General features: G+C 38.1%; 2 protein-coding genes and 1 long non-coding RNA gene across 12 annotated transcripts; 1 reads left to right on the top strand and 2 right to left on the bottom strand.

The window, feature by feature from the left end:
• Window positions 1-179,373: 179,373 nt before the first annotated feature.
• On the bottom strand, window positions 179,374-1,143,740 carry IMMP2L (inner mitochondrial membrane peptidase subunit 2). 10 transcript variants are annotated; one of them, XM_069588004.1, is made up of 7 exons: window positions 1,143,637-1,143,740; window positions 1,143,041-1,143,113; window positions 1,098,810-1,098,946; window positions 1,056,131-1,056,234; window positions 494,935-495,000; window positions 411,361-411,463; window positions 179,374-180,021 (listed from the first exon to the last, which is right to left on the bottom strand). In XM_069588004.1, exons 3-7 carry the CDS (start codon window positions 1,098,942-1,098,944, stop codon window positions 179,884-179,886), a joined length of 546 nt encoding a protein of 181 aa, XP_069444105.1. In that variant the 5' UTR covers window positions 1,098,945-1,098,946; window positions 1,143,041-1,143,113; window positions 1,143,637-1,143,740; the 3' UTR covers window positions 179,374-179,883. The 10 variants fall into 10 exon arrangements, with proteins under 10 accessions (XP_069444105.1, XP_069444106.1, XP_069444108.1 ...); XM_069588005.1 differs by having other exon boundaries at window positions 1,143,614-1,143,689; XM_069588007.1 differs by lacking the exon at window positions 411,361-411,463 and having other exon boundaries at window positions 1,143,637-1,143,737.
• Window positions 649,584-689,908, top strand: LRRN3 (leucine rich repeat neuronal 3). Its single transcript, XM_069588003.1, has 2 exons — window positions 649,584-650,073; window positions 686,949-689,908. The coding sequence occupies exon 2, from the start codon at window positions 687,308-687,310 to the stop codon at window positions 689,432-689,434; it is 2,127 nt and encodes a 708-aa protein (XP_069444104.1). The 5' UTR covers window positions 649,584-650,073; window positions 686,949-687,307; the 3' UTR covers window positions 689,435-689,908.
• On the bottom strand, window positions 1,065,830-1,085,560 carry LOC138439346 (uncharacterized). Its single transcript, XR_011256688.1, has 2 exons — window positions 1,085,474-1,085,560; window positions 1,065,830-1,066,300 (listed from the first exon to the last, which is right to left on the bottom strand). It is a non-coding gene; the product is annotated as an uncharacterized lncRNA (long non-coding RNA).
• Window positions 1,143,741-1,153,433: the final 9,693 nt, after the last annotated feature.

Here is a 1,153,433-nt window from a genome sequence, read left to right as displayed (position 1 = left end):
CCGCTGAAAGTCAGTCTGTGAAAAAATCGATCAAATAGATTTAAAAATACTAAAAATTTCCAATTCTCACCTTCATTTTGCATTTAGAATTATAGCAACATCTGCCAAAGAAAATCCTGAATATAAAGAAGATAAAGAAATATGGGCTGTGACTACTCAAGGGGAGTAGAATTGTACAGACTTTATTTTAGGGACAGTCTCTACAGTATTTAGTGAAGAAGCTACTATATATAATTTCCCTTCATCTATCTGCTGAGAACTAAGTTTGTAACAATTCCAAATTCCTCTTCTCTTAGTTCTATCAACCTCATCTGGTAATCTGTGAAGGAGTCTTAAATTAGTTTTCTGTCTAAGATGATACTCTCCCATGAAATTTTCAGAAAAATTCACATTAAAAACTCATTTGACTTAATTCAAAAAGATGTGATGCTAGTTTCTGGGGATGATTCATATGTGATGAAAACACGATTACTCTTCTCACGGACTATACAACTACACCTAGTAGTTGGAAGGCGATTGTGAGGAAGGGGAGTTGAATCAGAGAATCTTCATAAAGGGAAGGACATTCGAGTAGGACAGAAAAGGTTTGGAGGGAGAAAGGCCAACTCAAATGAAAGGATCTCAGCAGAGGCAGAAAGATTGAAAGTGTTGACTCAGTTCAGTTCAGTTCAGTCACTTAGTCATGTCCGACTCTTTGCAACCCCATGAATCACAGCACGCCAGGCCTTCCTGTCCATCACCAAATCCCAGAGTTCACTCAAACTCATGTCTATTGAGTCGGTGATGCGATCCAGCCATCTCATCCTCTGTAGTCCCCTTCTCCTCCTGCCCCCAATCCCTCCCAGCATCAGAGCCTTTTCCAATGAGTCAACTCTTCACATGAGGTGGCCAAAGTATTGGAGTTTCAGCTTCAGCATCATTCCTTCCAATGAACACCCAGGACTGATCTGCTTAAGAATGGACTGGTTGGATCGCCTTGCAGTCCAAGGGACTCTTAAGAGTCTTTTCCAACAGCACAGTTCAAAAGCATCAATTCTTCAGCTCTCAGCTTTCCTCACAGTCCAACTCTCACATTCATACACGACCACTGGAAAAACCATAGCCTTGACTAGATGGAGCTTTGTTGGCAAAGTAATGTCTCTGCTTTTGAATATGCTATCTAGGTTGGTCATAACTTTCCTTCCAAGGAGTAAGAGTCTTTTAATTTCATGGCTGCAGTCACCATCTGCAGTGATTTTGGAGCCCCCCAAAATAAAGTCTGACACTGTTTCCACTGTTTCCCCATCTATTTCCCATGAAGTGATGGGACTGGATGCCATGATCTTCATTTTCTGAATGTTGAGCTTTAAGCCAACTTTTCCACTCTCCACTTTCACTTTCATCAAAAGGCTCTTTAGTTCCTCTTCACTTTCTGCCATAAGGGTGGTGTCATCTGCATATCTGAGGTATTGATATTTCTCCTGGCAATCTTGATTCCAGCTTGTGTTTCTTCCAGCCCAGCGTTTCTCATGATGTACTCTGCATATAAGTTAAATAAGCAGGGTGACAATATACAACCTTGACGTACTCCTTTTCCTATTTGGAACCAGTCTGTTGTTCCATGTCCAATTCTAACTGTTGCTTCCTGACCTGCATATAGGTTTCTCAAGAGTCAGATCAGGTGGTCTGGTATTCCCATCTCTTGAAGAATTTTCCACAGTTTATTGTAATCCACACAATCAAAGGCTTTGGCATAGTCAATAAAGCAGAAATAGATGTTTTTCTGGAACTCTCTTGCTTTTTCCATGATCCAGCAAATGTTGGCAATTCGATCTCTGGTTTCTCTGCCTTTTCTAAAACTAGCTTGAACGTGTGGAAGTTCACGTATTGCTGAAGCCTGACTTGGAGAATTTTGAGCATTACTTTACTAGCGTGTGAGATGAGTGCAATTGTGCGGTAGTTTGAGCATTCTTTGGCATTGCCTTTCTTTGGGATTGGAATGAAAACTGCCCTTTTCCAGTCCTGTGGCCACGGCTTAGTTTCCCAAATTTACTGACATATTGAGTGCAGTACTTTCAAAGCATCATCTTTCAGGATTTGAAATAGCTCAACTGGAATTCCATCACCTCCACTAGCTTTGTTCATAGCGATGCTTTCTAAAGCCCACTTGACTTCACATTCCAGGATGTCTGGCTCTAGGTGAGTGATCACACTATCATGATTATCTTGGTCGTGAAGATCTTTTTTGTACAGATCTGTGTATTCTTGCCACCTTTCCTTAATATCTTCTGCTTCTGTCCAAGGTAAGAGAAACCCAAGTAAGTTGGTAGGTGTGGTGAGAGGGCATCAGAGGGCAGACACACTTAAACCATAATCACAGAAAACTAGCCAACCTGATCACATGGGCCACAGCCTTGTCTAACTCAGTGAAACTAAGCCATGCCATGTGGGGCCATCCGAGACGGACGGGTCATGGTGGAGAAGTCTGACAGAATGTGGTCCACTGGAGAAGGGAATGGCAAACCACTTCCATATTCTTACCTTGAGAACCCCATGAACAGTATGAAAAGGCAAAATGATTAGATACTGAAAGAGGAACTCCCCAGGTCAATAGGTGCCCAAGATATACGGGAGATCACTGGAGAAATAACTCCAGAAAGAATGAAGGGATGGAGCCAAAGCAAAAACAATACCCAGTTGTGGATGAGAGTGGTGATAGAAGCAAGGACCAATGCTGTAAAGAGCAATATTGCATAGGAACCTGGAATGTTAGGTCCACGAATCAAGGCAAATTGGAAGTAGTCAAACAGGAGATGGCAAGAGTGAACTTCAACATTCTAGGAATCAGCGAACTAAAATGGACTGGAATGGGTGAATTTAACTCAGATGACCACTACTACTGTGGGCAGGAATCCCTTAGAAGAAATGGAGTAGCCATCATGGTCTGCAAGAGAGTCCAAAATGCAGTACTTGGATGCAATCTCAAAAATGACAGAATGATCTCTGTTCGTCTCCAAGGCAAACCATCAATAGCACAGTACTCCAAGCCTATGCCCCAGCCAGTAATGCTGAAGAGGCTGAAGTTGAACAGTCCTATGAAGACCTACAAGACCTTTTAGAACTAACACCCAAAATCGATGTCCTTTTCATTATCGGGGACTGGAATGCAAAAGTAGGAAGTCAAGAAACACCTGGAGTAACAGGCAAATTTGGCCTTGGAGTACAGAAGGAAGCAGGGCAAAGGCTAATAGAGTTTTACCAAAAGAAATGCACTGATCATAGCAAACACCCTCTTCCAACAACACAAGAGAAGACTCTACACATGGACATCACCAGATGGTCAACACCAAAATCAGATTGATTATATTCTTTGCAGCAAAAGATGGAGAAGCTCTATACAGTCAGCAAAAATAAGACCAGGAGCTGACTGTGGCTCAGATGATGAACTCCTTATTGCCAAATCCAGACTTATATTGAAGAAACTAGGGAAAACGACTAGACCATTCAGATATGATCTAAATCAAATCGCTTATGATTATACAGTGGAAGTGAGAAATAGATTTAAGGGACTAGATCTGATAGATAGAATGCCTGATGAACTATGAACAGAGGTTCGTGACATTGTACATGAGACAGGGATCAAGACCATCCGTATGGAAAAGAAATGCAAAAAAGAAAAATGGCTGTCTGGGGAGGCCTTACAAATAGCTGTGAAAAGAAGAGAAGTGAAAAGCAAAGGGGAAAAGGAAATATATAAACATCTGAATGCAGAGTTCCAAAGAATAGCAAGGAGAGATAAGAAAGACTTCCTCAGCGATCAGTGCAAAGAAATAGAGGAAAAGAACAGAATGGGAAAGACTAGAGATCTCTTTAAGAAAATTAGAGATACCAAGGGGACATTTCATGCAAAGATGGGCTCATTAAAGGACAGAAATGGTATGGACCTAACAGAAGCAGAAGATATTAAGAGGAGGTGTTAAGAATACAGAGAACTGTACAAAAAAAAAGTGTTGATTTGTTCCACCCAATAGAGAAGAATCTAGGTGGTCTGAAGTGTAAAATTTGAGAGGAAGATGTGGGGAGTAAAACTGGAGAACCTGGCTGCGGTAAGCTCTCAGAGTGGAATGAAGCAGTGGTGTTGTGACTGCAATGATGTGTGTATGTGCCTAGTCATTCAGTTGTGTCCGACTCTTTGTGACCCCATGGACTGTAGCCTGCCATTATAGTACATGCAAATATTTCCTCAGAGAAATGGCCTGAGCAAAGATATGTTTAGGAAGATCAGTCTGAAATGCATAGTAGGGTAGATTAAGGAAAAGTAAAGACTATAGCAGGGAGAATGATTAGATTTAAATACAGTGTTTTCAAGTGACAGTGATAGGAACATTAGGCTGGAGACAATGGCAATATGAGTAATGCTTTAGAAATCCACTGAAGTTCCTGTAGCTCTATAGACCTGACAACTTGATTCTAGAAAGGGACTTGTGAACCTTGAGAGATTCTATTTTTAATTCTAGAGGGTAAAAAGTTTTAAAGATGAAAAGTTCTTTAGTTGCCATCCCCTCTCTCCTACAGATAATTAAAAGAAAACAATCTCATTTTCTTCCAATTGGCTATTTATATAAAAAATACAGCCCTAATATGTCTTCAAGTATTCAAAACATGAGTATCAGAGCTCTGATAAAATGTAGGCCTTTTACTGTTTTTATAGATTTTTTCTACTTCAATGCAGAAAGTGTGAAGTACTCTTATGATCACATCTTGTCTTTGTAAAGAAGGTCTCCTTTTTGTCTCTCCTAGGGCTGATCATAGTATTTGAGGTGTATTTTACACAGTACCACTTAGTGAAAATCATATGTTATTATGAGTCCAAGTGCAGTAATTCAAGTGACATTGATTGATTTGATACAGGTTACTATGTAGAAAATACTTCAGCCAACTCAATTGTTCCACTAATATTAATTTAAATGCTGATACTTACAATGTTCACAATTTAAGCCTAAGTGAAACATCCCCAAGTTTCGCTATGTAACACAATCGAAGAAATATAAAAGATGAATGATGCCATACATTTCCATTTAAATATTTGTATGTGGATAATCACTGAACTAAATCTGTTCCTGCTATTACAATGTGACATAATCATCATTCCTCAGAAGTTCCTGTTAAAAGACTGGAAGTGAAGTGTTAAGCTTTGGCTCAAGGGTACAATAACCCTCACGTCAACAAAAATTAATCATCAATGTAAGCTAATGGAAAATTAAATCTGATGCTCAATACATTACAATTCCTTCCTCATATATCCCATGACTATAGATTTTCTAAAATGGATGAATTTTATATGATAAAATACAAAACTCAACAGAAAAACTCATTTTCTTTTATAACTTTTTTATTTGGGAGTAGAAGTTATCTCATTTCTCCTCTACCTAATTGGTAAATGATTTTTTTTTTACTATGCTTGAAAATAATTCTTTAATAATTTGTTTTCATAGATATACATGAGAATTAACAATTGGAAATTGGAGAAATGGAGTCAACTTGTATTTTGTAGCTTATATAATATTTCATTTACTTGTAATAACAAGTGTACTAGATTGTACAGTGTTCTTCTAAAATTCATATCAATCTAGAACCTATAAGTTTCAGTTCAGTTTAGTCGCTCAGTCGTGTCCAACTCTTTGCGACCCCATGAATCACAGCATGCCAGGCCTCCCTGTCCATCACCATCTCCCAGAGTTCACTCAGACTCACGTCCATTGAGTCCATGATACCATCCAGCCATCTCATCCTCGGTCGTCCCCTTCTCCTCCTGTCCCCAATCCCTCCCAGCATCAGTCTTTTACAATGAGTCAACTCTTTGCATGAGGTGGCCAAAGTACTGGAGCTTCAGCTTCAGTATCATTCCTTCCAAAGAAATCCCAGTGCTGATCTCCTTCAGAATGGACTGGTTGGATCTCCTTGCAGTCCAAGGGACTCTCAAGAGTCTTCTCCAACACCGCAGTTCAAAAGCATCAATTCTTCTGTACTCAGCCTTCTTCACAGTCCAACTCTCACATCCATACATGACCACAGGAAAAACCATAGCCTTGACTAGATGGACCACATCGTATTTGGAAACAGGGATATTGCAGATGTAATCAAGTTGAGTTTAGACTGGGTTCAGGTGAGCCCTAAATCCAAGATAACAAATGGCTTTATAAGAAAAGGGAAATTGTGGACTTCCATTGTGGCTCAGCTGGTAAAGAATCTGCCTACAATGTGGGAGACCTTGGTTTGATCCCTGGGTTGGGAAGATCCCCTGGAGAAGGAAAGGCTACCCTCTCCAGTATTCTGGCCTGGAGAATTTCATGGACTGTACAGTCCGTGGGGTCCCAAAGAGTCGGACATGATTGAGCAAATTTCACTTCACTTTCACTGGTGGTCGAGTGGTTGGCGATCAGCCCGCCATTGCAGGGGACATGGGCTTGAACCCTGATTCAGGAAAATTCCACACACTGTGGGGAAATTAAGACCATTCACCACAACTACTGAGCCCATGAGCTATAACAAAAGCCCCCTTAATGGGAAGTCCATGCACTGCAACTAAAGAGTAGCTCTCACTTGTCACAACTGTAGAAAGCCTTCATACAGCAATGAAGACCCAGGACAGTAAAAATTAATAAGTAATTTAAAAAAGAAAAGGGAAATTTCCATACAGAGACACACAGGGATGTGCCATATGATGATGGAGGCAGAGACTATAGTGACGCATCTCCTTCCACATCAAGAAATGCCAAGCAGCAACCGCCAGAAGCCAGGAAGGTAGCCAGGGGTAATTCTCCCCTAGGACCTTTAGAGAGGGCTTGACCCTTCCAACATCTAGATTTGGAACTTCTAGGCTTCAGAACTGTGAGAAAATAAACTTGCATTGTTTAAACCTACCAGTTTATGGTAATTTGTTATAGCAGACCTAAGAAACTAATACATCTGGAAAAAAAAAATTATCCATATTGATTAGTAAAGCATCTGTGGAGAAAATGAGTATTTCTAACTGCCTAATTTGTAAGAGAATTTTATATAATTTATTGTATCTCATTTTCATAATAATCTGTGCAGCAGGTATTAGTAGCTACATTTTAAAAACTAAGCAGACTCTGGATAGGAAGGGAGTTTGGGGGAGAGGGGATACATGTATATGTTTGGCTGAGTCCCTTTGCTCTTCACCTGAAACTATCACAGCATTGTTAACTAGCTATCAGTTCAGTTCAGTCACTCAGTTGTGTCTGACTCTTTGCGACCCCATGAATTGCAGCACACCAGGCCTCCCTGTCCATCACTGGCTATACCCTAATACAAAATAAAAAGTTTAAAACAAACAAACTAAAGAGGCTCCAAAAAGTTCAGAACATTTACCATAGTTACTCATATCTTTTCATTCAAGCCTTGAGCTCTTTCCCTTACCTCAAGCAGCATTGTGAAGTGGTACAAAGTATTAGCAGGAGTTTCAGCTCCGTCTGGGCACCTCTCTCTGCAGGAGTTGGTGTACAAAGGGTTTGTGGATTTGGTGAGATGTTAAGTAAGCTACCTTCTAATTCTTTTCCAATTCTGAGGTCCTAGAAGAGGTCCACCGGGTCCCTCAGGATTCTAGAATACCATTGGATTGTAGAGAGCCTGCTAAAGCGCAGGCCTCGCAACCAAAACACTCAGGCTGCCTCCATCCCCACGTAACGCAGGAACCAGAGCAGCAGCGCAGCTGAGAGCTAGTCATTCAGTCCCTTTCATCCCTGACCACTTTGCTGTACTCTGTGAAGGCACAGCAGCTGTTCTGGGTTGCATTGCCAGTTGAGCTAATAACTTTTAAAAGTCATGAGTTTCTAAATGGAAATTCTTGTATAGCTAAATTCATCTTTATTATGTGTCTTACCTAAATCAAAATTCTGGTATCTGTGTAATATAAAAAGTACCACTGGACTATGAGTCAGAAGGCCTAGATTCTAAGTTTGGATTTGCCATAAATTAGCAAATGGTGCAATCTCTTTACTTCCGTAGCTATCTATAAAGTGAGAGAGAGAGAGAGAGAGCATGACTTACTCAGCAAACATTCATTGAGCTTTAATATGGATCAGGTGCTGAGAATAGTCCCCTTAACGATAGAAACCATAGAATGGAGAAGACAGATATGTTGATTGGTGTTAAGTGCTATCTGTATTTTCATTAAACTTTTGTATCATTTCCTCTCCTGACATTCTATAATGTTTTGTATATATGAGAAAAACATTTCCTAAACTATAATGTTTTACTGTTGTTTTATTTAACCAGAACCATTTCAAACAGATCTTTCTCTCCATTTATTTTTCACTTCCATAGATATTTGAATAAGAATGATAGAGCAGACCATAACTCGCTGACAAACACAAAGAAAACTGTTCAACATGGCAGAGTTTTCATTTTAAAACCATCATTTAAGTACCAAGTGTATTTAACTTTGTAGAATAACCCAAGTAAGAGTGGTAGCAAATGACACAATTCCCAGATCAAACCAAAGCAAAAAAGAATTTTTAATCACATCTATGCTGCTGCTGTTTAGTCAGTAGGGCATATCAGACTCTTTGCGACCCCATACATAGTAGCCTGCCAGGCTCCTCTCTTCATGGGATCCTCCAGGCAAAAATACTGCAGTGTGTTGCCATCTCCAACTCCAGGGGATCTTCCCAACCTAGGGATAAAACCTGAGTCTCCTACTTGGCAAGTGGATTCTTTACCACTGAGCCGCCTGAGAAGCCCAGTCACGTCTATAGGCTCAAGCTAATTTACAAAATGAAAGGAGAACTTGTAAAAAGTTAAATTGACATTTAAGTCAAATTGGGCCAAACTGAAGGACTATGATAATGTTTAGAGGACATCTTTCCTAACAGTTCTAAGATTCCTGGCATATGAAGAGATTGAATTCTGGGTACCTTCGTGGAGCTAAGAGTAGTATCAGAACAAGCAGGAATGTGAAGGAAAAGTCATCTAGTTTAATTCCTAAGATAAAATGTCTGAAGTCTGGAGTGGGTTAGAGACTTGCTCTGTGTGTTTACCTCATAAAAATCCCAGAATAGTCATGAAGAACACTGCATATGCCCATCTGTGATCAGGTTGAATATAATAATCTATTTTCTGTCCATTAGTCTTGCAAGAGGAAAAACTTTTTTTTTCCCCTTTTTTGACTACTTTCTACATATGTCTGTACTTATCTATTGAGTGTTATACATTTTGGTATAAAATTCAGAGAACTCTTTTATAACTCTTCTTAGTATAACAATACTGGTTTTTTTTGATCCTTCAGTCCTACTATTAGGTTGAATTAGATTGAATTAGGTTGTGTTAAGATTGAGTTAAGTTGAATTAGATTAATGTAAGAGATTCTCCCTCCTTCTCTCCTTCTCCCTCACTCTCACTCTCTCTCCTTCCTTCCTTTCCTCTCTCCTTCTGTCTCCTTTCTTTCTGTACAAATGCAATTGTATATATTTCAGAGCTACTTGTTGGCCTCTTACTTTATATTCATTTTGGGCAATTTACACTTTTAACTGCTTTAGATTTGATGAAATATCATAAGTAAAAGCTATTAAGATTTTTCTCTTGTCTTTTGATGGAAAAAATATCAGAAATCATACTGCAAAGTCTATCTTTTTAAGATAGTTTACCCTATTAATCAGCCCAAAGTATTCAAATGGCTCAGTAGTTGGTCATATATTTTTCAGATCTAAGGCAGTCAGTGAATACATCTAGGCTGGGGTCAGCTTGAACTTACTTCATAAGCCAGTAGCTACATTTCACAGACAGATGAATACCCAATTACGAAAAATAGCATTCCAGGAGAGGTATTACTTGAATGTACACAAAGATTGTATTGACTAAATGTTTACATATGTATCCTGGTAAAATGGCATACTGCCAACAAAATGATCTGGCTCTGTTTTCAATTTGTCTGTCTTTGGAATTTCTCTAATCAACTGACTGAAAGATTATTAAAATAGCTGAAGTTTTTCAGTTATGGCTGAAATTTTTATTTAAATTCAGATTTTCAAGTAAATATTAGTAATGAAAATGTATATAGATTGTCCAAAACAGGTGGGAAAGCATTATTAAACTAGCCTTTGAATATATGTATATGCAAAGAAGTGATGTATCTTTAAAAATAGCAGATTGTAGTTTTTACATCAGTAACATCTTTGCTGTGTTAAATTTTTCTAATTGAGAAGGAGAGCATAAAGTTAACCCTAGTAACCTTGGTGATATGTGGGTTAGAAAATAAAATCCAAGGCCTATTGAAAGCCTTCAAGATTTTACTATAATTCACATTCAAGTTCTGTTACTTGGAGTGTCAGGCAAAAGTCCTTAAATTTCAGGATGCTTCATTTTCCTCTTCTGCAGAAAAGATTTCATAATAATTTTCACCCACCTATTACATTGTTATTTCAAGACTTATTATGACACCTGACACAACGTACGTCCTTAACAAAAGTCTGAGAAACCCTGGAGAACATGTGTATAAAGGAGTAAGTTCAGTTAAGTCGCTCAGTCGTGTCCGACTCTTTGCAACCCCATGAACTGCAGCACGCCAGGCCTCCCTGTCCATCACCAACTCCCGGAGTTTACCCAAATTCATGTCCATCAAGTTGGTGATGCCATCCAACTATCTTATCCTCTGTTGTCCCCTTCTCCTCCTGCCCCCAATCCCTCCCAGCATCAGGGCCTTTTCCAATCAGTCAGCTTTTTGCACCAGGTGGCCAAAGTATTGGAATTTCAGCTTTAGCATCATTCCTTCCAATGAACACCCAGAACTGATCTCCTTTAGGATGGACTGGTTGGATCCCTTTGCAGTCAAAGGGACTCTCAAGACTCTTCTCCAATACCACAGTTCAAAAGCATCAATTCTTCAACTCTCACATCCATACATGACTACTGGAAAAGCCATAGCCTTGACTAGACAGACCTTTGTTGGCAAAGTAATGTCTCTGCTTTTTAATATGCTGTCTAGATTTGTCACAACTTTCCTTCCAAGGAGTAAGTGAAAGCAATATGCAAATTGTGTGTCTATCCACCTAAATGTTTATCTATCTATTTTCTAAGTATCAAGCCAGACATATATGCTGCTTCAGATCCCCTGCGACCCTTTTGAGTACATTTTCACTTAATTTCATTTCTAAAGCAACAACTGGATATCCCTGAAGAAAAATTTAAGGGATGTGTGCCTGCATGACCACCCACACAGATCCAGGCAACACCTGGTTTCTTTGAACTTTCACTTGGGAACATGTGCTCAAGCATAGAGTTCAGTGATCTGTAGTTGAGGGTAATACACCTATGTCCATAAGACAGGCAATTCATCCCTTGACTTTTACAATCTCAATATACACACATAGACACACATTTTGTCTTACTTGCTTAACCAAGTGAAAATAGAAGTCAAAGGCTGAGGAGAGATTTGTACCATATTTGAAAACCAAGGTAGTCTGCTCGAGTTTCATAGACGTTTTGTTGGTGCAAGACCTATGACTTCTGGGTCAGAAACCAAAATTTTACAGCTCACAGCACAGCAGGCACCATGAGTATTTTGCTCACATTGGTCCTCAACCCCTTGTCCCCAAGTCCTAGGGGAGTGATTCAGTGCAGGTCCAGGTGGAGGCTGGGTGCACAGCAGACTTGTGTCACAGCTGAGGGGCATCAAACTTTAATAAGAGGACTTCAAGCGAATCTGGTTAACTTTAGTCCCAAAGGGAAACATTGTCTGTCTTTCAAGGCTGTTCACTATACAAACATCCTTGAAAAGATAGTGCAGAAAACAATCCGTTAGTGTCCAGGCTCACAGGATGTTTAGAAATGGAGGCCCCATTGAGAACTGTGCCGTGAGACATTACAGGCTTCCTTCATCTCTAACTACTTCAGTGTGCATCTCCTAAGACTAAGGACATTCTCCTTCATGGCCACATCGCCATTATCACTTCTAAGAAAATTACCGTTAGTTATCAACTATTAAAAAATTGCTTGTTTCATTTCCTCTTTTGCTAAACTCTTTGGCACATACAAGCATATGGCGACTAACTCACGAGTATTCTATTTAGAATTCTCTAGAAGCAATCATTTATCAATACATTTAAGATCTCTGCTGTGTCCTGTGGCATCATGAGAAAGAACTGAATAGGCAAAACTTGTTTTTGCTAGAAGATAAATAAAATGAAATAATGAAACATGATTGCAAATACAATAATAGCAACATCAATAATAATAATAGCTGGCATTTGATAAAGCTCTTATTATGCATTGGGCACTGTGCCAAGACTTTACATCATTTATTTCACTCATTTTTGTTAGCTATCCCATGAAGTTTTCACAAATAAGAAATTAAGTTTCTCAAGGTCAATGAATAAACAGCAAAACCAAGACCTGGGTTCAGGTCTAGATAATTCTACAGCCCTCGCCCTCAACCATTATGCCATCATACCACTCACCCTCCGTTCGTGTGATTTTGCCAGCGTGCACTTGCTTGTGCTCCATTAGCACAAATCATTTCCACAAAGCTATCCACCCTTGAACACGGGCCTGTATATCTCTTGACTTTGGTAGCTTCCCACACCATCGTAGAAGCATCACCGTATTCAAGACTTTAACAAGAGAGAGGCAATGCAGTATCAGAAGGGACTATTTCAGGGTCCTGAGGCCCAGAGTGAAACTAAACCCATTCAAATCCCCACTGATCACTCACTTTGTGGGAGCTTGGCAGTTCAACTAACCTCTGCATGGTGACTCTTCTATAAGATGTGGATGATGGTGCCACTTCAGTCCTAGAACAAAGTCAAAGATAAAAACTTGTAATGGATGATTCTTCACTTAGCACCTCCCTGTGGGGAGCCCCCGACCCCAGCTTCCCTAAAGGGAGAGTAAGAACAGCAAGAACAACCCAGCATCAGGGATGCAGGTTGCTCTATCTCAAGACAGATGAGTATGTATGAGGCCCTAGAGACAGAGCATCTCATTTGCTCCCTTCCAGCAGTACTGATAGTAGGCAAAAACCACAGATAGGAAACAGTATTGTTTATTGGCTGAACTGCCCTGAATCTGGGTGTCCAGTGTCACAGGTGCCCAGTGCTCAGAAACACTCCTGAGAACATCAACTCAAGCATTTCTCTTTCATGACTTTATTCTTTTTCTGTGTTAAATACGTTTTAATGAACTCCCCAGCATCTGATCCTGTGGAGTGGATGCAGCCACAATTGACTTAGCCTCTAATTACTGCTCACTTCATTTGCCTCCATCTTGGCCCCTGATACCACAGCCTTAAGACGTGGGAGCATGGGGCAGGGAGGAGTGGGCACTCCCGCTACTATTAGCATACGGGCAGTAGAACTCCAGTCTGAACCATGTGACTCCAACCACGTTCTTGTCTTTGTGGTTGGTCAATTTTATCTACTTACAAATTACTGACATTTAGAGAAAGGTAAAAATTTGCACATTATCTAGCCATTGCTAGATTCCCCCACCCACTCCTAATATTCAGGGATAGCTGCTTCTGAAGACTGTTCCCTTAGGGGTGATTTCAATCTCCTACAACTAAGGACTCTAGGAAGTGACTCCTCAGAGAAGAGTCCCTAATAGAGTTCATTGTTTTCCATGATTGCTAAAAAATTTCACTATGATTAATGCCAAACTTGGGGTGACTCATGCTTTTTCACAGTCATGTTGGCCTCTCAACATTCCTGAAAATCAGATGAAGAAATCCTTCCCCAAGAACCACATAGAGAAATGTCATCATAAGTTCCACAATTTTCTTCCATGAAGTTCAAGAACACATGAAGTATACCATACCCCCCAACACTACTTTCTCACAGCAACTTCTTTTACATATATGCTTGGCATACATTCAATGACTTGAATCCCAGGTATGGACTTTTAAGAGAAAAGTGAAAGCAGTGCTGTAAATTTGCAAGTGAGAGTGTGACCATCTAATACTGTAGTTCTAAACATTTATTAAGCCATACTTTCCTTTATTCAAATAAATCGGTATGTGGAAATTCAATAGTAAAAAAAAACTGAGGAAGAAATGCTCCATGGAGACAAGGTGACTGTGGTTCTGATGATGGTTGAGACGAGTTCAGTTCAGTGCAGTTGCTCAGTCGTGTCCGACTCTTTGCAACCCCATGAATCGCAGCATGCCAGGCCTCTGTGTCTATCACCAGCTCCCAGAGTTCACTCAAATTCATGTTCTTTGAGTTGTGATGCCATCCAACCATCTCATCCTCGGTCGTCCCCTTCTCCTGCCCCCAATCCCTCCCAGCATCAGAGTCTTCCAATGAGTCAACTCTTCTCATGAGGTGGCCAAAGTATTGGAGTTTCAGCTTCAGCATCATTCCTTCCAGTGAACACCCAGGGTTGATCTCCTTCAGAATGGACTGGCTGGATCGCCTTGCAGTCCAAGGGACTCTTAAGAGTCTTTTCCAACAGCACAGTTCAAAAAAATCAATTCTTCGGTGCTCAGCTTTCCTCACAGTCCAACTCTCACATTCATACACGACCACTGGAAAAACCATAGCCTTGACTAGATGGAGCTTTGTTGGCAAAGTAATGTTTCTGCTTTTGAATATACTGTCTAGGTTGGTCATAACTTTCCTTCCAAGGAGTAAGCATCTTTTAATTTCATGGCTACAGTCACCATCTGCAGTGATTTTGGAGCCCAAAAAAATAAAGTCTGACACTGTTTTCACTGTTTCCCCATCTATTTCCCATGAAGTGATGGAACCAGATGCCATGATCTTCGTTTTCTGAATGTTGAGCTTTAAGCCAACTTTTTCACTCTCCCCTTTCACTTTCATCAAGAGGCATTTTAGTTCCTCTTCACTTTCTGCCAAAAGGGTGGTATCATCTGCATATCTGAGGTTATTGATATTTCTCCTGGTAATCTTGATTCCAGCTGGTGTTTCTTCCAGTCCAGCGTTTCTCATGATGTACTCTGCATAGAAGTTAAATAAGCAAGGTGACAATATACAGCCTTGATGTCCTCCTTTTCCTATTTGGAACCATTCTGTTCTCCCACATCCAGTTCTAACTGTTGCTTCCTGACCTGCATATAGGTTTCTCAAGAGCCAGATCAGGTGGTCTGGTATTCCCATCTCTTTCAGAATTTTCCACAGTTTATTGTGATCCACACAGTCAAAGTCTTTGGCATAGTCAATAAAACAAAAATAGATGTTTTTCTGGAACTCTCTTGCTTTTTCCATGATCCAGCAAATGTTGTCATTTCAATCTCTGGTTCCTCTGCCTTTTCTAAAGCCTGCTTGAACATCTGGAAGTTCACTGTTCACACATTGCTGAAGCCTGACTTGGAGAATTTTGAGCATTACTTGACTAGTGTGTGAGATGAGTGCAATTGTGGGGGTAGTTTGAGCATTCTTTGGCATTGCCTTTTATTGAGTTTGGAATGAAAACTGCCCTTTTCCAATCCTGTGGCCACTGCTGAGTTTTCAAATTTGCTGGCATATTGTGTGCAGCACTTTCACAGCATCATCTTTCATGATCTGAAATAGCTCCACTGGAATTCCATCACCTCCACTAGCTTTGTTCATAGTGATGCTTTCTAAAGCGCACTTGACTTCACATTCCAGGATGTCTGGCTCTAGGTGACTGATCACACCATCATGATTATGTTGGTCTTGAAGATCTTTTGTATACAGTACTTCTGTGTATTCTTGCCACCTCTTCTTAATATCTTCTGCTTCTGTTAGGTCCATACCATTTCTGTCCTTGAATGAACCCATCTTTGCATGAAATGTTCCCTTGGTATCTCTAATTTTCTTGAAGAGATCTCTAGTCTTTCTCATTCTGTTCTTTTCCTCTATTTCTTTGCATTGATCCCCGAGGAAGTCTTTCTTATCTCTCCTTGCTATTCTTTGGAACTCTGCATTCAGATGCTTATATCTTTCCTTTTCTCCTTGGCTTTTTGCTTCTCTTCTTTTCATAGAGCTTTGTAAGTCCTCCCCAGACAGCCATTTTGCTTTTTTGCATTTCTTTTCCATAGGAATTGTCTTGATCCCTGTCTCGTGTACAATGTCAGGAACCTCCATCCATAGTTCATCAGGCATTCTATCTATCAGATCTAGTCCCTTAAAACTATTTCTCACTTCCACTGTATAATTATAAGGGATTTGATTTAGGTCATACCTGAATGGTCTAGTGGTTTTCCCCACTTTCTTCAAAATAAGTCTGAATTTGGCAATAATGAGTTCATGATCTGAGCCACAGTCAGCTCCTGGTCTTGTTTTTGTTGACTATATAGAGCCTCTCCATCTTTGGCTGCAAAGAATTTAATCAATCTGATTTTGATGTTGACCCTCTGATGATGCCCATGTGTAGTCTTCTCTTGTGTTGTTGGAAGAGGGTGTTTGCTATTGCCAGTGCATTCTTTTGGCAAAACTCTATTAGCCTTTGCCCTGCTTCATTCTGCATTCCAAGGCCAAATTTGCCTGCTACTCCAGGTGTTTCTTGACTTCCTACTTTTGCATTCCAGTTCCCTATAATGAAAAGGACATTGTTTGCAGGTGTTGGTTCTAAAAGGTCTTGTAGGTCTTCATAAAACTATTCAACTTCAGCTTCTTCAGCATTACTGGTTGGGGCATAGGCTTGGATTACCGTGATATTGAATGGACTGCCTTGGAAATGAACAGAGATCATTCTGTGGTTTTTGAGATTGCATCCAAGTACTGCATTTTGGATTCTTTTGTCGACCATGATGTCTACTCCATTTCTTCTGAAGGATTCCTGCCTGCAGTAGTAGATATAATGGCCATCTGAGTTAAATTCACCCATTCCAGTCCATTTTAGTTCTCTGATTCCTAGAATGTCGACATTCACTCTTGCTATCTCCTGTTTGACCACTTCCAATTTGTCTTGATTCATGGACCTAACATTCCAGGTTCCTATGCAATATTGCTCTTTACAGCTTTGGACCTTGCTTCTATCACCAGTCGCATCCACAACTGGGTATCATTTTTGCCTTGGCTCCTTCTCTTCATTCTTTCTGGAGTTATTTCTCCAATGATCTGCAGTAGCATTTTGGGCACCTACTGACCCAGGGCATTCCCCTTTCAGTATCCTATCATTTTGCCTTTTCATACTGCTCATGGGGTTCTCAAGGCAAGAATACTGAAGTGGTTTGCCATTCGCTTCTCCAGTGGTCCACATTCTGTCAGACCTCTCCACCATGACTCACCCGTCTTGGGTGGCCCCACACGGCATGGTTTAGTTTCATTGAGTTAGACCAGGCTGTGGTCCGTGTGATCAGATTGGCTAGTTTTCTGTGAGTATGGATTCAGTGTGTCTTCCTTCTGATGCCCTCTCGCAACACCTACTGTCTTACTCGGGTTTTTCTTACACTGGACATGGGGTATCTCTTCACAGCTGCTCCAGCAAAGCACAGCCGCTGCTCCTTACCTTGGACGAGGAGTATCTCCTCACGGCCACTCCTCCTGACCTTGAACATGGAGTAGCTCCTCTTGGCCATCCTGCACCCGCACAGCTGATGCTCCTTGGACATGGGGTAGCTTCTCTCAGCCACCGCCCCTGACCTCAGGCATGGGGTAGCTCTCCCATTAGTGAGTTCTAAAGAATTCTATGGAGCACAGTTTAGAAATTCTTGATCTAATCAGCCCTCTGTTCACTTATAATTCACTGAATAGTTGTTGAACATCTCCTACATTACTGATACTCCACTAAGTGCTTGTGTGTGTGTTAGTCACTCAGTCGTGTCCAACTCTTTGCGACCCATTGACTGTAGCCTGCCAGTTTCCTCCATCCATAGAATTCTCCAGGCAAGAACACTGGAGTGGGTTACCATTTCCACTATGTGCTTAGAATACAGCAAAACACACACACACACACACACACACACACACACACACAAAAACCTGTGGTCCCAACCTTCACAGGCCTTACCTTCTAGAGAGAATTTATTGCATAATTTAATGTGCTCAACATTTTGATTGACTTGTTGGAAAAAAACTCTGATGGTGGGAAAAACTGAAGGCCAAAGGAGAAGGGGACAGCAGAGGATGAGATGGTTAGACAGCATCACCAACTCAATGGACATGAATTTGAGTGAACTCTGGGAGATAGTGAAGGGCAGGGAAGCCTGGCATGCCACAGTCCATGAGATCACAAAGAGCTGGACATGACTTAGCAACTGAACAAAAACAAGAAAGATATTTTGGTTAATGTTTGCTTGGCATTTGGAACTGCAGAAAAGCACAATCTAGGAACTGTAAGGAAGGACTTTCTGTGAAAGTTCATCTGGATGGATAACTTGTTGGAATAAAACCACACTGGAAACATAAACAGGACCTATAATTTAACTGATTGGTGTGCTATTTAGAACCTTGGTTTTGGAGGTCAGACTGACTGGGCTTTATTCCCAGGCTGCTGTTTACCAAGTTGGTCAATTTGGGCTAGTCCTTTAATCTCATACTCGGCCATAAAATGATGATCATACTTGACTCAGGGTGCTCCAAATTATGTCTGCAGAATGCTGGATCTCATGCCCAGAGCATGGTAGCTACTGAAAAATCTGTCTTCTACCCTTCTCCTGCCTCAAGCATGTGATGTTGATGATAGCTAGTTTCTATGCATAGTGCAACTAAAGAGGAGACTGTGGTTTGTAAAAAATATTTTAAGGTATTACTGTTTCAAAATTTGCCACTTTACGCCCTTTTGGGTTGAAGAATAAATGCTTCAAAGAGTACAGGCTTCTGGAATTGCTACTGACACTGCAGAAAAGCTTTTTAGCATTTAGATTCTTTTACCTATCCTCTAAGCTTGGTGTGTGAGAAGATGCCTGATGTCATGAGTCATTTCTGCAGTGTTTCCTTCTATAATTGAAGTGGCACATAAATTCAGGAGCAAAAATGATCCACAATGCAATGAGATACTAATTGACACACACAGACACAAACACATGCATGCCATTGTTGCCTAATACGAATGCATGTGCATCTTCCATTACAGTGCAGTTTAAACTCTTCATATATTTTAATCGTGTCTGAAAGAAATAAAATGGTTGAATTACTATCAGCTTCTCTTTTTAAAGAGCCTATTTAGAAATAGGTAACAGGTGGAAGTCTTGGGCTGTGTTTCAGACTGAAACAGTTGTTGTTTTCTTTTCAATTATTCTAAATTTATTTCCATGACTGAAAATAAAACTCTGTGAAAGAGACTTCCCCTTATCTCTGCATATGCAGAAGATGAGTGATATTTCCATGTTGCTACTTTTCATGTTTCTTATGATTGACTGATGAAGATTTCATTTGCTGTTTTTTTTTTTTCTTCAGTTCCCATCCATTTGAAATAGATATTGAAAGATGCCCCCAGGTATATCATAATTGTTTCCTGTAGACCTTTTTTTTTTTTTTGCCTTCAGGTTTCTTTGCATGCCTTTATTAAATAAATGTTTGTAAAAGTAACCTTACAATTCTGATTTTCCACTGCAGCTTTGCTAGATAGATTCTTCATCATTTATTATCATCTACCGAACATGCCTCAAGCCTTTTATTTGAATCTGATGGTGCTTGCTCAGGGGAGAAATAAATGAACCTACTACTAACAGAGGCTTTAAAAGGATTTGGCTTTCCTTGACACATGATTTCTTCTTTATGTTTTTCAAGAGGAAGAAACAACCTGTTCTAGAGGGATTACCAGCTAGATTTTAATTTGCACGTCTTCCCATAGTGCCTGAAATTCACACATCCTCACCCAAGTGTTCTGAGCTATATTTTTAAAGCTTAGCTTAAAATATTCTTTACTTGCATTTTCTCTTCTGCATCTGCTGTCTGACCTAAATGACACAGAACAATATCTTAAGTGACAGTACTCTCAGGTTCATTTCACAATGGAGTACATTTAGCATCCAGTCCAGTGACATTTCAAAACTTCTTTTCATATTGATCTTCCATTTGGGATAATGCAAAAACACTACAGCTGGGTTCATTTTGGCCTGTTCCAGGAATTGTGTCTCCTAAGCATAAGCAGGCAACAAAATACCTGTTTATAGTAAATGCTTATTTTGTGAATAGTTCATAAACACTTTCAAAAATAGAGAGAAAAACAGTCTGATGAAAAATCTTTTTATCCCAGAGAATTCTCTTCACTTCTTTATAATTCCCACTGGGGATTGTTCTGAGAACTAAATTCATTTACTTCTTGATTGTCAGACACTTTCACACAGCAAAATTGTGAGCCAGACTGTTTTAGGTTTCAAGGGTTCATAAGTAAGTACCTGCACTCAAAGAAGCAGTTTGTTAGCTCTTTCTCATGCAGCACACTCCATTAAGTCTTATTGTTGATGCTGTGTTTGTTGAAAACATAGATAAAAGTCAATCAGGACATCCTTATAAAAATCTACATAGACATTCTATTTGTTTGGCAAATCATTCTACAATGAGCCTGTGTAGCCTCTTACAAACCTTAAAGGTAAGATGTTTTTCTATCATGTGATGACATTTTTAATATTCTCATGCATATTTTAATTTTATCTCTTTTATCCTTATACTAATCTGTTCCCTTTTATCCTCATATAAATATCGAGATAAAAGCTATGACTCTCTTTAGGACTTTATACTAATATGCTATGGTAATGAAAGGACACCAGTGGGAAGGAGTATACATTAACATAATTAGGCCCATTCCTTCATGTTGCATTAAATTATGTCAGATTATGTTAGGTGCATACTATGTACTAGACACCATGTGAGATATGGTGAGACTAGGCTGCAGTCCATGGGGTCGCGAAGGGTCGGACATGACTGAGCAACTTCACTTTCACTTTTCACTTTCATGCATTGGAGAAGGAAATGGCAACCCACTTCAGTGTTCTTCCCTGGAGAATCCCAGGGACGGGGGAGCCTGGTGGGCTCCCATTTATGGGGTCACGCAGAGTTGGATACGACTGAAGCAACTTAGCGGTAGGGGTGCACAAGAAGATTTTTTTCTTCAGGATTTTCTCAGGAAAAAGAGACCAAATGAAGTGAAGGATGTTTTGTCAGGGTTATGAATTTTTGCTCCAGGAGCACTGCAGGAGTAACTAACTCACCCTGGGTGTAGCATCTCAGTGGAAGGACAGCTAACACTGATTATTGGAAGACAAATACAATTTTTAGGGACTAGCTTTAGATGATGTAAACTAGAATGTAGATGCAGTGAAAGAAATTGGAAATATATGGGAGTTAGAGTTGTGATAGATGAGATTGTAGAAAGAAACAAGAGCCATTCATGGAAGGACACCAATTTGTTTTAAAAACTTGTGATCATCTGAAAGCTCTAAGGAGTCACAAAGGACAGTTTCTTCCCCCTTCTCTCTATTCCTCTTTCCATTTCTTTCTCAATCTAGTCTAATTTGGTCTATTGTAGTCTCTCCTCTTTCTCTGTTTCTCTTATATTATAAAACCACACATCATTAGAAGGTAGAATCTGAAAAACTTTTTCAAGAATCTACATGTTCATAAAACCGTTTAATACAGTCACAATAATGGACATATTCATCATCCCAAAAATTTCCTGCTGAAAGTTTGTAATATGTTTCCTAACTATGGATTAGTTTGCATTTTCTAAAAGTTTATATGAAAGAAAAGACACAGTTATGTATGTTTTAAGTGTAGATTTTCATTCAGAATAATATTTTGATATTCATCTATATTGTGTAATATTCTATTATATGAATATGCCGCAATTTGTTTATCTGTTTACCTACTGATACCAATTTGTGTTGTCTTGGTTTTTTGCCATTATAAATGAAGTTATAACAGCTGTCTTAGTGTTCATGCCTAAGATTTCAATCATCTGCATAATACAGCTTTTCATTTATTAATTATTCTCTTCAGTTCAGTCACTCAGTCATGTCTGACTCTTTGGGACCGCAGCATGCCAGGCCTCCCTGTCCATCACCAACTCCCAGAGTTTACCCAAACTCATGTCCATCAAGTTGGTGATGCCATCCAACCATCTCATCCTCTGTTGTCCCTTTCTCCTCCTGCCTTCAATCTTTCCCAGCATCAGAGTCTTTTCAAATGAGTCAGCTCTTCGCATCAGGTGGCCAAAGTATTGGAGTTTCAGCTTCAACATTAATCCTTCCAATGAACACCCAGGACTGATCTCCTTTAAGATGGACTGGTTGGCTCTCCTTGCAATCCAAGGGACTCTCAAGAGTCTTCTCCAACACCACAGTTCAAAAGCATCAATTCTTCGACACTCAGCTTTCTTTATACTCTAACTGTCACGTCCAAACATGACTACTGGAAAAACCATAGATTTGACTAGACAGACCTTTGTTGACAAAGTAATGTCTCTGCTTTTTAATATGCTGTCTAGGTTGGTCATAACCTTCCTTCCAAGGAGTAAACGTCATTTAATTTCATGGCTGCAGTCACCATCTACAGTGATTTTGGAGCCCCATAAAATAGAGTTACCCACTATTTCCCCATCTATTTGCCGTGAAGTGATGGGACCAGTTGCCATGATCTTAATTTTCTGAATGTTGAGCTTTAAGCCAACTTTTCCACTCTCCTCTTTCACTTTCATCAAAAGCCTCTTTAGTTCTTCTTCACTTTCTGCCGTAAGGGTGGTGTCATCTGCATATCTGAGGTTATTGATATTTCTCCTGGCAATCCTGATTCCAGCTTGTGCTTCTTCCAGCCCAGCGTTTCTCATGATGCACTCTGCATCTAAGTTAAATAAGCAGGGTGATAATATACAGCCTTGACATACTCCTTTTCCTATTTGGAACCAGTCTGTTGTTCCATGTCCGGTTCTAACTGTTGCTTCCTGACCTGCATACAGATTTCTCAAGAGGCAGGTCAGCTGGTCTGGTATTCCCGTCTCTTTCAGAATTTTCCACAGTTTATTGTGATCCACAGTCAAAGACTTTGTCATAGTCAATGAAGCAAAAATAGATGTTTTTCTGGAACTCTCTTGCTTTTTCGATGATCCAGTGGATGTTGGCAGTTTGATTTCTGATTCCTCTGCCTTTTCTAAAACCAGCTTGAATATCTGGAAGTTCATGGCTCACGTACTGTTGAAGCCTGGCTTGGAGAATTTTGAGCATTACTTGACTAGCATATGAGATGAGAGCAATTGTGCAGCAGTTTGAGCATTCTTTGGCATTGCCTTCTCTTCAATTTGAGTTATATATTCCTGTTTACTTGTATGTCCAGTAATTTTTATTAGATGATAGAAATTGTAATTTTGCTTTATTGGTGAGAAAAAATTTTTTTCATTCTTAAAAAGTTTTCTTGAACTTTATTCTGGGTCATAGTTAAGTTCCATGGAAATCATGTAATATTTTTGGAATTTGATTTAAATCTTTGTTAGGCAGGGTCAGATTAATGTTTACTCAAACTCTTTTTTTTTTTTTCTTTTTGCCCACTGATAAGGCAAAGGGCTTCCCTAGTGACTCAGATGGTAACAAATCTGCCTGCAGTGCAGGAGACCCAGGTTTGATCCTTGGGTTGGGAGGATCCCCTGGAGAAGGGAATGGCTACCCATTCCAGTATTCTTGCCTGGAGAATTCCGATGGTCAGAGAAGCCTGGCAGGCTACAGTATATGGGGTCGCAAAGAGTTAGACATACCTGAGACTATCACTTCAACGAGGCAAAAATTTTTCTTTCCTACTTTTTTTGGGTAAGATTTTGTAGGATTTTTCTACCTAATTCTACTTTACCTGATACTCTGAGAATTATGGGGTGTTCTATCCTGGCCCATGGGAACAGTACTATCCCCAGATCTATTTGTGCTGCCAAAAATAAATAAATAAATCCTCTTATCTTTTCAAGCAGCTCTTTCCTTAGCCAAAGATAGTGTCTTTCTATGTGTGTGCTAATCAGAACATTGATGAATACTCAAGGGGTTTCCTCTAAAGATATCCAGAGTCATCTTTTCAGCTGTCTTTTCTTTAGTACTCTATTCTGTAAGCTTCAGTCACACTGACCTCCCTGAACTCTCAACTCCATCTACTCCATTCTGTAAGATCTCCAGAGTTTGCTTGGGTTACCCCATCTCGGGCCACAGCCAGAAAACACTTCCCAAACAATAGAATTGGGCAATCATAGGGATTAGTCCTTTTGTTTCCCTATCATGGGCATAACTGTTTTGTGCAATATGATGTCCAATGTTTAAAAATATGTATTACATATTCTATTGAGTGTTTCCACTTTTTCAAACAGAAGAGTTAATTAGTTACCTTCCTTCTATCTTGACTGGATACATAGGTTTTTTAAGAATGGAAGTGAATCATTTTTTAATTTGAATGCTGACTATGGTACAACGTGTGAGCATGCTAGGACACTTCAGTTGTGTCTGACTCTGCTTCCCCATGAACTATAGCCTGCTAGACTCTTCTGTCCATGGGATTCTCCAGGTAAGAATATTGGAGTGGGTTGCCATGCATTCCTCCAGGGGATCTTCCCGACCTAGGGACTGAACCCATGTCTCTGGCGTCTCCTGCATTGCAGGCAGATTCTTTACAGTTGATCCACTGGAGAAGCCATAGCTCAATGTAGATTACAGATTTTAGAGGACACAGGTTAAAAAAAAAACAAACTTTCATAATAATACAGAAAAAGTAAGTGGACCTGATGGCAGAGTGCGGCAGTTGGAACATTAGATAATTAAGAATTTTATAGCCATTTTAAAATAGTTTACAATGACCAAATGGCATGACTGAAAACAAATTATGATATAGCATTAAAATTTTTAAAGCAGGGTACTAAATCATTTATATATTTACTAAGAGGAAAAAAGCCTTCCATAGAGGTCTATATTTAGGAAAGAAAAGCAGTAAAACATGGCATTTCATCTATTATACAGTAAAATCATAAGCAATTATATTTCTTATTGTTTTCCTATGTTTTCCAATTTTATTTGATACCATTATTTTTATAAGAAAACAAACTTTTTAAAAAGTTATTTTTAATTGGAGGATAATTGCTTTACAATATTGTTGGTCTCTGCCATACATCAACATGAATCAGCCATAAGTATTCATATGTCCCCTCCCTCCCACCTCCCACCCCATCCCATCCCTCTTGGTTGTCACAGAGCACCTGATTTGAGCTCCTTGTGTCATACAGCAAATTTTCACGGGCTATATATTTTACCTATAGTAATGTATATGTTTCAGTGCTACTTTTTCAATTTGTCTCACCCTCAGCTTCCCCCACTATCTGTCCACAAATCTGTTCTCTATATCTGTCTCTCCATTGCTGCCCTGTGAATAGGTTCATCAGCACCATCTTTCTAGATTCCATATATATACATTAATACATATTTGTTTCTCTCTTTTTTACTTACTTCACTGTGTTTAACAGGCTCTAGTTTCATCTACCTCATTAGGACTTATTCAAATGTGCTCATTTTTAAATATGTTCATTTTTATGATTGAGTAGTATTCCATCATATATGCACCATGACTTCTTTATCCATTCATCTGTCAGTGGGCATCTAGGTTGCTTTTATGTCCTAGTTATTGTAATACAGCTGCAATGAACACTGGGGTACATGAATCTTTTCATTTATGGCTTTCTCAGGGTATATGCCCAGTAGTTGGATTGTGAGGTCATATGGGAGTTCTAGTCCTAGTTTTTAATGAATTTCTGTACTGTTCTCTGTAGTGGCTGTATCAATTGATATCCCCACCAACAGTGAAGAGGGTTCCCTTTTCCCACATCCTCTCCAGCATTTATTATTTGTAGATTTTTTGCTGATGGCCATTCTGACCAGTGTGAGGTGATTCCTTATTGTAGTTTTAATTTGTATTTCTGTAATAATAAAAACAATTTTTTTAAGATTTCTAGAACTTAGAATAAATAGTATTAGATACTGATTGATAGTAGTGAATAAGTATGGATCAGGGGACTAGGTTGACCCTTTCATTCCTAATTTGGGACTAGGATGGATAATTAGTTTAAAGTGTACTGGAGGGTAAAGCAGCTCTATGGGAGAAAATATTGTGTTTATATTTGAACCTTTTGAATCTGAGGTGCTTTAGGACTATCTAGTAGAAATGTCTAGCAGGGTGTTTTCAAGTTTCTGAAGCTCAGAAATAAACCTTTGGACAAAAATATCTATTTGGGAGTCATCAATAGCATTTGAAGTTACAGGTTTATATGAAGTAACCTAAATGTCATAATTATTATGATTTTATCATGATATTTTAACTCCCTAAATGGACAGAGTGCTCTATTAAAATAATTTAGCAAATGCCATGCCTATTTGCCATATAATAAATGACAGAATAATTATATATGTATGTTTTTAATTATATATATAATTATTATATAGAATAAGTATATAATTGCTTTCAGCATCATAGTACAGTTGGTTAATTTGGTCATTGCCCTACTTTCACTTTTCAAGTATTAAAAAGATTCCAAGTTTAGAAACTGAGGAAATATTGTAGGATGATAGTGTCTGATTAAGGGCTTATCTATATCAAAACTTTGGATGCCAAATGTATCCTAAGCTTTTTGAAATCAGTCAGTCAGTGGGTCTGAATCTGTCTAGCATAAGGGTAGGTACATAGTAGAAACTCAATAAATAGCTGTTGAATGTGTGACAAAGACTGTGTAGCAACTGAGATAGACTAGGCTTCCCTGGTGGTGCAGTGATAAAGAATCTTCCAGCAATGTAGGAGATGCAGGTTCCATCCCTGGGTCAGAAAAACACCTTGGAGGGAGGGCATGGCAACCCACTTCAGTATTCTTTTTTTTTTTTTTTTTTGTTAAGAGTTTCAAAGTTTATTTCACCATTCTTTAAGCGGTTACGTACAAGTACATTGGGACAGACGACTGGACCCTAACAATACGACTCAGATGGTCAAGGCAGATCCCGTCCCAAATCAACCCAATTAATTACACACAACCGGCCGCTCAGCCTCTACCCAGAAGGCCCCATAAAAACGTTTTAAATAACGAACAGACTGGTTGGCTTGCAGTCTGAATCCTGGCCTATTTAACAGCATTCAAGGGTTATACTGTAAATAAACATCATTATGGCTAATGATTACATCATCATTCATTGTAATACCAACCAGGTTATATAATACTATTATCCTTCCCCCTTCAGGCTGGGGGGGTGGGTCAGATTTCTTTTTCTGCAAGCAATTCTTATGACTAAAATCTTCAGTGTTTTTTGTTACCTCTACCAGCTGTACCCAAGACTCCTTTCTATTAACAGAGTGAGGACTTTCTTGTCTGGAAAATCCCATGGACTGAGGAGCCTGGAGGGCTTCAGGCCATATGGTAACAAAGAGTCAGACAGGACTGAAGAGACAGGGCATGCATGCACTCATGGAAATTAAATATGCGCAGAAAATAATGTCCACCAGGCTATTGTTCCTTGATCACTTTTTCTCTTTCCTTCCTCCTTACATGCATTCTCTTTAACCATTTCATGTAAAGACTGAAAAATTGAAACATGTTGTTTCCAACATTTTATTTTGTGTATTTTCAAATACATGGTGAAGGTCAAAGAATTTTACTGTTACCACACATGTGTCCACCATTAAATTGGTTTTTACTATCTTATCATTGTTTTCTTACATTTGTTTATCATATACCTAGCCACTTATCTACCCCTTTGTTAATCCTTGGTTCATCTCATTTCTTGATACACTTAAATTGAAGATATTGTTGTAGCCACGCATTCTGGGAAACAAACTCCCTCAGAAGGACAATGCAGATAGTGGAGTGGACTTTATTACACCAGCGGGCCCAAGGCAGAGTCTCCTCTTAGCCAAGGACCCTGACCAGCATTTGTGAAAATCTTTTTTGCCCCGGGTGTATGTGTCTGAACCCACCGCCCCAAATTCCTTGAGACTTACATAAACCAAGGAAAATACAATCCCCAAACCCCATCATTCACATGCTATGTGCTCATGTGCTCAAACAGTCAAACAATTAGCCAATAATCAATAAACCCGAGGTTACACTCCGATAGATACAGAAAAATTTATAGCCTGTCTAGAGGAAGGGGTGATTAGTGTATGTTTTCTCTTAAGTGATGAGTACCCTAGATACAATCTTCAAGGTTCCCCTGTCTGGAGGGGGTCTTATCCTTCTGTTTTTGTTTTCATAGGCACTAAACACAGAGTTCAGAGCCCATTGGAAAGGTGGCCGAGCATGATCAGCATGAACAGGCCTAAGATGGAGTCCAGGCCCTATGAATTACTTCTTCATTATCAGTTCACCTTCTATTAAACAGTTCAGCAGAAGTATCTTTTAACTAGAACTGTAAACATGTAATAGTCTTTTTAAGATCAAATCTACATACAATGAAAACCACGTGAGTGTACACTTGCTGCTTTTGTAGATGGCATCACTGACCCGATGGACATGAGTCTGAGTGAACTCCGGGAGTTGGTGATGGACAGGGAGGCCTGGCGTGCTGCGATTCATGGGGCCACAAAGAATCGGACACGACTGAGCGACTGAACTGAACTGAACTGAACAGCTGTATAACCCAAACTTCTATCAAAAAGTAGAACAGCGCCATCAGTCCAGAAAGTTGTCCCAGGCTCCTTTTCAGTCAAGCCCCTCTGCCACTGTTTCTGAGGCAAGTGCTGTTCTGATTTGTTTCTACTACAGATTAGTTTTATCTGTTCTAAACCTTTCTATAAACAGGAATGCACATATTCTTTTATATAAGGATCCTTTCACTGAGCACATTCTGAGATTTATGTTAAATTATCAGTGTTTCATTCTTTTTTATTGCTGAATAGAATTTCCTGGTAGTATGAATACTTTGTTGATCCATTCTCCTATGGAAGGTGCTGCGGCTGTTTTCTGTGCCAGGCTGTTATGATTAAACTGCTCTGAATATTCCTGTGCATGTTTTTTTGTGGGCATATATTTTCATGTCTCTTCAGTAAATACCTGGAAGAGAGATTGCTGGATCATAAAGCATATGTATGTTTACTTTTTTTAAAAATAAAACTCCAGAACTCCCTTCTCTGAAGTAGTTATTTTACATTTTAAGTGTAAATGTAACTACAATTAAAAACTAAAGTAGTTATTTTACCACTTTACATTCCCACTGGAAATACAGGGGAGTTCAGCTAGTCTACATTCTTCTTTACCCCGTCAGACTTTTCCATCTTAGTGGAAGCTGTAGTTGTATCTTGTGATATTCATTTGTGTTTCCCTGATGATTAACAAAGTCCAGCACCTATTCAGATGCTTATTGCCTATTTGTATAATTTTCTGCGGAGTGTCTGTTCAAATATGTTACCCATTTCTTAGGGAGCTATTTATATTGCTTTTTGAACTGCAGGAGTTTGAAACTAGATAACAGATATTTGAAAGAACAACGTTTTATGCATTGTATTTCTCCCTGAAACTAGTGTAGGATGTTGTGCATGAGTGCTCAAAATATTTGCTACTTACTCGTGTTGCACTGAAAAGGAAAAAAGAGGAATGAGTCTTTCTCTTTCCCTTTACTGAGAACAAAGAAGATAAAGAAAACAGTGAGCCCCCCTGAACATCCCTAGTTTTTGTTTTTTCTTTTACTTTAACTGCTCCTAACTCCGCATGTCTATAACTAAGCTTGCTTTTCTGTCCCCTAACTCTGCAAGAGCTACAATTCACATTTTTTCCTTTGACTCTATGCTAAATACACCCCCTAACTGGTGTTTATGCTTACAACACCCTTCCCCTTGTAGTTACATATCAGAAAAAAGCCAAAGAGCCACCGATTGCAAGACTCAATTACTGGGTTACTGATCTGGTTTATGACTGTCTTTGAAACAATGCAAGAGGAAGAAAGCAAAATCATATCACCTTTGTTCCTCATCACTGACTGCTGACTCCTTGCCTTACATAAAGCCCTAGACTCCACATGGAGCTGGGGGACACTTATTGAGGCATGAGTCTACTGTGTTCCCCTCTCCACCGACTGAGAATTAAAGCCACCTTTCTATTTCCTCCAAACTATGTCTCATTCAGCTTCAGTTGACAGAGAAGGCCAAGGTTTTGGCCAGTAACACTTGTAATTTGAAACTGACACTCCTAAAAAGATAGGCATAACCCGACACTTGAAACTTTGAAAAATGCTTCATATCAATATTGTACCATTTGCCATACTCTTCTCTCCACAAAACAATTTGATTGGCTTGCTCTCCCATAGTTTGACAGAATTTTTTCTGTTTTCCTTTTTGTTTTTACTTATCACTTTTGTTGAAGAGAGCACAAGGTAGAGAGAAGCAGCTCTTTATGTCCTGGAGTAGACTGTGCCAGGGGTTATAATTTCAATGTTATTGAAACCACAATCACAGAAAACTAACCAAACTGATCACATGGACCACAGCCTTGTCTAGCTCAATGAAACTATGAGCCATGTCATGTAGGGCCACCCAAGACGGACGGGTATTGGCTGAGAGTTCTGACAAAATGTAGGCCACTGGATAAGGGAATGGCAAATCGCTTCAGTATTCTTGCCTTGAGAACCCCATGAACAGTATGACAAGGCAAAAAGAGAGAGCACTGAAAGAGGAACTCCCCAGGTCAGTAGGTGCCCAATATGCTGCTGGAGATGAGTGGAGAAAACACTCCAGAAAGAATGAAGAGACGGAGCCAAAGCAAAAACAACACCCAGTTGTGGGTGCGACTAGTGATGAAAATGAAGTCCAATGATGTAAAGAGCAATATTGCATAGGAACCTGGAATGTTAGGTCCATGAATCAAGACAAATTGGAAGTGGTCAAACAGGAGAGTGCAAGAGTGAGCACTGACATTTTAGGAATCACAGAACTAAAATGGACTGGAATGGGTGAATTTAACACAGATGACCATTATATCTACTACTACAGGCAGGAATCCCTTAGAAGAAATGGAGTAGCCATCATAGTCAACAAAAGAGTCCAAAATGCAATACTTGGATGCAATCTCAAAAACGACAGAATGATCTCTGTTCATTTCCAAGGCAGTCCATTCAGTATCATGGTAATCCAAGCCTATGCCCCAACCAGTAATGCTGAAGAAGCTGAAGTTGAATGGATCTATGAAGACCTACAAGACCTTCTAGAACAAACACCAAAAAAAGATGTCCTTTTCATTATAGGAAACTGGAATGCAAAAGCAGAAAGTCAAGAAACATCTGGAGTAACAGGCAAATTAGGCCTTGCAGTACAAAACGAAGCAGATCAAAGGCTAACAGAGTTTTGCCAACAGAATGCACCGGTCATAGCAAACACCCTCTTCCAACAACACAAGAGAAAACTCTACACATGGACATCACCAGATGGTCAATACTGAAATCAAATTGATTATATTCCTTGCAGCTAGAGATAGAAATGCTCCATACAATCAACAAAAACAAGACCAGAAGCTGACAGTGACTCAGATTATGAACTCCTTATTGCCAAATTCAGAGGTAAATTTGAGAGAGTAGGGAAAACCACTAGACCATTCAGGTATGACCTAAATCAAATCCTTTGTGATTATACAGTGGAAGTGACAAATAGATTCAAGGGATTAGATCTGATAGATAGAGTGTCTGAAGAACTATGGATGGAAGTTTGTGACATTGTACAGGAGGCAGAGGTGATGGAATTCCAGCTGAGCTATTTCAAGTCCTAAAAGATGATGCTGTGAAAGTGCTGCACTCAATATGCAGCAAGTTTGGAAAACTCAGCAGTGGCCAAAGGACTGGAAAAGGTATATTTTTATTCCAGTCCCAAGGAAAGGCAATGCCAAAGAATGCTCAAACTACTGCACAATTGCACTCATCTCACATCTTCTGTATATTCTTGCCACCTCTTCTGAATATCTCCTGCTTCTGTTAGGTCCATACAATTTGTCTTTTATTGTGCTCTTCTTTGCATGAAATGTTCCCTTGATATCTCCAATTTTCTTGAAGAGATATCTAGTCTTTCCCGTTCTAATGTTTTCCTCTATTTCTTTGCATTGATAGCTGAGGAAGGCTTTCTTATCTCTCCTTGCTATTCTTTGGAACTCCTCAATCAAGTGGGTATATCCTAGCAAAGTAATTCTCAAAATTCTCCAGGCTAGGCTTCAACAATACATTAACTGTGAACTTCCAGATGTTCAAAGTGGATTTAGAAAAGGCAGAGGAACCATAGATCAAATTGCCAACATCTGCCAGATCATTGAAAAAGTGAGAGAGTTCCAGAAAAACATCTATTTCTACTTTATTGACTATGCCAAAGCCTTTGACTGTGTGGATCACAACAAACTGGAAAATTCTTAAAGAGATGGGAATACCAGACCTCCTGACCTGCCTCCTGAGAAATCTGTATGCAGGTAAAGAAACAACAGTTAGAACTGGACATGGAACAACAGACTAGTTATAAATAGGGAAAGAAGTACATCAAAGCTGTATACTGTCTCCCTGCTGATTTAACTTATATGCAGAGTACATCTGGAGAAGGCAAGGGCATTCCACTCCAGAACTCTTGCCTGGAAAACCCCATGGATGGAGGAGCCTGGTAGGCTACAGTCCATGGGATCGCTAAGAGTCAGACCCAACTGAGAGATTTCACTTTCACTTTTCACTTTCATGCATTGGAGAAGGAAATGGCAACCCACTCTGGTGTTCTTGCCTGGAGAATCAGGGATGCGAGAGCCTGGTGGGCTGCCATCTATGGGGTCACACAGAGTTGGATACGACTGAAGTGACTTGGCAGCAGCAGCAGCAGAGTACATCATGAGAAAGGCTGGGCTAGAGGAAGCACAAGCTGGATTCAAGATTGCCAGGAAAAATATCAATAACCTTAGATATGCAGATGACACCACCCATATGGCAGAAAGCAAAGAAAAACTAAACAGCCTCTGGATGAAAGTGAAAGAGAAGAATGGAAAAGTTGGCTTAAAACTCAATATTCAGAAAACTAAGATCATGGCATCCAGTCCCATCACTTCATAGCAAAAAGAGGGAGAACAATGGAAACAGTGAGAGACTTTATTTTTGGGGGCTCCAAAATCACTGCAGATGGTGACTACAGCCATGAAATTAAAAGACGCTTGCTCCTTGGAAGAAAAGCTATGACCATCCTAGATAGCATGTTAAAAAGTAGGGACATTACTTCGTCAACAAAGATCAGTCTGGTCAAAGCTACGTTTTTTCCAGCAGTCATGTTTGGATGTGGGAGTTGGACTATAAAGAAAGCTGAGCATGGAAGAATTGATGTTTTTGAAGTGTGGCATTTGAGAAGACTCTTGAGAGTCCCTTGGACTGCAAGGAGATCCAACCAGTCAAACCTAAAGAAAATTAGTCCTGAATATTCATTAGAAGGGCTGATGCTGAAGCTGAAACTCCAATACTTTGGCCACCTGATGTTAAGAACTGACTCATTGGGAAAGACCCTTATGCTGAGAAAGATTGAAGGTGGGAGGAGAAAGGGATGGCAGAAAATGAGATGGTTGGATGGCATCACCAATGTGACGGACATGAGTTTGACTACATTCCAGGGGTTGGTGATGGACAGGGAAGCCTGGTGCACTACAGTGCACTCGGTCGCGGAGAGTCAGACACATCTGCGTGACTGAACTGACGGAACTGAAAACCTTGGAAGCAAGGGCTTTTGCACTCAGGCTCCTACGTCCTTCAGAGGATTGGATGAGCTGTTAGAAATCTCAGAGAGACCTAAGAGTTTGTTGTGATAAGGGCACAGCAAGACAGAAAGGCGTTTTTAAAAATGAAATTTGCTAATCTTGACTGAACGTGTAATTGTAGCTGTCATAAGCAGTGTTACAAGCGGGGCACGCTTTAGAGGAGGAGGTTGGACTATGACAAACATGTTAGGCATTGATGCTCATTCCATAGTGGCAAGTTTTCAGTAGAGGGTAGATTTGCGAGCTGGCTTTTGCCTCAGAAGCCTGAAGGACCAAGTACGACCTCATATTCAGTGATTCTGGTCACCCTGAGCCTGGGGCAGCAGAGCTAGAGGACTGGATTTAGATGGCTACAACATTGCGCTACCACTTATTTGCTTGTTGGCCTTTGGGAAGTTACTGAATCTTTCTAAGACTCAATTATTTCAGGATGGGGAGGGTGATTGTGCTTATATGAGAGCAATGTGTGAGAACTACTTAGATGATAAATGTAAAAACTCAGTTACATGCAGTGAAGTCAGGCAGAGAAAAACAAATCATATAGCATTGCTTATACGTGGAATCTTTAACAAATGGTACAAATAAGCCTATTTACAAAACAAAAATTGAGTCACAGATATAGAAAACAAATTTATGGTGACCAAGGGGGACGGGGGTGAGGGATAAATTAGGAGATTGGAATCGACATATACGCTATGTGTGTGCCCATGTGCATGCTCAGTTGTGTCCGACTCTGCCATCCCGTGGACTCTAGCTCACCAGGCTCCTCTGTTTATGGGATTTCCCAGGTAAGAATACTGAAGTGGGTTGCCGTTTCCTTCTCCAGGGGATCTTCCCGACCCAGGGATCAAACCTGCATCTCTTGTCTCTTGCATTGACAGATTATTTACCCCTGCACCACCTGGGAAGCCTCCCATATACACAGTGTGCTGTGCTGTGCTTAGTCATGTCTGACTCTTTGCAACCCCATGGACTGTAGCCCGCCAGGCTCTTCTGTCCATGGGGATTCTCCAAGCAAGGATAGTTAACTTCAAAGGACCTACTATATAGTACAGGGAACTCTACTCAGCACTCTATAATAACCTATATTGGAAATGAATCTAAAAACGAGTGGTTTTATGTATATGTATAGCTGACCCACTTTGCTGTACAGCAGAAACTAACACAGCATTGCGAGCCAACTATGTTCTAATAAAATTAATTTTTAAAAAGCTTGGTTATAGGAATCAAGATAGTAGATAGTACCACTATCAAGATACTATCTACTTGGTAGATAGTAACTGCCATTATTATTTTTACTGATCCTCCCTGGTGGCTCAGTGGTAAAGAATCTGCCTGCCAGTGCAGAGATCAGATTCAGTCCCTGGATTGGGAAGATCCCTTGAAGAAGGAAATGGCAACCCACACCAGTATTCTTGCTGGGAAAATTTCACAAACAGAGGAGCCCGGTCAGTTAATGTCCAGGGTCACAAAGAGTCAGACAGGACTTAGGGACTAAACAACAACTACAACAGGCAGAAGTAGTAGCAGGCATAACCGCAATAATAGTGCTCCTACTTTAGGAGGGAGGTAAACACCAAGCCTTTCCCAAAAATAAAGGCATGGTAACTGAGCATTTTTATCTTTCTCTTTAATTGGCACTGACTTAGATAGAGATATACTGGTTCCTTTTGAAGCCTTTCTCCCTCTTCAAGTATCCAAATCAGTTGCCATGGCCACGCTTTCTTCCTCACCACAGTTTTAATTCTTAGATTTTCTCTGCCTTCCTTCCTTTAGAAAAATCAGCACTTGGAGAGTCAGCACCTCTGGTCATTGACGTGCATTGTCAGCACTTTCCCACCCTGGAGGATCATAAAGCCTGGGGGAAATGAAAACCTGTGCCTTATCAGAAAAATGCAGAGGCTCCTGTCACAATGCTTCCTTCAGGTTTGCAATTAAACCTGGCTGGAGGGGAGAGGGATGTTTCGCGGGAACCAGGGACAGGACTGTTTTTCTTCTGCTCATTGAAAGCAGAAACAAGAGAATTCAGAGGAAATATAATCCTTTGACTGACCAAGAGGCAGTGAGAAGCTACTATTCCAGAGGCTTCTCTGCTTTCTGGGCCAGGGTGTTCATTTGTGACATTGTTGAGACTACTGATGAACTGACCATGTAGGTATCTTTCCTTAACTGCTAAGGAGGTAAGCTTGTTATCTGTAGCTCATGCTTGAAGTTTGGCTCAGCATGAAATGCAGCAGCCTGGACATGCATGTCAGAGGTCAACGTGATTCTGTCAGAGTCATGCAACCTTCAAGTGTATGTTCACAGAGGGAGAGAGGAAGCAGGGGTACATAAGCTTCTGCTAACTGGCTCTCCCAAGTCCGGGTCGATACTGGCCTGTGCCAAGAAATTTTTCCTTCTGGATTCCTTTTGATTCAAGATGTTAATATAACCCAAGACTCCCCTAAGAGCCTAACTAAAAATTATCATGGCCAATAAAGGAAGAGGTTAATTGAACAGATTTCTTCCAATCAATAAAACTGCTAGTAAAATTGTGTTTTCTTTCTTGATATCTTTTAAAAATAATTAAGAGATTTTCTTTCTTGCATTTAATTATGCCCTATGGAATTAGGAGCAAAAAATGCTGTTTCCTTTTGTGACCCAAAATTGGCTATTATAGAATAACTATGAGAAACATTAATATCAAATGATGAAGAAAAGAGTAAATTACATGTTAATTTGGCCCTGTGCTTTCATAGCTTTGACTGAAGGATTTTCAGCTTAAGATAAAACAATAATTCAGTCATTAATCTAGTTTCCTTCTCCATCCTTTCCCCACTGCATGGTGGAATAAGATTTGCTAAAAGTGATAAAGTTGCTAAATTAAAATATTTGATAAAGAATAATCCATCTGGAAACACAATATCCCAGAAAATGATTTTATTCCAAAAAATAACAATTAAGAACTTAGTGTCCTTGGAATTAAGATGATCAAATTTTGCTTGGCATCACTGAATACTTTCTGGTCTATAGTAGGAAAGACTATCAAGGAAAGTCTTTTTGGTGATCAAAACAGAAATGCATTTAGGAAGGAATGATCAAATTCCATGACAACATTGCATTAATGACAGTTTCTGAAGGGCATATTAGAGGCTGCTGGCTGCCAATTGGATAGTATGAGTCATTTGTTCATTTATTCAGCACCTGGTGTTCCCAAGATAAAGAAATCTTTGAAGACTGAAGATATAGGAGTGAGACCAGTGTGAGAAGAGACAGGAAAGTGCAGTTGTGCCCAGAGGTAGTGGAAGCTCTGTTGAGCCTCAGGCCTCTCTTCAAATGCATTCTTTTAAAGCTTAAAATACAGGTCTCAAGGATGTAGACGGAAAGGGTTATAACACTTTTATTTCTCTTCTTGGGGTTCTAATAAGTACTGTCATTTTTCATTTTACTTTGGTGTTCAGAAAATACTAAATTTTAAATGTACAGTGGCAATTGGGATTACCATTGTTCTTTATCTTGAGAATTCAGTAGAAGACTAATTGCTATAAAAGTCAGTTTAGTCCAGTCAGTCATGTCTGACTGTGCGACCCCATGGACTGCAGCACACCAGGCTTCCCTGTCCATCACCAACTCCTGGAGCTTACTCAAACTCATGTTCATGGAGTAGGTGATGCCATCCAACCATCTCATCCTCTGTTGTCCCCTTCTCCTCCTGCCTTCAATCTTTCCCAGCATTCGGGTATTTTCTAATGAGTCAGTTCTTCCCATCAGCTGGCCAAAGTATTGGAATTTCAGCTTCAACATCAGTCCTTCCAATGAATATTCAGGACTGATTTCCTTTAGGATTGACTGGTTGGATCTCCTTGCAGTCCAAGAGAGTCTCAAGGGTTTTCTCTAACATCAGAGTTCAAATGGTTGATACACTTGTGACATTCTACTCCTTTGTTCATTTGAAAAGAGTTGTTTCATTCTGACTTTTAAAGTTTATTGTGGAATTTAGGAAAGACTAACAAATACATTCAATAGAATGAAAAAATCATAACTTTATCAGCAATAAATATCTGTTGATATTTTGGTATATATATATATACATCAAGCCTTTTAGGTTCTTTGCACATGTAGCCATTCTATTAAGTAGCCCAAACTTAGTAGAGCATGGATGTGAAAATGTTTGTCTTTCTTCTATTACTCCCTATCTTCTAGACTACGTGACTGAACCACTTCACAAAAAGTTGCATAGATTCCAAAACTTTCTGATCATTTCCCTTTTTTCAAGCATATAAACAACAGGAAGCAAACACAAAAGTAGACCAGTCTTCTCTGGTTGAAGACTGCCATCTCCTTTCCCAGTTAAAGCACGTTCAGCCAAGTTTGTGGGGAAAGGAGCGTGTACTTCACTCTTCTCATCCTTCCCACTCCCTCCTTATGGAGTGAGAGGTGTGTGGATGATCTGCTCAAATAGCACTCCTTTTCATTCCTGCACCTGGGAGTTTGTCTGGAAGTACATTTACCTCTGGGCCAGAAGGAGGGATATGAAATGGACTAACCTCACTTCGGGGATGAATGCTCCAAGGTATCATGGAAACTGCACTCCAGCTGACTCTTCCAACTCCAACAGTTAAGTATGTATTTTGCTCCCACTTCCTTGTTCTTCCTGTTCTCTAGATGAGGTGTCAGGACAGTTGAGGAGGGGAACTAGTGAAGTGGTTGGAGTAGTGGAGCTTACTCATCTATCTCTTAAGAAACTGAGGGAGGATTCTGACACCACTCACTGGCATCTGTCTTGGAAAATTTTGGTATTTGAAAACACGTCCCACAGCTTTTGATCCTAGCAGGCAATCATAGGATTACAGAAAAAGTCCTACTTAACATCTTGTTACATGTAATATTTTGTTGTTTAGTTGCTAAGTCATGTCTGACTCTGCAACCCAATGGCTATAGCCCACCAGGCTCCTCTGTCCATGGGATTTCCCAGGCAAGAATACTGGAGTGGGTTGCCATTTCCTTCTCCAGGGGATCTTCATGACCTGGGGATCAGGTCCAAATCTCCTGCATTGGCAGGTGGATTCTTGACCATTGAGCCTCCAGGAAAACCATGTATATATAAGAAGTGAATGTAGTGCATTAAAACATGTTGCTGTACTTTTCCCATCTGCCTGTGTTCATGCATGCTCTTCTCCAGTCAGCTTAAGGCATCATTCTGCCATTCTTGATGGTGAAGTGTGTATCTGGTAGGGTGAGGAAGGGGTGGGACAAAGTGGTACAGTAAGCATTCAGTGAGAAGCTTTTCAGCTTCTAACTTCCAAGACAGAATTCTACAACAAAACCCCAAGCTTGAAAACCAGGCACTAATATAGAGAGAATACTAGAAAATCATTATATTAAGAATCGAGTCATAAGGACTCAGATTACGGGATGCCTGGCACAGTACAGTGATAATCCCCCTCTGCCTATCATGGCCCGAACATGGGGGAAAATGACAGCGGCAGAGCAGGAAATCTAAGAGAAAATCTAGCCCTAGCAGAAGCCAAAGTATGCATCATACAGATGAGGAGAAAAGCAGAGGGGATAATGTGGTTCCCAATCTTCACTGTGACTTAGAATGTCCGAAGAGTTTCAGAGAAATTGAGATACGTCTGGAGTTTCTATCTCAATTCCTGTTTAGAAAAAGATTGTCACAGATGGGACCTCCAGAGATAACCTGGAAGTAACCACATCAAGTAAATTCCACAGTGCAGTCTAGTTAGGCAGGAGAAAAGCAAGACTTTCTGGGATGTTCCCAGTTCTTATAGGTCCGGTTTGGGAGCCATGCTTTCCCACAGTCCTCTAACAATGTCTGAGAGTAGCTGTACTGAGAGATGGTGGAGCTTCTTTGAAGCCGCCATAGATAGAGGCAAGTTGATCTGGAGTAGCTTCTATGACACATACAGTCTAGGACAGAGGAGACAGAGGGGGACGAGTAGAGAACAGAGGCCTCTACTCTTTATCCAGGGCCATGAAGATTGATGTATGATCTTCATTAAGATCAATCAAATAAACTGGGACAAAACCTTGAATTCTGCTTGCAGGATACACAGTAGAGACCATCACTGTGGTAGATGGTAGCACCAAAGGTGTACGCATACCCCTCCCGCCACTGAGCCATCAGGAGGACACACAAGTCCCATAGATACCACGCAGATCATCATGAGCAAGAACGGGTAAAGGAAGGTGGTTAAACTCCTGACATTTAGCTAAAGACTTGAGCTAATTAACGAGACAGTTGAAATTAGAGAATGCCAACACAAAACCTAATATTTTTTTCTACTGCTCAGTGTGTATGTGTATAGGGAGATCTGAATTTTAGACTTCAAATTTATTTTTAGTCCTTCTTATAAAAATGCTATAAAAAACATTGAATTTTATTCTTCTGTTTATTCACTATTACAGAAAAAGCTGTGTTTAATAATGTCCTAAACATACATGTATGTGTACATAAGCAAGTATGTTGTGAAGATATATTTTCAGATATAGAATTTTTCCACTAAAGCTTATATGCATTTTCAATTTTGTAATACTTTACCAATTCTTTATCATGAAGAAGAAACCCTCAATTTTCACTGTTCACAATAGGGTATGAGAAGGTTTACCTTCCCATACCCTTAGTCTTTTTGGTAATATCTAGGAAAGCTGAAAATGCTCGTAACCCAGAACTCATGTTTAATTTTTGAGATCTTGAAGAGAAAAATTATTCCTTATGTTAACCAGAAGTCATACTAAGATATTCACTTCAGTTTTTGAAGTGTAAAATGTTTATAATTTGAAAAATTGGCTATAAATCAAATGTCCACCCATAGTGATGGGTAGATATAACACATTCAAATGACATGTTTTATAAAAGTTAAGATGAGCATACTAGGACAACTAACATAAATTGAATTCAGAAACACATGGAAATACAAAGTAGTGTTTCAGAAAGCAACATACCATGTGTTATTTATAGATATATGTACCACTAAATGGTTAAAAAAATTTCAGTTCGGTTGCTCAGTCGTGTCCGACTCTTTGCGACCCCATGAATCGCAGCACACCAGGCCTCCCTGTCCATCACCAACTCCTGGAGTTCACTCAGACTCACGTCCATCGAGTCAGCAATGCCATCCAGCCATCTCATCCTCTGTCATCCGCTTCTCCTCCTGCCCCCAAACCCTCCCCGCATCAGGGCCTTTTCCAATGAGTCAACTCTTCACATGAGGTGGCCAAAGTACTGGAGTTTCAGTTTTAGCATCATTCCTTCCAAAGAACACTCCTTTAGAATGGACTGGTTGGATGTTCTTGCAGTCCCAGGGACTCTCAAGAGTCTTCTCCAATACCACAGTTCAAAAGCATCAATTCTTCAGCACTCAGCCTTCTTCACAGTCCACCTCTCACATCCATACATGACCACAGGAAAAACCAAAGCCTTGATTAGATGGAACTTAGTCAGCAAAGTAATGTCTCTGCTTTTGAATATGCTATCTAGGTTGGTCATAACTTTCCTTCCAAGGAGTAAGCGTCTTTTAATTTCATGGCTGCAGTCACCATCTGCAGCAATTTTGGAGCCCTCAAAAATAAAGTCTGACACTGTTTCCACTGTTTCCCCATCTATTTCCCATGAAGTCATGGGACCAGATGCCATGATCTTTGTTTTCTGAATGTTGAGCTTTAAGCCAACTTTTTCACTCTCCTCTTTTACTTTCATCAAGAGGCTTTTTAGTTCCTCTTCACTTTCTGCCATAAGGGTTGTGTCATCTGCATATCTGAGGTTATTGATATTTCTCCCGGCAACCTTGATTCCAGCTTGTGTTTCTTCCAGTCCAGCGTTTCTTATGATGTACTCTGCATATAAGTTAAATAAGCAGGGTGACAATATACAGCCTTGATGTACTCCTTTTCCTATTTGGAACCAGTCAGTTGTTCCATGGCCAGTTGTAACTGTTGCTTCCTGACCTGCAAATAGGTTTCTCAAGAGGCAGGTCAGGTGGTCTGGTATTCCCATCTCTTTCAGAATTTTGCACAGTTTATTGTGATCCCCATAGTCATAGGCCTTGGCATAGTCATTAAAGCAGAAATAGATGTTTTTCTGGAACTCTCTTGCTTTTTGGATGTATTCACCCAATTAATGATAGCAGAGAAATAGAGTTTAGGGTGGGAAGAGAAGGACTGAAGGGAGTGAAAACAGAGATTCTACTTTATTATGTTTTGTTTCTTTTATTGTTATGAGAAATCTGTATGCAGGTCACGAAGCAACAGTTACAACTGGCCATGGAACAACAGACTGGTTCCAAATTAGCAAAGGAGTACATCAAGGCTGTATATTGTCACCCTGCTTATTTAACTTATATGCAGAGTACATCATAAGAAACGCTGGACTGGAAGAAACGCAAGCTGGAATCAAGATTGCCAGGAGAAATATCAATAACCTCAGATATGCAGATGACACCACCCTTATGGCAGAAAGTGAAGAGGAACTAAAAAGCCTCTTGATGAAAGTGAAAGAGGAGAGTGAAAAAGTTGGCTTAAATCTCAACATTCAGAAAACAAAGATCATGGCATCTGGTCCCATCACTTCATGGGAAAATAGAGGGGGAAACAGTAGAAACAGTGTCAGACTTTATTTTGGGGGGCTCCAAAATCACTGCAGATGGTGATTGCAGCCATGAAATTAAAAGACGCTTACTCCTTGGAAGAAAAGTTATGACCATCCTAGATAGCATATTCAAAAGCAGAAACATTACTTTGCCGACTAAGGTCCATCTAGTCAAGGCTATGGTTTTTCCAGTGGTCATGTATGGATGTGAGAGTTGGACTGTGAAGAAGGCTGAGCGCTGAAGAATTAATGCTTTTGAACTGTGGTGTTGGAGAAGACTCTTGAGAGTCCCTGGGACTACAAGGAGATCCAACCAGTCCATTCGGAAGGAGATCAACCCTGGGATTTCGTTGGAAGGAATGATGCTAAAGCTGAAACTCCAGTACTTTGGCCACCTCATGTGAAGAGTTGACTCATTGGAAAAGACTCTGATGCTGGGAGGGTGTGGGAACAGGAGGAGAAGTGGATGACAGAGGATGAGATGGCTGGATGGCATCACTGACTCGATGGACGTGAGTCTGAGTTAACTCTGGGAGTTGGTGATGGACAGAGAGGTCTGGCGTGCTGCGACTCATGGGGTCACAGAGTCGGACACCACTGAGCGACTGAACTGAACTGAACAAAATAACATTAACCAATTCTGTGTAGTATATATTATAAATCTTGAATTTTTTCTTATACATTTTTGCATTTTTTTCAAAGTAAGAAATCCAGGCCCCTTGGTTCTTAGCCTGTTAAGAGTACCTTAACCCAACAGCAGCTAGGTTTCATGCCTATTTATTTTGTAATTATTAAACATATAGTTGTTGTTGTTTAGTCACTCAATTGTGTCTAACTCTTTTGAGACCACATGGACTGTAGCCCACCAGGCTCCTCTGTCCATGGGATTTCCCAGGCAAGAATAGTGGAGTGGATTGCTATTTCCTTCTCCAGGAGATCTTTCAGACCCAGGGTTTGAACCCATGTCTCTTGCATTGGCAGGTTGATTCTTTACCTCTGAGCCACCAGGGAAGCCCACAGATACAGTAGTAAAGTGTGAAATTCTAAAGTTCTAAGGCTAATATTAACAACTTCGTTCTCCTAGATTGCTATTTTCTAGACTATTTCTCTTTGCCTAAGTGAAATTCAAAAAAAAATATTTTGAGAATCGTTCATCATTTTCCATTACATCATATGTTTATCTCCTTTGTACTCTGAAAATAATAATAAAGAATTGCTTCTTCACACAGTAGGTAGTCATATTCTGACTGTTTAATAGATTGAGTGAAATTTTTAAAAGAAATTTGTAGCCAACACAACCACTTCTGGACTGGAAACCAAAGTATGCTGGGACTTTGTAAAGTGGGTATAGACTCTGGCCCTCATGTTGAAGTGAAGTGAAGTCTCTCAGTCGTGTCTGACTCTTTGCGACCCCATGGACTGTAGCCCACCAGGCTCCTCCGTCCATGGGGTTCTCCAGGCAAGAATAATGGAGTGGGTTGCCATTTCCTTCTCCAGGGGATCTTCCCGATCCAGGGATCAAACCCAGGTCTCCCGCATCACAGGCAGATGCTTTAACCTCTAAGCCCTCATGTTGCCTGTGTGAAAATTCGCTTTGGAGGTACAAATAAATTGCCAGTTGTCTGTCCTGTTCATCTGACAAAACCATCTTGTTTTATGTACATTGTTGAGGCTGGTGACTGAGAACTTAATTTAACCTGAAAATGCTGAAAATGCTGCAGCATTGGAATGATTCTCAGCTGGTGCTCTTAGGTGGGCTCCTTACCAGCACCTACCAGCACCTTATGGAGCCCCCTGTGAGGATGTTATTAGGTTTGTGGGGTCCACAGAAAGAAATGTGTTAATTTCTTTTGTAAAGGAAACAGCATGGGCCTGTGAAGTATACATTTAGCTGTAACTAACCATCTATTCCAGCAAACCCTAATCCCCATCCTCAGCTCTGGTGGGCTGCTACACAAAATAGTGGTCCAGTTTTACACTCTTGCCCCTGGAATATGAGAGCTCCTGTTGGCTACTACTTATTTAGCATTTGACATATTCAGACTTGCAAATTGTGGCGACCAGAGGTATTTCTTTATTGTTTTATTTGCCTTTCCCTCATTACTAATGAAGTGTAGCATCTTAGAAGTTGATTGGCTGCTGCAAACCTCTTCTGTGAATTGTAGCTTCTGGAGAAGGAAATGGCACCCCACTCCAGTACCTTTGTCTGGAAAATCCCATGGACGGAGGAGCCCGGTAGGCTACAATCCATGGAGTGGCAAAGAGTCAGTCACAACTGAGCGATTTCACTTTCACTTTCTCTATACCTTCTCCATTGATTTGACCTTTTTCTTATTGATTTGTAGTTCATTGATATTCTGAGTGAAAATATTTTAACTATATATATATATATATACACACATATATACACACACACACACACACACACATATATGATCATTTATTTTCTAAGCTGTGTCCAACTCTTGCGACCCCATGGACCTGCCAGGCTCCTCTGTTTATGGGATTTCACAGGCAAGAATACTGGAGTGGGTTGCCATTTCCTTCCTCATATATATATATATATATATATATATATATATATATATAATTATGTAAATATATGTATTTCCAAGTGTTCTTGCAGGCCTTTTAACCTTGTTTATGGGGTCTAATGCTGAATTTTAAAATGTTGTTATTGTTGAATTTATCAACTATTTCCTTCATTGATTATGCTATTTGAGCTCTGTTTAAGCTCTTTTCTATGTCAAGTTAACAAAGATAGTCTTGTATAATTTCTTCTGGTGGTTTCAAAGGTTTTTTATTCTTTGTTGGTTTTTTTTTTCATTAAGGTCTCTAAAATATCTGGATCTCATTTCTTATCTCAGTTTTAGATAAGGGTCCAATATTTCCATATGAATATCCCAATTACTTATGCCATTCACTGAATATCTAACATTTTCCCATGATATTTAGTTCCATTTCTATTATATATACTAGGTTTCGATGTCTTTGGTGGTCTATTTTGATGTTTGTTATTATTTTGTTCTAAATATACAATTTTTCATAACTTTCATTATCATGTATTCAACCCAGGTACTTTTTAGCAATGTGACTTCTAGTTTCACTCACATTTTAAAATAGTTCTGATATTGGCCATTTCTGATTTAACGGTTATGGAACAATATAATATGGCTGTACAGGAGCTATTTGGGGGGATTTGCTTGGACTTTGGAGAAGGCAATGGAAACCCACTCCAGTCCTCTTGCCTGGAAAATCCCATGGCTGGGGGAGCCTGGTGGGCTGCAGTCCATGGGGTCCACAAAGAGTCACACACGACTGAGTGACTTCACTTCCACTTTTCATTTTCATACATTGGAGAAGGAAATGGCAACCCACTCCAGTGTTCTTGCCTGGAGAATCCCAGGGACGGGGGAGCCTGGTGGGCTGTCGTCTATGGGGTCGCACAGAGTCAGACACGACTGAAGCCACTTAGCAGCAGTAGCAGCAGCTGAGACTTTATGGACTACTGAATGGTCAGCTTTGGAACATTTTCATATGCACTTGAAAATTAGTTGTGTGGAATTAAAAACATATCTAGTAAATACAGATGTTAATTTCTGTTGTTAAAATCTTCTGTTGCTATAGTAGTTTTACTAGTATTTGACCTATCAGTTTCCAACAGATGACTTAAAATATTCTGCTTGAATGTTGGATTACTAAACTGTTCCCTATAATTCCATCAGTTTTTTTCCTTATTATGTTTTGCACAGTGATGTTAGTTGATAGAAATTGGGATTTCTGTATCTCCACTACACATTATTTTCTTCATTATCGTACATTGGGTGCTTATCTTCAGTGAATTTTTGTTGTTATTTTGTTTTCCTTTGCAAGTCGTCTGGATATGAAGTCAATCCTAGATGGCGGTTTTCCATTTCCATCTCTCTGACCCCATGGATTCCATGATTTCTGATCTGTGTTCTTGTTAACTTCTTGGCTCTTGTTCTTAGTTACGTTAGTATGCAATTCCAGTTTCTTACGGTTGGTTCTACTTTTCATCCGCAGGCCCATGTGAATCGTAAGCAGCTAGTTTAGTCTCAGAATCAGTTGGTGGACTTTCTCATTTCCCACATCAAGTCCCTCTTCCTAGCCTTTCGTGTTTCTCGGTATTTTGCTGCTAGACCTCCTCTAGCACTGGGAGTGATTCGGGCTGTTAAAGGTCCTTTTCCACAACACTAACATTAGGGTTTATATGCACCTGTAATAGCTGCAAACCATTTATCTGCACCCTTTGATCACCACTCTGTGTATTTATCTTATGGTCAGTTCCCAAGTTTTCAAGGAACTCTTTTCAGTTTTAAGTTCAGCTATGCATTTTCAATGTTTAAAGGTAACTTTATTATATTTCATCCTGAAAGTCTATGTGTGTTTGTGTATGTGTGTGTGCATGGGGGAGAATAGATGATAATTCCAAGTGAGTTAATCCTTTAAATCAATTTCTAAGTTGCTTCAGTCACGTCTGAATCTTTGTGACCCCATGGACAGTAGCCCACCAGGCTCCTCTGTCCATGGGATTCTCCAGGCAAGAATACTGGAAAGGGTTGCCATGTCCTTCTCCAGGGAATCCTTTCAACCTAGGGATCGAACATAAACACAAATACATATGAGCATTTTTTTGCCTTTAAGTTTAATGAAGAAGATATCATTCAACTGTTAATGATTCTTCTGATCATTGGTTCAAAATACATACAATCTAAAGTATGTGTTTTGAATAGTCACATAGTAATACTGAGCCAATCTAGTCCCCTTGAGGCTCAAGCTTGCCTTGGAGCCTGATGGAAGTTGTTGTCCAGTTTTGATTTCCTTGTAGAGAGTGTTAGGGTGAACTGGTGTCCTTTGCATGAAGGGGGGAAATATTAAAGGAGAGTTATTGACTGTAATCCCCTTGGAGCAGCCAGCCCACTGGTCATGGAAAATATGCCCCAGTGGTTATTGGAAATTGTAGTCTGCTATGCTTTGCTGATTGGTAGGAGGAACAGAGTTGGGGAGTTCAATTTATGACTTTATTTCCCTAACTTCAGTCAGTACCTGTCACCTTCATGAAGTTTGCCAAACATGAAGACCAACTGTTCTCTTAACTTAGTTTGATCCTGTATTTTTTTATTATTATTTTAAATAAAAGCTTTATATCACTGCCCTTTATGCCATAAATAAGTGGACATGAAATAACCCTTAAACATAACAGTGTAATTAAACTCTGGGTAGATGCTGTTGCCTGCCAAGGGAAAAGTCTTCCACTTCTTAAAACGAAAGATTAACAAATATCCATTGCTCTGTTAGAGGTTTACTTGATTTTATTGTCATTACATACAATGATATAGTAAAAATAACTTTACTTGGCATTACATAAGTACTTCCCTGGTGGCTCAGATGGTTAAGCATCTGTCTACAATGTGGGAGACCGGGGTTCGATCCCTGGGTCGGGAAGATCCCCTGGAGAAGGAAATAGCAATCCAAAGAGTTGGACACGACTGAGTGACTTTACCTGGTATTACATATTTGTACTTTTAATCTAGAGTAGATAACCAAAAATAGAATTTCTTGATTTAAATGCATATATTTTATTTTACTCTCTTTTGGTACATATGTTGTTACTGCTGTTCAGTCACTCAGTCATGTCCGACTATTGTGACTGCATGGACTGCAGCATGCCAGGCTCCCTATCCTTCAACATCTCCCAGAGTTTGCTCAAACTCATGTCCATTGAGTCGGTGATGCCATCCAACCATCTCATCCTCTGTCACCCCCTTCTCCTCCTGCCTTCAATCTTTCCCAATATCAGGGTCTTTTCTAAAGAGTCTACTCTTCACAACAGGTGGCCAAAATATTGGAGCTTCAGCTTCAGCATCAGTCATTCCAATGAATATTCAGGGTTGATTTCCTTTAGGATTGACTGTTTTGGTCTCCTTGGAGTTCAAGGACTCTCAAGAGTCTTCTCCAATATCACAGTTCAAAGACATCAATTCTTTGGTGCTCAACCTTCTTTATAGTCCAATTCTCACATTCATACATGACTACTGGAAAAACCAAACATTTGACTATATGAACTATACAGACTTTTATTGGTAAAGTAATGTCTCTACTTTTTAATATGCTGTCTAGGTTTATCATAGTTTTTCTTCCGAAGGGCAAACATCTTTAACTTCATGGCTGCAGTCAGCATCTGCAGTGATTTTGGAGCCCAAGAAAATAAAGTCCGTCAGTTTTCATTGTGTCCCCATCTATCTGTCAGGAAGTGATGGGAACAAATGCTCTGATCTTAGTTTTTTTAATGTTGAGGTTTTCTTTTTAAAATTAATTTTTTAATTGAAAAGTAATTGCTTTATAGAATTTTGTTGTCTTCTGTCAATTATCAACATGAATAAGCCATAGCTTTTTCACTCTCTTCTTTCATCTTCATCAAAAGGCTCTTTCAGTTCAGTTCAGTCACTCAGACCTGTCCGACTCTTTGTGACCCTATGGACTGCAGCACGTCAGGCCTCCCTGTCCATCACCAACCCCCAGAGTTTACTCAAACTCATGTCCGTTGAGTCAGTGTTGCCATCCAAACATCGCATCCTCTGTCGTCCCCTTCTCCTTCCACCTTCAATTTTTCTTAGCATCAGAGTCTTTTCCAGTGAGTCAGTTCTTCTCATCAGGTGGCCAAAGTATTGGAGTTTCAGCTTCAACATCAGTCCTTCCAATGAATATTCAGGACTGATTTCCTTTAGGATTGACTGGTTGGATCTCCTTGCGGTCCAAGGGACTCTCAAGAGTCTTCTCCAACACCACAGTTCAAAAGCATCAATTCTTTTTGCTCAGTTTTCTTTATTATTTTTTTAAATATAAATTTATTTATTTTAATTGGAGGTTAATTACTTTACAGTATTGTATTGATTTTGCCATACATCAACATGAATCCACCACAGGTATACATGTGTTCCCCATCCTGAACCCCTCTCCCTCCTCCCTCCTCATACCATAGTCCAACTCTCACATCCATACATGACCACTGGAAAAACCATTGCCTTGACTAGATGGACCATTTTTGGCAAAGTAATGTCTCTCCTTTTCAATATGCGATCTAGGTTGGTCATGACTTTTCTTCCGAGGAACAAGAATCTTTTAATTTCATGGCTGCAATTGCCATGTGTAGTGATTTTGGAGCCCCCCAAAATAAAGTCTGCCACTGTTTCCACTGTTTCCCTGTCTATTTGCCATGAAGTGATGGGACCAGATGCCATGATCTTCGTTTTCTGAATGTTGAACTTTAAGCCAACTTTTTCACTCTCCTTTCACTTCCATCAAGAGGCTCTTTAGTTCTTCACTTTCTGCCATAAGGGAGGTGTCATCTGCATATCTGAGGTTATTGATATTTCTCCCAGCAATCTTGATTCCAGCTTGTGCTTCATCCATCCCAGCTTTTCTCATGATGTACTCTGCATAGAAGTTAAATCAGCAGGAAGACAATATACAGCCTTAACGTACTCCTTTCCTGATTTGGAACCAGTCTGTTGTTCCAAGAAGCAGGTCAGGTGGTCTGGTATTCCTATCTCTTTAAGAGTTTACACAGTTTATGGTGATACATATAGTCAAAGGCTTTGACATAGTCAATAAAGCAGAGTTAGATGATTTTCTGAAATTCTCTTGCTTTTTCGATGATCTAACAGATGTTGGCAATTTGATCTCTGGACTCTGCATTTTCTAAATCCAGCTTGTACATCTGTAGTTCTCGGTCCATGGACTTTTGAAGCCTAGCATGGAGGATTTGAGCATGACATTGCTAGCATGTGAAATGAGTTCAGTTGTGCAGTAGTCTGAACATTCTTTGGCATTGCTTTTCTTTGGGATTGGAAAGAAAATTGACCTTTTCCAGTCCTGTTGCCACTGTTGAGTTTTCCGAATTTGCTGGCATATTGAGTGCAGCACTTTAATAGCATCATATTTTAGGATTTGAAATAGATATGTACATTTTTCCAATTTTATTTTTTTATGTGAAATTTACATCCCTCTCAACAATATTTGATTCTTTTAATTTCTCTATGTCTTTCCAAATCTGAGTATTATTGCAGTTATCAGTTTTTGTCAGTCTGATAAGTGGAATATAGTTTCAGTTGACATTTACCTGACTACCTTTAGGATTGGGCATCATTCCATAGAAATCATTTGGATTTCTTTTTTTATAATCTGTCTTCCTCATAAAGGAAAATTTATCCTTTTCACCTTGATCATTTAAAAAAAATAAACCAGTCACTCTTTGTGAAATGATGCTGAGCATGTCCATGTGGACAGATGTGCATGTTTAGTCATGTCAGACTCTTTGAGACCCCATGGACTTTAGCCCACCAGTCTCCAGGCAAGAATACTAGTGTGGGTTTCTATGCCCTGCTCCAGGGAATTTTCCTGATCCAGGAACTGAGTCTGTGTCTCCTGCATTGGCAGGCAGATTCTTTACCACTGAGCCACCTGGGAAACCCCATGTGGTCAAATATGTGTTTTTATTTGATTAAATCATATTTATTATTAAAGAAATTATTTCTAACACTGGTTATTCATATATACGTTTATATCATTTGATTCCTGTATGTCTTTAAATATATATGTGTGTATATATACATATATATTTATGTATACATGTTGTTAAGGGTCTTTTTTGGCTCTTCTCTGGTAGCTCAGCTGGGAAAAAATCTGCCTACAAGGCAGGAGATCCCTGTTTGATTTCTGGGTCAGGAAGATCCCCTGGAGAAAGATAGGGTGCACACTCCAATATTCTTGGGCTTCCATGGTGGCTCAGACAGTAAAGAATCCACCTGCAATTCAGGAGACCTAGGTTTGATCCCTGGGTTGGGAAGATCCCCTAGAGAAGGGAATGACAACCCACTCCAGTATTCTGGCCTGGAGAATTCCATGGACAGAGGAGCCTGGAAGGCTATAATCCATGGGATTGCAAAGTGTCCAACATGACTTGGTGACTTTCACTTTCTAAAATTAGGGAACAGTATGATATAGCTCTAGAACTTACATGGGTGGGAAAAAAGGTGAGGGAAGGAGGAAGGAAGAAAATGGATGAAAATTTAACTCTATTCAGGTGAAATAATAATTTACTTTGATAGCACCAAGTGTTGTAGTCAAAGTCAGGTTTCTTATTCATAAGAAATAAATGATGCTATTATAATTGACTGTCTCACCAAATTTCCAAGCCAATAAGAGTCCTCTAAATTAGATCATCCACTTCACTAAGAGCAGTGGTTCTCAAACTAAAATGCATCAGAATCATCCAAAATGTTTATTAAAACACAAATTACTGGGCTCCATACACAATTTCTGACTTAGCAGGTTTAGCATCATTGTTTCAGGTCAAACAATTTGCATTTCTAATAAATTCTCAAATGATGCTGCTGCTGCTATTCCAGAGACCACACTTTGAGAACCATTGACTTAGAAAAATGGCCTTTAACTTCAGAGTCACCTAGAGAGCTAGGTGACTAGAGTTAAAAGATTTGGATGTCTAAGTCCTCCCCTAGCGCAGTTAAATTACCTTCTAATTTAGATAATGCTTCCTTGGCTTTATTCTAAAAACCAAGTCCACTGTCAGCTCTTTTAACTTGTGAGGATGGGGAGTGGCCTGATTGCCCAAGCTTTCCGTAAGCTGAGTTTCTACTTAGTTTATTCTTAACACTTTATTTTTTAAAGCTCTGTTCTTTATAGTTATTCCCTCTAAATTCAGAATTTCTTACCAGCTTCGTTTGGAGGAATAGCTCACACCTTTGTCAATCCTCTTGTACACGCATTAGAACATGTAGTGCTTTGTTTTCAGCGTGTCTGAGTCCATTTGGTATTTTTAAAATAGATTTGTTTATATTTGAGACTTGAAGAAAAAATGATAATTAAAGACAACAAAAAATAATAGCTGCAAACATAGGTGCTGTTATTATTAATTCATAAGTGAACTCAGTCTCCAAGATTGTAAATAGTATGTTCAGTTATGAACTGATATAATTGAGTCCCAGCTATATAGCCAGGAAGAGTAACTCCAGGCAGGTACACTGAATTCTCCCAGTAAACCTGGGTTCACTGTTAAACAAGCAGAGTGATCTATTCCTCACACTTGTGTGAATTTATTTACCAGGTAGCAGATACACAAGCTGGTGGGTTCACTGAGTGGAATCAGGAGAGAGGCAAATATACTCAACATGAACAGATTTAAGAGGCAGAGAAGCACATTTATACCTTTTAGAAATTTCTCAGCATTTCTGTCCTGTTGATGATACTCTCTCTAGAATTCTAGCATAATTATAAAATTATAGTTCTTGTATGTTTTCCTTTACTTTGTGATTTGTTGGGAGGGGCAAAGTTAGATTTGTATTCAGTTCACCATCTTGAAAGGAACGAGAGCTGGATTTCTGACTTTAATTCTACAAAAACAAAATAGTGCTGTGACCTTGAAGTAAATAACTTTATCTTACTGTGCCTGTTTTTTTTTTCTTCTGAAAAAAAACATGAAATAGGAGATTTTAAAAATTATTTCTAGTTCTCACATTACAAAGTCAAATGATATAGCTCCACCCACATGTGACAAGTGAAGTCTTACAATGAACTGTTCCCACATCATTATTCTCAGAATATTTATGTGTCTCATTACAGAGATTTATTGTGATCATGCAATAATTCTCAGTCCCCCAAAGAACAATTTGTTTATCTGGTTTTTATAAAAGCATTAAGAAGAACAAAAATCACTCCCAAGTCAAAACCAAAATAACAGATAGAGAGTCCCTGATCTCAAGATGCTGTTAGTCAAACAAATGAGAAAAAAATAATCCCAACTCTGTATTTAAATTTTACTGGATTTATTAACGCATAGATAAAGTATTTTGTGCTGCATAGTTAAAATTGCTACATCTGTGTCATATATTATCAGAGTTACTGCTACTACCAGAATACATTATATTATAAACCTTTCTTCTGTTTCCAGGGAGATGAACTGACAGTTGCGTACAGATGTCTCCAGTGGCAGACAATGCTTTTCTGTGTAAAAAGTATGTTATGAAAGAACCCTCAGTCTAAGTATATTTACCTATACATAGGTGCACCTTTACACACACACACGCACACACACATACACACACATAATGCTCATTTCATTAGTGGCAGAGTATCTGAGGAACTTCAGCAACAATTTCAGATGCAGCTGTCTTAATCTCCTTCCAAGATATATGCATGCTCAGGTAATTGTCATATGCTTCTGACTTCTAAGGACACCTGTCTTTTTTTTTTTTTTTGACACCTGTCTTTTTAATTCTGCATGTATGTTTTCTATAACTTACAAAATAGGAAATACATTTTGTATAAAGGCAAATAATTTTCTCTTGGAAGTTGGTCTTTCATTTTAAAAGTCTTTTCCAGAAGGTAAATAATGAACTGAAACAGAAATTTGGGGAGTAAGTCACAATTGAAGCTTAAAATAGTAGTAGTTAACATTCATTCCCTTCGAGTATTCATTATTTTACTTAGGTGGCTGATACTTTGGCTGTATCTTTGCTTCAGTATTCAGTTTCATTAAGCTGTATAAATAAGGTCATGATATCTTAAGTTGAGTTCCAGGAACACAGGCTCTGAGACTGAGGTTTGCATGCAGTAAGTTTATAGGGTGAGTGCTCTCAGGAGCAATAACTGTGAGGGAGGGAGAAAGGCAGGATGGGCGGAGGAAGAAGTTGAACCATAATGCAGCTACGGCAGAGGTCACGGTCAAGTCCACAGGGAGCTCTAGCGCTGGCAGGGTCCTCCAGAGTTCTGAATCAAGGCTGAGGGGCTGTGACTTCATACCAAACATGGACAAGCCATTGGTTTTGTGCTATCCCTGGGAGGGAATACAACCTTACCTCAGAGAGCTCATTTCTGCAAAATATAACTTCCAAATGAAGAGCTGGGGGTATTTTGTCTAGGACTAAAAACTAACCTTATGAGACAGGTATGGCATAGGAGGACCAGAGTTTTATAGTGTTTTCCACAAATTATAACAGACACATGAGAAATTTTATAGAGACTATGATTATTAATGCCAATGGTGGATTTCCACTTAGTAATTACATCGAAGTTTGAAAATGTATTTTTCATATTTAAAGATTGAAACTTTGAAGTTGGCAAATGTATAATTATTTGTATATAAAATATGCTTTCCTAAAGGAGTTCAAAGTTTAAGTCATTATATTTGTTTCATTCAAAATGTTTCTAGTAATAAGGTAACTAAGAATGAATATGTATCCTGGGTAGAGAACATAAGTATGGAGAATGTATATGAATTCGATCTTTTTACTACATGTGTTTGCAGAGGACATGATATGTTCTCTGCACCCTATGTGTGTCTGAAAGACTTTCTGATAGTAGTTGGCTTGATCTCATATTAAGTTTTACTAAAGCAGCCTATATGCATATGTCCAGAATCCAGCCATGTCTTGCAGGTACAAACCATCAACAGTCTGGGACAAAACCCATCACCTCTTGACTGGATTATTGCAGTAGCCTCTTTCCTACCTTTTTCTTCCCATCCTTGCTTCTAATATTGTTTGCCATTAGCACATCAGCCTGTGCGACAATTACAATGTAAGATGATGTAACTACCTTGCTTACAAGCCTCTCCTGACTTCCCATCTCACTCAGTATAAGAGCAGAAGTCCTTACAACAGCCTCGAGGGGCCTGTAGGATCTGCCCCTGACCGTTCCTCCTACTCTGCCATCACGTGTTCCACTCTGGGCACACTAGCATTTTTGCTTTTCCCTGAACACGCCATACCTCGGGGATTTAAAACTTGTTATTTTGTGTGTCTGGAGTACTCATCTCCTGATCTTTGCATGGCTTGTTACCTCCTTCTCTTTAGCCATTTACTCAGAAATCATCTTCTTAGCAATTCTTCCTGGATATCCTGCCTGAAATTTCCATAATCCTTTCCTACTCCATCACGTCTGTCTTTTTGTCTCCTTAATACTTACCATGACTCAGCAAGGTACATATTTTACCTATTACTCTTGCCTGTCATCAGTCTCTCTTGCTGGAATAAAAATCCATGAGGGCTAATATTTTTGCCTTTTTCATTTGTTCCTCTATCTGTGGTATTGAAAATTAATGCATAGCACATAATAAGCATTCACTATATTTTTAAGAGATGATAGTAGATTTGAATGAGAAATGTGAGTATATACTTACTGCTTTTATACAGTTGGTCCCCAGTGTCAAGTTACTACGTGACAGTTAACAGTAGAAGGAAAGACTTCCTATGGGATCTGCCTCTTCTGCTTTTTTCAGAGATTGAGGGTTTCCAGAACAGCAAGAGACCTTCTTTAATTAGTGTTAATTATGCTCTGGGCCTTCCCACATGAGCTGAGCAGAAAGCCTAAAGGAGAGATGGTTCTCTAGACTCATGGAAGCTTGTTTGTACCCAACGATGAATCCATCAGACAACACTGCTATCCCATGAGAGTCAAGCAGAAGAAACTTGGGCCTAATGAGAACAATAAGACTGAAATATTGCTTATTAAGGGGCTTCTCCAATGTCTCAGTGGTAAAGAGTCTGCTTGCAATACAGGAGACACGGGTTCTATCCCTAGGTCAAGAAGATCCCCTAGAGGAGGAAATGGCAACCCACTCCAGTATTCTTGCCTGGAAAACCCCATGGACAGAGGAGCTTGGCTGGCCACAGTCCGGAGGGTTGTAAACAGTTGGACATGGGCAACTGAACACACACACACACACACACACACACACACACTAATGCTTATTAAGAAACTATTAAGATGATTAGCTCTAGATCATAGCCAAAGTCTGCTTTCTATGAACTTCTCTCTGAAATGTATATCTAAGCAATGTTTCAATGTCATTTGTGACATGAATGTAGCAGAAATTCTTAAGGAAGTTATAAGAGATATGCCTTAGACTGTCAACTTCTTTTCTTAAAGGATGCTAAAATTTGGCTCTCATCTTGCATTAAAAGTGACTTTTTTGTAACACCATTGGGTATCAGATGCAAAGCATGCTTTTCACATGTGATATCTGTCAGTTTTATAAATCCCACAGGATCTGTGCTGTCAGATGTCAGCTCTTCCCCTATCATACTTTTAGAGCTTACACAACATCAAAAAATTGATGTCTGACTACTGGTAGGCCACCTCGAGGCACAGGGGAAAAGTGACTGAAAACAAAGAGCATGGCTGTTGACTTTGTTAAGGTGCATATGAGTTCTACCTTCTCCATATGTTACCTATGGCCATCATAGTTACAATCACCTCAGGACTCCTAACAATGAGGAGCTCTGAGACAACCGTCAGGAGCGCTGTAGGCATTAACCAGTCTGTGGCCTCTTCCTTCAAGATCACTTTGGATGCTATTCTAAAGCAATCCAATATAACAGGCTCCCCCTGCAAGTCTGTGCCGACAGCAAAGCATAAGAGATGGCTTACAGTGCAGTTCTTCTTGGTCCTGAATACTAAAGATGGAGCCTGCTGCGTATCCTCTCTACTTCCAGTGAAGCCTCAGAAAAACCAGAATAGCTTATGGCCCATTAGGATGCAGGTGGGATAGGATGCTAAGCACCTCATCACTGTGGCTAAGTACCCAAGAGCAAAATCATGATTTATACATTTTCCAGTCTTCTTTGACTGCAGAGTTTTGAAGTTTGGGGGCTTGGCAGAGATTAGGTTTGGATAAACACAAATGCCGAGGCAGTATTTAGATATCCCAGATGTTCAGATGTCCTTCCTATTCTCTCAGGAAGGGGGACATGAGAAACCCAATAAACAAGTTATTTTAAAGCAAAAAGGAAAAATCATCAAAAGGCTATCTGGCTTTATTAAAAATGGAATTACATTAAAAAATAGGATTTCAGTGCCCAAGTGTGGCACCAGGATGGAGTGGTCCATTGTCTCCCTGCTTGTGGAGGGAGAGCCAGCCCTGGTCTGTGGGCACTGCTGCGGCATCATCACAGCCTATGTGGGCTGAGGGCTGTCAGTTCCTGAGAGGGGAAATGTATCCCACTGTGGCTGCATGAGGCCTTCTGAGTCTGAAAGCATTGCAGGTAGACATTTGCCCATAAGAAGCTGAAGGGGGATGGGGATGCTCTTTGGATTTCACTCTGCTCAGCCATCCGAGACGTTCCCATCCTTATGTGGGATGCCAGCATGTCCCAAAGAAAAGTCAACATTTCACCCAATCTTATGAAAGTTTGTCAATATAACTCCAGAATCCTAGAGTTTGAGATGATTTGTTTACCTTCTGCTCTCAATGTTTTTCCATCAAATGGACCAAGTCTAATGTGGTCAAATGTGTCAGGGTTCTATTTGAATATTAAGCCAGAAGTAACAGGATGCCCTCTGCCTGTACCAGATCATCTGTTGCTTCTCTCCAAAGCCAAGGTTGTATGAGCAGAAGCCACTAACCCCTCCTCCCTCTTTCTCTGTTAAGCCTGAGTGTATCAGATTAGCACAGCTGTAGCATCCCCTCTTTTTCCCTAGACACAATATCTTGAGTGTGGGATGATTATGTATCTTAATGGCAAAGGGCAGTGAGCATGGAGCCACAAACTGTTCAGAGGGTTCTACACGTTCTATGTGCTTTGGACCAAAAGGGAAGAAAAACATTGACAGAACAGGGATGCTGTGAGGATTAGAAGGGATTAAAGCAAAGCCTGGCTGGAAAGTTTTGCTAGCCACGTGACCCTCTGAATGTGTTAAGAGTTTCTCAGATAAAAAGGTAAGACGGTCCCAGTATCTCTCTGAGAACACTGTTTGTCTCATAGGCCATTTAACTCTATTTCCATGTTACAGACTGCATGGAAATGATGGGAGAATTTTCCTATTGTCTGCACAAAGAAATAAGGAGTGAGTTTTCTAGTATAAAGAGATTAGCTTGTTGCAGCGCAGCTTCCCATGCCCTGCCATTCTATGCAGCAAGCCTGAGGTCTGTCATCCTTGTATCTATGGAGAGGCTCAGCTAGAGTCTAACTTTTCTGTTGAACATCTCACTGTAGCTGCTGATAAAATCCACAAAGGACACAAGGACAGTCTCATGAAAATGAAAAAAAAAAATTATTCTGTGTATCACAGAGCAGGTGAAAGGCAGAGGCATATATTATACTTTGTCCCGCCTTTGAATTGCTAGCCTATCAAAAGTCCAAAGCTAAAAATTGTATCTGTATTCGTGGTAACTTGGGAATGTTCCTTGCATTGAGGCATCATTTGACAAGGAGATAACAACCTGCATTAGGAAAGTGAGAGCATCTCTTGGGAGACTGGCAGGAATGGTAATGGAGCAGTGTGCCGTGCAGATGAAAATCAACACTTCAAAGGGAGACTGCTATTGAATTCTCTTTGGAGACAGGGTAAAATTCTTGGTAGATTGCTATTGCATTAGTTTTGTTTTTTTGTCCAAAATCTGATAGACGGTACTAGACTATTGTGGATTCCTCTAAGGCTGGTCTTCCATTCTTCCCAGGCACATGCCATGCTCATCCCCAGCCCCTGGCCATTGCTGGTGCTGTTTCCTTTCATAAAATTCTTGCCCAGACCATCCATTCATGCAGCTACCATCCATCCTTCATACTATGAGCCAATGGTAGTTACACTGTGGTAGTTAATGGTAGTTAACTCTGTCCCACCACTAAAGTAAATTTGTGTGTGTACGTATTATTCACTTTAATCCTGATCACAGCTCTATAAGATAAATACTATTACTGTTCTCAGTTGACAAATAATTAAATTGGTGCCATAGACATCCAGTAATTTGTCCAAGGCTATTCAGTTAGTGAATGGAGAAATCCAAATTTGAATCTAGGTCCTCTGACAGCACCTGCCATACTCTTAGCCACTATGCCACACTGCTCCCTGTGGTAAATCAAGTATCTTTACATGTTCATAAAGCCATAACCATCAATTCCTGTTCATAGCCATATGCTTTCTTTTCATTCCAATTGCATTGTTTGCAACATTCATTCCAGCACTTGACATTATGTTATCATTGATGATTATCTAAGGTGTTTATTAAGGGAAAATTTTTCCCCATTAGATTACATAGTCTTTAAGAGAATATGGACACCAGGGAGGCCCCAATATTTTTTGTATCATACCATTTTATTTTTGTATTATACTAGCCTGATAGTGCAAATGCTCAATACCTAATAAATGAACTAAATAAGTCACTTAATATAGTTGCACTAAATTGATTAAAGGTAAAATAAATACTACAGTCATCATTCAGAGACCCATTTTGCTAAGCATGACAAGATCAAGACCATGGCAACTTTCACCACACGTCTATGGTCACCCCCTGCGACGTGCTGGCTGATCAGAACACTATAGAAATTCAGCTCTATCGTGTAGGCAGGGCAAGTGAGTACATTTCTGAACAACAATTCAATAGTGAATAGGTCAGAGGGCTGTCAAGTTAAGACACTAAAGCGATGTGCTAAAAACAAGCCAGAAGCAATGCAGAAATCAATAAAGACATCTAAGAAATAGCTGGGGTTGACCAGACCTTCTGGGCAGGTCTGCCAGCAAGATGTGCTCTAGTTTATCCATAAACCAACCACTACTACAGAGATGAAACGGAAGAGATGTAAGTAGTGTTAGGTTTTGTTTATTGAGACTTAAGGGAGACATATCAAGATAATCGCTTATGTATAATTGATGCTTCTGAGGATGCTGGCCATCAGTAGGCCTGTAGGGTAATTCTGAGCCTCCTGGGGAAATACCCTTGGCATGAATCATATAAGAGGACAGTTTCCATTACAGGAGATGCTCCACGGTTGAATGATTAAGAGGATTGTCTCTAGTATGAGACTGCCTGCTTGAACATCATTTACAGATGTGAGAAGATGCACAAGTTATTCAAGTGCTCTGTGCCTGCATCTTCATCGCAAGTTAGCATGTAGTAGAAAGAAGGCATATTGATTAGCTATTTTAAATAAGTTGATGCCTACACCTTTCTTAGCACAGTGTCTGGCTGTGATAAGTAAGAACTCAGTAATGAAGAGATGTGAGAGTGAAGGATGTATGTTACAAATGTGGGCAGAATAGGGTGTATCCATTAATTTATTCAGTGAGTGTTTATTGAGAATCTACTTTGGTGGATGTAGGGTATGGAATCTACCCAAAATCAACCCGATCCCTATTTATACGGGGCATAAACAAGCAAACACATAACTGTATCATTCTCAATTATGAAGAAGTGCTCTGAAAGAAATCTAGGAGACAGAGAGAGAGAGAGAAAGTAATGTAAGAAGATCTATTAATATTTAAAATTGGCTGGCAGAGACAATTGCCTTGAGAATAACATCTAAGGTGAAACTTTAAAGACCAAGAGAATACAATGATGTCAACAAGATGGAATGGAGAAGTCATCAGCCAGAAGGAGTCCCATCACGTGAAGCCCTAAGGAAGGAAAAATCTTAACCTGATCTCTTTGCTAGATTAGGAAAGAAGGTTACAATGATGGAGCCAAGACGAAGAAGCCACTCAGGGACAGGTTGAAGGCAAGAGAAGTGGGAGGACAAATTAGTTCAAAGCTTTAGGTTACAGTGAGGAGTTTGGAGTTAATGGGATGGGTAACAGGAGGTTATTGAAAGGGTCCAACTTAGGTTATCTGCTCTATAGTGAACATGTTGCTGGAACAAGAATGAAAGCAGGAAATCCAACTGGGCAGCCATTCTCGTAGTCCAAGCTAGAGATAAAGAATGGGTTGAGCGTGGGCATGGATGGAACCAGTGGGTAAGAAGAGAGGTAGACAGGATTGAGATGCATTTTGAGGCTGCATCTATAGGACAAACACACAAAAGCACATTTATATTTGATATAAAAAGGGATATAGATTGATGATCCCTGTCAAATCTATGTCAGTTTTAAATGGTATAATATAAAGATAGCTTAAAAGTCACTGTTGATCTGTAGTCAACTGTATTTAAAGGTTTTATCAATTCTAACATGTGCATTAAAAAAAAACTCTCTGAAATCAAGATTATTGTAAAATTGAAGACACATTAAAGGAAATGCTATATCTGTCATCATTTTTTAATGCCATTAGAAATTTCCAGGTAACATTTTTCCCATGTGTGACTTTAAATTTATCCAATGCAAGTTTCTTTCAAAAATTCTTCAGGCTCAAGCTGATTAGGACCCTAAAGCTGTGAAATTTAGAGTTTCTGATATCAAAGCATACAACAGGGCATAAGAATAGTGTTGTATACCAAGTGTTTTTGCTATAAATTAACTCCCCTCAGTTGAGAAAGTGGGGCAGAGATGACCGAGGGAAAAAAAAATGTAGCAGAGCCCATAAACTCAAGGCTGTTATCTCCTGTTACAGAATTATTCAGAAATGAGTACATTTTCAAGGCATTTGTGGGAATTGGGCAGTTGAGTCCCCTTGTGATATTTTAAAGTTTCACCCAGAAGAGTTTATAATAATACTGTTGGAGAAGGAAATGGCAACCCACTCCAGTATTCTTGCCTGGAGAATCCCATGGACAGAGGAGTCTGGCGGGCCGCAGTCCAAGGGGTCACAAAGTGTTGGACACGACTGGGTGTACGTGCATAATAACACTGTAATTATTTTCTGACTTCAGTCTGTATTTTAATTTAGCTATACTGTATTTTATATGATGATTAACAGTTGCCCATGCACAAGCTCACTACTCCTGTTGATGTAAACCTTATCCCCTGCTGCACCATTAGATGGCACAGCTTTCTGAGTTCATGTGAGATTTTCCAGAGCTGTAGCCTGGGAGATTCCAGCCACGCATCCCTGCCTAAGAACTCGCTCTCCAGTGCCAGCTGAGCTTTGTGTTTCTACTGAGTCACTACAGCTGACAGACCCATCTGGCCATTAGCCATCACAGATAGAGAACTCATTTTGAACAAATGGACCATGTGATCCAGGTGGCAGTGAGCTGAAGTGACAGCCCAGAGCCAGCCACACACAGAGACTGAGTAGCCAGCTGTCTCTACTGGGATTTGAACTAACCTTGAAGAACACACTCCCCAGGCTCGGCTCTCTAGCAACTTTTCTCACTCGGTGCCACCATATTGGCTTACTTGACAACATCACTCACTCCTTTGAACTGTGTTACTAAAGACGCCGCTAAAATGCATGTTTCTTAGCGAGAACTGTCTTTAGGTTCCTATGCCCTCCCTATACCACATAACCAGCCCCATAGAAAACCATGTTTCTGGCATCCTCAGATTGTCCATAGGCACTTTTCTGAACTCTCACCTAGGTGACTTGCTCTCTGCTTCCTTGCTTCTACTTTAATCTACAAATTTCAGTTTAAGTGTTGTGGTTGACACAATAACATCTATAAAGAAGCCTCTAACATCTAGAAACAATTATGAGTTGCTTTTGTTGTTTTAGTCTCTAAGTCGTGTCTAACTCTTTGTGTGTGTGTGTGTGTGTGAGTGTGAGTGTGAGTGTGGGTGTGACTCCGTGAACTGTAACCTGCCAGGCTCCTCTGTCCATGGGATTTCCCAGGCAAGAATACTGGAATAGGTTGCCACTTCCTTCTCCAGGGGATTTTCCCAACCCAAGTATCAAATCTGTGTCTCCTCCATTGGCAGTCAAACTCTTTACCACTGAGCCGCCTGGAAGGACCATGAGTTACTCTATCAGATATAGAGGAAGGAAAGCCATCAAAAATGAGATACTTGGGGACTCAGATTCAGGGACTAGATAAAGTAAAGGATGAAAGTGGTGGATTGGGACAGTTAGAGGTTTAAATGTAAGCACATAGTGGTTGACTGAAGGAAGGGTTGTTTAACACAGAAGTAGATAGGTTAGCTTCACTTTTATCGCCATTGGAGCTACAGAAATATCTATTAGAGTTCTACATATAGATGGGTAGTATCTTCTAAAATGTGTTATGTGGAACATCAATTCCATGCGATGTTTTATGAAAACAGGATTCCATGGATTAATAAAAGCAGGAAATGCTGCATGCTCAATCCTCCTCTCAGAAATTCACTTGACATGTTAGCATATTGGAGGCTTTTCATTAAAAAAAAAAAAAAAGTGATTTGACTTGTTTAACTTCTTTTTTCCCAAATAAAAGACTAGAGAAACATAGTTTGATAAGTTGTGCTTATGCGATTTAAAGAGGCAAAAAATAAATAAATAACCTTTATGAGTAGGTATTCAAATAACAAGAATCTAAACCAAAGGTTTCCAAAATTTTGAGTTCTCTGCTCTAATTAACCTATTGTATTTATTTAAAAGTTACATACATATAACTATGCAATAATGTATTATGAACATTATAGCACACATAAAATAGAAATCTAGAGAAGAAAAATGAGAACATTTTAATTGTCATGTTCATTCTTTCTTTACTTTTTACTGTTTAAAGATATTTTTCTCTTGCCAAAGTATTAAATTAATTATACAAAGTAATTGAAGTTTTAAAATATATTTTTGATTATTGACCCTCTGGGTTTACATCCTGGTTTAAGAATTATGCTATAATGAGTCAAAGAGGGTGGGGGGTTTCCAAGTGGAGTTTGTTTCCATATTAGATTTAAGTAATTAAATTACATGAATAAAGGTAACCCAATATATAAAGTAATACAAGTGGAAGATGGCATTGAATTACATTAACTAATACCTAAAAGGTGTAATATATACATGGGATTAGCCATGGAAGCAACCTAGATGTTCTTCAACAGATGAATGGATAAAGAAGTTGTGGTACATTTATACAATGAAATATTAGTCATAAAAAGGAACAAACTTAAGTCAGTTCTAGTGAGGTGGATGAACCTAGAGCCTGTAATACAGACTGAAGTAAGTCAGAAAGAGAAAAAAAATGTATATTAACACATATATATGAAATCTAGAAAAATGATACTGATGAACCTATTTGCAAGGCAGGAATAGAGATTCAGACATAAAAGCCTTTTGGATACAGCAAGGGCAGGAGAAAATGGAATGAATTGAGAGAGTAGTACTGAAATATATATATTACTGTATATAAAATGGGCTTCCCTGGTGACTCAGATGGTAAAGAATCTTCCTGCAATGAAGGAGACCCAGGTTCAGTCCCTGGGTTGGGAAGATTCCCTGGAAAAGGGAATAGCTAACCACTCCAGTATTCTTGCCTGGAGAATCCCATGGACAGAGAAGCCTGGCAGGCTACAGTCCACGGTGTTGCAAAGAGTTGGACACTCTTGAGCAACTAACACACACGTGTGTAAAATAAACAGTAGTGGAAATTTGCTGTATGACACAGAGAGCTCAGATCAGGTGCTCTGTGACAACCTAAAGGGATGGGATGGGGTGAGAGGGAGGTTCCAGAGAGAGGAGACATATGTATGCCGATGGCTGATTCACACAGATGTATAACAGAAACCACAAAACATTGTAAAATGACTATCGTCCAATTAAAAATAAATAAAAATTTTAAAGCCCTAAAACAAATAAAAGGAAAGGTACAGTGAAAAAAAGAACAGCATTAGTATGGTGGATGCGGACCCATATTTTAAGTAAGCTTCTAGATTATTTACTTAGTTTGGGCTTCTTGTCTGATCTGGTAATATCATCATATCATTTTCTATGGTATTTGGAGTGCTGTACCCAACACCTGTCTGTGGAGGTGTCTTATACATGGTTCCTTAGTGGGACTCTTGTAAGACTTCCCAGACATTTCAAAAGGATTAGTATAGATAGAATTAGACAGTGTAATTATCTGTGAACTTGGTGTGAAAATAAAGTCGCTCAGTCGTGTCTGACTCTCTGTGATCCCATGGGCTGTAACCTACCAGGTTCCTCTGTACATGTGATTTTCCAGGCAAGAATACTGGAGTGGGTTGCCATTTCCTTCTCCAGGAGACTTTACCCAACCCAGGGATTGAACCCAGATCTCCTGCATTGTAGACAGACACTTTACCATCTGAGCCACCAGGGAACTTGATATAATAAGCTGCAAATCTTCATAATATGCCAAAAGCAGGTGAAAGAGATCTCAGTCATCAGTTATCCTCACCTTTCCTTCAGGGTACTCTAGACACATACATGATCTAGGACCCTAGAGCATGGCAGGGTAACAAAGACCAGGACCCACCTGAATAGCAAATATTAGCAAAACATTCTTATGTTAAAATATGCATTCTAGTATTTTTCTTCTTCCATCCTCCAGTGGATTGTCTTGCTTATCTTTTGGGCTACATGAAGCTCATTTTGGAGACTTGTCCATGTTTTTAAGACTTTCAAATTCAATTCTAACCTATGTCAAGCCTGTTCCACTTCTCAGGAGAGTATTGTTTTTCAGATGAAACCACAAATCAAATTTCCTTCAGCCACCAGTACTCCTTCAGGTGTGTTTTTAAAGCCCCTAGACATTGAGTACTCTGAGTTCATTTTTCAATAGAATTTCACAGACAAAGATTTCTGAAGGAAGTAATTTAGACCCTTGATGTGCAACCAGATAAAATGACAAGATTGTCAAAAAGGAATGATATTCCAGAAAAGGAGAGGGACTATCAGAGCTATTTTCTCTTACATGACAATGACTTTATGGGACATTATTACTTTAGATTAAATGTGTGTGTATATGTAGGTATGTGCACTTGGACAGAGGAGTCTGGTAGGTTACAGTCCATGTGATCACAGAGACTTAGACATGACTTAGCAAATAAATCAAACAAAATATCTTTGCTAAAATCTCTATTGCTTAATAATTCTTGCAGTATAAATGGATTTTTTTCCCCCAGAAAATTTAAAGCAATAAGGTTCTTCAGTAAGGCTTGTGAGGAAAGAAAACAGAGATATGCAGTAAAAAAATGAACCTCTGATTTATTAAGAGTGGTCTGCGAGTCAATTGTGATAGGTAAAATAAAATGCTTAGTGCAGTGCCGGCCACCCGCTTTCAATAGATGATAGCTACCATGCCTGTTACATCACCACCTTGTGTTGTAGGAAGATCACAACCCCTTTACAACAGTGAATAAAACTTCCTTTTAAACACACAGCAATGTGAAAGTTATATTGATATATAATAACAATAATTAAAATTGCAAGCAAAAGTAATATATTCAGCAACACATATTTAAGTGAGAAGTACAGTAGGCTTTTGGGAATGAAATAGGAAATTAGAGGATAGGAATCTTTAATAAAAGAAAGATCAAGCAATCCCCAAGAATACATAGGAAGGGACAAAAATCTCTTATTAATCAAGTAGGACACTGTGGATTGCCAATGAATAAAATCTTAATAATTTGCATCATAATAAGTGAAGTTGAGTTATTGGTTTCTAAGTGTCTCTGAGACACTGAATGATTTACTATGTATCACATCAATGATTTTTAAGGAAAATTTCCCAGTGTTAAAATGTATCACAGCTGGTTAAAAAATGTTTCCATCTGGCATCATAGTTGGAGTTTATTTTTGTGCTAAGCCATGGATATGATAAAGAAGAGTTTTCCAAGTTGCTTGAAAATGATAAAGTGATAGCTAAATGAGAAGAGCCATCAGGAAGGCAAAAATTTAACACTCCCATATAGTGCTGCTAGGAGCGAAATTCACTCAAGTGCACTGGAAAAACTTCCTGGGGGTATCTGCTTGAGTTCATGGTATGTTGATCTCATGACCCAGAACTTTCCCTCTTAGATTTATGTCTGGCAGAGTTGCAGACACATGTGCTCCAAGAGACTTATAAAAGAATATTCTTAGAGTAATTATTAACAAGAAAACACTGGAAATGATCTAAATGTACATTAACAGTAGAATAGAGGGTAGATTGTGATATATTTATACAAGAAAATACTATATAGCAGTGAAAATGTATGAACTATAGCCGTTCGCAGCAATCTGAATGACATTATAAACACAATCTGAAATGAATGAATGGATCTTATAATTCAATTTATATGAACTTCCAAAACCTTAAAAGTGATCTATGTTTTGAAATCAGGATAGTTGCTGGGAGGAAAAGGGTTGTATAATGATTAGGGAGACGTATTTGTAAGTCATGACCTAAATGGAGGTTCTATGGGTGGACTTACGCTTTTTTTTATCTGTTTTATTTTTTAAATTGAAGTATAGTTAATTTGCATTGCAGGTGAATTCTTTACTGCCTGAGCTACTAGGGTTTCCCTGCATGAGACCTAGGTTCGACCTCTGGGTTGAGAAGATCCCCTGGAGGAGGGCATGGCAACCCACTCCAGTATTCTTGCCTGGAAAATCCCCATGGACAGAGGAGCCTGGCAGGCCTTAGTCCATGGGGTTGCAAAGAGTCAGACACAACTGAGTGACTAATCACAGCACAGAATAGTTAATTTAAAAATTATATTAGTTTCAGGAATACAGCATAGTGATTCAGTATTTTTACAGATTATAATTTATTAAAAGTTATTACAAGATAATGATTATACTATGCTAACTAATATATATAGCTTATCTTATAGCTTATCAATTTTATACATAATAGTTTATACTTCTTAATCCCATACCCTTAATTTGCCCCCTACTCTCTCTCCCCTTGGTAACCACTAGTTTATTTTCTGTATCTGTTCATCTGTTTTTCATTTGCATATACATTTGTATTATTTTTTAGATTCCACATTTAAGTGATATTATATAATACTTATCTTCTTTACCTTTAGAATAACAGGATCAGTATGTGTACATTTTATCTTTGAAAAAAAGGAGAAAGAATACATTCAGATGCTTAGATTTTGTCTAGAGTTCTAGATTTTTAGGTTTTTAGACCTCTTGTTCTAAGTTTTTAGGAAATCAGTTGTACTGGACTCTGTGTCAACTCAGTGTCACTGCCAGTGATCCTGGAATTCTCTTGCTCAAAATCCCTTCCCTATGTAATTCTGGATAATAGTATACCAATGAGAGGCACTTGCTTTGGGAGGCAGAAGAAAAGGAAAAACTAATGTCTGAAGTAATAGAATCACCCAGTTTGGTGCCTTATTAGGTTGCTTAGGCTGTCATAACAAAATATCACAACATGAGTGACTTAAACAACCAGCACATTTTTTTTTCCTCTCACAATTCTACTGCTGCTAAGTCACTTCGGTCGTGTCCGACTCTGTGCGACCCCATAGATGGCAGCCCACCAGGCTCCCCCGTCCCTGCGATTCTCCAGGCAAGAACACTGGAGTGGATTGCCATTTCCTTCTCCAATGCATGAGAGTGAAAATGAAGTCGCTTGGTTGTGTGCAACCCTCAGTGACCCCATGGACCCTAGAGGCTGGCAAGTCTAAGACCTGCAGCGTGGGCTGACAGGTTGGAGCTACGAGAGCCAGCGGCACACGTGAAGTCTGAAGGCGGTCTGAGGACAAACTCTTTGCTCAGGGAGGACAACCTTTAAGTTCTAAACAGGCCTTCAGCTGATTGAATGAGACCCACCCACATTATGAAGGACAATCTGCTCTACTCAGTGATTTAACTGTTAATCTCATTGAAAAATACCTTCTAAGTTAACATGTAAAATTAACCATCCTACAAATAACATAGTTTATGTTTGGGCATTGATTTCTAATTCCTACTCACAGAACTGATTCTATGCTTGGACAGGTCTGACTGAAAAGATGTGTTTATTTTATCCCTGTTTTTTGTACCCTAGCTTTGCTTCATCTTTCTACATCTTCTATGAACAATAACAAAATTTCACTCCCCTATATGTTGTATGATACTGATTGCAAGGAATATGTCTACAGTGATGAGGTTCACACATTATTTATAGTTTTCATCAACTATTTATTTTTAAACCTCCTGGGCAATCCATGCTACAGTAATTATGGCACAGCCCTATGACAAGCTAGAGATCAAGGAAGTGCTCAAGCATCTGTGATAATGCCTTCTATGGTTTCTCATTACTGGAAGCACTAGTAAAGTGTACCTTTATTTTCTGCCTCTGTGTTGTGATTATAAGAAGCATTAACTATTTTAGCCTATCTTATCTTTGACTGAAAAGAGAACAGCTTTTCTAAGATGACTTGTGATTACAGTCACTCTTTTTCTTTCTTACTCTCCGAGGCACCAGGGACTTTGCTATATAGTGTGGAGAACTCAGCTGTTGTTCTAATAAAAGCAGTCATGGAAACCTGAACTCATTTCTGTTATAGGACGGATTTACTAACAGCAAATTAGGGGCATGTACTATTGTATTCTCTGTGAAATACTTGTGAACAAGAGAAGTATGAGAACTGGTTGTAAGCATCAATATAAGAAATTGCAGTTGACTGAAAAATCATGATTAAAGAGCATTCATTCAGGAATTGATGTCATCCCAAAATGCATGCTGTATGTGTGGTTTGTCATATGTCTCTTGGTCTTCTCCAGTTCTGTGATTGCTTTGCGCATGAGTGGAGGGAAATGGTTTAAGATGCTGCATCCTATTTGGATCTTAATGGGAGACACTGCTTACAAAAGAGAATGAGTTAACAATGGTGTGGGAACAGTGATAGATACAAATGTGGGGGTACTATGGTAGCACTGAAGAAGGTACCTCCTCCACGCAAGCAGAGCTGAGTGGAGAGGTGAGGGTCAGTTAAGCTTACTTCAGTATGTCAATCCCAGTTTGAGCCTTAGTTTCTATATTTCAGCCACTTCTTGTAGGTACTTTTAATTGGGTGCCTCTTTTGAGAAAACAATAGGAGCGAAAATGGCAACCCACTCCAACATTCTTTCCTGGAGAATTCCATGGACAGAGGAACCTGGCTAGCTACAGTCCATGGGGTCACGAAGAGTTGGACATGGCTGCACAACTAACACACACACACACACACACATCATTTATGTATCAATAAAACCAAAGCAAAACCAAAAACCCTTTCCTTCTCCTCAAAAAAACTCAAACCTGATACAAACATGTAAGACTGGAGTAAAGACAATGGGAATATTCAACAGTAAGTTCTGACAACAAAAATGGGGATAGGATTTTACTTTCTAAATTTCTAAATCATTAGCATTTTTCTCTTCACTCAGCATATATGACTTTGATAACATCAAAAAATAATCTACTTTTTGATTTTGTAGACAAGTAATCTCTTCCAACCACATATTGGATTAGAGAGAAATCTACCCCTCCCTCAGCAAAAATTCCATAAGCTACTTGACATCTTCCATTTCCTTTGTGTCTGTGGGAGGGTGAAGGTTTGGCTACAGATAAATCTTATCAGCTTATCCACTGGTAATTGGGATGAATTTTCTAATTAATTTCAGAAACCACTGAAATGTGTGATTCTTTAGAAAAATTGCAGCAGTAAGCTATTGACTCCTGGTGACATTTTGTGAACCAAATGTTATTGTTTTAAATTGATCAGATGCAATCCTTTTGCTCCTTTTTCTAAATCAGAGTGCTTTGTGTATCTTTGAAGTAAACTTGATAAGCTTGCAACTTTCATTGTGTCTTAATGCTACTAATAGTAGCTTTGCTGAAAACTATTATAAAATGAAATAAATTTATTCAAAGTAATATGTCATTTTCAATAGTTTTCTGTAACATCTTGTTTACATTTCTCCTTCTCTTTTTTTTTGCTTGAATTCACCAGATTAGCACCAAGGAAGAAAATAGATTTGACAGACATATGGGTAATAATTGATGACAATCAAAAGCAATTGAATTTTATCCTTTTGAAATCTATAGGTGGTAAGGTACTATTCACCACTGTTGTGATTTACACAACTTTTTCACTTAACTTAAGAGCTCAGGTATCAGCTCCTTTTCCTTCTCCTAACTCACTTCATCTCACACATCTAGAATCTACTTGTTACAATTTGTGTGGTTAAAAGCCTTTCTGAAGGAAAATTCACTTGGGCATAGTGACTTCCTCAGGTCCAGTTTGGAAGCCTGGTTCTCCACAACGTCTAGACCAGGATTTCTAATACCAAATGCATGGAATTGTGTAATGAAGTAATGGACAACCTCTGCCACATTTCTCAGAGGATAAAACAGAAATCCCAAGATATTGTTGTTCAGTTACTAAGTAGTGTTATAGACTCTTTGTGACCTATGAACTGTAGCACTCCAGGATTCCCTGTCCTTCACTGTCTCCTGCATTTGCTCAGACTCATGTCTATTGAGTCAGTGATGCCATCCAACCATCTCATCCTCTGTCACCCCCTTCTCCTCTGCCCTCAATCTTTCCCAGCATCAGGGTCTTTTCCAATGAGTTGGCTCTCACATCAAGTGGCGAAAGTATTAGAGCTTCAGGATCAGTCCTTCAATAAATATTCAGGGTTGATTTCCTTTAGAATTGACTGGTTTGATCTCCTTGCTGTCCAAGGGACTCAAGAGTCTTCTCCAGCACCACAATCTGAAAACATCAATTCTTCAGTGTTCAGCCTTCTTTATGGTCCAACTCCCACATCTGTACATGACTATTGGAAAAACCATAGCTTTGACTAAATGGGTCTTTGTTGACAAAGTGATATCTTTGCTTTTAAATATGCTGTCTAGATTTGTCATTGCTTTTCTTCCAATTAGCAAGCATCTTTTAATTTTGTGGCTAAAGTCACCATCCACAGTGACTTTGGAGCCCAAGAAAAAATCTGACACTGTTTCTACTTTTCCCCCAGTTTGCCATAAAGTTTGGAGCCCAAGATATTAGTGGAGACTACAGATAAAAGTCATATGTTTCTATCTTTAGTATGCCTAACAGTGTTCCCCAGGAAAATGTGTCCAAGTCCTAACACCAAATACCTCTCAGCATGATCTTGTTGGCAAATAGGACCTTTATATTAAACACTGCAAGATGAGATCATCCTGGACTTAGGGCAGACCCTCAATATTCTTATAAGAAGGGGAGAGGACATAGACATACAGGGAAGAAATTTTTGTGAAGATGGTGAGGAGATGCGTTGAGGTGGGTGGGGGGGATACAGTCCCAAGCCAAAGAACCATTCAAGACACCAGAGGCTGAGGGGCAAAGTGGGTTTTACCTCTGGAGCCTTTGGAGGTAGCATGGCCCTACTGACACTTTGATTTTGGAATTCAGGCTCTAAAAACTGTGAGAGATTCCATTTCAGTTGTTTTAAGCCACTAAGTTGTGGTCATTGGTTAGAATAGTCCAAGGAAACCAATAGACACTTTGATACTAGGAAGCAGGCTACTTTTGTAACAAATATATAAAAATATGCAAGTTGATTTGGAATTGAACAGTTGATTTGGAATTGGACAGGTGGTCCACTCAGTTGGACCATCTGAGTGGTGGATCAAATGGTAAAGAATCTGCTTCCAATGCAGGAGACCCAGGTTCAATCCTTGGATCAAGAAGATCCCTGGAGAAGGGAAGGGAGAATTTTATGGATAGAGGAGCCTGGCAGGTACCATTCATGGGGTCCCAAAGAATTCTACACAACTGAGTGACTGATACTTTCACAGGCTGGAAGAACTTTGATTTGTATGATAGAAAAAGCCTGTACTGAAGATCTAATTAATGAAAATAAATACATTAAAGGCTGTTTTGGTGAGGGCTCAGAAGGAAATAAAAAGTACAGTAGAGAAAGTGTCTTTTACCTGAAAGGATACTATATTTTCATAAGCAGAATGGTGATAGAAATGTGAATGTTGAAGTTATTTCTGTAATGACTCAGTAGAAAATGAGGAACATGTTATTAGAGGAAAGGTGATTGTCATTATAGAGTGGCAGAGAACATGATTGAATTGCATTCTACTTTTGGATGGAAAAGAAATGAACTTGGATATTTAGCTGGGGAGATTGCCAAACAAAGTGTTGAAGATGTGGCCTGATTTTCCCTTGTTTATAGTAAAATGCAAAGGGAAAGGGAAGAATTGAGGAAGGAACTGCTAAACAGAAAGGAAGCAGCACTTGATGATTTGGGATGTTTTCAGGGTACCCAGGTTGCAAAGGATGCTAAAATGAGGAAATTCATTGTTGGGAAAGCAGACTCTGAAGTGAAGCCCAAGAACATGGCTGGGAAACCTTTGGCTGAAGAGATTAGGTATGTGGCTCATGGTTCTGTTCAGGCACTTCAGCAGGCGCAAGTAATAGAGATGGGGTTATTCAGGAAAGATCTGTGGAGCCCCTCACATCTAATGATACACAATAAGCCTATGAGATTTTTAAGAATGTTGAAATGATGCCAGCTTGGACTGAAGGGGACAGAGACAGGGATAGAGAGAAGAAGGCTCTGTGAGGATGCAGGTAGAGACTGGGATTAGACCACCACAAACCAAGAAGTGCCAGGGGCCATGTGAAGTTGGAAGAAGCCAGGAAAGGTTCTCCCTTAGATCCTTGAGTGGGAGCATGGCCCAGCTGATACCTTGATTTCAGACTTCTGGCCTCCAGAACTATGAGAGAATTTGTTGTGGTAATTTGTTATTACAGCTCTAGGAAAGTAATTTATTATCTATTACTCTTTTTTTTTCTGATTCTGCCCATGCAGATGAAGGAATCATACACCTAAGCTCTGGGTCTGAGTTCCTCTAACCCAGTCCCAGTCATATTTATTCTACCTTTGGATATTCCAAAGGAATAAACTCCCCAACCCTCTCCTGTTAACGTTTCTGGGGAAAACATACAGAGCTTTATACATTGTACAAAGCCTCATTAGCATCTAAATCTTATCATCTTGCCAACAATGAATTGGAGGTCATTTTAAGTGTTTTGAAAGGCTTTAAAAAAAATGTACAGTCATGATGGTGAATAAAAAAACTACTATTCACACTCTTTTTACAAATTATATATTTATGCATGTATAAATAATCCTTTTAGCTATTAAGGTTTATGAAACAACAAAGTACTTAATGATACTTTGTTTTCTGGATTCCATCATGTGTCTTATTCACATGATAATTGTAGCAACAATAATGATTCCCACTCATATTTAACTTCACAGTTTGCAGAAGGCTTGTTAGTAAACTATGTAGCTAGATGTCTACAAAAATGAATTCTTATAGCAATTCTGTGGTACACAGGGGACTTGTTCTTATCTCAACTTACAAATAAGGAAACTGAGGTCTGGCTTTCCAAGTTCATAGAGTAAGGATCAGAACATTGACCAGAACCCAAGCCCCCAGATTCTAGCCAGTGATCTTTTGGTTTCTTTCTGCTGACTTCTGAAAAGGTGACTGTAGTAAAGTTATAAGTTTATATATTCTACCTATTCTTATTTTATGATTGAGAATTTTACACCTAAAAAAAAAATGTGTGAATCTCTTTGTTTAATGGCTTCGTTTTCTGAACATATGTTTTGATACTTTTTGCATTGATAATGAAATGAAACAAGGGATGGAGATAAGGTGCATTTAAATTTATTTGTTTCTTTGTCAAACTATGGTATTCTACCATTAATGGGTGTGGTTTAAGGAGAAAATGCTTATGCTGTGTTGGACATAGGATGGTGACTTTGTTTTTTCTTTTTAACAATCTGAGAGTATTGTATTTTTTAATGTTATCTAGGACCTATGGGTGGAATGAGATTGACCCAGAAGGGCAATCTATTATCACTAGAAGGCCAAGGAAACTTCTAGGAAATAATTTAAAAATATTTATACACTGAGTTCCCCTAAATCTTTAAGGAAAGAAAATGAGTCACTGCAATGAAAGACCAATGTGTTTTATGCTAGTAATTTGGCAGATGTACAAAGGTCACCATGAATAAGGACACATTTTGAGGGAACATTCAAAAAAGTCCTTTAAATTTAATTATTTAGTTTTTTAAAAAGAACCATTAAGGAACTAGTGGTTTAGCTGAATTGATACCTGGAAAGTAATCTCCGTCTAATAGAAATTTGCTTCAGAGGCAGAGTGGTTCTCAGAAAATTGCTAAAAATAAAATAAATTAAGCATACCAGAGTCAAACCTATTTTCTCCTTGCTGTTGTTGATGTTGGTACAATCACATATTTCCAGAATAACCGCTACTCAGGATCCTTGCAACATCAGGGAACTAAAAATACTTAAATACTTATCTTTGGAAAATGTATACTCAGGAACCTGAGGCAGTGGTTAGTCATGCAGTGTGATATATTTTTACATACATAGGTAAATGCACATAAAAGCAAGATGAGAACACTGGGGTCATTTGGATGTTTAAATTGACAATATAGACTTGAGAGTCCAGAAATATAAATGTTAATATTGTTGTATCAACCTTGACACACACAATGCTGTGGAAGGAGCTTTTCTGAGATGACTGTCCATACACACACCTCTCGAGTGGGAGGTGAGAGCACACACTGATCTCAGGAGGGCTTACTCTGTGAGTGTTGTTGGGTCTGCAAATGTAGGAGGTATCCTAGGACTGCCTGGAGATACCAGGGATGTGGGGCAATCATGTTGCTTCTCCTTAATTCTAATCTGGGCTTTCTGTCCCTTCCATGATGAATGACAAGCTGAACATTCTCTCATTGAATTATTATGCTCCGTAAAGTAAGTGAAAATTAAGAAATGTCAGCTTTTCAGTTAAGTCCTTGAGAATAGGAAAAAGAGAGTCAGACCATTTGTGTTCATGGGTTCAGTTGTTTTAAAAGACTGCATGTGGCCATCCATGTTTTGGTTTCGGTAGTCAGTGTGTAGTTTTGCTTTGCAAAATGACTCCAAGTTTCAAACTCAAAGCCATTGGTGACCACTAGTTGTCACTCCTTTTTGAGTATGCCAGTAGAAAAGATAAAAGCCCGGGTTAGACTACCTAAACCAGAAGAATCCAATGAGATTTAGAAATTCCTTTCTCTAATTGTCTAGTATCCCCTCACTACACACTGAGGCATGCAGCGGCTGTGCCATTGTTATTTTTCTTACTTCTGTTCATCCATCTAATACCTAAGGGTATTGCTTAGGGTCTGTTCTCTTCTTTCTGTTTCTGTTTTTAGATCCAGAAAGTTTTCTCAAAGGCATGTCCTTCCTTTTTCCCTTTGCCGAAGGTTGATGAGTGCATACCCATACACATAACTCTCAGAGCAGTTTTGCTCAGTGGGTGAGGGGCAAAATTGGCAGAAATGTGTTTGGTAGGGAAAAAATAATAGCTGTGCGGTCCAAATCACTCTTAAAAGATACCAAGTTGGCTGTCACAGAGCTTAAGCTCCTGATAGACAAAGAATACCAAAAGTACTCATAGAGGCCTATGAGCTCGTAGGGAAGACTGACCCTCTTCCAGCTTGTCATCCTGAAGGAGCTGATGGGAAACATCCAGAAGACCCCCATGTGCTCCTCTTTGACCTCAACATGTGATGCAACTGAAGAAGTGACACACAGAGTCACATGCACTGCTATGGAGATGATGTCCTCCAATACCACAGACACTATCCCCCTCAGAAAATGCCAATAGTACCCCACTGTGCCCTATATCTGAATTTCTGTCAGTCACACAAGAAGCCCTCAGTCAGCCAGGAATCTGCTTGCAACATAGGAGACCCAGGTTTGATTCCTGCATTGGAAAAATCCCCTGGAGAAGGAAATGGCAACCAACTCCAATATTATTGCCTGGAGAATCCCATGGACAGAGGAGCCTGATGGGCTACAGTCCATGGGGTCACAAGAGTCAGACAGGACTTAGTGACTAAACCAGCACCACACAAGAAGTCCAAGAGACGTAGCTCATCCCATCACATGGATGCTCATTCTCAGGCAGCTTGAACTATCCTGTAACTAGCTCACATCTTCCACCTTCTTCAACACCCAAACCTTTCTTCTTCACCCTCAGGGATATATCAGTCATCAGAAACGTCCCCTTCTACTTCAGCTCTTCTCAGATTATTGCCTTCACCCTCTTTTTCTAAAATCTGGCTCTTTCTAGAGGACATTTAAAGAGTTGTCTTCTCAAGTAGTGATGGTTTTCTCTCTCATCCCCTTCATACTACTGGGTCTGGAGTTTAGATAATTTTATTTCCTGATTCTTCTCATCTCTTTCAGACCTTTGTTCCTTCTTGTCCTCCAGACCCCCTGATTTCTTTTGAGATTGTTACTAAGAGATTACCCACTACCCAAACTTGCTGCAGTTATCCAACCAAGCCCCAGATCATTTTTCTTCATGTCTTAAAGATTTTATCGTATGATTCACTCCATTACTACTTTGTCACAATTTTTGGTGATTCTATATTCATGCAGAAAATCTGATCACTCCTGGCTTTTTAGTTCCTTATTCTCCTTTTTGGCTAGAATCCTATTCCCTACTGTATCAGCTGCCCAATCTCATGTGGTTATCCTAGACTTTGTCATTACTAGCAACAGCTCTCCTTCCATAACCTCACTTTTAAGTACCCCACTCTCCAATCCACTCTTCATATCTTTCTAACACATTCCTGCTGTCTCCTTCATCAGAAAATTCATCAACTTATCTGAAGTCTTCAGTCTATGGGTCATATGGATTTTTTACTCCATTTTCTCAAATCTTTAAAATTCTCATATTCCTTCATCTAAACTTAGATTCTGTAGCCCGTATTTATGTTTACCTCTTGTTTACGTGTTCAACCATTTGGTCTTTTTCATTACATCTTCTCATATGCCTGCAAAACCCAGCTCATGTCACATTCAACTCTCAGTCTCTTCTGCATCTACTCATGTCTGGACAAAAGTACACACGAATATTATCTTACCTTAAATAAATGCAACTTCAAGTTGGATCTTGGTTCTGTCCTCTGACTCTTTGAATTTCCTTCATAAATTTTCTCTTACTCTCCTAGATGATTATTTCACTTCTTTGTCAAACATCCATCTCTACCATTCTCTTCTTCTGCTCTTTTTGAGCTAAAAAAGAAAGCACTTTTAAAAATTTTTTTTGTTTTTTTTTTTTAAATTTTTGTATGCTATACAATAGGTCTTTGGTTATACATTTTAAATATAGCTGTGTGTGTATGACCTTCTCAAAGTCCCTAACTATCCCTCCCCGCTGGCAACAATAAGCTCATTTTCTAAGTCTGTGAGTCTCTTTAAAAAAAAAAAAAAAAACTTGCATTCTATTTGACTGAGAGCATAGAAGCAATCAGAACATACTTGCATCTCCAGATCTACCCATCTACACGGGTAGCGACAGTGGAGGAACTCTCAGTGATTCTGTCTAAGGCTCGGACCTTGATGAAGGCACTGAATTCCACCCTTTCTACCTACCATAGGACATGGCTACTATAAGAGACCCTTCTCTCCTGCAGCATCCATTTTTCCTTCTTTTGTAAAAATTTTTATTGGCATATGGTTGCTTTACAATGTTTCATTAGTTTCTGCTTAAACTGAATCAGTACTCTCTCTATACACACACTACACACACACACAACACACACACACACACACACATCCCCTCTTATTTATATTTCCTTATGGCTCAGTATAAAACAACAACAACAACAGCCACCACCCAATCAAAAAATGGGCAAAAGATCTAAATAGACATTTCTCCAACGAAGACATACAGATGGCTGAGGCACGTGAAAAGATGCTCAAAATCTCTTATTACTAGAGAAATGAAAATCAAAACTACAATGAGATATCACCTTACACTGCTCAGAATGGCCATTATCTACAGTGAATGCTGGAGAGGGTGTGGAGAAAAGGAAAATCTCTTACATTGTTGATGGGAATGTAAATTGGTACAACCACTATAGAGAACAGTGTGGAGAGTTCTTATGAAACCAAAAACAGAGCTACCATATGATCCAGCAGTCCCACTCCTGGGCTCATACCTGGAGAAAACCATAATCCCAGAAGACACATGCTCCCCAGTGTTCACTGCAGCACCACTGACAAAGCCAGAAGCACCCATTTTTCCTTCTTATCTTGTTCCTTCCTATTGGGAGATTTAAAAAGCTGTAGTATGTCTCACCTTTAAAAAAAATCAATTTTCCTTTTCGCTGTTAATATTACCAATTACCTAGGAGATGTTCTTGGCTTCTCTCTGTCTCTTTTGCTATGTCCAGTAAATCAGTAATGCCTCTTGTGTCTATTGTTTCCTGCTGCTGCTTAGTTCAGTCCTTTATTAACATCTCACTGGACAATTTGAATAGACCCCTATTGTCTTGCCCTTTCTCAGCTCTCTAGCCCAGACAAGAGAATTGGGTTAAATCAACACATGATGAACACATGCAGATTTTAAGAGCTGAATCTTTTATGAATTCTTTGTTAGGTTTAGCATCTTAGGAAACAGCTTTTATTATACCATATTTTTCAAAAGTTTCATAGGATTACATACTGCTTATTGAAGAAAATTGTGATTTCTTACTCTGGTAATAAAAATCCACAGTGATACTTTATGATTTATGTATCTTGATGACTGCTGAACTATTGACCATTTCTTCAATATGTACTATGAACTTTCTCCATTCTCTTCCCATGTATGGAAATTTGATCAATCCTTTAAAAAAGTAAGTGAGTGAAATAATTAGTCATATAATAAGCATCCATATTCTTGCCACTCAGATTGAGAAACCATGAATTTAGCATCTTTTTTCTTTTCATGAGGGATTTTAGTTCCCTGAGCAAGGATTGAACCTATGCTCCCTGCAGTGGAAGTACAGAGTCTTAACCACTGGACTGCCAGGCAAGTTCCAATTTATCATCTTTTATTACAGAATTTTTATTTGTCAAAAGGAAAAGAAATCACTGTGGAGAGAGTAAAAGGGTCCTTAACCACCACCTCTGATTGTGTTCTTCTATACTTTCACTTCCATAGTTTATACCCTTGTCAGTATCTGTGTGTATTCTTCACTCTACTTTTGTTTTGCATCTATATATATAGGTATATGTATATAGATAGGTAGATAGGTAGATAGGTAGATGGTTGAATGCATTCTCAGCTTTTCTCTGGAGCAGAGGCAAAGGATGGGGAAGTACTAGGGCAGATTTTTTGGAGAATTTGTCTTTCATATGGGCAAAGAATTTTCTATCCATCTTTTAAGACCCAGATTTATCTGTCCTTTAAGATCCATTATCCTTCTTGTTATGTAGAACTCCAATGCCAACACATTTGGAAATCTTTTTTATGCCTTGTATCATGTGAGTTTTATATATACATGCATAAATATGCTTCCTGATATTGGCATTACTTTTTATCGTCTCTGAGACTATCTTTACATCTGCACCTGCAAAATGTGTTGCAGAATGTACACATCAGCCACAATTAAAGCCCCATGCATGCATGTATATGTGTATACTTATTTATATCCCTCTGTTCCCCCCTTTTTTTTTACTTCAAATATAAAAAAATAAAGGAGTGAATGATAGAATGGTTGACTACGGAGCATCTAACGCTTCGGATTCAGTAGGTGCTCATTATCTAAGTGATGTGCCGTGCTGCTAATTCCTCATTCCTTTATTACACATGGCACTAGTAAAAAAGTAATAAAGGGCTCTTAGCTACTTGAAGTGTTCCCATAACCTATAGGAGCATCATTTGTCTTGGTGGCAGCTGGGAAAGGAGCAAAGAACAATTTGTCTTTTTTTGACTCATATTTCCACTTAAATGTAGAGAGATAAAAAGCAAGAGACAGCTTGTACTAATTAAGAGGAGAAAATTTAAGAGAATATTGCTCTTGGCAGTGTTCAAAATACCAAGGTCAAACACATACATACTGTAACTCTTTGCTTCTCAACAGAATAGTGTGTTGAGGAAGAGGATTGCATGGTGGCATCGTTTTGGATTCTACAACAAGGGCCTAGCAACATAGAGTCAAAGGTTAAAAGTCAATTTCTTAAATGGTCACTGGGAAACCATAAGATCCTGTTTATTCATTAAACATCGTTCTTAAGAACATTAATCTAAGCCTGAAAGATTAATTCATCTGGGTCTGCTGTTCCCTTGGGGTACCATTTATTTGCTCTGTCACTTAAAAATGGCTTAGACAATGAGGTTCAAGGACTCTTTCTCCTTTCACTCCCACTCCCTTATACATCATATAATTCAGCACTGTCATGACTTTTTGACTGACTTGTGGTTCATTTGTATGGAATTACCAGTTAGTATCTTGCTTCCATAGAAAACCACACACATATACCTCCTGGAAAAATCAATCTGTTCAGTGGCCTTTTTTCATTTGTTGGCAGATTAAGGGATAAAATAGATGTTTGGTAAAGACTAATATTTCCTATTTTGTTAATCTGAAAATCCAAGTATGTCCATTAAATTGCTCATCCATGCCATTAATTTCCTAGGAAAGAATTAATTAGCCAATTTTCTGAAGTGTTCTACAAGATCAGTAACACAATACTACTAACATGACCTTAACTAATTGAAACTAATTTGCATCTGTCAAAATAAACAAATAAAATGTTTAGGAATGCAATTTCTTTAATTTCTACTGTACATATTCACTAAATTTCTAATTTTGATTTCTTAGGGTCTCACTTTTCATTGTCAGGTGGGGATCATTAAATTCTAAGCAGAATTAAAACACGTTTACTCTCTATTTGAAACTGTTAATAAAATCTATTAGTCCTCTTTGTTCAGAGGAGGCTTTCCTTCAATTCCCTTACTGCTTGTTTTTCTATATGGCATTGCAAAATAATTGCATTATCCTTAGGGCAATTGTACGTAGGGCCCCACATTGGATATGGCTTTTGGGGGCTTCCCTGGTGGCTCAGATGGTAAAGAATCTGCCTGCAGTGCAGAAGACCTGGATTTGATCCCTGAGTTGGGAAGATCCCCAGGAGAAGGGAATGGCTATCCATTCCAGTATTACCTGGAGAATTCCATGGATAGAGGAGCCTGGCTGGCTATAGTTCATGGGGTCACAGAGTCTAACATGACTGAGAAACTAACACGTTTGCTTTTCACTACTTTAGGACAATTACATATTGTCAGGACAAAGCCCTTTTATCTTAATATAGTTAGGTAGACATCTCAGCATTGAAGCACAAAGAGAGATCCCATGACAGATGTTTAGTACGATGTTTCTTAAGAATTACATTTTATTCTACACAGTATAAGTTCCATGAGGGTAGTAGTCCTTTTTAAGCTTATTCATAACTATATATCATTGCTTTGCCTAGTGCTTGTACAATAAATACTCAATAAATGTTAGCAAATAAGTCATGCTGCTGACCTTGTTTACTCAGACTAAATGATGCAAATTCTAACATAAATATTGTATATATCTGGCCTTCAGTGGTGTAAGCAAATAACAATATCCCTGTTTTAGGTGATGTTTTGTGAGTATTTTACTTCTTTTATAATGCTAATCCAAAGCAATTGACCTTAAGCTTCTACATAAAGCACCGCTTAAAACTATGTTTTAGATTCTGTCATAATTCATCCACATAAACCCCACATGTGAGAGATTGGATTTTTTAATCTAAATCAGGAAGAAATGAAATCCTGCTAGGTGGATGCTCTTCCTTCCTCTCTCTACAGTTGGAAAACTAGCGCAAATCCTGTTTTGGTGGGCCAACAAGAAAAGGAGATTAGCTCGTGACTGAAAGCCATTGCTCTTCTTCACCTCTTCATTATACTCGGATTCTTCCATTTGAGATACATTGGAATTTTCCCTTTTTAAAAGGTTTTTATTCATGGCTCAAATCTCTGTATCAGGCGTGTTGTGCAACAGACTGTCATTTGGCTTTTTCTCTAGGGAAGCAACTTTTGAGAATACCACAGACTCCAGCTTTTCATGCTATATTTAGAAGATAATTTGCTGTACCTTCTTGGATCGATTTTGCCATCTCAGTTACTTTGTGAGAGATAATTGACATTCTTTGTGCTGTGACAACTGTATGTGATGGATTAGTTCTAGTGGTTGACACTGGTTAGCTTCATATCATTTACAGAATTTCATAAACTACAAGATCCAAATTCTATGCAAGACACAAGAGATTTCTAGGAATATAGCAGAACTTTAGTAAAAGAGCAAACATGTTCTCTCTTTAAAGAAATTTTGAATCATTTGAAGTCATGAAAAAGATGAAAACTCAGTAGTCTGTTAGTAAAACAGTATTTAATGGTCAGCATATATTATAGTTGAAAATTTTCAAGGTATAACTGTAATTAAATATTGTGGTACTTTTATATCAAAGCATTAGAGCTTTAAAAGAAGTAGCTAGATGACTTTTTAAGAAATTAATTGCTTACAAATTAGCCTACAAAAGTTAAAAATTCTTTCAAAAGGATTCATAACTTAGTTATGTTTAAAGGAGTACATGATGGGGATATATTCTGAAGACAATTTCCTCTTATAATCTTGAATGTTTATGAAATACTGATAGAAATAGTAGTATCTATTAAAACATTGAATGGTAGAAGATGTATCCATAGAGGGATTGAGGGACCTTAAGACTTTGAGTTGTATTTTCTTTTGTAATGACTTACCTAGTTGTTTACCTCCTTACATTTTATACTTTCAAAGTTTATTTTCCTCTAAGTATTCCAAGTTTAGATATAATTTAAAGATGTAGTCTCTATTTTGTTCAACATAAATTCATTCTCCTTCACTTAAGTGATTTAATTTCTTGTAGCTCCTCTACATTGATCTCATATTGTTATATTTAACCTCACAATGTTCTTTTCACTGATAAGTGAAGGAGGTTTAGTCATATAATCTACACATTAATGACTGGGAAGGAATGACTTGAGCCTGAACTAATATAAACACAAAGCCAAAATACCCAATTGCAAAGTATAATTTACATGTCTAAAATGTTCAAACAGTATAGAAATTAGTTTACTAACACAGAGACTTATTATTTAAAATGAGTCAATGCCACTTTAATTTAATGGTCAAGTTCTAACTGTGTATGTTTCCATTTCACTTCCAAGTTGGCCAGATGATACATCTTCACAAAACTTAGAACCATCTCTCTATACTTTCTGCAAAACTATTTATACTCAGACTTGATGGGTCTTGATTCCTCTGACTGTCTTTGGGCACCAACCATATTGCTCTTTATTGAATCTTGTCCATCTAACTGAACCAAATCACCATAAAAGATTTTCCTTTCAAATATTTTCTTATAGTAGTTTTCAACGTAACTTTCCTGTTTCTTCTTATGTATATCTTCTTTACTCCCTCCCCTCTCTCTTCCACACCTATTTTTCCCTCCCTCCCTGTTTCTTCTTTTTTTGCTTTCCTCCTTTTCTGAGTCTTTCTTCCTCTCCCATCTTTCTCTTCCTCCCTACCTCCCTTTCTTCATTAGCTCTTTCTTATTCAATTCATTTAACCTTAGGTCGGGGCCTTTTTGTACCAAGATGTTTTTACCAAAACTAAATTCTCATTTGCAGCATTCCCAGAACTATATACATGGAGTATCTTTTCTGTGTTTCAGGAAACTAGAGATACCAATGTAATTTACTCAAAATTACAGACTGAAATTTAGCCCATGGTAGCTAAATGATGCTAAACACTGATAGGGTTTATTTGCTGAAAATGCCTTCCTTGGTAAATATTGATTTGCTTAATTTTATAGAACAGTCACTATGGTGAATTTCCTCATTTTTAGGGGCACGTCTATTTCAGTCATCTCAGTTTTTTTTTAATTAATGGAGGAGCTATTGCTATAGGAGTCTATTAAGTATGTGTTATATAAAGTTGTTTTATAAGATAGTAATTCCTAGGGAAGATTTTGGTAAGAGAACACAGAATTCAGATATAACATGAATACGTTTTGCAGATCTAATGTACCATATGGTGACTGTAGTTAATAGTGTTGTACACTTAATTTAAGAGAGTAGATCTTAAGTGTTCCCCCCATATACACACACATGCACACACACAGACGCACACAAAACTATGTCAAGTGATGGATGTGCTAATTAGCTTGGTTGTATAATCATTTCAAAAGGTAAAGGTATATCAAATCATCATGTTTTATATCTTAAGTGTATATAATTTTTATTTGTCAGTTATACCATAACAAAGCTGGGAAAAAATTACTAAACATTAAAGAAGCAGGTATTCTGGATGTATGCAAAGAAATGTACTCAAAGAAGTAACTGTGTGTGTTAACTCGCTTCATTGTGTCTGACTGTGACTCTATGGACTGTAGCCCACCAGGTTCCTCTGTCCATGGGATTCTCCAGACAAGAACACTGGACTGTGTTGCCATGCCCTCCTCCAGGAGATCTTTCAACCCAGGGATCCAACCCATGTCTCATGTCTCCTGCACTGGCCGGCAGGTTTTTTACCACTAGTGCTAACTAGGTTAAAAAACAACAACTCTAGAACACAGAGGGATAAGTCTTAATTAAGAGACCATTGTTGAGGGTTGGTGTTCTTTATTCATCAGTAAGAACTGGAGAAAATATTTAAGTATTTTGACCTGAAGGATCTAGAGAGAGAGAATACTATAAAGAGCACAGATAGCTATACATACACACACCATCTTACATTTGTGTACACACATTCTGCGTGTACATCAAGAAAGTACAGGGGAGAAATGGTGAGCTGTCAGTTGCTGAGGATAGATTCAGCCTCAGTCTAAACTAAACAGTCAGGATAGACTGGGCTTCCTTAAGACTTAGCAAACAGAATTAGCTTAGATGACCTAGCTGTTGTCACTTAGACTGTTCTCTGTAACTTGCCTGCCCTCAGATTCCTCACTTGGAAAAGCAAGTAAATTTCTACAAGCTAAACATGAGGTGAAACCACCAGTTGACTCTAGAAGTGAGCAAAATTCAGACTTCTTAGTTTGTCTTACCTGTCCCAAAACTTCTTACCTGGAAAATAAAGCAGATTGCTGTATGCTAAATATAAACTGGATTTGGGGTGAAATCAGCAAATTCCAAAGAGGAGAAAATGCTGGGGTTCTAAGGCTTTAGTGATGATAGTGACTACACACACACGCGCGCACACACACACACACACACACACACACACAATCTTTAGTTACTGGGGCAGTGATAGAAGGGAAATTCTCTGGTGGGCCTGTATGGAAGGCTTAGGTTGGACATGCTTGTAAAGGTTCATTAGAGAAACAAAATTGGCAGGTAACATAACGCCATTTATGTACTATTTTTGTTGAATATACCTAGATTTTCTGGATTTGTTAAATAACTTCAGTTTCAGTTTTGGACCACTCTAGATTATCTCTTAACATTATTTCAAGGTCAATTTACAAATAAAGATTAAACATGTATAGAAGTATACTTAATTTTAGGTCTAGAATTTTTCTTTCACTAGTGTATTTTTATTTGTAAAAAAAAAAAAACTAACACAAGAAACCATTTTAATCTCACATGGGATGAGCAAAATTTGTTTTTATTAGGACTTTAGAATTGTTACCTAAAAGACTTTATTTTCTTGGAATCTGCATATTCTTTCATTTGCATTCGCAGCAAATTTGCGTATGCTGCTTTGCTTAGTCACTCAGCCTGCCAGGCTCCCCTGTCCATGGGGATTCTCCAGGCAAGAATACTGGAGTGGATTGCCATGTCCTCCTCCATGGGGACATGTCCTTTCCAACCCAGGAATGGAACCAGGTCTCCCACATTGCAGGCAGGTTCTTTACTGACTGAGCCACCAGGAAGCCCCATTCTTTCATTTAGTGTTAGCAAGAGTAGCCAGACACATTACTGTAATATAAATCCTAAGACAAACAGAAAAAGACATTTGAGAATATCAAAAAAGCCAGGAATACATATATGCTCAATTATGGAGATCTTATATATACTAAGATTTCTATTCCTTTTTCTATTATTTGTTCATCCTGGAAATGAACTTATAATACTTATGTGTATAAAAATGATGAGGCAGTAAGTGAGTTTTACTGGCTGTTCTTTGCTTCCTCAGTGTTTGTGTTGGAATTGGAACTTCCTAGCCCAGCAATCCTGCCTGCGCCATCAAGTACCCAGAATGATCTGATGACTTTTGTTGTTATTTGCTCTTTCTGTTTTACATAGACATCATTCTCTCTGATATTCATCACTGCAATATAAATAAGCATCCTTTAAAAGTTAAAGCTCCAATGCTTTCATTTGATTAGAAATCCCTTGGTTCAGTTGCTAAGTTGTGTCCAACTCTTAATAGTGAAAAATTCTCTGGCTGTCCAGTGGTTAGGACTCCATACTTCCACTGTAGGAGGTATAGATTTGATCCCTGATCAGGGAACTAAAGATTCCACATGTCCAGCAGCCATAAAAAAGAAAGAAATCCCTTACTAGCAACTTAACCTGGATTGCAGAAGTTGACTCAGCATGGAAACCTGTTTCCACCATTCAGCGCTTGCGACCTATGTCCTAAAAGGAGCACTCAATTACTAGTACCCTTCTATTTTCTAACTTGGCCACTGTGAGTCTTTCAATATGAAGAAAGTCCAGTGTTCCAAAGAGGAAATAATGAGTCTGAAATGTATCCATCAAGAGTATTGTAAACTGCCTGACCAGCTACAGGTATAGAAAAGGACAACTCCCTGCCATGCGCTCTTGTCTGAGAGAAGAGTTGCTGACATCTTTTAGTCTTTTCTCCATGAGAGCTTTTTTCCTTTTTCTCCATCTATAGTGTCTCTAAGATCCACATCCAAAGAGAAAGGAAAGGAGAAGAAAAAAGACAAGTGTGAAATGCAATCGTAAGCCACATCTTCAAGAGCCTAATAAGGCAGAGGTTCTATGGCCTCCTATCAAGGGTCACTTTCAAAAGGTGACTGGATATGCCTTAGATTTTTGCTACAACTACGATGATCTGACTCATCAATTTCCAGCATCAAAACTGCAGCCCTTTCTCTGCTCTCGATAAGAAATGACTGGGAGGCAGCTTGTAAAATATAATTGGCAACTTGAGCTGAGGATGAACACAGTAGTTTGCAAACCTTTGTAACCCTGAAGTTTATGACTGGTTGCCTACCTGTGCTAGGGAACAAGAGGACACAGGTCATGGTTAAATGCTCTGAATAGAACAAGTGAACCTCACACCTTTATTTTGAACATTATTCTTCCTCCAGTTTTACTCATCCCAGTGAATGGAGGCCCAATACTAACCTGGAAACCAATGTAACTCTTCCCTATGCCCTGTTTTCTCACATCCAGAGTCCAAATCTTATTATAATTAATGCATCCATTTATTTCTCTGCAAAGTCATGCCTCCAAGGTACCTTGCCTGGATTCCTAAAACTGTCCTCAAAATATCTTCCTGGCTTCAGTTCTGGTCCCTTGTGGTGTATACTTCACTGTAAATCAGAATAATCTTTCTGAAAGGCAGAAATCCTTATAATTTTCAATGTCCCTATTGTCCTCAAAAGCCCAGAATCCTGAACATCTTTATCTCTCACCAGTCCCCCTTTCTCTGTACTGAATTAAATAGCCCCTGATTCTCCTATTCTCTCCTCTTATGTTTTGACATATGGTCCTGTTTTCCCTGTTACGTTTTCTTGCCTTACTGGCTTGCTCCCATGTATCTTTTAAGCCTCGGTCTTCCTTGATTAGGCTCTTCTACTCCTGACCCTTTAGTTCCTTCTTGTAATCCTCATTTCACATCCCTGTGATAACTGCAGATGTATCTTCATCATGAGAATGGGCATTCCATGATAACTGTAGGGGCAGAAAAGGTACCTCAGCTTTTACTCAGCATTTATTTACTCTCAGATGCCCATGACTCCATAATGTTTGCTGAATGAAAGGATGAATTAACTTTTCCACACTCTCTGAGATCCAGGGCCATGAATGGCCAGCTGAAAAGTAGATTCTCTTTTCCTAGACTACTTGGAAATTGAGACAGTGGTTGACACGATGAAGCACAGACTTTTCCCCCAAAAAAGGGAAAATATGGGCTTCCACAGTGGCTCAGAGGTAAAGAATCGGCCTGCCAGTGCAGGAGATGCAGGAGATGAGGGTTCAATCCCCGAGTCAGGAAGATCCCCTGGAGAGGGAAATGGCAGCCCATTCCAACATTCTTGTCTGGAAAATCCCATGGATCAAGGAGCCCAGCAGGCTATAGTCCATGGGGTCACAAAGAGTCAGACACAGTTGAGCACGCATGCACAAAGAGACGAAATAGACGGAAATTACTTGTTCACAGAGAAGACTGGGCTATTTGAGGGGAACATTATCCCTTTCCTGGGTTTGATCTGAAAGCTTCAAATTGGCGAAAGAAGTGAACGTGGGATAGGAACTTTAATTACAATCTGATGTTTGTAGAAAACTATGTAGAATTAAAATGTAGACGTAGTTTAAAAAAAATACTGGGGCAAAGAAAAAAATGTCCTAAGCTTTCAGGAAGCCTGAGAAAATAAAGGGTTGGCAGAACTTAAAATATAGAATCTTCTTTTACATTTCTTCTCCCATGTTCAGTCTTCTAAAATCCCTAATTCTAACCTGCTGACTGGCTTTCCTTCCTTCCTTCCTTCCCTCCCCACTGGCCACACAGTTGCTGTGAGCCTATAACACGCCAGGTACACTTCTAGGTGGGGAGGATACAATGGCATTCACCATTGTAAAAGCAAAACCACCAACTTCATGGAGCTCATATTTTAGTGGAGACAATAAGTAAATAAATGAGTAATATTAATAGAATGTCAGGTAGTGATAAGTGCTCTGAAGAAAAACAAAGTAGACTGAGGCATAAACAGTGACTAGATTTAGGTATGGGGAGGACAGAGGGAATAGGCTATTCAAGACATAGGGGTCAGAGCAGATTCTCTGAGAAGATGTCAAAGAAAGATTGCACTGGGCAGAATTAAAGAGACAGGAGATTTTATTCAAGACTACTATAGGGAAGTCAATAGAAGAAACAGATTGAATTCTGGTGACACCAAAGGCAGGAGAATTTTTAATTACTGAGTTGAGCGAGTAGAAAAGCACTAGAGGATATTAGTGGTAGGCAATCAAGTGATTTAGCCATCTGTGTTTGCTAATTTTCCCTTAGAGAATTTAGGCACCTGTCCTCCCATAGAGACTGGAAGACAGTGGTCTTCAATGATGATTCCATATCAAAGGGATGGTTCCCAGGTCCTTGAGAAATACATTCCTTGGTTGTAAGACTGGCAAGAGGTAGGAAGATTTATACCTCAAATGGGACTGAGAATTGAACACTGCCAGTTTTTTTTTTTTTTTTTAAATCTTTAATTCTTACATGCGTTCCCAAACATGTAACCCCCCTCCCACCTCCCTCCCCATAACATCTCTCTGGGTCATCCCCATGCACCAGCCCCAGGCATGCTGCATCCTGCGTCAGACATAGACTGCCGATTCAATTCACATGATAGTATACATGTTTCAATGCCATTCTCCCAAATCATCCCACCCTCTCCCTCTCCCTCTGAGTCCAAAAGTCCGTTATACACATCTGTGTCTCTTTCCCTGTCTTGCATACAGGGTCGTCATTGCCATCAGTTTTCTAAAGTAAAGGGAGAAAGAAAGAAAAGGGAGGCCAGGGGTCTATAGTTAGGAAGAAACTCATGTAAAGCTTAGTCAAGCTAAGAGGAACATTAAAACCGTGTTGGTCACAGGTAGCGTTTGGGCAGAGAACTAGAGGAAGTGAGAGGGAGAGTCCTGAACAGATCTGAGCAAACACTGGAGACCGAGGCAAGAAGAAACACAAAGGCCACCACAGAACATCAAGCTTGAGGTTGGAGAAGCAGTCGAAACAGGCTAATAGGGCTATAGTGGAGTGAGCAGGGAGGGAGCTGTGCTGTGGCTGAGGCCAGAGAGCTGTGCCCAGACCAGACCAGGGATGTTTTGCAGGGAAGAAGTTTGGAATTTACTGTGAGGACCCTGGGAAGGCGTTGATGAGTTTAAAGAAGAGAGTTTCATAATCTACACATAAAAGGACCTCCAAAGCTGCTGTATGAGAAGTGAATTTGGGGGTGGGTGGGCAGAAGCAGGGAGACTAGTTAGGAGGCGGCTACAGTAATGTGAGTACAAATCTTGGTAATAGCAGCCTTAGGGAAGTTTGACATACATGAAGATGTATATTTCTTGCTGAAGAAATAGATAGAGGTAAAAAAATAGGATAAAGGAAAGCTCAAAATTTCTGAGCTGAGTGACTAGGTGAATATTGTTGCTGCCGTGGGATGGAGAAGCCTGGATAGAGAGCAGGTTTGGAGGCTAGGTGACAGATATAAAATGAAGATCTCAGTGTTGGCTATGTTATATATGAAGAGCCAAGAAAATATGTCATCTAGACCATTGCATATATCACTCTGTAGCTCAAGGGAGAAGTCAGAGATGGAGGAAATTATTTGGGAATCACTGGAGTGTAGGTAGTACTTAGAGCCAGGCCAAATTTCCTTCAGGGTATGATAGTGAGAAGAAAGTACATTTATTTTTCAAATTTACTTTTATCTGGCAAGGTTCTGTTTACTGACTCATCCCAGCTTTTTTTTTTTTTTTTCAATCCATTTGGATTAATAGCTACTCACTCTTTCTTTCAGTAAACGTTTCTTCTGATGCATCCAGGCTTTCAGGCAAAAGCAAAGCAAGTGTTTTAGTCTGCTCAGGCTGCTATAACAAGGTGCCATAGCGCGGGTGGCTTAAAAACAATAAAAATTTATTTTAGAATTCTGGAGGCTGGAAGTCTAAGCTACTAGAGCACAAGCTATCTTGTGATTCATATAAGGACCGTAATCCCTTTCATGAGGTCTCCAACCTCATGCTCTATTCCAATCCTAGTTCTTCCCCACCTCCTAATACATCAGAGGGTAGGATTTCTACATATGAATTTTGGGAGGACACTGTCTTTCCATAAGAGCAGGGTGCTGAATATGTTTTAAAGAATACATCTGATGTTTGTTTCAAAAGTTTATATGAAATAGAAATAATCAGAAAAAGCAGAATTGTGTTTGATTTTTATAACCTTTGACTTCCCTAGTGGCTCAGATGGTAAATGCAATGCAGGAGAACCAGGTTTGATTTCTGGGTTGGGCAGATCCCCTGGAGAAGGGAATGGCTACCCACTCCAGCATTCTTGCCTGGAGACTTCCAAGGACAGAGGAGCCTGGCAGGCTACAGTCCATGGGGTCACAAAGAATCAGACACAACTTAGCAACTAACAGCTTCACTTTCACTTTTATAACCTCATTTTAAAATTTAGTATTTTTTTAGAATATGCATACACTTTGAGAGAGGACACAATAATCTTCAGTCTTACTACTGCCATGGCCAGGCTCTGAACTTAGTGTCAGCCTCTATAGGAAACAAATGTCAGCTCATTTTTCCAAATGTGTTTTTGAATCCTTCTCTTACCATTAAATAAAACAAAAATGACTCTGCATAAATTAATAATAACACTGCACTAACTGGTGATGCTTTTACTTCTTTATTAACTTTAATCAGTAGTAGATGAAACTCAATGGATTTTAAAAATCGAATAAACCTAGATGAAGTTTTCTCTTCACAAAGAGAAAATCTCCAGACAATACTCTACTATTGTGTCCTAAAATTTTTATTTTATTTTCACTTTTTTTTCTACACAGTTATTGTTGTTCGTTGTTCCGTTCCTAAGTCATGTCCAACTCCTTGTGACCCCATAAACCACAGCACACACGGCTTAGGTGTCCTTCACTGTCTCCCAGAGTTTGCTCAAATTCATGTCCACTGAGTTGATGACACCATCCAACCATCTCATCCTCTGTCACCCCCTTCTCCTCCTGCCCTCAATCTATAAGGTTTCAAAGTCTCAGACACAACCTAGAGGCTAAACAACAATTGTAGTAATATAGGTAAAGTGATGATTAGCAATGACAATGGACCATGGGATTAGCAATGGAGGTAGTAAGACTTGACTAGAAACATTTTGAAAGTTCAACTGGTAGAATTTGAACAATTGCATATGGATTGAGAGAGAAAAGAGTTGAGGATGACCTCAAAGTTTTTGCCTGTACAATTGGAAGAATGGTGTTACCATCTACTGAATGGCTGTTGAAGGAACAGGCTTGAGGATAAGAAATTTGTTTTAGGACATTTTTTTCTTTGAGTTATTTTACTAATACATATTTCAAGAGTAAATTAAAAATGTAATTTCCCCCTTGTTATTTTAAAAAATATTTTATTGAAGTATAGTTACTTTACCATGTTGTGCTGCTACTGTACAGCAAAGTGAATCAGCTATGCATATACATATATCCCCTTTTTTAAATTTCCTTCCCATTTAGGTCACCAAAGAGCATTGAGTGGAGTTCCTGTACTATATAATAGTTCTGATTAGTTATTTTTATATGTAATATTAACTGTATGTATCAACAGAAGATGAGATGGTTGGATGGCATCACCGACTCGATGGATGTGAGTTTGAGCAAGCTCCAGGAGTTGGTGATGGATAGGGAAGCCTAGCATGCTGCAGTCCATGGGGTCGCAGAGTCAGACACAACTGAGCAACTGAACTGAACTATATATTTATATGTCAATTCCAATCTCCCTATTTATCCTACCCCTCCCTTTCCCTCTTGGTATTTATGCATTTGTTCACAACATCTGTTACATCTTTGTCTCTTTGTAAATAAGATCATCGGAGGAAAAAAATTTCACATCTTAATACACATTTGTTTCAGGACATTTTAAGTTTGATATACCTACTAGAACTCCAAGTGGGGTTATCAAGAAGGCAGTTAAATTCATGAGTCTGGAGTTCAGGGTTGAGGCCTAGGGCTATCTGTTTGGGATCCATCTACCTCTACCTGGTGTTCGAATGAATGAATGAGCACCAAAAGATTGATGCTTTCTAACTGTGGTGCTGGAGAAGACCCTTGAGTCCCTTGGATAGCAAGGAGATCAAACAAGTCAATCCTAAAGGAAATCAACCCTGAATATTCATTGGAAGGACTGATGCTGAAGCTGAAGCTCCAACACTTTGGCCACCTGATGCACAGAGCTGACTCATTGGAAAAGATCCTAATTCTGAAAAAAATGGAGGGCAGGAGGAAAAGGGGTCGACAGAGGATAAGATGGTGGGATGGCATCACTGACTCAAAGCACATGAGTTTGAGCAAAGGACAGGGAGGCCTGGTGTGCTGCAGTCCATGGGATCACAAAGAGCTGGACATGACTTAGCTATTGAATAACAACAAAGTAGATAGTGTCTAAGGACCAAAGCCAGGGATGCTGCCTCCATGTTTATAATTGGAAAGATGAGGATGAACCAGTCAAGGAGAATGGAAAGCATGATATAAAGAAGAAATTCAGTTGAGTGTTGTTCTGGAAACCAAGTAAAAGAAGCATTTGCATGAGTAATCGACTGTGTCTGATGACGCTGATAGGACTAGAAATAAGGACTGCTCATACAACATTGCATTTAGCAACATGCAGGCCATTGGTGACCTTGGCCAAGCAGTTTCAGAGCAATGGTGGGGCAGAGGCCTAGGTTGAAGACACAACTGGAGGAGAGAATGTGTTAGCGTCAATGAATTTAGAGAATTCCTTTGAAGAATTTATTATAAAGGAGAACAGATGAAAGAGGTCTTGACTAGAAGAACTTAAGTCAGTAGAGTTTTGTCAGTTTTTTTAAATTAGAGAAATGCATGTAATGGCTGAAAACTGGTGGTCAAAGACAGAAATCTTGATACTACAGGAGAAAGAGGGGAGAAGGGAGAATTGCTAGAGCCATGTCTCTGAGTAGTGAAGCAGGCCTGGGATTATACTCAGAGAAGATGCCCTTAGCTACAGCGTGAGACCAAGAAGATGTCCTTAGCTACTACATGAGACCAAGGGTCTCTCTCTCTCCCCTCAGATACTCTTTCTTCCTCTGCTCTTCATTCCTATCTCTCTTTCCCTCCCTCATTCTCTATATTCCATGTCCACGTCTTCTCCCCAACACACACTTTTCATCAAAAATAATTTGAGATGTCTTACTGGCAGTTTTAATTAATTGATTAAAATATGAAAAGATGGGGGGGTGGGAGGAAATCTATCAAGAGCTTGACTTCTTCAGCAATAAGTAAAAATGTTGAACTTAATATCAAAGATCCCTAAAATTATTCAAATCTCAACTTGCAATATATTAATTTCATAACTTTATTAATTAGGTAACTATTCAAAGATTCAAAGATGACCCATTTTTTATAAGCTTGATTCAAGTATGTGATGCTTAATCCATTTACTTTTTATGCAGAACATACTATTCATTTTAAAAATGTTTAGTGTAAATACATTTGATATTCCATCATAGTATGGCTTACATATGATTTTTTAGAATGTTTAATAAGGAATTGCATGGGATTTAAAACTTTTTCTTATCAACTCTACTTTTTCTAAATAAAATGAAATATACAAAATAGTGGTAACTACAAAACTGAACTATACATAAAAAGAAACTACACTTGGAACTTTTAAATAATCTCTTAAAACATTTTTATTCCATTATCTTCTTTAACCCTCTAGGAAAATGAAGCTAACGTGCATGATATTGGAATTGAGGTTCCTCTGAAAATGAGAGTGAATATATGAATTGTTCATTATATGCTAAAATATAAAATAGATGAATTTTTATCATCCTTATCATCCTTTAAGTGTTCTAAATGGTCCCTCTGGAGATCTTTCTTTCTTTCTTTGGTCCATAATGAGCTGTGAATCCTATTATATCTCTTAAAAACTTTCACTTTCTATGAATTTTCTGAATTTTCTTACAAACTTAACACTTCATTAATTTACTGCAATCACAGGAAAAAATTCAATTTCAGATTTTATTTGTAAAAATTCTACATTGCCCCCACAGATTTTCAAACACACCTGGGGTATGTGTGACCCCAACGGGTTCTCTATAGAATGACGGGACACAGCAAGTCTTTGATTCTATACTCACAACACCCAGTAGAGTGAGGCATATTGAGGCATATTGCCTCTTTAAAGCATGAAAATTGAAATACTTCAGACTATTTTTGTCTACCCAGCATATAAATGCCAAATAAGTGGTGTCATCATTTCAAGACTGGACTAAACGCTGGGATTGGTTCTTAAAATGTGTTCTGTGTCATTTAATGATGTTTAGTGATCTCATTAAAATCAAATCAAGCCAAACCAAACAAAAATCCTCCATCAAAGTTATGTTTGAGTCTAGCTGTCACTCTGTTTTTCTCCTTCAAAGCCAGACCCTCTCCCGGCACACCGCTCAGACTGCTTTCCCCACCTTTGAGCTCTGAATTCCAGACCGAGGGAGGACTTTTTGATCCTTTTCTCTCTTTCACCCTGGCCATTTCATTTTTTTTGTCCAAACGCCTCTAACCAAACTCTTCTCCCCTTTGCTCTTATGACATTATTCTCTCAGTTTTATTCCTACACCTCCTTTCTTTTCAGGGTTCCCTAATACTACCTCTGCTTTAATAGTGATATTTCTCAGAATTCTTCCTGACCTGGCAAAAGAGTGACCTTAAAAGTGCTGACTGCTGGTCAAAGACATGAGAGCTATAAATTTAATTGACTGACATTTTAATATATTTAGAACTTTAGTTATAATAGGACAAATATAAAAATAATTGAGAAAGTAGAAAAGCAATAACTTGATCAGAGAAAGCTCAGCATATAATACGGACAGAGTATAGGTCACAGGCCCTAACATGATGTGAAGATAATAAAATGCCTGACAGTCAGTAGCTTGGACCATTGGATCCTCATCCCCTTAAATTTTGGAATTCATGATATAACAAGCATTAAATACTGTCCTCAGTTTGGTTAGTTAAGATGATAATGTCTCTCTATTAGTGAGTCTTTTTCAACCCTGGAGACATATACAATTAAGAATAAAAATGTTTAGAAGGTCATAGCAGTATGTAATTGTTTTTACGATAGAGAATCTGTGATATTTATTATTGTATATTACTTACACTACTTTTAAAATTTGTCATAGACAAATTTAGGCCAGTTTTACAGTTGGTATTGAAAATGGATAAATAATTATTTTGACTTGTAATTTTAAGTTGAAATCTCTGGCATAAATTGGGTTTGGGTCATTCATTACTCATTCTGAATCTGTTCTACACTATTAAAAATAGAGGGCTAAAAGTTACATTTTTTCACACTCCCTTGCAGCCACAGTTCTATGTATAGATTGAATGCACTTGGATAAGACTTGTATTCAGAACTGAATAGCCTGAGGTTAAGGGAGTCCATTATGGGAAGTCAGATTATTGCAGAAGCATCATGGTTCTAGAGCCAATAGTTGTAGAGGCAGCTTCCTGATTCAGCAGGCAGTAGATTCCTAATTTGACATCTTCCTAACGGTGTGGCTTCCTTTAAGAGTCAACACCAGACTACATCTTCCTGATTCTTCACCAACCACCTGCAGCAGAAGGAAGGGCAGCCTATGGTTTTCATTCTCCTGTATTTTTGAGCATGCTGCCTTCTGCATTTAGGAGGCCTTTTCTTTCTCTGCCTGAATCATATAAACTTGGTTTTTCAGACTCAGTCAATATATCAGTTTATTGTGGAAGATTTTCCTAATATCCCCTACCCTCACAGCCTGCTGCCCTGACTGTTAGGTCACCCATACATATGTTCTCTATTATACTTTGTATATCTCCAACTTACTGAATGACACACTCCCACTACTGGTTTACTTGCCTAATTTTTCATCGTATAGTAAGAACCTTGTGGACAGAAACTCTCTTTTTGTTTCAACCATGAAACCCTAGCCCTGCATGTGATATCTGACACATAGTAGGCACTCAACACATGGATAAATGAAATAATGAATAAATGGATGACTGAGTGCCAGTCAGGGGCTTCAAATTGCAATTTGGCCTTTTCACTAAAATAACTATTTCTAAACACATATGTGAAAATATTCCCAAAAGGAAGAATCTAATTATTCTGTGATTCAAATGAGGTAGCAATCTAATCTGCTTTCATACCGAGTTTTCATGATTATCAGGCCCATAAAACACCACTGAATTCCCTAATTTTTCTTTTTTCGATAAGAGCCCATTAACTTAACTGAAAAGAAAGAAGGCTCGGTGCCAGGTTTTGTTTTGGGGTGAGCAAGCACATAAAGTGTTCACCTAATGTTTGAAAAATGCATAGCTAAGGTAAAATGATGAAGAAGATTTGTTTCTTTAGTAACTTTTGCTTTTGGTGTTCAGGTGCTAAATTCTGTCCTTCTCTTTGTGATCCCATGGACTGCAGCATGCCAGGCTTCCGGGTCTTTCACTATTTCCCAGAGTTTACTCGGATTCATGTCCATTGAATCAGTGATGAGTATAGGATTTAAAAATTCTGTCTTGTTTGTTCAGTTATGACCAAACGAGAAACAAAACATGGGCTCAGGTGGTTGGAAGAATTTCTTAAAATGTTAGATTCAGAATATAGAAATCTTAGAATTGTGGCACACTAAAAAACAGGATTTTTCATTCACTGAACTTCTATGTGTGATTTAGGTAATGATTGTTAGGTTTTTATACCAACAGTATAGCTGCAGGGGAAGGAAAAAAATGTAATACAAAAGAAAATTTTGGTACTTATGTCTGCTGATTACAATACATGATAAATTGAGTACAGTGGGATTTTAATATCTGAATTGATTAAAACTGTTTATGTCTTCCAAACATTTAACTAAACAGGTATAAAGATAACTGATAATCTTCTATTTTCTTATGATGAAATGGCCAGAATGTTTGTACATGCCACATTACAGAGTAGTCAGGAAAAAGGCCGAAAGAGTTAAAATAGTTTCATGCTGCTAACCCATCTGTAAAGCCAGGTCAAGGAAAGCTTTAACCTTTTAACCTCATACAGTTCCTGTAGTATAGTGAAAATCTTGTTTGCAATAACAAAAAAATAAAAAATAAAACTTTTCCTCTTCTATTTCTTGAGTTCAGTTCAGTTGCCCAGTCGTGTCTGACTCTTTGCGACCCCATGAATTGCAGCACGCCAGGCCTCTCTGTCCATCACCAACTCCCAGAGTTCACCCAAACTCATGTACATCTAGTCAGTGATGACATCCAGCCACCTCATCCTCTGTCGTCCCCTTCTCCTCCTTCCCCCAATCCCTCCCAGCAGCAGAGTCTTTTCCAACGAGTCAACACTTCGCATGAGGTGGCCAAAGTACTGGAGTTTCAGCTTTAGCATCATTCCTTCTAAAGAAATCCCAGGGTTGATCTCCTTCAGAATGGACTGGTTGGATCTCCTTGCAGTCCCAGGGACTCTCAAGAGTCTTCTCCAACACCACAGTTTAAAAGCATCAATTCTTCGGCGCTCAGCTTTCTTCACAGACCAACTCTCACATCCATACATGACCACAGGAAAAACAATAGCCTTGACTAGACGGACCTTTGTTGGCAAAGTAACATCTCTACTTTTTAATATGCTATCTAGGTTGGTAGTAACTTTCCTTCCAAGGAGTAAGCGGCTTTTAATTTCATGGCTTTGACACCATCTGCAGTGATTTTGGAGCCCCCATAAATAAAGTCTGACACTGTTTCCACTGTTTCCCTATCTATTTCCCATTTTATTAACTGGCTGTTATTGGATATAATGTTTTTCATCAACAAAATAAGAGACCACAGTTTCTCATTCAGCATCTCCTAGCTACAGCCATGAATGCACTAACATATGCTCTTATTTTTACTGATGTACACTGCTCCTAACATTGCTTTGGGCACCATTCATTCATTTAATAAATACATTTTCTGTGCCTCTTTACCTGGCACTGTTGCAGGAACTGAGGAGCCAGTGGTAGAAAACCAGAGACATAACACTGGCTTTTTTGATTTATAGTTGCCACCTGGAAAAGAGATACATACAAATAATGTTAAACAAAGTAAAGATAGCAATAAGTACTGTGACAGAAACTAACAGAATAACGTAAAGATTAAGAGTAGACATGGTCTTCATGGGCTCCCAGGTCACCACGTCCTTGCATGCTGCTGGGCCTCTCCAGGCTGCCCCGCAATTTCCCTGTGATGTTGACAGTGTCCCCTTACCTCATGCTGAACAGAATTTTCTGGGAAGATGAGCTTCAAGCTGTCTTATATTTTGCTTTCTAGCACCTGATGTCCTCCAAGCTCCTTTCCCTCTTAACAGGTCCTTATAATTATTGAAAGAGTACTTAATACCCTAGACTGAAGCATTTGAATTTGCTTTTGCATAACTTGAATTGCCTAGGCTTTCCTGAGAACACATGTGAATATTTACCCAACTGTTTTGAGACTGAAAGAGTCACTGTGGTAGTCACAAATAGAGAAACTAGCTCTTCCCCAAACAGTGAATATGTTACTTATTTTATGTGGATAAAAATTAATAAATAGGCAGATAATTTAGGTTTGAGATTTTTACAGACCCCATTAGCACCATTATATGTCCATTTAACTAAGTAACAGAAGTATGGCGGTATTCTGGGTTTATCTCAGGAAAATGAGTTCACGTCTAGATGCTGGTATTTACCATACTTCCTTTATGACACTGTGCAACTTATGTTTCTGACAGGTACGCTCACCCCCAATCAGTCTAAAGAGAAACAAATGCTCTATCTTACTCCCCGTAGACTTTGAGGTTAAAATGGAAGTGTGCTGTAGAATTATACGTTGATATTGTTTTTCCTTAAATTTAGAATAAACTGGAGAAGGCAATGGCACCCTACTCCAGTCCTCTTGCCTGGAAAATCCCATGGATGGAGGAGCCTGGTAGGCTGCAGTCCATGGGGTCACTGAGGGTCAGACACAACTGAGTGACTTCACTTTCACTTTTCACTTTCATGCAATGGAGAAGGAAATGGCAACCCAATCCAGTGTTCTTGCCTGGAAAATCCCAGGGATGGGGGAGCCTGGTGGGCTGCTGTCTATGGGGTCACACAGAGTCGGACACGACTGAAGCGACTTAGCAGTAATAGTAATAGAATAAACTAATTTTTTATGGGGACCAACTATATGTCAGGAATTACCCAGTGTAGACAAAACTGTCTTTATGTTGCCAATGGACAAAAACCAGAAGGTAAAAAATATATCCCCAGTCACACTGGTAATAATTATTACTGGAGTGAAAAAATGAAGTCATTTGATAGGATGCCCTATTTTTTTTCTCTTAAATCAAGCAGAAAAATTTACAATGTGACTTGTGCTATAAATTTTTGAAGATTAGTATTCAAATACCTATAGTCAGTGTTCTTTAAGAAGTGGAGATCTGAATAATTTGGTTCCTGCTCTTATCCCCAGGTGGGTCTATTTTCACTTGATGTACACACTGTCCTCTTAAAATTTATTTTAAATCAAGAGTTCTTAGATTAAGATGAAAGAGTGGATGAATGCCCCTCATTTAGAGAGTCATAAATTGGCAAATTTTTTTGCAAGCTAGCCAATGTTTTGCTCTTAGAAAGAAGGCTGTGTAGACTCCTGTGATAATTTTCCAAAACATTTGAAAAATACTCAAACAAAGGCCTAGGATTGTTAGTTGGTTTATTCAGTATTGTATCCAAGGAAACTACTCTCTCTCTCTCTCTCTCTTTTTTTTTTTTTTTTTTTTTTTTTTTGTAGCCTGAGAATAACTGTGTAGGAGGGATCCTGTGAAAGGACCTGTTAAATTATGATAAATATTCATTTGCTCATTTTAGCATCTGGATAAAGACTTTTTTATACTTTGAAAGATACATTCCAAAAAAAAAAAAACTTTAATTGACTTGGTGAACTATCTACCAACGAGAAGGATAAGTAAACTGGGGCCATATATTTTTTCATATTGCAAAAACATAAAAAATACCATAAAGGGAAATCAAAGTAGTAACCAACTGGTAGAACTGCTGAGGTAGTTGTAATATTTTTTCAAACACTTTAGCAGAGCAATATTGATTTTTCAATACATATGTATGCAGAAATATACAGGTGTTTACAGTCTTGGTATAGTTTGTAATGAATTTTAAAGGTGTTGCAAACAACAGCAGCAAAGCATGAGTGATTAGCATTTCAAATCCAAGATGGATAGAAGGTATGATGAAACAGCAAATTATACTTTTTAATAAGTGTATTGTTCTGCTGAAAGAGATTATTATATTCACAGACAGCCAATTTTGTAGTGATGAATTATTGTTTAAAAGCCTTTTCCCTATGATATTTTTGGTAAGCAGTTAACAAACAACTGCTTAGCTAATTTTTATGTATGCATTTATAAATCTTTGCTATTGTTAAATTTCACACCAAGTAAACCGATATGTTTTTGATTGTGTATGTACCTTCCCCATTTTTTCTTTCATTTGAATTTTCCAAAACAGCATAATTTTTCCAACCATGAAAGTCAAGCATAATGTGAAAAAGATGACAAGGTTGAGGGCATAATCTTAGGGTTATACCTGATGTCCTTTTGAACCAGAAGCACTAATCAACATGTAGAATACCATTGTCACCTGTCTTCAAATAATGAAACATTTGCCATTGTTCCCTCAAACTATGAGTAATTGCAGGGAAATTTTTCTCTTATCTGGCACCTCTTTCAATCTTCTGGTCTTTAAAACTCAAGGAAAATTATTCTACTTACTATAGATTTTTCCCCCAAAGTAGATTAAGCGTAAGAGAAAACTAGCTTGTTTATTTTCAAATTGAAATTAATTAATAAGTTTACATAGTATTGAAGTTTTGCATTTTAAAATGTAATATTATCATTTTAATTGTTATAATCATCTCAGGGTTCTGGAGTCTATTACCAATAATCATTATGATTTTCTGATTAATCAATAGTTTTAGTGTTAATCACTCCTCTAAGCTGCTTATTTGAATGATAGGTGAAGACAGAGATGATCTAGTTATGGAAATGTAAGGTATGCAGGAAGATGGCCACCAAATAAAACAGTCTCTGTAAAACACCTGAAAGATAAACTTTGGATATTTTCTTTGAAAGGTTAGATAGAATCTAAACAGTTTTACCTTAAAATGTTGCCTCCAGCTACACTGAAGTTTTAAATATAATGCCATACTCTTGGATGAATCGTGCCATCCTCTCACATCAAGTTGTTTCAGTTTAATTTTTCAAAATACTTCACTTGTAATGAACTTCCATTTTTTACCTTTGGTGATTTCTACCTTGAGTTAATAACAGGACAATGGTAATTGTGTTTTTTGGTTTTTTTTTTTAGTTTTTTATTTTTTTAATTTTAAAATCTTTAATTCTTACATGCGTTCCCAAACATGAACCCCCCCTCCCACCTCCCTCCCCATAACATCTCTGTGGGTCATCCCCATGCACCAGCCCCAAGCATGCTGTATCCTGCGCCAGACATAGACTGGTGATTCAATTCTTACATGATAGTATACATGTTAGAATGCCATTCTCCCAAATCATCCCACCCTCTCTCTCTCCCTCTGAGTCCAAGAGTCCGTTATACACATCTGTGTCTTTTTTCCTGTCTTGCATACAGGGTCGTCATTGCCATCTTTTTAAATTCCATATATGTGCATTAGTATACTGTATTGGTGTTTTTCTTTCTGGCTTGGGCATAGATACTTGGAATAATTTATAACTTTCTGTCCTCCTGTGTCTTACCTTTACATTCATATTTATTCACAACTTCCCTCCACTTGCAGAGGCAAGTCTGGAACAAGAGCTGTTTTGTCCCGTAGCTTTAGTAAATCCATACCCTACTGAGGAATAAGAAAAAAATAAAAGGCAGAATAGTCTTTTGTTATCTGAACACCTCGTCCAATTTTCTCTTAATGTTCTTTTATCCATTTTACTCTTAAATGTCAGTAAATTATCACCCCCACAGAAAGCAATGACTAAGTACAATACAAAAAGGGTTTTTCTTTGAAACCCAGTTCTGTATAATTGTGCTTACCTTTGAAGATTCAGGTCTTCAATGAAGATTATTTATTTCTTGGGTAGTAAGGCTTTCTTTTTTGGTCCTGCATAGGGTAGTTCAGACCGCTTCTGTGGATTGTTGTTCACCTGGAAATATGGTAGACTAAAGTGGAAAAAAGTCTGAAATGCAGTACTTGGATGCAGTCTCAAAAACAACAAAATGATCCCTCTTCATTTCCAAGGCAACCCATTCAATATCACAGTAATCCAAGTCTATGCCTCGACCAGTAATGCTGAAGAAACTGAAGCTGAACAGTTCTATGAAGACCTACAAGACTTTCTAGAATTAATACCCCCAAAAGATGTCCTTTTCATTATAGGAAACTGGAATTATAGGACATCAGGAAACACCTGGAGTAACAGGTAAATTTGGCCTTGGAGTACAGAATGAAGCAGGGCAAAGGCTAATATAGTTCTGCCAAGAGAGCTCACTGGTCATAGCAAACACCCTGTTGCAACAACACAAGAGAAGACTCTACACATGGACATTACCAGATGGTCAATACCATAATCAGATTGATTATATTCTTTGCAGCCAAAGATGGAGAAGCTGAACAAGACAGCTTGTCACCAAAAACAAGATCAGGAGCTGACTGTGGCTCAGATCATGAACATTATTGTCAAATTTAGACAAATTGAAGAAAGTAAGGAAAACCACTAGACCATTCAGGTACCTTTAGGATCACACAGTGGAAGTGAGACATATATTTAAGGGACTAGATCTGGTAGATAGAGTGCCTTAAGAACAATGGACGGAGGTTCATGACATTGTACAGGAGACAGGGATCAAGACCATCCCCAAGAAAAAGAAATGCAAAAAAGCAAAATGGCTGTCTGAGGAGGCCTTACAAATAGCTGTGAAAAGAAGAGAAGCAAAAAGCAAAGGAAAAAAGGAAAGATATACCCATTTGAATGCAGAGTTCCAAAGAATAGCAAGGAGAGATAAGAAAACTGTCTTCAGTGATCAGTGCAAAGAACTAGAGGAAAACAATAGAATGGGAGAAACTAGAGATCTCTTTAAGAAAATTAGAGATACCAAGGCAAATTTTCATGCAAAGATGGGCTCAATAAAGGACAGAAATGGTATGAACCTGACAGAAGCAGAGGATATTAAGAAGAAGTGTCAAAAATACACAGAAGAACTGTACAAAAAAAGATCTTCACAACCCAGATAATCATGATGGTGTGATCACTCACTTAGAGTCAGACATCCTGGAATGCGAAGTCAAGTGGGCTTTAGGAAACATCACTATGAACAAAGCTAGTGGAGATGATGGAATTCCAGTGGAGCTATTTCAAATCCTGAAAGATGATGCTGTGAAAATGCTCCACACAATTTGCCAGCAAATTTGGAAAACTAAGCAGTGGCCACAGCACTGGAAAAGGTCAGTTTTCATTCCAATCCCAAAGAAAGGCAATGCCAAAGAATGCTCCAACTACCGCACAATTGCACTCATCTCACATGCTAGTAAAGTAATGCTCAAAATTCTCCAAGCCAGGCTTCAGCAATACATGAACCGTGAACTTCCAGATGTTCAAGCTGATTTTATAAGGCAGAGGAACCAGAGATCAAATTCCCAACATCTGCTGGATCATTGAAAAAGCAAGAGAATTCCAGAAAAACATCTTTTCTGCTTTATTGACTATGCCAAAGCCTTTGACTATGTGGATCACAATAAACTGTGGAAAATTCTTCAAGAGATGGGAATAAGACCACGTGACCTGCCTCTTGAGAAATCTGTATGCAGGTCAGGAAGCAGCAGTTAGAACTGGACGTGGAACAACAGACTGGTTCCAAATAGGAAAAGGAGTGCATCAAGGCTGTATATTGTCACCCTGCTTATTTAACTTATATGCAGAGTACATCATGAGAAACGCAGGTCTGGATGAAGCACAAGCTGGAATCAAGATTGCTGGGAGAAATATCAATAACCTCACATATGCAGATGATACCACCCTTATGGCAGAAAGTGAAGAACTAAAGAACTTCTTGATGAAAGTGAAAGAGGAGAGTGAAAAAGTTGGCTTAAAGCTTAAAATTCAGAAAACAAAGATCATGGCATCCAGTCCCATCACTTCATGGCAAACAGATGCAGAAACAGTAGAAACAGTGTCAGACTTTATTTTGGGGGTCTCCAAAATCACTGCAGATGGTGACTGCAGCCATGAAATAAAAAGATGCTTACTCCTTGGAAGAAAAGCTATGACCAAACTAGATAGCATATTAAAAAGCAGAGACTACTTTGCCAACAAGGTCCATCTGGTCAAGGCTATGGTTTTTCCAGAAGTCATGCATGGATGTGTGATTTGGACTATAAAGAAAGCTAAGCACCAAAGAATTGATGCTTTTGAACTGTGGTGTTGGAGAAGACTCTTGAGAGTCCCTTGGACAGCAAGGAGATCCAACCAGTCCATCATAAAGGAAATGCGTCATAAAGGTGTTCAGTGGAGGGACTGATGTTGAAGCTGAAACTCCAATACTTTGGCCATCTGATGCAAAAAGCTGACTCATTTGAAAAGACCTTGATGCTGGGAAAGACTGAAGGCAGGAGAAGAAGGGGACGGCTGACTGAGGATGAGATGGTTGGATGGCATCACCACATGATGGACATGAGTTTGAGTAAACTCTGGGAGTTGGTGATAGACAGGGAGTCCTGGCATGCTGCAGTCCATGGGGTCACAAAGAGTTGGATACTACTGAACTGAACTGAAAGTGGAAAATTATTGTCTCTGCACAGAATTCCTCTCTTTTCTTGACTGTACACTCAGGAAGAAAGCTACTTCCCTTATTTCCCTTTCTTTCTGGTGGATCCCTTACTGGGATCTGGAACTGGAATGGAGATAGCATCTTCTGTCAGTTCAATCAAGCTTTTCACTTTTGAGGTGGCTGTATGAGGTTGGTCTAGACAAGAAATGCCTGAGGCCAGTTTATCACTGTAGACAGTAGTAACAACAGCAGTTCAGATAATGTTTTGGGTTTGTTGGTTTGTTTGGGACCATATCTTTCATAGTGTCAATGCAAAAAGTGCATTGGACAGAATTAAAGAAGGAAGTGAAGTAAATGAAATGTTGTGTACTAATGCATATATACCGAATCTAGAATGATGGTACTGAAGTATTTATTTGTAGTGCAGCAATGGAAAAACAGATATAGAGAAGAGACTTATGGACATGGGAGGGGGGAGGAGAGGATTAGATGTATGGGGAGAGTAACATGGAGACTTGCATTACCATATGTAAAACAGATAGCCAATGGGAATTTGCTGCATGTCTCAGGAAACTCAAGGGCTCTGTATCAAACTAGGCGGGGGGTGGGGGGTGGGGTGGGGGGTGGGGGGGTGGGGGGGATAGGGAGGGAGATACGAAGGAGGTTCAAGAGGGAGGGGACATAGGTATACCTATGGCTGATTTATGTTGAGGTTTGACAGAAAACAATAAAATTCTGTAAAGCAATTATCCTTCAATTTAAAAATAAATAAATTTAAAGAAAAAAAGCAAGAAAGACTATTCTGACTCTTGCTGTTGGCAGAGAAACTGAACTCAGCTCCCCTGAAACAAATGATGTGTTTTTAAGCTCTGAAAGTGAAAAGTGACATTGCTCAGTCATGTTCGACTCTGCGACCTCACAGACTATAGCCTACCACGCTTCTCTGTCCATGAGATTTTCCAAGCAAAAGTACTAGAGTGGGTTGCCATTTCTTTCTCCAGAGGATCTTCCTGACCCAGGGATTGAACCCACGTCTCCCATATTGTAGACAGATGCTTTACTATCTGAGCCACCAGGGAAGTCCTAATTGGTATCTATCTAAATTAGGCTTCTACCCACCCACAGAAACTGTGAGCTAAGAGCACTATATTCTAGATGAAAGCATTGCAAAGAGTGGGCTCCAGAATCTTAGAGAAAGTCATTCTGGGTTATAAATCTAGCAAGAAGATTTTTTTTTAAGGGACAGAGAAAGAATTGACAGTGACAAGTTTTCTAAAGTAAATATTCTAAGAAAAGAATCACTAGAGGCAGAGATAGGAAGCTTTATCTTGATGAAAGTGAAAGAGAGTGAAAATGTTGGCTTAAAGCTCAACATTCAGAAAACTAAAATCATGGCATCTGGTCCCATCACTTCATGGCAAATAGATGGGGAAACAGTGGAAACAGTGTCAGACTTTATTCTGGGGAGCTCCAAAATCACTGCAGATGGTGATTGCAGCCATGAAATTAAAAGGCACTTACTCCTTGGAAGGAAAGTTATGACCAACCTAGACAGCATACTAAAAAGCAGACATTACTTTGCCAACAAAAGTCCGTCTAGTTGAGGCTATGGTTTTTTCAGTAGTCAAGTATGGATGTGAGAGTTGGACTATAAAGAAAGCTGAGCACCAAAGAATTGATGCTTTTGAACTGTAGTGTTGGAGAATACTCTTCAGAGTCCCTTGGACTGCAAGGAAATCCAACCAGTCCATCCTAAAGGAGATCAGTCCTGGGTGTTCATTGGAAGGACTGATGTTGAAGCTGAAACTCCAATACTTTGGCCACCTGATGTGAAGAGCTGACTCTCTGGGAAAGACCCTGATGCTGGGAAAGATTGAGGGCAGGAGGAGAAGGGGAGGACAGCAGATGAGATGGTTAGATGGCATCACCAACTCAATGGACATGGGTTTGTGTGGACTACAGGAGTTGGTGATGGACGGGAAGGCCTGGTGTGCTGCAGTTCATGGGTTTGCAAAGAGTTGGACACGACTGAGCAACTGAACTGAACTGAACTGAACTGAAATGGAGGAAAATATTCAGGCCTTTTTGGTCAATGACAGACATAGTTTCTGCTTATACTGCTCCAGCCATGAAGTCTCATTAATTCTCAAATAACCAGTTTAAAAATCTGTATTATTTTGGCCTAAGTTTGAACTGATGTGCATCTCTATGGTCTGTCTATAAAATATTCTAAACAAGTGAATAGTTGAAGCCAAATTTCAAAACATTTTAAAATTTATTGAAAAAAATTTAAAGTACATTTTTTTCTTGAATTATACCCAGTTTCATACCACTATTGTTTTAGAAATTATAACTCTTTTCTAGTTATTAAAACAAATCCCCTAACAACTCTACTAGATTTTTTTTACCACCTCATTCATCAAAGAACCAGTGATTTTTAAGAGTAATTCTATAATCTCCATTTTTTTACCTATAAATTAAAAATATAATATGAGCCTGTGATCATAATATAGCTATAATATATCAGATATATTCAGATATTTTAAAGAAAATATTAAGTATTTATAATTTGAAGACAGCAAGTGAGCAACTAGTCTATGAGAAAGTTTAAGTTTGTGTCTGGATAGAGGACAGAATAAATATTGTTATTTTAACTCTTATATTAGTATTCTATTAGAAATATTGTCATTATTCATCAATACATAGGACAAATATTACCCATCAATGGCTAAGTTTGTTGTGACTCTTTGAGTGCAACAAAGGTTTAGTGTGTTTAACCTTCCCCTCACACTCTCCCTTGGTCCTTGGAAGCAGCTCCTGTATAATACTCTACCTAGCATTCAATATAGTAGCATTTTCAGTACCTTGTTATAAAGAAAAGTTATTTGCATGTTTCATTCGATCAGAGTGAGATTCAGGTCCCTGTAGTCTCTTTTTCCCTAGTTTTTAATCTATATCTTATTGTTCCTAGGGTTACTTATACCTACAGTTGACCCTTGAACAACATAAGGGTTAGGAATACCAATCCTCCATGTAGTTGAAAATCCTCATAAAACTTATAGCCACCACATAGTATCTGAGGTTCCTCCATGTCCATAGTTCTACATCTTCAGATTCAACCAAATTAGCATCATGTTTTACTGTAGCATTTTTTTTAACTTTTCATTTTATGTTGGAGTATAGCCATTAAACTACTTGTAATAGTTACTATTGAAATACATTTACAATTGAACCCATGTAGATCAAATCCATGTTTTTCAAGTGTTAACTGTATTTTTATCCATTGTTTGTTAGTGTGGTAAAATATGTATAAAATTTACCATCTTAACCATTTTTAAGTGGACACTTCAGTGACGTTTAAGCATTAACAGTGCTGTGCTACCATAACCACTCTACATGTGTGGAACTCTTTTTATCCTGAAAATCTGAAATTCTATGCCTATTAAATAAGTTCCTATTCCCCTCTCCTTTCAGCCCTTGGAAACCACCATTCCTCTCTCTTTGATTTTGATCACTCTAAGCTCCTCATATAAGTGGAATAAAACATTACTTGTATTTTTGTGGCTGGCTTACTTCACTTGGCAAAATGTTATCAACATTCATCCATGCTGTACAATATGTCCTAATTTTCTTCCTTCTTGAGATTGAATAATATTTCATTGCATACACACACATACACACACACACACACACACACCATATTTCACTTATCCATTCATCTATAGGTGCGTACTTGGTTTGCTTCCACATTTTGGCTATTATGAATGATGCTGCTATAAACATGGGTATACAAATATCTACTTGAGACCTAGATTTTAGATCTTTGGTGCATATACTCAGAAGTGGGATTCCTGAAATATTGTAATTCTATTTTTAAATATTGAGGGACAATCATGTTATTTTTCCCACAGTGGCTATACTGGTTTACATTCCCACCAATAGTGCACAGACTTTTGCCACATCCTTGCCAACATTTGTTATTTTCTGTTCATATGTATATTGTTGTTATTCAGTCACTCAATCATGTTGAACTCTGTGACCCCAAGGACTGCAGCATGCCAGTCTCCCCTGTCTTTCACTATCTCCTGGAGTTTGTTCAAATTCATGTCCATTGAGTCACTGGTGTCATCTAACCATCTCATCCTCTGTCACCCTCTTCTCTTGCCCTCAATCTTTCTCACCATCAGAGTCTTTTCCAGTGAGTCAGCTCTTCACAACAGGTGACCAAGGTATTGGAGTTTCAACTTCAGCATCAGTTCTTCCAGTGAATATTTAGGGTTGATTTCCTTTAGGATTGATTGGTTTTATCACCTTGCTGTCCAAGGGACTCTAAAGAGTCTTTTTTAGCACCACAATTTGAAAGCATCAATTCTTTGGCACTCAGCCTTCTTTATAGTTCAAATCTCACATCCATACGTGACTGCTGGAAAAACCATAGCCTTGACTATATGGACCTTCTTGGCAAAGTGATGTTTCTGCTTTTTAACATGCTGTCTAGTTTTGTCATAGCTATTCTTCCAAAGAGCAAGTGTCTTTTAATTTCATGCCTGCAGTCACCATCCTCAGTGATTTTGGAGCCCCCCAAAATAAATTCTGTCATTGTTCCCATATTTTCCCCATCTATTTGCAGTGAAGTGATAGGAATGGATGCCATGATCTTAGTTTTTTGAATATTGAGTTTTAAGTCAGGTTCTTCACTCTCCTCTTTCAACTTCATCAAGAGGCTCTTAGTTTCCCTTCACTTTCTGCCATTAGAGTGGTGTCATCTGCATATCTGAGGTTATTGATATTTCTCCTGGTGATTTTGATTCCAGCTTGAGCTTCATCCAGTCCAACGTTTTGCATGATGTCCTCTGCATATAAATTAAATAGGCAAGGTGACAATATACAGCCTTGATGTACTCCTTTCCCAATTTGGAAAACCAGTCCCTTGTTTCATGTTCATTTCTAACTATTGCTTCTTGACCTGCATACAGGTATCTTAGGAGACAGGTAAGGTGATTTGGTAATCCCATTTCTTTAAAATTTTCCGCAGTTTGCTGTGATCCACACAGTCAAAGGCTTTATTGTAGTCAAGGAACTGAAATAGATGTTGTTCTGTAATTCCCTTGTTTTTCTTGTGATACAATGGATGTTGGTAATTTGACTCTGGTTCCTCTGCCTTTTCTAAATTCAGCTTGCACATACGGAAGTTCTCAGTTTATGTACTGTTGAAGCGTAGCTTGAAGGATTTTGAGCATTACCTTGCTAGCATGTGAAATGAGTGAAACTGTGGGGTAGTTTGAACATTCTTTGACATTGCCTTTTGGGGATTGGAATGAAAACTGATGTTTTCCAGTCCTGTGGCCACTGCTGAGTTTTCCAAATTTGCTGACCTAATGAGTGCAACGGAGAAGGCAATGGCACCCCACTCCAGTTCTCTTGCCTGGAAAATCCCATGGATGGAGGAGCCTGGTGGGCTGCAGTCCATGGGGCCGCTAAGAGTCCAACACGACTGAGCGACTTCACTTTCACTTTTCACTTTCATGCACTGGAGAAGGAAATGGCAACCCACTCCAGTGTTCTTGCCTGGAGAATCCCAGGGACGGGGGAGCCTGGCGGGCTGCCGTCTGTGGGGTCGCACAGAGTCCGACACGACTGAAGCGACTTAGCAGCAGCAGTAGCAGTAGCAGTGAGTGCAACACTTAAACACCATTATCTTCTGGATTTACAAAAGCTCAAGTAGAATTCCATCACCTCCACTAGCTTTTTTGTAATAATGCTTCCTAAGGCCCACTTGATTTCACAACCCAGGATGTCTGGCTCTAGGTGAGAGACTATACCATCGTGGTTGTCAGGGTTATTAAGACCTGTTTTGTATACTTCGATGTATTCTTGCCACCTCTTCTTAATATCTTCTGCTCCTGTTAGATTCATACTGTTTCTGTCCTTTATTGTGTCCATTTTTGCATGAAATGTTCTCTTGGTATCTCTTATTTTCTTACAGAGATTTCAGGTCTTTCCCATTCTATTGTTCCCTCTATTTCTTTGCACTGTCCACTTAAGAAGGCATTTTTATCCCTTCCTGCTATTCTTTGGAGCTCTGCATTCAAATGGGTGTATCTTTCCTTTTCTCCTTTGCCTTTCACTTCTATTCTTTTCTCAGCTCCTTGTAATGCATCCTACATGCAGGTCAGGAAGCAACAGTTAGAACTGGACATGGAACAACAGACTGGTTCCAAATAAGAAAAGGAGTACGTCAAGGCTGTATATTGTCACCTTGCTTATTTAACTTATATGCAGAGTACATCATGAGAAACGCTGAGCTGGAAGAAGAACAAGATGGAATCAAGATTGCTGGGAGAAATGTCAATAACCTCAGATATGCAGATGACACCACCTCTATGTCAGAAAGTGAAGAGGAACTAAAAAGCTTCTTGATGAAAATGAAAGTGGCGAATGAAAAAGTTGGCTTAAAGCTCAACATTCAGAAAATGAAGATTATGGCATCTGGTCCCATCACTTCATGGGAAATAGATGGGGAAACAGTGGAAACAGTGTCAGACTTTATTTTTTGGGGCTCCAAAATCACTGCAGATGGTGACCACAGCCATGAAATTAAAAGATGCTTACTCCTCGGAAGAAAAGTTATGACCAACCTAGATAGCATACTGAAAAGCAGCGACATTACTTTGCAGACTGAGGTCCGTCTAGTCAAGCTATGGTTTTTCCAGTAGTAGTCATGTATGGATGTAAGAGTTGGACTGTGAAGAAAGCTGAGCTCTGAAGAATTAATGCTTTTGAACTGTGGTGTTGGAGAAGACTCTTGAGAGTCCCTTGGACTGCAAGGAGATCCAACCAGTCCATTCTGAAGGAGATCCAACCAGTCCATTCTGAAGGAGATCAGCCCTGAGATTTCTTTAGAGGGAATGATGCTGAAGCTGAAACTCCAGTACTTTGGCCATCTCATGCGAAGAGTTGACTCATTGGAAAAGACTCTGATGCTGGGAGGGATTGGTGGCAGGAGGAGAAGGGGACGACAGAGGATGAGATGGCTGGATGGCATCACTGACTCAATGGACGTGAATCTGAGTGAACTCCGGGAGTTGGTGATGGACAGGAAGGCCTGGCGTGCTGCGAATCATGGGGTCGCAAAGAGTCGGACACAACTGAGCGACTAAACTGAACTAAACTGTAAGGCCTCTGTAGACAACCATTTTGCCTTTTTGCATTTCTTTTTCTTGGGGAAGATTTTGATCAGAGCCTCCTGTACAATGTTATAAATCTTTGTCCATAGTTCTTTAGGCACTCTGTCTCTAATCTAATACCTGAATATATTTGTCACTTCTAGTGTATAATCATAAGGGATTTAATTGAGGTCATACCTGAAGGCCCGGTGCTTTTCCCTACCTTCTTCAATTGAAGTCTGAATTTTGCAATAAGGAGACCATGATCTGTGCCACAGTCAGCTCCCAGTCTTGCTTTTTCTGACTGTATAGAGCTTCTCCATATTTGGCTACAAAGAATATAATCAATCTGATTTTGATATTGGCCATCTGATGATGTCCATGGATAGAGTCACCTTTTGTGTTGTTACAAGAGGGTATTTGCAATGACCAGTGCATTCTCTTGGCAAAACTCTATTAGGCTTTGCCCTGCTTCATTGTGTACTCCAAGGCCAGACTCACCTATTACTCCAGTTATCTCTTGACTTCTTACTTTTGCATTCCAGTCCCCTATGATGAAAAGGACATCTTGTTTTGGTGTTAGTTCTAGAAGGTCATGTATGTCTTCATAGAATTGTTCAACTTCAGCTTCTTCAGCATGACTGATTGGCTTATATACTTGGATTACTGTGATATTGAATGATTTGCCTTGGAAATCAATGAAGATCATTCTGTCATTTTTGAGGTTGCACCCAACTACTATATTTCAGACTCTTGTATTGACTATGAGGGCTATTCCATTTCTTCTAAGGGTCTTGCTCACAGTAGTAGATATAATGGCCATCTAAATTTGCCCATTCTTGTTCATTCTAGTTCACTGATTCCTAAAATGTCAATGTTCACTCTTGCCATCTCCTGTTTGACCACTTCCAATTTACATTGGTTCATGGAACTTACTTACCACGTTCCTATGCAGTATTGTTCTGCATAGCATCAGACTCTACTTTCACCACCAGACACATCTACAACTTCAGCTGGCATCATTTCCACTTTGGCTCAGCCTCTTCATTCCTTCTGAAGCTATTTATCCTCTCTTCTTATTAGACATTAGGTTTATATTTTATAAAAAAAATTAAAAATGTTAAACATATAAAATATTTTTAAATGTATCTATTTTTTTTTTTTTTGCTTTCAAAATGACTCAATGTGGAACAGTATTTTTATTTCCAGTGTATGGATAAGGAAACTAAGATACAGAGAATGTTGTCCAAGGTCACAAAGCTAGTGAGTGGCAGAACCAGTTTTGAAATCCAGGCAATCACTCTCCAGATTAATATACTTAACGACTGTGTCAAACAAATAAGTATAACAGTAAATCTATATTGCAATATTTGATAAATGCTACCAAGGAGAAAAAAAAAACATAATGGTTTAAGAGCAGAAAACATTATGAATCTCCTTGAGAATGGGTAGTCACAGAAAGCCACTCTGAATGAGAATGTACATTTTAGTTGATGCCTAAAGCTTAAATACCCATGGGATCACAAAAGTGACTAAACAACTTAGTAAACTTGGTGACTAAACAACAGCAACAAAGCTTGACTAGGAGCCATTAGTTGAATGCCTGGGGCCCCAGCAATCCTTTGTAGAAACTAATCAATATAGTTAAACCCCTCCAGCCGCCCCACATTTATCTTGCTTATTTCTGCTTTCATGCCTTTGCCTGGGCCCTACTGTTCTTTCCTGTGTTGTAATTTTTTTCCACCTAAAAATATTTTTTTGACTGAATATAAAACTTACCTTCTTATTTCTCTAAACACTTTTGTATATAACAAATCATATTCAAATTACCTAATAGTTCCTTGTCTTATTTTACTGGTAGTTATGCCATGCAAACCATTGGCTAGTGACATGGACCCTCCCTTATTCTGAGGAGTTCATTACCTTTATAAGTCAGAGCATGTGATACACGATACACATCATGTGATCCTTGACATGACTTTACCCTAAGGCTACAGGCTGAACCAGGCCTGGATCCCTGAGCTGAGAGTGATCAGTCTTGAGGCTGGCCTATGAGGAGGTGTCATGAGGAATCTCCCTCATTAGGTCATGCTTTTCTGATTGCTCACTATTTAAACCAACATGGTTCTTTCTTTGAGAGTTTAAATAGGTAACAGAAATTAAAGGAGATCATAACTATTTGCCTAAACCCTCTAAGCAAAGGCAGGAGGAATCTTTCTGAAAACATTTCTTTTCATCAAAGTTAGGAGACACAGCTCAGTATAAGACCAGACCTGAGAGAAGAGATAAAGACTTTCTGTTTGATGTAACTGATAATTTATCCTATGTGACTGTCATCTATCCTGTCAAAGAAGTGTGTAATTTCCTCGGTTCTGTCTCATCACAACAAAAATTTGAAAGGATGGCGTGTCAAGCTCTCGGACAGATCAGTGTTACAGCTCAGCTTTATTTAGAAGATAAAGGAAACTACATCCTCAAGGCATGAGAGCATGCCGACCCAAAAGACGCGAAGAGAAGAGAGAGAGAGAGAGTGAGAGAGAGTGCACAAGAGAGAGCAGGAGAGCGGGAGAAAAGGAGAGCAGAGGAATGGGAGAGAGGCCCCTGGCCGTTTGGCTCCTCTTTCTATGTTTTCTCCTCCCCCTGGGCCTGCCCTATATAAATTGGGCTAGCCGGAAGTGCTGTTTGTTCTACCTGAGGTCCTCACTCTGGTCCTTGGACCTTCCTTTGTTCTATTTTCACAGGCTTTTCCCTTTCTTGTCTTTTAGCCACCGCCATTCTGGACTCCTTTTTCCTATTCTAACTACCTGACATTCCCCTCTCAAGAGATGGGAGGCCCAATTCTTTGGGAATAGGGGTGTCAAGGTCTTTCTGGCTACTTCCTGCTGAACTGGGATGGCGAGGGGCTTGGGCTTCCCCTCTTGCTAGCCTCAGGCCTCAGAGCCCTTATAGCAGTGTCCGCCTAAGGGTGAGTGATGTTTTTCGTGGTCGGCTGTAGTTTCATATATCCTTGTTGAACTGGTACTGCAAGTTGTAGCTTGTTGACCTGGGTAGAGACAAAAGGGGTTAGACAGTTGATAATACATGGAGCCAGAGAAGGCAATGGCGCCCCACTCCAGTACTCTTGCCTGGAAAACCCCATGGACAGAGGAGCCTGGTGGGCTGCAGTCCATGTGATCGCTACTAGTCGGACACGACTGAGCGACTTCCCTTTCACTTTTCACTTTCATGCATTGGAGAAGGAAATGGCAACCCACTCCAGTGTTCTTGCCTGGAGAATCCCAGGGAAGGGGGAGCCTGGTGGGCTGCCGTCTATGGGGTCGCACAGAGTCGAACATGACTGAAGCGACTTAGCAGCAGCAATACATGGAGCAATCATACACATCATCAATATGTCATAACAGGACTAGTAGGGGCATTAGCCAACTCCAAATTCCCATCACCAGGATGGCTCAAGTCCCTCCTTGTTAGGGATCAGAGGATCTATCTCCTGTCTGTTTTGCAGTACAATCCCTGCCCAAGCTGTGTTGGCTCTTTAGAGCTGTCCTGAGAAATCTTATCCCCAGAAACTAGATTTTGGGGGTGTTCATTAGAATGGCATTCATTGGTAGTCCTGCATAGGTACCTGAGATCTCCTAGAGGCTCACAGGTGTATTGAGTGTCCTCTTCTGTTTTCTTCCATGGCTTGTTTTGTGAGTAGGGAATCCAGGAGTCATGTCCTGGTACCTTGACTGCTATGGGGGTAGAAAGTATTACAGGGTAGGGATCCTTCCATGTGGGCTGGAGTTGAGCCTTTGGGGACCTACCTTTCCAGACTTTAATTAGGACTTGAGTCCCTGGAGCATATAGTGGTGACTTCTTAGAATCTTTTGGGTCCTGGTTCACACCCCACAAGCATATATCCTGTTGGAATTGACTAATGTCCATGGTATAAGACTGGAGGATCTGAGCCTCTGGATCTAGGAAGAGGTCATTGACGTAAACAAAAGGTCTCCCATGATAGCATATCATAAGGACTAAGACCAGCCTGTTCCTTAGGGGCAACGCAGGTGTGGAGGAGAGCTGTCGGTAAAGCCTCCTTCCATCCCAGGGAGGTCTCCTGGGTTATCTTTTTTTTATCACTGATTTTAAGAATTGGTTGGCTCTTTCTACTTTTCATGAAGACTGAGGCCTCCAGGCATAATGGAGATAGTAAGTAATGTCCAATGCTTTAGAGACCCCTTGGGTGACCTTAGAAGTAAATGATGTCCCATTGTCACTTTGTAATGACCTGGGCAGACCAAATCTCAGAATGATTTCATGGAGCAATTTTTTTACCACCTCCTCAGCCTTCTCAGTCTAGGTGGGAAAGCCTTCAATCCATCCTGTGAATGTATCTATCATGACTAGTAGATATTAATACCCTTGAGAAACTGGCATCTGGGTGAGGTCCATCTACCAGTCCTCTCCTGGGCAGGCCCCATGTCACTGGACAGATTTGGCCAACTGGGGTCTTTGAGCTCCTTGGGGGTTGTTTAATTGGCAAGTGGGACAAGTGGAGGCCACTTGTCTTATTGTTGTTTGGAGGTCTGTTCTTCTGAAGGACCTTTCTAGTAATCTTTGGAGGGCCCTTTTCCCCTAAGTGAGTGGTGGCATGTAAGGAGTTAACCAACTTTCATTGGAGGTTCCCAGGCAGAGAAAGGAGTCCCTCCTTTTGGAACCACCCCATATGACTTTCTTGAAAGCCCTCACTCTTAGCTTTAAGATTCTCACCTTCAGTATATGAAGGAGTTTCTGGCAAACTAGTCTCTAGAACTAAGGTGACAACCCCTATTAAGCCATTGTTCTGTAATGCTGCTCTCTTAGCTGCCTGATCAGCTGCTTGGTTCCCTCGTGCCACTTCCGTGCTCCCTTTTTGGTGTCCTTTGCAGTGGGAGACTGAAACCTCAGCAGACAGATGGACTGCCTCCAAGAGTCTAAGGATTTGATCACCATGTTTGCTTGGGGACCCTCGGGTGGTCAAGTGACCTCTTTCTTTCCAAATAGCAGCATGTGCATGTAGCACCAGAAGGGCATACTTGGAGTCAGTGTAAATGGCTACTCTTTTTCCTTTTCCCAGCTCTAAAGCTCGAGCCAGGGCTATGAGCTCAGCTAATTGAGCTGAAGTACCTGGTGGCAAAGGTTTAGCCACTATGGTCTCAAAACTGGAGACTACTACATATCCGGCTCTTCTTTTTCCATCCAAGACAAAGCTGCTTCCCTAAGTGCACCAGATTTCCTCAGGATTGGTCAGAGGATCTTCTGACAATCTTTCTCGGGGTTTTGTCCAGTGGTCCAAGGTTTCTAGGCAAGAGAGAAAGGAGATAGAGGGTGGCTGGGTTAAGAACCTCACAAGGGGATATAGTGAGGCCTGGATTTTCCAGCAGCACTACTTGATATCTGAGGATTCTTTGATCAGACATCCATAAATGGCCTCTCCCATTTAGGAATTGTTTCACTTGGTGGCTGATAAAAATAGTTAGTTTGCCCCCAAAAGAGAATTTTAAAGAATCTTCTATCGGGATTGCAATAGCTGCAAGATTTCAAAGGCAGGGAGGCCAGTCTCAGGCAGTTGGGTCAAGCCTCTTGGATAAGTAAGCTACAGGCTGGTGCTCAGATCCCAACCTTAGAGTTAACATTCCCAAGGCTATTCCTTCTCTTTCATGGACATAAAATTGGAATGCTTCTTCTGGGTCTGACAACCTCAAGGCAGGTGCTTGAGTTAAGGTTTGTTTTAGTGTAGCCTCTGCCTTCTTTTGAGGAGTTCCCCACATCAGTGAGATTGAATCATCCCATCCCTTTCATATAATGGCTGGGCTATTAGACCATAGTTGGGTATCCAGATTCTACAATACCCAGTTAGCCCCAGGAAATCTCACAGTTGTTTTCAAGTCATGGGGGAGGGCAACTGGAGGATTCCTTGTACCCAATCAGAGGACAGCCTCCTGGACCCGTGTGTAATCAAAACTCCCAGGTAAGTGACCTTTGTCTTGACCATCTGTGCCTTAGCACGGGAGACTTTATATCCCGTCTCTGCCAAAAAGTTTAAAATCTGAATTGCCTGTTGGGCATTTTTCTGATCTGGAGAGCAGATTAGTAGCTCATCTACATATTGCAATATTTTCCCATTAGGCCCCAAGTCCAGGTCTAGGAGATCCCGGCTAAAGGCCTGTCCAAACAGGTGGTGGCTATCTCTGAACCCCTGAGGTAATACTGTCCAAGTCATCTGTTGGTGTTTTTCTCCTGGAGCCTCCCACTCAAAGGCAAAAAGGTATTGGGATTCTTTAGCCAGTGGTATGCAAAAAAATGCTTCTTTGAGATCCAAGACTGTAAACCATTTGGCACTGGGTGGGATTTCTCCCAAGATTATATAGGGATTGGGTACTGTGAAATGGAAGGGGACTACAGCTTCATTTATGATCAGGAGATCTTGAACCATTTGCCAGGTTCAGTCCTTTTTCTTTACTGAGAGGATTAGGGTGTTACTTGGTAAACTGGTGGGGACCAATAGCCCACAAGCAAGGAATTTATTTATTGGAGACTGTAGTCCCTCCTGAGCCTCTCTTTTGGGGGGATATCGTTTCCAGTTAGGAAATCGAGTGGGATCCTAACCTAATGATGACTGGTTCAGCTTGGTGGGCTCGTCCAGGAGTCCCCTAGTCCCATACCTGGGGGTTAATTTTGTCCTCCCATAGTTTTTTTCCCTCTCTATTGGAGAGGGTGTAATAGGTTCTTCAGTAGTAATCAGAAGCTGCAGGGTTCTAGGGGCTGAAAAGCTTCCCATCACAAGGGTGGTTCCCAGTTTAGTGAACATATCTCTTCCCAGTAAGGGAGTAGGGCACTCAGGAACCACCAGAAACTGGTGGGAAAATATTTGTCCATCCCAGCAACAAAGAAGTGCTTGGGTGAATCTTTTAGTAGTTGTTTTTCCTGTAGCACCCAAAATGGTACAGGTTTGGGAGGAGAAGGCTCTGCAGTAGGAGCTCAGGACAGGGTAAGTAGCCTCCGTGTCCACCAAGAAGTTCCTGGATCTACCTGCCACATCCAGTTGCACCCTTGGCTCCAGCCCCGTGATGGTTATCTGTGACAGGTGGGCTGGCTGGAGCAGCCACTTCAGTTCTGAGTGCTGCCCAATGTCCCAATTGATAGCAGTTATAGCAAGCCATTTTAGGAGACTTGTCATGGTTTGGACAATCTTTAGCCCAGTGCCCCACCTGTCTACAGATTAGAAATTGCCCTTCAAGGGCTCTGGGTTTTCCATAGGGCTTCCCAGGAGGGTGGCCAGCATCTGGGCACGTGTTGTCTCTTTCCTTTTCTCCCTCTCCTGGGCCTTGGCCTCCTTCTCCTGTTGTCTGTTATAAAAGGTATTGATGGCTGTTTGGACCATCTCATCTAAAGAAGCGGCAGGGTCCTGCTGCTGTAGATGTTGTAACTTCATTCTGATGTCTGATGCACACTGGGACAAGAATTTGTCCTTAAAAATCACCTGTCCCTCATAAGAGTCTAAGTCCAGATTGGTAAACTTTTGGAGGGCCTCTTTTTGCCTTTCCAGAAAGGCAATGGGGTTCTCATTGGGCTTCTGAGTTATTGCTGAGACTGTGCAAAGTCCCACAAGTAATAGCCTTCCTTCTGTTTCCATGGGTGGACTTCCTTAGTGGTGAGTCTTTCTGAAGCTTATCCTACCTCGTACTATTGTAACCCGGGCACTCCTGGGTCAGGGTGCAGATCCCCAGGAAGGCTGAGGTGTGACAGCCTCATGCAGATTAAATCCCCAGGCAGATCGAGGCAAGTCAGCCACCCAAGAATTGGGTCCCTGGGCAGGTTGAGGTGTGATGACCTCCTGGGACCCCTGGACTGGCAGATCCCCAGGCAGGTTGAGGTGTGACAACCTTTTGAGGACCAGGTCCCTAGGCAGGTCAAGACAGGTTGACCTCCTGGGACCCCTGGACTGGAATTGGGCATCCCCAGGGTCTCCAGCATGACCAGTGCTAGGTAGGATTAGGGATTGTAATTTTAACTCATTGCCAGTTTGTTCACCACAGATGGGAATAGATACCATGATGTAAAGCAATCCAAGCCTGTGCCCTGAGACTGGGAACCTGGTGAAGGAGTCATAAGACTTGTCCTCTTACTGCTCTAAAGGACTATAAGTCACTGACTTCCTCCCCTAGTCCTCCATAAGAGCAGCTTAGGGTGTCTCCAATGGTAACCATTTCATTGTTATAGACCCACTTTAGGTAACAACAGAAGTAATGAGAAAGGAGTGGGTTATCTGGCCCTGTTAGGGGCATTAAGGTATTTTAATAATAGGCTGGGTGGAGCAATGTTGCCTACAAGGGGGCAGGGTCCTGGTTGGAGTTAGTAATTGGCTTAAGAACAAATTGGTAAGAGGCAACAGACCAGCTGTTCATTAAAAGGGGAATGGAGATTTGATCCAGGGGTATGTTTATAACTTTAGGAGAAGGGTAGTAAGGATTTGGGCCTAAGCAGCCTGCAGGGCTAACTCCCAAAGTGGCAAACATTATCCCTGGAAGCCCAGTTGCCTTTGGAGGGATGCCAACAGATGGACTTGTAGCAGGCATTGTGTGCCTGTCGCCCGCCCTAGCCGGTTCACTGAGAGATGCTGTTGTTGCCCATGTTGTAGGAAATAAGGAAGACGAAGGCCTGAATATCTAAATGGACTGGGTCTAGACCCTCCCAAGGGTCAGCTATTTTCTGGTTGTCCCTCCAGAAGATTGTAGAGGCAATATTGTGGGCCTGGATGGGGCTCAGGAAAAAAGCATGAAACAGGAGGGAAGAGGGCAGGGCACAACGTTTGAAAGAATGACATAGCACAAGGGCATAATATTAAAATCAGTTGGGTCCAAGACGACAAGTCAAATTCAAGTAAACCTTAATCCCCAATCTGTAAGCTAAATGACACACCCAGAGGTGGCAGGACAGCTCCAAGGAACTGTCAAAAGAGGGACGAATGGGTGGTTCCCCAGTGGTTGCGATGATCCTCCCACTCATTAGCATATGAATTCACCTAGCTTGAAAAACCTAAGTGAGTGAGTGAAGTCCCTCAGTCGTGTTCCATTCTTTGCCACCCCCTGGACTGTAGCCCACCAGGCTCCTCCATCCATGGGATTCTCCAGGCAAGAATACTGGAGTGGGTTGCCATTTCCTTCTCCAGGGGATCTTCCTGACCCAGGGATCGAACTCAGGTCTCCCGCATTGCAGCCAGACGCTTTAACCTCTGAGTCTCCAGGGAAGCCAGACCAAATTTTTGAAAAAACAGCAGTTTTGAAAAAACTAGCCAGACTGAATTCCATGGTCAAAGCCCTTGCCCTCTGCAATGGCCCACAACCAGCTGAATGTGTTTCTCTCTGAATCCTAACAAATCCACCTCTTATCTATCACTGTATCTCACTGAATTTTTGCAATGAGACATCAGAGCCTGAGCTTCATTAGGTCCTAAAGCCAAGCATCATGGGTTTTGGCTGGGCTCAAGTCCCAGGAGAAAGGAGCTGAAGGATGGGAGGAAAAAGGAGTGGAAAAAATGTGCCAAGGAATCCCCTTCATAGTCTGCTGGAAAATCTGCTAAATACCTGACCTGTGCTCATAATTTTCATTGGCCTAATCCTTGGCAGAAAGATTAAGGACAGAAGAACCACCACCGGCTTGGGTAACAGCTACTGGGGCTCAGCAGATAGTGAGCCTTTGGGACATATTGGGGCATAGCCTCTCCAGTGTCCCTCAGTAATGCCCACTGCCACTCGCCTGTTCACAGAGGGGTTCAAGGAAGCAAGAAAGGAGAGATTGTAAAGGAATTAAGATTTTGTTAGGCATATGCCCTTCCAGCCATAGGAGTGAGGATCTCCTACCTTAAACGGAGGTCTCCTGGAACCTGAGACTGAGCCACGTGAGCTTTCTGCTAAGTTCATTATTCACTGTCCCAGTTTCTAGCACGCTGGGATTCTTGTCAATTTCCCTGCGCTGGGTTTTCTTCACGTTCCGCTTCTACCGCAAGCTTTCACCAAGTTGGGCTCCTGCTCTGCTTGGCCTCCTCCTTGCAGGTACTGCTGAGGTTGTTTCAGCCAGGTTAAATCTGAGTCATGGCACCATAGATGTCAGGAGAGTGTGTCTGTCTTGGTTCTGTCTTGTCACAGCAAAAATTTGAAGTGACGGACGTTAAAGCCCTTGGCGTGTCACAGCTCTTGGACACATTGTGTCTCAGCTCTTGGACAGGTCAGTATTGCAACTTCGTGTTACAGCTCAGTTTTATTTAGACAATAAAAGAAAATACATCCTTGAGGCACGAGGGCATGCCGACTCAAAAGACTTGAAGAGAAGAGAGAGAGAGCAGGAGAGAGGGAGAACAGAAAAGAGGGAGAGAGACCCCTGGCCCTTTGGCTCCTCTTTCTGTATGCTTTCTCGGCTCCCTTGGGCCTGCCCTGTGTAAACTGGGCTAGCCAGGAGTGCTGCTTGTTCTACCCGAGGTCCTCACTCTGGTCCTTGGACTTTCCTTTGTTCTATTTTCATGGGCTTTTCCCTTGCTTGCGTTTTAGCCACCACTATTTTGGACTCCTTTTTCCTGTTCTAACAATGTAACAATCCTATGGAAGGAGCAAGTCATGGAAAGAGCTAAGATGACAGAAAGAAAAGTCCTTGTGCCCAAATTAATCACAACATTATGGCTAGGAACCTGAGAAAGGTGGAGAACCTACTGAAAGTGAAAGTCGTTCAGTTGTGTCTGACTCTTTGCGACCCCATAGACTTAGTCCATGGAATTCTCCAGGCCAGAATACTGGAGTTAGTAGCCTTTCCTTTCTCCAGGGGATCTTCCCAACCCAGAGATCAAACCCAGGTCTCCCACATTACAGGTGGATTTTTTACCAGCTGAGCCACAAGGGAAATCCAAGAATACTGCAGTAGGTAGCCTATCCCTTCTCCAGTGGATTTTCCCCACTCAGCAATCAAACCAGGGTCTCCTGCATTGCAGACAGATTCTTTATCAACTGAGCTATGAGAGAATCACTGCAGATGGTGACTGCAGCCATGAAATTAAAAGATTCTTACTCCTTAGAAGAAAAGTTATGACCAATCTAGATAGTATATTCAAAAGCAGAGACATTACTTTGCCGACTAAGGTCCGTCTAGTCAAAGCTATGGTTTTTCCTATGGTCATGTATGGATGTGAGAGTTGGACTGTGAAGAAGGCTGAACGCCAAAAAATTGATGCTTTTAAACTGTGGTGTTGGAGAAGACTTGAGAGTCCTTGGACTGCAAGGAGATCCAACCAGTCCATTCTGAAGGAGATGAGCCCTGGGATTTCTATGGAAGGAATGATGCTAAAGCTGTAGCTCCAGTACTTTGGCCACCTCATGTGAAGAGTTGACTCATTGGAAAAGACTCTGATGCTGGGAGAGATTGGGGGCAGGAGGAGAAGGGGAGAACAGAGGATGAGATGGCTGGATGGCATCACAGACTTGATAGACGTGAGTCTGGGTGAACTCCAGGAGATGGTGATGCACAGGGAGGCCTGGCATGCTGCGATTCATGGGGTCGCAAAGAGTTGGACACAACTGAATTACTGAACTGAACTGATGAGAGAAGCCCTTAGGAGAACCAAAGAAAAGACAAATGTGGTTTCTTGCTGAAATGGCACTTGAACTGAGATTTTGGAACTAGAGAATGGAAGGAAAGATGTTTGCTTGTACATACAATTGTTTTGAAGGAGACAGATTAAATATCTAAGAAAGAATATAAGATATTTGTTATCTGGTCTGTATAAACATAAAATGACATTAAGGCTGTTGAGAGATGAGTTTAGGCATTCATCACCAAACCAGAACAAGCTCTCTCCATCAGATTCAACAAGCATCTTTCTAACTTAGATGGCTAGAGAACATTTCTTTTCAAGCTTAATCTCTATAATTTAAACATTTTTGTCTCTCATTATTTATGAGCAATATCTGGGTTCTGGGAGTCATCTTCATAGAGTTTGAATGTTGCACTTAAAAAAAAAAAACCTACAAAATCTGTCAATCAAGAGATCCAAGAGAGAACTGATTTTCCTTTCACTGAGTATTTTCAAGCAGCATCTGTTGCTTTTTGAAGAGATACTATAGAGGTTATTCATTAAGCTTTAGGTATAAGTTGGATTAATTGACCTCTTAAATTCTTCCTAGTATGTAACTATGTTTCCTTGAAATAAGAATTAAAACAGAAAAGGAATTAAATCATTTTATTATCTTTTAGAACTCTACCATATTAAAGATAAGTAGATTAAGACCCAGTCTTGCCCTGATACTTTATTTACAAAGGATTAGAGATCATATAACTGTACATTTTGTCCTACTTCATTTCTCAAAATTAGTGAATTTTATTGCTTTGGAAAAATTTTCCAGGTTGATTACATCAAATAAATGTGTAAACCAAGAACTCGGGGGCTTACTAAAAACCTTGGTTTTGTTAAAAAGTGTTAATTCAAAACCTCCTTAGGAGCTTCCCAGGTCTGATCTGAAACTGGCCTCTGGACACAGAGGTCATATAGGGACCAAAGAAGGAGGCAGACACTCTAGGTTAGTGCCTGGAAGATTTAATATGCAAGAGAACTTATGAGGTTTGTCTTGAGTGGTTTCTAGGCAAATAGATCTCCATGCCAGCCCATCACAATCTTGAAAGTTTATGTTAAGGCCTAAACTAGATTCAGTCACGTATCCAGTCAAATAATTTCATCACTACATCACTAGGTCAGAGCTGAATCTAGGAGCAGTTTCTGACAGTGGGAAAGGTGAACAGAATACAAGATCCAAAAACAGGAGAATGGGTGAGGAGCCTTCGGTTGCTTGGGCCCAGCAGACGGGTCAAACCAGCAGTCACATCCTCTCAGTGACTTCCAGTAGGAAGTCAAACATAATTTAAGAATTATTTGCTAGATTAAATGTGCCATTAAATTGCAGAAAATAAAATGTATAATTTACAAAGCTCTTTTTTTTTTACTCTAATGTTTGTGTTTTAATGTTTTTATAAGAGCATTTTGCACAGAATAGTTACCTTCCTTCATAAGAGGAAGCATGATACTGACAGCTATTCTATAATTGTTATACTTTTAGGAAGTTTGTGAATATATTTCATCTCTTTCATCTCTGTATTCTCAATAAGTGAAAAAAATCATTGGCAAAACATAATTAAAATATTCAAGCAGCATACCTCTTAGAAAAAAAAATTAAATCTAAAAACCATTGATGAAATACAAAAATACAAAGCATAACCCACTGATATATTAGAACTTCCACTGAATAAAAATGACTAGTATTATTAGGGGTAACATTTAGAGATAGTTATTTTTGTCTGGGGTAAAGAAAGGGATTTATACTGAAACTAGAAATATACTCATCATGTATAACTATAACGCAAAGCTGTTGAACATTATATGGGTTAGAATTAAATAACATATTGGATACAGATTTTAGAAATTGCTTTTTCTTACTCTTATGTGTTCTTAGTCTCATTCTCTCATTATATTACATACATGCATATAAAGCATGCACCACAAGCATACATAGATACATGTACTTTGTATGTGCTGCTGCTAAGCTGCTAAGTCGCTTCAGTAGTGCCCGACTCTGTGCAACCCCATAGACGGAAGCCCACCAGGCTCCCCCGTCCCTGGGATTCTCCAGGCAAGAACACTGGAGTGGGTTGCCATTTCCTTCTCTAATGCAGGAGAGTGAAAAGTGAAAGTGAAGTCGCTCAGTCGTGTCCGACTCTTCACGACCCCATGGTCTGTAGCCTACTAGGCTCCTCCGTCCATGGGATTTTCCAGGCAAGAGTACTAGAGTGGGGTGTCATTGCCTTCTCCAAATTTGTATGTGCACACACACACAAAACTGAAGAACAGAAATGTTTTTGCGTATGTGTATGGTAGTTAGCTATACACTTTTGACAGTTTCCTGATTTTACCAAAAGAGATTGAAGTGGCAATCTAGAAAACTAGATTTAACTAGCTCTTAAGTGCAAATCTAGAAAACTAGATGATTTGGAAGTAGGTAAGGAGCATCTGTGGGCTTCCCGGGCGGCTCAGCGGTAAAGAATCCACATGCAATGCACGAGTCGCAGGAGATACAGGTTCTATCCCTGGGTTGGGAAGATCCCCTGAAGGAGGGCATGGTAATCCACTCCAGTATTCTTGCCTGGAGAATCCCATGGACAGAGGATCCTGACAGATTACAATCCATAGCTTTGCAAAGAGATGGACACGACCGAAGCAAATGCAAGGGGCGTTTGTAGCCCAGGTAAAAGTACTAGATTTTTCAGAGCCCAATCTTTGAACTCACACTCAAAGAGGAGAAACGGGGTTGATGTGAAAGATACAAGATATACGATAGAGAAGCTGCAACCGAATTTGGGGTTCTAGCAGGAGTAGACAGATCTCTGTTCCGTGACTCTAGATCCGTTAAAATAATGTCTTTTCTGCAATTTTAACAGGGTAACCAAGTTTAGTTCCTTGAAGGAAAGACTTCTCTTCATCCATAAAAATCCAAAACTATTCTATCAGCAGTAAAGTCTGTAAATGTAACATATATATATGATATATTCAATGTTATGGCAGAATATCCTTGAATCTGCCTATATAAGATTGATTTTAAAATATCTGAAATGAATAACAAAAGTCCATAATTGTTTGTTTGTTTGTTTTTGTAGAGCTGAATTTATTAAGTGGATCAAATTTGTAAGGCAGACTAGCTAGAACAACTCCCACCTCTCTAAAATCAGGAACAGAATTGAAAACCAAAAGAGGTTCTGAAAATTCTCTACCTGGAGATCTTTTAGGAAATCACATTACCAGTCCCTTTAGAGAAAGTCTTAACAATATAGCAGAAGGAGAGAAATTCAGGTCAGGGGTTGATATTCATCCTTATAAGGCCCCAGCTGACAGGAATTACTTTTATTTCCCATTCCTACTCACAGCTTTAGTAAGGTATAATTGACAAATAAAAATTAAAATTCTACATTTGAGTTTTACAGTTTGATGCTTTGATTTACATGTATAATTGTGAAATAATAACTGCAGCTAAACTAATTATCAATTACCCAACATAGTTACCAATTCCTGCCTTCTTTCTTTCTTTCCTTCTTTTTCTGTGGTGATAAGAATACTTGAGATCTACCCTTTTAACAAATTTCAACGGCACAGTATTGTATTGCTAACTGTAGTCACATTAATGTATATTAGATCTTCAGACTTTTCCATCTTGCATAACTGAAGCTTTGTCAAAAGGCCAAGATTTAGAGTGCCTAAAGAGAGTGGTATTTCAGCTAACTGATTTAATGAGACTTGAGGTCATAGAGTCTCACTTGCACAGTGCCCTCCCAATCCACGTGGGCCGATTGGCATGAGATAGTCTTACTTAATGAGGGTTAGATCAGAGGGTGCAAGTGAAGCTCTTCAGTGCAACAAATGTTGGGCATAGAGTCCATATACTCTGTGGACGGGTGGTGACACTGATGATAAGGATAATGGTGTTACACACAAAGGGAGGTTTTACCAACGAAGGCACTAAGGGGCTAATGAACTGCATCCTTGTCCTCTGCTTTATTGGGACAGAATTCCCATGTGGACCCAACTGCTCACCTGCATGAGAGTGCCTTACTGCAAGAGCAAGATCAGATGTGTTCTGTAGAAATGGATGAGGTTTTCTGTTGGGTAAAATTCTTCTTCCAAGTTTGCCAACTTGACCTTTCCACACTTTAAGATTTATGCCCCATTACAATAGCTTGTAATTTAGGATAGTCCTTTAAACACCTAATCAATTACCATTTTCTCAGTTTCTAAGTTACTTTCTTTATTGTCTTCACAGAATCCCTGAAATTGCTGGGCAACCTACATGGTCAAACAGTATTTCCAAGACTTGCAGTCGCTCATGAGGTAACCCCTTGGCAATCTATGCAAGATAAATAACTTTCTTCCCTCTGATGTTTCTGTACAGATTCTCATTTTGTAAAAAAAATATATGTGTGTATATATATATATATATATGTATATATATATATATATCAATTTTTTTGGTTTTACTCTTGTTTTCTAAATACTTTTCTTAAAAATGGCCTTCCCATTAGAAGATGTTTTTCAGCTATAGCATCCAACACAGCGCCATGCGGGTAGTGGAGCCCCATAGATGACAGCTGAAGAAAGGTAAGCTGAAAAGAAAAAGGAAAGGAGGAGGAAAGATGGCAGTAGGGTATAAGTGTTTGCTTGTTTTGTGTGGCTTATAGGATCTGGAGAAGGAGCTCTTTTAAAATATATCTCTAAAATATCTGAAATTTCATCATGAATATTTGCTTTTGAGTATTGCACACTGGTATTTTCACATACACCTAGAATGACTCCTTACCATGTTAGCGAGAATTAGTTCAGTGGGACATTTTGTTTTTCCTTTTATAAAAACAACTATAATAATGCTAGAATACCTGCTTGTAAAATGACTATGATCTTGATGTCTCTTATAAATATGAGAATTATGTCAACATAAAGGTGAAGTTAGGTTGGTTCATATATGACCAATTCTAGGCAAAAAGCTGGTATAGCAATAATTAGAAATTTCTGCAGGAAAAGAAAAATCCATTAGGTTGGATGTTATACAGATAGGAGTCCTTTTCATCATATTTTAAGACAATGGAAAATGAACTTTTAACTGGGGATTCCTCTCCAGAAAGCCAGACCTCTACTTTAACCAGCTTTCCCCCCTCAGGCAGTTTGTTCATCCTTCTATCCAGAGCACCACTTTCATCTGCACTGTCTCTGCACCTGTAAGCCAGCATTTCTACTTCATGGCTTTATGTGAATCTTATACGTCCTTGAAGTGGCCTCCAGTCAAGCTCAGTGCCTGCCTAGCTGCACAGGTGAATTCTGGAGGAACCAGTTATGGTTTAGCTCAGTCTCTGGCTACCAAATAGCTTAGATTTGAATGATCTTCCAACTCTATTTTTCCCACCAGCCCTGTTTCTCTAGTAGGATTTCGAAGAACATGAGTTTTTGGGGAAATACGTATTTGGGACTATAGTAGAAATTAAACATTACCACAATGGCACCCCACTCCAGTACTCTTGCCTGGAAAATCCCATGGACGGAGGATCCTGGTGGGCTACAGTCCATGGGGTCGCTAAGAGTCGGACACGACTGAGTGACTTCACTTTGACTTTTCACTTTCATGCATCGGAGAAGGAAATGGCAACCCATTCCAGTGTTCTTGCCTTGAGAATCCCAGGGACGGGGAGCCTGGTGGGCTGCCGTCTATGGGGTCGCACAGAGTCAGACAACTGAAACGACCTAGCAGCAGCAGTAGCAGCAGCAAGGTGTTAGAAGGGGACCCTGGAATGGTGTTTGGAGGAGAATAAAGGGAAAGGAGAGGTGCTGAGGTTAGAGACGCATAAAGCTGGACTTCTCAAATTTTAAATGCATTGGAAGCAGCCCAGGATCCTATTTAAAAGGCAGATTCTTATTCAGTAGGTCTGATAGGAGCTTAGATCATGCTTTCTAACAAGCTCTGAGTGATTCTTGCTGCTAACCTGGGGATGAAACTTGAAGTAGCAGAAGCCAGAAGGACAGGTAGCAATTTGAAGAGGCACCATCTAGCACTGGGCCACTATGAAGCTTTTTTTTTTTTTTCACGTTATGATGTGTTTCCCAGTCTCCCAAACAAACCAGGATCATTACTAAAAGATTCAGTTTGAAACTAATCAAGAGTTTAAAAAACAAAAAAATATTTGATGAACACCCATATTCCTTTTATTTTTCTCAAACATGCACTTAAAAGGTAGGTTTATCAACTGGTTGTTAAAATATTAATACTCAGAAAGAGGTTCGTTCTTTTATCTTGTATTAGAAGCAGCTTAAGTTATAACCTCCAACTGTCTCCTGGGCTAATGAAAAAGGCAGGAATGATAACCAGGTCTAATCACTTTTATTGACTAAACAAAGTGAGTTGTCTGCATTACTTTTATTTCCTGACATTTCACTTTTCCTTGTCTGGATTCACAATAACTATGATGTGATTTCAGTGACCTTCAGTGCTGCTAAAGGATGCCAGGGCATATTGTAAGTTTGGGCTAGCAATTCAAAAGCAAACAGGGCCTTATATAAAAATGAACTTCTTCTGTAAATTAACAATTTTTGAAACCATATAAAATGTAGATAGGTGATGCATAGATACATGATTGCACCAAATAAGATCTACTCTTGACAAAAGACAAAATAATTATTTTTAAGAAGGCTTTTAGCTATCATTTGTTGTGTTGTTTTACATATATTATCTTACCCAACTCATGAAAAGTTTATCAGATGTCATTAACCTCATTTCACAGAGGAAAGAACCAAGGCTGGGAGAAGAGAACTAACTCAATGTCACACAGCTAGTGAGTGACATGCCAAGATCTAAACCTAGATTTGCTTAGGTCCGAAATTCTTGTTCTTAATCACTAAGCTCTCAATCCATTTGGAGCCACTAAAATTTATACAGAAATTACATGTGATTTATATGTTATGACAAACAAGAAGAGCATGAAATTCTCTTTGGCATGTGTCCCTTCCTCTCTGGCAGTTACCTAAAGTCATTTTTGGAAGTAAGTGGTGTGTAAATTTTAAATAAATAAAATTTTAAAATGCCCTTTACTCACCTCAAAGACTTTCTAAGTACAGTCTGTTTTTTGGAGGAATAAGTCAGTGCCATTAGCCCATGAAACCCTGATGTACTATGTGTCCTTCAGGAGGGTCTCTATCCTGTGACTGTTGAAAAGCACCTGAATAAATAATATTCTCAGGGTTTGTATTAGCTGTTCATCACTCTCCCTTTGATTTGAACCACCTCATGTGCTATTGGTAAATTAAAACATAATGTGAGTGTGAAATAGAGGTTATGTTGGTTTATGCACAATTATGTCCAGCCTGTTAATGTTTTGAAGCAATTGGGGGCAAGCTTCTCAAAATTAAAAAGACCATCTTTACAGTACCTGAAGCACTTTTTTTTTTTTAAGGTATAAATATCTTTAAAAAAATGCCCTCTTTTAGAGCAAAAAGTGGCTATTTGCTTTAAGAGTTGCTAGGCTTTCCTCTATGTTCAGCTGTCTGGGAAGCACACATGTGGAGACATTTCATCTTGAATTAAAATAATGTAGTAAAAAAAATTCTGATGAAAAGTCTTTTATCAAAAGTGTGTGTCTTCTAGGATCTATATATGGAAGGAGGAAGCACAAGGAAAACACTGCAAAAACCTTTCCAAGAGTGATGCTCTCCAAGACTTAACTTTACTAGATCCTTTATTAGAGGTATTATTGTTTTTGTGAGTGTTCTGATCTCAAAGTTCTAAGTTAGTGCCGAGTCTCTTTTTCTATGATTCTTGTTATTTTTAGTGCTCAATTTTGTAAAATGTAATACTGTTTAAAACAAGCGTGTATTATATGAAGCTAGGTTGAAGCAAAGAATGAATAGTTCTCAGAAGTGCATCATTGTTCTTTCTCTAGGAGGTACCCGAAATGTGTTGTGTGCTTGACTTACAACCACTTTTCTATGCAGCAATCAAGAGCTGAAGCATTTGTTTAAACATCTTGTGGATGAAGCCTAGGAAAAAGCACTTTAAAGGATGACTTTGTAATAGAGGGCATATGGAATTAATAAACTAACCTTTCATAAAGAACATACTTGACACCATTACTTTTGACATCAAATTAAAATATTTACATTTAATATTGGGTTACTTCAGAAGCCATTGCGCTGTACTTAGTTGCTCAGTCATGTCAGACTCTTTGCTAACCCATGGACTGTAGCACACCAGGTTCCTCTCCTCTGTCCATGGAAATTCTCCAGGCAAAAACACTGGAGGAGATTGCCATGCCCTCCTCTAGGGGATCTTCTCAACCCAAGGATCAAACCCAGGTCTCCTGCATTGCAGGTGGATTCTTTACTGTCTGAGCCATCAGGGAAGCCCCCAAAATCCATTAAAAAGACTAACTATATGTATGTTACATATATATGTATGTGTATACATGTATATGTGTGTGTGCGTGTGTGTATAGAAAGAGAGAGAGTAAAAAGGGATCTGCAAAAGAAAATATTTTAAAAATTAGAGGTGTTCATGAGTGGATTGGCTAGCCTTTTAAGCTAGTGTGTGTACTGTGCTAAGTTGCTTCAGTAGTGTATGACTGTGTGACCCTATGGACTGCAGCCTGCCAGGCTCCTCTGTCCATGGGATTCTGCAGGCAAGAATACTGGAGTGGGTTGCATCTTCTTCTCCATGGGATCTTTCTAGCGCAGGGATAGAATCTGGGTCTCCTGCATTACAGGCAGATTCTTTTCCATCTGAGCATCTAGGGTTAGCCCCTGTTAGTGGAAAAGTTCTAACGGAAATTAGAAATATCACAGCAATGACACCTATACTGTGTGGGATACAGAATGAGATAAATAAAGAGCTCTTTTCCAAAGTAATAATAAGTATGATTTCTTGAAATTAACTAGATGTTAAGCTCTGCACTAAATTTTTACATTTACTTTCTACCCAAAGGGACTATGCCAAAGCCTTTGACAGTGTGGATCACCACAAACTGTGGAAAATTCTGAGAGAGATGGGAATACCAGACCACCTGACCTGCCTCTTGAGAAACCTATATGCAGGTCAGGAAGCAATAGTTAGAACTGGATGTGGAACAACAGACTGGTTCCAAATAGGAAAAGGAGTATGTCAAGGCTGTATATTGTCACCCTGCTTATTTAACTTCTGTGCAGAGTACATCATGAGAAACGTTGGGCTGGAGGAAGCACAAGCTAGAATCAAGATTGCCGGGAGAAATATCAATAACCTCAGATATGCCGATGACACCACCCTTATGGAAGAAAGTGAAGAGGAACTAAAAAGCCTCTTGATGAAAGTGAAAGAGGAGAGTGAAAAAGTTGGCTTAAAGCTCAACATTCAGAAAATGAAGCTCATGGCATCCGGTCCCATCACTTCATGGCAGATAGATGGGGAAACAGTGGAAACAGTGTCAGACTATTTTTTTGGGCTCCAACATCACTGTGGATGGTGACTGCAGCCATGAAATTAAAAAACGCTTACTCCTTGAAAGGAAAGTTATGACCAACCTAGATAGCATATTCAAAAGCAGAGACATTACTTTGCCAACAAAGGTCCGTCTAGTCAAGGCTATGGTTTTTCCTGTGGTCATGTATGGATGTGAGAGTTGGACTGTGAAGAAAGCTGAGCACCAAAGAATTGATGCTTTTGAAGTGTGGTGTTGGAGAGGACTCTTGAGAGTCCCTTGGACTGCAAGGAGATCCAACCAGTCCATTCTGAAGGAGATCAGCCCTGAGATTTCTTTAGAGGGAATGATGCTGAAGCTGAAGCTCCAGTACTTTGGCCACCTCATGCAAAGAGTTGACTCATTGGAGAAGATTTGATGCTGGGAGGGATTGGGGGCAGGAGGAGAAGGGGACAACAGAGGATGAGATGGCTGAACGGCATCACTGACACTATGGACATGAGTCTGAGTGAACTCTGGGAGTTGGTGATGGACAGGGAGGCCTGGCGTGCTGCGATTCATGGGGTCACAAAGAGTCGGACACGACTGAGTGACTGAACTGAACTGAACAAGGGATAGACATTTTTATCTTCTGTAAATAGATAAGGAAAATAAAGCCTAAAGAGGTTAAGGAACTAGTCCAAAGTGATAAGTACCAGCACCAGCATTTGAATTCATTTTGGTAGAACTTCAGCTATGCCATGCTGCTTTTAAAATTTTAAGATATGATTCTATGTGCTCCATGTAATTAAGGTCAGCTTTGAGGTGAGATATGAACATTCTATATTTATTCATCTATTATAAGAAATTTTAAATAGTTGACACAGTATGGTTGATATTAACTTGTTTTATTTCAAAAGGTGCAAAGATAAGAAAGAAATTCAATAACTAAGGACTATATAAGGGAAACTAGAAACTAGACAGTGGCTTTAAAATTCCTCAGAGCACAATTGAGAATAAGTATTGTTGCATGAATGAATGAATTTGATAGTTTGTGCTAGCTCTTTTAAAAGTATTCCCAAGTAGTTCTTAAGATTTCATATTCCAAATAAATTCAAACTGACCTATAATTCTTGCTCAGATTTCCATGCCTTGTTAGGTCACTGACTTGTCCTTCACTTTGGTTTCTGACCTTGACATAGATTATGAAGGTTTTTAGATTCCTACATTTTTATAAATAATAATTGACCATCTTTCATTCTTAGACTCTGCTCTTGTCCCTGTATGTTATTTACAGTTTACCTAGTCCTCTCTGGTACTCTATTCTGGACACTTTGTGAAACATAAGGCCTCTGTTAACCTCAGGTAAGAATACTGAGCTTTGAATGAAAGTAATCATCAATGTCGTTTATTGCCTAAGGACTGTTAACAGTTTTATTACAGTTTGTTCAGAGAGTCTGAAGTGCATAAGCAATCCAGGAACTTCTTAGGGTATGTAAATATTGTGTCACATATATATCAATTTTGATGATGAACATTGATATTCATGATAAAAATAAAAGCAACTGGAATTGGAATTTTTCCTAGAAATCTGAACTGAGCACATTGGTTAATCAAATCTACTGAATTATTTGATATAAGCCACTATATTACTTATTCATATTAACAAAAATGGAAAAAGATAAATTTGTAATTGATATGTTTAAGTGATTAGGCTTTACATTCAGGATTCTGAGGTTTTCACCCATAATCATTCAAAAAATCTGTGATCAGTCTAGGATATTGAAATCATGTGAATATAGTGAAGTGTTGAAAGTGTTAGTCACTCAGTCCTGTCTGACTCCTTGCCACCCCATGGACTGTAGCCCACCAGGGTCCTCCATCCATGGGATTTTCCAGGTAAGAATACTGGAGTGGGTTTCCATTTCATTCCCTCACTAGGGGATCTTCCTGATTTAGGGATTGAACCTCGGTCTCCCACATCGCAGGCAGATTCTTTACCGTCTGAGCCCTCGGGGAAGCCATGTGAATATAATGATGCTCATCAAATATCTCACCTGTATTTCCCAGTCTCCTTGAAATTAAATGAGGCCAAATACATATGGGTTTGGCTAGTGGTTTTGGAAGGAAAGTGATTGTGTCACTTCTGAGCTGAGGTTTTGCATCTCTCTCTCACTGGCATAGGGTTCCAAGCATGTCTTCTGGTTCCACTCTTCTCAAACTTTAATGTGCAGATAGATCACTTGGGGATCTTGTTAAAATGCAGATTCTCACTTGGGTCCAAGGTAGGGACAAATACTCTTCATTTCTAATAAAATTCCTAATGATATCAGTGATGCTGGTTTGCAGATCACACCTTGCACAAGACTCTAAATGAAATATCTTCAATATAATAGAAACTTCCCCAGCCAGGATCCCTGAATGACTGTGTGGAGTAGAGCCTTACATTTGGCATGTAGTATGAGTGTGATATAAATGTGGTATGTGCCACAGAGAATATCAAAGACAGTGGTGTTTTTTGTTTTTTGTTTTTTGTAGAAATGGACTTATGTGAGTCAGTATAGATATGGAAATGAAAAAAATAAGTAACTTGAGTTCACAGGTTCATAAATTGTAGGAAGTGAACCACATTAATGCAAGATGTTAATAATAGGGGACAGTCTTTGGCAAGGTGAGGGGCTATATGGGAAATCTCTATTTTCCACTCAATTTTTCTGTAACCCTAAAACTGCTCTAAATATTAGTCCAATTATAAAAATTTTTAATTAAAACCTCCTTATCCCTCTTCTCCCCACTCCAAAAAATAAATTAATCAATAAAAGCCAAATGCTCCTCTGATAATAGAAGTAAAAAGGAAGAGACAAGTTCAAAGAACATGGTTTTCTTAGGAAGGCAATAAATTCAGACAGTTTAAAGAACAACATTCAAATTTTGCTGTAGGTTAAACCTATTATTCTTAGCCCAATATCTACTTCATATACAAACAAGAAGAGATTTGTGCACCTATCCTTTTATAAGAATATATCCCCTCAAAATATTGTGAAAATTAAGAAAAAGAGATTCAGTTAAAGCTGACAAGAAGTTAACTTTGTTGTGGAAAAGCCTGTGTAGAGAAGATGGCGGAGGAATAGGACAGGGAGACCACTTTCTCCCCCACAAATTCATCAAAAGATCATTTGAATGCTGAGCAGCTTCCACAAAACAGCTTCTGAATGCTGGCGGAGGACACCAGGAACCCAGAAAGGCAGCCCATTCTCTTCGAAAGGAGATAGAACAAAATATACAAGACGAAAGAGTTATGGATGGAGATCCACCCCGAGGAGGGAGTTGTGAAGGAGGAGAAGTTTCCAACAGAAGGAGAAGTTTCTCACAGAAACAGAAGGAAACCCTCTCACAGACAGGTCTGTGGGGAGTTTTGGAATCTCAGAGGGCAACATAACCAGGAGAAAAAAAAATAATCATAATAATAACCCACAGAATATGTGCCTAACTGCAACTGCCAGCAGACAAGTAACCCAGAGGCTCAAGTCCACCACCAGCGAGCAGGGGCTGGACAGGGAGGCACAAGCTGCATCATCGGTCCTCAGGGTAAAGACCAGGCCTGAATGCCCCGAGGACTATCTGAGGGAGATCACTTGAGATAGCAACCCAAACTGTGGGATTGCCAGAGAGAGAGAGAGAGAGAAAAAAAAGAACTTTCCTGTGAAAGGCTCTAATGTACAGCCTGGCTTGCTCATGGAACAAAGAATTGAGCGAATACCAAAGGGGAGCTAGCCAGCTGTGTACAGGCCCCTCCCCCTGCTGGAGGCAGAGGCAGGCACACAATAGCCAGAGCCAGAGCCAGAGGCAGGGGGCTGCTGCAGTCTCAGCCCCAGAGACTGGGATCCTCCACCAAATTGTGTGTGGGCAGGCTCCCAGTTCCTAACCACGTCTTCCTGGGGTCCTAGACAGTTGACATCTGCCAGGAGGGTCGCAGCCTGAGATCAGCTCCTGAGTGGAGACATGCGGCACACCTGAGATGGTGCTCTTACCGGCGCATCCTAGAAACCGAGTGGCCGGGACTGGGGAGGTGATTAAGATGCACAGTTCCCCTGGGACAGTGCGCTCACAAACACCTGGTCACCTGAGCTGCCTGGACCTGAGGAGGGCACAAAATGCACGCCCAACTGAGCCTGTGCGCTTGCAGATTACCTGAAAACCTGAGCAGCTTGGACCTGGGAAGTGCACCAAACATAGGGCCCACTTTGGACAGTGCCCCTGCAGACCACCCTGGAGCCTGAGCAGTGTAGACCCAGGAAGCACATGCCAACTCGAGATGGGCAAACCCAGTGTGGTCCATACAGTGCAAGCACTCTCCCACACACACCAGCAATATTTGTTTGCAGTGTCCTTCCTTCCACACAACACAGCTGAACAAGTGAGCCTAAATAAGTGACCACCTTTCGCCACCTTGTGTCAGGGTGGAAATTAGACAATGAAGAGGCTTGCACACAGAGGAAGCCAAAATAAACAAAGAACAGGGAACTGCTCTGGAAGTGACAGGTACAAATGATTAAGACCCTGTAGTTAATATTGTCCAAGTGTTGGAGGGGGCCTATAGGCCTTGAGAACAAGTACAAGCTGGAACAAGAAATTATCTGAAACTGAACTGACCCCACACTGCCCACAAAAGTTCCAGACAAATTCCTAGATATGTTTTTACTATTATCACTTTTTAATTTTTAAAAAAAATTAGGTTCTTTATTACTATTACTCCTTTAATTTTCATTTTTATAACCTACTGTTACCTTACCAAAAAAAGACCCTATTTTTAAAGCAAATTTCATATATATTTATATATTATAATTTTTGTGGTTGATATTGTTTTGTATTTTTTAATATTGCTTTTTTGAGAATCTAACCTCTACTCTAGATCAGGGAGGCCTGGCGTGCTGCAATTCATGGGGTCACAAAGAGTTGGACACTACTGAGTGACTGAACTGAACTGAACCTCTACTCAAGATTTTTAATCTTTGCTTTTTGGTATTTGTTATCAATTTTGTACCTTTAAGAATCTAACCTTCAGTATCCACTTTCACTTAGGGGTGTGATTACTGACTTGATTACACTCTCCCCTTTTGACTCCCCCTCTTCTCATCCTGGTCACCTCTATCTCCCTCCTCCTCCTTCTCTTCTCCATGTAACTCTGTGAATCCCTCTTGGCGTCCTTCACTGTGGAGAATCGTTTCACCATTAACTTAGATGTTTTGTCATCTGTGCGGTATGGATGGAGAAGTCTTGAGGCTACTATAAGAATAAGACTGAAAGCCAGAGGCAGGAGGCTTAACTCCAAAACCTGGGAATATCAGAGAACTCCTGTTTCCAGGGAACATTAATAGACAAGAGCTCACCCCAAAGCCTCCATACCTAAAATGAAACCAAGCTCCACCCAAGAGCCAACAAGTTCCAGGGCAAGACTTCTCCAGCAAAGCAGGAGCACCGTCCTGAGCATTAAAAGACAGGCTGCCCAAAGCCATGCTAGAGCCATAGACATCCCAAACTCTCTAACGGACACTTCATTGCACTCCAGAGAGAAGAGATCCAGCTCCACCCACCAGAACACAGACACAAGCTCCCTTAACCAGGAATCCTTGACAAGCCACTAGTCCAACCCCACCCACAGGGAGCAGGCTCCACAATAAAGAGAAACTATGAACTTCCAGCCTACAGAAAGGGTACCCCAAACACAGCAATCTAAACAAAATGAAAAGGCAGAGAAATATTCAGCAGGTAAAGGAACATGATAAATGTGGACCAAACCAAACAAAAGAGGAGGAGATAGGGAGTCCACCTGAAAAAGAATTCAAAGTAACGATAGTACAGATAATCCAAAATCTTAAAAACAAAATGGAGTTACAGATAAATACACTAGAGACGAGGATTGAGAAGATGCAAGAAATGTTTAACAAGGACTGAGAAGAAATAGAGAAGAGTCAATTAATAATGAACAATGCAAAACTGAGATCAGAAGCACTCTGGAGGGAACTAACAGTAGAATAACTGAGGCAGAAGATAGGATAAGTGAGGTGGAAGATAGAGTGTTGGAAATAAATGAAGCAGAGAGGAAAAAAAAAGAAAAAAAGAAATGAAGACAACCTCAGAGACCTCTGGGACAATGTTAAATGCCCCAACATTCAAATCATAGGAGTCCCAAAAAAGAAGACAGAAAGAAAGGGCATGAGAAAATACTTGAGGACATAATAGTTGAAAACTTCCCTAAAATGGGGACAGAAATAGCCACCCAAGTCCAAGAAACCCAGAGAGTCCCAAACAGGATAAACCCAAGGTGAGACAACCCAAGACACATATTAATCAAACTAATGAAGATCAAACACAAACATTAAAAGCAACAAGGGAGAAGCAACAAATAACACACAAGAGGATCCCCATAAGGATAACAGCTCATCTTTCAACAGAAACTCTTCAGGCGAGAAGGGAATGGCAGGACATACTTAAAGTGATGAAAAAGAGAAACCTACAACCCAGATTACTATACCCAGCAAGGATCTCATTCAAATATGAAGGAGATATCAAAAGCATTGCAGACAAGCGAAAGCTGAGAGAATCCAGCACCAGCAAACCAGCTTTTTAACAAATGCTAAAGGATCTTCTCTAGAGGGGAAACACAGAAAAGGTTTATAAACTTGAACCCAAAACAAGAAAGAATCAATCTCAAAAATATACAAGCAGCTCATGCAGCTCAGTACCAGAAAAATAAATGACCCATTCAAAACATGGGCCAAAGAACTAAACAGACATTTCTCCAAAGAAGACATACAGATGGCTAACAAACACACGAAAAGATGCTCAACATCACTCATTTCAGAGAAATGCAAATAAAAACTACAATAAGGTACCCTCTCACACCAGTCAGAATGACTGCTATCAAAAAGTCTACAAATAATAAAAGGTGGAGATGTTATGGAGAAAAAGGAATCCTCTTACACTGTTGGTGGGAATGCAAACTAGTACAGCCACTATGGAGAACAGTGTGGAGATTCCTTAAAAAACTGGAAATAGAACTGCCATATGACCCAGCAATCCCACCACTGGGCATACACACCGAGGAAACCAGAATTGAAAGAGACAAGTGGATTCCAATGTTCACCACAGCACTGCTTACAATAGCTAGGACATGGAAGCAACCTAGATATCCATTGGCAGACTAGTGGATAAGAAAACAGTGGTACATATACACAATGGAATATTACTCAGCTATTAAAAAGAACACCTTTGAATCAGTTCCAATAAGGTGTGTGAAACTGGAACCTATTACACAGAGTGAAGTAAGTCAGAAAGAAAAACACCAATACAGTATATTAACTGTATAATTATGTATATGTATAATTATGTAACTGTATAATTATGTATAATTATAAATATGTATAATTCCATACATATGGAATTTAGAAAGATGGTAATGATAACCCTGTATGCGAGACAGCAAAAGAGACACAGGTATAAAGAAGAGACTTTTGAACACGGTGGGAGAGGGTGAGGGTGGGATGATTTGAGAGAATAGCATTGAAACATGTATATTACTATATGTGAAATAGAGCACCAGTCCAAATTCGATGCATGAAAGGGCTCTCAAAGTCAGTGCACTGGGACAACCCAGAGGGGTGGGATGGGGAGGGAGGAGGCGGGGGGGGCTGGGATAGGGGACACATGTACACCCATGGCTGATTCATGTCAATACATGGCAAAAACCACCACAATACTGTAAAGCAATTAGCCTCCAATTAAAATAAATAAATAAATAAAATTTTAAAAGCCTATGTAGAAAGCATGACAATGGGAACACTTTGAAAATACTTTTGTATTTCTGAAAATACACATTCTAGAAGTTAAGAACTTCATATTTAACAGTGGTAAGTATGCATTTGGGGTATTATGAATTATGAAATTACCTTAGTTTTTGAAAATTCTTATTATAGCAGTAATAGATATACTTGGAAAAAAGTTATAAAATGTAGAAAATTATTCATTGAAAGCTAAAAACCTTTTCTACCTTCACAATAACTCTAGCCCCAATTTTACTCTTGAGTTTTTGAAGATTATACTTCTGACACTAAATAATACATATGTATCTCCATTGATTATCAAATTAAGGTTGAACATTTTATTATGGTTATATTACTTCTCCTTCTTCCAAAGTTTAGAGTTTTTTATACTACAATTTTATTTCTGATTGAATATAAATTTCATATGGTTCAATCTCACCATGAGAGTTGAGGGCTCATTTCTATATAAATATATAAATTCACATGTTATATTTCCTAACTTTAAATTGAACATGGACCATAAAATATTTAATTTAGAGTCTAAATATTAACAATGTATCTTGGTTCCCTGTGTGTAAAATTAGGCAATTCCCACCCTCATATGCTTCATCTCTCCTTTTTAATACTACACTGCATGATATTTTTACCCATGGTAATATCTTCAGTTTAGTTCAGTTGTCTTGTCGTGTCCAACTCTTTGCGACCCCATGAATTGCAGAACGCCAGGCCTCCCTGTCCACCACCAACTCCCGGAGTTCACTCAAACTCACGTCCATCGAGTCGGTGATGCCATCCAGACATCTCATCCTCTATTGTTCCCTTCTCCTCCTGCCCCCAATCCCTCCTAGCATCAGAGTTTTTTCCAATGAGTCAACTCTTCCCATGAGGTGGCCAAAGTACTGGAGTTTCAGCTTTAGCATCAGTCCTTCCAAAGAACACCCAGGACTGATCTCCTTTAGAATAGACTGGTTGGATCTCCTTGCAGTCCAAGGGACTCGCAAGAGTCCTCTCCAACACCACACTTCAAAAGCATCAATTCTTCAGCGTTCAGCTTTCTTCACAGTCCAAAACTCACATCCACACATGACCACTGGAAAAACCATAGCCTTGACTAGATGGACCTTTGTTGGCAAAGTAATGGCTCTGCTTTTGAATATGCTATCTAGGTTGGTCATAACTTTTCTTCCAAGGAGTAAGTGTCTTTTAATTTCATGGCTGCAGTCACCATCTGCAGTGATTTTGGAATCCCCCCAAATAAAGTCTGACACTGTTTCCACTGTTTCCCCATCTATTTCCCATGAAGTGATGGGACCAGATGCCATGATCTTTGTTTTCTGAATGTTGAGCTTTAAGCCAACTTTTTCACTCTTCTCTTTTACTTTCATCAAGAGGCTTTTTAGTTCCTCTTCACTTTCTGCCATAATATCTTAACATGGTTCAAATGGATAAAATTGCCAATCTATTCTATAGCCATAAAAAAACTATGCTATAACTAAATATATTCTGTAGTTAAATTCTATAACTTAAAATCAGATTAATAGATTTTTAATAGAGAAAATCTACATTTACTCTGCAGTATTTTTATCCCCATAAAATATGTTACAGCATATTTCAAGCATCAATTTAGCTATAGTCTCAATGTCAAAATGCAGAGGTTGAAATTTAGACATTTCTGGTGTTAGATAGTTAAGTGGTGGAGCAGAATAAAAACCAAAGTCTGTCTCCCTCCAAACTGTATGCTCTTAACTACTCCATGTACTTAACCATTTACTTCAAGAACATGCTTTCTGATTGTTTGGTTTACTTCATTTCTTAACCAGCACAGCACTAAAAGGTTGGTGATCTCTGAATTCTCTCTCTGTTTTAACAGTGTGTAGCTCTTTTTCACTACTTACTGGGATTAAGAAACAGTTACAGTTTCAGCACCGCTGTAGACTAAGCTTGATACTTTCAAGAATAGATCCTTGAAAAGTACAACATCACCATGGTAGGATGGTAGGATTTCTTTTTCCTGATGAAGCACATGATACACAGTCAAAATGCATCATAATTTTCTTAGGCTATATTTATTACACAAATATAGCTACAAAATAATTTTTCTTGTTTCTACTTAACTTCCAAATATAAAATCATTTATATTTTTCCTCAAGAAATTTTATTAACAGGGACGCATTAAATCAATGGTCAAGTTTTGGACATAGGCAATATTGGACCTTTTTGATAATTTCCCATCTTTTAAAAATATTTCCCCTTGATATTTTTTCCATAACATGGAAATTCCTGTGTGTACTTTCATTTTGAGATGGAAAATGGAGTAAAATGACAGCAATAATAAGCAAAATACAGTTTTACCCATAGGAGATGGGGGCATGGTATGAGCCAGTCGGAGACTGTCCAATTCTTGAAAGAGCAACAACAGATAAGACCCTGCCAAACTGATCATCTTAAAATATACATGTGAATTCTGTGTTCTCTTTATAACACAGCTATAGCCATTTTAATATAAATGTACACTTTAAAATACTTTCTATTAAATAGAACTAACAACCCAAAGGGGTTCCCCTGGTGGCTCAGATTGTAAAGAATCTGCCTGCAATGCAGGAGACCTGGGTTTGATCACTGGGTCAGGAAGATCCCCTGGAGCAGGAAATAGCAACCCACTCCAGTATTGTTGCCTGGAGAATTCCATGGACAGAGGAGCCTGGCGGACTACAGTCCATGGGGTGGTAAAGAGTCAGACACAACTGAGCGACTGACATACACACACACACCACAACTCAAATATGTGTCATATTATGCTGTGTTTTTTATCCCAGAACACTTGAGGTACATTCCAGCTTGAGAACTAGAGAACCAGGGTCAAGAACAGTTTTTCACATGCTTAATTTTGGTTTGCTAAATAATTTTTTATAGAGTCTGTTTCTTAGGACTGCATAGCCTGGCTTCCTTTCCCTTTCATGTTTCTCAGAGATTCTTTGACAATAGTCCACTCTTTCCCCATGACCTTTATCAATGTTGCATTTCCTAATTTAATTGCATGCCATTTCACATTCCAGGATCTGTTTATCTTAATGTATTTGGTGGATGAAATTTTTTTTGTCTTACCCTGTCCCTTCTTTTTTCTGCCATAGCTAGTTTTTCCATTCTTGTCTAGTCTCTATTGCTAACTCTGAGCTTCACTGCTCTGTTGCTAATTAGCCCCTGGAACCCTAGGCTAGCCATTTATCATCTTATAGCATCATGATGCCCCTGGTAGATGCTGTCTAGATTGCTCTTTGGTTTATTGCAGTATCCCCACAGTGCAACTAACACAGAGGTATATAGAGTGTAATAGGGCATAATGAAAGTGTAGAACTTCCTGGGAGAAACTACAATGTAGTTAAAGAAGCATTCTTTATACTGGATACTAGCTATAACTTTTCATTTGGCTAAAATAAATCCATACACAGTTCCCTCAGTAGAGTATTCGTGTTTCTCTCTCTCCAGTTCTAACTAGCTCCTTACCTGCAACACTCTGTGCCAAAACAGGAAAAATATTGCAAGACTGTGGCATCATTTCTTAAATCTACTCTTTTGTTTGGTTTGATAGAAGACAGCTGGGGTCTCATATCTACTTTTGCTTTCAATTTGTTGTAATATCATACATCATATGGCCTCTGGAAAACTCTAGTGAACACTCATGAGAGAATAAAGACTGAAAGCATCAAATGATGTATTACTGTTATCATGGAAATAGACTGGGGTGAGGCGATCCCTGAAAAGGTCTTGGGGGTACATGAACATGTACATGTACTGTGCATGATCACAGTTTGAGAACTACTGATGGAGAGTATTTAAAACAGTGCCTGTCACAGAGTGAACCTAATTATACAAATTAGCTATTCTTATTAACTTTATTTCCAAAGTTAATGAAAGCACCTAGCTGATATCAGTTCACATTTTCAGTTCCCCTTGCATATATCAATTCTCCTATTTCCTTTGCTTCCCTGGTTTCTCTGTCTTAGCCTCTTTTCAAAACTGGAGACTTTTTTATAAGCTGTTCTTTGTTGAACTTTGGTCACCCTTTGAGCAAAGTATCTGTTATTTACTCATTCTGATAAATAAGCACCTTGCATTGCATTCTATTATCTTATCCCTGGGTACTCAAGAGAGGGTTGCCTTTCACCTGGGCTTCCAGCTAGGGTTAGAAACCCCAGATCATGAAGTAGGTCTTAATATGTCATCAGAATGAAAAACTGGAAGCACAAATAAGGAGCTACAGTGGACTCAGATGAAGACATAAACTATGCCCAGGACTGATATACTGACTCTATTGTCTGATACACAGGCTCAGAGGACCAGGTGGTTAAAAAATGGAGGAAGGAAACAGCAGAAAGCGAAAATAGGCAAGAAGAAATTGAAATGCTGGCTATATAATGGAATAAGAGGAAATGAATAATAAAATTAATTATTCATGACCTAGGATTAGGCAAAGATTTCTTAGACATGACATCAAATGCATGATCCATAAAATTAAAATAAATTGGACTTCATTAAAAGAAATGAAGATTGGTCTGCAAAAGATCCTGTTATGAGGGTAAAAAGGCCTCAGCAACTGGGAGAAGAAAATATCAGGCAAATTGCTTGCATACGGAATATCTATTGAGTTCTGCCAGCTTAATGGTCAGAAAACAATTCAGTTAGAAAATGGATAAAGTAACTGAACAGACACTGCATCTGAAGATGTATGCATGGCAGATAAACACATGGAAAGACATTCAACATTGCTTGCCTTTAGGGAAATGAAAATTAGAGTCTCTATAAGCTACCACTACACACCTATCAGAATGTGTAAAATAAAGAATACTAATAGTACTAAATGCTGGTGAAGATGCAAAAAAAAACCTGCATCTCTCATACACTGCTGGTAAAAACAACAACAAAAAAAAGTACAGCCTCTCTGGAAAAGAGTAAGGCAGTTTCCTAAAAACTTACCAGTGTGACCTGGCACTTTCCCCCTTCCCTTTCCTCTTCCACTTCCTTCCTCTTTTCCTTCCTCCCTCCCTCCTTTCCTTCCTCATCCTCTCTTCTTTCCTTCCTTCTACTCTCTTCTTGCTTCTTCTCTGACCAATTCATCCATTAGTTTTGGTTTGTTATATCTTGGGCAGATACTTATCAAGTAATTCTAATATATACTTTAAATAGGTATCTATTCAGCATGTATCAGAAAGAGGTTGGCTTCAAGTAACTGAATTATTTACTCATGTAAATGTGAGTCTAAATGGCAGATAACTTAAAATCAGCAAAAATTCCATGGCTTTAGCTTCATTTCTTTGTGGTCTTTGGTTTTCCATTAGCTCCTTTCCCATGGCTTTGTAACTATACCTCATAATGCTGAGAGGAGGAAACAGACTTGCTTAGATAAATTCTCTCAAGTGTGAGAAAAAAAAACCATTTCTAGAGGAACCCAGGAAATTTAGCCTTGGGTCTCAATGTTCTGGAACAAGTTATATACCCATTTCTCAATAAGTGCCCACACAGGAAACTTCCAAGTTTGTACACCCTAAGACCAAACAATTTATTAAAGTACATGAGACTATCTTGACTGCCTCAAGTTAATCAGAGTTCACCTCTGGATTGGTCAGTCCCCAATCGGTATATTTACAAACGGTGGGCACAAGTGATACATATGTAGAGAAGAAAACCACAGTGTCAGCGGTATAACATGTATATCCTTTTCTGTGCACATTTTTAGAGGAAGCAAAGCCATTATAGCAATCGTGTATTTTAGAAGATGACAAAAACATTTAAGCTTGCCCTACAAGCTGATATTAAGTTCAGTTCATTTCAGTCACTCAGTCGTGTCCGACTCTTTGTGACCCCATGAATCGCAGCACTCCAGGCCTCCCTGTCCATCACCAACTCCAGGAGTTCACTCAGACTCACGTCCATTGACTCAGTGATGCCATCCAGCCATCTCATCCTCTGTCGTCCCCTTCTCTTCCTGCCCCCAATCCCTCCCAGCATCAGAGTCTTTTCCAATGAGTCAACTCTTCCCATGAGGTGGCCGAAGTATTGGAGTTTCAGCTTTAGCATCATTCCTTCCAAAGAAATCTGAGGGTTGATCTCCTTCAGAATGGATTGGTTGAATCTCCTTGCAGTCCAAGGGACTCGCAAGAGTCTTCTCCACCACAGTTCAAAAGCATCAATTCTTTGGCGCTCAGCCTTCTTCACAGTCCAGCTCTCACATCCATACATGACCACTGGGAAGACCATAGACTTGACTAGACGGACCTTAGTCGGCAAAGTAATGTCTCTGCTTTTGACTATGCTATCTAGGTTGGCCATAACTTTTCTTCCAAGGAGTAAGCGTCTTTCAGTTTCATGGCTGCAATCACCATCTGCAGTGATATTGGAACCGCCCAAAATAAAGTCTGACACTGTTTCCACTGTTTCCCCATCTGGATCTTCGTTTTCTGAATGTTGAGCTTTAAGCCAACTTTTTCACTCTCCACTTTCACTTTCATCAAGAGGCTCTTTAGTTCCTCTTCACTTTCTGCCATAAGGGTGGTGTCATCTGCATATCTGAGGTTATTGATATTTCTCCTGGTAATCTTGATTCCAGCTTGTGTTTCTTCCAGTCCAGCATTTCTCATGATGTACTCTGCATAGAAGTTAAGTAAGCAGGGTGACAATATACATTTGACTTAGTCCTTTTCCTATTTGGAACCAGTCTGTTGTTCCATGTCCAGTTCTAACTGTTGCTTCCTGACTTGCAAAGAGATTTCTCAAGAGGCAGGATAGGTGGTCTGGTATTCCCATCTCTTTCAGAATTTTCCACAGTTTATTGTGATCCACACAGTCAAAGGCTTTGGCATAGTCAATGAAGCAGAAATAGATGTTTTTCTGGAACTCTCTTGCTTTTTCGATGTTCCAGTGGATGTTGGCAATTTGATCTCTGGTTCCTCTGCCTTTTCTAAAACCAGCTTGAACATCAGGAAGTTCACGGTTCACGTATTGCTGAAGCCTGACTTGGAGAATTTTGAGCACCACTTTACTAGCATGTGAGATGAGTGCAATTGTGAAATTGTTTGAGCATTCTTTGGCATTGCCTTTCTTTGGAATTGGAATGAAAACTGACCTTTTCCAGTCCTGTGGCCACTGCTGAGTATTCCATATTTGCTGGCATATTGAGTGCAGCACTTTCACAGCATCATCTTTCAGGATTTGAAATAGCTCAACTGGAATTCCATCACCTCCACTAGCTTTGTTGGTAGTGATGCTTTCTAAGGCCCACTTGCCTTCACATTCCAGGATGTCTGGCTCTAGGTGAGTGATCACACCATTGTGATTATCCAGGTCGTGAAGATCTTTTTTGTATAGTTCTTCCATGTATTCTTGCCACCTCTTCTTAATATCTTCTGCTTCTGTTAGGTCCATACCATTTCTGTCCTTTATCAAGCCCATCTTTGCATGAAATGTCCCCTTGGTATCTCTAATTTTCATGAAGAGATCTCTAGTCCTTCCCATTCTGTTGTTTTCCTCTATTTCTTTGCATTGATCACTGAGGAAGGCTTTTTTATCTCTCCTTCCTATTCTTTGGAACTCTGCATTCAGATGCTTATATCTTTCCTTTTCTCCTTTGTTTTTTGCTTCTCTTCTTTTCGCAGCTATTTGTAAGGCCTCTCCAGACAGCCATTTTGCTTTTTTTGCATTTCTTTTCCATGGGGATGGTCTTGATCCCTGTCTCCTGTACCATGTCAAGAACATCATTCCATAGTTCATCAGGCACTCTATCAATCAGATCTAGGCACTTAAATCTATTTCTCACTTCCACTGTATAATCATAAGGGATTTGATTTAGGTCATACCTGAATGGTCTAGCGATTTTCCCTATTTTCTTCAATTTAAGTCTGGATTTGGCAATAAGGAGTTCATCATCTGAGCCACAGTCAGCTCCTGGTCTTGTTTTTGTTGACTGTATAGAGCTTCTCCATCTTTAGCTGCAAAGAATATAATCAATCTGATTTCAGTGTTGACCGTCTGGTGATGTCCATGTGTAGAGTCTTCTCTTGTTTTGGTGGAAGAGGGTGTTTGCTATGACCAGTGCACTGTCTTGGCAAAATTCTATTAGTTTTGCCCTGCTTCATTCCACATTCCAAGGCTAAATTTGCCTGTTACTCCAGGTGTTTCTTGACTTCCTACTTTTGCATTCCAGCCCCCTATAATGAAAAGGACATCTTTTTTAGGTGTTAGTTCTAAAAAGTCTTGTAGGTTTTCATATAACCATTCAACTTCAGCTTCTTCAGCGTTACTGGTTGGGGCATAGACTTGGATTACCATGATATTGAATGGTTTGCCTTGGAAACGAACAGAGATCATTCTGTTGTTTTTGAGATGCATCCAAGTACTGCATTTCGGACTCTTGTTGACCATGATGGCTATTCCATTTCTTCTAAGGGATTCCTGCCTGCAGTAGTAGATATAATGGTCATCTGAGTTAAATTCACCCATTCCAGTCCATTTTAGCTCACTGATTCCTAGAATGTCGATGTTCACCCTTGCCATCTCTTGTTTGACCACTTCCAATTTGCCTTGATTCATGATCCTGACATTCCAGGTTCCTATGCAATATTGCTCTTTACAGCATCAGACCTTGCTCTATCACCAGTCACATCCACAGCTGGGTATTGTTTTTGCTTTGGTTCCATCCCTTCATTCTTTCTGGAGTTATTTCTCCACTGATCTCCAGTAGCATCTTGGGTATGTACTGACCTGGGGAGTACCTCTTTCAGTATCCTTTCATTTTGCCTTTTCATGCTGTTCATGGGGTTCTCAAGGCAAGAATACTGAAGTGGCTTGCCATTCCCTTCTCCAGTGGACCACATTCTGTCAGACCTCTCCACCATAACCCGCCCATCTTGGGTTGCCCCACTGGCATGGCTTAGTTTCATAGAGTTAGACAAGGCTGTGGTCCTAGCGTGATTAGATTGACTAGTTTTCTGTGAGTATGGTTTCAGTGTGTCTGCCCTCTGATGCCCTGTTGCAACACCTACCATCTTACTTGGGTTTCTCTTACCTTGGGCATGGGCTATCTCTTCACAGCTGCTCCAGCAAAGTGCAGCCGCTGCTCCTTACCTTGGATGAGGGGTATCTCCTCACCGCCACCCTTCCTGACCTTCAATGTGGGATGGCTCCTCTAGGCCCTCCTGTGCCCACGCAGCCACTGCTCGTTGGATGTGGTGTGGCTCCTCCCGGCTGCCACCCCTGGCCTCGGATGCGGGGTGGCTCCTCTCGGCCAATATTAGTTCTATTAAAATACTACGTTTGCTTATATCCAGCCAAGAAATTCACATTAAAGAATGAATGTGAAACATTCAGCCATTTGTGACTATTGTAGTATCTATGCTATCCACCTCAGTTCCGTTCAGTTGCTCAGTCGTGTCTAATTTTTTGCAGTCCCATGGACTGCAGCACACCAGGCCTCCCTGTCCATCACCAACTCCCAGAGTTTACTCAAACTCATGTCTATTGAGTCGGTGATGCCATCCAACTATCTCATCCTCTGTCATCCCCTTCTCCTCCCACCTTCAATCTTTCCCAGCATCAGGGTCTGTTCAAATGAGTCAGTTCTTTGCATCAGGTGGCCAAAATATTGAAGTTTCAGCTTTAACATCAGTCCTTCCAATGAATATTCAGGACTGATTTCCTTTAGGATGGACTGGTTGGCTCTCTTTGCAGTCCAAAGGACTCTCAAGAGTCTTCTCCAACACCACAGTTCAAAAGCATCAGTTCTTTGGCACTCAGCTTTCTTCATGGTCCAACTCTCACATCCATACATGGCTACTGGAAAAGCCATAGCCTTGACTAGCTGGACATTTGTTGGCAAAGTAATGTCTCTGCTTTTTAATATGCTGTCTAGGTTGGTCATAACTTTTCCAAGGGGTAAGAGTCTTTTAATTTCATGGCTGCAGTCACCATCTGCAGTGATTTTGGAGCCCCCCAAATAAAGTCAACCACTGTTTCCACTGTTTTCCCATCTATTTGCCATGAAGTAATGGAACTAGATACCATGATCCACCTAGTTAGCATTTACTGTTTTTGACAATTGAGATGTCATCTTTGGTAATATATATAATATCATTTTTTAGAGTAAGTGCAGCTTTATGGCTAAGATATTTATCTGTAGTCATTATTGAATGATAATAAAAATTGCTTTGCAGTAATAAGGCTAATTTCTAATTCATTGGTTTCACTTTTCTTCAAATAATAATAAATATATTTAAAGAAAAATTTTGCCTAGATTTCAGTTCTGGTATAAAGTTTGACTAAAGACTTTTTTTCCTTCATTGACTATTCTTATTTAATGGCCCAGGCCATCCTTGCTTTGTGATTCAGTGTTAAGACACAGATTTCCTATTGGGTAAGAAAACAAATCAGACAAAAGTAGACTTGAGACAGTGAGCTGGGTGAACAAACCTGTCTCCACTTGCAGTACCTTCTAGAAGATTAACTATCTGACTTATCTTTTCAGTCTGTCTATTTTCCCCTGGATTTGGGCCAGTCTGAGTCTTTTAATATTCTCTTTGTCATGGTGTCTGGGACTAGTGACAAAAGCTCTGCTCTCCAAAGATCCTTGCAATAACTGTGCACACACACATACACAATAAATTGTGAATGAGACTTGATATAAGAATACATTTACAGCAGAAATTGTGATGGTCTTGGAGCTGCTCCAAGGGAATCATGGAAATGAGATGGGATCTTTCTCCTTGTGACTGTCTACATTTTCAGCATGGTCACCTCCCCTCCCTGTAGCCATCTGTTCTCACCTTACCTCCTGATTGTCTCATTTTCCACTTTGGCATTACTTCTTCAGTCAGTCTCTCAACTCTGAAAAGAAAGACCATAAATCTAAATGAATAACTTTTTATAGATTCCAGTATTATCTTCTATATTAGTGACTCATTGTAACAATATTTATTGAGTACTTCCATATACAAGGCTCTGGGAGGTATTTTAGAAAACATAAAAATGAGACATAAAATTTCAAAAAGCTTAGCTAGAAATAGCTTGTTTCAGGCTTAAAAATAAGCGCTATGGCCACTCAGAGGAGTCAGTGTGAACACCTACATGGAGAGCTAACAGTATAGAAATAGACCCTATGTGATCCAGGGCTGTGGTAGGGAGAAAGCTTCTTGCCCCTAATTTCTTTTTTTCCCATCTACTACTTGATGCTTAATGTGTATTGTGTCAGATAATTATCACTCTTTATAGGTTTGATCTTTACTCAGTAAGTCATTAGCACATATATCATTCGACCTTAGGGCAAACAACTGGGTGAGTATTACTTAAGACCACTGTTTCCTTCCTTTTCTCTGGCTATCGGTGAGTGCTCTTGAAACTGTGCTGCTCCAACTGCTTTATAAATATCTTTAATGGAGTGGTTTCTTCTTCCTTTATGCTCTCCTGGCATTCTACGTATTTCTTTATTATAGAATATAGAGTATTTTAGTATGGTTACTTATCTGTACATTTCTCTTCCTTATTATATGGTGAGGGACTAGATACTAAAATAGATATTCAGCCAGGGACTAGATACTAAAATAGATATTCCAAAATGCTTTGTATACTATAAGAGCTTCACAGGTGGCACTAGTCGTAAAGAACTCGCCTGCAAATGCAGGAGACTAAGAGACACAGGTTCAGTCCCTGGGTTGGGAAGATCCCCTGGAGAAGGAAATGGCAACCCAGTCCTGTATTCTTACTTGGAGAATCTCATGAACAGAGGAGCCTGATTGACTACAGTCCATAGGGTTGCAGAGAGTTGGACATGACTGAAGCAACTTAACACACGTACTGCAAAGTGTAATAAAGTAATTATAAATATCAGAAAAATTTAAAATATATTGTTTATTACATGTATTGTTTATATATGATTATAATTAATGGATTTTGTGCCAAAATAAGATGTTAAAAATATAGAAAGGAAAAAGAAGTAAATAAAAAATCACCAATAATTGCATAATGGAGATATTGTTTACATATAGATACATGTCTACCCAAATTTATATATGATGACTCTCACACAGACTCCTGTCATCATGTTATGTATGTGATGTAGCACTTTTCACTTTTTCCTGCTAAATGCTTTATTGTGCTCTTCTTACCCTAATGAGTACATAATTGTCGATTTCATATATGCCACAATTTACTTGGACATTTAAGTCTAAATGTAGTTTCCAGTATTTCATAGTATTCAAAAAACACATTGATGATCACTTATTAATTAAAATGTGCTAAACCTACTGTGAGCAGGGTACACCTCTAGACACTGAAATTTATGTACACAAAACTTGGTACACATTTTTATTATTTTGTAGCATATATTAATAAAATTATAGGCCAAAGGTCATGCTGACATTTTAGAGAGTTGATACCTCTCTAGACATGTAATAGTTTATGCTTTCATAGTGACATATAAGCATCTCCTCTCTTACTTGTGTAATTTTAAATTAAAATATGATGTTAGACTGAAACTTATTATTTGTGATGGAAATAACAGTAAGGATAAGGGTTGAGAAAGAATAAAGTCATTTAAGAGTTGGGAAAAATGAGATGCTGTGAAGGGTTTTATTTCAAGTTGCAGTTTTACTTTGCTTAACCAAAAGATTGAGCACTTTTTTTGAGTTACTTTTGTTTCTTTAATTTTTTCAGATATTTTTTCTTACTTGTTTTTAAAAATACAAAGATAGAGTTATGTGTCATAATCTCATATTCGTGGTTATGCCCATGCCCCTTTATCATTATGTTTTTTCTCAACACAAAGTACACTATTAATAATCATATATAATCCTGATATTATTTAGAGAGAATTTTAAAATTCAGTTAGAAAACTTGCTTCTCTTTCTATTTCTCCAAGGTGTTTATGGGTTTTACCCATAGTATGGTTCAGTAATCAGAAATAGAATCCCCTTCAAATGAGGTAAAAGATTTAGCTAATTTGCTGCTTAAAAATACAAAGACAAATTTGTAATTGAACCAAATTAGATTAGAAACTATACCTTCTTTTTCTCATTTTTCTCTCAGTAATGAAAGAGAAACTCCGGAAGCTATACTTAGAAAGTAAAAGTTACATGAAAGTTTCTCCTTCAGGGAAGGTTTGAAAGAAACATCCCTTGACATTTTTCTCTCTCCGTCTCCCAGTATTTTTAGTTATTCCAGGGCCTGAAGGGAAACCAAGGCCTAGGGATTCAATCTTAAAACTGTGTTCACATTTGCCAGAGGTCTGTTTTGTGTTAATCTCTTCAAAGAACTAGTGCATTTATTTATTGACTGTATTGCCTTTTTACTTTTTAGTACATTAATTTAACTGTATACTTTTATTTTTCTTCTTGTTTTGAGTTAAATGCTTGGTAAGTTTCCTCCATACCTTTTATTTTAAATATTATAAACAGTTTTATTTTTTTAATTAATTTTTTTCTCTCTACCCTGGCTGTATTCATTAATTTTATGTGTATTATTTTCTTTTAATTATATTCTCAAGTGTCTGTATTTGTATATTTAGGTCACTAACTCAAGAGTCTAGGGACTTTTCCTTTTTTTAAGGTTGTATTTTTAGATTTCCAGTTTGCCCTATGTGCGTGAGTGTGTGTATGTTATGTGCAATTCTGTTAATGGCTAGCTTTATTACATTATTGTCAGAAAAATGTGACTATCATAATTTCCAGTTAGGGAATTCATCAGTGTTCTCTTTCTCATCTGTTATGTAACTAATTTTTAAAAACACTTCTTGGAAATTTGAAAATAATTTTTGCTTTTCACTGATAGGGATCAATGTTTGGCTTATGCTTTGTATATTTAAAAAAATATATATATATATATTATATTTAATTCTATGTATTTCAATATTCCATTTCTTGGCAAATAAAGATATAGACTGTCAAGTGTCCATTAGGGCATGCCATCCCTGTAGCTCAAATGGTAAAGAATCTGCCTGTAAGGCAGGAGACCAGGGATCAATCCCTGTGTTGGGAAGTTCCTCTGGAGAAGGGAATGGCAATCCACTCCAGTATTCTTGCTTGGATAATTCTATGGACAGAGAAGCCTGGAGTGCTACAGTCTGTGGGTAACAAAGAGTTGGACATGACTGAGTGACTAACACACAGTCTCTAAATATAAAACAGCAGTAAATCATTTAATATTTTGAAATCTTGTACCTCATGTAAAGATGATGATCTGGAAGGTCTGGGTATTAATTTAGTGGAGTAACTGCTGTGTGCACAATGCCCCAGGGAGGTGACAGAAGAGGAGGGTTAAGGGGAAAAGCCCTGAGATGCCCACTAAAGGATTGCTTTGATAAGTTGACTCTTCACTATTTTCCAAAAGTGATGGGCCTCATGAGATAATAAAAGGAATTAGGACAAAATCTGCTTTTGAGGTATCTTTTGATGGAATTTTAATGGAGACTCTTAAAAATATCAATATTTTATCAAATTTTTGCAGCAAGGAAAGCATTCAAACATTTTCTATCACAGTTCTCTACTCACAGTATCTCGAGCTTTCTTCACTATTAGAACCATATATATATATATATATATATATATATATATATATATATGTATATATTTAGAAACTCCCAATTTTCTTCCCTATAATTTTCCCACTTTTTTTCATAACTCATAACTACTCAGATGCTTTTACTTTATAGAACCCTAAACTGTCTCTTCTACAATTATAATATCCTGTTCTATTTGTTCACTGCCAGTTTCTCAAAAGACCACCAGGAAAACCTGACTAAGCAAAGATGTACTGCAGTAAGGGAAACTATCATTTTGCCAAAATTGTAGTGGTAACGTCTGAAAATAGGGAAATTAGGAAAGGGTATCTGTGGGAATTCAGGACCTAGCACGTGTCACATAGGATGAATCTGCCAAGGAGAGAGGCTTTTTGTGATTAGATTATGTGTAACATAATAGTTTTGGATCAATGTTCAAACTGAGGGAGAGTCTCAGAGTTAGTCTTGGTGGAAAAGCTGTTTGGTTTCGTCACAAGTTTAACTTCCAGAGTAGTGTTTCAGATAGGTTATTTTGCTTTGTCTCAGTACTGCTCAACGCAGAAATGGAAGAGTATGCCTCTGGACCTACTAATCTTTAACCCAGAAATAGGGTGTTATTCTGGTTTTAGTTCTTATCACTCACGATGAGTTTCCCAGGTGGTGCTAGTGGTAAAGAACCCCTGCCAATGTAGGAGGCATGAGAGACATGGGTTCAGTTCCTGGGTTGGGAAGATTCTCTGGAGGAGAGTCTGAAAACCTACTCCAGTATTCTTGCCTGGAGAATCCTATGGACAGAGCACCCCGGTGGGCTGCAGTCCCTGGAGGTGCACAGAGTCTGACACAACTGAAATGACTTAGCACACACATCAGTTCAGTTCAGTTCAGTTGCTCAGTCGTGTCCGACTCTTTGCGACCCCATGAATCGCAGCACGCCAGGCCTCCCTGTCCATCACCAACTCCCGGAGTTCACTCAGACTCACTTCCATCAAGTCCGTGATGCCATCCAGCCATCTCATCCTCGGTCGTCCCCTTCTCCTCCTGCCCTCAATCCCTCCCAGCATCAGAGTCTTTTCCAATGAGTCAACTCTTCTCATGAGGTGGCCAAAGTACTGGAGCTTCAGCTTTAGCATCATTCCTTCCAAAGAAATCCCAGGGTTGATCTCCTTCACATACTCACTACGTAAAATATCACCACTGGGAACTGCCTGGTGGTCTAGTGGTTAGAATTCAGTGCTTTTACTGCTATGGCATGGGTTTGATCCTTGGTGGGGAAACTAAGATCCTGCAAGTGTGGTCCCACCAAAAATAAATAAATAAAAAATAAAAATAAAGTGCCACTACCAACTTTCTTTCTATTACCATCATCTCCTTTTTTTCTCTAACAGCCTCTAATCTTGCTTTGCTCTCAAGATCTTTCCAGCTTCTCTTTCTCTATACAACCTTTAACATCCATTTGCTCTCAGGAAAACTAAAACCATTTAGGGAACAAAGAGGTCTTATGAGTGAGGGGATGATTTGTAGTCTCAAAAAAGACTTCTTATAGCCCCACAAATTGTCAAAATTGCTCTTTTCTTCTGACTATACTTCTTAATCTGTTACTCTTCTCCCACATTCTTATACTTTTTCTCTCCCCCAGTTTCTACTCACTACTGTGTTCTTCGGATGTGAATTCTAAGACCCAACCTGCCCCAAACCACCCACAAAACAAATGAATGGCAACCAGGCCAGAGGAGAGAGTAAAATATTGACTTCAAATAGAGTCATGAATAATAAGCATACTAGAAGCTTTAAAAAAATTTTTTTTTCTTTCATGATGGATGTCTGTTTCTCTGTTTCCTCTTTTGATTTTTCTTGCTGGTGGTATATGAAAGTACTTGAGAAGACTTCTTGTTATAAAAAGAGGAGAAAAAGCCAAAATATAAACTAACCCCTAAATGAAGAACACTGAGGTTGTACTGAAATAAATTGTAACAGCATTGTCCTGGTTTTATTTACACATTTTTCCAGGAAGGTGTAGAAGGAAAGCAGTAAAGTGGAGAACCATTGCTTTATCCTTACTATTCTTATATCCTTTCCTCATTTTTAAAAAGTTGAAAATTTTCAAACCTGTAGGAAAATGGAAAGAATGATGTAATAGGTCACGATATGCCATTCCCTTATTTGACAATTGGAACATTTTTGTAGAATACTTTTACCTGATATACTTCCACGTATATTTCCTAAAAATAATTATAGCCTCCTACATAGTCATAATACATCTATCACCATTGTCATTATATTGATGGTTGGTGGGAGTGGATATAGAACTAAGCTCATTTATCTATTCCACAAAAAATATAGCTTACTAAATAAGTGGTGCTTGGTGCTTACATTTAATTAAAATTTTAAAAATATAGTAGGAAATTCACGTTTCTTCATTCAGTGAAAATTTTGGAATGACCTTTTCTCTGGAAATAAGATTTGAGAATATTTCCCAGGGGATTTTGACATAGCTAGTTTTGAAAAGTGAAAGCTGCATCATTTTTTTTCTAGCTTCATTAGTGTATAACTGATAAAAATTGTATACAGTTAAGGTGTACAATGTTATAAATTGATATCCATTATGAAATGATTACCATAATCAAGTTAAAAAATACATGGGGCATCAAACTACAAAGTGAGAAACTACTTGCAATGCAATATTTATCTAGTTTTGATTCTCAGATGGCTCCAGGGTTCAGAGCATTCTGGACAGAAAGCTTCCTCTCCCCAAGGCTCAGTAATCATGAGTGGGATGACTGTAGATAAAAGAGGCTGAAATATCCCTAGAGTATGCTAATAGACATTGAGAAAGAACCAAGGTTACTGACTAGGAATTGTTCGTGAACTACAGGGACACAGAAATAGTCACTCCCCTGGAGGCAAGTGAATAAAATCTAAGGGAAAGAGCAGAAAGCAGTACCAAATGTTGTTGAAAGATCAATAAAATGAAGGCTAAGGAGTTGATAGACTTTATTTTGGGGGGCTCCAAAATCACTGCAGATGGTGACTACAGCCATGAAATTTAAAGATGCTTGCTCCTTGGAAGAAAAGTTATGACCAACCGAGAAAGCATATTAAAAGGCAGAGACATTACTTTGCCAACATTACTTTGACTAGCTTTCTAGTCAAAACTATGGTTTGTCCAGTAGTCATGTATGGATGGGAGAGTTGGACCATAAAGAAAGCTGAGCACCAAAGAATTGATGCTTTTGAACTGTGGCATTGGAGAAGACTTTTGAGAGTCCCTTGGACTGCAAGGAGATCCAGCCAGTCCGTCCTAAAGGAAATCAGTCCTGAATATTCATTGGAAGGACTGATACTGAAGCTGAAACTCCAATACTTTGGCCACCTGATGTGGAGAACTGACTCATTGGAACAGACCCTGATGCTGGGAAAGATTGAAAGCGGGAGGAAAAGGGGACGACAGAGGATGAGATGGTTGGATGCCATCACCCCTCGATGGACTTCAGTTTGAGTAAGCTCCAGGAGTTGGTGATGGACAGGGAAGCCTGGTGTGCTGCAGTCCATGGGGTTACAAAGAGTCGGACATGACTGAATGACTGAACTGACTGAACTGAACTGAACTGAACTGAACTGAACTGAAGGAGTTGACTTTGGTATATTAGAGGTCCTTGGTAACCTTGACACAAAAAGTTCTAATTGAGAGGTGGGGTCAATACTTGAATGGACTTGAGACAAAGTGCAGGCAACTCTTTTGAGGAGTTGATTTATATAGAAATAAGGCATGCAAGAGACTGACTGGAATAAAGGGGGGCATGTGTCAAGGGAAAGGGTTGTCAGGTAGGACAAATGACAGCATAGTGACATGCTGATGGGAGTGATGGGAAGAAAAGAAAAAGTGGTAATGTAGAGACAGGGGTCAATTACTATAGTAATTTCCTCGAGCAGGAAAAAGGGCTTGGGTCTAATAAAGAGTGGGCTTATAAGAATTTTATAATACATTTTAAAACCAATTTGTACTGCAGTCTGAATATATTTTCAAACTTATCTTCCTAGTCATGGATTCAACTTTCTGAAATGGAAAGGTGCATTTAAATGTGTTTATCAGAATAGTCAGGAAGCAGAATACATGGATACAGGTACACATAGCCCTGTTAGACATGGTTCTGGCAAGATGCTGTCGTCCTTTTCTTATTCTTTGCATATTCTCATTAAATTGGAAGTAAAGTCATTAGTTCAGGGTGAGCATTAGGAAAACATGTAAAATCTTTCTGAATGGGAAAATATAAATTAATCTTTGAAGAAGATGAATGGATGAATTAGATAAATATAGTGGGAAAGGGATAGAAACATACTGAGATTTTGAATCTGGACAGCATTTTTTTCTTAAATCTATGACATCACCCAGAGAGAGCAAAGCTTTGTATAAAGAGTGCAGAATTATAGGAATAGGAGAAAATGGTGAGAAATGTTTTATTCTTGCAAAAATGGCCAATGGGGTTAGGATGATCTGAGGGAAAAACATGTATGCCGAGGGCTCCCATGCTCCTCATAGAAGTAATGTTTCACCCAAAATAGAGGATATATATGTTGTGAGAAGACTGAGAAGAGTAGCACTAGAGACCTGTGTTTGAGAATGTCAGTGGGACCTCCCTGCTTGTCAGCTCTTGCTTGTTGTGTTTGGAGATGAACCCTCTTGTTAGGGTCTTCAGGTTCTTTGTGGGTGGATTTGGACTCTTTGCAACTGGGGATTGGATACCACCCTCTTAGTAGAACTGATTAGAGACTTGCTAATCTTGTGATTTAAATCATTTAATGTAATGCAAAATTACTGTAGCTTCAAATTAAACATCAGTAAGATCAAACTAAAAGCCCAAATTGAATCTCTGTTATCATGAAAAGTATGTAACATAACAAATTCCTCCTGAATTTGATGTATTTTCCCAAGTGAATTTAATAACCTTCCCATTTTACTCTGCCAGGTGACATTTCCATTCTGTATATATAATCTGTATATATTAGAATGGTTCATAATGGTGTCTTGCCTACTTGAAGATCAAAAAATAAGTAATCTGTTGATTTTGCTACTGATATGCATACAAAGTTTGTTATCAAATTTTAGAAATAGAGATCTTAACCTTTGAAAGACAGAGGTAATAGTCTTGTCTCAAAAAAGAGTTAACCCAAAGACAGTCCTTTACACTATACTAAGGAATCCTCCTCTGTGTTGTTGTTGTTGTTCAGTCGCTAGGTCGTGTCTGACTCTGCAACTGCATGGTCTACGGCATTCCCGACTTTTCCATCCTTCACTATCTCCTGCAGTTTGCTCACATTCAGGTCCATTGAGTGGGTGATGCTATCTAACCGTTTTATTCTCTTTCTTTATAGGAATCTCTATTAATTAACCTATGTTAGTTGTGCTAACAGACTTCAACATCTCAATGCATTTACAGAATAGAAATGTGTTTCTTGCTCACTTGATAGTCCAGGAAAAATGTTTCAGTTGTGTTGGCTTTTATTCAGGTGGTCACTCAGGGCCTCTCACATTTTCCACCACATGTTTCTGTTAACCTTTAAGGTCTTATAATCATTAGCTTCCCATTGGAGACATGGGAAGAGCCTAGAGGAGCCCATGAGAGGTTTTGTGCCAGACACATCAATCATTTTTAGTCATAATCTGAGTTGTCAAGAACTCAGAAACTTGGTTGTAACTAACTGCAGGGAAACCTGGAAAACATAACTTAATGTTATTTCTAGGAAAAAGAGGGAAATTATTTTAGTGAACTTCTTAAAACCTCTACCATACTAATGAAGGAAAGAGCAAATCTGGCAAAATAAGGACATTGCTGATGATTTTGTTTATTGGAAGTCAGTTATAAGAGAGATGCATGAGAGATTTCTGACTTTTAAAATATAAATTTTTAAGAGGTTTATTCTCCTGTGTTTAAGGAGAAAAATGAGTAGTACAGGAAAATAGCTTTTGGTGAGAAATTTATAGCTTGAGTCACTTTCACTTCTTGAATTCATCAGGAAAGGAGAGAATTTCAAAGATATTAAGAGATCAAAACCCGAGGTAGAAAAAGGGTGTCTCCAAATTATTTTTTTTATTGAGGTATAATTGACATATAGCATTATATTGACTTTAGGTATGCAACACAATGATTCCATATTTCCATGTATTATGAAATGATCACCACAGTAAGTCTAGTTAACATGTATCACCATACATAGTTTTTTTTCTAGTGATAACTTCTAAGATCTACTCTCTGAAATGCTCATATATGCAATACAGTATCATTAACTAGAGTCGCCATGCTATATATCACATTCCCACGACTTATGGCTGAAAGTTTCTGCCTTTTGACCCCCTTTACCCATTTTACACCTCACCCCTTCATCTCTGGCAACCGCCAATTTGTTCTCTGTACCTGTGAGCTTCTTTTTTTCATCTTCTTTCTTTTCCTTTTTTGGTTTTGACATATAAGAGAAATCATACAATATTTGTCTTTTTCTGTATAAATTATTTCACTTAGCATAATATTCTCAAGGTCTATGCTGTCATAAATAGCAAGATCTCTATTTTTTAAATGGTTGAATACTATTCCATTGGATATATATCCCATGTGTCTTTGTTCATCTTTCAATGGATACTTAGGTTGTATCTATCTATGCCTTGGCTATTCTATTAGTGCTGCAATAAAAATGAAGGTGGGTGTATCTTTTTGAGTTAGTGTTTTTGTTCTCTTCAGATGAAATTCCTAGAAGTTGAATTGTTGGATTATATGGGCTTCCCTGGTGGCTCATATGGTAAAGAATTCACCTGCAATGCAGGAGACCTGGATTTGATCCCTGGGTCAGGAAGATCCCTTGGAGAAGGGCATGGCAACCCGCTCCAGTATTCTTGCCTGGAGAATCCCATGGACAGAGGAGCCTAGTGGGATACAGTGCATGGAGTCGCAAAGAGTCAGATATGACTTGAGTGACTAACACAGCAACAGCATATGGTAGTTTTAATTATTTGAGGAAAGTCCAAATAATTTCCTTAGTGGCTGTACCAATTTACATTCGCACCAACAGTGCATAAGAGTTCCCTTTAACCCATATCCTCCCTCTTCTTTTCTTTTTGGCAGATGTTTTATCTGGTGTAAGGTGATATCTCATTGTGATTTTGATTTGCGTTTCCCCAATGAGCATGATGTTGAACGTCTTTTTACATAACTGTTGGTCATGTATGTGTCTCCTTTGGAAAAATCTCCAAGAAGCTTTGGATTTTTTTTTTTTTCTTTAGCTATTGAGTTTCATGAGTTTTGTTTCGTTTTGCATGTATTTTTTTTTTCACTTTACAATATTGTATTGGTTTTGCCATACATCAACATGAATCTGCCACGGGTGTACACGTGTTCCCCAACCTGAACCCCCCCTCCCATCTCGCCTTCCGTACCATCCCTCTGGGTCATCCCAGTGCACCAGCCCCAAGCATCCTGTATCCTGCATCAAACCTGGATGAGCGATTCGTTTCTTATATGATATTATACATGTTTCAATGCCATTCTCCCAAATCATCCCACCCTCTCCCTCTCCCACAGAGTCCAAAAGACTGTTCATTACATCTGTGTCTCTTTTGCTGTCTCACATACAGGATTATTGTTGCCATCTTTCTAAATTCCATATATATGTGTTAGTATACTGTATTGGTGTTTTTCTTTATGGTTTACTTCACTCTGTATAATAGAGTTCAGTTTCATCCACCTCATTAGAACTGATTCAAATGTATTCTTTTTAATGGCTGAGTAACACTCCATTGTGTATATGTACCACAGCTTTCTTATCCATTCCTCTGCTGATGGACATCTAGGTTGCTTCCATGTCCTGGCTATTATAAACAGTGCTGTGATCAACACTGGGGTACACGTGTCTCTTTCAATTCTGGTTTCCTCGGTGTGTATGCCCAGCAGTGGGATTGTGGGGTCATATGGCAGTTCTATTTGCAGTTTTTTAAGGAATCTCCACACTGTTCTCCATGGTGGCTATACTAGTTTGCATTCCCACCAACAGTGTAAGAGGGTTCCCTTTTCTCCACACCCTCTCCAGCATTTATTGCTTGTAGAATTTTGGATTGCAGCCATTCTGATTGGTGTAAAATGGTACCTCATTGTGGTTTTGATTTGCATTTCTCTGATAATGAGTGATGCTGAGGATCTTTTCATGTTTGTTAGCCATCCGTATGTCTTCTTTGGAGAAATGTCTATTTAGTTCTTTGGCCCATTTTTTGATTGGGTCATTTATTTTTCTGGAATTGAGCTGCATAAGTTGCTTGTATATTTTTGAGATTAGTTGTTTGTCAGTTGCTTCATTTGCTATTATCTTCTCCCATTCTAAAGGCTGTCTTTTCACCTTGCTTATAGTTTCCTTTGTTGTGTAGAAGCTTTTAATTTTAATAATGTCCCATTTGTTTATTTTTTATTTTATTTCCAACATTCTGGGAGGTGGGTCATAGAGGATCCTACTGTGATGTATGTTGGAGAGTGTTTTGCCTATGTTCTCCTCTAGCAGTTTTATAGTTTCTGGACTTACTTTAGATCTTTAATCCATTTTGAGTTTATTTTTGTGTATGGTGTTAGAAAGTGTTCTAGTTTCATTCTTTTACAAGTGGTTGGCCAGTTTTCCCAGCACAACTTTTTAAAGAGATTGTCTTTTCTCCATTGTAAATTCTTGCCTCCTTTGTCAAAGATAAGGTATCCATAAGTGCATGGATTTATCTCTGGGCTGTCTATTTTGTTCCATTGATCTATATTTCTGTCTTTGTGCCAGTACGATAATGTCTTGATGACTATGGCTTTGTAGTAGAGCCTGAAGTCAGGTAGGTTGATTCCTCCAGTTCCATTCTTCTTTCTCAAGATTGCTTTGGCTATTCGAGGTTTTTTGTATTTCCATACAAATTGTGAAATTATTTGTTCTAGCTCTGTGAAAAATACTGTTGGTAGATTGATAGGGATTGCATTGAATCTATAGATTGCTTTGGGTAGTATACTCATTTTCACTATATTGATTCTTCCAATCCATGAACGTTGTATATTTCTCCATCTATTAGTGTCCTCTTTGATTTCTTTCACCAGTGTTTTATAGTTTATATATAAGTCTTTAGTTTATTTAGGTAGATATATTCCCAAGTATTTTATTCTTTTCATTGCAATGGTGAGTGAAATTGTTTCCTTAATTTCTCTTTCTATTTTCTCATTATTAGTGTAGGAATGCAAGGGATTTCTGTGTGTTGATTTTATATCCTGCAACTTTACTATATTCATTGATTAGTTCTAGTAATTTTCTGGTGGAGTCTTTAGGGTTTTCTATGTAGAGGATCATGTCATCTGCAAACAGTGAGAGGTTTACTTCTTTTCCAATTTGGATTCCTTTTATTTCTTTTTCTGCTCTGATTGCTGTGGCCAAAACTTCCAAAAGTATGTTGAATAGTAGTGGTGAAGGTGAGCACCTTTGTCTTGTTCCTGACTTTCGGGGAAATGGTTTCAATTTTTCACTATTGAGGATAATGTTTGCTGTGGGTTTGTCATAGATAGCTTTTATTATGTTGAGGTATGTTCCTTCTATTCCTGCTTTCTGGAGAGTTTTTTTTTTTTTATCATAAATGGATGTCAAATTTTGTCAAAGGCTTTCTCTGCATCTATTGAGATAATTATATGGCTTTTATTTTTCAATTTGTTAATGTAGTGTATTACATTGATTGATTTGTGGATATTGTGCATTCCTGGGATAAAGCCCACTTGGTCATGGTGTATGATCTTTTTAATGTGTTGTTGGATTCTGATTGCTAGAAGTTTGTTAAGGATGTTTGAATCTATGTTTATCAGTGATATTGGCCTGTAGTTTTCTTTTTTTTGTGGCATCTTTTTCAGGTTTTGGTATTAGGGTGATGGTGGCCTCATAGAATGAGTTGGAAGTTTACCTTCCTCTGCAATTTTCTGGAAGAGTTTGAGTAGGATAGGTGTTAGCTCTTCTCGAAATTTTTGGTAGAATTCAGCTGTGAAGCTGTCTGGACCTGGGCTTTTGTTTGCTGGAAGATTTCTGATTACAGTTTCAATTTCCATGCTTGTGATGGGTCTGTTAAGATTTTCTATTTCTTCCTGGTTCAGTCTTGGAAAGTTGTACTTTTCTAAGAATTTGTCCATTTCTTCCAAGTTGTCCATTTTATTGGCATATATTTGCTCATAGTAGTCTCTTATGATCCTTTGTATTTCTGTGTTGTCTGTTGTGATCTCTCCATTTTCATTTCTAATTTTATTGATTTGACTTTTCTCCTTTTGTTTCTTGATGAGTCTGACTAGTGGTTTGTCAGTTTTATTTATCCTTTCAAAGAACCAGCTTTTGGCTTTGTTGATTTTTGCTATAGTCCCTTTTGTTTCTTTTGCATATATTTCTGCCCTAATTTTTAAGATTTCTTTCCTTCTACTAACCCTGGGGTTCTTCATTTCTTCCTTGTCTAGTTGCTTTAGTTGTAGAGTTAGGTTTTTTATTTGACTTTTATCTTGTTTCTTGAGGTATGCCTGTATTGCTATGAACTTTCTCCTCAGCACTGCTTTTACAGTGTCCCATAGGTTTTGGGTTGTTGTGTTTTCATTTTCATTTGTTTCTATGCATATTTTAATTTCTTTTTTTATTTCTTCTGTGATTTGTTGGTTATTTAGCAGCGTGTTGTTCAGCCTCCAGATGTTGGAATTTTTAATAGTTTTTCTCCTGTAACTGAGATCTAATCTTACTGCTTTGTGGTCAGAAAAGATGCTTGGAGTGATTTAATTTTTTTTTTTTTTAATTTACCAAGGCTAGATTTATGGCCCAGGATGTGATCTATCCTGGAGAAAGTTCCGTGTGCTCTTAAGAAAAAGGTGAAATTCATTGTTTTGGGGTGAAATGTCCTATAGATATCAATTAGGTCTAACTGGTGTATTGTATCATTTAAAGTTTGTGTTTCCTTGTTAATTTTCTGTTTAGTTGATCTATCCATAGGTGTGAGTGGGGTATTAAAGTCTCCCACTATTATTGTGTTATTGTTAATTTCCCCTTTCATACTTGTTAGCATTTGTCTTACATATTGCGGTGCTCCTATGTTGGTTGCATATATATTTATAATTGTTATATCTTCTTCTTGGATTGATCCTTTGGTCATTATGTAGTGGCCTTCTTTGTCTCTTTTCACAGCCTTTGTTTTAAAGTCTATTTTATCGGATATGAGTATTGCTACTCCTGCTTTCTTTTGGTCTCTATTTGCGTTGAATATCTTTTTCCAGCCAGTCACATTCAGTCTGTGTGTGTCCCTGGTTTTGAGGTGGGTCTCTTGTAGACAACATATATAAGGGTCTTGTTTTTTTATCCATTCAGCCAGTCTTTGTCCTTTGGTTGGGGCATTCAACCCATTTATGTTTAAGGTAATTATTGATAAGTATGATCCTGTTGCCATTTACTTTATTGTTTTGGGTTCAAGTTTATACACCCTTTTTGTGCTTCCTGTCTAGAGAATATCCTTTAGCATTTGTTGGAGAGCTGGTTTGGTGGTGCTGAATTCTCTCAGCGTTTGCTTGTCTGTAAAGCTTTTGATTTCTCCTTCATATTCGAATGAGATCCTTGCTAGATACATTAATCTGGGCTGTAGATTATTTTCTTTCATCACTTTAAGTATGTCTTGCCATTCCCTCCTGGCCTGAAGAGTTTCTATTGAAAGATCAGCTGTTATCCTTATGGGAATCCCCTTGTGTGTTATTTGTTGTTTTTCCCTTGCTGCTTTTAATATTTGTTCTTTGTGTTTGATCTTTGTTAACTTTTAATATGTGTCTTGGGGTGTTTCACCTTGGGTTTATCCTATTTGGGACTCTCTGGGTTTCTTGGACTTGGGTGATAATTTCCTTCCCCATTTTAAGGAAGTTTTCAACTATTATCTCCTCAAGTATTTTCTCATGGTCTTTCTTTTTGTCTTCTTCTGGAACTCCTATGATTTGAATGTTGGGCCGTTTAATATTGTCCTGGAGGTCTCTGAGATTTTTCTCATTTCTTTTAATTCATTTTTCTTTTTTCCTCTCTGATTCATTTATTTCTACCATTCTATCTTCTACTTCACTAATCCTATCTTCTGCCTCTGTTATCCTACTATTTGTTGCCTCCAGAGTGTTTTTGATCTCATTTATTGCATTCATTATATATTGACTCTTTTTTTATTTCTTCTAGGTCCTTGTTAAACCTTTCTTGCATTTTCTCAATCCTTGTCTCCAGGCTATTTATCTGTGATCCATTTTGATTTCAAGATTTTATATCATTTTCACTATCATTATTTGGAATTCTTTCTCAGGTAGATTACCTATCTCTTCCTCTTTTGTTTGGTTTGGTGGGCATTTATCCTGTTCCTTTACCTGCTGGGTATTCCTCTGTCTCTTCATCTTGTTCATATTGCTGAGTTTGGGGTAGCCTTTCTGTATTCTGGCAGATTGTAGAGTTCTCTTTATTGTGGAATTTCCTTGCTGTGGGTGGGGTTGTATGGGTGGCTTATCAAGGTTTCCTGGTTAGGGAAGATTGTGTCAGTGTTCTGGTGGGTGGAGCTGGATTTCTTCTCTCTGGAGTGCAATGAAGTGTCCAGTAATGAGTTATGAGATGTCAGTGGGTTTGGAGTAATTTTGGGCAGCCTGTATATTGAAGCTTAGGGCTGTGTTCCTGTGTTGCTGGAGAATTTGCGTGGCATATCTTTCTCTGGAACTTGTTGGCCCTTGGGTGGTGCTTGGTTTCAGTGTAGGTATGGAGGTGTTTGATGAGCTCCTATTGATTAATGTTCCCTGGAGTCAGGAGTTCTCTGGTGTTCTCAGGATTTGAACTTGAACCTCCTGCCTCTGGTTTTCAGTCTTATTCTTACAGTAGCCTCAAGACTTGTCCATCTATACAGCACCAATGATAAAACATCTAGGTTAAAGATGAAACATTTCTTCACAGTGAGGGACACCGAGAGAGGTTCACAGAGTTACATGGGGAAGAGAAGAGGGAGGGGGGAGTTAGAGGTGACCTGAATGAGATGAGGTGGAATCAAAAGAGGAGAGACCAAGTTAGCCAGTAATCATTTCCTTATGTGTGCTCTGCAGTCTGGACCCCTCAGAGATGTTCACGGAGTTATACAGAGAGAAGAGGGAGGAAGGAGACAGAGATGGCCGGAGGATAAAGGGGGGAATGAAAAGAAGAGAGACAGATCCAGCCAATAATCGGTTCCCTAAGTGTTCTCCACCATCTGGAACACACAAAGAGATTCACAGAGCTGGGTAGAGAAGAGAAGGGGGAGGGAGGAGTTAGAGGTGACCTGGTGGAGAAAAAGGAGAGTCAAAAGGGGGAGAGAGCAGTCAAGCCAGTAATCTCGCTCCCAAGTAAAAATGGATACTGAAGGTTGGGTTCTTAAAGGTACAAAATTGCTAACAAATACCAAAAAGCAAAGATTAAAAATCTAGAGTAGAGGTTGGATTTTCAAAAATACAATATTAAAGAAAAGAAACAAAAGTCACAAAAATTATTAAAAAATATATATGTGAAGTTTGCTTTAAAAAATAGGGTCTTTTTTTTTTGCAAAGTAATAGTAGGTTATAAAAATGAAAATTAAAGGAGTAACAGAGGACTTAAAATTTTTTTTAAATTAAAAAAAAAAGAATGATCGTAAAAATAGCAAAAATATATTTAGGACTTTCTCTGGTGTTGTTGTGGGCAGTGTGGGCTCAGCTCATTTTTGGATAGTTCCTTGGTCTGGCTTATATTTCTCAAGATCTATAGGCCCCTTCCTATGTAGTCGGTACTAACTGCAGGGTTTTAATCTACTGCACCTGTCACTTCCAAGGTGGTTCCCTCTGTTTTAGCTTCTTCTGTTTGCTGGCCTCTTCAGTGTCGATTTCTGCCCTGACACAAGTGGGGCGGTGGTGGACACTTTTTTTAGGCTCACATGTTCAGTCACGCTGTGGGGAGGGAGGGACGCTGCAAACAAATAACTCTGGCATGTGCTCACAGTGTCTCAGCCACACTGGGCCTGCCCCCGCTCATGGCCACTTGGTTTTCTGGGTGTACAACCAGCGCACCTTCTCAGGCAGATGTTGACCGTCCAGAACCCCAAGAAGTCTTAATTAGCAAAGAAGCCTGCTTGCAGTTTGGTAGATAATGTCTCTCTGGGGCTGCAATTGCCCCCTTCCGGCTCTGGCTGCCTGTCACCAGAGGGAGATGGTCTGCAGCGGGCTAGCTCTGTTCAGTCCTTTGTTCTGTGAGCGGGCCTGGTGGTGTCTTGCTGCTGCTGCTAAGTCATTTTGGTCGTGTCCGATTCTGTGCGATCCCATAGAGGGCAGCTCACCAGGCTCTGCCATCCCTGGGATTCTCCAGGCAAGAACACTGGAGTGGGTTGCCATTTCCTTCTCCAATGCATGAAAGTGAAAAGTGAAAGTGAAGTCACTGAGTCATGTCCAACTCTCAGCGACCCCATGGACTGCAGCCCACCAGGCTCCTCTATCCATGGGATCTTCCAGGCAAGAGTACTGAAGTGGGGTGCCATTGCCTTCTCCGGGTGGTGTCTTAGGTTAGGGCTTTTTGTGTGGTAGCTATCCCACAGTCTGGTTTGCTAGCCCAAGTTAGTTCCCTAGATTGCCCTCAGGGCATTCAGGATCAGTCCTTACTCTAAGTAATGGAGCCTGTGCCTCCCTACCCCACCGTGCCCCCGCTTGCTAGTGGCGAGTGCAGGCGTCTGTGCTGCTTGTCTGCTGGGGGAGTTACTATTGGGCATGTAATCTGTGGGTTTTAATTATTTATTTATTTTTCCTCCCAGTTATGTTGCCCTCTGTGGTTCCAAGGCTCGCCACAGACTCAGCAGTGAGAGTGCTTCTTGGTGTTTGGAAACTTCTCTCTTTTTAAGACTCCCTTCCTAGGATGGAGCTCCATCCCCACCTCTTTTGTCCTTTTTTTGTCTTTTATATTTTTTCCTACCTCCTTTCGAAAACAATGCACTGCCTTTCTGGGTGTCTGATGTCCTCTGCCGGCATTCAGAAGTTGTTTTGTGGAATTTACTCAGCATTTAAATGTTCTTTTGATGAATTTGTGGGGGAGAAAGTGGTCTCCCTGTCCTATTCCTCTGCCATCTTAGGACGACCCCCATGAGTTTGTTTTTTTTTTAATATGTTCTGGACATTAAGCCCTAACAAGATATATGATTTGCCAATGTTTCATCCCATTTGGTAGGTTGATTTTGTTGATAAGTCTCCTTTGCTGTGCAGTAGCTTTTAGTTTAATGTAGTCCTACATGCTTATTTTGCTTTGTTTGCTTTTGCTTTTGGTGTCAATCCCAAAAAAATCATCACCAAGACCAATGTCAAGGAGCTTACCACCTATGTTTTCTTCTGGGAGCTAATGATTTCAGGTGTCCACATTTTTAATCAATTTTGAGACATTTTTTGTGTATGGTGGAAGATGGTAGTCCATATTCATTCTTTTTCCTGTGGCTGTCCACTTTTCCTAACATTTATTGAAAAACTGTCCTTTCCCTATTGTATATCCTTGGTCTTTGGTCATAAACTAATTGACGACATGAGCATGGATTTATTTCTTGGCCATTTTGTTCCTTTGATGTATGTGTCTGTTTCTATGCCAGGACCATTCTGCTCTGATTACTACAGTTTGTAGTATATTTGTTGTTTAGTTACTCAGTATGTCCAGCTCTTTGTGACCCCATGGACTGCAGGATGCCAGGATTCCCTGTCCTTCACTATCACTTGGAGTTTGCTCAAACTCATATCCATTGAATTAAAGATGCCATCCAAAAATCTCATCCTCTGATGCCCCCTTCTCTTCCTGCCTTCAGTCTTTTTCAGCATCAGGGTCTTTTCCAATGAGTCAGCTCTTTGTATCAGGTGGCCAGAGTAGCCCTTCCAGTGAAGAGTCAAGGTTGATTTTCTTTAGGATCGACTGGTTTGATCTTCCTGTCCAAGGGACTCTCAAAAGTCTTCTCTAGCACCTCAGTTTGAAAGCATCAATTCTTTGGTGCTCAGCCTTCTTTATGGTCCAGCTCTCATATCCATACATGACTACTGGGAAAATCATAGCTTTGACTATACAGACCATTGTAATAGCTCTGCTTTTTAGTATATCATCTAGGTTTGTCATTGCTTTTTTTCCAAGGAGCAAGCATCTTTTAATTTTATGCCTGCAGTCACCATCCATGGTGATTTTGGAGCCCATGGAAATAAAATATGTCACTGTTTCCATTGTTTCCCCACCTATTTGCCATGAAAAGATGGGACCAGATGCCATGATTTTAGGTTTTTGAATGCTGAGTTTTAAGCCAGCTTTGTCACTCTCCTCTTTCATCAAGAGGTTCTTTAGTTCTTCACTTTCTTCCATTAGGAGTGATGTCATCTACATATCCAGAGAAGGCAATGGCACCCCACTCCAGTACTCTTGCCTGGAAAATCCCATGGATGGAGGAGCCTGGAAGGCTGTAGTCCATGGGGTCGCTAAGAGTCGGACACGGCTGAGCGACTTCACTTTCACTTTTCACTTTCATGCATTGGAGAAGGAAATGGCGACCCACTCCAGTGTTCTTGCCTGGAGAATCCCAGGGACAGGGGAGCCCGGTGGGCTTCCATCTATGGGGTGGCACAGAGTCGGACATGATGAAGCAACTTAGCTGCAGCAGCAACATCTGCATATTTGAGGCTATTGATATTTCTCCCAGCAATCTTGATTCCAGCTTGTGCATCATCCAGCCCAGCATTTCGCATGATGTGCTCTTATAGAAGTTAAATAAGCAAGGTGACAATATACAGCTTCGACGTACTCCTTTCACAATTTTGAACCAGTCCATTGTTTCATGTCTGGTTCTAACATGTCTTGCTTCTTCACTTGCATACAGGTTTCTTGGGAGGCAGGTAAGGTGGTCTGGTATTCATCTCTCTTTACAACTTGTTGTAATCAAAAGATTTTTAACATAGTCAAAGATTTTTAACAGAGTCAGTGAAGATTTTTAACATAGTCAGTGAAGCAGAAGTAGATTATTTCTGGAATTCCCTTGTTTTTTCTATGATCCAATGGATGTTGGCAATTTGATCTCTGGTTCCTCTGTCTTTTCTAAATCCAGCTTGAATATCTGGAAGTTCTTAGTTCACATACTCATGAAGCCTAGCTTGGAGATTTTTGAGCATTACCTTGCTAGCATGTGAGATGAGTGCAATTGTGCAGTAGTTTGAAAATTCTTTGGCACTGCTCTTCTTTGGGATTAGAATGAAAACTGACCTTTTCCAGTCCTGTGGCCACTGCTGAGTTTTCCAAATTTGTTGGCATATTGAGTGCAGCACTTTAACAGAATCATCTTTTAGGATTTGAAATAACTCAGCTGGAATTCTATCACTCCCACTAGTTTTGTTCATAGTGATGCTTCCTAAGGCCCACTTGACTTTGTACTGTAAGATGTCTGGCTCTAGGTGAGTGATCATCATTGTTATCTAGGTCATTAAGATCTCTTCTGTATAGTTCTTCTGTGTATTCTTGCCACCTCTTCTTAATATCTTCTGCTTCTGTTAGGTCCATGCCATTTCTGTCCTTTAGTGTACCCGTGCTTGCATGAAATGTTCCCTTGGTGTCTCTAGTTTTCCTGACAAGATCTCTAGTCTTTTCCATTCTATTGTTTTCCTCTATTTCTTTGCATTGATCACTTGAGAATGCTTTCTTATCTCCTTGTGGTATTCTCTCTCCTTATAATGTATTGGGTTGGCCAAAAAGTTTATTTGGGCTTTTCTGTAAGATAGTTTGGAAGTACCCAAATGATCTTTTTGGTCAACCCAGTATTTGAAGTCAAGGAAGATGGTGGCTTAAGTTTTGTACTTTCTCAAGATTGCTTTTGGATATTCAGTGTCTTTTGTGGTTCTATGTAAATTTTAGGATTGGTATATTTCTGTGAGAAACGCCATTGAAATTTGGTAGGAGAAATATTCTAATTTCAATCTACATGTAAGTGTCCAGTTTTCCCAGTACTGCTTATTGAAGAGATTGTCTTTTCTCTATTGCATATTCTTGCCTCCTTTGTCATAGATCAATTGACCATAAGGGCATAGATTTATTTCTGGGATTTCTATTGAGTCTCTTCTTGTGCTGGTACCATACTGTTTTGATGTATATCTTTGAGTAGAATGTGAAGTCAGGAAGTGTGAAACTTCCAGCTTTGTTCTTTATTCTCATGATTGCTTTGGCAATTCAGGATTTTTTGTGGTTTCACATCTTGGCAGTATTTGTTCTAGTTCTGTGAAAAATGTCATTCATGCATCTTTCATAGGGGTTGCAGTAAATCTATAGATTGCTTTGGATGTATAGACATTTTATTTAGATAATATAAACAATCTCATTGTTGTTGTTCAGTTGCTAAATCATGTCTGACTCTTTGTGACCCCATGGGCTGCAGCCTGCCAGGCTTCCTTGTCCTTCATTATCTTCTGGAGTTTGCTCAAATTCATGTCCGTTGAGTGATGCCATCTAACCATCTCATCCTCTGCTGCCCTCTTCTCCTCTTGCCTTCAATCTTTCCCAGCATCAGGGTCTTTTCCAATGAGTTGGCTTTTTGTATTATCAGGTGGCCAAAGTATTGGAGCTTCATCTTCAGTATCAGTCCTTCCAATGGACATTCAGGGTTGATTTCCTTTAGGATTGCCTGGTTTGATCTCCTGGTAATCCATGGGACTCTCAAGAGTCTTCTCTAGCACCACAATTCACAAGCATCAATTCTTTTTTAATCTTGAGTATCCTTAATTATTGTAGCTAATAGTTATTTTTCTTAGCATTGTCTTTTAACCTTCATACTAGCTTTCTAAATGATTTATCTACCACCTGTACATTAGATTATTCTGAATTTTACTATATATTTAACTTCACTCATGAGATTTATACTTTCATATTTTCCTGTTACTAATTAGTACCATTTCATTTTAGATTAAAGAATTCTCTTTAACTTTTCTTGTAAAGTTGGTTTAGGGCTGATGAACTCCTTTACTTTTTGCTTCTGGAAAACTCTTTCCCACTCCTTCAACAACTTTGCCAGGTAGAATGTTATTGGTTGGAAGTTTTTGTTTGTTTTCTTTCAGGATTTCAAGTATACTGCGTCACATCCTTCTAGCCTACAAAGTTTCTGTTGAAAAACCTGCTAACAATCTTACAGGATTTTCCTTGTATACCATGTTGTTTATCTCTTGCTGCTTTGATTTTCTTCTTGTCTTTACTTTTGACAGTTTAATTATACCATGTTTTGGTCTCTTGAGGTTCATCTTTTTTGGAACTTCTAGGTTTCCTGCATCTGGGTGTCTGTTTCCTTCCTCAGGTTTGGAAAATTTTCAGCCATTGTCCAAGTAAGTCATCTATAGAATCCCTATAATGTAAACACTGGTCTGCTTGATGTTGTTCCATAATCCCTTTCAACTATCTTCACACTTTTTCATTCTTTATTCTTTTCGCTGCTCTGATTGTGTGAGTTCCACTGCTCTGTTTTCAATTCCATTGATTCTTTCTTCTGTTTCATCTGTCTGGTCTGCTATTGAATCCCTCTAGTATAGTTTTCAGTTCAGTTATTGTATTTAGCTCTGTGACTTCTCTTTGCATTACTTTCTTATATGTTCTGCCTCTTTGTTGAAGTTCTGTGGTCATTTATTCTCCCATGTTTGGTGACCATCCTTATTACCACTATTTTGAAAACTTTTTAAGGTAAATTATTTATCTGTTTCATTATCGACTTTTTCTCAGGTTTTATTTTGTTCTTTCATTTGGAATATATTCCTATTTCTTCATTTTCCTTGACTCTCCATATTGGTTTCTATGCACTAAATAAAACAACCATCTCTGCCAGTCTTAAAGGAGTAGCCATGTAAAGGAGATAAACCTTATTGTTCTGCTCTGCCTTAGTGCTTGGTTGTTTCTCAATCCTTTGTGATTGTCCCTGAAGTCTGTCTTATATTTAGTGGCTCTTGCTAGCTGAGGATGTGCCAAGACCTGTCAGTGGAGGGGAGGATCTCAGTCAGCACCTAGATTCAAGTGGTTTGGAAGCTAGGCCTTCATGCAGCAACTTTTAAAGTATGTAAATGCATATAGTCCTATGAGATCACAAGTGTAAATCTTACTGTTCTTCAGAGTCATGCAATCTAGAGGGGTCTCTTGTGTGGTAGTCCCAAAAATCAGAGTGTCATACAAGCTTTCTTCTGGAAGATGTTGGCAACCTGGAATGAGGCAGAGGGAGAGCACAGATAAGATATCCACCCACCTCCATCCTGGTGTCCTTACCTCAGAAGGCCCCTAGATGTGTGCCAAACCAAACCCCTGCCCCTCAGACCAAAGTTCCAGGTCAAGCAAACAGGCCACTTTCCTGAAAGCGTGGGCATCTGTTTTAGGCACCTATCTGTGCCTTGCCCGGGGGTGACAATCAGCCAAGAAGTGACTCTCCAATTGTTAGTTCTGTGGGACACATGAATGCTAGCACTGCTGGCCATCAGAGTCAGGTGATCAAAGGGTGTCCCATGAGTGGCAGTCACAAAAATCAAGGGCACCAGACATGCGTAAGGTTCTTCTCTGGGAGATACTAGTGCTCTGGAATGTAACAGACAGAGAGTGCAAAGATAGTGCCTGCCCTCTGAGGCCTCTGTAAAGGATTACAGTCACCTCTTAGACTTGTGTTTAATTAGAAGCCTGCCCCTTGGATCATAGCTATGAATATAAGCTACTAGGCCTCTTTCACAGAAAGACTGGGCTCCTGGGTCTATGACTTCTTGCTGTGCCCTGGGAGTGGTGGACAGTTAATAACTCTTTCTTAATATTTAGAGTGATTGATGGACTCATGAAAGTACATACTAGGTAACACAGTTATAATCTCTGCCAGGAGTTGCATCTTTGAGGAGGTAGCTTATGAGCTGAGTTGTTCAACAAGCATCACATATTAACTCGGTTGGTTTGAGAATACAAAAGTAAATAGGAGGAACATTTGTCTCCTGTCTTAATACTTACAATATTGAATTAATAGTTGGAATAGGAAGATACAGTCAGTCAATGAGGTAATAAGGCTGACAGACAGTTTACTGAACTGTTAAAATACCAAATTCTTCCATAGCAGGATAAAGTGAAAAGCAAAAGTGGTCGCTCAGTTGTGTACGACTCTCTGCGCCCCCATGGACTGTAGCCTACCAGGCTCCTCCATCCATGGAATCTTCCAGCAAGAGTACCAGAGTGGTTTGCCATTTCCTTCTCCAGAGGATCTTCCCAACCAGGGATCGAACCTAGGTCTCCCACATTGCAGGCAGACACTTTACCATCTGAGCCACCAGGGGAACCATAGCAGTTAATCCAGGTACCCCTTTATTTTTCTCTGTCTCACTTCATTATCTCCCCCAGTCCTATCTTCCATAGTCCCTGGACTTTCCTATGCTCTAACAAGTAAAGAGTTAGTACTTTTATGCACTCAATATTTTACATATAATCCTAGGGGATGCACTTTACCAAGGGAAAAAAGTTACAAGCCTTGAAATAGCAATGAGAATTTGGTAATTTGCAGTTAAAGGCCAGAGTGTGAAGCTTAAGTTGGGGAAGAGAGGGAAGTAGAAAAAAAGAACTCATAAGGATAATATAGATTCATCAAGAGATATTAAGCAGGTTTTTTTAAAATGATAATTTTGACCAATCTTAGTGTATAAGTATTCACTGATGTGTGTTGAACTAGCTATTATGATTCTAATGAATTATTATTAGTAACATATGCTCTCAATATGCATGTTTTTTGTGGTTGCTCTGTTTCTGCTTGCTAATAATGAGTTTGTATCCACATTTGCAAGATGGTTAATTCTTGTTTGGTATCTTATCATCTGCTGATGAAACAAAAGAAAATGAAACCAGGCATACAGAGGAGATTGATCTAGAGATGTAGTTTCCATAAGCACAAACCTCCAACCAATGGGAGGAAAAAAAAAGTTTCATAAAAGCAGGCTTGCATACAGAGAATCTACCTTCTTAGCTATACAATTATAAAATCTGTCAGTATTGTCCCCCCTGTTTAGTAGGTGATTTCAGAACTATTAGGAGCACTGAAAAATCACTAGGAGGGAAAAAAAAATCAGACTTGGTTGAAGTGATTTTTTCCATTTCACCCAGAACATTTTATCAAATAGTGGCCAAATATTGAAAAATAAGTTTACTCATCAGTGTGAATAGGCAGGAGATCACTAAGAAATTCTGGAATTAAAGAGGGCCAGTAAGAAAGATTTGGTTGTGTAAAAATTCTGAGAGACCTGGTTCCCCAATATTTTAATTCTTTTCTTCCAAAAGAAAGAATATATTCATTGTTAATGGACTATTACCGGTTTAATGATAAACACCCAAAACAGTACCTGAACAAATCAATGTTTTATTTTTGCATCATAGTTTCCTGTTCTTCCTAAATGGCAGTCACTGCATTGTAGATACTGTCAATTATAATGTAATTCCTATCACTATGTATATAATGTTTCTTCATGTTCCATCTTAAGAGTAAATGAAGCTACTTTCATCAAATATTACTTTTCATATTCTTCCAGCAGAAAGCTCCAAAATCAAAATCTAACAATGAATGGAACATGTATGCATAAAAATCCAAAATGTATCCCCTTTGAGTCATTTGGGAATAAAATTTTCATAGTTCCCAAAGTCTGCATTTTGGGGACATTAAACACGGTATTACAATTTAACATAAAATCAGGTGCTATTTAATACTGTTTAATATTTTAAAACTCTAATAATACAGATCAACTTAATGTGATAGAAATATTTCTTGCAAGAAGCTTTGCCCTTTTCGCTGTTGTTCTTCTCCATCCCACTTCCTGTGATTGGTGGTAGTGGTGTTTCTCCAGGGCAGCAGCTTAGGGGGATCCTTGCAGGCAGTCCTCTTCACTCTGAACCAGCAAGCGCTCTGGAGGAAGAACAGACTCTAATTTCTGCCAGCGTTCTGGAGGCCACAGGATATGTGTAGCATGGGCATGCAGGAGTCCTAGGGAAACCTGAACCCACAAGAGACACAAAGAAAGGAAGAGAGATATTTTTTTTAATATAGGATCATTAACATCTTGAAAGCAGAATTTGATCCAGGTCTGATATTCCATGGGAAGATGATGATTAAGAGAATAAACAAACACTTATTGGGATTTTTCTAGGTTCTTTGTATATGTAAATACCTTTAATACAAGCACTTGAGGTAGGTACTGATATTATCCCCTTTTTTGCATAAGAGAATACTGGAGTAGCCTGCCATTTTTTTAAGTCACATAGCTACCAAGCCACAGAAACTGGCTTTAGGGCTTAATAGTCCTGTTTTAGAAGCTGAAAACCCCAGCGAGTATGAATCTGGTTTACATTCTCAGAGTTTCTGCCAGAACTCCCAGTATCTCAGAAAGACTTTTTTTGGGGGGTGGGGTGGGGAGGGGAAACAAAGATACCCTTAAAAAAGTCTATATTTTGTTTAAAAAAAAAATGAAATACTGTCCCACCTACTGGATGAGTAGCAGGAGTTAGGTGTGAGACTGTGTAAGGTACTTCCACAGACAGTATACAGAACAATGTGAATTTAGTGCTTACAGAGAGAGGTGGAAAACAAGGGGAAAAAATCCAGTATATGGTCCTCAACTGATGATAGTTTGACTCAGGATTTTTTTGACTTTATGATGGTGTGAAAGTGAGATGTGTTCAGTAGAAACAATATTTCCAATTTTGATTTTTCTCAGGCTAGCAATATACAATATGATACTGATACTCTCTTCTAATGCTGGGCAGTGGCTTTGGGCCAAACAATCACAAGGATAAACAACCGATACACTTACAATCATTCTGTTTTTCACTTTCGGTACAGTATTCAATACCTTCCATGAGATATTCAGTACTTTATTACAAAATAGGCTTTTTGTTAGTTAATTTTTCCAACTGTAGGCTAATCTTTAATGTTCTGAGCATGTTTAATATAGGTTAGATGAATTAAGTGCAGTATTTTTTACCTAAAATGTTTTTAACCTTCAATGGCTTCTCAGGGCATAGTGAAAGTGAAAATGATGTTGCTCAGTCATGTCCGACTCTCTGCAACCCCAAGGACTGTAGCCTACCAGGCTCCTCTGTCCATGGGATTTTCCAGACAATAGTACTGGAGTGGATTGCCATTTTCTTCTCCAGGGGATCTTCCCGACCCAGGGATCGAACTTGGGTCTCCCACATTGTAGAAAGACACTTTACCATCTGAGCCACCAGGGAGGTCCTTTCTCAGGGCATAACCCCATCATAAGTGGAGGAAAATCTATGAAGATCACTGCAGGATGATCCAGGATGTACCAGGGTGGAAGAGGAGGCAAGGGAAGGGAGCTTTCCCTAGAGGTTGTAAGACTGAGTCCTGAGTGGGAGGAGGCCCTTAAAGATGTATCAGGGACATGAACTTCAGTGCTCAAAAGACTGTGGCAAATCTGATGAAAATGCAGATCTAGGCCCTATGCTCAGAGATTACCCTTCACAGGTCTGAGGGAGGGCATGGAAATCTGTATTCTTTGTTGGTGCTATCAAAAATCAAAATCAAAGTGTTAGTTGCTCAGTCACATCCAACTCTTTGCAATCCCATGGACTGTAGCCCAGCAAGCCACTCTGTCCATGGGATTTCCTAGGCAAGAATACTGGAGTGGGTTGCCATGCCCTTCTCCATGGGATTTTCCTGACCCAGGGATCAAAGCCAGGTCTCCTGCATTGCAGGCAGATTCTTTACCACCTGAGCCACCAGGGAAGTCATCAAGTATTGCAGTATAATTGCTTTACAATTTTGTGTTCGTTTCTGCTGTGCAAGGAAGTGAATCGGCTATATGTATATTTATATCTCCTCCCTCTTGGGCCCCTCCCACATTCCCCATCTACAGTGGAATATTACTCAGCCACAGAAAGGAACAAAACTGGGTCATTTTTTGAAGAGGTGTGGCTGAACCTAGAGTCTTTCATACAGAGTAAAGTCCAAAAGAGAAAAACAATTATCATATATTAATGCATGTATGTGGAACCTAGAAAATGGTACAGATGAACCTATTTTCAGGGCAGGGATGAGATGCAAATGTAGAGAATGGATATTTGGACACAGGGAGGGAAGGTGAGGGTGGATGGAATTAGGAGATTAGGCTTGACATATACACACTACCATGTGTAAAACAGTTAGTGGGAATCAGCTATCAAGTAATATTTTAAGGGATGTAGAAAATTATAAAACACACTCATATTGAGTATCATCACTAAACCAGGTAACTGTGTCCATTTTATTTTCAAATGTTTTTCCTATAAATTGGAACTCCACAGAGATTGACATACAACATTCCTTTCATTAAAGTTCTGTTTATATGCATTTGAAGAATCACATTGCCCAGAGATTCAGATGTGAAAGTCAAGGGAGACACTTCCAAAGAGATCACCACAAACATTAAAAAAAGAAAGAAAACATTCACAACAACTTGAAATATAAACTAAATCAGCCCAAAGGGAAACAAGAAGCCCATGGGCCCAATAAAAGAATTTTTCTTCAAGTTGCTACTTTAAAAATCAAACCTACAGAAAATTAAAACATTTTGTGTAAAAAACAGTTCTAGTCACCAAAATTTACCAGTTATTTACATTTTGCTGCCTTCATTCCCCTCTCATTATGTCTGTATATGTATTTGTACACATATACCTTTCCCTGAATCACTTGAAGTTGTCACCATGCTGAATTTATCCCCAAATACTTCAACATATATATCCTAAGAAGACTCTTTACTACAGGAACACTTTTATGCAAGGAACTTAATATTAATATAAAATTACTTAATATACAGTCCATATACAATTTTTAACTGTCCAAATAATGTCTTTTAAAGTGCTTCTATTTTTAGAATTCTTAATTGAAGGTCACAAATTGCATCGGGATTGTCCCTGTGTTGCTGCAATTTACATTTGGGTTAATCTTGAGGTCCTACATCTGTAATTGCCCAATTTTTCCCCTCCTGATTAGAGTCAAATGAAGTGTTCTTGGCAAGAATATCATATAACTGGTATTGTACCCATCCCATTTTAACACCTCAGGAGGCACAAAATATTAGTTCATCCCATTGTTGTCATGTGAAGTTTGATCATTTGATTAAGGTGATGTTGATCAGGTTTCTCTATTGTAAATAAATCATTTTCCTTTTGTAACTAAAAAGTAATTGAGGAGATGATATTTTGAAACATGTAAATACCCCATATGTTAATAACATATCTCACTGCTCTCTGAAGGAAGATGGTTTCTAAAGCATCTAAAATAATTTTAACAGCCACTGATTAGGCTGTCTGAAACAATTATTACATGCGGGATTATAAAAGAGTAGTTTTCCAATTTTTTTATTTCTTTCACTTTTACTAGTTTCCATTCTTCCTTTAAAAAGTGCTGTTCCTGCCAACCTCTAATGCTTATATTTTAACATGAGAGATTCCTTTTTAAATTCAAAATCTTACTGTCTTTGGAGCTTCCCAGGTCTCTCAACAGTCAAGAATCTATCTGCCAATGCAAGAAATGCAGGTTCTAACCCTGAGTCAGGAAGATCCCCTGGAGAAGGAAATGGCAACCCATTCTACTATTCTTGCCTGGGCAATTCCATGGACAGAAGAGCCTGGTGGGCTGTAGTCCATGGGGTCACAAAGAGTTGGACACATCTCAGCGACTAGATAACAATAATCCTTCCCATTTTATCATATCAGGAGGTACAAAATATCAGTTTACCTCACTATTATTTGATCATTTAAGGTTATATTGATCAGGTTTCTCTTTTATAAATTAATAATTTTCCCTTTGTAATTAATAATATAATCTCACTGCTCTCTGAAGGAAGATGACTTAGAAACCATCTAAAATTTAACATCCATTATCCTGCCTGAAACAATTATTGCATTCATTACAGAAAAGCAGCTTTCCAAATGTATTATTTCATTTATATTTATTAGTTTCCATTTTCTCTTAAAAAGTTCTGTCCCTACCAACCTCAAATGCCTATATTTTAATATAAAAGATCTCTTTTAAAATTTAAAATCTTACTATCTTTTGGTTTGTTTGATACTCAAATATTCTACATTGGGCCAGTGAAAGTTAATTTTTGGACATGTCTCCATGAATCTTTGAGCACATCGTAACTTTTTGATCCCACTAGGTATTGTTGGCTTTTAGTTCAGTTGCTCAGTCATGTCTGACTCTTTGAGACCCCATGAACTGCAGCACACCAGGCCTCCCTGTCCATCACCAGCTCCTGGAATTTACCCAAACTCATGTCCATTGAATTGGTGATGCCATCTAACCATCTCATCTTCTGCCATCCCCTTCTCCTGCCTTCAATCTTTCCCAACATCAGGGTCTTTTCAAATAAGTCAGCTCTTCACATCAGGTGGCCAAAATATTGGAGTTTCAGCTTCAACATCAGTCCTTCCAATGAACACCCAAGACTGATTTCCTTTAGGATGGACTGGTTGGATTTCCTTGCAACCTCTCAAGAGTCTTATCCAACACCACAGTTCAAAAGCATCAATTCTTCTGTGCTTAGCTTTCTTTATAGTCCAACTCTCACATCCATACATGACTAATGGAAAAACCATAGCCTTTACTAGACAGACCTTTGTTGACAAAGTAATGTCTCTGCTTTTTAATATGCTATCTAGGTTGGTCATAACTTTCCTTCCAAGGACTAAGCATCTGTTAACTTCATGGGTGCAATCACCATCTTCAGCAATCTTGGAGCCCCCCCCAAATAAAGTCAGCCACTGTTTCCCCATCTATTTGCCATGAAGTGATGGGACCGGATGCCATGATCTTCGTTTTCTGAATCTTGAGCTTTAAGCCAACTTTTTCACTCTCCTCTTTCACTTTCATCAAGAGGCTCTTTAGTTCTTCACTTTCTGCCCAAAGGGTGGTGTCATCTGCATATCTGAGGTTATTGATATTTCTCCCAGCAATCTTGACTCCAGCTTATGCTTCATCCAGCCCAACATTTCTCATGATGTACTCTGTATATAAGTTAAATAAGCAGGTGACAATATACAGCCTTGATGTACTCCTTTCCCTATCTGGAACCAGTCTGTTGTTCCATGTCCAGTTCTAACTGTTGCTTCCTGACCTGCATATAGGTTTCTCAAGAGGCAGGTCAGGTGGTCTGGTATTCCCATCTCTCTCAGAATTTTCCACAGTTTATTGTGATCCACACAGTCAAAGACTTTAGCATAGTCAGTCAATAAAGCAGAAATAGATGTTTTTCTGGAACTCTCTTCCTTTTTTGATTGTACTTTATTTTATTGTTTACATATTATTTATTTGGCTGTGCTGGATCTTGGCTGCGGTATGTGGGCTTCAGTAATTGCAGCAGGTGAGCTTAGTTGCTCCAGGACATGTGGGATCTCAGTTGCCTGACCAGGGATTTAACCCATGTCTCCTGCATTGCAAGGCAGATTCTTAACCACTGGACATCAGGGAAGACCCCCTTGTACTTTAAACCTGTTCCATCTGAAATTAGACATCTCTTTAAGGAGGCTTTGATTTCTTTTACCAAGGAATGCTGTTGAAAAACCAAGATTAGGTAGCAAATGTGCTGCCTGCTCCTGGTGGTGTCAATCTATGCCGTTTCAGGGGATGGACGTAGAAAGCCCCATGCCACACGCATCTTTCTCGCCTTCCTGCATTCCAAATTTCTGTCTCCCTTATTCCACAGTGAATGCTCTGTCTCCCCATAACAACATTTACACTACCCTACAATATGTACAAAAAGGTAGTTTTGAGTTCACTATAAATAATACCAACAACAAATTTATTCAGTAAAAATTGAGATTTCTTTGCAATTATTTTGGTCTTTAAAATAATTCCAGTATACTGGGAAAGTCCTGTGTTCAAAAAATCTTGCTTGAATCTAGTCTGTTTCCTCCCCAATACAGTTATGTTTCCTTTTGATATATGGTTAAGCCCATTTGTTTCTTTTTGTATTCAATTTTAGAGTTCACTTTTGTTATCCTTTTTGAGTCACCTTTATTTGTGAATAAACATTTAAATGATTCATAAGGTATGGCATGCAGAATAATGCCCCCACACACACCTCCAAAGACATATACACACCAGTCCCCCAGACATGGTGAATATGGAATATCTCAGGACAAAATGGAAATTAAGGTTACTAATCAGTTGATCTGAGGATAAGACTATCCTATATGAGCCCATGGACATGTGTAATCACAAAGGTCTTAAGTATAGACCAGCTAGGTAGAAGGGTCAGATTCAGAGAGAGGTTTGAGGATGCAGATGTCAAACAGGGCCATGAGCCAAGGAATGCAGGTGGACTCTGCAAGCTGGCAAGGAAACAAATTATCCCCTAGAGCTTCCAGAATGAAGCCAGCCCTGCTGACACCTGAATTTTAGCCCAGTGAGACCCATTTCGGACTTCTGACCTCCAGAACTGTAAAATTATACACTCGTGTTGTCTTAAGCCACTAAACATGTGATTTATTACAGCAGCAATAGGAAACTAATAAACTAACAAAAATGCACACAGAGAAATTCCAGTATCTGCTACCTTACCTCTCTAGTAGGATAACTATATTCATTAATTTCTGGCTTATCCTTCTTTTCCAGTAGAGAAAACCAAATACATATGTTTATCAGTTTTTATCTATCTGTATCTATGTATATTTTTATGAGTACATATTATGTCTATATAATGTGTACATATTTTATACACACACACATATATATTATTTCCCTGTTTCTCATACTGAAGGTAGCTACTGTTAGGCATATTCCCTTTTGATGGTACTTTTATTCTTAACAGCACATCCTGGAAACCAATTCCTATCATTTCATAGAAATGGAGCCTGTGCTTTTTATAAAAGCTCTACCCCACACCCAGGCAATCCTGATTAACCCCATGAGAAATCTGGGTTTTCTAGATCTGGGTTTTCCACTTGGCTTCACACCAAGAAAAGGTAAACCTAACCAACACTAAAGACTTTTAAGTGTTTTTGGAACATCCTAAGTAACCATTCTAACCAAATTAACTGCAGAAGCCTAGCTCTAAATGGTCTGCCACACCGCCGTTCTTTTCTATTTTTGTTCTTGTCTGGGCTCAGCTAAGCTAGAGAACAGCTGGTCTCCATCCCCTCCACAGTAACCCTTTTTAGATTTGATAGCTGCTGCTCGGTTATTCCTCAAGCCTTTATTTGCTTTTCCAACTTGTTTAACTTTTTTCCTAAGGTTTGATCTGCCAGTCTTTTAACTTGGCTGAACTCTTGCCAACATATTTGCCTGATTTCCTAGTTTTGGAGCTCAGTTTTAACACAGTGATTCAGTTTTGGTTCTTTTTTTTAATCTTTCATTTTACCAAAACCTATTATAATTTTATTCCATTTATTAAAGACACTACTCTCACTTCCTGAAAAAAAAAAAGATTCATCATCATAATTCTAAATAATGGTAAAAATTCTCACAGTATCATTTTCAATGTCAGTATCATTTTCAAACATGGTATGTGAATGCAGAATATATGTTTTTTAAAGACTGATTAATACAGAAAGTGCCTAGTCACGCTCCTAGCTATCTTGTCATATCTTTTTTACGGGTATGTACATAGACATGCAAAGAACACAGTGAATTTAAAAGGGCATAAAAACCCAGAAATATATTACACTTAAAAAAATTATAAGTTCTTTTCAGGTACAGCTTTGGTGTCCACACATACTGTGTTAGTTGTTTCTCTGGAGGACCACCCCTAACAAGATGTGTGTATATATAGAAACAGAATTAAGAAATTTGCTCACACAGTTATGGAGGTTGGTGAGTCCAAAATCTGATGCAGAAGACCAGTAGGCTAGGGACTCAGGAAAGAGCTGAAGTTGAAGTTCAAAGGTAATCTGCTGGTAAATTCTCCCCTGGTTGAGGGAATGTTAGCCCTTTGTTCTCTTCAGGCCTTCAACTGACTGATCTCCAATATGTGAGTGTGACTTATCCAACCTGCTTTCAAAGTCCGCCATCTAAATGTAAATCACACCCAAAATGACTCTCACAGAAACATCCAGAATGATGTTTGACCAAATATCTGGACACTTGGGCCCAGCCAAGTTGACACACAGAATTAACCATTACACCTGACAAATGTAGTCACACCTGACAAACATCTCCTCTGTGCTTACTCAGGGTCACACACACAGTGCTGACTCTACTCAGGGCAGAGTTCTGAACGAATCATACATACTGCCTCAATTAATGCTCTTAATAACCCTGATGCAGGTACTATTATTGTCTCTACTTTGAGGAAACCTAGGTCTAACCACACAGGTTTTGAAGCTGAAGCTCTAATACACGCCCTCTGGCTCTGAGAACTCTACAACAGGATTACAATATAATTTATCATACAAATGAGAGACTTCTGACAGCCAGTGGGAGTACTTTTTAAATTAAGTCAGGATAAAAATTTGTTCAGGACCTTCCTGGACAAATCAAGATATGGTCACCCTAATCACACTTCTTGTTGATATTGCTGAGTCCCACATACTTTCCTGTGATAAGTAGATTTATCAAAAAGAAATGCACATTATGGACTGAATTGTGTTCCCCCAAATTGCTATGTCGAATCTCTAACCCCAAACACCTCAGAAGGTGACTGTATTTGGAGAGAGGGCCTTGGCCCTAACCCGATCTGATGATACGCTTGTAAGAAAAGGAGATTAAGACACACAGAGAGATAACAGAGTTGCATGTGGGCAAAGGAAAGACTATGTGGGGACACAGCAGAAGGATAGCCACTTGCATGCCAATGAGAGAGGCCTTGGAAGAAACCGGAGCCACCAACACTATGATCTTGGACTTCTAGGCTCCAGAACTATGAGAAAAGTCGTTGCTTACGCCCTGCCGTCTGTGGTATTTTGTCATGGCAGCCCTACCAAACCAACACAGACATAAATAAAAGAAACATTGCTGGAAGGCAGTTCCTGAGAGAGCCCAATATTCACCCAAAATAGGGGAACAAAGGATGAGAAAAAGGGGGAAAAAAGTCTGTTATTAAAGAGAGAGAGAGACGTTTATGCACAGACAATTTTTTTTCAATAGCTTAAATACTCTGACTGACCAACCTAATATTTTATTGGTTCCCGATGTTCCTGTCTCTTTGCTCTTTTGTGACCCTGTGTAGGTGAGTCTCCTCCAATAGATTCACAATATTCTTAGGCTACAGGAATTCACTTTCACAGTAAATTTTAAAACAGAGCACTCAAACTATATTAAATAAAACATTATAAACCCTTAGCAGATTATTGTATTTTTAGTATCTACTGAATGAGAAAATAGGTCCATTTACATGTATTGAGGAGCCTTTACAAAACTCTGTTGCCTCAAGATGGGGAATCAAGAATCTAGAATAACAAACAAATAAGTTTGACTGTGTACCCCACCAGCAAAAATACTTGTATTCACACATTTAAAATTATCCATATAATATGTAAATATAAAATATGTAAAATTATATCAAAATAATCTATACATATATTAGTATTAACACTCTATAAAAGCAAATGTTAGGTAAAGCTCAAATTGTTATTTTTTAGATCCAAAGTTCTACTTTATTTTGTATCCAGGGCATCATTATAAACACCCACTGTATAGTTCTGCTCCTTCTTTAGCAATCCCTTCTCTGGAAAACACAGGGATTACTGGTTGGAAAGTGATCAGTGTTATCAGTCAATTGGTTTGTTTGGTCCACATGATGCCAAGAAACCACATGCACTGAAATTACAGTGAATTGACTGTCTTTGATTGACTTGGCTCCACTGAGAAGTTATTTTGGCATCTGATAGACACAGCCTTCATGGGCCCAGATTTTGATTCAAGTGCCAGGGGCAGAGATGATGTGTTACTCTGGTTCCTTTCCCTCCTTACTACAGGACTACAGTTTACAGAACACTCTTCCAGCTTTTGGCTTCAGGACACCCTCCCTTGAAGTAAGAGCTTGCAAGAACAAGCTGTGAGTACAGTGATAAAATAATAAAAATAAAATCAATTACTTTGTACTGGTCATTGCTGACCAAGGACTAACATAAGCACATAAGTCTAGAGATAGGGCAGAAAGAAAGTGAAAGTGAAAGTCCCTCAGTTGTGTCCAGATTCTTTGCAACCCCATGGACCATACAGTTCATGGAACTCTCCAGGCCAGAATACTGGAGTGGGTAGCCTATCACTTCTCCACTGGATCTTTCCAACCCAGGCATGGAAGCAGGGTCTCCTGCACTGCAGGCAGATTCTTTACCAGTTGAGCTACCAGGATAGGGCAGAGGGGAAACACAGAAAAGAAACTAAGAAAGAAAGAAAATGACTGGTCATGCAACTCCTTTCAGAACCAGAACCAGGGTCAGGAGAGAAATGGTCAATGAGAACTCCCAAGGTTATTTGATAAAAAGGTTTTCTGAAAAGAGAAGTGTTTTGTACAAGATTAGGAACTACTTGTCAGCAACAAATATTTGTTGAATAAGTGAATGTTCATTAAGGAGGAAGTCTTCAATCTGGAAATGCTACATTTTCTGATCTGGGCATCAAGGAAATTCCCTAACTTAAGAGAAATATCCACAGTTTTCTGGAAAACAATATTATTTAGGCATGAGAGCTTCACAGACGACGTGCCACAATGGACTGGCCATCAACTAGTGCTACCAAATGACTGTGATACCGTTCTTGATATAATTCTTCAATGCAGTCTCAAAATAATTTTTAAAAGGTACAATATGAAATTTAAAAACATATATATGTAATACATAGATTTTAAATGTTTATATTTACTGCAGATTAAGAACTTTTAAAATACATTACACAGGCCAAGAAAATTGGCTTGGATTGCCTCTGGTGACCCCCATTTATCTCCAAAATAAATGAACAAGATTAGGAAGGAGAGAAACTTATAATGCCTGGTCTTCATTCTCCTGGGATAAGTACCATTGATGTTTTGAGTAATAGGCCAGAATCCTGGTTGTTTGTCCTCTTCCACACGTGACAGTTTTCCTGAATACAGCATCCACTCCAGTCTGCCCACAGTGGCAGCCAGGGAACACTACTCAGCGGTACCCTGACAGAGCACTTCGGCTGCGTCTGGACTGGAGCACCACGAAAGAGGATGTTGTCTCAATAACTGCTGCTAATACCAGGGATGGGACGGTACGCGGAGAGCAGGCCACTAGGAACGTGGGACTGCACTCGGAGCCGGCTCTTTGGTACTGTGGTTCAATCTGATGCTGCAGGTGGGGAGTGTAGGGCAGAGTCCTGTGCACTGCTCCCGAAGGAGCAGGGCATTGTACACCAGGTACTAATGCCCTGGAAGGACTTTAGCTAGACGGAGGACAGCAGAGATCATCACAATGCAAGCCACCAGGAATAGACATCTGACCCCTCGCTCACCACATCTTGGTGTCAGAGTCATGAAGAAAAACACAGCGCCATCAAGCACTGGATAGAACGGTGTATTGCTCACATAGAGAAGAGACAGAGCAAGATCGCTTCCTTCATGGGTGTCGGTGACACTCAGCTCCACAGAGAAGGATGCCCCGACTGTGCAGGGACTTGCCTTCCTCAGCCTACCTCTGTGGTCACCAGTTTCTGGTAATATCAGTACTACACGACAACATCAACACTAAAAGCAGTTACTTACAAATAACCTACAAGACTGAGAAAGAGAGAAAGGTTGAGGAGAGTAAGATAATTCCCTTATCAGGTAGCAGAAAAGTGAATTTTCTTGAATATATGAACAACCAAGCAGATGTATGGTCTAAGTAAATCAAACAATTAGAAATAAAGACAGGCAAAAATGTATCATATGGAAAAATAAGCAACAACACTGTTTCAAATTATTATGAAAAATATTTTTTAAGAGTCTGAAGGATAGAAATGCTGCAACTTACTTGATTCTTACACATGGATTAACATTTACAGATTTGACATTTCATTAACACTGTCTGATGCAGTAGACAAGGTCATAAAGAGAGGAGTAGTGGCTTGTCATTCAGCACACATTCCCAAGATGCTTATCAACACAGCACTGAGCAGATAAAACATAGTCCTCCAAACAAAAACATGCAGGGAGACCGCTTCCACTCTGAGCAAGCACTGATGGACATCTACTCCAAGACAAACTAATAATTCAGTGCTTTGGCTCTTGAGGTGAATGAGAGGCAAAAGGGCCATGTGCCAAAGAATTATGCAGAAGACAAACAAGAAAAATATCAACACTCCTAAGACCTACACTGGTAAGTCAAAAAACAGATTTAAGAGTAAATGAGGGGAGAAGGAAAACTAGAAAAATGGAGAAGAACAGAGGGGAAGCAGTAGCTGATCAAGTAGAAGGCGCAGAAGCAGCACAATGAGAAAGCTTTATTTGTGGGGAATGAACCACGTCCATTGCCCCCTCCCACAGAGACCCAAGTAGCAGCACCAGTTATGAGGACACATCACCATCCAGAAAAGAACCCAGCACTGTTCTCTTTTTGCTCCTTGAAATGACAAGAGGAAGGGTCCTTGTGTTGGGGAATAGTTCCCTTAGATGAGAACACTTCTCTTCCTAAAGATGCAATACAGGCTGACAATATCTCATCTGCAATTCCAAAATCCAACAAGCTCCAAAACTTCACTGTTGTGTAATCTCTAGTAGCAAAAACCAGACTTGACCCAGACTGTTAGAAAATCATACCCTTTATTTATCCCCTGCAGTGTGCCTATTCATAATTTTTGCTCTAGAAATATTAATGTGCTTGATTATAGACATTACCCCAGATTCTACTGGGAGCGTTACATTACGGTATAGATTTCATTCAGTTGCTGCTTGTGCACACTGACACTACCTTCCCAAAATCCAAACAATCTGATTTCTGAAGTATCTGCCCTCCAAGGTTTTAGATCTGATATTACTGTCTTTAAATATCTGCAAAAATGAATATTTACCAAAGAGGATAAATGTCACCAGAGTTTTGGCTCAGTCCTAGGTAGGATGGGACCCCACCTAGGATCTCACTGTCTGACAAGAGAGAGAGATATTTAAACAGAGGATCAAAATACAACCCGATAGAGCAGACATAAGAAGGAGCCTGGCAGCAGAGGCTGTGGTCACGCCTTGGGAAGTTTCCTCTGAGCCAGTGCATCTAAGCTGCCTCCCAGGGACGCTGGCGACCTCTCTCCTGAGGATAGATCTTTACCCAATGACATCTCCTGCCAGATTTTGGTCTAGAGCATCCTCCTAATCCTTCATGCCTTCCACTGAGGTGCAGATTTGAGACGATGTGATAGGTTGATACAACCCAATATTTTGTCATTGAAAAGGAAAGCCATAGTACTTTACACAAGATTCCAATGAGATTCTCTCATCTAAAGGCCTCATTCTAGGACAAGTGTTTTCCTTCATAACCAACAATTTTAACTTTAATCATTTCAAAGCAATTTTCCTGTTCAAGACTGAGCTTCAATCAGAATGCATTTTCATGTCACTTCATGGCATCTTCACAATTCTCTCTAGATAACTATAGAATCATACATAATCATTCTAGTCCCCCCTAGACTCTTTGAGTAAGTAGTTCAATTTTTTTGTAACAATTTTATGCAGAAATAGATAAAAAAACAGGCCTCTAGGGATATCTCCAGCTAATTTTCATGAATTAATTTCTCAGGATTAATGTTTATGCACCAGTCTCTTTACCACATAATCAAATCACTGGAATTGAAGTGGCCTAACTCCTTATTTTGCAGCTTGATTGAGCAGGTGATGAAATACTTGAATATAATTTGGAGAGTTAGAAACTCACAGTATCCACAATAAACCACAGTGGAGGGTGACTTACTGACGATGCCTTGGATGTTGACTGATGTTCTCCCTAGTATCTCATGTTTTGCAGGCTATTTTTACGTAGGAGATGAAACAGTTTGCATAAATACATGAGGGGAGAGGTATAGAAGTCTTCACTGTTGTTGACATTGTTTTAAACCATGCTTAGACCATTGGGCAGACAGCACTGAGACAACCTAGAGGGCCATTGGTAGGAGAGGATTTGGGACAAGAAGGTTTCCAATAGCCATTGCCAGCCCTGCTGCCGTGGTAGATGCAGCCACTCTTGGCCATGGTAAACTCTGTCTTTCCTGCAAATGGTGAGATCCTAGACGGGTCCCATCCCACCTAGGGCTGAGCCAAAACTCTGGTGACATTTATCCTCCTGGTAAATATTCATCTTTGCAGATATTTAAAGACAGTAATACCAGATCTAAAACGGTGGGTGGTTTTCTGGCATCCAGCCTCTCTCTATCTCTCCCTCCCTGCTTCCATCCCTCTTTTATTCCTTTTTTTCAAAAGAAAATGAGGAGGCTTTCCAAGCAATGAACCAGAAACAAGAGAAGGTCCATCAAAATGACAGCACTGAGGGCCCAGATGGTTGCTGTGGAGAACACACCCGGTATGTTTTCTTCTTCATGGTGACTCTCAGATAGCTAGCTTACACAACCCTCAAAGGAGGGGAGGGAATATCCCAATTTTTTAAGGGAAACTAAGTTTTTGTCTGAGTAAATTTCTACAAGCTCTCACATGTGGGCTTTCCCACAAGATACTTAAAGCCTCAAAATGGACAGTGTGCATAGAAGTAGGTTCCACCCAAAAGACTGTAGAACAATTCAATTTGCTGGCAATTAGCTGAATTCTGTTCTGTAAGAGATTAAGGCAACATCATCTTGTATGTAGTCTAGTTGTTCAGTCTCTAAGTAGTGTCTGACTTTTTGTGACCCTATGACCTGCCAAGTGACCAACTTCCCTGTCTTTCACAATCTCCCAGAGTTTGTGCCAACTCATGTCCAATGAGTTGGTCTAACTTATTCCAGTGATAAGTACTTGGATTACCTGGCAGCACAAATAGATAGAATGCCCTTTAAATGGTCTTTTAGAAATATCATTTCTTTCCATTGTGTTTCTGATATACAAGATCTGTTTTGTGTGGTTTGTGGTTGGAGATAATTCCTGACCCCCAGAATCTTGCTGTGTATCTACCAGTGAGTGATGAGTAGATTAGTGATCTACTGAACTCTGCCCTTCTCCTCATCCCAGAACAATATATTGGTGGTCAGAGCTATAAGTACGGTTCTTAAATTTAAGCTTACCAAAATCTAAAAAACTGGGTTGACAAGGAAAAAATAAAGTACACAGTACGATAAAAGGTAACTGAGAGAATGGTCTAAACCATAGCAAAACTGGCTTTTCTAGGAGAAATGTCTGCCAGGTGTTTGAAGTATTAAAGGTACACATAGTGAAGTAGGATCTTAATGATCAGTGAGACCATTATAGGTGTGGGCATGGTATGCATAGGCAACCACCCATCTTAAGCACCTTTGTGTGTCTGTATAAGTCTTAGTGAGAAGCAATGCATCATCCACTGCCTACCCCCCAAGTTGGGTGGCCCAGATATTCCTTCTTTCCACTTCCAGTAGCTAAGGGAAGGCACCTGATTAGGGCTCAACCATTCAGACACCCACATCCAGGACTATGAGTGTGGAGTGAGTTAAGCAAAGACACAGGAATAGTAAGAGATTTCTGGCAGAGACAAGAGTGCCAGGAAGTGCACAATGATGCCAGCTGCTGACCCTATCATCCTGCTCCTATGTGTGAAATAAGGGCATCCTATGTTGCTAATTCCCAAGCCTTGTTTTCATCCCATTCATTCAGTGATATCAAACATCAATACCCTTCCAATGACATCTTTTCTACCTAAATTAGTCAAGATGAATTTGTGTTATTTGCAACCAAGATACCTGATTGATACACTGCCATAAAGATATGTGTACAAGAATAATGTTTATAAGGATATTAGAAATTAAGTCTAATCCCCAATCCCTCAGGTGAGGAAACTGAGGCTCAGAAAAGCTGCCTAGCTCAGTTAGAGTTGGGATGCAGCTCTGGCTCCTAGTTTAAAGTCGTTTTCACCATACCTGTCAGTGATACAAAGTGTAGAGCCCTGGAAATTGTAATGTTTGGCATGGGGCTCTGCTTTCTGAACCCGCATTTATCCCAGGGAAAAGCGAGGCCTTTCATTTTGTGCAGGGAAGGAAAAAACCACCAAACATTGCACATTAAAGTTTGTACATATCCACACCACTCTGTTTGGGAGCTGTTGCTGATTTGTAACAGCAGGGCACGTTACAAGTCACTGGGCTGTAAGGAACGCTTGCTGGCAGTGACAGGAAAGGCAGTGCTTACTATAGACATGTGGTTATGTCCACATGCATGAAAGAGCCTGCAAAATGAAGAAATAGGGAAAGACTCTAAAAGATATTCCCACTCAGGGGTTTCCCTGGTGGCTCAGATAGTAAAGAATCTGCCTGTAGTGTAGGAGACCTGGGTTCCATCCCTGGGTCAGAAAGATTCCCTGCAGAAGGGGATGGCTACCCACTCCAGTATTCTGGCCTGGAGAATCCCATGGACAGAGGAGCCTGGCTGGGTACAGTCCATGGGGTTGCAAAGAGTCAGATATGACTGAGTGACTTAACACTTAACTCCACTAGACTTATAGGTAAAAGCCTACTATGTGCAAAGCACAGGACATGGTGTTCTAAATGTACCAAGATATATAACCCATAAATATGAACTTGAGTTTACGACTCAGAGGGGAAGATCAAGCACAAGCTTGATCCACAGAATATGTCTGGCACAAGTGGAGGTTGCAGGGAATGCAAGTGACCTGGTGAGTAACACAGGCCACTGAAGGATCAAGAGGAGTAATAGGGGTGGCCGCCTCTGACCACAGTCTGAGGAAAGAAAAGAAAAGAGCGTGGAAAGCAAGAACAGTCAGGAGATTTTTACGATGGTGCTACTGAGAGATATGATTGTGAATAAGAGAAATGGAAAGAAAGGAACCTTTGGGAATGAAGTCCACATTCCCTAGCATGGTGGACCTGGCTCCCTACTCCTCAACTTGTGCTAGAATCGGGCTCACACCTCTGCACACAGACTACTGCTTCTGCCTCCTGAGAGGCTTTGTTTCACCCTTTACCTGGAAAACTCCTTTTCATCCTTCCAGACACAGCTTACATGTTACTTTCTCCTGGAAGGCCTTCAGGTCCTCTACCCAGTCTCCACAGTCCAGACTTACTTATGATAACTAGTGATTACCACCCTGTACAGGGAGGGTATGTTCAACTCTTTGTATCTTATGTGGTATGAACTTCCTGAAGCAGCTATTGTCTCATATTCTGTTGATAAACCCATGGCATGAAAGTAGAAAGAAGCTCAAAAAATGCTGATTGATTAAATAAATGAAACCCAAGAGCATGTGGATTTGGACTGGTTACAGTTTAGCAACTGGTTAGACCTGGTAGCCGAGAAAAGAACAGGATTTGGAGATGGCTCATTTCTCACCTGCCTGAAAGATGGTAATGCTATTAACAATAGACAGATCACAATAGAAGGAACAGATATGGGAAACACAAAATTCAGTTTTGGATTACCAATCTGAGGATTTTATTCAAATGGGAAGACAACCCAAATGCAATTGAAAATTCTGTGCAAGAGTCTAGATAAGGGTGGGAAGTAGAACTTAAACATTCAGGACTCACCCAGTTGTACCCTGGGAATTAATGTGCTCACCTAGAGAAGAAGAAAGACTGCTGAGGACACAGCCTGGGGGGCATTGCATTTCAAAGGTAATGTTTGGAGGTTGTCAGCTACATGCAAGAATCAATACATTTTCTTGAGCAGTAACACATCCACCTCCAGACTAGAGCTTGTGAACCTTTTGCACAAGTAGAGACATATTGTTCTCAGCTTGTAAAAGGGTGAGCATAGAGAAAAAAGCAAAGATTAAGGGAGGAAATACTTGTAAATCACCTTTAAAACTACAGTCACCAGTTTTTTGTTTTTTTTTTTTTTCTTTTTTTGACTGAGCCTAGAGAACATATAATGATCCAGGAAAAAAAAATTACTAAATTCTAAAAATGATATTCACCTGGTATGGTTATACATTTGTATATATGTAATAACTCATATGGAATAAACATGTAATATAATAACAGATCAGTGGGTTGATCAAACTATATCCTCTAATGGAAAGAAATGTTTTGTTACTTTTAAACATTTTGTTTTCAGAAGGTAAGTAAAATGCTTTCTAAGAATTTTGGCTGAGTTTTAAATGCATTTCAGACTGTGTGAACTAAAAATGCTACTTAAATGGCTTTATTAGTTATGAGAAATAATACTGTTTATGAGGAATAATAATAAACCTTTTAGTTTAAATATTATGATCTATTTATTTACTTTTAATCAGGTTCACTCCTAAGTGAATTAAAAAAAAATGTATTGAATAGATTTTTGTCCTATTTTTATTAGTTGTAAAGAATCTTGTTGGCTTCTTGAGAAGACATCTTGCTAGTATAGTTTGAATCAACAAAGAAATAATGATACTGTGATCACGTGAAAAGCAGACACACAAAGAAAAAGTTAACTATGTGATATGACATGTGTGTTAATTATCTTGGCCTTGGTAAACATTCCACAGTATATATGCATATCAAACCATCCCATTGTGCACTATAATTGTATATTTGTCATGTATTATTCAATAAATTTGGGAGGGGGAAACATATTGGCCCATCATCAATTCTAATATTAAGTCCTGAATATATAGTCCTAATTATTTTGTGCATTAGGGAGAATTAAATTAATGGAGTCATCTCAGCTTTGTATACTTTGTACTGCTGCTATGATTTTTTGGTTGTTTTGAGCTTCTACAAATAATAGTTGTCTGGCTTTTGTACTTTGATTACAGTAGTTAATTCAAAGAAATCTCTCGAGGACTACTCAACATTCAATCAATAAACATGCTAACACAATGCCAGGAGCTGGGATGCTGTGTGAGACAGCAATTGCAGGATATTGAAATCAGGGTAAGAGTAAACAACATTTAGTCTTTTGATTTTTCATATGCACAGTTATTATCTAAATAACAGACAATATTTAAAGTTGAAGTTTGTATAATGATAGATAATCCATGTCAAAAATGGTGTAGCAGCAATAAGACAAATGCTGGCTGGACTACTAAGAAACCAAAGGAATCCCTAAGAGCTAACTATGGACTATGTGTGGATTATTTACAGAAAATTTCTATATTCCAAACTATTTGCTCAGTTAGTATGAATGATTCTAAGTCATATCTCCTCTCTTTATATTGGCTGTGTGTGTGTGTATGTACCTTGGAAAGGTGGATAATTTCAATAGTGGCCTAAGGAAATTTAATAAGGGCAAATTTATTTTTCTAGCACAAAATTACAAAGTATCTTTGATCTGGAACTATGCATTATACATGACTTTCCTCCACTGACTCAGATAATTGAACACTGTCTAATTTATGAATCCTCTTAATGTTGTAGCAAACAATTTTGTTGTCATATATATGTTAATGTTGACAGTGCAATAGGCTGATATGCACTGTTAAAATTATGGATGCTTTATATTAATAAATTCATAGATTTATGTTAAGTTGTCAGGACTTAAGCCTAAGGAGAGACTGGGCTTAGCCCTTGTGGCCCCACAGCTAGGTGGAAATATTTGCTGCCCCGGGGTGAGGAGAGATTTGGCCGATGATGGTGGTCTGCACATACTGGGCGCTCTGTCTTCACGGCTGCTCTGTGCCACCTTGTCAGTGTTAGGAAAGTGTCATCAATCATTACCAAAGTAGGTGGAGTACACAAAACACTGCGAGTACAGCTTGCCCTGCCTCTGGATAAAGTCTTCTCATGAAGATCCTGGCTTTATTTCGCCTGTTACACATTCAGTGCTGATAGCAACAGTTTCAATTAGCTTTCCCTTTCCTTTTAGTATTCCCTCCCTGCCCTTGGCTGGCTTTTCCATGTCTTCTTAAACCGGAAAAGCCAACTGCTTCATTACTTTAAAAAGAATTTTTAACTTAAGGAGATGGAAGGGATATCTCAACCCAAAAGAATCTGTGAAAGACAAGAGTCAAAAAAGATCCTCTCTAATCATAAAAAATCCTGATGATTCAGCATCAATAGCACGCTGTCCATGTTGCTGGAGTAACATGATACCTGGGTGGTCCATGGAAAAGGAGGAGAGTAAGCATCAGCAGCAGAGTGCTGAGAGCAGAGCTTTGGAGTCAAGAAATCCCAGGGGTGGGACCCAGCCTGGAAAAATCAATAGCTGTGCATCTTTGGTAAGTACGCCATTTCTTTCAGTGTTACTTTTTTCCATCGTCAAAATGGGAGCAGAAATAATCCACCTTGCAAGGTTGCCATAAGAATGAAAGGGCGGGAATTACACAGGTCTCACAGAGCCTGTTACACACTAACTACTATGTTAGCCCCATGGTAAATCAAGTGCCAAGGAAACCTGAAGTATATAACAAAATCACAACAAAAGAGAAGAAAATGAAGTTTGAAATAGCTACATTATATGGCATCCCATTGTCAACCATGAGTAGTGTCCAATGATAGGTTATGCCTTTGAGAAAAACTGTATTTAGTTAGTTTATGATATTGGTTTATAAGTTCAAAAATGATTGCAAGAATTCTTGTCCCAATCAAGTTACTTCTTAGGAGCTCCATCAACAACAGCAATAAAACATGGTTGCTATTATGCTTCATTTTTTTGGATACAGGGCTAAACTTTGTAGGAGCTTTTCTATACAGAGATGAGCTCAATAAAATCAAAATCCTCTGGATTAAGGTAACATCCCTAAGAGACCTCTGGCGCTAGTACAAGCATTTGCAGTAATGAACAAAAGAGGAACAGAGGACTCTGTTGTTGCTTTAAATTACATGTGTGACGGATCACAAAGAATTGCTTTTAGGTAAATGAGCAATATTTTCTTGATTTTCTCCCAGCTCTTCAATACCAGCTGAATGAAGGTCCCCAGGAAGCAAGCATTTTCTTAGCAAAATAATGCTGCACTATAAATGATACCAGTTTCTGACCATTGACTCATCCCTTAACCTTTGCTGACTTCTGTTTACCTAAATTCTGTGGAATAGTGAACTTAAACATCAGTGGCCTGTCTTCAGTTTCCATCTTCCTCTGTAATTTTCAGCCCTGCTGATCACTTCTGGCTAGAAAGTCACCCCCGGTGACTCCTTCTCTTCCTAGTGCTCTAAATGTACTCCAGGTTTGCTGGCTTGTCATCATCCCGATTTCCTGCATATAGGTATCCCCTGGAGTTGTATCTTCTGTCTGTATATGTATTCCCTTGGTAAGATCATTCATTGCCATGTCTCAGTCCCCACCACTCTGTCAATAATCCTCAAATCCCTATTTTTAGCCTTAGCCTCTCTTACCTCCAGACCTGAATCTTCCCCAAACAGGGAGTCCTCCTCATTAGGCAAACACAATGTATACACCATACCAGCTCATCAGCAGTCCCCTCAAGTGAGCGCCTTACCCTGGGTTCTTGATTTGGAGATCTCCTTATTGCCCAGTCTTAACTATATAATCTTAGAGCCACAATTAGATGTCTGACTTTGCCTCACCACTGTCTTATCAAATTCGTTGCAGATTCTTCCTCGCTTGAGTCCCTCTGCTCCTTCCTATTTTCACCGCTGTCATCCTGGGATAGGTTCTGATTTCCTGTTTCCTGAATAAACACAGCAACCTCTATCCCAAACTTCCCAGTTCCAACCTTGTTTTATTCCAACTGCCATCCATACTGGTACCAGATTGCTTTTCTAAAGCTTGGCTTCCATCAGGTAATTCCCAGGATTATCACACTTCAGTGGTTCTTCACTGCCTCATATAAATAAGAGAAGTACAGCATAGCTTTCAAGACAATAATAGGCCCACTTACCTACATTTTCATTCTTTTCTCTCACTCTTCCTTTACCATGCACCTCATACAAGCTCCAAATGAGTTTTTCAGGGTGACTTTAGTGTCCATCAGAGCTTGAGAACTACTGCCCTAAATTATAAGCAAACTGAAATGGTCACAACTATTGCTTGACTCGTCTGCACCTATGCCTGTACTCTTGCCTCCTCTCAATATCTTTATCATCACCTCCACATTCTCATTCTACCTAGCTCTTGACTTCTAGCAACATTTCCTTACAGATTTTTAGAAAAACTCTCTTCCACTCTCAGTTCCATATATTCTCTCTCATTACCTTATTTGTAATTATATATTATGCCTTTATCTTCCCTAGATGACTATATGGTCTTCTAAGGCAGAACCTGTGTCTAATATATCTTTTCATTCCTTATATTACTATGTAACATTTTATCCATAATGGGCACTCAACAAATACCTTCTTCATAAACAAATAATAGAATGCCTAAAATAATCACATTCCCCTAGACAAGGCCAGTTTAGGAAAGAACCACTAACTACGTATGGCTGACAACATGAGTCTGTTTACTGATTTTATCAGGAAGTGCATTTTATAACACTGATTACTTTCAAATATGGATCTTTCATCAAGCATAGAAATATATCTTTAAAAATAAACTTTTGAGCTTTTACTTCTTGGCAAAACACCCAAAGTTGAATACATAAAGGATTCTAATGACTACTTTATAAAAACAAACTACCTATGGCACATCATATTTTTCAAAGAGGACCACAAAAGTACCTCACAACCCAAATGCTCCTCTGCAGTGTCATCTTGCCACCTCACTTTCCCTTTAAGAGGTGAAGTCTATTTCTTCATCTGGTTGGGAGTGGGTACCTGTGACTGCTTTGATCAATTCTGGTCAGAGCACTTAAGTGCTCTGGCAGCTTATGCTTCTTGGAAACTATCTATCATATGAGAATTGTGACTCTGTGAGATCACCATGCTGTGAGCAGCCCAAACCACACTGAAAAGCCCTGGAAAATGAAATGTCACATGAGAGGGAGAGAGGGAGGTAACAAAGAGCACAGATGCACCAGACATTTCAGCAAAGATGTTCAAATGGGTCCTCCAGCCCTTCCCACTCTAGTTGATGCCACATGAGTCAGACACAGACCACCTAGCTGAGTCTTTTCTGAATTCCTGATGCATAAAATTGTGGGCAAAATAAAATGTTTGTTTTATACCACTAGGTTTTGGTATATCTTGTTACACAGCAATATATAAACACTACTCATCATTGCTTTAGACATGTAGAGCTGGGCCCATGCAAATGCAAAATTAAAATAGCATGCCAATGAAGCAGACAGCTAATCTTACAAACAACAAACTGATATCCTGTGCATCCTAAATGCTGAGAAAACCCAATACTAGCCAATTAGTACCAATGCTCCTTTATTATGTCCTTAGCAAAAAATTAATATGAAACATGAATTTCTTATCTCTAATATTTTCCAAGTCCAGCCTCTATTATAGAAGGTACACTAAAAAGTAAGTTAAAAAATAAGCTGTAGAATATCAAAGAAATATAGTTAAAGAATATTAAAGAAACACAAGATGTAGGTAAATAATTTGAAAAGTTGTCAAATGTATTCTGGTAAGTCCATTCTTAGTTTATATGAATTATGATGTATCCCAATACTAAAATTCTGTATATAGCCATTAAAAATAATTATAGAGCTACATTGGCAGTAAAAATGTTCCTAATATGTTAAATGTAAAAAGCCAAATACAAAACTGTGAAGAACATAGTTGTCTTTTTGTAAAGTTATACATGTGTCCCCTTTTCTCCTACCCCTAACACATATATTTTTTCTTTCAGGAAAAAAAAAAGATTAAAAGGATACATATCAATCTGTTCCTTGGACAGCAAGGAGACCAAACCAGTCAATCCTAAAGGAAATCAACCCTGAATACTCATTGGAAGGACTGATGCTGAAGCTGAAGCTCCAATACTTTGGCCACCTGATGTGAAGAGTTGACTCATTGGAAAAGACCCTGATGCTGGGGAAGATTGAAGGCAGGAGGAGAAGGGGACGACAGAGGATGAGATGGTTGGATGGCATCACAGCTCAATGGACATGAGTTTGAGCAAGCTTTGGGAGTTGGTGATGGACAGGGAAACCTTGTTTGCTGCACTTCATAGGGTGCCAAAGAGTCAGACACAATTTAGCACGCAAAGAACAAATACACTCTCTACAGTGGCAGCCTGGGCCTTCTTTTGCTTTTTGTTGTTGATTTGTTTTTTTGTTCGTCATTCAGAGTCCTGAAACAGAACAAACTACCCACAATATTAGGAAACAACTAAACAACTAAAGGTTGCTGGTTAGCCTTTCCTTGTAGAGGTCAGGCCTTTCAGGGCCCAGGCCTTCTATAGAGGTTTCTGTCTCAATTCTCACACACACCTCAGCTTGCACAAACCACATTTCCTGCACTAAGATAGGACCTGTATGTAGCTTGGTAACTACCCAGACTGCAACACCTTCATGTGTTGAGTTTATTTCATTTTGTTTTCTCTGCAATTTTTTTCCTCAAGGTCAACTTTGTATTATATTTGGTCTTTTTAAGTGTTTATAGAAAGAGGGAATTTAACATTCATTCAGCCTGCCATATTGATGGCACTTCTTTAATTTGGATTAAAATTGATGGCATTTCCTTTAATTTTGTTATATTGCTCTTGCAATTAATTTAAAAAACCTCAGTTACTGAAAACGGGCTAAGCTTAACATAGTATTTTAGATTCTTATCTATAGATTATTAAAGAGAATCATTGCACTTGATTTTAGGAACTGAAAATAATCTTTTTTTAAAGAAAATAAGTCTCAAGCCTTGATGATTATATAAGATTTGTTATTTAATTTTTCTTTTGGTATAGATTATCACTAGGGGTATAAACAGCTCTTTCTAGGAAGAAAATTCCAAGCAATCTTAACCAGTGTGAAAACAGCTAGAAGCAGGAAATTAAAACATTGCTTATTCCTATGAAAGGCAGGAGATTCCATTAGATAATGTCAGTGTGATCAGTTAGTGATTTATTAAACAGTATAGTACAGAGGAACCCATACAGTTCAAGACGTAGGCCAGGGTAGGTTTGAATGCTAGAGCTGCCTGATACTAGCCATGTGAACGTGGACAAAACTTTTAACCTAATATCAAGACTACATTCTGTTAAAGTTGTGATGATCAGAAAGGCAGAAAGTGCTTAGTAACTCGTTTTATTGCTTTTGTTATTGAGAGCAGTTTGGGACTTAAGGGAGATTTGGACTATAGTGTTTCTCAAAATACAGCCCAAGATATCTGCATAATACCCTGCCAGGGTCCTTATTCAAATTTCCATTTTAAACAGTCCTTACTGGTGATGTTTCTCCATGTTTCAAGTTTGAGATCAACTGGTTAAGTATATAAAAGTAACAATTTTTGTGAGAGAATACAGGGCATGTAAGAAAAGAACTGAAGTTCCATTTGAGACAAAGAAGAATGAAAACTACAGACACCTTTTATGAACTACAGGATGTGCACTAAGTGGTCTGCTTCTCAAGAAGAGTGGAGGTTTTTGTGTGCTCTAATGCAAAGTGTGGAGAAGGCAATGGCACCCCACTCCAGTACTCTTGCCTGGAAAATCCCGTGGATGGAGGAGCCTGGTAGGCTCCAGTCCATGGGGTTGCAAAGAGTAGGACACGACTGAGCAACTTCACTTTCACTTTTCACTTTCATGCATTGGAGAAGGAAATGGCAACGCACTCCAGTGTTCTTGCCTGGAGAATGCCAGGGATGGGGGAACCTGGTGGGCTGCCGTCTATGGGGTCACACAGAGTCAGACATGACTGAAGTGACTTAGCAGCAATGCAAAGTGAGCTCTCAGCAGAAGAAAAATCACAGCCATCCCAACCACTCTAGTCCAAGACACTAGCATCTTTTACTAGGACTATTTCCCCAGTCCCCTGGCAGTCTCAAAGGTCACCTTATCAGAAAAGCTTTCTATGACTTCAGTATTTAAAATAGCATCATCTGGTTCTCCTTATGCTACGCTACTTTTCTTCACAGCACTTATCAGTTGTCATATGTAATTGATAAACTACATATCATAGATTTATTTCTTTGTTCTATAGATATATTTACTCACTAGACTATAAAACTAAGAGAACAAGGACTTTGTTTGGCTAGCTGCTATATCCCTAGTGCCTAGAAGACTGCAGGGCACATGTCAAGAAATACTTGTTGATGAATGAGCCTAAGGAAGCCCTCTATTTTGGTTTATTAGAACGGGGAATTCCTGGAGAGACTAGGAAAAAATAGTCGAGTTGGACCAGAAAGGAAGATGTATTGTGGATGGTGGGCAAAGCAAACCAGTGTCATGAGTTTGAAATAAGGAGGAATCTCACACCAAAGGGAAAGAGAGGTAGAACTTCTGAGCTCCTGGAACTCTTGACAGAAATCAGTTTCTTGTAAGAGAAGGTCAAACCATTCCTCTGGAAAAGCAGCAGTAGCAATGATGCAAAGGAAGCTATAGAGACCCTAGCAAGTGGGAGGTCCTCTGCTCATTATGGAAGCTTCCCTTTTGAGGGTCCACAGATGGACTATCATCTCAATCAGGTGCTATGTTTCCTACCTTGGATGAGTATCCCAAATATAACAGACTTCAGACATCACTATTTCTGATGATGGCCCTGGAAGAATAAAAATATAAAACTATCTCCCTACAGATTTGTGAAATTCCGGAATACATATTAAGCTTCTTTCTTTTTTTTTTTTTCCAGTTCAAGCTCTGGCCTTCGAAAAAAATCACATAAAAGTGAAAAGCTGCCTGCAAAAGAGAAATATAGTAGAGTTTGTTTCTCTGGATAGTGACTTACAATTTTGGAATCATTGGCTCCTAGTAGGGACAGAGCAAAATTGCAAAGAGATGAGCAAGAAAGTGTTTGGCAGCCTTGCCCACTGGATAAAGATGTTCTAAACCCAGATCAAATAAGATACAAAGAGAACAATAGATGTGATATAGGAAAAAAGAACCACAGTGGTAGACAGTCTAGTAAGTGTCAAGGGAATGAAGGGCAAGGGGAAGGGAAGTGAAGTCTAGTATTTAGGCTGATAACTGTGAATCAGAGCATAAATTCTGACACAGGGGTGTAAATGTGATCTCTTAGATATTCTTAAGGCATTATGAGAAAGGTATTCAGGACTGAACACACCATTGATTAAGAGAGAGTGTGTGTGTGTTTAGTAATTCCTCAGAAAGTTAAATAAAGAATCACTACATGACCCAGCAATTCCTATCCTCGTTATATATCCAAAAGAATTGAAAACAGGTCCTCAAACACTTGCTCATGAATGCTCACAGCAGCACTATTCACAGTAGTCCAAAGTGGAAACAATTCCCAAACTACCTGAATGGACAACATATATATGTGTGTGTGTGTGTGTGTGTGTGTGTGTGTGTGTGCGTGTATTATATATATACACAGAGAGAGACATATAACAAATTATTCAGTTATAAAAAGGAATGAAGTGCTGATACGTGAACATGGATAAACCTAGAAAACATTGTGCTAAATGAAAGAAGCCAGAAGGTCATATGGTATATGGTTCCATTTATATGAAATGTCCAGGTGAACCCTAGAAAATAGATCATTGCCAGAGGCTTGGAGAAGAGGAAAAGAGGGGATTAGTTCCTTAATTGGTATGGGATTTCCTTCAATATCTTAAAAATGTTTTAGAATTAGCTGGAGATGCCAATTGTACAGCATTGTACATGAACTGAATACCATAGTGTTGTTCACTTTGAAATAATTTCAAATTGTGTGAATTTCATCTCAATAAAAATATACAATCTCAAAGGTGAAAAACACTTCTTAAAAATGTTTTTAAAAGACAGTGAGGGGCGGGGAGGGGAGGAGAGGGACTGGCAGGTGGTACGTGATAGAAAGAGATATGCTTATAATGTGGGGTACTTCACAAGACTAACAGTGTAGAGAAAGGCAGAGGCCACCAAATTATGAAAGGAAGACAGTCAACCCAGGAAGACCATTAAGAACAATGCCTTCTAATTAAGAACGAATAACAGAGACAAAAAATGAATGATGTATTCAGATGGTGACATATACTCTGAACACTGCCAAGGTTAGTAAGCGGCACTCTGTCTCTCCAGGCTAACACTCTAATATAGCTGTGACTTTCAGAAGAAGACCTGTGCCATGATGGAGAAAGATGGAAGAGTTAGGATCATTCAGAGGAAGAAGAAAACACTTTTCAAAAGTGGGAACAGCAAAGGCTTCATGAATGTTTGCACTGTCCCTTGCTGAATGATCAGAGATGGGGGTAGGAGAAGAAGTGAACAAGCACACAGAGACACAAGGCACGTCCCATGCGCTGAAGGCTCTCTCAGCACCAAGGTCAGCAAAGAGGGCTGTCACTAGTCTAGGGCCTGAGTGCCAGGCTAAAGAGTCTAAATTCTATGTATTAGTGGGGAGCCATGGAGGTTTGCGAGCACTGAATGACATGAGCTGTGCTTCAGGAAAATTAATCTGGCACCTATGTGTATGGCTGATTAGAGGAACAAGGGACTCAGGGTGAGCAACAAGAAGTCGATTCTAATAGTCCAGGCAAGAGGAAATTGTACCTGCACTGAGATAATGGCCCTGAGATCAGAGAAAAGAGATAGATAAAACAGGTATTAGAAAGCTGATTGGAAGTAGGGAACAAAAAAGGGATACTCCAAGAAATTCTTTCAGGGAGACCAGGAGGGTAATTTGGTCATTAACTTAAAAAAAAAAAAAAAAAAAGAAAGTGTTGTAGGTAATTAGATAGAAGGTGGAAATGGCACAAACAAGAGTTCCATTTTGCATGTATTATGTTTGAAATGCTAGTGGAGATTCCAATAGATAGTAATAAAGCCTGGGGGAGATGAGAGGCCTGGGAAATAATCATAAAGGTGTTAAGTATTGAAATGTGATTGAAGTTTGTTATGCAAATGGTTGGTGAGCAGTTGGGGAAATGAAATTAACCAGAAGTAAGTACAAGTTTTCTGCCAACTAGTTATGCCAAATTAACCTCAATTCCTTTGTGACAGATAGCTTGACTGTAAATCATAGAACTGTTCTAGACATGGTATATCTTGATTGCAGCTAAACATGTGACAAATATTTTATATCCTTGGAAGCATATCAGGGACAAAAGCAGATATAGATGGATTTGTAGTGGATTGAGCAACCATACCTGAATCACATTGATTATGACATGATTGCAAACACAGGAAAGCCTCAAAAACCTCTAACTTTACACTGAAATGTTCATTACCTTAAAGAAAGGTAAACTCCAATAGAACCCTAACAAAATATTTTGTTGGTTTAAAGTGCCATTCCATGGTCTGGCATTTTAACTAAACATGAACACAGAAAGAATTTCTAAGAATTTATCTCAAATGAGTAATATACCTGTTACTTGTGAATATTATTTGGAAAGAAACTGCTAAACACAGCATGTTGTTTTTATACAGTGTAAACATGGAAGCTTTCCTGTTTCATGATTTGGAAAGCTTACACATTTTTTTTTTCTAAAATACCACTGCCAAATGTACATGTCACTATATGTTAATCTTTGTTAAAATATTTGTTATCAAGATGTTGCCTTTCAATATTTTGAATCATCAGTAATTCCCATATGAGGAATTTATTAGTAAAATTCCTTGAGGAGTCATCAGCAGGACCTGGGTATTAAGCACAGGGAAGATGAAGAAATTGAGTTTCTATCCAAACTCTCCAGCATAGTCATTGACTATGAGAGCCAATATATAATTTGCAAAATACACTGAAAATAAAGTATTAGAAAAGTGCCTAAAAAAACAATATGTTCTCTGCAAAGAGAAATCCATCATCCATTAACTGCTGCTTAGTGGAATAAATACGTTTAGTCGTTGAGATATTAATGTTATGTCTCAATATAAAACATAAGTTACATTATCCTTACTAATGATACTTACAAAGCAGTTACCCCTAAATATAAGAGTCATCTTATTTCATTATAATTCTACCTTTGGAATCCAGAATTGTGAAGGATAAATGGATGAAAGGATAAGCAATCTTCTCCCCAGTTTAGATACCACTGCAAAATTGCATTTGTAGTATGTGGCAGAGACTGCTCCTTGCAAAACCAGCATGCCCTCTCTCCTTATTACAGTACACTGACTTTCTTCCTGTGGCAATATGCCAGTAAAGACTGTGTTACCCAGCCTCCTTCATTACCAGTTTGGTCAAGGAGATGAAAATGGAAGTTAATGTCCACAAAGGCTTTTAAAAGGGGGGGCTTTTAGAGGATACCCTCTCTCTTACCCTTGACTGTCTTCCTCTTTCTTCCTTTCTAGAATTCAGAACTGATGGCTGCTATCAGAAGCTTTGCAGCCATAGAAACTGACATAGAAATTTCAGCTCACTGCCATTAGGACCTAAAGTTGTGCTAAAAGGATGGCAGGGCCAGAAGACAGAGAGCATTCTGGACGTCTTAAAAGTGGAAGAAAGAGAAATGGATTTTTCATTGTATACAGTTAACTTTAACCACAACTAATACACACTTCGTGTATCCAGCATTCATCTTCTCACCTTTTCACGCCACCTTTCCAGACATAAGATGTTGTCTAATTCAAAGCTAGAATGTTTACAATTCATTTAAAGGCTTTTACAAATAATGAAGTACGGAAAGACACCAGCACATGCTTAGATAGTTTTTGGCCTTGTGTCCAGCTAAGCTACCTTGAGAAATACCTTGAATTCATATTGTTTTAAGTAAATGCTAATACATGGTAATTGTTTTTTCTATATTTACAACAAAGGGTGAAGTGCTTTGACAGCTGTCAGTAAAGTGTCGAATAGGCTGTGGCAGTGAAAGTTGAGGGGATTTAAAAGCCCTTATTCTTGGTGATCCTTAACTTGGAATGATATCAAGCTGTTAAAATTGGCACCAACTGAAGAAACAGAGTTTACCCTTTCTCAGAGCTGCCCCACCTCCTGTTACTTCTCTTTGCCTCAGCTTCCCCAAGCCTCTCTCACTTGTACTAAAAGACAACCACTATTGCAGAAAAGCTTCTACCCTAGACCCTGTTCCATTCCCATCTGAGTCTTGAAGTACCTGTTCTTTCCAATATCCCATTTAATGGGACCAGAATATCAGGACTTAGCGCTTTTTACACCAAGAAATATTACTGGGTTCATTCCCTGTGGTAGGAAGAATTCTGAGATGACCTGCATGATCTCCACCCACCCAGGATGGCTCCTCTCCCCTTTAGTGCAAGTGATTTTATTCTAATCAAGAGAATATGGAAACAGTGATAGGATGTCACATCTATGATTATGTGTTATTAAGACTCTGTCTTAGCACACTGGCATGCACGGGATTCTTCTGTGGACCTTGAAGAAGCAAACAGCCATGCTGCAAACTGCTGACAGAGAGGGCCTTGTAGTAGGGACAGCCTCTTTGACCTAATGGGGCCTCCAATTAATAGTAAGAAACAAGAGGCCTCATTTTTGCGGGGGAGGAGGGGCTTCTATTTTAAAGCCACAGGGAAATGAATTCTAGGAAAAAACCTGAATGAGCTTGGAAACTTGATTCTCCCTCAGTCAAGCCTCCAGGTAAAGGCACAGCCCAGACAACATTTTAATTACAGCCTTCAGAGACTTTGAGCAGAGAACCCCATTAAGTCATATTTGGTATATGCATGCAATGGAATACTATTCAGTCATAAAAAAGAATGAAATAATGCCACTTGCAGCAACATGGATGCAACTAGAGATTACCATACTTACTAAGTCAAAAAAGAAAGACAAATACCATATGATATCACTTATATATGGGATCTAAACTATGATGCAAGTGAACTTATCTATGAAATAGATAGAGACTCATAGACACAGAGGACAGACTTGTTACCAAGGGGGAGGTAAGTGGTGGAGGGAAGATCTGGGAGTTTGGTACAGCAGATACAAACTAGTATATGGATGGATAAGCAACAAAGTCTTACTGTATAGTTGTGTTGTTTGATCACTTAGTCATGCTCAACTCCTTTGCGATCTCTTGGACTGTAGCCCACTAGGCTTCTCTAACCATGCAATTCCCCAGGCAAGAATAATGGAGTGGGTTGCCATTACCTTCACCAAGAGATCATCCCAACCTAGGGGTTGGGCTAGTGTCTCCTGCACTGGCAGGTGGATTCTCTACCACTGAGCCATCAGAGAAGCCCCTCTGTATAGCACAGGAAACTATATTTAATATCCTGTGATAAACCATAATGTTTACCATATATATATATGTGATATATATATATATGTGATATATATATCTATATATAAGTGAATCATTTGCTATACAGCAGAAATTAACACTGTAAATCAACTATACTTAAATAATATAATTTTTTTAACTGTTTAATATGGGTAACATATTAGTACTCCTATGTGCTGATTTTGTATGTATAATTTTTCACAAGTTCAATTTAGGGGAAACTGGAATTGTAATGTCAAATAAGTATCTGTAAAATATCTCCACTTTATAGACCTTACACCATAGTTTTAAAAGAGACCCAAGTGATTTTTAATAGATCTAAAGTATTATGAAATAGCATCATCAAGGAATCTGTTTTATGAAATGTGGTACATTTTATCTTGAGGCTATTTTGAACAAGAACATAACAAACACTTACATAAAATTCCGATGAGAAAGTTATTATCTACTTTAATCTACCATACTGTAGTTTTAATAAATTAAATGTAATGATCATTGGATATTTTCTGTATTGTAGTATATATTATGTAATGTGTAGTATATAGTGTTTACTGCCTCTAATATCAGGTCACCATCACTATCAGAATAATAAAAACTACTGGACTTCCCTGGTCATAGTGGATAAAAATCCATCTGAGAATTCAGCATACACGGGCTCGATCCCTGTTCTGGGGAGATTCCACATGCCGTGGAGCTTCTGAGCCTGAGTACCACAATCACTGAGTCCATGCTCTAGAGCCTACGGGCCGCAATGACGGAAGCCCATGTGCCTAGGGCCAATGCCTCGCAACAAGAGTGGCCACTTCAGTGAAAAGGCCCCTCTCAGTGCAACCAAGGAAAGCCTGTATGCAGCAAAGAAGACCCAGAGCAACCAAAACTAAATAGAGAAGGAATTAGCTGGAGTCAAGATTGCCAGGAGAAATATCAATAACTTCGGATATGCAGATGACACCACCCTTAATGGCAGAAAGTGAAGAACTAAAGAGCCTCTTGATGAAAGTGAAAGAGAGTGAAAAAGCTGGCTTAAAGCTCAACATTCAGAAAACTAAGATCATGGCATCTGGTCCCATCACTTCATGGCAAATAGATGGAGAAACAGTGGAAACAGTGGCTGACTTTATTTTTGGGGGCTCCAAAATCACTGCAGATCATGATTGCAGCCATGAAATTAAAAGACGCTTACTCCTTAGAAGGAAAGTTATGACCAACCTAAATAGCACATTCAAAAGCAGAGACATTACTTTGCAAACAAAGGTCCGTCTAGTCAAGGCTATTGTTTTTCCAGTAGTCATGTATGGATGTGAGAGTTGGACTATAGAGAAAGCTGAGCACCGAACAACTGATGCTTTTGAATTGTGGTGTTGGAGAAGATTCTTGAAAGTCCATTGGACTGCAAGGAGATCCAATCAGTCCATCTTAAAGGAGATCAGTCCTGGGTGTTCATTGGAAGGACTGATGTTGAAGCTGAAACTCCAATACTTTGACCACCTGATGCGAAGAGCTGACTCATCTGAAAAGACCCTGATGCTGGGAGAGATTGAGGGCAGGAGGACAAGGGGATGACAGAGGATGAGATGGTTGGATGGCATCAACAACTCACTGGACATGAGTTTGGGTGAACTCCGGGAGTTGGTGATGGACAGGGAGCCTGGTCTCCTGCAGTTCATAGAGTTGCAAAGAGTCAGATACGACTGAGCAATCGAACTGAACTGAACTGAAGTAGCAGACATCTTAAATGCTTTAGATACAATATCTCATTAAATCTAGGCAAAATATGATGACAAAGCATTTCCCATTTTATAGATGAGAAATTAGAAGATTAAAGACACTAGATAAATTTCAAAAGATAACAACATGGCGAACCAGGATTTAAACCCAAGTTTTTACGACACCAGATTTAATCCCCTATTGTGATGTACCAGTTCGAATACTCTTTCTATACCTACATAGTCAAATAAACTGTTGCTGAAAGATTTCTAACGTTTTTCAGTTAATTTGGGACACAAATTTGGATTCTTTTTTGGCTCACATCTTATTTGGCTCTACTGCATGCATACATTTAAAATGTTGTGTGTGTATACATGTGTGTATGTATTCACAAAATTTTTTGGTTCAATATTTACCTATGAATAAATATATCACAGGCAACAGTTTCAGGGAAAAGCTAATGCAAAACATGAATATTAAAATTTAAGTGACTGGGATTACACTGAATCTGTAAACCAAATTATGGACATCTTAACAATATTAAGTCTTCCAATCCAAGAATATAGCAAGCATATTTTAAAATTTTATCTAGGCTTTCTTTATTTGACAAATATTTCGTAGTTTCCAGAATTAAAGTGTTTCATATATTCTGTTAAATTTACTACTCAGTATCTCATGGATTTGTTGCTATTGCAAATAGAACAATTAATATTTTTTTAATTTAATTTCCATTTATTGATTCATAATATTTAGAAACACAAGAGATTTTCTATGTTGACCTTATATTCCTTAACCTTATTAAACTCACATCTTAGTTCTAGTAGTGTTTTCATACATTCCTTAATATTTTCTATACATATAATCATGTTATTTTCAAACTTTTTTAACATTAGGCTTACTAATCTGTATGCCTCTTATGTTTCTTATAGTGTTTGTAGTATCTAGGATCTCTAATAAACACTCAATAAAACTGGTGAGATAAGATATCCATGCCTTGTTTTCTATCTCAGGCAGAAAGAATTATAATGCATTTGATTATGAAATTCTTTATGATTTATGAAAGCACAGTTAACGATGATGTTGCAGTACGTTTTTACAGATACCCTGTATCAGAATGAGGCAGTTGCCTTATATGCTTAGATTTCTCTGAATTTTTATTCCAAATGGATACTGAGTTTTGTCAAATGTTTTTTCTGCATTGATTCAGATAATCATTTGGTTTAGCTCCTTTATTATATTAATATGAAATTTTACATTGATTAACTGCTGAAAGTTACATAACATTTCATTCCTGGGGTAATCCTCACTTGGTCATAACTTATTGCCCCTTTTTTATATTGTACTGAATTCAATCTGCTAATATTTTTAGAAGGACTTTTGTGTCTATGTTTATAGAGACATTGGTCTGTAGTTTTCTTTCCTTGTAATGTCTTTGTCTGGTTTTGATAAAGTAATTCTTGCCTTCTCAACTAATTTAGGAAGTATTTTTCTTCCTCCTCCTCCTATTTTATATATCATTGTATTGAAATATAAAATGAAGGTTCAGAACTCATTAGCTTTTCTGCTTCACCTTCCCATATATCCATCACTCTTTTTACTCAGGTGTTCTAAAACCTCAATGTATAGCTTACTCACATTTTGAAACAGATCAATATACAAAATCAACTGACCTTTTAAAAACAACTTTGTAGAGCTATGAGCTATGAGAAGCAGAGGGGAGCAAATAAATTATCAGAAACGATACCAAGTTCAGAAAATAAATGATGTTTTCAGGTAAGGCTGTGTGTGAAGAAAGCTACACTCGCATATTGACTAGGTTTTAAATAAAATGTATAATAGTTAAAATCATATTGAATCCTAACTATATAGAGCAGGGCAGTTTTCTAATTGCTTTCTCCTCAAATTCCTAATATTCTCCACTGGGGTTTTCATACTCTCGAAAGAAAAGAGTCAAAGTAACTATACTTGTGAAATATGTGTAGTGGGAAAATCAACAATTTAATGTGTTAGTAACAGCTTTCACATTGCTGAATAAGAAAAATCAAGTCTGAGTTACCTTGGGTAGATTATTTCTCTGAGGAGTATCCCTCTTTCCTAACGTTTCCAAATCTCTCTTACAATGTTATCACACCTATTGAAGACCGCAACATTTCAATGCAATGTGTAACTATAAACTATTCCCAGTGATGTTTACAGTTCTCTTAATTGCTAAGAGACTCTATCCTAACCACTTTGATATGTGGGGAATATGGCATCTTTGAGAGCCACTATGGTGGCAGTGCTCCCCCGAAACTGTCCCTTCCAGAACTCAGGTGACAGCGAGGACCGTTAGACCACACGGTAAGCTACTCATTAGACTATCAACTTTGCCTAACCCAGCTTGTCAAGTTTTTGTGTTCTAAATGTCAATTGCTATTCATTTGATTTCTTTTCACTTGCTTTTTCCAAACTAAGAATAAATTGCCTTTTTTCAAGGAAAATTAAAGGAAGGAAGACTACTAGGAAGACTAAACTCAGAAGTCTCTCAGGGAAAAATCAAGAACTGGGGTGAACCATCTTTAAGTTAATTAACCAGTTTGGGAGATTATTAAGATTCTTCCTTCATCTTGTTTATCTAACACTGCTCTTCTGCCCTGAATTTAACACTTGGGTACTTACTGATGTTTACTTTGATTTTATAGCATCTGCCAAATGTGAGAAAACTTTCCAGTAAAGTGTTTGCTTAGACCAGATCAAATCACTTCCTTTTTTTGGGGGGGGAAGCTTATTTCATAATCCAATGTAAAAGTCAGTAGTCAGTTTTATATATAATCAGCTGATTATTATTATTTCCATCAGAAATTATGATAGAGAACTAGAAAGAGACTAAACGAGACATATACTTTCTGCTGTTTATTAACAGGCATTATGAGCAATTTAGTGATGGAAGAATTTATAGGTACTGGCTAAGAAGACAGTTTGAAATGATGGGTAAATGTCCTTCATCCATGCTGATCTATTGCCTAAGACAATCAAGAGATCAAGAGTGGCTAAAATACCTCTAACATCTCATAAAACACATTATTTTCAACAGTTGGTTGGGTTAGCAGAAACAGACTGTTAAATGTGTCTGGTAGTGTTCCAGGTATGAACAGAAAGTAAATGTCTTGATTAAATCCCAGACTTAAAAAAACCACTGCAACTTTAAACTTACTCTATGGTATTTTTATTGTTTACTTAAAAAACATCATACCTGCCTGATGTGAACTGATTTGTCTAAGCCCTAAGAGATATTCCCTCAGGTAATTAATGTCACTAACATGGTATAAGTTTATAAAATGTCTTAAAAGAAATGCAAAGGGCTGAAGAGGATCAAAGTATTTTCTTCCATTAATTTTCACTGTTATGCCCATGCAGTCATTTTTTTCGGGGAGTCCCAATATTTCTGGTATAAATATTATCAAAGGAGGGAATGAGTTATCCTGGAAAGAATAACGTTTTTAGAAATGTGAAGGATAAAAGACAAATATAATCTGCAGAAGTTTTTTGACTGAGTAAGTGTGATTAAAAACGGAGGCAGATGAAGGGATAACGCCCAAATTTCTGGTATAAGATGATCGTACTACTCATTGAAATTGGAAACTGAAGATAAGGAAGCATTTAGAAATATAGAATTATAACTCATGACGGATGTGAGAGTCATAAGAACACAAGGAATACAAGTTGGTGAAGACTTGGCTAAGTTCATTTGACAGACTACTTGGAATGAAAAAGAAGGCAGAGGATGAAATCCCACTGGTTGGCAATATCTAAAGATTTATTTGAAAGATGAGGCAGCATCTAAATAGTTAAAAAAAGCACAGTCTAAAATATAAACAGCACACAGCGTAAGCTCTCAAAGGGCAGGCACCATGTCTATACTGCTTGTCATCTAATTGAGGATCCACAGCACCTTATTAGATTGCCCAGGACACAATAGGAAATCATTGTTAAGTAAATGAACAAACCAACCAAGAGACTGATGTTAGATCTGGCAAATTAGAAAGTCATTCAAAAACCTTATCAAGAACAAAATCTGTGGAGTGTGGGGACTGGAGGAGCAGATGCATAATGAAGCAGTGATGTTGAAGACAGGTTTCTCTTTCAAAAAGCCTGGGAGAGAACAGAAGGAATTACTAGCAGATAAAACGAGAGGAGGAAACATTAGTAGCACTTTTTTTTAAACAAGTTGGGGAGATCTGAGAAGGTGTATGTATTGGGAAATAAACCAAAAGAAGCAAAAATTGAGAAGGTAAAACAAGAGCAAATGTAGTAGCTGGGACATGGAGTGGATATTTTCTACAGCAAAGATGGAAGAATCAGTCTTTGACGAAAGGCAAATACTCTCTTTTTAAGTAGTGTTTAAAAGTTGAGCGTGAGGGGAAAGAGTCAAAGTCCATATCCAGGCTTCGGTGATCTATACCTCTTACCTCACACCTCCAACAACAAGTAAGAAAAGGAACAAATACAGGCATGTTTATTGCTGTAAAAATAGGAAATTTGAGGGAAATTATTTCTCATATTTTTCACTGAAGTAGCAATGAAGCCACCTTTTAGGAGGTTAAGGATAAAGTAGGGATTTTGAAGATAGTTGGAGCAAACTCTGGTATTAGATTAGGGAAGATAACAGGGATACATGGAAAGGGCTGCTACTGTGCAGCTGAAGAGGAGATGACATATTTGGGTTGACTGTACCAATCAGCTTCAACAGTTTGGTTTTCTCCAGTGGCATTCAGCAGTGCTGGGAGAAGGACCCAAAAGGCAAAGGGCAGGCCTGACAATCCAAGGCAGAACATTGGCAGAGAAGAAGTATGATAGGATGGGTAGGAGCTGAAGAGTTGACAGTGCTGAAATCAACACATTTGGGAATCAGGCTGCAGAGAGAAAGAGAAAGGTGGCAGTATCTTAAGTTTAAAAGGATGGGATGGAAAAGATTAAAAGACTTCAAGAGTATGAAGAGGAAGAGGAATTAGAAGGAATAAGGCCTAATATCTGGGCCTGTGGACATCTCAAGGATGAGAAAGGATTATGCTCCTGAATCCTTCCCTCAAGGAAGAAGAATAAAAGGCAGACTTAGCTGGGTGTGGTTCCACACTGGGTGGGATCTTCAGTGCACTTGGTAGGTCAGCTCAGGGTTTAAAGGAAAAAGGCAGAAGCAGCAAGATAGGAGGATGGGTGTAAGCACCCTCTGTTAGTCAGGACACATTCAAAATGTTGACATTTGTCTGGCACTCTTGAATGAAAGAAGGAGGCTGCCTGAAGCTGTCAGTGACTGCTGACAAGGACTCCTTCTGTGCAAACTCATCCCAGACACTGATAACTAGCTCTCATCTATTCACTGCCTGGGCAGCAGAACACACTTGGTTTAGGAAAATTATGCCTTAGGAAACATTGAAGGTCAAACTCAGGGAAATCAAGTAACTACTGACATAGCTCAGAAAGGTAAGGATCTTTGCCACCCCATGGACTGTAGCCTATCAGGCTCCTCTGTCCATGGGATTTTCCAAGCAAGAGTGCTGGAGTGGATCACCATTTCCTTCTCCCGGGGATCTTCCTGACCCAGGAATCAAACCCAGGTCTCCTGCATTGCAGGCAGACGCTGTACTGTCTGAGCCACCAGGGAAGCCCCAAAACAAAGCTAATAGGATCTAAATCCAAGCAAACATTGAACTGGACGAGGGAAAAGAGAGCAAGGATAGGCTACAGAGAAAGAATCTATGACTTATGTGCATGCTATCGTGTCCAACTCTTTGCGGCCCCATGGACAATAACTCGCCAAGCTCCTCTGTCTATGGAATTTTCCATGCGAGAATATTGGAGCAGGTTGCCATTTCCTTCTCCAGGGGATCTAACCAACCCAGGGATCAAACCCATGTCTCTTGCGTCTTCTGCATTGGCAGGTGGGTTTTTTACCAGCTGAGCCAAAGGGGAAGCCCTATGACTATTGTACTGATGGCCTTGACATTTAGAGTCAAGGTGATATTTACAGTCCGTGGATTCAAGAATGAGTATTTCAAGGTGTTAAGAAGTAAGGCTTCTAGTAATTTTAATTACTCATATAATACACAACCAAGTATTACAGGCAATTAATCAGGATTTTTTTTTAAGATAGGTAATTTAAAAGCTGTAGAGTTTTTACAAATAAAACAATAGTGCTCGGTGGTGGGGGGTGGGGGTGGGAGGCATTATGTAAATAAAAAAGTTCACTTCTCAACATGTATCCCAACATTTTTCTCTTTGGCAACAGCACAAGCTAACAAAGTTCTGTTAAGTCTGGGATTCTTATAAGAATAACCTTTTTTATGTGTCAGTAGAATATTAGATGCTTTATTCTGCTTGAACATCTTTGAAGGAATGATCAAAGAAGCAGAATGTCATCTGCATTGTCAAATGACCTTGGTCTGTGATCTTCATAGAAAACAAACAGCTTTAAATGAAAAGAAGCTGTCAATTTGGCCATATTACAATAACGAGAGTTCATCACACGCTCTATCCTGTGATTCTGAATTATAGCACTCTTTCATGTAGTTACCCTGTAAATCACTAACCACTATTTATGGTATTTCTGCACTTCTGGCCAAAATATCCAGTAAATCAAGTTGGAGATGAAATATTTTTGGCTCAAACTGATTCAATATGTTCTAGCCCCTGACAGCTGTAAAACTCGAGAGTTATTTTACATCTCAGTGTTTGAAGTGTAAAAAAAAAAAAAAATCACAATTTTGGATGACCGGATCCACTCCAACCAAAATCCTGGAAATCTCATGATGTCTGCGAATTTAGCTAAAAGAGGCATGAGCAGATATTGTTACTGGATGAACCTCACAGGAGAATCATAGTAAGAGGTCATTAACTAAGAAGCCAAAAGCAAGAGATTGTGAACAACAAAATTTTAACAGAGACCTAAACTGGAATGAAGGTGTGGCTATTACAAGATGCTAAAATACAGATGGATTGATTTATTCTAGAAAGTCAGCTAAGGTGAGAGTCAGAGCCCCAGGTGAGTCTGGCAATTATACTAACAAAATATTTACGTAGAAAGTAATCACTCTTCTTTAAGTCTTTTGTAACAATTAGTAAAAGAAATAAAAGAGGACTAAAGGGATGAGCTCAAGCAAGAATATAAACACTAATGAAACAGTTCAGCACCAATGGGGAATACTGTTATGATTGTTTGAGGTTTTGTAGGTAAAAATGTCTCTGTCAGTATTATTATCTTAAAATAATTTAATGAAGCCACTGGATGATTTACACATTCACTAAAACAATTTAAATTCTGGAAAATAAAAGATAATGTAGTCTTTGCTCCACTGTTAACAGCAGAGAAATATACTAACAACCAGAAGTGGGGGGCTGAGCCCGTGGCCCTTCTGTTCATACGTGAGCAGTCTTGTATTGATGGGAATGTAACCCCTGGAAACTCAGAATTTGTGCTGAATATTTCTGCAATCTTTTAAGTGCTTCTCTTTTAGCAGTTATGACTACTATTGTAAAACAGCAGAGAAATACTTTTTGATTCTCACCACCCTGTTTTACAGCATAGGCTGAATCCAAAGTGAGCTTGCATTCACAAGTACCTAGGAACTCAGATTTCTCCTTTTCACTCTGTGGAAGTCAGTGTCTGACTCTTTGCAACCCCATGGACTGTAGCCCACCAGGCTCCTCTGTCCATGGAATTCTCCAGGCAAGAATACTGCAGTGGGTGGCCATTCCCTTCTCTAGGGGATTTTCCCAACTTGGGGATTAAACCCAGGTCTCTTGCATTGTAGGCAAATTTTACCAGCTGAGCCACCAGGGTAGCCCATGAACTGCTTACTAGTAAGCAAAAAACTTTATAAGATATCTTCATTTCCTATAATTTTTCATGGTTACTATTGTCAATTTTTCCCATTGGATAAGCTATTTGCTAGGGAAAATTGAAAGAAACATGAATACAATCACTAACAATAATATTAAAAATGACTGGCCTTGACTGAGTACTTTCTATTTGCCCAAGCACTTCACAATGTGCTATTTCATGTAGTCCTTGCAAGTAACCTAAAGAATCTGAGACTTAGGGAGGTTAGAAGTTTCCCAAGGTCACAAACATAGAAAGAGATGGTGTCAGTCCCTTTTAGCTTGTTTCTGCTATGTGTCAAAGTCCATCTGATGCCTAGGTCCATGTATTTGACCAGTATGCTATACTGTCACTCACTGATGACATCAGATACAGGAATGGTCGAGGATGGTGATTCCATTGGATATGAGGCAAGGGAACTCCTCTTGAAATGGATTTTGTGTAAAAAACACTATTTTTATGTATTGTGTGTGAATCCTGATGTTGCTGGATGGAGGAGAGCATGAGACAGCTGGGAGAAAGAGGGAGGCTAAGCCATCCCAAAGCACCACCTGATTCTACAGTTGCTGCCAATGCAAAGTCAGAGCAACTCCCTGATGGCTCAGCTGATAAGAATCTGCCTGCAACAGAGGAAACATGGGTTCAGTCCCCAGGTCAGGAAGATCCCCGGAGAAGGGAATGGCTAACCACTCCGGTATTCTTGGCTAGAGAACCCAATGGACAGAGGAGCCTAGCGGGCTTATAGTCCATGGGTCGCAAAGAGTCAGACACAACTGAGAGACTAACACCTTTTCTTTCAAGCAGTACCTAGTATCCCACAGGTACTTTGTATTCTATTACTCATTTTGAAAATCTCATGTGTGAGGAATCATAGTACCATAAGTTATATTATCAGGGGGGCTAATTATCAGGAAATGAGATTTTCTGGAAAACAGAAAATTCTGACTAGAAAATGAATTGTCATCTGTTATGGACTGAATTGTGTTCCTCCCAAATTTGCACACTGCAGTCCTAACAGCCAGTACCTCAGAATGTGACTATATTTTGGTGTGTGTGTGTTGGTCGCTCAGTCATGTCCTACTCTTTGCAACCTGCCTGCCAGGTTCCTCTGTCCATGGAATTCTCCAGGTAACAATACTGGAGTGGGTTGTCATTCCCTTCTCCAGGGGATCTTCCTGACCCAGGGATTGAACCCAGGTTTCCTGTATTACAGGCAGATTCTTTACCATCTGAGCCAACAGGGAAGCGATTGATGGCATACTGGATGTTGGGCTTTTCAAGAAGTGATTTACTTAAAATAAAGCCCTCTGGATGATCTCTAATCCACTCTGGCTGATGTCATTGTAAGAAGAGATAAGAACAGAGAGAAGCCCAGGGTGCATGTGCCCAGGGGACAGCCATGTAAAGCAGCAGCAAAATGATGGTCATCTTTGAGTCAAGGAGAGAGGCTTCAGAAGAGACCAGTCCTGCAAGAAGTTTGATCCTGGATTTCCAGCCTCCAGAGGGATGAGAAAATAAATTTCTGTTTAAGCCACCCAGTCAGTGGTATTTTGTTAAAGTAGCCCTAACAAATTAATACATCATCTATGGGTAACTGACAAGCAAAAGAACAATATGACCAAAAAAACACACAAAAAAAAAACAAAAAAAACCACCCACAATTCTAAAACATGGTGAAGGTCACTTGATTATTTAGCGAATATTTCAGTCTCTTATACTGTCTCAGATTTATCTGTATGACCATCAACTTTCATTTTACCAGCAAAGAGTGGAAACCCTTGCTCTTAGAAAATTCTGGATACCAATTTATTTCAACAAGTATTGATTGCATTATAACCATATGGAAAAGCTTTGTGCTTATAGGAGAAGACTGTATGTAGCAGGAGCAAATAAAGATAAGAAAGTACTTCAAATACCTTACAATACAATGCGGGGGTTGGGGAAGGGGAGAAAGAGAGTTCTAAACAACCATAAGAACAAATTAAAGTTCTGTAATAAATGTGAAGACCTAGGGATTTGAAAGCACAGCTGTGTGAAGGATTGATTTTACCCGGGCACACTGACGAAGATTTAGTTGAGAAGACACATTTGATCTGGTACTTCAAAGTTGAATAAGATTACAATAGATAAGAAAGAAGAGAGCATTCCAAGAATGAATAGCAGGATAAAAGTATTCTGGAATATTTGTAAAACATAGGGCAATGGTCAAATAAACAGACTAGAGTGGAGAGGGAGCAATGGAGAAAGCGTGAAAGGGTTTGAGTATCGGTGGACTCTTAACAAATATTAATAGAAATACCAGTGGGAGCAGAAGTAGAAATTATGTTAGTAATAGCAGGACTAGTTAAGTAGTTAATGCTTATTTAGTACTCACTGCATGCTGCTGCTGCTGCTGCTGCTAAGTCTCTTCAGTCGTGTCCGACTCTGTGCGACCACAATGACTGTAGCCCACCAGGCTCCCCTGTCCCTGGGATTCTCCAGGCAAGAGCACTGGAGTGGGGTGCCATTTCCTTCTCCAATGCATGAAAGTGAAAAGCGAAAGTGAAGTCACTCAGTCGTGCCCGACTCTTAGTGACCCCATGGACTGCAGCCTACCAGGCTCCTCCACCCATGGGATTTTCCAGGCAAGAGTACTGGAGTGGGGTGCCATTGCCTTCTCTGACTCACTGCATGCCAGGTACTTAGTAAGAGTTTCATGTTCTTTATCTCATTTCTTACAACCACTCCTTAAGACATGTACCATCTCTGTCTTTTTAAAATGAAAAACCAGATTCAAGGCAGTTAAGAAACTTGCCAGAAGTAATACAGGTAAAAGTGGTAAGTTGGGTTCAAATGGCTCACTGACTCCAAAATCTATTTATTTAATTCACATGAATATTTTCTTTGATATGAAAACAAAGACATCATATAATCCATCTTTTCCACATAGATGAATCTGTTTTTCTTTTTTTGTGTGTGTAATGGGAAGCAAATAGATGTTATATATTGTAATCAGTTTGAAAATATATTCCAACTTGTGTTTTTATGAAAAAAAGGTTATTATTAAAACTTTGAAAGGCAAACTTAAAACATATTATTCTTCTTGATGAGGACATAAGAGCCTATCTTCTGAGTCCTTGCTACAATGATAAGAGAATAGATCCTAACTCAGCCAGTTTTTCTTAAAATTACGAACTGGGATGGACTGAAGATGTGGTGAATGCTAGAAGAACAGGGTAGGGCTGTAGAACAGAGAAACGTGTGGGCAAAACACATTCTGAAAATAAAAGCTAATAACTTTTCACTATGGCGCCTCTTGTCCATCAGGGGCAGAAGCCAGGAGGACCCCATGTCCAAGGGGTGGTGGCCAGGAGGAGTTACCCCACGTCTGAGGTCAGCGGCGGCGGCCCAGAGTGCCAGGCTGTGACGGCGCAGGAACGGCTGAGAGGAGCCACCCCACGTCCGAGGTCAGGGCTGGCAGCCAGTAGGAGCTACCCCATACCAGACGTCAGGGGCGGTGGCCGAGAGGACCAACCCCAAGTCCAAGGAGCGGTGGCTGTGTGGGCACAGGAGGGCCTAGAGGAGCTACTCCACGTTCAAGGTCAGGAGGGGCAGCTGTGAGGAGATACCCCTGGTCCAAGGTAAGGAGCAACGGCTGCGCTTTGCTGGAGCCGCCATGAAGAGATACCCTATGTCCCAGGTAGGAGAAACCCAAGGACGGTAGGTGATGCAAGACAACATCAGAGGGCAGACACACTGAAACCATACTCACAGAAAACTAGTAAATCTAATCACACTAGGACCACAGCCTTGTCTAACTCAATGAAACTAAGCCATGCCCGCCGGCAACCCAGGACGGGCGGGTCATGGAGAGGTCTACAGAATGTGGTCCACTGGAGAAGGGAATGGCAAGCCACTTCAGTATTCTTGCCTTGAGAACCCCATGAACAGTATGAAAAGGCAAAATGATAGGATGCTGAAAGAGGTACTCCCCAGGTCAGTAGGTGCCCAACATGCTACTGGAGATCAGTGGAGAAATAGCTCCAGAAAGAATGAAGGGAGGGAGCCAAAGCAAAAACAATACCCAGTTGTGGATGTGACTGGTGATAGAAGCAAGGTCCAATGCTGTAAAGAGCAATATTGCATAGGAACCTGGAATGTTAGGTCCATGAATCAAGGCAAATTGGAAGTGGTCAGACAGGAGATGGCAAGAGTGAACGTCAACATTCTAGGAATCAGCGAACTAAAATGGACTGGAATGGGTGAATTTAACTCAGATGACCATTATATCAACTACTGCGGGCAGGAATCCCTTAGAAGAAATGGAGTAGACATCATGGTCAACAAAAGAGTCTGAAATGCAGTACTTGGATGCAGTCTCAAAAATGACAGAATGATCTCTGTTCGTTTCCAAGGCAAACCATTCAATATCAGAGTAATCCAAGTCTATGCCCCAACCAGTAATGCTGAAGAAGCTGAAGTTGAACGGTTCTATGAAGACCTACAAGACCTTTTAGAACTAACACCCAAAAGAGATGTCCTTTTCATTATAGGGGACTGGAATGCAAAAGTAGGAAGTCAAGAAACCCCTGGAGTAACAGGCAAATTTGGCCTTGGAATACAGAATGAAGCAGGGCAAAGGCTAATAAAATTTTGCTAAGAGAACGCACTGGTCATAGCAAACACCCTCTTCCAACAAAACAAGAGAACACTCTACACATGGACATCACCAGATGGTCAACACTGAAATCAGATTGATCATATTCTTTGCAGCCAAAGATGGAGAAGCTCTATACAGGCAGCAAAAACAAGACAGGGAGCTGACTGTGGCTCAGATCATGAGCTCCTTATTGCCAAATTCAGGCTTAAATTGAAGAAAGTAGGGAAAACCACTAGACCATTCAGGTATGACCTAAATCAAATCCCTTGCGATTATATAGTTAAAGTGAGAAATAGATTTAAGGGACTAGATCTGATAGATAGAATGCCTGATGAACTATGGACTGAGGTTCCTGACATTGTACAGGAGATAGGGATCAAGATAATTTACCTGGAAAAGAAATGCAAAAAAGCAAAATGGCTGTCTGGGGAAGCCTTACAAAGAGCTGGGAAAAGAGAAGTGAAAAGCAAAGGAGAAAAGGAAAGATATAAGCATCTGAATGCAGAGTTCCAAGAATAGCAAGGAGAGATAAGAAAGCCTTCCTCAGTGATCAATGCAAAGAAATAGAGGAAAACAGCAGAATGGGAACGACTAGAGATCTCTCCAAGAAAATTAGAGATACCAAGGGAACATTTCATGCAAAGATGGGCTCAATAAAGGACAGAAATGGTATGGACCTAACAGAAGCAGAAGATATTAAGAAGAGGTGGCAAGAATACACAGAAGAACTGGACAAAAAAGATCTTCACAACCCAGATAATCATGATGGTGTGATCACTCACCTAGAGCCAGACATCCTGGAATGTGAAGGCAAGTGGGCCTTAGAAAGCATCACTACCAACAAAGCTAGTGGAGGTGATGGAATTCCAGTTGAGCTATTTCAAATCCTGAAAGATGATGCTGTGAAAGTGCTGCACTCAATATGACAGCAAATTTGGAAAACTCAGCAGTGGCCACAGGACTGGGAAAGGTCAGTTTTCATTCAATCCCAAAGAAAGGCAATGCCAAAGAATGCTCAAACTATCGCACAATTACACTCATCTCACACACTAATAAAGTAATGCTCAAAATTCTCCAAGCCAGGCTTCAGTAATATGCGAACCGTGAACTTCCAGATGTACAAGCTGGTTTTAGAAAAGGCAGAGGAACCAGAGATCAAATTGCCAACATCCGCTGGATCATGGAAAAAGCAAGAGAGTTCCAGAAAAACATCTATTTCTGCTTTATTGACTATGCCAAAGCCTTTGTGTAGATCACAATAAACTGTGGAAAATTCTTCAAGAGATGGGAATACCAGACCACCTGACCTGCCTCTTGAGAAACCTATATGCGGGTCAGGAAGCAACAGTTAGAACTGGACATGGAACAACAGACTGGTTCCAAACAGGAAAAGGAGTACGTTAAGGCTATATATCGTCACCCTGCTTATTTAACTTATATGCAGAGTACGTCATGAGAAACGCTGGGCTGGAGGAAGCACAAGCTAGAATCAAGACTGCCAGGAGAAATATCAATAACCTCAGATATGCAGATGACACCACCCTTATGGCAGGAAGTGAAGAGAAGCTAAAAAGCCTGTTGATGAAAGTGAAAGAGGAGAGTGAAAAAGTTGGCTTGAAGCTCAACATTCAGAAAACAAAGATCATGGCATCTGGTCCCATCACTTCATGGCAAATAGATGGGGAAACAGTGGAAACAGTGTCAGACTTTATTTTGGGGGGTTCCAAAATCACTGCAGATGGTGATTGCAGCCATGAAATTAAAAGATGCTTACTCCTTGGGAGAAAAGTTATGACCAACCCAGAAAGCATGTTGAAAAGCAGAGATATTACATTGCCAACAAAGGTCCATCTAGTCAAGGCTATGGTTTTTCCAGTGGTCATGTATGGATGTGAGAGCTGGACTGTGAAGAAGTCTGAGTGCCAAAGAATTGATGCTTTTGAACTGTGGTGTTGGAGAAAACTCTTGAGAGTCCCTTGGACTGCAAGGAGATCCAACCAGTCCATTCTGAAGGAGATCAGGCCTGGTGTTCTTTGGAAAGAATGATGCTAAAGCTGAAACTCCAGTACTTTGGCCACCTCATGCGAAGAGCTGACTCATTGGCAAACACTCTGATGCTGGGAGGGATTGGGAGCAGGAGGAGTAGGGGTCGACAGAGGATGAGATGGCTGTATGGCATCACCGACTCGATGGATGTGAGTTTGAATGAACTCCGGGAGATGGTGAGAGACAGAGAGGCCTGGTATGCTGCAATTCATGGGGTCGCAAAGAGTCGGACATGACTGAGCGACTGAACTGAATTGAACTGAACTGATTGTGCCTCTCAGGCTTCCCTGGTAGTTCAGATGGTAAAGAATATGCCTGCAAGGCTGGAGACCTGGGCTCAATCCTCTGGTTGGGAAGATCCCCTGGAGGAGGGCATGACAACCCATTCCAGAATTCTTGCCTAGAGAATCCCCATGGACAGAGCAGCCTGGCCAGCTACAGTCCATGGGGTTGCAAAGAGTCAGACCTGACTGAGTGACTAAGCACACACATGGTTTTTCTCATGCCATAAAAGTCTAGAACTTGTTACAACCTGAGCAGGAAAAACTCAAGCTGAGGAGCTGGCAACCTTGGCAAACCTGTCAAAGTTCGTTTTAGCTCTGTGTCCTACTCACCAAATCTTCCTTAGAAGGAAGATTTCCTGGTTCTAGGACACTGAAATGCATTCTCTAAAAAAAGACATGCCAACTGAAAGCTGAAAAAAACACTTTTATAAGTAATAAATAATAAAATGGCCAATACACTATAGTCTGAAACTTTAGTCATCGGACCATAGATGAGGATGCCAAAGTGTATTACAGTGAGGATTTTGAGGTGTTCACAAATAGAGACAGAAGTTATGCATGTGTGTAAACATTCCCCTCCAGGCAAGGAAGATGGCTGGAAGTCACTGTCATACCAGCTAATGGAATCAACCACCAGCGGCATGACCCCAAACCCTGACCCTAGTTTTTGATCCTTTAGTCTCTATGTGCCTGTCACAGGGCAGTCCTGCTTGCAAGCAAAGTGAAATCCAGGTGTTTATGAGTGTCTGGTTTTTAATTTTTTGAGATCGATATTTTCACTCCCCAAAGGGAAAAAAAAGTAGTGGGTCGTGACTCATTGGGGTTATTACTATTTTGTTATGCTCTTAATGAATCTTTGCTGATTAGCAACTGAAGCAGTACTGGTAGAGAAAGATACTGTCCATATGTCTGGCAATATGTTTTAATAAAATGCTTTCTGTAAAATGTATATGAAAATAAAAAACATCACAGCATTGAGAGATACTAACTAAAACCTTTGCTTTATAGTCTCTGCTTATGGTCATGGAAACAAATGAATTAGAAAACAGAGGTAATTATAGAGATAAGCCAAGTAACCTTCAGCTGCCATCGCTAGTGGTTCCCACACCTAAGAATAGATGTTTTGGTAACAACAGCAATTTAGGACCTCTCAGCCACCAGGGAAGCCCTTAGGAGGGAAATACTACTTAGCAAATGCTTAGCACACAAGTTTGCAAATAGTAGAAAGGGCCTATAAATAATTTATATGAATTATAATAGAGAGTTGAACTGTGAAGAAGGCTGAGCACTGAAGAATTGATGCTTTTGAACTGTGGTGTTGGAGAAGACTCTTGAGAGTCCCTTGGACTGCAAAGAGATCCAACCAGTCCATTCTGAAGGAGATCAACCCTGGGATTTCTTTGGAAGGAATGATGCTAAAGCTGAAACTCCAGTACTTTGGCCACCTCATGTGAAGAGTTGACTCATTGGAAAAGACTCTGATGCTGAGAGGGATTAGGGGCAGGAGGAGAAGGGGACGACAGAGGATGAGATGGTTGGATGGGATCACTGACTCGATGGACACGAGCCTGAGTGAACTCCGGGAGTTGGTGATGGACAGGGAGGCCTGGCATGCTGCAATTCATGGGGTCGCAAAGAGTCAGACACAACTGAGCGACTGAACTGAACTGAATGTGTTTATGCTAAATTATGATATCTTACTTTGACTTATATAATTTCTGATTATTTTGTTTCTTATGCAATTTTATTAACAACTCTCAAAATACTGCCAAACACTTATGATATTTGAACCAATTTGTGACTGTCAACATATCTTTTTGTATTTTAAGCAAGCAAAATAGTTTGAGATTGATAACCAGAAAACAGATTTCAAATGGTCACTATTTGCTTGGTTCGGAGTTTCTGTTGGTGCAGTTTTCCATCTGAAATAGACTAATTAGCTAGATTCTTACCACATCCAACTTTCCCAAACTAAGCTTAATGAGGGGCCAGGGGCTGGGGAGGCGGGAAGGAAGTATAGTCAGAGTTAACATTTTAACTTTCAAACTGGATCTTGTTAATGACATCCCTTTCAGAGTATTTCAATCAAAACATTTTACTGTGTTGCACTCAAGAACATTCTGGATCCAAGGTGTCTGTTTGCTACAGTGCAGGAAAGCAGTAGGTACAGGGATATACAATAGTATAGATACACTGTTAAAATGTCCTTTATTAGAGTAATGTTGCAAATTCCCTGAGGAATATTGGTGTGGCCTCTTCAAGGTTGCTAAGGATGAGGGAAAATGTCCTCCACCTTTTTTGTGTGTGTCAGAAAAGAGATAGCTTAAAAATTAGATTCATACAAGAAGGAAAGGTATTCCAACAATTTCACTCGTTTTGTAAATGTGGTTTCAGAAATACAGTTCTCACCCCTCAGGTTCTTTGTTAACAACTACCAAATTCACAAGAACTAAACTAAGCTTCCTCCCATCAATAATGGTCTGACCCCTCCCTTTTCAGCCAAGAATTACTAACATTAAAGGGATTCTCTACCTGTGAGTGGCTCATCAAGACTTGGCAGTGAGATGTTAAAACTTTCACCACCTTGACTCAAGTGAGCACATTTCCAAGTACAATTCATTTAACTGGACCATTATACTGGATGACAGGTCTGTGACTGTGGGTGCAGGAGAATAGTAAAACTCCAAGACCCTCAGGATAGACAGAGAAAATGAGGCAGAACCTGTCTAAACAACACAGTTGTTACCACTAGTTGTGGTATTTTCAAAGTCTTTGCTTTGAAACTACACTGATTATACTAGGTTTCACCTTATCACTGCTGCCACAAAAGGGTCTCAGACACAGATCAGGTTTGCCTATCTCTGTTTTATACACAGAAAACCAGAGATGATGCTATGCATAAACAACTGAATCCAAGCTCACATTTTGCATGGACATGTACTCAGTTACCAAAAGCATGCTTGTTCTAAATATTTTGCTTTTCTGCTTTTTTAAGAAGCCAATATTTGGGCAAATGCTGGCTTTTGTTACTGTATTTACAAAATAGAATCTTTTCTTCGTCTAATATCAATTTCAAATATTTGGCAGACTTTATTAATAATTAGAAAATGCTTTTATCTCACATGTGTATTTGCCTTCTATACACACATTTTAAAAAGAATATTATTTTATAATATTCTTTAATTTCAATGTTTTAAATTAGAAATGAAACAATAGAAATGTAATAGAAAAAAGTCTATAATATGTATTATATATATCCATGTAATATTACAATGTACATATTTACACACACTTTTATACTTACGTATGTTTGAGTGAGTGAGTGAAATTCTCTCATTTGTGTCTGACTCTTTGTGACTCCATGGACTACACAGCCCGCCAGGCTGCTGTGTCCATGGAATTCTTCAAGCAAGAAAACTAGAGTGAGTGGCCATTTCCTTCTCCAGGGGACCTTCCCAATCCAAGGATCGGACCCAGCTCTCCTACACCGGAGGAGGACTCCTTACCATCTGAGCCATCAGGGAAGGCTTACATATGTCTACATCACAGTAATAAAAATAAAATTCGATAGCCAATCTTAAAAACAAGTAACTTTGAGATTTTAAAAGTTAGGTTCAACCATTCAACAAAAAGAAGAGGGGAAAGAAGCTATTGCTTGCTGACCATGTCCGCTATGTTTGAGCTCTGTGTCCAGCAAGAAATGCAATGAATGACCTTGAAAGAAGGACTGGCTAGGAGAGAAGTTATATGCTAGCACTAACCTGGGCACCTGTGACAAGGGTGACAGCAAAGCAGAGAAAGTGCTTTGAGACCAAAGATTAAACACTACCCTATTCTGAGTGGGATAATCCTCAAAGACTCCCCCAAGTGGGAGATATTTAAACTGAATCTTAAAAGATGAATAGAAGGGCTACCCTGGTGGTCCAGTGATTAAGAATCTGCCTGCCGATGCAGGGGACATGGGTTCGATCCCTGGTCTGGGAAGGTCCACATCCTGTGGAGCCGCTAAGCTGGCATGCCGCAACTACTGAACCTGTGCTCCATAACAAAAAGCAGCCGCCACAATCAGAAGCTTGCACACCTCAATGAAGAGCAGCCCCCGCTTGCCGCAATAGAGTAAGCCTAAGCGCAGCAATGAAGACCCAGCACAGTCAAATACGTGAATAAATAATTTTTTAAAGACTAATGGTAGTGGTAGTAGCAATAACAATAATTACATTTATTGCTATTACCCTTACACAGCTCATGCTATAGGCCATACATTGTTTTAAGAGCCCTTGATATATTAACTCCTTTAATTCTCACAATAATGCTACAAGACAAGTACTATTATCCCTATAGGTCTTCCTAGGTGGCTCAGTGGTAAAGAATTTGCCTGCCAATTTGCAGGAGACACAGGTTTGATCCCTGAGTCAGGAAGATCCCCTGGAGGAGGCAATGGCAACCCACTGCAGTATTCCTGCCTAGGCAATCCCATGGACAGAAGAACCTGGTGGGTTACAGTCCATGGGGTCGCAGAGTTGGGTACAACCGAGTGAGCACACAGCACATTATCCCTGTTCTTCAGATGAGGAAAGTGAGGTTCAAAGAGATTCAATGACTTGCCCAAGGACACACAACTAAATTGTGGAGCTGGGATTTGATCCAAATCATCTAGCTTCAGAGTCTATAACTCATAACTACTATATTGAACTGCCCCTCCTATAAAAGTTCACCAAGGAGGAGGGTCAACAGACCATCCTAAACAGAGGGAACAGTTAACAGAGGATGAGTTATGAGATAATCTTCTGTACCTGGGCTGCTTGAACATCTCCTTTGCCCTCTGAGTAGATATGTGAAGTATATAGCAAATCCTTACTCCACTCACCACACACTGTCAGTTCAATTGAAGACACACTGTCTTAATAAGAGAGAGAGAAAAGGAAGAAAATGGATGAAGGAAAGCACACAAAAGCATGGAAATCCAATTTATCTGAAAGTAAATTATTACACATGTATGTGCATGTTTAGCCACTTAGTCCTGCCCAACTCTGCAACCCCATGGACATAAAAGAAGATTAAAAAGAAGAGTTTTGGCTGAAGCACCAAGAAAATAATTAACACATTCCAAAGGAGGAATTAGACCATGTGCTGAATTCCCAAAGGAAGATTCTAAGAGCCAATTACATAATTCTTAAGTGCTACATCCATGTCCAAATTCTAGAGCTGGAAGTGAGGGAGGAGAATTTGGGGGAAGGAAAGTTATTTTAAGTTGTGAATTCAACTCTGGAATATAGACGATATCTCCTCCTCACCTCAGACTGGAGAGAGACTTCAATAGGACCTCTTGGAGACCTCAATATTTGTTCCCTGCAATGTGATGGGCACATGGATTGGTGTCTGGCTGATGCATGAGAGTGACTGGTTAATTCCCTTAGAGCAGAAAAGAGATTGCTAAGTCAAGAATCACCAGTTCCAAGCATACACTGGGGTTCCTAATGTTTGAGAGTTTTCTTTGCAATAGATATGGGCATTTTGGAAGAGCGAATCAGAGTGGGTCATATCAAAGAAGACCATCTGGGTAGGGGTAACAGGTCTCAAAAGAGATAAAGTGGAGAGACCACTGCCATTCTTGGTCAGCAAAGACATGTTTCTCCCAGTTAAAACAACTGCAGCAAGGAGAGTCTACCTAGAACCACTGAAACCTTTCACAATAAAGTTTGCTTTAACCCCCAAGTTCAGAGAGCAGCAATGCTAGACAAACACTGAAAAAAGTGAAAAGTGAATGTGTTACTAGCTCAGCTGTGTCTGACTCTTTGCAACCCCACAGCCTATAGCCTGCCAAGATCCTCTGTCGATGGGATTCTCCAGGCAAGAATACTGGAGTAGGTGGCCATGCCCTCTTCCAAGGGATCTTTCTGACCCAGGGATTGAACCCATGTCTCTAAAGTCTCCTGCATTGGCAAGTAGGTTCTTTACCACTAGCGCCACCTGGGAAGCCAATGACTAACACTGTGGTATTTATGAACTTTACTATCTTTCCATCCATTCTAGTGCTCCAAACTCAGAGGAGTCAGAACCCAACATCGCCAAACAGGATGGAGGAGCAGACAGCCAGGTGGTGAAAGATACAGGAGACCGGAGCAGGGAAAGGGACAGTTCCAGCCTCTGGAGCCCTGAACCTGGAGTCAAGGGACACAAGTTTCAATAAAGCTTAGGATATTAAAGAGTACATGGCCTGGAGATATAAATGATTAAACTGAATCTGATTTTGCCTAAAAAGTACTACAGGAAATATTATTATCTAAGAATGCCCAGAAAAGTCAGTAGTGTCCCGTGGGCAAGGAAAAAACTTGCTGCACAGAGTGGATTTAACTAAATTTGCTTTATCATTACATTTAACAAATTGTACTTAATCAACAAGGCAGCTACATATATGGCAATCTCTGTGTTGAACATGTGTGCACATGGAATTCTACTCACTTCTATTCACAACATAAAAGGCAGCACAAGCAGCTTCAGGGTCTGGGCTCTAGGACCAATGTGCCTCGAGAACAGAAATAACAATAGTATAGACTTCATAGCGTTGGTGGGAGGATTAAGTGAAGCTATATGAGAAAGCATTTAATATAGTGCTTTATCCATAGTAAGCACTCCACAAATGATATTTGCCATGCTAGATGTTGTTACCATTAAGAACAGTAAACGGTTCTTTAAGACATACCTTACCTGTTCAGAACAGCCAGAGCAGGAAGCTCATCACTATTATGTTTTATCTAAGCCCAGGAAATGGCAACCCACTCCAGTACTCTTGCCTGGAAAATTCCATGGATGGAGGAGCCTGGTAGGCTACAGTCCATGGGATCGCAAAGAGTCGGACACAACTGAGCGACTTCCCTTTCTTTCTTTCTAAAGTTTCTTTTGGAGAAGGAAATGGCAACCCTCTCCAGTGTTCTTGCCTGGAGAATCCCATGGATGGAGGGGCCTGGTGGGCCGCCGTCTATGGGGTTGCAAAGAGTCGGACATGACTAAGCAACTAACACAAAGTACTCGCAGATCAGCAGAAGCAGATACTGCCACTGCCATTCCTCCCATCCAAAAGACAGTAGTAAGCCCAGCCTCAGAAAAAACAAAAATAAAAGTCACAACTACTAATGTTTATTGCCTGCCTGTTATCACCACACACTGAACTCTGGGCTCTGGATACATTCTCTCATCCATCCCTCCCCATATCCTCAGAGGTGGCTACTCTATTATCCCCATTTTCATGATGAGAAACTAGGACTTAGAAAGGTTACGGACCTTGTCCATGGTAACAACCAGCATGTGGCTGAAGCAGGATAAGTAGTTATTGTCAGCATTTTTGTCAATTTACAGCCATCAAAAACTATTTTGCTAATGAAAACTAGTATCTTTAGGGGGCCTGATATTTAATGTGCTACATGTTCAAAAGGATTTCACTAAAGACTACTAGTAACTCAAATTAAAGTGATGCAACTTTCATGAAGAAGCAGTCCTTCTTTAGTCATACTGAATAAGTATTTCTAGAATATATTGAACATGATGCAGCAAAATCAAACAGACTGCCCTTCAATTTCAAGTGGAAAGTTTTCATGTTAGAGTGCATACAAAACCAAGCAGTAATTAAACGCATACTACAACTGATGGGTCCACCATTTAATGAGTAGGAATAAAAAGAAGTAGCAATTTAAATGAATTTAAAGCACAATATCCAATCAGGTAAGTGCTTCTGAAGTCATTTTTATGCCATACCTTTTTTTAACCTCTTAGCCGCCAGTCCCTGATATTTAAAACGGGGATTATTTAAATGAAATAAATACACACACACACACACACACAAAAGCTAAGTATTATATGCATATAAATAAGTTAAAGTATATATACTTACAAAAATTATTTTTTTAGGTATAAAAGGCTGTAAAATGTAAGCATTTCTTTGTTATGAAATATTGCTTTTTTAATATACAGAATATCAAAAATTTAAATATAAATATTTAGCTGCCCCAAAGTGTACAATGCTTGACATACAGAAGGTGTTCCAAAATGTTAATTAATAGATGCAGATGCGCTGAGCTCCTTACTAACAGCGGGAACACACCTAGCATTCAGAAATGAGGTGAGCAGTAACGTCAAACATTTGTTATGATAATGAAATCTACCTAGAGCTTTTGTAGTTTAAGGAAAATACAAGAGAGAAGCTTACAAAGACACACAGAATACACATTGGTCCTGAATCTGGAATTCAAACTTATGCTTTTGCTTTTCTGGTTTCCCCACCCCCCCCCCCACTCAAGAGCTTTGGCAAATGTACAAATAGAAGCGTGATAAGTGACATTAAAAATAATACCTTGTAATTATTAGATGAAGAAATATTGACATGCTAGAATATTATGGTGTTTATGTCATGAGTATGAGATTGAGAAATCCATTTATTAGAATGAGATAGATAAAAGTGCCATCACCAATAACATATAATATATTCACCATTCCATTGTTATTAAGTACCTACTATGGGAGGGATTGGGGGCAGGAGGAGAAGGAGACGACAGAGGATGAGATGGCTGGATGGCATCACTGACTCGATGGATGTGAGTCTGAGTGAACACCGGGAGTTGGTGATGGACAGGGAAGCCTGGTGTGCTGCGATTCATGGGGTTGCAAAGAGTCAGACACGACTGAGCAACTGAGCTAAACTAAACTGACTGATGTAGCAGATACTGAATTACAAGAGTGGCCCCTTTGAAGAGTTTGCAGACTAGTTAGAAACACACACAATCAACCAGCACTTAGGAAAGGGTATGATATCTGCTAGGAACGGGAAAGTAATGAAGAGGAACCCATGAGAGGGATTTTTTAGAAGAGTTCACAGTGCAAAGTGATGTCAGAGTTGCACCTTGGGGGTGGGCAGGGGTACTGTAGTAGGAGAACATAGAGGATGGTGATGAAGGGGACTGGACAGCATGGAGAAGTCAATAACCTGCGAGACTGCGAGTGGGGAGAGACAGATCATAAAATGTCTTAGGAGGTACGACTCCTCAGGAAAAACTTTAAGAATCCTGAATTTAAAACAGGATTGAATACTGAATAAAAATCCTTTTTGTCCAACTTTTTCATTTCTGCTGCTATTATTACTAATAGTCAGTTGCTTCCTTAAAAACTTCAGAATTTAACTAAAAATGAAAGAGTTTAAGATCTGAAATAAGCCATTCTAAATCCATTTCTAATCAACAATAAAGAGATCTTTAGAACTGTGCCTCCCCACTTCTGGCCATGTGTATTACGATTTGAGAACACGGAAAATGGTACTGATTTCACCTTCTCTGAGAAAAAACGGACACAGACTGCAGAAAGGAGACTTTTCCTTTGGCCTTATACTAATGTGCCTTCATAAACGTTATATACTGTCCATGAACACTAGGAACTCATAGAAAAATTAATGTTCCCAAAGCCAAATAATGGGGTTTTAGAAACATGTCAGTAGTTTCAATTTATTGATAGATGATGATTTCCTAAGTACACAAGTATCTAGACTGTCCCTGCCTAATGGCTAGGGATCTGGTGTGAGAGTTACTAAATGGAAAGGAAAAACACTCAAGTACAATGGATTCCCACTTCTTTTCAGTTAAGATTACTGGATCAGTTAAGATCAGTTAAGTTACACATCCTGGAGTGGGTAGCCTTTCCTTCTCCAGGGGATCTTCCCAACCCAGGGATCAAACCCAGGTCTCCGGCATTGCAGGCAGATTCTTTACCAGCTGAGCCACAAGGGAAGCCCAAGAATACAGCAGTGGGTAGCCTATCCCTTCTCTAGCGGATCTTCCCAACCCAGGAATCAAACTGGGGTCTCCTGTATTATGGCAGATTCTTTACCAACTGAGCTATCAGGGAAGCCCAAGATTGGATTTGGCTGCAAGAAACAGAGCTTCCCTTCACCCCTCCCAAACAGTGATTTAAACAAGATACAAGTTGCAGTTATGCTGGCAGGGGCTAGAGCAACAGCTCTACAGGTTTATCAGGGAATAGTCTTCTTGCATGCCAACTTTCGACCATTGTAGGTGCTAGTGCCCTCATAGTCCAAAATAGCTGCTGAGATGCCAGGCATCACAGCTGGAGTTGAAGATGTAAGACAGAGGAAGAAGGAGAGGAATGGCATTCCTCCTCCCTTTGAAGGCTCCCTCTGGGAAGTTGTACACAATTCTACTAAAATTTTATTTGCCAAAATTTAGTCACGAGGCTCCAGCTAACTACAGAGAGCCCAGGGAGTACTTTTTTTTTTAAGATGTGTGAAAAAGAATCCAACTGAAAAAGTGTGTTTTTCTAACTAAAGAGGAAGGAAGGAAGGATAGATATCAGAAGGCAATTTTCAAACTCTGCCATAAGTACACATTCGTCAATTTAAAAATGTGAGCCTGTAACCCCAGTATATGTTTGTTTATAAATTATATACATATTCTACTATTATTTTATAGAATTTATAACATCTGGACAAATAATTTTGTTAAAAACTAAAATAAAAATATAAATTAAATGTCCTATACTGTCCTTTAAACCTCAGGGGATTGTAATGTATACATCACTTTAAAAACTACTGCTCTAGGAGGCAATCAGTAAAAACACTTATATTCTACTTCTTCAGATTGGCAAGAAAATAGTCAGACTCTAGAAAGTCTATATGGATATGAGTTATCTCCACTGAGAAAAATGATCACTCAGACAGTTGGGCTAATTCATTGGCAAGATGAGAAAAAAGTCTAAGTATCACTGTAAGAATCAGAACATTAGCATGCAAAAACACCAGTACTACAGGACAATGTGGAAAGTAGAGACAATATAAATCACTAGGTGTTAGTACACGAAGATTTTGAAGTTATTTTTGTATAATTCTTCTAAATGGGGACTTGTTTCTAAAAATATAATTATACCAGTGTTTTTGGAAAGTACAATGACAATAAGTATCCAAAAGCCTTACAAATGTTTTTACTTCATGAATAAATTTCTAAAAATTAATCCTAGGGAACGAATCTGCAATGTGGTGATATATTTAAAAATAAATGTATAAATAAAGGTATGACCTGAACACCAGTATTTCATAATAATTAGAAACAGCTTATATATCCAAAAACATAGATGAAAATAGTTAAGTGAATCATGATACAGCCAAAAAATGAAACATTTTGCAAATAATAAAAATTATACTTTCAAAGAATATTATATAACATAAAAATGCCCATTCTTATGGGTATTTTATTCTTAAATGGGGAAAGCAACTTAAGAAACTAATTTACAAACACACTTCTCCCCTCTTCCTCTCTCACACACACATGTACGTTCCTATCTGGATCACACAGATGAAAGCCTAAGTTGAAGCCCAGTTCAGTCACTCAGTCGTGTCCGCCTCTTTGCGACCCCATGAATCGCAGCACACCAGGCCTCCCTGTCCATCACCAACTCCCAGAGTTCACCCAGACTCACGTCCATCGAGTCAGTGATGCCATCCAACCATCTCATCCTCTGTCGTCCCCTTCTCCTCCTGCCCCCAACCCCTCCCAGCATCAGAGTCTTTTCCAATGAATCAACTCTTCGCATGAGGTGGCCAAAGTACTGGAGTTTCACCTTCAGCATCATTCCCTCTAAAGAAATCTCAGGGCTGATCTCCTTCAGAATGGACTGGTTGGATCTCCTTGCAGTCCAAGGGACTCTCAAGAGTCTTCTCCAACACCACAGTTCAAAAGCATCAATTCTTAGGCACTCAGCCTTCTTCACAGTCCAACTCTCACATCCATACATGACCACTGGAAAAACCATAGCCTTGACTAGACGGACCTTAGGCGGCAAAGTAATGTCTCTGCTTTTGAATATGCTATCTAGGTTGGTCATAACTTTTCTTCCAAGGAGTAAGCGTCTTTTACTTTCATGGCTGCAGTCACCATTTGCAGTGATTTTGGAGCCCCCCAGAATAAAGTCTGACACTGTTTCCACTGTTTCCCCATCTATTTCCCATGAAGTGACGGGACCGGATGCTATGATCTTCATTTTCTGAATGTCGAGCTTTAAGCCAACTTTTTCACTCTCCTTTTTCACTTTTATCAAGAGGCTTTTTAGTTCCTCTTCACTTTCTGCCATAAGGGAAGTATCACCTGCATATCTGAGGTTATTAATATTTCTCCTGGCAATCTTGATTCTAGCTTGTGTTTCTTCCAGCCCAGCGTTTCTCATGATGTACTCTGCACAGAAGTTAAATAAGCAGGGTGACAGTATACAGCCTTGACGTACTCCTTTTCCTATTTGGAACCAGTCTGTTGTTCCATGTCCAGTACGAGCTGTTGCTTCCTGACCTGTATATAGGTTTCTCAAGAGGCAGGTCAGGTGGTCTGGTATTCCCATCTCTTTCAGAATTTGCACAGCTTATTGTGATCCACACAGTCAAAGGCTTTGGCATAGTCAATAAAGCAGAAATAGATGTTTTTCTGGAACTCTCTTGCTTTTGCCATGATCCAGCAGATGTTGGCAATTTGATCTCTGGTTGCTCTGCCTTTTCTAAAACCAGCTTGAACATCAGGAAGTTCACAGTTCACGTATTGCTGAAGCCCTGGCTTGGAGAATTTTGAGCATTACTTTACTAGCATGTGAGATGAATGCAATTGTGCGGTAGTTTGAGCATTCTTTGGCATTGCCCTCTTTGGGATTGGAATGAAAACTGACCTTTTCCAGGCCTGTGGCCACTGCTGAGTTTTCCAAATTTGCTGGCATATTGAGTGCAGCACTTTCACAGCATCATCTTTCAGGATTTGAAATAGCTCAACTGGGATCCCATCACCTCCACTAGCTTTGTCCGTAGTGATGCTTTCTAAGGCCCACTTGACTTCACATTCCAGGATGTCTGGTTCTAGGTGAATGATCATACCATCATGATTATCTGGGTCATGAAGATCTTTTTTGTCCAGTTCTTCTGTGTATTCTTGCCACCTCTTCTTAATATCTTCTGCTTCTGTTAGGTACATACCATTTCTGTCCTTTATTGAGCCCATCATTGCATGAAATGTTCTCTTGGTATCTCTAATTTTCTTGAAGAGATCTCTAGTCTTTCCCATTCTGTTCTTTTCCTCTATTTCTTTGCATTGATCACTGAGGAAGGCTTTATTATCTCCTTGCTATTCTCTGGAACTCTGCATTCAGATGCTTATATCTTTCCTTTTCTCCTTTGCTTTTTGCCTCTCTTCTTTTCACAGCTATTTGTAAGGCCTCCCCAGACAGCCATCTTGCTTTTTTGCATTTCTTTTCCATGGGGATGGTCTTGATCCCTGTCTCCTGTACAATGTCATGAACCTCATTCCATCGTTCATCAGGCACTCTATCTATCAGAGCTAGGCCCTTAAATCTATTTCTCACTTCCACTGTATAATCATAAGCGATTTAATTTAGGTCATACCTGAATGGTCTAGCGGTTTTCCCTACTTTCTTCAATTTGAGTCTGAATTTGGTAATAAGGAGTTCATGATCTGAGCCACAGTCAGCTCCTGGTCTTGTTTTTGTTGACTGTATAGAGCTTCTCCATCTTTGCTGCAAAGAATATAATCAATCTGATTTTGGTGTTGACCATCTGGTGTGTGTAGAGTCTTCTCTTGTGTTGTTAGAAGAGGGTGTTTGCTATGACCAGTGCATTTACTTGGCAAAACTCTATTAGTCTTTGCCCTGCTTCATTCTGCATTCCAAGGCCAAATTTGCCTGTTACTCCAGGTGTTTCTTGACTTTCTACTTTTGCATTCCAGTCCCCTATAATGAAAAGGACATCTTTTTCAGGTGTTAGTTCTAAAAGGTCTTGTAGGTCTTCATAGAACTGTTCAACTTCAGCTTCTTCAGCATTACTGGTTGGGGCATAGACTTGGATAACTGTGCTATTGAATGGTTTGCCTTGGAGACGAACAGAGATCATTCTGTTGTTTTTGAGATTGCATCCAAGTACTGCATTTGGGACTCTTTTGTTGACTATGATGGCTACTCCATATCTTCTGAGGGATTCCTGCCCACAGTAGTAGATATAGTGATCATCTGAGTTAAATTCACCCCTTCCACTCCATTTTAGTTTGCTGATTCCTAGAATATCGACATTCACTCTTGCCATCTCTTGTTTGACCACTTCCAATTTGCCTTGATTCATGGAACTAACAGTCCAGGTTTTTATGCAATATTGCTCTTTACAGCATCGGACCTCGCTTCTATCACCAGTCACATCCACAGCTGGGTATTGTTTTTGCTTTGGCTCCATCCCTTCATTCTTTCTGGAGTTATTTCTCCACTGATCTCCAATAGCATATTGGGCACCTACTGACCTGGGGAGTTCCTCTTTCAGTATCCTATCATTTTGCCTTTTCATACTGTTCATGGGGTTCTCAAGGCAAGAATACTGAAGTGGTTTGCCATTCCCTTCTCCAGGGGACCATGAAGCTCACATGTGTTTTAATTTTGCCTAGGGAGTTATATTAGTGATGCTTTTTACCATTATTCATAGTTTTCTGTATTTTCTAAATTTCCTAGCACAAATTCATGTTATATTTATATAATCAGAACTCGTTATTGAAAATCAATCTCAATGAAGGTTATCGTGACAGAAAATATAAGTATATAGATTCTCAAAGTTAATAAACATTAAATAGAAATCTATAGGTTTATAGTGCTAGACTATGGAGAGACAGATGGCCTCTGCATTGAAGAAAGGGTAGCTTAAAGGACAATTTAGAGAGTTAATTTTACTGCACATGGCAGAAAATATCTAAATTATAATTTAGATAGTAATTATTCATATTATGGGCTTCCCTAGTAGTTCAGTTGGTAAAGAATCTGCCTGCAATGCTGGAGACCCCGATTCAATTCCTGGGTTCAGAAGATCCCCTGGAGAAGTGATAGGCTACCCACTCCAGTATTCTTGGGCTTCCCCTGCGGCTCTGCTGGTAAAGAACCCGCCTGCAATGAGGGAGACCTGGGTTTGATCCCTGGGTTGGGAAGATCCCCTGGAGAAGGGAAAGGGTACCCATTCCAGTATTCTGGCCTGGAGAATTCCATGGACTATATATATAGTCCATGGGGTCGCAAAGAGCTGGACACAACGGACTGACTTTCACCTTCACTCATATTCAGTTCAGTTCAGTTCAGTTCAGTTGCTCAGTCGTGTCTGACTCTTTGCGACCCCATGAATTGCAGCACGCTAGGCCTCCCTGTCCATCACCAACTCCCGGAGTTCACTAACTGTATTATCAAATAATCCATTTTTTAAATTGGAAATTGCACAAGCCTATATTGTTTCAAAGTAACTTTCAGAGTATTAAGTAAAAGTTAATCAGAGTAAAGTACGGTGTTTATTTAAACTGTTATATTAAACAACCGCCATTATGCTAAATTCAAATCAGAGCAAATCTTTTGCAACTAAGATTCAGCTCCCAGAAAGTAATAGTTATACATGGAAAAACTGGTGGGACCAAATGGTAACCACTTAAATATATCACTAATATGAAAACTTTTCAACAGATAAACACAACAAGGATTACCTGGTTTAAGTTTCCAAGTGCAAATTCAATTTGAAATGATATTGTCAAAAATCTTTATGGTCTAAAGGAGTTTTTTTCTTAACATCTACAAAGAGAATGTACACTTAAAGCTTCTACTCACTGATCTGGGCTTTCAGAAACACATCAATACATGCAGTACATAAGAACCAGCTGTAAGAGATTTTTTTGTCAATACAAAGCAAGGTCGCTGCATTATGGGAAGACTCAGCACTGTTTATTTCACTTCCAAAAAGGACTGTTCAAGGGCAAATTCTGAAAGAATGATTCTGAAGAACACTGAAACTCCTGGAAGAACAGACAACTTTGGGAAAACTCTGAATATCTACTAGGGTATATTTGGATTATGTTGTAAATAAAAGCAAAGAGTTAAGATATATATTTTTTTGCATTTATCTTCATGTAACTAAAAGTCTTTACTACTTATTTCACAACATGGAAATATAAATATCATAAAGAAAATAATAAATCAATGCCAATTACAGTGATTCACAGTGGAAAATTTAATATAACACAAAATAAGAAAAACTTGCAACTAAATGCTGACCAAAATCTCAATTCAATTAACTGATTCAGTTCAATTCAATTTTAATTCCCTATGTTAGATACCATACTGGTTGATGAGATCCACTGTTGCTGCTGCTGCTAAGTCACTTAAGTGGTGTCCGACTCTGTGTGACCCCATTGACGGCAGCCCACCAGGCTCCCCCGTCCCTGGGATTGTCCAGGCAAGAACACTGGAGTGGGTTGCCATTTCCTTCTCCAATGCATGAAAGTGAAAAGTGAAAGTGAAGTCGCTCAGTCGTGTCCGACTCTTTGCGACCCCATGGACTGCAGCCTAACAGGCTCCTCCATCCATGGGATTTTCCAGGCAAGAGTACTGGAGTGGGGTGCCATTGCCTTCTCTGGAGATCCACTGTTAATGCTTCCTAAATAATATACTTTCTCTCTACAGAGCATATTAATAGGGGATAGGGACAGTCTAGGGTGAGGACACTTATACATGTACCTTGGGTATCAAATTTAAGGGGCACAAAAACCTCATTAATCAAGATAAACAATAACAAAATATTTAAAAATAGAACTAATGCAAAAAATGAATAATAAAAATATCCAAATTTTAATATAGATAAGATGTGTCAGAAAACATGTACCAAATACTACTTATTTTAAAAAAATTCACATTACAAATGTTTTCCAGTGCTAAATTTCAAGCTATAAAATAAATAAGTCATGGGGACATAATGCATAGATAGCAAGGTGGCTCTAGTTAATAATGCTGTAATTCATATTTGAAAGCTGATAAGAGAGTAGATCTTAAAAATTCTTATCACAAGGGGAAAAAATGTACTTATGTATGGTGACAAATGTCAGCTAGACTTACTGTGGTGATCATTTTATAAATACACAAATGTATCAAGTCAGTATGTTGTATACTTGAAACTAATATATATATGTGTGTGTGTATACAATATAAAGTTATATGTCAACTATACCACAATTAAAAAAGAAAATTTAGTATTATAGGAAAAATGTTTTTTAAATGAACAGAAGATAGACCTTTTACATAGATATCTTTAAGACTTTAAGATCTTCACATAATTCTCTCTCAAGAACATCAAAATGAAACACCACCCAGAATATTTCAGCTTTGTCCCTCATTACGAGATGGAAAGGAAATCGTGTGTAAGACATGGATCTTCAGAAGAAAGCCATTAACGTAAAATAAAACATTGGTATTTACAAAGCAAATCTCATTCTTCATGAGGGATGGTTAAAAGAAGAGAACGTTTTTTGTAATTATTATGATACTCCTTTAGAAACATGTATTTAATATTTGACTAACCTTTTTTTCATGGTCTAGACACTGACTTATTTCCCCAAGCCTTTTACAAACAATCTTTTTGAAAGCCAACATTCATGCTACTCTGAGAAGCCTTGAGGAAATAAGATGAAATATATACAAGAAACAAAAGTAAGAACACTGAAGAGAAAAAAGAATAGCCCCTGATAACCAGCTAGTGCTGCAGGAAATTTTCTTTGGAACACTGAACAAGAACTAGCTGTAACATAATACATTGAAGTAAGGAAAAGAAAGTAACCCCAGAGCTATGGAATATCAAATTAGCAAATCGGGAACTCTGGTTATTTAATGAACTAAAGACTAGTTTGTTTAAACCTGTGCTATATTCTTTGAATGAAATTGTTACTTCCAAATAATTCAGTGATTATATGTAACTAAATTCTTCACTTATATTAAATGTTTGAAGATTTTGAGAAGTAAATTTATAGTATTTTAAAATAAATGAATATAGGAATATGACTTCAGAAGATTATACATATACAAACACTTTGATTAACTTCTGAGTTGCTGTATTGCACTGTAGATTCTCATCTGATAAATCCTCATCTCCTTGATGAGGTAGGATTATTGAAATATTGAAATAGCTAATTCCTAATTTCCATGTCAAATATTCTAAATCAATATTTCTAGAGTTGGAACCTGAGAAACTGCGTTTTTGGGTGTTTTTTTTTTTTTTTTTTGGCACATCATATGGCATATGGGATCTTATTCCCTAACCAGGAATCATACCCACGCCCCCTGAATTGGAAGTACAGAGTCTTAACCCCTGGATGGCCACGGAAGTCTGACAAACTACATTTCTAAGAAGCTCCTGAGGCAAGGCTTACACATTGAAGTTTGAGAACTGTTGCTGAGTGTAGAGCTTTAATTTGGATTTTTAAAAACAGGAATGATGGAAATAGTTCATGGGACAAATTTTTAGGTTTAGTACTATAAAATGATCCGCTCCAAAGCATTTTTATAGGATTTAAGTTCTGTTTCTTTGATTCAGTTAAACTGAGGTTGACTGATGGTAATTATAATAGCTTGCTTAGGTAATTACAATAGCATAATTGGCCACTACTGCAGGGGGGAAAAAAAAACAACTAAAAACTGTGTTCCAGTTCTTCAGTGTCTCAGTCTTAAAATGTCTAAAGATTTAAAAAAACACAGAACACTATAATTTGTTAGTGCCCTACATTATGAAAGCTTATAAGTACTAATTTCTTCACTATTTGTATATAAAATGATTTTATTTATATTCTGAAATCTTAGTTTCAATTCTGTTAAACAACAGAAAATGACTGGGACACATGCTACTATTAATGTTGCTATTATTTTCAAGCCTAGTATTTCAGGATCTTTGGATTCTCAACCCTCCACTGCCACGGTGGCATGGTTATTCTGCCAGCATGAAGATCTTCTGACACATACTTCTCCAACATTCAAGGGAAGCAGAAGTGGAAGCTTCAATCAATCATGGAGGTGGGTCTCACCATGAAGAGACCTGGAGAAAAGAAGGGCCAGCTTGTCTAAAGAAGAGGCTGGGCTGAGCATGCATCCCCATCCATCAGTGGGAAACAGAAGGACAACTGAATCTGTAGCAAATCAAGCATTATAGATTATAGACTGTTAATGCTAGAATGGATTTGAGGGGACATATAAACAAGGCCCTTCATTTTACCAATGAGAAAGTAAAAGCAGAAAACAGTTAAGTAAATTGCTAGGTCTTTGAAAAGAAAAGATCTTAAGGATCACCACAGTAACACTGTTTATTATGGTCTCCATGAAGTCTCTAGCCCATAACGGAATATGTGAACTTACTCTTCATAGTAATTATACTCTATGGGCAATGCTTGCTCAATCTTAGGAAAGTTGAAAGTAAAGGGAAGGAAAAAAAGACTGCAAATGCTCTCTAAATTGACAACTTTGTGTGTGTGTGTGTGTGTGTGTGTGTGTGTGTAAATTAAGCTACTTTTTAAATCTCCTTGAATCTTCTTACCTCACATAGTTGACTTAAGTAGTCAAATTAGCTTTCAGACTATCTACTCAAATGAAAGAATGTTCAAAAAAGATCATAGCTGTTAGACAAGGAATAGAAGGGAGTATAAAATGATATAATCCATGGTGGTTTCTCCAAAGAAGACATACGGATGGCTAATAAATACATGAAAAGATGTTCAACATCGCTCACTGTTAAAGAAATGCAAATCAAAACTACAATGAGTTATCACCTCAACACCAGCCAGAATGGCCATCATCAAAAAATCTGCAAACAATAAATGATGGAGAGGGTATGGAGAAAAGGGAACCCTCTTGCACTGTTGGTGGGAATGTAAATTGATGCAGCCACTATGGAGATCAGTATGGAGATTCCTTAAAAAATAAAAACTAGGAACAAAACCACCAAATAACCCAGCAATCCCACTACTAGGCATATATTCTGAGGAAACCAAAACTGAAAAAAGATACATGTACTCCAAAGTTCACTGCAGCTCTATTTATAATAGCTGGGATATGGAAGCAATCTAGATGCCCACTGACAGATGAATGGATAAAGAAGTTGTGGTGCATATACACAATGGAATATTACTCAGCCATAAAAAGGAACACATTTGAGTCAGTCCTAATGAGGTGGATGGACATACAGCCTAGTATACAGAGTGAAGCAAGTCAGAAAGAGAAAAATGAATGTCATATACTAACGCATATATATGGAATCTAAAAAGATGGTACTGATGAACCTATTTGCAGAGCAGCAATGGAGACACAGACATAAAGAACAGACATATGGACATGGCTGAGTGGCGGGGAGGAAGGAGAGAATGGGATGTATGGAGAGAGTAACATGGAAATATATATATTATCATATGTAAAATAGATAGCCATTGGGAATTTGCTGTATGACTCAGGGAACTCAAACTAGGGCTCGGGAATAACCTAGTGTTTTTGGGTGGGATGGGGAGTGATGTTCAAGTGGGCAGGGGCATGGGTAAACCTATGGTTGATTTTTGTTGATGTTTGGTAGAAACCAACACAATACTATAAAGCAATTGTCCTTCAATTAAAAATCAATTAAAAAGACCTTAGATGTTAGAAAAGAAATAGAAGGAAGTATAAAATAGAAGGAAGTATAAAATGATCCTAGGTCGTTTCTTTTGATCAGAACACTTTTTCATTTGCCTCAGTTCAGTTAAGTCGCTCAGTTGTGTCTGACTTTTTGTGACCCCATGGACTACAGCATGCTAGGCTTCCCTGTCCATCACCAACTCCCGGAGCCTGCTCAAACTCACGTCCATTGAGTTGGTGATGCCATCCAACCATTCCATCCTTTGTCATCCCCTTCTCCTCCTGCCTTCAATTTTCCCAGCATCAGGGTCTTTTCCAAGGAGTCATTTCTTTGCATCAGGTGGCCAAAGTATTGGAGTTTCAGCTTCATTTACTTATTCATAACCAAAGAGCTGAGCTGCAGTTTTCATTACCGATCCCTGCAAATAGGCACATACCCTCTGACATTTAACTCTTATGACAAAATCCCACACAATGTCATAATGGAACTATACATAAACCCCATGCTTCAGTGAAACACAGAATCCTAAACTATCAGAGCAACATGAAGATACCTTGTTTTCTAACAACCATTCACAGGATCATAACTTATTCATGACTGATGGTCCTTAAATGGACATTCATACTGGGACATACCAGGGACATGTGATAGCATATCATGTTTGATTTTTCAAAGAACAGTCAAAGGAAAATGGTCATAGAGGTGAGTCTTTTGTTGAAAATGTATGTGTGTCAGTATTTGTGTGTGTGTGCGCGTGTGTGTGTTTGTGTGTGGTTAGGGAAACATGAAGAGAGATGAAATAGAAGAAAACATGGGCAATAGAAGAAAACTTAGTCTGAACATGAGTATAATGAACAGTCTCCATTCAGGAGATCTTGAGTCACTTTACAATGGATGTAGTTAGGTAGATGGAGGCCCAGCCACCTCTACTTTCCATCATGAAAGCTTTGGGGCATCATTCAATCTTCCCAGCAGACTGGCACTGAATTTCTTTCCGTAAGATTTGGTGCATAGAATAAAACCACCATCACAGTATCAGAGAAAGTTTTCTGGCTAGAATTTTCCCAAACCTTTCTCCAAGCTTATACATTTCCATGAAATAATGTACCTCTTTCTGAAGCACGTCTTTTAAAAATGAGGTCAAAGGGTAAAATATATCAACATTCAATTCATAGTGCCAGAGAAGAAAAATAATGTAATGGTTTTCCAGCTCTTTTTTCTATATTTTACTATGTTTTAAGTAATCATGATCCAGTTAATATAATCACTGAATATCGCTGCTACCCTAAGATGAATAATATCTTATTTCAGAGATGACTGGGGTTAGCTACACTGTCTTTGTTCAGAAAGTCCAGATTTCATAGCCTGGGGATGTAGAATACAGTTTTTCTATCTACGAACTGCATTTTTTGTAGAAATCTGTCAGCTTTACTCAGCAGCTATCTCTACCCAAAGGCCTATCTATTCTGGATTAAATGTCAGTCCTCTCGTCTTTTCTCCCTGCTTTTCTATGGGCACAGAAATAGTTTATAGAAAGTGAAAAGTTATTTTTGGATCTGGTGATATTAGCTTGGATTTTGAATTTTGGAAATTCAGTTTAGGAGTTTTCGCAGTGTACACATCTGCTTTCTGCTCAGTATAAAACTAATAATAATCAAGTTCATAAAATGTTATAAAAAAAGGAAATTTTCAGGGTACCATAACATATTTGCAGTAAGAGCCTTTTGCTGGTAATTGGAAGATTCGGCTTCACTTCACTGTTTAATTACCCACAAAACTGTTTATTGCCCTATATATTCCTCCAACAAGAACATAATCCCTTTAATGTGCCCCTCAGAAAACCAGGGAACATGGCATGGGTACAACACATGCTATTCTTTTCAAACATCACAGCCAAATTTTAATCTGACCTTCAGACTCTGACAATGTATTCTAAAATTAGTATATGTTTGAACTGAAAGGAGTTATGATTTGAAGCTGAATGACAGAACTGTGGTGTTAAAACCTAATTAATAATTATACATAAATAATGTCAGCAATATTACTTTTAATTAAATATAACTGATAGTTTATACAACTATACTTTTTAAAATTCTTGAAATATTTTATTTGTAAGTGTGATTAAATATTGTGTACTTGTGTACAGTTATTTAGAGAGGTATATTTATCTTTCTTTTTAAAGCTTATAAATAAATTTAATAATTACAAACCACTGATTTTTTGTTTAAAAGGTAACTTTTTCATAGTCATTAAAAACAAAACAAAACTAGCTTCCTTTCATACTTTCTATGCAAAAATCATTAGAGAATAGTTGATAGTTATTTACAATATTGTTTAAAAGACTTTAACATTTAAGTATTTTCAATTACAATTGTGCAGTTCTAGACCTGTGGTTTAAATTTGCGCACATGTATGCACTTTGTGTAATAGCCAGAATCAAAATGTAGCATCTGTCCATCTCATTTATTTAGCACTGACAATAATATGTGCTGGTTATTGTGCTAGACATGGGGCTAGGGGCTACAAAGATAAGATGTCTCTTCTCCAAAGGAATTTAGAATCTAGTGGAAAGCAAGGTATCTAAACCAACTGTTACAATGTGTGATGTGAGGCAATCAGGGGGTCATTATAAGGTGCTGTGGGAAGAGAGGGAGGGAGGTGGGTTTAGAAGAGAAGCAGAAATTTGCTGGTTGGATAGACTGGAGAAAGCATTCTCTGTAGGAGGAATAACACTGGGTGCTAAGGCCGCTGCTGCTGCTAAGTCACGTCAGTCGTGTCCAACTCTGTGCGACCCCACAGACAGCAGCCCGCCAGGCTCCCATCCCTGGGATTCTCCAGGCAAGAACACTGGAGTGGGTTGCCATTTCATTCTCCAGTGCTTGAAAATGAAAAGTGAAAGTGAAGTTTCTCAGTCGTGTCCAACTCTTCACGACCGTGTGGACTGTAGCCTACCAGGCTCCTCCGTCCATGGGATTTCCCAGGCAAGAGTACTGGAGTAGGTTACCATTGCCTTCTCTGGGTGCTAAGGCAGGGAGAGACATTAAAGATCATGGAAAAGATTCTGTTCGATATGTGCAAGTCACTTGGGTAAGCAGCATATGCTGGTAAGACATCGAGATCTCAGATAATACCTTGTAGGATTCTACTTGGCATCTAAAGAAGCTGAGGTTTCATGTTATTAATGAAGAGAAAATAGTGAAAAATTACATAGGACACATGGGAAGATCTACATGTAAGAAGGAAAGGAGCATTAGCAGCATAGTAGATGACAGATTTAACAGCAGGGTTAAAGGCAACAAGGCTACTCAGGGTACCACCATCAAAATGAATGAGGTTAACAAATGGGGAGATGAGAAGGAGATTCAGATATGAGAGGTATTTAGGAGGTGAAAAACAATAGGCTGTGTGGATAATTATATGGTAGGTGAGGAAGTGAGAGAGGTCACCAGAGACTCCTCGTTTTCCTGCAGGGATCACGAGGGATAAAGATGCTGTCCTCAGAGGCAAAGCAGGAAGAGCAGGCTGGTAGCTGGAGTGGAAAGGGAAAAGCAGTGATATCTGTTCTGAGTGGGCTTGATGCATCTATGAGAATTCACGAGTAACGAAACTGTAGTAGGCAGCCAGACTAGACCATGTCCATTTTGAAGCCCAGGTGAAAGATACAGGCTGGGGACAGTGTCTGCCTCATCTAAGTGCTATTTTGGTCCAGGAGCTACAGACGAGCTTGCTGCAAAGCATGTATAGTGAGAAGTAGGCCAGGAACAGAACTCTGAGAAGCAGTCATTCTGGAATAGACCACAAAGAATAGTAGCTAAGTTCACACCACAGAAATAATCCTTAGAAAACTTGAAAATTATATTCACGCACACATTTCTATTCTAAATGCCAACTGTTCATTTAAGTTAGAGGTCTTGTTTTGATTACTTCCTCTACATAAGAGATTATTCAGATAGATGATCTTAAATACAGAGGATTTAAAAAATGATCCTTTCCAGTGAGAGATATTGGCCTGCAGTCAGCTTTGGGTTTTGGCTTGTGGAGAGAAGGGCTAGGGAAGGGGAAACAAGCTAAATCAGTAAGTGTGATCCCTTTCTGGAGCTTTTCTTCTTCTCTTTTCCAGGAGTATATATTTACACATGTTAATTGCATTTACTATGTATCATTGAGTGTTTGAGACAAGATTTGCCATATGTAACAAAAACTACTAAAATCTCTGCCTGGGGAGCTCAAATTGACTGGGACAGAGGGATGATAAATTAACCAAATAAATTAAATTATATAGCAAGTGAGATTGGGACAGATGTAGTAGAGAAAATAAAGTATGGAAGAAAAACTGGGAATTCAGCACTGGGGGCAAGGGTTGAAATCAAGACTGGCTTCCTGGGTATGCAGGCTATGAGTCACACAGGGCCCCAGGTGCAGAAGGGCTTCATGTTGGGTATAACGTTCCACTGCAATATCTTAGACTTCTTAATTTTTAAACAAGTGGCCCTTGAAATGATCCACTCAGTCCTGGTTGTAATTGTCAATATGGTGGGTAAGAAAGCCCGCTGTTAGTGGTATCTTTCCTTTGGCTCACCAGATAGATTCTCCACCTTTCTCTGAACTCTTCTGTCCCAGGAGGCTGACCACACGGACAGTATCACGGACCTCCTTTGCCCTCTGGCTGTGGATTTGGTTCCAATCACAGGGAGCCCAGGCAGAAGTTCAAGAGGTCATTGCTTCTCTCAAGAGGTCCCGACTACCCACTTCTGTTGACCTATGTTCTACAGCTGTTTCTGTGTCCATCTAAGGCCCATCTAAGGCTCTGCTGACCAAGCCTGCCATGTACATGCCCTGCTGGTCTACCTGTTCATTGCCCATATCTTTAATAAATCATACTTAAACTTTTCTCATTTGAGTATGTCACGAATGTAATGCCAGTACTCTGACTGAAATATCCCTCATTAAGAAGGTGACACTTGAGTAGATCCTGATGAGAGGGGAGGGGAAAGCAGTGGGGCTATCTGGAGAAGACAATGCTAAGTCTTGGAATCACAAAGGATCTGCAAACTAGTCTGCAGGACAAATTTGTAGTCTGTAGCCTGCTGCTTGTTATTGTAAATAGAGTGCAATCGGAACAAAGCCACATCCACTCCTGTATGCGTTACTTATGGCTATTTTGTGTTACAATGCCAGAGTTCAGTAGTTGTGACAGAAAGCACATGCCCACAGAGCCTGAATTATGTACTGTAAGTACCCCACATTCACACGAGTTTCTTCCAGACATGTGAGTCCAGTTTGTTCATAAGTCTAACAAGGTTAGCCCAGGTACCCAACTAACACAACCAGCTATATAATACTGCACTGTAATAGGCTTATAATGCTTTTCAGACATATAATACATAAGAAGCAGACACAAAAAATAAATCATTTTTCGTCTTACAGTACAGAACCTTGTAACAACAGCTGGCACACAGCTGGCATCAAGTGAATAGACAGAGGAGTTACTGACTGGAGAAGGGAGAGGAGGTGGGAGATGGTGGAGCTGAAGGATCATCATCAACAGGAGATGGAGGGCGAGCTGCCATTTGACTCACACCTGACACTGATGGCACAGGTTCTGGTTCCTTGATGCAGCCAGATGCACGCTCGCATCTTTGAAAGTCTGCAACTTAAAGGTTTGTATGTAGGGGACTTACTGTACTATCTTTTCTGTTACAGATAGCTTGCTAACCCCTGAATCAGGTGACTAGGAAGGAGACCAGAGAGTCTGGAGTTTAGTGGCTGATGCAGAGAGTGACAGAAGACAGTGTCACAGAAGAAATAGGGGGACATGTGATTTAGGGCCTCGTGAGTCTTATGAAATGCTTTGAGGGAAGGACTTACATTTTACCAGGATAACTCTGGTTATTGCCTTAAGAGTAGTCTTAAGCAAGGATAAAAGTTGAGAGATGGGGTAGGGGAGGGGACATACTCTTTTGATAAGCCAGAAATGAAGTGATGGCAGCTTTGTAGCAGTAAAGCTGCTGAGAAGTGGTCAGAGTCTATCGTAGTCATGATAGAGCCAAATTAATTCACTGATGGATTGAATGTGAAGTGTGCAAGGAGACTGAACCACAGCTTTCTTTCATGAGCAGCTACAAGTATGGAGCCATCATGAACTGAGGCGGGAAAGTTTGTGGAAGGGGAGGGGAGCCAGGGTAAGAGCAGAGTGACTGTGGCACAGCTCGTGAGTTCAGTTTCAGACTTCATGAACTTTAAAGTCTGATTAAGCATACAAGGAGCTCTGAGGCAGAAGGTCAATGCTTTGTCCTGCGAGTTGAGGGAAAAAATGTTTTAAGAAGGAAGGAAGGCCACTCTACGACAGACAGAAAAGGACTCTGGGGCACTGGCCTTTCACTGCCAAGTGCAGCTGCAGGGCCATTAGGATGAGGTTGAAGAAGCGACCATTGAGGTCAACAACCAGGAGTTCCCTGCTGACCTTCACAGGAGCAATTTCTGCAGAGTGATGTGGCTGCAAGCCTGCCGGGAGTGAACTTCAGAGAGAATAGGAGGCAAGAGGAAGCACAGACAGGGAGCATCGACAACTCTCAGTCTGGTAATGATGAAAAGATGAAAATGAGAAAAGTAGGAGGTTACTAGAGGTAGAAACTAAGGTTTTTTTTTTTAAGTGATAGAATAAAACCCAGCATGTTAGTATGCTGTTAGGAAGGATCTTATAGACAGGAAGATATTGATGATGCAGGACAGAGGGTAAGAATTGTCTTTGTAGGTGAAAGGGGATGTGATCTAGTAAGTAAGCATCGGCCCTAGTGACCAGCGGGGAGACAGACATCTCGTGGCCTGTGACACTGAGCTATTTAGTAAATAATCAGTCGATCAATATTGAATTTCAGTCTTCCTACAGTTAAACTTCCTAATACTTTGTGAACAGTTTGGGCATTAGTATATAGTCAAGAGCCTGAAGTTCAGTTCACGGTTTTGTCACTGATGAGCTCTGAAGACTCTCAAGCAAGACATCTAACCTTTCTTTGACTTAGTTTACTTTTCATTAAGAAATACAGTATCTACTGGTCAACGTGGTACCTGGCAAATTAATAAGTTATCTAAATAAACCTCCGCAGGCACCAAATCTCTCTGATTCTTGACCCTACAGAATTCCATGTAGAGAAAAAAAAAAAAAGGTATTTGTAGACTCAGATGTCTACACCTGAGTCAGGAAGATCCCCTGGAGAAGGGAATGGCAACCCACTCCAGTATCCTTCCCTGGAGAATTCTGTGGACAGAGGAGCCTGGCAGGCTACAGTCCATGGGGTCACAAAGAGTCAGACACAACTGAGTGACTAACACACTACACACCATGTCTACATAGCAATAGCCACGTACAGGTCCTGTCATAGTGCCACTGCTGCTAAGTCACTTCAGTCGTGTCCGACTCTGTGCAACCCCATAGGCAGCAGCCCACCAGGCTCCCCCGTCCCTGGGATTCTCCAGGCAAGATGTCATAGTGCATTATTGCCATTTATATATCTTCAATTTCCTCCAAATGAAATATATTTACTCTCTATGTCTGAACACTCTCTATAATTAAGTTTAATTTCTGAGAGGACTTACCTTTTACACAAACAACACACATTTAATCTTCTAGTAGCTATTATTCCCACAGGCTGTTAACACGTTAAGCTTGACTAAATATTTTAAGTACACCCTGTTCATCTTTGGAGATACAGTACAAATATCACCCCCACCGGGAGGCACTCCTGGGTCTCCTTGGGGAGAATGCTTCCTCTTCTGGCCCCACTGCAGCCTATTCACACCCGTGCTCTGACACTGGCCAGCGTGTAATCTGTTGACATTTCTGTCTCCTTTTCCAGATTATAAGCACCTCATCCTTTTCTTCCTGTGCTGTCAGTGACTGGCACAGAGTAGACACGAGATAAATATTTGCTGAATGAACTTCAATGTATACACTTCCGAATGGAGGCTGATCAAATAAAATGGCATGGTATGCAAGGAAAGAAATGGAGTAAAAGCCTGCTAAGATAGGAGGCTTGTGTAAATGCTCACTAGAAAGGCAGTCTCATAGTACTGCTGCTGCTGCTGCTAAGTCTCTTCAGTCATGTTTGACTCTGTGCGACCCCACAGACGGCAGCCCACCAGGCTCCCCCGTTCCTGGGATTCTCCAGGCAAGAACACTGGAGTGGGCTGCCATTTCCTTCTCCAATGCATGATAGTGAAAAGTGAAGTCACTCAATCATGTCCGACTCTTTGCGACCCCATGGACTGCAGCCCACCAGGCTCCTCTATCCATGGGATTTTCCAGGCAAGAGTACTGGAGTGGGTTGCCATTGCCTTCTCTGTCTCATAGTACACATACTTACAATTCGCAGTATGTGATGAAAACACTCTAGTTTTAAAGAATTGCTTTGGTAGAGTCCGGAGAGACTTTTTTGACCAGGTTATTCAGCATTAAAAACAGATTTCTGATCTATTCTACTTCCACTCTTGGTAACACTTATATTAAAAAGACTTAGGGGTTGATTTTCTTAAGAAAGTACACATATGTCCTTGACCAACCTTTATTTTAGGAGTGTATTGACAATAATGAACTATAGAAGCCATAGATCTAAGACTCTCAAGTAAGAAAGTATATAAATAGAGTTTATACTATGTGAATTTTCAGCACTGAACTTCCTGGCAGAAGGAAGCTGACTTATCACTGTTAGATTCACTCTTTCCCAACCTAGTCATTCTCTTTCCCTTGCTGTGAGGTCTCTGTCTTCAAATTCTCTAGTAGATTTCTTAATGGACAATCTGCTTCAGCACTTTTCTGAGGAAAAAAAAAAAAAAAAAAAAGCTTCATTTCCCTCCACAATGGCAGTTAAAGCTTCCATTTCATATGAAATCAAGTGGAGACATCTGTGCTTCGTCATCAAAAAAGTAAACAGTTTTATTTTTCTAATTATTATCTGCTTATCAGCCTTGGAGGAAGAATTCACTTGCCTTTGTGCCACGTTGAGAATTCAGTCTTAATTCCCCAAGTCCAGGCCCAAGATAGACTCATTACCTTTCTGTTAGTGTTTATCTGCATCTGCTCGGATGTATGCTGTTTACATCCAGTATTGAACCGCCCTTCACATTAAGCTTAAATTAGAAACATTTTTTTTCCCAGTAAAGATAATCTATATCCCACTAGTCTTCAGGAAATTTAATCATTCAGCAGTAGATGAAAATGTTTCAGAGCCATGAAGGGCTTTGAAGCTGATGTCTTCCATTATCAGATGCTTGTGTAAGTAAATACACTGAAAGTCAGAAATGAAATGCCCACATCAACCACTAAGAAGTCTGAAGCTCTCGTCTACTATTCATTGCTTTCAGCTTATATTGAGAGAGAGCGAGCTTTTGCTGTCCCAAGTCCCAGGAGGGAAACTACTCAGAAGGAATAAAGCGTCTAGATAACAGATCACAATGAAAGGGAGAAAAGAACGCACTGGTTTTGCTTCTCTCTAGACACACTACAGAACTGGTTTTCTGAGTGTTTTCTTTTTGTTCTATAATATGATTATTTGAAAAACTCTCACAGCACTCCATACCCGGGAGATCTCAAAAGGTCTGTTGACTGTTGTAACAGCTCTGACTAAACACCCATTTCTTACGACAAGTGTAGAACGCCACATATGGCAATAACAACCAGTGCCTCACAGGTGTCCCGCAGACCCTGAGGAAATCTGAGCCCAGCAAATCACAGGAGCCAGACCTTAAGCCAAACCAGATTTCCAGGTTACATAAATAGGCCTACTGGGGTGAAGGGAAAAGAGAGAACAAAAGTTGCAATGCAATAATAGTGAGGAAACTAATGAATTAAGAACATTTGCTGGTAAATCACAGAGAAGGACTGGTGATTGCCTCAGCACTGCTCTGTCTGGACAGTTGAGATGCTAGAGTAGTCCAGTGTTTAGCCAATCAGATATTAAACTGTGGTCTCTGCTAATATCTCTAACAATGTGAGAGTCCAGAGGGAACTAAGTGGTCCCTCTGTCTATGGAACACTAACACTCCACCAGAGAAAGAAGAGACTGCTTAACAGAAATCATGACATCTGGAGGATGGAGATGGTTAATAAAAAGAAAGAAAAGGAAAGGAAAAAAGAAAAGTATAGCCCTTCCTCTTTATCCACCTCACATCAAGCCCTCCTGAATAATAAGTACAGAAGAAAGCATTCAAGAAAAGTGCAGCCATTCCTTTTTATCTACCTGCTGAATAGTAAGTATATAATAAAACTTGCAAGTGATCAAGGATGCCATTTCCATCCCAGAAATATTTTGAACTGTTCACCTGGATTGAGAAATAGAATTAGACCCATCTACACCTGAAAGATGATGCTGTGAAAGTGCTGCACTCAATATGCCAGGAAATTTGGAAAACTCAGCAGTGGCCACAGGACTGGAAAAGGGCAGTTTTCATTCCAATCACAAAGAAAGGCAATGCCAAAGAATGATCAAACTACCACATAATTGCACTCATCTCACATGCTAGTAAAGTAATGCTCAAAATTCTCCAAGCCAGGCTTCAGCAATACATGAACCGTGAACTTCCAGATGTTCAAACTGGTTTTAGAAAAGGCAGAGGAACCAGAGATCAAATTGCCAACATCCGCTGGATCATCAGAAGAGCAAGAGAGTTTAAGAAAAACGTCTATTTCTGCTTTATTGACTATGCCAAAGCCTTTGACTGTGTGGATCACAATAAACTGTGGAAAATTCTGAAAGAGATGGGAATACCAGACCACCTAACCTGCCTCTTGAGAAATCTGTATGCAGGTCAGGAAGCAACAGTTAGAACTGGACATGGAACAACAGACTGGTTCCAAATAGGAAAAAGGAGTACATCAAGGCTGTATATTGCCACCCTGCTTATTTAACTTCTATGCAGAGTACATCATGAGAAACGCTGGGCTGGAAGAAACACAAGCTGGAGTCAAGATTGCCAGGAGAAATATCAATAACCTCAGATATGCAGGTGACACCACCCTTATGGCAGGAAGTGAAGAAGAACTAAAAAGCCTCTTGATGAAAGTGAAAGAGGAGAGTGAAAAAGCTGGCTTAAAGCTTAACATTCAGAAAAAGAAGATCATGGCATCCAGTCCCATCACTTCATGGGAAATAGATGGAGAAACAGTGGAAACAGTGTCAGACTTTATTTTTGGGGGGCTCCAAAATCACTGCAGATGGTGACTGCAGCCATGAAAGTAAAAGACGCTTACTTGGAAGAAAAGTTATGACCAACCTAGGTAGCATATTCAAAAGCAGAGACATTACTTTGCCAAGAAGTGTCCATCTAGTCAAGGCTGTGGTTTTTCCAGTGGTCATGTATGGATGTGAGAGTTGGACTGTGAAGAAGGCTGAGCGCCGAAGAATTGATGCTTTTGAAATGTGGTGTTGGAGAAGACTCTTGAGAGTCCCTTGGACTGCAAGGAGATCCAACCAGTCCATTCTGAAGGAGATGAGCCCTGAGATTGCTTTGGAAGGAATGATGCTAAAGCTGAAACTCCAGTACTTTGGCGACCTCATGCGAAGAGTTGACTCACTGGGAAAGACTCTGCTGCTGGGAGGGGTTAGGGGCAGGAGGAGAAGGGGATGACAGAGGATGAGATGGCTAGATGGCATCACTGACTCTATGGACGTGAGTCTGAGTGAACTCCGGGAGTTGGTGATGGACAGGGAGGACTGGCACGCTGCGATTCAAGGGGTCGCAAAGAGTCAGGCACGACTGAGCGACTGAACTGAACTGACACCAGTTGTAAGAAATCTAAAATGATACAACAGAATCCCCCCAAATGATATCCGAAATTCAACATATTCTACTGGGAGATATATATTGCCCTAAAGTTGAAGTAGATACTGCATCCACCAAGCACCTCTCAAAAGACTTTGAATTTTTACAAAAGTTAACTCTCTTATTTATCAGATGCTTTCTCTATGGTGGGAACTCACTATGTGTAAATGGCTAAACTAATTTACACATATTGTCTAATTCCATCATTACAATTACCTTATGGGGTACATACAATTATGAGTCCAATTTCACAGATGAGAAACCTGAGGCTTAAAGAGTTGAAACAAGCACTTGACCATTAATTGGAACGCTGAGCTCTTAACCCCTATTCTATGTTGACTATCAGTCACAAATTATTCATTTCTCTAACTTCTGACCCCTGGGGTCACAACGGCAATTGTCAGGTCTGTATAACATATCTTGTGCTGTTTGCACCAAAGTTAAATACTGCTCCTGGCCAGCACTGGGCCCAGTTCCCAGCACCTGACACACTTCTGAGCTTCTATCTGGACCAAGGTCTTAGAAGCAGAGAACCCTTTGAATTCTTCCTACAATAAAGCTATTGTCTTTTTCTTTACAAAGAATCAGGAAATGTGACAAGTATCTGAATGGCTATTTTAAGACATTTTGAAAGCTTTAATTGAAACTCATTTCATGTGCCTCCTCATGCAGTTCTAAATTTCATTTCTCCTAAATGCGAAAAAAGAAAAACCAACTTTTTTTTTCAGAGGTTTTATCAGGGAAAGAGACTTTTGGTAAATATGCCATTTTTTTCTTCCATCATTATTATACTTCTAAGTGCTATAAAATGGAAAAAACATTTGAAATAGAGTACAGCTAAAAATTTCTGAACTGTCAAAATCAAGGGTTTATAAAATGATAAATCCTGATCACTCAATCCATGTAAGGAAAAGGTCACCACTGTCACGGTAGGATCATTACTGGCTGCAAAGTGACAGAGCGCATGGCTGATGCAGACCTCCACTTCAATAGCTTATCACATAGCCTCAACATCAACTCCCCTTCAGACTTGCCTTGGTGTCTGGGTTACCTTCATTCTCAAAGTCACCTCAGATCTTGCACTTTTGTATCCTTCTTGACCTCCTCACAAGCACCGAATCTTATTATTTTTTCTTTAAAGTAGCTTTGTCTGGGAGGGCACAGGTCAGAGGCAGGTTGGTAGGAATGGACTAGTGGGGTCTTCTGGAGGTCTCTACAGAAATCTGATCTGCTGAATTGGGTTAATGTCCATTTGTATTTTGGACAGATGCCCAGAAGCTAGTGGACAGCAGGGTCTTTTAAAAACAACACAATTACAAAAACAGAAAGCAAAATAAATAAATAAATGAAAGCAATGTTTGGAGAGCAAGGGAGACCATAAAAATGCATTGTACTCCATCAGGTATTTGATTTAATGTTTTTTCCCATTTCTATTATTAATCAGGATTTTTTTAAAGTTTAATTTTAATCATTCTCTTTTCCTATAACACTGCATGCAGTAAAATCATCCTTAGAGCTGAGGAATAGCTCCATGGTAACAGATTCTAAAACATCAGCTCAGGATGGAGCTTTCAGTGTGTGATCACAGTTCGAAAAGGAGGAGAAGGAAATGATGAAATTCCACACTGTTTTGTTTTTTTTTTTTTTCCTTCCTTGGGAATAATATCCTGCAAAAGAAATCTGCAATCTCAGGAGGTAATTGGAAGCAGGGCAGGGAAGAAAATAGAGTCAAGTGGCAGATCATGCTTAAAATATCATTAAACTAGTTATGGAATTTCTAGCTTTGAAATAAATCCTTTATTTTAGTTCCCTAGAGAGATGAAAAAAAGCATTTCCTACTCAATAGAGCAGAAAAGAACTCTCTACCATGATGCCACACTTTTCAGCACATATAGAAATAGAAGAATTCATTCACTCACTCAAAATTCACTGGGTGCCTAGTATTTGCAAACAAATCCCCGTGGCTGGTGATGTGCTAGAGTCCAAGCCCTGTGGGGTTTTATATGACAAGTCTTTGTGAAAAGCTATTTTACAGTACACCTAGGCAATGGAGTATTATTCAATGCTAAAAGGAAATGAGCTATTAAGCCATGTAAAGACAAGAAGGAAACTTAAATTTATATTACCAACTTAAAGAAGTCAATCTGAAAACACTACATACTACTATGATTACAACTATATGACATTCTGGAAAAGGCAAAATTATAGACAATAAAAAGTTCACTAGTTGCTGGTGCAAGGGGTAGAAATGAATACATAGAGCATCAAAGACTTTTAGGGCTATAAAAATACTTTTCATGGTATTATACTGATGGATACATGTTCTTATGGGCTTCCCTGGTGACCCAGATGGTAAAGAATCCACCTGTAATGTGGGAGAACTGGGTTTGATCTCTGGCTTAGGAAGATCCCCTGGAAAATGGCATGGCAATCCACTGCAGTATTCTTGCTTGGAGAATTCCATGGACAGAGGAGCCTGGTAGGCTATAGTCCAAGGGGTCACAAAGAGTTGTACACGACTGAGCGACTAAGCACAGCATGTTCTTATAACATTTGTTCAAACCTATAGAATGTAGAATGTACTGCATTAACAGTGAACCCTAAGGTAAAGGGCAGACTCTGGCTAATTATGAGGGAGTAAAGTAGCTTCATTCTTGGTTTAAAAGAAAGAAAAGGAAGTAACGTTTTGGTGAATGATGTGGACAATGGGGGAGCCTTTCCAAGTATGGAGACAGGGAGTATGTGAAAAAGGAGACTTCTGTTTCTCTTAATTTGGTTGTAAACCTAAAACTCCAGTAAAACACTGACATCTTTACAAGTTTTTTAATAAACTTTTAAAAAGTACTGTACCGAGAATGATTTAAAAGTCCTCGTCTCAAATAGTCAGCTGTTCCAGAAGTAAAGGTCCACCTGAATGCTGCTCACTGGGAAGATCGTCTCCACTTTAGGATCACTGTGTAACACGGACAAGCAACCTAGTCTGTACACAAACTCAACAACTCGTTTGCCAAGTTCAGCCTAGCCTCACAGATTTGGAATAACTGGGCTTAAAGCAGAGGGAGAGTGAATTAGGGGACTATTCCAAATAAGGGCCATTTATTTAAAATTCTCTTCACTGTGGCTGGATAGTGATCCTGCTTTAAGAAACTCTGAGGATAAATTCTGAGATAGGCTTGAGATATATGGTTAGGTATATGGCTAGATACACAGCTAGGCTGAGATAGGCTTTAGGTATATGGATGCTTCAAAAGTGCTTTAGGGTGTTCAACACCATTTGTTCTTCCAATCTTGCTTGCACTATTAATTTGGTTAATGGGTTAGTAATCCTCTCTTTCTAGATAGCAGGAAAGCAAACTTCAGCCCAGCACTTTTCTAAATTACTACATCCTCTGAACAAATGGGGTACAGATTAATGAGGTTTTACTCAAAGCTCTGAATTCACAGGAGCCTTAAATGAAGCAACACATCTTTGTTTCCATTTAATGAAAATAACAACCAAGAAATGTAAATCTGACTTGAATGCAGGGTAACAGAGCTGGATAAGTATGTGCCAACATTGAAAACACCCTCAAAGTCTATCCCCTGGCAAAATGCGAGGGCTCCGATTATCCAATGAAAATTTCAACTATATGACCATTTGAAGAGCGGCAGAAAGTTACATGTGCTATTTCCCTTTCCTATTTGCAGTCAGGCTCACAATATCACGTTAGTACTTATAACATTACTGCATATTAACCGAAGAGGGTTTCTGATTTTCAGGATTTTAGTTCATTTAAATCAACTAAGAGTTTCTCCTCCTCTGAAATGCCAAATATTCCATTTTATTTATGTCACCAAAAAGCAAATGAGTAGATGAGATAACATAGTTACACAAAATATTTTTACTCACTACTAGATATGAAACAGATAACTAATAAGGACCAACTGGGAACTCTTTTCAATATTCAGTAATGACCTAGCTAGGACAAGAATCTAAAAAAGAGTAGATGTATGCATAACTGCACCTGATGCAAAGAACTGACTCATTTGAAAAGACCCTGATGCTGGGAAAGATTGAAGGCAAGAGGAGAAGGGGATGACAGAGGATGAGATGGCTGGATGCATCACTGACTCAATGGACATGAGTTTGAGTGAACTCCGGGAGTTGGTGATGGACAGGGAGGCCTGGCATGCTGCAATCCATGAGGTCACAAAGAGTCAGACACAACTGAGCAACTGAAATGAACTGAACTGATGTATAATGATTCACTTTGCTCTACAGCAGAAACACATTTTAAATAAACTATATTCTAATAAAAATTTTAAAAAGATAATCAAAATTATTTTCTATCATGTCAGCATATCATGTTCAAGCTTTTCAATAACTCTTTGGTTCTGGGAATTCTCTGTATAAGGTGCAATTAATTTCATTTCAACAAAACTTGTGTAAAAAAATGTGAACTTATGAAACCAACAAATACGCATTTTGAAATGACTGCTCATAAAGTAGTACTTAATTACAATAATAAAAAATTCAAATCTAGGAGAAATGAGTATGTCAGTGAAAGAGAGTTATGACCTCAAAGAAGGAAAACAAATATCCAGCTTCTTTTCTGTGTTACTAAATTATTTGGGGGAGAAAATGTTAAGATTTTAATTGTAGCATCTCTACCCCTGAATGTGATACTCATGAATCCATCAAACTCAGAGTAAATGCTACTATTACTTTACTTTTAATCTTCCAGCCAACCAGGATGTTATTTAAAATGGCATAATATCTTTGTGGGTTTTTGTAATGATGCAAAGTGACAATAGGAAGAGACTGAAAACTATACCATTTCAGTAAAGGCTCAAATGTGAATTCCAAACCTTTTTTTTTTTTTTAACCTGTAAAATGAAGAAATAGTGCTGACCTGGACATTCTACTGGTATAATCTTAGTCAGCAACCCAAAGGGGAAAAGCTTAATGTCTGCATTGCAACGCAAGATCAAGGTGCCAGATATTCTGTAGATTTGAAAGGTGCATCATTGCTATGCAAAACTGGGTAGAATAGTTTCCTCTTCCCTTCATAAGGCATTATATGCCTATAATAAATCAAATCACTAAGGTTAATGATGGATAGAAGTTTCTAACTGTACACATTATCATAGGAAATTAAATACTTATAGAGGAAAGTGATAGACCTATTTATATCCCAGAAGAGAAGGCAAGATTTCTAATGAGATCCCAAGTTTCCCAAAATTGTGGGGTAGGCTGAAACAGTTATCATAACTCTCAATATATGGCCATTAAAAAAGATGGAGAGAGGCACTATGGACACAGTTCAGTTCAGTTGCTCAGTTGTGTCTGATTCTTTGCAGCCCCATGGACTGCAGCATGCCAGGCCTCCCTGTCCATCACCAAATCCCGGAGTTTACTCAAACTCATGTCCATTGAGTCGGTGATGCCATCCAATCATCTCATCCTCTGTCATTGCCATCTCCTCCCACCTTCATTCTTTCCCAGCATCAGGGTCTTTTCAAATGAGTCAGCTCTTCTCTGACTTTGTATGGACACAAGAGAAGGCCAAATAGTCTTCAAATGACTTTCCCCAAACTCACATTGTCATAATTACTTTTTATTTGAGTACAGATTCAGTATTCAGTGCTTTGTCTACGCTGAGGGCTTCCCTGGTGGCTCAGATGCCTATAATTAGAGTATGGTGTCATTAGCTGGCATTAAAGGTTTACTAAGTAATTAAGTGAAGGTCGCTTGGTCATGTCCGACTCTGCAACCCCATGGACTATAGTCTACTACCTTATTCTCCAGGCCCGAATACTAGAGTGGTTTACTACTGGGGATAAAATTCATTCATTCAAGAAATCTCTGAAAGTATTTACTAAAAATTCTGTTTATATTATCAATGTATTATATAAATCTTTACATTACCACTAGGGTTGGGAAGATACCCTGGAGAAGGGAAAGGCTACCTACTCTAGTATTCTGGCCTAGAGAATTCCATGGACTGTATATGTATAGTCCATGGGTTCACAAAGAGTTGGACACAACTGAGCGACTTTCACTTTCACTTTATTCACACAACAAATTACACAATCCTGGAGAACACTTTTTTTTTTTAAACTTGAATATTGAGATTTATCTTATTATTGATTTAATCTAATTTCTAATCCCAGGTAGCTCAGTTGGTAAAGAATCCAGCTGCAATGCAGGAGACCCCAGTTTGATTACTGGGTCGGGAATTTTCTCTAGAAAAGGCATAGGCTACCCAGTCCAGTATTCTTGAGCTTCCCTGTTGGCTCAGATGGTAAAGAATGCACCTGCAATGTGGAAGACCTGGTTTTGATCCCCAGTTGGGAAGATCCGCTGGAGGAGGGCATGGCAACCCACTCCAGTATTTTTCCTGGAGAATCCCCATGGTCAGAGAAGCCTGGAGGGCTACAGTCCTTGGGGTTCCTAAGCGTTGGACATGACTGAGAGACTGTGCACACACTCACTCTCTCTCTCTCTCTCAGACACACACACATACACTCATTCTTATATGTTAATCAGAATAGCCTTAACAACTATTCTGAAATTTTCTTTTGGCCCTTTCTATGATTGATTCTCACACCTGGGAGCAGATCTGAAACAGTGTGTTTTGGTGTCTAAATCTATTTCTATCAATAATATTCTATTTCTTTGAAGTGTTTTTCCCTATTACCTACTGGATTCTTATACTGTTAAAGTTGGGTGTGTGCACACACACTTGAATTCATCCCACCTTTCTTATTTTCCTATGTTTTTCCTTTCTTGGTTCTTCGATTACGTCTTACAATTTCACTTTTTTTCCCATTGGTTTGGTAGTTTCCATCTACTTCACAGGTACTCCTTTAGTGATTTAAATGGAAATTTAAATATGCCTATTTTATTGATTTCTTCCTTTCCAGTTCTTTTATTTCATTCCTTCTTCTTGCCAAAGACCTCTACTACTGAGTGAACAGAAGTGATAAGAGATAACCCTTTCTTCCCAATTTTAAAGGGAATGCACTTAAATGTTTACCTTAGAATGGTATTTGTCACTGGCTTTAGGTAGATACATCTTGTTACAGCTACAGAGCCCCTTTCTATTCTTAGTTTGCTTGGTGAATTTTTAAAATAATGAATCAAGGCAAAATAGTATCAAAGGTTTTCTTTATCTAATGAGATGACCACATTCTTTTCTCCATTTAAAAAACTAAGATCATGGCATCCGGTCCCATCACCTCATGGCAAATGGAAGGGGGAAAAGTGGAAGCAATGACAAATTTTGTTTTCTTGGGCTCCAAAATCACTGTGGATGGTGACTGCAGCCATGAAATTAAGATGCTTGCTTCTGGAAGGAAAGTTAAGACAAACCTAGCCAGCATATTAAAAAGCAGAGATATCACTTTGCCAACAAATGTCCATATAGTCAAAGCTATGGTTTTTTCAGTAGTCATGTACAGATATGAGACTTGGGACATAAATAAGGCTGAGCATCGAAAAATCAATGCTTTTGAATTGTGGTGCTAGAGAAGATTCTTGAGAGTCTCTTGGATAGCAAGGAGATCAAACCAATCAATCCAAAAGGAAATTAACCCTGAATATTCATTGGAAGGACTGATGCTGAAGCTGAAGCTCTAATACTTTGGCTGCTTTATGTGAAGAGCTCACTCATTGAATAAGACCCTTTCCCCACATGAGCAGGGAAAGATTGAAGGTAAAAAGAGAAGTGGGAGGCAGAGGATGTGATAGTTAGATAGCATCACTGACTCAGTGGACATGAATTTGCGCAAACTCCAGGAGATAGTAGAGGACTGAGGTGCCTGGTGTACTATAGTCCATGGGGTTGCAAAATGTCAGACACAATTTAGTGACTGAGATTTAGTGACTGAATAGTAAATTATGGATAATCTTATCCAGAGAGCATTAGGCTAATAACTTTGTAAGCTTCAGCCCTATTATACATATCAATTTGAGCCTCTATTATATGTTACAAGATTTTATTGCTGAAGAAAATGTTAGAAAATTGGGTACAAAACAAAGTCACATCCATGCCTTTCTGAATATAACTGGTGTAACATATACCATATATACATGTGCATATATATATATACTATTTGAATAATACCAGTTACTCAGATGCTGGTATAGTCCCTTCAGTTACAGAATGAATTCAGAAAGTCATAGATATGACTTTGTTTGTATCCAATTTTCTAACATTTTCCCCAGCAAGAATTAGCTGCTAAACATATTTAAATATCATTACTGTGACGACACCCAATCATCTCACTCAATCCTTCCTAATTCACGTTGGCCACACTGCCCATCAGAAGGGCTTACTCTTCACTTCTCCCACACACTGCTTCATTTTGTCTTTTTTCATAGTTGAACAGCCTCAGTATTTTATTTTGCCTCTTACATCAAGCTACCTTCCATTTTTCTTTACCAGCAAGTCCTGGATATACTATAATACTCAAGTATTTATGAAATTGGAATTTAACAAGTCTTTTAAACTGGTATTCTTACTAGATTTTTTTAAATTGCTTTTGATAGTATTCTGGTTGCAAAGTTGTAAAAGTTTTGAGTGGTCTATCTCAAAACTATTTTCCCCCATAAATGACTATTTTCAGTGTATAGTTTTGCAGACTGTGGGTATTTTTAGGCTCACATATATCTCCTTATGGTAGAAATTCCATATTGCTTGGCTATAATTTATTTGCCATATAATTATTGGTTCTAAAAATTTTATTAAATACTAGAATTTTTGTGACTGTATTGGTTATTGAGCTACCTACAAGTGGAACAAATTAAACATTTCCAAATAACATGGAGATTACATAAATGAATTAATTGGTGAAATACAAGCTAAAGGTAGGCTTGTTCCAACTACTTTTTACTAAATGTATTTGATTCCAATCTTAAAGGCTTTATTTGTCAAGTATTAGTGAAACAATACATTGCTAAATGTATGTGACCTAGAAAAGTAGTGTTTCATTTTTTATTTGGGAATACAAGATTTTACAGTGGGGATGGAGATTGGGAATAAAAATCATACTAATTTTTAAATCCCTTAGAATTATTTTTTAATCCTCATGAAAGTTGAGAATCTACATTTCATTGTTTAGTTCTTCAAGAGAACATGCTTAAAACCTTGATTTCTAGTCTCCTATAAAGAAAACACAATCATAACTAATTAGAAATTCTGATGAACTTGGAGAGTTATAATCAGAAACTTTAGGCAGTAACTATTCAGAGGCTAAGACCCGATGTTTGAGTTCTAGGTGCTCACGATGAAACTTCTGGCAGTTTTTGTGCTTAATTGGGCCATTGGATCCTGTCTGTGTGAGAGGAGGAAAGAAGGTCTTGTTTCTTTGGCATTTAAAATGATTTGATTAATGATTACCTGAAAGTATTAACATTAGCATCATTACGATGCCATCAGCATTTCCTGTTTTTCTTGTGCTAAATATTTATTTTTCAAGATGCAACACTGACCTTTCAGTCTGTCATGTAATTTATTTATCTTATTAAGCCATACTGTTGTTGCTCGTGAGTCAGGGAGACTTAACTCAAGGTAACCTTACCTACTACAGGACAGTTTACCTGTTTCAACCAAGTTGAAAATTAACCGGAGACAAACAAGCAGACAGACCTAGAAAGAGACTTCACGCAAAGGTGAAGCTTCTCAAACCTAAAATTTTTAAGTTACTCTTAATAGGGGTCTACATTTTTTTAATTTGATTTTGAATTTGTATGTGTACCTCAAGATTTCAGTGTCAACCCTCTCAGTCTCATTCTTGCCACCCTCTCCCTCAGCACGCCTGCATCCTCTTCCGTCTATTTGCTGGTGACTCTCAAATCCAGATACCTCACTACATCTCCTTCTCTCTGCTCAGTTACACAAGAAAAATGCCTGGATATCATCTTGACTCTACCTCCTCCCTCTTATGCCTGTCTAATTAGTCATCACATACAATGTAGAATTGACTCCTGCACAACGGAGGAGATGGAGTGCCAACCCTCCATATGGTAGATAAATACTGTATGACCTCATATGTGAAATCTAAAACGTTGAACTCATTGAAACAGAGTATAGTAAGGCCTTTTAGAGGCTAAAAGGGGAGGGAAATGGGAAGATGTTGGTCAAAGGGTTCAAACTTTCAATAATAAGATGAATAAATCCCGGGGATCTAATATACAGCACAGTGACTATGGTGGTTAATAATACTGAATTGTACATTTGAAAGTAGCTATGAGATTAGAGCTTTAACATTCTCTCCTTAAAAATGACAAAATGATAATAATCGAGGTGAAGAATGTGCTAACATTATGTGGTAAACATTTCATAGTATAAAAATGTATCAAGTCATCACATTGTGTACTTTAAATTTGACTTCCCAGGTGGTGGTGTGGTAAAGAATCCGCCTGCCAATGTAGGAGATGCAGGTTCGATCCCTGGGTCAGGAAGATCCCCTGGAGAAGGGAATGGCAACCCACTCCAGTATTCTTGCTTGGGTAATCCCATGGACAGAGGAGCCTGGCAGGCTAAAGTCCACAGGGTCACAAAGAGTCAGACACAATTTAGCGACTAAAACTCACCACCACCACCTTAAATTTACACAGTGTTCTATGTGAATTATATTTCTACAAAGCTGGGGGTAGGGGAAACCTGAAAGGATTCCCTTCGGTTTTTCCCACTTCTTCCTCTCCCCTCTTACTGTTCTGTAGCCATTTGGTGTCACAACTCTCCAGTGCTCCTTCCCCAGGCTTGTGCACATGCTGCTCCCTCTGCCTGGAGTATCTCTAACTCCGTCAGTGCCACCCTTACTCTGTCTCTCCCTGCGGGCTCCCACTTAGCCCCGGTACCTCTCAATGCAGACATCCCTGCCTGGAGGAAGTCTTCTGCTCCCTCCCAGACTGAGACACATATCCCTCCTTTATGGTTTCAAGTTTCAGCTGCACAGCAGTTATTCCAACATGTTGAGATTGCTTAGCGGTCTATCTCCCTTACTAGATCATCAGCTTCTTGGAGACTCACATTGCCTAGTCAATTTCTGTTTATTCTGCACCAGTGCAGAGCCTTGATGGAGAGCAGGCATTCAAAATGTTTTCTGAATGAATAAAGTGGCTTTTTAAAGTAATAGTGGCTATTGAGTGCTTACAGGTAAAGATGGTTTTATGGAAACAAGAATACAAGTAGGTGCGCTTAAAATGTTTCAAAGAAAATAAACAGAGTAGGCACCAAAACTTCTTGTATATGTCCTGGTATCTCTTTGTCTGATACCACAATTTCTTAAGTACCTCGAGATTTTTGATCCAATCTTTTGAATGCATTTTCATTTTCTCAGCACACATTTCTTAAGTGCACACTGTGTTCTCCCACTGTTCTCTACTATTTTTCTAAATTATTTTCCTGATTACCAATCCTCTCTCCTTGCTATTTTCTTTACCTTCCTCACTCTTTCCCGGTTGCATTCCCCATTTTACATCCAGCCTCTTAAGCTCATGAACTGCCACGCTGACTTCTGAACCACTCCATATTCATCTGGCGTGGCAAGAATGACCTCTTGCAGAGAATACTTGCCTGTTTCCTACCACCCTTCATTTGCATATTGGCTTGTACTTTAGTAGTGAACTCATTCCTCGTTAAGATCTCCTCCTTCATTTTCCCACTTCATTTTCCATCTTCTGGCCACAGCCATGTTTGTATTTTCACTAAAAAATATGCAGAGGTGAAGACAGGCCATGAAATGCAAATGAATCCATTCTGATCATTTTTGAGTGAGCTCATAATAGGATTCGGTGGAAAACGATGAAATGAGGGGTTTAATATAGAGTTTTAAACTGTCGATTGATGTCACTTATCCATGCTATTTCTGGTCATCGTTCAATGTGGATAATTGGAAAGGAAATGGACAGAATGTGGAAACTAGAGACAAAAGAAAAGAAAGAGAAAGGAGTGAGAAAGAAGTTAAAGTGCAGCAGAGCTCAGCCCAAGACTGGGTGGAGACTGCCCTGGACTTGAAGCAGTTTCCACTGTGTTTTCTGATGGGGAAACAGCACAAACCTGTGGATAAACATCCATCTAATATTTCATGTATCTGATGTGCTGAGTATGTACTACACTAAAAATCCAACAGGTTGACTATCTGAACCATTTCGCTTTATAACCATTCCAGTGGAGATGAGCCACTGAAGACACCCCAGTCCACAAATACTGGCACAAACAGACCCACACACACATACGTACACAACTCAATGACATATAATTAGTGCTTTCCTAATACCAAAGGGACCTAGAGACTTGCATTTTTCTTTTAAGAAAATTTAAAAGAAAAAACGGATAATGCTATGAAGTCTTGGGCACTTACGTAGAGCAATAGCTAACTATTTTCTGTGGAGAAGTCAGGGGATAGAGGGTCTAATCCTTAATTCCAATATAGCTAATGTGAAACCATCTGCATTTATGCAGGGTCATTCCTGCATTAATGCAATCCTCTGTGTGCAATGTGCCCCTCAATATAATGGTACTCATTAGTGAATGTACATTTCTGTGAATATATTAGAAGGTTAAAAAAAATTAGCCTTTGTTTATAATTAGAAAACATCAGTGAGAATGTATTTCAATTCATGGACTTTTTTGAATACATTAAAATTACAATGAAGTACCCCCTCTCCCACCTCCCCTTCAGACCCCATAAAAGTTCAAGTCTTTATACTGGCATGCATTATCTTATCCCTGTCAAAATCTTTTTGATGTGTTTGGTTGCAGTAGATGTTTCCAGTTATTTACATATCTTATGCTGTGTGCTTAGTTGCTCAGTCATGTCTGAATCTTTGCCACCCCATGGACTGTAGCCCGCCAGGCTCCTCTATCCATGGGGATTCTCCAGGCTAGAATATTGGAGTGGGTTGCCATTCCCTCCTTCAGGGGATCTTCCCAACCCAGGGATCAAAGCCAGGTCTCCTGCACTGCAGGCAGATTCTTTACCATCTGAGCCACCAGGGAAACCCACGTTTACATATATATACACAATATGGTGAATGTTCCTTTTGAGCCACTCTATATCTTCAATGGAAGATATTGAAAGTTATGCTTATTTGGGTAATTACTACCTTAGGGGTGTATAGAAAAAGACAATTTTTGGATGAAGGAGGTTACTTGAAGGCATTATATTATTAGGTGGATAGAATATTCCTGGAATATGTGCCCCTACAGATGATATTATAGGAAAGTTTGGGACTTCTGTGCAACACACATCATTTTATAGTGAAAAGAATACCACTCTGGCAAAATCATCATGTATTAACATCCTATTAACATGTAGGATTTGTAATAACAATTGTTATTACAAATTTGCAAGAACAAATCTTACAAAGTCAATTTTGTCCTTTGTAATATTTACACACTTTGCTCCATGGACCTGTGTTATACTTCTGGGCTCCATCAGGGACACCTAAAGTTGGCTTAACCATTGAGATCTGGGCAGGAGACTGAAGGCTGATGGTAGGAAGGGGAAGAAAACATGATAATGGCCAGGGGAAGTTCATCTCTGGAGGATCTCAATGGTAAATAACTTGAATTTCCCCAAAGACTGGATTGCTGTTCATGTGCTTTTAGAGTAAATTTACTTCAGGGAGGTGAAGTTAGGTCAAGAAAGCCTGTGGGACTGAGATACTGGGTGAGAACCTCCTCGAGCAGGATCCAGTGGAGCATAACTGTTGATGCTGTTGGTAAGATGGTAAGATTGTAAGATGGATGAGGAAGATGTACAGGGCCTCCTTGCTAGGGGGCAGTACCTCCAATCAATTAGGCTATATCTTTGAGAAGTGAGAAAAAAGGAAGGCTCATCCTAATACAGGACAATGTATGTATGCAACATATCTGCTAAGTTGCTTCAGTTGTGTCCAACACTATGTGACCCTATGGACTTTAGCCCACCAGGCTCCTCTGTCCATGGGGATTCTCCAGGCAAGGATACTGGAGTCAGTTGCCGTGCCCTTCTCCAGGGGAACTTCCTGACCCAGGGATCAAATCCACATCTCTTATGTCTCCTGCATTGACAGATGGGTTCTTTACCACTAGTGCCACCTGGGAAACCCAGTAGGAGTATATAGGGCAGCTAAATAAACGCCAAAGACTTGAAAGTGGAGATTTAGAACAGCAGAATGGTTAGGAACAAGGACCATCAGACTGCCTGACACTCAGATCCGCTGCTGTGTGTCCTGAGGTGAGTTACTGAACCTATCTAGATCCCAGTTTCCTCATCTGAAACAAGGACTAACACCAGCAGCCACCCACTTCTCTTAACCCACAGCTGTTCCGCAACTTACATTTTTATCATTTCACCCCTCACTGGCCATGGCCAGCTTGGCTGGGTGTCCATTCAATGAACGTGATCCTGAGGAGTCAGCAAATTCTTTCAAAAGATGCTGCTTTAACATTTATGGGTACTATTAGGGGGGCATTTTGTTTGGGATTCTAGGCTTTAGACAAAGCTTACCAAGTTTCTATTCAATAGCCAGGGCTTCTTGGCTGCTTTGAGATAAGACCAAGTTGGTCTTGACTCCCCTGCTCCTGTCACTTGTAAGCACCACACAATCCCTAGGGTACAGAGCACTGGGAGGGGAAAACTCAGACTTCAGTCATCACACTATTACTGTGGGAGGCCTCAGGTGTTGCCTTGCAGGGACTAACTGCAGTGTATTACTTGCAGAGAACTGTGTCAAGAGAAACCCTACAACTAGAAGAACTAACTGCCATTCTTAATTCTTTTTCCCTCTGTCCTTTCAAATGTGTTGTTCCTCCTGAAATAATTACAAACATAGAATCTTAAAAAAAGTAGCTCAACTAACACATGTGTGTGCATATACATATGTGTGTGTGTGTGCTCAGTCATATATGACTCTGCAACCCCATGGACTACAGCCCACCAGGCTCCTCTGTCCATGGGATTACCCAGGCAAGAATACCAGAGCACGTTGTTATTTCCTGCCCTGGGGGGATCTTTCCAATCCAGGGATCAGACTCGTGTCTCTTGCGTCTCCTGCATTGGCAGACAGATTCTTTACTACTCTGTCACTTGGAAAGCATATACACACACATATATATACACACACACACACAAACATGTGGACATACATATGTACACACATATATGTACGTGTACGTGTTGTATATCAGGACTAAGTTTCAGATAACAAGAGCTAAAAAACATTCTTGGTCATCTTGGAGCGAGGTTTCATAAGGGACTATTAAGCAGGAAATGCGGCATTATTAGTCTAGTGTATGTTAGAAAATCAAGGATTTTCAACTGTATAAACAAATGACAGGATGAACCTTTCAATATTTCAAGGTCTCTATACTGACAAAGTGTTTACAACCTGCCTGAGGCTATAATCTTGCAACTGCTTTAAGCAAAGAGCACTCAATCTACCTCTTAATAGGCTGAGACACACAGAAATTTCAGGTGTTTCAGAAAACAGTAAAAATGATTCATTAGATCACTCTGAAGATATTCTGAATGAGCATCTCAACTGAATATTATGGAATATTTTACACTGGGGGTCTTGTCTACAAAATTAAACGTCATTAAGTGTCAGGTGCAGAAATAGATTACATTTGGAAATTTGGCCAAATACTATCTTGTATTATAATGCTTTAAGATTTTCCTTCAACTATATTTCCAAAGATCCATAAATATAAAAATAACAATCACAGTAAAAAAATCTATGATAATATTATTACATCATCTAACCTAGTTTTCCAGAAAGGTATCTAGCAACCAGGCCATCCAAGCTAAGAGTTGCAGGTAAGAAAGATCAGCATGATTCAATCATCCATCTCACTTGGAGGTTACACCATTCTGGAGAGTTAAACCAGACAATTAATTTTTTTCATTTTTTAAATTTTCTAAAGATTCTGCACTCGTATTTTTAAAACTATTTTTTGCTAGTGTCCAAATGATAACATTGGGAAAAACAATCTAAAAATCTCTATGAGTAGCCATTTTTAAAAGGGTAGTATTAGAAACAGATACATTTATTTTCTATATCTTTAGAAATGAAATTATTTCCCTTTTGTCTCTGATAAACTGTTGCTGTTTGAGATTTTTTATATTTAACTACCCTTTGAGAGAACACCAAGTTGAAATATGGCATGTATGTCCCATAAAAATTGTGTCTAGAGTTTTGGAGTTTCACCAAGTTCAAAGACAACTAGTCTACAGAAGAGTGGAAAACATTTTGCAAAGGAAAAGAAGGTAGAAGCAGTGATTGGTAAACCTTCCGTTACTATAAATTTGATCATACTCTTTGGTTAGCTAGAAGTGGAAATTGATAGAGATAGAGTAATGGGGGAAAGTAGGTGATTAAATAGTAAATCCTACTGAGGGATCATAAGTAAAGAAAAAAGTATGGGAGACCCCTGTAAGTTAATGATTAACTAGAAAGCAGGCTTGCCTAACAGCAAAACTGAGAAGACTTGCTTAGCAAAAAAAAAAAAAAAAAAACGAAAAACACCATGGAACAGAAGCATGAGAAACGACCTCAAACAATAACACAATGGTAAAGAGAGAACCGTAACCTGCTCAGTAAGTTAATGATTCCTAATACATACTCCTCTGGGTTCACTAAAGACAAAACATAGGGAAAATCCGGTATTATAATGTTAATAAAACCTGAGATGATTAACAGTTTTTGCCATATGTTACCACCCTTCTGTTACTTTAAATAGCACTGTAACTAACAGCCTTGGCTTGACCACAAAAACTCCGCCTGCCTGATGCGGAGGAGAAAGTGGGCGTGGAAACTTGACACATGTTCAAAATGAGGAAGAAGGCGGTCTTCCTCCTTTCCCCAGTTTTCCCTTGGTTATAAAATTGTAAAAAGTTCTCAGGGTAGCACCCTCTTGCCCAGTTGCTTGTAAACCTCACAAGCATCCTATCCTAATAAACCATTTCTTATGTACCACCTTGCCTCTTGTTGAATTCTTTCTGCCCTGAAACATAAATAATCAGAGCTCCTCAGAGCCCATCCCTACCCTGAGATGCATTTTTGCAGTTTCAAAACTGTTTTTCAGCACGGCAAAGCTCACCAAGCAAAGATGGAAAAGGCAAAATTCATATGTAAACATGGTGCAAAGTAAATATCCCCAGCTGCTTTTCTACATTCCACAGCAAATGACAACCTATACAAATATTTATCTTGAGATAAATTTTTATTACTTTTACTAAGATGTAAACAAATTAACCATCACTACATCATAAAATAATTTAAATCTGTTTCAAAAACTTTTTTTACATTCAATTTAAACACATATGAATATATATGCCCACATCTTTAGGGACTAAATTTTAAATTGTAAACAAAAATTCTAAATGTTAAGAAGAATAGACAGTAATGAGGGAAAGTAGGTGATTAAATAGTAAATCCTACTAAGGGATCATAAATAAAGAAAAAAGTATGGGACACCCCTGTAAGTTAGTGATTATCTAGAAAGCAGGCTTGCCTAACAACAAAACTGAAAAGGGAATAAATCTCCAGGGAATAAATAAATCATGGGAAATCCGTAGAATATTATGCAGCCAATAGAAATCATACCTTCACTGATTAGTGATAAAAGATGCTCATAGCAAATAAAATGAAAGACATAAAACTTTACATATTGTATTACAACTTTGAAATAATAATGTATGCATATAGAAAAGACTAAGAAGAAACACTAGTGTTAGCGTCTTCTCGAGAGTGAGATCATGCATGTTTTCTTATACTTTTTTGATTTTTCCAAAATTTTTACTATGAGCATGCAATGCTTAAGTCAGTCATGTGTTACGTGTGGTTCTGATCTAATATTAGCTTGTTTGTTGCTCAAATGTGAACAATTTCAAATATGAAAATGACAGAGGGTTGAGTTCAATGTTAAGGTTAATGTCACCTGAAATAGAAATATTCTATTTAGATTCCAGGTACATATCTGATAGCAATTGGAAACCTAAAGGAGGCGGCAACTGTATAAAATGTCTTCTAGCCCTGAACTGGTAGAGAAAATGATTAGTGGAGAAAAGGCCATGCAGGTTTCATTCTGTCATTCCAAGATATAAAAATATATCTTGAATTTAAACGTTCAAATAAAGACATTTGTCTCTAGTTCAAAGGCACTCCTAGAAAGACCCTCAAATACTTTCCTTTTTGCTACATCTAATGCTATTCTTCTTCATTTGAAAACAAAATATTTAATGTAAAGCAAATACAATTAAAGTAAAGCAGCCACCAGAGATGAAGGGAACTCAGTGTTTTCCTATGGGGTTGTTGGGATGGGGGGTGGTGGGGGGATTATGAGAGCTACTCTTGAGAAGGAATGGTGTATCTCCTTTAGTATACTACATCCACACACTACTCTGGTTCTGCACAAGCCTGGGGCAACAAAGTCAACTTGCTATTAGAAAAACAAAACAGGGGCTTCCCTGGAGGCTCAGTGGTAAAGAATCCTCCTGCCAATGCAGGAGACATGGGTTCGATCCCTGATCTGGGAGGGTCCCACATGCTGCTGAGCAACTAAGTCCCTGTACCACAGCTACTGAGCCTGTGGTCTACAGCCCAGGAGCCGTAACTACTGAGTCCACGTACTGCACCTACTGAAGCCCCCACATCCTAGAGCCTGTGCTCCGCAACAAGAGAAGCCACCGCAATGAAAAGCTCGTGCACTGCAACTAGAGTAGTCCCCATCACCACAACTCACAACAACGAAACATCTACAAAAAAATAACTTCTTGAGGAAAGAACTTATAAACCTCGGAAGACAGCTAAAAGTCAAACTCTGACAAATAAGAAATTATCTGCATTAATAATTTACAAAATAAATTTCATGATAAATAGTGCCTGTGCATGTGCCAATTATCTTTAATCTATACCATGGGTGAGTTTAATGAGCACGTAAGTACGCCAATCAGAATTCACACCCCAGGATAGTTAGCATCTGAAGATCATTATCAAGAGTTCACATTCTAGGGATGGCTATGTCATACATTTCAAATATCACCATCTGTACCACAGGGTTGGAGTAATGGTAAAAATAATTATTCTTTAAAAAGTGACTGGTATTTGAGAGGTGGTTTCCTAGAAAGATTACACAGTTCTCTCTGCCCTTCCATGTATGAAATAGAAAAACTCAGCAGGACAAATAGCACTCAAGGTGTAGAACTCCTTTTAACTGTGTATCCTTTAATGGAAGACCTTATCTGCTGTTTGAGAAAGACAGAGGGCTTCCTGTCTTGCCACCTTAATATCCTTGCATCTTCTTTAGAGGGGACCTTGCATTAAAGCTAATTGTCAGGAGTTCCTAAATGGACAAAGAGTAGACTAGTTTTGTGCCTGCATGCTACTAAAGGTCTGGCAGGGTACAGATTAACATCACTTTTATTTTAACATAGGGGTAAAGACCTGTATCTTTCATTTACCCTCAATTTCTAGAAGTCACTGGTATTTAACACAAAAGACTGACAACTACATAACTCAGTTCAAGGGTCACTTTCTTTTTCAACATCTTGCTTTTCTCCTTTATGTTTCCCACCATACAGGGTACTGTATTTATTGTATCATACTGCAAAGCATTTACTTTTTTTTTGTATGTATCTTTTATGATTGTGTGTTTCTTTATATTTAAAAGTTTAGAGTAGGGAACACTTTAACTTCATCCCAGGATGGTGCTTTTTAATATTTGTAGCTATAAATTTAACAGTGGCTCTATGTTAAACTTCAGGTTAAAAAAAAAATAGTGAGGGCTTAGCATCACTGGAAATTCCTGGGAATGTCTCAAATTCTTTTCTGTGTGCCTTCTTCACATTAGCACACCATTCTGGGCTGTGGGTTCCTTGGACAAAATTCTGCATCCCTGTGCAAACATCATAGGGGCCCATCTCAGTACATGTGTCTGACAATCACCTGGTCAGGCCACACTTGGAAGCTAAAGACAAAAAATATATGAATGTAACTCCTCTAGGCTATTGCAACCCCATAGGCTATTGTTTTCCATGAGGGGAAGAATGAGTTTTGTAGCAATATTAATAAGCAAGACTCAATTATTTGGGAGAATTTGGGAGCAATGAAACCTGCCACTTACACGTATTTCTTACACTTATTTTTTCCCTAAGAAAAACAGTTTTAAACTTGCTGCTCCAATAAGACCCCATAAATCACATAGTTTCTTTATCCCATTAATTTACTGTGAACATTCTATACCAAAAGTAATACTGAGGAATAATGCTAAAAAGTTGATGATGGACAGGGAGGCCTGGCATGCTGCAGTCCATGGGTTCGACTGAGCTGAACTGAACTGAATGCTGAGAAAGCTGCAGAGCTAGAGAATGAATACTGTTTCTAGAAAAGGATGTCTTACATTATATAAGCCTCATTCTATAAATATGTTTGGCAGAAGTGTCATTCTGCATTATTTTTGCTACAATATGTTATTCTGAGGATCTGTTATAGTGGTGACTTGCAGATCCACTATACTAAAATTTCCATATTGACAGTTACAAGAGAGAAAATAATCTAAATACCAAATAAACTGTCAAAAAAGATATGGTTCGGTGGTTGTGGATACACTCTCTTATTTTAAAATGAATAGATTACTTTAATTTTAAGAGGCAGAAAATAAGTCTTTTCTGTTCTAAGACTTTGACTTGTTTTTCGTTCATTGTTCTGCTAGTCTAAAAAAGGAAGTCTAACATTTTGTAACTGATGGACAGCAATGAATTCTTTTTCACTGAAACACCCACACTTAAAACTTCTTGCAGTTTTTAAGGCAAGGCTGGGTTAGAAAGAAGATGATGAGAATATGTCAACTTAACTAAGATGAACATCTGGCTTCTAGAGCCATGGAATGAAGGCAAAAATGTAGGATGTAAAAAAAAAAAAAAAATGTAGGATGTAAAACATATTTCATCATATGAAAGTTTTCTGATGGAAAAATCTAATGGACAGAGAATCTGAAAGCTTTTGTAGATAAACAAAAGTGCAGAGTTGAAATCTGTGTTTTTACATGTGGGTAAATACACATCTTAAAGAAAATAGTTTTTTAAACAGAATTAACAAATAGAAGACGTTGAACAATCCAGAATGTTGTCTTCTATTCAAGAAAGACCTCTGTGCCATATATTGAAAGCAGTACTGGTAATATAAAGATGAAGACAATCTCCTAGGGTACATATGTATATCATTACTTATTTCTGTTGTAAGTTAGTCAGCTTTTATCCTCATTGCTCTAACTTTACTCTTATTGACCCAGGGATCGAACCCAGGTCTCTTGCATTACAGGCAGATTCTTTATCATCTGAGCCACCAGGGAAACCCCCACTCTTTTTGAAGTTACCATTTTTCAATGCAAAAATAAACTAAAACAGAGAAAAGCAAAATTATTTTCACTTCCTCCATAATTTAGAAGCCTCTGTGACAAAGGTTCTTAAATTTTAGTGTAGAAAATAACTTGCTTGGACAAAACAACTCTATAGAGAGACAGGGGTGGGACCAAAGAGACAAGTTTTAAACAAGCCCAGGAGAGGGCTGAAACACAGGTGCTATAAAAACCACCAATTGAGATACAACCACTGCCCTAAGAACTGTAACAGCATCTCTTCTTTTCCAGCATGTGAGATGACATTCCACAGGCTTACACAGCCTGCACTTGCCTAGCTTTAAGACCAAAGAAAGAGCCTGGGTACAGCAACAGAGACATCAGTGGTTTAATAGATGGGCAAGCTTACATGTCTGAAGCAAAATCCTCGAGCAAGACCCCACCATGTGTGCTGGATGGTGGGCAGAACATGGTGAAAGTCATTGCTCCCAAGTGGAAGGGGAGATTGATTACCAGTTATAGGGAAACTGACATCAGGTGGGCTCATTAGTTACCAGGAAACCAGTAGAGAGACACCCCCCCTCACCACCCCTCTGATAAGAAGAATCACTAGCTGGGGCCTGAGGAAAGTGTGTACGAAGATCAGTCATGAGCACAGGGTAGGGATAAAGAATCTGCCTGCAGTGCAGACCAGGTTCTATCCCTGGGTCGGGAAGATCCTCCAAAGAAGGAAATGGCAATCCACTCCAGTATTCTTTCCTGGAAAATCTTATGGACAGAGGAGCCTGGTGAGCTATAGCCCACTGGGTCACAAGGGTCTGACATGACATAGTGACTAAACCACCACCACCATAGGTGAAGCAGGCACTGGTCAAGCAGGAGATGTACAGAAAGAGAGAGAATAGCCATCCTGGGTGGTCTTAACATGTAAAACAAAACTCTGCTATTAAAAAAAAAAAAAAAGGTATGCTGGAAACTTTTCAAAAACTGGCTCTCAGGGTACAGTGAAACTGACTTGTAGGGTCTGCCTATTTCCATGGTGTAAATACTCCCAGCATGGCTAATTTCAAGCCACCAACATGAAATTCCTGGATGTGGAATTGGCAAAAGACGCCTAGTGGCACATCATTATGTTCACCAGGTATAACAGTAAACTGGAGCCAGAGAAATAGAAAGTGAGGTATGGGGAATTTATTACCTTCATTTTAAATTATAGTTATTTTCCAAGTTTATAAAATTTTAACAATGGCTTCTTTTTAACAACCACTCACAAAATTCCTGAAAATTTTAATAATTGGTTCCCAAAAACCAGTATAAGTCAGCTTCAGCACATTGGCTAGACGAGTCATTTTATTTTGACTCTTTTATGTGACTATTTCACATCAGTTTGATAGACATGTAAAAATGAAGAAAAAGATTCTACCACTTAACCTTATAGCTGCTGCTATATGCAAATAAAATCAAGTCAAAGTTAATACTTTTATATGCAGTGACTAGAAAGCATCACTACAAATAAAGCTAGTGGAGGTGATGGAATTCCAGTTGAGCCATTTCACATCCTGAAAGATGATGCTGTGAAAGTGCTGCACTCAATATGCCAGCAAATTTGGAAAACTCAGCAGTGGCCACAGGACTGGAAAAGGGCAGTTTTCATTCCAATCCCAAAGAAGGGCAATGCCAAAGAATGCTCAAACTACTGCACAATTGCACTCGTCTCACACACTAGCAAAGTAATGCTCAAAATTCTCCAAGCCAGGGCTTCAGCAATACGTGAACTGTGAACTTCCTGATGTTCAAGCTGGTTTTAGAAAAGGCAGAGGAACCAGAGATTGCCAACATCCACTGGATCATGGAAGAAGCAAGAGAGTTCCAGAAAAATATCTATTCCTGCTTCATTGACTATGCCAAAGCCTTTGACTGTGTGGATCACAATAAACTGTGGAAAATTCTGAAAGAGATGGGAATACCAGACCACCTGGCCTGCTTCTTGAGAAATCTGTATGCAGGTCAGGAAACAACAGTTAGAACTGGACATGGAAAAACAGACTGGTTCCAAATAGGAAAAGGAGTACATCAAGGCTGTATATTGTCACCCTGCTTATTTAACTTCTATGCAGAGTACATCATGAGAAACGCTGGACTGGAAGAAACACAAGCTGGAATCAAGATTGCCAGGAAAAATATCAATAACTTCAGATATGCAGATGACACCACCCTTATGGTAGAAAGTGAAGAGGAACTTAAAAAAAGCCTCTTGATGAAAGTGAAAGAGGAGAGTGAAAAAGTTGGCTTAAAGCTCAATATTCAGACAACTTAGATCATGGCATCTGGTCCCATCACTTCATGGGAAATAGATGGGGAAACAGTGGAAACAGTGTCAGACTTTATTTTGGGGGGCTCCAGAATCACTGCAGATGGTGACTGCAGCCATGAAAGTAAAAGACGCTTACTTGGAAGAAAAGTTATGACCAACCTAGGTAGCATATTCAAAAGCAGAGACATTACTTTGCCAAGAAGTGTCCATCTAGTCAAGGCTGTGGTTTTTCCAGTGGTCATGTATGGATGTGAGAGTTGGACTGTGAAGAGAACTGAGCACCCAAGAATTGATGCTTTTGAACTGTAGTGTTAGAAGATGCGTGAGAGTCCCTTGGACTGCAAGGAGATCCAACCAGTCCATTCTGAAGGAGATCAACCCTGGGATTGCTTTGGAAGGAATGATGCTAAAGCTGAGACTCTAGTACTTTGGCGACCTCATGCGAAGAGTTGACTCATTGGGAAAGACTCTGCTGCTGGGAGGGATTGGGGGCAAGAGGAGAAGGGGACGACCTAGGATGAGATGGCTGGATGACATCACCGACTCGATGGACGTGAGTCTGAGTGAACTCCGGGAGTTGGTGATGGACAGGGAGGCCTGGCACACTGTGACTCATGGGGTCACAGAGTGTTGGACACGACTGAGCGACTGAACTGACAGACTGAACTGATGCAGTGACTAACAAATTGTTTTTTTATTCAAACTTCTTTACACCCAAAAGATACAGGAAGTTACCACAAAGACGGAGGCAAAGCAAATTGGGGTCACCAGGGACTATCCTTACTAAATGTGAACACTGGAAGTTCAAAGACTGAGAAGAGCATGCCTTGAAGTATGGCATGGGGAATATGGTACTTCTAACCCATGGGCATTTTTGCTCATGTGCTGTTCTACTATTTTTATTTCTACTTTTGGTCATGTGTTAGCTCTGAAACTTCCCAGCAGCCTCCAACCTTTTTGGCACCAGAAACTGGTTTCGTGGAAGACCATTTTTCTACAGACCAGATTGGGAGGGGGGTGGTTTCAGGATGATTCCAGTGTATTACATTTAATGTGTACTTTATTTCTGTTAATATTATATCAGCTCCATCTCAGATCATCAGGCATTACATTCCAGAAGCTGGGGACCGCTGCTAAATGTGTATCCATGGGCTGTGGTAACAGCAATAAATACCATTCCTCTTGCCACAGTAAGGGAAACAGAGGAATACATGTCCTAAGGAACTTTCTACCCAAGGAGTTTTAACAGATCAGAACTTTGAGGTCCATGTTTTTTTAAGCCGCAGTTCAGTTCAGTTCAGTCGCTCAGTCGTGTCTGACTCTTTGCGACCCCATGAATCGCAGATCGCCAGGCCTCCCTGTCCATCATCAACTCCCGGAGTTCACTCAGACTCGCATCCATCGAGTCAGTGATGTCATCCAGCCATCTCATCCTAGGTCGTCCCCTTCTCCTCCTGCCCCCAATCCCTCCCAGCAGCAGAGTCTTTCCCAATGAGTCAACTCTTCGCATGAGGTGGCCAAAGTACTGGAGCGTCAGCTTTAACATCAGTCCTTCCAAAGCAATCCCAGGGTTGATCTCCTTCAGAATGGACTGGTTGGATCTCCTTGCAGTCCAAGGGACTCTCAAGAGTCTTCTCCAACACCACAGTTCAAAAGCATCAGTTCTTGGGATTAGTTCTCTTCACGGTCCAACTCTCACATCCATACATGACCACTGGAAAAACCATAGCCTTGACTAGATGGACCATAGTTGGCAAAGGAGCCTGGTAGGCTACAGTCCATGGGGTCGCAAAGAGTTGGACACAACTGAGAGACTTCACATTCACTTTCCACTAATGTGGGCTTACTATTAATGCAGGGTTTTAATTAGAAGACTAAAATGTTCAAAGTTAGAGTTTATATGTATTTACCATTTGTTAACCTTACATCGTGAGAAACGCTGGACTGGAAGAAACACAAGCTGGAATCAAGATTGCTGGGAGAAATAGCAATAACCTCAGATATGCAGATGACACCACCCTTATGGCAGAAACTGAAGAGGACCTAAAAAGCCTCTTGATGAAAGTGAAAGAGGAGAGTGAAAAAGTTGGCTTAAAGCTCAATATTCAGAAAACGAAGATCATGGCATCTGGTCCCATCACTTCATGGGAAATAGATGGAGAAACAGTGGAAACAGTGTCAGACTTTATTTTGGGGGGCTCCAAAATCACTGCAGATGGTGACTGCAGCCATGAAAGTAAAAGATGCTTACTCCTTGGAAGAAAAGTTATGACCAACCTAGATAGTATATTCAAAAGCAGAGACATTACTTTGCCGACTAAGGTCTGTCTAGTCAAGGCTATGGTTTTTCCAGTGGGCATGTATGGATGTGAGAGTTGGACTGTGGAGAAGGCTGAGCACCCAAGAATTCATGCTTTTGAACTGTGGTGTTGGAGAAGACTCTTGAGAGTCCCTTGGACTGCAAGGAGAGCCAACCAGTCCATTCTGAAGGAGATCAGCCCTGGGATTTCTTCGGAAGGAATGATGCTAAAGCTGAAACTGCAATACTTTGGCCACCTCATGGGAAGAGTTGACTCATTGGAAAAGACTCTGATGCTGGGAGGGATTGGGGGCAGGAGGAAAAGGGGACGACAGAGGATGAGATGGCTGGATGGCATCACTGACTCGATGGACATGAGTCTGAGTGAACTCTGGGAGTTGGTGATGGACAGGGAGGCCTGGTGTGCTGCAATTCATGGGGTCGCAAAGTGTCAGACACGACTGAGCAACTGAACTGAACTGAACCTTACAAAATGTAAGGATAATTTTGATTATGATCTTATAAGAACTCATGGAACACTGAAGAGGCTTTTAGTTATATATACCAGGTTTAATATTAATACAGAGCAAACCAAAAAGCTGTAAATTTTCCTCAGTAATTTATTTGATCCTGTGCTACAAAAACCATTCATTTACTAAATGAGCAGTTGAAGAAATTAACTCCTTTCTTTTCTCTAATAATGTAGAACATCTATATTCACTACAGATTTTCACTGAGATTCACTAAGTAAAAATTCTCAGCCTAGTGCAGCCTATGTTTTATTCCACAATTGCAAATATAAACTAAAAAAAAAAAAAGTACATTTTTCAAATAATTTTTAAATGAATTAAATGCATTGTTTTCCCCTTAACCTCCAGTTTCAGAGACAGGCCAAAAAAAAAAAAAATGGCAATAGATAAATTACCAAATTTTAGTTTGCCATTATGGTGTTATTAGTCATCAATAATATCAAATATCAGTTTAATATATTATTTTTCTTTCTAAAATAAAGACATTTTATAATTTAAGAAACCTATGCACAAGATATGTTCCCAATATGAACTAAAATATTCATTTTGCACATTCAGATATAATTTAGGTAAGATATCAATGGAACTTTTCTGACAACATGCTATGAATTGTCAAAAATCTTCATCCAAAATAAAACAGACCCATATAAAATATTAACAATAGCCTATGCCTGAAATAAAACTTTAAAGAGATAATTATAAAGCAAGTCAGTCTATCTAATTGTACTTATTTTAATAACAAAAAGTACATATAAAGTTTCATTATAATTATATAGCTAAGGTGATCTGCTATATACCCTTAAACTTCTTTGAAAAATTAATAGGCAATCAAAATCAAATTCTTTTTTCCAACAAAGGAGAATGATCACCTTATGCAATTAGTTTAAAGATACCTTCTTTGAATATGAAGTAGGAAAAGATTAGCTTGTTATCCCAGTTTCTTGTTAACCTAGTTGTGGGTGGAAGAGATGAGACCTGAAGATAACTTATAGAGTTGAGTCCATCCTATAAGCACCTCCACTTTGCCTTATTTCTTGGTCATTTCTGGCCTTTAAATCCAAACATATGCAAAAAAAAAAAAAAGATTCTGAGACATTCACTAGACTTATAATTTATATCTGAAAACATACTTTAAGCCCCAGGTAGGCAGGGTACAAACTCCAATCCTCAGGAAGATTATACTTTCAAAGACAACATACATAAATACTTTATTTATTTTTTTTTTAAATTTAATATCTTTAATTCTTACATGCGTTCCCAAACATGAACCCCGCTCCCACCTCCCTCCCCATAACATCTTTAAATTAGAACTAACGATAGTGGGAAAATCTACAAACAAGGTATGAGAGTCTATCCTGTCAAGTGATTCTAACAGTTTTGGGAGACTTTACCTTAGCATTTCCAATTTACAGCTTCCTTTCCTGACAAGTTATTTACTTAAATATATTGATGCAACTTCAATAGGAAAGGGGGAAGAGATTAGCAATGGAACCGTACAGGTTCTTTCCAAACTCTTTTTTAAATGCTGTTTTGATAGTTTTTAGGCAATTTGACCTAGTATTCCCCTTAAGGTGTGTTTATTTTAACACATAATGTCTTTCACTTTTAAAAAATATATGAGGAAGTTCTATTTATATTGATATAAGCATAACACTTAAGCTAACAATAGATACTTAATATGTGCTGGGTACTCAGCTAGATATATTTACCTAATTTGGTTTTGAGTACCAGGTCCAGGCCAGAATACTGCAGTATTCTGTTTTCTCCAGGCCAGAATACTGGAGTGGGTAGCTTTTCCCTTCTTCAGGGGATCTTCCCAACCAAGGGAACAAACCCAAGACTTGTGCATTGCAAGCAGATTCTTTACCAGCTGAGCCACAAGGGAAGCCCACAGAAGAGGAATAAATTAAGGATAATAGTGATTTCTTTCTGGGAGGATATGGACTAGGGGAGGAAGTGTTGGAAGACACTGGGGTTGGCATAGGGACAGAAAATTTCATAGGAGTATATGATAACATGTTTCCTTGTTCTCTATCTTGGGTCTAATTAGCTTAAACTCAGCTGTCAGGAATAGTCAAAACAGGGAACACCATAACATGCTCTAACTCTGGAACAAATAAATCTCTTTACAAGGACCTTAATGACTCATGAGTCCAACAACTGAAGCATTAACTCTCCAATCTGCCTTCCCTGGATGACTTACTTTCAGGTAGCAAAAGTAAAACAGATAATAGTCCTCTTCAGTGATACAATTCTTAAACTCATTCAGTGTTACAGTTAGTGAATGAACACTTTATGGCAAAACCTATAAGCTCCTTCAGCAATGGAAATGTCCTATACATTTTTAACTATCTGGATACACAGACTTAAAACTCATAATATGCAGAAACTTTCATGTTTGCCTTTTAAGACCCTCTTTTCATAATCTTCCTGTGAATGGAGAACAGAAAACAAGTATGCATAGCTCCTTTCAGGTCTACAAAATGAACAAATGACTCCTAAAGGATAGCATTTAGTCCAAGATGGTGGCATGGAAGGACATTTGCTCATCTTCTCCTGGGAGGACTCCAAAATCACAGCTCACTGCTGAACAACCATTAACAGAAGAATGTTTGATCGCACCAAAAAAAGATACCCCACATCCAAGGGTAAAGGAGAAGCCCCAGCAAGACAGTAGGAGGGGCAAAACCACAATTAGAATCAAACCCCATACCCACCAGAGATGCTCAGAGGGCTCAAACAAACCTTGTATGTAGACACCCCAAAGAGACTGAGCCAGAATGGTAACCGAATGTCTCCTGCAGAGGTATGGTCATTAGTGAGCTGCTGCAGGGGCAGAGGCTCTGGGTGCAGTACACCTGGGTATGGCATATGCCCTCTGTTAGGAGGTCTCCATTACACCTACCATAGAGCCCCCAGAACTTACACAGGACTGGGGAAACAGACTCTTGGAGGGCACAAACAAAACCTTGTGTGCACCAGCACCCAGGAGAACAGAGCAGTGATCCCATAAAAGACTGACCCAGACTTGCCTGTGAGTTAGTGTCCAGGAGTCTCCAGTGGAGGTGTGGGTTGGCAGTGGCCTGCTGCAGGGTCGAGGGCACTGAGTGCAACAGTGCCTGCTTGGGAGCTTTTGAAGGAGGTCACCGTGATCTTCATCACCTCTACTGTAGTTTGGCCTCAGGTCAAACAACAGGGAAGGAACACAGCCTCACCCATCAACAGAAAATTGGATTAAAGATTTACTGAGCATGCCCCCGCCCATCAGAACAAGACCCAGTTTCCCCCTCAGTCAGTCTTTCCTATCAGGAAGCTTCCATAAGCTTCCATAAGCCTCTTATCCTAATCCAGCAGAGGGCAGACAGACTGAAAAACACAATCACAGAAAACTAACCAATCTGATCACGTGGACCACAGCCTTGTCTAACTCAATGAAAGTATGAGCCACGCCCTGTAGGGCCACCCAAGAAGGACAGGCCATGGTGGAGAGTTCTGACAAAACCTGGTCCACTGAAGAAGGGAATGGCAATATTCTTCCCTTGAGAACCCCAAGAACAGTATGAAAAGGCAAAAAGATAGGACACTAAAAGATGAATTCCCCAGGTCAGTAGGTTCCCAATTGCTACTGGAGATCAGTGGAGAAATAACTCAAGAAAGAAAGAAGAGACGGAGTGAAAGCAAAAACAACATCCAATTGTGGAAGCGACTGGTGATGGAACTAAACGTCTGATGCTGCAAAGAGCAATATTGCATGGAAAACTGGCATGTAGGTCCATGAATCAAATCAAACTGGAAGTGGTCAAACAGGAGATGGCAAGAGTGAACGTCGACATTCTAGGAATCAGCAAACTAAAATGGACTGGAATGGGTGAATTTAACTCAGACAACCATTATATCTACTACTGCGGGCAGGAATCCTTCAGAAGAAATGGAGTAGCCATCATGGTCAACAAAAGAGTCCAAAATGCAGTACTTGGATGCAGTCTCAAAAATGATAGAATGATCTCTGTTCAAATCCAAGGCAAGCCATTCAACATCACAGTAATCCAAGTTTATGCCCTGACCAGTAATGCTGAAGAAGCTGAAGTTGAATGGTTCTATGAAGATCTACAAGACTTTCTAGAACCAACACCCAAAAGAGATGTCCATTTCATTATAGAGGACTGGAATGCAAAAGAAGTCAAGAGATACTTGTAGTAATCAGGCAAATTTGGCCTTGGAGAACGAAGCGAAGCAGGGCAAAGGCTAACAGAGTTTTGCCAAGAGAATGCACTGGTCATAGCAAACACCCTCTTCCAATGATACAAGAGAAGACTCTACACATGGACATCACCAGATGGTTAATACCAAAATCAGATTGATTATATTCTTTGCAGCCAAAGATGGAGAAGCTCTATACAGTCAGCCAAAACAAGACCAGGAGCTGACTGTGGCTCAGATCATGAACTTCTTATTGCCAAATTCAGACTTAAATTGAAGAAAATAGGGAAAACCACTAGACCATTCAGGTATGACCTAAGTCAAATCCCTTATGATTATACAGTGGAACTGAGAAATAGATTTAAGGGACTAGATCTGATAGAGTGCCTGAAAAACTGGGGACAGAGATTCGAGACATTGTACAGGAGACAGGGATCAAGACCATCCCTAAGAAAAAGAAATGCAAAAAGGCAAAATGTTTGTCTGAGGAGGCCTTACAAATAGCTGAGAAAAGACACAAAAGGCAAAGGATAAAAGGAAAGATATATTCATTTGAATGCAGAGTTCCAAAGAATAGCAAGAGATCACCTTATTCAGTGATCAATGCAAAGAAACAGAGGAAAACAATAGAATGGGAAAGACTAGAGATCTCTTCAAGAAAATCAGAGATACCAAGGGAACATTTCTTGCAAAGATGGCCATAATAAAGGACAGAAATTGTATGGACCTAATAGAAGCAGAATATATTAAGAAAAGGTGGCAAGAATACACAGAAAAATATACAAAAAAAGATCTTCATGACCCAGATGACCACGATAGTGTGATCACTCACCTAGAGAAAGACATCCTGGAATGCGAAGTCAAGTGGGCCTTAGGAACCCAGATAACCATGATAGTGTGATCACTGACCTAGAGCCAGATATCCTGGAATGTGAAGTCAAGTGGGCCTTAGGAAGCATCACTATGAACAAAGCTAGTGGAGGTGATGGAATTCCAATTGAGCTATTTCCAATCCTAAAAGATGATGCTGTGATAGTGCTGCACTCATTATGCCATCAAATTTGGAAAACTCAGCAGTGGCTGGAAAAAGTCATTTTTCACTCCAATCCCAAAGAAAGGTAATAAGAAAGAATGCTCAAATTACTGCCCAATTGCACTTATTTCACACTCTAGCAAAGAAATGCTCAAAATTCTCCAAGCCAGGTTTCAACAGTACATGAACTGTGAATCTCCAGATGTTCAAGCTGATTTTAGATAGAGGCACTCCAGTATTCTTGCCTGGAAAATCCGATGGGTGGAAGAGCCTGGTAGGCTTCAGTCCATGGGGTCGCGAAGAGTCAGACACAACAGAGCGACTTCACTTTCACTTTTCATTTTCATGCATTGGAGAAGGAAATGGCAACCCACTCCAGTGTTCTTGCCTGGAGAATCCCAGGGACGGGGGAACCTGATGGGCTGCTGTCTATTGGGTCACACAGACTGAAGACACGACTGAAGCGACTTAGCAGCAGCAGCAGTGGAACCAGAGATCAAATTATCAACATCCTTTGGATCATTAAAAAAGCAAGAGTTCCAGAAAAATATCTACTTCTGTTTTATTGAGTACACCAAAGCCTTTGACTGTGTGGATCACAACAAACTGTGGAAAATTCTTGAAGAGATGAGAATACCAGACCACCTTATCTGCCTCCTGAGAAATCTGTATGCAGGTCAGGTAGCAACAGTTAGAACAAGACATGGAAAAACAGACTGGTTCCAAATCGGGAAAGGAGTACGTCATCCTGCTTATTTAATTTATATACAGAGTACATTGTGAGAAACGCCAGGCTCGATGATGCACAAGCGGAATCAAGGATGCCGGGAGAAATATCAAAACCTCAGATATGCAGATGACACCACCCTTATGGCAGAAACTGAAGAAGAACTAAAGAGCCTCTTGATGAAAGTGAAAAAAGAATGAAAAAATTGGCTTAAAACTCAACATTCAGAAAACTAAGATCATGGCATCTGGTCCCATCACTTCATGGCAAATAGATGGGGAAACAGTGGAAACAGTGAGATACTTTATTTTGGGGGCTCCAAAATCACTGCAGATGGTGATTGCAGCCATGAAATTAAAAGACACTTACTCCTTGGAAGAAAAACTATGACCAACCTAGACATCATATTAAAAAGCAGAGACATTACTTTGCCAACAAAGGTCCTTATAGTCAAAGCTATGGTTTTTGCAGTAGTCATGTATGGATGTGAGAGTTGGAATAGAAAGAAAGCTGAGTGCCGAAGAATTGATGCTTTTGAACTGTGGTGTTGGAAAAGATTCTTGAGAATCCCTTGGACTGCAGGGAGATCCTACCAGTCCATCCTAAAGTAAATCAGTCTGGAATATTCATTGGAAGGACTGATGGTGAAGCTGAAGCTCCAATACTTTCGCCGCTTGTTGTGAAGAACTGACTCATTGGAAAAGACCCTGATCCTGGGAAAGACTGAAGGCAGGAGAAGCAGGGGGAAACAGAGGATGAGATGATTGAATGGCATCACCAAAGTAATGGACATGAGTTTGAGTAAGTTCCAGGAGTTGGTGATGAACTGGGAAGCCTGGTGTGCTGCAGTCCATGAGATTGTAAAGAGTCAACACGACTGAGTGACTGAACTGAAATGATAGCATAATTTAACTATCACAGTTTTATAAATTATTAGGAGTACTCAAGCTGTTTTTAATGTTTCCAATTAAAACTAAAAAAAGCAAAAAAAAAAAGTATAGAAAAATCCTGTAACTTTTACATCTTTCTTTTTGCGGCATTCTCTGTCCACAGTGAACAGCATCTCTACCCTCCTACTGCACATTCAATCTGTAATCAGGACTCTTCATCTACTAAATAACTCTTGATTCCATCTCTATATACCACAAAGTCATCATCTCTGAGCTGGGCTACTTCTAAATGCTCCTAAAGATTGGCTAGCATTTATATCTACTTTATTTCCCTCACTTCTGTTCTCGGTGATTCCACCAGATTAAAAAGAATACATTTGAATCAGTCCTAATGAGGTAGATGAAACTGGAGCCTATAATACAGAGTGAAGCAAGCCAGAAAGAAAAACAGTATACTAATACAGTACCAATACAGTATACTAACGCATATATATGGAATTTAGAAAGATGGTAATGATAACCCTGGATGCGAGACAGCAAAAGAGACACAGATGTATAGAACAGTCTTTTGGACTCTGTGGGAGAGGGACAGGGTGGGATGATTTGGGAGAATGGCATTGAAACATGTATAATATCATATAAGAAATGAACCGCCAGTCCAGGTTCGATGCATGATACTGGATGCTTGGGGCTGGTGCACTGGAATGACCCAGAGGGATGGTATGGGGAGGGAGGTGGGAGGGAGGTTCATGATTGGGAACACATGTACACCCTTAGCGGATTCATTTTGATGTATGGCAAAACCAATAGAATATTGTAAAGTAATTATCCTCCAAAAATAAATAAATTTAAATTTAAAAAAATGTAAATATAGGCATGCCATATTCCTGTTTAAAGCTCTTAAAGGTTTATCATTGTATAAAAGCAAAACATCTCAACAATCTCAATCCACAGAGTTGTGAATCACTCAGAAAACTGTAATAAAAATCCTGATGCCAAGGCCCCACCCTCAGAGATTCTGATATAATTAATCTGGGGGGTTACGCACTGCTATATTTAAGATGGATAACCAATAAGAACCTACTGTATAGCATAGAACCTACTGTGTAATTTTTGCTCAATGTTATTTGGCAGCCTGGATGGGAGGGGAGTTTGGGGGAGAGTATATACATGTATATGTATGACTGAATCCCTTTACTGTCTACCTGCAGCTGTCACAACATTGTTGATTGGCTATACTCCAATGCAAAAAAAAAAAGAAATTAAATAAAAAATGTAAATACAATCATGCCATATTCCTGTTTAAAACTCTTTTTAAGGTTCTTCGTTGTTCTAACCCCTCAACAAGGTCCGCATTCCACACACTGTTCCTCATACTTGGCTGCACATTGGAATCACTCAGAAAACTTTAATAAAAATCCTGATGCCTAGGTCCCACTCTCAAAGATTCTGATGTAATCAGCCTAGGCTGGGCCTACGCAGCTGGGTTTTTGCAAGTTTCAGTGAGAGCTCTCCCATTAGACCAGGGCTGAGAACTAGTGATCCAGAGGTGCATCATCTGATGTGGTATGGTAATCTCTTATCATATGTGGCCATTATGCACTTGAAATGTGGCTGCTTTGAATATCGACATGCTGTGACTATAATACATATAGTATATTTTAAAGACATTGTAGAGCTACTCTGGCGGCTCAGTGGTAAAGAACCCACCTGCCAATGCAGAGACACAGGTTTGATCCCTGATCCGGGAAGATCTCACATGCCACAGAATGACTAAGCCCATTTGCCACAACTATTGAGGCCTACTGTGCCCTACAGCCCATTCTCTAGAACAAGAGAAGCCACTCCAATAGAAAGCCTGTGCACCACAACTAGACAGTAGCCCCTGCTTGCTGCAACAAGATAAAAAGCCTGCGCAGCAATGAACACCTAGAACAGCCAAAAATAAAATAAAAATATTTAAAAAAATAAAGCTGCTGCTGCTGCCTCCAAGCTGCTTCAGTTGTGTCCAACTCTGTGTGACCCCATAGACGGCACCCCACCAGGCTCTCCCACCCCTTGGATTCTCCAGGCAAGAACACTGGAATGGGTTGCCATTTCCTTCTCCAATGCATGAAAGAGAAAAGTGAAACTGAAGTCGTTCAGTCATGTCCAACTCTTAGCAACCCCATGGACTGCAGCCCACCAGGCTCCTCTGTCCATGGGATTTTCCAGGCAAGAGTACTGGAGTGGGGTGCCATCGCCTTCTCCAAAAAAATAAAGACAGTATGACAAACAGAATAAAATATATCAGTAATTTTTAATATTGATTAAGTGCTGAAATAATATTTTGGAAATATCAGGTTAAATAAAATATTATGAAAATTAATTCCAAGTTCTTCCACTTTTTAAAGTGGCTGCTAACAAAAACTTAAAAATTACCTATGTGGCTTATATTCAATTTCCATCAGACAGTGCCATAAGAGCTTCATGTAGCACCACACTCCCCCTCTCCTGCTTTGCCCCTCACCTTCTCTTCATTTCTGAGATTTTCTTCCTTCTCACCACAAGGTCTTTGTATGCTCTCTGCCTGAGCTGTATTCTTTTCCTCCTTTTTTCCTGGTTAACTGCAAATTATCCTCCGGATCTCATCTGAAGGGGTAATACACTGGAACACACCCTCCACACAGGCATCTCTCTCTCACATGCACACATTTCTGAGACTATATAATGTCCACTTCTCTTACTAGTAAGCTTTGTAAGCACAGGTTAATATATACTTTTGCATGATGACTCAGATTTAAATATGTGCTGAATAAATGACATATTACCAGAAACAAAAGTATAGGAACTGTCACATTAGAAATACTGAATCTATAAAATATTCATCCATGTGCCAGACAGTCCATTGCTAACACATAAAATAAACTTTAAACTTTGTGGACTAGGACATACACACTCTTCACTTGTCACAGTGACACCCCAAGAGTGTAAACTAATGATATATGTTTATATATGTATGTCTATAGAAACATACATATACACATATATACATATACACATTTCTTTACTCAAGTATACAGGTAGATATATATGTAAAGAAATGTGTGTATGTATATATGTATATTAATATACACATACATGCCAAGGTAATTTTGGGCTTCCCTTGTGGCTCAGCTGGTAAAGAATCCACCTGCAATGTGGGAGACCTGAGTTCGATCTCTGGGTTGGGATGATCCCCTGGAGAAGGGAAAGGCTACCCACTCCAGTATTCTGGTCTAGAGAATTTTATGGACTGTATAGTCCACGGGGTCACAAAGAGTTGAACACGACTAAGTGACTTTCACTTTTCACTTTCAAGGTCGTTTTTCATATTTTGATATTGCAAAAAATCTACTCACAGGTATAAAAATTCACTTTTAGCATGGCAACAGAAACTATATTTTTAATAAAGATTTTAAAGAAAAATACTACTATCTATAGGAACAGAAGAAAATCTCTCAAAGAATGCTTCTTGATTCTTCAGAAAGTCTGTAAACATTTCAAAGTGGAAGGCATATAATTCTCCAACATTTTAACAGATAATCCTTTTTGCCTGAGTAAAATTTACTCAAGAGTAACCTCCTTCTATGTTCTTTTTCAATGTATATCATTATTAAGTCTGGTAGTTTACTGCCAAATATATATATGTGTGTGTGTGTGTGTGTGTGTGTGTATATATATATATATATGTATGAATCCCATTTTATTGTAGTCTGAAGAGGTAATGATGACACTCAATGCAAAAAGAGATTTTAAAAAGAGCTAACATGACCCTCATACCCAGTCTTACTCTACAAACCCAGCTGAGGAATCTTAATCAGCTCCTTTCTCTACTAAAGTGAGTCTCCCCTAAGGGAAGCCAATGAGGTATAAGCCTTCTTTTTTTTTTTGTATTATAAAGGTATCTAAAATGATCTTCAATAATAATCACTGACATAATGCATTACTACAAATAATTTTTAAAGCTCTTTCATAGACACAGTGTTATCACACCTTGCAACAATCCTGTGAGATAATAGTAAGCCTTCTTTATTTCCTTCTTGATTTGTCAATCTGCCAAGATGCAACTTTCACTATTTTAAGAGTGTGTGATATAACTCCCAGGAGGGTGATCATGGCAAAAGTATCAAAATATATACTCACTGACCTAGGTGGAGAAATACTTTGTCCTACATAATCTCAAATAACTGAATTCAAATTCTCTTTTGAATATCAGAAAAATTAACCTTCCAGTAGTCTACAATAAATGAAATCCAGCTAAATATGATGATTTAGGTCAGAGGTCAGTGAAATTTTTCCATAAAGAGGCAGATGGCAAATATTTTAGCCTGTGAGGGCCTACGGTCTCAGCTGCACATATTCATCTCTGTTGTCATGGCATAAAAGCTGCCACAGACATCGTGCTAACAAACAAGCATGGCTGTATTTCTATATAACTTTACTGCAATATAGGTGGTGGGCCAGGTTTAGGCTGTAGGGTATTATTAATTCCAGATTCAGAAGGAAAGTAACTGGCTCTATAAAATTAACCATGGACTCATCAAAAGAAAACTATGAAGACGACTTTCCAGTTGAAATTTTACTACAGTACTTTAATTCTTTTTTTAATTCTTCTTAGAGGTTGATGTTTTTTCTTATAACTGCATCTTGCTTTGCCATTTACATTTTTGCATATATGTGACCTGATGAATTCTTACAAGAACTTTGCAAGGTAGCTCTCACTGATCCAATTCAATTGAAGAAACTGAGGTCACTTATATGAAATGATTCTGTTAAAATCATACAGGCATAGAAAGCAGAGCAAGAAGTCAAACACAGTTCTAACGTCAAGGAGCTGGAAGAGCTCTAATACATAAGATTTTCCACTCACCTCCCCATTTTATTACTAGACAAATAATCAGAAAATAAATGACTTCTACTATTTATAAAATAGGTAGCTAGTAAGAACCTAGTATACAACACAGGGAACTCTGCTCAATACTCTTGTCATGAACTATATGGGAATAGAATTTTAAAATGAATGGATATATGTATATGTACAACTGATTCACTTTGTTGTACAGCAGAAACGAAACATTATAAATTGAGTATACTCCAATAAAAATTAACTTAAAAAAAAGAAAAGAAGTGATTTCAAAGCAAAGATATAATCACTGTCTTCCATCCCTTATTAGTCTTTTCAAGATAATATCCTTGGGCAGAAATGCAGATACACCAATGACAGAAATGCATATTTATCAATATAATGTGACTGTAAACCGCATAGGCTTTATTTTATTGTAGCAATGTCTTATCTGTCCAATAGGCTACCACTGGGTACCTATTATAACCAAAATCTTTTAATGATAGAAATCACTGCAACAAAATGTCTTTATTTTGATCTGTAATAACACCTTTTTGGTTCTGCATAATTTTATTAACTGCACATTGATAGTTCTCTTTTTTTCATACATTTGGATCTTGTTTTTCAAAGGCAGTTTAGATTCCTTGAAAGAGAGTGGCTATCATAAGTGTGGTTTTTTTTTTTTTTTCCACATTTTCCACAAGGCAGCCCAGACCTCAGCACTTAAGTCCTTTTAGAAATAAAAATTATGAACTCAGAGAAGAATGCTTATTAGTATGCTTTATTTCCTTGTATATTTTTGTTGCCAGTTTATTTTATTACCATCATGCCCCAAAATAAAGTCAAAATGGCTTAAAGACTTAAACGGAAGACATGACACCATAAAACCCCAAAGAGAAATCACAGGCAAAACGTTCTCTGACATAGATTGTACCCATGTTTTCTTAGGTTAGTCGCTCAACGTAAAAGAGATAGAAGCAAAAATAAACAAATGGGAACTATGAAACGTACAAGCTTTTGCCCAGCAAAGGAAATCATTTAAAAAATAAAAAAAAACTAAAAGACAACTGATGGAATGGAAAAAAAAATTAGAAAATGATGTGACACGCAGGAGCTTAATCTCCAAAATAGACAAACAGCTCACACAACTCAGCAACAACAAAAAACAAGCCAATTGAAAAATAGACAGAAGACCATAATAGACATTCTCCAAAGAAGGCATACAGACAGCCAGTAGGCAAATGAAAAGATGCTCAACATCACTAAGTATTAGGAAAATGCAAATCAAAATTAAAATGAAGTACCACCTCACACCAGTCAGGATAGCCATCATTAAAAAGTCTACCAAAAAATAACAAATGCTGCAGCGGGTGTGTAGAAAAGGGAACCCTCCTACACTGTTGATGGGAATATAAGTTGGCACAGCCACTGTGGAGTACGGTATGGAGGTTTCTTAAGAAACTAAAAATAAAGCTACTATACAATCCAGCAATCCCAGTCTTAGGAATATACTCCGACAAAACTATAATTCAAAAAGATACATGCACTGCTACATTCTACGTTGTGTGCTGCTGTGAATAGCAGCACTATTCACAATAGCCCAATCATGGAAACAATCTAAATGTCTATTGGCAGATGAATGGATAAAGGAGAAATGGTACATATAACAATGGAATACCACTCAGCCATAAAAAAGTGAAATAATGTGATTAGCAGCAACAGATGCAATTAACATACTTAGTGAAGTACTTTGGAGGAGAAAATGGGAACCCACCCCAGTATTCCTGCCTGGAGAATCCCGTGGACAAAGGAGCCTGATGGGCTGCTGTACATGGGGTCACACAGAGTAGGACATGATTGAAGCGACTTAGCATGCATGCACGCATTGGAGAAGGAAATGGCAACCCACTCCAGTATTATTGTCTGGAGAAGCCCAGGGACAGAGGCATCTAGTGGGCTGCAGTCTATGAGGTCGCATAGAGTTGGACATGACTGAAGCGAGTTAGCAGCAGCAGCAGCAGTGAAGTACTTAACATACTTAGCTAAAGATTAACATACTTAGTGAAATAAGTCAGAAAGAAAAAGATAAATACCATATGATATCACTTATGCATGCATATGTGCTAAGTCCTTTTCACTGTGTCTGACTCTGTGTGATCCTATGGACTGTAGCCCGCCAGGCCCTTCTGTCCATGGGATTCTCCAGGCAAGAATACTGGAGGGGGTTGCCCTCCTCCAGGGAATCTTCCCGACCCAGAGAATGAACCCGCGTCTCTCACGTCTCCTGCATTGGCAGGTGGGTTCTTTACCACTGGCACCACCTGGAAAGTCCAATATCACTTATATGTAATCTAAAATTTGGCACAAATGAACCTATCTACAAAACAGAAAGAGGCTCATAGGCATAGACAACAGGCTGGTGGTCAGCAAGGTAGGAGGATGACAGCTGTGGGCTGGAGTTTAGGGTGGTAGACACAAACCATTATCTTTATAATGGACGAACAACGAAGTCTCAGTGTATAGCAAGAGAACTATATATAATGTTCCATGATAAATGATAAAAGAATATTAAAAAACAATGTATGTGTGTATGTTTGTTTGTGTAACTGAGTCATTTTGCTATACAGCAGATTTTGGTACAGCATTGTAAATCAACTATACTTCAATTAAAAAAATAATACTAAATAAAATTGGAGAAACAACAACAAAAGAAATAGTCTTTTTTTATGTTATTTCCTACTAATATGTTTATTTTAACTACTGTTAAGTTCTCATGCTTGCTCAAATATTATATGAAGGAAACAGCCACATAAAAAGAAAATAATTATTTTAGTGTAAACAAAATGGCAACCCACTCCAGTATTCTTGCCTGGGTTACCCCATGGACAGAGGAAGCTGGTGGGCTAAAGTCCTTGGGGAGGCAAAAGTCCTAACTCAGCACCTAAATAATAACAATAATGTTTTAGAGTTATTTTTCTAATAAACTATGTTGAATATAATGCATGATTATTTGAATCTAAAAGTATATCTTTCAATAAAAAAATCAGGTGAATTTTTAGCTGCAATTTGGCATTTAAAAACATTTACATGCTAGCAAAACATTATAATTTGCAGGAATACCATACCTCTGGAAACACATGAGAGTTCAAATAGAATCCGTTCTAACTTTTTCCAGAGTGAAGTTGCCAAAAATAGAGTGGGCTTAAGCTGGGCCACAGTTTTGTGAAACTGCCATAACTTCACAGGAAAATGGAGGAAATGAAACAAGTCTGCTTTGGTGAGGAGGAGCAGGGAGGCTGCTGTAGACGGATGGATGGGCCTTCACCTGCCAGCGTGTTAGTGCTGTTATACCAAAGGTCTTTTACAGCTTACAGTTAAACTTAATGCTAAGCATAATCTGAATATACGATACCTCATTGTACTTGCATTACTGTATGCAAATATAAATAAAGTTAGCACAAATTGGTGAACAATTAATGAGATTCATTGCAGGGATATTTCATCACTGAACACTGTTTTCCTGCCAACTGAGACATGATGTATTTAATTCTAAATGACACCACCTGCTCCCACCTCTAAGTGAAATGAAAAAGCTGCCAAAGGGCACGTTGGGAATTTACTTGCAGACTTCCTTTTAATCAGGCATTTCTCCATAATATTGAAAGCCAAAAACATCAAGAAAAATAACACAGCTTTGTAAGTTAATAGTTGAATTTGGAGTGCTCACCAAAGAAAAGAAACTTAGTGTGAGTGTGTGTGTGTGTGAGTGTGTGTGTGTGTGAGTGTGTGTGTGTGTGAGTGTGTGTGTGTGTGTGTGTGTGTGTGTGATGATATTCCCTGACAATAGTATTCATTTCTTGTTGTGAAATTACTTTCTTACTCTAAAGGGGAAAAAAGAAAAAAAGATAAGTATGAAAATACAATATTATCTGACATGACAAATCAATGAGAAGTCTTATAACAGGAGAGTGGACTGAATGTTTTCATTTGTCATAGTTACCTAGATAACAGTCCTGTGAACTTACAGATTGTCTAAGCAAAGTGTTTCTCTAACATCATTTCAAAATGTTTCGATACCCTTTTGCCCCAGTGAACTATCAACATATTATCAAGCATTTTCCTAGCAGGTAAGAGGAGTTAGAGGATGGACAGTTATTTTTTTAAGAACCTTACAGGACCTTCCTTACGGCTTTCCTCTAGACATTCAGTCCCCTCCCCTGAGCCACTGAACTGCTCTTCAACATGAGAACTGGAGGATGTAGGAGGGTATAAAACAAGTGTATATACCAATTTCTCCTCTAGCATGTCTATCAAATGAAGATCCATTTCCCAAAGTCATCACGTTGCTAAGGATAGTGTAGACAGTATAAAATCTGTCGAATTAGTTTCCCATTAACTCATGCTTTCATCCCTAGAAGTTTCAAAATGATGTCCTAATTGAAAAGTGATGTCAAAATCACATTTTAACAGCTAATGTTTATAAAACAACATTTAAAGGCCCTAAGCCAAAACAAAGACTCACATGAATATAAGTCACTCTTGCATTCATTTAGCAGTCATTCACCCAAAACACTTTTTTAAAATATCCTCTACATGCCAGGTTCTAGGTGCTAGGAACAGGTCAACGAGCAAGACAGGCAAAATCCTTGCCCTCAGAGAGTTTACATTCTGAGGGGCGATAGGAAACAAACATCCTCCCATTTGTTCTTTTTTTAAAAACTAACTGTATTTATTTTTTTATTTTTGGCTGTGCTGGATCTTTGTTGCTGTGCAGGCTTTTTCCCTAGTTGCGGAGAATGGGGGCTACTTTCTAGTTGCAGTGCACGGACTTTTCATTGCAGTGATTTCTCTTGTTGTAGAGCAATGTCTCTAGGGCACTTCTGCAGCTGTGGCACACGGGCTCAACAGTTTTGGTTCCCCAGCTCTAGAGCACAGGCTCTAGAGGCATAAGCGCATGGGCTTCACTGCTCTGAAGCATGTGGGACCTTCCAGGATCAGGGATTGAACCTATGTCTCCTGCACTGGCAGGTGGCGTCTTTACCACTGAGTCACCAAGGAAGCCCCTCCTGTTTCCTCTTGAACCCACACAAAGCTGGTTTTGATCTCAACCACTCAAAAAGATAGCTCTTCAGAGTCATCACTAGCTTTCACATTGCCAAAGTTAATTTTTTCTTCTCTTGGTTTTGAGCACACCACTCTGTTAGCAGGACTGGCAACCCACAATCTTCTTGGCTGGTTCCCTCTCATCTTCCTGACTTGGAATTATGAAGTGGTTTGGGCCTCAGTCCTGGGACCTTCCTTTCCCTATTTATCCCCACTCTTTCTCACCCATGTTTTTAAGTAGATGAATAACTTCCAGACATATCAGCAGCCCATAGAACCTCTTCAAATTCAGACATTCACCTGCTTTACTTGATATTTCTGCTTTGTTGTCCAATACATATCACAAATAAAATGTTTCCAAACTAATTCTTATCACACATACTTGCTACTCTCACAGTCTTCCCCACTGAAACAGACTGTGCATTCCAAAGTGGCTGCCACCATATCATCCATTGCATGTGCCCTGCTTGCCTTGACATAGCTTCCATTGAGTGGTAATGTGTCTGTCCTCTCTTCCTTTAATCTGGGTTGTGACTGCCTTATCTAATAGAATATGGGGAATGTAACATTATGTGATGTCTAAGACTAGGTTATGAAAGTTTCATGTACCTCCATTTGGCTCTCCTGGGTCACTCACTCTCAGAACCTAGCTGCTTTGCTTTGTGGAAGCCGGAATTGCAGATTACCTGCAGAGGTCATGGGCAGGTGTTCCAGCTACAACAAAGCGGAGGCCCTAACCAAAAGCTGTGCATGTGAATGAAGACACTTCCAGATAACTCTAGCTTCCCATCATTGAGTCAACTCCAGGTTTTGAGTCTTCCAAATAGAGGCACCAGATATTGTGGAACAGAGACCAGGACTTCCTCCTAGGCCATGTTTGAATTCATAACCCAGTGAACCTGTGAGAAAAATAATATGGCTATTTTATGCCACTAAACATTATAACACTAGTAACTAGGATAGATTTATCAACTGCTTAGGACAAAATCCTTAAAATTGCCTTCAACTTTCCCTTTTCTCATACCCACACCCAAGCTATCAGCAGACCCTATGATATCTAGCTCTTCCTTTGAAATATATCCAGGATTTATGACTTCACACCACTCTCTCTCTCATCTCAACTATTACAGTAGACGCCTAACTAGTCCCTTCTTGCTTCTATTAACACCTTCTTTCTTATACTGTCTACTCTCAACACAGTAGGAAGAATACTCTTCTGAAAGTGTAAGATCGTGTCACTTCAATGCTCAGAACCTTCCAATGGCTTTCTTTGTTATACAGCTAAAAAGTCAAAGTTCTTAATGGCCTACAAAAAACTCCTCATGAACTGGAGCTCCACTACCTTGCTAGCTCTGATTCTTCTACTACTCTCCCTGCCTTGATGTTTTATTCTAAGTATGTTGGTCTCCTCGCTCTTTTTTGAAAATATCTGGCATATTCACGCCCCAGGGTCTTTGCATTTGCTGTTCTCCCTGCCTGGAATGTGTTTCCCTCCAAATAGCCATGTGGCCACGTGGCCTCTATTCTTCTTATACTGATGTACCATCACCTAAACTATTTTACATTTGGGTTTTCTGTGTGTGTGTGTGTGTGTGTGTTTTGCTTATTTTCTGTCTCTCTTCTACATGGAGAAGCTTCCTGAGGACAAAAACTTTGTCTTGTTGAAAACTCTAGTTCCTAGGACTGTAGTAATACCTAGAGATAGCAGGAACTCGGCAAGTTAAAGACCATTCCAAGCGGAGGGAAGATCGAGAGCAAAGATCCTGAAATAGGAACTAGCTTGACATGTTAGAGAAACAGAGTGACTATGACAGAACGAAAATGAGAGACAGATGAGGTAGCGGAGAGAATCAAGGGCCAGGCAGTTCCTTATGACAAAGACTAGTGGGCAAAAGCCAAAAGGCAGTGATATGATCTGATTGGCATTTAAAAAATAAAACTCTTAGGGAGACTATTCCAGAGGATTTTGCAGTAATTTAGACAAATAACAGATGACAATGCCTTGAATTATGATAATAATGACAGAGAACTCCAAGGTGACCAGATATATTTGAAACCAGAGCTGAAGAGACTCGATGATTTACACATAAGATAAAGAGAACAATCAAAGATTACCCCTAGGTTTTTGCCTTGCAGGCATGCTCAGTAGCTTCAATCATGTCTAATTCTTTGCAACCCTATGGACTATAGCCCAGCAGGCTCCTATTTCCATGGGATTTGCAAGTGGTTAAACATGGCAGAAAGTGAAGAGGAACTTAAAAGCCTCTTGATGAGAGTGAAAGAGGAGAGTCAAAAAGTTGGCTTAAAGCTCAATATTCAGAAAACTAAGATCATGGCATTCGGTCCCATCACTTCATGGCAAATAGATGGGGAAACAGTAGAAACAGTGTCGGATTTTATTTTTTGGGGCTCCAAAATCACTGCAGATGGTGATTACAGCCATGAAATTAAAAGACACTTACTCCTTGGAAGGAAAGTTATGACCAACCTAGATAGGATATTCAAAAGCAGAGACATTACTTTGCCAACAAAGGTCTGTCTAGTCAAGGGTATGGTTTTTCCAGTGGGCATGTATGGATGTGAGAGTTGGACTGTGAAGAAAGCTGAGTGCTGAAGAATTGATGCTTTTGAACCGTGGTGTTGAAGAAGACTCTTGAGAGTCCCTTGGACTTCAAGGAGAGCCAACCAGTCCATTCTATAGGAGATCAGTCCTGGGTGTCCTTTGGAAGGAATGATGCTAAAGGTGAAACTCCAGTACTTTGGCCACCTCATGTGAAGAGTTGACTCATTGGAAAAGACTCTGATGCTAGGAGGGATGGAGGGCAGGAGGAGAAGGGGACGACAGAGGATGAGATGGCTGGATGGCATCACGGACTCGATGGATGTCTGAGTGAACTCTGGGAATTGGTGATGGACAGGGAGGCCTGGAGTGCTGCGATTCATGGGGTCGCAAAGAGTCAGACATGACTGAGTGACTGAACTGAACTGAACTGAACTGAAACAGTGGCATCATTTTAGTAGTAGTTTTACTCTAAACAAGGGTTCACTTTTTATAGGATGAATTCAGAATTGGCAAGCAAGTTCCAGATCAATGCTCAACTGTATGATGGTTTAGGTCAACAGAAGTTCTAAGAACCAATGCATAAATTCTTCGATTCTCACAGAGTCCTGGACATAATACCTAAACTTGAATAAAAATATGCCAAGAGACGAATAGAGACCCTCACGTAATGGAGGCCAATATGTACCACTGTCTTGAAGAAGCGCCCCTGACCCCTGCATGCACAGATGGCCTAACTAGATGCCGTGAAGACTGACAGGATTGATATGTGGCAGGCAAGTCATCAAGAAAATTCCACAGACAGACATCTGTCCACAGAGACATATCTCTTCAGAACACTTACAGATACTCTGGAGGGGAAAAAAAATCATACTAAAATCCTAATACAATAGAACCACTCATATAAAGACTTAAGTACTCCCGTGTCTTTTTTCCAACATGTACATAAAAGAAAGCAAATTTGTAGGACAGCTGCTGACCAGAGTTAAAAAGGAATATAAAATATTGAAAGAGCATAAGAAGTACAGCTCTGTAGGGAGCACCCGTAAAACGGGCTCTACTGACTTGGTGCTTTCCAAATAGAAAAAGCAAGCTTATCTGGACATCCCTTTTTTTCCATAAGCTAGTAGCTCCTTTAACATTGTCATTCAGTGTCCCTAAGACAATTTGGCAGTGACTTTCTCTCTCCTCCAGAAGCAGAAGTGAAACTTATTGCTATATTATCTTTAATGATAATTTACATAAAACATATAAATACACACATGTGCACTGGGCATAGTTGCTGCAGTCGTGTCTGACTCTTCGTGACTCTATGGACTGAAGCCTGCCGGGCTCCTCTGTTCATGGGATTCTCCAGGCAAGAATACTGGACTGGGTTGCCATGCCTCCTCCAGGGGATTTTTCCAACCAAGGGATCGAGCCTGTGTCTCCTGCATTGCAGGTGGTTCTTTACTGCTGAGCCACCAGGGAAGCCCATAAATCTATATAAAAATATATAAAACATTTTTAAAAACTACTGATCCTCTCTACCTTGTCCTGTCTATTTTTGAAGTTTTTGGTCACCAAAAGAAAAAATGTTATTTTCCCAATTTGGAACTAGCTGAGAGATAGACTAAGAAGAAGATCAAAATGTCAGCTTTATTATTGATGAAGGTGATCAAAGAATGGGACTTAGAGGTGCCACTCTGGTGATTTCCACTAACAGTGCCTAATACCCCTGAACTGCACAGTTCCCAGTGATGTTGGAAATTGCCAACCACTCTCTCAGAGGAAACCCTGGACTGAAAGCTCCCGGAGCAGAGGAGCAGAGATGTCTGTGTCACAGAGAGGAGCCAAAGGGGTGACATGGGCACGGTCATTTCTTTCTGCAAAGCTCTGCTGTGAAAAGAAGCCATTCCTCCTGTCCTGGGAGCAGCAAATGATGAGGTGGAGAGAAGAACACATCTTCACATGCATTTCCCTCCTGGACAGAGGAGTGGAAATTACTTCCCTCCATGAACATGTAAGGAGTTAGGAATAAATGTTCCTTCATCTCACTCTCTGAAATTGGAGGAGGGAACTAACTTTTATCTTTAATTGTGGAGCTGAATTTTTACCAACATCTACATACACTTCCCCCTTTCATTTTTCTTCACATTCATGAATGAGACAACGAACAGGTTGGACAGAGAAGCATGAAAGCTACTTCTTCCATCTGTAACTTATGGAATTTAGCAAAAACAAAGGGGGGGGAGGTACTAAGGAGACAGTTTAACCTGAAAAGTGGCTATACTATCTGCTAGGGTTTTGTCAGAATTAGATGGAAATAAACTTGAAGGGATTGGCATATGAGTACTGACTTAATTTTCCTCCTTTCCCTACCTGATTCAGTACTAAGACAGGGATTAAATTTTGTATTGAACAAAAGTCCACAACTTTTTTCTAGACACTGCCACTCGGTTGATCTCCATAGTCGCTGGGAATAAACCTGAGGCTTCTGTGGTCTTGTTTTCAGTGCTAATAAAAGCTTACTTTAAGAAAAGACATCTTCCACTGTTTTCATCTAGTGCTTAAACTCAGTCAGCTGTTTCTTTCTTCTTTTTTTGAAAAAGAAACAGCATGAATCTTTAAAGAAAAAGTAACAGGATGAATCTTTAAAGAAAAAGTAACAACCGCAAGACAAACCACTACCATGAAACACACCTCCTCAGCATCCTGTGACTACCACAGTAGATGAGCATTGCCATTTCCACCTTGGGACAAAGGACTTTCCAGGTTTACATAGTGAGCAGGTACAAAGGAGAATGTTTTGCTCATAAGATGAAGATCCTACAGAATCATACATATTTAGTTAGAAAGAGCTTTATTATAATTCTAATCCTTTAATTAAAAATTTATATTCATATAAAGATAGAGTTTGAATGACTTGAAATCACACAATTAGTAGTCAATGACAGGACTCAGCCTTCTGACTCTTAGCTCCATGTTCTTATCTCTGGTTCAAACACAGGGAGGAAAGCAGAGTGGATGGGTTCAGGACTCAGGGAGACAAGTACTTTGAGAACAGAGAGAATGAGAAAAGGGATGACTGCAAATACCAGCTAGAATATGCTGAAAACAAAAGTGGCTAACTTCATGATGGGGTTCCAAACAAAATATGGTTTAGGATTATATTGTGCTCCTGAGTTTGCTGTTTGTACCTGGCCCTGCTCCTTGTCCTGAGCACAGAAGCAAGCTAGTACAGTTGCCTGGCTGTTGATTCAACATTTATCACCTGATTTCATATTCTTCTACTTACTATGATTAAAAACCTAAAGCAAGGACACCATTTGTAAAAATAAGCAACATAGGATGGGTTAAATAAGAGATATTGAGCAAGTAGGCCAGAAGCAGGCATGAGACTTCCTTTCCTGCATCAGTAATGATGAACACTGTCATACAAGTCTCTCTTGAGGACAAGGCAGTGTGCTGACAGTGCTTTTTCCCAACAGCCCTGACAACCAACTCAAGCATAAGCATAGCAGCCATGGAGAAACATCTGCTGAACCAGAAATATGAAGACACATTACATCTATGACCAAAAGAGAAGATGGCTTTGGAAATAAGGGCTCTCTGTAATTCAAGTCTATCCTGCTTTTCAGCCCCAGAACTGAGGCTCTGTGCATTGAATCAGTCAAAGACCAGTAATACATCTGGGAATCCAATAGGAATTAACTAATATTCAGAAAATAGCGACTAAATTCCAGGGTCTGGGATACAGAGTGTAAAGCACGTTTCTAACCCTCAAGAACAGCACTACAAAGTACTTAGCCTTGCAGTGAGGGAGAGATGGATGAACTTAGAATTCATCCGATGTTTCGCCTAGAAGCCAAGGCATGGAAAGGTAATGAGTTCACGGCAGTGGCTGAAATTGGCAGAGCTCCAGTTTTCTGAATCCTGACTTAGTGCTGTTTTTAAAACTCAAAATGAAAACATACTCTGTTTGACCATCTTTGCTGCTCTTCAGGGTCCAAGATCTTTGTTTCTAACTTTTAGAAGGAAGTTTCCTAGTCAAAACGTTCTCAGTGAATACCACTGAAACTCGCTCTCATCCTTGATAGCTTAAAACATAATTTCAACTTGAGAGATTCCCCCCAGTACTAAAAACATACCCTATCTTATATCACAGAATACATTTAAAAGAAAGAGGAACCCATTTAAGCTAGGTAAGAAAGACTCTGAACAGATTCTGCATACTAACAGGAATCTGATGTCATAACCTTAGTTACTTCATAAGCAAGATCGCAGGTAAAAAGACAGCCTTTCTCCATGGAATATTTGATTAAAATTATTGATTTATAGGGTATTACCCAAGACCTCCAGAAAATATCCCGTTTGCAATATATAGAGAGAGTTAAGTGCCTTAAACCACATTGTGCTCTGTCTCTCAGTCCTGTCTGACTTTGCAACCCTGTGGACTGTAGCCCGCCAGGCTTCTCTGCCCATGGAATTTTCCAGGCAATGTAGTGGGGTACCATTTCCTACCCCAGGGGATCTTCTTGACCCAGGGATCAAACCCCTGTCTTCTGCATTGGCAGGCAGATTCCTTACCACTAGCACCACCTAGGAAGCCCTAACCCACATAAGCTGCTCTCTTAATGAGAATCATGAAGAGCTCAGCAAATAATAAGTTAATTCATTACAAGCCCTTCCCCCAGAAAAGTTCCCTTCAGTATCTCATTTTCCTTGCTGCCTGTATATAAACAACTCCAGGTATTAACATGCAGGAATGTACAGAGCTTGGCTTCTCAGTTTCAAAGGTGAAAAGCAAGGTTATCTTTCATGATCCTTTTGCTCAGGGAATAAGTTCTGTCTGCATCAGTTTCAGCTCATGCAAAAAGAAGAAAAGATACTATGCAACTTAAATTATCATTATCTTATTTCAACACAATGAAACATCTAAGTCGGGGGTTGGGAGGGGGGGAACACCTCTAAATGGACCAAGTCAATTAATTTGAGTCCTTACCAAAATCACATGATACGCCACAGGGAAAATACCAGAAGCAGCCTGAGGGGGGAAATAATAAATAATGCTAGGTTTAAGAAACTGCCATTATATAAGGATAGAAGCTAACAGGAAAAAAATAGTTTAAAAGTTTTGTTTGAATTAAAACACAATTTTCATATCTTTCTTGTCCTTGCTGTAATTCAGAAAAGTAAAATTAACATTATTTTGAAACATACAAGTAAATCAAGCCTGAAAAATAGTTAAAAAGCAATCGGTTAGATAACACATTTCTGTTGCCCCAGAGTAACTATGTACATGTGTGAGCTCACTAGGTACTAGTATCTCTCTCTCTCTCCAGTTGCTAAGTTGTGTCCAACTCTTGTGACCCCATGGACTGTAGCCTGCCAGGCTCCTCAGTCCATGGGATTCTCCAGGTAAGAATACTGGAGTGGGCTGCTATTTTCTTCTCCAAGATACTAGTATAGGAATGCCTTCATGGGAAATAGATGGGGAAACAGTGGAAACAGTGTCAGACTTTATTTTCGGGGGCTCCAAAATCACTGCAGATGGTGACTGCAGCCATGAAATTAAAAGACACTTACTCCTTGGAAGAAAATTTATGACCAACCTAGATAGCATATTAAAAAGCAGAGACATTACTTTGCCAACAAAGGTCCATCTAGTCAAGGCTATGGTTTTTTCTATGGTCATGTATGGATGTGAGAGTTGGACTGTGGAGAAGGCTGAGCACCCAAGAATTCATGCTTTTGAACTGTGGTGTTGGAGAAGACTCTTGAGAGTCCCTTGGACTGCAAGGAGAGCCAACCAGTCCATTCTGAAGGAGATCAGCCCTGGGATTTCTTTGGAAGGAATGATGCTAAAGCTGAAACTCCAGGACTTTGGCCACCTCATGCGAAGAGTTGACTCATTGGAAAAGACTCTGGTGCTGGGAGGGATTGGGGGCAGGAAGAGAAGGGGACAACAGAGGATGAGATGGCTGGATGGCATCACTGACTCGATGGATGTGAGTGTGAGTGAACTCCGGGAGTTGGTGATGGACAGGGAGGCCTGGCGTGCTGTGATTCATGGGGTCGCAGAGAGTCAGATACGACTGAGCGACTGAACCGAACTGAATGTTTTACACACCTATATTTTACATTAAGAACTAATTTATTTATCTGATATTTGTTGGTTACTCACTATTTGAAAGACACCGGGCAAGGCCCTGTCAAGTTATAAGGCAATCCTTGACCTGTTCGAATTTGAGACCTATTAACAGAAGTAAAGTTTACATCTGAATGTTTACAATGCATCACTGTATAAGCATCATGTCTGCCTTAAGAAATGCCAAATTATGTAACATAGTTTATTTGTTTTTAAATGAATTCCTGCATTTGCCTGTGAAAAATTCAATGATGAAGAAGACATTTAAAGAATAACTACCATCCCTGAGAATAACAGAAGGACAAACTATGGTTATTTAAGCAAAAGAAATATCAAAGTATAAGGTATGCTTTGCAATTAACTACAGTCAAGAATTCTTGGAGGTTATGGAGTTAATGGCTAATTTTATTAAGCAAAATATAAAATATTGTATTTGATTCTAATCCCACTATGACAAAATTACAGAAAAAATGCACACACGTTTTAAAGTTTAGGTGCTATAATTAACTATTCAGACATGTGAAAATTCATCCTATTTTAAAATTCCCAAAGAAAGCAGGACTGAAAGATGGTTACGAGAAGACTCAATCAGACAACGCATTTCTGGTGAACATTCGCCCTGTGCTTTGCTTTATGGAGATACAGAGAAGAATCAGAGGGGAAGCTGCTTGATGTAGGGAATATACCTCTTCACAATTCTATCCATAGTGTGTAGCACTAGCCCAGAGGGGATCATCGGTTAGTGTTCATATTTTTAGGAAATGAACTTAGAGGAATGACCGACTGACTGGCTGACTGAATCCCTAACTTGGTCTCAATCTATTCTTAGAAAAATATTGTACTAACTTGCAATTGGAAAGCTAAGAGCAATGCTAAAAAGATAAGAACACAAGTACAAAGGGCTGAGAAAAACCACTCAGAGCTGAGGAAAGATGGTTACATCACCTGAATATCATCTTTCTTTCTGAGATCCCTAGCAGTCAAGGAAAGAAGGAAGCAATTTTGTAGTTCTTATTGTCTGGCTAAAGGAAAACACCAGTCTTCAGAGAAAGACATTTCTTTGAACTATATTACAAGTAAAAATTTTTTTTTTCTTGTAGAAGCTTACATAGAAGGAACTCTGGGTAACTTAAAGAGCAATTATGTTAAAAGCTTCTTGGAGAGGATGAAGAAAGGCTCTTGCGATGTTCATGTATTTTAAGTTACTTTTGATACAAACTTAAAGAATGGTAATGAACTATAACCCCAAAAAAGCATTTTTATTGGTAGCTAAGCTTGTTGCTTTCTGGCGATGGTTTTAACATAAATTTGGGGACAATGAAGAGGAGTAAGTGGTGAATATCACCAATCTCAAATGCCAGCAGTTTCCCTGAGATTCTATTGGCAAAGAAAGCTCAGAGAGAAGACTCCTGTGTTTGTTAATTCAGTGTTTACCACATGTACATCTAAAGCTTAGAGTTAGAAAATAAAGGCCTGAATTTGAGGATGTTAGAACCAGTTTTTAAAAAGGGGACCCTCACTAAAACCAAGAGCAAAGGAACTTTACAGATAATTCAGTACATTTTAAGTGAACAACTTCCTTTTATTTCTGAAAGTCAGGCTAGAATATATTATTAAGACTAATTTATTGAGGATATTATACAAGAAATTCAGACTTTAGGTTTTTTAAAGGTGTTAAACTTTTTTTTCTATTTTTATATATCAGTGAATGGTTTTAGAAGCATTTCACGGGAAGTATGAATTATCATCCATATTGAATTATATATTTGTCTGAATACTTCAGTAAAGAGGAGCATACTAGGATCATATTTACTCAAGGAACTATGCCTATATAATTTCTTGAAGAAAAAAATAATGATGAGAATTTTCCTTTTTTCTTTACCATCAATAATTTTATTACACCAAACCAAAAGGAGAAAGTGTGCAGGCAAAGTCAAGATACCATAGGCCAAGAAAACTGTTAATACTGATGGCTTTGTCTGAATCACCAATTCTACTGGTTGATGCTTTGCTGCAGTTCATGTAAGAGTTTCTAAAATGAGCAACTTAGCAGTGATAACTGCTAGTCCAACTCCACAGTACATCATCCATGACAATGAGGGTGGATTCTGAAATTCATTTCCATAACAGTTCTGTGAAGTTGTGCCATAGATTATTTTAACACAAAACTGACCTTAAAGGTGCCCTAAAATATTAAATACATAATGTTTAAAATATTTATTAATCATATATTCTTTATTGCAAAGTCCTATCTGTTCAGCAGAATTCACGCCCTTGAAAGAGGAGCCTGATGGTTTCTTCTCTGATCCCTATTTTCTTTTCACTTCCATGTTTCTAATTCATTGTGGGTGTTGTTTGTTTCACAAACAAAGCATTTAGCTTTGAAGATCATTGTAGAGAAGATCATCAGGAAATGTGAGGAAGTATCAAACCAGTCAATCCTACTGGAAATCAACCCTGAATATTCATTGGAAGGACAGATGCTAAAGCTGAAGCTCCAATAATTTGGCCATCTGATGCAAAGGGCAGACTCCTTGGAAAAGACCCTGATGCTGGGAAAGACTGAGGGCAGAAGAAGAGGGTGACAGAAGATGAGATGGTTGGATGGCATCACTGACTCAATGGACATGAGTTTGAACAAACTTTAGGGGACAGTGAAGGACAGGGAAGCCTGACATGCTGCAGCCTATGGGGTCACAAAGAGTTGGACACGACTTCGTGACTGAACAACTAAGGGAGAAATCTGAAGAAACAGATACAATTGTGGGTTAGAAACAGTTTGAGAATGAATATGATGTTGTTCAGTCGTCCAGTTGTATCCAGCTCTTTGGAACCCCAAGGACTGCAGCACAGCAGACCTCCCTATCCCTCACCATCTCCCAGAGTTTACCCACGCTCATGTCCATTGCAACAGTGATGCCATCCAGCCATTTCATCCTCTGATGCCCTCTTCTCCTGCCCTCGACCTTTCCCAACATCAAGGGCTTTTCCAATGAGCTGTCTGTTCACATCAGATGACCAAAATACTGGAGCTTCAGCGTCAGTGAATATGCAGAGCTGATCTCTCTTAAGATTGACTGGTTTGATCTCCTTGCTGTCCAAGGGACTTTCAGGAATCTTCTCCCGCACCACAATTTGAAGGCATCAATTCTTCGGCATTCTGCCTTTTTTACGGTCCAGCTCTCACAACCATATGTGACCACTGGGAAGACCACAGTCTTGACTATATGGACCTCTGTTGGCAGAGTAATGTCTCTGCTTTTCAACACTCTGTTTAGGTTTATCATCGCTTTCCTGCCAAGAAGCAATCGTGTTCTGATTTCATGGCTGTAGTCACTATCTGCAGTGATTTTGGAGCCCAAGAAGAGAAAATTTGTTACTACTTCCACCTCTTCCCCTTCTGTTTGCCGTACAGTAATGGGGCCAGATGCCATGATCTTAGTTTTTTTAATATTTAGTCTTAAGCTGTACTCTGCTCCTTCACCAGCATCAAGAGGCTCTTTAGTTCCTCTTTACTTTCTGCCATTAAGAGTGGTATCATCCACATATCTGAGGTTGCTGATGTTTCTCCTGACTATCTTAATCCCAACTTGTAACTCATCCAGCCCAGCATTTCTCATGATGTGCTGTATATAGATTAAACAAACAGGGGGACAGCAGAAAGTCTTGTTGTACTCCTTTCTTAATCTTGAATCAATCAAATGTTCCATACAGGGTTCTAACTGTTGCTTCTTCACCCACATACAGGTTTTTCAGGAGACAGGTAAGATGGTCTGGTATTCCCATCTATCTAAGAGCTTTCTACAGTTTGCCAAGATCAACACAGTAAAAGGCTTTAGCATAGTCGATGAAACAGAGATAGATGTATTTCTGAAATTCCCTTGCTTTCTCTATAATCCAGTGTATGTTGGCAATTTGATCTCTAGTCCCTCTTCCTTTTCTAAACCCAGCCTGGAAATCTGGAATTTCTTGGTTCACATAATGCTGAAGCCTAGCATGAAAGCTTTTAAGCATGACCTTATTGTCAAGGAAGACAGAGAGCACATAATCAGACTCCCTCTCATCCACAGCTGAATGGCATGTGCACCTGATCTAATGATGTTTCTTTTCTGTGTAAACTAATTTTTAGAGTTTCCCATGGATCAGTAGAGAATTTCTGAATGGCCTAGTAGGATGAGAAAACATGCAGACATACCTTAAGCAACAAAAAATACTAAATCTACAAAATTCATAAAGTATCTCCTGGATGTGCACACCCACCAACCCCTTGAGAAATTATAAAAAGGAATGAACCAGTTTGTCCAGAGTTGATACTCTTGTTTGAATGAAAATATATCTATATAAACTATTTTTCTCATAATAAACTTCCCTAAGATAATACTTTTAAGATTATCATGGCATCTTTACTCATTGTGACAAAGGGCATTTGGACATTTTCTTGAAAATGATGACAGGCTGGCACCATTTGGCCCCAACTACATTACCCCTACAAGTCTCATGTAGCTGGATATTAACCAATCATAACTTCTTTACATGGTGCAGTTGGTAAGGGTAGAATGTCTATGATGCAGGGTGAAGAAGTGCTCCCAAGATGAACTGGTCTGTTCCACAGCTTTAGCCCAGTACTTTGAAATGGGAGCCATTGGGCCTGGAGCTTACCTTAATAAGGAATGTGAATCAAGTATTTTAAAAAATCCTAATAAAACCAAAGCACAAGGCTTACGGTCATACTTTGATAGGTTCATTGTTAATGTATGGATTCCTTTTAGCTTATTGACTTTGCTGTGAATAGTTGAAAATGATGCCAGACCTAAGTTTCCACCAGCTTTCTAGATCTGTCCAGAAAAATCAAAGCCGTGCACATCCTGACATAAAGCCCACATGTTACCTGCTATTTACATAGCTGATACAGTTGCCCTTTTAGGGTTGTCTTGCTGTCTGAATCTAATATTCTGCTTGGATTGAGTTTTCCCATATGTTGCTTGTGTTAGCTTTATTCAAACTGCCCAAATTAGAAATGAATGTATGTGCTATATATCTCAGTCTCAAACGTGGATTTTTCAACTATGTGCTTGATTTGTACTTTATGCTGTTGAAATTGCTGTTCTTATGTGGACTAACTTGGCTGAATGAGATTCTGAATAAAGACTGTAAAAAAAGAAAACCAAACAAACAAACAGCAATGCCCTTTAATCAGATCCTAGAGCAGGGGTCTCCAACCTCTGGGATCTAATGCTGATTATTTGAGGTGGAGCTGATGTAAGAATAATAGAAATTAAGTGTACAATAAATGTAATGTCCTTGAATCATCCTGAAACCATCATCTGGTCCCCAGTGCCAAAAAGCTTGGGGACTGCTGTTCTAGAGGATTGCGTAAGAGAATAACTGACCTTCCTGCTTATCTATGCTACTGAAAATCTAGCTAGAATTAGAAATTGAATAGGACTGTAGAATGTGAAAATGGACTTCATCTTCAATTATTTCAGCTGCAAACCCTCTGAAACGAATATAGGTGGAAGGTCAGAGTTAGACACAACCAAAGTCCCTTTATGGGTATAAATGGAAGACAGCTAGGCCCTGGACACATGCATTTGTAAAGGACAATCTCTCAGGGTGACACAGCAGGGTTGTCAAGACCTGAAAGACAGGATAACAGATACTGGACAAGTAGCAGATCCTGGATGGCTTTACTTGCTGACTGATAGAATGATAGCCTTATATGTGCTCTCTCTGGCATTGACTCACTCAGACAGATAAAAGACAGCAAGCCCATAATCTTAGGATCCTCTTAGTTAATAGGTCTCATTCTATGCAGCACCCAAGATCACCAAACCTCGGGTGTATCTCTTCTAAATATGTGAAGCCCTGGGGATACACTGCGACTCTGTGATATATATTCTTCATTGTGTTAGGAATGAACATAAGCAAAATCAAATTTCAAACCAACTCCAAGTCAATGATCTTGCCTGTCTTTGAATCTAAGTAAGATTCCTTGGTCTAGCTTGGCACAGATAGAAAGTATAATTTAGAATGAAATTTAAAGCCAGCTCACATTAGTAAAAATTTGTTTCTGAATTTTCCTGAAAGTAGAAGATTTGGGATGAACTTGGTGGTATGAGAAATCTCTTGAGAAATCTGTATGCAGGTCAGGAAACAACAGTTAGAACTGGACATGGAAAAACAGACTGGTTTCAAATAGGAATAGGAGTACGTCAAGGCTGTATTTTGTCACCCTGCTTATTTAACTTATATGCAGAGTACATCATAAGAAACGCTGGACTGAAAGAAACACAAGCTGGAATCAAGATTGCCGGGAGACATATCAATAACCTCAGATATGCAGATAACACCACTCTTATGGCAGAAAGTGAAGAGAACTAAAAAGCCTCTTGATGAAAGTGAAAGTGGAGAGTGAAAAGGTCAGCTTAAAGCTCAACATTCAGAAAATGAAGATCATGGCATCCGGTCCCATCACTTCATGGGAAATAGATGGGGAAATAGTGGAACCAGTGTCAGACTTTATTTTTTTGGGCTCCAAAATCACCGCAGATGGTGACTGCAGCCATAAAATTAAAAAACGCTTACTCCTTGGAAGAAAAGTTATGACCAACATAGATAGCATATTCAAAAGCAGAGACATTACTTTGCTGACTAAGGTCCGTCTAGTTAAGGCTATGGTTTTTCCAGTGGGCATGTATGGATGTGAGAGTTGGACTGTGAAGAAGGCTGAGCACCCAAGAATTGATGCTTTTGAACTGTGGTGTTGGAGAAGACTCTTGAGAGTCCCTTGGACTGCAAGGAGATCCAACCAGTCCATTCTGAAGGAGATCAGCCCTGGGATTTCTTTGGAAGGAATGATGCTAAAGCTGAAACTCCAGTACTTTGGCCACCTCATGCGAAGATTGACTCATTGGAAAAGACTCTGATGCTGGGAGAGATTGGGGGCAGGAGGAGAAGTGGACAACAGAGGATGAGATGGCTGGATGGCATCACGGACTCGATGGACGTGAGTCTGAGTGAACTCCGGGAGTTGGTGATGGACAGCGAGGCCTGGCGTGCTGTGATTCATGGGGTCGCAAAGAGTCGGACACGACTGAGCAACTGAACTGAACTGAACTGGGGGTATGATTACATTTAAAAGGAATTTTTGTTTTAAAGATAATTTATGTATGTAGTTTCATAGGCATAATACCACATTTTTAAATTCTATTTTTTCCATATTGTTAGGTGGAGTGCTATAGGTTACTTCAAGTTAATATCCCATAGCATTATTTTGTAATTTTATTTATAAGTCTATCGTAAAATATTCAAGTTATAAAGAGCTCATTATCTTGGGATACTATAAGGATTAAAAATAAAGTATAATAAAATTATAAAATATAGCCTTCTATTCAGAATACATATTATTAGCATGTTCTTTCTTATGGGCCATAAAAACCACCAACTATATACAAGGTTTCTTTATCCAGTAAGTAGTAATGGAACATCTGCTTTCTACAAAGCATAGCCCTAAGAACCATGAGCACATAAAGCTAAAAAACAAAAGCCTGTCCTTGAGAAACATGTAAAGAGAATAAAGTGCAAAGATATATATGGAGAAATAGTAGAGAAATTACAAGGCAACATGAGCAAGCTGCAGGGCCCTGTTTAACAGGGCACACTTATGGATCAGTTATGTGTTCGAGGATGACTAAAGGTATGATCTTTACCCTCAGGGAGTTCATTGTCTGGTAGGATAGACAAATGAATATTAAAAATGTTCATTTTTCAGTACCACATAATGTTACAGGAAATGTGCATAAGTACAGATTATAAATATTTGCTATAATTATAAATAATTACTAAGATATTCTCAAGATCAGTACTATCGTGCTTTTCTATTGAAGGCTTCTTGAAATAGCTAAGTTTGAATCTGAGCCTTGAAAGACACAAGGATTAGGACAGATAAAAGGACAGCTCTGTGGAGGTATTTTGGGTGTTAAGGATAAAAACCTTAAGGCAGGAATCTGTAGTAGGAGCTGTGGAGGGAATGTGTGAAGATCAGACAGGAGATGGGGGTTAGAAAGTGGCTGTGAGCCATGAGTTGCAGAGCCTAGGGATGGTGAATGGACTTCAAACTCGAATACCAACTCAGAGATGGGACTCAATTGGATGGGCCACAGAGAAACACTGGAGGCTGAATCATTCCTGTTACAGACTAAGGTCTCTAGAAAGGCAGGCTCTGAACAGTTTGGTGTTCAGGATGTTTATTAGAAGTGTCCTTGATGTTAACACTTAGGGAGGATGAGAAATCAGAATAAAGCCCAGGGAGAAGTCAGCTGACTCCACAGGAGCTCTGGAGCTGAAATAGCCAGGAAGCCAGGAAAAGTGGTATTATGTCTTTATATTGCTTCTGCAAGAAGGCGCTACCTATGGGCCATTCCAGGAAGAGATGTGAATAGGACCATGCAGCTATCTGTCACCAGGGCAATCCCTGAAGTGGCTCACATGCTGGCCACTGGTATTAAGTCCATGCAGGTGTGACTCCTGGACACAGAAACCTTTCTGTGTCCTTTGTTTCCTTTTGTAGGCACTAGTTTTCAGCCTTCATGACCTTCCCTGAGTTCCAGAGAGAAGTTTCTAATCAGGGAAGAGATGAAATGCAAAGAAAAGGGAGGAACAGCCGAAAAACAATAGTGCAGCCTTGGGGCAGGGTCCTAGGACGTTCCAGGTGGTGCTAGAAGTGAAGAACCCACCTGCCAAATCAGGAGACATAAGAGATGCAGGTGCGATTCCTGGGTTAGGAAGATCCCCTGAAGAAGGGAATGGCAACCCACCCTAATATTCTTGCCTAGAGAATCCCATGAACAGAGAAGCCTGGCAGGCTATAGTCCATGGGGGTCACAAGGAGTCAGACATGACTGAAGCAACTTAGCATACATTCATGGGGCAAGGTCCTGGTTCCACCTCAAGGGATACATATATAACAGTATCTTTGAGCTGTTTTATGGAACTAAAAGCCCCAACAAGTGAAAGATGTCAGTATTCTTCATCTCAGAGAAGGTCACAGTTAGACAACCTCAAGAAAAGGAGAACACCTGAGGCCACAGTAATAATAAAGTACAGGCCTTGCACACACCCTGATCCTTATCAACCCTGCCCTTGAGTAGTGTGTTAGTCACTCAGTCGTTTCTGACTCTGCGACCCCATGGACTGTGGCCTGTCCATGGGATTTCCCAGGCAAGAATACTGGAGTGGGTTGCCATTTCCTTCTCCAGGAGATCTTCCCAACCTAGGGATCGAACCCGGGTCTCCTGTATTGCAGGCAGATTCTTTATCGTCTGAGCTAAGGAGACTGAGGCTTGTCCTTGAACTAGTGCTTGAAAATTCCTCAGCAAATCCTGCAGTGTTGAGACACAAAGTTTTGAGAGGCACAAGCATGCTGTGTTCCCCTCTTCACCTGGCAAAACAATAAAGCTGTTATTTCTACTTCACTCAAAACCCTGTCTCTGATATTTGCTTTGGCAGCAGTGCACAGAGGCCAACTTTTGGACACAGGTAGCACTTTCAGCAGCTGGGACAAATCATTCCTTGAAAGAAAATCTGAGTTATAATTACCAGTTTCATTTAACAGTGCAAAAGGCAGTGGTTCTCAAAGTGCAAGAAGGAGCAACTCATGAAGATGGAAGTACAGCATTTAAGGAATTAGGCCTCCAAATGACCTAAAGGTGCAGAACAAAACGGTCATGCTAAGACAGAACTGTCACGTGAGAGAAAAACAAACCTCTATTATTTTTGTTTGACTGTTTAACCTTTACCTTTAATTGTACATCCACAGCTGTATCAGAAGAAAGTACTTCTAGTTAAATAAGGAAATTAGGTCATTTATGTCCTTCAAGCTCCTGAACTGCTTGGAAAGAAGTTCAACTTAATTTTAAGTATTATCATAGATGCATATTGAAGTATTTCCTATTCGTGAAGATAGTGCAAACTAAGTCAGACCAGTTTTAAGATAGGTCATTCAGATGTACTGTTAAAGTATGTAGGAAGTGCTTTATCTATTACTGACATAATGTCAATTACCTAAAGTTTAATAGAAAACTTACTAAAAATTTTCTGTAAGTAACATTTATAACATCAAGCCTTACCAGCGTGATATCTGATAACTTTTGGTTAAGTATAAATCACTTCTAGAACATAAGCTTCATGAAAGTAATTAATGGCTTATTTGCCAAATACACAGACCTAGAAAATATTCCTGGCATGTAACAGGCATGGTATAAGACTGTAGAATGAATGAGTGTAATTTCTTTCATGGTCTAACATTTGTAAAAAAAACAATAAAAAAAGAACAGATACCTACAAAGTATTGAAAGATTTTTATTTATCCTGAAACATATCAAACCTTCTCAAAATCAACCACAATGAAGTATTTGTTTAAATTACATAAAGAAAAAAAACCATGATTTTATAACAAAACTTTCAGTATTAAACTCACTGATAAAATTCAAGGTTTATGAACAGTTGTGTCATGGGAAAATATAAGCTCCTAGAACTCAAGAAAAATGTAAAATATATGAAATTGTATTCTATTAAATAAACAGTGAGTTCCCTTATAATAATGGACCAATACTGGACTTACAATCCTGGCACGTTTTAAACATGGCTTTATTATCTACAGTTATGTTTTAGAAATAGTATTTTGAAACTTTTCTTAAATCTACAAATGATTGAAGTGGTATAATGTTAAACCCAGTGCACATACTTTATACCAGGCAAATAAAAGATCAAAAAGACTTTAGGTTTGGCATTATCTAGTCTAGGGCTTCAGTCAACTATTAATTCTATAAGTCAGTCAGTGAACCAGGTATCTTTGCTCCATTTTAAGGCCAAAGAACACATTCTTAACTGGGAATTCTTGCCATTCGATTGCAGAGGGATCCTACTGAGTGATTTGATAGATAGGTAATCTGTAAAACTACCTGGAAAACAGCTCAGCTCCATTGCATACGTTTAAGGTAATGAGCTCAAATGTAAGTATAAGTTTAAGAGTTGGCTCATGTTCTGGCTCTGTGGTTCATCATTAAGGGTGACTCCGTTTAGACTTCACTATGACATAATTTTTCAATATGTTTACTGCAGATATTATTTTCCATCCATTTAACTCATAGAAACATTAACAGAATAACATGACAAGATGCATTAAAATAGAATAGGGAATATGGAAGAAAGATACAGTATGAATCCAAGATGGCATTAAACTTATTTTATTACTAGTGAAGATCTATGCACAGTTTCAGAAGTATTTTATGTCTCAGTCATTATTTGTGTGCTTTAGAAGATAATCCTCTTCATTATACATTAAGAATGAAGAATTTTCCACAAATTTTCCAAAATGAAATGGCCTCAAGAAATATATCCACTGCAATGTATACTGCACACTAAAATAGCAGTTACGATAGTAAAATATTTCTTTGCTCAGACATCTGACTGCTAATTTCTGATTAATGTCCTAATACAGAAATATGCTCCAATTCAAATGCTTTTTATTTAATCCCCTCTTCAAATACTCTGGCATATTCTGAGAATGGTAATATGAAAGATGAGAAAATCTTAAATCTTGCCAGAAAAATATAAAGGAATCTTAAAAAGTAAAAAGCAGTCAGAAAAAAATGTTAAATATTTTCTTAGGACCAATTGCCAGGTAATCAAGTAGTCCCCACTCTCTGCATGAATTTTTAAGTCACTGTTGACAACGCTTGTTTTGGGTCTTAGTTTTATAATTTTGCTGGTGTGTACATTAAAGCCAAGAATGCTCCAGTTTTATATATCCCGCAACATCTGGGGCTTCCCTGGTGGCGCAGAGGTTAAAGCATCTGCCTGCAATGCTGGAGACCTGGGCTCGATCCCTGGGTCGGGAAGATCCCCTGGAGAAGGAAATGGCAACCCACTCCTGTATTCTTGCCTGGAGAATTCCATGGACGGAGGATCTTGGTGGGCTACAGTCCATGGCTCGCAAAGAGTCAGACACAACTGACCGACTTCACTTTCACTTTCTGTAGACTCTTACTTTGGTTTCCCTTTTCTGAGCACCTTCCTTCTTGGAGCTGATTCTTCTAGTCATCAGGGAGTTCTGCCCCATTTTAACACTGATATAGTTAGCTCCACTCTAACATAGGATCCTCTTTCTTATTCTCATCCCAGGAGGACATTTCTTTGTTTGGCCATGGAAAACTCAATTTGAAGAGTGTATCTGAATTTCCTGTGTATTAGAAAATCCTGTGTTTGTTTTAACTATCTCCATATCAAATAAAACAAAAAAGAAACAACCCCCCTCCCTCTTTGTAATGATGTCCCTTTGTTAGTTGCACCTTCCTTCTTACAGTCAATCAGACACAAAGTCTAATTTCTGCCAAGTAAGTATAAGATTATTTGAAATAAATTACTTAGGACTTAGCATGAAAGCTACTCGTATTCCGCAAACAGTTATTCAGGAAAATTATTATAATACATGTATACATATGTCTTTAAAATGTCTCTATGTGTAGAAATCTAAATTTATCCACCTAAATTATACCACCTTATTAATCTTAGTTATTTCAGATATCATCCTATGTAGGAAAAAGCAAAGTTTTAAATTTAATATGCAAGTCCTGTCGTCCTCACAAAACTGACCCCCAGCTACACCACTGATTCATTCTCAACTTTCCTTCAAGACAGATTTAAGTTGCAAGAAATGAGTGCAACTTCTGCCCCAGTTGATGATATGCATTGTCTTAATATCCATGTGTTAAGACTGCAATGTTTTATAAAGCTACACACTGCAGAGAGGTTTTTGCTTAAGAAAAAAGTTACAAGTGAGTTAGGTGCAATATTTCCAAGGGGTTTTAACTTCACCTTAAAATAAAAGATTGTTGATGTAAGGATGGTAAATTGTAAAAATTATGAATTTTCACTATAATAATGACATTTTACTACGTCTCTCAGTCAATTCTGCTTAAAATATATATTTTGACAGAGACAAAAGCAATCTCAAGATATAGTAAGGACTATAAAACTTCATTTACATATGTTCCATTGAGAATAATTTCATTTTTAGGTTGTGCCAATATCCTATACACACCTAGGAATTTGACACGGTGGCATAAGGCTATATAACTCAGAGCATCCACCAGGGACTCAAGATCTTACTACACTTGCTGTCATCCAACACTTCAAATCTTTAGCCTAAAATTATAATAGGGGTAAGGAATAAAGAGTTTCTTTATTTTAGGCAGCACAGTCACGGAAAGGCTAATTGTATCTTCTGAGCTATTAATTGACTTAGCTCCAGGATGACTATATAAAACATATGGTGTAAGATTTTAGCAACTGTCCAGAGCCGTGCACAGAGGGCATTTGGCTTCTTTTTGTAGAGAAGAACCGAAGGTAATCCCTTTGCAGCTGCAGTGCAGATGGTTTTCTTTACACCATTTCACTGAATACTAAACAGAAACTGGAAAAAGTTTGAAAACATAACAAACAAACAGCTGAGTGTTAGTTTAAATGCTCTTTGCATCCATCAGAGAGAAGCATTCAGAAACTCTGGATGTTTACCAGATAGTTTGAAAGGAAAACAGAGATGTGAAAACGGAATAAAATGATTTTGAAATTGTACCTAAATATGGTTCTGTGTGGTTTTCTTCAAAGTAACAATATAATTAAATCTCTCTGAAACTTCAATTATGGGTGTCATGATTCATAATCCTCCACATCATCAAAAGTTTAGGTTTCTCTAAAAATAAGCTGAGATGAATAAAGCTGAAATCACCTATTGCTAAAGGAAGTATTTGAAAATCATGTCATCTGTTAACCTTCATTCTTGCTCTCTGGTGTAGCAACCTAACATGCTGTCTTCCTTTTAAATTAAATTGTACAGTGAAGCTCGCTTGCCATTTCAACTTCACATCATTTATTCTAGTGTGACAGAAAGAAAATGCTACATCAAAGATTAGTCAGTAGGGGAAAAAAGCAAAGTCATGTCAACAAAGGGGTTTGGCCTGTTAACATGCTAGGAAATAATAACAGTATATTAAGTTCACTGGAAAGCTTTATGATATTAATACACAAAAAAATCAGTTATATGAATGTGCTTGATATTCTTCTAGCCATATTGGTTGTTGCAATAACAAAATATTGTCATATGCTTAGTATTTCATGGGGCTTCCCTGGTGGCTCAGATGGTAAAGAATCTGCCTGCAGTGCAAGAGACCCTGGTTTAATCCCTGAGTTGGGAAGATTCCCTGGAGAAGCGAATGGCTACCCACTCCAGTATTCTTGCCTGGAGAATTTCACAGACAGAGAAGCCTGGTGGGCTACAGTCCATGGGGTCGCAAAGAGGCAGATATGACTGAGTGACTAATACTTTCAATTTCATACATAACTGGGAAGAACATTGCCAAAATACTGCCACTTTAGTTTCTAATTACGGATAAGATTATGGCGAGCATTTATGGATAATTTTTCTTAGCTAACTTGTTTCAGTCAGATGCTGTCTGGACTTTCTAAAATAAACAACTTTCATATTTAAAAAGTTATTTTAAAAAATGATGTGATATTAATAATAAGCAGGCCTCAATCAAAAGTTGATATTTTATGTAAAAGTAAGTTATACATTTGGTAAACAGAATAATTTCCAAACTTCCTAGAAGTCAAGCATTACAATGAAGGTCTCCTCGAAACTGAAATAAACACTGCATTTCTCTAACAGAGCAACTATGGACTTCATCAATTGGACAGTTCTGGAGTTGTAAATAGCAATATGATTTAGCCAAATTATGTTCTGAAACCCTACTATCCGATGGCATCAAACCCCATGTAATCTAAATGAAAATGAACTCTTCCTCTTCTCCACTGCCCAAGTCTTCCCCATACTTGAGTTCCCCATACATAAAGCAAACAGAAATTGCCTTGCAGTATGAAAAAAAAAAAAAAAAGCAAAGACACTGCATGCCAATGCCAGCTCTAAATGGTTGGTCGTTGGTGTGACGTCTTTTTTCCTAAATGTCTGCCATCTGGAGCAGGCATCCTCACTGCTCTGTCTTGCCAGCATCCATCTCATTCCCAACTTCTAGCTAAAACTGTTTTGCATATCCCTTGTTTAGTCCCCTGAATTCCTTTCTTCTCACTTGCTTGCTTTTCACTTAACTTGGTAAAACACTACAATGGCTGCATTTAATTATCTTATCAATGTTCAGCTAAAAAGGACAATACCAAATTCACATATGGCTGCTGCTATCATTTGCAGCCCAATGAGTAAAAAAGATGCTTTACATTTGAATCCTTCAACCAGGAAAGTTGTGCTATAACACATTGAAGAAATAATCGGTTCCAACTTGATAGACTATGTTTCCAAAGAAGCTGAGAAGACCGCCTTAATATGCTGGGAGGCACTTTTTTAGATACATCAGTTACTAACCAGCCTAAAAGAAATGCTGAAGTGTTGGCATGGGAATGAACGCTTAAGTTTGTGACACACAGCTGCTTGTCAGTCCTCTGGCCCTGTAGAGGGCTTTCATGGGCCTCAGGTATCCTGAGGAAGCTTTTGCTTCTCAGCAGCAGAGCCTGAAGCTGGAGGAGAAAGAGCCTATAGCTTGATTCAGCTTGAGAATGAGTTAGTCATGATGAGAGATACATGAATCCATTACATAGTACTGGGAAATTACTTGGGTCTCAAATAACATGGTTTCCCTCAAACTAATAATACAATTAAATCTGTCTGAAACTTCAATTGTGGGTGCCATGACTCATTATTAAAAGATTATGCTTCCCTGAAAAAGCACTGAGCTGGGTAAAGTTGAAACCATTTCCATTTCTGTGAAGACTCCAACACAGAGCACCTTCTATCCTAGGATGAGAAGAGGGGCTCAAGTGCAAGCACAGGAAGCAGAGCCTGGGCTGAATGAAGGACGTTTCAGACAAGTTTCTGATGATACCACACCCATATGTTTGGGTATTTTTTACTCACTTGGCAGGTTATGATGTTTAGGTAATGAGACCAGTAAAATGCATCAGTTCTTTGTTGGATTATTAGTCCTTTTTCCTAAGGATTGCTATTATTTTTTAGCAATTTTCTCTATTCCTAAAACATTGCAAAATACTTTAAATGTTCCATGAAATCTAAAAGGACCATAAGGTTCAAAGGGTAGAAAGACTTTTACTTTGCCAGTTCTAGAATAACCTTAGTGTCTAATAAAGACAATGCCACAGAAAATCCTAAAACTCACCTCTACACAGCCTTAATGCCAAGCATCAGCTAGTGAGAAATGTGATAAAGGGTAATATATTCATAAACAAATAAGGGGTGACAATCTATTATAAATAGCGTACTGGGCTTTTTCATCAAAGTGCCTATATAGATGAAGGGCGGCTGTACAAAAAACTTTATGTTTATCCTTATGATTTGTCCTAAGTATTAGTTCAACTCTATAAAAATTTAATTCAAATTGAAAATCTTCCATGTATTTTGTTTTATATATATAGTTTAATATTTATGCTATGTTACCTTTTGATTACTATAGTGGTACGTACTTGCTATAAATAAAGCAAGAAATCTGAAGGGCGTATTATCATGCAGAACTGCTGTATTTACTGTTCAGCACCAACTGTCCCATTGGAAAGAGCATCCTGGTGTTCCTCATGGAAAAACCATCCATCCCCAGCTGTTAAGACTGAGGTTTGGGTAGATCATCTCCTGGCTTTAGGGTGAATCCACCCAATACTAGTACTCTTATCCTCTGGCCAAAAAAAATTGGCACAAATATAAGCCAATGAACTAAGCCATTTTACCAAGATTCAATTTTATAACATGGCTGCTTCTTCTGCTTCTATTTCCATTCTCCAGGTATAATCATTAATATCAGTTTGGTATGTTTCCATCCAGACTTATTTCTCTGTTATATATATTTGACAATAAAATAAGGCTATACAGACATATGCATGTGTATATATATATGTATATATGTGTATATATATACACACATACACACTGATGATCATATATATATGCCTACAAGTAAAGTTTCTAAATAGAGTGGTAAAGTGTATGAAACTAATTTACTTTTACTCACATCTTTTCATTTTAGGGCAACAGACTCACATTACTTTGCTTAATCACAGCATAATACTCTATCACATAGAAAAGGCATACTTTATATCACTAGTAGGGTATTCTATCAGTGAGCTATGATAGGAGAAAAACACTGGCTAAAACAATAATCTCATCTGCGAATCTCATTTGCCACTGTCATTAGGTGGCACCTCAGGAATGCCATAAGATGAAGAAGTAGCCAGGTGGCACAGTGGTAAAGAATCTACCTGCCAATGCAGGAGACACAGAGCAGGAAGATCCCCTGGAGGAAGAAAGAGCAACCCACTCCAGTACTCTTGCCTGAAAACTCTCATGGGCAGAGGAGCCTGATGGACTACACAGTCTATGGGGTCATAAGAGCTGGACGCGACTGAGTGACTTGGAATGCTTTGCTAAGGGGACAGAGTCCTTCTGAAGAAACTGAGCCTGTGAAAAAGGTTAAAGAGACTCAGCGGAACTCAAGGAAAAAGAAAGATGTCATTTGTACCCAGTCTCACTGCTATCTTCCTCATATTCTCACCTGAGAGAGCAAGATCTAACATCAGAAGACTTTCTTTCTTTAACAGGGCAAAAAAAAAAAAAAAAGAAAAAAGAAAAATCATGCTTTGCTTCTAGTAAAACCAGGCTTACATTAGCCTTGGAATTGAGCCCTAACTCCTGAATCAGAATTGAGAGTTTGGGATTGATATCTCAATTGACTCAAAGGAGACGGAAGTTGGCAGTAATGAATGCAGATCTGAGGAAATTACAAGTATGCAAAAACCAAGACCCAGGGGACCACCGGCTGTTCATAGGTTCATAAGCAAACGTATGTAAATGAGTTGGCTTTATCAAAGTCCAAAACTGCATGTGTCCATTTAATTGATCATTAAATAAAAAGTTTCCATATGTGGACCATAGCAACTAGTATATCCTAAGTATCAATTCCTTAGATCAGGAATCATATTCCCTCAATATTCCATATACAAAACATGTTTTTTATGTGTACAGTATATTATGTTCAGAGAAGTTACTGAAGATTTATATCTCTTACCCTTTACTTTTTCATACTTATTGAATATTTAATTAACTGTAATGATGTGCTTAAAGACTTTTGTTTATGAGATTTTAAGTTCCTTTGGGAAAGAAACCACATCTGTTTTATTCTGTAGTATATCTCTGGCATATACGCCATGTGTTTGCCCTAGCCAGTGCATTTTGCTCAGTGTGTTTGTGAGCAATGAGTAGGAGAAAAAGGAGGAGAAAAGAGGGAAAGAGGAGAAGAAGCGAAAAAAAAAATGGAGATGAAAGATAAAGAAAAAGCCTAAAGAAGAAAACAAACAAAAAAAAAAACATTTCTAAATCATGCATATAGTCTGCAATATTATCCCATGAAGACAAGATCTTTTTGCAAAGTAACTAAGAACAGGATGGCTTGAAGGAAGCAGATTACAATGGCTCCCTTTTGTTTTTCATCTATTCATACCTAAAATTCTATATATAGACTTTATTTCCTTACACATTTCTCCCTTCTCAAAAAGGCAGGTCAAGCAAATGTCAAGTCTATTTTTATTATACCAAAGTACATGTATACTCACATAAGTGGCATTTCAAATGGTACTGAGTCTTTCCTATGCCAGCTAGAATACTTAATAACCCCCCAGAACATCTAAAGCTGCACGAAACTGAACAAGAGTTATATGAAATCACTCCACAGTTAAGTGTTTTTCCCTTTATTAGGCACTATCCTCTCTTTTCAGGATTAAGCACATTGTGGAAAAGTTGTCATAAAATCAAAGGATATTGAGTGAAAAGAGGTACATGAGTCTTCCTAACTTTTGAAATCATCTTATTTTTATATTTTATTCAATAACTAATTCTCATTCTAAATGGAAAAGTCTCTCATTTGAGCAAGAGAAAACAAGGTCAAAGTGTTTTTCCTTTTTGACTGAACCATTTTATCAGGAAAAAGTACCATTTTGCAACATTTACTTTATGTCTGTACTGTGTAATTCTTAAATGTCTGTAGAGTTTGGATTACCTAAAAACATCAAGTTTAATCAAAATGGAGCTGCCAGGGAAAATGGGAGAAGAATGTATTACTACAATTAATTGTAGCTCTAACACAAGGAAGCTAAAAATTCTAATTTTGCTTAGAAAGAACAGAAATTCCAAGTGAATACTCAGAAATTTCATCATTTCCATATGGATATTTTCCCAAGCTAATTTAATATTTATTAAGTCTCTACTAACTGGGAGAAACAGAAGCTGGAATCAAGATTGCCAGGAGAAATATCAATAACCTCAGACATGCAGATGACACCACCCTTATGGCAGGAAGTGAAGAGGAACTAAAAGCCTCTTGATGAAAGTGAAAGAGGAGAGTGAAAAAGTTGGCTTAAAGCTCAACATTCAGAAAACGAAGATCATGGCATCTGGTCCCATCACTTCATGGCAAATAGATGGGGAAACAGTGTCAGACTTTATTTTTGGGGGGCTCCAAAATCACTGCAGATGGTGATTGCAGCCATGAAATTAAAAGACACTTACTCTTTGGAAGAAAAGTTATGACCAACCTAGATAGTATATTCAAAAGCAGAGACATTACTTTGCTGACTAAGGTCCGTCTAGTCAAGGCTATGGTTTTTCTGGTGGTCATGTATGGATGTGAGAGTTGGACTGTGAAGAAGGCTGAGTGCCAAAGAATTGATGCTTTTGAACTGTGGTGTTGGAGAAGACTCTTGAGAGTCCCTTGGACTGCAAGGAGATCCAACCAGTCCATTCTGAAGGAGATCAGCCCTGAGATTTCTCTGGAAGGAATGATGCTAAAGCTGAAACTCCAGTACTTTGGCCACCTCATACGAAGAGTTGACTCACTGGAAAAGACTCTGCTGCTGGGAGGGATTGGGGGCAGGAGGAGAAGGGGACAACAGAGGATGAGATGGCTGGATGGCATCACGGACTCGATGCACGTGAGTCTGAGTGAACTCCGGGAGTTGGTGATGGACAGGGAGGCCTGGCGTGCCGCGATTCGTGGGGTCGCAAAGAGTCAGACACGACTGAGCGACTGAACTGAACTGAAGATTAAAACAGCCACAACTTTGAGAAAACAGTTCTATGTGGCCAAAAAAAAATTACCAGAGTATAATATTCTAATAATTAAATAATATAATGCTTTTGCCTAAAAATGTCATCACGAACCAATAAACTATTTTGGTTGTTAACACATGTCCTGCATTTACCAAAAAAGTCTGATTTCTTTTGTCAATAAAAAAATCTGTGAAGTATAGAACTATGTAAATTAAAATTCAATTTCATGTAGATTTCCAGTAATTTATTGCTCAGAAAATTTTAATCTCATCATAAATGCATATTGTAAATATGTAATAAACCGTAAGACACAATGCAGTCACAGTACTTAACTTGCTAACACGCATTTATTATGATGTTTAATCTATCTCCTCCTCATTGAGCTGGGTTCTATGCAGGTTACAGAAATGAAACACATGGTCCTTTTCCTATAGAAGATTAAAATATAATTGAGATGATAGCAAGCCTCATAAAACCACACTGAACCATAATTGCTCAACTGTGAGGTGCCACGAAAAAGTGCTCTGGGAGTATAACTCAGTAAATCAGCATAGACTGGAGGAGTCCATAGAGGGTTCAGCCATTAGCTGAGATTGGTGTGGGCCCTTGCTGGAATGTAGGGTGTGGATGAGTACAGGAAGAGAAGAAGCTTGGTGTCTATGTGAGCGAGCCTCAGAGAGCTGGGGGAAATAAGGCTGAGGTGGAACTGAGAGAGGCCATTAAGCTGAAGCCTTTAGGGTGTGATTTTGACCTTTGTGTGTAAATGTGTAGCATAGGTTTTGACTGATATGCAGAAGTATGTTCAATTTGGAGCAAGTGAAGAGGGCTCAGGAGGTCTGGCAGAAACATGGTAAATGCAAGGAAAGGGACCTCTTAGATGTGCTGATGAAGGAAGTGTTGCTTCCATCATTTCCACTCTTTCATCCTTGGGGCAAACCAAGGCACCAAGATCAAAAGTAACAAAAACAGGGACCATAGCCAGCAAGGTTGTTAGATTTTCATTATGAACTTCTTAAACTACCCAGTTTATTTTTTAAATAAGCAAGTCCTCAATGATTTTACTAAATAAAATGCCCCACTGCAAAAAAAAAAAAAAAAAAATCCTGGGAATTTTAGCACTAAAGGAGCTCAGAATGGGAACAAAATGAGTGATAGTGCAAATTAAAAGGAAGAGGGTAAAACTTCCAGTTAAGTAATTATAACAAACTCCATCTTCCAAGCAAAGCTGTAACTAGTCATTTTCATGATGTGCTTAAATTAGACTGGATAAAAGTGTGCTTCTTAGATCAATTCCATTTTTCCTCATAAGTTCTCTGTATCATGTAACTAATTTAGTTTGAGAATTTGTTTTTATTTAATTTGCCATATTTATCTTAATTTTTCATATTTAGGGCCTGACGATTAAGCTATTGTTTGTTTTTGATGACAGAAATATTTTATTTGGCACCATTTATTATGGACAGATGATAAAAAGCTGTGCTCAATTTTTTTTTTTTTTAATCACCACAGCCTAACTCCTAGAGTAGACTACACAAATCCACGAAGAATCCAAATCTACTTATCTTCAGGGTACAATACAAATCCTATATATTTATTCAAGTCTTTGGACTAACAGCATTTATATTTATAAAGTTCTCTGGGCTCTGCAGGTTGAAAATATTTCATATGAAACTCAAGTATTATTAAGTAATATTCTATGATGTTATCACAGTGTTTTTAGCACCTATGTGCAAATATTCAATAACTTTAGCCTGAGGTATAATATTTTAAGTTTGTGAGTTTACAACACAGGAAATTGTCCTCAGAAAGTATGAGTGTACCTAATAAATCAGAAAAAATATATAAAATTGAGGGTGTATCAAGAAATTACTTTCTGGTATCTTGTTGTTTTGTTTCCCACTGAATCTTGGGTCATCTGCAAACCACTACAGAAAAACTATTATGTATAATATTATAAACATACATATAAATATACATGTACATAATGAATTTTATGAATAGTTCATTCTAATGAATGCACACACACATACACACATGTACATAACAGTTAATGTCCAACTTGAACTAATATCCACACACTTTGAACTTTTGGATATTAGCAAATCATTAATAAAGAATAATATTCATATTATATTGAAAACATACTATTGACTAAAATGATATGTTTTCTCAACCTTCTCATGAAGGCACAAGGTCCTACTTTAACAGAGAGTGACAAGAAGGACATGGAGCTGGGGAGGACTACATCTTCTGGCTTGTCTTTTTCTAGGTGATTCCAGGCTTCCTCTTCCCTCATGTACACTGATATGATTATCTCCAATATCCCCTCACTGACTAAAATCATGCCATTTGATGATACGAAATGGTTATGATGCTGCTACTGCCTCTGATGCTGTCAGTTACACACTGTTGCACAATTATTGGTCAGTCACTACCCTATATTCTTTATAGGTACTCAGTCCAACTCTTCATGACCCCATGGACTGGAGCTGTCCATGGGATTTCCCAGGCAAGAATGCTGGAGTGGGTTGCCATTTCCTTCTCCAATACTTTATACACACTCATTTAATTTTCACAGCAACCTGTGAGGTAGATAGTCCGATTATTTCCATTTTAGAAAAGAGGTTAAACAATTTGCCTGAAATCAAAGAGATAATAAATGGCTGATATTCAAATGCAAGCAGTTTGACCAGGAGCCCACACTCCTAACTGTTATGCTATTGCATAATATCTGATCATGCTTTTCAATGTAACTATAGAGTCCTTATCAATGAATTTACTAATAGCTTTATTTCTGCTAATATTAGTCTAATTTAAATCTTTAACTGCTATATCTGAACTCTCTACTTATATATGCAATATTTTAAAGGGATTTCATAGAAAAAGCAAGAGAATTCCAAAAAACAACATCTACTACTGCTTCATTGACTATGCTAAAGCTGTTGACTGAGTGGATCATAACAAACTGTAGAAAATTCTTCAACAGATGGGAATACCAGACCACCTTTCCTGCCTCCTAAGAAATCTGTATGCAGGTCAAGAAGCAACAGTTAGAACCGGGCATGGAACAATGGACTGGTTCAAAATTGGCAAAGGAGTACATCAAGGCTGTATGTTGTCACCCTGCTTATTTAACTTATATGCAGAGTACACCATGTGAAATACTGGGCTGGATGAAGCACAAGCTGGAATCAAGATTGCAGGGAGAAATATCAACAGCCTCAGATTTGCAGATGACACCACTCTCATGGCAGAAAGGGAAGAAGAACTAAAGAGCCTCTTGATGACGGTGAAAAGAACAGTGAAAAAGCTGGCTTAAAACTCAACATTCAGAAAACTAAGATCATGGCATCCTGTCCCATCGCTTCATGGCAAATAAATGGGGAAACAATGGAAACAGTGAGAGACCCTATTTTCTTGGGCTCCAAAATCACTGCAGATGGTGACCACAGCCACGGAGTTAAAAAACACTTACTACGTGAAAGAAAAACAATGATAAACCTAGATAACATACTAAAAAGCAGAGACGCTGCTTTGCCAACAAAGGTCTGTCTAGTCAAAGGTATGGTTTTTCCATTGGTCATGTATGGATGTGAGAATTAGACCAAAAAGAAAGCTGAACGTGTGCTGCGATCCATGGGCTTGTGAAGAATCAGACACAACTGAGCGGCTTAACTGAACTGAAAGGGATTTCAGTTACCAAAATATGTGATTCTTAAAAAATCCCTGTGAAGAATATTGAATAGTTTTTTTTTACATTTGCATTTCATTTATGATAATTTTGAGCTAAGACCCAGACATTTAAAAGACCTCCAAAGTTAAGCTGCATTAAATCTCTAACAGAACAGGGAAAGGTATAACTTGTAGCAAAGTCAATGGATTATGCAACCCAGTTAGAAACTTCAGATTCCTGGCTTCTACTCTTGCCTAAATGTTTAGCATTCTCAAATCCTTTCTGCAATGTCGGTCTCTCTCCTGCCTAAGAAGCAACAAATCAGAATTGATAAAATGAAATGAAGTTTATCATTTTCTCCTCAAACCTACTTTTTCTCCTAAACTCCTTCTTTTGATTAATGATGTCAACAATTATTAATCGAAAGCAAAATCGAGAAGTCTTTCTCTCTGTTAATCCCACATTGTCATTCATTTCCACAAATTCTACTTTGAAAATATTGCCCAAATCTATTTCTATATCTCATTCCCATTGCTATTGCTAAAAGTCTTGAATCATTTGCAGGCTGTGAAAGATCCTCTGTGTCTGAGGACCATAAACTCACCATTCTCATTTTTACTCTTCTGTACCCTAGGCATCACCTCATCAAACTATATTCAGAATTCCTTATATTTTTGCCACAAGTTCAAAGCTCCTGTGCATAAAATTCTCTCTGCCTGGAATTCTCTTGGTTAAGTACATTTCCTTATTCTAAACAGCTCCTGCCCTAAGATATATTTCCTTACCTGTCCCCACCCCCAAATGAATCACTTTCTTTTTTGTCCATGCCCATATTATGGGGTCTTTCATATTGCAGTTTTAGGGTAATACATTCCATTCGATGAGATTTAGTTCTAGGTCTTGCATTTTGAATATGTTGAATCCATAAAACAGCATGCAATAAGCATATTTTTTCATTTTACAGATGAAATCCCTGAAATATAGAGATTAGAAAGCTATATAATTCAGAAATGAAGTCCAGACTTAAATTTTTTTATTGCCAAAACTCTATTCTCTTCCTATTTACTACAGCGCTTTATTATTTGCTTATATGTCTGTCTGCTTCACTGGCAACTGAACTCTTAAAATACAAGAAATATATCTTATTCATCACCAAGGCCTTAGTACCTGGTACACAATATGGCACTCAACAAATGTCTCACGAGTAAATGAATGAGCCCATGAACTGTTTGACTCACTATATAAAATCTTGTTGTTTTATTAAATACCATTTAAATAAGAATGCCAGTTTCATAAATGTGACTAATGGGGAAAGAAGATTTTAACAATGTTTATGAGTTTTTAATGTAATTTTTATTGAGTTCCTTACATCCTAACTCATTAATAAAAGAAATAAAGAATAATATTGCTATGCTTTATCTCCCTACATTATTCAAATGCACTTTTTTCTTTCAATAAGATGTTTGGGATAAATTATTAATCTGTTCTTCCAGAAAGGTACATCCATTTTTCACACAATGACCTAAGCCCTGATTTATAAAAATATATTTGCACATACAATCTATAGGTGCAATCATATGTTGACCCTTCAAAAGGCAGTACTGGAAACTACTAAGTGATTTTTTTTTTTAATACAATAAAATCTGGAATGTGCTCTCCACTCTTTGCTCTATGTTCTCTTAAGGCAAAATGTATCACTTGTTTCCTAGCCTCAACCTATTGCAAAGATAAATTTATCCTAAGAATAGGGGAATTCTACTAAGTAAATTATACTTTATGGGAATGGCAATTGTGAGATAAAATTCTTGTCATAAGATTATGAAAGAGTGCTTCCTGCCATGGTATAGTATAAAATTAAGTGAATGGTGGCTTATTTGTCTCAGTGGCCCTTCTATACTTTGAGAATAAAATTGAATAGGAAAAGTAAATGCTATGAAAATGGCCAAAAATGAAATTCTGAAAAATTTTAAAGTTTCTGAGGGATATGGAAGACATTTGCTGTAGAACTTTCATTTTCAAATACTGTGGCTATTCTTTCACACAAAAAAAGTAGGATCAAAAGTAATCAGAATTCAACACTAGAAGTCAATTTGATAAACTCAGAGACAGAATTCTTTCTTAAGACAGAATCCTTTCTTGTTTATGATATTTTTATCAAGCTATCCTTCAGTAATTGTTTGGAGAATGCTCTACCGATGGCACCAACACAGATTCATGACGCTGTCTTTTACTCACCCACCCACTGCTCACAGAGCAAATTATTATAGGTCAGGAGATTTAACATTATCTCAACTAGTTTTCATTACAATTCTAAGTATTATCACCTCAATTTTTTATACAAAAAAGTGTATGCGGTTAAAAAAATCAAATTTGGAAAGGTGTGAAATGAAAAATGAATTTCCCTGCATCCTTTAAAAAATTCTTTAATATTTTAGTATCTTGCAGTATGTTCATAGTTCCACAGATATATATGAGAATGTCTGTTTTCACCACATCTGCTCAGGACCTCTTCCTATTCTTAAAAATGGAGAAACTTAAAGAGCTTTCATTATGTGAATTCTATCAATTCAAACTTCTCATATTAGAAATTAAAATTGAGAAATTAAAAATGTTTAACATTCAACTTTTTCATATTAACCATTTTTAATGGTATAACTGATGTAAGTTACAGGTGTATAATATGGCATAATTGATGTATATTATATAAGCTTCAGGTGTATAATATGGCAATTCACAATCTTTAAAGGTTGCACTCCACTTATAGTTATCATAAAATGCTGTCTATACTCCCCATTCGTACAACATATCCTTGTAGCTTATTTTGTATCCAATAGTTTGTGTCTCTTAATTTCCTATCCCTGTTGCCCCTTTCCTTTTCAATTGCACCACTAGTAGTTTGTTCTCTACATCTCTGAGTCTGGTTCTTTTTTTGTTATATTCACTAGCTTGTTGTACCTTTTAGATTCCTCATATAAGAGGTGTCATTTAGTCCTCTGACTTACTTCACCTAGCATAATGCCCTCCATGTTTATCCACATTGTAATGGCAAAATTTCATTCTTTTTTATGTCTGAATAGTATGGAGTGGGTTGCCATTTCCCTCTCCAAGGGATCTTCCCTATCCAGGGATCAAGGAGCCAGAGTCTCCTGCATTATAGGCAGATTATTCACCGACTGAGCCACCAGGGAAGCCGTATACATACACATGTGTATATATACATGATTCACCTGCTTTATCCATTCATCTGTTGATGGACATTTAAGTTGCTTCCATATCCTGGCAATTATAGATACTTTAAAATATTTTAAATGTTATAAATATTTTCAATTAAAATGATTATATGTGATATATGTATGATATATGCTAATATATGGTATATATTATATAATTATATATTAATATGTATAATTTTTTGATGATAACTAACCATAATCTGATCTTTGTATTGAAGTTCAAAGGTTAAGTAACCTACTCTAAAAACAAACATACAAAAAACAGTGAGAGTAATGACTTTGTTTTACATTTTTTGTAAATCTTTTTAATGTCTCTTTTAAGAAAAGACAGCTGAATTTTCATATCTGCATCCAATCTATTGCATTATGCTGTTTTGCTTTAAGTATATGAAAAAAAAGTTGGCCTCACATAGCAGCAGGTGTGTGGTTGAAGAGGGACGTGCACTTCAATGGTCCTTTCACATAATTGCAGATATTCTTCTTTGATAGCATACCAAAACTCAACAGCGGTAGCTTCTTAAAGAATAACTGCAACATAGAATCTGAAATCCTACCGAAGAACTTAATAATCCTTAATAAGCGAGTCATGATAATGACTCTCTTACATTAAAATCTATGTATTAGTCTTGAGGCATCCATATTATATTAACACATTTTGAATTGATCTTTATCTTTGTATGATTTTAACGCACGATTTTGTAACATTATGTACTGGTCACTTGGAAAATCCTAGTTTACTAGATTATGCAGATGTTTCAAATATAGTCTTATTTCATTGTATAATAGTTTAAAAAGAACTTATAATATCACTGATCTTTTCACAAAAGTCCTTAAGAACTGAACAACTCTAAAGTTTATGGTAAAAGATACTGTGTCCAACTCTTTGTGACCCCATGGACTATACAATCCATGGAATTTTCCAGGCCAGAATACTGGAGTGGGTAGCCTTTCCCTGCTCAAGGTGATCTTCCCAATCCAGGGGTTGAATCCAAGTCTTCCACATTGCAGGAGGATTCTTTACCAGCTGAGCCACAAGGGAAGCTTTCCAAAATTAAAACTGGTGCTTAGAAGCATAATTCAATCATTGGAGACAAATACTGCTGTTGTTTTCCTTGAAGAGTTAAGTTCACTTTATCAACTTTTGGGAAGATATCTGTCAAATACCAAAGTCTGAATAACTATACTGCAATTTATCAGTGATTCGAGCAAAAACAATGTTACCATGTACAATAGTGGCTTAGCTCAGTTGGCAACTCAATAATAGCACAGGTATCTTTACCCAAGACAGACATTATACTTCAAAATGCTGCAAAAATAGGTACTTCTAATTTTATCACACAAAATATTAAAAAGGACATTGCACTCAAAGGTTGAGACTTAATAAAACTAGTAATTCTACTCCTTCATCCAGGGCATTCATAAATGAAACTGGCATTTTTCTTTTTTTCTGACAGTGTATAATGAAGAAAATATTACTGCTAGTTCAAATTTGTGCCTTGATTCACGCTAAACCACCAATAGTTTTCCCACCAGGTGCTTTTGCACCATCAATGAAACTAAGTGAAAAGGGCAAATAATGCCTTAGCACTCTTAAACAGTTTTGACAGTCACAAACTTCTTAAAAAGATCTTGGGGATGCTCGTGTTCTGCGAACCATAGTTAGAAAACTGGTGCCTAAATCATCTCTATTTCAAAGTTAAGGAAACTGAGACATTAAGTAATCTACATAATGACAAACAAGAAAAACACAACAGGAGAAATTCAAACCTAGGAATTCTAACCCAATTGCTGCCAATATTATCACAAAGTTCTTTTTACTGAAATTATGCACTGGCCCTTTCTTTGCCCTCTGGTATTATAATATACACTCATTCATCAAGTATCCAGATTGCTTCTACTATGAGCCAGGGACTGAGCCCCATGATGGGGATGCCAAAATGAATAAGGTATTGTCCTCACTTTGAAGGATTTCAACATTGACTGGCAAGATAAATGAATAAACAACTACCTGTAATGCAGTGTGATAAATGCTGTAATAGTACTCTGTCCAACATATTTTGGAGGCACAGAAGAGACAGTGATCAATTCTGTCCAAAGAGGGATGATTGGGGCTTAACAGAGAAATTACATTTGAGTCGGACTTGAAGGACAAATATATCATCTAATCTCTTTATTCACAGAATAGTCCTTCACATACTTGAATACAGCTATTGTGTGTTCTGCATAAGTTTTCACTACTTTGAATTAAGTATTTCCATTGCTTGAAGAATGTATTATGAGGATAAATATAGGAAACGAATCCCCAAATTATGGGATATGTCTTCTGAAAATACATGTCTATCATTCTTTTGCAAATATATTTTTACATTTGTTAACATCAACCTGTAATTAATCATGAGACCCCACTGATTTTGCCTAATATCTGAATAGCTTAAGCCAAACCACAGTTGGGACTAATGCACAAACTAAACAGATTATTCACAGAATGCTGCAACCAGACTTTTCCAGTTACCTTTCCTCTAAGCCGGAGGTCAGAAAACTTTTTCTGTAAAGAAGCAGACAGCAAATATTCTATGCTCTGTAGGCCAGATGATCTCTGATATAACTATTCAGCTTACAATGTACATGAATGGGTATGGCAGAATTCAATAAAACTTTATTTATGGAACAGGCAGTGGACCACATATGCCTTCAGGAGAATTGTAGGAGACTTGGAATCAAGAGAACCAGCTTTTAATTTGACCTCACTACTAACCAGCTATGTGATCTTAGGCAAATTGCTTTACTCTGGCCTGTGTTTCTTGCATCATTTCAAGGATCTTTATATTATATGATCACTCTTAAATTCTGAAGAATTGCCTCAAAGAAACTCTTGTACCCACAATATTCTTAATCCATTCCATCATGGAATAAGCAGTGTGATTTTTGGTGATATTAATAGAAATGCTTACCTCAAATGAAAAGAGGGCAGGTCTACTTCACTCTGTAAAGTTCAACTATGAATAAAACAGTAATAAAATTGTGCAGGAGAGAGCAACCAGGGACCTAAAGACTCTGGAAACTTTAGCAAATCAAATATATTTGAAAGAACTGTATTAAAGAGCAGAAAGCAGAAACATAGTGGACATGATATTCTTCAAATACTTTGTTGTTTTTAGTCACTAAGTTGTGTCTGACTCATTTGCGACTGCATAGACCGTAGCCAGCCAGACTCTTCTGTCCGTGGGATTTTCCAGGCAAGAATATTGGAGTGGGTTGCCAATTCCTTCTCCAGGGGATCTTCCCAAACCAGGAACTGAACCTGCACTTTCTGTATTGCAGGAGGATTCTTTACCACTGAGCCACCTGGGAAGCCCTTCAAATGCTTAGAATCAAACAAAGATTAGAACTTAAAATATCCTAGGTCTGAATACTATTTCTGAGTTCTTGGTTCTGACCAATTTTAAGTGCTGTGTCTTCTGAACCTTTGTAATATCTTAAGTCTGTAAAATTATTGCTCATAATAATGTTAAATTAACATCACCGACCTCTTATATTTGTACAGCCATTTAGTTTCTGTATCTTTGCGCAGCAAATCATTTGAACTTCCTGGCCCTATGAGATTGGCAAAGGTAAATATCGTAGTCTTTTTAGAAATAAGGAAGCCCAAATTCTAAAGGATTGTTCTCCACCTAGAGATTCTTAACATATGTTATAAAAAGTGGAGGGACTAAAGCTAAGCTCTCAGATCAGCTTTGAAAATATATACTAAACACTAAAAACAGACACTCACAAATATTTTGTAAAGCATCACCTCCTTTTTATTCTAGGAGGAAGAGAACTTGGGGGAGTGGGATTTAGCTTACCAGCATCAAAGCACTGTAAACTTGGAAATAATTGCTGAGCGTTTCACTTTAGCTTTTAGTGTTCAATTTACCTGGTTTTTCTAAGCGCTTCAAGCAAATGTAAATGCTTTATGACTACAGCTCATAAAATGTACGAGGGGGAGGAGGGGTGTCCTATATTAAAACAACCTTGACTAGGAAGGATTCTAAAAGCAAAGAATATTCCTTTCAATTTGATTGGCTTCATAGATAAAAGCCATATTCTTATAAAAATAAAATACAAGCAGCTGTGAATAATTCAAATCACTAAATGGCATGAATGGATTAATATTTTAATGTTATACTTGCCTTTAATCCAGACACAGCTTTGAACATAATAAATTTGGTTTCAGAACGAAAGCCTCAAAATTCTGAGTTTTTTTAAATATGTATAATTAAATTCATCTTTGAAGGCTCCTGAAGGTTGTAGAGGGCAGAAGAAATGTATTTTTATTCAAATAAGCCAATCTGTGGGAGGCCTCCACAGTTCCCTACACAGAAAACTACAAAGAGTTGAGAAAGCAGCAGCAATTTGAAGCTCAGTTATCCAAAGAGAAAGACTATCACGGATCAGGAAATACCTCTCAATCAGCTTGTTTCCTGGACTTCGAGGATACCAAGAGGGGAGCGGCACTAGGCAAGTCACACGTGTGCCTGGTGCTCTTCCCTTTCACCCACACTTCAACTGTTCACAGATTAAATCAGATTGCTAACACCCCAGGTTACCTTCTAAGGAAAAAAAAAAAGTAAGAAAAGAATAATTTGAGGAATCCTTGGAAAGGAGAAAGGTACATTCCACTCTTGTGTGGAGCAAGTTGGAGGAATCCATGGATGGACAGTGTGCATACGTGTCAAATAACTTGTAGCAGTAGGGAGTGAAACTGCTCCACTTTTTCTTGCAGGCTGCCTCTTCTGGAGGCAGCCTGCTTAAGTTCTCCTAAGACTGTGGCTGGGAGAGGTGGTATGCAGCACAATGGTTGCATCTTATGTGGGAATTGGTTTCTAAAATCAGTCTATTAGGCGGAAAAAAAAGAAATCAAAATACCCTTGAAAAACTCTTGTATTTTCCTTGAAGTACACTAGGTATGGCTTTGGATACATAATCCACTAATTATGCATATATATAATGTACTGGATATTATACAATTTATAAGCCAGAAGTCCATCTTATAGCAGCCTCAAAAAAGCCTTTCCAAAATTTAAAGATAGAATCAGTCTTGTGAGGAACTAACACCATCAGACATGCAAGAAGCCACTCGGGGGTCACATCTCCCTAAAAGGAGTGGAGGCAAATTATCCCTACTTGGTTATGTTAGACCTCCTTCTCTCCTCTTTCTGTTTTCATTTTCTCTCTTTCTGCATTCAGCCATCTCTCTCGCTGACTAGGTATAGACTTCAAGACATCCTGGGCACTAAGGCACTCCTAGGCGTTCGGAGTTTTATTTGTACCGGTTAACTGTTGCTATAACCAATTACACAAACTTAAAACAATTAGATCATATGCAGGCTTGAAACAACACAGATCTATTACCTCGCAGGTCTGTAGGTCAGAGGGTGGGACCAGCTGCTCTAGGTTCTCTGCTCTGGGTTTCCCAGGGTTGAAATCAAGGTGTCCACTGTTTCTGGGGGAAAATCCACTTGAAAGCTCACTCAGGTTGTTGACTGAATTTACTTCCATGCAGCCACAGGACTGAGGTCCTACTTCCTCACCGGCTGTGGGGCAGGGTCATTCTCAGCTTCTAAAGGTCACACATTGGCCCCAGCCCTTTCTCCATATTTAAAGCCAGAGGCAGTGGACTGATTCAGTCTCCTGTTCCAAATCTCTCAGCCTCTCCCCCTCTGGCTTCTTGTCTCTCCGCTTCCTTCTTAAACTGCATCTCTCTGACTCTCTTGGCCTTTCTCCTGTGATTCTCAAGGCGCATGTCATTAAACTGAACCCACCTGGAAAAATGCAAGTTCCTTGCCCTCTTTTAAGACCAGCTGATGATTAACCTTAACTATCTATAAAGTCCTTCCATAGCAGTTCCTAGGTGAGGGTTTGATTTAAAAATGTCCTCTTGAGAAGACACCTTTATTATTCTGCCTATACACTGTAATACATACCTCTCAAACACATCCCTTACATACCCTAAATTGTATTACACATTTAGCCAAAAGTCACAGGTGGCCAGGTTGGCAATTAAGATTTCATTGCAAAATGAAGAACCAAATGAAAACATATCAAAGAGGACTATTATAAGACATTACAAAGATTTTAATAAAACAAAAGAGTTGAAAGAGCAGTTACAAAAATAAACATGCACTAAAGGAAGACTGACAAAAACTCTAGAGGGAAAGAGCTTGCAGAAGCTTCATTTGTACTCTAGATATTTGGGGTTAGATATATTGAAGAATGTTCAGCGCCCAGGTGAAAATCCTTAATTGAATCTAAAAATTCCAGCTGGGGTTTGAGATGCTTCCAAACTGACTTGAATTCAAAAGCACTATGTCATTCTGATTTGGGTATTTGCACTGTACTATCTTTATCCTGGCATATTCTTGGGTTTTGCTAAATGACATTTGAGCAGAGTCAGCCATCCTGAAAGTCAGGATTCCTAAGAGTTAGCATGTCAGTTGGGCTTCCCAGGTGGCTCAGTGGTAAAGAATCCACCTGTCAATATAGTAGACAGGTTTGATCCCTAGTAGGGAAGATTCCCTGGAGAAGGGAATGGCAACCCACTCCAGTATTCTCGCCTGGAAAATCTCACAGACAGAGGAGCCTAGCAGGCTACAGTCCATGACACCACAAAAGAATCAGACATGATTTAGTGACTAAACAACAACAACAACTTTTTCTAGGCCCAAAGGTCAGAGTTTTCACCGCTTTCTTCAGCTGGCAAGCCAGCCTCCCTTAATTCTTTCATAGTCTAAAAGGGGGACTGCTGGTGGCATGTTTTGTAGCTTCTCTGTCACTTTACCTGGTCTGGAAGCCAAGGGTTGGCTTGGAGCATTGTGAAATCCAAGCTTGCTCTGTACATCCCTACATCCACCCAGAACTGAGTTTATATCATGTGACCTGCCAGTGAACCTTGGACAGGCATTTCACAGGTATTTGACACTGATGACGGTGAACAGGTCCCCTTCCCCCACAAAAGTACCATAAAGCAATTTAGAATTTTTCATAGGAATTCTAGAGACCAAAAATGACTAAGTAATTAGAAAATAGGGGAGAGATTAAGTTTATTCTCACCATTTAAAGGACATAACCACTTATGATACAAAATGACTTTTTGACCTGAGAAGCTGACTTTGGTAACAGATTAGTAAGAGAAAGGATTAGATGTGTTTTCTCTGCTTCTTCCAGTGCATTTTCTGATCTGTTTTCCTCTGGAAACTCTACAGATGATGCACAATGCCCAGCTCCTCCCCATCATTCCTTATTGATTATATAAGAGGTAATTAATAAACCTTGAATGGTGCTGCTCTTACTTAACTGAAAGGTCATAGAAAAGTTTTCACATTGGAACTCAAAATCATGGGGGATATTTACTCCAAAACAAAGGAAAGTGGATCTCTTAGAAGAACTCTAATCATTAAATCAAAGTATCCTTAATTAAGTATGCCCTTCCACCTATGGGCATTGTTAACACCATTTGATGTCATGTCTGATTTCTAGAGGATTCATAGTATATTCATAAGGTAAAACATAACATTAAATCTTCAGCTTTTTCAGAAGTTCAGTATTAGACCTTTTATGGCAATGGGATTTCCCTGGTGGCTCGGACAGTAAATGCAGGGGATGCCAGCAATGCAGGGACCAGGGATCAATTCCTGGGTAGGGAAGATCCCCTGGAGAAGGGAATGGCTACCTGCTCCAGGATTCTTCCCTGGAGAATCCCATGGACAGAGGAGGTTGGCTATAGTCCATGGGGTGGCAAAGAGTCAGACACAACTGAACAATCAACACTTTATAGTAATGGCCATTTCTGTGCTCTTTTAATAAAATATTTACATTATCCATTTATTTTATATTACAGAATGCCAAATAGACATATGTGATGTTTCTCCTGTATTTCAATTCTAGCTCAGGAGTTATTATTAAATGGTAACTATCCCTATCCCCACCTCCGGTCTTATCTGGACAGCAAAGACTCTGGTTTGGTTTGGTTTTAGTTTGAATTTCTTTGGATGGGGCAAACACAAGCTGTACCATTCTCCATGGTTCACACCAAGCCTCATCCTCCTTTACCTACTGGCCTGTGCACTGCAGCCCCTGGGATGAAAGCTCATAAATGAAAGCTCTCTTCAGTTCAACACGGAGAACTAGGTAAACCAAAATGTCTTTTTTTTTTTTTTCTTTTGCTCTGGTTTTCAATAACTTGAGTTAGGTTTAGTGCTCATCTATATTAATAAATTCATTTGAAGTTGATTCTAACTTTTCCTCCTTATAATTTCATTGCTTGTTCTGAGTTTATTTTGAGTTTCTTAGCTTTTAACTGCAATTTACAGTTTTAAGTCTTTCTCATAAACAATAAATCTTAATTATATTTTATAAATAGGATCTTCCACACAAACATACTAGATATAGTCTCCTCTGTAGTACACTCAATTTATTACAGCCCCTTTCCAGCCTAGAAACAGCCACCAGACATAAATCAGGCCTCATCTGCCATATTAACACAAAGAAGTTAACAAGGGCTTAAGCCAATATGCACATTACATACTTAAGGAGATGAGAACATGCCACTCCAAAATATTCTGATTTGGCTATTGACTATTTTGAGCTGAAGACACTTAAAAGATAGCAGATGTAGGAAGGGGTCTCCAACTACTTCCTTTACACTTAAAAGCAGATCATAAAATTTCCCATGAGAGAGATGAACTCCCCAGAAGAACATTCTTCTCACTGGAAACTGGGAACCTAGAAATGGACCTATAGAAACAAATCAACTAAAATAACCCTTGTCTTCCATTAGTTTCCCCCATATATCTCATAATCATATTCCCACAATTTACTGCCCCTATCTGAAACTCCTTTGTCTTGTAATTTCTCCACAAATTTATTATTTGTTTAAAAAAAAGTACATAAATTCTCAGTCCTAACTGTTTATTCAACCTCCCTTTTTCTTATAAGAAACCTCATGTGCCCATAAAGTATTTAAATGTTTTTCTCATTCATATATCTTATATCAGTTTAATTCTCAGGCCCAGCCACAGAATCTAAGAGGATAGAAGAAGGATTGTCCTCCCCAACCATGCATACACAAATTAGCACAAATCAATTTTGCAAGGATGTGTCTAATTGTTCTAGCAACTGATCATAAGAGAGACCAGTGACAAAATAGCACCTAGTCACAGGAAGGAAGGAAGTTTTGCCTCCTTCCTTCCTTCCAATTGTATTACCATTATTGGAACAAAGAACTAAATTTTTATGTTTAAAGCTTTTGTAGTTTAGTATTTATTACATAATGAAAAACATATCACTGAATTCTGGGTTGAAGAGTATTTACAGCATGTGACAGCACAGATTATGAAAACAGTCTAGGGTTGGGCTTGCTTCCTGCTACAGAGAATTGTACAGATTAATAAAAACTTAACAGAAAGCAATAAAAGAACTGATCATAGTCAGCAATGGTGAACCTCTCAGAGATCCTGACTTTGGGAAGCAAAACAGAACATGGTTCCTTGTCACAAGTGCTTTTTGCATCTGCCAGAAGTCCATTCTCTTACCATGTAACCAGTCAGCCTCAGAAGAAGAGATGAGACATAAACACTGAGAGTGCAGAGGTGGCTTCAGTGAAAGCATTCATCTGGAAATTTCTTCCTGATTATGGACCAGTCATATCAGTGCCATGTGGGATCCTAATGTCACTGTATGAGTACCCCAAGAAAGAATAATTATGTAAAATAAAGAACTAAGTCACCTCTAGTGCTCAGAGCAGGAAACGCATTTGCTTCACCAAAGAAATAAAACATAACAAAAAAGGAAACAATAAAGAAAACAAATCCTTACTGCTAAAGTATCAAAAAAAAAAAAATATAGCCAAGGGACCCATCTTAGTAATGAGAGAGAACTTCTCTGGATGGGAGTAGTATGACTCTATTATTGTGTTCTGATGAACAAAGGCATTATGTGAGACCAAAGATCTGACCCACCAACCAAATATGGGACATGACAGTACTTTTTAAAATTTTTGTCCTCAAAAATCTCAGATTAGCAAAGAAAGACTCTTTGAAAAACTGTCAAGAAGTCTTCACAAACATCTATAGAGCCTAGCACCAAGGAAAACCAGAAACTAGAGAATATGACCAGGGGTAGCAGAGCCAGGAAAAAGAAGTTAGTTGGTTGTAGGTGTCAACTTATTTCCCTGACATATTTTCCTTTGTTCCCCAAAGACAGTTCTGAGCTAAACTTAGTAGCTATATTTCTGTTCCTAAACCTTTCTTCTTTCTTTGTGAATTTAACTGGGCAGAAATAAGATCTATCATCATTGCATATATGAAACTATATTCAATAAATGCTAAATAATAAAAGATTTAAAACCTTTTTATTATCCTGTATATTATTCTCAGTGTCTGTTTTTTCTTATTCTTCTCATTTAACAAATCTTTCTTCAAATGTATCACATTCGGGAGCTGCTGTCTACCCTGATAGGTCATTGACTTTGTAGAGCATGGCATATGCGGAATTGAACATTGTAATTACATTTAGACCCAGGGCAACACCCAATTGTTCACTCTTATTTGTAGCTGGAAGCACCTACAAATGACATGTTTTAATGAATTACAGATCCTGTGGTGAGTTAATAGGATAACAAATCTCAGTCAGTATTGCATCAGTTGGGGTGGGGAGAAGCTGATCTCTTTGTAAACATATAAGCTGGCAGAAACAGTTAAGAAATGATAAGGTTGAGTTAATATTAGTCCTTGTATTTTCACTGCTGTGTCAACCTACTCAGTTGCATAGGCTGGCTGTTTCCCAGAATTTCTCTGAGGGTAAGACCTGAATTTACAAATATCGTTGTAATTTGGAGAAGAGGTGTGTGAATGTGTGAAAGTCACTCAGTTGTGTCCAACACTTTGAGACCCTAAGGACTGTAGCCCGCCAGGCTCCTCTGTCCATGGGGATTCTCCAGGCAAGAATACTGGAGTGGGTTTCCATTTCTTTCTCCAGAGGATCTTCCCAACCCAAGGACTGAACCCAGGTCTCCCACATTGCAGGGGAATTGTTTACAATCTGAGCTATCGGGGAAGATCTCCCTCATTGCAGGCACATTCTTTACCAACTGAGGACCATGTATTGCCCTTGCACTTCAGGTGGCTGCTTTGGAAGAATGAAACACAAAGCATTAATGAGATTCTATTTTATTTTGGGGCTTCCCTGGACCTCAGTGGAAAAAGTCTGCCTGTTAATGCAAAAGACTCAGGTTCAGTCCCTGGGTTGGGAAGATCTCCTGGAGAAGGAAATGGCAATCCACTCTAGTATTCTTGTCCGGGAAACCCCATGGACAGACGAGCCTGGCAGGTTACAATCTGTAAGTCACAAAAGAGATGGACATGACTTAGCAACTAAACAATAACAATTTTATTTCTACCCATCAAATTTGAAAAATGGAAAAGATGGATAATATCCAGTACTAGTAAGGATGCCTAGGAATGCAATGGAACTCATTCGCTGCTACTGGCCATGTTTAGAGCTATCACCTTTCTGGAAAGTAACATGGAATCTTTCTGACTGAGGAATCAAATCCCTGGTCTCCTGCATTGCAAGCAGACTCTTAACCATCTAAGCCATCAAGGAAGCCCTAATATACATTACAACTTAAAGGTAAAGGTACCTTTTGAATCAGCAATCTAACGTTGGGGGATTTTTTTTCATACACATTTGAAAGAGCATACATGAGGATTTCTGTACAAAGTCATTTACAACAGTATTGTCAGTAGTGGTACAAGACTGGAAGTAACCTGAATGTCGATCAATGGAGGAATGATTAAATAAAACATGTGACTTCCATATTATGGAATATTATACAAATATTAAAAAGACTGGATTGCATTTATAAGTATTGACATCAGGGGAATGCACGTGATACATTATATAAAAAGAAACAAGTGACAGAATATATGTATAGTATCATTCCAGTTTAGGAAAAGGAGGGAGGAAAAAAAGAGGGAGAAAGAAGAGTGAAGCAGGCATGGGGTAGGGGAAGAGAAAAAATGAAACAGCAAAGTTAAGGGAAAAAGCAAAACTGTGTTTCTGTGAGTGCTTATCTATTTTTATAAGAGCATGGCGAAGGAATGCTATGCTGCAGATAGCTATCTAACAATGGTTATGTTAGGTAAGCATCTGAATGCAGAGTTCCAAAGAACAGCGAGGAGAGATGAGAAAGCCTTCCTCAGGGATCAATGCAAAGAAATAGAGGAAAACAACAGAATGGGAAAGACTAGAGATCTCTTCAAGAAAATTAGAGATACCAAAGGGAACATTTCATGCAAAGATGGGCTCAATAAAGGACAGAAATGGTCTGGACCTAACAGAAGCAGAAGGTATTAAGAAGAGGTGGCAAGAATACATGGAAGAACTGTACAAAAAAGATCTTTATGACCCAGATAATCACGATGGTGTGATCACTCACCTAGAGCCAGACATCCTGGAATGTGAAGGCAAGTGGGCCTTAGAAAGCATCACTACAATCACAGCTAGTGGAGGTGATGGAATTCTAGTTGAGCTATTTCAAATCCTGAAAGATGATGCTGTGAAAGTGCTGCACTCAGTATGCCAGCAAATTTGGAAAGCTCAGAAGTGGCCACAGGACTGGGAAAGGTCAGTTTTCATTCCAATCCCAAAGAAAGGCAATGCCAAAGAATGCTCAACTACCGCACAATTGCACTCATCTCACACGCTAGTAAAATAATGTTCAAAATTCTCCAAGCCAGGCTTCAGCAATATGAGAACCGTGAACTTCCAGATATTCAAGATGGTTTTAGAAAAGGCAGAGGAACCAGAGATCAAACTGCCAACATCTACTGGATCATCAAAAAAGGAAGTGAGTTCCAGAAAAACATCTGTTTGCTTTATTGACTATGCCAGAGCCTTTGACTGTGTGGATCACAATAAACTGTGGCAAATTCTGAAAGAGATGGGAATACTAGACCACCTGACCTGCCTCTTGAGAAACCTATATGCAGGTCAGGAAGCAACAGTTAGAATTGGACATGGAAAAATAGACTGGTTCCAAATAGGAAAAGGAGTATGTCAAGGCTGTATATTGTTACCCTGCTTATTTAACTTATATGCAGAGTACATCATGAGAAACACTGGGCTGGAAGAAGCACAAGCTGGAATCAAGACTGCCAGGAGAAATATCAATAACCTCAGATATGCAGATGATACCACCCTTATGGCAGAAAGTGAAGAGGAACTAAAAGGCCTCTTGATGAAAGTGAAAGAGGAGAGTGAAAAAGTTGGCTTAAAGCTCAACATTCAGAAAATGAAGATCACGGCATCTGGTCCCATCACTTCATGAGAAATAGATCGGGAAACAGTGGAAACAGTGTCAGACTTTATTTTGGGGGGCTCCAAAATGACTGCAGATGGTGATTGCAGCCATGAAATTAAAAGACGCTTACTCCTTGGAAGAAAAGTTATCACCAACCTAGACAGCATATTCAAAAGCAGAGACATTACTTTGCCAACTAAGCTCCGTGTAGTCAAGGCTATGGTTTTTCCGGTGGTCATGTATGGATGTGAGAGTTGGACTGTGAAGAAGGCTGAGTGCCGAAGAATTGATGCTTTTGAACTGTGGTGTTGGAGAAGACTCTTGAGAGTCCCTTGGACTGCAAGGAGATCCAAGCAATCCATTCTGAAGGAGATCAACCCTGGGATTTCTTTGGAAGGAATGATGCTAAAGCAGAAACTCCAGTACTTTGGCCACCTCATGAAAAGAGTTGACTCATTGAAAAAGATTTTGATGCTGGGAGGGATTGGGGGCAGGAGGAGAAGGGGACGACAGAGGATGAGATGGCTGGATGGCATCACTGATTCGATGGACATGAGTTTGGGTGAACTCCGGGAGCTGGTGATGGACAGGGAGGCTTGGTGTGCTGCAATTCATGGGGTCGCAAAGAGTTGGACATGACTGAGTGACTGAAGTGAACTGAACTGAACTGAAGGGTTTTATCTGATGCATGTATATCTGACACACGGATAATTGTTGTTGACCCCACCATTGTTTAAAAATAGCAACACAATCCAAAGAAGACAGGGTAATGTAGACCATGTAGGAACCTCCAACTACTTGGTGGGAAGGAACCAACTTTTAGTTGGATGAAACTGTAAGATAACTGAAGTGGAATTCAGGTTCAGTCAGCAGTTATTTGAGTCTTTAATCCTATCTTCCTAAAAGTCTTTCAGCATGCCTTCCTAATAAGTATAAATTTATTTATAGCTGATATGTATATTCTACTATTAATCAACATTTTGACTTAATTTTTGATGAAAATAGAGGTATATTATTATTTTTTTCTTAATGCACCCCAATGGATCGTTCTTTATGTTTCTTGTGAATTGTATACTCTTTGGGATTTATGGTTTTACTGGTCCTAATGATTTATTTATTAAATGCATTTAGGAGTTCCATTGAAAACACTGAGGGGCTTCTCTGATGGCTCAGAAAGTAAAGAATCCACTTGCAATGCAGGAGACACAGCAGATGCGGGTTCAATCCCTGGGTCAGGCAGGTCCCCTGGAGAAGGAAATGGCAACCCACTCCAGTATTCTTGCCTGGGAAGTCCCATGACAGAGGAGCCTACAGTCCATGGGGTGGCAAAAGAGTCAGACATGAGTGAGCAACTAAGCACAGCACACAGCACAGAAAAATTGAACAGCTAGTTTATTTGAGTCAGAAAAAAATCAAAAGGAGAAATCCCTGTCATCAATTAATGTAGCTTTAAATGTTTTAAGATCTAGTGATTTTACTTCCCACAAGTACTCTAGGTCTATTAGATGTCCTTATCAATATGACTGATTTAACAACACAATCAATGTCACATGAATTCTTCAACTACTCATTTCAGTGTTATTATCTGTCCCTTAAATCCCTTGATTTAAGCCACTTTAATATAGGAACATACAAATTTAAACAAAAGATAGATTAGGAGACTTTGATTGTTCAGTGAGAAACAGATCTTGGAATACCTTTAAGTAACTAAGACCATTAGTTATTTTGCAAAATTATGCTGTTTTTATAGATAGACATCAGCAGAAACATCAAGTGAACAAAGTGATATTCATTAGGACTTGTAAACAATACTTAACCAATTGAAACAAATAAACAACAAAAGGCCTATTAGACTAATTCAGATTGTGGTAAATGGTGTATAGATTTATCAAAAATCCATACTTATGACAGAAAAGATCAGCCCTTAAAGCATATGTGGGGCGTGACTCCCTGAACTGCTGCCTTCTCTCACAGCTATCCTTCCACTCAAGTACTCAAATATATACACACCAAGATTAATGAATGAGAGAGTTCAGTGAAGTTCACGCCCCAGAATTTAGCAAACACATTTTAGTGTTGAAACATTTAAAGATTTCACCATCGTTCCCCATTGTTCCACTCATCAATTGAACATCTACTAAGATAGATATTTCCTGTTGGCACACAACCCTCCTTCCCTTGCTTCCATCTATTCTCTGCCTTTCTCCATCTCTCTGTGCCAATAGATGCAATCTTTGATGGAGTATATTGATAGGCTTCTCTTGTCCCTGGCTGTTTGGGGGGTTTAGCCAGTAATAGACCAGTGAAAAGCATTGTGAAGGCTTCAGAGAATGAGGCTGTCTTTCTGCCGGGGTTCAGTTTTGCAGTAGCCTGAAGTCCTCAAACTTCTCCAAGCCAGGCTTCAGCAATATGTGAACCGTGAACTCCCTGGTGTTCAAGCTGGTTTTAGAAAAGGCAGAGGAACCAGAGATCAAATTGCTAACATCCACTGGATCATGGAAAAAGCAAGAGAGTTCCAGAAAAACATCTAATTCTGCTTTATTGACTATGCCAAAGCCTTTGACTGTATGGATCACAATAAACTGTGGAAAATTCTGAAAGAGATGGGAATACCAGATCACCTGACCTGCCTCTTGAGAAATCTGTATGCAGGTCAGGAAGCAACAGTTAGAACTGGACATGGAACAACAGACTGGTTCCAAATAGGGAAAGGAGTATGTCAAGGCTGTATGTTGTCACCCTGCTTATTTAACTTCTATGCAGAGTACATCATGAGAAATGCTGGACTGGAAGAAACACAAGGTGGAATCAAGTTGTAGGGAGAAATATCAACAACCTCAGATATGCAGATGACACCACCCTTATGGCAGAAAGTGAAGAGGACCTAAAAAGTCTCTTGATGAAAGTGAAAGAGGAAAGTGAAAAAGTTGGCTTAAAGCTCAACATTCAGAAAACGAAGGTCATGGCATCCGGTCCCATCACTTCATGGGAAATAGATCGGGAAACAGTGGAAACAGTGTCAGACTTTATTTTGGGGGGCTCCAAAATCACTGCAGATGGTGACTGCAGCCACAAAATTAAAAGACGCTTACTCCTTAGAAGAAAAGTTATGAGCAACCTAGACAGCATATTCAAAAGCAGAGACATTATTTTGCCGACTAAGGTCCATCTAGTCAAGGCTATGGTTTTTCCAGTGGTCATGTATGGATGTGAGAGTTGGACTGTGAAGAAGGCTGAGTGCCGAAGAATTGATGCTTTTGAACTGTGGTGTTAGAGAAGACTCTTGAGAGTCCCTTGGACTGCAAGGGGATCCAACAGTCCATTCTGAAGGAGATCAACCCTGGGATTTCTTTGGAAAGAATGATGCTGAAGCTGAAACTCCAGTACTTTGGCCACCTCATATGAAGAGTTGACTCATTGGAAAAGACTCTGATGCTGGGAAGGATTGGGGGCAGGAGGAGAAGGGGATGACGAGGATGAGATGGCTGGATGGCATCACGGACTTGATGAACGTGAGTCTGAGTGAACTATGTCAGATGGTGATGGACAGGGAGGCCCAGCGTGCTGTGATTCATGGGGTTGCAAAGAGTTGGACACGACTGAGCGACTTAAATGAACTGAACTGAACTGAAGTCCTCTAAAGGCCACAGCTCTTGCCAGCAGTTCTCCCTTAGGGCAAGAAGCTCAGCTACAGCCCTTTCAGATCCTGGTACCCTCTCCACAGTTCTGACCCTCAGGCCCGGGAGTGGTAATAGCTCTCCACTATTGCTTTCTTGTCCTCCACCCCTTATCCCTGCTCAGTTCAGTTCAGTTCAGTCTGCTCACATCTTTATAAATAGTCCCCTCACTAAACACTCCTCAGTTACACCAATGAAATGTGCTGTCTCTTTCATTATGGGCTTCTGACCCATACTTTGACATGTTAAGAATCTACTAAGAGTGCTGTTAACACATACAAATAAATTATAAATTGTTTCTGCTCTCAAACAGTTTATAGCTTTTGAGAGCACTATCTGATATTATTAGTTAAGGTTTGCTTAGATAGAGGTGAGAAGGTGAGTGTATTGTCACATTAATGCAGGGGAAAAAGAATGGTAGAACATTCCATGAAATGATTTATTATCTAAATGCTAGCTTGAAATAATTTAAATTTACATATGACAGAATGAAACTGTATTCAGAAACATTATATCAAGACTTTAAAAAGTGTCTATCTTTCTATAATTTGTGTACATGCAATGTAATATTTGTAAAAGCAATGAAAAATTATCTGCCTTTGCCCCAATGGATAATTTCATATGCATACTTATGAAAAAACTTCTTGTTTATTTTCTGTATGCTAGTTTTTTTTTTAAACTTTTGCATACAAGCCCACACACTAAACTTTCCCTCAGAGACTATTTAAAACTATCTTGTATTAATGGAACTGTTAATTATACATTTTAGCAATCTGTTGGGGATAAACTCAATTTTGGTAATATTTAATTATAATAAACAATTGGCTGGGTTCTAGCAATGAGAAGACACTAAGTGTTCAAGCAAAAAAGATACTATTTAATGCCATTTATTTAATTCAGTGGGTCATTCAATAAAGTAGAAAAAAGTAGCACCTTTACATGTATAGTTAGCTTTAGACTTTAAAGCCTTGGATTTGAATATCCGTGTCAGAAGGATTAACAAGCGTATAATACATGCTTCTCAACAGAATAGTTACTTCAAAAATTTCAATTGACAGTTATATGTTCTCAATGTATAAACAACAGATGAAATGACTAAAAATAAAAAGAGATAGCTCCTCTCCTTAAAATCCTATCATGGGAAATCTGCATGAAAATTAATGATAGATTACAAAGCAGGATCAGTTCTCTATAGGTATTTATTTTTAGATAACTAGTAAGGCTAATCTAGAATCATTTAGTTTAATTAGACTTTTGACATATATTCCCACATGAATATGTTCCTGCTACTTTATAGCTTCCTGGATTTCTTTCATCATAATAAATTTGTCATTCACACTGCATTTCAAATCAGATTTTACATGACTTCACTAGACATATTACAGAATTAACAAATACTAGAATACTGTTGCTTGAAGTCTTCTGAGAAATGGGGTTTGGGGGATATTAATTTATAGTAAGAGTTACTGAATACAAGTTGGGTTATATCTGGATTGGCAAAGAGAAGGTGCTTAAGCATTTGCAGAAGTAACTAGAATGAACAGGTCCATTATCAAACTATAAGAGACACAGATGTGTATAACGGACTTTTGGACTCAGAGGGAGAGGGAGAGGGTGGGATGATTTGGGAGAATGACATTCTAACATGTATACTATCATGTAAGAATTGAATCGCCAGTCTATGTCTGACGCAGGATGCAGCATGCTTGGGGCTGGTGCATGGGGATGACCCAGAAAGATGTTCTGGGGAGGGAGGTGGGAGGGGGGTTCATGTTTGGGAATGCATGTAAGAATTAAAGATTTTAAAATTTAAAAAATAAAAAACTAAAAATTAAAAAAAATAAAAATAAAAAAAAAATAAAAAAAAATAAAAAAAAAAAAAGAAAAGAATTAAGATTTTGAAATTTGCCTCTGTCCCAATGGCCTGGTTTTCAAAATGGTACAAACATAAATATATCTTCATTAAAATAAACACTAGGTCAGTAAATTTCAAATTCATAAAGTATACTCAACATTTTGAACTCTAGAGTCCCAAGTGATATATCAACAGTGCAGACATACATTAATGCACTTAGCATGAAAACTGTCCACTGTAAAATGGGGCAGAAACACATTAAATATTCTTAGGCATCTCAAGTCCAAAAGGATTAGAATTTAGAACATATGTGGGATCAGTTATGCAAAATGGATTCAATAGCTTCTCCAATCATTTTCTCACTATTTTGAGATTTTGTTCCCCCTATACTTTTGAATCTAATGAACAGGAAGAACAAAAAGGAAATATTTAAATAATTTATTTTTGTTTATTTGGCTGGCATAGCAAAACACGAAACATGCACTGAACATAATTAGCTCCTCTGCACTGTGATTCCAAGTCTCTCTGGATGCGGGGCCAGCTGACCAGATGGTGTGCCTTAGCATAATGCCTTTGAAAAGGAGGCGTGAGTTTAAGGCCACAGGCCATGGGACAACAGAGGCAGATTGTGATGGGGAAGTGACATATTCAACTAGGAAAGCCTGGGGCTGGCAACTGATGCTGGGCTCTGAAACCAAAGGGCAAACCACAGGCCATCTCCCACACGCCCCTGCTCTATCTCAGCATGTGGTTGCTCCTGTGTGTTAACCTTTAATTGGGGTTAGAGGGACAGGTGATTTTCAGAGACCAGAGGCACAAAAGAGTGAGGAAGAAGAGGGAAGAAAATTGGTTTCCAAAATACCCATAACTGGTCATGCCGAGAAAAGGATTTGTGGACATTTGCTAAATGGTAAGTCATCCCTCTAAATCACATTGTATACAAAGGGAATTTCTCAAAAAAAAAAAAAAAAATCTTTTGCTCTTAATTAATGAGACTGATTGGCTACCGGTATACCTTATGACTAAGACTGACAGTTTAATGGAAGAGATGCTTAATTGCAGAAAAGCAATGGAAGAAATTCATTAGAGAAGTCTTGAAACCTGAAAATTATAGACAAGGCAGGCTACCCAAATGGAAATTGAGCAATTTAAGATGTCTTAATTAGGTTTAAAACCAGAGCTTAGAAAAACTTAATTAGCTCTATCAAATCAGTGAATCAGATAAAAAAATTCTAAGATAAAATGCATATCATTATTGGATTACTCATGATGATCTGTACAGTGTTGCTCTGGTGATGAGAAAGTCAACTTTTATGAGGAATAACCACAATAACAAAAAGACAGAGGATAGTGAGCACAGACCTTAAATAGTACTGCATTCATTACTAACCTTGAAGGTTTAAGAAGATGATTTAATAACTGTCTCCTGCCAAATTATCTTAAAGAAATCCAAAAATGGTATGCAGAGGAGAACTTAATTTCAGTTTTGTTGGCAAAATATTAGAAGAAAAAACAAACCAAATGTTCCAATTTATTATTCATTTTAGAGCTATAAATTTACATAAACCTGTGATTCAAAGGTGATAATGGTATACATATGGAGGGGGCCAGCCAAACAGTTAAAAGAATCCTTTAATTACTAGATAAGAAGGGGTCATTAGGGTTAAAAATAAAGGGCAACTAGAGGAGTAGAGCAATATTTATAGTAACTACAATCCTAAAGCTTGTGGCTCATTCAGTCATGTTCACTGGGCAAATAAGTCTCAAGCACTATGCTGGGAATACATCTTAGAACAAAATATACAAGGTCTCTGCCATAGTGGAGACTAAAGGCGAGTAAACAGGAGAGACTTTAAACAAAACGACAGAGGTGAACATAAATCACGCATTGAAATAAGCATCATAAAATGTATAAAGCACCAAACTGAGATGATACTAGGGAAACGTGATTTGGGGAGGGCCTCAGGGAATCGGTATCCACACCTAGACCTGGAGGTGGAGGAAGGGCAACAGCTAACAGCTAATTGGTGCCTGGGGAAGACTATCCCCTGCAGAGGGGTCTGGGGCAGCTGAGGACAGTTTCCAGGGAAGTGGGGGGAGGGGAGGAGAGACAGATTGGAGGAGGAGGAAGAGGCAGCAGGCCAGAAAAGATTGTGGATTTCACACCAAGGCTTGGGATCGAAGCGAAGCATGAAGCCTTTGGATGGATTTAAGCAGAAAAGTGACATGACTAGATCTGCATTTTTAAAAGATTGCTGTCACTGCCCACATTGCCAACAGAGAGGCCTCTGAATCTTCAGAGCACACTGGTTAGTGCATTCCTTTAATATTCATTTGAGAAACATTTTTCAGCATCTATTGTTTGCCAGTTCCCCTGAAGAGATGGGAAATGCAAAGATCAATAAAGCTTAGATTTTGCTTTCCAGAAATATAACAAATTAGTAAATAAATATGATTTATTAGAGATAAATGTGTATTTAGAGGCATGTACAAAATGTTCAGGGAAACAAGGGGAAAAGATACAAAAGTGATAAACATTGAACTGCATCTTATGGGGGAAGATATTCCAGCTAGTAGCAACTGCAAAATAATTGAGGCATATGAGAGTATGGAATGAAATGGAGACAAACGAAGTTCAGCAATGTTGCACTTAAGAGAAAAAACAAAACAAAACAAAACAAAACAAAAAAAAAGGATGGGAAAAAGTAAATCTGTGACAAATGGATGGGATTGATGGTGCTATTTTATGTGCCAAGGGATTTGAACTTTACCCTGTGTTCAGTGAGGACACATGGATGAATTTAAGTCAGACAAGATATTGCATTTTAGAAAGATAATTACAGATCCATGCAAAAGAGTAACTGGAGCAGGAAGGTACTAGTAACAGGGAGAAAAGTTAAGAAAATTCTCCAGTAGTTCAGAGGAGAGGTGCTATTCAGTTCAGATCAGTTCAGTTGCTCAGTCATGTCTGACTCTTTGCAACCCCATGAATCGCAGCACACCAAGTCTCCCTGTCCATTACCAACTCCCGGAGTTTACTCAAACTCATGTCCATCGAGTTGGTGTTGCCATCCAGCCATCTCATCCTCTGCTGTCCCCTTTTCCTCCTGCCCCCAATCCCTCCCAGCATCAGGGTCTTTTCCAATGAGTCAACTCTTCACATGAGGTGGCCAAAGTACTGGAGTTTCAGCTTGAGCATCAGTCCTTCCAATGAACACCCAGGACTGATCTCCTTTAGAATAGACTGGTTGGATCTCCTTGCAGTCCCAGGGATTCTCAAGAGTCTTCTCCAATACCACAGTTCAAAAGCATCAATTCTTCAGCGCTCAGCTTTCTTCACAGTCCAACTCTCACATCCATACATGACCACTGGAAAAACCATAGCCTTGACTAGACAGACCTTTGTTGGCAAAGTAATGTCTCTGCTTTATAATATGCTGTCTAGGTTGGTCATAACTTTCCTTCCAAGGAGTAAGCATCTTTTAATTTCATGGCTGCAATCACCATCTGCAGTGATTTTGGAGCCCCTCAAAATAAAGTCTGACACTGTTTCCCCCTCTATTTCCCATTAAGTGATGGGACCAGATGCCATGATCTTAGTTTTCTGAATGTTGGTAATCCAAGCCTATGCCCCAACCAGTAATGCTGAAGAAGCTGAAGTTGAACGGTTCTATGAAGACCTATAAGACCTTTTAGAGCTAACACCCAAAAAAGATGTCCTTTTCAGTACAGGGGACTGGAATGCAAAAGTAGGAAGTCAAGAAACACCTGGAGTAACAGGCAAATTTGGCCTTGGAATGCAGAATGAAGCAGGGCAAAAACTAATAGAGTTTTGCCAAGAGAACGTGCTGGTCATAGCAAACACCCTCTTCCAACAACACAAGAGAAGACTCTACACATGGACATCACCAGATGGTCAACACCAAAATCAGATTGATTATATTCTTTGCAGCCAAAAATGGAGAACCTCTATACAGTCAGCAAAAACAAGACCAGGAGCTGACTGTGGCTCAGATCATGAACTCATTATTGCCAAATTCAGACTGAAATTGAAGAAAGTAGGGAAAACCGCTAGACCATTCAGGTATGACCTAAATCAAATTCCTTATGATTATACAGTGGAAGTGTGAAATAGATTTAAGGGACTAAATCTGATAGACAGAGTGCCTGATGAACTATGGATTGAGGTTCCTGACATTGTACAGGAGACAGGGATCAAGACCACCCCTATGGAAAAGAAATGCAAAAAAGCAAAATGGCTGTCTGAAGCGACCTTACAAATGGCTGTGAAAAGAAGAGAAGCAAAAAGCAAAGGAGAAAAGGAAAGATATAAGCATCTGAATGCAGAGTTCTAAAAATAGCAAGGAGATATAAGAAAGCCTTCTTCAGCAATCAATGCAAAGAAATAGAGGAAAACAACAGAATGGGAAAGACTAGAGATCTCTTCAAGAAAATTAGAGATACCAAAGGAACATTTCATGCAAAGATGGGCTCGATAAAGGACAGAAATGGTATGGACCTAACAGAAAGGTATTAAGAAGAAGTGGCAAGAATACACGGAAGAACTGTACAAAAAAGATCTTCACAACCCAGACAATCATGATGGTGTGATCACTCACCTAGAGCCAGAAATCCTGAAATGTGAATTCAAGTGGGCCTTAGAAAGCATCACTACAAACAAAGCTAGTGGGGGTGATGGAATCCCAGTTGAGCTATTTCAAATCCTAAAAGATGATGCTGTGAAAGAGATGCTGTTACAGACTGAATTTCTTTGTGCCCCCTAATTGATATGCTAAAATCTAATCCCCAATGTTATGGTACTTAGAGGTGCCACTGGGAGGTAATTAGGTCATGAGGGTGGAGCCCCCATTAATAATATTTGTACCCTTATGAGAAGAGGCAAGAGAGCTGAAAAGTTCTCTTTCTGCCATGTAAGGACACAAAAAGTCATCAGTCTATAATGTGGAAGAAGGTCTTCATCAGAATCCAACCACACTGAGACCTTTGATCTCAGATTTTCAGCCTTTAGAAATCCAGTAAACACATTTCTGCTGTCTATAAATCAACAAGTCTATGTTAGTTTGTTATAGCAGCCCAAGATGACTAAGATGACTAAGACATAACCTCCACAATGAAGTGTGGAAATGCCCTGGATGGAGAGAATTGCTCTCTCAATTCCTTCACACTTCTATCTTTGCTTCTCCTGAAACCACCTATGGCCAGGAATTTTACTGGAGAGCCACCAGGTTCCATTGCATGTTCACCAAAGACAACATAAGGATCTCTGGAGTCAAGCTGCAATGAAGAGGATTAGAAGAAGGGTCCCAGAAATGAAGGCTAGGGAGCCCTGGGAACAAATTTCCCTACTTTCTCATTTTGTCTAGGAAATTGGGTAGCTTGTGCTTCTACCTCCCAATTCTCAGCAGCTGAAATTTTAAAGTAATGTGTGCCATAGTTAGTATTTCAACCTAAAATTCAAGAGAGCAGCTGATTCTGTGCTAGAGTATGCTCAGACCGCTCTCTCACCTTCCTTTCCCCTCTCTTTCATTCATTGGCCTTATATATTATTTATTTTTATATCTGTCTTCTTTAGCAGCTAGCACAGTGCTTAGCAAGTAGTACACAGTATCAGCTTACGGTTCATTTAGGGCTTCCCAGGTGGCACAGTGGTAAAGAATCTGCCTGCCAATGCAGGAGACACAAGAGATGCAGCTTTAATCCCTGGGTCAGGAAGATTCCCTGGAGTAGGAAAGATTCCCTGGAGTATTCTTGCCTGGAAAATTCCATAGACAGAGGAGCCTGGCAGGCTACAGTCCATGCGGTCACAAATAGCTGGACACCACAGAGCACAGCACCACTACATAATGACAGTAACTGAGGAATGATGAGTGAAAAATACATGTTCATTATTTATTTTTGTTTCAGTCTGAGAACTTTGGAAAGTATCAGCTCCACTCCAAAATGCCCAGAATTAGAATTATTTATGGTGAGACCTGATCATTAGTATTTTTAAAAAGCTCCTAGGTAATTCTCCTCTGTAGCCTATAAACTCCTGTTATGTCACATTCTCAAATATTGCATTTCTATACATTTAACGGGAGAAGGCAATGGCACCCCACTCCAGTACTCTTGCCTGGAAAATCCCGTGGATGGACGAGCCTGGTAGGCTGCAGTCCATGGGGTTGCGAAGAGTCAGGCATGACCAAGTGACTTCACTTTCACTTTTCACTTTCATGCATTGGAGAAGGAAATGGCAACCCACTCCAGTGTTCTTGCCTGGAGAATCCCAGGGATGGGGGAGCCTGGTGGGCTGCCGTCTATGGGGTCACACAGAGTCGGACACGACTGAAGCGACTTAGCAGCATACATTTAACAACATGGACACAAAAAGTGTTGCTTATCACACAGTCAGAAATATGTGTTGAATTACGCCACTGTTTAAGAATCAAAATACATACATTATAACAAATTAAAATTATAGTATTGTTTCAATAAGATTTAGAAAATTGTAGCCAGCATACAGTAGTTTGTTTTAGAAACAGACTCACAGACATAAAGAAACAAACTCGTGGTTAACAAATGGGGAAGGGAGGAATAAGGGATAAACTAGGAATTTGAGATTAACATATATACACTATTATATATAAAAATAAATAACCAACTAGGGTCTACTATATTTCACTATATAACTAGTGTACTATATATATTATATATAGAGAGAGTATGTATACTATATATATATATATACTATATAACTATACTCAGTTCAGTTCAGTTGCTCAGTCATGTCCAACTCTTTGTGACCCCATGAATTGTAGCATGCCAGGCCTCCCTAAAATGAAAAAGAATCTACAAAGAATATATATATATAAATATATATACTGAATCATTTTGGTATACATATGAAGTTATTATAACACAACATTGTAAATCAAATATATTTTAATTTAAAAAAGGTTTGTTGTAAAACTTTCAAAAATGTACAGGATGGGTGGGGAGAACATAATATATGCAAAACAACTGACTTTCTCCTTGTATTTTTGTACTAGCATTAAATATTTTACTTTGTATTTCTTTTAGCCTGATTATAATAAATGTAACACACTCTTACTTGAAAAAATTTCAGATAATGTAGACTATACCAAGGAAAAAAGTAAAATTTATTCTTTACTGATCACTGTAAAATATTTTGGTATATATGTTTTATAATTATTTTCTGTAATAGGGCAGTGAATAAGTCTTCTTGTCCCAGAATTCGGGAGCAGGACCAAAAGTTGAGGTTAACGAGATGCTTTGTTCCCAAGGGCGTATCACCCCACAGCTGGAAAAGCTGCATACTGCAAGATTCCGACTACAGTTGACCCTTGAACAACCATGTGAACTGCACAGGTGCACTGCATGTGAATTTTTCCACTAAATGCATACTATAGTGCCACATGATCCAAGATGGGCTGACTCTGCAGATGTGCAACCACAGTCAAGGAGGGCCAACCATTAATATAAGTTATGCTAGGATTTTCAACTGATTTGGGCGTCAGAGCTCCTAACCCACTTCTACCTCCCAAATGTTGTCCAAAGTTCAACTCTACCTGACATTCTGGAAAAGACAAAACTTTGGAGATAGCTAAAGGGTGTGTGGTTGCCAGGGGTTATCAGGGGGAGAAGGGTGAATATGCAGAGCACAGATATTCAGGGGAATGAATATATTCTGAATGTATCACAATGTATCACAGGTGTGCATGCTCAGTGACTCAGTTGTATCTGACTCTTTGTAACCCAATGGACTGTAGCATCCACCAGGCTCCTCTGTCCACAGGATTCTTCAGGCAAGAATACTGGAGTGTGTTGCCATTTTCTTCTCAAGGTGATCTTCCAGACCCAAGGGCTGAACCTGTGTCTCTTGCATCTCCTTGCACTGGCAGGCAAATTTGTATAGTCATAATATATATTTGAGAAATGCTGGACTGGAAGCTGGAATCAAGATTGCCTGGAGAAATGTTAATAACCTCAGATATGCAGATGACACCACCCTTATGGCAGAAAGTGAAGAGGACCTAAAAAGCCTCTTGATGAAAGTGAAAGTGGAGAGTGAAAAAGTCAGCTTAAAGCTCAACATACAGAAAACGAAGGTCATGGCATCCGGTCCCATCACTTCATGGCAAATAGATGGGGAAACAGTGGAAACAGTGTCAGACTTTATTTTGGGGGGCTCCCAAATCACTGCAGATGGTGACTGCAGCCATGAAATTAAAAGATGCTTACTCCTTGGAAGAAAAGTTATGACCAACCTAGATAGCATAGTCAAAAGCAGAGACATTACTTTGCCGACTAAGGTCCATCTAGTCAAGGCTATGGTTTTTCCAGTGGTCATGTATGGATGTGAGAGTTGGACTGTGAAGAATGCTGAGCACCGAAGAATTGATGCTTTTGAACTGTGGTGTTGGAGAAGACTCTTGAGAGTCCCTTGGACTGCAAGGAGATCAGCCCTGGGATTTCTTTGGAAGGAATGATGCTAAAACTGAAACTCCAGTACTTTGGCCACCTCATGCTAATTGACTCATTGGAAAAGACTCTGATGCTGAGAGGGATTGGGGGCAGGAGGAGGAGGGGATGACAGAGGATGAGATGGCTGGATGGCATCACTGACTCAATGGACGTGAGTCTGAGTGAACTCTGGGAGTTGGTGATGGACAGGGAGGCCTGGTGTGCTGTGATTCATGGGGTCGCAAAGAGTCGGACACGACTGAGCAACTGAACTGAACTGGACTGAACTGATACCACTAAGAGTGAACCCTAACGTAAACTATGGATTTTGGATGATAAAAATGTGTTAAGCTGAAAAATAAAATTAAAAGAGAAATGAAAACTAGAAAACATATGTGCAAACTTAAACACTACTTCTTCATTGTGTACATAGCTAAACCATCAAAAAGAAAAAGGGAATATACCCTATGGAAAAAAAAAAAGAAAAATATAAGAAAAACAACTGACTAAAGAAAAATGATAATAACAATCGTGAAAGAAGTTCACTCTCAGAAAACAAATTAAATAGAAACAAGGAAAACAAAAAAAATTATTTTCTGTTTATCTTTTAGATTGATAGCACTTAGGACGTGGATTTGGGCTTCCCTGGTGGGTCAGTTGGTAGAGGATCTGCCTGCAAGGCAGGAGACCTGGGTTCGATCCCTAGGTTGGGGAGATCCCCTGGAGAAAGAAATGGCAACCCATTCCAGTATTCTTGTCTGGAGAATTCCATGAACAGAGGAGCTTGGCAGGCTACAGTCTATGAGGTCTCAAAGATTTGGACACAATTGAACAACTAACACACACAGAACATTAAGTCTATACAACAAGATTAAGTTCTGTGATTCCTTGGTACAATATACATTGCATAGAGGAAAAATTAGTAATATTTGTCAATAGACTGCAAAATTTAAAATGTACATGTGTGATCATTTTGAGATTTCAATTCTATAACTTATGTTAAGAATATTATTTGGCAAGTACATGTGAATTAATCTGGATAGATGATTTTCATATAAAAATTCATGACAGTAAGAAAAATATTCAACACCTCTTGTAAGCCACTTCAAATTTACTGAGTCCAAGGTAGAAGTGGCAGTACTCAAGCACAAAGGAAAGCATGTCCCACAAGGAGACTGAACAATGGGAAGTGGGAGTCAGCAGATAAATTACTCTCCCTTCCTTCCTTGTCCTGAGACAATGTTTATGTCACCTCTTAGAATATGGTTCTGCAAGACTGAACAATCAATTGTGCTGTATACTGAGCATTGGGGCAACTCAATAAATCATCCTCAGTTTGCCTCTCCTGCCATCCTGTCTCACTCTCTTTTCTCTCTTACTAATCTCCTGCTGCTGCTGCTGCTAAGTCGCTTCAGTCATGTCTGACTCTGTGCGACCCCATAGACGGAAGCCCACCAGGCTCCCCCGTTCCTGGGATTCTCCAGGCAAGAACACTGTAGTGGGTTTCCATTTCCTTCTCCAATGCATGAAAGTGAAAAGTGAAAGTGAAGTTGCTCAGTCGTGCCCGACTCTTAGTGACCCCATGGACTGCAGCCTTCCAGGCTCCTCTGTCCATGGGATTTTCCAGGCGAAAGTACTAGAGTGGGGTGCCACTAACCCCCTAGGACTGGACAAATCCATAATGTTATGGCACACAAGCCTTTGCCTTACTCATTACTATCTTAGGAATCCTAAGCTAAAGGATAGTGGAAATTCTCAGTGTCCATCAACAAGAATTATGCACAAGTTAAATAGGATGAGATATCTTCAGTTGTATTGATATACAACTTGTATTGATTATATTGAGTCCCAGTCGTATTGATATTTAAAAAAGTGTCCCAGCAATATTTCCAGTCTCACATTTTCTTCCAGAATCTTACCACTCTCTTATTAAGAGTTGGTATCTACTTCTTCTAATCTTGAACTTAGGCCCTTGTGAGTGATTGACCAATAAAATCCATCAAGACTGACACAGCATGGCTTCTGAAGCTGTGATATTCAAGGTGATACATCTTCCACCTGATTCTGTCTGTCTCCAAACAACTGCCTTTTGAACACAGTGACCACTTTGGAAGGAAACTGTTAAGTCAGGCAATATGAAAGGAATGAGATTTAACCTTATTTGCTATTAAAGATTCCTAGACTGCCACAGTTGGAGAAGGCAATGGCGCCCCACTCCAGTACTCTTGCCTGGAAAATCCCATGGACAGAGGAGCCTGGTAGGCTTCAGTCCATGGGGTCACGAAGAGTCGGACACGACGGAGCGACTTCACTTTGACTTTTCACTTTCATGCATTGGAGAAGGAAATGGCAACCCACTCCAGTATTCTTGCCTAGAGAATCCTAGGGATGGGGGAGCCTGGTGGGCTGCCGTCTATAGGGTCGCACAGAATCAGACACGATTGAAGTGACTTAGCAGCAGCAGCAGCAGACTGCCACAGTATGTATGTATGTAATATGTACACTCATATATACATATAATATTTTGCATTTTCTTTTCCTTTCTCTCTCTCACACACACACACCACAGAAAACATGAGGCCTCAGGATCAGAAACAAAGACAGCTTATTAGTCACAGTAGAAGCAGGAACTAGAGCAATACCTTGCTTGAGTTTCCCAACCCCAGTCCCTGCAGGGCGACATAGTGGCCGTCATCTATAATGAATCCATGCAGTGGGGTGCATTATAGAAGAATCCCCACACTAGGAAACTCTGATATAACATAGGGCTGCTGGTGATGTCCAGTCTTCCTTGAAGAAGAGACAGACTTTATTTTGGTTCTGGATAAGTACATCTTCTGGGGAAGGGAAGGACAGGATTTTATCTTTACCACCTTGGACTGGGAGGAAGATGTCCCTCAGTTTTACTATCTGTGAAAACTCCTTATAAAAACATTCTTAAATTGGCTCTAAATGCCTCTGTTCAGAAGAACTGGACCATGTAGAAACATGAAATATTCATGGGGAAATGTCTCCCAGTAGAAACCCAGGCCACATGGGAACCACAAGTAGAAAACATTCCAAAGGATGGGCCCAGCCAAAAGCCAGCATCAACTGCCAGATACTTGAGTGAACAAGTTTCCCCATGATTCCAGCCCCTAGACTTTGAGCCATCCCAGCTGATGCCAAGTGGAATGGAGACGGGCTGCCCCCATTGAGCCTGCCCAAGACTGGAGATGCTGCTATTGTTTTAAGTCATTAAATTTTGAGATGGCCTCTTATGCAGCAATAGATTATGGAGCAAACAGGGGGAAATGTCTGTGACAAATTTAATTCTACAAGTGGTCATAGAACAAAATTATAACTTGGTTTCATTGGAAAATACATTTCTGAGTACATATACAAATATAGACATAGAAATAGGAAGAAGACAAACACAAACATATGCAAACACAAAAACATTATGGTGATAAACCAAAATGGTTCATTCTGGTGGAACTTGAAATTTCTATTTTATACCTATATGTATTAATTGATTTGTTTTTAAAAAGATTTCCACAACTTCCCTGGTGGCTTAGATGCTAAAGCATCTGCCTACAATGAGGGAGACCCAGGTTCAATCCCTGGGTTGGGAAGATCTGCTGGAGAAGGAAATGGCACCCCACTCCAGTATTCTTGCTTGGAAAATCCCATGGATGGAGGAGCCTGGTAGGCTGCAGTCCACGGGGTCACAAAGAGTCAGACACAATTGAGCGACTTCACTTTCACTTTAAAAATATATGTATTAGTTTTATCACTGAGGACAGTGACTGCAGCCATGAAATTAAAAGATGCTTGCTCTTGGAAAGAAAAGCTATGACAAACTTAGATAGCGTATTACAAAGCAGAGACATCACTTTACCAACAAAGGTCTGTATAGTCAAAGCCATAGTTTTTCCAGTAGTCATATATGGATATGAGAGTTGGACCCTAAAGAAGGCTGAGAATGAAGAATTGATGTTTTCAAACTGTGGTGCTAGAGAAGACTCTTGAGAGTCCCTTGGGCTGCAAGGAGATCAAACCAGCCAATCCTAGAGAAAATCAACCCTGAGTATTCATTGGAAGGACTGATGCTGAAGCTGAAGCTTCCATACTTCAGCAACCTGACGCGAAGAGATGACTCATTGGAAGAGACTCTGATCCTGGGAAAGACTGAAGGCAGGAGGAGAAGAGGGCAACAGAAGATGAGATGGTTGGATGGTACCACCAACTCAGTGGACATGAGTTTGAGCAAACTCTGAGACATAGTGAAGGACAGGGAAACCTGGCATGCTGCAGTCCATGGGGCTACAAAGAGTCAGCCATGACATAGTGACTGAACAACAATGATTAGCTGGTTTGTTTTTAAAAAAGATATATATAGTTTTATCGGTTAAAAATTGCTTTTGTAAAATAGTTAAACACTTTAACCTCTGGATTTTATGTTCATGAGTTTCTATTCTTCCTTATATTTTCTTCCCTCCTCCCAAAGTTTCTATAAACAGTACGCATTGAGTGCAAATATAGTGATGTGTGGTAATTAAGGTAGCAGTGGGAATGCTCTCAGACAGTAAAGTTGGTTTCTTTTAAGGTAGAGTGTCAGGCCATTTTCTATAGCATATGAGATGATGGGACCTTTAGGGGACTTTTAAAGAAGAAAATGCTCTGCTATACATGAAGATAGATAGTGCCTTTTCTATCATTCTCTTGACACTTGATCTTGATTGTCATGTTCCTATTTTTCTCTTCAGAAGTACCTTTGTAAGACAGACTTAAGAAAATGCTAAAAATTGAAACCACAATTGTTAAAAATAAAATGGTAGACATAATTTTATCTGACTTTTTCATGAAATAAAAATTCAACTAAATAGAGTTTCAAAGCAAAATAATGAACAATGATTATTTATGTGGGTTATTTGGCTTTAACATGAAACAGCCAAAGAAACTATAACTTTCATAGTAAACAATAACCACAAAAATGGATTGACTTTAATACATTTTTAAAATGCTGTTTTCACATTAGGTAGAATAATTTTTCTTTTTAAAGGTGTGGGCTCAATATTTACTAAGAATATTATTAAATCATCTAAAAACAAGAGTATATTTCTTCTGTCTGTGTTTAGTTGTGTCATGTAGTTCAGTCGTGTCCCACTCTTTGCAACCTCCAGGCTCCTCTGTCCATGGGGATTCTCCAGGCAAGAATACTAGAGTGGGTTGCCATGTTCTCCTTCAGGGGATCTTCCCAACCCAGGAGTCGAACCCAGGTCTCTCGCATTGCAGATGGATTCTTTACCGTCTGAGCCACCAGGGAAGCATATTTCTTATGATCATCAATAAATTGTACCATATTCTTAAAATAAAATAGTGTTACTCAGATACTGCAGACACATTTTTTTAAATACATGCATTCTAATTTTCTACAAGTTTCTAATAATACCAAAAATTTAGAAATAGCTATCTACATTTTTCATTTAGCACATTTATATTAATCTTTTAAAAAATATTTTGACAACTGTTATTATCAGCAGGAAAAATAAAGAATATTATACCTGTTAGACTAAACCCTTCTGGAATGAATCCTGTGGAACGCTTATTCCGAGTAATTTTTGAAAATCCATAGGAAATAATTATGTAGTCTTTTTATTAATGTAAAATGCTGGTTTTTAAAAGTGTTCTACATTAAAGTTTATTGTGTCAAAAATAATACGAATGTGTTTCTCTCATCCATTTTAACAATGTTGTAACTTGAAACATTACTGAATAGTGTAGACCTTGACTAGCCATAGGACTAAACCTTAAATCCCATGACAAATAATTAATCTAGCTAAATGCAATAATAAAAAGTAATTGATATGTGACTACACTATGATTTTAAGATTATCATTTTAAAAACATATCTAACTCATACAGACTGAAGCAATTTAAGTAAAAATCAGCTAAAAGGAGTTTTTACCAAATGGTCAGACCTCAAACTGCACACCATATTTTTAAAATAAAATTGTTTGCCTGAGTGTCTAGTATTGTTTGCTTACTCATAAGTGTTCCCTATTGGACTGTAAAGTTTTAGAAGTCTGTGACTATCTACATATGATTTTGTATCCCAGAGTGTAGAGGATGCCTGAAATACAGAACAATAGAACCTATGAAGGGACAGTTACGTTTTTAAGGACAGTTTCATCACAATTTAAGAAAACACACCAGGATGAGACAGTTTGAAAAAACAAAAAGTCAGTCAATCTAAGAATACACACTAAGAAGATAACAGGCAAAATATATAAATGTGGTGGAGAACCAAGGTTAACTGTAATTTAGAAAGAAATCTTAAATGATTACCAAAGTTTTCCCTAGGAAGAAATAGATCATAATAGAAAAAAATAATAATAACGGGCCACTGAGGTTAGTAACCTAAAGTCCTCTACAATAGACACTTCTATCTCCTCTATAAGTCTAAAATGTTCAGGATAATAGATACCTAAAACTGGAGTGATATAGCACTGCAAGGCTGGAGAAGGCACTGGCAACCCACTCCAGTACTCTTGCCTGGAAAATCCCATGGACCAAGGAGTCTGGTAGGCTGCAGTCCATGGGGTCGCTAAGAGTTAGACACGACTGAGTGACTTCATTTTCACTTTTCACTTTCCTGCATTGGAAAAGGAAATGGCAACTCACTCCAGTGTTCTTGCCTGGAGAACCCCAGGGACAGGGGAGCCTGGTGGGCTGCCGTCTATGGGGTCGCACAGAGTCAGACACGACTGGAGCGACTTAGCAGCCGCAGCAGTACTGCAAGGCAGCATAATGTATTCTGAAATAGAAACTGGGCGTTCTGGCTCCACCGCCATCACAGCCAGTAGTCTGGGTACAGAGAAGTCAGATTACTTCTTGGGGCTTTGTTTCACAGGGTAAAATGTGCAAGATGAATGAGACAATCTTCCAAACACCCAATTCTATGCTAAAAACCATTCTGAGAAGAAGCAGACTCTGCAAAAGAAGGAAGATAATTCTTCATGATCTTAAAGGGAACATTTGGTATCCCTTGTATCTTTAGCCATCTGTCGATTTACTCAACTTGAATGATATTTCTATTTTCCCAGTCCAAATTTGTTCCTCTTCTTTCTTCCAAAACTCTGCCAACACTCTTTTCCAAGTTTCCTTGACAAACATCCCACCTTTATTTGACCATTATAGTTCAATTAGATATGCCACTTCTTAAAGTTAAAATTAGACATGCACTTGTCAATCTATATTTTAATTTATATATGGGCACTTTCTTTACAAATTATATTCAATTATGGGAGCATTAACTAATCAATCAACTCAATGCTCATAAAATATGATAAACCCATCAATGGATAACTGTGTGTTTATTGTAAGCTACATTATTTCCTAAAGTCTTAGAAAAAGTTTTGACAATATGTAAAGTCTCAATTTTCTTTTGCCACATAACTCTTCTAAGTTTTAAGCCACTCATATACTACAGTGACCATTCTTCTGATTAAAGGTGCCTTCTTCCAAAGCTACCAAATTTATAGAAATTTCAGTTAAAAAAAAAAAAACAGTGAGAACTGCATCAAAACTACTACTTAAAAATACTCATCATCAAGTTTGTTAAAGTGAGATTGTAGGGTAGAGCAACCTAAGGGACTCTACCTTTTAAAGGCAAGAGTTCCTTTTGTGTCGTTTTATTTTCTTTCTCTTTGGTTCTCAGCTAACAAGCATGTACAGATTTTGAAAGGTTATAAGTACATTTAGTTAAAGGCAGAGTGATGCCATTGTCAAGATAGGTGGAAAAATGATGCTAACTTCTAGAAGGGAAACCAATCACCTAGAACATGCCATCTAAAAATTAATGCAAGACAGAAGCAGCCGTCCATAAGCTGGCTGATGTACAGTGAAAGTGACATTATTTTATCTGCTGCAAATTTATGCAAAGGAAAAATCAGAGTATTTTCTTATAAAAGATCAAAAATTATATGGGTCTTGAACAGCCAGCAAGACCTGACATGTCAAATCAGTCATCTACTTAAGAGACATTGATTTGGAAAAGGGAGAATGTCCATTTTCTCTTTATTTCTGGTATAAAAAATAATACATATGTTAAATGAACATTTACATGAAGATATGCTTGGAATGTTGCCAGTTAATCAATAGAGGTTCAGACCAGGGGTTTTAAATTAATAATAAAAAAGCAAAAACTCTCAATATTATAGGGCTCCTAAATGCTGATGAAATGCATGATGCTCATTAAACAGGAGTGGTCTTAAGAGACAAGGAATTCTGGGATCTGCCAGCTGTTGCAAGAATGACTCATCATTAACCTTGATGTAACAAAAACCACTGCCTCTGGCAGACATTCATCTGATCGATATTAAATCGCATCATGTAACAGGTCAATGTGTTCAATTGTCTGAGGAACATTTAGCCTCTCACTCATCCTGGCAGACATATCTGGAGACCTGTACAGGTCATATTAACACGACCCTGTACAGGGTCATATTAAGGCTTTTTGGATAGATATGGTATGACATAGGTAACACTTTCTTCAAAGATTTCTAAATAAAAACCATCTCTGACTTGTTGTAATTAGACATTTGAATTCATCAGTGACCCAAATGCTGGAGCAAACTCACAATTGTTTCTGCAGAAAACTTAGCCTTAACTGTAAGAAATCTTTGGGTAGCTGGTCTGTCTAGCCTAGGGTGCCCGTCTCACCCTGTAATTCTTGTAATAGAATGAAAGCCCTACCATCTGTTTGATCCCTGGTAGACCTGCCTTTAATCAGTGCTATAGAATACCTGCCATCTAGGCTGTCTTCAGATAGTATAACACTGAGAAAATTGTTACCCAATTCCTATAAAAATTTTAACTCACATAAAAGAAATCTAATAAACAGAGTCCAAGTGAGTGGTTTGCAAGAGCTAGACGAGTTGCAGTAGAATCCTATCACGTACTTGTTAAAAAGGTATGCCTGGATCTCATCATATACTGCCTAAATCAGACATACCAGGAATAGAGCCAAAAAAACCTTTATTTTTAACAAGAACTTTATTTGACTCTAATGGATACTCAAATTGAAAACAACCAGCCTATGGGATTCAGAATCTAGTCAGTCCTCAGGGTACTCAAGGTTCTTCTGTCTTTGGGTTGATTAAATCTCTGTAGCGATGAATGACAATTCACTGTATGAAAAATTAGCTTGATTTACAAGTGTTTCCAGGTTATGGCATCATTTTTTATTTTGATCCTGATCACAAAGAGTTATGTGATTTCTGCTATACCCTTTGCCATAAAAATGTTAAGAAGAACACTGCTAATACATCACTCATGGTCAACTCTCTTTATAAAAAATGGTATGAATTCATTTTCCTGACTATAAAAACTATGTTATCTACAGTATCTCTCTTTTCTCCTGGGCTCACAGGAAGCTCACCACCAAACTGATGTTTAACTGCACCTATCACACTCATCTTCACAGCAATAATTATTGCTTCCTCCGTTTTCTTCTCTGTTCCTTTTCAATGACATCTGTAATATTATTTAGGTTTAGAAGAAAAACACTCCCCAAAGTTCTCTTGGAAAAAGACAGGTATGAAAAAAAATCTCAAAAATTATAGTAGTTTTTAAATTTTTATCCTCTTTGATTTAGAATATTCATTGGTATACATTTGCGGATGGCTTTATACTATTTTTCTCCATACATTTATCTGTACAAAAATGTAGGTCTAGATTAGTCACAAGGCATCCTTAGTTCCTAAGAACTCCAGGGAGATGATTATTGCTTCCAAACTAAAGTTTTTGGAACATTTGGAAATAAATAAAATTCTTTGGAACAGCAGAAGGGGAGAGAATGAAAACCAACTATTAACTAGTTTGAAATCTATGGTCCATGACCAACCCAAACTCATGATTCAGAATTCAGCTTTATGTCTTAGAAATACCTGGAACCCACAAGATTAACTGGAATAGACCTGCTAGAAGCCTATACCAGTTTGAGAAAACTAAGAAATCACTCATTTCTGCTTTCTGATCACATTTAAGATCATTAGATCAATCAGTCTGTATAGACAGTTCACAACACATAAACAACTGACTGATGTTCTTTTCCTTTATTTCTTTTTCGTTTAACTGGAAATGACTAGTGGGTTACTTTCTTTGATCAATGTAAAAGGTAAATGTAGAATTCTTTGGGCCAAAGTGAAAATTTCATAATAAAACTGAGAGTACTCATCAAAATTCTGAGAATTTCAAGGTCTTTTTAAAAGGCTTTTATTTGAAAGAACTGTATTATTAGAGAATTTAGGGCTTTCCAGAGAGAGTCTTTTTTTTCAGTCTTTAACTATGGCAGCCTCGTATCTTTGACATACAGAAAAAATGAAAGTGTTAGTCATTCAGTCATGTCCAACTCTGCAACACCATGGACTGCAGTCCACCAGGCACCTCTGTCCATGGAATTCTCCAGGCAAAAGCACGAGTGGGTAGCCATTCCCTTCTTAGGGGATCTTCCCAAACCAGGGATCGAACCTAGGTCTCTTGCCTTGCTGGTGGATCTTTTGCTGTCTGAGCCACCAGGGAAGCCCAGAACAACTGGATATCCATTTGTTTAAGGCGAACCTAGACTCAGACCCTACACTCTTCACAAAAATTACCTAAAAATGGACCAGAGAACTACATATGAAACACAAAACTATCAAACTCCTTGAGGATATCACAGAAGAAAATCTAGATGGCCTTAGGTAGAGTGAGGAATTTTTGATATAACATAAAGGCCATAGTCCATGAAAGAAAGAAATCACTGATAAGATGATTAAAATTCTGCTCTATGGGGGAAAACTGTCAAGAGAGTGAGAAGACAAATCACAAATCACAAATTTTGTGCAAATTTGATTTGCACAAAACACATATCTTATAAAGGACTATTATGCAAAATATACAAAATAAGATTAAAGCTCAACAAGAAAACAAATAACCCAATTTTAAAAAAGGGCAAAAGACCACTTCTCAATGAAGACACATAGATGGCAAAGATGCAAATGAATATATGCTCCACATCATATATCACTTTCAGTTCAGTTCAGTTCAGTCACTCATTCGTGTCCAACTCTTTGCGACCCCATGAACCGCAGCACGCCAGGCCTCCCTATATATGACCAACTCCTGCAGTCCACCCAAACCCACGCCCGTCAAGTCTGTGATGTCATCCAACCACTTCATCCTCTGCCATCCCTTTCTCCTCCTGCCCTCAATCTTTCTCAGCATCACGGTCTTTTCAAATGAGTCGGCTCTTCACATCAGGTGGCCAAAGCATTGGAGTTTCAGCTTCATCAGTCCTTCCAATGAAAACCCAGGACTGATCTCTGTTAGAATGGACTGGTTGGATCTCCTTGCACTCCGAGGGATTCTCAAGAGTCTTCTCCAATGCCACAGTTCAAAAGCATCAACTCTTCGGTGCTCATCTTTCTTTATAGTCCAAGACTCACATCCATACATGACCATTGGAAAAACAATAGCCTTGACTAGATGGACCTTTATTGGCAAAATAAGGTCTCTGATTTTTAATATGCTGTCTAGGCTGGTCATAACTTTCCTTCCAAGGAGTAAGCATCTTTTAATTTCATGGCTGCAGTCACCATCTGTAGCAATCTTGGAGCCCAGAAAAATAAAGTCAGCCACTGTTTTCACTGTTTCCCCATCTATTTGCCATGAAGTGATGGGACCAGATGCCATGATCTTAGTTTTCTGAATGTTGAGCTTTAAGCCAGCTTTTTCACTCTCCACTTTCACTTTCATCAAGAGGCCCTTTAGTTCTTCTTCACTTTCTGCCATAAGTGTGGTGTCATCTGCATATCTGAGGTTATTTATATTACTCCTGGCAATTTTGATTCCAGCTTGTGCTTCTTCCAGTCCAGCGTTTCTCATGATGTACTCTGCATAGAAGTTAAATAAGCAGGGTAACAATATACAGCCTTGATGTACTCCTTTTCCTATTTGGAGCCAGTCTGTTGTTCCATGTCCAGTTCTAACTGTTGCTTCCTGACTTGCATACAGGTTTCTCAAGAGGCAGGTCAGGTAGTCTGGTATTCCCATCTCTTTCAGAATGTTCCACAGTTTATTGTGATCCACACAGTCAAAGGCTTTGGCATAGTCAATAAAGCAGAAATAGATATTTTTTTGTAACTCTTGCTTTTTCGATGATCCTTGCTGCTGCTGCTGCTGCTAAATCTCTTCAGTCGTTTCCGATTCTGTACAACCCCATAAATGGCAGCCCACCAAGCTCCCCCATCCCTGGGATTCTCCAGGCAAAAACACTGGAGTGGGTTGCCATATAACATTCTAAAGAAGGCAAAACCATGGAGAAGTACTGTGCTTGTCAGAGGTTAGGGAGGAGTGAGAGATCACTTTGGTAAAGCACAAAAGATTTTTAGGGCAGTGTGATGCTATAATGATAAATACATGCTATGATACATTTAAACCCATAGAATGAATGTACAACACCAGGAAGTGCACCCTAATGTGTAAAATATGGACTTTTGTGACAATGCTGTAACATGTGCTCATTGACTGTAGCAAATGTACTACTCTGGTGTAGGGTTTTGATAGTGAGGGAGGCTCTGTGTATATGGGGACAGGGAATATAAAGGAAATGTCTATACCTTCCTCTCAATTTTGCAGTAAACCAAAAACTGCTCTAAAAAATAAACTCTACTAAAAAAATATGTATTTTATGAGTAAAATGTCATGCAAATAAAATCTTAACTATATCCTTTACCAGTAGCATAGTTTTTCAGTTTGAAACTTAGAATAAGCTTAGTATCCAAGTTATTAGAGACTATTCTTCATAATCATATAGAATTATGCATTATAAATTTATTACTTGATCTTATCTACCAAGAACTTAACTGGCTGTTATATATTTAGCCTAAAATATTAATATGAGGGACGTAGAAACTAATTTGCAACATAAATTACTGTTTGTTATAATCAACATTTAGTCTGTTCCAAACTGATTAAGTAGAGATCACATCAATGTTTAGGTTTGGGAGAATAAACAAATCAACTGCTGGGCAGCACCATGTTCTATTTTATAGAATAAGCAAAGTAAATAAACTGGATTGGGGGATAAAGAAAAATATAAGAGAATTAAAACACTTAATTTATAAATAACACATTTTTCACTTTCCCTATTTTAAAATATTCCAGTCATTTGAATATGCTATGACTAGAGATATAAGTTGATAGTAAATACTAATAGTAATTAATTAATATAAATACATTAATATATATTCATTATCTTCTATAGAGATATTCTACCTATATAGTATGTTCCCAGATTCCCTGAGATTAGTTAAAATGCAATGCCAAGTTGAAGATAGTATTTTTTATTGGCCAATTTAAGGTTGACAGACACACAGATTTGAAAAAAGTACTTCCTGGAAGCCAAAGAAAAAAGTTTCTTGTTACCTGAAACCATGTCTGTCACTAAGATACTGTGTCATCAGAAGCTGGCTCTCAGATTCTTGTAACTGGATCAGAGGTGGTATCATTTCTTATAAAAATGGAGAAAAATAATGTATTCTTTCACTGATGCTACAACTGTGCTGACAATTCACTAATATAGAGATTAAATTTATAGTACTTGCCTTTACATGTGTCATCAACAGCTCCAAAATCATAACATGCTCTGTTTCAAACATATTTGGTAAGTGAACTCATACATCCTCCTGGACTATGGCTCAGAGGGTAGAAGCATCTGCTTGCAATGAGGGAGACCTGGATTTGATCCCTGGGTCGGGAAGATTCCCTGGAGAAGGAAATGGCAACCCACTCCAGTACTCTTGCCTGGAAAATTCCATGGATGGAGGAACGTCATAGGTTACAGTCCATGGGGTCGCAAAGAGTTGGACACGACTGAGCAACTTTACTTACTACATCCTTGGTATTTCTCAAAGTCATTTTGGAAAAATAAAAGAAAACCTAATAAAACTAAAACAGGGATTAACTAAGTTTCCTTGCATGTTTAAAAACAAATCAGAGTACTGCTTTCAATTTTGAAAGCTCAAATAGACACACTTGCCTATAATCAATCAAATAATATTAAGGGATAAAAGCATATATAATGAATCCACCAAATATGCATAGATACTGATACCAATATTTTCTGATTACAAAAAGTTTACAAATTATTTGAAGAGATTTGTTTTATCTCAAAGCCAAGAGGAAAAATGAATGACTAACATCAAAATTGTTTTAGGCTGCACTACTAATGGTTTTATCATTGATAAGAAAAGGGTCTACTCCAAGAGAAAGAGTAAACAAATGAGTAAAATCATTTTGGATAATTTAGTAACCACCAATAGGAGGAAATCAAATGTACTACCACCATTAAAACACATTTTGGTGATTTTCATTAAGCAGAAAAAAATTATTTTTTAAAAAATTAGGAGGCATTTATATACTAAAACTTGGAGCTTGCATTTTGATAACCTGAAAATACAGTTCAAATGTCACCAAAAGCCTGTGCATTAACCATAGGCCAGAAAGAAAAAATAAATCAGAAATACACATTTCTTATTCCTCAACTAATTCTAACGAGTTTGACCAACAGTAAGCATATTTCTAATTCAAAAAATTAAGATAATGACCAAAGTAACATAATGTGAACATATAAGTATTTACTGTAGTATCCAAATGTTGACAGCAGACTCAGAAGACAAGAAAACTGGTTATTAACTCAAATTAACATTATTATATGGGCTTCCTAGTGGCAAAGAATCCATCTGCCAATGTAGGAGATCCAAGAGACATGGGTTTGATACCTGAATCAAGAAGATTCACTGGAAAAGGAAATGGAAACCCATTACAGTACTCTTGCCTGGAAAATTTCACGGAGGGAGAAGCCTGGTGGGCCACAGTCCATTGGTTCGCAGAGTTGGACATGACTGAACACTCACACAGAGATTACAAAAATTATGTCCACATGACCAGCATGATTTATTTCTAAAATGTTTTTAATGTAATAAATTTGAGTATTAACTTATATCTTAGAATTTTTAAATATCTCCAGTAGACCATATGTCTTTTTAAAAATTTTTTGAATAGGTGTTGAAATAACACATATTACACATTCATATACACATACACACACACACACACACACACATATATATATATATATGGATTTTAATCTACCCGCACACCCTAGGTGGGGAAAGGAATTTCTTCAGAAAAGTAGACTTTTAAAGTAAAATTCAATAGAGAAAGAAAAACTTCACTTTGGATTCTCAAAAATCACTGCTACTGCTGCTAAGTCGCTTCAGTCGTGTCTGACTCTGTGCGACCCCATAGACGACAGCCCACCAGGCTCCCCCGTCCCTGGGATTCTCCAGGCAAGAACACTGGAGTGGGTTGCCATTTCCTTCTCCAATGCATGAAAATTAAAAGTGAAAGTGAGGTCGCTCAGTCGTGTCTGACTCTTTGTGACCCCGTGGACTGTAGCCTACCAGGCTTTTCCGTCCATGGGATTTTCCAGGCAAGAGTACTGGAGTGGGATGCCATCGCCTTCTCTGAAAATCACTAAATCTTACCAATTATTCCAGCACGTATAAAGAACTCTGCTTTCTAAACACATGAATTTCTTTTAGATACATAGTCCATTTTCCAGAAAAGAATAATTCTGTTTTATAAATGCACTGAATAATAATCTAAAATAATGGCAAACACTGACTTCTTTTCAGGAGAATATGATCATTTTGATCTATTCTTCCTAACTAACCAATGTGATAGTTTGTTGTATATCCTTACTCTTTGGGATTAAGCAAGAATTATGCATGAAAGTAAGACAGCATTCAGACTGGGGGAAAAATACAGAGAAAAGGAAAAAGGTGGATCTGATTCCAGCCTTCTGAAACCATAAAAAAGGAAACAAAACTGATATCATGCCTTTCCTTAAAAGGAGGAAACTGTCATCCATCAAGTCATTTTGGCATGTTAACATTTTGTCTGTTCTTATTACCTGTGTCATTTCCTCTACCTCCCCGTTAGAATGAAAGCTCCTTCAGGGCTGGAATAGTTCTCTCTGCTCAACATATACTTGCTGTTGCAACACCATTCAGCAGAATACAAGTCTCTAGCTTCTAGCGTACAGATTAGTGCTAGAGGTGCTAGAAAAAACTCCTCTGCTACTCATTGCAGGAAAATTGTGATGATGTTTACTCAAATTGATGATTTTTTGAAATGCAGATTTCTGGGGGCGGGGGGGGGGGAATGTCTATCTATGGCACACTTGCTGTATCTAATCCTCTTTACCTATGGATAATAATATTTAAAAGTAGAATCTTACTACATTCCCTACAAAGACTAGTTCTTTCTAAGTTCTTTTGAATGATGTGGGTTTTATTTCCTAGCATTTATTATAGTTATCATTTTATATTTATCTATGCGATTCTTTATGAATGAATCTTGCCCTCTGTTGGCTGTAAACTCTGTGAAGGCAGATACCACTTCTGCCTTGTCCGCCCCCCAGCACAGCATTTGGCTGATATGCTTCACATATATCAAAATATAAAATTTCCCCCAAAACAGCCCAGGTTACATGAACTTGTATAAATCAGGCCCTTTGGTATGCCATATACAAATACATCGAAAGGATATACATGTGCACTCGCTTGGAGGGTTATTTTGTTCTCACATAGATTCCTAGATTGTTTATAGGACTATGCTAAATGCCTATTCTTTTGTTTCTTTGTCATATATCCTAAATCAGCAACAGTACTGTTCCAAGTGGATTTTCTCAATTGTAAGCCACTTTCAAAAACCCAAATTTAACTTAAGAAAATATATAACAGATATGAAAATGTAGGTTAAAGAAACTGAGTGTATATACATCCCTAGAAAAGAAAGCAATGATTTAAAGGACCAACTTTGTTTAATTAGAAAAAGACATGGAAACACATGCCAATCTAATTCATATCTTCTTTTGTGATAGGATTATTCCATGGCTAGGTTGAGTGGCTTGGCCCCTCACAGTCTCTTAAAGGCAAAATCGACCTCTGAGAGCTAGATAACAATCCAGTTGCATGGATTCATAAATGGTTAAATATTCACATTGACTGATGAATGTATAGATATCAGCTATGACAAGAATTTTTTATTGACTCATTATCTGCTGATTTTTTTTTTATCATAGTGAACTAGAAGCATATTTATCTAATTTAAAATAACTAGCGGAAGGAGTGGCTTAGGGACATAGGTTTTGGTGTATAAAACACTTGAGTTTGAATCTTAGCTTCTCAGATTAATATCACCTTGGGCAAACTATTTGACTTCTTTGGAGTTTAGCTTTTCTATTATAAACTAAATACTAATAACTGCCTTGCAGAGAGTAGTTATGTATGTTTGAGTCCCTAGTACTGTGTAATGCATGTATATAATCAACACTCAATAAATTATTGGGTCTCCCTGGTGGCTCACCTGGTAAAGAATCTGCCTGCAATGCAGGAGACCTGAGTTTGATCCCTGGGTTGGGAAGATCCCCTGGAGAAGAAGATCCCCTGGGGAAGATCCCCTGGCTACCCATTCCAGTATTCTGGCCTGGAGAATTCCATGGACTGTATAGTCCATGGGCTCGCAAAGAGTCGGACACGACTGAGCGAACTTCACTTCACAATAAATTATTGTCATTCATATGATAACTCAAAAAATTAGAGGTCTGGATAGATATGAAACAATAAAAGGTAGTACGTAACACACAGTGTGTGGCTTTTGCTGGATTATACTGAAATAAGAAATATTGGGAGATAATTCTCCATAGGTCTCTTGCATTATTGCCTATCTTGTGAGCAGACTGTCTTTGCTCCAGACTATCTTTCAAAGCTGTTTGCATAGTAAACAGCCTTAGAAGATGAAGGTAACATGCCCCTAAGGGCAGTTTTGCTTACAGCCTTAGAAGACAGAGATAGCTCCCTCAGAAACCTTGAGCCATACTTCCTCCTCTTACAAATGATTCAGATTCCCTAAACTCACGGTTCTCCTGTAACACAATACACAAAGTTTGTGCTTGTCACCTGGGCCACTTTCACATCACCCGGTGGAAACTGGGGCTCAGGGAACAGCACAAAATCTGATATTCTGGCTCTTCATGTGGCTTTGAATATTAAATTGTCCTTTGTCGCTGAATCAGGGGTGTCAAGTCCTCTGGCAGTGTCCATGACTTTAAACTGGCTAATCTATTAGCTTGAAAGTAGGGTGAAATTTCAACCCTTCGAGGTTCTTGACAAAAACCTCCAAATTTCAGGGGCTTATCATAACGTAGGATTATTTCTCCTTTTCACAGACACTGCCCACTTTACATGTAGGCTATGTGTCACTGTAGGTCAGGTTAGCTCTGCTTCAGGCACCTTTCTCTGAGACTTGAAAGAACAGCCCCCATCTGGACATGTCTGTTAATGGCCCAGGAAAAAAGCAATGGAGGAGCCACCTATGTAGCCTTTAAAATATCTGCTTGGTCATGGCATACATCACTTTCATGTATACTCTATTGACCAAAGCAAGTCACATTGATAGGCCTGGTATTAGTGGGATGGCAAATTACACTCCTCTCACAGGAAGAACTGAAGTATTCTCACCCCATATGGAAAAAGGCTAGGATGCATAAGCTGCTTACAAGGTGGGAGAATGCATAATGGAAACAGTAATACGTTCTTCCACATATATATAACACATGCTAAGTAAATGATAACTATATTAGGATGAGTTATATTAGGACATGACAGACATAATTAGTTATGTTAAGACAAATTAAAAAATTTAAAAGATTTTCTCCAGGTTTCAAAACTGTTTCTCATAGTTCTGTATTATACCTGCGACAGTAAAGAACATACCAACATTCAATGATTTTTGTAAAAAAATCTTGATAGTAGGGATGGGTTCAACAAGATGGTATATAAATTAAATAGAGTACAATGGGTGTGCTTGTGTTCAAACATGTACAGGGACACAAAAACATGAAAAACCTATTTTTAACAGGGATTAAGAGAAATGTTTCACTACTATTAAGAGAATAAACATATACATAATACAAAGTTTTGATCATGCTGTCATTTAACAATCAAAACCAAAGCTCCTAGAAGAATTATGTCACAAATATGCTTAGCAACTCTTCTATTCCCTCTTGAAATTTTCTGTTGTTTTTCTCAAAATCACCACCAAGAAACAGAGGTATATGAAGGGTTATTTGTGATTTTTCCACTGGGTTGTTTCAGATATAATCATCCTTTGAGCCATCTTTCCACTACATAATCTCTTTGAACTCATTACCTGTATACTGCCACATATACAGTCTAACTCAGCACAGAATAAACACACCTTACTTTGACGCCAATGTACCTCAATGAATCAAAAATGACCTTTTTAGTCTCTATGACTAATTTCAAACCATAAGTCATACTTTTGGGATTCTAAGAACTATAACAAGCAACTCCAGTCTACCAAGTCTTTTTAATCCTTTACTATTGTCTCTTCAATTTAATAATCCCACATGCCTTGATCTATTGACTACATTCCACCATTGTAAACTGGTTATGTTCTATTCAAGGGATATTTTCTAAATTACCTAAGTGTTTAAATACCCAAATTTTAATATCTAAATATTCATGTTACCACATTATTTATATAACATCATTTGGGATATTCAATTGTTTCACTGTTCTTCTCCATGATTAACATAAGTGTTCTTATTTCAGCATTTGAAATTTATATACTTAAAAGTAGATTTCAGCTACATCCTGTATTACTTAAATGAGACTTTAAGGGCATGAAATGAATAAGGGCACTCAATTGTGCATTTGGTGCATCTGTGTGCCCGTGCATATTCTTTACTTTTTATTCATTGTTGGGTCCAGGAAGTACGTATTGAATGAAGAAAAATAAAGACAAATTAAGACAAACACTAAATCTGAACCATCTTCTGAAAGTACAAAATAAGACTGAGACCTTTCTGAAATTTTTCCAAAAAGAAATGTAAACATACTTCCTATCCTTCAGCATTTTCACATCTTGTCTCAGATGTGAAACAAGTATTCCAGTATTATTCTTCATCTCATTCTTATCAACTACATTCGATCCACATTTACTCTGAATTCTACTTCTTAATGATAAACAATTGTTTGAAGCTCTAGCTATGGCTGATGTATTTTTACCTTACAAACGCTATTCTCTTGAACTTCCTGCTGGAAGAATGTTAGTAACAGATGGTGGAGCTTCTCGAGATATAAAATGAGACTTTGCATATCAATGCAAATCTGACAAGTGACTTAATCACAAAAGACACTCTCCTTCAAAAAAACAATCATCTAGGCAGTAGTGATGAATCCAAAGAAAAAAGTCATCTTAGATATAGACTTTTCTGTATTTTTCTATTTTCTTTAATTACGAGGCTAACAGTTGAAGCAGCTTGCTATTTATAGTATTTAACTTGATTTTAGCTTCACTTTTCATGGGGAACATAAAGAAAGAATCTTGCATTTATTCCTCAGTTTTTTTAAGGAGTATGTGGGCATCAGTGCACTTAAGTATAGTGTAAAAAATTAATACAGGGCAGAATTACATCAAAATCATCTAGGCATGTCAAGGTGCATGAAATATTCACAGTGATGAGAGTAAAGGGATACAGAGAAGGCAAAAGTATCTTTGGAAAAAAATAATTAAGGGATTCTGCTTAGAAGACAGATTTCTATAATCTTTGGATAATATTTTAAGAACATAATTGACACATTTTAAAAATTGCCTTTTCTCTTCCAATAGCAAAGCCTCATCACAAATCCTTATCCGTGAGTATCTATTATATTTGTTGTTTTGGTTCAGGCTTAAGGTTCTTTGGGCTTCCCTGGTAGCTCAGCTAGTAAAGAATCCACGTGCAATGCAGGAGACCCCAGTTCAATTCCTGGGTAGGGAAGATCCCCTGAAGAAGGGATAGGCTACCCATTCCAGTATTTTAAGGCTTCCCTGGTGGCTCAGACAGTAAAGAATCCATTTGCAATGCAGGAGACCTAGGTTTCATCCTTGGGTTAGAAAGATCCCCTGGAGGAGGGCACAGCAACCCACTCAGGATTCTTGACTGGAGAATCTCTGTGGACAGGGGAGTCTGGTGGGCTACAGTCCAGGGGGTCACAAAGGGTTGGCCATGCCTGAGCAACTAAGCAAAGTAAGGCTCTTTGCTATCATTGTGCTTTGGGTAATTTCTTATTGGGTTAAAGAGAAGAAAAGATGAAAACCATTTTCTTTTTTTTTTTTTTTTCACAGAAAGGGGACTGGAGGTGAGCACAGTTTTAAGGGTCATATAAGTATCTGGAAGATGAGAGCAAGGATTAAAACAACACAAAGGCAGTGATTGGAGAATATTCAAACTCTAAACGAGGGGCAGAGAGAAGGAAACTGAGCCACAGAGCAGAGAGTGGCGTATTCCAGCCACTCAGAGACAATGGGGTCTTCCCTTGTCATCTGAGCTCTCCCACGGGTGCTCTGCCCTCTAACATCCCATCTTTGTGGACATGTTGTGACTTATCTCCTTATTCTTATCTCTTCTTATTCAGAGTCTTAACCATCCTTCCTAAAATAAAACTTGCCAACCTCAAAGATTACTCTATGCTGACAAAAATATTAATGAAGTATCAATACATTATTTTTTGAGGGATACCGACATTTGACTGAGGGTTTCCCAGAGACAAAAGCCTTAAATCTAAAGGAATGAATCTCAAATCTTGGGCATTTCACATGTATCATTTGGTTCCTGGGAGCTTCAGGTGTTCCCTAAATCAAATCCCACATGTGGCTGCTGGTTTTCCTGTACACTGGCCATGAGGTATTTTATAAAATAGTCAAAGGACTCAAAACGAATGAAAAGAACCTCAGTCTACAATTATCAGTTGCAAATACAATGATAGAGTATCATATACCAAAAAAATTACACTCCTGTGTACACTATTGGTTAAGGGAAATTTTACGTCGATGAGATTATTTTATTCACACCTCCTAAGCAGAAACCTGGGCTTTCCTGGAGGCTCAGTGGTAAAGAACCCACCTGCCAATGCAGGAGACACAGGTTCGATCCCTGGGTCAGGAGGATCCCCTGGAGGAGTGCATGGCAACCCACTCCAGCATTCTTGTCTGGGAAACCCAATGGAGAGAGAGGAGTCTGGCAGGCTACAGTCCATGGGGTCACAAAGAGTCAAACACAACTTAGCAACTAAACAACAACAACAGTAAACCAATAATCTATTCCTATTGTAATTATTTATTATCGTAGGAGTGCATCAGTCTGCTTAGGCTGTCATAACAAAATACATAGAGTGGGTGACTTCATGTGTTTTCTCACAGTTCTGGAGGCCAGAAGTCAGAGTTGCCATTCTGGTCAGGTTCTAATAAGAGCTCTCTTCCTGGCTTGCAGAAGGCTGCTTTCTTGCAGTGTCCTCACATGGCAGACAGGGTGTTGGTGTGTCTTCCTCTGCTTATAAGGGAACTAATCCGTTCATGAGGCTCTGACTCCCACGTGTGCTAAGTCACTTCAGTCATGTCCTACTCTTTGTGACCCTGTGGACTGTAGCCTGCCAGGCTCTTCTGTCCAAAGGATTCTCCAGGCAAGAATACTGGAGTGGGTTGCCATTCCCTTCTCCAGCCAACTCCCATATATGTCATCTAAAGCTAATTACACACTGAAGGCTCTATTTCTAAATATAATCATATTAGGGGCTAGGGCTTTAACACATGGATTTTGGGAAGACACAATTTAGTCCATGGCAGTGAAAGAACACTCCTTGAAATTTTAAAAATAAGTATGAACAATAAAATTATGTATATGTGGGGAGATTTTTATTACCCCAAATCTTACGATGTTTTTTTAATAAGAACTTCCTGCGAGTTTAACTATCCCTGAGTATTTTCTTTGGCCTCATCTCTAGATTTCACTTCAGATCAAGTTGAATGGCAAGGCCATTCCTATGCACATGGGAACAACCACCACTCCAGGTTCCTCCAGGCTTTTGTTTGAAAGCTCTTTAATTTAGTAGGTGAGCCTCAGGCTCTTAAATTTCAAAAATAAGCAGGATTCCACTCAAGTGCCTTTCTCAGAAACTGGCTGGTTTCTGAAATGCCTGAACTCATTATCCTCATGTTGAGGTTTGCAAGGCAGACATTTCTCAGCCCCTTACCAGCACTCCTCAGTCAAGAGGATGTCACCCTGGGAGCTCCCCAGGGGTCTTTAGGGCTCCAGATGAAAATAATCAACATTCCAAGCCAGAAAACACAGCAATTAATTAAAGGCAGCTGACCTTCAAAGAGACATAAACTTAAAGCAAAATGTTTCTAACCCAAGTTCTTTTTATTTTGACTACAAGATTCTTGTGAGTTTAAAAAAAAAAAAATGTGTAACTGACTTTAAAATTCAGTGATAAAGAGAAACATGAGGTATTGGATGAGCAAAACTAAGTCAAGCTGAGAAAAAGAACACCTGGCTTATATTATGTTGCTTAAGGATTTCTTTGTTTTTTTATATGCCCCCAGCCCATTTTTTTCTGATTGAAATAAGAGGCATGAAATTTGTCTATTCAGTCATTATTGCAAGAGTAGCTATGTTAGATCAAGACAACCCTCAGAGCTAGTTTATCCACATGAACTCAAATCAATCACCCGAAATGTAACTATAGCCCAGTAGGTTATATCATTACAATTTTGATCATTAAAAGGATGAGAGGGTGTGAATCATAGTACTATGATTGCATATTGTATTCTAAACTGCACTAGTCTAATCCAGACATGGATTAACCCTGTGAGTGTTAGGATTTGGGCTAGGCAAAGAGGACAGATACAAAGGTTACACATTTACCCTCAGAAAATCTCTAACAGTAGAGAACATGACATATATATGGCATAGGGCAGGCACTGCTCTGTTTACGTAAGCAGTCAATCATCCCTTGTCTTTAAATTAATAACTGTAATGCACAGAACACCCCCACTAAACTCTGTATTTAGTGCTTCTTACACATATAATTTTCCTTGAATCAACTAGTCTATCTCCATTATTCTTTCTACACTCTAATCAATTTTTTGTTTCGGAAAATAGCCAAGTTTTAACAGTTTCTGAACTAAATATAAAAAGAAAGTGCAAAAAAATGAAACAATTTCTGGAAATCATTTTTTTAAACAAAGAAAAATTCCAATTAGCTTAAATATTCTCTTGAAAAGGAAGCTTTAAGTTTTTCTAAGAATATTTTTCTCTAGGTAATGCAATCATGTTTACAATTTAAATAGTTTCTTTAGGTTTTTTGGTCATACATGAACTGCTTACACAAATAACAGTGGAATTTCTGTTCCCAGACTTCAGGAATATCACATAGGTAGAAGCAACTGTGGAGTAGGCAACCCACTCCAGTATTCTTGCCTGGAGAATCCCATGGACAGAGGAACCTGGTGGGCTATACAGTCCATGGGGTTGCAAAGAGTTGGACAAGACTGAATTGACTTGGCATGCACACATACAGAAGCAATTATACATGGGGCTACTAAAACTAATAAGAGAAAATACATATTTAATTAACATACTTTCTCATTTTTCCCATCTAATGTTATAAAGTCAGATCCTATAAATTCAAATAATTTATGTTATCTAAAACTCATATTTTTCAATACTCAACCAAAAAAGAAAAAGTAGAGTATGCATAACTGTAATAATTAAAACACCCAATTCTTAGAAAGAGGCATGTATAGAGTTTCATTATGTCTAAATAACCAACAATTAAATACCAAGCAGAACTTCAAGCACTCAAAACAATACTGAACTTTGTCTAAATGCTATATGAGAATAGGTAAAACCGTGAGTTCCTCTAAACCACTGTTTATCAAGTCATGACTGACCTTGCACAAGGATGGTATTAGTTTGATTTGGGGAATACTTGCTAAAATACAGTTTGCCAAAACCCATACAAGTACTACCAAACCAGTATCTCACAGAGGATGGGAAAGCTCTATTTTCAATCAAGCATCCCAGTTGATTCTGACCCACTCTCAACTTTGTAAAACAGCGCTCTAAGATTTTAGTTATGGATGACAAAGAATCAGATTAGAGAGCTTCCAAATGGAATCAGAAGCTTTGGCTCTATTGCTCTTTTTATCTTCTCAGGGAGATTTTTTTAACCCCTAGATTTCATATGATTCTGTACTAAATAAGACTCTATGGTCTTAACATCCCAGTAATACCTTGAGAGAACCAATATCTTAGAGTCCTACTCTGGCTCTCTACATATGGAAGGTTAAGTTTTGGTTGTCACCAAAGATTCCTACTATCCCTGTATATACACTCTTCCATTTTTCCAGGTTTCAGTCAGCCTGGTCCGCTTACTTATCACAAAAGCCCCATGCTCTATCTGTAAGAAACCTTGGTTGTTTCTTCTTATTTTGTTTTGGTTGAATCACCTTCTTATTTACTTATTTTTTTGATCAGTTTGTTTTATTGTTAGTATTAGAGTCTGAATGTTTTAGAGCAAAAACCTACTTAGTTGAACCTTATTTTCCCTATAATCTTTTTAATTAAAAATTATTTTTAGTTTTGAGGTATAGTTGACAATTAAAGTTGTAATATATATTAAGTGTACAATGTGATGACTTGAAATCCATACATATTGTGAAAGAATTCTACTCATCTAGTTATTAACACATCTGTGTATATATAGATAGTTTGGGGGGTGGTTGGTGAGAACATTTAAGTTCTCCTCTTTTAGCAAATTTCAGTTATATATACAGTGTTGTTAACTGTATTCACCACGTTATACATTAGTTCTTGAGAGCCTATCCATCTTACATGTAAAGATGTGTACCCTTCTACCAACATCTCCCTATTTACTCAGTCCTTCAGCCCATAGCAACCACTTTACAACTCTCTATGAATTCTTTTTTCTTTACCTCATGTAAGAGATACTGTACAATATGTGTCTTTCTTTGGCTTATTTCACTTAGCACAATGCCCTCAAGGTCCATCATGTTGCAACAAATGGTAACATTTCCTTTTTTCTCACAGCTGAATAATAAATATACTTGTGTGTGTGTGCATATATATATATATGCACATAATGAATGAAGAAATTATGGCGTGCACATATATGTACATGTTTGTATGTACACTATTTTGTACATCTGTATGTACAACATGTATGCATGATATTTATTCATTTATCCTCTCATGGACACTTAGGATGTCTTCATATCTTGTCTATTATGAATAATGCTGCAATGGACACGTACATTCATGTACATGTAAAGATACCTCTTCGAGATAATGGTTTTATTTCCTTTGGATATACACCCAGAAGTGAGATTGCTGGGTCATCACTTTGTTTTTAAGGTGGAATTCATATCACTGTCTACAGTCATCCAGTGCTTCCTGGAATGTACACCATGCCATGAGCCCAATTTCAACCTCCACTAGCATCTACAAACAGTCAGTCACTTTTTTCCAAAAATGTCCTTGGATACGTTCCACTAACTTATTTCTAAACCAGAAGGCACCATTAGAGCTAAGCTCATTCACAGATCAGAAAACCACTTATCCATTAAAAAAAAAAAAAGTATTAAGTGCTTGTGATGAGCCAGGCACTGTTTTATATCAGTGAACTAGAAAGACATGGTTCTTGACCTTATGAAGCTTAATTTCTATTAATGGGGATTTAAAAAGAAAGTAAATAAAGAAGTGAAATAAGACAGTGGTAAGTTATGAAAAAAATAGCACAGTAATAATAGTGATGGCACAAGTGTGTGTGTGTGTGTATGTGTGTGTGTTTCACTTTAAACTGGGTACACAGCAAAATCTTCTCCAAAAATAGGGAGCCAGCTACAGAATGACCTAAGGGAAGAGAATTTCAGGAAGCAGATCCGGCTAGTACAGAAGACCTATGGCCTGTTCCAGTAACTGAAAGACCGGAGTGGTGCAGAGCGTAGGGACGACTGAGATGCGGGAGCCTCCTGATGTGAGACCCCTGAAGCCCACGGTCAAGCGAGTCAGAGAAAACGCTGCGGAGAAGGTTTCTAATTCTAATAGCAACAGGAGGCCACTGAAGTGTTTCTTGTAGGAGAGAGACCTGATTTGTGGCTAAGACGGCCCCAGCTGCTATCTGGATATTAGAGATTAGATGAAGAAGGAAAGCTTGTGGGCCAGTTAAGGAACAGACCTCCCGATGACTTGGGTGAGAGAGGCAGTAACCGAAGTGGGTGAAATAAGGCAAGTTTAGGATATGACGGTGGCAGAATCACCAGGCTCTGATGGTGGGGTGCAGACGGGAGTGATAAAAAGGGAGACATTAAGGACGCTGAGCTTTTTGGCTTCAGTAACTGGGTAGACGGTGATGTCATCTACTAAAATCTGGGAAATCTGAGGAAAGAAGATGGGAGTGGGAAGGAACAAAGAATTTCACTCTAGACATGTTAAATCTGAGATGCTTATTGACTATCCAAGTGTGATAAGATCAATCTGGAGATATAATTCCAAACACCAGTGCATAAAATACATCTTTTAAAGACATTAGATTCATTTTTTCTCAGGGAGAGCTTTAAATGGGGATGAAAGAATAGGACAGAGCTCAGGGGCAGGCCAAGGGAGAGAAAAATGAAAGTGAAAAGAGGCTGAGAAAAAAATGACTCGTTGTATAGTTTCAAGGAAGCTAAGAGAAAAAAATTCTCAATATGTTTTAAAGAGGAAGTGGTCAACTATATAGAATACTGTTGAAAGGCTAAATAAGAGGAATACATGGGAAAGATCACTGGTTTTGGCAACATGAAGGTAACCCTGACAAACCCTAAGCCAAATGAATGAGTCATCTCTTCAAAGCCTAGGCATCTACCTGGGCTGACAAAGGAAATGATTGAAGAAAGGTACAATGGTGAAAAGGAAGAGGATGAAAAGAAAATCTTAGCACAGCTTCAAACTCTTAGCAGCTTTTAATCTTAAACTGTCATACAAGAACAACTAACAATAAGATTAAAAACAAAATAAATATCACATACTAACTGGAACACATATTAAATCAATCTAAATATGAATCTTAGAATTTATCAGCACAGGATAAAAATTTTATTGCTCCAAGTTCAGGAGACATAAGGAGACTTTTGAAAAGACTCCTAATTAATTATTGAACAAAGAATAGCCAAGCAAAATCTACTAATACAGTGCATCTGTGGAAGTACTCCTAGGAGGACTTATCACTCCCCACTCTGTTGGGGTGAAGCTCCAAAAACCTGATGATTAATATCAATCTCCCATTTGTTAAACAGCCCAAGTCACTCTTTGTCATTTAAATTGTACTGAATTTGAATCTGCATAGACTGCAAGTAGAGAAGGAATCTTGAAGCTACATAAAATAACCTCACTTCAGTCTTAAAACAGAATACATTAAACTTTTCTGGCACTGCTTCCCTACCAAAACCACAGAACTCAGTGCTATTCCTTGGTGAGTCATGCTGTAAAATTTCCAGCCAACTTATCCACAGAGAGATGGCACTACATGAAATAGAGCCCATAGAAACTTGGGAGAGAAGTAAGGCTTCATGTCTTCAACCTTCTGCTTTGGCTCTGACTTCAGATAGATTACACCAAAACCAAGGCTGAAATCCGGGGCTCTGAGCAAGTTGCAAGGATGAACCAGGACTCTTTCACACTCAGATCCTAAACTGATTCTCCAGATTGCATCCCAAGATCTGCATTTCTCAAAGCAGTGTTCTCCTGCCACATTTACCTGGTGCTTGGAGGAAAAAAAAAAAGCAAATCTCAAAGCCCCACTTCACATTTATACACCAAAATCTAAGGGGAAGGTAAAGACATCTGCATTTCTAATAAGCTCCCCTTAGTGTTTTTTGGGTATGAACTCTTGGCCTAATTTGTGTACTATGGATGATTATATAGCATATTTGCAGGGTAAGATATTTCACCTTTTGCTTCATTCTCCAACTCATTTTACAGCATACTGTCAGATTAGTGTTCCTAAATTGCTGTTATTATCATTTTTCTACCCTGCCCAAAAGCCTTCTGAGTGCTTCACAGCCCAAAGGATAATGTTCAGACTTCTTTGTGTGATATTCAAGGTTCTTAGTCATGGCTTCAGAATTTGCCCTTCCCACAGCTTAGTTTCCACCAAAATATAAAATTGCTCAAATACCCAGTATATGTTCTATAGGCTTCTACATCCCTGCTTCTAACTTGCTCTCTACTTCTAGAAAGTTACTTTCTCATTTGCTCAGAAGCCAAAATTCTGTCTCTTCTTTGAACTCATGGAAGCCTATCCATTTCTTTCCTGCCAGAAGTTCTGTGAACATCATAGTGCTTTATCTCTGTCTCTTGCTACAGGGTGTATGCGTTCTACCTTTTATTCTATGACAGTGTGGCCTATTTGCACCTTGCAGAAACTGGGAAAAACAACTCCTTTCTCTACACTGGTATCAGCAAAATAAGATTTCCATGGGACTGGTAGGGGAAGCACACTGACAAAACTCCCACCCTGGCCAGGCACCATAGTAATAATTTGCATGAGTTGTTTCACCATAGGAGGTCCTGGTAAGGAACACAGAACTAATAAGCCACCACCAATTGGGAGAGTTGGGAAAGGTCAAAAGGAGATTCCACATGTTCGACCACCTCCCAGAATTCTTCTCACTGATATCCATCTTGGCTGAACAAGGTGTGCACCACCAGGAAGGACTTTGAATCAGAATGATTGACTAAAGACAACCGGAAACTAATCCCATCACCATAAAACCCCAGACTGCCAGTCACGTGGCAGAGCTGTTCTCCTGGGTACCCTTAACTTACTGCTCTCTGCCTGGGTGACCTTTCCCAGTAAAATCTCTTGCTTTGTCGGCACATGTCTGCTTGGACAATTCATTTCTGAGTGTTAGACAAGAGCCCAGGTTCAGGTCCTGGAAGAGGTCCCCCTTCCTGCAACAGGACTGCCACAATTTTTGTGTAATACTGCCTTCTGGCCACACTAGTTGATATAGAAGTAGAAGCCTGATGCAAGCTATGGCTACCATGGTGTTCCACTACTTGACAAAGATTGATTGTTCCAGGATGGGCATCATAGGCCCATCAGTCCTTTCTCATCTAGATTCTGTTCCACAGGTCATATTTAGTTGGCTCAGGATTGGCACATGACCAACCCTAGGGATTGAGAGTCTGAGACACCAACTGTGATATGCATTGTAACTTTGGGAAGCATCGTACAGCTTTGGACACGGGATTGGGCTTCCCTCAGCTTCAGAAGGCCTTGGGGTGGGGCATCAACTCAGGGTAAGGCTGTGTAAGGAGGCCACTTCAAATTGTTATTCACCATTGCTCTCAGGGACAAGCAAGGGAACCTCGTGATACTTTGAGGGAGCCATCACCACACAAATAATTCCTCTGCTTGCAACCTTATTTCTACCACTTTATTAGTTTTTCTTTATATGGGGATGTTGAGTGGAAGAGAAAGTTCATGCTACATTTATAAAAAAGTTTAAAGTAATACTTGCAAAAGATAGTATTTCTCTCCCCACCTTCCCTGATGCCCCCACCCTTTCTCTCTGTCTCTGTCTTAAAAGATTATTAGATTTCCTCCTTTGGGGAGGAGTGGTTTTGTTGTTTAGTTGCTGATGTGTCAGATTCTTTTACAACCTCATGGGATTTCCCAGGCAAGAATACTAGAGTGGGTTGCCATTTCCTTCTCCAGGGGATCTTCCTGACTCAGGGATCAAACCCTCATCTCCTGCTTGTCAGGCAGGTTCTTTACCACTGAGCTATCTGGGAAGAAAAGAATTTTGAGAGCAGGTGAGATCTGGACACCAAAGGCAGGGGGAGGCTTCTACTGTGTGTTAAAAGAAATAGGGGCTAAGAACATAGAGTGTATAATGAACTTTGAAGACATTATAGTTTACTCTAAGCCAGTTTATTTTCAATCAAGCAAGAAGAATATAGAGCATATATCTGATGCATCTGTAAATGATTCTGTTTGGCATGATTCATGATGTTTTTGATTGGTTTATTTTTAAACTAGATTGAAGTTATAGAAAAGCACATTCAAACAGATATACTCTGCAAAAGATCATGGTGATAGTCCCTATACCATATTGAAGATTTTGAGGAATTAAAAACAGAAAATATAGAAAATAACTGCATAAAGAAGGCACTCTTCCTGAACGTAAAGGATAATCATACCTCAATTTAGGGTAATATCCTCATATATAGGTATATCCTATTTAAATCCTTTCAAAAAGGATATCTTATTCATATTCTTCCTTAAAACCAAATAGCAATTCTCCTTTGCTAAAACAAATAAACAAAAAGGTGCTATAGATAATGAACTCCAAAAGAATGACTGAGACAGTCAGGGGTAGTGATAGGGTGAAGAAGCACAGAATAAAAATTCACATGGATACAATATGTTATGTGAAATACATAAAGGCTGTAGAGAGACCTCTCTGAAATCAAATGGTAGTTTCATCTAAAGAGAAAAATACTTCAGCTAAAGCATAGTAGGATATTTTTTCCCCTCCCAAATTAAAATACAAAGTATTAGGTAAATGAAATAAAATCAAATGAAAACTTACTCTTGAAAATTTATTTAAAATTTTTTATAAAGTATACTTTTGTGACTCAACAGTAACTATTACTTGAAAAGATATAACAGTTAACTAGCAATGTCCATCTGGTCAAAAGGTAACTTAAATACCATGCACTTTGATGAATGACTTTTTTAATGGCCTTGCCCATTTTGTACCATTAGTTTTCAGTCATTTCAGGGTAATGCATGGAATATGAAGACAGCAGTCCATTGAAATCATGTCTTTAGATTTAAAGAATAATTCATTCCTTTAATGGTATTACCATTCCCTATGCAGTACATAAATTTTATTTGTTTGAAAGACTGAGCAAATACTTTTTTTCTGTTTGCTTTTTGCTTTTTTTTTAATGTCAAAAGAAGCATAAAATTAAGTAATTTTGTTTTAAAAGCCTCTGGACCAAATATTTTAAGGTTAGAACTTTTCCTAGACCAGAGATTATATAATTCCATAATGACTTGGAGAAATTACATAATTTATAATCTTATTAGGTTTTTTTTTTGAAGTGAAACTTAATTTATATGAACAACCTAAATATAATCATGGCTCATTTGACAAGAATCTTTCATTTGACTGCAGCTTCTCAGTAAATACTAGGCAGATAGAGTTTAAAGCCTCTGTAGGGAATAGGCAAATACATTTCACAACAAGGGAGATTTAAGTAGCTTTGAAAATGTTCAGTTAAAGCTCTTCAACTATAAATAAAATCACTGGGGGTCTACATAAAACTTTAGCCTAATGTAGATCTTAGTCTAAAGTAAATTCTAGTTAATAATTATTATCTTTATGAAAACCAGGTTTAGTGATTTAGAAAGAAGCAAGGCCCCAAAATCTACAAATCGATGAAGCCATATAATTTCCCCTTTCCTTCCACTGAACAGAATACCATTATATTAATACTAAAATTTTATTTAAAGGGATGATCAGTTAATGTAAGTGGAAAATTAGTGCAAATACTCTACATCATTCCTTCATCAAAACTAATTATTTTTCTTGCTTCCTCAAACTATTGAAATGAAGTATATCCTACATATCTACATTTCAAATAATAATATTAAATAACAACAGTGAAAAGAAAATTTTAAACCTGCTTTTCTGTCGGCCAGCAATCAAAATGTTTATTGTACATAATATGTTTCCTTCTCATTAGCCTCTGCATTCTTGGATTCACCTTCTCACCTTTTGAAATGGGTGAGAACTTTAGAAAAAGAGCAGAGAAGGCCTGTGAAATGGATGAGTAGTTGATCAGCTGACATGGATGCTAAACGTAAAAGAACAGAAATGGGTTTTTGTGGGGGAGGGGAGGGAGCACTCTGAATGGCATGTAGGACCTTACTTCCCTGACCAGGGGTGGAAATTGCATCTCTAGAGTAAAAGCCTGCAGTCTTAACCACTAGACCACCCGGAAAGTCCTGACAACAGAATATTGATGGAATACTTGTCTTTAAGTGCTAATGAGTCATAAGCAAAACTCAGTTATCTTTCCTAAGGTTAGAATAGCAAGTCTAATCAGTATGAGCACAATTCTCACCAGGTAGCCAAGACTGCCACAATCTCTCTACATACATTTTGCTAACCAAAGAAGCTTGGAGACATTACCTTGTCACTTCCATCTTTTATTCTTCCACATGAAGATCATCACAAAACTATCATTATGATTAAAGCTCATCATGTTCAATTTTAAGATTTGATCCATCATAGGTAAGCATGAAGGTACCTGAGTATTTGAGCTGGGAACTTCCCTGACAGATATGGTGAGTTAATTCTAGTCAAAGGAATCTAACAAAAATCTAATTAATTCTTGTTTCCTAAGGACTCAAATCAACCCACTTCTTCATATTTTTATTATTGCCACTTTATCATCTCCCACTTCAATCAATAATATCATTGAGTAATTGCATTCTCTGCTGCTGCTGAGTTGCTTCAGTCATGTCCGACTCTGCGTGACCCCATAGATGGCAGCCCACCAGGCTCCCTCATTCCTGGGATTCTCCAGGCAAGAATACTGGAGTGGGTTGCCATTTCTTTCTCCAATGCATGAAAGTGAAAAGTGAAAGTGAAGTCGCTCAGTTGTGTCTGACTCTTAGTGACCCCATGGACTGCAGCCAACCAGGCTCCTTCATCCATGGGATTTTCCAGGCAAGAGCACTGGAGTAGGGTGCCATTGCCTTCTCCAAACTGCATTCTCTAGCTGTGGTCTATCTGCAATCTAATCTCTCATTATTTTCCCAGATCAGTCTTGCTGTCATGGCTCTTCTTACTCATTACCCTCCTGAGCAAAAAATTTAAATGCTTAAGTGCTTCTTAAATTTTCATATATGTAGTTCAGGATATGATATGCATAAAGGGTAATATAGACTCTTTTCATGGACAAATATATCGAACTCAAACCCTCAAACTGTAAATAGATATACTTTTATAAAAATATTTAAAAAGATTAAATTCTTTGAATACCTAAAAATTCAATAATTTTTACATTATTTTTATGTTCATTAGTAGTCATTTTGCCTTTTGACTTTTAAGAGGGATTTTTGAGATTTTCAGATCAGTTCAGTCACTCAGTTGTTTCCAGCTCTTTGCAGCCCCATGGACCGCAGCACGCCAGGCTTCCCTGTCTATCACCACTCCCAGTTTTTTGATGTTTTACAAAAAACTTTTAGAAAAATTTGGAAAAATTACTTTTCCATTTTTAATTTACATTTTGATAAATATATATTCAAATTTTCTATACTCTAATGCAATTAAATATTTTAATCCTTTATATAATTGTTTAAGTAAAATGCAAATTATATGAAAATATTATAACAATATCATGATTTTGCTAAACTGAAGGTCAGAAAAATTTTATGAATAAACATACAATAATTTATGAATTATATGCTTTACATTACTTTTTCAAACATCCCAGGCCTTTCAGTAGAATATGTAGACTTATAATAATTAAATTCCATCATCTTTCATGTTTGCTGGTTTTAGCCACATGCAGGTATAATTGTCAAGTTAAGAGAAAAGATCAATTTGATTTATAGCTATAAAATATTTAGATGTGTGGTATGTGGACCTCCATACCTCATGACCCAAACATATTAGAAAGATCTGCCGTGAGTTTTGTGTGGCCACTGAAACCAACTTTTAATATTTATGTAGTTACTAAAAATATTCCACTTCAGACATACAAAGTATAACGCATAATATAATGAACAGCTACATCATTACCAGCCTATTTAAGGTTTAAGACAGTACTGGTAATTTGGTGTCCCTGTTCACCCATCTCCACCTATGTTCACTCCATGCCTTCCAAAGATAACCACTATCCTGCATTTTTTATTGCTATTTCAAATGACAAGTTCTTTAAAGGTGTTTTCTATTTGTTGATGAAGTCTAGACCTGTTTGTCACCGTATATGATAGCTCTTACACAAATAAACTTGTGTACTTGTCTGAATAATTCTGCAGATTCCTCTTAGGTTTTCTAACTAGACAATAATACACTTGAGAACAAAAAAACTTTGGAATTTTCCTTTCCAATTGCCACATTTTCTATTTTTGCTTGCCTTAACCTGCACTGGCAATGACCTTTAGCATAGTGTTGAACAGAGGTGGTAAGCTAACCATCTTGTCTTATTTCTGATTTAAGAGGCAAAGCTTCTAACATTTCTTCATTAAGCATGATAGGTGCCGTCAGCTGATGATATTATTTCAAGAAGTGAAATGATGTGATCAGAGTTTTTTTAAGAAAAACTCTTGCTGACAGGAGGATGAGTTGGAGCAGAAATACCTAGGAACCGTATTATAGGAATCAATGTTATTTTGTGAAAAAGTGATGGGGCCTGTGATGCCCCATCAGTAGAACACACCTCATGATTCTGACTCTGACACTGTAATAAAGAATTCCATTTTCGCTTGTTTGATTCATCAAGTTAGACAAATGTTAGCATTACACAAACCCACATGGGTCTTCCAGTGGATAATATCTAAAACTATGGTTATTTTACTTCATTACAGACTCCATATATGGCTCCATTACACAGAAAAGAATTGTCTTAAGTCTTTGACAATCAAACTGACCTTTTAATTCTCTTGCAAATTTTTCAGGAAATAGCCCAATAAGATGTTGACACAAAGCAAAGCCATTTTTTAGGACTAAGTGGACATGGGTTTGGGTGGACTTTGGGAGTTGGTGATGGACAGGGAGGCCTGGCGTGCTGCGGTTCATGGTGTCGCAAAGAGTCAGACACGACAGCGACTGAGCTGAACTGACTGAAGAAAAGCTTTAGGAAAATTAAAAATTTCTAAAGAAAGTCATCTCTCAGAAGCTCAGTAGAAAGACAGAGTCATTTACATTGTTTTGCACTTGCATATTGGTAGACAGGAAATAGTACATATTTTATAAGAAAGTATCTATCGAAATGAGGAAATTCAGTCTCAAACTTTAAACTGCAAAGTATTCAAGAGCTGATTTTTTTTCCCCTTATATTGTTAGGCTAGTCAGTAGATTTTTCTTCTCTTTTGAGCTCCTTATATTTTTCATCTTATTTTTCTATGTAGATGTGTAATATAGACACTGATTATGTCTTATAAATAATAAGATAAGGATTTCAATCCCACTTAAAATTTTTGAGAATTTGTAAAACTGCTAAATTAATAATACTGCATATATTTCACTAATTTTCGTCTCCTGACCCACTGTCAGTAAATATAACATTTCTAGTGTAATGGACATGTTTAATTCTAACTAAATGGCCCTAAGGGACAGTATCTGCCATAGCAATGAAGTTTAATGACAATTCTGAAAATGAAATCATGTGGAAAATGATTTCTATGTAGCAGAATAATTAAAACAAACAAAATTTGGTAGAAATGGAAGCTCAGTTTGTCTCTGTTCTCATGGGGAGGAAGATGTACTTCACCACTAGCTCTAGTTGGTATTATGTTTCCATGCTCTTTAAAACAATCATATATATATACATATATAGATATAATTTATATAGATGTTCTAATTGTATTATAACTAAATCCAACTAACAGTGATGCTGATCCTAAGGGATTTTTGTGGGGTTTTTTGTTTGTTTCTTTTTGCTGTATGAACATTTTTCTGTTTTGAATATTGCTCCAGAGAATTGATTCTTTTCTGAGATTTAGCACTTTGGATATACAGATATTTTCATTATTATGGTATTTCTTCTCATTGGCTTTGGCCTTTTTATGAAATACATGCTTTTGTCTATACCACCCAAGTAAGAATTATTCCTAAGTAAAATATGTGAGGTTGCTAGGTTCTGGCACTGTTTAAAAGAAATTGTGAAAAACAATTGAAGGAAAACACCAAAGTAAGCTTTTATAATTTTAGGAACCAAGGGACTTCTATCACAAATATTCTTCTACAAAGAGAGATTGTTTTAGCTCCTAACAAAAATTTTAATGAACAATAGCATGTGCTACAAGGAAACTGGAAAATACAACCAATTAAAGTCTAAGCAACACATTTCAAAGAAAGTGTGAACAGAACACTTTACTTGAATTCTGTCAACATGGTCTAATGACCTTTTTCTTTATTTGAAGATGGCTGATTTTAAATAAAAGTTATTCTATCTGCAGAAGAGAATTTACACAAGGAAAATGCTACACTTCAACAATACATAAAATGAAATGTCAATTCATTCTCATAAGCCCACAAGAATATTCTGTACTGTTCAAACAAAGTTTTCAATGCAGCTGAAACATATTAACCACTCCAAGCATAAACCACTTCATTCACAAAACATGCAGTATCCAGAGTTTTTTTTGCAGTGTGAGATTATACCAAATAATTATTATTTTCATGGATTCAGAACACTCTGTTTTAGCAAACCCTCTCAGAAGACTGTAGGTTTTTCTTATGGATTTTCAGTACACAAATATCTACTCTTCTAAGATGATCTGTCTCATACCTCTAAGATGCTGCATTGTTTTCTGCCCTATTATTTGTCTGCTTCCCTCCAGGCTGGGCTTATACCTCAGTCGTTTTATCTATTGACACACTTATGCTCTTTCTAGGCATCAAGGCATCTCTTGATGATAGTGGTGAAAGCACTGGGGAGACTCCCAGGTTCAGTGCACTCCTATTATCCACAACTTGAATCTCTGTCCTTACACTCTGAATCCTTCAAACATGTCCCCAGACTCCATCCCGATGCTTCCCTTTGTCAATTGGTCTATATAATGTTAACACTCCTTCCCTTACTCTTCCTTTTAGCCTCGTTGTATCTCCAAGAACCTTATTTTGTTGCCCTAATCACATACTGTATTTCTTCTTCTTTTTCTTTTTTTTTTTTTACCAAAAATCCATAACATAGGGAGAAAATTCAAAACAGGAATGACTAATAAACCTCTTTCAATGTTCATTTCCCACATATTACCTACTCTAGTACTCTCTTTGTAGTTAGTACAATCCTCATCTCTCCTGATGCATTCCAGCCAGTGCAATCCAGGCTAAAATTAATGTAGATAACTTAAAGATGTTCAAAAATTTGTCTTGAAGACAGAATGAAAGACTTACATGATAGGAAAACATACACTTTATTTTCCTCTCCTTTACTTTTTTGGTACTTTTGTAAAAAGTAAAAAATGTTTTGAATTTTGCTAAGTTCAAAGGAGTTTAATGGAATTTTCATCTTCATTTCAATGCTGTCTTAAAGATTATCATTTTTATATCAATCATTTAATTAAGAAAGAATATTGCTAATACTCAGTTATTTAAAAACTATTATCTATTAGACATATTTCCTTCCAGAAAACATTTTAGGGGGCTACTATTTGATTTAATTAGGCATCTATGAAATAAGTGATTGGGTTAGCTCTTTTCCAAATGACTTGGAACTAAAAAGAATTCATATTTAGTATAATTCCCTGGTCTCCTCTCTCAGATAGAGGCAGTATATCATACATAGTTTCTGCACCAAATTGTTCAGTTCTGCTTCATGGTTCCTACATAGAAATTGCTCACAAGGTGATACTATGACCACAAATCTAAAAGTCAAAACACTTTAAATAGATTAGAAAGGTCATGCCACCTGAAATGTTTTTTTTTTCTTCTTAATATCCTTTGGTGAATGAAATTAAAAACATTATTTATTTTAGATACTATAACCCAAGAATTTCAATTATGACATACATTCTGACAACAAATCTTTATACAGCAAGTAATGAATGAATTTCAGTGCCTCATGACTTAAAACTAAATTAAACTAACTGAAACAAATTCAAAGATAGGGAATATACAAGCTAAATGGAGGCCATAGAAAGGGTCAATCTATGTTTTCACCAAAAAGAATGGGTATCTATGAAACCATTTCAAATATAAGTAATAAAATGAATATTTATAATAAATCAAAAAAAAAGAACTGCTACCTGTCCTTTTAATTGATAAACAGTCTGCTAATCTGAAATAGTTAAAAAATCACTATTTGAAAATTCATAGCTATGTGCACACACATACAAAAAAAAAAAGCTTGACTTTTATGTGCTTTCCTTCTAAAGCAAGCAGAAAATTCAACAATATCTACAGTAATCAGTTACTTTTGGGTGGTGGCAAAGAACGTACCTCAATAGAAATTATATTAATTCCATCTACACAGAAGTAGGGATGGTAAAGGGAAAGGCTATAATGTCTTTCACAGAGCAAAAAATTATTAAGAGAAGTGCTTTCTGAATTTTCTAAGCAATCATTAGCTATCTTTAATGCATACTCCAGTGAAATCAAGCAGTAATATGTACTGAAAAACATTTTCAGACAATAATTAAAATAATTATTGAAAATAATTAAAGGATACTAACAAAGTATATTTTTCACACTGGAAATCTGAGCTAAAGTCATACATTAGTGAATCCATATTATGAGAAGATTGGACACTTTCTATGTACAGAGATCTTCCGTAGAGACATTCACAACTGAAACATTTTCTACCCAATCACGTCTGTGATATCAATATTTTTCCCTTTGGCCATGGCACTATAAACCATTTTTAGAGAATTTAGAATGAAACTTAGAAGTCATTACTTTAATCACCATTATCTTATTTTTTTGAATATTTAGTTTTCTTCTGATTATAAAGATAAAAACTTGCTGTAGACCTTTTACAATATAGTGAAGTGCAAAGGTATAAAAAAGAACTGACCATAATCATAACTCATGGCTCAATTAACATAACATTGCAATCCATTTTTCAGTTTCATGTACTCACTTAAAACAATATCATGAATGTGCTGTCATTAAATTCTTCACAAATACAGATTTTTAATGACTGCATAATATTTCATCCTATCGATAAAACATACTTAAATTGTATTCCTATTTTAGGTTGCTGAAGATGTTCTTTAAAAATTATATATAAATATATATATTCAAAAATACATCATTGTTTCTAGTGAACATCCTCAGTAATCTGAAATAGAAGTGCATTAAGTAAATTATATGTGCTGTGGTCCATGGGATCACAAAGAGTCGGACATGACTGACCAACTGAACTGAACTGATGCTCGTTACATTAAATATCTATTTAAGATGCATGGATGTGAGAGTTGGACTGTGAAGAAAGCTGAGCGCTGAAGAATTGATGCTTTTGAACTGTGATGTTGGAGAAGACTCTTGAGAGTTCCTTGAACTGCAAGGAGATCTAGCCGGTCCATCCTAAAGGAGATCAGTCCTGGGTATTCATTGGAAGGACTGATGCTTAAGCTGAAACTCCAATACTTTGGCCACCTGATGTGAAGAGCTGACTCATTTGAAAAGACCCTGATGCTGGGAAAGATTGAGGGCAGGAGAACAAGGGGACGACAGGGGGTGGGATGGTTGGATGTCATCACCAACTCAATGGACATGAGTTTGGGTAAACTCCGGGAGTTGGTGATGGACAGGAAGGCCTGGTGTGCTGCGATTCATAGGGTCACAAAGAGTAGGACATGATTGAGCGACTGAACTGAACTGAACTGAACTGAAAGATGAATTCAGAGGAGAGGAAATTCTTCCTTTTATACATGAGGAAATGTAGACCATATAAGTTATGTGATTGATGAGGTCCCAAACTAAAGTTATCTGATTTTCCATTTTACTATATCTATGTTTGTAAAGCAGTCTACTGGATTCTCTCCATAACATCACCCTCTACAAGTAAAAAGTGCAGATTTTGGATCTCATTCTGTTGTAATGCATTCTATTACTATAACAACTTTGCTATCTTTAAATTTATAACCCATTACTCATCTTTCATCCATAAAACTATTTAATTTCCTCTTGAGCCTACATACAGTGGCAATAAACCAAATCAGAAAAGAAAATTCAAATATTAAAAACTAAATAGGAAATTTTAGAACAAATGAGGGAAAAAATAGAGTAAGACATTCTTTTCTTCTTCTTTTCTAGATTACAACTAAAAATTTACTTGAATATGGAAAAAGTCATCTCCAACATGATTACCCGTAGGCAACAATTTAAAATAAATTGAAGAGATTCTATGATAAAGTATAATTACAATTCAAAAAGTTAAAGCATGTTAAAAATAGTTGGCTACAATTCTGAAGTTATTTGGGAGGGAAATGAAGGGTAAAGGCTTCAGTCAATTTCTACAAAGTCAAGATAAGCATCCTAGAGACAATTCTGGCTAACTTTAGATAGGGAGCTTACTTCCAGGAAAAGTGCATTCCCTCTTCCAAGGGGGAGAAATAAATCAACATTCCAGAAAGCCTGAAACTTTCTGATCTTCCACACTCTCCAGTATTACTGATGGATAAGTCAAAAATTTCAACTGAGAATTACTGGAAAAATATAACAGCTTTCAAGTCCATACGCATTTTAAGATTCAAGATTATTTTGCCTTTTTTAGAATTGTAAAACTTTAGTTGTTATTTTTTAGAAGTATAAAAATATTAAAATAATTAAAATATTCAGATAACCATTAATTGGTCAAAAATATAATATGAAATCTCTTTACTCAAACATCAGAGTTTAGCTTTAAATAAAAATGGTAAGCCTTTAATTCACTTTTTTCCCCTCTATTCTTTTAAACTCTTTTAGGAGCATCATTACTAATCACTATTCCTAGTGAATGCTATTGGAATGTAAATATGAAATCTACTGTAAGGGTAAAAATATATGTACTAAAAGTCATAAATACAAATAGGTTAGTATTTGATGTGACAAACGCTTTCTTTCATTCTAGTACAGGTTCTTCATCTAATTTTGACAAATGAAAACAATACAAATTAAGTGAATGGAAATTTATAGTTTATTCCAACTTGTGAACCAAAAGCCATTCTGCATCTATACATTTATATCCATTATAAAAAGAAGAAAATCACTAAATTTCAAAGTGGTTCTATGTCTCTGACTCATATTACTGGTTCAAGTTGTAAATTCAGGTATATTTACTTTAAAAACCATGTAAATCAATGGCATTAAGGTCCTACACAGAATATATTTGTCAATGCTTTGCATATTGTAGTTTCTTATTGTAACAAACCCGATGAGACTGCCCTTCATACATGTCTCTCACTTTTTCTTTCTCTCTTTTTTTAAGTATATAAGTGACAGAAGATATTTTCATTGCTGATATATTTTCAACTTACATAGGTCTACTTAAAGTTCAGTGGTTCACAGAACTACTATGAAGTACACAGCAGGAAAGAGAACCCAGAAAGAACTACACAATAGATTTGATCCTGAAGGCTGGAATTGCAATTCGCAGTATTCTGGCTATCAACTCTATTATTTTTCTCTCCCAAATAAGAAAGTTTCTGGAATACAAGTAACTGACAATAATACTAATTATATAGATAAGATTGCATTGGCTTCACTTAGAAATAAAGAAAAAGCAACTCAATTTCAAGCTTTAGTACTTATTAAATTAGTAATTATTTATCCCACTTGTGCAACAGATAACAGAACAACATTTTTAACACTTCATTTCAGAGTCATCCTCACAATTAAAACCCAAACTAAAACTTACATTTTAATGTGGATTTGGCCAGCATGATACACTTAATAGATTTAATTTTATTGATAAAAAAGAAATAAAACTGCTTTTAGGTAATTTATTTTCACTTTCAAATTGCTACTAAGTTTCTTCATGACAGTCACTTTTACTACACTCTTCAAGGGATCCTCTACAACAATTTCAATCTGTTCACTTCATCTCTGATACACTTTATAATAGTTAAATTTTATTTTTTTAATAATTACTATGCAAAAGCAAGAAAGACCTTAGGTGTTTTTATTATTATCATTGCAGCTAGAAAAAGAAGTAGATGTTGTCTCCTAAAGTTCCCTTTCCACTTCACACATAAACAATTATCCAATCCCAAGCCTCTTGTACTTTTAGTCAAAGGTGAGTAAAGTGACTTCTCCTGCAGTGACGGTAACAGTGGTTCCTCACAACAGGTGAAGAAAAATGTTTTATATAGACCACCAACCATTTAGTTTTAGACAAAAGGATGTGAATAATACTTTTGCAAACCTATGTAACTAATGGAGCTCAATATTATCTTTTATATACATACAAGTATGGACATGTCTAGATATAGGAAAATCTAATGCGTTGAAGATCTAGGATTTTAAAGAGACATAGGTGAGTAGATAATAGAACACCAACATTTTTAACACTTCATTTCAGAGACACTTACTCTCTCAATTAAAACCCAAACTAAAGTTGACATTTTAATGTGGACTTGGCCAACATGATACATTTAACAGATTTAATCTTATTCATAAAAGAGAAATAATGCAGTTTCCATTAACTAAAATATTCTTTTTATAATGAGTTATTGCTCTCTCATAAATAGAGCACTTCTGTATGCATTCAAAACTGAAAAAAAATGTAAAATATGAATTTAGTCACATATTTTATGGAATATAAACATGGTATAAGGAACACGAGCATTTCTGTTATAAATTAAAAGCTGAAAAATGTTACTTAACCAACATGATTTCCATTATAAATGCCTTTTAAACTACTGACTTAAGAAAATTGATGTCTATAGGTCTTTTAAGACATTATTTCTGTTAAACACTAATTGAAAACGTAAGGTACAAAACATTTATGGGAGGAAAAAACAACCATTCCTATTGAGACCATAGAAGGCTGAAAGCATCACTTGACTGAGTTGTCTAATATGTATGTCTCACTCACACACACACCTACACACCCACTGACAGCTTACATTATTCATGTGATATTTAAAAGGAAATTTTCAAACGTAAAGTGTCCCACTGTAAAATTTGTGGCCAAGTCTTGACTGGGTTATCTGAGTAATGTCTGTGATGTACTTCTGTTTCTATATTTTATATCCAATAATATCAATAATAAGATGACTTACCGGCCCAAATGAATTACTGTCAAAACTATGTCCATGATGATCACCTTCAACCCAGATGTGACCACGGGGGACTCTGACATAACGGTTTTTGTGTCCTATAGTTCTAGAAGTTAAAACAAAATAATAACAACTATTGAGAAAAGATCAGAAAGGAAAGAGCTCAAATATGGAAGCATACAAACTCAGGAAGGACAAAACTGCTATTATAAAAATGCAACAGATTATTATAGGTTAAGTGCAAGGCTACTGTAGAATTTTATTTTTAAATAACATGTGGTTAGGACAGACTGGTTCCAAATAGGAAAAGGAGTATGTCAAGGCTGTATATTGTCACCCTGCTTATTTAACTTCTATGCAGAGTACACCATGAGAAACGCTAGGCTGGAAGAAACACAAGCTGGAATCAAGATTGCCGGGAGAAATATCAATAACCTCAGATATGCAGATGACACCACCCTTATGGCAGAAAGTGAAGAGGAACTAAAAAGCCTCTTGATGAAAGTGAAAGAGGAGAGTGAAAAGGTTGGCTTAAAGCTCAACATTCAGAAAACGAAGGTCATGGCATCTGGTCCCATCACTTCATGGGAAATAGATGGGGAAACAGTGGAAACAGTGTCAGACTTTATTTTTGGGGGCTCCAAAATCACTGCAGATGGTGATTGCAACCATGAAATTAAAAGACGCTTACTCCTTGGAAGAAAAGTTATGACCAACCTAGAGAGCATATTCAAAAGCAGAGACATTACTTTGCCAAAAAAGGTCCGTCTAGTCAAGGCTATGGTTTTTCCAGTGGTCATATATGGATGTGAGAGTTGGACTGTGAAGAAAGCTGAGTGCCGAAGAATTGATGCTTTTGAACTGTGGTATTGGAGAAGGCTCTTGAGAGTCCCTTGGACTGCAAGGAGATCCAAGCAGTCCATTCTGAAGGAGATCAGCCCTGGGATTTCTTTGGAAGTAATGATGCTAAAGCTGAAACTCCAGTACTTTGGGCACCTCATGCGAAGAGTTGACTCATTGGCAAAGACTCTGATGCTGGGAGGGATTGGGGGCAGGAGGAGAAGGGGACGACAGAGGATGAGATGGCTGGATGGCATCACTGACTCCATGGACGTGAATCTGAGTGAACTCCGGGAGTTGGTGATGGACAGGGAGGCCTGGCGTGCTGTGATTCATGGGGTCGCAAAGAGTTGGACACGACTGAGCGATTGAACTGAACTGAGGACCCTGTAATCCTACCCACAGTATTTTGTTTTCATATTTTTGTAGGTAGCATTTTGTGCTTAAACAAGATGCATTAGTACAAGAAAACGGTTTGCTACTTAATTCATAATATCCTGTATTTTTTTTTATAAAACCCAATAAGCCCCAACAAAATACAGATCTATTTCATTTCTGACATTTGCTTTTACCTCATTGGTCATCTTGCCCAGCTGCAGTCTTCATTTTTTTAGTCAAATAAATGTCTCAAACCAAATGACAGAATTTTCATAACCTCTTAATGCTTTAAAATTCAGAATATTTAAGAAAGAAAGCTAAATAATTTCTTCAAAGACAAACTAACAATGTCAACTGAAAATTTTTCATTAGTGCCATTTTATTTTATAAATCATTCTTGAAAATGAGAAACTTTTTAACAATTTTGAAGACAGTATTTGGAGAGCAATGATCAATGACATACATTTAATGAAATATTCTATCTTCTGAAGTCTGACAAGAAAACAAATAAGGAAAGGCTCTCTCATACTGTGTTGGTAGCAATGTAAGATGATACAAATTTTTTTTCCTGTTTTGACATTTGGGGTAGACTTTTGTCAAATTTATTAATAAACTAAAATATATGTCTCTTTTAACCAGTACTCTTGCCTGAAAAATCTCATGGACAGAGGAGCCTGGTAGGCTACAGTCCATGGGGTCGCTAAGCGGGCACGACTGAGCTACTTCACTTTCACTTTTCACTTTCATGCACTGGAGAAGGAAATGGCAACCCACTCCAGTGTTCTTGCCTGGAGAATTCCAGGGATGGCGGAGCCTGGTGGGCTGCCGTCTATGGGGTCGCACAGAGTCGGACACGACTGAAGTGACTTAGCAGCAGCAGTAGCAACCTAGTTATTTACTATTAGAAATACATTCCAAGGAAATAATGAGAAACACTAACAAATATTTATTACCAGATATGCTCAATATGCGGAGAAGGCAATGGCTGCAGTCCATGGGGTTGCGAGGAGTCGGACACGACTGAGTGACTCCACTTTCACTTTTCCCTTCCTTGCATTGGAGAAGGACATGGCAACCCACTCCAGTGTTCTTGCCTGGAGAATTCCAGGGACGGGGGAGCCTGGTGGACTGCTGTCTATGGGATCGCACAGAGTCAGACATGACTGAAGCTATGCAGCAGCAGCAGCAGCAGCAGCAGCATGCTCAATACAGGCCTTTTATAGCAATAAAAAAGTATCTTTTTAAATAATCAATAAGGGATGGGTCACATAAATTATAATATTACTAAATAAAAGGGATGAAATTAGATTAAATATTATCCTAAGCCTATAATAATTCCTTTTCAGAGACTAATTTTTTTCTTCTTTTATTCCCAAAAGAATTCCAGAAAATATCTAGCTTAAAGAAACTTTGCAGTAAATGATAGTTGAATTAATAAATGTCACTCCCAAGTCTATAGACTTAACCCTAGAGTCTGAGCTTTACACATGGTTCATGGAGGTGGAGTCTCAATCAGACCATTTTTGTTAGTAAATTGTATATGTGCAAAAGAATACATTAAAAAGGAAAACTATACATAAATTGGTGCTATAGAAATTGAAACTATTCATTATCTAGAATGGTTTTTAATTTTCAAGATAATTTCAGTGTTGAATTACTTTGCCTTAGATCAGTAAATCATTCATGCAAGGAAGCAATGCTGTGGCCATTAGAAGCCCACAGTAAGTAAATGACTGCTATTTATTTTTAATTACTACTGGGAAGAAGAGTTTCAGCTTTTTAAAGAAAAGCAAAACCAAGTTAAATATATCTTACTGTCATACAAATGTTCTTCAATTAAAATCAGTCAATTAGTTCTTGACATCACTACTGCTTTTATTATGAGACTCCTTCTAAGAACTACTATCCCAACATCAAGTGGTAATGATGTGGAAAAAACCCTTTTACTTACTTGTTGGCAAAGCACATTCTCCTGATAAGTCCAAATATTGGTTTACCTTATTAAACTGGCTATTTTGGATAAGGACTTAGAAAGGAAACAATTACCCATTTTGTCTACTTAAATAATCATTCAAGCAGAATTATGAAATAAAACTAATCATCTCTGCAATTATAGGGTAGGTTTTAAGTCAAGCATATTGTTTTGGAAACCGAATCTGATATAAAACTTAGTTTCAATGTCATATAAACCAAGAGGTTAAGATATTTATAATAGAAAATCATAGTATCATAAAATTACCAGTGATAGTTGCACATTTTCTTGCATTGACTATCTTATTTAAAAATTGTAAATACATGGAAAAGAATGCATGGTACAAAGTGCTCAACAAACATTTGTTAAATGAATGACCAAAGTGAAAGTGAAGTCGCTCAGTTGTGTCCGACTCTTTGTGACCCCATGGACTGTAGCCTATCAGGCTCCTCCGTCCATGGGATTTTCCAGGCAAGAGTGCTGGAGTGGATTGCCATTTCCTTCTCCAGGGGATCTTCCCGACCCAGGAATCGAACCCGGTTCTCCCGCATTGCAGGCTGACACTTTTCTATCTGAGCCACCAGGGAAGCCCCAAATGAATGACAAAAGGAATGTATAACTGAAGAATGAAAAATACTGTCACAAAGATCGACTAATATAGTACAAAGTACATAGAGTCTTGAAATAGACTAAACCAGTTTTAAACTGGATGCTATTAATATTACTTACAAGTATTCCTGTGCAAGTTACTTAGTTTCTACCTCTATTTGTATACTTTTAAAATGGGACAGATTAGACATACCCTAACTTGGAAGGAAAGTTATGACCAACCTAGAGAGCATATTCAAAAGCAGAGACATTACTTTGCCAGAAAAGGTCCGTCTAGTCAAGGCTATGGTTTTTCCAGTGGTCATGTATGGATGTGAGAGTTGGACTGTGAAGAAAGCTGAGTGCCGAAGAACTGATGCTTTTGAACTGTGGTATTGGAGAAGACTCTTGAGAGTCCCTTGGACTGCAAGGAGATCCAAGCAGTCCATTCTGAAGGAGATCAGCCCTGGGATTTCTTTGGAAGTAATGATGCTAAAGCTGAAACTCCAGTACTTTGGGCACCTCATGCGAAGAGTTGACTCATTGGAAAAGACTCTGATGCTGGAGGGATTAGGGGCAGGAGGAGAAAGGGACGACAGAGGATGAGATGGCTGGATGGCATCACTGACCTGATGGACATGAGTTTGAGTGAACTCTGGGAGTTGGTGATGGACAGGGAGGCCTGGCGTGCTGCAATTCATGGGGTCACAAAGAGTCGGACACGACTGAGTGACTGAACTGAACTGAACCGAACTGAACGGGGTTGAGGACAGGGGAAGAGGGTATCAGAGGATGAGATGGCTGGATGGCATCACTGATTGAACATGAACTTGGACAAACTCAGGGAGATGGTGAGGGACAGGGAAGCCTCACGTGCTGCAGTCCATGGTGTCACAAAGAGTCAGACACAATTGGGTGACTGAACAACAATGGGGTTGAGAGAAGGCTTAAGTAGTTAGATGACAATATAACAGAGAGGCTGCTATAGAGTATAGTCTCTGCAGACAGCCTATCTTGGAGTTGATATCTGGCTTAACACTTTAAAGTTTATGTAACCTTGGGCAAGTTGATAAAGGTCTTAAATGTCAGTTACCATATTTGCAGAATGGGGCAAATAATAGTACCTAACTCAAAAACTGTTCTATGGATAAAAGTGGTGTGTATTAAACACTTGATAAATGGATTCTCTTAGAAATGAGACTTTCTAAGTAAAGCACTCAATGTATTTCTAATGTATAGTAAGAACTCAGTAAGCTCAGTAAGCGGTAGTTATTATTGCTATCATCTTCTTTGTCCACTAGTTTCTTTCATTTTATAATTCAGAATGTGTTCAGTTTCTACTGCTTATTAGCATCAGTCTTTTAAAATTACCTGAGCTATGCTTCAATAATTCCTTTTCCCTACATTTGTGCTGGCCTTGTAGACTATTTTTAATGGTACAGTGAATCTTATTTTTTCTTTTATTCTTATGCCCTTCTGGGACATCCTAAAACTTATATGTGAAAACACAATATATATGCTTGTGCATATTCAAACACTCAGAGAGTAGTAGGTGAAAGCACAATCTACCTATTTATGTTTTTACTTACTAACCACTTGCATATTTGAATGTTGCTATGCTAAAAGAGAATGGTTTACCTAGACACTAGACAGGGTGTGAGCTATAGAACCCTGCTGAAATGCATCCCATATACAGAGTGTATATTTTTCCCCCTCAGGTTTCAATCTAACTTTTAAAAAAATAACCCAAAGTGGCTTTGAAAAATATGATGTTAAAATATTGAGCTGGTTCTCTTTAGGACTGTCAAAGAAATATAATACTCCTAATAGAATATCTCTAGAGAAGGAATTTTAAATAGCTTTGTGCTCCTGAATTCACATAAAAGAAAGACAAGATAATCTTTTAGGTGATTTAACAGTTAAGTGAGGTGTCAGCCTACAAGGTTGTATGTATCTATGGGTTGCAAATAATTTTGGTTTTGACAGACAAAAATTAATTCTGTATGGTATTCTAACTATCTATCTACAAAAAGGCATTTTTTTGTACTAGTTCTACCAAGACAAGTTACCTAGGTCTTATAAATGGAATGAAGAATGATTGCTTCCAATTTGATTTGACCTTGAAAACAATGATTTTTTAAATCTCTGAATATTTTGAGTCACCAATTGAACACAAAATTGTCTATATTATCCCTGATGTCACAAGAAGGAAACAAATTCATATTTAAAGTATCTCATAAGTATACACACATAGATATTCTTAATGTAGGTAATCAGTATTAATAAATCATGATTATTTAAGGTATTTTTAATTATTTATTTTTCAAAGAATTCTGTTAATTTATTTTCATTGTACAAAGTAGATGCTGCCCTGAGGGTGTTCACTGGACATTCCCAGGATCCTAGATCCCTGAGTTTTCATTGTCAAGAAGGGATTAAGAGTACCAAGTTCAGGACTGTGTAAGATCAAGAGCTAGAACCAGATTGCTCTTATCATCATTAATAGACTGGACTAGAAAAAAAGATACCTATCATCAGGAAAAGAAAATGAAAAGAATATTGCCTGTCTAAGGCAGGGGTCCCCAAACTCCAGGATCTAATGCCTGGTAATCTGAGGTGGAAGAGAAGTCATAACAATAAAAATAAAATGCTCAATAAATGTAATGCACTTGAATCATCCTGAAACCAACCCCATTCCCAGTCCATGGAAAAACTGTCTTCCACGAAACTGGTCCCTGGTGTCAAAAAGGTTGGGGGCTGATGATCTAGGGTGATTTCTGGAAGGGAAAAGATTCTCCCTTGAAAATCCACATACCACTCTCAAGGTGTGATTGGGGTTAAGATTCACATTGCTTATGGTTTGGAACAGTTAAGAATTCATTTTAATTGACTCCAAGAATCTGGCAGAAGGAACTATAATCTTTTCAGGGATAATCTGTCAATTCAGAGTTCGAGTTTTCAAGTTTTCTATAAATAAGTTCCTACCAATAGGCACTTACTATCCAAAGACAGAACTCACAAGGAAGTAGCCAGCATTAATGAGTAAGAAGGTGTGTTAGTCACTCAGTTATGTCCAACCCCATGGACTGCAGCCCTCCAGCTTCCTCTGTCCATGGAATTCTCCAGGCAAGAATACTGGAGTAGGTAGGCTTTCCTTTCTCTAGGAGATCTTCCTGGCCCAGGGATTGGATGACTATAAATGAAAGAAAGAAAAACTGCCATATCTATCTAAAAGATTGCTTAGACTTTAGCACAGAGAGATAAGGAAATGAAAAGTAGGAGAGATGGAGAATGTTATTAGAAAATGTAATGTCAATGTAATTAGGGTCCCAAAGGAAGAGAATAAGAAAGGACCAAGGAAGATGTAACATTTGAGAGACAGTAACATGCTTTTCTACAAATGATAAAAGTATGACTTACAGCTTCTGTAATCAAAGTAAATCACAAGTGAGATAAATAAATAGAAAGAAATCACACTGTGATATACCATAATAAAACTGTAGAACACTAAGAACTCCTCTTCCCTAAAAATTTTTTAAGAGCTGCCAGACAAAAAAGAAAAGATTACTTTCAAAGGAATAATGACTTGCCAACAGTTTCCTTGTTAAGACAGAAACATCATTCAGCAATTTTAAGTGTGAAATTCAATGAATTTTCAAAATCTATCCAAGCACATAATCACTAGGTCAATATATGAAACACCTGAATCACCCAAAAATGTTTGGTCATGCTCTTCCCCAAGCAAATCTGCCTCCATCTCCATCCTTGGCTCCCAGTTGAGTTTTCTGTCACTATGTTGTTCAGTTACTCAGTCGTGTCCAACTCTACAATCCCATGGACTGCAGTACACCAGGCTTCCCTGTTCTTCACCTTCTCCTGGAGCTTGCTCAAACTCATGGCCATTGAGTCAGTGATGCCATACAACCATTTCATCCTGTTGTCCCCTTTCTAGAATTTTATATAAATGGAATAGTTCCATATGCATTCCTTTATTTGCATTCCTTTATTTGTTTTCGAACGTACTCTATTTGCTTTTGAGATTAATCCATGTTGCTGCATATATTAGTCATTTGCTACTTGTTTCTTAATACTATACTACTATAGAGGTATGTCAATAACACAATTAGTTTATCATTAAGTAGTTCATGGACACGGGTTGCTTCCAGTTTCTGGCTATTATAAATAAAGCAGCAATGAACATAAAAATCGAAGAATTGATGCTTTTGAACTGTGGTGTTGGAGAGGACTCTTGAGAGTCCCTTGGACTGCAAGGCGATCCAACCAGTCCATTCTGAAGGAGATCAGCCCTGGGATTTCTTTGGAAGGAACGATACTAAAACTGAAACTCCAGTACTTTGGCCACCTCATGCGAAGAGTTGACTCATTGGCAAAGACTCTGATGCTGGGAGGGATTGGGGGCAGGAGGAGAAGGGGACGACAGAGGATGAGATGGCTGGATGGCATCACTGACTCCATGGACGTGAATCTGAGTGAACTCCGGGAGTTGGTGATGGACAGGGAGGCCTGGCATGCTGTGATTCATGGGGTCGCAAAGAGTCAGACACAACTGAGCGACTGAACTGAACGTAAAAATATTTGTGTGGATACATGTTTTCATTTCTCGTGTGTAAATATCTATGAGTGAAATAGCTGAGTCATATAGTAACTGAATGTTTAACCTCATGGCAAATTTGTCAAACTGACTTTCAAAGGAGCTGTACCAATAGTATGTGAGTTCCAGTTGTTCCACAAACACTTGTGATGTTGGTGTTCAGTCACTAAGTTCTGTCCTACTCTGCAGCTCCATGGACTGCAGAACACAAGGCTTCCCTGTCCTTCATGATCTCCTGGAGTTTGCTTAAATTCATATCCATTGAGTTGGTGATGCTATCTAACCGTCTTATCCTCTGTCACCTCCTTCTCCTCCTGTCCTCAATCTTTCCCACTATCAGGGTCTTTTCCAATGAGTCAGCTTTTTGCATTGGGTGGCTAAAGTATTAGAGCTTCAGCTTTGGCATCAGTTCTACCAATGAATACTCAGGGTTGATTTCCTTTAGGATTGACTGGTTTGATCTCCCTGCAGTCCAAGGGACTCTCAAGATTCTTCTCTAGCACCCCAGTTCAAAAGCATCAATTTTTTTGGTGCTCAGTCTTCTTTATGGTCCAACTCTCACATCTGTCCGTGACTACTGGAAAAATCATAACTTTAAATACAGGGACCTTTGTTGAGAAAATGATGCCTCTGCTTTTTGATTATGTTGTCTACGTTTATCATAGCTTTCCTTCCAAAGAGCAAGAGTTCTTTAATTTCATAGCTGCAGTCACCATCCACAGTGATTTTGGAGCCCACGAAAAAGAAAAGGAAATCTGTTACTGCTTCCACCTTTTCTACTTTTATTTGCCATGAAACCAGATACCATGATCCTAGTTTTTTCAATGTTGAATTTTAAGCCAGCTTTTTCACTTTCCTCTTTCACTCTCATCAAGAGGCTCTTTAGTTTCTCTTTACTTTTTGCCATTAGATGGGTATCTTCTGCATATCTGAGATTGATATTTCTCACCACACACTAACACTTGATAAATATCATTCTTTTAACTTTTGGTGGCTGTGGTTTAGTTGTTAAGTCACGTCCCAGGGACTGTAGCTTGCCAGAATCCTTAGTCCATAGGATTTCCTAAGCTAGAATACTGGAGTGGGTTGCCATTTCCTTCTCCAGGGGATCTTCCCCACTCAGGGAGCAAGCTCATATCTCCTGTTTGGCAAGTGGTTTCCTACACTGAAGGTTGATATTTTACTGACTGAGCTAGCAGGGGCATACATTTCCCTAGTGATTAATGATTTGGAGTGCTTATTTATCCTTTGTTTTCTTCATGGGTGAAAGATCTATTAAATTTCTTAAAAATTAAATTTTTGTTTTTTTTTGTTTGCCTTTTTATTATTTAGTTGTATGATTTCTTTATACAGTCTTTATAAAATTTACCAGAGTTTTGGCAAGTATTTCTTCCTAATATGTGGCTTTCTTTTTTTTCATTTTCTTAACAGTGTTTTTCTTCAAAGAACGAATATAGTAAATATTGATGAAGTTCACTTAGCCGATTCTTTTCTTTCATGGCATTTGCCTTTTATACATTAAGAAATCTTTGCCCAAACCAAAATCACAAAGAGTCTCTCCTTTTCCTTCCCCTGTTTTATAGTTTTAGTACTTACAAAAACTATGGTAAGAAAGTTCAAATTTATTTTTCTTTATTTCATCTTACTTTTCTTTTTGCATGTGGAAATCCAAATTTTCTAGCACTTTTCTTTGAAAACATTATTCTTTCTTTCTTAAATTATCTTGTGCTTTGGACTGAGTTACGTGCCCTGAGAATTCATATATTGAACTCTACTTTCCAGTGTGATGACATTTGGAGATGGAGGCTATGGGGAGGTTTATTATGTTTAAATGAGGTCTTAAGGCTAGGCTCCTTATGATGGGATTAGTGCTTTTATTAGAAGAGACCACAGAGGTGGCTCATCCCCTGCCTCCTTCTCTACTACATGAACACTTATACTAATAACATGTAGGAAAGGAGAAACATGTTTGTAAATAAATTCTCCCTGGTGGTTCAGATAGTAATGAGTCTTCACGCAATGTGGGAGACCCAGGCTCAATCCCTGGGTCAGAAAGATCCCCTGAAGAAGGAATGGCAATGGCACTCCAGTATTCTTGCCTGGGAAATCCCATGGACATAGGAGCCTGGCAGGCTACAGTCCATGGGGTCCCAAAGAGTCAGACATGACTAAGTGACCAATCCTCAACTCAAAGGAAGAGTAGGTATATATATTATCTTTAGACTTTGTTAACTACATATTTTAAAAGTTTTAAGAGTAATAACGTAGTGTATAACTTCCAAGTCAAATAAGAAATAGTATGTTAAAATATCCATTAAGGCAAAAGAATGCAGGAGAAGATGAGAAAAATGGGGAAAGTAAGATCAATAGAAAGCACAGAAATCAGATGGCATATAAATATATTAGTGATTATAATAAAAGTAAATGAACTAATCTAGCTGTCTGGAAAAAAAAAAGAACTGTTCAACTAAGGAAAAATTCTAGTTATGTGCTGCTTATAAGAGAGATACACAAAGCAAAAGGACATAGATACATAGAGAAGTTGACAATATAATAATATACTATAATTAATATCAGACGAAATGCAAACATTTCTGAGATAAGACAAGTTGCAATAGAACCTGATCATGGAACACTCCTGATGTCTATTTTACCCTATAGAAGGATTTTAACCAGAAAAGTGAGCCTAGAAGTCTTTAATGAATAAAGTTAAATTTTGTTCCTAAAGTCCATGGTTGGGGTACTGTTCTAAAAACTGCAAATAATTCTGTTACCACAATGAGACAAGCTTTTTGCTATTCAATTCTCTCTTGTCAGTATACATGTTGCCAATCATTATGTTGTTTAGCAATTAAATGCTGAAATATGGAGACTCAGTGCTCCTTTCTGTGGAGCTTGACTTGAATTGGAAATGAAATATATGTAATTAATAGAGGCTGAATTTAAGCAAATTAAGTGATAAAATTTCTAGGAAGTTCAATCGCATATAGCTAACTATAAGGATTATGTCTTTTAGGCTCACAGTTGGAAAGACCCTAGCAGTGATCTAACATAACTCCTTTTTGCACAGACAAAATGGATACAAAAAGCATGTAGGTGAAATCACCTAATTAGTTAGTGGCAGGGCAAATGCAGGCAATGAAAACCAGATTCCATAATTTCCTTTCCATTGCATGGCTCATAAGTACTTGAGATTTCAAAGAATATGTCTTAACATATTTTGCTGAAAAAAATGAAATGTCATTTTCTAAATAAACTATAGCCTGTTGCTAGGTAATCAGAGGAAGTCTATTTAGCTCATTTAAATTAGAAATTAGATTTATACATCTTCACAATAAAGTTACAGAATTAATTTTATAAATTTAATGTGAATGCTCCTACTACAGCTAAGAATTTTTTTTGTGATGAATATTCTTGATATATTTTTTCTAAATTTGAATTATAGGAGTGTGTGACAAAAATGAACTGTGACAATTTCCTTAATATACAGAATGTTTTCTCTTGTTAAACATGCATTCTGAAAATACTGTGTACATAAAAACCAATGCAACTGTTAGTGAGAACTGGAGAAAGATATCAACAATCAGATTCCACCCATGCTGTATCAGGCATGTATTTAACCCATACTGAGGCCATGTCGATTGATCCAGAAATGGGGTGGCAGTTTATGCTGTTATTTCGTGTATTATGGTTAGTTTGTGAGGATAAGGTTATGAACGGCATAAAGGTGTGGGCCAGAGCATGGAGAAGAATAAGATCCTGCCCTTCTACCAAGACTGTAAATTATACCATGATTCAAAACATAAGCTACAAAGTAAAAGTGAAGTTGCTCAGTCGTTTCCTACTCTTTGCAACCCCATGGACTGTAGCCTACCAGGTTCCTCTGTCCATGGGATTTTCCAGGCAAGAGTACTGGAGTGGGGTGCCACTTCCTTCTCCAGGAGATCTTCCCGACCCTGGTCTCCCACATTGTAGGCAGAAACTGTACTGTCTGAGCCACCAGGGAAGTCATAAGCCACAAAGCAGTCTATAAATAAATATATATAAATACACGTATACACATATACAGTCTAAACTACCACAACAAAATTTCACAAGTTGGAAGCATCTGCCAGAAAATAATTGGTGAGTGGAGGAATATATAAGTGAAGGAACATCAAATGTTGCTAACTGCATAGGTATTCAAAGTATGGTGTTGTTTCAGCCTCAAATAGTCAGAAAAAGCACTGTGTCTCTTTGAATCAAGATGTGAAGAACAGATAAAAACAAAAAGGTAAAGAACGTAGTGTGCATTTCAAATCTCATTCACTTACAGACAAAAACAAAAAAATGGATTTCTTTTTTCTTACTACTTTATTTTCTGAAGATATGCCACTATAAAATACGGGAGATATTTTATAAATCACTTTCTCATTAAGACATTCAATTGTTATATTTATATAGAAAAATGAAATGTATTTAAATTATTTTATTCTAAAAGTATATTATTGATTTTTCTCTTAAATATTCTATCTGTTATTATAGTATGCCCTAACTTAGATCATATTGAGTCAAAAATTTTAAGGTAAATATATTGTTGAATTATAACATAATTATAAACATTATATAAGTTATCTGAATATATAAATGATAAATCCATAAAGAAAATAATGTATCTAACACACATATATTTTAAATTAATTTTTTTGCTAAAATGATCATCAATTATACAAAATGTCAAAGGTGTATATACTATAATCAGTGGATCTTATCACATAATAAAAATAGTGACTTACATTGTTATTTCATGCATGGCTTCCTAGCAAACCAATTTAAACAGAACAGTGAACTTGTAGTACATAATTTTATTTTTCAGAAAAATCAATATGTATTATAAATGGTATTGCTACACTTGTTTACAAAGTTCTCTTTTGAAATAATTTCCTGATTGTCCACTTCATTTATCATTTAGTTTCAAAGGTTTTTCCCACATGCTAGTTTTAAAGGGGGGAGGGACACATTTCAGTGCTTTTTTAATGTAAGGTCCAGAAACACCTAGTTATTATAGAAGCTATGAACAATTTTCCTTCTGTTTGCTCTAATCTCAGTTTTATAACTTTAACTTTTTAGTGTTAAAATAAATGGTTACTATTTATTCCCTACAAACAAAATTAATGACCCTTTGGATTAATTACCAATAAAACAAAATATAAATGCCTCAGAGCTAAGGAGATCATAAAACAAGGGGTCTTCTTTAAAAGTATCTCTTTAGAATAGGAACAACAGATAATTTTGAAGCTGGAAAGCAGTGTGGCAGAGGGCAAATTAATGTGGGCTCCCCAGCTAGACAGACTTTTGGTTGAACTCCAGGTGTGCCACTTTCTACTTGCATGGCCTTGAGTTCACCTGTTGTAACAGAGGATAATACTATCTGCTTCATAGAGGCCTGATGAGAGATGAGATAATACATGTAACATTTTTAGAATAGTATCTGGCAGAATAAACTCCAATAAATTATCATCAGAATTAAGGAATAAGCTTAGCTGTTCTTATGATATAGTAATTAATGCAGCTAGGAAAACAAAAAAGCTTTTCTAAATCAAATTAATTCCACAAATATTTATTAAGTACCCAGTGGTATCTGGAGAAGGGAATGGCAACCCACTCCAGTATTCTTTGCCTGGAGAATTCCATGGATAGAGGAGCCTGGTGGGCTACAGTCCATGGGATCACAAAGAGTCAAACACGACTTAGGGACTAATACATACACACACCCTCCAGTGATTTCAAAACACTGTTATATACTAGAAATGTAAACATAAATATGACACAGTCCTTCCCTGGAACAATTTGTAGCTTAGCCAGGTAAACAGACAACTTTTTAAAACACAGTTTCAACTCAAAGTGGTAAGTCAATGTCATAGGGGCAGAGAGGGCAAAATAAGGAGCTGAGTAAGAGATATCCAAGTCAGCTAGGATTACTGAATAGTTTTTCAGGAAAAGGTGATACTTTTCATACATTATACCCATAATTCTGAAATTAATTATCAACATCTATGAATCACATGATGAATATAAATTGTCACCATCCCTAAACCACCAGATTTAAGCCAAGGAATAATTTTGCCACTGTGGATGAAGAACATCATCTGCCACATCAGTAAACAAAGGATTTCAAGCCATCAGCCACTAAGGCAGCCCCCTCCCCAGCCCTGACTGTGTGTCCTGAGAGGGCTCAGTATGGGAAGGCAGGATACGGGCCCTAAACAGTTAAACTATAAATCACAGTGGTGATTTCAATGAGCCCTGACAGACTCTGGCAATCTTCCTATATATAGAAAAGCACTAAATTCATTAACTTGAGATGTCTGGTTTTCTTTAATTAACAGTAATCTTTTGATGTCCTGAGTATCTGGGTTTTGTTGTGAAACCCCTGTGTATCGACTCCTCCATTACCTCTTGGGAGCAGTCACTCAGCATTACCTGACAGGCTGCCTCCCAGACTTGGGTCTTCAGAAAATCTTTGAATAAAACATAATTCTCAACTTTCAGGTTGTGCTTTTTTTTTTCCCCCCAACTTATACAACCATTAATAAACCAGTATTTTAAATCATTTTTAAAAAGAATTTGAAAGCTATATGTATAAGCTAGAATTGAGGAAAGCTTTTTAAAGCAAGACTAAACCCAAAATTATAAAATAAAATATACAAATACCTGAATATTTAAGAATTAAAAACTTTTTGTACCATAAGGTTTAAAATCAAGATTAACACTACTTTGAAAGGAAGCTGCACAAATGGCATATAAAGGGATAATACCTATACCATAAAGGAGCCCTCACAAAGTCACTCACATTAAAAAAAAAAGGGTAAAACAATCCAACAGAAAATGGGTACAAGATATAAATAGGCAAGTTACTGATGAGACATATGAAAAATTCACTAGCAGTCAGGAAAATACAAATTAGAGTAAACACAAGACAATACTTTACAATCAACAGCTGAAAAATTAAAAAAGAGCTTTAACATCTGCGGGTAGCAGAGGTACAGGAAAAGAATACTCTTTCACTGGCAACAATATGAAGATTTACAGTCTTTTTGGAAAGCAATCTGGCAACACCTATAAAATTCTAAAACTTCATTTGTCTTATGACCTAGCAATTCCAGTACTGGGATTCAATGCCATAAAAATACTTGTATAAGGACACAGGTACAATAATAGTTATTACAACATTGCTCATGATGGCAAAAAAACTGGAAGCAAAGATAGTAACTACAAACAGAGGAATTATTTAAGAAATGATGCCAGACCCCATGTCACAGAATGCTATTCAACCCAGGAAAAGAACAAAAATAAAGCTATTAATTGACTTGAGAGATTTTTCCAAAAGCATTGTTGAATGATAAAAGTAGAAAAGCACCTGTGCTACTTTTACTTTTGTGAAAAAACAATGACAAAATATCACCATGTATGTAAATGTGAATATAGGAAGTATTTTGTCAGAATAAAGAAAAGCACATTCAGAAGAGGGTGTAGATCTGAGAGGCGGGTGAGGAAAACAATACAAAGGAGAAAGAAGAAAGAGTAAAGACAATCAGCACATGCACAAAAAAAATCAAAGAGCATTTCTAAATAAAGCATTATGGTATTACCATACTTATGCCTTCCTGAAAACTTTAAGTAGATTCATATAAAAATAACTAAAATAGACAAAATGCAAATATATGTATATGTGTGTGTGTATATATATATATAAAAATGCAAAACATAAACATTTAGAGATGAGCTAAAAAGCATCGTTTCATAGCAGGGAAACTAGACAAAAAATAACAATAAGGAGTAAAACAGACACTAATTTATAAAAGCCAGAAATGTTAATTGGGTGTAATATTTCCAGAGGTCCTCCCACTTGGGGTCTTTCTTTTTAGGCTGAATGCATCCGCAGATAAATGTTGCAAGGCGGCAGGGACAAAGGGCATACCAGTTTACAGAAATATCTTGTATTTTGCTATACCTAAGAGTCTTTAAGTAGCCACTCACCATACTAAGCAAAGGATCTGTCAAATGTTAGTTCCAGTAAGATAAGTCATTTCTACTCAAGTTGTGATTATGAAATGTCTTTGTATTTAGAAGTCAAAAAATTTCGATTCATCCACAGATACTGAAGGTTAGGAAAGGCAAATTTTCATCTCTGCCCTCTTAGACTGTTCAGCAAGGCCTGTGAAGTAAACTAACTTGAGCATCCCTAGGTTTCGGTATTTGAGGAGGATCCTGGAAGCAATTCCCCTCTGATACTAAGGGACAACTAACTGGATACAATTTATGTCAGTTTTATGGTACATCAGTTCAGTTCAGTCACTCAGTCGTGTCCGACTCTTTGCGACCCCATGAATCGCAGCACACCAGGCCTCCCTGTCCATCACCAACTCCCGGAGTTCACTCAGACTCACGTCCATCGAGTCCGTGATACCATCCAGCCATCTCATCCTCTGTCGTCCCCTTCCCCTCCTGCCCCCAATCCCTCCCAGCATCAAAGTCTTTTTCAATGAGTCAACTCTTCGCATGAGGTGGCCAAAGTACTGGAGTTTCAGCTTTAGCATCATTCCTTCCAAAGAAATCCCAGGGCTGATCTCCTCCAGAATAGATTGCTTGGATCTCCTTGCAGTCCAAGGGACTCTCAAGAGTCTTCTCCAACCCCACAGTTCAAAAGCATCAATTCTTCGGCGCTCAGCCTTCTTCACAGTCCAACCCTCACATCCATACATGACCACCGGAAAAACTATAGCCTTGACTAGACGGATCTTAGTTGGCAAAGTAATGTCTCTGCTTTTGAATCTGCTATCTAGGTTCATCATAACTTTTCTTCCAAGGAGTAAGCGTCTTTTAATTTCATGGCTGCAGTCACCATTTGCAGTGATTTTGGAGCCTAAAAAAATAAAGTCTGACACTGTTTCCACTGTTTCCCCATCTATTTCCCATGAAGTGATGGGACCGGATGTCATGATCTTCGTTTTCTGAATGTTGAGCTTTAAGCCAACTTTTTCACGCTCCTCTTTCACTTTCATCAAGAGGCTTTTTAGTTCCTCTTCACTTTCTGCCATAAGGGTGGTGTCATCTGCATATCTGAGGTTATTGATATTTCTCCCGGCAATCTTGATTCCAGCAATAGGAACCCTCATAAGCAATGAAGACCCAAAGAAAGGCAGAACCTACCCACACGTTTTCTATAGTTGGCTAAACAAAGAGAGGCAATTATGGAGAAGTAACTGAATTATGTGCAGAGGCTAAAGGAAGATGACTTATTTTAGAAGGTCCACTTTTGTAGAAATCTCTGGGTCTCAGTTTCTTGTCCTTGATATTAAGAATGTTACTTTGCTCCTATTACAGCAAAGTCATCATTCACATGAGAAGTCCATCTCCTGCTTTTAAGAAAAGGGGAACAGGATTTGCTATTTTTCAAGTCTTTTAAACTCAAAAGAATCCTTTTGCCAAGATGGCATATTTTGGAGTGACATATTCTACCACCCCTCACAGGCAAAAGTAAAACCTAAAAATAAAGAAGAACTGAAACAACAAAAAATCAAACCAGATGAGAGTAACAACAAAAGAATATGTTTTCTACTTCCTGAGAAATTGTTCCCCATCTGTAACTAAAATTAAGATAGAAAGATACAAGAGACGGGATACCTACTGATGGGCTGAGGCTGCTCTGGGTCTTCTGACAGAAAATTCATAATCAAAAGAGATCCTCCAGCTGCAAAATCAGTTGTTTTTCCTAAGTTCATTTTAATGAAAAAACTCAGCCACAATTCTACACAGTCATTAGATTCAAACCTACTATCCTCTTTGGGGTAGAAAGCTCTGGAAAACTTCTTCCTCTGTACTCTTGTTTATAGTTGATGATTTAATGTTTTTAAGCCATTTTAAGGCCTTCTGGGATACAAAAACAACTTTTTAATTGAGGCATGTGAATTGACCAATTTGTTTCCTTTTCCTCTGATCTTTGTGGAAGCCTGCAATTTTATGTTTTGAGAATGGGTTTCTCTACTCATATTAACTCTATAATAATAGAGTTAACTCTACTCATTATTTATTGCTTACAACAGTTATGAAACTATTTGATCTTCAATATGTAGCCTGATGCAGTATCTTTTGAAATAACTTTTCATTTATTTTTTAATCAGTGTTTCTTTTTAAGTTTTAATTACCTAATAATAACATTTTGATACATAACTATATTACAAGGACCAACTGGACTTTAGTTAAATTCAAATTGAGATTCTTCTTTATACATGATCAATATTGCAAAATAGTAGAACTAACTAATCAAAGTCAGCAGGGATTAGTTTAATCATCAATCATTTTCCAACCAAATATTCCTTAATATGTCTCTATTTAATAGTTTCATTCAAACCAAGTACTACAGAGAGAGAATATAATGACTTCTTAAAAGAATTACCATACTAGATTACACATTTGACAGCAATATATTTGTCTTTATAAAATATAAATATGAATAAAACAGGTACTGTAAAGTACCAAATACGCAAATTGCTAATTTCAGTCCAAATTGCTTCAGCCTACAAGAAACTGTATTATAAATCCACATTATAATGCTTAGAATGCCAGTGTTATATAAATAAGTGAGAGAATTGTTTGTAGGTGACAAAGGATGATGTTTTCCCTGCTCTAGTCATAGGACTATTACATGGTGGCAGGGCCCTGACCTGGGAATTTTCTGGGCTACAAAACATAGATGAAGTTATGGATCAAGTACCTGGAGGTGAAGTGGTTTGCTGTAAACATAAAGTTCACTAAAGGCTTCCTAGACTACTTTGCTTCATAATTATGTTTGGATATTTGCTACCAATGATGTAAATTTCAAGTAAGTAGCAAGCAATTTTATCCACTTCCAAGAAATGTGCTCTGGAGTGTATGTCTGACTTTTCCATTATGGAGGAGAAAATACAGAGAATGTTCAATTCAGATAGAAAGAATAGGAAATCACTTTTAATGAGGTCTTATTAAACTTCTAATGTAACCGAGCATAATATTAAGCAGCATAAAATTGACTTCTGTATCCACTGAGTCCATATGGTGAAGACTGACTTGTAAGAAACTGAATTCAAGTGGGTAAAGTATATCTTAAGAAGATGTAATTTCTCATATTTTTGTGAAGATATAAATTGAAGTGTAAATTCTCCCTCCATAGACACAGCCTCTTGATATTTTACCATGTAGGCCAATTGCTGTCCTAAAATAAATTTTTAAATGATATAAATCACCTTGTGAGACTTTTTAAAAAATTTTTATTTTATTATTTTTTTTATTTTTATTTTTTTAATTTTTATTTTTACTTTATTTTACTTTACAATACTGTATTGGTTTTGCCATACATTGACATGAATCCACCACAGGTGTACATGCAATCCCAAACATAAACCCCCCTCCCACTGCCCTCCCCATAACATCCCTCTGGGTCATCCCCGTGCACCAGCCCCAAGCATGCTGTATCCTGCATCGGACATAGACTGGCGATTTGATTCTTACATGATAGTATACATGTTTCAATGCCATTCTCCCAAATCATCCCACCCTCTCCCTCTCCCTCTGAGTCCAAAAGTCCGCTATACACATCTGTGTCTTTTTTGCTGTCTTGCATACAGGGTCATCATTGCCATCTTTCTAAATTCCATATATATGTGTTAGTATACTGTATTGGTGTTTTTCTTTCTGGTTTACTTCACTCTGTATAATCAGCTCCAGTTTCATCCATCTCATCAGAACTGATTCAAATGTATTCTTTTTAACAGCTGAGTAATACTCCATTGTGTATATGTACCACAGCTTTCTTATCCATTCATCTGCTGATGGACATCTAGGTTGTTTCCATGTCCTGGCTATTATAAACAGTGCTGCGATGAACATTGGGGTACATGTGTCTCTTTCAATTCTGGTTTCCTCGGTGTGTATGCCCAGCAGTGGGATTGCTGGGTCATAAGGTAGTTCTATTTCCAGTTTTTTAAGGAATCTCCACACTGTTCTCCATAGTGGTTGTACTAGTTTGCATTCCCACCAACAGTGTAAGGAGGGTTCCCTTTTCTCCACACCCTCTCCAGCATTTATTGCTTGTAGACTTTTGGATCGCAGCCATTCTGACTGGTGTGAAGTGGTACCTCATTGTGGTTTTGATTTGCATTTCTCTAATAATGAGGGATGTTGAGCATCTTTTCATTAGTTTGTTAGCTATCCATATGTCTTCTTTGGAGAAATGTCTATTTAGTTCTTTGGCCCATTTTTTGATTGGGTCATTTATTTTTCTGGAATTGAGTTGCATAAGTTGCTTATATATTTTTGAGATTAGTTGTTTGTCAGTGGTTTCATTTGCTATTATTTTCTCCCATTCAGAAGGCTGTCTTTTCACCTTGCTTATAGTTTCCTTTGTTGTGCAGAAGCTTTTAATTTTAATTAGATCCCATTTGTTTATTTTTGCTTTTATTTCCAGAATTCTGGGAGGTGGATCATAGAGGATCCTGCTGTGATTTATGTCAGAGAGTGTTTTGCCTATGTTCTCCTCTAGGAGTTTTATAGTTTCTGGTCTTACATTTGGATCTTTAATCCATTTTGAGTTTATTTTCGTGTGCGGTGTTAGAAAGTGATCTAGTTTCATTCTTTTACAAGTGGTTGACCAGTTTTCCCAGCACCACTTGTTAGAGACATTGTCTTTACTCCATTGTATATTCTTGCCTCCTTTGTCAAAGATAAGGTGTCCATATGTGTGTGGATTTATCTCTGGGCTTTCTATGCCTTGTGAGACTTTGAAACCAGGTGGAAAAACTACAGTTAAAAAGAAAAAAAAATCGTTTTTATTTCTATCTGGGGAGTCTAACACTGCTTCCTTCCTCCTCAGCTCCCATGCTGGTCCACCCACCAGCATCTACCTCCTGGACTCCCAGTTACGTCCTCATTGGTTTTCATGTCTCTACCCACCTCTATCTCTAGTCATTCTCTACATAAGTCCACTCATGGCATATGTCTGCCCTGTTGAAAAATGTCCATTGGCTTCCTCTCACACTTAGAATAAAATGCAAATTTCTTACTGTAACCTACGAGACCTTACATCTGAGATTCCGGGTCTTGGAACTACAGATATTATGAACTAGATAATTCTTAGCCATGAGGGGCTGTCCTATGCAATTTGAGATGTTTAGTAGTATTTCTGGCTTCCAGCCACTAGAGGCCAGTCACATCCCTTTCACAGCTGTGACAACCAAAAATGTCACCATTGCCAAATGTACCTCATGGGCAAAGTCACCCCTTCCAGGAATCACTTCTCTGCGTGATATGGCCCCTCATGACACCTTCGCCCTCATCTTCTCTGGCTTACTGGACTTCAGTTCCACTAGCCTCATCTATGTTCCTCCCACAAACCAAAAGCCCTCTTGACTCTGGCCTTTTTCTGTACTTGCTGTTCTCTGAATAGAATACTCTATGTGTTCTAATGTCCCTGCTTAAATGTCCTCTCTATCTAAAATATCTCCTTCTGCCAGCCTCTACCCCTTAGCATACTTGTCTTCACAGCACTTATCTGCTCCTTAGCTTTATAGTCTATCTCACAGTTGAGATAATTTTTGTCTATCTTCCTGACTTGATGAAATTCCACAATGCCAGAGACTTGAGCTGTTTTATTCAACACTGTCTTTCTGATTTCTAAAACAGTGCCTGTCTATATTTTCAACAGTTGCTCAATATGTTGGATAACTGGATGAATAAGTATGCATTCTGATAGTAGTCCTATTTATTTATTTATTGCTGCACCAAAGAGCATGTGGAGCTTTCATGACCCAGAAATGAACCTGAAACTCCTGCACTGGAAGCATGGAGTCTTAACCACTAGATCACCAGAGAAGTCTAGTAGTCCTTTTTAGATTACTATAAACATTTAGAGGTTGTTGTCTCTCTTATTTCTACAACAGTTTCATATCATGCTTTAACCAAAGAGGTTTTTAGAAATCTTCAGGTAACACAGTCATTTTACAAGTAAGAAATTCGAGGCCTGGAGAGATTACTTTGTCAACAATGACACAATTTATCATTAGTTGTTTATCTGAGTTGACCTTTAAAAATCAAAAAGATGAAAACCAAATTTCAGGGCTTCTCCTACAGTCTTCCTGGTGGGCATTTTACTGAGATTATTGGACATTTTATTTACAAACTACATTTTTAGAAATTTTTAATTGAATGAGGTTATCGGTATTGAGTACAAGATCATTATTTAAGGAGGTTATTAGTTGAAACATAGACCACAGTTCATGATAATTTTTAACATGAGTAGTGAGATTACTATCAATTCAACTTAATTTATATTTATTAAAGTGAGCACCTAAAACGTACATTATTTTGGAGGGTTCAGGGAGATTAAAAAGTTAAGTACCGTAAAGCCTCTGACCTCAAAAACCTTATAGCATAATATAGTACAAGAGATGAAGTAAGTACATAGAAACCACAACACAAGCATATTCTGATAAATGCTGTATTTGAGATGTAATCAAGATAATTGCTTACTATCTGCTGAGTAGCTATTGTAGTAGTAACAAGCAGTGTACTAAATGATAGTAATTTAGGCTTTGTCAAGCAAAGAAAATAGTAAAGACTTTGAATACAGACACAGAAAGCTGCATACTTAATTACTTATTCCACACTCCTTTAAGAAAAGGATTGATTCTGACCAGATTAATGCAGATCTGGGAAATTAGAAAAAATACAAATATGATCATGAGTGGTATAACATGTGACAAAGGGTAGGTAGATGATAAAGTGCATCAAGTGTACATGTTGAAAAAACAGAATTCTTTGGTTTGGCTGGAGTGTATTGATAGTTTAATGGAAGCCAACAAATGTAAGTTTAAGTAGCAAATGTAATGTGAGTATGGACTGACCATATAGAAACCTAAATATCATTCTAATGATATCTAAGCCTAAATATCATATATATATACATACATATGTATGTATAATATAATATATATATGTTCTATTTTCTGGGCAAAGAGGAATATCTAAAGGGTGTTAATAAAAAAGTTGGAAGATCATATGGAATTATTCACATAGGACTACCTGAATGGTCAGCTGCCAATGAAAACCATCCCTCCAGATACATTCAACTAATCTCCAGAGTGGAGCCCTTGCTACCTACATACACCAAGCTTCCACTGATTATAGGGACAATAAATCAGTGCATATGTACTGAGTCTACTTTACTTGATGGTTGATGGTTCTGAGAGCTACCTGCATTCAACTCATCCGCCTGATATTGGGACTTGCTATAGAAAGGCACCAGGGAAGCAAAATATCTGAGCACGGCAGCTGTACAATTTTTGCACCTTTTAGGTTAAATGGCTTTTTGCAAGTGAAAGTGAGTCCAAAAAAAAAGCAAGTGTTCTCTCTTAAGCATCAGAACCACATGATTGACACAATCTCTGTATCTGAAGAAGGGAATGGCAATCCACTCTAGTATTCTTGCCTAGAGAATACCATGGACAGAGGAGCCTGGCAAGCTATAGTCCATAGGGTTGCACAGAGTTGGACACGACTGAAGCAACTTAACAGGTGGCAAGAATACACAGAAGAACTTTAAAAAAAGATCTTCATGACCCAGATAATCATGATGCTGTGATCACTCACCTAGAGCCAGACATCCTGGCATGTGAAGTCAAGTGGGCCTTAGAAAGCATCACTACGAACAAAGCTAGTGGAGGTGATGGAATTCCAGTTGAGCTATTTCAAATCCTGAAAGATGATGCTGTGAAAGTCCTGCACTCAATATGCCAACAAATTTGGAAAACTCAGCAGTGGCCACAGGACTGGGAAAGGTCACTTTTCATTCTAATTCCAAAGAAAGGCAATGCCAAAGAATGCTCAAACAATTTCACAATTGCACTCATCTCACATGCTAGTAAAGTAATGCTCAAAATTCTCCAATACATGAACCTTCAGCAATACATGAACCGTGAACTTCCAGATGTTCAAGCTGGTTTTAGAAAAGGCAGAGGAACCGGAGATCAAATTGCCAACATCCGTTGGATCATTGAAAAAGCAAGAGAGTTCCAGAAAAACATCTATTTCTGCTTTATTGACTATGCCAAAGCCTTTGACTGTGTGGATCACAATAAACTGTGGCAAATTCTGAAAGAGATGGGAATACCAGACCAGCTGACCTGCCTCTTGAGAAATCTGTATGCAGGTCAGGAAGCAACAGTTAGAACTGGACATGAAACCAAAGACTGGTTCCAAATAGGAAAAGGAGTACATCAAGGCTGTATATTGTCACCCTGCTATTTAACTTATATGCAGAGTACATCATGAGAAACGCTGGGCTGGATGAAGCACAAACTGGGATCAAGATTGCTGGGAGAAATATCAGTAAACTCAGATATGTAGGTGACACCACCCTTATGGCAGAAAATGAAGAAGAACTAAAGAACCTCTTGATGAAAGTGAAAGAGGAGAGTGAAAAAGCTGGCTTAAAGCTCAACATTCAGAAAACAAAGATCATGGCATCTGGTCTCATCACTTCATGGGAAATAGATGGAGAAACAGTGGTAGACTTTATTTTGGGGGGGGTCCAAAATCACTGTAGATGGTGACTGCAGCCATGAAATGAAAAGACAGTTACTCCTTGGAAGGAAAGTTATGACCAACCTAGATAGCATATTAAAAAGCAGAGACATTCTTTGGCAACAAAGGTCCATCCAGCCAAGGCTAGATGTTTTTCCAGTAGTCATGGTTTTTCCATTAGTCATATACGGATGTGAGAGTTAGATTATAAAGAAAGCAGAGTGCCGAAGAATTGATGTTTTTGAACTGTGGTGTTTAAGAAGATTCTTGAGAGTCCCTTGGACTGCAAGGAGATCCAACCAGTCCATCCTAAAGGAGATCAGTCCTGGGTGTTCATTGGAAGGACTGATGTTGAAGCTGAAACTCCATTACTTTGGCCACCTGATGCGAAGAGCTGACTCATTTGAAAAGACTCTGATGCTGGGAAAGATTGAAGGTGGGAGGAGAAGGGGATGGCAGAGGATGAGATGGTTGGAATGGACATGAGTTTGAGTGAACTCTGGGAGTTGGTGATGGACAGTGAGGCCTGGCATGCTGCAGTCCATGGGGTGGCAAAGAGTTGGACATGACTGAGTGACTGAACTGAACTGAAGCGACTTAGGACGCGTGTGTGCGCGCGTGCGCGCGCGTGCGCGTGCACACACACACACACACACACACACACAGCACTGTATGTTTGGATTGGATATCAGTCTCAACCTAATAAAAACAACTCTGTATCACCCTTATCAAAAATCATCCCACTTAGATAATAAATGCTTGTAATTATATTCTTTTCAAAATTACAAAATACCACTTTGATTAGATAAAATACACTTACCAGGGAAACCTCTACAGCCACCCAAACCCTACTTTGCTAATTACTGTCTCAGTTATGGGTCGTATTTAGTAACCTGCCTTGAACTACTAACAGTTTTCCCTCCCACAAATGATTGACCTAATCATAATATCTAACAAACAAAAAAATCAAACAAACACATTTTTCTAGCTGATTCTTCTCAAATCAGTATTTTACAGGATTCCCTTATCACATGAATTCTATTATTAGCACAATATAATTAATCCTTAAGTCATGGGCAAGTCAGTGATTGTCCTGTAGATTCTGGATAGGATATTAGGATTAGAAATATTAGTAAATTTATTTCTTATCCTTATAATTATATTCTTTAAAACTATACTATTACTTATTTCTCATAAAAGAAACAAATGCAAAAAGGATGAATGCATTCATCATTTCCTCTAAAGTTTTAATCACAAAATTTTTTTCAGGTAGTTGTTTCCAATAGACATTTAGAGGAGAATATAGCCAGTTTGGGGAGATCTGTAAAGATGCTGCAGAGCAAGTAAAACCTAAAACGAAGAGACAAATCAAAGGCAGCAAAGAAGATTAAGAAAAGGCATTTCAAGCAAAAGGACAGCATGTCCAAAGACAGAAAATGAGAGATCAGAAAGTGCCTCCTAGGTTAATATTAGAACTCTGAGTTCTGTGCTTTGGTTGGTGCTTGGATATGATGGTACATATGGTACCATATTTCAAAGAGATTAGAAATCCTCTCATCCAACACAGTCCTGACTGACAACTTTTCAGTTAATTCTTTTTAAGTTGGCAAGGCACAGATAGTACCAATATATCATATATTCATTTTATTAATCATATCATTGTATTATACAAAATATAATGCCCAATTAATTCACCATCATTTGAGATGTCATTCTCTTTGGGTATAAGTCCACAAATTGAAATTCTCAGAAGTGTTTTACAAACCACACTCAAGCTACACTGTTTAAATCCCCAGTTTTAGATTCTTTATGTTGGAGTGAAAACGTAAGGATTATTTGTGACAAAATCTGAATACAGAATCCTTCTAGACATTTACAAATTTTCCCCAGGCTTTCACAGTTGTCTCACCACATTTGACAACCATTTAAAAAAGAAAACTCATTATAAATTAGTCTTTCAAAACATTTGACTGTTTTTTTTTCCTTTCTTGTTCACATTTCATCAATCTGTATAACATTTAATTAAATTAGATGTTTATGATAATAGGTATAGCTAGCACAAACATGCATGTTAATAACCACAACTGATGTTTTTTAGGCATATAGTTTAGTAATGGGAACAAAAGTACATAGGATTGCAGAGTGTAACCTCTTAGTGGTGAGTATCCTGGGTCACAGAGCTCGGACAACTTTTACAGAAGGAATAAGAGAGCTTGAATGAATTAAGCTTGTTCAGGTGATACTTCATTTAAGAGAGCACTTGTTTAGGTCAGTGTGGCAGATCAGCCAGACAGCAGAATGCAACATCAAAGAAAATGGAGGTTGGAAAAGAGAGCCAGGTGAGTGCTGTAAGCTAGGCTCTAGACCTAGGGAGCTTATTAGGAACGGCAGTGGAGTAGTGCTTCAGACCGTGGATGCCAGTGTGAATGTTCTCCATTCATTAGCCATGTATCTTTGGACAAGCTCTTTATACTATACTACCCTTATATATTCATTAAGGTTCCAAAATTTTAAAAGAGTCCTTATTCTTGGGATGTTGTTAGGATTACATGAGTTAATTTGTAATTATGTGTTTAAAATATAGGGGCTCAATTAACATCAATTTTATTATTACATACCAAAGTGATAACTGGTAAGTTTCCAGATATGCTGTTCCAGGGCATAATCATGACTGAATATATGTAAAGTACTTTAAATATGACCTGGCATGTAATAAAAATTTTTGTATTAATTTGCTGTTGTTATAAGCCATTTAAATGTTTTAAATGAAAGAGTGATCAGGTTTGCACTTTAGAAGGAACCATATCAACAGTGAGAGAGTGAGGTATTAAGGAGTGAGGTGGGTGTCAAAGCAGGAGAAAAATGCTTGGTCATTTACGGGTGCTGAGCTAACACAGTCCCGGGATGGACAGAGAGAGGACACGTAGGAGTCAGGACTTACTCATGTGGCAGAACTGGGAGTGCCTGCTGCTTGACTGGACACAGCTCAGGAGCAAGAGGGTGGAGCTGAAGACATTTCTCATGGATGCCTTTTTTCATGCAGCTGCACTCAAATACTACATCTATTTTAGTTTAGGGGTGAACTCAGAGAAGTAGTAAGGAAGTCAAAGCAGGTGTTTCTAAGAAATTCACAAAATCAGCTACAAAAGGAGCAAAAGGTTTATCTTCATGAGCAGTCTCTCTGCATCTAGCAACCTCAGTGACCAGAATTAACTGACCCCTTTCTTATTAAGCCATCAAACTTCTCTCTCCCCTTCAAAACTATTTATAGTTTAGTAGCACTAAACCAGGCAGGCAGTCTTTTAAGATCCAAACATGAGAAGTCTTGTGGAATAATTCTTTGAACATCTTTCTTTTTAATATGAACTTGCTGGATAACTGATTCAGTGTTTATTCTGCTGAGAAAACTCTATACAACAAAGTCAAGTAGTAAAATCATTATGCTCCCTCTATTGAAACCTGAAAGCCTTTGAGGATATTTCAGATTTTTCAGTGTATAATCTTCCCTGGAATTGGGCAAATATTTATTCTTAAAATGTATTTGTGCTTCCCAAAATCCACACAGAGGGAGAAATATACTCTAAAGAACTGCCACCATGTCCTCTTTATTATGTAAAGGACAAAAATTAATATTTGTCTAAAATAGATAACCATGTAACTACAGAAACCGTGTTTTCATCTGCTTAGGATTAGAAGCCTTTTCATATGTATTCAAGTTCCTTCATGTTTTAGAGGGTTTAGATAATAGGGTAACAATTTACACAATAAATCTGGGTTAATGGAGTAGTAAAATAACTAGATTTACAGGTGAAAATTAAGTCCTCAGTTCACTTAATTTAATAAACATTTATTGAGTACCTTGTAGGCGCCATGCACTGTGGTATAAAAATGACAAAGGCAAACACAGTCTATTTTTTTCAAGGAACTTCAAGTCTGGTGGGAAGATAAATATTAATCAAGTAATCATTTAAAATATAATATCAGGTACAACTGACAAGGGTTTAATTTCCAAAATATACAAACAGTTGATATAGCTCAGTATAAAAAAAATCAAAAAATGGGAAAAGACATAGATGTTTCTTCAAAGATATATAGCTGGCCAACAGACACAAAAAAGATGCTCAACATTGTTAATTAATAGAGAAATGCAAATCAAAACCACAATGAGGAATCACCGTATACCACTCAGAAAGACCATCATCAAAAAGTCTACAAATAATAAATGCTGGAGAGGATGTGGAGAAAAGGGAATCCTCCAACACTATTGTTGGGAATGTAAATTGGTGCAAACACTATGGAGAACAGAATTGAGGTTCTTTTAAAAAACTAAAAACAAGAGTTACCATATGATCCCGCAATCCTACTCCTAAGCATATATCTGGAGAAAATTCTAATCAGAAAAGATACCTACACCTCATTGTCAATAGCAGCACTATATACAATAACCAAGACATAGAAGCAACCTCGACAGATGAAAAGATAAAGAAGATACAGTGTGGTGTGAGTGTGTATAATGGAATATTACTAAGACATCAAAAATAATGAAACAGTGGCGTCTGCAGCTACATGAATGGATTTAGAGATTCTCATGCTAAGTGAAGTAAGTCAGGTCATACACGAGACTGAATATCTTTCCCTGTGCTATACAGCAGGTCCAACAGACAGAGAAAGACAAATGTATTACTTATATATGTTAAGTCGCTTCAGTCACGTCTGACTCTCAAACGCTATGGACTGTAGTCCACCAGGCTCCTCTTTCCATGGGATTCTCCAGGAAATATTACTGGAATAGATTGTCATGGCCTCATGCAGGGGATCTTCCCAACCTAGGGATTGAATCTGAATCTCTAGGTCTCCTGTATTGTCAAGCGGGTTCTTTATCACTAGAGGCACCTGGGAAGCCCATATTACTTACATGCAGAATCTTTAAAAAAGGGTACAAATGAAATTACAAGACAGAAATTGACTCACAGACATAGAAAACAAACTTATGGTTACCAAAGGTGATGGGGTGGGGCTACAGATACACACTGCTACCCTGGTGGCTCAGATGGTAAAGCGTCTGTATACAATGTGGGAGACGCGGGTTCAATCCCTGGGTTGGGAAGATCCCCTGGAGAAGGAAATGGCAATCCACTCCAGTACTCTTGCCTGGAAAATCCCATGGACAGAGGAGCCTGGTAGGCTACAGTCTGTGGGGTCGCAGAGTTGGACAAGGCTGAGTGACTTCACTTTCACTTTCACATATAGTATAGATAAACAACCAGGACCTGCTGTATAGCACAGGGAAAGATATTCAGTCTTGTGTAATGACCTATGTTGGAAAAGAGTCTGAAAAAGAATTACTATGCTATACACCTAAAACTAACACAAACTTGTAAATCAACAATATTTCCATTTTAAAAAATGTAGTATCATAGCTATGCTAAGAATTACGAAAGAAGGGAACCTGTAGCCACAAATAATAGAGGAACCTGACCTAGTCTGGGAGAATCAAGGGGACAGTGAAGAGAAAGTTTCACACAGATTGAGAGCATATGTAGAAGACCTATGTCCAAAGGAAATCCAGGACATCTGGGAGCTGGAGAGAGGGCCAGAGGAGCGGAAGGCCAAAGGAGTGGCAAAGCAGAAGAAAATGATGGAAGAGTGATGAGCGGGAACCAAATTGTGCTGCATTCTACCGGGAGAATTAAGAATTACAGTTCAGTGATTTTGTTTATTCAGTTGATTAGGTACCCAAATAAATAGTTTATTCATGGTAGATGAAATAATTGCATACTTAATCACAAGGAAAGGAGTTAGTGTTTCATAGACATGCAGTAACTGATGGCCCTAAAAGAAGTACCTGTGGAGACAGGACTGTGCAGCAGGACAGGGTGTAATGAGGTCACAGGACTTTCACCTAAAGGCACTAGCAGAGATTTCTAATGCATTGACACCCACAGAACAAGGCCATGAAATTATTTCTACTAACTAGGACACGCCACATGAGAGTCTGTTAAGGTAAAATCTTGAAGAAAGAAACATTCATCTCTCTAGCCTTTTTTGAGTGAACTTTCTTCTCTTTTAGAAAATACCCTCTGGGTCTAGCATGAACTAATTCCACCTCCAGACCCTCTTCAGCACATCTCTGTCCTCCAAAAACAAATTCCCACTCCATTCATCCAGGCATTTCATTCTTCTCCATCCTTCATCTGCAGGCACCCAGGGCTTACAAACTGTATCTACCACTTGCTCTATTCAATCAACTGCAAAGAGTCGGACACGACTGAGCGACTGAACTGAACTGAACTGAACTGAACTGAACTGATAGCTGTATTCTTCAAGGAAAGGAAAGGATGGGTTCTCACTCTCATAAGTTGGAAGTAGAAGCCTTACCTTCAGGAAAAGCAGCCGTGTTAATAAAGAGTGATACATTCAATCAACGAGAATGAGGAAATACTAGTATGGGCCAAAGCTGAGAGAACTTTTAAATATGAATACTTGAGTTAAGTGTTGGGGTGAGAGAAAGACTGGACAGGCTGGGGCACTAGAGTAAGCAATTTAGGCATGAAAACATTGACCAAAGGAAAGAGATATGTCAGGCTTGGGATAAAGCATGAGATACTAGGGAAAATATAAAAAACTACCATGAGTACAACAGAGCATTTATAGGGAGAATCCCTGGTGGTCTAGTGGTTAAGGACTTCCCTCACAGCTCAGTCAGTAAAGAATCTGCCTGCAATGCAGGCGACCTGGGTTCGATTCCTGGGTTGGGAAGATCCCCTGGAGAAGGACATGGCAATCCACTCCACTATTCTAGCCTGGAAAATTCCATGGACAGAGGAGCCTGGTGGGCTATAGTCCATGGTGTCACAAAGAGTCGGACATGACTTAGCGACTAAACCAGAGATAATAAAATAAGGAGAGCAAGATCTTAATGAACCCCAAAGATGACAGTGAGGAGTTTGGTCTTTTTCTCTGTTATTTGTCTGAGATCCACAGGGAGTAACTTGCTGACAAATGTATTTTAATAAATTCCTACAATGAACCTTGTAGTGTTTATCTACTCATTCACCATATATTTATTTAATTCCTATAATGCCACCAAACACAGAAATAGGTGATACGAGGACACACAATAAACTAGTAAGGAAGATGGTCATTAAAATAAGTGTTGAAAAGTCTGACGTAGTGATAGAAAGGAGGTATCAAAAGACTGTGAAATTTTTATCACAGATTAAATCATTGAGTCAAAAGGAGGGAATTAAAGGTGACCCTACTGCTTGAACTTTGAGATGATAAGACTATTGCATCAAGCAGAAAATTAGGTCATATTTGGGGGGAAATGGATTAATCTCATCTATGAAATTTGCGTTTCAGGTGATGAGTGATTTCATCAAGTAGGGAGGTCCCACTGACACATGTAGGGCCTGATAACCCTCAATTTTCACTCATTATTTTTGGTTGACAATGCATAATGCTGGGATGTGGGACACATATTATTATACTAATCGTTGCAGGAGATACTTTTGATTTAGCGGAAGCCTTTACATCCATATTCTGCCTGCATGTTCATGTTAATGAGATTTAATAGAAGGTGCCTAGTGAGAGGATTGCAGAATGTGTGAAAATCAAAGATATTTAGGGAAGAACATTTTAAATTACCCTTAATAAATGTTAAGGGTGCTTATGTGTTTGTGAGTATGTATATGCATATGCATAAATGTGTCTATACACACATACACAGAATATATGTATATTTTTGTTTGTACAAATTTCCTTCAACAGAGATGTGGATAGTAGAGCTTTTCAGAATCAAGCAGTGGAAGAGAACCAAACATCTATTCAGCACCCCATTCAAATAAACAATCAATAATTCCACATACACAATTCAAACAGTATTTTTGAATGTTTTACTACTTAAGACAAGTCATAAATGTGGGTTTTTATGACCAACTAGAAATTAAAATGATAATATATACAAAGCCACAGAGGAAATGACTCAAACAAGAACTGCAGGCTTTCTAACCATCATTTACCTAAACTATCTTGCATAGCAAGAAATTTAAATCTAAAAGAAGTTATAAAGATGAATGAATTCAAATTCAGCCTTACAAGTCAAATTAAAAATACATTACAAAATGTAAATCAAATGGCATTAATTTATGCTAAAATTGCTTTTCCCCCTAAAGCTTTTCAAGCACTCAAAACCTTGATTTTAGCAGTCATGCTCTAATTTATGCAGGAATTATTCTATCTTCATGAACATGAAAACAAATGAATAAAGAATAAATGACTTGTTACTGATTGAAACACTATATCAGAAACTGTACAAATAAAGGGATTCATACTTGTAAATACTAAGTAGTCTTAATAAACCAAATTCACTAAAAGATGTTGAAAGGACAGTTTTGAAAAATCTTCTTGGGGTCAGGTATGAAATAGATGCTATGGAACAGAACTGCATGTTTTTACTTTCCCATCTTGACAGCAATATCCCTATTTTGTCTTCTGGCAATACAAATAAAATATTTTCTCTAGCTCTAACCATATTTATTAAGGAATAAAGAGACAACTGTTTTGCTATCTACTTTAACCTGTCTAATTCTTCAATTTCTATTCAAAGCTTCCTGGAAAATTCATGTACTTATTTTCAGGCACTTAATGGAATAGTAAATATGTATCAAAATAATTTCCTCTACTGAAATCACAGTAAATGAAATGAGAAATTTCTCCTGGAAGGCACAAAATGTTCCTAGAAGAAAGTGGCTTTGTATAGTACCGATCACTACAGTGTAACAAATATTGGTTAGGTACCCACATTGCAAATGTAGGTCTAGCCTTTCCTGAAATCCAGTTAAAATGCAAAAGAAGAAACAAATACACAAACAAATCAAAGAAAATACTCTCAAGTAAACTGAAAATGAAAGAAGGCTGAATCATTTATTTCTCTCCACTTTTTAAAAAAATATGTTATTTGGCTGCACCTATCAGATTTTAACATGGGTGAATTTTTTGACCTAATAAATTTGGAATTCTATTTGGCAGAAGACACATGTATGAACATGATTACTGCAAAATTCTACTGCATAATGACACAGGTATGAACATGATCATTGAAAAATTATTTGTAAGAGCAAAAAATAACATACAATGTAAGTGTTCAACAATAAATAAATGGCTTAGAAATTATAATGCTTTAAACTGACAAATGCTGTGTATAGATTACAAATGAGTTAGATTTGTGATAATATGAAGTTCATGATGCATCTGAGATTGAAAATATGGAGTTACAGAAAACCAAAGTTCTGTATTAAAGAAATATATATACCCAGATACATACATATGTGTTTCTATGAGAATTAGAAATTATAGATGGAAATACATTTAAATGATAAGATTGTTCACCTCATGGAAGTAGGATAATGGTACCTTATTTTAGGGAGAAAACTTCTTACATATTTAACTCTAGGAGCAGGAAAGTTTGGTAGCTGTAGCTTTTCATGTTCTGTCACCAAGGAATATCTCAAGTCTGATTTAGGATCGCTAGGCTATGTCTAGTTTTCCTCACAGTCAGAACAAAATTGGAGCAGATATCTCATTCCTGCCTAGAAAGATCCTGGTAGATGAATAAACACCGGGTATTGGGCAACAGGTGAGAGGCTATGAATTTACACTGCCTTTCAGTTTAAAATCTGACACTAAGATTCAATGAGCAGTGGTGGGCCCAGAACAAACTACATATCTTGCTGGCTAGCAAATTCCAAATAGAGCTGAGTTACACCTTCCTCAAAAATCCACAAAACAAGTCTCCATCAGTGAAAATACTGTTACATAAAAGCATAACTTAGAATAAGATTTAGACAAACTTTAAATGTGAAAAGTTTAATAATACACTGGAAACTATTTATTAGTGAAAACTATATAATCTTTTAAACCATTCTTATCATATGGGCTGAGTAGTGAATTTAAAAAACTAGTAAGACATTTTTAGCTAGTATGAGGTTAACTGCTTGTGATGGCCAATATTTTTTAATTCTGACAATTAATAAAATGTTTATTGAAAGGATAACATTATATACAATGCCTCTAGCATACTACTAACTTTATGGATGTATGGCGTTACTGTAAGTTAATCAAATGTAAAAAATATTATAATTAGAATAGGATATCAGTGTATTTGTCATACGATTTGGTCATACACGAATTAAAGAATACTGCAGTCACTATGTGAGAAGGCCATGGCACCCCATTCCAGTACTCTTGCCTGGAAAATCCCATGGATGGAGGAGCCTGGTAGGCTGCAGTCCCTGGGGTAGTGAAGAGTCGGACACGACTGAGACACGTCACTTTCACTTTTCACTTTCATGCATTGGAGAAGGAAATGGCAACCCACTCCAGTGTTCTTGCCTGGAGAATCCCAGGGACGGTGGAGCCTGGTGGGCTGCCATCTATGGGTTCGCACAGAGTTGGACACGACTGAAGCAACTTAGCAGCAGCAGCAGTCACTATGATGATACTGGTAGATGAACTGAAATTTTTATAGCATAAGTAATTCTGTTTGAATGCTTGTAATGCAAAAGTCCATTTAATCAAAGCTATAGTTTTTCCAGTAGTCATATACGGATGTGAGAGTTGGACTATAAAGAAAGTTGAGCACCGAAGAACTGATGCTTTTGAAATGTGGTGTTGGAGAAGACTCTTCAGAGTCCCTTAGACTGCAAGGAGATCCAACCAGTCCATTCTAAAGGAGATCAATCCTGGGTGTTCTTTGGAAGGACTGATGCTGAAGCTGAAACTCCAATATTTTGGCCACCTGATGCAAAGAACGGACTCATTTGAAAAGACCGTGATGCTGGGAAAGATTGAAGGCAGGAGGAGAAGGGGGTGACAGAGGATGGGATGGTTGGATGGCATCACCGATTCAGTGGACATGAGTTTGAGTAAACTCCAGAAGTTGGCACTGGACAGGGAGGCCTGGCATGCTGCAGTCCATGGGGTTGCAAAGAGTCAGACATGACTGAGCAACTGAACTGAACTGAATGCAATAAAGAATTTTTCCCTTAGAAATGGTTATTTTTTTGAAGCAGAGTGATATGGATTTCAAACAAAAATATTAACATTTTCGCTACTCTTTTTGTTTCAAAAGACAGAAAAAGTACATCTGGTGCCTCGATGACTTCCACCTCTTTCCCGTTATTAATAAGAATTAATAAGCCATTCTACTAGTATATAAAGGAGGTGGTCACCATTGGGACAAGAAATTTACAACAGAGAGTAAAAGTGACTTTTTGAATATGTGACAAGCCAATTCAAGTTTCTGTTGTCAAGTGGGATTAAAACCCATCAAATTTTTTTTATTTTAAATTTCTATTTCCTTCCCTTTTCCCCACACAAATATACCTAAAGAATTAGACGGTGGCAGGGAAACCAAATAATGGCATTAGCAAAAAAGAATTCATATGTTTGTCTGGGCCTGTTTTATTACCATAAATTTCATAATTTTATATTTCATCGGTTATCAATAAATTTTAACTAGGTATAATATTGACATAATTGTTGTTCAGTCACTAAGTCATGCCCGACTCTTTGTGACCACATGGATTGTAGTCCACCAGGTTACTTTGTCTGTGGAATTCTCAAAGCAAGAATACTGGAGCGGATTGCCACTTCCTACTCCAAAGGATCTTCCTGATCCAGGGATTGAACCCCAGTCTCCCACATTGCAGGCGGATTCTTTACTGTCTGAGCCACCTGGGAAGCTCCCATTATCTCCCAGAGTTTGCTCAAATTCATATCCATTGAGTCAGTGATGCTATTTAACCATCTCATCCTCTGCCACCTCCTTCTCCTTTTGCTTTCAATCTTTCCCAGAGTCAGGGTCTTTTCCAATGGGTCAGCCCTTCACATCAGGTGGCCAGGGTTTTGGACCTTCATCTTAAGCATCAGTCCTTTCAATGAATATTCAGGGTTGATTTCCTTTAAGATTCACTGGCTTGATCTCCTTGTGGTCCAAGTACACGACTACTAGAAAAACCATAGCTTTGACTGTACATATCTTTGTCTGCAAAATGATGTCTCTGCCTTTTAATACAATGTATAGGTTCGTCATCCCTTTCTTCCAGGACCAAGCATCTTTTAATTTCAGGTCTACAATCACCATCCTCAGTGATTATGCTATCCAGGAAAATAAAATCTTTCATTGCTTTCACTTTCCTCCATTTATTTGCCATGAAGTGATGGGACAAGATGCCATGATCTTTGCCTTTTTTTAATGTTGAGTTTCAAGCCAGCTTTTTCCACTCTCCTCTTTTACCATAATCAAGAGGCTCTTTAGTTCCTCTTTACTATCCTGCTATTATTGTGGTATTATTTGCATATCTGATGTTGTTGATATTTCTCCCAGCAATCTTGATTGCAGCTTGATATTATATTGACATAATACTGACAAAAAACAAATGCCAATTGATACTTCCATATTTGCCTTATAATTCATAAGACATTAATGGTCCTTAAGAATACACTTTGTATTAATAAATTAAACATCACAAAATAAATTTTAAAAGATATTTGTAGTGTGTGATTGATGTGCCCTCAAAAGATATGTCCACATTCTAATCCCTAGAACCTGTGAATGGAGCCTTATTTGGAAAGGGGTCTTTACAGATGCACACAAGTTAGGAATCTTCATTATCTGCTGCTGCTGCTAAGTCACGTCAGTCGTGTCCGACTCTGTGCGACCCCATAGACGGCAGCCCACCAGGCTCCCCCGTCCCTGGGATTCTCCAGGCAAGAACACTGGAGTGGGTTGCCATTTCCTTCTCCAATGCATGAAAGTGAAAAATGAAAGGGAAGTTGCTCAGTAGTGTCTGACTCTTCGCGACCCCGTGGACCGCAGCCTACCAGGCTCCTCTGTCCATGGGATTTCCCAGGCTAGAGTACTGGAGTGGGGTGCCATTGCCTTCTCCGTCTCCATTATCTAGGCAGCCCTAAATCTAGATAAGTCCTGATAAGAGACACAAGAAAAACAACACATAAAGAAGAGAGAAAACCATGCAAAGGCAGTGGGAGAGACAAGAGTAATAGAGCCACAAGCCCAGGAATGCGGACAACCAGCTTTCCAGGTGGCACTAGTGGTAAAGAACCTGCCTGCCAGTGCAGGAGACACAAGAGATGTGGGTCCGATCCCTGGGTCAGGAAGATTCCCTGGAGGAGGAAATGGCAACTCTTAGCACAGCCCTCTAGCAGAGGCTGGTGGAGGCAAACATAGAATGTCCCTTCGGGTCTCTAAAGAGAGCACAGTGCTCTAAATCTTGATTTCAGATTTCTGGCTCCAAAATTGTGAGATGCCATTCCCGCTGTTTTATGCCACCAAGCTTATGGTAATTTGTTCTGGCAGCCCTAGGGAACTAATACATTTTTTCTTTTCATGGTCCCTCCTTTCATTCAAGATTATGACTAAGGATATCATGCTTGCTGAGTATTAGCTGCATGTCAGAAATAGTGATAATTTTTTAACAGTTTTTTCTTTTTAATCATTTGACCTTCTTAACCCTGTGAGGACTGTGCTAAATCACTTCAGTCATGTCCAACTTTTTGCGACCCTATGGACCATAGCCCACCAGGTTCCTCTGTCCATGGGATTCTCCAGGCAAGAATACTGGAGTGGTTGCCTTCCTTCTCCAGCTTTGAGGTTGACATCATTATTAACTCATCATAGAGAAAGAAACTGACAAATAGAATTCAGACCCAAGTCAGTCTGATATCAGTCTATCATCCTCCACTAAAGATACTAAAAAAGAAGGGACAGTATAAAGTACATGAATACTTCCTGATCTACATGTGCATTAATAAAGTCTCTGGAAGGAGGGGAGGAAGTGAGAGATGAAAGGCAGGGTGGGAGAGTATCTTTCATTCTATTGCATTTTTTTAAAAAAATTTCTGAACCCTCTTAATCTATTATGTATTAAAATAACAAAGAAAACAGCAATTGCCTAGTGAAAGAAAAATGGTAAAATCCCAAATGAAACACAAATTAATAAAATTATAAATTTATGAGCAAAGACTACGATTTTGAGAATAGAAGTAAAATCATATCAGACTTAGAAAACAAGAAGACAGCTCAAGAAAGTATTAGGTGACTCCTGGAGTTTGCTGATTGTAATTATTTAAATAAAAGTCAACCCTTCCTACAACATGTCCTACTCCCCAAATTCAGTTCCACTTAGAAGCATCCACGAGCAACAGGACATGAGCGGACAACGATAACCATATATCTCAAGGTTCAGTGTATAAGTCTCTCTCTCAGGAATTTCTCTCCCTTCCTTTAGCTGTAATTCTTAAAAGTTTAACAATGTAACCGGAGAGAGTATTAAACTAGGGGTCTCAAAATATACACTGTGAAATTATTATCAAGGGACTTATAAATCTAGTCTCTGGATGTTAGTTAAGAAAACTGAAAATTTCTGTCTTAAGTGATTTACATTTATTCCTAGAAGGGAATATTTATGATCTCTAATAGCTATTCCTGAACCTACAATTATAGCATTTTAGTGCCTTTCACCATAATCCTTCTATCTAAACTGGGTGAGCTACAAAAATACCAACACAAATGGGATTCTTATTATTACATTCTTCTTCCCAGGACTCTTCTTTATTAAGCATGCCTCTTTGCATTAAAAATAATTTCTCAAATAATTTACAAAAGAACAAGAAAATAAATTTTTATCAAAGTAGTGACTCATTTTTAAATTATTATCAATCAGCATTTTATCGAATCTTTACAACTACTCAATACACCAATCGAAGCCAGTACTTCATCTTTCCCAGAGACACATGCAAACCCCCAAAGATAACTAAGTAGATTAGAGTGAACACCAATAAAATCTAGGTCAAACTTAATAACCTTCAAAGAGCAGCAGCCACAGTGCATACTAAACACACCACCCATGAACAAGATGTTTTAATAAAGCTGAAACCAATCAGGGCCTTCTGAGAGTGATGTATTTCCATATGGTGACTTTTGCATGACTTTCCTTTTTCAGTATATTTACTTGCAAATATAACTCTTATTTTGCTACTTTCAATATAGTAATTAAAATGGTAAACTGGTTGCTGAGTATTAATCTTTGATTGACTCACTGAAATGAACTATTAGATACAGGAACTGGCTGGGGTAGAAAATTATGCCCATGGTACATTCAACTCACTAAACTTTCAAGTAACCAGGATTTTACTATTAGGAATCAAAATGGAACTGAGAAAGAACAGAATCAACAAATATTAATAAACTGAGCTGACGCTGCTGCTGCTGCTGCTAAGTTGCTTCAGTTGTGTCCGGCTCTGTGCAACCCCATAGACGGCAGCCCACTAGGCTCCTCTGTCCCTGGGATTCTCCAGACAAGAATACTGGAGTGGGTTGCCATTTCCTTCTCCAATGCATGAAAGTGAAAGGTGAAAGTGAAGTCGCTCAGTCATGCCCTACTCTTAGCGACCCCATGGACTACAGCCTACCAGGCTCCTCCATCCATGGGATTTTCCAGGCAAGAGTACTGGAGTGGGGTGCCATTGCCTTCTCTTTCTCTTGAGCTGACACTACTCAAGTCTTTTCTCATAGCATCACCACTTGTTTTCAGGATCAATGACATCTAATTCTATGGAGCAGTAAAGGGGTGTCTTCAGCATCCTCAGGGTAGCAAGGGCTTCAGTGAAATGTTTATCTCTTGGCTATTCTTCCCTTGAACTCCAGGGAGGTCCCTGAACCAAAGGAGCTCTTACAAAAAAAAAAAAAAAAAAAAAAAGTTTTACAATATATATTCTTCCCACAAATTCACTGATCCTTCGGAAAAAAAAATATATCTACAAATACTTATGGACTAAGGTATTAGTGAAGATACACAATAATTAGGTTCTGATCTGGAGAATGGTCCCCCAGTTATGGCTGTGCTAAGTGGTGGTAATATGTGAAGCCCAAGGGTCCACAGAGCACAGGGCAGCTGATTTGTTCTGGAGAGTTCAGAAACTTTTCACATATGTCTTTGAGATAAAAAGGCCATGGAAGAGCTATTCTTTTAAAGATTTTAGAAGTAATTTGGTTCTTTGCTCCTTTCAGATGAAGTATCTCATAATTTACCCTGTATCACTGAAGTAGTTGCCAGCTAACACGTAAATTTGAAAGTTGGAAGCTGGGAATTGATCCTATGCATTTCTATACTTTTGAAATAGTGTTTTTACATTTGACATGCTTTCCTAAGCTTCTCACTCTCATTGTACTTGTAGATTTTAAAAAATAAATCATCACTGTGGGAATCTATCCCACTAATTATCATAGTTCTTACTCATGCCACACCTTTCCCCCACTAAATGGTCTGAGTTTTTGTTAAACAAAGTATTTTCACCTAATTATAGAGTGGAGTTAGAAAAATAGCAGAGAGAATGCCCATATAACTCCCACCCCAAATTCCCTAATTTTAATAGCTTGCATAACCAAGGCATAATCATCAACATAATTGGTTTAATACTATTAACTAACTGCAAAATTGATTCAGATTGCAAAAGTTCTTCCACAGTTGTCTTTTTTTTCCTCTTGCAGCTTGACTTTTTTTTTAAATAATTTAGTGAGTGACTAGTTATTTGAGAAATAAAAAAGAACAGGAATTAGAATTGCCATTTCTTAAATGAGACATTCATGATTAAGAATATTTTTGTTTTGGACTTGCCTTGTGGCACACTGGATAAGAATCTGCCTGTTAATGCAGAGGACATAGCTTTGATTCCTGATGCAAGAAGGTCCCACGTGCCTTGGAGCAACTGAACCCTTGTGCCACAACCACAGCCCGTAAGCTGCAACGCCTGAGCCCAGGTGCTGCAACTACTGAAGCTCGCACGCCCAGAGCCTGTGCTCCACAAGAGAAGACACTGCAGTAAGAAGCCCACACACTGCAGAGAAGGGTAGCTCCCACTCGCTGTAACTGGAGAAAGCCAGCAGATAGCAGCAACAAAGACCCAGCACAGCCAAAAATAAGAAATCAATAAAAAAGACTATTTTTATGCTTGAAATATCAATATAATTGTTCAAGCTCTGTCCAATGTTATTTTATGCATTACTTATTATATAACCTTGGCTGTACTCTGACATATAACAAATAGATGCACAAAAACATATTTTCTTAATTTCAGTCTCTACTCTCCCCTGTTATTTGAAACTAAAGGTAGTTCGCTACACTGGGCGTGGAAGGCTCAGCGCTGTCTGGTGAGGTTTCATAAGAGAGTAGCACCTAGAAGTGCCCTGTCCTAGTGGGAGAGGGGTAGCTGCAGGCAGTCACACTGAATCCGCATCTGCTAAAAGCACCAGTGCCTCCGCTGCCTAATGCCAAAGCAAGAGGTGATTTGCTACCAGCACCTATGTACATTCCTCTTTTAACTCTGCATTAGCTTTTCATCCAATTAAACAATGAACTCTGCTTCAAATTATTCTCCCTTTGAAGAATGGCAATGTAAAGGGCTCATAAGAATTCTAGAAGACCAGGCCAGGGAGAGAAAGGCCTGGGATGACAGTCTCTGCTTGTTTCTTTTTCTGTTCCCCTTCTCAGACCGGCAGCACTAGCTGAGATCACATTATATTTTCATGTATTCTGTAATGTGAAAGCTTGGATCTTGGAATAACAAATGTGCTTAACTACCCATGGCGCACCACCAGGAACATTATTTTGACACATATATGAAAACTGGAAGTATAAATTGCTCTGGCACGAGGAGGATACTCCATCTCTCCTAGAAGTTAACAGCAGACAACTTCAGTACAACTGGTTGGGGAGTCGCCTTTTAGTAATTCTCGAGTCCTCGGCACTAGTCAGAAATTCTCTTTTCTTGCAGTGTCATTTCTAAGGGTACTGCAAGGCACTTGCAGTTCTGCTGAAACCTGGAGTCTTATTATAGCTTTGGTTCATTAGGTAGGAAAAAAAAAAATTAACAGCTACACTATTTCCTTTGGTTAAATAAGAATAAACTTGAGTCCATTAGTATTTTCCACCACTCCCATACAACATTCACAGTGCCCAGGTGCTATGAAAATAAGAGTTCCACTCTGCTCTGGAAATAGAAGTATTTATAAAACTGTGGAAATAATTGTTACTTACTTAAGAAGTGTGTTGGGAGGTCCAGAGCTTGGGAGAGAATGTATGTGGTGATGTTTACGAACTATACAAAAGTATGCAAACTGCAGGCTTAAACACAACGTTACTCCTTCCACAGACAGTTGCATATAAAGATTCTAAAATGTTTTGTCACTTGTCTACTGTATTTGGTCCAAAAGACCTTGGTAGGATGCCAAAGTTATAAATTATACTTAAATAAATACACTAAAAATATACAGATATATATATATATATATATATAACACCTCCAATCAACTTAGAGCTTCCTATAATTTGGTATCAAATTTAGAAGGGTTTTAATACAATTTATGTGTACCATTTAAATCCATCTGACATATTCATATCCTTAAGAGAAGATTTTAAAAATTAAATGACTCAAAACATAATTAGTGTTTAAAGCTATAAAATGTCATTTTTCTCCTTTTCACTTACTCTATTGCTTGGGTTAGGCTGAAGGGACCCCAGAAATTAAAAAACAAAAAACAAAAAACAACTGTGATCTGAAACTGTGTCCTGTTGTATACATTTCAAGCAGTATTTAGAATTATGGAAAATTCTATGACCGATTGAGAGAATACGAGGTGGCCCTGATATTTCAGACATATAGTATGAGCAAGACATGTGATTTCTCATTAACTTCTGGATGGAATATATTTCTCATCAGATTGATAGTCAAGACTCATTTAATGTGTAACAAGGGAGAAGCTGGAAGCTGGTAGTTTGGATTGATTTTCTGGTTTGGCCCACTGCATGGCACAGTCAATAATTTGATTAGTTATATCAAAGAGTTTCACCATTCCAAATCTTCACCTGGGAAGAGGAAAGCCTAGGGCAGTTGTATGGCTAGGCCCTCAGGCATAAATACACTGCCCCACCAGTATAACCATCTCTTGAATTTTAGTTATTGGACAACAATAAAGACAAAAAATTGGAGGAGGAAATGGTGACCTACTCCATTATTCTTGCCTGGGAAATCCCAGAGATAGAGGAGCCTGGCAGGCTACAGTCCATGGGGTTGCAAAGAGCTGGACATGACCGAAGTGACCGAAGTGAACAGCAAAGGCAGCAAGGACAAAGAATACATAAACAGTGAATCATTTATTGATCACGAATCAACTTTTCCTGATGAAGAAACAATGAATATCATTATTCTCTATTATAGATCTTAATGACCCAGATATAAAAGATCTTAATGACCCAGATCCTCACCTAGAGCCAGACATCCTAGAATGCAAGGTCAAGCGGGGCTTACGATATACCACTATGAACAAACCTAGTGGAGATTTCAAATCTGAAAAGATGATGTTAAAGTGCTGCACTCAATATGCCAGCAAATCTGGAAAACTCAGCAGAGGCCATCAGACTGGAAAAGGCCAGTTTTCATTCCAATCCCAAAGAAAGGCAATGCCAAAGAAAGTTCAAAATACTGCATAGTTGCACTCATCTCACACACTAGCAAAGTAATGCTCAAAATTCTCTAAGCTTAGCTTCAGTAGTATATGAACTGAGAATTTCCAGATGTGCAAGCTGGACTTAGAAAAGGCAGATGAACCAGCAATGAAATTCCTAACATCCACCGGGAGGAATATCAATAACCTCAGATATGCAGATGACACCACCGTTATGGCAGAAAGTGAGGAGGAGCTAAAAAGCCTCTTGATGAAAGTGAAAGAGGAGAGTGAAAAATTGGCTTAAAGCTCAACATTCAGAAAACGAAGATCATGGCATCTGGTCCCATCACTTCATGGGAAATAGATGGGAAAACAGTGGAAACAGTGTCAGACTTTATTTTTTGGGGGCTCCAAAATCACTGTAGATGGTGACTGCAGCCATGAAATTAAAAGACGCTTACTCCTTGGAAGAAAAGTTATGACCAACCTAGACAGTATATTCAAAAGCAGAGACATGACTTTGCCGACTAAGGTCTATCTAGTCAAGGCTATGGTTTTTCCAGTGGTCATGTATGGATGTGAGAGTTGGACTGTGAAGAAGGCTGAGTGCCGAAGAATTGATGCGTGTGAACTGTGGTGTTGGAGAAGACTCTTAAGGGTCCCTTGGACTGCAAGGAGATCCAACCAGTCCATTCTGAAGGAGATGAGCCCTGGGATTTCTTTGGAAGGAATGATGCTAAAGCTGAAACTCCAGTACTTTGGCCACCTCATGTGAAGAGTTGACTCATTGGAAAAGACTCTGATGATGGGAGGGATTGGGGGCAGGAGGAGAAGGGGACGACAGAGGATGAGAGGGCTGGATGGCATCAATGACTCGATGGATGTGAGTCTGAGTGAACTCTGGGAGATGGTGATGGACAGGGAGACCTGGCGTGCTGTGATTCATGGGGTCACAAAGAGTCGGACACGACTGAGCAACTGAACTGAACTGAACTGGATCATAGAAAAAGCAAGAAAATTCCAGAAAAAACATCTACTTCTGCTTCATTGACTATGCTAAAGCCTTTGACTGTGTAGATCACAACAAACTGTGGAAATTCTTCAAGAGATAGGAATACCAGACACCCTTACCTGCCTCCTGAGAAAACTGTATGGTGCAATAGTTAAAGAAGGAGCAATAGTTAAAGTCAAGAAGCAATAGTTAAAATAGGACATGGAACAATGGACTGGTTCCAGATTGGGAAAGCGGTATATCAAGGCTGTATATTGTCACCCTTATTTAATTTATATGCAGAGTACATCATGCAAAAAGCTGGACTGGATGAAGCATAAGCTGGAATCAAGATTGCCAGGAGAAATATCAATAACTTCAGCTATTCGGATGACACCACCCTTATAGCAGAAAGTGAAGAGGAACTGAAGAGCCTCTTGATGAAAGTGAAAGAAGAGAGTGAAAAAACTGGCTTAAAACTCAACATTCAGAAAAACTAAGACCATGGCATCCAGTCACATTCAGTTCAGTTCAGTCGCTCAGTGTCTGACTCTTTGCGACCCCATGAATCACAGCACTCCAGGCCTCCGGGTCCATCACCAACTCCCAGAGTTCACTCAGACTCACGGCCATCAAGTCAGTGATGCCATCCAGCCATCTCATCCTCTGTCATCCTCTTCTCCTCCTGCCCCCAATCTCTCCCAGCATCAAAGTCTTTTCCAATGAGTCAACTCTTCGCATGAGGTGGCCAAAGAACTGGAGTTTCAGCTTTAGCATCATTCCTTCCAAAGAAATCACTTCATGGAAAATAGATGGGGAAACAACGGAAAGAGTGACAGACTTTATTTTCTTGGGCTCCAAAATCACTGCAGATGGTGACTGCGGCCGTGAAATTAAAAGATGCTTGCTCCTTGGAAGGAAAACTCTGACAAACTTAGACAGCATATAGTAGACTAACATAAGTAGACTTTGCTGACAAAAGTCTGTCTAGTCAAAGTATAGTTTTTCCAGTAATCACATATGGATGTGAGAGTTGAACCATAAAGAAAACTGAGTGCCACAGAATTGATGTTTTTGAACTGTGGTTTGAAGAAGACTCTTGAGAGTCCCTTGGACAGCAGGATCAAACCAGTCAATCCTAAGGAAATCAGTCCTGAATATTCATTGCAAGGACTGATGTTGAAACTCCAAAACTTGAGCCACCTGATGTGAAGAACTGACTCATTGGAAAAGACCCTGATGCCTGGAAAGATTGAAAGCAGGAGGAGAAGGGAATGACAGAGGATGAGATGGTTGGATGGCATCACCAACTTGATGGACGTGAGTTTGAGTAAGCTCCAGGAGACGGTGAAGGACAGGGAAGCCTGGCATGCTGCAGTCCAAGGGGTTGCAAAGAGTTGGACATGACTGAGCAACTGAACTGACTGACTAATTTTATTCTCAAACATAAGTAATTCTTGTACTAACAGAGAATTTTTTAAAAAATCATTTTTACTGAAGCATAGTTGCTTTACAATGTTGTGTTTGGAGAGAAAATGTTTATTCCCTAAGCATAAATACAAGAAAAAGATAAGTTCCTGTTATAAAGTACCATTTTAAAGGACTTTCTTGGTGGTCCAGTGGTTAAAATTCCAGCCTTCTAATGTAGGCGCCTGGGTTCTATTCCTGTTCAGGGAATGAAGATCCAAATGCCTCACAACCCGCCCCCCCCCCAAAAAAAAAGGTTAAAAACAAGTATTATTTTGACAATAAAAGAAAGTATTTGATAGGGTCATTTACTCAGCAAATTACTTTTCTATATGAAGACAAACTACATATGCATTTGGTGTCATTATTGTCATGAAAAAAGAAAAAGAAATAAATAGAAGGTAAACTTTCAAGAGAAAATAGAAAGTGAGTTCATAAAATATCAACCCTTAAATATAGATTTTATCTGAAAGTAGGCTTTACTATCACTTCACTTTTAAAGAAAATTCTATACTTTTATTACCAGTGCAACCAAACAGGACCCTATAGGGCCTTCCTGGGACAGACCTTCACCCCCCATGTCCTCTGCTATATTCCTTCTCCAAAGTATCTAGGTGACAGTATCTGATACACATTTCCTGAAGTGTTTTATGGATGCTAAAACCTCTACCAAATGGAAGATGCTAACTGCTTGATGACAGTGAGCACATAGCCCCCAGGCCTATTGCAGCTTAAGGACTGATAATGTTACCCCCTATGACACCACCCTGTTATCTCACTATCAACAAATCAGGGAAGTGTGCACAAGCTGGGCACACAGCCTGGGTCTTCCCTCCCTCATCTGACCTTTAAAAATGCTCCGCTGAAACCCACAGGGAGTTCAGGTCATTTGAGCACTAGCTGCTCAGGATTTCTTGTATGTGTGCGTGCATGCTAAGTTACTTCAGTTGCGTCTGACTCTGTGTGACCCTATGGACTGCAGCCAGCCAGGCTCCTCTGTCCATGGGATTCTCCAGGCAACAATATTAGAGTGGGTTGCTGTACCTTCCTCCAGGCTTCTTGTATAGGACCTTATAATAAATGCTGCACTTTCTTTCACCACAACCCGGGTCAGTAGATTAGCTTTACGGCACATGGGTGAGTAAATCCAAGTTTAGTTCTGTAACACTGGGACATTTAATAATAATTCACCAAGCCCACTATATATTTAAGCATTACTTTTTCATTAAGTCTACCAAGTCAACTTCACGCAAATATTTTGGCCACAGTCAATTTGGGATTCATAACTGAAATATACTGCTAACACATTGTTAATTTGATCTAAATTTTGACTCAAAAGATCTCACTTTTAAGTTAGAACACTATTTCTTATCACTTGTAGTGTTACAGTCTTTATTTAAGCTCTCCTTTGAGGTAGACTGAAACTGATTTCCCAGAACTAAGGTTAATGCGAGTGCAATATCCCAAAGTACTGGAGAGTATTTCACGCTGTAGCCTTATTTCTGCTGATGGACAACAGAAATTCAGGTCCACACTTGCCCAGGAATAGTCCCCTATGTATGCACGTACAAAGGAGGTAGAACCTACCCTTCTCTGTGGCTTTAAGGGAGCATCCAGCTCACCTTGTCACTTGGTGGCAAGTTTACCTAATTGAGTCTTGTGTGTGACAAAGTAACAGTTCACAGGATTATTTTAAATTCTGCCTTCTACCTAAAACTTTTCTCCCCTCACTTTGTGATTTCACAGGGAACAATGCTTTATTTGAACAGTCAGCCTTTATCAGCCCGAAGCCAGGTTTGAGCTGATGAAGACAGGAACAGAACTGTTTCTCTTTCTCCCCAGTGCTTCTACAATCCACTTTATTTAAGCAAAAATTGAGAAGAGGCTTCTGGTGACAACATCTGTAGTTCCTCAGGCAGATAAGATCGCATAGGTAGGGATCAGGATTTATGCATTTTTATTTTTCCCCAAATAATTTAGAATCAATATCCAATCTCAGGGAAAAAGATCGCTGGGATGTTAGAAGGCCTCTGGAGGTTCCAATTTGGCAGAATCTTTGCCAAAGGAGGCCTGCAGAAGATGTTTCAGGGCACCATCCGCCTTGTGTCACAGGGCCCGCTGGCTGCAGGCATCACATTTATGTTTCTGCCACTGTGGGAAACCGAACGTGGTTGTTGGATGTTTCATTTTTTATCCCATCTATGTTATAATTATTACTTCATAGTAGAATTGCTATACAGTTAACCAATTCGGACAAATGCTCTTTTTCTATTCTTCTGCCCCTACACTGCCCTAGAGTCTTTCATATATCATTCAACAAAAGATTGTCTTCTTAAGAGAAAGAAAGCAAAAGGAACAGTTGAAAAAATTTAACTCTTATCTGCCCATTTATGGCTATACATCATAATGAAGGCAAAGAACAGGGCTTGGCAGGGAAAAGTCCTTGTTAAAAACTGTATCCCTGGGGTAAACAATCAAGAGTAAAAAAAGATCAGGTTTTCTTTTCTGTACAGAGCTATTCAAACATGTAAACCATGCTGTTTTTAGTAGGTTGAATGAACAGAAAATAAGGAGTTATACATAATTTTTTTATATTTGGCCTTGATCAGCAACTCTCACTTCAGGGGCAAAGCTTCACACAAGGACAACAGTCTTTCTAGGCATAAAGAGTATATGAGAAGCTATCATTTTAAAATGAAAAACTCCAAAGGGTCCAGCCTCCAAATACTCCCATAGCTCCACTTTGCTATAGATTTTTAGCATAGATGCTATATTCAATTTCCATGTAGATCTACTGACATTATGTCTGAGATAGAAATAGGTTAGGTTATTTGACAGCGTTCAGAAGTTCTTTGTAATTTCCTGTTTTACTAGGTAGCAGTAGGGGAAAAAACTCAATAATTTAGTATGGATACTTAAATGAAAGAACATTAAAAAGCTGGTGAACTTGGCTTTCTATTAAGTATGCCATGTAATTACCTTTTATTCACTCATTCATTTCACAGTCTGTGTCCTATATTACTTAATTGCAAAGAAAAGAGTAGACCGCTCCTGTGTATACTAACTGCTAAACTCATAAGTGATTGAGTGATCTTGTTCTCAATTCTTGAGAGAAAAAAAAAACATATTAATGAAGACAATATAAAGGAGACGAAAATCATCCACAAAAATTTTTACTGCCTTCTTAGAAAAACGTGAATTAAGAACAGATCGTCTAAGAACTAAGTTGATTAACTTCCACACTTTATCTTACTCATTTTATTCATAAATCTTACCCTAAATTTAAAAAAATACATTTCACATCAGATTCAAACATCTGCAAAGAAATATTAATGATGAAAAGCAATTACTCTAACCATTTTATGTGCAAGGATGGGAGCTGAAGAGTAGCAAATGGACATCTGCTAAAAGGCTGTTCCACTGAAATTTGAAAATAACCATGTTCAAGTTAATACGTATTTATCTTCCAGACATTAAAAATGGTCTGGGTTGATTTCTGTCTGAAATTAGTGATTACATGAGGAGGAGCACAATTTATTGATTTAATCTAAGAACTCAACACCAAACTAACTTAAAAATCTAAAAACCTGCCGTGAACTGGCCACAAAGATTATTTTTACTTCTGGTTCTTGTCAAGAAATATAATCATGATCTCTTTTCTGCCTAAGTCTTTTAAATGTTTTATCATAAAATATAATATTCATAGAAGATCAGCTGAAGGATAGTCCATTAATTTTTCTATAGTCTTTAAGTTTTTGATTGGATTCTTTTTAGTCCATTAGAGACTTTGGAATAAAGGCTTTAGAAACTTGTACAATTTTTTTCCCCAAAAATGTACTTTGGTACTAGCACCCAGAAATGCTATAATAAATTTCTCTGTGAATTTTATCATCATTTTTGTGTGTGTACAGACATTTGTGAGGCCATCAATTTTTACATCACACATAGTGTCCTTTTATGAGACCCATGAAAAAAATATATATTTACTTGTTATCCCCCAGAAAAGCTGTTCAGGGGACACTGTAAATATTTTAAGGGGCTGTGGTAGTTTTAAAACATGTGTGAAAATTCTCTGACATTCCTTCAATCTAGTTCCCATCTCTTGAATGTGGCCTTGCTTTGGTGTCTCAGTCAACAGAAAGTGATACAAGTGATGTTGCATGATTTAGGAGGCTAAGATAGGAAAGGCAACACAGCTTCTACCATTTTCTTTCTCCTTATCTCTCTTCCTTGCTCCTTCCTTCCTCACCTCCTTCCCTCCTTGTCTCCTCCTCTCCCACCCTCATGCCTTGGAGACCCTAGTCAACATACAGAAATTCAGCTACCTGGGCCTCTATGCCGCAGAAGCCACATGGAAGGATAATATGGACAGACAGAGATGCTCAAGGCATGCCAATTGTCCCACCGTCTGCTCTTTGAGTCTTCCCAGCATCAAGTGCCAACCATTTGAGTGAGAAAACACAGAGACGATTCCAGCCCCAACTTTCCACACAAAATGGCTAATGCCAGGTAGTAGAGAAATGAAGTGACCCCGCCTCCATTAAACTGTCCACACTGTAGATGCATGAACAAAATCAATGTTGTTATTCTTGAGTGATAGGCATGGAAATGTGCTCTCCCATTGCTCAAAGACTGCCATATCCTGCCCCCTTGAGTCTACAGGTAGGGTAGGTTATATAGAAAGCAGGAATTAGGGTTGCAGATGGTTTTAAGTTTGCTCGGAATTAGCTGCTCTCAAGATAGGGAGATTATTCTGGATTATCCAATGGTCAGTGTAATTACAAGGTCTTTAAAAGGGGAGGGGAGAGGCAGACGAGAGTCAGAGGGAGAGTACAGAAGTATGATTAGTGAAATGCAACATCACTCCTTTGAAGATGCAGGTAAGAAACCATAAGTCAAGGAACACGGTAACCTATAGAAACTGGAAAAGACAAAGAAACAGACTCTCCCAGAACTGTGCATAAAGAAATAGGGTCCGACTTGATTTTAACTTGGTAAGATCTATGTGAGACTTCTTCTATCCAGAACTTTAAAACAATAAATTCGTGTTAAGTCATTGTTTGTTATAATTTATAACTTTAGCAATGAAATGAAGTGGAGTGAAAGTCACTCAGTCGTGTCTGACTCTTTGCGACCCCATGGACTGTAGCCCACCAGGCTCCTCTATCCATGGCATCAATACAAAACTATATACTCTTATTTTAAGCCTCTAAGTTTTGGGGTGGGGGGCTTTTTTATCTATTAATTCTGTAATTGCAACAGAGACCTTGCTTAATTCTTAGTTTTGACCTATAAGAAGCTCAACGCAATCAATGAACCATCTTGGACAACTCTGCAGGATCTTATATCTCCACTCTAATGTTCCCTTTCTTCTGCTTTATTTTCTCTCTGGCACTGTGCTTATATTTTATATATTACCTCACATCCTTTTGGAACCAGGCCAGAAATAAATAAGATTGACTAAAATGATATATTGATATTTATCATAGCCTATCAGAAGTAGTGAAACAGACAGCATGAAAAGCACCCTCTTCTTGTCTCTGGCAAAATCCAAACCAAACCTCTAAAGCAGATCAACAGTTTTGGAGATCATCAACCCAAGACAGAAGCAAACATTTCTTTTCTTTTTTTTTTTTTTTAATTTTAGTTTTTTATTTTTTAAATTTTAAAATCTTTAATTCTTACATGCATTCCCAAACATGAACCCCCCTCCCACCTCCCTCCCCATAACAACTTTCTGGGTCATCCCCATGCACCAGCCCCAAGCATGCTGCATCCTGCGTCAGACATAGACTGGCGATTCAATTCACATGATAGTATACATGTTAGAATGTCATTCTCCCAAATCATCCCACCCTCTCCCTCTCCCTCTGAGTCCAAAAGTCCGTTATACACATCTGTGTCTCTTTCCCTGTCTTGCATACAGGGTCGTCATTGCCATCTTCCTAAATTCCATATATATGTGTTAGTATACTGTATTGGTGTTTTTCTTTCTGGCTTACTTCTCTCTGTATAATCGGCTCCAGTTTCATCCATCTCATCAGAACTGATTCAAACATTTCATTTCATTTAATATTTCCTAAAATTAGGGAAGTATTCAACTCTTCTGTTTTTCAATTTAAGACCATGAAATAAAACATCTAAAATACAATTAAAAACTATATATGTGTATACATGCATTTGATATAGACACATTTCAGCTTTGTATTGTCTGTTAAAAGAGAATAAAAAAGAGAAAAATATCAAGAGTTGACAGAGAAAAACACAGAAAGAAAAAGGAGATGTTAGAAAAAAAAAAAAAAAGAATGGTGGGGAGAGAGAAAGAGATCCTCTCAGAGACACACAGGAGACAGTCAAACAGACATGCAATAAAAAGAGGTCCACTCGGAAGGAAGAGAAAGGCACATTCATGGCATAATTAACACTCCCAGCATATGCCTTGTTACTGAGTATTTCTGATATTACACTGGGTTTTAACATGATATCTCTGTCAGCAGTTACTCTCTAAGCCCAGTGTACCTGGCCTTTCTCAGGTCTTCTCAACCTCAGCAATCACATTCCTTGAAGGCAGCTCAGCCTCTCCTAGTCCTGAGCCAGAGGTAACCAGGGCAGAGAGTGCAGAGTAGAAGCCATCACCTGACAAATGAGATCCTTCCAGTTGCTTTAGGTGACTCTTCTGTACCTGCCACCTGGCTGCAACCATCTCCATGTAGATCACATTCTTGTCACTAGGCTTCTGCCTCCCTCAGTTGTCCTTACCTGCCCTTACCCTTACCTGCATATGTGGTCTGGACAGCCTTTTAAATGTGTACCTCTGTCTCTCCTATCTACTTAATGCTACTCGCTGGAGTCCTGCTCCAAAACATACGTGAAAGGCAAAGCCACTGCATGAGAGGACCTAGTCATAAACTCCCCCTGGAGGCAATTTTCTACTCCCTTTCAATGTTATAATTTATAATTTCAGACCCTTTCTTGAGATCTCTACAATTTTGCCCAAAAAAGGAATGGCAGAAGATTCCCCTCCCATGGAGGCAGATGTGGTTATACTGCTTGTCAACTAAAAGCCAGAAAAAAACGAAACAAAAACACTGCTGAGGTGTATTTATAGTCCTATCTCTGCAGAGTCCCCTGATTGAGCAAAGCTATTTGCCTATTGAGAATCAATTTGAAAAAAGAAAAACATCTTGGAAATTCTTAACGATTGTACCTTTGACTTCCTTATAACTCTGCCATGGTTGGTACTGAATGCCCACAGGATTTAATGGCAACTAAAATTGCTCTCATTACCAAAATCCACAAAACATGGAAACTGGTGGAACAGTGTATAGGATTAAGTAACACTAAGATGTTTACCTGCATTTAAGAAAGTAATATGTGGTCTGGACAACTTTTTAAATGTGTACCTCTGTCTCGCCTATCTGTTTAATGCTACTGGCTGGATTCCTGCTCCAAAGTGTATGCAAAAGACAAAGCCACGTATGAGATGGCTGAGAAATAGACTCCCCCTGGAGGAGAGAAAGTAAGGTCCACTTGATAAGGTAGTGAAGTCGTTCAGTCATGTCTGACTCTTTTGCAGCCCCATGGACTGTAGCCTACCAGGCTCCTCTGTCCATGGAATTTCCAGACAAGAGTACTGGAGTGGGTTGCCATTTCCTTCTTCAGGGGATCTTCCCAGCACAGGGATCAAACCCTGGTCTCCTGCCTTGCAGGCAGATGCTTTACCATCTGAGCCACCAGGGAAGCCTTTGAGAAGGAAAGGTCCCCTTTAATCTTGGATATCAATAGGAACTCCTCATTTCCCTTGAGATAGGTTCACCAATGGTTATAGAAATGCTGCCTACAAATTCTATTTTGTACCAGTAGAGTGCTTCCCAGTTTACAAAGCACCTGTACATTAATCATATAGAATGATGTCTCTTCCCGTTCAGGCTGTTTCTATACAAGTACAGAGCATTATGTGTAGATCGATGCTGAACTTCACTGAGCCTGCACTGACTTGTTCATGCAACAGCTGTAAATCAAGATTGACTTTTTGAACCTAACTTTGCATAATTCAACAAGTTCCTCAACACCTTTTGCCTAAGCAGGCTCATGACTTGCAAGAATCTGCAGAGCTAAATAGCTACCCATGACTGTCTCAAAACGCTTCAATAAAAAAGGTTTTGCATTAACAAATCAGGGATGAGTCACTTACTATCTGATTCTTCACTGATCAAGAAGTGACAGAGAAGGTGCCATGCACAAAGATAAATGTCATAGAATGATTGAACTATGGATTTCTTCTAGCTCTCAATAATAAGAATATGACCACAAAAAGGAGGTGGAAGATGGTAGAAGATAACAGCTATTAAATACTAGTTTTTCAAGAGACACATTTATCAGAATCTTCCTGGGAGATTTAGTCTTAGCTCAGGAGAAGTCATCAGATCTGTAGCTAACAAGTATATTGTGTTTTATCATTTCTTTCTATTTAGGACTGAGCAGTGTAAATCAGAAACCCCGTTAAGTCAATATATAGTAAATAGGTGTTTCAACATTGCAGAACAATAAAACTTCATCATCATGCTAAAATCTTTACCTCCTTTTCCTCTGTGGTACAATTACTTGGAAAGACGGTGACCAACTCCTGTACCAATAAGATTCCTTCACTGTGTCCTGCTTCTTTTACCTTCTTCTGAAAGTGAAAGTGTTAGTCGCTCAGTCCTGTCCAACTCTTTGCGAGCTCATGGACTGTGGCCTCCCAGGCTCCTCTAATCATGGATTTCCCAGGCTAGAGTACTGGAGTGGGTTGCCATTTCCTTCTTCAGGGGATCTTCCTGACCCAGGGATGGAACCTGGGTCTCCTGCATCACAGACAGATTCTACCGCCTGAGCCACCAGAGCAGCCCTACGTTTTTCTACCAAGATCATTATCTTTCCACTGTGATCTGCCCTTGGAAGAGAGCAAACTTTTTGCTATTATCTTTTTTCCCCCAGCTCCAGGAATTGGCCCATCCTCAGGCAGCTGGTACCTGAAAACACTTTGTTGACAAGACTCATGTCATCAAAGGATTGTTATGATATCATTAGAAGGAGAAGAACAAATGTGGTGAAGGAGAAGAATAAACGTGAACAGTAGATTGACTTAACTGCACCTGGGTGAGCAGACCCAAGATTGGTTTGTTAACACTTACACCACAGTTCATAGAGACTCATGAGAGTAGAGACATATTGCTTACAACACCAGTTACATAGCAAGACTCAATAACTATTTCCAGAATAATAAAACACACACACACACACAAATACACACACACACACACAGGAAAAGTCTTCTGTGTTTAAGCCCTCTCTGAAACTGCTGCTTAAGAATTTACTGTTTTAGTGTGCTAAATACTTTCCTACACTCACTGATGATAGTAGAGAAAATATTTGGTATGTTTACTGCAGCAAAAAAGGGAGGATATGTCACCTACATTTTTCTCATACACATTTTTGAATACAGTGGTCCTCCCTATGGGAATTTAACCTCAGAATTATAATGTGAGGATGAAAGAGATAATTGAAATAGTGTAAAAAATTTCATGTTGCCTTTCTGGAGAATGTAACAGCATTTTCTAAAATGATGTGTTACGACACATGCCCTTGGTAATAAGGGGAACCTGCAAAAATGTTATTTCAGAATATTACATCAGGGAAGAGCTCTAACTCTCCACTTTTGCCACAGGGTTTTTAAGATTGCTGTTACTGTGCTTACTTGAAACATAATCACAAATAAGAAGTGTGTTGAAACGACAGCTCTATTAACTTTATCATGTACAGTTAAGTATTCAACACACTTGAAAGTACTGCTCCCTCGTTTTCATGGTGTGCTCCCTAAAGAAACAGACTTGGAGCAAGGGCCTGGTGGATGAGACAGAGCTGCAGTGAACTTGAACAGCCCAGCCAGATACCCACAGACCGGAGGCGGGTAACGAGGCACTGATCAAACACTGGGTTCTCTGGCCCACACCATGGGGAGCAGAGATGAAATAGCTAGAAGCGCCCCAGGCAGATGACCCAAGGGAAGGTATAGTTACGTCCACAAGGCTTGTCTTTGCATAATTTCCACCTCATTTAAAGCCACCCCTCACCCCACCTATTTCTCTCTCTACTCCCAGGTACTTTTCTTTGACAGCGGTAGACACAAAGGGAAGAATTCACTGAATTAAGCCTTCTTCTGATATCAGAAGGGAGAAATTATATGATGCTTTTGTAAAAAGAATGTGCTCTTTTAATACAGGATCTTGAAGATTTTTAAAAAGCTTTCAGTCTTGCTCTATGCTTTTCATCTTTGATGCTAAAATTCCAGGCTCTATGATTATTGGTTCAGGAGATATTTTCAGTCTTTCCTCAAATCTTTCTCTATGGGGTAGGCCTTTGGGCTTTGACTAGATGTAAGGTCGGCCCTGGCTCCAGAGGCTCTTTTTCAATAAGGAGAAAGTGCAGATTCTCCTTCCTAAGATTTCTGTTCCTAATTAATGATAAAAACAAATGGAAAAGGAAAAGACAGAAAGTAATGGCCTATTGATAATGGCATATCCAATCTGAATAGCAGTATTGAGCAGAGTGGGCCACTGTGCTCATGTGCACCCAGTCTGCAGGGTGGGGTGAAGAGTCTCATATGGAGAGGAGTCCAGCTGAGTTTACATATCTGACGACAGGTTCAGAGTACCCTAAATTCCAGGAGTGACTTATAGCCCTGAGATTTAATGGCAAGAGTCTCTGTTGATTGATGCTATTCATTCTAACCCTGATTTTAGACAACTGCTCATACCGGACCTACAAAATGGCAGTATTATTTGGTTCAGCCACATACAACTGAAGGTAAGAATGGGAGTGGGAAGAAAAGGTTCGCTTTCAGACCCCTTACACTTTGCAAAGTCAGTTTTGCTCCTATCACCAGTCTCTCATTTGTGAACATACAAATCCATATTTATTTATTATTTTATTTTTGGCCATGCTGGTGTTTAGTTGCTATGTGGGCTTTCTCTAGTTGCGGGGGTGGGGGTGGTGGGGGTGGTAATCTTTAGTTGCAGTGTGTGGGCTTCTTATTACGGTGGCTTCTCTCGTCATGGAGCACGGGCTCTAGGCATTCAGGCTTCAGCAGGTGCAGCATTTGGGCTTAGTAGTTGTGGTTACCCAGCCCTAGAGCACAGACAATCGTGGCACACAGGCTTAGTTCCTCTGAGGCATGTGGGATCTTCCTGGACCAGGGATCGAACTCATGTCTCCTAGGAGGAAGATTCCTTACCACTGAGTCACCAGGGAAGCCCAATACAAAGCCATTTTATACTTTGCCCCATGTCACAACAGGAAAGAACTTTGATGCTCTCAGAATAACTGGGCCTCTGGCTCCTCCTTCAGTGATTGTTGTCTAAGTGTCAGTTTTACCAACAAGGATGCATACAAAGCCCTGGATGGTTTCTATAAGAAATCCACAAACACCAAGCATCTGAATTTTAAAAAGCACTATTGAGAAACCTGGGAACCTTAGGGAGTAGCCTTCTGCCATCTGAATGGTCTTTATCTCATCATCCCCCACCCCCACCATTTCCTGTTGCTTTTCCTGCTCCTGTGGTCTCCCTTGCAAGGCTGCTCCACACCTGTCTCCTTGAATGGTATCAGTTCAACTCACCCTGGCTTCTCATCTCCCAAGGTCCATGTTTTCATCTATTAGGTAGATGGCGAAACAATGCAGCAGGATCTACTCTCTCAAAATGCAGTTTGGGTTATCAATACATGGTTCAGCACACATTTATAGACTATTCATAGGTGCTAGCAGGTGGGGGACCACATTAAGCAATGGATCCAAAACGCCTCATGGCTGAGAAACTCAGTCTGGCTGGATAGGTAGACATTTCATCAAAAAGGCAACTTGGTCAAGGGACAGAGAATAAGTGCTCTGTGATAACACTTTTTTGTGCCAGACTGACTGAGAAAAAAATAACACAGGAAATATGTATTTTACTGAAAATATGCATAGAATAAACTCCTTACTTTAAATGAAACAACAGGAAATCCAAATAGCCCCTCTAAAATGAATTTATATATATATATATATATATATATATGTACACACACATGCTAATTATGGCTTATACATTTGAATAAAGTAAATGCTGATAGAATTTTGGTTGAAAAAATTATTTTTTTTCTAATGGACAGCTAAGATGAAAAATATCTTTAAAATGCAATACTCAGTTCCCACTAGAAGATGAGGTAGCAGAGAGTGATACAGCAGAATGGAGACCTAAATGTTAGAGGATTTTAAATGTGAATCACTTTCCTTAAAGCTATCAGGAAGTCTAAATATACCACTAAATTTAAGCTTCCGATGATACAGATCCTGCAACTGGCACAGAGGTTAACCAAACCACTTTACTCAGGAACATACAAATGACATGGATTCTTTTATTTGCTCCTGAAGAGCAAAGCTTATACTGCTAGATCCTCTAAGCAAAAGAAATGCTTAGAGAAGGAAGAAAGCTTAGAGGGTTGTTGTTGTTGTTGTTTTTTTTTCCCCCACCCTGGGTACATGTGAGAATCCCCTGGGGAGTTTATAAAATGCTGGATCCTGGGGCATCCATCAATTTGGATCTAAATGCTTTGACATAGAATCCAGCTTTTTTTTTTTTTTTTAAGTATCCCAGGTAAGTAAGTTCTTAAGGATTACAGATTCCTGGACTCTATTCCTAAGTGTTTCCAATTCAGTTGATCTGAGATGACTTCTAGGAATCTTGGTTCTAAGACGTGTCCCGAGAACTTTTGTGCTTGGACAGGTTTTAGAAACCACTGATCTACTGCAAAACTGCAGAAACTGGAGTTAGTTGGTTCCAAAATCATAAAGCTAGTACAAGTACAGAGGGGTCAAACTATAATGTACCGGGGATCCTTCTGCTGTGGGACAAAGGCTGGCCTAGGGTCCCTGAAGGCCTCATGATTTCCTGGGTTACACAGAAAGTAATGTTGATAACACTATAAAGTGTGAGTAAACCTCTCCTTCTTGAACCCTCAGCTTTAAAAAGGTAGACTTCTCCATTCCCACATGAGGGAAGACAAGTCTATCTCCCCCTCAAAAAGCATGTCCACAGTAAATAGCCAGATAAATGGTCATTAAAGTATATCTCAGTGATTGACTTTAAATAAAGTGTGGGCATCTCACTAGACTCATTGCATCAACTGAGAACGATATAGTGGACTGTCAGGAAAGCTATCATCTCAAAAGCTAAGTGCAACAAAAGAGATTTTACACAGAAGGGGCCAATGAGAGTTTTGACACTGACACCAGACAGAGGGGAATCCTCTGATGAATTCTGTTGAAAGGTGAAACAAAGCTTAACATTATAAACTCAATAGGACAAAACAGTAAAACTACAAAATAAGCACACCATTGGCCCATAGTCTTATTTGGAAGTGAAGGCGATCTAACTTCATAAATATCACAGTGGGGTAACCATTAAAAATGTTATAAATATGTAAATATTGTATAATAATATAGGCAAAGAGAAAAATAAGATTTTACATATGCGTACTTGGTGCTTATTCATTAGAAATAACAGAGACTTCCCTGGCAGTCCAGTAGCTAAGGCTCTGCACTCTCAATGCACAGGGTCCAGCTTTGATCCCTGGTCAGGGAACTAAATCCCACATGCTACAACTGAGATCTGGCAGAGCCCAGCCAAAGAAAAAATTCACATAACTACAGTATAACAGAAATACAAGGGTCTTCAGAGATTCAACTGCTCATCAACCCAACAGATCAAATGACAAACGTGGTAAAGTTTAAGATTTTCAACGAGTATTATCCGATCCAGCTAGACTAAGGGTTAGGGTGTTGAATGACCTAACTACTTTAATTCATTAACTAATAGCTACATAAACACGGGAAAGTCACAAACTTTTCAGGTCTCCATTTCCTCATCTATGACATGACTGAACTGAACTTGATCTCAGAAATTTTTGGGTCCAGTTATGCAAATGTATATCACTCTCCCCACTCCAGTACTATTGCCTGGAAAATCCCATGGACTAGGAGCCTGGTGGGCTACAGTCTGTGGGACTGCAAAGAGTCAGACACGACTGAGTGACTTCACAAGCAAAGATGACAATCTGCCTGCCAATGCAAGAGACAAAAATGATGCAGGTTCAATTCCGGGATCAGGAAGATCCCATGGAGAAGGAAATAGCAACCCACTCCAGTATTCTTGCCTGGAAAATTCCATGGGCAGACTTTAGTCTGGCAGGCTAAAGGCCACAGGGTAGAAAAAGGGTCAGACATAACTGAGCATACATGTAAATGCACAAAGATGGCAACATCTTTAGCTGCTTTGACCCACTCAGCAGGTGGCCTATAGAAACCTGACATCCTGGAGGAACTCCCCAACTATCAGGAAGAGAAAGGAAAAGCACCAGATAGAATTCAGACTACCAGATGACTCAGGGAAAAGACAGAAGAGCTGAAGTCTTCCAGACTAACACGCTTGTAAGTGGGGTTTTAATCATGACCACATAATATGCTGACAGTGTGCCTCATGAAGGAAGTAGATATGAGAAAAAAAAATACTCAGGGGGCCAATCATCACTGTTTCCATTCATCTGGCATGACAGAGGAAACCGCTATTAAGGAGAGTTTCATTCAGCACAATCAGTGATAATACTGTCTTTAAAATGGAAATCAGAACCTAGAGTAACAGCATCTTTTTAGGTTGACTGCATCTCTCAGAAGAGTGGTTTGCGCATGTCACATCTTCAACACAAGTTAAGTATTTCATTTTATCAAGAAACCTACTGGGAGAAATATCCCATCTTCAGAGATTCTATTGATGACAGTATTGTGGCTACACACTGTATCAAACTGAAGCACCGCAAGACAACATACTACACAATGTATGTTGCTCAGCATAGTTTGTTTTTAAATCTTCATTTATTTGCAGCTATTGTGACTCTCTGGAAAAACTACAAATGGTCTCAAATATCTTCTTATTCTTTGGTGGTTTTCTGAATGAACAGTGGCTCTAATCCTTTTGCTCAACACAAACAAAAGAAATCTTTTCAGTTATGATTAAGTAATGGTATGAAATTCTTATGGTTATAGTAATGCATTTAAGTATACAGTTAAAACTTAATTTATTGGTCATAATTCTATTTAGAGAATTAAATAGGACACAGTGTTCAATAAGAAACAACAGGTTTCAACTTGTAAATAACTGAAATAAATCCCAATTTGATTTTACTTACTGCATTCCTTTCCAGTGGGCTTAATTTAAACACCGCTATGCTTTGAAAGTTTCTCCTGTATGCCTTTTTCACTGAGAAGGTAAAATCTATATCTTAAAAAGTGTTCCTTCATAAAGTCTATGCATAACAGAACACAAAGGAAAATCATAAACTCAATGCAATAACTGAACGCATCTGCAGGTTTCTTAGCGTCCAACAGCGTTGTCAACACATTCTAATTCATTAGGGTTTTTTGTTGCTGTTGTTCCTCCTCCTCCACAGATTTGAGTGAACTGTTGAGTTCAAATCTTCTCTTAAAATGGTACAGCTACCCTTTAGCAGTTTTTAAAAAAATCACGTCTTGGTAAAAAGACTTAAGAATAAGTTAAAAAACACCACTACTGTTGTATTAGTCTTGCTTGGCACAGAATCTGTTGGTGATCAAATATTTTTTTTTTTAAAACCGATGGGTTGCTCTGGATTATTTTTGTGGCTCACGTGACAAATTCTATTTCCGAAGTATAAATCCACCATTTATTTTCATTGATGAATTACATTTCATTCAAGAGTTAGGTTTCTTGCAATAAATATTAACATAATGTGGGAAGAGCCTATAATTTTCCAACTGACTGGGAAGCCTTGACATCCAAATGCTGCACCGAAATTGTAGAATAACTCATTAGGAAATATGCAACAGTAGTTTCAAGGTTTACAACAAATATATTGGTGGTGTTCTAAAAATTAATATTAAGCTGCCACGCTTGGCTTAATTAGTTTTCTTCTTCATTTACAAAGCATATCTGTCTGGTTTTATGAACTTGGTCTCCAGTCCCCTCTCCTACAAACGTGTTTAATTAAAGTTTAACAGCTGTGTATGCTTTGGAAACAGAGTAATGATTTTTCTCCTTTGAAATACTTAATCCTTTCCTAAAATATGATCCTCTTGAATACATATTTAAAAAGCAATGGATGTGGAATCATCTACCAAGAGAAAAACTCTGACAGCTTAGGGTATAAGCACCATGTATTCAGTAAGTAGGCAAGAGAGTAATTCCCAAGCCTGAAAATGCAAGGCCACAGTAGATCTCTTTCTTCAAAAACGAAATGAGAGCTACACAAATCAACAAAGAAGAGAAAATTAAATAAATAAGCAGGAGATAAAAAAATACTATAAAATAGAATATTTAATGGATTTTGCAAAATTTCTGCAATGTGTATTGTATGCCTCTACACATCCAATACCCAAGGAGTCTGACTAATAAGGTGACATTGGCTATTTTGAACTGTTATCACTTTATCACCACACATGCAAATGTTTATGAAATAATTATATAGGTGTGTGTATAACATAAATTTCTGAAATGAGCAGAATTAAAGGACAAATAAACATGATGAACCTTTGAGCAGTACACCTTAACATGTGAGATTAAAAAATAATAATTATACAAAAATCTGTTCAGCTATCAGTAACAAATGCCTCCAATTTCACACTATCAGCTTTCTTTCCTTCAAGTGCTCTTACCAACATATGGACCTGACCACAGCCTAGGAAAGCATCACAAGTATTTTCAGGTCCTTCTAAAAGACCCTTAAAAAGAGTCTGACTTAATCTTGTGTTCAATCACTCAGTTGTGTCTGACTCTTTGCAACCCTGTGGACTGTAGCCCATCAGGCTCCTCTGTCCACGGGATTTCCCAGGCAAAAATACTGGAGTAGGTTGCCATTTCCTCCTCCAGGGGATTTTCCTGATCCAGGGATCGAATCTGTGTCTCCTGCACTGGCAGGCAGATTCTTTACCATCTGAGCCGCCTGACTTAACTGTAGACCCTGCTATTATGCTCTATTTGTGATGCATATTCAATTCATGTGTGTCGAACAGGCACACTGATCAGAGCAAAGAAAATTCATTTACAGGAGAACTCTAAAGGAGGCTTTAGTAGAGTCTGTTATGGTGAATATTTGCTGCCCACTCCCAAGGAATGGCTGTATACACAGCCCTGCTAAGAACAGGCATGGCCCTGTGACTCATTTTGGCTAATGACACGTGGGTGGAAATGATATGTGCCTCTTCCTAGCAGAAACCTTCAGGTCCATCCTATGATTGCACCATGCTTTCTTTTCCATCTTCCCTGTGACTCTAAATACCCTGTCAGCCTGTGTCCCTAAGGGAAGGAAATATGGATCAGAGCTTCACACAGCCAACGGCAAATCGAGTGAGGAAAGAAAAACAAAAAATTTCTATTACAATAAACTGTTGAGATTTGGAGGTAGTCTTGTTATCACTGAGTAAGTCAGCATAAGATGACTGACACAGGGGCTGTGTAAGCCTTTTCAATAATGAACGGGCACATCCTCATACCCCTTGCTAGGCAGGGACAGGCCCCTGCGGCACTGATGCTGCTGGAGAGAGTAAGGGAAAACAGATGGCTGGGATTCATGTTCCTCACCATTTGCTTTCCTTAACCTTCAGCAACATGAAAAACTAATGTTCAGCAATTTAGAGAGCTTGCATTTTTAAAGATAAGGGGTTGGGATTGATGCTAATTGGACTAAGCTGAAAAATTTCCAGAATAAATAGAATCATTTCACAGAGCAAGATGCAGGGCTGAAATTTTATAAATATTGCACAGAGCCTTCTGGAGTCATTACGTATGACAAATCCTTATTGAGAATGTGTCTTAAGGCGCTCGATTTCATAAGACTAGACTCTGCTAGATGCTGAGCTCCAGGAATGACATGTTGCCCTTGACTTCAGAGAGCTCACAGGCAGAAAGAAACATGTTCAAATGGCTGTAATACAATTAGATGCATTTTACACCTGTCAGATCAATAAAGTACTATGGCAAGAAAGAGGACAGGCATTTTTGTCAGAAAAAGGGTACAGGATTTTGTTAAATGGATTGAGGATGGAGAAGGGTCTGCTGAACACAGGAGATTATGTGAGCATATGAAGAGCATTTTTTGAAAGTTTGGAATAGTACAGCTTTAGCACACAGTGTGTGTGTGTGTGTGTGTGTGTGTGTGTGTGTGTGTGTGTGTGTATGCTTATAGAGCCATCCTTTCCTCTTAATTGTTCCAGAGTGTTTAATTTCACGACTGTACCGTCACATCCTTAACTCTACTCATGTGCATGTAGAAGGCTGTAGTCTTTTGCTGTTATAAACAATGATGTCTTGGACACACTCCTTTCTACTCAAGCGCAAGTCCAACTCCAGATGAATTCCTAGAAGTGGAGTAGAAGTTACCCAGACAAAAATAAAACAAAGGGAACAAGACCAGAGGCAGGGTGCTTCCTACAAAGGCAATGGTCTGTGAGAAGGTGCCTAACTGCCAAGAAACCTCAAACTACCAGGATGGCTAGAACATAGTGGAGAGAATGCAGCTGGAGAGACACTAACAGATCAGCAGGTCATGAGTGGGCAGTACAGCTGTACTCCTGAGGGTGGGAGTCATAGCAAGGCTTTATTGTTCTGTTGCTAAGTCATGTCTGACTCTGCAACGCCATGGACTGCACCCCGCCTGGCTTCCCTGCCCTTCAGCATCTCCCGGAGTTTGCTCAAACGCATGTCCATTGAGTCAGTGATGCCATCCAGCCATCTCATCTTCTGTCATCCCCTTCTCCTCCTCCTTTCAACCTTTCCCAGCATCAGGGTCTTTTCCAAAAATGAGTTGGCTCTTAACAAGACTAACATTTTAATAAAATCATTCTGGTGGAAACGTGGGGGGTGAATAGGCAAGGCTAAAATAGGGTAATCAGTTAGGATACAGGTATAGCTATCTGGCATGGGGTGGGGGGCAAAGGCATAGTAACCCATCCTTTAGACACAATAAAAGAAGGTTCTCCCTTGCTTGTCTCCTGTGCTTTTCCCTTTTGAGCACATCCAAGGTCAGTGTCTCAGATTCCTCAGCATAAGCAACAGCTGTAGGGAATGATGGGCACTGGGATCCACCCCTCCACCCTGGAAGGGGGACAGATTCTTCCAGTGCAATGAAGTCTACAAAAGTTAGGTAAGGACTGATTCCTTCTTTCCTACAAAAATTATCTAGTATAGAATTTAAGAGCTAGAACACATGCCAAAAATCATTTGGTCTTATTTAGTCTAAGAATCTTTGAATTTATTGTAAGTCATTACCATCTTCCTAAAGGTTGAAATCCTACAGAAAGCATTACAAATAAAGGGGGAGTGAGTTCCTAAAACCTGACACTGATGTCATCTGGAGAGCACTCTTTGAGAAACATTCTATTAGAAACTGCCACTCTCCATATGGTAACTATGTTACCTAAAGAATGTACCTGCTGCTGCTGCTGCTGCTGCTAAGTCACTTCAGTCGTGTCCAACTCTGTGCGACCCCATAGACAGAAGCCCACCAGGCTCCCCCGTCCCCAGGATTCTCCAGGCAAGAACACTGGAGTGGGTTGCCATTTCCTTCTCCAATGCATGAAAGTGAAAAGTGAAAGTGAAGCCGCTCAGTCGTGTCCGACTCTTCGCGACCCCATGGACTGCACCCTACCAGGCTCCTCATCCATGGGAGTTTCCAGGCAAGAGTACTGGAGTGGGGTGCCATTGCCTTCTCCAACAGAATGTACTGAGAGATATGTATGCTGTTGTTCAGTCACTAAGTCATGTCCAACTCTTTGCAACCCCATGGACTGCAACATATCAGGCTTCCCTGGCCTTCACCATCTCTCAGAGTTTGCTCAAATTCATGTCGATTGAGTTGGTGATGCCCTCCAACTATCTCATCCTGTCGTCCCCTTCTCCTCCTGCTCTCAATCTTTCCCAGAATCAGGGTCTTTTCCAATGAGTTGGCTCTTCACATCAGGTGGCCAAAATATTGGAGCTGGAGCTTCAGCATCAGTCCTTCCAGTGAATATTCAGGACTGATTTCCTTTAGGATTGATGGTTTGATTTCCATGCTGTCCAAGGGCCTCTGAAGAGTCTTCTCTAGCACCACAGTTAGAAAGCATTCATTCTTTGGTGCTCAGCCATTTTGATGGGGCAGCTCTGACATCTGTACATGACTATCGGAAAAACTATAGCTTTGACTATTAGGATCTTTATTGGCAAAGTGATGTCTCTGCTTTTTAACATGTTGTCTAGGTTTGCCATAGCTTTTCTTTCTACTTTTTCCCATCTATTTGCCATGAAATGATGGGACCAGATGCCATGACCTTAGTTTTTTGAATGTTGAATTTTAAGTCAGCTTTTTCACTCTCTTCTTTCACCTTGATCAAGAAGCTCTTTAGTTCCTCTTCGCTTTCTGCCATTCAGTTCAGTTCAGTTCAGTTCAGTTCAGTTCAGTCATTCAGTTGTGTCCAACTGTTTGCAACTCTATGAACCACAGCACGCCAGGCCTCCCTGTCCATCACTAACTCCCGGAGTTTACCCAAGCTGATGTCCATTGAGTCAGTGATGCCATCCAACCATCTCTTCCTCTGTAGTCCCCTTCTCCTTCTGCCCTCAATCTTTCCCAGCATGAGAGTCTTTTCAAGTGAGTCAGTCCTTTGCATGAGGTGGTCAAAGTATTGTAGTTTCAGCTTTAACATCAGTCCTTTCAATGAACACCCAGGACTGATCTCTCTTAGGATGGACAGGCTGGATCTCCTTGCAGTCCAAGGGATTCTCAAGAGTCTTCTCCAACACTGCAGTTCAAAAGCATCAGTTCTCTGGCACTCAGCTTTCTTTATACTCTAACTCTCACATCCATACATGACTACTGGAAAAACCATAGCCTTGACTAGACTGACGTTTGTTGGCAAAGTAATGTCTCTGCTTTTTAATATGCTGTCCAGGCTGGTCATAAACTTCCTTCCAAGGAGTAAGCATCTCTTAATTTCATGGCTGCAATCACCATTTACAGTGATCTTGGAGCCCCCCAAAATAAAGTCAGCCACTGTTTCCCCATCTATTTGCCATGAAGTGATGGAATCAGATTCCATGATCTTAGTTTTCTGAATGTTGAGTTTTAAGCCAACCTTTTCACTCTCCTCTTTCACTTTCATCAAGAGGCTCTTTAGTGCTTCTTCACTTTCTGTCATAAGGGTGGTGTCATCTACATATCTGAGGTTATTGATATTTCTCCCTGCAATCTTGATTCCAGCTTGTGCTTCCTCCAGCCCAGCCTTTCTCATGATGTACTCTACACATAAGTTAAATAAGCAGGGTGACAATATACAGCCTTGACGTATTCTTTTCCCAGTTTTGAGCTAGTCCATTGTTCTATGTTTGGGTCTGTGTATTCAGGTCTGAACCTGAATACAGGTTTCTCAGGTTCTTTCAGGAGACAGGCAAGGTGATATAGTATTTCCATCTCTTTAAGAATTTTCCAGAGTTTTTGTGATCTACAGAGTTAAAGCCTTTAGCGTAGACAATGAAGCAGCAGTAGATTTTTTTTTTCTGGAATTCCCTTGCTTTTTACTATGATCCAACGGATGTTGGCAATTTGATCTCTGTTTCCTCTGCCTTTTCTAAACCCAGCCTGTACATCAGAAAGTTCTCAGTGCACATCCTATTGAAACCTAGCCTGAAGGATTTTGAGCATTACCTTGCTAGCATGTAAAATGAGAGCACTTGTGCGGTAGGTTGACATGTGTATGCGCTATGTGCTGTGCTAAGATGCTTCAGGCATGTCTGCCTCTTTGGACTCAATGGACTGTAGCCCACCAGGTTCCCCTGTACCTGGGATTCTCCAGACTAGAGTACTGAAGTGGATTGCTGAGCCCTTCTCCAGGGGATGTTCCTGACTCACGGGTTGAACCTGCTCCTCTTATGTCTCCTGCATTATTAGTAGGTGGTTCTTTACCACCAGCACCACCTCTTCTACAATCCCGTGTTTCTAGATTTTTAAAACCTTAAAATATTGAAGAAACATTTTGTAAACTGTAGAGTGAACTCTCATTTCTCTATATTTGTTAAACTCATAGATTAGTATTTTTGCACTAACTACTCACAGTAGACAAATGTGTAAAATTATCTCAGAGAATTCAATTTCTAAAGTTCTATTTTGGGACTTATAATTGTCAAAAATAAGATGAAATGACTTTAAAAGACTTACCTCCTTAAATTATCTATGAGAATGAATTAAACTAAATGGCAAATGAAATATTTGATCTAAATATGACAAGGAGCTAACATACATAAAATATTCAAACTGAGAAGAAAACTCTTAATACCTTTGTAAAATGAACAATTCTGGTAAAGACAGCTCTTAGAAAAAGAAATTAAAGGTTAATAATTACATAAAATTATATCCTAATTAGCAATAATAATACAAATGAAAACAGCAATAACATTTTTTTCACCTTTCTTAGTAGTAAAAATTAAAATTATGTTAATATTGTTGACTCAAGGCATAGTGAAATTTTCATATCTTGTTAGTGTGAAAAGGTGAAAAGTGAAACTTTCATACAAATTTTGTTATCATATCCTCCTTGCCTTCCTCTACATTATTACTAAGGGTGTTGCAAGTTTTAATAAAAAAGCATTATTTTTTGAAAGTCCTATGAGAATACTAGAGCTCAGAAACATTATAAAGTTAGGAGTCATTTCAATTCCCATCATGCAGTCGGCATTCTCTTGATTTTAATGATAGCTGTATTAGATTTAGAATTCAGGCTTGATTTACATAATCCCCCAAAGATTTCCCAGAAATCCATTAAAGGTCACATTAGTTTCCCATATATATACCAAATTCTAATCCGCTCATTTGCTCCCACTTCTATTATCATATTCCATGCTTTTGTAAACCTTACTGCTTATTATGGTTTCATCTCAAATAGAAAATCTTTCAGTTTGGCTTTCCATGCTACTAAACTCTATTCCAGTATGTATTACTTGCTCCTCTTCATGTTAGAGTAAAAGATTAAATAGTCATTTACTTTTTGATGTATGTAAAATAGAAATTCAGACTCCAGAAATGTTCCTTGGAATTATCAATATGCCTGGAGGTGCAGCAGTGTGGGACTCACTGTTTATCACTGCCTGCTCCAGGCTGCATATTAAAATCAGGTATCACACAATAGTCAGGGTGCAGAATTTATTTGTGTAATAAACAAAGTAAAAAATCTCTTGGGTTCCCAGGTGACCAGTTGTGGAAGCCTGAAGTTAATGACTTGCTATTCATCATAAACCAAACCTTAAACTGTCATCATACAATTTCCCCTTCTGAAAGAAAATAACAATTGTCAGTCCCTTAATAATGAAGAAATTTTTAATTATTTTCACTCTGATTCTCATTTGAATCATAACAAGAATGATCAATTTCAAAATCTTATTAGTTCTGCTAGCCTGAACCATTCAGATTCTTATGTAGGATCACTTTCCAGGAGGGGGAAAAAAAAAAAAAGAAGATTTCTTTTATAAGAAGAAATTTACAATTAATATTTACATTAACAAATATTTTCAAGTTGTATAAAACTGTGTAGACTTTAATTTCAAAATCAACGTTTTAAGTATGGGAATAATTACTGCTTGCACCTAAGATGCTACTATGTACATAAGTGTCTACCATAATGACTTAGACAACATTTGAATATTTTCATTATACAATGAAATAAGCTGAGAAACAAAATTACTTAAAGGAACAGAACCTCTAGGTTACATCAGCTCCTTCTTCTCTGGACTCTCAGTTTAATCCAGCATAGGCAGACTGAGCTGAAATAAAAGCCAAAAGATAGCTGGACTTCTGTGCTGGCCTTGTAAGAGGAGACAAAAATAGGATGAGGGTAATTTGTGGGTACTGAATTGTTCCAACTGCAGGGCTCTTCCTTTTGTATTAAAAGAAACTATTTGGGCAATGAAATTTATACTACTCTTTTATGAGCATTGTGACTGCTCCCCAGTAAAGACGGTTTGCAGGGTTCTTATGGTATAATACCTTTTCCCCATCCAGATCAAGACAAATACCTTCATTGTCCAGGTACACTCATGTGGCTTCTGGCAATTCAGCAAAAATCTCAGAGGAGCAGCTCAGTATTTTCTCTCCTACTGTCCTTTGATTCAGCTAACATATAACCAAAGAACCCATGGCTTTTAGGCTAATTCTTCTCTTCTATTTAAAGTATTGGCCAAGACTAGAAGTAAGTTGTGTATTTTTTATTGATTTCCCAGTTATGAGAATAAAAGTAGGCAACACAGACCAAGGATTGGCAAACTATGACCTACGGGCCAAATCTAGGCCAACATCTGTATTTGTGAATAGATTTTTGTTACAGCATTCATTTTGTGTATCATTGAGAATTGTTTTCTTGGTACAATATCAGTGTTGAGTACTTTTGACAGAGACAGCATGGCTTGCAAAGCCAAAACTATTATGGGCCTTTGACAGAGAAAGTATTCTGATCCCTACTATAGTACAATAAGAAACAAATATCAAAATTATGAAATATCTTGCCAATAGGTAACAGTGTGCAAAAAAAAAAAAGCAGGTCAAGATCCTAAAGATAAGGTATAGCCAACCTGGGAGTATGTGAATAGAAAGTTTTAAAAGTGGTTTTTCTTCCAACTCTTGGATTCACAAAATATGGAGCTATATCTTAGCCTAGAAGCACAGTCAAATTACTTCAACAAAGATAAAAAAATGATAAATCTAAAATGGGCAAGACAGTCTTCTAAGCACTGGTTTAGCACTACGCTAATCAAATTATATCTATTATTTCATGTAGAAAGTTAAATCACATTACATTTTGATAGCATGTTAAAACTCATAAGAGAGGATTAGTACATATGCTAATTTACCTCATTTGTTCTTCACAATAACCCTGGAAATAGATTTTGTTAAAAAATCAAAACTCAGAGAAGTCAATAACTTTCCCAAGGTTACACAGCTTGGAAGAAAACAGAGCTGACGTTGGATCTCTTATCATTTTAGTTCAAGTGTAACATTCTTTCCACTTTATTATGCGACCTGTATGGCTTTTAGGCATTTTAAAGACATTTTGAGATGAAAAAAATTAATAAAACCTTTAGAGCATCCACAGCTAATTAAATCAACATATCAAACACATCTGCTTCCTACATGAAATTCTTCCTTCAAACATTTTAAAAGAGAAACCATGGTCAAAGTTAAGTTTAAACAAGGTAGCTGAAATCTCACAAAAATAGAAGAGCTACCCGTTCTGTAATTATTAAGTAATTATTCAGGTTGGAATATTCTTGAATCTTCCTGGCATGCTTCTTAAGCTTAAAAAGGTATTTTAAGACAATCTTTTTAGTTTTCTACTGAGATAATTATACTTATATGTCTTTTCGAAATATTTGACAGACTTACATTATTGTGAGCAAAGGTAAAAAAAGTCAATATTTCGTTCAAAGAAGTGTACAAAAGTTAGCATTTCTCTCTATTTTAACTGGGAGTCCACAACTTCAGAAAGTAATACTCCTAAGAAATGTAATTAAGCTAGCAGCAAAGAAGGCTAATACACTGATCGCTGATACTCCAGCCAGCTTTAAATGTGATACACTTCCTGTCAGGAAGAATCAGATTTCAGAAGAGCACTTCACATATCCTATCTGTACTGGGTAACTGGATGAGGCTAATGGCAGAAATGAGGAGCAAAGTCCCAAAGCCAGCTCAAGCAGAGAGAATAGGAGCTTAGTGAAAGCGTAGTTGGAAACTGACTACTATCTCCGAGAGAGAAGCAAGGAGATGTGGACCAGGATGGAGCCACATCACAGCATCCTGACAGGCTCCCTGGGTCTTCCCAGGTGGCACTAGTGGTAGAGAATCTGCCTGCCAATGCAGGAGCTGTAAGAGACTTGGGTTCAATCTCTTGGAGGAGGACATGGTAACCCTCTCCAGGATTCTTGCCTAGAGAATCCCATGGACAGAGGAGCCTGGAGGGCTACAGTCCCTAGGGTTGCAAAGAGCCAGACACGACTGAAGCAACTTACCACAAGCTAAGCCAGTGGGTTTCCTACCTGAAATACCACAGTTATTTCAGTCCATGGACTACCTGGAGAGGACATGATGGTGCTAATACTTCCTTTTAGATATGGTGAGTTTAATTTGAAGAGTATTAAATAATGAGAATATTAGTTAATATTTATTTTCATGTTCTTGCCTTTAATTTTCTATAAATGGTTTTCTCTAGATCATAAGTCACAGCTACTGTACATTACTCCTGGGACTATTAGTTATTACTTAGGCCTTACTAAATAAGCAATTCTGGATTGCCATGTTTACAAATACCTACCCAGTGTAGACATATGAGTATACTAGTAGAACATAAATATACCTGAGTATATACACATTGGGAAATCTCAAGTATATATTTTTATTTGTGGAGTATTTAGGGACAAACTTCTGCTATAAGATAAATAATTTTCAAATTATTTCATTCTCCTACTATGTAACACAGATTAGAAGGATATATACCAGATAAACCTCTGTAAGGCTAAGCAAAAAGGGGCCTTTTCTTTTTACTTCATATGCCCAGTATTGTTTGAATTTTTTCTACTAACCCTGTATTACTTTCACAATTAAGGAAGAGGCTGGAAATGTCCTGTTCATCTCAATCTTCAACCTGAAAGCTGTCTCTAACACAACCCAGATCCTTAGGTCAACCAGATGCTTTCCCTCCAATATTCCATGGGCCTTGCCACATCTCCCTGGTGGCAATTCTTTCATTACATTGTTTTGTTTTGTCTTTTTGCTGATTTTGTTGTTTTCAGACCAAACTATAAGTTTAGAAGGCAAAGACTACCTATGACTTTTTATAACCTCAGAATCTGCAGTGTCTAGCACATTGTAAATATCCCAGGCACTCAATAAATGATTAAATCATGATACCTATTAATAATGTCCAATATTTACTGAACACACAGTTACGTGCCAAGCATTGTGCTAACCACATTATATCCACTGCTGCATATAATCCTTAAGAAAACTGTATGGAGTATTGTTATTATAATTTCTATTTTAAAGACGGATGAAAAATTTAAGTTTAGAGAATTAAGTAATTTGGCAATGTAAAACATTAAGAGGTACAGCTGGGATGTGAATCAAGGAAGACTGAATTCAGAGTTTGTACTTATAACCTCTACACACAGGGAATGAATAAATGAATGACTATGCATGAATGAACAAATATGGAAGAGTTTCATGTCTAAAGAAGATTCCTATTCAAGAGACAGGACATTTTCTAAGACAGAAAATGAAACCAGAGAATCACTGATGGGGAGTGGAGAGAATACCACAAAAATAATATTATTATGGTATATTAGTAACGCCATAATAATACTTAGTAACTGAACAAGAGCAAATAATAATATAAATCTCCCTACAATTCTAAATTGATCACAGAAGTAATCTGAACTTTAAAAAAAAACAAGGTCGACATTTCTACACAGGGACTTAAGGTAACTATCTCTCTGATGTTTGGAAAGAAATACCTATTGCTAAGGCATAGAGTTTTTATTAGCAATTCCGATTTTATTCACGGATATAGCAGTAGTGTGACAAATAACCATCTACGACTACATGAAAGAAAGAAATATTTCCAAAGCAGTATGAGTTACCTATCAGTCCCTAATTCTTTAATAAAGGAGACTTAAAATTCTCTAGCAAGAAGAAGGTAAAAATGTCCAGAATATATTAATAATTTCCCAGGTTCACACTGGAGGGAAGCTGATGATTTTTCACAAATGCCTCTAATTTAGTGGTAACTGAACTCTTGGGCAGACTCTGAAACACATATTTTCATTATTCAAACTCTTAGCTATTAACTAACAGCACTGATTAGACCCTAAGTACTAAGCATAGATGTGCCATGGTATTTTGCTTTGGAAAAGTTACTGTTCAAATTAAACCAAGCTAAAGGGCCTTAGTACTCTTGCCTGGAAAATCCCATGGACAGAGGAGCCTGGTAGGCTACAGTCCATAGGGTCGCGAAGAGTCAGACACGACTGAGCGACTTCACTTTCACTTTTCACTTTCATGTATTGGAGAAGGAAATGGCAACCCACTCCAGTGTTCCTGCCTGGAGAATCCCAGGGGCGGGGGAGCCTGGTGGGCTGCCGTCTATGGGGTCACACAGAGTCGGACACGACTGAAGTGACTTAGCAGCAGCAGCAGCAGCAAAGGGCCTTAGAGCTTTCTGAAAACTTTCTGTTCAATTTAACAGCTAGGACCCAGTGTGTAAACACGCTCCTGTCTTCAGCAGCAACCATCTATCTCATTCCCATTTGAAAATTATAAAAGAAACTGTTGTTTTCCATACTCGTAGAAAACAATGCCTTCACCAATCTTCATCAGGGTTTTGGACACAGGCTTCTTTTCAAGTTCCTTTTTCATTCTATCCTTCCTTTTAGGACAGATGAATTCCTAATCTACCAAAAAAGCCATAAACCAATGTATGGTCTTCAAAGAGAGTCATATAGACACATCATATGCATCTGTGCCTAGTCACTCAGGGGTGTCTGACTCTTTGCGACCCCATGGACTGTAGCCCGCCAGGCCTCCTCTGGCCCTGGGATTTCCCAGGTAGGAATACTGGAGTGGGTTGCCATTTCCTTCTCCAGGGGATCTTCCTGGCCCAGGGACCAAATCCAGGTCTCCTGCATTGCAGGTGGATTCTTTACTGCCTGAGCCGTCAGGGAAGCCCAATAGACACATTAGGTTCCTATTATTCAGAATATTACCCCAACCATAAAAAGCAGTTATTAAACAAACATCATTTTTAGCTTTACTGGGGAAAATTCAATTTAGTTCTCTTATTCTTCATATAAAGCTTCATCATTTGCTGGAATATAATATGTTCCAACCATCTGTGATAGGTTAATATTGATTTTCCTATCTTCAATAGCACATTTAAGATCAACAAGCTTTACAATGTTTAAATTCCAGTGATTCAATAGATATTTTTTTGCTAATACCAGAAAGTTATTTTTAATACATTAGGGTGTTTTGACATTTTACAAAGTAAAAGTCTCCAGACTTGAAGGGGAATTATTTAAACATTTTGCAGTGAGAGAAGTCTCACAATTGTCTACCTCAGACTACACTGCAGTATCAATACTTGTGAGAGAAAAAGCCTTACGCTATACTTCACAAAAGGAAAATCACTGCTGTGAATACATAACCATTGATCACACCGGATCTAATACATCCCTGGGGCCACAAAGTGATTGTTTTATATGAACACTTCTTGGAACTCTTCTGAACAAGGAAGGCTACAGACTAAATAAAATCAATTTTTGTGACATGAATTAGAAAGTAGATTATATTTTCTGGTAGAGTGACCACTTGTCGCAGTTTGGGCAGTACTGTTTACGCTGATTACTCCAATGTAATAATTACCATCATCCCTTTTTGCTCTAAAAAGTGTCCCAGCTTAGGTGATAAAGTATTTGATTTCCCTCTTCACTAGGGGCTACAAAGACTATTCATTTAGTTCATTGAGGTTGCAGACCACATGGAAGCCCAGATTCCAAATGTCTGTAAAGTGTATTTGACCAAGGACGAGGGCCAAGATTTCATTTCTGATCAGGCTGACAAAATCTGTGAAAGAGAAATATAAATGTCCCAATAAAAAATACTGATGCTTTAGAACTTTCAATTGTGGTTGATTCCTATTGACTTGCTGCAATTTAGTGCTATGTACTCATTTTATGCTTCTTTAAAACAGGGCTTCTCCGTGAGTCATAACAAATTAATAAGAAAAAACAAATAACTATGAAAAATATTTTGGTGGAGCTAATGAGTATTGATATTACTTTCATTACCTTTTGACTGTTAATGTTATAGATAAACATCCTCATTTGGGTTAACTTTATGACAAAAGCTAACATTCCTAGCTAAGCTATCCAGAGAATCAAGCAATTGCTTTGTGATTTTAATCAATGTTGACATCAAGATAGAACATTTGGACCCCTGAAAGTCTCCTCTTTTACAGTCTTAGCAGCAGTTACCTGAATTTTTTCAAATACTTCAGCTCTACTTATCATTTGTCAATATAATCATAATGATAGTGATTACAAATAATGTGACTACTTCTGAGAATCACTCTGAAATAACAAATCAAAGTAGTCATCATTCATGTCATAAATAAGGTTACCTAACTACTGTTAGAAGAAGCTAGATGTGATTTTCCCAAGAGAAAAATACTTTGACCGGTTATTTGGGTCAGACTGCCTCCCTTTAGCCTATTCTCCTCACAGCAGGCAGAGTGATCCTTTAAAAACACCAATCAGATCATACCGCTACATGGCTCAAAGCTCTGCACTGGCTTGCCATCCCCCTAGAATAAAATCCAAAGTCCTTACTATGACCCACAAGGTTCTGCAAGTCTCTAAAATCTAATCTCCTACATCCATTTTCTTCCTGCATGAAAATGCAACATGCTGACATCTTGTAAACTCATCTAACATGCATCCTTCTCAGATTTGCATCTGTTATTTATTCCTTTAGTCTGAACTGTCCTTCCCCAGACTCTAGAATGGCTCTCTTCCTCCTCTTCTCCCTTAATTTACATATCTGCTTAAATCCCTTCTCCTTAGAGAGTTTTACAGTAAACACTCTACCTAAACTAGCAGTCAGACTCCCACCATCACTCTATACTTCGTTTCCTACTATATTTTTTCCATAGCACTTCTAACTTGTGACATTGCATTATGCGATATGTTTCTTTGTTTATTATTAGCTTCAAACCACTAGAATGTAAGCTCCATGAAGGAAAAGACTGTCTTTTTGGCTCAACTACGTCTTTCTAGTGTCTACACTAGTGTTCATTAAATGAACAGTTGTAAAGACTATACTATCAGTGAACTGTTTATGTTAAATATAACTTGATCATCTAGAAATATTTTCAAATTTTTTGATGCAGTGTTTTGGTTTCTGGACATGATAAAGTCAATTTCTTCTGAAAGGGTATTTCATGTGGTGTTGGTAAGAGTGTTAATATACACAAACCTCTTGAGAGGGGGATTTGGCTGTATATATTAGAACTAAAAGTAATAACCTCAGATATGCAGATGACACCACCCTTATGGCAGAAAGTGAAGAGGAACTAAAAAGCCTCTTGATGAAAATGAAACAGGAGAGTGAAAAAGTTGGCTTAAAGCTCAACATTCAGAAAACTAAGGTCATGGCATCTGGCCCCATCACTTCATAGCAAATAGATGGGGAAACAGTGGAAACAGTGTCGGACTTTATTTTTGGGGGCTCCAAAATCACTGCAGATGGTGACTGCAGCCATGAAATTAAAAGACACTTAGTCCTTGGAAGAAAAGTTATGACCAACCTAGATAGCATATTGAAAAGCAGAGACATTACTTTGCCAACAAATGTCCATCTAGTCAAGGCTATTGTTTTTCCTGTGGTCATGTGTGGATGTGAGAATTGGACTGTGAAGAGAGCTGAGTGCCAAAGAATTGACACTTTTGAACTGTACTGTTGGAGAAGCCTCTTGAGAGTCCCTTGGACTGCAAGGAGATCCAACCAGTCCATTCTAAATATCAGCCCTGGGTGTTCCTTGGAAGGAATGACGCTGAAGCTGAAACTCCAGTACTTTGGCCACCTCGTGCAAAGAGTTGACTCACTGGAAAAGACTCTGATGCTGGAGGGATTGGGGGCAGGAGGAGAAGGGGCCGACAGAGGATGAGATGGCTGGATGGCATCACCGACCTGATGGACGTGAGTCTGAGTGAACTCTGGGAGTTGGTGATGGACAGGGAGGCCTGGTGTGCTGCGATTCATGGGGTTCCAAAGAGTCGGACATGATTGAGCGACTGAACTGAACTGAACTAAACTGAAAAGTAACAACAGCAGCAATAGCAAAGCATTTGTAGACTATTTCCACTTATAGGTATCTACTCCATGAGAGTAAACACACAAGCATATGGAAGCATGTGTGCAAGGTTGTTCATGACAGTACTTTACATTTTTCAAACTTATGTTACTTCTGCAATTAAAAAAAAAAAAAAACAACTTACCTAGAGAGTAAGGTCAGAGCAAATACCAAGGAGAGCAGGTATAGTCTAATCAAAAATGAAGTAGTGAAGGGCAATGCTAAGGAAAGTGACTCCTAATCTCACTGCCAGAATGTGGGAGGCTTCAGGGCATCTGCTATATGAGCTCTGTTCAAGCGGTTCCTTATAACCGTAGCATCAGAACCAGGTAAATTACCTGCCTAGACACAGCTGACTAAACCAGGCAAGGGCACCTACTCCAAAGGCAGCTGACCAATTAGTTGACCAGTGGCCTGTAGGGAGGATGAATTCTAGATCAGAGGTGCAAACTCAGACTTCTCTCGGGTAGTTTAAGTATGACCCACACCCAAGGAAGTCAGCAGTTGACAATGGAGCAATACCAGTGGGAACATAGACAGGGCAGCAGAAGCGCTGTGCCAGCAGACAGGGCACAGGTGTACAGAAACCAGAGGTGCTGCTCCTGGGCTCTGTCACCCTGCCTTTACCCGGACTTTCAAACGAATGCTCTTTAAACTGGATTCTACTCAGGTTCGATCCCTGGAACAGGGAACAGCAATGCACTCCAGTACTCTTGTCTGGAAAATTCCATGGACAGAGGAGCCTGGTGGACTGCAGTCTGTGGGGTCTCAAAAAGTGAGACACAACCCACCTTTAGACACAACTCACTTTTAGCAACTAACACTTTTGGGCTTCCCTGGTGATTCAGATGGTAAAGGATCTGCCTGCAGTGAAGGAGACCTGGGTTCCATTCCTGGGTTGGGAAGATTCCCTGGAAAAGGGAATAGCTACCCACTCCAGTATTCTTTCCTGGAGAATTCCATGGAGAGAGGAGCCGGGCACGCCATGGTCCATGGGGTCGCAAAGAGTTGGACACAAATGAGTGACTAACATTTAACTTAACTGTAATCTGAAGGAGTTTAACCAACAGAACATTAAATTGAGGACTTGATCAAGCTTTTCAAAGCCTTAACCTTTGAAAAGATGAGGGTTCCCTTTATAGCCTCTAATTATGTGTAATTAAAAATAGCATAAAATGCACAGTAAGGATAGCCAAGTCCTGATAAGTGTTATCTCCCCACGACCCTCCATCTTTAGTCATTTAGTGAAATAATACTTTTTTTTTTTTTTTTTCAAAAAAAAATTTTTTTTTTTTCTGGAAACCTACATTAGTGCTTAGCTTGCCTACTAGGTAATCTGGTATTACCCAGGGTAAAAGTAGGAGTGGAAATTCTAGGTCTGGAAATGGCAACCTATTTCAGTATGCTTGCTTGGAGAATCCCATGGATGGAGAAACATGGTAGGCTATAGTCCATGGGGTCGCTAAGAGCTGGACATGACTGAGAGACTTCACTTTCACTTTTCACTTTCAAGCACTGGAGAAGGAAATGGCAACCCATTCCAGTATTCTTTCTTGCCTGGAGAATCCCAGGGAGAGGGGAGCCTGGTGGGCTGCCATCTATGTTGTTGCAGAGTCGGACACAACTGAAGTGACTTAGCAGCAGCAGCATAGACAGAAGCACCTTGCCTACTACAAGTCAGGACACTAGTTGACAAATGGTAGCGTGTATACATGCATGCTCAGTCGTGTCTGACTCTTTGTGACCCCATGGACTGTAACTCACTAGACCTTCTGCCCATGGAATTTTCCAGGCAAGAATACTTTTCATTACCATTTTAAGCATATGAGAACATATAAAATTTTTAATATGGTATGAGTGGTAGACAGATAGCATATTAACTTTTTATATGTTCTCATACACTTAAAAATGGGTAACAGAGAAAGGGAGTAACCACATTAATAAACAGTATTTTATCCCCTAACTATCCCTTAATGTTTTTCAACATTGTTAGAAAATCATTATAGGAATATATTCAATTACTAACTAAAAGTACAAGAAGGCTAGGATATCCAGGATATGGAAGTATCAGATGAATAAAAGTTAAATTTTTCTTTTAAAACACCAAATACAAAACTAGTTCTCTTTTAATCAAGTATTAATCAGTTTTTAGAGGTTACAGAGTAGAAAGGTCTTGAGCCTTGTTACTTTCATGCTTTATATCATTCATTGCTGCATGATAGAAGAATAGCGAAGAGGGTAGAAAGGGATGTATGTCTCAAGTGTCAGTTTGCAGAATGGAACAAGCTAGAGGTTCAACATGTGGGTTGCAGCCATGAGGAAAGAAGGTATAAACCTACTACGTTCCCATAAACCCTTTTCTCATCCTTCAATCCTGTACTGTTAGCCCTTTTTCTCGCCCAGCCTCTCCTCTGTGAACAGAATATTTATATTTACTGAGGAAAGTAACAATCCTGCCTCTTTTTCAGAAAGGTCTGTTGTAGGGCTTTTGATTGCACAGGGTTGGTTTTGTTTTTTTTTTTTTTGCCCGTTTGTTTGTTTTTTGATGTCCAACCAAGCTTTGCAGTCTCACATTGTGTACTAGTTATCTAGTGACCAATAATATTACATCTGAATTAAAGTTGTGTTCTCCTTGAATTATACTATAAAATGAGCCCCTTGCCATTCCTAATCCTGTTACTTTACATAGATGAAAGTTTCCCTGTTTTGTTGATCAATTATTTTGTTTTGTTTTTAAAATAGCTTTATTGAGACGTAACTCACATAATTTACCCATTTAAAGAGTGGAACTCACTGATTTGAATATATTCGTAGAGTTGTATGTTCATGTAATCAAACGTAATCAATAATGTGAAGGAATAAACTATAGATGCACAACATGGAGAAACCCCCCCCCTCCTGCCCCTGCCAAAAAAAAATGCTATGCTAAGTGAAAGTAACCAGATACAAAGGACGACATATATTAAAATGTTTAAGTAAAATTTCTAGAAAAGTCTAACTGATAAAAAGCAGATCCATGGTTGTGTGGCATTAGCAGTGGGGATTTGTGGGAACCAGAGTTTAGGACAAATCTGGGAAGGGAATGTTTGAACGTAATAGGAAGTTTCAAATCTAGATTATGGTGAGGGTTGCACAACATATAGATTTATATTAAAAAACACTGCACAATATATTATAAAGTGGGTGAATTGCACAGCATATAAATTATACTTCAATAAGGCTATGACTGGGTGACTGAGCAACAAGGATTTTGGAAAGAAAAAAGACCAAAGAAATACTCATGAATACAGACCAAGCACATCATAACCCCAATAGCTCTCCTGATAACTGAGGTCTTGAAGAACCTTTGTTTATGGGGATACTAGCTGTCAATATTTATCATATTAGAAATTACAGTGGAGAATTTTTAGATATCTTATTCAATATAAAATAACAATACTAAGCCTGTATGTTAACAAAAAGAACAACTTGAACGAAAAGCACAATTGTTTTTCAAAACAAGAGAAAAAATAGTGAGAAGGGAGGCTTTTTTTTTTTCAAACATGTTTGCCAATCTGTTTAGTATCTGGCTTAATAGAAGACAGCCCTTTCTGTATCTATTCTGCCTTCAGTCTGCTGTGATATCATACATTATGTAACCTCTGGAAAACTCCACTGTACACTCAAGAGAAATGACAGTGAAAAAGCAAGTAACCTCTTAGTATTAAAGGGAAGGTAGTTTTGATCAGAGACCCTCACAAAGGGTCTTGGAAACTCCCAGTGCCCTTTGGGCCATCCTTTGAGAACTGCTGGTCGAGATTTTACTCTAGATCATTTTAATGAGATTGTTTAAACTGTACTGTCATTAATCAAACAGTCTAGGATCAAGCTTTTTGGGAAAACAGGATCAAAAAACTTTCTAAATATAGCTTCAAAGCATAGTGAATCCCACATTGTATAGACTTGGCTGTAACATATAATAAAGTAAGCAATCAATATGAGACATTGCACACAACATCAGTATTTACTTGTTGAATCTCAAACATGATTCTAGATTTATCAGCAAGCAGAATAAATAAAACATTATTACATATTGTTAAAACAGCTGATTGTTACAATGTTATTCTCTTTTATTTTGGCCAAGTGTTCTATGGGATCTTAGTTCCCTGACCAGGGTCAAACCTGTGCCCCCTGTATAGAAGCATGGACTCTTAACCCTTGGATTGCCAGTGAAGTCCCAATGTTATTTTCTAAAGCTACTGTTTTTGTCACTGATTCAGAAGTTTCTGTTTCACATTCATTTATTTAGTGGTCATTTGACAAAATGTGGTTAATTTCACCTTAATTAATATCTATTTCAAATGTGTCTCCCAGTAAAGGATAAGAGTACCATCAGTCGGCTTATGGACATGTCATATCCTATCAAATGATTGATTATAGTCACTAAAGATGTGGTAGTTCATTTAGAAAGTCTCCAAAGCTTTGAAGCCATCCAATACACCTTTCTAGACTGAGATATACATTCCGAGTAGTGTGATTTAAAACTCAACAAAAATCTAGACATTTATAAACTGAGCTCAAAAACCATAGCTTAAGTACTTACTTTACAATATCTCCTTCAAGAGCAATCACTCTCTTAATGATCTTCTGTTCTGGGTTTTTAGGGGACCTAGAAAAATAAAGTTATATAACAGTTATGTCTGTTGTTTTAAGAAAATGGAAATAAATATTACAAGAAAATAAGCTATATTAAAGTCATCACAGGAACCTTTGCAACCATGACATGACATCAGTCCTACTTAAGTCTTAAGTGAGAAGGAATTATCAAAGCACCTGTAGGAAAGAGGATTCATGAAACAAATCATTTCAGATATGACCTCCAAATGGTAGTATTTATACCTTTAATTTTAGTCTGTCTTCAGTTCAGTTCAGTTCAGTTCAGTTGCTCAGTCGTGTCCGACTCTTTGCAACCCCATGAATCGCAGCACACCAGGCCTCCCTGTCCATCACCAACTCCCAGAGTTCACTCAGACTCACGTCCATCGAGTCAGTGATGCCATCTAGCCCTCTCATCCTCGGTCGGCCCCTTCTCCTCCTGTCCCCAATCCCTCCCAGCATCAGAGTCTTTTCTAATGAGTCAACTCTTCGCATGAGGTGGCCAAAGTACTAGAGTTTCAGCTTTAGTATCATTCCTTCCAAAGAAATCCCAGGGCTGATCTCCTTCAGGATGGACTGGTTGGATCTCCTTGCAGTCCAAGGGACCCTCAAGAGTCCTCCAACACCACAGTTCAAAAGCATCAATTCTTCAGCGCTCAGCCTTCTTCACAGTCCAACTCTCACATCCATACATAACCACAGGAAAAACCATAGCCTTGACTAGACAGACCTTAGTCTTAAGGATGATCTAATATTCTATTTATGTAAACATCACCTTAACTTTTTAAATACTTCTAACACTAATATATTCTACCCTAAAAAAATAAACCTGAGTCATAAACCTAAGCTTCAGCTTTCAGTCCCTTTTTGAAGTTTTAATTTTGACAGGCTAATTTTCTTCTTCAGATGTGGATTTTCTTATCTTTAAAATGGACAGGGTTGTGCAAAGAGGATCTTGTGAGAATTACAAATTAAGATACTAATATTAAATGAGGCAATGAATATAAAGCAACTAACTAATTACATAAGAAAATAATGAGGCATTTCTTTAAAATGATAAAATACTTGTTACATTTTATTTAAAATAAGCAAAGAAGTTTGATTTTAAAAAGAAAACACTGAAGCTGCATTATTTTTAAAAAACAAAGAATTTGGAGTCTTTTTTGTTGTTTTCTTCCATGTTGGTTTATTTCTAACAAAGCACTTGGACCAAGCCCACCCAGGAGAGAGGATATCGCTTCCACAAGGACTTGAAGGTTGGGGCTATTCTTAACCCCTTGGTTCCTTACCACATTTCTCAGTTAAAGCTGCTCTGTCTCTTGTGCTAAAGGAGCAGTTGCGGAGGGGCAGAGCCCAGCCTTGCTGGAATGTTGTCATTGATACTAGCATTATTCTATCAAAGCGCAGAGGAGACAGTGTTCGAGGTTCCTGTAAGCTCTGGGTTTTCCTTCCTCCAAGACCCTACCATCTTTTTGATATAATATCGGACACTCCTAGAGGGAGACAGATGGAGGGAGAATCTGGGGTCTGAGTTCTAGGAATGCTAAGGCACAAGAGGAGGAAATTTCTTTGAAATTACACTTAGGTTTAGCCATGTAAAGATTATGTAATACAGAGATCAGCCCTGGGATTTCTTTGGAAGGAGTGATGCTAAAGCTAAAACTCCAATACTTTGGCCACCTCATGCGAAGAGTTGACTCATTGGAAAAGACTCTGATGCTGGGAGGGATTGGGGGCAGGAGGAGAAGGGGACGACAGAGGATGAGATGGCTGGATGGCATCACTGACTCAATGGACGTGAGTCTGAGTGAACTCTGGGAGTTGGTGATGGACAGGGATGCCTGGCATGCTGAGATTCATAGGGTCACAGAGAGTCGGACACGACTGAGTAACTGAACTGAACTGAAGGTAACTGACACATTATGATATGCTTAGTGTGGACATCATTTATTTTAACCTATGATTAATAGCTATGGTAAATGTTACAAGGTGATACTATTTACTCTAATAAATACTCCCCTCCCCTTCTCTTTCCTCCTCCCTGCTCACTTTGTCTCTGGGATCCCTCACTCTGGGAGAAGCCATGTCTGTCCTCAGCAACCTTGCTGTGAGTGAGCTTAGAAGCAGATCCTTCAACAGACTCATATATACAGAGAATAAAAGAGTAGTTGCAGGGAGAGAGAGGAGTGGCGACAGATTGGGTGAAATAGATGAAAGAGACATAGGGATACAGACTGCCAGTATCAAAATAAATAAACCACCAGGATTTAATACATAGCACAAGGAATACGGTCAATAATATTATCATACTTTGTATGGGGACAGATGGTTATTAGACTTATTGTGATCATTTCCCAACGTATGTAAATGTTGAATCACTATGCAGTACTTCAGCAACGAACACAATATTGTATATCAAATACATTTCATTTTTTTTTTAAGTAGATCCTTCAGCCTCAGTCAAGTCTTCAGAAAGTACAGCAGTAGCCAACAGCTTCACTGAACCTTCGTGAGAGACCCTGAGCCACACCACCCTCTGAAGATGCTTCTGGCTTCCTGATTCCTAGAAAATGTATGAGATAATGAGTGTTGGTTGTTTTCAGCTGTGGGAGGTTGGAGCACTTTGTTACATAGCAATGGTTATCGCAATCTTAAGATGTCCAATTTCCTGGCAGTAACATTTTAAATCTTTTGATCTTAAAAGGTCTGTTTCAAAAAACATATCACATATCACATAAATGATCATTTAATATGGATTTGAAAATCAGTGATAGATAAAAACATAATTCCAATTCAAGTCACATTTTGAATTTAGTTACCTTTAAAAAGGAAGCTAAATGGAAAAATATTAAAAAGATTAAATACATTCAGAATTTAATACCTCATTAAGGGAAACATGCAGGTTTTAATAAGGTGTCTATTTCACACAATATATTGCAGAGAAAAGAAAATCATCTAAATCATTTGTGGCTTAGATGTCATACTTACTGACACAACTTTTCACTAGATTGATTATTAACATTCTTTATTTTAAAACGGAAATTTGATCAGAGTTTTTGAGTGATCTGTCCCCTTCATGAAATGGAGTAAATCTACAAACTTAATGTCATTCATGTACAGCTAGAATGAGGGATCTGGCCCATTTAAGATGATGGAATTCATATTTTCTGTGCAAGGAAATATGATATTGATATTTAGGAAAGTTTGCCTCCATCCATGTCTCTCGGTTTAGATAACAAGAAATGTATAAAAAATTTTCAGTCTCAGTGATCACCTAAGAATTGTACATTAAAACAACAGGACACTGTTTTCCTGTTATATCGAAAAAGGAACAGTAATAATACCATTAATACAATTTGTTATTGAGTGTTTAGGGACACGGGTACATGTCCTAAAATAGATAATCATGTAACGTACCTTTCTGTAAACATGTCAAGATTTTATACTCTCTTTAACATATCACACTTTTAGAAATTTATTCTTATGAAATGGTTGTATATATATATACAAAATTTTAGCTACATGGATTCTATTTTTAAAGAGGAAAAAATCAACAAGATTGTTAAATAAATTAAAGTTCATCATATAATAAAATATCATTCAAACATTAATGTTACAAAAGAATGTTACAAAATATTACAAAATAATTTTTAATGATACGGCAACATCAACAGAATATATAGATTAAACATGCGAGTTAGAAGAATGTATGTGTGACTAGATCTGATAGATAGAGTGCCTGATGAACTATGGACGGAGGTTCGTGACATTGTACAGGAGGCAGGGATCAAGACCATCCCCATGGAAAAGAAATGCAAAAATGCAAAATGGCTGTCTGGGGAGGCCTTACAAAGAGTTGTGAAAAGAAGAGAAGTGAAAAGCAAAGGAGAAAAGGAAAGATATAAGCATCTGAATGCAGAGTTCCAAAGAATAGCAAGAGAGAAGAAAGCCTTCTTCAGTGATCAGTGCAAAGAAATACAGGAAAACAATAGAATGGGAAAGACTAGAGATCTCGTCAAGAAAATTACAGATACTAAGGGAATATTTCATGCAAAGATGGGCTCAATAAAGGACAGAAATGGTATGGACCTAACAGAAGCAGAAGATAGTAAGAAGAGGTGGCAAGAATACACAGAAGAACTATACAAAAAAGATCCTCATGACCAAGATAACCATGATGGTATGATCACTCACCTAGAGCCAGACATCCTGGCATGTGAAGTCAAGTGGGCCTTAGAAAGCATCACTACGAACAAAGCTAGTGGAGGTGATGGAATTCCAGTTGAGTTATTTCAAATCCTGAAAGATGATGCTGTGAAAGTGCTGCACTCAATATGCCAGCAAATTTGGAAAACTCAGCAGTGGCCACAGGACTGGAAAAGGTCAGTTTTCATTCCAATCCCAAAGAAGGGCAATGCAAAAGAATGATCAAACTACCGCACAACTGCACTCATTTCACACGCTAGTAAAGTAATGCTCAAAATTCTCCAAGCCAGGCTTCAGCAGTATGTGAACTGTGAACTTCCTGATGTTCAAGCTGGTTTTAGAAAAGGGAGAGGAATCAGAGATCAAATTGCCAACATCTGCTGGATCATGGAAAAAGCAAGAGAGTTCCAGAAAAACATCTATTTCTGCTTTATTGACTATGCCAAAGCCTTTGACTGTGTGGATCACAATAAACTGTGGCAAATTCTGAAAGAGATGGGAATACCAGACCACCTGACCTGCCTCTTGAGAAACCTATATGCAGGTCAGGAAGCAACAGTTAGAACTGGACATGGAACAACAGACTGGTTCCAAATAGGAAAAGGAATATGTCAAGGCTGTATATTGTCACCCTGCTTATTTAACTTATGTGCAGAGTACATCATGAGAAACGCTGGGCTGGAAGAAGCACAAGCTAGAGTCAAGATTGCTGGGAGAAATATCAATAACCTCAGATATGCAGATGACACCACCCTTATGGCAGATAGTGAAAAGGCACTAAAAAGCCTCTTGATGAAAGTGAAAGAAGAGAGTGAAAAAGTTGGCTTAAAGTTCAACATTCAGAAAACGAAGGTCATAGCATCTGGTCCCATCACTTCATGGGAAATAGATAGGGAAACAGGGGAAACAGTGTCAAACTTTATTTTTTGAGCTCCAAAATCACTGCAGATGGTGACTGCAGCCATGAAATTAAAAGACGCTTACTCCTTGGAAGAAAATTTATGACCAACCTAGATAGCATATTGAAAGCAGAGACATGACTTTACTGACTAAGGTCCGTCTAGTCAAGGCTATGGCTTTTCCAGCAGTCATGTATGGATGAGAGAGTTGGACTGTGAAGAAAGCTGAGCATGGAAGAATTGATGCTTTTGAACTGTGGTGTTGGAGAAGATTCTTGAGAGTCCCTTGGACTGCAAGGAGATCCAACCAGTCCATTTGAAAGGAGATCAGCCCTGCGTGTTCTTTGGAAGGAATGATGCTAAAGCTGAAACTCCAGTACTTTGGCTACCTCAGGTGAAGAGTTGACTCATTGGAAAAGACTCTGATGCTGAGAGGGATTGGGGGCAGGAGGAGAAGGGGATGACAGAGGATGAGATGGCTGGATGGCATCACCGACTCGATGGACGTGAGTTTGAGCGAACTCTGGGAGACGGTGATGTACAGGGAGGCCTGGCGTGCTGCGATTCATGAGGTTGCAAAGAGTCGGACACGACTGAGGGACTGAACTGAACCGAACCGAACCATGACTTTGCATCAGTAATTACAAAAAAGAAAATGTGCATGCAACTGTACTGGGAAAAGTTAGGAAGGATATAAAACCAAAGTGGCAAGCACAGTTCTCTATGTGATAAAACATGTGTCCAGATTTTTGGTTCAGAGTACTGGAAAATCATTAGAAGAGGACAAATATTTGTACCACGTGACACTACCTGAGAAGAAATGCTCTAAGACAGGGGTGAGAACTGAACTAATTATCAAGTCCCCCCTTCTAATATTGATGCAATGTTAATGTTAATGAAATGATACGAAAAGCAACCTTTAACAGCATAAAACACTATTTATGCTGACAAATTTTAAGTTTCTGAGATATGTGAAAAGTATTTTATATTTAAAATAATCTATATATTAAGATCATGAGGCAAAACAGAATATACAAAGTAAGCTACCTATATATTTAAAATTTTATAAATTACTACTTCAAACATATCTATAAATTTTAATGTAATATTAATCTCATGTGTCTAATCATATTATAAAAATTAATCCCATTACTGCTCAATATCTATATTTTAATCATTAGGCTGCTGAATGCATTATAGGGATATAAGTAGACATGTTATGAGAGTTATTACAGATTTACATTGATAGTCCCTAAACTTCCCTTTGTCTGCATTTTCTTGGCCAACTGCCTATCTTCTAAAAGTGTGAAGGATAACAAGTGAAAGCTTACGCCTTACTTTAGGAGCATGGTGTACACTGACCAATAACAATTTGCATTTAAATTTGAAATTTAACATTTTCATAATAAACACAGTTTTATAGTATTTGTTTCTGGAGCCTGGATTTTAAGCATTCTGTTCTATGCTGAAGATTTAATTAGGCAAGTTTCTCCGAGGTTTGGACAAGATGCCTAGAATGGTCTCTCTACCATGTAGGTCTCAGTAGATCAGTTTGATGTGGCAGAATTTATCTCTAATGAGAATGGTTGCGAGGAAAGGTAAAGGGTTAGCATAGTCATAGTAAGACTTCTGTGACACTTAACCTTCTTGAACTTCATTTCCTGTCTGAAGTGTCGCTTTCACCTGTGACAAGCCAACAGAGCCATGTCTTTGGTCTTAGAGTCTCTGTAGCTAATTTCATGTTTTCCATGGATCCAAAAGGTTGTAATTTGAATCCCGTTTGGAATGCTGGAAGGTACTCTGGAATACTCAGGAGAGCCCCCATGTGTTCTTTAGAATGGGAAGCTTAGCAAGTGCACCTACCCTCTCTATTCCCAAACCCAGGGTCATCCTGATGCCATATCTCTAAGCATGCTCACCCTTCTCCCATTTATAGTCAAATTCTTATACCTTGCTGTGTGGATTGTGTAGATTTTCATATTTAAAAGTATCAAGATTGCCCCAGATTATTTTAGAATTAACTTCAGGATTAGAAGTTACCATGGCATATGCCACAGAAAGATCTGAATTTTAACTCTTCATTAATGAGGTAAAACTAAAAACTAATATCCTGGGGATGGCTTATATTTCACAGGCTTATTTTTTTTAACTGTCTAAAAGAATGTGTTATTGTTTCACTGCTAAGTCATGTCTTAACTCTTTGCGACCCCATAGACTGTAGCCTACCAGGCTTCTCTGTCTATGGGATTTCCCAGGAAAGAATACCGGTGTGGGTTGCCATTTCCTTCTCCAGATGGCCATGCATTAAATCATCTAACTTTACATCATCATAATGATAAAAAGTATCGCTGTTTTAATCATTAAAATGAGAATTAAAAGTCCACACAACAGTAAAAAGTTACATTTTAAAAATCTTAGCAAATGATATGGAGAAGGAAATGGCAACCCACTCCAGTGTCCTTGCCTGAAGAATCCCAGGGACAGGGGAGCCTGGTGGGCTGCCGTCTGTGGGGTCACACAGAGTTGGACATGACTGAAGTGACTTAGCAGCAGCAGCAGCAAATGATAACGCCTTTTCTTTTTGTCATTTTGGAAAATGTTGCCTGAGTTTGACATGATTTTCATACGTTACAGCTAGGAAAGGCCTATGAATGTACCTAGTCTTTTCCTGGCAATATCCAGTCTCACTCATTCTCCGTGGCCTAAGAACTTGTGCTTTTGTGTCATACAAAAGCATGGACTGGCGGGCAGTAGAAATGGAGTCCATGATCACGGTCATAGTCTACCTCTGGTACAGACAGCAGCTGACTGTAGGCAAGCTCCATAACCAATGTGGGTCTCAAATTCAAGGAGATAAGGCCAGATCAAACCAGAAGCCAGACAATCAAACCTAGCTTGTAGAAATCTTTTGTTTGGTCCATACATCATTTATTTCTGTACTTTTAAATCTGGAGCTGGCCAAGCAAACAAGAGATCTCACGTTTCTTGTTCCTCTTAGACAAATACAAAGATCTAGCACCCTAAAACCTGCATTCTGGCATGAAAGAGAGTCCACTGGATCTGAGAAGGAGATCTTGAGGATTTGCCACAGTGTCAACAGTTTGTTTCATGTGGGTTTAAGGGTCTGAGGACATGTGAGTTTGGGAACCTCTAGAAATCCTGACAATTTCTTCTACCTCTATCATCATATCACAACTGAGAAAACATCTATGAAAGCTCCATCAGCGAGTCTAACATGAATTAAAATGAAAAGAAAGAAAGTAAAGTCACTTAGTCGTGTGTGACTCTTTGCGACCCCATGGACTGTAGCCTACCAGGCTCCTCAGTCCGTGGAATCTTCCAGGTAAGAGTACTAGAGTGGCAGAATGGGTTGCCATTTCCTTCTCCAGGGGATCTTCCCAACCCATGGATTGATCCCGGGTCTCCCACATTGCAGGCAGATGCTTTACCATCTGAGCCACCAGGGAAGCCCTAACAGGAATTAGGTTCTCAGTAAATCTTAGTGTCATCTCTTTCTAAAATAAATTCCTAAAGGAGGTCAGTTATCTGAGCACAAGAAAATCATCAGGAATCTCTTTTTTAAAGAGTTACACAGATTTATTTATTTATTTCAGAAACGCTCCACTGATTTCAGTCAGTTGCATTAGAGGGCAAGAAAGGCATTTTAAAGGTTTGGTCACATTTCATTACACAGTTAACTAAAGAAACACGAAACTAAATATAATTGTATTCATATTGGAAAGTCACAGGTCAGTTTTAAATTAAATGAGTATTATCTGATAAAAATGAATAATTTCCATGTTGGATTCTGTATGCTTGCTTCACTATCAGTAGTAGCGTGAACTTTGTGCATTCAGCCCCTTTTATAATGGTTCATTCTCTAAATTCAATGCAATTTTATTAATTAGTACTCTAAAAGTTTTTACTTAGGTCAGCATTTCAGCTACATTTTTGCCACTTGCAGACTTCTCTTTGTATTATGTAAGTCTTTAAAATTTAAACAAAAGAAACTATCAAGATCTTTTTATTGCTCTTTGGGTTTATTCTTGAAATCTTCACAAGTGTGAAGCCTATAACTTCAGAGACAGTTTCACAAAGTGTGTATGTATGTGTTTGTGTGTGTGTGTGTGTGTGTGTGTGTGTGTGTGTATAAATGCAATCCCTAATAATTGCTCTTGTCCAGATACTTGTTAAAATGCTCCAATCCAAGGGCCTCATTATTAGAAAAGTGAAGTACAGATGAAGTGGCAAGAACCCAGGTTATTGCTTCAAATTTGCCTTCTATAATACCATATGGTCTTGCATAGGAAATAAGTCTTGAGGAAAAGGGAAACCCTGGGAAAGGATCATCAGGAAGGCACAGAGGACTGTTCTATATATAGAAAAACCTGTTGAGAAGTGATTAGAATTTCAGAGCACTAAGGCCAGTGCTCCTGGGCAGCTTGTTTCCTGGGTGGGGATGGAAAGAAAGTTATTCTCTCCAAGAAAAACCCACCCAAAACAGGCTCCTGAGCATTAGGAACAGACTCCTTCAGAGACTCCTGAGAAAATCTGTGTGCAGGTCAAGAAGTAACAGAACCAGACATGGAACAATGAACTGGTTTCAAACTGGGAAAGGAGTACATCTAGGCTGTATATCATAACCCTGATTACTTAACTTATATGCAAGTACATCATGCAAAATGCTGGGCTGGATGAAGCACAAACTGGAATCAAGACTGCAGGGAGAAATATTAATAACTTCGGATATGCAGATGACACCATCCTTATGGAAGAAAGCAAAGAGGAACTGAAGAGCCTCTTGATGAAAGTGAAAGAGAAGAGTGAAAACCCTGGCTTAAAACTCAACATTCAAAATACTAAGATCATGGCATCCAGTCCCATTACTTCATGGCAAATAAATGGGGAAACAATGGACAGTGACAAACTTTATTCTCTTGGGCTCCAAAATCACTGCAGATGGTGACTGCAGCCATGAAATCAAAAGATACTTGCTCCTTGGAAGACAAGCTATGACCAACCTAGACAGCATAATAAAAAACAGAGACATTACCTTGCTGACAAAGGTCCATCTAGTCAAACCTATGGTTTTTCCAGTGGTCATGTATGGATGTGAGAGTTGGACCATAAAGAAAGCTGAGCACCAAAGAGTTGATGCTTTTGAACTGTGGTATTGGAGAAGACTCTTGAGAGTCCCTTGGACTGTGAGGAGATCCAACCAGTCAATCCTAAAGGAGATCAGTCCTGAATATTCATTGGAAGCACTGATGCTACAGCTGAAACTCCAATACTTTGGCCACCTGATGAGAAGAACTGACTCATTGGAAAAGACCCTGATGCTGGGAAAGACTGAAGACAGGAAAAGGGGACGACAGAGGATGAGATGGCTGGATGGCATCACTGACTCAATGGACATGAGTTAGAGCAATCTCTAGGAGTTGGTGATAGACAGGGAAGCCTGGTTTGCTGCAGTCCATGGGGTTGCAAAGTTGGACATGACTGAGCTGAATTGAGAGACCCCCGGAGATTTCAGTCAGAGTTCAAATGATCCAAGAAGGTAGCAGCAGGAACAAGAAGTTTATGTTTCAGATTTATGACTAACAATTTCTTACACAAGTAAATGTATTCTGAAAGTACTTATGAAACAACAAAAGTGTGAACTTTAAACAATTAAACTGCTGTTATTGATAAACATTTTCTTGGTTATATTTAAAAGTTGTCCGGCTGTCACTCACTACAATTAGAAGACTTTTAATAAGCAAATAGTGACAACTGTTCTTAAGAGTAAATCAGCCTTGATTATGTAAAATCAATTAAATGTGTATTATGACTAACTTCTGTAATTGAAAAAGCTGAAACAGTTTTGTAACTCACTGTTTTGATTCTGAAAAACACAAATGTCCTTAATTAACTGGGAAAACTCTAAGAAATACAGTGTAATCATAATGAGTTAATTCCTACCAATGTTTATTAATTCAGGCATTTCAAAACATAAAACTGCATCTTCAGGTGGTGAACAGAACTGCAATTATACTTCACTGTCTAGAATTATATGTAAATGAATATACATAGTGTATACATAAAATATATAGCACATATGTAATACACATATGTGTGTATGTGTGTGTATTCTACCATACAATATGGAATCATACTATTTAAAGAAACTCTTCTGAACCATAAAGAAACTTCTGGGCTGAAAAATACATTCCCTTATTTATTTTGTTATCAATTTGGGTTTCTACACATTGAATATGCTTCAAGTTGACATATCTGTGGAAGTGAAGGCGATGAATAGCTAACATCAATATAAATATTTACTCTTCTTTCAGTTTAGACTTTCAAAGTGCAGATGTTCACATAGAAATACTACCACTCTGTCCCTAAAGTAGAACATGCACTCAGGAGTATCTGTGTGGTCTTTTGCTATAGTCAAAACAGGTTTTGCCCTTCTAGCCATACTATCTCATCGAGTATGACTTTTTAGTAGAGTGCCACTTAAGGCCATAGAATAAAACAAAATTAACTGGTCTTCAAATGAGTTAAAGCTATCTACCTAGTATCATAACCCTAACATTGTGATTAAGCTAACTGGACTTATGCTTTAAGCTTTAAACAGGTAAGGAAATAGTGCCACATATGTGTGGTAGGTTTGAAGGGGAATATAGAAACCACAAAACATGAAAGCTCAAGCTACTGATATTTTCTATACCGACCCATTTCCATATGCATCAACAGGACACAGAAAAAGCAGACCAACTGAAACGCAAAATTAATACAGTCAATTCTCTGCGTCCCTGAGTTTTGCATCCATGAATTCAAGCAACCACAGATTGAAAATATTTGGGGGGAAAAATTCCAGAAAGTTCCAGAAGGCAAAACTGGAATTTGCCCTGCATTGAGCACTATGCTAAATCCACTGCACGGTGTGATATGAAGGCCACTATAGCCTCCTGCCATCCCACAGATGCTCAGCCTCTGTTCAGTGCCTAGTTGTACGAACATTGCTCACCTCGCATCTTGCACATGGCTGCTTGCGCTGTATACACTCTTTGTTTCTGTGAAGAAAACGGCTCTTAAGAAGCAATTAAGTGGTCACAGCATCCCTCAAAGGTTAAGAGAGAGCATAAAGTGCTCTCTTTAGAAGAGAAAATGAAAGTCTGAGATCTTTTGAAAAAGTGGCATGCTGCTTGCCAAAGTGGGTGGAAAGGTAGGCAAGAAGGAATCAAGCATTTGCACAATGAAGCAGAAAGAAGCTACAGTTTCTGGAAGTGTTAGTGCTGTTCCTACAGTGGCAACACCAGTGTCTCCAGTTGGTGTTAAACTCTCGCCAAGACTGAGAAAGCATTAAGTGTGGGGCTAAAGGAGATGTCACAGGAGCATATCCTGGCTGATGGCAAACTTTTGTGTGAAAAGCAACTCATTTGTAGGAGCACTGCTGTGTTCTGTGAGGGATCACTGTGAGGGAGCTGAGGAGTGCGAGAGGAAGGAGCGGAAGGCTGGTAAGCGATGACTGGTGAGCTACATAAAGATCACAGGAGAATTAGCATTGGCTGATGCCAAGGCAGCATTAGTGTTCCCAGAAGAGCTCGAGAAACTCGTGCAAGAGAAAGACCATCTTCCAGAGCAAGGCTTCATTTGTGATGAGATGTGATGAAAACCAAAAATCGTCTGCCTGTGTTCTAGCAATACAAGGAGGCTTGGGTGATGGTCATCTTGTTCTTGGAATAGTCCCACCAGAGCTTCATTCCCGAGTGAAAAAAATTCTAGAAAAGACAAGGCTGTCATTCAAGGGCCTCCTCATCACTGGCGATGTCCCCAGCCATCCCCTATCTTTCTGCTTTGCAGACAATTATGCAGATGTAATGCCCTGCCCCCTTAATACTATGTCAGTGCTGCAGCCATCAGATCAAGGCATCAAGCATACTAAAGTGACTCAGACTTGCCTCACATTCTGGAGGACTTGTGGATTTATGAAAGAGCTTCACAATTACAGAGACCATAGATTCCCCCAAAGCCCAAGACAGGAGTGCGTGTTGGAAGCCATGATGGAATGAGGCTGTCGATAATTTCAGGGGCATCCCCATTACTGATGCAAGAGTCAGGAATGTTCCAAGGAATTTGGTGAGGAAAGCTTCTCAAACGTGATCAAGGACAATGGTGAAGCACAGAGAAACCCTTACCAACAGAGAACTTGAAGGTCTACTGAAATCCTCTACAGACGACCATGATAGTGATGCAGAGGACTTAGAGCAGTTTTAGACTTAGAACCATCAGTTTGGACACTTGAAAAATCTGCAGCAATTTTTTAATAGTTTCATGTGTTAAAGGATATGAACTTCAATATGATCCTTTGATGGAATGAAGCCTCTGTGTCACCTGACAGATAACAACACACCTAGAACCCCTGAAAGATCTATTTGATGATGAAAAGAAGAAACAGCTTTCTATAACAATGTTTCCAACTAAAGCACCTGACCTGTGATTGTGAAGCCCTGACTTTCAAGCTTGAAGAGCCCCAGCCTGCAGCTTCCATAGACTCTGATATTAGCATCATTGAGCCACCTCCAAAGTCTCAACAGGTGTAAGGGAAACCCAGTTGACTCTTCTAATGTTCTGCCGAAAGATTCAAGTTAGCCTGATACCTCACCACTTACTACCACAATGTTAGACGTCTAATCCTCTCACCCCATGAGCACTGTAACATCTTAAAACAATCACCATTGTCATCATCATTACCACCATCATCATCTTATGAGGGTTATCAAGAGAGAAGAATCAGGGTTTTGGTGAGGGTTAAAAGACCCTGATGTGGAAAAGACTGAGGGCAGGAGAAGGGAGCAACAGAAAATGAGATGGTTGGATGGCATCATTGACACAATGGACATGAGTTTGAACAAACTCCAGGAAATAGTAAAAGACAGGGAAGCCTGGGGTGCTATGGTTCATTTGGTCTCACAGGGCCAGACACAACTTAGCGACTGAAAAACAACACAGTGTGTATAGCTGAGAGAGAAGTGAATTTATATTTTCTCTGTTTATAATTACACTTTATATATATGCACTTGTATTTTAAATATCCTGTTTTATTCTATGTATTTCTCTTTCCAGTCATTAAACGAAAGCAATCTGTAAGTATTCAAAGAAAGAAAAATGGTATGTTGTTGCCGATGTAGTTAGGCCTATGGTGGTTGTGATTGTACTGAATGCATACAGATGTTTCCTTGTCATTAGCATCTAAATAATACTGTATAGCAACTATTTACATGGTATTTGCATTGTATTAGGTATTAGAAGTAATCTAGAGATGTTTTAAAGAATACAGGAGGATGTGCATAAGTTATACACCTTTTTATATGAGGGACTTGAACATCTGTAAATTTTGGTATCTGAAGTCCCCTGTGGATACTGGGGGACAAGCGTATTAGTATGTAAGAGCTGAAATGAGGATATTTACATGGGCACTCATACAAGATAATAGTGTTATTAGCAATCAGCTGGAGAAGACTATTGGAAACATGATTCAAGGGTTATCCTGTTTCTAACTGAGCTCACTCACCACTTTGTCACAATGTTGGTCATATTGTAAGGTATGACATGTTAAGTTCAGGGCAGGGGAAATCCTGGTAAAAGAGAATAGTGTGTGTGTAGTCACTTCAGTCATGTCTGACTCTTTGCGACCCTATGGAATATAGCCTTCCAGACTCCTCTGTCCATGGGATTCTCCAAGGAAGAATACTGGAGTGGGTTGCCATGCTCTCCTCCATGGGGTATTCTCAACCCAAACATTGAACACATCCATGTCTTCTGCATTGCAGGTGGATTCTTCACCACTGAACCACCTGGGAAGCCCAAGGGAACAGAGAGAGGAATAAGATAGTCTCAACCATTTTTACCTGGAGCCAACATTTAGCACCCACCCACTTTTTTACCCAGAATTCATTTCTAACAAGGATGAGTGACCAAATATCTGAACAAAAAAAAGAGAGAGACAGAATTTTCATTCTTAGAAATACAAAAAATGATTATTTTATCTATGGAGAATTGAGCTCTTGAAGTTTGCCTAATTGGGCCCAATAGGTGCTTGCAATGGACAGAAGCAGCTGAATTCATACATGCCCATCTGAGGTGTGTACTCCAAACGACACGGCCAAAATGTCTTTGGTGTAACTTTCTGTGTCCAGATAAAAATGTGACGTGTAAACTGATGTACCACCTCCCAGCCCTATTGTCTCATGATTCTGGCTACCATGGGATAATTTTCAGGGTCAGGCAGTAAATTAAAAAAGAGGTGGATGGGAATGGGGGCATTTCAGTGGATGCCAGCATGAGAGCAGAGGGTGGCAGTGGTGAGGGGTTGATAGCTGAGACCCAGACAGGTCAACATATGTCTCAATAGATACCAGCATGCACTGAGGTTCAGCTGTTCCTCCCCTGAGGCTATCACAACATCCCCAAAGCAGAGACGCTACTCTGACAAGATGCAGAATTATAAACAGACGTAATTTGCCTTGAATTGCCTCAGAAGATTCTTAGGTTTACCTCAATTTAAAAAGAATAGATTTATGGCCCAGGATGTGATCTATCCTGGAGAAGGTTCCATGAGCACTTGAAAAAAAGGTGAAATTCGTTGCTTTGGGGTGAAATGTCCTATAGATATCAATTAGGTCTAACTGATCTAATGTATCATTTAAAGTTTGCGTTTAGAGACACATGTACCCCAATGTTCATCGCAGCACTGTTTATAATAGCCAGGACATGGAAACAACCTAGATGTCCATCAGCAGATGAATGGATAAGAAAGCTGTGGTACATATACACAATGGAGTATTACTCAGCTGTTAAAAAGAATTCATTTGAATCAGTTCTGATGAGATGGATGAAACTGGAGCCGATTATACAGAGTGAAGTAAGCCAGAAAGAAAAACACCAATACAGTATACTAACACATATATATGGAATTTAGGAAGATGGCAATGACGACCCTGTATGCAAGACAGGGAAAGAGACACAGATGTGTATAACGGACTTTTGGACTCAGAGGGAGAGGGAGAGGGTGGGATGATTTGGGAGAATGACATTCTAACATGTATACTATCATGTGAATTGAATCGCCAGTCTATGTCTGACGCAGGATGCAGCATGCTTGGGGCTGGTGCATGGGGATGACCCAGAAAGTTGTTATGGGGAGGGAGGTGGGAGGGGGGTTCATGTTTGGGAATGCATGTAAGAATTAAAGATTTTAAAATTAAAAAAAAAATAAAATTAAATTAAATTAAAAAAATAAAAAAAAAAGAAAACATGAAAAAAAAAATAAAAAGAATAGGTTTTGCTAGCAATAAAAAACCTAAATCCAGAAATGACAAAATAAAGGTATATATTTTGTATACCTGGATCTTATGGCCTGAATATTTGCATGCATTCCATTGTATTTAATCTACTGCCTGTATCTGTGCATTACCATCTCTAGCTACTGTGGTGACATGCATTATTAATGTACCCACTGTGCCGTGGATTCAGATTTTCCTAGTAAAACTGAATGTGTGAGGAGAGGTGAAATTCCACAGGATCATGGAAACTATCTTAATTACCTTAAAATACTTGCCTCTCATGGTGGATATTGACATTGTAGAAGTTAGAATATAAGCTTTCCGGCTCATTTCTTTCCTAACCCTGTTGTACTTACTAATTTTTAAAATACTGTAACATTGTTTTACAGGATAATTCTATGGCTCCAATAACCACACACAATTGGCTCCTTTGAAAGGAGCAACTTTATGCCCCTAAGAGTTCACTCAATAGTATTTACAAACTGGCTTCAGGAAAAAAAACAAATGCATGAGGTTTGAGATTTAACAAAATCCAACTACAACTGGTCACCTCTGAAAGCAGCATTGCCATTGGTGTTCTCAGCTTGACAGTCACTAACACAGCTCTGACAAGAATCTGCCTGCAATTCAGGAGACCCCAGTTCGATTCCTGGGTCGGGAAGATTCGCTGAAAAAGGGATAGGCTACCCATTCCGGTATTCTTGGGCTTCCCTGGTGGCTCAGCTGGTAAAGAATCTGCCTATAATGCGGGAGATGTGGGTTCAATCCCTGGGTTGGGAAGATCTCGTGGAGAAGGGAAAGGTTACCCACTCTAGAATTCCGGTCTGGAGAATCCTACAGTCTATGGGGTTCCAAAGAGTCGGACACCAGTGAGCAACTTTCACTCACTGCTATATTATCAGATACTTCTTCAAAGCATTTTATTTCCTGCTATTTATACTGCAGTAACTTATTATAATGATAGCTTATTTATAAAGTTTTAAACTAAAAAAAAAATTTCTACAGTTAAATCAAATGCCTAATTCCTGTTTGTTTCTACATTTCCCAGTATTACCTTCGTCCTCTTTGTTGGACGGAGTACATAGAGTTATTGAAAGGGATCAGAGCTAGAAGGGCTTAAGGTTTATATGGATTTTTAGTGGCCAAGAATAAATATCTTTGGAAAAAGGAGGCAGGATGAGAATAGTAATTTTATGAGGGGTCAAAAGAATTGCGAGAGACTGTAAGGGAATCTGGGAGACCAAAGCAGGAAAAGAGGGGAGAATATTTCTAAGAAACTACCTTATTAGGGTAAACCAAGCCAAACAGGTACAGAGCAGTGGCTAGAGAAACACAGCCAGGAGGAAGAGAGTGCAGGGCCAGTAGATCCACCGAAGAGACCACGTAAGACAGAAGGCCCTTAGAGTTACTCAGTTTGGTTTCTAAAAATTTATCAGAGCCTCAGAATAAGACAGTTATGCTGCTATTACAACGTCATGATTGTCCTTTCCCCTATTAGGTTATCCTGGGAAAGTTTTATTCTTTGTAAGAAAATTCAGAGGTCAAAATTTACCTACTTGCAAGTGTTTTAGATATAGAACACCAAAGGAATTCCTTTTCAAGAACTACAACTATATCTCAACCTGTGATGCATTGTCTTGCTATTTTTAGTTGGCTGCATATAGTCAGCAATAACTATAAAATGTGTTCAGGTATGTCTTTTTAAATAAAAACTGAGTATGTTGAGGTTACAATTTGCCAGATGATTTACCCTTTTCTATCATTCTTTAGTATAAATATATAGTAGACATTTTTTTCTAGTCCATAAAGTTTTATTGCAAATACTGGGAACCCACTTAAAATGGAATAAACAGTGTCTACCCACATGTGTTTTTCCTTACAGGAAGCCACTTTGATTCTCGGTTAAAAGACGTTGATTAATGTGAGAAGGCCCGCCTGCTTCTGTGAGCACTGCTCCTCTAATTCTGTACACACACAGAATGGACTCTAATCTCTCCAGCTGCCATGTTGATGCTCTTCATGAGCTGTACATTTCACAGGCTCTGGAACCACTCTGCAGCTCAAACATGATCAACGGCTTTCCTCAAAACCAGAACAGCAGTGAGAGATTATTAAGTCAAAATGGAAGCAAACTCTCCTCTTCGTGTGTGCAAGAAACTCACAGGGGAACCTGATTTCCATATGGTTCCCACAGCTGATGCTTAAGGACTATCTTCCAGACACAGGTAAAACCATTCATAATCCTCAAACACCTCTACAATGGAGTAAAACAAGGCCAAACAGAATGAAGGGAAATAATCTCCAACCGGTCTTACATGACTACAGGTTAAAATGCATAAAGGAGGCTTTGATTTAAATAAAAGCAGAGTCTCAGAAACATATGCTCACCACCGACCATTCTTCATCTGAATGGTAGAAATTCATGAGTCTCATTTCACTGTAGCATGGGACCTTTGCCAAGAAACAAGAGCCCAAACATCAGTGATTAAGAAAGATCTCCAGTAAATAACATGTTTTAAGGGTGCTAATCTACTTTAGTGTGAGTTTAAAGGCAATGGCATCATATTTTGGACTGACCACATGAAGAGACGTTTTCACTTACACAACATTATTAAACTTTGCTTTGGACTTTTAACTAATGTAAGCCTATTCCCTGAAATAAAATGTCATTCTTGAAAAGATATAACAAAATCACAAAAATACTTCTCACAAAAATCTTCTGATTCAGCTTCCTTGAAAAATGTAGAGCCCCAAAGCCTTGCTGATACATACTACCGTATCTCTCCCACATTTTATCAGCTCTTTCTTGCCACTGCCATCTGTTTGCTTGCTTTTCCCACCCATTGCCTATCCCTGTAGGCTGTTCCCTGGCACTCAAATGCCTGCCTCTAAATTCTTTAATCACATCATCCAAGCAGTGTTCCAGGTCTTCAATTCTTCTTCCCAAAGATTTTCTTCAACACTACCCTCTGTATAGTTTGGACACTATCCTCCTCAGATAACATTTTTCAAGTAAACACTATGTACATTTCTTCTGGCCTTTTGTTTCAAACACAATTATTTCCTGTTACACTGTCTTGTGTGATACAAAGGAGGAAAACTTCCTAAACATCTCATCTTTTACAATCATGGTTCCCTAAGTCCTTATCATTTCAGGCTTTAAAGACTTGAAGACAATACTCAGCAGAGTCCTATGATGGAGATGTAGCTAATTCCAGTGTTTCTGGAAAAGTCATATTTTCTTTTTATTAACTTTTAATACATAAAAGTCTAACTGTTCATAATTACACTGATCTAGTCACATAATCAATATCCTAGAGTAAAGCCGGCAGTTACAAATTTAAAACAAATATGTAACATGATTTAATAAAATAAAAATCAAGGAAATGGAACCCAAAGGTCACAACTCTACATCACTAAAAAGAAGATTAAAAAGTAAGGTAAATGATCATATTGTTGAAACTCTGATAGTATCTTTCAAACTCTACCACTCCCGTTCTAAATTAAAATCTCATTTTAAATGAGTTCCCAACAATCCAGCCTAATCACTTTAAGACAAAGCAGCAGCTGTTTAGAATGCAGTCAGTGTGATTGCTGTGGCCCTGTGTACTTGACCTCCTGCCTGTTAACAAAGAGAGTCAATTAATTATTTGCTGTTTTGAATGGTTATTTCACTTCACCTCCACCTTTCTTTAAGTGTTAAAAGGCTCAGTTGCTTTATCACCTTAACCTTAGCTTTAGTGAATGCACGCAGAATTTCTTAACTGCCAACAAATAAACCATTTTGACCCAGAAAGCTAATTTTCAGGACTATAGTGCCTACACGTCTTATGCTGGAGTCAGTGGAAGTGACATAGTAACCTAGTGGCTCATCCTCTTCCAGGAGAGCCCTTTTGTTTTGAAGGGCAGCTTGGTGGTAATGTTGTTTCCTGGACATAGGTGAGGAGACACACTAGTACTGCAACGGGTTTTATGGTCACAGTTACAGTGAAACACTGGTTTCATTAGAAATTTTACCAAACACAAAAATGGAATGCTCTCAGTGTAAACCGGAAGTCTGTTGATAAACAGTGTGTTGGTTTCTCCCGCATGCTGTTAGTTTTTCCTATATACTCTTCAGGTTACATTAAGTTCAGTTGTGTAATCTCATAATTAAATTCTACAACACTAAACTAGAACAAGGAAACAGCTTCAAAACAAATATGAAAATGGTTTTTGCAATGTATGGATATAGTAGAACTGATAGCATTTAAGTTTTAAATGTGAAAAACTAGCCATAAAGACAAAAGCTAGCCTGGAATCTATCAACAATATTCTCACTTCTCTTGAATTCCTTTAATATTAATACCATGAAACATTTTAGAAGCTTCCGATTGTTAGTTATTTATTTTTAGTCTCCTCCAGTCGAATGCAAGATGTGAAAGTAGTGATTGTCTTAACCTTCTCATTGAATACAGTCCGAAGTCAGTTACCAGGGCTTAAAAAAAGAACAGAAAAGTACTATTCCATAGTGATTAGTTTATAAGAAACATATCAAGATGTTGCTATTAGTTAGCCCACAAAAGTGAAATCATATCATATTCTTTGTGTCTGGCTTATTTTAATTAGCATAATGTCTTCAAGGTTTATCCATGCTATCTCATGTATCTATATTCCACTTCCTAATTGTCATTTTCATGTCTTTGCTCATGAATGTGCAAAATGATTTATCAACCTTATAGCAATATCTTGGCATATTTTTTATGATCTAATAAAATGGCAACTGAAATTTTGGGAAAAAAGACTCATAATTCCTCAATTCTTTCCAAGAGAATTTATATTGACATGAAAATGATTGATTCTCTATAGCCTACATATCTTAGTCTATGGGTTAGTAGTTCTGAAACTTTAAAGTTTAGGGTTGAATCTTAGGGTTTTAAAAAGGATGTAGATGATGCTGATGTTGGTGGTCCTAGCCACCTTTGACAGACACAGCTGGAAACCCTCACATGCAAATTCTATGAAATTCAGCATGTTGGATCCTCAGATATCCAATAAAGACAGAAGCCACAAAGAATAGTCACAAAGTCCTTCCAAAATGAATAGGACACAGAATAGTAATTTCAGAGCATGTATAAAATTCTAAACTGGTGGGAAAACACCATTTCCCACTAGGAAAAAAAGCATTCTAATAATTCCATATTTAACTCCAATATGGAATTGGATCTACAGCTAGTATGGAACAATGCAACTCAAGTAAGAAAGAGCAAAATGTTCCTTTTCCAGGGTTCCTTAGAGTACAAAAAACTCATTCAGTATAAACATAATGATCAGACACTATGCTGTAACAGAGAGGTTATGGTATTAGATACAGATAATTTATTTTTTACAATCATTAGCTCATTCAACAAATATCTGCCAAATGACAATCAGGTACCAGGCACTGTGAATGGCACTAACTTATAAAGCAGACCTTAGAACAATTCATGGCACTCATGGTATGTTTACGATTCAAGCCCATATGTAAGCAGTAGCATCTTGAGCAACTCAGTTACTGCTCATAGCATCTTTTGTGGTATGAATAAAAAGAGGGGATGGGAAGTGGCACTGCTGACCCCCAAATCTTGCTTCATAGAGCAAATGAATTTCTAAACAAAAGCTTCTGACCATCTGCTTTTTATAGAATGAACCTCAGGAAATAGTAAGTTGTATTGACCGATTCCAAGGGTTCAATTCCTACTTTAGGAAAGAAGTTATAATCTCTGAAACTGAGACCACAAAAAGCACTTCTCACCACAGAGATCACTGTGTAACACTGTATGAGGTGTGTGCTCTGGTCTGTCACATGCAAAGATTCGCCACCAAGGAGAAGTCTCCACTCTACGTCCAAATAAATGTCAAATGGCTTCTCTCTCTCTCTCCAGATTCCCAGATCTCTCCCACCTCTCTTATTTCTACACTCCTGCCTTCCCTTCTCTCTCTACCTCCCTTCTTTCTTAGAACCTCTTCATAAAACCTGTTAATAACTGAAGATGGTGTAGAGAGATTAAGCTATTTTTAGGACCAATAATTTGTTGATTTTCTTTTTCATTAGTTTATGAGCTGTTAAATTTGTAGCTAAATGTATTCTTACTGGACAATTTAATTGCTCCAGTGAAACGCAAAATTTCCATCAACCAATTCTGTGGGGAAAGTGAAGGGAATCTAATTGTTCTGTCTGTTGTGTATTTTAATTAATTGTCCTTCAGTGAAAAACCTGGTAACAAAAACAGTGATACTGTATTAAAAATGTTCAGGAAATTCATCAAATAGTTCACAAAGCATCCTTAGAACAGGTACAAATAGAGAAATCCAAGGCCTCAGAGATTCAGAATAAGCCACCAGAAAGTTGACACATGACAGGCATTTGCTTACATTTCAGTCTCATGTTTACTGATTCCTTTCCAGGATAATGGACTAGGCCATTTATTGGTAGGTTTTCTAGGCTTTTATCCCGAGTATTTTAAAACATCAAAATTGACTTAATTATGGTAATACTTTTAAAGAGAAACACAGTAAGTTCCCTACATATAAACTGTCAAGATGCAAACATGTCTTCACATGTCCGATCACATAAGTTAGTTCACCTGTCTGGTGTACACTGCCATGTGAGTGCATCCTCTACAAGTGGTTGGGTTTGTGTACTTTACTGTACAGTACTGTACAGTACAGAGTTCAGTACACCATAGAAATACAGCATCTTTATTTCAAACACAGGATGTCCAGAAGCAAGTATAAGTGCGGAGGTGATACAGCTGGTGAAAAGTGAAGTCGCTCAGTCGTGCCTGACTCTTTGCGATCCCATGGATAGTAGCCTGCACCAAGCTCCTCCGTCCATGGGATTTTCAAGGCAAGAGTACTGGAGTGGATTGCCATTTCCTTCTCCAGGGAATCTTCCCAACCCAGGGATCGAACCCAGGTCTCTCACATTGTAGATAGACACTTTACCGTCTGAGCCACCAGATACAGCTGGTACTACTGTATTTTTCAAGGTATTATATTTTAAGATTTTAAATGTTTTCATTTTTTATGTATGATTTGTGTGAAAAGGTATTATAAACCTATTACAGTACAGAATTATACAGCCGATTATACTAGTTGGGTACCTAGGGCTTCCCTGGTGGCTCAAGGCAATAAGGAATCCTCCTGCAGTTCAGGAGACCTGGTTTCAGTCCCTGGACTGGGAAGATCCCCTGCAGAAGGGAAAGGCTATTCACTCCAGTATTCTTGCCTGAGAATTCCGTGGACAGAGGAGCCTGGAGGGCTATAGTCCAATGGGTTACAAAGAGTCGGACATGAGTGAGTAACTAACACTTTCACTCTCAAGCTAACTCTGTTGGATTTAGGAACAAACTGGACTTATGAAAGCACTCTCAGAACCAAACTTGTTTATATGCAGGGGTCTTACCCTAATGAGTACCTACATTTTACAATAAGAAAGTTATGTCATAGACAAATATTTTACAAAAAGCACAAATCAGATTGCTAGAACTGAGACTAGGACCATGTGTATGAGACTCTTCATTTATTAATCAGAACATTTTGTTATAATTTCTCATGGTAACCATTATTATTTTCATTTTTAAGAAGTTAATATAAAGAAATATATAAGTAACACCAAAGAGAAATTGATGGTGACAGTCTAAAATTATTTTCATTCTTTCCAAAATGTATATTCACTATGAATACTGGTATGAAATAACAGATCAAGCTGTTAATTGCTGAAAAAGACAAAATCCTACTTAAAATATGATTATCATTTATACTAAGCATTCCATATTTCCATAATGAAAGATAAAATTATTTAATCACAATATGTATAGATTAATGATTGATATAAAGTTCCTGTAGAACCCTCCAGTTATTTTTCTGATGCTTTGCTTTCTAAAATTCTTTGATAAATCTTTCTATGGTTTATATCTAAAAAACACTAATCCCTCTCTTAGAAAAATCTACAATTTTGTCAAAACACTTTATAATTCATGACTTTAAAAACAGATAACTTTAAAATGTACATATAACATTAAAGATACATACAGCTTTTCCAGAATACATATATGTACAACACATCCTCATGAATCCATATAGCATATGCTAATTTTGTCTGGGGCGGAAGGTACAATGTTGTCTGGCTATCAGTACAAATTCCTCCAAAGACTTTTCCATTGCTTTTAGTTTCCAACTATTTTTAAAATTTTTTTTCTTAAAATACCCTTCTCCTCATCACCCAGAAATAACTGCTAGTAAAATTTTGGTATTTACCTTTTTCCATTTTTTCTAATTCCACACATACTTACTTTTTAAAAATAGAACTACATATTGCATACTGTTTTGTAATCTGTTCTTTTCAAAATTTAATACTTTACAATGACAAGATTTTCCAGATCTTAACTCCCAACAGAATGAGAAGTTTCAAGTGGGACTAACACAAATTAACAGTGATCCATAATTATCTGATTAATTCTATCAATACTGGTCTTCAGTGAGACACTAGTCCAAACTAGAACTTTGAGAGAATTGACCCCAGACTTCAAGGAAGCCCAAGAGCCTAACTGTCCAGGTAATGCAGACACAAATAAAAGATCTACCCTCCCTTCTAAAAGTAAGATTTCCCATGTCTCTTGCAAATCCTGCCATAGAGATGGTCCTCTACTGTCCCCAGAGTGAAGCCTGCCCCAGTTAAGAGAATTTTGAAAAGATAAACCAAGAGGAACAAATGCACCTTCAGAATAGGGAAACTTAGTTTTGATTCCTGGTGATATCTCAGAACTTCTCCAGGGCCCCAGTGGTTTATTTGTAAAACACAATCTCCTCAACAACCCCTCCAGTGCGGTAACACTATGACTAGGGTAGGTTGAAAGACATTTTCATATATATTTTTTAAAGTCACACAATAACATAACACTTCCTTCAGCAAAACAACCTAGGAATTTACATAACACTCCACATATTTTATCTTTTAATTGTTTTCTTAGATTACCTACTTTTCAAAGGAGAAATAAAGTGCTATACAATGTTATGATTAGGACCTCCAGTTAACTTCCACGCTGAAATAGTAAAAAAATTCTTCACTGAAATGACAAATAGCAGAGTATGAAAAACACATGTCAAACTAGTGGAGTGAGAAAATAAAAAATTTAAAGTATCATAAATGTTCTTTACATGATCACCTCATCATTTTTATGTTTACTTAACAATGTTTGGGTAGGCAACAAGTTAAAAGTCAAGAAAGAGACACCTTGAACAACTAACTTAACTGCATTAAATAATCTTTAAATTTATAAAGATGTTAAGAAAAAAATAATACTTGAATTCTCATAAAACAAGTGTTCTCGTTATTTTTAAGCTCTTGACAGAGGAAGGGATAATCAGAGTTGACAGGTGTTTACCATGCACTGTATTCCACTTAATAAACCTGTTTTTCAATATACAATGACAACTCTTCTTTGAATTGGAACATCTATCTTTTTAAAACTACACACAAAATTGTAAATGGTTCTTTCCATTTGCTTGTTTGTTAGTCTTTTAGAAGGTTTATTTGACTCTAATATCCTAGGATATTGCTTACCAAACTCTGTTTCATGGAACACTAACTTTAGGGATTTAAAAATATTAACAGGGCAACTTTAAGGCAAGAGTTCTATGGAAAATTAAGCTTTGGAACACTAGGTTAGAGAAGAGAGATGAGTTTCTTTACTGCAAGGCTTCTCAGAGTCAAATGCTAACATGAACTGCACATTGCAAACAGATGGGTATAGTATGCAGGTGTCCAAAATGTCTTTCAGAATAGAGTCTCTTTTTTGCCTAAGTTAACATCTCACAGATGGTATGAATAACACTTCTTTATGATTTGGTTAAGAAGCATTACATTCAAAGATATTAATTAAAAATTACAGTTGTTCCTGACAACTAAGGCCCCTAGTCTCCCAGAATATTTCACTAAAATAAAAATACTCTCAGGAAAGATGGAATATTAGCCCATTATCAATCTCTAACAGCTTGGTTCTAGATTAGTTTAACAGAGAATGCCAGAAAAATAAGTGGAAGAAAGGAAAAAAAGATATACATAAGAAGCAGAGTAAGCAGATTATGTAGGGCAAAGCAGAGCCTCAACTCTGTCTTTGGAGGATTAAGAAAGAAGTTATTAGGGCTCTTATTAAGTGTAGTCTAACTGCTCTAACAAACTGAGTGATCCCCAAAATGTATCATGGTTCAAACCTAAGTAAAGTTCACTTATGGCTCAAATAACAGTCAACAATCTGAAATGCTTCGGTTTGTTAGGAGCCATAGAGTGCATGCATCTCAACTCTTATACTGTCAATAGCTCTTCCATAGTCAACACATGGCTTCCAAGGTCACCTTTTGGGTTGCCTCTATTTTAGCCAGTGGAAAAGGAATAGAAATTAGAGGTCCATGCAGGAGGATATTTTGAAACTAGAGATCTGTACTTGGTGTGCATCGCTTCTCATATTTCTTTGGCTAAGTAGAGTCACATGACCACCATAACTACAGGAGAAGTCGTGAAATGCGATCCAGCTGGTGCATAGGAACATGAGGAAAATATACATTTTACTTAACAAATAGTAGCCTTTGCTACATATGTATAAGGAAAAAGAGGTAAAAATGAGATTCCACAGTAGGGAAATGTCACAAAGCACAAGGAAAACAAAAACAAATGTGTTCTATACAATTGCTCAGTGTTAGAATTGTTTGCACCATCATAAACAAACAAACAAAAAGAACACAAAAAGCTATTTTTGAAACATTAAAATTAATCCAAACATGAAAAATAGAACAATTAAATGAATTATGATTCCCTGGTGGCTCAGTGTTAAAGAGTCTGCCTGCAATGTAGGAGACACAGAGACTTGGATTTGATCCCTGGGTTGGGAAGATCCCCCGGAGAAGGAAATGGGAACCAACTTTAGTATTCTTGCCTAAAGAATCCCATGGACAGTGGAGCCTCATGGGCTACTGTCCATGGGGTTGCAAAGACTTGTACACAACTCAGCAAGTAAACAACAATGGATTCATAGAATATTATGTAGTTAGTAAATATGTTGCAGAATAATGCCATAATGTTTCAAAATTTGCAAGATTTTCATGATATTAAGATGTATAAATAGAGTATACTCAATCTGACCTAATTTTTTTTAATATATATATATATATATATATACAGTTATAAGCATGTGGGGAAAAAAGCCTAGAAAGACAGTCATTAAGGTATTATTTCTGAGTACTATCCTTGGGTATTAAAATTATAGATATTTAATTTTTAAATTTTTATCTGCAATTTCTTATTTTTAAAAATAAATACATAGTATACTTATCATAAATGATATTTTCAAATAAAAATATGATAATGTAACTAAATATATATCAATTATAAAATTCTGAAGCTGTTGATGGTAAAAAGTAAAGACAAAATAAAAAACAGGTATTTGATCTCTTTCCCCCCATATCTGATGGGGACATTATTTTAAGACATGAGGTAAAAACTGTGAACATGATTGCTGGTAGAGAAAAAAATAGCTTCAACTATTGCTGCAATCTTTACTTTATAATTTTAACAAACAACAACAAACATTTCTGAGCTTTCATTATGAACCTATATAGACAAAGGCCAATGTTATTTTGTGCCATCAATTATCTGTGTTGATCGATGGACCAGCAATTACTTTCTATCCAGAGCTTTGCTCAGTAAAAACTCATACATTATTTTCTGTTTATTGATTATGATGAGAAGCATACAGCTACACAGAGAAAATAAAAGCTTGTAAAGCAATTACTCAAATATATACACATATATCTACATAGCCACACAACTATGGAATCTTAGCAATATATATGGTGACAATATCCTTAATACTTTGTAATTTTAAATTAATTTATAATTATCTCCAATAATTGTAAAGAGATTAAATTACATTTTAAGTAGGTATTTTTGTGAACTTCTTTCAGAATACTATGAAATTCATGACCACTGCCCCCACAAATTGGAGAAGGCAATGGCACCCCCCTCCAGTACTCTTGCCTGGGAAATCCCATGGACGGAGGAGCCTCGTAGGCTACAGTCCATGGGGTTGCTAAGAGTCGGACACGACTGAGCGGCTTCACTTTCACTTTTCACTTTCATGCATTGGAGAAGGAAACGGCAACCCACTCCAGTGTTCCTGCCTGGAGAATCCCAGGGACAGAGGAGCCTGGTGGGCTTCCGTCTATGGGGTCGCACAGAGTCGGACACGACTGAAGTGACTTAGCAGCAGCAGCAGCAGCAGCAGCAGCAGCCCGCACAAATAACACTAGGCAAAAATTTAAATATTCTGGTATAATAGGTCAATAAGATATATGACTAGGCCCATTAAGATCACAGAATAACTAATTTTACACCTACTTCTATCACCCATACCATATTCTGTACTCCTAGGTAGCACTATTCCTCTAAAGATTTCATCTCAATTATTTTAGCTATATTCTAATTATATGGTTAAGTACTAAAAGGGTAGAAGCAATACTTATCTTTCATAAGTAATCTGGAGTGGTACAAAGATCATGGGCATTGGGTCAGGATTTTTTACCTTGGAAAGCCTCCTTATCTTTGTCACTTTCTAAATCCAAGCCTTTATTATCTGGTACCTGCAATATCACATAAACCTCATTACCAACCCGCCTAAATCCACTGCTGATATGCTCTTAGCTACCAAACTACCAAGAGACGGCTTTTAAAAACAAGCCGGGGGACGTCATTTCTTGCTTGAGAACCTTGTTGGTTCTCCAGGTATGTGATATATAGAAAGTTAGATCTATTAGATCTGAACTTACTCTCCTTAAAGGAATACTCTGATGTGTTGCTGCACAAAAATAGACTCATATTCATATGCAGCACCTTTTTCTTAATGGCACATTTTAAAGCTTTTCTTTTTTCTCTCTTGGAAAGTTTTCTAATTTTCATGCAATAAGATGAAAATGTGTGTTTCATAATTAAAAGTAAATTTCATGAGTTACACTGGATTAGCACAAATCCTATGAACTGTTTACATAGTACTGGTATTTCAAACCACAACACTTAGGATGATCAAAGCAAAGTCTACAGAAGATTAATAAATGAGAATGTTTTGTACAAAAAGAAAATGTTATGGCCTTGACAAAACCTCTCAGAGGTTGAGAAAAGACCAGGATGCTTTTATTTTTTTGAGCCTCTCAGTATATTAAAAAAAATAGAGAAGGGCCAAAATGTAATTGAATATAGTATGACTTGTTCTAAATGTTTATATTTAATAGATTAACATGTTCAACATTTAAAAATGTGAAGCACTATAACTGCGCAAATTAAACTGTGCACTATAGCTCACAAATTAAGATTCATTATCATCACAAGGAATATTTCACAATGTATCAAAGGTGGTGTGGTTCAGTAATAGAAGCAAAGCTTAAAGGTTTCTGATGACCATCTTTCTGCAATCTTGTCAGTATGTCTTTGTCACCACATGATAATATCAAAATAATCCACTTAGGCCCCTTCTGAATGGAAACCTGGATCCACAGGCCGCCCTGGCCCTCTTTGTCTGGTTTTTGTCCTCAGGCATAGACTGCCAGACCCTGATAATTACACAGGAAGTACCTGGCTCTTAACACAACGATAATGACCATGACTGCAACTGCTCCTACTATCTGTGGACTGAAATACCAGTTCAGTTCAGTTCAGCTCAGGCGCTCAGTCGTGTCCAACTCTTTGCGACCCCATGAATCGCAGCACGCCAGGCCTCCCTGTCCATCACCAACTCCCGGAGTTCACTCAAACTCACCTCCATCGAGTCGGTGATGCCATCCAGCCATCTCATCGTCCTTTGTCCCCTTCTCCTCCTGCCCTCAATCCCTCCCAGCATCAGAGTCTTTTCCAATGAGTCAACTCAAGCGTCTTCAATTTAACATGGTTTCCACAGTCACCTACCTAATCACACTTCATACTTAGACTTTTTGCACCTAGCCCATTTATCCAACTGCGAATTTAGATCCTGCTGTCCTCTGTTTTTTTGCGAAAGCTGTTCATTCAGCCTAGAAAGCCCTTTCCATTGCTGCCACCAAAATCCCATCAGCCAAGCCTTTTCTTAAATTATCTGCTCTTTCATGAAACTGTCACTGTTACTGAATTTTGCTTTTTTTTTATCCTTGATTGCATTTCACATATGTTCACTACATAAATTATATGATAATATTATATGTACATTTATTTCCCAAGCAGATATATGTTTATTCAGGGAAAGGAAAATCCTGTGTGCATCTCTACATTATCTCTGTCCCCTGGCCTAATGTATCACACATGGTAAACATTTGATAAATATATATTAATTAGAAATGACAATAGCCATAAGCTTTTGGCAACACACCTATTTGAGTAAGTATTTCTGGTGGTTTCATAACATAAATACCCAACTATGTATTTAACAGCTAACTTATTAAATAACATGTATAATAATTATAGATTTACTACTCATTTCAATTATATCAGGCTAAAGTATATACATTATAAATATTAAACAAAGAAGAAAGTATAACGATACAGCATCAATTATGTTATCAGCCCTCAAAAGTAAGATAAATCATAATCACATTCTAGCTTAATTTTCAAAACAAAATCTCAGCCATATTTGAAATTCAAATAAAGATGTATTGCTTTTTTTAAAAAAACTTAACTGACTTCCGAAATGTCTTGGCAAGAGTTTTATAATATATAACAGATTCATTAGGAAGTTTAATCAGATTACTGAAGCATTTGTTCATATGGAAAGTTCATCCAAATGTATCAAAACTCTTAGCCAATATCAATATAACTATAATTAAGAATATATTCAGAAATAATGCCATAATTAATGCTTATTCAAATTGCCAACTTCTTGGCAAATACATTAATGTTGTCCTTGTAGGCCACTTGTATTCAATCCTGGGAGTTAAGACAACTTGGCTGGACCCCAATGACAAATTACTTAGGAGGGAAAAAGATCATTTCTTTAGTGAGAATTTATTGCATCAAAGGGGACACATACTGTAGGAAATAATAACCTACTTGTACTGACTGAGTTCTCAACCTTATCTTGTTATATGAAAACAAAAGTATACATTTTCAAAATCATAAGGAGACTAATGCAACTAATGGAGAAAGAAGTGATATTATATCATATCAAATAACAAAGGGTCAGGCTTTCCTAAGACCTTACTGCCTTTCAACCTTTCAACCTATGCCAGCTACTTACATCTCACAGTAACAGGCAGACACATGCCATGCGGATGGCTGCAATGAAGAGGAAAAGGGAATGTCAGCACAGCGCCCTCCTCTCCTTCCTCTCGGTGGCCAGCTCTGCACATTAGCTAACTGTGCGGCTGGGACTCATGCGCCTATTATTCTACTACAACTGGCCTCTTCAAAGTTATAACAATTTCCCAGTGAGTAAAATCAGCTGGGTTCATTTCCTTGCCCTTGCTCTAAAAATTCTACCCTGATAACTGAGCCTCTCCTTCATGAAAATCTTTTCAATGTTAATGAAGATTCAGGCTTTTTTTTTTTTTAAGTTCCTTTTTGAGCCCTTCCTGCCAGACCCCCCAGGAAAGAGGACTTCCCCAAAGCTGACCTTATCTCTCTTTGCCTTGGTATTCTCATGTGTTCAACTACTAGATCCATAAAAATGAGAAGGTCTAAAATCTCTTTTCCCCAAAGTTCTAGAGTTCTCCTTACTTCCCATCCAGTAAGTTGACTTTCTTGTGAACATAGCCGCCTAGGTGTCACATTGATACATCAAACTCAAATGGTCAAAACCCAAATATACTCATCTCTCTTCTCCCCTACTGCCACAAAACACGAACCACAAACCCACAGAACTGGAACCCTCCTCCTGACTTCTCTATTTCTTTGGCTGAAAACACTCTTTTTCTAGAAAATCGTGTTGGACACTGGAGTCAGATTCAACTTTTCCATTCCCTCTCTGCCCATTTCAGGGGAGCCTGCCTCGCCAATGTCTCTGATGTTGGTCTTATCTCTGTCCTTCTCACTATACACATTCCAGAGCTAGTTCTCACTGGCTCTTATCTGGAATTTTTTTTTTTTAAGCTTCTGTTTGTCCCTATGCATTCCATCCTCAATGCTATTTTCTTAAATATTGACTATTATCCTTTCTCCATGTCATTTTGCATAGAGAAACCACATAGCTGGCTTCTACTGACAACCCCAGGTGATCTTTGCTCAGGTCCAAAACAGTTTCCTACGATCTCACCTCCTTTGCCAAAGCCATAGGAACTCAACCTACTAGTTAACCCTGCTCTCGGGGTTATTTCCCCCTACCCCCACATTAAGCCTAAGTACAAAATGAGATAAGCTGTCCTGAATGTCTACTCTCAGCTTCTTCTTTTTAGCACTAGGAAAAATATACTCCTCAGCTATACACTATATTTAATAGCCTCTTTTATTGCTAGGTGATCATGTGACTATATTTTGACCAATGGGATATGAGCAGAAACCACATGCACAGCTCTCAGACTGTGCCTCTAAAAGAAAGCAGCAGGCGCTCCACTTCTTTCTCCCTTTCCATCTTTAATCTCACCAATGCCAGAAACACCTTAGGGGCTGGGGACTGACAAGGATTCTGGGTCCTAAACAAACTCCTGGAGCAGCACCATGCCTTCCCATCCCTCTTTTCTAGGTCCCTATAATTTGGATATTTATATGTGAAAGAAACAAGCCTTTGTTATTTTATTCTGTTATTTGGTAGCTGATAAAACAGGTTATCTAATAAATAGACACAATCTCTCCAACACCTCTTCTCCTTGTGAACAACAATGACATGTGCAGCTCCAGAGATACTGTAGAGCAAAGATTCAAACAGTAGCTTCTAATGCCAACGGAAAAGTCGAATTGGTATTACACAGAAAGGAACATAGTGCAAGAAATAGAGGAACATATTTTCAGTTTGGGCCCTAATAAGAAAATAAATCTTCCTAGAAAAAGGCCCACAGCTACAGGACATTTGATGCAGATAGAAAATTAGAGAGCTGCAGCAATCACACCATTGCTATCAGGAAGAAAAGGAGACATTCTGAAGAGCACAACAGAGAGAAGTAAAACTAACAAGAACGTGTCATTGGCTCATACAAAGACTCAGCACTTGGAGATGAGGGTCAGGAGAAACAGAAGCTGCAGTCCCAGTGCAGGCTGACATGAAGTGAAAACATTCCAGGGTCTATTGAAGAGGAGCAATGCAACTGAAAGAATCCACCTGCAATGCAGGAAACCCCAGTTCAATTCCTGGGTCAGGAAGATCCACCAAAGAGAAGGGATAGGCTACCCACTCCAGTATTCTTGGGCTTCCCCAGTGGCTCAGCAGGTAAAGAATCCGCCTGTAATGTGGAGACCTGGGTTCCATCCCTGAGTTGGGAAGATCCCCTAGAGAAGGGAATGGCTACCCACTCCAGTATTCTGGCCTGGAGAATTCCATGGACTGTATAGTCCATGCGCAAAGAGTTGAATACCACTAAGCAACTTTCACTTTCTTAATGGAACTGAAAGAAAAAGCATAAGGGAAATTCAGAATAGATCACAACAGATGCTAGAATCTAAGCTAAAATTTAAGACTGTTTCTGTAGAAAGGAAAAATCCTGGGTTCATACCTGAACTCCACTGAAACACATTTATAGTTATCTAGTTACTGATCATATTTGGATTTATGTTAAAGAATAGTTGTAAGAAAACTGTTTCCCCCAGATGCTGACCAGCAAGAGGCAAAAAGGTCATCAAGGACACAGTGAAATTACTCTGTTCTCTGAGATAAGGAAGTGAGTTGTGGTTACTGAGTTTGGTTCAGTGACAGGGAGATTCCAACCTCTACAAACAGTCCTTGAATTGGACATGCCTGGTGCACAGATTTTGTATTTCAGTTCATTCTGGTTCAGGTTTCTAAGAATTAGCTGTTTTTCCAGTTTTGGCAAGACTAAATAGTCTTGTAGCATCACAAGCAGCTGTGAACCCCATTAGGGATCCTGGATAAAGGAAAACCAGTGCTACATCTCTTCTCCAGCTTTTGCCAGTCTATGTAGCCTTAGTCAAATGAATCACAAGCTGTGTGTGTGTGTGTGTGTGTGTGTGTGTGTGTGTGTGTGTGTGTGTGTGTGTGTTTCCTAGCTATCTATAAGCCACCAAAAATACTGGAGTAATAAATAAATATAATTCTATGGGTTAGGTCATTTTCAACAAATCCTTTGGCAACATTTATAAAATGCAGAAGAAATCCCTTCAGATGCAATACTCACAGGATGCCTTAGAACACAGCATTAATTGCATGGATTTCAGCATCAGAGAGGCCTGGGGTTAAATCCTAGCTTTACCGCTGGACTTCATGTATAACTTATAAATCACCTCCAAACTTCAGTATATTCTACTGCAAAATTAAGATCAAGTAATAATACAGACAAGCATATAATTGAATGTATGATAAGTGCTATTACAAATCAAAATACTGCAGGGAGTTATTACAGGAGGTCTGACCTAGTTTGGGAAATCAGGGAATGCTTCCCTAAAGAAGTGAATTTCCAGTAAGATATAAAGGATGAAGAGGGCTAACCCAGGCTTAGCAAAGAGTGTTCCAGACAAGAGAAAATGTCTTCAGTTCTTAGATATCTGAACATGTCTTCAGGCTGCCTTTACAGAATGGAAGGCAAATACCATTGAACGTTGCAAAGGAGATTTTCCTTCATAACTCTGTCTTCTGATGTCCAGTGCAGGATCTGAGAAATCAGATGCAAATCTGGACTATGTTTTTTAAGATTTTGTTTTCTTCTCTTGAAACTTTTATGATATCATGCTTATCTTTGGTGTTCCAAAAATTCAATATCATGGTATGGATTACTGTATGGGAGCAATCAAATGAGAAGTTTCCTTCTTCAGGTCTAGGTTATTGTCTTCTAGTATTTTCTTGCTAATTCTTTTTGTTTGCTTTTTCTATTTGTCTGAGATTCCTATACTCCAGTCCCTTTATTGGTGCTATGCCTTATTGCTTTATTTTTCATATTTTCATCTATTTGTCCTCTTGCTCTATTTTCTCCATGATTTTCTCAAAACTGTTTCCTAATTTTATTGATGTAAAATTTCCACAATAATTTTCTTTTTATTTTTTGAGAATGTTCTCTAGTTCTCTAATGAACAGGTCCTTTATCACAGTAACCCTAATTCTTATTTTAGATACGTTATACTCTCAAGTTTTTCTGAGATTAAATTTAATAAATAAGAGACTTATGTGCCCAGAATTATTATATGTTCATCTAGAATCAACTTTCTTCCTTGTTTTTTTTTTTTCTTTCTCTTTTAATTTCATGTTGTTGGATCAGAAAGTGGAGTTGCTAATATAGGTTTCATTCACTGTTATTTAAAAAGGACTTTTTCCTAAGTCTTTTCCTTGAGTGGGAATTCTGACTAGGACATTTGTGTGGCATAGGGAAGTAGCAGGGGAAGGAGTTGAAGGCAAAGAGTGAAAATTTCCAACTACTTTGTTTTGCTGTTTAGTGGCTAGGTCATGTCCAACTCTCCTGCAATACCATAGACTGCAGTCTGCCAGACTCCTCTGTCCATGGGATTACCCAGGCAAAAATACTGGAGTTTGTTGCCATTTCCTTTTCCAGGGGAACTTTCCAACCCAAGGATTGAACCTGCATCTCCTGCATTGCAGGTGGACTATTTACCACTGAGCCACCAGGGAAGCCCTGCAGGTTAAGGTATTAAAAGGACAGGGAACCACCTGACAGCTTTCAGATGGCTGGATTTCAGTCTTCAGATTTGTTATGTCAGTTGACATAACAAGAAGACTTTACTCCTTTTAATCTGAGCCATTAATATCCATCTAGAAGCCTTAGCTTTCCCAAATCAATTCATTCAATTTCTTTACAGAAGAATCAGCAGTTTTGTTGTTGTTAACTAAACACTTGCCACATGACTTTGTTCTAAAAACAGAAGTTAGGGAGAAGTATGGAAAGTCTCTCAATTTCTATTTATAGCCACCCTTCTTAATAAAAACCTCTATAGACCTTGTGAACTCAGCCTAGAGTTCCTCTCCTCTGTTAAAGGTTTATCACCACAATATTGTATAGTAATTAGTGTCCAATTAAAATTTTAAAAATAAAATAAATAAATAAAATGTTTCACTCAGTATGGAAGGTAAGCCCCTACTCCTGGTCTACTACTTCTAACTAAAAGTTCTTAATAGTCTTTTATGTGTAGTCTCAATTTAGCTGGGGTAACAGCTCTTGCCTTTAGAAGAACAAAATTCAAGGGATCACCAGAAGATGATATAACAGAAAAGGCAATTAGGTGATAATGAATTTGGATGAAGGGGCACTTCACTTTGTAAACACCTTTTATTATATATCACTTACAATGTAATCAGTTCAGTTCAGTCACTCAGTCATGTCCAACTCTTTGCAACCCCATGAATCGCAGCATGCCAGGCCTCCCTGTCCATCACCAAGTTCCAAAGTTCACTCAAACTCATGTCCATCAAATCAGTGAATTCATCCAACCATCTCATCCTCTGTCGTCCCCTTCTCCTCCTGCCCCCAATCCCTCCCAGCATCAAAGTCTTTTCCAGTGAGTCAACTCTTTGCATCAGGTGGCCAGAAGTACTGGAGTTTCAGCTACAACATCAGTCCTTCCAATGAACACTCAGGACTGATCTCCTTTAGGATGGACTGGTCAGATCTCCTTGCAGTCCAAGGGACTCTCAAGTGTCTTCTCCAGCACTACAGTTCAAAAGCATCAATTCTTCAGCGTTCAGCTTTCTTAACAGTCCAACTCTCACATCCATACATGACCACAGGAAAAACCATACCCTTGACTAGACGGACCTTTGTTGGCAAAGTAATGTCTCTGCTTTTGAATATGCTATCTAGGTTGGTCATAACTTTCCTTCCAAGGAGTAAGTGTTTTTTAATTCCATGGCTGCAGTCACCATCTGCAGTGATTTTGGAGCCCAGAAAAATAAAGTCTGACACTGTTTCCACTGTTTCTCCATCTATTTCCCATGAAGTGATGGGACCAGATGCCATGATCTTAGTTGTCTGAATGTTGAGTTTTAAGCCAACCTTTTCACTCTCCTCTTTCACTTTTATCAAGAAGCTCTTTAGCACCTCTTCACTTTCTGCCATAAGGGTGGTGTCATCTGCATATCTGAGGTTATTGATATTTCTCCCAGCAATCTTGATTCCAGCTTGTGCTTCTTCCAGCCCAGCATTTCTCATGATGTACTTTGCATATAAGTTAAATAAGCAAGGTGAAAATATTCAGCCTTGACATACTCCTTTTCCTGTTTGGAACCAGTCTGTTGTTCCATGTATTAATTATTAACAAATACTCTTTAGAAAACATATGGGTGAGCCCCTGGGGCAGGCTGAAAATATGGAACTTCTCACCAATATTTTGAAACATTTTTGTTTGTTTTGTAAATATACAAAAAAGCTAGAAAAGCCAAAGTTAGTAGTAAGAGCACTGAACAAGAACTACTTATAGATGTTCTATGTAGACAGTGATATTGATTGGCCGATTCATCAACATGTCACAAGACAGTGGTAATACATGAACAGAGTATTATCAATAGAACACAAGTAAACTTCTGCATGTCCAATTATAGCATAAGGATTCCAGCGTCACAAAGGATATGCAAAGACATCATTTTTTAATACCTAACACAGGTGCCAAAATACCTGTCAGTTGCTACTGTACAAAGGATTATTTTGCTCCTATAAAATAAAATAATGTAATGTTTAATTATCAAACATCCTTTTAAGCCAGTCTTCTATGAGGGTCCCAGTGTAATTAAAATCCATTGAAGCATAACTTTAACTTACATAGTTTTCATATCTTATATGATTGTATTCAATCATGTATGAAACCATGATAAAAATAAAATCTATTAAATATAGTGTCCTTTATAAAAGCTTTTGCAGTTTAGTTTCAAAGATATAAAAGAAAACTTGAGAGAACAGGTTAAAATCAGTTGTTTTTATGCCAAAAAGGAGATCTTGTTTCATCATAACTATTTGAATTAAAAATATTATGAAATTTGGTAGATAGTTAATTATACCTCACATGGCTCAATTAAAGAAACATTTAGGAGAATTTCTCAATTAATATTCTGGCAAAATCCTTCATTGCTAAAGCATAATGAAAATCACATTGGAATGTAAGGCCAAGTATAAAAATGAACACTTAGGAGTAAACTAAAGTCAAAGTATTATACTCAATTTATAATCAGATTTCACTCTTTCTTTACCAAAAGATTTCCCTCTATTACCACTCCCAAAATCAGTAATCAAGAAAACAGACATAATACACTTTGATGCTTATGAGAAAGAAGCAAGCAATTAGAGGTAAACAGTTTACTACAGCCCAGGGCTACAAAGCTGACCACTCCCTGATTCCTCCAACATGCCAATACAATGTAAGGAATTACAATGGAACTGAGCAAACTGAAATAGAACTTCAGTGCTCATGGTACATAAAGCATTAAGTGAACTTCCTAATTCTATGAGAGTGAAGCATCAGCAGAGAAGAATGAAGATGAATGAAGAGACCCTGTGAAGCACAAACAGAATTTGGAAAATAATTTTACTAAAATGAGCATAGATAAGAACTAACACATAGGTAAAAGTTACCCTAAAGTGACAGAATTCTTTGCAGGCCCAAAGAGGGAGGATTAACACTTACTATTATCCAATCAAGGAGGTTCCCTGGTGGCTCAGATTGTAAAGAATCTGCCTGCAGTGCTGGAGACCCGGGTTCAATCCCTGAGTTGTCCAGTCAAAGGCATAAATATCCAGAGAAGGAATGTGTTAAATACCAATGAGGCTGGTCAGGAAAAAGCAAGAAAAAAAGTTGAAGGAGCAATCAAATTGGCCAAAGTCTTATCCAGCAAAGTCGTCAGGGAAAGAGATGAAAAATTTGGGGGAGTTGGGCCACCTGCCAATTTCATGAAAGATAAATGTCAGATTTACGGTAGAGATACTTTGTCAAAATTCTCTAGAGCACAGATGAGTGGTTTCAAATCTCAGGACTTGAGTTCTTGCAGCCCCTTCAGAAGCTGGAATTATAAGGGGTGGGGTGCAGGATGAGAAGACACAAACTCCATTCTGCTTCCATCTGTTACACATTTGACCTAAGGACACGTGTCTTAAAAAATGGAATAACTCCTGGCTTAGTTGAAATTATTTCTATTATTCTGACTGTAGGTTCAGCACACAGTATTCCAGACAGTTTTTCAGGTCCCCTGCAGCCTGACTCTGGAGATGACCCAGACAGCAGAATCAGCAATTTGGGTCACGAGAAAGAAAGAATCCTTTAGGAAACAACACCGTTGCACTCTGATTATTTTGTTCTGTTTTCATCAACTCTTGTGAGTTTAGTGAGGCTGAGTCAAGGCACAGGAGGCCGAATAGCTTGGGAAAGGCAGGTAAAACCAAGTTTTCCAAGCTGTACATTCCAGGACTGCGGTGATGACACCATGCAGGTAATCCTTCCATGTATGTTCTCCTCTGAAAATTCAGAATGCTGTCTTAGTGACACTGCATCTAGAACCCTCACACCATCAATGACCTTTAGGAGGATTTTCTACTACTGTGTCCTTATCGTTGGTGGCTTCCCAGGTGGCACTAGTGGTAAAGAACCTGCTTGCCAATCCAGAAGACGTAAGAGATGCAAGTTCAATCCCCGGGTCAGGAAAATTCTCTGGAGAAGGAAATGGCAACGCACACCGGTATTCTCGCCTGGAGAATTCCATGGACAGAGGAGACTGGTGGGCTACAGTCCATAGGGTTGCAAAAAGTCGGACATGACTGAGGTGACTTAGCACGCATGGGCACACACACACACACACACACACACACACACATCCTTGCTGTTATTATTGTTACCTGATGCAGAGTTGACACATTAGAAAAGACATGCTGGGAAAGATTGAAGGCAGGAGGAGAAGAGGACTACAGAGGATGAGATGGTTGGATGGTGTCACTGATTCAATGCACATGTGTTTGAGCAAGCTCCAGAAAATGGTGAAGGACAGGGAAGCCTGGCTTGCTGCGGTCCATGGGGTTGCAAAGAATTGGACACAATGGAGCAACTTAACAACAACAACAGATACTTTTTCCTCTTCATCTTAGATACTTGTATAAGACAAAGGCAAATAATATATTCTTTATAATATAACATATGAAGTATAAAACTACTTATCTTCCTCTTGTTTAATTGCTCGGTCATGTCTGACTGTTTTTGTGTGACTCCATGGACTGTAGGCTCCTCTGTCCATGGGATTTCCCAGGTAAGAACACTGAAATAAGTTGCCATTTCCTTTTCCAGGGGATCTTTCATACCCAAGGGTCGAATCCACGTCTCTTGCACTGGCAGGCAGATTCTCTACCACTGAGCCATCAGGGACTTCTTTACTTAATTACCTATTCATCCACTTAATCAAAATATTCCTTAGATAAAGCCAGAAGTTATAACAAAATATTTTGCTTTTGTAAACTATGAAGTACTATGCAAATAAAAAATTGTTATTGCCATAAAAATGTTACTGTTCTTAAATTTTTTTAATCTCACATAGATTAAAGTATAAAATATCAAATAAACATTAAATTTAGTGAAATAAGAAAAAGATATTTGGGCTAGTCACATAAGTATATATTCTGAAAATTATATACTTAATAAATTGAGAGATGCTACTTCGTATATTCTCAACTAGTTGTTGTTCAATTGCCTAGTTGTGTCCAACTCTTTGTGACCCCATGGACTGCAGTATGCCAGGGCCCCCTGTCCCTCACCATCTCCTGAAGTTTGCACAAGTCCATGCACATTACATTGGTGATGCCATCCAGCCCTCTCCTCCTCTGATGCCCTCTTTTCCCTTGGCCCTCAATCTTTCCCAGCATCAGGGACTTTTCCAATGAGTCAGTTATTCACATCAGATGACCAAAACCCTGGAGCTTCAGCATCAGTCCTTCCAGTGATTATTTAGGGTTGATTTCCCTTGAGATTCATAAAATACCTAGATCAGTGCTTGTCACTGAGTAAAGATCTGATAACAATAATATTGTGTGGTGCTGTGCTCATTCACTCTCACGTCTGACTCTTTGTGACCCCATTGACTGTAGCCCACAAGGCTCCTCTGTCCATGGGATTTCCAAGGCAAGAATACTGGAGTGGGTTGCCAGTTCCTTCTACAGGAGATCTTCCCAACCCAGGGATCAAACCCATTTGTCTTGCATCCCCTGAATTGGCGGGGAGTTTCTTTACCACTAAGCCGCCTGGGAAATTAACACTTATTACACTACAGTCTCAAGTTTCTTATTCTACCTCCTTGCAAAAGGGGCATTTTAAGGTCTTCTGAGAAACAAATCATTATCTGAAGAATAAAAGCAATACCATGACCCATAAAATCTGATCAGAGCTGAAAAAATACAGAAAGTCCTCTGTATTGAAGAGGCAGCTTCCTCTTTCAAGGGATGCAAAGACCTGCAGATTCTGCATGAAGTATATGCTTTCTGGTTATGTACTCAGCGCCTCTCAGATCTGGGTATGGTTATTCCTTCTGCGTATTTATTCCTTCATCAGTTTATTCCCTTACTTTCTAGAAATAGTTCCATTAATAAAACTAGGCATTTAGCAATACAAATAAAAATTGGATTTTGAAATCTGAAGGTAGATGTACAACAAAAAACACAACTACCCTTACGTATCACATCAAAGCTATTTAATAAGTGTAGCTCAATCTAATTCAAACTGTCTCAAATTGCAACAAGATCCAATATATGGTACAGCTGCTAAGTCATGAATAGCTCGGGAGCCCACCCTAAGGGAAATTACTTTTATCATCAGAAGGGGTGGAATATATGAATTTATTATTCAAAGAACTTGTGTCCATATTCTTATTTATGTGGCTGTCACTTCAGCACTTCCTGCATTCTGTTGCTTTCTTGGTAGGTAGTTACATTTAGAATCCCACCTGCCTTATGGTACATCTGCTATTGGTCCACCCAGAATGGCTGGCATATATATATTCAGCCATTCAAAACTGTTTCATCATTATGCTATCTCCCATATAGGTTAAAAAAGAGGAAAACTAGATACAGTGTTTCTTATTAGCAAGAATATTTATAGTTTCATACAGTAGCTCTTTATTTTTGAAAGTAGCTCTTTTCAAAATTAATATTCCAACCTATATGCCAAGTTAAGTTAAGCCTGAGATCACCCAGAGAGAACAAACATATACATATCATGAGATGATAAAGTTTTGGGAAACTATTTAAGTCTAGCATATGCATCACCAGTGTACAAAACAATTAATCACATTCAATCAGAGTACAGTTGCCTCAAATAGGCAGATACTTGGTCTACACAGTTCACCTCTTACTAATGTCCCTGTACGGAGAGCCACAATTATGAACGGCCTGATTAGCTTCTTTTCTGAAAAAGTCTAGTCTCCTGCAATTAAACTGTTACGAAAGGACTCCTTTATTCCTTCATTCAGATTTGATAATAAGACAACCACTCAAGAGAATGCAACTGTACTCTAGTCACTAAATGCTAAAGACTGCCCTTCAGAATAATCCTTTGTAGCTTTAGGATGCACGTGAACTAAACTAACGGATGGATCACTGCTCAGTGAACAACATAATACGAAGCAGATCATGGAAACAAATTTCAGCTTGGGCAGTGATTTTTCCAAGTTCTTAAAGTCACAGACCCCTTGGTCAAGTAACCAATGACCACTGAGCTGCTCTCCTCCCTGTACGCACACTTTCCCTCTCCTGACTCTCAAGGGGATCATCCAGGTCTGAGTCTGGGAGCATGCCATGCACGTGTTTTAGGGTGAGCTTTGGCTACAGCTCACACATGGTTTAGGAAAGACATAATTGTTGCTGTCATCTAATAAATATACACTAGTGATGATACACAGATTTGACTTTGGATGCCAAAACAAATAAAAAAATAATGACATGGAAAAGATTCTAAGGACAATTGACTCAGCGAGAAAGAAAAAAAAAAGTGTAAAATGACATTTACAAAAACGGATAAGGCCATAACAAAGGAAAAATGATGACATTTGTGTCATATATTTTGTCTTTGCATTGTGTAAAGGGCTTTCTTTTTCCATATGCTCATAGACTTTTAAAATTAAAACTGATTTTTAAAAAACAGCTTAATCCCCAAAGCAAAAGCACATTTCCCTACAATAGCTATTTACTTTAACGTTTACTCATTCACAAGACATTTAGTAAACACAAATCTGACAGATGCAATACTGGGGGAAGCATATTTTCCTGCTTTTTTGTTTCTTTCAAGATCAATAGTTTCTTACTTCTCCTTTTGTCTCAGCAGCTGTACCTTTGTAGTTTCCTTTGGTGATATGTCCTCCTCCCCCGGACCTCTAAAGGTTAGAGTTCCCCAGAACTTAGGCCTCATATCTCTCTTCAGCTGTACTTACTCCACAGTTAACCCATCCAGCGCTGTGCGTTTAAATGCCATTAACAGATATATATATATGTATACATGTGTCTACATATATACATATACAACTTTGTCAATACATACATACACACACATGTCTGCATGTATATAAATACATTCATTCTCAACTTCTCTGAATTCAAATTCATACATCCAACTGTCCACTTGTTATCTCCGCTCATCTGTATCCTACGTATCAAAAACCTAACATGTTCCTAATGAAGCCTGACTTCTCACTTTCCACCCTGTTCCTCAGTCTTCTCCTCTGGCCTTGCAAACTGCAGTTAACAACTCCATCCTTCCAGACTATAAATCTTAAGGCATTAGTGGCTCTTCTCTTTCTCTCTCACTAAATATAATATATCAGCAAATTCTGTTTGCTCTGTCTTCCAAACACATCCAGAACCCAACTACTTTTCACCACCTCTCCTACCACTGGCCCCAGCCCTGATCAACTCTCTTCTGGACTACTACAAGAGTCTCCTGATTCTTTTTGCTATTTTTTCTCTTGCTTCTTTCTGTTCTCAATTCTCAACGCAACACTAGTGTGAATCTTTCATCAGGCCAGATTTGTATATTCTTTCGCTGACATCCACCAATGGCTTTTAAGGCCCTACACATTATGACTCCCTCCCTGACACTTGCCTGAAGTCACCTTCCGTCTACCATCACATAATCTAGTGTTGCTGTTCTCTGTGCAGAGAAAAGATTGCCCCTATCTCAGGGGTCTGGCACCTGATGGTCCTGTCAATGATAAACTGGCTCTTGCCAAGGGCCTTTGCCACCTGCCTTTGTGGGGACTGAATCTGTATTCCTGCCGCTGTTGACTTTTGACACATCCTGAAGGGAGTTCAGGGTGGAGACTAAGGCACTTTGTGCTCCAAGAAAACTGGTGAAACAGGTCCTTACATTGATATTTTCAGGAATGGATTTCATGAGCCCAATCCTTGCATCTCCTCATATCTAGAAAAGCACTAAATCCTTCAAGGTGACATCAGCTCCTTGTGACTGGTAGAAAATCTCTTGTAAGGTAAGTGTTGATTGAATGTACTCCCCCTTCACCAAAATCACATATATACTGACCTTCTCTGCCTCCTTGGAGCAGTCTCTCAGAGCTCTCTGAGGTGTTGTTTCCTAGGCTGCAGTCCTCATTTTGCCCCAAATAAAATCTAACCAGCAACTCTCACACTGTGCATCTTTTTTTAAGTCAAGTCCCTTTGTCTAGACCACTCTTCCTCCAGGATGTCTGCACAATCTCCTTTCTCATTTTCTGCAAATCTCTGGTCAAATGTCACCATATTAGAAAAAGTCTTCCATGACAGTCACATAAAAGACGCCCATTCCATGCTTCTGGGCACTTATCCCTGCTGTACCTTATTTTTCTCCATAACGCTTATATATGTAGACACACACGAACATTGCCATTACTGTTTATGTCTCTTCCTCCATCGCTACATAAACACAAGACAGTGTAGGTTACATGTTGACAGAGACTTGGACCAGGTGAGTTTGCTGCCGTATCCTCAGTGGCTAGAACAATGTCTGGCACATAGTCAGAACTCAAAACAGTTCACTGAATGAGTAGAAAGTAGGAAATAAACACATGAGAAGGTCCCGCGAAGTTACAGTGAAAAGACTCAATACTGGCCTGTCTTGAGTTACAAAGAGTGAGTCAGAGTTTTCAGAAGTGAAACAGCGTATTTTTAAAGCAGGTATATAGGCACTGATCTTGTGCCACTTTGGGTCGCTGTGGTGGTCAATTATTCATGAAGACCCCTCCCCTACAGACTAGTCTCACTTACAGTGATTTGCTCTCATATAGAAATTTCTTCAGCATGTATGGTCTATAACACAGAATCTAATGTTTATTTCAGTATTATTTTCTGTGTTTTTCTGGTTGTTCTTTTAATAAGATCAGTAAGTATTTATTGTTTATCTACTAGGTGCCTGCCATAACAATCTGCCGGAGTAATTCTCTCTAAAAACAAAACAAAACCAAACCTTGATTATCTGGCCTTATCAAATTGTTCTAGTTAAGAAGATTGTACCTATGCAAATCATGTTTTTACTTTCACCAAAATGGGTGTCCTATTTACCTGGTAAAAAACTGTAATTGCAAGAATTTCATTAATACTATAATAGCAAATCAAATTAATTTCAGATTATATACAGTGTATATATGTTTTTCAGTCTTTTTTATTATTATTATTTTAGTTGTGATCTAAACAATTTTCCTAAGATTTTAAACTCCATGAGGGTAGTGACTTTGTGGTGCTCAGGGCACCCAACAGAGGACCTCACGGAGGTGTGTGTGCGCGCGTGTGTGTGTGCACACTCAGTCATGTCCAACTCTTGCGGCTTCATGGATGGGAGCCTCCCAGGCTGCTCTGTCCGTGGACTTTTCCGGGTAAGAATACTGGAGTGGGCTGCCATTTCCTTTTCCACAGGGTCTTCCCAGCTCAGGGATCAGAGCTGCATGTCTCGCATCTCCTGCACTGGCAGGTGGATTCTTTACCGCTGTGGCATCTGGAAAGCCACCGCACACACAGAGCACTAAAAACGTGCCAGTAATGATAGACCCTGGCATGAGGCACAGATTAAAAAAGAGTATCTTGAAGATGAAATATTTCCAATTTAAGCTGTTACTATGTGAAACCTCAAAATTACGATGAACTAAAAAGCTACATGTTATATTTTACCTTAACCATATTTAATTTTGTGTCTGTGTTCAGTCTATCTCCAAAGTGAATAAGAAGAAAAAGTTGACTTTTGAATCGAAAGACTCACAAAGCCACTCCCATTCATATTCATATTCCATTCTGGAAAAGGGATTTTGGGTTCTTGGAACATCCTGAGTAGATGAAAAACAAATCCTGTGGTTTTGAAAGTACTGCAAAAGCAAAGAAGAGAAATTAAACAAATGCTCTGAACCTTATTTGTGTTCTGTTAACACCGCTTCAAGGCAACATTTTTATTTTTAAATGTATGCCCTCATTTACTCAGGAAATTAAGAAACGAACTCCCTGTGTCAGTGTCCCTGCTATTAAAACAACCTAGCCATGGGCTGATTTACAATGGGCTCCTAATTGAACAGTTATGGTTTTAACTATATCAGCATATCTGCAGGTTCCTTAGATAAATATTCTAAGCATTTCCCATAGATTACATAGGCAGAGTAAAGAGAGCCTTGGAGCACACAAGATTTTCTAGAATACTTACCATGTCATTCGGCTTATTTTTCTTAGTTATACCTCATTTCTGACATATAGTTTCAAAGACCTCCTATCCAAAATATAAATGTTTTCATTAGCACCAAATAAGAGGTTTTAGAGAAATCATAGAGTCTTATGTCTTCAGTAATGTAGCAGATATTTTAGTTTAACAATTATTTGTATGGAGACAGAGCTTTCTCCCTGTTATACTGGTTCTTTTTCCTTCTAGCACCAAAAATCGTATTTAATCATTTTAGTGAGTTCTTCCTCTATATTCACATGGCAGTTTATTCACTTAGATACCTTTAGACTAGAAAAATATAAACAAACAAGGAGTGCACACTCACAGATATAAGGAATCGAACATGGATACTTTATAATATCAAAAAATGCATTCTTTATAATTCTATAAAGAATCTATAACTTGACTCAGCATACTGACCTCAGAAAGACTTCCTGCTGATAAAGTTTATAAAAATTTTAGAGCTGGAAGGGAGCCTCCAGGTTTCAGCCAGACAACAATTTGACACAGAAGATTGTGGTTTGTGGGCATCTGACGGATTTCTTAAGGTCACAGAGCCAGCTGGATCTTTAACTCCAGGTACACTGAGAAAAATCAGATAACTGAAGCTCATTCTAGGTAGGGCACAGGGTGGGTTCAGTGAGTATAACAGCAGAGTTGTAAGCACCGCCCATATTTCAAACAGACAAAGAACACTCAGGGCTCAAGACTTTAAATGGAGGGCAATTTCAACTGAAGACAAGTTGGAGATACAGCTTCAAAGCTGATTACTTAATAAGGCTGTCAGAGTTACACACACACACACAAAAAAAAGTCAAGAGGTAGGTCTAGGTGTTGAATGTGTCCCTAGGATGAGATGTGGCAGGTGCCCCATCACCACAGAAGGAAAGAGGGTGCTCCAGAGATCAGTAGACGATGGTGACAACTAGGAAAGGGCTGCAGGAGTGAGTAGTTTTGATGAGGGGTAGAGATGGGAAGATTGGCAGTGACTGCAGCAAGAAAGAAAAATATCCATCAAAGAGGACTTTCAAATTCATGGGTCCAGTGATCTGTGTAAAGAGAGTCAGTAGTGCGCTGGGTTAATCACATTGTGAAACTAAATTTTAAATGGACTTCCATTTGCTGAGAGCAGTGTTCATTAATATGTAATTCAGTCTTGACATTTTTAACTGTTGACCAAATTGTATACCTGGAGAAGAATGCTCTTGCATTTGTCCTGTAGCCACGTGCACCCAAAACAGATAGGTATATGTGCTATCATCAAAGAATAAAATATTCATAAAGACATTTGTTCAAGAAACATTTTCCTTCAGGGATGGACCACATTTGAAAAACAGTCTACTTGTTATATCATCCCTCTGAAAGGAAACCTGGGAGCGGGAGGTAATACAGGATGAATCTAAGGGATCCTTTATTCTTCTTCTGTGGGCCAGGATCATTTCCAATGGCTCAGTAATTACACTCCTGGCCAAAATGTTTCCTTGGCATGATCCGCGAGTCTGCAACTTTGCTGCTTGGCAAGGAATGAATTTTGGCACCGTGTTGTATTAAAGACTGAAGCAGCTAAGAAAGAGTGTCAAGTAATTAAATTCTCCATAAAGAATGAATGTATGAATAAGCAAATGAACAAAAGAAGAAACTCTTCATTGCTTGTGTGATTTTGGTGGGTTATAAATTAATTCTCACCAGGAAGAAAGTATGCCTGGCGTTTGGAAGAGTACGACAAAAGCTTGGAACCGCTGTGTCTCTGGTGAGAGAAGCAGAGCAAAGAAATTTCATGATCACTACTTCCTTTCATGCACATGTCCCTCTGGGACTCTGAAGACTGGGAAGTTTATAACTGGAACTGGCTTTTCTAGTCATTTCTACTCATGTGTGGGATGGCAAGAGAGCAAGTATGTCAATTCTTAAAGCCTCCTGCCTATGCTGGTAACACAGGTACTGAGTGAGTTAGAGCAAGAAAAGATATGCAAGGACAGATTATATTAAGAAGATGGAATGCAATGTAGATCAAAGGTACAGGAACAAAAGAAATGTCTATGGTTATTTCAGTTAATATTTGATCTAGCTAATTCTAACACATAACACTTCTGATGAGACGTACAAACATGAGTTTTCAGAGTAAACAATACAATTATTTCCATTATTATTTTGAATGTATATTATGTGCTTCCTTTAGGAAACTTCAGTACCTCATACCATATGTCAATTACCCTCAGAAATATCTCACAACAGAGGTAATGGTACCTCAATAACGCAGCGAGCAAAATAAAAGCAAATGCATATTTCATAGAGGCATGCATACATCCATTTCCTCTATTTTATAGTTTCTCAATTTACAGGAAAGGTATTCACTTATAGTAATATTTATATGATACTAACATTGAGACAAATCAAGCTTAAGTTGAAGAAGACATATTTGACACTGAAAAAGTTTAAACAAACCTTAATAGGGATTAAGCTTAAAAGTGATTAAGTGAAAAAGTTTAAACAAGCCTAAATAGTGATTACGAAGGTAAATATATGATTAGAACTAATATATATGCATAAAATGTTTTATAAATAATAAATTTTATAAATATTTTATTATATATATACAATGTATACATACACATATATATGTGCATATAACATATGTGGCAGCTACTCTGGAATTTTAGGTAAAGTTAGGTGGCTATGTATATGTGGGATCACAGTGTTAAGTTTGCAATGACCTGGTCCACTACCTTTTAATTACAGATTTATCTGCCAAAGCTTTATCCTTTATCTTACAGATGAGGAAAGAGAAGCGTAGAGAACTTGTTCAAGCCTCCTTGGATGACAAAAAATAATAAATATACTAAATCACTGTAAGAAAATTTGCAGTTAGGAAGAGGACAGTGTTCCCTATGCTTACCCTCACTGTTGCTTTTATTCACTCAGCCCACTTTAATTGCATGCCTAACGGAGTATACACTGCATTCGGAAAGCACAAGGGCTACAGCAGTGGGCTAGACTGACAAGATTTCTGACCTCAGGAAGCACACAGTTCACTGAGAGATACAGATTAGCAGAGAGGCAGTTAGAAGAACCTGAAATCAAGGCTAACAGAGGTGTAAGTAAACGATAGGAGATGAGATTGCTGGGGTGAACATGTGCCAGACTACAGATGGCTTGTGAGACATGCTAAGAGGTTCAGTATTCAAGAGCAACTGAGAATCATGGAGGAATTTTAAGAATGAGATTGACATGAGCAAAGTATATTTTAGGACAATGACTTCCAATTGAAGTAGGCAAGTCAAGGCAGGTAGAACAATAAGTAGCATAGTAGCATGGTACTTAAGGACAGAACATGGCATCTTTGCCTGAGAGTGATAGCTGGGATAGGGAAGTGGTTTTAGAATTTTGGAGGTAAAACTGAAATCATCTGGTGACTGGATGTGATGTATGAGGGAGATAAAGACTGAGGAACGGGTATCCAGGATCTTGTTTTAGTTAAGCAGGAGACAGTAAGCCATTCACACACAAAAATATACACATGAGGAGAAAGAAACATTTTTGAGATTAGGCTATGCCTCACTCCAAATTAACGCTTCCCACATAATACTCACATAGACACGCCTGCAGACAAGTGGGGGAAAAAATCCATTTTACTTGCAAAGTAACCTAAGTCCCTGTAACTTGAGCATTATTAGAGAGTTAAATCTTAATTATGCATATCTTTTATTCAAATTTAGATTCCAGCATATCTTAGCATATTAAGCATAAAATAGCTTACATATATTTATTTATTTTATTTATTTATAAAGCGAATCACATTCACTCCTTTGTAGCTCTTCATCCTACTAAGAAAATTCTTGAAAGAAGGACATGTAAATCATTCCCTCAGGGGGTTAAGCCATGAAAATCAGACATATTTCCAGCTTTTCTTGAGTTATATATTCATGATAAAGCTTCATTATTTTGCTGTAGTTACCTTTCAGAACTGGAGGCACACTCATAAGCAGATACAAACACAAATTGCATTTTAAATGTAAACATAAATGACGCTTGGGTTAATCTTTGAATTACTGACCTCAGTTTTTATAATCAAAAGTTGACTGTACCTATATATATTTGAATGTGTAAAAGGTTTTTGAAATAACTTCTTGAATAGGACACTAATAGCACAAGAAAGAGCAAAAACTGACAAATCGGACTACATCAAACTTAAAAGCTTATGCATCAAAGGGCGCAATCAACAGAGTGAAAAGGAAAATTGAGAACAGGAGAAAATGTTTGCAAGTCATAAATCTGATAAGTGGCTAATGTCTACAATTTTAAAAGAATTACTATAACATAATAATCACATAATTCTATTTTAAATGAACAAAGAATTTGAGCAGATATTTCTCCAAAGATTATATAAAATGGTCAACAAGTTTATAAAAATATATAAAAAGCTCAACATCACTAATCTAAAGGAATGCAAATCAAAAGAACAATGAGATATCGATTTACACCCATTAGGAAGGCTACAATAAAAACAAACAGAAAACAGGTGTTGGTGAGGATGTAGAGAAACTGCAATCCTTGTGCTCTGCTGGGGGCAAGGTAAAATGATGCAGTCGCTACGGAAGATATAGAATTTCCTCAGTAACTTAAAGATAGAGCTACTATATGATCCAGCAACTTCACTTCTGGGTATGTACACAAAATGATTGAAAGCAGGGTCTCAAAGAGATATTTGTACATTTATGTTTATAGCGCTATTCACACTAGCCAAGAGGTGGAAGCTACGAAAATGTTTACTGACAGGTGATTGCGAAAACAAAATGTGGTATGTACAAACAATGGAATATTATCAGCCTTAAAAGAGAAGGAAATTCTGTCACAGGCTAATACATGGATGAACCTTGAAGACATTATGCCAAGTGAAATAAACCAGTCTTAGAAAGACAAACACTGCATAGTTCTGCACATCTCAAGTAGTCAAATACAAAGAAACAGAAAGCAGAATAGTGGTTACCGGGACCTAAGGGAAGAGGGCCAAAGGAAGTTGTTATCTAATGGGCATATTTCAGATTTGCAAAGTGAGAATGTTCTGGAGACCTGTCTCACAATAGTATGAACATACTTAATGCCATTGAACTGCACATTTTAAAAAGGCTAAGATTTTTTGAACCTGTCAATGTTATATTTTGTGCTTTTTACCACTTAAAAAACACACATATTATATGATTCTATTTATATGGACTGTCCAAATAGGCAAATCTATAGAAACAGAAACCAGATTAATAGTTGCCTAGGGTTGGGGAGATAGGTCAATGGTGATGGCTGCACAGCTCTGAGTATATTAAAAATTGTTGAAATGTAAAGTTTAAAAAAGACTTTGGATGTCTAGTGATTGACATCTGTGTCTCCTTATACAGCCTCTTTTTCTTGCCAAAAATAGACTATTCATTCCAAACCATTCTGTACCCCCTTCAAATGATAAGAGATATAAAGTAGTTTTTCAGATAACTTATTAATTATTTTCTCGAAGTCACTGCATTCAACTCCCTAGGAATCCTAAGGCAACAAACTAGAATGTAACATTAATAATGCTGTGTTGAAAACAAAGCCATAATGCCAGAGAATTTCAAGGATAAAAATATGAAATCCTCTTGCCTGAGATTGTGCATTGCAAAAACAACTGTATGGATCAGTCAGCTTGACTAAGATGTTTTGACATCTTATTTCAACATCTAAAATTAAAACTACATCTTCAATTTGCACTAAAAGCCTTGTGTTTCATCCAGGTTAAACTCAGATAAAGATTTACTATGAAGAGGATTAGTTATAAGAATATTATTTGTCTTCCCCTCTCAAATTTGAAAAAAGTTCAAAAATTTGTAAATCTCCCAGAGTAATATGACAACTGTTTTGAGGATGTATTATGTTTATAATTTAATAACATTTTGAGCAGAAAAAAAATAAAGTAGAAATTTCACTAAAATGACAGCAATCACTTCATCTCAATAGACATTTCATAATATAGAACTTCAAACTCTATTTTCTAAATATATTTGCTTGTTATAACTCTATTGCTGTTACTTATTTTCCAGTAATCTCAAAAGCCCAGATTAATGTAATGCCTCTTGCTTTTAACAGAAATAATTATATGGGTCAGCTGGAAGGAGGGCTAGGTGTTTCTCAGTCTTGTGCCTGTAATTGCAAATACCACAGATCAGTGAGCAAAAAAGAAAAAAAAAAAGGAGGCTTAAACACCCCATCCTGGTTACAGAAATTGTCTTAGATCCTCTTCATTTTACACTGTCCTTTCTTTTTACTCTGCATTCAGTTTACCTTCAAATGTGCTTTATGTTTGATACAATGCCTTCCTTATCATTCCTACCGCAGGTGAAGGTCTCTTTGGTTCTGACCTTTGATGCTGTGCTCATATTCTCTACACCAAGAGATCCAACTCAGACCCCGGCACAGTCCTCCACCCAGGGCTCAGGCAGCTTTAGACAGCCCCCTAGAAGGTACAGAGATATTGCAGGAACCACCAGGAGAACAGACCCAACAGAAACAATGTCAAAGAAAACAACCACAGAACAGAAAGAAAGGTTCCTGACTTCACAAAAAAATTCTGAATTATACAAAGGCTTATTTTCCCAAAGCAAGAAACCTACATAAGTGTATCTTTGGGACAAACTGTTACTTTGTGAAATGAAAAAGACAAGTATCTTTAACGCCTTCAGACTCACATGGAATATTGATCACATGCAAGTTACAGCTATTCTTAAACTGTTTGTTTTTTTTATTTTTTTCAAATCTGAGGCAGCATCATTATTCTACTATTATTTGAGCTCAAGTTCTTTCTCAGAAGTAGGAAAAATCTAATAATTGTCTACAATCACATTATGCTGAGAGGTAGCAAGATAATTTTCATTGCTGCACAGCCAGCTTGGATGTTCATTAAAAGTACCAGGCAGAGCGTGGGACCTAGTATTAATGGGACACAGTGTTAGCAGGTCTCAGAAACAAGCTCTGATACTCAATGCAAATTGTGCATGATAACATATACTGGAATCTCTAGACTGTTCACTGCTGCTAAGGGTGAAATTGGGTGTAAAAGATGGGCACAGAAACACAGGGCAGTTTCTAAAGAAAAGAAGAATTTAACCTCAGGCTGTTCCATTGTTAAGACCTTAAAAAGCAGACACACTTTCAATAATGACTAACATATAGCACTTGGTATGCACCAGCCACAGTTCTAAGTACTTTGCGTGTGTGTGTGTGAGTGTGTGTGTGTAAGTCTCTCAATCATGACCTACTCTTTGTGACCCCCTGGACGGTAGCCCACCAGGATCCTCTGTCCATGGAATTCTCTAGGCAAGAATACTGGAGTAGTTTGCCATTTTCTTCTCCAAGTACTTTGCATGTACTCATTAAATCATTAAACAACCATTCCAACAGTCCTAGAAGGTAGGTAATATTGCTCCCATTTCACAGTAAAAAGAAAAAAAATGAGGTTCAGAGTAGCTCAATGACTTGCCTGCTATTATACAGCTAGCCAATGGAGAAACTAAAATTTGAATTGCATAGTTTGGCTTCAGAGTCCATGCTTTTAATCAAGCTTTTAAAAATTGCATATTTTCCCACAAGTATTAGTGTTTTTTATAAATATCCATTTCACAGTGGCATCGATTTATTTTTTAATTACATGGGTTACACTTACACGTACATGGCTCAATCTTTCCAATAAACATGCTTGGTCAATTAATACTGTCAACTGTTAGTTTAATATGCTCAGACTAGCAGGGATGTAGACAAGTTAAATGCTGCTGTCCACTGTGATGACTAGTTATTTTGTTCCTAGATACCACACTGATAGTTCTGCTCTTTCAAAGAGATGACTACTGTCTTTGCATTCTGATCACCTAGTATAAACACTCAATAAATGTGTTGAATGAGCATAGAAGTAAATAAATCAACTCTACACAAAGGAAATTCTGGCTGCACAGAAGGGCCAGCACACTGTGGAAAGATGAGGAAGGAGCAACTCTTAATGGAGAGTTCCTCCCTGCTGCCTTGATTTCCCTGCTCTATGAAGGTCTCCAGGGCCCGGGTTCTGTATCCCTGCAGGGCTGCAGGGGAGTTCAGGAAAGGGGGTGGCGCCCATGGCAGGGAAGCAGCTGCTGCTGAGAGTCACCTCCCATCTGGGAGCAATGGCAGGAGGGAGGCATCGGGAAAAGGGTCGAGGGGGAGACAGGCAGCAAGGCCTCACCACTCTTTTTCAAAGAACTAAGAAGTCAAAATGAAAGAAAAAGGATTTCACCTCCTTTTACTCAGGGTCTTCAGTCTTTCTTTGAAAATGATGTTAGAAAGGAAAAGGCAGAGTTGAAAGGGAACACGGAAGAAAGTCAGATTCTTGCCTAGAGAGTTAAAACGTTTCAAGAGCCAGTGTAAATCAGCAGTTAATGCCTTTGGAAGGAACACGCTACCACTGGGTACTGGAAATTGGCCTGCTGACACTGTTAATTATTCCCAGGGGAAAAAAAAAAATATTGCATGGAAGGACATAAATTGAAAAGAAACTCAATGACCTTCCTTCCCTCTGCTTTCCTGATTCATACTTTCACCATTTTCTGAAACACTGCCACACATCTCCAAAATGCCATCTTTCCCACGAAGCTTTTCCTGATCAGTGGAAGGACACAGAGTCTAGGAAGCTCTTGGCTGTCACTTGCATATTCCATTCACTTATTCAGTGTACATTTATTGCATGCCTGCCATGTGCCAGGCATCTTTGAAGACACTGGTGATCCAGTGAGGAACAAAACAGACACAAATTCCTGAATTCAGGGAACTTAGATTCTACTACAGTACATTTTGTATTAAATTATAGTTGCTATACTTTGTATTACATATTTTATAAGTCTCTTACTAGACAGTAAACTTGTAACAAGCATCTTTTATATTGCTTATATTGTTGAATTCTCAGTGTGCCTATAAGGCTGTCTTACACAGAGCAGGCATTACTTTTAAAAAAAAAATTGAGTTCAACCTTCTGAAATCAAAAGGAAATCTCTATTTCCCTACAGTATTAGAACATGTACCTTTGATAGGTTTCCAAGAGAGTATCTTACCTATGTATTTGGTATAGAGCTCTTCAAGAAAATTAGAGATACCAAGGGAACATTTCCGGAGAAGACAATGGCACCCCACTCCAGTACTCTTGCCTGGAAAATCCCATGGACGGAGGAGCCTGGTAGGCTGCAGTCCACGGGGTTGCTACAAGTCGGATATGACTAAGCGACTTCACTTTCACTTTTCACTTTCATGCATTGGAGAAGGAAATGGCAACCCACTCCAGTGTTCTTGCCTGGAGAATCCCAGGGACGGGGGAGCCTGGTGGGCTGCCATCTATGGGGTTACACAGAGTCGGACACGACTGAAGTGACTTAGCAGCAGTAGCAAGGGAACATTTTATGCAAAGATGGGCACAATAAAGGACAGAAGTGGTAAGGATCTAACAGAAGCAGAAGATATTAAGAAGAGGTGGCAAGAATGCAGAGACTTATACAAAAAAGATCTTCATGACCCAGATAACCATGATGGAGTGATAACTCATCTAGAGTCAGACATGCGAAGTCAAGTGTGCCTTAGAAAGCATCACTATGAGCAAAGCTAGTGGAGGTGATGAAATCTGAGCTATTTCAAATCCTAAAAGATGATGAGGTGAAAGTGTTGCACTCAATATGCCAGCAAATATGGAAAACTCAGCAGTGAGTGGCCACAGGACTAGAAAAGGTCAGTTTTCATTCCAATCCCAAAGAACGGCAATGCCAATGAATTGTTCAAACTAATGCACAATTGCACTCATCTCACACACTAGCAAAGTAATGCTCAAAAGTCTCCAAGTGAGGCTTCGACAGTAAGTGAGTGAACTGTTTACTTCCAGACATTCAAGCTGGTTTGAGAAAGGGCAGAGGAACCAGAGATCAAATCACCAACATTTGCTGGATCATCAAAAATGCAAGAGAGTTCCAGAAAAACATCTACTTCTGCTTTATTGACTATGCCAAAGCCTTTGACTATGTGGATCACAACAAACTGTAGAAAATTCTGAAAAAGATGGGAATACCAGACCACCTGATCTGCCTCCTGAGAAACCTATATGCAGGTCAGGAAGCAACAGTTCAAACTGGACATGGAACAACAGACTGGTTCCAGATCAGGAAAGGAGTACGTCAAGGTTGTATATTGTCATCCTTCTTATGTAACTTATATGCAGAGTACATTATGAGAAGTGCTGGACTGGATGAAGCACAAGCTGGAATCCAGATTGCCAGGAGAAATATCAGTAACCTCAGATATACAGATAACACTACCCTTATGGCAGAAAGTAAAGAGGAACTAAAGAGCCTCTTGATGAAAGTGAAAGAGGAGAGTGAAAAAGTTGGCTTAAAACTCAACATTCAGAAAACTAAGATCATGGCATCTGGTCCCATCACTTCATGGCAAATAGATTGGGAAACAGTGGAAACAGTGGCAGACTTTACTTTCGGGGCTCCAAAATCACTGCAGATGGTGACTGCAGCCATGAAATCAAAAGACACTTGATCTTTGGAAGAAAAACTATGACCACCTTAGACAGCATATTAAAAAGCAGAGACATTACTTTGTCAACAAAGGTCCATCTAGTCATAGCTTTGGTTTTTCCAGTGGTCATGTATGGATGTGAGAGTTGGGACTATAAAGAAAGCTGAGCACCAAAGAATTGATGCTTTTGAACTGTGGTGTTGGAGAAAACTCTTGAGAATCCCTTGGACTGCAAGGAGATCCAACCAGTCCATCCTAAAGTGAATCAGTCCTGAATATTCATTGGAAATACTGATGCTGAAGTTGAAACTCCAATACTCTGGCCACCTGATGTGAAGAACCAACTCATTTGAAAAGACCCTAATTCTGGGAATATTGAAGATGGGAGGAGTAGGGGATTATAGTGGATGAGATGGTTAGATGGCATCACTGACACAATGGACATGAGTTTGAGTAGGCTCCGGCAGTTGGTGATGGACCGGGAGACCTGGAGTACTATAGTCCATGGGGTTGCAAAGAGTCAGACACAACTGAGCAACTGAACTGAACTGAACTGAACTGATTTGGTATAAATTCTCACAGTTTAGCATATATTGTTATTGATTTTTGCTAATTCGTGTCTGATTTTTTGTGACCCCATGGACTGTACCTTGCCAGGCTCCTCTGTCCATGGGATTTCCCAGGCAAGAATACTGGAGTGGGTTTCTATTTCCTTCTCCAGGGGATCTTCCCACCCTGTGATTAAACCTGTGTCTCCTGCTTGGCAGGCAGATTCTTTACTACTGAGCCACCAGAAAAGCCCTTCACCACACATTCTAGACATTTAAAAGTAGATACATGTATACTTGGCCAGAGGAAAGGAAAGCCTTCATTTGTCTTTTCAATATACTAAAAATGACGTGATAAAAACTTTTAAAGACATTATTATTGAGCTATTTCCCAAAGGGTTGTTTATTAAAATAAGTTAAAGGGAAGGGAGGGAGGAAGCAAGCTGAAAATTCGTGACTGACATAATTCAAATTATTTTCAAAGGAAATTTAAAAAGTATCTCATGTGTTTCTTAAATTCCTGTTCATTTTGAAGAAACATGACAATCTGAAATAACAAGAATAGATGAAGTATTTCCTCATCTGACTGTAATCTCCAAAACCATCAAGTGCATTGAGGGAAACGGCAATATAATGAATACCTCTAATACACTGAAATCACTCATAAGTTACATAGTAAGTGGTCACACTACTGAGAGATATACTGCTCACTGCAGATGATGAGTCTACAGCACACTATTATTTACACCAGGAAATCACCATCAGATAGTGGCTTGAGGCTAGAGGGTACCTACTTCCTTGGGGGAGATGAAGCTCTTTCCATGATCCAACCCATCATTTCTGCCTTGTCTTCTCTCTCTTCTCATTTCCTTTTGTATTCTATTGAGCAAATATTTTCATAAGCCTCAGAAAATTCTTTCTGCAACCAAGCAGGGTATAAATAAGAACTATTCTTTGCAAATTGATTCCTCAGTCATCCTAATCCATCAAGAGCATTTCTTAAGTAGAATGATTTGTACTAAGCATTGTGCTACTCTCTTTCCAGATGAACTAAAACTGGCCCTGTCCCACCCAAGAAAACTCCAGACTGAAGATACAGCCATTGTCTAAATCTCATTTTCCACACCAGTACAGGTGAGACATGACCTTAGCTTTAACACATCTAAGGAGACTAGGGTGATAGCGACAAAGACAGACTGGTTGTACAAGCACCTACAGCTCTCTGGCATCATAATTTCAGGATTTAAGTGGCATCTTTAGCACGAAGGCCCCCACTGACACAGCAAAGGAAACAACGCCCAAGCCTAAATCTTGGTTCACATTGCCATTATGTTCTGACCGATTCAGTGTCATGAGTCAATCTCTATACTTTTTTTTATTTTTCCAGTCTGGGGGTGTGGAGTTGAATAGGCTCTCCAGAGCACTGGGAGGGGATGGGACATTTTCCACTCTCTTCTCTGTAGACATTCTGAGATGCCCTGTTCCCTTAAGAAATTAGGTGTTAGCTCCTGTTGATGGGACTGTGTCATGCCCCTAGTGAGTGTTGGGGCAGCAAAATAAATAAATAAGAAAACACAGATCTAAAGTCAATAGAAACCCTGCCCCTCCTCAAGGATGATCTATATCCTGTAGCTCCAGGACTCAAAACAGAAGCAGAGGGGTCACCAATTCATATCATGACATCCAATTTTTGGGTCACCAAATGAACTGATCCCTTCCCCAAAGCTCTGTGTAACAGACCCAAGATGGCCTTTAAAAACATACTGGAACTCTGATCAAAAATACATTTTGTTCATTTTTAATGTTGACCATCTTTTTTTTAAATGGGAAAATGTTGCGAAGTTATACGAGAAAGACAGCAAACACACAAGGTAGACCCAGTCACTTCTGGGCTCTGAACTAAATAAAACAGGGAATCACACCTGCTTCTCTGTATCAACTGCTCATGCCCTCGGTAGAAGAGAGAGACACAAAATGTAGCAGTGAAGCTGTTGAGAAGGCTACATGGTCACAGAAGACCCTGCAAATTTGCTGCTGTGGACACAAGGATGTAGTGTGTGAAGCTGGGCCTGATGAAATTTCACATCCCTTTTAAAGTGCTCTGGAGGCAAGTTCTTGTTTACTTAGCATCTGCAGTAATGTAAAAGTGTCCTGAAAGTAAACTCTTATGTTCACATATTTTATATATCAGCTAAACCCATGCATACAGAATGACATTATTTCCTTATTAAACTGATACTTAGATATTCAAGTCCTTATGGCCTTAGTTAAAAAAAAAATCATGTAGACTATGATATCTCAAAATGCTCCCTTTCAAACAAATATAAATTTGGAACTTTATTCAAATCATAGGTTCTTAAACTTCACGACTATTATGGGTGCTGTGGTTAATGTATAGACTTTAGAGGATGAAACCATCAGAAATAAACATGCAGTTCTATGGGCTGAAAGTCCATGACTTTAATCAAATCTGCAAGAGGGTAAGAGACTCCAAAAAGATTAAGAATCACTAATTTAGAGATAGGTGTGAATAGTCAAGGATATTTTCAGTTGCAGAGAACTATTGCAGTTTTTGTTGCCCATAATTCTTATCAAATTATCAGATTCCCCAAATGAGAACAGAGACAGTTCCAAAATCTCACTGTTGTCACTTTCAGATTCATCTACCAGATTCCTTTAGCTCTTTCCACCCCGTCACCCTTTGACTCCCACCACACACTCCATCTTGCATAGTACTCTGAAATTTGTCAGTAACAGCATGTGGGGATTGTGTGATTTTCATCAAACCACTTGTCAAAAACTCAGATGCGCCAGACAGGTGGTGTAAATGATCCAGTTTCATTGCCTGTAAGATGTTAAAGATGCTATTGATAAGTGAAGATTAAATGAAAAAAAAAAAAAAAGGTTTCCTTTGGTAAATCGCAAAGTTTTATGTCAATACTAGGTATTTTACTTATAAGAATTACTAGAGTCAAACCAGCTATTGTCCATGGTATAACCGAGAATATTAGTGTTGAACGTAACATTTGTTATCCACAAAATTCAGAATGTTTTGCCACAAATACTAACAAATATGTGCACTGATTTACATTGCATTGTTGGTACTGCCATTGTTTTGACTTGATTTTTCTCAAATGGTAAAAGTACAGTTAAAATAGTGTCTCATCTATTAGGAATAGGGCCAAGAATATAATTGATCCTTGAATAATAAAGGCTGGCACTGTGCAGGTCCATTTATATGCAGATATTTTTCAATAAACATATCAAAAATGATTGGATATCCACATCAAATAAAAAAAATTGTAGATGAACCACACAGCCTAGAAATACAAAAAAAAAAAATAAGAAAAATCTAGGTATGTCCTGAAGGCATAAAATATATACAGATACTGATATATTCTTACAGAGTACTAAGATGAGTGATATTTAATTTAAAAATTTATATATTAGCTTTCTTACTGTTTTATAACTTTGATATCAAGGAATTATATTACTGTACATATGCATCTCTCATAACTGGAGAAACTATATCAATCAATTATCACAGGTAAGCAGTCATTAAAACAAATGTAACAATGTTTCCAAACATTTTATGATTCATTCATTAGTGTATGGGCTAGGCTACCATAAAGCAACCACACTAGTACACTAGGTTACCATAAAGCAATCATATTTCTCCTTCTTCAGTACTAATATATGAATTTTTATATTGTTGCCATTGAACAACTAGACAGTTGCTAAGTCCTGTCTGACTCTTTTGCGACCCCACGGACTGTGGCCCACCAGACTCTTCTGTCTATAGGATTTCCCAGGCAAGAATGCTGGAGCATGTTGCCATTTCCTTCTCCAGGGGATCTTCCCAACCCAGAGATTGAACCCACATTTCTTGCACCTTCTGCATTGGCAGGCAGATTCTTTACCTCTAAGCTACCAGGGAAGCTCATGAATCGTTATATCCATAAATAAATAGAAATTTATTTTAACATTATCTTTTCCTTTTTGATATTTAGGGTTAGCTACGCATATAACATCTACAGTGTTTTTCATATAAGACTACTGATATAGGTACTTACAGAGATGGTTCATCTTATAAACAGATGACATAAACTTATCATATCTATAAATACAGTATAGTACTGTAAATGTATTTTATCATTCTTATTATTTTTAATAGCATTTTCTCTAGCTTAATTTATTTTAAGAATACAGTATATAGTACATATGACATACAAAATCTGTGTTAATCAATTATTTATGTTATTGGCAAAGTTTTGGGTCAATAGTAGGCTAGTAATAGTAAAGTTTTGGCAGAGTTGAAAGTTATACTGGGAATTTTGACTGTGCAGGGGTTGGCACCCCTAACCGCTGCACTTTTCAAGGGTCAACAGTATAACCAAAGAAGACCTGTAGGCAGAAAATATAAATTTAGCAAAGAAGATGCATTTTATTTATAGGAAAAGCCATTTTACTTTATAAAGCATCTCTTATTCTGAAAATAATTGGAATAATTGTAGCAACCCCAGGGAGCTTGTGTTCATATTCATGAATTAGAAAGAATAATAAGAATAGGGGAGGAAGGTTTCTGCTACAGAAGCAGAAAATAATAACTAGCAAGAAGACAGTATCAGTCTGGTAGTCAAAAATGAAGTACAAATCAAAATAAGTCTAATAATCTAGTCATGTACATTATTTAAATATTGAATTCTAGGCCAGCATAATAACCAAAACCATGATCCCAGAAACAAAAATAAAAATTGTATCCAATACTTTCCATTTAGGGGTCATATATTAGAAAGAGATTAACCTAAAACAGGTTATGCTTCAATAGATAACTATTAGCTATTTAGAAAAGACAAATACTCAGAACCATGCAGCTCTTGAAAATGGGAAATACTTAAATTTTTAATGTAACTTTCATTCAATGATATATCGGGTTGCTCAAACCCAACTGAACTTTTTGGCCAATCCAAGACTATAGGTTTCAGTTCCAGTTACAAGAAGCTGCCCTTCATGAGATCCATGTGAGTCTCCTATTTACTACTGTACTCTCAGCATCCAGACCAGTGCTTAAGCCTAGCTGGGCATGATTTACTATTTACTAAAGAATGAATGAATGGATAGATACCTGAATGGATGGCTAGATGGCAGCATGAGTAATAAACCTTACTTTAACTAATTTAGTATGAAACCTTTTAAAAAAATATTGCTTGCTCCAGAATGCAGTTGGGATTCAGTGCCCCCACCCTAGGCTCCTTTAATTTTAAACATCTCATGATTGATAATAGCCATATAACAAGTTCCTACAGTATCTGTGTATGTGTGGTAGTCTCTCAGTTGTGCCCGACTGTGACCCCATGGACTGTAGCCCACCTGGCTCCTCTGTCCATGGAATTCTCCAGGCAGTGGGTTGCCATTCCCTTCTCTAAGGGATCTTCCTGACTCAGAGGTTGAACCTGGGTCTCCTGCATTGCAGGCAGATTCTTCACCTTCTGAGCCACCAGGGAAAGCCTCGCTGATAGGACTTCTGGCTAATGTTTTCCCCCATAAACACAAATAAGGAAAAATGCATAAACAGAACAACTGCTTCAGTATCAGCTACCGAAGTCTCAAGCAGAACGTATTCTTTAAAATAAAATTCAATAAAACAAAGTCTATTACAGCCAGAAAAATTGTGCAATTTTACTTTTTTTTTCATTCTACTACCTGAAGCAAATCATTTGAATTCCTATTCCAAGTTGTTAGAAGTTAATGATATCTTTTTGCTCCCTATAATACCTGGCAGCTCTGTCTAAGATGGTGTGCCACAGAGAAATTTCACCATTTAATCCTTAAAACAAAGTTTCCCTATCCTTCCCCTTATTGCAAAGGAGAATGATGTTGACATAAGGATCAAACTGTTTGCCCTCAAATGCCATTATGAATGTATAACAGAGAGGGGGAAAAAAAAAGTGCAACTTAGATTAGATTACTGGGCTTCTGGCAGGTTTTCCCTGTGCCAATTACAGAAGACTTTCTATTTACATATAAATAGCTCAGAAATTCCAACACAAATGTACCTGAAAACACCAAATCAAGTAGCTCAGAAAAACATGGATTAGGTGCATTTCAATTTAATTTTAAGGTGTTTACAACAAGCATGACTTCAAGTAAATAAAAGGAATCGATTTTTATTACAACAAGGAACATCTTTTTAAATTATTGAAATTATTCCCATGCTGCTTTTAAGACTTTTAGTCAAGGTTTCATTTACCATGCTTTTAGGTTTTTTTTTTTCGCTAGGGAAAAAAAGAAAAGTGATTGAATATTGTACAGAGTTGTGAAGTTTGGGATTATATAATGCTGTTTTTAAAATTTTTTTTTCTCTTAGTTTTTTTTCTGTCTATACCAGAGGTAGTTCTTGAACTGGCTAAGGCCTTATAAGAGATACAAATGAAATAAGATGCATTTGTCCAACTTAAGTTGCTTTTATCTTTCTATATAACTCAGTTTAAATTTTTAGTCCTTGTCATGTTCTTTACCACTGGAAGTCATTTTGTAATGATATAACTTCATTAGCAATCTCTAATTACTAACTCATCATGAATTAACCACTCTATTTATTGACCTGTTTCTTAGAAAGAGCCACTTCAACTTCTACTGCAGTTTCATAACCAGATTTGATAGATGGCATAAACAAACAACTCAGTGTGGCAGAAAACAAACAACTCTGGATGTGGCCAATATGTGCTGAATTCTCATTTTCTGAATTTACTTGTGGATCTAGATTGATACACAGAGAAAAGGAGTCTACTTTTGTTAATGATTTGTACATTGAAATAACATTGGTGATGGTTTTTATATTACAAATGAGATCACAAGGATTTATTTTGTGTAGATACCTGAAAATACTTAATTCACTGAATGTCACAGATAAAATGTCACAAGGTAAAATGGCTACAATGTCTCCTGTTAGTAATGGGGGATATGTGGGCATGGAGGGTAGAGGGAGAGAGAGAAAGAGAACAAGAGCAGGAAGAGCTGCTGAGCCGTCTGTAACTGAGATGGCTAAGGATGTTTAGTGGGAAACCCTTGGTCCACTGAGAGCTTCTGGTCAGTGCACAGCACTACTGACCTACAGACACAGTTGAAGGACTTGAAAAAACGAGAACTCTGATAAATTTCATCTTCAGTTGATAAACCACATACATGATTGAGTATCTACCATGTGCAGGGAGGTCTAATACTGTTCATCTATGAGTTCAACAGCATTCAGAGACATACACTGATATATGTATAGAAAGGACAAAAAATTCTAACTTTATATTTCACGAGGCAGAAATTTGATTACGATGAAATCTAAATTCACAGACTAAATCAGATTGTTCTTCTTAGTATTATTACCACCATAAAAGCTTCTTAGTGTGGAAAGACAGACTAGGAGGAATGATTTCCTAAAAGGCAAAGGAAAAATGAAACAGATATTTGGCTAACAGATTTGAATACATGGGGGCAAAATAAATCTTGAGTGTTTTAGAAAATTAATTTCTTAAAGCTTACATAGTTCCATGTTCTTAAACATTTAAGAAGCTCAAAGACACAAAGCAGACAAATCCTTTAAAAATAATAAAAGTACAACAATTGTTGATCAACCTCTGCTGTTTCTTTATACAGACATCTGAAAAATTGTGAGGGGCAAAATTAACCTTTAGTAATGTTTTGCAAATCAGTCACCAAATTCAGCATGAAAAATCAGATGCTTTTTTGCAACACTAGCCAAAGTTTGGTAAAATGAATTTGCAGTGTCAAGTCTAGTAATTATAAACTCTGCAGCTCTGCCATTAGCTTACACATCAAACACCCTCATACTGATCACCAGGGGCAGTGACAAACTGAAAATATATTGTTTGGCGTGTGTTTTTTCCTTGTACTCCACCACATTCTCTCTGTCTCTCACTTTATAAATTATACAAATTAGATTTTGCAATCAGCATAGAGAAATCTCTATGTCTGCCATTACTGCTGAATATACTTAATAATCACCTTCTTTCTAAACAAAGACAAAAGCAAAAGGCTGTGATGAGATTTTTATGCAATGGAAAAACTGTGCAATTTATTTGTAATGAACATGGTACAACTGCCTGTGAAGCTGCTTATTAAATATACCATCAAAAAGAGATTCTCTGGGAAAAAAAAACCTATGCTGTATTTCAATACGGGCCTCATTATTTCATAACTCGTTTCTCTGATATGCACTAGATGCTGCTAACATACTAAGCTTTTTGTTAGTATTCCGTGGTTTTCGTTGCTCTCTCTCATTTTCTCTTAATATCACAATGTGTTGCCAAGGAAAAACTATGTATTAAAAACATAAACAACATATATTTGCAATCTGAAATGATTGCATTTGGAATAGGGGAAAAGATCTTATGGGTAATATTGTAGAAACTAAGTTATAAAATCAGATTTTCTTCAAACATTCCTGGAGTCTGACCCTTCCTCTTAAGAAAACCTGAGATATACCTAATGGATTAGGATATACTGTCCATCAATTAAAATTATCTGATCTTGGCATAAAATAACTATTGCTCTTTAGTATTCAACTGAGTGAGTGAATGATAGTTAGTCATGCCTGACTCTGCAACTCCATGGACTGTAGCTTGCCAAGCTCCTCCGTCCATGGGATTCTCCAGGCATGATTACTGGAGTGGGTTACCATTTCCTTCTCCAGGTTAATATTCAAGGGCCATGCTAAAATCACTTTTTAAAGTATTTCATATAAAATTCTAGTAAACAGTTTTTATCAAACTTCTGAAAATTCACTATTTAAAAGATACTAAAGAAACTATACAGAATAATTTTAAAGTAAGCAAATATGATTTTTCCAAGTAGTTAGAGCTGATCAGATGTTATTCTAAAATAATCACTTATTACATGAGTTTTCGACAGATTAAGAACTCATGGACATTGAATCAATTTCTATATAGTAGTGGCCTAATGTAGGTGCAATACCAGAGTTTAAGGACTTCCATTAGGCATAGCTCAGGGAAGGTCAAGCAGAGAATTACATCAGGGAGAGCTGTGGTTTCAGCTCACAGCTTCCTCCGGAATAGCTGACAGGAGACACTGTCTCTACATTTTGCTGAGTGTTCTTCTGAGCAGCAAAGTCCACTGGGGAGGTACTCTCTCCATTTCAGATGTGAAGAAATGAAATACAGAGAGGTCGAGTAACACGATTCGAACAAACTACCAATAAGCAGCCAAAGAAAAAGAGCTACCTGTCTCTCCACATAAGGTGGCTCTGGCCAGGCAGGAGTAAACTTTGTAAGACCTGTTTGTCCCAAGAACCAAAGAGTATAATTAAAATCACCTAACCTCAGCAGATGGAGAAGGCAATGGCATCCCACTCCAGTACTGTTGCCTGGAAAATCTCATGCACGGAGGAGCCTGGTGGGCTGCAGTCCATGGGGTCACTAAGAGTCAGACACGACTGAGCGACTTCACTTTCACTTTTCACTTTCATGCATTGGAGAAGGAAGTAGCAACCCACTCCAGTGTTCTTGCCTGGAAAATCCCAGGGACAGGGGAGCCTGGTGGGCTGCCGTCTATGGGGTCGCACAGAATCGGACACAACTGAAGTGACTTAGCAGCAGCAGCAGCAACCTCAGCAGAGAACTAAACATCCCAAAGTAACCTGTCATATATAGAGACCACTAGCAATGCTAAATCCCATATGACCCTTTAGCCATGAATCTAATTACACAAATGGCTTATATATACAAGCCTATCATGTTGGAAAAATGACTGTTATACTTGGAAAATAAGGTATTTGGGCATTTCAACTTATTGCTCACTGCTTTCCATACCAGCTATAACCTTAGCCACTTCAATTCAGCAGTATATTTCTGACACAACTGAAAAGAGAACCTGATGGTGCTGATTTTTAAGAAAATCCTTGTTAGTCAAAGAGAACAGCTTTTAAAAACTATTCACCACCTGAGAGTGGTTTCTGGCATGATTCCAGATCATGTTTCTCAGGCAAGGTGAAAAGAGAACAAAAAGGAAGTCACTCTAATGGGACAGTGACAGAATCACAGTCACAGAATTTTAAAACTTAATCTGCCAGAATCACTTCTCCCGAGTTCCTGATTCCTATAGAATCTAGCTCATTCCAGCTCATTACTATTAATAAGGCTGGATCCTGCCAGGTGAGATTCTACCTCAATAGCCAAATGGTGTGAAAAACAGGTGCAGAGTTTGAGATTGAGCCTATTGCATCTGATCACCGAAGAGGAATAAGAGTTGAGGCAATTACTTTAAAAAAAAATCAGCTGCATTCCTCAATTTCATCATCAAAAGTGAAGAAGTTAAAAAAAAAAAAGAAAACCACAAGTATGCTGAAAATTCTGCGACTTAATTTAAAAAGTTTTTTTCCTTTCATTAGACAAACTTATTATTTCCAAATTTTTCTATTTATTTGTGAAAGCATATAATTATATAATGAATGTTGGTAGGATATATAATTCATTTTGTTACTATGGAACATCTTTGCTTCTTTTCTTCATGTGAGCTTTGTCCAGTTGGAATGATCTATAGAGCAAACATGGAGAAGTCAAAGATGATGACTTGGAATGATGGTTTAGTTTTGCAGCTCCTAAAGAAATTGCCTTTCATATTGTTTATGGGGTTATCGTGGCAAGAATGCTGGAGTAGCTTGGGAGACAGTGAGGGACAGGGAGGTCAGGCATGCATCAGTCCATGGGGTCACAAAGAGTCGGACATGACTTAGTGACTGAACAACAACAAAGAAATTGCATTAAGTTGCTGTCATTAAGACTCATGTACAGAAAAAAGAAAAGAAAGAAATACAGAGGGGAAACATAAATCTAACAAAATACATACAAGATCCTATATGAAGAAAATGGTAAAACCCAGATGTAAGAAATCAAAAAAGATACAAATGATCTAAATGACAGCTATTCCATGTAAATGAATAGGAAGACTCAACATTGTCAAGATGCTCCTGATGTGATACATAGATTCAACACAATTCCAATGAAAATCACAGCAAGTTATTTTGAGGGTATCTACAAACTCACCCTACTTATTTAACTTATATGCAGAGTACATTATGTAAAATGCCAGGAATCAAGATTGCCAGGAGAAATATCATAACCTCAGATACGCAGGTGACACCACCCTTATCTCATAAAATGAGGAAGAACTAAACTAAGAGGATGAGCAAAAGAGGAGAGTCAAAAAGCTGGTTTAAAACTCAACATTCAAAAAACTAAGATCACGGCATCTAGTCCCATCACTTCATGGCAAACAGATAGGGAAACAGTGGAAACAGTGACAGACTTTATTTTCTTGGGCTCCAAAATCACTGCAGATGGGTGACTACAGCCATTAGATTAAAAGACGCTTGCTCCTTGGAAGAAATGCTATAACAAATCTAGACAACATATTAAAAAGCAGAAACATCACTTTGCCAACAAGGTCCATATAGTCAAAGCTATGGTTTTTCCACTAGTCATCGATGGATGTGAGTTGGACCATAAAGAAAGCTGAGCGCCAAAGAGTTGATGCTTTGGAACTGTGGTGTTGGAGAAGACTCTTGAGAGTCCCTTGGACTATACAGAGATCAAACCAGTCAGTCTAAGTACACTCTTTCAGTACAATTCAGCTATCGCTTTCTTCGGTATTTACTCTCAAAAGTTAAAAAGTTACACCTTCACAAAAACCTGTAAAGGATGTTTATAGCAGCTTTGTTTATAGTTGCCAAAACTTGTAATCAATCAAGATATTCCTCAGTGCTTCCCTGGTGGTCCACTGTTTAAGAATCCGCCTTGCAATGCAGGGGACACTAATTCAATCCTTGGTTTGAAGGATCCCACATACTGTGGAGCAACTGGGCTCGTCAGCCACTCCTGCTGAGCCTGTGCCCTATAGTCTGCAAGCCACAACTACTGAACCCATGTGCTGCGACTACTGAAATCCATGCACCTGCAGCCCGTACTCCAGCACAGAGTGGGCAAAACTATGAGAAGCCTGCACACCTGCTAGAGTGGCCCCCACTCACCAAAACTAGAGAAGGCCCATGCACAGCAGCAAAGACCCAGTGTAGTCAATAAATAAAAAGCTGTCCTTCAGTAGACAAACGCATAGATAAACTGTAGTATGTCCAGAAAATGGAATATTGGTGCTAGAAAGAAATAAGCTATCTTCTTATGAAAATACATGGAGGAATATTAAATACATACTACCAATACTAGGGGAAAGAAGGCAGTGTGATGCTACACGATGTATGATTACAATGATATAATATTCTGAAGAAAGTATGGGTATTTACCAAGAGAGTGTAACCTATCACAAAATTTAGGGAAATTCTCAACCAATACAGTTTCTCTTTAAATATACTGAATAAAAGAGTGAATTAAGACATCTTTACCTCAGATTTCTAAATTTGACTCTTTTAGGTGCTCCAATGGAGAAGGCAATGGCACCCCACTCCAGTACTCTTGCCTGGAAAATCCCATGGACAGAGGAGCCTGGTAGGCTGAAGTCCATGGGGTCGCAAAGAGTCGGACACGACTGAGCGACTTCACTTTCAATTTTCACTTTCATGCTTTGGAGAAGGAAATGGCAACCCACTCCAGTGTTCTTGCCTGGAGAATCCCAGGCACAGGGGAGTTTGGTGGGCTGCCATCCATGGGGTCACACAGAGTTGGACACGACTGAAGCGACTTAGCAGCAGCAGCAGCAGCAGGTGCTCCAGAGCAGTGCTGACCAGTAATTCAACAGAAGGTGGACAGTGCAATGTTGAACAGAAGAGTGTGGACATAGTACTAATCTTAAAAGAGAAGTGCTGAATCTTTTAGTACTAAGCAGTATGATGTTACCTGTAGATTTTTTTTCACAGACCCTCTCTGAAATTGAAACTTCAGCATTTCTTGTCTATTCACAGTATGCTGATAGTTCTCATTATGAATAGGTATAAATTTGGTCAAATACTTTCAGTTCAGTTCAGTTCAGTTGCTCAGTCATGTCCGACTCTTTGCAACCCCATGAACTGCAGCACCCCAGGCCTCCCTGTCCATCACCAACTCGCAGAGATCACCCAAACCTATGCCCATCACCAACTCGCAGAGATCACCCAAACCTATGCCCATCGAGTCGGTGATGCCATCCAACCATCTCATCCTCTGTCGTCCCCTTCTCCTCCTGCCCTCAATCTTTCCCATCATCAGGGTCTTTTCAAATGAGTCAGCTCTTTGCATCAGGTGGCCAAATATTTGGAGTTTCAGCTTCAATATCAGTCCTTCCAGTAAACACCCAGGACTGATCTCCTTTAGGGTGGACTGATTGGATCTCCTTGCAGTCCAAGGGACTCTCGAGAGTCTTCTCCAACACCACAGTTCAAAAGCATCAATTCTTCAGCGCACAGGTTTTTTATAGTTCAAATCTCACATCTATACATGACCACTGGAAAAACCATAGCCTTGACTAGACGGACCTTTGTTGGCAAAGTGATGTCACTGCTTTTTAATATGCTGTCTGGGTTGGTCATAACTTTCCTTCCAAGGAGTAAGCGTCTTTTAATTTCATGGCTACAGTCACCATCTGCAGTGATTTTGGAACCCAGAAACATAAAGTCAACCACTGTTTCCACAGTTTCCCCATCTATCTGCCATGAAGTGATGGGCCCAGATGCCATGATCTTTGTTTTCTGAATGTTGAGCTTTAAGCCAACTTTTTCACTCTTCTTTTTCACCTTCATCAAGAGGCTCTTTAGTTCCTCTTCACTTTCTGCCATAAGGGTGGTGCCATCTGCATATCTGAGGTTATTGATATTTCTCCCAGCAATCTTGATTCCAGCTTGTGCTTCTTCCAGCCCAGCCTTTCTTATGATGTACTCTGCATAGAAGTTAAATAAGCAGGGTGACAATATACAGCCTTGACGTACTCCTTTTCCTATGTGGAACCAGTTTGTTGTTCCATGTCCAGTTCTAACCATTGCTTCCTGACCTGCATATAGGTTTCTCAAGAGGCAGGTCAGGTGCTCTGATATTCCCATCTCTTTCAGAATTTGCCACAGTTTATTGTGATCCACACAGTCAAAGGCTTTGGCATAGTCAATAAAGCAGAAATAGACGTTTTTCTGGAACTCTCTTGCTTTTTTGATGATCCAGTAGATGTTGGCAATTTGATCTCTGATTCCTCTGCTTTTTCTAAAACCAGCTTGAACATCTGGAAGTTCATGGTTCACATACTGTTGAAGCCTGGCTTGGAGAATTTTGAGCATTACTTTACTAACGTGTGAGATGAGTGCCATTGGACAGTAGTTTGAGCATTCTTTGGCATTGCCTTTCTTTGGGAATGCTAATATTTAGAGCAGTGTTATTTAAGTCACTCACCTCAGTCATGTCTGACTCTTTAAATGCTATGGAATGTAGTCTGACAGGCGCCCCTGTCCATGGAATTCTCCAGGCCAGAATACTGAAGTAGGTAGACATTCCCTTCTCCAGGGGATCTTATTGGACCCATACCTCCTGCATTGCAGACAGATTCTTTACCATCTGAGACACCAGAAAAGCCACCAGGAGTGTTATTTATCATAACCTAAAACTGGAAATAACTAAATGTCCATTAACAAAATAACAGATATAATGTGGTGCATCCTTATAATGCAATACTACCCAGCAATAAAATGAAACAAATTCCTGATAGAAGCCAATCTGAGATAATTTTCCAAAAGCACTATGTTAATTCAAAAAAGCCAAACATATAAAAAGAAGCCAAACACACGAAGTTCATATAAAAAAATAGAAAAGGGAAAACTATGAAGTACACCAGCAGTTGCCAGAGGCCAGGGTGACAGAGAGTGAGTAACTGCATTGAGGCACAGTTGGAATTTTGGAGGTGATTGGAATGTTTTATCTTGATTTTGCTATAACTGATTGAACTGTACATTTAAAACTGGTGAGTATTATTATAGGAAAGTTATGTTTAAATAAAGATTATTAAAATTGAAGGGAAAATGAGTGCTCAGTTTGGCAATAACATACTCAGTTTGTGCTTGGCGCAGGCAGTATATGGAAGGTGAAGGACAAAAAGGTATTAAGGCACAATTCTTGCTCTTCAAGGAATTCATAGTTCAGTCAGTGAAGAATACAGATATGTATTGAACAAATTCTGGCTTCCCAGGTGGCTCAGTGGTAAAGAATCTGCATACAATGCAGGAGATGTGCATTCGATCCCTGGGTCGGGAAGATCCCCTGGAGGAGGGCATGGCAACCCACTCCAGTATTCTTGCCTGGAGAACCCCATGGAGAGAGGAGCCCAGTGGGTTATAGAGTAACAAGAGTAGGACAAAACTGAGCGACTGAACACACAAACACGCATATTAAAAGTATAAGACAACGATGTTAAGTCAAGTAATAAAGAATATACAGAATTTTGTAGGCAGAGAGAAAAATGATTTACTTGCAAGATTTAAAGAAATCTTGACAAAAAGATGAGAGCTATGTTGGCCCTTAAGATGCAAGTAGGATTTTAACAGATGATGTTTCCTAACCATTCAGAAGGGACATTACATAGTCATTTTCCTATATTATTTACCGATCCAACCATCCATCCATCCATCTATTCCCTCATCTTCCAATTATCTATCACTGTAGTCAGATAAATAGTAATATGCTAATATGTGCCCTTTAGCTAAATAGGTTCACACATGATATTTGTTCATTAATCACTTCATCTCTGAAATGGAGAAAATAAATCTTCAGATGTAGATATAATTAGGGTTACCAACTCTCCTGGTTGCTCAAGACAGAAGGGTTTCCTGAGATTTGAGACTGACTGCTAAAACTGGAAAAATTCCAGGCACTCGTCCCAGATATATCAAGAAGGCAATTATAGTGACAGATACAAAATTTATGAGCACAGCAGACTCTGTATATATGCTTACTGAACTCTCATGTGTTTTGGTATTAGCTTACAAAACATTATTCCAAATTTTGAGTATACTTTGATCATAGCAGATTTTTAGAGTGTATTCAACATGTTCTCTGGGCTTCCCTAGTGGCTCAGACAGTAAAGCGTCTGTCTGCAATGCAGGAGACCCAGGTTCGATCCCTGGCTTGGGAAGATCCCCTGGAGAAGGAAATGGCAACCCACTCCAGTATTCTTGCCTGGAAAATCCCATGGATCATGTAGCCTGGTAGGCTACCGTCCATGGGGTCGCAAAGAGTCGGACACGACTGAGTGACTTCACTTTCACTTTCAACATGTTCTCTAGATATTACCAAATGTTCCAAATAATGGTCTGTTTTTTCACTAGCTAGAACTAACAGAAAACCTGTTTGATTTATAGATCTAATTTAACATTTTTTTCTAGTGATTCTATAATAAAAAGGAAGGAAAGTAGAAAGGAGAAAAGAAGAAAAAACACTATTATAGACAGAATTCTGTATTGCAGAATAGCAATACTTCAGACTTTGTATCATAAAAATTTATTATCTTGTGCTTTATGTCAATAATTTCTGCAGAATAGCTAGAATAAATTTAGGCTGTATAACACTATGTATTTGCTTTACCTTGGCTTCAAAAACTTAAATCTGATCCAATGAGAAATTTATCTACTTCAATATGTATCCTTGAGTAATAACAGGCTAATGGCCATAGTAGCAGCCACATAACCCAGCACCCACAATAGTACCTAATACCTAGTGGGAGCTGAGTAAATATCATTGAATGAAAACAGAGTGGATAGATTGTTAATTAAGGGTTATCAAACTACACACAGGAAAACTCCACAGATAAATAAATTGTACTTTCATCACAAATCCTCAATAGTTATATGTGTTTTGTTTTGTTTTTTTTTTACCATTTAATTAGTAAAGTTGATAATAGAATGTTAAAGGAAACTAGAGGACGTTAAGGAATCCAATATTCATTTGAGAGGATTTGCGTCAAAAGTGAAAGTGAAAGTTGCTCATTTGTGTCCTACTCTTTGCGACCCCATGGATAGTCCATGGAATTCTCCAGGCCAGAATACTGGAGTAGGTAGCCTTTCCCTTCTCCAGGGGATCTTCTCAACCCAGGGATCAAATCCAGGTCTCCCGCATTGAGGGCAGATTCTTTACCAGCTGAGCCACAAGGGAAGCCCAAGAATACTGGAGTGGGTAGCCTATCCCTTCTCCAGTGGATCTCCCCAACCCAGGAATCCAACAAGGGTCTCCTGCATTGCAGGCGGATTCTTTACCAACTGAGCTATCAGGGCATCAGAAGGTATCTGCTTCTCCAAGTGTACAAAAATAGGCATTTTACTAGATGTACTACTGCTTCTCTCTTTGGTATCCTTGGCACCACTTAGACCAATAACTCTAGTTGATGCCTAGAAATGGAAAGACAGGACAAGAATAAAGAGGTACCATCAGTTACTCTGTTCACATCTTCTCACATAAACAGCTGGTGTTCAATAAACTGGAATGAAAAGCTAAATAAAATTTTCTAAAGCAAGGAAGAAATACAAGAAGAGATACAACTCTAAACAAAAAAGTGGAGCAACATGAATTAGTAGTTAGCCCTTAGTGCTTTCAGAAATGGTGTTGCTTAGTAAAAATGAGACCTTGAACCAAAGACTATAGTTCATGTCTACCAAGGACAGCCAATGACTCCCAGGTAAGCCACCTTCCATTTGGTGGCCCCAGCTTACTCATTCCTAAAACAAAGTGTTTTCACTTGAGAATTGCTAAGATCCCATTTAGTGCTAAAATTTTGATTCAATAAATCCCTTAGAGATCTTTAATGTATTTATATGGCATTATAAATTTGACATTTGGCACTTTAGAATTTATCTCTAGACACTTAACTACATTATAAGCATCAAGATCCTCTAGGACAGGATTTTTATTCTTCCTTTCTCTCCAGAGCACTTTGCTCATTCAGAAATTAAATCATTACCCAAAAAATGTCCAGGGAAAGAAAAATAAAGGATTAATACAGCCATCAGTACCTGCAGAAGCAATCTAGAATTTTAGCGATGTTATACTTATCTTTTATTAATCCTGCTGCTTATCAAAAAGCTTTTTAATTCTATCATGCAAAAGGACATTTTATGGGTAATGCACACATATAAGAGGGTATATTCAGGGTATTCTACAACCAGATAACCATATCATTTCCATAGCTTTTGAAACAAAAACAAACATTTTTGTTTATTAATGTTTCAAGGGATATAGTATTTTGCAAGAGAATAAATATGCATAGAAACTAAATGTCAAGAACCAATAATAAGCAGTTGTAACTGTTTGAGTAAATCCCTGACTTTCAGCAACACTGCTGTATAAGCTCACTTAGACTAAAAATGAATCTTTTTACAAGAAAAAAAATTAATTAATTAACATTTTGTTATAATGAAAGTGAAAGAGGAGAGTGAAAAAGTTCGCTTAAAGCTCAACATTCAAAAAAATAAGATCACGGCATCTGGTCCCATCACTTCATGGCAAACAAATGGAGAAACAATGGAAATAGTGGCAACTTTATTTTCTTGGGTGCAGATGGTGACTGCAGCCATGAAATTAAAAGACGCTTGCTCCTTGGAAGAAAAGCTATGACCAACTTAGACAGCATATGAAAAAACATAGACATTACTTTGCTGACAAAGGTCCATCTAGTCCAAAGCTATGGTTTTTCCAGTAGTCATGTATGGATGTGAGAGTTGGGCTATAAAGAAAGCTGAGTGCCAAAGAATTGATGCTTTTGAACTGTGGTGTTGGAGAAGACTCTTGAGAGTCCCTTGGACAGCAAAGAGATCCAATCAGTCCATCCTAAAGGAAATCAGTGCTGAATATTCATTGGAAGGAATGATGCTGAAGCTGAAGGTCCAATAATTTGGCCACCTGATGCGAAGAACTGACTCATTGGAAAAGACCCTGATGCTGGGAAAGATTGAAGATGGGAGGAGAAGGGAATGACAGAGGATGAGATGGTTGGATGGCATCACTGATCCAATGAACATGAGTTTGAGCAAACTCTGGGAGTTGGTGATGGACAGGGAAGCCTGGCGTGCTGCAGTCCATGGGGTCAGTAAGAGTCGGACATGACTGAGTGACTGCAGTGATCGGATACCATTTCTTATAAGATGATTTTTTCTATTAAGCTGATAGGTGCTTATATACCTAAAAGGCTAAAATGACCTTAAGCTATCATAGTCTAGAACGTCAACCTGAAGAATTAAGCGTTCAAACTTATACAGGTCTAAACTCTTGAGAGTCCCTTCGACTGCAAGGAGATCCAACCAGTCCATCCTAAAGCAGATCAGTCCTGGGTGTTCATTGCAAGGACTGAGGCTGATGCTTAAACTCCAATACTTTGGCCACCTCATGCGAAGAGTTGACTCATTGGAAAAGACCCTGATGCTGGGAGGGATTGAGGGCAGGAGGAGAAGGGGATGACAGAGGATGAGATGGATGGATGGCATCACCAGCTCGATGGACATGAGTTTGAGCGAACTCCGGGAGTTGGTGATGGACAGGGAGGCCTAATGTACTGTGATTCATGGGGTCGCAAAGAGTCAAACACAACTGAGCTACTGAACTGAATTGAACTGAAAGGTTTTCAAGGCTGCTGTAAACACAGTCTTTCTGAAATGGAGGTTTCTAAAAGATCTGAAATGCAACCAATATTATAAATTCAAAGAAGAAACAGGGGAAAGGAAGCAGGAGAATTGCAAGATGTAATTGAGGCCAAAAACAGTAGTCATTAATTTCACAACTGTGTCTTGGATGGTTTAAAAGCCACTTCAGATGCATTAGTAGGATATCATTTTCTGTATCAGGAGGAGGAATATCAAACCAAGGCTGCTTCATGGTAACGAAACTTAGAGCTGAATTTTGTGAAAAAGGTGTCATTTTAATATCTGGGTCTTTATTACCAGCAAGGTAACTAACTGAACTGTGAAACAATATTTACAATATAAATAAACTCAGGTGTCTTCAAAACAAGTAGTTATTATTCAAGTATTTACTTTTTGGGTTCTCTCATGTATTAATATTTACATAATAGAATCTTGGCCTTTTCAGTATGAGACAGAAAGTGAACTTTATAAAAGTAATTTAAGGTAATTAATTATGGATAATTTAAAATAATAAGGAGGCAATGAAAATAGACTAAACATTTGCAGAAAATTTAAAAAGAGATACAGAGGGCTAGCCAAGTATCTATTTCCAGATGACAGTTTAACATGCACTGTATTTTATTAAGAAGTAAAAAGATTGTGTTGATGTGCTCTCCCTACCTAATATATGTGACTAAAAAAGCGTATCACAGGAAAACTCTCTTCCATAGGTCAGCATGAGATTATTAACAAACTGGTAAAATAGCAACCACACTATAGCTAATAAGTGTTGCAATGAAGAACCTTAACTTGAAGTTAAAATATTTTCATATGATTGGCAGTAGGTAGTCACACACTATAACCTAAATCAAAAGACTAGCTCATGTCCATCCAAAAGGACTTACAAAATTTTAAAAGTAAAGAAAGGGAGTAGGATCCTAAGATTCTTATCTTATAAAATCTAAGTGTGATTATTCAGATATCCTTGGAGGCAAAAATAAAAAACTGAGCAATGGATTAGTGGATCTGAAAGAGCAATAGAGAGTTGGTGCACAGAACTATTTGGTTTAGTTATTTTCGGGACTTTTATCCTTATCAATAATTAACTATAAAAGGGAGGTAGGGGAAATTAGGGAGTGAATGCTACCCTCTTTTAACCCCTGCTAAAGTCATCTGCTGGATGGAAATAAACAAGGTAGGTTCAAAGACCCTAACCAAGGTTAGCAAACTCACCAAATTCAATTATGATCCTGAATGCTGTGCACGAAGCAGTCACAACGACCTAGGCACCAGCATTTAAACTAAAATGGAGAGGTAATGAGTTCTAGCTCATTCAGAAAAATGAATGCATGGGCATACAAATGCACTGCTTCTATCACTCAGTTAAGCGGAACTATAATGAACAGTAAAAAGGGTATACTGGTTCTTGGGTGTGTACAGAAGAGGGGACCATTTCTAATACTTTCCTGGAATCATTGTTTTTTATCTGAAATAAGTTGAAATAAAGCAGAGTTGAAAATCAAAGGGGATCATTTCCATAGATCATGCCTTTAAAAGACAAGTTACAAACTCTGGGGAAAAAATACTGGGAAACTTCTCAAAGCATAGGCAATAGTTAAGGTCGACCGTGGGAACGGTAACTCACTAACCACAATTAAGATTTCACTTGTGATCTAATACAAATTAAAGGGTAACCGAAATACATTTCTAAGCCTTAGACTTCAGAGAATTGTTTTGTTTTTCATCTCAAATTTAAAATATGTGGGAAACAGGTGTCATTTCCTTTTGAATGTAATTTCTGTTCCAAACTCTGATAACTACAATGTACACAATAGGAGAGTCTGCATTAGTAATATGAATGTAACTTTGATCTCATATCTTTCATGATTATTTTTGAAAGTTATCTATTTTAATTTTTCTTTGGCCATGCCAGGTGGTATTCAGGATCTTAGTTCCCCAACTGGAGATCAAGCTTGTGTCCCTTGTGGTGGAAGTATGGCGTCTTGACCACTGAACTGCCAGTGTCAACTGGGATAAAAAGTATTGGGATGTTCCATTTAGGGAATCATAGAAACAACTATTTTTCTAATAAAAATAGAATATAACTCTCTAAAATATCATAAGCAAGTCTATTAATCTCTGTGATTAACATAAATGTTATACCTTGGACATTTTAAGAGGGTATGTTTAGATCCCATGTTTGGCAATGCTTATTAGAATGCAGGCACTACCTACAGAGTAAAACATTATATTTAGCATCAAGTATAGTGAGCCTATCAGATCTAGTCCCTTAAATCTATTTCTCACTTCCACTGTATAATCATAAGCGATTTGATTTAGGTCATACCTGAATGATCTAGTGGTTTTCCCTACTTTCTTCAATTTAAGCCTGAATTTGGCAATAAAGAGCTGATGATCTGAGCCATAGTCAGCTCCCGGTCTTGCTTTCGATGACTGTATAGAGCTTCTCCATCTTTGGCTGCAAAGAATATATCAATCTGATTTCAGTGTTGACCATCTGGTGATGTCCATGTGTAGAGTCTTCTCTTGTGTTGTTGGAAGAGGGTGCTTGCTATGACCAATGCATTCTCTTGGCAAAACTCTATTAGCATTTGCCCTGCTTCATTCCATATTTCAAGGCTAAATTTGCCTGCTTCTCCAGGTGTTTCTTGACTTCCTACTTATGCATTCCAGTCCCCTATAATGAAAAGGACATCTTTTTTGAGTGTTAGTTCTAAAAGGTCTTGTAGGTCTTCATAGAACCATTCAACTTCAGCATTACTGGTTGGGGCATAGACTTGGATTACCGTGATATTGAATGGCTTGCCTTGGAAATGAACAGAGATCATTCTGTCGTTTTTGAGATTGCATCCAAGTACTGCATTTCACACTGTTTTGTTGACTATGAGAGCTACTCCATTTCTTCTAAGGGATTCTTGCCCACAGTAATAGATATAATGGTCAACTGAGTTAAATTCACCCATTGCAGTCCATTTTAGTTCGCTGATGCCTAGAATGTCAACGTTCACTCTTGCCATCTCCTGTTTGACCACTTCCAATTTGCCTTGATTCATGGACCTAACATTCCAGGTTCCTATGCAATATTGCTCTTTATAGCATCAGACCTTACTTCTATCACCAGTCACATCCACAACTGGGTATTTGCTTTGGCTGAATCCCTTCATTCTTTCTGGAGCTATTTCTCCACTGATCTCCAGTAGCACATTCGGCACCTACTGACCTGGGGAGTTCCTCTTTCAGTATCCTATCATTTTGCCTTTTCATACTGTTCATGGGGTTCTCAAGGCAAGAATACTGAAGTGGTTTGCCATTCCCTTCTCCAGTGGATCACATTCTGTCAGACCTCTCCAACATGACCCCCCAGTTTTGGGTGGCCCCATAGGGCATGGCTTAGTTTCGCTGAGTTAGACAAGGCTGTGGTCCTAGTGTGATTAGATTGACTAGTTTTCTGTGATTATGGTTTCAGTGTGTCTGTCCTCTGATGCCCTCTTGCAACATCTACCTTCTTCCTTTGTACAGGACATTGTACAGGAGACAGGGATCAAGACGATCTCCATGGAAAAGAAATGCAAAAAAGCAAAATGGCTGTCTGGAGAGGACTTACAAATAGCTGTGAAAAGAAGAGAGGTGAAAAGCAAAGGAGAAACGAAAAGATATAAGCATCTGAACGCAGAGTTCCAAAGAATAGCAAGAAGACATAAGAAAGCCTTCCTCAGAGATAAATACAAAGAAATAGAGAAAATCAACAGAATGGGAAAGACTAGAGATCTCTTCAAGAAAATTAGAGAGACCAAGGGAACATTTCATGCAAAGATGGGCTCGATAAAGGACAGAAATGGTATGGACTTAACAGAAGCAGAAGATATTAAGAAGAGGTGGCAAGAATACACAGAAGAACTGTACAAAAAGATCTTCAAGACCAAGATAATCACGATGGTGTGATCACTCACCTAGAGCCAGACATCCTGGCATGTGAAGTCAAATGGGCCTTAGAAAGCATCACTACGAACAAAGCTAGTGGAGGTGATGGAATTCCTGTTGAGCTCTTTCAAATCCTGAAAGATGATGCTGTGAAAGTGCTGCACTCAATATGCCAACAAATTTGGAAAACTCAGCAGTGGCCACAGGACTAGAAAAGGTCAGTTTTCATTTCAATCCCAAAGAAGGGCAATGCCAAAGAATGCTCAAACTACCACACAATTACACTCATCTCACACGCTAGTAGTGTAATGCTCAAAATTCTCCAAGCCAGGCTTCAGCAATATGTGAACCGTGAACTTCCAAATGTTCAAGCTGGTTTTAAAAAAGGCAGAGGAACCAGAGATCAAATTGCCAACACCCACTGGATCACTGAAAAAGCAAGAGAGTTCCAGAAAAATATCTATTTCTGCTTTTTTGACTATGCCAAAGCCTTTGACTGTGTGGATCACAATAAACTGTGGCAAATTCTTAAAGAGATGGGAATACCAGACCACCTGACCTGCCTCTTGAGGAACCTATATGCAGGTCAGGAAGCAACAGTTAAAACTGGACATGGGACAACAGACTGGTTCCAAATAGGAAAAGGAGTATGCCAAGGCTGTATGTCACCCTACTTATTTAACTTATACGCAGAGTACACCATGAGAAATGCTGGGCTAGAAGAAGCCCAAGCTGGAATCAAGATTGCTGGGAGAAATATCAATAACCTCAGATATGCAGATGACACCACCATTATGGCAGAAAGTGAAGAAGTACTAAAGAGCCTCTTGATGAAAGTGAAAGAGGAGAGTGAAAAAGTTGGCTTAAAGCTCAACATTCAGAAAATGAAGATCATGGCATCTGGTCCCATCACTTTATGGCAAATAGATGGGGAAACAGTGCAAACAGTGGCTGACTTTATTTTCTGGGCTCCAAAATCACTTCAGATGGTGATTGTAGCCATGAAATTAAAAGACGCTTACTCCTTAGAAGGAAAGTTATGACCAACCTAGATAGCATATTAAAAAGCAGAGACATTACTTTGCCAACAACGGTCCATCTAGTCAAGGCTATGGACTTCCCAGTGGTCATGTATGGATGTGAGAGTCGGACTGTGAAGTAAGCTGAGTGGTGATGAATTGATGCTTTTGAACTGTGGTGTTGGAGAAGGCTCTTGAGAGTCCCTTGGACTGCAAGGAGATCCAACCAGTCCATTCTGAAGGAGATCAGCCCTGGGATTTCTTTGGAAGGAATGATGCTAAAACTGAAACTCCAGTACTTTGGCCACCTCATGCAAAGAGTTAACTCATTGGAAAAACTCATTGGAAAAGACCCTGATGCTGGGAGGGATTGGGGGCAGGAGGAGAAGGGGACGACAGAGGATGAGATGGCTGGATGGCATCACCTACTTGATGGACATGAGTTTGAGTGAACTCTGGGAGATGGTGATGGACAGGGAGGCCTGGCATGCTGCGATTCATGGGGTCACAAGTGTTGGATACAACTGAGTGTCTGAACTGAACTGATAGCCTAATTCAAAGAAATTCATGTATGTTCAGGTCAGTGAGCTCTCCTCTCTACATCCCCTATTTATTTATTTATTGGCCTGTTTAAGCAAGTTAACATGGTAATGATTTTTTAAAATAGCAATAAAAACTATCAGTTTTTACTGCATTGATCCAAAGGTCACAAAAATATGGGAGTCAGGAAATAATTCCAGCCTCTCTGCTGCTCCCTTAATCGTGTGCAAATGTCACCTGAAGAATGGTTTTCTATTTGTCCATGTATGTTATCAGCTACCAGTCCACATCAACAGTCTAACATCCCACTTCTGTATGTCTATGGCAACCCAGAAAATGTTACGGCCACCACACTAGACAGTTGTTTCCACTAATGACAATTTGAGGCAAATTACCTAGAATGATTTATTTGCAGAGAATTTGATACTTCCATTAACCAGCTAAACTCCTTACATCATTACAGGAGTTAGAAAAATGATGAACGGTATTCACAAACTAGGATATGTCCATATACATAAAGCGGCAACAACAGTGGCATGGAAAACTTAATTCAAACAACCTGAGTTTTCGTTCTTAACTGAAGTCAATGACCAGTTTAGGAGACTTTTCACCCAAGTTTAAAATAAAAGGTATTGCATTAAACACTTATAGCAAAGAGCATCTCATCAAATCGACCTAACACTGGATTATATATCCTGAAATATCTTTTAATGTAAAACTCTCTCTTCCTTTATTAAGAAGAGTTATTGCTTCTCCTGTGTTTTCAGGACATATTCCTCAAGAATGACATGTAACAAAGATGTACAAGACTTTAACTACAGTAATAAAGCACAGCATGATAAATCAAGTTTTAGTCTCATAAGAAAATATCATAAATTAATACTGATGCCATTATTTGGCTCAAATACTGCACTGAAGGGAAATATTCAAATCGCTCACTTTAGCACACATTCAATTACAAATGCATAATGTCATCACGTAACTCTGGTTGTTTTGAATTATGATTCACAGCTGGTATTTTGGTATGATAAATCTTCCAAAAGATAATCCTGCTTAAGGATTAGAAGCTAACTCTGATGACCATGTACCACCTAAGGAACTTAAATTATTGTTTTCCTGAGGCTCATATATTTTTGAAATTGTTTTTTCGAAGAAATATCTATGTGCCTACAAGGTAAAATGTGTTTAAATTAAAGTATATAAGCTTATATTTTCTTAAGATGTGTCTATCTTCTTCACTAGAAACATCCAACTCTAGGAAAAGGCAGCAATGACCTCTTAACTGCCTGCTATAGCATCTTTTTCAGCCTGTATTCTTTCAACCTATGAGGGGTACATGGCAAAGTTCAACCTTGTTTAAACTCTATCTTTCCTTGACTTCCAAGATACCAACTTCCTGAATTGCTTCATCCTCAGTCAGTCTTTCTGATTGTTCTTTTTTCACCAATAACTTAAATGTCACTAGATCCTAGGGTCATATATTTGAGAGTCTTCCTTTATTCTGTCTTCTCCTAATGGAATTTTATGTACTCCATGGCTTCAATCACCATATCTATGCCTGTGAACTCTGATCTGTTGTCATCCCAGGTCTTTCATATGAATTTCAAGATGCGTGGATATCTCATGCATAGTTATATAGAGATGAAGCAACCTACTGGTGTTAATGCTAAAAGCATAGGTTCTGGAGCTAGAATGCCTGAGTTTGAATCCCAGGTCCATCAGGTGTATGAACCTAAGCAAGGCACTGATAGTTCTGTGCCTCAGTTTCCTTATCAGTAAAAGAGTAGGTAATAATAATTTATATTTTAGGGCTGCTCTAAGACTGAAATGAATTTAGAATGCAGCTTGTTGTATAACAAGGGCTAAATAAAGTCATTTGTTAAATAAAAGAATTCATGCTATAATAATTTAAGATTCTTAAACTCTTCCCTATGAACACTATGTATTTATAAAGCAAATCTGTCTTGATTTTTAGTATGGCTTCCATGTATAACCTTTAAATACTTTATCTCCTGTAACGATCAACTTATTGGTACTATCTAAACTTGAGGCACTCAGGAAAACATTCAGTTCAGTTCAGTTCAGTTCAGTCGCTCAGTCATGTCTGACTCTTTGCAATCCCATGAACTGTAGCACGCCAGGCCTCCCTATCCATCACCAACTCCCAGAATTCATTCACACTCACGGCCATCGAATCAGTGATGCCATCCAGCCATCTCACCCTCTGTCGTCCCCTTCTCCTCCTGCCCTCAATCCCTCCCAGCATCAGGGTCTTTTCCAATGAGTCAACTCTTCTCATGAGTTAGCCAAAGTACTGGAGTTTCAGCTTTAGCATCATTCCTTCCAAAGAACACCCAGGGCTGCTCTCCTTCAGAATGGACTGGTTGGATCTCCTTGCAGTCCAAGGGACTCTCAAGAGGCTTCTCCAACACCACAGCTCAAAAGCGTCAATTCTTCAGCACTCAGCTTATTTCACAGTCCAACTCTCACATCCATACATGACCACTGGGAAAACCATAGCCTTGACTAGATGGACCATCGTTGGTAAAGTAATGTCTCTGCTTTTTAATATGCTATCTAGGTTGGTCATAACTTTCCTTCCAAAGAGTAAGTGTCTTTTAAGTTCATGGCTGCAGTCACCATCTGTGGTGATTTTCGAGCCCCCCAAAATAAAGTCTTGACACTGTTTCCACTGTTTCCCCATCTGTTTGCCATAAATTGATGGGACCAGATGCCATGATCTTCATTTTCTGAATGTTGAGCTTTAAGCCAACTTTTTCACTCTCCACTTTCACTTTCATCAAGAGGCTCTTTAGTTCTCTTTACTTTCTGCCATAAGGATGGTGTCATCTGCATATCTGAGGTTATTGATATTTCTCCCAGCAATCTTGATTCCAGCTTGTGCTTCTTCCAGTGCAGCCTTTCTCATGATGTACTCTACACATAAGTTAAATAAGCAGGGTGACAATATACAGCCTTGATGTACTCCTTTTCCTATTTGGAACCAGTCTGTTGTTCCATGTCCAGTTCTAACTGTTGCTTCCTGACCTACATATAGGTTTCTCAAGAGGCAGGTCAGGTGGTCTGGTATTCCCATCTCTTTCAGAATTTGCCAGTTTATTGTGATCCACACAGTCAAAGGCTTTGGCATAGTCAATAAAGCAGAAATAGATGTTTTTCTGGAACTCTCTTGCTTTTTCCATGATCCAGCAGATGTTGGCAATTTGATCTCTGGTTCCTCTGCCTTTTCTAAAACCAGCTTGAATATCTGGAAGTTCATGGTTCATGTATTGCTGAAGCCTGGCTTGGAGAAGTTTGAGCATTACTTTACTAGCATGTGAGATGAGTGCAATTGTGTGGTAGTTTGAGCATTCTTTGGCATTGCCTTTCTTTGGGATTGGAATGAAAACTGACCTTTTCCAGCCCTGTGGCCACTGCTGAGTTTTCCAAATTTGTTGGCATATTGAGTGCAGCACTTTCACAGCATCATCTTTCAGGATTTGAAAGAGCTCAACAGGAATTCCATCACCTCCACTAGCTTTGTTCGTAGTGATGCTTTCTAAGGCCCACTTGACTTCACATGCCAGGATGTCTGGCTCTAGGTGAGTGATCACACCATCGTGATTATCTTGGTCTTGAAGATCTTTTTTGTACAGTTCTTCTGTGTGTTCTTGCCACCTCTTCTTAATATCTTCTGCTTCTGTCAGGTCCATACCATTTCTGTCCTTTATCAAGCCCATCTTTGCATGAAATGTTCCCTTGGTAACTCTAATTTTCTTGAAGAGATCTCTAGTCTTTCCCATTCTGTTGTTTTCTGGGAAAACAATAAACTCAAGCAAAAAGCTAGATGCTGGCAAGAGTCATGTGGTCCATGGGTAAACAAAAAGAAACAGAGAGGTAGGGCAGGCCTGGTAAGAGAATGATCTGTTTAATCCTCTAATAAGGATCTTAGTCATTACCATGACACCATAAAAGCATGGTCTGCCCTGTTACATCAGACAGCTACCACATAAACTGTGACTTCAGGATACGAAAGAAGCTTAGAAATCTCAACTTTCCTCTATTCCCTCAAACCCATGATAACCTTGTTTCCTTCCAAGCACTGGTTTTCTAAAGCTAGGAAAAAAATAAAGAAATGAAAGATGGCTATAAGTTTTGAATGGGGTCCATATATTGTTCACTATTCCCCAGCACCTTCACCAAAAGTGAATGAGGCAAAAGAAGTCAAATTCCTATTTCAAAAGCTGATTCTAATGACTATACTTGCTTCCGAAATAATCACATGACACAGTACCATTCCACTTCATTCCACCCATGTTCACCCATCCACATTCACCCGTTCCTATAATTCTTAATGGGAGCTGTAGCAAGTGCCAAGGGCATTCTATTATATCCTCCTTTAATTGATAAAAGATGGTTTCTTTAAGGTCTCTTGAATTAAACACAGCCAACAAGGTGATTTTTTAAAAGCTATGACAAATTGACAAAAAAAGTATTAAGATAATACAACTAATTGATAGAATTAGCTCTGCCAAGAAACCTAGATTTCATGGTTACTTAATGTCTCACCTTCTTGTTCTTCCTCCCCTCAACATTAACATCTTAACAGATTATTACACAGTACTCCAAAATGCCTTGTAGAAAAAACATAAACAGTTAAGGAAATGCAGACTCAAAACTTGCCAGTTCAGTATTCACCACCTTAGCCGAATTGGAGATTTTTCTTTATAAATGTGTATAAAATGTTTCTTTATAAACGTTATGGGCAGAAAATTGGGTTTTTAAAAAATGGAACAAATGGAACAGTAAAAAAGTGGTGTTTCAACCCCAGAAAATGCTAATATTATTGTGTGATATAATAGTTTTTAGTCTAAAACAAACAAGAACATCAGTGGCCTTCTTCATATCATCTCTGCAGAGGCAAAATGAAGAAGTTTTAGTTAATGTACTAGACAAGAAAGTTACATAGAATGAAATGCTTTAATTGATAAATATGAGACCAAAAAAAGTTGTGGACAGGAATATTAAATAGAGATCATTACTCTACCTTGAAATATGAGACATCAACCAATAATTTGTCAGCTGTTCTGTCAGGGAAGGGATTTGATAAAGATGTCTAAGAAAGCTCACAGTCCAAGAGGTAGTGATTCTTTATCAAAACTAATAAAACACTGAGGCATTCACCAAGTTGATTCTTGTCATTTCAGTATCAATCAAAAGATGTTATACCAAGCAATTGTGTTCTCTGAACCACTCTTAGTAGAGTGAACCTACTGTTCCCTAGATGCCTTCTGATTTGCTTGCAAGTTTCCTTACCATCATTATTAAAAGGAACATCACCATTACATCTTTTCACAGCATAGAATGGAAAGAATGGACAAAACTAAACCCACAATGCCTTTGACGTCTATAGACTTAGAATCTAATATTGTAGTTTTCGATATTAAGAACAAACCAGATCAATCATTTCAATCTAGTAAAGTCTTACTCCTTAACTATTCAAAATTGATTGATGAGCAATGGAACAACAATTAATTTAGACAACAGATGCAGAAAGGAAAGACTAAGAAACAAAAACTTAACAACTGATCAAATATTATTTAACTTGTATGCAGAGTACATCATGAGAAATGCTGGGCTGGATAAAGCACAAGCTGGAACCAAGATTGCTGAGAGAAATATCAATAACCTCAAATATGCTGATGACACGACCATTATAGCAGAAAGTGAAGAAGTACTAAAGAGCCTCTTGATGAAAGTGAAAGAAGACAGTGAAAAAGTTGGCTTAAAGCTCAACAATCAGAAAACTAAGATCATGGCATCTGGTCCCATCACTTTATGGCAAATAGATGGGGAAACAGTGGAAACAGTGTTAGACTTTATTTTCTGGGCTCCAAAATCACTGTAGATGGTGACTGCAGCCATGAAATTGAAAGACACTTGCTCCTTGGAAGGAAAGTTATGACCAACTTAGATAGCATATTAAAAAGCAGAGACATTACTTTGCCAACAAAGGTCTGTCTAGTCAAGGCTATGGTTTTTCTAGTAGTCATGTATGGATGTGAGAGTTGGACTATAAAGAAAGCTGAGCACTGAAGAATTGATGCTTTTGAACTGTGGTGTTGGAGAAGGCTCTTGAGAGTCCCTTGGACTGCAAGGAGATCCAATCAGTCCACCCTAAAGGAGATCAGTCCTGGGTGTTCATTGGAAGGACTGATGTTGAAGCTGAAACTCCAATATTTTGGCCACCTGATGTGAAGAGCTGACTCTTTTGAAAAGACCCTGATGCTGGGAAATATTGAGGGCAGGAGGAGAAGTGGATGACAGAGGATGAGATGGTTGGATGGCCTCACTGACTCAATGTACATGGGTTTGGGTAGACTCTGGCAGTTGGTGATGGACAGGGAGGCCTGGCATGCTGTGGTTCATGTGGTCGCAAAGAGTTGGACACCACTGAGTGAGTGAACTGAACTGATACTTTTTTATACCATCAACAAGTTAAGGTATATGTGTGTGTATTGTGTATTATATAAACTAATAAATGATGATCATTTTGAAGGTTACATATGTAGACGGTTGCTATCTGTGATTTATTTCTGTTTATAATTTATTTATACTCTGTCCTGATTTAAGGCAGCTTACAGAGATGTGAATAATGAAAAAAATAATTAAAAATTGAGAAATACGAGGTAGAATATAACAAGGAGATAATAATGAAGTTTTCATATAAATTTCAGTAATGAAATCTTGCTAGAAGAAACTGCTAAAAGGAACTCACAAAGCTTCATTCTTAGCTTCCAGACACAAAGATCACAACCGCTATAAGATAAGGCAAAACTTGCTTCTTTGTAGAAGCACAACTATTTGGGCAAGGAGAGAGAAAGATGGCACAGCAGAAGGACCTTGAGCTCACTTCCTCTTACTAGCAAATCGAAATCACAACTGCCTAACAACCACAGATTAAAAAAAGACTAGAACTTAGAAGCACAAGTATTTGGCTTGCTCGTTAACCTACTCAGCCAAACCAACAAGAGTCATCCCTGATTTTTTTTTCCCTCTCTCCAGATTTTTCCATTAGTAAATTCTGTAGGTATTATTGCCAAAATATATCCTCAACAAATGCTCACTCTTCTTCATTTCCAATGCTACCACACTAGTCCAACATAATACCTTCTCTTATCCAGATTATTCTAAACACTTCTTTTCTCTCTACAACTTATTCTCCACATAGAAGCCAGGAGGCTCATTTGTAAAACACAGATCAAATCTGGTCACTTCTCTGTACACAACTATCCATGGCTTCCTATTTTTCTTTCAATGACTTCCAGCCCTTTTCCATGACCTTTGTGATCTGTACCTTGACTCCTTCTTAGAATGCTTCTCCTTTGACTCTCACCTTGGCCCACTACGCTCTAGCAAGGACTCTTTATTTTTCAATATATGCCACACCCATTTCTGCTTCACAAACTTTGCACTTGCCCAGAACACTCAGTCTTTGAACACTTAGTAACCTTCATGTGACTAACAACTTTTTGTCAGAACTCATTTGAAATATTACCTCTTTAATAAAGTCTTTACTAGAAACCCCAAAAGTGAGTACACCCACACCACACATTCACACCCATACAATCATATAACCTAGTTTCATTTTCTTTATGACATTTCTTAGTGAAATCATCTTATTAATTTCCTTGACTGTTGTTAGCCTCTCTGCCTCTAAATAAAATGTATGTTTTGTGCCAGAAGAGAATCTGTCAGCCCCATAATATGGAACTGAGCTTGAGACAATGAAAATTCCAGATACTTGGATCAAAAACTTCTCCAGAATAAACAGTATTTCCCTAAAACAAAGGCCAAAATCAACACAATAGCATGCAATTCAGTAAGGTAACTGTAGAGGAGAGGTGAATACCAGTGCATTTAATTCCTACATTCAGTTCCCTGTGGTCTGACAAGTATCTCAAAGGAACAGTAAAACACATATACTCCATAAACTTCTGTTTCTCCCAACCAAGATTCTGAAAGGAGAAGCAATGTGTTTGAGAATCTAACTTTCATTACTAATTGAACCGAGGAACTGACAAATATGTTTCTTAATAGATAATCTGAAGAAGTTTTCCAGCCAAGATAACATTGTGACTTATACTTTAAGGCCATGCTTCTGTTACGAACACAAGCAACAAAAGATAAATATGAGGAAAAAAACTTAAAAAGAAACTGTCATTGTTGTTGTTCAGTAGCTAAGTCTTTGCAGCCCCATGAACTGCAGCTGTGTAGCGCTGGAGTGACTTTGAGGAGATACCCCACGTCCAAGGGCAGAGAAGCCCCAACAAGACTGTAGGTGCTACAGTGCAGGCTGCACAGTGCTGGAGCGACTTTCAGAAGATACCCCACGTCGAAGGGCAAAGGAGAAGCCCCAGCAAGATGGAAAGAGGGGCAAAATTGCATTTAGAATCAAACCCCATACCTGCCAGAGATGCTCAGAGGGCTCAAACAAGCCTAGTGCACACCAGGACCCAGAGACCCCACAGAGACTGAGACAGAACTGTGTTTGAGTGTCTCCTGTGGAGGAACAGGTCAGCAGTGGACTGCTGGAGGGGCAGGGGCTCTGGGTGGAGTAGACCTGGCTGTGGCATAAGCCCTTTTGGAGGAGGTCACCAATAACCCCACCATAGAGTCACCAGAACTTACACAGGACTGGGAAACAGACTCTTGCAAGGCACAAACAAAACCTTGTGTGCACCAGGACCCAGGAGACAGAATCAGTGACCCCACAAGAGACTGACCCAGACTTGCCCATGAGTGTCCAGGAGTCTCCAGTGGAGGGGTGGGTCAGAAGATGGCCTGCTGCAGGGTTGGAGGCACTGTGTTCAGTAGTGCATGCATGGAACCTTTTGAAAGAGGTTGCCATTATCTTCATTACCTCAACCATAGTTTGGCCTCAGGTCAAATAACAGGGAGGGAACACAGTCCCACCCATCAACAGAAAATTGGATTAAAGATTTCCTAAGCATGGCTCAAGACCCAGTTCCCAGTCACTCTCTCCCATCAGGAAGCTTCCATAAACCTCTTATCTTTCTCCATCAGAGGGCAGACAGAATGAAAACAGCAATCACAGAAAACTAACCAATCTGATCACATTGACCACAGCCTTGTCTAACTCAGTGAAACTATGAGCCATGCCATGTAGGGCCACCCAAGATGGACGGGGCATGGTGGAGAGTTCTGACAAAATGTGGTTCCCTGGAGAAGAGAATGCAAACCACTTCAGTATTCTTGCTTTGAAAACCCCATGAACAGTATGAAAAGGCAAAAAGTTAGGACACTGAAAGATGATGCCCAATTGCTACTGGAGATCAGTGCAGATATAACTCCAGAAAGAATGAAGAGACGGAACCAAAGCAAAAACAACACCCAGTTGTGGATGTGATGAGTGATGGAAGTAAAGTCCGATGCTGTAAAAAGCAATATTGCCTAAAAACCTGGAACGTTAGGTCCATGAACCAAGGCAAATTGGAAGTGGTCAAACACGGGATGGCAAGAGTGAACACTGACAGTTTAGGAATCAGTGAACTAAAATGGACTGGAATGGGTGAATTTAACTCAGATGACCATTATATCTACTACTACAGGCAGGAATCCCTTAGAAAAAATGGATTAGCCCTCATAGTCAACAAAACACTCTGAAATGTAGTACTTGGATGCAATCTCAAAAGTGACAGAATGATTTCTGTTCGTTTCCAAGGCAAACCATTCAGTATCAGCCAAGTCTATGCCCCAACCAGTAATGCTGAAGAAGTTGAAGTTGAATAGCTCTATGAAGACCTACAAGACCTTCTAGAACTAATACCCCAAAAAGATGTCCTTTTCATTATAGGGGACTGGAATGCAAAAGTAAGAAGTCAAGAAATACCTGGAGTAACAGGCACATTGGCCTTGGAGTACTGCCGGGGGCCAGCGTGAGGAACTCCGCCCATGGCAAAGGTCATGAGGAAGGAGGCTTGGCATACGCAAAGGCGTGATCAAGCCTCAGGAAACCCCCTGTTCCCGAGCATCTAACCCCAAAACCAGAGTCTGTTTTATGCTCTCCCCCATAACCGTTTCTCTCGGAGAAGGAGTAAACGTGCAGCTCCAAGGCAATAAAAATTCTTGGGCGTGACAAGAGTGTTTCAGCATAGGGACTCCTCTGAAGGTTATCTAGTCCGCCTGTATAGGTTCATCCGGCCACATGTGATTGTTTACAGCCTCCCAACCTGAGAGGCAGGAGATGTTTTAGACTTACTAAAGGGAAATTCCTTTGGGAAGTTGGAAATTATTAGGATAGTGGGTTGGTTAGGAATTATATTGGTGAAGGGTTTTTTCATTTGTTGTGTCAATAATTGCTGCTAATTCCCTACTCTGAGTGGGACAAGGATGTCTCAGGTCAAACCTCTCTGCTGACAGACTAGCTTGTATGACAGGATTATCCATACTCCTGCTACTACACACATGATTGTTTACTACCTCTCAACCATAAACAGCACAAGAGTTTTGGAGTATTTTGAGAGTCTTAATTAGCATAGGGCTTTTTCTTCTTGTTGAGTCAATGATTGCTGCCAGGCCTCCATATCCTTAGGCACCTGGGACTATATTAATCAATGTATTTGGAATATAGAAAAGGAAATATAGTAGTTTTTGATGTTAGCAATACTAGACTTTTTGAGTTAATGAATTTTCTCTTTTGTAATAGATCACTGTGCTTTGTTATAAATCACTGTGTCCTTGCTATGTAAAAATGTAACTTTATTGCTATCTTAAGACTAAATAGATCTTAAGGGGAGCATTGGTAAAAGGATTTTCATTTGTTGGGCTGATGTTTGCTGCTAAATCTCCATGTTCCCTGCCCTTATAATGAATATAACTAACATATAGGAGAAATAAGTATTAACCTTTAAGATTAATCATGTTAACCTTGGGTTAAATAAACTCCTTTCTTGATTGTAACTCACTACACCCTCACCCTATAGGAATGTAACTTTATTTGGAAGGTGGTGCCTGGTTTAAGAAAAAACACCCTTGGAAGAAATAAGTTTTTTGGTTATCAGAAAGAAAGGATCATAAAATGTCAGCAGGTCTCACTCATGGCCAGATGATGTAATGTCCCTAAGACCTTTTTTTTATACATTTATGTGAAGCACCTGATTTTGATAAAGGTCAGGACTGCTGACCCCCACGTGACTCTGTATTCATCCCTATGTGTAACAAAAGGTATATAAGCAAACCTAAAAATAAAGAAAATGGGATCAGTTTCCAGAAAGACTGATTCCCCCACGTCGTTTCTTTCTTGCTCCCCGTTTTTCTGGCTGAATTCCCATCTGGAGCATGGATGCTATTCCATGTAATCCAAGTTTTTCAGCCTCTTTTTCTCCACTAATCCTCCTACTACACTATCTGTTTCTAATCTCTCTATATATCTGTAATTAAATATGTATTTTTCCAAGGATGCTGACTCCGTCCCCACCTTCAAATCGCCCTGGATCCACCGGGGCTGGACCCCGGCAGAGTACAGAATGAAGCAGGGCAAAGGCTAATAGAGTTTTGCCAAGATAATACACTGATCATAACAAACACTCTCTTCCAACAACACAAGAGAAGATTCTACACATGGACATTAGAGATGGTCAATACCAAATCAGATTGATTATATTATTTGCAGCCAAAGATGGAGAAGCTCTATACAGTCAGCAAAAACAAGACTGGGAGATGACTGTGGCTCAGATCATGAACTGCTTATTGCCAAATTCAGACTTAAATTGAAGAAAGTAGGGAAAACCACTAGACCATTCAGGTATGATCTAAATCAAATCCCTTATGACTACACAGTGGAAGTGACAAATAGATTCAAGGGATTAGATCTGATAGATGGAGTGCCTGAAAAACTATGGATGGAGGTTCATGATATTGTACAGGAGCCAGGGATCAAGACCATCTCCAAGAAAAAGAAATGCAAAAAGGCAAAATGATTGTCTGAGGAGGCCTTACAAATAACTGTGAAAAAAAAGAGAAGCGAAAGGCAAAGGGGAAAAGGAAAAATATATCCATTTGAATGCTGAGTTCCAAAGAAAAGCAAGGAGAGGTAAGAAAGCCTTCCTCAGCGATTAGTGCAAAGAAATAGAGGAAAACAACAGAATGGGAAAGACTAGAGATCTCTTCAAGAAAATTAGAGATACCAAGGGAACATCTCATGCAAAGATGGGCACAGTAAAGTACAGAAATGGTATGGACCTAACAGAAGCAAAGATATTAAGAAGAGGTGGCAAGAACAAATAAAACTTTACAAAAATGATCTTCACAAGCCAGATAATCACGATGGTGTGATCACTCACCTAGAGCCAGACATCTTGGCATGTGAAGTCAAGTGGGCCTTACAAAGCATCACTACGAATAGTTAGTGGAGGTGATGGAATTCCAGTTGAGCTATTTCAAATCTTAAAAGATGATGCTGTGAAAGTGCTGCACTCAATATGACAGCAAATTTGGAAAACTCAGCAGGGGTCACAGGACTGAAAAAGGTCTGTTTTCATTCCAAACCCAAAGAAAGGCAATGCCAAAGAATGCTCAAACTACCGCACAATTGCACTCATCTCACATGCTAGCAAAGTAATCCTCAAAATTCTTCAAGCCAGGCTTCAACAGTACGTGAACTATGAACTTCCAGATGTTCACTGGTGTTAGAAAAGGCAGAGGAACCAGAGATCAAATTGCCAACATGCCTTAGGTCATCGAAAAAGTGACAGAGCTCCAGAAAACTCTACTTCTGCTTTATTGACTATGCCAAAGCCTTTGACGGTATGGATCACAACAAACTGTGGAAAATTCTTTAAGAGATAGGAATATCAGACCACCTGACTTCTCTCCTGATACATCTGTATGCATGTCAAGAAGCAACAGTTAGAACTACGTGGAACAACAGACTGGTTTCAAACTGGGAAACAAGTAAGTCAAGGTGTATATTCTCACCCTTCTTATGTAACATATATGCAGAGTACATCATGAGAATTGCTGGACTGGATGAAGCACAAGCTGGAATCAAGATTGCCAGGAGAAATATCAATAACCTCAGATAAGCAGATGACACCACCCTTATGGCAGAAAGTGAAGAAGCACTAAAGAGCCTCTTGATGAAAGTGAAAGAAGTGAAGTGAAGTGGCTCAGTCGTGTCCAGCTCTTTGCAACCACATGGAGTGTAGCCTACCAGGTTCCTCCGTCCATGGGATTTTCCAGGCAAGAATACTGGAGTGAGTGGCCATTTCCTTCTCCAGGGGATCTTCCCAATCCAGGGATCAAACCCAGGTCTCCCACATTGTAGGCAGACCCTTTTACCATTTCAGCCAACAGGGAAGTCCCAAAAGTGAAAGAGGATAGTGAAAAAGCTGGCTTAGAGCTCAACACTCACAAAACTCACATCATGGCATCTGGTTGCATCACTTCATGGCAAATAGATGGAGAAACAGTGGAAACAGTGACAGACTTTATTTTCTGGGGCTCCAAATTCACTGCAGATGGTGACTGTAGCCATGAAATTAAAAGATGTTTGCTCTTTGGAAGAAAAGCTATAACCAACCCACACAGCATATTAAAAACAAACCCATTACTTTGCCAACAAAAGTCCATCTATGGTTTTTCCAGTAGTCACATATGGATGTGAGAGTTGGACTATAAAGAAAGCTGAGCATGGTGAATTGATGCTTTTGAACGGTGGTGTGGGAAAAGCTTCTTGTGCGGAAATCAGTCCTAAATAGTCATTGGAAGGACTGATGCTGAAGCTGAAATTCCAGTACTTTGGCCACCTGATGGAAAGCAGTGACTCACTTGAAAAGACCCACGCTGAGAATGATTGAACGCAAGAGGAGAAGGGGACAACAGAGGATGAGTTGGTCAGATGGCATCACCAACTCAATGGACTCAAGCTTGAACAAGCTCTGGGATTTGGTGATGGACAGGGAAGCCTGGTGTGCTGCAGTCCATGGGGACAGAAAGAGTCAGACAGGACTGAGCAACTGAACTGAACTAGACTCCACATGCCAGGCTTCCCTGTCATTCACCATCTCCCAGAGTTCACTCAGAATCATGTCAATTGTTTTGTTGTTACTATCTAAAAGAGCATTTTAAAATATAAAAATATTTTAAAAAATAATAGAAACATCTCAACACTAATCAACCTTCTTAATGCTTCCACCTATACAAACATCTCTACCACCAAAATTAATAAACTACATAGCTTAAATGTAATGGTGCCCCTTTTGAATGATCTAACTAGATAGCTTCTATGAGAAGAAATATCAAGCAGTCAAGGAACATTAGTTAGACTGCAAGATGCAGAGGACTGGCTGGACAGACAACAAAAATAGTGGGGATTGTATACCAGACAGGAGAATGCCCTCCATGATATCCATGTCTTAATCTCTGGAACCTGAGAAAATGTTATGAAAGAAAGTAAAAATTTTAGTCACTCAGTTGTATCTGACTCTTTGCAACCCCATGGATTGTAGCCTCCTCTGTCCATGGAATTCTCCAGGGAAGAATATTGGAGTGGGTAGCCATTCCCTTCTCCGCTGGATTCTCTAGTCTTCCTAAATAATCATTAAGGCACTTAAGACGAAAAGCAGAAGCAGAGGAAGAGTGAGCATCAGAGCCATGAGATGTAAGAAAGACTGCTCAGGCTTTGAAGATGAATGGGAGCCATGAGCCAAAAATGAAGGCAGCCTCTAGAGACTAGAAATTGCAAGGAAACAAATTCTACTTGAGAGTCTCCAGAGGAATGCAGCCTTGCAGACATCCTGATTTCAGTTGAGTATAACATGTCAGATTTCTGACCTACAGAACTGTAAACTAATACACTTGTGTTGTTTAAGCCATTAAGTTTGTCGTAACTTGTTAGAGCAGCAACAGGAAAAGAATACAGATTAGTTTTATCTCCCACATGAGATAAGAACACAGTCAAAATTTCAAAATACATTTAAAAATAATGATAAGGAAAGAAAATAAAATAAAGTTTGGGATAGGTATTCATCAGAAAAATAATAATATAGTCTAAAAGGATTTGAACACAAGAATGGTTTTAAAACTATAAAATGATGAGAGGAAAAAATACATAAAATAAAACATAAAAAGTTTGAAAAGGTAGAAATTAAACACTGCCAAGTATATATGAAAGAGAACCAGCTAGAAATTTGAGGATGAATATATATAGTTATTGAAGTAAAAAATAGGTGGAATAATGTGTAAAATTTCTATAATCAAGGAGAGAATTAATAATTAGTAAATTCCAAAGTGTATTGAGCAGGGACTCAAAATGCATCCCAGAAAGATAATGCGATAAGAAATACTGACAGAGCATTTAAGGGACATGGAGGAGAGACTGAGCAGCTCCAACATATATCCAATAGAAGCTATAAAAGATAAAGTGATAAACAGAGAGAACAAGAGGGAAGAAGGTGGATAAGAAGTTCTTAGAAGTAAAAAAGTTATGTGGTAAACTATATACTGAAGACCCAGCAAGAAAACAAAAAATAAATCAACCTGTAAATCTACCACATGGGTAACTGTAGTATGTCATGCTACCAGAAAGAAATGACTGTCTATAGAAGAAGACAATTAGATTTGCAGCAGATTTCTTATTAGCAATGCTACAGAAGGCTACTAAATATTATCTATAAAATGTTGAAGGAAATAGAACTCAATATGACCTAAATCATACATCAAGAATGAGCCAACCTAAAGTGCGTGTATCAGTCACAGGCAGACATAGTTTAAACTAATGAATCTTAAGCTGTAAACACTCCCCCACCCCATTTGCACAGGCTCCTAACCTATAACGCTGAAAGCTGTTGGAAGTTGAAGAGTGTCCTAGACAGAGTGGGAAAATGTATCCACGAGGCATTTCTGGAGAACTGTCTACAGAGATTTCAAAAGGAAAGGACCTGAGTCTTCAACACTTCAGTAAGTACTGGGTCTTCTTTCCCTGTTTAAAAAACAGACAACTCCATTCCTAACTTTGTATTTTATTAAAAGAAGGCCCTAAAGTGTATTAGTTGCACACTGTACAAAATCAGATCTGCTCTTGACTTTAGCAATACGAGAACCAAAAGGAGTTGAATAGTAAACACAAAAATTGGTAAAATGTTTCCAGAAGCTGAAGTAATAGAGTATCAAAAATATTTGAATTTTATAGTAAAAAGACTATATTAGAATCAAAGATTCTAATTGAGATTAACATGGACAGTTTAGATAATCAAAGTCCTTTGTTAAGGGAAAAAGTGTAAAAATATAAAATCATTAACCTCAAATGTCTAAGCTTATAGTTTATATAACAAAAAAATCTGACACTGTTTTAGATGGGATAGCTATTAACTGAATCTTTTTATCATCTGGGGGTAATGAAGAGCTGACTCATTGGAAAAGACCCTGATGCTAGGAAACGTTGAAGGCAGGAGTAGAAGGGGATGACAGAGGACCAGATGGTTGGAAGGCATCACTGACTCAATGGACATGAGTTTGCGCAAACTCCGGGAGATGTTGAAAGACAGAGAAGCCTGGCGTGCTACAGACCGTGGCATCACAAACAGTCAGACACAACTTGGCAACTAAACACAGCACAGCACAGGACAAAGACCTACCCAGGAGGCTCTGGAATCTCATCATATATCATATGAAGGAAGCTCTTCACAGACAAAGTCTTACATTAATAACTTCTCAAAGTTTATATCACTTAACAGAAAAAACACTGGACTGTAAAGAATGTAACCCCATATTCTTTCACCTCTGCTACAATATTTTAGGTAGATTCATGCTATTCTTATCTAGAAAATGAAATGAAGATAACTACCCCAGAGAAAGTGTTACAAATTAAATGAGAACCATAAAGTGACCTTTTAGAGAATATACCCTATTTGTCATTTTAGATGTACACAGAAAATGTGTGTGAACCAACATGCTAATAGATAACAATGTTACCAGTGTTGAAATTATATTTAAGTCTCTCTTCTCAGGAGACTGCTGATCAATTTAAAGAAGAAAAGAGATACAGTAGAGTTATGCGTATCTCTGCCTGAGGACAGTGAAGTAACCTGCTGAATCCAGTTTCAGAAAGGGAGCACGAGAACAAGTGTTCATGGCCTGCTGAGGCACTTTCCCAGTGGTCATATTAAAAAAAATAATAATCAGCATCTGTATTTACCACTATCTTAGCATTCATCATAATGAAATAGAATAGTCCCTTGAGGCCAAGGACTATGTCTTATTCATAAATTATACTCCCAGTACCTACCACAATACATGGTCCACAGGAAGTGCTAACGACACTTGCGTAATAGATGAACAAAGGGAACTGAATCTCTAGGTAGCTGAAAAAATCCTTAGTAAGGACAGGTAGTTGCTCACTACAACATATTTGGTTGCAGATGTTTCTTGAGCTGATTTGAGGGTAGGGGGATCTACAAACCTCTAGTAACTTCTATAGCCACCAGTCAGTGGCACTTCAGGAATCAACAGTGAGTGCCGTAGCAGAGGCTATTAGAACGACTACAAACAAGATAGCTGGCAGCCAAGAAATCCACATCTGATGACTTGTCAACTGTCTTTATGAATAAGTATTAGTGAGCCAACCCATACTTATTTTCTATAGGTACTTAGAGATAAGATGGATAATGCACATTCTCAATCAATCGCATATTTATTTAGAATACTTAGTGAATTAGTTACAGTAAGTAAGTGTTAGTCGCTCAGTCGTGCCCAACTCTTTGCAACCCCATGGACTGCTGCCCACCAGGCTCCTGTGTCCATGAGATTTTCCAAGTAAGAATACTGGAGTGGGTTGCCATTTCTTTCTCCAGGGGATCTTCCCTGACCCAGGGATCGGACTTCGATCTCCTGCACTGCAGGTGGATTCTTAACTAACTGAGCTACAAGGGAAGCCCAAAAATGAAGTTGCTCAGTCATGTCCAACTCTGTGACCCCATGGACTGTAGCCTACCAGGCTCCTCAGTCCATGGAATTTTCCAGGCAAGAGTACTGGAGTGGGTTGCCATTCCCTTCTCCAAAATTAGTTATAGACTCAACTATTTGGAAACTACTTAGTAACTGACCAAATGACTAGTTAATGGTTTTAATGAAAACCTCATTTTTAAGAAAGATATCCAATTGAAGTTTCCCTGAGAGAGTGGCTGGCAATCTTGTCCATACTCTAACCTGAGCCCCAATCTCAAATGATCCAGTTTGACTGGTTCGAAGTGGAGTTTAAACAGAAGTATTATCCAAAGTGCCCTAGAAGATTCTAAAGCAGGGATCCCCAAATTGTCTGCATATTGGAATTACCAGGATCTTTTAAAATTTCCAAACCCAGGTCACACACCCAGATAATTAAATTGCCCTTGGGAAATGAGGCCCAGGCATGAACACTTCTTGAGGTTTCCCAGAACATTCTAATGTGAAGACAAGTTTGGGAGCCATTTAGGTAAGAGCTTAAATCTTGGTGAAACTTTCCAACCATCTAATCACTCAACTGGTAACTTATCAGATACCCACTATCCCCAAAATTAGCTACGCTAAAGATAAGAGCACAGAGCAACCAAAGGAAATAAGATAGGAAAGAAACATTTCAAGAGCCATAGAGAAATCTTTTTACTGTATTTTAGTAGAGGAGATGGAAAACATCCTCAGTATAGAGTTATTCTAAATGTTTCTGACAGTTGGTAATGTAACATGATACAGACCTGTTCCGCATTTTATTGGAATATACTATGCATATTACAACTGTTCTTAATTTAAGTCTGAAAATCAGGACACACATCTGATGAATATTTTGTCAGTCCCTAAATGGCATTTCTTCAGCAATTTGTAAGTGGGATTCAAATGTCAATGTCCATCCAAGGGAAAGTAAAGGAGCCAAGGAAAAGACAGCCAGTATCAGAGAGGCTGACAAAGAAACAGCAAGATGAAATGCAGGTGTATTTCACTCTGCAAGTTATCTGGTTATTTCCCTTAGGACAATAGTGACTTGGTATTGAGAGTGATCTCATGGTGGGAGCTAAGTGACTAGCCCCTTATTAAAAGATCATAAACGATTCCTTTCTTAATTGAGGAAATCATGAGGCACAAAGTAAATTGGGATAATGCTAACCAGAATTCTCTTCCCAGCTCCTGGGTTTGCAGATCAGCTCAGGATATTCAGTCCCCAAACTCTGCAATCTCAGAGGACTGCCCTGACTTCTATTTAAGCTGACAGTCACCTGCTCTACAGTAAAAATCCCCTGTCTTCTTAGTCTCACTTAAATCTAAAACTATTTCTATTCTAATATTCAAAAAATTAAAAAAATATAGATTATTTATTTATTTAAAGTGAACAAAGATGGATATTTTTAATGATAATTAGTACAATTCACAAAGAAGATAGATATCATAAACCATTAGACACCTAACAACAAAGAAACAAAGATACATAAAGCAAAAGTTAGAATGGAAAAGAAAAAAACATATAATCATAGTGAGACATAAATATTTCTCTGAGAATATTTTATCAAGTACAGAAAAAAATAAGAGAAGCATCTTGAATTATGTCATTAATAATTTAAATATATTTAATAATTCAAATATAATAGATTTATACTTAAGTAATTTATATTAATGTTATATACTATACAATATATTTAAAAATTTATATCTCATACTTTGTTATTAGATGTCCATAGGACATTTAGAAAAATTGGCAAAAAGATAACATTACTAACTTTCTCCCTGGTCAAATGTTTGAGTCTTGAGTTTCCCTTGAACCAGGTAGGAGGACAATTGACTGGATTCCCAAATCATAAGATTTTTGTCATTCAAATCATGCTAGCAAAGTAAAATGATGGTATTCCAACAGTTTTGTTTCTAGAAATGAATAATAATACCTATTAATAATAATGAATAATAAGCATTCAATAAGCACTTGTTGGATAATCTTGAGTTGCCCATTCATAAAAACCCTTTTTGAATTCCTCCAAAGCTTTTACTACACAGAAATTGATGCTGCTATGGCCATACAGTAAAAAAATTACATATTCTGAAGTCAAATTCATCATATTTCTGTTAGTTACTGTCACCTTCCCTTCCTAATACTTTGGGGCAAATTAAATTAACATCTGTGACCTCAGTTCTCTTACCTGTAAAACAGGGATGTGAAAAAAGTGAAAGGGTTAGTCTCTCAGACATGTCTGACTTCTTGTGACCCATGAACTGTAGACCACCAGGCTCCTCTGTCCATGGGATTTCCCAGGCAAGAATACTGGAGTGGGTTGTCATACCCTTCTCCAGGGGATCTTCCTCACCCAGGGATCAAACCCAGGTCTCCTGCACTGTAGGCAAATTCTTTACCCTCTGATAGTTCAGTAGGTAAAGAATCTACCTGCCCTGGTTTGATTCCTGGGTCAGGAAGATCCACTGGACAGACTACCCACTCCAGTACTCTTGCGCTTCCCTTGTGGCTCAGCTGGTAAAGAATCTACCTGCAATAGGGAGACCTGAGTTTGATCCCTAGGTTGGGAAGATTCCCCTGGAGAAGGGAAAGGCTACCCGCTTCAGTATTCTGGCCTGAAAAATTCCATGGACTGTATAGTCCATGGGGTCACAAAGAGCTGGACATGACTGCAGGGTCGCAAAGAGTCGGACACGACTGAGCGACTGAACTGAGCTGAAGTGACTTTCACTTTCACCCTCTGAGACCAAAACCCAAAAACCCAAAAACAGGGATACTAAAACCTAATCGGAGAGCTGTGTTGAATAAAAAAACAACCAGTGTGAAGTATCCTTATAATACCAAGAAGTACTAAAAATGTCAGCCCACTCTCTTACCTCCTTTCTACTGATACATTCTTTCCGTAGGTGTGTTAATGTTATACAATCTGGTTTAGAGTGAGAATTTCTTTTTCTGTTTTTTGCCTGGCAGATTGCCACCCATTTTGAAGTGATTGTGCCAGACTTGTGAATTATCTACTGTGTGTGGATTTTAGAAGCTTAAGTCTCAGTTTTACAAATGACTCAATGTTGAGCATAATTACTGCCTAACTACTGAGGCAAGCCTAGAAAATATCCCCTTTTAGGTTCAACCACACTTCTGTCTACTCTGCACCATATTCTTTCAAAAGGGTTTTTTTTTTTTTTTTCCCTCTCATAAAGACATGCATCTGTGTATCCATGGGATATGTCTAACAGATCTAGGAAGTAGGTTAGGTTAGTTTGAAAAGCACAGGATATACTCAATCTGTTTTAGTCATCAAGCCTCTTGTCTGAAAAACCTCGGTGAAAGCGAAAGTGAGCTGATGACAGGAAAGGAAATTAACAAATGAGAAAGCTGACTTAAGAGTTACGGGGAAAGGATGGATAAAAGAAACCTTTTCAGCATCCTACAAAGGTAGAGGATGGAGTAGTGTTTTTTGTTTGTGTTTTCACGGTCTCAGTGTTTTTACGCATCCCTCGACTCTCAAAACAAAGGCAAAGAGCGTCTAGCATGTCGCCCCTTATTTCTATTCTGTCAGCACTTTTACTAAAATGAAGCTTTGTTTTTCTCCTATGTAAGTAAGTTATTTTGTTTCTGAGACCACTGAATATGTCCCCTGGGGAGCCTGAGAAAGCCTTCAGGAACTTTTCTGAGTAAATGCATCCAGTGAATGGAACACAAGACAAAGATACCTGAGATCAGTCTTGGATCTGTGCATTCTGAAGAGTCACATCTATTCTTATGATCATCAGGAAACATTTCTAAAGTGTTTAGGATGTTCTTAAATAAATTTTTTGCTACAAATATAAGGCTGCTGATGCCAATATAAAAATTCTCAGAGTCACAAGAACTCAAGCTTTCACACTTTCAAATCTCCTTTTGAGACAGAAGTCAGTAGCAAAACTTAGAAAGATTGAACTATATCATACTACAGAATATTAAAACCTGTAATTGCTAAACAAATTAATCATTTTGTATTGAGTATTTTAATTCAAATTAATCAAGGTCTTTATAACGGTGAGGTAAGGGAATCCAGGAAAGCAAATCATTTTCAAAGGGAAGTTAGATTTATGGGAAGCATTACAAAGGGAAGAATCAGTGAAGTGGCAATCTGTAATAAAAAGAAAAGAAAAAAATGGGTCACTAGGGAAAGAAGCAAATCAGTGCTAAAATCTTCAAAACCTCCATCTTCTTAGTGAACACATTTTTAAGACTACAGTAAAAAGAATTCTATTTGAAGTATTTCAATACATAGGCATTTAGAAATTCAACTATACATAGATAATTCAGTTAAAAAATCTATGCCCTAGAGACAAGATTTTCTAATCACTCTGTTGTTTTGACTTTTAAAGTGTCCTTTTCACTCTTTCAGCTACTTGTTAACCATGATAAGAGCTTCCCTATCTTAAAGACATTTAAAAATACTTCATTTTGAAGAAACTATCAAAGGGACTTCAGCTGGCATATATGCTTGGCATCAGAGCACACCAAATGGCCCAAGTAAACCATTTGCAGACTTTGTAACATGCAATTTAAATGTACCCAAGAAATGTCAAATGGTTTCTTTTGCAGAATTATCTTTACCAATGAGCTAAGTCTCAGGAACAAAGCACATGAATCCCCGCAGATGTTTGCCTCAGACGCACACTTTTGGGGGCAGGGTGTGTGTGTGTGTGTATGTGTGTGTGTGTGTGTGTGTGTTGTGTGTGTGTGTGTGTGAGTTACCACACAAGAGAAGAAACTTTTCAAGTTGAACATGATGGTGGGAATTGCCTTCTGGAGAGGTGGTGTGGCCAGAGGAAATGGCCTGAACCTCCCTCTATTATAAAGAGTATTTCCTGCAGCAGAACCTAAAAAATGACAGTGGGGAGAAAACCTTGATACATTTTCCTTTCTTCACTAATTCCTCAAAAATCTCAGTATGATAAACTTGAAGAAGAACACAGTGAAGGATAGAAGAGAGTTATTAGTAAAGTTACAGTCTCAATGTACAGGTTCTCTATTTGAAAAAAAGGAAAAAATGGCAAAAATTTGACCGGAAAAAAAAAAAAGTTGAGCTGGCTCAAAAGTAACCACCAGGAGTAGCAATGACCACCCCCGCCCTCGATTTCCTTTCTCCAGTCAAGAGCTGGCCTGTCTCTGCATGTGGTCCTAGGACCAGGACCAGAAGCCCGCACCTCAGAAGGCAGGGGCTCTGATTAATACCTCACTGCCCTTACTTCCTCTTCAGAAGTGCCTTTCTGTTGCTAAGATACTTGTCAGAAATCCTGTATAACTTGTTTCCAAGCTATGCCTGGATCTATTCTCTCAGTTGTACTTTCTGGCTGTCTGCTGAGGGCTGGCTCCAATTCTACTCAGACCCCTGCCCGGCTTAGTGAAGCCCTCAACCACTTTCTTGGACTGAATCCTTGAAACACAATTCTGTACCCCTCTGCACACACTTATTGTTCATGGTCAGGAATGTATAATAATGTCCAAGTGAAAAATGATCCATTAGGCTCCAAAGGATACAATGGGCAGAAGAATGAGGAAGTTCAGGGGAGGGAATGGATGACTTGCAAGCCTGGCAGCACCAGCATCACCAGCAGATACTGGTATTTAGACATTCCTTCTTATAATCTTGGCATCAGTTCAGTTCAGTCGCTCAGTCATGTCCGACTCTGTGACCCCATGAATCACAGCATGCCAGGTCTCCCTGTCCATCACCAACCCCCAGATTTCACTCAAACTCATATCCATCGAATCGGTGATGCCATCCAGCCATCTCATCCTCTGTCATCCCCTTCTCCTTCTGTCCCCAATCCCTCCCAGCATCAGAGTCTTTTCCAATGAGTCAACTCTTCACATGAGGTGGCCAAAGTACTAGAGTTTAAGCTTTAGCATCAGTCCTTCCAATAAACACCCAGGACTGATCTCCTTCAGAATGGACTAGTTGGATCTCCTTGCAGTCCAAGGGACTCTCAAGAGTCTTCTCCAACACCACAGTTCAAAAGCATCAATTCTCCAGTGCTCAGCTTTCTTCACAGTCCAACTCTCACATCCATACATGACCACTGGAAAAACCATAGCCTTGACCAGACGGACCTTTGCTGGCAAAGTAATGTCTCTGCTTTTTAATATGGGTAAATTTTAGAGGCTTACACATGTTAATATCAGATACTTAATAGACTGATGTTTGTGTGGGAATAATGCATTAAGGCTGGTGCTTCTGAAATTGGCACATTTAATAATAACTCCTGACATTTAACTTTTTTAAAATATTCAGGATGATTTATAGTTGGTCAACTAAAATCTAACTGATCAATAGCTGTTATTTTAAATCCATGTCTAATTTTATATCTAAAGATGGATTTCAGAATGAGCTGTTTATTTTAAAAAGTAATGTGTCTTTGAGTATATTCAGAGCTATTTAGTATAGCAGATCATTTAATGCAATTAATGTTATTAATAAAAGTCTTCTAGTAAAAATAAAGCAAATAACACTAATGCAGGCTTCATCATCTACAGTATATGCAATTACATAAAACATCCTGACAGATTTACATGGTTGACATTGTGCCAACCATGTAAATCTGAACCATGGCATTAATAATTTTGCTCAGTGGTATCTTCTTCCCGCCTCCTAGGCCTGGAGTCAAGATGAAGCATGAGATATAAAAGCAGAAGAAAAGGAAGCTCTTATATTCCTATACTCTTTTAACTATTTACTTGGCAAGATAATCATAGGGTTGAAAGTGAAAGTGAAGTCGCTCAGTCACGTCCGACTCTTTGCAACTCCATGGACTGTAGCCCACCAGGCTCCTCCATCCATGGGATTCTCCGGGCAAGAATACTGGAGTGGGTTGCCATTTCCTTCTCCAGGGGATCTTCCCAACCCAGGGATCAAACCCAGGTCTCCCACACTGCAGGCAGCCACCAGGGAAGACGGCCATCAGAGATACTGAGTTCCTTCATATTCTGTATGATTAGCTTAAGATTTCCTACTTTGGGTTCCAGCAGTACTCAGTGCTATACCCTTTATTGCAGACTTCTTAAATTATAGAGAAAGGAATGTACACCTTTTATATTCTTTCAGAGCACAGTTGAAAAGCAAATCATAGGGTTAAATATCTCTAAATAAGTTGACATATCAACATTGTTCCATAGTTATAAATTTTAGTCACTTAAAATGTTTAATATGAAGTCCTTTTATAATAATTAGAACTCCAAATCTGCTTAATAGAATTAACCTACTTAATATGAAATCCATATTCACATCTAGGTATACTTACCCTGAATCATATCATTTTTGCTCACATATATAATTTTTCCAAACCGTAAATAATACTTTTTTTAGCTCATAAAGGACATGACATTTTGACTTCAAGGGATAGTAACTAACTTAAGAATGTTTGCTCACAAATCCTATTTCCCCTTCTTTGCATTTCCTGGAGCCCACTTCTAGACTTAACTCATTGACATAGTACTTTCACCTCATATAGACTGATGGCTTTCATGAGATGGGCACTAGCCATCTACCTCTTCCACCTCTCCAGAAGATTAGAGAGAGTGATAATGCTTTGGTTCAACTATTCTTAGAGCAGAAAAGGACACAAAGTTTATTTTAAAATACCCTTTCCAACTGTAATTCTTACTCATTATAGCTAAACACTAAAACAAGTCTCAGTGAAGAAAAATTTAAGAATTTTAAAAATAATGTGACAAATAAAAAGTGATCCCTTGATTAATATTCTATAGACAGTTATTTTAAAGAGGGTTTAGTAATATTTACCATTCATAGGAATCTGCATACATATTAAATGGAACTGAATGAGGGGTAACCTACAAGTCAAGACTTTTCAGTGAAGTAATACTTGTCGGTGGCACTAATACGGATAAATCTAATAAAAGTCTCTTTTGGGATCATAGATATTAGGCTTAACCCTTAGGTCAAAACTCTCATCAACTTAATGTTCATCAAGCATTATTTGATCCTTTCAAGCCAGATGAAATGCCGCCTTTAATTACTCAACAATAGAAAGAAAATAATCACTGTAAAAAAAAAAAGAAAGAAAATAATCACTGTAAAACTTCCTTCTTTAATGTAAAACATGTGATAATTGTAAAACATTCTTATTCATGAGAAATGTCCTCACTTTTGTAAAGCAGACATGTGTGTAAATTTTATGTATTCTAAACAAAAGATTCTTTTAAAGTTTGTACTACAGGTTCTTCAGTAGATTCTCTCACCATCACAAGATACAAGCACAAAGTAACATTTCAATCACTGCAAAAAGCAGAACTTGGGAAACTAAAAACAAGCATGCGTTGAATTTCCACAAACACACATATCTCCTTTTTTCTATTAATACAAAACCATGTAAAAGTCAATACAGATACCCCATAGAGAGAGAAAGCCACATTCTTTCTAACTCATGCTGTCACCTCAAAGATAACTTCCAGTTACTCTGAGTTCAAATAAAAGACAAGTAATAAATATGTATCCATAAAAAATATATACCATGACTATACAAAATTATAATGTGGATTTTTTTCTAAAAAAATTTGAATATTTTAAAATTGAAATATAGTTAAGCTACAATATCGTGTTTGTTTCAGATGAACAGCAAAGTGATTCAGTTATAAATATACCTACTTTTTATTCTTTTTCATTTTAGATTATTGTAAGGCATTGAATATAGTCCCCTGTGCTATACAGTAGGTCCCTGGTGTTTATCTATTTTATGTATACTACAAGTTTCTTTTTTTATCCATGTCTGTGACTTGATTTGTTTTATAAATAAGTTCATATTATCATTTTTTTAGATTTCACATATAAGTGATATCATATGATATTTGTCATTGTCTGTTTGATTTACTTCACTCAATGCGATAATCTCTAGGTCTATCCATTTAGACTTATTTTTTAAATGGGCTAGGCTATTTGAAATAATTCAAATTTCAGAAATGAAAGAACAAACAGTTCTTGTAAAGAACAAGCTTAGACTAAGAAGAATTCTGTGTATTTGTAGGCCAGTCTGTTCCCATTAAAAATAAACTTAGGAAGGAATCACAAATTTTAAAAGACAACATGATTCTTTATATTTTTAAATTAAGTTTTCAGCATCTATGAAAATGAGAATACTAAGGGTAGAAAAGTAAATCTATCTAGTTCAGTTGGTCACACTACCTTCTAAACCATTTTTCTTCAGTGTGAAGCTTTAAGAACCCCCAAAACACATCAGCACATAGAAATCCAGGAAGTATCATGATTATTGTCATCCTCCCTACCCTTCAGAGAAATTAACGAGTCTTAAGGAAATATCCATCTTCAACAAATGACCCAGCATAAACTTATTAAGCCTTACTACAAAATTTCTGCTTTATAAAAACTAAACCCTTGAAATCCAAATAACTGAAATCATAACCTTAACCTTTCTTTTAAAAAATTCATTATATTTTCTCACAAAGATGCTTTCTCACCATGTTTCTTCCCTTTTTATGCCCTCTTCCCACAGCTTACCAGTGATCATTAAACAGGCAGCACCTTTGCAATAGAAAAGAAGACCATAAACTAAAATGAAATTAACTATCTTGTTTAAAGTATTTTAATTTATATATTTAATATAGGATTATGAAAAACTTAGGCCTTTTCTAATTGTTCTAGGGAAAATTTAAGCATATCCCCTCTACATCCCATTATAATAGTCCACAGTATTCAGCTTTTAGTTAGCACTGTAAAAAATTTATTTACAGACCTATTTCTTCATTGCTGGGAGAAATATAAATAATCTCAGATATGCAGATGACACCACCCTTACGGTAGAACGTGAAGAAGAACTAAAGAGCCTCTTGATGAAAATGAAAGAGGAGAGTGAAAAAGTTGGCATAAAGCTCAACATTCAGAAAACTAAGATCATGGTATCCAGTCCCATCACTTCATAGCAAATAGATGGAGAAACAGTGGAAACAGTGGCAGACTTTATTTTGAGGGGCTCCAAAATCACTGCAGATGGTGACTGCAGCCATGAAATTAAAAGACACTTACTCCTTGGAAGGAAAGTTGTGACCAACCTAGACAGCATATTAAAAGCAGAGACATTACTTTGCCAACAAAGGTCCATCTAGTCAAGGCTATGGTTTTTCTAGTAGTCATGTATGGATGTGACAGTTGGACAAGAAAGAAAGCTGAGCACTAAAGAATTGATGCTTTTGAACTGTGGAATTGGAGACAACTCTTGAGAGTCCCTTTGACTGCAAGGATATCTAACCAGTGCATCCTAAAGGAAATCAGTCCTGAATATTCATTGGAAGGACTGATATTGAAGCTGAAACTCCAATACTTGATGCAAAGAGTTGACTCATTGGAAAAGACCCTGATGCTGGGAAAGATTGAAGGCAGGGGGAGAAGGGGACGACAGAGGATGAAATGGTTGGATGGTACACTGATGCAATGGACAGGAGTTTGATTAAACTCCAAGAATTGGTGATGGACAGGGAGGCCTGGCGTGCTGCAGTCCATGCGGTCACAGAGAGTCAGACATGACTGAGAGACTGAACTGAACTGAACTTCCTCTGCTAGACTAGACACTTCCTGAGAGGAAGACTCCACCTTAGCATTTCTTCTCTCAGGGTCTAAAATAATGGCTGTAACACAGAGGGCACTCGATTAAGGTTTCAATGAGTTGATTTTACACATTTTGGTGCAGATATTTGGCATTTATATATTCTGCTGACTACATGAGACAGGCATTGAGCTATTGCTCAAAATTTTATCAGGAAATCACGGGGCAAATTCTCCCCAAGGGTAAACTTAAAATTCTTGCCTTTTCCTATTGGTGATTTCAAGTATCTAAAGTTATAGTCATCTTCATGCCGTAAGATCATAAAGCCTTTCCATTTAGAGCAGGTATACATATGGGATTCCCAGGTGGCATGGCAGTAAAGAATCCACCTGCAAATGCAGGGGACACAAGAGATGCAGGTTTGATCCCTGGGCTGGGAAGATCCCCTGGAGTAGGAAATGACAACCCACTCCAGTATTCTTGCCCACTCCAGAGGAGCCTGGCAGGTTACAGTCCATGGAGTTGCAGAGTTGGACACAACTGAGCAACCTATACACACACACACACACGTACATATATGTTTGGTTTTATAGCATACAGTAATAACTTTAAGATTAAATACCTAATTGTGAAAAAAGAGCTGCTCTTGCTAGAATCCAAGTCCTTTGAAAGTAGCCAATGCTGTCTTATTAGTCAGTAAGCTCATGGAAATGTTGCCAGCATTTCTTTCACTGTCTAGAAAAAAGAGTCTGTGAAGTGCCAAGTCTTTAGTGATTTATGTTTGTAAATAGCAATGTAAGAAACTCAAGGAAGCCAAAAAAGAAAATTTTTTAAAATTAAATATTCATTTGCTATCCAGATGGATATGACCTTTTGGCCCTAGCCTATTACTGACAATCCAGAAAGACTATGTGTAGTACTCATTCGTTTATCTTAACTGCATTTGCAGGTACTGTCACTACTCCAGGCTTAAAATGCCCTCAACCTGCATCCCTGTGGCTTTTTCTATAAGGAGTCACATTATTTTATCCATGTACTCTATTATTTTTCTGACCTTTCAGAAAATTCAATAATAAAAAATTTACAAAATGAAATAATACTCAAGAATTCTACTTTCCCCCCATGTCTGAACAAAACCTTCAGTTTCAGATTCATCGTATTGCATGGGGATCATATATAGAGGCACTGCTGTGGGGCTCCTAATCACAGACGCTCTGAAGTCAAACTGGTTTGAGTCCCAGGATGGATAGTGGATTGGTTTTAAGACTCTTGGGCAAGTTATCTCAATTTTCTAAGCCTCAGTCTTAAATCTACAAAATGGAGACCATTTAGCATCATTGTTTTCTTCAAGTGATTAAATGAATTAGTTCATGTAAAGTGCTAGTGCAATGTTTGTGACACATTAACAACTCATTAAACTTTTATTATTACTACACATCAACATGTATCACTGTTTTAAACTAAGATGCTTGGGTAACTGAGTGCTGAGTATATTTTCAATGGCTGCTTTCTTGTTTTGATTTAGATGCTGCCTTAAAAGTTGGCTTCCCTCATAGCTCAGTTGGTAAAGAATCCGCCTGCGATGCAGGAGACCTGGGTTCAATCCCTGGTTTGGAAAGATCCCCTGGAGGAGTGAAAGGCTACCCACTCCAGTATTCTGGCCTGGAGAATTCCAAGGACTGTGTAGTCCAAGGGGTCACAAAGAGTCGGGCATGATTGGGTGACTTCCACTTTCACTTTAACAGTTGAGGTATTTCACTTAGATGCATTTCACTCTCACAAAATTTTAAGAAACCTATAGCATCAAGTTTCCAGGATTCAGACTAGTCAGGATCCTATATCCTTTTATAAAAATATTTAAATGTCTATATGCCTAATACAAGATTAAAAACTTGAAATAGAACGGTGTTTGTTTTCATGTATCTGGTTGCATTTCTAAAGTACATGTCTCCGACTGTTTATATAAACATGTTTAGTCTAGTTCTTCAATTACACGGGGATGTTGGGTATAGGCACAGTTTTATGCAGGATAAGGAAAAACAAATAAGATTTCAATGGTAAACATGGCAGATAGTCTGAGCTAAGCCAGGTTCACAGACTGGAGAGAAGGAGGCAAGCCATTCAGAGCACAACAACTAACCAGATTGCCTAGTGAAGCATAGATACTAGTGAAGAGTTGATCAATAAAGCATGAAAGGCCAGGATCAAATCACAGAGGGCCTTGACTAACTGCCTGAGGTTGAAATTCATTATCCAAGTGATGATGACTGTTGGCCTTGGATAGTTGGACCTCCAAGTAGGTTTGTCAAGAGACACTAGAAATGATGAAGCTCTGAATCTATGGAGAATCCCTTCTAGCTCAGGAACTGGTCAAATTCTCAAAGAGATGGGGTGAGTACGGGTGGCTGGGAATCATGATCCATTCCTACCCTCACTCCCACTATCCTCATCTGCAAATCCTATGAAACCTACTCCCAATATATCTCAAGTCCACGGGCTTGGGACCCACCATATTCACTGCCACCTCAATATTCAAGCCACTCTCATCTCGTTTGCTGCCAAAGAGACTTCTAGAAAGTATTCTGGTTTCCAGTTTGCCCTGTTACTACCTAGTTTCCAAGACTTACCCATTCTTCACAGTGCATCCAACATAATAAAGTGCTAACAATGATTTTATTTATTTGCATAAAGACCTTTTAATAATTTGCCTATGACACCTCCATTAAAATCTATGTTCTTCTTCATTGCTCTTACTTCACAATAAATTCTAGCCACACACACACACACACACACACACACACACACACACATATATTTTTCACTTACTCTTCATATCGAGCTGTTTCCTGCCTCAGGAAACAGTATTCCTTCTATATGGAGTGTTCTTTGACCACAAGCAAATCATATCAGGGTTGACTCCTCTCCAGCCTTAGCATCTCAGCTTTACGATTTTCTCCTTTCTGATTCAATGAGGTTGCACTGTTATTCGCTGACTCGACACCTTTTCTTTTCTTTCGAGTACTTTCTGCAATTTAGAGCTGTTCTATTTTTTGTTCACCAGTGCGTGTATTAAGGGCATCCATGGTAGCTCAGACAGTAAAGAATCTGCCTGTATAGCAGGAGACCCGTGTTTGACCTCTGGGTCAGGAAAATCTCCTGGAGAAGGTGTAGGTATGTGTGTCTGCGTCTCTGTGTGTTTTGTGTGTTTGGGTATTTTGGTTTGTTTCCCATGCCATAAATTCTGTGAGGGTAGAAACCACATTAGTACCAGAATAAAGAAAGCACCTGGTAAATTCTTAAACAATGATGAATAAAGACTAAAAAAATGAATGAGAATCAAAAATATCATTAATAAATAAATGAGAAGTCACAGGAATATATGTTATTTTTGAAGTAAAAAGAGAAAATAATCAAAGAAACTGCTTAGGAAGAAAACCTAAGAAACTCTATCCATAGTTCTTTGGGCACTCTATCAGATCTAATCCCTTTAATCTATTTCTCACTTAAACTGTATAATCATAAGGGATTTGACTTAGGTCCTACATAAATGGTCAAGTGTTTTTCCTCACATTCTTCAATTTAAGTCTGAATTTCACAATATGGAGTTCATGATCTGAGCCACAGTCATCTCCTGGTCTTGTTTTTGCTGACTATGTATAGATCATTTCCATCTTCAGCTACAAAAAATATAATCAATCTGATTTCAGTATTGACCATCTGATGATGTCCTTGTGTAGCGTCATCTCTTGTGTTGTTGGAAGAGGCTGTTTGCTATGACCAGTGTGTTCTCTTGGCAAAACTCTATTAGCCTTTGCTTTGCTTTGCTTTGCTTGGTACTCCAAAGTCAAACTTGCCTGTTATTCCAGGTATTTTTTGACTTCCTACTTTTGCATTCCAGTTCCCTATGATGAAAAGGTAATTTTGTTTTAACGTTAGTTCTAGAAGGTCTTATAGGTCTTCATAGAAGCAGTCAACTTTAGCTTCTTCAGCATTAGTGGTTGGGACATAGTCATGGATTACTGTGACACTGAATGGTTTGCCTTGAAAATGAACGAAGATCATTCTGTCATTTTTTGAGATTGCACCCAGGTTCTACATTTCAGACTTTTTAGTTGACTATGAACACTACTCCATTTCTTCTAGGGGATTCTTGCCACAATAGTAGATGTAATGGTCACCTGAATTAAATTCACACATTCCTGTCCATATTAGTTCAGTTCAGTTCAGTTGCTCAGTCATGTCTGACTCTTTTAGACTCCATGGACTGCAGCACACCGGCCTCCCTGTTCATCACCAACTCCCAGAGTTTACTCAAACTCATGAACATTGAGTCGCTGATGCCATCCAACAATCTCATCCTCTTTCATCACCTTCTCCTCCTGTCTTCAATCTTTCCCAGCATCAGGGTCTGTTCAAATGAGTCAGTTCGCATCAGGTGGCCAAAGTATTGAGTTTCAGCTTCAATATTAGTCCTTCCAATGAATATTCAGGACTGATTTCCTTTAGAGAATAGAAAGGACTGCTTGGATCTCCTTGCAGCCCAAGGGACTCTCAAGAGTCGTCTCCAATACCACAGTTCAAAAGCATCATTCTTCAGTGCTCAGCTTTCTTTATAGTCCAACTCTCACATCCATACATGACCACTGGAAAAACCATAGCCTTGACTAGATGGACCTTCATTGGCAAAGTAATGTCTCTGCTTTTTAATACACTATCTAGTTTGGTCACAACTTTTCTTCCAAGGAGCAAGTGCCTTCTAATTTCATGGCTGCAGTCACTACCTGCAGTGATTTTGGAGCCCCCAAAAATAAAGTGTGTCACTGTTTCCATTGCTTCCCCATCTATTTGCCATGAAGTGATGGGATCGGATGCCATGATCTTAGTTTTCTGAATGTTGAGTTTTAAGCCAACTTTTTCACTCTCCTCTTTCACTTTCATCAAGAGGCTCTTTAGTTCTTCTTCACTTTCTTCCATAAGGGTAGTGTCATCTGCATATCTGAGGTTATTGGTATTTCTCCTGGCAATCTTGATTCCAGCTTGTGCTTCATTCAGCCCAGCATTTCTCATGATGTATTCTGCACAGATGTTAAAAAAGCAGGGTGACAATATACAGCTTTAACATACTCCTTTTCCTATTTGTAACCAGTCTGTTGTTCCATGTCCACTTCTAACTGTTGCTTCTTGACTTGCATACAGATTTCTCAAGAGGCAGGTCAGGTGGTCTTGTATTCCCATCTCTTTCAGAATTTTCCACAGTTTGTTCTGATCCACACAGTCAAAGGCTTTGGCATAGTCAATAAAGCAGAAATAGATGTTTTTCTGGAACCCTCTCACTTTTTCAATGATCCAATGGATGTTGGCAATTTGATCGCTGGTTCCTCTGCCTTTTCTAAATCCTAGAACACCTGGAATTTCACAGTTCACGTACTTTTGAAGCCTCACTTGGAGAATTTTCAGCATTACTTTGCTAGTGTGTGAGATGAGTGCAATTGTGCAGTAGTTTGAACATTCTTTGGCATTGCCTTTCTTTGGGATTAGAATGAAAACTGACCTTTTCCAGTCCTGTGGCTACTCACTGCTGAGTTTTCCAAATTTGCTGGCTTATTGAGTACAGCACTTTTACAGCAGCATCTTTTAGGATTTGAAATGCATCAACTGGAATTCCATCACTTCCACTAGCCTTGTTCATAGTGATACTTTTAGTTCATGATTCCTAAAATGTGGATGCTCACTCTTGCCATCTCCTATGTTTGATCAAACATCTCAAGTATTTGTTCACTTCCAATTTACCTTGAGGACCTAGCATTCCAGGCTCCTATGCATTATTGTTTTCTTTACAGCATCAAACTTTACTTTTACCACCAGACACATCCACAACTGGGCATTGTTTCCGCTTCAACTCAGCCTCTTTATTCCTTCTGGAATTGTTTCTGCACTCTTCTCCAGTAGCATATTGGACATCTACTGAGCTGGGGGGGGGGGGGTCATCTTTCAATGTCATATCTTTTTGCCTTTTCATACGTTTCATGGAGGTTTTTTTTTATTTTACTTATTTTAATTGGAGGCTAATTACTTTACAATATTGTATTGGTTTTGCCATACATCAACATGAATCCTCCACAGGTGTACACGTGTTCCCCATCCTGAACCCCCTTCCCACCTCCCTCCCCATACCATCCCTCTGGGTCATCCCAGTGCACCAGCCCCAAGCATCCTGTATCATGCATTGAACCTGGACTGTCAATTCGTTTCATATATGATATTATACATGTTTCAATGCCATTCTCTCAAATCATCCCACCCTCTCCCTCTCCCTCTCCCACAGAGTCCAAAAGACTGTTCATTACATCTGTGTCTCTTTTGCTGTCTCGTACACAGGGTTATCATTACCATCTTTCTAAATTCCATATATATGTGTTAATATACTGTATTGGTGTTTTTCTTTCTGACTTACTTCACTTAGTATAATAGGCTCCAGTTTCATCCACCTTAATAGAACTGATTCAAATGTATTCTTTTTAATGGCTGAGTAATACTCCATTGTGTATATGTACCACAGCTCTCTAATCCATTCATCTGCTGATGGACATCTAGGTTGCTTCCATGTTCTGGCTATTGTAAACAGTGCTGTGATGAACACTGGGGTACACATGTCTCTTTCAATTCTGGTTTCCTCAGTGTGTATGCCCAGTAGTGGGTCATAAGGCAGTTCTATTTCCAGTTTTTTAAGGAATCTCCATACTGTTCTCCATAGTGGCTGTACTAGTTTGCATTCCCACCAACAGTGTAAGAGGGTTCCCTTTTCTCCACACCCTCTCTAGCATTTATTGCTTATAGACTTTTGGATTGCAGCCATTCTGACTGGTGTGAAATGGTACCTCATTGTGGTTTTGATTTGCATTTCTCTGATAATGAGTGATGTTGAGCATCTTTTCATGTGTTTGTTACCCACCTGTATGTCTTCTTTGGAGAAATGTCTGTTTAGTTCTTTGGCCCATTTTTTGATTGGGTCGTTTATTTTTCTGGAATTGAGTTGCTTGTATATTTTTGAGATTAGTTCTTTGTCAGTTGCTTCATTTGCTATTATTTTCTAAAGGCAAGAATCCTGAAGCAGCTTGCCATTCCCTTCTCCAGTGGACAACGTTTTCTCAGAATTTTTCACAATGACCCATCCATCTCAGGTGGTTCCACACAGCATGGCTCACAGTGTCACTGACTTATGCAAGGTTGTGGTCCATGTGATCAGTTTGGTTAGTTTTCCGTGACTGTGGTTTTCATTCTATTCTGATAGATAAGGATAACAGGCTTGTTCAAGTTTAGCCTGAAGCCAAACTATGGTGGGGGTAATGGCGGTAATGTTGACCTCCTTCAAAAAGACTTATGCCAGCACACCAGGCCTCCCAGGACTGTCATAGTCAGTGCCCCTGACACTGTGGCAGGCCATCTGAATGCAGAGTTCCAGAGAATAGCAAGGATATATAAGCAAGTCTTTAAGTTAACAATAAAAAGAAATAGAGAAAAGCAATAGAATGGGAAAGACTAGAGAGTTTTTCAAGAAAATTAGAGATGACAACAAACATTTCATGCAAATAAGGGCACAATAAATGCCAGGAATGGTATGGACCTAACAAAAGCAGAAGATATTATGAAGAGGTGTCAAGAATACACAGAAGAACCATACATGTAAGATCTTAATGACTCAGACAACCACAATGGTGTGATCACTAATCTAGAGTCAGATAACCTGGAGCTAAAGTCAAGTGGGCCTTAGGAAGCATCACTGCAAACAAAGCTAATGGAGGTGATGGAATTCCAGCTTTGCTATTTCAAATCCTAAAAGATGATGCTGTTAGAGTGCTGTACTCAATAAGCCAGCAAATTTGGAAAACTCAGCAGTGAACACAGGACTGGAAAAAGTCAGTTTTCATTCCAATCCCAAAAAAGGGCAATACTAAAGAATGTTCAAACCACTGCACAATTGCATTCATTTCACATGCTAGCAAAGTAATGCTCAAAATCCTTCAAGCTAGGCTTAACAATATGTGAACTGAGAACTTCCAGATGTTCAAGTTGGGTTTAGAAAAGGCAGAGAAACCAGAGATCAAATTGCCAACATCTGTTGGATCAGAGAAAAAGTTGGTGAGTTCCAGAAAAACATATACTTCTGCTCCACTGACTATGCTAAAGATTTTGACTGTGTGGATCACAACAAACTGTGGGAAATTCCCAAAGAGATGGGATTTTGATACCAAACCAGTCAATCCTAAAGTACCAGACCACCTTACCTGCCTCCTAAGAAACCTGTATGCAAGTCAAGAAGCAACAGCTAGAACGGGACATGGAACAATGGACTGGATCAAAATTGGCAAAGGAGTATCACAAGGCTGTTTATTTAACTGATATGCAGAGTTCAGTTCAGTTCAGTCACTCAGTCATGTCTGACTCTTTGCAACCCCATGAATCACAGCATGCCAGGCTTCCCTGTCCGTCACCAACTCCTGGAGTTTACCCAAACTCATACGCAGAGTACATCATGTGAAATGCAGGGCTGGATGAAGCACAAGCTGGAGTCAAGATTGCCAGAAGAAATATCAATAACCTCAAATATGCAGATGACGCCACTCTTATGGCAGAAGGAAATGAGCCTCTTGATGAAGGTGATGTAGAGAGTGAAAAATTTGGCTTAAAACTCAACATTCAAAACAGTAAGACCATGGCATTTAGTCCCATAACTTGAAGAAAATAGATGGGGAAACAATGGAAATAGTGATAGACTTTATTTTCTTGGATTCCAAAATCACTGTGGACAGGTGACTGTAGCCATGAAATTAGAAAATGCTTGCCCCTTGGAAGGAAAGCTGTGACCAACCTAGATAATGTATTAAAAAGAAGAGATACTACTTTGCCTATAAGCGTCTGTATAGTCAAAGCTATGGTTTTTCCAGTAGTCATGTACAGATATGAGAGCTGGACAGTAACAAAGGTAGAACACTGAAGATTTGATGCTTTCTAACTTTGGTGCTGGAGTCCTTTGGACAGTGAGAAGATCAAACCAGTCAATCTTAAAAGAAATCAGCCCTGAATCTTCATTGCAAGGACTGATGCTGAAACTGAAGTTCTAACCTTTGGCCACCTGATGCCAATAGCCAACTCATTGGAAAAGGGAAAGATTGAAGGCAGGAGGAGAAGGTAACAACAGAAGATGAAATGGTTGAATGGCATCACTGACTCAACGTTCATTAGTTTGAGTGGACTCCAGGAGATGGTGAAGGATAGGGAAGCCTGGCGTGCTGCAGTCTATGGAGCTGCAAAGAATTGGACATGACCAGGCAATTGCATATCACCAACAAAATATTCTAGGCACTGCAGGAAGTGATTTACATTGGTTATTTCATTTAATCTTTGAAGTACTTCTTAAAGGCAATGTTCCTGACTGCTAACTTTTGCTCTTCTATATCTACTCTCCATTCTCTCCACTGTGTAGTAAAAATCTATCACTGGCCTTCACCTTGAACATCTGGCAAGTAATCTCTATACCCTGGAAAAGTTAAGACTGCTTTCAATGGCCTGTGAGCCTTAGATAATGCTGGATAGTTTAACTGTAAAACTGAGGGAAGGGGTTCATCATGATAGAGAAAAACAACAATGTAATTTAGGGTATGGGCTTTGCATCACAGAGTGTCAGTTAACTGGGAGACTAAGATAAACCACATGGGCAATCAATCAATCTTCTTTATGTAATAGACAGAATAAAATATAGAATACCAAGGCTCAGGTGAGCTCCCATGTTAGGCAGTACTACAGGCATACTGTCACACATGGATGCCAGGAAAATAATGTGTCATAATGTGACTCCACAAGGATAAGATAATAGAAGCTTTGCATTTGTACTTTTTCAGACCCTGCCCCATGTGCTTTTTCCATTGGCCAGTTTTATTTTGTATCCTTTCCCTACGATAAACCATAACTATGAGTCTAAGAGCTTTCAGTAAGTTATGTCAGTCCTTCTAGCAGACTATTGAACCTGAAGGTAGTTTTGAGACCCTCCTCACCAAATGCAGTTGGAGACAGAAGTGAGGGGAACATTGAGGGTGGTTCCCTCTAACTCTGTAGTTGGCTTACACTCTTGCATCCACCATGATCTCAGATATGGGAGCTGAACTGTACGTATTACACAGATGAGCTCAATCTTTAACTGAAGGTTAAGTGTAGTCAGTGAGAAGCCCAGATGAAGGCTAGAGAGAGGGAGGAGAGAGAAGCTGGCATTTATTCACGTGGTTCTCTCCCAGTAGGACTGCTTCCGATTGGCTGTATTCCTCTCTGATAGAAAGTCCCCACTTCCATTAAGACAGAATGTTCTACATGATTCAGCTTTTCGTTCTAGAATCCAGTTAACTCATCCCTCCTTTGGATAGAGAAGGAAGATGCAGAAGTGAAGGTGAGTGACCGCACTTTCAATGGATTCCTGAACATCCTCCCCTCGTTACTACTCAATATCCCACATACTTTCACAATTAGTCCTAAAAATAAATCCTTCTCGATTTCTCCTAAAGAGGTCTCCTGAAGAGGTCTTTTCTTTCTTATCAGGAGCCTCACTCATACAGGAAAGCACTATAATAATTTACAGATGAAGAAAGAGAGGCTCAAAGAGATAAAAGATCACTTGTTTAAAGTCACATACTAAAGGTAAAAGTGAGATTGGAACCTAGCTTTGTCTAACAGCAGAGCATATGCTCTTTCCATGATGACAGGCAGAAAACAAGCTGACAAAGGAGATAATGAAGGGAAAGCAAGAGACGAGGCGGGGAACCAGAAAGATGCAGCTTCTCAGGGAATTTCAGCCAGAGACTGAGGATCAGGCGGGGAGCAGCATGAAGATGGAAAAAGGTTACAAAGAAGACAGAGTGCTCAATTAACCCTGAATTAAAGCAGTGTGACACCAGGGCATTTGAAGCATAAGGAAATGAATATATAAAAAATAAATATATAAACACTATGCCGGTCAATTAATCGTAGTGAAGCATACAGTGTATGAAAGTGTGTGTATATGTTTATCAGTGTACATACACAAATTTACCTTCCTACATACACAACACACATATATAAAGAGACCATAGAGGATACAGAATAAGAGACAGTATGTGAGAAGACAGATGGCCTAATTTGTTTCATCTATCACTAATAATTTTGAAGAAATGTTTGTGACTGACGGGGAGCATTATTCATTGTGGAAAAGGAACATTTCACACTAAACTTTGGCAGAGAAAAATGTATTTGGTATGAAATAATTTCTCACATTTCCAAGCCGGTATAAATTAATATGCAAAAAGCACCAAGAAAAAAAAATGATTGATTTTCATATTTTCATGAAATCAATATGCCATTTAAATTTGTCATTTTATGCATATTTTGTAAAAAAGTACTACTTTCCAATTCTAGGGGGCAAAGTGACAGAATGCACTATGTATATGCTCTAAAACTGAGCAAACTTTCTTAAACAAAACAAAAAAATTAAGAAAAAACATCAAACAATAAATTATGATCTCTCCAAGTTAATATTGTTTTTAATTTTTAATAGCATATATATCTTTAGGCAATTGAAAGAAAAACCTCTTAGTGTTATCAAAAGCAATTAAAAAGATGTCTTTATTTTCCAACTAAAATTTAATATAGACAATAGCAATGTTGAAAGATACCTAATTACTATTCTCTAAATTTTAAACTTCCCAGAACAAACCATGAGGTCATTCTAATTTTAGAAAAGACATCTCAAAAGTCTAACTCAAATCTCTTCTGTTCTTTTGTTCACTGGATTAATGGGCTAATCAGGCGGTGAAGCCAGCTATCTCTGCCAATAACAATAAAAGAGGAATTCCTTGAGAGAGCTGCTTTTTACTCAGCTTTCAGTCTGGTTCACAGCCATGACAGAGGCTGGGTGCGTGGATACGCTTTGGCAAAGGAGAGTGGATGCTATCCCAGGAGCAGAGAGGGGGCTGCTCAGCAAATGTTTTATTTTTGCAATCTAAGCAAAGAAACTCACTATGATTTTTCTTTAATTGCCCCTTTTTTAAACTGAAGGAAATGGACTGCATTTGGGAAGGCAAAAAGATTCCTCACCTTGGAGCAACACCTTTTCACTGGTAATGATAGCTAGGCATGTAAGAAAGAGGCTTTGTGATCTGTAGGAAGGAGCGCTTGGATCTATTAGCAATGTCTGCAGAGGGGTGAGTCACAGTGGACACGCTATTTATTTCCTAGATGACTGCTAGATTTCCTTTGAGGACAAACATTTGGTATAATGAGGAATAATAATAAACTAGTCTATAACACTGGACTTGAGTCTTTTCATCCAAAAAAATTAGAAAATTATAATTAAGAACATCTATGGCAGAAAGTGAAGAGGACCTAAAAAGCCTCTTGATGAAAGTGAAAGAGGAGAGTGAAAAAGTTGGCTTAAAACTCAACATTCAGAAAACGAAGATCATGGCATCTGGTCCCATCTCTTCATGGCAAATAGATAGGGAAACAGTGGAAACAGTGCCAGACTTTATTTTGGGGGGCTCCAAAATCACTGCAGATGGTGACTGCAGCCATGAAATTAAAAGACGCTTACTCCTAGGAAGAAAAGTTATGACCAACCTAGATAGCATATTCAAAAGCAGAGACATTACTTTGCCAACAAAGGTCAGTCTAGTCAAGGCTATGGTTTTTCCAGTGGTCATGTATGGATGTGAGAGTTGGACTGTGAAGAAGGCTGAGCGCCAAAGAATTGATGCTTTTGAACTGTGGTGTTGGAGAAGACTCTTGAGAATCCCTTGGACTGGCAAGGAGATCCAAGCAGTCCATTCTGAAGGAGATCAGCCCTGGGATTTCTTTGGAAGAAATGATGCTAAAGCTGAAACTCCAGTACTTCGGCCACCTCGTGCAAAGAGTTGACTCATTGGAAAAGACTCTGATGCTGGAGGGATTGGGGGCAGGAGGAGAAGGGGATGACAGAGGATGAGATGGCTGGATGGCATCACCGACCTGATGGATGTGAGTCTGAGTGAACTCTGGGAGTTGGTGATGGACAGGGAGGCCTGGCGTGCTGCGATTCATGGGGTCGCAAAGATTTGGACACGACTGAGCGACTGAACTGAACTGAACTGAACTGAACTGAAGGTCTCTTAAAACTAGAATATTCTGTTTTAAGGTAGAAAAGATTTTTTAAAGTGTTTTAATTGCTATTTACAGATTAATAATTATAATGAACACTGATGATTATATTCACCAGTTTAAGTAGCACGTAGATTCTAAACGTATAAGTATACAAAACAATGATTCTCCTGGGACCTTTGTTGTACTTCTCACTAATCCCCAACCAATCGCCACATAGGGCCCAGATGCCTAATGGAGATGGGGTCACCTAGAATTGGTTTCCTTCCTGCAGAAATTGCTAAGGTGGAAAGACCACAGAAATTTCAAAGAAACGATCACCAGACTCTCTTCAGATCTGTCCAGAATAGATAATTAAGCCAGTTTCCAGGCCAAAGACAGGACATTGTCCCCCAAAAAGTTATTTTTTACTTGCAAATATATCATGAAACAAGTGATGCTTCCATCTCTAATACAGTTATATTGGAACTTTCACAACCAGGATCTCTGCCATCCCTACCCTTCTCCAAAGACAGTTTCCTAGATAACAGAAATGAGGTAATAAATATTATCTGGAACTTCACAACACAAATTTATAGGTTGAAAGGTAAACAGTTCTTAGCAACAGTGAGTCACATTTTTTGTCAGAAATATAAAACTAGATGTAAAACTAGAGTGAGAAAAACACCTGCCAAGGGTAAATTCCAAAGGAACTTTGAATAAAGAAAGTTAGGAATTCTATTGGAAAAAAATCAGGAGCACCACAAAACTGTAAAGGGTTGCAGGCTCCACCTCAAAAGGCAGCCTTGGCATCTGAAAATGATAGCAATTGACATGCTGCAAAACATGCCACCAAAGTTTAAAGCAGTATGTCCCAAGGCTGCACTGCTGATAACTGTCATGACAAATAGTGATTGGTATTCAGTTGATGGATACTAGTTTAGGGAAGTAATCATGCATGGAGATGCTAGCTAGAAAAAACTGCTGTTTTATTGTTGTTAAGTAAAAAATATTATCTGATAAGAAAGGAACTGGTGATTGGAAAATTTTTACCAAGAAGATAAGAAAATTGGGTCATCAAAACTTGGCCAGAGTAAGTTGTTTTTGCAAACTAGACTTTACAAGTCTGCCACACTGAGCCTCATTGGGTAAATACTGAGTGTAAAGTGATTTTCCCTGATGAGTTTGGACTCCTGATTCACTGCGGAACCCAAAATTCTCTGCTGCACCATTACAGCTACACTGAAGGAGCCATGGACAGCAGGCATATCATATAATATTTTAACTAATCCCCAGATAGAATAAACCTTCATTTCATAGTTATGTATATACATAGACATATATTTGAATTTCAGTTAAGTAATTAAAAAGGATTACCTTTTTAACCTTTTTCTTACACTACTGTTAATTCAATTCTCTCAACTTAAATTTCATATCAGAAAAAATCATGAGTTTGGAACGCATGTAAGAATTAAAGATTTTAAAATTAAAAAAATAAATAAATAAAAAATTAAAAATAAATAAAAAATAAAATAAAATACAGAAAACAAGAAAAAAAAAATAATAAAGATAATGGCCTTACACTAAGAAAAGCAACAAAACATATAGTAAACATCCTACTTAGAGATGAAAAATTAGAAGCATTGCCTTAACAGGAATGCACAAAAGGATTCACAATACTTGAAGATTATTCAAAATTTTACTGAAGTTCAAATATGTGATAGAGAAATAATGATCAGTACAAGCAATAAACATAAGAATTGGAAACAAAAATAAATAAATAAAAAAAATAAAAACATTTGTACTTCTTAGTTTCTAAGTAAATGATGCTATGTACAGTATTACTAAAAGTTCATATCATATAAAGAACATTTACAAATTTACAACAAAAAAACAAACAACTCATGTCAAAAACTGGCAAAGAACATCAATAGACATTTCTTCAGAGAAGATATACAACTGGTTAAGAAGCATAGGTACTTAAAATAATCGGGCTTAAAGAAATACAAATCAAAACTGTAAGATATTACTTCACATCCACTAGAATGGTGAGAATTTAAAAACTGGAAATAAGCATTGGCAAGGATGTAGAGAAACTGTAACCCTCAGCTAGTGGAAGTGTAAACTAGTATAGCAGCTGTGAAAAACAGTTTGGTGGTTCCTTAAAAAGTTAAATACTGAATGACAGGTAACCCTGCAATTCTGCTCCTAGGTGTATACCCTCCAAAACTGAAAATAGGTATTCAAACAAATACTTGTACATGAATGTTCATAGCAGCACTATTCACAATACCCAAAAGGTAGAAAAAATCCAAATGCCAATTAGTGTATGGATGAATAAACAAAATGTAGATATGCATACAATAGAATGTTGAATAACATTTTATGGTTGAATAATCATAAAAAGTGCTGATACCTCCTACAATGAGAATGAGCCTAGAAAAAATATATTAAGTGAGAGAAACCAACATGAAAAGGTCACATACTGTATAATTTCCTTTGTATGGAATATCCAGACTATTTCCAGAAAGGTAAATTCATAGAAACAGAAAGTAGACTGGTGGTTGCTGAGAGCTAGAAAAAGGGAGAACAAGGAGTGGTTACTTAATGGGTATAGGGTTTTCTTTTGGAGCACAGAAAATGTTTTGGAATTTGATGGAGGTGGTAGTTGTATAACACCATGAAGGCACGAAATGCCACTTATACTTGAAAATGGTTAATTTTATGTTATATAAATTTCACTTCTTTTTCTAAGTTTATAGCAGACTTCCCAAGACTTTGCTGATGTCAAGAGTCCATAAAAAATGATGGGGTTATTACAAATGAATGAAAGAATTTTAAAAGGAAATATTGTCCACTGCCAAGTCTGGGACAATGGAAGAATCTCAATGAATAATGATGGTTAAGACTCACTCAGAGGAAGATGAATCCATTAGTCCTTATTGGTACTAAACAAAAAGAGAGAAAATATAAAGCTATTCATTATATGAGGATGCCAACTAATAAATATACTATGGGCCCCCCATATTCAATTAGAGCTACTACTGGGCTTCCCTGGTAGCTCAGCTGGTAAAGAATCTACCTGCAATGCCGAAGACCTGGGTTCGATCCCAGGGTAGGGAAGATTCCCTGGAGAAGGGAAGAGTTACCCACTCCAGTATCCTAGTATTCTAGGCTGGAGAATTCCATGGCCTATGTAGTCCATGAAGTTGCAGAGTCAGACACGACTGAGCGACTTTCACTTTTACTTTTCTCTTTCAGGCGAGAATCATCACTGAATGCTAAACCTACTGCATGAGTTGACAATGAATACATTATTTGACAACGAAAACATATTACCTAATATCAAAAAAAGTTAATACTACAGTGGATAAACCTAGCAGACACTGCCTTTGCTAAGGGATCATCCTTGACATCATTAAAACTGAAGCAAACTGACATTGTTTACTTCCTGATACGACGTGCTAAGGCTGTATTACTTTCAAATGCAAAACCTCAGTTCAATCATGAATAAATGTTAGGAAAACCAAAATTAAGGGACTACATACAAAATTCAAAAAATGTCAGTGTCATGAAAACCAGTTCAATGAAACGTAACAACTAAAGGCAATATGTGATGCTCAGTTGGATTCTTAATTAAGAATGGCTATCAAGAAAACTGTTAGAACAACGGATGAAAATTGAATATTATACATTTAATATTATCAAATATCAAACTATACATTTGATAATAGTATTGTTCTGTTGTCAAAAATCCTGAATTGAACAGCTGTTGTAGGATTATATAAGATAAAATTTCTTAGAACTTAACACTAAAGAGTCATCATATCTACAATTAATTTTTATGTAGGTCAGCAATAATGATAGCAATAAAAATGACAATATGTGTGTTGTCTCTCTCTCTCTCTCTCTCTCTCTCTCTCTCTCTATATATATATATATATATATATATATATATACACACACATAGAGAGAGAGAGAGAAAGATCAAGCAAACACACAAAGATGCTATTAATTGTTGTGAGTGTTTGGGAATTCACTGTAATATTCTTGTGATTTCTCTATAAGTTTGAATTTTTTTTAATTAAAAACTAAATTTTTTAAACTTGTATTTTTGAAGTAAGTTTGTTTTCATTTAAGCCTATATACTTGTTCCGATCAAAGACTATGTTCTCAGCCATACTATCACTTCATTGCCATTTTCTTCTTAGAAGCATGGCAAACAGAAATGAGAAATCCTATTTATCAAGTCTGTCCACTTGCCAGTGCAAGATTATTCCTCATGGCATCATTTCCACTATTATTTGAGGTTCACTTTTAGGAGGCTCAAATTTCGGGGTTCCACCATCCTCTTGAGAGGTATTAATATCTTCTGTTAACTGTTGTTTGCTGAAATATAGGTCATCCTGAAATGCTTATTAATAATCATGTTACCAATTATGTTGCAAAATTTGCCACTGAGGGAGATAATACTTATTTCCAATGGTCTGTGCACCAACCTTCTTTAGTTATTAACCTTTGGCTTCTGCATGAGGAAAATAGAAAAATGCTGTTATTTGACATATATTATCATGTGTAAGGACATAAGTATTTCCTAGCCCGGCTTTGGCCTCTCCTTAGGACCCTGTACAATAACCAATCTCTGATAACCAACCACTCAAATGGCAAGAACTTTTGTACAGAAAACACTTCCTAGATTCTACCTAATGACTTTGACTGTTGAACTATTGTCTCAATAAACAACAGAGCTGAAAGGGACCTCAGAGACAACCAGGTTTAATTCTCTCATTTTGGAGATAAAGCACAGGGTCCAAAAAGGTTGAATGTCCTACCCAAACTAATACAGTAAATTGAGGCCAGAGTGAGAGTAAGCAACCTGGTCTTTTAATTGCCTGACCTTTCATCTCTCCATCTACCATGATACCTCATAGAACAGTTCAGTCTTTCTGTTAGCTGATTACTACTTTAAATGTCTAAGAAAATTTATAGAATACTGACTTGCTTTTCATAAACACTACACGTCCAATAATCTTTCAAAGCAAGGTTTATTTTAACAAAGCTAAAAGAGCTTTATTTCTTAAGGTTCAGACCAAAATCCAGTTAATCCCAGTCCCATGGAAAATACATGGTCCCATGAAGCAAATCTTTAGTTCTCTCATTTTTGGACACAGTTCTGTCTAAATGCTTGTTCCTCTGCCAATTATCTAGAATTCTCTCAACAATATTTAGCACACTTTGGAAAGGGAAGTTGGCTCATGGAGATTTCATCCATACAGACACTGTTGGGAATCAACATTCTAATGTTCTTGTTAATGAGCATTGATTACAAAAGAAGAAGGTGACAGAGTCTTAAGTTTTCTTAAAAATACGATGTTTGTTTGCTTCCAGAAACATTTGAATGGTTAGTTTTCCTTCCATTTCTGGTCCTGACCAAGACAGTAAGCACATAACAAATTTCGATGTAGCTTTGTAGTACTTTTTACTACAATAAAAAAAAAAAAACCAGATGCTGAAATTCTTGAGAAAATTTATTCATAGAAAATTTGTAAGAAAAAAGAAATCTGGGGGATTTCTGGGGCAAATACAAGTGACTGATAACAATTCAATGGAAAGACCAAAATGAAAAACCAAATAGAATGGAATGAAGATCACAGCAAGTCAGGAAGTGAGACCATGGCTATAAGGCAGTGTTTTCTAGAATTTAGATTCTAATAGGAGCAGAATATTCTAGTAGCTATATTTTTAAACAGCTTACTTTCAAACTCTTAAAAAAATTCTTAATATACCATCATAAATCTCTACTTGTAGGGACCAAATCTCATGATCAATATTTTGTTTTCATAACCCTCAAAATCACATGAGCATTAACACAGCTAGCCACTCCATTCTTCTTGGGTTTCCCTAACACTGAGCTCTTCTGGCTTCCTTCTTGCCATTTGTCCCCTCTCCTCCCTTAGCAACTTTTCCACCTATGGTTCACACTAAATGATAGAGGGCCTCAGGTCAGATCTCTGGATGTCTGTCTGTACACTCTTTCCCCAGGAGGTTTCATCTAAGGATATGTGGATGACTTCCAAATTTACCTCTTCAACTCTGCTCTCTCCTCTGGGCTCCAGGTTCACACATCCAAAATTGTGATGAAGATTATTATCTAGCTAAAAGATAACCCTAGCCTACCTCACTATTCTGGAATACACAGAGAAAAAAACAAATGAATACTTTGCTTTTATTTATAGCCAATGAAATTGTTCTCCCCAGCCTTGTACCTACTGGCTATAAGAATATCAAATGAACAAAATATGCTACCTTGTTTATTTTTATTTTTATTTTTTTAATTTTTCTTTGTCTTTTATTTTTATTTTTTTTAATTTTAATATCTTTAATTCTTACATGCATTCCCAAACATGAACCCCCCTCCCACCTCCCTCCCCATAACATCTCTCTGGGTCATCCCCATGCACCAGCCCCAAGCATGCTGCATCCTGCGTCAGACATTGACTGGCGATTCAATTCTTACATGATAGTATACATGTTAGAATGTCATTCTCCCAAATCATCCCACCCTCTCCCTCTCCCTCTGAGTCCAAAAGTCCGTTATACACATCTGTGTCTCTTTCCCTGTCTTGCATACAGGGTCATCATTGCCATCTTCCTAAATTCCATATATATGTGTTAGTATACTGTATTGGTGTTTTTCTTTCTGGCTTACTTCACTCTGTATAATCGGCTCCAGTTTCATCCATCTCATCAGAACTGATTCAAATGAATTCTTTTTAATGGCTGAGTAATACTTCATTGTGTATATGTACCACAGCTTTCTTATCCATTCATCTGCTGATGGACATCTAGGTTGTTTCCATGTCCTGGCTACCGAGGAAACCAGAATTGAAAGAGACATATGCTACCTTGTTTAAACTTGGCCTAGTCTGATAGTTTGAGAGAGCCTTCAGATAATATTTAATTTCGCCCCAGGGAGAGAAAATAACACTTCAAATATACACCCTCATGACACTGGAGGGAGGGGTCCATTGGCTTTCATGATAATCCTTCTTATGTTCTAGCTCCTTGCTCCTCAAAATGTGGTCTTTGCACGAGCAGCACTGATGTCCCCTGGGAGCTTGTTTGAGATACACAGCCCCAGTCTCTACTCCAGCCCTACTGGATCAGGAGCTGCGTTTTAACCAGATCCTTAAGTGATTCACTCTGCCGATGCTCTGAGTTTCAATCTATGATTATTACAATGTTTGTGAGATTGTGGTTGGTTAGTTTGGCTTGGTATTTTGATTTTCATCTCCATCATTTTGCTCAGAGCCTGGCAGTTCTGTGTAGCCTAATCATCCTCAACCCAGGTGGCACTAGTGGCAAACTCCAGAATGACTGGCTTGTCCTCTATCCAATGTGGAGCTCAGGTACCAGCCCAGCCTCTGCTGTATGGACTCCAGCCACCAGGCCACTGTGTCTCGACCCAGCTCCTGTGGTTCAGGAAAGTGAAACCTTTTGGCTATTTGGTGTGGCTGGATTGTTCTGGCTCAGTGTTAAGAGTGACAGGAGAGCAGATGTGTGGTTCTTCACCTGAGATAGAAGCAATGATTTTATTTACTTAATGCATTCATCCATCTCTAGGAAGACATGTTGAAAGACATTTCTCCAATCACCTTACTCTCATCTCTCTCCCTTCTTTTCTTCTCACGAATCCTCAGACTAGGCCAAATAAAAAGCTTTAATTTTCCTTCCATGACATCTTATTTTTCTTCCTTCTGATTCTACAGAAGAGTGGATATTCTTTCTTCAACTTGAGGAAAATGACATGGGCTGAGACACCTGGGCTCAGATGGAATCAGGGAAATCTTTATTTCAAAATGAAAGTCTAGCTTGTCATATTCATCTAGAAATCCACACCTTAGAGCCTTTGTACTAACTGTTTCTTCTGCTCACTGCATAATTATTTATATAAAGACAGAGATGAATATTGTACTGACTACTTTTCAGAATTCATTCTGTGAAAAATTATAATCTTCCTTCAGGGAAGTGAATGAGTCGACTCAATGATGGCAAAGTTTTTGTTTTTGTTTTTTGTCTTACATAGTCAAGCAAAATATGAAAGCATTTTAAGCATTGTGCAACAGTATGCTTCTATTTTCATTATGCAGGCCAAACAGAACTCTGGGGATGGGGCACCCTGTTCTTCCTGCAGAATCTCACATCTCCCTTAATATCATCACCACCTGTCCACCAAGACAGTGACAACACAATGTAGGAGTCTTGTGTAAATCATCTTTTCCTATATCCTTTACACACAATTAGTCAGCAGTCTTTTTCATGTGTAAATTTCAAATATCTCTGGAATCCTACCATCTCTTGCCACTACTCAGCTATCATGGAAGTCAAGCCTTAGCATCTGTTTCACCCCTTAACTCCTATTTCGCTCTAAGTGTCTGTGTAGTACCTTTGTTATTTTTGAAGCAGTGCATAAAAATGATAAATCCAGTAATATCGCTCCTCTAATAAAACCATTTAATGGCTGCCCATTACAATCCAAATCTAACTTCCTTGACACAGTTTGTAAGCCCATGAATGATCTCATTTCAGGGTGCCGTTTGGGCATCATGTCCTACCACTTCCTTTTTTTTTTTTCATTACACTTAGGTGCACTCGGCTTTTTCTGTCCCTAAGACACATTAACATTCATGTCTTGGGACCTTTGCATGCACTGTTATTCTTCCTGAAACACTGGGGCCTGACCTTCCTTTTAACATTTAACAAATGTCACCTTCTCAGAGGGAGCACCTTCAAGAATGTATATTAGATGTCCTTCTTTGTTATTCACCATGCTATTATTGGGCTTTAACTTTGAAAAAAAATATGGATACCAATCTCTGAAATCAACATGTTACATACTTGCATATTTGTCATTGCCTGTTTATCATCTACTTCTTAAATCTCCCCAACAAATAAAATTCCTAAAATCAGTGACTTTTCACCTCTGTATTCCCAGCACCTAGAACAATACCTTGGTGTTCAAATATATTTTCTGAGTCAATAAATTAATGAATGCTAACAAGGGCATGGTAGGAAGGAGACTCACACATTGTGTGTGCGGTTTCAGAAAAGTTAGCTATGATACATATCAAGAGTATTAACATGACTAAAACCTGCAGCTGAAAAGCCACTTATAGCAATCCTATCCTGGGATGTTTGCGTGTGTTTGTGCTCAGTCGCTCAGTTGTGTCTGACTCCTTGTGACCCCATGGATTGCAGCATACCAGGATCTCCTGTCCATGGGACTCTCTAGGCGAGAATACTAGTTGCCACTTCCTTCTCCCCTGTGATGTTTATTTATTTAAGTGTTTGCCTCATTCAGTGTTGCTTTTTTTTTTTTTTACTTTACAATATTGTATTGGTTTTGCCTACCCTGTGATGTTTACCATAGCATTATTTACAATATAAAACAATGAAAAGATTTTAACAAATATCTAGTATTCAGGGAAGACATGACTGAAGCAACTTAGCAGTAGCAGCAGTATTTGAGGAATGGGTCATCTGTATGATATTAATATATGTGCTTAAAATAAAAAAGATTATTTTATTTTTATATAATTTTTATATAAAAGTTATTCTATTTTTATATAATTTTTAAAAATGGAATATTTTCTAATACAGAAGAACAAAAATATGACCAAAAGTATGCAAAAGTATATACCTCCTTTGATGGCAAAAGGTTTTACTCTCTTCTTGATCCTTTCCAAATTTTCCAAATTTTCTAAAATAAACCTGAGCTCTTTTGTTAATAAACAACCTTAAACAAAGATATATATTCAGTTAAATAATATAAAAGGAGTAAGGAATCAATACAAGTTTCATTGAGTTAAATATTGCAGTAAGTTTTTTTCTAAATTCACTCTTTCAAAAAAACAACATTGTATGGATGGGTATTTACTTATATTTAAATTCACTATATTTTAATCAGTCTCACAATGTTATCTGTCCTGGTAAGATAAGTTTTGACTTGGGTCTTAACTTCCTAAATTATATATAAAATACTTCATGATTCAAAATGTATGGCTGAAGATGCATAGTAAAGATTCCCTAAAAGAAATTACAAAATGAGCTTCTAACTTTACCAAATCATAGTTACTGTTAAAATCACTACTACGTAATGGTAAATTCTCCATTCTTGTTCAAATTAAAATCTCTTTGGTCTACTAACAAGTTTAAGTCTTCTAAAAAGGACTTTCTTCTCCAAATAAAATGATTCTTGGTATTAATTGAAATGTATGATTGTTACAACAGACTGCAAATATATTGCTGCAGGCAGAAACAGAATTATAATGAATATCTGATGATTTGCAGTACCTGGAGACATTTTGAGAATTCTCCCATTAAGAGAATGAAATACAAATATAACTATGTAGGCTTGAAACAAAGCAAAGGCTGTAGGACAGATCTGATTCAATACTTCCAGTGAAATTTTATCACTCTTATATTCACAGAAAAAAATATTTCAAAAAGGACTATGGGTGATTAAAGGGCCATGGAAAAATTAGACTTTATTAAGCTCAATGTTAAATCAAGTTAAACATTCGATGTTTCCTTCACTTCACACTCAATTAGGCTAGGCTAAGAGTCATTTTAAAATGCTGAGTTTGCTGTATTTTTCTCATATCAGACAACTCAGTTCAATCTCCTCTACTGGATGCTTACTATATGCCAGGCCTCATGCTGAATATCAAAAATAGGAAGATGCCTACATGCTGATCTCTGCCAAACCTTGAGGGGATAAACTATAAGGAACCTAGTATATTCATCTTGAAAACAAACTTCTAATAAGTCTGAGTATTAGAATTTGTCTTGTCAGTAGCCACAACAGCTAGTGCTAAACACACACCCCAAGTAAATACTCTATAGGCACCTCAGATCAGAAACAAATGGCAGCTTCAGGCTGTTCATTTCAAAATGAATTGAATGTTCATAATCAGAATCAGCGAGGAGATTATTGATATAATAAGTACTTATGTACTTTTACAAGAATAAGTTTTCTTTCAAATCTAGGGTCTTTTATGTGGTGTTGTCATGCAACTGAATTCTAGAAATAACTCAGTTTATTGGTATTTCTTAAGCTTGGTCAGGCAGGAAATCTGCAAATGACATCTACTCTAAATACATGTTTAGTAAACATGCATGATCTGAGGAAAAAGAAAAGATCTTAAAAAAAAAAAGAACTTTTAACAATGCTGTTGGCTTTTTGCATGATTAGTAAGCAAATAAACCTGTACATGCCAAGTTCTAGGTCTTGTGAGAATCTCTTTGTCACACTGGTATTCTAAGGAGAGGCCTTACCAACCTGTATCCACAATGCAAAATTAAAACTTGAGGCTCCAAGTCTAATACTTCATTCAGTCACTGACTGTCATGCAGATATGTTATCTTCCTGCTATGAGCATGAGCAAAACAGTAAAATGGCAAGGAATCTATAAATAAGTGCTAATTTCTGCATTTGTGGATTAGTTGATGTATTGATATATCTCGTTTGCTAAACGGCTTAAAGGAACTGAAAAATGAAGATAATAATGCCTCTCTTCCCTGTAGTAATGGACTTCCTGATAGCTCAGTCAGTAAAAAATCTGCCTCAGTGCAGGAGACCTGGGTTCCATCCCTGGGTCAGGAAGATCCCCTGGAGAAGGAAATGGTAACCCACTGCAGTATCCTTGTCTGGATAAATCTCATGGACATAGGAGCCTGGTGGGCTACAGTCCATGGGGTCTCAAAGAGTTGAGCATGACTGAGCGAGTAACTTTTTCTTTCCCTATCGTGATGGCTCTTGACTTTATGGGTTTAAAGGTGGCAACCTCTGGTGAGGATGCCTGTACAGCGCTTGACATATATTGAAGAAAATAAATACCCTTTATCAAAGAATAGAGAGTAGGATGATAAAGATTATACTGCAATCAAAGTCTCATAAACCCTACTTTCCAGGGTAAAGAAGAAAGAAGACCATCTGATTTTTCAACTGGAGCTAGTCTCTTTGCTATGAGTTGCCAGAAGCTAGAGAAGGGAGCAGGAGGACTTCTAGAAGCAGTATTTTGTCACACAGACTCTGAATGGGAGGCTCATTAAAGAACACCAAGCACCAGTTTGCAGTAGCCATTCTGCATTTAGCAGTGGCAATTGGGAGGCTGCAAATTCTGAGGTCTGACTCTGAACATTTGTTTGTTTATTGGCACAGAGATAGCACTACACCATTTAGTTCCAAGGCACAAAGGAGCAAATCTAGATTAATATGAAAATCCATATTTTGTCCTTCCTGTGCTAAGTGTCACACTTCTGAGTGAGATCCTAACAAGAGCAGAGATTAAGAATAGGTCAGAAGAACATCTGCTTTGCTTATTTTGATTACATGAGCAGGCAAAGGAATTTGCTTTTATGACACCAAAATAACTTGGAATACAGCAAAAATAAATGCACCTTCTGTTTCGTGGAATGTTATTACAGTATGAGGCTTTGTGAATGCTTGGCGGCATTTTCAAGCATTTTTGTTCCTCTCATTTCTTTCTCAGCTCCATAATGCAATCCTCATGGTTTGAGCACTAGACTTCAAATGAGACATCTATTCAGAGCATGTTCAGACAAAACGAGTGGTTTCCTTAGTAATGGGAACTATGTGAAAGAGTTCAGCACAGCCCCTCTGGCCAGGATTTCCCCGCCCTGCAGTCCAAACATAGGCTCTCAGTGAGCACCATACATCTGGGGAGCACCCCCAAAGTCTAACACAGCTAAAACACTGAATAATCATTCCATTTCTAATAAAACATACCCTTCAGAGAAGGTGAATGATGTAAGAAGTACTCAAACTGCTGCAGGTTAATTTACTCATTTTTTTTTTCCATCGTATCTACAAAATGGAAAGAAAGATAAGGGATTTCACAAAACAGATATATGTTCTCCTCTCATCTGAATGTATTTTAAAACATTTTCTTACCCTAAAGCCTAAGCTTGTCTTATTATTTTTCTGTCTGTGCCTAAAGTCTGCTGCTTCTGATTTCCCAGTTTTCTGCGTAATAATCAGCTTTGATCATGCTTTGAAATTCTGTTGTTAGCAAAAAGTATAAATTTGGCCTTTTGATAGTCTCAAAAATATTTTTAAAAAATAGTAGTTTTATGATAGCAGTGTTGAACTTTTATGAAAGTGTTTCTATTTAATCATTTACTTGTCCATTTTCAGACAGTAAAGAATCTGCCTGCAATGCAGGAGACCCAAGTCCAATCCCTGGGTCAGGAAGATCTCCTGGAGAAGGGAATGACCACTCACTCAGTATTCTTCTCTGGAGAATTCCATGGGCAGAGGAGCCTGGTGGGCTATAGTCCATGGGGAGAGCCTGGTGGGCTATAGTCCATGGGGTTGCAAAGAGTCAGACACAACTGAGTGAATGATATTAACACTTTTCAGGACAACACAATAATTAGGGAATAAAAACTGGCTTCTCTATAGAGTAATACAACTGTCATTCACCTCAAATATTGACTCAAAAAGGCAGGTGAATACAGACACTATCCTAGAGTAAAAACCAGCATTTAAAAAAAATGTGTTTTTTAAAAAAATTATCTGAGTTGATATAATGCTTACCTTTGAGGACAGCTGTTCATAGATAGTGTCACCATATGATGAAAACATCCAATTAGAAAGACAGAAATGTAGTCAAAGAGAGAAAAGTGAGGCACAGCTAAATTACTGCTAGCATTCTCCTATTAATGTGTTGTGCCAATTTTATTATAAATAAGCAGACACAAGAAGCAAAAGCTGTTCTATAGAACATGCTAAGAAGAAGAGAATGAGAGACTCAGAAGATATCTAGAGGGAAGAAAACACAGTTTTAAAAGTTTTGGCTTTGGATTTCAACTTGTATTCCAGCCTGACTTCCTCACAGTTTCTAGGATGGCAGAAGTTAACCAACCTCTGTGAAACTCAAGCTTCCTCGTCTGTGAAAAGGGGCAGCTGCGTGAATGTCTCACAGTACTGAAAGAATAAGTCTAAACATGCACAGTAGACCACACTCCAGAGTCTTGCATACAGTTAACTCTCAACACATGCTATTGATTATTAATCTATTATTATATACTTCATTTGAGCACATGTCATTTCCACATTTGCAGAGCAATGCATTTCAAATTATGATCTATTTCACTGTGTTTTGTGGACAGTTTAAGGAAAATCATTTGTATTTCCCTAACCCATAACAATGGGTTTCCTTGGTGGCTCAGTGGTAAAGAAACTGCCTGCCAAGCAGGAGATGCAGGTTCAATTCCTGGGTCATGAAGATACCCTGAAGAAAATGGCAACCCACTCCAGTATTTTTGCTTGGGAAATGCCATGGACAGAGGAGTCTGGCAGGTTATAGTCCATGGGGTCACAAAGAGTTGGACATGACTAAGCAACTGTGCATAGCACAACAGTGAAGAGTTGAATATAGGGCATAAGATAAATAAATAAATTCTTGGACTCCTTGAGGTAACTAGGTAATGCTACTACAACTAAAATAAAATATTTTTTAAAAGGAAGAAAAGCCACTTTATTGAGACAAGCTTAAAAGGTCAATTTTAGACACAGAGAGTAGGAGGTGCCTGGGCTCATACAAGTAGAGGTATTTATCAGAGAGTCTGAGAAACATACATAAAAAGATACAAAAAAATAATTTTATTTCCAAGAGCAGTGGTGATGTACATTGGAGAGCAACAAATATACAAAGAAGAGATTATATTATCTAAGAGAGTGTATGAAGAGTAGGCAAAAGAAGAAACCTAAGATAGGCATTTAAAAAGTAGATACATGAACAATGATAGCAAAATGAATGTGGAGGTAGCAGGAGTGTGATTGGGAGGCTTTGATGTACAAGGACCAAATTGGGAGGACACTGATGAGATTCCAAAGGGAAATTTCAGTAGCCTGGTGGGAATAGAACCTAGAAAAACATGAGCTGGAAAAGTAAGTAGAAAGTGATGATGAGGTAATACCAGATGTTGACAGCTCTCCTGAGAAATCTATATGAGGAGGACAGATAAAGAATAATAGAATAGGATCAAAGGTTAAGAGGAATACTGTTATTTTTCAGTATGAGTAAGAATTAAGCCTGTCTATGGATTTCATGGCAACAAGCCAACTTCCGGGTAGAATGGGGACAGAGGCTTCTAGAGACCAATTCCTGAGAACACAGAAGTAGGTGAGTTTGAGGGGAAAAAGGGAGGGATATACTGAGGAAAAAAAGCCTCATCCGTTAAGACTACAAAAGAAAGACAATGATGAGTGTGGATAAAGAGTCACTGGTAGGTTGGGAGGCTGTGAAATAAAGGCAATCCACACCTACAGGCCTGAATTCAATGTGGCTAAAAGTGAGGGCATGTCCCTACAAACACTCAGAGACTAACAAGGGATGTAAAGAGTGTTCAGGTTTGGTGCCATCTCTGAAGACAACTGGATAAGGAGCTGACTTAGGAGAAATATAAGGATGTGAGGGACCTACTGAAGACCCAGATGAGATATGACACTCTGCACTTACTGTGATTTTCTCTAGGACCAATTTACCTCATGGAAACAAGAGAACAGTCATGTCTTGTCCAGAAGCGCCAACTCAGCAGGTGTGGTGGGAGACTACAGCAAGAAAGCCAAGGTGACGGAATGGTGAGTAGTTTAGATGGCCACTCTTAGCAGGTAGGAAAGGTAGAGAGATGAGAATGACTGAGAGAAACAGCCTCAGATGGATATATACACCTCAGGGTTCACTGCAGCACTATTTACAATAGCCAAGACACGGAAGACACCTACATGTTCACTGACAGAGGAATGGATAAAGAAGAGGTGGTACATACATATACAATGGAATATTACTCTGCCATAAAAAGGAACGAAATAATGCCATTTGCAACAACCTGAAGATTGTCATTCTAAGTGAAGTAAGTCAGAGAAAGACAGTATCATATGATATTGCTTATTTGTGGAATCTTTAAAACAATGATACGAATGAACTTATTTAAAAAGTAGAAACTCAGACTTAGAGAATGAACTTATGGTTATGAGGGGGAAGGAAGAGAAAGAGCAATTGATTTGGAGTCTAGGAACAAAAAGAGAGAGAGCCAAAAAATAATCAAGACCTGAAGCAAGATTCAATTTCAGCTAAAGGCGAAAATAGAAGAGGCGCAGAATACAGTTTAAAAGATGGGAAATCTGCTTACAAATAAGAGAAGGAACAAGAACTGGGAGGATTTATGTAGAATGAATAAATACAGCAGCATATAGCATATAGCAGCTAGATGCTGCTATGTGAGAGGGTGTCTTGATGTCTGATGTCTGTTGAAGAGAAAAACATGTAGAATTAGGGGCAGAATGGGAAGAGGCTTGCCTGAAATAAGACTGCATCTGAGAATGTGACTTGACAACAGATGGCAAAGGTTACAGAACTCTGATCTCAGTTAAAGGTTATTCATGATTCAGAGGAAGGGAAGACAGCGTTCAGGTCAAGCAGGGGCTTCTGGGCCCACACTGGCTGCCTCCTAACACTTCAAGACAGGATACATGGTGGTCTTCAGGTCCTCAACCACTGGCATGGTGGCTACTGATGGCAAGAAGCTCAGCCTGACTGGCTGTCCAACACCGCTGTGCTGAAGAAAAACATTAAGTGTGTGCTCTGTGGACACTGCTCGAAGTTTCACTGGATGACCACATGACACTCTGTCCAGTGAGTGGTCCTAAACTCAAGCCTGGGAGTCAGACTGATATGGATTCCAACCCTGGCTGAGTCATTCACAAGCCATGCCACTGTAGGGAGTGGGGTATAATCTGCCTCCCCTTTATCTGTAAAAGGAAGAAACTATCTGCTTACAAACCAACCCTATGGTATCAAAGAGATGCTGTAAGGAAGTGCTTATTTAGGTCAGTATCAGGAACACCACACTCCAGAAATGATACCTAATATTATTAAGTCCTTATTGCTTACCTAATGGACATCTTTCTTTTCTCGGCATTCTTCTCCTTGTCCCCTATCCTTTAATTTGAGCAGGGATGACAGAAAAGTGCTTTATCCAGGAATAAGCATTTGGCCCAAGTAGAGCTTCCCTCCAGATTTTTCAAACTGGAAATAAGAGAAAGGGATAGTCTCTCTAGAGGTAAAATTGGGAGGTGAAGAATGTGAGAGCTACTGGTACCCAAACTTGCAGACATTGTAAAGAAAACTGGCCAGCAGTAAAAGAATAAACTCAATACTCCATGACAAGCAGACACAAGACAGAAGAAGAGTCTGTTAGCAAATGTGAGTTTACCACCAACTTGTCTCTGAGGTCCAGTTTTCCCCCTTGCCCATATTGTTAGTGCATTTAAGACTATACCACTCTTGCTATAGCCCCACCTTTGCACTTGAGCTGGTCTAAACCCAAGCTAGTTTTAACCCACCAGGCTCCTCCGCCCATGGGATTCTCCAGGGGATCCATTTCCTTCTCCAGGGGATCTTCCCGACCCAGGGATCGAACCCAGGTCTCCTGTATTGCAGGCCAACACTTCACCGTCTGAGCTACTAGGACTGCAGCAGTTTTAACCTAAGCTAGTTTAGTGTTTGTCTTCCTGGCATTTAGTATGAATAGTTATTTACAATTTTAAAATAGAAAAGACTGGCAGAAACCTTCTTGTGATTCCTTGAAGAATGCTCTGTATACAACCAGAGGTCAACAAATGCTATTGATAGGCAGAACTCAAATTCTGTGAGGCAAAGCCTGCAAACTTAATGCACCTGCATTTGACCGGATTTTAGCATTCTTATACTACTCAGAACTTCTCTTACCCTTCCAAGCTCCTAAATCAGAAACCAGGTGATAAACAGGCTGACTCCAAAGAGAGCCAGGCCTGAATAAAACATACAGAGTGATAGCTAGGACATGGAAGCAACGTAGATGCCCATCAGTAAATGAACAGATAAAGAAGCTGTGGTGCATATATGCAATGGCCTATTGCTCAGCCATAAAAAGGAATGAATTTGAATCAGTTGTACTGAGATCGATGGATCTAGAGCCTGTTACACAGAACAAAGTAAGTCAGAAAGAGAAAAACAAGTATCATATAGTAACGCATGTATATGCAATCTAGAAGAATGGTGCTGAGGAACTTTTTGCAGGGCAGCAATAGAGATAGAGACATATAGAATGGACTTGTGGACACAGAGAGGAAGGAGAGGGATGAACTGAGACAGCATGGACATATATATACTACTACGTGTAAAATAGCTCGTGGGAAGCATCTGTTTAGCACAGGGAACTCGGCTTGGTACTCTGTGAGGATCTAGAGAGGTGAGATAGGACGTGAGGGTGGGAAAGAGGCTCAAGAAGGAGGTGATATATGTATACTTATAGCTGATTCATGTTGCTGTGCAGCAGAAACCAACACAACATTGTAAAACAATTATCCTCCAATTAAAAATAGCAAACTAAAATAAATTTTAAAATGAAAAATGAAAAAATAAAATATAGAGTTTTAAGAAATGAAGCAGTAACTGTCAAAAATAAATAAGTACTGAGTGCCTACTGTCTGCTCAGAACTACCTTTACCTGATCATTTTATTAACTCATTTCTGAAAATATTCTAAAGACCAAAGATTAGAGCAGAACCCTTTGTCCCAAATAGTCCTAGCAGAATACAGTAGGGTAAGAGTCAAAAAATTTTAACATCTAAAACTGAGAATTCAGCAATGGCTTCAGTATAAATAATGACAACAAGAATCTCCCATATCTTCTGCATCATCGCTAGTTGTAGTAAGTGGTTCCATCCTTGAAAAGACTTTCCCTACACTACAAGGAAGGACTCTGTGAACAATCACTGAATAATCAGACAGCGAAATTTAGCTCTGGACCTCTTAGACTCTCCATCGGTGAAGGAAGAGAACCAGACGAGAATGTTAACAGTCACCTTTCTTCTCCCATTTAGTAGACATTAAGCAAAAGAGACATAAAACATTCATGAAAATTCAAACAACTCTAACTTCTATGATGCAATATATCTATATGCCTAAATATTTGACTGACAAAAAAGTTTGTTTTCTCTTGCTCAGAAATCACTGTCTTGATCTCTTGCTTAGACATAAACTTACACCTTTCATTAGTCCCCTTTACAAACGAACTCATGTAAAGGTAAGAAAATACCAACAGAATTTACCAAAGAATATTGTACAAAATATTATCTCATGCCAACTTGGTTTTTAATTTATGCCTAGAATTTTTATGAACTTACCTGCCATTTGGTCCCTGGAGTTTAATTTCTGCCTAGAACTTGCATGAATCTTAGTGGCTATTTGACCCCAACTGTGTTTAATATGTACTAACTCAAAGAAGATCAAAAGAGGAAGAAGCCACCACTAGCACCATCACCAACAAAAAAGAGCAAAATTCAGTCAGGCCAAGAGATGCACTTTATTCTCCCATAAATAAGAGCTCTTTTATGAATAACCTCAAGTGTAACTGAAGTCACTGATCTGACAGAATTGACCCCTGAGGGACAGGCTTTGTTTAACTAAAAAATTCTCTGATTTTACTCAAATGCTTAGGACAAAATCAGCACAAAGGAGAGAGTAGTCAATTACTCCATCAGTCACTCAATAGGATTTAATTAATCAAACATTGATTTTTTAAATATGTAAATGCACTATTAAATATAGGAAGCAAATAAAACATATTTTCTACCTTCAAGTTGCTTACTATCAAGGTTTAGGAAAAATTAAACTGTAAAAGATGGTACGTATTAGAATAAGAGAAATATAACAATAAAAACTAAATTTAAGCTATGATAAAATAAGGAGATACTTATCTCATTGAGATGGAGGTGGAGGATCTTAAAAGATGGGGTTTTTGAGCAGAAGCTTCATAGAACTGATTAAGAAGAAATAAACTGCAAAGAATCCAACACACAAAACACTTTCAGGAAATGATGAGGCACGTGATGTGGCTGAGGGATAGAATGTGAATAAGGAAGAGAGACAATGACTGGACAGGAATATGGGAAACTTATCACAGTGTATCACAGTAGTCACAAATGTCAGCCTTGGAGTCTGACAGACTTTGGTTCAATAGCTGATGCTGCTAATAAGTGACTATTGCGGGTTTCTGCACGCTCAGCTCTCAGTTTTCTGATTTGTAAAATGGGAGGATCAGCTACCTGGCATGCTAATAGGGAGGACTGAAAGAGGCCATCCATGGGAAACTCTTAACAGTCAGCTTCACACAGTTGCTGTGTATGTCGTGTGTGTGCTCAGTCACGCCTGACTTTGCAACCCCACCAGCTGCAGCCCGCCAGGCCCCACTGTCCATGCGACTTACCAGGCAAGAACACTGGAGTGTGTTGCCATTGCCTCCTCTAGGGGATCTTCCAGACACAGAGATCAACCCATGTCTCTTGCATCTCCTGCATTGGCAGGTGGGCTCTTTCCCACTGCAGCACCTGGGAAGCACTCACGGAATAGAACTCAATAAATGGCATCTACCAAGTCTATGCCCCGACCAGTAACGCCAAAGAAGCTGAATTTAAACAGTTCTATGAAGACCTACAAGACCTTCTAGAACTAACACCCAAAAAAAGACGTCCTTTTCCTTAGAGGGGACTGGAATGCAAAAGTAGGAAGTCAAGAAACACCTGGAGTAACAGGCAAATTTGGCCTTGGAGTACAGAATGAAGCAGGGCAAAGCCCAGTAGAGTTCTGCAAAGAGAACGTACTGGTCATAGCAAACACCCTCTTCCAACAACACAAGAGAAGACTCTACACATGGACATCACTAGATGGCCAACACCGAAATCAGATTGATTATATTCTTTGCAGCCAAAGATGGAGAAGCTCTATACAGTCAGCAAAAACAAGACCAGGAGCTGACTGTGGCTCAAATCATGAAGTCCTTATTGCCAAATTCAGACTGAAAATAAAGAAAGTAGAGGAAACCACTAGACCATTCAGGTATGACCTAAATCAAATCCCTCATGACTTATACAGTAGAAGTGAGAAATACATTTAAGGGACTAGATCTGACAGACACAGTGCCTGATGAACTGTGGAAAGAGGTTCGTAACACTGTACAGGAGACAGGAATCAACACCATCCCCAAGAAAAAGAAATGCAAAAAAGCAAAATGGCTGTCTGAGAGGCCTTACAAATAGCTGTGAAAAGAAGGGAAGTGAAAAGCAATGGAAAAAAGGAAAGATATAGCCATTTGAATGAAGATTTTCAAAGAATAGAAAGGAGAGATAAGAAAGCCTTCCTCAGCAGTTAATGCAAAGAAACAGAGGAAAACAATAGAATGGGAAAGACAAGAGATCTCTTCAAGAAAATTAGAGATACAAAGGGAATATTTCATGCAAAGATGGGCTCAATAAAGGACGAAAATGGTAGGGACCTAACATAAGCAGAAGATATTAAGAAGAGGTGGCAAGAAGAACTATACAAAAAACGATCTTCACGACCCAGATAATCACGATGGTATCATCATTTACCTAGAGCCAGACATCCTGGAATGTGAAGTGAGCCTTAGAAAGCATCACTACGAACAAAGCTAGTGGAGGTGATGAAATTCCAGTTGAGCTCTTTCAAATCCTAAAAGATGATGCTGTGAAAGTGCTGCACTCAATATACCAGCAAATTGGGAAAACTCAGTAGTGGCCATAGGACTGGAAAAGGTCAGTTTTCATTCCAATCCAAAAGAAAGACAATGCCAAAAAATGCTCAAAATACCACACAATTGCACTCATCTCACAAGCTAGTAAAGTGATGCTTAAAATTTTCCAAGCAAGGCTTCAGCAATATGTGAACTGTGAACTTCCAGATGTTCAAGCTGGTTTTAGAAAAGACAGAAGAACCAGAGATTAAATTGCCAACATCTACTGGAGCATCAAGAAAGCAAGAGAGTTCCAGAAAAAACATCTATTTCTGCTTTATTGACTATGCCAAAGCCTTTGATTGTGTGGATCACAATAAACTGTGGAAAATTCTGAAAAAGATGGGAATACCAGACCACCTGACCTGCCTCTTGAGAAATCTATATGCAGGTCAGGAAGCAACAGTTAGAACTGGACATGGAACAACAGACTGGTTCCAAATAGGAAAAGGAGTGTCAAGGCTGTATGTCACCCTGCTTATTTAACTTCTATGCAGAGTACATCATGAGAAACGCTGGGCTGGAGGAAGCACAAGTTGGAATCAAGACTGCTGGGAGAAATATCAATAACCTCAGATACGCAGATGACACCATCCTTATGGCAGGAAGTGAAGAAGAACTAAAGAGCCTCTTGATGAAAGTGAAAGAAGAGAATGAAAAAGTTGGCTTAAAACTCAACATTCAGAAAACTAAGTTCATGGCATCTGGTCCCATCACTTCATGACAAGTAGATGGGGAAACAGTGGAAACAGTGGCTGACTTTATTTTTTTGGGCTCCAAAATCACTGCAGATGGTGACTGCAGCCATGAAATTAAAAGATGCTTCCCCCTTCGAAGGAAAGGTATGACCAACCTATACAGCATATTAAAAAGCAGAGACATTACTTTGTCAACAAAGGTCCATCTAGTCAAGACTATGGTTTTTCCAGTGATCGTGTACGGATGTGAGAGTTGGACTATAAAGAAAGCTGAGCGCGGAAGAATTGATGCTTTTGAACTGTGGTGTCGGAGAAGCCTCTTGAGAGTCCCTTGGACTGCAAGGAGATCCAATCAGTCCATCCTAAAGGAGATCAGTCCTGGGTGTTCATTTGAAGGACTGATGTTGATGCTGAAACTCCAATACTTTGGCTACCTGATGCGAAAAGCTGACTCATTTGAAAAGAACCCTGATGCTGGGAAAGATTCAGGGTAGGAGGAGAAGGGGACGACAGAGGATAAGATGGTTGGATGGCATCACTGACTCAATGGACATGGGTTTGGGTGGACTCCGGGAGTTGGTGATGGACAGGGAGGCCTGGTGTGCTGTGGTTCATGGGGTCGCAAAGAGTCAGATACAACTGAGTGACTGAACTGAACTGAACTGAACCATTATTGTTATCATGTTGCTATTTAAATTACTCTATCATAGGTAGAACTGAATACTAAGTTAAGAAGGTTAGATATTTCACTAAGCAAAACAGCTTCAGATATAGAAGTAAAATTTCACCCCAGAAGAAATATCTATCTTTTTTTCAAAGAATAGGTATTAGTTCTGATTGTAAAAATGAAACAGTGACTTAGAAAGTCTGAGAAGCAAAGAAGGAAATAAAACCACTCATCATCATGTGGGAAAAAAAGGAAATCTCCTAACACTGTTGGCAGGGATGTAAATTGGTACAGCCACTAAGGAGAACAGTATGGAGATTCCTTAAAAGCTAAAAATAGAGTTACCATGTGATCCAGCAAGCCCACTCCTGGGCATATATCCAAAAAAAATGAAAACTAATATGAAAAGATACATGCACCACAATGTAAATAGAAGTGCTATTTAAAACAAGAGCCAACACATGGAAACATCCTAAATGTCCATCAACAGATGTATGGATAAAGAAGATGCAATGAGTGTATATATATGTGTGTACATATATATATATATATATATATATATATACACACACACAATGAAATATTCAGCCATAAGAGAATGAAGTAATGTCATTTGTAACAACATGGATGGATGGAGCAAGAGATCATTATTCTTAGTGAAACAGAGTCAAATATCCTTTGATATCACATAAATGTGGAATCTTAAAAAGATAATATAAATGAATATATTTACAAAACAGAAACAGACCTACCATCATAGAAAACAAACATATGGTTATTAAAGGCAGGGGTGAAGAGGGATAAATTAGGAATTTGGGATTCACAGATACACATTTCTATAAGTAAAATAAACTACAAGGGCCTACTGTATAGCACAAGGAACTACAGTCAATATCTTATAATAACATATAATGGAAAATAATCTGAAAAAGAATACACACACACGTAACTGAACCACTTCACTTTGCTGTACACCTGAAACTAACACAATATTGTAAATCAATTATACTTCAGTTTTTTAAAAAATGGTGCCATATACAGGTCAGCACTTAATCAAAAACAAAATCCAACCATTATCCCATCAAAGATAACGACTACCAACAGTTTAGAATATTTCCTTTTTTGATAAATTCCTTTTTCAGTTATTTCTGTGCAACCTGAAAACCACCTATCAGGCTACTTACCTATTTACTTGCTATATACTTTCTAAAAAGTGTATTTTATTCTCTTACTATTTTTCACATGTCTAGAGAAGAAGTTAAAGTCAATCCCCTGAAAGCAAAGAATAAAGGAATGAGCAACTTCCTCACGTTTCATCTTATTTCCAACTTAAAAGCAAATTTGCTATCAGAATCAGAGGAGGAAGGACAAGCCACTGACGATCTTGTCTGCTCAGTGTCAGCACCCTTCATCAATGGCCATTCACATGTATTCAACACATCACTTCATCTTTCCAACCAGGCACTACATCTCTTCAGTGCTCTATTTCTCAAACTGTGCCAGCAATACAAAATTCTGTCATTAACACTCAACAACAGTAACTATATAAAAACATCCTCTGTCTAGTGCATAAAAGGTATTCCCTTTTAAAAATAGTATTTCTATTTTTAGCATCCCTTGTTGCTAACTACATTTAATTGGTTGACTCAGTCATCAATCAAGCATTCATTTATTTTGCAAATGAATACTTAGTGCCCTGTGCAATGAAAAGAGCCTTGACTCTTTAGGCAGACCAAACTGAGTTCAAATTTTAGCTCCATTATTTAATAGTTTTGGGACACCAGAGCAAGTAATCTAACTTCTTTGAGACAATGTTTCTACACTGTCAAATGAGGATAAAAATATCTTGAGATGTAGTGAAGATTAAGTAACTCTTAAAATTGAAATACTATGACAGAACAATTTTATCCATGCTATGGATACTAAAGTTGAATAAGATATAGACTGTCCCTCCTGGAGAATCTTATAAACTATAAAGTGAAATTACATAAACAATTATAATGTATTTTTAAAAAGTGATGTCATAGGAGGGATAATGAATGCTGCTACTGCTGCTGCTAAGTCGCTTCAGTCATGTCCAACTCTGTGCGACCCCAGAGACGGCAGCCCACCAGGCACCCCCGTTGCTGGGATTCTCCAGGCAAGAACACTGGAGTGGGTTGCCATTTCCTTCTCCAATGCATGAAAGTGAAAAGTGAAAGTGAAGTCACTCAGTCGTGTCCGACTCCTAGCGACCCCATGGACTGCAGCCCACCAGGCTCCTCCACCCATGGGATTTGCCAGGCAAGAGTACTGAAGTGGGCTAGTATGGGTCAAATGAGCGATCATATCTTGTTAGAGGGTCAGAGAACATTCCATGGGGGAAGCAGCATTTGAACTGAGCTAACTATTTCTGATAAGTGAAAGGCAGGGACTTAGAATAGAAGGTAGAAAGGGCACCCCAAAGGACACAGTGGAAGAAATAGTGATGACTATGACAATGATAATAATGACAAGTAATGGTGATTTCAAACATTTCATTTAGACTTAATATGTTCCAGATACTTTTCTAAGCTTTTATATATATTAACTACTTTAATTCTCAAAACAATCCTAGGAGGAAACCGAGACACAGAGATGCTAAATTTGTACTCAAGGTCACAAAGCTAGAAAGTGGCAAAGTAAGCATTCCAACCCAGGTTGTCTGTCTTCAGAAGCTGTGCTCTGATTCACTACATAAATTACTTCTCTAACGAAAGCTCACAGGCAAACCCTGTCTAGGAGTCCATGAAATAGCAATAAACCTTCACAAATGAGTAACTTAAATTCAACCATTAAATCAACAAATAAATATTTATTGTACCCATATATTTTCTTATTTGATGATATGGGCAGAACTCTGTCAACATAATTTAAGGGCTACAATTACTCATTTATGTTTAAAAATCATTTCAATACATGTTCATTAGAACTAAGTACTCATTCAGGAAACCCTGCATACATTTATTCTGAGGTAGCTGACATGCATATGTAAGTAATACACTGTATTTGCAGTGGATTCTAAAGGGGGAAAAAAAAACAAAATAGGAAAAATAAAGAATAAGGAAAAGAAGAAAAAGCAGGAAATCTATCAATCATTCAGTAGATGAGAAGGTCTGGAATCAAGATTGCCGGGAGAAATATCAATAACCTCAGATATGCAGATGACACCACCCTTTCGGCAGAAAGCAAAGAAGAACAAAATAGCTTCTTGATGAAAGTGAAAGAGGAGAGTGAAAAAATTGGCTTAAAACTCAAGATTCAGAAAACAAAGATCATGGCATCCAGACCCATCACTTCATGGCAAATAGATGGGGAAATAGTGGAAACAGTGACAGGCTTTATTTTCTTGGGCTCCAAATTCACTGCAGATGGTGACTGCAGCCATGAAATTAAAAGACGCTTAGTCCTTGGAAGAAAAGTTATGACCAACCTAGACAGCATATTAAAAAGCAGAGACATTATTTTGTCAACAAAGTTCCATCTAGTCAAGGTTATTGTTTTTCCAGTATTCATGTGTGGATGTGAGAGTTGGACTATAAAGAAAGCTGAGCGCTGAAGAATTGATGCTTTTGAACTGTGGTGTTGGAAGAGAGTCTTGAGAGTCCCTTGGACTGCAAGGAGATCCAACCAGTCCATCCTAAAGGAGATCAGTCCTGAGTGTTCATTGGAAGAACTGATGCTAAAGCTGAAACTCCAATACTTTGGCCACCTGATGTGAAGAACTGACTCATTTGAAAAGACCCTGATGCTGGGAAAGATTGAAGGTGGGAGGAGAAAGGGAGGACAGAGGATGAGATGGTTGGATGGCATCACTGACTCAATGGACATGGGTTTGGGTGGACTCCGGGAGTTGGTGATGGACAGGCAGGCCTGGTGTGCTGCAGTCCATGGGGTTGCAAAGAGTCGGACACGACCGAGCAACTGAACTGAACTGAACTGAACTGAGAGGGTGATATAACAGAAAAATCCGGAAAGACCTGGGGAGTTCTAGTCTTGCTCTCTGTAACCAGATGTATATATGTATTAAGTCTCTTAAACTTTAGGACTCAAGGCACTCGAGCTTAAAAGTTTTATGTTTCTCATTTGATGACCATTTACAATCGTGCTAATTCAAAAGCCCTGAAATATTCATCCTGACACAATTTAAAGTCTTCACATGGTACTGTATTACATAGATGTGATAATTAAATAATTTAATGTGTCTTTCTGGAGACCTCTCATTACTAATAAATGATTGATGCGGTGGAATAGTAAATCGTATAAAACATACACTGCTTCTACTCAGCAGCTATTGTTCTTGTAGCAAAAAGGAAACTACAGCCAAGAAACAAAATCCTCATCTTTTCATCCAAAGTCAGTTATTTTCTCTCACACTGAAATCTCATTTCTAACGTCCCATGAAATCTTCTGAACTTATCATGTACCTACACAAAAAGGACAACTGCAAGAAATGCCATCTCATCTCCCACATGTCAAAAAGGTAATCAAAGGAAGTTAAAATAACTTCCTATGATAGAGCATAAGGTAGCATTTAAAATATTCCACTCTTGCTAAATTAAAACTTAGATTTTTTTGATATGAGACTAAAATTTATATCAGTTACAATTGTTGGTTTTATTTATAAACCATGAAAGTAGTTTAATCATCTATCTGCTTGATTATCACTACTCACTCTCATTATGGGAGGCCATTATACTTGGTTTGATTATTGGATTTGTTGATTGTATGGTCAATACCAATCAACCAAAATGAAATGCTTAAGGAACCAATGGTATAAAACTCAAATTCCTTTTTCAAGTAATTAACACAATTTTAATGTAAGTTTTCCATAGGCGAAAATAAAAATCTGCCAGTGGTGAAATTATCTTGAATAGGCAAGAAACTAGAGCTGGAGAGAATAAAACTGGGGGGAGTTACTATTATCACAAGTACTTTAAATTAAGTATAGACACAGTGTATCACAACATCCCCAACACTGGACTACAAATTCCTAACATTTACAGATGAAGTGCAAGAGTACCTAGCGTAAAGAATAAAATCTTGCAGTAACATTCTGAAATAAGTGCTATTAGGTTAATGGAGAAGCTACTACTTTTGTCTTGAATTTAGTTTTATTCAAAAGGTTAAGGATTATTTGAATACAGTTTTTTAAAAGGAAAAAAAATAAAGCATTTGGGAACATTTTAAGGAAAACCACAGAACGAAAATATTTAGTAGTTAGAAACAAAGTTAGTATTATAATTATAATAAATGTAAACTGCTGGTCTATGTCATTTCAATAAACACTTAAGGAGTAATTAGATGTGAAGCTTCCCCCCCCCCCATCCCCACCCCCAGTAAATCCAGCAACATGAAAATGCCATTTCTTTGTACTCCACTAGAGGGTAGTCTCTCAAAACTAGGGTTGGAGTCAGGAATCTAACCTATTTTTGACCTGTTGCTAAATTAATCCTCATGTATCATGGTTTTCAACAAAATTTTTCTCTAGTGTGCTAATTAAGGTTTTAACACATGCATTTTAAAAAACTGCTGTCTATTTGCTCATAGGTGTCCTTGCAGAAATATAAACCGTTATGCTTTGCTGTGTTTCTTTTCAAAATTTCAGAAAATTCAGCGTTTTACATATGTGTACAGAGTATATTTTTCTGGTAAATATAAGTTCAGAGTTAGCAGGTCTAAGAACAGAGAGAAATCATTTTCTTGAGGATTTAATTTTATTTCAGCAGAAATGCTTTCCCAGAGTAGTAAAACATACACCCTAAACACACATACACCCACACGCATACCTCCCAACACACACACACAAACACCATGGCACATGTACTCATTCACATGTGGCTGGCAAGTTAACTTCGTCACATAAGGAAAAGTGGCTGAATGTTAACTGGAAAAATATATACCCCCTTAATATGCCAATGTACTGAAATGTCATGAAGAAAATATATGTGTTACTTTAAAAAAAAAAAACAAAAACAAAAAACTGGTCACTCCACGTAAGAAAAACCATTGCTTTAAAAAAAAAAATTATTGAACAGCAAACGCATATCCTAAACTAAGTAGGACTTACAGAAAACCAAATGCCACTCAAAACAGTTTCAAGCTATTCTTAAATTATACTGCCTTTGGTGAACTTCTCAGAGGAGTCATTGGAGGCTCTGCATCTCTCCCAGGTGCTTTTAATATTTGGGAAATCCTTGTTAGTAATGTGCCCTGCTGTTTTCAGAGAGAAAAGACAGTGTCTGAGCGACCGAGAACCCCAAAATGAGAAAACTTGTCAAAAAAATCCCTCCCCCTAAAAACAAAGGAAGCAAAGAAGAAAGGAAGGAAGGAAGGAAGGAGGGAAGGGGGGAATGATACCTAACAAAACAAGCAAGTCTGTTTCATTTATTTGTATCCCTAAGCAGCAGTGTCATAGAACAGACAGGTTGTTTCAGCCAACCAGACGCGAGCAGCTGCGAGTGCTACATCTTGGCAGTCCGAAGCGATTGGCTCCTCTCTGGGGAGTGGAGGGTGTTCAGTTATTAATGACCGCTGAGCAGGCAGCACCATGTCAGTGTGACAACTGATCGGGTGAACGACGCACCACTAACCACCATGGAAACCAGGAGAAATAAAGCCAGCTCCCACGATCTCTCTTCACTGGATTGAAAGGCTCAGCCTGCCGCTGACTGAGAGAAAGAGTTCGGGGGAAAAAGAAGGAATCCTCGCTGTAACCTCCCGCCTTCGTTTATATTTTAGAATACAGAGATAAGCTCTCTTGCTCGTGTGAATACCTATAGTACACATTTGTGTATACTTTGGTACACACACATATGCACCAATTTCCACCCGGGCAAGAACGCAACCATGTGACTATTGCTACTAAGGAACTGAGGAATCCAGCACGCAGGGACACGGAAGGGGGTGTAGCACTGAAACCGCTTTTGCAGGGTAAGTTTGAAATATACATTTCTATTTAAATATGCTCTCTTTCCTGTTCAGTTGATGCTCTTTTTTTTTTTTAACACTTAAATTCTCTTTTGATGTTCTCTTCTTGTGTGAATTCTGAGAGCGGTTTTCTTTCCATTTCACTTTCGAGACGAAATTCAAATGCAAAAGCCCTCCGGCTCTGTGTATGCCTTGCTGTGTTTGTGGGATTCTCCAGCATGAATTTTACTAGCTTGAACGCCCATCAGAGGATGTGAGTGGGAGAGAAAAAGCAGTGCTGGGGGTTGGGGGGAGTAGAGAAGGAGAGAGAGAGAGAGAGAGAGAGAGAGAGAGAGAGAGAGAGAGAGAGAGAGAGAGAGAGAGAGAGAGAGACAGAGAGAGACAGAGAGAGAGAGAGAGAGAGAGGGACAGCAAGAGAGAAGACCAGAGGAGAAAGGGAGAGGAAGAGAGGGGCTAGGGGATTTTTGCTTTTTCTTCACATTATTTGCAATGAAAAGCAGATTACAAATCATTCTGCGTTTTGAAACCAATCTCAGAGATGGGGCATTTTTCTCCCTTTTTCACCTAGTGGTTGGAGATAAAGGCAAATGCTGCTGTTAAGTCAAGAGTAAACCCACTAAGCAGAGTGGCGAAAAGAGCATATCACAAACAGTTATTGAATTTCTGCCAGGCTACATCTTATGGATTGGGGTAAATGACTTCCCTTTAATAACATCCCCTCACTGGTCTGAAGGGACAGTGCAAATGTCTGATTGCTAATGCAGCTGCAATTGATACACTCTAGGTAAAAGGATCCCATGAACCAGAAGAGTTCTAATCTTCTTTGGTAATTAACAGGATCGCAGCAGGATGGCTTTAAAGTACATCTCCTATTAAAGAAGATTGTTCAAACCAACTGCTATATTCCCTTTGCTCTTACTCAGCTAGCAGGCTTAATTCACCTCTAATTTATTCATTTTTAACAATATGTCCTTGTTTCCGTGCCTCTAATTTTCGTGAAAGCAAGCTATGAGAATGAGTCGAACCTTCTTAATTTAGTAAAAAGGGGACAATGTGAAAACAAAACAAAAAAAAAAAGGAAGAAATAAGGATTCATAAAACCTACCTAGAACATACTGTGCCCTCACACAATAAATACTGCTTACACCCTGTATTTCTCTTTAGTTTCAGAAGCAATGCCTTTGAGACAGAATTACTCTCAGTAAACTATGAGCGTCCATGCGGTGATGATTCATGGAATACAGTGTGGGTTAATTTATACTTCCAGGCATGTAAAAGGAAGCCAGCTACTTAGAACATGAGTGTGTTCATGGAACTATTCACTACCCCCTTAGAGGATCCTGTAAAGACAGTAAAAGAAACCAAGTATTTATATTTTATCTTCAGGAGCTCTCTCCTTCCTTCTTCTAGTTCAGCTAACCAAATAGTTAATGGAGACTGCTTCTTTTGAACTGCAGGTTATTTTTTTCTACCACTGTGATTTCAGAGTTATTATTGGTTTTCTAGTTTATAATATGAGCCGAAAGCAAGAGACAATAACCAGCCACTTAGATCCTGCCAATTTCCCATAAATGTGTCAAAAAATGAGTCACTTTACAATGTGTAATGTAAGAAGTCAATTAATTCCAGTGACCTTTGTAAATGATGACAATAAAGCAGCTCTGACAACATGCCATGGGCTTCGATTTTCCCTCTGTAAAATGAACAAGTTTAAGAAGAGGTTTCCTGCTCAGAGTGAAAAATAAAAGATGCTGAAGGATTAGCTTGAAATATCGGCAGGCTTGCTTGCTCTGCCTCAAATGCCACACACAATCTATAGAAAAACAAAATGATTTATTACAAAGAGGAAAAGGTGTAGCATTTGCTTTTCTGCTATTTACTAGGAGTGTACCTTCTGCCACAGAACAGATCTGATATTTTGGAGGGACCTCCTAAGTTCCTAGCCAAGAGAAAAGCCTGAAGCTGATATTCAACCTCCAGATTTCAAACTCCTGTATAGTGTAGCATTGCAGTATTGATTTCAGTTTTTCTCAGACCTTTTCTGGGGAAACTTTCCATACCAAACACACACATTCTTAAATCCTACCCAACCTCTTTTAAAATTACAATCAATGACACCTAAGAACAGTGGATTCACTCTTTAACCTTGGTAAAGCTCACACACATATCTTGTGGATTACGGAGATCAATAATGTGCCCACTTGAGTCTAAGAGATACAATCACTCCAGGCCCCCAGGGTTGTCACTCAATGTGTGCCAGGGAGTTTAGAGATCTGATTGGCATCTACCAATGCCAATTGATGGACATATCAGCATGCCTGGAAGACTAAGCCACAGTCTCCCCACATCATGTAGCTAGCTATACCAAAAATAATAGATTTCTGGCAAGACAAGCATCAAAGGACCATCTTTTCAGAGTGTTGCTTGTCAAAGGCAACACACTGAGTTAGAATGCTGATGAGTAGGTGGAATTTTTACCTTTGGTTGTTGTTACTGCTGTTAATGGCTTAAAACACCATGTTATCAGTTTTTTAAGCCAGCAATTTATGGACCTATGAAAACCATAATCAGCTTATAATTCACTAACTGTATTTTATTATTTTTGTTCATTTTATACCAACTCTCTCTTTTTTTTTTGGTCATAAAATGGTTTAACATTTTACTTTCTTCTCCTCCACTCTGAATTTTTCCTGGTGCAAAATGCCTTTGTAAAGTGACATTGTGATGTTTACTACAAAATAATTATGTTGAAAAGAAAGGTTTGTAATCTGAGTTACAAACTCTTATGTTAATTAAATAGTAGTACTTAATTAGCAGCCCTTGAAGATGGTCATAGATGAGATATTTGTTGGGGAATCTGAAGGAGATCATTTAAAAGGAAGCTAGTCACATGCTAAAAAATGAGTCCCTACTTCTAGCTTCAGTGAAGATGCCCCCAAAGAATAATTTAAAATATTGTTGCTCCAGCCAATCTGGATAAACACTGGACACATCTGCAGCCACCTAAATGGGCCATGGAGACCTGGATGTGAAAGTTTAACCACTTAGGTGTCACTCCTTGGTCCCAAGCAACTGAATAAAGCAGGTAAACATGAGGCAACAGATCAGTATCTTATCCGCGCTGCCAAAGATAAAACTCTCTGATGCTGGCTACGCAACCAGCACTTAGGAAAGCTTCTCATTGTAGCAACTGAACACAGGTCCCGCGCAAAGCGCAGTGAACAACTCCCTGCCTCTCTCCTGATGAAGTGATATCTGGTTGGACACCTAGCAAGTAGAATGTGACAGCAATTGTTCCCTTCAGCCACAAACTAAAAGGCAATCAAACTTCACATAAAGAACGTAGGTGGTGCCAGAGGATAAAAGAAGTAACAGGGAGAAATACAAATGGTTTACGTTGATGACGGAGTAGAACTTAATCTCGGCAGATGCTGTTTAGAAATTGTTAAGACTGGGGAGCAGAGATTCCAAATGCTCATCTCAAACTTTGTGAAGAAATGCAGTGCCCACTGGGCTATCTATTATTATATATTTGCATAATTGTCATATTTGCATTTAACTGAGGGCTGTTTTTTAAGGTGCCATTCGTAAAAGTACATCACACAAACTCAGTGTGGGGAAATGAAGACGGGGAAGAGGTTTTCATGTAATAGTAATACAACCTTCAGTAAAGGCTCTAGTATGCTCATTTCACTGGTGAAGAAACTGGGGCCCAAAGGGTTTAACATCTTTACCCCAACACACTCAGCTCTTTATGGAGGTCTAGGGCAGATGCCCTACAGTGATCCCTCCAACAGTCTGCTAAAGGTCTGCCTATCCTCTTTTCCAAAGAAAATATTCTTTAAAAAGTATAAGTAAAGGCTGATAGATACGAGCACCCACCCCCCCCAAAAAAAAATCCTTAAGTAGATTTTTATCCAGATAATCAAGTACTCTTAAAGTTAGAGCAGATAGTCAACAATAGAAGCAATAACTATTTATCTCGGGCTTCCCCTGGTGGCTCAGATGGTAAAGAATCTGCCTGCAATGCAGGAGACCTGGCTTTGATCCCTGGGTCAGGAAGACCCCCTGGAGAAGGGAATGGCTTCCAGTATTCTCACATAGAGAATTCCATGGAAAGAGGAGCTTGGCAAGTTAAGCGCATGGGGTCGCAAACAGTTGGACATGACTGAGCAATTTCCTTTCATTGAAGTATCTCACAACCAATATTTCAAATTCATAATTTGCCTTTGGGATATAGTCTACTGTATTCTGTAATGAGTCATAAAAATTAGGCCCTTGCCCTGGTTTGAAAACATCTTAATAATAATACTGCTACCCTTCACATATTCAGCTGTTGGTCTTCTACTATAATTCAGAGTTCCCAGGAATTCTGAAGAGACTCTCCAATCCTCTTTTACTGGGTTTAACTGTAATATTTTAAGGCACTTATAGGTGTCCTCTTTATATGCACTGTCCATTCTCATATTTTGCTTCTGCACCTCACAGAGGAGATGCTCAGAAGAGTTACACCTATCTTCATCTCACCATCTCCCCCATTCTGCCTTACCTTTCCATTTCCATCGTTACGGTGAGAACCACTGTAGACAATGACCTAGTGCCTTAATTTCACATCCCTATTTTTTTTCTTCTTAGCAAATTTTTCTTTCTCAGTGTGCTCTCCAAATTTTGCTAAGATAATAGTAATGAACTGACTTTAAAACTTAGGGGAAGTAAAGGAGAGTAAAAAAAAACAAACAAACAGTAATTGTGACTCTTCTAGAGCTATCCTGTATACAGAGTAAATGACGTTTCTTCCTCCCAACAACCTGCTGGGGGAGTAATGATGATGATCATTTTTCTTGTAAGACTGAAGAATGAAGCTCTGTGAGGTTAAAGACTCTGCACAGTAAGGGAACTAACACATGGAGGACGTGGGTATCCTGACTCCAAAGATGGTACAGCACCAATCGCAGTACCTGGCTTTTTGTGAGCTGATCAGTAAATGCCCATTCTCTTTTTTCTGAAATCACACTCTAGCCTAATCCTTTCAAGATTTGTGCTCTTTGCACCATACCACAATATGGGTGGATAGATCATTGCTATTAAAAATCAGTACTTTTAATTTAAATCATAGCTAATAATATGCCCAAGATAAATTAAAGAAACACACACACACAAAATCAACCTCTATTCTTGGAGAAAAAGACTGCATGTCTTCAACCTCCTCACCCATATGTTTGTCTGACAGCATTAGCACTCTGATAAACAGATACTTGGCAAAGGTATCAAAAATTGGATAAAATGTGATGAGTAAGTTTTTCAGGCATGTTCCAGATTGTTGGAAAATTATGAGCAAAGTCTTCAAAGTCATTTGAAGCACCACCAATGGATAACGTCTATTAGAAAAGCAGCCTGTTTGGCATCTCTTTTCTAGTTAGTCTTGGAGAGAAAATGGCACACTAAGAACTCAAAATGCCAGTAAATTTATTCAGATTATTCTGAGGGCCCTGAGGGAGATTTTATCTTTCATAAGTAATGTCATCCTTGGAATAAATGAAAATTCCTAAAACACATGTTCCAAAGGTTATCTTGCCAAGCTTTACTTCCAAAAAGTAAAGCATTCCACAAATAATAGCTACTCTGTTTAGGAAGGAGTGTAAACATCACCACTTTTTTCCAAGTCTGCATTGAAAAGGCCCGTGGACTCCCCAATGACCCACTGAATCAATTAAAGGCTTAGCATCAACAAAAAATATTTTCTCTTTCCAGAGGCCTAAAACCTCTGGGATTTAATTCCCTGAGGAGCGAGAGAGGAGGTAGTTTCCTGACTTGTACAAAGCCATGAATCCAGGAATGGAAGAATGTATTCCCCTGGGATTGAGCCTGCTAATGTGCCATGGCTAAGCAATGGCCTTCAGGAAGTCTCTGGACTCACAACACTTACCAGTGGCAAAAGTAATATTGAGTATTTTGATTCTAGGAAATACTTAAAGAGGCATTGTGGTAGAGAGGACTAGAATGAGCTTTATTACAATGCTCTCTAAAGTTAGGAAATTATATTAATAAAATGACTACAAAGACACAAGGGCAAATGTTCCAGCAAATTTATTCCACTGATAAAATTTGGTCCATAATATGTTACAGTCTCATCACATTGAAAGGTCAAGGCATTTAAATTACATTGTCAGAAACTTACTTTTGTTTCAAAACAAAATAAAAACTCAAAAAATGTTAACAGACATGTATTTTCTGAGATACAATTCATATTGGCTTTATGTCATTAGACTGTTTTTCTCATCGCTTTATTCATATGCCTGAGACATACCAGTCTTATTGCTGTTTGCTAACAATGTCTCTGGGCTCCCATGTTTAATTTTGTTGTCATCAAAAAAATCAGTCAGAAAAATCAAAAAATCATCAAAAAAGCAGAAAGACCAAATAGACAGTATATGGGATCATAATGGACTTTTTTTGAAATGTCAATAGTGGCAGGAGATAATTTACATCTAAACAATGGTATTTTGATTTCCACAAAGACCAAGGGGTTAATGTGCCTAAGGCATGGAGAGTAAAACAATAGAGGAGGTGAAAATGAACCTGAAAGCAGGTTGCAATGCTACATCACTGAAGAGAAAAGGCAAGAGAATGGAATGGAAAAAGCAATGCAACCACTATATCTGAAAAAGAAATATATTCTAAGCACTTATAAAACTTGGACACTCTTTTCCTAATAATTACTGAATGAAAAGCATGTAAAATGCCATTGTAAGATAGAGCTTAGACTATTCATCCAAGTCAATTCTTTGTGTGAATAGATGAACTGATTCACTTACCAAACATACAAGTTATACTTGTTCTGCTTATTGTAGTTGGTTATCCACACGTTTTTTACAAGGACGCTCCAGCTACTCAAAGAGTGTCATTAAGTGAGTTTCAGCAAACTTTTGAAAATCAATGAGGCATTTGCCAAAGTGCCATCTCCTTAATCAGTTACTTTACTTTTAATGAGCAAGCAAATTCCATGTAAATACCAAAGTCTCATTTTTCATTTATACTATAAGCTGTGTCTGTCACAGACTGCTGCTATTGGACAAAATGTTCAAAGGAATGAAGAATTACGTGTTTTATGACCTAAAATACTGTTAGCAGAGACCTTAGGAGTTAAAATTGCATTATGTCTCTTTGACAATCGTTACTGGTTAAGGAAATGATCATGATATTAGCAGAACTCATTTATTATGCTACACCCAGGCATTTTCTGTGCCCAACAATGCTAAACACTTCATGTGCATTTTATCATTTACCCCTCACAATAATCATATCAAACTATTATTATTAATTAACAGTAATTAGTATCAATCCCACTTTACAACTGAGAGAATAAGATTTAATGAAGAAAAGGCAACTTGCCTCACTTAATTAAAGACAGTCAGTTTGGTTGTAAAGATCATGCCTTTGTACACCAGGCAACACTGCTTCCTTGTTGGTATTACCTAAATATAACTAGTCTACACTGTCTTCCAGATCTCAGATTCTCTATCCAAATACAATCTCCCAATTTAGCATTTCACAGAATACATTCTTCTTATACTAGGGCATCATCTATTGGCAGCATTCACTCATGTTTTCTTCTTTTATTTGTTTCTGAAGAAAAAGTGATGATTTACTTAGTTGTATTTGAGTATCATCCACTTGCTCAACTAAAATGATTGCTGCAGTACACAGCCAGATTATTTAACTGGCACCTTATGGGCTTACAGTCTTCTTCCTCCACCATTTTTCCATCAAGTAGAATTCAACATGCTTCTTTAACTGAGGTCACCCAGGACAATAACCGACACAAAGAAGAAATACAAAGCTTAGCCCATAAGTCTCAATTTTCATTATTTATAACAAGTCTTCTGGGGTCCAGTTCCAGTCTGTGGATCCTTCCTTTCTTCATGCATTCTCCTTTAAACAAAGAAGGTCAAAACAGCCTGAACACTATTTCACTGCTACTATGACCATCAGTTGTCAATGAAATTAATCATTCCTCCTCATCATCAGTAAGCTTCTAGCTCTGTAAAGATAGTTGATGAAAGCTGCAATCCATTTTCCAAACAGAGCATGCTGAGCCAAACCTAAAACTTCAGCAAAACTCTTCTATCCCAGCCCTTTGCAAAACTTCAGAGTTTCTCGCTGAGTGATCTCCTCAAAGAACTATCAGGGGAGTCCTTCAATCTGGCTGTCCTACATAGAAAAAGCTGAATGTGAAATTAGGGCCAAATGTTACTGAGGATTCTCCCAGTGATAAAGAGTAGTGTTAAGAGAGCTCATATTCAGCTGTCTTTTCTTGTCAGAGTCAACTATTTTTAAAAAATTACCATTAGGCAACTGAAAAATGAATTTAAACTGGAGGTGATAAAAGGTAAAATATCTGTGCATCATGAATAACCTAACACAGATATGAAATAAAATATTTTTAGAATTTTAAATGTTTTGATGTTTTTTCCTGATATTTCTTACATTCATACGTAATGATGAGGAGGAAGAGGAGAAAGGGGGGATGCTAGCCAACAGTTATTCAACATTAAGGTTTTTACATACCTCATCTCACCTAATATCTCAGCTCCATGAGGGAGCAGAGGCTTAGGAAGGGGAAGCATTTGCCCAATTTTCCATTGTACCAGGGTCCTGATTTGAATCCTGAATGTTTGACTCCAAAGCCCACACTTTAAAATCATGCTATTTGCCTCCCATAACATACATAAATGAGAATAAGCATAATCTATTTCCCCTTTGGGAAGCATTTTACTTTTCATGCAGAAGCATTCAACAACAGTTTCTTTCTATAGTAGTAAGTTTCTCAGCAAAGTTCAGAAAACATATAATAATCAAACTTCAGTTTTGTCACATGTCTGACTCAATTAGTATTTCATGAACAATATAATAGCCCTTATTATAATACAACTAATCTAAAAAATTATTACTTGTAGATTTTCTATTTGAATATTGCCATTAATTTGTGCAATTTCAAAAGTGTAATGGAAAAAATGATTATAGTTGAATTCCGAAAGGACTTGTGAACATCTAAGATCTTTACCATTTTTTAGGGAATGGATATAAGGAATAAAACACGGGAAGTTTTCCAGGTCATAAATACCTTGCAAACTGACCATGCAGAAAAATGTTTCAACTGTTTCCTTCCTCCTTCAATATAGCTCGCCAGATTTGAGAACTATTTGAAACTTATTTATATTTTTATACATTGTGTACATTGTATACACTGTGAGCAAAAATAACAAACACTTATAAATTTGAATCTGCTCCACAAAGAGTGTTTTCCTATCTAGAATAGTAACTCCTCCTCAACCACCACATCCTGCCCCCACTCTCCTTCCCACCCAACCCTGAAGGTAGTAGTAAATTTCGTTCTTAACTTCACTTAAGCATGAGGTTTTTCTTTCCAGATAATTATGTTTAATTATAAATCAATGTACCACTCTATCCACTTACTTGATAGAGAGTTCTATGAATCTTTGAAAGGAAAGATATTCTAAAATAATTTATGATTTATTCATTCACTTAGACATGCCCCGTCATGGCTATATAATCAATGACTAAGAATGCATCCAAAGCCAATGAAAAGAACCCTGAGATATGGATAAGAAATTATGTAAATGATTTATCTGCTGGTATATAATACAACTAGAACCATATCTATCTAAATGTTCTCATCTTAACAGGTATCATTCTATTAAGATTTTACAAGGCATATATTCCAAAAATATTTTGAAGCATATTGCCTAGGTGTAACATATACATTTATTTTTATATTTTGATTCACTTTTAACATTAAAGGAAATTTCAGTAAGGTGTAAATGTGATGATTGACATCAAATTCACAGTGTTTATTTTTAACCCAGAATCTTAGAATCTCTAAGAGTGACACCTAATGATTTTTCAAAGCTTCAGAACAAGTGGTTAAAGATTCAAATCTTTTTTCATTGTCCATTTTCTGCCATTTTTATCTTAGGTTTAGAAAAACTGCTTACTATTGGTGAACAGTTACTTGCTTGAATGCATACAGAAGATGCATGCAGTAGGTATATTGTGTTGTATTTTTCCCAAGAAAAGACCAAGAATAGGGTAGAGCTAGATGAGACAGGGGTTTGATTGACAGGGATAAGATTGAGATGTTTAAGCAGACATTCTTAGTTAATATGCCTGTGAGACTGTGGTAAGTATAGTCTCCAGTCTAAAGAGGACCACTAGCTATAGTCATCTCTTGGTTCTCAGATGATGTCTGTAGGATGGTAGATCAGGTATTCTTAGGAATGTCTACCAGTAATGGACAAAACCCTTTACCTTACATGTTCATGAACTCCTGTTTTCAGATTATATCACATTCTATGTGGAACTTAACTGAGGGGTACCCAGCAGCCACCACTGGCATCATTAATGAATCAATTCTACACTCCCTTGGCATTTGCCTTCAAATTCCATTGAAGAATACAAGGAGTCAGGCCTGGTATAACAGAATCGTGAAACTGAAAGAGATCTTACGGATATGAAGTCACTTGCTCAAAGTGACCTCACTACTTAAAAACATAACTGGAACCAGAAGCCAGGTGATTCAATCCTTGCCCAGCAGTTATTTCACAGCACATTGACTGTGATGGCAGAGCTTCAGAAAGACTGGACCATATGCTCCCATCAAATCATTCCTTTTCTTAAGCACCATTATGACCAAAAGTTCCCAAACTCAACCTTGTAGAGAAACCCAGCAGTTTCTTCCCTGGGAAGGGCCCGTATTTGTACAGCTCTTTGCTGCTGGAGTCTGGCAGAAGCCCAATATGCCATCATACAGTCACTCCTCAAGACGCCTCTCTAGACTGACATTTTACTGACATTAATGTGTTGCTGCTGCTCTGCATCAAGCATGTTAATTACTTGGGACCCAGATTTTGAATTTGTGCTCTAAAGTGGTTTTAGCTGAAGAGTTGTTTGTTTCATTTCTAAATCAAATAAGAGAGAGAAATTATTAAATGGAAAGTCACAAATTTAAAAAATGGCAGCCAACTAAGTTTCATAATTATCCAAAAAGGAAATAGAATGATACAGTTCTTTGTGTTATTTTATTGGAAATGTCTATACCTCTTGGATGGTCCGTCCCAAATTTAAAAGCCTCTAGGTCATTCTGTCCTAATCCTCTTTGCTGGGAACCTAAGAAGCTTTATAACATACAAATTAATTACAATCTTTGAAATTAAAAATCTCATTTTAAACTTATTTTTTTAACTTTTTCTACAAATCCTGTCATAGGTTTTCTTCCAAAAGAATGCGTAGTATCAAATAATGAGTACTCCAAGCCCTGAGTTGCTAAATTAAAATGTTTAAATTGCTGATGATAACATGAATTTCTTTTAAAGAACGGTGTCCATTTACCAAAATGACTTCAGATATAGTTTTCATTTTCTCTCCTTTGAAAAATCCTTCTTATAAGTACTAATGAATGACATTTAAAGTACATTCTAACAATCTCTTTAAGATTTATTTCCCCCAAGTATAAACATATCTTAAGAAATGACAGCTGTCCTATCCCATCATCGCAAAAAAGTTATGCTAGCATTTTTGCAGATTTCTATTTAACCGGTGTACTTCTAGTACTCTGTCAATTTCAATGCAAACTTAATACAAGCATTAGGCACATACATGTATACTTGCATGCACACCGACACTGGACTTTTCCTTAACATCTGTCAACTGTTAGTTTTTACCAGTGTCTAGCCGTGTTTATTTGTACCTGGTTTCTAATAATTTTTCTTCTTCTCAGACATGCCATACAACTGAGGTAACAAATACTATGTTGAATTTTAAGAGTTATTCTCCCAAAGATAAAAAGCAAACAAACAAACTACAAGGCAAGTAAAATTCTATAACCTCTAATGCAAATCAGCCAAATGTCATTCAGGCAGCTCTATTTTGCTCTGCTACTTCTATTCTAACATCGCCACCTCCAAACTAAATTTGAGTTACAACAAATTCTAAATTAATTTGACCATGATTTTGAGTATTATTGGACTTCCCAGGTAGCATTAGTGGTAAATAACCCACCAGCCAGTACAGGAGACGTAAGAGACATGGGTTCCAACCCTGAGTCCAGAAGATCCCCTGGAGGAGGGCATACCAACCCACCCCAGTATTCTTGCCTGGAGAACGCAATGGACAGAGGAGCCTGGCAGGCTATAGTCCATATAGGGTCACAAAGAGTCGTACATGACTGAAGCAATTTAGCATGCATGCGTGACTTATTCATTTGGTAATAGTAATCACTTCATGGGAAACAGATGAGGAAATAGTGGTTGACTTCATTTTTGGGGGCTCCAAAATCACTTCAGATGGTGATTGCAGCCATGAAATTAAAACATGCTTACTCCTTGGAAGGAAAGTTATGACCAATCTAGATAGCATATTAAAAAGCAGAGACATTACTTTGCCAACAAAGGTCCATCTAGTCAAGGCTATGGTTTTTCCAGTAGTCATATATGGCTGTGAGAGTTGGACTATGAAGAAAGCTGAGCGCTGAAGAATTGATGCTTTTGAACTGTGGTGCTGGAGAAGACTCCTGAGAGTCCCTTGGACTGCAAGAAGATCCAACCAGTCCATCCTAAAGCAGATCAGTCCTGGGTGTTCATTGGAAGGACTGATGCTGAAGCTGAAACTCCAATACTTTGGCCACCTCATGTGAAAAGTTGACTCATTGGAAAAGACCCTGATGCTGGGAGGGGTTGAGGGCAGGAGGAGAAGGGGACGACAGAGGATGAGATGGCTGGATGGCATCACCGACTCAATGGACATGAGTTTGGGTAAACTCCGGGAGTTGGTGATGGACAGGGAGGCCTGGCGTGCTGCGATTCATGGGGTCACAAAGAGTCGGACACGACTGAGTGACTGAACTGAATATTTAGTAATTACTTTGTTTCCCGTGCAGTTAATATTAACATTTTTTTACCTAAGAACTTTTAACGCATTATTTTATTTTCACTCCATCCCTCTAAGGTAGGTAATATTCTGCTTGTTTTTGTGCTTAGTTGCTGAGTTTGTGTCTGACTCTTTGCAACCCTTTGGACTGTAGCCTGCCAGTCTCCTCCTTCCATGGAATTTTTCAAGCAAGAATACTGGAGTGTGTTGCCATTCCCTCCTCCAGAGGATCTTCCCGACCCAGGGATTAAACCTGTGCCTCTCTGTCTCATGCAGTGCAGGTGGATTCCCTACCCATTGAGCCATTAGGGAAGCCCATAGGTACTATCATCAACCATCATTTATATAGATGAGAAATCAGTGACAGAGGAGGAAGAGGAACTAGAGTCCACGTCTGAGCCTTTAATCACTAGGCTGCCTCTAAGGAACATAGCTGAGAGTGCCAGAGAACAAGAGACTATGATACAGCATTTGCACTGGCTACTTAAGAAGTATTGGGGAGGGACTTCCCTGGAGGCCCAGTGGTTAAGATTTCATCTTCCCATGCAGGGCGTGTGAGTTTGATGTTTGTTTGGGGAGCTAAGATCCAACATGCCTTGTGGTCAAAAAACCAAAACATATATAACAGAAGCAATATTGTAACAAATTCAAAAAGGACCTTTAAAAAGTTCCATATCAAAAAAAGAAGTAGTAGTAGTATTGGAGTATGTGGGGTGAAGTAGGAAAAGTAAAGTTACATGCCTGTAATAAGGGTTTGGGGGAAAGGCTGCAATTTCACTCTCACTTACCAAGTGTAACACTACTCGTATCTCTGGGTTTGGGCCTATATTCAAGCAACCACTCTGAAAGCCAAATTTGCTAGAAAAATGTCTCCTGCTGTTGAAGAATTCCTTCTTTCCTTCCTTCATGCATGCACATACATACCTCCATTTTTCACAGCTTGAGGGAAATGATGAAGCCCCAGGTAAGGATGAGACAGTGGTCATCCAATTGTCTTTCTCTCCCTCTGTGTCCTGCCTGCTTTCCCATAAATGTACAGTGCTTTGAGCCGCAATTCAAAATTATTCTAGAGAATAAAATAATATCTGCTGCCATCTACTTTAGATTTAGCAAATGCCATCTTTAGTTCCAGAAATGTTTTCACATCTGCTGCTAATGTTCCAAATTTATACATTTTCATGTATCCTTATGTTGTCAGTGTAGTAAGGAACACCATCACTTCAGTTGCTGCTGACAGCAGTTTTAAAAGGAAGGAGGGGATATTATAAGTGAAACTACTCCATCTGGTTCCCAGCAATTGTTTAAAATAGTGCTAAACATTAGAAATGTCTCATCATAAATTCCCCCACCTAGTCTTTTCAGGCTGCGGCTCTTTGGAACAAATGCTAAAGATTATTAAATGTAGGAGAAAGGAAGATTGTTATTAGGAACAGAAAAGGAACAGAAAAGGTGAAGGACTTGCCAACAGGCAGCAAGGGAAAAGATACAAGTGTATCCTAATAAGTTGTAAACTGCACTACCTATCAAATTACTATCAAATTAACAACTATGCACACAAATACCCAGGCTCTCATTCCACTGGAAGCAGAGGCAAAATGTCCTCAGGATGAGAGGATCATGATTTCTGGAATACTGGGGAAGAAAGTAAAGGCAAGCAGAGGGAAGGGAAGAGCCTTATACACAGAAAAGGAGAAAAGATAAAAGGAAGGAAGAGGAAGTACAATAGCTATTTGAAATGAGTTGGACCCAAAATGTGGGCCCACTTGCCGGGATACAGAGAGCAAAAGCAGGGCCTTAGACTTTCAACAGTTCCAGCCTAAAGCAATTGTTTCCACAGCAAAGGATTCATGGAGACAAAAGCACACCCATCTTTGTAGACTGAAATTATGGATTTCCAAGTAAAAGTCACAACGGCTTTTAAAATGCCCCATAAAAATTAATCTGACTCCTCTCCATGAGATAAACCAAAGAATTCATGGGTCAAAATGCTGAAAAATGGCACAACTGATGTCAAATAACCTTCATTTTTCAACAGCAGCCTTCTATAATTCTGCCAGCTAGGTATTCCAGTTAACATTATATATGAAACTCAGAAATTATGTAGCCAAAGAATAGAATGCTAATTCCTGACAGCATGTGGAAAGGAACAGATGAGAACAAAACACCACAAAAGTTTATAAATTGACCAAATAAGACCGCATATGTTACCATCTTCTATGAGAAGAGAGATTTATTGACTGACAATTTACATCTGGTTTGCTCCCGTATTCTGCAAATCACAAAAATGGGTTGCTGTGGCAACTGCCATGTGCTATTTAGCTTGTTGAGAAGGAAGAGAGAGAGAGAGAGAGAGAGAGAAAAAAAACCTCAGAGTACCTCCTAAAACACAAATACAGCATGAATTTTTATTGTTCCTTGCACCCCAAGAGAACAAATCTCCTGACAGAAATTTTGTTCTTTCATAATTTAAAAAATGGGCTTTCTTTCTGTTGTTTGCAGTTTTATTATATATACTACCAATTTATGCAAATGTGAAAGAAAAAAAATCCATTGATATATAAAAGAGATGGATACAGATTGCCTGAGTCACAGGAATGTGATCAGGCCATTGTCTTTTATAGCATCCCCGCTTTTATCATTGACAGCTCTTTTAGCCAATTTGACTCTATTGATGTATCAAATCTATGCATGATACTCCAAGGAATACACCGAGAGCTCAGTACTTAAAGCATCAGCAAGGACAGGCTTATTTTTCTGGACTGAAAACAAACACAAGGTGCAAATAGGAGATGATTAATTTTCTCAGAAGCATATTCTTAACCTCAGGAACACAAATCAGGAGGCTGTGCAGGACCCCAGAACATATCATGTTACCCACATCTGTGCATGCTGGAGAAAGTATATTAACATCTCCACTATGAATAAAATGAGAACACTCATCCATTACTTACATACTTACTTCTCCACTTAGACCTAAAAGCATGGACACAAATCTGTAGATCCGTTAAGGTCTTGAAAATAAAAACTCGAGTTGTCCTTATTCATTGGCAAGTCTGGTAACTTTTTAAACTTCTGATGTTGTTCACACTGGGAAAGTCAACTTTATAAAAACAAACAAACAAACAAAAACAAACAATAAAGCTGAACTATCAGCCTCAGAACAATCTAAGTTTCTGAAAGTTCACTGATTTTCAGAATGCTCTTTTAGAAAAATGGCCCACTTAAAAAGCAAATAAACAAAACAAAACAGATATGTCCTCTATCACTACCATGAACTGCCATATGAAAACCCTCTTTGAGGTTTCTCACCACCCAAGTCTCAAGTTATGGGCTGATTATTTTAAGGCAGGGACTTAAAATAGGGCAAGGATTGGTGAGGTATGGCTGCTACAAGATAGCAGTGATTTATAATATAAACAATAAGATAACAGGACTAAAGTTTCAGTGTGTGAAAACACTATGTATCCCGGCCTTCCAGGTCTTGGAGGCAAAAGTTCCTGACTGTATAGATGTGTCTTCTATTGCTCTAGTTATTCATACAGAAGATTAAATGAAGTGAACTCACAGATTTTTTTTCACTTTTCCTTCAGCAACAATAGAGAACAATCAATTTAAAAATAATTGGAGAAATTTGTGTTTTGTTCATAAGAGAAAAGGAGAACATTTATTCAATAGTACCACATAGAATCATTTGCTTAATAGCATTTCTAATATGTTATGCATTTATTCAGTCTACTTCTTACTATATTAAAATGCAAAAACAATTACTCTGGATGTAAATCCTAGAAAAACAATCAAATTTTCTATTAAATCGGAGAGGAGACAGTTAAGCTGCAGTGTGAGCTGCAGAAGCTCATGAATAGACAATACTCAGAGTTTCTCTCACTAGAAAGTGAAAAAGGAGAGTGGCAGAGACCCAGATTCTCTCCCATCTTTCCTTCCTCTTTCTCTCTTTTGTCCTTCTCTCCTTCTCTTCCTTCCTTTCTTCTTGGACTCAGATTAAGGAGTCTTTATTTAAAGTCTAATAATTTAAATTATGTAAGCATATAAAACATACTGTAACACCTTATGTTATAATACCAACCCCAGAGCAGATAGAAACTTCCTTTCACATTCTATTGTAAACAGTTTATATTCAACTAAACAGTCACAGGGGAATATAGGCAGTTTCAACCTTCTAGGTCCTTTGTTACACACAAAGCAGTTCTTGGTTTGTTCTTTGTATGCTTACATTACAGCCATTTCTGTTCATTAAAAACTCAGAATAAGCATGTTTAAGAAAAAGCAACTGAACATGAAGCAAAGAATAAAACGAATCTGTCCAAGTAAAACAAGCATTGTGCATTTTACTTTATTTGAAAGGAATTTTTAAAATCCACATGCTTTTAATTGGGGCTCTACTGAAATAATCATCTCAAATATGAGATTCAATAAATGTGTTCATGCTCTGATTAAATGTCAAAGCCATAGATTTGTTATTTCAGATATAGTGAGCAATAATTTTGTTGGATAATAATGAACTTTCAAAGATTTATTTGCAACACTCGCTGTCCATTTCAAAGCTCTGAGTTATAATATAGAGTAATATATATATAATATATATAATATTATAGAATCTAGTAATACAGAGTTGACATTTAAGTAAATTTTACTCATTTTAACATGCACTGCATGGATTCTGTGTACTTCTGCTGAAAAATCGGTACTGATAATCTTTGCCCAGTCTTGACTAACAGCAGATATTGTTATGGTTTGTATCAATATTTTTCTCTGTGTGTATATGAATCTTTACAACAAGGGTGTTTTTATGCCTCAGAGTATTTAGGGAAATACATTATTTTCTGTAAGTAACATTATTCCAGCTCAAATTCTTTACTCCAATCTAGACTTCACTAAAAATGCCAACTTATCAGATTGTTGATGTAATGACCACTTCCCATTTGATCATTATCAGTTGGCCATGAGTAAGGTGTGCCAGCCCCTTCAAACCAGTTTTGTATTGGTTCTCAATACCATCTTAATGTTTATTAATATCCTTTTTATTGCCATTATAGCATTTTATATTTTTTAAAGTCTGTGACAACTCCAGATATTAAGAACATATTATGACCAAATTCACATAGCTTTCTACATTCTTCACTAGAAATGCCACAAAATTTCAGAAAATAATATATCTACCTTACATCCTCACTATACTATACTACTACTATAGACTTGACCTATAAAAGTCAACTGGAAAAAATATGTCTTAAGTGAAAAGGTATGTTCATAAAACACTACCGTCATTAATTCTCTCTGGACAGATTTATTCAACATACTATTATGATGGTGAAGCCTGGATTAGAGGCACTGATTAGATTGAAGCAATCTGTATTAACTATACTTTTACACCTGCTACTATTTATAAGTGACTTTTGCTACAGTTTCCTTGAAAGTGTTAGTTGTTCAGTCATGTCCAACTTTTTGTCATCCCATGGACTGTAGCCCCTTAGGCTCCTCTGTCCATGAAATTCTGCAGGCAAGAATACTGGAAAGGGTAGCCATTCCCTTCTCCAGGATACCTCCCCTACCCAGGGATCAAACCCCAGTCTCCTGCATTGCAGGCAGATTCTTTACCATCTGAGCCACCAGAGAACACTTTCCATAGTTGCCCAAATTACAAACACATACATATTTATTTCTCAGTTTGCCGATTTTATGTTATCACTCAATACTCCATTCATAGAAGCTGTTGTCAGGAACCCAGCATTCATCAGCAAAAGCAAGGTCACAAATGAGTGTCTTATACAGTAAATATGTTTTATAATGCTATGTTGGGAATTTACAATTTAAATCAACTAATATTCATTCATTCATTCATTCATTCTTTTGGTAATTTAACTAGCTAGGCACTATTCTATCAAGACATTAGAGAAATAGCCTTGAACAAAACAGGAACTGCTTTAATAAAGCTAACTTTCTAGTTGGAAGTGGTGGGAAACAGGCAATAAACAAAAAGTAAATAGTTTCTAGTAGTCTTGAATGCTATATAAAGAAAACAAAACAGGGAAAATTATTTGAAGCAGTACTTTGTTAAGGTGGTCTATAAACAAGGTCTCACCAAATGGGACAATTAAAAGCCAAATTAAAGAACAAATGTCTAAAATGTCTAAAATAATTTCAGTACAATATAACAAGTTCATTGCCAGCTACGTAATGAGCCATTAACTTCTCCTTCATAAGTTTTAAAAAGGACTGTCATTTAATTTTATTATACAAAAGGTGCTCAGACAGTAAAGAATCTGCCTGCAATTCAGGACACCTGGGTTCAATCCCTGGAGTGGGGAGATCCCCTGGAGAAGGGAATGACAACTCACTCCAGTGTTCTTGCCTCGAGAATTCCATGGATGGAGCCTGGTGGGCTACAGTCCACAGGGGTGCAAAGAGTTGGACACAACTGAGTGACTAACACACACACATATCCTTTAATTTTATTGTACAAAAAGGAATATTCAGTTTTGTGTATGCTGAGGAAGTGAGTAAGACAGTGGTATAGACTAGAAAGTATTTCATTAACAACTAACCAAGGGGCCAATCAAGTACGTGTGTATCTACAACACAAAGCTTTATACAGCACAGCCTAACAGAAAGATGACTGATGATGAAGTCAGGGATCTGAGATCAAGCTCAGGAGCCGTAACTTAACCAGCCCTTTTGCTTACACCAGCTCACTAAGTCTCTCTGAACCTCATTTCATTACCTCTTCAGCAGGTATAACAACACATGCTGATGGGATTATTCTGGGATATACATATGTATATATATATGTATATGAAACTGAATTTAGCATGGTATGACTCCTACTACTTCCATTGTTTTAGTTATTTGTTCCTACTGTTATATGATAGAGAACAAAATCTTCATGGAGATGACCAAGACCTTTAGGAAACTTTATGATCTCTAACTCCGTATTTTTCATCATCCTGACACAGTTTAATTATTCTTCTCATACACTGAGGATTTTCATTCCTGAAACAAAACTATACCTTCCAAGAAAACCTACACAACACCAGGAGTAATGGAAAAGATATAGCTTACTAAATAGCATTATATATTACAATTTTAAGAATTCACACACCCAAAAATAAGCCTATTTGAAATTTAGATCTTAAATTCCAATTGCCTACTGGCTTAATGCAAACTTTATTACATGGCTATACTTATGAAAACATCTCAAATGTAAGCATGATATGAAAAATGTAAGTATACAAACAATACAAAAAAATTAAGCTTCAAGGAAAGTTTCTCCTTAACATCAAATTAATATTGAATAATTCTTGACTTAACAATGTGAAATATTCCTGCAATACAAAGTAATGGGGAATTAACTTGACTTCACAAAATAATTTTTTGGGGGCACAAAGTGTTAGTTGCTCAGTTGTGTCCAACACTTTGTCACCCCATGGAACATAGCCCATCACGCTGCTCTGTCTGGAGTGGGTTGCTATTTCCTTCTCTAAGGGATCCTCCGGACCCAGGTCTCACACATTGCAGGCAGGCTTTTTACTATCTGAGTTTGGGCACAAGGGAATAGTAAATTTCAGTCAGTGTCCCAGATCAGATTTAAAAGGTTTTGAATCACCCAAATGTGTGAAGGGAAATTGTTCTCCTAACTCAAATCCAGTATCAAAAATATATAAAAACATTAAATTCTACCCTGTGAAGCTATTGTAAATGATATAAAACTATTTGCTTTTCCAAGCCTAAAGTGATAGTTTGAAATGTATTCCTGTGTTTTCTGTGGAGAGTTTATTACTAAAAAATTCTCCCAAACATGAGATTTGTTACCTAGTTTACCTAATCCACATATGAGATGAATACCAGGCTTTTAAGTGTAAAGTGGAGAAAAATTTACAACTTTGTTTTGAAAGAACCCTTTCTCTCAATTAAGATTTAGAATCATTTCCATGACAAGATCTCCAGCTAAAGTGGAACCTCAAAAAAAATATGCTAAGTTGGCATACTGCCCAAGCTCTTCTCGAGGTAATTGTTGTAAAATGAAGTCATGTTAGCAAGAGCCTATGCTGCCTGTTAACATACAGTTAAAATTTGCAAGCATTACAAGTTGTACTACTTTCCCTTTCAAAGAAATGGCCATTTGCTCTTTTTTTACTTCCTCCATTAACTTTGACCCTTTCTACTCCCCACTTAAAGGCAACACAAATTCTTTTTTTATGTCACTGTTTTTGGGCATCTCATATCCCCCAAATGTTTACTACCCAAATGTAGTCTAGTCCTTATATGGTATAGTCGTTGAATATTACTAGGTAGCAAACAGTGAAATCACTCAGTTGTGTCCAACTCTTTGCAATCCCATGGACTCTAGCTTACCAGGCTCCTCCATCAATGGAATTTTCCAGGCAAGAGTACTAGAGCGGATTGCCATTTCCTTCTCCAGGGGATCTTCCTGACCCAGGGATCCAACCCAGGTCTCCCACATTGCAGGCAGATGCTTTACCATCTGAGCCATTCAAGTAGAATTCATCATAAAGTCTATTATGAGCAGGTAGAATATAATCAAATTGTGTCCCCTTTGTCAATAATAATTTTAAACGAATTCAAGGAGGTTTTAGGCAACCAAGTTTTGCAAGATTGTTTACTGAAGGTAGTCCCACAAAATTAATTCCAAACAAAGAGCGATTGGGAGGCTCCTCGAAAGTTCAGTGGCTATAAGTTAAGTGACAGGAAGAAAATTCAAAGCTTTAAGGTGCATATGGCACTTTTTATTTCTACACATGAGGTAGATTATAAAGCCTCATTGACTTTGGTTGCATTAAAACGAGCCTTGTCTGCCCCTTCAGATTTTCTCAAGGTCCCACCAGATCATCTCACAGTGATCATCTGTCAACACAAGTGTTAGAGAAGGAGCCCATGACCTGTCAGTAACAAGCTTCTTCTTACTGAAAGATGCACGAAGATGCACACAGGCGTGAAAACTACCCCTGTTCCTTGTGTGGATGGATACTTTTAAAACTCAAAAGCATAATTCAGAAAAGTCTCCTCAAGCTTTCAATTGACTTTGTATTATTGTTCTAACATCTTTCTTGTAGCCCCCGGGCTCAAGGAGAGCACTGCTGTCTTAAGCAGTCTGACAAGAGTATGAGGGGAAAATCACAGAGCATGAGGGAAATCAGATACTCTTTTCAAATGAAAATGGACAAGCAATTCCATGTTCATTATAAGGAACTAATAATACAGACCCTATCTGTATTACCAGCTCCCCCAGATGCAGTAACAGAGCATCATTCATCACTAACCTCAGTGGCAGGCAAGCACTGACTCACAGCACACCTGAAATGTGGTGCTATGATTCAACCCCTTGTTCACTGCACTTGAAGAAACTGTTTGACCACAGGAGCCCATTTTGTGTCAATTCCTTTCAAAACTTGTTTTATTTTCACAATTCGTAGCAAAAACACAAAACACTGATATTCATGCTGCTTTGTTTAATAGCAATGAAAACATTTTTTTTAATAATTATATGCAGAACAGAAGCTGAACTACTCAGAGACCCTGCACTCTGAATTCTCGTCAGAGGAACATCCCTTTCTGAAATGCAATTTTCAGTTTTCTGTAATAATATTGCCACTGAACCATTCTTCATTCTCAGTCTACAGTACCTCATTGGACTCTTGTTCAGAGCCTTCCTTGTCTTCTTCACAAACCAATGACTTTCTGTTCTGCCAAAGTGAGCTAATGAAAGAACACAAACATGATGTAAATCTTCTACCTGTCATCCTTTATGGTATGTCTCTGCTTCAAACACCCTCCTGAGATCAGTATGAAAGCATTTACTTGTACTTGTGGCAATCAATACATAATAAACTTTTTTTCCTTTTTTTTTTTTTTTGGTGGGGGTGGTTTATATGCCTATCATGTCCTCCTGTGTATAAGACCCTAGGGAGAGCAGTGCTTGTGATCAGAAAGCACCAGGCCGCATGCATGCACCTGGTCCAAAGAATCAGCTCAAGCTGGAATCACTCTATTTCCTTTAACTACACCAGGGAGGTGGACAGTCCTCAGATGACTCACTAATGGAAACTTCGAAGACTTAGTTTAGGATATATGACTGGCTTCTAATGAAGAAGAAAATATTTAAAAATTGTTTGAATTGCCTGGAAAACTACCCCAAATATTTTTATCTGAAATGGAGGGAAACTGAAAGTAGGTCTACATGAAACCTTTTCCAAACTATTGTAGTACAATGCACCACCTAAGTATTTCTCATGTCATACACTCAGAGGAGTTTGCTAGAGAGGCTGTCTCTAAATGCAGCTGGGAATTCCTCAGAAGACAAAAGGATGGCATCATTTACAAATCATCCCACACCCTAGCTTCTCAAATAAACTGGAACTGGACAATAAGAACAAGCTTTCAGACAACAAAAGCATCAAAGGAAAAAGGAAAGCTTATTTAGGCAGACTTGTCCTCTCCACCCATGAGAAAATTTTCAAATATAAATTGATGCCTAACTAAATCAATCACCCAAAACATCTGCTGATAAGAATAAAAACTGGAACAAAATGGGAAACCTTAGTACCTAAGTTTTGTCAGTCACATTGGGAATTTTCTGAGCGAAAGGATCTCACACATGTGCCTATACACACACAGTTTGCAAAGAGAACAATTATTTTTTACACACTGACATAAAAGTAAAAAAAAAAAAAATCTCCAAAATTCCTATGTATTGTTCAGGCCCTAAGAATCCCTTTATGGACTACCTCTGATTCTAGAAAAAGTCCCACCCTATCTATATGCCATAGTTTGACATACAAATAAATATGTGGATAAACCTCATCCACATATTGAATATATTGAAAATATTGAAAATATCATGAAATCTTCATGTAAGTTTTGTCAGTACCTGTTAGTAATATATGATGTTTTTTCAGGAAATATAGTCAAACAGTTTTGACCTTATTTAAGATTATTACAAAAATTATTTAATTGTAGAGCATGGAGGACCTTCTCATTTTAGAAATCAAGTCACTAAAGGTTGTGAGCTCTTCTCCCAATTTGGGAAATCTCCTTGCTTTCACAATACCTGGCTGCTAAACTACTATTAATCACCCAAAGAGAGATGTATAGTTTAATTATAACCTGAAGCAAAATTTCCATTATTTAGTTTTCCATATTTGGAAAATAAGATGCTTAAAATGAGTGAATGTTAAGGATAATGCATAAATGAGCACTTTTCCTCACAGACACCTATACTTGAGACTATACAAATGCTAAATTAACAAGGGAATGATAAAAAGGAAGTTAAAGAACCCAATTAGGCAATCAAATTCCATTGGTACTTATACAGTACTGAATGAAGTACTGTTATGTTATAGAGTTCCCTAATACATGGAGTGATGCTTTCTGAAGCCCACCTGACTTCACATTCCAGGATGTCAGGCTCTAGATTAGTGATCACATCATCACGATTATCTGGGTTGTGACGATCTTTTTTGTACAGTTCTGTGTATTCTTGCCACCTCTTCTTAATATCTTCTGCTTCTGTTAGGTCCATACCATTTCTGTCCTTTATCGAGCCCATCTTTGCATGAAATGTTCCCTTGGTATCTCTAATTTTCTTGAAGAGATCTCTAGTCTTTCCCATTCTGTTGTTTTTCTCTATTTCTTCGCATTGATCACTGAGGAAGGCTTTCTTATCTCTCCTTGCTATTCTTTGGAACTCTGCATTCAGATGCTTATATCTTTCCTTTTCTCCTTTGCTTTTCACATCTCTTCTTTTCACAGCTATTTGTAAGGCCTCCCCAGACAGCCATTTTGCTTTTTTGCATTTCTTTTCCATGGGGATGGTCTTGATCCCTGTCTCCTGTACAATGTCACGAACCTCATTCCATAGTTCATCAGGCACTCTATCTATCAGATCTAGTCCCTTAAATCTATTTCTCACTTTAACTGTATAACCGTAAGGGATTTGATTTAGATCATACCTGAATGCTCTAGTGGTTTTTCCCTACTTTCTTCAATTTAAGTCTGAATTTGGCAATAAGGAGTTCATGATCTGAGCCACAGTCAGCTCCTGGTCTTGTTTTGCTGACTGTATAGAGCTTCTCCATCTTTGGCTGCAAAGAATATAATCAATCTGACTTCGGTGTTGACCATCTGGTGATGTCCATGTGTAGAGTCTTCTCTTGTGTTGTTGGAAGAGGGTGTTTGCTATGACCAGTGAGTTCTCTTGGAAAAACTCTATTAGCCTTTGCCCTGTTTCATTCCGTATCCAAGGCCAAATTTGCCTGTTACTCCAGGGGTTTCTTCAATTCCTACTTTTGCATTCCAGTCCCCTATAATGAAAAGGACATCTTTTTGGAAAAGGACATCTTTTGGGGGCTCCAAAATCACTGCAGATGGTGACTGCAGCCATAAAATCAAAAGATGCTTACTCCTTGGAAGGAAAATTATGACCAACCTAGATAACATATTCAAAAGCAGAAACATTACTTTGCCAGCAAAGGTCCGTCTAGTCAAGGCTATGGTTTTTTCCAGTAGTCATGTATGGATGTGAGAGTTGGACTGTGAAGAAAGCTGAGCGCCGAAGAATTGATGCTTTTGAACTTTGGTGTTGGAGAAGACTCTTGAGAGTCCCTTGGACTGCAAGGAGATCCAACCAGTCCATCCTAAAGATCAGTCCTGGGTGTTCTTTAGAAGGAATGATGCTGAAGCTGAAACTCCAATACTTTGGCCACCTCATGGGAAGAGTTGACTCATTGGAAAAGACTCTGATGCTGAGAGGGATTGGGGGCAGGAGGAAAAGGGGACTACAGAGGATGAGATGGCTGGATGGCATCACCAACTCGATGGACATGAGTTTGAGTGAACTCTGGGAGTTGGTGATGGACAGGGAGGCCTGGTGTGCTGCTATTCATGGGGTCGTGAAGAGTCAGACACGACTGAGAGACTGAACTGAATACATGGAGTTATTCTCATAGAAGAAATAGAAGCATAAACAAACAGAACAAGTTCTGGCTTAGAAATATCGTTTGTTTTGCTAATTATATACAAAAGTCAACCTCACACATAATGCTATTAATGAAGTGCTCAGTTGAGCAAAAACTACAATTAAAAATAAATACAAATCAGAATCCTTTTCAAGATGAGAAATGACAGTATCACAACAAGCTATTATTTATAAATATACAGAAATCACTACACCAATATGAAACCTTCCTGAGACTCAGATGGCATGCCTCACTCTCTAAAAGAATATTACAAATAAGGAATTTCTGTACTATGAATTATCCTTCCTGATTCTGGCTATGCTATAACAAGCTTCCACAGATCTGCTGTTTTGGGGTGCCATGTTTGGAATTATTTTTTAAAGAAAACTATCTTGATCCTTTTTTCACTTTATCCCTATGGATTTCCCCACATAGCACAACCCCCAAATTCTGAAAAGAGCAGAAGACAGAAGACACAAGATAAAAAGTCCAAAGACTCTCAAAGTCTGCCCAAAGCATATTTTAAGATTTAGGGGGAAAAAAAAAGACTTGTGCTATTTAAGTTGTTCCTGGTTTCTCTAAAAGAAATTCATTGCAAGGATTACATTTAAATCTAAAGGAGTCAGCTGAGCCTAGTTTCATGAGGTATGAAAATAGTACATGACTTGCTTTAAGAGTTGCACTAATATTCTCTGTTTAAACAGAAGGTCCAGGATATGACAAGGACACAAAACGATATCAAATCTCTTTTTTCCCCTACTTTTTAGCTACAGCTATTTCCTATCATTATTCAAAAGAGAATTTTAGCCAGTTTGAAAATAGATGATTTGAGATTCTCAAAATATAAGAATCTAAGGAAATCATCCTCAAAGATAGTACCAATTAAATATATGGGATTCATCATATGCATTTTCGTGCATAAGTCCTATACAATAACAAAAATAATTTTGCTCTATAAAAGGAACTTCTTTATAACAGTGACTCTATAAGAAACCTTTAAGTGATATTCCCAGAACATTATCAATTTGGAAATAATAATGAAAATGTCCAAAATCCACATTTTGTGGGAAACTAAGACTCAGAGAGTAATATGATTTATCTGAACCACACAGAAAATAAGTTTTGCTTATTCTAGTTCCCCTTCTGTATCACTCAACTGCCTTCTATATTTCATCTGAGCAAAACTTTTCTATCAAAGAAGGAGAAATAAACAACAACAAAAGTCAGTGTGCTCATCCAGTTGTAGGAAATAAATTTCTGAATAGTTACTAAGATGAGTGGTATATATCAGTAAACATTTGGGGCGAAGTAGAGTTCAGTGGTCTTCCCTGGTAGCTCAAATGATAAAGAATCTGCCTGCAATATAGGAGACCCAGGTTTGATCTCTGGGTTGTGAAGACCCACCCCTTGGAGAAGGGAATGGCTAATCCCTCCAGTATTCTTGCCTGGAGAATTCCATAGATGAGGGTTCAGTGGTAGGATAAGATTAACTGAGGAATATTGAGATTTTAAGACTTTATTTGAGCAAAAATCAATTTGAATAGAGTAGAGTCAAACTGGAAGTGGTTAGGAGGCCCCATTGGCAGGAACTCAGAAAGAGGCTTTAAGAGAGAAAATGTAGAAGCAAAGAAAGGGATGATTGGCTGTAGCTTAAAGTCTGCTTAGCTATTTTCCTTGCTGTCCTTAGCAGTTTGATTTTGTAACCCTGAAGCATTTACAGGCTTAGATTTGGGTTTGCTTACAAAGGCCACTGCAAAATTAGAGTCCTATCAGTTAATGGCCTCTGTGTTTAATTAATTTAGCAGTGGATTAGAGGCAAAATAAAGGGACTGGAATCTGAGGAGGAATAAACTTATTTTCCAAAGAGTCATGTAACCTCTTTGGCCTTAATGTGAAAATGAAGAATGATGTCAGAGTTTACAAGAAGAGATGACATGAGGAATACCTGTGGCAATTTACATAAGGCATAAGACCAGTACTACATGGGACTTGTTTGCCATTGATGTGTTGTTACTAACTGCTCCTACCACAGCCACTCTTCTCCAGAGCACATCCTTCTTCCTTGCCCCATCCCTTGTGCAGCTCCTAATTACCTTGGAGACTCGGTGCTATCATAACACACTTGGGTATTCTTCCCACCTTGAAAGGACAAAGGCCAATTAAGAGGCAGTCAAGGCCAAGGGCTTCCCTTGTGGCTCAGTTGGTAAAGAATCCACCTGTAATGTGGGAGACCTGGGTTTTCAATCGCTGGGTTGGGAAGATCCCCTGGAGAAGGGAAAGGCTACTCACTCCAGTATTCTGGCCTGGAGAATTCCATGGACTGTACAGAGCATGGGGGTTGCAAAGAGTCGAACACTGAGTGACTGAGTGACTTCTACTTCACTTCAAGGCCAAGGAAGAGAGACCTCACTGTGGTAGGTCCCTAGACTGAGATGACATTGGGGGAATTTGCATTAGAAAGAATGGCTAAGTCAAAGTCAAAGTGTTAGTCACTCAGTCATGTCTAAGAACATAGTTGTTACTGCTTAGTTGCTAAGTCATGACTTTTGCGGCCTCGTGGACCCCATGGACTCTAGCCCACCAGGCTCCTCTGTCCATGGGATTTCTCAGGCAATAAAACTGGAGTGAGTTGTCATTTCCTTCTCAGGGGATCTTTCTGACCCAGCGATTGAACCCACATCTCCCGCATTGCAAGCGGATTCTTTACCACTTGAGCCACTAAGGTCTCTGCAGATTTTCAACACCCTTCTAGAATGAACCACTTTGCCTGAGTCATTTCACCTCTGAGGACCTTTATTACCTCATTTCTAAGAGAGGATGCAATAGATGGTTCAGAAAACCACAGTCTTTGGAGCCTCTTCAGGATCAGATGTAAAGACAGACTGGGTGGCATTTAAATATTTCCACAAATCTGACTCTCCTCTACCATCCACCTGGCATTTAATCACAGAATAGATCTTCTTTCCTATGTTTGACATACTGTGAGTCTAGGTTAGACATTATTTGAACAAAGGGTTTCATAACTGAGACGAGGTTGAGAATCAATAGATCTCTATGCCCATCTCTAGTTCAAAATTTCTATGACATCAAAAATACACTAATTTAATATGATGCTAAGTTTACTGAGGTGGCTGAAACTTTGATATTATTAAAAATCCATATCCTTCAAATTAGCAAAAAAAATCATAAGGCATATATTGTTCATATGCCAATATTAATAGTTACTAGCAACTCATTTTTGCTTCATTTATTCCATCAAGGGACCTAATTCAGGCAATTTACTTACCCAGTGGTTAGTGTACCTCAATATGATGACTAAAGTAACTCTATTCTTCATTTACTGACTAGATATAAATATAAAATGAAATAGAAATAACGGCAGGTAATCAGTCTGATAGCATTAAAAAAAAACCCGTAATGACTAAAATTCAGTGATCCTAATGTGTTTAAGACATAGAACTACAGCACTGACTATAAACAAGTGATCAATTAAATACAAAGATTAAAACTGTTTACCCACAGCTATTTTTTAGATATTTTTAAAAATATTTTTCATGTTCAGAGTAGTATCAATAAGCTTAGAATATGAAAAAAAAAAACCTTAATGATCATACAACCATTTTCTAAATTCTAATGATCAATAACTTGGGGCATAGGAAAGTAAGATGCCCTGTCCTCAATCACACAATCACCTAGTAAACTTGGCCCATATTTCATAATGCAAAGCAAATTTTCTTCCTATTTATCAATTTTTTTATTAACGTCTAAATATTTTAAGTTGGTATTCATTAAACTACTCTAAATAGTCACCATTATCCACTCCCTGAATGTTGGCAGAGAACAATTATGTTCTGAAAAACTGGAAAATAAATATTTCTCAAGGAAAAAAAATAATAACCTTTTATAGGGATGCATTTGATGTAGTCCAACAATACCTTTGGGATACAGAACCTTCAATTAGAATTGAAAAAAGACTGAGTCTTAACAACAAAGGAATGTAAAGTCAGAAAATGGGAGAATAGAATTTAAGTTCTTTACACAAATGAACTTAGCTAGCAATTTGCTGTAGAAGAAAAGGAAAAACTGGGCTTTAATGTAGCCATAGCAACCTCCTATCTTTAACAATTTTTGAACTTAAGCATCCAAATGTTTTGCTTCTTCAGACTCTGCAGTCTCTATAATACACATAATGAAGTATGGGGAAGAAGCCACACTTTGTTCTTAAGCTTTAGGATTGTAAAAATTCACCTGAAAGATAGTGGATATTAAATCTCCTTACCCACGTGTTTCCCCACTACTTCAGTTGAGTTTTTATAAGCATTATAAAAGAATACAGAAGACTCAAGTTACTCGGGCTGGGTAGAGAGACCTAGGAATTCCTCTCCTTTGTGCATCTGCAGAGCAGTGCACATACTACTGTTACAACGTCAGCTCTACAGTGCAGCATCCTCTGCTCTTTTCTCCTTCAATAACTGAGAGCTTGGTGAACAGACAATTTATCTTATCTATTGTTGACTGTGTAGTGGCTACAACAGTGTCTGCCGAGAAGGAGGTGTCTGGTCAATGTTTCAGAAACGTAGAAAAACAGAAGAAGCTAAAGAATTAAGATCTTTTTACCAAGGAAAAAATAGTCTTTGGTCTCAAAAATTCCATATATAATTATAGCTAGAAACTATTTCTATTTTTATTTTGAAGAAATCTAAAGTTATGAGTGTCCACAAATATTTAAAAATATCCTTAAGATATGAGAATTCTTAAAATTGCTTTCTTTTAATGGCTAAAACTGGGAGCTTTTACTCTGCTGGTCAGAGTCTAATTTGCACATATTATTTAATTTAAAACATATAAAACACTTTTAAAAATTTTTTCTTAAAATTAATTTTAATTGGAGGCTAATTACTTTACAATATTGTAGTGGTTTTGCCATACATTGACATGAATCCACCATGGGTGTACATGTGTTCCCCATCCGAGCCCCCCTCCCACCTCCCTCCCCATCCCATTCCTCTGGGTCATCCCAGTGCACCAGCACTGAGCACCCTGTGTCATGCATTGAACCTGGACTGGCTATCCATTTCACATATGATAATATACATGTTTCAATGCTATTCTCCCGAATATCACGCAAAAATGACATGGGGAAGCCAACAGAAAAAAAATAAAGATACTATGAGAAAAAATACATCTTAAAATGCCTTTTAAATTAAAAAAATTAAAAGTCTTCTGAATTTGCCAACCCCAAAAAAGGCCTTATGTACACTGTCAATTACACTTTGTCAAAGAAAAGTCATTTTTAATCTTTCAATTCTTAAAAATCTTATGGAATGTAATGACTAGAAATGAAAGCACATTGACTGATGCAGTAGGCTCTCGGCAAATACTTACTGAAAGACTGAATGGAAGAATAAATGAAAAAGTAGATAGATGGTAAACTCTAATAGGGTTTGCCTTTAGACTTGTATGAGTCATTCATTCAAGTCATTTAAAAGAGCCTTGATATAATACATTTCATTGAGATGTCAGTTTTCATTCCTGGTGACATTTCACTAACAATGTCCTCTGAAATTGTATAATATTCAATTACAGCTTACCTTTGCTTTAATATATGGAAGATTCTGTTGCCTTTAAAACTAAAAGGAAGTATAGACAAGACCTTACAAAAGAAGCTTTAAATGAAAAAGCAACAGAAATGAGCAATAGTTAAGTATCAATTGGTCCTTAGCTCCTAGGTATGACCATGTATATGATGTGTGCACTAACAACAGGAAATCATTAAATGAAGATGTATCTACAATTATTAAGTTTTATTGCATATGGCTTACTTTATTTTGAAGAAGAGAAGGACAATGTTTTATCTATACGTACTTTATAAACATCCATCCATTCATACATTCATCCATCATAAAGTATTTATTTGAAGGCTTATTATATCCCAGTCTCAATATAATGTTCCAGATCATCTTCCCAAGCAACAGTCTTAAATCTTTAAACCTAACTTGAAATACTGATATTTTTAAGTATACTTTTCCTATTCCTTAGGAGAAAAAAAAATCCAAGCAAATTGATGGAGTATAGGAAATTAAGTAAGTATATCAATAATTGTATAATACAAGTTTTCTAAGTTTGAAAAAATTTTTCAGCGAGTGTCTCTTTTTACTCCAATATATTCAAAAAGGAAAAACAGAGGAGGGAAAGATGAGGGAGAAGAAGGATAAAAGTAAGAGGATTTAGGGCACATACATTAAAATTCTCAAAACGTGAAGATGGGATGCTGCTCCATTTATTTTTTAATGACATAACTAGTTTGTTAATTAAAACAGAAAATTTTTACACCAATGCATATAAAGAACAAATGACAAACTCTCCTTCTAAAATCAACGTCACCAATATAATTGCTGTCTAGCCCAAGTCTCAAAATCACCACCACCAAACACCATTTTCTCACTGATAAAGCTAAGGCTTACCTAAAGACCAGCTATGATTTTAAGTTGGTGCTAGTAAAGTGAACCATTTTCTGTTTTCCCATTGGAAACTTTGCAGTATAACTGTGATATTTCTACTTTCTGTCAAACAATAAGAAAAAAAATTCTATAAAAATCTGGGGGCATATCTTTTCCTCTTTATTTTTTTTTTTTTCTGTGTTGCTAATTGTAAGTTGAAAGTGAAAGTCATTCTGTCATGTTCAACCCTTTGCAACCCCATGGACTATAGAGTCCCTGGAATTCTCCAGGCCAGAATACTGGAGTGGGTAGCCTTTTCCTTCTCCAGGGGATCTTCCCAACCCAGGGATCGAACCCAGATCTCCCACATTGCCGGAAGATTCTCTACCAGCTGAGCCATAAGGGAAGCCTAAGTATGCTGGTGTGGGTAGCCTATCCCTTCTCCAGAGGATCTTCCCGACCCAGGAATCGAACTGGGGTCTCCTGCATTTCAGGTGATGACCTTGAAATAGATTACAGAGGGATTTTAACCACTGTTTTTGGTGTTGTAAGTTACTTAAGGACAAAAGTAATTTTAATCACTAGTCCATATGCTATCATCTAACACAAGTTATAGAAAGATAATTGTGAGTTATCATGTAGCAAACATTTAATGACCTATATACTGGCCTAGGTACTAATCAAGCAATCAAATACACCAATATAATCAAATCAAAAGGAAGCTGAACATAGTTTCTAACAATAATAATAATAATCTCATAATTTAGAAAGTAACAACCTAATAATCTTATACCTAGTAAGGAAATAGTCTAATAATCAAATGTCTAGCAATAATCTATTATCTAATAATTTTATGGCAAGTAAGGGGAAAAAGAAGTGTAAACAAATAATTATCATGACACAGATGAGAAGTGACCAAGAATAAATCTGGAAAAAGTTTCCCACAATAAGCTTTTGAGGGCTGAAGCCATGCTAAAGGCCATGAGGCTCAAGAGGTTCAGTTTCCTGTGATGATATATGCTCTTTACTAAAGCAAGCATGTCAGACTATCATTTCTGATGACAATAAGAAGAAGTCTAACCTAAATTCCCTGCCCCGACTTTATATTCACAAACAAAGTGCAGGTTCATAATTTGTACTACTAAGAATATTTTTAAAATGAAGCCAAAGCATTGACTAGCAGATTCAGGTATTAACATTTGTACTCTTGATAGTCATATTTCTCACTGTAATGTGTTGGGATTTGGGTCTTGTCTCTTGTGAGTCTGGTTAGTGTGGATCACATCCTGCTCACTATTAGTAGATTGATAATATTAAATACTCTAAATTTGAAAAGCTGAAGACAAAGGTAATGCCAGCCCACGCTAAGAAATAAATCATTGCACTACCTTTGTCAATACGATTTCATCACGTTTACATGTATAGGCAACATGCCTTACTAGAAAGAGCTGCAGGCCTAAAGATAAAGCCTGGGTTCGAATTCCTCCTCATCAATATTAGCTGTGTGATTCCAGGCAGATAGATTGTGAAAAAACAAAACAAAACAGAAACAGTGGTTAAAATCCCTCTGCAATCTGTTTCAAGGTCATTATTAACATAAAATAAACAATGGATATCAAAGGTCGTTGAAAACAGCAAAGCACTAATATGTAAGATGTTATTACTGCCTTACTATCCTGCAAACAATCCATGCCAAATAATCCATTAGTGAAAGTATCATCATCATTTCCAAATGAGAAAAAAATCAGTATTACAATAAAGGCACAATTTACATATCCTCTGTTGTACTTCCCATACTGACAATTTCTTCCTACAGACCTGGAAAAATGAAACTCAAATGTGTTCACTACTTTTAGAACTCTCCTTATTTTCAAAAGCTTACAGAATAAATGTAGTTCAGATTTGGTTGTTTTTGGCATATGACTATGCCAAAATGATGAAATGAGGTTAGAAAAGGGTTTCTAATTAAAGGTAAATATAAATTTAAGAAAACACAAAAATTTTAAAACAAAAAATGGCATTAGGTTAAGATTCCCCCCCTAAAAGAATGTTTTACCTTGAACATTTCTAATCTTCTAGTTAACATAAAGGAGAATATAGGTTTCTGTTTGCTAGAGAAACTGGATCTAACTGATTAATTGGCCAAAATTATGATTGTTCAGTTCACAACTGAATTATTAACATTTGTGGCAACACACTGAAATATCTTTTATACTTTGTACCTAGGCCTTTTCTTCATTTTGAAAATAGAAATGCAATAGTTTTCTATTTCAAATTGTATCCTGGTACCTCTCCCTATTTACTTGTGTCACCCTTGAAAGACTGAAAACTTATGAAGGGAAGAAATCATATCTAAGTCATCCTTTTATCCTCCAACTATTAACTCAAAGTGGCACATAATAGGTGTTCATTAAGTTTTGACTGAATAAATTAAGGAATAAACTAAGATATATTAGATGACTTTTCTTTAAAATCTAGTTCCTTTGTATTACATTAAAATTTAAACCTTGAATTTTAGCAATAAAGGTAACACATATTCTGTATAGTAGATTTATGTGCATTAAACGAACTAGATTTGAAATTAGGAAATTAAACCAAGCTGCTTAAGTTGGTTCTATAGTCATATAGAAAGATGAATATATATATATTTATTAATGTAATTCATTTATCGGTTCACTGAAAACCTTTTTTGAGCATCTACTGTGTTCTAATCATCATGCCCAGTAGCTGGGGTTGCAACATCAGGCAGATCTCAGGCATGAAAGGAAGTGAGTATTTGATGAGGGAGAAAATCAACTAAAAATTCTAACAGAGATGTGTGCTGGGGCGCTGGAACCACCTGTACCAGCAGGAAGCTAAGTACAACTTGGGAGGAGGAGTTATATGGAAGGCTTCCTAGAGAGGTGATGCTTGAACTGAAGATTGACAAAAGAGCAAGAATTAACTTAAAACAAAGAAACAGGCAATCCAGGCAAAGAGAAGTTGCAGCATTTACAGTTCTATAGGCAGAGAAAAGGCTGCATGCAGGAGTATGGCAGAAAATGACAAGAAACACGGAGAAAAAGAAGAGGGACCCCAGATGGTGGATATCTAAGGATTTATAAGGCATCTTCAGGGAAGAAGCAGTTGCATTAAATTCTTTCAAGGGGCTTAGAGCCTACTTAAAACAGATTAAGAGTAATAATATCTGAAGAGTATTTTATAAAAAAAGGAATTCTGATCATTAAATAGGTGAAGTAATTTTAAAAAAAGACACTTAATTCAGGATAACATAGTAGTTATCTGAGCTTCATGATCCAGTTTTATCAGATGTCTTAGTGGACAAGAGGAGGATAAGATGTGACTTAGAACTGTAAATTTTTCACAAGTTTTAAAACTAAGGAATTTTTTAAATTAAATAAAAAAGTTTTGTCTCTCTGTGGCAGCCGTATCTCTAAATATATTTATCTCTGTCATTGAAACACCCATGTTAGAGTCAGTCAGCAATGCCACTATGAATGTCGATACTGGGCAGAGAGGAAAGAACAGTATTCACAGTTATCCCTGGTAGGCACAAGCTTCAGAATGAACAGGGCAGCCGTGCTCCAGCTGTCCTGTGCATTTGCAGGGAGAACTCACCAGCAGGATAACAGGTGGAGTGAACATCTGAATGTTGTGGGGTGTTTTATAATATAGAACATATCAAAATTGCAGCTTGGCTTTGCAGTTGCTTATTATTACAACAAAGACATCAGTAACCGTTTAAAAGAAGGTATAGCTAAGTGTCTTACTGATGTGATAAAGTTACTTTTTCATTGTTCTAACTAATGGAATGTAAGTTATTTTCGGGGGATAATCAGTCTAACATTAATCTGAATTTCAGCTCAGCATGACAATATACAAGTGGATCTACAGCAAGTTAGACAATCTTTTCCAAAGACTACAAAATTCAAGTCACTTTATACAAAGGAGACTTTGGAAGGAAGTATGAATGAAAATGGAAAATTCAGCTGAATACCACAATTTCTACATCATTTTATAATTTTGTTTCTAAATGTCATCTCCTGGAAACCTGAGGAATCACAGACTAACTCATTTGATTTTTAACTGAACAACATTATTTATTTATTGTTTATTTATAACCTTTTAATTTTGCTTCTCTAAGAGAAAATAAAAAAGCCATCACTGAAAGGTTTTCTCCCCTCCCCACCGTAATTGTCAAATAGAACAACAAATAATAGCTCATAATAACAAGCAATAAAACAAGCAAAGATTTGAAAAACAGAGAAAAATTCTTTATGTTTAATGTAATTTAAGTCTACTAAAGATACAGTTTCTCAGCCTGTCCAATGTGTGGGCCAATTACTATTAAGGGTAGTCATAACAGGGAATAAGGTCATCAAAACATATTGAATTAACTGTAAAATAAGACTATTATATATAAGAATCATAATTAGTTAATGGGTATTGTTTTTTTTTCCTTTGGACTAATTATCTTTCTTTTTTCTTTTATATTTTATTATAGTTAGCATCATGCTGCTATTCCTGCAAGTACTGAACAAGCATGGGATGTGAATATTATACTCCTAAATAAATGAATTGCCTAATTTCCTGTGACCATCTATACATACTCCATCTTCAAAAGTTATATCCATATCCTATCGTAAAGGAGATAGAAGCCTTTTCTCCAATATGCATGGCATTTCTGGACAATGCAACTGTGGCACTGGCACTTATTTCCATGAAGAAAGTCTTTGCCATTCTCTGGCATTCGTCATTTGACAAAAGCAACTATTTTTTGTATCAATCAGTTCTTACTGATCTTACTAGCAGTGACCGTGGAATCCTTAAGGGCCCATTAAATTCCTGAAGAAGAAAGCTAAGATGAAGGACCTGCTACTCCAAATTCATGTGCTACTTGGCCTAGCTATCACTACCCTAGTACAAGCTGTAGATAAAAAAGCAGATTGCCCACAGTTATGTACATGTGAAATCCGGCCCTGGTTTACACCTCGATCCATTTATATGGAGGCATCTACAGTGGATTGTAATGATTTAGGTCTTTCAAATTTCCCAACCAGACTGCCTGCTGACACACAGATTCTGCTACTACAGACTAACAATATTGCAAAAATTGAATACTCCATAGACTTTCCAGTAAACCTTACTGGCCTGGACTTATCTCAAAACAATTTATCTTCAGTCACCAACATTAATGTAAAAAAGATGCCTCAGCTTCTTTCTGTATACCTAGAAGAAAACAAACTTACTGAGCTGCCTGAAAAATGTCTGTCTGGACTAAGCAACTTACAAGAACTCTATATTAATCACAACTTGCTTTCTGCAATTTCACCAGGAGCCTTTATTGGCCTACATAATCTTCTTCGACTTCATCTCAATTCAAACAGATTGCAGATGATCAACAGTAAGTGGTTTGAGGCTCTTCCCAATCTGGAGATTCTGATGATTGGGGAAAATCCAATCATCAGAATCAAAGATATGAACTTTAAGCCTCTTATCAATCTTCGCAGCCTGGTTATAGCTGGTATAAACCTCACAGAAATACCAGATAACGCCTTGGTTGGACTTGAAAACTTAGAAAGCATCTCTTTTTATGACAACAGGCTTATTAAAGTGCCCAATGTTGCTCTTCAAAAAGCAGTAAACCTCAAATTTTTGGATCTAAATAAAAATCCCATTAACAGAATACGGAGGGGAGATTTTAGTAATATGCTACACTTAAAAGAGTTGGGAATAAACAATATGCCTGAGCTGATTTCCATCGACAGTCTTGCTGTGGATAACTTACCAGATTTAAGAAAAATAGAAGCTACTAACAACCCCAGGTTGTCTTACATTCACCCAAATGCATTTTTCCGGCTGCCCAAGCTGGAATCACTTATGCTTAACAGCAATGCCCTTAGTGCCCTGTACCAGGGTACAGTGGAATCTCTGCCAAACCTCAAGGAAATCAGCATACACAGCAATCCTATCAGGTGTGACTGTGTCATCCGTTGGATTAATATGAACAAAACCAACATTCGATTTATGGAGCCAGAGTCACTGTTTTGTGTGGACCCGCCCGAATTCCAAGGCCAGAATGTGCGGCAGGTGCATTTTAGGGAAATGATGGAAATCTGTCTCCCTCTTATAGCTCCTGAGAGTTTTCCTTCCAACCTGGATTTAGAAGCTGGGAGTTATGTTTCCTTACACTGTAGAGCTACTGCAGAGCCACAGCCTGAAATCTACTGGATAACACCTTCTGGTAAAAAACTCTTGCCTAATACTCTAACAAATAAGTTCTATGTCCATTCTGAAGGCACCCTTGACATAAGTGGCATCACCCCAGCAGAGGGGGGTTTGTATACCTGCATAGCAACTAACCTGGTGGGTGCTGACTTAAAGTCTGTTATGATCAAAGTGGATGGCTCTCTTCCCCAGGATAACAATGGATCCTTGAATATTAAAATAAAAGATGTTCAGGCCAATTCAGTTCTGGTGTCTTGGAAAGCAAGTTCTAAAATTCTCAAATCCAGTATTAAGTGGACAGCCTTTGTCAAGGCTGAGAATTCCCATGCTGCCCAAAGTGCACGAATACCATCTGATGTCAAGGTGTATAATCTTACTCATCTGAACCCAGCAACTGAGTATAAGATTTGTATTGATATCCCCACCATCTATCAAAAAAGCAGAAAACAATGTGTAAATGTCACCACAAAAGGTTTGGACCCTGATCAAAAAAAGTATGAAAAGAATAACACCACAACATTTATGGCTTGCCTTGGAGGCTCTCTGGGGATTATTGGTGTGATCTGTCTTTTCAGCTTCCTCTCTCAAGAAGTCAACTGTGATGGTGGACATAACTATGTAAGGAATTACTTACAGAAACCAACCTTTGCGTTCAGTGAGCTTTACCCTCCTCTGATCAACCTCTGGGAAACAGGCAAAGAAAAAGGTGCAGCACTGGAAGTAAAAGCAACTGTTATAGGTGTGCCAACTAACATGTCCTAAAAACAACCAACTAAATCTACTTCAAGGAAAAACTCAAGACTGTGGTTGTACTTAAAAAAAAAAAAAAAGGCAGAGAAATATTACTTTGCAGAAAGAAGTTTAAGCTTCACCAGTGCTGCTCCTGACCAATGGACAGATGTACAAGTTTGGCATTTTAATTAACTGGCTTCAAAGGGTACTGTGGCAACCAAATAAAATAAATCCATTTTCTAGAACTTTCATGTAACTTTTCTGTCTGGACTACAGTTAAAGTGGACAAAAACATTTCTGTATCTTTTTTAAGTATATAAGAATAGTTGAACTGAGCAATACCTCCTCCTGTGTTGTATTACACATATTAGCCACGAGTTTTCGCAGTGACCCGATAAACTTGAATTGACACGTGGTGTAATAAAATGGACAAATTCTGTAGAGTAGACACAGTGAGTATGTGGGCCTCTTTTATAAGGAAAAATACATTTTGGATTAAAATCAGTTGCTTTTGTCTTGTTTTTGTTTCTAAATAAAGAATAATTTCTGGGAAATATCATCTGACCAGATATTTAAATGACAGTGTTTTCAAAAGTGTTTTTCTATAATGAAATTTGGAAGGCTAAGAGTAGGACACTTTTACTGGGTGTAACTACATGTCTATAGTGCACAAAAATGGATCCTGGAAGGCACTTTATCAATATTGAACAGCAATAAAGCATTGTACTTAACCCCTTATTGACAAAAACAAATCCTCTAGGAAATTATGTATTCACTTAAAGATTTTCTTAACAAGAAGCTTTTGGAGTTGCTGCTGCTGCTAAGTCGCTTCAGTCGTATCCGACTCTGTGCGACCCCATAGACGGCAGCCCACCAGGCACCTCCGCCCATGGGATTTTCCAGGCAAGAGTACTGGAGTGGGTTGCCATTGCCTTCTCCGAAGCTTTTGGAGTAGATTTAACTTTTAGGTTCACATAATATAAACCCAATATTTGAGGAACTGAAAGTCTTATTTTAATAATTGGCAGTGACTCAATATTAGGCTGCTTGCTTTGTAGAAAATATCACCAAATCTCAGTAGGACTTACCTAGGTGTAATTTTCAAATCTTGTGATTGTAAACAGTTAATGACACTGCAATAACAAGCAAATAACCTAATACTCTTCTATGTTGCAAATACAGCAAGAAAACAATATATTCTATATGACCCCCAAAGAAGGAGGTTTATATAATTGTGTAGCAACTTACCCAGTTGGTATGGACTTAAAGATAGTTATGATCAAAGTGGATGGTTCTTTATCCCAGGATAACAATAGATTTTAGAATTTTAGGAGACTACAATTTTCTGAGACTGGAATTTTTAAATTTAATCTTAAGATATACAGAGTTGATAGTAGAAATTCCAGAGTTAAACAGAAATTTAAGAGGACTGTTTTACTAATGAAAAGATTCTGAGACTAATTTAGAATAAAATTAAACAAAAGTGCAGTTCTCTATGACAATATTTAAGGCACCTAAAGGAATGCAGGTTAAAAAATTGAGAATCATTGAGATACTAATATTTGTAATTTAGAATCTTATACAAAAAATACAAGAATTTTACCTGGAAAAAACTACCAAGATTTTTTAAGGCTTTAGTCATATTTACAAACAAAAATCCATAGTTCTGCCCCCAAAAATGTATCTGTGTACAAATAAAACATCCTGAAACTATTTTTAAAAAAAAACAAATCACCAACAGTAATAAGCCTTACTTTCTGTATGCAAATTTCTTATCTCTACAAGGCTTCCTTGTTAATTGCTACTTTAACTATTCATCATCAATTGCTTAATTGTTCCTATAGAAGCTTCCTTCTTATTACCAACATGTCACTGGCCTGTAAACATTTCTAGCACTGAAGTCATATCAACGTATTTGTTAACACTAGACATTTGCTTTTGTGATAGCACTAACAGTATCTAATTAAATCCAAGCTGTTAATGCAATGCTTGAAAGTAATTGTTATAAATTCTTTAATACAAAAGAACAAACTGTGTTAATTTTACCACAAACAAAATATGAAACTTGCTAATTCAGTGTGTTTCCCAAACACAAATTTTACAACCTGATGAATCACTATCACAGAGAGGCTGACATTAGAATTTATCAGCAAGACATGCTCATACATCACAAGAGGTTTCAGCACCATGGACAGAGCTTTTTAAGAGCCAGGCTATTTATCAAAAATATAGGAGCTGAAATATGACCTGATAGGATGCAGGTACTGTATAGGTCAGCAAGAACTTGCTTAGGTACCTTGTATATGTCTATCTGCATGAAGAACTATAACAAACATATGGGGAAGCTGAGAATCCATTTCAAGCTACATTTTTCTTACAGAAATTGCAGTAAATAGGTACTCTGAATAGATACCTTACAGTGAGCACAGAAATGAAGTATTTCTGTTACAGCTGAATAAATACAGATGCTCAAAGCAAACCATGATCCTATTTCCTTGCTCAAATTTTAATCTAAATTTCCAGTGGGGGGGGGGACATTTGCTTCAACAACAGAATGGCACTTCATACTCCCTATGTTACCTCCTAAAATTCACATAAAATTAACTAAGCACTGAACAGAGTACTCAATGCATGTAACTTACAATTTGGTGATACCATATGAATACAAATGAAAACTTTTCCTATAATACATAAAACTCCAAAGTTTATATCTCTATGGATGCCAAATGGCCCCCTCACTTGGCATAAAGGAAAACATTTGTTAGAAAAAAATAATTTATAAATTACACTACAAAATAAATCCCAATTTTTGGAAAACAAGAATGCCTAGTTGAATACAAAACTGCATACAAACAATGTGGTGTAAAATGCGTGACTGTCAACAAAGCCAGGTAACAATATGTGACATACGACCAGTCATGTGTGACCATCTTGCTTAGCAAGAAATGAAACAGATTTATGATACATACATCAGTCCTTTAATATTTATCACAGTACTTAAATTTTATTCTAATTAGATTAAAAATTAAGCAAAATTACATAACAGTAAGCATAATTTCAAGATTATAATTCCTTAGTTTATTCATTTAAATATATTTGCTTTTGTTTGTATTCAATATATATGTATTATATGGCTATTAGTCACTGGAAAAATAGAAGTGAACAGGACAAATTCACCACCATTAAGGGGCTTCTATTCGGCTGGACTACATTATGATAATGTATCACTGCTTTCAAAAATACATGTTAACTGTTACCTAGTGGAAATGCAGTTTCAATCCACACCTTCACAGAAGGGTTATATTCAGAAAATCAATTTTTTTCATTTGGTCTAAAATGTTTCATTTATCACATTGATATAGGAACTTAATTTTATTATTGCTCTTAATACACATACACACTAGCTTAACACCATCCTCAGACTAGTTAACATCAAGATGCCTGTCTACTTACCATAAGTTATTTCAAAGCACAGAAACATAGATAACTATTATCTTTCCCCTATTCTCAACACAGATTGATTGCCCAAGAAATATGAGGAAGTTAAATTCAAGAAGGTAAATCTACCACTGCCAAAATGTTTATGTATTTCATGAGGAAGACCAACTTACCCTATCCACTCTTATAAAATCTTACAACAGCTATGAACAGCATTTTCATAGATTAGCCTTTTACATGAAAAATTAGAAGTGATAGGTGAGTAACCAATAAAGCAAACAAAACAACTAAAATTATATATCTCCTTTAAAAAATGTTCTCACAGCTATCACAAGTAGCTGAAAAGAATTCTCATCATATATGTAACTATCAAGAACATCTTTAGGTTCACCACAATGCTGACTTTCTAGGAGATGGGGAATTATTAATAGTAGTTATATTGTGGCCTCATGTTCTTTGATTCATTCTCTGTCTTTCTGTATCTCTGTAAATTGCCAAAACAAAATCTAACAAATAAGTAAAAAGTTTTTTTTGTTTTTTGTTTTGTTTTGTTTTGTTTTTCAAAAAATATGATTATCCCAGGCAATTTAGAATATCAAACACCCCAAATGGTCATTTGGGAATAAATCTAAACAGAAAGACTAAAATTATTTTCTCTTTAAATGTTAGTATTTTCACCCTTAGTTTTGCAGTCTTTAATCATTATAATATTATTTTACCCCAACAGATCAATTGCGAATTAGGCTGTTGCTTAGGAGCACGGCAGTATTATACGAGAAAGAAATAGCCATGATTCGATATCAAAAACAGCCTAGAATCAAAATGCTAAAATCAGTATCATGGAGGTCTGGAAAAAGAAAGAATCTGACTCTCAACAATACAACAGTGACCACTTTTCTTTGTTAATTTGAAAAGGAAGAACTTTATCTATTGTTAAGGCTGGCCACCAAATTAATTTGTATTATTTCTCTGAGGCAAGGGAAAAATAAAACACTGTTTATCCACAGAAATACAATGGAAAAATCTGAGTTAATTTTTATTACCATGGCCAGTACATCCACTAAAGATTCCAAAATTAAAATACAAATTTTAATTCCAATTAAAATATTAAAATACTTTAAATTCCAATAAGAATTAAAATACAAACTAAAGAATAATAGTCTATTAAAATATAGATTATTACCAAAATCTGGCCTAAACATTCCATTAATGATATAGCAAAGGTCCTCTTGAATTGACTAGGAAGCATTCAGCATTCTCAGGTGAGAAGACACATGAAATTTGGAACACATGAAAATGACACATTTCCTTTTTATTCTTACTGAAAATAGACAAACCCATATAGACATGAATTTACGTACTCTAGTTCAGTTACACATACATCAGAGAACGCTTAGCTTATCTTCAGAAAAAGCCACATGGTCGATATCAAATAAGGGGTTAGGTATATGACAGATACATTGATATAGCTTTCTCTTAGAAGTAAAGTGAGGTATTTAAGTAAGTAATGACTTAAGAACAAATTTATCACATATAACTTCAATATTAGTGTAATGTGATCCAGAATAACAAAGCATAAAAAATATGAATTGTGGCTGACCTCAGCAAGTCTTTCAGAAGGATGAATTGTTATGATATTTGAAGTTTTCATAGTGTTTAGTGTGTATATCTTTTCTAATTCTGATATATCTTCAAGAAACTAATGGAATTCTGTGACCATTTTAAGAAAAACCCAGCTTCTCGCTAAAACATATGGTTCAGTGTCTGAAGGTGTTGATTCAACATTCAGTTGTGATATTCATTTACAATGTTTACCAGCCTCTGGAACAAATAATGGAATAAACCTTGGACATAAGTTGACCCTCCTAATCCTAGAATAGAGAGAATCAGACAGTAATAAAATAACCTCCCTGTCATCTGTGGTAACAGATTCAAGGTCGATAAAGACAAATAGTTCTTAAACGAACAGAGGTGTCATTATTACAGGAATATGATCAAAGAGCTTACCTTACCTGCAGGTCAAGAAGCAATGGTTAGAACTGGACATGGAACAACAGACTGGACCAAATTGGAAAAGGAGTACATCAAGGTTGTATACTGTCACCAGGCTTATTTACCTTATACACAGAGTACATCATATGAAATGCTTGGCCAGATGAAGCACAAGTTGGAATCAAGATTGTCGGGAGAAATACCAATAACTCAGATGTGCAGATGATACGACCCTTACAGCAGAAAATGAGGAACTAAAGAGCTTCTTGATGAGAGTGAAAAGGCTGGCTTAAAACTGAACAGTCAAAAAATGAAGATCGTGGCAACTGATCCAATCACTTCATGGCAAATAGATGGGGAAACAAGAGAAACAGTGACAGACTTTATTTTCTTGGGCTCAAAAATCACTGCAAATGGTGACTGCAGCCATGAAATTAAAAGATGTTTGATCCTTGGAAGAAAAGCTATGACCAACCTAGACAGCAATTAAAAAGCAGAGACATTACTTAGCAAAGGTCCATATAGTCAAAATTATGATTTTTCTAGTAGTCATGTATGGATACAAGAGTTGGACCATAAAGTAAGCTGAGCAACAAACAATTGATGCTTTTGAACTGAGGCATTGGAAAACACTTGAAATTCCCTTCGACTGCAAGGAGATCCAACCAGTCCGTCCTAAAGTAAATCAATCCTGAATATTCATTGGAAGGACTGATGCTGAAGCTGAAACTCCAATACTTTGGCCACCTGATGTGAAGAACTGATTCTTTGGAAAGACCCTGATGCTGGGAAAGACTGAAGGCAAGAGGAGAAGGGGATGACAGAGGATGAGGTGTTTGAATTGTATCACCAACTCGATGGACATGAGTTTGAGCAAGTTCAGGAGCTGGCAATGGACAGGAAAGCCTGACATGCTATAGTCCATGGGATTGCAAGGAGTTGGACATGACTGAGTGACTGAACTGACTGATGTTCAAAGACACCAAAAGAGTTCTTCAGAAGAATACTATATAAACTGAAGTTCACTATCAAAACTTGGATTAAAGACAGATATCTCTGATAATCTTTAATAATGATTACAGGGAAGAGTCATATGTTTAAGAAAAGAACCAAAAATCATGTCTAGAAATAACTTCTTAAGGTTTCTGGAATTCCCATCCCTGTTTTTTAGGTAGTTGCCAAACAAACCAACATTCATATATTGATATGATTTTCATTAAATTCCTTATTTTATTAGAGTTTAGAAAACATGTTTATATATAAAATGTATTAATTTATATGATTATGTGATTCTAACTAACCAACCCAAACCTGTGAGTATAAACATAAGAACTCTTCAATAGAGAAAAGAATCCACCTGCAATGCGGGAGAACTGGGTTCAATTCCTGGGTTGGGAAAATCCCCTGGAGAAAGGAAAGGCCACCCACTCCAGTATTTTGGCCTGGAGAATTCCATGGACTAAGTCCATGGTGTCACAGAGTTGGACACGACTGAGCAACTTTCACTTCACTCAATAGAGAAAAGATTCAACATAGGACAAAAATCATCTATTTATTTCTCTGCCAAAATCCTCATATGCACACATTCATGGAGATTTAATAGGCTGCATTGAAAAATTCAGTTACATCAAAAACAACTGTGTCAGGGTAAGGGAAGTTAGGTTTTTCAAACAACGGATTATGTGCATCTCAGTCCAGGCTCAGACCTGAAATCATAATGTGATGCTTGAGAGATTTTCCTGGCAAATATAATGTATAGCAACTAATGGAAATATCATTAATAACATTATTGTATTTGAACAGGTATACATTCATAGTTTCTTGAGTAGCAAGATAAAAACTAGAAAGGAATGTCATTTACTGAATGGTGAATATGTACCAGACTAAAAATGTGCTATGGTCATAGTAAATCCACTCTGGATCTAAAGGAGAAATGGTGTGGGGAAAAATGAACATTTCCCATCTTTCTGTGTATCATGCATACTGACGGATGTACAGGCTCACTCTCCTGCTGTGTCTCCATATTTACGTTCCTCTGTCTCTGTCTCTCTCTCTCTCTCACACACACACACATACATACACACATATACATTAATTCAGTTTTCATGAAATACTTGTGGGTTCAGTGCTAACACTCCCATTTTATAAATCATTCTCAGAGAAGTAATTTTCATTCCCAAGATAATAACAATATAGACCAGAAAAAAATAAACAAAAGACACAATATCATAGAGTAACAGTCAGATACTCTTCTGGCATGCCGTAATTCACAAAAATAACTAAAATGTGGTATTTTGAGGAGGGACTATATATTAATAGTATACCAGATTCATTAATTGTGCTTATCATCTAACTATCTCCATAAATATATTCATTTTTATATTCCTATCACAGTTTTGCATGAGCAATTGGTGTAAAGGGCTCCAATTTGCCAACTGTGTTACTGCTTGCCAAAGATAGACTGCGAGCACTGGTTTATCAACCACACATACACAAACAAAAACCCAAAGACCTGTATATATTCTTATAAATTAAACTATTTAGTCAGCCTATTCACTAAGTACTCACTGGCTGAAAGATACTTCTGTGGCTTTTGTTGTTGCTTATTTGTTGCTAAGTCATGTCCTACTCTTTTGTGACCCCATGAACTACAGCCCACCAGGCTCCCCTGTCCATGGGATTTCCCAGACAAGAATACTGGAGTGCTTTGCCACTTCCCTCTCCAGAGGATCTTCCTGACCCTGGGATCAAACTCACATCTACTACTTGGCAGGAGAATATTTACCACTGAGCCACTTGCAAAGCCTGAAAGGTACTTTAGGAACTTATAAGACTTTTCTATAATTATTTCCATGCATCCATTTCACAATCCTATGTATAGTCCTCTTTTTCTATCCCATTACAGAAAAGTGCAGAATAGTCAGTTACCTGTGCTATCTGCTTTCTGACTCTAGCTTAGGCTTGTCATACATGATAACTCAGACGACACCAACCTTATGACAGAAAGTGGAGAAGAACTAAAGAGCCTCTTGATGAAAGTGAAAGAGGAGAGTGAAAAAGTTGGCTTAAAGCTCAACATTCAGAAAATGAAGATCATGGCATCTGGTCCCATCACTTCATGGGAAATAGATGGGGAAACAGTGGAAACAGTGTCAGACTTTATTTTTGGGGCTCCAAAATCACTGCAGATGGTGATTGCAGCCATGAAATTAAAAGACGCTTACTCCTTGGAAGGAAAGTTATGACCAACCTAGACAGCATATTAAAAAGCAGAGCCATTACTTTGTCAACAAAGGTCTGTCTAGTCGAGGCTATGGTTTTTCCTGTGGTCATGTATGGATGTGAGAGTTGGACTGTGAAGAAAGCTGAGCACCGAAGAATTGATGCTTTTGAACTGTGGTGTTGGAGAAGACTCTTGAGAGTCCCTTGGCCTGCAAGGAGATCCAACCAGTCCATTCTGAAGGAGAGCAGTCCTGGGTTCTTTGGAAGGAATGATGCTAAAGCTGAAACTCCAGTACTTTGGCCACCTCATGCAAAGAGTTGACTCATTCGAAAAGACTCTGATGCTGGGAGGGGTTGGGGGCAGGAGGAGAAGGGGACAACAGAGGATGAGATGGCTGGATGGCATCACCAGCTCGATGGATGTGAGTTTGAGTGAACTCCGGGAGTCGGTGATGGACAGGGAGGCCTGGCATGCTGTGATTCATGGGGTCACAAAGAGTCAGACACAACTAAGCAACTGAACTGAACTGAACATAATTCTCACCTTGAAAGGAGGTACATATACAATAAAGCTTAAGGGGTAAATCTTTTCAACTTTCTGCCAACATGCCCATCTTCATGTATATTGATGCCATAAACATCAGCAGCTTAGAGATTACAAGTAAATGGACTCTGACAGAGTTTAGTTTAGCTTTGCTGGACAACTTGTAGTCTATTACAAACCTCTGGTTCTGAGGAGTTTTAACATATGAATTAGGATTTATGAATTGGTTCTGAGGAGTTCTAATAAAGAATTTGTTCTAGAGGATTAAAAACTACTTAACATAGATTAGGTAACATGGATTGTTTGTTGATAAATGGGGCAGCAAAAAATATTAAGCAAAAACTTGAGACTATCAATTTAACCATGAGATTAAAATCTTCAGATGTCCATTTATGAAGTGGATCTTCTGTATGTCCCAGTGGAAGAAATAAAATGATTCATCAAAACAAGTGAACATTTGCATAGATTAGTGAGTTTCTATGGAATTAAATTGGCATGCAGATTTTATATGTGGAGAAATATCTCAGAAATTTAATAAGTACTAATTGTGCTTGCAAATATATCAAAGTCACTATGCTGAACCATGTTCTCATTCTACAGATACTACTCCATTTTGATTTTCTTTTTTAATGAATCACTTGTATGTAAGAACTCCTTTGCTACTATAACAATAGCAAACTTTCTATACAGAGGAGGTGTGGCCAGTGTTTTCATTCATACATGAATCTTACCCATGCCCTCTTCATTATTGAGGATCTGCTATGTGCCAGACATGGTATTAGCTACTAGAGATGCAATATTGCCTATGATAGACAAATTCCCTGACATTATAAAACTTATAGCCTATAGGTTAGAGAAAGAAATGGCAACCCACCCCAGCATTCTTGCCTGGAGAATCCTAGGGACGGAGGAGACTAGTGGGCTGCCGTCTATGGGGTCGCACAAAGTCAGACACGACTGAAGCAACTTAGCAGCAGCAGCCTATAAGTAGATACCAACAAATGAATCTGGTAATTACAATATAGGTTAATAACATTATGATAGGCATGGGGATATCTTACACATACATTGGGTATGGATTATTATAAAGAAGGCAAGAAAGGGTTCTAATAACTGAAACTGCCTTTACACAATCTCCCAATTAAAGAGAGGAGGAATGTTGGGAACAGGCTAGGGACAGTGTAAAGATCACAACAGGCTGAGGATTTTGAATAGCAACAGCATGCTGAGTAGCTGGGAGAAAGTTCTAAGAAGGAAAAAAAGCTGGAGCTAGCTTCAAAAAGATAGATGAAGATACGGGTTTAAAAAAAAAATCAAACCTTATTTGGTACCAAACATGGTGGAAACTAATATTCTGAGGGGAAAAGCTTTGGCCAAATTTAAAACACCGGAACTAATTCCTAAAGTTACAAATGTTAGTTTTGCGTGTTTCACTCCTCTCTCCCTCTATAACAAAGCCAGTTTCTCATCCAATGCTTTTCTTAGTCCTCCATCATTGGGAATATTGAGAAGACGTGGGAAATAAAAGAGAAAAGGAAACAGAGATAGAGGAACACTGTGTGTACTACTCCTCAGGTCTCCCTAATCTGAAACCATACATATACACACAGTGTCTCTCTCAAGACACAAGCAAATACTCAGGCACAGAGTATGCATGTTCAGAGTGAGTATAGCCCATTAGATGCAAGGTATTCTATTTTCATATATTAAAAAAAATACACCTTCTCTGAAATTAACAAAGGGTCAAAATGTTACTCCAGATCTCCACTGTTTCCCTAAAGAGGAAATAAATGAAAGACAGTTTTGTTCACAGAAACCCATGTAATGTAAAATTAGGGTTTATTTGTTTGAACTTAAGACCAATACAGTTCTATTTCCACTGTCAGGTGTATTTCTCAGAAATTTCACAGATGTTACATAGAGGTTACTAGGAATAAAAACAGATTTAGGAACACCAGGAAATAACAGTGGTCTCAATTCAATGGATTATGTTTTCTACCATATCATACATAGTTCCAAGTGGATCTCATAGATATCACTTTCCTCAGATAATATAAAAAAGAATTACTCTCTTATATGTTTCCAGTTGAGACCTTGAACTCAAAATAACTTAAAGTAAGAAAGAGCACTATAGGTAGAAATACTGACCTACATGAATTGGACGCTCATTTTATAACTGAGCACTGTTAAGGAGAAAATTTTATGAAGATTGTCTAATACAAGCCTAATCTATATTACTATAAAAGTGAACTATATCAATAAATTAAAGTTCAACCTTGAAGATGTACTTAAAATTTAAGAGGAGGTAAACATTAATAGACATAGACATAATAAATAAAAATATATGCTTTAGCATAAAATTTCAGAAACAGTTTTGCTATTACATTTTCTCAAAAAGGTTTTGGGGAACTGTGATACAAAGACTATTAAGTTAGTTACTTTTCAATCCTTAAATATCTTTTGTTTGAAAACTTTGTTGGAAGTTTTTAACCTGAAAATGAAGGGAATATTCCAAATATAAAATAAAATGGGTAAAAACACATCTACCTTCCCATGATATTTTAAGTATTTCTGGGTATGCCAAGAAAGACTTCCACAACACTCTGAAGTGAGCTCCTAATTATGAAGAGGACACTGACTCACCATGGCAAAGGTGTCTGTTTCATTTCAGTCTGGTATGGTTAACAGAGAAGAGCCATAGCCTTTAAACAAAATGATACTGAATAAGTGTAATGAGCGATTGTTTTATTGATGAGAGTAAACTCTGCCCCAGTGCTATAGCCTGTAGTACTCAGGCCAACTGTCTTTCATTGTGAATACTCATGCTGGGTAACAGTATGTATGTGGCTCAACACAAACTCTCACCTCACTCTGGAAAAAATGAGTCAAGTTTTAGTTTCACTGAAATCAGAAAGTATGAAATACTAGAAACTTTATGAGATCAGTAGCCCCAGATGTTGGAACTAAAGTTACACTCTTAAATTTATGAAGATATCATAAACCTCTGATTATATATTTGTCAAGTACTTTTTAAGACATAAGATATTTTCATGTATATTATGAATTATATGTATTATGTATATTCTAGCATTTGAATATATCATCCACAGCTACTCTGATGTTATAAAAATTATGCTAACCTACTTTGATGAATTATTGGTCCCAGCAATGGAGATATTAAATAAAAGTATTATCGAATTTGCAAACCCATTACATCTTTCCCCTGATCCAAAGTGAGCACTGTTAAACACCTGTGGGTGCTTTCACAGTGGCACTGGGCTTATCAATAAAGATTTTTGCTATAGTGGGAAAGGCCAACCCTATGATCTTTAAATAATCTGGTGTCAGAAAGGAGTTTTTATATTAAAGCTCTCCTAAATATCTCCTTGATTTGAAATTCTAAACTTATCATAATGTCACATTATTCTTTAAAATAATTTAAAGTACATAATTTTATATTATTTACCTTAATATGTTTTTATTATTAAAGTAACATGTAGGTATTATGTAAAATAAAAAACTTCAGAAAAGAGAGCCCCATATTCATGTCTCCCTCTTACAAAAACCTGTCATTCTATTTTTCATGAAGTTTATAGGATCTCTGATTCTACTACCTTCACTTTTAGTATAGACTAGAGGTGCCCAGACTGGAAAAGTGCCATGAACAACCTCCAGTCTCAGGATGAAAGATGACTTCACTGCTCACTCCATCATCTCCTCACCCAGCCCCCAAATCTCCCAATAATATGATAGACAGATGTTACCATCCTCCCTATATCAGTCCCGTATATAGCAGCCTATTGTATTTTTGTCAAGCTTTAGGAGTAAAAAGGTTTTTATGCTCATGTTCAACTGAGAATTCCCTTCTCTAGTTTTTATCACTTTTATTTTAGGAAGCAAAAAAATAATGAATTTAATATATGTACTACAGGGCAGCCCCACAAAGCTGATCATGCTATCATGTCCCTATGTGTTCTTTGCTCCACACTGAAGAAATCTATGTCCTTAAAGTTATTTAGGTCACTCTCTTATGGAGATGATACAAGTTATTAAAGTCTCTCTTAAAATATAATACCAGAAACAGAACATGACCATCTAGATGTCCTAAGCTATCTTCATTCAGTTGGGGAGCAGTATTAACAAAATTCCTGAATTAGTCTCAATTGAGAGCAGCACTGACTCTATGTAGACAAGGGTCACATTTCTGATGCCAAGTCTGGTAGTTAGCAACACCACCAATACACCACCGCCAGCATTTAGTAAATGCTAAGCCCTAGCAGAGGAGAAGGCAATGGCACCCTACTCCAGTACTCTTGCCTGGAAAATCCCATGGACAGAGGAGCCTGGAAAGCTGCAGTCACCGAGGTCGCTGAGGGTTGGATACGACTGAGCGACTTCACTTTCACTTTTCACTATCATGCATTGGAGAAGGAAATGGCAACCCACTCCAGTGTTCTTCGCTGGAGAATCCCAGGGACAGGAGAGCCTGGTGGGCTGCCGTCTATGGTGTCACACAGAGTTGGACACAACTGAAGTGACTTAGCAGCAGCAGCAGCAAGCCCAAGCAGATGTATAAATTAATGAATTCCTAAGAGGAAGATAATATCAGCAGCCCAATTTTGTATATACGTGGGAACATTCAGGTTTAGAAAATGTGACTTACCAAGTCTTCTCTAGTAAGTTTTAACGGGCAGTGGTGGGAGGGATTCAGTCTCCATGTAAAAGCAAACTGACGGATTGTCAGTTTGGTATTCAAAACCTGAAAGACAATGCTGTGAAAGTGCTGCACTCAATATGCCAGCAAGTTTGGAAAACTCAGCAGTGGCCACAGGACTGGAAAAGGTCACTTTTCATTCCAATCCCAAAGAAAGGCAATGCCAAAGAATGCTCAAACTACTGCACAATGGCACTCATCTCACACGCTAGTAAGTAATGCTCAAAATTCTCCAAGCTAGGCTTCAGCAATACGTGAACCGTGAACTTCCAGATGTTCCAGCTGATTTTAGAAAAGGCAGGGGAACCAGAGATCAAATTGCCAACATCCACTGGAACATGGAAAAAGCAAGAGAGTTCCAGAAAAAAACATCTATTTTTGCTTTATTGACTATGCCAAAGCCTTTGACTGTGTGGATCACAAGAAACTGTGGAAAATTCTGAAAGAGATGGGAATACCAGAGCACCTGACCTGCCTCTTGAGAAACCTATATGCAGGTCAGGAAGCAACAGTTAGAACTGGACATGGAACAACAGACTGGTTCCAAATAGAGAAAGGAGTACACCAAGGCTGTATATTGTCACCCTGCTCATTTAACTTATATGCAGAGTACATCATGAGAAATGCTGGGCTAGAAGAAGCACAAGCTGGAATCAAGATTGCCGGGAGAAATATCAATAACCTTAGATATACAGATGACACCACTTCTATGGCAGAAAGTGAAGAGGAACTAAAAACCTGTGGATGAAAGTGAAAGAGGAGAGTGAAAAAGTTGGCTTAAAGCTCAACATTCAGAAACTAGGATCATGGCATCTGGTCTCATCACTTCATGGGAAATAGATGGGGAAACAGGGGAAACAGTGTCAGACTTTATTTTTTTGGGCTCCAAAGTCACTGAAGATGGTGATTGTAGCCATGAAATTAAAAGATGCTTACTCCTTGGAAGGAAAGTTATGACCAACGTAGATAGCATATTGAAAAGCAGAGCCATTACTTTGCCAACAAAGGTCCATCTAGTCAAGGTTATGGTTTTTCCAGTGGTCATTATGGATGTGAGTTGGACTCTGAAGAAAGCTGGGCACCGAAGAATTGATGTTTTTGAACTGTGGTGTTTGAGAAGACTCTTGAGAGTCCCTTGGACTGCATGGCGATCCAACCAGTCCATCCTAAAGGAGATCAGTCCTGGGTGTTCATTGGAAGGACTGATGCTGAAGCTGAAACTCCGATACTTTGGCCACTTCATGCGAAGAGTTGACTCATTGGAAAAGACCCTGATGATGGGAGGGTTTGGGGGCAGGAGAAGAAGTGGACAACAGAGGATGAGATGGCTGGATGGCATCACCGACTCAATGCACATGAGTTTGGGTAAACTCCGGGAGTTGGTGATGGACAGGGAAGCCTGGCGTGCTGCGATCATGGGGTCGCAAAGAGTCAGACACGACTGAGTGCCTGAACTGAAATGAACTGTAAACTTTGGAATTTATCATATAAACTGATATCATCTCTTAGATAAGAGTCACAAAGGAGGTAGTAAAAGTAAGTATTATGATAACTTAATTAACATCAGCAATGTCAAGTTAAAAGCAGTCACAACCTAAAAGTTGAGAGTTGTTTCATTCAGCGGAATTTTTAGGACTATAAGCCTGGGAGACAGCACCTCAAGTGACCCTGAGAGAACTGTTCTGAGGAGGTGGGGGAAGGGAGTCAAGTTATATAGAAGTTTGTAACAAAGGGCAAGTAGTCTGAGTATCAAAAGTGTTTTCTGAATTAAAGAAAACCAGATATCCCAAGTTAAGGAATTTAGCACTTTTCTATGTATAGGAAGAAGCCTAGGCTCACTGAAATCATGCCTTCATATATTCATTTCACGTGTATCTCAGCTGTCTGGGGCCAGCATCTTGTGTTTTTCACTTCTGTGTTCCTCAGTGCTCACCATGGGGAGTGGCTGCAGCCTGGTGGCTGCCTCATCAGAGGTATTGTTCTCCTTCATGGGTGCCCTTAGGGCTCAGGAAGTCACATTTGGAGGGTGAAAATCACTGAGGACTGTGAAATCCTTGTGTACTGATAAGGCAGGAATACTGCATTTCTCAATCTTAACAGCAGAAAATGAAGAATCACTGAGTTAAAAATTGTATTTTATTGATAGAATACTTTTAGAAGTAAAACCTGACACAACCTAAGAAATTGAAAATATGAACAGAGCAAGTGTACCTCCTTAATGCCATGGTCATTAGAGAAACTGATAGAGTTACAAGACTTTTAGTCACCACAAAAAAAGACAATCCCCAAAACAAAACTAATGAAAGGTATTCCGACACATCATTGTTATTTCATTGCTTAACTTACTTACAGTAATCTAACCCAATCATGAGTTAAGAGGATACTGAATAAGAAATTATAGATGAGAATAAGTAAAGTTGTTTTTGTTTACCTATTGACTTCTAAACTTGTTAACTGTGTTCCATATTAAAGTAAATATAATACATTATGACACCCACATAAATAAAATGAAAGTTTCATGAAAAGAAGTTTAACTGTACAATTCAAACTTTTTGTAATTAAAAAAATTGCTGAATGATTTTAAATTATTAATTGACTTTCAGTTCAATTCAGTTCAGTCACTCAGTCGTGTCTGACTCTTTGAGACCCCATGAATCACAGCACACCAGGCCTCCCTGTCCATCACCAACTCCCAGAGTTTACTCAAACTCATGTCCATCGAGTTAGTAATTCCATCCAGCCATCTCATCCTCTGTCGTCCCCTTCTCCTCCTGCCTCAAGTCCCTCCCAGCATCAGAGTCTTTTTCAATGAGTCAACTCTTCACATGAGGTGCCCTAAGTACTGGAGTTTCAGCTTTAGCATCAGTCCTTCCAATGAACACCCAGGACTAATCTCCTTTAGAATGGACTGGTTGGATCTCCTTGAAGTCCAAGGGATTCTCAAGAGTCTTCTCCAACACCACAGTTCAAAAGCATCAATTCTTTGGCGCTCAGCTTTCTTCAGAGTCCAACTCTCACATCCATACGTGACCACTGGAAAAACCATAGCCTTAACTAGATGGACCTTTGTTGGCAAAGTAATGTCTCTGCTTTTGAATATGCTATCTAGGTTGCTCATAACTTTTCTTCCAAGGAGTAAGCATCTTTTAATTTCATGGCTGCAATCACCATCTGCAGTGATTTTGGAGCCCCCAAAAATAGTCTGACACTGCTTCCATTGTTTCCCCATCTACTTCCCATGAAATGATAGGACCATTGCCATGATTTTCGTTTTTTGAATGTTGAGCTTTAAGCCATCTTTTTCACTCTCCACTTTCACTTTCATCAAGAGGCTCTTTAGCTCCTCTTCATTTTCTGCCATAAGGGTGGTGTCATCTGCATATCTGAGGTTATTGCTATTTCTCCCTGCAATCTTTATTTCAGCTTGTGCTTCTTCCAGCCCAGCGTTTCTCATGATGTAGTCTGCATAGAAGTTAAATAACCAGGGTGACAATATACAGTCTCGATGTACTCCTTTTCCTAGTTGGAACCAGTCTGTTGTTCCATGTCTAGTTCGAACTGTTGCTTCCTGACCTGCATATAGGTTTCTCAAGAGGCAGGTCAGGTGCTCTGGTATTCCCATTTTTTCCATAGTTTATTGTGATCCACACAGTCAAAGGCTTTCGCATAGTCAATAAAGCAGAAATAGATGTTTTTCTAGAACTCTCTTGCTTTTTCCATGATCCAGCGGATGTTGGCAATTTGATCTCTGGTTCCTCTGCGTTTCTAAAACCAGCTGGAACATCTGGAAGTTCACGGTTCATGTATTGCTGAAGCCTGGTTTGGAGAATTTTGAACATTACTTTACTAGCGTGTGAGATGAGTGCAATTGTGCAGTAGTTTGAGCATTCTTGGCATTTCATTCCTTTGAGATTGGAATGAAAAGTGACCTTTTCCAGTCCTGTGGCCACTGCTGAGTTTTCCAAATTTGCTGGCATATTGAGTGCAGCACTTTCACAGCATCATCTTTTACGTTTTGAAATAGGTACCAATTGGTTATAATTTGCCATTGGGAAAACACTAAACACCTACTAGTACCCATGGTTAGAAATAAGTCATACATGAAGAATTATTATGGAATTGACATTTAGCTCCTCTTTTTATAGTTATTAGTTCAAAGTTTAATTTTGTTTCTTCAGTCAAGATAATAAGGGGAAAGGAGAAGAGAGGAAAAGATGGCAATGGCAGCTATTGAAAGGTTGCTATGGGAAGGGATTGAGGAGGGAAGGGCAGGTTACATATACATTTAGGCTCAGAAAATTTTAATAACTTGCCCAAGGAAGGGTTGGCCTTAAAACCTGAACCAAAGTTTGTAATTTTTATATGCATTAGAGAATAGTCTAGAAGAACATAGTTAATATTTCTAAAATGCATCTGTCTGATAATATTGTACTAAAAAACTCTTAAAAAAAATCTTAAAATAATTAAATCAGTATCAAGTGAAGTGAAGTGAAGAAGTGAAGTGAAGTTACCTAGTCATGTCCAACTCTTTGTGACCCCATGGACTGTAGCCTACTAGGCTCCTCCATCCATGGGATTTTTCAGGCAAGGGTACTGGAGTGGGTTGCCATTTCCTTCTCCAGGGGATCTTCCTGACCCAGGGATCGAACCCGGGTCTCCTGCATTGTAGGCAGACTCTACCATTTGAGCCACCAGGGAGTTCAGTTCAGTTCAGTCGCTCAGTCGTGTCCGACTCTTTGCGACCCCATGAATCGCAGTATGCCAGGCCTCCCTGTCCATCACCAACTCCTGGAGTTCACTCAGACTCATGTCCATCGAGTCCGTGATGCCACCCAGCCATCTCATCCTGGGTCGTCCCCTTCTCCTCCTGCCCCCAATCCCTCCCAGCATCAGAGTCTTTTCCAATGAGCCAACTCTTCGCATGAGGTGGCCAAAGTACTGGAGCTTCAGCTTTAGCATCATTCCTTTCAAAGAAATCCCAGGGTTGATCTCCTTCAGAATTTAAATCAGTATTTTACCAGATAAAATAAGTATATACATTATAAGTATATTATAAGTATTAGTATTAGTATAATACTTATACTAATATTAGTATAAGTATTAGTATTAGTGTAAGTATTAAGATAAACTTCATATAGATTTCTAAGAAAGAATGCATGCTGGTAGATTCCCTGGCTATCCCTGGGAATGTTTTCCTGAGTTCCATTCAAGAAAGAGTGGTACATTCATTTCCTAGCACTGCCACAAGAAAGTACCACACAGCCTTCTCCTCTTGTCTATACCCAGATCTTCCAGTTTCTCTTATGAAGTATCAGTCATTGGACTAATTTGATTTCATCTGCAAAGACCTTATTTACATTTACAGGTACTGGGGTTAAGATTTAAATATATCTTTTCTAGGGTTGCAATTCAATCCACTACAAGCAGATAGAATGGATAAATCTAGGATGTGAACTAAGTAACTCTTGTCAAAATTTGAAAGTTGTAAAGATATAGGGCGTAGGTTCAACTTTGAATGGCAATAGGGTATGGGTAAAACGCTGTGAAACTTAATCTTGGTTCTTGATAACTTTCACAATGATATGACAAACATGCAAACCAAAAGAAAGTTCAATTAATTTTCAAGGAGGATTAATTTTATGTTCAATTTATATTAATTATCATGCTGAAAGAGCCATTTAGATGCCTTATTAATTTTTTTTCTGTTTTAAGTAAGGAATTTTTAAAATCCTTGTTTATTCAAATGCTGATCATCCATTTCACCATTTCCTAATCATGGCAAAAAAAAAAAAAGATCTTAAGCTGGAATTACAATTTTCCATCATGCAAAACAAAACTTATACAAAATACTGGCACGTAGCTTTATATACTTAGGAAGACCAATTTTTTTTTCACACTTTCAGACCAAAGTAAGAAAAGGCAAATGTAATCAAGCTTGATAAGCCAAGACACAGGCAAATGATAGGAAAAAAAATTTTGATTTAAGGAGTAAAGATATTAAATTACCACCTCAATGCTGTGAATAATAAAAGAACAGAGTCAAAAGCAGTTCAGTTTCTTAAGACCAAGAGGTATTTCAACAGCTTTCCCAAAGATCAGAAGTCAGTGTTGAAATTTTGTGAGAACTTTAATATGAATGAGTTAAGAAATTATACTTTTAAAAATCTCACTTCGAAATACAGTTAGAAAACAGATGGATTCACTGCACCTTTGGATAAACCTACTTTAAAATACAAAAATGTACTCCATTCATTCTTTTCAATGTATTTGGTGAATGTGGATAATGTCATATTGCCTAGAGTAATCTTGATGCCTGCGTTCTGTCGGAGGAAACAGGATCCCTCTGGCTAAAGGTTTTCCTTTGCTTTTGTCTGTTCAGCACTAGCACAAGTAGGGTGACAGTCTCATAAAGAAAATACCCAAAGGCACTCACTTTACCCAGTGACTTGGCATCTCTCCCGCACTGATACTTCATGCCCTACATTAACGGCTGGTGCCAGAGGACCAAAGAAAGAGGGAAATAGTGAGCCTCTCTGTTTATTTGTGGTAGGTACTTTTTATTACTTGGCACTATAATTCATTGCTTGTTATATAAATGCTAACCCATCTTAAATTTTAATAGTCATCCATAAACAAACAAATGATATCACTTGCTCCAAGTTAGGTGTAACTTATAGATGGATAACCCTGCAAAGTGACTTGCAGTAAATTAAAATAGTCCAGAAGGAAAAGTGGAACATAGCTAGAAAAAGATGAGAGATAAGAGACAACTTGCTTGTAAAACCCTTTAAGGCAAAAGAGAACTGCTTGCATCTATGTTTTAGGGGAAAAAAAATCCTGAAAGTTAGGATGCATTCAAGTACCACAAATATAGCAGAACATACCATTCTGCTAAATACATTTTAGCTGACATGATTTTAAAAATGGAACTCCATCGAAAACTTTATGTAAATTTCTATTTGGCTATTGTGAGGGGAAAAAAGTGAATATGACGATCATTTGATGTCAAGTATTTCATGAAAAGAAAGGATAAATCTGGTATTTTCATCTTTTTCGTATTTACATTGTACACTGAAGAAAATTTTTTGGAACTGAGTTAATAAAAGGCTAAATTAAGACAGAATTTTAGTGCTCTGGGAACCTCAGCAGCACTATTACCCAGAGGCAAGAAGCCTAAATGATTCTATAAACAGGTAATAAACCATAACAATTGCCAGAGACTGGGCTAGGTTGGTATTTCTTTGTTCACTGGTATTTACTAAGAAATTAAAATGTTAAAAGATTCAGGATATACAAAGATGAACCAGATATGTACTTGCCCTGCAAGAGTTTAGAAAATTATCTATGGTGAGAAAAACTATACAGGAGGAAAGACAGGTAAGAAATACTACAGCAATTAAGTAGCTTCCAGATATATTTGGTGAAAATTCTAAGATAATAGTAATTAAACTGATCCTGATATGCAAGATAACAATCTCCCCTACCTGAAAACATGTTCTTTTGTAACAGAAGACACATAAAATAATGCCTGCTCTCTTTATAAAAATAGCAATGAATCTTCATTTTCTACAATACAAAAATAATTTTTCCTCTGAATTAAAGTATCCTATTTTAAGCTAGGAAAAAAAGAACACCTATTAAGATATATTTCACCTGCTGAAAATGCTTCATCTCACAATTCCCCAGCAAAAGAGACAACTAGGTAATTCTTTTATCTGACAAGATGCCCTTATGCTATTGACACTATTACTTCAAAAACTGAAGTCTCATTTATTTCTTCAGTAACCTTCTAGCTTCCTATTGTCTCATCTACTAAACACCAGGTACCATTATAATTCAATTTCCTATTTTGTGATTTTATGTAGTACAATGGGCTTCCCAGGCGGTGTAGAGGTAAACAAGCTACCTGCCAATATAAGAGACTCAAAGGACATGGGTTTGATTCTTGGGTCAGGAAGATGCCCTGGAGTAGGAAAGGGCAACCCACTCCAGTTTCCATGCCTGGAAAATCGCATAGACAGAGAAGCCTGGCAGGCTACAGTCCATGGGGTTGCAAAGAGTCAGACATAACTAAACATGCACACATGCAAGTACAATGAACAGGAATAAAGAAAAAATAAAAGCAGAAAAAAGGAGGAAAAACAAGAACAGAGCACATCAATGCTGACAAAGTGAAACACAAGAGACCAAAAGGCAAGGTAAGAAAAAAGGCACCAAAAACAGGCAGAGTTGGAGGGAGAGAAGGAGACAGACTGAGACTTGGAACGTTGAGAGGACAAAGCCCTCTGTCCACTTGACGTGTTAGCTTATTTGCCCTAATTAAATGTTGGCTTCGCTCTGTTATCACCTGCTCCCTACTGCCCTTTAGAAAATTGGTTGGCAAAGGCAGATATGACACTAAGGGGCAATGACCAAAGGCTAATACGAACCTTCTGGAAAGGATCACATATTCCTCAGCCCAAGTGGGTCAATACTAGATGCATTCTGCTTGTACATGCAATCTACAGGGCTCTGAAATATAAACAAAATTCAAAGTCATAGCTGCATGCCTTTCAAAGATACTAAACTTCACTTAATATTATAGATTTGCTGTTGGACAAACAAACTTGGAACACAACTGATGAGAAAGCTAAAATATATATAATTAATTGGGCAGGGTTGACATAAGTTAACAGGGGCAAGGCATTTTAGCCAGATGGCATTTTGCAATTTTGGAAATATTTGAACTTCTCACAAATGTTACAGGATGTGAGAACTGAAAATGTTTCCATCTGCCTAAATGAAAGGAACTATTGCTCTTCATTCATGCTAATGATGATTCTGTGCTGTTCTCCAAGTTATTAAAACTATTCGGCTCCTTGAAAAGAAAAATTGTCTATTCTTCCCGTGAAAGGGTAATTTTAAAGACACTTGGGTAAATGGCTGAGTGACAAAGCAAAGCAAAATTCAGTATCATTGAAGGAACAATTAGAAATTTTCTCTTATCTACTCTTCTTAAAACAGAGGAATATAGCTACTCCGCATAGTATAAAACTTGGATGATAAAATGGAATAAGAATCATGGTGGGTAAAAAGTATCCTTTTTATTGACATGTACACAGTACAATGGCGGCAACATAGGACTAGCACTCAGATCTTCTGACTGTTACTCCAATAATCTCGACGCTGTGTACCAGTATCCATAAATTCTGACATATTTACTGAGAGGAAGCAAAAGAGAATATTAACTCAACTATTTTTTTCTAGTGGTACTACTACATTCCAAACCTATACCACTAATATTAAATGTTAAAGTCTTAGATAAAACTAACTGACTAGAAATAATATTTTTAAAAAATGAGAATTTTGCTGCCTTATATACCTCCACATCCCCAAAAAGTTTGCTCAAAATATAATTTTGTCACAACTTTGCTAAATCACATACTGAACTTTCCAAGTAGAGTTAGTGGTAAAGAACCTGTGTGCCAATGCAGGAGATGCAGGAGACACTGGTTCAATCCCCGTGTTGAGAAGATGCCCTGGAGGAGGGCATGACAACTCACTCCAGTATTCTTGCCTGGAGAATCCCATGGACAGAGGAGCCTGGCAGGCTATGGTCCATATGGTCATAAAGAGTTGGACACAACTGAAGCAACTTAACACTCACGCATACATCTATTATAAATTTTAAGTGCTGAAGCACATAGTATACTATGACTATGATTATACTGTTTCCTATACAGTTTTGGACTCCCTTCAGATAATTACTCTTTTTTTCTTTTTCAGTTACTTTATTTTCAATGTACCTAGAACATTTCATTCTCAAATTCTATACAGAACAATAAATCTGCTAACATCTCTTGCCTAACATAGTATCCATTCCTTTCTCTGTATCATTGTGGGTTGATGTTTTCTTTTCATTCCTTATTGGTATTTTAGTGACATTTCAAGGAGAGAAGATAAATGCATGTGATCAATCAACCATATTTAACAAGGAACTAGAGATTGATTTTTAATGCCTGCATGCAATACTGAGATATTAACAGATGTTAGCAAATGCCAAGAGCCATGAAAGATAGAGTATCATTACAATAAGTAGGTGTGGAAGAATTTACTGATTACAAAAGGGTTTAGATTACTGAGGAAAATAAGAGATTAAAAATAAAAAAAAGCCAGAACCTTCATCTTCATTTTTTCAAGAGAACAGTTTAGATTTCAGTTTAATATAAAATCTCATTATCTCCAAATTTTAGATTAACATTTCTCAAATTTTACAATGCTTATGACTCATCCTGGGAGCTTGTTAAACTATAGATTACATTTAAGTCTTCTTTTTTTACAAGCCCCCAGATGATACCAATGGTTTTGGCCTAAGAACTATACCCTGAGTAGCAAGCTTTTAGAAAGTACAATTTAATCTTGTCACAAAAAGGGTAGAAACTGGAGGTGATCTACTCAAACATGGAAATATATTCTTAGCACATTTCTTAAGTTTTCCAATTCATGGTTCTGAACACAAGGTCTTTACTAGAGAAAGCACAATGCCATCCATAGGAAGAGGAACCGACATTTCAGGTCACTACTCACAATCCATGGTCAACTTGACTCACACCTGACCAGTTTTTTTGCACCAATTCAGTTATCAACAAATAGATTACATGCAGTCCTGCTAAGTGGCATGGCATGTATGTTTCAATGGTTCTATTCTGACACCAACCCCAACTGGCATTTTGCAATACATTTCAGTTCTGATATTAATCACGTAAAATTAGCACAGACCCCACAAGTTAAGGACTTCAGGGCTCCATCAGACTGCTATCATTTCAGAAGCCAGCCAGCACTGGGCTCCCAGGTCACCTGCATATCTGACCAAATAGACACAAATATGAGAGCTTCTAATGACCACCCTCAGGTTGGTCACTCTCTAGAGTGATTAAAAGAACTTAGAAAAGTACTATACTTAATATAATTGTATAATAAAGATAATACAAACCAGACCATCCAAATAAAAAGAAACATGGGCTAAGGTCCTAAAAGGTCCCAAACACAGAGCTGCTCTGCTCTTTCCCCATTAAATCAGGCCATGTACCTTTCCAGCACATCAGTGAGTTCACCCACCAGGAAACTCCACTGACCAGTGTCCAGGGTTTCTACCAGGTCATGTGATTTAATTCAATCTCTAGGGAAGCCAGATAATATCACATGGCACAAAGCCTTAATTTAACATTCTCTTCATGTGGTTGGTCTTTTCAGCTGACCAGCCCCTAACCTGATGCTATCAAGGGGTCCATCATCAGTCACTTTATCAACATAAACTTAGACGTGGTACAAAGGGCTCATGAATAACAAAGACCTTCCTATTTATCCGTAACCCAGGACAAAAAACAGTCAAATAACTATACAACAGCTTCCATGTATTCTATTTGATAAGTTTCAGTGCATTCTCTTTTATCTTAAGATATAAATACATTCTTATTAGAAATGAGTTAAGAGAAAAAGCGAGGTGATAAAGACAAATGTATTTTAAAAACAGAATTCTAGTCTGGCTTTTAACTAACCTGGCAAAATGTACTTGACAAACCACCGTGTCTTACTAAGTCTTAGTTTCCTCAAGATATTAGAAAGAGATTGAATTGAATAATCTCCCTAGCAGTTTATGACTTTAATATTATATAATCCCATGAGTTTACAAAATCTACTTTATTCATTATGGAGTGATTTTGCTAGCTGCCAACAATATCACCTCCTAGGTTGGTCAAAACGAGAGCTACCAGGAACATCTTTGTGGTGATTATAGTGAAATGATATTCCAACAGTCATGTTAAATGATGCGGGGAAAGGCTAGAGTACTGGCCTACCGTGAGTGACATATTTTGCTAAACCCTATTCCATAAATTATCTTCTTCCTTAATTTAAAAAGCTAAAAATTAACTCTGTCAATGAACTATGCAGATTTAGGAATGCATTTATAATTTTCTATTAACAGGATTTTGTGTGCGTGTCTGCTCAGTCATGTCCAACTCTTGGTGACCTCATGGACTGTTGACCGCCAGACTCCACCGTCCATGGAAATTTTCAAGTCAAGAATCCTGGAGTGGGTTGCCATTTCCTACTCTAGAGGATCTTCCTGACCCAGAGATCAAACACATGTCTCCTGTGTTGGCAGGTGGATTCTTTAATATTCATCACCTGGGAAGCTTCAAGGGCTTTACTGCAAACATTGTGGATTTGAAGTTAACTCCAAATTCCATACCCACCTGTGTCAAAGATGGCAAAATAATATGAGAATATTTAATTCACTGTAAATTAACAACATAAAATTATATACAGACCTGTAAACTTAATTACCAGTTTTTCTTCATCTGTCATTCTCTTCCCAACTCTAATAATTACTATTTGAACAGCAAATATCTTAATATTTGAAGTGAGAGACTCATGTATTATCTCTAATATCACAAGTATGACAAAGCTGTCTGTGAAATTCCAATAAATGGAATGATTTTCTACATATATTGAAGAAATCAGAAAATGTGCAACAAGCAGTGTTCATTTTGATATTTTTCCTTTCTGAACAATACAAGTAGATCACTACAATGAATCTCTATTGCAGATTTACAGGGGTTCAGTTAGAAAATAATTCATGTTAAACAAAGGTTCTCAACATCATTAACAGAGACTGAGAAAGTGGGCCAGCATGCGTGAGAGCATAAATCATAGAGGTCATGCGTGTTAATGAGAAAAAGAGCATTTATTAGCTTGCAATTTAAAATATAAAGCCCTTCTCCCTCAATGATTTAAAATGGAACAATATTCTATACCTGAGGACAGCAGAAGGCGGTGCCCTCAATTAGATGAACAACTCTCCTGGCCCCCAAACTTTTATTGTTGTGATTGAAATTTATCATTCTGATTTTATTTTTAGATTGCAACATTTTTGTTGCTGTGGACAGAGAGTAGAACATAACCTGTCCTATATTAGCGCCTACACTGGCAAGTTGTATATTTTAAGTTTTAATTAGAATTTGCTAAGTTCTAATTATTAAGTAGCTGAAACATTTCCTAACTTTTATGTGAGTTCCGATCAATGTTTATGTTTGAATGTTTATTTTGAGATCAAAGAAGATGGTAAAAAGTTTGCAAATATAATTTTATAAAATCAGAATGTCATTAAAAAGATGTCCATTATAAACTGCTCTTTTATTATACAAATGAGAAAAAAAAGCAAAAGCACTGACTTTAAAAAAAAGTGACATTATGTAATTAGGGTACTATATAATAACTTCTCAAATTATAAAGAAACAACTTACTTTTCTGATACATCCCCCACCTATTCCCACAACCTCTTCCCAGGCTAAACAAGTAGAGTAGGTTACAGTGACTACGGACTACACAGCATTGACTCTTAGGTCAAAAACTTCAGGAATACATCCATGATATCATGGGTTACCCTTAAAATACTGAGAAGCCATTCCCTGTAAAAGGCCAAAATTGTTGAATTACATTTTTAAAAAGGAAAATAGAAATGCTCTATCCTGTCTACATTTAAAAATCTTACCTTGGATCATTTTATAAGTATTTATTTCTTTAAAATGTGTTTCCTTATTTGAATATTTCCTGTTCCACAATTTCAAATGAAAGCATTGTTTACAGATACTTCTGAGGTCAAGAGAAGGAATAATACCTTTAATGAAAATGACTCTCAGGACTGAAGGACAAAAAAGTAAACTGAAACCACACCCAATAACTTTCCCCAGGGCCTTTATGAGACTCAGGATATCTATCTTGCCATCCTCTGTGGGAAAATACACTATTTTTAAATGATAATCATGTTGTACCTTAGAGAGCAATGAACTCAGACAGTGTATATTCAAAACTACTCTTATGAACAAACGAGTGATGTAACAAAACCTTTAAAATAGCTTTATTTTATTCATTCTTTATTCTGACTTGCTTTGTAAAAATTTTTTTTAGAAATTATTATTTAATTTTCAGCATCACAACTTGTACACTGCAACCTTGTCAAATGAGGAGACTTAGTTGTTGCACTAACAAAACCTCCATATTGTAAGAATTTTACTTGCAAAGCAAACCCACCATAGTTTGATTAAATCCACGACTTTTCCCAAAACTAGGAGCACAAATAACATTTCTCTATGCATCCCCACTATCTGCCTTAAGAGACAATGTGCCAGAGTCTCCCTGAATAATTATTTGTTTCTTTTCACACAATATTTCTAAGTCAATACACAATGCAGTCACATTTAAATTTCAAGTTAGCAAATATTTACTTAGCGTCCATTTCCCAGACACAATAATAACTATAGTCTGACATCAGTATCCACAGGTTCTCCATCTGCAGATTCAACCAACTGCAGAACATATACTATGTTTCAGATCCATGGTTGCATCCCATGGATCAGGAAGCCAACTAAGAGACTTGGATGTTCACAAATTTTATATCCATACAGTAGGGAGGAACACGGAGAAGGCAATGGCACCCCACTCCAGTACTCTTGCCTGGAAAATCCCATGGATGGAGGAGCCTGGTGGGCTACAGTCCATGGGGTCGCTGGGAGTAGGACACGATTGAGCAACTTCACTTTCACTTTTCACTTTCATGCATTGGAGAAGGAAATGGCAACCCACTCCAGTGTGCTTGCCAGGAGAATCCCAGGGATGGGGGAGCCTGGTGGGCTGCTATCTATGGGGTCGCACAGAGTCAGACATGACTCAAGCGACTTAGCAGCAGCAGCAGCAGTAGGGAGGAACAGGAACCACCGCCACTACCCTCCGGCCCCAACACCCTATACCAAGGGCTGACTGTGCTGCGCTGGAAGCATTGAGCAAGACAGATGACAGTTTTTGCCCTCTTGGATCTTAGAGGTGAAAAACCACACAAAATGGGAGCTGGATATATTTAGAGAGTTTGCTAAGAGAAAAATCACACCTTCCATAGAGAAGTAGATCATAATGCTGACTGGTAAACTAGCTTAAATACAACTTGTCTACTCCTAGAATCACTTTCCTTTGTGCTACCATGGTTTTTACTCCTCTTCCCTTTCCTTACTATCCAAAATACTTACTGCTGCTTATTTGAGGGTTACTTAGGTAAATAAATGCACAGAGGGTGGAAGTTGTGGAGGACCAAATGGGTGTAAAATAACTGTAGCCAAGAAACAATGGGGTGCTTTGAGAGAGGTGTTTCCCAAAGGCAACTGAGTCCTCTCAAGTGGGCTTTTGACTGTTCATGCACTAATACTGAACAGCAACATGAGCAAAACACAGCCCTCATGGCACTTAAAATCTTGCAAAGGCAAAAAAAAAAAAATTAACCAAACCATCACTACCTATATAAACACAAACTGCAATCAGTACTCTGAAGGCTAAATATGAGATCCTATTTCAGAGGGGTCTGAATGGACTATGGGAGGGGGGGGGGGCATGAGGATTCCCCTGGGAAAATGTAGTTTACCTTGGAATATTACAGCTGAATGGGCAGAATATTCCTAAATGAAAAGAACCTTCATTTACACAGCCTGTGTAAAGAGTTTAGAGAAAGCCAGGCAGGGTCAACAACTGAAATAAAGTATGAGGCACAGTGTGGTTGGAGGGAAGGGAACTAACGAAAGTGCTGAAAAACATAGCTAAGGAAATAAATTCAGGCAAGCGTATCAAGCAAGACGGGAGACGCAGAGTTACAGATTTAAGTCTTACTCAGAAAGAAGTTGTTTTGCTAAAATATGCACATGATGTCTGAAGGGAATACTAGCAGTGCCTCTGAAAAAAGGAACCAAGAGGCTGTAGAGGACCGAGGCAGGAAGGAGATTAGCTTTTCACTGGACAGCCTGCTGTGCCTTTTGAAATTTATCTTTGTTCCTTTATTACCTGTTTAAAAGAAAACAACGGTAAATATTTTGAAATCACTGGCTCTGTTAGGAAGAAATGATTAGTGGGAGGGTGAAAGCTACGAGAACAAAGAGAAGCCTACCACAGTGGCATATGCAGGGTTAGGTGCCAGCAAGAGAATAAGATCACAGTGAGAAACAGTCAACAATTCTAACAGAATCGCATCATGAAGGTCAAGAAGGAAATCTGTCAAAAATGAATCCTAGGTCTCTGACTTGTACCTGTAGGGATGGCAGTATCATTTACTCCAAGGAAGCATTAAAAGAGATTTGAACTGAAAGTCAGCTTTTCACGTGCTTACATCTGAGATGCTTTTAAGGAATCCAAACAGAAATGTCAAGTGTAGATACTGGGAGCTCAAAGAAAAAGCTGGGCTAAAGTCACACATTTGAACTATTAATATATTAACAATTATTAAGCCATGGGAATAAATGACATCACCTAGAGCAATCCATGTTCTTTTAACACATAGCATTAAATTGAGAATATCTATTTCTTTTTTAAATAATTAAATTTTAATAATATAAACTCCTCTTGGAAAAGTCTTATCAAAAGTAAAATGAAAAAAAACAGATCTAGGTCTCTTGGGCAACACAAAATGAAACAGTGTATTGAGTCAGCATGGAACTGACTTTTTGGATGGCTGAATCTAATTATAAACAAGTCACAGATGGCAAATATCAACTTAAGTGTTCACATGAAAGGAATCACCTAGGATGGATATATGAATCAGTTGGACCACTCAAACTGGGACTTGCCAAATAAGGAGATATCAGAGGAATGGTGTGTCTCCTAGATGAGTCATTAGGTGGACTCTTCCACTCACTCTCAGGGTGTCAACTGAGCATCAGGCAAATGCCGAGTCTGCTAATCACAGACATTAAAACAATATTAAGGGACTGTAAGGATTACGAGCCACTTCTTATGAGAAAGCATAAGTCTATGATGCAAAATCTGGGGAAGCAGGCGAAACAATGTGTAAAACTACAGGCAATTAAAAATGAATTAATAAATAAAAACTTAATTCCAAAGGATGGCTTTGGAAAATGTACTATTAGAGCAAATGCCAATGGACAGCTGCTCTCTGGACATGCTGGCTCTAAAGTCATTCCAAGTCAAGTCAGAGTAGTTACTGAAAAGCACGGGAGCCAAAATAGTTGAGTTAGTAGGAGATATTAAAGGAATACCAGTCAAAAATATTTTTTTTATAAAAAATTTTAAAAAGCAGAGAAATAGAAAAATAAAATGAAGAGAGGTTACAATGTGATATACCCACAAATGAGTTTAATGGCTAAAAATATTTTTCAGGTAACTAGAAATTTTTAAATTTTTAACTGAATACATAAAAGCCTTTTAATTCAAAATGAGTGGATCTATACCATTCTGGTTACTATAACAAACCATATTAAGAGAACTGGGAAAGCATGAGAACTGGAAGCATCGTGTCAATGTGTATGGGAAAAATCAGAAAATGTGCTGGTGATATTTATCTGTCCCAATGAAAAGAGCTCAGTCCTATAGGTGGCTACTGCGCATGCTTCCCTTAGGCAGTTTCTGTCCCCTCTCTTTTCTCTCCTGTTGTGAGTTCTAGAGACACCTCAGTCTCAATCTTGCCTTACTCTCACAGACTGAAGTCACATTGGAGGCCTTACCCATTCCTGGGCCCATTGTTTCCACTTTAGCAGATGCTGGGAAGCTTTTGAATGTGAAAGTGAAAGTGAAGTCGCTCAGTCGTGTCTGACTCTTTGAGACACCATGGACTGTAGCCTATCAGGTTCTTCCATCCATGGCATTTTCCAGGTAAGAGTGCTGGAGTGGATTGCCATTTCCTTCTCCAGGGGATCTTCCCAACCCAGGAATCGAACCCAGGAAGCGTTTATGGACCAGCCAATTAAGGACCTCTGAATACCTTCTCTTCCATAAAAGCAATCGGAACACAATAGCTAAAACACACTCTTTCAGAAATCTACAAATTAACCAAAGGTTTGAAATAATCTGAGAAGCACCTACTGAACAAAAATGGATCAATCTTGCTAAGAAGAGTGAATTTAGTGGCATTTTAAACTGCCATTTTGGTAAGCAATCTGGTAGTTTCTGAAAAGGTTAAACAGAGTTACACTATGACCCAGCAATTTCACTCCTAGGTGTATACCCAGAGAGATGAAAACATAATGTCTGCACAAAAACCTGACACCAATGTTCATAGCAGCATGTTCATAATGGGCAAAAGGAGAAATAACCCAAATCTCCACCAACTAACAAATGAATCAATAAAATATAGTATATCTATACAATAGAATTTTACCTGGCAATAAAAAGAATGAAGTTCTGACACATACTTCAATATTAGGGACCTTGAAAAAGCATGCTGAGTAAAAGAAGTCAGTCATAACTGGCCAAATATTATAAGAGACCATTTATATGATGTAACTAGAATAGGCAAATCCATAGGAAAACAAAAAACGAAAGTAGATTAGTCTGTGCTAGGGCTGTGGGAGAAACAAAAAAGAAATGAATGCTCAAGAGGACGGGTTTCTCCTGGGGGTGATGAAATTACAGAGCAGTGATGACTGCCAAAGTTTGTGAATATACTAAATCCCACTGAATTACACATTTCAAAATGCTGAAATTTATAGTATAGTAATTGTATCTCTATAAAGTTATTTTTAAAAACATTTCAGTAGATGACAGCTTTCTCCTGGGGCTAAAATACCACTTAAAGAAGACATTTTAACATGAAAATGTGAAGATAATTCTGTATTTTTAGCTTAGCAGAAGTCACCTGACAGATTTATTGGCTTCCAACTTTATTCATTCTAGAAACTACATCTGCGAAAATAACCTCACAATTGGAAACAGCAGATATTGTTGGGGGTGGGGGGAGTGGGGAGAGGGAGTTGGGGGAGTGAGAGAGAGAGTATGTAGAGTGGTATTATTACTAAATGCTTATGTTGGTTTATTTATTATCAAATGCTTACACTTAGTCATCAAACACATACAGTTGGTTTAACTGTTTCATTTGGAATAACAATGAATTCTCAAAGCAACTCTAGCCAGCTGGACGATTATTAACTCTATAGGAAAAATAAAACAAGGTTAGCTAGGCCAAGGTCACAGATGTAGTCAGTGATGGGGCTGAAATCTGAATCTAGCCTGACTGGTTCCAGAGCCTGTACTTTTAACCTCATGCCATGCAGCTTCTGTAATAAGAACTTCTGAGCAGTATGTTAAAAGCAATACAATAAGTAGTTATATTGTAAATCTGTATCTGTATCACAAACACAAAACTCAGGGAGAATGAAAAGAAAAGAACCAAAAACAATTTCCTCATGCTTTATAAACAGGTTCTTATAGCTTGGGGTATAATTTCCAGTTAGAACATCACATGTAATTCAACTTTCACAGAAGAGAAGATGATGCTCTCTGAAACTGTTAATGACTTAGAGAGTGGTTCTAGTAATAAAAACACTGATGATGCAGATACGTGCAAAAACTGAAGCTTTCTTCATAACAGGTAACCGCAAAAACAAGAAATATATTTAAAATAATAAATTATTATTTATGAAATTTAAATAACTATTGTAACAAAATTCATAAATTGTCAAATAGACATGTGAGTTGTCTACAGTTATTTCTAAGAAAAAACAGATCACTTTATGCTCAAGGTTACTTTTCTCTAAGAGACTAGAAGGTATAAACAACTAATTACTCTTCTATCTAAACCATCCAAACAACTCCTAGCTATTCTAATACTCCATGAAGAAACACACTGTCAGCTAACCAGTAAATCTGGGTCATGTCAGAAAGCCAAGCCTTAGCAGTATTTTAATTCACTTTTTATTTTCAGAACTGCTTTGCATTTTTAATCCTATCACACCTGCCCTTGTCAAGTGGTAACTTTCAAGAAAATTTAAAATCTCATCCAGGACATGGAAAAGACACAAGACAATGAACTCTTTCCAGGGTTAAATGTTAGTTAATACTTAAAATTGACTAATTTAATATTAAATTAAATATTAGCTAAATATTGACTATATTAGTTAAATGTTGACTAATATAGACACTTGGAGAAGGAAATGGCAACCCACTCCAATACTTTTGCCCGGAGAATTCCAAGGACTGAGGAGCCCGGTGGGCTACAGTCCATAGGATCACAAAAGTCAGACACAACTGTGCGACTAACTTTCTTTCAATATAGACACTAATATTCAAGTCTGACAAAGGCTCTGATATAAAACATGAGATGCATGCTCTCTGTTTCACATTTTTTAATAAGGCCTCTCATCACGTCTTCAAGTAATTCCTTAATTTCTCAAGCATGTTCAGAGCACAGGTGTGTTCTCATCCCTGAGTGGCCGTCCACCGGCCCTTGTTCTGACAGGCCCACAAACCTTCCCTCTGTGGCTGTACCCTTTCAGCACAGGCAAATGAACTTCCTGGCATTACAAATACATTACCTGCTATTACCTTTAAGATCATGTAACAAACCACTCATCTCGACAGTGCCATCTTGGACCATACTTCTGACTGAGTCCTTAGGACTAGATCTGACAGACTTTTGCTTTATCTCGCTCTGCCCCTGGGGTGTCTTGGCACGTTTCAAACAGGAAACAGAGACAAGTCAAGAAAAGCAAGGTTTGGATATTTTCTGTGCTTTGTTTTACTATCAAATACTCAAAATATTATTCATAATTTTGCACTCGAAGTAACAAGAATACCTATATAAATATTTATGAATGTGTGTCTATAGACATGTCTATGTATATATTCATTTTACAGCAGAAAAGCGTACTATCTATTTCAATAACTCTGCCAATCTTTCTGGAGCTCAGTTTTCTCCTTGGGTCTCCCAGCAGATGACTTGAGATTACCTGTTCTGCTCAGCATCTGTAGGACCAGCTGTGCCATTTCATTAGTCACACTCTGTTCCTGATGCCTGAAGAGATGATAAACACTGATGGCTTTCATGTCTTAGGAAAAGCTATTTCCCACCAGAGAGCTGCTCTGTCTGCCTATGTTAGGGTCAGGATGTTACAGAGGAAACAGTCCCAGGGAGTCTTGAGCAATCTGGCCAGCTTTGCTGCTGTATAACAGGGAATGATTATAAGCACTTAAATACAGAACTTGAATTTTATTGATTTGCAGAACGCCTAGGTCATGTGTCAGAGAACCTCAGCATAGAAAAGACTCAATCAGCATTTATTAGACTTAAATAATAATTGCAAGAGGGAAGGTCTCAGTTTTACTGACACTTACATGGGATAATGCAGGTAATTTTTCATACATTTCTCTAGATCTTTAAAATGTCTAGAAAGATCTAATAACTAGCTTGTATAAATATAGGCCACAGAAAACTAGGTTCAATAACCACACAAGGATTTAATCAGTAAAATCCAACATGTGAGAAACTTTACCTAGGACAACTGACTTGGTTTCTTCAACACGTTAATTGTAAAGAGAGAGAGAGAAAGAGAAACTGACCAACCCATGAATTTTTAAAATCTATGTAAAGAACATAAACAAAATTCAAAATGTGGACTTTTTTTTCTTTTTAGGATTCTGATTTGAACAAACTAAATGAAAAAAAAAAAAAACCTAAACAAATATCTATGAGGCAATCATGGAAACTTGAACACAATTTTTGATATTAAGGAATTACAACCAACATTTTAGAAGTGACAATGGTATGATGGCTATGTTTTGGTGGCCTTATATTTTATAGATACAGATGGAAGTATTTACAAATAAAATAATTTCATGTCTGGGATTTGTTTTCAAATAATCTAGGAAGAGAGGAAGCAAGTGGAGTGATTGAAAGTTCTGTATTAAGTACTGACCCACCCCAGTGTATTTATATTTACACCACTTGGCCTCTTAATTTTGCCTCAATTGAGCAAAGTGTGTTGCTTGTCCCACCCATTGCATGCTTCACACATTCTATTACTGCAGGCATCACACATTACTGTGGTTTGTTTCCCACGCTGGCAACTTTTTCTGCAGAAAATATTTTGGGAAAATAAAAGTGAAAATTGCTACACAGAGTCATTTCTTCATCATCCTCCCTAATGAAGAGAATTAACACTTCCTTAGTTTCAGCCCTGCCACATAAAACTTTCGAAGAGAACATAGCAAATGCTAGCAGGATGTTCTGTGTTCTTTATCCACACCTCAGCTCCTCCCTATTAACAGACCATTATTTCATCTTCTCTGGGATTTAATTACAAAAATCATCAATCCCTATCTTACTTTCTTCTAGTCCCACCTCTTCAATGTCTCTTTTTAAATTATTATCCATCACTACTGGATTGTGAGTTAACAAGTTTGGAACTGATTGCTCTTCTTAGTATCCCACGCTTAGCATGGTATCAAGTATATAGTGGACAATGACAACAATTTTTAAAAATAATTTGAATGGATACCAAGCTCCAAAGGAATATTCTGTGTGTAACTTAAATGCGAAAACCTGCAGTTTTATTGTAAAGAATTCTGAAGGTCTTTACATAAACCAAAAGAGAATATATAATATTAAAATAAGAAAAAAGAATCATATCTCTTCAAAAAGAACATTATATGTGTTTGGGAGTACTGCCTTATGACAAATAACTAGTTTTTCAAACATTTTTTGTAATGTCTTGTCAAAGCAATGTAGCAATGTCTAAAAGTCATGATGAATCTGGGAATATTAGAGCAGATTAATCTGCAAGTACTCAGACTTCTCTGTCATTAAAATGTCAATGCAAGGCATTATATCTACTAAAGGTAAATTATTTGTGTTACGAAGTGTGACACCCTCTAACAATAAACACTATGCTACCATGTAGAATTAGTGCTGCAGTCTTATTTCCAGCATAACAAATAGGCATTCTGATGAGTACTCTGAACCTTGTAACATTTTGAACTGTTAAAGGATGTCTTGATTTGCAATAGGAACTAAACTGCACCTAGTCTCTCTTACTAAGGATGGCAATCAACCAATTTATGTATAAACTCACTCATGACTAAGAGAAAATGTGGATTCTAGAGCCATGCTATTTCTCTTTACCTACACTCTTCTTAGAAACTTAGTAAAAATGCCCAAAATTGCAAAGAAAACTGCTCAAACTTTTAAGAAATATCTATCAAATCCAGGGAAAAAATGTATTCACCTTTTAATGAGAACTATATATTTTCTTTATGGTGCTTGCACAGTAAGCATACAAATCTCCAAAAGTTACCAAGTCTAGGACACTATGAAAATCAATTTTTCATTGAATGACTGCTCATATCCATTCAGCATGAATTATTGCCTTATTAAGTACCAGAGACTTTTTCTCCCTAACTGTACACCCCATTGTACCAAATCTAGTTAGATGAAGCAGAAACAAATTCATAATTCCTAACACTTATTCAAATTCTTTGGACTAGAAACTGCACTGGAGATAGTCTTCTCATTTCATCACATTTTTCTCTCAGTCAGATTCATACTAACAAGGCTCTCATGTATCATTGCTTTTTGCTTTTTATGAAAAAGAAAAGAATCCCCACTAATTTCACAGTACAATGATTCATTCATTACTTAATCTTGTTTCTTAGTCTATTAAAATTAAAGATGCATATGCCCTGTTGTGCCACAGTATTATATTCAACAGTTGGCTAAATAACATGAAAAATGAAATTAAAACTATTCTACAATATCTTTAATGGATATTTTTAAAACCTCGCTGCCTTATCTTTCCTGATTTATCCTGGACTGAATAGCTGACTGCTTTTTTCTCACTGAGATTTTTAAAGTTCTGTTACAAAGATAAATCACAGTTGAAAGCTTGGCATTAGCATTATTATCCACCATCTATATATTGTATAGGATTTGTACAGTGAGACTTATAAGTACCATATTAGCAAACAGAATTTTCTTTTTAAAGTACAGTAAGGAAAAAAAAACACCAAGAAAGTCCCCACTTCAACATGAAGGAAAAAAGTCTCTTTCTTACCACTCAAGTTATTAAATCAGACTTTCAAATTAATTTCACAAAGAAGAAAAATGGTGGTGGTGGACCAACAAAGGTAACAGTATCTACAGAAAGGGACTTTAACTGGAATACAGAGCCTCATACTCTGAATGCTAATTGTTGTGAACTAGGGGTAACCAATAAAGTGCTTAGTAGCTGCTTTAGTTCACCGTTCACTCAGGAGACTGTCTAGATGCAAATATCACTATAAATCAGTCATTATTAAAATTCTGTTGGTGCAAGAGATATATTTAGAGATGTACAGGCAATAATTCTACCTTCTTCTCCAGAGACAGGGTGAATACGGTCTGTTTCTGACTCTGTTTCAAGAAATAGAAGACTCCAAAATTTGTGATAACTGACTTTGTTTGTCTCATGCAAACAGAAACACACAATACGTAATTTTTGTGTCTAGGAATTAATTACATTTGCTATTCACAGACCTTGGTATCTTTCATTAGTTTGAAAAAGTGTATAGCCAGTACCTCTCCAAATATTTCTTTTGTCACATTTTTTCTTTCCTCTTTTTGGAACTCAACTACATAATTACTAAATCTTTTCAGTATGTCCTTTATATCTTATTTGGTTTCTATTTTCCAAAGTTGTTTCTCTTTGTGCTCAAGGTAGATATTTCTTACTTATATTTTTTAGTTAGAATTTGCATTTGATTTTTTTCTTTTAGAGTCCAGCTTTCTGGTGACATAATCAATATTTTCATCTATTTTCTTATCATGTTAATGATAGCTACTTTAAAGTATATATTTGACTTTTGTAATGTCACGATCATCTTTTGCTATTGCTTTATCCTTATTTGGCCATATTCCCTGGGCATTAATTGCAAATTTTCAAAGAATGCTAGACAGTAAACATAAAAACTATACAGTATAGTATCTCCCTAAAAATTAGATATGATATTTTTGCTGGCAAGTAAATAGAAGACTGAACATTACCTTGGATCCCTTTGAAGTTAGTATATTTCTAACTTACTCCTAAGGAAAAGCCTTTTCAGAGGATCCAATAAAAAGTTTGAGATATAATTAATCAGGACTTTTCCTTGCTGGTCCTGAAATCTAATTTTCAGGTCCTATGAAGCTACATGAATTCTGCTTGGTGTCTTGGAGTCTCACTCTCCATACATGCACTAAGAAGTGAGTAAATACTTCAAAAAGATATTGTAAACTAAACACTAGGTTGCTGTCCCCTGTCTTCGCTTCTTTCTCTAGGACCAGAAGGTTCTGGCTTTCTCAGAACTCTATATTTCAATGTTTGATCCCTAATATCAGTAACTTTGTTGCTATGAGCCACTGTTTTCTATTTCTCCATGCTGCTCTCTGAGACTTTCCAATTGTTCTGGGAGGTAAAAAAACAATTGCTGAGAAGGCAGTGTTCACACATCTACCCTGATCTTTTCTCCACAACTTTGGATATCTTGGTTTTACTGCAATGCCTTCAAACAGGCTCTTCTTGTTATTTATCCTGTTATCTTTTGGTTCCTTTAGGCAGGAAGGAGAGATTAGCATCAACTCATCATCACAGCTGATAATGAAGTTCCTTCACAATTTTTTTAATGAGAGGAAAATCTAAACTAGAAGGACTCTTAAAATGTTAAGTCTATATGAGCACTATGTAATGTAATTGCAGTACATTTAGAGAAAAAGTCAGATGACTCGATGCTATTAGCCCTGTATAACTACTATTTGCTGTGTAATTATAAGCAAGAGACACCACCTTTGGAGTTGAATTCACTTACATGCAAGTAAGGAATCCTTGTATTTCTTTATATATTTCATAGAATTAAGTGAGTGAATGACTTGCCTGGGTCCTGCCCATTGATGACTTTTCACTGATAATTAACCTTAGAAACAAACTTATTTCACATCAAAAAACTTTAACTATATGTCTCACTATTTTCTTTTGTATAATCTACCAAGAGGAAAAAAAAAAGAGATGGTAACAGTTCTCTGTGGTGTAGTGATAATAAATTTATCTGGAAAACAACTGCATGTAGGTTGGTTATTCACTTTCAGTTCTTGTCATTGTTGTTGTTGCTCTTGTATAAAAAAGTCTGGGGCGCAAGGGTTCTGTCTTCTTTATCTTTGTGTCCTCCCAGGACATGATATAGCGTGGGGAAATAATGACTGACTCCTCATGAGAATAGGGCATAAATGTGTTTTATGAAAAGTAAAGAGGAAACAGAGACCTACAGCTCAAGATTCTAACCTTTAAGAAATTCACAGCAATATGAACTGGAATCTTACTTTCACCACCAAAGGCTAAGGCCACCCAGTTACCTGGTGACGGAAACTGAAATGTAGAGGCAGCACAACCTATTACAGCTTTTGGTTTTAGAAATAATACTTATGGTGACTGACTGATTATAGAAGTAACTCAAAATCCATCTGTACAGAATTTCAAGAACACTAGTAAGTCAAAACAAGAAAAATATTAAGCATACTCCTATTGCTTCAGGGTAATATATCCAATATCAAGGCTGAATAATTAAGATATACTTGGTACAATTTTTTCTCATATAAAATTGATACTATTCAAGATATATTTATGATTATCATTTTATTTCACTTAGCATTTAGTTGTACCATTTAAAAAACTATCAGACAATCTTTAAAAGGACATGAGTAAATAGTCAGGAGAAGGCAATGCCACCCCACTCCAGTACTCTTGCCTGGAAAATCCCATGGATGGAGGAGCCTGGTGGGCTGCAGTCCATGGGGTCGCTGAGGGTCGGACACGACTGAGCGACTTCACTTTCACTTTTCACTTTCATGCATTGGAGAAGGAAATGGCAACCCACTCCAGTGTTCTTGCCTGGAGAATCCCAGGGACGGGGGAGCCTGGTGGGCTGCCGTCTGTGGGGTTGCAGAGTCAGACACGACTGAAGTGACTTAGCAGCAGCAGTAAATAGTCACATAGTAATGCATTACATCTGCCTGCTAATCCCTGGGTGTGGAAGATCCCCTGGAGAAGGAAATGGCAACCCACTCCAGTATTCTTGCCTGGAAAATCCCATGGACAGAGGAGTCTGACATGCTACAGTCCACGGGGTCGCAAGAGTAGGACATGACTTAGCAAAGAAACCATGACCACCAATCCATTAGATTAGAAGTCCCATATATTTTTTAATTCAATCAACATATTTTTCTTGGAAGTGACATTGTTTCCAACAGATTACCACTTAGAAATAAGTGAAATATAAATTCTATTGTATACTAAATCTTTGTACAGTATTTACTTCCATAAAATAACTTTCTAGAAGTTAATATTAGTCTTAATGATGTTGCTATCCTCCTGTCTAGAAAAATTGTATCAGTTTAGTCTGGAGAATGTTTCAGACTAAAAAGAAAAGCAGATTTGCAATGAAACATTATGGTTTTAAGTTTAAAAGACAAAATTATGAAAAAGACTTTGCACATACAAGATGTTCTAGTCACAAAAAATGTTTTCTTGCTCTTGAAAGGGTTTGATCTCTTGGGTCCCTGATACACTACGGGACAAAGTATCAAATCATTGTCCTATACTAATTCAGCCCAATAGCACTAAAAACAAAAAAACAAACACATGTACAAGCAGTTTAATATTTCATAATAATTTATAAAACGGATCACAGAAGAATGGAAACCACTTCTTTTTCATTATGAGTAGTGAAACAGGTGTTTTCTTCCCCTCACACATCACTAAGTAGTATGCATATAAGACTTTTATCCTCTGGCAGATTTACCCTTCAATACAGCAAATAAACTTGCAGTATATTTTAAAGTCCATAGAACTTTGAATGTCAAAACTCCTTACTGATAAGAACCACAAAATTGCTATCCTTAGAAATAATTAGGAATGGTCAGAACACAGTCTGTCTTATAGGTGGATTCTCTGCTGCTGCTGAAGGAATGGACTTTGGCAGAATACTACAATTTGAAACACTCAGGAGCATCTGTATTAGAGTTCTGCCCAATCAGTCTATATCTCCTGGAGAAAATTATCTGGAATTTCTCTCTACTATGAATAATCTTAAGCATTCATTAATGAAAACTGATTTTCCCCACATGATAGAACACACATCCCAAAGGGCGGAAAAGATAAAAGTTTATAAAGTGACACTTTATAAATGCACTTCATTTTTGAGAGAACATTCAACTACAGAATTTTAAGTTCCAAAAAATAAGGAAAAGCAAAATGGATGCACATTGTCTAGAAACTACTGGTTATTAAATGTGCATTAACTTGTTCTGTTACACAGTAGGACAAGCAGGGGGGAAACCCAGACTCTGCGACGACAACATTGAAAGACACTGCTGTCGGCACCACTTGTCAGAATTTGCATGACACTTCTAGACTGTGACTCTTCTCTGGTCCCCTACTCTATTTACAAAATGAACGTCTTATTGTAGCTTCTTAACTATTCAAGAAGCAAACATGTGTTGTGGCACATAATTAGACAATTCTAAAAGGAATTTGTAATTACTGCTGCTTTTCTTTTTTTGTCAATAAGAACACATTCCAGTTTTTCCAGCTCTTGAAAGAGTTCGGATGACTGATGGGTATAGGTACATATACACACGCACACACAATGTTGCATTCAATATAAACTCAATGCCAATGATAGACAGTCAATACACAATTCATAAAGGTGAGATTTTTTAATTGTACAATATAATCCATTATAGCACTTATGACTAAACACTATTCCCTTCATACAGAAGGTAGTGGCAATTGAGCTTGGAGGTAATGATGTGCTCCTAAAATCACTAAGTGTAATTTTAGCATGAAAAACTGTTATGAAATGCAAATTCAGCTTCTATCCAAAATGTTGATTTTTCAAATCACACTGCTTACAGTTATTCAGGGCACTGCTGTATTCACAATGCTATACAATTCTTGTGTTATTTTTTCTAGACAGGTAAGGCGCCATACTGTGTATACACTTTCTCAAAGATCCACACATAGGTATGTTCCCTTGGATAACGTAGATACTAAATAGAACTGTTAATTCCACATTTCTTGAATTATCCAAAAGAAGAACAATGAAAAGTTTATGTAGAGTAGAATCTAAGCCTTCATTTCAAACTATTCAGTCTGTGGATAACACAAAATCTAATGTGAAATGAGAAGTTAGTTTATCCTTCTCCAACAGATATTTTGTAGATTCACATAAATTTATACTATCTATGAAATAAACATGACCAAAATTAAATTGAGATTATTTTCTTTTATCAATATATGCTTAATATCTATATTATAATTATAGTATCTATATATAATAGAGTTAATCTCAGTATAATAATGTAACTTTAAACATTCTAAACTCAGTCACTCAAAATTATAATTATTTTGAAATTTAAAAATATTTCTGGAAGCATTCTACTAAGAAAGAGTATTTTCTGTTAATATTGCTGCTTGCAATGTTTATAATTTATAACTTTTATCTAATTCATGTGCTTTATTTGAGGAAACAATAGCTTTTTTGGTGATGTTTTATAACTTCTCCAAATTAAGAAAACTCCCAGTCAGCAAAAAGTAACTCAAAAAACAAAAAGGAAAAGAAGAAATTGTTGAAATGCTATAGGCTTTTTGTTTCTAAATTCCTTACTAGTTAGCCATGAAGGTTTACATAAAGAAGTAAACTCTTAGACCAGCACTGTCTAATAGAAATTAAGATACTCCATACATTAATTTTGTTTTCTAATAACTATATTAAAAAATAAAAAGAAACAAAATGATTTTTGATAATGTATTTCATTTGACCTGATATAAACAAAATGGTCACATTAAAATGCAATCGGTATAAAATTTATTAATGAGATGTTTTATATTCCTTTGTTCATACAAAGTTTTCAAAGCTCAAAGCATATTTTAAACATGAAACATCTTAAATTGGACTAGTTATATTTCAGATGCTTTACAGCTAGTATTATCATATTGTACAATGCAGCTTTAGGCTTTTGGTTGTTCATTTACTGAATAATATGACTTGTAAAGGGTCTTTACACACTCAGTTTTCAAGTCACTCTCTCCTTTTTCCCCCTCCCTTTTTTCCCATTCTCTGAATAGTACATGATTGAAATGCTTTATTTACTGAGCATCTGAAAACATTTACATCTAAAGATCTCTGATTCTGGTATACTTATTGTGGAAGGATTTTTTTTTTAAGCCAGTAGTTCCATTTCTTTAATAGTTCTAAATATATCTGGATTTTCATTATTATCTCTTCTTGAGATTGATTATATTTTTATAAATATATTTAAATTTCATAGAAGATTTCCAATTTACTGGCATAAAAATTATTCATAGAGGGAATTCTATAGTGGTCCAGTGGTTAGGATTCAGTGCTTTCCCTGGCATGGTCTAGGTTCAATCCCTAGTAGGGGATTCTCACACATTACCACACATTAAGAGAACTTTCTCAAAAATGTAAGGACATTTACCTTTGCATTCATCATTAATGAGTTTCAACCATTTTTACGTTTGCTAATTACTGACAAATTGATGACTATGAGAGACTGAACTGAACTCTTCGTAAACTGTTACATCTAAAACATCTCTCTAAATGTGCATATGCCCATGGTTACAAAAGGTTTTACAAATGTCCAAGACTTGAAGAATATTGGGAAATTTTTAATAAGTTTTGATTTAGTTATACTTGTATTAGAATGTGTCCCAAAAATCACATCAAGAAGCAATGGACTCAAGTAACCACATGCTGTTCATAGATTGTATGGGATAAGTAAGTTTGGAATAATTAAAAAGAGAAAAGGGGGCATTTAAAAATGGTGCTGAGAACAACAGACAAAAAACTTGGTAAAAGTATGTCACCAAACGTGCTCAGCTAAAGAGGACACAATCTCCATTGGGGATTAATTTATTATCTGATGTTAAGTTGTTTTTTCTTTTACAGTAGTCTTGTCTGTGAAGCTCAGAAGTTCTAGATCTTGAGTTAGTCTCTTTCTTTCTAGCACCCACAGCGGGTACTCTCCAAGCCCCAGAGCTGGCATGCTCCCTCCTTTACCAAACCCTCATCAGGATTCTCTGAGCCCTCTTCTCAACGAGACCTCAGTCTTGGCCTATAAGAACAGCACTTTTGACATAAATGATTTTGTCTATCCCAAGCACTGCACTTCCTCCACCCCTCCCCTAACACACACACAGTGAGAGACTTGAACAAATATTAACATCATTTCTAACAGCTCAAGGGCACATCTAAGAATGACTCCCCTCCCTTACTATGCCTGCCTTTTAGTTCAACACTGCCAGGAAAATGTACTGTTACTGAAAAATAAAGTTTTGTTCTTTGCAAATTCATTTAAGAATATTTAAGAAATGTCTTTATGGTGAAATCTAAAACCTGACTTTCTGTAGGATATGTTTTCTGCAAAAATAGATTGAATTCTGAGTGCTAAATTTATGAATATAGATTTGCCAAGAAAAAAATCTTGAAAAAGTTATCTGCATATGATACATGATCTAATTATCTGTGATTGGTTCTCACTTGTAGGCTTTAAGTTCTTCCTGTTTTTTTTTCCTCCAACTGAATGTTGCTTTTTACTTGAGCATTCCAAACTCATTTAGCTGGAAAACCAAATTCCCTGAAGTCCCATTAAGTATGTTGATAGGCAAACTACCTAGCAGCATCTATAAACAGGAATTCTGGATATAAGCCAGTCTTGTAAGTTGAGAGTAGGTCCAACTCTTTATGACCCCATTGACTGTAATCTGCCAGGCTCCTCTGTCCATGGGATTTTCCAGGCAAGAATACTAGAGTGGGTTGCCATTTCTTTCTCCAGGGGATCTTCCCAACCCGGGGATCAAACCCCGGTCTCCTGCATTGCAGGCAAGTTCGTTACCACCATAGCCACCAGGGAAGGTCAGCAAACCATTAAAGAAGAAAGGAGTGTTGATGCTTAGCTGGCTTATATTTCTTTCTGGGCCAATATACACACTTATTGACCTATGTTAAATTTACTTTGTTTTGTACTCTTGCCTTTGAAACATCTTCCATAATGCTATATAGATCTGCCTTAACAAGTGCCCCCTTAATTTGAAAAACAGATCTAAAGATTACCTTAAAGATTTACCTTCTAAGCAAGGTTGTAAATGATAGTTGAAACTTCCCCTTCATTCTTTCTATAGGAAATAAATTATCGTGAGGAAATAACCTAGATTCTACACCTGATAGGAAAAATTAAGTTACTACAGTTTTTTTTTTTTTTTAATGGATATTAGATCATTTGCTACTGAATTAAATCTGATTAGTCTTTGAGGGCTATTGTAACAAAGTACTACAAACTGGGTGGCTTAAACAGCAGAATTTGTTTTTGTTTTTTGCTTCTTTATAAATGCATACATTCAGGATTTGTTTCGAAAAGCAACCCAAGAATTAACGGTGAAACTGTTGAAACTGAGTCATTGTATTTTGACACTTATGGATTAGCATTAGGAATGAAAAAACAATTCTAAGAATGCTCTCCTAAAAAATAAAATATGGTCTCTTTCTTTATTAACTTGGGTCCCCCAAGCCCACAGAAAACACAACTAAACTCAGAAATCAAGACATCTTCCACACCAGAGAATTTGGATATGCAGCAAACAGATGAATTGGCAAAGAGTTTAAAGCCAATTTAAGAAAAGCGTTGTTTGTTTCTAAACTTTCTCCAGATGACCATGGGAGGGGCGAAAGTCCAGAACAACTGGCAAGAACAGAAAGGCCAAAAACATGATTTTTTGAAAGAAGGCTGAGGCCTGAAAAGAAGCCCATGATATTAGAGTTTACGCAAGTGCATTTTAAGAACTAGAGCCCAGGACACTCATTTTCAGAAGAAATTGATCTAACTGGAAATACACATAAGAAGTAGAGAGAATATAGAATAGCTCCAGCAATAACAATCCTACAAAACCACTCAATGACTGGCATGTCTAGATAAAGAGATCTGAATTATGGAAAACAGTATGGAGGTTCCTCGAAAAACTAAAAATAGAACCACCATATGCTCCCGCTATTTCACTGCTGAGTATATAGCCAAAGAAAATAAAGTCACCTAATTGGAAAAGACAGGTGCACCTCAACATTCATAGCAGCAAGATTTATAATACTTAAAATATGGAAGCAACTTAGGTATTCATCAACAGACAAAAAAATAAAGATGATACATATATATGCACACATACATACAATGAAATACTACTCAGCCATAATGAAGAATGAAATCTTGCCAACTGCAACAATGTGGATCTATCTGTATTATGCTTAGTAAAAAGAGTTAGAGAAAGACAAGTACTATATGTCATCACTTATATGTGAAATCTAAAAATATATATACAATAAGCTAGTGAATATAACAAAATAGAAAGAGACTTTCAGAAATAAAGAACTTGTGATTGCCAGTGTGAAGGGGTGTAGGCAAAGAGGTAAGATAACATGAGGGCATTAATGATATACTGTAAAGCACAGGTAATACAGCCAATATTTTACAATATCTTTAAACCAAGTATGATCTATAACTAGAAAAATATTGAATCACTATGTTGTATACCTGAAACTAAAACAACATAGTAAATCAACTATAATTCAATCAACAAATCAATGAATAACAGGATCTGAGACTTCCCATCATTATACTCCTAGCTACTATTCACCAAAGGTATCATTTCACCTATATTGTTTTCTTGTACTTGAAAAGATTCTTAAAACAGAAAAACTAAGCTACAGACACATGAGCATGAAATAGGAAGAGAAGTGATTTTGTTGCATGATCAGGCTATTCAGAATAGTTCTGTTTGCTTCAAAAGGAAGAGGAAAGTTCCAATCATGTGTTTGACTGTATTTCATAGGTCCATTTTTACCTCAGTATAAAAATCCAAAACTTTTCTAAGTATCCAGCAATGAATGCATAATTGTTTTTCACAAGCACTGCAAACAACCCTTTTCTAACAGAAATATATGCCTATAAGACAAACTGACAGACAGATAGACAGACATATACACATTCACTAAGGGAGAGAGGAAGGCATAGAGAGGGAGGGAGGGAAGGAAGGAGGGGCCAAAGGAATGGGAAAGAGAGAGAGCACCATACAACATACATTTATATTTAAAATCACCATGTATTAAATTTTCCCACAAAGCAACCCTGGTCTCCTGCACTGCAGGCAGATTCTTTACCATCTGAGCCACCAGGGAAGCCCCTTTCGATACTGCACCACCTCACAATCATTAGAAACTCACTGCTGCTGCTGCTGCTACAAGTCACTTCAGTTGTGTCCAACTCTGTGCAACCCCATAGATGGCAGCCCACCAGGCTCTACCATCCCTGGGATTCTCCAGGCAAGAACACTGGAGGGGGTTGCCATTTCCTTCTCCAATGCATGAAAGAGAAAAGTGAAAGTGAAGTCAATCAGTCATGTCTAACTCAGTCGTGTCTGTCTCATGGGGTCGTGGCGACCCCATGGACTGCAGCCTATCAGGCTCCTCCATCCATGGGATTTTACAGGCAAGAGCACTGGAGTGGGGTGCCATTGCCTTCTCTGAGAAACTAACTAGGGTAACATAAAGTCAATGCTGGGAATCACTGATCTCAAGGGAAAAAATTCTAAGTCTATACATATCACAACGAATATCTAAATATTTGTCTTTAAATCCCAGAGAGGCAGAGAGAACCATTCAGAGATAATCTGTAGAACAGAAATAATTACAGCCTTTCTTGCCTTCAGTCCCAAAGTTCAAGATTCTTTTGATGAGAAAAAAAACATGATCAACCATTTATGGAAAATATATTGCATAACACTGAGTGTTTCAAGACTACAGTCACACAGTTTATAATAAAGAAATTGGGGGGGGGGGAAGTACCTAGGTTGGGGAAGGAAACTTACCAACTTTCTGATCAAGTGAGATTTGCTTAAGATATGTCTTAAGATGCCCATTACACTAGAAGTAACATGAACATTGTTTTCTTTTCAACTATAATCCTTCTGAGCCCCAAACAACAACACTACCAGGTAGTTTCACTAAAAGCAGGTAGAAATGTAACTTAGAATATATTAAATCAAGAATTAAAAAGATAAAGGCCAAGAAATAAAGTAAGGTTAGGGATGGGAAACAAAAAGGAATCATAACTTGAAGGAAAGAATGAGTGAATATCATGGGTTTGATGAAAAAGGGCACGGGCATTTGTTAATTTCTATTCTGGTTTAACAGAAACCATTATTAATCTCAATCAAGAAAGTAATGTGTGCTTAGAAGACTTTCTTCAATATTGTGAACACAAGCATTGTTAGACTGTTTTGAAGATAAGCAAATTATGTATGTCACTTGCTAAATCTGTTAGCTAAATGGTATGAAACGTAAGAGACTTTCTAAATACAAGTAGCATCAAGGTGCTAGATCCTAAGCAGAATCCATGTAACTTCAAGTTCTCTGGAGAAAGAAAAAAATGAAACTTCACAGCTTTATTTAGCAATGATATTAGATCCATATTAAATTTAATCTCTAAATTTAAATACTCTAGGAGGCAATTTCTTATTCTCTGTCAACATTTCTTCAATGTGAAGTTCTGTATGTTATGAAGGTATTTTTAAAAGCAATATACCATTAAATTAATTAAAATCAACTTGAAGTTGGCAAAATGGCTGAGAATGCACAGTAAAACGCTGGAAAAACCACTGTGAGATAATCTATGTAAACAACAGAACTACCCTTCTTTATATGGCAAGGAGGGAAATGTAATCTGAGGGACCGTGACAGCACCATATGCTCCAGACAAATGAACAATACGTGAAGTCAGTAAGAATTCCAGCAGAGAATAACCGAGAGCTCCAGTCATGAAAGCTCTAGGAGATTCTAATCTCCTGGAAGTCGTTTTCTCACAAAGCTTTAACATCACCACCAAAGTGCCATAGTCAGAGAAAGGGGATTTCTAATAACGGAATTTCCTTTTTCAGAATTTTATATAACTAGATAATGGCATCTGAAAACTTCTCTTTTGATAAAATACAAGTCTATCTGTCAAAGTACCATTTTCTGATAAAATTTTAATGACTTTTAAAAAGATATTTCTACACCATTTTTCCTACATGAATAAAAATTTATTAACACAAAAAAATAACTGATTTGAAAAAGAAAAAAAAATCCAGTATCTAAATGAGGTTCATTAGGGTTACATCAGGTAAAAGTATGCTCACTTAATTTTTATTGTATTTAATCATGTTATATTTCACTGATAATTAGGTGTATTATAAATTATAAAATGTAGCATAGGCAAAATAATTCCTTCATTTTGTAAACCAAGAGTCTTACGTCCACATAACAGATTAACTTGCCAAAGGCTGCAATGCTCACCTCCAGGCTGCCAGTTGCTCTGACATTGTATAAATCTCCATTATGTGCTCTATGTTCGGAATAGCACCTGCCATCTAGTACTACCAATGCAGGATTCAGCCAACTGTCTCATTGGTCAAGTTGCTTAATCATAGAAACAGTAAAAATTTACACCCACTGCAAGCAACTTTCCAAACAAAATCTGAGTTGAGAGACTAAAAAGGTGCCATTATGTTGCTTCTCCATGAGCAGACACTGTACTGAATACACACACTCACAAGCTGACTGGTAAACCCCATGGTCTAATTTCACCATTGGTGACATGTAGGGCAACTCATATTTTCAAGAGAAGTATCACTTAACTTAATGAGTGATTTGATAACTGACCAGAAAGGAACATAGCATAGGAATTAAAAACTTGGACTATAGACAGTTTAACATGCAGCTCTGCTGCTACCTGTTTGAAAAGTTATACAACACTCTTTGCCTTAGTTTCCTCATCTGTAAAATAATACATAGACGATGTGGCTGGTTACAATATTAAATGAGCTATTATTGTACACTATTTCTACATTGGACTTCCCTGCCATGGAAGCACTGTGGATCAGGTGCTACAACATACATACTACCAGGGGCACGTTGGCATGTCTACTGTGAACAATGTCTATAGAATAGTTTGAATAATCTATAATAATCAACAGAGGACCGACTACAAATACTCACAGGGGAGAAAAACATTACTGTTCCAAGAAGTAAACTAAGGTCACCTCAAGCATTGAATTACTCGTCCAGGCTTTGGCCATTCGTACGTATTCTGTTACATACTGCTTATGAGCTACTTAGTAAACTTTCTAAAGATGCTGAAGATGGCAAATCTGTGTCTGTAGAACAGAAAAAAATGAACCACAGAGGCTGTGATTTTTCTACATGGCTTGAAACACTGGTGACCACAGTGGTGTGGGGATCCATGCATGCCTTCTTTTTCTCACGTTGGTAAATAGTGAACTAGTATGCTCCCTATCAGAGAGCTAGATGTGAGTGTATTTCTGGCATAACAGTGTATCTTTTAATCCCTAGTAGACCAGCAGAGACAGTGCACATCCGGGGATGTCTGCCACACTATCAGAAGAACAAGGCAAGACTGAAATGTAATCCATGCACTAAATGAAAGGAAGAAGAATTTAAGATCTACCAATTACAGAGCCTACCTATCAAGAAAATGGAGATTATTGTTCATTGCAGCACTATTTACAGTACCTAGAACATGTAAGCAACCTAGATGTCCATTGACAGATGAATGGATAAAGAAGTTGTAATAAATAAACACAATGGAATATTCAGTTCAGTTCAGTCACTCAGTCGTGTCTGATTCTTTGTGAACCCATGAACAGCAGCATGCCAGGCCTCCCTGTCCATCACCAGCTCCCGGAGTCCACTCAAACCCATGTCCATTGTGTCAGTGATACCATCCAACCATCTCATCCTCTGTCATCCCCTTCTCCTCCTGCCCTCACTCTTTCCCAGCATCAGGGTCTTTTCAAATGTGTCAGTTCTTTGCATCAGGTGGCCAAAGTATTGGAGTTTCAGCTTCAACATCAGTCCTTCCAATGAACGCCCAGGACTGACCTCCTTTAGGATGGAATATTACTCAACCATAAAAAAGGAACACATTTGAGTCAGTTTTAATGAGGTACATGAACCTAGAACCTATTACACGGAGTGAAGTAAGTCAGAAAGAAAAAGATAAATATCATTCTAACGCATATAAATGGAATCTAGAAAAATGGTACTAAAGAATTTATTTACAGGGCTACAATGGAGAAAAAGACACAAAGAATAGACTTATGGACATGTGGAGAAGGGTGAAGAAGGTGAGAAATATGGAAAGAGTAACATGGATGGAAACTTACATTACCATATGCACAATAGATAGCCAACAGGAATTTGCTGTATGGATCAGGAAACTCAAACAAGGGCTCTGTATCAACCTAGAGGGGAGGGAATGGAGGCAGATGGGAGACAGGTTGAAAAGGGAGGGGAAATATGTATACCTATGGCTGATTCATGTTGAGGTTTGACAGAATACCACAAAATTCTATAAAGCAATTATCCTTTAATAAAAAACAATTTAAAAAAAGACTATGGAGATCAATTATAATGAAAAAAATTTCTAAGATTATGTTATCTTTCAAGAGAACCACAAGCAATAATCAACCAGCCTTTCTCTGTTTTATCATTTCACGATCTTCTCCTCTCCAAAAAGAAAGAAACAAACCTATAATTTCAAAATACTCTAAAAATGTCTAACTTACAATAAAGTTAAATGTATTAATGTAACAGTGCTAACTTATAAACTTAAACATCTCTTAAAATGAATTCCGAACATCAACACTTCTCACAAAAAACAAAAAAGTAGAAAACCCTGCACATCCATTAGTGTGAAAGAGCATCCATCAATTCTTACTATCTGAATATCATACAGAAAAATTATACACCCATTAAGGTCCATCTAGTCAAGGCTATGCTTTTTCCAGTAGTCATGTATGGATGTGAGAGTTGGACTATAAAGAAAGCTGAGTGCCAAAGAATTGATGCTTTTGAACTGTGGTGTTGGAGAAGACTCTTGACACTCCCTGGACTGCAAGGAAATCCAACCAGTCCATCCTAAAGAAAATCAGTCCTGGATGTTCATTGGAAGGACTGATGTTGAAGCTGAAACGCCAATATTTTGGCCACCTGATGCAAAGAACTGACTCATTTGAAAAGACCCTGATGCAGGGAAAGACTGAAGGCAGGAGGAGAAGGAGACGACAAAGGATAGCATGGTTAGATGGCATCACTGATTCAATGCACGTGAGTTTGGATAACTCTGGGAGTTGGTAATGGACAGGGAGGACTGGCGTGCTGTGGTTCATGGGGTCACAAAGAGTTGGACACAACTGAGCAACTGAACTGACTGACTGATACACATTCATGTAAGGTTTTGTAAATCTTGGGATCCTAGCCTTAGACTCATTACAATGAACTAAAATCAACAGTGAATTGGCTATAAACACACAGACTCATAAAAATACTATTTCACAATTTAACAACTCTAAAATTTCTAGTCCTTTCACATAGTATATCTCATTGCACAGTTAAAAAATGAGATGAGGCAGGTATCAAGAATAAGAAAAAATAAGAAACTGAGGCAGACAGGGATTAATGACTTCCTACAGGTTTATAGCCAAACATCATCATCTTCCTACAGATGATGTTTATAACTAAAGCCTTTAACTGTGTGGATCACAACAAACTGTGGAAAATTCTTAAAGAGGTGGAAATACCAGAGCACCTTACCTGCCTCCTGAGAAATCTGTATGCAGCTCAAAAAGCAACAGTTAGAACTGGACATGGAACAAGAGACTGGTTCCAAGTAGGGAAAGGAGTACATCAAGGCTATATATTGTCATCCTACTTATTTAACTTAGATGCAGAGTACACCATGTGAAATGCCAGGCTGGATGAAGTGCAAACTGGAATCAAGATTGCCAGGAGAAATATCAATAACCTCAGATACGCAGATGACACCACCCTTATGGCAGAAAGCAAAGAAGAACCTAGAACCTCTTGATGAAAGTGAAAGAGGAGAGTGAAAAAGTTGGTTTAAAACTCAACATTCAGAAAACTAAGATCATGGCATCTCATCTCATCACTTCATGGCAAACAGATGGGGAAACAATGGAAATAGTCACAGACTTTAATTTGGGGGGCTCCAAAATCACTTCAGATGGTGACTGCAGCCTTAAATTAAAAGACGCTTGCTCCTTGGAAGAAAAGTTATGACCAACCTAGACAGCATATTAAATAGCAGAGACATTACTTTGCCAACAAAGGTTTATCTAGTCAAAGCTATGGTTTTTCCAATAGTCATATATGGATGTGAGAGTTGGACTATAAAGAAAGCTGAGCACCGACGAATTGATGCTTTTTAACTGTGGTGTTGGAGAAGACTCTTGAGAGTCCCTTGGACTGCAAGGAGATCAAACAAGTCAAGCTTAAAGGGAATCAGTCCTGAATATTCATTTGAAGGACTGATGCTGAAGCTGAATTTCCAATATTGTGGCCACCTGATGCAAAGAACTGACTCATTGGAAAAGACCCTGATGCTGGGAAAGATTGAAGGCAGGAAGAGAAGAGGACCACAGAGGTTGAGATGGTTGGATGGCATCAATGATGACGGACAATGTTTGAACAAGCTCCAGGAGTTGGTGATGGACAGGGAAGCCTGGCATGCTGCAGTCTATGTGATCACAAAGAGTCGGACGTGACTGAGCAACTGAACTGAACTGAACTGAATAACTGATGAGTGAGAAAACCTACTCTTCCGAATCTTGATTCAATGCCTATTACCATATATACACTCAAGTGTATTTACACATACACTGCCTAGAGCCATAATCTATATTTTTATTATACATTTTATTTTTGAAGCTACTACCTTTCCCAATTCAAAAATATACTGCTGGTTTCAAAGATCACAGTGCTTACTAAAAATATACAGCCTGAATCTTTTGGCCCTTATTTGCTTATTTTTACATTTTGTGATTACATTCTCTCTGCTTCAGAAAATTCTATTACTATATGAAAAACTATTAACCAGCCTCCTATTGACTCTGGTAAAATAATTATTGAAAAAAAAAAAAGAACATAGCCCCATGTACATGGCAACAAATACAATTCCTTCTTGGCACAGATGCAAATTGAAATCACTGGGAAGGAATCTGAAAGATTTTTTGAAATCAATACATGTGCTATAAATGGTCAGAGAGAAACATGAAAATCAGGACAGGTAGACATATATAAATTTTAACATTAAAAGAATTCCTCTAAGTAAGCTGGACTTTCCAATAAAGAATAAAAAGCGAAGAAATAATTCAATAGACAGTTACCATATAACCCAGCAATACCATAGCTAAGTATATACACAAGAGAGTTGGCAACATATATCCACACAAAAACGTATACACTACTCTTCATAGCAGCATTATTCACTGTAGTCAAAAGTGAAGACAACCCAAGTGTACTGACATACACTTCAAGTGTATGTCAATATGTGAATGGATAAGCAAAATGTGGAATATCCATATAATAATGTACTAGTCATATAAAGGAAGGGAATTTTGACATTTACTATGACATGAATGAACCTAGAGACATTTTGCTAAGTGAAATAAGCTAATCACAGAAGGCCACATTTATGTGATGCCATACATATAAAATGTCTGAAACAGAGGATTCTACATAGAAAAAATATATATGTGTGGCTGTTTAGGGCTGGGCTGGGAGAGATGAGGGATAGGGGCAGAGGGCAAAAGCTAACAGGTCCTAGCTTTGTTTTGGATGTGATGCATGTGTTGTAACACATACCGCAGTGATGTTAAAACCATCTGTGACTATAAAAACCATTGACTTGTATACAGTGAATATACTGCATGGTATGTAAATTAGCTCAATTAAATTTGTTGAAAAAAATGGCATTAACAACTTGTATACCAAAGCAAAATCTATAGGAGAAATAAGCCTCAAGAAGTATTGATCAGTACAAAGGGGTGTGAAAGTCAGTCAATGCTGTATGACTCTTTGCAACCCCACTGACTTATATAGTCCATGGAATTCTCCAGGCCAGAATACTGGAGTGGGTAGCCCATCCCTTCTCCAGCAGATCTTCCCAACCCAGGACTCGAACTGGGGTCTCCTGCATTGCAGGCAGATTCTTTACCATCTGAGCTATCAGGGAACCCCATAAAAGAAGAGGTGGGGAATAAATAGCAAATGCAAGCACTTTATGGTAACCTTTTACTCACATAATGATCATCACTTCATTATTCTCAGAATTTATGCATTTGAGTTTTATTTTTTGAGATATCTGAACTGTATGACATAACAGTTACTTCAAATCTTTCAGAAGTTTCTTTCCCTGAGGCATAGACTGTAAATTCACTAATGTTTATCTGGATTGTGTATGATTTTAATTCCTATGTTATAAATGCACTTTTGAGTAATGATATACAATGGGTTAGGTAGGAAAGAAATTTATATAGACTATCCCAGGATTGTTGTAAAGAGGAATCTGTAATTTGTACTCCATTAGGAATCCCATGATTAATAAGATCAGAAATTATCTGCAGAAATGCAAAATGGATCTGCAGTATAGAACTTTAAAAGCAAAAATGCACAAGATAATTTAAATAAGAGGTGAAATATATTAAATGTAAGAAACATACCTTTTTCTTTTATTAAAAGCAGGATATTTTACTTTATATTGGGAAATATATATATATATATACAAGTCAACAGAAGAAATGTATTTACCCCATTATAATCAAAAGATATCTTTCATCTTTGAAGTATCATATATGCATTAATATGAGAAGAAGGATCAGAAAATTGAGTCTTGTCATATGGATGTCATTTGTCAAGTATATAGCATATTGTTAAACTACTTATAAATGTAACGGAGAAAAATCACTATACTTCCACCTTTTTCTAATCATGAAAATTAAAATATGTTGCTTAAAAATAATGTAAAATCATTTAAAGCATAGAGAAAAATAAATGGTCCATTGCGTGGACTTTTATTGCCTACAGTTTCCCAGTGATTCCCTTCCAGTTATGGCATATTGCTGAACATAGTGCATTTTCAAAACAATGAAAATTAGAAACTAAAGAATAGCATGGAAAGATAAGAAATCCTTCCTCAGTGATCAATGCAAAGAAATAGAGGAAAACAACAGAATGGGAAAAACCAGAGATCTCTTCAAGAAAATTAGTGATACCAAGGGAACATTTCATGCAAAGATGGGCACAATAAAGGACAGAAATGGCATGGACCTAACAGAAGCAGAAGATATTAAAAAGAGGTGGCAAGAATACATAGAAGAACTATATAGAAAAAAAGATCAAAATGATCGAGATAATCAAGATGGTGTGATCACTCACCTAGAGCCAGACATCCTGGAATGTGAAGTAAAGTGGGCCATAGAAAGCATCACTATGAAAAAAGCTAGTGGAGGCTAATTACTTTACAATATTGTATTGCTTCTGCCATGCATTAACATGAATCCGCCACAGGTGTACATGTGTTCCCCTGGACCCCCCTCCCACTTCCCTCCCCATACCATCCCTCTGGGTCATCCCAGTACACCAGCCCCAAGCATCCTGTATCCTGCAATGAATCTGGACTGGCAATTCGTTTCTTATATGATATTATACATGTTTCAATACCATTCTCCCAAATCATCCCACCCTCTTCCTCTCCCAGCCTCCAATTAAAATAAATAAATTTAAATAATAATAATAATAATAATAAAAAGCTAGTGGAGGTGATGGAATTCCAGTTAAGCTATTTCAAACCCTAAAAGATGATGCTGTTAAAGTACTGAACTCCATATGGCAGCAAATTTGGAAAACGAAGCAGTGGCCACAGGACTTAAAAAGGTCAGTTTTCATTCCAATTCCAAAGAGAGGCAATGCTAAAGCATGTTCAAACTACTGCACAATTTTACTCATCTCACACGCTAGCAAAGTAATACTCAAAATTCTCTAAACAAGGCTTCAGCAGTACATGAACTAAGAACTTCCACATGTTCAATATGGATTTAGAAAAGGCAGAGAAACCAGAGATCAAGTTGGCAATATCCGTTGGATCATCAAAAAAGCAAGAGAGTTCCAGAAAAACATCTACTTCTGCTTTACTGACTGCACCAAAGCCTTTGACTGTGTGGATCACAACAAACTGTGGAAAATTCTTGAAGAGATGAGAATACCAGAGCACCTTACCTGCCTCCTGAGAAATATGTATGCAGTTCAAAAAGCAACAGTTAGAACTGGACATGGAACAAGAGACTGGTTCCAAATAGGGAAAGGAGTACATCAAGGCTGTATACTGTCACCATGCTTATTTAACTTAGATGCAGAGCACACCATGCGAAATGCCGGGCTGGATGAAGCACAAACTGGAATCAAGATTGCCAGGAGAAATATCAATAACCTCAGATACGCAGATGACACCACCCTTATGGCAGAAAGCAAAGAAGAATTAAGAGCCTCTTGATGAAAGTGAAAGAGGAGAGTGAAAAAGTTGGTTTAAAACTCAACATTCAGAAAACTAAGATCATGGCATCTCGTCCCATTACCTCATAGCAAATAGATGGGGAAACAATGGAAACAGTGACAGACTTTATTTTTGAGGGCTCCAAAATCACTGTAGATGGTGACTGCAGCCATGAAATTAAAAGATGCTTGCTTTTGGAAGAAAAGCTATGGCCAGCCTAGACAGCACATTAAAAAGCAGAGACATTACCTTATCAACAAATATCCATCTAGTCAAAGCTATGGTTTTTCCAGTAGTCATGTGTGGATGTGAGAGTTGGACTATAAAGAAAGCTGAGCACCGATGAATTGATGCTTTTGAACTGTGGTGTTGAAGAAGACTCTTGAGAGTCCCTTGGACTGCAAGGAGATCAAACAACTCAATCTTAAAGGAAATCAGTTCTGAATATTCATTTGATGGACAGATGCTGAAGCTGAAACTCTAATAATTTGGCCACCTGATGCAAAGAACTGACTCATTGGAAAAGACCCTGATGCTGGGAAAGCTTGAAGGTGGGAGGAGAAGGGGACAACAGAGGATGAGATGGTTGGATGGCATCACTAACTCGATGGACATGAGTTTGAGCAAGCTCCAGGAGTTGGGAAGCCTGGCGTGCTACAGTCTATGGTGTCACAAAGAGGCGGACACCACTGAACTGAACTGAACTGATCCCCTTAACATCTTTCTGTTTATTCATACAATTTGTTTCTTCTAGAATATACACTTCAGTTGATGACTAGCAAGCCCTCAAGTTCATTGATGAATGTGGTCAGGGAAATACGTAATTTGTCACTACAACAAAAAAAAAATAATTTAACTACTGAGTTTCAAACTGCATTATGTTTTGAAAATCTGTCCTCTTTTCTTTGCCCTTCTGTTAATTATTATTTTCTGTCTTTCCACATCTCCAACTTAAAAGGTGTAGTTGTCAAATAGAGTAATATAGAGAATATGAAACTGAAGATCAGTCAATGTTGTTAGGAAGTAACTGTACATCCATTAGTCCAGGAAGTGACTAAAATCATTGTTACAAGGACCTTTGGAGATGACCCACAAATTCAATTTACCTAGATTAGTCTTAGCCATAAAACTTTCAGTGAAAGCTAGGAATATGTGAGATTTCTTTTATGTACATGTGGGTACAGCAAACATGACAGAAAGATGGGGTGGGAGGTTTCATGTCCCAGAGAGTGTGAAGAGCCTGCAAGGTACTTAGAATCAGAGGGCAGAAAGTTCAATCCTAACTTCCTCATTCCCTAGGTTTTTTTGCCTGGATCTTCACTTCCTTTCACTGTAAAAATGGGGTCCTACTGAGGATCAAATGGAACAAGAAAGCATCTAATATCATGAGAGGAACACAGTATAAGATTTAGTATGCTAAATGCTTTTCATATTACTGTTTCCAACTAGTTAGCAAATATCTACATACTCCCAAGAACCAGCAAGCATCTTTCCCATGAATCACAGAACCAAATAATAAAATTTTGCTGAAATGAATGTATTAATTACTTTCAATTCAATTATGCACAGGTATTAACAAAACTACTTTTTCATTCTGGATGTTATATATAAGATATGTGCTTCATTTTATAAACTAGGAAGAATTTTGACATATTGTTTATTAGGGTCTTATGATGGTTCCAGGATAGAAAAATACTATTCTTTAAAGTTAAATTGAGCATAACAAACAAAGAAACAAAAAAACATATTATAGTGCTTAGTTGAAGCTACTGAAAAAATAAAATGATATTTAGTTTTTACAACCACCAAATACCATACCATTATTTCTATACTATCTTTCTATTACACAATTATGACTATATTAGTTCACCATTATTATTACTACATGTAGACCTATTTAAATATAATTAGGAGTACACATTACCTGATTTCCTTATTACCATACTATTTTCTTTGCCAGTAGACAATTTGCATGTATGTTTGAGATCTACATAATAAGAATGTCTTAAGATCACTGAGCCCAATTTCCCCTGCTGTGATTTACTGGAGAACACGTAAAGCAGTATCTTCATGTGGCTTTCTAAAGTAGGAATGGATAACAGTTCCCCTAACCTCATACTGTAGACAAGCTTCTAATGAACACTCTGCTACTTCTGTCACCCTTATCACCATGCTGATTCTTTATATGTTTGGTTACTAGAATGTAAGCTCTGTGAACAGGAAGCTTGCCTGTCTTGTTCATCGTTATATACATGCAATCCTCTATACACTCACTGACATATCATAAGTGCTCAATACATGGATTAGATGAAGGAGTAGATCATGTATATGAACATCCTGAAACACTGAAATAGGTCATAGATTGGAAGGGAGAGATGGAAGAACTAATATATACATTCTAATGGGTGTCCGCAGCTAAACTCATAGGCTACAGCCCCACATACACAGCTAATATTTGGCAGCACAGTGAAGCCAAACCCAGGTGTTCAGTGAGAGCCACAAAGGAAGGCTTGGTTGCCTTACAGCACAGTGTTGAACTTTCCAGTTCTGAAAGTGGATTCTGGGATAAATGTGAAGGTTTTATGTAATACTAAATAAATGACCAGCATTATTTAATCTAGTTGCCTGCCAAAAACAATAAAAAAGACTCACCCTTAACGTTTTTCAACAGCATGATAAAAGCTAACTCAAGAATGAAGTATACTGAGGTCTTCTTGTTGCTTCCATGCTGTTCATTACCTCTTACTGCTAAAACCTATAGCTATAGATTTTGTAGCTAGCTAATCTGTCACTTTAGACAGGCTCCGACCTTGCTTACATATTGAATACAATTCTTTGGATTCAAAAGCTTTAAATATAAACATTTCAATACACAGTCATTTCTGACTTCAGTAAACTAAATAAATAGGGGAAAAAAAAAAGATTTTTAAACCTCTTCCCTCTAAGTGGCTAAAGAGGGAATGAGTGTAGAATTGATATATAAAATACAGAATCTTATTTTTTCCTTCCATGAGCCATCCTCAGTATAGTCAATTCTGTTCAAGTGTCATCCCTTTTAGGCTTTCAGGACTCAGCGTACTCAAAGGAACTCTGGTACAGCTTCCCATTTACTAAGCGAACGGAACTAAATCCATTCTTCTTTCTCTCCTTCTGCTACCCCCAGGTGTTTACCACTTCTTTGACTCGATTAGATCTGAGGAAGCCAGACCTGTCCCGTGGTTTCAACATGATTCAGGCACAGAGGGGGCAGGCTGCTTCTGAGTCCAAACTCTATGATAGATTCCACTGAAAGAATCTTCAGATTCTTTGAAACTCAAGAAAGCAATCATCAGGGATTCAGGATAGAGTTTGTCAGTTGATTTATCAACTGAAAAGGAAAAATAAAGGAAGATATTAAGTTTGAAAAATGAGAAGTAGAAATAGAGCATAAAATACCCCCAGGGATGAAAAAGTTAAAAAAAAATGACTCAAGGGGATAAGAAAACAAAACAGTCAATTGTGTTCTTCAGGGAAAACAGCTGGGAGTAGAGGGTAGAAGTGAGCGTGTGTTGGGAGTTGAAAGCAGTCATGATTTTAAGAACAGATTTAGGTGGATATAAGAAAAAAACAAACAAAAAACCCCTTGATCCAGTACTTATATTCAATGGACCTAGAGGCAAAGACAAGCACGAGAAAACTAACTCAGGCTAGTTTCTAAATAATTTGGATTCTCTCAAGTCCTTATGTACATTGTAAATTTAAATTTAGAAGTTACAATTCATTAATCAAATTAACTATAATTTGTATCATGACTTGAATGCTAAATCTTACAGACAATAGATTGGCAGTTCTCTCTTAAATTGATGCCTTGCTAGATTCTATAAACTTTTATACTATTACACCCAAAATTTAAACTATCATGTTAAGTGCTAAGCCATTAAGTATTTATAAGTGCATCTTAAATGTTTATATTGTGGCTGCATCTAAACTAAAAATGAAAACCCATTATGTTCTGCTTAACCCCATGCTGCCTGAAAAATGAATGATGTTAAATTTCAAATAAGTAATAATGTATATAAACACTATGCTTTTGTAAATGCATGTTAAAATTATACTGATAAAATATCACCATCCTGGAAGGGAAGTGAATCATTTTGATGCATGTTACTGTAAGCCTTTATAAGGAATATTAGTCACATACTCAAATTTAGTTCTGATTACAAAACAAAAATATGTTGGAAATTCCATAAAGATCAAACTAATTAAAGTACTTAATTGCCTCTGACTAATTATGGAAACTGGCAAGCTCAGTAAGGTTTTTTTGTTTTTGTTTTTAAAGAAGTTTATATTTTAGGCCATACTTCCTAGGCTTTACTTTACTGGGAGCCACTTCTATCATCTCACATCTGATATTACAAACTCTGTCCACAGAGAGTTATAAAGGGAAATGACTACATATGCATTCAGAGTTTAACTGGGACAAGCAGAAGCTATATTCTCAGACTGAGCAGCCAGAAGTTGTGTTGGCACTTTCCTTAACAGCTATATTGTATCTTGTTTCTCATTAGCATGACCTTTCATGTCTAAGTTTGCCGTGGTGACTGTTAAAAGAGCAATTTCTTCTATGGGGCATATTTGGAGATCACAGTGGGTCTTTAAACACAAAAGAACAAAGTGCCTGAATCAGGAAATTGCAAATCCCTGTGAAATATTTAACATAAAAGATAGAATTTCAGACATAAAGGAAAGAACATGGACTCTTGAGTTGAAGTGATACTGTGGTTTTTTTTGTTTTTTGTTTTTTGTGTTTTTTTTTTTAGCCAGCTCTGCTTCTTAATAGGTATGCCTGTGAGAGCTTGAGGAAGTGACTTGATTTCTCTTGGTCTCATTTTCTGCATTTATAAAATGGAAATAATAGCACCTAGTTTGCACTGCTGTCACAATAATAGGGAAAATATAAGCAGTATAACTTATTTATAAAAATTGAAATTGCTCATGAATGGGAGTTTTTATATTTTATATTCAATGAAAGACAATTTTTTTGTCATATGTTTTGTTCACTCTTTATTACAAGTATACAAGAAGCCATGAAGAACCAGAGTGCTCTGGGGTCTTCCTGAGAGAAACTATACTTCTGCAAACAGAAATGGGGGGAGGGGATAGTAAAAATGGAGTCAACAAGTCAATGTCCTATGTTTACTTTAGTCTTTACTTAAAATTATTTGCAGAGCCAACTTCCATATAAAATGACAGCATCCATTTATAGGAAAACTATATTGTATAAAGTCAATTATCTATAGTATTCCAAGGCACATATGTATTAATAATTTGAAGTCAGTGACAATCACAAATACTCAATTTCTCCTAATTCTGTTTAACAAGGATATAATCCATTCACTCTCTCAAGCACTGAAAAAGCTTCCCTTTCCTTCTCTAAAAGCCTTCTCCTTCTATAGAGCATCTGGGCTCAGTATAAAGACCATGAGGAGCACTTCTTACAAGCAGGACTGGAAAGGCCGTTCTTTCCACTCTGCCTCAAGACTGCCATAAGCACACTGGTGAAGGAAGCCTCCTGTGCTAACTGTAGAACTCAAACAGCAGCGGGACTTTTGGTGTAACCCTAGAAGTTCCCAGACACTGCCTCTTAATGACTATGCCACCATTCAAAGCTATCCCTAGATATGTATGTATGTATGCATGTTGGGGGGGGGGGGGTTGGCATGTGTGTGTATGACATAAAATCTGAATTTAGGAGTATTCAGTTAGTGTGTAGGAAACCAGTACATCTATATCCCCATCCCCACCCCAATTACTCTACAATAGTATCTATACAAAACCTATAAAATAAGACAATATGTGAAAAAAACAGTTGAATCCAATAAAGACAGTGTTAACAATACTCTCTTTCAGGCCCTATCAATAAGCATATATTAAAATAAGTCTCTTTCTAGATGGTTACTGGTTTGCTTTCTTTCAAGTAGCTTTACTGCTGATCTGTACATGAATGTCATCACTGAATGGAAACAGTCCAAGAACTCATATCACTCCCACCACAAGGAGAAGCTTCAATAAATTTCAAAAGCTATGGCGGTGGCCCAGTCCCTGTGCCATATGGCATTCCACCTGCCCCAAGAAGTTTCGCTGACGTCCTTTAAAGCCCCAAATAAAAAGACTGAGACATAAACAATCAAGTTTGCTTTGCAGTTGGGTTTTTTGAGCTCTATGTGGTAGCTGCAAAAATTCCCCATGCTGTGTGTGTTAATGAGACCCTCCATAGGCACCGTTAATACATAAAAGCAATCACCCATAACTCACAGGCTTTTCTTCCTGACTATGTCTGACTGTGTTCACTGCATTTAGCAACAAGAAATATACGAGGAAAAGTCAGTCTGGATGTCAGGCGATAGGAAGAATGAAGATATTGTAAAGTAATTAGCCTCCAATTAAAATAAATAAATTTAAATTAAAAATAAATAAATAAAAGTGACAACAAAATTTTAAAAATCTAGAGGTTCTAGAACATTACCTCCAAAGATTTATTTCTAAAAGAATTTAGCGGTGAAACACAAAAGTACATGAAAAGTGAATAAGGGATTTCTCTGGTTGCCTAGTGGTTAGGATTCTGGGCTTTCACTGCCAGCGCCAGTGTTTGATTCTTGGCTGAATAACTGATATCCTGCAGGCTGAGAGGTGCGGCTAAATAGCAACTAGTAAACAGCAACCAGCAAAACTAAAAACCCACTGTAAGTGTATTCTAAGAGGTCAGAACAAGATTAGGAAATTTGCATTTCTATAATGTAATGAAAAGAATAGCAAGGACATTGAAGCCAAATGATTGCTAGATCCCTTTGCATTACTGTCTAATGACTTTGCTCATCCAAATATTTGTTCCAATAGTTCTAAGCATTTTGTATTAAATAGCAAGAATAGTACAATCAGAAATGAGTGGGCTCACCTAGGTTTTTTAAATGAAAGGGAATATGCTTTAATCTAAAAAACTGTAATGAGAATTATATATTTAGTTAGTTACATATATATAACAGAATAGACAAACATAATCATAAATTCTTTTATTATAATATTACATACTCAATGATTAAGTTAAAGATTATTAAAAAAAAAAAAAAAACAACTTCTCATCATTTCCAGCTCTTTGAGACCCCATGAACTACAGTCTGTCAGGCTCCTCTGTACATGGAATTCTCCAGGCAAGAATACCTGGAAAGTGAAAGAAAGTGAAATCGCTTAGTCGTGTCCGACTCTTTGCGGCCCCATGGACTGTAGCCTACCAGGCTCCTCCCTCCATGGGATTCTCCAGGCAAGAGTACTGGAGTGGGGTGCCATTTTCCTTCTCCAGGGGACCTTCCCAACCCAGGGATCAAACCCCCGTCTCCCACATTCCAGGCAGACGCTTTAACCTCTGAGCCACCAGGGAAGCCCTGGATACCAATTCCCTTCTCCAAGGGAATCTTTCTGACCCAGGGATCAAACGCAGGTCTCCTGCATTGCAGACAGATTTTCTCCCATCTGACCCACCAGAGAACCCCCATAGGATCATAGGTTCTATCAATCTTACAGGTAGGTAGGCACTAAACAGAGGAGCCTGGTGGGCTGCAGTCCATGGGGTCACTAAGAGTCGGACAGGACTGAGCGACATCACTTTCACCTTTCACTTTCATGCACTGGAGAAGGAAATGGCAACCCACTCCAGAGTTCTTGCCTGGAGAATCCCAGGGATGGGGGAGCCTGGTGGGCTGCCATCTATGGGGTCGCACAGAGTCGGACACGACTGAAGCGACTTAGCAGCAGCAGCAGCAGAGGCACTAAAATGGAAAATGAAAAGGGCCTTGGCAATTTGAAAAAAAATTTATTAAAAATCATACATTTCTGATTAAATTATGAAAATGGAGGACAAGTCTCCTTACCATATCAGCATACAGAATTTTCCACTGTCTTCACAGTATCTATCATACTCCCCACCATGGCAGTACTGCCATCAGTCCTGCTTTTAAACAGGAGTTCTCTAACCAGGGCTCACAAACCCAGGCGTCCATACATTGAATTCAGAGATATGTATAAACCTGGGAGGAAATTTTTTTTTTTTTTTTGCTAATCTCTCCCTGTAACTTAGCATTTTATTCTACAGTGAACGTAGGAAAACACCAACCACCACAGTCATATTCAGTTCAGTTCAGTCGCTCACAGTCATGTCCGACTCTTTGCGACCCCATGAATCGCAGCATGCCAGGCTTCCCTGTCCATCACCAACTCCTGGAGTTCATTCAGACTCACGTCATTCGAGTCAGTGATGCCATCCAGCCATCTCATCCTCTGTCGTCCCTTTCTTCTCCTACCCCCAATCCCTCCCAGCATCAGAGTCTTTTCCAATGAGTCAACTCTTCGCTTGAGGTGGCCAAAGTACTGGAGTTTCAGCTTTAGCATCATTCCTTCCAAAGAAATCCCAGGGCTCATCTCCTTCAGAATGGACTGGTTGGATCTCCTTGCAGTCCAAGGAACTCTCAAGAGTCTTCTCCAACACCACAGTTCAAAAGCATCAATTCTTCAGCGCTCAGCCTTCTTCACAGTCCAACTCTCACATCCACACATGACTACTGGAAAAACCATAGCCTTGACTAGATGGACCTTAGTTGGCAAAGTAATGTCTCTGCTTTTGAATATACTATCTAGGTTGCTCATAACTTTTCTTCCAACGAGTAAGCATCTTTTAATTTCATGGCTGCAATCACCATCTGCAGTGATTTTGGAGCCCAAAAAATAAAGTCTGACACTGTTTCCACTGTTTCCCCATCTATTTCCCATGAAGTGATGGGACCGGATGCCATGATCTTCGTTTTCTGAATGTTGAGCTTTAAACCAACTTTTTCACTCTCCTCTTTTACTTTCATCAAGAGGCTTTTCAGTTCCTCTTCACTTTCTGCCATATTAGCAGTCACTTATATCTTGAAATACTTTTTTTTCCTTTTAAAATCACCTTGAGGTTATAACCATTTTTACACCCAATACTGAATCACAGCATTTAGCATATTAAAATACATTATGAAGAAGCACATACATAGTACATCACAAACTTTAAAATATTTTGATGTTTTATATATATATATATGTAGAAATAAAACTGGTTTTCCTCATAATCCTATATATTTTATTCATTTAAAAATTTATTCTAAGAAGGGGTCTATAGGTCATAGAAAATTCCCACCAAAGGTATCCATGATACAAAGGAAGGGTATAGGTTTCTTTTGTAAAGGCAACCCCATATATAAGTGATGCCCATATATAAGTTTCTGGCACAGGTCTGTCACCACAAGTGGAGTTACAACCATGAGATACTCACCCCCTCACGTCTACTCAGGCCTGCATCATCCCTCTCTTTTGCCTACAATATATCTTAGTATCATTCCATTCTATCGTTTTAAGCATCCAGGACCATATCTCAGCTTTTATCAGGCAGGTTGATGAGGAAATCAATAGCAATATATAATCTCAGAATGGTTCTCACTACACAGTTCTTCAAGAATCTCTGGGATTCATGTGACAAGGACAGGGTCAGACTGCGCAACACTGAGAAGAAGCCACTTGTTTTGTTTTTGTTTTTGGAAAGCTCTGACAACTGTCTGTAACCACACCCTTTTATTTATGTATTTATTTTCAGGTTTTGTATCTTCCTGTCTCCCCAGTAAATCAGTTCACTTATCTCTGGGAGTAGAATTAGTAGTAGGCTCTATTTTCCCCCTAAATGTATGCACTATTATATAGGAAAAGAAAAGACTCAAAAAGTGGGGGTAAGATGCAAGTAAACATTACTGTGGTGGGGGGCCAGGGAACACACATGATGTGTGACATAAGATCATTCCGGAAAAGGAGGAGTGAGGCGGGGTTGTCCCAACAGCCGGTGGGCCCCAAGGAAACTAGGTCCTTTCTTCTCTGCTTAAAGGGAGTCTTAACCCCCTTAACTCAGTGAGCCTCCGGCAGCAGAGCAACCACACGAACAAGGGGAAGTTTTGCTGGCTGAGGCTACAGGGCAGCAGTTCCCAGCCGTCTTGGCACCAGGGACTGGTTTTGTGGAAAACAATGTTTCCATGCATCAAAAGTGGGGATGCTTTTAGGATGATTCAAATGTGTTACATTTATGGTGCACTTTATTTCTATTATTGCTACATCAGTGCCACCTCAAATCATCAGGCATTAGATCCCCAAAGCTGAGGATCCCTGCTCTAGGGCCACCAGGCTCTTCCTATTAGGGTCAGCTGAGTGTGATCCTGCCACTTAGCAAGAACTCTCAGACATTCAAGCCAATGCTACCCAAGCCCAAATTAGGCACTTAACCTTTTTAAAAAGGTTAAAAGGGAATAAAAGCCATGTGTACTCTTAGATTTCACATACAGTATTGGGACAGAAATTCAGACTGCTGTAATATAATTGGGCTCAGGCCATACTCATAGAATGGAGCCTACTGGAAATGAGATAATACTATGCCTAGCACATAGTATGCTCTTAAATATTTGTTGAATGAATGAATGAATACTATAGTCAATAGGACAGGACAGAAGAGTGCCTTAGTCTTCTTTAATGATTATATTTAAATCATCATGATAATAGCAAACACTCGAAAAGAGCTTATCATATGGTAGATACTATTTTAAGGGCTTTACACATACTAACTCATTCAGCTGTCTTGATAAGGCTCATGAGTGTTATTTACAGAGGACACAAGTAAAGCCCAGGGATCTTAAATCATCTGTCAAAAATCACTTCGTCAGTAACTACAGGCCTGGGCAGCAAATTCAGGCAGAGTCTGGGGCCTTCACTTCTCCCCTACACTGCCCAGTCAGAATGCAGTTTACCTCTACACTGATGACTCTGCATTGAAAAGGAAAAAATATATATATTTTTAAGGGGGTGAGAGATGAAGGAGACCAGGTAGATGTACATGGTCAGAGAAGGAGAGGCTACCACAGGAAGGGTCTATGGGGAGGGTCCCTCTGGGGAACACAAGGGCAGTTCTGCTTGCCTTCTCCCACCTCAACTATCAGTGGGATTTGCCTGAAGTTGCCAGACACTTTAGCTCAAGGGAGGTATGCTGTCACTTCAGTTGTGTCTGACTCTTTGCGACCCTATGGACTGTGTAGCTCACCAGGCTCCTCTGTCCATGGGATTCTCCAGGCAAGAATAGTGGAGTGGGTTGCCACACCCTCCTCCAGGGGATCTTCCTGACCCAGGGATTTAGCCTGCATCTCATGCATTGCGGGCAGATTCTTGACTGCTGAGCCACCAGTGAGAAGGCAAGGGTCAATCTCCTGGTGAAACAGAGAGTTGGGCACATGTGAGTGATGGGAAGGGGTTTAGAGAGTGGCCACTTGATAAACTTTCCATTTCTGACATACCCCAAAAGAGGGGGACTTAGTGCATTACCCACACCAGCTAGTTATTTAGCTAATAATCCTGTAGAATAATTTATACTCATTCAATAGGAAGGTTTTCAAATTTTAAACCTATTTTGAAGCCAAACCTCATACCAAACAGCTAACTTCAAGTAAGACCAGATCTATAAAAATAGCTTACAAAAACATGAGAAAATTCACATTCTATTGTGGCCATTTCTTAAATCAAAGACTTATCTCAAGGGGGATAAAAACAGTAGAGAAACCTATATCAAGAGCAGAAACTTTGCTTCTGTGGCCCCAGAGACCTGAGGATCCTCTGTTCAATTTTACCTATTGAAAGGCATCAGTGCTTTCACAGAACCCACCTTTTTAATGAAAAAAAAAATTAACTACTACAAGGGCCTGCCAAAAACAAAATTAGCTCAACATTAATGACCATAAAAACCATGTTAATCCTTAATAAATATGGCAGAGTTATTTTCACAACAGCTTTCTTTTAATGTTTCTCACTCTACTCATGAACCATCCTTTAACTTTCCTTTCCCTGAGAACTCACAAACAGAAAGTGATCAAAAGAAGAAAGATGTATTGGTCCACATTCTCCTAAACCCTACAAGTACTGAAGAAATGATGGAATCCTTCAGCAAAAAAACCAGGGCAAAGATGAAGGTAAGATAATAAGGATGATATTTTTAATACAGTGAAGTTTCAGAGAATTGCCATTCTTCATAGGTTATATGACATCAAACTGAAATGACTGAAGGTGATTTCTCCAACTCCATTTCAGCCCTGTGATAGAAAGTAGACAGGCTTTGGGGTGGGAAGAGAAGGCTCACTATACCTTTTAAGATGAAAGGATGCCTTTCCAGTCTAAATGCTTGTTCAAGCCAACTATTATCACAGATTAGCCCTCATATATCTGTTCAAGTATAATAGGGGTTTTCTTTTTTTTAAGAGGACAATCCATGTGGGGGAGGAGTGCTGATGTATAGATTCATGAGATAATTTCAGTGGTACTAGAAGTGAAAATTAAAATGGGTCAGTATATCAAAATACATAGTGACATAAGAACTGCAGATACATGTTTTAAAGCAGTTTCTCACACCATTTTTTTTACACTAAATTAAATGTCTGGCCAACAGCTAAAATCACTGATTCACTGAGCTGGTAGGTGTATGCTTTATCATTTCCTTTTATTTCTAGAGCAGCATGATGGTTATTATTTTTTATTCCTCTGAGCTTTCTAACTACTTGCTCTATTTTTCATGCTCAAGGTAAACAGTGACATCTAAGAAAAAACAAGGTTTCCACTGATTCTACTAGTCCTTCAGGCTCTAATGTAAAATTAAATCTAGCATCACCATATTACCAAACTCAGACTACAGAGCTTTTTCATTTATCATCAAATGTACTTTTTAGACTCACCAAAAGTGAAAATTATTTTCGTTTTGCATAAAATGTGACATATGTGACAAAAATGCAGGATTTCAGGAACTATTTCACTCTTTCATGCAATACTAGAATAAATAGAAAAAGAGGGTGGAGAGTAGCGCCTGAAAGTAGTTGAAAGAATGAGTGCTGGAGTCGATCACTCATAGGTCCAAATCCTTCTAGAAGATATGTCACTAATGATATGTGACCTTGGGCAGGTGAAAAGCTCTGGTTTTCTCAAGTAGCCTGGCTTCAGAAACTATTCTCTTTACCACTGTGAGCATATTACTTCTTTACACAGACCAAGATTATTAATCTACATCAACAGGTAGATATATAGGTATTTGTATATACCATCATGTGATGCAAGTAAATTTCATAACAATCTTAACTGGGCAGTTTAATTAAAATTTGAAGCCGAGGAAGGAAAGCTGGTGTCACAAGCATGATTGTTATCGTAGTTAATGAAAATACATGTAAAACTTCTAGTACAAAGTCTGACACATAGCAAGCATCAGTGATGCTCCTCCTTTTTCCTTAGAGAAGGCTTTGAAGAATAGAAATGAACTGACCACAGCATATTTAAAATGAGAGAGAAGAAAACATTGAAGAGACAATAAGAATGAGCGAGAAGCAACAAAAGCATACTGCCTTGCTCACAACTTTTTGCAGAGCTAGCCTGGCTTACAAGTTTCCAGTTTAATATTGTTCAGTGACTGACATAATTTACAGTATATTATTTTGCATCTTGAATTACATTCCTTTTTAAAAAAATATTCTTTGCTATATTCCACCCCCAAACTGCAGGTAAGAAAACCAAGGCAAAAATAGAATAACTATTTTACTTAGCCTCTTAGAGCAATTTAAATTCCATTACCGCATGTAAAATGCATTTGTTACATCACAGTTACATTTACTAACAGGATGCTTTCAGAAATAAAGTTATCATCTCCAGCTGCATAAAATGCAGCTGTTTACACACACACACACACACACACACACACACGCACACACACACACATGCACACACACCAGCCACCTGTATGCTTTTACTTCTAAACACTGTCCTGACTAGAACTGACTTGACATGGACTCTTAAAAGCAAAAAGCAAACACCTAAAGCCAAGTAACTGCATATCCCTTCCTCCTAACTTGGAAGTATTTTAGGTTAGTAGCACAATCCAGCTTCTTACAGTAAGAAGAGTCTAGCATCTCTTACCCTTAAATGTGTCATGGGGCCAGATAAAGCCTTTAGAAAATGAAGTCAGGCCAAGCAATAGTTGATTCGCTATAAGCTAAGCAAGAAAACCTTTTTAAAAGGGCACCTCACATTTCACGCTCTTTCTGTACACCGCTTTCCCCATCATATCACCCTAGTTCTCCAGTGCTGTGTAAGGAGAAATGCTGTTTAAGGTGAAATTCTGCAATAGAAGGCAACTTGGCTCTCTTTCTACAGCCAGGAGCTGTGCAGAACGAGGAGGTGAGGAGGACTGTCAACAAGAGGCAGAGGAGGGAAGTGGCCACATGGGAGTCTGTGTTCATCAAGATCTGTCAGAAGGCAACCGGAGCAGATAGAAGCTGTGCTTGCACAGAGCAACCTCACGTCTGCTATCACCAAGAGTGTGGCTGATCAACTATGTGTCTAAGTGGAAGAAGCAATTTTCTTTCAGACTTACCCAGAAGCCAAAAAATTCAGAATACAGCAATGAACTTTCATAACACCATTCAACCATGATCAAAAAAGCTTAAGCCTTGAAAACACAGATTAAGGCTTAAACACAGATTAAAGCTCATGCCCTTATGTATCACTGGAAAAGCAAAAACACTACACCATGATGAAAGTATAAGGAACTTCAAAATTCTTTGTTTCTTCTGATGATTTTTTTAAATATCCTATGTAAATTCTTCTAAAAAGTTGAACTTTTTGTTTCCTGCCATACTACTGCCCTAACTTTGTATTAACTCTGTAAAATGAACAATCTAATATTGCGACCAACCATAATTTCTTTCTTCCTTCTTCCAATAAACTTTAATATGTGCAATATTTCATAATAATAAAATTGTATTATTTGTTTCGAAAGAGAGAAGTCTCAGTTCTGGATAACAGATACAAATCAGTGAAGGGCTGGAATATTCCAAGTCGGGAGTGCCTGATCCCCCCAGATGGGGCTATAAGTCTAGAACTCGGGAGGAATCTGAATCGGATTTGGGAGTCATATGCGCAGTTTAATCAAAGAAAAGTGGATGAGAGCCCAAGAGAGGGCACAGTCTAAAAAGAGAAGATCAAATTCAGAGCTCAAGTGAATAGCCACATTTTAAAGCAGGATAAAGAAAGAGGAAACCACTAACCAAAAAGAAGTCACAGAGGTAAGAAAAGAGGAGTGGTAGCTGATGAGGCAAGAGAGGAATTTAGAGACGGGATGGCTGACCAGTAGATGGGGCAGCGACCAATACTATGAGAAGACTTTGGCAGCCTGAAGTCCACATCAGTCTCAGCGAGCTCTCCCGCAGTAAGATGGTAGGATGGTTTGGCCAGGGGATGGAGCATTAATAGGAAATGGTTAAAGAGAGACAGTGAGTGAGAACAGCAATTTAAAGATGGAAATAGAGAGAAAATCAAATCTCTTATGATTATACAGTGGAAGTGAGAAATAGAATTAAGGGACTACATCTGATAGATAGAGTGCCTGATGAACTATGGAATGAGGTTTGTGACATTGTACAGGAGACAGGGATCAAGACCATCCCCATGGAAAAGAAATGCAAAAAAGCAAAATGGCTGCCTGGGGAGACCTTACAAATAGTTGTGAAAAGAAGAGAAGTGAAAAGCAACGGAGAAAAAGAAAGATATAAGAATCTGAATGCAGAGTTCCAAAGAATAGCAAGAAGAGATAAGAAAGCCTTCTTCAGCGATCAATGCAAAGAAATAGAGGAAAAGAACAGAATGGGAAAGACTAGAGATCTCTTCAAGAAAATTAGACATACTAAGGAAACATTTCATGCAAAGATGGGCTCGATAAAGGAAAGAAATGGTATGGATCTAACAGAAGCAGAAGATATTAAGAAGAAGTGGCAAGAATACACAGAAGAACTGTACAAAAAAGATCTTCACGACCAAGATAATCACGATGGTGTGATCACTCACCTAGAGCCAGACATTCTGGAATGTGAAGTCAAATGGGCCTTAGAAAGTATCACTACAAACAAAGCTAGTGGAGGTGATGGAATTCCAGTTGAGCTATTTCAAATCCTGAAAGATGATGCTGTGAAAGTGCTGCACTCAACATGCCAGCAAATTTGGAAAACTCAGCAGTGGCCACAGGACTGGGAAAGGTCAGTTTTCATTCCAGTCCCAAAGAAAGGCAATGCCAAAGAATGCTCAAACTACCGCACAATTGCACTCATCTCACATGTTAGTAAAGTAATGCTCAAAATTCTCCAAGCCAGGCTTCAGCAATACATGAACTGTGAACTTCCAGATGTTCCAGCTGGTTTTAGAAAGGCAGAGGAACCAGAGATCAAATTGCTAACATCCGCTGGATCATGGAAAAAGCAAGAGAGTTCCAGAAAAATATCTATTTCTGCTTTATTGACTATGCCAAAGCCTTTGACTGTGTGGATCACAATAAACTGTGGAAAATTCTGAGAGAGATGGGAATACCAGACCACCTGACTTGCCTCTTGAGAAACCTATATGCAGGTCAGGAAACAACAGTTAGAACTGGACATGGAACAACAGACTGGTTTCAAATAGGAAAAGGAGTATGTCAAGGCTGCATATTGTTACCCTGCCTATTTAACTTCTATGCAGAGTATATCATGAGAAACGCTGGACTGGAAGAAGCACAAGCTGGAATCAAGATCGCCGGGAGAAATATCAATAACCTCAGATATACAGATGACACCACCCTTATGGCAGAAAGTGAAGAGGAACTAAAAAAAAGCCTCTTGATGAAAGTGAAAGTGGAGAGTGAATAAGTTGGCTTAAAGCTCAACATTCAGAAAACGAAGATCATGGCATCTGGTCCCATCACCTCATGGGAAATAGATGGGGAAACAGTGGAAAAGTGTCAGACTTTATTTTTCGGGGCTCCAAAATCACCGCAGATGGTGACTGCAGCCATGAAATTAAAAGACGCTTACTCCTTGGAAGAAAAGTTATGACCAACCTAGATAGTATATTCAAAAGCAGAGACATTACTTTGCCAACAAAGGTCCATCTAGTCAAGGCTATGGTTTTTCCTGTGGTCATGTATGGATGTGAGAGTTGGACTGTGAAGAAAGTTGAGCACCGAAAAATTGATGCTTTTGAACTGTGTGTTGGAGAAGACTCTTGAGAGTCCCTTGGACTGCAAGGAGATCCAACCAGTCCATTCTGGAGGAGATCAGCCCTGGGATTTCTTTGGAGGGAATGATGCTAAAGCTGAAACTCCAGTACTTTGGCCACCTCATGCGAAGAGTTGACTCATTGGAAAAGACTCTGATGCTGGGAGGGATTGGGGGCAGGAGGAGAAGGGGATGACAGAGGATGAGATGGCTGGATGGCTTCACTGACTCAATGGACATGAGTCTGAGTGAACTCCAGGAGTTGGTGATGGACAGGGAAGCCTGGAGTGCTTCGATTCATGGGGTCGCAAAGAGTCAGACATGACTGAGCAACTGAACTGAACTGACTGAGAGAGAGAGAAAAAATATTTTGAGGGGAATCTGGGATTTAGCACCCAGATTTTAGAATTCTCTGAAGAGTGATTATTTGCGATGAAAGAGAAGGGTGTTGTTAAATACAGTCCTGTGCGCAGGAGGTACTCACAACCAGAGATCTACACTAGAGATTTGGGGCCAGATTAGGGGTAAAAAAAAAAAAAACAAAACAAAAAAAGAAGAAGAAGAAGAAAAAATTGGTTTATATTGGCAATGACTAGAAATCAATAGGGAATCTCTAGAAAATTTGCTGTCTCGCATACAGGGTTATCGTTACCATCTTTCTAAATTCCATATATATGTGTTACTGTACTGTATTGGTGTTTTCCTTTCTGGCTTACTTCACTCTGCATAATTGGCTACAGCTTAAACCAATACAATATTGTAAAGTAACAAATTAAATAATGAAGATTTTTAAAAATAAAAAAATTAAAAATAAATAAAATCTGCTGACTGGTAAACTTAGTGAAGAGATTCAAGATGAGATAGGGAATAGTATCTGTAGACAGCATAATTTTGATCCCTTTTGAAAGTGCCTGTTTGTACCTATTACTTCCAGATACTTACTTTGGCCATATTGTGGGTCACCTTCTCATTATTTAAACTGTACCCTATCCATTAACTGACTTTAAGTCTTCAACACTATGGTACATATGTGTGTGTGGTTTTTTCAATATATTGATTTAAAATTTCTTTCCTCTTTCGTGTCAGTCCAGTTTTAACTCAGTACTCAAGAGACTAAATTACTTACAAAGCATCTCTTTGGGAATTAGCAGTTATGCCCTGACCTCGTCAGAAGGCAGGAAGTTACACAGCACACTTCCCACCCTGGGGCACAGCTCCTCCTGCACACACAGGCCAGACTGTGAGCTCCCTTAGAGCAGGTACCAGATCCTGGCAGCTTTTCCAGCCCCTTGGTAGCTTATCCATTGAAGCTATTCAATTAGCATCTAATGAACTGAGTATTGTTCCCCTGCATTGGGTATTCTCTCAATACTGAAGTAAACATTCACCTAATTTTCGGCTACTTGATGATCACTATTATCCCATTTCACTTTTAACATTCCTATTTATCATGCTTCAAGCACAGCCTCTGAAAAGAATCCAAGATCCCCAACAGAATCAATTCCTCCTTTTTCTCTCTACATCTGTTTACCAAACACTTGTTACTGGGTATCATAATTATTTCTGTTTAACGCTCTCTCCCTTTGAACCACAATGAACTCTATCAATGCAAGAGCCTCATCTTATTTATCCCTACACCCACTCCCGCACAATGTCTAGTACACACCACACACTCAGTAAATGTTTGGGAATCAATAGCTCTTATCTCACAATCCAATAAAACCATACGGATTTGATAAAAATATTACTAAGTATTTGTTAGGGCTTCCCTGGTGGCTCAGATGGTAAAGAGTCTGCCTGCAATGAGGGAGACCTGGGTTCGATCCCTGGGTCAGGAAGATCCCCTAGAGAAGGGAATGGCAACCCACTCCAATATTCTTACCTGGGAAATACCATGGACAGTGGAGCCTGGCAGGCTACAGTCCATGGGGTTGCAAAGAGTCTGACATGGATGAGAGACTTCACTTTCTTTCTTCAATTTTAAATAAAAGAATAATACCTAAAACATAGTATTTCCTTTATAAAGTTTATTTTACAAATTACTGTCACCAACTCTGAAAGGCAGGAGATTTACCATTATTTCCAACCTTAAATTACAAAATTATGTATATAGAACAAAACTGATTCAGTCAGCATCAACTTCTTATAACTATATTTAAGTAAGGAGACACTAAATTTTCAGTTTATTCTGCCATACATGTAAATTGCCCCCTTGCAATAAAACAATTTTTACTAATTATTTTCAGAAACAGAGCTATATACTTTTCTACATATAATAAGCTTCAAATAATACATTTTTGTGAATTATTTAAACAACAAAATTCTGTAAAACAATTATCCTTCAATAAAAATAAATTAATTAAAAACTAATAAATTAAAAATACAAAACTTCTGAGTTTGGTATTTTAGTAATATTTACAATGTCTTTTTAAAGATTAATAGTCATTACATGTAACTTACACTGTAAATTCTATGAAAGATACATCAAGTGATATTTTTGGCTTTCATTTATCAGTTCAGGTCAGTTCAGTCACTCAGTCGTGTCCAACTCTTTGCGACCCCATGAATCGCAGCACGCCAGGCCTCCCTGTCCATCACCAACTCCCAGAGTTCACTCAAACTCACGTCCATAGAGTTGGTGATGGCATTTTAAATAAATTAAAGTTAACACACAGAAGAGTCTGTCTGAATTCTCTTGAAATCTATAATTTTACTTTGGCAATATGAATGGAATGCTGCGATATTCAATCAAACCTAATTTTTAAAACCAAGCTTAATACTGGCCTGCTGCTGCTGCTGCTGCTAAGTCACGTCAGTCGTGTCTGACTCTGTGTGACCCCATAGATGGCAGCCCACAAGGCTCCCCCACCCCTGGGATTCTCCAAGCAAGAACACTGGAGTGGGTTGCCATTTCCTTCTCCAATGCATGCAAGTGAAAAGTGAAAGGGAAGTCACTCAGTCGTGTCTGACTCTTAGCGACCCCATGGACTGTAGCCTACCAGGCTCCTCCATCCAAGGGATTTTCCAGGCAAGTGTACTGGAGTGGCACTCCAGTGCCTTCTGGAGTGCCTTCTCCTAATACTGGCCTAACGAGAACTAAATAAGATAATTAATCTTTGAGAATGTAATAAAAGATTACATTGCTCATTCTAAAGAACAAAATGCTTTAGGGTAGTAAATTTTCAAGGGCTTCCCAGGTGGTACAGTGGCAAAGAATCCACCTCTCAATACAGAAGACACAGAAGTGAGTTTGACCCCTGTGTTGGGAAGATCCCTTGGATAAGGAGTATTCTTGTCCCACTATTCTTGCCTGGGAAATCCTACGGACAGAGGAGCCTGGTGGCTACAGTTCATGGGGCCACAAAAGAGTTGGACACAACTTAGCGACTGAACAACAAAAGTGACCTTTTATGTGACACCTTACAAGTAGAGGTGTAGCCTGCTCTTTAATCTCAGAATCAAACAGTAACAGCAAATTAGGGGGAAATTTTTTTCAATAAAATGAACTACTCAACACTTGAAGTTTTAAATGAAAACCAATGTGGTATTTTTCCTAAAGCTTTCTTAAAAATCATTGTAAATTAGAAGATAATCAATTTTCATTCAAAAAAGGTTATAGAAGACACCCAAAGAATAATCTCCTATTCTTTGTTTACTAAGTAAATGGGCACTATTTTTATAAAGTTTTTCTGTTTTAAAAATAATACATGTTCATTATTTTTTTTAAGGCATAGAAACAGAGACAAAAAAAGACAAAAAAGAAAAATCAAAACAGTGCAGAAAAATAGGAAATTAATATGAAAATGTAAATCCTTCTCATTTTTCCTAGTTTCTTTCCCCAAAAGTAACTATGGTCAATAGCAGAAATCATTTAAAAATTTTCTCTGTATATATGTTTATTTATGTATCTGTACATATTTAGCTTTACATAAACATACTCATACTATTTGCACTCTACATTTTATTCATTTTGACTTAAAATATGTATCTTATACATCTCTCTTTAACAGTATATACAAAGGTAGCAGATTGGTTTTCATAGCTGTGTAGTATTTCATTGAATACTTATTTCACAATTTATTTTGTACCTATTGAGGTAGACTTGAGCTGCTTCCACTTTCTCACTATCACAAACAATATTACTTTAAATTTCCATGCAGTCTCTAGAAATCATAAATAAGGGCTTAAAATAAGGGCTTCCCTTGTAGCTCAGTTGGTTAAAGAATCTGCAAGGAAAGCAGGAGTCCCAGGTTTGATTTCTGGGTCAGGAAGATCCTCTGGAGAAGGAAATGGCAACCTACTCCAGTGTTCTTGCCTGGAGAATCCCATGGACAGAGTAGCCTGATGGCCTGCATTCCATGGGGTCCCAAGAGCAGGACATGACTTAGCAACCAAACTACCATTCTCATGTGGACACTTAAGATGTTTCCCTGAAATGAGATTTTTTTTACATGACCTGAAGAATACTGAAAAGGTTGAGGAAATACAGCAGCCATCATGGCGTTTCAACAAACCAATCAATTACTCTGTAAATTAACTAAGCATTTATAGGGAAATAAATCTTAGAATATAGTTTATTATCTGATGAAAAAGTCTCCATACATCTTTAAAAAGGACAAAAAGGTAGAAGTAATTATGGAATTGGGGTTCAACATATCAAAGTGAAATATGTCATCAATTAAAAATGAAAGAAGATACTGGTTAAATATAAACCCCAATTCCAAGAAAATTTAAAAGTATCAACTGGAAGGATGTGAAAAATAATCATGTAAAAAAAAAAAGAAAAACAGAACTAGTACACTATATAATAGCCTTCAACCTGCTTACTTAGTACCATCAAATTCTATCAAGTGATAAATTAACCTAAGGCTGAAATTTTAGTTTCAAAACTTTAAAATTATTTTACTCCCTTGAAAATTTCTGCTATCAAATCATTACTTTCAAATTAAAAGATTTCTCAAACTTTGGCATTTTCACATGTTGGAAGGGATTTAGAGACAAATATCTGCTTTATGGTAACAATGGAAATCAACAAGAAGGAAAGAACATTGAATTTAGAAATCAGATGACAGTAAACAGAATAATATTTTTTTTTTTTTAGGTGAGCTAAGTTTAAGAATATTTAAGGATTCCAATACACTTTGGGGCAAGCACTCTTCTTATTCTCCAGAACACCCGAATGCAATTACTAATCAGAGAATAAACAAGGATTCCATTCTGCTCATATTTCTTTTTTTTTTTTTTTTTTAAAAGAAAATGTTCTCTCTGCTCAGCATAAAGTGGCCGAAGGTTTGGCCTGACATGACAATTTCTCTAAACAAGGCTCCAGATCTGCTCTCAGAATCATATAATTATTTAGATTTTGGATGTGTGTTAAGAAAGGAATTAGAATAAATCCACTTTTAATTTGTCACCATCTACCAGAAACTTTGCCTTATCTTCTGAATAAATCAATACAACCTACGCATATTAACTTAAACACTTCAATTTTCTCATTTAAACATTTAAGTATCTCTGTTTAAAAGTAGTTGATTCTAAAACTAAGAGTAACTGAACCACTGGCTGTTACTTCATTGGGTTTTCCTTTTGGATTTTAAAAACACTGCCCCTAACATAACCATGCTTTTCTGGTGGTTCAGACAGTAAAGAATCTGCCTGTAATGCAGAAGACTCCAGTTAGATCCCTGGGTTGAGAAGATTCCCTGAAGAAGGCAATGACAACCCACTGCAGTATTCTTGCCCTGAGAATTCAACGGACATAGGAGCCTGGTGGGCTCCTACATGGGGTTGCAAAGAGTCAGACATGACTGACTGAACATTTTCACTTTCAACACAACCACAGTCCATTAAAGTAATATGGAAATATGTGTATCAGTTCAGTTCAGTTCGGTTGCTCAGTCGTGTCCGACTCTTTGCAACCCCATGAATCGCAGCATGCCAGGCCTCCCTGTCCATCACCAACTCCTGGAGTTCACTCAGACTCACTCAGTGATGCCATCCAGCCATCTCATCCTTGGTCGTCCCCTTTTCCTCCTGCCCCCAATCCCTCCCAGCAAAATAGAATGCAATGTGGAAAATGTAACTGGAAAACTTTGAAAAGCAGCTAAAGACTAAAAGAGAATGATTCTCCTGTAACACATTAAAAATATTATTGTACCTGAAGGGAAAAAAGAGAGGCCAAAGGTAACCACTGGAAAGTTATTATCCTGTGACAGTGTTAATCTACATAATTTGACTTGAGTAAGAATTTTATAGTATGATAGGATGGTGTAGCACAACAATTAGTAGAGGCATAAGCTTTATCTTTCACAATTGTTCTGTTTCTTCAAGAAACTTAGAGTAGTAAGAAATTTACTGGTCATTAACCTGGTGTGGATGCATTATTATCAGAAGCTACAAACTCAGCTACAGCAAAAATTCTAATCTTTTAACATGAATGGATATCCATTAGGGATCATGTTAAAACCACCAACCTCATTTCAGTAGATATCTTATCTCACAGAAAGTTTGTTGCTAGACATAAAGTGTCACTGGTTTACCTCTAAATGATCCAGCCTCTACAGGAAACTGGGTGTAGTTTTAATAAAATGGGACTCATAAGTTTTTATTACATTTATAATGAATGCTTTTCAGTTTTATAGGCTCTTTGAAGGAGCAATTTAGTTTCCCTATTAAAACATGACTTTATATCCTTCACAACTCTCAAGTTTTCAATTTTATGTTGCTACCACTCTAAATATAAATGAAGATACTGAAGTTTTAATAAAGGGATAGGGTTATTCTTACTGACATGTATAGGATGCAACCTTACAAAATTACAGGGAAAAGTACAGAAGATTAAAATCTCTTTCTAGTCTGATTCCTTCAATATCCTTTCCATCATACAGAACCTTTCAAAACCAACCATGACTACTTTAAAGTATATAACATATTTAGGTATTAATAAAGCAGGACTCATGATATTGCCTTTTCTGAATAAAGTATAATAAAATCCTTTTAAATTGACTTACGATGCAGTGGAGAGTGTAACTCTGTTTAATTTAACTTGGAGGATCTTTTATCAGTCTCTTTATGGTATCTAGAAAATCCATATAAGATTTTCAGACATAGTGGCTTTATTTACACCAAATTCTAATTCAGGCCCCAAAGCAGGGATTGTTACAAATAAACTCAAGGTAGAGGCAGGAAATTTTGTTACTTTCCCAGCAAAAGAAGCTACTATATATGGGGTCTTAATTAAGGAACTGACATTAAGAATGTGACTAAGGTATCATCTCTGCCCAGGAAAACTATCTTCTGGGAAAAAAAAAAGACATAAGTAATTATAATACATTGTGATAAGGCTATAGTAGATATAACAGATATCTATATTTATAACGGGGCTTCCCTGGTGACTCAGCCAGTAAAGCATTTCAGTCGGACACAACTGAGCAACTGACATCACATATTCATAATTGATAATTCAGAGCAGTAAAAGGACCACTGAGAAAGAGCTACCAACTCTCCTTAACAGAGAAAAAGACCTCATGGAGGTGATGTGCCACCTGGAACTTGAAAGATCACTAGGAGTTCACTAAATAGATAAAAGATACAAAGTCATTGCAATCAACAGGAAGAACCCTATGTTGCATGATTGCTGCTGTGCCGCTGTGCACCAATGAACACTTTATATTTACTTTAGTCAACAACAAATCTCAAAAATACAGTATTATAGAGGGAGGGGAAAAAACAGTTCTTTCTATATATTTTCTTCCATAAGGGCAAAATTAAATCCTAATAATTCAATGTTGACTGCCACCTTAGCTTCTTCAGGCTGTTGTGTTGTTCAGTCACTAAGTTGAGGCTCACTCTTTGCAAACCCTTGGACTGTAGCCCGCCAAGCTTCTCTGTCCATGGAATTCTCTAGGTAAGAATACTGGAGTGGGCTGTCATTTCCTTCTGTAGAGGATCTTCTTAGGTCAGGGATCAAACCCATGTCTCCTGCATTAGCAGGTGAATTCTTTACAACTGAGCCACTAGGGAAGCCCACAACTTATTCAGGTGCTTAGAACAGTTCTTACCTACTCTTCTAAGAAATTCATATAAAAAAATCTAGCATCACATACAGCTGCTTGGAGGGCCCAAAGACATCTTTTAAACAGCAACAGTTCATTAAAGGAATATGCAGAGCATGCCTAAGTCCTACAACTACATAATGAAAATCAATGCGTTGTCCCCAACCAATATTTATCATGTCAAATCCACAGGCAATTGCCTCAATTTCAGGAATGCAATCTCCATGCAATTTTTGGAGATTTACGCTACTCAAACTACATGAAAAACTAGATACTAATCTGAAAGCACATCTTTCTAGAAGCAGCTTCTTCACTTGACTAAACCTGTTTCACATGTGATAAATATACCGCTCTTAAAGAGAAAGCAGAATTGTCACTGAGAAACAATCAGTCAAATAAAGGATTTCTATTTACTTTAACACCAGGTTATTAACTTCCGTGATCCCCACTCTTGGCAGAAAAAGTCAGTGTAATTAAAATCCATTAAGGGAACTTAAATTTGTCTGAAAATGGGAGCTATTAACTGAAGTGCTGGCCCCAAAGTCCACCTGTCTGATAATTCTCTGATGACAAGTTTCAAGAATCAAAAATAACTTCATTTGTCACACACTCAGAGTTTCCCATCCCATAGAATTCATTGTTAGAGAAGTGTCTTCCATTCTCCCATGGAGGCCCATCATTTAAGCTGATCTACTCCAAATATATCCAAGAGGGCAAAGATGAGTGTCCTCACAGTTAGTTTCACTCGTGAACCCAGTCAGCAATTCAATTGTCACTTCTTTGTTCTAGGTGGCTGCACTCTAATGATCGACAGTAAAGAGGATATGTAGAACTGACTCTTCACAGATACTAGTTGAAATATGGCTAAAAAAAAAAAATAGCATCAAAGGAAAACATTATCTGAGCAAGAAGCGAGTTTGGGGAAATGGACTACTTCGTTTTAAGAATGGGATAAAGAGATAATAAGCGATTTTATTCTATGAACTCTAGCTGACCCAACACTGATTGATTAGTAGGATAGAAACAGAGATGAGTGCATATGGAACATTGAGGATTCATAGAAAGCTGGCCTCCTGAAATGCATTTTGGAAAGTGGTGGGTAGAAATAAGCAAACAAGTAAGCAAACAATTCAAGAAATCTGTAAGTGCCCAATGCCCACCATTCTGAGAGACTAAGCAAGTACCGAAGACTTGAGAGGTGATCTCCTACCTTAAATTGTGAACACTGATAGTCATGGGGAAGCAACCTAGCTTTCTACAAAAAGGCCCTTTGCTATCTCGAAAATCAAGAGTAAAAGTTAAAACCTCCCAAACTAGGACTACATATTCAGCCAGATTATCAGGAAAAACAAATGGCTAATGTTAAAGGTATATTTCATTTAAGATTATTGAAATAAATGCTTCCATAAAAGAACTATTCAATCATGTAAATAAACAAGGCTTAATTTTTGTTTGACTTCATTCATGCAATAAATATTTATTGCCAGCATCCTATGTGTCAGGTGCTGTTCTTGGCACTGGGATACATCAGTAAATAAAACAGATACATGGCCCTGCTCTTGCAGAGTCTTTATAATAAATGTTAGTCACTCAGTTGTGTCTGAGTCTTTGCAACCAGCAGACCGTAGCCCACCAGGTTCCTCTGTCCGTGGAATTCTCCAGGCAAGAATACCAGAGTCGGTAGCCATTCCCTTCTCCAGGAAATCTTCCTGATCCAGGGATCAATCCAAGTTCTCCCACCTTGCAGGCAGATTCTTTACCACCTGAGCCATCAGGGAAGCCATTTACAATAAAGAAGACAGATAATAACAAGAAAAATATATAGTAAGTCAGACAGCAAGAGTGTTATGAGGAAAGGAAAGACGTCCAGAGGGATAGGCAATACTGGGGACGGTGTTATTTTCAATAAGGTGGTCAAGGAAGGTAAGGCATATGTTTTTAAAGAAGAAAATTAATGATGTTTGCAAAAGAATAGGCTAGGATTACATTATTAAACACCAGTGTTTTTCTTTCAATCAGAGCTGGAAGACCAAAGAAACCCAAAAATCAGACTCAGAGTGCAACCTGTTCTACTTCTGTCACTGTCAAACATGAGGCAAAATAATTTATCTCTGGCTTCCTCTTTTTCATTGTTTGTAAGAAGCAACATGGGTTTGACATAAAGAACCATAAAACCTAAACATTTTTATACTAAAAATATCACGAAGTACAATCAGCGGCAGGGCAATGTAATGCCTAAAATATATCTCCCAATTGTTTGAAAAACCACTAAAATCTAAAAGTTCTCTTGGAAATGATTTCTGTCTTTGGCACCACATTACATGTGCTGTCCTTGTAAGAATTTGATTAGAAATGAGTTTTAAATGGTTGATTTAATACTGAGGATCTGCACACTATAGAACTGAATAGATCAGATTCACTGATCAATCATGCTCTTCAAGTCTAACCACTCCAATCTACACCCAGAAAGGAAATAAATCTCACTTTAGAATAGCGATCTATCATACTTTACAGGATCTGCATTTTAAAATATTATTCTAAAATAATATCATTTCTCTAGTGGATGAGAAATTATGTCCTGTCCAAGAATTTTTCAATGACTCAGACAAATTCTGCTGTGACCAGTTTTGAAAATACTTTCAAAAGTCCACAGTGCTCAGTGATGCAAATGTCTTATGAGAGGCATCTCCTTTAAAATGCAGTTTCAGCCCTCTTCTACTTAAATGAATTGCAATATGAACTGCAAAGCATAAACGAAAATTTCATTTTAGTCTTTAATAAATCCCAGAGCATATACTCACCTCTGTCATTATAATACATATTTTTAAATCTGATTAAAATAAAATATTCAGGGCAATTTTCCATGCATACAAAGTATTCAGTGATGCTGACTGACATATGAGTATTAACATACAAACATTAAGAAGCTATATCAATTAATATTGCAATGATGGATAAGCTCTTTTTCCCATAAAAATTCTATAATACTATACCTTGCTACTTAAGTTACAAAATAGCAAATTATTAACACACACACAAACTTCTTGGAAGCTACCTACATTCAGGTACTGTGCTGAATACTTTAATATAATATATCATTTAGTCTTCACAGCAGCATGTGAGGTGTGTTTTGCTACCCCTGTTTTAAACTTGAAGAAACTGAGGCTTGGAGAAGTTAACTCCCCTCCCCAAGATCACAGAGTAAGAACGAGAATTCAAACCCCAGGTCTTTCAGAGTCAACTGCTAGAATCCTTCTGCTGCGGCTAAGTCGCTTCAGTCGTGTCCGACTCTGTGCGACCCCATAGACGGCAGCCCACTAGGCTCCTCTGTCCCTGGGATTCTCCAGGCAAGAACACTGGAGTGGGTTGCCATTTCCTTCTCCAATGCATGGAAGTGAAAAGCGAAAGTGAAGTCGCTCAGTCATGCCCAACTCTTAGTGACCCCATGGACTGCAGCCTACCAGGCTCCTCTGTCCCTGGGATTTTCCAGGCAAGAGTACTGGAGTGGGGTGCCATTGCTTTCTCTGAGAATCCTTCTAGAGAAAACAAAAACAAACTTTAGATCAGAATTATACAAATTGATGTTATTTTATCATAGAAATAAAATTATAACATGAGACTATGCTGTTGCTGCTGCTGCTAAGTCGCTTCAGTCGTGTCCGACTCTGTGCGACCCCAGAGACAGCAGCCCACCAAGCTCCCCCATCCCTGGGATTCTCCAGGAGAGAACACTGGAGTGGGTTGCCATTTCCTTCTCCAATGCATGAAAGTGAAAAGTGAAAGTGAAGTCGCTCAGTCTTGTCCACCTCCTAGCAACCCCACGGACTGCAGCCCACCAGGCTCCTCCGACCACGGGATTTGCCAGGTAAGGGTACTGGAGTAGGTTGCCATTGTCTCTCTGAATATAAGACTATAATCCTTATCAAAGGCTTAATGCTAAAGGAATCTGGAAACACAGAAGAACTATATAAATTGATGTTATTTTCACACAGAAATAAAATTATGGTAAGAAATTATAACTCTAACCAAAGGCCTAATGCTAAAGGAATCTGGAAACATAGAAGAACATGTTTTATTCTTTATTTCACATACTATAGTCCTGAGACTTCTATAAATTAACCTAAAAATAATCTCTATGTTACTTATTTTCACCACAATACAAAACTAAATTTTAAAGTACATAAAAAGAAAAAAGTAATAATCTAGATTTAATTCTATTTATTTTTCCATTTGAAGTTTCCACTAAGACACAACAACCTTCTAAAAGTGCACTTGATCTATTTTTATAGAAACAAATAGAAAAAAGTAAAAGAGACAAAAAAAAAATAGAACACCATTTAGAAAGATTTTTGTAGAGAGATTTGAGGAGTCAGATATTTATCAAACACAAGTATTCTGAGCACCTCTCTATACCAGACAAAATGCAAGGCAGGAAAAGTCAAAGGAAAAAAGAGAGAGAGATGAAAGCAAGGTTCTTACCTTTGAAGGAGTCCTTGTTGACATAAAATGGGCAATAAAAACAAATAACCATAATATAAACTATTAAGGACTATGAGTTTGTAAGGACAGAGGCTTTAGAGGAGATTCTGAGTGAAACAGTAATCCCTGATGCCTGTTTTTCTTTTCTAAAAAAACTTCCTTAAAAGTTTGTTGTACCACTCTCATTTTTCCAAGTAAATGTCTCTGGCCGAATAGCTAGTGTCCGAGAGTATCAGGACAACAGCACTTAAACTCCCATCTTGCCCTTTGCTGACATGAAAGAACTTCATGCATGAATCAGTGCTCAACTGTATCAAATTGTCCTTGCTTTAGATCTCTGTCATATGATTCCTTCACAATATAAAAACAAACCAACACAATAAACCTTGAAAGCTGTGATTTGAAAAATGGCAAATATACTAAAGGCACAAAACTGACACAACCCAGTCTTTCTATCCTAGCCCAAAAAAATAAAAAGGAGGGTAGATTGGGATGTGAGGTGTGACTATAGAGCTCTGAGACTGAGTTCTTCTCATAAATACATCAAATACAATACATACATGTAAGACATCAAGATCTCACGCATCAAATGAGAGCAGCCCTTCAAAAGATTTTCCTAGACAGGCTATATATTTGTTTCAAGGGCACTGTCATTGCCGCTTTTAGAACTTCCCCATGGGAACTGTCACAGAGCCAATTTACCAACACCTCTGGGAAATCAGTCCCACTGAATGTCACAGGACGTTGTAGGCCAAAAAGGTCTCTCCTGCTAGCCAAACACATTCTTCTCCCTCCTTCCATCTTATCTCTTTGATTTGATTTCATGAGTGAAATGTATATACTAACCATTTTAGTACAAACACAATAAATAACCTTAAGTTACAGAAAATAACAAAAACGCAAGGTTTTACACTTGAAAAAAAAAAAAAAACCGATCACATCAGGAAGTGTGTGGGGACCCTGCTATTTCACTCCCCACTCTGCTCTCTCAGCTGCTGCTGTGGAGCTGGGTTTAATCCTGTAACAGAGTTCCACCCAGGGGCCCCGGGGAACATGCTGAGGCAGTCGATGAGGGGGCCTTATTTGATTCTCATCAGGAACCAGACTAGCTGGGGTGAGTTCATTTGTGCCCTGCTTGCATTAAGTGCCATTACATAACAACATGGGTAAAACTGGCTGGAAGCCTTTCAGCATCGTCTAGGAGCGCAATCACTCTAAGTAGAGAACTGCCTAGACAGCTCCCAACTCTAGAGCGCACAATTACAACAAGCTACAATACACAGTGTTAAATTTCAAAAGACAGCCCAATGATGCTAAATTGGTTTTCCTAATGGTATACCAGACTGCTTTAAAATCACCTCATATACTATCTTATTCTTACACCATCGTAATTTTTTAAAAAATCGACAAACTCCTTGAGATCTCACTACCGGAAGGTTTTTCCTTATATCTTATCTTAGAACACTGGACTCCACTTGATTTAATTCAAGCCTATTTCTTCTGTATTCATCCTGAGGAAACAAACAAGAACGTTTCTTTTAATATCCCTTCATACAAGTAAGTCCCCCTTAATGCTGCAGCTCTAAGCTACACAAGCCCAGATTTGCTAGCAAATTTTCTAGTCTTTCTGTTCAATCCCCTAAATCAGTTTCTTAAACTACAGTCAACATAGGGTCATGTTTATGTTCTTTCTGCTGTATAGTAACACAATCAGCAACTCTGATCTTAAGATACTTTTTTAAGTGAGAGCATAGCCTTAGAAGTTTATTTTCATCTCACAAGTAAGAGACCAATAAAACAAAACAGAACAAAACAAATAAGCAAACAGTAAGTTGGAGAGGAGACGTCTTTCCTGAGGTATTAATCTTACAGGCCAGAGGTGCATAATTAAGTGAACATTTCAACCAAGTACATAAAAGATCAACAATCTAGTTCTTTAATCATTTCTGAATAAATATAATTTTCACACAAAAATGTTTTAAAGATTATCCAGAAAAATCTATTCTCTGAGCTAAGCTTCACATTGGGGTGGGACGGAAGCTTTTCCTAATTATAGGATATAACGTCAAACTTTCTACAAAGTTCCTATCCAACCATGTTGTTGTTGTTTAGTCCCTCAGTCGTGTCCAACTCTTTGCGACCCCATGGACTGTAGCCCACCAGGCTCCTCTGTCCATGGGATTCTCCAGGCAAGAAAACTGGAGTAGGCTGCCAGTTCCTTCACCAGGGGATCTTCATGCCACAGGGATCAAATCTGTGTCTCCTGCACTGACAGACAGATTCTTTACCACGGAGTCAGCAGGGAAGCCCATCCATCCATGTAGTAATAGCCATTTAAAAACCCATCATTAGGATACAGCCCAGGCTGAAATGTTCTTAAAGCATCACTATCAAGAAAATTTACCCTGGAAGGGATATACAGTGGTAGCCAAACATCTGGGCTTTGGAATTGGGCTGCCTGGGTTAAACACCTCAGCTAAATCACTAATAAAACATTAGTGCCTCAGTTTCCTCGAGGAAGTCTGACCTATTTCACAAGGGTGTAGGAAGAATTGAGTTGATAGACTAAAGCACTTAAAATGCAGCCCCTAGAACAAAGTAAAAGTTCAATGTCAGTGATAATCATGTTGAGACCTAACTCATTGCTCACCCTTAATCTTTCCAAGGCTTCAAATAAAGCTTTTAAAATATACAACCAATCAATTAATTCCTAGCAAAAGGTAGACCTTTTCTGTTTTGTGTGTGTGTGGGGTTTTTTTTTTTTTTTCTTTTTCTTTCTTTTATTTTTGGCCACACCGCACAGCTTGAAGGATCTCAGTTCCCCCACCAGGGATTGAACTCAGGCCACAGCAGTGAAAATACCAAATCCTAACCACTAGACCACCAGGGAACTGCTGAGCTTTTCAGTTTTAAAAGATTGATTTTTACTACATCAGCCTTTCAGTTTGTTCTCAAAATTTACTCTTTCCCAAACTGGTTAATCAACCTTTACCACACCTCATCATTACAGTACCCTTCACTTTACACACTCATCTTCCTCCTACTGCTCTCAGCTCAAAGGACTCCTACGGAACAAACTCTGATTAGCCTCCAAAATTCAATTTTCCACTTTTTTTTTAAGCTTTCAATCAGGGAGTAACGGCCGCCTACAGAGTCCATTACAACATTTTATACATTGCTTGTATCACTCAGATTTGCTTTTAAAGACTCATAGCAAAACATTCATTTTGACCATATCTAATTTGTTGGTACTTTAACAAGATTCTCTCCGGTGATTAACCATTCAGAAAAATAAAATAAAAATTTATTGACATGGTTTTATTTAGTATTTTTAATAGTCCAAGTAATGAAAATGGTGAAAGCAAGAAAGATTTTGTCCATAACATAGCTCATTACTGATTAGAATTCTAAAATAAAAGCAAGTTCTCAATTAATAACCCCTTTAAAATGATTTTATTTTGTAGTTGAATTAACACAGTGATACTTATTTAATTATGCATTGGTCCAGAGAATGGACATTTTTACTGGCAGGTTATAAAATGTTTCTTAACGCTGTGAAGTCTAATTATAAAAGCTTTCTTTCAGAGGTTCACAAAAGGTGGGAAAGAAGGAGAAAATTACCTCCCTAGTGCCAAAGGAAGAGTTATAAACAAATGAAAACAAATAGAGAGAAATTAGATGAATGATGCCTAGCGTAGGAGGTTTAATGTTGATATGTATGAGAGGTTGGGCACAGAATACAGAGTAAAAAATGGAAAGACTGGTCTAGAGTCATTCTTTAGTTCTTTGTAGAAAATACTGCCAACTTATTTATTTATTTTTTCTTCAATGAGGTTGGCTATGAACTATGAAGTTTCATAGTTGCTAATATGTGATCATTACTCAAAAAACTAGACTTGGGAGCTGTAGGATTTTTTAATTAGCCATTTCAAAGCAAGCACCATTATAATCATGTAATTATCCTTTGAGGCACTGTATGCCCAGATGCCTTAAACATTCACTAACTTACTGCCATAGGTGCTGACTCCATGTTTATAATTTAAAACTAACAGCATTTAAGAAAATACAGTGACAAGAATATAAGGAGCACAGTTTATTTCTTAAGAAATTTAAAAGTTATTTTCAGAAAATAAACAATCATTACTTACCTTTAAACTCTTAGTATGTAATTTCAGCTATTAAAAGTGGTACAACTAATAGTCATTTTAAATTTACTCAATATCAATAAAGCCTAAAGGAATGCCTTAGCCCAAATGCCAAATGTTCAACTATATTCAATCAACGAGGTTGCTGATCTAGATAAACAATTACCACCTTTATCAGGGTAGTGAAAGAAAGTGAAAGTGAAGTCGCTCAGTTGTGTCCAACTCTTTGCAACCCCGTGGACTGTAGCCTACCAGGCTCCTCCATCCATGGGATTCTCCAGGCAAGGATACAGGAGTGGGTTGCCATTTCCATCTCCAGGGGATCTTCCCTTATCCAGGGATCAAACTGGGGTCTCCCGCATTGCAGGCAGACACTTTAACCTCTAACCCAACCAGGGAAGCCCAGGGTAAGATGCCCTCAAATAGTAACACAAAATATGGTCCAATGCAGCTTAGTTGTGCAGATGACACCACCCTTAAGGCAGAAAGGGAAGAACTAAAGAGCCTCTTGATGAAAGTGAAAGAGGAGAGTGAAAAAGTTGGCTTAAAACTCAACATTCAGAAAACTAAGATCATGGCATCTGGTCCCAACACTTCATGGCAAATAGATGGGGAAACAGTGGAAACAGTGGCAGACTTTATTTTGGGAGGCTCCAAAATCACTGCAGATGGTGACTGCAGCCATGAAATTAAAAGACACTTGCTCCTTGGAAGAAAAGCTATGACCAACCTAGACTTCAGAGACATTACTCTGCCAACAAAGATCTGTCTAATCAAGAATGTGGTTTTTCCAGTAGTCATGTATGGATGTGAGAGTTGGACTGTGAAGAAAGCTAAGTGCCAAAGAATTGGTGTTTTGAACTGTGGTGTTGGAGAAGACTCTTGAGAGTCCCAAGGAGATCCAACCAGTCCATCCTAAAGGAGATCAGTCATGAATATTCATTGGAAGGACTGATGCTGAAGCTGAAACTCCAATCCTTTGGCTACCTGATATGAAGAAGTGACTCATTTGAAAAGACCCTGATGCTGGGAAGGATTGAAGGCAGGAGAAGGGGACGACAGAGAATGAGATGGTCGGATGGTATCACCAAATCAATGGACATGAGTTTGAGCTAACTCTGAGTGTTGACAATGAACAGAGAGGTCTGGCGTGCTGCAGTCCATGGGGTCACAAAGAGCTGAACACAACTGAGCAACTGAGCTGAACTGATGGTTCAATGCTAGAGTGGGTTGCCATTTCCTCCTCTAGGGGATCTTCCTGACCCAGGGAGCGAACCCTTATCTCCTATGTTGCCTGAGTTGGCAGGTGGATTCTTTACCACTGTGTCCCCCTGGAAGCCCATACTACCTATCAGCCTAGCTCCAATCTGAAGAGGGAGGCTCCATGGTCTCCCTGTCCTTTCAGATTCCAAAGTGAACAATCAAGCCCGTCTACTTTTTCTCCCTTCCAAGTAATGCCTTTTCCCTGAGACTTTGTTCTGTCTGTTCTTGACTCCCTGACTCATTTTAATTAAAATTACCTCAGCCTCAGCATTTCCATAGGAAGGGACTCCTGAGGTGAAGAGAGATTTCCTAGAGATTTCGGTGGCATATCTGTCTTTAAAAGTAAAGAGTTCTTTACAGATAGAGAACACTTCCAACATAATTATGTGGTTATCTCTACTTTGTCAGTTTGAAGTTTTCACGCTGGGTTTGTTTTTTTCACATATAAACTGGAAAGCTGCAAAAACTTATAAAATTCATCTAATCTATTTCGCTATTTCTAGATGGAAGCCTCTTCAACCAGACAGACTCTAAGGACTATCTGGGAACTTATCTGTAACCCTCTTAAGGTGTTTTCTTACTGTATAGGCAAGAAATAGTTCTCTTTTTCTATGCCGGATATATTTAACCATCACTCATTTTAAAGTGTGCTTCCTCTTCTAGGTTCACCAGCTGGTAAAATACTCTTAATCCTGACATTGCCATTTAAGGAAAAGTCGAAAACAAAAAGTACCCTTGTACTACTGCAGTATTGTGAGTATTGAAGGGAGAAACGCATTTATGAAATCTTCAAATTTACTAAGAATAATGTTTTTCTTAGAATGAGAACTGTAATACTAGTCAAAATGGAAAATATCAGAACTTGAGAATCTTATGATTAGTCCTCCAACTTTTTAACTATGGATATGGCCTCTGGCCTTCCATGGACGAACCTTGGATGAAAAGGGAAAGAGAAGCAGAATAAGAAATTTATACACTTTTTTATACAAAGGAACAAATATTCAGTTCATGCTCTTCAACAATTCATTTAAAAATATTTGTCGGTGCATTCTTTATACAAGACCTCATGTAGGATAGGAAGAAATATAAGAAAACTATAAATACTTCAAAGCAATACCAGAGAGTGAGAGTGCTCCAGAGGAAAAAAAGCCATGTATGATTGGTCTGCATAAATATGAAGGCATTTCAGATAGACCCTACAAAAACTGTTGGATTTTAATCCAAGGAGATAAGACAGAGAACATTCCAGGGAATACTTCAGTATGGAATTATAGGAGCAAAGATGTGCAAAGATGAAAGCAATGGCTTGCTCATGAAAAGAAAGAAATGAGAGAAGGAAGGAAGCATCAAGTGATTCAATGGCAATAGAGGGAAATGGGACTGTATCACAGGTTGTACCAAATCAAAGAGGTGTTGAGTATTAGGGTCAGTCCATTTTTCTATTTTTCTCTGAAAGTAATGGGCAACTTAAGAAGGCTTTTGATCAAGGGCACATGATCACAAGCTTGGCAAAGAAATATAGTTTTAAAGCATATTACATAACATAACATATTATATAACAAGGGAACAATTGGAGGATTTTTGAAACACAAATCTTAAATGAAATTAGAAAAGAAAAGTTTGGAACATAGAATGATCTAAATCTTGGACTGGATAATATGTTCATGAATTTTCATTGTGTTACTATGCCTCATACACACACACACAATTTCTACTGTGCATATCATGTACTGTTTTGTGTTTATTACATATAGTAACATTTAACTTTAAGTTATTTGGAACATATTTCAGAATTGACATAATTATAATAAATAAATAAATATTAAAGGGAAATGGAAAGATATTATAGCAATTCCAAAGTATTGCCCTGTGTCTGGGAGATCAGACATTAGGTAAAATGAAATAGAAGATGTTTGGTGAGGCATCAGTGAGGTAGAATAAGCGCAGTTTAAGAAGCTGAGCAATACCAAAAGTAAGGAAGTTATATTAGATATAAGGAGCTAAAAATAAAGAATAGAACTTGTAAGAAAGACTAAGAATGGAAAAATAAACATTTAGCAAAAGTTCAGCAACCTATTAGTATAGAATCAATTTTTTTAAAGGGATAAGATAAAAAAGAAATTGGAGGGGGGATAAAGGACAAAACTTGGAAGAGAATATAGGACATCAAATATATAGGAAATCCAAAACAGAGTCCAAGCAGAAAGATGAGCAAATAGGGTGGTGAAAAGAGGAAGGAAGTGGACCTAGAGAGCCTGAAGCCGAAGAGACCTGAATTAGAAAATGCTGGGCAACATAGTAAATATCACAGAGAGATCATGGAAGAAAAGCAGCAAGGAAAGGCCATTGAGCCTGACCATCTGTGACTTCAAAAGCAAGCGTTTTGGTGGAGAGGTGAATCCAAAGCCACATGACCAGAACGAGAGGCTAGAAGAGAAATCAATTTCCGCAGCTACTGCCCTTCCCTTGAAGAAATCTGACAGTGGGTGATAGGGTAAGATATGAAGAACTGAAATAAAGGGTACACATTCTGCATATTGGCTGAGTCAGAGAAAAAGAAGCAATGGAAGATACAGGAATAAGGGGAAAGCCATTTCTTAAACAAGATAATAGAAAAAGGTGAAAGGAATAAACTAAAAAAAGTTCCAAGGACATTTTTAAGGAAGAAAAAGAATGGTGAAAGATGTATCAAAAAGCTTAGCTGTTTTTGAGACAACTGAAAGAGTCAAGATGGTCTGCTAATGGCAAGTAGAGGGCAAAAACTTAGGGAGAGTAGAAAGAGTTGAATATTGCCTTTGTGAGATTCTGAGTATGATTTCTCAAGAAGACACATTCCAAAGAGCCAGATTTGACTAGACACATCACAGCATCTCTGGACCAACTTTTCTGTCATCCAATTCTTCTCTAAATGGGCTACAATTGTCATATAAGAGTTGCCACTAGTCAATATGGTGAAAGAAAATCAGCCTGTAATGAAACTTCACCTTTTACATTTTAGAAACTCATGCTCTTGGAGTAAGGGTTTTGTTTTGTTTTTGATCCCCAGGAATATTGACAGAATTTCCCTCAAATGAGTTACTGAGAGGGACAAGAACACCAGACAGTGAAGTTTGGAAACAGGAAAGGAAAAGTTCAGAATGCAAACAGGTAGGCAGTCATACAATAGAACAGCAGTGGGAAAGCCCTGCTCCTCTGCCAGCAGACGTGAAAATAAGAAGACTGAGCAAATAGATGGTCCAAAAATTCAGAGTGGAAGACTGAAATCCTGCTTAATGTTGCTCTTGCTTTTTCTCACCCTCAAAAGAACTGGGATAATCACTAAATCATCTCAACCATTCATACCCCTATTCTTCATCTTGCTGTATTGAACCAGATATTTCTCTCTCTGTCTCTCAAATTTCCAGGCAACTGTAACACTGAGTCGGGTCTGGGAACGCTTATCTAGAAAGTTAATTCCACTGTACAGAAGGATATATCATAGATTTTCCTTTAAAAAGCAAGCAACTTTTGTTCCCTAGTTATATATTATTCCTGTCATCACAAAATACAGGTGCTTTACTATACTCAATGGTTAAATAAAATGATGGTAAAACTCAACTATAAAAAAATATGACTATTGCACAACTGAGGGTTCAGGTAAAGAAAAGAGAGTAACGATGCCAAAAGTAAAAGACAATCCAATGTCAGATGTGTAAATATCATGGGACAGGTACTGCCCAGTTTCATTCCCATTTTCTGCTCTGTCCTTGGGGTGGACTTCCCATTCTCCCAATTCACATGCTCTGGTAGGGTTCTCAATCCCTATTACTCAAATTCTGCCAAAGGCCTAGCCAATTACACAGATCTTTGAACCTTTATCCACAGTGTTAAAGCCAATGGTTGGCCAGAGGAGCAAAGCAAAGTCAATTAGAGCTGTTCCCCAGGATTCAATGAGAGAGAATGACTGTCTTCTGGAGAACTTAACTAAAACAATGTGTAGTTAAAAAAAAAAAAAAAATACAGAGAGGCATAGCTGAGAAAGATGGAACAATGAGGGAGAACAATGTCACAGCATCATTTGAGTACCTTGATTTCTGAAGTCAGTTTCACCCCTGGACCTCCCAGTTTCAGGCATCAATGAACCATTCTCCAAGACCCTTAATCTGTTCCTTTTAATTCTTTACTGAAGCTAGATTGATGTGCATTTCTGTCATTTGCAATCCAAAACCCCCAGACAAACAAATACGATGGCCAACCAGGAACAAATCAGTCTATACCACCTAAATGTCATCCCTCAGTTTTTGAGAACCTTGGTGGTAGAGGGGTTATGGGGAAGAGGGTGAGGTGAGGTGGAGGGCAGGGGGAAGACTCACATTAGCCTCACTAGAGAAGAGAAAAGAAATGCAGTATCTGATAGGGGATCCATCATCCCTACTGTAGGCCACTCCCACTGTTCCAAATGCATAGGGAAATTGCAGATTGTTAGAGATGCCCTGTATTACCTCACTAAAGGCATATCTTCAAAAAATACTTAACTATACAAACTCAAACTAATCAGTGTCTCACATTCTGTACAGCACATTTCTCAAGGGTCAACTGGAAATCACATTTTGAAACTGAATTTTTCAACTTGTACTCAGCTTCACTTCTAATCTAGTCATTCAGGCAATTATTATGAAACAGCCTGTTATTCCTGAGAAACACAATTAAATCGACAGGCTAAACCATGATTTGGAAGGCATTCTCATCAATGGAAGTAATATAAGACAGAAAAGACATCAAAATCTCAAATGGAAGAAAAAAAAATAAGCACAGATCTTACCTTTACTCTAAAGAGCTTGAAAATTCAGTGTTAAGAAAAAAGTAGCCATCTTCACATTGAGTTTTCTTTAATGAAATTCTTAAAACTCCAGAGGTGTTGACTATGGTTACTACCTTAACAACCAAGCCCAAAATGAAGTAGAGAATGCCTTAATTTACCAATTTACTAAATCTTTACTCAATTAAATAATTTCTATTGTTGATGATGAGTTTCTTTATTACTTTTCTTTTTGTATATTTGCTAACTTCTATGAAAAAGTCACTCCCATTACAACAAAATGTTTCATACATTGACAATCTATAACAACATATATTAAGCATTTGGTATGTGCTAGATACCATCCTATGTGTTTTCCATGTATTCATTCATTCAGTCTGGTCAAGAACTCTGTAACAGAAGCACTAATGATTTCCCTTTTACAGATAAGAACACAGGCAAAGAGAGATTACATAACATCTCTAAGGCCACAAAATAAGAAGTAGAGACAGAAACTTAGCACTTTGGCTCTGGGACCAGTCCTCAAATCACGGTGCTTAAGAATAGATAAAGTTCTATTCTACTTCCTTTTGTATGTGAGACTATATGTGTGATGGAAAAACAAACAAGCAAATCATGGCAGAATGGGAGAAGTACCACCTTAAAAACAGCTTAAAAATATATGGGGGTAGAGGGAGGAGGAAAGCCAGGAGATGGGAATGGAATGAATAGGGCTGCTGAGAAGGAGAAGAGTGTAAGTAGTCAATGGCTGAATTTGATGCCCTCAGAATCCTCACAGGTGAGTATCGGTCAGAAGCAGGACAGGAGACTGGAACCTCACTTTCGTTGTTGTTTATTTGCTATGTCATGTTCAACTCTGCAACCTCATGGACATGCCAGGTTCCACTGTCTTCCAGAGTTTGCTCAAATTCATGTCCATTTAGTCGGTAATGCTATCTAATCATCTCCTCCTCTGTTGCCCCATTCTCCTTTTGCCTTCAATCCTTCCCAACATCAGGGAAAGTATTAATTAGGGTTCCAAGTATTAATAAGGCTTCACTGATGGCTCAGTGGTAAAGAATTCACCTGCCAAATAGGAGATGTGGGTTTGGTCCCTGGGTTAGGAAGATCCCCTGGAGAAGTAAATGGCACCCCACTCCAGTGTTCTTGCCTGGGAAATCTCATGGACAGAGGACACTGGCGGGCAGCAGTCCATGGGCTAGCAAAGAGTCAGACACGACTGAGCAATAGACTTTCACTTTTTCACTTCTCAAGTATTAATTATTGATTTAGTGGTAATTTTTTGAGCAGCATGATATGATTTTCTCCCTTACTTTATGAAAAATGATCTGAAATTCTGGATTGGGAGAACTGCAGTTAGAAATTTACTTGAGGCTAAATCCCATGATCCAAACGAAATAATGAGGGTTCCACACTGGGTCAGATGGGATAGAGAAAAGGGAGGGCTTGAGGCTGTAAACATGGTTGACAGGGTATAAAGAGGGACAAACTAAGAGGTCATAAGAAGAGTGGGGGCAAAGAATAGAGAATCAGTTCCAGGAAGGTATTTTTAAAATTCCATGGTTCTAGGGGTGGGGGGGGGGGTGGGTAGAAAAGGAGGGAGTCAAAGATTTCTTGGAGGAAAAGCAATCTTGAGTGAGACTTGCTGAACCACAGAGGGAGTGGGAGACAGTAAAGGGGAAAGGAGAAGGGAAATGGGATTAATTCAACAGGAAGGGCCAATATGAGCAAACACCTAGAGAGGAGAAAAAACCTTGTGACAGAAGAACCAAGAAAGAGGCTTGACAGAAGGTGAAAAACAGATCGAGTAGTGGAAGAATGGGAGGGAGCTTAGAGCGCGCAGCCTTGAGCATTTGCGGATCTTCGTCCTGGTGCTCTGCATTCATTTGGTCCAGCTATTCCTCATGTGGCTGCGCCCTGGAGCAGAAATTTTGTCTTGGATGCTTCTACAACACTCCAGTCCTCACTTTGGCGTGTTTTCATGTCTGTTATAATGTCTGCATCCTCATCTTATCCATAGCATGTTTCATTATAAATTTTGGACTTTTTGTGATCCCTCATGGCCATCTGCTACTCCATGACATTCAGCTTTGTCTCAAATGTTAATTCTTTTTCTTGATATGTCAAATCCACAGGTATTTTTCAGTCAGGTTGTACACAGGACCAGTGACCTACTGTCTTTGAAACAGATGCCCACTCTGAAGCCAATCGCCCATAAGGGTAATTTGATTCAAACTACTGCCGTTTCCTGTACTCCCAGAGTTTTATGTAAACCAAAAGGTTATCACCTGGCCAGAATTCAGTTATTGTGGGAAAAACAGAATGGAATCACACAAATAATGAAGGGTTGTACTATTTATATTTTTCTAACAGAAAATATACTATCATTACTTAGCTTTGGTAACCCTGAAAATAGAGACATCTTTTTAAAATACTGCAGTGAGGGTTTTATTTTGAAGAGACTTTTTAATAAATATTCATCTTTCACCTCTGAGTGTCCATAGTGTCTTTCAAAGGTACCTTTTCTTGATTATTTAAAAAATTATATAAGAAATATTGACTAACAGTTTATGGTAATAACAACAAAATTAAAGAAATTGATTATCCTTTCTTTTATAATCCTTCCCACACTCCAGTAACATGTGTACTATTAGGAACTTTACTTTCAATCCTATTAAGTAATTTAAGTAAAATTTTAAACATCACCTAAGTAAAAAAATAGCCTATTAGGAATTTCTTAGAATATTGTTCAACATCGAAAGAGAGTCTAGTATAAAGCTATGCAAATTATCATTATTTCAATAAACATCTAAGAAAACCAGAAAGAAGAATAACCTAAACTGTAGCAATAGGGCAGATCTGGCTCAAAGACTTGTTTTGTTTGACTCATACACAAGTGTAGCAAAATTGCTTTTTAATTAACTACATGTACGTGTGTGTGTGAAATTTCACTGAAAAATGAAAATTTCAGGCTTCTAAAACTCAGAACAAAACAAAAAATCCAAATTCTGGCAAAACTGCATTCCCACATGTCAACAATTGCTGTGCACTGAGTTAAAACCTATAATCTGGCATATTCAGATCAGTCTGTCACAGTCTCCACAACTCTTCAGTTTACTATTGGTTAAGAGAGTCTGTGGTTGCCTCCACACAGAGACATTGCACGTGTACAGGAAAAAAAAAAAAAAAGGACTATTTCTTCTGCATTGCAGACACTTTCCCGATCACATACAGGAGCCACTCTGTTTCTTAGAGAGCCTTCCATCCAAACATCCAACCATACCCTCTGCTTCAAGCCATTAAGCATCTCACTCAGACTGTAAAAAGCTGCTAAATAACAAGCTTTCATGTTATTCTCCATGTTCAGACCCAAAATATAGTGTTTTTTCAGTCTTGGTATAGCTAACATGGCTAGCAATGAGTGACACATTTCTCTCAAACAAGATTTAGGAAGATATTCTATTTCATTTGAATATAGCCAATTTTGCATCATCAAATAAAATGTACTACACACAACAGGCAAAATAAGAAAGATACTCATTTAGTTTAACTTGAAAACCATATATATATTCTCTCCTCTCTGAATCCTCACCTTATTTCTCTCAACAGTAAAAGAAATGTCAGACACAGAAGCCATCAGACCACCCACAAAAAGGCAACTATGAAAGAGAAGGGTGTCCATCTTGAGGAAAATCTCAGAATAAACTTTGGCAAACCATTATTTTTCTCCTTTCAGAAATTTCCCTGCTCAAATTCTAGTTATTCTTTATAACACAAAGCAAGCACCGGCTCTCACATAACACTGTGCAAGTCACTCTTTTGTTACTTTTGCATTCCTCATCTATAAATGTGCTCATCAGCTTGTCAGCCAGGCTGGGAGAATTTATCCTTAATCATCCACACTCCCTCTTGGCTGAAATTTTCTCCCAAGCCCTTAATAATTTCCTGTCTTGATTATTATAATTTCTTTTTTATTGTCCTCTTGAAATTCAAACTCTTTAAGTTATGTACAACCAGAATATGTATCTAAAATAACATTTTCCCTCACTGTCTTTTCTTCACAAATTTAACTTCATTTTCTCATGGAAAATTCCAGTTCACCTCAAAATCACTCTGGAGACCTCGCTGCAATTATCTTCTCTGTCACAGGACTGCAGCATCACACACCACCAGTTTTGTCATCTCACCTTCCAGGAGACCCCAAGCAGATATTCTTAAAGGCATTCTCTTTTTTAAGAGCATTGTTTTAAAATGCCTATCAAGATGGAAAAACAGGAAAACATGTGAAGGACTCCCTATAGCTGTATTTTCTTTCTTCTGTAAGAAAAAAAGGAATGATTCAAAGTGCATCCCACATTTTACATTTGCATTGAAATTTAATTTTAAGGATATGATTTCTAATAAATTGAAATTTGCAAATAAATGGTTTCTCAGGTTTAAACATCTTTTGAGCAAAAGATGAGAAGTCCAATTCTACCATATGAGGCACCAAAATATGCAAATATTAGAAAACCAACTGTATCATCAAAAGAACATGATTTTAGGCAATAAACCTTTCCACTTCAGAAGGCTTGGCTTTATGACTTTATATCCAGTCAACCACATGAGCATTCTGAAGTTTTTCAGTGAAGAAAAATAAGCGTCTTTGAGGGGGAGGGGAACAGAAAAAAAGACATCAAAGGCATGCAGATGATGTGGTTTATACAGGACTTTAAAGCAGAACCACAAATGGCATGTTTTAATTTTCACTGTAAATTTCTGGGGGGAAAACGCAGTTGTACGTTCTTATCCAGGATGTTCCTCATCTATTGATACCTGTCTCTCTCATTCTCTCTCTCTCACACACAGACACACACACACATACACACACATATGCACGCATGCACTCACAGGGGAATTACAAGGTTTCTAATTGGGAACGTTTTTCTCTGCTCTTTAATCCACTATGAATGTTTATCACTAAGCTAGTTCTCCCTTTAGCTTCAGGAAGCAGCCAGTAGCCCAGCAGGGGAGAAAGAGAGTCAGAGAATCAGTTCTGGAAGGTCTCCAGGTGAGGATTAGGAAGATTTTTCCCAAAAGGCATCAGCAGCACTGAATTTAGCATCAGTGAATTTAGGCATTCACTTGACCCTCTTCATATGAATCTGCTAGAGGTATGAAAGAGGGCGTTCACTTGAGACAAAGCAATCCCACTCCTGGAGCTGGGATAAGGCTCAGCTTTTCCTGAAACATCTGTCAGGATGCTTCAGAAAGCAGAGCAGCTGCACAAAGAAAGTAGGAGTACAGAAGGGAAAGCAGCGAAGTGAAATGGATACTGAGTAGACAATATTGACTGAATTAGTCTACTTCCTTTGCACTTCCCAGGTGGCACTAGTGGCAAAGAACCGCCTGTCAATGTAGATAGACTTAAGAGACCTGGGCTGGATCCTTGGGTGGGGAAGATCCCCTGGAGAAGGAAATGGCAACCCACTTCAGGACTCTCACCTTGAGAATCCCATGGACAGAAGAGTCTCGCAGGCTTCAGTCCATAGGGTCGCACAGGGTAGTTCACGACTGAGTTGACTTAGCATGCACACACTCATTCCACTTCCTTTACTTTTTCCATTTAGAAAACAACAACAGAGCCAGCTATGTATGATTAGAATTTAATTATAGTAACCAGTCCATTCTAAAGGAGATCAGTCCTGGGTATTCATTGGAAGGATTGATGCTAAAGCTGAAACTCCAATACTTTGGCCACCTCATGTGAAGAGTTGACTCATTGGAAAAGACTCTGATGCTGGGAGGGATTGAGGGCAGGAGGAGAAGGGGACGACAGAGGATGAGATGGCTGGATGGCATCACCAACTCGATGGACATGAGTTTGAGTAAACTCCAGGAGTTGGTGATGGACAGGGAGGCCTGGCGTGCTATGATTCATGGGGTTGCAAAGAGTCGGACACAATTGAGCAACTGAACTGAACTGAACTTCAGGAAATCGTTCACCTCAAAAATCATCAAACTGCAAAGTAACCACTTGCACAAAACTCTAATATAAGGCACAAAAAGAATTAGAGATGGTATAACTGTCAACATTCCCCCATACTCTAGAAATCATGTATTTCTACATAATAATAAAGTAATAGAAGTAAATGTCATATTTTTGACAAGTTTAGATCTCTACTCTGAATTGAAGGTCTTCAAGACTTCTCTTGGAGCAAGGGTCTTACAATGCTGAAATTCATCACTGTTTTTCATTTTTCTCACTTTCCCTTACAAAATAATGAGCTACAGAAATGTTCTTGCCTCTGTACTTTAATAAGCAGCAAAATTCAAAACACTGCGGTGGACAGGAAATTTGAATCATAAGCACAATAATAAGAATGTTCTCTCTCACTCATCCTTTCCCTATGTGAAAATAGTTTCACCTAGCATCTATGATCTTATAAATAAACAGCAAAGTATAAACACATGTTCCAAGTTGGGAATTAAGTCACTGTGTCTATCTTAATGTTGTCTTGCACAAGTCATGAACAAGGCATGGTAAACCAATGTTTTATGGGTCCTACCAATCTCTGTACATACACTTTTAAGCTATTCAATCCTTGTTTGACATTTGTTGTAAAAATAAGCATCTTCTGTTTGAAAGAGCTGCAAATCAAGGATGCATGTAGCAGTGCTACTGTATATTATATTTGCTACATTTAATAAAACAAAGAGACAAAGTTTCAGTATAGTTTCAGAACTTTTATCAGTTGCTTCCATTATAGTGTTCAAGAGAATTGCAACAATAAATCCCAGGCAACAAATAAAATGTCTCCCATACAGTCTTAAGGAAATCACAGACCCATCCAAGGCTTACACATTCAGTTAGACTTAAGATATTTTTATTAACCTAAGAGCCATTGTGAAAGTCTCTACTGACAGAAGATCTCCAATTAACCTACTTCATATACTTTAAGGATGGAATTCAGTGTTACTAAAATAGTTGTTGTTTCTGATTAATTATTTCAGGCTGGCCAGTTGTAGGCCAGAGCTATGTATGTCAAAGTCATTCACTTAGTTAGCAATGACACCACTGGAAATTACTTTCCTATGAACAGTTCTTGAAATCTGGGCCCTTGGCTAAAGCAAGTTATTGCAAAAGAGTAATAAATCTTAGAAACTGGCGGCCTGTCTCTTCTAATACAAAATAATGAATTTTTTAAAAAATAAGCTTCTTTTTAAAAGTTGAAATAACAACACCTTTGCAACTTGGAATATGTACACAAGTTTAAAAGTCATCTATGCTGAGCCACTGAAACTAATGAAGTTAATAAACTAATGAAAAACTAAGGAGGTTATAAAAATACTAAGAAGCATGGGTATTGGGCTGGAATGGAAAAGACTAGACCCCTGACTTACTCAATCAACTACTAATCTATGCTCTAACAGTTCAGTTCAGTTATTAGTATTTAGCTGTTTATTAACTACCCTATTACTTTAACAGGAATTTCTAAAAGTTATTATACTTTAAATATGAGATTACTGGAGGAATTTTACAAGCCTCTTTATAAACTCTAGGTTTGATCCCTAGGTCGGGAAGATTCCCTGGAAAAGGGAATGGCTACCCACTCCTGTATTCTTGCCTGGAGAATTCCATGAACTGAGGAGCCTGGCAGGCTATAATCCACAGGGTCGCAAAGAGTTGGACATGACTAACTAACACTTTCACTTTATAAAGTCTGCAATACTGACCTGATCACAATAAAATTACAAATTCTGTGTTTTTGTTTGAGATACTGTTTCTCAAAGTGTGATCCAAAGATCACCTGTGATGCTCCCAGGCTCTTTCTAAGACCTAAGGAACCACAACCTCTGAAAATTGAGACCTGCAACCCTAAATTGTAAACAAAAGTTCTAAATAAGTCTGCACTGGTTGGAGCTAATGTTTTTACCAGCGCATAAATTTTCAATGAATAGAGCTGACTTAGCACAAAATTAGCCCTCTTGATGTCATGCAATTAAGTTATAAGCTATTTGAAATAAGTGAGCCTCTATTCTTGCTTAAATATTTTTTATTAAGCTCTTATAGGATTCTTTGTCCTATGAAACAAAGAAATCATGTCTAATTCAATATGGTTGTCTCTCTGGTTTAGCTGCTGATTTTCTAGGACCTGAATGCAATATTCAACTATAAAGATTAAATAGTACCACCAAGTTAATCATGATTTTTGACTTTTTTTGTCCTGTTTTATTGTGTTTAATTTGAAAAGCTTTCTCTAATCCTTAATAGAAGTAAATGAGGTATAAACGAATCAATAAGTGATTTCAGAGTAGTTCTCGATTGATTCAGGCAATGGGAATACCATTTTAACTTCTCTTCTCAAAAGCCAACCAACAGGAATTTATTTTCCTGGCTAATAAGAAAAGAAATTTAACAAAATAAATCCTGAATCTAATATTTAGACTATGAAATTATGCTCACAAGTATTTCTTCAAGTTCAACTAAATATCTATGTCACTATATATTGAAAGAACAAAGGAATAATGAAGTTATAAAATCACAGTTTTCCAACTACAGTAGTAAAACCTGATTTAGGCTAGCACCATCAATGGATGCTAAATCTAAGGGGAAAGCTTTTATTATAAACAGGATATTTAAAACATCTCAAAGTATTTCCCTATAAATTACTTATTAATTTCCAAAGGAGAAAAGTTAAATATGGAAGAGAAATTGAATGACTGTTGAACCAAATAATAAAATAATGTCAACAATGCCTTTAATTTTTATTAAAAATTAAAGTATAGAAGAACAATTTACATGCAGCTCAACATTGTTTTAAAGTGGTTTTCCTATTCTGATTAAAGCTTTATATTTAAAATGTCTACAAGATAATGTGCTTCACAGGCTTGAGACTATCAAACATTATCACAAAGGTGACTATATTAGCAGCTGCGTTGCATAATGATCCAGGTAACACTGTATATTTGTTTAGTTCAGCCTGTGTCATTAAGTGCTATTCATAGGTGGGAAAGTAGCAAATGCTGGACTGGATGAGTTACAAGCTGGAATCAAGATTGGTGGGAGAAACATCAACAACCTCAGATATGTGATGATAACACTCTAATGGCAGAAAGTGAAGAGGAACTAAAGAACCTCTTAATGAGGGTGAAAGAGAAGAGTGAAAAACCTGGCCTAAGACTAAATATAAAAAAACTAAGACCATGGCATCCAGCCCCATCATTTCTCAAACAGAATGGGAAAAAGTGGGAGTAGTGACAGATTTCCTCTCCTTAGGCTCTAAAATCACAGTGGATGGTGGCTGCAGCCATGAAATCAGAAGATGACTGCTTGTTGGCAGGAAAGCTATGACAAGCCTAGACAGTGTGCTGAAAAGCAGACACATCACTTTGCCAACTAAGGTCCATACAGTCAAAGCTATGGTCTTTCCAGTAGTAAAATATCATTGTGAAAGCTGGACCATAAAGATGGCAGAGTGCCGAAAAATTGATGCCTTCAAACTGGTGCTGGAGAAGACTTTTTAGATTCCCTTGGACAGCAAGGAGATCAAATCAGCCAATCTTAAAAGGAATCAACCCTGAATATTCATTGAAAGGACTGATGCTGAAGCTCCAATATTTTGGTCACCTGATGCAAACAGCTGACTCATTGGAAAAGATCCTTATGCTAGCAAAGATTGAGGGCAGGAGAAGAGGGCATCAGAGGGTTAGATAGCTGGATGGTATCACTGATGCAATGGATGTGAACTTGGGCAAACTTCGGGAGATGGTGAGGGACAGGTAAGCCTAGCATGCTACAGTCCATGAGGTTGTAAAGAGTTGGATATGACTGGATGACTGAACAACAACAACATACATATATATATATAAAACAGAGCTAAGAATTTTAGTCAATTAAAATATGTAAATGCATTCCAAAATGATTAATGCTATCGATGCTAATAAATAATCCTTGAGAAGAATAGATCATCACTAAAATATTAGTTTTCTTTCAGCCAAAAGTGCATAATCTGAATCTAATCATGAGAAAACACTAGATAAACACAAACTGAGAAACACTTAACTTCCTCTGTTCTTTACAAACATCAATGTCACAAAAACAAAGAAAGGCTAAAGAATCATCCACATGTAAAAAGCCTGAAGAGATGTTAACATGATGTCATCCTTGACTAGGGGAAATAAAAACTGCTATAAGGATATTATTGGGACAACTGACAACACTACAATAAGGATACAAGTATTTTCAGCATTTAAGTTGAAAACTGTACTGTAATTATGTAAGAGAACGTTCTCAGTTCTAGGAAAGACACACTTAAGTATTAAATGGTGAAGAGATATGATCAAAGCAACCTAATTCTCAAATGGTTCTGGTGAGAAAAACAATACTTTATACACACACACGAATACACACACACACAAAATAGAAAGACAAAGTCTTAAGATCTGGACAAAAAAATAAATTTCTTAAATCTGTGTAAATGGTTTCTGAGCATTCTTTGTACTACCACACAACTTTTCTATAAGTAAAAATTGTTTCAAAATAAAAAGTAAAATCTGATCTTTACAATTAAAAAAAATGATTTGGCATTAGGACTTAACAAAGCTGAAGAAGCATATTGAGCAGAATACAAGGCAATTCTACTTGCAGATATATATCTTAAAGAAACTCTTAACCATGTGCACAAGGAAATATATGTAAGAATGTTTCTTGTGACTTTGTTTCTTATAGCAAGAATTGGAAACAATCAAATTGTCATCAAAAATAGAATGTAAACATGAAAGCAAAAGTGTTAGTTGCTCAGTCATGTCTGACTCTATGCAATCCCAGGGACTATAGCCTGCCAGGCTCCTCTGTCCATAGGATTTCCCAAGCAAGAATACTGGAGGGGGTTGCCATCACTCCTCCAGGAGATACTCCCCACCCAGGAATGGAACCAGAGTCTTAGGCATTGCAAGCAGATTCTTTACCATCTGTAGCACCAGGGAGTCATGAATTACAGCATACTTATTAATGAACACTATGCATTGAATACTTCAATCAGAGCTACATATGTTAAGATGGATAATCCTAAAGGTAATGTTGATGTGAAAAACTGTTTGTTGTCAAATGATATACAATGATACCAAATTTTGTAACGTATTAAAACATAAAAAGTACTAGAAATTTATCAGTGCAAATATATGTATCTATATATAAAAACAAGCATGATGAAAACTAAATAGTAAATTCTAAATAATAATTAACCTTGGGGAGTGACCAGTGTAACCTAGGAAGGGTACACACCAAGCTTCAATTGCCTCACAGTATTTTATTCCTGTAAGAGAAGAAGCAAACCAAAATGCTAAAATATGAGAAATCTAGATAGTGACTATATGGATATCTATTATCATTGTCTATCATTTTCAGTGTTTCAAAGACCTAACAAATTTTGTTTAAAGATTTTAAAAGTTCTAATTAAACAACATAAATGCAGAGAAGCTCAGTTCAATCCTCTTGGCCACAAAGGAGGACCTTTGGCCACAATAAAATATAATAAACTAATGTTTAATTAATTTCTATAATATGCAAACACTCTTTGCTACTATAAACTCATCAAAACACTTTTTTCAGTAATTCACACCACGTACTTCAGCCTTTTGTATTACAAATCCCATCATATGATTATAGAAAACTACTCAGCAAATCTTTGTTCTCTTATTGTTTTGCCTCACATTGGCTGCAGGGCTTACTTAAGTTGTTTTCTGCAGTTCTCCCTGAAGCTGGAAATTTCATACCTGAGTTGGATGATATTTATTAAGGCTAAAAAGGTATTACCCTTCATGGTTACAACAGAATTCTGAGCAGCATCAGGGCTACATTGAGATCACAGAGCCTACGGGTCGTGGTCATTTCTTCAGCTGCACAGTATTTTTATCAAAGTGAACAGCCTGTGCAGGCATCGCATGATATGAAATGCTAACAGAAATGTGCTGCATAGACCAGGGAAAAAAGTATGAAATGTAGTTTAAATTATTACAAGAAAAGAAACAGGGCTCTACAATGGAGGAAATTGGAGATTGAAAATAGAGCATCTCAGTTTTGTTCTGCCACTCATTCCTTGTGGCCTTAAGCAACCCACACCCGCTCTCTCAACCTGGGATTACTCACACAGAGATAATGACAATGTCCTGCCAACCTCACAGTATTGGTGTGAGGCCTGAAAGAGATGACACACGCAGAAGTGCTTTGTGAACGATACAGCATTCAAAAACCACAAAGTGTGACTGTTAGTATTCTGATCCTTTCAGAGCCAAAAAATATCCTCACAAAATGGATACAATAAAATTCTCAGAAACAGACAAGGAATATTAATTTGGCAGTTTCTGGAAGCTATGGTTTGTATGCGAGTGAGTAGATCTGCTGCAAGAAAATCTCCAAGAATATATAAATAACTGTTAAAGATATCATAATGGAACTCTGTTCAGAGTAGGATTATACAAGGAAGATGAAGGAACGTGACTGAAGTACTTCCTTCAGAAATTATTCAGAGACTGAATTAATTGGTGATTGCAATCTGTGTTAAAAGTTAAAGTGGACACTAGCTGGAAGGGAGTGGCAAGATGAAAAGCGCCAAGAATGTTTGCTTTCTTCAAAGCAGTGGTTTATAAAGCATACTCAGTGGATACCTAGGGTCCCTCAGAACCTTCCTGGAATTCACGATGGCAAAATTATTTCCATAATAACACTAAGATGCCATTTGCCATTTTTGCTGTGTGGAAACTTGCACAGATAGTGAAAAAGCACTGAAGGAGGAATCGCTGGTGCCTTAGCACAAATCACGGCCAGGAGACCAAACAGTATTAGTCATCTTTATAGTCTTCACTGGCACATACTAGCAAGCTTTATAACAAATGTTTGTCTCATATAAGAATGTCCCTGATGAAGCAATTTTTTAAAAATCTATTATATCTCAACCCTTGACTCAATTATTTTTTTTTATTCTGTGTGATAAAATGACAAGTAAACAGAAAGCAATTGCTGCATACTAAACTGTAAGAGGCATTTTAAGGAACAGTACACTTATGTGTGTGTGTGTGTTTTAACTGTCAACTGAACCAGCCCTTTTTCATATAGCGTCATTTTTACTTGAAGGAACAACGGACAGACAGACTACAATTTTTCAGGCTTGGGTTTGGGGCAGACATTTTTGGTAAAGAATCTGCCTGCAATGAGGGAGACTCTGGTTCGATCCCTGGGTTAGGAAGATCACCTGGACAAGAGAATGGCTACCTACTCCAATATTCTTGCCTGGAGAATTCTATGGACAGAGGAGCCTAGTGGGCTACAGTCTGTGGGACTGCAAACAGCTGGACACAACTGAGTCCTCAACAGAGAGGTAATACTGTTGCTTCAGGGAAAACTACTGAGAATATTCATTGCCAGTAATAACATTAAGGCTTTCAAGCAGAAGTTAGAAGTTTGAAAAACTTCTAATAACCTCTGAGAGCATAACAGCTTCCCAGTGCTACATTTTCTGATTAGATTGGTGGTGATATTAAAAAATGGGATTTGTTTATGCTGTGTAATGAAATGCATCAACATCTGAAAAATCTACAAAACTCAGTGAACAAACATTTTCTAAATGACCAATAAATGACATTACAGTATTATGCCTGGGTAAAGTAACTGTTCAAAGTACATGATAGATCAATGGATTTTGAAACAAGGTACAAAAAGTTCATTAAAATGTTTATGAATAATCCTTAAGAAAGTATCACTTGTTGAATTTCAGTGCAGACCTAAAGAAGAATGTCCATGTCTTATGAAAATACTTCTCTCACTTCTCCAATCAATGAAGCGGGCTAAAACCAAAACATAGGAAATGTAGATTTAGAATGGAGTTGAGTGACGCAGTGGAAAGAAAGGAAATTATCCAGTTCTATCACATGATTCTTCAACAAGACCTGTGCACACTACAGTGCATATTGTACCTCTCACACTTCCGTGCAATTTTGCTTCAAAAAAGAGCACTCAGAGGTGATGTTCTGTCCTAAGGTTAACTAGACCCCTTTTGTCCAATTGGGGCAAGCATCTACCCTCCCTTATCCTCTAGTCCTGTAGTCTTTTGTCAGTGTTTGACAGGTATAGAAGTATAAATGTCCAGTTCATTTAAGTTGGGTTGAAACAGTAGCATAACTCATACTACAGAAACTCCCACAAAATTTTAAACTTCAGTTGCAATTGGAGAGACTTGTGGCTCAGAGGTTAAAGCGTCTGCCTGCAAAGCGGGAGACCTGGGTTTGATCCCTGGATCAGGAAGATTCCCTGGAGAAGGAAACGGCAACCCACTCCAGTATTCTTACCTGGAGAATCCCATTGACGGAGGAGCCTGGTGGGTTACAGTCCACGGGGTCCCAAAGAGTCAGACACGACTGAGTGACTTCACTTTCACTTTGCCTGAAATTACATCTCTTTTTTCCTTTCCCTGTCCTGCCCTTTCCCATTTATTACTTCTTAACTCTTCTCTCACTTTATTATTTGAAAATAAATTCTCAGTGTAGCATTCTAGAGAATTCTAGTGTGTATTCTAGTAGATACTGGCATAGATTCTAGTGTAGCTTCTAGAGAATCCAACATCCAACAGCTAGTTAAAAGCCATTTACTTATTTGATCAATGCTGCTCTTTGAATTCCTGGTATATGATAATCAACTTGATTACCACAGTAATGGAAAGGTTAGTGTACAACTTCATTTTCTATCAACATAATTCTAGCTAAATATTAAGTGAGTGAACTAGGAAGGGAGAAAGTATAACTCTGCTAACAACAACAACAACAACAAAATTCTGGTTATGGTCTTTGCTTCATTTTTTCAGAAAGTGCATGATCACATGTACCATTTCTGAGTCCTCGACATTAAAACATTCTTTTAGAAAACAGGCTACAAGCAAAAGGAAATACCAGAACAATCCTGTGATGGGACAGAAGGAATAGAAGTACATAGAACCATATGAGCAAGATGTAGGTCAAGATAATAATCAGTGGAGAGGAAATGACCGAAAACAATACCAATGTCCAGCGAGAAGGTGACTGGTGAACTGACTTCCCTAATGAAATGGGAAGGATCGGGATAAAAAGGAAGGTAATGGATAAGAAGGTAAATGAGCACCCAGAAAATACTGAGGTGGAAAACAAGGCAGGGGAGGGAGCGACCAGGGAGAGGTGAGGCGAGCAGGCAACATTCAAAGGTTCCAGACTCTTTTCTCTGGCGCTACCAGAACAGAGAGCAGTACTCCTAAGACATTACAGCCGGTTTCATAGCATAGGCACCCACACCTCCATTTCCTTCTCGGCAGTATTCCACCTAGACCAATATGCATTTTCGCACGCTCTTCTGCATTATTCCATTAACACTGTTTTTCTATCCTCTTCCCTTTTTTCTACATTTCAATTGCTCCCTAAATCATTACGTAAAGAGACCACAAACTTCAACTCTGGGCAACACACAATTCCCCAAAAATCAATAAGCAAAGAAGAAAGTTGGGGGGATATATTACACATTTTCCACCTATTTTGTTTTAGGCTTACCTTAAAAGCCAGTTTCTTTCTTTCTTTTTTTTTTTTTTAAGCACCCAAGAGAAAACACAGATCATAGAAACCTGTTCTGAACAAAACTGTTATCTACCAACAATTTCCTTTGCCAGTCTCAAAGGACAGTGGTACAAAAGAATTCTAGGCATATATGTGTCTATCAAGTCAATATCTAAAGAGACAAAAACTGGGTAGAGACCTTCAATAAGACTGTTCTCATAACTCTGCCTAAGTCAGGAATGCATCCCTGTTAATACTTCAAGCACATAACATATCTGATCATGACTATGCATGTTTGTCATCTTACGTCTCTTTATGTTTCAGTTCAGTCCACTCAGTCATGTCTGACTCTTTGTGGCCCCATGGACTGCAGCACACCAGGCTTCCCTGTCCATCACCATCTCCCGGAGCTTACCCAAACTCATGTCCATCGAGTCGGTGCTGCCATCCAACCATCTCATCTTCTGTCATCCCCTTCTCCTCCTACCTTGAGTATTTCTCAGCATAGGTCTCTTCAAATGAGTCAGTTATTCACATCAGGTGGCCCCAGTATTGGAACTTCAGCTTCAGCATCAGTCCTTTCAATGAATATTCAGGACTGATCTCCTTTAGGATGGACTGGTTGGATCTCCTTGCACTCCAAGGGATTCTCAAGCGTCTTCTCCAACACCACAATTCAAAAGCATCAATTCTTCAGCGGTCAGCTTTGTTTATAGTCCAACTCTCACAATCATATACAACTACTGGAAAAACCATAGGTTTGACTAGAGAGACCTTGGTTGTCAAAGTAATGTCTCTGCTTTTTAATATGCTGTCTGGGTTGGCCATAGCTTTTCTCCCAAGGAGCAAGCATCTTTTAATTTCATGGCTGCAGTCATCATCTGCAGTGATTTTGGAGCCCTCAAAAATGAAGTCAGTCACTGTTTCCATTGTTTCCCCATCTATTTGCCATGAAGTGATGGGATGAGATGCCATGATCTTAGTTTTCTGAATGTTGAATTTTAAGTCAAGTTTTTCACTCTCCTCTCTCACTTTCATCAAGAGGCTCTTTAATTCTTCTTCGCTTTCTGCCAGAAGGGTGGTGTCATCTGCATATCTGAGGTTACTGATATTTCTCCTGGCAATCTTGATTCCAGTTTGTACTTCATCCAGTCCAACATTTCAAATGATGTATTCTGCATCTAAGTTAAATAAGCAACGTGACAATATACAGCCTTAACATACTCCCTTCCCAATTTGGAATCAGTCTATTGCTCCATGTCCAGATGTAACTGTTGCTTCTTGATCTGCATACAGATACCTTAGGAGGCAGGTAAGGTCGTCTGGTATTCCCATCTCTTTCAGAATTTTCCAGTTTGTTGTGATCCACACAGTCAAAGGCTTTAATGTAGTCAATAAAGGCTTTGGTGTAGTCAGAAAAGCAGAAGTAGATGTTTTGCTAGAACTCTCTTGCTTTTTCTGTGATTTTTATGCTTAAATGTTATCAATAAAGCATTCTTATAGGCAGAATTGTAGGACATATGAGGAAGAAAAAAACACATCACATGGTAGGTAGCCCATTTAAAAATTAACCCAGATTATTATTCATAGCAGTTCAAATGAGTCAATACTTTGGAATGATATTCAAAAATTTCCTTCTACTATTAATCTGTTTTATTAGTTGTATTTGTTAGAGAGCCTAACATGACAAGCATAAATGATTTCTAAACCGCTTCTGTGGAAACACAGCCCTAGGACACAGAAATCCCTCAGAAATAGCATCAGGATGGACTTCAGTTAGGCTAACCAAGAATCCTCCCATTGAGAGATGATCTGCTATTGAAGTAGTTTCACCTTTGAACTTTATTTTTTAAAAGTTTCTTGAACACAAAATAATTCTCTTCTCCCAAATTTAAGACTAAGTACCAGCTGCATGATGCCAGCATATAAATAAGTCACAGAACTAAAAAGCTGTCAAGGTGAGGACAGGAGCATTTGGGACATGTGCCAGGATACAGCATGCATCTAGCATCAGAGTACATAATGCAGTTAGTTAGCTGCATTAATCTATTTCAATCAATTCATATCAGGAGAAGAATAGGTTATCATTTAAAAAAAAAATCAAACTCCAGAAAAAGAACTTACCTTTTATGAGGAAGGAAAAAAAAGAAAAAAAGGTCTTGATCTGGAAATATCTTCGAAATGCCAGGCAGCATGGAGCTCCAAGCACAAATATCAGGGTGGCTTCCTAATAATTGTGGGGACTATAATAATTGTGGGGACCAACACAGTCCCTCAGGTCAGCTCTCAAGTATGTGTTGGAAGTGCAGAGGACTGGGGAACAAGTTGAAGTTTACAGCTGTATTCATCCCCAGAAAATGATCATATATTGGGCAAGTTCAGGAAGTTTTGTATGAGACTTCTTCACTTGAGCAAAGACAGCATTCCTGCCACTAAGATTTTGTCCAAAATGCATAAACATTTTCTATTTATTTACAAAAGGAAGACTACAATTAAATAAATTAAATCAATCAATTTTTAAAAAGAAATTTAACAAAGGACCTCAGCCATTTTAGGAAAGAAGCATTTTATTATATTGTAAAAAATAGCGATAAATATATGGAAGGCAAAAGGTAAAATAGTTTATACCTTTCATAAATGACCAAGACAGAGTATGCATTAAAGTACAAAACAGGTAAATCAACAAGCACTAGCAATATTGGTTTTCCTTTTAATGACCTATTATTAATATCACATGTGGGCTTCCCCACTGGCTCAGACAGTAAAGAACCCACTTGCCAGTGCAGGAGACCTAAGAGAAGGGGGTTCGATACTTGGGTTGGGAAGATCCTATGGAGAAGGAAATGGCAATCCCACTCCACTATTCTTGCCTTGCAAATTCCATGGACAGAGGAGCTGGCAGGCTACAGTCTATGGGGTCACAAAGAGTCAGATATTACTGAGCACATACACACACACAACATCACACGAAGCCCTGATTTGTCATATATCTGAATTACTAACAATTTACCAACACACCAACAGTGCAGAAACCTACAGTTCTTCTACTTAATCACACTTATCACAAAAAAATTTCTCTCCAAACTGATGACAGATATACTCCAATGGAAACAAAATCAATTCTTAATAATTACCTGTTTAATTCTTTAAAAAGTGACTGATTTAAACAGCCCTCAACTTCTGTTTCCAAGGAAATACTGAAACATTATTTTGTAAGAATCCTTTTCCTTTTTATATTGTAGAAGACAGTTGAATTACAATATTATTCATTTTATACCTATTTATTTTATACCTAGTAGTTTGTATTCCAAATACTGAAATTATTGAAAGCATACCATCTATGGGTTAGGATAGTGATACCTATGTACCAATTATGATTTAATCAGCTCTGGGTATGAAAATTATCATCAGGTGATCAAGAAAACTATTTTTTCTTAAGAGTTGAAATCCTCCCTGCCTTCTTATAGGGAAGATTCTGCAGAACATGATACATGTGTTCCAAATGCTCCCACACCACTTCCCCCATTCCCCTCCCAGCCATCTTTCACTTTTCTAGGTTAATATGTGTCATTTAAGTGCCTAACTTATCATGGAGAATGACCTCAACAAGGGATAAAGTTAGATTTACTGAGGAATTTCCAATGTTTTTGACTAAGAGACAAAGAATTATTGTATATATTAAACACTCCATGCCATTAGGGTGTACTAGGCTTTTGCATTTTAAAGGCAAATGTTTGATAAGGTTCAATTAGACATATTTTTTCATTTACTAAATGTCTAAATGAGAAGGAAATTCTACATTGGAAAAATGCTCAGAAAAAGCCCAAGTGTACAGAACTGAAGATTATGCAAGCTTTGGTAGAAATCTCTGTGTTACACTTTTTCTAGATGTAATTTCAAGAAGGACCCTAGACAGTGTGGGTTGGGCTAGCATATGGTTTATTTTGACTTCTATAAAACAACAGGGATTTGCATGTTTCAATAAATTTCTAATCATAACCACAGATCATCTCTTTGGACTTCACCAAATAGAAAGCAAAGCAAAAAAAAAAAAAAAAAAAAGCTAAATGGGGCACCAAGACCTTTATTTACAAAAGAAAAGAGAAAGGAGCGCTGAAGGCATTTGTTTTGATGATGAAAATGGAGTAGTACCTGGTGCTCAGTAATCCTCATCCCTGAATCATTCTACAACTAATTTAATACACATGAAGGATACTTTTCTGTTTGTAAATAATTCACTTCTTCGCTTTACAAGCATGTACTGAGGTCTGATATCAACTTAAACGTTAGCAAGTTCCTCCATACTCTAGACCACAGAGGGATTTGAGGAATAAAGAGATGGGAAAGAAAAAAAAAAAATTCAGAAGGAAGATCAACAAGATCAAGTACTTATTTTGCACTTATTTTAAAAAGTTTTGATAATACTGTTAATATATTCATAAAAGTGTTGTATAATTTCAAGAAACCTTAAACTTCATAGTTTATTTTCAAAGAAAATGGATATGGGACAATGCTAGCTCTGTTTCATAGAAAACTTCAGGTTGAAGTAGTGTTACATATATGCACTGATTTCCACACTTTTTTTTCACCAACTACTCAGATGCCCAGCTCTGGGTTGAGACCTGAAGATACTATAATGCTATATAATATCTCTTTCTCAGTTTAGTTAGTGGTTGAAAGAAAGACAGACAAATAGTAATCAAACAAGTTACTAAGTATGCAATTATGAAATAAGGTACAATCCAAAGAAAGAAAATGCAGAGCTAGCAATATCTGTAACAAAGTACACAAACTTGGGCTTGGGGTAACTGAAGATAGGGGACAAAGAAGGCTTTATTTAAAAGAAATGCTTGGATTGAGAGTAAAGAATGGCTGGACATCAACAGAAAGCGGGTGAGATCTATCAAAAGCAACAAAATGCACAGAATCCCTATCATGGGCAGGGATTGGGAGATGGAAAAAAGAAGAGGTCACCAAGGAGCAAAAATAAACAATGAACCTGGAATATCAAAAATCAAGTGAGCAGAGGAACCTAAAAAAGGACTTTTACCTCAGGTTACATAGGGACCAACTCTTGAGGACATACAAGCAGACCCAGTAACAAGCCAGATTTAATGTACTCTGGTAAGGGAAATCTCTAAGAAAAATCAGTCTCTCACCCTGATCATACTATTTTTTTTTTAAGCAAAGTATATAAAAAGAGAACCTTCAGGATAGTGTCCATATCTCAGCACGTAGACATAATAATAAAGATAGTGAAGAGACACCCACAGGGAGATGCAGTGATTTTTCATTTGGAGGCAGATTCATATTTGTTCAGTTTTTGTTTTCTTTTTCTTTTGTTTGTTTTACCGAATACAGCGGGGTTGCATGCATTATTTTATTTAAAATGTTATATGAAAATGGGAGGCAAGGGTGGAGAGGAGGCAGGTAACAGACTTTGTGGGGACATTTAGGCAACATTAATAACTATGGTCTTCATCTTAAAATCAATGAAGATAATGAAGGCTATTCACATGAGAGTAAAACTGAATTTTCAAAAGATCACTTTGGATGGAGTGGGGCAGAAGGGTATATGAAGCTGAGTAGATGCAGAGACACTGGTTAATCAATGCTTGTAGTCTTCCAGGACTCAGATGTGTCACGGGAGATGGACAGCAGTGGATGAACATAAGATCAATAGGACTCTGTGGTAGAAGCAACAGAGAAATGAGGTAGCAAAAGGTTTCAAGGATAAATTTGAGACATGGCTCTTATACAACTGGACATGTTGTGGCTGTTCTTCACTAAGTAAACACTGACAGAGAAGCTGGTTCAGTCTAGAGCATGCTGAGTCTGAGGTGCCCTTGAGACAGACAAGTGGAGATGTCAGACAGATAATTAAATGAAGCCTGGAGTTCAGATAAGAAATCTGGCATAGCAATCAGATAGAAGAGAAGAGTGGCAAAAATGCCATTTTTACAACAATATGCCTAGCATAAAACAGTACTTAAGAAATAAGAATTAAGAAAAAGTTATGAAATATGTATATATTCTAGAGATCTTAATTTCAATTCATAATAATATTCTATTGCATTTGTTATTCCTTTGGTTTTAAAGTAGTGAAAGCATTAATTAAGATGCAAGATATTAAACATTAACTAGCAAATGTATACTCCTTCACCAGTCTATCAGATTAGTCAACTAGTAATGTACTGGAGTTTGGAAGGAATAAAGTGAAAGTGAAAGTTGCTCAGTCGTGTCTGACTCTTTGTGAACCCATGGACTATACAGTCTATGGAATTCTCCAGGCCAGAATACTGGAGTGGGTAGCTATTCTCTTCTCCAGGGGATGTTCCCAACCCAGGGGCTGAACCAGGTCTCCCACATTTCAGCATTTCAGATGGTTCTTTACCAGCTGAGCCACAAGAGAAGTCTTTGGAAGGAATAAATAGAAAATACCGAATATATTTAAATTTAAAAATTTAAACCCAAGCAACAAAGAATTTCAAGTAACCTTGAGGGACAAAAACATTCATTCTCAAGACCACACTTGGGACCACAAAGCAGAACTTAAGAGGACCTAGTTTAACAAATGAATGCAACTGGAATATTTTATACTAATAATAAATATCACAATAAAGCAGTTAATAATTTGGGGTAGTGACATATAAAACACAATAAACCAGTTACAAAATACAATCACTTCCAGAAGCTCTTTGCTTAAAATATTTAGTTTACACTGTTCAAAGATCACACTGTCCCTGAAAGAATCACATTCACGTACACCTACAAACGCAGAGGTTAATGTGTCTTTTGTTCTTTTGTTTTACTTTAGCAGTTTAAAACAGTAATTTGGAAGAAGACTTTGGGTTTTCATTTTGAAATATGCTACTGCTGCTGCAGCTAAGTCGCTTCAGTCATGTCTGACTCTGTGCGACCCCAGAGACGGCAGTCCACCAGGCTCCCCCGTCCTTGGGATTCTCCAGGCAAGAACACTGGAGTGGGTTGCCATTTCCTTCTCCAATGCATGAAAGTGAAAAGTCAAAGTGAAGTCGCTCAGTCGTGTCCGACTCTTAGCGACCCCATGGACTGCAGCCCATCAGGCTCCTCCAGCCATGGGATTTTCCAGGCAAGAGTACTGGAGTGGGGTGCCATCGTCTTCTCCATTTGCAATATGATAATTCAATAAATCAAAAGTGGAAATTATCTCCACCCTGCCTTTATGAAGATAATATGGTAGGTAAATAAGAATTTTAATATCTTCCTAAACACTTTAATAAATAATATAAGAAATATCTTTTTAAAAGAAAAACAGCTAAATAAGCAATGTATATGTATACATACACAAAAAAAGGGAAAATACTTATTAAAAAAACTGAAAATTGTTCACAACTCTTACAACAATCAAAGTACTTGTTCTATTTCCAAGTATTTAAAAACTGATAACTAACCTAATCCTAACCTGTCTCCATTTTTCAAATGGTTAAGGTAAATTATTCTGATATTTAAAAGTGAAAGTGTCCATCACTCAGTCAGGTCTGACTCTTTTGCAACCCCATGGATTATAGCCCCGAGCAAGCTCCTCTGTCCATAGGATTCTCCAGATAAGAATTCTGGAGTGGGTTGCCATGCCTCCTCCAGGGGAACTTACAGATCCAGGGATCCGACTGGTGTCTCTTATGTCTAACCAGCAATGGCAAACCTGCACTAGCACCTTCTGGGAAGCCCAAGCTTTTTTAAGCTTTTTTGCATGAAAGCTTACTAAACTTCAAACTTACAGATGAAAATCAAATGGTAAACCTTATCTTTTGTAAATTTAACTTTTTCTCTTAACTGCCACACAGGTCTTTGGTTCTTCCAAAAAGTCCAGTTCTTTCCCTCCTTAGGGTACAGTTTAGTTCAGTTCGGTCACTCAGTCGTGTCCGACTCTTTGCGACCCCATGACTGCAGCACGCCAGGCCTCCCTGTTCATCACCAACTCCCAGAGTTTATTCAAACCGATGTCCACTGAGTCAATGATGCTATCCAACCATCTCATCCTCTGTTGTCCCCCTCTCCTCCTGCCCTCAATCTTTCCCAGCATCAGGGTCTTTTCCAGTGAGTCAGCTCTTCACATGAGGTGGCCAAAGTATTGGAGTTTCAGCCTCAGCATCAATCCTTCCAATGAACACCCAGGACTGATCTCCTTTAGGATGGACTGGTTGGATCTCCTTGCAGTCCAATGGACTCTCAAGAGTCTTCTCCAACACCACAGTTCGAAAGCATCAATTCTTCGGTGCTCAGCTTTCTTTATAGTCCAACTCTCACATCCATACATACCTTAGGATACAGTGCTCCACAGTGTCAGCTGCAGATTGGCTCTAGAAATCTTCATGGCTAATAACATCTGCAAATCTCAAATCCATTACCTGTATATAAAATGACACAGTACAGTCGTCCATCCTTATCCCCAGATATAAAAATCTGTGAATACAGGTGGCTAACTGAATTTACACAGGCTTTCTTCCAAAACTCCATGAAGCTAAATAACTGTTAAGCATCCATCAGGTCTCTGCTCAGTTTTCTTAATATTCCCCATGGAGGGGAATATTAAGCAAGCCCTCCCTGCTTGCCGCCTCTCTCATCATGCACTGTTCTTTTCCTCATGCCAGTTGTCATCTTTCCAGGAGTAGGAAATGTTAACCCACTCCAGTATTCTTGTCTAGAGAATCCCATGGATAGAGGAGCCTCGCTGGCTACAGTCCATGAGTCACAAAGAGTTGGACACAACTGAGCATGCATGCAGGTAAAAACTGTCATCTTACTGTGCTTCTTTGTTTAATCTGTCTTCCCTAATATGATATTAGAGTCATAAGGGAAATATTCACATCAATTTTATCTTTCAAGAGCAACACATATTTTAGGGGCTTAGTAAATATTTATTAAGTGAAAACAAATGAATCAAAGACGACTGAATAGATGAGTAAAAAATAAAGCCAGAGAACCACAAATAAATATGCATTACAATGTTCATTTAAAAGTTCTTTAAGTGGAGACACTTTGAAAATAAGTGAGATACTTCTCTGAGAATTTCTCACCCAGTATCATAGGACACAACTGTCAAGTGTGGTGATTTTTTGATAAGGAATACTGCCAGATTTCAGAGTGCCCTCTAGGAAGTCAATTTGAATTTTAAAACAATTCAAAATGGAAAACGGGGAGAAAAACTAAAAAATAAAATCCTCGACTAAACGAAATCATTTCCTCATACCTGAAAATTTAATATCACACACGATACAAAATAAATAATAAATGTGCAACAAACAAGTGCCTAATATTCCTACAACTGTTCTCACAGTTTTAAGTGTAGACAGAAAAAAGTGAATTTATATACAACACTTCAATTACTCTTACAAAATTTAGAGAAGTGTTAGGATATAGAATTTTTGCCAGCGTATTTGTTTCTGTGGACCTGGAAAGAATTTAGAATGTCAGGAACAAAGTATCTCCAAATTGAAGGATTTACAAACACCAATAAAAATAACTTGCAAATCTCACAGAAATGCATACATTCTTTCCTAGTTAATTCACCATACTGGCTCATTTGGGGGGCTTTAAAAAAAGAGAAGAGAAAAATCACTTAGCTATATATGAACTCAGGAGCTATCACCTGGGGAGACCTCAGCTCAGGGGAAAGTTATACAGCACAGCACAGCAGAAACAGACTGGAAAGGCAGGCTCTCAAGTAACCCCAGTCTGTCTCTGAAATGCTCAATTTCCAAAACCAATGAATTTTTAAACATAATTTTAAACTTTTTATTTTATATTGAAATATAGCCAATTAACAATGTTGTTACAGTCTCAGGTGGACAGCAAAGGGACTTAGCCATACATATACATATGCATTCTCCCCTGAACTCTCCTGCCATCCAGGCTGCCACATAACACTGAACAGAGTTCCTTGTGCTATTAGTAGGTCTTTGTTGGTTATCCATTTTAAATATTGTTGTTCAGTTGCTAAGTCGTGACACCATGGACTCTAGCCCATCAGGCTCTACTGTCCATGGAATTTCCCAAGCAAGAATATTGGAGTGAAATGACATTTTCTTCTCCAGGGGATCTTCCTGACCCAGGGATCATCAAACGTGTGTCTCCTGATTGGCAGGCAGATATTTTACCACTGAGCCACCTGAGAAGCAATTTTAAATACAGCAGTTTGGTTCTTTTTTCCCCCCAAACCAACAAATTTCTCTTTTCCTTCCTTTCTTTTTCTTCTTCTTTCATGCTTTATTAATACTACATATCAGCCTTATATATAGCAGACACTCAATAATTAATATTATAAAAGCCAGGGAGATCGGAGAGGCAGGAAGGCATCACATTCTTGCTTGTAGAGACAGATAAAACAGGGCAGCACTGATGCCCGGGTCAGTCTAGAAACAGAATTCCAGCAGTTGCCTGTCTTTTAAGCTCCCACCCTATATGACCTAAAAGAAGGATTTGACTGATAAGGATCTCTTAAAAGGTAAAATATTTCTGTGAGAAAATGATAAAAGCTGAACAGAGAGCTGAACCAATCTAGACATGCTATGGAGAAAAAAAAAAATTTTTTTTGGTACTTTGTAATAGTGTATGGTGCGTCAAAAAATCAAGGGCTTGCAATCAGACGGACCTAGTTTGAGTGCAAATCGTGCCACATATGAGCTGAATGACCTTGACTAAGTTCCTTATATTCTCTGAATCTTAATTTTCACATCTGTAAAAATAAGAGTAACAACTATCTTTCAGAATTATTCTGAAAATTAAGTTGGAATATGTGCAATGTACTAGCTGTAACTGCAGTTGTTGTAGTTTCCATTATTAGAGCGGAGGAGGAGTAGAGAAGATCAAGATGCACCCCTCCCAATCGAGCTGAAGAAGATGAATCAGCCTTGTTGTCACTAAGCCCAAAGTAGCAGCAGCCCTTCCAGCGCCTCCGCCTTAGAACATCTTTCTCATACGCAAATCTGGACTCATTCCAGGTCTCTGCCAAGTGGAACGACAATGACTGGCTCAAATCTCCATTACATTCAACACTATTCTATAGCCAGTTTGCTATCCAAGCTACAGCTGTGAGTAAATACTACCTGCTGTCCTGAAACCACCTCCCTCACTTACTTGCCTTATGCAAATAGACTTTATTGTGAATAGCTTTCAGTATGATCAGATCTCAAAGCCAACATTCAGTATCCTATCCTAGACCCTACTTTCCACATGACCTAATTTATGCAAATTAGACACTGTACCACTTTCCACCATTAATTTTCACATACTTTTACTACAATTTGAATCTAAGGTTCTGACATTGAATGACAAGACAAAGACAAGTCATGCAAGAATTACAAACACTTTCTTTGTGGAATCCACTGTATTTATCAAAATCTGGAAAATAAAAATAACTCTCTCTTAAGGTGAGGTTTCTAAAATTAGGTCTAGGTGACTGTAACTGAGAACAGACAATTTATGATGCATCCTGCCAACCCAGGAAGATCAACTCTTTTCATACTCTTTCCCTCTGATGACCCTCTATGAAATTCAGAAAACTTAATCTCCCACATTTTCAACTGCTTATTTTTTACTGCCAAGTCCCATCAATTTGGCAAGTAGATGAGAGCAGTAATCACTGGAGAAAATGTAGGAGAAAAAAAAATGAGCCAAATCAACTGATTTTGTTTCAATAGTCTATTTAATCTGCACAATGAGTCAGCCCACATGTTCCTACTAAAGGTAATTATGAGTATTTTGTAATTTTTGCTAAAAAAAAAAAAGCTCTTGTCTATAATAAAGCATCTTGTGTCTTGTGTCCTTAAGGAAGAGGGATAGAAATAGTTGCTAAGGTAATAGTCTTGGATTAGCATCTTATTTTCATAATAATGAATGTTTTGACTTCAACAATGAATAGGTTTCCTTATTAGTACAATCAAAATTCAATTTGAATAAAGTTTTGGTAGTGGCTTCTAAGGAAACGAAGTATATCGCTAATATAGAATGTTTCCTTAAGGATACAGAGTTACTGCTATGTTTCCTTTTCTTCTAGTCAAAAATCAATGTCACACTATGCCATAATGAATGGCTGCTTGCCAGCTGCACTTAACTGACTGAAACTCATCATTCCTTTAAAATCTATTCTCCTTAGCAAGAGTAATTTAATAACCTGACTTGAGTTTGTGATCTGATTCAGACATAGCATCTAACCATGGTTTGGAAAGCATTAAACACATAGGGGAAAAGGCTTTCTTGATTAGTATTACAGATGTTTACAACATAGCCAATTTTTAAAGGAAGGATAGGAACTACAGTCAGTTATTAGGACAGATTCACACCTGTTGTCTGTCATGCTTCAAATTCCTAGGTGTGAGATTTAGTCAAGGCAAATGGAAATGAAGAAGGACCAGCTGCAAAACAATTTTGTTCTCATACAGTAATTAAAAGGAAAAACTGCACAATGTGCTGTCTATATAACAATCCCATTATTTCATGTCAGGAACAGTCCCATTTTTTTTTTAACAGATTTGTGTTGCTGTCAAGTCTGTTATAAAGGCTAGTACTCATAGGTCTAAGCTATGGACCTAATTTATGGTATTGGTAGTCATTCCAATTAGCTTTGCTAAATTTCTCTTTCAAGCATGTTAGTATGATGTCAGAAAAATAAAACATCATCACCTACCCCAATCCCCACTCCTAAATCTCTGCCACAATGAACTATGTATTAGATATAAGACCTACTCAGACCTTATGTCTTATAAACACTAAATGCTGTTAAAATGTAAACCATCGAGCACCGAAAACACACGTGGTAAAACCGTAATCCCTGAGCACATCTGGCACAAGTCAATCCTACTGGTTTTTTTTAAATATAAATTTATTTATTTTAATTGGAGGTTAATTACTTTATAATATTGTATTGGTTTTGCCATACATCAACATGAATCCGCCACAGGTATACATGTGTTATCCACACACTCTTGCTTGAAACCCCTTAATATAACAATACCTTATGTTTTTATGTTTGAATTAGACAAACATTTAACTAATACTTGCATCTTATTTTCTAAAACTATGAAATATGCCTTTGAATATTACCATAAGAGTATGTTCATCTGAAATATCTATAAATATACTCTAAGTTACCATGGGTGTGCCTCATTTGTGGAAAATAATTCCATTGTATAAGTAGATCTTTGCAAAAAAAAAAGATCACCTTAAACACACTCATCATTGTTTTGTATCATGTATCAAATAGAAAATATGATCAGCTTCATCAAAACTTTATCTCTACAGAAGACAGTAAATGAAGGCAAAGATGAAATATACAAGCTTTGGAGCAAGACAAACACAGATGTAAATTCTGTATCTACAACTTACTAGCTGTGTGATTTGAGGGTAAGTCATTTAACAGTTCTAAATGTTAAATTTCTCATCTGAAAGAAAGGAGATAATATTTGCTTCAAGTTAAATAACACATGTAAAGCATCAAGCATGAATAAAACAATTAAAAATATTAATGCCAATTAATGCCATTATCCGACTTACATGAAATGATTGTTACTGACAGAGTATAACTCACCACAGCATTTATGAATCAAGAAAGCAAAGTGTTACTTATTATGGCATTTATAGTTAAGGACCAATGTCTAGTCGAATGAATACTGTTTTTCACTTTTAATATCTTCATACACAAGTACAAAGTACATTTATACACACATATATAAATATGTTTATGCATACACATACACACATATATATCTTTTCCACCAAGGAGGAAACCACCAGATTTTCTATGTCTCCAGATGATGTCTAGCATCAAATAACTTGAAACAAAATAAAAATAATGGACAAAAAAAAAAATTTACAGTCAATGAAAATAGGTGTTCACAATTATTGTTTAGGTATTTGAAGCCTGTAGGGAAAACATATTGTTAAATTTTAAAATATCCTAACATTCTATTTGGAAAGTAGTATCACCTGACTCTACTATGAAAAAGGCCCTTAATCAATCTGTGAAACAGGTTTCTTTCCAGATAATGAAGAAGTGTTTACTGAGAGGGTTGTGCATTGTAGAACTATTTTGTTTTGAGGTGAAGGCTAAATTAAAAAGGATAATTGAGAAAATAGAATATTTGTTTCCCTTACCATAAATTATTGCTGAATATACTTTAGGGAAAGAGACAGCAAGAGAGCAGGATGAGGACAGGCATGTGCTGCTCAGCTGTCACTCAGACTAGCAATAAATCAATCTCTTTGGGATGCTGATTTTAACACATGGCTAAAGCATATCAGCAAGGAAAGAATCCAATCTCTTCCAAGATTATTTATGACAAAGCACCCCTAACTGAAGTCCAATTTGTTTGTGGAATTGCAGTCATTCTGATTCAACTAAACAATAAATGAAGCTGCCTTTCACAGTTCCAACTCTGGAGCATAAAAGAAAACAAAAGGGAACTGCATGATGACAATACTTCACAATGCAGGGACCCAGATAAAGGAACAGTGGGGAAAGCAGTTACTGAAGGGGTGGGAAAAAAATCTAACAGGACTCAAAGAACAATTCATTAACCTAAACCACCCGTGTTCTTTGTGTATCAGTTATAGTTCACTGAGTGGGTCACTCGTCATGCAAATAAGCTAGCTGGGGGCTTTTCTTTTTTTTTTTTTTTAATTGCTCTTCCTTCTGAAGGCCTCCTGCATCACCAAATTGCCAGACATGTCAGATGACCACTCTAAATGCTCTTTCAACTCAACCAAAGACAAAAGCACAGCTAGACCATGATTACTGATGATAGAAGAATAGCAAATCTGAGCAGCTAAGAATGGAGATATGTTAGAATTTCTCCAAAAAGCAAACAGAAATAATGAGCATGTTCGTCAGCTAATTAAGTTTGGACTCTGACATACTGTTATCTTCCACAATGACTCAATTATTTAGAAACAACCCATCATCCTATCTTCTATAACCATTTCTTGTTACATTTAGTAAGCTGTATTTTACTAGGGAAGAAAAAGAAGACCATATGATATTTTTTGTCCTATAACAAATCTCTTTTTGTGCACTTTTCCTTGTGACTCAAGTGTCTAAAAGTGAAAAAGAGTGTTACCAAAAAAAAAAAAAAAAACCCACCTGCCATATTCTTTAACCTCAAGTAGATAGCAGTTTGCTTCAGAAAAACAGCATTTTTTAAACTTGATGTTGCATTGTTCACTTGCCATTCAATCATTCTAGAAATATTTATTATTTTTTGTTATGGAATATATATTTATTAATATGCTGAATTATGAAATACTTAATATGCTGTAAGTGTTCACCATCACTAGTAATCCTCAATCTAAACCTCTTACAGAATTAAAACCTGTAACATAACTGAAGCACCCTGTCAGGAGTGTACTCTGCACTAGCAAATTTCCAAGCTGTCAAGGTTGATATTCTTGCATTGAGTAGTTATTTCAACAGTTCTTAAAGTCCTCAGTGTATTGGGCTACAATCCTATATGACAGGGAGCTTATATCTACTATAGAATTAAAACTTTCAATGTTAGAGAAGTAAAAACTCAACTCCATACATCTGCTTCTTGTTATTAAAAATTGACAAACTGCTTCTAAAGGTAAAAAACTATCCATCTGAGGGGACAGTACTATTTCTATTGAACTTCCATCTTCCATCTAAAAACATAATGCCACTCTATCAACTGCTTTCTTCATGAGTTGTGTTCTCTAAAACAAACTCGGTTCCAAAGGCCCACCTAGTACACTCTCTCCTAACAAAACATCTCATATCTGTAAAAAGCTGTCACAAGAACCGAAAAGAGATACAGAATTTGCTTTAACAAAAGGAGAGGAGAACCTATCTCGGGATCTCACAAACCGTTGCTTCTTAAAGCGGGTCATTCAAGAGTATGAAGAACGATCTTCCTTTCTATCCCACACTCATGTACAGGATTCTCTCTATCAGGAATGAGTTCAGCTGAGCAATGGTTTATCCATCTGGTGGTAGGAATCATTACATATCATGCAAAAGGTAGGCATCATTAACCAACAAAGCAAATGAAGTCAAAGAGTGTGCAGGTCTGTGCATGTGTGCACTTGTGTTTATGGGCTATTAGATATATGCCAGTGAAAAAAATTCTCAGTCAAGGATAAACTCAGATTTGACAGATTACAGAGATATGAAGTAGTATGACTGATGAGCAAGCATCCTAAATGTTGTCACAGGGGTATTTTAAATGGTTGTCACACAACTTGAGAAGATAATAGTTAGTGGACCTTGCCATTGGAAAAGGGAAAAGAGGTAGGGAATAATTTGGAATGTAAGGCAGGAGAGAATAAGAATACCAGCTTCTGAAGAATCATATGAGGCTCCAATGTTGCATTAGGCTTGAAGCCAAGGCTAAATTGGACATTTTAAGCATTTAAATTAAAATCCTATTTTTGAGAACCCATGAAATATCTATTTAAGATTAGTAACACTGGCACAATATGCAGATAATTATTCAGAGATATCTTTTGATATTGTTTCTGATTCATGATGTTTTTTAAGTCTTAAGCATTAGAAAAAGGTGTTTTCTATTGAGCATTATTCTAAAATCTTAGTCTTGCTGAAAATATGTTTAAAAAGTTACTAGCTTCCAAGATTGACAATGTCATTATTTACAAGAATGAATATTTAGAATTTGTATAAAAATGTTTTTTTTTAAGTAAAAATATGGTGAGCATCAAAACCTTGCAAAACTTTTACTACTATCACCTGCTGCTGCTGTTGCTAAGTCACTTCAGTCATGTCCGACTCTGTGTGACCCCATAGACGGCAGCCCACCAGGCTCCCCCATGCCTGGGATTCTATCACCTAGGCTTCCTCTAATTTCTACAAATAATTTCAACTTTAAGTGTAAAATATGGTAAGAAAGAGAATATGGAAGATACAAGACATTATAATCCAATAAAATTCTTTGTGATAAAAGGTCCTGTCTAGAGTATTTACGGGAAGTAAGGAAGGGGCTTAAAGGGAGGAGAAGGGGGTATGTGGTAGGGCATGGCTGGGGGAGATTTGTCATTTTTCCACTAAGGTGAAACATTTCCCCAAAGATAAACTACCTAAACTTCACAGATGTGAGGGAATTATGACACATAAATGACACCAGAAAAGCTTCAGAATCATTTATTTAATGAATATTCACCTGCAGAGAGTAGAGATAGAGTGAAACAAAGATGGCACCTGCTGGGTCTTAAAGTGCCGTCAGCCAGGCACGGTGAGCAAGCTAAGAAGAGGGAGGAGAGGCAGGCTGTCCACGGAGGAGAAGGACAATGTGAAGCCAGATAAACGAGGGTGGGAGAGTGCTTCAGACAGGAGAACACACGAGGCTCCGAGGTAAGAAGTCAGATGTGATTCTGTTTGGCTGTGGGGACTGCCAGAAAATTAAGCCCTTTAGAGAAAGGCAAGGCCAAGGTCATGGCAAGCAACATCAATGATATATGGATGGAATCCCTCCAAGAGCTTTTGTCAGGGTGATCTAAAGGTTGTGTTTCAGCAAAATCATACAAACTAACTGGGTCAAATTTACCAAGAATCACAAAGTCTGTATCAGTTTGTATTAAAGCTCTCAAAACCTGCTACATCCAACTTTACCTAAAAGCTCACAAAAATCAAATGCTTTCAAAAAGCCAGGCAAGTAATATCAATATAAGCAAATGAACAGGCCCAAAGGGGCCCGTAGTGAACTCAGAAGGTCTATGATAACTCAGCCTCCCAAACCACTACCTGGCAGAGTTTTAGGTGCAGCATGCCCTGACTTAACATTTATTTAAAGAAAACCAGAAATCAAGATTTTTAGGCAAAATACATTAATTTTTAATGGCAACTAAGTAAACGTTTATCAAAACATTAAAGTACCATATAAAAATATTTTCAGAAATTATCTAACTCCACAGATTGCAAGACTGTTTAGAAGAAATTCATTAAGACACAGAGTACAGGTAACAAGTTATCTCAGATTTGAGCTAACATGTTTCCCCAAATAGCTTCATTGGAAGAAATTTCTGAGTGATAAAAATTTGCTTTGGTGGCTAATACTGGCAGAGAAAAGTAAGGCAACCTGTTGTGTTCTCATTTGGGCAGAAATCAGCCTTTGTTTGGTTTGAATTTTCTCATCTCAAAGTTGATGGTCCTAAGTATTCCTGAATGATCTTAAAAGCCTTTGAATATATGCAAGTCTGCAAAGAGGAAAGCTTACAAATACAGACCATAGCCAATATAGAACATTTTTTAATTCATCTATCAATCTCTGATCTGGCAAACAGAAATGAACACAGGATCCTATTTCAAGGATGAAAAACTCCTCTGAAATAGGAATATTTCACTCCCCAGTACTGTACTCACAGTACTATTTTAATCCTCACAGTGGACTGCCAGCATACCTAATATTAGTTTACTGTATAATTAACGAGCTCAAAGTATTAACATTTTATATACTGAAAAAAAAATCAAGTTACTTACAAATGCTTATCTAGTCTGTACATTTTGTTTCTGGAAAACAATCTTCAGCCATTAACAATGCTGATTTCACATACCAAGCTTATAAGCAACTCTCCAATGAAATTCTAGTAATATGATGTCAAAAATTTTAATGATCCCATATTCAGATATAATCACTTTCTATTTTTAATCTATGTGCTTGTGTGCTATGTCACTTCAGTCATGTCCAACTCTTCACAACTCCATGGACGTGGAGCCTGGTAGGCTCCTCTGTCCATGAGATTCTCCAGACAAGAATACTGGAGTGGGTTACCATGCCCTTCTCCAAGCGATCTTCCCAAACCAGGATATGAACCCAGGTCTCTTAAGTCTCCTGCACTGGCAGATTGGGTTCTTTACCACTAGTGCCACCTGGGAAGCCCATTTTACATCTATATTCCAAACTAATACATCAAGTAATTCTGGACTGATCAAACTTCTAGATCTATAAGCAATTCCGCCGGTACTCTAACAGCCCCTACTATTATAAACACCACCACAAGTACATTTTTTTTCCATTTCCACACACTTTTATTTTTAAAAACCCAAAATATAATAGTAACTGGATTTTTGTAAATAGGTCTACTAATGTGGACAATAGGATTCTTTGTTAGGAAATCATATTTCCCTTAAAACTGGGATTCAAAGTTTGTTTTACTTATAGTTGATTGGAAATGTTGCAATCAAGTACCTCAGAATTCACCCAAAGTAGTAAAAACCTTTGTACACACAGAAGCCTCATGAACTTTATTCACGATTGCCAAAACTTGGAATCAACCAAGATACCCTTCAGTAGGTGAATGAATAAGTATACTGTGGTCCATCCAGACAATAGAATATTTTTCAGCACCAAAAAGAAATGCACTTCAAGCCATGAAAAGACATGGAGAAAACTTAACTTAAAAACTTATTATCAATACATTTTTAAAGCATTTGTCCCATAGTGATCTACATGGGTGCCAATACTGAGACTAATCTCTCTTCCAAAAGTACTTCAAGTATCATAATTAAAAAAAGATAATTCAACCACAAATTAAATACCATATTTTCCATGAGGTTAGAATGTTTTCTCAAACATATTATAATATTAACAGCCACAATTTTAAACACAGTGTTTGAAATTTCAGAGTATAACATTAGGGGAACAAAGGAATGGTGAGAGAGAAAGGAAGGTGGAGATCATTGTACAAAGAAATTCTCCACTTAAAATGATTCATTATATCTTTATAGAGTACCGTCTAATAATATATAACAATATTATAGTATATAATTAACAAAAACTTTCACATATGTGCCACTTTGCCCTAATAAAACTCTGTGGGTTATGAATTATGAACACAAGTTTTCAAGTGAAAAAAATCAGCCTCAAGAAGGATAAGCCCTAAAGTCCAGGATCTAAAAAATAAAGGAGCCACAGAGAGACAAGCAAGGATTTGAAAAGAGGAATACTAATTTCAAAGCTCAGGCTCTGGTTCACATGAGCATTTCTAGGACAATCAAAGTATAGAGAGCATCCTGTAGTAATCATTGTTCAAACCAAAAGTTCTAACTAAACATTAAAATTCTTTTCAAGAAAAGGTTATCTATATGCTGTTTCTAACTAGAAAATAACTCCCACATACTAGCTTTATCTGCATTCTATTATTCAAAGCCACAATTACCAAGGAATGTTTCTGCAGACAAGAAAAGCTTTTGCCTTTTTTTTTCTTGTATTTTTAGAGAGATTCAATAGTTCTAACAGTATAAAGCCTCATCACTGAAAAGAATAAAACCATGAAAAATTTTCTCCAAAAAGAAACTAAAGCACAGTGATTTACACACAGAGATTAAACACTACTGTGCTCTTTCTTTGGAAAAACAAGATTGTTTTCACTTTAAACAAAAGAGTTAGTCACTTGATTTAGATAATATTCTAGCAAACTCATAAAAAATAGCTTCTACTCTTCTTTTTGATTTAAAGTATTATGGTAATTAAGTTTTTAAATACAAAAACAGTTATTTACCAAAGTTACAGAGTAATAAAACAGCATTTGTAAAACTTCATTTTGCCTTTAAACCAAACAGATTTAAGGTCTTACATCTCCAACTGCTGCACATGTGAACTATAATAATTTTTGAATTTGCAAAATAATGTTTGACTCCAATATTCAGTATTATATAAAAATACCATACTTACACAATTGTGCGGAATTTAGACACAGAAATATCATGACATGCCTAACACTAAAGTGGTTGCAAATATGACCTTTGGGACACGTTTTGGCTCACTGTGTAAGATACTACACATTATTTCTTCTAATTCAGTTTGGAAACCAATGCCAAATGAGTAAAATATATCAGGGAAACCTCCCATTAGAGGAGGATTAAGACAGTAAAATGCATTTCACTTCACCAAATAAAAGGTTTCATTTTTTAAAGATACTTGCAGCTTCTCATTACCATATGGATGCTCACTTTATGTCCATTGTTTATAGAGTCTGCCTAGAGTGAAAAGTTTTTTTTAATTTGAGTAAAAAACATGAATTATTTTTCTATATAACAGGAAACTCATAAAACTGAGTGTCCCTCAAGTGATGCAAAGCAGCCCTTCAAGAATTTAACTCTCTGCCCTGTATTGCCCAAACATATCATGGTATACTGAATTCACACCCACTGAGAAAGAAGTTTTCAAAATTCCTGAATTCTGATGCCTCTAAAAGAAGGCAAACACAAGGGCAAAAATACCTATTTCAGGTATTTAACTAAGAAATATCTGAGTAGACCATCAACTCCACAGATTTGTCTAAATATGAAAGGAGTCTATCATTTTAATTTAACCACCTTATACTGCCTATAATTAATAAAAATAGACTAGACTTCCACAATTATATTCCAGACAAATGCCACAAGTTTTTCCTTCAAGGGGTTTATTAGATTATGATCTTAATATAATCCAACCAGAAACACAAAGCATTGCCAGATTCTCTAAGGAAAAAAAAACAAGACTTAATTTGGTTAGCAGTGTTTCATGTGGAACTTATAATTCCTCCTGAAAGATGCCGTTTCTCTTACTAAAAGAGAATAATGTGCAGTAGTCTATATTATATATTAATAAGGGTGGTTATTCAGTTATTTTGTTTTAACTGAAAATTAATCCAAAGCCTGTCATTCTGTAGGACAGATTGATTCAGGTCACCCGTTACTAAATTAAACATTTTCTGCTTTCACTGCATCTCATTAAACATGCTACAGCAAGTTTAAATAACTCAGTGCTTTCATTTGCACAGTCACCCATTTTGTTATTGTTTACAGCAACCTAATTTGGCACATAATAATTCAGGCAGCATCGGTTTCATATTACACTGAAGTATTCATTTTTAATATAATTGCATTCTTTCATCCAACAAAAGCTAGTTCAGTGGGGATTTTACTCAAGTGATTCTTCAATTATTATACAAGGCAAATTCGTCTAAGACTTTGCACCTCTCTTTGCCCTACTGATTCATTTCTCTATAAATTAAAAACTCATTATGAGCTTATTTAAAGTAACTTACTTGCTTAAACAACACAGTGAATGATTACTCTGGTACAAAATATACACCCCTATACATCTCTAAAACACCTTCTTCCAAAGGCCGTTTGAACCAGTAATTAAACAAAGCATGGGGAGGCAGTCCTAAGATGGCAGAGGAATAGTATGGGGAGACCACTTTCTCCCCCACAAATTCATCAAAAGAACATTTGAACGCTAAGTAAATTCCACAAAACAACTTCTGAATGCCAGCAGAGGACATCAGGCACCCAGAAAAGCAGCCCATTCTCTTCGAAAGGAGGTAGGAAAAAATATAAAAGACAAAAAAGAGAGACAAAAGAGGTAGGGATGAAGCTCCGTCCCAGGAAGGGAGTCTTAAAAAAGAGAGAAGTTTCCAAACACCAGGAAACACTCTCACTGCCAAGTCTGTGGTTAGCCTTGGAACCACAGATGGCAACATAACCGGGAGGAAAAATAAATAAATAATTAAAACCCACAGATTACGAGCCCAACGGTAACTCCCCCAGTGGAGAAGCAGCACAGACACCTGCACCCGCCACTAGAAAGCAGGGGCTGGTCAGGGAGGTGCGGGCTGCATTGCTTAGAGTAAGGACCAGGCCTGAATGCCCTGAGGGCAATCTGAGGGAGCTAACTTGGGCTAGCAAGCCAGATTGTGGGATAACTGCCACGCGAAAAGCCCTAACCTAAGACACCACCAGGCCTGCTCACAGAACAAAGGACTGAGCAGAACTAACCGGCTGCAGACTGGCTTATTCCCCTCCAGTGATAGGAAGGCAAGCGCAGCCAGAACCGGAAGGGAGCAATCGCAGCCCCAGAGAGGCATTATCTATCAAACTGCAAGCAGGCTTCATTGCTAACCAACACTTCTTGGAATTCTGGATGGTCAACATCCGCCTGAGAAGGTGTGCCAGTTGTACACCCAGAAAATCAAGCAGCAGGGACAGGGGAGGCGATAAGTCACAGCAACCATGCTCACCAAACACATGGTCACCTGAGCTGCTCGGATCTGGGAAGGGCACAAAACGCAGGCCCAACCGAGTCTACGCCTCTGAGGACTACCCAAGGACCTGAAACTGAGAAGCTTAGACCTGGGAAGTGCATACAACCCAGGGCCAGCCTCAGACAGTTCCCGGCAGAGCAACCTAGAGCCTAAGCAGTGTAGACAGGGAAAGCACACATGCCGTGAGCGGGGACAAACCCAGTGTGGCCGAGACACCGTGAGCACATGCCAGTGTTATTTGTTTGCAGTGTCCCTCCCTCCCCACAGTGCAACTGAACAAGTGAGCCTAAAAAAGTGTCCACCACCGCCCCCTTGTGTCAGGGCGGAAATTAGACACTGAAGAGACCAGCAAACAGAAGAAGCTAAAACAGAGGAAACCGCCTTGGAAGAGACAGGTGCAATAGAATAAAACCCTGTAGTTAGTACCAACTACATAGGAAGGGGCCTATAGATCTTGAGAAATATAAGCCGGATCAAGGAATTATCTGAAAATGAACTGATTCCACACTGCCCACAACAAGACCAGAGAAAGTCCTAGAAATATTTTTTACTATTTTTACTATCATTCCTTAATATTTTTTATTTTTAAGTCCTCTATTACTCCTTGAATTTTCATTTTGATAAGCTATTATTACTTTGCAAAAAAAAGAGAGACCCTATCTTCTTAAAGCAAACTTCATATATATATATATTATATAATTTTTGTGACTTTGTTGTTTTTTTTCATTAATACTGTATTTTTGAAAATCCAACTTCTATTCTAAACTTTTAATCTTTGCGTTTTGGTATTTGTTATCAATTTTGTACCTTTAAGAACCCAATCTTTAGTACCCAATTTTACTTGGGAGCAAGATTACTGGCTTGACTGCTCTCTCCCCCTTTGGACTCTCCTTTTTCTCCACCAGGTCGCCTCTATCTCCTCCCTCCCCCTTCTCTTCTATACCCAGCTCTGTGAATCTCTTTGTGTATTCCAGATGGTGGAGCACACTTAGGGAACTGATTACTGGCTGGATCTATCTCTCTCCTTTTGATCCCCGCCTCCCTTTATCCTCCTGGCCACCTCTGTCTCCTTCCTCCCTCTTCTTTTTTCTGTATAACTCAGTGAACATCTCTGAGAGGTCCAGACTATGGAGTGCACATAAGGAAGTGATTACTGGCTAGCTTCCTCTCTCCTCTTTTGATTCCTCCTCATCTCATCCTGGTCACCTCTATCTCCCTCCTCCCTCTTCTCTTCTCCATGTAACTCTGTGAACCACTCTGGGTGTCCCTCACTGTGGAGAAACTTTTCATCTTTAACCTAAATGTTTTATCAATGGTGCTGTACAGATGGAGAAGTCCTGAGGCTACTGTAAAAATAAGACTGAAAACCAGAAGCAGGAGGCTTAAGTCCAAATCCTGAGAACACCAGAAAACTCCTGACTCCAGGAAACATTAATCAACAGGAGCTCAGCAAACGCCTCCATACCTACACTGAAACCAAGCACCACCCAAGGGCCAAGAAGTTCCAGAGTAAGACATATCACACAAATTCTCCAGCAACACAGGAACACAGCCCTGAGCTTCAATATACAGGCTATCCAAAGTCACTGCAAACCCACTGACATCTCATAACTCATTACTGGACATTTCATTTCACTCCAGAAAGAAGAAATCCAGCTCCATCCACCAGAACACCAACACAAGCTTTCCTAACCAGGAAACCTTGACAAGACACCTGTACAACCCCACTCACAGTGAGGAAACTCCACAATAAAGAGAACTCCACAAACTGCCAGAATATAGAAAGGCTACCCCAAACACAGCAACATAAATGAGATGAAGAGACAGAGGAATACCCACCAGGTAAAGGAACAGGATAAATGCTCACCAAACCAAACAAAAGAGGAAGAGATAGGAAATCAACCTGATAAAGAATTCTGAATAATGATAGTGAAAATGATCCAAAATATTGAAATAAAAATGGAATCACTGATAAATAGCCTGGAGACAAGGATTTAGATGCAAAAAGGTTTAACAAGGACCTAGAAGAAATAAAAAATAATCAATATATAATGAATAATGCAATAAATGAGATCAAAAATGCTCTGGAGGGAACAAATAGTAGAATAATGGAGGCAGAAGATAGGATTAGTGAGGTAGAAGACAGAATGGTAGAAATAAGTGAATCCGAGAGGAAAAAAGAAAAAACAAATAAAAAGAAAAGAGGACAATCTCAGACACCTCTGGGACAATGTTAAATGCCCCAACATTCGAAACATAGGAGTCCCAGAAGAAGAAGACAAAAAGACCATGAGAAAATACTTGAAGAGATAATAGTTGAAAACTTCCCTACAATGGGGAAGGAAATAATCACTCAAGTCTGAGAAACCCAGAGATTCCCGAATAAGATAAACCCAGAGAGTTCCAAATAAGATATACCCAAGGCAAAATACCCCAAGACACATATTAATCAAATTAACAAAGATCAAACACAAAGAACAAATATTAAAAACAGCAAGGGAAAAACAACAAATAACACACAAGGGGATTCCCATAAGGATAACAGCTGCTCTTTCAATAGAAACTCTTCAGGCCAGGAGGGAATGTCAGGACATACTTAAAGTGATGAAAGAAAATAACCTAAGGCCCAGATTACTGTACCCAGCAAGTATCTCATTCAAATATGAAGGAGAAATCAAAAGTTTTACAGACAAGCAAACGCTGAGAGAATTCAGCACCACCAAACCAGCTCTCCAACAAATGCTAAAGGATCTCCTCTACACAGGAAACACAAAAGGGGTGTATAAACTAGAACCCCAAACAATAAAGTAAATGGCAATGGGATCATACTTATCAATAATTACCTTAAACGTAAATGGGTTGAATGCCCCAACCAAAAGACAAAGACTCGCTGAATGGATACAAAAACAAGACCCTTATATATGTTGTCTACAAGAGACCCACCTCAAAACCAGGGACACACACAGACTGAAAGTGAAGGGCTGGAAAAAGATATTCCACACAAAGAGAGATCAAAAGAAACCAGGAGTAGCAATACTCATATCTGATAAAATAGACTTTAAAACAAAGGCTGTGAAAAGAGACAAAGAAGGCCACTACATAATGATCAAAGGATCAATCCAAGAAGAAGATATAACAATTATAATTATATACGCACAGAAGAGCCTGGTAGGCTGCCATCTCTGGGGGTTGCAGAGTCGGACATGACTGAAGCAACTTAGCAGCAGCAGCAGCAGCAACATAGGAGCACCGCAATATGTAAGACAAATGCTAACAAGTATGAAAAAGGAAGTTAACAATAACACAATAATAGTGGGAGACTTAAATACCCCACTCACACCTATAGATAGATCAACTAAACAGAAAATTAACAATGAAACACAAACTTTAAATGATACAATAGACCAGTTAGACCTAATTGATATCTATAGGACATTTCACCCCAAAACAATGAATTTCACCTTTTTCTCAAGTGCACACGGAACCTTCTCCAGGATAGATCACATTTTGGGCTATAAATCTAGCCTTGATGAATTCAAAAAAATTGAAATCATTCCAAGCATCTTTTCTGACCACAATGCAGTAAGATTGGACCTCAATTACAGGAGAAAAGCTATTTAAAATTCCAACATACGGAGGCTAAACAACACGCTGCTGAATAACCAACAAATCACAGAAGAAATCAAAATATGCATAGAAATGAATGAAGATGAAAACACAACAACCGAAAATCTGTGGGACACTGTAAAAGCAGTGCTAAAGGGAAGGTTCATAGCAACAGCCATATCTCAAGAAATAAGGAAAAAGTCAATCAAATAACCTAACTCTACACCTAAAACAACTAGAAAAGGAAGAAATTAAGAACCCCAGGGTTAGTAGAAGGAAAGAAATCTTAAACATTAGGGCAGAAATAAATGCAAAAGAAACAAAAGAGACCATAACCAAAATCAACAAAGCCAAAGCTGGTTCTTTGAGAGGATAAATAAAATTGACAAACCATTAGCCAGAATCATCAAGAAACAAAGGGAGAAAAATCAAATCAGTAAAATTAGAAATGAAAATGGAGAGATCACAACAGACAACACAGAAATACAAATGATCATAAGAGACTATGATCAGCAATTATATGCCAATAAAATGGACAACGTGGAAGAAATGGACAAATTCTTAGAAAAGTACAACTTTCAAAACCTGAACCAGGAAGAAATAGAAAATCTTAACAGACCCATCACAAGCAAGGATATGGAAACTGTAATCAGAAATCTTCCAGCAAACAAAAGCCCAGGTCCAGACGGCTTCACAGCTGAATTCTACCAAAAATTTAGAGAAGAGCTATCACCTATCCTACTCAAACTCTTCCAGAAAATTGCAGAGGAAGGTAAATGTCCAACTCATTCTATAAGGCCACCATCACCCTAATACCAAAGCCTGACAAAGATGCCACAAAAAAAGAAAATTGCAGACCAATATCGCTGATGAACATAGATGCAAAAATCCTTAACAAAATTCTAGCAATCAGAATCCAACAACACATTAAAAAGATCATACACCATGACCAAGTAGGCTTTATCCCAGGGATACAAGGATTCTTCAATATCCGCAAATCAATCAGTGTAATACACCACATTAACAAATTGAAAAATAAAGGTCATATGATTATCTCAATAGATACAGAGAAAGCCTTTGAAAAATTCAACATCCACTTATGATAAAAACCCTCCAGAAAACAGGAATAGAAGAAACATACCTCAACATAATAAAGGCTATATATGACAAACCCACAGCAAACATCCTCAATGGTGAAAAACTGAAAGCATTTCCCCTAAAGTCAGGAACAAGACAAGGGTGCCCACTTTACCACTACTATTCAACATAGTTTTGAAAGTTTTGGCCACAGTAATCAGAACAGAAAAAGAAATAAAAGGAATCCAAATTGGAAAAGCAGAAGTAAAACTCTCACTGTTTGCAGATGACATGATCCTCTACATAGAAAACCCTAAAAACTCCACCAGAAAATTACTAGAGCTAATCAATGAATATAGTAAAATTGTAGGATATAAAATCAACACACAGAAATCCCTTGCATTCCTATACACTAATAATGAGAAAATAGAGAAATTAAGGAAACAATTCCATTCACCATTGCAATGACAAGAATAAAATACTTAGGAATATATCTACCTAAAGAAACTAAAGACCTATATATATAAAACTATAAAAGAGTGGTGAAAGAAATCAAAGAGGACACTAATAGATGGAGAAATATATCGTGTTCATGGATCAGAAGAATCAATATAGTGAAAATGAGTATACTACCCAAAGCAATCTACAGATTCAATGCAATCCCTATCAAGCTACCAACGGTATTTTTCACAGAGCTAGAACAAATAGTTTCACAATTTGTATGGAAATACAAAAAACCTCGAATAGCCAAAGCAATCTTGAAAAAGAAGAATGGAACTGGGGAAATCAACCTGCCTGACTTCAGGCTCTACTACAAAGTCACAGTCATCAAGACAGTATGGTACTGGCACAAAGACAGAAATATAGATCAAAGGAACAAAATACAAAGCCCAGAGATAAATCCACACACCTATGGACACTTTATCTTTGACAAAGGAGGCAAGAATATACAATGGAGAAAAGATAATCTCTTTAACAAGTGGTCCTGGGAAAACTGGTCAACCACTTGTAAAAGAATGAAACTAGAACACTTTCTAACACCATACACAAAAATAAACTCAATATGGATTAAAGATCTAAATGTAAGACTAGAAACTATAAAACTCCTAGAGGAGAACATAGGCAAAACACTCTCCAACATAAATCACAGCAGGATCCTCTATGACCCACCTCCCAGAATATTAGAAATAAAAGCAAAAATAAACAAATGGGACCTAATTAAACTTAAAAGCTTCTGCACAGCAAACGAAACTATAAGCAAGGTGAAAAGACAGCCTTCAGAATGGGACAAAATAATAGCAAATAAAGCAACTGACAAAGAACTAATCTCAAAAATATACAAGCAACTTCTGCAGCTCAATTCCAGAAAAATAAACAACCCAATCAAAAAATGGGCAAAAGACCTAAATAGACATTTATCCAAAGAAGACATACAGATGGCTAACAAACACATGAAAAGATGCTCAACATCACTCATTATCAGAGAAATGCAAATCAAAACCATAATGAGGTACCATTTCTTGCCAGTCAGAATGACTGCAATCCAAAAGTCTACAAGCAATAAATGCTGGAGGGGATGTGGAGAAAAGGGAACCCTCTTACACTGTTGGTGGGAATGCAAACTAGTACAGCCGTTATGAAGAACAGTGTGGAGATTCCTTAAAAAACTGGAAACAGAACTGCCTTATGACCTAGCAATCCCACTGCTGGGCATACACACTGAGGAAATTCTGGTTTCATCAGAATTGAAAGAGACACATGTACCCCAATGTTCATTGCAGCACTGTTTACAATAGCCAGGACATGGAAGCAACCTAGATGTCCATCAGCAGATGAATGGATAAGAAAGCTGTGGTACATATACACAATGGAGTATTACTCAGCCTTTAAAAAGAATACGTTTGAAATCAGTTCTAATGAGGTAGATGAAACTGGAGCCTATTATACAGAGTGAAGTAAGCCAGAAAGAAAAACACCAATACAGTATACTAACGCATATATATGGAATTTAGAAAGAGGTAACGGTAACTCCATATGCGAGACAGCAAAAGAGACACAGATGAATAGAACAGTCTTTTGGACTCTGTGGGAGAGGGAAAGGGTGGGATGATTTGGGAAAATGACATTGAAACATGTATAATATCATATGTGAAACAAATCGCCAGTCCAGGTTCGATGCATGATATAGGATGCTCGGGGCTGGTGCACTGGGATGACTCAGAGGGATGGTATGGGGAGAGAAGAGGGAGGAGGGTTCAGGATGGGGAACACGTTTACACCCATGGCGGATTCATGTTGATGTATGGCAAGACCAATACAATATTGTAAAGTAATTAGCCTCCAATTAAAATAAATAAATTTATATTGCAAAAAAAAAATAAAGCATTTTTTTGAAAAAAATTTTTCCTAGTACAGTAACATATTATTATTAAACCCCACCACTTTGGCATGAAGGCTACTAAATAAATTGCCAGAGCATCAATAAAATAATGATCTAAGATTTGTTCTTACGTGCTTATTTCTATAACAAATTTGAATGAAGCAGATATTTGGAGAAATGAATTAAAGATCAGTTCACTTGTCATCCTTCAAATGTGGGTTGATCACAAAGAAGTACAAGGTAAATACTTGAGAAGAAAAAATATGAATTGATTCAAAATAAGAAGATCAAGGGTAAAATACTCACAAATATATGTTAACAAATGTTCACAAAACAGCAGGAAGTCTTCAATTAATTCACTAAGCACCCTCTCATGTTTGTGTATCTTGTATCTATGCAATGGCTCATATTTATAGCAATGTCTTCAAAAATACTGGTTTTTAAAAAATAAGAGCATATTTTTAAGTTAACATGTTAAAATTTCATTTTACAGTACTTAGAGTTACTAGCAAATAACTGAGGAAACAAAACATTAATTATCTAAACTGTAACCTTTTAGATCAAACTCTACTGGTCCTATGGCCAGTTCACTACAGAGCAGAATCTAGTTAAGGTAGACTGTTTTGGACTTGGTCTAAAAAGACTATATTAAATAAAATCAAAACAGATTTGATATTTTAGGGGAACACCTATAAGTCAAGTGAAGATTTATATTCACAAGAATCTTTTCATAACAATATTTTCTATACCTTATAAACCTTTTTCCCAAAACATTTTAATCATAATGCATTGCACTGCTGAAAAATAGTTACAAGAATTAGTTGTTTTTATGTGAAATATATGAGAAAGGGATAGTTTTCTCTAAAGAACTATGCAATTGCAACAGGTATTACAAATTACAGGAATATAAATTATATAGGTGTGCATGCTAAGTCACTTCAGTCATGTCTGACTCTTTGCGACTCTGTAGACTGTAGCCCGCCAGGCTTCTCTGTCCATGGGATACTCCAGGCAAGAATACTGGAGTGGATTGCATAACCTCCTCCAGGGGATCTTCCTGACCCAGGGATCGAGTACATGTCTTCTGCAGCTTTTGCATTACAGGCAGATTCTTTACTGCTGAGCCACCCAGGAAGCTGATAAATTGTATATAGAAATTTTCTATTTACCCAATTGATAAAGTTCCCCATGTAACAAGTTTAATAAAAGCCATACCAGCCTAAATTAGTGAATCAGTAGATAAAAATAGCAATTTAAAAATTATCACTTATTAATCTTTGATTTCAGTGTAAACACACATGGAGATGATAAAACATGTGGTGGAAATGACAAATTTGATATTTGGAATCAAGAATAAAAATTCTAAGAGGCCAAGAGTTGTGTGTCTCAGTGGAAAATGTGCCCTCTCTAGTTAACACTTGACTTGCAGTGTAATATAATAATTTTGTGGGTCAAAAGATTTCCATTAACTTTTTTAACTTGACCTATTCTATAAAATCACAAGGATTCAATAGTGGCCAACTTCTCCAGGGCCTTTAAGGATGGGGTAAAGATGAGCAAGTCTCCTGCTCAAAATGCCTTTCTCAAAATTTAGAACTTAGAAGTAAATGCACAGCATAAATTCCCTGTGCATTATCCAACTCTCGGCAATGTCATTTCCCTCTCAGACCTGACCCGAGGAGGGGTACCTACTTAGTTGCTACTCTCTAAGATTACTACCTTGTGTATTCTACAAGGCCTGATTAAGGAGATAGTCTTCTGTATCTTGTGTAATCAAGTTAGAACTCTTTTTTCTTTTTTAAAGCTACTCCTTATCTAAATGTCCCTTTTGCCCTTTGGTTTAGAGTTTCATATAGTCAACACATTTTGAGGGTCTATTATGAATCAAATTACCAAATGTCTTAGAGATATAAAATGAATAGAACTCAAGAAGCTTGAAGTCTAGTGAATAAGACATATACATTTAAGGACAATTATTACATAATGCATAAATGCTACAGCAAAGACAGGCACAGTTGCTATTGGAGAAGAACGTTTAACCCAGACTAAAGTGAATAAGATGAAACATTACAGGAAAGAGTCTTAGGCTAAATCATCAGGAACCAGATATTCAGATGATTCAGACAGGCATTTCCGGTATGAAAATCTAGGGGGCAAATGAGAAGGAAAACCCGTATGTGTGAGTGAGAGGAAGACTGCAATGAGGTTGGAGAGTAATCAAGCTTCAGGTGTCATGCTAAGAAAGATGGAATTTCTCCTGAAAACTATGAGGAGTCACTGAAGGATTTTAAGCAGGAATGAGATATGCTCACAGAGAAGCTTCAAGTTTTGGAAGAAAACATTGGAAACAGTATACCAGAAGTCTGTTAGGAGATGACCACAACAGTCAACATGAGAAGAGATGAGGTCTTCAGCCATCTTAGTGGGGTAGGGGAAGGAGAAACAGTAATCCACTCGACAAGCACAGAGTGAGAGCCCACCACTGCCATGTACTGTCCTAGGAACTAGGGATACAGCCATAAGCATAAATCTCAATCCCCGTGGACTTCTTTTCTAATGACACAAACTGTCTATAAAAAAGATGACTAGTGAATTAATACTATTTCAAACAGGAATAAGTAGAGAAGGGCAAAGGCTGGGAAAAGACTGTATCTGGGAATGGGGTTGAAATCTCATCAAGAAAGGTCAGTGTAGAAGAGCTGAAGGAAGTTAAGAGTAGCCTGTGAGAAGTCTGAGCCTAGAGCACTTCAGGAAGACATAAGATCAAGTGCAACCAACTATAGTAGGACTGTGCTTACCTAAGTGGGAGGAAAGAGTGGGGAGGTGGAAATGGGAAGGGATGGAAGAAGATAACAGAGAAAGCAGTTAAGTCTCTAAATCTTTTGCTATTAGACTTCTGAGTAGTAGATGAATGGTGTTTATCCAGGAAGAAGAGACAATCTCTGAAATGCCTACAGCAAGATGTACCTAGCTCAGGATTATCTAGTGAATAGAACCTTAGATGTGTGAAGGATGTCTCCTTGAATGACACCTTATTGGATATGTATCTTGTCTCTATCATATACAGATATAACTCTAGAAGATAAAATGGAGATGTCTTATAATTTAAACATTGCTCTGTCTGAGATAATCTCATGAAACCCACTTGGATATCTTATCTATTCTAAACCAGAGGATCAGCTCCAATGTGGGTAGGACCTTGGGAGGTGCCTTCACCAACCTGGACATCTCTCTAGTTTGTCTAAGTCTTTTGATTGCCTATATCCAGTAGTCATGTATGGATGTGAAAGTTGGACTATAAAGAAAGCTGAGCACCACAGAATTGATGCTTTTGAACTGCGGTGTTGGAGAAAACTCTTGAGAATCCCTTGGACTGCAAGGAGTTGCAACCAGTCCCTCCAAAAGTGAATCAGTACGCAATATTCATTGGAAATACTGATGCTGAAGCTGAAACTCCAATACTTTGGCCACGTGATGTGAAGAACTGACTCATTTGAAAAGACCCTGATGCTGGGAAATATTTAAGACCCTAGGAGAATGGGATGACAGAGGATGAGATGGCTGGATGGCATCACTGATTCAATGGTCATGAGTTTGAGCAAGCTTCGGGAGTTGGTGATGAACAGGGAAGCCTGGCAAGCGGCAGTTCATGGAGGTCACAAAGAATCAGACACAACTTGAGCAACTGAACTGAACTGAGTGGGTAAGATTTCTGACTCACGTTTCTCTGATTTGACAGTATAGTCCTATTTGTTTGCTCAGAGAGTAATAGCAAGGAAGCCAGTGTGCTGAACATTATGATTGGGAAGGGAGTCATAAAATGGTGAGTTCAGAGTGGTAAATGAGAGGCTGAAAGTACAGTACCATGTAAGCCATTGTAAGACCTTTCCCAGTTACTGAGAGAGAGAGAGGAAACCAAAGAAGAGTTGGGAGTGAAAAAAAATGGCACAGTAATTGTGACTGGTGTTGTGAGAAAAGAAAAGGGTCCCAAAGGTAGAAAACGGGGTACCAGTTAGGAGGCTAGAATAAGAAGTAGGTAAAAGATGATGGCTTGGAGAGGTAGAGGTAGTGAAAAATACTTATTTTCTAGATGTATCTTGAAGATACAACCCACAGGATTTGCTGACAGATTAGATGAGGAGTATAAGAAGAGAAGAATCAAGCATAAACACCAAGTTTTCCAGCCTAAGACCCTGGAAGGATAAAATGACCATTTACTGAGAAGAGGAAGACTATGGGAGAAGCAGATTCCATAGGGATAATCAGGAGTTCTGTTTTGAATATTCTGGACTTTATTTAATCAGGCATCATGGAGATGACAAATGGCCCCACTAGATAATTGAATCTGCAGTGTAGGAGATAAATCTGGAATCAAAAGTCAAAGTGAAGTCCCTCAGTCATGTCTGACTATTTGTGACCCCATGGACTGTAGCCTACCAGGCCCCTTCATCCATGGGATTTTCCAGGCAAGAGTACTGGAATGGGTTGCCATTTCCTTCTCCAGGGGATCTTCTCAACCCAGGGATAGAACCCAGGTCTCCTGAATTGCAGGCAGATGCTTTACCATCTGAGCCACCAGGGAAGCTTTAAAACCATTAGCCTGAATGAAATCACCAGGAGACTTTGTTGTTAGAGAAGAGATCCAAGCACTGAGCACTGGAGGACTACAGTCATCAGAGATCAGAAAGAGCAAGAAGAACAAGGAAAGAGCAACTAAGAAGTGACTAGGGAAAAAGGAGGACACCAGAAGAATATGGCTTCCCTGGAAGCCATGTGAAGAAAGTTACCTTACCTGATAGTCCAGAAAAATGAGGATTAAGATTTGTTCATTGTATTTGGCAACATGGAAATCACTAGCAATCTTAATAAGAAGAGATATTTAAAAGGTAGAACGCATAGGTTCTATCTAAAAATCATTTCTTGGGTTCTGGCTAGTGTGATTGGGTGGATGATAGTACATTCACAGACAGACATAGTAAATACAGCCATGATTCTCCACACACAGTTTTCAAGTTTAATTTAAAAATATTCTACTATATTTCTCACTACTAAAGTATTAACACCTGAAGTAAAATAGCTACATATTAGCCCAGAAAACTTGAAAAAGATAGTTTCAAGGCAAAATAATTTATTGCCTTCTACCTCTTCTTAAAATAAGATTTCTTAAAGAAATCTCATTTTAGGAAGAATGGTGCTAAACGAAGGGCAGTGAGTGAGCCTGTCCTCAAAATTATGCAGGATTAAAAGCCCTCTAAGAGAAGAGATCCAGATTTGGGTCTATTAGCTCACCCAATAGAGTCTAATCCTTTAGGTATAAAAGATGCTTCCAAATCACTTCTGCTCAAGACAGCAGATGAAGATTTCATTTGTTTTCTTTTATATGTACCCTCTTGGCAAGTACACATCTGAAAAATTGCCCAGAAGAAACTAATCCTCTAAGCAGGAATTTTCTTTAGGTTTCTGCTCAAGAGGAATTCAGTTATGGATGGGAACTTTAGGGCTGGATACCAGCATTAGCCATGGATTAATTACAAACCAGAAACCAAAACTGACAGACCAGAAGTGGGCCAAGTAGTTATACACAAGATTAGACAGTAAAGTTGATATCCAAGCAAAATTCATGTGACTGCCAGGGAGGTTGCCCCTCCATCCGAATGCTGGGGACACTGTGTATAGAAGCATCCGTCTACTCCCCATACTCCAGCCACTGGTGAAGCAGCAGCTCTTAGGTCACGGCAAATGCAGATTGGGGAGAAAATGATAAATCTCCCAGAGGCAAGTCATTGGTACCCACAGCTGTGCAGCCTGATACTCAGGATAGGAACCAATGGGTGAGGACCCAGATATCCTGAATTGACCCCATCAACTTCCAATCTTTTGTTACCCAAGCCTTTTATACAAATAAGTAAAAAGGTTAATTATTTTAAGCAAGCTTGTTTACAGATCATTGGAAACAATTATTAACTTGATGAGCTTCAGAGAGCTGTAGGATAATTTAGCACTAACCTAAAGAGATAGACAACATTTCTAAAATGTTGCTTATTTTAGCAGAAAACAGTTTAAGGCAGATTCATTTTCACATGGTTCAGCTGACAGCCAGCTTCCCACATAAATTCACGTGAATTCATTCTCCCTGCAACTGTCCCTGAACATAGAACAGACTACATTACTGAAAGCCTCTTTCTGTTTAAAATATATTCTATAAAGTGGTATTTTTTTTTCTCCTACATCTTGGCTACATTTCCATGAGTAGTATTTTTAATCCAAATGGAAGCTTCAACTTTTTGTTGGGATTTCTGATTCCCAATGGAATCTGATAAGTATCATTCAACTTGATTCAACAAACCCTTATGGAGCAGTTACAATGTACCAAGAACTGTGCTAATGAAGAGCTGATTTAAGAGGCCAAGTCTTACACTAAAAGAGTAAACTGGAACTTTTTTTGGGGGGGAGGGTATGAGGAGATCAGAAACTCTCTGGAAAGGGACATCATTTGGAATGGACTGTAAAAGATGGTCAGAGTTTCAACTGGTAGAAGAGCATTCAATGAGCAAAAACAGAACAGAGGAAGAAAGCAGCCTGTCCGAACAGAAGGGAAGGTGGGCAGTAGAGGTGCTCATATCACAAAGAGTGAGTCTCCTGGTGATGAGGCTGTGCTGAAAGAGGAATCAGGGAAGCTTCAGAGGCAGGAGAGGGTGACAGGATTCTGGTCTGGTTTCTTGAGGCTGGATGCAGGGTAATGGATGTCTTGGCTTATGAGACAAAGAGAGACTGTGGTCAAGTAACAACAGAGGGAGTGTTCTGTTGCTATTCTGGGGAATGGGAAGAGAAATGCAGATGCTGTAGGCATGAAGGAGCAGATGATACACGATGACTGGGGAAATGACTGACTACAGAGTCAGCAAGGTCCTCCCTGGCCATTCTACTCAGAATGACATCAGGACACTCAGACACACAACTCCACTCTTTTCCATTTTATCTTTTTTCCATAGCACTCAACCACCATTTAACATAAACTAATCTAAAACATACTTTACATCATATCTTACTCATTTAGTTTATGGTCCATCTTCCTCAACTATAAAGTAAGATTCCTGAGAGCAAGGGCTTGAATCTGTTTTACTCACACTACCACTGCAGGGATTTACTAAGTATTGGTTAAATTAATGAATACGTGAAAAAATACCAAAATGACTGAAATATGATGGTGTCATTATCAGAAAATTAATGGTTTTAGTGGGATCAGGGTTTTCTTTTCTGAGTCATGAGGTTATAGATGATTATGGCAGGGTCAAGAGACCTCGGTTCTGTCTCCTGCTTTGGCACTAAGGTGGTCGGTCAATTTAGGCAAGTCATTTGTCTTCTATAAACTGTGTTTCCCTCATCTGTAAAACTGAGGCTTAAACTTATATGTCTACTGCAGGATTAAACTAAGTCCCAATTTATTTAGCCTGGGATATAGGACCTTCCTGTGAAACAGCCAAATTCTAATTATGTCACTGCCCTTTTATACATATGGTCAAAATCATTTACCCAGAAAGAACTTATGCTGCTATAGACATGTTTCCATTTAAAGGATGTTTACAAACAGCATTTTTCCTAGTTCTTGGATCAAGCTCAGTGTGGGCAAGGTCACAGCCTCTTCCACAAGCTGAAAGCAGAGCAGGGCCCAGATGTTCTTGATCCATCTCTCTGTCCTAGCTTCCCAGTGTTCCAAAAAACTTGTTTCTCCAAAGACCACCCTTAACTGATTTAACACCCTGTTATCTGTTAGTGGTTTTCATGAGTTTGGTCCAAGGAGCCCAGTTAGAAATTCATTTCCTCCCAACCTCCAAGATCTCTTTTAGTGTTAACATGCTATATTTCTATAAGTTTTAATAAGACCTCATCCAATTGTAGAGCTGGATAACCTTTCTTCCTCCTAAATACATACTTACCATCAGAATATGTATGATCCCACCAGAGAGCTGTTTCTTTAAGCATTGAAAAGAAGCGTAGTGATTTTCAATGAGAGGAATTTCAAGTGATTTGAAAGAGTTATAAATATAACTGCAAAGTCCTTTGGAAACAGGAAGCTATAGAGATATATTCAATGTCATGATTTTAACAGAGCCTAATTTGTTGTTATTTAACATTCCTATCTCACTTGGTTAGCATCATGGCTCATGAGCTGTAGGGTAACAGAAGAAATGTGCCATCTGCTTCATCGCTGGGAGCACTGGTCTCCTGAGGTCACTAACTGTGATTAAAAATGTGGCCTTAAAGTAAACAGTGACTCTGTGCCCTAAGAGGCCAGAAGCTCAGATATTCTCCTTGCAATTCTCTCACTGATTTACTGGGCAACTTCTTAGCGGGAGACTCTTAACCTTGAGTGATCTCTCTAACCCGATCTTTAACAGACTTGATAAGGGCAATCTTTTTTTCCACTCTCAAGCTTTCAGATTAGGTTACATTTTTTCATATACCATTCTCCAGGGATAATATTACTTATCACCCACTAAGGTGTTGGCTGAGTTAATTAAAATATGATTCCAAGATAGACCACAAATTGAAATGCTAAACAAGGATCATTCCCTCATGTCTCTGAGTTCATGAGCCATGGTATAAAAACAGTCTCAATTTACTCTATCACTACAGAGTATCTTCTTCAAAGAAGAGTAGGGTAATGCCAGCCCATTCATGCCTGTATGTTACCACAGTTAAGTATAATAATTCAAAGGATTCTGGAGAATCCCATGGAGAGAGGAGCCTGGCTGTCTCCAGTCCATGGGGTCGCACCGAGTCAGACATGACTAAGAGATTTAGCATGTACACGCAATCATTAATAACCCCAGCTTTACAAAAAGAGCAGAGGAAGCAGTCACTTATACACTTACTTTATAATTAGAAGGTCTCTGCCCCACATTTTCTGACTCATCAGCTCCCCCCATCAATGATGTTTTGTATTTTGCCATTAGAGGTTTACTCCTTTCTGTTATATATTACTCTTCCCAGATAGTCTCTTAAAAGCTGATATCCTTGGAAGATGTAGATATTAGGATGCAATCAATCACTAACACTGTCTGAATCCCCCTAGGCAGGAGGAACTCCAGAGCATTAGGTGTTTGGGAGCTGGCAGAGTTAGAAAAGCGAGGAAGCAGATGTCTAAGACAAACTTCACCTATCTCAGTTTTGCCCAGGGCAGGCTTCCAGTAATAGGCTTTCGCTTTGTGGTGTAGCAACGGGAAAATACAATGGTAATTTGCTGATTTCAAAAATTCAACCTCACAAAAAAAGAAAAATGAAAATAAAAGACAAAACAAACAGCAAACAAACAGAAAATGATAACTATATCCCTAGGGTACTTTTGCTGATCCTTGCTAACTTTGAAGTATCTGCAAATCATGCCTATTCTATAGTTTCTAAAATAGGTAGAGTAACCCAGTGACCACATAAGGCACAAAAGCCAGCACCTCAGAGGAAGAGAGTACCCTAGCCTCGGAACCCTGGCATTGGGACTATGCTACGTCTACATGCAAAGCCGTCAATGTCTACGATCACACACCCAGGCATGATTTGATTGTGGCAGAGCAGGGTTTGTGAAGACAAAGGAGGTTTTCATGTAATATTTATGTCAAAAAGCAGCATTTGCCCATATAAGGAACACCTTTACATGATTCATTTTCTTGTCAAAACAAATAGCAGTCTTTAAGTTTTTGTATTATTACATTGTCTCATCCACAAAAAAAAAACACTTAAACATGAAGAAATGTAATCTGTGTATGATAAATTCGTTCATAGGAGAAGACTGAATGAACGACAAGATGTTTAAGCCAAATCAAGTACATATTACCTTGGAAAATAAGCAATTATGCAAATTATAAAACCGAATAACAAATATTAATACAAAAACTATAAATGTTTGATGTAAACTTTGGCCTCTCCAAAGAGTCACTTATTTCATCTTATAGTTGAAGAATGAAAATGATTGTTGTAAATATCCTATGGTGAATACAATATTTTCTTCTCTATGTGTAAGAGGATATTAAATATGAATTTTAATTTCTTGTAGTATGTACTACAGTTTAAAAAAAACAATAACCAGTGTTGACATCAGGAAAGAAGGAATTATTTTATCAAAATATGGAATAATGTGTTTAAATCGAGCTAACCCCCCATTATCTCATCTAAAAGAAGACTTACAGAATGCAAACCCACCACACAGAAGTGCTTTCCTAAAGAGCATAATCCAAGTCCACTTAGAAGTTTACCTGGCGCTACAGCTCAGCTACTTACACCTTCTCTGAGAGCAAGCACATCTATTCTTCTCTATCACTGACCCACCACCTTGGTCCTAGATCCCATCCAATCTACTTCCCTCGAATATGCCATCTATCAGTGTTCCCTGCTCTCCTCTAACTCTTTAATCTCTCTCCCTCCCTCTCCTGCACTTTTACCTAACACATAGTTCAGTTCAGTTCAGTTCAGTCGCTCAGTCATGTCCGACTCTTTGCGACCCCATGAATTGCAGCACACCAGGCCTCCCTGTCCATCACCAACTCCTGGAGTTCACTCAGACTCACATCCATCGAGTCCGTGATGCCATCTAGCCATCTCATCCTCGGTCGTCCCCTTCTCCTACCCCCAATCCTTCTGAGCATCAGAGTCTTTTCCAATGAGTCAACTCTTCGTGGCCAAAGCACTGGAGTTTCAGCTTCAGCATCATTCCTTCCAAAGAAATCCCAGGGCTGATCTCCTTTAGAATGGATTGGTTGGATCTCCTTGAAGTCCAAGGGACTCTCAAGAGTCTTCTCCAACACTACAGTTCAAAAGCATCAATTTTTCAGTGCTCAGCCTTCTTCACAGTCCAACTCTCACATCCCTACATGACTGCTGGAAAAACCATAGCCTTGGCTAGACAGACCTTAGTCGGCAAAGTAATGTCTCTGCTTTTGAATATGCTATCTAGGCTGGTCATAACTTTCCTTCCCAGGAGTAAGCATCTTTTAATTTCATGGCTGCAGTCACCATCTGCAGTGATTTTGAGCCCCCAAAAATAAAGTATGACACTGTTTCCCCATCTATTTCCCATGAAGTGATGGGACTGGATGCCATGATCTTCATTTTCTGAATGTTGAGCTTTAAGCCAACTTTTTCACTCTCCACTTTCACTTTCATCAAGAGGCTTTTTAGTTCCTCTTCACTTTCTGCCATAAGGGTGGTGTCATCTGCATATCTTATCTGGCGTTATTGATATTTCTCCCAGCAATCTTGATTCCAGCTTGTGCTTCTTCCAGTCCAGCGTATCTCATGATGTACTCTGCACAGAAGTTAAATAAGCAGGGTGACAATATACAGCCTTGACATACTCCTTTTCCTATTTGGAACCAGTCTATTGTTCCTTGTCCAGTTCTAACAGTTGCTTCCTTACCTGCATACAGATTTCTCAAGAGGCAAGTCAGGCAGTCTGGTATTCCCATCTCTTTCAGAATTTTCCACAGTTTATTGTGACCCACACAAAGGCTTTGGCATAGTCAATAAAGCAGAAATAGATGTTTTTCTGGAATTCTCTTGCTTTTTCCATGATCCAGCGGATGTTGGCAATTTGATCTCTGGTTCCTCTGCCTTTTCTAAAACCAACTTGAACATCAGGAAGAGATTTCTTTAAGGTGGCACTGAAGTTTATTTATCATAATGGTAGGCAGGTAATGATAACTTTCAAGTAATGGAATCATATGGAATCACATAAACCTCCTGCAATTGAAAACCACTCCTCACATAATACCGTTTCCTACCTATCTATGTCCCTTCCTCCTTTTCTGCTCAACTATACACCCCCAACTCTAATTCTTTAGCTTTTAATCAAACTTCAGCTCTCAACAATTCCACTTCTGCCTAGCCCCAAGAAGCCTCTCAAAACTGCACTTTTCAAACTGACCGGTGACACTTCCTTTAGAGAAATTTTAGTCCTTATCCCACCACTAATATTTGACACGGTGGGCTCCCTCTTCCTATTTCAAACTCTCCCCTCATTTCACTTCTGAGTCACTATCCCACATCTAAAAATGTGTTCTGTTTTTCTTCTGTGTGATCCAATGCTTCTCTGTGATTTTCCCTGGGTCTTTCCTCGTCTGTAACCTGTATAAGCAGCAAACTTTGTTGGAAAAATAAAGAAATGGGCCAAGACATAGATAGTCAAACCTATAGCTTGAGGCAAAAACCTAGGAGACATCCGTACCTATCTCAGGCTGGTCCCTCCTGATACACGAAATATTATGCAATGATCTTTCTAAAATGTGAATTTGAGTTTATGACTTCCTACATTAAAATCCTTACATTGAAACCCAAAGCTTCAAGATCAAGGTCAGAATTCCTAGCATTGCACAGGAAGGTATTTGCCAGCAAGTACTGAGCTATTTCTCTAGCATCACTGGACTGCTTCTCAAGCATCTAATGCTCTGATCATGCAATCTTGGACAACTGCACTGCCCTGAATGTGCCACGGTCTTTAATGCCTCCATCCATCTTCCATTTCCACTGTATTCTGATTCTAGAATACCTTTCTTCATTGGTATTTGCTTTGGATCTGTGTGATTCCTGTTCCTACCATCTGTGATTACGTGTGTATGTGTATGTATCTTCCTCACTCAACTGAAAAACCACCAATTTGCCTTTTCTAGCATCTACTATGTAGCTGCCCATCAAATGGGGATAGAAGGAAGCCAGCTTATCTTTTACATTAAAAAAATAAAAAAGAAACTTTTTCATTCAAAGAAAATGTGTCAAGCAAATGTACTATAGCACAGATTCCATTACTTGAAAGTTATCATTACCTGCCTCCCATTATGATAAATAAACTTCAGTACCACCTTAAAGAAATCTCTTCTACTGATCCGCTTTCCATTTCTTCATGATGTTCCATATTATTCTTGAGACACAGTGACAGAACGCAATCCCAGAACTGAGGAGTCTAAATGCATTCTGTTTGTCATGAGTATTGTATTTAGCAAGTTGAATTCTTTTTATGCAGATGTAGTCCATCAATTATCTCATATATTTATCAGAGTTCATTATAATGGAAAAAATTCTCTTTTGAAAAATATGAAGCACAAGAGGGGAAACCTTATGTTATTATGTGAGTAAATTAGCTGTCAAAAGCAACTTTAAAAGACTCACCAAGTAGCATCTACCCTTTGGAAAGTAGTTTCCAAGGTTTAATCGAAGTAACTCCTACACAATACCTATTTCAACAATTTACAAACTGTAAGTTTGCCTTGAAGAAACCTCTACCTAATGAAAACACAAGTATTTATCCCTTATTGACTTACTAAGAGCAGTTTTTCCTCAGTCCTCCAAAAAGGTACAACAATTGAATTTCAGGTTATGCATACAAAAAAGGCATCTCTAAAAAAGAGCACTTAGCTCTTACCTTACATGAAAAAGCTCAAAACTCTAATGTAAAAGTACAATTCCAGGACCACATAGATCCTGTTAAAACTGCTACGTTCTCCACTGACACACCCAGATGATGGAATGGAAAAACATAAAACATTTGAATAACATAAAGTTCATCATAAACTAAACTGTTTTGGGAGTAAAATAACAAATACACATAAGCCCTACATAGACCCACTTTTTCCCCGCTCAGTCTACCTTTCATTACCTTAGCTAGTGGTTCTTAAGCTTCCACGTACATTGGAATCATGCGAAAAGCTTATTAGTACAGGTTGTTGGGCCCTACACTCAAAGTTTCTGACAGAGTCAGTGCTGGGGCCTGAAAATCTGCATGTCTAAGTTCCCCCGGTGATATTAATGGTTCTGGGCTGGGGGTGACACTTTGAAAACCACTGGCCAGGTAACTGCATCCGCACAGATGCCTTCTAGGAGTCATCCAATCTCATTATCAGGCTCATTACCCATATGGATGTCTTAAGGGATCCTGAATGCACCATCCCTACACTGAATTGCTACCCAAAACCTATCTCAGGAAAAAAAAAAGTGGTACTACTATATATCAGGTTGTTCAACTGCAAAGCTTAGAAGTCATTATTAACTATTCTTTCTCTGGCCACATCTAACTAAAAGGCCAAAACTGTCTCATCTATTCCTACACATCTTTCCAATCGATACACTTTACTTCATCCCCACTACGACCATGATCAGGGTCAGCATCATCTCATGTTTGGAACAAGTAGCAGACTTCTAACCAGACACTCCACTTCTGCTTTTGCCCCATTTCTTTCCCACAGTATAGCTAGAGCAATCATTTGAAAACATAAGCATGGTGATGCTAAAACATTCCAATGACTTCTAGACCTTTTAAAACAAGGTCTGAAGCCCTTCCTATAGCTTCTTATGGCCTCTAAATAAGGTTTCTACTATCTCTCTTCAGGCTTATCCAGCGTAAACTGTCCCGCTTCACCATGCTGGCCTTCTGTCACATCTCTCTCTATCCTACCTCAGGGCTTCTGCTTATGATGGCACCTCTATACATCCTCTACCTAACTTTTTCTAGCAAATCCCTCATTCCTTGATTCATGAGAATAAATTAAATCACAACCACATTCTCCCAAGTCTCTGTGCACTGTCCCTTCAGCCTGATCAATCACATTTGAAATTGCTTCTTCCTTGTAAATTGACCTCACTGGTTATCTCCCCAAGGAAACATTATGTCTTGTTCACCATTTTAATCCCAAGCCCTGTTTACTGCTTATTAACAAGTAGTAACAAGTCCCAAAGTAAGCACTGATTGGTTGATAAATATGCAATTGCAAAAATTTGTTATTTGAATAGAGATAAGGAGTAAGCAAAAGTTGGAAGAGGCTGGCCAAGCTTGCTGTAATGCCTGGCCATGGTTTGTTCTCACAGAACAGCTCCAACTTTTTCAACAGGTCTCACTTAGCCCTCCTTTTAGTCCACATACCCCAGAATCCAGATCAAACCTTGCCAATGGCAGAAAGAAAATAAAACCTCCCAGACAGCATCTTATTTGCTTAGTAATCCTCTTGCACTGCCTACATGTTCTAGCCCAGCTTTGCAAAAGACAAGCTTCCATACGGTTGCTGTGACTGATTCCCTCATTCTAAAACTCCCTGCCAATTCTGCAAGACTGTGCTTCAGCCTGATCCTCATTAAGTGCTTTTCTGCCTCAAAATCCAGCATACTTCTGAGCCTCAAATAAAAGAGAAAATCAGGCCATCCCTTTAAGAGCCTCCCCAACTATAGCCATATGTCTGAATCTTGAACAGTCACCTTTTCTTCACTAAGCATGTGCCTGCCCCAAATGGACACTTAAGCAGAATCAATACAGGTCTTCCACAAGAGCTACACTGCTAGCCCTTATCTTTTCAGAGTCATCTCTTATGTTGAAAGCTATCAACAGAATCTTTGTCATAAGACTCATGTCTTGATTTCACCAAAATTCATACTTTTGTCTTTCATATGGCCTGTGGAGTGTTGTTAATCTCTGTTCTTCCATACATTCATTTAAACACGTACTGGGAACTTACTGTGTAACAAATACAATGCTAGATGTTGAGGATTTAATAATAAATAAGAAATCACATTGCCCTGTCATTTAGAGGTCACATAAAGAGATCACTAAGATTATTACAAAGAAATATGTACTGAGATGCTGCAAGAGCCCAGAGGTAAGTTAACTGATCTCTTCCTGGAAGAGGAGATGATGGAGTCTTGATGGATAATCAGAAATTAACTATGTTTTGAAGAATATTACAAAAAGAAAGAGTGCCTTGAGCAAAGTTCATAATTATAAAATATCAAAGGCCTCATAGTGAAAAAAAAAATGGCTCAGCATGGCTGGAAAATGAAGTATGGAGTTGCAAGTAGTGGGAATTTGGATGGGAGAGATGGATGGGGGTCAGATCATGGGTGGCCATATTCTACTTGACATACTAAGGAGGTTAGACTTTGTTCTTGTGACAAATGACATCAGTGTAAAGTCTTGTGGAGGAGACTGGCACAGTCAGATATGCCCTTTGATAGATATTTTTAGAAGAAAGTGTGGAGAAGCGGTTCGAGGGTACAAGACCAGGGATAGGCACAAAGGGGTCACTGCAGCCATCTCAGACAGACAAGGAGGAGCTATGCCAGCAAAGCAGCAGGAGGAATGGAGAAAAAAGGCATGGGAAGAGTTGGAACTCATAGCCTAATGGGGAAGATCTGGAAAACTAAATGGACTCCAGAGTAATAAGCGCTAAATACAGGACATGCTAGAGGACAGAAAAATAGGTACTTACTGTGGGAGCAGGGTCCTCATGAACAGAGTCTGAGCTTCTGCCTTGAAGATACAGGAAGTGCGGGTATCTTGCTGTGGGACTTCACAGACAGAGGACACTCATTCTGCCTGATTAGGGGGTGCTTCCTGAGGGAGTTGGGTCCAAAGGGTTCCTAAGTTTTGCTCATTTGGAGGGTGAAGTTAGGAGCAGTCAAAGCTGAGGGAAAATCACACCAAACCCTTGGAGGTGCACTAAGTAGTCTGAGAACTGACAGTTAGGCTTGGTGGGAGCATGAGCGGAGTACAGAGAAGGGCAGAGCTCAAAGTAGGCGTGAACGCAATGCCAGAAGGATGAATATACCTGCATCATCAGTTTTATTAACATAACCAACTCCTTTTTGCTCATATAGTATAGATATTTCTGGAAATTGATGAAAGTTACTATCTTGTCTAGAGTCTCCTCAACCAATACTTAATTTTGAAAGTCTTTTCATGGAAAGAAAATGTGCTTCTCTGGCTTTTCCTTTATGTGCATGCTCACTCACTCAGTTGTGCGTAACTCATTGTGACCCTATGAACTGTGGCCCAAGAGGCTCCTCTGCATGACATTCTCCAGGCAAGAATAGCAGAGTATATACTCTACCAATGCCACCCAAAATTATTACTTGTTGCCTGGTTTTTAACTATACCAACTTTCCCCAAAGGAAAAAAATAATTACAATCAAAATACAACATGGTAGGTAGCTCTAAGATGGAAAATTAGTGTGAATAGCCTAGCAATTCCTACAGGAAAAATTGACAAGTCTCTAATCAGGTAGGATAGTCTTTTAAAAAGCAAAGAAGTCATCATTATATAACATGAAACCTTAAAACTTCCATTAAAAGGAAGGTTAGACTGATTCTTAAATAAGATGCACTCATACTAAGAATTTTTTTTACAGTAACTGAAAAGAATCTTAATTATTTCACTTTCTTTATTTGAGCCTCTCTTAAAACCTTATTGCCAGTTATTTGGGCTGATGAATGTAGTCAATAAACAAGAGCCTTGATTTTAACACTCCCCCCTCAAGCCTGTGCCTCTTGTGGTTTTCGGATAGGCTATGGTTAGATTCATTTATAGTAAAATAATTACCAGCTCCATAAGCCAGACACATTGCAGGTTATCTATTGTCCCTTAGAGGACTGTTGGACTGTTCTTAACAAGCATTCTAAATTACAGTAGCAGCTTTATTGCAATTAACAAACAGACACGAATCACCAATCCAGTTATATCTCAAAAGAGAAGGATTTTCTGAAGTAGACTGCTATGCTTGTTTTCTGAACAACTGTTTTGCAACCCTGAAATCAAGGACCAGTCTTTAAGCAAATAGGCACATGTCCCAGGAGCAGGGAATACAGAGAGACTGGCTGTTTTTGCTATTCCCAACAGGAAGAGTAACACTACAGTGGTTTAGAGAATTAACAGAGCACAGACAGGAACAGATACCAATATTTCCATCAGTATGTAAAGCACTCACACATCAGTATTTACAGCTCCATCCCCTGGACAACTCTCAGCCTCAGACCCCATAGCAGTAGTACCAAAGCACAATGCTGTTCCATTTACACATTCTAATCTTGACATGTGTCAAAATCAAACTTGGCAAGCTTCCCGTGTACTTGAATGCCTTCATGTTCAGAAAAAATGCAACTCCTCTGCACATATTTATAAGAATCCCATAGAGGCTCTGAGAGGATCTGCTAAGAGGGACATGGGGACCACAAGTCAGTGCCTGCAAGTCAGTAAACCCACAATGCCCACTAACGGAGGGGCACCCTCTAACGAGATCTGGACGCGGCCCAAATGCCTCTTCCTCTGTGATAATGGTAAAGCACTCTGACACAAGCAGGTCTACCAACAAACTCTAATATCTCTGAGGGGAACCACCTTGTTAAAAATGATGGTCAGGTTATGGAATGAATTCTTAATGTCTTTGGACCAGAATTCTTGTCCTTCCTCCCTTTGCGTGTTTAACTTGAACTACTTTCCATAACTAATCCCACACTCCACAAACACATGGGGGAGACTGGCAAGGGAGACAAGAAAGTATATTAAAATTTTAATAATGAAGAGTCTACTACTAACAAATTATATAGACCTTAACAAGACTGGTGGGTGGGTGTGTCCAAGTATATATGTGTGTGCATGAGTGACTTACAAAGCAACACAATTCAGTCTTAACACATACATTTTGCACTACCTCTCTGTCCTTTCTATCCTAGCACCTGTGGAAAAAATTGTGTTCTTTGCATGGAACATGGACAAACATATAAACCCACTCCTGCAGATAGAGGTCACTGGCCTGGAGGCTACAGCCACTCTCTGTCTCCCTCATCATAAACACTGTATTTGTATTGATAAAATGACATTGCTATATCGTAAATTTAAAAATTCCATCACAACTGATGATTTCAAAAATAAAAATCACCGGAAATCCTACTAACTCAGAGATAAGCACTGTGAATGCTTCAGTAAACATTATCCCACTTATCTCTATAGGCATATACAGAAGCATATGACTTATGCACATCGGGTGTGAAGCTCTGTAATAATGCATGACTTATATGTATTTGTATTAAATCTCAAACTGAATGCTTTTTCATCTTTAAGCTATGAATTTGAACATGAGGAATGAAAACCTAATAAAATATGGTCTCTTATTCATAACACTTTTACCATTTTCTAGCTTATATGCATTGACTTTACTCTACCTGTCTCACATGTGCCAACAATTTAGCTTTTGTGTGTGTGACCAAAACTATTTCCTTGGAACTTATGCATAACTTGCCCCCAGAAATTAGACTTCAAACTCCACCTCCAGTCCAACATATAAGATGTTTCATACTTCTCAACAGAAGTAGAAATATTCATTTCTAACAGTTTCTGGGGTCACTGAAACAAGTTTCTATGAGAATAAAATATTTGTCCTGATCATTAAGAAACAGAACATGAAGGAGGGGATTTGAACGCCCTGAATAATCAATAAGGGCAAGGCACATAAGTAATCTATAAGGGGCAAGTCTGCTGTGCTGTTTCTATACCAATAGTCAAATATATTTTTGTAATTGATTTTACTTGAAGAGGAGAACAAATCACATAGAGTCGGAACTATTTTATATTTAAGCAACACAGGAAGACTTAAACCAGACTTTGGCATGTGTCTAGGAGTTACTAAACATCAGAAGGGGCACAAAGCTGGTCCTCCAAGTGGTCCTAGGCAGCTGCAGTGAGCTGAATGGTGATCACCCTCCCACAATGGGTTGTCCATGTCCCAACTTCAAGAAACCATAAGTGTGACCCTGTTTGCAGAAAGGGTCTTTGCAATTAAGCTATCCTGAGATAAGAGCATCTTGAATTAAAACTGGTCCTAAATTCAAAGACAAATCCTTAGAAGAAAAGGGGATACAAACAGGAACACAAAGGGGAAGACCATGTAAAGATGGAGGCAGAGATCAGAGCTCCTTCTAGAAGTCAAAGAACTCCATCGATTGCCAACAACCACCAGAAAACTAGGAGGAGGGCAAGGAACATATTCTCCCTCTGGCAAGAACTAACCCTGATGACACCTTGATTTTTTTTTTTTCTTTTTATGGGCACTACATGGAGGCTGCTAAATTGCCAATAAAAGCTTCATTTTTGCTAAGTCATTTAATGTTATTTTGACCATTTTAACACTTCCAAATGCACCACCAAAAGTTTCAGCATTCAAAACTGTGTCCAAAGTAGAAAATGTTTGAGAATCACTGACCTGCAATATTTCAAAATCATTGTGGTAGGTACTGGGCAAATAAACATGAATAAATCACTGCATGAGGCTTGTAAAACTTATCATCTGTTAAACACACACATACACACAAATTATAGGAAAAGGCAAATGGATCAACTTCTTGCCTAGCAGCACAAAACGTTCTGCTGATCTGGTGTCCAGCAAAAGTGGTAAAAAGTACTAAAAAAATAAAAATAAAAACTTTCAGGAAATGGTCCTCAAGGTAAACAGTAAATAAAAACAGTATCTATTCAAGAAAGTCTATGGAAATTCTGTAAGAAAACAGGAGTCTGTGAAATTTGAACCAAGCCTTTAGCCTCTCTCCTCAGTACTAGTTCAGAGATAAAGAGGGACATTTTAAAATGATAAAATAATTAATCCATCAGGGGGATATAGTGATTTTAAACACATACACATCTGACAATAGCCTGCTAAAATATATGAAGCAAAAACTAATAGAAATCAACAGAAAAATAGACAATTCAACAATAATAGTTGGAGACTTCAATACTCTACGTAATGGATAGGACAAATAGCAGATCAACCATTGAAGGCTAGAACAATGCTTAAAACCAACTAACCAACTAACAGATATCTACAGAACACTCCACACAACTAAATATGCATTTTTTTTCAGGTGCACATGGAACATTCTCCAGGACAGACCATATGGCAGGCCATAAAATAAACCTCAATAAATTTAAAAGAATAGAAACAATACAACATATGTTCTACAAACACCATGGAATGAACTTTGACTGAGTGACTGAATTGAACTGAAGTTGTCCTCTGTGACCACAGGAAGGAGTGAGGCTGCGTAGGGGAGACAGAAGAAAACAGATCATGCATAGTGGGACAGGGGCTGGAACAGAGGGACAGATTGATGATAGAATAAAAAGGTGGCAGAGAAGGGGACATTTGAATTGGGCCTTGAGTGACAAATAGGAGTTTAACAGACAAACACGCATGTAAGAATTAAAGATTTTAAAATTAAAAAAATAAAAAAAATTTTTTTTAAAAATCAATAAATGGGAAATTGTGGGAAACTCTGAAATATATAGAAATTTAAAAACACACTTCTTCTTTGAACTGAATGTGTATGTTCCTCCAAATTCATATGTTGAAATCATAACCTTCTATGTGATGGTATTAGAATGTGCAGTCTTCAAGAGATAATTAGAATAACTTGTGAGAACCTACTGTGTAGTATAAAAAACTCTACTCAGTGCTCTGTGGTGACCTAAATGGGAAGGAAATTTAGAATACAGGGGATATGCCTAAACATATAGCTGATTCACTTTGCTTTACAGAAGAAACTAGGACAACACTGTAAGGCAATTATCCTCTAGTAAAAATTAAAAACAAAACAGGTTGGATCATTCATAAATGGGATTAGTGCCCTTACAAGAAGGGACATAGCTTACTCCCAGACTACAAGGCGAAGATGGTCATTTTCAAGGCAGGATAAGAATCCTCACCAGGACCTCACCATGCTGGCATTCTGATCTCAGATTTCCAAATTCAAAACCACGGCAGATTTCTGTTATTGATAACCACTCAGTTTATGGTATTTTGCCATAGCAAACCAAACTGACTAAGATACTCCTAAATCACCAAAGGGTCACAGAAGAAATCAAAAAGGCAATCAGAAAAAATACAACAGAATGGGAGTTAGCAAGGAGCTAAAAGAGCACACAGAGAGTAGATACTAAATCTCCATGGCAAAATGCAAGACATCACAGAGCACAGGAAGCAACTTTTAAGGTGGGTCTTGAAAGATGAGAATGCAGAACAAAGTAAACAGAGGCAGCTTACCAAAAGCAGGGAGGCATTGAAGTGCATGCTACATTCTGGAATGAATAAGCAGATCAATGTGAATGGAGGGTAGGGCACCTCATAGGACAAATGCAGTGGAGAAAGATGAGGCTTACAAGGGAGCTTAGGGCCAGGTGGTTGATGACCAAGTACACTAGTCTATGGAATATCAACTTCGTTTTGGCTTTGTTTTTTTTAAAGATTTTCTATTTCTTTCTTCTTTTTTCTCTCTCTTTTTTTTTTTTTTTTTTGATGTGGGCCAATTTTAAACTCTTTATTGACTTTGTTATAATATTGCCTCTGTTTTTCTACGTTTTGGTTTTTTGACTGAGGCATGTGGGATCCTAACTCCCCAGTGTGGGACTGCATCAACATGTCCTGCATTGGAAGGCAGAATCTTAACCCTTGGACAGCCAGGGAAGTCTCTGAATTTTATTCTGGGTAATAGGACATCATTAACCTTTTTGTAAGAAGAAAAGTCACATGATCAGATTTACATTTTCTATCACATTCTATAGGACTTCCCTGATGGCATCTGCCTACAATGTGGGAGGCCTGGGTTCAACCCCTGGGTCAGGAAGATCCTCTGGAGAAAGAAATGGCAACCCACTCCAGTATTCTTGCCTGGAAAATTCCACGGGCAGAGGAGCCTGGTGGGCTACAGTCCATGCGTCGGACAAGAGTTGGACATGACTGAGCGGCTAAACTTTCAAACTTTCATCACGTTCTGTATCACAGTGTTCATGTGTATATCACCATTTTCTCTTCAATATAAAACACAAGATTTCGTCACCAGGTAAAATACACTGTATAGGGCTTCCCTGCTAGCTCAGTGGTAAAGAATCCACCTGCCAGGCAGGGTGATGTGGGTTTGATGCCTGGGTCAGAAAGATTCCCTGGAGTAGGAAATGGCAACCAACCCAATATTCCTGCCTGGGAAATCACATGGACAGAGGAGCCTGAGGGTTACAGTCCATGGGGTTGCAAAAGAGTTGGACACAACTTGGGCACTAAACAACAATAACAAAACACTCTGTATTTCCTCTGGCTCCACCACAATTACTGCACAGTGCTGGGGACACTGCAGCAACTTAATAAAATACTTTTTTTTTTTTAACTGCACAAAGAGTGCAAAATTCCTAGAGCTATTTTTACCCATAAACTGAAGATTGTTTCTTTTATTTTTTAAATTTAGTTAGCCTTGTTGGCTATTCAGTATAATTGAACAAATTAGACCTGAATTGTGTTTCTTTACCCTTTAAAGCTACTAGGAAAGAAGACTTAATACCCACTTGACTTTCTTATGTGTAGCAATTTTAAAGCAACAGAGCTTAACAGGGAATAAGATCAATTAAGATACCAGATCTTTGTTACTGTTGTTTATATCCACAAGAAGGTAAAAGCCATCTGCATCTAAAGACCATAATAAAATCTGCAACAAAGCAATGTGCCAAATATATTAAATTTATTTTAACTGTTCTAGGAAAAAAAATGTAATGATATAAAAGCACAGCAATTTAGGAGCCTATGAGCAAATTTAATCTCAAAGCATAAAGCCTTACCATCATTCACTAGTGAAAGAGTATCTCCCACCTTGCCTAAGAAACTAAAAAGATACACATGGGATTGGGGACCACGAGAAATACATAAGAAGATAGTGGGGCAGAAGCCATCCAGCTGAGGTTATAAAGCTCAAAATTTAATATGACTCCATCATCTTGGTTTCACAGTTCTCAAGCAAAGCTTAATAGCCTGAAAACAGAAGTGGATAAAGCAGGCAGCAGGAGGCGTCTTTATTTATTTTTATATTCAAGGATGCAAAAGCGAAAAAGAACTTTCCAAAGATTCTCATGAAAGCTCCATTACAATTGCTCACTGCAGTGGTCAGGCTAAGGAACTCAAGACGTGATGAAGAGAAGAGGAGTAAGAAAGTGGCAAAGAAGGCTGCAGCTTGCAGAAAAGAAACTGTAAGGGAAATTCAAGATCCTTGAAAGTGGAAAGGTTTCGGGGGGTACAAGTGGGAAAGTAGAAGTGATGAAGATGACTTAAGGCGAGCCAGAGGGAAGTGGAAATAAAGGTCAGTGAAGCTGAAAATGCCACAGACAAGAAAAGTGGCAGGCCTTGAGAGAAGGTAAAAAGAGAAAGGAGCTGCAATTGAGGAAAGAGGGGAAAAGCCCAGAAACAGAACAAACATCAGGAATGAGACTGGGGAAAATAAGAATGGAGAAAGATACACACACAAAGAAGTGTTATCATAAAAGAAATCATTAATTCATCTTGCATAACAATGTTCTGGAAATCACAATGGGCAGGGGGAAAATGTGACATACTTCTCTTCTATTTTCTTGAGAGTAAGTGGGAGTAGGAGAGTCATCCACTGAAGGGTTTGGAGAGAAAAGTCAAGGGCAAACGTCAGAAGGTGTAAGGAAGCTCAGAAGAGCTTTGTATGCAGAGACAATAGGCATACTAATAGAACTGGCCATATTCCAGCAAAGACTACTAAAGAGGCATTTTGAAAAAAGAATAATACTGTGCATTTATTCTAAAACTAGAATTCAAGTTAAGTTAGCTTCAGGAAGATGATGCAATCTAAATCAAGGCTCTTCAGATTTTAACGTTCAGAGAAATCACCAGGGGATCTTGTTAAAATGTAAATTCCTATTCATTTGGTCAGGGATTGGACCAGAATGTCCAGATGGAGATAGAGCACAAGCTCCCAGATGACAATGACGTGATGGAATGCAGACCACTAAGAGTAACAAGAACCTAGATTTCAGTACCTCCAAAATCTGTGTGACGTGTAGGCACGTGCACTAGAGGAACTTTTCTCAAACTCTCCTGTGCACGGAAACCACTTTGGAATTTTGTTAAAATGCAGACTATGGTTAAGTAGGTCTAAAGAGGGACCAAATACTCCACATTTCTGAATATCTTAGGTATACAGATGCTGCTGGTTCACTGAATACACTTTGAGCAGCAAGGAATTAGAAAGAACACAAACCACAGTTCAGCTTAACATAATTCCTACTGGCCGGGTTTATTTCCTATCAACCAAAATCAACTGGATAAAGCAATATAGACTCAGAGTTTTTCTTGACATTTTCCAAAAACTCAAAATGTTTGCAAGAAAATACTGTAATCACAATAATAAAATAATTTGCTTAGTTATACAGTGTATAGGGAAGACATAAAATAATCCCATCATAGGGCTCTGAGTCATTGCCTACCTTGTAAAAATATCAGGAGAGTACTTGGTATCTAACTATCAGGGAGAATTAAAGCCAAAGAACTATTTGTGGAAACCAGATGTAGGCATTAAAGAATTTGCAAACAGTCTTGCTTTCTAGCTTGCTGTAAATTCCCACAGCTTTACTAAGAATTTCTTCTGATCTGCAAAATAATTGAAGGCAAAAGACAGAACCAGATATTAAATGAATTTGCACCCAGCTTATGGTGAACAAATACATAAGAAAAATATAAAAATAATTATAAAACATTTTTCCTGTTAGTATCTGATTCTCACCCAGATACCTACATATACATGAACCATGGAAGAAAAAAACTAACAACCTGATTGCACACAGTCAGAAACAACTGAGTGAGTTTCACTTTTGTTTCCATAAGGAAACACGACATCTGGCCAACCTACTTGAATTTCCCAAGGGGGTGTCCATAGACAGAAACACCAAGATCAAGTTTTACACTAAAAAGATTTTTAAAATCAGGTTAACATGAGATTAGAAGTATTGGGGGGCGTACAAATAGGTGAGGGCTTTGCCTAACATTATTGAGGGTGAGCAGAATATAGTTGCTGTCTTCCAAAATCAATATGATTAAACAGCATTGGAGTTGTTTTTTTTTTTAACCCAAGAAATTTCAAAAAATAATAACAATAATTCATTTAACAGTATTTACCTAATGCTCTATTAATCACCAATAATTTAGAGAGAAGAAGAAAAAAAAAAAAACGTTGTAATGAACGGAAACTTTTCCGATAAAGTAATTTAAACTAGTGCTCCTCAGAGATGTTTTCTAATACAATGACTGTTTAACATGTTTTTAAAGAAGTGCAGAGGGAAATTTCTAGCTCAGCCAAGACAATAAGCTCTATGAAGCAATGAAAGTTCAAGAGATTTTTCATATACTATGAGATTATGGCCAGACAGGCAAATGCAGAGAAATTCAGTCTACCAAGCATTAAGGAAAGTCAAGCAAAATGCAGCCCTGGCCTTCTGTGAGCTCAAGTCTAACGAAGAAGTAGAAATATAAATTATTATCTGCAATCTGAGAACTGGAGGAGTTGTGTGTCTAGAGTGATAAGCTGCAGGGATGAAGTGACTATGTTGAGGGGTCAGGAGAGGCTTCACAGGTGAACAAGCATCAGGACTGATGGAAAGGAATTGGTATAGACAGCATGAGGCAACAAGTGCCTTCCAGGGAGAGACAGAAGCTAACATTATGACATGAAACAGTGTTACCTATGAGGGGCAAGTAAAGGGACACATGCTGGAAAGGTCATCAGGACAGAGACCACCAATGGCCTTTAATACATGTAGTGACATGACCTATAGAACAATCCCCAAATCACAGGATCTTCTAAATAAGATGGATTGTGAGGAAAATAAAAACACAAACAAAATTACAAAAGAAGTAGAAATCAAGTACAAAACCATGGTTTAATTCTTGAGAAAGATCTAATTAACTTAAGAAGGTACAGAGAAAGCTTTTCAAATGATCAGAAAATGAAAGGAAAAGGTTAATGTATCAAGACAAACTGTAAAGATTAAGGTTCAAAAGTTTGGAACTAGAGTAGACTGAAGTCTACAAAAATCATAGTATCAGTAAGAATCAGTAAGAGTGGAGTAAATTCTCCACGTTTCAGACCAATAGCTTAAAGGAGAATACTTGAAGCTTGAGGAAAATAGAACATCATTTTGTATCATAGAATTACGTAAATTTCCCATACAAATCCAATTTTCAGTGCTAAGAATGGACTTGCCCAAGGTAGTCTCCCCCAATAAAATGCCACTCATCCTTCCAGACCACTTAGTGTCATCTCTAGACTCACACCATCAGAATTCATTTTTTCCTCCCCAAGATGCCTATAGCATGTGACAACTCTTAACACAAGCTTCTCTCTCTCAAATGTAAATAAATTTCCTAAGAGTAGGGACCATATTTTACTCATATTGGTATATTCAATAGCATTTAGGTTCAATAAATTCATATTTATTTAATGCAAAAATATGCATGGAGAGTCCTTAATGCAAAGAACTGTTCTTAATACTACATAATCAAGAAATGTTTACCCAGAAAGATGTCACATTTGGTAAGCAGATTAGGTAAGGAAGTGCGTGTGTCTGCTAAGTGGTTTCAGTCTTGTCAGACTCTTTTTGACCCTATGGACTATAGCCCTCCAGGCTCCTCTCTCCACGGGATTCTCCAGGCAAGAATACTAGAGTGGGTTGTCATTTCCTTCTCGAGGGGATCTTCCCAACCCAGGGATTGAACCTGGGTCTCCTGCATTGCAGGCAGACGCTTTAACCTCTAAAGCTTAGTTAGAGGTGGGCAACAATATCATTAGCCAGAGGAGTCTCAGCAATAGTCGCCCAAGGGAAGTTCAGTCTCTCCAAACACTGAGAATTTCGAGAACTTTCTTCATGAGAGTTCATAAAGCAAATGTTGTGCATTGAATGGACCTTCTCCTTACCCACTGCACTGTGATGAATCCAATAAGGACTTTCCTGAGGATGCTTATTAATAATGACTCTCAATCTGGCCCATGACAAAGCATCACAGTATAACTCAGTATAAGCAATTCTCTAGGGAGGCAAAAGGTAGCTCTACAGTGGCCTGGCTTGAATTAAGGAAAATATATAATTTCTAACAGAATGGATAAATTACATATTCCTCAGTAATATTCCACAAATACTATTTATCAGGACTGAGTTCTGTTAAGAACAAAGCATCACAGAGCTTGAAACTGTGGTCTCCAAAAAGAAATGGGAATCAATTAAGGGCATATTGAACTTGCTCATCAGCTAACAGGCAGGATTGCATCATCTCATGAGAACCTAATAGCTGCATATGCATATTACCCCAATGGTAAACAGAAGAAGACTATTTCTCTCAGAAAACAGTCACCAGTCACACTCATCAATAGGGGTGTGAGCTTCCAGAGACTTAGAACCTGGCCCCAGTGCTTTAGGACAACCAATTTCCAAAGGAGGCATTTCCAGTCACTTTCAAAGACTTGTTAAGATACCATCTATAAAAATAATTCATGTTGAGTAATGTTTCAAGTTATCTTTCAAGATAAGCTGGCTGCAATATCTACTCTCGAGAGATGAGTGACATAACATGCTCTACAGGATGGTCAGCTACAGACTAATAAAACGTTAAAGGGCATCTGCATCGATACTCGAGAAAGCTCTATGACACCATTCTTAAACTTGACAGTAATTAGATATTAGAAACAATTTGGTTTAAAGACTACCACCTCTTGAAACTCCCTCCCACCCCTCCAACCCTCTAAGTCATCACAGAGTACCAAGCTGAGTTCCCTGCACTATACATATAGCTGATTCACTGCGTTATTCAGCACAAACTAACAACACTGTAAAGCAATTATAGTCCAATAAAATGTTTTTACGTTAAAAAATATAAAGACCACTACCATCAAGCACTTGCATCCTCGTTTGTGGTAATTTACAGTGCCAGCATAAGAAAGAACCTGATTTCTCTAGTTTCCAGGTGGGAAGCAAACTGAGAAGGGGGATATAGCCTACGTATGTAGAACTGTACTAAGATATAAAATGCAATTCCTAACAAATTCCAGTTTTAACTGTTCAAAAGTATCTACTAAGCTGTCAGGAGAACATCTACAAACCCTGGTTTTGACTGTGGTACTAAGCACGATAACTATTCTGTACAGGAACCATAACTGGATGGAAGAGAGAGAAGGACACTCAAATCACAGACATAAATGTAACGTAAGAGCCTTCTGTTCCCCAAAATCAAGCCTCCCCCACCAAAACAATTTTAATAAACAAAAGCTGCTTTGTTAAGAAGATATTTCCCTCAAGGCATTGAATAGGAAAACTGCAAAGGCTGCTTGCTTCAAAGTTGAAATGAATTTAAAAGCTGCCATATATTCACATTTGAGTCCAGAGTTAGGAGGAAAAAGGATCATTCTTTTAAAAAGCATATAAACTGTGTGCCCAATCACACCAGAAATGTAGAGCTGACCAGGGTGAGGTAAAGGAGCCTGCCCTTTGAAAGGGTACTCAAGCAGTTTCACAGACCAGGCAAATTCACTAGGTCACCTCCTACAAGAGATAGTTAGGAAAAAGCATGAAGGCTTGGCATCTAACAAGTCTGCAACATTTGACTGTCATCTGCGAAGCTGAGAAACATAAATGATTCAAATTTCAACAAAACAGAATCTAGCTTTCCATTAGCAAAAATCAAATTCACTCCGTAGATAAACATACTGAAAACTACCCACATTACATTTCCAAGAGTCACTTGAAGTTTTACCTGTCATTTATTTTGCATTTTTTTTCTTATTGTTTTCCTCATTACTGTTGTTTCAGAAACAGTGAGATATCTACATTAAACAAAGAATGATAGGAATTTCAAAGAAAGGTGACATCACTTCCCATGTAAGCAAGAGTAAAGATGTGTCATTGTGGGGGACACTAAATTTTGTCAAAAGAAAGAAAGTATTCTGAAACAGGTGATTTCTGTTTGCCTGGACTTAGGCAATTTGTTTAAAGGTAGGGAAAAGCCTGGAAAGACAAGTTTCTGACAAATTCTAAATAGCCTTGAATGTTGAGGGATGGTTTGGGCAGTGATGATGGGTTTGAACTGAACCTGGACATGAAATTACAACATGTTATTCTTTCAGAGATTTTGAAATATCCCTTTGAAGGGATATACAAACCAGAAGACCAATTCTGGAAATTTTATGAAAAAAAGCAAACTATTTCAGAGCTTGAGAATGAAATAGAAAATATACCCACCTCTCTTATCCTTGAGTGCTAAGACTCTGCATTTAAGTGTTCTGTACACATAGAAGAATCCTGATGTTGACACAGCTCCAGGTTTTACATCACTTTAAAGGCCATTTGGATGGGAATTATATTAAAGAACATAAGATATTAGCACAGTTAGTTGTAGTAGTGCTATTCGCTCAGTCGTGTCTGACTCTTCATAACCCCATGGACTGTAGCCTGCCAGGCTCCTCTGCCAGGAGATTAGCACAGTTAAATATCTCCTAACATCCAACACCTCAAAAGTAAAGTTTTGAGTTGAATCACATCCTAATTAAATATATCCACTGAAAATTATTAATTCAGACTAGTGATTATTGCAAAGTTCTAACCTATACCTTATCTCTTAACACCTTCCCTTCCCAAACTTACCACTACACAAAAAAGCCAAGGATATACTTCAATTACTTCCCATGCTTATAGCAATAATTCTACATCATTCTTATTTTTGTCTTAAAAGGCTTTGCTTGTAAGATAAAGGTTATGCTATTGAACATCAGTGATCATGTGGGCTTTCTGAGTGTGGCTGTTGAATCCTTTCATACTCCATTGCCAGATGACCTTTGCAAAAATCACAATTGCAAAACACAACATAAAATGAGATATAAAGGGAGGGGACATATTTCTCTAAATATACTGAAAGAGAAAAAAGAAAAAGACTGCTTTATGACTGCTAAATTCTGGCCATATTCATGGCCATTGGGATGTTTCAAATGTTTTCAGAGGTCATTTTTAAACAAAGTTCCCCTGGAGAAGGAAATGGCAACCTACTCCAGTATTCTTGCCTGGAGAATCCCAAGGACGGAGGAGCCTAGTGGGCTTCAGTTCGCGGGTCGCAAAGAGTCGGACACGACTGAGCAACTTCACAGTGTTTATTAAAACATGATGGACTTCTTTTTTTAAAAAACAAGTAAATGACTTAAATCTTTCAGGCTCTATTTATATCAGAGGTCAGCAGTTCAACAGAAGTGATGTGCCTAGCTACTGGTTCCTGTCGTGGCAACCAAGGGCAAGAAGGAGGCAGACTCAGAATACGCAACGGAAACATCCGTGGTGCCTAGGTATGTGAGGTCTTCCTGACAAATCTGTTTCAAATTGAACTTTGGGTCCTATATAATGACACGTGTCACCATTTATCACACTATAGATGTGACTTTTTATCCACCTCTCCAAGGCAGATAGTCTTGACTGTTTTGTATCCCCAGTGCCTAGAACAGTACCTAGTACCTAGCAGGATTTCAGTCACTATTCATGGGAGAAAGGAGGAAAGAAAGGAAATCCAAACAAAGATCCTATATTAATATTAGTATTTACCTGCATTTCACAACTTTATAATGAAAGTTATGATGTCACTTTAATTAGAAACCAACCCTCCACTAAAACCTAGACAAGACTAGACAGTAGAGGAAAGAATGTTCCTCCGGTTATAAAGAGGCAATGAGGAGGCACAGGTGGTATTCTGCAATCTGCTTTCAGTGAGAAAACAGCATTTCAGTCACAAATGAGGAGATCCTTGCAGGTGACTAGTGTCACAGCAGCTCACAGCATCTAAACACCTTGTTCTCAAAGATCAGGACCTCCCTGGGCCTTAGCCCCAATCAGAGGGTGCCTAAGCAGTCCTACCAAACTGAACTAATGCTTAAAATTGTAACATGAAGATGTCTATCATCCAGCCTTGTTTTTGACGGGTGCCCTCATGCTTTTATAGAGCTCAGAGAGAAAGTATCTAAAAAAAAAAAAAAAAGTGTGTTTACCTTTAAACCAAAGAAAAAAGGCCAGTGCAACATTTTTTCCTCCTTTCAGTCTAAAATCCATTCCCTAAATTCTGGCAGTGTACACAGAAAATTACAACTCTTCAAAAAACAAAGTCTTTACTGAAGGAATCTCCACCAGCTTCCAAGGATAGCTGAAAAGTTCTCAGAGTTCTCCCTAAATCACTCCTCTGGTGATTTAAGCTCTTTCTTGCTTGTCTCCCTGCAGCGAACAAAGAACAGCTGCTCATCATCACTCATATAATATCCTCTCATGCACGGTGAAAACCAAGAAAACAACCATATACAAAAATGCCTGTCAAAAGACAATTCTCCTGGGAAATACTCAAGGCCTCTGTGTCTATGATTTCACTGAACTTGAAGACTGTTATTAAGTCCCTATGCAGACCTCCCTTCTCTAGGCTAAATAAACCCAGTTCCTGAGACTTACATCACAGATTTCTCAAACCTTCTAATAATTTCTGTTGGATTCCTCTGGATTCTCTCCAAAGTCTATATAATAAAGTCATGACCAGAGCTGCAGGAGGAAAAGAGAACTGCCAGGCAGCCTCTCAATTTTTCACTCTTGTTTTCCTCCCTATGTGAATTCCCCTGCATGCATCTCTGCTTAGCTATACTCTGTTTACAGTTACTAGTTCTAATTTGCCACGCATTTTTTTTCTTTTTTGAATTGTAAACCTTCTGTTTTTCAGAATCCGAGCCTGGTTTGGTGATATTGACACATAACGTGTCATTGATAAAAGTGAAAAACACAAGGGTAAGGACTGTGATCTGGAAGAACTATTCAGAAATCGCTTCCACAAACTTCTCAGGAGGAGTCTGAACTAATGTGACGAAGACACTATTGAGTTTAAATTTCAAGGCTGTCACTCACTAGTTTGGGGACAATTCGGCAAATCTTGAACTATTCTGAGGATAGAAATGCCTACTTCTCAAGGCTATCATGAGAAGTGACTTGAGTTAAAAAGGGAAAGAATATGGCAGAGGAGAACTTCCCTGGAAGTCCAGTGGTTAAGAATCCATGCTTACCCATGTACCCCAATGTTCACTGCAGCACTATTTACAATAGCCAGGACATGGAAGCAACCTAGATGTCCATCAGCAGATGAATGGATAAGAAAGCTGTGATACATATACACAATGGAATATGATTCAGCTATTAAAAAGAATTAATTTGAATCTGTTCTAATGGGGTGGATGAAATTGGAGCCTATTATATGACTGAGCGACTTCACTTTCACTTTTTACTTTCATGCACTGGAGAAGGAAATGACAACCCACTCCAGTGTTCTTGCCTGGAGAATCCCAGGGACAGGGGCGCCTGGTGGGCTGTCATCTATAGGGTCGCATGGAGTCAGACACGACTGAAGCGGCTTAGCAGCAGTAGCATACAGAGTGAAGTAAGTCAGAAAGAAAAATACCAATACAGTATATTAATGCATCTACATGGAATTTAGAAAGATAGTAATGATGACCCTATACGTGAGACAGCAAAAGAGACACAGATGCAAAAACAGACTTTTGGACTCTGCGGGAGAAGGTAAGGGTGGGATGATTTGAGAGAACAGCACTGAAACATGTATATTACCATATGTGAAACAGATTGCCAGTCCAGGTTCGATGCATGAGACAGGGTGCTCAGGGTTGGCACACTGGGATGACCCTGAGGGATGGGATGGGGAGAGAGGTTCAGGATGGGGAACATGTGTATACCCATGGCTGATTCATGTGAATGTATGGCAAAAACCACCACATTATCGTAAAGTAACTAGCCTTCAATTAAAAAAAAAAAAAAAGAATCCATGCTTCCAGTGCAAAGGGCGTAGGTTCAATCCCTGGTCAGGGAACTAAGATCTCACATATCTCGTGGCCAGGAAAAAAAGAAAAATTATATGATAGAATAAGAAGTACTCTGCCTTAACACTGAAAAGTATTTATTATTTACCTTTGTGAAACAACCATCCAAATCATTGTGAGCTACTTTCACAGCACAATGGCCAAAGTCAGGAGGACTCATTCCTCCTCAGAATGAAACTCAATGTGGAGGATGCAAGGCTAATCAAACTAACAAGTCAAAGGGCTTAACTCTCCACATATACCTCACCATGTCCTGCTTTTCGGGCAGGACAACAGTAATGAGACGTAGAATGCAGACAACCATGCATAGGTAAGAAACACAGGGAAATTCAGAAAACAGTCATCTGACACGGCAAAATTAACCTAGGAGCCAAACATCTGAATTAGACTACTTACCTCAGTCATTATTGAGTATTAGCTCAAGGCTGCTCAGATACAAATTTAACATCTCATTTTATAAAAGAAGTCGATAACATTGATTCAGTCATTATCAAAATATTGATGCTTTGACTTTACCAAAATAATTTTTGATTCTAATATTTCAAAAGGGCATCAATGCTTCAACATCAAGAGGCTACATGTTATTTTAAATGCAAAACAAGATGAAAGCGTTTCAATTTTTTTAAAGATATAGTGAATAGTAAGCAGGCTGCTGCTGCTGGTAAGTCGCTCAGTCCTGTCCGACTCTGTGTGACCCCATAGACAGCAGCCCACCAGGCTCCCCCGTCCCTGGGATTCTCCAGGCAAGAACACTGGAGTGGGTTGCCATTTCCTTCTCCAATGCATGAAAGTGAAAAGTGAAAGGAAAGTCGCAGGATAGGGTAAGAAATATCAAAATGATGTATTTTCACTAATGCTATCCCTTCCATTTGGCCTCTTGGTGGGGAACTCAACTCAGCTGGAAAGCCAAAGATTTCTCTCTCTTATAGGTGTCATATACCAACTTAACTACTGTTTGTCTAGGCATTTCTGGGTATGCTTTAAAACTGCTGATTGACAACAATGCAGTTTTATCTCTAATTTTGGAAGGTCTCTCAATAATGTGGAAAACACTTTTAATCAATTATATTCTGTGTAATACAATTTTAGAAGAGGAGAACCATGTTTATGGTATAAGTAATGAGAATAACTAACACACAGTAAGTTCTTCCCTTCACCAGACATGATATGAAGTGCTTTATAGAAATGATCTTTCTAATCCTCACAACATCCTTACCAGAGATGGATGCAGAAATGGAACTTTAAAGGAGGTGAGTCAGGATGACACAGCTAAGGCTAATACTGGAGAATATCTGAATCTAGATACAAATCTCAGCCCAATACAGTTCTGGTCATGAAATCAAATTAGTAGGTCATGACAAGCATGTTGTTTAACAGCATGTGATAGAACATGCTATCAATAATTACATCTGGAACACAGGCATAAACCTGAACTGTCCTGAGCAACCCAGAATGCATCATATATGGCCTTAGAAAAAAAACTAAAATTTGTCTATCAAACATGGTGTGGAAAAAATACGTTCAGTGATAGTCATTTTTTTAAACAAGGCAGAACAGTTTGAACTCACATATAAAGCAAATAATATCTATGCTGTGATTTTCCCCCCTTTTTTCCCAGTATTTACATAATTTAAACACAAAACTACCAGAGAAGTAGGAAGGAAAAAAATATACACTTCATTCATAGAAAAGAAACTATCAAGACCCTGTCAAAGGTGCTGAAAGATTTCTCAGTATCTTCCAGTTTTGACACCAAAACTGGCAAGGACAGATTCCAACTAAATTGCTGATACTGCGAAATAACGCTCACCAGATGCGAGCAACATTTAATGCAAGTGACAGTTTCTATAAATATAATCAAAACTAATATTAGTACTGAAAGAACTTAGCTGAGAAAACTAAAAAAAGAAATCTTTCACTTTCACATGTAATTTTCTCAGTCAGTATTTCAGGTTAAATGCTGGTCCAGGTATTTCTTACTCCAGCTAAGTGTTGTGTAGCAGTAAATGAACTTTTCCATCAGTGAGAAAACAACTAATATTTTAACCTATAAAATAATTATGTAAATTTAACTGGTTTATAATGGCATCCTTAAGACTCAAAACATCTGTTCAATGTAAGTTTTTCTTATAATACATAAAGTTTCCAGGTGCATATTACAGCATTTCCCAGCATATTTTCAACATGATGGCTTTACATAAGAGACTTTTAAGATGTGACCTATGTTGAGGTACTGAAGTTATTGCTCACATCACCATCTGCTCATAAATATTTTCACCTGAAACTCTAGAGCCTTCATAACTACATCAAAAATTATCTTCACACAACTTGGCACTTAATTATATATATTAATATCTCATATACCTGAGGTCAACAATTCAAGATCATGAAAAATAAGGACCAAAGATGAGAACCAAAAAGGAGATGAAAGAGTGGTCAAGTTGGCCAAAAACCTATCATAACACCTATGTACTGAACTAATAATGGTCCAGAACCTAAGGCCTTCACTCTCAGCCTGTGTAGTCATAATTCAGACACAACTTAGGCCAGGAAAGAGCACCAGTTTACCCTTCCCATCCACAAAAGATGAGAATAGTGAACTATAAAATAGCCACAGATTGTCATCAGGAAGCATGCAATAGCAAATGTTGGCAAGGATGTGGAGAAACTGGACAAATCATACCTTCCTGGTGCTGGTAGGAATGTAAAATGGTACAAACACTCTGAAATATAGTCTGGTAGTTTCTTAAAAAATAACGAAAACAACACCTTAACATATACTACTGGGCATTTATCCCAGAGAAATGAAAATTTACGTCCACACAAAAGCACAGACACATTAGTTCATAGCAGTTTTTGTTTTTTGGTTTTTTTTTTTTGGCCAAAGCCAAAGAGTGGCAACAATTTAAATGTCTTTCAACAGGTAAATCATTATATCCGTATCAAATTATAAGAGCAAATTATAAGGACAACCACTAAAAACATGGATACTTACAGTGGAGTGTCAGGAATGCAGGCAATAGAAAAAAGTAATTAAAATAAAAAGAGGCTATGCACTGAGCAATAACAAGAATTGCCATGAGCAAACAAATTCTATACACTTAAAAGGAATAAAGGGGGGAAAGTACAATCAAAAGGGAAAATTATTTGGACCATACTTGATTAAAGGAACAGTCTACAGATTTCCACTGTTTGTCCTGAATTACAAGAGCCATAAACATCAGGTCTCTAATAATGACAGTGAGATTTTATCAAGAGGATGAGAGGCAAAGAAGAAATAGAAGGCATCAGGCTAGTGTTCAATTCAATACAAACACACACATACACACACGAGTGCCAAGTAAATTTGAAAGAGTTTCCATCATGTTCAAACAAGTGGAATTTTCTAACAAGTTTTGAATCATTTCCTTATTAAGTTTAGAGCATCTTTATTCATAATTGCCATAGCTTGGAAGCAAGCAAGGTATCTTTCAATAGATAAGTGGGGAAATAATCTGTACATCCATACAATGGGATATGAACTATCGAGCCATGAAAAGGTATGGAGGAAACTCATATGCATATTAATAAGCAAAAGGAACCAATTTGAAAAGCTACATATTTTATGATACCAACTGTATAACATTTTGGAAAAGGTTAAACTATGAAGATGTAAAATGATCAGTATTTGTGAGTAGTTGTGGGGAGAGAGAAATGAATAAGCATAGCAAAGAGACTGTAGGGCAGAGAAGCTGTTCTGTGTGATACTATAGTGGTGGAAACATATCATCATACATTTGTCAAAATCCATAGAACCTAAAACTCCAACAGTAAACCCTAAAGTAAACTATGGACTTTGTGTGATAACAATGTGTCAAAGTGGGTTCACTGATTGTAACATGTACCATTCTGGTAGGGGATGTTAACAGCAGGGGAGGCTTTGGGGGCCAGGGAAGGAAGAAGAAAATGTGTTGGTATTCTCTCTACTTTCTGCTCTGTTTTGTTGTGAATCTAGACCTGTACTGGAAAATAAAGTCTATTAAAAAAAATTAGTGGGACGTATTGGTGTGAGTCTGTTTGCAGGTTCTCAGCTCTGTCCCATTGACCATTTTCTATATTTATATATCTCATCACAAAATTGAAAGCTATATGCAGACAACTGTCTACAGTGCTGATACACAGCAGTAACCCTTAAGTAGCTGTCAATCTTATTTAATAACAATCACTGTATACCTACTATGTACTAAGCATTCTGAACTCCACATCAAATAAATAATCTTCAAAATGAAACAGAGAATTAAGTGGCCAATATAAAATCAAGAGTCTGGCAAGTCCAGGAGCAAATACAAACGTACTATCAGTGGGGTTTTGCCAGAATATTCTTTAAAAGTGTAGCTGAAGCAAAGAAAAATGAAATGTATGCTAATATTACTGTAAAAAGACAAGATAAAGTGGTTCTCATGAAAAAGCATAAAACTTATAAAGTAAGTTTACTGTGGTTTCTGATCATAAGCAGCAGGCACTTAAAAGAGGAACTCCAAATTTGAATCAGATGCTGTTATTGTTTTTAAATAGATTCCTACAACTACCCTGCAAAAAGACTTACATGAGTTGTATTTACACACAGGATTTGACTGCCAGCCAGGGCCCATACTCAACAGAAGTGGCAACAAAAGGATGAAGAGCAATCTGCAGGTATGAACAAGCAGTTTGTGCATCCTTACTGACAAAATTACAGTAACTACCAGCTATGAAAGGACCTCAACAGGTGTTGAGGTGTCTGAAATAAATGCTGAATGGACCCTGGAAAAAACAGTAAAATGTACTTTGGAGAGTAAAATAGTAAGATATGTGTAGATAGATATACATATATGCATCTTGCTGCTGCTATTGCTAAGTCGCATTTCCTTCTCCAATCATGAAAGTGAAAAGTGAAAGTGAAATTGCTCAGTCGTGTCGGACTCTTAGCGACCCCATGGACTGCAGCCTACCAGGCTCCTCCGCCCATGGGATTTTCTAGGCAAGAGTACTGGATTGGGGTGCCATTGCATCTTAAGTATTCTTAGATGGTGGTCTCAGCTGAGAGAGTGACACAGGTCCCCTAAGATCAGGTCATAGACATATAAAGTCAAATTGTAGGTATTACAACCTAAAGAAGGCATGAGCAACATCCTGCATGCAAAGCCCAGGGGGATTAATGTGCAGCTGTGCTGAGCTCCTGCATCCTGTTTGCATATAGCATCACCTGAAAGCCCTCCTAAAAGTACAAGACAAATATCCTGTTTCTGAGCAGTTAAATCAGAAAAATGGGCTGGAGGCCATATATTCTCTAGTGATCAGCTGAAATAATGAGGTTTTTCAAAGTTGTTGTTGTTGAAATCGCTCAGTCGTGTCCGACTCTTTGCGACCCCATGGACTGTAGCCTACCAGGCTCCTCTGACCATGGGATTCTCCAGGCAAGAATACTGGAGTGGATTGCCATTTCCTTCTCCAGGGGATCTTCCCAACCCAGGGATCGAACCCAGGGATCAAAACCTGGGCCTCTAGCATTGGAGGCAGACATTTTAACCTCTGAGCCACCAGGGAAGCTTCCTTCTTTAATTAAACTTATTTTGAAACAACTGTAGATTCAATGCAGTTGTAAGAAATAATACAGATAGATGCCATGTACCCTCTGTCCAGTTTTTCTCAGTGGTAATATCTTGCAGAAGTTAAAAGTATTAGTTGCTCAGTTGTGTTTGCCTCTGTGTGACTCAGTGGACTATAGCCCTCCAGGCTCCTCTGTCTATGGAATTATCCAGGCAAGGATGCTGGAGTGGGTTGTCATTTCCTCTTCCAGAGGTCGAACACAAGTCTCCTGCACTGCAGGTAGATACTTTACCATCTGAGCCACGAGGGAAGCAGTTACAAAACTGTAGCTCAAATTCACAAACTGTAGCACAAATTCACAACCAAGAAGCTCACAGTGATACAGATAAGATATAGCAGGATTCCATTGCTACATGGATCCCTCCTGTTATCCATTCATAGACATAATCACCTCCTGCCTCTTCCTACCCCCAACCCCTGGTACTGACCCCTGGCAACCATTACTGTTCTCCACGTCCTACCTCTGTCTTTTCAAGACTGTTCTATAAATGGAATCATTCGATATGTGACCTTTGGGGATTGGCTTCTTTCACTCTGAATAACTGACTCAAGACTCAGCCTGGTTGTTTCGTGTGTCATTCTTTTTTGTTGCTGAATAGGATTCCATGGTACCTATGTGTCATCATTTAACACTTCACCTTTGAGGAACACCTGGACTATTTCCAGTTTGGGCTGGGACATTCATGTCCAGGTTTCCCTGGGATATGCTTTTGCTGGGTCATACAGTAACTGCTGTTTAGACTCATAAGGAACACTGCACTGTTTCCAGAGTGGCTGCAACAGTTTATATTCCTCCCCAGCAATGTGTGAGGCATGCAGTTTCCTCACATCCTCAGTGGTATTTGCTGTTCTTTTGTACTTCAGTCATTGTGACAGGTGTGCAGTATTAACCTACTGTGGTTTTATCAATAATTTACTTTTCCCTAATAGAAAATGATGCCATTAGAGACAAGCACCTCTTTTCAAGTATTTATTTGCTCTGTGATGAAATGTTTCTTCAAGTTTTTTGCCCATTTCCTTATTGGACTGCTTGCTTTATAAGCTACATTTTGAGATATTTACGTATTTTAGACACTAGTTTTTTTGTCAGGCAAGTCTCTTGTAAATATTTCCTCCTAGTCTGAAACTTATCTTTTCATTCTCTTACACAGGTCTTTCACAGAACAAATGAGATCAAATTTATTGACCTTCCATTCTGTGGATTGTGCTTTTGGTAATATAGTCTAGCAACTCTTTACCTAGCCCTACATCCTAAAAATCTCATCCTGTTAATTCATTTTTTTCTAAAACCCTTTTACTGCATTTAAGTGCAAATGATTCTTTTGGAGTTAATTTTATTTACATTATGAGTTTCAGGTCAGTTTCATTATTTTATCTGTGAATGGCCAGTTGCTCCATCACCATTTGTTGAAATGGTTATCCTTCCCCCATTGAATTGCTTTTGCCCTTTTGTTAAGTTCAATTTGTCAAAATTCTCTGCAGGTCTTTTTCTTGGGTCCATATTCAGTACCACTTAGTTATGTGTCACTGTGCTGATTATAGTAAGCCTTAATGAAAATAGTTATAAAAAAATGGGTCATGCCAGCCTTGAACTTAAAAACTAAATTTCCAAGAGCTCCCTGTTGCACGGAAAAATGATATCCTAAGTCCTTATGCAGACTCACAGAGCCTTACAAAACCAGATCTCATGCAGCTTTTCACTTTGTGCCTTTTATTGCTCGTGCCCAGGCTGCTATTCATTCCCACCATCAGTCTGCTCTGTGCTCTCTGAGCGCCTCTTAGAAACTTTACCAGAATGCTCTTCCCCAAATTTTCATATTTTTGTCATCAGTTCTTAACTTATCACCTCCCTTAAAAAGCCATATGTACATATGTTCATTCAGTTCTGACAATATCCTAAAAGGTTTTATTATTGTCCTCATTTTATAAGTGAGAAAACTAAGGCACAGACACATTGACTATCTTACCAAGGTTACCCTTCATTTGAAACGGCAGCGCAAGGATTCAGCTCAGGCTGTTTATGTGCTTAGTCATCATACTAAAAAAAGAGGTGAATTAAAGGACTGTTTTTGTGTTTGGTTCCCCCCCCCCCCCCCCCCCGCCGTTTGGCTTCTCTGATAGAGATTAGGACAATTGCCAAAATCTTTATTACTTAGCACCTTTTATTTGATTACTTCTAGTTCCAGTTCCAAGGAAAAATATTGCTATCTCAGGAAAGGGTATGACACAGAACAAATTTTAAGAGAATTTCTTCAGTGTGACTCACTTGTGAGATAATTACAGGGCTGCCACATCTCTAGCTTTTCACTCGACTCCAGTGACCTAAACCCCAGATAAAGCATTCACTAAATTTCCCCCTCAAACTTAATTGGATCTTAACAACCTTAAGAGAGTTGACTATACTGTCTTCTAGAGATGCCCCTATATAAACTTCATTTGGAACTCTGAAACAGTTCAACATTTGAAACCAGTTTCAAATTTGAAACCAGACATTAACTTCAAAAAGCCCAAATGCATATCTAAGTAAACATTTTCTGCTTTGATTGCCTTGCTCTGCTCCATACTAAGCATCCTCAAAGTACTGCTTTTTTTTCCCTTAAGCAAACTATAGAAATCTGAAAAATTAAAACATTTACTATTTATAAATTACTTCTGTAAATATTAGCAACTTCAAGTATGAATATGTCCTCAATCCTTCCTTCAATAGAAATGACAGAGATTCACAGCAAAGAATCTCTGGCTGAAAACATTAAAAAGCTCAGCCTTGTAAAGCAAATCTCTATGTCCTTGCACACACTCACTGTGTGGAAGCAGCCAATATCTATTATTTATTTCTGCAATGTCTTTCCTTATCTCTAGAAAGTGCTTGGGGATTTCAATTCTATGATTGTGACTATGCAAAGTTAGGATATCATGTATTTTATTCTATGACACTCCTTTCTAATTTGGGGAAGAAATAACTTATGTTTGATTCTTCTGTTCTTTACAACTATACCTGATCCCTTTGTCAGAAATAATAATGGCATAACAAAGGCAATCTTTCACATCTGGGTAGACAGTTTTTGAATATTAAGCTTCCCAAAGATATGGGCTTCTCAAATTTGAGAATTTTTTTTAAAAAAGAAACACAATAAATCAATCTCAGCACCTTCCCAAGGGTTCTTCATAAATGGCTTTTGACGAAGCCTCATCATTTTCCATGCAATAGAAGAAAAAGGTGTGAGAGGAGGAATAGGGTTGAGGGAACAGCTATAAAAACCACAATCTCCCCCAAAAGAGATTTACTCAGAAGAGAATAAAACATTCTGTTGGATACTCTAATCAGCAGCTATATAAGAAAACAACAAAAAAAAAAACAACTTAAAAGTTAACCTCAGACATTAATGGAAAGTTTATTGCATCAGGAAAAAAATGAATTCCCATACAGTATTAACTTCATACATTAAAATGAATTGAAGAAACTTATTATTCAAAAACAAAGAATGACCTTTGGGAAACTCTGCTGCCTAAAAGGATTTAATGGTCAAAGCTTATCTGGATATTATCATGAATTAAACTAATGAGAGGATGAAGATATTGTTAACAGGAGAGGAGCTCTCCTGAAATGCTAACCTTGCCATTTCTGTCACATGATGAGAAATCAATGACCAAATAAAATGTGCAGCTAAAGCTATTACAGAAAATAAATGCCACAGCATTTATGGAGATAGCTTTTTCCAAAGTAAAAACATACTCGGGTTGGTAGGGTGGAGAAAGAGAAAAACACTCTGGAGAAGAGAATGACAACCCACTCCAGTATCCTTGCCTGGAGAATTCCATGGACAGAGGACATATTGTGCCACAATATGGAAATGAAATTAAGGCCCTGAAAATAAATTGGGAAGAATCAAAATGTAATGTTCAGTCATTTGCATATTGTGAGCCAAAATACATATACCTTTATATACATACACACATGCATATATATATACACACACACACAGATACATACATATATGTGCATAGATGTATAAATTTTAAATGTATGCTTTATTCAATATTTTACATTATGATAAATATAGGATATATGTATATTTTCAGAAAAAAAGATCAGGAAACAGGAGAACAAACTATCTGGCCATCAATATCCAAAATCAGAATAATGCACATGTAACTTCAAAAAGTATGAGAGAAGGACCATAAAAAAAGCTTAAACACGACCCTTCCTATTTTTCCTTAAAAAAAAAAAAAGAGCAAGTAATCTAAGAACAATGATCTACATGACATCCATAAAAGGAAAGCCCCAGAAATAAGAGTTTGAAAGTATGATTGAGAGACAGTCTTCTGTTGAGGAAGGTGGCTCCATGTTGCAGATGTTAGCTGTGAAAGGAAGTAGAAGAGAAGAGCTCCATGACAACTATAAGAATACGGGGGGGAAAAAAATTGTTCTACTGTGGGAGGTTGTTTTCTTCGGTTGTGCTATGAAATGGGGTCTCCAGAGGGTGGCAAGGTTGGGGAGAAGGGAAGTGGTAAGTTAGTTATGGAAAAAAAAAAAAATCAGAGTATGATTAAACAAAACAGAGGGACAGATTATTGGAAAAGAATTGGTATTTTGGCAGCAACTTAGAACAGTACAAAGGAATTTCAGGTCTTTAAAAAACTCACTTCCTTAGGGTTAGAGTGACAAATTAATTTTAAAATTATTAAATGCATGTTTATTAATTTATTCGGTGGGTATAGCTCATAAAGACTGACGAACGTGCAGACACTGAAGCATCAACTTTCAGGACAAAGCTGAGAGCTAGGTCCTTGAAACAACAGCCTCCTGAGACTGCCACTACCCTGGATGAGGTCTCCATTCCATTGGCGCTACCTGCAGTGTTTTATACAAAAAGTACTTGAGAATTTATGACACAGCTTCTAGGGAAAAGTGGTGAAAGAAAGACTAAGATAGGAAAGAGGATAGTAGATACCTTCTACAAGTATCAACAATTTTAGGCATACAGATCTCTAAATATCATGAAGTATAATAAAAGAGTATGCCAATTTTCACAGATTGATATTCTTGTTTAATTAATGAAACTGACTTAGGTCAAAATGCATGTAATGACTATCTTTTCTTTTTCTTCTTCATTTTATTTAACATTCCAAAATTTTCCAAAGTGCATGTCTATAATTTGAATAAGAAACAATCATTTAAAAATTCTAGCACAGGTCTGACTTGACTGGGTATTAGCATGAACACATTTTCAGAAGGATTTAAAATCTTCTCATTTTTCTATAGGGAATCATATTGATGATACTGGGATGGAGTTTTTTCCTCTTTAATTCAGAGAAGAGGCTACAGGTGCTATAATGATGGGCTCTTCTGATAAAATAATGTGGCAAAGCCAATCTCTGGAGTGTAACTCAATTACAGGGATCACATATATGGATAAATACTACATTTAATCTTCAGCCTAACTAATGATTTGGAAAACCTGAAAGTGTTCTATTGTTGATTCCTTTGATACTCCTAGAACTAATGTCTCTTCATAACTGACACACCTTTTAAAAATATTTTTCCCTTTACAGTTTTAAAACTAGCATAAAAAATAGAATTTTTTCTTTTATTCCTCTCAGTCAAAATTACAGAGATTGCTATTCTTGCTACAAAGTATCCTTCAATTTGATGCCCCTAAACTTCCTTCTAAGCAAAAGGCCTGTTTCTGAAATACAGGCCTACTTTCAATGTTATAAAAAATCTAAGCAGAGGAAGCCAAATTTGGGCCTTACCAAATTCAAATCTTTTCCTTACAAAGAATAACATTACATCACCCATTCTTCACCAGGAAAAATGTTCTTACATATTTTTCACCTCCTTTTTTAAAAGGGTGCATTGGATTTTATATAATTTTACTTCAACGAAGTTGATTTTCAGTGATGAAAATACATTTAAAATACCCACTGAGAGAAGCAAATTTACAAAAAGAAAAGGTAAGTGACCTAGAATTGTCCCACAGGACTTTGTTCCTAACAGTACTGCAGCACTTACCACACTGAGCTGTGGTTTGTTTTGTATTATCTACCTTTCCCAATTCAACATGAGAGTTGGGAGAAGGCAAAAAATATACTTCACTCATCTTTGTACCCAAACTAGCAAAGGGACTGAAATGTAGTTATAATTGACCTAAGATTTTCAGAGGCAGTTTCAGTTACTCCATTTTCAGAGACGCCATATGATTCCATACTCCATATGACTCCATCTTCAGAGAATCTATCAGCTCACAAATTGGTATTAATCTTCTACTTAAAATTCATTTAACATCTCTTCCACCAATTCACATGATGGCACATGGCTCCCTTTCCCTCTCTTCTACATGCTGAATTCCTACACATCCTTCAAAACCCGGGACTGTACCCTGTACATAATACACGTTTGTGTATTATGTGTGCAATGCATGTATGTTCCCCATTGTCTATGTACACACAGACAATGAAAACCCAAGCGTTATCCATCTCTGTGTTCCTACCAGAATATCTATCACATAATAGACTACCGAGAAATGCTTATTGAATGAAATGATAGCTGATATCTAGCAAGTTTGCTGTTCCTTGATCTTAATTAAAAATAAAGCCAATTATTCTGTTTGGGCACCAGGTGGCGCTAGTGGTAAAGAACCTACCTGCCAATGCAGAAGACTGAAACATGGGTTCGATCCCTGGGTCAGAAAGACCCCCTGAAGGATAGCAATGGCAACCCACTCCAGTACTCTTGCCTGGAGAATCCAATGGACAGAGGAGCCTGGAAGACTGTAGTTCACAGGGTCACACAGAGTCAGACTTGACTGAAGCAACTTAGCTTGCATGCATTCTCAGTTGTTTGAAGTGATTTTGATGTGAATTTTGGGGAACTGGACAAAGCACAATTAACTGCCAAAGTTTGTTACTAATTTAGTTGTAAGGTGGCTCAATAAGATCAGAATCTACAATCTCATGAAAGCAAATGGAAAGAAAAAGGCGAGCAAAGCACAGTCTATCATCCTTTTGCTATAAGTCTTTCATGGTTAAGTGGAACTCACAATCAGTTGGCTATTTTTCTGGACCATGCTCTTAATCAGCGGTCTCTGATTTCATAGAACACAATTTTCCATGGACTGGAGTGGGGGGAGCAATTTGGGATGATTCACGTATACTGTATTTATTGTGTACATTATTTCTATCACTATCGCATCAGCTCCACCTCAGACTTCTCAGGCATTAGATCCTGTGCTAAACAATAGCCACACTGGATGCTGATCGCTCCTATCTTTTATTTCAGGGAGTAATGATCAAAGCTCTAGACCAATTTACCCCACCAATTTGCTGATGTCTAACTTCTATCCCTCAGGCTGAATCAGTGAAAATGAAGTTAACAGGATTACGAGCCTGCTACCCTCAGAAAGATGGAAGGAAAAAGTGTATGAATTATCAGTATACATTAGCATTATACTTTCAAAACATATGCTTATGGAATTGATCACTCATTATTAAAAGAGCTTTTCTGGTATTTAAAGAACTGATTAACTGTAAGAAGTATTTTTTAAAAACATTTTTCATTTAGTTCTTAGTTTATCATTTCAGTCCATTTTTCACCTGTGAATAAGATGGAAAACTCAAAAAAGGAAAAGAAATAGCATATACCCATCATCTAAACTATGTTACAAAAACTTAATACATTATAATGTTTAACCCTAAAGAGTATTTTATTGATATATCTCACAATTTAAAGATTTTAATATTTTTAAACATTTGTTTATTTGGCTGAGAGCTATATCATATGTGTTACTATTTGGTGTTTTATTCTGATTTCATCAGGATTTACTTTTATTTTTGGTAACTGAGTTTTGATTTTTGGTTCCATTCTTTCTAAATTCACTTTAGTATTTTAATCCTTAGTTTTACCCAAAACATGTTCATATATGCCATATTCTGTTTAAAAAAAAAGAAAAAACACTTAGGAAAAGCTTTGATTATCTACCTCACAGAAGGTCAAAATATAGAAGGTACCAGAGTAATACTCATCTTCTCAAGTTATACACACTATATATAATACATAAAGTTTAACTTGGTACAAACATTACTATAAAATATAACTATACATATAATATTGTTTATTAATTTTTAAATAACTATAAGTCACAAGTCTCAAGTTTTACCCACTCTCATACTTTACACAGCTTACCTTTACTCTTTGACAAATTCATCTCTTACAGCTATTTCCTACATGTTCTCATTGCATTTCTAACTTCTTTAAAAACCCATAGCAGTACAAACTTGTATTAGGATATCCGTTCTTGGGACAGTGTTTCTAGCTGTTAGATCTAAATCTAGTAATAAGACAAGTCAAGAGTGAAAGTATTAGTTGCTCATTTGTGTCTGACTCTTTGCAATCCACAGACTGTAGTCTGCTAGGCTCCTCTGCCATGGAATTCTCCAGGCAAGAATACTGAAGTGGGCAGCCATTCCCTTCTCCAGGGGACTGTCCCAACCCAGGGATGGAACCTGGGTCTCCTGCACTGTAGGCGGATTCTGTGCTTTCCGGCAAATAAAAAAGAGTACAACCAATCAAAATCAGATCTGATACCCAGCGACTCCAGAAGAAATATATAGAATATACTTGAACATCTTAAGCAATACCACACATTCTAAGAAACAGAAATGCGGACTGGATTGTTTCACTAAGTAGAAGAATCACACTTTCATATATCAACACAGTCTTCTAAGTTGTAACTATGTTCTGTATCTATTCCTTGTCTTTCCAATCTCAGTTGTGATCGCTGTCTACAAGATCATATGTTTAAGTCAGTAAATATGCAGCAAAGAGTTTCACATAAAAAGGCAGGTATCAGATGTAGACATGGCACAGTGTTCTACTTCACAAGATACTGTGATAAAATGGAGCCATCGGAAAATACAAAACACTTCATGAAAAAATGGAAGTTACATAAAAAATAAGGGCAAACAAAATAAGGAAATCTTATGAGAAAGCTTCACTTGGTACACATCATACAGATGTCAAAGGAAAGGAACTGATTTTTAGTGGTGGTGTAGTAGTTGGGGGCTGGATCCAACAAGCAGTGAGGATGAGCCAGTAGTGAAAAAAATAAATAAATACAACAGTCATAGAAAATTATTTTAAATTTCCATCTACGTTATGCTGTGTTATGCTATGTTTTGAGTCATCATTTATATCTGCATACAAAGAGCCACAGTTTTTTCTAGACAGAGAACATAAAATTGATAACACAAAAAGGGCACCATTACAATTTTAAAACACTGGACTCTTCCTGGCCAATCTTATTTTAATGGTATCATCATACAAAAGAAAGAAAATTACATGGAACAATTGAAAAAAACATTCCTCTGTCATAAACTTTGAAATATAACATTATAATGAAAAAGAGTCTCAGGAGAGATTTTGGGGAAAAAGATGTATTCTTCAATAATAATTTAACTTGGCCTGAATTCATAAGAATATCCCTTAGTTTTGCAAATTGCCTCCAATTTGCCAAGAGCCATTCTTTTATGCTGGCTTAAAATAAGCAAAGATTACACAAGTACCATGTGCCATCCTAAATAAGGAAAGAGGAAAAAAAACAAGTACAATATGGTATTTAAACAGCTGTGTGAAGATCACTGGTTAAAACAAGAATCATTTTTTCAGCTGAGCTTGTTATGCTTCATTTTGCTAAATATAAACTAGTGCATCATTAAATTAACCACTGATTTGTAGACCAAAGTCCAGAGCCCCACCTGCAGATAATTCAATAAACATAATAATTTTTCAAATGCTAGTTAAACTGTCATAATTTGGGACTGAAAATGTGGAGAAAGAAGGAAAAGATACAGAAATTATTTTGTAACTATAGTGAGCAAAATGCAATTGTTTTCATTTTTTGCAGTTTTATTTGCATGAGCCAACAATATACAACAAATAATACTTCTGTAAATACTCTAGTAATGATTTCACACCAGTCAATTAGTGCAGATTACTGAAGAAACTCAATCTTTCAGAAACAAAAATTCTACATACTATGCAGTCGGTCTTGTGAGCATTGCAAGTACATGAGCTTGAACCAGTTGATAACATAGAGGAAAACAGAACATAAGTTTAAAATAATTTTACTTCAAAAGGTCCATGAGGCACCATCTAATGTATTAGAGGTGTTAATTCACTATGTGGTAATTCATTGACCAAAAAGTTAGTACTGATTCACACAGACTCATTTTAGTCTCCTCTTTCCATTATGTTAGAGAATTTTATTTCTCTGTAAACTAAATGAAACATTGTAGTAAAATATGTGATTAAGCAAAAACGTTCAAAAGATAACAAATATTCATTTTTTTCAGAGCCATTGTGTCATATAAACTTACTCAGATCAGAAGCTTTTTAAGTGAGATTCATGGAGCCCTCCCTCATCCACCAAAAATTTCAACAGAGGGAACTGGGGGAGGAGGGTCCGTGTATTTGGATGGAAAAGAAATCATATGTTTATTTTTACTCATATCTAACTAAATGTTTAAATATCCCTCTGTTAAGAAGGCAGACAAAAAATGACAATAATATTAGACTAACTTGATCAATAGAAATCACAGATAATTTGAAATACTGTTATACTCATCACTAACTCCAAAACTGAAATACTTATTAGTAATACTAATTTTTATTTATCAATACTATAGATACATTACTATACTGGAGATTTTAAAATATTTTGTTGACTATATTTCAACTTAATTGACTTGCATAATCCTATGCAATCTATTGGATTTGAAAACATTGCAACATCCACAGACTTCAGATTGCAAAGGAGTCTCAGTTCAGTTCAGTTCAGTCGCTCAGTCATGTCTGACTCTTTGTGACCCCATGAATCGCAGCACGCCAGGCCTCCCTGTCCATCACCATCTCCTGGAGTTCACTCAGACTCACGCCCATCGAGTCAGTGATGCCATCCAGCCATCTCATCCTCTGTCGTCCCCTTCTCCTCCTGCCCCCAATCCCTCCCAGCATCAGAGTCTTTTCCAATGAGTCAACTCTTCACATGAGGTGGCCAAAGTACTAGAGTTTCAGCTTTAGCATCATTCCTTCCAAAGAAATCCCAGGGCTCATCTCCTTCAGAATGGATTGGTTGGATCTCCTTGCAGTCCAAGGGACTCTCAAGAGTCTTCTCCAACACCACAGTTCAAAAGCATCAATTCTTCGGCGCTCAGCCTTCTTCACAGTCCAACTCTCACATCCCTACATGACTGCTGGAAAAACCATAGCCTTGAAAAACCTTAGTCGGCAAAGTAATGTCTCTGCTTTTGAATACGCTATCTAGGTTGGTCGTAACTTTTCTTCCAAGGAGTAAGTGTCTTTAAGGAGTCTACTATGTCTCAAAAAATAAAAACAACTGCTAACCACCTCTGATTTTTAGTCTAACAAGTAAGAAGAAGGGTAAGAAGGCAAGATATTCTGGACATTAAAATTGTACTTTGTGTAAATTTTTGTTTTTGTTTAGTTTTGCTTTACTTTTTAACCCCAAGAGAACAATCATTCTGGCTGAAGCCCATCAAAAATAATGCTTTAAGCATTAACAAACACCTTCCTCTTCCACCCCTCATTGGATCTATGGAATGCTCTTTGTTTTAAAAGTTTACAGTAATAACGGGAAAAGTATGAATTTTTTGCCCTTACTTACTCGTTTTAAAAATAACTTCAAGGTATACTGGATTATGATAGCAGATTGTTTATAAACCTGACAGTATAGTGCTTTCTATGCCAGGTGAATGTGAACAGCTTCTTGTAATCCTGGCTGATTGATATAAGGAGGGGAAGGATTTGCAACATCAATCGCTGTATACTGAGGACTCAAGATTAGGATGACTAGTTCTGCAGAAGAGTTCACATCTGGAACGGTAGTGCCGTTGGAAGCACAACTGGATTAAACTTACAATAAAACAACTTCCAAGGCCCAGTCTCCTTTTGCACAAGCCAAGAAGGTGAGTAAAATGAGGATGTGATACTCAAAAGTCTCTATTTTTGAATTTTTCACATATTCATGATGGCTCTAATCTCTACAATTCCTGCGACACAGTACTTTTTGATTACTCTGCTAGACGGGAGAACATTTCCAGGACTTTCACCTGGCCCCTCCCATAATGTCCCTGATTCTATGAGTCAGGGACAGTAGAGCATTCTGCAGGATAAACACTGAACAACTAGGACAATGACCGCAGGGTGGAGACACAGACTCCCTGGAACTACAGTGAGATAAACTCAATCCAGAGGGGAAACAGGGAAATCAGCTCATCATCCATTCACCATTTGTCCAATGTCTCATTTTCCCAAGAACAATGGTAGCATTTTGTTTCCCTCAAAAGATTAGCCTCAAGTAAGGGTTATGTCTAGTAATCCTTAAAAGAGCTGAGAACATCCCTTTCCATAATGTTCAGTCAGTCTGGTAAATAACTGAGGTCCCGCTGGGAATAACTTGAGGGAAGATCTTCAGTATATATTTAAAGCAATAGCAACAGTTTATTCTCAGAGGGATCGAACTCTCCCACCTTATTTAAGGATTGTGGACTTGTGAACTGGCTTAGGTCTAGAAATTTAAGAGACATGATGCTCCATGATGGTGAACGAATTCAGGTTTCTGGTCCTGTGACCCAACAGTGTCTATGCCCTAAATGTGTACTGTAAGGGCTTAGCCACCTTGATGATAACAACCCTGGGGTCACAAAGTTCTGACACTTTGGCTCTTCTGCCCATTACAGTAACTGTGCCCACTTTTCCTCTGGCAATAATACCTAGACACCCAGGCTCTGTCTCTACAGGATTCCATGATTCCATTTAAATGAGAGCCCACTTCAGTGGGCTTCCCTGCAATGCAGGAGATCTGGATCCAATCGCTGGCCCAGAAAGATTCCCTGGGGAAGGGAATGGCAACCCACTCCAGTACTTTTACCTGGAGAATTCCACAGACAGCGGAGCCTGGCAGGCTACAGTTCATGGGTGTTGCAGAGAGTTGGACACTACTGAGAGACTACTAACACTTTCATTTCTTTCCATTTCAATAGTGGACCATAACATATTCCAAGGCTATCAGAGGATAGGGGAAAATTCCATAATTTTTCCAGGACTTGAGTGCTCCCTTCACTAACACATTTCCCAATGTCTCAAAAAACGAAGTACTTGTGGGTCACACAGGATACATCCACTCTTCTCCCTCAAATTTTTTCCTAGCAAGATAGAGGCCATTATACAGTCTTTAAGCTGTGAAAAATTAATCCCATCAGAGATACAGGAGGGGCTGGCTCCACAATAAAGGATGGGTGAAACTGCAAGTGAAGTGTAGAGAGAACTAAGGTTTAAAACTCTCAGATTCATCTGAGTTTATCTAGGTATATTCATGTCAATTCTCATGATCCCATGTCTACTTAATCAATTCTTATCTTACATCACTAAGCTTGGGAGGCTGTGAATTCAACTTAATGTGTAACACTACAAATCTCAGGGCCAAATTTGGGGTCTTACTTTCAGCTGCAGAAGAACTGCAACAATGAGGAAGACAATCTTAGTGGACCAACATGGAGCTCTGTTCCTCTCCCCACACCTGAATGGAGAGTTTAAAGCCCTCAACTCATCATTTCCTTTCTAAAATTCTTCTATGCAGTGAAAAGCAACCAACTCCCCTGAGAATCCTAGGAGACATTTTTCCTACCATAACAGTCAATTAAAACTTCCATTTGATTCCCCAAAGCTTTGATTTTAGAGAATACTTTCAGTAAGAAGGCTGATAATCTGAGTAACTAACAGGGCATGCCCAGGGCACTTCTCCATTGAGAGTAAAACCCTATTGTGTTTAACCCCAATCAGTTAAGTAAATTTTCATCTTTGAAATCTCTTTTCTGAGACCACTTTTGATTATTATTAACTAGGATGGAAGTATTCTAGGTATTTCAAACATAGAGCAGGGAATTGATTATATAGATGTTGAACAGGTTAGAAGACAAAATGGGAGAAGGGGGCATAACCAAAGGCACACAACAAAAACTGGGGTGCCTATCAAAGTCAGGGCACTACCACCTGGGCTGAGACCGCACGCCTGCGATCATTGCTCAGCTCCTGGAAACACTGCCACAGTGGCCTCTGGGACGGCTCTGTTATTGTTCAGTGGAACCCATATTACTCCACAGAAGTACAGACAGAGATGCTGCATGTTTCCATCCAATGAAAGGAAATAAATAGTTGCTTCTCTCCTCTCATGCTCTCATTTTTCACCACTGCCTTCCTTTGACTGTACCTGACAGAGAACTTGCTTTAGCAATGGGGTCTGGCATTCATGGTGCGTATGTTTTGTATCTCTACAATGGAGTAGAATGGGGCAGGGATGGAGTTGAGAGATGATAGCCCTAGCTGGCAGGAAACCAAACAGCAATGGTTAAAGTATGATCATTTTTATCCTTCATTAACCATATAAAAAGTAATCTGAACGGTAAATTATACAGAAAAACAAGTAGCAAAGAGGTACTCAAAATGCTAGTTTCATTCTATCTTACCTTTCATAATATTCAACAAGTATTTACTGTGTTTATTGCACTTGACATTGTGCTAAATATGCAAAATCAATGACAGGAGTTTTTACTCTACTCTGAGGAAAGAAACAAAATACTATATAATATGAACTAGTCGATTTGTACCATGGATAAAGAAGAGAAACGTGACTAATGGATGAGTCTAGGAAGACTTCAGGAAAGAAGTGACTCTTGCAAGAAAATTAGAATTTGGGCAGAATACAGCAAGAATGGGGTATTCCAGGTCAGAAAGACAGAATGTGCAGAGGTAGACAGACAAGACAAAGCAGGTCTGGAAAGTGGCAGAATTTTAGGTGGTTGCAACATCAAGTGAGGAGTTGAGGGAATTGAAGGGGGTATGCTAGAAAAAAGGCTGAACCAGTTACAGTGAGCAAAGTAGGAGTCTGTAGCTCCTACAGCTGATCAGATGGTGTTTTATGGATTTAGATAGTAGTATTGTCAGATCTGTCTGATATGTCAAGGCTGTATATTGACACCCTGCTTATTTAACTTCTATGCAGAGTACATCATGAGAAATGCTAGGCTTGAGGAAACACAAGCTGGAATCAAGATTGCTGGGAGAAATATCAATAACCTCAGATATGCAGATGACACCACCCTTATGGCAGAAAGTGAAGAAGAACTAGAGAGACTCTTGATGAAAGTGAAAGAGGAGAGTGAAAAAGTTGGCTTAAAACTCAACATTCAACATACACAAAATTGTTTCAAATAACAGATCCAAAAAAGAAAATTACTAATGCAGTAATTTGTATGAGTTGCTTGCTTTAATTGCAATATAATAATAAAAAATGTTTAACAGAAAAAAAAAAAAACTCAACATTCAGAAAACGAAGATCATGATATCTGGTCCCATCACTTCATGGAAAATAGATGGGAAACAATGGCAGACTTTATTTTTTGGGCTCCAAAATTACTGCAGATGGTAACTGCAGCCATGAAATTAAAAGAGGTTTTCTCCTTGGAAGAAAAGTTATGGCCAACCTAGACAGCAAATTTGGAAAACTCAGCAGTCGCCACAGGACTGGAAAAGGTCAGTTTTCATTCCAATTCCAAAGAAAGGGAATGCCAAAGAATGCTCAAACTGCCGCACAGTAAAGTAATGCTCAAAATTCTCCAAGCCAGGCCTCAGCAATATGTGAACTGTGAACTTCCTGATGTTCAAGCTGGTTTTAGAAAAGGCAGAGGAACCAGAGATCAAATTGCCAACATCCACTGGATCGTGGAAAAAGCAAGAGAGTTCCAGAAAAACATCTATTTCTGCTTTATTGACTATGCCAAAGCCTTTGACTGTGTGGATCACAATAAACTGTGGAAAATTCTGAAAGAGATGGGAATACCAGACCACCTGACTTGCCTCTTGAGAAATCTGTATGCAGGTCAGGAAGCAACAGTTAGAACTGGACATGGAACAACAGACTGGTTCCGAATAGGAAAAGGAGTACGTCAAGGCTGTATATTGTCACCCTGCTTATTTAACTTATATGCAGAATACATCATGAGAAACGCTGGACTGGAAGAAACACAAGCTGGAATCAAGATTGCCGGGAGAAATATCAATAAACTCAGATATGCAGATGACACCACCCTTATGGCAGAAAGTGAAGAGGAACTAAAAAGCCTCTTGATGAAAGTGAAAGAGGAGAGTGAAAAAGTTGGCTTAAAGCTCAACATTCAGAAAACGAAGATCATGGCATCCGGTCCCATCACTTCATGGGAAATAGATGGGGAAACAGTGGAAACAGTGTCAGACTTCTTTTGGGGGGGCTCCAAAATCACTGCAGATGGTGACTGCAGGCATGAAATTAAAAGACACTTACTCCTTGGAAGAAAAGTTATGACCAACCTAGATAGTATATTCAAAAGCAGAGACATTACTTTGCCGACTAAGGTCCGTCTAGTCAAGGCTATGGTTTTTCCTGTGGTCATGCATGGATGTGAGAGTTGGACTGTGAAGAAGGCTGAGCGCCGAAGAATTGATGCTTTTGAACTGTGGTGTTGGAGAAGACTCTTGAGAGTCCCTTGGACTGCAAGGAGATCCAACCAGTCCATCCTAAAGGAAATCAGTCCTGAATATTCATTGGAAGGACTGATGCTGAAGTTGAAACTCCAGTACTTTGGCCACCTCATGCGAAGAACTGACTCATTTGCAAAGACCCTGATGTTGGGAAAGACTGAAGGTGGGAGCAGAAGGAGATGACAGAGGATGAGATGGTTGGATAGCATCACTGACTCAATGGACATGAGTTTGAGTGAACTCCGGGAGTTGGTGATGGACAGGGAGGCCTGGCATGCTACAGTCCATGGAGTTGCAAACAGTTGGACATGACTGAGTGACTGAATTGAATGGAACTGAACTGATTGTCAGATCTGATTTGCATTCTAGAAAGATAACTGCCAGAGGAGTGGAGGATTGATGAGAGAAGATAACACTGAGGGGATGAAAGAGTAGTTAGCTGTTCAAGTGAAAGAAAGCAGAACTAAAGGTGCAATAACTGAATTAATCCCCACTTGTCCTACATATGCGTAGCCTAAAGAAAGCTCAGCTCTTCCCATATTTCCTTTTGTAAGTTCCCCAATTTCTAATCAATCTGTCAGTTAAGCTCACTTCAAAACTATTCATATATTTTCATTGACCACCTAAATAATTCCATTTCTCTGTTGAGATTAATAAAATCACCCTATAGACTCTTGTAAACAAAAGATGGAGACAGGTAGAATGTAAATGTAAAGAGTAACTAGTAAAAAGAATGAATTAGGTTGTGATGTATATTCTATCTTTTATTTACCTATTTTGTCACAATTCTCTTACAGCAAATCTAACTCTTCAAAATGTTGCTCAGGTTATCATTTAAATTTTGCCATATTCTTTTCATACATAATCACTAGACAAACTAGAAGTTGCCCAAAGCAAACCAAAAGGAAAATATTTTTAGGTATAGTGGCAAATCCCACCCACAGAAAAATTAAGAATCAATTGTTATTGCTTGAAAGGTCGCCATCCCTCAGTGACTGACTTGTGTATATCATAATAAAAGGCAATCATTTATGATGCTATCACAGCCTGTTTTATTCTGCCAACCAGGAAAGTGGCCCTCTCCAATTGCAATTGATAGTTCTGCATGAAACCTTATATTAACTTCTTGCTATGGAAAATTTGGGCAGTTAGGCAGAGGGAAGCCCAAACAACAGGGTAAGAAATAGAGAACTAGCCTTGACAAGTGACAGGAACATAGAACACGAGTATTTCCTTAGCATCTTGCTTCTATTTGTATTACAGTACTTAAAATACTTGGCCAAAAATTTATCTGACTTCTCCACTAGCCTATGAGAGTCCTTGATGGCAGGAACAATTATAATTCATTCGTCACTGCACAAATCACAGGCCTGACCCACAATAAGCATTCAATAAATGCTTAAAGAAGAGATGTGGAAAGAAGTAGTGAAAAAGGACATGCACTGAAAGATAAAATAGGGAAAGGTCAAAGATGACATATGCCTACTGCTCTGCATCGCCCAGAGCAATCTGATCTCTAACTAGTCCTTTCAGGATTATCACTCATAAATAAATATTGCTTTCCATTTCAAGTATCAAAGATCAATTTAAATTTTTTTTCAGTAGAATTCTGGACATAATGCATTCCTTAGGAAAAAAAAAAGACTTTGATTTTTAAAGTATTTCTGAGGCTCTTAGGTTTCTTAAAAATGTACATGGACATTTTTGGGGGGTGGGGAATGTTGTCAGATTATCTGCATACATAATGCAGTTTACTCCCCCAAATAAATCCAACCCCGGCTTCAGAGTTAAGCTCTGTTTAACCTAATCCAGCGGCTTCCCTGGTAGCTCAGGGGTAAAGAAATCACCTGCCAATGCAGGAGACACGGTTTTGATTCCTGGATCAGGAAGATCCTCTGGGGAGGGCTGGCAACCCACTCTAGTATTCTTGCCTAGAGAATCCCATGGACAGAGGAGTCTGGTGAGCTCCAGTTCACCAGGTCTTTCCTGCAAAGGGTTGGACACAACTGAGCACACATGCACACCAGGCACGCAATTTAAACCATCATGGCTATACCTCCTCACCGCCAACTAGTGCTTCAGTAATTTAAACCATCATGGCTATACCTCCTCACCGCCAACTAGTGCTTCAGTAATTTAAACCATCATGGCTATATCTCCTCACCGCCAACTAGTGCTTCAGTAATTTAAACCATCATGGCTATACCTCCTCACTGCCAACTAGTGCTTCAGTAATTTAAACCATCATGGCATACCTCCTCACCGCCAACTAGTGCTTCAGTAATTTAAACCATCATGGCATACCTCCTCACCGCCAACTAGTGCAATTTAAACCATCATGGCTATACCTCCTCACCGCCAACTAGTGCTTCAGTAATTTAAACCATCATGGCTATACCTCCTCACCGCCAACTAGTGCTTCAGTAATGGACGACACTAGCTCAAGTTAAGCAAATGACACACATGAAAAGGTTTCTTAGACTCTTAGAAAAAAAAAAAAAAGCCTTCCTTACTAGTCAGCTAATAAAAACATGAGTGCTGGAGCTAATCACTCCTTCCATAGGAATGTAAGAAACAGAATAACCACTCTGGCTAGAGGAGTCTGCAAAGATGTCATGGTGTCATGGAGGAGGTTAAGTCTTATGCCATGCCCCATGTCTTATTGATAGGAAAGTACCTCAAGAGTGGAAAGGAATTGTACGCAGGTGGAAAGAAAGTAAAAGCTAAAGTGAAAGTGAAGTTGCTCAGTTGTGTCCAACTCTTTGGGACCCCATGGACTGTAGCCCATGAGGTTCTTGCATCCATGGAATTTTCCAGGCAAGAGTACTGGAGCGGGTTGCTGTTTCCTTCTCCAGGGGATCTTTCAAACCCAGGGATTGAACCCGGGTCTCCAGCATAGCAAGCAGACAATTTTACCATCTGAGCCACCAGGGAAGGAAAGCCATAAGCAACAAAGTCAGTTAAGTGTTGAATGTACTCAAATCACAAGCCAGCCACCCTAACTGAAAGACTGATAGAGGAAGACGACATGGCAAAAAGTCAGTATACATATTTCATTGCGTTAAGAGCCCACAAAGTAAAATTCTTTGCCGTGATCTAAATGTACCATATAGGGACAAACACAACAATAGAGATAAAAGAAAAAATTCTTCAAAAATTTTAGCCAAGAATAAAACCACTATACTAGTTCTTTTGATTCTTTAAGACTCCATTCTGAAGGGGTACAGCTTAGAATACTCCAGCTACTAGGGACTTCAACTTAACAAAATTATTTATAAAGGAGAAGAAAAAATAAGCAAGTGTTTTCAATAGATGATGGAAGAAAGGGAAAATTAAGAAATGAATGAGTATGTATGCTCAAGTAAGAAAAACTTTATCTTCATATTTATAAGCAATTATAAAGGCACATTTGTAAAGGACCTCACATATACCATCTCTATCAGTTCTCCCAACTTGGTAACAGAGGAACTGTTGCCTCCTCATCCAGGCGTGAAAACTGAATCAAGGGGTTAATTGGACATGGAAGACCCAAATTCTGATTCAGGCCTCAGACCCTAAATTCTTTAGCCACTCTTGAATGTTATCTAAAAGATACATATGATATAAAATTTAACAATACCTAAAGCCACCCTGATCTAAATGATGACTAATTATCAGTGCATCGTTTTTGATATGTAGACCTATTGTACAAAGAAAGATTCAGCCATGTTCAATGTGGTTTGGCTGAACGTAAGATTTACATGTTAAGATCCAACATTAAATATGCAAAAAATGTTACACAACTCCCTGGAAATTGGGGTTGATCACTCAGAGAGACTCTAAATATTTAGCATTTTGAAGACCTAAAAGTAATAAAGCAAAGGAATAAACTAGTAATAAAATATTCAAACGTCTCAAAATTAAAAGCAAACATTCTTAGTAAGAGCGTATGAGATTTTATGTAGCTCTTTAATTTGGAAAATTTTTAAAAAATCATAGAAATCAACAATTCATCTTCACTCTCTCAAGTCTAATTACCATGGCCTAAAAAGACCATTCAAAAGCAGAGACATTACTTTGCTGACGAAGGTCCGTCTAGTCAAGGCTATGGTTTTTCCTGTGGTCATGTATGGATGTGAGAGTTGGACTGTGAAGAAGGCTGAGCGCCGAAGAATTGATGCTTTTGAACTGTGGTGTTGGAGAAGACTCTTGAGAGTCCCTTGGACTACAAGGAGATCCAACCAGTCCATTCTGGAGGAGATCAGCCCTGGGATTTCTTTGGAAGGACTGATGCCAAAGCTGAAACTCCGGTACTTTAGACACCTCATGCGAACAGCTGACTCATTGGAAAAGACTCTGATGCTGGGAGGGATTGGGGGCAGGAGGAGAAGGGGACGACAGAGGATGAGATGGCTGGATGGCATCACTGACTCTATGGACGTGGGTCTGAGTGAACTCCGGGAGTTGGTGATGGACAGGGAGGCCTGGCGTGCTGCAGTTCATGGGGTCGCAAAGAGTTGGACACGACTGAACGACTGAACTGAACTGAACTGAAAAAGACCATTATAAGGCTGCTAGAAACAGCCTGTCAATCACTGATTCCGCAAGGTTAGTAAAGGATATATATATATTTTTTGTCCAACTAAGGAAAATTCAGTCTCTTACAGTTCTTTACACCTATTAAAAATAAGATTTTTTATGTTTGTGAATTTAACATTTCATTACTTCCTAAACTACTCAGAATTAAATCAAACTAAAAATGTCAAGAAAGGCTGAATACAATTTGTTATAAGTTCCATACATTCTGTTTCTTTTTTAAAAAAAGATTATCAAGTAGGCAGTTACACTATAAAAATATTCATTTTTTCCAACCTGCCCTTTGATGAGCACCATGTTAACTATTTATAGAATATAAACGGTATTTTTAATGCAGTTCTTATAATGCTATACTTATCCAAGCTACGGAAGACTGGAGAAATAGAAACCATGTTAGCATGTGATTCTGCAGTTGTGCTTTCCAATATTGGCCAGAAGCTAAAAAGTTAAAATGTGAAAGAGGGCCACAGGTGTCAGGAGAGGACCTTTAAGGGGCCTGAGTATCAGTGGAATTGAAAAGCAGATGGATTCTGCCCACAAAGCAGATGGCAGCCTTGACCCAGGCTGCCTGGTTAATACAGATGTGAAAGCTGAGAGGGTACTTGGGTTCCTTACAAAGACCAACAGCGAGGTTGAGTACACAAATAAAATTTCAAATTGAGTGCAAGGGAAACAAGGGTTGAAATCTGGTAGTAATAGATAGCAGCTACAGACAGATCTCTGAAGGAAGCAGAGAAAAGGGAGATCTTTGAACGCACTCTTAATGAAAAGATTTCATTGCAAATGTTATCACCAAGAAGCCTCAGATTAGACATGAAGCAACAGCAGTCTTCAATGGGACTAAACCTCAACCAAAACATTCATTGTAGGACACTGGTACGGCTCAGATCAAACCGCATATCAGTTTTCTAGTTCTGATACGTGGCAAACTCGAAGATAGCACTTAGAGACAATAATCCACAGATGCTGGTTCTAGGAACTCCCGCAGACAATGTGATGCAGCACAATTAGTTCTCTGTATTCACAAATGGACCCATGGATATGGAGGACTGACTCTACCTGTGACACAATTAAGAAAGATTTCTCTTAGTTAACACTGTCGTTGTTGTTTAGCTGCTAAGTCATGTCCAACTCTTTGTGACCCCATGGACTGAATGAGCAAATATATTGTCTGTTTTTTACAAGATTCAGTGTTATGCAGACTGTACTGAATAACTCTAAGATTAGTCGGCTAGTCAGCCAGAAGTTAGCCATCTATAGCAACTATTTCTTTGTATCATTATCTTAAATTTTGCCCACACATTGTGGTAACTAAAGAAAATATCCCTCTCCCATGCCATCATAGTAATCAAAACATCACCATGTGTCTTAAGGTAAGTGACTCCATTAGACTTTAAGAGTCTGAGTAGAAACTACCAAATCTGTCTGTGGGAGAGCAAGGCTGAGGGCATCCTGACACTTTGAGGATTTTGTGAGGAATCATTTGTAATCATGTCACACTCAACAGGGTGCTGAGAGCATTCTTTTTTCACCCTCACAGCATCCAGAGAACTGTTTAGCAATATCAAGCCGTGACCCTGATGTTTTATGTGATAAAGAATATAGTTTAAGTCCTCATAAGTACTAAACGCCATCTCTACACAAGTAGAATATCCTTCTATACTAATATGCTACATATTACAGACTTCTCCAACATGTTCAAAGGACTTTCCTAGTGGCTCAGTGGTAAAGAATCCGCCTGCCAAGCAGGAGATGCAGGTTCCATCCCTGGGTGGGGAAGACCCCCTGCAGAAGGAAATGGCAACCCACTCCAGTATTCTTGCCGCGGAAATCCCATGGAGAGAGGAGGCTGGTCGGCTACAGTCCAAGGGGTAGCAAAAGAGCTGGACACAACTTTAGTGACTAAGTAACAACAACATGTTCCAAATATGATACAATGTCATTTCCAAAAGAGTAAAAAATTTACAGAAAAGCAGATCCAAACAGGACTCATTTTGCCTTGTGAGACGGAATGGATTGGCATAGGAGGTTAGGAAGCAGAGTCAGAGGAGAGTTATCGGTGAACCATTAAAATTCTCATCATCTTTCACAGTTATATATTGTCCCAATGATCAGCCCTCAAGAATGGTCCTATAATCTGTTTCAAGGGTGACTACATTCTACAGGGATAGGTACTATTTTAAGCAAGAGTTTCAGTTCCAGTGCTGATCATTTAAAACCTAAGGTTGCCTAGAAAGCTAAAACAGCATATAGCGTAAAAAAGGACACAGAGTAAAGAAAGGTCAGAATGCTGGCTGAAAATATACCTTCAGGGCCCACTTTCAGGCAATGCCCAAGGCCTACTGGGGAGTAACTAATGGCTAATACTTCAGGTGCAGCATTTTATAGGCAATAACAATGACTCTATAAGAAAATCGCTTCTATTTTTCTATTTCATTTATATTTTTAACTTAATGAAACTCTTTAATAAGCTATTCATTACTGCTTATTTAGTGTAAGGCCTCTTTTAAAAAGTACCCCCATCACCACAGCATCCCTCAGCCTGGGAAGACATCTACTCAGAAAGAGAGGACATGCTACTGATCCTCAGGTGTAAGACTCCTGAGGCTTCACCTACAGTGCACTCACACCCGGCCTGCGCACTGCTGCAAAGTGGAGAACATCTGCTCAGGCGGTCATTCCAGGACCGAAGCTAATTCCACACTGTGAATCCAAACAGGTCCAGGCCCTCAAACTGCCTTGTCATTCATTCACCTCAGACAATGTCATCACCTTTACACATCCACCTTCTCAACCAAATCAGAAACTTAGGAGTCATCTTTGCCTTTCCTTCATCCCACAGTCAGAATTTCTGTTAGCTCTTTTGTCTCTTCACTTGCCTCCAACTGACTGTCTTAGTGTTTGCTTAAGCATTTCTAATTCAGGTTATTTTATCAGTTTCCTAACTGGTTTCTCTACCTCTGGTTTTATGACCCAAAAATTCATGTCCTAAAACACAGCCAGAGTAATCTTCCTAAAACTTTTAAGCAGTTCCCCATCACCTTCAGATCAAGTTCAAACTCATTAGCACAGCTTACAAGGTCATTTATGATCTCTTTACTCTCAAGCCTCCTCTCTTACCACTGCTGTTTTTCATATGGCACAATACCAAAATATTTGAAGTACTTCAACTGATAATATAATGAGAACAATCCATACTCTCTCAGCAGCAAGTCCCACATTGCTCATTCCCTAGTTTCATTCAGTCTGTAGCCCTCCAGGAAATGTTCTTAGACCTCTCACATTTGACCTATCTATGTAAGGACCCTGAACTTACAATTATCACACTATATTGTATTGTTCACATTTTTTTCCTCTCTTTCCCTACCCCTGACTAAAAAGGAGAAATGACCTTATTCATATATGTTTGGAACACATGATACTCTCAATATTTACTGAATAAAAAAATACATAAATAAACATAGGGATGGGAGGATAGGCAAATCTGTGCTTCCTTCAAGAAAAAAAAAAAATGGCTACCAAATGTACATGAACTAGGCTAAGCTACTCCACCTGAAGAAGAAAATAACAACTACGAGTTTGTCAGAAATTCCATGACATTCCTACTGACTCCACTAAAGTTTTCTGATGGAGAAGCTATAGAGGGATGCTGGCCTTGAGGTCTGCCTTATCCTCGTTTGTCTCCCATCACACCAATTAAGCACCTGTTCAAACTGTGAGGGTTTAAGTCAGCACCCAACTGGCTCAGTGTCAACAGATCAAAACCTCTATTGAAAGAAAGTGATTTTAATCAAAATCCTGCTTCATTACATGATTTAATCACAGCACACTGATTTAAAAAATGACAGTAATTATAAAAAATGTTTTCCATCCATTCTGAGTGCTCCTTGGAAGCTCACAACTGCTCAGATCTCTGATTTGAGATAATGTAGTCAATGTCTTCAATGCAAATATTCTCGACTGGGGGAAAAAAACTTACACATTTTTTTTTTCCTAAATTATTTGTCTTTCAGACTGAACTTCTCAGGTGTTTGTAACATATCCTGTAGGTGATATCCTCAAAAATTCTACAAATGAAAACTATAGTCCTAAATCTAAAGCTCAGGGTTACTATGTAACTATGCCCTAAATCTTTAACTTCAGAAATCCTTCAATATAAACACCTGAATGTTGTTTTAATTTAAGTATCCTCTTAGACTCACTCTTCAAACTACACGAATAAGAGGAAAACAATAACTGTTTAATTAAGAGGTATAGAAACATACAGTAATTAGTACAGAAAAATGCATCATGCCTTTTCAAAGGTTCCGTAAAACATTTCTAAGACTTTACTTTCATCTTTGCCTTTGTGACTAAGTAACTTACCTTAAAATACCTCCAGTTATGATGATATAAATCCCTAATCCTAAAATGCCTGTGTTAAACTGAAAGCATAATATATCGCATTCTTCATTCACTGTACTTATAGTACTTGCCTCCATTTTTGAACCTTATAATTTATGCAACAGAAAACAATGCCCAGAAACATCCTTGTAGGAATGTAAGATAAAGGCTTCGAATTTGTACTTCTGCCCGCATAATCAGACCTGAACATGGACACTATGACTCTAGGACTTGATATCTACCAAGCAGTTACTAATAAATAAAAAAGTGTCACAGAAATTCCTTTATGCCTAACCCACTAGGATAGTATGTGACAAGATAAAAGATTTGAAATAAATATTCATTGAACTCAAATTAGCCCCCAGACCCAGTAGATGCAGAGTTTTAGTTTACATTGTAAAGATATTCAAAACTGAAGAAAATACAAGCATAACTTTAGAATAATTTTATAATGGATTATGCAGACAGAAATCAGTCACTTTTCCCTCCAAATGAATAAAATGATAAGGCAGAAGGAGATAACAAACTAATTCTGGGATATAGTCACATTTCAAACCAAAGGACAGAAACCTCCAGGTGCCAGAAACGAAGAAGGAACTAAACTCTGGTTGGTAATAGGAACTGAATCCAAAAATTAAAGCTATGGTTTTTCCAGCTTCTAGTCATGTATGGATGTGAGAGTTGGATTATAAAGAAAGCTGAGCACTGAAGAACTGATGCTTTTGAACTGTGGTGTTGGAGAAGACTCTTGAGAGTCCGTTGGACTGCAAGGAGATATAACCAGTCCATCCTAAAGGAAATCAGTCCTGAATATTCACTGGAAGGACTGGTGCTGAAGCTGAAACTCCAATATTTGGCCACCTTATGCAAAGAACTGACTCACTGGAAAAGACCCTGATGCTGAGAAACATTGAAGGTGGGAGGAGAAGGGGATGACAGAGGATGAGATGGTTGGATGGCATCACCAACTCAATGGACATGAGTTTGAGCAAGCTCCAGGAATTGGTGATGGACAGAGAAGCCTGGTATGCTGCCAGGAGCCAGCATGAGGAACTCTGCCCATGGCAAAGGTCATGAGGAAGGAGGCTTCGGCATATGCAAAGGCAGGATTGAGCCTCAGGAAACCCCCTGTTCCCAAGTATCTACCCCCAAAACCAGAGTCTGCCTACTTTACTGCTTTACGCTCTCACCTACACCTCTGACTTTATGGGGGGCTGTCCACCACCTCTCTCGGAGAAGGAGTTAACTTGCAGCTCTAGTCAGTAAAAATTCCTGGGCATGACAAGGGTGTCTCAGGTCAAACCTCTCTGCTGTCAGACTAGCTTGTGTGACGGGATTATCCACACTCTTGCTACTACATACATGATTGTTTACAACCTCTCAACCATAAGCAGCACAGAGAGTTTGGAGTATTTTAAAAGTCTTAGTTAGCATTGGGTTTTTCTAAAGATAAAAATCATGTTGGTGAAGGGTTTTTCATTTATTGGGCCAATGTTTGCTGCTAAATCCCCTGCCCTTATACATGTTAATAAATATATAACTAACATATAGGAGAAATAAGTATTAACCTTTAAGATTAATTATGTTAACCTTAGGCTAAGTAAATTCCTTTCTTAATTGTAACCCACTACACCCTCACCCTATAGGAATGCAACTTTATCTGGTAACTTCAGAGGGTGGTGCCTGGTTTAAGAAAAATCACCCCTGGAAAATAAGTTTCTGGTTAACTGACTGTTATCAGAAAAGAAAGGATCATAAAATGTTAGCAGGCCCCCTGGCCAGAAGATGATGTAAAACCCCTAAGACCTTTTTGTATACATTTATATGAAGCACCTGATTTTGATAAAGGTCAGGACTGCTGACCCCCTGTGACTTTAAAATTTCCATTTGTCTCTAAGTGTAACAAAAGGTATATACGCAAACCTGAAAATAAAGAAAATGGATCAGTTTCTGGAAAGACTGATTCCCCCGTGTCATTCTTTCTTGTTCTCTGCTTTTCTGGCTGAATTCCCCTCTGGAGCGTGGGTACTCACCAAGCCTGCTAATTTTGCCCTGGCTTCTAAGATCCACCCGAGAGGGAGCCCAGGGCAGGGCACCCTCTGCTATTTAAGTGGGTGCCGGTGGCCTACGTAGGTGGTGCAAATCTCTTGTCTTGAGATTTTATTGGTACTCCATGTAAACCACCTTATTCAACCTCTTTTTCTGCATTAGTATTTTCCTGCTACACTATTTCTTTCTAATCTCCCTCCATATCTTTAATTAAGCAATTAATTCCTAGGACACTGACTCTGTCCCCACTTCAAATTACCCTGGATCCACCGGGGCTGGACCCCGGCAGTATGCTTTAGTCCATGGGGTCAAAAAGAGTCGGACATGACTGAGTGACTGAACTGAACTAATCTCAATAGAGGCTATTTTAAATTTATAAACCTTATTTTATTACACTTCACTTTATTATGGGCTTCACTGGTTTCTCAGATGGTAAAGAATCTGCGTGCAATGCTGGAGACCTGGGTTCGACCCCTGGATTGGGAAGATACCCTGGAGAAGAGCATGGCAACCCACTCCAGTATTCTTGCCTGGAGAATCCCCATGAACAGAGGAACCTGGGGGGGCTACAGTCCATGGGTCCACAAAGAGTCAGACACAACTGAGTGACTAAGCTCATAATCCTTCTGCTTTATTAGACTTCCTAGATATTATGTTTTCAACAAACTGAAGGTTTGCGGAAACTCTTTTCAAGAAGTCTATTGGTGCCACTTTTCCCAATAGAATTACATTTTTAATTAAGGTATGTATATTAGCTTTAGTCATAAGGCTATCGAACACTTAACAGACTAACAGTATAATATAAATATAACCTTCCTATGCCTTGGGAAACGAAAAAGCTTTTGTGAGTTTTAATCTTTAATGTCTATAAATCTTCTTTATCTACCTCTATTTAACTTTGAATATCCTTTCTCTTCTTCCTTTCCTCTCAACATATTTGTTAGTCTTATTTTCATTGTTTTATTCTCCACTTGGCATCTTGCCTTGGTTTTGTTTTCCAATTTATGCTTTAGTTAGTTTTGTTCTTAACTGGTAGATATAATTTTTGGTTTCCTTTGTTTGCTAGGTCAATCTATTCTACATTATTTTTGTTGCACTGTTTTGATTTTGCTTATGGGTATATATGTATATATTCAGTCACACTTTTTATTCTTGTTATAAACCTCTGCCTCGACATTGCACTTTTGCAGCTCTGTGGAGTTTTCCTTTCTTTCTTTCTTTCTTTCTTTGTTTCTTTCTTTCTTTCTTTCTTTCTTTCTTTCTTCTTCCCATTTTTTTCTTTTCTCTCATTTTAATTTTAATTTTTTTAAACCTATTATTATTTTTCCTACATTATTTAATTCTTTGAATTTGCTACGGTTCCTTTCCCCTTACAGTTAATCTTTAATGTACATATATCTTCTTCATCTACCTCTATTTAACTTTGCACATCTATTCTTTCTTTATCTTTTCTTTCTTTCCTTTCTTCTCAATATATTTGTTAGTTTTGTTTTCATTGCTTTATTCCCCCCTTGGCACCTTGCTTTAGTATTTCCAGTTTGTGCTTTAGTTAGTTTTGTTTTTAACTGATAAATATAATTTTTTATTTCCTTTATTCTCCAGGTCAATCTACTCTACTTTATTTTCATTGGGCCATTTTGATTTTGCTGATGGGTGTATATGTATATGTGTATATTCCATTATTTTAATTATTATTTGCCTGATTTTGCACCTGCCATTTGTCTGGGATTCACCTTTGGTTTCTCATTTTTGGGTATTTGTTTTAATCTCACTTAATGCCATAACAAACCACTTGTGGAATCATGACTCCTGAACACAGCTCAAACCCTGAGCCTCTGTAGTGGAAGCACTGACTCCAAGACCCTAGACTATCAGAGAACTAACCCTAGAGAGTATCAAATAGTGAGAACTCACACAAAGGAAACCACTTGAATACAAGACCAGGCATCACCCAACCCTCATCTAAAAAACAAACAAAACAAAAATACAAACCCAATCATCAGCAGACAGGATTATCCCATCACTCAGTCCTGCTCATCAAAGGAAAAACAAACATATAAAAAAAACTCAGCACAAATCTCACTATATAGGAAACATGAACAAACCACTGGACCAACCTTCAGTTCAGTTCAGTTGCTCAGTCGTGTCCGACTCTTTGCGACCCCATGAATCGCAGCACACCACTCCTCCCTGTCAATCACCATCTCCCGGAATACACTCAGACTCACCTCCATCGAGGCAGTGATGCCATCCAGCCATCTCATCCTCTGTCGTCCCCTTCTCCTCCTGCCCCCAATCCCTCCCAGCATCAGAGTCTTTTCCAATGAGTCAACTCTTCACATGAGGTGGCCAAAGTTTTCCGCTTTAGCATCATTCCTTCCAAAGAAATCCCAGGGCTGATCTCCTTCAGAATGGACTGCTTGGATCTCCTTGCAGTCCAAGGGACTCTCAAGAGTCTTCTCCAACACCACAGTTCAAAAGCATCAATTCTTCGGCACTCAGCCTTCTTCACAGTCCAACTCTCACATCCATACATGACCACTGGAAAAACCATAGCCTTGACTAGATGGACCTTTGTTGGCAAAGTAATGTCTCTGTTTTTGAATATGCTATCTAGGTTGGTCATAACTTTTCTTCCAAGGAGTAAGCGTCTTTTAATTTCATGACTGCACTCACCATCTGCAGTGATTTTGAGCCCCCAAAAATAAAGTCTGACACTGTTTCCACTGTTTCCCCTTCTATTTCCCATGAAGTGATGGGACTGGATGCCATGATCTTAGTTTTCTGAATATTGAGCTTTAGGCCAACTTTTTCACTCTCCACTTTCATCAAGAGGCTTTTTAGTTCCTCTTCACTTTCTGCCATAAGGGTGGTGTCATCTCCATATCTGAGGTGATTGATATTTCTCCTGGCAATCTTGATTCCAGCATGTGTTTCTTCCAGACCAGAGTTTCTCATGATGTATTCTGCATAGAAGTTAAATAAGCAGGGTGACAATATATAGACTTGACGTACTCCTTTTCCTATTTGGAACCAGTCTGTTGTTCCATGTCCAGTTCTAACTGTAGCTTCCTGACCTGCATACAGATTTCACAAGGGGCAGGTCAGGTGGTCTGGTATTCCCATCTCTTTCAGAATTTTCCACAGTTTATTGTGATCCACACAGTCAAAGGCTTTGGCATAGTCAATAAAGCAGAAGTAGATGTTTTTCTGGAACTCTCTTGCTTTTTCCAAGCAGATGTTGGCAATTTGATCTCTGGTTCATCTGCCTTTTCTAAAACCAGCTTGAACATCAGGAAGTTCACGGTTCATGTATTGCTGAAGCCTGGCTTGGATAATTTTGAGCATTACTTTACTAGCATGTGAGATGAGTGCAATTGTGAGGTAGTTTGAGCATTCTTTGGCATTGCCTTTCTTTGGAATTGGAATGAAAACTGACCTCTTCCAGTCCTGTGGCCACTGCTGAGTTTTCCAACTTTGCTGGCATATTGAGTGCAGCACTTTCACAGCATCATCTTTCAGGATTTGAAATAGCTCAACTGGAATTCCCTCACCTCCACTAGCTTTGTTCATAGCAATGCTTTCCAAGGGCCACTTGACTTCACATTCCAGGATGTCTGGCTCTAGATGAGTATTCACACCATCATGATTATCTGGGTCATGAAGATCTTTTTTGTTCAGTTCTTCCGTGTATTCTTGCCACCTCTTCTTAATATCTTCTGCTTCTGTTAGGTCCATACCATTTCTGTCCTTTATCGAGCCCATCTTTGCATGAAATGTTCCCTTGGTATCTCTCATTTTCTTGAAGAGGTCTCTAGTCTTTCCCATTCTGTTGTTTTCCTCTATTTCTTTACATTGATCACTGAGGAAGGCTTTCTTTTCTCTTCTTACTATTCTCTGGAACTCTGCATTCAGATGCTTATATCTTTCCTTTTCTCCTTTGCTTTTCACCTCTCTTCTTTCCACAGCTATTTGTAAGGCCTCCCCAGACAGCCCTTTGGCTTTTTTGCATTTCTTTTCCATGGGGATGGTTTTGATCCCTGTCTCCTGTACAGTGTCACAAACCTCATTCCATAGTTCATCAGGCACTCTATCTATCAGATCTAGGCCCTTAAATCTATTTCTCACTTCCACTGTATAATCATAAGGGATTTTATTTAGGTCATACCTGAATGGTCTAGCAGTTTTCCCTGGAGGGCAGAAATCAAAAGGAAGAAAGAATTCAACCTTGAAGCCTGGGAAAAGGAGACATCAAACATTTTCAAAAAGTAATGAAAATGCTGAGAAATACTACACAAATGAAGGAACAAACCAGAAACACAGAAGTCCAAATAAACAAAGAGGAAATAGGCAAACTACCTGAAAAAGAATTCAGAATAATGATAGTAAAGATGACCCAAAACCCTGAAAACAAAATGGAGAGAATGCAAGAATCACTTAACAAAGACCTAGAAGACTTAATGAATAAACATACAGAGACAAAGAATACAATTATTGAAATTAAAAATACTCTAAGCAATCAGTAGCAGAATATCTGAAGCAGGAAAATGAATCAGTGAGATGGAAGACAAAATGATGGAAATACCTTCTGAAGAGCAGAATAAAGTAAAAACAATGAAAAGAACTGAGGATAGTCTCAGAGACCTCTGGGGCAATATCAAACCCACCAACATTCGAATTATACAGGTTCCAAAAGAAGTAGAGAAAAAGAAAGGGTATGAGAAAATTTTTGAAGAGATTATAGTTGAAAATTTCCCCAACATGGAAAAGGAAATAGTCAATCAAGTCCAAGAGGCACAAAGAGTCCCATACAGGATAAACCCAAGGAGAAACATGCCAAGACACATACTAATCAAACTAACAAAGACTAAACACAAAGGAAGAATATTAAAAGCAGCAAGGGAAAAGAAACAAGTAGCATAGAAGCGAAACGCCATACACTTAACAGCTGATCTTTCATCAAAAACTCTGCAGGCCAGAAGGGAATGGCACAAAATATTTAAGTACTGAAAGGGGAAAATCTACAACCAAGATTACTGTACCAGGCTAAGATCTCATTCAAAATTGATGGAGAAATAAAAAAGCTTTTCAGACAAGCAAAAGTTAAGATAATTCAGTACCATCAAAGCAGCTTTACAACAAATGTTAAAGGGACTTATATAGTCAAGAAATATAAGAGAAGAAAAAAGAACTACAAAATCAACCTCAAACAATTAAGATAATGGCAATAGGAACATATATATCAATAACTACTTCAAATGTAAATGGATTAAACGCTCCAACCAAAAGACACAGACTGGATGAATGGATACAAAAACAAGACCCATATATATGAAGACTATAAGAAACCCATTTGAGACCTAAAGATACATATAGACTGAAAGTACTGCTGCTTGTTGCTGCTGCTGCTAAGTCGCTTAAATCATGCCCAACTCTGTGCGACCCTACAGACAGCAGCCCACCAGGCTCCCTTGTCCCTGGGATTCTCCAGGCAAAAACACTGGAGTAGGTTTCCATTTCCTTCTCCAATGCATGAAAGTGAAAAGTGAAAGTGAAGTCATTCAGTCGTGTCCGAGTCTTAGCAATCCCATGGACTGCAGCCTACCAGGCTCCTCTGTCCATGGGATTTTCCAGGCAAGAGTACTGGAGTGGGGTGCCATTGCCTTCTCTTACTGAAAAGGTAGGGATGGAAAAATATATTCCATGCAAATGGAAGCAAAAGAAAGCTGGAGTAGCAATCCTCATATCACACAAATAGAACTGAAAGCATATTACAAGAGATAAGGAAGAGTACTACATAATGATCAAAGGATCAATCCAAGGGGAAGACATAGCAATTGTAAATATCTATGCTCCCAACATAGGAAAATCTCAATCCATAAGACAAACACTAACAGACAAAAAAGGAGAAATTGACACTAATACAATTATAGTAGGAGATTTTAACACTCCACTCACACCAATGGACAGATCATCAGAACAAAAAATTAATAAGGAAACACAAGTCTTAAATGATACATTAGATGAGATGAGTTTATTGATATCTTCAGGACATTCCATCCAAAGAAAGAATACACTTCTAAAATGCACATGGAACATTCTCCAGGATAGACCACATCTTAGTCACAAGTCAAACCTCAGTGAATTTAAGAAAATTGAAATCATATCAAGCATCTTCTCTGACTACACAATTGCAACAAAAAGAATTAAATATCTAGGAATAAACTTACCTAAGGAGACAAAAGAACTGTACACAGAAAATTATAAGAAAATAATGAAAAAATCAAAGATGACATAAACAGATAGAGAGATATTCCATGTTCTTGGGTAGGAAGAATCAATACTGTGAAAATGACTATACCACCAAACACAATCTACAGATTCAATGTGATCCCAATCAAATTAGCAATGACATTTTTCACAGAACTAGAACAAAAAATTTCACAATGCATATGGAAACACAAAAGACCCCAAATAGCCAAAGCAGTCTTGGGGAGAAGAACAGAGATGGAGGAATCAACCTTCCTGACTTCAGATTATACAATAAAGCCATAGTCATCAAGACAGTATGGTATTGGCACAAAAACAAAAATATAGACCAATGGAACAAGATAGAAAGCCCAGAAATAAACCTATGCATCTATGGGTACTTTATATTTGACAAAGGAGGCAAGAATATACAATGGAGCAAAGAGAGCCTCTTCAATAAATGGTGCTGGGAAAACTGGACATCTACATCTAAAAGAATGAAATTAGAACACTTCCTAACACCATAGACAAAGGTAAATTAAAAATGGATTAAAGAATTAAATGTAAGACCAGACACTATAAAACTCTTAGAGGAAAACATAGGCAGAACACTCAATGACATAAATCAAAGCCAGATCCTCTAGGACCCACCTCCTAGAGTAACGGAAATCAAAACAAAAGTATACAAGTGGGACCTGATTAAACTTAAAAGCTTTTGCACAGCAAAGGAAACTATAAGCAAGGTGAAAGCACAAGCCTCAGAATGGGAGAAAATAATAGCAAATGAAACAACTGACAAAAGATTAATTTCCAAATATATAAGCAGCTCATACAACTCAATACCAGAAAAACAAACAACCCAATCAAAAAGTGACAAAAAGATCTAAACAGACATTTCTTCAAAGAAGATATACAAATGGCTAACAAACACAAGAAAAGATGCTCAACATAGCTCATTATTGGAGAAATGCAAATCAAAACTACAATGAGATATCACCTCACACCAGTTAGAATGGCCCTCATCAAACAGTCTACAAACAAAAAATGCTGGAGAGGGTATGGGGAAAAGGGAACACTCTTGCACTGTTGGTGGGAATGCAAATTGATACAGCCACTATGGAAGATGGTATGGAGATTCCTTTAAAAACTAGGAATAAAATCACCACATGACCCAGCAATCCCACTCCTAGGCATATACCCTGAGGAAACCAAAATTGAAGAAGACACACGTATCCCATTGTCCACTGTAGGACTATTTACAATAACTAGAACACGGAGGCACCCTAGATGTCCATGGAAAGATGAATGAATGAAGAAGTTGTGGTACATATACACAATGGAATATTACTCAGCCATAAAAACAAACACATTTGAGTCAGTTCTGATGAGATGGATGAACCTAGAACCTAGAACCTATTTTACAGAGTGAAATAAGTCAGAAAGAGAAAAATATATATCATATTCTAATGCATATGTATGGAATCTAGAAAAATGGTACCAAAGAATTTATTTATAGGGCAGCAATGGAGAAAGAGACATAGAAAATAGACTTATGGGCATGGGGAGAGCAGAGGAGAGGATGAGATGTATGGAAAGAGTAACATGGAAACTTACATTATCATATGTAAAATAGATAGCCAACAGGAATTTGCTGTATGGCTCAAGAAACTCAAACAGGGGCTCTATATAAACCTAGAGGGGTGGGATGGGAGGGAGATGGGAGGGAGATTCAAAAGGGAGGGGATATATGTATACCTATGGCTGATTTATGTTGAGTTTTGACAGAAAACAACAAAATTCTGTAGAGCAATTATCCTTCAACAAAAAATCAATTAATTTTAATAAATAGAAAAACTATAAAACGTATCAAGCAGCTGATTCTTGCTAACAGACACATGGATTTAAAAAAAGAAAGAAAGAAAGAAAGCAGAAAGCAGAGAGCCCCGAAATAAACCCACACATGTAAGATCAAGTAATTTCAAGATGCAAAAATATTCAATGGGAAAAGGACGGTCACAATAAATGGTATTGGGTAAATTGGACAGCCATTTGCAAAAGAATGAAACTAGACCACCATCTTATACCATATAAAAAAATGCAACTCAACATGGCTTAATGACTTGAATGTAGGACCTGAAACCATAAAACTTCTAGAAGAAAGCATAGGTGGTAAACTTCATGACAGCAGTCTTATGATTATTTTAATCTGACTCCCAAACCAAAATCAACAAAAGCATAAATAGACAACTGGGATACCACACTAAAAGGATTCTGTGCAGCAAAGGAAAATTCCATCAACAAAATGAAAGCAACCTACTGAATTGGGAGAAAATATCTGCAAATCATATATCTGATACACAGTTAATACCCAAAATACATAGAAAAATCATACTACACAATAGGAAAAAAAAAAGTGGCAGAGGGTGTGATTAAACTTTTTTTCCCCAAAAAAGCCACACAGCTGGCCAACAGGTTCGTGAAAAGGTGCTCAATGTCACTAGTCATCAGGGAAATGCACATCAAAACCACCTTTAACATAGCACCTCACACCATCATAAAATGGCTACTATCAAAGGGACAAGAAATAATGTGTTGAAGATATGAATTAAAGGGAACCCTTGTGTGTTGTTGGTGGAATGTAACTTACTGCAGCCACTATGAAAACCAGTGTGAAAATTCCTCAAAATATTAATAATAGAACTGCTAGATGACCCAGCATTTCTACTTCTGGGGATTTATTCAAATAAAATGAAAGCACTAATTCAAAAAGATATATGTACCCCATGCTTACTGCCACATCATTTACAAAACATTTATAAAGATAATCTAATGTCCATCAGTGGATACCTGGATAAAAGTGAAAGTGAAAGTGAAGTCACTCAGTCGTGCCCGACTCTCTGCGACCCCATGGACAGTAGCCTACACCAAGCTCCTCCGTCCATGGGATTTTCTAGGCAAGAGTACTGGAGTAGGTTGCCGTTTCCTTCTCCAACATGGCTAAAGATGTGGTATTAATACATATACACACAGAATACCATTCAGCCATAAAAAAAATGAAATCCTGCCATTTATGACAAACATAATGGACCTTGATGGGATTATGCTAAGTGAAATAAATTAGAGTAACACAAATACTGTATGTTATTACTTATATGCAGAATCTAAAAAACTAAACAGAGAATGAAAACAGCCTCAAAGATACAGGGACTAGATCAGTGATTGACAGAGTGTTATGTGTATTTGGAGTGGCAGGAGGGAGAGGGGGCCAGGGCATATGTTTATTATTAAAAAGAATACTCAGCATCAACAATGACCTGTTTATTAACAAAATGTACTTGTACTTCGGAAAAGCAATAAAAAGTAAATAAGCCAAAGTTGAAGTACCAAAAAATAACATATTAAAGATATTTTTGGAATACTATGAATCTACTGGAACAACTGCTCAGCATTTGATTGCTTAACCATCTTTTTTCTTTTTAAATCAAATGTGTCTAGAATAATCCTGTCATATAAATGAAAGCATTAATTGAAATTAATATGCAAATTATGGTGCCAGTGTGGGATGTCATTTCATTAATTTCAATTCACTGACATAATTGTGTTCTCTAAATAGGAGTTTTGCAAATGCTATCCATAAAGAATGCAATATTTGGTGAATATTACTTTATTAGCATAAAATTCAACAATAGCTTAGTCAAAAGGAAAAAACAGTAATCTGAGATTTTAGTCATAAAATAATTTACATGCATATTTATAGATATATATTAATTGAGCTAATTATAAGGTTTTTTTAAATAAATATTTATTTACTTTTAAAGGAACACCAGTTACTTTAGATTCAGGAATGTAAAATAGGACCATTAAAAAATCTATTATCTTAAAATTATAAATAGTAATTCTTAACATTTTGGTATACTTCACTTCTGTAGTCTTGTATGGAAATAGATACACTTTAAAAAAAGCTACAAATATCAAAGAAAGCAAAACAACTATAATTCACATTCTACTTTTTAATATTATTATCAGTTCAGTTCAGTTGTTGAGTCGTGTCTGACTCTTTGAGACCCCATGAATCACAACACGCCAGGCCTCCCTGTCCATCACCAACTCCCGGAGTTCAGACTCACATCCATCCAGTCAGTGATGCCATCCAGCCATCTCATCCTCGGTCGCCCCCTTCTCCTCCTGCCCCCAATCCCTCCCAGCATCAGAATCTTTTCCAATGAGTCAACTCTTCACATGAGGTGGCCAAAGTATTGGAGTTTCAGCTTCAGCATCAGTCCTTCCAATGAACACCCAGGACTGATTTTGTTTAGAATGGACTGTTTGGATCTCCTTGCAGTCCAAGGGACTCTCAAGAGTCTTCTCCAACACCACAGCTCAAAAGTATCAATTCTTTGGCATTCAGCTTTCTTCACAGTCCAACTCTCACATCCATACATGACCACTGGAAAAACCATAGCCTTCACTAGACAGACCTTCGTTGGCAAAGTAATGTCTCTGCTTTTTAATACGCTATCTAGGTTGGTCATAACTTTCCTTCCAATTTACCATAATTTATTTTACCAGTGAATAAATTCCAACATCATTTTAAATAAATATACACTGTTAAGCATTTGTACCTACCAAAATATTTTTAACCATTCTATGATTTTTTTGGTGTTTATGTTTTTGTTTTAATATTTTAGTATTAGGAATCCTTCTGTAATAAAACACTTCATGTAATTAGTTTTCTAGCTCTCTGATTACTTCCCTAGAAAAAATTCCTTGAGGTGGAATTACTGGATCAAAGGCTGTTAATCTTAATGCATATTATCTAATCCCTTCTAAAAAGACTGAATAATCTTACATCCCCACTACAAGGATATAATTTCTATTCTCTTGAACCCCTGCTCATACTAGATACTACTGTTCAGCACTGTCAATGTGGTAGGTCAAAATAGCATATCACAGTTGATTCATTTGCATTTCTTTATTATAAAGGTTGAACTCCTTGTAAAATTTTACTGTAGTAATAATCTACTGGAATTTAAATTTAAGCTATAATGTAGTTTGTCCTATAATTGAATTGTGAGCAACAATTGCTATTTATAATTCATTATTGCTTGAAGTCACATACAGTGTGACATGCTGTGCTTAAATTATATACAGTACTGTTTTTCAAAATTATATTTCATAAAATCTCCCAAAGCAAATCAGAGTAAATGTCTTATCTCCTCACTTCTTTCATTCAGATTTATACAAATATGAAGAAAATTATACCTAAAGAGTTTTTCACGTATTAGATATTTTAAAAGCAATTAGTCCATCATTGGGCTTCCCTTGTGGCTCAACTGGTAAAGAATTCCCCTGAAATGCAGGAGACCTGGGTTCGATCCCTGGGTTGGAAAGATCCCCTGGAGAATGTACTGGCTACCCACTCCAGTATTCTGGTCAGGAGAAATCCACGGACTGTACAGTCCATGGGGTCGCAAAGAGTCAGACATGACTGAGCAGCTTTCATGGTCCATCATCACCCCTCAATTAAGAATATGAATTAATATTTAATAGTGAGACTATAAAAAAGAGTACTTATCCAACAACTGTTAAATTTAATGAAAGTTTAAAAAATTTTTCAAAACCACAGAAAATATTTTAATGAAGACCAAAGGTAAGTAATAAAATAGCTCTTCATTTTAGACAAAGTTACAATAGTTCCAAAATTGTAATATGTAATCTCCCTCCAGAAAGAAAGGTTCCAAGATGGTTCAGTTTTCCACTGTCTTCTCTACTGCAAAATAAAGAAATTCTCATAGCCGTATTTAATTTCCAATAATATCTCTGCTTCATGAATATGAAATAGCAGAAGTCAAAGGGCAAAGTGTAAAGGAAGAGAAATAAAGAAGCCAAATGACACCATCTCTCCAAGCTAGATTCCACTTCCATCAATACAGGAGTCTAACAAGGGCTTCAGCATTATACATCACTACGATTTTGTGGCAAACACTTCCAACTTACTTTTTTTTTTTTTTAAGAGGAAGAATATTCACTACAAGAGAGTCATTTTCTTTATCATAGTCACAGATACAAACAGAAAAAACTAGATTTATGAAGATGTATAAGACATAACAACCTTGTAAACTTTCAGTGGTCTCAGTACTGGGGCGGGGTTGGGGTGGAACTATCCAAAAAATTTAGGGGAGGAAATTGTGTACTGGATATCAAAATGACATCACAAATGACTGCTAATTTTCTTAAACGTGAAGAGGTAGTCATAGTTTTATATAGGAGAATAGCTTTAATCTTTTCTGTAAGTATGAATATGTTAAGTATTGGTCTTCAAATGTCTAATCCCAAATTGCTCTACTGAAAACCAAGATTAATAGGAAGAGTAATATTAATAATAATTAGAGTTCTGAAAATGATAAAAATCATTACCTTGGGAATGTGTGGAGAGGACTAGTATAAATGTTTAAATTAATTAATATTAACTCTAAATAACATGATCATGGCATCCAGTCCCATCACTTCACGGCAAATAGATGGGGAAACAATGGAAACAGTGACAGACTCTTTTCTTGGGCTCCAAAATCACTGCAGATGGTGAATGCAGCCATGAAATTAAAAGACACTTGCCCCTTGGAAGAAAAGCTATGATAAACCTAGACAGCATATTAAAAAGTAGTGACGTTATTTTCCCAATTAAGGTCCATTTAGTCAAAGCTATGGTTTTTCCAGTAATCATGTATGAATGTGAGAGTTGGACCTTAAAGAAGGCTGAGTGCTGAAGAATTGATGCTTTTGAACTGTGGTGTTGGAGAAGACTCTTGAGAGTCCCTTGGACTGCAAGAAGATCAAACCTGTCAATCCTGAAGGAAATCAATCCTGAATATTCACTGGAAGGACTGATCCTGAAGCTGAAGCTCCAATACTTTGGCCACCTGATGCAAAGAACTGACTCATTAGAAAAGGCCCAGATTCTTGGAAAGATTGAAGGCAGAAGGAGAAGGGAAGGACAGAGGACGAAATGGTTGGATGGCATCACTGATTCAATGGACATGAGTTTGAGCAAGCTCTGGGAGATTGGAGAGGACATGGAAGCCTGGCATGCTGATGTCCATGGTGTCCGAAAGAGTCGGACATGACTTAGCAACTGAACAACAACAAAAAACTCTAAATACCAAAGTCAAAATAATATTAAATTATAAATAGACATCTACAGATAATTGTCTTATCAAGGAAAACAACTTAGGAAAAATTTTAAAGGTGACCTCCATACTTTTATTGTTAATTTGCAATTCCTTAATCCTGCTTAATCAGCTGACTAATCAGGTAAGCATTTGGGTTCACTATAACATTACAGCTTAAAATTTACCTTTCTGCAATGTATTTCCTATCCCATATAAAACTTATTATGGACATGATCTAAAATTATCTATTCCAAACCTCATATTCCAACGGATGAATAAACAAAAGCTAAACACATATGGGAACACTTAGCTTATCCAGGCACTGTTTCTGAATAAAAGAGTAAAATCTTAAACTATTTTCAGAGGTAAGTTAGAAGCTAGAAAGCAGTCCTACAGTATCTTAATAACTTAAATGCTATCATAAAATCCTCTGGTTTACACAAGATAAATGCAGAGGTAGAAGGAGAGAACCACAAATTGCCTGATGTCTGAAATGGAAGCAGAAACACACAGTGTGTAATGTGAAAAATTCTGAACTCTCCAGGTGTCTATATATGAAACTCTCCTGATCTCAGTGTGAAGAGGGATTTAACTGCATATATGATCACCTGTTTCGAGAGGAGAGGTAAATATAGTAATATATGCTATATGAAAATAAACATAGAAATAAAGCACCATGAAGCACAAGAACTGCTCAATATTTTTCCCATCTTTTCACTGCTGAGCTAGAGAATATAAAAGATAACTATGGTAGCCACTTCATGACTTCTCAGTCATATTAGAACTAATGAAAGTACAATGATCCAATCTTACTCAGAAAACGTGTATTAGTTTTAAAAAGAGCACCAGTGAAAGCTCTCTCAGAATATTCTCCTATAAGCTCTTAAAAGTTAGTTTGAAAATTGTCAATACAACTGGGGTTCTTTTCAATTCAGCTGCAGGTTACAAAGGAATACTAAAGATACTTCAAAAATTGATGCAATATCAGAAAATTTTAAACTATATTACACCAATTATGACATGATATAATGAAAACCATGATAGCTAAAAATGAAAAGATGCCCACAAATGATAATTAGAAATGCATTTACAAGATAATTCAGCTTTCCCTAGTGGAAAAAGTATTATCCTTTCTTGCTTTGTTATTGGTAGAAAACATTTCAGAGGCCACAGATTCTTAAAGTATTACAAAGTCTAAATAATACAAAAAAAATTGGCCATCAGAATAAGTAATGCTTCAGATTTACAAGCCCCAGTGAAGCAAGATTTAGCTATATTAATTAGGGGTGTGTTACGTCTTAGAGTAGGTAACAGATGGATACCGTGCAGCATAAATGTGCACACCAATGGGTGAGATGTTCATAATGCTGAAGGGCAAGAGAGAGAGGTATAGCTTGGGAAGTGATGTGGATAATTACTTGTCATTAAACAGCAGAGTAATTGCTTCAGCATATTCCCACGTAACTATTCCACATGAAATCTCAACATGTCCTTGGACTTGCTAAACATACATAGTTGTCTCAGATAATTTTAGCAAAAAGAATCAGCAGTGAATGATGCATCACACTTCAAAAGAAAACCATTGTTTATTATTTAGTCTCACAAAACACTTTAGGGACTCTAAACATTAATAACAGAGAGATAAAAAGCCATTGATTTTTATATTAATAAGACTTTGGTAAGACCTCAGAACCCACTCTTTTCTAACCTGCTCAGACTACATGCCTGATAAAACTTACCATATATAAATTTAATTATTTAAAATATCTTCTCTTCTTTTGGAAAACTGTCATATATTCAACATTTGAATTTCATACTAAGCAAATTTTCAAAAATCTTAGTTACTATAGGATGTTGTCTGAAATCAATGGATACAGAAGATTCTGGGTAGCCAAAACAAAGGGAGTGGTGTAAATCTCAAAGTCTCAACATACCCTAGAAACAGCAAACAAAAACCAAAAATCAGGAGGAACAAATTAAATTATAGAAACTCATGACTTAGCATAGCTGGAAAACAGAAATTTGTCAACTTTAAATTACTTGTAATGTAAACATTAAATTAGAGCATGCTCTCACTGGAGCTCTTGCCACTAGCTTTCACAGAGACCAAGAGTAGTTCAAGAGAATTTATAGAGAAAGAAGAGGGGACTAATGGCAGATCTGAATGTGATTTACAACCACTTCCAAAAAGCCAATCAGATATGTAAAAATTGTGAAAAGTCAACAGTTTGATATGAGCACTGAATAGAGAAGGGACTGGAAAAGATACATTGGAGATGACAAGGCAATCTCAGCAAGCTTTCATGTTGGAGAGAGAAGACAGCTTCTTAGGAAACTATACACAGAGAAATAAAGAAATAAGAGGAAATATTTAGCATCCCATAAGCAAAAGAAAATTTAAAAATCAAAGGACACATGATAATTCCTAAGCCATGCCATCCAGGAAAAAAGCAATACTTTGCCTGCAGTGATAGAATAGAGTGCATTTCAATTAGGAACATCATAACCACCCTAACACACTGAAAAACCAGACAGAGAGCAACAAAACACTCTATAAAAATAAAGTGGAGACTGATAACCCAAACAATGCATCTGATGAAAATTCTACCCCACTCCCAAAATTTTTCAAAGCAAAGGGAAACTGTAATGTAACACTCAAAGATTAAATATCCTCCAACTGACATTAGGTAGATGCAAAATAAATGTAAAACTAAGAGGAAATGCATGATCAGAAAAAGAAATGAAAATTGATTGAACTCAGAAAAAGGAGATCATCATACCACAGTGAACACTAAATTACAAAATACTAAACAAAAAGATTTCAAAGAAAATATAACAAGAGATAGTATAAAATATATACAAAATATATAATACAAAATATAATACAAAAATATAACAAGAGATAGTACAAAAATAGCAATGTATAAGTGAATAAAATGAAATTGACACAAAAATACAAAGGGTCACAAACACAGTGGTTGAAATAGAAGACGGGCAAAAGGAAATTCAATTTACATGGAAATCAAATTTCTAAAGAATATTTTAATAGAACAGAGAATGGTATAGAAATAACATTTGAAATACTACTTAAATAAGGTATTCATTATGAAAGAGCTGAATCTATACACTGAAAAAGACCACTTGGCATCACGGAAAAAAGACTTTCAATGATCAACTCCTAGTAAAACTAGTAAATATTAAAAGGAAAAAATTATCAGGGTATCCAGCCCCCCCAAAAAAAATTACCTATAATAATGTACAAAGAAAAGAAAAGAGAATTAAACTAGCAAAGTTTATCAAATATAAAACTCAAAGCAAAGTACTGACAGCTTTTTCACAAAACTCCAGGAAGTAAAGTTGACCCTAAAGATTTGTTGCTGCTGCTGCTGCTGCTGCTGCTGCTGCTAAGTCGCTTCAGTCATGTCCGACTCTGTGCGACCCCAGAGATGGCAGCCCACCTGGCTCCCCCGTCCCTGAGATTCTCCAGGCAAGAACACTGGAGTGGGTTGCCACTTCCTTCTCCAATGCATGAAAGTGAAAAGTGAAAGTGAAGTCGCTCAGTCATGCCCGACTCTTAGTGACCCCATGGACTGCAGCCTACCAGGCTCCTCCATCCATGGGATTTTCCAGGCAAGAGGACTGGAGTGGGGTGCCATTGCCTTCTCCGCCTAAAGATTTACATCCAGCTAATCTACCTTTGAGTATCAAACCTACAGAAAAAACTGCTTTAAACATGGAATAGTTCAAGGAATTCCATGTCTATAAGGCCTTGAGAAATCTGTTAAAAGATGAACTTCACCCAACTAAGCAATTACTGGGGAAGTTAAGTTAAAAGTTAACAGTGTGCATTTACGTATTTATTTGTAGACATGAGACACAAAGACAGGTTAAACACAGGAAATAATACGCTACATGATATACACAGTATATTATATAATGAATGTTCTCACACAGTAGAAAGAATGCTGATAAAACAATGGGATAAGAAAGAAAGGGAAAGAATAAAGTAGAACAAGCTTGTTGCATAGGAAACAGGTAGGTATACCACTAAAAGCTGACAAACCAGACATGAAAAAGTTAAAATTTTAAGTTGAGAATAAAGGCAAAATTACAAATGTGACTACTTAAACAAAAATAAAGAACTCAGAGATGCCAAAGGCATAGCTAGAGCAAAACCAGTAAGAGACTTTAACACGCTGCTGATAGATGAGGTAGACTAAAAATTGAAAATAATTTTAACCCTGAAAATATAATTAGTAAGAAAGATCCTATATATATTAAATTTTACATCTGGAAAATGGAAAATAAACCTTTCTCTATATGAAACATCACAAAATGAATCATGTATTAGGTCACAAGGAAAGTATCAGTAAATTCTATAAAACAGATATAAACACCACCCTTGTTTCAGTGAAACAAAACTAGAAATCATCTAAGCAGATCTGTGGAAGGCCTCTCCTAACGGGGCATTAAAAAAAAAAAATTTAAGCCATTTTTGGATAAAAGGGCAAATACCAACAAAAAACTGTCTTTTAAAAATGATAATGAAAACCCTACATATCAGATATTTTCACAGGACTGGTCAGAGGAAAACTCATAGCCTTAAACATCCCTTTCAATGAAACTGAAAGTACAAAAACAAATGAATTATCTCCAGAGCCAGAAATGGCAGCCCAAGTCTCTAACACTCTCCATCTCTCTCTTTTTCTGTTCCACCTCTGACTCAGTCAGAAAAAAGCTTTCCACTTTTAAAGATTCATGTGATATATATGTATTAAAATATCAGCTCATAAAGGTGTTTGAAATAAAATTTTATATAACATGGTGATTCATACATGTAAAACTAAAGAAAGACATTGCAGGTTGTCATTGTTCTTTCTCTTTGGTCCTGATAAGGCAAAAGAGTTCCTGGGAATTGAACTCCCTGGAGGTATTAATATATGGCCTAGTGTCAGAGATACCAGACTACTAGACAGGTCTGATTTTTCCTAATTCATTTATTTACTCCATTTTGCTTCATTTTTTATTCCATTCCCTCTTTTTCATCATCTCTTAATATACAGAAAGACAGAAGAAAAAAGTTGGTCAGTTTCAGATAAAATAGGTCAGGTTCCTACAGAAACCAAATTTTGAGACACACTTCTGTCTGCAGTCACATCCCTCTTGTATTTTTAATCATCCCATACAGACCTCTGACAAGCAGCTTTCTTGGCCTTTCACCCTGTGGCAGGAGCAGGTTATCGGCCAACTCCTATGAGCTCAGCAGAGATTCACAGTTACTAATGCTCTTCTGGTATTTAAGCTTTTAACACTTGTACAAGAAGTAAGGGAGACAAGAATGGCCTTCTTACAGAAAAAGTAGACAAGTAGAGCAGCATTTTAGCTTCCCTTACCTTCTCTCTTTAATGGCTATCTTAAATATTTAAAACATTTGATAAAATGATATACATTCTTATATAAGAACAATTTTAAGGATAAATAAGGATAAATATCTAAATTGTGATATAACCCAGGGGAGTTCTAAAAACCCAATGACAGCAAGAAAAGGCAAAATGTCTATAGAGTAGAAAACACCAAGCTAAATGGCAAATGGACAGGAAGAAAACATTAGAGCAGATGTAACAGATAAAGATTAATATTTATTATATACAACAACTCAAATAAAAACAGGCAGAGATTATCAATATCAACTAAAACAAAAACAAATTTTAAAAATGTCCAACATCACAAATAATTTAAGAAATACAAATAAAATCAAGATACTCTTGCCATGAAATTACAAACTGAAGATTTTTACAATATCTGTTATTAGTGAGAATATGGAAAAAGAATCATTCTCGTAAAATGTTGGTGAAAATGTAAAATTAAACAACTTTACTAGAGGGCAACAGAGCCAATGCCCACCAAAATAAAAAATCTACATACCATTTAACTTCCACATCTAACTTTCTCTTATTCTAAACAATCATACTTGTAAATTTTCATATAAATAAAGGAATAAAGGTCTGGAATAATACGCAGCAAATGGATAATGGTTTCCTATGGGAAAGGAACTGTATGTGAGTAAAAAGAGGAAAGAGGTACTTGTACTTTTTAATTCAATATATTCTCACCTGATGTTTGAATATTTATGTCAAGAACGGTTTCATGCATACTTGTATAATATCCTAAGTTATTTTTTTAAAAGACTACAGTAAATTAAAGATATTGTGTATGATTAGAATATTTCAGATACTTTTGGTTATAATGACACTTTTCAACATATTCTTTAGTCTCAGTGTTTTTATACTTTCCTTTGTGCTTTCCTATTTTTGTAATCTATCTTAGATTTTGGTATGGATTCCACAATAATATCTTCCAGTTCAAAAATTCTAACAGTAAATTGTCTAAAAACTTTATCCTATCTCTAATGGTATTTTACTTTTAGTGACAACATTTTTCATTTCTACAATTTCTAATTAGTTTTTTTTTAATATCCACACATTCTTATTTGGTTCCACCTGACTAACTAATTTCTCACTCTAGTCCAATAAAAGTTATTTTATCACTTACCCTATGGGGGGAAAAAAAGGATATTTATTTTAAAATTTTTAGCAGATCCATACATTAACCTAATTTTATTAACATATAAAGCAAATTCATGTTTGTGCAACTGATATATCTGTCTTTCTCAAAAGTAGATTTCTTCATGTTTTCATGTCATTTATACTGAATATGGTAAAGTGGCCCTGCAGATATTAGATCTGATGAGTTAGACCAAATAACTGAGAATGGTGCCAAAAACAGATCAGCAAGTATCATAAATGTTTAATTTTCATTGTTCCAATCTTGCTTCAACTCCATTTTAAAATTTTCGTGAAGTTATTCAAAAGCAAGACTATATGCTTATTGCTTCCCTTGTGGCTCAGCTAAGAATCCACCTACAATGCTGGAGACCTGGGCTCGATCCCTGGGTTGGGACGATCCCCTGGAGAAGAGAAAGGTTACCCACTCCAGTATTATTTAAGTTTGGATATTCAGGCTTCAGAAATTTTGCAGTACTTTCTTTATTCAGTTAAGATTTTTATATTAGGATTAAAGTGCCAAATACTACAACAAGGATAAGCAGTTGTCAGTCAAGTGAAATAGGTTCTTTTTAAGCAAGGGATCATAAAGAGAAATGCAAGATATTAAATAGTTCATTTTAACTTAGAAATGTAAATAAACATTGACTTGTCAATCTTTTGATGTTATTTAAAGATACAAAACAACTATTTAGGAATAGCTAATACCCACTCCAGTATTCTTGCCTGGAAAATCCCATAGACAGAGGAGCCTGGCAGGCTATGGGGTCACAAAGAGTTGGAAAGGATATAGCCACTGAGCATGAATACATGAACAATAAAAGTAATTAATATAACCATCCTCTATTATTAATGTATTCCTGTTTTCCCTACCTCCTAGCACATACTCTGCACTATCTAAATGAAGGTCTTAAAAGTTTATTTAAGATAGATGGGTAGATAGACGGACAGATAAACAGATGAATGGAAATGAATTAACTATTCAGCAGAAAGCACCAATCTGATCTTAAATTAGTCATATCTAGTATGACCTAGTTATGATCAGAGAAAAGGCAAATCTGATTTCAAATTAGTCAAATCTAGTGTGACCTAGTTGTGATCAGAGAAATGGCAAAACCAAATGGCAAGTAGGTAAAATAGAACAAGGTGAGAAAATGGAAGAAGTCAAGAGCAGAAGCACAGTAAAAGCACCTCATGGAGCAGGCAAGCCCTCAACTAAGGTAGAGGAGAAGGTTTTGCAATCAAATGCACAGTGGCAGAGATGATGACCTGTGGGCCACAATGACATTAGCTTAGAATAGCAGAAATGTGTGGAAGTTATGCATGACTAAGAACAGAAGCAAACTGTGCAAGAAAACACATGCTCTTCCTTTTAACCACATTTTGTTTTGCTATGACTGTAAACATTTTAAATAAAAATATGAAAAGAGTTCAACTGTCTAGCCCATCCTCCTCATTCTACCTACAGTAAATTGTTATCAGGCATAACAAAGGGGAGCAGGTATTCCAAATGGTCAATTGTGGGTAAAAAGTTAATAGATATAACATGAATCAAAATATAATAAAAACAGTAAAAGGTGAGTCAGTTCAGTTCAGTCACTCAGTCGTGTCCAACTCTTTGCGACCCCATAAAACTTAAGACTCATTTAGGACCTTATAGCACTCATGAAGGAAAGGAAAACTGTTATTAATAATACATATTAAACACCAATGCATGTCAGGTATTATAAGGTATGCTTCTGGTTATCACTTCACTTAACACTTACTGTGCACTTTTGTGAAGTATCATTCAGTTCAGTTCAGTTGAGTCACTCAGTCGTGTCCAACTCTTTGCAACACCATGAATTGCAGCACACCAGGCCTCCCTGTCATTACTCTTGTTTTATAAATAATGAAATTCAAGTTTGTAGCACTGCTTACTCATCAATGAGAGAATTAGCAATAGGTCTGATTCCACATCCCCATTACTTTGTCATTAGCACTGTGCATGTTATATGATTTTTAAAAATTAGTAGTTGGCAACAATCTTTCCCTGAAATTGAGCCAATGTGACTGTATTTACCCAGAGTGTCAAGAATATTGTCCCAGAAGTCATGGTCCACCTTTTTCTTGATCACAGTGCACTACTAGTAGGTGAGTTCCTCTATATTTTATTTGTACAAACAATTCTTCCTTCAAACTAAATTACAGCAAAAACACTTACCACAAAGGAAATTGCTAACAAAATCATTATCTACCTCAGTACAAACTAATGCTATTACCTCCAGGAAACAGAAGCAACTGAATTACATAATAGAAATATTAGTTTAGAAGGTCACCGGATGTCAGGATGCATCATTTTACAGAAGCCTCCTGAGACACTATTCATCAGAAATTACAATGCTTGAAACACCAAGTTCAATGCCATGATTCAGCAGATCTCTCTCTTTCCTAGCACCAGTTATGAAGATCTGGAAGGGGGAGGACAGTTATTCTCTTCCTGAAACATTTCCTTCCACTTGTAAAGAAGAGACAAAACCAGAGAAGCCTCTCTAAGCAAAACTTTATTAAATATACATCTAATACCCTACATAAATATATACAGCCTGTACCCAGAAATCAGCTTAAGGAGGAGCTAACTCCCAAACCCTGATTTAATAATGAAACTAAGACTCAGTAAAGGGTTTATCCAATCAAATGATGATTGAAAGAACCACAAGTAAAGAGGGGTAACAATATTATACTATTGCTCTCAGCTAGATAAAAGCTGCTCTCAGCTAGATAACAAAACATGAAACAAAGATACGAAAGTTAGTGATATTTTCATCCTTCTATGTCATTTAAAAACTTCAGCCTTTTCTTCTGGATCCTACACTTCCATAGTAAAGGAATTTGGTGAAAATTGAGTCATTAGCATTTGTAACACACTAAAATACTTTCCTAACTCTACACTTAATGTAAGTGAACCTGAAATAGCATTCAATAATCATATTAAGATAAGGATACCTATGTTTAAAAATGATTGGTAAGACCTGCGTATATACTCTAAAGTGCTAATTTGGGATTAAAAAGCAATTATAATTGCCAAAGACCATACATTGATCACTGATTCTACCACTCTGTATACAGAATACTGTAGACAGCTCATGTTAAACATAACCAAGAAACTCTAGTAGAGCGAAAGAAACAGAAAGAAAAATTTATTGGATGTCAAGTGAATTGAAATCTGCAAATTTGTCTTTTTCTGATTTTAATTCCAAGACTCACTTTTTATAAAGTACATAGGAAAAATTATTAGTACTAGGGATCAAGTACACTCTGTTAATTTAATATGCGCCCTATTAAACTTAAAAAATTAAGTTTTTTAATGTCCTGTTACAGACCTCTTTTTACATTAAGGTTACTATTGCAAAATAATATATTTACCAAGTTCTCTCTGTATCAAATTAAAAAGCTGGAACAAAAGAGTATAAAAAACATTATTTTAATTGTTTTTTAATTACATACTATTTACATTTCTTAAATTTTAAAACTGCGTATTTTCTGCCACTATGATTCCTATTTTATCAAAACACATCCCTAATGTTCACCATATTCTAATATATAAAATATACTACAACCACTTTAGAATAATCTTTAGCTATATCTTTGATAGCAAGACATACATACATATACCCTATGTCCCAAGAAATTCTATTCTTAGATCAAAAGCCAAGAGACATTTATATATATATGAGAAAATTTAAGCTGTATCTATAGTTTCCAAAAAATCAGTAACAACCCCAATGTCTATTAACAGTAGAGCTGAAATATAAATTGTCCAGTAATCTTACAGAGAAATACTTCATAGCAGTAAAAATGAACTTTCTCTACACATAGTGGGGATGAAGTCATCGACATATTGTTGAGTGAAAGAAGTCAGACACAAAAGAGTATGTAGTACATAATCTGATTTACATACACCTTTAAAAACAGGCAAAACTAATCTATGGGGCTAATAATCATTTGGGTGAGACAGTGACCAGAAAGGAGCCTGAGGAATATGATGTTCTCTGCGTTCATCTGTGTGGTGGTTACCTGGCAACCACCTGGCCAAAGTTTACCAAGCAGTACTCTTACAATGCATACTCATTTCTCCTTGCCTGTTATATTAATACTTTGACTTAAGATCATCACTTCAAACATTAATCATACATTAGAACTTTCCTAAGACTGCATCCTGGAGTAATGAATTCATCCTAGCAATGAATTATTATTTATCAGAGTTATCAGAGTCATCAAGTTCTAGTCATGACTTTCTACTAACTAATCATGTGATTTTTAATATAATTTAACCTTAAAGCTCAACATTCAGAAAACGAAGATCATGGCATCCGGTCCCATCACTTCATGGCAAATAGATGGGGAAACAGTGGAAACAGTGTCAGATTTTATTTTGGGGGGCTCCAAAATCACTGCAGATGGTGACTGAAGCCATGAAATTAAAAGATGCTTACTCCTTGGAAGAAAAATTATGACCAATCTAGATAGCATATTGAAAAGCAGAGACATTACTTTGCCAATGAAGGTCTGTCTAGTCAAGGCTATGGTTTTTCCAGTGGTCATGTATGGATGTGAGAGTTGGACTGTGAAGAAAGCTGAGCACCAAATAATTGATGCTTTTGAACTGTGGTATTGGAGAAGACTCCTGAGAGTCCCTTGGACTGCAAGGAGATCCAACCAGTCCACTCTACAGGAGATCAGCCCTGGGTGTTCTTTGGAGGAAATGATGCTAAAGCTGAAACTCCAGTACTTTGGCCACCTCATGCGAAGAGTTGACTCCTTAGAAAAGACTCTGATGCTGGGAGGGATTGGGGGCAGGAGGAGAAGGGGACAACAGAGGATGAGATGGCTGGATGGCATCACCGACTCGATGGACGTGAGTCTGAGTGGACTCCGGGAGTTGATGATGGACAGGGAGGCCTGGTGTGCTGCAATTCATGGGGTCGCAAAGAGTCAGACACAATTGAGTGACTGAACTGAACTGAACCCCTCACTGATCATTCTAATATTCAAACACATCTCAGATCTTCTGGAGATTTTTTTTTGAAAAATATTAAATCATTTTTATTTATTTAACAAATATTTATGTGAGCTTACTGTTGGGTTGACCAAAACACTTGTTCAGGTTTTTATAGAGATGTATGGGAAAACCCAAACAAACTTTTTGGCTCACCCAATATATATAAGACACTGTTGCAGAAACTTGTCGCTTTTACACTAGTGGAAAGAAATTAGAAAATATGCAGCAAACATGAGAAGGGCAGAAGGAAGACATAAACTGCAATTAGTAATTGGAAAGTATGATTTCTTAGTCCTCCTTCATGTCCTACTCTTTGCGAACCCATGGACTGTAGTCCGCCAGGCTCCCCTGAATTGGAAAAGTATAGATATACACACACCAAATGAATTTTTCAATCCAGTATAAACACATCTGAACACACAAACACAGAAGGGAACCTCGCTTTCAATAACTATTTCATTATTCTCTGAAGTAAATCTTCTCCCAAGGTTAACACTCCAGCATAAATCCTTATGAGTAAGTCTTGATAACATATGAAATATTTAAGCATTTCCTTAAAATCACAGAGGACAGAACTGGAACCAAAGAGGCAGAGTTTTCAAAGAAAGAGATTAGGTCAAAATTAAGAAGGAACTTTAAGCAACCAAAATATTTTAAAAGGCAGTGTCAAAAGAGAAACTTGATGCTGGATTGTAAAGAAGCAAGAATTTGTATTTGGGAGGGATTTGACCTACAAGACTTCTCTATGATTTAATTCAAAGAATAAAATTATCAGTTAGGAGCTTTGAAAATATATTAAAATAGGACATATTTTTAAATATTTATTGCATGTAAACAATAAAAGGCATACACAAAATTACATTCATAATAAATTAATATTTAAAGTACTCTATCATAGATCTTAAAATCTTATTATAATTATACATATATGGTATAACATAAATTAAATTTTATATTTCTTTTTTACTGAATATTATATATAAGTATTTTTAATATGTCAATTTTTATTTTAATTCTAGCTAGGTTAATAAGAATGTTTGTATCAGTAAATACACCATTCTTAAAAAGAAATAAATATGTATTTCTAAAAAAGCAATATTATTTCTTAAAATCTATTTTAATAACCTTCTAGGACAAAAGTGAAAAACACAAGCAAACTAAAAAAAAAAAAAACTTATGTATGGGTACTAAAATCAAACCACCTCAAAATTCAAATAACAGAATAAAACAGCAATGAAACTCATTGAGGCTGCTCTGTTTCTGCCACTCCCTAGTAGCCACAAATTATCTTTCATCAGTTAAACCCAACCACGCTGAAAATCCTTGCAACTGCCTATTATACACACTAGACATTTATAGAATATTACAACAGATATTTATTGTGTAGCTGTAGCCTTTTCTAATCCATTCTCCACACTATAATTACAATGGTCTTCCTAAAATGATAATTTTATCAAGTCATGCCCCTTCTAAAAGTCATAAATGTTTTTCCCTTCTACCACAGGATCACATATAAGTTCCTTCAAAGGGCTCTTTGGGTGACATGCCCTGGTTACTTGTGCGGCCTTACTTCTCCCCACTCCATCTGGACTTAGTTTTTCAACCACATGGCTCTAATTTCAGGTTCTCTGAACTTTGGGGATTCTCATCTCTAAACATGAGCTGTCAATTCTGCCTAGAACACTACTTCCTGATCTGTCATCCTAACTTCTACTCAGTCTCAATACTGACTTGCAAAAAGGAAAGATCTTCATGGAGAAGACCTTCTTGGCTCACCACATACCCACTGCTTCACCTCTACAGCCATCTCATGGTGGGTTATGGCACTTACCCACCTTCCTCACCATCAGCAAGACAGGGACTATTTCTCTGCCTCTGCTCTGAGCCCACTGACACCTAGAAAATGCATTATCTGTTACATGAGTGAATGATAAAATGCCAGCTGTTGATATAACATCGGTACTGGCTTCTTGGAACACTACCCAGAATAAGGATACATTTCCCACCCAAATAACTTCCTAGGTTGGGCATTTGCTTAACTTGAAAAAGTAGAGTATAAGAGTAGGTAACCATGACCAAATTACCTTACCTCTTCAAGCTTTATCTCCTGCTACTGTAAACTGAGGAGCATTCACGATTTCATCCTGTGGTGTAACTATCCATTCACTGATAAAGCCAGAAAACCTGCCATCATCCTTGTTTCCTCTCTCTCCTTCTATCATACCTAATCCAATCCAAAAGTCTATACCTACCTAAAAAGAGATATTGCAATCTATCCACTGCTCCCTATTTCTTTTTTTCTTTCCTCACGGATAATCCAGCCTTTCTATTGGGCTTTCAGGTATATTTTCCCATTTTTGCCACCATCCAAGTTATTTGTCACAGAGCAGTCAGAAAAACTTTATCAAACTATAAATTTAACTGTTGCTCTACTTAATCTCCCTCAATAACATCCCACTGCCCTATTAAATAATGTAGCCCTTAAAAATATCTCCAAATTCATCCCATTCAACTATACCCAAACAAAATTCCAGACATACTGGCCACCTTTCACATCTTGCATCGTATCAAGCTTTGTCCTGCCTCAGAGCCTTTGCATATGCTGTTCTCTCTGCCTCGAACACTGTTCCCTTCATGCGTTATAAAGTTGGTTCCTTTACTTCCTTCAGCTTCAGTGTTACTTCTCTTCAGAGACATTTTCCCTGAACATGGCATCTAAATTTTTCCCTCAGCTCGCATTCCTGTTATTCTCTATTATCATGCTTTCCTTCTTTGTATTCAGCACATTCTCATGTACAGAGGCATGCCTTGGTACACAGCAACTGACTATTTCCTTTAGATGTTTTAAGGTAAAAAAAAAGAAAGAAAGAAAGAAAGAAAAGAAGGGAAGCTATACATGGGCAGAACATATGCAGTCTATTTTGATGTGAGCACAGGTTCCTTGTTTTCTCTAAAATTCACCTTCAGTCTGACATCCATCAGTTAAGCTGGATAAATGCCCTCTGTTCTGACTATTATTGTTATTGCATAAGTTACCTGAGATAAGGCAAGGATTGATATAATTGAGTCAATATAAGTAGATAGCTATTACCTCAGAAAGGTGAGATATGATCATGGGGAAATGGAGAATAAAGTGCTTGACAGTTTTGATAAGAGAAACAAATCCAGAAAGTTCTGAAAATGAAGTGCCACTTAAGGGTGGTGGCATTAGGAAGCCACCTTGTGATAAGGCTTTGGAGGAAAAAAAAAATGAGGCAAAACAACATTTGAGCCCCAGAGACACGTGACTATAAACAGGAATAATACTGATGGGGATAGACAGAGGAGCAAAGATAAACCCTGATTATTTCACATTTCACATATGGTTTTTTTCCTAGAATTTTCCCTGTACAGAAATATTCAGCATGAAAATTGGAAATTTCATACAGGATGACCTAGAATGTAATCCAAATTTTATGAGTCAACCAATTCTTTTATAACTCCTAGGCCAATCTAATATTGCTGAATGTGTAATATTACTAATGTGAGGTCGGATAAAAATGCCAAGTAGATCTACTCTAAGGAAAATGTTTCCACTGTGCGTCATGAGAGCTGGATGCACTCAGGTTCATTTTACATTTTTCACCTGAGGTATAATTTGCTCCCACCACTCAGCAATAAGCAGCTGTGTGCAATAAGCCCCATGTCACAGACGACATTAGACCATCTCCTGGGGTTTACAGGATGTTGATTCCTAAAGGCCAGATTTAACACTTCAGGGGAATATAAAAGCCAGCAAGCAACTACAGAAGGAGAAGTAATACATGGTGTTTGATTATTTGATGACTGCAACTTATTATAGGGATTGGTTACCACAGAAGCTATGATCTGTAAATGGCCCTGATGGGAAATGCTGAAAAATAGTATGTTGTGCAAAAACTGAATTGACTCACTGAACAACAGAGATGAGTGGCACCAAGGGGGATTACCTGGTGGCAGTTCTGGGTAATAGTCAACAGGTTTGAATGTCTAGTCAAAGCACTAATGTCCCATTTGACAACCCTGGCCTCCACTGAAACACCTGCTATATTGGGTAGATTTTTTTTTTTTAAGGCAGCTCTGTTATAGAATTCTTTATATTAACTGAAAATCTACCTCAACTATTTATACCCGTTCAGTATAAATAATCTATAATCCCTAGAACCAACAGAATAAATCAAAATTGTCTTCTACATTCCTACAAACATTTGGAGAAAGCTATTACTGGGTGGGCCAAAGTCCATCTGCAACATCTTATGGAAAAACCTGAATGAACTTTTGAAAAGTTCAGTGCATATGCTCATTCTCCTTATCTTCAGATTAAACTGCAGTAGCTTATTTAACTGTAACCTTGGTTGTAGGGCATGGTGTTGAGTCACTTTAATGATCTAACCACTGTCTTCTCAGTATGTTGCTATCACTATATCTCAACAATCAAAGCCAAGTGCACTAAGCTAACATTAAAAGCCAACATATATACTAAGTGTTTTGCATCTTATACCATCAAATCCTAATAAGGGAAGAACTGCAAGTACTATCTTAGAATGAGGATATTGAGAACTACAGAAATAGAAGTTCCTGCTAGAGTTTGTATAGTTAGAGACAAGTACAGGAATTGAATACATGGTTGACTGCAAAGCCTGACCCCTGTCCAAGACTACTTATAAGCTGGCAAGATGTAAGCAGAAGAGAGGGGAAAAGGGGGTAAGAGAAGTTTCTGAACATCTGTTAAACCCTAATTATGTTATTTTCTATATAAACTGACTTGAGCCACCTATGTGTTCAGTTTAACAACTCTTCTCCAAGAAATTGAAAAAAAAAAAAATGGTGCGGGGGCCTAAACCAGGCAAAGTTGAGGATGGAGTTGTCCAATATCTCAGGAAGAAGTCTGAGCTTACCATAGTTACAAGGCCACTGGATACTTTAAGTGACAGAATTATACACTTACTAAAGTAACTTTACATTTAACTCTAATGATTGATATGTGTGGATGGATAGAAAGAAAGCCATACTGGAGGCTGAGAGCAGTAAAGTAACTCTCCCAACAGTCCTAATAAACTGCACAAAAGTCTAAACTAGATAACGTCACAGGAAGTTGGAACAAGGTATATGTGTTCAAAACATGAAGACAACCTATAGGATAGGAGAAAAATTTGCAAAATATATAAGCAGTAACAGATTAATATTTAAAATAAATAGCTCATACAATTCAACATAAAAAAAATTTGACTAGAGAAAGGGCAGAAGAACTGAATAGACATTTTTCCAAAGAGAAAATGCAGAGAGCCAATAGGTCCATGAAAAAAATGCTCAACACTACTACTCAGAGAAATGCAAATCAAAATCATAATGAAATATCATCTCACATCTGTCAGAATGAAAGTGAAAAGTGCTGGTCACTCAGCCATGTCCAGCTCTGTGCAACCCCATGTACTATATAGTCTGTCAGGCTCCTGAGGCCATGGAATTCTGCAGGCAAGATACTGGAGTGGGTAGCCACTCCCTCCTCAAAGGGATCTTCCCAATCCAGGGATCGAAATTCCTAATTGCAGGCACATTCTCTACCATCTGAGCCACCAGGAAAGCTGTCAGATGGTCATCATGAAAAAGGACACAAATAAATGTTTGTGAGGCTGGAGAAAAGGGATTCCTCTTATACTGTTGGTGGGAATGTAAACTGGTGAAGCATGATGGAAAGCATTATGGAGGTTCCTCAAAAAACCTAAAAATAGGAATACTGTATTAACCAGCAATTCCACTCCTGGGCACATATCTGAAGAAAATGAAAACATTAGTTTAAAAACATACATGCACTACAATGTTCATAGTGCCATTTTTTATAACAGCCAAGGTACGGAAGCAACTTAAGTGTCCATCAACAGATGAATGGATAAAGAAGACGTGGTATATACATATACCACAGAATATCACTCAGCCATTTAAAAAAAAGGAAAGAAATTCTGCCATTTCCAACACCATTGATGAATCTGAAGGGTATTATGCTTAGTGAAATAAGGCAGAGAAAGACAAATACTCTATGCTATCGCTTGTATGTGGAATCTAAAAAATAAAACAAGTGAATAACAAAACAGAAATAGACTCACAGAGAACAAACCAGTGGTAGCGAGAGGGAAGGCAGAAGTGGCAAAGTAGTAGTTTCTTTCTCTTAATCCTCTACCCTTAAAATAAAAATGCTACAAGAATGTATTATATAGCCAATATTTTATTAAAAAATTATAAATGGAACCTGATAAAAATATTGAATCATTATGCTGTACATCTTAAACTAATATTGTAAATCAACTGTGCTTCAAATATTTTTAATGTATAGAAACAGAGGTAGATATGTTTATAGTAAGAAACTGAGGAAGTTTTTTTCCAGTTTTGTATTTTATAATAATCTGAGGTCAATTCCATGGGAGCAGAGGGTGGTGGAGGGAACAGGAAGTTGAACTTGAGCATGGCAGCAAAGATTTAGAATAATATTTGAAGGGAATGGAGTGAGAATGACAAGGGAAAGGCATTCCTATGATAAACAACTTTCTGAGCCCAATTCATTTGTTGCCTGTGATATCCTCCACTACTTTCTTCTCATAAATAGAACTTAACATTTGATCTAAAAATCCTATTAAAGCATTTATTATGATAAAATAGTTGCATGTTTATTTTCAAACTAGATCATGTTTCCTTCAATGCTAAATTCCCAATCATTCTCTAAAACATAGCAGATGCTCTTTTTATGTAAAGAAAGGGAGCCAGTTATTGATTCATCTAATTATACTGCAGTCCCACACTTCTCCATGTTAGAAGCCAAAGTAGATTTTTTCATAAGTAAAATACAGAATATTTATAAAATCTTTTTCTAATAATAGCAAATAATTCACGTGAATCTGCCCTACAAATAAGGCCATTATGTCCATACATTTTTTTTTCCCCATATGCCCAAATAACATCATTAGTATCATTAACAGAACTAGAATTCTGGGACAGTCTTTAGAAACTATAAAATTAGCATTAAACTATGCATCATTGGCCCTAGGTGTCCTCCTAACTGAGCTTCTGCCATCTACTTACTGGCTGACTTGCCTTCTAAGGGTTATAATATCTGAAAGAAAGGAATATTTATTTTTCTGTTCTTTTTATGTATACATAGCATAAATTCCTAAGGACCTGCCTAGAATGAATTTAAACTAGCAAAGAAATCTTTTCTTCATCAAAAATCCTTTCAACTATTTATTTTCTTCCAAAGTAGACTGATTTTGTGTGTACTAGTTAATAGTTTATAAGCTTGGTCTTCCATGCTGAACACATCAGAGGCTTTCCCCCCTCATGCCCAGATTCAGTTTCATGCAATTTTAGTAGTGCACCATAAGGAAAAGAATGATTTTTGAGCTACAACCACATTATCAAAACAGAGGAGCCTCCTAGAGCCCTAATTACCAGAATCAGAAGAGAGAATGACTATCTCCATTCTAGTTTTCTCTAATATTTAAGTGAAAAAAAAAAAAGATTAACTGCTAATATTGAGAACAACGTTAGGTTAAAAATATGAATGAGCACCTGTATTGGGCAGCAGCTATGTGAGGTATTGGGATGGTAACCAAGCCGCAGGAAATGTTATTCCCACCCTCCAGGAGTTGTACAGGCAAGTGGGATAGAAAGTACATGAGAGAACAAAATAGTTCATAAAAAGTTTTGAGCAGGAAGTCAACAAATGCAGCCAGTTAATTTACAACAAGGTATCTTCCTTTTTAAATTTCTAAAGATCAGCTTTTTTTTCTCCCTTTAGTAAAGCAAATAAATTTGTCTTGGCTTTCATAGCGCCATATGAGTTTTACACAGGTGATAAAACATTAACAGATAACCCTCTACAATAAGCTTTAACTAACAATATATCTAGAAGGGTGGCCACGCAGTGCCGGTGACGGGACTAGAGGGGGGAACCTTGACTTAAGGAGAGAGAAGCGCCAAACTGCCACTCAGGGAAACAGAGGGAGAGGCAGACCAGGGAAATATGTGGGTCTTTCCCCAGGCAGGCAAGACTCTTATACATTCCCAAATCCAGTCCTGGGCCTCTCGGTCTTCTCTCCGCCTGTCACACAGAATGTGCTCCCTGTTCAAATCAAAATGAATGCTCCTTCTTCCCTAATGCAGAAAAGCTTCAGCACCTAATTGCCCTCCAATGTCATAGTTCTCATCTACTCCATGTGAACTGATGATGTTATTTACTCAAAGATATTTCCTTCGTAACAGGAAATCTTGATATCAATTGTTAAAGTAATAAAATATATTCCATATCAGTACATTTGCATATAGATAGTTGGACTCAGTACTATTTTATACTTACTGTGCATGCTAAGTTGCTTGAGGCATGTCTGACTCTTTGTGATCTTATGTACTGTAGCTCACCAGGCTCCTCTGTCCATGGGCTTCTCCAGGCAAGAATACTGGAGTTGGTTGCCATACCCTCCTCCAGGGGATTTTCCCAACCCAGGAATCGAACCTGTTTCTCTTACGTCTCGTGCATTGGCAGTCAGGTTCCTTACCACTAGCACCATCTGGGAAGTCATGCACTGTTATTATTATAAATTATTAGGTAATGAACTCTTTGAGGGCAAGAGTATTCCCAGTGTCTAGAAGTACATAGCAGATGCTCAATACATTACTAAAAGACAATATTCCTCCCACAATTAGGAGGGTCAAGACTACTTATTTTCTGAATGTTACTATTATTCTCCATAAGTAATCATACAACAGAAGATTCTATATGAAGTGGCTAGTTGATTAGAAGGAGAGATTTCAGCTTCACTTTCCCATGAACACTACTCTTTTACTTTCTCTCTGCAGAATATTTTATAGTAAATGGAAACAGAATTTAACACTTCTCCAAAAATAATCCAAAACATGTAACAGTTTATTCACAGTCAATATGAAGATTTTTCACCTTTTACACCTTTGATCTATTTTTAATTTTGAGACTTCACACTAGACTAATTTCCTCACATAGGTAACAGTGACTTAAAACAGAAAGATGAAGACTGTAATTGTTCAGGATGATGAGATAGGTGAAAAATTGACTGCATTTTCAAATCATTACATTAAATATTGTTAGATTAGATGGCCAACTATTACACTGTAAGAGATTAAAGTACAACATAAATTGATGAGGAAATCATAATCAAAATTTTCAACAACAGTCAGGTATTGATTTTGATATAAAACTAAAAAGCTTACTTAATACATTTTTTTACTCAATTCACTATTGCATGTATGCTGGAGGAAAATGCTATCTTGTATTCTATACCAACCCACTAAGTTAAAATGAATAAGGGTGGCATCTGTTTTTCTTCTACTGCATTGTAGATAACCCCCAATACAAGAAGAAAACTAACAATGGGAGCAATTCATCAATCACCAAGATCATTTTTCAACAAATTCTGCTTCCATTTCTAACCAAAAACAACAACAACAACAACAAAAACCTTTTACTTTTGACATATATAGATTTTAAACAGGTACCACAGATAAAAATTGCTAAATGAGTGGCTAGAGTAACATGAGACTACAAAAGTAAAGTCATTCACTCAATATACTTTAGCATTTTGTCTAATTATTTCATAACGATATTAAGCTGTAACCTGTCCTTTTGAAATGAGAAAATGCAGACACACTGTCCATCTCAGTTTCATCCATGTTGTACCACACATCCAATGAACCTCCCTTTAGGTAGGTTCTGACTTGTGTATTTTAAGACAGCTGCTACAGAGTACCTCAAAATATTTCATATGATTTATTAATATAAACCTGAATCTGATTAGGCTGCAGCTTTTCAGTGAAATGACATTCACTTATTTAAACATGGCACTTGACTGGGAATATTTCTTTTCCTGTGTCATTTTTTTTAAAGAAGCATTTTTTTATCAGGCTGTCTGTCGTTAAGACAACAAATGTGTCCATATCACCAAGAGTAAAAGGTATACATGCAATCAATCAGCTAGTTGTTTGCAATCACGAGCACAAACACCTTAGTCATGACGATGCCTACATGAATTGTAATGCTTGGCAGGCTGTGGGAGAAGTGTTCAAAAACAAGATGAAAAAAAGCATATGCACAGTATAGAGGTGACAAAAATCTGGACGTGCAGTTAAAGAATTAAAAATTCATGGCATAGGGAAACTTAACACTTGATGAATGAGTGACTCAAAACTGCTAGGGTAAGATAGACTCATATATGTATCGATAAATGTGTTTACTTTACCTTCGGAAACAAAATTAATAATCTTCTCAACCTTTTTCTTACTCTTATTCTTGAATGAGTTTTAAGACAGAATAAGAGAAAAGAAAACTATAGGCTGTTTACACATAAATATCCCCAATGATATCTGTAATATAACTATCCCTTGAATCAGCCACCTATTCAAAAAGTGTTAGGCACTTAATATGGACAGAGTATTAGAGTGAACAATGTACATATATATTGTCTCTAATCTTACACATTAAATATTATTCTGACTTTATAGCTAAGGAAAGTGAGACTCAAAATTTGATAAACATACTCTGTGTTATGCAGGTACCAGGCAAGTTCCAATCTCTATTCTTACTTTCAGCCTCCAAATCAGGTGCTAGCTCTAATTAGCCTAAGTCAATAATTCTCAAACATTTTGTATTTAGGAACCCTTAACATTTTTAAATCCCATGGGCAGAGAAGCCTGGCAGTTACAGTCCATGGGGTCTCAAAAGAGTCAGACATGACTTAGTGACTAAACAATAAACAACATTTTAAGTTCTCCCAAAGCCATTCCTTTATATGGTTTGTATCCAGGGAGTTATAACATATTAGAAACTAAATTTGATAACCTGGAACTTTTGTTAATTCATTTGAAAATACTACTACTCATTACATGTTAACACAAATAACATGTTTTGTTTAAAATTATCAATATTTTCCCAAAAATAGTTTTAAAGAGTGACACTGTTTTATTACATATTTGTGAATCTCAGGAGACAACTGGATTCTCATATCTCTTAATATTCTGATGTCTCTCATAGTTTCAGCAAAATTGCCCTGTACATTGATGTGAGAATGAGTTTTTTTTTTAAGGCAAATAAATTCTTAGTATTATTATGCTAATTGTTTTGACCTCATAGACCCCCCACCCCACAAGGATTTCAGGGATCCCTCAGCATTCCCTCAAATACATTTTGAGAATCCCAGTTTCCAAAGTATATTACCTGGTCGGGCAGATCCCCTGGAAAAGCGGATGGCTACCCACTCCAGTATCTTTACCTGGAGCATGGACAGAGGAGCTTAGTGGGCTACAGTCCACGGGGTCGCAAAGTCAGACATGACTGAGTGACCAACACCTTCACATAGTGTAATCTGTTTTAATGTTCCTTTATATTTCAAAGATTTATATTTAAGCTTAATTAATAGTACTTTATGTTATTTTTCTAGGAATAAGTCTTTCGATCATCTGAAAATACTGAATTCTGTTAGAAAACCATACAATTCTTAAAATACTTGTTTCCATGAATATACAGTGATTATCTGAAAAATAAACCCACAAAGACAATAATTGAGCCACATGGGGTTGAACATAGAATTTAGAAAATTGGTCACACAAACACACTACACAAATATACAAAGCCATGTATTAAACAAAGTATAATCAGCTATAAACTAAATAGACTCAGATTCCTTTTTATGATAATTGATTCATTCAACATCTTTATGTTGATATTTGATATCAGATACAGAATGCTCACTTTTTAAACACAGAATTGAAAATTTACAGGCCTCTCTCGTGTGGTACTATTCATGAGTAAATTAGTTATTTTTCTATATTTAGTTCAGTTCAGTCGCTCAGTCGTGTCCGACTCTCTGTGACCCCATGAAGTGCAGCACACCAGGCCTCCCTGTCCATCACCAACTCCCGGAGTTCACCAGACTCATGTCCATCGAGTCGGTGATGCCATCCAGCCATCTCATCCTCTGCCATCTCCTTCTCCTCCTGCCCCCAATCCCTCCCAGCATCAGGGTCTTTTCCAATGATTCAACTCTTTGCATGTGGTAGCCAAAGTATTAGTTTCAGCTTAGCTGGGGTTAAAAATCTTGACTTTAAACGAAAAAGAAAGATTTGACATTTTAACAAATAACTTATTTGAAAGACTTAGAAAGCACATATGTACAAACCAGATTACTCACAACTGGTACAGTACTTCATAAACTGTAAACACATCTCCGTAAGCTCATCTATGCCATGAGATTTATTACTAATACTTCAGGAAGATGTGGACCCAGACTGGCCCCAAAGTGGTACTTAAGTTTTTTGTTAAGCACACATCTATGTGTTTCTACTCAAAAACTGGCAAGATATAAAGCACATTTAAAATCTTTTTTAAATACTATGCAGAAACAATCCCTTTGAGGCAGCAATGCTAGATGGTACTTAAACAAATAACTTTTTTTTTTCCAACAGTAACAATTTTCTTTAGATTCTTTTACAAAACCTCACCACACAGCATGAAGCATAATTTTCTGGCAAGCAACTATAAAGTAGAATTAACTATCCTCAAATGACTATGAAATTAAGTCAGCCATATCAGATTAAGATGACCATAAATGCAGTTTAAAACATGCTAATTTACATAGCCCCCCTAACTATGTTTAATTGCCACATTAAAAATCCGAAATGCATTCCCTTCGGATGCTGGTCTGTGCTTTTACAACTCAGAATCGTGTCAACTAAATTAACTTGCTTTGTCTAAATGTTGCATTTGGTTTTTTATCTTATACTGGGAACATTCACTAGCTCTAGCTATTGTGTCTAAATATTTTTATTGAACAAATTAATGTAATTAAATCCATCAAACTGATTCTCCTAATGAGATGAGCAATGTGTTTAAAAAAAAAAAGGACTCAATCTTCTACAACACAAGTTATCATGAAGAATTTATAGAAAAGATATACATAAATGCTATTGTCCATTTCTATCTGATGGAAAAGACCCTGATGCTGGGAAAGACTGAAGGCAAAAGGAAAAGCAGGCAGCAGAGGATAAGATGGTTAGATAGCATCACTGACTCAAAGCACATGAATCTGAGCGAACTCCGGGAGATAGTGAAGGACAGAGGAGTCCAGCGTGCTGTAGTCCATGGGGTTGCAAAGACTGGGACAACTTAGTGACTGAACAACAATCTTTAACCATGTTGGACATACTCATCTTCTCAGGAACTAGGAAACTGAAGATAAGCAAAGGCACCAGTCAGTGTTGGAATTACTGCTTTACCATTCCACACCACACACTTTCCACCCCCACACTCACTAGTCCCCACAAGCCATAAAAACCCTACGCTTTTCACCCTAGGGCAGCCCAGACCCTTTAGACATCCTGCCTCAGCTCTGTATACCCTTTTTCCCTGGCCTATCAACCAGTTACTTTTTGATTCAGAGTACAGACAATTTTAGAGAGGGAAATGGCACCCCATTCCAGTAACTTGCCTGGGAAATGTCACAGACAGAGGAACATGGAGGGCTACAGTCCACGGGGTCACAAAGAGTCTGAATGAATGATGAGCACACACACATACACACACACAGAACCACTTGGCTTACTGTTGCTACACCCTCAAACTCTAGAAAGAATCATTTGATTTGAAGACCCAGCTAGTCTGAACATGGCTTCCTTTCCGCCATTTTATCTACTACCATTTCATCTTCCCTAACTGACACCATGGGCTTCCCAGGTGGCGCCAGTGGTAAAGAACCAGCTTGCCAAAGCAGGAGATGCAAGAGATGTGGGTTCAGTCCCTGGATCAGGAAGATTCCCCTGGAGGAGGGCACAGCAACCCACTCCAGCATTCTTGCCTGGAGAATCCCAGGGACAGAGGAGCCTGGTGGGCTACAGTCCATAGGGTCACAGAGTCGGACATAACTGAGCAACTGAGCATGCACTGCACAAACTCCACCATAAGGCATGACCTTATTACCCTCTATTCTCTTGTCCCTCAAAGACCAAGATACCACGCAGAGTTGAGGACAGATTTTTTACTCCACCAGTTATTTAGGCAATCTCCAAGCATTACTCAAATTATCTTTTCCCATTATCTGCCATATAGAGTCTTCAGAGCAGAGCAAAAGAGATAAAAGAAATTCTGACCTGCTCAAGGAAAAACCACAAAGCATAAAATCATCTTGGTTTCCTCCATGACATGATACCCTTTGGTTACCATTAATATCCAAGCTCAGTTAGGAGTGAGAAACCCAAAGCATCCACCCTAGGTAGCAAAGTGAGAATGATCTAGACTGACTCATTTCAACTAGTACAGTAGTTAGTTGCACTGAAAGGCTCGTTCAGTCAGTTCACTATGTGCCCCTATCCCCACAAGATCAATGAAAAGTTTTCAGACTAGAAGCAGTCTTCTTGTAGCCACTGGACATGACCAATTCTAACAGTTAGTCTTCTGGCCTTATAGCAACAAGGGTAGATATAGTAAAATCAGGAAAGAAAGGGCAAAATTCTTTTAAAGTATGGAAGATTAACATGCATAAGGACAGAAATCAAGACAGTAAAGAAAGGAGAAGATGCTGTGATTTCTATTTCTTTTAGTCTTTTCTTCTTACGGGCTTCCCAGGTGGCACTAGCCGTAAAGAATCTGCCTGCCAATGCAGCAGATGCAAGAGACCCAGGTTCAATCCCAGGATTGGGAAGATCCCTGGAGAAGGAAATGGCAATCCACTCCACTGGGTGCCTCAACTCCAAATGTAGCTGCATTCTTTAATGAATGCCAAACAAGAAAGCTAAGCTAGAAAGCTAGAGCTCACTTCCTATACTCCCTGACAGCTAGACTTTGGCACATAATCCAGCTCTTGCCAAGCAGATTCACCAACAGGACTTGAAGTCAGAGCCAGAACACAGCAAGGCAGAGCCCAAACTGACTACTGTGGCTTCTGTTATTTTTACTTGCAGAATCAGTTGGAGAGAAGCTTGATTTTTCTGCAGGATAAACCCTAATGTCTAGTTCTTATTTTCAGGAGTATCAAGAGCCAGGGCCAGTCATACATATAACCAGTATGAATCATAGCTGAGACCATGTGGTCCTAGAGCCAGCAGTAGTGAAACAGTTGCTAAATAGGGCACAAATTACAGCTGCCCAGCTGACCAGCCAGCTCTCGCAATAAGCAACCCCTATCTCAAACAGAAACATGCTCCTTGGATGTAGCAACAAATAAATTTCTGAACCACTGCACATTTTCACCTCCTTGATACATAAACTAGTACTTACCCTAAAATATAAAAAGTCCAACAAATATTTATTGAATGAATTTTGAAGAGGAAGTTGGAAATGAATAGAAAACAGGGAGGGAAAGCTGGAAAGAATGGAAAAAGATGGACAGATGGATGGAGATCTAGATTAATTTAAAGGATTTATAGGATACATATTTTCCTCAGGTTTAGAAATCTTTGGTATCAGTATAACCACATTAATTAAATAATATATTTGAATTTCTTTTCTATTGATTTTTCTGATTGAGATAAACACTTGTTCAAAATTGCTATCCTATAGAAACTTATATTGTAATATACCCTATAATTTTAGTTAAATGTTTTTAGGTTAAGATTATAATTTTGTCATAAATTTAATTACACATCTACAAGGGAAAAGACTTTCATAGTACATGAAGCTAAAATCAAATGCAGACAACATCAAAGTAATGTATATGCAAAAACTGTACTCTTATTTTATTATGTGCATACAAATTATGAAGGTGTAATATAATGCTTATGACAGTATTTTAAAGCTGCACTTCTAATAGTGTGGTTCAAAGATCTCTGGTGGTCCTTAAGAACCTGTCACAGGTTCCACAAGGTCTCTGTTTTCCAAGTATGTATCTATGCAAGGGTTACCATACCATAAGTCACTTCAGTCATGTCCGACTCTGTGTGACCCCATAGACGGCAGCCCACCAGGCTCCGCCATCCCTGAGATTCTCCAGGCAAGAACACTGGAGTGGGTTGCCATTTCCTTCTCCAATGCATTAAAGTGAAAAGTCAAAGTGAAGTCGCTCAGTTGTGTCTGACTCTTAGCGACCCCATGGACTGCAGCCTACCAGGCTGCTCCTTCCATGGGATTTTCCAGGCAAGAGTATTGGAGTGGGGTGCCATTGCCTTCTTTTCTAAATACACTTCAAACAAAACAACACATTATGTCAGACTGAAGGCAAGAGCAGATATGGGAAACCAGCTGTGTGTGTTAAGCTACACATTAAAGATTTACAAAAATGTAAAAAAAGTTCCACTCTTCTAAGTGTTTTTGTTTAAGGAAAAAATATATTTCATAGAAATATTTAGATTAACATTTGATAGGTTTACTATTTTTAATGTTTTCATTTTTAATTTTCCCAATTTTAATTTCTGATATGCTAAATATTAACAAATATAACCCATTTAAACAAAAGCTCTTTGGGGCCTCAATTTAAGATTTTTTTAAAAAAACTGTAAACCAATTAGCAAAATCCTATAACACCGCCAGAAATTTTTAAAGAAATGATACACTGTATTAAATTTAACCAGCCTTCTGCATGTATAAAATACTAGCAGCCTTTCTAATTCCTGTAGTAGAAAAAAACATGGTATTAAATACATGAGTTTAAATACCAGTTTCACAACTTATTAGCTGTGTGGACATCTGGTCCCTATCATTCTCACTTATATCAACATGACAAACTCAACAGTAAGCATATCAAAACTAAAATCACTGCATTTTGCAAGCATTCTTGAATGTTAAATTACCCAGGATTACACAGTGATTTCTATATAATTATATACATTAATTCAATTATCTGAGAGTGTATTTCATCGCTATCTCACTGTTCAGAGTTACACATTCTGCTGTAGCAGTTGCAGCATAATTAAGTAGCGCTCAAGCCATCACAAAATTTTTCCTAAAGTATCCATTTTATAGAGTCTCTACAAAATGCTTACATGTCCAAATGTATGCCGTGATGCAAAGATTTCCTTCTCAGGAAAATGTTTGTGTAGTCTAGGCATACGCCTACCTTTCAGTGAAGAAGTGTTCATCTAAGAGAGCCGTCTAGGACACTCATCTTTGCCAGTAGAAGACCACTTTCTCACCACCTGTTCACCAGGCATCCAAAGCCCAGAAATCTACCTTTCATTACTAACAATCTAATGTGCTCTCAGTGAATATGATCAATTACTTTGCTATCTAAATTTTACAAAGTCTTATTAAGGAAAGTTAGTGTGAGAAACATGCTCCAAAGCGGTAGTTCTCATTTTTTCCCTCGTATGTTCCCAAAAGAATTCTCTAATGTTTTGCAGTAAGTACACTTTCCCAGTTGACATTCAAAATGTTTCACTACAAGTTTGAACAGTGGCAAAGAATGTAATTGCAAGTATGTTAAAAATACTCTGATTTTTAAACAGAACCATCACATCACTCTTAAGAGTACCAAAGAAATCTAAATTCCACAGCTATTTGATATATACCATCATCATCCATTTGTAAAATACAATATTTAATAATATGAAATTTTACATGTTTAACTTATTTGCTTGAACTCATTTATACTCCCTAGTAGCTCAGCTGGTAACGAATCCGCCTGCAATCCAGGAGACCCCAGTTCAATTTCTGGGTCAAGAACATCCCCTGGAGAAGGGATAGGCTATGCACTTCAGTATTCTTGGGCTTCCCTGGTGATTCAGCTTATAAAGAATCCACCTGCAATGCAGGAGACCTGGGTTTGATCCCTGGGTTGGGAAGATCCCCTGGAGAAGGGAATGGCTACTCACTCCAGCATTCTGGCCTAGAGAATTCCATGGATTGCATAGTCCATGGGGTTGCAGAGTCGGACATGAATGAGTGACTTTCACTTTCATTTATACTCACTTCTTCAGTCAATTTTACCCTTAAGTAATACATTTTATTTCTGAATGTTTATATTGATCACCCTATCATACTTATATTAAAATATATTATTACCTATAATAAAAATATCTTAAAATCTTATATATCTATTAATTTTATTTAAATTTATTTTTAATTGGAGAATAATGGCTTTATAGGATTGTGTTGGTTTCTGCCATATATCAACATGAATCAGGCACAGGATATCTATTAACTTTATTTCCTAAAACTGTTGAGTTAAAACTGAAAATATATATTGGAAATGCATTTCTTAATGAAATAGATGGGACTTTTTTTTTTCTAAAATTGTTTATAGGCCTCTGGATATTAAATATTGGTAGTATGAAATATAACCTTACATATCAGTTTTCTTTCCATTTTCTCTTTATGAAAGGATGGAAAAAACCTTGTTCACTTAAATAGCTAGAAAAGGCAGCATTTTTATTATAGCAATATTAATTCTTCAAAATCACATAATCATACAAATATTTTAAGAATATTTAAGCTATCAGCTGATAACTCAAAAACACATAATCATACAAATATTTCTAAGAATAGGTATCAGCTGATAACTCAATCACATCTTCCTACAAGTTTCTTAAAAACAACAACAACAACAAAAAGGAAACCATCTGAGCTGCAAAAGAATCTGTTACCTAGGGTTTTGAAGTCATTAATTTTCTCCATACCAATAGTTCTGACTGATCCTCTGCTTGATGCAAGGGATACTTTCCAGTTTGGAAGAATGCAGCAAAGTAAGAAAGGCACGTGTGAGGCCTATCCACATTTCTTCCTGCTATATGAAAGAGCAGTTGTGAGAAGGCAGTTAATAAAAGAGAACATGCTGGAGAAACACTGTCCCAGGTGAACCAGTTTTGGGCAAGACTATGGAGATCTAGGACTTAGAAATGGATTTCTTCAAAATCGACTATGTGTCCCTTGCAAAATGAACAGGTACCAAACCTGAAGACCTCAAGTTGAAAGGACACATTATCCTTTCATTCATTTTAGTATCTTAAACTAACTCCCTTTTCCCCATTCTCCCCACTCCCTCCCGTTCTTTCTTGCCTCTCTCCACGGCAACCCAAAGCCAATTCATAATCACAAGAAGATCACCTCTGTATTTATTATAAAAGTACTGTCAGTGGCATAATCATCACAACACTACATAAGATCTAAATCCTTGCTACTCCAAGGATGGTACTTAGAACAGCAGTTGAAGTATCATCTGTGATCCTGTTAGAAACACAAACTGGGGGGCCCCATCAGAAGCCCACTAAATCAGAATTTGATTTAACAAAAATCCACTCTGATTTACATACAGAACAATGGCACCCCACTCCAGTACTCTTGCCTGGGAAATCCCATGGGCGGAGGAGCCTGGTGGGCTGCAGTCCATGGGGTCGCGAAGAGTCGGACCCGACTGAGCAACTTCACTTTCACTTTTCACTTTCATGCATTAGAGAAGGAAATGGCAACCCATTCCAGTGTTCTTGCCTAGAGAATCCCAGGGACAGGAGAGCCTGGTCGGATGCCGTCTATGGGGTTGCACAGAGTCGGACACGACTGAAGCGACTTAGCAAGTATATAAACACTGACATAAGAAGGGGAGAAATGCTTCTTTGAACATTTTAATATAGAGAAACTATTTTTCTTTTGAAAAAGTAATCTCTGCTTCTTTCTGATCTTGAGAATTAGGTGATCCTCATGTTTCTATTTTTGTCACCTTACTAGCACCACCAGTTTATTTTCTAAGACCATAAGTCTTGAACTAAATGTTGGCAACACATTTGTTCCTCATTATCCTCAACTGCAAGAGTGTCCTTACCTCCTTCAATCTATCCTCTCCACAGCAGAAAGAGTAGAGGAATATAACAAGTCTAACAGGGCACTCTTTTACTTAAAAACACTTCAACTGTCTCCAACTCAAAAAAAAAAAAAAAAAAAGTGGACATGATTATTTGGCCCCTATTTCCCTTTCTAGCTTCATCATGCAACCACTGTCCATCACCTACCATATTATCTGAGCTCCCTGCACACACCATGTGGTAACTGTCCACAGAGCTATCCCTGGCTAGAATACCCTTGCCCTATTTATTCTCTGGCTAATTCTTAACTGTCCTTCAAGGCCCAACTCAGGCACCTGTTCCTCCAGGAAGCCTGCCTGTGTGCCCACACACACACACACACACACACACACACACAATGGGTAAAGTTTATTTGCTTTGTACTTTCACATCACTTTTCATATTCAAATAATCTGTCTCCTTAAATAGACAATAACCTCCTCAAAGGACTAATAAAATTAATGGCATGAAACAGGTGGTGAAGATAGAGTCAAAATGAATAAAATGAAATTTAGTTCTTAATCATAGCACTGTAATAGCTGCTGCAATTAGCATATTTGTTTTTCTCCACTCTTATGCTTCAGTATTTTTATGGCATCTGATAGAATAAAAACCAGTACATAACAATTTTTTAAAAATAATCTACCTCAATTCTTTTTTATCAACTCGGCAGGGTTTGAATGTATATACAGAACACGGCTATCTGTCTCCAACAAAACCACATAATTTGTCTTAGTTACAGTTTCTTTTTCTTTTTTTTTTGGCAATACCGCATGGTTTCCTACCACCTCAACCACAGATCGAACCCAGCCCCGGCAATGAAAGCACTGAGTCATACTTACCACATCAATGCCAGGGAATTCCCAACTTTTTGTATTGATTAAACAATAATTGCAAGATCATATTAGATAGGAAGTATCAAACTAGTATGAAATGTGTACATATACTTGTATCTATGTATATATTTAGATAAACTTTAAAAAAGTATATGTTTATATAAACTATAAATATTATATACATAGCATTTATTTCTATTAAAAGTCATATCCAATATACCGAATCCTACTGTTACCATGCTAAATCAACAGGAAATTGCTCAAGAAACAGATAAACTTTAAATGGGAAGGTCCTAACCTTTGTATTGCTGAACTTTAAATATGTAATTTAGTATAATATTAATATCCTGGAGTGACATTAACAATTCTTTATTTCTTTACTTCCCTGTATTTCAAGATGGATGTAGAGAATTAAGGGATTATGTGAAACTATTCAGCTTCTAAAACACAATCTGCTATAATGAGTATTTCATTTGTTGAAAACACCTCACGTTCATCCTTTTCAATACCTGCCTGAGACGGGTATCAATACTAATCCAATTCGTTTCATCACACACTAGGGCAGCTATTGGATGTCCTACAACATGGTGGCCAATCCTGCCACTCATGAGGAAAAGTGTCACAGATACATGAAGGACTAAAAAAACACAAAGAGAATGAAAATGTCACAGATTTCGAAGGATGTATCTTAAGTCAGAGAAACTCAATAAATAACCACTTGGCTTAAATACAAAAGAAGAATCGCCAACTGATTTAAAAACCACAACTAATCAACTTACAAAGACAATAAACCTGGCATCAGATGCCACATTCCATTTCTCACTCAAGAACCATAGTTCCTTGGAGAAAGAGCTGATTCCAGCGATGAGCAGTGAAGGTACACAAGGAGGAGCCTGGAGCATCTTGTCACACCAGAAAGTAAAGAAATATTTGAAGAATGAGAAGACATGTCACAGAGACTCAAGATTATAGGTCACTGGGGGAGAAACAGGGAAAACATAAAGATAGAAATGGGAAAGAAAGGTTGATAGAGCCTTGCAAAAGGCTGATAGAATGCTGAGCTGACTGATACAAGTAGACTGCTGCTGGCATTGGAATGGAACCAGTTATCTTACAACCTCAACCGTAACACTGGGTTCAGGCAAGAATTATCAACGGATGCTCAGCCAAGAGGAAAAGTTTTTTATTAGCAATAGGATGTATGTATGGCCTCAGAATATGTCCCCAAAACCTACTCACCAGCAACAAGGGGAGAAATTGGACAATACCCTGACCAGGTGAACACTGAGTGCTTCCAGATGTAATATCTGGAAAGGAAATATCACTTTTGTAATATTCTGTCTGAGGAGGTGACACCTGAAACTAAATTGTGACGAAACATCAGACTTAAATGGGGATCATTCTGTTAAAAAAAAAAAAAACAGAACTCTGTATTTTTCAAATATGTCAACGATATAAAAAGACAAAAAAGAGAAAAAAGCACTAAGAATTGTTTCAGACTATAAAGAGACATGACAACCAAATACAGTATGTGTCCCTATACTGGATCTTGTACAAGAGAAAAAAACAAATATTTACAAAATACCTTATCAGGTGCACTAACAAAATTCAAATATAGTAAGTTAGATAAAAATTAATATTAGGTTATTTTGGTCATATTAAAATAGACTTCATTCTTAGGAAATGACATTGAAATAATTAACAGCAAAGGAAGGCAATGATATCACCAGTTCAGTTCAGTTCAGTTCAGTCACTCAGTCGTGTCCAACTCTTTGCGACCCCATGAACTGCAGCATGCCAGGCCTCCCTGTCCATCACCAACTTCCGGAGTTCACTCAACCTCATGTCCATCAAGTCGGTGATGCCATCCAGCCATTTCATCCTCTGTCATCCCCTTTTTCTCTTGCCCCCAATCCTTCCCAGCATCAGAGCCTTTTCCAATGAGACAACTCTTCACATGAGGTGTCCAAAGTACTGGACTTTTAGCTTTAGCATCATTCCTTCCAAAGAACCCAGGACTGATCTCCTTTAGAATGGACTGGTTGGATCTCCTTGCAGTCCAAGGGAGTCTCAAGAGTCTTCTCCAACACCACACTTCAAAAGCATCAATTCTTCGGCACTCAGCTTTCTTCACAGTTCAACTCTCACATCCACACATGACCACTGAAAAAATCATAGCCTGGACTAGATGGACTTTTGTTGACAAAGTAATGTCTCTGCTTTTGAATATGCTATCTAAGTTGGTCAAAACTTTCCTTCCAGGGAGCAAGCGTCTTTTAATTTCATGGCTGCAGTCACCATCTGCAGTGATTTTGGAGCCCAAAAAAATAAAGTCTGACACTGTTTCCACTAGTTCCCCGTCTATTTCCCATGAAGTGATGGGACCAGATGCCATGATCTTTGTTTTCTGAATGTTGAGCTTTAAGCCAACTTTTTCACTCTCCACTTTCACTTTCATCAAGAGGCTTTTTAGTTCCTCTTCACTTTCTGTCATAAGGGTGGTGTCATCTGCATATCTGAGGTTATTGATATTTCTCCCAGCATCTTGATTCCAGCTTGTGCTGCTTCCAGACCAGAGTTTCTCATGATGTACTCTGCATATAAGTTAAATAAGCGGGGTGACAATATACAGCCTTGACATACTCCATTTCCTATTTGAAACCAGTCTGTTCTTCCATGTCCAGTTCTAACTGTAGCTTCCTGACCTGCATACAGATTTCTCAGGAGGCAGGCCAGGTGGTCTGGTATTCCTATCTCTTTCAGAATTTTCCACAGTTTATTGTGATCCATACAGTCAAAGGCTCTGGCATAGTCAATAAAGCAGAAATAGATGTTTTTCTGGAACTCTCTTGCTTTTCCCATGATCCAGCGGATGTTGGCAATTTGATCTCTGGTTCCTCTGCCTTCTTAAAACCAGCTTGAACATCAGGAAGTTCACGGTTCATGTATTGCTGAAGCCTGGCTTGGAGAATTTTGAGCATTACTTTACTAGCGCATGAGAGGAGTGCAATTGTGTGGTAGTTTGAGCATTCTTTGGCATTGCCTTTCTTTGGGATTGGAATGACAACTGACCTATTCCAGTCCTGTGGCCACCGCTGAATTTTCCAAATTTGCTGGCACACTGAGTGCAGCACTTCCACAGCATCATTTTTCAGGATTTGAAATAGGTCAGCTGGAATTCCTTCACCTCCACTAGCTTTGTTCGTAGCGATGCTTTCTAAGGCCCACTGGACTTCACATTCCAGGATGTCTGGCTCTAAGTGAGTGATCACACCATCGTGATTATCTTGGTCTTGAAGATCTTTTTTGTACAGTTCTTCTGTGTATTCTTGCCAGCTCTTCTTAATATCTTCTGCTTCTGTTAGGTCCAGACCATTCTGTCCTTTATCGAGCCCATATTTGCATGAAATGTTCCCTTGGTATCTCTAATTTTCTTGAAGAGATCTCTAGTCTTTCCCATTCTGTTCTTTTCCTCTATTTCTTTGCACTGATCGCTGAAGAAGGCTTTCTTATTTCTTCTTGTTGTTCTTTGGAACTCTGCATTCAGATGCTTATATCTTTCCTTTTCGCCTTTGCTTTTTGCTTCTCTTCTTTTCACGGCTATTTGTAAGGCCTCCCCAGACAGCCATTTTGCTTTTTTGCATTTCTTTTCCATGGGGATGGTCTTGATCCCTATCTCCTGTACAATGTCATGAACCTCAGTCCATAGTTCATCAGGTACTCTATCTATCAGATCTAGCCCCTAAAATATATTTCTCACTTCCACGGTATAATCATAAGGGATTTGAGGGAGCCACGGCTGAGGGGAGCAACCCCACGTCTAAGGAGCGGTGGCTGCGCGGGCGGCCAAGAGGAGCTACTCCACATTCAAGGTCAGGAGGGGCGGCGGTAAGGAGATACCCTCATCCAAGATAAGGAGCAGTGGCTGCACTTTGCTGGAGCAGCTATGTAAAGATACCCCACATCCAAGGTAAGAGAGACCCAAGTAAGATGGTAGGTGTTACAAAAAGGCATCAGAGGGCAGACACACTGAAACCATACTCACAGAAAACTAGTCAATCTAATCACACTAGAACCACAGCCTTGTCTAACTCAATGAAACTAAGCCATGCCTGCGGGGCAACTCAAGACAGGCAGGTCATGGTGGAGAGGTCTGACAGAATGTGGTCCACTGGAGAAGGGAATGGCAAACCACTTTGGTATTCTTGCCTTGAGAACCCCATGAACAGTATGAAAAGGTAAAATGATAAGATACTGAAAGAGGAACTCCCCAGCTCGGTAGGTGTCCAATATGCTACTGGAGATCAGTGGAGAAATAACTGAAGAAAGAATGAAGGGATGTAGCCAAAGCAAAAACAATACCCAGTTGTGGATGTGACTGGTGATAGAAGTAAGGTCCGATGCTGTAAAGAGCAATATTGCATAGGAACCTGGAATGTTAGGTCCATGAATCAAGGCAAATTAGAAGTGGTCAAATAGGAGATGGCAAGAGTGAATGTCGACATTCTAGGAATCAGAGAACTAAAATGGACGGGAATGGGTGAATTTAACTCAGATGACTGTTATATCTACTACTGCGGGCAGGAATCCCTTAGAAGAAATGGAGTAGCCATCATGGTTAACAAAAGAGTCTGAAATGCAGTACTTGGATGCAATCTCAAAAACGAAAGAATGATCTCTGTTCGTTTCCAAGGCAAACCATTCAATATCACGGTAATCCAAGTCTATGCCACAACCAGTAACGCTGAAAAAGCTGAATCTGAATGGTTCTATGAAGACTACAAGACCTTCTAGATCTAACACCCAAAAAAGATGTCCTTTTCATTATAGGGGACTGGGATGCAAAAGTAGGAAGTCAAGAAACACCTGGAGTAACAGGCAAATTTGGCCTTGGAATGTGGAATGAAGCAGGGCAAAGACTAATAGAGTTTTGCAAAGAGAAAGCACTGGTCATAGAAAACACCCTCTTCCAACAACACAAGAGAAGACTCTACACATGGACATCACCAGATGGTCAACACCAAAATCAGATTGATTATATTCTTTGCAGCCAAAGATGGAGAAGCTCTATACAGTCAGCAAAAATAAGACCGGGAGCTGACTGTGGCTCAGATCATGAACTCCTTGTTGCCAAATTCAGACTTAAATTGAAGAAAGTAGGTAAAACCACTAGACCAATCAGGTATGACCTAAATCAAATCCCTTATGATTATACAGTGGAAGTGAGAAATAGATTTAAGGGCCTAGATCTGATAGATAGAGTGCCTGATGAACTATGGACTGAGGTTCATGACATGACATCACCAACTTACTCTCAAAAGATTCTGAAGAAAAACATGAATGTAAATGCCCACTCTGTATGTGTGTGTACAGTGTATACATAAGTATCATTAAACACAGATGTATTCAGATGTTCTCTGTACTACCCTTGAGACTGTGTAATTTAAAGTGATTTCCAAATCAAAAGCTTGAGCGGACTTTTGGACTCTGAGGGAGAGGGAGAGGGTGGGATGATTTAGGAGAATGGCATTGAAACATGTATACTATTATGTAAGAAACGAATCGCCAGTCTATATTTGATGCAGGATACAGGATGCTTGGGGCTGGTGCACGGGGATGATCCAGAGAGATGATATGGGGTGGGAGGTCGGAGGGGGGGGTTCATGTTTGGGAACTCATGTACACCCGTGGTGGATTCATGTCAATGTATGGCAAAACCAATACAGTATTGTAAAGTAAAATAAAGTAAAAATAAAAATTTTAAAAATAAAAATAAAATAAAATTTTTAAAAAGCAGAAGAATGATAAACACATAGTCCAAACAAGAGAGGCAGAAGAATCAGACAGGGGAATCAGATAGGTGACTGTGAAGTGTAATATCTTCCATGACAGATGCATGACTGTTTTCTTATTACTATGTTTTATAACTACATATATGTTACTTATTCTCACATGTGTAAAGTAGTATATTACAAAGCACAATAAAGGTACAATAATGCTCTATAAGTTATTTCAATAATTAGTTCAAAACTACTATAAGAATATGAGGAACAAACAAAGTCCAAACTTGCTGCTAAGTCACTTCAGTCATGTCCGATTCTGTGTGACCCCACAGGTGGCAGCCAACAAGGCTCCTCTGTCCCTGGGATTTTCCAGCCAAGAATACTGGAGTGGGTTGCCAGTTCCTTCTCCAATGTATGAATGTGGAAAGTAAAGGTGAAGTCGCTTAGTCGTGTCCGACTCTTCGTGACCCCATGGACGGTAACCTACCAGGCTCCTCTGCCCATGGGATTTTGCAGGCAAGAGTACTGGAGTAGGTTGCCATTTCCTTCTCCAAAACCACCCAGAAATCCTACTCCTAGGCATATACCCTGAGGAAATCAAAATTGAAAAAGACATGTGTATCTCATTGTTCATTGCAGGACTATTTGTAATAGCTAGAACATGGAAGTGACCTAAATGTCTATGGACAGATGAATGGATAAAGAAGTTGTGGTATATAAACACAATGGAATGTTATTCAGCCATAAAAAGGAATGCATTTGAGTTAGTTCTAATGAGGTGGATGAACCTAGAACCTATTATACAGAGTGAAGTAAGGCAGAAAGAGAAACATAACTATCATGTTCTAATGCATATATATGAAATCTACGGAGAAGGCAATGGCAACCCACTCCGGTAGTCTTGCCTGGAAAATCCCATGGGCAGAGGAGCCTGGTAGGTTGCAGTCCATGGGGTCGTGAAGAGTCGGACACGACTGAGCGACTTCACTTTCACTTTTCACTTTCATGCATTGGAGAAGGAAATGGCAACCTACTCCAGTGTTCTTGCCTGGGGAATCCCAGGGACAGGGGAGCCTGGTGGGCTGCCGTCTATGGGGTTGCACAGAGTCGGACACGACTGAAGCGACTTAGCAGCAGCAGCAGCAGGATCCAGCTTTGAGGTCTTTCAGCATCTAACCCACATAAGTCTTTCATTAAAAAATGTGAACTGTTAAAAAAAAAAAAAAAGAAATCTAGAAAAATGGTACTGAAGAATTTATTTACAGGGCAGCAGGGGAGGAATAGACATAAAGAATAGACTTATGGACATGAGGAGACGGGAGGAGAGGGTGAGATGTATGGAAAGAGTAACATGGAAACTTACATTACCATATGTAAAATAGATATCCAATGGGAATTTGCTGTATGGCACAGGAAACTCAAACAGGGGCTCTGTGTCAACCTAGAGGGGAGGGGTGGGGAGGGAGATAGGAGAGAGGTTCAAAAGGGAGGGGATATATGTATACCTATGGTTGATTCATGTTGAGGTCTGACAGAAAACAACAAAATTATGTAAAGCAATTATCCTTCAATAATAAAATAAATTAATTAAGAATAAAATCTGTTATATGCCCATATACCAATAGCAAGCTATCAGAAATAGATTCAGAGAACAACCCTATTTACAATTATATGAAAAAGAATAAAATACCTAGGAATAAATTTAACTCAGGAGTTTAAAGACCTATACAGTGAAAGCTGTAGACATTAATGAAAAAAATTGAAGGAGACACAAATAAATGAAAAGATACATTGTTTTCAAGGACTGTAACAACTAACATTGCTAAAATGACCATACTATGAAAACCAATCCACAGATTCAAGGCAATCCCTGTCAAAGTGCTGATGGCATATTTCACAGGAATAGTAAAAACAATCCTAAAATTTGTATGAAATCCCAACAGAATCCAAAGAGCCAAAGCAAGCTGGAGAAAGAAAAAGTTGGATGCATCACATACCCTGATTTCAAACTACACTACATGCTATGCAAACAAAACAGTATGCCATAAGCATAAAAACAGACACACAGATCAGTGTAACAGATTGCCCAGAAATAAACCCAAGCATATACCATCAATTAATTTATATCAAAGGAAGCAAGAATATACAATGTGGAAAGACAATCTCTTCAATAACTGGTGTTGGGGAAACTAAACAGCCACATGCAGAAGAACAAAACTCAATTACATCTTAAACCATTCATAAAAATTAAATAAAAATGGGTTAAAGTTCTAATCAGAGAAAAAATAACATAATTTTGAATGGTGATGGATGCTAACTAGATTTATTGTGGTGATCATTTTACACTACAGACAAATATTGAATCATGTTGTACACCCAAGACTAATGTAATATGTCAATTATACCTCAATCTTTAGAAAACTTAAAGAATATGAAAAGCCCTCACAATGAAGCACACCACAGACTAATAAATATTTTTGAAGTAATAATCAATTTGTTTTTATTCCACTGAGTTAAGAGCATAGTATTAATTTTAGGTCCAGTTCTTTAATTCTTCTGCTTCTTCAATTTGGTAAGTCTTTTCCCCTCAACAAAAAACGTGTGTGTGTGTGTGTGTGTGTGTGCGCGCAGTGTAGTGCAACAAATAGTACAGTTAACAAGGTTTAATGTGAATCATTATATTAGTTGCTAAAATTTATTACTTACTAAGTGCCAGGCTACTAACACTACCATGTTCAGTTCAGTTCAGTTCAGTCGCTCATTCATGTCTGACTAGTAAGCGCTGAATATAGATTGTATCTTTTAGCAATCATAATCACTCTTATGATGTAGATCCTATTTTTTTCACCACTCTTCAAAAAGAAGAACCAGCAACAGAAAGATTAGGTAACTCATGCAAGGTCATACAGCGAGCAAGAGTCAGAGTCAAAATCTGAACCCAGGAAATCTCATTCTAGACCCCATACTTTTAGACTCCAGGCTCCACTGTGTTTTTGTTACCTTCCTGAACCTAAGTTAATGACCTCAAATTTTTCTTGTGCTGAATATATCAGTAAAATCACCATCTAGTACTTTAAACCAGTAGGTAGAAAATAAATTATAGCTATTATTTCTATTCACTGTGGGCAGCAAATGCTGTATATAAAATTCAAAAACCAGTGCTATCTTAGAGTTGAATTTCCCTGTGTCTTCCTTCCTCTGACCCCTCATGGTGGAAAAAAAGAAAAAATTGTTGAGTAATTAAAATGCTACCAGAGATAATGTAATACAGAAAAGGTTTTAAAATAGTCTCATTCTATATACACTAGGTAACTCACATTTAAAAATACTTAGTATGTTATTTAGAAAAGGCAGATTTTACTGGATGTAGAACAAGCTTTCCAGCATAATACGATCATTTGACAGGTGAAGTGAACATATGTCATTTAGTGGCAGCCTGGCACCCAGCCCCTTTCCTGATGTTACTCACCTCTCTTTTAGGGAATCTTCTCCTTCACTGTACCATCCTGATGGAAACATAAATCTAAATGCATGCCCTCCAATTACAGAAACCAAAGGTGTCCTTCAGAGGCTGCTCTGGGATCATTTCTATACTATTCCTGGCATCGGTTGGCCAGCACAAAACACAAGGTTAGTCAATAAAACACAGTCTCTTGGGACTTGGTTTATTAAACAGACTATGTATATACCATGGAGAAGCAAATGGCAACCCACTCCAGTATTCCTGGAGAATCCCTTAGACAGAGGAGCCTGGCAGGCTACAGTCCACAGGGTTACAAAGAGTTGGATAAAACTGAGTTACTAACTTATGCACATACCAAGGACTAGGTCAGAATTGATCCAAGTCAGCAACAGAGCCTGGGCAATTTTGTTGACTGTTCCTGTTACCAAGACCTTTGGATCTGGCTGATACCTCCCTGTTTCAAGGAGAGGAGTCTCCCTTCAATCTAACTATGCAGTCTCCCTTCAATCCTGAGAGCCTCCCTCAGTCTAAAAATTTCAGGTAAATTCCTCTTTTGATTTTAAATCAGTCTGTGTCTTTTGCTGGCAAAGATGACAAAAAAGATGATAACCATACAGAATATAAAGCCATAAGGGGATGAAATTATATAATCTTATTTAGCATTTCTTTGGATGACTTTTACTCTTTTCCATTAGTTTGGTATGTATGCTAGCCAAAGAATATGAAGATCTAGATTCTAGTCCAGACTTTCATTAGCAGGCTTTAACATTTCCAGTGTGAATTCATTCATTCTCGATTTTTTTTGCTCATCTATGAATAAAGACAGTTTGAACTGTAAGTTTTCTTGCATTCATAAAATGTTAACGTTTTGTAGAAAAGATCAGTCTTACTGACAACACCAATAATACAGACTTTCTTTACAGAAATTAGGACATGGTTGTAATTGTTGACTTCAGTATTTTCTATTCACTTTTAAATATTGTTTTTCATATAAGTAAGATAGGAATAAAATAATTTCAGACAATTTCCCTTAGGAAATGACATCACATTTCAGAAGATCTACCTATAAAAAATAAATAGTTTTGAAATACTATTACACAGTAAATACTATTATATTTTTAATATCCATACCAATGTAACCTAGAAGTTTCAAGTTCAAGAGAATATATAATAAATAATTCCTTTTAAAATTTGTTGATGATTTGATAGATATATTCTGCTAAATGTGTATAAAATTGATTGGTGCACTTACTAAGGAATATATCCATAACAGTACCATCAGTTAAACTTTTCTAAAAATCTTCTAAAAAAAAGAGAGATCTAAAAATACTGGTCAGCCAAAATGTTTTAAATTGTGTTAGTACTGAAACCGTTACATACATAGCAAAGTACTATTATGAATTCTTATAAAAATTACAAAGTAAAGTCTTTCTCAAAAGCCATTCAAACCAAGGAGACTGACAATCATTAAGTCATGTCTACAAGAAACATGATTATTCAATATTGACACTTATCAAGGGGTACCTGAATTTGAAAGACTATGAGATTCTGTTCCTCTCATGAAGGTTTTATCTCCTTAAATCTAATCTTAGATATACTAATTGTTCCTAACTCTCAACACAATTCAACAAGGAATTCCAACTCAACATAATGTCACACAAACTAGAAAAGAGATGGTATTCAGTGCTATCTCTCAAGAATGCAATTAATTCTGTGTGGGGGCATAGAAAGAGCTACAGAGAAGAGGTAACAGATGAAGCCTTTATAAAAACCTCAAAAATATGAAAATGACCTCAAAATATGAATAAACTTCTATGTAGATAATTGACTTTGCACCCTTTCACATCTGAGTTTCAAGCCCAGTTCTACCCTCCTGTTGGCCATGTAAAATTGATCAAGTTGTTTAGAAATACAGAAAGTAGGCCTTATTCTGCCAATAACTGTGATCTTAGGCAATTCTCTTCACCTCTCTAGGCATCAATTTCCTAAATCTATGAAAGAAATCATGAAGTTATGCTTTAAGAGCTTTAGCTTTCCCTCTGATTCTAACATGAGTCTATATTATATATTACAGAAATTCCTATGCTCTTTTGGATGTGTTCATTTAGCAACTATTTACCCACAATATGCGGGTACAACTAAGTACCCACAATATGTCAGGCAGTGTTCTAGCACATGTGAATGTAATGGTCCAAAACACATGAAAATTACAGAAAATATCTATTGAATAACTTATAATTCGATAGATATTGAGTTATATCTATATAATTTATTTGCTTTGTTGTCTCCTTGTTCACAATCATTTCCCTGTAAGTATGACATGTGTATTTAAAATAGTTAACACCGGTAAACAAAAGAAAAAACACAAACATTAACACAAAAGGAGAAATTTAAATGAAGATGAAGTCTAGTTAGTAACACTGCCATTAACATGATAGTTTCTCTAAATTCACATTCAATCAGTGAGCCTTAGCAACCTGACAAAAAAAGACAGTATGTTAATGAGCTCTCTAACCAATTTAGTATACAGCCATCTTTTCTTCCTCAAACTATTTCCTTCCTTTTCTTCCTTAAACTATTACATAGTTTCTTAAGAGCATGATATAACCAGGTAAGTTTTATTTAAAGATAAATAAAGTCTGTATATGGCAAGCAAACACAAAAATCTACAATATCATTTTTTCAGATATTTCACTTCTATATCTGACATTTCTGGCTTTTAGACCATCTATGTCATTACACGAGGTCTTTATTTAAGAATCATATTATCAGTTTTCAAAAATTGACTTATTCTTAGGTAAGTAATTTTAAAATTCAGTAATTGTCAGGCAGTTCCAGAAACTCAAGATTTTGTCAAAAGACAGGGAATTTGGATGGTGAGGTAGGCAGAGGGTGTGGATTGCTGAAAGGATACAAGATGAGAATAGAGCTGAATTGACCTCAGAAAACACAGTGACTTGAGGAGTCACAGGGCAACTCAGTTGGACTTCTCTTCTGGGTCTGCTTCTCGCTTTTAGCAAGCTACTAGTTCTTTACTATGCCTCCTCCCGTTATCTCATGGCAATGTTGTCTTTATGGCTGCTCTAGCCTCCTGGATTCTGCAGCCTACTTTCTCTTAGAAAATCTGAGTACTTCTACCTCATTCTAATAACTGCATCCCTCCTCTAAGGAGAAACGATCCTACAGGGGGTGTGGACAGTACACCCTGGAACAGAGTTCTCACGCACAGCCCCTTCCATGATGTGCGCCTCTGCCTGCCTTCCTATAGCCAGTGGTCAGGATAATGGGGTCACGTGGTAAGACACATCACCTCATGGCAAATAAATGGGGAAAAAGAGGAAACAGCAACAGATTTTATTTTCCTGGGCTCCAAAATCACTGCAGACAGTGAGTGCAGCCATGAAACTGAAAGACACTTGCTTCTTGGAAGAAAAGCTATGACAAATCTAGACAGCACATTAAAAAGCAGATATCACTTTGCCGACAATGGCCTGTATGGTCAAAGACATGGTTTTTCCAGTAGTCATGTAAGGATGTAAGAACTGGACCATAAAGAAGGCTGAGTGCCAAAGAACTGATGCTTTTGAGCTGTGGTGCTGGAGAAGACTCGAGAGTCCCTTGGACAGCAACATTAAACCAGTCAATCCTAAAGGAAATCAACCCTGAATAACCACTGGAAGGACTGATGCTGAAGCTGAAGATCTAATACTTTGGCTACCTGATGTGAAGAGCAGACTCACTGGAAAAGACCAAGATGCTGGAAAAGATTGAGGGCAGGAACAGAAGGGGGAGACAGAGGATGAGATGGTTGGATGGCATCACTGACTCAATGGACATGAGTTTGGGCAAACTCTGGGAGATACTGAAGGACAGGGAAGCCTGGTGAGTTGTGCTTCATGAGGTCACAAAGAGTCAGACATGACTTAGCAACTGAACAACAACAACGGTGAGGCAGACAACTTGGTATTATATGCATAAGGCACCCTTCATTAGATTATGGCACAGTAGGTATCTTGAAGTTTCTAAGACACAGCGTGACTGCTAGGCACCTTCAACGGAGTATTCATTATGTAAAGATACAGTCTCACCACAGAGACTGTATGTTCAGAGACTGAACAAGTCATGTTCACAAAGTAAGGCCACTTCTTTACAGGCACAGGACACAAGTATATAAACTTGAATTTAAAATTCAAAAAAAAGTGTGATGAAGTGGGTATGTGTTTTTGAAAAAACAAACTCAGCCTGGGAAACTATTCTTTAAAGAAAAACAAAAACATAACATATAAACATAGAAAACAAACTGTAAAATCACTATTTTTAAAGATGAGCCTGTCAGCATCAAATATGCACTGCAAAGTGGCATGTCTTAGATTTCAGCTACTCAGCCACAACTGACAGTCTCCAAATTGTGCAGCTCAGAGTACATGAACAAATGGCCACCACACTGGGTGAGAGCAGTCAGCCTGGCTGTTCCCCTGCTTCAGTGCTCCACTTTTACCAGTGAGCAGCAGCCAGCACTGCACAACTCCTAGCCAGAGGGCTCTGTCCTGGCCTCATGTATAAAAATTGCAAGCCACTATAAAACTAAGCAATCAGAAAAACTATTACTACCATTTGCTTTATAATGATTATTTTAATAAAGTAACAGAGGAATATAAAAGAAAAGGATACCCATCTCTTTTCTCTTTCTGATGGCAGACAAGAAAAAACACATCTGTAAGGTGACTTACAGGGAGGCAGATACCAAAGAAGGCATCGAAGAGCTACGGGAATGGGAGTTCGCAGACCTGGTCAAGGCACTGATTATGACTCACATCTACCTGTCCCAGGTCTAGTCTTCTCACTTATCTGTTAAAGATCCTTGGGGCTTTCATACTTGAGATAAGACATCACTTCCCTTCTCCTGGGCCTCCACAGCACAAATCAATGGGAGGCCCAGCAATTCCAGACAGGAGCAGTCTTTCCAGGGTGTACACAGCCATTGACAGGAATGAAAACTGAGAACCTTCCTCCTCTCAAGAAACATTCACATTTTTGGCAAATGTGTCATCTCTGAGATCATCAAAACTAATCTTATTATGTCCTTTATTCCCTCTTTTCATCAGCTCCCAAAGATGTCTCCGAATCTCAGGTCATCTCTATTCCCAAAAGGCTCCAAGGATAGTGAGGCAACCCCAGTGGCACCAGGGACTCTTCATCCTTCATATCTGAATGATTACTTTCCATGATTTCCAGTAATCTTTCCATGATTACTTGCAAATACAGTTGATAATAATGCATCAATATTTGCTCACCAATTACAACAAATGTTCCACACGAATTCAGGTTGTTAGTAACAGGAGAAACTGCAAAGTGAGCACTGATGAGAGGTATATAGGAATTCTGTTCTTCCTGATCAATTTTCTGTAAATCTAAAACTACTCTAAAAAAAAAGTTTATTATTTTAAAATTGAATAAAGGCATAAACAGACTGTCTACCAGCTTTCAAATGATCACTGACATCATCATCTCTTCTGATGAGGTTTTTTTTTTTTTTTTAATACAAGCTAATTCTATTTAATAAAGAAAATGGTGAGGGTGGGGACAGTAGCAGACAGATAAGGAAGCTGAAGCTGTATGTAACGTATCTCTTCTTTGCTACAAGTCTATCCAAGAGCTCATGAACACAATGTATGAGTGGGGATGGCAAGAAACATGAGTTTTACATGACTACAAAGAAATCAACAATAATTGTGAGCAGTCAGAATTCCTAATCATTTTCATTTTCCTATTCAAATGTTGTGAGGTCACGAAAACATTTTCACAAAAAGGTCATATGTCTACACACTTAAGGTAAACACCCAGTCAGGACAAAAGTGAAAAATCAAGAGTTGATTCCATCTATTTTGTTACCTAACAAGAGAAGGGGCCTACAAAAGTATACAGTTTTCTTATTTTAGAGAATTAAGTGACTTCCCCCAAAACACTTAAAAGTGGTATGAATGGAAAAATTAAAAAAAAAACAACACACACACACTACAGAGGAAGAGAGATCAAAAGCTTCAGACAGAATAATTGTTAAATAAGCATTTAATATTAACTGAAATTATATACTAGGGAAAGGAAAACAATAGATTTTCTATGAAAAGGAAAAACAAATCAAAGATGGTCAGAAAAGTTATTTGGATGGAGGGCAGGGGTATGGCATGCTGCAGAAAGGCTTGTACCACCTGCCCAGCAGCAGTGTTATGAGAACTAGATGAGACATTTGTAAATATGTTTGGAAAATGCCAGGTCATAAAACTGTTAAAACTGAGGAAAATACTAAAGGAGAGAAAACTGGTTTTCATCGCTGTCAAATAAGGCAAGGCCGACAACGAGCAATGTGGTTAGGATCCCTTCCCTGGTCCCTTGGTATTCCACATGCGGCCACATGAAAAACTGCACTGATATTTGTCCATTTTTCTTTACAACTTTGGTTATAAGTATTGCTAAGATGCTTATAGGAGAAGGCAATGGCACCCCACTCCAGTACTCATTTGCCTGGAAAATCCCGTGGACGGAGGAGCCTGGCAGGATTCAGTCCATCGGGTCACTAAGAGTCAGACATGACTGAGTGACTTCACTTTCACTTTTGTGCATTGGAGAAGGAAATGGCAACCCACTCCAGAGTTCTTGCCTGGATAATCCCAGGGACAAGGGAGCCTGGCAGGCTGCCGTCTATGGGGTCGCACAGAGTCGGACACGACTGAAGTGACTTAGCAGCAGCAGCAGCAAGATGCTTATATGTTCCTCCAGGAGACAAACTGGTTAGTGAAGATTATGAACTAAAGGAAAATGCCTTCAAGAATGAGGTAATGCGGGTAGAATAAATCTTTACCCTGCCCCCAAGAAAGCTAAGAGCTGATTCCACTTATTCTGTGCCAAGTTAATTTCTCCTCTGCTGAGTAGTAGCTCATCAGTCACCTACTCCTAAGCATGAATGGAGATCTTGGGAAAATACATCAGATTCAAATGAACCCATTATTAAAGTAAACAGCACTCACATATCACAAGAATGGCTTATACTTTGAAAAACACTGCTTCGAATCAAATCCAAGTTACAAAATGCTTTTTTTTTTTTTTGTCCCCTGCTTTTTTAATCATGAAGGAAAAAAACGTTAATACCTCCTAATTCTTGGCTTGCTCTGACAATTCCTACTTAAGTCTCAGTAAAGACCTTGTTCCTGAACAAAACTAAACCCTTACCATAGTTACTTCAAACTATTTAAAGCTTTAACTAAGCGCAAAGCAGATCTTTTAAAATTGCTCACACGCTAGAATTTGACAGCATCGTAAGTGCCTATAAATGAATATTGAATAATGCAAATTGGTAACCAGTTGATAATGTATCTGTGTAAATCAAATGAACATTCATGTAATAAATTCACATCTGACCTTTTTAACCTTTCCCAGTATTGATCATTCTTTGGTGGATAAGGTCCTGAATGAGGCTAATGATACTTGTTAAAAAAATGGAAAGGAAACAAACGCATTCTATGGGAATGACTAAATAAAAGCATTAAAACTTGGTGATAAGAAGCCAGTTCCCAGGAGGAAAAAAAAAATCCAACACTAGAAAAAAGTGATGGGACTTAACAACTTCACAAGATGAGCTTTACCAACTCTATGCTAACTCCACATTATTATTGCCCTTATATCTAACAATCATAACTCATCTGATGCACAACTTATCATCAGGCTCCTTGCATTTTTTCACAGTATTAAAGGCAAGAATGTCATTCATACCACTCTTATCAAATTAAAACCAAAGGACAGTCCAATCCTGAGAGTCAAACAAAGTAAGGACATAAGTGAGATGGCTTTGGTCATAAATCAAAAGCTAATAGGGCCTGAACACATGAGTCTGACCCTTTAACAACATTCTCTCCCAGCTTGACAACTCAAGTGAGAAAAAGTGTAGGGGTTATCCCTTGTACTAAGACACTGGATGCTACACTTGATATTAGCCGAAGCTATCACACTATTCAGAAAACTTCTTACACGAAATCAGGTAAAACTGTCACCGGACTTCCCTGATGGCTCAGTGGTAAAGAATCTGCCTGCCAATGCAGGAGGCACAGATTCAATCTCTGGGTCAGGGAGATCCCCTGGAGAAAGAAATGGCTACCCACTCCAGAATTCTAGCCTGGGCAATCCCACGGACAAAAAAGCCTGGTGGGCTACAGTTCGCAGATTCGCAAAATAGTCAGACATGACTAAGCAACTGAACAACAAAAAAATTACCATTATCACCAAGACTAGACTTTCATTATATAACAAATTATGAAGCTTTTACATCAGATACATTCAAATACAGTATCATGATCTATTAAGGAGACTTCAGTATTTTTGGTTAACACTTAAAATTCCTATCAGAGTTTTGCCTCTTTTATAACAAAGTTCATACATAGGAGGTGCTATCTACCATCTACTCAGGCGGTGCTGAGCAAGACATGCTTAACTCAATGATTAACTCAGCAGAACTTGCAGGGTCAAACTGCAAGACTAAATGTCCTATCTCCACGCACAACAGGACTATATTTGCCAACGATCACAAGGGAACAGGATTGCTGAATGTTGCTGCAAAGAGTCGAGACAGGCCAAATGATAAACGCTACCAGGAAACAAATGAAGGAACATCCAACAAAATAATGGCCTTGTGAGATAGTGAGATGTCTACCACCAAAAAGTGGTTCTCCATCTACTTGCTTAAAGTGTTGTCTCTTGGGCCTGGTATTCAACTGACTCATTCATGAAACTGGGGGTTAAGCCTGGAAATGTGCATTTCTAACAAACAGCTGATTCTGATGTAGGTAGAAAACAACATACAATCCAAACTAAGCAACCAGACCTTAGCAAACCTGTGGACATATTTATAAATTGGTCAAAAGCAACAGCTGATGGACTATAAGGTCCTTTTGATATTTAATCTTTGTTTCTACAAGATTAGGAAGACAAGTAAAACCACTGAGCCACCTGAAGATGCAAGAGATGTAGGTTCCATTCCTCGGTCAGAAAGATCCCCTGGAAAAGGAAATGGCAACCCACTCCAGTATTCTTGCTTGGAAAATCCCATGGATAGAGGAGCTGGAGGGGTATAGTCTATGGGGTCGCAAAGAGTCGGACATGACAGAGCATGTGTGTGCGCACATACACACACCCACACACACACACACACACACACAGCCAATAAGCCAAAAAAAAAAATATATTGTTAGTAATCAAAGAAATGCAAATCAAAATAACAATGAGATACCACATCACACCCTCTAGGATAGTTCTACAGCAAGACTTTTAACATGTTAGAATTTGGAGAAATTTGAGTCTCCCTACTTCATGGTAATAAGGGTACAATTTGAAAAATAGTTTGGCAGTTCCTCAAAAGCTAAAATGTAAGAATTATCATATGATCTAGTAATTTCACTCCTAGCTATAGACACAAGTTAACTGAAAAGAAGTATTCAAACAAAAACTTCTATACAAATGTTTACAGCAATGTTTTTCATAAGAATCACAAGGTGAAAACAGTTCAAATGTCTATCAACTGATGAGTAGATAAACAGGATGTGGAATTATCCAGACAATGGAATATTATTCAGCCGTAAATAGAAGTATTGACATATGCTACAACCTAATGAACCTTGCAAATATTATAAGCAAAAGAAGTGAATCATAAAGGACAATATGTTGCTTTAATTCTATTGATATAAAATGTTCAGACTATGTGACTCACAACAAACTGTGCAAAATTCTGAAAGAGATGGGAATACCAGACCACCTGGCCTGCCTCCTGAGAAATCTGTATGCAGGTCAGGAAGCAACAGCTAGAACTGGACATGGAACAACAGACTGGTCCAAATTGGGAAAGGAATATGTCAAAGCTGTAGATTCTCACCCTGCTTATTTAACTTATATGCAGAGTACATCATGAGAAATGCTGGGCTGGATGAAGCACAAGCTAGAATCAAGATTGCCGGGAGAAATATCAATAACCTCAGATATGCAGATGACACCACCCTTATGGCAGAAAGCGAAGAAGAACTAAAGAGCCTCTTGATGAAAGTGAAAGAGGAGAGTGAAAAAGTTGGCTTAAAGCTCAACATTCAGGAAATGAAGATCATGGCATCTGGTCCCGTCACTTTGTGGCAAATGGATGGGGAAACAGTGGAAACAGTGACAGACTATTTGGGGGGAGGGGGCTCCAAAATCACTGCAGATGGTAACTGTAGCCATGAAATTAAAAGACGCTTACTCCTTGGAAGAAAAGTTATGACCAACCTAGACAGCATATTAAAAAGCAGAGACATTACTTTGCCAACAAAGGTCCATCTAAGTCAAGACTATGGTTTTTCCAGTAGTCATGCATGGATGTGAGAGTTGGACTATAAAGAAAGCTGAGCACAGAAGAATTGATGCTTTTGAACTGTGGTGTTGGAGAAGACTCTTGAGAGTCCCTTGGACTGCAAGGAGATCCAGCCAGTCCATCCTAAAGGAGATCAGTCCTGAATATTCATTGGAAGGACTGATGCTAAAACTGAAACTCCAGTACTTCGGATACCTGATGTGAAGAACTGACTCATCTGAAGAGAGTTGGGAAAGATTGATGGCGGGAGAAGGGGACGACAGATGGTTGGATGGCATCACTGACTCAATGGACATGAGTTTGAGTAAACTTTGGGAGTTGATGTTGGAAGGGAGGCCTGGCATGCTGCAGTCCATGGGGTTGCAAAGAGTCGAACACGACTGAGCAACTGAACTGAACTGAAAATGTTTAGAATAGGAAAATCTATAGACAGTATATATTACTGGTTTCTAGGGGCAGAGGTTGGGGGTGGCATATTGATTATGGCTGAGGGTAGTAGGGTTTCTTTCATGGCTAATACAATACTGATTGTACAGATGAATGCACAGATTCATATACTAAGTCACTGAATTATAAATTTCAAGTGGGTGAATCATACGGTATACAGATTAAATCTCAAGCTATTTTTTTAAAAGATTTATCTAAAATAATAAGGAAAACACCCCACCATGATGACCTCCATTCTAGTGGGCTGTCAACTGCAGGAAGTCCCCAAATGCCACTCTAGCCACAGTAGCTGCTCACAAATTCCTGTCACTTGAGTTGTTTCTATTTCTATACTTCCTGAGGCTTACTTATTCAACTCTGTTTCCAATTCTGTGATGTATTCACACTTTATCCAATAAACCCCCCAGGTTTCTATGCTTAAATAATCTCTCATTTTAGGTTGCTTGTAATCACAACATACTATTTGGTATATACTCTACATTCTTCCAGTGGTGCTAGTGGTAAAGAACCCACCTGCCAATGTAGGAGACGTAAGAGACTCAGGTTTGATCTCTGGGTTGGGAAGATCCCTTGGAGGGGGGCATGGCAACCCACCCCAGTATTCTTGCTTGGAAAATCCCGTGACAGAGGAGCCTGGCAGGCTATAGTCCATAGGTCACAAAGAGCTGGATATGACTGAAACGAATTAGCACCAGCACCAGCACCTACACTCTTCCATTCCCTTGTCTAGAAGTAATTTCATAAACAACTGACTACAAATCCTGACAACTTTTTCTACGGCTATACCACTATGTGTCCACCTATATAAATATGTCTTAACAGTGTAATAGTATGTATAGCATGATTACATGATAACTGATTTTGTCATTCTTTTACTAACAAACTGTTCATTATCTTATTTATCCATTTTTCTTTTAGCATCAAGGGGAATAGGGAACATCCATCAAAAATATATCTGGCTAAAATCCAATAAACACTTACTGAATATATTTGGTGGTTGGGGAAAAAAATTTTTTCATACTTTTAGATGAGAGGAAGGTGAAAAATAATTTCTAATCAATTTTTCTTTACAATCTAGTTTTACACAGAATACATAACAATTACAAAACAATTATGTATTAGGAAATAAGCAAAACTGCACAACAGTCATCTTGTACCAGTTGAAGTTATGCAAATTCAATTCAATTTTACTAAATATCAACTATGTAATGTTTTTCAGTGTGCTGATTATATTATCCTTCAGGGTATCCAGAAAAATAGTTTACAGTTTGATATACTCATCTATTAATCAATATTTTGTAACTGTCACATATATAAAGACTGATAAAATTTCCAGCAAAATTAAATATGTTTAGGACAAAAACATCCATGACTCTGAGAATTATGATTATAAAAACCATCTACATTTTTTAGTACTTACTAACTCTTATTATCTCATTTATGTCTTCAGTCAATCCTACGAGGCAGGTATTGTTATCATAATCACCCAAGGGCATTATGACCACTTTAACTGGCAAATCTGAGATTCAGAGTCAAATCTTTCTATCACAAGAGTTCCTTTCTTAACCAATACTTCTGTAATATCGTAATGATTTTAATGACCAGCTGAAAAATTGAACTGAAGAGTTTTTATAATATTAAATTACATTAAAACATCTCTATTTACAAAAACCCGGCAAGCAACAAATTACTTTTCTGAATCAGCCAGAAAAATTACTAAACCTGAGATCTTTACTTCTTGGCACATGAGAAGTTACAATATCAATTTCTTCAGTATTATGATAAAGGCAAAATCAAACTAATTCAAGCTACATACTCAATAGACTTGTGATCTTTACACAGAAAACAGGTTAGTATAGACTCTTAATGGTGTAATTATTGTCCATGAGAAATAGGTACACAGTTCCATAAAAATACAAAATAGTATAGAACACATTGTAATTGCTGCATTTGTTACACAGTAAATCTTTCTATATTTATGCATATCTAATTGAAATGATATTTATCAAAAGGCTAATGATACCATTTTGAATCCCATTTACTAAAAGGCTAATGAGACAGTAGAATACAAGTTGTTTATTAACTGAAGAACAAGATATGTGACATCTGTACACAGTCAGAGAAAACTGAAATTAAAAATAAAGTATCTCATAAACCTTACAGTAAAGAAGTCATATCAGAGATAAGAAAGACCATGTACGATGTCAGTTTCCCTTGTAAACTGATAGGTAAAGGCAAATTTATATTCTAGTCAAAGAACTTATGTAAGGAGAGTATATAAATTATATATAATGAGACTATGTAATTATATATTCATTTTTTCAGGGATACCATTATTACAGGTATTTAAATACAACTCATTTTTTTTAATTGCAAGATAGGCCATAATGCTTACATGGTGAAATAAAATTACATATGCTGTACTTTAAAACAACCTCATGTTAGATTACTGCACCTCAGAAATACCCTATTGATACTTCATGAGCCAAAAAACAGTTAGTCCCTTGGACTGCAAGGAGATCCAACCAGTCCATTCTAAAGGAGATCAGTCCTGGGTGTTCTTTGGAAGGAATGATGCTAAAGCTGAAACTCCAATACTTTGGCCACCTCATGCGAAGAGTTGACTCATTAGAAAAGACTCTGATGCTGGGAGGGATTGGGGGCAGGAGGAGAAGGGGACTACAGAGGATGAGATGGCTGGATGTCATCACCAACTCAATGGATGTGAGTTTGAGAGAACTCCGGGAGATGGTGATGGACAGGGAGGCCTAGCGTGCTGCAATTCATGGGGCCGCAAAGAGTCGGACACGACTGAGCAACTGAACTGAACTGAACTGAATCATATGAATATATTGGTAAGACACCATGCTGCTGCTGCTGCTAAGTCGCTTCAGTCGTGTCCAACTCTATGTGACCCCATAGACAGCAGCCCCCGTCCCTGGGATTCTCCAGGCAAGAACACTGGAGTGGGTTGCCATTTCCTTCTCCAATGCATGAAAGTGAAAAGTGAAAGTGAAGTCACTCAGTTGTGTCCAACTCTTCGCAACCCCATGGACTGCAGCCCACCATGCTGAACAGCAAATAAAGTGCAGTCACTTTCTTGAATAATGGTGATACTAATGAATATATATCTCAACACTTTTCAGCTTCAAGAACAGAAAACTCCATACACATCAAAATGGCACATATCAAACTCTAAATAACAAAATTATTTAACAGGTAATTGCAAACTCTCTTCTCATCAAATAAACAGGAACTCATTTTAAGATTAAGACAAGTAGCAAGTCAGTTTAGGTTGAATTTTTAGATGAAAGAGCAATCATGAGCAACTTTCTAAGCCAAGATCTTGATTAGATTTTTTTCCTAACATTAACGACAAGATTCATAAATACACAGTAAGTTTAAGCAAAAAATAAAATTCACATATATTTCAAGGAGCAACTGTTTTCTATAAATAATTTATTATTACAAACTACCTGAATAAAAATTAAAAGTGAATTCCAGCAGTCAGTAAAAGTAACTCCCCAGCAAAACCTTCTGTGTATATTTCTCAACATGAAGTACCATGAAAGAATTCACTTATGGCTAATATATTTGTCAAGAAAAAAATGGTATTTTATTACTGCACCTAAATAATTTGAAGGCACATCAACTGTAGTTCGTGTGTTTTTTGTTATCATTTATCCAATGGTATATTTATTAGTTGTCATATCAAGGCTCTGCCAGGAGAGTTTTTAAACATTTATTAAGAAACACAGTCTATAGTCAAATGAGGTTATGCGTAATATCTTCAAAGAATCTGAAAGAGCCTATTATATATTTATTGGCTCCTAGGACATGTTCCAGCCAGATAATGATCTTTTGTCAAAATAAGAGCGATCCAGTAATGTGGTCCTCTTCACCCAAGCTGACAGCAACTCTCAGAAAGTAATCAAAGCAAAACTATTAGCCTAAGTGCAAGTGACAGAACTAGCTCAAACTGCTTAGATTTTTACTTTTGTTTTAAATTTCAGCCCCTTGAAATGTAAGTGGAGCTAATGCACAGGTATTAAAAAGTAGCAGACTTATAATCAATACCTTCACTAACAGCTATTCCCCAGGCTGTCTTAAATAGGAGCACTAGAGTTATGCAAGGTGGAAAACACCCAATTAGGTTTTCCCGGACCAATTTAACTTGTCTAGCTATTGAATATGTTGACAATAAATACGTCCACGCTCTTGAGTATGTGAGAGAAAAATCAGCTCTTTAATCACCAGTAACACTAGTCTAGAAACAAGCCATCTGGCTTATCTCTGATATACTCTGGGGTTGTATCATTCTATCTTTTAAAATACCATGCATAAATTGCTAACCTCAGAACAAACTTAAGTTCAGATCTCTTTACAAAAAAGTACAAGAAACTGTTTCTTTTAAGTATCTGGGAGTGATTCTAAGAGAAAGTCATCAACTGCTCTCACTGCTAACCACTTTCCATGGTGCCAGAAACAGAGAACAAATCTGAGCTCCTGGTTCAGATACAAGCCAATAAGAGAAGCATATTTTCACCCAGGTGCTTGTGTCACAGTCAGCCAGTACTGAAACAACACTGTACAAGCTGTTGCAGCTAGTTGATTTGGGTGGTTAAATATTGTCTTTGAACACATGTGAACAACTCTTCTGAACCTGAGTCATTCTCTCTCTCTCTCTCTTTCTCTCTCTTGCCTGCAGTGCAGGAGACCTGGTTTCAATCCCTGGGCTGGGAATATCGCCTGGAGAAGGGAATGGCTACCCACTCCTGCATTCTTGCCTGGAGAATTCCACAGACAGAGGATCCTGGCAGGCGACATTCCATGGGGTTGCAAAGAGTCAAAGGTGACTGAGTGACTTTCACTTTCACTTTCTTTCATGTTAAAAAGGACTCACTAGGCTCCTCTGGTTAATGGTCACTACAAATATAGCTCCACAGACCCAATTCTCCACCTACAACTGGGGAGGTAACTGTGACTGAGGCTCCTTGGAACAGAAAACACAGTTTAGCCTTCAAATCCCTCACTGGAAAAGCCAGACATGGAGGGTTACCAAGCATTCATCCAGCTACGAAGCAGCACTTCATTTCCCTGCTGGTAGGGAAACAAGTCATTCTTCAGTCCAGAACCCCACAGAAGGGGTAAAAGTGAAAGACGAAAACGTCAAAATCCCACCTTGAAATCCCTTTATCCAGAAGCCCTCAGCAACAGACAAATGAAAATTTGCACTAAGTTTTTCTTTCTCTTTTTTCATGTGTCTTGACCTCAGTCTGACCTTTCTGAAGTCTTCCCCACTTCTACTAGCACATATTCAAATCCATGAATTTTCAATATGTCATCTTCTGAAGGAAATCCTCCCAGCCTGCCCAGTTAGATTTAAGCATCACCGCCTCATCTATCGCCTCATGTACCTTATTTATATCTCTATTAAGCACTTTGTTTTAATTAGTTATTTAAATATAGCTCCCCTACTAAATCAGCTGTGCATCTCTGGCCTTGAGCACATTGTCAAGGTTGGTCCCTGCTATAAGGCACACCTCATTGCCTGTGAACTCCCACAGCACTTTGAGGGGCTCCTACCCGGTCCAGTAGCAATCGATCAGCACTATCCCCCCAACTCCTTTTCTTTTTTCTTTTTTTTTTTGGAAGAAATGGAGAGATTGGAAGGATTTTGTATCATAGATAAGCAATCTGAACTAATCTGACTGCCCAACCAGGAAGAGCTAAAGGAGCAATGTTTTGCCTCAGCAGATCATAGCTCCATTTGGCCCAGAGCTATGGAAATTCTTAAATCATCAGGCTCAAAGGAAGATCCACAGAGAGTAGAAATCAATCATGACTCAATGTGAATGAAGCGCTAATGAAAAAATCAGGCAGGATAGGCAGAAGGTTGGGTTTCTGGTGGGGGAAGAAGTCCTCAGTGACAAAATGACCTTTGCGCAGAGACCTGAAAGGGGAGGAAGAACTAAGTGGGTGGTGTCCCAGTGTAAAGGGTAAGCCAAATCTCGGATTTCCACTGCTTATGCTCTTTAAACTAAAGCAATTGCCTCTAGGAGAGGAAGATGCTGATGTTCAGGAAAACAGCAGGAGAAAGAGCCCTATTCTTGACATTTAGGGCACATTAGGAAAGCAGTTCCCAAATCCCCAACAAGACACAGAGCACTATCCCCTGCCCACCAGGGTCCTCAACCACAGAGTCAGAGACTCCAAAAAGATGCCACGTAGTCATTTTCATTGACAGGAGTAGCAAACCACCCCAAATTGTAAAATGTTGAAGTTATAACTAGAGACTGTTTGATCTTTCATTGCTGTTTTCAAAGGCTGATGTACTAAGTGCTTTGTTATGGTTCCTATCGTGCAAGTCATTTGACTCTACTCTGAGTTACTCAGCTGTCACAAGACAGGAAATGGGCTGCAATAAGAAGAGTTTATTCAGAGCAGTGTGTCAGTTGCTCAGTCATGTCCAACTCTTTGCAACCCCATGGTCTATCCATGATTTCTCTAGATAAGAATACTCGAGTGGGTTTCCATTCCCTTCTCCGGGGGATCTTCCCAACCCAGGTATCAAACCAGGGTGTCCTGCACTGAAGGCAGACTTTTTACCCTCTGAACTACCAGGGAAAAGTACAAAAATATGGTCCCGTATCATGTCTTCACTCAAGGCAAGGTTTACCTTTCCCAGGGAACTATTTGTCCAGCCCAGTTAATCACTCCCTACCAATCACAAGTAAAATATCATTCAGAAAGATGAGGTAAATGAGAAGATTACCTAAAAATTTTTGCACACAATTACTAAGTGACTGGAAGTAATCACCTCTACAACAAATAAATCTTTGTGGCATGAATGACATCTCCACAAGACTGTCCTTTCCTTTGCCCAATTTGTGCCAGTTCTTAAAAATAACTTCTGGTTTTAGGCTCATATTTATTTACTTAATAAACTGAGCCAGATATTTACAATAAACCAAGTACTCAGAGTGATTAAGTGCTTAAAAATGTGTGTATGTACATACACCTACACAATAACACACCAATTACATACATAGGTCTTGTGTGACCTTCATTTGGGAATATTTTTATGCATGTCAATTATTTAGATTCAAGCATGAAGGTATGTTATATGTGTGTGAATGACTCTGTACCATGAGAGAGACAGAAACAAAACGAAGGGACTGGGATAAGAAGCAAGTAAAATTACACTAGACGAGGCCAGGAGAATGGAGACTCATAAGGAAATGCAAATATGTTTAAAGTAAAAGAATGAACTGAGCCTCCACTCACTTATCTTCCGTCTACAATCATACTGACTGTGCATTAACTGCTTTGCCCGCATCCTGCATGCTCCCTATGTTCCTTACAGGTTAAACACAACCAAGATCTACCTCTAAAGCCAGTTTACAAAAACACCTATCCCACCAACTTTTAGTTGAAAAGTAATTATATCTTATCCTCCAAAAGAAAATCAGGCATAAAAACAGTCTCAAGAAAAATAAAAACTAGTATTCTCGCTTCACAAAAGAGACAAAAAGAGAAAGATTTCACCAAGAGAACACCTCCAGTTTCTGTCTTACCATCTATTAATTTTAAATTTGATTTTTCTTTTTATATCACAAAGCACTTATTCAAAGCTAGAAGAATCCAGATATCCATATATTGCCCTGCAAAAAGAAAACACTATTATTTGTATTTTTGTTCAAACACTGTAAGAATAAAAGAACTGTTTGTACAAGTGATGAGGTTCCTACAGATAACATTTACCCACAGGATCTGAGGCTTTTTTGTGACATAAAGTGCACAGTACTTTGAGGATGGTTACAGATGCAATGGCACAGAAAAGGCTTTTAACTTTGGCTCATTTCCTCTGACCACCATGCCTGCACTCTAAATTATAACCTCTCAAAGCTCCAGATCCTTTAAAACTAGCTTTTAAACTACCTTCCCTTGGTATCATCACAAAACAAGAATGCTTTCTTACTTGAAAATAAAAGCACAAAATTATTAGGACTCAGTAACTGTTCTCATTATTGCAAACCAATAAACAAGGCTCAAACATTTTTCCTAATAGCTGCTTCTTATTGAGCTGACAAGAAATAAATCCAAAAGAAACCAAAGAAAGATCTGCCTCTGCAATATAGACGGTTTCTTATTCAGAAACTATCTTTTATATCAGAAACCACTAGCGCAAATCCCACTGCTATCATTATCGTCCACAATAGAGTGGCAAGCTAAGCACTAAAACCCTGTCATTCATACTTGAGAATAATAGTTTTTTTTTTTTTAAAAAAAAGGACTTACTGTATAGCACAGGGAACTAGACTCCATATCCTATAATAACCTGTAATATAAAAGAATCTGGAACAAATACATATAGGTATGTGTATATATGTATATATAAGTATATACATATAACATATAAGTACATATGTATATATAGGTATATACATATAACTGCTTCACTTTGGTCTACACTTGAAACTAACATTATAAATTATACTTCGATTAAAAAAAACTAAAATTCTAGAAAATTCCATTTTTAAGTTAGCAATTTCTTTTTTGTTATAACCCAAAACAAATGCTATCTGCTAAGCAGACTCACTTTTAGAGATCCTACAGTACCTTATACTGAAAGGAAAATATCAATAATAATAAAAGGGTGAGGAAACATAAAAAGCATCAGGGCCTCTTCCCCATTTGAGGCAGAAGAATCAGCTGGCATGGGCAGCAAGGCCAAGACCAAATGTTCAACAGGGCTGGCTGAAGATAGCAGCGCCAAGCCAAGGAGGTGACCAATTGATATAAGACTGGTTACATTACAGGGGGAGTTGAGAAATAAAATAAACATATTGAGGATAATGGGAGCCAAGGTTTTCAACACTGTGAAAGGAAACTATAAAAATATGGAAGAAAGAATAAACCCTGCTGTTTGGGGTTGGAATTGGAGATATCAGGGTGAACATATTTTTAGACAGCTCAACTTATAGATATATACATACACAGGGATATATACATACATACTGTATATGGTATGTGATATATACAAGCATATATACATATACACACATACAAACAAACCTCTATTTCCTAAGTATGTTTACTAAGATCTAGAAACAAAGATATCTTAATAGCAATGAGCACCTCTAGAACCAAGAAGGTTCTAGAGGTGGTTTATAAATGTCATTTCCACCCAAAGGAACCAGATGAGTCTTAATAATTCTGAGGCTTGGGAAGAAAAAGTATAAGATAAGCCTGGACTATGTTTTAACATGATGAATTGAGAACATAGCACCAGTTCTGTGATATTTCTGCCCAAAACACATCACCTGAAACTCTCCGTGAGTAAACACCAGATAAACCCAAATAGAGAAGCATAATTTGGTGGTATTCTTCAAAGATAAAAGACAAGGACAGACTTAGGAAGAGTTCCAGATGAAGGAGATCAAAGCACAGGATGATAGATACAAGGCATGGTCCTGGACGCTGCACCTATAAAGAACATCACTGGGTGACTGAAGAATTATGAATGGGATCCGTGGGTTAGACAGTAATATTGTATCAATATGAATTTCCTATTTTGATGGTTACATGAAGGTTATGTGGGAGAATGTCCTTGCTTTTAGGAAACACTTTCTGAATTACTAAGGAATTACTAGAGCATCATGTCTGCAACTTTTACTCTCAAGTCAAGAAAAATCTTTAAAATGTGTGAGAGTAAAGGGATAGAGAAAGAGAGGGAATATGATAAGACAATTGTAATAAATGTTAATACTAGTGGAATAGAAGCGAAGAACATATGAGAGTTCTTTGTCCTATTCTTGGAATGTTTCTGTAAGTTTGAAATCATTGTAAAACTAAAAGTTCAAAAAAGAAACATTTGGTCATAAATTTTCATACACTATTAAAAAAAGCCTTACCTTTCTATGAAGGGTCACAATCAGCTGTGAATTAAAAAAAAAAAAAAATGGTATGCTGTGGCTATAGATAGAAGAGAACTTACATAACACTAAAAGCCCTCAAACACAATAAGGACATTAAAATGGCCTTTGTCAACTCTAAGTCTAAAAAAATGTGAACAGTAATTCTAATGCAAGACTTTGCTGATTAGAGGTGATATATTTTGGGGGGCATTACAAATACTTTCAAGATAAAACTGCAGAAAATCCCTGATATTCATGAAATAAGATGACCTATGTAGACAAAGAAATGTGTCAACCAGATTCTGCTTCAAGGATGAACTAGTAAGGAGTATGATCAGTAGAGGGTCTTCACGTCAGCAGACGCAATCACGTCCTCAGCTGCAGACAGAGAGTGGGCAGCCCTTCCTTGGGCATTCCATTTCCTTCCACAGAGCAGGGGTGACCCAAAACAATGCCAAGGTCAATATCACCTCCAGAGCCACCCTCGCTGGCTTGGCTGGGACTGTCCCTCTTGCATACAAGTTTCATCTCTTTCTCAGCCCAGTCCTGTATCTTCTTCCCCTTCCTTTCACCGTAGTTGATCCCTGACATACTCCATGCACCCCCATTCCATCTCACCCCCATTCCATCTCAAAATGATTACTTCTGGGGAATCTAACCTACAACAAGTTCCTCCTATACTGTTTGTAAAGACACAGCTTGATATGGGCACACATTTTATAATTTTGTCTTCTGAGCGGGCAACATTATTTCTGATTCATAAGACAGTTGTGATTTTCTTAAGGTGAATTCTGCCCGTAACTCCCATCCATTTACCTTCTCATGCTGTGTGACAGAAGAATTGTACTTTCCCCTTTTCATGTTAGCCAAATATAAAAGATAATCATTGTTTAAACAACAAATTTCCCTCTTATGGTCCATTAGCTCCTGTGGCTGTTCCTGTAGTGAAATTGAAATATAACAAAATGATTTCCATGGCAATAGATAATAATCTAGTAAATGTGAATTCTGACTTAGCTACAGAACAAAATAAAAGAAGATTACAGGACTGCGATGGGACTAAATTTCAATTTCTGTGTGTGTATTTTCAGTATCACATTTGAAACAAAGAAAATAGACAAATTCATATGCACAGAACTAGGAAGAGTGAAACTCTAATTAAAGGTTAAGTTTAAAAAATACATCTCGATCATCAATGTATATTATCACTCCCTACCATTACTACCAGGATACATTCAACTATCACAAAAAATCTTACTTAAAAATTTGATACTTTTTATTTGAGACTCTATTATGTACTATAATTTCGGTTCCAATTACTAATATATCCCATTATGTTCATTTTTACTAATAATTACAAGTATGGTTATGGATAATATGTAAATGAAAGATTCTCAAACACCTACAGAATCTTTAGTAAAGCAGAGGAATAGAGGAACTGCAGCATTTCTGAGCATCACAAATACAGTAGCAGATCTCTTGCCAGACTCTCAGTTAACCAGCCTCTCCATTCATCCCTGTGAAACATACAGGCTGGAGCCCTTGGGCAGCCAATGTTTACCATATACCACTTTTCTCCCTCCCAGCCCTCTGAGTTGTACACTCAAAGATGATTGTTTTGTTCCCACACTTATTATCAGTTGTTCTTGTTGCTGTGCAAATTGCTCATAAGCTGATGCAATCAAAGTGCAAAAAGGCAAGAATTATTGTAACTAAGAAAAACAAGTACTTTACATCACTAAAATCTAATAAAGATTAATCACTAAAAATATTGGGGCTTCCCAGGTGGTGCTAGTGGTAAAGAATTTGCCTTCCAACGCAGGAGACATAAGAGACACGGGTTCAATCCCCAGGTCAGAAAAATCCCCTGGAGACAGGCATGGCAACCTAATCCAGTATTCTTGCCTAGCGAACTCCATGGTCAGAGGAACCTTGTGGGCTGTAGTCAATAGGGTAGCAAAAGGTTGGACATGACTGAAGTGACTTAGAGCGTGCACACACACACACATACACACACACACAAATTAATATAAACATAATCGGTATGAAGAAGCCTAGACTAGGTAATTAGAAAAAAATTTTTCATATCTAAAAGGATTCCACACTCAGAATGCTTTGTGTCTTAATTTTTCTTTTTAAATAAACCAGACTAATTTATTGCAGATAACACATCGCGTCTGTGCCTTACACAACAATGATTATGCAAAATTCCACAGTTTTCAAAGGAAAGAGTTTCAGCCTTACAACAGAAACTGGCAAATAGAGGTAAGAGTATGAGTTCAAGGAAGCCTGGAGAAGATTCTTTAATATCTATCAATTCAACCACACCTCTCTTTCATTTGACTCCACTCATTAGATGCGATTACTGCCATCTGTTCTTAAGGACAACAGTGAGCATCATCTCCTCATCCCTGATCTGCGATAGGCATTGCCTGCATCTCAGGCTAATGTTTCCTGGTTTCCAGCGAAGGCTCAGCAAGTGTTTTTTCCCTGCTTGCTTCACAGTCCTGGCCTTGTTTTGCATATACGGATCCTTCATTACCAACTAGACTTTCTTTGTGTCCAGTGTATCACATCTGAAAATTGTATTTTCTCTTTGGACACCTGCTACACAAGATGGAACTCAGACAAGAACTTATTCTTGGATCCACAGGTACATTACTTAGTGAGACAAATATCCAACCTGTTAAGTACTCTTGCTTATACTGGCTAACTAGGAAAAAGGGTACCTGGACCACTGAAGGCTCTTTTTATTCTTCTAGCCACATTTTAGTGGTCAATGTTTCCTGCCCACTGGAAATGCTCAAGAGCTATCATAAATAGTTTTCTGCCATGGGCCCAGCATTTGTAGCTTGAGATCCCAAAGCACCTAGTCTGACTACTTTTTACTCTGTTCCAGCCCACTCTCATCTTCCTGAGCTACCACTCAACTATTTCCCATCAATCTATTACATCCTTACCTCCCTTCTTGAACGTTTTGGCCTTGAACTCAGTGCTTCCCCTATTATGCTTGAGCTGTTTCTAATTCTGCACCACTTCTGACATCAGACAAGTGTTTCTCCTCCTGACATCAGTGAATTCTAATACCTCTGGGTGTCCTATAATCCAGTCAATTGTGACACTGAGTTCCCGGGGTTAGCTTCAGACTCCCCACAACCTGCTTTCACTATAAATGCCAGTCACAAGTATCAAGTCCCCAGGATATCCACATTTCTCTCCAACTTGGCAAGGGGTTCCCACAACAGACTCTCCCTGCAAGAGTCAACAATTCACCAGAATGGCTCATTCAACTCTCGAAGACGCTTATATACTATTACCAGCTTGTTACAATGGACACAAAGGAAGAACCAAATGAAGAGGTACATAGGATGAGATCCCTAAAGATCCCAAACATGAGACTATACGTACCCTGGAAGCTGGGGTCTGCTCCCCTCCTAGCACATGGGTGCATTCAACCAATTCTGAAGCTCCTTGAACCCTGTCATCTAGGGCATTTATGGAGGTGTCATTACATAGACAAGACTCATTAAATCACGGGTCATTGGTGATCTACTCAATCTCCAGTCTCTCTCCACTAGCCAGAGGGTGTTGGGTGGGGCTCAAAGTTATAAGTTTCCAGTCAAGGCAGGTGCTGTTTTGGTTACCAGCCCTATCCAAAGCTATCTAGGGATCCATCAAGGTACTTTTTACTAGAACAAAAGATGTTCCTACCACTTCTACCACTCAGAAAACGTCAAGTGTTTTAGGAGCTCTGTGCCAGAAGGTGGAAATATAGATCAAATCTCTCTCTCTAGGACCATAATAAGTTAACTCTTTCTTCCTTTTGCTATAGACAACAAATAATAGCTCTCTGTGACCTAGCCTCTTTAACTGTTCCACTCACACTACCTCTGGGGCTTCCCTTGTGGCTCAGCTGGTAAAGAATCTGCATGCAATGTGGGAGACCTGGGTTCTATCCCTGGTTTGGGAAGATGCCCTGGAGAAGGAAAAGGCTACCTATCCCAGTATTTTGGCCTGGAGAATTCCATAGACTGTATAGTCCATGGGGTCGCAAAGAATCAGACACAACTGAGCAACTTTCACTCACTCACTTACTTACTTTGTCTCTTAAAAGAAACTTCTCCCATTTACCCTTTCTTTCCCTCTTCCTTGCCCAAGTCTGTACCAGGTAACAGCTAAGAATTACATTACACATTTTTGATTATTTAATCTGTCAGCTGCTCTGCTTGGACTATCTGCTGTGTGTATACTCTGCATGCTAGGAGGAGCTGTTTAATTTCACTCCTTGGAGAAGGAAATGGCAACCCACTACAGTATCCTTGCCTGGAGAATCCCATGGGTGGAGGAGCCTGGTAGGCTACAGTCCATGGGGTCGCAAAGAGTCGGACACGACTGAGCGACTTTTTACTTTTACTTTTTACTTAGTAACTATATAACATCCAGCTAAAGACTAGCAGGCAGGTATTCTTTCTGCCCACTTCTGATGTCTATGTCAGAAGCTTTCTCTGTCTCCTTTATACTTTAATAAAACTTAATTACACACACACACACACACAAATAATTTCACTCCTGACATTGTATATAGGAAATAATTGCTTACAGGTTCAGTGTCTCTAGAAACACCATTCCTCTGGGAAGAACATATCTATTGCTTAATGTTCATTGACTGTTTGACTTTTAAAATCCTCCCACAGCCATTTCCAACTGCCAACTTTTCAGTCTAATGTCTAATATGAGTGGAAATTAAAGCTTAGTCTCTGCCTACATAAAAATGTACCCCTACTTACAGATAAGCAGTCCCTTTAGAATCCTTTTTCTCTGATGCTATGCTCACATAAATGGGTTCTATACATGTATTTTTTTCCCAAAAAGAACAGGCCTAAAGACAGCCAAGAGATACAGGATAGACAACTAAACTTCATTCTGAACAGAAAAACAATTTTTTTTTCATTGCCATCCTGTTACATTTTCAAAATTTTCTCTCAGTGATGATAACCTTGTTAAAAATTGATCTTTGAGAGAGGGAACAGTAATTGATCAGCCTGCTAGTTCACTCTCCCATCTGCCAACCAATGTATTGCATTTATTAGGATATAATTTTTAAAATATTCTGTCATCTCTGGAATCAGCATTTATTTTACAGTCAATGACAGCATAGTTTAAGTAACTTTTTCTTTCTTGGTGGTATATAAAAATAAGGATGCATCTCAGATTTGATAAAATTTAAGTTCCTCTCCCAGCAGCCTCTGGTTGGCCACCAGAGATAACTAATGTAAAACACTTAGAATTGGATATGGAATACAGGAAAAGTACTCAAATTGTATTTGCTGTGCTCATGTTTCTAAACATGAAAGAACAGAAAATTCAAAAATAAACATAGATTAAGTTAGAGATCTGATGCATTCTCCTTACTCAACTTTGTCTCTGAATGCATTTTGTTTGTTTCTGTCCTAATTTTATATACTTCTCATTTGTCCCCATGTACATGTGAGTCCAGTAAAAAATATGATGCAATTTCAAAAGGTTATGCTAAATGACCTGGCTCAGAGTATCCAAATCCAATAGATTAGCATTTTTCATATCAAAGACTTTTAATATCCTTTAAGATCCAATAAGATTCTTTCACTAGCTACCAGATCAAAAGACTATTTGTATAATGTACTATAAAAAAAAATCTCACTGGATAATAGACTAGAAGACAATTCCACAGTTAGGAATCTTTGAAAATGAATCTAATCTTTTCTCTTTTTTTTTTAACTAAAAGTGAAAGTGAAAGTCGCTCAGTTGTGTCTGACTCTTTGTGATTCTTTTGTGAATTTTCCAGGCCAGAATACTGGAGTGGGTAGCCATTCCTTTCCCCAGGGGATCTACCCAACCCAAGGATAGAACTCAGATCTCCTGCATTGCAGGCGGATTCCTTACCGTCAGAGCTGCCAGGGAAACTAAAAGTACCAAGTTATAATTTCAAATGATATGTTATTTTCCTTCGACATCACTCTGCTACACTTCGTCATTTTTTTCTGTCTCCATACACAATCAGCTGAAATGTATTTCTAATTCAATTAGAGAGCAGTCAGTTAAATTTTCAAATTGTAGCCCAATTTTGCTTTCCTAATCATATATTATTATTACTTCTACTTGTTTTTACTGTATACTGTATCATATGGTAACTTCAGGAAAATCATTTTACTTCTTGTTAATGGATGTGCTAGTATAAGAAATAGCCAGATTTTAAAATAAGCTCAGCATCAGTAATTATTAGAATAATGCAAATAAAAACCACAATGAGGTATCACTTTACACCAGTCAGAATGGTTATCATCAAAAGTCCACCAATAATAAAATACTAGAGAGGGTGCTGGAGAAGGAAACAGCAACCCACTCCAGTATTTTGCCTGGGAAAGTCCATGGACAAAGGAGCCTGGTGGGCTACAGTCCATGGGGTCGCAAAGAGTTAGACATGACTGAAGCGACTTCAGATGCATGTAGATAGAGTATGGAAAAAAGAATGCCTTCCTACACTGTTGGTGGGACTGTAAATTGGTGAAGCCCCTACAGAAAACAGTATGGAAGTTCCTCACCTTAAAAATAAAGCTACCATATGACCCAGCAATCCCACTCCTGGGCATATACTTCAAAAAGATGAAAACTAGTTCAAAAAGTTACCTATACCCCAATGTTCACAGTAACAATATTTGCAGTAGCCAATACACAGGCACATCCCAAATGTCCATCAATAGATGACTGGCTTCAAAAGATACGGTATGTATATACGCCATATACATAGATATATATATACCATATACAGTGGAATATATGTGTACATATATATATATATACCATATACAATGGAATATTTCTCAACCATAAAAAATGAAATATTGTCATTTGCAGAGACATGTATGGACCTAGAAAAATAACATACTAAATGAAGTAAGTAAAACAGAAAAGACAAATATTACATGATACACTTTTATATGGAATCTAAAAAGTAATACAGAGTAATCTATATACTAAACAGAAATAGGGTCACAGATATAGAAAACAAACATCTTTTTACCATAGGGGAGAACGAGGCAAGAAGGGATAAACTAGGAATATGGGTTTAGGAGTATCGCGAAGAGCTGGACACAACTGAGCAACTTTCACAGACTCACAGACTATCATATAGAGAAATACTGGCTGGCAGATTACTAGTATAAAAACACTATTACTCAACATATGTTACCAGTCTGCTATTGTTAATTTTCTTATTATAATGTTTAAGGCTACAGAAAAAAAAAGTTTTCAAATTATAAATTACATTTAATACATATATCCACAATGTCTACATATTATATATTCTTCCAGTCTGGTATACACATACATACTTTATTTTTCAATTATTGGAATTATGGCAACATTACATAGTTTGTTTTTGTGTGTGTGTGTTTTTTTTTTAACTGGACAATTTTCCCTCAAGGGATTCAAAAACATAGGAATGCACAGTACTATAGAATTATTGGAAAAACAAATCCTCATGTAAGTGAACTCACCACTTCAAACCTATGCTGTTCAAGGGTCAACTAATTACAATAGCAAACAAGTCCTTTAACCTTCACAGGCCATGGCATCCAATTCAGAAATGGGTCATTTCTTAACAAGATTACCTATTCAGTTTAGTTCAGTTCAGTTCACTCACTCAGTCATATGCGACTCTTTGCAACCCCATGAATCGCAGCACTCCAGGCCTCCCTGTCCATCACCAACTCCCAGAGTTCACCCAAACTCATATCCATCGAGTCAGTGATTCCATCCAGCCGTCTCATCCTCTGTTGTTCCCTTCTCCTCCTGCCAATCCTTCCCAGCATCAGGGTCTTTTCCAATGAGTCAACTCTTCGCATGAAGTAGCCAAAGTATTGGAGTTTCAGTTTCAGCATCAGTCCTTCCAATGGAAACTGAGGACTGATCTCCTTTAGGATGGACTGGTTAGATCTCCTTGCAGTCCAACAGACTCTCAAGAGTTTTCTCCAACAATTTCAAGATTCCATGATGACGTTACTTCTCTTTCCAGAATCTAGTTTTATACTCCCTGCTGCTGCACTTCCAACCTGGTGATATTCTCTTGTGCCCACTTTCCAACCTTCACCTTCTCTACTTCACCCCAATGTCCATTTAAAATGTTCCTACCCTGTTCTCTTTAAGTCTTTTCTATATGATCAACTATCTATATATATAGTCTGAATGACAATACAGTTTAATGTATCTTCCTCATGCTCAGTTTATATTCAAGTAAACTGCCAAACTCAGTGGGAAGATATCAGTGGCATGGAATATTCAGACATGGAGGGTGGGGAGGAGCTCTCAGCCTACCTGCTTACATCTTTGAAAAGCATACTGCATGAGGCATGACTGCATATCTACTGAAATATAATGTCTTCAAAGTGAAGATTATTAGCATCCTTCAAACCCGTCAATCCTAAAGGAAATCGATCCTGAATATTCACTGGAAGGACTGATGTTGAAGCTGAAGCTCCAATACTTTGGCCACCTGATGCGAAGAGTTGACTGATTGGAAAAGACACTGATGCTGGGAAAGGATGAGAGCAAGAGGAGAAGAGGATAGAAGAGGATAAAAGAGGATAAAAGAGGATGAGATGGCATCACTGACTCAATGGACATGAGTTTGAGCAAACTCCAGGAGACAGTGAAGGAAGGGAAGCCTTGTGTGCTGCAGTTCATGGGGTTGCAAAGAGTCAGACACAACTGAGTGACTGAACAAAAACATAATTTTACAAATCTCATTTCTATAATAATCACCAATAAAAGTGATTTATTTAAGTGATTGATTTAAGTGATAAAACACTTAGATATTTTTATAGTTGCATCAAAAAAAGATTATACTGATAAGTTTTCAAATGTATTCTGATGAGGAAAATTTTGTTTGTGGGGGAAGTTGGTTATGTTTTTATCATGATGTAATTGACACCTAACATTGTATTAGTTTCAGCTGTACAATATAATAATTCAATATTTGTATCTATTGTGAAATAATTACCATAAGTCTAGTTACTCATCCATGATTAAAATATTTTTTCAAGTTATAAGAACTTTTAAGATCTCTCCTAGCAACTTTCAAAATAGTACACAGTATTCTTATGTATAGTCACCATGGCAGACATTACATCTCCAGGACTTAGTCTTAAGTCTAAGTTTGTACCTTTTGATTACCTTCATGAGCTTCACCTACCCTCTACTCCCAGCCTCTGGCAACCAGCTATCTATTCTCTGTATCTATACCTAGTCAGTATTTTTTGTGTTTTTTTCTTTTGAGATTTCACATATAAGTGAGATCATACACTATTTGTATTTCTCTGTCCAATTTATTTCAATTAACAAATGTCCTCAAGGTCCATCCACATTGTCCCAAATAGACAAAAAAAAAAAACAAAAAAAACAAGACTTGGTTTTTTGTATTTTCTGCTTTTTTTCCTCTAATCTAGTTTTTCTTAAATATTTACATAAATTTATGCAATAATTTCATTTTGGACTAAACAGATTTGCTTTTATTTTCTAAGGATTTGATGACATGTGTTGAGATTATCTTGAGATGCAATAAAATTTAGCCTATGGTCCAAATGTAACCCACCAAGGTAAAACATGAGTTAAAATTAAGTCAGTAAAATAAAATTTCAACTTCCATTATTAAACAATAGTGATAATGCATAATTATTAAGAATAGTAGCATATGTTAAATATTTTCTGATTGCTTACCTATACTGAGAGAGATGGGGGACCAAAAGCAATTAAAACCAGTTTTCTGTCCCAAGTGTATACCCCCAAGTGTAAAATAGAGAGATGCATGCTCAACTAACAATAACACAAGGCAGAATAAAATGGTTCTTTAAAGAAAAGTGAATCCTGTAGCTGCATAAAAGAATTTTAGCATTTAAAGGATATATAGATAAGTGAAATGCAAGAGACCCTGGTTCGATTCCTGGGTCAGGAAGATCACCTGGAGAAGGGATAGGCAACCCACTCCAGTATTCTTGCCTGGAGAATTTCATGGACAGAGAAGCCTGGTGGGCTACAGTCCATAGGGTCACAAAGAATTTGGCACGACAGCAACTAACACATACACATAGAATATCCACATAATGAAATGAAGTCACCCTTTTCTTTAATATGCTGCTTTGTTCACATTATTTAGTCAAATCTTAAACTTCCGTTTACTACAAATCAAATTGAAATTCCACAAGGAGACATTAAAAACCTTCCATCTCTCTGAATATCCAATCTGTTTCCTATTACCTTCCCAACAGGAAATTTCTGTTCCAGCCTCAATGCCCTCTTGGTTCCACAAGTATATCATCTTCATTTATGTCTACTGACATCTGTTTTTCCATAGCCATCTTAACACAATAAATCCTCTCCCTCCTATCCAAACTTTTTCCAGCTCAACTCAAGCAGCATTTCTTCCAGAAAGTCCTCTTGGATCATCCAAATCCCTACTACTGTCTTCCTTATCATGTATCATTCATTTTGGTAACAAATCTTATTCAGTTTTAAATTACTATCTGCTGTTTTCATACCAACTAGGTTAACATTTTTTAAGTCAAGTGGTTTGTCATTTATTTATTTTGTACTTCCTAGGATTGGAACTGTGGTGTTGGAGAAGACTCTTGAGAGTCCCTTGGACTGCAAGGAGATCCAACCAGTGCATCCTAAAGGAAATCAGTCCTAAATATTCATTGGAAGGACTGATGCTGAAGCTGAAGCTCCAATACTTTGGCCACCTGATGTGAAGAATTGCCTCATTGGAAAAGACCCTGATGCTGGGAAAGATTGAAGGCAGGAGGAGAAGTGGGTGCCAGAGGATGAGATGGGTGGATAGCATCATTGACTTGATGGACATGAGTTTGAATAAGCTCCAGGAGTTGGTGACGGACAGGGAAGCCTGGAGCGCAGCAGTCCATGGGGTCACAAAGAGTCGGACATGACTGGGTGACTGAACTGAACTCCTAGGATATTTAGTATACCACTTGTTGGATAGTAAACATTCAAAATGTATGTGCTGTTTTAAAAGGATCCAAAAAAAAATCTAGTCTAACAAATTTCTTCACACATGAAAAAAAAAAAAAAACCCACAAAACATTAAATAACTGTTCCAAACCACAAACAGTTTGAAAGTCAAGTCTGAAAGCTAAAATTCTGTATTCTTCAGGTTGCTCAAGTCTGAAAGCTAAAATTCTGTATTCTTCAGGTTGCCAAGAATCCTGTAGTGTGTCCTGAAAGGGTATGAGCAAAGATCCCTTCCTTTTCATATAATATTGTTAAAGTCGGGATCCTCTGATTTTAAAAAGTAACTTGAACTCAGAATGTGAAATGACCATCGTAGTAAAATGTAAAGTAATATTTGGGCAAAATTAGTTATTTTGAAGCCTTTTGAAGGGTGGGTGTTTTTTTAACCAACTTATTATGGTAAGGGCCATACCTGAAACAACTCCAAACACATACACTAATTAATACCAAATGACAGTGTAACACACAAGGAGTTTTTGTCATGGAAGCATGACCTACCCATCCCATTTTTGCCCTAGCTCCCAGTACTTTATCATAAAATACCACATAAATTCACACTAGTCAACTGTTTCTTCTAAAACATTTTGGAATACAGGACATAAAGTTATCTAAAGATGACTAGTATACAAAAAACTCAGGTTCATTGTGACACAATTAAAACTGGTTACCACAGTTTGAAATACCAAGAGCTATAGAAATTATAGAGAGCCTTAGGAGTATTAGGATTTACTGAGAGCCTTTTAGCAAAAGAGGGCTTGCCCAACCACTATTGTAATGACAATGAAAATTTTTCCTAATGATCTCATCTGTAACACATTACATTTGACAGCATATAAGTGCTATCAAATAGGCACATAAGGAATACCAATTACGACCACATTCACCCACAAGTGAAAAATGACTTTCGAGCACAACTCTGTTTTTAGTGCTTTATGGAACTTCCCCTCCCCCATTCAGAAATAATCAACTACATAAAACAGTTCATAGAAAACTCAAGCACTTAACTATCTCAGTGAAGAGAGGTAGAAAGAAAATCTATATAAACTTCACTTCCAGTCCATTTGAAAAAAAAAAAATTCAATTTGGAGAGAAAACTTACCTCTTCCTTAAAGTCCCTACACACTAAAAACAAATTCATTCCACACTTTCATATTTGACAAAGACAATAACATCAAAAAGCAAACCACAATTCCCTGAAGGAATCATGTCAATTGGTATTTCTAAAATTAATTCAGTGACCTATAATAATGTGAGTTTTCTACACATAATGTCTATAAGTAGGAAATGCAAAAATTTCAGAATCACTTCTGGTGTCAAAATTCCAAAAAGATATGTCTAAGCAGTTCCTTAATTCCTACTTCACCTTGCAGCTGCAGCTGCTGCTTCTAAGAGTGTCAGAAAAATTAAAATTTCACCAGGAATAGCTTGTCAGAACTCCAAACCTACAAATTAAATGCGAGTTTAACCAAGATTTCTTATAATGTCTCAGTCATATTTCTAAGCTAAGCCATCACACATCTGTGAAATCCCTTTTACCAACTATAGTTGGATGATTTCTCACCTGCTTACAGAATTCATTCTTTAGTTACTTAGGAAAGGTACAACAACATTCTTCAAGACTCCAAAGGTCTTAAATAATTAAAAACGCTCAAATTTAAAGGATTTATCTGTTATTTTCAAAGTCTCTTCCTCTAATTTCACTATTTCTGAATACACAGCTCTCCCCAACAAAAAGAATGGCTGAAAATTCAGGAACAGGAAGTTTCAACTATATCATCTTAATAATGCCACAAATTAGAGTATACCCAAAAAAATGTATTTGGAATAATGCACCAACGTACATTAATTCTAATGTGATTAGAACCTCACACCCAAATATCTAAAGAATTCTGAGCATTTTACATGATACCACTCCATACGTTCTAGAGCATGATTAATAAAGTATATTAAAGAAGTAGTATGTCTAAGACCAAAAAATATTAGAATATTTCATATTTATGTTTTACATTATTTGCCCAATTACAAATGTAAGTTAAGATAAACATAAATTGTAACCTAAACACATTCTTTGAGCTTTCCTTCTGCATCACTGTCTTCGTTCCAATCTCCCTGGTTCCATGTATTATATTAGCCCAGGGCCCAGCTAAGGGAAGAGCTAAAATCTCTTCTCATTCTCTATCAACTATCCAACTCAGAGGTCAGCAAACTATTACCTACCTGCAAGCCAACTGCAACCAACACTAGTTTTTCTAAATAAAAATGTATTAGAACATAGCCACACCCACTTAATTATCATTACAGAAAATGCCAGTAGAAGGGCAAAGTTTAATGGTTGCGACAAAGACAACTTGGCGCTTCTGACTTTTCAGAAAAGGTTTGTCAATCCCTGTCTAGAGGAACTCACTCAGATCCACAGCTTTTTATCTATACTCTGAGAGCTCACCGAATTCTATCTTCAGTCTGGACCCAGAATTGCCATCCAACTTTTTGGGCCCATCTACTCTCATATTTCTAGTAGGCATGCAAATTTGATATGTCTAAAACTGGTAGCTTGATTTCTACCCACCCCTACCTGCTCTTAAGCTTTTCATGTCTCAATATATCCATCAGAATTCATCTAATTGTTCAGGCCAAAGTCTTCAGATACATCTTTAATTCTTTTCTTTCTCTTACATTTCTCTCATATTCTTATCCCAACCATCAGAAAATTATATTATCAAAATATACTCAAAATCTGGCCACTTCTTGCCCACTGTAATGCTATCACTCCAACTCAAGTCACAACCATTTCTCACCTGGACCACTGCAATAACTCCTGACTGGCTCCCTGTTGCTGCTCTCTTCCCCTTACATTGTATTATCACAAAGCATCTGGAGTGATCATGGAATCCCACTGCTGAAAATACTTCAAAGGCCACACAGGGCATGACCCTCACAGCCCTTTAGGATCTGGCTCCTTTGGTTTCTCCATACAGACCTCCTTATTCTCAAGTATCATCCTGCCCAGTTTCTTTGCGCTTACTGTTCTTCTGGAAAATTCTTCCCTCCAGATACCAAGTTGCCGTGCGTCTTCATTTTATTCAGGTCTCTGTTCAAATATTATGTTAAGCTAGAGGCCACCTTCCTTAATCACTCTGAGTTATTGACTCCTGTCAACTCTACAACCCAGCTGTAGTCAGATTCCCTGGGAAACAGTGCAAGACTCAGATGTGCATGCATTTAGGGGAGCACTTTCAGGAACAACATCTGGAAGAGAGTAAAGGAAGCAGGACAGGTAGATAGAGATGTTGAACTGCAATGAGGTTATAACAGAGACTTCAGTCAATGCCACTGGAACCTTGAGTGGGAATGGCATTTCAGAATTTCCCAACTAAGCCAAGAACCTGAGTTCTTTGCATGTTATAATGCACCAATATGTGGGCTCAGAGTTCTCCCAGAGAGGGGGCATGATTTTGGATAAGACACATAAGAACATGCTTTAGAGAAACTATGGAAATGTAATACTGCTCTACACAGTGACAGTATACTTATAATTAAAAAGGCAAAGAATAACAAGTGTTGACAAGGATGTGGGGAAACTAGAAATTCATACATTGCTGGTGGAAATGTAAAATGGTACTACAGCTGCTTTGGAAAACAGTTAAAAGTTTCTTTAAAGGTTCAACACAAATTTATCAAACAATCCAGCAATCACACACCTAGGAATCTACCAAAAGAAACAGAAATATATGTATATGAAAAGACTGGTAAAGAATATTTATAGCAGCACTCTGTAATACGTAAAAAACACAAATAAACCAAAGGTCCATTGAATGGTGAATAAATTTTAAACATGGACTACATCCATACGAGGAATACTCTTCAGCAATAAAAGTGAATAAAATACTGGTATCTGCTAGAATATGGATGAGCCTCACAAACATTATGTTCAGTAGAAGGAGCCAGACACAAAAGACAATTTATGATCCCATTTAAATGAAATGTCCATTAAAGGGAGAAAGCAGGATGTTGGTTACCTGGAGCTGGGGTAGGAAGGAGGAGCGTCTGCAAACATGCACAAGAAATATTTGGGAGTTCACAGAAATGTTCTAAAATTGGATAGAGGTGATGACTACACAACTCTCAAAATATCATTGCCTTTCAGTCTTAGCATGGGTGAATTTTATGAGATATAAAGGAAAAGGACAAAAAAGATTGTTGGCTGATTCTTGAATTAACTAACGTAATATAATGACAGTGATAGCTGATACTCACTGAGTTTGCTAGGGGTCAAGAATTAGTCTGAGTTTCACATGTATTAACTCATTTAATTTTTACCATAATCCCATCTTCATTTCAGAGGTGAGATAACTGAGGCTCAGGGAAATTTAAGTAACATGCTCATATAGTAGTAAAAAATATATTAAGAATATATTAATTGACTCCTACTCATAAAAATAAATCATTCTACCTTGAAATACTAATAGCCTTTAGCTGAATTACCAGCAAAACCAGAAGATATCACAATAGATACCATGTGTGTATAAACATGGCAAGTTTACCATAAGCATACTTAAGATGGTCCAGGTGACCACCCTGCAACATATCTAATTATCTCTATTAGCCATTGAAACCAACAATAAATATCCTATTACAGGACAGTTTGGTCAGTAACTGGTGCATATTCAGTGAGAGAATTACTGTAAACAAATACAAAAAACATCTATGATCTTGTCTACTGTATCAATATGTTCATACAGATACAGAAATATCACTACACTTTATGTAAATACAACTTTATTCTCTTAGAGTCAAGCATAAACATACACAAACACACGATGAGTCACATACACTCTATAATAAAAATTTTTCTAGCACAACATGTCACAAAAATGAAGGCATATCATTGTTCCTATAACTGAAATGTATGATGAGACAAGATGAGATGACAATGTATTCTGTCTTTTTCATATAAAAAAATTTAGTTATAAATTTCACATGGCAGTAAACCAACTTGAATGGAAAACTTGGGGACAATAACTTTTTGTGCATCTTCCAGAAAAATACTCTTAAATTTAGGTATAGATTTAGACAAGAAAGCTGATAAATGAACTATCTGGTAAGTAGCTAATATTTTTTTAAAACTAAAGCACCTTGAATAAATGACCACCACGCCTATATATTTCAAAACAATTTATTTTAAACAGTCTAATAAAACACAATACCCAGACAGTAGAAGAAACAGAATGTTTAAATAACACTAAATTCACCTTCAATACCTTTCCAACCTAAGACAAAAATCGACATCAGCACTTTCTGCCTAAATGATATATCGATGAAGGCTAGAATAAAAATGATGCTTTTAAAAATGCCATTTATAACTGAGAATAAATGTTTCTAAGCACTGACAGGCTTCTGTCAGTTAAATTGCTTTTATGTGGAACTATTTTTCCCTAAATCTTTCATCTACTATTTTTATTTAAAAACTTTGTAATTAATTTGTGTTCCAAACTAATAATTAATCAACTATTTTTATGTATTGACTACACAAATCAGCAGAGAGGGCAATGGTACCCCACTCCAGTACTCTTGCTTGGGAAATCCCATGGGCGTAGGAGCCTGGTAGGCTGCAGTCCATGGGGTCTCGAAGAGTCGGACACGACTGAGCGACTTCCCTTTCACTTTTCACTTTCATGCATTGGAGAAGGAAATGGCAACCCACTCCAGTGTTCTTGCCTGGAGAATCCCAGGGATGGGGGAGCCTGGTGGGCTGCCGTCTCTGGCGTCACACAGAGTCGGACATGACTGAAGCGACTTAGCAGCAGCATACAAATCAGTAATGTGAATATTTAAACCATTCATTTAAAGTTGAAGAAACCATTCCATAACAGAAATGTAATTCTAATCCTTAATTCTCTTATAATGTAAACATGTTTGCCTAGAAAGCAATGTATCAATAATAAATTTATTATTCAATACGGATATCAGCCTAGACCTAAAAATTTGCAGATTTATATAACCAGGCACATTTAGTAGTCCTCCTAAGTAACAAATAACCATGAGTGACTTTCATAACTCAATACACACTATGGTAAGAACCATTACAACAGCATGTATTCATTCTGAGTCCCAATTCAATTTTAAAAGAACCTGTAGGTATCGTCAATGTAATGAGTTAAATAACTGATGTGCACCAAAAAGAGGGAATGGATGACCAAAAGGGTATTATATTCTATGAAAAAAATCTCTATGGATATTATTCTAAGATATTGGTATAACTTTCATTAAGTGATCTTTTGGTCTTTATAAAACAGTTCTTTGAAATCTCTGAAAATAATGTACTACAACATAAAGCTTGCTTCTGAAAGTAACTAGATTCTATATTCAGGTATAGAACAACTACATTTAACACAATGCATTTCAGTGGAAAAAGTAACTTTGCTGGACTGCTGTAAGGTTGCTCTCCCAATTGTCTATATAACTACAAAATGAATAAAATATATAAAGCTATTTCAGATATTGAACAAAAGGCAATAAGCCCTGTGAATTAAGAGAAGGGAAACAAATCAGGTGCTAAGACTTCCCATATTTCATTCTAAAGGCAAAGTCCAATCTGTGGTACAGAAATTGTTGTTTAGTCACTAAACTGTATATGACACTTTGCGACCTCATGGACTGACTGTGGCCCACAAGGCTCCTTGTCCATGGGATTTACCAGGCAGGAATACTGGAGTGGATTGCCATTTCCTTCTCCAGGTATAGGGAAGGGGAATCCAAAAAAAGAAACTTAACAGACCATGTAAGAAACAAAAGTTACTATCTGGGGCAGAGTACTGGTTGGGATGGGGGTTGGGGGGGGGAAGGTGGGGAGAGCTATGTAGGAAAAAAGCTGAAGTAATTGGCATAGGAATCCAGACAGTCTCTGAGTATCCATGTGTTCTGAATAGGATAAATAAAGGTTGAAAGTGAAAGTGAAGTTGCTCAGTTGTGTCCCACTCTTTGCGACCCCATGGACTGTAGCCCACCAGGCTCCTCCATCCATGGTATTCTCCAGGCAAGCGTACTTAAGTGGGTTGCCATTTCCTTCTCCAGGGGTTCTTCCTGACCCAGGGATCATACCTGGGTCTCCCACATTGTAGGCAGACGCTTTACCATCTGAGCCACCAGGGAAGTCCTTAATAAAGTTTATTTATATATATAAATAAATGTTAAATCCTATTTAAAGGAAATAGTAAAGTTCAGCTAAAAAATGTACTGGGTTGGCCAAAGGTTCGTTTGGATTTTTCCTTTCCTGAATGAACCTTTTGGCAAATAAATCCTAGAGTCCAATAAATCCTAATGCTCATTGCCTAATTGAAAAAAAGAAAAGAAAACGAAACTGGCAAAAAAGAGGCAGGAAAAATGTTACCTATGACCCAGAGAAAATTGATCAATTAAAATAGGCCCAGAATTAAGACAGATTATGTTAACATAAAAGGAATTTTAAAATAGCTTTGATGAAATTAAGACTTGAAGGAAAACATGAATACAATGAGAAAAGAAAGTAAAGATATCAAAAAATACCAGATTAAATGTCTAAAGGTAAAAATATAAATATATAGTATTTGACATAAACATTTCACTGGATGGGATTATCAGAAAATTAAGCACAGAAGAAAAAAAAATAAAGCAGGGAACTATAAACATAGCAATATAAATCACCTTAATCAAAGTATAGAGGGGAAAATAGGAAAAGAAGTAAATATAGCATCAATAACATGTGAGACAATATCAATTATCTAATATTTGCGTAATTAGAGTCCTAATAGGGGAAGGAAAAGAAAACAATGTCCAAAAATGTTCTAAATTTAATTTTTAAAAAATCTACCTACAAACCTAAGACATTCAATAAAGTCCAGGCAGAATAGTCATAAAGAAAACACACACACACAAGACATGTTATAACCAAATTGCTCTAAGCCACTAATAGAAAATCTTAAAAGCAGCATGGAAAATATTAAAGTAGATTATATATACATAGGAACAAAGATAAAAATCTAGCAGATGTCTCATCAGGATTATGTAAGCCAGAGGAAATGGAATACCATTTTTTAGAAGCTCAAAAAAAGGAAAAAAAGAAACAAACTAAAATTCTATGTCCAGCCCAAGTGTCTCTCAAAAATAAACACAAAATAACGGCAGAGACATTGTCATCAGCATACTTGCATTAAGAGAAAACAATGAACTTCTTCAAGTTAAAAGAAAAGTAATACCAAGATAGAAACTTTGATCTACATAAATGAATAGAAAATAGTGTGAAGAATATGAGGAAAAAGTTATGTTTATTATAAATTTTTAATATCTTTAAGAGATACTTGTGTACTGCAAAAATAATGTATTATGGAATTCAAACACATGTAGATGTAAAATGTATCACCACAATAGCACAAAAGATGGAAGGGGTTACTGGAAGTACACAATTGTAAGATAATTATGTATAAAGACATATAATTATTTGAAGGTATACTGTAAGGTGTTACTAATACATATTCTACATAAGGTCAGTTCAATTCAGTTCATTCGCTCAGTTGTGTCCAACTCTTTGAGGCCCCATGAACCACAGCATGCCAGGCCTCCCTGTCTATCACCAACTCCCGGAGTTCACCCAAACCCATGTTCATTGAGTCAGTGATGCCATCCAACCATCTCATCCTCTGTCTTCCCCTTCTCCTCCTGCCCTCAATCTTTCCCAGCATCACGGTCTTTTCAAATGAGTCAGCTCTTTGCATCAGGTGGCCAAAGTACTGGAGTTTCAGCTTCAAAATCAGTCCTACCAATGCACACCCAGGACTGATCTCCTTTAGGATGGACTGGTTGGATCTCCTTGCAGTCCAAGGGACTCAAGAGTCTTCTCCAACACCACCGTTCAAAAGCATCAATTCTTCGGTGCTCAGCTTTCTTTATAGTCCAACTCTCACATCCATACCTGACCACTGGAAAAACCACAGCCTTGACTAGACAGAATTTTGTTGACAAAGTAATGTCTCTGCTTTTTAATATTCTGTTTCGGTTGGTCATAACTTTCCTTCCAAGGAGTACAGTTGTGTACTAATATATATAAATTGTTGTTGTTTAGTCACTAAGTCATGTCCAATTCCTTTGCAACCCCATTGACTATAGTCCACCAAGCTCCTCAGTCCATGGGATTTCCTAGGGAAGAAAACTGGTGTGGATTGACATTTCCTCCTTCAGGGAATCTTCGCAGCCCAGGGATTGAACCTGCATCTCCAGCACTGCAGGGGAATTCTTTACCACTAGTGTCACCTGTGAAGCCCTAATATATATAAACACATGCTGTAAACTCCGAAGCAACCACTGGTTGGTTGGTACAAAGCAAAGTACCAATATATAACAGTAGAGATAAAATAGCACATAAAATGTACTCAGTTATCCAAAAAGGCCACAGGAAAAGAAGAAATTACAAACAGCCACCAAAAAAAAAAAGAAAGAAAGAAAGAAAGAAAAAACAAAGGAACAAAAAGATGACAGAGTTAAGTAATTATATTACATGGAAATTCAACCCAGCCTTTCTAGCAGGGCTCCCCAAAAGAATCAAGCTCTAGTGCCTAAGGCATTTATTGTATGCAGTAAATTAACTTCTCCCCTGAGCACCTAGATTGAGATGTGTTTAGCCTCACACTCAGGAAAACTGGGAAGATACCTATTCAAATCATTTTCTGTAGACTTATTTCTCTTGCATAAGTCTACCTGAGTGAGGCTAGTATATATTCAATTTGAAAGGCACAGATTGTTTGGATTGTAAGTAAAATAAGACCAAATATATGCTAAGTTAAATCCAGATTAATTATAAAAATATGTTAAAAGTAATTTTTTTTAAGATTTATCATGCACACACTTATCATAAGAAAGCTTGAGTAGTTACATTAATAGCAACATACATTTCAGAATACGTAATATTACCAAAGATAAATATGGGCATTTTATTATAATGAGTCAATTCATCAAGAATACTTAACAATCCTTAATGTATATGTGCCTGATAACAGAGAGTTATCAGGACACATGAAGCAACAATTAATAGAACTGAACGATGAAATAAACAAACTTACAGCAACACTTGGAGATTAGTTTCACCTGAAACTATCACAACACTGTTAATCAGCTCACCCTAATACAAAATTGAATTTTGAAAAATAGTATTTAACATTCAATTATAATTTATTACTTTTTCCAGAATTCTTTTCGTTCATTATTCCCAACACACACACAATAATACATAGCACCATAGCTAATATCTAACCTTGAATATTACATTTTCATTTGAATATAGTTTACTAACTAAAGATGCTTTAAAGAAAAAAAGAACTTAAGTGATAAACCTTAGCTAGAATGACTAAGGGAATAAAAGAGAGAAGATAAAATTTACAAATACAAGAAATAAAAACAAAGACACTCTACAGATGCTTCTAACACTAAAACAATAAGGGAACATTAAGAACAATTTGATATCAATATCCTTGATAACTTAAATGGATAAATTGCTTGACAGATGCAAAGTACGAGTGTTTCAAAAAGAAGCTCATCATCAATCTCAAAAATTGAATTTGTAACTCAGTGTATTCTCACAAAGAAGATTCCACGACCAGAGGCTTCACTGGTAAATTCTATCAAAAATTTAAGAAAGAACTGAGACAAATCCTATACAAACTTGTTCACTAAAAGAGAGGAAGAAGGAATACTTCCCAACTTATTTTATGAAGCCACCAAACCCTCCAAAACCAAATGGCATTACAGAAAAAGAAAATCATAGACAACCCATTTAATGGATATAAAGACCTGTATGTAACAAAGTATTACCAAATCCAATCCAGCAATACAATTGATTGCTGCAACTTGCCAGTTTGAACTATCAAGACCCACTTACCCAGATCGTTTTTCAGGAATAAATAAATACAACAATCCTATAAAATCTGAGTTGACTGAATACAAGGATGTAGAACTAGGGATACAGAGGAACCTTGGATACAGAAGGCCAACTATAAATTATACTTGAATTTTGAACTATTCAGAGGGTCAGTGTCCTTTACTCACACATTTTCAAGGATCAACTATTTATATATATATAAAGGAATTACATCATAATCAAGTATGGCTTAGGTAGGAAGGCAAGATCGGTTCCACATTCAAAAATCCAATTAAAGTAATTTACCATTTTAACAGATTAAAAGATAAGACCATATGACTATCTTGATAGCTGCAGAAGAGCATGTGATAATATTCAATGTTGCTGTCATTGTTTAGGCACTAGGTCATGTCCAGTTTTTTCGCAACCCCATGGACTATAGCCATTCCAGCTCCTCTGTCTATAGGATTTTCCAACAAGAATACTGGAGTGAGCTGCCATTTCCTTCTCCAGGGGATCTTCTTCCAGTACTCATTCCTGATTTTTAAAACTCTCAGCAAAGTAGAAACAGAAAGTGTGTTAGTTATCAACTTCTTGCCTGTCAACTCCAAATTTTCCTTCTGTCCTTCACTGTCCTGTATTATACTGAAGCTGTACCCTGTATCTTTTCTTCTTTGCCAGTATCCATAGCCTTAAGTTTTATTAGCACAGAGTGCTACATGAACATTGCTAGAATAGAGGTCTTCTCTTTCTGGTTACAGTATGCTTTATGCTCTTCTTGTTCCTGGGACACCCAGGGACAATCACCCCCCAGAAGCTTTAATCAGCACCCCTATGAGCCCATCCTAGTGAGTTTCACCATCCCCCAGGTAGTCTCCCCAGCAAGTCTCACAGATGCCATAAACACCAGTCTCTGAGAGTTTCAGTAGCAACCCCATAAGCATCTTCTCAGTGGATTCTGTCCATCCCTTAGGGGTTGGCTCACTTCCACCACACACACAGGAGGAGCAAAGTGCACTGGAACCAGAAAGAGAAACCCCTTCCTTCTATTCTAAAGAAGCCTTCCTAGTGAGTTTCACAGACACCTCTACAGGCTATTTCCCAGCAATATTCAAATAAGACCTAGAGAGCAGCCTACCAGATTAAGCAAACTGTGGTACAACCATACAATGCAGTATTTTTCAGCAATAAAAAGAAATAAGCTATCAAGTCACAGAAACACATGGAAGAATATTAAATGCCTATTATTAACGGAAAGAAACCAGTCTGGAAAGGCTATACATTTTATGATCCCACCTATATGATATTCTGGCAAAGCAGTACTATTAGAGATAGGAAAAAGACCAGAAGTTGCCAAAGGTTCCAGGGGAGGGAGGAGGGAAGGATGAATAGATGGAGCACAGGGGATTCTTTAGGGAGGTGCTATCATTTTGTTCAATACTGTAATGGTACATACATGATATTATGCATCTGTCAAAACCCATAGAACAATATGAAGCGTAAACCTTAACATAAACTATGGACTTGAGTTAAAAATATAGTATCAGTATTGGCTCAATTTTAACAAGTATACTGCATTAATGCAACAACAACAATAACAACAACAACAACAAAAATCCAGCAAACTGTGTAGAGGGAAAGGGGTATGTGGGAGCTCTGTACTTTATGCTCTATTTTTCTGTAAACCTAAAGTTTCTCTTGAAAGTATTGCCTGTTATTTTTAAAAATATATACAGATACAACTTAAAATTATCACCTAATTTCTGTGTAGTTGACAGTATTCCAAGATGGCCTCCATCTTAGAGGATGCCTGGTCCCCAGGGTAGAGTCTCTGTAATCTCTTCCTCTTGAGTATTGCAGGACTATAAATAGGATAGGGTTCACTCTCTGTATTAGATGATATTCTATGACAGAGGTAAGAGGATTTTACAGCTGTAATTAAAGTTAAAAACTAGCTGACTTTAAGTCTGTCAAAGGCAGATTATCCTGGGCTAACCAGGGGAGCTCTCAGAGAGACTTTGCCTTTTCTGAAGGAAGAGCCTCAGAGCCTAGGAGGGATTCTCCTGCTGCCTTTAAGAAAGGGCCTCATAAGAGGGGCATGCAGCAAGACCCTAAGAGGGCCTCTAGAGACGAAGAGCAGTCTCCAGTCAACAGCTAGCCAAAAAAAAAAAATTAGGGCCTCAATCAGACAACCCCAAGAAAATGAATTATTTCAACAACAAGACAAATATGCAAGAAGACCCCATGAGCCCTCAGCCCAGCCAAGACCTTGAACTCAGCCTGTGAGATCCTGAGCACAGAACCCATCTATTCTGAACCTGTACTCTCGACCCACAGAAACTGTAAGATCTGCTACTTATGTTGTTTTAAGCCACTATGTTTGTGGCAACTTGTTACTTGGGGATGGAAACTAATACAGTCTGTTACTCACACACTGACAAATCACCAAAGTCAACAAATTAGACTAAAAGAAGTCATTTGAGGTTTCTGTTTATTCTGAAAAATGAGCTAAATTTCACAGTCATAAAATGTAAATTACCTTATTTTGCATATGGCTGGCATTTGACATTTTGAAAAGCCAAATTACAACAAGCATATATGACACAACCACAGCCTGTTTAAAAAAAAAAAAAGTGCACAATCAAGAAAGAATGCAAGAATAAATCCATCAGGAAGCAACTTTTTAAGATGCTACTGAGATTTTTGCAAATGGTCACCGAGTGATAATTTTTTTAAAACATAGACAGGTTCTGCTCCTCCAAAAAATACCAAGAGAAAACAAAATTTTAAAAATCTGCAAATAACACATATCATGAGTCCTGAGTTTCTGAAGAGATTTACTATGAGCAATGTTCATGTCTTTCTATGTGCCACTCTCTAGAAAAGTGAGGCCCAGCCTAATGGAACAAGAGATTAAAAACAAAGAGCCCTTACAACATGATGCAATACATCTTATATCACAGATTCAATATGGTGAAGCTCACCATTTTTTAAAGACATCTATATTCACTGATAGGAAAGAGAATATTAAAAATCTAATATCTGGAGATTTCTTTTGATTTTCCTTTTAAAAAAAACTGGAGTATAGCCACTTTACAATATTGTGTTACTGTGTTAGTTTTTGCTATACAACGAAGTGAATTAGTTACATGTACACATTTATCCTCTCCCTCTTAGACCTCCCTCTCAAATCCCCCCACAGACAGTCTAGGTACCACAGAGAACCAAGCTGAGCTCCCTGTGATATACAGCAGGTGTATACATTACCATGTCTAAAACAGCTATCTGTTTTAGACATGGTAATGTATACATGTCAATCCCAATCTCTCAATTCATCCCACCTCCCTAACCCCCTGCTCCATGTCTACACATCTATTCTCTCCATCTGCATCTCTATTCCTGCCCTACAAATGACTTTCCTCAATGGATAAAAAGGATATTTGATTTTACTGTTTATTTTCTTATCAAATTAGAGTTTAAAATATTAGTCTCATAGATCAAATTTTATTTTTCTTTCAGCTTTATCATTCTATGATTTAGAATAAATTTAGACTATATCAGGGAGAAGGCAATGGCAACCCACTCCAGTACTCTTGCCTGGAAAATCCCATGGACAGAGTGGCCTGGTGGGCTGCAGTCCATGGGGTAACTAGGAGTCGGACATGACTGAGCGACTTCATTTTCACTTTTCACTTTCATGCATTGGAGAAGGAAATGGCAACCCACTCCAGTGTTCTTGCCTGGAGAATTCCAGGGATGGGGGAACCTGGTGGGCTGCCATCTATGGGGCAGAGTCGGACACGACTGAAGCGACTTAGCAGCAGCAGCAGACTATATCAGACTATCTCACTAACATTTAAAAATAATTTTAAGAGAGGTTTATATAAAATGTTTAGCACAAACAGCATTAAAAAATGAGTGAATGGGAATGTGATCGAGCGTAAAAAATGAAACACTGGTTTCAATAAGCTAAACCTGAAGAGTATTGAATAAACAAAAAGGTTCATGGTCAATTAAGGCTTAGAACTGATTAAGAAAAATTCCTGGAGTTCCTAATTTCAATTTTATTTAAAAGCTATTCTACATAGCATTATGAATCAACTCTATTTCAATTTCATTTTTTTTTTAATTTCTTAAAACTTAGTCTAATTGATGAATGGAAAAACAAAATGTGGTATATTTATACAAGAGAATATTGCTATTGTTTGTTGTTTAGTCACTAAGTCGCGCCTAAATCTTTTGCAAACCTATGGACTGTAGCCCACCAGGCTCTTGTGTCCAACAGATTCTCCAGGCAAGAAATCTAGAGTGGGTTGCCACTTCCTTCTCAAGGGGATCTTCCCAAACCCAGGATTGAACGTGCATTTCCTTCACTGGCAGGCAGATTCTCTACCACTGAGTCACAAGGCAAGCCTTACAATATAATATTCAAACTTAAAAAGAAATAAAGTACTAATACAAAGATAAGCCTTGAAAAAATTACATTAAAATGCAAAAGAAGCCAAGAAACAAAAGTCCATGTGTTGTATTATTTCATTTCTATGAAAGATTTGGAATACCTGTATCCATTTTGAATATGGGAGATTTCTTCAGTGATGTTGAAAATGTTTTGAAACTAAACAGAGGTATAACAACATTGTGAATGTCAATGATTATATACTTCAAAGCAGTTAATTTTATATTATTCAAATTTTACCTCAATTTAAAAAGTCAATTCAGAAATCTAAATATTAATTATAATTATTACATGCAGATGTACAGAGAACATCTATTCCCAATTTCTATCAACACTTAGCTGTTCAAATAAAATTCACCAGCACATGAACAGAAAATTATTAATTATTCCACTCAAATACACACTGAAATTTTATACACAAATCTTGAAAGGTCACCTGTACACTGCATTAATAATTATGAAAATTTTCCATTCTTCATGAGGCATATAATGAATAAAATCTGCAAAGTTTCAGAAAATTGTATGTAAGCCATAGAGGTGGTTCCCAGAACTCTACTAAGCAATATTCATGTTTCCCCTTTTCTTTGACTAATTTAAATATTCATGAATTACTGTCAAATGCCAAGTCATAGAAAAAAAGATCTAGCCCAAATCTTGGAATCTTGTTTGGAGCACTTGAATTAGCAAACTAATCAGCCAAAAATAATATTAAACACATCAACCAAATATTACACTTGCCCTCTGTCTCTGGAAATGTTCCATTAGGTTTCTAAAGAAAAATATAAAATGCTTCATACAAAAAGGCTTTAACCCCTACATTGAAAACACATTTCAGCCCATAATATTTTAATACTTCTGATTCAAGACAATTTTCCAGCAAGACAATATCCCCATCAGAAGAAACACTTTTTTCAGCTTAAATTTAAATAGGTTTTCAAATATAAATCTTGTTTATAATTATGAGAATTCCCTACTTTGCTCAATAGGCAGTATCATGTAATCAAGAACTCAGGTTATAATGGAGAGTTTATATCTAAATAAACTAAGTAAAGCTGAATATGATACATTAATACATAGTATATTTAACAGGATTACAGGAGCACTAATTTTACATAAAATAGTAATAAAGATGCTAGACCTATACTATCCAACACAGTACATTAGTCACAAATATCTCCTTAACTTTAAAGTATAAAATTAAAGATTCATTTCTTTGGGGGCACTAATCATATTTCAAGTATTCAACAGGCACATATGACTATTGGCAACCATATTAGATAGCAAATTTCCTTCACCATAGAAACAGCACTACAGAATCCACAGAGGTGAATTTACCATAAATTTGCTTCATGAAGCTTAGGCTTCGGGGTTATTTTCTCATGTCAATGGTGTGAGTCATAGCAGGGACTTTGAGGTTCCAACAAAGAGAGGGAATTGGTGACACATTCAATTTGGGTTTAGTAGGATGTATGTATGTGGTTCTCACTCATTTCCATGTGTAATTAATGATTTCTCTGTAGGACTAGCTTCTAGGAATACACCTTTTTTACCCATTGCACCAACTACCTGGAGTCATGAAATGACAGTTTAGAGACAGAGGTCTGAGGAGACATATGATGTGCCCCATGGAAACTAGAACTACAAGTATGTGGTAAGTGGGGGAGGAAGTCTGAAACAAACACAGCTAAAAGGTAGTCTGGGGTAAATTCTTCCAATCATGATATATGAAATAGTATAAGTAGACAATTCAGTCTGTAGTCAATGCCTAGTAAATCAGGCATTTTCTTTTATTAGGAATATATTTGATAAGTCTTATATAATTATAAATACAGCACACATTTCCTTTTTCATCTTTGTAGGACTCTTGAAATAGAATTTCTCAAACTCTCTTTGTAGAGCACAAACATGTAACATAACCATGCCACAGGAAGAGGCAATCAAAGACTACACATCCTATAGGTGTCAATTTTTAAATTTTAGTAGTTTTAAAGTATGATCAGGAATTCAAAAACGTCCATTTTTCAATATTCTGATGATTATGTCATTAGCCATCTTTTTAAAAACATGTCATCCATTTTCTTTTCTCATTGTAACCATTAAACTTGTACACATTAATCTGTAGTTGCAATTTTGAATTTTCTCAAAAAATGTTTAAATTTCAGGTCTGCAACAAAGCCTTCATGCCCCTGAAACTAGGAAGTTTTGTCTTGATTAAAGTATCTACCAATTAGCAATATCTACATTTTTGTTTCTTCATTCCAGGAGTCATTAATAACTCAGCTACATCACTGTCATTGAATCCCAGGATTTAAAAAGGTCAATTTGAAAAACATGTGTCCCATCCACTCTGGACATTTTCTGGTATCTCTTTAACCTTCAATACCAAAAAGAAGCAAAAACAGAAACATCATTATATCTCACTGGCATTCAACAAACATCATTTCTGGTAACTAGGTTACACCAAGTGCCTTTAAGCTTTGTACTGCTTACACCAGTGAAATTCTTCATACAGTTAGAGTTATGGCTATTCAAATGACTAGGACTTTTCTTTTAGTACATAATATATTGAACCAAATGCTGGCCTGAAAATATTGAATCATTGAAAATAAAAAACAAAAATTTCAATCATCTAATTACCTTTATAAAATGTTCTAAATGATACCAACATTAGTAAAACCACCTTTATATATTATGAAAAAGCACTTGCAGTATAAATTTTAAAATGCCCAACAGCTAAATGCCATTTATGCAAATATTCCCTAGGTTACATGTTATTTATCTTTCATTTCATACCCTTTACACTTCATTAAGCCATACTTCAAATAACCTAAGTTCTAATTATTGCATTACAAAGATACACAACCTGAAATCACATCAAATAAATTGTAAATCAAACTTCTCAAAGCCATAGCCATAGGTGGAAATCAAATGAAGTGCCTAATATCAAATAAATGGCTAGTTTAAATGCATTACACTTATACAATTGCCTAGGCACATTTATTTCAAAATGTTTCTGTTGCTGTCTCCACGGCTGTAGAATAAAAATATAGAATATGTTAAAACATTAAAGAACTGAATTTAGACTTGGAATATACATAATTCTAGTAGTGAACCCTCAATAATACAGTTATTAAAAAGAAAAACACTTCTTAAAACTAAGAGGAATGGAAGGAAAGAGAAAACTTAGCCCTCTTAACAACAACAACAACAAAATCTTCTATAATCCTAAAGACAAAAGATAGAATGGTGGTGTCCATAGGCGGGAAATCTGGAAAACTCAGCAGTGGCCACAGGACTGGAAAAGGTCAGTTTTCATTCCAATCCCTAAGAAAGACAATACCAAAGAATACTCAAACTACCACACAACTGCACTCATCTCTCAGGCTAGTAAAGTAATGCTCAAAATTCTCCAAGCCAGGCTTCAACAATACGTGAACCGTGAACTTCCAGGTGTTCAAGCTGGTTTTAGAAAAAGCAGAGGAACCAGAGGTCAAATTGCCAACATCCGCTGGATCGTGGAAAAAGCAGGAGAGTTCCAGAAAAACATCTATTTCTGCTTTATTGACTATGCCAAAGCCTTTCACTGTGTGGATCACAATAAACTGTGGAAAATTCTGAAAGAGTTGGGAATACCAGACCACCTGGCCTGCCTCCTGAGAAATCTGTATGCAGGTCAGGAAGCAACAGTTAGAACTGGACATGGAACAACAGACTGGTTCCAAATAGGAAAAGGAGTACGTCAAGGCTATATATTGTCACCCTGCTTATTTAACTTAAATGCACAGTACATCATGAGAAATGCTGGGCTGGATGAAGCACAAGCTAGAATCAAGATTGCTGGAGAAATATCAATAACCTCAGATATGCAGGTGACACCACCCTTATGGCAGAAACTGAACAAGAACTAAAGAGCCTCTTGATGAAAGTGAAGATGAGAGTGAAAAAGTTGGCTTAAAGCTCAACATTCAGAAAACTAAGATCATGGCATCTGGTCCCATCACTTCGTGGGAAATAGATGGGGAAACAGTGGCTGACTTTATTTTGGGGGGCTCCTAAATCACTGCTGATGGTGACTGCAGCCATGAAATTAAAAGACGCTTACTCCTTGGGAGCAAAGTTATGATAAACCTAGACAGCATATTAAAAAGCAGAGACATTCTTTTGCCAACAAAGGTCCATCTAGCCAAGGCTATAGTTCTTCCAGTAGTCACGTATGGATGTGAGAGTTGGACTATAAAGAAAGCTGAGTGCCGAAGAATTGATGCTTTTAAACTGTGGTGTTGGAGAAGACTCTTGAGAGTCCCTTGGACTGCAAGGAGATCCAACCAGTCCATCCTAGGGGATATCAGTCCTGGGTGTTCACTGGAAAGACTGATGTTTGAAGCTGAAACTCCAATACTTTGGCCACCTGATGCAAAGAACTGACTCATTGGAAAGGACTCTGATGAGGGGAAAGATTGAAGGCAGGAGGAGAAGGGGACAACAGAGGATGAGATGGTTGGATGGCATCACCAACTCAGTGGACATGAGTCTGAGTAAACTCTGGGAGTTGGTGATGGACAAGGAGGTCTGGCACACTGTAGTCCATGGGGTCACAAATAGTTGGACACGAGTGACTGAATGGGACGGAACTGAACTGAAAGGAGGCAGGGAGGGAGGTGTGAGGAGTCACTGAGTTACTATTTAACAGGTACAGACTTTCAGTGTGGGAAAGATGAAAAATTCTGGAGATGGTCGGGGGTGATGGTGGTACAACAAGGAGAATATGTTTAAGGTACTGAAAATGGTTAAAATAATACATTCTATGTTATGCATATTTTCCTACAATTAAAAAAAATAGTTCTAAAGTAATTACACTTCAATTTTTGTATACACATATTTTTTCTTTTCTGAGATGCAGCCTAAACTGGAAAGTACTTCATTGTAAGTAACAGCAACTAAGCATCTAAGTTGTCCCAGGTCATAGCTAATAAAATGGAGAAAATCAGTTTCCTTACTTCTAGCTCCATGAACTTTGTTCTCTAATACTATGCAAATTGAGAGATCACAGAAGAAATTCCAGACTTATGTGACCAAGAACAGCTCTTTTAAAACAAATAAAAAACTACCTGTAGAAGCAGAGGCACAAGTGAATCTTTATTAAAGTAAAAGAGAGCTAAATATTCAGATGACTACACTGAGCATGAAGAGTTGATGGGTAGGGCAGGTGTCAATGATAAACCAGGTCCAGTGTTTCAGTTGTGAAAATAAAAGAATTATGTCCACACCACAAATATCCAATCAACTTAGATCACGTATACCACCATATTTCATTTTCTGCAAAAACTACTGAAAAACTTTAAGATGCATGATTGCTTTTAAAGTGAGCTCTAACTCATCAGAATTTAATGTTTACAAATCCAAGTACTAGTTTTAGAATCTGATTTACATTAAGATATTTTCTACTCACAGTATCTCCAGAATCTTATACAATGTTATATAGTCAGTGCACAATAAATACATTTTTAAGTAGCAGGAAACGAAGGAGAAAGGGAAGGAGAGAATTAAGGAAGAGAGAAAAGGTGGGTGGGTCGTGGGAGTTGGTGGTGTACATTCTAACAAACCATCAGCTAATATTCAGCTTTTACGCAAAAGAGAGGTTAGAGACTAGAAATAGTGATAAATTGAAGATCAGTTCCCAAACTATCTTCTACTATTTTATAGATTTTAATAGTGATTTCTTTTTCTATTGGCTAAAGTTCAGAATTTAAACATATTAGTGATGGATACAAAGTACATGATTAATTCATTATACCTGCACAACCCTACACTATTAAAACTGTATTTTTGAATACAAAGATTCTTAATACAAAGTAATTTTATACATTCCAAAATATTTTTCTCCATTGTACAATCAAAAGTTTGTATTTGCATCAATGTTTTATAATAGATTATTATAAAAGCCAAGTATTAGCTAGCTCAATCACAAAAGCAAAATACTTGAAACAAATGCCATATTTCAACTTTATAACCTTTGTAAAGATATGCGTTTATTTGGGTCATAGAATTATGTCACTCTCACTGACAACCAGGCAAAAATCTGTCAAGTGACTTTCAGATTTATATGGTCCAATACCATTATAAGCAATTACAAGACTTAACGGCCGCTCCCTGTGTGTACTGCTGGCCTTGCCCTAAATTTGTGTGACAGTCATCTCAAGAAGTCGTTTTAGCTTTCCTTCATCAACTGCCCTCTCAGGTTTTAGAGCTGTCATTCTTAAGATCATTTCACACAACAATCTGTCACCTTCCTATGTTTTCCAGTTAAACATGTACATACTTTGACTCCTTAAAGATGTCATGTTTTGGTAAAACTTACCAAGGAACAGAAAAAAAGTCAGAAAAATTGTTTCCCATGAGGTGTGATGGTAAAAGCTGACTGGGAATGGACATGAGGGAACTTTCTGAGGTGATGGTAATGTTATCTTGATAGAAGTTTGTAACAGGTATAAGCATCTGTCAAAATTAGCAAACGTTCACTTAAGATTATGCATGTCCATTGTACTTCAATTTACCTCAAGAAGAAAAAAAAATGGAAACTCTTACTGAATTCCAGATGATGATATGCATGCTAAAGCATTTACCTTTAAATGTATCATAAGATAGATGGAATAGAGGGACGAAGAGAGGGACAAACAAATGCACCAGATACTTGACAAATTGATACATGACAGATAATTGACAAATGTTTGCTCCCCCAGTGGATCGGCAGTAAAGAATCCACCTGCATTGCAGGAGACACAGGTTTGATCCCAGGGTCAGGAAGATCCCCTGGAAGGAAATGGCAACCCACCCCAGTATGCTTGGGGACACAGAACCCTGGTGGGCTGCAGTCCCTGGAGTCAGACACAACTGAGCAACTAAACAACAACAACAATTGCTAAAATGAGTGGTAGGTAAACTGGTATTCACTAAATTTCTTTCAACTTCCCTATGTATGAAAACTTCCATAATAAAATGCTTTAAAATTTAGAATGTCATTATTCATAACCCTTTTTACTCTAAAACTCACTGGGTAAAGAAAGAGGAATCAGCAAGTGTTCCCAAAGACAATGAACTATGATGGCAGTTGCTCATTTACTTGAACGCTTCAGATGTTTATATAAATTGATCTGAATAGCTAAAACCAGCTAAAAATTTTGTTAAATTAATTAAAAGTATAACCTATTCACCCATTCTTTCATTCATTCTGCAAATACTTGTCAATCACCTTCTATGTACCAGATGTCTCCAAGTCCTAAAGAAGGAGGACAACTTAACTGTAATACATCATAATTTTTACTGTTTCAGGAATATGGCTAGAAGGACATTTTCTGGACCATGAAGGATAAGCGAAATTTTTCCAGATAGAGGAAGTTAATTCGAAACTGTAGAAAAATGTGTACATAAACATATAATACAAAAACTTTATTTTATAGCAAAAAGTAACACATTTATGGTAGTTGCGTCTTAAATATATCAAGATATTTAAAATAAATGTGTGTATATATATATGTATATAGGAGAAGGAAATGGCAACCCACTCCAGTATTCTTGCCTGGAAAATCCCATGGACGGAGGAGCCTGGTAGGCTACAGTCCATGGGGTCGCAAAGAGTCGGACACGACTGAGCAACTTCAGTCATATATATATATATATATATATATATATATATATATATATATGGCTCTTCTTTTACTATCTAATATACTGCTATTGAAAAACTCTTCAATCTTTTCAGTCTCCAATATAATCTGGGCATTTCTTGTTTACTATTCAACCCAAGCTGCAAATAATGAATTTTAAATAATTGAAAGTATGTTGCTGTTTAGTCGCTAAGTCAGGTCTCACTCTTTTTTATGACCTCATGGACTGTAGCCCGCCAGGCTCCTGTGTCCACGGGATTTCTCAGACAAGAATACTGGAGTGGGTAGCCATCTCCTTTTTCAGGGGATTTTCCTAACCCAGGGATCAAATTTCCTGCTTGGCAAGCAGATTCTTTCACTGAGCCACTTGGGAAACCTAACTAAAAGTATATCACATCTGATTTTATTACTTCATAGGGATTTTTTTTTTCCATTACAAATTTTACCTGGAACTCACTACATAAAACACTTGCTCTAAAGTCTTAAAATTCCAAGAGTATATATTCTGGAATTAGAAAAGTTTCCTAGACAAGGCAGCAAATGAAAATGTAACTATCTCACACAGCAACTTGGCCTACTAGAAAATGCACAAAGGACAAATACTGATATCAAAGTACTGTCTAGATTGTATATAATCTACTTAGGTATTTTAAATATTTTAAACCTTTTTTAAGGCATATATGGATAGTCACATTACCTTTAAAGAGCAGTCTGCCTCTCTAACCAACTCTAACAAAATTCTAGCATATGTGGGTTTACTTCAATGTATCATATCTACAAAATGTAGGTATCACTAAAATACTCACATGTTTAATGAGAATTAAATGATATTTTGTTTAGAAATAAATGCAGTTGGTGCTTAAAATGTTTATCCATACATATTCATGCAATTCCACAGGCACTTTTTAATCTGGGTCATGAACTAGAGTAAACGTAAACCAGAATTCATTATATCTTTTCTGTTTAGTTACAAAGTCCCAATTCTCAGTCTTACTGCATTACTGACCACTTCAGAGTGATAATAGTTTTTCATTTCCTCTCTTTCAGATCCAAACTCCTTACTTCACTGCTCACCCAAGACTGGCACTCTTTACAGAGTTCACTAGCAAAGACCTTAAAATTCTTTTATCATTTATCCGTTAGTGGCCAAGAATAGAAATATCACTGGACCTTCACCTCAAATAATCCTCTAAAAAAATACTGAGTGACTGAGTTGGGCCAGAAGTTCAGACTCAAGACGCTTTATAATTTGTTTCAAACCATCTTCTATAGGTTCCTTCAAATGATCCCCTGGCTGAATGAGATATTTTTGTTCTTAGAGAAAAAGTTAGGTAGGAAAAGTAATATGTGGAGAGTTCTTAAGACTGAACATTGCATTATTAAAGGAGAGGCAGAATATTCAGAAAGTCTACAGAAAAGAGATATCTAGGATGAAAAAAAATGAAACAGAAAGCCTGATTTCATCCTTTAGTACATATAATAATGACTCACAGTATTTAATAAAAAACTACATTGTCACTTAGAGACAGAAAAAGATCTTTTCTATTGATGAGCTTATTAATCTCCATGCTTTATTTCCACTGGGAAAGAAATATTCTTCATATTTACCATTAAATTACAAATCTACCCCAACATATCATATATTTCAAAACAGCTAAATTTTCCTTCAAACCCTAAGAGCAAAGACAGAACCTAAGGCTTAGTTGTATTCAGCTCAGTTCAGTTTAGTCGCTCAGTCGTGTCTGACTCTTTGCGACCCCATGAATCGCAGCACGCCAGGCCTCCCTGTCCATCACCAACTCCCGGAGTTCACTCAGATTCATGTCCATCGAGTCAGTGATGCCATCCAGCCATCTCATCCTCTGTCATCCCCTTCTCCTCCTGCCCCCAATCCCTCCCAGCATCAGAGTCTTTTCCAATGAGTCAACTCTTTGCATCAGGTGGCCAAAGTACTGGAGTTTCAGCTTTAGCATCATTCCTTCCAAAGAAATCCCAGGGCTGATCTCCTTCAGATGGACTGGTTGGATCTCCTTACGGTCCAAGGGACTCTCAAGAGTCTTTTCCAACACCACAGTTCAAAAGCATCAATTCTTTGGCACTCAGCCTTCTTCACAGTCCAACTCTCACATCCATACATGACCACAGGAAAAACCACAGCCTTGACTAGATGGACCTTAGTCAGCAAAGTAATGTCTCAGGCAAGTCCATAACATTGACATTTTCTTCTCATGAAATATGTTTAATTTAAGATAGAGGAATGAATCTTTTTTGCTAGAATATTATATTTACTGAAAACCTAAATGCTATCAAAGCTGACTTGTATTTTTTAATCTTTCATGATATGCTCTTGATACAAGTGTTGGCTATGAGGATCCACTCAGGCTGCACTCCTCATTGGCTAAGACTCTGCAGCAGATTGTACATATGTGAACACACTGCTTTTTCTCATGTGCAGTACTCTGAGAGTGACTCTTTCTTCCCTGATCTTACATTTCAGTCTTAATGAAAATGATAGGGCAATGAGGACCTTATTTAGAAAATAAGTCAGTTTGCTTTCCTTGTCTACATAAAAAAATAGATGCTTAATTTCTTATCTAAGTGAGAAAGACATGGACAGTAGAAAAATGAATACTGAAAATAAACATCAAAAAGAAATAAGGTTTCAACAGTAATTTTTTTAAGTAATAAGGACTAGGAGAAAAACAATTTAATACGAAAATTTTTCATGTCTAAAATTACTTAGGTGAATCCCTACAGTCCTAAGAATATCTTCACAAAATGATTCATATGTGAAATAAACAAATAACTTCAAAAAGAAAAAAGAAACTTTTGGTAAAAGGAATATAATCTTCATTTTAAATGTTTTAAAAAATACTCTGATAGAGTACCTTTTGGAAGAAATGGTCAGATGCCTAGTGATTTTATTTTTACCGAAGAAAATCCTATTCTGCTTTACTGACAATGTACTTTATTTTAAAACTAGAGCAGAACAAAAGGTTCAAAGGAGTACTTGGCAAAGGAGAAAAAAAGAGATGACGGTAAACCAAGCCAAGCTAAAATGAATATCTGTACAACTTTCCCAAAGTTATAAATGCTTAAAATTGTAGTATTATAAAAAAGCAAATATGTGTATATTCTCTACTTGAACAGCTTCATAGTTGCCATGAATCATTCTTCCATTTTCTGTGTTTAGAAAGCAGTCTAGTTCCTGATTTAAGAAGAAAGAAAAGAAAGGAGAAGCAGAAAATAAAGTGTTTCAACAACAACAAAAAAAGCACCTGATAAAACATGGATAGATGGGTGGGTGGATGAACACATGCTGAAGAATGACCTGTGATTAAATAAATAAGCTACCTTTTACCCAAGGTGTGGGGTAGGGTGGAGTGGGGGTGGGGGGCGGTGGGAGGGAACAACATCTTGCTTTCTTCCTTTCTGTTAAAACTTGTGTAAGTTCTTAAACTGGAGGTTGTCAATGTACTTCAAGAGGGGATTTATGAATCTCCAGAAACTAGGATGGATGGGGATGCATGTTGATATGAGTATACACATGAACTGGGGTAGAGAGGTGAATGTGTGTAGACATCCATTCATGCATGTATTTCTGAATTAGATTAAGAGCTTCTAAAAGGTAAAGTGACCTAGAAGAAGACTAAGGGCCACAACTTTAGATTGTTTTGTTTGTTTAATTAAATGGTAGGGCAATACTAGATAGTCTTCTTTAAGCTGGGGAACCATACTAAGAATTTCAAGCAAACAAAGACTCAAACTCAGGGCTCTCATTAACTAGAGTTGTTAGCTACCCTAAGAGGTGGGAAATAGTATTGTTTAACATAAAAAGCACTTTTTAAAATATGAAATTAAAAGCTTAAATGGGCAAAAACTCATTTTTAATGTTCTCGGAACTTACTTTTAATGAAACCGAAGTTAGAAGGCAAAAGCTCTCAGGTGTCAGCACTGAGTACTCTATGCAAGGAAAATTCTCCAGAGTTCCCACAGCGCACCTGAACACACAGACACACATAACCATCTCTCTAATTAGTAAAGTATATACCAAAGGTCCCTTCTTCTGTCTCAAGAAACATATTAACCCACTCTTTCTTAAAAGTCTACTTCAGCAGAGTCTTTCATCTGTCACCAAAAGCAGCAAGACCTAAGTGAAGAGGCTGGCAAGGCAGCCTGAACAAGCAAAGTTTCCCTGCACAGACTAGGCAGGTCTGGTGCTCACAGATGGTGCAGGCATGGGTCCTGAATTGACAGCAGCAGGATACTGTCTACCCAATAGATAACAAAGCCACTGAAAGTCAGCCAAAAAAAAAAAAAAAAAAAACAATTTTAATTCCTGACTTCATATTTATCAAGCCTTTCACAATAGTCAAGAAGAATTAAGAATTTAAAGTCTCATCTAATTTAACTCCAACCCAGATGAAACAGTGTTTCTTAAATTGAAACTTCTTCCACTAAATTTTGCCTTTCAATAGCAACAGAACTTTAGAGAAATGATACCTTCTCAGGGACCTTTTCCAGCTTTTCACAAACATTTATCATGGTGGCAAATGATTTCATAAGTTTCTTTACTGGACATGTCAGCTCACACTTTGAGAAATGCAGACTGCAAAATCAAATTCACAGCAGGAGAGGGAAACATGGAAAGCATGCAGGACCAGAATTACATCAGAAAGCTTAGGAGTTTAGCTTTAAAACTAGATAGATGGATGAGAATTCCTAGACAAGAATGGTCATAATACATCTGGCTTTAAGTAGCTACTGCCACATGTATACAAAGCAAACACAAGATAACACACTATATACTTAAGTCACTCTACTTCCTGTCTGGCTTTATCTCATATATAAAAAGCCCTGTTTGAGGTCCAAATTAGAACATTCTAATTGGGAAAAAAAAAAGTGAATTTTGAGAATATATAATAAGGTCAGGATATTGGAAATTAATACAAGGAAAAAACGTATTTAATATTTTCACAATATCTGCAATATGCCTCCTGAATAACCTAAATGACATATATCTGGAAACTACTGCTATTTTATGTAAAAATAACACACACTAAAGTATTGTTCTTCCTTTCATTCCCGGTAGGAAGAAGTTTTTAGGCTTCCCTGATGGTTCAGTTGGTAAAGAACCTGCCTGCAACGTAGGAGATCTGGGTTCTATCCCTGTGTCAGGAAGATCCCTTGGAGAAGGAATTAGCAACACACTCCAGTAATCTTGCCTAGGAAATCCCAAGGAAGAGGAGCCCAGCAGGCTACAGTCCATGTGGTCCAAGAGTCGGACACAACTTAGCAATTAAACCACAGGCAGAAGTTTTTAAAGCACGTAAATATAAATTTTTAGGGAAAGTTAGATATCAAGCTTACCTTTTACCTTGTTTAATTTTCTTCTTAATCTGTGTTTATAACAGATCTATAATTCTGGAGAGTATCTGTTGCTACTAGCTTATAGAACAGATAAGTAATTGAAGATAAAATTTTTGTACTTTACACCCAATTTTCTTAATTTAACAGATACTCCATCCTCAAACCAAAAGCCTTACTTAAGCAAGCCAAATATAATAAACTCTTTTTTGGCCACACTGTTGCATAGCATGTGGGATCTTAGTTTCTGGACCACACTTCAAACCTGTGCCCCCTGCACTGGAAGTTTAGAATCTTAACCCCTGGACTTTGTTTTAAAGAATCTAAGTAGAGTAACAAAGTATTTTCCTGGATGCTGTATGCAAAAACTAAGAATATTTACCAGCTCATGAATATTTTTATTTTCTTTTTTACTCCAGGAAGTGAACAAACAATGCACACTATTAAATTTAATTATTACTGTGCCCTATTTTATGTTGAGGACAAAAAATGCTCGATCTCAGTAATAGTTTCTACAAGTGCAGCACTCCTATGGTATAAGACCAGAATTTATAGCACTTCTGTTAGATAATAAAACCCAGATAAGAAAAAGAAGAAATGCAATTCATGACAAGGTAACATCCACCAGTAATGCACTTAAGACCTTCAAGATTTCACTGGTCGATGAGAAAGGAAAGTGCTGTATACTCACAAGCAATCTGTTTGGCTACCAGATCTCCAGTTCTCATAGAGCATTTTACTTATTAGTTTTATTAATCCGTAAACCTGTTGTTGGCAAAGACCATAGAATCCTAACACCAATCCACCCAGAAGCGGCCAGAGAAACAATGCTCAGGCTGCAAACAACCAAGGTTCTCTTTAGTCTGATTAATCTTCAAAGATTTTCTAAGTCTGATCACTGGGTGATAAGTCCATAAAATGTCATCAAACAAATAAGAGGACAGGAGATCCATAAAAGCATGGTAGAACTGAACTGAAGAGTGTAAGAGAAAGAAATGACCTGCACAGTTGAGGATTAGCTGAAGAACTATCTACTTTTATCTTTTTTTGTTAATTAGAAAGTTTTCAGAGGATCCCAAAGAAATTAAGACATGAGAACATAAATTAATCAGTTAAACTTTAACATTGCTTTTTGAAAAATATAACTGGTGGCAAGCTTTGAATACCCACTTGAATAAATCGTTGCCACCATCAGACTTAACCAAAACTATACCAAATACTTTAGTTCTAAACTTTGTTCTACAAAGTATAGTTTCTCTTTCAGATGTTTTTGCTTTGTTTTTTCTAGTTAAAACCTTCCTAGAATGGCTAATCATAATTTCTTACAACCATAAAATGAAAACTTCCTTAAATTCTATGTAAAAAAATGTTTATACTTTTTTTAATTTATTTATTTTAATTGGAGGCTAATTACTTTATAATATTGTAGTGGGTTTTGCCATACATTGACATGAATTACACTCTTTTGGCAACAAAGAAATTAATACTTAGAAATTCACATTTGGATAATATCCCTTAAGATACCCAACATGCAGAAAAAAATCGGTAAGCCATGAAATGTCTATTACAGAAATACTTATAACAGTGAAATTCCAGTAATAATTTCTAAAATAATAAAAAAAGAATGAGTATATAAATTACTGCATACCTACTTTATCTTCTATTTTGAAGCTATTTAAAATAACTGACATAAAATCCAAGTAGCAACATGGAAACACTTTGTGAAAAACAAAAGAGAAATAGAAAGTAGGCTGGAAAAAAATACAGTATTTCCTAAAAAATGAACATTTTTAAGCAAACAATGTAAGAACACAAAAGCTAAACTGCTCATAACATTTCACAGACATTAGAAAAGTTACATAAAGACTCATTTTCAACTGAAGACTAAGTTACCTTCCGAATCTTTTCTTTTCAAGTTTAGATATACATATCACTGAATACTTAAAAAAAACTTTTTTTCTCATTGTATAAAAACAAAGTTACTCAAATTTTTTAAAACTCTGTTTTATACTTAGAATCTTGTCATTGAGTTAAACTCAAAGAATTTGACATTATATAGTTATTCTTTATTTATGAAAACCAGCCAAAATAAATCTTTTAAAAAATATATCCACTGCTAAAACAGTTTGAAAAACTCCAGAGTGAAACAAAGAACTGTGTCAGACTCAGTATCCTTAGCAACAGAAGTACAAAAATGACAATCTTAAAAGATGTATAAAAATAATTTTAATTGTGCCACTTAAAGGTTTTTGCATTATTTTCTCATTATATTACTTCTTTCTGACCACCTAATCTAAAGTAGCTATCAGGCCACTATCACATCACACTTTTTTGTATAGCACTTATTTTTATCTGATATACTCGACAGAAATATCTACTAGTTTACTACTGCAGTTCAGTTCAGTTCAGTCACTCAGTCCTGTCCGACTCTTTGTGACCTCATGGACTGCAGCATGCCAGGCCTCCCTGTCCATCACCAACTCCTGGAGTTTACCCAAACCCATGTCCATTGAGTTGGTGACACCACCCAGCTACCTCCTCCTCTGTTGTCCCCCTTCTCCTCCTGCCCTCAATCTTTCCCAGCATCAGGATCTTTTCAAATGAGTCAGCTCTTCGTATCAGGTGGCCAAAGTATTGGAGTTTCAGCTTCAACATCAGTCCTTCCAATGGATACTCAGGACTGATCTCCTTAAGGATGGACTGGTTGGATCTCCTGGCATACAAAAATACAGACCTCAAGAATGAAATAGTATTTTCCATCTTGTTCACCCCCAGAGTTGCATCATACAGACTTGTAAGCTCTATATACATCTCTATAGTTATGCAATGCACAACCTATAAAACTGAATATGACTTGCTTATAAATGATTAATTATATACATGTCATAGAGCACCACAATCAACAACGTCATTGTCTCTCATGATGCAACACTCTCGGCATGCATACCAGAAAAACCTGTTCCTCAAAGTTTAACTCCTAAATTTTCTTTAATATTATTTCACATTAGCATGTGTGAATTTGTTTGTTGTTAGGCCATGAAATTTATAAAAGCAAAATATTCCTGAGGCAGAAACCAATCCACAAGATTGGTGAACCAATGCCTTCACCTATTAAAGGTTCATCCATAATGAGTGATGATAGCACTACATTTTTTAAAGTATCTCTCAATCAAAAATACTCAGTTTCCTACTACTGGGTACATCTTAATTTTAAAATGACCTCCAGGTAGTTTTAAAGAATACTGCTTATACATGCATACATATATACACACACACACACACACACACACCATAATCTAATCCATTTGAACTGTAAACACAGAAGGGATTTTTAACATTAAAAATTACAGAACTAGTTACAGAACTACTAAGACGAAGTAGTTTTAAATTATTATTTTATTTGAGAGTCCCCTACTGCTTCCAAACATGGTTCTTTTATAATAATGTCTGGAAATACTCTGGAAAACAAAAACTCCAATTTTAATCAAAGCTAAAGGCTAGAACTATTTCCTGGGAAGCCTAATTAAAGGTAAACAACCTCTCCTTTACTAGACTGTTCTATTCACAGAAAACTGTTTGGCTAGAAGAAAGTATAATGGAGTATAAAACCTTTGTCTTCTGGGTTGCTGTTTACAGTCTGGATGAAGCTGATAGCCAAAAGAAAGCACACAAAGGCCAATTTGAAAAGAATGTGTAAGCTTGGTCACTCATCTTCTAGAAGACATACGCTGATCAGTAAGAGTATCAGTTCCTAAATAATAACTTTCTCATCTCCCCACACACATAAAATATAAATTACAACCCTTATAACCCACTTGGAAAATATAAAAATATGTGCTAGGCAACAACAGGATAACATATGACTAAAAACACTCACAACCTCGGCATCGCTCTGCTCGCACTGCTTTATTGACTATGCCAAAGCCTTTGACTGTGTGGATCACAATAAACTGTGGAAAATTCTGAAAGAGATGGGAATACCAGACCACCTGACCTGAGAAATCTGTATGCAGGTCAGGAAGCAACAGTTAGAACTGGACGTGGAACAACAGACTGGTTCCAGATAGGAAAAGGAGTACATCAAGGCTGTATATTGTTACCCTGCTTATTTAACTTCTATGCAGAGTACATCATGAGAAACCCTGGACTGGAAGAAACACAAGCTGGAATCAAGATTTCCGGGAGAAATATCAATAACCTCAGATATGCAGATGACACCACCCTTATGGCAGAAAGTGAAGAGGAGCTAAAAAGCCTCTTAATGAAAGTGAAAGAGGAGAGTGAAAAACTTGGCTTAAAGCTCAACATTCAGAAAACGAAGATCATGGCATCCGGTCCCATCACTTCATGGGAAATAGATGGGTAAACAGTAGAAACAGTGTCAGACTTTATTTTGGGGGGGCTCCAAAATCACTGCAGATGGTGACTGCAGCCATGAAATTAAAAGACACTTACTCCTTGGAAGAAAAGTTATGAGCAACCTAGATAGCATATTCAAAAGCAGAGACTACTTTGCTGACTCAGGTCCGTCTAGTCAAGGCTATGGTTTTTCCTGTGGTCATGTATGGATGTGAGAGTTGGACTATGAAGAAGGCTGAGAGCCAAAAAATTGATGCTTTTGAACTGTGGTGTTGGAGAAGACTCTTGAGAGTCCCTTGGACTGCAAGGAGATCCAACCAGTCCATTCTGAAGGAGATCAACCCTGGGATTTCTTTGGAAGGACTGATGCTAAAGCTGAAACTCCAGTACTTTGGCCACCTCATGCGAAGAGTTGACTCACTGGAAAAGACTCTGATGCTGGGAGGGATTGGGGGCAGGAGGAGAAGGGGACGACAGAGGATGAGATGGCTGGATGGCATCACGGACTCGATGGACGTGAGTCTGAGTGAACTCCGGGAGATGGTGATGGACAGGGAGGCCTGGCGTGCTGCGATTCATGGGGTTGCAAAGAGTCGGAGACAACTGAGCAACTGAACTGAACTGAACTGAAAAAACACTAAATGCCCCCAGAGAAGCTTCACATTAATATGAAGGCATGATTTGGCAACAAAGAAGCAATGGAAATAGATTCAAATCAAGGTGGGGTCCAGCTATAGAAGCAGCCTGGCCATGCACTTACCCAGGACAGACTCATCTCAAACCAGGCACCCCAGTATCTACTCCTCTTCTAGAATTGCTTCCCTCTGGAGCTTATTTCCTTACCTAGCTATTCCACCCAGATACTCCACAGCTAATGCTCTCACCTCTGTTTTTCAGAAATGGTTCTTCCAAATTATCCTTCCAGTCTCTACCACCCAGAGTCCCCATCTCAGGCACTCTGTCTGCCTCAATTATTCTCAAACCTCCTCAGAACTGCACTCCCAGACTTGATGACCTGGAGAGAACAAACTTGTGTCTGTACATTATATCAGAGAAAGTCAAGTACACAGCTACCTAGAACACAAGGCAGGGTGAAAATGCATGAGAGCTCTGCAGGTACTGTGATCTGAGCTGGTCATCACAGGAACGTCCAAAGATGTACAGATAAGTGTTCACTGGAGAGTAGAGATTCCCTTCTGGGAGCCACCTACCATGTTCCACAAATCAGTCCCAAGATAGTCTGACTGCACTTTTTCTACAGGAAGTTTTATTAGAAACTATTTCAAGTTTTCACATTTTCAAAATTGGTTTCAATCACTGGAAGTAGCTTTAGAGACATACATTTGAGAACTTCATCATTTGCAGTTGACTGATTTTCTAGACTTCCCAAATGCTGGATTTTACCCCTTTAATGACCTTCTGCTCCCAATATAAACTTTCATCAAAGCCAGGATATTGGACAAAATAACCCTGAAACCAGGTGTCAGATTAAAGAGGGACACAAGGATGTCTCTAGCTTTCAGTAATGGCCTGTGCTAATGAGAAGGCCCAGGTGTTCATTGAAATGTATGTGGAGCTACCTCAAAAGATTGCCAGCTACCAACCAGAAAAATCTGGTACAAATAAAGTAGGACTAGATGCAATTAATGAGGCAAAAAACACTGTAATGCTGAATGTAAATACTAACAAAATTTTCTAGAGTTACATATGAGGAGGCTCCTTGTAAATCATAGGAAGAAAAGTGTTTTTAACCTTAAATTTTCCCATATAATTAACTGCTGCTACCCAAGCAAGTCCTTTGAATCCAAAAACCAAACTGAGCTGGCTTGGTCCTAGTTATAATTACCATTTAAATACAACAGAACAAAAGCCTCTATGTTGACAAGAATATCAAAGGGGAACACAACACAAAATCTAGAATGTCTCAATTACACAACTGCTTTAGAAATACTGAGGGCTGTTCACTCCACTTTTTTATTTTCCCAGAATATCCAACAAAACTTTTAAATCAGTCCATGAAAATACATACATATAATAACATAGTTTTGGGGTTTTTTGAGACTTCAAGATTATCTCATGAATCCTCTTCCTTTTAAAAGTGAGAAAATAAAGCCTAGAAAACGTAAGTCACATAATACTACACAATATATTAAACAAAAAATTCCTGTGCCCTATGACACAGCCCTTTCTTCAAATACAACAGAGTGAGTTATTTTGTGAGTCTATCCAAGCACTAGGCTACCTTCAAAACAGCACAATGACCACAGTCACCAGAAGAGGAAACCTGAGAGGACTGGCGAAAAACAAAAGCATGGCGCTCTTAATGGTGTGAACTTAATCCCCAGGAAATCGGAAGTATCTTGGCTCACCTAAGCACATAGAACTCAAGTGTGTATCAGGCCCCTCTGAACAGTTCTCACTATGCGGACATCTTAGAGTGCTGTTTTACATTCCAAGTCCAACCTTCACACAACAGAATTCTCCTCAAAATATCTAAGTGGGATTTCACAGTCTACTTTTTCAAATGCTCTGACAAAACATTGAAAAGGCTGAAATTATAAAAGCTCAAAAGCTATTCTGTTGAATTCAAATGTGTTCAGCTACTACCCATTTTCCCTCCATTTTTAAATACATGGATCACTGTAAACATTCTAAAACTTACTGTATTTTCAACTCTTTGTACAGAGGTACAATGGAAAGAAATGGGGATGTGGTAGAAGGGGAGTAATTTGATTTTCTATCCATTATATCACACATATAATTTAAATACATTATATGTGTGAAAATTTAACTGTAAAGAATATTGTGTATATATCTTGACAGTATCCAATTTTGAAAAACAAAAATGTTTAAACAGAATTTCAAATTACTTCTCTATAAATCATACAACATTAAATGTATAGCCTTAGTTACCATGAAAGTAATTTTTAAATACAGTATATTTAAAAAGAAAAAAATGGTTCCCTCATCCTTTGGAAGAAATAAGCTTGTTATTTACTTCTCTGTTTCCCTATTATCCAACTCATGAATTTGTTTTTCTACATTGCTTTGTCTTTGTCACATAAGATATTTTTTCTTAAACTCTGAGTTGTTATGACAACAATCTTTAACTTTCTTTAAGCCCAGAGCTGGTGGCTCAGAGGTTAAAGCATCTGCCTGCAATGCGGGAGACCCGGGTTTGATCCTGGGTTGGGAAGATCCCCTGGAGAAGGAAATGGCAACCCACTCCAGTATTCTTGCCTGGAGAATCCCATGGACGGAGGAGCCTGGTGGGCTACAGTCCATGGGGTCGCAAAGAGTTGGACAGGACTGAGTGAGGCACAGTAATGATTACACAACAAAACAACTCATCTTACTCAAGGGTATATTCTTCCTTAAGCTCTATACTAACAATTATATAAGAACACGTATCTTGCTCAAGGAAAAGTTTCTCCATCTTAACAGGAAGCTTCTGACTAATCTGATTATCTTACATGGGAGTGGGCCTGGTAAGACTTTTCTACTGTTAGTTCCAGCCTTGTTAATTTAGGATGTACGTAGTGGGAGTGGATCTGGTAAAAGTCTATAATGCCTTGATACGACTAGAGAGTAGGACATCCCTTCTGAGGCCTCGGTCCCTTTCTGTGCTTAGTCGCAGTCGTGTCCCACTGTTTGGGACCCCACAGACTGCAGCCCTCCAGCCCCCTTGTCCCTTTTTATACTTTAATAAAATGCTGCTACACAGAAACCTTTAAGTGATCAAGCTTGGTCCCTGGTCCCAAAGCTAAGTCTTCAGAGATCATGAATCTGACATCATTCACTGTAAGCTATCACTTTCTCTTATGTTTTAACACAATCTGCATGTTTATATATCTGTTAATAAACACACACAGCTAATGTACTGGCAAACATGTGTGTACACACAAACATACACACACACATACACACACACACACATCAGTTTAAACTGTTGTAGGCTTCAAAGGAACAACACCATACAAGGTTATGGTGAATAAAAAGGGGCACAATTTGAAGACTGAGAGTAATTTAAAGTACAAATAGAGAATAGGAGTTCAAGTGCACTCAAGATATGAGCATTTTCAAATACTTCTGAAAGCTCAAATTACAAGATCCTTTTTGTGGAATGCTGAAAGGGTAAAGGTTGGAAAACAGGATTAACTGAAGAAAGTTCAGTTCAGTCACTCAGTCGTGTCCGACTCTTTGCAACTCCATGAATCGCAGCACACCAGGCCTCCCTGTCCATCACCAACTCCCGGAGTTCACTCAGACTCACATCCATCGAGTCAGTGATGCCATCCAGCCATCTCATCCTCTGTCGTCCCCTTCTCCTCCTGCCCCCAATCCCTCCCAGCATCAGAGTCTTTTCCAGTGAGTCAACTCTTTGCATGAGGTGGCCAAAGTACTGGAGTTTCAGCTTTAGCATCAGTCCTTCCAAAGAAATCCCAGGGCTGATCCCCTTCAGAATGGACTGGTTGGATCTCCTTGCAGTCCAAGGGACTCTCAAGAGTCTTCTCCAACACCACAGGTCAAAAGCATCAATTCTTCGGCGCTCAGCTTTCTTCACAGTCCAACTCTCACATCCATACGTGACTACTGAAAAAACCACAGCCTTGACTAGACGGACCTTAGTCAGCAAAGTAATGTCCCTGCTTTTGAATATGCTATCTAGGTTGCTCATAACTTTTCTTCCAAGGAGTAAGCGTCTTTTAATTTCATGGCTGCACGTGCCATCTGTGGTGATTTTGGAGCCCCAAAAAATAAAGTCTGACACTGTTTCCCCATCTAATTCCCATGAAGTGATGGGACTGGATGCCATGATCTTCGTTTTCTGAATGTTGAGCTTTAAGCCAACTTTTTCACTCTCCACTTTCACTTTCATCAAGAGGCTTTTGAGTTCCTCTTCACTTTCTGCCATAAGGGTGGTGTCATCTGCATATCTGAGGTTATCCCGGCAATCTTGATTCCAGCTTGTGCTTCCTCCAGCCCAGCGTTTCTCATGATCACAATAAACTGTGGAAAATTCTGAAAGAGATGGGAATACCAGACCACCTAACCTGCCTCTTGAGAAATCTGTATGCAGGCCAGGAAGCAACAGTTAGAACTGGACATGGAACAACAGACTGGTTCCAAATAGGAAAAGGAGTACGTCAAGGCTGTATATTGTCACCCTGCTTATTTAACTTCTATGCAGAGTACATCATGAGAAACTGAAGAAAAGGGAGGGACAAAAAAGCAAAGTAGGAAAGAAAAAGGGAGGAAAGGCACACCTAAAGGATGAAATCTTATCAAACAGACCAACTGCACAAAGGCCACAAATTAATAGCTTAATTGGTGATTGAAACACCTTATTAGCAAAACAAAATGCCCAAATGCTACTTAGTCAAGAAATAAATCCTTCATTTCTTCTGGACAAAGCATTCATAGCATAAGAAATCACTAAATACTTTTTTAAAAGGAAGGCTTAAGCAGAACACAATATAAAATGTATAGGTCGTTGGAAATGTAAAACTAATAGTGTCTTTCCATACAGACTTAAAACAATTTTAATCACTAATAGAATAATAGGCAGTGGAAGTGAGTTAGAGAGATACTTGTAGGAGATACTAGACCACTCATGTTATTCACAAGGAGGATCTCTATCCTTTTGTTCACTGACCTATCCCAAGTACCTAGACCAGTGCCTGAAACATAATAGGTACTCAAAAAAAAAAGAAGAAGGAAGAGACTATCACTTTGCCTGAGGCTCTATCTATACCAAATCCCCCATCTGAGATTGCACTAACTAAATACATTATGGTTACTTAATTTGCATTTGACTTTTCTCACTCTATTATCATTATCATGGGTAATGGTCTAAAACAACTGAAACTGCTCTCTGTACAGATCAGCTTTTATTAAAGCTTTAAGGATACTTCTCTGCTGATTTCATTTTATGGCCTTAAGAAATGGAAGCATCTAATCCTTTAGCTTGTTTACTTTATGCTCCGCCCCACCTTTATAATAGATTTACTTCTCTGAGTTTTCCTTGATCAACAAAGTCCCTCAACAACCTCCATGGAAACCTATTAACATAAAAGATAGTGAAGTGAAGTCTCTCAATGTCCAACTCTTTGCGACCCCGTGGACTGTAGCCTACTACGCTCCTCTGTCCATGGGATTCTCCAGGCAAGTGCACTAGAGTGGGTTGCCATTTCCTTCTCCAGAGGATCTTCCTGACCCAGGGATTGAACCCAGGTCTCCTGCACTGTAGGCAGACGCTTTACCGTCTGAGCCACCAGGGAAGTCCCTACATAAAAGATAGTAATGATTAAATTAAATAACTATGGAGGACCCAAATCTAATATGGTTAAAGCGTCTGCCTACAGTGCAGGAGACCTGGGTTCAATCCCTGGGTCGGGAAGATCCCCTGGAGAAGGAAATGGCAACCCAGTCCAGTATTCTTGCCTGGAGAATCCCATGGACGGAGGAGCCTGGTAGGCTACAGTCCACGGGGTCCCAAAGAGTTGGACAAGACTGAGCGACTTCACCATCACCATCCTTTTATGAAGAGGAAATCTGAAAAGAGTCTTGTGCACAAAGGAGAGATCATGTGAAGACACAAGAGGTCAACCAACTACAAGGCAAGAAGAGAGCCTTTAAAATGTCACGCAAGTGTATGTTCCTCGGTTCCTTGTCTCATCACAACAAAGATTTGGAGCAACAGACATTAAAGCCCTCGGCGCATCACAGCTCTTGGGTCTTGGACAAACCGTGTTATAGCTCTTAGGCAAATCAGTGTTACAGCTCTATTTTATTTAGGAGATAGCAGGAGAATCCATCCTCGAAGCATGAGGGCATGCCAACCCAAAGACTTGAAAAGAAAAGAGTGGAAGAGCATGTGGGGGAGGGAGAGAGAGAGAAAGAGCGCATGCATGTGGGAGAGAAAGAGAGAAAGTGCTTTGGTTCCTCCTTTTATGTTTTTTTCCTCCAGCTGGGCCTGCCCTATGCAAATTGGGCTTAGCCAGGAGTGCTGTTTATTCTACCTGAAGTCTTCACTCTGGTCCTCAGACCTTCTTTTGTTCTATTTCGCGGGCTTTTCCCTTCCTTGTCTTTTAGCCACTGCCATTTTGGACTCCTTTTCCCTATTCTACCTACCTAACAAAAAGAAACCAACATTTGCTAACACTTGGATCTCAGACTTCTAGCCTCTAGAACTGTGCGAAAATAATGTCTCTTGTTTAAGATCAAGAAAAGAAAAGTTCCTTAGTAATAGATTCATAGACACATTTGTGAATCTATTTAACTTACAAATGGATGTTGTAACATGTATTACTGTAAAAGTATTCAAATTAAGTTGTAGCTTTATTTGATGTCAACTTTAGCCTTAAATTAAGTACATATAGAGGTTAATGTCACCTACAAGACCAGAGGAAACAAAGAGATGACCGTTACTATTAATATGGACTTTACAATCTGTCCTTGAATCAGTGAGGGACAGGAAAAAAAGATTGGAGGGGAGCTGCCACTAATGTACAGGGTGATTTTGAGCAGTGCAGGTAAGCTATCTCTTACCAAAGTCTCAAACTAACCCTAAATCACTTCCACAAAGTTAAGCGCAATCATTCCTGTTTTCAGTTGCGGAAAGGAAAAAAACTCCTTAAAATAACATGCAATTTACAAATGATTAGTACACAGAAGGCACTCAAATGTTTGCTAAATTAATGAGTACCTCCCTATGGTTTGGGAAAATCAGCCCAAATTGAATGCCAAATTTTTTTAGGTAAAGGGTTATGTCTCAAAAATGTGTATTACCAACATATTAGCATATGAAAAAAAAAGTGCCTGGATACTCAATAAGATCTTTATGCATTCATATATTCAACACAGGCAGTTTTGTAACAATAAATTGAGACACTTTTGATTTGAAGTAATTCTCAAGTGACAATTTATGCTCAGCCATACAGTTACCAGAAAATGAAATACCTGTTTCCAAAATTAATGAGTCAAAAACAGTAAGAAACTGCTAATTTACTCTCAATTTTGAAGTAATACATATTTTGTTATAATAATTTTCATTCTTCTCTCTACAAAGCACACATGATTTTCTATTTTTCCATATTTAAGATCACACAAAATATGGAAACATTTTATTCTCAGTTCACTAAAGTATACAAGGTATTAAATACAAAGAATCATTTTCAGATATAGCTAAGTTCATTAAGAATCTGTTGTTTATATGGTTTCAAAGAAACATTTCTAGAAAGTATCACTAGAAATTTTTACTTTGGATAATTTCATTATTAATAATTATTCTTGGGACAAATATAATTATTTTAATTAGCTGGGCTTTAACAAGTTATGCAATCAGTAAGTATTCTTTTTTTTTTTTTTTTGGGCCACACTGTGCAGCATGTGGGATCCTGGTTCCCCCAACAGGGATCAAACTCTTTACCTGTGCATTGGAAGTACAGAGTTTAACCACTCAACCCAACAGGGAAGTTCCAATTCTTAATTTGTAAATTCTTTTTTGTTTTTTTTTACATTTTTTTCTCTACCCCCAAATATAATCTGGGCTAAATTCAATCTACTGACCCAAGATATGAGAAATTCAAAATTAGTATCATTCTGGAGTTTTCTGGTGCCCCAGTTGTTAAGTCTCTGCACTCTCATTGCCAGAGCCTGGGTTCACACTCTAGTTAGGGAACTGAGATCTGGCAAGCTACATAGGGTGGCAAAAAGGAAGGAAAAAAAAAAGAAAAGAGTAACATGGAATAATGAGTGATGGAGGAAGAGGCCATAAGATAAGGTACTGATCTTTCTCAGTTCAGTTCAGTTCAGTTCAGTCGCTCAGTCATGTCCGACTCTGCGACCCCATGAATCGCAGCACGCCAGGCCTCCCTGTCCATCACCAACTCCCAGAGTTCACCCAGACTCGCGTCCATCGAGTCAGTGATGCCATCCAGCCATCTCATCCTCGGTCATCCCCTTCTCCTCCTGCCCCCAATCCCTCCCAGCATCAAAGTCTTTTCCAATGGGTCAACTCTTCGCATGAGGTGGCCAAAGTACTGGAGTTTCAGCTTTAGCATCAGTCCTTCCAAAGAAATCCCAGGGCTGATCTCCTTCAGAATGGACTGGTTGGATCTCCTTGCAATCCAAGGGACTCTCAAGAGTGTCTCCAACACCACAATTCAAAAGCATCAATTCTTCGGCACTCAGCCTTCTTCACAGTCCAACTCTCACATCCATACATGACTACTGGTAAGTGAATAAGGTTGGTATATTTGACTACTTGGTTAGCATGTAACTTTATATGAATTTTCCTTGTATGAGTACATGTACTTTGTATGAGTAAATTTCTATTAAGACTTAAATTATTTGCACTTATCACTTAAGCCTCTTACTAAAAGTAGTTTTAAAATGGACCAAAAAATTTGTCAGTTTTTATGGAATGGTATTATTACCATTAATATCTATCATATGCTTCAATTTTAATAAGTTATCTATCATTGTGCCAGCCTGTTCCAAAAAAAAAAAAAACTACTTTAAATAACCAATAAAATTACTCCCCCAATCTCTTTCTCCTTTGCCTCTCAGTTCTATTTCCCTCAAAAAATTCTTTCCTCAAACATTTCCCCAAACTGCAAATTTTCTAGCTCTCTTGTCCCTCTCAACTTTTCATCACTTTTTCCAGGATCCTTTTCATCCTTTCTCCCACAACCACTCCTCTTTGATTTTCTGCCTGCATTCTTCTTCCTCTTAAAGTTCATCTATTTCCAAGTTCAACTAACATTTCTAGATTGATGAATTCCCAAAGAACATTTTTAACCCTCATCTCCAACCAATCTCTGATCCCATATTTCCAGTTGCCTACAGGATCTATCTACTTGAATGACTGGACATCCTATCAGAACTCAAAACTTTCTCTCCATCCTCCTTACTTTCGTATCCATTTAATCATACTTGAGTGAAGTCTCTCAGTCATGTCTGACTCTTTTTAATCATACTTGGAGATATCTAATTTGTCTATGTAATCCTAAAGACTTAAAATCCTCACAATCTTGCTAGCCCCCAAGCTCAGATACAACTATGTTACCTGCTTTATTTCATCAGAGATGCTATAATGGTCACTAAGTCACCACTACAAATGAAACAACTGCTTTCAGTAGAAACTCATAAATTCATAATATTCCATGAGCAAATTTATTAAAGCTATTTCCCTATTGGATAATTGTTGCTAATTTTTCAGTATTACAAGTTGAATTATTAAAGTTTATCATTTCCCATAGTTTTGTATTTAAGAATATTGCTTTACTCTTGCAATTCAGAAGTGGAATTATGGGGCCAGAAGATATATTCATAATGATGATTCTTAATTAATATTGACAAGCTGATTTCCTAAATAGTGCTACCACAAGAATATTGGCTCCAGGAGAGCTATATACTGTTTCGTATATATTGCAGGCATGATAATACAACAGTGTACAACAAAAAGGACTCAGGTTTAGTTAAATAAATTAACCAATCAATCATACCTATGAAAATACTCTCAAACACTTAACATTATTTTATATACTCACTATACTTTTCCATTTACTTTTAACAGTGACCATGTTATTTGTTTTGACTAATAAAATATGAGCAAAAGTGACCTGGGATACTTCTAGACAAAAGTTTTAAGAGCCATTTGTCAGATTTTTTCCTCTATCATGGCACTGAAAATGACAGGCAAAAGTTTCTATTACTTTATTATAATGAATCATTATTATTCTCATATGGTAAAATGCAGTTTTCTTCCTTGAAACATGTCCTCTTTGTTGAACAGAAAGTCACAGGGAACTTCCTAACAGGGAGCTCAATGCAAGGAGGCCCTTTGACAGGAACATTGCAGGTATGCAGTCCCCTCTTCTAAGATAAAATGTGGAGCAATAAAAGAAATTGCTAAAAACTAGAAGGATCACTGAAATCAAGCTGACTTCAAAAATTAGAGAATATCTGAATTCAGAGAATTCAGATAAAATTTTGATAGATTTCAGAAGAAATAAAAAAATGCTTCATTGTACAGCTCTAAGATAGTTTTACCGCAGCTCTACCAGCTCCAAAAAGGCATCTAGAAACAAGGCAAAATGCTTCATACTAAGATTCAGCTGTATAGACTGAAATGCTAGCCTAGCATAAAGACAGGGTGGATAAAGGAGAGAAAGTGGGCAGAACCTCGGATACAAAATGTAATTCAAACTCAACATATCTGAATTGCAAAGAATAAAGCAAATAGAATAAACATATAAAGATGTGCATACAGAAATTTAGTTTTTAAAGACACTTTAATTGCTTGCCATGTACTCAGACATGTCTGACTCTCTGCAGCCCCATAGACAGTAGCCCACCAGGTTCCTCTGTCCATGGGATTTTCCAGGCAAGAACACTGGAGTGGGTTGCCATTTCCTCCTTCAGGGGATCTTCCCAACCCAGGAATCGAACCCACCTCTCCTATGTCTCCTGCATTGCAGGCAGATTCTTAAGGAATACTTCTACAAATACAGCTAAACATTGGGATTACAAGTTTTAGTGGAAATTTCAAGACCAGTAAGAACTTTAAAGGAAGCCCAATCAGAAATGAGGACCAAGTTTAATGCCAATCAACATCTCAAAAGTTAGAAGAATGGAGTATTTATAATTGTTTTTCTTTGTATTTCATAGGTAAAGGTATTTGTGGGAGATTTTTAAATAAATGTTTGCCTTTTTTTTTTTTTTTGAAGTGGTAAAGGTAGAAAAGGTAACTAAGAAAAGGAGGGAAAGAGAGCATTCAGTTGTGCATTTTGCAATCCAGGACAATCCTATTATTTCTTTGACGGCATTCCTGTAAGTAGGTCCCACAATTACCATAAATGATTAGAGCCAGGTAGTATGATTATCAAAAGTCAAATACCATGTTTCTTGTTTTTACTCACAATTCAAGTTTATTGCACTTTTCCCATCATAAAACTATACATGATATGGAACATACTGAACAGCAGACAAAAGGAAAAATAACTCACAATACTATGATTCAAGTAAATCATCATTTCATATTTTGGTTGATTGCTTTCTTATGATTTCTCCAAGCCAAGCTTTTGTTGCTTATTTTATTCTATACATCTTTTAAGTTCTCATTATTTAAACATAAGCTTTACTCATGTTGCCTACAACTGTTTACAGGCTTCAGTTTAATACAACATTCTATCAAATGGACATTTTACAAATTATATTTTGCCTTAGTACTCGATAGTTGCTTTCAATTTCTTTTACCATTATAAATAATTCTGTAAGGAACATATTGGGTAAAAAGGTTTTCAATTATTTCAAATTCTTTCCTTGGAATATAATCCTCAAAATTGAACTATTTATCAAAAACAATAATCAAAATTAAAGGGCAATGTGATGTCTGGGATTTGTAACAAAATTATACAGAGTAGCAAAATGGATGGGAGTTACAAATCAAATAAGATTGTATATATTTAAAATTTTCCAGAACAGTATGTTCAAACAAAAATAAAAAGCAGGTAATGTCCTGAGGGAGAAAAAAAAAAAAATATATATATATATATATATACACAAACATTATATAATACTAGCAAACATGAAAGTTAAGACTCTTTCTGCACATTGTGACATTGCTTCCCTCAAGGACTGTAATCATTTTTACTTCCAACATATAGCTTAAGGTTTATTGTGAAGTACTCTTTAACTTTGAAATCTTTGTTTATACATTGACTTTGGCACATCTCTCCAACCTACTGAAATTTTTTTCTACTGAGATATGATGCTGAGTTTTCACTTTATTCTGGACACTGGCAATTGCTTTTTTGATGCTCTGTTGTTTATCATGCAAACATGATCTTAAGCAGAATAAAATTAAGTTATTTACCCATAGGAATATTTATCATATGGTTTTTAAGCTACCTCATATAACAAGAAAATGCTGGTTCAAGTACAAACTAGGAACATACCAACAATTAATGCCCCCAAATTATTAACATACAAAAATCTGAAAACTTATAGTGATAAGGCTTTTCTTACCTAAAAGTTGAACAATGCAGTGTCTAAATACATGTATTACCTGTATGGCTCTAGCTCTGATTCCACCATTAAAGTTCTCTGACCCTGGGAAAAGCTCTCATCTCAAAAATCAGAGTTTTACACTAGTTCTCATTTCTAAACTCTTTATGACTCTATGATTCTATAAAAGGTTAAAGTAAAATTTTAAAAACAGCTGGTCAATGAGAAACTTCAACGGTATATCAGCTTCCTGGATCTGCTATCACCAAGTAGCAAGAACTAAATGGCTGGGAGCAATGGCAATGTATTGTGCCACAGATACGGAGGTCAGAAGTGTGAATGAAGGGGTGTGCACAGCCACATTCTCTCTCAAGTGGCTAGGAAGAGATCTGCTCCAGGCACCTTGCCTAGTTTCTAGTAGATGCAGTTAATACTTGACTTGTAAACAGCCATCTTCTCCTTGTGTCAACGTCATCTTCTTCTATGTATGTTCATTCAAATTTCCCCGTTTTATAAAGACACCAGTCTTATTGGATTAGGGATCACCCTTATGAGCTCAGTTCATATGATTACCTATTTCTGAAAAGGTCCACATTCTGAGAAACTGAGGTTTAAAAATTCAATATATATGAGGTTTTGGATGGGGGGAGGGGAATGAGAGTACACACAATTGGACCCATAATAAATGGCACACTGGTTAATCCCTGTTGCCCTCTAGATCCATTCCCTGATATTTTCTGACCTCTACCCTAGAGACCTCCACCCCAAGTCTGTGAACTACATCACCCAAGCTTCCTTGCCTCTAGCTTCCATTTGGGTTCAGCAAATAGGAGGCGCCTGGAGGAGATCACAAGCTAATGGAAGAGAGAAGGCGGGACATCTGTTGCCACTGCCGATCTCCCACCAGGCTGCTGTTTTGGCAGTCACTACATTCAGTCACTCAGGGCCCTGATTCCTGCCCGCTGGCCCCTCTCCCGTGCCTCGCACTCTCACCAGTAACGTCCGTTCCCTCTTCCTCACCCTCCAGCACAAAGCTGTCATGACTTCCCACCGCCACTAGTTCCTGGGTGCTGCACTGTTTCTTTCTGGTTGAGTCCTGTACTACTGCCTACCCCTTTGTGAACAGCCCCACTCATTAACCTCTCTCCATCACCCTCACTCATGTGCTGTCTGTTTCTCACCAAGACCCTGTGTGATACATAGGGATAAGCCACTTTTTACTTCAGATGATCTACATGGTTTATCAAAACTCCAAACAAGAGTGCAACCTCAGGCATGGATGCCTCCAGTCGATATTTTAAATAAGTGGTAGTAAAGGTATCACTATATAGCATATATGCGTTTGTTATTCTTTGCCCTCTCTCTTCCATCGCCATCTGGAGAATATATGGGAGAGCTTAGGATTAAGAGCATGGATTGTGGAGGCAGACTGCTTCCCTTCGACTCTTGCCTCCACAACTTACCAGACGGTGTAAACTGAGCAAGTTACTTAACCTTGCTGTATATTAATAAAATGGACATTAAAGTAATAGTATATAATTCATAGGGTTGCTATATGAGACAAACATTAAATTACTTATATTAATTTGATGTTTTTCACTTGATCTATGCTTTTAAGTCCATCTAGCCTCATCACTTTATGTGGACCCCAACTGCCCATTCAAAGGTATGCTAGAAATACATAAAAGCACAGACAACCCTTAACTTTTACCATCCAAACTACCTACCAAACTCAGAAGGCCAAAAGACCTGTTGCTCCTGCCATACCTGGCTCTCTGACCACTATTGCATACCTTCAATTGTCAGTTTCATTTCCTTACAATTCATTTTTGATGACTTCACGCGCTGTCAGACAAGCCCATGATGTTCATCAATCCCCAACCGGGGCCACTCCAGGCTACATGTGAGACACCACCCTCCACCCACTACCTCAAGCTCTATTCAGCCTTTTAAACAATAGTTATCAAAATCCTCCTTCAGTCAGAGAGATAGTCTTTAACAGAGATTTTCATCTCAAGATGTTTACACTTGGTTTTATAATTGTGGCGAAGATGTCACTCAAAAAAAGACATAATGTATAGTCAAAACTATGGTTTTTCCAGTAGTCATGTACAGATGTGAGTGATGGACCATAAAGAAGGCTGAGTGCTGAAGGATTGATGCTTTCCACCTGTGGTGTTGGGGAAGACTCTCAAAAGTCCCTTGGACAGTAAGGAGATCAAACCAGTCAACCCTAAAGGAAATCAACCCTGAATATTCATTGGAAGGACCGATGCTGAAGCACAAGCTCCAATACTTTGGCCACCTGGTGCAAAGAGCCGATTCATTTGAAAAGACCCTGATGCTGGGAAAGATTGAGGGCAGGAGGAGAAGGGGGTGACAGAGAATGAGATGGTTGGATGACATCATCAACTCAATGGACATGAGTTTAAGCAAACTCTGGGGGATGGTGAAGGACAGGGAAGCTTGGCATACTGTAGTCCATGGGGTTGCAAAAGAGACACAACTGAGCAACTGAACAACAGCAACAATTTATGTTTTTATATAAGCACTTATTTATTAACACATCAAAATATTTTATCAACATCCCAAAAGAGGTTCAACTTAGAAATAAGAGTACTAGCTTTGAGTTGACTGGTAGCTATAGAGATCATTGTTGTAAAACCAGACTGACTGGCTGACCTTGTGGACTAGTTGGTAGAAAGGCCCAGTGGCCAAGAGCACAGATCTGAGGTGAGAAAGCCCTGGTCAGAGTCCTCACTCCCACACTTACTTAATGATCTTGGGCATGTTAAAGTTGCCACATGCCAGAAGTTCCTCACTGTAAAATAATAGTTCTTATCTCCCATGATATTGGAAAGATTAAATGAGATGATACGTACAAAGTATTTAGGACAATCACTAATACAATTCCTGACACACAGTAAACTCTCAAACACTTTCAGTTCTAAAACTTCCAATTGTATATAATCAATCCAGAACTACATACAGTTCCATAAAAGATCATTTTTATAATATTCTGAATACCTCTCTTAATTATTACCTGGGAATGTGGGCCAGTTCTTTGACTTCCCTTAGCCTTGGCATCCTCATGAGTAAAACAAGCATAACATAGTTTCAAGGGCTCCTTGTGATGTTGAAATGAAACAGTGAATATATAAAGCCCAAAATGAGTACAAGGGGCCATTCTCATTGTTATACCCCAGACTCTGGACTAGGAGGAACATGTGATGGTGGTAAGGAAATAATGTGGGGTCTAAATTTCCACAATAGTAGGAGACAAGGGTTCAGTCCCTGGGTCACGAAAATCCAGTGGAGAAGAGAATGGCTACCCTCTCCATTATTCTTGCCTGGAGAATCCCATGGACAGATGAGCCAGAGGGGTTATAGTCCACGGGGTCACTGAAGAGTTGAACACAACTCAGCAACTAAAGAACAAAAACATGCTTAGTAATCTTCACAGGGAACCTGGAACCTGGATGTGGGGAAGCATTTTTTTCTCCTTAAAAATTAACAGAAAAATGGCGTGATTAGCTTAAACTTTGGAGTTAAATAAATTTGAGTCAAATTTGGTTCTGTCACATACTAGGTAAATGGATGGAATCAAGCAAATTATTTCTCTAAGCCTCAGCTTAATTATCTGTAAATGGAAAAATAACAATATCTGCTTCATGATACTGTTTGAGAAAAAAGAGGAATAATGTTTAAAAGGTATTTAGCAGAGTATCTAGAAGACTGTATGTGCCAAATAAATGGTAGTAAATGTTGTTAAAACAAAAAGATTAATTTTACTTTAAAGGATATATTCTGTGGCAGTTAGAGTCTGGGACTTTTTTCTGCTCCTACTTACAACTCTCACTGCTCATATTCACTTTACCATTATATTGTTGATTTTAGAAAGTAAGTTTTCACTCGTGGCCCATGTTTACATTAAAACAATATATGCTGAATCCTGAGTTCATGTCTGAACTTCCCTGGAATTAGAGATGAGAAGGTATCACTACCATTTTAAATATGATTAATGGCTGTTATCTTGCTTTCCTTTTAAGACAAGGGCAAAACGTTTTACTATATGCAAAAACATTCCTGTGGACAATTTATTCATCACTGTTTATGACCTGCAGTTTTCTTTCAAATCAAGCAATTAGATTTTACACAAACTTCCATAAAATAGCAGCAAAAATGACTTCTTCTCCATATTTAGTATTTTTTTAAGGTTTCCCAGATCTAACACCCTCCAATTAATATTTATCTTCTTCCTCCCAGCATCAGTGACTATGCTGCCTAAGGGAAGCCCCATGCCACCTAAGGCACATGAGGTTAGTAATAAGATTGGGCTGGATGAAATAATACGTTGCATTATAAAGAATGAACATCTCATCCAAGTGAAATATGCTAGGAGAATAAAGAAGCTAGGAGACAACCAATTGTAATAATATGAAACAGGCAACAAGTCATTCTTTCTCAATGCAACTAGATGTACTAACTGCCATAGTTACTTTCTACTTACATTAGTATTACCTCAGGGGATATATTGTTTTCCTATAAAAGTCAGCCAAGCTGAACAGCTTAACTAAGATATTTCTCTATATTAGTTTCCAAGAACAGAAAGTATATTTGTAAATAAAACATACATTATTCATTGCTGCCAGGATGTTATTAATTCTTGCTGCTCAGAAACTGAAACCGCTATACAGGACTTCTTTTATAGGGAAACAAAGAAATCTGCTTGTTAACCTAGCTTTGAGTATCACATAAGCATACCATGTATTTCCCCATTTATTATGAGTGTCCAAGTGCTGTCAAGCCATACTATCCACACTTGAGGCCAAGTTTCTTCCACTAATATCAAGAAGCCTAAAATTCCATCTTTAAAATAAATTTAGGTCTTAAAAGAGTTTCAGAGGAAAGGAAAATACTGAAGAGTATGTCTACGGTTAAAGATAGAAGAGTAGTCTAGGACTTACATGCCACACAAGAGAACAAATGGAACTAGTAAAAGTTTTGACAGGCAAAGGGTATTATCCAACTGTGCTAGGAACTTTGGAAGCAATATCAAAAATGTATTAAAGGAAACAAAAAGAGACCGTGTGGGATTTTAGCACAGGTGGGAGGGACATGAAGTAAGACACTGCAAAAAAAGAGAAAATAAAAATATTCAGTATGTATTTCACAGGTAAACCCAAAAATATTGAGTATCTAATTGTATGAGGTTGTTTAAAAAAAATTTTTTTAAAGAAAGAAGCTGAAGATTATAGTAAAGTCTCTAACTTTGACTTGTGACCAAATATGGTGAGGTCAAGAATCAAAATAATAACCAGGGAAAGAAAAGTTTGGTATGGAGCAAAGGCTAGGTTGGGTTGGAATAACTCACAGAGTATCATCATACAGATATATCCAATAAATAGCTAAAAGTATAGGTTTGATTCTTAGGCAAGAAGTCAAGGACACTGGGCAAAGGAAACAGAAAATAGATCCAAGAGAAGAATCAGCAAAACACACAACTCAGGGAATAACCAAGAAAGAGGAGTGCCATACATGACAAGGGACAGAGAAGTTTCAAGGAGAAAGTATTTACAGTGCCTGAGTTAGCTATGGTATCAGGAAGCATTCACACTGTGGCCACTGTATTTAGCACCAAGAAGGTATGGGAACTTTTTCAAGGAGTTTCTGTCCAGTACTGAACATAGAAGTCTGATTTCACTAAACTAAGGAAGTATGTTAAGGAACTGAAGAGAACTCAGGCTACTCTTTTCTGGATGTTTGAAAATAAAGAGAAAATGTGCCGATTCAGCTCTAAGCTCTGTCACTACTCAATAGAAAAGGGGAGAAAACAAGAGGAATTAAGGGTGATTCTATAGTCCGTAAATTTGATTGATGGGTAGTGATATAAAGATCCAGTAATCTCAGCTGCACAGTCCAGTACAGTAGCCATGAGCCTCCATGAAGCTACCGAACACGGGAAAAGGAGTTAGTCCCAAGTTGAGATGTGCCCTTGGAAAGCCACATCAGATTTATGACTTAGCATCTCAAACATGGTAAAATATCTCATTAATAGTTTAATATGTGGAAATAATATTTGGGATACTACACTGAGCTAAATATTAAAATTAATTTCACCTCTCTCTTTTTAGTTTGGCAATGTGGCAAGTAGACAATTTAAAATTACATATATGACTCACATTGTATTTTTACTAGGCATCTTTGATCTAGAGAATAAATACTGAAATTGGAATAAGAATAGGAATCAAAAAGGTTCTGTTGAAACCAGCCCTTCTATTTTACTTTAGGGTAAAAGTTTATGATATGGTCACCCAGGACAATGTCATGACAATGTGACTTAAGAAACTTAGGTCCTAGCTGATGAGGTGGCTTACTCTGGTTCTCTGGCTGCTGCTGAGTCACTTCAGTCGTGTCCGACTCTGTGCGACCCCATAGACGGCAGCCCACCAGGCTCCACTGTCCCTGGGATTCTCCAGGCAAGAACACTGGAGTGGGTTGCCATTTCCTTCTCTGGTTCTCTGGCTAGTCAGAAGCAAAACTCAAACTAGAACTCATCCATGAGTATTACTTCTATTATTCCATCTCTTGGAATGTCAGTGAAAATTTTAAAAGTTTGAATTTTAAAAAAGGTAACAGCAGCTTGGCTGTAATATAGATCCCATTCTATGCCACATCTAATAAAATCACTTACAGCAAAAAACACAACCTCGAAACATTAAAACCACGACCTCAGTAAAAACAGTATCCTATGTTCACCACTCAATCCATATTGGAACTAATCTTTTAAGGTACCCATGCTAGGTTTTGCTTTTATTTGGGGCATCTATGCACTCTGAATTTATTTCAACACAATTATACATTAGTTTTAAAGACAGTATCATCAATTCAAGTATATGTCTCTTAAAAAATAGGTTTAAGAAAAAATTTGAAAAAGCTCAAATAATTTACTTCTCAATTCCTGTATTGTTGTCTGCCATTCATGAGTGGTAACTCAGTAAAACAGCAGGGGTTTTTAGTGCAATACTCATGAGAAGTTAAAAATTACTATGTCCAAAGCATAGCTACAGTATATAATATACTATATTTCAAATTCTTACAGAATTTAAAGTCCAACTTTGTCCAATGAAACCCTAAAAGTTCATTTAATCTCTATGTTACAGGTTAGCCACAGTTTCACCAATAATTATAACCAACCAAAAATCTCTGGTTATAATTTCTTCAATATTCCAAGCTCCTATAAATCTGTTTATATTTCCCATGTAAAAATGGGTACAATTGTATTGTTAATGACCTGTTCTTTTAGAGCTAATTTTCCATAAGAAACTGAAAAAATAAACTTACTGCTTTCAGCAGTACATAGTACTAAATTTTGTGAAATAGTTTAATAAGCTATTAACTGCCAAAATGATGACAGCTATTTTCATTGTAGAGTTACTGCTCCAAAACGCAGTGCTGAAAAATGAAGAGTATTTGATTAGGCAGTATGTTTATCTCATATTGTATATACACACCCTGTATTTATTTTAACAAAGAAAACTACTATTGGTTTTCAAAAATGACATGACTGAGCGAAATAAAGAATGCCAGCTTCCACCTCTTGTCTATGTGCTGCTCTCTCATTGCACCAGGCTGATAAAAGGCTGATGCAAATCTAACTAATGTAATCAGGCATGCACATACCAATTGGGTTTTCCAAAGGGGCCTTTTCCATATTGATCCGCATGTTTCCATTTCTTTGCTTGCTGTTTGTGACCCCTCCTCACATAACTGGAATTAGTGTGCTCATCTATTTCAAAGATTCCAGATTCCTGTATGGCAGCCTGTCCACCGGCTCCAGACATCACATTTAAAACAGAGCTTCAGCACATTCTTAAAAGATTTTTCCAGTTTCCCCTGCTTGTACTGGCCTCTCTCAGCTTACTACACAGAGGAGATGCCAGGTGTCCCACTGTCACCTACTCCTGGAAACCGGAATCCAGCATGGTGCTACAGAGGGTCCCTGCTCCTTCAGAGCACAGTCACATGCCAACCCACTGCACCATAAGAGAAACTTGCAGTTCATGCTGAGGAAAGTGCATAAGTATCTGTGATTCACTCAGTATCAATATTCAATAAAACTTTTACCGCAAGCAACATGTTACAGGCCTTCAGTTTGGTATAGAGTCTATATTCTACTGTAAAGGATTTTTATTTCCTTAACTCTCAAAGTATCACTAAGATAAAGTCAAAAAATTCAAGAATGGTCTTCCATTTTAAACTACAGAGCTAGTGAAAACCTAGTCATGTTTAGGACTTCTGATACAGCTTAACACATGATTTAGACATTGTTATATTCCTATGAGGTGAAGCTTTGACATCTTGTTCAACAAACCTACTTAACCACTTCTCCCACACAGCTATTCATTCTCGCCTCAAAATTCTTACACATGCCACCTCCTCCCCATGCCTCAAAATTGTTACACATGCCATCTCTGAAACTCTTTTGCTTCTCTGGTCAAGTATTAACCACTCCATCTTTAAAATCAGGTTTCAAATTCACACCTACTTTTCTTTCAATGCCTCTCCCTTCACTAACTCATTATTTTCAGTATCCCATCAATAGCAGTTCCTTTGGAGAAGGCAATGGGTCCCCACTCCAGTACTCTTGCCTGGAGAGTCCCATGGACGGAGGAGCCTGGTGGGCTGCAGTCCATGGGGTCGCGGAGAGTCAGACACGACTGAGTGACTTCACTTTCACTTTTCACTTTCATGCACTGGAGAAGGAAATGGCAACCCACTCCAGTGTTCTTGCCTGGAGAATCCCAGGGACAGGGGAGCCTGGCGGGCTGCCATCTATGGGGTCGCACAGAGTCAGACACAACTGAAGCGACGCAGCAGCAGCAGCATGATTCTATAAACTCGCATACACCTGGTGTCTCTGCTGTGGCTACTTTAATCATAAAATACATATAGATAGGAACTATGTCTGCCATTTCTGTTGCACCACCTGACATTTTCCACAAGTGATATGCTATTAAACCAGACAATTTTAAAACCTGTAAACCCTCATGTGAAGTGTTTACCAATTTTGATGACATAAATATTCCCACCATGGCTCATTTCAAGCAACCAACATAAAGTCGCTGAATCTTGGGATAGGAAGATATGGGCACTCTGACTCTGGAACCAGAACAAAGCATTGTGCCATGCTCACCACAACTCCTGAGTTGTGCTGAGCATAATTTACTGAATATTAAGTTTCCCCTTCTGATAGGCCCACCTGCTACATTTTTGACAGTTTTCAAAAATGTCTCTTTTCAATTTGGGCTCATTCAAAACACATCTATTTCGTGGAATCATAAGTTACATGAGGGAAGATGCTTGTCTATTTTCTTTACAGCTGTAAAAATGGCTAGTTCTGGGCCCAGAGTAAACACTTGAAAAATTAATTGCCAAAGGAATTAATTGTCAATTATACCATGTAAAATCCAGTAGGAGTCGCTATATGCCTCCCATCATAAAATAAATTTAACCTACATGTGAAAATAAAATAATCATACAGAAAAGAACTATCAAGTTAAAAGATACCTTAGAAATTATCAGGTGTGATCCCTTCATTTTATTAAAAAGGAAAACCTTTCCACAGTAGTTAATTGACAAGTTAATTGACATGCAGTCCCACAGTGCCAGAGGAAGCCTAGAACTCAGGTCTCTTGGTATCTGGTCCAAATCTTCTTTGACTAGGTAATCATTAACTGCCCCTTGGGTTATTACCTATTTGAGCTATTAACCTATTGGGAAACTGCTAACATTTTGAACAGCAGACTTTTTCACTGTATATTAATGTTGAAATCCAACACAGAAAAGCATTTGATAGAATATCTAATAAAGAAAAGCCAAACTAATTGTAAGACTATCAGTGACAAAGACAGATTATAATTATATAGTTCTGTATAAATCAAATGACATTTTCCTCAACATAGCATCATAGGAGCTGAGATTAGCCCAGTTTCTATATTCATACCATCTTTAAATTTGGAATCATCTATGAACTTAATTATCTTGGTTACTATTACCTCTTAACTGATCATTAGTATAGAGGTCATATAAAATTAGTCCTTATATTGATTCCAAAAATTACCACCAAGATCTTCCCTTAATTCAGAAGCATAAGAAGCTTTAAAAATGGCCAAGAATCTACCATCTTTAAAAGTTGTAATTTATTTTTATATATGTGTATATATAATTATACATATGTTACATATGTTATTGGGATCTCAGTTATGGTCTTATTAAAAACACCTAAGTAAAAATTATAAATATTGTGTAAAGAAAGATTTTTTTTCTTCCAAGAATTGTAATATTCGATACTGAATTTCTGTGAATGAGTCAAGTAGGTTGATAGTCTCTAAAGTTGTTTCTACTATGAAACAGATGAGTAAAGCAGAATCCAAGTGTAAATAACCAGTAACATATATAGTGAAAATTACAGTATTTTAACAAGTGACAGATGTTACATATGCCTCTCATGAGAAATCCTTTATCCATTTCATTATTTGCTACCATTTTAAAAATCCACAATAAAATTAAAGTGCTAAATGTGCTATTTCCTCCCTGACAATAACCAAAATCCCCACCCTCTCCATTCCTAGACCAAAAGTGAATATTCGAAGATAACTGCAGCAGGTGAAGTTCATTAGCCAATGTTCCCCTAACACCTAAGGCAGTTTTCTGATTTTTTTGGTATGATCTTATTACTGTCTAATTATCCATATTGCTTTTCTTCCTTTTTGTTAAACAGAAATTCACAGAAGCAGTTTAAACTTTCATTCAGAATCATTAAATACACCCCCCTCCTTCACTGATAATTGGCCTCTTTATTAACTGATTTCTCCCGTTGATTTATTACATATCTTTTTCTTTTTTTGCCAAACTTGTATCCATTCTGTTAATACATTCTTTACCTTCTTTCAACTCGATTAACACACTGTCACTGTTACCAAAGCTTTCCTATTATTTCTTCGGGTTCTTACTGCTCTTTGAAGATCCTCTAGTAGAATAATGAATTCTTAATAACCTGGAACATTTTGATGATTCATACTTAATTATATAGTACAATTTACGTGAGACATACAACTAACACTTAAATGTTTCCTATTGTGTTGTCTTAATACTCTACAGTAACTTTGCAGCAATCCAAATACACAAATCTTTGCAATATGACTTATGACCTCTAAAAGCACAGAGAGCCATATTACAATTATCATATTCATAGCAAAATCAAACTGAGTCAGCCTCTGTCAGCAGTTTCCATACAGTTTTTAATAAAATGAAATAGATACTTGTTGTGCCTTCAGTAAATATTAATGTGACCTCTGAATATGAGTAAACCAGTCACTAGATTATGCAAGGAGTAACCTTTCATAATAATGGGTCATTGAGGCTTCTCTTTAATGGAAATAAACAATTGCCAAAAAAAAAAAGGTATTTCTGTTCTTGGAAAGAAATGTTTTCCTGAACTACAAAACACTGATAAAGTTTGGTGGCTGTCACTTTAAGCTCTCTCCCTTTCTTATCAGCCTCAGACACATTTCCCAGCAATGCCACCTCCTCTCATCAAAAACAGTGCTTTTGTTTGTTTTTGTTTTTTTGTAAAAGGGGGGGAAAAAAAAAAACAACAGGAAGGTAGCTATTGACCTTAGATCAAATAAGGTGATATTGAAGTTCTGAGATTTCTTCCACTTTCCCAGGACTTAAGCTATGAAATGGACTATGGGATCTAGGATCATTTTTTTTCCTAAGAACAGGTGCAAAGTGCATATGAAGTCGACAAAAGAGATGGAAGCAACCAGAACTAGATTAACCAGTAGAGCCAAAAACTCAACACCCACGATAAACGACAATAGAGAAAGAAATAGAAGATGTCTATAGCTTTCGTATTCTGAATAATTTTAAACAAAAAAAGAATTTTGCACTCATCCTCTTGTAAAATATCTGCCTGCCAACTTTAGATTTTTCGATTTTTAATCATTTCAACTGAAGTCAATCTTAATAAGCATATATTCATCTGACTTCTTAGACAAAAAAAGCCCTGGTGTTCAAAGTCCCCTTATCTGTTATAAAGTGTCTGTTTAATGTATCTACAGAGCTTCTCATCTTTTAAAAATATCTTATCAATTTGACTCCAGCTTCAAAAGTTTGCAACATATTTTTCCAATATTCTGAGGGATTGAGATTTATGCCTAGCTCTGTTAACAATTTCATCTGGATTCCTAAATCTATTTCACATAATTTACTTTGAATGGAAGACATCTTAAAGATCAACTAGTCTATACCTCTTACTTTGCAGGTGCTAAAACTTGACCTTAAGAGTAGTTAAGAAAATCTCTCCCAGGTCACTCAGCCACTTAGTGACTGAAAACAGCTAAAAGGAACAATATTTTCTGAAGCTTATTCTTATATCTGGGGCTTCCCTAGTGGCTCAGTTGGTAAAGAATTTGCTTGCAATGCAGGAGACCATGGCTCAATCCCTGGGTCAGGAAGATCCCCTGGAGAAGGAGATGGTAACCCACTTCAGTATTCTTGCCTGGAAAATTCCTTGGATAGAAGACAGAGATGCCTGGTGGGCTACAGTCTCTGGGTTCACAAGAGTCAGATATGACTTAGCAACTAAACCACCACCACTCTTATATTCTTATACAAAGCAACTTGCAGGTAGAGGCTTACAGGTTTGTTTTACATAAAAGAAAATAATTTTTAATTACTTAGGCAAGTGGTTAATAAAATTTTTCAAATACTTAGTAAGAGTCTTCCATAAAAGTTCATCTCTTTATACATTCTAAGGGTAATATTGGGCTTCCCTGGTGGCTCAGACGGTAAAGCATATTAGAACTATTTGCATCTTTCCTTTGCTAAACACAATTTTATATTGCCACTCTAACAAATTAAAACAAATGAAGGGGTTTAAAGTTAAAATAACAGCCATTTAAAATTTAAAAAGCTCAGCGTCCTCCGGGACTGCAGTCCAGCAAGTTCAGTTGGGTACTCTGTTTGGAGTCTCCAAAGGCCCAAATCAAGCTGTAGGCAACTCTGGGTCCTTCTCTAGAGACTGCTGTAGAGTCCATTTCCAGACTCACTAGCTTGTTGGCAAAATTCAATTCTGTGTATGACTGGCCTTTGGCAAGAGTTCATTCTTAGTCTCTAGAGGTAGTCTGTTTTCTTCTTCTCATGGTCCTTGAATCTTCAAAGCCAGCAAAAGCGCATGGAAGAGTTCCCATTCCCTGGCTCTCTCTGACTTGTTCCACTGCACTTTCCTCACTTCCGCCTCTGCCTGCTTTTAAAGACTCACGTGACTACATTGGGCCCACCTGGATAATCTAGGCTAGCTTCTGCTCTTAAGGATTCCTGAGACAGCATTGATTGGACTCACCTGGATAACCTAAGCTAGCCTCCTCGCTTTAAGGTCAACTGAAGGTCAACCTTAATTACAACCACAAAGTCCCTTTGCCAATACAAGGTAACATATCCATGGGCACAATATCTCAACATATTCACTGTCCTAGGAATTAGGCATGGAAACTTGAGGATCAAAATTCTGCCTACTATAGCTAGCACCTATTTTATTGATGTAACCTTAAAGAAATGTGACTTTATTTTTAACAGATCATATTGTTCAAACTTAACAACTCTAACAAAAATGTAAATTTTCACCCTTAATATTTATACATCCATTTCCAGGAATGACTCAGATTGGTCCTGTTTAGATGCAGTGCCCACCAGTGAACCAATCACCCATGGCCTAGATATTTCCTAACTGACCTATCACCCAGTTCATAATCCTCCCCCTAGTTGTCTCTAATTTGCACTAAACTGATCTAGCTCTTCAGTTACACTAGTTTTCGTCTCTAGAATCCCTTTCAATTCTTCTTCTACATTCTCATTCTCTAATAAACTCTATCTTTCATCAATTTTTAATATATTGATTATAATTATTTTATACATCATGTCCAATAACTCCAAAAACTAGAACACCATGAGAGTGTTTCTACTGTTTGCTGTTTTATATTTTTTAAGCTTGGACCTGGCTTGTGATATGCATGGTAATTTTTTATAGAATGTGAGGTACTGTTGCTTCTGGCAATGACAGATAGTTAAAGTGAAGGCAGATTACCTTAAAATCAAGATTGAGTTTATCAGAGGCTGCATTGTAATTTTTGTAACTTATAGTCTATATCTAGTTCTCCCTAACTCCTAGGACATAGCCTTTTGGGGATTTCAATTAAAAGTTGAAAACGCTTCACCAGGGTCCTGCATATGCTTGAATTCTACTTTGTGGCTTCTTAGCCCTGTGAAACTGCCAAAAATTATGCCCAGCATCTCCCATCTTAGCCTGCACTGCTTCGCTTCTCAGCCTCATGGCATGAGCTGTTTATAAAGCGACAAAAACCCAAGATGAGAAGTGGCACTAAATACAGGGCTCACCTCAGTGTGTTGCTCTGCACTCTGGGATCTTTCCTCCTTGGCAGTACTATAATGCCTTTAGATATTCTTTTTAACAGTATTTTCTCATTTTTTCAAAATGGGCCTTAGTTTGAAATAAACTAAGAAATCAGATACTGATTGATCTCAGTGGTCTCTGTTTATATGTGCATGCATATCTTATTGATTTTAAGATGGGTTGACATACATATGGGATAGTTAGTTTTTTGTGTATTATATTTTCTGCTTGAAAGCTCAACTATTTACTTCTTAAAATTTTAAGTTATTCCTCTGTTAGAATTATTATTTAAAGCTTATCTTCAAAATGCCTCTCCTTCACAGTTCATCTGACACCTTACATATAACAAACAACAAGCATTTAGGAGTGTCTTTTCTGTAAATGCTGTCCTACACTTTTTTTTTTTTTAAGTAAGGTAACAGTGTCCTCAGAGACTGGGTTTTTTTCACAATAAAAATAAAAAGTTACAAACATAAGTACCACTATTTCATGGACTGCTGCCTATATAACTTCATTCTTTGACAACTTCTAGTCATCTCTCAGAGGATATAAGATTTATGAAAAGGGGTGAGCAGAGGCTATGGATAGCTCCTATAGTTACATTACCATAAAATATCAATAATTCAAAATTGAAATTTATGATCAGGGAAACATCTCTAAGCTATAATTTGTCTCTGAACTAAGAAAATGTTTTATTGCATAATTAAATGTATAAAAATTGTGAAGCCAATTTATCCTGCTCAAGAAAGGAAATTGCTTTTAAGGACCACCTTAAGGTTACCAACTTTCTATCTATATGCCTCTAAACAGTATTTATAAAATCAATTTAATCTAGATCAAATAATAGCAAACAAAACTTACACTATCTCATTTTTTAAGTATCATTTGTAAATATACTTAGTAATGAATACAAATTATTATGGGTAATTGAAAGTGCCAAAACCTAAATCTCTCATCAAAATAAATTACAGCCCAAGACTTCACTCTCTCGCATTTTGAATACCAGTTAATTAAAAACAATGAACAAAAGCCTAGGCACTTCCTCCTACCTATAGAACCTTTCTCTTAAAGTCATGTTCTTTCTAGATTGTGTTCCTGAAATGTACAATATTAACTACAAACTAAAAAAAAAAAAAAATCGCTCTCAACCAAAAAAATTAGGAATAAGTACAATGGATAGACTAGATAAGTATTCACGATTATATCCTCCCAGCTCAACAGATTAAATGGCTTTTAATACAATTATAAGTCATTATTCAGTATTATCATTGCCCTGGGCATTTGTTACAAAACATGAATTTCCATGTTTTAGCAGACTACAGTTAATTTCCAATGGTGGGTCAAGGGACCTTTAAAGATTTACGAGCACTCAAGACACAAAGGAACTAGCACCTTTCTTTTTTTCCCCAAAGGCTCTATTCTATTTCGTCTATTTCCCTGGCTCACATCTCCATAACTCTTTGCATATTTACTGCTATAGATGTAGCCATCACAGAAAACGGCAATTAGCTTAGCATATTGCAAACCAGCTGTCAAAGTTGTATGCAGATTCTATGTTTATAATAAAGTATTATTGCTATTAATGAAGAGACTACATTTCAAGAACCAGTGTATCAGAAATTTCATGGGATAATCCAACTGATGTAGAGATGCAAAGGCTTGTGTGACTTCTTTGCTAAGAATGAGTAAGGATCCTCAACCAAACCATCACCACTATATACAGATGCTTTACATTTTGACAGTCAAGAACACTGGGTTTGATGGGAAGCCCTTCAAACCTTCATTCTTCCATTTGCCAGTCGGCTTTATGATCTTAAACAAGTTACTTAGCCTCTTTGTACCTCAGCGTTCTCACCTATAAATGGGAATAACCACATACCTACTTTACTGGGGTTTATTTTAATGAGGATTAAATAAAAATGAATACAGAATTCAGTCTTGGGACTGGGAAATGATAAACAATCAATAAATATTAGAATTGTTGTGAAGCACATAAAAGAGATGCTCAATTATAATTATTAGTAAAATATAAATCAAACCTACAATGGAATATTACGTCACACTGATCAGAATGGCTATCAACAAAACTTCTACAAACAATAAATGCTGGGGAGGGTGTGGAGAAAAGGGAACCCTCCTATACTGTTGATGGGAATGTAAACTGATGCACCCACTATGGAAAACAATATGGAGGTTACTTAAGTAACTAAAAATAGAGCTACCATATGATACAACTAAGATCATGGCATCTGGTCCCATCACTTCATGGCAAATAGATGGGGAAACAGTGGAAACGATGGCTGACTTTATTTTTCTTGGCTCCAAAATCACTGCAGATGGTGACTGCAGCCATGAAATTAAAAGACATTTACTCCTTGGAAGGAAAGTTATGACCAAACTAGATAGCATATTGAAAAGCAGAGACATTACTTTGTCAACAAAGGTCCATCTAGTCAAGGCTATGGTTTTTCCAGTGGTCATGTATGGATGTGAGAGTTGAACTATAAAGAAAGCTGAGTGCCGAAGAATTGATGCTTTGAACAGCGGTGTTGGAGAAGACTCTTGAGAGTCCCTTGGACTGCAAGGATATTCAACCAGTCCATCCTAAAGGAGATCAGTCCTAGGTGTTCATTGGAAGGACTGATGCTGAAGCTGAAACTCCAATACTTCGGCCACCTAATGCAAAGAGTTGACTCACTGGAAAAGACCCTGATGCTGGGAAAGATTGAGGGCAGGAAGAGAAAGGGACAACAGAGGATGAAATGGTTGGATGGTATCACCAACTCGATGGACATGGGTTTGCATAGACTCCGGGAGTTGGTGATGGACAGGGAGACCTGGCATGCTGCGGTTCATGGGGTCTCAAAGAGTGGAGATGACTGAGCGACTGAACTGAACTGATAATACAGCAATCCCACTCTTGGACATACATCCAGAAAAGATAAAAATTCTAATTCAAAAAGATAACATGCATCCCAAAGTTCACAGCAGTACTATTTACAATAACCAAGACATGGAAGCAATCCAAATGCCCATCAAGAGATGATTGATGAGATATATATTAATATATAATGTGAGGTATGTACACACAATGGAATTTTACTTAACCATAAAAAAGCATGAAATATTGCCATTTACAGCAACATAAGTGGACCTAGAAAATATCATATGAAGTGAAGTAAGTCAGAGAAAGACAAATACATGATATCACTTTCATGCGGAATCTAAAAATAATACAAATGAATCCATACACAAAACAGAAACAGACTTACAGAGACACAAAACAAACTTATGGTTACCAAAGTGGGGAAAAGAGGTAAAAAAAGAATAAATTAGGAACTTAGGATCAACAGATACAAACTGCTATATATAAAATAGATAAGCAAAAAAAAACATGTATTGTATAGCACAAGGAACTATATTCAGTATCTTGTAATAGCCTATAGTGGAAAATAATATGAAAAAATATATATATATGTAACTGATCACTGTGCTATACACTGGAAACTAATGTTGTAAATCAACTACACTTCAATAAATAAATACTTTTAAAAAATAAAGAGACTTCAGTCCTACAAGAAAAAAAAAGAATAAACTATAGTGGGTACTTTTCTCTCTTTGTAAATTACATGTCTTTTTTCTTTTGTCTCTGAACCTGATCATCCCAACACTCACCAACACAGTGTTTACCTCTCTTTGGGAGTCTACTGTACTTCATAGAAACTACATTAGTATTTCTCCACTTCACACTTTAGGATCTCATCTTAGTTCACCCTTAGATGAGACACCTTAGACACCCTCCAGGAAAGCAGCAGGTGCAATGGAAGAAGATTTAGACAGAGCGTTTGTCCACTTAAGATGCAATGTGTGTCACACAGGTAATTTCAAATGTTCTACTAGCTACATTAAAAAAAGGAAAAAGAAACAGGTGAAATTAATTTTAATAATACATTTTATTTGACTGAATATATCCAAAATATGTCTTTCCCATTGGTTCAGTGCTAAAGAACCCACCTGCCAATGCAGGTGATACAAGAGACTCAGGTTCAAACTCTGAGTTGGGAAGATCACCTGGAGAAAGAAATGACAACCCATTCCAATATTCTTGCTTGGAAAATTCCATGGACAGAGGAGCCTGGTGGGCTGCAGTCCATGGGGTTGCAAAGACTTGGACATGACTAAGCACACAAGCACTTGGTATACAAAATACTATCATTTTAACAAGCAGCAGTAGCCACATTACATAACAAGCATACAGTAGCATAAGTTAAGAAGGCAGAGTGCCAAAGAACTGATGCCTTTACTGTGGTGTTGGAGAAGACTCCTGAGAGTCCCTTGGGCTGCAAGGAGATCCAACCAGTCAATCTTAAGGGAAATCAACCCTGAATATTTATTGGAAGGACTGATGCTGAAATTGAAACTCCAGTATTTTGGTCATCTAATGCTGACTCATTGGAAAAGTTCCTGATGCTGGGAAAGACTGAGGACAGAAGAAGAGGGTGTCAGAGGATGAGACGGAGGCATCACCAACGCAATAGACATGAACTTGGGTAAACTTTGGGAGATGGTGAGGGAGAGAGAGGCCTGGTGTGTCTCAGTCCATGGGGTGGCAGAGTGGGACACTCCTGGGTGACTGAATAACAAAAGCCACATGTAACTGCTCAATAGCCACATACGCGTACTATATCAAGCAATACAGGTTTAATTGGACCTGTATTCAAATACAGATTCAAATGGACCAGTATGCAAATTCTGGCTCTGCCATTTACTTGCTAAATCTTAGTTTTATCACTTTAACTATGTCTGCAAGATTTAGTGTATACAGAAGTAGAAATATAATGTTTGCATATGAAACGTATAATGTTATAAACCAAAGTTACCTAAATAAAAAGTACATTGAAAAATAAATAAATAATGTCCACTACCCACAAAAATAATAACTATTTCCTGTTACTGTTATGAGAAATTAAATGGCAACCCAAAGCACTTAGTGTAATGCCTGACATACAGGAGTGTTCATTAAAGGAGAATTCGCTCACCCTCGCCTTCTACTGTAGAAGTGAATACTGGCTCAGTGTAGTATAATCTGTCACCTAGGCTTAGTTCCTTCCCTTCTAATCCTACTACAAACTGTAGCTCTCCCTAGCTGCACAGGCCTCCTTCCTTGCTTCCTAGCATCTAAAGAATTATCTGTGTGGACTTATAGAGGCTATGGGATTTCTTAGTCAGAACACAAATATGTGGTTCCAAGAACCTGAAAAGCTCTGTGCCTGACAATTTCCATCTCCTGTGACCCTGTCTTATCCACCTTCCCAACTGTTACCACTGCTGCAGCCTCCCCAGCAACTGCCATCAACAGCACCACCTCCTCACTGGAGACAAGACTGACCCTCAAACATTCAAAGGGATCATTTTCCAAATTATCTGGCCAGGACCCTTCAAAACTGTCAAGCTTAAAAAAGATGAAGAGTGACCAAGGATATGTCGCAGATTAGAAGAGACTAGAGAGATAAGAAAAATAAAAACAAAATATAGGATCCTGGGTAGGAGTTTGGTCTAGAAAGAGGACATTAGTGGGAACACTAGTGAAATTTAAATAAGGTCTGTAGATTAGTTAACAGTATTGTATCAGTGTCAATTTCCCAGTCTCCATAATTATGCGATGGTTGTGTATGATGTTAATATTTGGAGGGCATAAGAATAAGGTTTGAGAAGCTAATGTATAACATGGTGATGACAGTTAATAAACTGTGTTATATAACTGAAATTCACCAACAGTAGAACTTAAATGTTCTCTCACTCTCTTTCTAGCTTATGCCCAACCCCCCCCCCCGCCCCCCACACACAAAATGTAAATAGGTGATGAGTGAGTTAATTAACTTGATGAGGGAAATTCTTTCACAATGTGTACATATATCAGTTCATCCCAGTATACACTTTAAATATCTTACAATTTTGTCAATTTTATATTAGCAAAATTAAAAAAAATAAGGGGATATGTGGGTACTCACTGTACTATTTTTACAACCTTTAAGTCCATAATATCTCAAAATGAAAAGTTGAAACACTCTTAAACATGATTATTTGAAACTTTATTATGAAGGAAACTCTGTCCCAATGATTCTGTTAATTGATATATCATTATAAAATAGTGCTACTTATGTTAAATCTATGGCAGTAAGGCCATCACACAGGTTAATGAAAAGTCAATTCCGAGGTATAGAAAATCCACCTTAATCACCACTATTAGTCTGCAAATCCACCAAGAGAGTATGATGTCTCCTGTATACACTCAGTAACACTGAGGACTCAGTGACAGCAAATAATGTTTTGTGTGATGTTATTAAACAAAGACACCTTTCGATTTAACATTACTGAGTAACGTGTTTAAACAGTTGCTACACTGCTACAGTCTTTTACGGAAAGAAAGAGACAGGAAAAGAGAAGGAAGAGATGCAAAGAGGCATATTCCAATATGTACCCTTCCCCCACCCAGACCTTCCTTGCATCAGGGAATAGAGTTGGTCAATAAACTGAATGAAATAGATGGGACAGTCTGCTCTGCTACATAATGTCTTACTGTAACATGAATTAGTTCATAGGCAGCTGGTGAGAAAGAATGGAGAAAGAAGTCAGTATAAAGCAGAAGCTTCACTAGTTCACATCTGATTTTCTCCCAAAATCATCAATGTCTCATTAATATCAGTTGAAGGCTGAGTACACTAAAGGCAGCAAGCTAAGACGGAATCAGTATTATACATTCAACTTTTTTCCTAGAAAGTTTACTGCAAGTTTAACCCAGATCTTAAAACAAAAAACTTACAACAAATAAAACAACACAAAACAATGAGCTGAACATCCATCTCTGCGATCAGTACATTTTGTACATAGCTTGCAATCTTTCTCTTCTTGCAAATTCTGGTAATAATAACCCTGGCCCTTGAAAACATAGATAGCCTCAAACCTTCCTTATATCTTCTTCCATCAAGCTATCTTCACCTTTATTGTTTTAAGTAAATCCAACATTTACTGCAGTGTTTATTTATTAGAAACTTCAGATGTCTTTTAAATAATGCTATTGGAATTATTGTGATTTTCATTGGTGTTCTAGGTTATGAAGATGCATAAGCCCTAGTAATTTAAGAATGAATTTGCCAACCACAGAGTTTTCCAGAAAGGCATATATAATATTATAGTAGAAATGCTGCATTACCACATACTCTGAATACATAAAATGCTGTCCAGGAATGATTTAAAATATAAGCTGTCACACTACTTTGTTACCAAAGATTACTTATGTATCAATAAAATGCATAATTAACATCAATTTTTTATCTTTGTATTTTATATTTAGCCATAAATTCAAAATTTAGTCATGTGTTTCTGTATTAGTCACACATTTCTTATATTGACAGGATATTCTAATGTAAGAACATGTGTCCAGAAAGCATTTTTGCTCATGAAACTAAAAAGATACTTTAAAAAGTGTCTTTTATTAGTATTGCATCATACTAAACAAATATAAGCCTGGTTGTTCACCAAAAGAAAGCAACAGTTATTGCTTGATGATTATTTGTTGTTAAATAATATGATACCAATCACTAAGCATTTTTACATGTAAATAGCTCCTACTAACAACAAGCATTATGAAAGAAAATTTGTGTTATTTGTACCTAACAGAGACACATCACATAGTTAACTCATTTAAAATACAGTTCAATTGAGGTAGCTATCATTTAGTATATCAACCTCAATTTGAATATACTGTTTTTGAAATTAATTTATATAATAAGTATCAATCACTTTAATATTTACATAAAAGGATAACATTTTCTTTTTTTTATATATAGTCTAGGATATGCTAGGGTACCGTTTTGGATCCATGCAGACTTGGATTTTAAGGAGCCTTTTTTTCTCCCCAATTACCTATTCAAATTCATTTGGTTAAAGACAGTCAGCATGTTTTTCACAGAGAAAATACACCGCACAATAGTCTGCTTATAAGGTGACCTCTCTCACTTGGGTGGGTATCCTCTCCATCACAGACTAAGTGAGGATGTAACCTTGTCAAACCAAAAGCGAAAGAATAATGAGCACACGACAGGCTAACCCAGCATGGGAAGGTTGTTAAGGAGGTTGCAGAAACAGTTCGCTGAATGACAAAGTAAAAGGATACTCTGAAGAGTAGGTTAATATTAAAGAAAGCACTCAAGAATATGAGAAGCATTAATCCCCATCCTTGGATGTCTGCCATACAAAACTCCACTCAAATTTATTTCATTAGTTACTGACCAGTTTTAGTTAATATGTTTTCAAATAAATCTTAGTAGAACAGGCTTGACTGAGACACATTTAGAAAATATCTGTTTCCACAAAGCAGTAACCAAAGATAAGTAAAAGCAAGTAGATAACGTTTTACTTTTACCAATTATAAATTATCACCCAACAATACACAATTATTCTAATTCAAGAATCATACTTATATGTTCGAAGTCTTCACCAAACAGTAGGATTTTACTATCATTAAAACAAATAACAATAACTACTACATTAATTGCTTCCCCAATGCACTAACTGACATAACAGGGAATCATGTTATAACATTTGTATAAGTAGCTGAAAAGAGTAGAAATTAGGCAAGTTCTGTTGCAGTCTTCTCAGTGTAAATTTACTTTTAAAATAAACAAACCTCAAGTCTTAATCATTCAAACATAGGAGTATCATTGTGTCAGTCATGTACATTTTGACATTCCTTCTCTACACTAAGATTAGAATGAAATTCTTGTTCCTGACCAGTCGTAATACTTTAACAGAGAAACAGTGCCACCTTTTGGTCCCAAACAAAAGCCTCCAGTCTACCATCTTCCAAACTTCCTTTTTTCAGTTAAATCACTGATACATATATATAAATGCCACTGAATTTCAAGTCACACTTACAATGGTCTAGAAATACTTTGTAGCTACACAGCTAATAAAGTATAAGAGTAACATACAAGTTGCTTCCAAAATACAGTATTTCAAAACAACTCAAATACCAGATACACGTACTCTAGATCATCAATATAATAATTTCTAATCAATATTTCATCAAACACGTTTGGCCAAACCAAGTATGTCAATCAAGTGATAAATTTTAAGTATCATAGAAAAAAATATTCTTTCGTAGTCTTGTTACATTTCAAAATAGATTTTCAAAAATGTATTACATTTTAAATGACCTATTAATTTAGTAATTGACAATATGGTATAAACAGGGAATTACTAGCTAAATCAGATAATTATAAATCATCTTATATAGGAATATAGTATGTTTCTGATTTACTTACACTAATGACACAATGTCACCACGTTGTACTTCAAAATTCCTCACTTTCCAATGGTTCAAAAGCACCACATCAGATGACTGGCTCCCCCCAGGATTCAAAGAAGGCTAAAAAATAAGAAGAAAGAGACACATCTGTCATTTGTAATTTCCAATCTTCATGGTTCCTTGCACTTCATAGCTGTAGTGCCGTGCAATAAAACATTTCTAATATAGTAGCTTTCAATAAATTGCTGTTCTAAAATAACTGCAAATGATGAGTTTTCAAAAAGGCTCATCGGGATTCTTCACAGGTAACCAGAAAAAAAAATTACCAATACTCATTTCAAAGGAAAATGTGCTAGATAGTCAACTCTTAACTAAACCCCTTAAAGAGGCATGGAAAATCTTAAGAAGAAATATAAGAAAAAAGTGAATCAAGCCTCCGCATAGAATATTCAGATAGGACCTAATTCCATAGTAGGTACATCCGATTGCTCCATTTGGAGAGAAGAAGAAATAATCTCAAATCAACCAGGAAAATACCATAGTAAACAGTAAAGAGACCAGAAGTAGCAAGTGATGAAATAATCTTGGAAAATATGGGAATTTCCCATTTTGATCTCTTTTTTCTACAGAGAGCTTGCAGGAAGGGTCCTGGCTTCAGTCTAAGCCTAGTAAGCAGCCTTCACCCTAGGATTTAGATAAGTCTAGATATGCCTAAGGACCAATGGGGCAGACACGGAGAAAGATTTTCTGTAAGAGTTCATCTGATGGTCAGGAATCATCTAGGCATAAGAAACTGATTAAGGAACCATAAAGCCAACGCATCTATCACCTGGACAGGACTGCTGAAAAAGTCAATGGATGTCAAGTCTGAAACTTGATGGTAGAATAAGAAAAAGGAGGAGAGCTTTTTCACCACTGACTCTCCAGGGTCTCTGGGAACGTCATTGGTCTAAAAGAGCAATTGCTGTGGTGGTAGGGAAGGTACTAGACCACAACGGAGGCTCCCCTCATTCACAGATGGTGGGTTGGCAGCAAGAACAGACAGAGCCACAGAAGCCAGGGCAGCAGCAAGGAAAACAGTACATGCCCAGCAACAGGCTGCCCTGGAGCAGTAGTGCCACGGTGATGTTTCAATCACTCAGCCGTGTCTGACTCTTAGGACCCATGGACTGTAACCTGCCAGTCTCTGTCTACAGGATTTCCCAGGCAAGAACATTGGAATGGGTTGCCATTTCCTTCTCCAGGGGATCTTCTCGACACAGGCATCAAACTCTTGCATTGCAGGAGGATTTTTTGCAGACTGACCCACCAGACAAGCCCTAGCAGTGACACACTCTTTTTAAAGATTCCTGGAATTACTTGTAGGTTTTCTAAAAAGCAGCTGTGAACAAAGGCATAGAAATGTGTGGGGGCTATTATTACTGCTTTATTTTTGACTCCCCAGATTTTTTGTGACCAAAAACTTATTGGTTATCCTTGGGGATCTCAAACACTCTTATAGCTTCTGCAACTCCTTTATGTGATAATGCCTAAACATCTCTAACTTTAGTTTTGAATTCCCTGCTAATCCTCACTTGACTATCTGACATAAAATTCAATACTATTAAATGGAATTGTCATCATTCCCTAGCATAAAAGTTTTCTCCCTTTCTTACATCCTACTCACTATTTCCCCAGACAACCAACTTGAAATCTTACTTACTTTTTTCTTCATGTCCAACCAGTCACCAAGCCAAAGGGATTTTTTTTTCATAATGTCTTTCACTTAAAACCCATTTTGTCTATTCTCTCTTCTGTCATCATCTTTCAAGCACCAATCAGCATATAACCCTTCACTGTTGTTTAGTCGCCAAGTCATGTCCAACTCTTTTGTAACCCCATGTAGTCCACCAGACTCCTCTGTCCGTGGGATTTTCCAGGCAAGAATACTGGAGTGGGTAGCTATGCATCTATACTAATCAGTTGCTCACCTCCAACTCAAAAGTGAATGATTCTATTTCTTTCCAACTATAAGATTTTGAGAAAGTTACTTAACTTTGTTATACTTCAATTTCCTTACTAGCAAAATGGTGATATTTAGTAACTTTTCTCTAATTAGTAATTAAATAATAATAATATCCAATACTCACCAAGTGCTTACCGTGTCCCAGACATTGTTCTAAGGGCTTAACAAATATTTACTTACTTGGTGAGATCATGCATTTAAAGTGCTTAGAATGGCTCTTGACCCCTAGTTAAGCCCTCAATAACTTTTATTAGTAATATAACTAAATCACAATTTTAATTAGAGGTAGTTTCGTACCCTTACCCCAGGTTCTTCATCCAGCTTTATCCCTAATAAGAAACAGAGCTGCAGTGGCAGGACAAATCCAAGGGGCATTGTCGGGCCATGGTGATAGGGAGTGGAGCTTCTGGAGTCACTCAGTCAGGTTAGGCTAAAAGCCAGCCGTCCATATGTGGTTTGTTCTCTCTCATCCATATTCCTCATTCATATTTTCTCTTTCCTCCTCTCCTTCTCTATCCTTCAGTTCATTATCTTGCAAGCCCTCTCCTCTTATTTCTTTGTATTTTTCCTCCTTACATAACTGATGTGGTAAAGGTGGCCTAGGGGGAAAGAAACTACAATGAAAAGAAAAATCTACTTCCCACTGCACTTTCACTGGGTCCATTTCTTTTCCTTGCCATCAGAGAAGTGAAGAACAAAAGTGATTTAATTATTTCCAACTGTTCTTCCTTAGTCTCTTTTGTTGTTTTTCAAAAGTTTGTGATTACAGCTCATAATAAAGACATTTTACACTGTACCCAAAGTACAAATGCACATACCTGAACAAAACATCACAAAAGAATAATCACCTTTAACACACATACCCTGATATCATAATTTCTATTCTCTCCTAATCCATGTTTTTAAAAGCCTGTCTATAATCAATCATATTAATTTCCCATTCACTATTATTGATTTTGGTGGTGGTGGTGTAGTCGCTAAGTCATTATTGATTTTGCAACCTAATAATCAATTATAACCCACAGTGCTAACATCATAGATTTAAATGATTCTTCTTTAACCATTATCCTATGAAGGTTGCTTTTGTCTAGAAGTTTACCTTCAGGTCTTTCATCTCTGTTTTATTTTCTTAGAAAATCACATGAATATTCTAGGTGCAAATACCACCCATAGACCTATGACTCTTAAATGTGCAGTCCCAAACGACTTGCTCCTCTTGTATATACAATCCATACCACTTCATACTACAACACTCAGAATGCAGTAATGCCATATTTATTTACCTGCCTCACAACCAAGCAAGATGTACTTTTCACTCATTATTATGTCCCTTAGTTAAATTTATACTCTACCCTCAACTGCATTTCTGAGATTCTAGAACATGATTCTAACTGGTTGTTCAGCATCAAATCTCATCAAGCCATTCCCCTACCTAAAATCCTTTATAATAAGCTTCCCTGACTACCAGCAAGACTGTCTCCAACATAAAAATCAACACACACATGACATATAGGACCCTACCAATCCCTACTTATATTGTTCCTACAAGTGACACTCAATCACAAGCAGTACTCCATGCACAAGTTACTTCCTCACATTCCAAGACATCATACTATTCTTGTTCAGTTGTTAAGTCACATCCAACTCTTTGCAACCCCATGGACTGCAGCACACCAGGCTTTCCTGTCCTTCACTATCTCCCAGAGTTTGCTCAAACTCATGTTCATAGAGTCAGTGATGACATCCAACCATCTTATCCTCTGTCACCACCTTCTCTTCCTGTCTTCAATCTTTCCCAGATCAAGGTCTTCTACAGTGAGTCAGCTCTTGGCATCAGGTGGCCAAAGTATTGAAGCTTCAGCTTCAGCATGAGTCCTTTCAATGAACATTCAGGATTGATTTTCCTTCGGATTGACTTGTTTGATCTCCTTGCTGCCCAAGGGACTCTCAAGAGTCTTTCCAGCACACTTCAGTTCAGTCGCTCAGTTGTGTCCGACTCTTTTTGACCCCATGAATCACAGCATGCCAGGCCTCCCTGTCCATCACCAACTCCCAGAGTTTACTCAAACTCAGGTCCATCGAGTCAGTGATACCATCCAGCCATCTCATCCTCTGCCGTTCCCTTCTCCTCCTGCCCCCAATCCCTCCCAACATCAGAGTCTTTCCCAATGAGTCATCTCTTCAAATGAGGTGGCCAAACTACTGGAGTTTCAGCTTCAGCATCAGTCCTTCCAATGAATACCAAGGACTGATCTCCTTTAGAATGGACTGGTTGGATCTCCTTGCAGTCCAAGGGACTCTCAAGAGTCTTCTCCAATACCACAGTTCAAAAGTATCAATTCTTAAGTGCTCAGCTTTCTTCAAAGTCCAACTCTCACATCCATACATGACCACAGGAAAAACCATAGCCTTGACTAGATGGACCTTTGCTGGCAAAGTAATATCTCTGCCTTTCAATATGCTATCTAGGTTGGTCATAACTTTCCTTCCAAGGAGTAAGTGTCTTAATTTCATGGCTGCAATCACCATCTGCAGTGATTTGGCAAGCATCAAATCTTCAATGCTCAACCTTCTTTGTGGTCCAACTCTCACATCCATACTTGACTCATGGAAAAACCACAGCTTTGACTATATGGACCTTCGTCGGCAAAGTGATATCACTACTTTTTAATATGCTGTCTAGGTTTGTCACAGCTTTCCTTTCAAGGAGCAAGTGTCTTAATTTCATGGCTGCAGTCAGCATCTGCAATGATTTTGGAGCCCAAGAAAATAAAATTCACCACTGTTTCTACTTTTTCCCCATCTATTTGCCATGAAATGATGGGAGCAGATGCCATGATCTTAGTTTTTTGAATGTTGCATTGTAGACCAGCTTTTTTTCTCTCCTCTTTCACCTTCATCAAGAGGTTCTTTAGTTCCTCTTCACTTTCTACCGTTAGAGTGGTATCATCTGCATATCTGAGGCTGTTGATATTTCTCCTGACAATCTTGATTCCAGTTTGTGATTCACCCAGGCTGGCATTTCGCATCATGTACTCTGAATATAAGTTAAATAAGCAGGGTGACAATATACAGCCCTGATGTACTACTTCTTTCTCAATTTTGAACCAGTCCCCTGTTCCATGTAAGGTTCTAACTGTTGCCTCTTGACCTGCATAGAGGTTTCTCAGGAGACAGGTGAGGTGGTCTGGTATTTCCATCTTTTTATGAATTTCCCAGTCTTTTGTGATCCACACAGTCGAAGGCTTTCAATGAAGCAATGAAGCAGAAGTAGATTTTTTTTTTTAATTCCTTTCCTTTTTCTATGATCCAATGATGTTGGCAATTTGGTCTCTGGTTTCTCTGCCATTTCTAAATCCAGTTTGTACATCTGGAAGTTCTTGGTCCATGTACTGTTGAAGCCTAGCTTGAAGGATTTTGAGCATTACCTTGATAGCATGTAAATGAGTACAATTGTATGGTAGTTTGAATGTTCTTTGGCATTGTCTTTCTTTGGAAATGGAATGAAAACTGAGTTTTTCCAGTCCTGTGGCCGCTGCTGAGTTTTCCAAATTTGCTGACATACTGAGTGCAGTGCTTTAATAGTATCATCTTTTAGGATTTGAAATAATTCACTGGAATTCCATCACCTCCACTAGCTTTGTTCATAGTAATGCTTTGACTTTGCATTCTGGCTCTGGTTGAGTGTTACAGTGACTACACCATCATGGTTATCCACGTCTTTAAGACCTTTTTCATATACTTCTTCTGTGCATTCTTGCTACCTCTTCTTAGTATCTTCTGCTTGTTAGATTTCTTGCAATTTCTGTCCTTTATTGTGCCCATCTTTGTTCCCTTGATATCTCCAATTTTCTTGAAGAGATCTCCAGTCTTTCTCATTCTATTGTTTTCCTCAATTTCTCTGCACTGTTCACTTAAGGTTTTCTTAGATCTCCTTGCTATTCTCTGGAACTGTGCATTCAGTTGAGTGTATCTTTGTCTCCTTTGTCTTCAGCTTCTTTTCTTTTCTCAGCTATTTTTAAGGCCTCCTCAGACAACCACTTTGCCTTCTTGCATTTCTTTTTCTTTGGGGTGGTTTTGGTCACTGCCTCCTTTACAGTGTTATGACCCTCCATCCATAGTTCCCAAGACATAATATATGCAAAATTTTGGCTGAAATGTTTCCCTCTTTCCCCTTCCCACCATTTAACTCACACTTCAAAAAAAAAAAAAAAACACTTGAATTCCATGAGGCAATCTCCCAGGAATTCTTTCACATCACTCCTCACCTCTCCTCCTCATTCCTGTCTTCAGTCTCCATTAGATAAACAAATGTCCCCAAGTTCCTCATCAAAACCTGTGACTGTTACTATCATAGAGGTTTTTTAAACATTAATTTATTTAGCTGCATCAGGTCTTATTTATGGCATGTGGGATCCTTTTAGTTGAAGCATGCAAGATATTTAGCTGTGGCTTGGGAACTCTTGGTTCCCAAGAGTTATATGGATCTAGTTCCCCCAGTAGATGGGATCTAGCTCCCCGGCCAGGGATCAAACCTGAGACCCTACATTGGGAGCTCAGAGTCTTCGCCACTGGACCACTAAAGATGCCCAATTATAGCAGTTTTAAGCATTTTTATAATTATCTGATTGTCTCTCTTTCCAAGAGTATAAAAGCATTTTAAGAAGAGATTACTTCTTAAGTTTGGGTTTTTGACACCTAGGCAAGTAAGGATATTAATACATTTAATGGAAAGAATTTTTTTTAAATAAACTAATGAAATTTCCAAAGACTTTCCAAATTAATATACCCAATAAAGAGCCCTTTTTCCATCTTAGACCCAGAAGCTGAAGTTTCCTTGAGGAAATTAGCAAATTACATGCTGGTGCTTCATGGTTAGGGACAGAATAATCTCTAGAGACTCAAATTTTGACACCTCCATTCATCTTTCCCCTACAGAATCAATCATCCACCAACTTTTCTAATGTTAATTGTTAGAACCTAAAGGTAATGCCTTGTAAACTACAGATTCATGCAGAGGAAAGGAAAATCCCCAAAGCAAGCATGTCAAATTCCAAGCAGTAAAATATTAGAATCATCAGTCAACACCTGGAAGACCTTGTTTGATTTTATAAAAGAAACAATAGTTTCTTTTATCTTTGCTCTTTTGCACAAGGCTAAATTAATCATCTCCCAATCTGTGCTCCCTTAACAATTCAGGTAAACTTCAGGGATAGCCCTTAAAATATAATAGGTATCTGCCTATACAGATGAATTTTTCATTCACTTAACTGTAAGTTTCTCAATTACAGGAACCATATTTCCTTCATTTTTGTATATGCCCAACCTCAGAACAGTGGCTGAAAAATAGTAAGTCTATACTTTTAAGTTTAAAAGATTAAAATAATTTGAAGTCATATTTAACTAAGATGTTTCCTACCGAATGTACATTATGTTAACAGTGTATACATCTCTTTCAAAGAAAACACACTCTGGATGAGTAAGCATAGTAAGAAACCTTTTGTGTTGGGCCAAGTAGGTAATTTAAGCCTCAGGAATAAAATTAGACAGTATCCATAATGAAATAATGCTAATCAGAACATCACAAATTTTTTTCTTTACAGTTCATTTATAAATATAAACAATATTTATGAATATAAATAACATTATTCATAAAGAAAAACTTTCTTTAATCGGGAAACTGTTCCTACATCACTATAAAAACCCACAGTTGTTTGTACTTCAATTAAATTTCTTTATAAAAACAAAAAAATTTTACTTCTTGAGTTTTCTAAAAAACTTTTCAGAAGAAAAATAATGCTCTAACTTCAAAATGAAAATATTATATAAGAAATGAAAGAAACTTCATTTGGATGCTGCAATTTTAGAAAAATTAGTAAAACCATGTTATTTCTTAGAAATTTTACATCTTGTTTTTACCCACTGTGGGAATGGCAGTTTGCTTCAGACAGAACAAGCAGTCCTTTCAAACCAAAGAAGTTATATGTATGAAATCTAAATTAAAAGTCATAAACTTTGGGAACTTGATGTAACCAGAAAGTCTATATTTTCTTGTCATGTTTTTAATACTTTAAATTGTAGATTCCCAAAGACAACATCAAAATTACAACCAACAGAAAATAACAAAGTTTTCTGAAGTAAGAAATAGCAGAGAATATTTAATTTAGGAGGTTTTTTAATTTATTTATAGTTGATTTACAATGTTGTGTTAGTTTCTAGTATACAACAAAATGATCCAGTTGTATATTTTTTATTTTTTTTTCATTTTATTTTTTTATTTTTTTATTTTAAAATCTTTAATTCTTACATGCGTTCCCAAACATGAACCCCCCTCCCACCTCCCTCCCCACAACATCTCTCTGGGTCATCCCCATGCACCAGCCCCAAGCATGCTGCACCCTACGTCAGACATGGACTGGCGATTCAATTCTTACATGATAGTATACATGTTAGAATTCCCATTCTCCCAAATCATCCCACCCTCTCCCTCTCCCTCTGAGTCCAAAAGTCCGTTATACACATCTGTGTCTTTTTTCCTGTCTTGCATACAGGGTCGTCATTGCCATCTTCCTAAATTCCATATATATGTGTTAGTATACTGTATTGGTGTTTTTCTTTCTGGCTTACTTCACTCTGTATAATTGGCTCCAGTTTCATCCATCTCATCAGAACTGATTCAAATGAATTCTTTTTAACGGCTGAGTAATACTCCATTGTGTATATGTACCACAGCTTTCTTATCCATTCATCTGCTGATGGACATCTAGGTTGTTTCCATGTCCTAGCTATTATAAACAGTGCTGCGATGAACATTGGGGTACATGTGTCTCTTTCAATTCTGGTTTCCTCAGTGTGTATGCCCAGCAGTGGGATTGCTGGGTCATAAGGCAGTTCTATTTGCAGTTTTTTAAGGAATCTCCACACTGTTCTCCATAGTGGCTATACTAGTTTGCATTCCCACCAACAGTGTAGGAGGGTTCCCTTTTCTCCACACCCTCTCCAGCATTTATTGCTTGCAGATTTTTGGATCACAGCCATTCTGACTGGTGTGAAGTGGTACCTCATTGTGGTTTTGATTTGCATTTCTCTAATAATGAGTGATGTTGAGCATCTTTTCATGTGTTTGTTAGCCATCCGTATGTCTTCTTTGGAGAAATGTCTATTTAGTTCTTTGGCCCATTTTTTGATTGGGTCGTTTATTTTTCTGGAGTTGAGCTGCATAAGTTGCTTGTATATTTTTGAGATTAGTTGTTTGTCAGTTGCTTCATTTGCTATTATTTTCTCCCATTCCGAAGGCTGTCTTTTGACCTTGCTTATATTTTCCTTTGTTGTGCAGAAGCTTTTAATTTTAAATATTATTTTCTATATATATGTAATAGAATATATTCATTCTGGTTTTTTATATTAATAGAATACTGTGCTATATAATAGGACCTTGTTATTTATCTATTTTATATATAGTAGTATATATCTGCTAATTCCAAACTCCTAATTTATCCCTTCCTGCGCTCCTCTTTGGTAATCATAAGTTTGTTTTCTACATCTGTGGACCTCTTTCTGTTTTGTACATAAGTTCATTTGTATCATATTTTAGAGTCCACATATAAGTGACATCATATTCTCCTTCTGACTTACTTCATTTAATATGATAATCTCTAGGTCCATCCATGTTGCTCTAAATGTTATTATTTCATTCTTTTTCCATTCATCTTTTGATGGGCACTTAAGTTACTTCCATGTCTTGGCTATTGTAAATAGTGCTACTGTAAACACTGGGGTGCATGTATCTTTTCAAATTAGAGTTTTCTCCAAATAGCTGCCCAGGAGTGGGGGTGCTAGATCATATAGTAACTGTATTTTTCATTTTTTAAGGAACCTCCATAATTGTTTCCATAGGGCCAGCACCCATTTATATTCCTACCAACAATGCAGGACCACTACATTTCGCCATACCCTTTCCTATGCAGGAGTTTCTACCTGTATCTCAAAATGTGTGATCGTATCAGATCTTCCTACCAGCAGTGGAGATTTCCAGTAGTAAGAGGGAAAACATCACTAGTCATTGGGATTCCTGACAAAAAAAAAAAAAAGCAGCCATGCCTTTCTTTTCTTAAATGAAGAAGAGAATTTTCTTTTCTTGCATTCTCACACAATCAATTCCTAAGCTTTTGTTCTGGAGCACTAGGATTAAAAAACAAAAAACTTAGATCAGTCTTTTGGACATGTACACACTGCTATATTTAAAACAACTTAGATCAGTCTTTTGGACATGTACACACTGCTATATTTGAAACAGATAAGCAATGAGGACCTACTATACAGCACAGGGAATACTGCTCCATATTCTGTAATAACCTAAATGGGAAAAGAATTTGAAAAAGAATAGATACATGTATATCTATAACTGGAAAAAAAAGAAAAAATCAAACAACTTAGACCAATCTTTTGGAGACAAATCTTTTGGATAGCCCTTCCTCTAAAGAGGGAAAACTATGTTCAAATCTGGTCTCCTCTTCCTTACTAGCCAGACTCTGTGCATGTGCGTGTGTGTGTGTGTGCTCAGTCACTTGGTCATGTTCAGTTCTTTGGACTGTAGCTCACCAGGCTCCTTTGTCCATGGAATTTTCCAGGCTAGAATACTGGAGTGTGATGCCATTTCCTCCTCCAGGGGATCTTCCCAACCCAGGGATCAAACCCACATCTCCTTCATCCCTTACACTGGCAGGTGGATTCTTTACCCACCTGAGAAACCCACTAGCCAGATTATCTGACACAAATTACTTAACCTTTTTCAAACCTCATTTCCACATCAATGGTTGCAGTTCCAGGTTAAAATAGAGATATAGGAAATTTCTTAACAGTTCATTTCTTACCAGTCAACAAGTACGATGATAATGATAACTATAGCAACAATAGGACAAAGGGAAACAAAATCAAGTACAATATCCTTTCCATAAGATTCAAGACAAGATCAAGCCTTTGCTTATTGCCTAGAATGTTTTTCCTTTTAAATACTGGCATATCTCTTCTTATTGCTCTTCACTTTATTATGCTTCACAGATACTGTGTTTTCACAAATTGAAGGTTTGTGTCAGCCCTGGATCAAGAGTCTACCAGTGCTATTTTTCCAACAATATATGCTCACTTCATGTCTCTATGTCACATTTTGGTAATCCTGGCAACATTTCGAACTTTTTCATTTCACCACATACTTACTGTAGGGATCTGTGGTCAGTAATCTTTCATGTTATTATAGTTGTTTAGAGGCATCACAAACTGTACCCATGTAAGAGAGCAAATTTAATTGATAAATGTCATTTGTGGTTTGACTGCTCTACCAACTAGCCACTGCCCTGCTCTGGCCTCCCTATTCCCTGAGACACAACAATATTGAAATCAGGTCCATGAATAACCTTACAATCACCTCTGTGTCCAAGGGAAAGAAAGAATTGCACACAAAAGCTAGAAATGATTAAGCTTCATGAGAAAAGCATGTGGAAAGCCAAAAAAAGCTGAAAGCTAGGCCTCTTAAGCCAGTTACCCTAAGTCAGCCAATTGTGAATGCAAAGGAAATGTTATTGGCAGAAACTAAATGTGCTACACTGGTGAACACACAAATACTAAGAAAGTGAAATACACTTATTGCTGATATTGAGAAAGTTTTAAGTCTAGAAGATCAAACTAGTCATGGCATCCCCTTTAGCCAAAGCCTAATTCACAGCAAAGGCCCTAAATTTCTTCAGTTTTATGAAGACCGAGAGAGGTGAAGAAACTGCAGAAGGGAAGTTTGAATCTGGCAAAGTTGTTTCATGAGGTTAAAGGAAAGAAGCCATCTCCCTAACATCAGAGTACAAAGGGATGTATCAAGTGTTGATGTAGACGCTGCAGCAATTTATCTAGAAGATCTAGCTAAGATAATTCATGACGGTGGCTACGCTGAACAACATATTTTCAATGTAGATGAAATAGCCTTATACTAGAAGAAGATGCCATCCAGAACACTCATAGCTAGAGAGAAGTCAATGTCTGGCTTCAAAACTTTTAAAGGACAGGCTGATCAGGGGCTAATGCAGCTGGAGATTAAGTTGAAGCAGTGCTCACTTACCATTCTGAAAATCATAGGGCCTTTAAGAATTATGCTAAATCTACTCTGCCTGTGCTCTGTAAATGGATCAAAAAGGTCTGAATTACAGCACATCTGTTTACAACATGGTTTCCTGAATATTTTAAGGTCTGTGGAAACATATTACTCAGGAAAAAAATAAATAATTCCTTTCAAAACAGTACTGCTCATTGACAATGATGCACCTGGTTCTCAAAAAGCTCTGATGGCTATGTTGTTGTTTAGTCACTCAGTCGTGTCTAACTCTTTTGCAACCCCATTGACTGTAGCCCTCCAGGCTCCTCTGTCCATGGAATTTTCCAGGCAAGAATACTGGAGTGGGTTACCATATCCTTCCCAAAGGGATCTTCTGTAGCCCAGAGATCAAACCCGAGTCCCCTGCATTGGCAGGCATATTCTTTACTACTGAGCCACCAAGAAAGCCCTCTGATGGATGTATTATACAATAAGACTAATGTTTTCATGCCTGTTAACACAACATCCATTCTGCAGTCCATAGATCAAAGAGTAAATTCAACTTTCAAGTCTCATTATTCAAGAAATACATCTTCAGACCTAAGAATAAAGATCCTTGGTACTTTAAAAAAACACACACACACATTTTGTAACTCTATAGCCTTAGCTGTCAGCCTTAGCCACCACAGTCAGTGATTTCTTGGATGGATCAGGGCAAAGTCAATTGAAAACCTACTCTATAGGGTGCACCATTCTAGATGCCATTAAAAAACATTTGTAATTCATGGGAAGAGGTCAAAATACCAACACTAACAGAAGTTTGGGAGAAGGTGATTCCAGCCCTCCTGGATGACTTTGAGGCATTTAAGACTTCAGGGGAATAAGTCATTACAGACGTGGTAGGAAAAGCAAAGGAACTAGAATTAGAAGTAGAGTCTAAAGATGTGACTGAATTGCTACAATCTCATGAAACACTAAAGGATGAGCAGTTTCTCCCTTACTGAGCAAAGAAAGTGGTTTCTTGAGATGGAATCTACTTCTGGAGAAAATGATGAGAAGACTGCTGAAATGACAACAAGGACTCAGAATATTATACAACCTCTGTTAATAAAGCTTTGGCAGGTTTGAGAGGACTGACTGCAATTCTGCAGAAGTTCTACTGCTATCTAATAATAGCACAAGCTACAGAGATACTCTTCATGAAAGGAAGAGTCAACCAATGCAGCAAACTTCATTTTTGTCTCATTTTGAGAAATTTCTACAGCCATCCCAACTTACAGCAACAACCACCCTGATAAGTCAGCAGTCAGCAACGAGACACAACCTGACACCAGCAGAAAGATTATGAATAGCTAAAGGCTTCCCTGGTGACTCAGAAGTTAAAACGTCTGCCTGCAATGCGGGGAGACCTGGGCTCGATCCCTGGGTCGGGAAGATCCCCTGGAGAAGGAAATGGCAACCCACTCCAGTATTCTTGCCTGGAGAATTCCATGGATGGAGGAGCCTGGTAGGCTACAGTCCACGGGGTTGCAAAGAGTAGGACACGACTGAGCGACTTCACTTACACTTTCAAAGGCTTAGAAGCTAAGTAATGAAGTATTTTTTAATTAAGTAATGCTCCAGTGATAAAGAATCTGCTTGCCAGTGAAAGAGACATGGGTTTGATCCTTCAGTCGAGAAGATGCTCTGGAGAAGAAAATGGCAACCCACTCCAGTATTCCTGTCTAGGAAATCCCACGGACAGAGGAGTCTAACAGGCTATAGTCCATGGGGCTGCAAAGAGTCAGACACTTAGCAACTGAACAACAACAACAACAAATACTTTTAGATATAATGCTATTGCACTTCGTAGACTACAATACAATGTAAATGTAACTGTTAGACGCAATGGGAAACAAACAAAAAACATCATGTGAGTTGCTTTACACTATTCACTTTATTGAGGTGGTCTGAAACCAAACTTTCAATATCTCTGAGGTATGCCTGGACTAATCTGGAAGTCTTCAGGCTGAAATTTTTACTACCACCGCACACCCCCCAGGCTTCCCTTGTGGCTCAGCTGGCAAAGAATCCGCCTGCAATGCGGGAGACCTGAGTTTGATCCCTGAGTTGGGAAGGTCCCCTGGATAAGGAAATGGCAACCCACTCCAGTACTCTTGCCTGGAGAATTCTATGGACAGAGGAGCGGGACAGGCTGCAGTCCAAGAATCGCAAAGAGTCGGACATGTGCGACTTTCTTTCACACACCCCACTACTAAATTCTTTGTGCAGTGTTTCATTTCATCGAAGCAAATAAAGTAAGCCTACTTTTTTAGATTTCAATTGTTCTGCCTCAGGAATTAACCCAGAAAAAACGTCAATGTGCATAACTACTGAAGAAGAAAAATATCTTCTTCAGACACATTATGCTCATTATGTTTTCAAGTTTCATTTTTAAAACATATATACATATATAAATAAAGGTGCACATTAAAAAATCTAAGTTCTTAGCTCTGGTTGATGAAATACAATTTTCTTTTCCTTTTGGAAAAATTTTAAGTTACATGAAAAAAAGGTTACATGCTTTGCTCTGACCTAAGTACTACATCATTTACTCTAAGAAAGACCATATAAGTCAGCAGATTTCAACAGATGTTAGTAAATTATGCTAAAGCTTGAAACAGCAGGTATCAAACCTGCTTTAGAAACAAATATAATACAGAAGTTGAGCTTTAATGTTCTCCCTGATCAAAGACGATGTGGAAGGATTTTTATTCCTCCTACAAACAAATATTATTGTCAAGGTATCCTAAATTCTCAGCTTGTGTCTAAGTTCAAATCATATGACAGTTGGGGGAAAATTTATGTCTTGATTTAGGGAAATAAAACTCCCCTAGAGAATTAAACAGAGACATGATAGATTTCTCACCTTGTAAGATTTAGCCACAGCCATCCATCAGTACATGATATTATTACAGTTTCAATTTTTTTCTATAAATTTCTTATTCATTTTCTCTTTCACTTTTTAATTTTTTTAAAAAAAAGTCCACAGCCACAATTCACTAACGATAATCTACCAACAAAGCCCAGTTTTAACCTCACTTCTTTGGGAGCTATACTGTCAACCTTTTCAGACCTCTATAAAGAGCACCACCCACTCTGCTTATATACACAATCTAAAATGTTTAAATAAAATTTTGTGCTTTTCTGACTTCCCTGATAGTTTAGTTGGTAAAAAAAATCTGCCTGCAATTCAAGAGATCCCAGTTCAGGGTTGAGAGATTTCCCTGGAGAAGGGAATGGCTACCCACTCCAGTATTCTGGCCTGGAGAATGCCGTGGACTGTATAGTGATGGGGTTGCAAAGAGTCGGACATGACTGAGCGATTTTCACTTGTGCTTTTCAATGACATAGTCCCCAGTTGCAGCCATGAAGAACCAACAGTGGCCCTCAAACTTCTTTTGAAGAACCATTATTTTAGAGAAATTATTGGGGTAGGGGGTGGGGGTGGAGGACTATTAAAGTAAGAGAAGAAACTGATATAGTACTCTGCTGTAAACTTTTAACATTGTAGCACTAGCCAGGAAGCAATGAAGTACAGCTAAGGTAAATGTATATTCTGATCATAAAATTATAATTATTATTAGATGCCATAATTTTGAAAGAACATGTATAAGATGGTCTAAAATGCCATCTTCCTTCTGTTACTATTCAGGTGTCTTACAGTTTGCATTATACAGCGGAAGTGAGAAATAGATTTAAAGGACTAGATCTGATAGAGTGTCTGATGAACTATGGATGGAGGTTCATGACACTGTACAGGAGACAGGGATCAAAACAATCCCCAAGAAAAAGAAATGCAAAAAAGAAAAATGGCTGTCTGAGAAGGCCTTACAAATAGCTGTGAAAAGAAGAAAAGTGAAAAGCAAAGGAGAAAAGGAAAGATATACCCATTTGAATGCAGAGTTCCAAAGAATAGCAAGGAGGGATAAACATCTATTCCTGTTTTATTGACTATGCCAAAGCCTTTGACCGCGTGGATCACAATGAACTGTGGAAAAGTCTGAAAGAGATGGGAATACTAGACCACTTGACCTGCCTCTTGAGAAATCTGTATGTAGGTCAGGAAGCAATAGTTAGAACTGGACATGGAACAACAGACTGGTTCCAAATAAGAAAAGGAATACATCAAGGCTGTATATTGTCACCCTGCTTATTTAACTTCTATGCAGAGTACATCATGAGAAATGCTGGGCTGGATGAAGCACAAGCTGGAGTCAAGATTGCTGGGAGAAATATCAATAACCTCACATATGTAGATGACACCACCCTTATGGCAGAAAGTGAAGAAGAACTAAAGATGAAAGTGAAAGAGGAGACTGAAAAAGTTGGCTTAAAGCTCAACATTCAGAAAACTAAGATCACAACATCTGGTCCTATCACTTCATGGCAAATAGATGGGGAAACTGGAAACAGGGGCTGACTTTATTTTGGGGGGCTCCAAAATCACTGCAGATGGTGACTGCAGCCATGAAATTAAAAGAAGCTTACTCCTTGGAAGGAAAGTTATGACCAATCTAGAGAGCATATTAGAAAGCAGAGACATTACTTTGCCAACAAAGGTCCATCTAGTCAAGGCTATGGTTTTTCCAGTAGTCATGTATGGATGTGATAGTTGGACAATAAAGAAGGCTGAGCACCAAAGAATTGATGCTTTTGAACTGTGGTGTTGGAGAAGACTCTTCAGAGTCCCTTGGGCTGCAAGGAGATCCAACCAGTCCATCCTAAAGGAGATCACTCCTGAGTGTTCTTTGGAAGGACTGATGCTGAAGCTGAAACTCCAATTCTTTGACCACCTGATGCGAAGAGCTGACTCATTTGAAAAGACCCTGATGCTGGATAAGACTGAAGGCAGGAGGAGAAGGGGACAACATAGGATGAGAGGGCTGGGAGGAATCACTGACTCAATGGACACGAGTTTGGGTAAACTCCAGAAGTTGCTGTTGGACAGGGAGGCCTCGCGAGCTGTGGTCCATGGGGTCATGAAGAGTCGGACACAACTGAGCAACTGAACTGAAGAGAACTGTTTGCATGGCTTCTAGAGTTACCAGATTTGCTAGGTGTGCATAATAAAATGGACTATGCTGTACCCAAGTCTGCATGAAGCTTTAAGTTAGAAAAGGGGCATTTTTTTTTTCAGGTAAAAGGTACTTATTACCCATAGCCTTTAATACTTGACCCCCTACAATGACCATCCATCTAATTTAAAAATTATTCAAACTTTTGACCTCAGAGCCCTTAACCTGGCAAGGTGATTAAAGCCTAGAGTCACATATACATACTCAGTTACACTTGAGTACTACAAGGAAGAAATTCAAATCATAATGCATCTCAGGAAATTCATACTTATTAACTCCTAGTGACATCTGACACTTTATTAGTAAGTATAGAATAATGGGCTCCTCACACCTGCTCCATGTCCAAAGGTTGCCCACAGGAGCATTTGGTGACAATCAGTAAGTCCCAGAGAGAAAGCCCCCTTTGTAGAGTTATTTCAGAGCTCTGGCCTAGACCAGTTACCACACCTTGGCCAGACAATCCTGGCAGCCTCTCTCTGCTCACATGTGTAGAATTCGTACAGGTTTCACATGAGCTGGAACATAGATATATTTTCATATGTCCAAATTAAAAGATAACAAAGGATGCCTTCGTTAAGGAAGTGAAGCTATAAAAATTTATTTATGCTTTCTTTCACTCGTTCATTCCTTTATCACTGAAAAACTCGGAATTCTGATTCTGCCAAGCATTGTGTTAGGCAACAGGATTCCATATCCTTGAAAGCCCAGACATGAATCTAATCACATTTTATTCAGCTTTTAAAAAAATATCCACTTTAAATTGAGGTGAATATTTTCCTCACCCTTTTGATTTTTCTGCATGAAATTTTATTCACATAAAAATAACTTGCATTTCTGTAGATACTAAATTTCTCAACTTTTCTTCAAAAAGCAAGCCTTTAAAGATATATTAATAAATTTTTAAATGGATACATACAATTTTAACTTAGAAGTAGAGTGAGTTGCTAATTTTTCATTCTCCTAGACTTCACTTGTACTCTCTATATACAGAGAGTGATACATTAATGTTTTACAAACACTCCAGACACTCCCATATATTGCTTGCACAAATAAAAATCTTTACTAACTATTCAAAAGGTGATTTGTCAAAATATATCTAAGTCTTTAAAGTGGTCTTATCCTTAGGCCTGAAAAGTTATCCTCAGGGAAATAATCAAAAACATGTACAAGGATGCTCATCTTGCATGATTTATAATAGCTTAATACCTAAGCCAACCTAAATATAAATAACAGAAAACTGATTAAAATAGTAATCAAGACCACAATGAGGTACCATTTCACACCAGTCAGAATGGCTGCGATCCAAAAGTCTACAAGCAATAAATGCTGGAGAGGATGTGGAGAAAAGGGAACCCTCTTACACTGTTGGTGGGAATGCAATCGAGTACAGCCACTATGGAAAACAGCGTGGAGATTCCTTAAAATATTGCAAATAGAGCTGCCTTATGACCCAGCAATCCCACTGCTGGGCATACACACCAAGGAAACCGGAATTGAAACAGACACATGTACCCCAATGTTCATCGCAGCACTGTTTATAATAGCCAGGACATGGAAACAACCTAGATGTCCATCAGCAGATGAATGGATAAGAAAGCTGTGGTACTTATACACAATGAGTATTACTCAGCCATTAAAAAGAATACATTTGAATCAGTTCTAATGAGATGGATGAAACTGGAGCCGATTATACAGAGTAAAGTAAGCCAGAAAGAAAAACACCAATACAGTATACTGACACATATATATGGAATTTAGAAAGATGGTAATGATGACCCTGTATGCGAGACAGCAAAAGAGACACAGATGTATAGAACGGACTTTTGGACTCTGAGGGAGAGGGAGAGGGTGGGATGATTTGGGAGAATGGCATTGAAACATGTATACTATCATGTAAGAAACAAAGCGCCAGTCTATGTTCGATACAGGATACAGGATGCTTGGGACTGGTGCATGGGGATGATCCAGAGAGATGATATGGGGTGGGAGATGGGAGGGGGATTCAGGATTGGGAGCTTGCATACACCTGTGGTGGATTCATGTTAATGTATGGCAAAACCAATACAGTATTGTAAAGTAAAATAAAGTAAAAAAAATAAAATAAAATAGTAATGGTTAAACCATCTGGTATATGGTTACCGAAAGTAAAAGTGAAGTCACTCACTCGTGTCCAACTCTTTGCGACCTCATGGACTGTAGACTACCAGTCTACACTAGATATTAGAATTTCTTAAAAATCACATTGCAGAGAAATATTTAAAGATATTTGGATATGTTTGGTAAAATAAATTAGGTGAAAATATGATAAATGAAAAAAAAATAAATTGGTGTGATCAAGTTTAAAAAGGGAAGGGAGAAAAGAAAAGGAGGGAGGCAGGGAGGGAAGAAGGAAAATCACAGAAAAGGATAGGAGAAATTTATAATGGTTTAGAAATGCAAACTTTTTTAATATAAATTTATTTATTTTAATTGGAGGTTAATTACTTTACAATATTGTATTGGTTTTGCCATACACCAACATAAATCCACCACAGGTATACACGTATTCTCCATCCTGAACCCCCCTCCCTCCTCCCTCCCTGTACCATCCCTCTGGGTCGTCCCAGTGCACCAGCCCCAAGGATCCATTATCATGCATTGAACCTGGACTGGCGATTTGTTTCATATATGATATTATACATGTTTCAACGCCATTCTCCCAAATCATCCTACCCTCTCCCTCTCCCACAGAGTCCAAAAGACTGTTCTATACATCTGTGTCTCTTTTGCTGTCTCTCATACAGGGTCATCATTACCATCTTTCTAAATTCCATATATATGCATTAGTATACTGTATTGGTGTTTTTCTTTCTGATTTACTTCACTCTGTATAATAGGCTCCAGTTTCATCCACCTCATTAGAACTGATTCAAATGTATTCTTTTTAATGGCTGAGTAATACTCCATTGTGTATATGTACCACAGCTTTCTTATCCATTCCTCTGCTGATGGACATCTAGGTTGCTCCCATGTCCTGGCTATTATAAACAGTACTGCGATGAACATTGGGGTACGCGTGTCTCTTTCAATTCTGGTTTCCTCGGTGTGTATGCCCAACAGTGGGATTGCTGGGTCATAAGGCAGTTCTATTTCCAGTTTTTCAAGGAATCTCCACACTGTTCTCCATAGTGGCTGAACTAGTTTGCATTCCCACCAACAGTGTAAGAGGGTTCCCTTTTCTCCACACCCTCTTCAGCATTTATTGCTTCTAGACTTTCGGATTGCAGCATTCTGACTGGCATGAAATGGTACCTCATTGTGGTTTTGATTTGCATTTCTCTGATAATGAGTGATGTTGAGCATCTTTTCATGTGTTAGCCATCTGTATGTCTTCTTTGGAGAAATGTCTGTTTAGTTCTTTGGCCCATTTTTTGATTGTGTCATTTATTTTTCTGGAATTTAGCGGCAGGAGTTGCTTGTATATTTTTGAGATTAGTTGTTTGTCAGTTGCTTCATTTGCTATGACTTTCTCCCATTCTGAAGGCTGTCTTTTCACCTTGCTTATAGTTTCCTTTGTTGTGCAGAAGCTTTTAAGTTTAATTAGGTCCCATTTGTTTATTTTTGCTTTTATTTCCAGTATTCTGGGAGGTGGGTCATAGAGGATCCTGCTGTGATTTATGTCAGAGAATGTTTTGCCTATGTTCTCCTCTAGGAGTTTCATAGTTTCTGGTCTTATGTTTAGATCTGTAATCCACTTTGAGCTTATTTTTGCATATGGTGTTAGAAAGCATTCTAGTTTCATTCTTTTACAAGTGGTTGACCAGTTTTCCCAGGATCACTTGTTAAAGAGATTGTCTTTAATCCATTGTATATCCTTGCCTCCTTTGTCAAACATAAGGTGTCCATAGGTGCATGGATTTATCTCTGGGCTTTCTATTTTGTTCCATTGATCTGTATTTCTGTCTTTGTGCCAGTACCGTACTCTCTTGAGGACTGTGGCTTTGTAGTAGAGCCTAAAGTCAGGCAGGTTGATTCCTCCAGTTCCATTCTTCTTTCTCAAGATTGCTTGGGCTATTCGAAGTTTTTTTGTATTTCCATTTGTTGTAGCTCTGTGAAAAATACCGTTGGTAGCTTGACAGGGATTGCATTGAATCTATAGATTGCTTTGGGTAGTATACTCATTTTCACTATATTGATTCTTCTAATCCATGAACATGGTATATTTCTCCATCTATGAGTGTCCTCTTTGATTTCTTTCACCAGTGTTTTATAGTTTTCTATATATAGGTCTTTAGTTTCTTTAGGTAGATATATTCCTAAGTATCTTATTCTTTTCGTTGCAATGGTGAATGGAATTCTTTCCTTAATTTCGCTTTCTATTTTCTCATTATTAGTGTATAGGAATGCAGTGGATTTCTGTGTGTTGATTTTATATCCTCCAACTTTACTATATTCATTGATTAGCTCTAGTAATTTTCTGGTGGAGTCTTTAGGGTTTTCTATGTAGAGGATCATGTCATCTGCAAACAGTGAGAGTTTTACTTCTTTTCTAATTTGGATTCCTTTTATTTCTTTTTCTGCTCTGATTGCTGTGGCCAAAACTTCCAAAACTATGTTGAATAGTAGTGGTGAAAGTGGGCTCACTTGTCTTGTTCCTGACTTTAGGGGAAATGCTTTCAGTTTTTCACCATTGAGGATAATGTTTGCTGTGGGTTTGTCATATATAGCTTTTATTATGTTGAAGTATGCTCCTTCTATTCATGCTTTCTGAAGAGTTTTTATCATAAATGGATGTTGAATTTTGTCAAAGGCCTTCTCTGCATCTACTGAGATAATCATATGGCTTTTATTTTTCAATTTGTTAATGTGGTGAATTACATTGATTGATTTGCAGATATTGAAGAATCCTTGCATCCCTGGGATAAAGCCCCCTTGGTCATGGTGTATGATCTTTTTAATGTGTTGTTGGATTCTGATTGATAGAATTTTGTTAAGGATTTTTGCATCTATGTTCATCAGTGATATTGGCCTGTAGTTTTCTTTTTTTGTGGCATCTTTGTCAGGTTTTGGTATTAGGGTGATGGTGGCCTCATAGAATGAGTTTGGAAGTTTACCTTCCTCTGCAATTTTCTGGAAGAGTTTGAGTAGGATAAGTGTTAGCTCTTCTCGAAATTTTTGGTAGAATTCAGCTGTGAAGCCGTCTGGACCTGGGCTTTTGTTTGCTGGAAGATTTCTGATTACAGTTTCAATTTCCGTGCTTGTGATGGGTCTGTTAAGATGTTCTATTTCTTCCTGGTTCAGATTTGGAAAGTTGTACTTTTCTAAGAATTTGTCCATTTCTTCCAAGTTGTCCATTTTATTGGCATATAATTGCTGATAGTAGTCTCTTATGATCCTTTGTATTTCTGTGTTGTCTGTTGTGATCTCTCCATTTTCATTTCTAATTTTATTGATTTGATTTTTCTCCCTTTGTTTCTTGATGAGTCTGGCTAATGGTTTGTCAATTTTATTTATCCTTTCAAAGAACCAGCTTTTGGCTTTGTTAATTTTTGCTATGTTCTCTTTTGTTTCTTTTGCATTTATTTCTGCCCTAATTTTTAAGATTTCTTTCCTTCTACTAACCCTGGGGTTCTTCATTTCTTCCTTTTCTAGTTGTTTTAGGTGTAGAGTTAGGTTATTTATTTGAGTTTTTTCTTGTTTCTTGAGGTATGCCTGTATTGCTATGAACTTTCCCCTTACTGCTTTTACAGTGTCCCACAGGTTTTGGGTTATGTTTTCATTTACATTCATTTCTATGCATATTTTGATTTCTTTTTTTATTTCTTCTGTGATTTGTTGGTTATTCAGCAGTGTGTTGTTCAGCCTTCATGTTTTGGAATTTTTAATAGCTTTTCTCCTGTAACTGAGATTTAATCTTACTGCATTGAGGTCAAAAAAGATGTTTGGAGTGATTTCAATTTTTTTGAATTTATCAAGGCTAGATTTATGGCCCAGGATGTGATCTATTCTGGAGAAGGTTCCGTATGTACTTGAGAAAAAGGTGAAATTCATTGTTTTGGGGTGAAATGTCCTATAGATATCAATTAGGTCTAACTGGTCTATTGTATCGTTTAAAGTTTGTGTTTCCTTGTTAATTTTCTGTTAGTTAGAAATGCAAACTTTTAAGTCAAAAGTCTGGACTTAAATCTATGTAATCTTCAACAGATTAATCTCTCTGCTCCTCTTTCTTCATCTATAAAATGGATTAGTAATAGTTCCTTCATCACAGGATTTGCAGGCATTTAAACTACTTTATTTAAAGTGAATACAATACTATAATGCCTGTAACACATAGATCATTCAGTATTTAACTGTGAGTTTCATAAAATAACATTTTAGAGTAACTAACTTTTGAAGGTGGTATGGATTATTTTTATTTTGTGTATTTTTTTTATTTTTTCCAAGTTTTCTTCAATCAAAATGTAATGCTTTTAAAGGAAAAATAAAGCAATTAACTTTTTAAAGGAAAAAAGAGCATTTGATTCTTATACCCTCTTATTACAAATACTTTTGAAGTTTTCTGTCTTCTTAACAAATTCTTTAGTGTTTAAGCATCCCCTTTATTCAGATCACTGTAACTAAACTGCAAGGGTACATTTTGCAAACTTTCTGGTTCAATGAAATAATTCAGTTACTAGAAAACACTACTATTAAATATGTGTATGGTGTTCCTTGCTAATAAAACAGATATTGAGATAGCTATTCAAATGAATAGTTTTAATCATGAAATAGATTATATATAATTAATGAAATATTAAATTGAGATAATAAACATGTCTACATATTAACAAGAAGACAGATTACTATACGTAATCCAAGTCAGCAACATAGATATGTCTATGTACTGACACCAAGATACATCTATATACCAATGAATCTTCAACATCCTCATAAAACTGAATAAGGCTTTCTTATTCACCACTATGTCCTTCCCCATTGCCCAGAAGAAATCATGTTTCCCTCTGATGCATCCTCCTGACCTAAAAAGAAGTTCAAAGTAAGGTATTTAGCAACATCAAGAAGTTGGCTCAAAAGATAAAAAGGATTTTAGAAGGGTGCTGGAATTATTTCCTCAGGCATACATAACTGAAAAGTCCAACCTCCCAAACAGGTACAGTGCACAGCAATCTAGTCACTTCACTTTACAATATCTGTGAACAAATCTGAGAAGATAAGACCATGGATTTTAGACCCTTTAGCTCTTCATTGCTGAACCTGATACTGCATCATATGGTGGGGAGGGGTGGAGGAAAGACTCCATTCTAGCAGCATGATTGGGTATCAGCAGAAATTTTGGCCCATGGGACTTCTGAATTATATAAATCAAAGCTATTAGAATGGAAGGAATCAAAAACAAAATGGAAGGGATTAGAAAACAAAGAACCTATTGAAAGGAATCAAAAACCATTGTGGCAGAGGAAAGGGACAAAAGCAAACAATCCTTACTCACCTGCTGCTATAAAACAAACTACTCCAAAACAATACTCAGTTATTTATTCTTGGTTCTGCATTTAGGCTATGCTAAATGACTAATCTGGCTTCCCTGGTGTCTCAGCCGTAAAGAATCCAACTGCCAATGTAGAAGGCTCAAGTTCAATCCCTGACCCAGGCAACGAAATGGCAACCCAATCCAGTATTCTTGCCTGGGAAATCCCATGAACAGAGAACCCTGGTGAGCTACGGTCCATGGAGTCACAAGAGTTGGACACAACTGAGCAACCAAACCACCACCACCAAATGACTAACTGAGAGGTTAGTCAGCTAGTTTGACCTGAGATTATTCAGGCAACTGCAGTCATAGGGACAGCAGTGATGTCAGAGGACAAGCCCCACTGTGTAAACTTTAACAAGCCTCTGTTGAGTAATGTCTGCTATCATTTCTCTGTCCAAAGGGAATCCTATGGCCAAGTCAAGAGTCAGGGTAATGATCTACAAAAGAGCTTGAGAACCAAAAGGCATGACTTATGGGGGTTGGGGACAGGGGAGGTGATGTTAACATAACACTCTATCAAAGTCTTGCCCTCTGGCCCCAGTGAATCACATTCCTCCCACATGCAGACATGTAGGACCCTTTCCAGGATTCCCAAAGTCTCATCTGACTTCTGCAAAAGGATCAAAGTCTATTACCTCATAATATGCACCAGTTCTAAATATGGGTGAGAATCCTAGGGTATAAGTTGAATGCAGCTCATCTTGAATCAGAGGTTTATAAAGCAAAAAGAGAAACTGTCTGTCCCCCAAATAGCCAACATACAATGGAAAGACAGGGACAGTATAACTGCAATGAATTTTAAAAGGGAAGAGAAGAAACACAGAAGTCATTTCTCTACAGCAGGTCTAAAATCCAGAAGCAGGTGTTTTGAGAGCCTCCTACCTCAAGGACAAAAATGTTCTTTTTGTTAGGGCCCACTTCTGTTCTCTGGAATGGTTTCCTAGTCTATAACTCCAGGGCTCTGGGCTTTGCGTGCATGCTCAGTCGCTTCAGTCATGTCCAAGTTGGCAAACTCTATGGACTGTAGCCTGCCAGGTTCCTCGGTCCTTGGGAATCTCCAAACAAGAATACTGGAGTGGGTTGCCATGCCCTTCTCCAGGGGAATCTTCCCAACCCAGGGACTGAACCTGCGTTCTTCCATCTCCTGCACTGGCAGGCAGGTTCTTTATCACTAGCACCATCTAGGCTTTGGGGTTCTTTTTAAACAGAAATGCTTCTATTCTTAGGAAATTGAGGCCCAGAGGCTTTTTTTTTTAACTGACCTTCCCTTTTAGTATAAGCTAATTCCAACCCTTTAAAACTTTATAGACTTTCTATTCATTTAACTGAGGTTCACTCTATTCCCCCTAAAACTATAACCATAACTCTTTTTCAAACTATACCTTTCTCTATTTTTGAAGTGTTGGGTTGCTAGGGCACAAAACCCTTAACATTCTTATGATCTTATCATCCTTTTCATCTAGCTAAAAGGATCTATCTTAAATTTTTCTAAGGTCTTAATAAAGAATACTTGATATTTACTCCAGACCACTTCTCACTATGAGAATCTTTTGCCTGCCAGGGAGAACTAAAGACAGTTTTATTTTCCAACACAGAAATTCCTGGATACCCTGTATTTCCTCTAATTTCTGCTTTAAGTTCAGTTCTCTCTCCCCATACCTTACACAGAGCTATCAGAACCCAACTGACAATATCAATGCTCTGCCTGGATCTGCAGCTAGATTCACAAATTCAGTACACAGATCTATATTCTAAGTTCCTGCAGGTAATAGCTTTTAAAATGGTTTCAGTACCATAAAAATGGGGCGCCACCACTCCAATCTCTAAAAGCAGTTTCCTCACCACCTTTCAAGCTTCCATTGATAGTTGTTTGTCATTTTTCCAGCCTCTGCCAACAATCCCATCACCACTTTCCTAGCCCCCAAATGCCACCCAGTCCCAAAACTAATGAGACAGATTTTAGGATCTTGTTATGTCAGCACCTCACTAATAACACCAGCTTTTGTTTCAGCTACCTATTGCTTCCTAACAAATCAGTCCAAATCTGTGTCTTAAAGAACAACAATTTATTTGATTGTGATGCTGCAATCTGGGCTCTAGTCAGTGGGGCACATCCTCTGCTGCTCTTTCCTGTGGTCACTCAGGTGGCCATAACCATCTAGGGTTCAAATGGAACTGGAAAGCCCAACATGGCCCTAGTCACGTGTTAGGCACCTACCTAGGGCTTGTTAGCCAAAATGTCTCTTTGGTCCTCCAATGTCCCCTCCAGAAGCATAGCCTGAGTGTCTTGCATGTTCCCAGTTTACAAGTGCTTACCAAGTTTCCACTTGGATAACATCCGTTGATGCTAGCAAGGCACAAGGCCAGAGTCAATGAGTGGGTGTGGGGGGTGGGGGCAACTATATAAATCAATGAGAGAGGTATGATTCATTGAGGGGCAATTACTATAAAACCCTACAAACCTCCCATCCAGAAATTGATGCTTTCAAATTGTGGTGCTGGAGAAGACTCTTGAGAGTCCTTTGGATGGCAAGGAGCTCAAATCAGTCAATCCTAAAGGAAATCAACCCTGACTATTCATTGGAAGGACTGGTGCTGAAGCTGAAGCTTCAGTACTTTGGCCACCTGATTCAAAGGGCCGACTCACTGGAAAAGACCCTGATGCTGGGAAAGATTAAGGGCAAGAAGAGAAGGGGCAACAGAGATTGAAATGGCTTGATGTCATCACCAAATCAATGAACATGAATTTGAGCAAACTCCAGGAGACAGTGAAGGACAAGGAAGCCTGGTGTGCTGTAGTCCATGTGGTCACAAAGAGTCAGACACAACTTAGTGATACATGCTTTCAGACATGACTGAACAACACAGCTGGGAAAACAAATAAACTAGATTTTTAAAATTAATAGATAACTATCATTAATAGTTAATTATTATTGATAGTTAATAGTTAACTATCATTAATTGATAACTATGGGCTTCCCTGGTGGCTCTTAGGGTAAAGTGTCTGCCTGCAATGCAGGAGACCCAGGTTTGATCCCTGGGTTGGGAAGATCTCCTGGAAAAGGAAATGGCAACCCACTCCAGTATTCTAGCCTGGAAAATCCCACAGATGGAGAAGCCTGTAGGCTACAGTCTATGGTAGGCTACAGTCTATGCGGTCACAAAGAGTCGGACATGACTGAGTGCCTTCACTTCACAATAGATAACTAGAAAATGTAGGTCACACATTTTTAAAGATTCAATAAAATAGGAAGATAATATAAAAGTAAAATTAGGAGGAAGAAATAAAACCAAAGTTTAGAAACTAATTAGAAAAATCAAAAATGAAAATATAAATTTATATAACAATTGGTATGAGGTTAGAAACAAAAATAAGCTAAAACTAGCCCAAGTATATGGTGAATAACTCAACAAACAAAACTATTTAAAAATTACTAAGAGAATTCAAAAGCTTGACAAACCAAGGCAATCAGGATTTTTCAAGCAAAAGTAGTTCTCATCTTGGTAAATCGCCCAACAGTTTGTCATACCCAAGAGCTGGAATTCTATGGAAAAAAACAACCACCACCACAGTTCTCAAACTTAAGTATTTACAGAGCTTGTCACACTGCAGATTCGAAGGTCCCAGCAGTGATTCTAATTCCATAGATCTGAAATGGGGCTCAGGTACCCAAGTAGTGTTAATTTAAAAGATCCAAGGACAACACTAACTATGAAAAGGGCTTTCTCAGACCACAGGCCTCCTTATCCTTTGTGTGTTACATTTACTGCTTGAAGTTCTTATGACAAGCCCACCTTTAAAATTTCAGAATCAAGGGCTAACGTGTTCCACGCCCTTAGCTAATAGCTCAATTTGAGCAGCTTCACCGTTTCAATCCTCCCTCTTGCAGTAAGGCAGCATTTTTCATATTACAGGTCATGACCAACGAATGAATCATAGAATCAATTTAATGGATTGCGACCAAAATAGAAAATATCAGAAGGCATTGCACGTAATGATGGCAATTACAGTTTAAGTACTATTACATGAAACTTTTGTTTCAGTTCTGTGTCTGTGTGTACAATGAAAATCTATGATATGAGTCATAGGTAAAAAGGTTTGAAAATTTCTGCTATAAAGAATAAGACAGAGTCATCAAGAAGCTAAAAGTTGTTCAGGTGAAAAGTGCAGAAACACCCTCAAATTCAAAGGAAAAAAAATTTAATGATGATAATTTCATTTTATCATTATTGCTGTAGGGTTTAATTATTCAGACACTTCAATGCTTCAAAGAACAAATTTAATATGCAGTTATTCAGCATCCCCCTGAACAGGTAGGTGAGAGGAATATGGTCCCTATCTTTTAGAAGCTTATAGTATTAACATGTGATTAAGATGACTAGAGAACAATATACAAAAAAAATATATATATATAATCATAAGTTAAATTTACAGGGCTGTAGGGTTTCAAATAAGTGAATGATGGGATTAAGGAAAGTTGTATGAAAACAACAGAATTTGAGTTTAGCTTTAAAAGAAGTGTAAAATAAGAAAAAGCAGAGAGGAAAAGGTATAGTATTAAGTCTTATTGTATAACCAAACTAGGCTAACTGTGAAAAGAATCTCCAAAGCTCAGTGTATGATACAACAGTAAGTGGATTTACTATACCTGGTCATTGAGAAACCCAGGTTCTTTCTATATGGTAGATTCACCACCTCGCCTGTCGTCTGACTCCTCAACCGGGTCCTCTGTCTGGCCAACAGACAGGAGATAGAGCATCAGGCCTGGAAATGGCACCTCACTTTTCTGGTCTTTTTTCACAGGCCAGAACTCATTCACATTTGACTACTAGTAAAAATAAAAATCACAGTCTAGGACCAAAATGGTCTAGCTTCTAAAATGGTGTAGCTCTATTCATCACTGGTCCTTTCTCACAACTAAAACATTCCAGACATAATTAACAAATACAAGAAGATTCTGAAAGGTGTAAAGATATACAGGAGTCTGGGGACCTGAGGACATAAGGAATGACATGGCGGTGAGTTCCCTGGGTGTCCCTTTTGCTTTCTGTGCATCCTAGATGAGGTGCCAGAGAAACCTGCAACCAGGAAATACCAACAGGCAGGACAAAAAAACTGAAGAAGAGCCCACTTTCTAGCCAAAAGACTGGAAAAGGATGGCTAAGGGGAACAAAAAATATTTTTATAATACCAGTCCTAATCCAGCCAAACACCAAAGGAAAACCTGGCCCAACACCAGAAATGAAAACATGTTTACAGAGTGTGCATGTCTGCTAAGTTGCTTCAGTTGTGTATAATTCAGTGCAACCCTATGGATTGTAGCCTCCCAGGCTGCCAGGCTTCTCTGTCCATGGGATTCTCCTGGGAAGAATACTGGAGTGGGTTGCCATGCCCTCCTCCAGGGGATCTTCTGGACCCAAGGGTGGAACTTGCATCTCTTACAACTCCTGAATTGTCAAGTGGGTTCTTTACCACTAACGCTACCTGGGGAACCTATTTACAAGACCTGTACACAAATGCCTACAGAAGCATTATTCACAATAATGAAAATTCAGAAATAATCTAAATGTTCATTGACTGGTGAACAGATAAACAAAATGTGGTATATCCATACAATTCAATACTATTCAACAATAAAACTTTACAAACAGTTGGTATATGGTACAACAGAGACAGGCCTTCCCAGGTGGCTGGCTCAGTGATAAAGAATCTGCTGCCAATGCAGGAGATGTAAAAGACACAGGTTCATCCTTGAGTGGGGAAAATACCCTGGAGGAGGGCATGGCAACCCACTCCAGTATTCTTTCCTGGAGAATCTCATGGACAGAGAAGCCTGGTGGGTCACAAAGAGTCAGAAATGATTGAAGTGACTTAGCATGTACTCACAGCAGAGATAAACCTCAAAACACATTATGGTAAGTAAAAGAAGCCAGACAAAAAGATTACATACTGTTTGCATCTATTTACAAGAAATATCCAGAAAAGGAAAATCTATAAAGCAGATCAGTGGCTGCCTAACACAAGATGGAACCAAGAATTAACTTCAAACAGGTATGAGGGATCTTGGAAATGTTCTAAAAAGTGATGACTATATACCTCTATAAATTTATTAAAAATCATTAAATCATTCAAAATGGGTATAAACCTTCTTTTTAAAAAAGGAAACAGAATAAAATAATGAGCTACCATGTTATCTACCATCTAGATTCAACATTATGAACTCATGACCAATGTTGTTTCATCTGTAACTCCCTCCACTTTTCCTCCTCCATATTAAAGTAACTCTCTGTTATATATATATAATATATATATTATATGGTATATATAATATATTATATATGTTATATATATATTTTATTGTATATATATTTCATTGAAAATTTAGAAGATTCATAGTATAGAAGATAAGGATTTTTAACCTAATCACAATTCCATTTCTACATCTTAAAACATTTATTAAAGCACAAGTGATTAAAAAATGGTACTTTGCTTGACCATTTTAAATAAGCTTTTGTTGCTTTCACATTATTTTCACTTTCCTTTTTATTTCTTTGAACATGCTACATTTAACAGACAATAGTTCTAATATCCAAAGTCTTTAAGATCTGATTCTACTAAACGCTGTTACTAACTCTAGTAGCACTCACTTCATTGTATGATAGTTTTCACTGTGAGATCATGCTCATCAAACTTTGCATGTGCCCAGGAGGACTGAAAATAGCTCCTGCCAGGTGCCTGAGACAACCCTAAACCCCTTGCCACTATAAATTAATACCTTTGTTTAGTGTTTTTCAGTTATAGTGAATGTGAATTCAAATCTCAATCCCACATTAGGGCTTTTCCTCTGTACTCAGAACCTAGACAACTTTTCCCTCAGAACAGATTCTGATTTTAGTTTATTCATTCCCTAATGATGTGTCTCTTTCATGATCCTGAATTTATTCAGAATTCCTGTTCCAACTACCTTGTATGAACCCAGGACCTTGTCTTCTGATCTCCTTATAGCCATTAAAACCAAAACTCTAAGTTACCAGGTATTGACAAATGTCCATAGGAAAGCTACTTATTTTAATGCATACTTACTACTCTGGAAATGTATTTACTCTTATCTGTGGTCTGTGATCATTTCCCTTACCTTCCAGCAAGGTCACTATGCATTTTTAAAGATTCTTAATGTTTTATTTATGCTTTTTAATGATTTCTGCATGGGAAATACTTTCAATATGTCTACTCTGCCTAATTTTGTCTAATTCCTTCTTAGAAAGTCTATAGCCTTCAGTTTAAAATAGGGTATCTTTTATCAACTTAAGTTTCAAAATTTAAAAATCTTTCATCTCCCACTTATAAATGTAATTTCTATCTTTTTAAAATACCAAATATGCTATAAAACCATCCCCAAATTAAATAACTTACTAAAAACATCATTTAAGAAATAAAAATCAAAATGGAACATATCTCCATGAGCAGGAATACTATCAGGAGGCACTTGTAGCACAGCCATAAAGCACAACTTTCGTGGGTTATTATTTAGTAAAATGGAAAGGATTAACAGAGTTGGTTCAAATCATTTCTCAAACTTAATGGCTATGCCACTTTATGTAAATCATCTCCAATGTTTGGCCTCTATTTTTCAAATGTAAAATTTAGAACTTGAATCAATATCTCAATGTATCAAATGTTCTATGCATACGAATCTGAATAAAATATTAAATTTTAATCATTTTTTAAATTTAAAAACATAGAAAAGCAGTAATATGCCAATTAGCAAACATCATGAATATACTCAGCAGAGAATACAGAAGTACTGTATACAATCTACTCTCCACTGGTTCAATAGCAATGTTTGTGGGTATATTTATTCATACATTCCAACTGACTCATTGGAAAAGACCCTAGAGCTGGGAAAGATTGAAAGCAGGAGGAAAAGGGGATGACAGAGGAAAAGATAGTTGGATGGCATCACGGATTTGATGGACATGAGTTTGAGAAAGCTCCAATAGTTGGTAATGGACAGGGAAGCCAGGTGTGCTTCAGTCCATGGGGTTGCAAAGAGTCAGACACGACTGAGCAACTGAACAGAACCTTCTCATACATGTATACACGTGAGTGGTAAAGAACCCGCCTGCCGATGCAGGAGACATAAGAGACATGGGTTCAATTCCTGGGTCTGAAAGATCCATGGAGGAAGGCATGGCAACCTACTCCAGTATTGTTGCCTCAAGAATCCCATGGACAGAGGAGCCTGGCAGGCTATGATCCAAAGGGTCGCAAAGAGTTGGACATGACTGAAGCAACTTAACACATATACATGTGAATATATATACATAGAAACATAGGTGCATATATGTTATATATTATCTATCATATGCTATAAACGGGGGGTGCAGAGGGAAGGAAAGAGAAAGAGGAAGAGAATAAAATAAATGTGGCAAAATATTGAAAGCTGGGGAATCCGAGCAGAGAACACGTGGGAGTCACCTGCTCTACTCCTACAACATTTCTATAAGTCTAAAAATACTCCAACATTAAAAAAAGAGTGCTATGAAGTCAATGTTTAAATAACAGATCTAACCCTGGCTATACTGAACAGAAGCACCCTGTTATTCTATCATGGGACATGGAGAAAATCTCCAAAGGAACATTTTAAAGTCATCACTCATTCATGGTTTTAGTATCACATATGTTTGTTGCTATAAATGCAAACTGATCTATTTGAATTCTCTGTTAATGACAGGTTGCAGAACTATATAAAAATGCATTACATCCTAAGGTGTAAAAACCTCAGGTGAGATTTTTGAGCCAAAAATAATTTGGGAAGAATGCACACATGTAAGCCAATAAAGGCTTCCAACATTAATTCCTGGCTTCCCAAAGTCAGCCCTAGCCCACCAAGGGCAAGTAGTAAGAGCACAGAGCAGTCAGCTTCACAGGAAATATGTGCCAGGCAATTCCCAGCACCTTGGAAGTGCAAATTCAGCAAGTAACAAAAACTCCCTAACTCTACCTTAAACCATGGCAGGCAAATCATGATACATCTCTTCTTGAGAGTCTGTTTACATCTAGTGTCTCAGAATATCAAAGAATAATTACAACTACCACAACCATTGTATATTAAGCTTTAGGTTTAAATTTTTTTAAATAAAATAAATAATGTGACAAAAAGAGAGAAAGAGCATCAGCCTCTTTGCTTATTTTTTTGATAGAACTTTTAATTTTAAACTCAGAAGGCAACAGACAATGAGTGCAAAGAGCCAGGCAGAAGTCTAAGAGGTTTATTACAAGCCAGGTTCTTCAGGATCATTATTCTCAGGTAACTGAAAATCGACAATTTTGGACCAATGAATGTGTGGTATTGATAAATAAAGACCTCAATGTTGATTAGACTCTATTTCCCCTCAAATTTTCTAATTTTCTAGTCTATGCTGTATAAATCTTTCTCTGAAGTCTGAGAGTATTGTTAAGAGACAGTATTGAGCACTGTTTTCAAACATTTTCCCCTCTGGTTATGGAAGAAGGAAAACAGCATACTACCATGACCAGGTGGGCTTTATCCCAGGGATGCAAGGATTCTTCAATATCTGCAAATCAATCAATGTAATTCACCACATTAACAAATTGAAAAATAAAAACCATATGATTATCTCAATAGATGCAGAGAAGGCCTTTGACAAAATTCAACATCCATTTATGATAAAAACTCTCCAGAAAGCAGGAATAGAAGGAACATACCTCAACATAATAAAAGCTATCTATGACAAACCCACAGCAAACATTATCCTCAATGGTGAAAAATTGAAAGCATTTCCCCTAAAGTCAGGAACAAGACAAGGGTGTCCACTTTCACCGCTACTATTCAACATAGTTCTGGAAGTTTTGGCCACAGCAATCAGAGCAGAAAAAGAAATAAAAGGAATCCAAATTGGAAAAGAAGAAGTAAAACTCTCACTGTTTGCAGATGACATGATCCTCTACATGGAAAACCCTAAAGACTCTACCAGAAAATTACTAGAGCTAATCAATGAATATAGTAAAGTTGCAGGATATAAAATCAACACACAGAAATCCCTTGCATTCCTATACACGAATAATGAGAAAGTAGAAAAAGAAATTAAGGAAACAATTCCATTCACCATTGCAACGAAAAGAATAAAATACTTAGGAATATATCTACCTAAAGAAACTAAAGACCTATATATAGAAAACTATAAAACACTGATGAAAGAAATCAAAGAGGACACTAATAGATGGAGAAATATACCATGTTCATGGATTGGAAGAATCAATATAGTGAAAATGAGTATACTACCAAAAGCAATTTACAAATTCAATGCAATCCCTGTCAAGCTACCAGCCACATTTTTCACAGAACTAGAACAAATAATTTCAAGATTTGTATGGAAATACAAAAAACCTCGAATAGCCAAAGCAATCTTGAGAAAGAAGAATGGAACTGGAGGAATCAACTTGCCTGACTTCAGGCTCTACTACAAAGCCACAGTCATCAAGACAGTATGGTACTGGCACAAAGACAGACATATAGATCAATGGAACAAAATAGAAAGCCCAGAGATAAATCCACACACATATGGACACCTTATCTTTGACAAAGGAGGCAAGAATATACAATGGAGTAAAGACAATCTCTTTAACAAGTGGTGCTGGGAAAACTGGTCAACCACTTGTAAAAGAATGAAACTAGATCACTTTCTAACACCGCACACAAAAATAAACTCAAAATGGATTAAAGATCTAAATGTAAGAGCAGAAACTATAAAACTCCTAGAGGAGAACATAGGCAAAACACTCTCAGACATAAATCACAGCAGGATCCTCTATGATCCACCTCCCAGAATTCTGGAAATAAAAGCAAAAATAAACAAATGGGATCTAATTAAAATTAAAAGCTTCTGCACAACAAAGGAAACTATAAGCAAGGTGAAAAGACAGCCTTCTGAATAGGAGAAAATAATAGCAAATGAAGCAACTGACAAACAACTAATCTCAAAAATATACAAGCAACTTATGCAGCTCAATTCCAGAAAAATAAACGACCCAATCAAAAAATGGGCCAAAGAACTAAATAGACATTTCTCCAAAGAAGACATACAGATGGCTAACAAACACATGAAAAGATGCTCAACATCACTCATTATTAGAGAAATGCAAATCAAAACCACAATGAGGTACCACTTCACACCAGTCAGAATGGCTGCGGTCCAAAAATCTGCAAGCAATAAATGCTGGAGAGGGTGTGGAGAAAAGGGAACCCTCCTACACTGTTGGTGGGAATGCAAACTAGTACAGCCACTATGGAGAACAGTGTGGAGATTCCTTAAAAAATTGCAAATAGAACTCCCTTATGACCCAGCAATCCCACTTCTGGGCATACACACCGAGGAAACCAGAATTGAAAGAGACACATGTACCCCAATGTTCATCGCAGCACTGTTTATAATAGCCAGGACATGGAAACAACCTAGATGTCCATCAGCAGATGAATGGATAAGAAAGCTGTGGTACATATACACAATGAAGTATTACTCAGCTGTTAAAAAGAATTCATTTGAATCAGTTCTGATGAGATGGATGAAACTGGAGCCGATTATACAGAGTGAAGTAAGCCAGAAAGAAAAACACCAATACAGTATACTAACACATATATATGGAATTTAGGAAGATGGCAATGACGACCCTGTATGCAAGACAGGGAAAGAGACACAGATGTGTATAACGGACTTTTGGACTCAGAGGGAGAGGGAGAGAGTGGGATGATTTGGGAGAATGACATTCTAACATGTATACTATCATGTGAATTGAATCGCCAGTCTATGTCTGATGCAGGATGCAGCATGCTTGGGGCTGGTGCATGGGGATGACCCAGAAAGATTTTATGGGGAGGGAGGTGGGAGGGGGGTTCATGTTTGGGAATGCATGTAAGAATTAAAGATTTTAAAATTTAAAAAATAAAAAACTAAAATTAAAAGAAAAAAAATAAAAATAAAAATAAAAATTATGTGGCAACTGCAACAAAAACAGGACAGTGACACAAAATGATTTCTTTCAGTTGTTTTTTTAAGTCTTACATCTTAATTTTGCATGTAGAAGACATACACCTTTTATGAGAACCAGTGACCCTGCTTCAGGCATTCTTGCTCAAATAAATTCTAAAACTTTGGCGTGAGGTCATTAAACTATTCCTAGGGCATCTTTTTATTCTAAAAGCCTTTGTAAGCGATTGAACTTCTAATTTGAATAATTGCATCTCACCGACATAAATTCCCTCTGTAGTTTCAACTGTATGCAATATCAGCCTTTGTTTCCTGAGTTAAATTAATGTTGAGTAATGTGGTGCTTCTTGAAAAAAAAAAAAAGGTGCATCTACTTTCATAGTAACCTTTCAGCAGCCAGTAGAAGTGATTCATGGGCATGAGAGGGGAAGAGGTCAGTATGAATAATCATTAACCAACAACGTCTGCTAGTGCTCTGTGTGTGCAGAGCATGGCTAAAGGTACGTCTCATCCAATAAAAGAGACATGCCTATATAACTTGATAAAACAAAAAAGATCAACTATTTCATAAACTGAATCCTATTTTCCATTGAATTACATCATATACCTTGTTTGCATTGATGACTTACCTTTAACTAGCTGTGACTCCTCATGATGGACCTCCTCTATCCTTCTAGTCATAGTGTAAATTAATACTGGAAAACCTAACCTCAAAAAAGAACTACTGAGTAGCATTTTAAAAGTAAAGAATTATTTTTTATAAGACAGAATCCTGAAAATGAGTTTCTCCTATTAAACCTCAAGCCAACAGAATTTTTTTTAAGACATAAAAAGAGCTCTAGTCCAAAATTTGTCACTCAAAGCCAATTTCCAGGGTTGCTATAACAGTATTTATTCAATAAACTCCAAAAGATTGGCATTATATGTACTTTTAATGAAATTCAAACTCTCAATTCTTGGATTTTCTTAAATAACATGTATACAAGTTGCAGAGTAACCTTTTTAAGAAGTCGTTCTAAAGATCCAATTGGCCCTGGGCTATTTCAATCCATTCCAGAATTCAGTGACTTAGAATTTCAACCCATTACAATTTTGTCAGACTTGAACTACAAAGATTAGGGTTATTCTAGGTAGACTCAAAGGTTAATACAACTTTTTATATTACCTCTGAAATCTAGCATGTATCTTTGGCATCCTAGTGGCTGTGGTAGATATACCTACCTATTCACAATTCATCCTCCCCACCTTACCTTGCCATGACTTCCCTATGGGTGGAATATACTTCCATCTAATTGCTTTGGGTTTTGCTGTGTGACTTGCTTTGACCAAGGGAATATAGACAGAAAAGCGAAAGTTCTGAACGGAGGCCCTAAGATGTTCTGAGCGTTTTCATTCACCCTGTGTCCCACTCTCACCCATGAGAAGAGCACACCCCAGACCTGTCACTGTTCCTTCAGCAGAGGGCCCACAGTGAGAGATACAGGAAGCAGACTGATCCAAACCCTTAGCCTAGAGTGACTATAATCAATCTGCAGACCAATGAGCAAGAAATAAAAATGTTATATAAACCACTAAAATTTGGGGGTTGTTTGCTGCCACAATAAAAATAATAGTGTTGAACTATAAAAGGACTCAAGGTATTATTTTTCTGGTACCATTCTGTCTCAAATTAAAATTTCCAGGTTCATTCTCTAAACTAGTATGCTAAATCAAACAAGTTTTGGGTTTTTTGGTTTTTTTTTTTTTTCTTTTTCCATTTCTGGATGTGCTAGGCACTGACCAAATATCTGACAGCTTGATATCTTCATTATCAAATCTCATCTGAAGATATAGCAAGTATCTAGGATTAATAATTCTTAAACCTCTGCTATAGCAAGACGACCTTGAATACAGAATCTGTATCTGACTCCCATACCTCAAGAACAGTTTTGCACATACCAGCCATTTGATAAATGATTCCCTATTCCAACTCACAGTTGCCAGTGCCTTTATTATTGTCCATACCTGCAAATGTGCAAATGCCCCGAGTCACAAAATTATTCATATAGTTGAAATGAAAGAAGTGACTACATATGGTCTTTCTACCTGAATACACAGCAGCACTCAGGTACTATGCAACGAATGACGCTCAAGACTGGTTGTTGTTGTTGTTCAGTCACTAAGTCAGGTCTGACACTTTGTGACCCCATGGACTACAGCATGCCAGGCTCTCCTGACCTTCACTGTCACCTGGAGTTTGCTCAAATTCATGTCCATTGAGTCGGTGATGCCATCCAACCTCTCATCCTCTGTTGCCCCCTTCTCCTCCTGCCCTCAATCTTTCCCAGCATCAGGGTCTTTTCTAATGAATCAGCTCTTCACATCAGGTAGCCAAGGTGTTGGAGCTTCAGTGTCAGCATCAATCCTTCCAATGAAGACTGATGACCTGTTCCAACAGGAGTTCCCTCAAAATGGCACGCAGATTCTTTCAATGAATACTGAGATTTAGAATGGATGGCTGGGTGACAAATCTCATGGTGTTATACACAGATATGCAGCAGAGATGGGTCAGCATTCAAGGGTACAATTCCAAGGAAGGTTCCTCAAAAGGAGCCCTGAGTTCCTTCACTGGAGCAGCCTTCTCTCTGCTCATCACTGATTCTCTGTGCCACTCTCGTCTCCTGCTCAGTGTCTCGGGTGTTTAATTTTCTCCGTCACCCAACTGATCTGTGTTATTTTCCTTCCTCCTCTTCTCCACATATTTTTCTTTCTTGCCTATTGTTTTACCTCTCTTCCTTTCACACTTTTAAGCCTTGGTATAACAAGACATGACCACACATCCAGAATACTCCTTCTGTTCACAACAAATCAACCAACTGCAATAATCTGGGAATAATTTTCAGGCCTCAGAGTCAATAAAAGCAGGTGTGTGCCTTGCAGGAAGCTCAGGGATTTCCAGAGAGTACCACACACCCTGCCAACTATTTAGTACTTGCATCATTAGAGAAATTTGAAGACAAGAATTTTTTTGAATTTTTTGTCAAAAATTCTGAACCCCATGGCCTAAAGATGTTCAGTTCATCAAAGCTGTAGCATAGCAAAGATATCTTCAAATATGCTGAATTAATTATTAACAATATCTCATTACTGCATTTTCTAGTCTGAAATAATTTTAAGTATGATTCAGTGATATCTAATGAAAGTGTAAACAAATTATCTATTATCCTCAAAAGTAATCTAAAATTCTTATAATATAGATAAAACCATATAAACATACATTTTTTTTTCCTTTCTTCCCAGAATATCCTTTACCCTTTTATTTCAAAAATAACACCTCCTCTTCTTCTGGGAAGTATCACCACTACCTCACCTTGAAAGCCCACAGGAAAAATGTGATTCAAATATATGTTGTTGCTTTCTCATTCCTCCTAGCCACAAGGCTAGGGGTATGCACCTGTCCAAAGTTAGGCCAATCATGGCACCCTAACCTTCTGGTCAAAGTTGATCTGTATTTGCATGGATCAGAGCATATGGTCCAACCTGAGTCAATCACAGTCCTTCTTCAAGATTTCTCAAAGTGAAATTAAGGCATAAGGAGAAATCTCGCTCAGACGGTAAAGAAATTGGGCATCTAAAGGCATGAGAGCTGCCAGCAGCCATGTGCCCTGAGTCGAGATGAAAGCTGGTCTGAGAGAACTGAGCCAAGATGCTAGCAGAAGCAGATGTTGAAAGAGAAAAGACTGAGCACCCTGGCAACATTCACGTCCCTGCTTTCAGTTGTCCCTGATGACTGCCACATTCCTGCCTTCCACCAACGTACTCATAAGCCTTCCAATCCATTTCCCTGTAGATCAAAGTCAATTCAGACTGTTCTTCTCTAACCAACAGCTAAGGAAATCCTACCAAACAAACTACAAGGTAACAAATTTGATTCTTGGGGTAGTGGTCCAGGAATACTGTAAGAAATTCTAATGTATGTGCAATAAACTTACTATTTAATCAATAGATCTGGCATTTAAATGACAGATTTTGTCATCTAAAGGCTTTAAAAGACAAGATCTGGCATATTCAAGACTTTCTTCACTGTCTTCTTCACTAGGGATAAGCTTTGTGTTTTCATAAAATGGCTATTTCCTTGTGTTTTTTTCCCTCTGAGCACAAGTCATGAACATAGTATATACTGGGCTAAAGGCATGAGAATTGCAAACTATGATTGCCATATGATTCTCTGGAATATCATGAGATCCAAGATTATGAGGTTTTGTGTTCTGGAAAAATTCCATCTCAGGATAGTGAGGGTTGTGTAACAACACAGCACTAACAAAATTGGAAAAAAGTCATTATTTGTGTGATTATTTGTTATCCAAAAATAACACTTGCCGGGTTCAAAGGGATGAAAGGGTCCAAAAGGAATTTGGATGGCTATGGAGAAGGCAGTTTTAATCTCAAATGAGGAATCTGATTCAAAAGCTCAACAAAGAAAGTTTAATTTCCCCAAAGAATTGGGTCTAAGATGAGGCTGCGAGGAATTGAAAAATAAAGAGGCAGGAAATGTAAAACCCGTTCCTGTTAAATGTATTAAACTGCATTTAGGAATAAAGCCATACACTTATAAATCCCTCTTCCTTTGTTTGCTGTACCCATGCACTACAATATTTTTGCATTCAAAGTAAGTGACCAGTTTGCTTGGAGCTGGTGACCCACTCTACAGTAAACTTGAGAGACAGGGTTTAACTCAGAAGCCCCAACCCAAGAGAAGGCCCCCGTCATTCTCAAATGATGGAAGCACAAGTCAATAAGTAAATATTCAGGCAGACATGCTTTAGAACCCTAGTTGAGGAGAAGCGGACGACAGAGGATGAGATGGCTGGATGGCATCACTGACTCGATGGATGTGAGTCTGAATGAACTCCGGGAGTTGGTGATGGACAGGGAGGCCTGGCGTGCTGCGATTCATGGGGTTGCAAAGAGTCAGACACAACTGAGCAACTGAACTGAACTGAACTTCACCCCAAAAGCACTCACTCAGGATCTCACTAAGCACCTGAACTCAGGAAGAGACCTGATTCTCAGTACAATAGTTACAATTTTAACAAAGCAATTTCATTCTAACTCTTCAAAGCTGATGTCTATGCCCTCACCTAGTTTAAAGACTAAAAAAGGGGGGGGGGGGAAGTAAGCTGGTTACTCTGTATCATTTTAAATTCTTAGAAGTTGATATATTCATTTTATTTGTTTTATAGAAATATTTAGTATAATGCATAAACTTAATACACAAAAGAATGGAAGAAAACAAATTATATTACAAAATGTAAATTCTTAGTTGATAAACTTACTGAAACAGCTAGGTTTCAGACATCAGCATTAGAATAATCAAGTTTTCTCTGAGTTACTGGAGACTACTTGCGTATAACTTTTGGAAATCTCCACTCCAAAGTTTTTCCAATGTAAATGACATTTAATCTTCTTAATCAGCAACATGCTTAAAGAATACACTAGAATATCTGAAATCAGTGCTGTAGATTTTTCCACCTATCAGAATTCTGTGTGTGCATAAATGTGAGTGCATGTGTGCAAGTGTAAAACAACCAGGTAACTGAATTGGAGACAAATTCATCCTGCAACTGAACTCATAAATGTGATCTCAGTCATATATGGATAATTAAAAAAAAAAAAAAAAACTTAAAATCTCAGGCCACAGCCACGGAAAGTGATATTATTTTATAAAATTTCTTTAGAATCTCAATTTATCATTCCTAAGGGGGAGGGAACTATAGATATAGAGAAGCATCAAAGAATTATTTTTATTCACCATTGCTTATAATATGACCGCATTAGAAGACCTTATAAAGACATTTAGTAACATTAAAATTTCATTCAAGGCCTTTTAAAAACCTTTCAGTTTCTAGCATGGACACAATATACAGAAATCTCATTTCTAGTGCTTGAGAAACAACCAAACGTGCATTTCAAAGAAAGGAGTCATATCAGTTTTACCTGCATCGATGTTCCTTCCACTCTTGCCACGCAGGCAACTTGATCCAAGAAAGTCACTGCCACAGGTACCGCCACAAAGAAGCCTTTACAAAAGGCTTTGAAGTACCTTCTCACCCAGCCTTGGGACTGCGCCATGCCTAAAAGCACAACAAAAATAAATATGAGATTAGCCCCAAGAAAGGTAGGAAAGAAAACGTAAAAAACAGTGCAAGAAAAATAAGAGTTAAGAAAAAGCAACCTCATCTCAATATGTTTCATACTCATCCCCCCTGAGGTCTCCAGCACCATGGAAGCACTGTAACTGCCCTGTGTTGCTTATGTTCAAGTTGTTATTTAAGAGATAAATCACTTTCCATCATATTTAAACCAATGTTATGGGGCCTATGTTATGGAAGCCAAATTTATCCTAATATAACCATGAAATATATGAGAAATCAAGAAAAAATATCACTGCATGTGAATTCAGTACAGATAATTATCAACTCTCACTTAGCCCTGTAACCACTTGGTTAATTTTCAGAGTTTCTAGGGCTAATGCAATCCTTTAACGGTCTTGTACAACGAAAAACAAAATAGTGAGAGATCAAGAGATTCTGCCCTACAAGACCAAAATGCAGCTAAACCCAGTCCAACAGATGAAGAACCCTCCTGGCTGGGGAAGATAAATGACCAGTTTGTTTACCAGTTTCTCAAAATAATACTGATTCATACTATGTGATAGGTTATAATTTCAGTCTTTTCTATTTCTTGACTAGGACTAGATAAATACAGGAAGACCAGATTATTCTAGTGGGCTAGGGAAGAGATGGTGGTAGGATGGATTGTAGTGGTGGTGGTGGTGGTGATAGAAATGGATCAAAATGGGCAAACTTCACATATGCATTTTGGAGGTTAAACAGACAGAAATGAAAATGGATGGACAAGGATTGGGGAGAGGAGAAGAGATGAGAAAAGTGTTGAGGTAGTTGTGACTTATTCAAGCACTGTTATTTTATCATTTCCTTGGATCACATTCCAAAGTACTAAAAACATGCTAATAATTCAATTCCTGAGAACTCTAATAAGTACAAGGTCATGGGCTGGATGCTGCTGCTGCTGCTAAGTCACTTCAGTCGTGTCCGACTCTGTGCGATCCCATAGACGACAGCCCACAAGTCTCCCCTGTCCCTGGGATTCTCTAGGCAAGAACACTGGAGTGGGTTGCCATTTCCTTCTCCAATGCATGAAAGGGAAAAGTGAAAGTGAAGTCACTCAGTTGTGTCCAACTCTTAGCGACCCCATGGACTGCAGCCCACCAGGCTCCTCCATCCATGGGATTTTCCAGGCAACAGTACTGGAGTGGGGTACCACTGAGATACACAAATGAAAAGCAGACACAGTCCTTGCTCTCAAGAAGTTACAAAGTGCCAGGGAAGATTGCCTTTAGATAAATATTTCCAAGGGAAAATAGCCTTGAAAAGAGACAATGTGCCTGGGGCAAGGAAGTGCATGCATTAGAAAATGATTAAGAAATGTGTCCCAGGTAAGACCTGGCCACTTCGGGCAAAAGCAGCAGTGTGCATGAAGATCTCAGAGCGAAATAAAACATAAGTTATTTAAGAAACTACAAGAAATTCAGTTTCGTATATACACAAACTTTAATATGCTAATGTTTAATTCAGTAAACATTTATTTATTGCCTGCTAACCACCAATGCTAAGTGCAGGGGATATAAAGATAGATATATATACAGTATAAAATCATTTAAATACCCTCCTGAAACAATACTTCATATTGTTCCGTGATCTGAAAACTAGATCCCACATGCGCAACTAAAATCCCACATATGGCAACTAAGATCCAGTGCAGTCAAAAAAAAAAAATAGTAAGGGTTCGGATTCAATTTCTAACATTCTTTCCAGGGCTGTCATTCTATATCCCTATATATTTTTTTTTATTGTTTCTCCAAGTCTTTGAGAAGATACTAAAATAAAGAAAGGCACTTAGGTTATTATTGACCAAGAAGAGAAATTATGTTGAGAATTTTAGGTTTGAGAATTTGTTGTTTTTTTTTTTTAATGTTGAAAGGAAAAAAGACTTTTATTATACAACTAGTTACAAAAGGGAAGCAGAGATAAAGTTGGAACTAGTGCAAATTATGTGACAAGACATTAAACACAAGTAAGACCTGAAAGCCACTGCCCTTTCCCTTCTCAGGCTCACAATTCCACTGCTGATCCAAGCACTGCTGCCATCTCCTGCACAACTCAGGACGAATAGTTTTCTACTGTTGCTGTTGCTGCTGCTAAGCCACTAAGTCATGTCTGACTCTGTGACCCCATGGACTGCAGCATGCCAGGTTTCACTGTCCTTCACCATCTCCTGGAGTTTGCTCAAACTCATTCCAACGAATTAGTGATGCCATCCAACCATGTCATCCTCTGCTGCCCCCTTCTCCTCCTGCCTTCAATCCTTCCCAGCATCAGGGTCTTTTCCAATGATCTGACCCTTTACAACAGGTGGCCAAAGTATTGGAGCTTCAGCTTTAGCATCAGTCCTTCCAATGAATATTCAGGGTTGACTTCCTTTAGGATTGACTGGTTTGATCTCTTTGCTGTCCAAAGGACTCTCAAGAGTCTTCTCCAGCACAATTCAAAAGCATCCATTCTTCGGCATTCAGCTTTCTTTATGGGCCAACTCTCACAACTGTACACAACATCTAGAAAAATCACAGCTTTGACTATATGGACTTTTGTCAGTAAAGTGATGTCTTTGCTTTGTAATAGTTGTCTAAGTTTGCCATAGCTTTCCTTCCAAGTAGCAGTTATCTTTTAATTCCATGGCTGCAGTCACCATCTGCAATGATTTTGGAGCCTAAGAAAACAAAATGTCACTGCTTCTATTTTTCCCCTTCTATTTGCCATGAAAATTATGTGGGAGGTGTATCTATCGAGGGTATGCAGACTCTGCCCAAGCATGGGGGAGAAAACAAAAGCTCCCTTGCAGATTAGGGGCCATTATTTTCACAGGCTCAAAGCAAAAGTCTCAGTACAGTCCTGTCCTATCTGAATTGTGAATGACACCTTTAACTCATAATAATAAAACCCTCTTTGGGACTTCTATCATTAAAGTACTAAAGCTATACACAAAGGAAGAAATGAACATTACACTTCTATGTCAAGTTATATTAAATAAAATGTTTAAAGTGCTGTGACATTCACATTTTGGTAAAGTTAATGCATCTCCTTTTCTATAAAGAATCATTGGGATGATCTGGTCTTTTGTTCACATCTTAAATATTTAAAACTACCATACTAATAAGCACTGAGCATCTGCTTTCTCTGAGAAAATTTCCCTTAAAGCAATAATAATGTGGTATCCCAACAAAAAAGGAATAATTTTTGTCAGTAACCTCATTCTTCCAGCAACCATGCAAGTCATTTAGGTTCAAAACATTGCTCCTGAGAAAATTACTGCTTAAATAGTAGGCACACCTGATTCACTGCTGAAGTACCTAAACAGAATATTTTTAAATAAGCTTTCAGATTCCATTGAAATCATATTTGCCACTTAGTATACTTACTTACTTACTTACTTACTTACCCACAAGTAAAATTTTTTTGGGCATTACTGACCTCAACTGCCTAATGACCTCCACTCTAAATATCTGTCTTTCCTCTCACATGTGTTATGGTTTGATCACGCATGAATTCATCTAAAATCATTCTTAAATTCCCATACATTTCATCTTATACAAAGTCACTAATCACTCACCCATAGCAACCAAGTGAATAAATATACCTCAAGTCATCCTAATTATAAAAACTATTTTAAAACTGTGTGGCAGGTTTGGAGGTAAGAGAAAAACAATAAATGACAAAGCAGTATCCTATACAAAGTGTAACCTTTCGATCATAGAAATCAGCCCACACATTTAGATAACAAAATCAAAATTTTATTTGTAAATTCAAAGTGTATATCAAACTACAAATGTCAGAAAATACAAGAGCAGGGATCCAAACAAATCTGACACCAAATTCTTGATTCAGTCATATTTTATTGATCATCTACTATGTAACTGTGCTAAGGGGCACATACAATGTACAACAAGGAAGGCGTGGTCCCTGGCCACATGGAGCTTACATTTTCATTCTTTCTTCATTAAGTACCTACTTTGCGCTACTCACTATGCTAAGATTTTGTTGTTGTTCAGTTGCTAAGTCGTGTTGGACTGTTCGTGACCCCCATGGACTGCAGCATGCAAGGCCTACCTATGTCTCACTAAGATGCCAAGAGTAAAAAGGCACACAGAGTCACAGTTCCTTCCCAAAGGGCCTGCGACAAGATCACAAGAAATTAGTAGACGACCACACATGATTAGGCTACCCTTCTCCATGTGTCTCTCCAGGAGCTCCTGATGCCAATAATCTCACTCTGCAAACATAGCCTAAGCATGCATGTTAGGAGGCAGAAGGCATCTGAACTAAATCAGGGAAAAAATAATAACTGATGAATGAGAACAATTTTGATTCCACTAGAAGCAGATCTAGGAAAGTAATCGATGGATCCTAATCTAGAAAAAAAAAAACCTGCGGCACTAACTTCCTCCTTTCAGATTATGAATAAATAATGTATTATAAAAATAGATAATTAACGCTTAAGGTTTTCTCAATGCTGAACAATGACAGGATTTCAGGCAGTTTACTAGACAGGAATCTTGTTGACATGCACAGAACTGGCAGTGACCCCTCAATGGATAGCAACAGCACTTTAATTTTTTTTTTTGAAGTTCCCATGTTTTCTCTCCTACAAAACTGTGTTTTTCTAAAAACAATAGGAACATTTAGCCATCATCTCTAGCAATCTAATTTTTTTGGCAAACTTGACAATCAGGAAAATAAAGCCATTGAAGGTGACTGCAAATGCTCTATATTTTCTGTTTCCTGCATTCTTCCAAGAATGGGAGACTTCTATCAACTCAGGAATGACAAAATGCTTCAAAGGAAAAGACATTACTTTTTAAAAGGGAAAGTAGAGACCCAAGAGTTTTCAACCCAAGAGACCACAGTTTAGTTCAGTCACTCAGTTGTGTCTGACTCTTTGCGACCCCATGAATTGCACCACGCCAGGCCTCCCTGTCCATCACCAATTCCCGCACAAACTCACATCCATCAACTCAGTGATGCCATCCAGCCATCCCATCCTCTGTCGTCCCCTTCTCCTCCTGCCCCAAATCCCTCTCAGCATCAGAGTCTTTCCCAATGAGTCAACTCTTCGCATGAGGTGGCCAAAGTACTGGAGTTTCAGCTTTAGCATCATTCCTTCCAAAGAAATCTCAGGGCTGATCTCCTTTAGAATGGACTGGTTGGATCTCCCTGCAGTCCAAGGGACTCTCAGGAGTCTCCTCCAACACCACAGTTCAAAAGCATCAATTCTTCAGTGCTCAGCTTTCTTTACAGTCCAATTCTCACATCCATACATGACTACTGGAAAAACCGCAGACTTGACTAGACGGACCTTTGTTGGCAAAGTAATGTCTCTGCTTTTGAATATACTATCTAGGTTGCTCATAACTTTTCTTCCAAGGAGCAAGTGTCTTTTAATTTCACGGCTGCAGTCACCAACTGCAGTGATTTTGGAGCCCAAAAAAATAAAGTCTGACGCTGTTTCCACTGTTTCCCCATCTATTTCCCATGAAGTGATGGGACCGGATGCCATGATCTTCATTTTCTGAATGTTGAGCATTAAACCAACTTTTTCACTCTCCTCTTTCACTTTCATCAAGAGGCTTTTTAGTTCCTCTTTTCTTTCTGCCATAAGGGTGGTGTCATCTGCATATGTGAGGTTATTGATATTTCTCCCGGCAATCTTGATTCCACCTTTTGCTTCTTCCAGCCCAGCGTTTCTCATGATGGACTCTGCATATAAGTTAAATAAGCAGGGTGACAATAAACAACCTTGACGTACTCCTTCTCCTATTTGGAACCAGTCTGTTGTTCCATGTCCAGTTCTAATTGTTGCTTCCTGACCTGCATATAAGAGACCACAACTAGGCACAAATATAGCAGATTATCTCATAGCTAGGAAATGGCAACCTAATCCAGTGTTCCTGCCTGGAAAATCCCATGAAGAGAGGAGCCTGGAGTCACAAAGTATTGGACATAAGTGAGCATGCAAGCACACATCTCACAGCTAACACATTTCATGAATATGAATAAGTCATAATTGTAACAAAACGGTTGGCCTTTTTGGTATTGAGTTCAGACAGATTCCTTTTAATGAACCAGAATCCCCACCAAAAGTGGAGTAATTGGGAGTCTTAATTATTGGTTTAATTCAATAAAATTGCTAGGTAATTGGCTGCTCCCAGTATCTAGGTAGATGTGATTTTAAAAGGGTCAGAAAATAGATTTTCCCAGAGTAACATTTATCCCACTGTGCTCTGCCACAATGCTGAAAGTTCTTAGCATTGTAGAACATGGGCAGAGTTTCTTAAACTTAAGTGATCACAAAAGTCACCTGTGTTGCTTATGGAAAACACAGACTCCTGGGACTCAACCTGATTAAGAGGAGATTCTCAAGGGTAGATGTGTGGATCACGTATATCAGAATCATGTAGAGGAGCATTTGCAAATTATATACGTGTGCTTAGTCACTCAGTCGTGTCCAACTCTTTGTGACTGTATGAACTATAGATTGCCAGGCTCCTCTGCGCATGGGATTTTTTCAGGTTAGAATACTGGAGTGGGTATTCATTTCCTTCTCCAGGGGATCTTCCCAACCCAGGGATCAAACCCGAGTTTCCTGTATTTCTTGCATAGCAGGAGGATTCTTTACCCAACCCTCATAATACATGGTGATATTCTGTGATCTCTAGTATTATACTATAGGGAAGAATAAATACATGCATGTTAAAAAAAATTCTTAGATGATTCTAATATGCTGTCTCTGGTCTTCCTCCCTGTCCACAATCCTCATTCACCCTCATTAGAGAACCACTAGCTCAAAAAAGGAAATCATTTTAGAGGGAAATATTTTTTAGTAGCTTCATTGAGGTATCATTTACATACCATAAAATTCACCCACTGTAAGTGTATATACTTCAAAGATTTTTAGCTAATTTATGCTGTTGTGGAATCATCACAATACATTTTTGGAGTATTCTGTCACCCCCATAAGTTCACCCATGCCTATCTGAAGGCCAGCTCCCATTCCCATCCAAGCCCCAGGAATATACTGCTCTCTTCTTTAAGAGATATGCATTTTAAAGAAATTTTAGTAGGTTTTTTTTTTTTTTTGGTCTGGCTTATTTCATTTAACACAATATTTCTGAGGTTCATCCATGTTGCATTTATAAGTAGTTCATTTTTTTATTGCTAAACAACATTTCATTGTATTGATATGTCATAATTTAACTGTTCATCAGCTGATGGGACATTTGGATTGTTTCCAGTTTTGAGCTATTGTGAATAAGGCTGCTGTAAGTCTCTGCATACAAGTCCTTGTGTGAATATATGCTTTCATTTCTCTTGAGTAGTTATTTAGGAGTGGAATTTCTTGGTTATATGAAAAGTGTACTTTTTTTATTTTGAGGACTGCCAAGCTGTTTTCCAAGGTGATTGTATCATTTTACATTTTCACTAGCAATACATGAAGGTTTTTGGCTTCTCCAGATTCTAGCCAACACTGGGCATTCTTAGTCCTTTAGATTATGACCATTCAAATGAGCGTGCAGTATGGTATTTAACTGTGATTTTGATTGGCATTTCCCTAATAACTGATAATGTCAAACATCTTTTCATGAGCTTAGTAGGAAGTCTTGCCTTTATTAAAGTGTCTGCTCAGATCTTCTGCCAATTTTGTAATTGGTTTTTCTTCTTATTGAGTTGTAAGGATGTGTGTGTGTGTGTGTGTGTGTGTGTGTGTGTGCTTAGTCGCTCAGTCGTGTCTGACTCTTTGTGAACCCATGGACTGTAGTCTGCCAGGCTCCTCTGTCCATGGGGATTCTCCAGGCAAGAATACTGGAGTGGGTTGCCATGCCCTCCTCCAGGGCTTCTTCCCGACCCAGGGATCGAACCCAGGTCTTCCACATTGCAGGCAGATTTTTTTACCATCTGAGCCACCAGGGAAGACCATGTGTATACGTATCGTTATAGATATATAGGTACAAGTCTTTTATCAGATACACGCTTTGCACATATTTTCTCCTTCTTTGTGTCTGGCTTTTTTATTTCCTGAAAGATATCTTTTGAAGATCAAAACAAAAAGATAATTAGTAATCTTTAGAAATGTGAACTCCAGCATCAAATTATTTATCTTGAACTGTGTGACTTGTATGTATAGTTTAAGTCGAAAATTCTCAGAAGGAGCAAGCAAAAATAAAGAATGAAAAACTGTCAAAAGTAATAAAGGGGAGAAATATAATGGGGTTAGACATAAAGTGAATCATGTTCTGGCAAAGAAACCCAACTTTAAAAGTCCACACTGGTAGACTGATGAAGATAAAGGTCCTCTATTTTGACCCAAAACCACTTCTCTGACAGAGATAATAAATTGTCTATTGGAGACTGATGAACACCTGGACGCTAAAAGAGGTGAAATTTTAAGTCAGAAATATTAAAATGCAAATGAACTCTAAGGGCATGTTGTACTACACTGATGTAGAGAGAAAATGCCACCAGAAATCAATAAGAAATGCAATTTCATATAAGCTTCCTGAGTTTAGGGAAAGACTCCTTCCACTTGCAAACCTCAGGCATTTATCCCCACCTCTCCTTCTGCCTTTGTTGGAGCTGAGGCTGGCAGTGCTCTGCAGAGGCACAGTCACCAAACAGGGAAACTCAGTAGGATGGTGAGTGAATCCAACCGTGTTCAGTCGCTCAGTCATGTCCAACTCTTTGCAACCCCATGGACTGTAGCCCACCAGCTCCTCTGTCCATAGGATTTCCAGGCAAGAATACTGGAGTGAGTTGCCATTTCCTACTCCGGGGGATCTTCCTGACCCAGGGATCTAACTTGTGTCTCTCCTGTCTCCTGCATTGGCAGGCAGGTTCTTTACCACTAGTGCAACCTAGGAAACAGATCTCAAGTCAAATCATGATCCAATCATGTGAATTTGGGCAAATTACTTCATCTTTCCAAGCCACAATTTTTTTCATATAAGAAAACCTGTAGGGTGGTTTGGATATTCACAATGTTCATATTGTGTGTGTGTGTTTTAGTAAACATTTGCATGAAGAAAGAGAACACCCATAAAACTAGCATATTATGTGCAATGTATTAGAGAACAATGGTGAGATAATCAAATGAAAGTTATTTCTTCAGATAAAAGCATTAGCCATGTACAAAGAAGAGGACTAACAATGACAAATTTTAAAAGGGCAAGAAACTTAAGAATGTCCATTACTTATAATTAAACCAATAAAGCCTACTTCTAAATAATGGGACACCTAATATCCAGAGTGATAGTTTTCTTCTGCTTTGAACCTGATCTTTTTCTAAGATTTGATGGGTTAAGGATGATCATAGTTCCTGATACCAGCCAATTAATAAGAATTATGAGTGCCAACACCAACAATGCCTTAGGTGTCTTGGGGATTATTTTTAAGCAGAATATAAAAAATATATGACTTAGCAACAAAATTGGACCACAGGAATAAATTATATATTAGATACTGGAAAAAAAGAAAAGAAAGATAAGAGATAGAATTGGAAGGGAAAAATTCATGAAAGAAGCTTTAAAGAAAAAAAATGAATTGGAATGTAGGTGGCAGGTTTAGGAATGTTCACTATAAAATTCTCAAAACTTTTCCATATGCTTAAAATTTTTCATTGAAATGTTGAAAAATAAAAGAAGTATAAATTACACTTAGTAAATGTCTCAGGTAAGAGGAAAATGTGATTATGAGAGTAAAGGCACATATGGGCCTACTGAGAGAGTGTGAATGCTGGCCAAACCAGGAACAAGAGATATATTAAGAGCAGTGAGGGATAAGACTGGATTTAATACTTATTTTTATTTTGTTTTGCTTTGTTTCTTAGCAATATGAAAATCTTCATCACTCCAATATTTTTGGAAACCACATAAAACAAAATCACAACAGTTGCCCTCTCTAAGAGCTGGCTCAGGCCACCCTAATCCTATGGATTATCCTTATCCTTTAACTCCACATAGACACCATTTGACTGCATTTACAACTAAGGCCCAATCACAAATTTCAGTAATTAAGATGCCATAAATTCTGCAAAAAACAGTTTACCATAAAAATTAACAGGACAGCAAATAGTTCTTTATGGAATGAGAAAAATCCTATTAAGTGATAACCATTAGCAAGGAGAAGCTAGGTAAGATTTAAACTGTAATAACCACAAAACTGAAATTTCAACACTGCACTCTATATATTTTTTTCCAATTTAATAGAAAAGCATAACTGCTGTCATTAAGAAGAAGCTAAAGGCAATGTGGATATTAAGGTAACAATGTGGCAACTTAAATATATGTGTAAATGAAACAGACCAGGTACTTATCAACAACCCAAACAAAGTAATTAGACGACTTTGGACTATTTCACCATAAGCCTATTTATTCCTAAAGCAATAATATTTTGAATTAGCTAAAGAACTTATTTCCTGCATCAGAATACTTGCTGAACAGCTGCAAAGAAAATACCGCATTATTTAGCATTTAAGCCATGAGTGCAATTGGCTTTTAAAAAGTTAAGTGAGCCTGTAAAAGGAAAAAGCATGCTTCTCAAAAGCAAAATCTCAAAACCCTTCAAAAATCAAAACTAAGAAATAAAAGTGAGACAAGGGAAATGAAAAAATAATGACACTGAGAATGTATAAGAAAAAGGACACAAGATAAACAAGAAGAAAATTAGAAAGTAAGTGTCAGGCAATAATATGGGTGATGGGGAAATGGCCCCAGAAATACCATGTGACATATATTTCCTAGAGCACAGCTGTCCTACTGTCTACTACTAAGTCATACTCATTTATGCTAGTTACTTTTCACAATACCTCTGTTTTTGCCCTATTTTTATATGGTACAAGGGTCTCCAGTGGGTTGGACAGAAAAGGCAATTTTTTAAAACAAATATGCTATTAGGGTCTCATGAAAATCCTATCCTGACCCCATCTCCCCACCATGCCTCAAATAGGCTACTTTCTTTAAATAGGCACCAACTCACTTTCACATCAAGAGATAAGAAGCAAAAAGATGGCTTTTGGGGAGGGAGGGGGTGGGACAGATTGGGAGATTGGGATTGACATGTACACACTTTGTTGTTGTTGTTTAGTCGCTGTTGTGTCCAACTCTTTGCAACCCCCTGGACCATAGCCCACCAGGCTCCTCTCCCCATGGGGTTCTCCAGGCAAGAATATTGGAGAGGGTTACCATTTCCTTCTCTAATACAGTGCAAAATAGGTAACTAGTGGGAACCTGCTGTATAGTGCAGGGAGCTCAGCTTGGTGCTCTATGATGACCTAGATGGGTGGGATGGGGGCTGGGGGTGGGAGGCAGGCCCAAGAGGGAAGGGATATATGTATACATATTGCTGATTCACTTCATTGTACAGCAGAGACTAACACAACATTGAAAAGCAACTATTCTCCCTTTTTTAAAAAATGACTTTTCCTTTGATCAGAATTGGAAAGAGCATGTAGGCAAGTTTCTTAAGGTAGCCAAGCCCACCAGACCCCAAAGAGGCAAAGATGGGAAGAGAAAGTCACAAAAAAATGTGAGACCAGGAAATACAAGTTAACCAGCAAACAGCCAGCCAGGGACTTATTCTACTCTTCAGAGAATCAGAAATATAAATTAGAAACACAGGCTCCCCCAGCAGGGGAAGCACATTAAGGCTCTATTAGTCTGTCAAAAATAAAGCCTGTCCAAACTATGGTCGCAATTTTTGGAAGGCTGCCACGGCCGGTCCACAGCAGCTGCATGTCCATGGGGAGCTAACACAATGGCAGTGCCAGCTCAGAACCAGATAAAGATGCAGCCGGATGAGAAGACTCGTGCAATTTAAATGGAGAGCAACAGTAACCAAGGTCTTGAGAGCAAGTGGCTGTGGTCTTTTAAACTTTTAAGTGTAAGCGCACCCTCAGGCACACACACTTGTTGAAATGGCAACAAAGGCCAGGCTGGCATCATGTGTTTTGTGTGTGTGTGTGTGTGTGTGTGTGTGTGTGTGTGTGTGTGTGTGTGTGTGTGTGTGTGTGTGTGTGTGTGTGTGTGTGTGTCTGTGTGTGTGTGTGTGTGTGTGTGTGTGTGTGTGTGTGTGTGTGTGTGTGTGTGTGTGTGTGTGTGTGTGTGTGTTTTAAGGCAGCCTAGAGGTCAGAGTACGAAGAGGCTCTTCCTGTACAGGCAGATGGAGCACAGCACTCTATGGACTCCAGTGTCTGCTGCTCAGAAAGTCCAGGGATCGTGACGAGCTCCTGGTGAACATTACAGCATATGGAGCTGAGATGCTTATTTAGATTGCTCCCCGCACAGAAATGCCTTCTTTTGATTCTGCTTCCTTGCTGGTATATTAGAAGATTCTGTTTCAGATATCTGTGAAATTTCATTAACACGCAATGCCCTAAAGTTCCAATGTATCTGCCAAAGTATTTAAAATTACTCATAGAAATATGGAAGGGTGTGGAAAAGATGGTTCAATAAGGTAACCACGGATCTGCAATGAACTATAATGAGTCCTGGGCTTCCCTGGTGGCTCAGACGGTAAAAGCGTCTGCCTGCAATACAGGAGACCCGGGTTCGATTCCTGGCTGGGAAAGATCCCCTGGAGAAGGAAATGGCAATCCACTCCAGCACTCTTGCCTGGAGAATCCCATGGACGGAGGAGCCTGATAGGCCCCAGTCTACGGGGTCGCAGAGTCAGACATGGCTGAGCAGATCACTACTACTACTTCTATGACTCCGATTACATAATTCCAAAGAATTCTCTGAAGTTGGAGAAATAGAGCGATTTAAAAAGCCCTCCATTATTATCATTATTACTTTGTGGATCTGTTTTCAAATACTTGACCAGCAAGAGTTGATGGCCGTCTGTCAAATACAGCTTAGCAGAGTATTATGGAACATTCCATCAGTTCAATATAAGACTCTTTAAATGAACTAATGTGATATTAGAGAAGTAGTCAAATACAGGACTTCCCACGTGGCTCAGTGGTAAAGAATCGGCCTGCCAAGAGGGAGGCATGGGTTTGATCCCTGCCCTGGAGAAGGAAATGACAACCCACTCAAGTATTTTTGCCTGGGAAAGCCCATGGTCTGAGAAGCCTGGTGGGCTACAGCCCACGGGGTCACAAGAGTCAGACACAACTTAGCAACTAAACGACAAGCCAAACACATGAATGGAACAGTCAAGGGACCTATGCGGGTCTAGATATATTCCTGCAAATTCCTTGTCAGGTCTCCCTTCAAAATTAGTAATCCAATTCCCGTCTTTTTAAGGGTGGGTTGGTCTTAGAAAGAGGCTTGCTTCTAGCAAAGAGAATGTGGTAGAACTGATGTTGTGTGACTTCCGAAGCTAGTCAAAAAAAAGATAGCTTTCTCTTGCCTCTCTCTGCTTGATGACTACCTCTAGGCAAGCTAGCACCAGGTCCAGAGGACAGCGAGACCTAGCGAAAGTTCAATCAGAGAACAACTGAGGCCTCCCTCCCTGCAAGAGCCAGCACCCTCTGGCCAGACATGGGAGTGAGCCACCTGTAAGGCAGACCCTCCTACCTCAGTTAAGCCCTCAGATGACAGTGGTTCCAGTTGAAATCTTAACCTCAACCTTAAAAGAAATCATAAGCTAGAATTGTGGAGCTGAGCTGCTCCCACATTTCTCACCTGTGGAAACTCTGAAAGAGAATAAATGTCTAAAGCCACTGAGTTTGGAGGTAATTTATTTTGCAGAAATAACTAACATAATAGTAAACCAAGAAATAAAAACAAAGACACAAAGAAACTGGGTATATGATAAAGACTTTCACACTGATGGAGAGGAGCTTAAATTAACAAATGATGTTAAATAATCAGGGTTTGGAGGGAGAAAAAAAAAAGGTAGATATTCATTTTACTCATTATAGAAAGATAAATTCCAGATAATTCAAAGATTAAATATAAGAAATAAACACAAATGCCATAAAAGAAAATAAATGCAGACAGTCTTTTAGGAGTGGAAACAGGCATTTTTGAACATTTTACAAATCCAAGAAATAAAAAATATTGATGGATTTGACTTCATAAAAATCAAAACATCTCATAAATAAGATTATAAAATAATCATCATGATATTAAACATTGCAATGTATATTAACCCCAAAGGTGTAATATCTCTAAAATCACATAATTCTTATTTTTTAAAAGGTAAATGTTCCGAGAGAAAAGTGAGTAACATGAAATACAAGAAAGGCACTTCACTGAAAGCAAAATAAAATATGGATGTTACACAGAGGTATAAAAAAATGTTCAATCACATTAATAATAAAACCAATACAAATAAAAACAAAATATCGCCTCTTTAACCTATCAGACTGGCAAAGATTCAGAAAACTAAAACCATCCTGTGTAGGAACATAGAATTTCCCATGCTCTCCTGGGAGCATAAATAGGTACACTCTTTCTTGAAAGCAACATTGCAATAAGGACCAAAGTGTTATGCAAACACAGACCTCTGATGCAGAGACACCACTTCCTGGGTACAAAGATGTGATCTAGAATTTTCAGTACACCACTCTTTATAATAGTGAAAAACTGAAAACAGCCTAAACATCCACAAAAAATAAAGGAAGGAACTTCGACATGCATATAGTAAAATCACTTGCAGTCATTAAAACGGACATTGTATAGCTATACTGTTTGACACTGTCTTAAAAGAAAGTTGGAAGACACTAAGTATAACATGAACTCATTTATGTGAAATATTATATACACACATCATCATGAAAAGAGGTCAGATGGAGAACAGTAGGCACACAGATAATGACAGTAGTATTTACTGGCAGTCAACGGATTTTTACTTTCTTTATTCTTTCCCATATTATTTAAATTCTCTATAATGTGTATATATTATGTTTATAGACTAAAGCAAATTAACATTAGCCTCTTCTGCTACAAGAGGTATTTCTTTAATGTAAATCAGTTCACAAGCAGGAAAGTCTCATTTCCTGCCTTCAAGACTCTCCACTACAATAAACTATCCAAGGAAGCTGAGAGCAGCAGATGAAGAAATGAAAAGTATTTCCCCCTGTATTTAAAATAAAGCTGAAAGTCAACACCCTGGACCAGAGTTTTAACTTTGATGAAAATGGTTTCTGTTAAAAGTGAGTAACTTTAAGGACCAAAAACTCAAAGGAGGAAAATCAGGGTGTAAGACCAAGGACTGATGGTGATGCTGGGTATAAATTCCAGTTGAGATTTAATCATGCTGTTATTTTTACTGCAATTGTCATTTCTTGGTGCCAGTTCTGTTTACAAAATTCCACTGGTTTCAAACCATCTGTTCCCAAGCCTATTTTCCCTGGAAGTTCTATCACGTTTAGCACAAGATTTTGCAGAATGAAAGATTTCCCAGGAATGCAAACACGGCAGGAAGAGAGAACTGCCTCTGCTATTCTGAGTAAAACATAGAGACAGAGAAACAGTCCATAAGTAAAAAAGAAAAATGAAAAGAAACATTAAACTTTATTTTGATTCAGCAAGAGTTTCTAAGAAAAGATATGAAATACAGGACAAAACAATCTCAACATTCTTGGTTTTGACCACACATTTATATACATATAGCTATGCAAGTCAGAGTCTAAGCAAGACAGAGAATTAAACAAGCATCAATTACGGTGGAAGAAGGGGCATGAATTCAATTAACTTTTTTAAGTGGCACAAACGGGATAGTTTTTTGTTTTTTTTTTCCTGATATAAAAAATTTCTGGAAGTGGGCAGTTTAAACTGACCTTACATTGCCCACCATGGCAGTTCATCTGTCATCTATTTTTAAGTTATCTTATTAAGTTTATTTTATGATTGATATACCAAGAACTATACATATTTCAGTTCAGCTCAGTTCAGTTGCTCAGTCATGTCCGACTCTTTGCGACCCCATGAACTGCAGCACGCCAGGCCTCCCTGTTCATCATCAACTCCCGGAGTTCACTCAGACTCATGTCCACCAAGTCCGTGATGCAATCCAACCATCTCATCCTCGGTCGTCCCCTTCTCCTGCCCTCAATCCCTCCCAGCATCAGTCTTTTCCAATGGGTCAACTCTTCACATGAGGTGGCCAAAGTACTGGAGTTTCAGCTTTAGCATCGTTCCTTCCAAACAAATCCCAGGGTTGATCTCCTTCAGAATGGACTGGTTGGATCTCCCTGCAGTCCAAGGGACTCTCAAGAGTCTTCTCCAACACCACAGTTCAAAAGCATCAATTCTTCGGTGCTCAGCCTTCTTCACAGCCCAACTCTCACATCCATACATGACCACCGGAAAAACCATAGCCTTGACTAGACGGACCTTAGTCAGCAAAATAATGTCTCTGCTTTTGAATATACTATCTAGGTTGGTCATAACTTTTCTTCCAAGGAGTAAGCGTCTTTTAATTTCATGGCTGCAGTCACCATCTGCAGTGATTTTGGAGCCCCCCAAAATAAAGTCTGACACTGTTTCTACTGTTTCCCCATCTATTTCCCGTGACATGATGGGACCGGATGCCATGATCTTCGTTTTCTGAATGTTGAGCTTTAAGCCAACTTTTTCGCTCTCCTCTTTGACTTTCATCAAGAGGCTTTTGAGTTCCTCCTCACTTTCTGCCATATGGTGGTATCATCTGCATATGTGAGGTTATTGATATTTCTCCTGACAATCTTGATTCCTGCTTGTGTTTCTTCCAGTCCAGCGTTTCTCATGATATACTCTGCATAGAAGCTAAATAAGCAGGGTGACAATATACAGCCTTGACGTACTCCTTTTCCTATTTTCCTGTTGTTCCATGTCCAGTACTAACTCTTGCTTCCTGACCTGCATACAGATTTCTCAAGAGGCAGGTCAGGTGGTCTGGTATTCCCATCTCTTTCAGAATTTTCCACAGATTATTGTGATCCACACAGTCAAAGGCTTTGGCATAGTCAATAAAGCAGAAATAGATGTTTTTCTGGAACTCTCTTGCTTGATCCAGCAGATGTTGGCAATTTGATCTCTGGTTCCTCTGCCTTTTCTAAAACCAGCTTGAACATCAGGGAGTTCACGGTTCACATATTGCTGAAGCCTGGCTTGGAGAATTTTGAGCATTACTTTACTAGCATGTGAGATGAGTGCAATTGTGCGGTAGTTTGAGCATTCTTTGGCATTTCCTTTCTTTGGAATTGGAATGAAAACTGACCTTTTCCAGTCCTGTGGCCACTGCTGAGTTTTCCAAATTTGCTGGTATATTGAGTGCAGCACTTTCACAGCATCATCTTTTAGGATTTGAAATAGCTCAACTGGAATTCCATCACCTCCACTAGCTTTGTTCGTAGTGATGCTAAGGCCCACTTGACTTCACTTTCCAAGATGTCTGGCTCTAGATTAGTGATCACATCATCGTGATTATCTGGGTCGTGAAGATCTTTTTTGTACAGTTCTTCTGTGTATTCTTGCCACTTCTTAATAATATCTTCTGCTTCTGTCAGGTCCATACCATTTCTGTCCTTTATCAAGCAGCCCATCTTTGCATGAAATGTTCCCTTGGTATCTCTAATTTTCTTGAAGGGATCTCTAGTCTTTCCCATTCTGTTCTTTTCCTCTATTTCTTTGCATTCATCGCTGAAGAAGGCTTTCTTATCTCTTCTTGCTATTCTTTGGAACTATGCATTCAGATGCTTATATCTTTCCTTTTCTCCTTTGCTTTTCATCTCTCTTCTTTTCACAGCTATTTGTAAGGCCTCCCCAGACAACCATTTTACTTTTTTGCATTTCTTTTCCATGGGGATGGTCTTGATCCCTGTCTCCTATACAATGTCACGAACCTCATTCCATAGTTCATCAGGCACTCCATCTATCAGATCTAGGCCCTTAAATCTATTTCTCACTTCCACTGTATAATCATAAGGGATTTGATGGTTGGTGTTGCAAGAGGGAATCAGAGGGCAGACACACTGAAACCATACTCACAGAAAACTGTCAATACATATTTAATGTATCCAAAACTTAGTAAGTTTACAGACAAGTATACACTCGTGAAACCATCACAATATATATCATAAACATAGCAGACCCCTCCAAAAGTTTTCTCCCACCCTCTTTTAATCCCACTAATTTTTGAATATCATATTTAATTACACGTTCAAGGTGGATTTAGAAAAAGCAGAGGAACCAGAGATCAAATCACCAACATCCATTAGATCACAGAAAAAGCAAGTGAATTCCAGAAAAACATCTACTTCTGCTTCATTGACTATGCTAAAGCCTTTGATTGTGTGAATCACAACAAAAAAACATAGAAAATTCTTAGAGATGGGAATACCAGACCACCTTACCTGCCTCCTGAGAAACCTGTATGCAGGTCAAGAAGCAACAGTTAGAACCAGACTGGTTCAAAATCAGGAAAGCAGTATGTCAAGGCTGCATACTGTCACCCTGCTTATTTAACTAATACGCAGAGTACATCATGCTGGACTGGATGAAGCACAAGCTGGAGTCAAGACTTTCAGGAGAAATATCAGTAACCTCAGATATGCAGATGATACCATATGGCAGAAAGCGAAGAGGAACTAAAGAGCCTCTTGATGAAGGTGAAAGAGGAGAGTGAAAAACTTGGTTTAAAACTCAACATTTAAAAAACTAAGATCATGGCCTCTGGTCCCATCACTTCATGGCCAATAGATGAGAAAACAATGGAAACAGGGACAGACTTTATTTTCTTGAGCTCCAAAATCACTGCAGATGGTGACTGCAGCCATAAAATTAAAAGACACTTGCTCCTTGGAAGAAAACCTATGACAAGCCTAGACAGCATATTAAAAAGCAGACACTACCCTGCCAACAAAGGTCTGTCTAGTCAAAGCTATGGTTTTTCCAGTAGTCATGTATGGATGTGAGAGTTGGACTGTGAAGAAAGCTGAGCGCCGAAGAATTGATGCATTTGAACTGTGGTGTTGGAGAAGACTCTTGAGAGTCCCTTGGACTGCAAGGAGATTAAATCAGTCAATCCTAAAGGAAATCAACCCTGAATATTCACTGGAAGGACTGATGCTGAAGCTGAAGCTCTAATTCTTTGGCCACTTTATGCAAACAGCCGACTCATTAGAAAAGACCCTGATACTGGGAAAGATTGAAAACAGTTGGAGAAGGGGACTACAGAGGATGAGACGGTTGAATGGCATCATCAACTCAATGGACATGAGTTAGAGCAAGCTCTGGGAGATGGTGAAGGACAGGGAAGACTGGCAGTGCTGCAGTCCAGGGGGTCACAAAGAGTTGGACAGGACTAAGAGACTGAACAACAACAATAATTGAGGTAGGTGGAGGAGAAATGCAAACAACAAGGGGAGCAGTTCTGAAACCATGTTAGATAGATTGTAGAACTGAGCAAAGGAGAAATGGTGTTAGCTGGGAGCCAGGGTGCTCACTATGGAAAAGAGGAGATACAAATACACAGAGGAGAACCAAGGAATAACCTTTCAACACCTAAAAGCAAAGACACCCTAGTAGCAAAGAGTATATCCAGAACTTGAATGCTAGGTTCTAATATGATTTGTTACAATAAAGAACCAGGGCTCTTCAAGAAAGGATTGATTCCAGGGCTGGTCAGGGAAGGTATAGAATGGAAAGTAAAATGGAACAGTGTGTGAATCTAAACTATTTCAAATGTACAGTTTTAGTAATTACACCAGTAGTATAAAATGATTAGATCTTTGCAGGTTTATGAAACATTAAAATGATCTAAACCTAAATATGGGACGAGGGTGGTGGGGCCGGGGGGAACTGAGTGATGATTACCGAAAAAAGAGAACTGAGCTGGCATCTCTTCCTTCAGCATTTACTCCTTTCATGCCAATAAATATTTATTGAGTACCTGTTATGTGCTAGGCATCATACCAGGGTCTTTACTGAAAGAATGAAGATATATCTGTGTATCTGTATAGATACTGAACATTAAACATTGTTCTTTTGAATTACACTAGCCTCGTGATAAGGTTAAAAGGGCCATAAAAATAAGATGAAGACAGACAGATTTCATAAAGGACAGGGGTGATTGGGGATGATATGGAAAGACAAACTACACTGTATTCTATAATCTCTGGCCCTTCTATTCTCAGAGAATGACTTTATCACCCAAACAGCTTCCCCAAGGTCAACATGGTAGTTAACCAAAGGGATCTCTCCTGAAAAAATACAAACAGTAACTATTCTGGCTTGAAGTCCTTTAATGTTTCCACTTCCTATAGCATATCATGTTCTAGCCAAACCCAGCAACACAGCATTCATCACACTTGATTTTCTCATCCTCACCTCCAATTAGCTGTGAGTTGTCTGAGGGCAGGGACACTTGTTCACTGCCATACCTCAGTACCCTGCAATGAAGTGTTCAATATTCAATACAGCTTTATCAATGACTAAATCATTTCCAATAACATTACTAAAAATGATTCTTCATTTAATGATTTTTAGTACGCTAACCTCAAAATTTCCTGTCCAGGTCAACTATTTATATTAGATGCAGAACAAGATGGCTGGTGGAGATGCATGGGTTGAGAAAAGGCAATTACCCAATCACATGAAACAAACTGTGAGTTGTATGTGTGTGCACACACAGGTGAGCATGTGTGTATGTTTATTTGATTATCTTCATTTCTCATCTGATGTGTATGTGTGTGTATGTGTGTGTGTGTGGTGTGTGTGTGTGTAACTTCCAGAGCTTTTTTGCTTTTTGTTTTTTTGGTGCTTTTTTCCTTTTTTTCTTCAATAAATCATAGCACAGCACTCATGTCTAAAGGCAGTAAGGATGGGTAACAAAGATCAAGTAACTTTCACAATCCATTCAATTACCAGACAGCAGGAACTTTCTTTAAAGGCTTACTTTTACAAAGTATTTAGCTTGTTTTTCCTTAAAAGCAGTATTTTTCAATCCATGCTCCATGGTGTCCTGAGGATTCCCTAGGGCCAAAGGACGTAGGCACTAAGTGAGCAGAGCTCTGAGCCCCGACTCCTGGCTTCAATCAGAGCCACTATGCTTTTATCTTTTTTTTAAATAATAATTGAATTCCAAAAGAACAATTTCCTTGAAAAAGTGTTCACCATATTAAAATAAGAAGAAAAGAAAAAAGGTTAAAAAAATCACCACCTTAAAGAATCAGTGGTAGATTGAGGCTCACACTCTATAATTCAAGCCCTTAATGTCTTTCATATTTCTTGTTTAGAGTACATTCATCTCTGTTATGTTTATAGGCCCTTATTTGTGCTAAAATGAGAAATACCATTTGAATACAGAAATATCTAGGTAGAGAGAAAATAGCATGAGTTTTAAGAAATGTACTTAATCTCTGATGCCACTGTTTCTAAATTTATTTATCTTATAATGTTTAATGGCATTATTTATGTACTAATCTTCAAATTAACGATTCATAACACAGACTACCAAAATAATCTAATTGAACAACAAAAAACCCCACTGTAAATGCCAGCTGCTGCTGTTTTCATGTACTATCGACAAATACCCCATCTCACTTTAATACTCTTAAGAAAAAGATCGTCTTAAGTGGAAAAACCTACCACACTCACATTTAACGAGCAATTTTAGCTATTTTGCCAAGAAACAGAAGAGGAACAAGATAACTGAAACCAGGCCCTCTAACACACAACATTCAGAAGACCAGTGGGGAGAGTCTGATCTGCTGTTGAACACACTCATAGATGAGAAGCAGAAGTGGGATTCTCTCAAATAGAAGGCTTCTGCTGTCTATGCACAACAGCATGGGGATTGTGGAATGGTACACACTAGAGAACACATGCTATAAGCTGAAATTGTTAGTCGCTCAGTCATCCGACTGTTTGTGACCCCACGAACTGTAGCCCACCAGGCTCCTCTGTCCATGGAATTTTCCCAGGCAAGAATACTAGAGTGTGTTGCCATTCCCTTCTCCAGGAGATCTTCCCGACACAAGGGTCAAACCTGGGTCTCCTGCATTGTAGGCAGATTCTTTACCATCTCAGCCACCAGGGAAATCCCAGAACACCTGCTAAACACCCGCAATCAAGTCTCAACTCTGTATTAATACTAAGTTGTGTGTGTGTGCTTAGTCTCTCATTCATGTCTGACTCTTTGTGACCCCACGGACTGCAGCCCACAAGGCTCCTCTGTCCGTAGGGATTCTCCAGGCAAGAATACTAGAGTGGGTTGCTATGGCCTCCTTCAGGGGAACTTCCCAACCCCAGGATCAAACCCAGGTCTCCTGCATTGCAGGCAGATTCTTTACTATCTGAGCCACCAGGGAAGCCAAGAAGTAAGTTAGGGGAATCCAAAATCTTTAGAGCTGAACACATATAATTATTGATAAGCTCTAATAAGCTGAGAAAGGTTAAAAGATAAACTGAGGCATATTAAAATGCTAACAGTTTATCTGAGCAAAAATCAATTCAAACAGGTCAGTGCCAAACCAAAAGTAGTGAGGAGTGCTACACTAAGAGTTCAGGAGACATTTTTAAACCGAAAAGAAGGAAGCAAAGAATGGAAATATTTGATTGGCTACTGATGAAAGTTGAGTTGGCAGCTGGTGATTTGTTGTCCTTAGGTTTCAATTTTGTAAATCTGAAGCACCTACAGGCTTAGATTTTGGCTTATATAGGTCACTCCCCATGGCATTAAAGCTACCTCGATCAAATGGCCTCCTTATTTAACAGAAGCAACGAACCTCATTTTTACCTCTTCTGGGAAAACTTACATGAGTATCCTGACTCACAGAGCCATCTGCCACCCCTCAAATCCTCTGGCATGTACTAGCCACACCCACATATGCCAGCCAGTATTGTTATATTTTAATAGAAGGTCCATTATCCCCAGCTAGTCTGTGAGCCACCAACAGGCAAGCACCATGTTTCATTCCTTCCTGTATATCCTAAAAGTCTGAGAATTTTACTAAGCATTTGCAGGTGCTAAATAAATATTTCTTGACTGTTTGTTTAGTTTTACATATGGTTTGTATTAATACCCACTTACAATGTTGATGGAAAGACAGTTTGGCGTGGTTGTGTCTGATACTCCATTCTTTTAAACGCCTGGGAGCATAAGGGAACAATCGGTCGGCCAGAACAGCCTGTGTTGAGATTCACCCAATCAATCTGATAATACCTCCACGCATGTATCACTCCCAAAGAACCAAGTACCCAGCTTCTCCTAGAACCAAACCTCTTCTCCTCTTCCCATGCTCAGTACCAAATTAGAAGTCAGAAAACTTGGGTTCAAGACCCAATTATGCCAAAGACTAGGCAATACATTTCATCTACATAAGTAGACTAACTCTGAGGTTCTCTGCTCTATCTCTAATTCTATGAGACTAATTTCAAACCTTTACCTTCCACATCAGAAATTCATGGAATGGTCCCTTCCTCCCATACTAAAATTACCTGTCTTTCATGATCCCTCTCATCATTATCATCATTGCACCTGTCCTCCAACACCTTTCAGATTTCTGTAAGTTAACATACTCATGAAAGTATGTTCATTTCTAATGATGACACTGTTAAATTTCTCATCTGATCTTTATTTCATATCTGTGTTTTATGTAACTAACACACATCAAGAAACTAATTGGATAGTACAGAACAACACACACACACTTGGGGAAACCTCTTAACATGTCCCTGCTTTCAGCAGCAAAGACAAGTATACCCCTATTTACAAAGAAGCACCAGTAATAATAAATAAAATTAAATTATCTTCATGTTGGTCACCAAATAGGTTCTTCTCAAACTAATCAACAGCTCAGTGGCCCTGAAAACAATACTCTGATCTTTTCAATTTTGTAAGAAACTTACTGTCTAATCAACATTAAGTGATATTAGGGAATGTCACAATGTTACAGTAAATGACTTAGAAAGAAAATCCAGTAAAATTTTTGATAGATTTGGATGAATATATAAGCTAGATAAAAAAATAAATGAGTCATATAGAAATTCAAAGTAATTTAAATTAATATTTTAAATAATGAATAAGTTTTGCAGAACCTAATGTATCTCTGTACTACAAAATGACTAGGCATATCACTCAAAGACCTTTCCCTAGCCAAGCAACTTGTTAAGCAATTAATTAAAAAGTAGGGTGGCAATTTCAGTTCTTCTTAGCTAGAAAAAAAGAGCCATGATAAAATCCAGACAAAAGTCCAGTTTTACAAGTGAGATATAGGTATCTGAATCCTCCAGGAAATATTTAAATGTTATGTTTCCTTGGTGAAAATTACACCAACACTTTTTGATATTCTTGCTCAGTAGCAAAGAATCTGTCTGCCAATGCAGGAAACGTGAGTTTGATCCCTCAATCCAGAAGATCCCCTGGAAGAGGAAATGGCAATCCACTCCAGTACTCTTGCCTGGAGAATCCCACGGACAGAGAAGCCTGGCCAGTTGCAGTCTGCGAGGTCACAAAGACTCAGACAAGACTGAGCATATTACATTTGTGACATCTGAGGTATTAACCTCAAACACCCAATAACCTCAACATTAAACAGTTGCATAAAAATTTTTGACTAAGAGAACATGAGTTTCGTTTCATTTTTAACAGCTAGAGCTATTGGCCAATCATACAAAATCAGTGAAAAGTACTCTTCCACAAATTATCAAATCCATAAACCCTGACAGAAGACTTAATTGGAAAAAGAAGGAAAAATCACTAAAAAAAAAAACTTTGTGAAATTAATGAAATAAAAATTTTAGTCTAATGAAGAAAGTTCATTTTGTTTTGTCTAAAATAGTATATCACTGTGTCAATGACAGACACTACAAAAAAAATTTTTGTTATTCTAATTATATCAACTAATCCCTACGTTAACTCTATTTTTATCCCGAAACACAGATGTAAACTGATGCTCAGAGCATTTAGTGATCTTCCTAAGGTGACACAGATATTAGGCAGCAGAGCTGAATCCAGATAATCTGACCCTGTGGCCTGTATACTTAAGCACTATGCTCCACTGGCTCCCAGTAAATATTCACCACTCCCAGTAAACATAGATCAGGATATTGATCTCATAACTGTTATTACAGCATTGAGGTGCAAATTATAGGAAAAGTGTTTGAATACACAATTAATTCAATCCACCATAACAGTCGGACCCGACTTAGCGACTGAACAACAACAAATATAAAGGACATATGTTTAAGTCTCTTTCATTTCTAATAAATGTTCAAATCAGGAAAGGATACAAAAGGAAGTATAGTACATATACATAGAATCAATTAATAGAAAGATATAATTAGAGTTGTCTTTGAACTTAATAAGCACTGAAAACCCAAAACCCATACTATCTCACGGTCCTTTCAGCTCTCTGAACTGCCTCTTAGGATTTGAAATTACACTGCTGAAACAAAGGAAAGGTGGAAGACAAGCGCATTCAAAAGCATTCTGCCCTTTTGCAATTTCCCTCCACATTTACTACCCTGGATCTTTAAACACTACCAGAAGCTAAACCGATTCAAACGTATGTGTAAAATGTAAAACTGGAAATGTCGCAAAATCAACGTGACCTTTAAAGTGTAACATTTTCCACAATCATTTAGTTAATACTAGAAAAACATTTTACAGTGTTTAAAGCATAATCTTCATGTGTAATATCTGCAGCAAATATAAAAACAAATACAGAACAAAGTATTTAAAAATCAAGCACGTTTTTTAAACAAAAGCTGCAATTAATTTTAAACTGCAACTTCTTCTGTAGTAGTTACATTACCTTTTAAACATCCATAACCCTATTAGGGTACTCAGCTTTTCAAATACAAAGCTGATGAAACCCGTCACCTCCTGCAACTGGTAGGGACTACTAGTGTGACTAATTCTCCCCCAATTTACCCATACTCATCTGCTTGAGAGCAAAAATATCTACCAGGGAAAAGGCCAACTGGGCCCTCTCTGACAGCCAACAAGACCACACTTGATTAATCCCAAGGCACTGGTCTCAACAGCACATTTTCTAACCAACCAGTCTCCTCAGTCAAAGATACTTCAAGCAAAGACAATAATTAGGTAGTTGATATTATCATAAAATTAAATTTTGAATGAGAGCAAATGTAGTCTTCTCACTTCAGGTCCAATCATACATTTGTTAAAAGTAAAGATATGCAAATCGATGCTAATGGGATGGCAAACTTTCCCCATGAGAGAATCACACTTGAGATAAATCGACACTCATAATTTTTTTTATTTCCTAATTAAGTAGCAATCCTTGAGAATCTCTTTCCCTTTTGACTACTTTGATTAAGTATTTTCAATAGAAGCTGATCAGAAAATACATTTTCTCAGACTTTTTTTTCCTGCACTTCTCCAAGTAGGAGAGAAAAATTAGCCAGAAAAATGAAATCAGAATCTACCCCATTCCCATTTACTAAATGGTGCAGATGTATATATCCCACTGCCTTTAACACTTGAGAATTAGGAAGAAAAAGACTTCAAGAAAACAAGCTGAACAATCTAATATCTGGCTAAAGGACAGATTCTCTCTTTAGAATTGAATATGGTTTCTATCAACTCTAGGAATTCAGTTCATATTTCTTTAATGCAAAGAGAGAATGAAAAAGGTTACAGGATGAAGAGATAAAACAATGAAACATCAACAAAGGAACTAAATTAGATACCTTCACCTGTCACAGAGAAAAATCAATAAGGCTCAATGAATTTATATTGTACACAGACTTACTTAGGGAAAAACTGTGAAATATAATGTCTCCATGGCCTCTGGGTGGAGGGCAAATAGGACTCAAGCTATATTTTAACAGGAAAGCAAAACAAGATGGGAGAAAAGCAGCTGGGGAGGGAAGGTTTACATTCAATTTATGTAAAAATCAAATATACTGGGTTTTTTACAGTGAACGGAATGTAACTGGCAACTCTAAGAATGAAACAGGCAGAATCAACTTGGCAAGAAACAAAACAGCAAGGGGATTAAGTAGCCCTGAGGGTGGTTTACGCCCCCAAACAAGACAAGAGTGAGGAAAACTCCAGCAGGAAAAAGACAAAAACCCCACCTTCTCATTTACTCTGATAGATAGGATAAGATACAGCACCAGGAACAAAGTCTCAGCCCAGAATTCAGGTGCTCTGGTTCTCTCTTTCTCCTCTCTCCTTCCCTCCCTCACTCCTCTCTCTCTTCCTTTACTTCCCTCTCTCTTTCCCTCTCTCTCATACTCTCAGAGCAAAAGGATGACGTATTTTACATTAAGAGAAAACCAAGAAGAAAACAGCTTTGCCTGATTGATCAGCTCCCCCCCCACACACACAGAGGCGTCCTACAAACTCCATGAAACTTCTTTTGACCACATCTTCATTTCCCAGAGTTGGCCCTAGAATCTACCCTGATTCTTTTCCAGCATCATCTTGTTCTGCTCTATGATGATACCATTCACTTTCCCTCTTTTCACTTTTACTTGTGCTACTCCTGTCCCAAATTTTTTTCTATTTTCTCTACCCTATCAATGCTGCATCTTAATATCAGCTCAAAGTACCAGGCCCTATTATGTGAAATCATAAGCAATCTCCCTTATCTACGTCCCATCCTACGCCACCCCAAAGCTTCAATTATACCCATTTTGGACACAGATTACATTCTGAATTACAGCCATTTATTTACATATTCATCTTCCCTACCTCTACACCACAGGGTTCTTGGTAGGGGCAGGGTGGAGTTACATTATCTTTTTTCAAAGTGTGGTATACATGGCATAAAATTTACTGTCTTCACCATTTTCTAAGTATACAGCTCAGTAGTGATAAGTGTATTTACACTGTTCCACCATCTTGTAAAACTGAAACTCTTTACCCACTAAACAACATCTCCTCCAATTCCCTCCTACCCCCAGCCTCTGGCACGCATCTTCCTACTTTCTGCCTCTATGAATTTGACTACTCTAGGTACCTTATATAAATTGAATCATACAGTATTTGTCTTCTCATGACTGGCTTAGTTAGCATAATGTCCATCTTGTCATGTGTCAGAATTTCCTTCCTCTTTGCTACTGCTAAGTCACTTCAGTCGTGTCCAACTCTATGTGACCCCATAGACGACAACCCACCAGGCTCCCCTGTCCCTGGGATTCTCTAGGCAAGAACACTGGAGTGGGTTGCCATTTCCCTCTCCAATGCATGAAAGTGAAAAGTGAAAGTGAAGTCGCTCAGTCGTGTCCGACTCTTAGCAACCCCACAGACCGCAGCCCACCAGGCTCCTCCATCCATGGGATTTTCCAGGCAACAGAACTGGAGTGGGGTGCCACTGCCTTCTCCGTCCTTCCTCTTTAAGACTTAATAAAGCTCTACTGCAGGCATATACCACATTTTTTTTATTCATTCACCCCGCCATGGATACTTGTGTTGCTCCCATCTTTTAGTTATTATGAATACTGCCACTATGAACATGGGTCTTCAAGATCTTGCTTCCAGTTCTTTAGGGCATAAACCCAAAAGTGGAATTGCTGGATCATATGGAAACATGCCAAGAAAAATATCAATAACCTCGGATATGCAGATGACACCATCTAATAACAGAAAGAGAAGAGAAACTAAAGAACCTTTTGATGAAGATGAAAGAGGGGAGGTGAAAAACCTTGTCTAAAACTCAACATTCAAAGAACTAAGATCATGGCATCCAGTATCATCACTTCATGGCAAATAGATGGAGAAAAGATGGAAAACAGTGAAAGACTTTATTTTCGTGGGCTCCAAAATCACTGTGGATGGTGACCACAGCCATGAAATTAAAATACCCTTGCTCCTTGGAAGAACAGCTATGACAAACCTAGACAGTATTTTAAAAAGCAGAGACATCACTTTTCTGACAAAGGTCCATATATTCAAAGTTATGGTTTTTCCAGTAGTCATGTATGGATATGAGAGTTGGACTGTAAAGAAGGCTCAGCACCGAAGAATTGATGTTTTTGAACTGTGGTGCTGGAGAAGATTCTTGAGAGTTCTCTGGACTGCAAGGAGATCAAACCAGTCAATCCTCAAGGAAATCAACCTTGAATATTCAAAGGGAGGACTGATGCTAAAGCTGAAGCTGTAATACTTTGGCCACCTGGTGCAAAAAGCTGACTCACTGGAAAAGACCCTGATGCTGGGAACGACCAAAGGTATGAGAAGAAGGGGACGACAGAGGCTGAGATGGTTGGATGCCATCATCAACCCAACAAACATAAGTTTGAGCAAATTCCAGGAGATAGCAAAGGACAAGGAAGCCTGGTGTCCTGCAATCCTTGGGGTTGCAAAGAGTCGGACATGACTGAGCAACTGAACAACAATGGAAACACTATTTTCATTTTTTCAAGGAACTGTTTTCCAAAGCAGCTGCACCATTTCACATTCTCATTAACAGTACACAAGGTTTCCAATTTTTCCACATCCTCACCAATGCCTGTTACTTTCTATTTTTAATAACAGCCATCCTAATAAGTGTGCATTTCCCTAATGATTCGTGATTTTCAGCTTTTCATGTGCTTATCAGTCACTTATCAGTCACTTATCTTATTCAAGAAATGGTTTAAGTCCTTTGCTCAATTTTTAACTGTACTGCTTGCTTTTGTTGCGTTATAAGAATTTTTCATATACTCTAGATATGAATCCCTTATCAAATATATGAATAACAACTTCTTTTTAAATTTAGTTTTCTACTCTCTAATTTTTCAGAGTTGGCTGTAAGTATTACAGAAATATATTTTGAGTTGAACACGTTTCTTCTTTTTAGGATTTTATATATATATATATAATACAAAATTCAGAATATCCAAAAAGGGGTACATAGTGGAAAATGAAACCCCCTCCCATCCCAGTTATCCAATATCTGAGTTTCAACCCCCAGGGGCATTTTCCATTTTGCTGTAATTCCCTCCAGAGACTTTATATGCATTTAGGAGAAAATATGTATCTTAATCTCCTCCAAAATAGTAACCTATCAATACCCACTTTTCTGTACCTTGCCTTTTTGACTTAATAATGATTCCATTTCAGTGTATATATGCAGCTTTATTCTTTTTCAGTTCAGTTCAGTTCAGCCGCTCAGTCGTGTCCGACTCTTTGCAACCCCGTGAATCGCAGCACGCCAGGCCTCCCTGTCCATCACCAACTCCCGGAGTTCACTCAGACTCACATCCATCGAGTCAGTGATGCCATCCAGCCATCTCATCCTCTGTCGTTCCCTTCTCCTCCTGCCCCCAATCCCTCCCAGCATCAGAGTCTTTTCCAATGAGTCAGCTCTTTGCATGAGGCGGCCAAAGTATTGGAGTTTCAGCTTCAGCATCATTCCTTCCAAAGAACACCCAGGGCTGATCTCCTTTAGAATGGACTGGTTGGATCTCCTTGCAGTCCAAGGGACTCTCAGGAGTCTTCTCCAACACCACAATTCAAAAGCATCAATTCTTTGGCGCTCAGCTTTCTTCACAGTCCAACTCTCACATCCATACATGACCACTGGAAAAACCATAGCCTTGACTAGATGGACCTCTGTTGGCAAAGTAATGTCTCTGCTTTTGAATATGCTATCTAGGTTGGTCATAACTTTTCTTCCAAGGAGTAAGCGTCTTTTAATTTCATGGCTGCAGTCACCATCTGCAGTGATTTTGAAAGCTCCCAAAATAAAGTCTGACACTGTTTCCACTGTTTCCCCATCTGCCAAGAAGTGATGGGACCAGATGCCATGACCTTAGTTTTCTGAATGTTGAGCTTTAAGTCAACTTTTTCACTCTCCTCTTTCACTTCCATCAAGAGGCTTTTTAGTTCCTCTTGACTTTCTGCCATAAGGGTTGTGTCATTAAATATTCTACTACATGTACCATAATTTATCCAGTCCCCTAAGGATGAGCATTTGTTTCAAATTGCTGCCAAGAATATCCTTAAATATATATTATTTCACACAAGTACAAGATTTATGGGTTAAATTCTAGGAGGATAAAATAATATGTGCATTTTAAGTTCTGATAACTATTTCTAAATTGTTCTCAACAAAAACTACAAAAGTACCTACATCCATTAGCAATAATGGTATTGTCTATTTCCTCATATTCTCAGTAACTCCTCAGGTTTTCAAAATTTTTTGTTAGACAATTTGATAGGTTTAAAAAAAGAGTTTCTCACTGAAGTTTTATTTTGCATTTCTCTTTTATGAATTGCCTATTCCTAATCTTTCATATCTTTGCCCATTTTTCCTCTGATTGTTGGTTTTTCCCCATTGAGTTGTTGATATTTTTAATATATGTATGAAATTAGTCCTATTTCTATGGTCTGCATTGCAAATCTTCCGAGCTTGTCTTTGCTTTTTGTTACAGTTTTCACTTTTTATAGTTTTGTAATCTATTTTTGGCAATGCATAATTTTAATATAGTCAGGTTTTACTGTTCTTTTCTTAATGGTAACATCTTTTACTTTCCATTCACACAATTATGACAGTGAAAATCCTCACTACATTGTAAGCAAATTACAGCTTCCCAAATAGTCTACTTCCCATTACTTCTTCTACCTCCAACTGATTCCATACACCTGTCAGATTAACCTTCTTAAAATACTGTAAATTAGTAGGGACACAAAAAGTTGAGATTGCAATATAATAAAGATGCCAACTGTCCTGCCAAGAAGTGACTATTACACTTTTGTCTTGTACTAATTAAGCTCTGTCAAGCATTCTCAAACTCAGAAGTGTACAGTTTTGTATAATATCACAATATCACTGACCATACCTCTATGTATATTAAACAAGAGGGACATTTGATTGTAAACTAAGGTTATATTAAATTTACCAGGTGCATCAGGATTTCAACTTTATGGGACTATTTTTATTCTCTCACTCCAGAATCTTTCTACCAAACTCTCCTCTGCCCCAGTCACTTCAACCACACAAGAGACTGGTCATAAGAGCTTAAGAATCCAGCCTTTTCTCACAATAAATAAGAAATAATGTGTCTCTGACCCTGTACAGAACGTGGCACTATAACTCATGCTTTTGCAAGAAGGACTAACATTTCAAGCTGACAGGTAATAAATATGATCAGGAGCCAAGTACACAGCAGAATACCCCAAAGTGTATACCTTTCATAAGAAGCAGCAACCAGGCCTATCAGTAAGACAAATTCAGATTAAAAATGCAGGGGTTTTTTTCCCCCTCAGGCACAGTTAAATAAGCATCTTTTCAGCAGCATTGCCTTCTTAAATCCAAATCATTGTTTTCCTTGATTACTTGGGAAAAAAAAATTAAGCTGGAAATAGTAACCAAGTATGACTTATTAACCAAATAATTTTTCACATTTCTTTGTAATAAGTTTAAATTTACATAGGATTCTCACTAACAGCTTACATACACAGTCCCCAAAATTAACCAATGAAGTATATTTTATCTCTATTTTCCCAAAAGGAAAATGAAATTCAGAGACCAAAAGTTCATGTTCACATAGATAACAGTAGAGCTAGCATTTGAATAAAAGTCTTCATAACCTCATTCCATATTCTTTTCACTATATATCACCACTTAAATGTCTAGAAATTTACATTTAATGCCTATTTGTAATTTCAAAATAAGATTTTGAATAAATCATTTACAGTAGTAATACCATGCAACCATATACAACAAAGATGCCTCAAACTATTAATATTCTAATGTATTTTCACAACCTATTTGTTCAGATTATAGTACTTTTCTTACCCAGAAGAAATAGTGAGACCCATAAAAAATACAAGCTAATTAGTTTATAAAGTGCTTCAAACTGTTTGATAATAGCAACACTAAATAGTTATTATTTAACAAACCAAGTAACAGTTATTTAGCATCCTCCTCTGACACTAATAAAACTCTTATTAAAGTAACTATTAAACAAATAAGCTTTTGGAAAAATACCAAAATGCTTTGTAAATAAGCTGCTACACCAGGCAAACTAAAAATTCAGGCAAAATGGCAACATACTATATACACTGATTCCAAGTATATGATATTCTAGTAAAGGCAAAACTATGGAGATACTAACAAAATCTGTGGTTGCCAGGGGTTAGGAAGAGGGATGACTACGTGAATACAGTGGATTATTAGAGCAGTGAAACTACTCTGCGTGATGAATCCACAGTGAATCCAAGACATTATACATTGCCCACACCCACAGAATGTATAATACCAAGAGGGAACCCTAATAAAAGCTATGAGCATTAGGCATGATGACATGTCAACACAGGTTTATGAACTGTAATAAATGTACCATTCTGGAAAGTAAGGTTGATAATGGGAGAAGTTCTGCATGTGTAGGAATGGGAAGTATATAAGAAATCTCTGTAACTTGCTCTCAATTTTGCCATAAACCAAAAACTACTCCAAAAAAATAAGGTGTAGTTTAAAAATTAAGGTTAAAATATCTGTGGCAAATATAACCTTTTCTACCAGTGCTTTAGTGGTCCACTTTTACCTATTTAGTGAAAAATTACCCTTGGCCATCAACCCTAACCTTCAGAGATATTCTGCCTTACATACCCTCTGCTCCTCCCAATACTGCTCCACCCCTCGCAAGCAGCTCACCCTTGTATATGACATCGGTCAACTAAGTCCAAAGACAGGGGAAAAATTAAATAGAAACAACAGATGGAGAAGTCAGGTAGTGACTAAGAAGATAAATAATCCCTGCAGAAAAATTCCCAAGAGAGAGTAAAGAGGAGGAAACAATTCTAAGATGCTCTGAACTTACTGGTCTACATAATGCAAAAATCACATGAAATTAAATTGTCCTTAAAATACAAAACATGATCTTACAAGCATTTCTTTTCTTTAAAAAATGTCTTTGCTGGACACAGTTTCAAAACTCGACCCTGATAATGTGTTGACAATGTGTCCTTCAGTCACAGCAAGATGATTTTTCAATAGTAAACCATAAATACTACACTTTTCAACAGAAAGATACGTCTAAAAGTGTGTGTGTCAAAGTGCCACAGACCTAGCTCTCAGAATAAACTTTTGGATAAAATGGCAAAGATTAAATTTTGATGCTTTATTATGTGGAAGAAAGATGTACACTTGTATCTTCTGGGTATTCTTAATCTCAGATGTCAGAAACATGCTATGAGCTACCAAGCTAAGCAGGAGTTCAACGAGATCTTGAAGCAGTTACACAGAAAAGACAGTGGGGGTGCTTGTTTGCCTGTTCACTGGCTTGCTCCATTTACCTATGAGGAGGTCAGGCCAAGCACTGGAAGCCCCAAACACCTGAGTCATTTGGAAGAGGCTCACGACTCCAGGGGCAAAAACAGGGACCCATAAGACAGGCTTAAAAGTGGTTCTGGCAGGACCCATGACCATCACCACCACCACCACCACCTAAGCAAAAATCAACCTTCTGTATCTCAAGCTTCAAGGGAGGCACAAAGTCTGGAGCTTCACCAGCAACCCATCTCAGTTTAGGAAATACCAATTAAGCATCAACAATGTACTAGGGTAAAGATGCAGGGAGACAGCAAAGAGACCCTGGTCTCCCATATCACAGTCTGGAGAAGTCTGAGTGGGGACAGCCCCATGGAAAGCCAACTTCCTCATGGAGAGAAACCAACCTGCCAACACTGACTTGCCAACCCCCTAAGCAGGCCACTGTGGAAGAATCTTTTAGACTCAGGCAGGTCCTCACTAACTGTACCTTTACCTGACATCTGATGACAACCTCACGAGACCCTGAGCAAAAACCACCTGAATGGCAGACCCACAGAAACCATGAGATAGTAAACGATTACTGCAGTCTGCAGCCACTAAATCTTTGACAGGTTACAAAGTAACAGAGAATAAACGCATCCAGATTTTACATAGGAGGCTCAGAGAGGCTAGCTCACCTCCTGTCATAGGAGTGAGCACTTAAGTCACATCTGGAAGCCAGTCTCTAGGCTTCAGATTCAATTTCTTTGCCATTAAGTGACACCACTTCTCAAGTAAAATAATTTATAATACCATAAGAACAATCATTCCTATACGATCACACGATTGGCACTAACACACCAGGCTTTCCACAGCACAGGGATACAACGCCATGTCTCCACAAATTCAACAGACATGACAGGACCTGCCATATAATTGAATTTGTGACTCTCCAAGAATCCCATGGACAGGGGAGCCTGGAGGGATAGAGTCCATTGGGTTGCAAAGAGTTGGACACCACTGAAGCAACTATGCCCGCACATGATATTTGGGGGGTTTAATTATCTTCTAAAAGAACTTTTTTTTTCCCCAATGTACAGATTTTTTTTTAATTAAAATCTAACATATTAATAGAATTTTAACACCAAACAATTACATTACTGATATTGAGAATATTTATACACTTTACAATCTTAATCACAATATACATTTGTATAATTTTAAACAGAATTCATATATCACACTAAGAAAAGCTCAACTGCTCACTGTTTTTTGGTTTTTTTTTTAAGGATTTGATTTTGTGCTTTCAGTCTCCAACTTTTAACATTACACAAACATTGTGAAATGTATTATCAAAATGCTTGTTATGGTGAAATCTTAAGTCCCAATCCACTAAATGGCTACTATCTTACAAGACATAATGGCTGGCTCTTAGCCTGTCTACCGCTGGAGAAGGTGAACAGAACATTTCACTGTTACAACCGCATCTGTAAGCAATGTTACTTTGCACAATTGCCCCTTTTGACTCACATGATCTTACAAGACAGACAGGACAGGTATACCACCACCCCCATTTTCCAAAAGATGATGGGGCTTAGGAAAGTCTAAGTAACTCAAATAAAGACACATGGTTATCAAAAGGAATTGCAACAATTCAACCTACAATATTTTAGCTCCATATCCCAGACTTTTCTTCTGCCCCATGTTTTAGCCAGTGGTTCTCTGCCTTGAACGTCTAGGGCACTCTGAAAATTACCAGTGCCTGGACATCATCCCCAGAAATTCTGACTTAATTGCTTTGGTCTGTTTTAGTCATCTGATATATGAAAAACTGGCTTCCCAGGTGGTGCTAGCGGCAAAGAACTCACCTGCCAATGCAGGTAGATGTAACAGACTCGGATGTGATCCCTGGGTTGGGAAGATTTCCTGGAGGAGGGCATAGCAGCCCACTCCAGAATTTTTCCCTGGAGAATCTCAGGGACAGAAGAGTGTGGCAGGCCATGGTCCATAGGATCACAAAGAGTCTGACATGACTGAAGCAGCTCAGCCCACACACATACACATATAAGAAACCAGTGGTGATCAATTCACAGAAAGTGTATGCCACAAAGGGAGAAATTGTGGGTATCTCTCCATGTAAGCTAAAATATCCTTATCCCCTAAGACAAAAAAACTTTGCAACAAATAAAGCAGAACAAGTCCAGTAGTCATGAATGGATGTGAGAGTTGGACCATAAAGAAGGCTGAGCACCGAAGAATTGATGCTTTTGAACTGTGGTGCTAGAGAAGATTTTTAAGAGTTCCTTGGACAGTAAGAAGATCAAACTAGTCAGTCCTCAAGGAAATCAACTCCAACTATTCATTGGAGGGGCTGATGCTGAAGCTCCAATACTTTGAGCCAAATGACTGGAAAAGACCTTGATGCTGGGGAAGGTGAAAGGCAAGAGGAGAAGGGAAGAACAGAGGATGGTACAGTTGTTTGGCATCACCGACTCGATAGATATGAGTTTGAGCAAAGTCCAGGAGATAGTGAGGGGCAGGGAAGCCTGGTGTGCTGCAGTCCATAGGGTCGCAGAGAGTCAGACACAACTTAATGACTGAACAATTCCATGTAAGCTAAAATATCCTTATCCTCTAAGACAAAGAAATCTGGCAACAAACGAAGCAGAACAAGAAGGAAGAGGAGATGGGAAAGTCAAGACCATTCTACAGCTTTCCTGGGGCCAAGGAATATTTTATTCCCCTCATCCCACTCCCTGAACCTCACCATTCTATACCTTAACTCCACTGCAAGTTTTAACTCAAGTTATCACCTCTTCCGTGAACCCTTCCAGATCACACCAAATAAGGAAACCTATTGTTTTGCATCCATCTTACCTGAACTCTACCTCTAAACAGCATATAGTGCACAAGGCATTTATTTACACATACATTTCACTTACTGGATTCTTTTATTCTCTTAAGGAGCTCCTTAAGGGTAGGGTCCCTATCTTATTTAGCCTTTCCATCTAATACATTTTGTCTATCCAGAGCCTTGAAGATAGAAGATATTAAAAAGCTGAATGGTATGATTTTTTTTTAATGTTTAGTATGGTTATTTTCCCCTTGGCCTCCTAGTAGACACTCTTCTGAAATTTTTCAACGTAAATAAAAGAAAGGGGACATGCCCCCCACACAACTGGATTAGGTTAGAGAATAATGTATGCAAAAAGGTCAAATATGGTTAAGAAAAAGACAATGGTGGAACTCTAGCCCAAGAAAGAATAGGATGAATGGGATAAAATGAGATACTCAAAGTAAGATCAGTTATGATTTTTTTTTAAAGGGAGGATTATGCAAACAAAGGGACAATCTGATTTTTCATTTCCAAGAAAGTGTGACAAAGAACACCGATTGCTGGCAACTGTATTTTCAACAGAGCTTTTAAAATTCTGGACTAAAGACCAGTGAAGCCAGAAGCTCTGAGGAGGAACCCAGGACTGTCAACTGTCTCCTCACTCCCCTTCTCCTGTTCACCCCTTCCCCCAGGGCAGTTCAGTGTCTAGCCCATCACTCCAACTAATGACAGGCACTTTACACTCTTCATTGTACTTGATGATTTGTAGACTTAAAATTTAACTGCATTCGACTTTGTGAAACTCTGTCCTGAATCTTGAGAAGCTTTACTTTTTTTTTCTCCCAGCCTATCCGGTCACTCTCCTCCAGCATCCTTATATCTTTCTTTTTCTTGGTTTGTCCCAAACTTGGTTTATCCTCTAAAACTTACATTCAGCCCTTTCTTCTCTTTCTATGCAGTTCTTCTGAACATTTTCATAATTACCATGCTTTCAACTACTGTCCATAAGGCAAGCACTCAGAAACCTGTATCTCCAGCCTCTCTCCAGCTCTCATGATGCTCCAGGATCCTATACCCAGTTGCCTTCAAGATGCCTCCAACGCACCAATGATATGCCCAGTAAACAATGTCTTCAAACCTGAACTTCCTCCTCAGAACTGCTTCTTCTGCTCTGATCCCTCCACGACCCAGAAACCTGGCAGTCATTCTAGCTGCTCACTTTCCCATTCCCTTTACATTCAAACAATCCCAAAGACCAGCCAATTTTCCATCTTCCTAAATATTTCCCTAAACATTCTCACTTTTGAGCATCACCATGACTTCTGCTTTTGTCTGTGCTCACAACTTCATATTATCCACACTAATCACACTGTCCGCTCTGGCTCCCAATCTTACCACATCCCCATCACACAACACCCCAAGCTACCCAGCACTCTATGCTCATGGTGATCTTCCACTCAAGAGTTCTTCAGAGCTCATTACAAGGCACGGGATAACAAATGCACCCAGAGTTACTTTTCCACTTGCATCTCCTTTCACTCCTGACTTTGCCCTTCACACTCTAATAGAATGACCCACGTACAGTTCCAGAACACACAATACTCTCATAATCCATGTGACTATTCGTGCTATTAGCTCCACCTGGAAATGCTCTGAGCTGCTTGTCACCCTGCCCAACTCTACTCAGGTTTCAAGACCTAGCTCAAATACAACCACAGCTAAAGCCCTTCTGCTAGGCATGCTTTGCATGTGTACCTATCTCCGCCAGAGCACATTTCACACAACGTTTCATCTGTTGGTCAAGATGTCTACTGCCCTACTAAACTATAAGCTTTTCGGTCAAGGAAAGTGACTTTTCAACTTTGTATCCTCAGCACTAGTTCAAGGCACACAGCATACTGAGAATAAAAAAAAGGAAAAAAGAAAGAAGAAAAGAAATTAATGAACTACAGACCAATGACAGGACAAGAAGATCAACTGGACTTTGAAGTCAAGTGAAGTGAAAGTCACTCAGTAGTGTCCAACTCTTTGCAACCCCATGGACTATACAGTCCATGGAATTCTCCAGGCCAGAATACTGGAGTACGTAACCTTTCCCTTCTCCAGGGGATCTTCCCAACCCAGGGATTGAACCCAGGTCTTCTGCACTGCAGGTGGATTCTTTACCAGCTGAGCAACGAGGGAAGCCCCAACGGGACTTTAAGCATTAAAATTTAAAAAAAAAAAAAAAATCCTGATCTTAAGGAAGTACAGACATTATTAAGTCCCACACATTTTTTAAAAATAGAAATATATAGTTATTCATGAATTATGAAGGTGAAAAAGAAAAAAAATTGTCATCGGACTAAGCAGGCAATAAGGAGCTAATCGTCTCCAATGGAGCAGCTGACAAAAGATTAACAGAAAGGTCAGAGATAAAGGTGGTTCTTTCTCTGAGTCAAGCAATTCATCAACTTGAGTCCAGAGAATGAGCAAAGACTGGCACCTTCCTCTCTCAGTTCCCACTCTTCTCCTTTGTCAGGATTCTCTATATCCCTTTCCCCATCCCACTAAGGCCCAGCTTCCAAGGGTGATTCCCTTCAGCTGGAGCCATGAGCCTAGATATGAGAGGGGGAGTCTTTGTTCTCATGGCCAGGACCTAGAGGAATGAAAAGGAACTGCTATTTACTGAGAAATCTATTCTGTACCAGTTATTGTGTTAAGAACGCTCACTAAATCTCACAGTAATACTAAGTAACGACCCAATTTTACATATGAAAAATGTGTGTCCCAAGGTCACAGAGCTAAGCAAAGACAGAGCTGGCCCAAGAACCTCGTAATGATAGCCTCCAGGGTATTTCTACACCCCTGACCACCTCAAAATGGAGAGGGATGTAGTCCAGATTCTAGGTTGGAACTCAAAATACATTATTCTCCAAAACACTATTGTAAGTGTATGTTAGAATCTTGCTGTTGTTCAGTAATTTAGTCATATCTGACTCTTTGTGATCCATGGACTATAGCCCGCCAGGCTCCTCCATCCAAGGGATCTTCCAGGCAAGAATACTAGAGTGGAGTGCCATTTCCTTCTCCAGGGGATTTTCTCAACTCAGAGATTCCACAGATCCTGCTTGGCAGGCAGATTCTTCATCAGTGAGCTGCCATGGAAGCCCTCAGGTTTAGAGTCTACAAATACATAATGGCACACAATGAGTTAACAAGGTTTTGGGATCCTGCCTTGGAAATCTACATACTCTGTTATTTTATCCTGTAAGGACACTGCTCAAAATGACAAAAGTGGTCTTGAAATTTTATTGGGGGAATACCAGGGGTTCTTCAGTGAAGCTTTTCCTTAAGAATATTTTCATCCACAAAAAAAGAAAAAAAAAAATCAGTAAGGATAGAAACCATTTTGCCTTGTTAACTTGTAAGAACAATGACACCAGAAGACACCTGTGGGAAATGTGCTTATCTGACCAGGTGTTCATTGATAGTGTGCTGTCATTTGAATAAAACATCATACTAAACCCTACAGACTAGAGCTTATGATAGAAATACCACAGACTATAGCAGTACAGCTGATATGCCTGTAATCTACTGACAAAACATAGTCCTTAGCAAAGTGAAAGCAGATGTCTGGTCTGAAATCAGATGTCTGGGGACTTGTCTCTCTCTTGGCTTCCAGAGCAACATTAGCTACACTAAATACACAGCTTAGCTGTATGTTAAAACCCACAACTTGGCAGAATCATGACAGTTTGGATGTGAAGCATCAGCATTTTTATTGTAATTCTTATAAACCAAAGACATTTCTGAAATAGAAATCCTATCTTTAAGCTAAATGTGGTAGTATATCTTTCTCCCTTTGGAAACAGTGTCAGAGCTTTTTAAAACACCTGGTGGACACATTTCCCCTTCACTTTTCAAGCTGACATTCTTTCCTCAGGGCTGTGGGATGATCTGATAGGGAGAATCAGGTGTTGGTCCTTGTCCCAGAAATTTGAGGACCAGACAGAACAGGTACTACCTGTGAAAATGTAAATACCTGGGGAGCTTAGCACCCTTAGGAAAGTAAGGACCAGACTGCTTTCTATAATCACAAGCAAGATCAAAAGAAAGTTTTGTGACCAGATAGAGAAACAGAGAGGGAAGTCAACAGTACCTGTTTGCCAGGCACTGTTTTTACACTTACTTCTTAATATACTCACTATTGTGTTTCGATACACAAAGAGTTAAGGGGCAAAGAAGTTTACCTATCTCCTGAGAAACCTATATGCAATTCAGGACGGCACAGTTAGAATCGGAAATGGAACAAGAGACTGGTTCAAACTTGGGAAAGGAGTACATCAAGGCTATATATTGTCACCCCACTTATTTAACATGTGCAGAGTACATTATGTGAAACGCCAGACTGGATAAAGCACAAGCTGGAATCAAGATTGCTTGGAGGAATATCAACAATCACAGATATGCAGATGATACCACTCTAATGGCAGAAAGTGAAGAGGAATTAAAGAGCCGCTTGATAAGAGTAAAGGAGGAGAGTGAAAAAGCTGGTTTAAAACTCAACATTCAAAAAACTAAGATCATGGCATTTGGTCCCATCATTTCATGGCAAATAGATGTGGAAAGAGTAGAAACAGTGACAGGTTTTATTTTCTTGGGCTCCAAAATCACTGCAGATGGTGACTGCAGCCAGCCACAAAATTAAATAACACTTGCTTCTTGGAAGAAAAGCTATGACAGGCCTAGACAGTGTATTAAAAAGCAAAGACATAATTTTGCCCACAAAGGTCCATATAATCAAAGCTATCACTTTTTCCAGTAGTCATGTCTGGATGTGAGGGTTGGACCATAAAGAAGGCTGAGTGCTGAAGAACTGATGCTTTCAAACTGTGGTGCTGGAGAAGACTCTCGAGAGTCTCTTGGACAACAAGGAGATCAAACCAGGTAATGCTAAAGGAAATCAACCCTGAATATCCACTGGAAGGACTGATGCTAAAGCTGAAGCTCCAATACTTTGGCCACCTGACACGAATAGCTGGCTCATTGGAAAAGTCAGCTGGGAAAGATTGCTGGGAAAAGACTGAGGGCAAGAGAAGGGGGTGGCAGAGGATCAGATGGTTAGATAACATCACTGACACAATGGACATGAGTTTGAGCAAACTCTGGGAGATAGTGAAGGACAGAGAGGCCTGGCGTGCTGCAGTCCATGGGGTCGCAAAGAGTTGGACACAGCTTGGCAACTGAACAACAGCAGCAGAGCTAATACATTCAGCAATAAGAATCAAGATTCACATCCATGTCTAATAGACTATATAAAAAGCATGCTACTTTTACATAGTATTTGGAATGGAACAAAGAGCAGTGGTAAACAGCCAAGAATATAGAAGTAAAAGGCAGAAACTCAGAATTTTATCAAGCAGCAGTCATCTGACACTGATTGAGATTGACTTTCTATTGCAACATCCCTAAGATCATACAGAACAATCCAAATGAACTTTTGGCCAACCCATTCCTTTTCTATTCTTGCAAGATTTAAGTAACTTTGTTTTAACCTTATATAATCTTTGTAACCCAAAAAAAGATACTTTCTTTCATGTCGATGTAAAAAAATGAGGTTATAGAAATTCCTTGGTGGTCCAGTGGTTAGGACTCGGTGCTGCCATTGCCACAGGCCTGGTTTCAATCCCTGGTTGGGGAATTAAGATCCTGCAAGTTGCACGCAGGCACACAAACAAAAAAAAACAGAAGACTGACATATACACACTACTTTATGGGCTTCCCTTGTGGCTCAGATGGTAAAGAATCTACCTTCATACAGGAGATTCAGTTGATCCCACAGTTTAGAAGATCCCCTGGAGAAGGAAATAGCTACCCACTCCAGCATTTCTGCCTGGAGAATTCCATATACAGAGGAGTTTAGCAGGCTACAGTCCATCGGCATGCAAATCAGACATGACTGAGTGACTAAGCACAGCACAGCACATTTAGAAAAGTCACAGAAAACTGGTAAAAGGTCTGACCTCCATGGCCATCTCCAACATACTTTCCTCATTACCCCCATCCTACTCACATCAAAGTGCTCAGCACTTTGATAAAAAAGATAAATATCTATTGAATCAATAAATGAACCTATCACAAATACACAACTATTTTCTGTTTTTCCATAAAGGAAATTAAAGGGCCATCCGCCACTTGAGCACAAACAAATAAGAAGGCAGGTTCAGGACACAGGAAACCAATGTCAAGATGTCACGGAGGACCATTCTAGTTTTCCTGTGTAAGCATCCAAGAATGTGACTTACAAACTCCTTGCTTGTGGCTAACATGAATTTTAACTAATTCAAAACATTTCTTTATATAGGACATCAGGGATGCATAAGGTGTTCCCAAACTTCTGAGAGCAGTTGTGTTTCATTTCACCGATTCAAGGGGAGGAAGGAGTGGTGGATTCAGGAAAGAATGTAAAAGTCCCAAAGAAGAATCTTTTAAAGAGCCCACACTGAAAATCACAGCAAACTTTTAGAAATGTCAATGTGCTGTTTGGCAACTTTTCAGTAGTGAAGAGAATGCTGGGGGGTAGGGGATGGGTATCAAAGTGAACGTCAAGAGAAAAAGGCCCAGTCTGGTCACTTTTCCCTCCGAAAATACCTTTCTCTATGAGCTGGAAAGAAGATCCCAAAGGAACGTCAACACTTGTAATACTGCTATTAACTTTATGCTTTGGAGTTCTACATGTAAAGATCCTTGGAGTTTCGTGTTAATTATCACGGAGAGCCATGATGCTTTAATTTTACAGTCTCAGAGATTAGTCCAAGTGAGCTAAGGGGACTGAGACAGACAACTACAGAGAGATTAAGGGTAATCGCAGTTTTCTCCAGGTGAAGTGGCTAAAGGGGACGCATGCCAGCGGTCAAACTCCCAGGTAATTCTACAGATTCCGAAAAATCTGAAATAAGCTCTTTGAGCTTGGAGCCTGTGACCCTTGAAGGTGGCTCTCAGGTTCCTGGAAAAAGGTAGCATTTGGCCCCAAGATCCCGCAAGGGCAGTTCTGGATCTAGTCCTTCTCTTCCTGGCTCGCTCGCTCTCAGCATAAAGTCCTAGATGCTTCCACCCTTAATCATTCCTTACTTACCCTTTCTCCCGTTCTTCCTCGGTGAGAAGGGGTAAGTGGTTATTTTGTGCCCTCGCCCAATTTGGCCAAAACCCTAAAAGTAAAAATGACAAACACGTGTTTTAAAACCCTGACGTTCAAGCCTCAGGAACTCCCACCACCTGCCCAACTCGTCCAGACACGTCCAGCGTCTCCACAGCGCTCCCTCACGGCCAGACTCTGGGCCCGAGTTGTCCCCTCTGCTAGGGGGTACAAGAGAGGGCGCGACATGGGGCGCCCGCCCAGCGGCGAACGGCTGGCCGGCTCAGGGCCTGGCGTAGCTCTTTTCCGGCTCGGGTTTCCTACCCGAGTTAACGGAAGGAGGAAGGGGCCGAGGGGCCGCTGCCCCGCGGAGCCTCAGATAAACACGCGCACGCACACATGCCCGCGATCACGGCCAAGGACTCGCGGCCAAGCAGCCCTCCGCCTCCCAGCAAAGCCCTTCCCCTCTGGAGCTAACTCCCCGGGAAGGGTCCTAAGCCCTGCGGACCACCAAGTGGCGGCAGCAAGAGCGCGCCTGCCCACCCCCGCCAACCTCACAACCCCCCGACTCGCCTCCCGGCGCCCGCCCTCCGCACCCGCTGCGCCGCTCAGCCCAAGGGACTTCCCCGCGCGGGCCCCGCCCTCCGCCGGCGGCAAGCTCCGCCCCCGCCCCCAGCGAGCGGGAGCCACGCGAAGCTCCGCCCCCGGCGGTAAAGCTGCGCTTCCGAAAGCCTGCGCGGGTTAAGCCCAAAACCCGGCCTGGATCTGCAGCGGATCAAAAATAACCCTTGCTTAGTGCTAGCTCTGAGCTCTGCATTGTACTATCCGCTGAGAGGGAGACCAAGAGTTGAAAATGTATGAAACTGTGGTTCCATCCTCTCCCCTTGTTTACAGGTGAGGAAACCGAGACCCCAGCAGTTGCTTTGAGTGCACAGCTACGGAGACAAACTATCTTATGGGGACACTCCCCTCTGGAGGCCTCATTATGGCGTTGTTTATACTAAAGTGGGCACAGGCAAAGGAATAATCCAGAACAAGTGGTTTACTTTGGAGAAACTGGAATTTCATACCTAAGCTTTTGCCATCAAATGACAAACTCTAAACTGGGTTATTAAAACCTTCAAAGAAAGAGGAACTTGGAATCACGTTTTCCCTTTATTCTCTTTCTGGATACTGACAAACTGATCTGTGCAAATCATTCAATATAAATCAAAGGACAAGATACTGGTACTTTGGGTTCAAAACTAATTCTAAAGATTTAGAAATCTATTCAGAGACTTAGATGAACCTGATAGCTGGAACTTCTAGAATCTCCTGAGTCTTCCCAGGTGGCTCAGAGATTTAAGAGTCCATCTGCCAGTGCAGGAGACATGGGTTCAGTCTCTGGGTGGGGAAGAGCCCCTGGAAAAGGAAAGGGGCAACCCACTCCAGTATTCCTGCCTGGAAAGCCCCATGGACAGAGGAGCTTGGTGGGCTAACAGTCCATAGGGCCACCACGAGTTGGACACCACTTACCAACTAAGCAACAGCCACAAATTAAGTAGATGGAGTTCCTGGCAACCAGGAACTGACAGTCTGGAATGGAATGTATGTGGACAAGCAAGACAAGTATGTGTGATTTTTATAATAATGGCATGTAATTAAACATACAAAAAGAGTGGCTAAGTCTGACCTGTCACTAAGAGTCATCAAATGTACTAAAGAAACTGACGCGATGGTACCCATGAACCTATTTGCAGGGCAGGAATAGAGACGCAGCCATAGAGAACAGACTTGTGGACAAGAAGGAAGGCAAGGGTGGATGAACTGAGAATGTACCACTGACACATGTACACCACCATGTGTCAGTCAGATAGCTAGTGGGCCTCTGTATAGCACAAGGAGCTCAGCTATGTGCTCTGTGATGACCTAGAGGGGTGGTGTGGGGGGTAGGGTGGAGGTGGGGTCAGAGGGAGGCTCAAGAGGTTAGGGGTATACATATATACTTGGCTGATTTGCATTGTCATCTGGCAGAAATCAACACAACATTGTAAAGCAAATATCCTCCAATTAAAAATATATTTAAAAATAAAGTATGCATACGAAATTCTAAAAAAAAGGCTGAGGTAATCTGAAAAGGTTATGGTGTACTGTTTGACTCCAGCTATCTAGCACTCTGCAAAATGCAAAACAATGGAGACAGTCAAATGATCTGTGGTTGACAAGGGTTATGATGGAAGAAGGTACGAAAAGGCAGAGCATAGAGGATGTTTAGGGCAGTGAAAATATTCTGTATGATATCAAGGTGATGCATGTCCTCATACGTTAGTCAAACCCCACGGAATGGATAACACCAAGGGTGAACCTGTTGTAAACTGCAGACTGGGTGATAGTGATGTGTCACTGTGGGTTCCTCAGCTGTAACAAATGTACCATTTAGGTGCTGAGATGTTGATAGTTGAGGAGGCTGTGCAGGTGTGGGGTCTCTGTAGTTTCTGCTTAATTTTGCTATGAACATAAAACTGGTCTTTAAAAAAGAAATAGACTTCTAAAGAAAAAGAAGAGGGGGTAAAGCCTCAGAACATCCCATATTCTTCAAATTCATCAGTTAAATTCCAAACTGGATATTTGGCTTCCTGTGTGGAGTTGCCTTCCATTCAGCATTAATGTCATCAGGATGAAAATGAATCATGTATTCCTAAGGTACAAAATTAAACTGTGGTTAGAGAGCATGTCTAATGTGCAAGGAGATATTTAAGCAAAGTTAACTTGAAATAAATTTTATAAATTCTGTGAATATATTTATATTTCAAATCTATTCCTATTCATGCATGCACGTGTGCTAAATAGCTTCAGTCATGTCCAGCTCTGTGTGACCCTATGGACCGTAGCCTGCCAGGCTCCTATGTCCATGGGGTTCTCTAGGCAAGAATACTGGAGTGGGTTGCCATACCCTCCTCCAGGGGATCTTCTTATGGCTGGCATCTCTTACGTCTTCCGCATTGGCTGGCAAGTTCTTTACTGCTAGCACCACCTGGGAAGCCCATTCCTATCCATACATACTTACAATTAGTAAGCAAATAGTGCAAGATATCATAGAATAAATGTTTTTGAAATTCTCTCTTTACATTCTTAAAAATGAGGACTTTAAAGAGTTTTTGTTTGTGCTGCTTACATATGCCCCTCTTTACTGTATTAAAAATTAACATAGAAAATGTAGATATATGTTTATTAACTCATTTTTAAGATAATGAAATCATTTTGTTTACCCCAAAGAATATTTTTTAATGGTGACTACATTAAAAAAGAAATTAGTGAGAAAAATGGGTTTCTTCATGTCTTTTGCAAGTCCGTTTACTCTCTGTCATGACAGAGCTGGAAGCTCTGCATTCAGTCGGTTGTGATATGTTGTAATAGCTAAGATATTATGGAGAAAACTGGCCCTCAATTAAACTCCTGGTTGAAGAAGGAAGGACCTTGCAAATCCGGTAAAAGGGTCTCAAAAAAACCCAAGGGTCCTCAGACCTCACTTTGAAAATTGCTGCTAGATAGCATTTTGCATTTCATTGACTTGAATATCATGCATTCCCACACCAGAGTTTACTAATACCTGAATTATAGCCCTTCACTTATTTCACGTTAAAACTCTAACTTGACAGCTAACCTCAGACCCATCCAATTTCTGAAAGTTTTTTTTAAGGCTTTTACTATAGCAACTCTGATGAAATTGATATTCTTTTTGTGTACATATAAAAACATTTGAGATTTCATTTATATCCTTCGTTACAAACATTTTGGGGAAATTTTTAATATAAATTGTGCCATCTGGAAAAATGAAACCTTGGTATATGGTTATTAACCAATTTAGGTATACTTATAATGAACAATGCACATCTTTTACATAAGTAATATAAAAGTGAGCTAAAAATAAAATAGGCAATTACAGTTTTATTTATTACCTAAATAAATACTAGCTTCTAAAGTTATTGCCTTGGAATAAAACTTTATATGTATAAACTTTCATTTTTACTACAAATGAAATAACTTAAGTCATCCATTGTGGATTTGTAATACAATTTCCAACTAAAAGGCACCTGGGTCACTCAGAAGAGTGTCTGATTTCAGCTCTGGGGAGGATACATACATAAGACAAATGTGATGTCTTGTGAAACAAAGGAATCCATTCATAATAAATAAGTGTGTCACAAGGTGACTGAAATCAAAATCAAAGGGTCTCTGTGGCTAAAGATGGGACAATCAAAAAAAGTAATAAATACTGTTGTTTGAAACACATTTAATCATGCTTCAAAGGAGGGAGACAAAAATAAACAAACAAACAAAATTCACTAGACACTATTTGAAGTAACTAGGGCACACACTGCTTATTCTAAAAATGTCAATTAAAAGAATTAGAACTTTCACTGTATTTCTTGATTTAATTGTAATTCGGAAAACCAAACTGCTGTTGAGGGTAAGTTGTTTTTTTATAATATATGAAAGAATTTTCCAGAATCGGAAGGACCTAACAACATGGTTGTCTGCGGCGGCCTTGCAAATAGCTGAGAAAAGAAGAGAAGCTAAAGGCAAAGAAGAAAAGGAAAGATATACCCATTTAAATGCAGAGTTCAAAAGAATAGCAAGAAGAGATAAGAAAGCCTTCCTCAGTGATCAATGCAAAGAAATAGAGGAAAACAATAGAATGGGAAAGACTAGAGATCTCTTCAATAAAATTAGAGATACCAAGGGAACATTTCATGCAAAGATGGGCACAATAAAGGACAGAAATGGAATGGACCTAACAGAAGCAGAAGATATTAAGAAGATGTGGCAAGAACACAGAACTATACAAAAAAGATCTTCATGACCCAGATACAACAATGGTGTGATCACTCACCTAGAGCCAGACAATCTGGAATGTGAAAAGTGGGCCTTATGAAGCATCATTATAAACAAAGCTAGTGGAGGCTATAGAATTCCAGTGGAGCTAATTCAAATCCTAAAAGATGATGCTGTGAAAGTGCCGCACTCAGTATGCCAGTAAATTTGGAAAACTCGCCAGTGGCCGCAGGACTGGAAAAGGTCAGTTTTCATTCCAGTCCCAAAGTAAGGCAATGCCAAAGAATGTTCAAACTACCACACAATTGCACTCATCTCACACGCTAGTAAAGTAATGCTCAAAATTCTCCAAGCCAGGCTTCAGCAGTATGTGAACCGTGAAATTCCAGATGTTCAAGATGGATTTAGAAGAGGCAGAAAAACCAGATATCAAATTGCCAACATCTGTTGGATCACAGAAAAACCCAGAGAGTTCCAGAAAAACATCTACTTCTGCTTTATTGATTACGCCAAAGCCTTTGACTGTGTGGATCACAACAAACTGGAAAATTCTTCATGAGGTGGGAATACCAGACCACTTTACCTGCCTCCTGAGAAATCTGTACACAGGTCAAGAAGCAACAGTTAGAACTGGACATGGAACAACAGGCTGGTTCCAAATCGGGAATGGAGTATGTCAATGCTGTATATTGCCACCCTGCTCATTTAACTTATATGCAGAGTTCAGTTCAGTTCAGTTCAGTCGCTCAGTCGTGTCCGACTCTTTGCGACCCCATGAATCGCAGCACGCCAGGCCTCCCTGTCCATCACCAACTCCCGGAGTTCACTCAGAGGTGCATCCATCGAGTCAGTGATGCCATCCAGCCATCTCATCCTCGGTCGTCCCCTTCTCCTCCTGCCCCCAATCCCTCTTAGCATCAGAGTCTTTTCCAATGAGTCAACTCTTCGCATGAGGTGGCCAAAGTACTGGAGTTTCAGCTTTAGCATCATTCCTTCCAAACAAATCCCCGGGTTGATCTCCTTTAGAAAGGACTGGTTGAATCTCCTTGCAGTCCAAGGGACTCTCAAGAGTCTTCTCCAACACCATGCTTCAAAAGCATCAATTCTTCGGCGCTCAGCCTTCTTCACAGTCCAACTCTTACATCCATACATGACCATAGGGAAAACCATAGCCTTGACAAGATGGACCTTAGTCGGCAAAGTAATGTCTCTGATTTTGAATATGCTATCTAGGTTGGTCATAACTTTTCTTCCAAGGAGTAAGTGTCTTTTAATTTCATGGCTGCAGTCACCATCTGCAGTCATTTTGGAGCCCAAAAAAATAAAGTCTGACACTGCTTCTACTGTTTCCCCATCTATTTCCCATGGAGTGATGGGACTGGATGCCATGATCTTCATTTTCTGAATGTTGAGCTTTAGGCCAATTTTTTCACTCTCCTCTTTTACTTTCATCAAGAGACTTTTTAGTTCCTCTTCGCTTTCTGCCATAAGGGTGGTGTCATCTGCATATTTGAGGTTATTGATATTTCTCCCGGAAATCTTGATTCCAGCTTGTGTTTCTTCCAGTCCAGCGTTTCTCATGATGTACTCTGCATAGAAGTTAAATAAGCAAGGTGATAATATACAGCCTTGACGTACTCCTTTTCCTATTTGGAACCAGTCTGTTGTTCCATGTCCAGTTCTAACTGTTGCTTCCTGGCCTGCATACAGATTTCTCAAGAGGCAGGTCAGGTGGTCCAGTATTCCCATTTCTTTCAGAATTTTCCAGTTTCTTGTGATCCACACAGTCAAAGGCTTTGGCATAGTCAATAAAGCAGAAATACATGTTTTTCTGGAACTCTCTTGCTTTTTCCATGATCCAGCAGATGTTGGCAATTTGATCTCTGGTTCCTCTGCCTTTTCTAAAACCAGCTTGAACATCAGGAAGTTCACAGTTCATGTATTGCTGAAGCGTGGCTTGGAGAATTTTGAGCATTACTTTACTAGTGTGTGAGATGAGTGCAATTGTGTGGTAGTTTGAGCATTCTTTGGCATTGCCTTTCTTTGGAATTGGAATGAAAACTGACCTTTTTCAGTCCTGTGGCCACTGCTGAGTTTTCTAGATTTGCTGGCATACTGAGTGCGGCACATTCACAGCACCCTCTTTCAGGATTTGAAATAGCTCTACTGGAATTCCATCACCTCCACTAGCTTTGTTCGTAGTGATGCTTTCTAAGGCCCACTTGACTTCACATTCCAGGATGTCTGGCTCTAGCTGAGTGATCACACCATCGTGATTATCTGGGTCGTGAATCATGCTAAATGCCAGGCTGGCTGAAGCACAAGCTGGAATCAAGATTGCCAGCAGAAAAAATAACTTCAGATATACAGATAACACCACCCTTATGGCAGAAAGCAAAGAAGAAGTAAAGAGCCTCTTGATGAAAATAAAAGGGGAAAGTGAAAAACTTGGCTTAAAACTCAGCATTCAGAAAACTAAGATCATGGCATCCAGTCCTGTCACTTCATGGCAAATAGGTGGGGAAACAATGGAAATGGTGAGAGACTTTATTTTGGGGGGCTCCAAACTCACTGCAGATGGTGACTGCAGCCAAGAAATCAAAAGACCCTTGCTCCTTGGAAGAAAAGCTATGACGAACCTAGACAGCATATTAAAAAGCAGAGATAAAAAAGAAAAAAAAAAAAAAAAGCAGAGATACCATTTTGCCAACAAACCTCCATCTATTCAAAGCTATTGTTTATCCAGTACTCATGTATGGATGTGAGAATCTGACTATAAAAAAGCTGAGTGCTGAAGAATTGATGCTTTTGAGCTGTGGTGTTGGAGAAGACTCTTGAAAGTTCCTTGGACTGTAAGGAAATCCAACCAGTCAATCCTAAAGAAAATCAGTCTTGAATATTCATTGGAAGGACTGATGATGAAGCTGAAACTCCGATACTTTGGCCACCTGATGCAAAGAGCTCACTCATTGGAAAAGACCCTGATGCTGGGAAAGATTGAAGGCGGGAGGAGAAGGGGATGACAGAGGATGAGATGGTTGGATGGCATCACCGACTTGATGGACATGAGTTTGAGTAAACTCCGGGAGTTGGTGATGGACAGGGAAGCCTGGCATGCTACAGTCCATGGGGTCACAAGGAGTCGGACATGACTGAGTGACTGAACTGAACAATCCCTTTGTGAAACAAATGATTCAGGCAACAATCATCAATTGATAGTCCAACGTATTAGAAATAAATCTCATATCTTAGTTATTTGAAGCAATATTAAGTTCAAAAATCAAAGCAAGCAGACAAAATAAAAATAAAGGTGCTTATATGATGTTAATGCGCTTTTAGACACACTCAACAATTCAGTGGGAGTCAATGGAAAGTAAAATTTTATACATCTAGAATATTTGTTACAAAACAAAGCTCAAGATCATCAGGGCAGTTTATGTTTTCTGTATTCTTGTTTATTCGTTTTGAGAATGATAATGGAAATGTTCATTTTTTAATCAGCTTCATTGGGTGTTTATTTAGTGTTAATTTTCTCTTCTTAATTTTTTTCTATTATGAGGTAGAAATCATTGTTATACGTTATTCAAATATATACTCGTGTGCATTTTTTGTCTTTTTATTAATAAGTTGATTTGCTTATTTAATTTTTTGCTGCACCGGGTCTTGGTTGCTGCACGCATGGTTTCTCTGGCTTTAGCAAGCAGGGGCTGCTATTCTTTGAGGTGTGCGGGCTTCTCGTTGTAGCAGCTTCTCTTGTTGTGGCTTGTAGGCTCTGGGACGCCAGGGCTCAGTAGCTGCGGTGCGTGGGCTTAGTTGCTCCTTGGCACGGGTTATCTTCCCACACCAGGGATCAAACCCATTTCCCCTGTATTGACAGGTGGATTCTTAACCACTGGGCCATCAGGGAAACCCCACATTTTTTCTCTTTATTTTTACAGAAAACCTCTGAAACTTTTAGAATAATCCTGTTAATAAAAAATGATACACTGCTTATTATGGTCACTCATCATTATATAAAAACACATAAATAAAAAATTCATAATAATTTATGATTCCTGGAATTCCTATTTTTTCTTAATCATAAAATTACCTGTTGGGAATTTGAAATCACTGTAAAAATGTGAATGTGCAGCCTGATGGCCTTATTAACAAAGTCTTTTTTTTTTTTTCTAATGATGTAGAACTTAATCAAAATTTTTTCTCTCTCCAACTCGTATATCCAAACCTGGTCATTGTAGGCACTCTGATGGAGGGAAATCTTGACATATACTTAAATAACCTGAGAATGTTCAGCCTTTAGAAGAAAATGGCTCAGGTGAGAATTTGATAGCTATCTTCATAAACTTCAAGGGCTGTCCAGAACAAGAGAAACTGCATTTATTCTGTTAGACTCAAGAGGATAGAATTAGGATAAATGAGATGGAGTTATAGGGAAGAACATTTTGATTTTGTATATATATAGAAGTTTTCTAACAACCAGAGAACTCTGAAAAGAGAACAGATTGCCTCAAGAAATAGCGATTTTCTGTCTAGGAAAAAGGCTGGACAACCATTTATTAGGGATATTTTTAAAGGGACCCTTAAAAGTTTGTGATTCTTTCTGACTCTGTTATCTCATTTTATTCTCTTCATAAGATACACAGGATAAGTATTAAAATTGTCATTTATGGTTAAGAATAATGAAATTCAAAGAGTTATGTTGGTTAGGATGCTTAGTAAATTATAAAAGCAACTTGACCTAGCCTAAGCAAAACTGAAAGACAGTATAAGATGGAGTGCTATTTCTGAGAACCCAAGGCTGTATATTATCACCCTGCTTGTTTAACTTCTATGCAGAGTACATCATGTGAAGTGCTGGACTGGATAAATCACAAGCTGGAATCAAGAATGCTGCAAGAAATACCAATGACCTCAGATATGCAGATGATACCACAAAATGGTAGAGGAACTAACGACCCTCTGATGAGAGTGAAAGAGGAGAATGAAAAACCTGGCTTAAAACTCAACATTCAAAAAACTAGGATGATGGCATCTGGTCCCATCACTTCAGTTCAGTTCAGTTCAGTCGCTCAGTCGTGTCCGACCCTTTGCGACCCCATGAATCGCAGCACGCCAGGCCTCCCTGTCCATCACCAACTCCCGGAGTTTACTCAGAGTCACGTCCATTGACTCAGTGATGCCATCCAGCCGTCTCATCCTCTGTCGTCCCCTTCTCCTCCTGCCCCCAATCCCTCCCAGCATCAGAGTCTTTTCCAATGCATCAACTCTTCACATGAGGTGGCCAAAGTACTGGAGTTTCAGCTTTAGCATCAGTCCTTCCAAAGAAATCCCAGGGCTGATCTCCTGTAGAAAGGACAGGTTGGGTCTCCTTGCAATTCAAGGGACTCTTCAAGAGTCTTCTCCAACACCACAGTTCAAAAGCATCAATTCTTCGGCGCTCAGCCTTCTTCACAGTCCAACTCTCACATCCATATATGACCACAGGAAAAACCATAGCCTTGACTAGACGGATCTTAGTCGGCAAAGTAATGTCTCTGCTTTTGAATATGCTATCTAGGTTGGTCATAACTTTTCTTCC

The sequence above is a fragment of the Ovis canadensis genome, chromosome 4, assembly GCF_042477335.2.
Source record: "Ovis canadensis isolate MfBH-ARS-UI-01 breed Bighorn chromosome 4, ARS-UI_OviCan_v2, whole genome shotgun sequence".
NCBI classification, from domain to species: domain Eukaryota; kingdom Metazoa; phylum Chordata; class Mammalia; order Artiodactyla; family Bovidae; genus Ovis; species Ovis canadensis.
This window is presented reverse-complemented; position numbering and strand designations above follow the sequence as displayed.

Coding starts and splice junctions, on each gene's coding strand:
- LRRN3 (XM_069588003.1), top strand. CDS start 687,308: ATGAAGGACCTGCTACTCCAAATTCATGTGCTACTTGGCCTAGCTATC.
- IMMP2L (XM_069588004.1), bottom strand. CDS start 1,098,944: ATGGCGCAGTCCCAAGGCTGGGTGAGAAGGTACTTCAAAGCCTTTTGT. Junction 1,056,235..1,098,809: donor TGGAAGGAACATCGATGCAG/GTAAAACTGATA, acceptor CTTATTTTTTAG/CCTTCTTTGAATCCTGGGGG. Junction 411,464..494,934: donor CTTGAAGGAGATATTGTAAA/GTAAGTACTTAA, acceptor TTTAACTTCTAG/AACTATAGGACACAAAAACC.